Source organism: Ursus arctos, unplaced genomic scaffold (assembly GCF_023065955.2).
Source record: "Ursus arctos isolate Adak ecotype North America unplaced genomic scaffold, UrsArc2.0 scaffold_28, whole genome shotgun sequence".
NCBI classification, from domain to species: domain Eukaryota; kingdom Metazoa; phylum Chordata; class Mammalia; order Carnivora; family Ursidae; genus Ursus; species Ursus arctos.
Window position 1 is genome coordinate 30010025 of NW_026622963.1, and position 1153433 is coordinate 31163457.

The window sequence follows — 1153433 nt, forward strand, 5'->3', positions numbered from 1 at the left end:
AGTCCCCACAAAACGCAAAACCGGACAAGTAAGTACATGGATTTTGTTCAGGCTGACACAGGGAGAATCAGCCCAGATCCGGACACTCTAGGATCTCATGGGGTAAGGTAGTTTTGCTTTCGACTTTTCTAGGGAGGAGCGGATAAGTGATAGTTGGAGCGATTTTAGAGTCGGGTTGTTTACAAAAACAGGGGTGGTCTCAGCTAGTCATCTGGACGGGGGTGTTTCTCTCTGTGTCTAGCTAGTTTCGGGGGACCAATAGTTCAGCCAGTCTCTTGTGGCCCAAAGAACAGAAGGTTGGAAGGACGGAGTCTGGCCAGGTCACAGGTCATGAAGGGTTCATCTGTGAGTCTGTGGGAGTCATGGGGAAGAGGGCACGGCACGTCTTCTCTGTCACATGGGAAAGGCAGCTCTGTGCGGCAAGCTGTTTTCCAGAACACGAGAGGTTGCGAGGATTTCAGAATACTAAAGTTTGGGGGAATTTCTTCACTGTTACTATTTGCTGGGAGGACGGGGCTCAAGTAAAGTTCAGTGTTGTCCAATTCTCCCCATGATCTTGTCTGGTGGGTGCTACCCAGCTAATTTTCTTTTGTCTAAGTAACCTCTACCCCCAATGTGGGGCTTGGACTCACGACCCCAAGATCAAGAGTCACGTGCTCCCCTGATGGAACCAGCCAGACGCCCCAACCAGGCTAATTTTATAACAGGCCTGGCAGGTCTCCGGACCCTGAGGCTCTGAGGACCTCTTCTTTCTGCTTCTGAGGAGAGCCGCTGTGTGGGGGACCATCTCTGCTGTGCTGGACACAGGGAGGGGAGTGGGTATTTGGAGTCGGCCAGGAAAGAGGAAATTGCAGAAACCAAGGATTGCTTACGTTGAATATCTGCCCATTTGCTTGAATTCTCCACGGACGTCACTCCCTGTGGTCTCGATCGCTGTTAGTGGATAATGTTACAGAGAAGGGGATTGAAATTTCGGTGCAAGGAATGATTTCTTGCCAAAGGAGCATAAAATCTCTGAGTCTTAAATCGAGCTTGAGGGTTTGGATTTGAGGTAAACTCAAAGTTTAGAAAGAAGTTCATAGAGGCCACTTGTCAACACATACCCGACCTGGAACATGTGGACGTCTTTCCACCCAGGACTGTCATTCCTAGGAATTAATCTGAGGGAACTCATCAGGTAATGTTCAAAGATGCTCACAGTAAAGGGACTCTCCCTGCGTTGTACACGCTGATGAAGGATCCAAAACAACTAAGCCTATGGGGCGCCTGGGTGGCACAGCGGTGAAGCGTCTGCCTTCGGCTCAGGGCGTGATCCCAGCGTTCTGGGATCGAGCCCCACATCAGGCTCCTCCACTATGAGCCTGCTTCTTCCTCTCCCACTCCCCCTGCTTGTGCTCCCTCTCTCGCTGGCTGTCTCTATCTCTGTCGAATAAATAAATAAAATCTTTAAAAAAAAACAAACAAACAACTAAGCCTAGTAATAGTTTGCTTCGTGAATTAGAGAGACATGACATAAGGAAAAGCTGTAACCATTAAAAAGAGAGCACAGAAGTATATTTGTTTGCATAGCATAGGGAAAAAAAATGTGTGCTTCAGATGCAAACCAGACGCAGTGCGGGGCACACCCACCTGGGTTAGCTGGTTCTGATTCTGTGGGCGTTCCTCACCTTTCGTGGTCTTTGAGCTGTTTCTGAAGTCCGTAGATTGGAGACAACTAATAGCAAAGCAACGTATTCTTTAATAAATAAATAAATTCTGTCAAGTGGAGGTTCATTTGACTCCCCTGTCCCCGGAGGGAAGCCATGTCGGTGTCCCCCTGACAATGCATCTCAGTGTTCTGGAAACTTCTTCATGGTCCCCTCGTCGGCAACAAGTTAAATAAAATCATGAACATGCATTCATTTGGTATCTGGAGGAGAGTCATGATTTTGCCTTTTTTCAAAAAAACCCAGTGATTCCTTACCCATTGAAAGGCACTTGGGATTATTGTTAAATGATAAAAAACAAGCTACAAATAGTGCATGCAACATCACATTTCGGGAAAAGTGTGTGTGCCTCGACAGACGCATGGGAAGAAAAACTTCCGTGGAGTATGCACCAAAGTGTTAGGAGTGTGTACCTTGGGTGGGTTCGTGGATGAATCTAATTGTCTTTATTCTTGTTTTATTTCCTAGGCCCGGCATATATGAGTCATGAATAATGATATTTATTTATTTTTATTTTTTTAAGATTTTATTTATTTATTTGACAGAGAGAGGCAGCGAGACAGGGAACACAAGCAGGGGGAGTGGGAGAGGGAGAAGCAGGCTTCCCACTGAGCAGGGAGCCCGATGCAGGGCTTGATCCCAGGACCCTGGGATCATGACCTGAGCTGAAGGCAGACGCTTAACGACTGAGCCACCCAGGCGCCCCAATGAGCAATGATATTTAAACACCAAAGTAACTCTAATCAAAATCTGGGAGATGACAGTCTTTCCAACCAGATTCCCACAGAATTCATTCGGATCCCTCTTCCTCCCAATCTGGCAGGTCAAAACTCAGAAAGTGACGTTTTCAGCTTCCTTACTAGGGGGAGATGAGGTGGCTCACATTTAGGGAGCTCTGGGGAGTCTTGGTGGCTGGGCTTCCGCCTGGGCTGGCTTGTTGGAGAGATGGGGGCAGGTGGTCTCTAAGCACCATAGTTGAAACAGGATTATGATTTTAAATGATTGAGTGATTGAGTATTTTTGCTTGAATCTCTGGTGCCTAAGGTACCAGACGGTCTCAGGATATACTTGGATCAATGGGAGCAGTGGATGGTTTGAGCTGAGGAAGGGTTCAAGGTTAACCTACTCTCCTAAGCTCACATGAAGAAGCTGGTGGACGGACATGGGAGGGGTGGGCAGTCTCCCTGAGGATGCTGGGTGGGATCATAGGAAGTCACGAGAGGTGCTATCTCAGCCCCGGGGAGCACAGTTACTCTGAGCCTCTTGGGTCTTGGAGCAAGGGTGGGGAGGTACTTTACTTCCCGGAAGAGCTGCTCTGCCCTGGGGAAACCCGGGAGCCCCTAATTGGGCAGTGTCTTCCAGGAATGAGTGCACTTCCTTTGCACTGCAAGTCCTGTTCTATTTTCAGACTGATTCATAACTAAAACATGAAATAAGTGATGTGAAAGCATTTAGCACTGACTGACACTTGCTCAGTGCACATTACTCTCCTCTCTCCCTCCATGTCTTCTTCATCAGAATCCCTGGGGGGGGGGGGTGCAGACCGCAGGCACTGACTCTCAGACTGTTCTGTTTGAAGAGCTGTTTTCCGCAGGGAGTTGCCGAGGCGGTGGGTCCCAGGCCCTGATGAGGGGGAAGGAACCTGGCTCTTGGTCCAAGCACCCTCTGCCCTCGTGCTCAGGGTGCCGCGGGAGCGCCCTCTAGCGGCAAAGGCTCAGCCCTCGCCGGGGCTTAATTGCAAAGCTTCCTGGCCGAGCCCTGGTGCCTTCAGGTCACTGCAGAGATAACCCACGTCAGCCTAGGTAGCCTGTGTCCCCCCTTTAGACCCAGTCCCTGGGCAGGACTGCAAAGTGACCCCACTAAAGCAGCTAGACAAGAAGGGGGCAGCGTGTGGAGCTGGAGAGGGAGAGGAGAAGTTTCAAATTTCTTAAAATACAAGTGGCCCCTCTTTCCCTCTTTCTCCACATGTTACTGTGAAAACTTTCAGACACCTAAAAGTTCAGAGAATTTTACAGTGAGCACACACATCTCCATCACCTGGATTCTTGCATTAACATTTACCTCTACGCGTTCCATTGCGTATCTAGCCATCCAGCTCCCCACCCATAAACCATCTTATTTTTCTGATGCATTCCTCCGTAGGCTGCAGACATCAGGACACTCCTCCAAACACCTCAGCCCTCAGGAGCCAATGGAAGAGCTTGCTAATAATTATTTTGCCACATAGTTTATAGATCTCTTTTCATATGTAGTTCTTATAGCTCTATGCAGTAGGTATTTAAAAATCCCATTTTACAGGGGTGAACACTGAGGATCTGGAACTCATTTGATGGAGCTGGGACTCATCTGTGTCACACTTCCCAGTAGGGGCCCCTCTTCCCTTCTTTTGGTGCCTCTATTGTTCTTGGAATAAAAGCACAACTCCTCAGGCGCCCAGGCATCCAGGACCCTGCGTCCTGACCTCCCTCCCTCCCTTGCCAAAGGCTCCCCTCTCCTTGCAGATATGTTCCCAGACCATCCTAGCTGCAGTCAGCCCCCGTGATGCTATATTATCACCAAATTCTATTTCTTTTTTAACACTTTTCACAATCGGGAATTACTTTGCTTTACATTTGTTCGCTCATTATCTGATTATCCAGGAATGTAAGGCTCTCTAGTATCTAGAACGGGGTCCAGAATGAGTCAGCGCTGAAGGAACATACTCTTGAAGTGGATGAGTATGGTACACTGCTCAGATCACTTCCCTTAGTTGCTCGTCTCCACCATAGCAGATCTTGGAGTCTCCATTATACATACATATATATATATATATATATATATATATATATATATATATATATTTTTTTTTTTTTTTTAATTTAGGCAGGCTCCACACCCAGCATGGAGCCCAAGGTGGAGCTCGAACTCACAACCTTGAGATCAAGACCTGAGTTGAAATCAAGAGTCAGACGCTCAACCGACTGAGCCACCCAGATGCCCCCTCCATGACATCTTCAATGGGAGCATTTCAGAACAGAGCTGCTGGCTAGATAATAAATCACTTTTGTCCAAATCATCATTATGGTCATCAGCATGGTGGCTACTGAAAGATAACGGTGGTGAAAAGAGCCCAGGAAGGGAAAGCGACTTGTGCTACTGTTTTGCTCCAGTGGAAACAAGCCTTCAGAGGTATTGATCAGTGGTGTTGAGATCCCCCAGTCGCCCTTGGTAGTAGAGGCTGTCCTCCTGAGATACATTCTACTGTTGGCCATTGTTTCACGCTCAAGCTTCAGGGCGGGATGGTCTAAGCCCATCAGGGTGACCCATCCCCTCGCCACGGTGACGGCTTTAGCTTCTTTCAGGAGACGATGTGCCCTGGCTCAATGTAGACAAGAAGAGGCACTTGTTGGGTGTTTCTGAGAAAGAAGCTTCCAGCTTTTTCAAGACCTTCTGGAAGTTGTCCTTTCTCGTCCCTGGGGACACTGGGGTGCACAGATATCAGGGCAAGTGTGCCGCCATCTTGCTTCCTGTCTGACAAAGAGGCAGCCCAGAGAAAGGCAGAGGCGAGCAGATTCTCTGGCTGGACCTCCTGGCCCCCTCCCTCTTTCAGGACTTGCAGTTCTGTGAACCAAGGAATGTTTTTGTGTATCAACCAAGTTGAAAATTTTTTGTTATTGGCAGTCAAAGGCATCCTTCCCCATTAACTGACCATTTAGTATGTACACCCTACTTCGCTTAGCAGTTTAGAAATAGCATTTCTAGTCTTTATGACGTTTGAGGCTGGCACTAGCACCTATGGTAGCTTTGTAAGATTCAGTTGTCTCTCTAGGCAGGTGCTGCTCTGGGCAGGTGCAACCCCATGGGCCCCACTCACCTCTTGCTGGGATGTCTTCGGTGAAGTCGCAGCCTGGCAGATGCCACTATTCCCATTTTGCATTTCTGGAGACCCAGGCCCAGACAGGAGACCAGGAGACAACGTGCCCGAAGGTACGTGGTTTGGCCACAACAGGGTTGGGAATCAAATCTGTGTCTTTCAAAAGATCATACTAGGTTTCAAAAATAATGTGTAGTTCTGACTATAATTGACAGATTAGAATTCACATGAAAACAAAAAAATTGAGATTTATTTTATTTATTTTTTTAAAAGATTTTTTAAAATTTATTTGAGAGAGAGAGAGAGAGAATGAATAGGGGGAAGGAGAGGGAACAGCAGACTCCCAGCGGAGCAGGGAGCCCGAAGCAGGGCTCGATCCCAGGACCCCGGGATCACAACCCGATGCTAAGGCAGATGCTTACCCAGCTGAGCCACCCTGGTGTCCCTTCCAGTACAGTCTTAAGTAGATCTCAGTTCAGATAGGCCAGATCTGGGTATGGTGCTCCGAGGCTTACTAACACTGTGGAGGAATGCTTTCTGGCTGTGTGATCATGGGCAAATTACTTACCTTTTCTGAGCCTCAGTTTTTGGTCCATTTTATAGGCTAATACTTTTGGTCTTGATCTGTGAGTGTCAGATAACAATGAAACGGCTCCCTGTGATCGATACAGTGGAAATTAACCATTAAGGTTACCGGAAATGCACAGGACCAGCTCCTTGGAGTAACTGGAAAGAATAACTTTGTTTCAACAAAGTTGAAAGTCATAGCCAGTATTCTTTTTGCTTCGAGTTTGTCTTTCTGCATCTCTGCCCCTCCCGGCCCTCCAGATACAGACTCCTCAGTTATTGTGAGAATGTGGGAAAGTGAGAGCAGTGCAAAGAGAGGGTTCCAAGAAAATCTCCCACATGGGAATCAGACTGCCCTGCACATGGAGGGCTTAAGAAGGTGGGAGACAAAATGAGAGTCTAGGTGTTTAATAATTTTTGCAGAAAGCTTTGGAATTTCCCTGTGGTGGATGCAGAATAACCCCAGAGTGTCAGATCAGCTGTTCAGTCTTGATCTTCTCTGAAAGATGCATTCCCCACAAAATGACTCCATGGATGACCTGTGCTGGAATTTTTACCATCCCAGGGCATTGGTGTCTGAGGGGTACTGCTCTTCCATGATCTTCTGCACGATCTTATTCTGTCATCTGCAGTAGCCATAATATGATCTGTGGGATACTTCCAAATATGAACCAACTGATACTTTGGTTGTCAAAGAATGATCTGGGTGACCTTAAGTATTCCTTTCCCACCCAGACCCTTTAGTATTGTCCAGATCTTACCATTATTGACTTGTTAAGCCAGACTTCAAGAATAGCTCCCCTCTGTTGAGCTCAGGGCCGGGTGCTCTAACTCAGATGGGTAAGTGACATTATCCTTGTTTTACAGATGAGAAAATGGAGACTAGGTGAATTTAAGTGATTTGCCAAAACTTACCTGGTAAGTCATCATGTTATCTAGACCTCTTTTCCTTCCTCCCTCCCTCCCTCCCTCCCTCCCTCCTTTCCTCTCTTCCTTCCTTCCTTCCTTCCTCCCTTCCTCCCTCCCTCCCTCCCTCCCTTCCTTCCTTCCTCCCTTCCTTTCTTCCTTCTTTCCTCCCTCCCTTCCTTTCCTTCTTTCTTTTATTTTTTTTTTAAGTAGGCTCCATGCCCAGCATGGAGCCCAACGCCGGGCTTGAACTCATGACCACGAGATCAAGACCTGAGCTGGGATCAAGAGTTGGACGCTTAATCGACTGAGCCACCCAGGTGCCCCAAGTTATCCAGACTTCTTGCTCTTTCTACCGTACTGTGCTATTTCAGAGTGGTAAAGTGGGAGTTTGTAAGTCTATTGATTATACAAGTCAGTTGATCTGGCCTTTGATGAATTATGGGCCATTAACTCTCACCTGGGCCATTCAAGCCATAAAATGTTCCAAGATAAGATAAGAGTCTGTGGGCTCCTGACTTTGCAGTATTTGTGCATTTGATCTTTGTAGATGTGCCCAGTCCTGTTCCTCTTTTTGTTACAGATACAATGCTTCCTATTCAGTCTCCGAACTCATGCTGCCCTGAATATCTGTTTGGAGGGTTATTTGTAGTTTCCTAAGGGGAACAGTGCAAAGGGCTGAAGATAGTGCTTTCTGCTCAAAGCCAATGAAGAGCCCCCCATCAAAGGTACAGTGTGGTGCCTCTAAAAATTCATGGTTTCCAGTCTAATGGTGGTTCTTCTATTCCTTTTACTACCTGCTTCAAAGCTTCTTGCCTTGATTGCACTTTTGCATGATCTTCTGTCTTTCTTCATAAAGAAAAGGCAAGGCAACAGTGTGACCTCACCTTGCTACCTGTCCATTTCATTCTTACCTAAAGCACAAGTGTATCGCCATGCATTCTTGCCTCATTCTCTGTAGTCAAAGTAGAAGACGTATCCCTCGCCTGGATGTATCAGTCGGGGTCCAGATGGGGAATGGAGTTCATTCAAATGGCTTAAATGGGGGAGACTTTTAACAAAGGGTCTATCCTTAGCAGGTGTTTGTGGCTTGGGTTTACAAGTACGAACAAAAGATGTTGGAACTTCCAGAGCTAGCAATAACGAAAGACATCGCCACCCTTGGGCTAATGACACCAGAGATAGAAATCTTATCCCTAGAGCCTCTGAGATCTGGAGCTGTGGGAGAGATTTTGGTCATGGAGGGACAGGGATGCTACCAGAGGTGGGGGGCAGGGCAGGTCTTGGCTGCCTTTGGCAGAGCCCGACTGGAAGGCCGCTGTGTTAGTGAGGGTTCTTTAGAGAAACAGAACCTCTCATTCTCTGTCTCCTTCTCTCTGTCTGTCTGTCTGTCTGTCTCTCTCTTTACACACACATTTATTGTAAGGAATGGGTTCACACAACTTTGGAGGCTGAGAAGTCTTAAGATCTGTAGTTGGTAAGCGGGAGACTCAAAAAAGCTTATGGTGTAAGTTCCAGTCTGAGTGCAGGAGGAGACTGATATCCTAGCTCAAACAGTCAGGCTGGAGAAGTTCCCTTTTACTCAGCCTTTTTGTGTGTGTCAGTCCTTCAGCTGATTGGATGAGACCCACCATATTGGGGAGGGTGACGTGCTTTACTCAGTCTTTCAATTCAAATGTTAATTTCATCCCCCAAGTACCCAGCAGACACACCCAGAATAATGTTTGTGCAACTATCTGGGCACCTCCTGGCCCAACCAAGTTGACACATGAAATTAACCGCTGCATTGGCCATCTTGGGAGCCCCTGTGCTGTAGTCTGCAGGGATGGGTCTCCAAGAGCCCCTAGGGCAGGGAAGGACAGAGAGAGGATTGGAGCGAAGAATGAATGGAGAATAACCGGTGTAATTATTTTATTAAATGAATTGAACTCCATAGGAAGCAATTAGGAGATTGGTTTATTTTTTCCTCGTCACTACCTTCAATTATACTGCAACTGGTGGTGAGCAAGGCCTGTTCTTTCTTAGTCACTTTGGGGCCAAATTAGCCTCCTTTTCAGGTATTAAAAAAGCCCAATCCGATGTGAAACGACATCAATTTCTCAGGCAGTTGGCCTAGTTTTCCCTCGGCTCCTCACTCAGGCTGCCTCAGCCACCAGGGGAAGTGGGCACCTGCCTGTCCTTTCTGTCTCCTTGTTCCACGTCACACCCTCTGTCTCACAGCTGGCTTTTCCAGGGTGAGTGCTGGAGGGGGGATGAGCGGGAATCCGGTCAAAGGTCTTTTGACTTAGCTGGAGCTTTTGTTCCCGCTGTGGGATGCTCTCTGTGAGCCACGCGGTTTCTCTAGGGGACATCATTAGGCTCCTCTGAGACATCCCGTGGGCACCCCGGACTCCACTACTTCCTAATGTGGGTGATTCACCGTCAGAGCCTCTTCTGACTCTCCCCTGACAATCCCCCCATGTCCTTTGTTGGGGTCCCCTCTCTGCGGCATTCAGTTTATCTGAGCAGAGTCCCTTCAGTGCTGCTCTGACTCAGCTTCTCTCTCCAGCCTACATCCCTGTACCCCTCTCTCCCAGATGGACCCTTCCAGAGGGGAAATGGATCCATTTGCTGTCCTCTATCTGCTGTGTTTTCCTTGGTGCGTTGCTATGGCCAGAAGAGCAGGAAGCTTTTGTTTCTGTTTGCCCAAATACCAGGGAGCTCTCATCAGCCTCTCCCTTCTAGTTCTTCGAATTTCTTAAAAAACATGCCTGCCCCCAGGAAACCCCCTTTGAATCTCTGGCCTCTCTCATGCGGGTAGTGGAGGGGATATCAGCCAACAGGCTTGTGCTCTCTTTACAACGTAGGGGCGGGGCCGGGACCAGCGTAAGGAAAGCGAGGCCCTGGCCTGGATTCGAGATTTAAGGAAGTGCCAAAAAAACGCCCTGATCAAGGTGAGGAACATCTTTCTGCAATGTTCGAAACAATCAGAATCAGTGTGAACAATGCACGAGGAACAGAATATCAAAAAAGGAAAGGATCAGAATGGCTGATTTTCCCATTTGCCTCAGGCTCTGTTGTGCTTCTGTGAGAGGCATTGTACCTGATCCTGTCTTTATTTAAAATTTGAGGGTTTTTTTTTTTCCCCATCACTCTGTGGCCTTGCATTTGGATTTTTAAATATGGCATTATCTCGATTCCTGACTGTGTTGGCCCCTCCGTCCCTTCAGTTTTGCCCCTCAGCCAGTGCCTTGGGCAACTCTACCCTGGGTAGGGGGACCTATCACACTGCCCTGGGCTTTGAGGTTTTGTCAAATTCCCGAGAAAATGGTTCCATTTGCATTCCATTGCCTGGTTCATGAAGCCATCCCTGCCTTAGAGTTGGCCTGCAAATTCATCTTCCCAGACCACTTGGTCAGCTCCCTAGAACATTCTAGAACATTCTTTCTATTGCACGAACATGCTGTGAACTTCAGTGCGTCTGTGCTTTACTCATGCCTTGCCTGTTGCCTGGAATGCTTCCTAAACTCTCCAGCTTTGAAACGTCTTTGTGTCTGGGAATGGTTCCATCACTTCCTCTGTAAGGTCTTCCATGGCCTCTCTGGAAGGACTGACTCGTCTTGTCTCTCCCCACCGAGTGACCCGTGAATACCTCTGTTAGAGCGATGCTGACACGGGGGAGAGTGTGTTGGTAGGTGGATTCGTTTCCCACAGCAGCTGTAACCAATTATCACAAACTCAGTGCCTTAAGATGGCCCACATTTATCCTCCCTTACAGTCTGGAATTCAGAAGTCTACAATCAAGATGCAGGCTTCGGGGGAAATCTGGTGCTTTGCCTTTCCCAGCTTCTGGAAGCCGCCTGCCTTCCTTGGCTCGTGGCTCCTTCCTTGCAGTCCTCTAACCTCCTGCTTCTTGTGGTCACATCTCCTACTATTGATTCCGACCCTTCTGCCTCCTCTTATAAGAACCCTGGTGATGACACAGGGTCCACCCCGATAGCCCAAGATGTTTTCCCATCACAGGATGCTTAGTCTAATCATGTCTGCAAATTCCCTGAGCTGTGTAGGGTAGCATGGTCGCATGTTCTGGGGGTTAGCATGCGGACATCTTTGGGGGCCATAGTTCTGTCTACTGTAACTATCTATCCCACCATGATGGCCAGGCCAGAGCTGTATTCATGGTTTCAAACTCACTGCTGAGCCCAAGGCTGGGCATGAAGCCCATCCTTCAAGTGGTCTTGCTGAATGGGAGGGGATTCGCTTAGCTTGAGCCTCCTCTCTCTCTCTCTCTCTCTCTCTCTCCCTAGCTTTGCTGTTAGTTCTAGGCGGTAGCCCTTGGAACCCTCGGCAGGTCACAGTCCAGTTTTTGAATTTAAGCAGCTTCTATTACAGATTTCTTCCCAGTCAGGCTGCCGGGGAAGGAAGTGTGGCAGATAGACCCACCTCCCCCCTGTTATCTCAATTTCCTCTCCTAGGCCTAATCCCTTGCTTTAAAATCCACCTCACGTTTCCAGCGTATTAAAAATATATTTGGTTTTATGCCGTGTTTGCCTTCAAAAACTGAGACCCCCCCCCCCCCGCCCCGGACAACTCGGAAGCAGTCATCTGGTTTCATGTTCCCACAGTTTGTAGGAAACAGAGTTCCAAGGAGTTCAGGCTGATTTATCCAGCCCTAGAGAATAGACCTATTCCAGAAATATCCCCACTCTGCTCGGCCCCCTCCTGGCTCTCCAAGTTGCCTCAGCATCTGCTTACAACACAGGGGTCACATTTGCCTGGGGAAGGCAGGAGCAGGGCTGGGCCTGCAGCTTGGGCCCAGGGCGGGGCACCTGTCCCTGAGCTCAGGCCAGGCCCTTCCGGGTCTTGTATTCTGGGTTTTGGGTCCAGTCCTCTTTGGTGAGTGCTGAAGACACGTGGAAATGGAAGCCACATTAGCCATTGAGGGGCAATTAGCGTTCGTGTTTGCAGGCAATGCCAAATTAATGCATGCTAAAAGATTTCTGTATCAACTAAATATTTTGACAGAGAAGTGAAAATAACTGTGAAGACCACTCCATCTGGTTCCCCTTGTTCATTGCCTGAATATTTACACCACTGCTTTGGAAGTTTCACAGATTCGAGAATTAACGTACAGAAAAATATTCTGTCTTTTGACCAGAGTACGAGAGGCAACAACTTTTTGTTCTGTGAATGGAGGGTAAGGAGAGCAAACAGACAGGATTCCTGAAGGATTCCGTCCTCTCTCCTTTTTCACGTTCAAGACTAACGCCGCCCCTTCCCCTCTGCACAAAATCCCTTAAGAATGCGCTGCCCTTGTTGCTAGTTGCTGGTGTGGTTGAACTTGGGAGAGAGTGGATGGCTGTTGTTGAAAAACCTTGAATAGGGCCAAACTTAAGGAATTAGAGATCAGTCGTGATCTGAGAGGAAAGAAAACTTTCTTGGAACCTCAATGCAATGTATAAAGGGGGTGGGTGGGCATCAGGGAGACCTGCAAAGGGGTAGTTAAAAAACATTAAAATGTTTTTATGTACATTTAAAAAATGAAGGTTTAGGGGCGCCTGGGTAGCTCAGTTGGTTAAGCGTCTGACTCTTGATCTTAGCGCAGGTCTTGATCTCAGGGTCGTGAGTTCAAGCCCCGCATTGGGCTCCATGCTGGGTGTGGAGCCTACTTAAGACAAATCGAGGCATCATTGACATATACCATTCTATTAGTCTCAGGCGTACAACAGAAGGATTTGATGTGCGTATACACTGCAAAATGATCACCACCCTAAATGTAATTCCCATCCATCACCATATGCAGTTGGGAATTTTTTTTCGTTTGATGAGAACCTTTGAGATTTACTGTCTTAGCAACTTTCAGACATGCAAGACAGTATTATTCACTATGGTCACCATGCTGTACATTACATTCCTATGACGTAAGTATTTTATAACTGGAAGCTTGTACCTTTTGACCTGCGTCACCCATTTTGCCCACCTACCCCCCACCTCTCTGCTGGCAACCACCATTCTGTTCCCTGTATCTATGAAGTTGGTTTTTGTTTTGTATCGTTTTGATTTTTTTTAGATGTCACATATAATTGAGATCATAAGGTATTTGTCTTTGTCTGGCTTATTTCACTTAGCATAATGCTCTCAAGGTTCACTGATGTTGTTGTAAATGGCAAGATTCCATTCTTTCTTACGGCTGTGCAGAGGTCTATATATATGGTACAGTATAGATAGTAATATACAGCATGTAGCGTAGTATATGGATACAGTGTATATACTGTGTACTTTATACCTCACTGTAGACGATATATACAGTATGTACTATACCATGTAAATACATATGGCTATGCCATACCTTCTATATCACTGTATCACATCTTTATTCATTCATTTATTGATGGACACTTAGGTTGTTTCCATATCTTGGTTATTGTAAATAATATTGCAGTGAACCTGGGGCTGGATATATCTTTCCGAATTGGTGTTTTCATTTTCTTTGGGGGACTATCCAGTAGTGGGATGGCTGGATCATATGGTATTGATGAGGGAGCAGAAGGCTGGCTGAAGCCAAAGCGTAAGCTGACACCCTGCAACCCCCACACCCTGCATTCCTGGGTGAGACACGTGTGACATTCTTCCAGGAAGCCCCCAACCATCTTAATGCGAATGCCTTGCTAGAGGGAAAAACAACCTTAATTTGGCAATGGCAAGGCCTCAGGTATCCTGTGAGTCTTCTTTAACATAGGAAAGAACTTTCTCAACCTCCCTGTCTCCTTACCTTCCCCCAAACCCATGGTATATAATCAGCCACCCCCCACAACCCCGGGGCAGCAGCTCTTTCTGCCCACGGGTCCTGTCCCCAAGCTTTCATAAGCCACCATTTGGCACCAAAGATGCCTCAAGAATTCTTTCTTGGTCGTAGGCTCTGGAACTCCACCCCACTGAACCTCCCCTAGATTCCAAAACCACATCAGCAGTAGTTTTAAGTTTAGTTTTTTGAGGAACTTCTGTACTGTTTTCTATAATGGCCGCACCAATTTACCTTCCCAACAGGGCACAAGGGTTCCCTTTTCTCCACATTCTTGCCAACACTTATTTCTTTTCTTTTTCATTTCAGCCATTCTAACAGGTGTGAGACAATATCTCACGGTGGTTTTGATTTGCCTTTCCCTGATGGTTAGTGACGTTGAATGTTTTTTCATATGCCTGTTGGCCGTCTGTATGTATTCTTTTGAAAAATGTCTATTCAGGTCCTCTGTCCCGGTTTTTAATTGGATTGTTTATTTGATTTTTTTTTTTGCTATTACATCTTACAAATTCTTTATATATATTTTAGATACTAATTCTTATTGGACATATAACTTGCAAATATTTCTTCCTATTCATTAGGTTGCCATTTTCATTTTGCCGACAAAGGGCAGTTTTGGGGCAAAGCTGGGAATGTTGAAGAGTGAAGAACCTGGTTTGAGTATTTCCAGCCGGGGCTGCCCTAACGTTGCCGTGCTGACCTGTAGCTGTGTCCCTTTACTTGGTCTCTGGCCCTCTGGGAGGCTGCCACTGGGCCACCTGGCCGGCTCACTTCCAGATCTGACCTCAAGCACAAATGATGAAAAGCGAAACTTCTTTCGTTTTGGTGCTAAACCTCATTTCGTGGCAAATCCCACCTGCACTAGCACGAGGCTGTTGAATGTCTTTATTTCACTTTTCTTTTCTTTTTTTTTTTAAAGATTTTATTTATTTATTCGACAGGATAGAGACAGCCAGCGAGAGAGGGAACATAAGCAGGGGGAGTGGGAGAGGAAGAAGCAGGCTCCTAGCGGAGGAGCCCGATGTGGGGCTCGAACCCATAATGCTGGGATCACGCCCTGAGCCGAAGGCAGACGCTTAACCGCTGTGCCACCCAGGAGCCCCTTTATTTCACTTTTCTTCTCCTGAGTTCTGCTGCGGAACTATGGAGGTGACTGACTATGGGTGACATTCTAGACCGCAATGGAGATATTATGAAATACATTACATATAGACTGCTTACCTCCCTAAAAACCTGACACATTCAGAATTCCGAAACCCACCTGCTCAAGCATTTTATTAAGGGGTCATGGGCCTCTGCGTCCCTTACAGCATTTGCTTGGAGCATTCCTGTTCTTCGTTGACAAAGTCTTTCCTCCTGGAAGCCCATGAGCTTAAGCAAAGCAGTCTGTTTTCATCGTCATTTACCACGTATAGCAACATGTTTATGCCCATAAGTGTGATAAATATCGGTTGGCAGATTATTAATTGAAGATAGTCATGGAGGGTTTCCCTCTTTCATTCACCACTGGGCAGTCCTGCAACAGGGAGGATGACAGGAAGGACAGTAGGGGTGGCTTTGGTCCCAGATGGATGTAACACAGTCTGGAGGGGGGAGGTCATGGCCCCAGATGAGCAGACGGATGAGAGGGTGGACCCCGAGAACCGACCCGGCCCCCAGACTCAGCATCACATGAGTCCTCTGGAACGTGGATAAGGTGAGGACAGGAGACCTCGAATTTAATGGTATCAGCTTCCTGCTCCATGATGGAATGGGCATGCTCACGTATAGAAAACAAAGAGAACCTACTTCTCTCACCTCCACGTTTGTGGATCAGAAGCCACACTCACTGAGCAAATGTGCAAAACGATAAAGGAGGACTTACCACTTTTAAGATCCCAGATGAGTCTTATTCTCCTACACATCGGGTGTTGGCTTATATTGGCTTATTTTTGTTAGTTTATGTGATATCCAGGGAGCCTCTGCAGTAGTTCCTGACTTATTTATTTATTTATGAAAGATTTTTATTTATTTGAGAGAGAGAATGAGAACAGGAGCAGGGGGAGAGAGAGGCAGAGGGAGAAGCAGGCTCCCCGCTGAGCAGGGAGCCCGATGCGACGCTCGATCCCAGGACCTGGAGATCATGACCAGAGCCAAAGGCAGGCGTGTAACTGACTGAGCCACCCAGGTGCCCCAGCTCCTGACTTATTTAGAGCTAGGTATGGCATAGGAGAGCAGAACATTCAGAAAATGAGATGGAACCCTAGTGCCAAATCTGACTTCGAGCACCTTTCTGCATGTGGGAAGCACAGAATCTCCATAAACTTGGTTGAAGATCTATTAGTGGACAGATCCCTAGAAATATTGAAGGAAAACACCAGACAGATGAAGAAGAAGAAGAAGAAGAAGAAGAAGAAGAAGAAGAAGAAGAAGAAGAAGGGGAGGAGGAGGAGGAGGAGGAGGGGGAGGAGGAGGGAGGGGGAGGGGGAGGAGGGAGGGGAAGGGGGAGGGGGAGGGGGAGGAAGAAGAAGAAAAAAGCAGCCTCCCCTTGCATCCAACCTCGTGCAGTTTGGGAAATGCAGAATCCCAACGCCCCACTAGGTGGTACTGCTGATCTGCACTTGGAGCACCTGGAGCCTGTCTCCATGGCAACAAGCTTACACATTTATGGGGAGAATTGGCCTTGTCCTCTGGTGTGTGTGTGTGTGTGTGTGTGTGTGTGTGTAGCGGTTTTGAGTGTTCAGAAAAGTCAGCTCTGTGCAGCAGGGACTGTTGATACCCAGCCGTCAAAGAGATAGAGAATCAAGGAAACATTATCGTACTGTGCGAGGCAATGAGCACGGGAGAGTGGAGAAATCGCTCCTTCTAATACAGTTACAAACTACCTTCGCGGGGTGGCTTGGACTCTAATGTTCTTGAATGCCTGTGGCTGGGAAGCAAGGGTCTGAGGCATGATGGGAACCTGGGGGTGGGCTGCAGGCGGCTTCGGCTTTTGTGCAAGAGATTGCTGCGGGAGTTCAGGCTGGGGGGAGCCTGGGTTGCTTGAATTGTGGGTGTTCTAGGGACGCGGTGATGGAAAATATGACACAAGCCCAGACATCCAGCTCTACGGGTTACTATATGTCTAGACATTTATGATCGCTCTCTCCTGTATGTGGGTATCCCACGCTCTGTGTATAAAATGTGTTTCCAGAATGTGGTTCTGCTAACCCTTGATAGCTCTCTGATTTGGGCAAAAGCCCAGCTCCCTGATCTTTCTCTGCTTCCTACTTTCTCAGGGCAGGGTGCTGGGTGCTCTGTCCTGCGGTGACTTCCTGGATTCTGGCCGCAGGTGGGGGGCGGCTCTTAGACTTGCAGGGACCCCAGGTGCCCCACCCTGCAGAGGGGCTAGTAAATGCTGCTCTGGAAGGAAATCAGCTACTCTGAATCGTGTTTCTGTGCTGCCAGGGAGCCTTTTGGAAATGCCTTCTCTTTAGTCCCAGCTGGTGCCCTGCAGGTAAACAGGTTACACCTGTTGAGGCCGTCTCAGTGTAGAGTTTGTGTTTGCTTTTCAGGAATTCCAGCCTACTCATTGGGGACATTCATTCTTTAATTTTAGTTTTTATGGACAGAAGGGAAAAAGAGAAAAAAACATGAAAAAAGGGACCAGGGCAATATTTTTGCAGAGCTAGCTAGCTTGCTTTCCCATCCCTTCCCTTCCCTTTCCCTCCCCTCTCCCCTGATTTCCCTCCCTCCCTCCCTCCCTCCCTCCCTCCCTCCCTCCCTCCCTTCTTTCTTTCTTTCTTTCTTTCTTTCTTTCTTTCTTTCTTTCTTTCTTTCTTTCTTTCTTTCTTTCGATTTTATTTATTTGAGAGGGGGGAGAGAGAGAAAGAGAGAGGGCGCAGGCGCACAAGGGGGGTGGCGGGGAGGAGGGTCAGAGGGAGAGGGAGAGGGAGGGAGAAGCAGATTCCCCGCTGAACAGGGAGTCTGAGCAGGGGCTCAATCCCAGGACCCTGGGATCATGACCTGAGCCCAAGGCAGGTGCTCAACTGACTGAGCCACCCAGGCGCCCCTAGACTTTTTTTTTTAATTGAGAATAGTTGAAGTAATTTCAGAGTTAGAGAAAAATTGTAAAACAGTACCAAAAAAATGTCATATATCTTTCATCCACAGTCCCCAAATTTTGCCTCTTGTTATGATACAGATATTCACTGTTTTTTTGCAACACTTCTGAGAATACGTTGTAGACATGATATCTCTTTATCGCTAGATACTTCATTCAGTATTTCCTAAAACCAAGGACATTTTCTCATGTAATCACAGTACAATTTTCAAAAGCAGGAAATCCACATCAATCCAATACTGTAATCTAATCAGCGGTCTTTATTCAAATCGCCTCAATTGTCCCACTTGTGTCTTTCATATCATAAGGAAAATATTTTCACAGTTCAGCAGACAATCAAGGATCACACATTGCATTTAATTGCCATGTATATTTGTCTCTTTAAAAATGTACTTAAGTTGCTTTTTACTTGATAGTGGCCTTTGGTTTTATTTAGTTTTTCCTTTTCTTGCTCTTCTGAGCCATTGGCTTGCTGTTGAAAGGTTTTCTACTCCTGGGAGTCATAGTTATTTCTTAAATGGCCAGCAGATCTGGTGATGGAAAATACATAAATCCACACAAACCTGGATTCAAATCCCGAACCTGCCAATTTCTAGCTGTGTGACCCAGGGAACATCCGCTTTACTTCTCTGAGGAACAATTTTCTCTGTAAAATGTTGATCAGAGTCTGAGTCTTGGAAAGTCAATATGAGAACTAGTGAGATAATGTCCAATAAATCCACCACAAGGTCTAACCGATAAAGCTCTATGTGTAATTTCCCTTATCCACAGAGGGAATTCTTTTATATGAAGAATATTCAGAATATTAAAAATATTTGAGGATGTCTTCTCATTTTCTTAGATTTGAACCCCAAAGTGGTTTAATTAAACTTTTAAAGACTGTTTATCACCTCAACTTTTTCAACCATTGTGGAACCCCAAAAGGTCTTTTTAGTTTTCTTTTAACTGAAGGTTTAATTTTTTTTAAAGATTTTATTTATTTTGGGAGAGAGAGAGAGCACAAGTAGGGGGAGAGGCAGGCAGAGGGAGAAGCAGACTCCCCGCTGAGCAGGGAGCCCAATGCAGGGCTCGAACCCAGGACCCTGGGATCATGACCTGAGCTGAAGGCAGACGCTTAACTGATTGAGCCACCCAGGCGCCCCAAGACAACGAACTTCTTCAGCTTGAAAAGTAGTTATATAGATCTGTGTTTCCACCAAAAGTGCCACACTTGAGAACAAAAATCCTTTTCTCAAAAAATATTTTATTTATTTATTTGAGAGAGAGACACAGAGATAGTGACAGAGATAGCAAGAGAGAGCATGAGTGGGAAGGAGAGGGAGAAGCAGGCTCCCCGCTGAGCAGGGGGCCAATGTGGGTCTGGATCCCAGGACTCTGGGATCACGACCTGAGTTGAAGGCAGACGCTTCACCGACTGAGCCACTTAGGTGCCCCCCAAATTCTTTTTTTCAAAGATTTTATTTGTAAGTAATCTCTATACCCAACTCGAGGCTTGAACCCACAACTCTGTGACCAAGCTTTGCATGCTCTAGTGACTAAGCCAGCCAGGAGCCCCAACAAAAATTCTTTTTAAACACCTTCTTCACGGTAAAGATCAGAAGTTCTACAATTGCATTATTTTCAAATAATGAGATAATTAAAAATAAAAGCAATTCTCAAGAAATGATGTTGTTGAAATGTTAAAATTTTCCAACAGTGGTTGAGATATCATTCTGGAGTGGCGTCTCCAACAATGTGAAATGTTGTGCATACTTTTTCTCAAAATTCCTGATCCTGTAAAATGAAGAAAAACACAACCAGGAAGAATTGTCTGGCAAATTCCATAATTCTATCTTTGGTTTTGCATTTTTTGCACTTATACCTTGCACTTCCTTCAGTTAGAACGTCAAGATTTAAAAAAGGCACCGTCCACCCCAGGTGTAAGTGGCCATAAAGGACGCTGTGATTGGCAGATGAATGTGGGGCCATGAAGGAACTATGGCCCAGTTTCAGACTATTATAATAATACACGATGTAAAAAGTTATGCCGCTGTAAAACATTTAGCACCGAAGTGCATAAATGAAATATTTATAAGTAGACATTTGCCTCTTCCTTCCACATTCCTAGAAAGTTTGCACATTCGAATTGACCCCAAACTTTTTTTTTAATAACATATTCTCATTAGGAAAATAAGAGATCTCTATATTTGGCTGACTCCCCTTCTCTGCTTTGGGATAAGAATTTAAATACTTCCTCTAGGGCCATTTAACTTGGAACACAGCAGAGGAAATGTGTAGCACAAATATATGTAGAGACAAGGCAGCAGGTGGGGAGCAGTTTTGCATTAGAACGTCCCTGAACACCTTGAGTTTGCAATTTTGAGGATGTCCTGAGTTGATCTGCATGAAGGTAATTCAACTTTAGTTTGCTACACGTTCAAACCTCAGGCATATGGAAGCTATCGTTTTTTTTTTTTTCCTCATTAGGATTCTAATAATGGAATTTGTTTTCTTTATTAGTGTTTACTCCTGAACATTAGTTCTGATGCAGAAAAGACTGGAGTCACTGACGGACCGCATGGGCTTTGGCTTTGCCACTAATTAAATCAGTGGCCCTGGGTAACTGATAATCTTTCTGATCATCCAATTTTCTCCTTTGTAAGAATGAAGGTAACAGGCTTCTCTTCCGCTGGATAGGTAGCAGGTGTGTCCTGGGCTCGGGCAGACAGAGGCGGCAGGGGCTGTTCACCTGTCCTCTGCCTGCTGACCTCTGGGCTCCGCCCTGGGCTTTTGTCCAGCCCTCCTTCTTGCTGAAGCATGCTCACCGGCAGGCAGAGAAAGGGCTTGCATTTCTCACTGTCAGTTCTTTCCCGGAGTTCCCAGCAGTGTGTGTGTGTGTGTGTGTGTGTGTGTGTGTATTCACGCACGCCCCTAGTGGCCAAGTCCTTTCCTTAGAGCCCAGTCCTCTTCACCGAGGGTGCAGTGGGGACAGTGATGGTCTGGCCAGCCTCTTGCTGTTCCTGGCCTGTCCACTCCAGCTTCCAGGCCCCGCTCTCAGCCATGTGCACCTGGATGGATTTTTCCTTTGAGCCTCAAGGTCAGGCCTCACCAAGGGAGATCCCCAGCCCAGCAAACGATCTGTACATGTCTGAACCCCTGAATGTGAGACAGGCTCAAATATTTTTTCACAGGGGGCCAGGACTCCGAGTACATCAAGGTGGTGGCTAGACGGTGGCTGGGTCTCCAATGTTCAGGGACTGTTCCCAGTTGGCCTCTGGGGGGCAGTATTGTCTGGCTCCTCCCGCTGACCCAGGCCCTCCGTACTGACTGCACTCAGCCAAGCACGTGGCTTCAAGTTGCAGCTGCTGCAGGAAGACAGCCCTGATCACAGGGGCTGGGCCTGCTGTGATGAACTGTTTTCCTTCCTTCCCTCCACCGCAACCACAGGTCAGTGATCGCCACGGGTCAGTCGGAGCCCGGGACCCTCTGCCTCAGAGGGCTTCTCAGCACTTGGCATCCTTGGCATCGGGCACATTCTGCCCTTTATTGTGGTTTTTGTGTTTGGTGTAACTTATCCTTACATTTAGCTCTGTGTTGCTGGAGAGAAGGGATGCGTTTTATTTTTCTTTGATTCATCACCCTCTCTGCTAGCCAACAGCCCCCCGCCCCTCAAACACTAGGTCTGGAGCGGTCTCAGTGTGTGTTTGCTGATGGTGGGGTGATGGCGACGGGGGTAGCAATGTCAAGACTGAAAGTGAGACCCAGGGGCTGCGGTGCGCCTGGGGATTCCTGGCTGTGCCATGCCCCTTCCTCTCTCCACAGCAGGGCCCTCCGTCCCGACCCCCTCCTCATCTTTACTCCTCATCCTTCTCTTTCCTTCTCTATCACATGGGGATGGTACTAGCTTGTATTCCCCTCACTGCCCACAATTTGAGAAGGACACACTTCCCCTACAACCTCGGCAGGGGCAGATGGCTTACAAGAACAGGCAAATATGGCACTTAGGGTTTGAAGACCCAAGAGGAGATCTGGCATCCCTTTGGAAAGCCTTTTGCTTCAGGGATAACCACGCTGATGGGGTGCACAGGCTGTGTCCATGGGGAGGTGCTGAGAAGAGCATAGGGGACTCCTCTGGATCGCTAATGGTGCCTGCTGGCCTAAGGGGCCAAAGCAGCTGCTCATGAGAATGGGGCCCAGTACGGAGACTGGGACATAGCACATGGCTCTAAACCTTGAGCTTTCGGTCATGGTCCTTTTTTTTTTTTTTTTTAAGATTTTATTTTATTTTTTAAAGATTTATTTATTTATTTGGGGGGGCACAAACATAAGTGGAGGGGAGCAGAGGGAGAGAGAATCTCTAGCAGATTCCCTGCTGAGCGTGGAGCCCAATGCGGGGCTTGATCCCACGACCTTGAGATCATGACCTGAGCTGAAATCAAGAGTCAGATTCCTAACCAACTGAGTCACCCAGGGGCCCCCTAAAGATTGCATTTTTAGACCCAACATGGGGCACGAACTCACAACCCCGAGATCAAGAATTGCATGCTCCACTGACTGAGCCAGCCAGGCGCCCCAAGGTCATGGTTCTTTGACCTTGCACTTACGCACTCTTGTGATTTTCAGAATGCTCTCAGATCTCTTTTCCCTTAGATGTCACCCAGCACGCTGTGGCAGCTGGGGCATTTGACCAGGAGACTTGCCTGGAGTCACAGAGCTGGCTAATCGAGGAACCAGCATGAGCGTGAGAGCCTTCTTCTGTGCTCCTTCTTCTCAGTTTCACTGCCTGCTCAGAAACGTACACTCAGGGCAGGAGGACAGAGTGAGTGGGTGCCTTGCCCTGTCCCTGTGTCCCTGTCACCTATGTCACCTACAGAAGTAACACATCATCATTCCATGCCTCCCGAGCCGGCTTCTGCTACTCAAAGTGTGGTCCGCAGACCAGAACCAGCAGTGTCCCCTGCAGGGTGCTAGAGAAGCAGGAGCCTGGCCCCATCCCACGTCGGCATCAGACTCCAGTGTCCCGGTCCTCCTGTGCTAACTCTTCTCATAAGACCTGTGTGGTCCGAACTGGCCTGTGGAGGGAACAGTCATCCGGGTGTGCCGGTCAATGCATCGAGGAGTTCCCCCTTCCCAGGCACTCAGTGATAAACACGGGGATGTCTATGTGGGCAGCCCCATGCTTGGAACTCAGGGGTTAGATTCCCTGTGTGATAAACCTCACAAGGGCCTCCTTTAGGACCTATGGGGCCAACTTTAGACCCCTGGGGAGGCACTGAAACCCAGTGGGATGCACAGTCCTGAGAGCACTGTGGGTGTGGCCTCTCCCCCGTTCACAAGGCCACCCTCAACTATGTCCTCTGGGTGCCCAGCCTTCCATGGTGCTAAATCACGCCAGGCACTCAGCTGAAAGTCTAGTCATTCTCCCTCATGGAAAGAGAAAGAAGCCTGCTTTATTAATAGCATAAATCCAAGAGTGGTTTCATCTTCAGATTTAACTCCAAGACTGAAGACTCAAGTGTTCATGAAAACACTCTCAAGATGTGCCGGGAGCCCCTGGACCCTTGGGGACCCCTCCTGTAAGCTCATGCATGCCCGTGAGTGGAGAGCACTGTCTTGGAGGGAACGATGTTAGCTTGAAGCTAACGGAATTCAGTGTGATGCAAAATTCATGCCAAGGGATGGCAAGTGAAAGATAGCTTCTTCCCCCAGCTTCTTCCAGATGGCTAGGAAGTGCTCGGGAGACCAGGGCAGCCGGAGAATATTCTTCATGCTGATTAGAACTGTTTTTAGGGCTCTGCTGGGCAGGGGCAGGACCAGATGGAAAGTTTAAAATCCCCTTTGGAGTCACAAGAGTTGTGCCTGGCCAGGAACTACAGGTTTGGTCTTGGCCACCTCCTGGCCCGGGGCCCAGCTCAGTGAGGCGTGTCCTTGCCCTTGTCCCCCATTAGGGCAACCCGACTGCAGCCCTTTATGATATGCACCAGTGAGTCTGTCCCCACTGCTCTTTCCAACTACTGGTTGTAGGAGGCAGTCTGCTCACAAATGGGCAGAAGCAGGATCTATGCGGACGAGTGTCTTGCTGAGGAATCAGTAGCAATGGGGGTGGGGGGGTAGCTCTGTACCTACTGGCCACATGGCTTCGAGGACATTATTCCCCCTCCCCCCACTTTCAACCCATTCCCCATCAGCTTTAGTCTCTTAACTCTTTCTTTTCTTTCTCTTTCTTTCTCTTCCCTCCTGCCACTCTTCCTTTCTTTCTTTTTAGAGAGAGAGACTGCACGCAAGCGGGGCGGGGCGGGGGGGGGAGAGCAGAGGGAGAGGGAGTGAGAGACTCTCAAGCAGGCTCCATGCCCAGTGTGGAGTCCGCTGTGGGGCTCTAATCTTATGACCCTGAGATCACGACCTGAGCTGAAACCGAGAGTCGGACACTTAACTGCCTGAGCCGCTCAGGTGCCCCTCTTTCTTTTTTTTAATATATAAAATTTTCCAGGTTTATTGAGATGTAATTGACATGCAACACTGTGAATTTAAGGTGTACAATGTGTTGATTCGATAGCTTACATGTTGCAATATGATTACCACCACCGCAGTACTTAATACCTCCGTCGTGTCACATAATTACCATTTTTCTGTGTGGTGAGAACATTTCAGATCCACTCTCTTAGCAACCTTCAAGTAAATAATAGAGTATTATTCACCATAATTGCCATGCTGTACGTTAGCTCCTCAGAACTTACTCATCTTCTGACTGAAAGTATGCTGCCCTTTGACCGACATCTCCGCATTCCCCCATCCCCCACGTCCCCGTAACCCCCATCCCACTTCCCGTTTCTGTGCGTTCACCTTCTTTAGATTCCACGTATAAGTGAGATCATACAGTATTTGCTTTTCTCTGTCTGACTGATTTCACTTAGCCTGATGCCCATCTATCCAAGATGTGGCGAATGGCAGGATCTCCTCTTTCTCATGGTTGAATAATATTCTATTGCGTGTATCTATGTCTAGATCTGCGTATCCTATCACACCTTCTTCATCCGTTCATCCGTTGTCCGATACTTAGGTAGTTTCCATACCTCAGCTGTTGTGAATAATGCTGCAAAGAGCATGGGAACACGGGTATCTCTTTGAGATCCTGATTTCATTTCCTTTGAATAAATACCCAGAAGTGGGATTCCTGGATCATAGGGTAGTTCTATTTCTAATTTTTTGAATTTTTAATTCTTCACAAGGCTGTTCTAAGGACTCCGTGAATTAGTATGCCCAGAGTTCCTAGACAGGTGTCAAAATATGGTGGCTGTGGCAGGCCAACTTCTAAGATCGTCCCCAATGACCCCATCCCTTGGCATTCACACCCATGGAAAATCCCCTCACCCTGAGTATGGCCTAGGCTAGTGACTTTATTTATTTATATTTTATGTTATTTTTTCTTCTCTATTTTTTATTTTTAATTTTTGTTAGTGACTTAATTAAAAAAATCTTTTAAAGACCTTTTTTTTAGAGCAATTTTAAGTTCATAGCAAAATTGAGGGGAAGCCACAGAGATTTTCATAGATTCCCTGTCCTTACACATGCACAGAACTCCCCACTGTCAACACCCCTCACCAAAGTAGTACATTTGTCACAATTGATGAACTTACATTGATACATCATGATCACCTGAGTCTCTAGTTGACATTAGGGTTCACTCCTGGTGTGACGATATTTTGAACAAATGTGTGACGATATTTATCAGCCATTATAGTATTATACAGGGTGTTTTCACTGTCCTAAAAATCCCCTGTGCTCTACCTATTCATCCCTCCCTCTCCCCTAGGCCCTGGCAACCAGTGATCTTTTTACTGTCTCCATAGTTTTGCCTTTTTCCAGAATGTCATGTAATTAGAATCTATAGTATGTAACCTTTCAGATTGACAGCTTTTACTTACTAAGAGGCATTTGAGCTTGAGTTTCCTCCATATCTTTGCATGGCTTGATAGCCCATTTCTTTTTCTTTTTTTAATTTTGTTTATTTATTTGAGAGAGAAAGAGCATGAAGTGAGGGGTGAGGGGCAGAGAGAGAGGGAGAAGCAGACTCCCACTGAGCAGGGAGCCCAACATGGGGCTCAATCCCAGAACCCCAAAGTCATGACCTGAGCTGAAGGCAGACGCCTAACTGACTGAGCCACTCTGGCACCCCACCTGATAGCCCATTTCTTTTTAGTGCCAAATAATATTCCCATTGTCTGGATGTATCACAGTTGTTTAATTAATTAATTAATTAATTCTACCCATTCACTTACGGAAGGGCATCTTGGTTGCTTCCATATTTTGGCGATCGTGAATAAAGCTGCTGTAAACATCCATGTGCACGCTTTTATGTAGACAAACATTTTCAACTCCTTTGGGTAAATACCAAAAAGAATTATTGCTGGATCGTAGGGTAAGAGTATGTGCAGTTTTGTAAGAAACCATCAGATCGTCTTTCACTGTGGATGTACCATTTTCCATTTCCACTGAATGAGTGAGAGGTCCTGGTGCTCCATGTCCTGGCCAGCACTGGCCTTGTCAGCGTGTTGGATGGTGGCTGTTTAATACGTGTGCAATGGTATCTGTTTTAGTGACTTACTTTTCCAAAAAGAATACCACACAAGTGATGGGAGGCCCCTTCTGTGACTAGGTCACAAAAGACTGTGACTTCTGGCTTGTTAGTGTTTTCTCTCAGGCTCACCCTGATGAAGCCAGCTGCCAAATTGTGAGTTGCCCTACAGAGAGGTCCATATGGCAAGGGACAGAAGAGGGTCTCCAGGCAACCATCAGCGAGGAACTGAGGACCTCAGTCCTACAGCGCAAGAGCAGTGAATCCTGCCTACAGTCACTTGAGTGACCTTGCACCCAGGTGCTCCCCACGGCCAAGTCCAGACACCTTTGCTGGAGCCTGGGAGAGACCCAGACTCCGAGGATCCATCTAAGCCACACTTGGATTCCTGACCCACAGAAACTGTGAGATAGCATTTTTTTTTTTTTTATAGACTGGAATAATTCAGTATGCTGCAGTGGGTAACTAACACACTAGCCATTAAAGTATGTTTATGGTTTTAATTGTTCTTTCCCAGGTTAGTGATAGAGGCTGGGTACACAACAGAATCCCAGGGAAGGGGAACTTCTAAAATACTGTTTCTCAGCCCCATACTGGCTGAATCCCAGATGAGACTGATAGGCACCCTCACAGAAGAATGTTGTTGTAGGTCACTGGCTGATTATTGACATTATAGCAGGTAGGGCGCCTGGGTGGCTCAGTCGGTTGAGCATCTGACTCTTGGCTTCAGCTCAGGTCATGATCTCAGGGTCTTGGGATCCAGCCCCGAGTTGGGCTCTGCGGTCAGTGCGGAGTCTGCTTGAGTTTCTCCCTCTCCCTCTGCCCCTCCTGCTTGTGCTCTCTCTTTCTCTAAAATCAATCAATCAATCAATCAATCTTAAAAAAAAGAAATTAAGCAAGCAACTTTGAAAAAATGTTGAATTCTGGGCTTCAGTGAAGAGGATTCTGATTCAGTCGATTAAGGGTCAGGTCAGGGACCTGAATTAAAAAAAAAAAAACTGCCCCAGATCCTCCTGGGGTTTCCGGCGATCCTCCTGGGGTGGGAACTCCTGGTTTAGGTGATGTTTGTACTACTTACGAACGTGCACATTTCTGAAGTGTTTGCCTAAGATTAAACCCATGGTTTTTATTCCTAGCTACACGTTATGATCACCAAGGGAGCTTTTAAAAAAATACTGTTACCTGAAACCGCCCCCCCTTCCCCAGACCAATTAAGTCAGAATCTCGGGGGGATGGGGTTGGGCTCTGGCACTAATATTTTTAAGAGCTCCCCAGTTGCATCTAACGTGCAGCTAAGGTTGAGAACCTTTATGTTAAATCTTGAAAGAACAAATAGAATTTTCTCATGAAGTGCGTTTGGAGGCTGCGTTGGATTATGGTCTGTTTTTTCGTCTTTCACAGAGCAAATTTGTTAAAAATGTAAGTTTTCCGATGTGGTCTGACCAATGCAAACCTATCGGGTCTGTAGCTTCCTTGGATCTGAGCGCTAAACTTCTATAAATGTGGTTGAGGACAGCTCTAGCTTAAATTATTTTTTTTTGGTAGCTTCATTACTCTGTTGTTCCACTGGGCTTCAAAAGAACACAATCTCCAAGTCTTCTTCGCGTTCACAGCTACTGAAATGGTCTCCTCCATCAGGTATTTTTGCTGGTGATCATTTTGGTGCCTGTGTCCAGGGATAGAGTGGGCCTGGTCCCTGGAGAGATGGTGGGGTGACCTTTCAGGCAGGTGAGTAACAAGGGGCCTGATCCATTGGCCTGAAGCCGCACATACTTGGCCCAACTGGATTTCAGCCCCACTCATTCCTTAGCCACATGCCCCTGGGTAGAGCATGAACTGCACAGCCCCAAGTGACAAGGGTGAGACCCATGGACACCACACGGACTGGAAGAGTGGAGAGTGGTTCCCCAAAGGAAAAGTGAGGTGTGGTTCCCCAAAGATGGGATATAGATATTGGGCAGGGAAACCAGTGTTGCCTTTAGACCTGTCCTCTAGGCTCAGTGCTTTAGAAGGCCCTTCTCAGGTCCTGCTGCAGGGTGGGGACCCACAGTGTTGGGGCTAAGGGACTGTGTCCATCAACACCTGTGCCACACCACTCTGTGCCTGATATCACCTATCTGGTGGACTGAGGTCACTTTCAGGGCCCATGTGTGTCTCTTCCCTGGGCCCAACCCCCAAGGGAAGACTGTGCTTCTAGTGCGCGTACCCTAGGCCTGTGGGCTGATCTAGGGGTGACAGATAGGTGGTACAGATGGAACCTGGACATGTGAGCTGGGGTAGCCGCATGCATTGCATGTGTGTAGGGCCCTTGGAGGTGTGGGGCAGAGCTGGGCAGTGAAGAGTAGGGGTAGGCTGGGTGCTGAGGGCTGAGGGACTATGCCCTCCCCAGGCTGCCATATTCCAGGAAAGAATACTAATGAGTCCAGGAATTTGAGTCACACTTGGTCTTGCAGGTCAAAGTGAAGGGGTAATTGTCAAGGCAGGAGGCTAGAACACATCATTTGATGGTTTGATGGGTTGATTTCTAGCATTTAGTTATAGATATGTGGTAGGTAGGCCCTCATTTGGACCCTTGACCCAGGTACCACACACATGATGGATGAGCTTACGCAAAACCAGCAAATGGATCAAAAAGATGTCCGTGCAGAAGGGACCCAAGGGAAGGAGATCTTGAATTGGAGGTCAAGGTGAAGAAAAGGAATCAGGTAGAGATGATGGGTAAGTTCTTGAATAATTTGAGGCCCTCTCTCTATCTACTAAAATCTCCTGGAAGGACCCTTGACAACTGATCCTGCCAGAACCCTACAGTTTCCTCGGATTGTTGCTGATTGACTGGGCTCCAAAGGACCACAGAGATGGCCAAACATTTCCATCCTTACTATACGGCAATATCACTCCTGTCTTCACTTTTGTCTTCACACGACTGTCTTCCTTCGGTGTGTCTCTCTGTGTGTCCCTTTCTCTCCTGAGGACACTCTCACTGGACTTGGGACCTACTCTAACCCAGTATTATCTCATCTCAATCCTCACCTGCACCACATTGGCAAGGACCCTGTATCCAAACGAGGTCACCTTCTGAGAGTCCACGTGGATGAGCATTTTCAGGGAGCACTGGTCTACCCACTACGGGTTGCCAAGTGTCTTTAGGAAGAACTTTCCTGCTTAGCTTCAGAAACACTTGTGTCAACAGCTCCAGGGTTGGTGTAGAGGGTGTGTTGGATGGAGTGAGGGGGTGGGGAGACGTCGGGCAGACATTTTATTGACTGTCAGCAACCTGCTAGGTGCTTCCCAGATATTTGTGGTGCTTTATTCTTAAAACAACGATTCTCAAAGTGTGACCAAGACCAGCAGCATCAGCATTAGCTGGGAACTAACTTAGAAATTAGAAATGCACACTCCCGGGCCACCTGAGACCCAGTGAATCAGAAATTATGGGGGTGGGGCACAGCAATCTGTGTTTTAACCCCCAGGTCTTCCGGTGCTTGCTCAAGTTTGAGAAGCACTGCCCGAAAACATCCTTAATCTTTAAAACAACCCTATGTGTTATCATTATCATGTTGATGAAGAGCCCTCAGGAAGGTGACATGTCAAGCTGCCCCAAGCAGGAAGTGGTCCCTGCAAAGCCAAAAATTCTCACCCAAGGAAGCCCGTCCTCGAAGTTTCAGAGCTTGTGCCCCATCTATCCTGCGTGCCAAGAACATCCAGAATCTATTTTTATTTCCAAACTGCTTCTAACATTCTCTTTATTCTGACAAGGCAGTCTACCCCCTTCTGATAGCCTCCCAATGAAGGGGAACCTTCTCACACCTGCTCTTAAATTTTGTCTGTGAATTAGATAGAGTTCTGAAAAGGCAGTATGGAAAGTGTCCCCTCTCGTTTTTAGTAGACTTCATGAATAAGAAAACAACGCCAAGGAGTCAATATTGTGTGCAAATGGCAGTAAAATACCCTAAATGGCTCCCTGGCTCCAGTTTTGTAGAATAAAATCAATGGAACATTCTGTTGCCTGGTCATTTTAAAGACAAAAGATGCTGTGCGTCCAGGGCACCCCCCCACCTCCCCGCTGGAGGACAGAGCTGCGCTTCTCCGTTACCTACTGTGGAGGGAAGTTAACAAAAGCTCTGACACCTTTAACCTCCAGCGTGTTAACCATCAGGCCGTGGAGGGCAGCTCATTAGCATCCAGTGACCCTGAATGGGTGCCTTCCACCCTCCCTGAGACTCAGAGAGCCACGAGATGGCAGTAGCCACTAGAGCATCGCACACACAGTCCATGCTGCTTCTGGAATTTCCAAATTAAAAAACGAATCCTGCAATCTGGAGGAGACAACGAAGGATCATTCATCGTAGTGCTGCCCTGTCCTTCCAGAACCGTGCACATCAGAATCAACGTGAGCCAGCGGCTCATAAAGCTCTCAGGGAAAGGAGCTCCCTAAATCCCGGGCATTTAATCAATGGATTAATCACATTATTTACCTATTTCCCATCCTTCCAACTTTTTATTCTGAAAAATTCAAGCCTATAGGCAAGCTGGAAGATGAATGCACCTGCTTGTCCTTCCCTCGGACCCATCGGTTGGTAACATTTCGCCATGTTTACTTTATCTCTCCCTTTTCTCCCTTTTTTGGGGAGGAAATGCTTGAAAGTGAGTTACAGAAATCCTGACGTTTCACCCCTTGTTCATTCAACATTACTGAGAACGAAGACCTTTTTCTACATAAGCACAACATCATTATTGCAGTCCCAAAGTTTAACATCGATTCACTAACATTATGTGACACGCAATCCCTATTGAAATCGCCACAGTAGTCCCAGTGATGTTCTCTATAGGGATTTCCAGCCCCTCCTCCGGATCCATTTGAGAACCATACACTGAATCTAATGGTTGTCTCTCTTCAGCCACTTTCCCTTTTCCCTCTTCCTCTTGTTCCCCTTCCCCTTCCTCCCTCCTCCTCTCCCCCTTCTTCCTCTTCCCTTTCCCCTTCCTTCTTTTCTTCTTCCTCCTCCTCCTCCTTTTTCTTCCTTCTCTTTCTTCTACTTCTACTTCCTCTTCCTCCCCTTCTTCTCCTTGTCTCTCCTCCTCCCTCTTCCTCCTCCTCCTCCTCCCCTCCCCTTCTCCCTCCCCCTCTCCCTCCCCTTCTCCTTCTCCTTCTTCTTCTTCTTCTTCTTCTTCTTCTTCTTCTTCTTCTTCCTCTTCCTCTTCTTCCTTCTTTCTTCTTTCTTCTTCAGCTGCCCTTCTTTTTGGGGAGGATTTTCTTTCAGGATTCGACATTTCTTAACAGCCCAGTTCACTTGTGTAGAATGCCCAGCACACTGGATTTGTCTTATTGATTCTGTTTTATTCCACCGAAGTTAAATATCCGGGCAGGAATTCTACCTGGGGGTCTGGTGTCCTTCCTGCTGTGTCAGCTCAGGTGGCACACGGTGTCGTGTAGTCACGATGCTGGTGGCGCTAAGTTGGGACACCTGGCTAAGGTACCGAACCTTACGCAGGGCACTCCTTCTGAGACGACAGCCACGCTGAGCTGTGGGCTGCCTTTCCTGAGGCCATTCTTTCCCCACTGCAGTCAGGGGGTGTTCTGACAGTGTCAGTCGCATCAGGACATTCCTTTGCCTGAACTCCACCTGTTGCTTCCCATCATGCCCGTGCAAATTCCAGATGCCCTGCCATGGCCTTCGTACCCTGTACCATCTGGCCTCTGCCTCCCCTTCTGACCTCGTGTGGTACCACTCTCCCTTGCTCACTGTGCTCCAGCTACCTGGCCCCCTTTCTGTGTTTTCCAGACACCAGACTGCACCTCCAGTTCCCTCTGCCCTCCGTGCCCTGGCATGGCTGGCTCCTTCTAACCATTCAGGTCTCTGTTTGGACGTCACGTTTCCACCCTGATCTTACTCTTCTTGTTCTTTTTGTCTGTGAAGCTGTGGTCACCAGCTGAAATGATCTGTTCACTTATTCTTTCACTTCCAGCTTATTTTTTGCCTCATCCGATGGGCATGAGCTCCGTGAAGGCCAGCGCCAGGGTCGTTTTGTTCACCGTTGCGTCGGCACCCCAGAAGAAAGCCTGGCACAGAGTAAGTGCTCAGTAAATGTTTGCGAAGGAACGAGTGAATGAATGGAGTCAGCTCGAGGCCATATTGCGGCATTGTTTTAGTTTCTGAGATAGAAAAATAAGGGAGCTATGGCCCCTGCCCACAGGCAGCTCCTGGTTAGGCGGGGACGACTTACATATACAAAGAGAGCTGGGGTCCAATATGGGTGCTCTGGGCATACAGAGGAGAGGGTGGCTGACTGTCCTCCAAGGAAGGGGAGGTCTCCCACCAGGGGTGACTATAGAACTCTCTCATTCACACGCTGTGGCCCAGATTTTCCCTTAAAATGCTGTGATGGTGGTGTTGGAGCATGTCCTGGGAGGCAGAAGGCCCAAGTTCCTGGTCTGAGCTGTGTGATCTCAGAGCAGACACTTAACCCCTCTGGGCCTCATTTCTCTCGTTTGCAAATGAGACTAAGGTCTACTCTTTGTGAGCAGGTGACCCTGGACAAACCTCTTCCCTTTGTGCCTCACGCACCTCATCTGTGAAACGGGGCTAATGACGCCCATCTCACACGGTTGCTGTGAGGAGCCATGTGACGGCAAAGTGACCAAACCCGGCCAGCTGTACAACACGTTCTCCAACACTAAGGCGTGGGTCTACTTCAGCAGCGGGTCTCAGGAAACAGACACCTCAGATCGTCTGTGTCTTTAGAACTTTCTTTCTGCAGCTGCCCCAGCAAGAAAAACTAGCGCTTTTGCCCAAAACCCTTCCCTGGAAGTCTTGGCACTTTGAGCTGAAGGGTCATTAAGAGACCAGATGGCAAAGAAACATTTTAGGTTACTGTTTCCAGAAGCTCTGTGGTTCCGTTAGAAGCCTGGTGCCCCGGGAGTGCCCTGCAGAAATGAAGATCAGTAATGCCACTGGTGACAATACATCTGGTGCTCTTCGCCTCTGTGGCCCCCGCTGGCTCCTGGCACCGCGGCCCACCTGCTGCTGGAGCCGGTGGAGCAGAAGCAAGGCTTGGACCTGTCATACGTCACCACGACAGCCGCTGAGCGTGCGTCCCCTTGCTACCCACCAACAGCTGGGGGGCAGGGGTCTGCCAGGGGCCCACGGAGGGCCAAGGGGGTTGGCAGGGGCTGGGGAGGGCTGGGTGGGGAACAGGTGGCAGCTTCTCCTTCCTCCCTCCCTCCCTCCCTCCCCTCTTCTCTCTTTATGGAGACACAACTTACGCTGTATAAAATCCACCCTTTAAAGGTGTACAATTCAATGGTTTTTAGTAATTCAGAGGTGGTGCTATTAGCAGCCCCCCTCCATCCACAGCCGCCCCTGCATGGGTTTGCCTATCCTGGACATTTCATCTCCGTGGAATCGTGTGACGTTTGCCCTTTTGTGCCTGGCTTCTTGCACTCAGCATAACGTTCTCGAGACTCATCTACATGCTAGCACATGCTGGAGTTTCCTTCCTTTTTCAGGCTGGATAACATCCTCTGAGAGGGATACACCACATTCTGTTTGTCCGTTCATCACCGTTGCTTCCCCTCTTGGCTACTGTGCATAGCGCTGCCGCGAGCATTCACGGCCGAGTTGCAGTGAGGACACGTGTCTTCATTCCTCTTGGGTGCATACCCAGGACAGGAGTCGCCGGCTTCTCTCCCTTCATTCTTCTGCCACCCCACACGGTTCTCGTGGTGTCGCTGCAGAAAGGGCATGTGGGATAAGGGGGCATGTGGACTTTCTGACTCATGAGCTCTGCAGACAAAGGTGAGCTGGATAGTCAACAAACAACCTATTTCTGGCTCTGCTGTGCACACAGCTGTGTTTTTCTGCCCGCCTGGAGTGAGACCCAGCCACGTGACTTTGTCCCAGCTGATCGTGCACCCCATCTCCAGGCACTCTTGGCCTCTCTCCTCCTGGGGCTGACAGAGCACAGAGGACCCGGGGGGATCCCGCCCTAAGGGCTGTCAAGCGACTGCACCAAAGAGCTCCCATGCCTGAATGTGGAGCAGCGCCCCTCTGCCAGCCCACATTAATACGTCATCATCTAAGCAATGAGCAAACATTAGGTACCTTAAGACGCTGAGCTTTGGGAGCTATTTTTGAGCCCAGGTCTGTCCTGCCTAGTATGGGTTCTTTATGTAAGAGATGACCGTTCAGTTTTTAGAAACGTCTGCAGAGTTTCTGGCCTGGCCTCCAGCTTCCTACCACCTTTGCCCTCTGCTCGTTCCATGGGGGGTAGTTTTTTTTTTATTTTTTAATAATAATTTTTTATTATGTTATGTTAGTCACCATACAGTACATCCTTAGTTTTTGATGTAGTGTTCCATGATTCATCGTTTGCGTATAACACCCAGTGCACCATGCAATACGTGCCCTCCTTAATACCCATCACTGGGCTAGCCCAATCCCCCACCCCCTCCCTCTGAAGCCCTCAGTTTGTTTCCCAGAGTCCTCAGTCTCTCATGGTTCATTCCCCCTTCTGTTTACCCCCCCTTCATTCTTCCCTTCCTTCTCCTACCAATCTCCCTGCTATTCCTTATGTTCCACAAATGAGTGAAACCATATGATAATTGTCTTTCTCTGCTTGACTTATTTCACTTGGCATAATCTCCAGTCCCGTCCATGTTGCTGCAAATGTTGGGTAATTGTTCTTTCTGATGGCTGAGTAATATTCCATTGTATATATGGACCACATCTTCTTAATCCAGTCATCTGGTGAAGGGCATCTCGGCTCCTTCCACGATTTAGCTATTGTGGACAATGCTGCTATGAACATTGGGGTGCATATGGCGCTTCTCTTCACTACGTCTGTATCTTTGGGGTAAATACCCAGTAGTGCAATGGCTGGATCATAGGGTAGCTCAATTTTTAACTTTTTTTTTTTAAAGATTTTATTTATTTATGTGACAGAGAGACAGCCAGCAAGAGAGGGAACATAGCAGGGGAGTGGGAGAGGAAGAAGAAGGCTCCCAGTGGAGAAGCCCAATGTGGGACTTGATCCCAGAACACCGGGATCACGCCCTGAGCCGAAGGCAGACGCTTAACGACTGCGCTACCCAGGCGCCCCTCAATTTTTAACTTTTTAAGGGACTTCCACACTGTTTTCCAGAGTGGCTGTACCAACCTGCATTCCCACCAACAATGTAGGAGGGATCCCCTTTCTCCACATCCTCTCCAACATTTGTTGTTTCCTGTCTTGTCAATTTTTGCCATTCTAACTGGCGTAAGGTGATATCTCAATGTGGTTTTGATTTGAATTTCCCTGATGGCTAATGATTTTGAACATTTTTCATGTATCTGTTAGCCATTTGTATGTCTTCGTTGAAAAATGTCTGTTCATATCTTCTGCCCATTTTTTGATTTGATTATTTGTTTCTCGTGTATTGAGTTTGAGAAGTTCTTTGTAGATCTTGGATACCAGTCTTTTATCTGTAGTATCATTTGCAAATATATTCTCCCATTCCATGGGCTGCCTCTTAGTTCTTTTGACTGTTTCCTTGGCTGTGCAGAAGCTTTTTATCTTGATGAAGTCATGGGGGGTAGTTTTTGCCCCGGCCTCCCGTTGGAATTGGTGTCGTCTACTCAGGTGACCAGCTGTCCTGGTGTACCTGGGATTGGGAGGTTTCCTGGGATTGGGGACATCAGGTTTTGAAACTAGGATACTCCCAGCAAACTGACGCTCTTACCCATCTCTGATCTGGGATGTAGGCTGAACTCCACTGCCTTTGGCACAGCAGGAAGGAACACTGTGTCTGGCACAGGGAAAGTTTGGGGGAGCTGAGGCATACCCACGAGATGTTTGCCTCTCTGGTCAAGAATTGGGATTCTATCTGCACTCCTCCGGGGGTGGAATCAGTCCTTTGCAGGCTGTGCTGGGAGAAAAGGGCAGCGCCTGTTTGGAACCTCAGCGAGGCTGCTCACCGGGCCATCGCTGCCCCATGCGGACCCCTTCGATGTGCCAAGTGAGGTTTGCTGTGAGGCGGGAGGAAGCCAATCAATGTTGGGCAAATGAATTAGGAACTACGGGATGGGGAAGACTAGAGCTGCCAGCATGTCTAGCTGGAGGGATTGGGAGGAGGAGAGAAGGCAGCCACGGACGGAGGACAGGAAACGGAGTGGACAGGAAGGGAGTGAGTCACGTCTATGTCTGTGAACATGTCCCACCTGCCTGGGCGTCGTGCTTGTGTGCTGCCTGGCGTACCCATGGGGCTTGTGCTCTCATTCATGCTGTGCATGCAGTTCGAGACTTCTGCTGTGTCCCTGGAGTCGCTTTTGTTTCTTGTGCTTGAGGTCTTCCAACGACCACTTGCCTGCAAGACTCCGAGGATACCCGTGCTGGTTCTTTGAACAAGTGGACTCCTACCTGTCATCGCGTGGTTAGAGCTCCATGGGGATGTACCACGATGGGAAGCATGGTTCCTTTTTTTAAATTTCATTTTATTTATTTGAGAGAGAGAGAGAGAGAGAGAGTATGAGCAGGGGGGAGGAGTAGAGGGAGAGGGAGAAGCAGACTCCCCACTGAGCAGGGATCCTGATGCGGGACTCGATCCCAGCCTGAGCCGACAGCAGACACTTCACCGACTGAGCCACCCCGGCGCCCAGCAGGCATGATTCCTGTATGTGTGGTGTGCAGTGCTGCACCCCAGACCTCAGTTTCCATCCCAAACTCAGGCCACCTGCTCATTAGTCCCCACCTCTGGTCATGGGGAGGGCCTGCAGAGTGGGGTGGACCCGGACCCTCCAGCAGCACCATCGGAAAACAGCTTCTCCTTTCCCGAGCCGTTGGCACTGTCTTCGGGCATGAAAGATCACTTCTCATTTGGCTCTACTGTAAGCTAGAAAATGAGCACATTAAAGCACTCATTAAGGTCCTCCAGTGATAGAGACAGGCTCTCCCACTGGCCATTCACCATTACAAGTGAGTAAGTCTATCGATAAAGTCGAATATTAGGCTTGAGTTCCTTTCTCTAAGTGCAAAAGGTCTTTCCCCCCACCCCCCGATCATGAAAAATAAATGCCCGTTTCTCTCCAATCCAGTCAGCGTAAGGGACCTACAGGGAAGAGGCTCCCTGTTCTCATGATGGAGGGTTTTCTGCGGCTGAATCTTTTCAAGGTTGTTTCCACACAGCTGTCAGGAAAAAGCACTGTCGCTTGTGACATGGAGCTGGGGTGGTGCTGGGAGGCGGTGTCCTTCTCAGCGGTGTGGGCTAGTGGGGACGGGGAGCTGCCCTGTGCGGGCTCTGGGCTAGGGGGCCACGGTAGTGCTGATTACGACCGGGTATGTGCCGGCCACGGAGCCAAACACTTCAAATACCTCATTTCATTTGAGTTCTCCTGGCAGCCCTGTGGGGGCAGTTCATAAACGAAGACACTGAGACTCAGAAAATTAAGGATCCTGCCCCAAAATAACAGATGTGGGATTCAAACCCAGTTCTGTCTGATTCCAGATCCCAGCTTTGGAATTCGCAGCTGCTTATCCCAGTCTGCCTCCCAGCTGTGGCATGTTGGGTGGCTAGAAGTCATACTCTCTAGAAGCAGACCAGATGGGACGCATAAAGCTGGGATTGGTTTGGGGATGGGATAGAGATAAGAGGAATAGCCCGGAGCGTGGGGCCAGACACAGGGAGCAGGGCTCTGTTCTGAGCATTCATTGTTTGGGAGCCCCGGCCGATGACAGGGTGCAGGAAACAGTGGAGAGCAGTGCAGTGGGTAAGGCGAGGTGTCCGAGCACCAGCTGACAGTGGGGACTGGGAACTCCAGCCAGGAAACCAGGGCAGAAGCTTGGCTGAATGGACTTCTTAACAGGACAGGTCATGTTAAAGCTGAGAACCAAGGCTCCGTGAGATGCCAGGGGTCTACCTTGGCTCCCCCAGACACTGGGTTTGTGACTTTTGTGACTGTGTGATTTGTTCCAGACAATATCCAGTTATCCTCCCTTCCCCAATAAGGCAAGGCAGGGCTAAGTGACTGAAGACAGGGTTGGTTTTGTTCCCAAAGGATCAAGAGCCAGAATTTCTGACCTTTGGCAAGCTCTGCAGGACCTGTCTCAGCTCTTTGCCATAATGATGTTCTCCTTTATTCTACTGTGTGGAGCCCATGGCCACATCATGAACTTGGATCCATAAACACAATTGGAGACTGAGCTGATAGTGCACATCAGTTGTGTGACCTTGGGTAAGTCACTCTCTCATCAGGCATAGTTGTAGGAATTGACGAGCTGATTCCAAAATTTATATGGAAAAGCAAGGGACTAGAATAGCCAAAATAATTTTGGAAAACAACAGCAGCAGCAGCAACAACAACAACAACCCAAAAACAAAGTTGGAGGACTCCCACTAGCTGATTTTGAGACATTCTATAAAGCCACAGTCATCAAGACCATATGGTATTGGGAAAAGGGTAGACACATAGATCAATGGGATAGAATATGGAGTCCAGAAATAGACTGCACATGTACGGTCAATTGGTTTTGACAAAGTTGTCAACGCAGTTCGATGGAGAAAGGATGGTCTTTTCAACAAATGATGCTGGAACGATTGGGTATCTCCATGCAAAAAAATAAAAAATAAAAATAAAAACCTTGAACCATACTTTGCACACCATGCAAAACTTAACTCAAAATGGATCATAGCCTAATATTATAAAACGTCTAGAAGAAAACATAAGAGAAAATGTTTGTGACCTTGGGTTAGGCAAAGATTGCTTCTAGAGGATGCAGAAAGCATGAGCTATGAAAGGAGAAAAGTGATGAATTGGACGACATCAAAATTAAAAACTTATGGTCTTCCAAAGACACTGTATAAGGAAGTGAAAATGCAAGACGGTCTTGGAGAAAATATTTGCAGAACACGTATTTGATAAAGGACTAGGATCCTGATATTAGATATTAACTTTCTGAACAAAGAACTGGAATAAAGAACTTTCACAATTCAATAATAAGGAAGTAAATAACCCAATTAAAAAAAATGGGCAAAAGACTTGAGCAGACACTTCATCAAAGAGGCTGTATGGATAGAAAGTAAGCACGTGAAAACGTACTCAGCTTTAACAGGTATGAGGGAGAGGTAATCACATACCGCTCCATAGCTGTTAGAGGGGCTACCCGTTCCTGGTCCCTGCCCAGCTGGCGATACCCATGTGGGCAGCATTGTGGAGCCGGACTTTTAAACGCTGCTGCTGGGAATATGAACTGCAACAATCACTCTGGAAAACAGCTTGGCAGTTTTTTTAATAAAGTTAAATCCATTTATTTTACAACCCAGCGATCCCACCTGGAGGCATTTACCTAAGGGAAATGAAAGTATTCAGCCACACAAAAAACCTGTAAGCAAGTGTTTAGAGTGGCTCTATTAATGATCATCCCCAAATGGGAACAGCCTAATTGTCTATCCACTGGAATGGATAAAAAAAGAAAAAGAAAAAAAGAAAGAAAAGAAACATAGTGAATCCAACTACGGAATTTTGCTCATCAATAAATTGGAGCAAACTAATACACACAACTACAAGGTGAATCTCGAGTGTATGATGCTAGATGAAAAAAGCCAGACTCGAAAGGCTAGCCACTGTATGACTCCATCCCTACAGCATCCCAGAGAAGGCAAATCCATTGGGATGGTTGCAAGGGCTGGGAACTGACTACAAAGCAAACATGAGGGCCCTTTTGGGGATCGCGGCAGCGTTCTGTATCTTGGTTGTTGTGGCCGTGGCATGACAGAGCATTCGCCAAAATTTATAGAACTTAATAGATATATAGAAAAAAGTCTGAATTTTACTGTCTAATAAACTTGACTCACAAAAAATAATACTTTTCTTGAAATCGCAGTTTTTGTAGGCCAAAAAATAGTCCATTTCCTGTGGTCCAATGTATAACGTGATGATCCCACTAGGATGGCCGCCCCACTAGCGGTAAGGGTCACGTGAGCTCATGTAGATGAGAGAGCTTGGTAGCCCATAGTCTAAGGAAGACTCTGGAGCCGTCCGGCTTCTGGGAAGGGAGGGAGCTCCCTGTTCATCAGAGTCAGAGGGAAATGCTGCTCAGGGCTCGGACTTCCATGGAACTGGGTCTGGTCATGCAAATGCATCTAGTCCTTTCTCCTAAACCAGGTCCCTGTGCTGGAGGAGACCAGCCCTTGCAGGAGTTGAGGCCTGACTGAATCCTGGATCACACCATTCCCTCTGGACTCCAAGCCTCCCATCTTGGTGCCCTTTTGTCTGCAGGTTGCCTTGGCTGCCAGTGGCATCACACAGACGTTTTCTCTGAGCTGACAAGTAAAAAGCCAATAATTCTCTGTCAGGCGGAGGCTCCTCTCATAGCAAATCATTGAACGGTCATTTCAAAAGGGTAAAGAATAGAAACCATCCTTAAAGCTTCCCTGACAGGAGAGCTTTAAGAACATGGAAGGGTATTACTGGGCCGTGCCATTACTGGATGAACATTCGGTGACAGGCATTACATGGCGGTTGATAAAATCGCTAATATCTTCACGCTTTACCTCCTAGTGGATTTGATTCTTCCGTTGCAGACAAAGTCCCCATCAAGAACTGCTTCCTTTCATGAGGGAAAGCAGCTGTAGAGAGTATACTTTTGTCTTCACAAAAATAGGTCCACTTTTGAACTACTTTCCTCAACACTGATAAAGAGAGAAGTCCTTTTATCTCCCTTGAAGGCCTTCTGCTTCGAGCTCAAGTTAGCTAGCTTCGCGGAGTTCTCTGACCCCACTGAAACCAGGCTGGTGCTGACGTCTGGAACAGAAACCTGGTACAGGCAGAGCCCTCAGAACTTTCCCCATCTTTAAGGAGTTCTTCTTTCCAGACTCATGAGAGTGTCTGAGGGATGTGGTCTCAGGAAATCGAAAAGACATCTCTGTTTGAGAGAACGTCTGTTTAATCATATTTTAGTGAAAAATGGAGGAAAAGAAGGCCTTTGCTCATTGCTTTTCCTTTCTACAGCTTCCATTAATTTTCTGTGAGGGATCCAGGACATGAACTGATACATTACGGTTCTTACTCCACCGACCTGAAAATTTCTCAAGGGTCTTATTTATCTCTGTATTTCCAGCATGTATCACTGTACGTGGAATGTAGTGGGGAGAGGGGAGGAAATCAGTATTTATCGGGCACCTACTATAGACTCGGTCCCATGGGAGACACTTCATGTGCACAGGTGTGTAGATATACGTGTATTGGTTGGCTGTTGGAACAGAGATGCCGTATAACAAACCACTCCAAAATTCAGTCCCTTAGAGAGCCTCAGTCATTTCATATGGCTCGTGCTGTGTGGAGTTTGGCTGATCTAAGCTAAGCAGAGCTGGATTTGGTTGGGTGGTTCTTCTAATCGTTGGTCTGCAAGTCTGCCAGGATGCCTCTGTTTTGGGCTCTAGTCATTGGGGTGGCTCCGCTTCACGGGTCCCACCCTCCTGGGACCAGCCGTGGAACCAAGGCATGCTCTTCTCTTGCCTACGACAGAGGCACAAGGGAACAAGTGGAAAAACACAAGACCTCTCATGGCTCCTGCTAGGAACTGGTACACTATCATGTGACCTCGTTCAATCCGTCAAGGCACATGACATGGCCAAACCCAAAGTCAAGGGGCGGGAAAGAGGCAGTGGGCAGGGAGGGGACAACTCCAAAGCCACAGGGCAAAGTTGGAGGGAGAGATGACGACCAGTAATGCAATCTACACAATACACGTTAGATCCTGACAGCAAACCCATGTGCTGGATCTGATGTTACTCCCATTTTCCTGAGGAGGAGACTGAGGTGGAGGGAGACCAGACCTGGGTTCCAACGCTTATTTTCTTTCTCACATACCGTGTTCTCTCTGCCTGGTGTTTCCTGGCGCTCAAGGAATACATGGGTTAATGAGTAAAAAAACACAAGTCTGGCTGAAAGTTAACACAACCGAGGAAGTAAATTCTAGTTTGTGGTTTTACTCATGCAGTTATCCTGCATCATTTCTGCATCCTGGTGTTGTTCAGACTGTAACTAACTGGGCTGTATTAGATCCTTGGTCATGCCCCGCTCTGTCTGGAGCTATTGAATAAGAAGGGGGATGTCCACATATATACTCTTTTGCCAGAACTATCTGTTTGCTGTAGGAGCCTGGTGTGGAGATTTCAAGCATGCCTGGACGGATTTCTTAATCGAAATTGATCATGTCCAACATAAAGAAACGTTTCCTTCTAGGTTAGCTGCCAAATACCCCCATCATTTCACTGACCCAGGACTGTCCTAGAGTCGTGGAAATACAACTCGGCGTCTATCAACACTGACTTGTTCTGTGTACAGGCGGCGAAGTGTGAAGGAAGAAGGTCAAAACATCTCCTGGTGGCCTCTGGTTGTGTTCTCACTGAAGAGCTTGTCAAGATCTGAGGAGGAGATTTTGAAGAGAAGCAGAGCCAGCTGGCCAGAGTTGTGTTGGTGATTCAGGAGGTGACATTCTCCTCTCCGAGTCACTGGGAGCTCCTTGAGGAGCCCCATGGGAGTCTGTGCCTGCCAGGTGTAGACGCCGTGCTTTCCTGTCAGCAAAGTCGTGTCTCTGCCTTCTTGGGGGTCACCCGAAGGCTGTTCTTGGTGTAGGTGCCCCAGGAAAGCCCGTGGAGGCTCACGGACCACATGGCAGCTCTTAACAGTCCAATCACAGCACAAACCCATGGGATAGAAGTATCTGGAAGGCAGGGGATGGAGGTACCTCACAGAGGGCCCTGTTTGTCTGGTTACTCGCAGGGTGTCCTGAGACAGCCATTGCCAAATTTTTGCAGTCAAATGCTCTACCACGGAGCTATACCCCCGACCATTGCCAAATTTTTGAACAACCTTCTGACATCCTGACTAGATCCCAAGCAAATCATCGTGTCCTCTCTTCTGTGCCTGTGTGAATTTGTGTGAACTTAGTGGCCCGCAGTGTTTCTGAGGCCGTTAGGTGGACACAGTGTTTCTTACGAGGGGGTGGTGGTGGCCCCATCATTTCAGAGATGAACAAGATGCTTGTTTTGGGGCAAGAGATGAAATGTGGTTTTGGAAAAATTTCTGAGCATCTTGGAAAATGTTGTTGGGGGCGCCTGGGTGGCTCCGTCGGTGAAGCGTCTGCCTTTGGCTCAGGTCATGATCTCAGGGTCCTGAGATCGAGCCCTGCATCTGGCTCTGTGCTCAGCGGGGAGTCTGCTGCTCCTTCTCCCTCTGTCCCTCCCCCTGCTCTGGCTCTCTCTCTCAAATAAATAAAAATAAAGTCTTTGGGGCGCCTGGGTGGCACAGCAGTTAAGCGCCTGCCTTTGGCTCAGGGCGTGATCCCGGTGTTCTGGGATCGAGCTCCACATCAGGCTCCTCCGCTATGAGCCTGCTTCTTCCTCTCCCACTCCCCCTGCTTGTGTTCCCTCTCTCGCTGGCTGTCTCTAGCTCTGTCGAATAAATAAATAAAATCTTTAAAAAAAATAAAGTCTTTAAAAAACTGTCGGATGAACATCAGGCATCTTTATATATTCATTCCCCACTGCTGCTTCTAATAACCCCACTGAAGCTGGGGGTGACATTGGCCTTCTAGTGATCTCCTTCACCCGGATATTTCCTACAGGATTATTTGCAAGTACTCACATCTTTGTAGGAGTTTGTGGGTGACATCGTTCTGGGGGAGGACGAACGTGGTTTTATTCCATTTCTAGAGCTGGTTTACTGGAATGAAGGAAGGAGATGAGGAAGGCAGGAGGGAAGGGTGAAAGCAGACAGGACTCTTGAACGTGGATCAGTTGTTTGACACCTTTATGTTCATTATCCCATTTTATTCTTCCAGTACATCTTTGGGGTGGGGTGCCTGGATCCCCATTTTGCAGATGTGGAAACTGAGATATAAATTGAGGTAGCCAATCGTCTGTAGAGTAACAAGAGTGAGGACTCAAACTCCTAGTCTTTCCGAATCCAGACCCGGTTCATGCTTGGTCCCCGCTGTAGAGCAGCTTTGCGTCTCACCAGCCTCCCCAGACAACGTTCCTCTCCATTTCATCACAGAAACAACCACAGCACTGCCGCCTCTCCTTCGGGCCAAATGGCTGTGACTTTCTCTTCACCTCATCTACGCTTTTCAATATTCCACTCCTCATCCGCGTGTTTCCCCCGGAGTTAGCTTTGGCCTTTAAATACAGGAAAATCATGATTTCTCACTGCAGGTGGCCAGGGGATGTTCTTAACTAGCATATTCCCAGCCCCTATGATGGTTCCCTCGGCTGCTCCCAGCCCTCTATTAGCAACATTAAAATGATACTCTATAGCTCGTGGGCCGTCATGGGGCTGTATATGGCGATTTAACACGTAAGGCGGAGCACCTGACCTTCCGGAGCTTTCCATCTGAGGCAGCATGGATCCTGAAGCATGGGCCACAGGTGTACGACCCGACAAAAGACTGCACAAAAACACTCGATCAGTAAACCATTCTGCCATATTCAGGAGAAGGGAACTGAATGGAGCTTATTCTGGAAATAAGATCCCGATGCTGGCATTCACACAGACTTTATCTCGGGGGAGGATAACATGACAAAACAAAAACATTTCTTAGAGAGCACATATTTAATTCCCTTTGCAAACCGGCCTTTGGCCTAGATTATTTTTCTACCTGCCCCAAGTCCAGAGTCTACCCCTACTCGTTCTCTTATTCCAGCTTTGTCCATAATAACTGCGCCCAGAGGTGTGAGCCCCAAGCCAGGTTTCAGTGAGCAGCACAGTGGCCTCGGATGTGTCTCACCCTTCTCCCGTGGGTTAGCTTTATGGCTTGCACTCATGTCCTCCTGTCTTGTGTGGACACCACTTCTGTCCCTCCCTCCCTCCATCTTCCTTCCACCATTCCTTTCTGATCTTGGTGGGAAAATGAGCTGGGGGGAGGTTGGTGTTGTTCTGTAAGCAAGTGGGAGCCATTGAAGACGTGAGGGCACGAGGCTCACTCTATCCGTGGGGAACCGGAACACCCGGGGGTGGTGGGGTGGGGTGGCGGACATTGAGGGGCTGAACAGGGGACATCATTCATGGCACTATTGTGACAATCAAGGAAAGGAGAGTGAGTGTCCTATGGTTGGGCTGAGGGTAGAAAGCAGAGCAGAGTTACAGAGCTCCTCTCCTTCTGGGATCCCAAAGTCCCCAGATGTTGGCGGGGACACCAGCCTTTACAATAAGGACAGCTAGATTTCAGCTTTTGTATACAGCTGCCAGCTCCTTGGAAAGGTCCCACAGAGGAGAGGTGCATAATTCTGGGCTATGCTGTGGGGACTGGTTAACCTTGTATAACACAGAAGTCCCAGGAAGGAGGTTTCGGTCTCAGACGCAGGAAGGAGAGAAAATAACCCGAATTATTATAAATGAAAGAAGAGATGTCAGAGTTAGATTAAGAAAATGGGACAAGGAGGCATGGTCAAGACTCTTCAAATGCTGGCGGGGACAGGAGGAGAACGCCATCCGATTTCTCTCTGTCTGTTGGAGCTGACACTGAAGTTACCGTGAGGAAAGAAAATATTTTACTTAGAAAAATATCCTGCTTGGTATAGAAGAGGAGATGTCCAGGGCAGTGAGTGGGGCAATGAGTGAGAGTCAAGAAACAAACTTCTCTGCATTTATAAAGAAGCAGCAGGTGAATGAGAAGGGGGCACAGAAGGAAGATGGAAGGGAGGTGAGAAGGGGAGGGAGTTTCAGAGCAGGGTAGGTTCTGGGGCTTTTAAGAAGGGGGGGTGATGTTACTCAATTAGAAATGATTTACATTTCTGTGACTAGTCCCTTTTCCCAGTACCTTTGGAAAGCCTGCTACCTCCAAAATCCAATGGCAGGTTTCCTCCCCTCCCCCTCCCCCTCCCCCTCCCCCTCCCCCTCCCCCTCCCCTCCCCCTCCCCCTCTCTTCTCTTCTCTTCTCTTCTCTTCTCTTCTCTTCTCTTCTCCTCTCTTCTCTTCTTTCTCTTCTCTTCAGCAGGAAACCACCACTGTGCTGACCCCTCACCCACACGGATGTTATGGGGCAGCGGGACTTCATGCAAGGGTGAGTGAGGTTATCCATCTGCTGACCAGATGATTCACCTACGGGAACCCGAACCTGGAAGAAATCCTGAGATGGTAACCTTTGTAGGAACACCCAGAAATCTTGGGGGAGGATCCTGAGATTTCCACAGTTCAGGGAATGAAGTTCTAGCTGGTCGGGCCTGCTCCTTAAAGGCAGAAGGGCCCCAGCTGCTGCATGGATTCTGTATCTCGGCTTTTCTGCTTTCATCGGGGGTCTAGCTTACTTGATAAGGTACACTAATTTGAGATGATTGTTACTAAACGCACTGACCCCTGATCAGCTCAGCTCTGAAGCTTGCAAATCCCAGGGCCGGGATTCTGGAACGGGTCGCTGTGGATAACTATGCAGGGAGGCCGGAACAGCGACAGATACTGCTGGCTAGGGCCAGCTTCGGGGTCCTCCTTCCAAGCGGTAATCAGAACGCCTTTCCTGAGATCCCTCCAAACTATGTCCTTCCAAAATACACAAGCTGTATCCTGAGTCAGTGCTGCTCAAACTTCACTTGCTTCAGAACCACCTGGATGCCTCTTTAAAACCTTGCCGAGACCCATCCCCCGAGGTCCGGGAAGGGGCCTGCCAGTGTGCACTTCTAACGAACTCTCAGGGGTGCTGCTTCTGCTGGTGTGGGACCCACACTTTGAGAACTGTTACCCTAGACTAGCATCTCTCAAGCTTTAATGTGCATGGAGTCATCTGGGGATCTTGTTAAAATGTAGCTTCTGACTCAGGGGGCCTGGGACGGGGCCTGAGAATGTGCACATTGGATGATGCTGGAGCGTCCAAAGAGGACCACCCTGTGGCTGGGGCTGCCCTACCCCCTGCTGCCTTTAGCCTTTGACTGGCTGCAGGTCCAGTGTTTCAGACCTACCGGGAATAACACCACCATCCCAGGCTGCTGCTCTCAACTGCTTTGCAAGGGTCCGCTTGTCTCCTCTTCCTTGAGCTTCTGCAGTCCCCAGCTCCGTGTGCCCCACCCCGTGTCCCCGCTAGGAGCTGAGCTGCCTAGTCAGCTGTGGGAGCACCTGTTCATCCCCACCGCAGTGCCGTGGGGACAGTTAAGCCTTGTCAGGCTCCGGCTCTCGCTGGCGGCTGGAGATGAGGGCCTGCTTTGCCCTCCCCAGGCTGGCAGTGGCCTTCTAAAGTACCAGCTGTTCCTTTGCCCTTGAGACCAGCTCCGCTCGGCTCTCTCCTGGTCTCCCCGCTGCCCCTGGTCACTCCTCAATGACTCCATACTCTCAACACGGACCTGCCGCGAACTGCTCAGGCAGTGGCTCTGGGCGACAGGGCAGGAGGATCCGGGAGGTGGTTCAAGATGAGGAGGCATTGAAAAGATGGGTGCACTGGGAAGAAGAAAGGAGGGATGGGAGTTAATATTTGCAGGATTGCAATGAAAAAAAAAGCACATTGACTTAATCTGCAAATGTGCAGCATGATGGATTTAAGGAGGGTTTCTTATAGCGTGGGAGAGTGGGAAGAAATGGTCTGGGATTCAGGAGACCCAGAGATCTAGTCCTTATTCTGACACTAGTCAAGAACCATCCCCCTGCCCCTCAGTGTTCTCATTTCTAAAAGGAGAGTGTTGGATTGAACTCCCTTTGAGGTAGCGCGTGCCTCAAAGAGTCACTTATTATTAGACTGATTATAAGGGAGTCCGGGGAGAGACTAAGGCTTTGGAACTGGAAAGACCTGACTTTAATTTCTCGCTTCTCCTCCCCCTCGACAGCTGGGAGGCATTGGACACATCTCAGCTACCCTGAGTTATTTCTTTACCAGTGAGGATTACTTGAGACAACAAACTGAAAGAACCGGAAATAGTTGCAGGTTCATAGTAAGCAGGCACTCAGGAAACAGATGCCAGTATTGTGACAATCATTAAAAATCAGGACCTTGGGGCGCCTGGGTGGCTCAGTCATGAAGCGTCTGCCTTCGGCTCAGGTCATGATCCCAACGTCCTGGGATCGAGCCCCGCATTGGGCTCCCTGCTCAATGGGGAAGTCTGCTTCTCCCTCTCCCTCTGCCCCTGCTTGTGTTCCCTCTCTCGCTGTCTCTCTCTCTCTGTCAAATAAATAAACAAAATCTTAAAAAAAAAAACCAACAGGACCTTTTCACTGTACTCTATTTATTTGGGCTAGACACACATGCTCAAAAGAATATTAGTTTTTTTTTTTAAAACTAGAAATTGCTTCAGTTCTGCACCTCCCACAGCAGCCCCTGAGGTAGTCTGTGTCCGTTCCACTCAGCCTCCAAGAAAACATGTTCCAAAACCCTGGAACAACAGAACAACAACAATCAAAATAGCACGTTGCCCTACTGAGTTTTAGGGAATTATTTAATACTAAATTGCAACACAATGGACTGAAACATGTGCCAACAACCCTTGTGGGCACTATAAACCCAAGGAAATGTTTGAGAGCAGGGTGGATGGCACGGGACAAAATGATTTTCTGTTGTTTTTCTTTGGAAATGGCTGTCTTGGGACGCTGCACTGATAAGTGCTCACTATATGGCCCTTGATTGAAAGAAGGATGTTCTAGAGGCTTACCCCTTCCACCCCCCTGAAGACTGTAATATATCCCGAATGTGACTGGCCTGTCTCTTGATAGCCTGGGGATTTGTTCACGCTGCTCTTCTTTGGGGCCTCTAGGAGGTAGGGTGTCTGGTTGCAAGCGACAGCAACAGGGTGTCTGGTTGTGCAAGCCACTTGGAGCTTACAGGTGCAAGTGGAAGGCTGGTGAGCCAGAGCTAGTAGGCGATGGGAATCCAGGTGCTTTGGCATGGGTGAATCAGTTCGGAGGAGCCCACGTGCTTCAAATTTCTTATCTCTTAAGGAAACAGGCCTGGCACTTCCAGTGTCCCGCTCTCAGGCCCAGCCCCCAAATATGACATCTTCCTCCTCCCCTTCCCCCCTCTCCCACCCAGGGACTCTGAGGTCGGCAGCTGGCAAGAGGCGTCATGGCGCATCGGAGGGCCAGCCCCTTCATGATCCCATGCCCAGCAGCTACTTCTAGCAGTTATCACTGATAGAAGGACATCCCTGCGATGTCTATGCTCAATATTCAGCCCGGTGGATGATGTTGCCTTCAGTGTCAGTCTTTGGTGATTGGGGAGTTTATTTCCCATTACACCTGGTGTTACTGTCCAGTCATGCCACGCTCCGTGTGTTTGGTTTTCATGACTATGTGCTTCTTAGCACAGTGTGTCTACAAATAATCTCCTCTATGCTGTATGATAAGCCGGGGGTCTGCATCAGCCAAACAACTGCATCTACTCGCAAATCACTTCCGTGGTGGGCTGCGCAATTCTGGATGCAACTAGGGAAAGACAGCGCCACGCTCTCCTGTGCCTGCCTTCCCAATTATCCGCTGAAATGGGCATAAGAGCAGCTACGTGGCGAGTTTGCTGCATTCCATCGTGTAATACATGCATAGTGCCTGACACGTAGGAAAGTATAAAAGGCAAGGAGTATAATTAATTTTTCTTCCATGTTTTTCCCCACCGCCATATGCTAATCAGCGACTAAGCCTTTGTTGGTTCCTATGAAAAGTTGAAAGGCAGGAGGGGGAGTGGGAGAAGGGAAGGGGCGGCTGTGGGGCGGTGTTCAGCCCTCTCCATGGTAAAGAACAGAGTTACAGTAAGCACCCCCCCCCCATCTTCTCCCTCTGTAGTGCGGCTGTCCTCATACTCCTAATTCTGATTCAGGACTGATGTGAGATTATTATTTTTTTATGATCATGCATTATTTTGTGTGCAAATAATAAAGTAGATGTTATTTGTAACAAAGCTCTAATAATTTATTTCGTTCCATGTCTCACTGCTCAAGACACAAAGTCCCAGAAGAGAGTGGGAGGGGGAGAGAGAGAAAGAGAAAGAGTTTAATTTGTCTGGCTTTGATGATGTGGCTAACCCTTCAGCTAGGGGAGAGAATGTGGCTCTGGTTTACAGTTCGACCAAGCAAATTAGGGCAAGTTGATTTTCATAAAAGGAAATTGGGTCACAGTTGCCAGAAGTACAGAGGAGACGCAGTGCGGTGGGGCAAAGCCCCCATCTCCATTGCAACGTTCAGAGCAACTAGTCCTATAAAAAATGTAAAGCCCAATAAACAAACTACTTTTATGGTATAATTAACTGGTATAATTTAATCATTTAGTCATATACATACACACACACATAGACATATAACGAGGTGTAGAGTACTTTACATGGACGCGGTTCCTTAAAGTTACCCATTATGGACCGACATCCATCCATCAAGGTACTCTGGTTGAGGCTCTCACACTCCAGTCCCCTCCCACCTGCTCCCTGTCTGAGTCACCCAAGTCTGTCGGGCTTCTACTGTATTAGGAAAGAGGTCCTGGGCTACGTTTGGACACCAAGAAGGAGTCCAGGGATAAGTCTGAGTGGCCTTTGTCCTCAGGGAATCCCAAATCGAGGAAGAGAGACCGACATGTGAGCGGGTCAATTCCAGATGGCCCGTGGCCTGGGGGCCCCCGGGCTTTGGACTTGCAGGTGCAGCCTGAGCCAGAACACGAGGGGCTCTGGTTCAGGGTCTGTGCCTGTGGCACTGACTGAGTTCGGCTTTGCAGGATTCCTGGGGCTTTTCTCACGCCCCGTACTCATGCCCTCCCTTAGGCATCCCGTGTCTCACTTGCATGAACTCAGTGTCCACGGGCTGGGCCCCATTCAGTGCCCCGAGGCTGCTGTGGATGGTGGCGAAGTGCTGCTCAGCCCCCTGGGCACCTGTCTGCTGGTCAACTCCTTCCCACCATGGAGCTGGGTTTGCCAGGAGCAAGCAAGTGCATTCCTCAGTCCCATTCCCTCTCTCCTCCCCCAAGTCCCTTGGCAAGAGGTCTCCAGAAGGCCAGCTTCCTGCCCCAGCTTCTCCAGAAAGCTCCAGGGTTGTCATTGAGCACTCCTTGGTGCTCATCAGTCGATCTGAGACCCATAGGAAGCTGCAAGGGGCAGCCTGATGACTGTCCAGTGTCAGAGGGCAAGCATCAGCCATGCCCAACTCTTTCCATCTGCCCTTTTTGGAGAGAGGCCAGCCAGAGGAATGTGGAAGGGATTTTATTTAATTTCATTTTTATTCATTTTCAACTCTCCCAGGCAGTGGAGTTGACTCCTCCACTCCTGGATTAGGTGCAAGAAGATGATTTAAGTCTGAAAAAATTGGGGAAGTATCTTCTAGAACTCTGCTTCGATCTTGTCACCCTCCAGCCTTCCAGACCCTATGTGGGAAGTGGGCCACCTGGCCAGTCACACCTCCTGCTGTCCCACCCCTTCCCACCCTCTGTTTTCGCCACACTGGGTTACCCTCCGTTCTCCCAGACACTTCTCTGCTTTGTCCATGTTGGGCCCTCGCTTAGAATGGGCCCAGTTTTCACCTCTTCAAATCCCACTCAGTCCTGACATCACTTCTGCCAGGAAGCCTTCCCAGTTTCTCCAGGTGGGAGTGAACCGCTCCTTCCGTCCCCTCTCAGAGCGCTTGTGTGTGGCTCTCTCTTCCTCTTCCCACTCTAACGCGCATTCTGGGTAACTTGCATGTTTCTCACCACATCCCATTTTTTTATTTCAATCCCCTTTCACTCAAAACAAAAAAATCTAGGGGGCACTGAGAACTCCCCTCTGCATTACTGCATGCAGCCCATCCATCAGCAATGATGATTTTACCTGCTAAATATTTCTTGAACTCATCCCTTCTTCTCTCCAGTAGTTGTCAGCGCAGTGGGCGGGCCCCCATCACTGCTCTCGGAGGTCACTGCAACAGCCTTCCCACCGGGTTCCTTGCTGAGGGCTGCTGGGCAAAAATCCATCCTCCTCGTGGGACTGCAGATCTGGCTCTCTCCCCATTGGTCCGGCAACTTCTCCGTAGCAATCACATCATGATTCCTCAGGCCTGGTGCAAACCGAGGGTCAATGAACATGGACTGAATGAGGGATGAATAAGTGATGTCATGGGGGGGGCACCAAATCACCTCCCTTGGGAGGATGTTACATCATCATGGGTCATTGACTTGCATAAAATTCTGTCTTCCATCTCCAAACCCACTTTCCTCATCTTAAAATGACAGCGATGCATTTATTTCTAAGGTCCAATCAACCCAACTTCCCTGACAATTCACTTACGTTTGTCTCATAATTGAGCAAACGTCTTAAATTGTAGTGATGGGTTGGGGCATTTTGCAAGAGATAACTTTTCCCTTATTAAAAAATGTTTTTCTGTTTATTTCCGCTTGCTCCCCAGGCCAGCTGAACATTCATTTTCTCTTGAAACAGACACGGGCTTTTGCCAATGGGGCAGAATGCAACCAGAAAGCTTTCTAATCTGGTGCGTGACTCTCTCCTCCTTCATCACCTGCTTGGGTCTCTCAGATCCATGATTTAGAATCAAGTTAAAGATTGTCTGGAAAATCTGCTTTGACGTAAAAATCAATAAAAGAAAAGGAAGCAGGAATGATTTCAAGCTACCAATTATGTAATTCAGGGGGTGAGCACACATGGCTTTCTCCTTTAAAGACGATGGATGGAAGGTGGGGATCTGAAGTGTTAATTCAATGAAATTACAATAACGATTGTGCCAGGAAATTTCTGCCTGTGTAACAGTTGGGAACATGTGCTCAGACAACAGATGAAGTAACCATAAACTTCTCCCCCTTCCAAACTCTTCCTGAATTCCAATATTCTGTTTTCTTGCTCCCAGAATTATATTCAGGCCGGTCAGTTCAAGTAGGATAATGTGGTCAGTGCCTCAGCTACAGGTTTTGTGAAGCATTGGTAAGTTTATGCCAGGTTTCTCTTGTCTACTAGAGCAAAGTAAATATAACATTAATAATGGCGGGGACTTCTCAAATTCCTCCTGCTTGTGTAGTTCCAATTTCCCTATGGAAAATCTCTACTTGAAGGCCATAAAATTCCAAGTCACAAAGTCATAATTTTCCTGGAAAACTGAACCTCTTACAGGGGATCCCATTTCATTCCGTGGCGCTTCTCGGTGAGACAGGGCCCGGTCGGGGGTAAGCAGCACTGTGGTGAGCAGAATGGTCTGTTGGTTGGGGTAAAGGCTTGGGAAAGTAGTTGAGGGGTGTTTGGACAAAAGGAGTTGAGCTATGTGAGCTGTGTAAGCACAGTTGTGTGGAACAGAATAACAGGGGCCAGAGGATAAGTCATCCCTGGGAAACACATGAGTGTGATATGTGGGGGTAACGCTCAAGAGGGTGAAATGTTGAGGTGTGTAACCTTTTGTAAGCACTAGTGTCTACCTTCTGTCACCTTTGGTCTCCTTAGCTATGTTGGAGCCCTAGCTTCTCTGCTCCCGTGCCTTTCACCATTTTAGGAATGACTATGTCATGGTGGGTAGTGGGAAATCAATATGACCCCATCCAATCCCCGTCCCAGGTGGAATTTGTGGAGCGGGGGAGGACCAGTTAGGTCAAAGGAGTTGATTGGAGAAAGCCAGTGAATTTGGCCAGGAAGCTGGATCCATGACGCCAGAATGTTGGGGGTGGGGTAGGGGAGGACAGTGTCAGGGAGCTGTTTTTCAAAAGAGCTTGACTGAGGTCAGGGTGGTGTCCAGGTTTGGAAAGTGCCTGAGCAACTGGCCCCTAGTGGTCAGGAGGTTAAAGTGCGGCCAGGGAGTTAAGGATCCCCACAGGAACAAGCAGGATTGCCTATCCAGAGACATGGTGTCTTAAAGGGGCTGGTGATGGGTATTAAGGAGGGCACTTATCGCATGGTGCACTGGATGTTATACACAAGTAATGAATCATGGTTACATCAAAAACTAGGGATGTACTGTATGGTGACTAACATAATATAATAAAAAATATTATAAAAAAAATAAAGGGGGTCTCACCAGCATATCATTAAAACAGTGAAAGAATGAATGCTGATAAGTTTCTCAATAAGTTGAAATAGATTCAAGATGACATTTTTTACAGAAGCTTATTGACTTTGCATTTTGGTGTGTTTTCTGGAGTAGGAGAAAAATGGTGAGGGGTATGGACAGCCCACCAGGATCCATATCCCCCATATGCCACTTTCCACAAGGGAAAGCCTTCTGCGAATACCTGTGAAATAAAATATTGTGCAGCATTTTACTCCCACAGAATTTTTTTATGGGTTTTCATCAACATTTGAGGAGCATATTATACATGTAAATAACAAGTGTCAGGTATATTGCTGAAGGGAAAAGATTGAGAGCCGCCAATACAGTGTCTTGAGCTGCGACAGCGGAGGTCGAACGGGGAAGGGTGGGGAGCAGGTGCTTCTTTCTGCTTTTGGGTTTCATGGTTTCGGAACTCAGCACTGGCGGACATTGGGGTCATAGGCCAGTCGGGAAGGTCAGCTGCTGCACCGTTGTCTTCTCTTCCACAACATCAATCTCTCATGCTTTAACTCTTTCCTTCAGGATGGTCTATAATGGTCTCCGCTGATCCTGGCTGCTCACTGTGCTGGTCAAGGCGGAGTCTGGAGCCTGGACGCCCCTTCTCTGGCGGTATCTCTCCTGGCAGTGACTCCCCCTCCACTCCACCAATCTTCCTCAACCGTCCCTGGCATCCCAGTGCCTGCTGTGCTGGAAAACTTGAGCAGAACACAGAAAGGGAGAGCACGCCCCAGGCACACACCTGGTTTCTCACCCCTTTGCTCCATCTCCCTGGGTTCCTGAGGCTTACTATTCTGATGTCTCCATTTCCTCCTCGGTAACAGGAAGTGATGCCATTAGCAGAACTTCAGGAGCTCTGATTCCTCTGCCTCAAAGCTCCCTGGCTATGCCCCACCTATAATTCTAATACAATACTGATTACTCTTTATGACACACACTTATGTGTTCATCAGAGAAATTTTGGAAGTGCAGATAAGCACAGGGGAAAAAATGGAAAGCCACTGTGGGTAGGAAGGAAACTTGCTTTTGAAAGAGAGCTTCTGTTTGTGCATTTCTCCCTGATTCTACCTTTAACTCTTGAGTTAGCCCGGCCTCTGTCCCCTTCGGCCCACCTTTCTCTGTGCCCTGTGGAGGCTAATGGCACTTTGAGAGGCTCAGTAATAATAATGCTGGGCTTGGAAAAACTGGCGTTGGAATCAGACCACCTGATGCATAATTTCAGGGTGGCCTACCTGAACCTTGACACCAACCTACCTACCTTCCTTCCTTCCCTCCTTCCTGATTTTATTTATTTATTTGAGAGAAAGAGAGAGAGAGAGAGAAAGAGAGAGAGCATGCAGAAGGAGAGGGAGAAGCAGGCTCCCGCTGAGCAGGGAGCCCAACACGGGGCTCAATCTCAGGACCCTGGGATCATGACCTGAGCTGAAGGCAGACGCTTAACTGACTGAGCCACCCAGGCACCCCAACGATGATGTTTCTAAGTGTCTTTTACTCATTTGTAGAATGGAGTTGAGAGTACCTTCCTTGAAGCCTGGTGGGGAATTCATTGTATGCCCTGGCACTCAGTAATAACCAAATAGATGTTTGCTCTGCATAAGGTCCAGCTCAAGCCTTCTCTTCTTGTGGGTGGGTGGATGGGGTAACTGGGTGATGGGCATTGAGGAGGGCATGTGATGTGATGAGCACTGGGTGTTACATGCAATGAGGAATCACTAAACTCTACCTCTGAAACTAATGATGTACTATATGTTGGCTAATTGTATTTTCTTAAAAAAGCCTTCTTTTCTCTAGGTAGCTTTTTCTAGTCTGGTCCATACTGACCTCCCAATGACCTCACAGCATTATTACATGGTTTTTATTTGGCTTTTTACCTAATCCTCCCTCCTTTTTCCTGGCCAGCCCAAGGGGATCAAACTCCCTTGACTGTGGACCCTGCTTCTGTTTCTTTTGTTTTCTCCAGGGCAACCACACAAAATGCTTGCCAACAACATTTTGCAAACAATAAAACATTAACACTGATTAGATGTTATGGAGTTTATCTTAAAGCTCATCAAAACTTGATGAAATTGTCCTTCACAGGCCATACCCCTGTGCCGGCCACGATGCACATACTTCAGGGACACCAAGGGACTCCTGAGATTTGGGATTTGGTGACTGCTCCAATTGGCTGCCTGCACTGGCTCAGACATCCGGGGCTCTCTCTCTTCCAGCCAGGTGGTGTCTGCATCCTTCCGACACATGGTGAGTTTGGGAATAGCCATCCAGGGGCTCAGGAGCGGAGACGCTGCCCTCAGAGAGACCCAGAGGGGAAGTGATTTTGGAGTGAAGTCTGTGTGTTTCTTTGCTGTTCATTACTCCCCATGGCCGTGGGAGGAAATGACAGTAGGTGCTTTCCTTCACTGTCCCCAGAGTTGTGATAATATTGGTATCAGAGGCTGGAGGCATCTTTCCCCATGAGCTTTTGTCTTTAGAGAGTCACCTCAAAAACAGTTGTATGGGGAGAAAATTCCATTTATTATGCTTGCCATGATAAAAATTCTAACTACCATTTGATGGAGAGGGTCTCTTTTGGGACTGATGCAGGAAGAGAGCACCCTCTTGCCCTCCTAGGGAGTGGGGGGAACAGGGAAGAGGCCACGGGAGCAACCACAGAGCTCCTTTGTCATGAACTCTGCCAGCGTCGCTCTCATCCCAAAGTGAGGCCGGCAAAGTGAGTGTTCAGGTGTCTGGGCTGGCAGGTGAGGGAAGGCTCTGCACTTGTACTCTGCAGCCCTGGTCTATGCCCTATGTTCACTTTGCATCCGATAAGCCTCCCATTAGCCACCTGCCTGAAGTTCAAAATCTCACTGTGGACCTCCTCCATGTGGTGTGTATTTGGGTGTCTGGGCAGAAGTTGACTCCAGGCTTGTCCAAGCAGAAGGCTGCCTCCCTCTCTGATCTTCTCTGACAGCTCGGTTCTGTCCTGAGTTCACCCCTCCCTCAGGAGGCCAGGGTGTGCCATACGCTTGCTGGCATCTCGCCTCTGGTCATCAGATGGGCTCTGTCTGGAGGGCCCGTCCATCGCCCCGTGTTGCTGTGTGGAACCTGGAGTTCTCCAAATGACTGCCGTGCAGCTGTCACCAAAGTATTTTCAACCCTGCTCAGTGTGTACCCAAAATCCAGGGAGGGAAGCCACACAGAAACATTTGGAGGAACCAGAATGCAAGTGGAATTATTAACATTCGAGGTGGGGGTGGCAATATCTTGGCTCAGGATCTGAGCCAAACAGAACCCCGGGACACGAATGGATTATTTGGTCTCTTAGAGACCCCTCCAGTTTTGCGATGTTCTAAGTCGAATTCAGAATGAGAATGAGAAGGGGCAGGCCAAGTGGGTAGAAATTTGCTCCTGCTTATTAGAAGCCAATTCAGAGTCACGGGAGTGAAAGGAGCGTTCTCAGATCACTGTGGCTTCGCTCCCTCAGGCGTGCCAGGGAAGGGGGATGGTGAAGCTGGAAGGCTCTGTAGGGCCAGGGGGTGTAGGAGCAGAGGGTGGCCTGTGGGTGGGCAGACCAGAGCAGACTCAAGACTGGTGTTACTAACAGAGGTGGGTTGTAAGGACCTGACACTAGTTCTAGAACCATCCTCTGGAGGGTCTGAGGCCACCTGCTTACACATGTACTGTTGAGGCTTGCCTTGGAAGTCTGAATTTTCCAGGGACATTATTAGTGGTGGCTCCTGGCCACTGTATTAGCTCAAGGCTGTGGAACAGGTGCCATTCTATTCATACTTAACATACAACGTTCTATTCATACGTAACACTTCAGTTCTTCTAGGGGCCACTTTCAAGATATTAATGATGCCATTAGATAAGACAGTCATTTCTCTCTCCCCTCACTTTTATCTGGATCACTGGGTTTCCTCGTCCGTGGAGAATGGTCATGATGTGAGTGTTTGTGCCTGTTGCTGGAATGCACTGCTATCATACCCTTGGTGAGGAATGTGAGGCATGGATTTCGTTCCTCTGATCTTTTGCAGGAGCTTTGTTAGCGTTCCAGAACAAAGGAAATCCTGGAGGAGTGCTCTCAAGAGGAGCTTATGAAAAGACACCACCGAGGATTCTGACATGCCCGGCCGAGCGAGGCGGTCTCCTCACTGAGTTACAGAGCAGCCGTGAGCCGCTGTCCCTGTTCAAGAACACAGCCGGGAAATACTGTTTAGCCACCTCTGGGGTTAACAGGAGTCAAGGTCATCCATGCATCGCTCCAGGTGCCTTGAGGACATCCTGTCACTGTACCCACACCTCACTGTGTTTTTAGAGGTTCCAGAGTGAATGGGCGCTAGCACCCAACTGAACGTGAAGCCCAGGTGAGGATTTGTCAGGACTTACTTTTGCTCTGAGAAGAGTAGCAAGTTTTTGTGAGGGTGTCAGTTCCTGCCTCTCAAGTTAATAAACATTATTTTCCACCATATGTCTTGTACATTTTTTGCATAATCCCCATAATAGAGGGGCAGGTATGATTTTGCATATTCTCTATAAAATATGTGAAGATACAATTAGCCTTACTTCCTATATGGGGAGACGGAGACCCAGAGCAGAAAAGTTACTCTTTCAAGTCACACATTTCATCGCTGGCGGAGTGTGGGGCGTGAGTTCCTATCTCCTCATTCCCAGGTACACGCTGTTTTTGTTAGGCTCTAAGTATTAAAGAACCCAGACTCTTTGAAAGTAATGAGGGATTCCAGAAATAGCCTTAGCAGTGCTTAACGATTTGAAAGACCAAAGGAACTGAGGTCAAAGAAGATTGAGATAGGTGAGCTATTTTATTGTATAAATTTCCATTAACTTGGTTAATAATAATTGATGCCACATTTGTACGTTTCTATATATTAATTAAAAACACTTGAGATTTGATACAGGGTCAAAAATGACACATTGAATTGTCTCTCAAATTGTGCTAATCCCCAAATGAGAATCCCATTGTGACCATGATTTCGTAGAATTGATTAGACGAAGAGAAATGTACTCAAGTGTCAAAGGCTACATTAGGAATGGTTCCTAATGAGCTAGACCTCTCAGAGCTGCCTGGCTGGGTGCACAGTAGGTGCTCAATGAGTGCTGATGGTTGGCTGGATTGATCAAGTTTTCAGTTAGCCTTCTGTCCCAGGCAGAATGGTGCTTCCATGTGTCAGCTAAAATGACATTCCAAACATGTATCAGCCTATAAACTTGAAGACGTGTTTGGAAAATTTTCAAACCTACAAAAGGTAAAGAGAATAGTATAATAAATTCCAAGGTATTGTTTTCTAGAGTCAATGCTTATTGATATTCTATTTTTGTGTATTGATTCCCCTTACACACACACACACACACACACACACACACACACACGGAGGTGAGAGGGGGAGACAGAAAGAAAGAGAGAGAGAGTTTCTTTTTGGCTGGGGTACTCTAAAAGAAATTCCAAACACCATATCATTCACCCGTGAATACATCTGTATATATCTCCAACAGACAACGATTTTAAAAAATAGATAACCATAATATCCTCATCAGAACAAAGTCACAATCATTCCTTCATATCATAGAATACCTCTTTCATGTTTAATGTTCCATGATTGTCTCAAAATTCTGTTCTTTTTGTTAGATTCTTCAAATTAGATTTCACGCGACGTCCACACTGCATTGAGTCGATCCAGCTTTTTTGGTATCTCCTTCCATCTATGATAGTTTCCCCTCCCCTCGAAAGAAAAAAGTTAGGTCAAGAGACATAACCAGATTCAAGTACTTTTTCTTTTCTTTTTGAAAAATTCTTCATAGATAAAATGGTGCACTTTCTTTAACCTACAGCATTTGGAAAGAATTCTATGTTTCTTGAGGACGCATTTATTCCAGGTCCTGATTATTGGACAAAACTGATCACGGGAGCAATGTTTGGGGAAAATGACATGGTGCCGTGGTCCTTTATCACACATCAGAGTCAGACTCCTGCAAATCACAGCCACCCCAGACACTGCCACTGGATAATGAACATCGGCTTCCAGATGCTGGACATAACTGTCACAAACTCCCTCAGGAAGGATTTTAGGGCAGAGCAAGGCTCCTATTCAGGACCTATTTTCTCCTGCTTTACACGCAACGCTAAAAAGCTTCATTTTATTTTGGCAATTCGCAGGAAATATGAAATAAAATTGGAAGGAGCAGGTGGTCTGGAAACACGAGAAGGAATGGAAGACAATGGAATGAAGGAGGGCACGTGATGTGATGAGCAGTGGGTGTTATACGCAACTGATGAATCATTGAACACTACATCTGAAACTAATGATGTACTCTGGGTTGGCTAATTGAATTTAAATTAAAAAAAAAGAGAGAAGGATGACAGCCACATGATCCAGAGGAAAACAGAAGAAACATGAAAAGAAAAACAAGAACAAGAGAAGAGACAGAATCCAGGATAAACTGATAGAGAGGCCAAGAACTTTCTCTCCCTCTTAGACGTACATAATGCTTACCTATTTACTTGTACTAATTTATTATCACATCAACTTTAGGACAGAGGTACAGTTATGTTCTTTTTTTTTTTTTTAAAGATTTATTTATTTATTTTAGAGAGAGAGCATGTGAGTGGAAGAGGGGGTGGAAGGAGAGAGAGAGAATCCTCAAGCCAACTGCCCACTGGGTGCAGACCCCCCAACTTGGGGCTTGATCCCAGGACCCTGAGATCATGACCTGAGCCAAAACCAAGAGTCTAACACTCAACCGACTGAGCCACTCAGGTGCCCTGGTACTATTATGTTCTGTATTTTACAGATTAAAAAAAAATTAAGAAATGTTCCTAAAGTCACCTGGTTGAGAAGGAAATCCCCAGGAACATTGTCCTATTGCCCCACAATCTGGCACTGGCTGTGTCTAGGTGTGTGTGTGACCCAGGGAAGGGGATGAGCAAGACCTCACATCTCTTGGTTAAATAGCCAAGAAACCACACAGTGCATTTTGGACAGTTACCAACTTCCACACAAAATGGGAAAAATAAAAAGTTTGTAATAGCAGTAAACAGCTTCAAGTTTCTAGAAAATTTATATACATTGAAGTACAGGTATAAATGTTTGGAACTCCAAGAAATTTTACAAACCAGAAACACAGAGATGTTACAGCAGTAGTTAAATTAATGGATTGATTTATCTTTAAGCATTATGTGCTAACTTCGCGATGATATTGATGTTGCCTATTCTCTCCATCGGCCTGGATAAACTTTTTTCTGTGGTTTTCTAGAATTTTCAGTGAGGCATTGGACTGCCAGAGCCAGCGAATTCTACTCAAGAATCTAATTTTCTGTCCTTTCTCCTCCATAGCTCAAGATTGGATCAGCTAGGGCTGGGTTTCCATATCACATCCCATCGATGGCAGTGACTAGTAAAGAAATGATGTGTGCATTTGTCTCTTCCCGCGAAGGAAAAAAAAAAAAAAAGAAAACCTGCCAGGAGCCCTTAGAGCAGATAAATTCTCCATGATGAATGTCTTACCCAGTACTTTCTGAGGGTTAAGGATTTGGGGAATTTAAATGCTTCATTATCAGAAATGAGTTTGGAAGTCACCCCAGCACCATGTTACCTGTCTGAGACTCAGTCTTCTGGAGCCCATCTGAGAGTCAGGAAATGGGGAATCCAAGTTAGAAGTCACCATCAGGCACATCCAGTACAATCTGGGGCAATTTCTGGAGGGACAAATAAGCCCGCACAACTCATCAAGTCCTTTTGAGAGAGAGTGAGAGAGAGAAAGAGAGAGAGCAAGCATGTGGGCAGGAGCAGAGGGAGAGAGAGAATCTTAAGTAGGCTCCACACTCTGCACACAGCCCAACGCAGGGCTCGATCTCATGACCCTGAGATCATGACCTGAGCCAAAACCAAGAGTCAGACGCTTAACCAACTGAGCCACTCAGGTGCCCCAGTAAATACTTTTTAGTGCTCACAGTACTCACTCTGAATGAGCAGGTGATGTTAAATATGGAAACGGTTAAGATAAAAACTTTTGCTACTCACAGTTGCTCTCCGGAAAACTCAGCTATCCAGCAATGATTCATATCCTGATTATTGCAACTAACCAAGGTTTTATTCTATTGTGCTTTTGGAAGAAAGCCTCTTTCGTTGCACCGGTGGAGAGAAGTCTGGACCACATGAACTAGTCTCACCTGGCATGCCATTTTTTCTGTGCCTTCAATAATTTCACAGCATATTGATTCTTCATTTAGCCTCAGACACATCAGTTAATTAGCTAATCTGGGTTTTGATTCACATGTATTAAACACCATCTTTTTTGAGCACCCAAAAACCCCTTTATGTGAAATAAATGGCATTGTGTCCAAAAGAATGGTGTGAGATTGTCTTTTACTTTGGAAGAAAAGGAGGTAATTAGTTTGATATATATTTTTTCATTGGTGAATGTTAATGCCATTTTCACTGCTGAAGGAAAGGTGAATGGCTGTGCCAGTCACTGTTCCTGCTTTTTGTGGCTCTGACATTATCTGAAAGGAGTTTGGGGAAATGAAATGGAATAGAAGGGCCTCAGTTGAATCTGTGGATAAGTAGCGTTCTTAATACTTCAACAAAATCTTAAAGACTTTGCAATTCATATAGCTTTTCTGAAAGGCTGCCAAGAGGGATATTTTCAATAGATTGGTGGAATGAGGAATTAAATGTAGATTATTCTGGAAAAGACTGGAATTTAATATAACATTTGAACAGGTTAAATTTATATCAATAAAATACCAGGCGGAGAAGGGGACCGTTCAATTTCCAGGACACAGAAGACACATAACGTTTCTAGAAAGGATGAACGCAGCGGAGGCTGCTGCTTAAGGCTTCTGTGTTCATTTTCAAAAGCAGCCTGGAAAATTTCTGCCATTCTTTGGGATTCAAGGCACTGGCGATGCTGTGGTCAGATGTGATGGATTACGCAGCCAATTTGCTTGAAGTTTGTGGTTCATTAATCCAGCTCTTTGAAATTCAAAGAACTGAAGTGATGTCATTTGGAATGTACATCACAGAAAATTAATGGGGTTCCTTGGTCAGAAGTGAGAATGCAGACAATGTGACAGAGGGGTGGTGGGGAAAGGGATTGGTGTTACTAATGGCTGAGGAGTGAGAAGCCTGGTTTCCAAAGGGAAAGCCAGCCTAGCCATTCAGAGCTCCTCCCAGCCCCACCATGTAGGCTCTGAGGGGACCTCTCTTTACGGGGCAGCCTTGCCAGGAATAAGAATACACAAAGCGTTGCTTATTCAAGTGGTTCCCCAGAATTCAGCAGCACTAGAAGCAGTTAAAATCTTAGTCTATCTGGTTCAAATCAGCATCTGACTGGTTCACCTGTCTCCAATCCCCCAAGGCCACCATTCCGTCTGGGTCTCACTGGCAGGGCTGGGCTGGGCTGGGCTGATACTGGTGGAAGACCTGCCTGTCAGGGTGGAGTGCTGATGCTGGATGCTTCCCCGATGGACCGGGCTTCGAGGCCTGAGGCCTAGTGGCAGAAGGGAGACTGAATCACTGCCAAAGAGGCGGGCTGGGAAAGTGGGCTAAGAGGACGTCTCTGGAAAGATCCAAGGAAATAAGTGAATGGGAAAGGAATGGCCATTTAAGGAGCTGGCACTCTGCCAAGCTGGGTGCTGTCACAGTTCGTTGGATCATTATAGCAGCTGTCGTGCCATCAATAGAAATACAGCCCTGGTGCAAAGTGGTTGCTCGACAAATATTTTTTGAATAAAAGCAAAAAAAAAAAAAAAAAGCCAAGCAAAACCAAAAAACACCACCAAAAAAATCCCAAACAAACCTTAAAACCTACAACCCCATAAACAAAAACCCCCAAATCTAAACCCAAACCAAACCCCCCCCAAAACTGTTCAGCTGGATAATAATATTGTCCTTCCTTTTCAAAAGGGGATACAGATTCAGGGACTTACTGGGATAGCAAGAGAGTTCTGTTCTTTGTACTTTGTAAACTGCAAAAATGCTCTTCAAATGTTAGCTTTCATTACTGTATAATGGAATAAGCCCATTTTCTTAAAGCCTTCGCTTCGGAGTGCCCGGAACATTGTAGCAATTCAATACCTATTTGTTGATTGAATGACTCGTTGACCATGGGGCAAGAGGGGTTGATGGTACCTTAACGGGACTGCTAGCTCACGGGAAGGGAGATGAGGATTTACACACATAGACACAATCCACTGTGCGGAGTGAGTTTCCAACACTGTAAGAAAGTTGAAGTTAGTTATTTATTAAAAGAGGCAACATGAAATTTTTCAGAATTATTTTCCCCTTGGAAATCTTAACTTTGGCTTAGACCCCTTGAAAACTCCATTAGGACGCAAAATGTACTAGTGTTTTTATTGGGTAACAATATAATCTGAAAGAGCGAAACATTTTCTGTTTGACAGTGCAGATGGTGGTTCTATTTCATATTAATAGTCGAATCTAACGTGGATCGTAGTTTTTGTTGCCTACATGTTTATTAACGTTTGAGTGCGATTTGAACTTGATAGCATGTTTTATTGCTTCCTTGAACAGTAACTACTCTTTCACTTTAAATACATTTACGATATTACGCATATATTTCAGGACATAATAAAAGTAAATTTATTTTAAAAATTCCAAACAGCTTTATGCATTCTTATTTCTAGCCCTTACTTTCACTTAGAGTCTGAGAGTCTTGGACGTAGCCACTAAGTATTGGTCAATGAATTGCAGCTCTTAGAATCCAGGGGAGAGAGAGCTTTAATAGAGAACCCCAGGACTCTGGGATGTTCATTCTCTCCTGGCACCATCTTTCTCCAGGTGGAGAAAACCCAAGATTTTCTCACTTTGTGTTGGGCTGCCATTTACTGACTGGAGCTGGGATAGGGTAGAATTTACCTGTAGGTAAAAAGTCTCTGTATGTTTTTCATAGGCTAAAACCAACCAACCAACCAACCAACCAACCAAACCTTTATCATGGAAAATTTTGCTCAATACAAAATGTAGAGAGACTAGATTTAGGGACCTCCCCCTCCACCCCGGACCTGACAATTATCATCATTTTGCTCACCTCATTTTACCTCTTTCTCCCATTTATTTATTTTGCATTATTTTAAGACAAATCCCATATCATTTCACCTGTAAATAGTTCAGTGTCAATCTCTGGTTAAGGACTTTTAAAAACCACCTTGCAATTATCATACCCCAAAACAATTAACAGTGGTTCCCTTAATACCATCTACTATGCTGCTCATATTAAAATTTCCCTGATTGTTTTAAAGGTGTCCTTTGTGGTTGGTTGGTTTGAAATCAAGATCCAATTACTGAATGTTTTTCCTAAAGCGTAGCTACCTCCCTGGGGCTCCCTCAGGTGTCTTTAGAACCAAGGTATTAAGGCAAACTTGGCCTCTAAGGCAATAGGGCTCCATTTGTTAGTCAGGGCTGAGGGGAAGGAGAGGTAGCAAGGGAGAACTAATATGGCCTCTTAGGCTGGATAGGGTAGGAGAGGGCACCTACATGGGCCAGCTACAATTCTAAAGGGGCAGAGAGGCTGCATTCCTAATTCTAGAAGTGGTCTGTGACAGGTCATTTTATCCTGTGGCCCCAAAGGCAGCAGTGGACTTCTTTGGAGCCTGGTGGGAAATATCAGTCATTCCAGGAGACTTAGCTTAAAAGGCAGTAAAACATCAGGTCTTGTAGGTTGGGGAGGGTGGTCCCAGTACCCCGGCCAATTAGTATTTGTAGGAAGTAGGACAGAACGCAGAGAATGAAGCAGAAGGAACTGGGACGGAGACAGCGGATTTGTTACCCACGTCGGAGAGAAGAAAGAGTGAGTATGACTTGTTCTCGAGCTCTTCTAGGGTCCTAAGAATCAAGTATGTTTGGAAAACAAGATTATTTGGCTCATATGGTAGGAAACCAATAGTGGGATCTGGCCATCAGATCCTAGTTCTGGAAACATAACTTCCTTTCAAGTCCTACTAGGTGGGAGAAGTAGGAATGAGGTAATACCCCTGAGATTGGCCGGGCACCATGTGCAAGCCTTCAGAGGAAGGCATTCTGATTCACCAGCCCAGGTGGAGGAGAGCCCTCAGGTGGGGTCGATATAAGGTGTTATTCGGTACAGAACTATGTATCTCAAATGATATATTCCTAATCTGAAAGATTTAGATCTTGTCTCCTCAGATTCATCGACATTCTTTGTCCATATTTCTGATGGTATAAACAATATCACTGAGTATTGATCTCAACACATTTTAACAAATATTGTTCCATTATTTCTTTCATCTTCACAAAAGCTTTGTCCATTCAAAATTGGCTGATGTTTACTGAGCTCTGACTATATGCCATAATCGGTGTTGGGTGCTTTTTCTTTTTTAAGATTTTATTTTTAAGTCATCTCTATATCCAATGTGGGGCTTGAACCCACAACTCCAGGATCAAGAGTCATATGCTCTCCTGACTGAGCCAGCCAGGTGCCCCTGTGCTGGTTGCTTTTATATCTTTTGTGGTCCTCTCCCCCTAACTCTTCCTTAAGAGATTTTGTCTCTAAAATCCCTCAGTTGTTGCATTGAACGGGATTCACTGAAAGAATCAGAATAAATATATAATTTATTTTCTACTGGGAATTGGCTTCTGCAGTTACGGGCAGAAGCTAAACAGCCTTCATGTGCCGTTTAGTGTAATGCTAGAGCCTGAAGCCCCCAGGCATGGGGTCAGAAAGGAACGTTCACAAGCTGTCTGGATCCCATGTATGGAAGCTGGAATCCCATAAAGACAAACTGAACCCCATGTCTGTCCTTGTTGCCACTAACGGTGGGGATGAGGGTATCCTACACGAGCCGGGGTGCTTCTTCACATGGAGCCAAATACACACACCTGGCTCAGCAGTCAGAGAAAAGGAAGAAAAATTCAGGGGGAGAAGAGAGCAATTGTAAGACCAGCTGGTGCTTCAGGTCCAAAGGGCGAGTGAGCCGCTCAGCAACCAGGTAGGTGCTGCAAGAGAGCTACAAGATCCAACCTCGGAAGAGACTCTCTCGGAGGCCATGCTGATGAGAAACACACAGGTGAAGGGAATTCTGGGAAATGTAGTTCAGCCTCGCCCAGCGGGCACAGAGCTGTCACACCTGTTCTCCACAAAGTAGGGTGGTTGGGGGTGTGAGGGCAGGGAGTGGGGTTTGCCTCGCAGGAGGGAGGGTTGGTCTGCAGCATGCAGAGAGAAGGTAAGGTCAATAGACCTTAGCGACCACACTAAACCTGCCATTACTGCCATAGGATCTTCGTTGCTGGAGGGCTCACTTTCCTGATATATTCTGCTAAATTTGGAATAAAATGAGGTAGCATGACCTCAGCTTGAATAATCAGCAGGGAAACATGGAGTACTGGCCTACTTACGCTGATGGGTCATTTATTCATTCAGCTGTGTGGTGGTGTGACTCTGTTTTTCCACTTCTCAGGGGACCATCCAGGAGTACATGGAGGAACAGCTGAATCCTTTGGCATCCCAGTTGCAAGCAGCTAGGTGTCACATAGCCCTTCTCCCAGCAGGCCTGTACCTGGCAGACTGTCTGCCTCATCCAGGTGGGCACCTTGCCTGTTGCAGAAAATGTCTTCCTTAGCAAACGTGGTCTCAGGTAAAACACAACGGGGCCAGCTTAACTCTTGTCTGTTTCGAATCCAACCCCAACAACTTGGACCTCAGGCGATGTGCTCTTGGGGAATCTATCACTATGCACCCTGCAGGGGGAGGGGAAGGAACTCTGTCTTGGCTGGTCCAAAAGTCTGTGGGATTAACAGTTACAGACAGTCCCTCATCTGTGCTGGCGGGGATAGACGACATGGAGCCACCTTTGAAATTAAGAAGAGACTAAATGTCCTGGTGAGCGACCAATCCTGAGGACGAGTACAGGGTCGTTCGAATCAATAGAACCTATTACTCGGTCCGGGAAGCAAATCCACTGTCCTGCGCCTTTGGGCCAACGGCTGCTCTGAGCACCTGGAACGAGATTATAGACCCTGCCCCATGCCTGCTCTGACAGCGCATTCCCTGGGAATTTCTTGCCATTAATAAGCTCTGTTCTTTGATCTTTGCTTAATGGAAAAGAAAGCTTTGTGCGTTCACTGGAGAGGCTGCAATCCCAGGCTAAGTAGCGGAGCTCAGGCATACAGACCCCAAAGACAGTGCCGAGCCTGCCTAGGGCTGCTAATTGGTACATTCCCCTCTGCCAGCAGGCCTTCTACTCCAGCCAAGGGCAGTGACAATTTTCTAGGCTTTTCCCATAAATCAATCTAGATAATTTTATCTCATGTCTCTCTGTCCCTGTCACAGAGGAAGGCAGGGGTGACTTTTAGAAGTTGTCAGGTTCAGCCCCTGACAAATAGGCTGAATCTTGGTGCTCAGGAGGGGAAGTTCTAGACACCTATGTGACTCTGGGGAGGACAGAGGTTTTATCTTTAAAAAAAATATATGGATTTCTTTTCTGAGAGGATTTAGTAAGTTATTCTATGCATTATCTCTGAACTAATCAGCTATGACCCTGGGCCCCTAGCATGGCGTTGAGAATCAATGGGGATATCTGAGACAATGAGTTCTTTTTGGGTCATTTGGGTAGTGGAGGTCTTCCAGTTCCCTGCAATCAGCTTTGCGAAGTCAAAGACAGATGGCCCAGATTGAGGATTTCCTGACCTTTGAGACACTTTACTGCTTGTGAGCAATCCCACCTCCCCACCATTCAAAGGTATCCCAACCCATCAAGATCCAATAAGTCAGATCTCTCTAAAAAATTGTGTGTTTGTGTGTGTGTGTGTGTGTGTGTGTGTGTGTGTTAAATTGATCCTTCCTTTCCCTTTCCCTGGTGAGCAGGGAAGTTAGGACATGGGTGTGTGGCATGGTGATTTTAAGGCCCATAGAAGCATGCTCAAAAGGGAACACAATGGAATGTGCTCAGAGAAAATCATCTGGGTGCATTTGCCTTTTCATCCTGCCAGCCCTGGAAATTCTGGTATGGAATGTGCTTTCAAAATGTGTTTTGTAAGTCCACTCCAGCAAAGGGCTTTGTCAGAAGAACCCTTGACTGAAAATCAGGACTACATTCCCCTCCTGCTCCTTAATATAGATGGTGTGTCCTTCACTTTATCTTTCTCTGTGGTCTAGACTTGATCAGCTCTTTCTGATGTCTGTCCTGTGCATTTCTTCTACTTCTGAATTTGCTACTCTTGTCCCCACCCTGATGACTCTGAGTCCTGCCATTTTTCTTTGGGGCCAAGATAGAACAGTGGCTCTTATTTTTGGGGAACCGATTTCCTCCTTCCCTCCTTCCTTCCTTCCTTGCTCAATTCCTTCCCCTCCTCCCTCCCTCCCTTCCCTTCCTCCCTCCTTCCCCTCCCTCCCTCCTTTTCCTTCCTTCCTTCCTTCTTTCCTCCCTCCCTCCCTCCCTCTATAAACCTCTCCTGAACGCGAAGAACCCTGCCAACCATGGGGATTCAAAGTCAAATATGACATGGTCTGTACTTTGAGGAGCTCATAATATTCTAGGGTTGATAGTCATTTATATTCAGTTTAACAGCTTATTACATGCCTCCAGCCATGTGATTCTCTCTCTACCTGCGTCAGTAACAAGATTACTGAATCCCCGTGAGCAGAGACTCCAACTCTGCACGGCTCACAGTGCCTTTCTCAGTGGTACAGACGAGCTTCCGCATCTATACAAAGGAGATCAAACTACTACTTCCTGGTCCCGTGGTGAACATTTAAGTTACATGATGTCTCTAAGTGCACAGCTGGTGCCTGGCCCAGAGTAGGTCTCGCTACGTGGTAGCTCTTACGGTCTGTGCTTAGAGCAGCTCGGTAAATACTCCTGCAACTCATTTGAAATGTGTTGACTTGACAGATGGGAAGAGACAGGAGGTGAAATTCAAGCCCGTTGACTCGTCAGCAGACTAGATCCCAAATCAGAGAACAGACAGAGAGGAGAGATCCTAGTGCTGCCTTTGTTCTGCGACCCTTTGGAGCACTTGGGCGAAGCTGATTTCTCAGGTGAGTGTGGAGAGCTGTGAAATCGGCTGCTTGTCAACAGCAGGCTCACCCTGCAGTCGGATTCGCTGCGATGGTCGTACGCACGAGGATGCACGTATGACTTGCATTATCGCTGGAGAAGCAGCGGTGCTGGAGTAACGGGGACACAAGCTAGATCTTACTGACATGCACACTGCCTTGGTTTTCCGGGGCTGCCATAACGAGGGACCACGGATGAGGCGGCTTCCACAGTAGAGACGTGTTATCCCAAAGCTCAGGAGGTTGCCAGTCCAAAACCAAGGTGTCATGGCATTAGTTCCCTCCAAAGCCATGGCAGAAGGATCTATTCTTGGCCTCTCTCCTGGGCCTGCCCATGGCCATGTTCTCCTGCCGTTTCTTCCTGTCACCTTTCTTCTATGCATGTCCCTGTGTTCAAATTTCTCCTTGGTATAAGGACACCTGTTCAGTTGGGTTAAGTTCCACCCTCATGACCTCCTTCGAACACGATTACCTCTGTCAAGTTCCTATGTCCAAATAAGGTGACATTTTGAGATAAGGAAGGTCGGGATTTCAACAAATGAATTTTGGAGGCAGGGGAGGGGAGAGAGACAATTCAGCCATAATACAGACCGTGATTAGCTATGACTTCCCACCTTTTAGAGAAAGGGAATAGGGGCTCAGAGAGTTTGGGGTGAGCTGGTGAGTCAGGATGGGAACAGACCTCAGATTCCTGCTACACCTGTAGGTCGGGGGGCTCCCGCAAAACCGAGGCGTGTGAAGCAGCTCCGAGGGCTTGTGTTAGTTAGTGTCCCTGAAGTGGGCACGGAGTTGGTGTCAGTGTTTGCCCTACAAGGTGGTGTGCTGGGCTCTCAGGTAACATCTCACGTGGACATGTAATTCAGATTGAAATGAGGCTTTTCCCTTCTTACTTAATCCACTCTTAGGTCGATGATGGAGCCGGTAGTCACGGTTACAATCACCGCTGTCTACACCCGGCTGGTGGTTTGTGATTCTCCAAACCTGCTCACGAGCATCACCACTTGTCATCCTTACAGCAACCCTGAGGGGTAGGTTCAGGTTTCTAACCCTTTATCAACGCCCTTGGGCCAGATGTATTCCAGAATTCCGAGCTCCGCAGACTTGAGAAAAGCAACCACCGTGCATGTCCTACGTGTGACAGAACAGTCCTTGTGGGTTCCGCGGCAGCATTTGAAATCAAGCGGCAAAATGTATAAATATTCACATGAAATTAGGTCACTAAAGATAACCAGATGTCTCTTACCCATCTGGGTCAGATTCTGTGGTTGACAAGTTTTTGGAAACTTTCAGTTTTCCGAGCTTCATGAATTTCAGTGAATTTCAGGGGGTCACAGACCTGTTGTTCTTATGGTTCCTTCTCCAGATGAGCAGGAGAAGTCCCACGCCTGCCTGCAGAGATGAGCTGGGCTGGGCTGTGAGGAGGCAGCCCAAAGATCCCTGACAGGGCTCTGTCGGAAGGACAGAGCCTGTGATGGCTGTGGTGTGTGTGCGTAGTGAGGCTGGAACCAGCCAAGGGAAAAAAGAAATCCTCCCCGGTGGCAGGACCATGAAGATAGGTCTGGACTGTGGGACTTGAAGCTTGTGAGATTTTGAAGGTGCTCTTGAGAAGAAGAGTACAGAATGACAAACATAAAATTAGGTCAAAATGAATTTTTCTTTCTTTCTTTTTTTCTTTGAGAAAGAGAGAGAGAGAGTCTGGGTGGGGGGCAGGCAGAGGGAGAGGGCGGGAGAGAATCCTAAGCAGACTCCATGCCCAGGTCGGAGCCTGACATGGGCCTTGATCTCACGACCTGAGATCAGGACCTGAGCCAAAATCAAGAGTCGGACGCTTAACCAACTAAGCCACCCAGGTGCCCCCAAAATGAATTTTTCTTTAGGATGAGGAATCACAACAGATTATAAACTCTAAAAAGCTGCCAAATCGACTGGAGGCTGGAGTGTGTGTGAGGGGGCTTACGGGAACTTTGTGTGCTTTCTGTTCAATTTTTCTGTGGTCCTAAAATTGGAAAAAAGTCTATTAATTAAAAAAAAAAGCCGCAGAAGAGCTTAGACATCCCACAATGTAGAAAGGGAATGTGATTTTTTATTTAATTAATTACCTACCCACACACCTCTATAATGTTTTCCTTCCCTACCAGTCCTGGCTGTGTATTCTTTGTTTTCCTTTTCACAGGACAATGATTCTGGAATATTTTTAAAGAGAGGCCATTAAATCATATAGAAAGGTGATTCAGTCTTCCCTGCAACAAGGTTAATCAAATTGGCTCTTCATTACCGAGAGCTTAGAAACGTTCCTTTCAACTTGGCAATTCTTTATTGGTAATATCATGCCAATTTGCAAGATTGTTGACAAATTTGAGGTCCTCTGCCAAGTTTCTTCCAAATACGTGCCTTTCTCTAGCCACAGGGACAGTCTCACTGGGGAGAGAAGATATGGGGTGCCCGTTACAGGTGACCTGGTATGTGCTGGACAGGGGAGCTAGTTAACACCGTGTCTGCTTCTCACCGTGACAGTGATGCTGTCTGTCACCCCACTCTAGGGTCAGCCCTATCCTGGCCTCCGCACCAATCCTTAGGTGGGAGGCGTTTTCCCAGCCCTGTCTTCCCAAAGCACTGGCTCTCATTAGGGTTCTAGACCTATGGTTCGGATACTGTGCCTAGCATCCCAGCCCTTAGAAGGCAGGCTCTGTCTGGCTCCTAAGCTTTCTCTCTCCTTGGCCCCCTCCTGGATGACCTCTTCGTGGAGGGTGCTCTGAGCTGCCTGCCTGAATTTCTCAGCATACTTCTTGCTCTCAAATGTGAGCTCCCTGATGGCAGAGACATGTATTTTGTGACCCCAGCAACCAGAAGAGTACCTGGCATAGAATTGGTATGTGGAAAATTTAGGGGAACGAAGGCAGGAATGAGACATAGAGGGCTGGGCCAGCTTGATTGCCAAAGGGCATCTGGGAGCCCTCTGAGGAAAGGTCTAGATGTTTCTGAGCATGGCAGAGAGGAATTTGAGGGCTGAGGGTGAGATGTGCGGGGCATCTCTGTATTATCTCACTGGGGCTGCCATAAAGAAGGGCCACAAGCTGGGCAGCTTACATAGTAGAAAATTATGGTGTCACAGTTCTGCAGGCTAGAGTTCTGAGATCAAGGTGTCAGCAGAGCCATGCTCCCTCTGACCCCTATAGGGAACCCTTCTCTGCCCCTTGCTACTTCTGATGGTTTTCTGGCTCTCTTTGGTCTTCTTTGGCTTGTAAAGGATTCACGTCAATCCTCTGTCTTCGCCTGGGGCTCTCCCTGCACGTCTTCACGTGATCTTGTGTGTCTGGGTCCAAATTTCTCCTTCTTATAAGGACGTCAGTCATAGTGGATTAGGACCCACTCTAAGGACCTCATCGTCCCTTGGCTAAATCTGCAAAGGATTTATCTCCAAATAAGATCATCTCCTAGTTCCTGGGGGTTAGGTTGTTTTTTTCAACCCATAACGAACTCCCCAAACTTTTACATGGATGTTTTGGACATTTCCAAGGCTTTCATAGGACAGAGTGGTGATGGGATGTTCTCGTGGGCAGAAGAGCAGGAATCGTGGGAGGAGTTTCTCAGCATCAGCTGGGACATGGGTGAGTGCTTGCTCAGTGAAGAGAAAAAAGAAAGAAAAAACAGAGAATGAACCAGAATGAACACGTGAACGAGCAGGTTCCGCAGCGCGCCGTCCTGTGGAGATACCCTTGTGACTTCATCTTGGACGCCAGGCTGATGATGAGCTTCCTGGACAGATGGTTTCTGGATGCTTTGGAGATGTTGCTGGCACACTGAACTGTCTTGATGCGTACAACTGGGAGCCAGGCAGACCTGGCTCCACTATTTTCTCACTATAGGATGTAGGTCAAGTTACTCAATCTCCAAGAACCTCGGATTTCCCATGTGAGGGTGAGAACGGTAACAACACTCTTAGAGACTTGTTAAAGCATGAATACGGTCATGTACATGACACGTGGCCCCAGCAGGCAGAAAAGTCCGTGCCCGATAATGACGAAGAGTCTGTGGCCATCACCCAGGCTTTGTCCCTTCCGTGGCTCCGCGAGCCTCGCTTGTGACTCTGGTTCTGGTTCCTTCCACCTGCGCCCTTTCTTCCAGCCGGCCACTCTCAGAAATAGGGTCGTCAGATACACAGCCCCAAGTGAGGCAGGAAGTCTGCTCGTGGGCCCGATCTTCAATGAAGTGGCTTGTGGACTAAACCATGCATCTTCCTTGTCCCCTGAGTGTCCCCCTTTGTGAAATGAAAAGGTCGTTGGTCTAGTCCCCTATATGACCTGTCAGTTCCCATGTTTTGTGTCCCTATGAATGCAGACGGTATAAATTATTAGTGAGTGTTATTCTGGTGTAGGACAGTATTTTTATTTTTTGTCATACTGGTGCTGACGTGGTGTTAAGACCCGTAGAACGAAGAGCAATGTAAGAATCCTGGACTGGGGGCGCCTGGGTGGCTTGTTAAGCGTCTGCCTTTGGCTCAGGGCGTGATCCCGGAGTTCTGGGATCGATCCCCGCATCAGGCTCCTCCGCTGGAAGCCTGCTTCTTCCTCTCCCCCTCCCCCTGCTTGTGTTCCCTCTCTCATTGGCTGTCTCTCTCTCTGTCAAATAAATAAATAAAATCTTAAAAAAAAAAAAAGAATCCTGGATGATAGCATGCCCCGGACGAAAAGGAACAAAATGCCTGAGACTGCTATGTTTCATGCACTTTGCTGTATGCTTCCTGTATAATCTCCTATCATGTACGCACCACACCAGACCCTCAAAGGAAGGAGCTAAGACTCCCATTTTACAAAGCAGGAAACTGAGGTCGACAGAAGTTACATAACTCCCTGGAGGTCTCAGGGCCGGTGAGTGTGAAAGCCAGGATTTGAACCAAGGATGGTGGACGTGGAGGCCCTCTGGAAAGGCAGCTTAGGACCCCTGGACAGTCCCAGCTGCATGGTCACCACGTGCAGGGGTGGGAGCTGCCTTGGGCTTGAGCCGTGGTCTGTGGGAGGAAGTTCTTGCGAAAGCAACAGTCCGTGAGTAAGGAAGCCCGACCCTCTGGCCTGCCGCGCTCCTCTGCAGGAGAACACAAGCTTTTAAGAGGATAATGAAGTCGGCCTCTCAGGGAAGTTTGCAGGCAGCTGGTGGAAAATGTCCCCGTGCAAATTTAGCATCGGTCTCTGTGCCCTTGGCAGCCTGTTTCTGCTGGCGAGGAAATGGCCTCACACCAACGAAGGGATATCCGTCTCCCTGCAGCCCTGAACCCTGGGAGTCATTACGGCCATCCGGTGAGCTTCCCAGGCTATTTTCCTTCAAGTATTTATACGAAACAGGTGCTTTTTGCTTATGAACTCTTTCTCCCCAAAGGGTATTAAAATGGAACTCGGCACCTCAGTTGGTGTTCTAAGACAGCCAAGGCCAACTCTTCCCATATTGCAAAGTCAGATGCTACAAGACTTACGAAAGAGATGGTTGAAAACTGGTTTTGGAACCTTAAACCCTTGCCCACTGGGGGGTCTGAAAAGTGGTATAAAGACAGGACATAAAAACTTAGAAAGGAGGAGAGGGGTGATTAGAATTTCTTTGGAGAGAGCTGTGCATGGATATTTTTACTCTTGGTGACAGAGGGTCAGGAGATTCTTTCTGGTCCCAAACCTACTGAGAGGGATGTTTGTGGGAATTCTCAGAGATCTGGGCAAGCATCCCCTGGTGCTTGAGAGCCACAGGGGTCTGACACCCGTCTCAAATTGGGGAATCTACAGAGCAAGAGCCTATGGCTGAAGCTGTCTGCGGGTGACTCAATGAATGCCTTGGGAAAGTCATTGCACCCCCGTGGACTGAGGTCAAATGGGAGTATTTCCTGTGGGCCAGAGAAAGAGAGAAAACTGTAAGGGGTTGTTACCCCAAGGGGGGAGAGGATAGCTCAGAAGTCAAAGGCGGAAATTGTACCACGTCATGGCCACGAGTCAACGGGGAAATTATAAGTGACTGGCCAGGAGGGATGCATTTGCTCACATCAAGGGCACTGAAGCAATGGTAAGCAGGACCTTGATTTAAAACAATAATTCAGACTTGGCTGGAGCTTACCAAGGGCCAAGTGTTCAAACCCTCATTTAGCTCTCAACCACTCCATGAAACAGATACAATTGTCATCTCCATTTTACAGATGAAGAAATGAAGGCACAGAGAGGTCAAGTGACTTGCCCAAGGTTGCACAGGTAGAAGGTGGCAGAGCTGGGATTCAAATCCAGGCGGTCCGGCTCAGGGGGTTCACCCTTGCAATCAATGCACCGATGCTGAACCTTCCAGTAGCCATGAAGCTGTTGCACAGTTCTGCAGGGGAAAATGTTCAGTTCCTCTCCTGGAACCGTGTGGAAAAGGCTGGGATCCTGGGTAAACTGATCCAGGCCCCACTTGTCTCTTAGAGGCAGTGCACGGAGCCCCTGACTCGCCTCCCCTTGCCACTACTCCCTGCATTCTCTCAGTGTGTTTTCCTCAAGGCCTGCTCCAGGGACGCTGTCATCCGTCCTCCCAGCCAGCTCTAAACTCAGGGGTCCGCAGAAGCTGGCAGCAGCCCCAACTTCTCATAGGCCCCTCCGCCCACTGGCTACAGAGGCATCTCTGCAAGTCCAGGCTCAGAGAGCACCTCCAGGAATTCTCCAGTGTCCTCAGGGAGAAGCTACAGGTACAAGCATCATGCTTTTTGTTGCCAAAGTCGCTGGGGAGGCTCTTAGGATCTTTTTAATAAATCCTTTCTCCTGCTCTACTGGCTTTGAGCCCTCCGTAGCCGGAGATAGGAGACAGTTCTGGAAGAGGGGGAATGCTGTACCTGGACCGGGATCACCCGGGGGCGTCCTGAGCTCTGGACTTGGGAGGACAAGGTACTCAAGTGTAGGCGAGATGTCTCCCTGCCCCCCACCCTGCCCCCCACTCTGTAATGCCTGCTAGAGGCCCTCTGACGAAGGAGGCCCTAATGAAAACATTTTTAAAAGGATATAAAACTTAAAAAAAGTGTATATACTTTTTACACTCATATAAATACATATAGACACAAATATTTGCCTTTATATAACATTTATATTTATTTGTATGTATGAATATACATGTAGATATGTGTATATGTGGGTATACATATGTATGTATGTATGTATCATCTATCTACCTTAGACTTTGCAAGATGCCTAGCAGAGAAACAGAATTTAAAGTCATGGGTGACCCTACAGGTTGTAATCCCACCTCCTGATTAATAAGGTAGAGAACTGAGACTCAGAGATGCCAAGTGATTTGCCCAACGTCACACAGCCAGGAAGCGGAACTGGGGCTGGCCCAGTCTCCTGCCTCCTTAAAGTGCACTGCTTCTCCCCACTCAGCTCAGATTCTGTCTCGCAGATGCCCCACGTGTGCGTGGGGAGGTCCTGGGCACTTCGGTGTTGCCTCCATCAGCCTCCGTTTTAAGGGTAGGAGACGGAGAGGCAGAATGGTTAAGGGACCCAGACATATCAGGGGAACTTCCAGGTCTTCCTAACTGCAGGGTCAGAGCTCTTCCCAGGACACACAAGCCTCTGCCTGGCGTGCCAGCTCCCATCGCCTGCTAGCGGCTGCATGGAGGGCTTGGGGTCTCGGCTCACTCGAAGGCGGGCTTCAGTCTCGTGACTCTGCATTCTGTTCACCCAACAACCAGCGGGGAGCCCTTTAGAGATCTCAACGGAGAGTCCAGACTCTTTTCTGAAGGCTTTGCTGCTTGGTGGGCTCTGGACTCCAACTTTATTCCTTCAGAGCTCTTAAGGCACCTAAACTGCATTCAGCTTTTTGGTCACCAGTCATTATATTGGAAATGACAGATGTCACAAGGGGAGAATCAGTGTCACATGATGGCTCACCCCTGCCTCCTCTTCACTCTGGTTCTTGTGTCAAGTCCTTGCTTCCTTGGTAGCTCACCCTTCCCTGAAGAAGGACCTCCCCATGGTAGGATGGGAAGAAACCGAACCTGGACGTTCAATGTGAGTCGTGTTGAGAAATTGGCCTCCTACCAGAGGCTCTTCCCTGAGCTAGGCTATTGCTCTGAAGCTTCTCCACCCTCCCATAGGCCATACTGGTGGTTTGGTGATGGAGCTCGCGACAGCCTGCATTCTTCCCGGAGGACGACGGGCACCGTTGCTCTGGTGTTGGGCTCGCTAGCCCAGCAAAGTTGGGTGACTTGTACAATGCAGCCTCCAGGCAGAGCTGGGTGTCTAAGAGAGTAATCGCCTCTCCTATCATGCCTCTGTAGGTCCTTGGCTCGTAGCAAGGTGCTCAATGGCCACAGGGAGGCTCAAATAAAGCCTGTTAGGTTGCACTTGGGTACAGGTTGATCAGGCGGGCTGGACACCGAGACCTGCCCCCGTCTTTCCCCTGTCACCCTGCCAAATCTTCCAAGAAAAATCGAAGAGGGGCTACTGCTAGCTGTGGGCTGTGCTCCTATTTCTCAAACAGTTTGCTCTGAATGGTCAGAATAGGTAATGATGTATAAAAGGAATGAAATGCTGACAAAAACGGACCCACTCGCAAAGTGCTTATACAGTATTTATGACCCAGATACATCACTTAGCACTGTTCTTGGAAATTGATGGATGCCTTAGCAACACCCAGTAGCCTCCCCTTGTAGGAGCTGATGACAGGTAGAGAAGGCGCACAGCCTTGCACTCGGGAGGGGCAGGGGAGCTCTCCTCTCAGAGTGGCCACAGGCAAAAGCCTGCCGGGCTGTACCCTCACTTGTCCTTCTTGTGACCTTGTGTCTTTGTCATTCGACAGCTTCTCTTTCTTCCCTTTCAGCTCATGAGGCATCCTTAGGGAAGCCACCACAGCAAAACACTGGAGGAAGGCAAGCCGTCAAGTGTCTTGTAGGCATAGGGGAGTTTGCTGGGGTACCGATCCCAGCTCAGGCCATGGGCAGCAGGAGGAAGGCCATGGTCATAGTTGAAGTCAGACCTCCCTGGGTGGAAGCTCAGCTCGGTGTGACTCTCCTGTCCTTGGCCTTTCATGTAAACCCTGAGTCTCTTCTTCATCATCTGTGAAAGGAAGACAGTCATGCCGACGCAGCAGCTTTGCTTCGAGAAGGAAATAAAACACTGCCCGTGAAGGGTAACACATTCACATCCCGGCTTCTCCGTTTCTCTACCTTCTCATTGTTGAAGAACTTGCCCAAGATCGCACAGCTGGTGTGTGACGCACTGGGAGTCAAACCAGGCAGCCAGCTTGGGGCCGTGGCTTCGCCCCACCCTCTACCTGTGAGGTCACCACCATCGTGCATAATCAACCCTGTGGTGTAGCACAGGGCATTTTGACCTTGAAGGCATCCCACCCCCCACCACGGCTCCTTTGCAGAAAATCCTAGGCTGCTTCCCCCCAGAAACCCGTCTTTTGTGTTCTCTCACTGTCTGGTCTCTTGCCAGCACCCTCAGTACCAGGCTTCTGGTTTACAGCCTTCCCTTCTCACCCCCACCAATAATTCTCGGTCCAGCAGTCTGTGACATAGATGAGATCTTCCTAGCATCTCCGTTAGGCTGGCAGCCCACATCCAGTCAATGAGAAGTAGAGCAAGGATTTGATCCCAGAACTTCTGCTCAAAATACTCCATTTCCTGTTGTCATGTCATGGCCATTTCTGCCCTGATTCTGCAGTGGGAAGGTCCCACAGGCTTCCTCGAGTGTGATGCTGGCAGATTTTTAGCAAATTTTTGGAGCTCTGTGTTGAGAAGGGCTCTGAGGCTGCATTTAGACCCAACTGGAGCGAGTGTCCTGATTGGTTAGGGATGTGTGCTAAGTGGGGAGGGGGGCATGCATTGGCTGTTTCTGAATTTCTAAATCATCTGTTAGGTAACATAATGTGGAAGCGTCTAGTACAGCACCTGGGATGTAGTACAAGCTCAGAAAATGTTTGGGAAATATTAGTGGATGCACAGGATTTTTTCAAGGGAGAAGAGTAGTGAAACATACAGATTCCTTTAGAATACCCACCTCCTCTCTTGCATTAGATGGGGTTCAGAGCTAATGGTACTTATCAAATAGGGTTGTCAAGTGGTTTACATGAGATAATGTATATAAAAGTGACATAGAGAAAGTGTTTCATTGATATATTGCCATATAGAAAGCGTTCCTGACAAACAGAATGTGCTTCATAGATATTAACTACTAACTGCATGCTGCAAGGAGCCAGGCAAGACATTCTCCCTCTCCTGCCCCAGATCCTCTGTCTGCAAAGCAGAATCTGCTAGCATCATGTTTGGGTCTGTGGGGTGGGGATGCCATGGAGTCCTCTTTAAAGCTTGCAGTTACCCAGATGACAAGGGCAAAGAAAATATCTGTTCTCTTCTCAAATCACGAGCTTCCTCTTCTGGCGAAAAGGCACTTGCTGATGGTGCCCGTGATAGGGGCAGCAAGAGGCTGTGCCCCCGCCCCGGGGCTTATCTGAAACAGTGGAGGAAGTGCTGTCAGTGTCCACTGCGCCATTGCTAAGACCTCTTGGTCTTACCCAGCATTCTCACCTTTTGCTGATCAACTTGTAGGCAGTGCGGGATTGTGCTTTGGGCAGAACGGAAAGTCTGGGAGAGGTGCACGGGGCATCAAGAAAGGTGACGAATTTGCTGGATACAGAGTCTTTCAGGAAATGTCTGGAGAGTTTGAAAAATTTTAAAGACTAATGAACTAAAAAATACCCGGAAAACTGGAGAACATTGTCTTGTTAGCCTTCCCTACTTGAAGGGGCTCATAATTATTGTATTTCCCTGCGATTCTTTTAGACTTTTGTTTCTTGGGTTCTTATTTGGAACTAGATTTGTTTTGAGAAGCGTGGGGGTTGCTTAGAGCTTAGTAGTGAGAAGAGAACAAAAGGATGAATGGAAAGCGTGTATCACAGAGCACAGGCCAGAGCAGGAGAGGGGGCTGTGATTGACGTTACTGCCCAAGCAGCGTTTCCAGGCAGAGAGGGAAGAGGTCTCATTTAGGACTCAGAAGACAGCATCTCCTTCAGGCTGAATGAGCTTAGAAGTCACCAACCTGCCATTGCCTTGTTTCCTATAAAGGTAATAATACCACTTGGCCAAGTTGTTGTGAAATCAACAAAGTAATGGCTGAGAGAGTGCATGGTTAACTATAAAGCATTATCCAATTGGAAGATGATTTTTTTGGGGGACCTGGGTGGCTCAGTCGGTTGAGTGTCTGCCTTCAACTTGGGTTATGATCTTGGGGTCCTGGGATCAAGCCCCATGTTGGACTTTCTGCTCAGTGGGGGGTCTGCTTCTCCCTCTGCTCCTCCCCTCTGCTTGTGCTCTCTCTCTCTCTCTCTCAAATAAATAAAATAAAATAAAATAAAGAAAAAAGGAAGGTGATTTTTTTAGGGGGTCAGGTGTATTAAGGAAAAATTCACATGCAATAAAATTCACCTTTTTAAAGTGTATACCTAGATAAGCTTTGATAAATACCTATAGTGGTATAACCATGACCATGGTCAAGATATAAAACAATTCCATCCATTGCTCCAAAAAAATTCCCTTGTACCCCTTTGTAGTAAATCTGCCCCTGGCACCTACTAATTGTTTCTCTGGTCCTATGGTTTTGCATTTTGTAGAATGTCGTGTAAATGGAACCATAAAATAGATCGTTTTGTGTCTGGTTTAGTGTTATGTTTTCTAGATTCACCCACATGGCTGTGTGTTATCAGTTGCTTGTTCTTTTGTATTATTGAGTGGTTTCCCACTGTGCACTGCAAGAAACGGAATTGTGTTCTCTCCAGATTCATATTTTGAAGGTCTAAGCCCCTGTGTGACAGTAGGTGGAGATGGGGTCATCGGAAGATGCTCGGGTTCACACGAGGTCATGAGGGTGGGGTCCTCATGATGGGATTATTGCCCTTATAAGAAGGGACTCCAGAGAGTGCCCTCTCTCTGCCTTGGCCACGTGTGGACATAGTGAGAAGGCAGCCGTCTGCAAGGCAGGAAGAGAGTTCTCATCAGAACCTGAGCATGATGGCACCCTGATCTTGGATTTCCAGCCCCCAGAAGAGTGAGAAAACAAATTTCTGTTGTTTAAGCCATCCGGTCTATGGTATTTTGCTCCAGCAGCCTGCACTGACTAAGACATATGGGTAGACATTTTTTAAAAATGAATTATGGTATATTTCAAATATTTACATTTCTCATTAATTCCTTTAACACATACCAAAATATTTCATTATAAATGTGCTGTTTGCAAGATAATCACAACATTTAAAAAGAGGGATTTGGAGCTCTGCGTGGCAAGATGTAACATTTCAAGTGCTGCTGCCGCCTTGACATCTGGGAGCCTTATGGGACCCCAAAGTCCTCACCAGATGTGTCCTTCAAACAGCTGGGAAAGGGTTCCCCCTAGTCCCTGCCCTACCAGCCCGGTCAGCTGCTTCCTGCAGCACCCCCAGGCTGATGGTCTCCTGTTCCAGCCAATGCAAGAAGCTGTTCAAACAAAGCAGTCACATGCTCCCACAAGACCCAATGGCCACCTCACCCTCTTGCCATCGCAGAGCCTGCCGTTCACAGCATGTGGTCATTCACTCTGTTCCTGAATGCCACCCCTGTGTGTTCCCTGCACGGTGCAGAGTCCTCCTTCCCTGGGCTGTGAGTATGTGTGACTCAGAAGCTGCTGTCAATCTCCAGTGTTGGGCGTTGTGTGTTTGGCCGTCTTGTATCATTGAGTGCTGGGGATCCCTCTTTTACCAGCAAGGCGACAAAGAGCACAGAGCCGATTTTGTGATTTGGTGAAAGGATTGTAAGGTTAACATCCTCGCTGGTCACCTTCGTTCAATCTTTGGCTGTGGCTCTGTTATGCTGTCCGTGGTCCCACTTGCCGAGAAGGTTATGAGGGCTTATACTGTGGACTTCTTGAATAGGGGACCCATGGAAACGATCCTGAGAAGGGGTTGTTTTGAACCATTTTGTATCCCTGCCTCTTCCTGAGATCCACAAAACCTCTGGCTCAGGATGAGCCACAGACTGGGAAGATCTCTCCAGAAGGAAGAGGAGAAAGGTCTTCCTGGTGAAAGGAACATCACAGGTGGAGAGAAATGGGTCCATCCTCCACTCAATACCAGGATGTGATTCCAACCCAGCTTTGCTTTTTCCAGTCCAGTGGTCTCCTTAGCAAATCAGAGTCCTTATGAATCCAGAGAGTGCACTGCATGAATAAGGGAGTGTTTACTCGAACCACCTGCTTGAAATTCTCCTCATCTCTCTGTCCCTACTTCCAGCTCTGGATTGGCTTCCATGAACATCTTGGTTCCTGTACTAGTCAGGGTTCTCCAGAGAAATATAATCAATAGTAGGCATATATATAAAGAGAGAGAGAGAGCGCAACAGAGAGAGAGAGAGAGAGAGATTTTAGGAAACTGGTTGCCACAATTATGGAGGCTGTCAACTCCACAATCTACAAGTTATGCCATCACACTGGTTACCTGTGGAAGTGCCAATGTTGCAGTTCAATCCAAAGTCAATCTGCTGCAGAATTCCTTCTTGCTCAGGGGATGTCAGGCTTTGTTCTGTTCAGGCCTTCAACTGATTGGACCAGGCCCACCCATGTTATGGAGGACAATCTACTTTACTCAAAGGCCACTGATTTAAATGTTAATCTCATCCAAAAAAAAAAAAACCTTCATAGAAACATCCAGAATAATATTTGACCAAATATCTGGACACCATGGCCCAGCCAGGGTGATTCATATGATTACGTATCATAGTTCCCACACTGAGCTGTTGGACATGGCCAGAGGAGGTCACACCACAGTGCTGCCTGGATTCAAGTTAATTAATTACTTAATTAATTATGGATTCACTTTAAATACAAAATCTTCAACTGTCTTGAGAGGAATGCAGACTCTCCTCTTGGGCTGTCCGTGGCCTCCCCTCCACTGCCATTCTCTCCCGATGTGCCCACCTTGCATGTCCCTGAGGACACACAGGCTCAGATGTAACTGTGCCCACCTAAGCGCCCACCTGTATTTGGCGCAATCCTTCTGTCAGCGCCTCTGTCTCCTCCCTCCTGAACCCCTCTTTGCACACTCATTCTTGCCCGAGGATTCTCTGTCTCACAGTAGCCTTACTGGACACTCATCCTCCAGCTGTGCTTCATTTCTCTGCTCCCAGCATCACCAATCTTCTTGAGAAGCTTCTCCACTCTTGGTCCTCATTCATCAACAGCTCCACCTGGTTTCTGCCTTCGCCCCCCCAAGACTTCTGTCAGAGTCTCTGGTCACTCCGTTTCCATAAGTTGCCTCCCTCAGCATCCAGCATGGCTCACACTCACTCTCCCCTCCTTGATTCTTGTTCTCCTTGATTTTGGGTTATTTTGGTTTTCCTGCTACCTCACTGGCTACTTCTCTGTCACCCTTACTGTCTTTTCTTCCTGACCTGCAAAGTTTGGGGTTTTCTTGAGGCTGGAAGCCACACCTCCTGGTTCCTCTCTTCATTCTTTCCTTAGGGAGTATCATCTCTTCCTCCAGACTTAAAGATCACCATTCAAACCAAGATTACCAAAAGTGTATCTCCAGCCAGACCTCTGCCTGAGCTCCAGACCCACATCCCAAACTGAACCCTTGCTATTTTTGCTCCAACGTCTTGTATCTCATATTGTAGACATGTCATATCCACAACACGGTTTCTGTAAAGCTCGTCCCAGTCCCTCTGGCCCTCACTCTGTCAATGGCACGACCAGCCACAGAGTAATCTGAGTCGCAGATATATGGGATGCTGTGATTTGTCTTTTTCTCCTCATTATAGCCTACACCCAAGTTTGTCACATGGCTCAATTCCAACCATTTCACCCCAATTTCTATATCCCACTGACTTAGTCCAAGAAAACCTTCTCGGGAGGAGTCCTGCAAAGCTCCTGCTCTGCTCATTTCCACTCCTACCTACCCTCCTACGGTCCGTGTTTAACACAGCAAGAATAGTTTCGGTTATGTATATATGATCATGTCATTCTTTTGCCAAGACTTTTCAATGGCTTCCTATTGCATTAATGATGAAATTCAAATCACTGAATGTAGCCGGCATGCTGGTCCTAATCTGCCCCTCCCTGTCCTCCTGGCCTTTGCTCCCTATGCTCCAACCACACTGGCCTTGTTTCCAGCTCGGGAACACAACGCCCAAACCCTTTTTAGCTCAGATTTTCTCATGCTTTCCTTTCTCCCCTCTTTCTGGAAGGTTCCATGTTCCATTCTTCAAATGGGTGACTCCTCATACTGCAAGTCTCAGCTTAATTTTCACCTCTGCCCCTGTCTGTCCAAAAAATGCCCTACCTCTCACATTCCCTTTTCTAACCCCTGGGTTATTTCTATCACAACACCACATTTTGTCATTCTTTATATACTTCTTTGGATCCAAGCCCTCCACCACTGTGACAGCTCTGAGAGAGCAGGGCTCAGTCTGTGCTGCTTCTCCGTCTGTTCCTAGCATCCAGCACCGTGTCTGCTCACATATCCTGTCCCCAAGAAGTGTGTCATCCAGGGCAGTGCTGGGACGAGGGAGGATTTGGTGGACGGTATATACATACATATTTTTTCTGGTTTTCGAAGCAAAACATCTAATATCCTACAGAACTGAGCAAATCACAAAACAAAGATGAATTGTTCAGTGGGGAGAGGCCTGCACTTTTTACTCTCGTTGACCCTCCTGGAATGATGGCATCTACAAAGGTGACACGTTCATTCCCTGCTACAGATAGTCACAGACACCATATTGATGGGATCTGTGTGTCCCCAGCACAGCCACCTGTCTCCCCACTGTGTGCACAGAGAACCCTCTCTTACTATCGTAGTAAATCACCAAGATGATCTTTGGGATCTCCTGGGACCAGCAGAAGCCGCAAAGATTAGTGGTCATCTCCATTATCCGTGGGGGTAATCAGTAGGAAACCCTTCCCAGGATTCGGGGCCTCAAATCCAAGTGGGCCACGCCGCTCGTATTTGTTATAACACCCTTCTTAAGTCATCATTAATCACAAGGCACATAAAGCTGATGGGAAGTTTTAGGGACAAGAGACAGGAAAAGCTGGAAGGACAGCAAATGATACCGTTGCTTAGAGGAATGGAAGGATAATCTTCAGAAATCTCTATGAGCGAGAATTAAGAATCAGGGAGAAAAGAATTTTGAATGTGAGAGCAAATGATTTTAATTGAACCCTTTACTTTAGATATTCTTATTTCTGCTAGAGCTTATCATGCTTAAGCAAGATATTAAGCACATTCTTTAAAGTTTATATAAGGGCTAAGCTTCCTTTTCGATTTTTCTTGGGGGGGTGCCATTCAGGATGAATGGGGTTAAGGAGAGGAAGGGTTGAAAGAGTGCGGGAAAGAGGTGTGCTTGCTGGAAAAAAAATGAGATCACATATCAGCCACAAACATTTTGCCAGAGAACTGCAGCCTGGAGTTAAAAGTGGGGGCACAGTTATGTTATATAACAGGATTCCCCTAAATCTGTTTTCCTCTGCTAGATGGGAGATTCGGTCCTTCTCGGAGTCCTGTCAAGGGGCCTAAAGGAGTACGGGTGTATGCACCTGTGTCCCGGAAGTTGTTGGCTCGACTCCTGTCTTAGGCATGTGCTCTGGAGGGAGCCACCTTGTCACCTCTCACGCCAGAAAAGGCCTGTCTGCTGCAGATTCTCACGGAGATAGAAAAGAAACCATCCCCCTTGCACACTGGGACTCAGGTCTCCATGAGGGGGCTGGGCCCCAGGACCTTGGGAGTGGCCACATCTGGGGAGTATTTCCCATCTGTTCTCTTTCTTTGCCCCTTTCTCGGCCACGTGCCAGCTGACTCTCTTCCCTAAGAGGTTCTCTAGCCCCCGAGGTAGGTCTGGAGATGCTTCCTCCATTGCTGCCGAGACCTGCCAGCTTCTCTTTGAAGCCCAAGCAAACACAGCTTCAGGTCCAGCTCTGCCCCCTCTCCTAGTCAAACCTGTTTTTCTTTTTTTTTTTCTTTTTCTTTTTGAATTTATTTATTTATTTATTTATTTTTAATGTTTTTTTATTACATTATGTTAGTCATCATACAGTACCTGTTTTTCCATCCCATCCTTGTGAAGCCTTTCAAAGGTCTGCAGTTCTTGGCTCACCTCGCCCCCTCCAGGATTCTTCTCTGGACCCTCACTGCACACACGGTATCTGCAAAGGTGTCCCGCGTGCCCCCCGCCTCGGTTCCCTTTATAATTACTCTGTGGCTCTTCCCTCATGGAATGCACGCTTTTCTCCCACCCCTGTCAAAATCCCACTCTTCTGCAGGCCGTCCAACTTCAGAGCGTCTCCTGCGTCTGTGTCTTCCCATAGCAACCCGTCCTCCCACCAGGGAACCTCTTTCCCATATGTCATAGTTATTAGTAAATGTCTCCTCTGATCTTCTATTTGTAAAGTCCTCGAGAGTGACTATTGATCTTAGGTTTTTGCAGAACACCTTGTACACTGTTCTGCTCACAGTTGGCACTGAAAACACGCCTATTTGGTGGGAGAGTTTGCCCCGGGCCATAAGGCTACACGGAATAATGAACAGACAGGCTGGACCGTGGAGTGCACCTGAATGGGCATCGTCTTGAGTGGTGGCCAGTTAGGGTGGAGACTCTGATTCTGGGAGCTATTCACACAGTGTCACAAAATGAGTCTGTTTTGTCACAGTCACACAGAGTTAAGCTTTGATCCGACCCTTAAAAAAAAAAAAAAAAAGAACACAGGGAGGGAGGTAAAAGAAACTTTTGAGAAATGTTTCCATCGTTGATAAGAGTATTTGGGTTGTGAACAGTGAAGTCCCAAACGCGATCGAAGGCACATCATTCCTTCGACCATAAGTACGCACTGGGCAAATGTTGGTGAGCTCCTACTATGCGCTGTGTCTTCCGCACGAGGTATACGGGGGTGACGGACGTCGGCATAGACTCTGACCCTTGACCTCGCAGGGCGCATGTAGCAGCATTTGCAATGTTGTTGACTTTGGGCATGTGAGGACAGTCAAAGCAAATTTCCAGCCCCCGTGGGCCCTTACGACTGGGGGGCTGCAGGAGAGACGAGTTGACCTATGTGGTACCCAGTGTGGTAAGGGCTGGGAGAAGAGTAAGCCCCGTTCAAGGAAGGGTGCCAAGCAGCAGATGTGTGCCCAGACCGTACAGGGTCAGGGAGCTGCTCCTAGACCTCGAGGGATTGGCGGGCATTCCTGGGGGGGTGACATCAAGGGAGCCTGCAGCCTGAGGAATGGGGCAAGGAAACAGATGTAGCTTGCAGTCAGATAGGCCTGGGTCCAATCCTAGCTCTGGGGCTACCGTTAGCCAGGATGATTATTTTGATCAACCACAGCATGCTCGGGACTAGGAGACAGTAGGGCACATCTGGGGGGTTCAGCTCCATGGGGTCAGCGTGAAGGGTCTGAAGGGTTGGAGCTGGAAGTATTGCTGGGGAAATTAGAGCAGCCCGCGTACCGTTCCGCTTTTCTAACATTTCACGGCATTGGCATCCGTGTGCTTGGCCACATCGTTTTCTGTGGCATTAGCAGCAATGCCGGACAAGGCAGAGGCACCCCCTTAAGGACCCACACCTGAGACCCCCTTGAGCCCCTGAGCTCCCAGTAGCTGTGACCTCCCAGGCCCTGGTGGAGGCATCCGTGAAAACACACCTCGCATCTTTCCCCTTTGTTCTGGGTCGTGGGGGGCAGAAGGGGTCTGCCCTTGGTATGCCATCATTCCCTTTCAGAGCCTGGTCTTGAAGGCCACACTCAGGGGTTACCCTGAGGACACTGTGTTGCTCTTCAGCTGTTTTGTCTTGGCTGTCTCCTGGCTTTTGTTCCAAATTAAGATTGAGGAGGTCCGGGCCGGTGTCACTGCCGCCGACCCACAGCTCACATGGCTCTCCTCTTTTCTGCACATCTGAAATCTCTTGGAGCTGCTTGTGCCCTGGGGAGTGGCATGGTGGCATTGGGGAGTCATTGTCAGCCCAGGAATAGTCAAGCCCCAAATAAGGGTTAGTTTGGGCTGAGATGAGACCTTGCGGTGGGGGATGGAGAAGCCAGGCAGCTATTTGGCCCTGGTAATGTCACAAAGAGTTTCACATAGATGTCTTTCAGTGATTCCTTTGTGATTAAAGCAAAATGAATGTGTTGGCCTAGTGTTTATTTTTTCGTAGGCTCGCTCTGCCCCTTCTCCCCTCCGAATAGAAGTGGCTCAAATCTCCCCAACCAGCGCATGGTTCCTTCAGGCTCACAGGTGCACCTGCTGGGTCTAGGGCATAGCCAGGTGAGTCGTCACATCAGTACGCAGGGGAAACACCTGCAGGAACCTCAAGTCAGGGCTGGAAAGCTTTTGAAGAGCAACGAGGATAGATGAGAAATGAGGAAGAAATTGCTCAGGCTTTCAGGAAGAACAGAGGCCTCCGCTGCTGGAAATGAGGACCGAGGAGCCCAGTTCCTGGTGAGAGGCCTCTCACAGTTGGCCTGGACCGACGCCCAGGTGAGGAAGGGGCAGAATGAGTAACCACCCCGCTTTGCCTGGGCCTGAGGGGGTTCACGGTAGACAAGGCTTTCAAGGCTTAAGCCAGGGAAGTCTCAGGCAAACTGGGATAAGCTGGTCACTCTGAGGGACTCCTATGGTCTCATCAGCTCCAGGGTGATGGGGTGTGTCATGTGGCCGAACTGGGAGGCCTCCCTTTGAGGGTGTGGGGAGCACTTTGCACAGAGTATGGTGGACTCAACACAGTTTTCCAGAACAAGTTGTTCATATCTCATCGTTAAAATAGTTTTGGTTTGTTTACGGCATCGAATGTTCTGGAATGCATCTATGGGCCTCCTTTGTGATTTCTTCCTCTGGTCGTATTTTCTACTGACAAGATGTATCACTGGGCACTTCTCAACAAGATTCCTCATCGCTTTCCCTGTTTGAATAGATGGTGGCCCGCCGTGCCCTGCTCTGTAAGCCAGGATGTTTCTCAGTTTATTGCCACCGACCTCCAGGCCTCCACGGAGAAGAACATCTATTTAAGTCTTAAAGATAAAAAGATATCCTTAATTTATTTTCCTTGTCTTCCAGAGGGAAAGGGGATGCAGAGAGGGGGGGAGGGAGAAAAGCGAGACTAAGGTCTTCTGAGGAGTGTGCATAGGGCCCCCACCAGTGGGTGGGAAGCTACACACGGGAGCAGTAGGCTTTTGGGAGACAGAGCCAAATACATATCATAAGGCTGTTTTGACATCCTTTTTTTGTCCTAATTCCTTCCGTCCTCCCTTCCTTCCTTCCTTCCTTCCTTCCTTCCTTCCAGAGCCTTTAAGTTCAACGTACTTCTCTGTCTTCCTTTCCTTCCATTTGTCAGCTGTGAGTATTTTGGTTTGACTCAAGAGAAACAGACAGCTGGTGCAGGCTTCATTGCTTCAGTAATACCAGGGTGTTTACGCTCACACTTTCCATCTGATGAGTGGAGTGGGTGTGCAGGAAAGCAGCTCGGTGTTCTGAGCGTCTGTGGGTGGGTGGGGGATGGACCACGGTGGGAATGGCCAGGTTCAACTTCAAGGTCATATTGGTGAGCCCTAGGGAGGGGTGAGTGGTGAACAGGGTGTATAAAGGAGGGGAGGGCTTGAAAACCATTTGATATCTGCCATTATGCCAGGTGGCTACTTCGTAGGGAGCCGGGCCGCCATGATTTTGTAGGTGGTAATGGGTTAACAAGGAGGATAATGATTTTGGGGGGAACTTCCAACAAGGATGGAGGGAATTATGAAATTCACCCACCTCAGAAGCAAATTGAGACCTGGCTTCCCCCTCTAACTATTCTGAGGACTTCTTACGACCCCCAATGGCTGCACATTGGGATTGCTTGAGAACTCTCACAACTCCTGATACCTGGGCCCTGCCCTGGAGATTTTTATTTATTTGGTAGGGGCTGGGGCCCATGCACCAGGATATTTAAAAGCTCCCCAGGTGACCACAATGCTCAGCAAAATTTGAGAACTACTGTCTCAAAGTGTGGCTGGGGAGCCTGCACCTAGCATCGTCTGGAAACGTGTTAGAAATGCAGAAGCTCAGGCCCCAGCCCAGACAAACCAGAATCTGCATTTTATTAAGATCCTCAGGTGGTTCATGGGCACAGTAAAGACTGAGAAGCTTGTGTCGGATACCGTGTCCCTAGGCAGGTGGGACAGGCCAGCAGCCTTGCTGAGCTCTTACGCTAGTTCTATAACAGTTTTGCTGAGCTGTCATATTAGTTAGAAGCCATGGAGTGGTTCAGAGCATGGTTTTTAAGGTGAGCTACACCTGAATTGAAACCCTTGCTCTTCTGCTGATTAGTAGTGAGGTGTCGGGCAAGGCAGTAATCACTTGGTACTTTGGTTTTCTCATCTGTAAAATGGGGACACTGTGCATACCTGTCTCTCAGGATGACTGTGGAGTGTTCTCTATGGTGCCTGGTGCATAGCAAGGGCCGCCTGTTAGCTGCCAGCACTACTGTGAACACAGGCTGATTTCATCGTTTGGACTGAAGGATTTTTATCAAACTTCAGCTCCTTATACAGTGAGGTGGATGGGAGAGGAGGTTAGCTTGAACTAAACTCTAAAATATTTTGTTTTGATTTTCTGATCTACCCTCCTGAAGAATTTCTAGCAAGCATTATCCAAGACCAGCAGTTCCTAACAACGCAACCCTTTTTTCTTCGTGATAGTTTCAGAGATGGATTCTGGGAACTGGTGTTGGGACACCAGAGACAAATCACCTTCTTTGAGCTGTCCAGGTTACAGCCCCTCGTTGAACCCATTCCCCCATCCCCAGGGCCAGCCAGTCTGCTTCTGGGAAGCTGCAGACATGCTTCTACTATATGGGAGCAGGCCCGGAGCCAGCCTGAAGGTTCTTGGCCCAATAAAAAAAATGCAATCCTCAGCAGAGCCTGGCCTCAATGACTCACTGCTCTAAAGAATATAATTCATATGTCTAGATGAGAGGCTCATATATTTGCTGGACACTATGGCAATGGTGGAGTGTTACTGACAGCCAATCAGGACCATTAGTCAAAAGTATGACCTCAATTCCACCCAATCAGGCTATTCCCAGAAGAGCTGGACCTTCCACTGATTTCCTGTTATTTGTAACTCACTCGGAAGACATGGGTCAGAGACTCAGAACAACCTTCTGGGGACTCTAGTTTCCTTGGCTTTGTACCCTTAGGGCCATAAATGTTTGGAGAAGCGTTTGCAAGTGGGGCATGACATACTACTTGAAAAAATACACGGTTTTGTGGGTGTATAAGTTGAGGACGGCAGCCTCTGCCATCCTTCTCCTGGAGACCAAGCACGCAATTAGCATATTATAGACTTGGAGCCGTGATGCTAGAACTCTGCTACTTTGTTTTAGTCAAGTTTTGATAAGGATGTGTGCTATGGATTCCTATTTTTAAATAATGTCTAAGGAACATCTGGCTACACTAATGTTTCACAGAACAAATTTTGGGAGCTACATGAGAGAATTCTGATTCTGCAGAATTGTTTATATTATCTTCAGTCCATCAAGCCAATCATTTAATTTAACTCTGGGTTCTGGGGCTTCATTGCAGGAGCATCAGTAGGGAGGGCTTCCCGGAGGAGGTTACATTTAAGCGAAGCTTGAAGGGCAAGAAGAAGCCAGCCTTCTGAGGAACAGGGAGGGAGCACTGCAGCTGGAGGGAGGGAGTGAGCAAGACAATGGCAGATAGGTAGAGCTAGAATATGCAGGCCCTTCTGGGCTGTGGAAAAATGTCTGGCTTCCCCCCAGTGCAATGAGACTCCCCTGAAGCATTTCCAGCCAGGATGTGACAGAACCTGGTTAATTTTAGAAATATGTAACTCTACCTCCTGAAAGGAGGTCGATAGAGCAACAAAACTAAAAGGGAGTGGGACAGACTCTATTCTCCAAATATGGCTGCCAACAATAACTCCCTTCCCCCATGTTCTTCTAGAACCTTCTAAGATTCCATCAAGAGAAGTCTGGAGAGAGAGAGAGAGAAGTCGTCAGATTGCACTCCTCTGGAACCTGAGTAAGTTGTGACTTGTTCATAGTTAGTAGAATGCAGTGGAAGAAGCCTGACTCCCTTCCCCCCAAGGCTGCCATGCTGTGGGGAAGCCAAAACACGTGGAGAGGCTCCTAGGAGGTACTCTGGTCAGCAACCTCAGTGTCTGAGTTCTCCCAGCTCATGTGCCAGACATGGGAATGAACAAGCTTCTAGATGCTACTAGCTTCCAGCCATCAAGATATCCCCAAACTCTGCATCTTCCCAGCAGAGCCCCAGACGTCGGGAAAGAGAGACAGGTGTCCCTGCTGTGCCCTTTCCAAATTCCTGGTGGACAGAATCATGAGCAAGTTAAAGGGGTTGTTTCAAGTGGCTGAGTGTTGGGATAATTTGATATGCAGCAGAATAGGGAACTTAGGTAGGGGGCTGTTGTAGCGGTTTGGGCAAGAGAAGGTAATGTCTTGATTTTAGGATGCTCAGATCCCATCAGCTGTAGGTCACACAAAGAACACAGCTGTACTACAGAAATGCTAGATTATTACTTGCTGCAGGACTGGAGACTGCACACCATGGGGAACCACAGAGTACTCAAAGGAACCCCACAGGAAAGGGCACTTAAAGTTTGGGGGGGCTAGAGTTAATCATAGATGCCCTTAACAGGAGTTGACCAGAATTTTGTTTTTCTCGAAGCTGCTGCCACAGTGAGAGATCTGATCTTTATCTATTTTTTAATTTTAATTTTTTTAAAGTAAATTCTACACCCAACATAAGACTTGAACTCATAACCCCAAGATCAAGAGTCTCACGCTACTGACTGAGCCAGCCAGGCGCCCTAAGAGGTCTTATCCTTAGAACTCAGGAATCCGTATGCAGATTAGTTTGTCTCCACGATCCGTGTGCCCGGTCTTAACGGGAAGCTCGAAGTCTGAAGGAACTGGTGTCGAGAGGGTTTGTGCTTTAGATAGTCCAGGACACACACCGTGGCTCGGTGTGGTGCAGAGTATCTGTTGGTGAGTCAGGCTATATTTTGCAAGTTGCAGCTTCTGTTTTAATTCTACATTCTCCTCGACAGCTTTGCTGCCAGCTGTTCATTTGAAGAGTGAGATTGCGAATCTGTTAAAAAAAAAAAAAAGACTCCTGATCTTTAAGAGATCCAAACGGAAATATTGACAGTACAAATCAGCAGTTTTTCAAATGTTTTGGTCTCAGAACATGTATCTACTTAAAAATTATCGAAGACCCCAAAGGACGTCTTTAATGTGAGTTTAGCCATTGATGTTTACTATGTTGGAAATTAAACCTTAAACAAATGTATAAAATATTTAATTAATAGCATTTGTTTATACGTATTTATTTGTAACCCAAGTGACATTTTTGTGAAAAAGAACTATATTTCAAAAGTTAACGAGACAGCTGCCATTGTTTTACTTTTTTTTTTAAGATTTTATTTATTTATTTGACAGAGAGAGAGATAGCCAGCGAGAGAGGGAACACAAGCAGGGGGAGTGGGAGAGGAAGAAGCAGGCTCCTAGCGGAGGAGCCTGATGTGGGGCTCGATCCCATAACGCCGGGATCACGCCCTGAGCCGAAGGCAGACGCTTAACCTCTGTGCCACCCAGGCGCCCCTGTTTTACATTTTTGCAAATCTCTTTGATATCCTGGCTTAGCAGAAGATGGTGGGGCTCTCATTTCTTTTTATTTTTAATAATAATTTTTTATTATATTATTTTAGTAACCATAGAGTACATCCCTTCTGAATTTAGTCTGTTGCAATATGTTGTTTTGGTTGGAGCATATGAAAGAAATTTGACCTCACACAGGTACATAGTTGGTAAAGGCAAGAGTAATTTAAAGATTCATTGATTGATTGATTTATGAGAGAGAGAGAGAGAGAGCACACAGTTGGGAGGGGCAGAGGGAGAGAATCTTGAAGCAGACACCCCGCTGAGCATGGAGCCAGATGCGGGGCTCTATCTTACAACCTTGAGATCACGACCTGAGATCATGACCTGAGATGAAACCAAGAGTCCACTGCTTAACCAACCGTGCCACCCAGGTGCCCCAAGGCAGGAGTATTTTAATAGACTTTTTCAGATCATTGTGGATATTCTTTGATATTGCATCAAAAGTCATAGCTTCTATTTGTAATTGTCTCAATGAACTTTTCGTACTCTGTTATGTTATAATGTCTTGTACTTTAAAATAGATCTTTTGCCCATGTGCGATTTTATATTATTGTTCATTGGTCATTTGCAAATACCAGTTTCCTGGACATGCAGATCTTCCAAATATTGGCACATTTCACTATACAATATTTAAAAACTCACATATATTAATTAATATTATATTAATTAATATTAATATCACCACTGATCTGGAAGCTGTCAAACTCAGGGTGCCAGATACAATTTTTCCAAAAGTCTAATGTTTGTGTTAAAGGTTGAATTTTATCATTGACAACGAGGGCTATCAATTGCTTTCCTTGAAATGACAAGCTCCCTTTATTCACTTTTGAGAAAATTTGTGTCAAATACCTGTGTCTATCTAACCAGAGTTTGTCTATTAGCCACACTTTTGAGTAGAAATGGTGTTCCGTGAATGAAAGTGGCTAGTTTAGTTGGTCATGGGAACATCTGTGCAAGTGCTTCTCCTTGAGGCAACTATTATACTTTGAGAGGGAGGAAGGGGACATAGCCATTGATGAAATGAGTGGCTAAGAGTTGGTAATTGTTGAAGTTGGGTCATGGGTATGAGGGGGTTCATTACACTATTCTGTTCACTTTTATGTATTTGAACTTTTTCGTAATGAGAAGTTGAATTGGAAAGATTGAATCCTAGGACTTTAGCTTTAGTATCTGGATGAACAGGAGTGTTGTTCCTGATGGGGAAGGCTGGGCGGGAGGGAGAAGGGACAGATTTGGATGGGAAATTTTGTAATTCTGTTGAGGACACATTACATTTGACGCGCCGGTGGTGGGACATCCACTTTGGATATGTGTGTCTGGAGCCTAGAATCTCTAGCATGTAGCCAGTATTTTAAGCCATGGAACCAGCTCTTACGGTGAGAGTGTGGAGAGAAGGGAAGGCCCAATTAGGCAACCTCCTTCATGCTTTGACTTTGCCCATTGGGCTTTGGCTGATTGCCTCCAAGTCTGAGAGTCTGCATAGGTCTTCCTCGGCCCTGGGAACTTGGCACTGTCCCTTGGAATTCAACCTCATCCTTTGGTGTTCTGATTATCTCTGGGATTAGGGGGCATTAGGAGAGTGGAGGAGGAGAAGGCAGCTTTTGGATTTCCTTGGAAAGCTCCAAGCAGATCTTATCCCCTCCCCATCTGTTATGATGGGAGTTAGCAGGAGGTGTGAGATCCAAAGAGAGTCAATTCACAGAGACTCTTTCAATCTGATTTGGACTAATGTCTGTAAACTCCACCCACCAGAATATCTGCTAGAGCTGTTGAGAGTTTAGATGTTGTCGTGTTTGAGGCTAGTCTGATGGTGAAGAATTTAACCTCTGGAATTCAATCAACCTGGATTCAAGTCCCTGCTCTTCCCCCGTACTGGTCGTGTGACCTGGGGTGAATTGCTAAAGTCCTCCAAGTCCTAATTCCCTCAAGTATACAACGGAGCATGAAAATAGCACTTCTTCATGGGTTTGGAGGGAGGAATAATGAGGCAATGCATTCAAAGGGTTTCTCACTCAGCAAGTTTTCAACCAACATGGGTTTGTGTTCCCACCTTTACTTTACCCTTACTCCTCCCTTGGGTAGACTTGATGTCAAGCCACCGCTTATATCTTGCTGTCAGAGGGAATGAAAGAGGGAAAACAGTGATCATGCAGGTGACCAGATGGCTTTAGGAGTGGCTGTTTTTACTGGTCTTGGATCTTCCTTCCACTCTTTCAGCCAAGAGTTCCCAAATCCAGCTCTCAATGACTTATCAAAGACAAAAACCAGATCTATCTGGAGGCAACTGAGGTCCTTCTATCCAGAACATTTGGGAAGCCCTAGTGCATTTGGGAAGCCCTTTGCCCTGAAGAGCCTCACTGCTGTCCAGGGACAGGATGAATGAGGAGAGGCAGCACCTGCTGCTCCCCACCTGATTGCAGCTCTGAAATGTCCCAGCTCCCACACCATGTTGGAACCGAATTTATGGGGGCTGCCCCAGGCTCCACGTGTACTCCTTGTTGTTTGGTCACTACCATTAAAAATTTGCCCTTGAGGACAACTAGACATTTGGCTGGTAGGTGTCGGAGAGACCTGTCCCGGTTGGTACTGCAGTGGTCTCTTGTCCTAGCATCTTGCGGTCCCCTGCTCTGCATGGTGCACTTTGTCTGATGCAAAGTCTGTTAATCCACATTCTCCTGCTGATCGCTGCTCAGTCACAGAGATATCCTCAAGGCTCATTTTCCAGGCATAAGTCCTGGGGTAGAGGCCTGATCCCAGGCAGCACAGCAGCGGGTAACCTGATAATGAAGGAAGGTATCAAAGAAATAACTGTTTGGTAGCTGTGTTTGGTCAGATAGGGGAAGGTATCAAGGTAACTGCTGTTCAAACTCACCTGGGGTCACTTTCCCCCAACTGAACCTAGATCCCCTAAGCAGTCTCCAAGATATCCTTTTAATTCATTCGATTTCACCAATGCTTAGTGTGTATCTTCCCATGTTTGTATCTCTATTTGCTAAGAATCTACTTTATGACAGACATGGACATAAACACTGAGAATAGAAAAATAAATTAAGGAAATCTTTTTATCTTAAAAAAAAAGATTTTAGGGATGCCTGGGTCATTCAGGCAGTTAAGCATCTGCCTTTGGCTCAGGTCATGATCCCAGGGTCCTGGGATCAAGGGCCGCATTGGGCTCCCTGCTCAGCAGGGAGTCTGCTTCTCCCTCTCCCTCTGCCCCCCACCCCAGCTCATGCACTCTCTCTCAAATAAGTAAATAAAATTTTTTTTCCCAAGATTTTATTTATTTATTTGACAGAGACAGAGAGAGAGAGCAAGCACAAGCAGGGGAAGCGGGAGGCAGAGGGAGAAGCAGGCTCCCCGCAGAACAAGGAGCCCAAAGTGGGACCCTGGGATCATGACCTGAGCCGAAGGCAGACACTTCACCGACAGAGCCACCCAGGTGCGCCCAAGGAGGAGTTCCTTAGAGATGGTGTCTGCAGGGCCGAGAGGGCAGGAACAAAACCATCAAAAATGCAAGTTGGCCCTGCTTCCCAGAGCCCTGTGAATACTGAGGCTGGAGTGGCGGACCGGCTCCAAGGAGTGGAACCAAGTAGCCTGCGAAGAGCAGGAATGCTGGTGGGCACGGCTCCCGCTGGCTGCCCCGAGGGAGCTATATTTACACCAGCACTCACAAGGCGAGCTTTGCAGTGTCATGGGGCAAGATGACTGCGGGGGCCATGGGGAGTGTCTGAGGTCGCCGGTCCTCTGCTGGGTTCGCATGCAGAAGCATTCGTGCACTGCCCTGCCCAGCCACCAACCATCCGCGGGGAAGGTGGACTCGGAGCGTGTGCCCAGCCTCCAGCCCCAGAATGGAAGTGAGTGCATTCGCCAGTTTTCTGTGTCTGGGAAGACTGATGAAGCTGCTGGAATTTTCCTGAACACCATGCTGTGTTAATTTCAGACCGCCTGTGGCTTAGAATTGCACAGCCGAGGGATGAGGGAGGTGATCAAACTTGTCTCCTCTCAGTGCCTACAGGCAGGCAGCAAGGATGGGATAGAGGCTGTCCGTGTCCTCCCGCAGTCCCTTGTGCGGCCAGGCAGGCTGGGGCGTGGGGGGCGGGGATACTAGTTATGGTTGCTCTGACTGGCCGGCAGGGTTGGTGGGGATGATCCGTCCAGCAGCTGCAATGTTAGCTCAACATCAGCCAGCAGGCAAGACCCTGGCATTGATTCTCTTCTCTATTACAACTTATCGGGGCCTAATCCCAGAGGCTCAATTACTCCCGGCCTTGTCTGACTCAGTGCAGAAAAGCATCTGCGAGCTGTTTTTCATTCCTGTGCTGCGGAGCAGTGTTTGATACTTAGTGGATATGCAACATTAAAAAAAAAATAAACAGTATTCAGCGCTCACCATGCACCAGGACCTGTGGTTGACACATGGCATCCTTTGTCTCATTTAAGTGACACAGCTGTCCTGGGAAGTAACAGTTACTACCCCATTCTGCAGAGGAGGACGCAGAGGCTCCCAGGGATTAAATGGGTTTTCACCATTGGGACAATGTTGAATTTTACGGGAGCCCCGTGATCCTGGAAAATAGTGAAGATTCAAGAAATCCCCCCTGCCTTGTTGTCTCTGATTTACTGTCAGATCTGGACAGTTCTACCTGTCTCTCCTGTTCATCCTATTTCCCCACGCCTGGTTTTTCCTAGCCTGATTCATTCCATCTTTTTTTTTTTTTTAAGATTTTTAAAATTCATTTGAGAGAGAGAGAAAGAGCAGAAGCAGGGGGGAGGGGCAGAGGGAAAGGGAGAAGCAGGCTCCCCTCTGAGCAGGGAGCCCAACAAGGGGCTCAGATCCCAGGACCCTGAGATCATGACCTGAACCAAAGGCAGACGCTTCACCAACTGAGCCACCCAGGCGCCCCTCATTTCATCCGATAAAAGAAAAGCTTTTTTTCTCCCCACCCCTTGAGATCTCTGTAGATCTCGTGCTTGGAATGTTCTCTCAATTGCAATAGTCTCTTTTCTGTCTTACATTAATCCTTTCAAATAAAGTCCCCTCTTACCAGGTCCAGAGTTGTTTTTCATTAGGCAGTAGCTAACATTTATTGAGTACTTATTTAGAACCAGCCCTGTCCTAAACACTTAATAGGTCATATCTTGTTTAATTCTTAAAATAAAGCTATGTGCTAGTCCCCTACTGTCACTGCAAGTTAGAGATGAAGGCTAGAGCCCATGGTGCTTCATCAGGGATTTTTAGAGCCAAAGCTGGTCTGGCTTTTCTATTTTACTCATCATGCCTGATGACCACCCACAGCGCATTCTTGGTCTGGAGATCAAGTGATGGTAATGATCTTAACTCGCTGATTTTGATAATTATATCATGGCTATGTGGGAGAATATCCTTTTGCATAGGAAACTCAACACAAAAGGACTTGGAGGTGATGGGTCTTCCAATCAAATGGTTTGGGAAAAAACTGTACTTGTAACTTTTCTGTAAATTTGTGGTTGTTTCCAAATTAAAAATTATTTTAAAAACTTAGAAGAAAACACGAGATCCTGTATGTAGGGCATCTCTCACAGGGTTGGGATGAGAACATAGGACTCCCTTTGCTTTTACCTTCCTTTATCTCTCGCACAAAGAGCTCCTCCTCACGCACTGTGTTCATCATTTCCCCTCCTTGCTTAGACTCCCGCCGTGGCTCCAGGCAAACGAACCAAGCCCAAACTCCTCGGGCTGCTTTTGAAGCTTCTCAATCATCATTCCTCAACCTGTCCCGCTAGTCCTCTCACTTACGTGCCTTGAATACCCTTGCTCATCTCCATCTTGTTACTTTTGCTTTTTTTCTATCTTGACGCTCCCTGGTGGTCTAGTGGTGAGGATTTGGTGCTCTCAATTGGCCTTCCTGGCAAGCCCCCTCCATTCATCCTCCTTGGTCAAATTTTCTTTCTTTCTTTTTTTTTTTTTTTTAAAGATTTTTAAAATTTATTTATGTGAGAGACAGCTAGCGAGAGAGGGAACACAGCAGGGGAGTGGGAGAGGAAGAAGCAGGCTCCCAGCAGAGAAGCCCGATGTGGGACTCGATCCCGGAACGCCGGGATCACGCCCTGAGCCGAAGGCAGACGCTTAACGACTGCGCTACTCAGGCGCCCCCTGGTCAAAATTTTCTATCCTCTAAGACTCTGTTCCACTTCCACCCTCTTCCGGAAGTTTTCCACACCTGGGTGATCGCACCGTGGATGACTGCTAATGCTTTTACCGCCTGAACCTTTGGGTAGACATTCAATCATTTGCTCTGGTCTCTGGGGATTTCATCCTTCCTATTAATTGTTAACCTTTCTGTGACCCGATCTACAAGGCTACGGAGCCGGGGTCCCAGAGCTACTAGAATATAAACTCTATGAAGGCTGGGATTTTTGTTTGTCTTTCTCACTAATGATACTCAGAATCTAGAATACTGGCATCTCGTAGATGTTCCACGAATGTGCATGAATTTTGCACGAATGTCATACACCTCACTGTAGATCCCACAGTGTGGAGTATAGTGATCTGCAGAAGCTATGGGTGCTCAGGAAATGTGTGTTGAACAAATTAATGGATGGACTGGATTGGCCAGTATGAGCATCACCAGCTTCCCAGATGGTTTGCTGTCCCTGCTGCAGGAAAGCAGGATGAATAATCAGGAACCACATTTGTGCAGTAGCACAAGGATATTGACTGTAAATGTCTTACAGGAGGCACAGTAGAATCTGTGGCTGAGGATGACAGCCCTTACGGCAGTATTTATGGGGCTCTCACATACCCGCCCTGGCAGGGCTCTTTCCAAGTCATTCCTACGTGATTAATTTCCTCTCCTTGGAGAAGGCGTCATTTGGCCTTAGTGGTGGCTGGCCTGATGAGACATCTCTCCGACAGGGCTATAGGAGGTGAACGGATGTGCGGGCTAAGCCTTGCAGGTCTATTAGTTTCCCCCAGGGCCAAGGTCAAGACAAAAGGACTTTAATACTAGAATCTGATGGAGAGCCCTGACAAGTGGTCAGAAAGGCATCTTTGTGGAAAATGGCAGACATTCAATGCAGGTGGATTAAAGGGAAAGGAATTTGTATCTTTGAGCACCTCCTAGATCAAGTGCTATGATAGACCCTTCACATACATTCTCTCATAAACATTACGAGCTAACAATGAGTTTTGGGTCATGTGTCCCTTGAAGCCAGGCATCGTGTCCATGCTTGCTGTCCCTACCTCCCCACCTCCCAGTGTCTCATCTGTTCACGCCAATCAGGCTTTGTCCCCATCTCTCCCTTAAACAGTTTTTTATCAAGGTCACTAATGCTGGATGTGACTTGCCGAGGCGAATTCTCGTCCTGCCTGTGCCTCTCTTTCTCAGTGGCATTGGACCAGCTGACACCTTCCTCCTTGAAACCCTTTCTTCCTGTGTTTCTGTGACAGTCCTGCACTTCTCTCCTTACCTCACTGGGCATTCCTTCTCAGTCGGTGTAGAATCTTCCTTTTCTTTCCACCTAAAGTCTAAATGTGGGACTACCCTCTGGCCCTCTTCTCCAGCTACATTCTCTCCTCAGGGGAGCTTACCAAGCTTCGTCTGTTTATTGATGACTCCCAAATTTATTTCTTCTACCCAGACACATGCCTTGGGTGCTGGACTTACATATCAACCGCCTGCTGGACATTTCTACTTGAGTGTTGAATTGATGTCTAACGCTCAACTTGGCCAAAATGAAAGTATCAGTTTCCACCTTGTATCTGAAACCCCACTAATAGAGATTTAAAAGTGTGTTTGATCAGCTTTTACCCACTTATCTCCTTCCCTTCTTTTCACTCAATTCAGTGCAATGCATGGTAGACTTCAGAATCCTGAACTTAGAAGTGGTTTGGAGATTTGCTGCTCAAATACCTTCAGAGACCCAGATGGGGGCAATGATAGGGTCAAAGGCTTATAGTTAATTAACCGCAGAACTGAGATGGTTTCCTGACTATGTTCATTTTACCGAGACTTTCCACTTTCTCCTTTGAGTACCTGAATTTGAGGAAAACAGTGTCCTTGGTTGCTTACTGTTAGTCGGGCTTCCAGCCTCATGCACTGGCTTCTCTCTGGCCCCGACAATTGCTAAGGCCCCTGACCTTACTTGTAGAATCCCACAGACTAGATTACAGATGGTAAATACTTGGCCCAAGTCCAGCCACTCCAGAGTTAGTGTCCACGGCAGACATCATTAATCGATTATGATACTTTATCCTGCTGAGCGCTGATGCGACCTCGGAAAGCTTCACAACATAGTGCTTCAGGCAACTATGATCAATTGATCAGAGTTGACTTTCAAGATAAGGCTTACTTGGTACTGATTGCCTGAATCTTTTCCTCTGTACAACTTCAAATTCTATCCATTCCCGTCTGGTCTCATTCCCTGCCCCCTGCTGAATCTGTCTTTGGAGGCAAGGTAATTTGATCTAGGGTGTTAGAGAGTGCTAGTGAGATGTTACATTTTAGCAGTAACACCTGGAAATGATGCTGACCCAAAGACATAACATTTTAGTGGTAAAAACATGAGGACCTCAGACGGGCAGTCTGTATCTCTCCAGTTACACCAGGAGGACAAATGGCCTCTGTTTCCAAGTTCAACTCCATGCAACTTACCAGCAGTGTAACTTCGGATGAGTTGCTTCTCTGAGCCTTACGTTCTTTCTCTACTGAATGTAAGTCACAGCTGACATAAACTATCGTGGTTGCTCTGCATAATTGCTCTGCATAAATTGCTTACACCCCAGAGCAATTTATCCTAGGAAAGTCCTTACCTTCCCCAAGTTCTCCTTAGTTCAGGGTGGTTTGAGGCTGTACGTGGCCAAGAGGTTGTGGTGCCTTAGAACGAGCACAGCTTTGGAGGCAGACAGATCTACATCTGGTCTTGCATCTGCCACTGACTGCTTGTATAATGATCTTGGGCAAGTGACTCAGTCTCTCTGAGATTCCGTCAGATCTCAGTGTCCTTAAAAGTTTTAGTGCGTAGTGGCTGGCATGTAGTCGATGCATACCAATGAATGAATGAATGAATGAATGAATGAATAAAAATAAATAAATCCAACTACTATTTACTGAGCATCTACTATGTGCCAGGGCTGGTGTTGGTGATAAGGCAATAAACACAGCAGATAGAGAGAGATCCTGTCTTCCTGGAACTTAGGAGCCAGCTCATGCTGATAATGATGATTTAATGACTCTTTCTCCCAGGCGGACACAGAACTCTTGCCTTGCTCAGGACTTCCAGCTCTCCCAGTGCCCGGCATCCCTGTGTAGGTACCGCACCAGGAGAGAAAGGGTATGATGTCTAGCACACCCCTGCAGCACGGTTTTGGAGCAGGATGGAGGAATTTGCCCACATGTCCTCGTGCTGGACTGGAGTCGGGCCATAGAGGTGCTGCCCTGGTCTGGCAAAGGACGCATGCCCGGGAGGCTATGTTATATCTGTGCCCAGCTTTGGCCATATCCTGGCTCCCTTGGAGGCACACAGCCCTGCGAATTTCTGCCAACTTGAAAGCCATCCAAGCAAAAAGCAGAACTTCCCAGGAATGGCTGTAATTTCTTGATGGGGAATTTAATTCTGTGGCGACCGTGCACGCTTCTGTGGAACGAATATCATGTCAATGCTATTTAATAATATGGTAACCACTGACCATTTAATTACACGGTAATTGTCACTTAGTGGCTGGATAATTGCATAGTAAGTACCATCTAATTTCAGGGTAAAGGGTAAATACATGATTATTTCAGGCTCCTTAGGCACAGTATAGGTCACTCAGGAATTAGGTTTGGATTGACTAAGTATAAATTACCTAGAAATCTGTTTTCGGGTGATTACTCCTGTCATCCTTCCCCGACAAAGCCCCGAACGATTACCATACAATTAAAGAGAGATTTCAAGGTTTGGGGCCTCAGGAACTTAAAGGGACACGGCTTCATTTATAGTCAGTCATTGCCTGCTTGGTTTGGGAGACAAGGAGAGAGGAGCTTACTGTTCTCCGTCCTTTTCCAACTCACAGAAGACTTTTCTTCATTTGATGTGGGTGATTCCACACTTGTTGCCGATACTTGGGACAAGTGATGCCACAGATGTGACTCTAACGTTCGTCTCCATGGTCTCTTGTCGTGAGCCCTGGGCTAGAAGGAGGGATGTCTCTACAGTGGGCTAAACGGTTAACTTCCCCCAAAGATATATGCACATCTGAATTCCCTGCATGTGACCTTACTTAGAAAAAGGGTCTTGTCGATGTCATTAAATTAAGGGGGGTCTGAAGACAAGATCGTCCTGGATTATCCAGGTGGGGCCTAAATCCAATGACAAGTGTCCTTTGAAGAGACACACAGAGGAGAGACAGAAATGAGAGGAGGCAGAGGCAGACGCCAGGGTGATATGACATCGGTGCCACCAGGGGCTGGAAGAGGCAAAGAGTGGAAGGTCCCCTAGAGCCTCTGGAGGGAGCAGGGCCCTGCTGATGCCTTGATTTCAGAAAGGATCAATTTCTGTTGTTTTCAGCCACCCAGCTTGCGTTTATTTCTTAGGGCCTTGTTTCCCTCTGGTGCTAGTCTGGCTAGAGCTGGCCAACAGCCCGAGAGGGTTGAAGAGACAGCTGAACAAGTCTAGTCTCATTTCTTATGGTGGATAAGCAGCCCACCTCACGTGGACCACAGAGTGGCGACGCTTGGGTTCTCAGCCCGTGACCCCAGGTGGGAATCAGGGTTTGCCACGAGGTCCGTCAGAGGCCTCCTGTTTGCTGGGATGTCCTATGGGAAGGGACTTTACAAATCAGGGTTAATGTTCTTCGTTAGGAAGGAAAAGTACCATCCTTCCGGATAAGTGCAAAACACCTTTTAAAAATGCCCATACTCCCCGAATGCAGATGGGATTCAGTGATCTCTTTCCTTCCATCCATTTGTGTTGGTCATTGCTGGTTGCTCCGTACTGTGGTGAAAGTGAAATGTGGGTTTTGGAGTCAGATGTGTCGGGTTCTAAACCTGGCTCTATGCTTAGTCATTGGGCCAGTGACTTAGCTTCTCTGATTCTCGGTTTCTCCACCTTCCTGGATGGAATGATAATAAAACGTGGGCTGTCGGCTGTTGGTTTAATGAGATAATATATATAAAATAAGGAGTGGGGAGTTCGTGGTCCGTCCAGTGGAGCCGTTATTTCTGTTTCGAGCATACACGGTGGTGTGAAACAAGCATTTCCCATTATTGTGAGCTCTCTGTGGACACTTGTAAATGGTTGCATCACACATACCTTCACACAGACGTGGCAGAGACAAAGGTGATGTCGGCAGTGACATTGCCTCCCCAGAGACCCTTCATGAGCTTGCTGCTAATTGTCTGGTCCAACACCCCACCTCCGAGCTTCCCTGGCTGCCCCTCCTCTCTCCCTCTGCTACCTTCTCTCCCTGCATCCCTGCCACAAGCTCCTGGGTTTGGGGAGGCATAGAAATCCACTCCCTTGAATCCGCACGTTAGGTACCGTGGGCACTCAGGTTTAGATGAACAAGTGTTTGGAGGCGGAGAATAAGGTCCCAAAATAGCCTGTCCGAGGTTGCACCTCACTTTATGGATCCTACGAGAAGGAACCATCCAGCCAATAGGAGGATTAACCAATAAAGGATTTAAAAGACCCTCACTAAATAAAAATAGCATGGATCATTCTCCAGGAGGCCTCCTGAGTCCTCATTGCGTTTAAGTGCTGCAAGTGAGTCGGGTTTATTTTTATAGGTTTTGAGTCATTTGCTTCCCTATCTGTCCTCAATCTTGTAAGACTATGCTCTGCTCCGTTACACGTGGCATTTTGCATACTTGCCTCTCCATCTCCCCAGTGGGCCGTGGGAAAGACACCATTACCAAGGGCTGGTGGTAGCCGGGGGGCGCCCACTGCCATCCAGCATCTCAATGTTTACCTTGCAATCAGGGAGGGTGCCTTGGGGTGTAGTCACAGTAAAAGGGTATTTCCTAAAAGAAAATTGAGCAGCAAAAGTTCCCTTTATTGGATTTTTCTACCACAATGCACTTTGCTAAGACTTCACATATCCTGTCTTATTTAATCATTACAAGACATTTATGCCATTGGTTTTGTCATTCCCATCTCTCTAGGATATGTGAAGCCTAGAGAGGTCCCCTGACCCAGCTAAGGGCCATGTGGATTATAAATGGAGGGGGTGGGATTCACACGAAGCTCTGAGCCCCACGGGGCACGTGGAGGGATAGGTGAGGAGTCACTCCAGCCCCAGGACACAACTGTTTTGGGGTGATGTGTTCAGTGGCTATGTACACTGACACACTGAGGAAACCCATAATTGGCTGGGGTGGGCGGTGTCTCACCTTGACTTCTCTTTTGTCCAAGAGTTATCAAAGTCAGGACAGAGAGCAATTGCTTATATATCAGGAGGCTTGCCTGGTCATCCTGCAGATGACTTGACCGGGCACCAGAATTGTCCAATGAGTCAGATTCCCAGGGACAGGGCCCAGAACATCTGTATTTTTTTTAAAGGTGGTCCCCAGGTGATCTTGATGCATCTAGTATGCGGACTAGCACTTGGGAACCACAGCCTAAAATATTATCGATTTTGTCTCTGGATTCAGCCCCATCGTTAGAGAGCTATGAACCAGTTGCGATCCTTTTAGCTTTGAAAATCACAGCTTTTGCCAGACTGCATGGTCATTGGCTAAAAATGAAGGATATTATAAGATATAGCCCTATATGAGTCAGAACTAAAGAGTGTGTTTATGTGATGAAGGATATTGCTGAGGATATAATTCAGTAATCAGACAAGTCTCTTAATTAACTTTCTCTTAGGCTTCAGTACCAGAAATAGCTTTGCTTCTCCTGATAACTCTTCTTTCTTCCTCCATGTGGAAATGGTGTTACGTAACTGATTTGGTTTCTTTCTTTCTTTCTTCTTTTCCTCCCTTCCTTCCTCCCTGCCTCCCTCCCTCCCTCTCTCTCTCTTTCTTCCTTCCCCCTTTTCCTTCCTTCCTTCCTTCCTTCCTTCCTTCCTTCCTTCCTTCCTTCCCTCCTTCCCTCCTTCCCTCCTTCCAGAAAGGCAGGCCGCCAGATGCAGCACCTCATTTGGCTGTGTCTAGAATCTTGGAAGCTTGGCTCCCCTATGTTCTCCTACAAATGGACCTTGGCAGCTTGTTCGGGGGTTCCAGCAGGTGAACACATCTACCCTTACCAAAGAACGGTCCTCCTGTATCAGGGAAGGTCATCCACTTCTACCGAGTACACAGCTTCAGGAGGGATGCATATGGAGCAGTGAGGGAGGAAGGGGACACCTGCCTGGTCAGCCGGATCAACCGAATCAACCCTGGTGATCAATGGGGTGACATGTGTCACAGCCAGATGGCCCTACCCTCTTGGTTTCTTTCTTTATATTGGTCACTAGGAAGCCTAGAACAAAATTTATATCCCTGTAACAAACTATGAAGAATCTTAGATACTGTGTTGCTAACTTTACTTCTGAATTTTTTTCTGTCTTTCCTTCTGTTCTTAATGTTCCCACAGTTGCCTTACCAAACATACCATTAAAAAAAAATCTGTATGATGTGATCATTCAGTCATTAGATGGAGATTTCTTTCACACTTAAATTTTTCAGAAATTGGGATAAGACCTACAATTCATGTATGCATGGGATATGATAGTGTGTTAGTTTCCCCGGCTGCCATTACAAAGGACCCAAACTGGGTGGCTTAAAATGACAGAAATTTATTGTCTCACAGTTTTGGAGCCTAGAAGTCAGAAATTGAAGTATTGGTAAGGCCATTCTCTCCGATGGCTCTGGGGGGAATCCTTCCTTGTCCTTAGCGTGTGGCCGTTTGCTGGAAATCCTCAGCGTTTCTTCTGTCACATGGCTGTCTTCTCCCTGTGTCTTCACATTGTCTTCCCTCTGCATGTATCTGTCTTTGTGTTTAAATTTGCCTTTTTAAAGAAGCACATCAGTCATATTGGATTAGGACCCACCCAGGTGCCCCAATTTGATTACTGTTATAAAGACCCTTTGTTCCCCAATCAGGTCACATTCTGAGGAACTGAGGGATAGGACTTCAGCACGTCTTCTTTGCAGGGACCCAATTTAACCTATGACAGTAAAGCTTTTCCTCTTCATTTTTTCCCTTGATCTTTTATTGAACATTTTCCTAATGGTCACTTGATAGGGAGAGACTGTTAAATGTTAGTATCATTTTTTAAAAATGAGTCTAATTGCCCTGACTTTTCCTGGTCCCAATAGCCTGAATAATTAGTTAATAATTGACTGTACATAATAGCCTTTTTAACTCTGCCATTAATATATCAATTCATGAATCTTAGCACCCCCTAAGGGCAAGAACCATCCCTTTTCTGCCTCCCTTTTATCTACCTGGGTCATTTTTATTTCCAAAGGAGAGGATTGAATCACTACAGTAGAACTCTGTTTCTGTGTCATCTCTGTTTCCTATTTCCCCCGCAAACCTATGCCCCTTCCACAGTGCCCTAGAGCCATGGAGACTATAGCAAGAAAACTTGCTTGAAAGAATAAGTTCCCACCACCCAGTGTCTCAAGGGTCATAGAGTAATGGGGGAAGAGCTTCCAGGTAACAATAGTACTCGAGACTTCTTTTCCCCACTAACACCAAGGAAGTCTGAACTACCGACCCACCATAGCTAGAGATGGTAACTGTAGGTCTCCTTCACAGGCTTTTCTGGAAGGTGCTGGCAAGAGCCTCCACATCTAGCTGCTTCCGCATTTGCCTGGGACAAGACAGAGCAAAGCCCTACGGTTACTTAGATGTTAGAAGCAACATACGAACAGAACCCTCAGAAGATGCTGGTCTGACTCTGCTATGAGCAAGTGGCCGGTCCATCACAGATTGTCATGGGTCAGCAGTGATCTCAGACTGGCATGGAGCAAAGAGGTGGAGTAGGGGTGACGAAGCCAAGAGGCTACAAAGCAGTAGTAATGCCAGACCAGAGGGCCAGCCCAGAGAAGCTCCTCAAGCTACTGCTGGTGGAATTTCCTCAATACCTGAGAGAGGCGGAGGGGCAGTTAACCCCGAACCCACACCCATAAGGTAATGCTCATTTTTATGTAACTCAATGTCTAAGTTACCAGTTTAATAAATGGTATGCTATGAATACTATTAATCCTAAAGACATGAGCATTATAGCACGAGAAGCATCCTTTGGAATACTGCTAAGAGGAGGTACTTCGAGTGAGGGAGCTTCCTTATGTCATCACAGCCTTGGTCTCTGTGCCGTGCAGAGCAGGGGAGCACCACCCCGCACCCCGATAACTCTTCATTCCTCTGGACCCCTCATGCGGGCCTCCATCTCTGTCACTCCACCGAAACAGTGATCCCTGAGGTCACCTGCGTGCCCCCTGATGTTGGGAACCATCCTTTCCACCTTCCCTGTGGTCCTCCTCTTTCGTTACCTCTTAGCAGCAATGGATGTCCTTGAAATCTTTACCTTCCATGACACGCTTGTCTTCTACCCTTCACTCCTGCATGTCTGTCGCAGGCTCACCCTCCTTTACTGGGTTGTTAAATGTTGGGATAATTCCACAGCCAGGCACTATTTTCTGCAGCTGCTATTTACGTGCCCATCATCATGTGGTGAGTTGCTGGCTACACTGTATTTAAAGAGCTGGGGATGGGGCAGCCTGAGATATTTCTGAGTTTTTGAAGGAAGTTATCAGTGAGTGCTGATACTACTCTGATTCTGAGATGCCCTCCTGAGACTTCAACTCTTGTCACCTACCCTCTTGCCCGTTCTTGGAGGAAGAAGGATCCTGAGATCCATGTTGAACCGGAATGCAATCGCAAAAGGGGAGACAGTACATCCATATCAGAGGTTGGAAAGAAATCGAGTGGGTCGAGGGCTTGGAGATCATCCAGAAAGGAAGATGCAACAAAAACATGAATTATTCTTGCTGCTCTTCCAGTTATTATCTGTATTAGTCTGCTTGGGCTGATAGAACCAAATACCGAAGACTGGGCAGGTTCAATATGTATTATCTCACCGTCCTGGAGACCAGGACGTCCAAGGTCAAGGTGTCAGCAGAGTCAGTTCTGGAGAGGGCTTGTAGATGGCCACCTTCTTACCGTGTGCTCCTATGGCCTTTCCTTGGTGTGTATGGGTGGAGAGAGAAATCTCTCTTCCTCTTTTTACAAGGGCACAAATCCCATCATGAGGGTCCCATCCTCATGACCTCATCTGACCCTAATCCCCTCCCAAAGGCCTCATCTCCAAATACCATCACTTTGGGGGTTAGAGCTTCAACAAAAGAATTTTGGGGGACACAGACATTCATTCCATAACATTCTGCTTCTCATGTTGTTTGCTTGGTGACATCGTCAGATCATCCCTGTAAAGCACCAATTATTACCTGGACCGTTTTTACAATGGATGGGTATGTCCTTTGTTTTTTTTTTGTTTTTTTTTTTTGCTAGGCTGAAGAGCCAGGCAAGAAATGGAGTTGCTTGAAATTCCCAGCTCCCCGTGCTGCATGTTTTATGATGCTAAATAAAAGTTGCCTTCGTCGCTGACTGCACTATACAAACAAGTGTCAGCCATCTTAGCAAAGAGGTGTCATTTGATTTAATTGCAAATTAAAAAACAGAAACCACCTTAAACGTGGAGCTAATGCTGCATCAAATCAATACAATAATTGCACCAGGGCAATTGAGAGGCGCGCAGGCCTGCGCACCTTGCATACGAAAGGAAGCCAGTCATTAGGGGAGTTGGTAAGTCCTAGCAAACGGCGGGGGATCGCGGTAAATTGCCCTGACCGGCTTTTTCTTTGAGGGTGGACTAGACAGGCTGGTTGTTCACTGTCTGTGGCATCACAAAGGAAGGGGCTTTGTCCTTGACAAGTAATTAATAGTTCTTTCAGTGGGTTGGGTTGGACAAGTTCTCGCAGTTTCCTAGTAGGGGGGAGGAAAGGGACGTTCCCGGGGCCCTTGCAATGCCTTGTGCTGGGCATTGATTGTCTCGGGATCCAGCAATTATTTCTTTATAGGCTTGACATATTGTGGCAGCTAAATTATGCCAGTGGAATACGTCTGATTGACAGACCCCCAAGTCCGCTGTGCTTGGTGAGCCGTTCAGGTGACACCGGCGCTTTGTTTAGCCCTGGAGCCGAGAGCAAGCCCTGGCAGGCTCTACTCGAAGTGGCTTTTGTTCCCTTAAAGTGGTCCCCAGTCTTATTCCAGGGATGACCCAGGCTGAGAGGTGGGTGAATTGGGTCATCCGCCTTTGTCACGGGACTTGAAGGGTACAAGAGAAGGCCTCCTGCCCCAAATAGCTCTCTTCTATCATCCTGCCACAGTCTTGAAATAACTTCTCATAGACACACATGCCTCTGAGTGTCTGAAGTGCCGGTTAAAATGCAATTGCCCCTGGGAAGGATGAGCAAATTAAACAATTGACAGCTATTAATACTGCGATGTCAAGTTGATTCAAGAGGAAACATCCTCTGTGCCCCCATGGGGTATTCATGAAATAATGCCTGATAATGTGTCTTGATTACTTTACCAAATTAGCCAGTCACCTGGCGAGAAGTTGAGGGAATGAGACGTTGCATGAACACAGACTGATGGTTTCTCCGTTGCCCACTCCCTGGCCTTCCGATCTTGCTGGCCTTGTCGGGAGATGTGCTCTCTCTACAGCCTGGCGGTCTCCAGCAGGTGCTAAGTTGTCTGTGTGCCTGTGGATGCCCCGGAGCCTTAACCGTCTTCCTTAGATACCCCTATTCCCAGGCAACCCCCATGCAAGCTAGGCCTGCAGTCCACAATGGCTCCCCAGTTCCTTCCTGGAGCCTCATTTCTGCTCTCAGCGCACATGGCGACACCAACAACTCCCTAAATAGCTTTTATCAGTCTCTTTTTTTGAGGACCAGCTCCTGCTCCTGTATTCCCAGCTGTGGTTAACATCTGAACCCCCCATGAAGAGATCTCTGCCTGGCTACACACCACCAGCTCCTGACACGCTTCCTTCCCTTGAGCTCCTCGTTGGTCTAGGTGGAGCCAAACTGGTCACGAGCCTTTGAAACCTATTATTCGCATTTAACGTTTGGATTTGTTTTTTGTAATTTGTTTATATGGTAGGTAATTCAAAAGGCACAGAGAGGGCAACAGTGGAAAGGATGTCTCCTTTCGTCTTCTGCTCCAGTTGCCCAGTTTCTGTTTTTGAGGCAACCGCTGTTATTATTTTTTCATACATTCTTCTGGAAATATTACACACATACATATGTGTAGAATATTATTCTGATCTTGCTTTTTCTATACTCATTTATTTATCCATTTTTAAATAGACTTTATGTTTTAGAGTAGTTTTACGTTCACAACAAAATTGAGAGGAAGGTACAGAAATTGGCATTTCTACTCTCTGAACCTACTCCCCACCCCCACCCCACATACACAGCCTCCCCCAGGATCAACACCTCCCACCAGAGGGGTACATTTGATTTTTAAAAGAGATTTTATTTATTTAATTATTTGAGGCAGGGAGGGGCAGAGGAGGAGGAGGGAGAGGAACAGGGAAAAAAATCCCTAGCAGACTCTGTGCTGAGTGTGGAGCCCGATGTGGGGCTCGATCTCACAACCCTGAGATCATGACCTGAGCCAAAACCAAGAGTCAGACACTTAACTGACTGAGCCACTCGGTGCCCCAAGGGGTACATTTGTTATGATCGATAAGCCTGTGATGACATGTCATAAGCACCTAAAATCCATGGTTTGTAGGGTTCACTCTTGGTTTGGTAGATTCTGTGGGTTCAGACAAATACGTGGTGACGTGGATCCATTGTTATAGGATCATGAAGAGTATTTTCATTCCCTAAAATTCGTCTGTGCCCCACTTGGTCATTCTTCCTTTCCTGACCGTTGTTTTTTCGCTTAAACGTGTATCTTGGAGATCATTCCCTATCGGCATGCAAAGAGCTCCCTCGTTATTTTTAACGACTGCATAGTATTTCATTACGTGGATGGACTGTAAAGCGTAGGCGGTTTTCCATCTGTGGCTTTAGTAACAATACTGGAATGACTATCCTCTTCATGCATCATTTGGCACATACACCAGATGTTTAGCATAAATATCTAGAAGTCAAATTACCATCCAAAGAGCATAGGCGTGTTTAACTTTTAATTGAAATATTACCAAATTGTCCTCTGAACCTTATGGCTTTTAATGCTGTGCACACCAAACCCATCCATTCCCAGGCCAGAGTCACAACCAAGTCACTTCCCGACTTGTTCCCTGCCTCTTTTCTATCTGGGCTCTGATTGCATTATGCCTGTGGCTAAATCCGTGGTTTAGCAGGCAGACAATTGGTATCTGAATAGGGGCAAAAGTGTCCCCAAGGTGGGAAAAAGACAGGTCAAGGGGGAAGGCAGGAAGTCATGGAGGGAGAAGAGGCAACTAATGTGAACTGAATATTCCCTGGGGATCTCTCCCGACCTTCACCTCAGCCCCTCGAAGTAGGTCATAGCACTGTTCCCTGCAACTGAGCCTCAGAGAGGCTGATTAAGTTTACTAAAGTAACTCAGCTACTGTATGGGTTGAATTGTGTCTCCTTGAAAACATCCATTGAAGCTCTAACCTCCCTCTCTCCAGTGTCTCAGCATGTGACCTTATTTAAAAATAGGGTTGCTGCAGATATAATTAGTTAAGATGAGGTCATACTGGAGTGAGGTGGGCCATAAATCCAATGGGACTGGTGTCCCTATGAAAAGAGAGAGACTTGGACACAGGAACGGACACAGAGGGAAGACAGCCGTGTGGAGCCAGAGGCAGAGACTGGAGCTGGGCTGCTGCCCACCATGGGTCTTTGGGGCTACCAGTAGCTTTGAGAAGGCATAGAAGGATCCTCGCCTAGAGTCTTTGGAGGGAGCAGGGCTCTGCCAACACCTTGATTTCAGTACTCCCGCCTTGGGACTGTGAGAGAATGACTATCTGTTGTTTAAGCCGCCCGGTCTATGGGGGCTTTGTTAGGACAGCCCAAGCAAACGAATACAACTAGTAACTGGCAAAGGCAGAAATCCAACCCAACCATGTCATAATGTGAATCCCAAGCTCTCTCAACTCTGTTGCTGGATGATTCTTGCCCATGAAGCTTCAATGGGCTCGGAGGTCAAGGACTTCCTTACAACCCGTGCCCGTCCGTCCTCCATGGCTCACATTTGGGGAGAAGTGATTGGAAGCCAAGGTTCCATCCTGGCTATTTGATGGCTCCTCAGCTCCATGGCAGGCGTATTTCATGCAAGCTCCAGAATAGTGGGAAGCTCCTCTGTTCCAAATTCCCCTGTGGTCAGGACAGGACTCCCAATAAACAAATCCACCTGCTATGGGATGGCGTCAGGATTATCAAACTTAATCCAGGCATTGCTAATGTGATATGAGAGGAACACATGGGGCCCCCATTCCCACCACCTGTCCATCAAGGGTAGGCTATGCCCTTTAGAGATGGGGCCTCAGGACTGGCAAGGCTGTTTTGTTACTGTTTACAGCGTTGCCAGTGGAAGAAAACAATCCCTGACTTCCATGTTTCCACGGCAACGGGAGGATGTGGTCTGATTTCTGCCAACATGCCTCTGTCCCCTGGCCTCGGGAACAATGTGGGGCCTTTGCGGGGCAGAGGTGGGACTCAGCCCAAGAGCGGGCCCCAGACGAGGGAAGGGAAGGAGCAGACAGAGAAGGTCAGAGACACCGACTTCCGAAGTCCCGGCTCCAGATTTCAGCTGGCGTGGAGTTCATTGGCATATCAGAGAGAGCCCCCAGCTTTTGAAGGAAGGGAACACAGCGAGTCTCAGAGGGCAGGGTCTGGGTTGGAGGCACGTGGAGCAGTGTTTGTAAGATAGTCCATCAGAGGGCAAGGAGAAAATAATAGAAGTTTGAATTAGATTGCTCTCTTACCTCTTTAAAATTTTTACTTTTTGTATTTGCTTTATAAAGTTCATAATATATTAATAAATTCAGACATGCAGGAAATAAACAAGTGACGTATTGGAGGGCATACTCAAGTTTTGAAAGCTGAGAAAGACGTATGATCAGAGAACTTTGGAGGCATCGTTTTAGAAGATCACATCTGACAGTCAGGGCCCTGCCCCCCCTCTTTGGCACCAGTCCAAGTTCTCTCTCCACTGACCCTGAAACTTAGCCTTCAGGTTTTGATTGATGGGTCGTCCATCTGCCCACATACGTGTGTAACGCAAAGCCTGGGTTTGGTTGCAGAGATTTAAAAGCGCACATCTTGCCTCTGCTGCGTACTAGCTGTGGGACTTACGGAAAGTTCCCTATTCATATACCCGAGCCTCAGTTTTCTCCTCTGAGAAATGGGAATAATATATGCTTAAACATGCTTTTATCTTTGCAGCATATGTCGTGGTGCTTTGTTAATTTACATAATTTTGTTAATATTGCTGATTCACATAAAACAGTATTATGCTAAAATGTCTTATTTTCTTCCTTAATTTTTTCCCCTCACAGAACATTGTTTTTAGGCTCTATCCATGTCGCTACATATACATCTAGTTGGGTGTTTCTAAATGCTCCCGGCAATTCCTTAATACGCCTTTGCCACATTTTATGTATTGAATCCCCTGATGATGGACACAGACTTTGCTTTTAGCGCTTTGCTTCCCAATGACATGACGAGCTTCCTTATCTCCACGGACGAGGATCTGTGAGAATCTTAAGGATAGGACATGTCCTTTAGGGTCTGTATGATTCTTTCTCTGAGATAGAGACCTAGGAATGGGATTGCTGGGTTAGAGGGTAGGGACGTACTCAGCAGAGCTGGGACGAGGTTGGGTTGCCCAAGGGCACACAATTTGAAGTGGTTCTCACTCTGTGGGTCATGCACGTTCAGAGGTGTATGAAATGTTCCTTGTCTGTTTTCCAGAACAGCTGATCTCATCATCAGTCACCACATCTTTGCCAGCACTAGGTGTTATCCACCTTTCTAATTTTTGTCAGTGTAATAGGAATACAGTGGCATTTCATCATTGTTTCATCTCCTGCTTTTTATTCTTTTATAGGGTCTGTGCTGGTCTGGGTAGACTGCAGGCACCTGGTAAATGACTGCAGGATGGCTTTGATGGAATATTCAGGGTGATTCTGACTGATCTGTGATGCAGTTGCAACCAGCACAAGGCAGAGACAAGGGCCAAAAGGTCTTTTGACATTTGGTGTCCTTCTCCCTAGACCAAGAGTGTGTGTTCCATTTGCACTGATGATTTTATTATGCTGTACATCCTGAACTGCACAGAAATGCACGTTTCAGAAAGTCAGCTCATCGTCATGGTGACGAAAGCCATTGTGTGTTTGCTTTCAAGTAGTAGTGATGACAACAACAAAACCAAAACCACCACCAGCTCACCTTCCATTGCTTTTTTTTTTTTTAATGAGCAAGGCTCTGTACTAAGCATTGAAAGTATTTTAGCTTTTTTAATGCTCATGACAATTTTATGGGGGTATGTCCTATTATTACACCCATCCTATAGAAAGTGTAACCAAGGTGCAAAGAATTTAAAACTTCTTTAAGATTGGACAGCTTATAAATGGTAAAGTCAGGAAAAATTTAGTCACTGTCTGGGTGCTCAGATGACAAATATCTGGATTGGAACCCCTTGGAATTTTGGCTGTATGAACACAGGTGTAGGGAGTGAGTTATCCAGATCTGTGAAGGTCACAAGTAATTCCCTTGTAGCGAAGGGAGATCTAATCAGAGTGCAGCAGGGACAACCCAATCTCACTGTCTCACACTGCGTAAGGCTGCCATCCCTAAGTGCTATCTTACCTAGCAGCCTTACCGAATTCCAAATACTTTTGGCTGAGAAAGCAATGCGTGTTTTGGGATCAAAAGTTATCACATCAATCATTTGAAATGGAGGTATGTGAGACATCAGAAGCAGGGTTCATACCTGATATTGCTCCAATGTTGCTCCCTCCCATTAGTTTAAATTGGCCTTTCTGGGATATGTGGGTGACTCGGTTGGTTAAATGTCTGCCTTCGGCTCAGGTCATGATCCCAGGGTCCTGGGATTGAGTTCTGCACTGGGCTCCTTGCTCAGCGGGGAGCTTGCTTCTTCCTCTGCCCTCTGCTGCTCCCCCTGCTTGTCCTCTCTCTATCTCTGATAAATACAAACATCAATCAATCAATCGATCAATCTTTGAAATGGCCTTTCCTCTTGTGAGTGTTCCTATCTCTGCAGCAGTGACTGGGGTCTTTACTGATGAATTTAAGACCTTGATGCTCTCTAAAATCACTTTCTCCAGTTGAACTTTTTGATGATGGTGCCATCAAAAGAAAAGTTTGATGCTAAACAGATGGGTCGGGGTAAAGTCTGACCCTTAGACTTACTTTGTTTGGCCTGAATAGTGTTTTCTATGTTAGGAATTTCACGTAAGATCTGGATTTCCAGCTCCTTTGAAAAATTACAAGGGTTGGTAGTTTGGGTCCCCATCCCTGAATGAACCCATCCCTCTGTCTGAAGATGAGTGGAAGCAATTCTGTTAGGTGGGACCTGTAGCCTCTACTTTCTCAAGTCCCCACCAAACCCCCTTATTTTTTATATTTTTAGAGAGAGGGGGAGGGGGAGGGGGAGGGGAAAAGGCAGAGGAGAGAGAGAGAGAAAATCTTAAGTATGCTCCGCGCCAGCGTGGAGCCCAATACAGGGCTCGAGCTCATGACTCTGAGAACCTGACCTGAGCCAATATCAAGAGTCAGATGCTTAACCGACTGAGCCACCCAGGTGTCCTGCATTTGTATTTCTAACTTCTGTTTTAAAGGATATTTTGAGGATAGGAATGAGGAACTTGTTTGGAAGTTAATGAGCCCCTCATCCCTCAAATAAGGTTTGATATGGACAGTGGGGCTATCTTCATCAGCTTGGGCTGCTATAACAAAAATAACAGAGACTGGGGGGCTCATAAACAGTGGGAATTTATTTCTCATGGGGCTGGAGGCTGGAAGTTTAAGATCAGGATGCCAGCACGGTCGGGTTCTGGTGAAGGCCCCCTTCTGAGTTGTAGACTGCTGACTTCTTGTTATGTCCTCACAACAGGACAGAGAGTAGAACCGGGAAGCAAGCGCTCTCACTCCTCTTGTTCAGGAGGGCTCCACGTACACGGCTTTATCCCAAGGCCCCAGCTCCTCCCACCATCACGCTGGGGATAAGGGTTTCAGGATAACAATTTGGGGATGACACAATGGGGAGCATGGGACTGTTGGAGAAGATGTGGGGTAGTCGAAGCAGGACAGTGGGTGGGGGGGATTCTTTCAAGTGAAGCTCCTTGCAACTTACCCTGCTTTAGATCAAGGAGAGGGAGCTGTCTTCTGATGCCAGCGGTGAATGAGAAGGCTGACCCCTGAGGGCAGATTTGAACTAGAGACGTTCAAGCCTAGAGGTGAGGAGTCTGGTTAGGAGGAGATGATGTGGACTTCCCAGTTTGGAGAGAAACACGGTTCTGCTCTTGGATGTTGCAAAGGGCCCAGAGAGTGACCCCTCCACCACACCCCTCCCCAGGGCTCAGTACCGCCTCTCTTCAGCAAGTTGGAAGAAAGGAGCTGCCTCTTCCGACTGGCCTCCTTGGTGCTGTGAGCAGTTGATTTGAAGGTTTACTGTCCTGCGCACTGGAATAAGCAATATTCCTGGCTGTGGTGTCCACGAAGCTTCTGCTCTAAGTTTTATTGTGCTGCGTCAGACTCCCAAAGGTGATTACGTACTGAGAGCCCCAGGACGTCGTCTTTGGAGATGTCCCAGGTGGAGGTAAGCATCAGGTTTTCTTCCGCTCAGGACTGTCCCCTGCCCAGTGAGTCACAGCTGCACACGAGCGTGAAGAGCCATATTTACTGTTAAAGCCGGGGACTCCTTCAGGATACTTACGGGGCTCCACCTTAGAAGCTATGGTCCAGTGTAACCATAATAGCAACATAAGCAATGGGCCATCTTATTTTAGAGATTAGACAAAGTCTTTTCAAATAGGATTTTGCCAGTAGAAAATTATATCTTGGCTCAGGCCAATGGTCCTTTTGGAATCTGACCAAATCAGGCTATAATCCAGCTTCACATCGCATCCCTTTATTAGTACATTTTTCATGACTCCTTGCCATATAACCTTTGTGTTTTTGATGGCATTTTGTAATTTGTGGGTGAAGTGGTGGTTTCTGGCATCGTATTACAGCTGCAAGGTCTTTTGCTTCAATCCACAGGAGTGGGACTTTCATTAGCCTGAAATGTGTAAGGGAGGACTGGTCCCACCCGGCTTCTGTGTCTCTGAGCAAGCAATGTCATTCACTCGGCCTACAATTTCCTCCTCTGTTCTGCGTCAGACGACTTCTATTTGTCCTTCAAAAGTCAGCCTTGGTGTCCCCTGGTCTACAAACCTTCCTGACCCTTCAGTGCTCCCCCCCTTGTGTTCCTCTAGACCCAAGCGCTTCTATCTAATTTTGCATTGATTAATCTAACTGTCTAAGTGCTTCCCCAACCCATCTGTAAGCCCCTGAGGGTGGGTGGGACTCTGTCTTGTCCTTTCATGAAGGATTTTCCTGCTCAGATCCTCCCCCTTTTCCCCACCTAGCCCTGCCTAGGTCAGATGCCTCTTCTTGTCTTCCCTCAATTCTACTGACCCTGATCAGAATCATCTGTGTAAGTGTGTCCATCCAGATGCACTTCTCTTGATCCTCTTCATATCTGAGTACCTCGTGGGGTTGTCCTAATGCTTGACACATTGAAAGTAGGTGACAGGATCATCCTGGTTTGCCTGAACCTTCCTGGGTCTTAAAATGGAAAGCCTCACAATGGCACTCCAGGGTATATACCTAAAAAAATTGAAAGCTTATACTCAAAGAAATACATGTACACCTATGCTAGTAATGGCTTTATTCCCAACAGTCAAAAATCGGAAACAGCCCAAGGGTCCATCAACTGACAGATGGCCAAACAAAATGTGGTAGAGCCATTGGCTGGACATAGTCCGTTGGATGGACTATGATTCAGCTATGAAAAGGAACAAAGACCTGATTCTTGCTACAGTGTGGATGAAACTCAAAAACATTATGCTAAGATCCAAGAGGCTATACACGAAAGGTCACATTTTATATGACTGCATTTATATGAAATGTCCAGAGCTCGAAAATCCAGAGTCAGAACACAGGTGGGTAGTTGTGGGGGGCTGAGGAGGGAGGGGGGGAGAATGGAGAGTTAAGAGCTCTGTGGGTACAGAGCCCTTTGGAGGTGGTGAGAATAGTTTGGAACTGGCTAGAGGCGGTGCTTGCACAACACTGTGAATATACTAGAGGCCCTGAAATGTTCACTTTAAAATGGTTAATTTTAGGGGTGCCTGGGTGGCTCAGTTGGTTAAGTGGCTGCTTTTGGCTCAGGTCATGATCCCAGGGTCCTGGGATCGAGTCTAGGGTTGGAGGGGAGTCCCTGCTCAGCAGGGAGACTGTTTCTCCCTCTGCCCCTCCCCTCCATGCACGTGCACGCTTTCTCTCTTTCTCAAATAAATAAATAAAACCTTTAAAAAATCAAAATGGTTCATTTTATGTTATGTGAATTTCATCTCAGAAAACAAACAAAAAGTCTTGCAAACTGGGATGGTTCTGTGCCTGTCTCTTGCAAAAGAAATTAAGAAGGGAATGCTGCTTCCATGATGACGTCAAACCCGACTTTTCAGTTTTCTTTTTTTTTTTAAGATTTATGTATTTATTTATTTATTTGAGAGAGTGAGGGAGATAGAGTGAGAGAGAGCATGACCTGGGGGAGAAGCAGAGGGAGAGGGAGAGGCAGACTCTCTGCTGAGCAGGGAGCCCGATGCGGGGCTCAGTCCCAAGGTCCTGGGACGATGACCAGAGCTGAAGGCAGACGCTTAATTGACTGAGCCACCCAGGCGCCCCTCAAAGGTTTTAAAGTAGAATCTGCTGGCAGGGGTGGAAGGTCATGCCGCCTTGGCCTCCCCTTTGGGGTGCCCTCCTGACAATTGCTGTAATTCTGGATCCGGAGGGGCCTCAAGCCTCCTTTCACATGTGAGCCCAGCATGGACAAAACTCCCTCTGGTTTCCCACAGTCCAGCCTAGGAGCTTGGCTCTTTAAAGACAGGCTTTAGAGGACAATACACCACGAGTAAAGAGTCCTTAACAGAGCACAGACTTCTGGTCTTGTCATAGTCACCTTCCTGGGTCAGGTTTGAAGGCTCATGTTGGCTCCATGTTATCCCAGAGAAATAAGAATATGCCCCAGAAATTTCTTTTTTTTTTTACATTTCTTTTTTTTAATAATATTTTTTTATTATATTAGTCACCATACAGTAATCCCTAGTTTTTGATGTAAAGTTCCATGATTCATTACTTGCATATAACACCCAGTACACCATGCAATATGTGCCCTCCTTAATACCTGCCCCAGAAATTTCTTTTTTTTTTTAAAGATTTTATTTATTTATTTGACAGAGAGAGAGAGAGACAGCCAGCGAGAGGGGGAACACAAGCAGGGGGAGTGGGAGAGGAAGAAGCAGGCTCATAGCGGAGGAGCCCGATGTGGGGCTCAATCCCGGAACTCTGGGATCATGCCCTGAGCCGAAGGCAGACGCCTAACGACTGCACCACCCAGGCGCCCCTCTATTTTTTTATTTAAATGAGGACACAAGTCCTTGGATTAGGGCCCATCCTAATCCAGTATGACCTCATCTAAATTAATTATATCTGCAGAGACTCTGTTTTCAAAGCAGGTCACATTCCAAGGGTCTGGGTGGGCATACATTCTGGAGAGAGGCTACTCAACGCACTATCCCATGAAAAGGGATTTAGGTATAACAGAAAAATACTTTCCGGTACTAAAAAAGTATAGTTTGCCAGTTAAGAAATTCAACAGATAAATGGAACAGGAAGATGCAGACCTGAATTAATGGCCAGGGAGACCAAGAGGAAGAAATCACTGGAATGGAGCAAAAAAATGCAGAGAAGCCATCTCATGGGGCAAGATAAACAGCTCGAAGGATGGATCCAGGGGCCCGATGTCAGTTCCACAAGGCGAAAAAGGAACAAATGGAGGTGAGTTAGAAATGAAACAACAGAAAGAGAAAACATTTTTTAAGCGGAAGCAAATTCTTTGAATCTTCACATTGAGAGATTATGCAGGCTCTAGCCGAGATTATGTGGAATTGAGACAGACTCATGCATAATCTGGGAAAAGCCTGGTAAACTTCAAGGATAAGGACAATCCCACCAGCTAACAGACATAAGCATTCATCCCGAGGACTGTTTTCTCATACATTTTCAATTTCTCTATTGATTGGTTTGCTAAGCCATTTGTTGTTATTTAACTTTCTGTGTTTCCCGGACATGTTTGCAAGTTCTTGATAGTTGGCATGATGTTTTATTCATATTTCTGTCTGTCTTAACATCTGGCCGTCCAAAAAATGGATGCATAAGACCAGAGAACTCAGACACCCTAAAATTCAATTTACAATAGTCCAAGAGGCACATGGGCAGCTTTGCAGAACCACCTGGGCTACGGATGTGGCTGGTGGTCTCGTGATTTTGCCGTGGCCTCAGGGGAGGCTCAGCTTTGGTCTGGGAAGTCCTGAGGCTTGGTGAGAATCTTAGGGTTGGGACGGTGATGGAAGGGAAGAAAGTCCTGTAGAGCAGAGAGGTGCCAGGGAAACTGACCTGCCATTCCCCAGTCTCTTTGTGACTGACTCGGGGGTGAACGTCCCTGTGAGATAATGGTGCCAGCCTCAGGCTTCACTCCCAAAGTCAAGGGCTGAGAGACGGGGTCCAGCCTCCTAGGAAGAGGGATTTTCAAGGGCTCGGCAGGAATGGTCAGCTTTCTAGCCTCCGAGGTATGACCCAGCTCCTGGTGTATGTAGGAGCTAGTCAGGAAACGGGTACAAGCCCAGGCATAAGGATGGGGTAAAAAGGCAGGGATGGGGAAGACTGTACTTTTCGGTTGGTAAAGTAGGTGCTGAAGTTCGTGCCAGTTTGGGTCAGGGCTTTGGGAGTCAGGCAAGCCTGTGTTTGGCCTCCAGCTCCTCTACTCACTGGCTGTGCAATATTGGACAAGTGCTGACACTCTCCAAGAATTGTCGTGAGGATAAAAAGACTCTTGAATAAATAAAATATAAAATAAAAAAATAAATAAAATATAAAAATAAATGAACTACAAACCTTGCAGTTATAGTTTAATAGCAAGGACTCAGTAAGTGGTATTGGTTCACTATTAGTGTTTTTTTCTCTTCTTTACTTTTTTTTAAAAAAAGATTTTATTTATTTAAAAAAGGAAGAGAGAGAGAGAGTGAGCGAGGGGAAGAGCAGAGGGGGAGGAAGAGAGAGGGGAAAGAAACTCAAGTGGGCTCTGTGCTGAGCATGGAGCTCAATGTGAGGCTCGAACTCGTGACTTTCATGACCTGAGCTGGAACCAAGAGTTGGACGCTTAACCAGCTGAGCCACCCAGGCATCTCTCTCTCTCTCTCTCTCTCTTTTTAATAGTGAGAAGGTCATTTCTAGATCTCATATCTGGTGGGCTGGGGAGGCTCATGTATCCACTGTCCCGGTTGGGCTGACTCAGGATGTCTGAGGTTCAGTGATTTCTGTTGTGTGGGAGGGAGGGGGGTGTTGGCAGAGTTTGACAACCGCACACTGCTCCGAAGACACCCTTGTGGAGCCGCACCTCAGAGCAGATAGAAAAGCTGGAATCCCCACTCCTCTTTTTTGGCTCTTTATTTTGAAATCATGACACTGGTCACCATTGTCTCCTAAGTTTGTTCCCTTTGAAGGGCTTTGCAAACCATTCTTTCATCATCTCTCCTTTTAAAGAAAATAAACTCCAAGCTCACAAGGGATGTGTCAATGTGCGTGTCTTTCCCCCATAAACACGAAGGATGCCAGTGTTAGCTTTCTTCCTCTCTCCCTCCCTGCCTTACTCCCTTCTTCCCTCCCTCCCCCTATCATCCCTACTCCCTTTCTCCTTCCTGCTTTCCTCCCTCCCTCCCTTCTTTCCTTCCTTCTCTTAATTCCATGCATTCATTTAAGAAATACTGAATTTTTGCCCAGTGAAGTACACTGAAATCGGTTTTGTGTGAGACCCTGGAATGAGTAAGATATGATCTTTACTCTCAAGGTAGTCACTGATGGCTAGGGGAAGATTAAAAACATGCAGAAGGAGAGGAAGTGATGATTGATGATGATGATAGAGAGATAGATGGATAGATAGGTAGAAAGGCTATGAGATGTATGAGACGTTGCTAAGGGACGCCAGAGGCAGGAGCAATCCCTTCCCCCTAAGAAGAATCCAGGAGCTGTGACTATAATGTCACACCTGCCATATGCTTGTTTGACCCAGGGATTGGGCTCTTGCTCTTGTATACTGTACATTATCTCTTTATTTATTGGAGGCCACAAGCAGATAGGTCCTAAATGTAAGCTTTGTGAGATTAAGGACTTGCCCAAGGACACATCACTTGCAAGGTGCTGAGGTGGGGTTCTCACCCAGGGTCATGTCACTTCTCTCCTAAAATCCCTCCAATGGTGTCGCTTCACACTCCAAGAAGAAGTGAAATTCTTCTCCCTGCCTATAGGTTTCTCCCTGGCCAGGGCCCTCTCAAACTTCATGTGCTCCAGACACCCCCATGTTCCTGCAGTTTCTCAGACTCCGAGCTTGTCTGTGCCCTAAGACTTTGCTCCCTCTGTTCCTTCTAATTGAAATGCTTTTCCTCCTTGTAGGTCTCAGCTTAAAGCCCCTTTCAGAGAGGCCTTTGTGGACCACCTGAACTTCCTTGTTACGCTCTTTTGTCTAGACCATCTTTTTTTTCTTCCGAGCCCCCATCACCTCTGAATATTTTACATCAGACATAGGAGAGTTCCAGCTCACAGGACCCTCAATGAAGAGATGTCAGTTGAGGGGAAAAGTAAGCGTCAGGTCCTAGAATTGGACGTGGAGGGCATTTAGGAACGGACAGAGACAGAGAGCCAAGGACAGGGAGAGACAGAGACAGAGACAGAGAGAAAGAGGACTCATAGGGAAGATCCAATATGACCGGAGTACAAGACAGAGATGCTAGTGGCAGAGCTTGCAAGGCGCATTTGGAATAAGGGGCCACCTCTACTGCTTGGTGAGCCTGAGGCTCAAATGTCAGGTTAGAGAGTTTACACTTGATTTGCTAAAGTGCAGTTTTGGCAGGGGAATTAGGCCTGTGAGAGTGAGCTTTATATCATTTTGGCATGGGGGGTAATTGCTACTAGTGTTTTAAAAATATCTTATGAATCTTGAACGGAAGGGCTGTTCTGCTTTTTTAGACATTTTCATGGGTCGTGCACAATTCCCTTCTCTCGATGGAAGGCCAGGCGTGTGTGGTCCCACAGGAGGACCAAGTGTGATGGGACGATATGCTCCTCGCCCATTGTGCCCTGGCCAGAATTCAAGGATGGAAAGCCATCCTTCAGAGAGGGCACCCACGTTTGACCTGATTGTCCAAACCGGGGAGGGGAAGAGACCAGATCACTCCTGGGGGTCATGGTACAACAGGGAGATTGTATTGACTCTGGGGCATCTGCCAGTTGTGCTAAAGGAGGAACCATGACTTCCGGGGAGGGGAGAGGGGCTTTCCTGGGAGAGGGGCTCTCCAAGAGCGCAGCTGACACGACCTCTAGAAAGAGTCTTTCCTCTCACTCTGATGTGCTCACAATTTCTCCAGAAAGATGGCGGCCCTGGCCTTGGAATTATTTCCTCTAAACCAGTGTTTCTCAGACATTTCCATCAAAAGTGCCACCCCCTTGGAGGAACCCAATGCGGTTTTCCCCAAGCATGAGATTTCGTCCAACATGTTTATGCTTTTTGTTTATTTTTAAGATTTTTAAGTTTTATTTGAAAACGATATAAAGTTTGCATTTTATATTCATGTCTAATATTGAATAATGCTTTAAATTATCATCAGGTAAAAAAATATAGAATTGTTTTGTTTTCTAACCAAATCATTGAATAAAATGGGTTTTCCCAGAAAATAGGCTCTGCGTACATGGAGGCTTTGTGTGAGTCCACGTTCCATGGGAAGAGGCGAGGTGGGCAGCAAGAACCTCTCCAAGCAGCTGTTGGCTCCGGAGGTCCACAGAGCTGGGGGATTTCACGTTGCCAGGACTTGGCCATCGTGTCCACTAACCGACCGGAACTCTTCCCAGATGGAGACGGCTCATTTCCTGGGAGTTGAGAGGTGTGGAATGGCAGTGGGAGAAACTGGGGACTAGGTTGACTCTCGTCAGCGTCTTTGTTTATGAGCCTAGTTGGGGCTGGCAGATGCCTCGCATTAGCATTATTTAGACATTAAGAGATTCTAATTGGAGACTAACATGTGTCCTCATCACAGTTGACCTTATTCATGGAGTGGCTGACATCTGAATGTCAAATTTGCATCGGTGAAGTCTCTCCTCTAATAACCACTTTAATATGTAAATCACTGATTTGCAGCAGGGAAAAATGTACGTGATATTCCGATGATTGCTTGAAAGATTCCGCTTCCTTCCGTACACAGAGAAGGAAGGACTGGTAGGTTCCTCCCTGTAATTGTGAGTTTTCGGCCAAAGGACTGAGCTGGAAAGAAACACACTTTACCCCAAATCAGCAGATACGTAGAGAGTTCCCACTTTGCGGACATACTTGGCGAAGTGCTGAGGGAGACCGAGGTGAGGAAGACAGGTTCTGTCCCCAGAACACTCCAAGCTGTTACAAGGTGGGATACAAAAGTGCACAAACCAGTTCTATTCACAGCATCACAGGAGAAATCATAAGGGAGAAACACAAGCGACACCACTTTGCCACTCTCTCATTTTGGGGTCGGGGTGGCAGGCATCTGAAAAGGTGTTGCATTAATTAGGGATGTGATTAGCTCCCAAACCCAGCAAGCCCTATGGCTCTGACTTAAATGGACAAGCTGGAGACTTGGGTAGGTGGTTCAGGGCAGGCACAGTGACTCAGCAGGGCCTCAGGCTCTTTTCCACTTCACCAGCCCCAGTGTGGAGGCCTTGGTATTATGCTGGTTGCCTCATGGTTACAAAATGGCTGCTTCATCTCCTAGGCCTCATCCTAGGCAGTAAGAAGGAAGAGGGAGGGGCAAAGGGGAAAAAGAGCTTCTCTTCAAGAAGCTTTTCTTCTTCTTCTTCTCTTTAAAGAAATCCTGGAAGGGAAGCCTTTCTCAGCACACTTATGACTATATCCAAACCGGCCAGCCACAGTCGGAAGGTTCCCAAGGAGGAGAGGATTGTGGATGAGGGTTGGGACAAACTGGTGTCCACCACGGGTATGTTGCAGAAGACAATGACGCTTTGGTACAGGTAGAGATCTTGGCAGATGTGTATGTGTGTGTAGGGGGAGGGATTAGCATGAGGGAAGATGGAACAACACGGTGGGTAATTAATGAAGCAGCTGGGAGAGCTGTGCGTGGAACAGACACCAGGGTAGGAACCAGTGACTCTGCAGTGTTTTTGGGGAAGAAAAGGAAGCAGGACTGTTCTCCACTGTGTATTGGCGACGGGGGAGGAGATGTGTGCAGATGGGCTGTGGAGCTGGGTCAGAACACCCTGATGCAGCCTGACCTGACCCCACCACAGACAGGGCTGGGGGTCTAGAATCCCTTTGTTCGGAGAGATGGATGGGGTTTGTCTAGCCTGTGTGCACGGGAGCTAGTTTCCCACAGAACTGTCACACGGAATAGAGGGATAAAGGTCCCACCAGTTCCCATCTTGTTCATCTCCATTACTAACGAAATGGGGCAGAGCTGAACAAACAGCATTAAGAGAATTACTCATACAGATCATGTTGTTGATTAGGGCAAGCTGACTGCTGGCGTGTTCAGGTTAGCAATGCATCTCGAGTGCCTATTATATGCCTGGCCCTGGGCTTGGTGCTGACCACTGAGGCAGGTCTCAGCCTGCGAAGGGCTGTCATTCTGAAAGGGAGGACAAGACAGAATTCGTGAGCACTCCGGACAACACAGGATGATCTCCCCAAATGGGTGGTTCAGAGACGAGGTGCATAGAAGGCAGTTCAGAAAAACCGTGTCAGTTGGCACAGCAAGAAAGGCCTCATGGAGGAGGTGATGTTTGAAATTTGGATCTTGAAAAGATGGTAGAATGTCGATAGAGAGTGGGGAGAAGGGGAGCATTCTGGGGCAGCGAAGAGGCCAAGGAAGGAGGGAATGCAGGGCAGGGCGTCACCCACGGAGGAGAGGGAGAGGGACTGGTCCGGCCCAGCGCTGGGGAGGGATGGGTGAGACAACGTGGGCGTGGAGCGTGGAGTCAGCTCTTGAAGGAAAGAAGAATGTGCTGAAGGGATGGCTCCACTAACCACCAACCGCTTTGTGTGTCCTTGGCAAGATAGCTGACCTTCTCAGAAGCTCAGAAATATCAGTAAAATGGAAGCAGTAAGACTGACCCAGGGGAGCGTGGCATGGTCAGTCGCGGCACTGTTTTAAAATAAGAGTTGCTGTTCTGGGGTCAAAGAGGTCAAGGTCTAATCCTGCTCAGTATGTGACCTTGGGCAAATAACCTAATTTTTCTGAGCCTTTGTGTCCTCATTATAAAATGGGGATATCAATCACATGTTTATACATTGCAATCATTTCACGTGTCAGGGTTCGGAAAGTTTTTGGAAATCACAGAAACATACTCGGGATTAAGCCTAAGAGGAGTTTGGTAAAGAATATTCAGTAGTGCCTGGCTTTCTCAGGCCTAGGACCAGAGAGCCAGGGTTGGAAGGCATGCAGGCTGCAGCGAGGCCTGCCTTTCTCTGCAGATCTGCTCCAGGACAGACACCCCCGTGACCGCCGCTGGGCTGGCACTGCCACTTGCCCTGCCAGGCTGGCCCTGGACACCATCACCCTGGGTAGGGATGTCTCTGACCTGCCTGTGATCTAGGAGCACTGGAGGCTGGGATGGTGAGTTCCAGTGCTCCCGCTTAGGGAGGAGAGTTCTCAGAAGGTGGGGAAAGGTGGTCAAAGGTGCTGGGCGTCAGAAGCATGACTTCGTACCCTCCAAGGCAGCTCACCAGGGTCTCGTGGGGACGAAATGATTCAGTGCAAGTCAAGCACTTAGCATCGTGCTTGTGCAGTAAGCAAACAGTAAATGCTAGAGGCTAGGATTACTGATTATTACTAGCAAGTGTGGAGAAGCATGCAAGACGTGTGGCTTTAAGAGCAGAGGCTGGGGGCGCCTTGGTGGCTCAGTGGGTTAAGCGTCTGCCTTCTGCTCAGGGCATGATCTTGGGGTCCTGGAATCGAGCCCTGCATCAGGCTTCCTGTTGAGGGGTTAGTCTGCTTCTCCCTCTGCCTCTGGCCCTCCCACCTGCTTGTACGCTCTCTCTTTCAAAGGAATAAATAAAAAAATCTTAAAAAAAAATAAAAAGAGCAGAGGCTGAGCGGTCAACCAAGGAGCTATGGATCCAGCATAGCCCATGAACTAACCTTTGCATCATAGGCTTTGCAAGTTGACTCAACAGCACATGGAAATTGAACTTGTCTCAGGAGCACCCCCCACCCCCGCATTTAGTAATTTTAATTTATTGAATTACAGTGAGAAATGTGACTACCCTGTCTGTCTCTCGCCTGAAGGACCAGTTCATCACACGGACCTGTCCCTTTGGGGAAGATTCATGTGAAGCTGTCTGAATCAGAAGTTTGCCTGGTGAGCATGAACCCAGAGCCTGCAATTGAGGAATGGCCCATGTAGGCGGACAGTGGGGACTCAGGGGTACCCTGAGCCTGGACCTGTCCCGTACCTGACCAACAAAACCCCTGGACCGGTGGTGTACTGGTGAGTGATTCAGAAAGGAAGACCCTGATTTGGGACATTTGCCAATTCCCATAATGTAAATACTGCCACCACGGCTCATTTCAAGCTATCAGCTTGACGTTGATGTTATCGAATGCAGTTGGGTAAAGCACCGGGTATGCTCTCGTGAACCAGCAGAAGCTTCTAGCACACGGCTCCCCTGGACGGAGCTGGGCTCGACTCTGTGGAGGGTAGCTTCCTGAAATTTCACTTTTTCTTCTTTCTAATGACACTTTTCTCCCCCTCTAATTGCAAAAGGCCTTTCGTAAGACCTTGGAGTAAAGAGAGATGAAAAGAAAAGAAAACTCGGCAGAGTAAACCACAACTTACAACTTAAATTTTTTGGTTTACAGTATTTTTTCTCCTTTGACTCACATCTATAAAATTGATGACATTCAACCGTTTTGACCTATAAAAAAGGGGAATTTTATATATGATTCAACATAATGCATTTCACATTGTATATAGCGTTTTATGGCCTAATCTGCATATACTGTTAGATCATAAACATTTCTCCATGTCATTAAATTTTCTTTGAAGGCATGGTTTTTAATGGTTGTCTTCTAGTAAATTGGATGTGTGGCCATAATTTATTTAACCATTTATATCATTGGTAGATATTTGAATTTTTTTTCCTCCTCCTCTTTCTCTTTTTCTTTCCCTTCCCTTCACCTCCTTTTTTTTTTTTTTGCTATTATAAATAATGCTGATACAAACATTCTCGTAACATGAACTTTTGTGCTTATCTCTAATTATATCCTTAGGATACGAACTTAGAAGAGGAATTATTTAGAAGAGGGTCAAAGGGTTTGAGCAATTACAAAAATCTGGATACATTAATGCCAAAACACTACATCCCCCAATGTAGTAATTTATCATCTAAGTAGCCATATATGAAAGTGCGGTTTCCACTGCAAAGTTGTCGCCGACGAATAATGCCTTTTATTTTATTTTGATCTTTCCCAAGCGCCTTGGAGAAATGCGGTAGCTGGAGTAAGTTTATTTCACAATGTGAAGATTTGCAGCAATGAGGACAGAGAAGAAATGAAGGGAGATTTTCGTCTGAACCTCTGTTCTGACCATCTGCCTTCAACTTCCATGCTTATTTCACAAAGATGGGACAGAGGCCAAGTCACAGACCCGTGGCCTAAAGCCATTTACCATCTCTCCACCGCCCCCCTCTCTTTACCCACCCACCTTCCCTGACCTTTTCTGCCAGCAGCGTGTCAACGCGTCTCTAATAGGTGAGTAAGCCTGCGGCCAGATGGCTGCTCATTTTTTATTTTTGTCATGATTGAGCTGAATTACTATCATTTGGTGTAGGTGACTCAGCTACGCAATCATAACACATTGTCAGGAGCAGAAAGAACTGGTGTGGGTGGCTTGTCAGGCCTTGGGCACAGGGCCCTGTCATGTTGGTGCAGCTTGTTTGTTTCCATTTATTTCCAACTTCGATCCATGACTTCTAGCATTGCCAGGCCTGGCCTTTCACTCCCCACCCCACCCCGGGGTGTCGGTGTTGGGGGGGTGGGTGGGGAGGGGCGGGAGGAAAGGCAGGCTGAACAGGAGGAATGGGACGGGCATGTCATTATGGCTTGGCAGGGAGAGAGTGAGAATACGGTTGGGGGTGGAGGGAGGCATGAGCGGGGAGATACTAATACCTCCAGTTCGGTGCCACTGGTCAAAGCTGGAGAGTCCGAGTGAACACATGGGAGCGCGGTGTTGTGTATGGTCCACCACCAGTGAGGAATACCGACAGCTGATTGTGCGTTCAAGCCCCAGAGGGGTGGGACTGTGAGCTGTTAGGGAAGAAAGGGGTCATCCAAAGCAGATTCCCCAACCACGGAGTGGTCCATGTGGTGTAGGAAAGACACTGTTAGGGTTCGAAGCCAACAGCCAAGAAAGAATTCTTGAGATGTCTTTGGTGCAAAAAGGTGATTTATTAAAGCACGGGGACAGGATCCGTGGGCAGAAAGAGCTGCACCGGGGTCATGAGGAGTGGCCCATTATATACCCTCAAGTTGGGAGGGGGCTAGGGATAGCGTAAGTCTCTAAGGAATTTTGGAAGCAAGGTGTCCAGGACCTTGAGGGGGCTAGCTATTGGTGGGAAAATGTCATTTATTACCGTTTAATAAGACCTCAGTCATGACAGCCTTCAGATGTATATCGTTGGGCCCTATGCTTGGGGGATGACTGCCAACACGTATCTTGGGGTGTTTAGAGACAGAGGAAATTTCTAAAGGAATTTTTATATGTTGAAGTAGGCTTCCAGGATCCAAGGGGATGGGGGTGGGGCTAGGATTGCCTTTGCCCTTAGCAAAGTATCAACATTGAGGCAGTTGAGTCCCTAGAGGAATGCCCCTCTGCCTGTTTCCAGGACTTGTCAATGGGCTGTAGGTAGTAAGGACATTTAATAATTTGTCTTCTGCCTTTGTTTCCACATCACATGGACCCACGAGAAGATTTTTTTCTTGTTTTGCAATGGTCACCCTAGCTTGTGTCTTCCGTTCTCTGGTCTCTGGTAGAGAACGGCGGGTGCTTATGGCTCCTTGTCATAATCTGGGTGGGGAGCATCTGGCTCGACCTTGCTGGGGTGAGCTGTTTGTGATGTGCGGTGGCTGGTAGAGTTAGTCATACCTGGAGACACGAGAGGCGCTGGCCGGGTGGGCTAGCTGGTGTCTCCACACACTGAGCGTGCTAGTCACATCATATGGCTTCCGTGAAGATTAAGACATCATGCTTCTTTAAAGCCTTTTGGAAATCAGGTATAAATATATATGTTTTTCATGTTAATATTTTTGTTGGGAGGATAACATAAAACTTACCATCTTAATCATTTTTAAGCGTGCCGTTCCATGGCACTAAGCACATCCATGTTGTTGTGCAACTATTCCCCACCATCCATCTCCAGAACTTTCTCATCTTCCCATACTGAAACTCTGTTCCCATTAAACACTGATGCCCCATTCCCTACTGCCCCTCTACCCCTGGTAAACATACTTTTACCTTCCATCTCTATGAATTTGACCATTTGAGTTAGTTCATATACATGGAACCATATAATGTTTGTCCTTTTGTGCCTGGTTTATTTCATTTAGCGGAATGTTTTCAAGGTCATCCATGTTGTAGCAGGTATTAGAATTTCTCTCCTTTTTAAGAGTTGAATAATATTCCCTTGTATGTGTATGCCATATTCTGTTGATCTATTCATCCATCCGTGAACATTTGGATTGTTTCCACCTTTTTCTTTTTTAAAGATTTTATATTTATTTACTTATTTATTTATCAGAGAGAATGAGAGAGAGATCACAAGCTGGGGGAGAGGCAGGCAGAGGGAGAAGCAGGCTCCCTGCTGAGCAAGGAGCCCGGTATGGGGCTCGATCCCAGGACCCTGGGATCATGACCTGAGCTGAAGGCAGACGCTTAACTGACTGAGCCTCCCAGGTATCCCTGGATTGTTTCCATCTTTTAACTGTTGTGAATAATGCTGTTATGAATACGTGTGTACAAATATCTGTTTGAGTCTCTGCTTTCGACTCTGTTGGGTATACACCTAGAAGTCGAATTCTGGAACCATATAGCAATTACATGCTTATAAAGACATATGTTTTAAAGAGGCGATAGCAGGGTAGTGTCTTAGTCTGCTCAAGCTGCTATAACAAAATACCGTAGACTGGGGTGGCCTACACACAACAGAAGTTCATTTCTCACAGTTGTGGAAGCTGGGAAGCCCACGATCAAGGCCCCAGCAGAGTCAGCGTCTGGTAAGAGCCTGCTCCCTGGTACGGATGGTTGTCTTCTTGCTGTGTGCTCACATGGTGCCAAGGGCAAGGAGGTTTTCTGGGGTCTCGTTTGTAAAGACACTAACCCCATTCATAAGGGCTCCCCTTGACCTAATCACCTCCAAAAAGCGTGATCTCCAAATACTGTTACATTGGGGGTTAGGTTTCTCTGTATGAATGCGGGGGCACAAACATTCAGTCTGTGGCAGGAAGGGAAACTATGCTGTATGATACCATAACAATGGATCCATGACGTTAAACCTTTGTGCAAACCCACAAATGTACAACACAAAGAATGAGCTCTAATGTAAACGGTGGACTTTAATGTCTATTGGGTGAGGTCAAGAAGATGTCACTGCTCGTTGACTCATGAGTTGGACCTGGGCAATCAGAGGCTCCTTACCCCCTCCCTGTCCTTGGAATGTGCTCTTTGCTTGCCTTCCCCTCTCCCAGAAGCTGCCGCAAGAATGCAGCCTGGAGAGAGGGGTGTGGTGTTGAGATCATCTGGATGGCGTACGTGACTGAACACAGTTAAGACCTTTCTAGAAGTGTGTAAGATTTGGTGGGTAGGTGCGGAGATGTCATCTTGATGCCACCCAAGACAAGCCTTAAATGCAAGTCCCCTTGCTTATTAAACCTGCCACCTTCCAATCCGGAGTGGCTGCTTATTCTTCAGTTTCTCCCTGATTTCCAAGTATGGAGACCTGTTTCAGATGTCACCTGGAAACTTCCTAGTAGATTGCAAAACAACAGTACCTTAATATTGGCTCATTAATTGTGACAATTATGACAAACCAAAGCAAGATGTTGACATTAGGGGAGATGGTGGAGGGGGTGGGTGGGAGCTGGGTTATATGGGAATTCTTTGTACTTTGGGCTCAACTTTTCTATAAACTTAAAACTGCTATAAAAATAAAGTTCACTGATGAGAGAGAGAGAGCAAGAGAGAGCATATGCAAGAGTAAGCACATCACGGAGTACTTCACTGAGTAGGTCCCACATAAATGTTCGCTCCTCTTCCTGGCAATCACCCTGCCTTGTCTAGCTGTTACGCATCATGGGCATTGCCTTCTTCTAGGACCTTGGGAAGGCACACGAGGGACAGGACGGTGGTCTCTCTCACCAGCTTGTTCTCTTGGGGTCCACTCTCCGGTACCCAACGCCTTGTCTTCTCCATCACTCCTAGTATCTGACCTTTCTCCTTATTTCTGGAGATTCCTGTGAACTCTCTCACCCTTGCTCATGTCACACAGAGGAGGAGCTTTGCTCATTAGGAAGAAGGACATGGAGCTCTAGAGAAATCTAGTGACCCAACAGGGTCCCAGAGTGTGACCAGAGCACATACAGGACCAGCTGCCTCCTCCAGGACACCTTGTGGGTGCCCATTTTGCAGCATTTTCCAGTGAGCAACATTGTCAGTGAAAGAGGTCACTGTGGAACCTTCTGGGTCTCCTGCTTTTCCTCAGGAAGAAATGAAAATGACTTATTATGGTTTCTAAGTCTCCACTTGGGGCTTCCAGCCACATGGTAACAGTCTGTCTGCCCCAAGACACAGATACTCTGTACAAAAATAAAAATAAAAATAAATAAATAAATAAATAAATAAAAGAGAAGGGAAACCCCCAGGTGTCATAAGGTGAAAGGTGGTTGGAGTCAGAATGGTAGAGATTTTACTGCTGGTGGCTGGCTGGGATTTTTGACTGGACAGAGGCTTTAAGTCCCGGACACTGAGCTTCTGTTATCTCTTCAGTGATAACAAATCTGGCTGAAAGCAAGTGAAAACAGGAAGGGAATAGCTAGAAGACACCTACCCTTCCTAAAGCCCAGAGCCTCAAAGAGCCCATGAGTCTTGGGGACAAGGAAACCTCTTCCCATCTGAATAAAGGTTCTTGAAGGAAAATCTGCACCCAAACTGGGTGTGGGGTCCAAGTTCACTGAAAGGCAAGGGATTCATATAAAAGTAGTTCAGACTGTTGAAGGTCCAGGAGTGTAACAAAAGCAAACCCCAAGCTATTCCGTAATGATGTTTTATAATCCAGAGTACATCAAAATCCTATAGGGTATACGATACTTGCTGAAAATGAGTTAACACAACAACAACAACAACAACAACAACAACAATAATAATAATAATAATAAACTCCCCCAAAAAAACCAACATATAAGCAAACTAACTACCAAAACAGTCTGCTGAAACAACAAACAAAAATTAGTGCCTCAAGACATAAAAATGATAGAATAAGCTTAAAAAAAACCCCAACCCTGTAAAATAAGTATGTTTGAAACAAAAAGCAAGAAAAAATAAGGAGTAACAGGGAGAAGAATCATAGCAAATAACAAGACTATCTATCTATTTTCCTCACAGATTGAACACTTTGAGACAAAGGATCATCTTATTTCATTCACTCGGTGCCCCCAGAGCCCAGGATCCAGTAAGATGCAATGGACGTTAGCTGAGGAAATGGCTATCTTCTCATCTCTGCCTTTGGAGGAGAGAAGTTGAGCACAGCTGGTACATGTGTAGAGCCTGCCCCTTTCTATTCTCTGTGTGCCAAGGTAGGACTGGCAAGTGGTCTGCAGGGAATAATTCCAGCGTCTCCTGTCTGGAGACCTGGTCCTTCTTTTCTTTCAATGGTGTAAGGGTATTAACTGCAGACTCCAGCATACACCCATTTTGTAAGCTGGCACAAGGGTGAAAGGAACAGAGTAAAAGTAACTTTCCATTCAGAATGACCATCGGTACCAGAAAACCCGATTTTTTCCCCCAAAGTCTATGACAGAGAACCCTGTAGAACTCTACAGCCATATGCACACAGAGCTTCCTGTTGTCCAGCTAATACTGTGGGCAGCCTGGTGAGGTAGGAAGACCTTGGACTTGTGCTGGAAGACTTGGGTTCAAGTTATGTCCCAAGCATCATTAGCCTAGTTCTTGTGAGAATCTCGCAACTTTTCTGAGCTTCAGTTTATGTTATTGAATGGGGTGGATGAGACATGGCCCCTTGGCCTCTCAGGACTGCTGAGAAGCTGAAATAACAGAGTGAGAACACTTTATAAAAGTTCAAGGGCAATATAATATGAGGGAGGCTGATCATACAGGAAAATGCTTCATGCAGTAGCATACAGTATGTAACAGTGTTCGATTGGAGGTGAGGGTGCTGTGGTTTGTAGGGATGGATCCCTGGAGGAAAAAACATACAGTAAGATTAGAAGGAAGACTAGAAGTGGCCAAGAAAATGGAGAAGGGGGATAAAAAACCATTGCTGGCAAAGAGAAGAGCACACACAAAGATCTAGAGAAAAAAGCTCATGGCACTTTGGAAAGAAGACCAGTGGGGTTGGATCATGTTCTGTTCATCCCGGCTGCCTCCCCCAAAGTCTGTGCCATGGAACTTTCTAGGTTTTGTCCCTGTAAGCTGTTGATCAATGATAGCGCCTCCCCTACCCCCACCATACAGTCAGCTCCATACCCTTCGCCCCTGCCCACTCAGTCTTTTTGGTACTAAGCTCTCCTTGACCTCACATCAACCCTTGCCCTGTCATCTTCTGCCATTAAATTCAGATAACCCCAGCACCGGGGGCTATGTGTCTCTCCTTTCAACACTCTCTCCTCTGTTCCAGATGCCCCCAAACCTTCTATACCAAGCTCTTTTTATGATCCTCTTCTCCATTTTATTTTTCTCAGCTACCAGTTTATTTTAAATGAGAGGTGAGCTGATATTAAACAAGGTTAATTTCACAGCCAGTCAGCACAACACACGTGACAAGTATCTGTGAAAACAAGCATCTCAGGAAGGTTAAATCAGGCTCAGAGAAGGACTTTCTAATGTCAAACTTGGAAGCATTGAATCTGGAAGGAGACAGATAATGGAATCAAACCAACACGAGAACAAGGTCCTAAATGAGTCAGCCATTCAACATGTTTAAAGTCATAGTGTTGGAGGTAGAGGGACACACTGAAATGTCTAAGATATGGTCCTTGCCAGAAGGATGTTCTAATTTATTTTAGAGAGATAAGAGGAAATTAGAAAGAAAATAGAAAGGGCAGACAGCCAACATTTTAGACAGTTCATACCTTCCCTTTCACATGCTTGACTCCAAGCTAAAGAGAGATTATTTTCTTCAACCTTGCTGTTGAGCTTTGTTCAGGAGATGGCGCTGGTGAGTATGTCGTGGGCTGTGTTGAGAGTGTGGAGTCAACAGATGACATTGCGTATGGTGCTCAGAATGTCTGGACAGAGCGGCCCGGAGTTTGCTGTGACTGCAGGATCTGGCTTCTTCGGATTTGGGTGGGTAGATTCTTACCATCATCTGTGGGGAGATACTTACAGTGATGGAAACTTGGAACTTCATGAGCCTCTGAAACCATCCGGTATATCCTCCAGTTAAGGATGGAATCCCTTCCATGGTAACCTTGTCAGGAAAACAGAACAGCTCAGCAGATAAAACAATGGGATTTTGGAGTCACATGGATCTGGTCCAGTTTCGGTTCTCTCACTTATATTAGCTGTGTGACCATGGGTGAATTGCTAAAATTTTCTAGGCCTGGGAATCTTGAGTAGATCAGAAGTGTTGGTTGCAAGTAACAGAAAAATCCCGTTGAAATGGGTTTGCATGGTGTTTTCTTCTGACAGCAAATATGACAGCTTTTTTTCCATACCAACAACCAATTTGCCAATTCTCTGTCACCAACTGGGTTTCCAACAATTCAGCTCAGCTCTGACACTGTGGGGAGTTAGTACAGACCCCACAGTTTAAGGGTTCAGTTCCACAAGACCACCCTACTTCATCTACCAGTCTCAAGTCCGACCCACCAGCTATAAATCCAAAGGTTCCCACAGCTTCCCTTTGCAGGTTCAATAAGTTGCTCGAATGATTCACAGAATTTAGGAAAGTGCTTCACTTACTACTGCCAGTTTATTACAAAGAATACAGCTCAGGACACCAAGTGGAAGAGCTGTGGTGTACGTGCGTGGTGCGCGTGTGCGTGCGTGTGTGTGTGTGTGTGTGTGTGTACGTGCGCACGCGGTGTGTGTGCTTTCCACGGCCTCCCCAGGTAGGTCACCTTCTCAACAGCTTCAGGTGTGCACTAACTTGGAAGCTCTCCAAACGTAGTTATTCGAGAGTTCTTATAGAACTCAATCTCCAACCCCTCTCCCCTACCTGCTCCCCTCCCAGGAGGTCTTGCTGGTGAGCAACCCCGTCCTGAGGCTGTCCAGGTGCTCCACCTGAAGTCATTCATTAGCATAAACTCAGGTGAGAACCTAAGGGGCTGGTATAAATAACAAAAGACACTCCTGCCACTCAAGAAATGCCAGGGGTTTTAGGGACTCTGCCAGCAACCAGGGCCAAAGACCAAATCCATGCACTTTATTATACCACAGGGTTTAATGATGACAAGGGGTTTCGGGAATGTTCGTCTTGCGTAGTGGACATTGGCAGCCCTTGTTCTAGCTGCAGACGTGGCTGGTTTGGGAGTTCATCTCCCTCCGTTGCTCACACTCATCCTCCCTTCGTGAGGCTCCATTCTTGGTCAGGATCTCTGCAAGAGAAGGAAAACAGATAGCTGGCAGCCTGTGACTTTTCTTCTTAGAGCTTAGCAACCTCTAGATCAGAAAACATCTCTTTCCCGATAATTTCGGCAACAGAATCTCAGAGTTTCTCTCTTTTGTCTGGCACAGGCCTCGTGTTCATCCCTGAGCTAACCATCTGGCCAGATGGGCTCCCCTCAAAGTACAAGAACCAAGAGTGGGGAATGAGTGGCTCCTCAGAAGAAAGGAGAGCTTCTGTGGCCAGAAGGAAGGAACATGGTGGGTGGCAGGAGTTAGCTGAGGGCTTCCTTTCCTCATCTCTAAAACCAGGCAATCGCCTCTTCGCCTGGGTCAGCACTTTGCTCCAATGCCTCTTCTGCCATCATCTACACCCCCAGGACTCCCCCCAGCACGCGGGGTGTGTGCTCTCTGAGTCTTTGTCCAGCTGTATGCGATAGAGCCTCCTGCAGTTCCTTCAGGGAGATGAAACCAGAGTTTAATCAAGGTCCCATTGGACAGTCTCTCCCCCTTTTTTCCTAGACTTAAACGTATCCATTCCTCATCCTGGTTATACCCTGAGAATTTACAGAATGCAATATTCTTCCCTGGCCTGTATCATCTCCCTACTTTATGTGTTTTTTATTCGAGCCCGTATTTCATCTGAAAATGTCAAAACACTGCCCACACATGGCCAGCACCCAGCCAAGAAGATAGAGTCACTTGATAAGGCCTGCCAAATGGGGGGTTCAGTGCTTATCTGATCATGAATCACGAAAGCTTTTTGGACAGATGGTGTAATCATATCTGAGAATAATGACCTTTCAAGAGCGATGCTAATTGGATCACATGGCATTAGAGTTTCACATCTGTCACAAGAGTGCTCACACATGGCAGAGACTAAGTTTCCTTAAACTTTGGTTTGTTTCTATTTCCAGAAGTGAGTATAGCTTACTTTGCCATGTTCAGTAAATACTTGCCGTGTGCTAACTACATCGGTTCACTCTCTCCCTCCCTCACTCATTCATTCATTCGTCCATCCGGCGCAAATCTCACTTCGTCCTACATACCAGACACTGTTCGACATGTTTTCACTCCGTGAAGCTTTCTTTCCAGTTAGGGGAAGGTGAGTAATGACCAAGTAGACCAACAAATACATAATATGAATGCACTAACGAGAAACACTGTGAGCATGACCAATAGGGGAATCATGAGTGTGTGTGTGTGTGTGTGTGTGTGTGTGTATGCACACACGCGTGCAGTAGATGGATGTGGGAAAGCCGATGGGGACTAGGTGGTGATGTTTCCGCTCATGTCTGAATGACAAGAGGGACCATGTGGTGACCTGGGGACAAGGGTGCCTGGAAGAAAGAACAGAGAACAGTAAATGCAAAAGCCCTGAGCTCCAAGCGAACTTGGTTTGTTTAGAGATCAAGAAGGGCAGTGTGGCTATGACCTGGGGAGGGAGGCGCAGAGTAGATCAGAATGAGATCAGACATATAGGGAGGGGCCCTGGTAAGGAGACTGGGTTTTATTTTCTTAAAACCTAATATTGGTGATTCTGATGCTATGCCACTTAACGTAGAGTAACTCATGTAACCCTCTAGAAAACTCTATGGGGTGGGTACAATTATTAACCTCGTTTACAGAGCACAGGGCAGTTAAGATTTGCGCTGAGATCCAAACCCAGCACTTGGGTCCAGAGCTGTGCTCTCAGCCACATCAGTGGAATGGAAGCCACTGTGTGGTTTAAAGCCAGAATGACATATCCACCTTACATTTTGCAAAGGTCTGTCCGGTGGGATGGATGACAGAGGAACAAGAAGAAAGCAAGGACAAGAGTTAGGAGGCTGCTGTCTTGCTGCGGGTGACAACTCGCTTTGTGGAGGGCGGTGGCCCTAGAGAGAGAAGTGGAGAGATTTGGGGTGTGTTTTTGGCATCATGACTTCAGATGGACTGCATGTGCCACGTGACAGCAATCAAGCGTGACTCAGATTTCAGAGAAGGCAGTTCCGTGTCTGCTGTCACGAAGTTACTGTCGAATGGCTCAGACAAATGCATGTTTGTTATTTATGTTGAGGGAATAATTTGGTGGTGATCTTGGCTCATTCACCCATGCAATCATGGCAATGAGTTTATGCCACAGAGAGAGGGGTACATTGTCATCAAGGAGGGCTTGGGGTAGACACACACGTGTGTATTTTCCTCGATCCTCCCCGCTTGGATTCTGGATCTACAACTGTAGAGTGAGGTCACGTTTTATTTCCTCTTCCTCCAGCCCCAGGGACCCTGGGAAAGTGCCGGGGGCTCCGTTAGAGTCGTTAGCCGTGGCCCACGCTGACAGAAGCCAGATGGCTCGGTTCTCTGGACCTCCTGAGCTCACGGTGTCCTGAACGTGCCAGGCCGCTCGCCCCTCCAGCCGTCCTGCCCCTGTGCTTCCTTTCCCGAAGCCGGCCCTCCTCTGCTGTCCGTCCTCCTGCTCTCCCTTCAGATTTCCGCTCAGCGGCCCTGGAGCGGCCCTGCCTGATGCTGCCCGGCCAAGCAGCCCCGAGTCCCGCTCCCCTGGTGCGCGTGCTCTTGACCGCGGCCGTAACTCTGCGCGAGCAGTTATTAGGGTGACTGCTAACAGTGCCACTGGACCGCAAGCTTCTCGGGAGTGGGATATGTGTATGTGATTGTGTTTGTGTATGCACACGTGCCTGTGTGTGGATTTGTCCGCACGTTTGTGTGGCTGTGTTCTTATGCGTGTGTCTGTGTGAGTGTGTGTCTGCGTGACTGTGTGTGAGTGTGTCTGTGCTGGTGTTTATGTGTGTGTGAGAATATACGTGTATGTGAGTGTATATGGGTGTGGCTGTGTCTATGTGAGTGTATGTCTGTGCGAGTGTGTCTGTGCTAGTGTATATGTGTGTCTGTGAGTATGTCTGTGTGTCTATGTGTTATGTGAGTGTGTGTGTGTCTGTGCTAGTGTATATGTGTGTCTGTGTGTCTGTGTGAGTGTGTCTATGTGAGTGTATGTCTGTGTGAGTGTGTTTGTGCTAGTGTATATGTGTGTCTGTGTGAGTGTGTCTGTGTGTCTATGTGAGTGTGTCTGTGTGAGCGTGTGTTTGTGCTAGTGTATATGTGTATCTGCGTGAGTGTGTGAGTGTGTCTGTGTGTCTATGTGAGTGTCTGTGTGAGTTTGTGCGTTTGTGCTAGTGTATATGTGCGTGTCTGTGTGCATAGGTGTACTTCCTCTTGGTATCCCCGTGTCTGGCCGAACACGTGTCATACACGAGCAAGGACTGCAAAAGGAGGTTTTAGGTTTGAAACAAAGACATGAGGAAGAATCGTGAAGAAGCAGAGAGAGGAGCCCCAGAGATAGAAGGCACGCTTCAGCCTCTGTAACCGGAGCTAGGACGCTTCCTTGTGCCCTTGGCTCCCCAGGTAGGAATGGCGTGCAGGAGATCAGAGTAAAGACATTTTCCCTGCTGAATCTGGCTCCTCCTCGGGGCAAAATCCCTGGTACGCTGGCGGTCAGGTCGTGTGGGTGTTTGCTTCCATTGTAGCTCGCAGTGAACAGGCTTTTCCAGTGGAAATGTTCAATCATTTTTCTTCTGTTATTTTTCCTCCCCTGGGCAAATTTATCTTTACACAATAATTACCTTATTCAGATTCTTTGAAAATGTCATCGGGTTTGATAGCTTCCCCAGTTGGGTTTGCCCTCATAGGCAGACGGGGAGGGCTATGACAGTATTTATGTTCCATTATGCAGATTGGGGAACAGAGAAAAATGGGGAAAAAATCGGTAGGCTTGGGGAGATGGTTACTTGGAAAAAAGCAAATGTGAAAGAACAGAAAAAACAAGAGAGGCATCAATTACGTTATTAAATATAAAAGTTTGTTTTCAAATGCATTCCTCTTTTTTGCATTCATTCATTCATTCATCATTTTCCTCAGTAGACTTTCACAGTGCAGAGCCCACATGCTGTGGGGAAAAGGACCACAGACCTAGAATTCAGAAATAAGACTTCGCCGTGTCGAAGACCTGCATTGCTGGGAAGGAGGGGGAGTGTGCCCACCGCAGCTCCCTCACACATCGAAAGGTCAAGGCTTTCCTTTGCACCTGAGTAAAACTCAAGAGCCTTCCAAGGTTTGCCTTGTAATTCCTGGGGAAGAGGAGTCCCATGACCCTCAGGCAGGGAAGATGGAGCTTGAAGACACAACTCAGAGGAGAAGGAGGAGGATGTCGGGCTCATCAGTCAAACTCCACGCAAGATTTTTGGGAGGGTTACCAATGACGCATCTGTAAGAGGCCACCACATTTATCCCACAAAATATTTAGGATCACAGCAGGTCACGGCATTTATGCGGGGGAGTAAAACTCACAAAGTCTACCTAGGAGTCATAGTGTCTGTCCAGGAGAATAAAATATTATGACATTCACATTCTATTTGCTGGGTGAGATGCTTTTCATTTGCAGAATAAGTGACTTGAAGATCTGAAGTTACAGAGGGACTGATTTCCTGGCCATATGCTCCTTCACTGTAGGGGTATCGAAGGTGACTTAAGTGTGGTCTCTGGCATCTGGGTGTTCCTCGTCTGGTGGGACAGAACATCGGAGACAGCCCAGACTTGAGAGCGACAGCGTTTGTGTTTCTTAGCCTAGGTTACTTCCGGAAAGAGACAGGGAGAAATTAAAAAGTGGGCCCCAAAGCATTTCACTTCTCCAAGCACCCCAATTGCATACATATGGGTATTCTGAATACCCATCACGAGCTCACAACCAGACAGACAAGGAATCACATGGGAGACAGGCTTGGAGGCCCAGTAGGGCCTCTCACCTGGGGCCGAGCCAGCCCTGACTCCATGACTGGATCTGCTGTGTTCCAGAACCCCAATGTAAGTTTCAGAGCTCTATTGAAACCCTCTCATAGCTCGGATGCTGCTGACTCGTGGGACATCAGCGCTGAAGCGAGCCCGGTCAGGAACACAACACTGGTTCTTGGTGGTCGCTGCGGTGTCTGGATTTCAGAGGCTGAGGGTCAAGTTCCTGACTCAGAGGTGGCCTGGATGCTCAGGACATGGGGAGGGGGTGCAGTGGGCAACGACATCAGGTTCTTGGCATTTCACTGAACTCAACGCTCAGTGGCCACGATGGAGGCTGTTTTCCCATCAGGCCGGAACTGTACTCATATTCGGAGTTCTACTTCTGGACACTTAGCTTCCGATGTGTTTATCTCTTTGTGAGCTAACTGATATCCTTGAATAATTCCCATTTCGGCTCCAACTAGCCAAAGTGGACTCTGTTGACAACTAAAAACCATGACTGGGCCATGGTGCGTTTAAGAGATGTTGTGCCAAAAATATGTTCAAAAGGAAGGATGGAAGAGAGGGAGGGAGGGAGGGAGGGAGGGAGGAGAGAAAGGCTGACCAACGGATGAAGAATCTGGAGGGTCTGGTTTCAGAACTGAGCAGTGACTCTGGGCAAGTTGTTTTCTCATTTCTTATCTCTAGAGAATTCATGGTATTATGAGTAAGGTGTTTAAAAATTATTATTATTTTTTTTATGAGTAGGTTTTAAAGATCCCTTCTGGTTTAAACAATGTGGTTTAAACACCTCTGGTTTAAACACCTTTGAAACAATGTGATAGTTCCATGTTTTGTATGATATTTATTTTTTGAGTCTTTATTTTTTGCCATCAAATGAGTAGAATAAATGTAAGATTTAGATGGGACCACAGTCACTGATTTGGATCGATCTAAGAAAAAAAAAAAACCAATATGCTTTCTTCTTGCTCCAGGAAACCGAGGGCCTCAGCCCCCCACCTTTCCCCACCACAGAGCCGGGGCTCAGGGAAGCAGGCAGGGCTCCACGTACCTGGAGAAGGCTTCTCCTCGGTTGGCAAGTTCTGCATCATGAAGCAGCACATTCCAGTCTTTCATCATGTGATATAAAAGTCCATGAAATGAAAATATAAAGGAGACATTTATCAATATCCTCAGCATGGTTAAATCGGTGAACTGGGCACCAGCACGTTTATTCTTATTAAGCATTAAAATGGCAGAAACCAGTGATTGTCCCTGTATCTCCCCGGCGGGCCCAGCTCCAGTAAGGTGGGAAGACAACTTAGCAAAGTTTCCTTCAAGAAGACCATGTGGCCTGGCGCCCTTGGTGGTAGGTGGTGTATATCAAGATGGCGGGCTCTCAGCTTTGTTTCTCTCTCTCTAGATGAATGCACTGTCTTCCAGGCTGTGGATTCAGCACCGTATTTCAGGGACAGAGGAGGCCAGAGCGGGTGGCAGCCTTGTCTGTCATGAGACACGTTTCCACGTTTCCAAATTCTTCTCCCAACCAGAAAGGGAAGCAGTGGTAAGGCTACAGCTGGGATTCCAGCTGTCGTGGTTGGTTTTCTGTGTCAGCTTGGCTAATGCTTCCCAGTTGTTTGGTCAGACACTAGTCTGATGTTGCTGGTATTTTTAAGATGTGAGTGACTTTTAAATCAGGAGACTTTGAATAAGGCAGATTACCCTCCCTAATGTGGAGAGGCCCCATCCAATCACTTGAAGGCCGGAAGAGCAAAGACTGAAGTTTCCCAAATAGGAAAGAACTCTCAAAACTGCAGCCTAGAAACCTGGCCTGAGTTTCTAGCCCGTTGCCTTGTGGAATTCAGACCCAAGACCACAACATCAACTCTTACCTGAATTTCCAGCCTGCCCTGTAGATTTCAGACCTGCCAGCCCGCACAGTCTTCTGAGCCAGTTCCTTAAAACGTCTCTCTCTCTCTATCCAATCTATATCTATCTATATCTGATCTATATTTACCTAGCTCCTATTGGTTCTGTTTCTTTGGAGAACACTTCTGATTAATATATCAGCCCTGGTTTTTTGTTTTTTTCTTTTTTTTCCCCCTGCTCATGGTGTTTTCTCTGTATTGTCACCTGTAAAATGGGGATAAGACAACACCCCTATTAAGTCCACTAAGAGGTTTTGAAATACGTTCCCATCATCTTCCGTGTTAGGATCTCTTCCCGGGATGCAGTCTTTTAGTAATACGAATGCCCGGGTGACTTCTAAGAGTCTCGGTCAGCAGACTCAGGGTGGGCATTGAGGGGATTCAACCTTTAAAATGTGCCCCAGATGGGGCGCCTGAGTGGCACAGTTGGTTAAGCGTCTGACTCTTGATTTTGGCTCAGGTCATGATCTCAGGGTTGTGGGATTGAGCCCCGCCATGGGTTCCGAGCTCAGCATGGAGTCTGCTTGGGATTCTCTCTCTCCCTCTTCCTCTGCTCCTCCCTCCACTCATACCTGCTCTCTCTCTCTCATAAATAAAGAAATAAATAAGTAAATAGAAATGTGCCCCAGGGGGCGCCTGGGTGGTGCAGTCGTTAAGTGTCTGCCTTCAGCTCAGGGCATCATCCCGGCGTTCTGGGATCGAGCCCCACGTCAGGCTTCTCTGCTGGGAGTCTGCTTCTTCCTCTCCCACTCCCCCTGCTTGTGTTCCCTCTCTCGCTGGCTGTCTCTCTCTTTGTCAAATAAATAAATAAAATCTTAAAAAAAAAAAAAGAAATGTGCCCCAGAGAAGTTTGATATGAGGGAAGTTAAAGACCATCAGCTTGGTGATAACATTGGACTTCCTTCCCATCCCAGCAATCTGTTAACTTTCACCACATCATGCACCAGTCTAGTTGCGTGGAACCTTCACACCTTCCTCTCAGCGTGTTCTTGCACACACTTTCATCCGACCGAAGTTCACCCCACCAAACACACCCTCCCCCAGTCGGCAAACTCCCATTAATCTTTTAAGGCCCTGTAGAGAGGCGTTGCTTTGCCTGGTCTCGGGGACCCTTGCTTATACGTCCAAGGCCTTTGTTACGATGTGGATGGCATCTAACGTTACCATATTACCATCTACCTGCTCTTCTCTGTTTGGCTGCAAACTCTTCGAAGTTGAGTATCACATCGTTGTGTCCTCATTACCCGGTGTGATGCCTGACATATAAAGTTCAATAAATTTTTGCTGAATTTAAATTGCAAAGCAAGCTTGCCTTGTATGGATGCTGTGCTCACCAAGCAACCTTTTGATAATTTGACTTCCCTGGTAGCTGCCACGGATGGAGCAAACGCACGTTCCGACAGATGTGAATGTCTGTGCCACATGACAGGGCATTCATTTTTAGCAGGGAATTAATAAATTGGAGTCTTGGTTTACGCATACAAAGTTTGCTGAATAACTGGCTTGCTTGTGGTCATAGCTCAATTATCCAAATACAGATGATCTTCCCAGCCTATTATTTGCAGACCGATTTTTATTTATTTTCTTGAATTGGCTCTCGTGTTCAGCCCTGACTCGTTTCCTCTCTCCTCTCTCCTATGGATAATTGAAAGCTGGCACTGAACGAGGCCCCGTCAGAAAGGTAATTTTATAAAGCACTGATGTTGTTGTGTTATTGTTAATGTCCCTGATGATTTGGGCTCAAATCTAGGGCAGAATCCACCAGATGTTGGTATGGTGGGTCCCAACACCATCCCTGATCTACCTAGGTTGCTGCAGCAAAATTTAGCTAGGAACAGCGTCTGCATGAGGGCCGTCAGGCAGGTAGGGCCCTCCCTGCTTGGTTGGAAGGTGGGTGATGAAGACTGAGTCAGACTGGCTGGTGTAAGTAGACACTGATTCTTCTCACATTTAGGTTCGAAACAGATGGGCCATCTCATGTATTTTGCCCTTTGGAGCTGTGGACATTTGCATTCTAGCTCAGTTGCATAAAGCAGGCTCTCTTTGGTAGCTGTTGAAGGCCGAAGGCCCCTGGGTGGAGGACTTTTCCGGAAGAACCCTGGAGTCATTTTGGGGTAGCCAGAGCCCGGCAACTGGGGATCAGTGGCTGTGGGTCCCAGCTCTGCCTCTGCTGCCTTGTACCCAGAGTAACAGGCAATCTCTACCTCTTGTTGCCTTTGCTCTGGACCTGGGGTTCACTTCATGGTCTCTATGTGCTGAAATTTAAGGATGGGGCATCTGTTGAAGGGAAGTGAGACTGGACTGGCTAAAGAGGCTGATATTGTCCTCAAACCTACCTTCCTCCAAGTCATCACCTCATTTAGAAAACTCTTTCCTTGTCCCTGATTCCATCCTCCACAGTCTTGCAACAATAATGGGATTCTGTAGAAGACTGGAGGTCCCTCCTTGCCCCTCCTGCTCCAAATCTTCATGGAATGCTAGACAGCCTTCTCCTGGGTCCAGGTTACGGCCCTTCCATGGCCATCAGGGTGTCCCTGCCCCACCTGCTTCTGTCCCTGTGCCTCCCCTGCTGTGGTCCCACCACCCGCAGACACACCACGGGGCTGTCGCAGGAATGAACCCCCCTCCCAGCCTACCTCCCTGTGCCTCCGGTCTTCATGTGGATCCCACCCTGAGGAGTTATCGAGCTTATACTGAAGAGGGGAGGGTAACAGGGGCTGGAGCAGCCCGCTTCCGTGGCTTGTGTAAGGCCACAACGATGAACTGATAGCACAGGTGCCCTGGAGACGGAGCGACCCCCCCAATCCTCTTGGAGATAATAATGTTAGCAATTACTCCTTCCACTGGTGTTCTGTGTTTCAGCTGGCATTCTGCTCGCTTGGGTCACTCATTCTGTGGTCGGAAGGCCCTGGTTCCCCTCCAGGGGGCCACTTACCCTCCTCTAAGCTGGATGGAACTTCTTCACGAGCTGGGCTCAGGGCAACATTTCAAAGGGGCAAAGGTAGAAGCATTGGACATTGCACCAAGGTCATTCCAGTGGTCGAACAAGTCATGGGCCAGCCCACGTTCAACAGATGGGAACGAGGCTCTAACTTCTGATGGGAGGAACAGCAAAGTGATGGTGCAAAGGGCCCTGGATCTGGGGTGGAAGGAATTCTCGCAACCCTCTGTGCAAGCAAAGAGTCAGAATCCTTCTCTAGCGTTGAAAACATGGCCTTTTATTCCACTGTGTCATGATTGTTTCCCACGGTCCATATTTGATATTTACATTTGTTGCCAAGAACAGGAATTTTTGTATATTAGTCTGATTTTTTCGCATTCTTATTTTTCCTTTAAGAGTCAAAAAATCACTGCCTTGGTTCAGAGCCCAGCTTCAGCACTTACTAGCTGTGTGTCCAGGGAGAAAATCACTTGACATCTTTGGGACTCAGTTTTCTCATCTGCAAAATGGACACACAACTATGACTCACCTCATCTCTTACTGGGATGATTAAAAAGATACTGGATCTAAAATGACCAATAACTATTGGTCATTATTAAGGTAAATTCCTAGAAGTGGAATTTTTAGGTGAAGAGGTGTAGAGATAGTTAAGACATTTGCTATCTATAAATAAATGAAAGGAACCACCTTTTGAATTAAAGAGAAAAGTCCGAATTCTATAGCCTAGTGGTTAAGAATAAGACTTCAGACTAGGAGTCAGTCAAACACTACTATGACTTGTTATGTATGTATGTATGTATGTATGTATGTATGTATGTATGTATGTAGGCTCTATGCTCGGCATGGAGCCCAGTGCAGGGCTCGAACTCACAACCCTGAGATCAAGACCTGAGCTGAAAATAAGAGTCGGACGCTTAAGTGACTGAGCCACCCAGGTGCCCCCTGGCTTGTTTTTTTTTCTAAATACAGTTTCACTGGAACACAGCAATACCTTTCTACTAATGCACCATCTAGCAGTGTTTTTTTGCCCTACAAAGGCAGAGTTGAGTGGTTGCTGCAGAGACCTATTGCCCCACAAAACTGAAAATATTTACCATCTGACCCTTTCCAGAAAGTTCTCCCGCCTCCAGTTTGGAGTAGGAGAAGCCTGGGCACGAGCCTGCACTCTGCTATGCCCCCTCTGTGTGGTGGCAGGTGTGCAGGTGTGTGCATGTGTGTGCAATGTGTATATGGCCAGAGGATGGGGGCGTGGCCATCTGACCTTGAGCTGTTCAGAAAGTTTTCTGTACTCTTAGCGGGACTATTGACAGGACAAGCTGAGCCGTGCTGGAAGGTGCCAGAGAAAGCCCAGAGGAAGCCTGGCTGTGGGAAATATGTAAAGAAGTTTACCACAGGCAGGAGACTTTCCAAGTTGCCTGCTCACCCCACAACCAGTGGCGATGACCTCTTCCAGCAGACAGCCCCGGCCCCGCCCACTCCTGATGCTTGAACCTTCTGTGCTCCTCTCACTGCGAAATCGGGTTTCTGTCCTGCCTTCTGCTGAGCAGAGTGCCATCGTGTGCCCCTCAGCCCATGGACCACGCAAGGGTACCCGTTAGGTCCTGAGTGCTACATTCGAAGCTGGACATTGGTTACCTTGGAAGCTCTGTTTTCATCCTTCCACCAACGCTCTGAGGTGGGTCTTGTCCTCTTGACTTTGTGAACTCAGAAACCGAGGCTCAGAAAGGTCACATAACTTTCTCAAAGCCACACAGCCATGTTAGAACTGGAGCTGACATTTGATCTATGCCACTCCAAAAACTTGTGCTTTCTACTGCACCAGAGAACTGACAGTCTAGCAGAAAAGATGCCAGGGTACAAACATTGGAATGTAGGTCCCCATGGGATCTGTTCCCTATAAAAGGTAGATAAACGCTAGGAGAGTCCAGAAGAATAAAGGGTAATCTTATTAGATAGAAACGTTTGATCTTGATTGGAATTACAGATGGTTAAGATAAGAACACAGGTTTTTCCAAATCTGAGGTCTTAGGTAAAATTAGGGGGGCGAAAAAGGATGGAACCAGATATGTTGGGTCAAAAGTTGGGAGGTAAATGACCATATTCACTGAAGAAAAGAAGTTGACTGCGGGCGATGTAATGGGGAGGCCCTGCCACATGGGACCCACATGTTGCTGTTGCAAGTGGTGACTGTAGGGAGAGGTCCCTCATGGGCCCCAGAAAGTGTTTAAGGCAGACACATCATCACGTGTGTCACGTTCTGTCTCCTGGCTCCCAAAGTCACCTGGTATGCCCTGCGTTTGCTGACGGTGCAGCCAGTTGAAGTGCCGGGGTTAGGTTTTGGGCGCCCCTCTCTGCCCAGTCCGATCCTGCACGGGAATAATTGTCACTCTGCACTGTCTTCACAGAGGTCTCGAGAATCAGGGAATAGTCAGTCCACAGTGCTGATGGTGTTAACCATGCGTCAGTGCACCGTTCTCAACCTGCACACCTGCCAGCAGAGGCCTCCAGGAGCCACGTCTCTGACATACGTGAGAACCCCTGAGATGTTTCCCACAGTAGCATCGTGATGAGGCAATGAGACACACATGTCCATGCCCCCGCCCGGGTTGTGTTAGGTAGAGGAGCTTAGGAAGAGCCCATGGAGGGAAGGAAAGACTGAACACCAGCTGAATGTCTCCATCTTGAATCGCTGAGCCCACTGTTGTGCAGACCGGTGCATTTCATTTTCAAAATACGATCCTCTGCTTGGATGTTTAAGCTGAAACTAGACAAGATCAAAGACCATTGAGTTCAACCTCAGTCCGTTTCCTTTGGTCTGGGAAGGAACCTGGGAAGGTGTTCTTAAAATGCTCCCCTGGTGATTCTGACATGCTGTCAGGACTGAGAATCCCTGGGATATAATCCAACCTGATCACTTTGAAGGTAAAGAAACTGAGGCCCAAAGAAAGGCTATTGCTGGAAAGCCACCTGCCATGAAACAAAATGCAGAAAATCTGCTCGGCTTCTCTGGGGGCTTCTTTCATTTTGTGTTCCTTGCTCCTCCTTCCTCTTCATGTGTGGGGAAAGAGAAGTTGAACTTGGACCTGTGGTTAAGATCAAACACCAGCCCCTTCCCCAGACCCTCTGTGATGCTGTGACTCCCTCCTGCCCACTTTCTGTTTCCCAAGCGACTTGGGTTCCACTTTTGTTTTAATTGATAAAATGTCCCTTCTGGAATGTCATGTCTGTTTTTCCTGCTCATTCTCCTGGAAGCAAACTGGAAAGATTTATGACTCCTTGTAAAACCCCAGCCTTGTTTAGAAATTGCTTGTGATTGATTAAGTAATAAAAATGCTTTTAAGACAGGGAGGTAAATCTCCTTGCTAATTGCCCTGTGCTTTACATTAGAACCTTGTTACACTGCCTGACGTTCTCCCAGGCTGGACAACTTTGTAATTTCCATCACCCTGAAAAGTCACATTGGAATCATTGTTCGCAGCTTTTTTCCAGGACTGAGACTGTTAAAAGACACAGACAGATAATTAATGGGCCAATAAACACAACCAGCAAAGCGTTTGAAACAAGAGAGCAAATCCCTTCTTCCCTCTGAGTGTGAGTTCCGGCGTTCATCTGGGTGTGCGAACTGGAGCCAAGCCCCCATGGAAAGGTGGTCCAGATGGGAGATGGGAAGAGTTTCTCAGCCTCCACCTGCCCTTCCCCTCTTTCTAGCACAATGCTCTATGTACCCTAAAAGATGAATGGATGATGAGTCAAACTCACTGGCTTCCAGCCAGAAGGGGATGAAACTTGCATCCCAGGGGGGAGAACACATTCTTGGACAGGGGGACAGGGCACAGGAAATGTCTGCTGTGGGGTGTAGTAAGCCTGGATTAGATGGTTGGTTATCTGGGCCCTGAAGGAATACAACGATGCAGCCATCACCAAATTCGCTCTCGGTCTCCATCAACAGAGTCATTGTACTCTGATACAGCCCTTTGCAATTTTCAAACCTTTTGAAGCCCACAAGAATGGAATGAGATACTTAAACAGCTCTTTGTGCCTCTCTTCTGACAGCTCTCTGTCCCCCATGGACACAGGCAGTTTCTAATCAGTCTGGGAGGCCAGGGAAAGGTTCCATAGTGGAAACAGGAAAGGAGACAGGCCCTCAGGGAAGGTGTGGTATAATCAAAGATATTTGGTCTTTGTCCCCAGTTCCTGGTATCAAGCTCCTAAATCCTTGGAAGGTTTTGAGTGATAAGGGTGACAGGAATCCTTTGTGTTCCAAAGAGGTCCCTAGGTAGCTTTGGGATGGGAGCTTGTAGTCAGAAATATTAAGCTCTGATTAGAAGCTTGGAACTTTCAGCCCCACCTCCCAACCTCCTAGAAGGGGAAAGGGATTGGAGATAAAGTTAATCAACAATAACCAATAATGTCTTCAATCACGCCTATGTAATGAAACCTTAATAAAACCCCCTAAACAATAGGGTCAGAGAGCTTCCGAGTTGGAAAACAAATTCACGTGCTGGGAGGGTAACAAACCCTACCTCCAGGAAGACAGGAGCACCTGTGCTCAGGACCCTTTCGGACCTCATCCTAGAAATAAAGTGGATACCGAATAGGTGTACCTGAGAGATCTGAGTTGATGCAGGTATACTGGAAGCATATCACAACTCATGGAGGGATGGTCTGGATGGCAGTGAGGCCAGGTGCCAGCCTCCTGTCCAGGGGGGTAGAGGCACAGAGGCAGCCCAGCAGGTTATTTCCAGATCTTGCTCCTGGGTGGAGAGCAAGCAGTCAATTGGTTGACCCTTCTGGGGTGGACAGTACTATAGAGTGCCGAGTGAGGCTGGGAGCAACAGAGCCCGCTTTTGTTGAGGTTGTTCTCCTATGGAGGGCAGTTACTTCCTCTCTTTATCCATCTTTCCAGAATGCCAAGTAGAAGAAAGGGCGACTATATGCCTTCCCAGATGCATAGAACAGTCACAACAGCCATCGCCATATTGGGGAACTTAGAGAAGTTTCATTTGTTGGCCTGAGTGGACTTGGGGGAGCTCCTCCTTCCTCCAAGTACGGTCTGGCAGGAGAGCTGGGGCACTGAGTCAAGGTGGCCCAGTGGAGTGTAAACTAGTACAAGAACCTTTGCGGCTCAGCATCCCTCTGAGGATTCACTTACTCAAACCACCTTTGGGGCTGGCCCAAACAGGAGCTTTTCCCAATGCCGTTGAGTCCTCCCTGGGAAAAACCTCATGGCTCTTCCTTCCAAGCTATGTCTTATGGTGTCCAGTTGTTTATCAGGAGGTAAATACTTTTCTCAAAAGCGTTGGCTTGTAAGAGTTGAAAGGAAACATCATTCCTAATGGAAAGCGAAATAGGTCAGCTCCTTTCTACCCCTCTTACAATCTGCAAAGGATTAGTCTTGGAAAGTGTGTATGCAGGTTGAATAATTTGCAGCAAATATTTTAACCATGGCGATCTCTTTTTTTTTTTTTTTGAAGATTTTATTTATTTATTCGACAGAGATAGAGACAGCCAACGAGAGAGGGAGCACAAGCCGGGGGAGTGGGAGAGGAGGAAGCAGGCTCTTAGTGGAGGAGCCTGATGTGGGGCTCGATCCCATAACGCCGGGATCACGCCCTGAGCCGAAGGCAGACGCTTAACCGCTGTGCCACCCAGGTGCCCCCATGGTGATCTCTTGAAGGTGTTTAAGCAGGGAAATAATACCATCAGATTTGTGAGTTCTTGTTCAACAACAGGGTAATAATTAATACTCTGCTTGGTTGTGATGCTCTTGGGGATAAGGACTGAAGCTCTCTTTCTGCATCCCTAGCACCTGGCAAACAAGTGCCCTATACAGACTTGCTACTCAGCAAATCTTGAATGAATGAATGAATGAATGAATGTGCAGGAAAATCTGCAAGTGCAGGAAGGAATGAGTTTGGAGTTGGAGGTTGTGAATTGGAAGCTGGTAGGGACTAGAGCCAGGGGAAGAGGCCAGAGGAACTTAAACATAAGGCCAAGGGGGTGGGGTGTGAATTATAGAAATGGGTTCTGGAAAGGGAGAAAAATGGGTGGATGCAGGACATGTCATGAAAGCAAGATGGGCACTTATTTCTATGATGTAGAGCAGCGCTGTCCAATAGAACTTTCTGTAATGATGGAAATTCTCTATATTTACATTGTCCAATATGGTAGCCATTAGCCATATGTGGCTATTCGGCCCTTGAAATGTGCGTAACGTGACTGAGGAGCTGAATTCTTAATTTAGGAAATTTGTAATTAAATTTAAATAGTCACATGAGTCTAGTAGCTACCATATTGGACAGTATACTCTATTATCTCCAAATCACAGAGATGGTTTTGTGGGTCCAGGAAAAAGATGGGGGAGAAATTGACAAATGTAGCAGCAGGAAATTCTACGGTGAAATCCCAGGCTTGGGCTGTTCATTGTAGGGGCAAAGTTGGTGGGAAATAAATAAAATTACAGTATCCCAAAGATTTTCTCTCTCATATCCTTGACATATTAGCTGACTTGCAGGTGGAGTCATTTAGCCATTAGTTTTATGGTCAAAAATGAAATAAAGTGTCTCTCTGCTTCTTTGGCATCCATCCTGGTCCAGATGAGGATGCTATCTGTTTCCCTTTCTATCCTTCCTGCAGAGGTGTGTGGATGAGGGTATCAGTGGGAGGGATAATCCAATCCAGCCAAATCTAGCCGGGCTTTTCATGAGCACTTACAGCAAATTAACCCAAATTTGCTTTGGCAGGGTGGGGGGGGGGTTTATTTTGCTGGCATCATGTGCTTGTAATAAAAGTGCCCTTTTTAATAAAAATCAATGACAACTCTAAATACACAGTAAATGTTGCAACATTAATAAAACATACTATGCGTTAAATCCAACTTTACTATGCAACGTGCACTATTTGCAACCTTCATTCCAGGCCCGATCATGCTTCCAGTGGTGAGTGAAATGGCCTCAAACAGCTGTCAGATGGTGTGAAATGAACACAGACACAGGGTAACTAAAACCCACACGAACCCTGAATGTTCTTTCTCAGCAGTGAGAACAGCTCTGGGTGACTAAGGTGGGTGTATGGTCTGCAGCCATTTACTCCATGTCATACAGCCTTCTTCCCTCCGTCTCTCTCTTCCTTTCTTCCTTCCCGACTCTCTCTTCTTCCTTCTTATGCACACAACTTGAGCGATACAAAAGAGATTAAAGGCATCTCCTACTATCTAGGGACTTAACAGATGATTATGGAAATTAGACACGAACTATATACATGACACAGTTCTTCCTGGATTCCCTGATGCTTAAAGGATCTAGGTTTCTGATTCATCATATGTGCTATTTCCTCCCACTGAATTGCCCTGCCTCTCCTCCACCTAGAAAACTCTTATCCATCCTTCAAAACCCAAATCAAATGTCACCTTTTCTGTGAAGACATCCTTGAGCCCCCAGACAGAGTCCATGACTACATCATTTGTGCTCTCATCATACAATTTTTTCTATTTCCCAATTATAGTGATTATCACACACTCTGTAGTGAAAGTCCTTATCTTCATTTTTGTGACTCCCACTGTGAGACTTCCAAGTGCAGGAGCTTTGATACGCAGATTTCTGCATCTTCAGTGTCCCCTGCTTTGCCTAGCACATGGAACGTCGCAGGACCAACACTTCTTTCAAGTGAATTTGGTGGCATATGTAAAGCTGTGTTAATGTAGCTGCACTAAGCACTGCAGAATGTGACGGAAGTGTGTGGGTCAATTCTGTCTGCTCAGCTAACTAAAGACCTCTAAATGTCTTCATCACTCAGAGTGGCAAGCCTCCATCAGCCAAGCTCCTTCTGTCTTATGCTTCCATCGTCTTGAACACTTGGCTTCCAAGGTCCCTGGGCTTGACTTCCTCTGGCTGGCAAATGGGAAGGAACTTGGAGGGTGATAGGTGGTGATGGGGGAAGGCAGATGGAAGGGAGATGTGCACACCACACTGTCTACAGCTCAGGCCTGTGGCCACACCTAATCGCAAGACAGGCTGGGAAACAGTTCAGCGAGGTGCCCAGAGGAATAAGTCTGGTGCTCACACAGCCAGTTTGAAGAGGTAGGTGGGGCCCCAAATATCTCGCCCTTAATCATGATGCCCAGACACATGGGCTTTCCTGATTTTCTTTGGGCCAAGCACATTCCCCCTTTACGTGTGCTGTTCCCTCTGCCCAGCATCTTTTTTCCCTGGTATCCTTGATCGATCTCGAGCAGCTTACACTATTCTCCCACTAGCTCCCCTCTTGGATGTTTTATAGCACTCAGTACTCACTGCATTTAAATTGTCGCTTAACTCCACCAGGTTACAAGTTCCAAGAGAGCACTGCCCCTTCTCGCAGCAGACCAGTAGCTGCTCCTGGTTGCATCCCAAGGGCCAACCCCTGGGGCCAGAAGCTCAGGTTCCTCTGGTGGCCAACCTGACAATCCCATTCTCCTTCATGCTGATGAATCCCAAAGAACATTCTTCCATATCTTCTACTGTTAAAATAAAACAACAATTGGCACAAAGGGTGCCTGGTTGGCTCAGTCGGTTGAGCGTCTGACTCTTGATTTCGGCTCAGATCATGATCTTGGGGTCCTGGGATCGAGCCCCATGTTGGGCTCTGTGCTTAGCGAGGAGTCTGCTTGAGGATTCTCTCTCTCCCTCTCCCTTTGCCCCTTCCCCTGCTCATGCTGTCTCCCTTTCTCTCTCTATAAAAATCCCACAAACCAACAAAAAAAAAAACCCCAGTTGGCACAGGGTATGGATAAGGCAGTTGAGATGTCTTAAGATCAGCCCCATCTTATAGACAAACTCAAGACATGATGTGTTCTATAAACATGAACTTTAGTCAGCTCTGTCCGTGAATGATCAAATTGAAAATGGAGGAAACGGCTCTTCAGCTACTTTTTGGTTTACATGACCTTGGGAAACACCTTAACTTCCATGGAGTCAGTCTTCTGTAAAATGGGCCTGACAGTACAGAGCAGAGCACATGTGGAAAGCAGGGGGGCCGTGCCTGACGTCTAGCAGGAATTCAGTATGCACCCCTCCCATTTCTCTTCCACTTTATCCTTTCTTTTCCTTTTTTTCACCCGCTTTCTCGTGTTTTTTCTTTTTTAAAATAGCACGGGTCTTGTATGAAGCTCTAGCAGTCCGTCTTCATTTGCCTCTCTCCCCGTCTGTCTGACAGAGCTCATAGCCCCCTTTCCCCTACAGAACTCTTCCTAGGGCCTTGTTGACTCCCCTTGTCCCCCCAACTTCCAGCACAGACTGACTTTCCTGAGAGACCATGTGACGGCAAATTTCTAGTACATGTAGTTAATAGGTTAATCGGTTTCAGGGGACCCGACGTGGCCCATATTCAGAATGTAATAATGACTTGTGCTTTAATTGGTTTTCCCTCATTTGGGGGCCGTGGGAACACAATTTCCTCAAATTCTCAGTAGGATCGATGGTTGGAGTAACCACTGAAGTCTGCTTCAGTCAGACTGTGTAAAGGTCCTTCTAGGACAAAACACAGATCTCTGCTCTTTCCCACAAAGGGGGGCACCCAGGAAGCTGCCCACGAGCCTGCTGAGGGACCGAATCCAGTCCCTAGACTCTTTCAACCAAGACATTTCACGACCACATTTGCTCCATTAGTTAGCCCACCACGACCATGTGGCTCTTCTGGAAATGCAAATACGATATGGACAGGAGGACCCAAAAATACTCTAAAAAATCTAATTGGCTTGCTTTCAATGAAGAGTAAAAAAGGTAATCCTCTACAGCACTCTGGGGAAGGACATGAAGGCTTTGACACCCCCTGGGTTCCATCAAGTGCCTGAAGGGGACAGAAGCGTGAGGACTGGTTCTTGGGTGAGCATCTCGAGGTGACGTCGTTGTTTGCCTTTGTGTCTCAGGGCCCATGTCATTAGAGATGCCTCACAGACATTCACTGACATAACATGAAAAATGCCCGGGACTTGTAACTGAGGTTGTCTCCATACAAGAATACAGTTGGCTCGCATATCCGCACGCTCTCTTCTCCACCCTATGGCTTGGTTTGTGTGGAGATCTCTCCTGTCCTTTTCTGGGTTGATTGTACCTAGATTTTGATCATCTGAGTGAGGCAGAGAGGGAGAGGGTGGAGAGGACTCATGCTTCCTTTTCGTTTTGTTTTGTTTTTGAGTGCATACTAGAAGGGATCGCCCGTTACCAGACGCTTTCACAAAGCAGTGCTCTTGTTATTCTCATTTACAAATGTGAAAATCTCGGCCCAGAGAGGTGGAGAAATATGTCAAGTTCACACAGCTGAGCCAGCATCGAAACCACGGTTACCACTCTAAAACTGATGCTCTTTTCCCCCACCAAGTCCATAATAGGTCCAGGTGAGGTCAGCAGGAAATAAGGGAGGAAATGGGGTACCAACAGCCAGATATTACAGGCCTCCTGGCCCGAGGAGTTACGGAAACCCTTCCGGGGCCGTTATCTCTCTATTCTCTGCCTTCCTCTGGGAGCCTCAGGGACTCATGTTGTAGGTTATGTGATGGCAGGTGCAGGTGGACCTTGAAATCCCCCAGGACAGCTGTGATCACATAGGAAGGGGTGGATCTGGTGATTGTTTCCCTTACACTTAGAGACCGGGGTCCTGGGAGGCCGATGCCTTTCTTAATCCCAGGGAAAATGTAATTCTACTGGGACGATGGAGGTGAGAGGTGTGGACTCCTTTCTCTCAGGCAGTTGCTCAGAGGTGGTGATGTGATACATGGAAGACAAATTGTAGATTTTTGCAGCCTCTGGCTGTAGTTTCCTGGGGCAGCTGGAGAAGAGAGCGCCCCCTTCTGTTCTCATGCGTTCTTCCAAACCTCTCCCCCAGACATCTGGCAGTTGTTGGCCACCACATCTCCGCATCTTCACGATCTTTTCTGCTCTTCCCTCAGCCCTCTGGGGGCCATTAGAACAACATCAGGCCTGCACCATGTGTCGCTTTCTGGTCTGAAACGTGACCTTGTAGACAACGAATCTTGAAGGAGAGCCAACTTGTCTCATGAGACAGCGCGTGGTGGAGTCAGAAGAACCTGGGTTGGAATCCAATCTGGAGCATGTTTTATGATGACCCGGGATTCCTGAGCATCAGCTTCCTCATCCGGGAAACAGGGAGCATGAGTTCCACCCAGCAGAGCAGCGCCATCAGATGTCTTCTGTGTAAAACTTACAGGAACATGCCAGGCCCTTGGGCAATATGATGGTTTCCCATAGATGAAAAGCCCAGACTCTGGGGTCTGACAGTGCTGTGTCAGATTCTGAATCTGTTACTGACCAGTGTGCAAGCTTGAGTGAGTGTTTCAACCACTCTGATTCTGTGCTTTGGTAATGACTAGTGATCCATCCTGTACAACCACCTTCTAGGGGCTGTGGGAAGACGAATTAAAGTATGAGAGGGCTTAGCATAGAACTTGGTCCAAAGAAGGCAGTTAATAAATGTTAATTTACTATATTGTTAAATATCGGTATTATTACTCTTGCAAGGGTTAAGTACTACAGTAATGATGCTGTGTTGTGCTGTCCAGACTCCTCATTCAGGATCCAGGATCTCATTCCCCAGCTGCCAGGGCTATTGGCTACTGATGACTCATAGCCAGGTCCTGGGGCCCTCTGCTGAGGGGAGTTGTCTCACCCAATGACTGGCCCCCTTGCTCCACTGGGACAACTCTGCAGGACCCTCCCAGCTCCAGACACCCTGTGGCGAAGGCCCATGTTTTTTTTTTTTTTTTATTTTAATAATGATTTTTTATTATATTATGTTAGTCACCATACAGTACATCCCCGGTTTTCGATGCAAGGCTCGATGATTCATTAATTGTGTATAACACCCAGTGCACCATGCAATATGTGCCCTCCTTACTACCCATCACCGGTCTATCCCATTCCCCCACCCCCCTCCCCTCTGTAGCCCTCAGTTTGTTTCTCATAGTCCATAGTCTCTCATGTTTCATTCCCCCTTCTGATTACCCCCCCCTTTCTTTATCCCTTTCTTCCCCTACTGATCATTCTAGTTCTTATGTTCCATAGATGAGAGAAATCATATGATAGTTGTCTTTCTCTGCTTGACTTATTTCACTAAGCATTATCTCCTCCAGTGCCGTCCATGTTGTAGCAAATGTTGAGAACTCATTCTTTCCGATAGCTGAGTAATATTCCATGGTACATATGGACCACAACTTCTTAATCCAGTCATCTGTTGCAGGGCATCTCGGCTCCTTCCACGATTTAGCTATTGTGGACATTGCTGCTATGAACATTGGGGTGCATATCGAAGGCCCATGTTGTAACTGGAGGGTGACCAACCCTGCTTCCCTTCACAAGGACTGACAAAAACTCTAGGCAGCCTTTCTGAATCCTCTTCCCAACCGGGCCTTGACTTGTGGGCTGCCATGTTTGTTTCTATATCGCCTAGTTTTGGCAAGGATCCTGGGAAGTCAGGTTAGCCAGAATTCCCCATCCCTGATATCTGAACATCTGATTGCCCTGGATATCTGAGCAGGCTCCTCACCTCCCACCTTCTCTCGATGATGTCTTGTCACCCTGGCCTGCCTTCAGTAAGAATCCTGTTAGGTTGGTTTAGCTAGAATGCCTTTTACCCCTCATGTTTCTTCTGAGAAATTTCCCCCAATCTGCTCCTTCCCTATAATTTCCCACTTTTCCTTATTGAATAAGGAACTCAGCCCACTCTCTCTCCTCTGCTACAAAACCCCAATGGAGCAGCCCCTCACCCCTTATATAAAATCTGTCTTGTGGTTTGCTAACAAGTGTTATCAATATACATATATATATGTATATATATATATATATTTTTTTTTTTTTTGAGGAGTACTGTTCTCTAGATCATTTGCAATAGGCCTCCTGCATGAAAATCTCAGCATCTCAGAGTCTCTGTGTTTCTAGGACTTACTCCATTCAATGTCTGCCTCTTCTTTACAACAGAGTAAACCAGTCCCCCCAGCCCTCGTGAGACAGGGAGCTCTCTCAATCTTCTCTAAGACCCAAATGACTTTGCAGACAGTTCTAACAATTAGAAAATTTCTAAAAATAATCTCCAACAATTATGTAGCTCTTTATTCTTACAAAGTATTTCTATATATCTTATTTCTCCTGAGCCTCACAAAATTGTGGTAAGGCAGGCAAATCTTATTAATATCCCCATTTTACAGAAGAACAATGCCAGAAAAATGAACGAAATTAACTAACTTACCCAAGATTACTTAAGATATGACAATTACAGACACATACAATCAAATTGGTTCCAGGATTTTTTTAAATTTAAAAATATTTTATTTTATTATTATTATTATTCTTTTTTGGCTAATGCGGATTTAAAAAAACTGAGTTGGAAGGACTCTAGTGTTCTTGCCACTGCTGCCACCACTTCTTATCCTTTGAGTGGGTCACTTTATATATTTAAGTCACCTATCTGGCCTCAGGGGAGAACGTGAATTCAGGGATTCTTATTTAGAAATGGAAACTGGATTCAACCTATGGCCTCTTAACTTTGGAGCTGTTGGGCAATTACACCATGCCATCTGTTTTTTAACTTCCATACATGTCCTCTATTGGGGTTCTACCACAAGCAGAAAATCCACCTGGCATTGACAATCCTTTAGTGAACTCAAGACCCTCTGTGTCTTCTTTTCCCCACATTGAGCTCCCCAGGCCCCTCCACTGTTCTTCATGAGCCATGTGTGATATTGTGATTTATAACAAATATATACATATATTTGATCTTCATCTCTGTTTCTGGCACAGAGCTCCTAAAATCCTTGGAATTTCCGAAGCGATGAGAGTCATAAAGGTGTCTTCTGTTATGTTAACGAGGTAACTTTTGGACTGTGCAGGAGGTTGGGGGGCTGGTTGCCAAGAGAACCAACCCTGTGATGGAGGGTTGGACATTTCAGTCCCACCCTATGACTTCCAGGGAGAGGAGAGGGGGCTGGAGATTGAATCAATAGCCAATGGCCAATGATTTAATCAACTGTGCCTGGGTAATGCAGCCTCTATAAAAACCCAGAAGGATAGGGTCTGGAAAACTGGGTTGGCAAACATTGGGGATTCAGGAAGAGGGGCGTGTTCAGAAGCACTGTTCTCTTTCTCTATATTTTGCCCTACGCATCTCTTCTATCTGGCTGTTTCTGAGTCATATCCTTCCCTAATAAACTGGTGATCTAGTACGTACAATGTTTCCCTGAGTTTTGCGAGCCACTCTAGCACATAAATCAAACCCAAGGAGGTGTTCTTTGGATCCTCTGATTTATAAGCAGTTGGTCAGACGCACAGGTAATAGCCATGACTTACAATTGGCATCTGACTGGGGCTCAGTCTTGTGGGATCGAGTCCCTCATCTGTGGGATCCAACGCTCTCTCTGGGTAGATAGTGTCAGAATTGATTTGAATTGTGCGACACAGACCTGGTGTTGGAGATTTCCCTGGTGGTGTAGGGACCCCACCCCCACCCCACCCTGGGACTGGAATCAGAATCATTCTATGGTTATGTGTTCACATATTATCCTGGGTCCACTTACCAGGATGGGCTCCAGTTTGGCAACAGTGCTCTTAAAAATGGCCCTAGAACTTAAGAAAGTCCAGATGTGACCTGACCAGTGCAGAGCAGTTTAACTGAAGCTCACTGACCAAATCACCACAACCGAGGTTTAATGGCCGGTCACATAACTTCATAGATCTCATAAGTGTTTAAGTATTCCACTCAACCAGGAGAAACAAGGCGCATGCAAGACTGTGTCTCTTCTTTATTATCTCTCTTAAAGTTTATGCTTTCAAATATGGTCTGGTTATGAGTCAACAACACAAGAACAATCAATACCAGACTCTGAAAAGGAGAACTCACAACATGTCTATAAAAGTGGAATTAGCATTGTAAAACAATTATGGATTCAAGTTTTATTTATTTATTTTTGCCTTGGCAAGGGGTATGATTATCTCTGTGCTCCTAAATTAAAATTGCAACATTTCCAAAATCCACGTTACCTTTTTGGAGGGGCGTGTGCAGAACGCTACCATTATATGGATCCGGCTGCACTGTGTTCTAGCTGGTTCCATTTGTGAGAAGACGATGATGAGAGTGAACAAGGGTTCAGGACTTACCGTGTGCCAACAATTGTGCAAAGCAGGTCACAGATATTTTCTTATTTCATCCTCCCACAACAACCCGGAGGAGGACGGTACCCTTAATGAGTAGCTTGCCCCAGATCACACAGCTGTTAGGAGGGGCTGCAAGGATGTGAGCTCTAACAGCAGACTTTCTCAACGATAAGGTGGATGCTTGCTGTTCCTCTGCCTATTGGCCGAGCCTATGACCCATGACCCAGTTGGCTGTGAACTTGAGCAGGGAACAAAGATATCCTTTTTAGTTTCCTGTAAGCTCACACTCTCAGCAGAAAAGCCTGGAGGAGAACCCTGGCTCAGGGGTCTAATTCTGTTCCCCCTGCAACCCTGCACCCCTTTCTGCTTCCTGTCTGAGATAGGTTCTAAACGCCAAACAATTGTGAACCCCCCTCTACTTACATCCCAGAATAAACATTATTAGAGGTTGAAAAAATTATAGGAGAAGAAGAGGGAGGCAAACTAAGGAAAATGCAGTCTAATCTTACAAGAATTATTTGGCACGGCATTTAAAGATTCCCTTTCGAGGCACAAGTTCAAGAAATCTAGTTAGAGGTTCAATCTTTTATAAAGGCAAATGGCAGGGCCATTGGTTTTTAATATCCCCTATATTACCCAAAGAAGGTAATGACCAATTTGGTAAGCTGCCTTTGGGGATGTGGCCGAGCACGCTGTGAATGAGCCATGAAGCGATTCTTCGTGAAGTACATTTCCAAACACCTTTTGTAAACGCCTGTCGTGGCTTCAATGGGCTTGTCAATTGTAAGTGTTTCCAATGTCATCCTGTGGGAGATGCTTTTTTACTATCGTGCGGCACTAATGGAGAGCCATTTTGAGGGTGTCTTTCCCACACATTGACAACTTGGCTTGAGGAGGAAAGGCCAGAAACCATTTCAAGTTGTTGACATAGCTCTTTTTATGGAAGCAATAATACTTGTTCTTGAAATGTCATTGAATATGGTTCCCTATATGCAATAATTATACATTTAGTATCTGCATAGTTGATGTGATCTAGGGAGAAAGTCTCTACACACCTCCTTCTCTTGGCCGTGGTGTACTTCCTTTGACCCTGGCTGTGTTTTCAGAATGTTCAGGTGCCTGTCTTTCTCCTTGTTGCTTGCTTTTCTGTGAAGGGTGAGTAGGGGGGTGAGACTTTGCTTTGTAAAGGCAGAAAAGCATGTTATCCCTTTGGGTTCCAGATGTCCCTTGTTCCCTTTGATCCTTGTAAGAAAGCAGACTATGTCCTTGTTTCCCAAGGAGATTTGGGATGAGAGATGAAGGCAGAAGGTCCAGAATAAAGTTCAGGTGGTGGAGAGAAATGGAAACTTGTTCCTAAAATTCTGATGGGTCTTAGTATGAGTGCAGGAAAGTCGTGACACCCTGTCTCCACCAAGAGACCAATGTCTCCCACTCCACCGGCTTATTTCTATGATGACAATGACTGGGGAGATATGGCCCTCTGGCCCCCTCTCCAGCCATGTGGATGGGATGTAAGTACTTGAGGTCGTGCCCTAAACGTAGTGCAGCGGGTGTGTGCCCAGACTGTGGATCATGACGATTTGGATTCGGACATCATCTTTTACTTCCTTGTGTGACACTCTGGGCTGGTTAAACTCTCTGTGTGCACTTGCTCATTTGCAACATAATCATGATAATGATGACAGGTTGAGTGTTAGAAAGTCCTAAGCAAGCAGTACAGTGAAACCAAACAGACCAGAATTTGAATTTTATCTTTTCCAGTTACCTGTTTTCTGACCTTGAATGTATTTGACCTGTAAAATGGGCATATTAACAATAATAATCATCATCCCTTCCCCAGGACTTGGGGTGGGAATAGATAAAGGTGATTAATATATACTCTATACTAGGGAGAGTGCCTGGCATATAAATACTCAATACATACTAGCTTTATTTAATAATTAATATAATGGTTGTTTTAGTTAATTTTTTTTTTTTTTTAGTCTAAGAGCATGTTGATGGCGTGCAATTTGACCCCAGGTAATTGTTGCAAGACTCTGGGAACTCAGGGGAGGCATCACTAACCCCAGCGGAATATGGGAGCTACTACAGGTCACTGGGGAGGGCAGCAACGGCACCGGGAGCAGGAAGGGGACGGGCAATTGTCAGGTAGAAGAGCAGTTTCTGCTGGAGGGTACAGCCTGTCTGCAAATAGGCAGCCTTTGTGGGCTCCACAGGTAGGCTGCTGAAAACCCTGGGATCGCCGACCACCCGCACAGGGTTCCTTGCTGAAACGGGCCCTAGGGTTCCCCAGGGCTTGCTTCCCAGCCCTGCTGGCTCCCGGTACAGCCTAGAGGCCTGAGTCAACACCCATTCTGAGACAAACAGGATGTAAAGAAAGGCAGCGTTTGCTCCCATCCCAGGGCTGCAGTTGGCGCTAAAGAGCCTTACTAGGGTCTGGGGGAGAGAGAGAGAGAGAGAGAGAGAGGGAGGGAGGGAGAAAGAGGGTTGGGGGGGAGACATTGCCTTGTCTCACGTTTATAATATGGCACTGTCTTTCCAGGAGGAATGGATTAATAATTTACATAAGGCATTTAATTAAAAATGTGTCATCACCTCATTAATGTCTTCTCCAAGGATGCATCATTATTCTCTTCTGTTAATAGATTCGAGTGTGTGTGTGTGCCCCCGCTGCTGGCCTGCCTGCCCAAAGTGGCAGGTGCCGAAAGAGGGGTGCGGGAGAGGCGGGAGGCTGTCTACGTGGTGGCCTTACAGGTTCTGCTTCAAGGTGTCAGGGAGGGCAACCTTTCCCTCCACTCTCCCTCTTGTGTTTCTTTCCCGGGCGCTGCCCCTCTGGGGGTCCGACCCTGCGCGGTGGTGGGGAGCCAGGGTCTAGCGTCCTCCAGCCGCCTGCGAAGGCTGCTGGTCCTCTGGGGCCGCTCCTCTCTCCCTGGAGATCAAGGGAGGATGTGGAGCCCCACGGGGCGACAGTCCCCGGCCCTACGTTTCCTTTCACATGTAAGTACAAGGAAGCAGAAAGGAACACAGAGGGGCCCCAGAAGAAGGACAATGAATTATTCATCTCCTGGTCCGGGCTGGGGGTGCTCGCAGCGCCTCCTCTTCCCGTCCTGAAAGGCAGCCAATGAAAAAGGCACCTTATTCACGGGTTGAATGACCGCCTGTGAATGGCTGGAGGATCTATTTCAAAGCCGCACTTAGAATTGGCCTATTAAAAAGGCAGCCCGGATTTGTTTCAGAAGCCACCCTGGAAATGAATGAGGGCTTTTCCATCTCTGCTGCCTATTAAAAAAGCCTCGCTTCTCACAGAGCAACTATTTTAATTAAATCAATAATTATGTTTTATTGAATTCAAGGCTCTTCAGCAAAAAGCAGCACAGAGCCTCTCTGCCTTTTGAACACTTAATTTAGGCCAACAGCGGGTGGGGGAAGGGAGGGGAGGCTGGGGAGGGAAGGAGGGTGAGGGGAGAGAGTAGTAGAGGGAACTGGGTAATTTAATGGCACCCGTTAGAATGTCCCCCCGCCCCCAGCATTGAGAGGCACTGGTGGGAGTCCAGCTTTCGTTCGACACAGGTGGATTTTTCTTTGGGGTGGGGTGGAGTGGAGACATGCTATTTAAACCCAAGCTTCCCAATGTCCATTTTCAGTCTGGCCCCAGGATGTCCTCATTACCCCAGGCAACTGGCAGAGGCTTCCTTCGGTTGGCTGCGCGGGATGCTTCTCGCCCAGTGCTGCCTCCTGCTGGCGGCTCCGCAGACATGCTAGTGGTCTTTCTTTTTTTAAGCCACATGCTTAAGGTAGATGGCGGATGATGGCAGTGACTCCCTAACCGGTGTTCCCGGCTCTGTTCTGGGGTCTCCCTCCACTTCAGAGTCTCAGATTGAAACCTTCGGGTCCAGTCACTTTCCTCCTTCGGAAAGGAGGCTCCCTCTTGCTCGTGTGCATAATCCGGGCCAGGCAGGTAATGGGAGCGATCGAGTGATGAGTGAGAGGGAGGTGGTGGTGACTGGGACAAACTGGGGAGAGGCATTTCTTGGTCTAAAAGCCCTGGCTAGAGGTCTAAAAGCCCTCAGCTCCAGCCAACTGCTGACAATAAAAACAGAGCCCCCCCCCCATTGCAGGTATTTAGATGTTTTGTCTCAATAAAAACTGGCACTCCCGCTTTTTCTGTACCATCCGTCAAGTTTTAAATATTGGCTACAGCGGTAACTAAAATAATTTGTTCAAAATACTCATTATGCCCTTTTACTAGGCCCAGCTTGCAGGCGAAATTGTATTAACCAGACTGTGGGGACAGAGGGCTTTATTTATATGGCAGGTTTGGGCCAATGAAATACAGGTGGAATCGATGTGTATGACTGCCGAGCAGGAGCTTTAAGAACCATTGCGTGGTTCTGCTGTCATTCTTTTCCCTCTGCTCCAAGAATGCACATCCCAGACAGGTCTGCCCCCGCAGCCTCTGTGTCAGCATACACAGACCGTGGGGCAGAGCTGGGGTCACCCCTCGACTGACCCGAACGTGTCCAAGAAAGAAAGTGCAATTTGTTGAAAGCCACTAAGATCATGGGTTATTTGTTACTGTATAGAAGCTGACTGATACATTTGCCAATTAAAGTATTATTCTGGAAACACGATGGAAGCCAAAAATTTATGGGTTGTCACTTGTTAACCTGTGTTCTACAGAACAGTCTAACTCTCTTTTCCTGACATGTGGGGCCCTTTCTTAGCTATGCAGACTGGCTTGCCTTGACCGTGGCTCTGCACTAGTCATATGACCCTCCTTGTGATGGGGTTTTGGAATATAGGTGAGGTTCCATGGGGTGGAGTCCGGAGCCGACGACCAAGAAAGAATTCTTGAGGCGTCTTTGGTGCAAAATGGTGGTTTGTTAAAGCAGGGGAACAGGACCCGTGGGCAGAAAGAGCTGCTGCCCCGGGTTGTGAGGGGTGGCTGATTATATACTATGGGGTTGGGGGAGGTAAGGAACAAGGGAGGTTGAGAAAGTACTTTCATATGTTAAAGAAGACTCGCAGGACACTGGAGGCCTTGCTATTGTCAAGTTGTTTCCCTTCTAGCAAAGCATTAGCATTAAGATAGTTGGGGGCTTCCTGGAAGAAAGTCACACATGCTCCACCCAAGAGTGGGGGGTGGGGAGAGGTTGCGGGGGTGTCAGCTTATGCTTTGCTTCAGCCAGCCTTCTGTTCCCTCATCACTTGTAAGTCACCCTGCACACAAGGGACGCTTTGCATGTGCCTGAACTATTCTAGCCTCTGTCTGGAATATCCGCCTTCTCCTCTTCAGCTAAATCCTTGCCCTTAAGATGCAGCTTGAGATCTACCCTCTTTGAATCAGCTTCCTTGCTCTTACATCCCCCTACTCTCTCACAGGATTACGTTCCCCTTCCACATACCTTCACAACACACTGTTCAGATCTTGCTCTTCCATAATCCTTATGACTTGTTGTTGTAATTATAGGTTTATTTGTCTGTCTTTCCCCACTGAAACTATGAGCTCTTGATGGCGGGATCTGTGCTGATCTGGTTTACTGTTGTCATGCAATAAATGTTCAGCGAATGAATGAAAGTTTTCCCAAGAAGCAGAAAATGGACCAGGGTGCCTCTCAGGGCTCGAAGCATGACTGTATAATTTCTGATTATAAAAGCACAAAATCCTCAAAAGAAATCTGAGATGTTCATGAGCATTCCACGGATCAAACTTTATGTCAACTTCAGGTAAAATTTAGGAGGGTGGACAAAGTTTAATTGAAATGCGGTGCAGAAATAGACTAAGAATTTGCAGTCCACAGATCAAGATAACATGGCCCTGTTTCCCTTCTGAAGGTCACATAAGGAATCGTGATGAATAGGGGCACCTGGGTGGCTCAGTCGGTTAAGCGTCTGCCTTTGGCTCAGGTCATGATCCCAGGGTCCTGGGATCCAGCCCCCTATCAGGCTCCATGTTCAGTACAGAGTTTGCTTGGGATTCTCTCTCTCCCCCTCCCTCTGCCCCCACCTCGCTCACACACGCTCTCTCTCATTCTCTAGCAAAGAAACTAATAAAAAAATAAGAAATGTGATGAATAGACCTCACAGGTGGAAAATACCCTAACTCCATAAATAATGTGTTACTTTTCAGGAGGAAAATAAGGATAGCTAGCAACTGGTGGGGCAGAAAGAAAAATAATTTAAATTTAGGAAGCAGATACCCCATAGGAACAGTTTAAGCCACTTCTCAAATTAGGTGGCCCTCCTTGGCTTCCAACCTCAACTGTTGAGTAGCTCTCTTAGGCAGGCAGGTGAGATCATTCGTGGCCTGATAAAGGCTACCCCTTCTAATACCTTCAACAGGCAGAGATGGTCCTGGAGAGAGATGGGCAGATGCCTGTAGGAACCATGCCTCCCCTAGGGAGAAAAGGGAATATTATGTATGACTCTTCTCTTTGGAGGTTCTATCACTCCTATCTGTCTTGGCTTAAGAAAGTTTCTACAGAGATAACTGGAAGAAAAAAGCACAGGGTCCCCCTAGTGCAGCTTATCATGAGGGGATAGGGTCCTGGGCTGGTCGTTCTCAATACCAGGGCCTAGACATTTATTCCAGAAGGATGAGTCAACTTAAGGGCGACCACTGGAGATATCCGGACTAGCCACTGTGATGGAGTGATATCGTTCTGAGCTCAATGGCTGAGCACGTATTGAAAAAGCTGTTATCTTGGATATACAAGTCTGGGACTATTATGGAATCTCTGGAAGGACCCAAAGGCATCATTGCAACAGTGGATAAGAGCACATCTTCCTGGAAGGAACTAGTTTTCAAAAGTGGCACTGTTCAGAAACCATAGAAAAAAAAATGGCCACCCAAAGTTGACCCCTTCTAGTGGATTGACCATTTGACTACCTATTTCCCTCCACCTGGCATTTGGAATGAGGACTGAGTAAACTTTCTGTATGGACAAAACTGCCTAGTTTCTTAGATGCTTCATAGATAGTGCACAGGTGTATCTTAAGAGATTGATTTTCTTGTTAATATTATTTGCCAGACATGATTCCAGATACTTTATACGTAATCCTTATCACAGTTCTTTCAGGGAGGTGCCATCATCACTCCTATTTAACAGATGAGGAACTGGAGGCACAGAGAGGTTAAGTGACTTGCCCAAGGTCACATAGCTGCTAAGTGTTTGCACCAGCCTTCGCATCTACACAGACTGGAGTCAGACAGGAAAGCAGGAACTGGGAAAATAGAAGCCGCCATGTCTGTGCCTGAAGCTGATGAGAAGGGTGATGTGGGTTACGTTAGGTGTGAAATGCAATTTGATAATTCATCTCGATTCAATGCAAGTCAACAAACAAACTTGTACTGAACAACATCTCTTTTTCAGTTGTTCCACTAGCTCGAGGAATTCAAGGAACAAACTACAGCTTTTCCCAAGGAGCTTTTGGCCAAAACTCATTCTGTGCTCTGTCTCTGTTCAGATAGCAGTCTCAAACTGGTAGGGAAACTGCACTATTTAAAGGAAAACTGCAACCCCCCCTCCCCAAAAGGCAGCCCTCATAGTGCATAGGAAGAGAAATCACAGATCTGCTGTTCCTGGGCACCTGCGTGAAAGGAAGCATTTGACAGGATGGCGCGAGCCACCCCTGCAAGGAAGCACTCCACAGAGCCGTGTTTAAAAGCTCCTTTCGTTCAGGTGTTTTCAAACTGTGACCACTGGTGAGAGCTCTTCTATGGCTCCGAAGCCTGCCTTGATGCTAAGTGGGTGCTTGGGAAAATCAAAGTGATTTGCTGTCTTTATAGAGTATTGTGCACGCGAGTGTCACCGTCCCTTCGGCTGCTCCAACAGAAAACCAGACTGGCTGGCTTATAAACAACAGAAATGTATTTCTCCCAGTTCTGGAGACTGGGAAGCCCAAGATTGAGGCACCAGCCGATTCAGTGTCTAGTGAAGACCCTTCCTGGTTCATAGATGGATGTCGTCTTGCTGTGTCCCCACATGATTGGGGGAGGCAAGGGGGCTCTCTTATATGGGCATGAATTCCAGTGATGAAGGCTCTATCCTCATGACCTATTCACCCCCCAAAGACCCCACCTCCTAATACTAGTACTTTGGGGGTTAGGTCTCAACATATGAATTCTGTGGGGGACACAAACATTCAGTCTATAGCAATGTGTGTTGATGTATGAGAGAGATTGAGACCTATCCTTCTCAGGCAGCACTCTCATGGGCGGTCAGAGGAAACCATAGAGCTTAGCTTCCTAGAGTGGTGCCTATTTAGGGAGGAGCGTTCAAATTAGTAAAGCCGAGGTTTGCAAATATTTTTTTTAAAGGACCAGATAGCAAATATTTTAGGCTTTGCAGGACTTTTAGTCTCTGCTACAATGACTCAGCTCTGCCTTCATAGTATGAAAGCAGCCGTAGACAATATGTAAATGAGTGAGCATGGCTGTGTTTCAATAAAACTTTATTAACAAACACAGGCTGTGGGCCAGGTTTTTGCCCTTAGGCCATAGTTTGGTGATCCCTACTTTAGATCCTTCAGCTACAGGCTCATTGGGACTAGGGGATGAGGAAGAAGGACCTAAAACTTCACACAGGGGTGACTCCTGGAAAGTGACATGGGAAGGTCCGTGTGATATAGAGGGTCAAGGTAGATTTCTTGAATGCCTGCAATTTGCCAGATTCAGGAAAGTGAAGGTATCATTTGCTTTGGGGCATGGGCTTTGGACAGAGTTAGTGCAGGTATGGTTATATAAATACCTTTTTATTTGGGAATAATTTTAGATTTACAGAGACATTGCAAAGATAATAGAGTTCCCATATACCTCTCACCCACTTTCCTTAATGTTAATATCTTTTTTATTTTATTTTTTTATTTGAAAAAATTGACATGTTACTTTTATAAATTTAAGGTATACAGGGTATCACTTTGATATATTTACATACTGTAATATGATTGCATTGAAGCAATATTTACCACATCACATCATTATAGTACAAGATTATTGTCTATGTTCATTATGATCATTAGATCTCTCAAGCTGATATAGGCTCATTTGTGCCCTTAAACATGTTCAGTCCTACCCATCCCCCCATCCTCTAGTAACCACTAATTTTACTGGTTTGTGTTCTTACAGGTTTGACTTTTTTAGATTCCACATGTAAGTGATATAGTACTTGTCGTTCTGTTTGACTCCAATTAACATAATGGGTTCAGGGTCCATTCATGTTGCAAATGGCAGGATATCCTCCTTTCTCAAGGGTGAATAATGTTCCATTGTGTATATGCATCGCATCTCAAAAAGATTTTTTTTTAGTATAGTAGACACACAATATTACATTAGCTTCAGGTGTACACCAGAGTGATTCAATTCTCTGCATGTTATGTTGTGCTCACCACAGGGGTAGTTACCATCTGTCACCATACAACGCTATTACAAGAGCATTGACTATATTCCCTATGCTGCGTCTTTTATTCCCATGACTTATTTATTCCATACCTGGAATCCTCTATCTCCCACTCCCCTTCACCCATTTTACCCAACCCTCACACCCTTTCCCTCCGGCAACTATCAGTTTGTTTTCTGTATTTGTAGGTCTAATTTTGCTTTTTGTTGATTTATTTTTTTGTGTCTTTTTTTGATTTCACATACGAAATTATATGGTATTTGTGTTTCTCAGCCTGACTTATTTCTTTTAGCATAATACCCTCTTAGGTCCATTTATGTCATCATAAATGGCCCAATCTCATTTTTTTTAGGTTGGCTAATTTTATTAGGCTGGCTAATATTCCATAAAATGGAATATTATATATATATGATGGTATATATTATACATAATAATAAATATTAATATATAATATTATTAATATTTAATAATATATTAAATATATTATTAAATAATATTTAATAATAATTAATATATATTAATATATGTTATTATTATGTATATACCACATCTTCCTCACCTACTCATCTATCAATGGACATTTAGGTTGCTTTCATATCTTGGCTATTGTAAATAATGCTGCAATAAACATGGGAGTGCAGATATTGCATCAAAATCCTGTTTTTTTACCCCAAAATGGAATTGCTGCACCATATGGTAATTCTATTTTTTACCTTTAGAAACCTCCATGTTGTTTTCCATAGTGGTCGGACTAATTTACATTCTCACCATGAGTGTAAAGGGATCCCCTTTTTTTTTTTTTTTTTTTTTTTTTTTTTAATATTTTATTTATTTATTCGACAGAGATAGAGACAGCCAGCGAGAGAGGGAACACAGCAGGGGAGTGGGAGAGGAAGAAGCAGGCTCATAGCAGAAGAGCCTGATGTGGGGCTCGATCCCGTAACGCCGGGATCACGCCCTGAGCCGAAGGCAGACGCTTAACCGCTGTGCCACCCAGGCGCCCCAAGGGATCCCCTTTTTATGACATCCTTGCCAGCACCTCTTATCTTATTGACAATAGCCATTCTAACAGGTATGTGGTGGTATCTTATTGTGGTTTTGATTTGCATTTCCTTGGTGATGAATGATATTGAGTATCTTTTCTTGTGTCTGTTAGACATTTTGATGTCCTCTTAGGGAAAATGCCTATTTAGTTCTTTTGCCTACTTTTTAAATAAGAGTTTTTTTGTTGGTGCTACTAAGTTGTGTTAGTTCTTTATATTTTGGGTATTAACCCCTTATCTGATATATAGTTTGCAAAACTTCCATTCTGTAGGCTGCTGATTCATTTTGTTACCTGTTTCTTTTGTTGTGCAGAAACTTTTGAGTCTGATGTTGTCAATTAGTTGATTTTTGCTTTTGTTGTTGGTGCTTTTGGTGTCATGTTAAAAAAAAAAAATCATTGCCAAGACAGTGTTTTGTTTTGTGTGTGTGAGAGAGAGAGAGTGCAGGGAGGGGCAGAGGGAGAGGGAGGGAATCTCAAAGAGGCTCCATGCTGAGCACGGAGCCTGATGTGAGGCTTGATCCCACAACCCTGAGATCATGACCTGAGCTGAAATCAAGAATCAGATGCTCAATTGACTGAACCACCCAGGTGCTCCATATTGCCAAGACAAATACTGATGAGCTTCTTGCCTATGTTTTCTTCTATGTTTTATGGTTTCTGGTCTTAGGGTTAAGTCTTTGATCCACATAGAGTTAATTTTTGTGAGTGGTGTGAGATAGGGGTCCAATTTCACTGTTCTGCCTCTGTTTTTTTTTTTTTTTCAGTTTTCTCTTAATGTTTTCCATTCCCGTGGTACATTTGTTAAATCTAAGAAACCTATATTTGTGCTTTACAATGATATAATACAAGAGTATATGTTTGGTTTTTGTCTCTAGTTTCTGGCACAGAGCCCCTAAACCCCTTAGAATTTCTCGTGTGATAGAAATGTCTTTTGTAGTTCATAACAAGTCCCCTTATGCCCACACCCGAGTTAATGCTAATGAGGTGGTTCTTGGTGGTGGTAATGGGGCTTGATAGCTTCAGGATGGGGGCTGGTTGCCAGAGAAACCAAACACGAGAATCAAGGGTTGGCGCTTTCAGCCCCCCTCAACCTCTCCGGAAGGAGAGACTAGAGATTGAGTTTAATCACTAATGGCCAGTGACTTAATCAATCATGCCTACATTACACAACTTTGATAAAAACTTCCGAACAACAAGATTAGGAGAGCTTCTGGATTGGCCAAACCCCTCAGTGTGCTGGGAGAGCGGTTTACTTGGAGAGGGCATGGGAGCTCTATGCCCTGCCTCCCTCTTCCCCAATACCTTGCCATGTACCTTTATAATGTATCCTTTATAATAAACTGGTTGTTGTAAGTAAAGTGCTTTCCCAAGTTCTGTGAGTCATTCTAGTGAATTATCAAACTTGGGGGGGGGGGTTGTGGAAACCTCACATTTGTAGCTAGTTGGCAGAATATTATGAGGCTGCCAGAATGGGTAAGCTGGGCACCTTGTTTGCAGTTGACATCTGAAGTGGGAGCAGTCTTGTAGGACTGAGTCTTGAACCTGTGAGGTCTGTCTTAACTCTGGGTAGTTAGTGTCAGAATTGAATTGATTTGCAGGACACCCAGTTGGTTTTGGGGAATTGGCTGTCATTTAGAAAGAGCACACACAATTACTATTAACAAAGTTCCGGACTTTATTTAGGTTTCATTTGGGACTGCATTTTCCAGAACGACTTGCAGCCAGGGCTAGTCACTTGAGAACCAATGTTGAGGGCAGACGTGATCTGTGCACGCCTTCCTTTGGGAAGCTCTCTTGTCTTTTCTCATCTGTAGATGGGCTGCAGAGGACTCAAGCCCTAGGGTCTGGTAGCACTTGGGTTTCTGAATCATACATCAAGGAAAGACACCTGTCAATTGGGAACTACTGCACTGGATTATTACATTGAGCAAGAAATAAACTTCTACTGTGTTAAGCCCGTCTCATTTGTAGCAGCTGCTAGCAATCCTTTAATGAGTAATTCCTCCAGCAGAGATTGGGGGAATCTTGACAACCAAGAGGGTGCTGCTGGTGTAGAAGGGTACTGGGGAGAAACGAGTGGTGCTGAAACACATCCTCATTACAATTCCTTGATCACCTACTATGCCTAAAACATTGCACTCCGTATGAAAAAGCAAAACAAAACATAACAAGATAACAGGCAACTCCTTATATGGCTACCTGTGTAGCCTTTTCTTGTTTACAGAATGCTTTCATATTCATCATTCTCATCTGACCTTGAAAAAAAAAATCTTACGAGGCTGCCAGAGTCAGGAAGGCTCCTCTCTAATGCGGCAGCATTTGGAAGACCATTTGAATGGGCTGATAATAAAATAACACATAATTTGTCCCTTTTATTTGAACTCGAAGCACATAAATATACATCCTTTCACCAACATTTTGATGTGGTCTTTTATGTGACTGTGGGTCTACTGATTGGGATTGTACGTTGTTTTCCATACATAAGCCTCATGTATAATGCATCAGCTACACTCTCTAGGGTTAGTTTCTTTAAAGCGAAATCAAAACGTAGAATACTTTCAAGGCATTAGGAGCTTAGAATTCCTCTAGACATTACAAACTACCCCAATCATTTATGATCGTTTCTCTCCTACCTAATTAGACAACACTAAAAAAAAAAAAAAACCACTTCATTGAGGTATGATTGACGTGGGAAAAGCTGTGCAGATTGAATGTATACAACTCAGTAAGTTTGGAAATAAGTGTCCACTTGCAAAACCATCACCACAATCGAGGCCATACACATTCATCATCTTCCCAAGTTTCCCTCAACATCATCATTATTATTACTTATTTTTTTTGTGACGGGAACACTTAATATAAGACCTTCTTAGCAAATGGTAAGTATACAGTACAGTATTAATAGCTATAGGCCCTATGCTGTATAGTTGATCTCCAGATCTCATTTACCTTGAATCACTGAAATTTTATACCCTTAACCAGAACCTCCCCATTTCCCCCCTCTCTCCAGACCTTGGCAACCACTGTTCTGTTCTCTGCTTCCATGAGTTTGACTATTTTGGATTCCACATGTAGAGATTATCAAGTATATTTCTTCATGTGTCTGGCTTATTTCATTTAGCGTAATATCTTTAAGAGTCATCCATGTTGTTGCAAATGGCAGGATTTCCTTCTTTTACAAGGCTGAGTAATATTCTAGTGTGTGTGTGTGTGTGTGTGTATACATTTTCTTTATGCATTCATCCCTTGATGGACATTTAAGTTGTTTCCATGTTTTGGTTATTGTAGAGACTTCTGCAATAAACATGGGAGCACAGGTTTTGTTTTTTTTTTTTTTTCTGTTTTTTTTTTGTTTTGTTTTTAAGATCCTATTTCTATTCCTTTGGATAAATACTCAGAAATAGGATTGCTGGATCACATGATATTTCCATTTTTCATCTTCAGAGAAACATCCATTCTATTTCCCACGATGGCCATACTATTTTACATTCTTAAGGTTTCTTGCCTCTGCTGTGATTTTCCTAAGTATTCAACTTAATTTCCATAGAAGTAAAATCTTTTTGCACTCATATTTCATTGGTTTAGATAATATTTAATAAAATCACACAGTTGCAATAATTGGCAAGCCAGGTTTGTGAACAAATGTGACTGGCATTTGGTGAAAACAACAGTGTGAGGACATAGTGTCTATGTGAGTCAGTGGGCTGTGGGCTCAGTCTGGGTGTTAGAAGAAATAGAGAACATCAGTTAGTTCAGTAAGTGATTATTAGACCTCCCACCCTTAGCAGTGGCTAACCCACAAGATAGCTTTTTCTGGGCTGTATACACCCTACCATGCGCAAGGCTTGATGAGTGAGTCCCAGAAAGGATTTCAGTCCCCACGCCCTCTATCAGCAATAAAATCCTTATGTAGAACACAATCTGAGTGTCCTTATCCAGTGTCCTGGTCCAGTCTATTATACCAGGAAAATTTAGATATTGCCCTGGATGACAACAAATTAAGTGACTATCCGAAATTACCAAGTTATCAACTGGGGGAACTGGGACCTAGTCCTAAGCCTTCCACATCTAATCCAGAGTGGACTGAACCACTTGGTCCAGGTATCTGGATAAGACATGTTGTCTTGTTTTGGTCATAAGACAAGAGCCTTTCCAGCCTTATCTGAGCATTTAATACACCGAGTCAGGCCATGCCATGGCTGCTCCCAGGACTCTGCCCACATGGTGTTCTCACCAAATCGGACCTCGACCTCTGTACTTGTTTTTCCAACACCTGCTCTATCCTTCCTGCCCATTAAACTCCCTTACTTTTCAGTGCCCTTTTGCTGCAGTGGTTCTCAACTCTGTACTCTTGTGTTGAAATTTTTAAAATTCCCATAAGGGGTGCCTGGGTGGCTCAGTCGGTTAAGTAGCTGACTCTGGATTTCGGCTCAGGTCATGATCTCAGGGTCCTGGGACTGAGCGCTGAGTAGGGCTTCATGCTCAGTGGGGAGTCTGCTTGTCCCTCTGCCTCTGTGCGGCAACCTACTTCTCTCTTGCACACTCTCTCGCTCATAAATAAATAAATAGATAAGATCTTTAAAAAAAAAATTCCCATGCCGGAGGGCCATGCACAACTAACTCAATCAGAATTTCTGTGTATGGGACCCAGCCACCATCCAGGTGATCCAAATATGCAGCCAAGTTGGAAGACCCCTGAATTAGAAGGGTCTGATTTCTACAGTCCACCTCCTGATCGTGTCCTCTTATGAACAGATAGTCAATCATTCCATCTTCGTATACTTTTATCATGCCAACAACACAACTCAAGATTGGAGCCAAGAGTTTACTTTTCCTGCACATGAGGGATTCTTAATTTCTGTTTGTTGGATGATGCTTACTTGGCTTTGGGGAGAAGCTGTGTGCCCAGGAGGAGCTCTGTTGCATACTCTCTAATGACAGAGGCACTGGCACAGCCAAGAGATGGCTCGGGTGAAGCTGGTAAGTGGAGTACAGCTCTCTGGCTCCAAGTTCTGCGAATGTACAGCTTTATTATATGGCTGTAGGAGTCTGTGTGTAGACCGCTCGTTGAGAGGAGACCAAACACTCCGCCATCATCCACCCCTTTGACCACAAAGGGAACTTGAGGTCTATGGGATGAGGTTCAGACTTCTTCATCTGGCCTTTGTGATCTGGCCTCAACTTACCTACGTGTTCCAGCCTTCCTTATTCAAACTATCACCCTACACCCTAGGTTAGTGTTATAAATACACAACAGTTCTCTGTCTCCAGACCCCTCCTTCTGCACTTTCTAGAACTCTCTAGTTTCTTCAGCATTCTGTTAATCTCTTCTATTGAATTCTTTGCCAAGGTCTTTATGTGTTGCTTCTATCTAGGGAAACTTCTCATTTTCTCCTTAGCACATCCTCTACCCAAAGAATCTGCACATAGTATGATTTTGTTCCAACAAAGGCATGGTACCTGCACCAAAAATGAACATTGAGGTTAATACGATTTGCTCTTTTGAGAGACAAAGTTGGGGAGCAAGAGTACGTGTACAAAGAGAGAGAGCAATTGTCTTGGTTCCTGAGAGCTGTCAGATTTTCAGTTCTAGCATCCACCCACCCATCTATCCATCTATCTTTTGAACAAATATGCACCGAGGGTTTACTCTCGGCCAGGCCCTGTTGAAGGCATCGGTCATAGAACAAATGCAAGTGATCTATTTTTGTCTTCGTGGATGATCTTACATTCTAATGGGGTAGGAAGTCCATAAATGAACTTGTCAGGTGTCGATAAGTGCATGGAGAAGATTTAAGCTAAGTAAGTGTGATAACGAGTCTTGAAACGGTTGCTGTTTTTTTAGAAGGTGGTCAGGGGAGGCCTCTGTAGTAGGAGATTTAAGCAGAGACCTGAATAAAATCAGGGAGCAAATAAGGAGGCTATCCGGGTGGGGGACGGTGTTCCAGGCACCTGGAATGGCAAGTACAAAAGCTCCAAGGTGGGACGGTTGGTGGTAATTTCACAGAATGCCAAGAGGGCGTGTAGGGCTAGAGTGGAGTGGGTAGCTGGGAAGGTGATGGAGCTGACGACAGGCACGGGAAGAGCAGGCGGCTGGGAGGCTACTGCAAGGGCTTTGGCTTTTACTTGGAGTACGATGGGGAGCCACTGAAAGAGAGCATCATCTGATTTTGGCTTAAAAGGATCGCTTGATGAAATAAGTCAAATAGGGAAAAACAATTATAGGATCTCACTCATATGTGGAATTTAAGAAACAAAATGGAAGATCATAGGGGAAGGGAAGGAAAAATAAAACAAGACAAAATCAGAGAGGGAGACAAACCATAAGGGACTCCTAACTCCTGACAGCTTCCCTGCTGTATCCGCAGTGCCTGACACACCATACACCCCGTAGATGTTTGTTGAATGAATGACACATAATGTTCTTCTCACCTTTGGTGTTTGCAACATACTTCCTTAATTTCATGACAAATTCCTCTTTACTTAGAGTAAGTGGGTTTTGGTTTCTTGCAAAAGAATGATGCCGTCCTATAAAAAGTCCTCCTTCCTCCTTGGGTGCTGTCTGAAGCACTTCATAGCTTTGCTCAAGCACCTGGGACATTCTGCATCAGACGGGGCTAGTCCTTTGCTTGCCTCCCCACCAGACTGCAAAAGCGCCAAGCTTGAGGGCTCCATGTAAGCCCGGCACCGTGTCTACGCTGTAACGGGAGCAATAATCATTTACAGAATGAAATCATTTGTAAAGAAAAATTTTTTAAAAGACTTATTTTTTTGAGAGTGAGCGAGAGAGAAAGTGCATGTGCACGAGCAGGGAGGAGGGGCAGAGGGACAAGCAGGCTCCCCGCTGAATGTGGAGCCCAATGCCGGGCTCTGACCCAGGACCCTGAGATCATGACCCGAGCCAAAGGCAGACACTTAACCAACTGAGCCACCCAGGCACCCCAGAATGAAATAATTTTAAGCAAAATATATCTCCTTCTCAGGCTTAAAGGTGAGACAATTACAAAGGCAAAGTATCTACCAAAAACATTGACCAAAGGTCCATCCCTCAGTTGTATCTTAGGAAATACTTGCTTGGCAGACAGGAAGCTGAATTTGTTCTTCACGGGACACCTCACAGGAGGGGTGCTCAGCTACTCGGGAATATTTCGCTAAAACCGAACAAAAGAAAAACAATAATACTAACCTGTAAGGAACCATTCTAAGAACCTGAACTATATTAGCTCCCTTAATCCTCACCACCCTATGGGGGTGGGTATTAGCATCACGGTAGTTCTACGGACGAGAAAACCAAGTCTAAGAGAAGGGAAGCGACTGGCTCCAGGCTACACAGCTCCTTGGCCAGTAAGCGGGGAACTGGGTTCGAACTGGTATAGTCTGGCTCCAGGGCCCACCCTCTAAGAAAACCAGTGAATAGAGCGAGGACAGTGTACCGTCCAACGAATATTCCATGAGGGCTGGAGTCCTGCAGTTGGTAGAATGGAGAAAGGAAGAAAACAAGCTTGATCCCTCACGGCGTGGGGCATGGCTCAAGCTGCCTCTGCACCCCCCCAAGCGCCCCCCCCCCCCCAAGAACTTGCCGTCTGTATCAGGGATGGCCCAGCAGGTGGGCCCTGCTTTCAGAGTTAACTGTTGAACCAGTTTTCAACTGTGGGACACAGATTTGGAAGTACTTTCAGTAGTTCTGCTTCTGACCCCCCTTTCCTGCTGCTCTGTGAACCTTCTCCACCCTTCTGCATCACTTCCTGGGCATCAGCTGGCCGGCCCTCTGAGTCCCATGTGTCTGCATGCCAGGCATAGCACTCACCCCTCCCCCCCGGACACCTGGGTATGTGCTTTCCTTGTGGGGCCTAGCCTGCTTTCTTTTCTGGGCAGATTCGGGGAGGGCTAACTGGATTTTTTGTTTTTTCTCTTCTGCATGCCTTGTTCTTCTGTCCTGCCATGTGGTGGTGGGGTTCCATTGAGGCATGACCATTCTGGAAGCAACCAATTAATCTACAGATGTCTTCTGAGCACCAAATGCTGCTTCAGCATCACGTGAAATGCTGCACAGAAGAAGTCAGACGTATTAGCCTCAGGTCTCCCCTCGAAGCAGTCCCACGTTTCTTAGGAAGATGAGACGGTGCGGAATGCGATTATGGGATAAGGGGACTGTGTGAAATGAATTACTAAATTGCACAGCAATGCTATAAAGTGCTGGGGGTCAGAAAGTGGACAAATCCGAGTGGCTTGGAGTAAAGCTCAGAATGTCACCGTTGAAGGAAGCCTTGAATAGCATCCTCGTTGTCCCACGGGGAAAAGAGAAGTGCAGAGAACACAAGCCACTCGCTGGAGGTAAAACTGTAAAGGGCCGGCAGAGCTGGGTGGGTGCTGGTTCTTCTAAGCCTGGGTCGACTGCTCTTCTCACTTTACTGAGCTCTGTCTCTCGGGAGGACCACGGACAAGCGAGGAAGTTGGAGAGGGCTGCTGGTTACACGGAGTTGATAGGCAGGGGATGTTTGCCGAGGAAGGAGTAGCAAGGGTAAAGATGAGGAGGAGACAGAAGAAAATCCATCCAGGAGAAAGGTAGGAGCCGAGCAGGCCTTTCTTGGTCAAGCCCAGTAGCTTGGAGGCTGTGACGGTGGGTCCTGCCTGGCCAGTAAAGTATCGTCGCTAACGAAGCAAGCATCTTAACGTCTCAGAGTGTCCTTATGGGCAGTAAAGCTACTGAGGTGTGAAGACACGCACATCAGGGCTTTTGGATGAATGATTTCACAAGGAAGGCGATGAAAGTCCCGTTAGGGCATCGTTTAATCCCTCCGTCTGGAGAGCAGGTTTTGACCGGCTTAATAGAAACTCTCCCAAGGGTTCCCGCTCCTCCAGGGAATGTGAGGAGCATGTGGGAGAGCACAGATCTGGCCGCCTCCTTTGGGTGGTTCTGGAACATACTTACACACCTGCAGCTGCTCCGGGAAGACAAAGTGTGCTGACCTTGTTTCCTGGATATTTTGCTCTGTTTCTTACTGACTTGATTTGATAGGATAACATCACACATTGTTATGTCTCTTCTGAGATGCTGGGGGAGATGCTAAAAACATTGGAATGGGAGTTAGGAGAAATGGGTTTTTGGCTCTACCGTGGACTGGCTGTGTGACCCGTGGCCAGTGACTTAACCTCTCTGGGCCTTGGGCAGTTTAGCCTAGATTAGCTTTAAGGTCCATTTTGATTCTCCTATTTTATGAGCCTGAGAAGACAATATCATAAAAGAAAAAGAGTGCGTACACCCCAGTCAGATGGGCTGGATTCAGAATTCGAACTCTGAGCCCAATTAGCTGTGTGCCCTTGGGAATGTTACTTAATTGCTCTGAGCCTCAGTTTTTCATATATAAAATATAACGAGGGGAAATGAAATGTTTAGAATAATGTCAGATACATATATTCATTTAATAAAGGGTGGTCTCTTCTATCTCTAGCAACATAAGGAAGCCAGCTAACCTTGACGTGAAGTTAAGTCTTCCCACCTCCCTCTATTTCTACTTTTCTTCTATACACCTCTCCCGAGCATCTCTCTTCCATTTCCTGAGTTAGGCTCTCTGGAGATGTGCAGGTGAGTGTGATCTGGTCCAGGACGCTAAGTGCGATGCAGCCTGGTATGGGAGAGCGTGATAAGTTGTAGGCATCCTTGAAGATACGGTGGGCTCAACTCCATACCGCAATAAAGCGAGTCAAATGACTTTTTTGGTTTCTCAGTGCATCTAAAAGTTACGGTAGCACTGTATCGTAGTTTATTAAGTGTGCAATCGCATTATGTCTGGAAAGAAAAACCATGTACATACTTTCACTAAAGAATACTTTATTGCTAAAAAATGCTAACGATCATCTGAGCTTTCAGCGAGTTGTAATCACTGGTCACAGATACAATTACAGTAATACAATAATAACAAAACAATAATGAAGAAAAAGTTTGAAATATTGCAAGAAGTACCAAAATGTGACACACAGACAGAGAGTGAACAAATGTTGGAAAAATGGGGTTGACAGACTTGCTTAATGCAGGGTTGCCACAAACCTTCAATTTGTAATTAAAAAAATTTTATAAATATATACACACACATATATGTGAAGTGCAATAGAGAGAAGCAAAATACAACAATGTCCTCCTGTCCCCAGGAGGCCTCTGGGAATTCTTTATGCAGGAGTCAGATTTGTGGCTGGTTGCTGGATGGAACTTTGTAGAAACAGGAGAGGAGGAGTGTGTGCAGGTGGGTGAGGGGGCACTTGTGATGTGGTTTGGGGCAAGGGACTGGGGAATGAGCACAGGCATGCTTGACTGGGGCCAGAGCCTTTGCAGGGAAAGCCTGGCTGCAGGGCGAGAAGGCTGCGGTTAGGACTGTTACCTTCTTAAGGCTCAATTAAACTGTGCGTCTTTTCCCAGGGGGGCGGCAGGGGCCCAGATTAATTTATCAGCCTGGCTAGTCCAGGGGGGGCTACCTGGGTCCCTGGGATACTGAATGAGACCGTGGCCGTGGCGCCATATCTGGTTTGGGAAGTGCCTGTCATTCCCCCGAAGGACAGGACATTTTAGGGGCTTGCAGAACGCCTTTCGACACTTCCCGGCTTTGTGTCTGTCTGGCCCTGGCTGCCCCGCCCGTCGCCGTGAGCTCTTGGAGAGGCGAGCGAATGGGTGTGTGTCCTGACCAAAGGTCAGTGGGCACCGTAACAAACTTGTAACCCTACCCAGGTCAAAATGACAGAACCCGAGCCTCAAGCTGAGCCAGCCCTTTCCCTTCGGTGTGACATCCGAGCGCCTGGCTCACCGCTAAGTAGTAGTAACCCAAGAAACCAGAGGGGCCTCCTGGTCCAAGCTCCATGGTGTTTACTTACTTCTGGTGGCAGCCTGGGCCTTGGTTGACCGCCTGCCCTGCCTCAGCGTTGGGTCCTGGGAGCGGCTCTTTTCCTCCAGGTGAACTCCTTCCTCAGTGACTTACACTGGGGCGGTCCCTGGGTTCTGGGGGGAGGCATTAATGGGTTGGGGTGCTCCCCTTACAAATATGCTTTGTCACCTACTCGGATACAAAATGGAAGGTGAAAGGGAGGTGATGTCATTGCCTTAAAGCAGACCCCACTCAGCTCATTTGCCTCTAAGTGCTTGCATTTTAAACCAGGAAAATAATTTTATTTCATCTATGGGAAGCATCCCCCCCCTCCCCGCCTCCCGCCACGTAGTGATAAGAGGTTTTCCTCCGGGATGGGATGCACTTGCTTCATGTGGCCGAAACCCCTTAAGGGAGGCAGCTTTCGTGTTCCCAAGTTCCAGAGCAGAAGGTCAGCGGGAGGGGCGGCGAGGCATCACCTGGGGCTGGCAGCCACCAGACTCCAAGGTCCCCATCTCGGCGTGGGGATTTGCACTCTGAGAGGGGGCGGCCCGTCTCTCCCAGGGCAGCGGTTCTTATTTTCCTCTGAAAATGCATGCTGCCGGAATGGATCGTTTCTCCGAGCTTTCCTGGCAGGTACAATTGTCGCCAGAAAGAGAATAAAGAGACGATGCAAAATAGCTCCTCCAAGTTGCCTTTAATTGGCTCTTAAAGTAATTTTCCTGAGATGGACTAACCACATCAAGACACAGTGTGCTAGCAAAGCTCATAAAACCTGTTTTTCCCCCGATCATTTTCCAAGGTGAGGGCCTATTCTGTGCCACTCTTGGTCCTCACCTAAGGCCCTGTTCTTAGGTTTTAAAAGGGCCAGCTGATGGAACACGACCGCACAGGTTTTCCCACTCAATGCCCAGTGGACAGGTGTGGCCCTAATCTCCGAGGCCGGGTTTTCTTTCCTTCTTAAGGTGCATATTAAATCCTTTCTGCTTGTGGAAAACGACAGACTCCCAAGCCACGGTTCTGCCAGGCCTGGCAGGGGGTTAGAGGTATTATGCAAAGTCTTATTCTGGGCTTGGCAGAGAGAACCATTAAAATTCTATTTCTTATTCAAAGAAGCATCTATGCTGGTATTGATCTCTGTACGGGCTTCCACTTTACTGTTCAGGGAGCATCCCAAGTGTAACTGATCCCCCCCTTCCCCAAAGTTAGTGAATTTGAAGAAATCCGTTGGACGTGGCAGGTCTTTTAATTTTTGTTTTAAAGCTCTGTTACTCGGGAGAAAAAACCATGGAGGCTCAGCTTCCACGAAGAATTTAAGGCTGAAATCAAATAAAAACTTGCACAAGTTAATCTTAAACACTTAATGGTATGCAAATTTGAGTTCCTATTCATGTAAATCACTGTAATGAGAATTGGTTTCAACCAGCCAGATCAGATTTTGCAGTTTTTCTCTCCTTATTTCTTTATTTTTCAGTGTGAGTGATATGCAGGCATGCGAGCAGTTTCCCTGGGATTTCTGGATGGAGGGAGCAGATTGCTGGGGTGTCGGGGGTGGGGGCGTGTACTGAGAGAGGGAAGGCAGATGGAAGGCCAGCTGGGCTGGGTGGTCTGCTCGTGGCCTTGGCTTCCTCCACCAGCCTCTTCGGTTTAATCCTCTGCAGGGGGTCAACATGATGGCGAGGGGCGCTGGGGCTGGAGTCTGGCTGTGGCTGCGTGACACGTGGCTCTGGCTTCTTGCGGGCTTGCGGGATAGACACTGCCACGGTTCCTTGCCACGTGTGCTTTTCCAACTTGTCCACTCACTTTCTCACCCCATCAGGGGGAACTTTTGGATATTCCAAAACCATTCCATCAGAAGTCGTTAGTGAATTGTTTAACTGATAAAGAGAGACTCCTATTGCAATGAACTTATTAGACCCCGACCTGGAAAGATGAGAGAAGGGAATAGGGAGAGGTCCCCTGAATCTCAAAAGACTTACTTCATCCCCTGGATGATGTCTCAGATTTCAGTTATCCCTTAGTAAACTGTAAATTCTCCTGGTGAAGCATTATAGCATGCTTTGTTAGTCATTCACAGTCTAGTGTGAATGAGGGAAGAGGGAAATGAATTTGCCATATCCTTCATTGCATGTGGAGTGAGAGAAACCTCATATTTCCATGGAGAAGACATTTAAACATGAAAATGAACTTTACCTATGTCTCTTCTCTGCTTACAAAATTTCATTGGGCTCCCATTCCACATTATAGAAAATAAAACGATTTAATTTGGCCTGACTTAACTCAATAGTTCCTTGTGAAAGCTCTATCACTTGTGCATTAATCCTTTGTCACATGAAAGACCCCACACTCTCTCACATGGGTTTGCTTTTCACTCTTACTTCCGTATAGAATGTCCCTCTGTTGTCCTCAGCCTGGGTGCCCACTGAGGTCCAGTGCCAGGATCGTATTGTTGGGGAAACCTTCCCCAACTTCCCCAGGTGGGAAAAGTTGCTTTCTTCCGAGGGCTCCCATCCTGCAGCTGCCATGGTCAGATCATATCAGAAAAGGTTATATGCAGGTTGATCTCCCCCACTACCCTAAGAGCTCTTTGAGGGCAGAACTGTATTTTTTTCATCTTAATCTCTGTGATACCATCACAGGGGCTGACAATAATAATCACTAACATCTATTAAACATTTATTACATACCTGACACTGGGCTACACATTTTAAATGCATTACTCATTCAAGTGAAAATAACCGTTTGTTATCCCTGTTTTAGTGAAGGCGAAACTAAGGTATAGAGAATTTATCACTTGTTAAAAGTCATGTGACTGTAATTGGCAGAACCTAGATATGAGTCTAAGTTGTCCAATTCCAGAGATTTTGCTCTTAGCTATCTATGGTATCATGCATTCTACCCAGCGTAGAGCTCGGATGAATACATGTTTGTGACATGAATGACTGAATGAATGTGTCACAAGCTGGAACATGGCCTTGTCCTCATAGCCCCTCCCCAGTGAAGCCATGCCCCTGTCCAGTTTGGCATTTGGTTCCTCTAGTCCTGGCTTGCAGTCTCCCTCGCCTTCATTGAAGCAGAAGGAAGCATCTGGACTGGTGGCCTTGATGGCTGATATCTCTATTTCTCCCCCGCCCCACTCTAGGCAGCCTGACCTTAGGAGCCCTTGGTTCCAGCTTGTTTGTGACCTGATACTTCAGCTTTGGGGCCCAGGAGCCATGAGCCTCTGGGCTAGCCCAGCTGCAAGGGCCTGATGTACATTCCACACCTGTCAGCGCTCCAGGTCTGGCTACTGATGGGACCAGTCTGGGCCAGAGGGTGCAGATTATCTTGGCTCTTCCTGAAGAACTTTATCAGGTGTCCATGGCAACAAAGCCCCAAGTAGATGCTGAGCAGAGAGTTGGCCCTCTGCCTCATGGGGCCAAGGATACAGTGACCTTTATCTACTTGCTGACAAGGCTGGGAACACTGGCATGTAGCTAGCCCAAAGATGAGCTTTGCCCTATCACTGGAGGCTACTGGAACTCAGTATTTTCTGCCAACTACTATATGCCTGGCATTGTTTTGGGTGTTATAAACATAGAGGGCTCCCTTGGCCCTTGAAAGACTTTGAAACTAATGGCAATGGTGTCCACATAAATGAATTACTGTAACATATTATTATCAGGACTATGTTATGCATACATGTGCTTTGGAGAGATTGAAAAGGGAATTTTTAATTCTGCCAGCCAACAGAGTGGTGTTAGGGTAAGCCAACAAAAGAAGACCTGGTTTAGTGTAAAATAAAGTGAGTACAACTCCTGCAGAGGGGTGGGCACACAATGGTGTAAGCAAACAGTGTCAGTGATATCAGATAGTATTATCAATAGTAACAGCAGTAGAAATCCTAGATCTAGAAGAATGGGTGAGTGATCTTAAGGCACAGAAATCAGGAAAGGGCTTAAGAAGAGAAAATGTTGTTCCTAAGGAATCCATTTAGAAAAAGTAATTTTAAAAGCAGTTATGTTTTCAAGTTGGAAAATTGGGAAGACACTGAGCCTTAGGTCAGATTTGGTTATAGTTTCAGGTGGGTATGACTATCTGTGTGCATTGGGCATATTCTTTCTCCCCATTGTTATAATTAGTAAATGCAGAAAAATAGACTACATGTTATTCAAGTGTCCTTCTAATAGCAGAATTTACAGTCTCAATGTCTCAATCACAATGTCTTGCAATGAATAAAATATTACTAGAAATGTATAGAGAAGGAAAAAATGTATTTCATAGTCAAGAGAAAAAAACAATAGAGACTAACTCTGAGATATTGGAAAGAACAGATTAGGACTTTAAAACATCTATTTTAAAAGGGCTTGAGAACTTCAAGAAAAATATGGTCACAATGAATAAACAGATGGGTAATATTAACAGAGACATGTGAAGTACAAAAAAGAATCCAATGGGTATTGTATAATTCAATACTAAAAATGAAATTACTCAAAGTTAAAAAATAATGTTAGGGAAGTGAACTGGAAAATTGATAAGAACTATCAATTCCGAAGAACAGAAAAAATCCTTGGTTTCGGGGAAAAACAACAACAGAGCCTCAGGAGCCAATGTTACCATATCAAGTGATCTAACATATATTTAGTTGTAGTCCAAGAAGGAGAGAGTAGAAAGAATGGGGAAGGAACAATATTTGAAAATATTGGAAATGCTACAAATGTCCAAAATTTGGTGGAAAACACAAATTTAACAGATCCAAGGAACTCATTGAACTCAAGAAAGATACATACAAAATAAGCCATATTTAGATATTACATAGTAAATCTGCTAAAAGTCAAAGAAAGAAAAAAAAATTTGAAAGCAGCCAAAGAAAAATGACACAATATATACTGAGAACATTTATACATATGATAACTAACTTCTCTGTAAACAGAGCGGAAGTAAGAAGACAGTAGAAAATAACTTTAAAAAAAAACTGTCAACCCAGAATCCCAGTATTCTATATCCTTCAAAAATGGTGGCAAAATGAATAATTTCCTATTATATAAATATGGAGGAAATTTGTTGCCAGGAGGTCACAACTTGAAAAATGCTGAAGAATTTTTTTTTTTTTTTCAAGTTGAAGGAAAGTGATTCCTGATAGAATATTCTATCTACAGGAAGCAATGACAAGCACTGGGAATGGTAAATGGGTAAGTATAAAAGACTGTTTTTTCTTCTCATAATTTCTTTAATAGATCTATGACTGTGTTAAGCAAAATTAATATCATGTGGGGTTTATAACAAACATTGTTGTACTATATATTACAATAATATCAAAATAGGCAGAGGAAGGCAAATGGAGCTATTCTGTTGCATGGTTATTATATTTTACATGAGGTGGTACTATGTAAACTCCAACTAGACTGTGATAAGTCAATGAAACAATGTAATCTTTGGATCAAGTACTAAAATATAATGCATAAAGTTAGAGCTGAAAAGCCAATAGCAGATTTAAAATGGAATAATAAAAAATAATTTGATTAATCCAAAAGAAAGCAGAAAGGGAGGAAGAGAGGAACTTAAAAACAAATGAGACAAATAGAAAAATAATGGCAAAGTGGTAGACCTAAAACCAATCATATTAATAATTACATTAAATGTAAATAAATTGAACACTCCAGTTAAAAGGTAGAGATTGTCAGGCTGTATAAAAAAGCAAGACCCCACTATATTCTTTGTATAAGAAATGACTTTAATGTAAAATATAGATGGTTTGAAAGTAAAGGATGAAAAAAGATATACCATTCTTTATCAGGTAGATTACTTCTCTCCATTTTATCGAAGTCTTTTTCTGAGGTTTTATCTTGTTCTTTTGTTTGGAACATCTCTCTGCTTCCTCATTTTGCCTGACTCTCTGTGTTTGTTTCTATGTATTAGGCAAAACAGCTGTCTGTCTCAGTCTTGAAGGAGTGGCCTTGAATAAGTGAGGAACCTTGTTGTTCAATCTTGCCTTAGCTCTTGTTGTCTATTGAGCCTTCGTGATTGTCTAAGCAGCCTGATTTATTCTTGATAGGTTCCTGTGCCAAGACCTGTCAGTGTTCCAAAGGAAAGAATATCAGCACCTAGTTTCAGGTTGATTAGAAGCCAGACCTTCAAGCAGCAGTTTTTAAAGTATGCAACTATATACAATCCCATGGGGTTGCAATTGTAAACCCTACCGGCCTCCAGACCAGGAGATTTGATGGTATCCCCTGAGTAACAGTTGCAAAAATCAGGGCTCCAGATGGGTGTCTAAGCTTTTTCCTGGGGGGTACCAGCAAATTGTAGCCAGGCCAGGGGAGAGTGTAAGGAGGGTGTCTCCCTGCCTACATTTCCTGAGATCTCTTCTGTAGTGTTTAGATTTGTGGCCAGCCTGACACCTGTCCGCCAGGCTGGGGATTCAGAACAAGTAAATAGGCCTTTTTCATGGGAAGACTGTCTGTGCAGTGCTCTGAGGGTGGCAGCCTGCCAAGAATTGTCTTTCCTATTGTTATAGTTCCATGGAGTCCAGGAATGCCAGCCTCCCTGGCCACCAGGGCCAGGAAATCAAGGGGGCACTTCCTATATGGACTGTGAGTGCCTTCCAGCTTCAGGAATGCAGTGGGAGAGCATGGCGGGCAGGGAGTGCCCACTGATTTGAGCAAGGCAGCAGGAGAATGCCTGGGCTGTGCATGCCCACTGGCTTCAGGGAGGCACTGAGAAAAGGCTATGTCTATACATGCCCACCAGCTCCAGCAAGGCAGGTGGAGAATGCGAGGACTGCTCAGACCCTCTGGCCCCAGCAAGGCAGCGGGAGTGTGTGGTTGAACTGTGCATGCCTACCCGTTTCAGCAAAGCAGTGGAAGAGTGCCATGTCCGTACCTACGCTAGCAGGGTAAAGGGAGAATGCAAAAAGGGTGCTCGCCAGCGTTTCTGTCTCCGGAGACAGTCCCAGTTATCTCCTGCCTCTCTGGCAGATGCTTTAATATCAGCAAACAAAGCTCCATCACAGATGTTCTAGGTGCTTTCCAAACTGCTGCTTTGACACTAGGTTCCGGGGGTGAGTGAGACCACATGTGAGTCCTTTAAAAGGAGTATCTCAGTTCCCTATGGCCCTTTGGGTCCCTTGGACCTCGTCCTGTTGGTTTTGTAAGCCAGACGTTTTGGAGGGTTGTCTCTCCAGGACAGATCCCAAAGATTGGGGTGCCTGGTGAGGGCACAAACTCCTTGCTCCTCCAGGAGAAAGTCTGGACTTAGGCGATCCCTCCCTATGGTGTCACCACACTGCGGGAGAGGTTTTGGTAAGACGTGTCTCTGCCCCTCCAACGCATCTCCATGTGATCCTTTTATCCTTTGTTGTGGTGGGGCAGTTTACCGTCCTCTGTTAGAGGGAATTGTTCTGCATGTAGCTGCAGACTTGGTGTGTCTGGGGGAGGAGGGGAGCTCAGGATCATCCGGTGACCGACCCAAGGACAGTCTTGATTTGGTGTTGCCTGAAGATGCTGTCTCTGCCCCACACTATTGTGTCCTGTGTTGTTCCTGTCACCAAGGCTGGTGGTAGTCAAGACAGCTATGCTGCTTCCAATCCCCTGTTTTTTTTCCCCAAAGATTTTATTTGAGAGAGAGAGAAAGCATGAGCACGAGTGGGGGGAGGGGCAGAGGCAGAGGGAGAAAGAGACTCCCCGATGAGTAGGGAGTGGGACATGGGGCTCAATCTCAGGACCCTGAGATCATGACCTGAGCCGAAGTCAGACACTTAACCAACTGAGCCACCCAGGCGTCCCTAGACACCTCACCTTTAAGTGGCAAGCTAACCGTTGTTCAAAGGCCAAAGCACCCAGGGTTGCACGGCCACATCTCCCACAGGTTTGGCTCTCTGTGGGCCCCTTTCCGTGGCAGATGGTGCTGTGGCTCCTGTCCCTCCAGCCCCTGCTTCAGTGTCTCAGCTCAGGCAGCCGTGGTGGCAATAGCACAGGTGCCGTGTGGTTAAGGGAGTTCATTTCAGAGACACTTCGGATTAATAAGAACTCATAGGCTCCTCGCTGCGCTGAAATATGGCTGTCAGTCACTTTCTCTACCCAGCACCCTTTAATTTAGCAGAGGGCCAGGGCACCCCTGCTCAGTAATTTCCCATCCATTCCTCACCTTACTTTAGTCACTTCCATATCTAATTGCTCATTTATTCGAGCTAGGTGTTACAGAATCCGTAACAACGGTGATAGTAATCACAAGAACGTCAGTAACAACTGTGTGTAGTGAGTGTGCCTGGGTGGGTCACCGTGCTGAGAACATTGTGTTACTCTAGTTAATTCTCCCAGCCACCCTGGAAGGTGACATTCTCACCCTCCCCATTTAACAGATGAGACACCTGAGGCACAGAGAGTTTAGGTAACTTTCTCAAAGTCACACAGCTCAGAAGTAAGGGGACAAAAGTTTAATCCCAGGTGGTCAGTGTTGTAAGTGGAAACAGGTTTGTCAGAGGGCTGGTCTCTGGGACCGTGGGAGAGGAAGTCTCTGTTGTCATGCCTCCTCTTTTGCTGGAGGCACCTGCCTTCACGAGCATCTAAGTCACTGCATCACTTCCAGGCCGGCTAAAGCTTCTGGAAGCTATTCTCCTGTCCTCCCTGCGGAACCTTCAGTCCTGCTCCCTGCTCTCCCCTCTGTTCCCAGGGAAGAGTCTGCATTTTTCCCTAGTGAATGTAAATCCATGGAGAATCCTTCCCAGGCTTTTGTACCTTCAGCCTCTCCTCTCCTTGGAGAGTACAGGCCACAGGGGCTGATGGATCCAGGAGTAAATCCCTGGGCAACTTCCTTAGGTAATATAACCCTACTTTTCTCATCTGGGCATAGAAATGATGTCCGCCACAGAGGGCTAGGACAAAGATTACATTTGAATCCTGTACCCGCAACAGCAGCTCCTATCCCCAGATTTCCTTTTCTTCTACTCCTCTGCTCCCCTCCTCCCTTAGGAATTTCATGCATTCGGACAAGGACGAGCTAAGGAAATCTTTGGAGAGACAAGGGGGGTAGTCTACCAGCTCTGAGATCACATTATCAAGGCCGTCGTCTTCTGATTGGCAAAAGGTTATGGCGCAGGTGTGTATCTGTGTGTGCACACGCTAGTGTGTACGCAATGTGTGTGTTGGAGATGGGGCGGGAGAAGAAAACCCCCGGAAAGTAAAAATGAGGAAAACCAGAGCAGGAAATGGGAAGCTTGAAGATGGTAACATTATATGTGAGTCACTGTTGTAGAGACTGGGCACGTGCATGTACTTGGGTAAATCTTTATACTAATCAGCTTAAAATGTATCTGAGGAAAGGAGGAGTTAGCTATTATTTGAGTGAGATTTGATCTCACTATCAGATTAGGGAGAAGATTATCTGAGCTAAGTATTAGAAAGCATGGAGAAATGTGATCCTTCCAGTACTTTCCGCCATTAACCTCCATCCCTCCAGAATTTTGCCATGTCCGGGCGCCACGCGTACAGTTTAACATTGACCCCTTTTTAAACTTTAAATTTCATCATGAGCATTAATACCTGAGAAAACATGGGGCGCCTGGGTGGCACAGCGGTTAAGCGTCTGCCTTTGGCTCAGGGCGTGATCCTGGCGTTCTGGGATTGAGCCCCACATCAGGCTCCTCCACTATGAGCCTGCTTCTTCCTCTCCCACTCCCCCTGCTTGTGTTTCCTCTCTCGCTGGCTGTCTCTATCTCTGTCAAATAAATAAATAAAATCTTTAAAAAAATACCTGAGAAAACTAGTTTTATTATGCTAATTAGGGGTTTGTTGTTGGTTTTTTCTTTTTTCTTTTTTTTTTTTGCAACATAGGTTGAAATATAACAGGTCTATTGAAATTTAAACTGCCACCAAAATCATCCCATGTGCCATCAGGGAGAGTGGGACACATTGCAGAGAGCCTGTGACCTGGGGCCAGTGAGCCCCTCTCTTTCTCTTCATCTCAGCAACATTGCTGAATGTATGGTCTGTCCAAGACACCCCAGTCCTGGAATTCCCCTCTGGAACCTTTAGACCAAATGTTCTTTCAGTCCCTGCTGGGCACCCCCAGGGTTGTGGAATAACCCCGTGTGGCAGCCATACAAGCTTAGGGCAGTTCTGTGCCTGTCCCAGATGGGACTCCTCGAAGCTCCGCCCTTTGTTCCTGGTTCTCACTTTCAGAACCCATTCCTCCTCCACACCCTGCCAGCCTTGGGGACGTTGTCAAGTGCCTCTAGAGGCTGAACAGCAATGAGCAGGATGGGCTGTCATCTGTTGGGGTCATGACACTTCTATTGGTGATGTCTGTCAAAATAATACATGGCTCTCATTGATGGACATTTCTCTGTGCAAGACGCCGTGCTGAGCCCTGCACAGGTGGGACCTCCATTCAGTCTTCCTGTCCTCCTGGCTACGGATGCAATGTTTGTCCCTACTTTGAGGGCAATGACATTAGATCAAAAAGACTTTAGGATACGGGCCATGCTGAAAACTCATATTGGTCTTACGTCTTTCTAAACCCCCAAGCCTTTCCCCTATCAATGTTGGTTAGTCAAGTCTCTGCACCTTACTTTTGCACATTTGGGGTTGGGGGTCCTGGGGAAGGAGCTTCCGCTTGGCTCTGCTGTATTTCACTCTGTAGCATCTGCTCCGGCACACAAGACTGCTGAAATCTTTTTGGATCCCAGCTATGTCATATGACATATTTCTATCTTTCTCAACTGAGTATCATCAGAAAATCTGATGAGCATGCAGCCTTTATTTTCATCCTGGTCATTGATAAAAATGTTGACTAGGAAAGAGCCAGGGGACTGACTTCCCGGGATGATATTACACATTGGTGTCAATTTATTACCACTCTTTGTGTACTGGCATTATAGTAGCTATTAAGTCATCCGAATTGTCCAGGCCTGCACTTGTTTCTCCATCTTATCCACGAGCAACTATGAGAATCTTGGGTCTGGGATTATGGGGATGAGAGGGAGGGTGTGCAGTGAAGAGTTAGCCTTGCCCAGAGAATGGTCTGGCTCTTGCCCAGCTCCTGAAAGGTAATCTTTAAGTCCTTGGAATGTTCTGGCTTGATAAGAGTGTTTTTGTTTACCTGGAGGCCTGAGCCATGCTAGATAGTTTATACCAACAATATGATTTAGGTGGTGACTTCAGGCTACATGGCATTGGCTTGACCTCTGGAGGAGCCAAGGTCAGTCATATCTGCATGACCAACCCCCAGTAAAAACCCTGGAGAGCAAGGCTTGGGTGAGCTTCCCTGGTTGACAACGTAGTTGCTAGGACAAGTAGGCAGCATCTGCACGACTCCTCTGGGGGAGGACAACTGGGAGCTCATGCCTGGTCTCTCCTGAACCCTGCCCTACGTGCCTCTTCCCTTTGCGGATTTTAATCTGCATCCTTCCATGATTATAAACAGTAACCGAGTATAATGGCTTTTCTGAGTTCTGTAAGTCCTTCTAGGGAATCATTGGATCTGAAGATGGTCTTGGTGACCCCTGAATTGCAACAGGAATCTATGGACTATTAAATGTGTTTTTCTTTGAAGCGAGAGGACTGAGTTCTAGCTACACTTCTGTTTGGGTCCACCTGTGGCTTCCCTAAATGCCTCCTTTAAAACGTATAAAGAGAAGCAAGTAGGAAGGCCTTTCTCTTCTGTACAGGGCAGTCTGCTCCCTAGCCTGCCCCAGGGCCTGACCTTCCCCTGTTGGCTGCCTCATGTCGTTTAATGGGCACTCATTTCAATCTACTGTGGGTGAGATATTGTATTATCCAAGCTTGGATCTCACTCCTGTCTTTTTAAAAATTCCCTGCTAAAATTCAAACATTAATGGGAAAGCACACACTAAGCTGCTATCACCTATTCACCCAGATTAAATTAGTCCACAAACAGAACTGACCTCTCATTAAGGTGGATTCCAGAAAAAGGAGGTTTGGATGCAGGTACTACTGGGGATTTCTCATCCAGTTTGTGAGTGAAGACGTTTCTGCTGTTGGGAGGGTGGTGGGAGCAGGTTGCTGGAGTCCCCACGGGGCAATGTTGAGGTGTGAGTGTTGGGGGACCAAACGAGGAGTGTGTTGAAGCAGACTGATGGAAAGCTGAAAACAAGTTAGAGGCAAACCCTAATTTTGTTAGAAAATCAGAGGACACAAATCAGAACTTTATTCCTAGTCTGGCATCCATGTGTCTCTGTGTGCGCAAGTGGGTGATGGTTCTCTGGAGGGTGCAGCTTTGTCAGGGGTGATGGGGAAGTGGACCCAAGCTGGACATGTGGCATGGGTATGTCACCAAAGAAAGAGGAAGTACACTTCTTGCCTTATTTTCCAGGGATCTTACTGGAAACAAGTTCATGGTGCTGCAGGGGAAAGGTGTCATTAAGTAGGGTTTTTCTGTATAGGGTTTTTATCTCACTCCGTGCTACACAATTCCAGTGAGCTGAACCAAGGAGCCCTTTCAAATGGGGACAATTTTACTTGAATGCCAACATAAGAGAGTGTGACCACAATTGCTTCAGTTATGTCGTCAGAGGTCATTTTTATGAATTCTCACTATGAAGGTGGTTTTTATCCACACTGCTCTTTAGGTATATATTGGGAGGTTTTATTCCCCCCACCCCTCCCTTTTCTTTATTCTGTAGTCAAGGAGCATGGATTATTCTGCCCTTAAGATTAATCACACGGGACCTGTGCGGATCCTAGATCATGTGCCCTGAAAAGCTCCACCCCTCCTAGAAGTTGGAAATCCTTAGGAGTCTTATTCCTTCCCTCCTGTCCTTGAAGTTGGTAGGAAGTGTAAGGAGACAAGAGGGGCTTCACCACCACCACCACTCCCCAAGTACACATGAGATGTTATCATCAGTTCCTGGCATGAAAAGTCTTCACATTTAAAGCCATTAAGACTGGAAGTTTCTGGAGGGCAGGAACCCCATGAACTTGTCCTTGAATTTCAGGGCTCGGCCAGGCTTGGCATCGGGGAGGGAATGACTAAGTTGCTGCCTGACTCTTGACTCAGGACTTTGGGACGTTGAGGCCGAGGAGGATCGAGAAATGCAAACTCTCTTTCCTCCGTCACTGCAACATGCTTGGGCAGCTGCCAGCTGGATGCCTTGACGCTCACCAAAGCTCCCCTAACTCTGCACGGGGGTGTTGGCCGTGAGCCAAGGCCTTTCTGTCTAGCTGTGCTCTCGGGTGGTCATGAACCTCAGCTCACACTCCGATTTCACACACTGAAGTTGTGCTGTATGTCTCCTGGGTCCCAGTTGTGGGGTTGAACATTGTCAGACATCACACACACAGGCTGCTCCTGGCCATGTAATCACTACGGTCAAAAGAGGGGCTTCCCAAACTTCAGCCCTCCAGTAATTTTGTTCACCAGCTGTGAATCCTCTGGGGATCTTGTGAAAATGCAGATTCTGATCCAGGAGCTCTGGGGTGGGGAGGGGGCATCCAACAAGCTCCCCAGTGGTGCCCCCGACCGCACCCTGAGAAGCCGGCACCTAAAGGACACCTAGGTGTTGACATGGGGAGGAGGATTAGGTGACCAGTTAGCCACTAAAACCCTTCTCACCCATGCAAGAGGAAGGCGCAGAAAGAGATCCTAGATCCTGCATCGGTCTCGAGGAGACCCAGCCAGGGCCGGCTCGCAGATCTCCATTCCCTGGATCGCTGTACCTGCAGCAAGAGGCAGGGTGGTGTCATGGTTAGTGCCCAGTTTTGGGACCAGCTTGCCTCTCTGTGAGCTGTTTGTAGGGCTTAACGGCTGGCCCCACTCCCGGCTTTGGTCATTTGTAAAACGAAGATGGGGTGATAACAGGACGACCTCCACAGGGGGCCGCTGAAAGTGAGCAGGTTACTTAAGGGACGCTGCTGGGAGATGTCTGGTGCTTATTTCCCTCTCGGCCAGAGCTCCAGTCCCTGAGCCTGGGACCTCAGGGGGCCCTGGGCTTCTGTGCCCTGCCCGCGCGGTTGTGCAAGCACTCTTGGGTCTCCTGTTACCCGGGCGCCGGCAACAGACCAAAATAAAGGGAGGGGATGAGCGGGGAGGGCAGAGCGAGCCTCTGCAGGGAGTCTGACCAGGTCAGCTGGGAATGCCTGTCAGCCATCCAGGGTGGCTCCCGCGTGGGCCTGGAGGTGGGTGAGTGACTCACACTGGGGCCCTCTCCACCCCCGCGCCCAGATGCTCAGCCCTCCCCGGCCCGGGGCTCACCTAATCCCCACAGTGGGAGTCAGGGGGCCTTTGCGCCCGAGCCGAGGTCTAGGGTTGCACCACGGTGACTTCACACGCGCCACCATGTGCAGCTGAGCCTCCGTGCAGCAGTCTCCCGCGAGGTGGGCAGCGAGGTCAGCCTGGCAGCCGCCGCCTCCCTCCAGCCCTGATCTGGCCGCAGGCAGCCGCTGCCCCGGGACCCAACGAGGGGATGGCAGAGCAGGAAGCCAGTGGGCTGCAGGTCCTGCTGCGGACGCTTCAGGTAGGAAGAGGCGCAGGGGAGCGCGGCCTGGCAGGCTCGGGCTCTGCTGGCCAGCCTGCCTCGGGGCTGTGTTCCCGCAGTCCCCTCTGGCACCGGCGGCCGGTTTGCCAACCAGGGAGAGCATGGGAGCCGGCAGCAGCTCTCACCTTGAGGCTGACCTAAGTGATGCTGTGGTCTTTAAATATTAACTACGACGGTGTCGATCATGTGCTCTGCTTAAATTATTGGACCTGGTGGGATGAGAGGCTTGGGCTGAAACATCCGGGTTTGCTAGAGATGGGAAGGATGGAGAAAACGCCTGCGTGGCAAATGAAGACCTGGCAGGAGACCTGCCAGCAATGCCTAGAACAGCCTGGAATGGAAGGGGGAGCAGAGGAGTGGACTCCTCTGGGCTTCTCCTGCTACACAGCTATTGCAGGGCCCCAAAGAGGGGTCTGCATCAGGACTGCCTAGGAAGCATGCTAAGTGTGCGTCTTCCCAGGTGGGGTGTGGCCAGAAGGAGTCAGAATCACTGGGGACAGGGACCTGGGAATCTGCCTCCGTCTGGGGGATCCTGTTCATTCCTGATCTGGAGAATTCTTGTCCTAGAATTGTAGTCTGCAAACTTGTCTGCGCACTAGAATCACCTGTAGGGTGTTAAAAAAAAAATGGTGACATCTGAGACCCACTCGCCCAAATTTGGATTTAATTGGTCTGGGGAGCAGCCTGAGCACTGGAAGTTTGAAACTCCCTAGGCGGACTCAATGCGCAGGTAAGGCCCAGAACCGCCGCTCGAAGCCTTGGGTAGATGCTCGCACTTAACCCGTTGCAGGGAATGCCGGGCTCACAGGGGCCGAAGAGGTCTTATGCTCCGGGATTCTAGACCTGAAGTCCATGGACGGGCCTCACAAGAGGATGGGCTTCAGGGACCCCGTGACCCCAGCCCCTGATTCAGATTGTAGATGTTTTGTACTGACGTTCACCTTACCCTGCTATGTAGTTTTCCTCCTTAGGAAATCTGTACCCCTAAAAAATTTCAGAGCCAATAAATCCAGCCTTCCAGTGGACAAAGAAACCAAGTCTCTGAAGTAAAATAGCTTCCCCAGGTCATGAAACTACTTGATAAACTGTGACACGCACCAAAGAACTTCTATATCCAGTTGACTTAACATCCCTTGACCCCTTCTATCTGATGCATCAAGGGCAAGAATGCATCCGGGCTAGAAGTGTTGGGGGGTGGGAGTGGACCTCAAAATAAATTCGCAGTTGGACTGGAAGTCACTGCAGTTTCACCTCAATCTCCTGTATTCCCACCAGTGGGGATTTATAATTGATATTTAGAATGATCGCTCCAGGGCAATGCAAGATTCTCAATCATCAAAGAAAGATTTAATTATGTTCAATATACCCTACTTAGTTCCCAATTAACCAGAACATTAAAATAACCGGAACATGCTTCACCTGTGTGCTTCACTGATCAGAATCTAGTTGTTGAATTGATATGGGTTCCTGGTCCAGTTCTCTCCAACTGCCTCCATGAGCCCTGTTCCTGTTTTGGCAGCGGACGTCAGAACCCTGACATACGTTAAAAAACGAGAACCCAGAGCAGATATTCTGTGGAATGATGCTTCACTATAGGTTTGATGCTCTACGCTCGAGAGCCGCCGCGATTCTGAGAAAAGTTTCACCGAAATTCTTTCGACTGGGGAATCCCAAAGTTCTTACTAATTCAAGTCGGTCCTAACCAGGTCATGAAGAAATAATCCATTCCCCGAATATTACCTTTTGTTGTGCAAATGAGAAAAGGGGGAAGTGATTTTCCTACCTCAGTTTAAACACAGCTCATCTCTGTCCCGAAGGAATGACAATCAGATTTTCACCCAGACATTTTCCAAGTCCCTGACTCACAGCTTGGGTTTGAGGCAGAAGATCAGATTGAGTCTCGGGGGTCTGGGTGAGGGAGAGGCAGCCCACCGCGCAGGTGTGAGAGACAGAACTGGACCCTGTCCCCATTTCTGGTATTTACCAGCTGGATGTCCTTAGGCAAGTCCCTCAACCTCTCAGAACCATCATTTCTATATCTGTAAAAGGGGACCATGATGTGTTTCTCAGTGCTTTGTGCAAGGATTAAGAGAATCCATTTGACAAGCGTTTGTAAACTATAAATGGCTCTTCAAACGACTGTGCTTTTTATGACTTCCCTGGTCGAGGACACAGTGGAGAAGCTGGGAACACTTGCCACCCTGTTCATCAACCTGCCCTGCTTTCTTTCCTGGGTGCACTCCAATATACTTGGAAAAAAAGGAAGGTGTCTCATTCTGTCCTGCTCTCATCTCTCCATGTGGTTTGAGCTAATGGGGAAGATGGGGAGCTGCCAGGAGAGCAGGATGTGGGCTCCACGCCAGCTCTGGTGCCGCGAGTCCTCACCCCGCAGCGTCCCACAACATGCCAATTAAGCCCCTTATCAGCACATGAAAAATGTATAATTATTCGGTCAGCTTTGGCGCACTCTGAGCCGCCACGGGGCCACAGTTTTGCTGCTTGCATTTGTACGTTATTATTTTATGTTCTAGCTGCTCACACTGAATCCGAGGTCTGCATCTTTGCCAAGATGTGCATAGCGAACTCCTTTTTCTCAACTTGGGCTCCAGGAACATTATCTATTATGGATTGTGAATCAGGCTGCAGGATGTGAAGCTTCCTGCCTCGAGTTAGCATTAAGCTTAGATAATAGAAAACCCAGATGGGACCACAACTTCACTTTTCCCCTTGGCCTTCTTCCTCCAAGGATTATTTCCAGGACAACAACAGGTGATTTCAGCCCCTGGGCTGAGAAGAGGGGATGAGCGAAAAAATGGTGATTGATACGTTTCTTTCACAAGCTTGGGAGTTTTGTTTCCAAAACATCTGCTTGAAAATTTCCTTTCTAGAATTCTCCACAGAGGATGTGGGACTATCCATTTATCATACATCCATAGGGCCAGGTGGAGCGGAAACTGAGCCTTCCCCCTGGACATAAACAGAAAGGTTTGGACAAATCAAGAGGATTCTAGGTAGCAAGCACTGTGTAGACTTTCTGGAGATTACAGAAATTCTCTCTTTTGGGGAGTCCGAGACTGAGGGATTTGCAGAGCCCTACCTCAACCACAACACAAATGTGAAAACAAACTGGTCTGTTTTAATTTCAAGCATCAGTAGAAGCAAAGAAAAAGAAAAATCCCATAAGGACAGGTGTCAAATGAGAAAGGGACAAAGTTGGCAAGAATTGGCATCTGTCAGTGTCTGAGGGGTGACTTGGTGCCAGTCACACCAGAGAATGAAGGGGATGGTGGCATGTAGGCGGGTACTGAGCTAGAAGTGGGGAGAAGCCTTTATTTGGTGCTTTGTTTTTCAAGAACCTGTTGCTCTCACATTCCCTTAAGTTCTTTGGAATTAGAGGTTGGAACGAAATGAACATTTATTAAGGATCCTCTCTATGCCAAGTTTTCACGCTCATCACTAAACATCACTCTCTCTACCACCTGTGAGGGAGGTGTGATTGTTCTGTCTTGTAGATGAGGACACTGACCCTCAAGGGTTCATGACAGAAACGTAGAAAATCCCTAAAGGAAGGGCGTGAAGTGGATCTTGTCACTCCAAAGTCCTTCCACTGGTCTCTGTCGCTTACATGACCTAGGGAATGCCCACTCATTCTTTATGTTGAAGGTATTACCTTGGCCTGATGGAACCTGAAGGTTGAGGGGATATGGATTCTTTATGAAAGAGGGAGTCTTATTTAGGACTAAAACCTTCCATATCTTGTTTGTTATGTGGATAAATAACTCTTGATAAATGAAGGTAGCACTTTTGATTTGAGTCAATTGGATATTTTCAATATTCATCCCTCTATCCATCCATCCTTCCATCCCTCCATTCCCCCTTCCCTTCCTCCCTCCATTCCTCCATCCATCCATCCATCCATCCTTCCATCCCTCCATCCCCCCTTCCCTTCCTCCCTCCATTCCTCCATCCATCCATCCCTCCATCCCCCCTTCCCTTCCTCCCTCCCTCCCTCCCTCCATTCCTCCATCCGTCCATCCATCCATCCATCCATCCATCCATCCATCCATCCATCCATAGCTTTCTATGTGCTAAAAGACATCTAGAGAAGACTATTTGGTAGGATGGTGTGTTAAGAATAGAATGTCTTTGGATCTTGGCTCAGCCATTCAAAACTTTTGTGACTCAGCACAAACTATTGAAATTCTCTTTACGGAAATTTTTTCATCTGTAAAATGAGAATTATAGTACCGATTCATGGGCCTATTATATGTTTAGAGAAAAGTGGATGTAAAAAGGTAAGCATGGTGGTATGTGCCCGATAAATAGCGATTACTATAATCAAACACAGTCCCTGCTTTCATGAAAATGCAATGTTCAAGTGAAAAGGTAGGAGGATAAAAATATTTGTAGAGCAAGTCTGCATGTGATGAATGCCATGGTAAAGGTAAAACATCGAAAACAAATTCTATGAAAGTTGGGAGAAGAAACCTTCTGGCTGGAGGTTCAGGAAAGGCCTCAGAAAATGGGTCAGATTTCAGCAGGGGAAGGTGTGGTCCCCAGAGTGGGGAGGGTGCCCAGTGATCTTCCCCATGTCAGAAGAGTGTAGAGAGGATTCGGGGCTTACCATGGCGCCGCGTTTGAGTAAAACTGAAAGCTCATGAAGGGGAAGAAAGGAGATGGAAATGAGAGTTTGCCCCCGTGCAGGAAAATCTTGAGTGTAGGCTTCAGATCTAACCAGGCCCTTGGGAATGGCTGCCTGCCTCTAAATGCGGGTGGTGGCGGCCACAGGACAGTCAGCCAAGGCAACAGTTCTTAAGCTATTTGGACAGGGCGTCTTTTGACATGATCACATCGCCGCTTTTTCTTGTCAAGTAGTGTGATGTGTTCCCCCCCAACCGCCCCATCGCTGACCTGCCTTCTGTTCCTGGTCTTCTTCCTATCCTTGCCCCCAGCTTCCAGCCCTAACCTGCAGACCTTTCCTGTCACTTTACTGAGCCCTGCACCTCACCCCAAACTGAGCCTCTCCCTGTTCCTAAATCCCACCCCAGGGGAAAGCCTGGGATGAATGGAAGCTCAGGGATTGGGGGAAGAACACTGTTTTAAACAGTTCTCCTTTTCTTTCCTTTTTTTTTTTTTTTTTGATCTGGAAGAAACAAATTGAGAGGCCCATTTAAATGTTCCCGTGTCAAAGCAGCTCTGATAACATGGCTGTATTTAAAGACCAGCGTTGAGTTGAAAAGTCCTATCCTCTACAAAAATACTGATTTGAAGGGACACGTGCAGCCCAATGTTTGTAGCGGCGTTATCAGCAATAGCTCAATTATGGAAAGAGCCCAAATGTCCATCAACCGACGAATGGATAAAGAAGATGTGGTGTATATGTACACACAATGAAATATTACTCAGCTGTCAGAAAGAATGAAATCTTGCCATTTGCAAGGACATGGATGGAGTTAGAATACATTATGCTAAGTGAAAGAAATCAGTCAGAGAAACACAAATACCATATGATTTTATTCACATGTGGAATTTAAGAAACAAAATGGATGAACATAGGGGAAGGGAAAAAAAAAGAGAGGGAGGCAAACTTTAAGAGACTCTTCATTATAGAGAACACACTGAGGGTTGATGGAGGCAAGTAGGTGGGGGGGTGGGCTAGACGGGGGATGGGCATTAAGGAGGGCACTTGATGTAATGAGCACCAGGTATTGTATGGAAATGTTGAATCACTAAATTCTCCTGCTGAAACCAATATTACATTATACGTTAACTAACTAGAATTTAAATAAAAACTCGAAACTAACAAAACAAGTGGGGTAGTTTAAAATTAAGTCACACAGAAAAAAAATTGTTTCTGATGTAAAAGAAAAGAAAAGTCCTATCCTCACTTGGGAATTGAGAGCAGTTGGCATTTCCATCCCCTGAGCCCAGATTCTGGATCTGACTGCCTCCTTGAACACCCATCTCTGTAAGGCAGGGGGGAGGGACAGAGGGCCAACATCGCTTTCAGAAATTTGGCATTACTGGTGACATGTTGAAGCAAATGGCCAACACAGAGACCCATGCCCACAGAAGGAATCTGTAACCTGGCAACAATTACTCCACAACTGACTCAGTTACTAAAACTGGAACCACTTTTTTTTTTTATTGTGGTAAAATATACATTACATGAAATTTACCATTTTAATCATTTGTAAGTATAGAGATCAGTGGCATTAAACGCATTACATTGTGTGCGACTGTCACCACCCTCCATCTCCAGCACTTTTTCAAGTCCCCAGGCTGAAACTTGGTACCCATTAAGCACTGATTTCCCACTGCCCCTCCCCCAGCCCCTGGCCATCGCCATTCTTCTTTCTGTCTCTGTGAATTTGACTATTCCAGGTCCTTCATTTGAATGAAATCGCACAGTACTTGCCCTTTTGTGTCTGGCTTATTTCAGCTAGCATGATGTTTTCAAATGGAACCACTCTTCCAAAAGCTGAACGGTGTCAATCTGAGCCCTGGGAGTTGGGGAAGTTTGTAACCAAGGAGGGGAGTTGGTCTGCGTGACCAATTACTGTTATCTCTAAGAGTGGAGTGCGCATCTCTGAGTCAGGCGGGCTGGGGGCCTCTTCCTCTTTCAGAAATGGGCACAGAGAAATGCACCTTCTCGGCTGTGACCTCCAGATCCTCTTGCTAAACCTGAAATGAAGGCACTTGAGGGTTTGTGGGATCTGTACTTTTTCACTGAGCGAATATTACTTCAAATTGATAGCTCTCCACACCAGGCTTTCATTAGAGAAAAGAGTGTATAGGATGAGGCAGAGATTAAGAGTAGAGATTCTAGGAATGAAAGAATAAGGAGGACAAAGGACATGGAAGCAAGCAGAATAGTGCCGAGTATGTGCACAATACATATTTGTTCTTGCCCTCCCTGCCTCCTCTCTCCCTCCCTCTCTTCTGTCCTGCTTTTTTCTCTCCTTCCCTTCTTTCTCTCCTTCCCTTCTTTCTTCCCTCCTTGCTTTCTTCCCTTTTTAAAATACATTTTTGCAAACTGAATCCGTCCCCATAACAAACACCCAGATGAAGAAACGGTGAACTCTCAGCATCCCAGAACACCCCCTCCCTCCCTCCCTCCAGTCACTGTTCCCCCAGTGTAGACGCTAGCCTGGTTTCTAATACCACCAGTCAGTCATGCATGCTCTGTACTTCATATAAAGTACAATCCTCCTTTGTGTCTGGCTCCTTTGACTGGGCCCTGTGAGCTTCCTCTATGTGGGATGCCTGTAGTTGCAGATTATTCCCATTCTCCTTGCTGCAGAGCATTACGTTGTAAGAACATACCGCGAATTATTTGTCCTTTCTAGAGTTGATGGTATTTGGCGTCCTTTCCTTTCTTGGGTTCTAACAAACGTCGCTGCTGTGAACATTCTAGTACGTGGTTTTGTGAGCATAGGTATGCATGTTGGAGGTGGCTTGAGAGGCTTTGCATGGAGGAACTTTGTCAGATTCATGCTCTATGTGTTCGGTTCCCCCATGTGGTCCCTCTCATAGTAATAGTTCAAATAATAACTAAGACTTATTGAACAGTTGGGAACTATGCAAAAATCTTCAAATGCATTGTCTCATTGAATCCTTGCAGCAACCCTAAGAGGCAGGTAGTATCCTTATCCTCATTTTAAAGCTCTAAAAGACTGGAGAGGTTGACAAGTTTCCCACTGTCACAAAGTGAGTGAGTGACATCGCTGGGATTTGAGCGGAGGGACTCTGACATTAGTGGTATTGCTTGGTGTCATCTCCAGGTGTATTGACTCTCTGGGGAAAAGGAAGGGCATCGAGAAGTTTCTGAGCAGGTCTTCCTAGGTGGTAAGTGCCTGCTGGGAAAATGAAGGACCCCCTCCTCCTGCCCCTCAGTTGGCATCCCTGGGGAGGATAGCAACCGTCCCCACAAGGCTGGAAGGACTGGCCAAGAGGATGCCTAGAACAGGGGTCAGCAAACTCGGTCAAGGGCCAGAGAGCAAATTTTTTACGCTTTGTGGGCCATAAGATCTGTTACAACTACTCAGTCCTGCTGCTGTAGCTATACATGGTATGCAAGGGAGTGGGCATGGCTGCGTTCCAGTAAATCTTTACGTACAAAAACAGTCGGAGGCTGGAGTTGGCCAGTGGGCGGTGGTTTGCCAACCCCTGGTCTGGAGACCTTTGGTCACAAGCCTGGTATAACGGTGGGAAGTAGGATGGAGAGAGAAAGTATCGTGCAGCAGGGCCTGTTGCAGCCGCAAGATCCCACGGGGGATGTCCCCTCCTCTTCCATGGGTGTCCTGCTCGACCAGCAGGCTGCCCTTCTTGCCAAGGCAGCAGATGGAATGATGCTCTGGATGTCAGGGTTCCTCTGGGGGCAAGTCTTACAGAACCTGAAATGTACAGTCCAGAAGCCATGTCCCGAGTCATTTCTGCTGCTGTTGCCTTCACTTCTCCAGGGATCGGTGGAGGCAGTGATCGTGTCCATCAGCCCTCTGGGAGTGGGCTTTCAAGGTCATTTCAGCAGCATTAATCAGCCTCACAGTTGGCTGTTCTGTAGTTGTGGCTTGCATCCAACAGCACCACCGGCACAAGATATCAAACTAGCACTTCTCAAGCTAGGTTCTATCGAACACCAGTTTCCCTGGGATGCCAATAGGTGTTCCACTCGCAGAGGGTCTTAGTGACAGATGGATTTGAAATGTCATGATCAATTTACTAGAGGTCTTTACTAAAAGATCATTAATCTTTTAAAAATCTTTTCAAGTCCTTATGTCTTTCGGCCCTCAGTTTAAACGTCTTACTCAAAGAGTTTCCAGGTCACATGGTCCCCTATCTCTAGTTTGACTCTCTGCAAGGAACTTATATTCCCTGGGATGCCCAGGTGGCTCAGTCAGTTAAGCATCTGCCGTCAGCTCAGGTTTTGATCCCAGGGTCTTGGGATTGAGTCCCACATTGGGCTCCTTGCTCAGCGAGGAGCCTGCTTCTCCCTCTGCCTGCCGCTCCCCCTGCTTGGGCGCTCTCTCTCTCTCTCTGACAAATAAATAAATAAAATCTTTAGGAAAACCCCCCTTATATTCCCTGATACTTCTCTGTGTCCTCCCTTCCTTCTTCCATCAGAGTAGGAATCTCATTTGTCTTGTTCCCTCCTTATCTCTACTACCTAAGCACTATTTAAATCATAGTAGGTGCTCGATAAATATTTGTTAATTGAATAATAAAAGGTACACGGTATATTAAGTTGGGGATATAATATATAGCATTTCCAAACCATCTTGGGGACAGGATAATTTTTATGGTAAAACCCCACTAGTATCTCACAGGACATTAGGGAGCCATGGAACACATTTGGGAAATGACAGTCATAGGCCAATGCTACATTAACTCACTGCTGGTCCATGAGGGTTGAATTTCTCCTGGTCTGGAAACTGACCTCTGGAATGTTGAAACTATTCTGATCTTAGTCGCTGCAAACTTAGTTCTACTGGAGACTTAGGGTCATTCCTCCGTTTAGTGAATTCTGCTAGCTGATTACTCTGCCACCTGTCTGCAGGTCTTGAGTAGATATGAATTCTGGTCCTCGATAAGGAGAGAGAATATAAGCAACAGATGTGGAGGTTTAGAAGAAGTTTCTTCCTAGAGGTCAAGAGAGCCATTCTGCTTATGATCAGGATTCCAGGTGGTGATAAGGATGGCATTAGCCTCAGGTTTCAGATGAAAGACAAGGTCAGATTTCACAGTTGGGGTATCTGATGAAACTTTCCCTCGGGAATTTGGGGAGAAGGCAGCATCTGTAATAAGTGTGAGTAATGAATTGTCTCCCTATCCTGCCAAAAACAAAAACAAAACAAAAACAAAACACACCCCCCCAAAACCAAACAAACCCAAGTGTTTGGGTTTATTAAAATCTCTAATCTCTGGATCCCGCCAATTAGTACAGTTCAATGCCCTGCATTTCTGAATCCTAATCGTCCTTATCCCATCCCTCTAAAGACTTGAATTAATCCAAGTAGCTCCTATAACAACGCAGATGTCTTTCACTTTTCATATTACAAAGAGGCTATAAGCAAATCCCCTTTTCTCCTTGGCTTTCATTATTAAATCATAATATATATATATTATCCATCCATTGGCCCTTGACCGAGTTTGCTGACCCCTGCTCTGGTATATGTCATATACACTATATATACATACACATATAAATACATACACATATATACATATATACATATACATATATATTCTAAAGAAAAAAAGATTCCCTAAATGACAGCTAAAATTTTGGACTGTAGAAGAGGCAAAGATGATGATAACGTTTAAAGAAGAATGGGTATTAAAATTGAAGGAGTGTTTTTGCTGTGAGCCACTCACATTTGTTGAGCTCTTACTATATGCCAGGAGCTATTCTATGCATTTTTCATGTATTTTTTCACGTAACCTCACAACACTCCTATACAGTAGGTACAATTAATATCCTCATTTTGCAGAGGAGGAACACAAGGCACTTGCTCCCTGTAAGTAGCAGAATCAGGATTCGAACCCAGGCACAGCCAGGCTCTAGTTTGCTCTTAGCCATCGCGGTTACTTATCAGGTATAGCATCTCTTTTCCTTTTATCTGTCCTTGTTACCAATAAACATTTTTTTTCCCGATTAAAGAAGTAATACAAGGAAGGCGTTGGGAGAATGGGTGATGTGGTTGAAGGGGATTAGAGGTAAAAACTTCCAGTTATAAAATAAATAAGTCACGGAGATGAAAGGTACGGCATAGGGAATAGAGTCAATGATAGTGTAATAACGTTGTATGGTGACAGATGGTCACTACACTGAATGTCGTGAGCATTGGGTAACGTACAGAATTGCTGAGTCACTATGTTTTATACCTGAAACTAATGTAACATTGTACGTCAACTGTACTTCAACAATAAAAAATGAAAAAAGTAATATCAACTCATTATTATAAACATTTAGTTAACACATAGATATAAATTATAGGGAGTAAAAATGCCCCCATCAAGTCCTGCTCCGGAAGGCAACCACACAAGGGTCTGCCGTCTATTTTTTTAGATGGTTATATACAAGCGATAATATGTATGTTTCTATAACTATGATGTCTGTATCATTTTAACACACTATTGTCAGTTTGCTTTTCCAACACATCAGTATAACTGAGGATCTTTCAAGTCAGCACATTTAGACCCAGGTCAATCTTTTGTGGTCATTATATAGTAGTTTAGTATATGGATGTACCATAATTTAAGTAAATAGAAGTACATTTTCTTCTAGGGTTTCACTTGAAGTTGACTTTATGTTTTTTTCTTTTTTTGATGTTAGATATGTTACATTCCAATAGTCAACTTTACCGAACTTTCCTTTCATGGGTGATTATTATTACTATTTTTGCATGCAGCGTTATCTTCGTTTCAGGTGTATGATATAGTGATTCAACACATCACTTATTGCTCATCACGACAAGTGCACTCCTTAATTTTCTTTTTGATTATTTTTGTCCATGAAATATTTTTCCCCCATGATCTCACTCTTACATTTAATGATGTTTACATTTAACCCTGTAGCATTCTCTTTTTCTTAAGCATTCCTGCTTTCATAGAACTGCTCTGCCATCCCACACTTCACCAGCATGTGGCAAAACAGTTAAACTTATATTCTTCACATTTCTTTCCTGGAAGATCCCAGTTCTGTAACATCCAACAGAACTCTGCTTGATAATATTTGGAAGCTTTACATTTGACATAAATGTTTATTTAAAATGAACATAAAAAGGTTTCCTGGCTGGGTTTCAGGAGGCCAGAGTTGATTTTGGATGCTGCCACTAACTTTCTGTTTGACTTGAATCCCCTGGGCCAGCATCCTCTATGTTTTGATGGTTTTCATACTTCAGTGCTAGGAGATTTTCCCAGCAATATCATCTGCTTCCTTGCTATATTATGACTCTCTTGTTATGGTTCATTCATTTATTGAACAACTCTCTTGTGCCAGAGCCTGTACTAGGTAATGGGTGGCAAGGTTCTCAGAATATTATCAACCAGGCACTATCCTGTTGAAAGTCTTCCAAATGCTAATGACTAGTGTCAGGAGGAATGAGATCCAGAATGCTGCGGTCACACCTGTCCCCCTCTGCTCCCTGGACCATTCTATTCTGTGGTGACTGGCTGAGAACACATTATTAGCATCACTCCAAGTCTCTGGAGGGAGATCGGAAGACTCAGCAGCTGTAACGTGTTCAGCTATGCCTATATACCTTTGTTAATTCATACTAGTCTTTTTTTAAAATTAAAGGGCAATGATTCTCAATCTTTCAATTCTTCTTTTTTTTTTAATTCCAGGAAGCAGGGTATCACAGATCACTTTTTGATGGCATTGAAATCTAAAGACTCCCCAGATAAATGCACGAACAAACTTTTGCAAATAATTTCAGTTTTCACTTTCCTGAGGTCTTTATTTGGGTCTGTTTCATGGCATGGAGCTCTTGCTCTTCAAGGTGGGAATAGTTAGAGGTAAGTTCTGATTGCACAAGGGAAACCCCACAATACTGTCCAATTGAGTCATTTCCCTCATGCCTCCAAACCGAGCACAATATTCTTATTTCCAAATCACTACTTAGTCTTACATCTTTCATTCCTGATCTGTACTTGTGAAAGTCATAAGTACTTTTGCTGGATCAACTGAAATGTTACTTTTCCCTCCAAAAAAAAAATCCCTTTTCTGATAACCTGAATGGATGATATCTCTCCCACCTCCGAAGTAACCCCCAAGCATGTGTACTTCTCTCTTAAATCATCTGTTCTTTGCTTTGTTATAAATATAGACGTTCTTTATTCAACAAACTTCTGTTAGGCATTGGGAATCCCAAAATAAATATGACATGGTCCTTGTCCTCCCAGAGCTCACTGTATGAACACGAACCAGATATACATTTGAGAATCTCCTGAAAGTTGCAGACCCTCTCCCTAGATAAGCATATGTATACATTTAAACCAAGCATTTAAATCTTAGAGGATTTGCCTGCAGTTTGAATAAAAATCAATGCCACATGATTGCTTGGGTTAACATATGAACAAATGATTATAATGCATTATTATAAGTGAAGAGATAACAAAATGCCCCGTATATTTTTGGAGGAAGGGGAAATCTCAAACAATCTCTAACCTTCCATGAACTTCTGCTCCTGAATAATAGATTAGATAATTCAGAACAACGTTCACACCGGACCCAATTAAAAAGTGTGGATAAAATAGGAATACTTTTTCTAAAGAGCATTAATATTCTAATAAGATAATGAACATTTAATGGATTGAGGTCAGGAGAGGTAGGGAACCCAGAGAGAAGAGCAAAACTCTGGCTCTTCTGCCTTGGAGTCATTTATTGTTTTGGAAGGTGTGGTTGGAAAGGCTGAGTTGTATATATTCTATGGCTTTGCACATCGAGAAGAATAAGAGTTAAGACATAGGACTTGCCAAGAATGGGGACCTTGGCAAACTACTCTCTGCTTTTGAGCTGATACCGGAAGGGCTGCTTCCTAAAAGTAAAGGTGAACGAGACATAAGCTCATCTTCACGTTGAGCTATTTTCTTCACCTTATCTTGGTGGCCCAGAAATGTCTTCAGAATTGGACAGGTGGTCTCAGATCTCTAGGGGCCCTGGGTGCCTGGAAGTACAAATTAAAATCTCATTAGTGGAAGAAAGTGTCCTACGAGGCCTTACATAAATTCTACCAATAATTTGAAAACTAGGCACAAGGTGAAATAAATCAGTATAAGTAAATACTAGCAGGAATAACATAACAGAATTAGATTCCAGTTCTTTAGAAACTGGAATTACCAGACCCAGAATGTAAGGGAGCTTTGGTTACTATGTCCAAAGAGATTAAGGGCAAGTGTGAAAAATTTGGCAGTGAACTATAATCCATCAGAGGTGATATGGAAGATTTGAAAAGGAACCAAGTGGAAATTCTTAAACTGAAAAATAAAATAATCAGAAAGAAGAACTGGATGGATAGGGTTAACTGCAGATGAGACTTGGCTGAACAGAGAAGTGAAAATCAGGTCATCAGAAATTATCCAGAACGAAGCACAAAAGGTCAAAAGAATTGAACATTAGAAGGGCAGGTAGGAGTCATAGAGGATAGAGTGAGAGGGTCTGGCTTACATGTAGCTGAAGTCCTGGCAGGATAGGACGGAATGAGGCAGCCATCTTTAAAGGCATCGTGATAGAGTCCCCACCCTTTAGTATGCTCTTCATTCCTTGAAAATAGACACAGTGCCTGACTCAAGTCCGTTTTTCCCGAAATACCTAGCAGTACTTCATTGTTTGTTGAGTTTGTCAGGTGAGGAAACTTCCTTATTATGTTCTATTTCATGTTTTTGGAATCATGTTGGAAGTTCTTTTAAAATAGCATATCTTTAAAACAATATTAGGAAATTGCTATCTGATGTAGACAGACATTCAAATATCCAATCTCTGTATTTGCACTCACCACTTCAAAACGTGGAGCTGAATCTACAGCTAACGTTGTGGGTGAAGTTGAAGCTCTCGTTTCTGATCTGATGATTCATTTCGGGCCAAAAAATCCCCTCAAGCTCACATGTTATCTGTTATACTCCACTTGGTTTCTTGCTATTTAAGCTTTATAGCAGACTTTGGCAATGAATTCTAAAATTCTAATCTGGTCACAGCTAATTCAAATATTCTCTTTACTTGCTTTTGCTCTGCTCCCTTTAATGATATGGTATTCTGATAAGTAACTTCATGTTTTCCTTTAAAATAGGAAACATGATGTTTTATAAGCTTCCTGGGAAATTGATTTGAAGACAGAGATTTACTTGCAGAAAGTTTCCTGGGGAGTGCCTAGGGTCCACGCACGGGGGTGGAGGGGGGCGGTCAAGGGGGGACGGAGAAGGAAGCAGGATTGGACAGAGGGATGAGTTCAACCTGCAGTGTAGTCACAGCAAAAGCTCCAGCCGATCTCACAGGGTGTTCTGGAACTTGGAAGGTCCTTTAACAATTGCCCTATTGTTCAGAGGGTGGGTGAGCCTTTATACCTCTGCCCCTGCACTGGGGACCTGTCGTTGGACACGGCTGTTTCCAGATAGGGGACATGTCCTTAGAGACTCTCGTAACCTGACCACAATTTCCAGAGGGGGGACACAGGTGAGAGGTGCCAATGAGTAAGTTTCCCTCCCGGAGCGGGGGTCATGCCTCAGTCCTGAAGGGGAGACCCAGAAGGCCCCCCAGCAGCATCCATGATCATGATGACCAGTGAGACGGGGCATCACGAGACCTAAGTTTGAGTCCTGCCTTTGCTGCTGATTGACTGTGTGATCTGGGCAAGGCATAGAACCCTTTGGGTCACAGTTCCTCATCTTTAAAATAAGGAGTAGAAAAAAAATTTTTTTAAATAAAATAAGGAGTTGGAATGAGGTCAGTTTTCCCTCAATTTTAGTCATTTGTATGTGCCAGTTTCACGCTTATTTTTTCGTACATTTAGATCAGCAATACTATTACTCGATACTATTGTTTACGTAACACGATTTCTTTCCAGTAAATGTATTCATTTTAACTTCACTGAAGGTGACACTTTACATGCAGCCATAAATATAGCAATAGCTTTTAGCACAAATAGGAAGTGGCCACAAAAATAAATTTAATATAAATAACACAATGCTATTAAAGTCAGCGAGGCACTGTCGCTTGTGGAGTCTCTGAGCCTGAGGCCTGTCTTTTCTAAAAGGATCAGCAGCTATTGGAGAGGGATTGGAAATACATTAATAACTAAGACTTTAACAGACATTTCCCAAAATAAGAATATACACTTTACCGAGAAGAAACATTTTTTTTCTCCATGTGATTCAGTGATATTTAATGCTATGTTTCCTGTAGCATCAAATCCAGGTCTGATATTCTCAGTAGGAGGCTTCTGACCTTTCGAGAGAATCCTGGATTACGTAGTCTTTGGGGTAAAATAGGAGGTTTCTGACCTTTCGAGAGAATCCTGGATTAGATAGTCTTTGGGGTAAAAGTATATATATATTTTTTAAAGATTTTATTTATTTATTCGACAGAGATAGAGACAGCCAGCGAGAGAGGGAACACAAGCAGGGGGAGTGGGAGAGGAAGAAGCAGGCTCATAGCGGAAGAGCCCGATGTGGGGCTCGATCCCGGAACGTCGGGATCACGCCCTGAACCGAAGGCAGACGCTTTAACCGCTGTGCCACCCAGGCGCCCCTGGGGTAAAAGTATATTATCCCATGATTCTCTCCTTGCATCCGAGGACTGTTGGGCAGAAGACATGTATGAGTTATAATTTTTTTTAAGGTCATACATTTATTAGACTGAGTACCGGTTGGAAGATGGAGGAATTAAATTTATTGGTTAGGGTGCATAATATTATGAGCACACCTTATCTGAAACGTAGCCACGGTGATAAGCAATGAGAATCTAGTGCTTCAGTCCTTCCAGTCTCCCTGGCAGATGGAGCCTTTCATAGAAGGTAGACACCTTCTCCTTGAGTATCTCAGCATGGCCCTACCTTATGCCCCAGCATCCCTTCCTCTGGAGGGACTCACCCCAAGTAGCAGCCATAGGATGCTCTCATCCTGAGAACAAGAATTTCTTGTTCAGATGCCTTTTCCTGCTGACCAAGGCTTTGCCAATTTATCCTGGGACATTTTGGCTTTCGTAGGAGGAGCCTAGAAAATTTTCCTTCCTGTGATCTTTCTGGAAGATATCAGACCCTGCACTGAGCTGCCCCCACCTGCCGTCCTGCTTTCAGACTTCTTACCTCTGCACGTGCTGGTCTTCTCTAGGATTTCAGCTGTAGGGGCACCTGGGTGGTTCCATGGGTTAAGCGTCTGCCTTTGGCTCAGGTCATGATCTCGGGGTCCCGGGATGGAGGCCTGAGTTGGGCTCCCTGCTCAGTGGGGAGACTGCTTCTCCCTCCCCCTCTGTCCCTCCCCCTGCTCATGCTCTTTCTCTCAAATAAATAAATAAAATCTAGAATTCCAGCCGTATTCTAAGTTTCATTAAGGTCACCGTTCCCGATTCTTTGTTCAGCTTTGTTACTGGTAATAGATGCTTTATCCTGGTCTTGGCATCCTTTAAAATTCCCGAATGTTAGGATTTGACATCTCCTACTGAATGCACCTAATCTCGGCAATCACAGGGAGACTAGAATTTGATGTCAGTAAGTGAAGTCAGTACTTACTCCCGTAAGTAAATTAGGAAAATTAACGCCCTTGAGGCTGGTAGAGGCACACCGCTCATTCGGTTAGATCTGCGCTCTTAAATTCCTGAGGAATTCAGAGCCTGAGGCCTCTTTGCTTCTGTCCTAAAACCAGTTTATGTGCGTGTATTAATAATGATGATAACAGCGATTATCATCCTAATAGTAGAGGAGGAAGGAGGTGAGGCTGATGAGGAGGTAGAAGAAGAAGAAGAGACAGGAGAGAAGGAGAGGACCGGGAGAGCTTTATTGAGCGTGAACTCGTTCCAGCGCCATCCTCTGCCTTTCCCAGGGGCAGAGCTGATGGTCTCTGTTTGTTATTGCTGTGTTTTTAAAACTGTTTTATTTTTTAATTTTTAATTATTTATTTTTTAAGATTTTATTTATTTATTTATTTGACACAGAGAGAGACACAGCCAGCAAGAGGGGGAACACAAGCAGGGGGAGTGGGAGAGGAAGAAGCAGGCTTCCAGCAGGGAGCCCGATGTGGGGCTCGATCCCAGTACTCTGGGATCACGCCCTGAGCTGAAGGCAGACGCTTAACAACTGAGCCACTCAGGCGCCCCTAAAATATTTTATTTTTTAAAAAGTCATCTCTACACGCAACGCGGGGCTGAAACCTACAATCCCAAGAACAAGAGTTGTGCACTCTACGGACCGAGCCAGTCAGGTGCTTCTGACTGTCTTTGAATACAGATGCCTCTGCCTGATGAATTGATCCCCCAAATTTTTGATTGCACGTGGATTGAGCACCTGGGTGTCTCTTATTCCCTTCTAGACCAACCCAGTCTCAATAATTTTTATGGCTCTCTCTCTGTCTCTTGGAATAGAGTCGGTCCTCAGGCCTGATTCAACAAGTTTGTGAAAGTGAGTTACTTTTATAGATGTGGTTTTATTTGGTGTGACTTACATGGAATTCCGTCACATGGAATATGTGGAGTTACTCTGGTCTTTACAGAATGACCTGCCAATTCAGCTCTCCGGTTTCTTCAGATCTTATCTGGGAATCACTTTTCTCTTTACCTCCAAATGTCTTGCTCCCTGTGCTGTCATTTAATTCTGAAAATGAAACAGAGTCAAAATGTATATGAACGATAATGTGCGAATAAATGTGGGTTCAGTCTGATGTGTGGGTAACTTCTCTGGTGTATTTGTAACCTAGTGTTCTATTTGTCAAGTGCTTGGGTATACAGAGAACAGGATGGTTCAATATTCATGAATGTGGTGCTTACATTACATGTACTTGATCTTTGTAAGATTTGGTTCATTGAATTGTTTTTAGGAAAGCTACATTCCCCATTGCTCAGGACAAAAACGCATTTGGATGCACTCAAAGTACCCATGGTCAAAGCCATTTTCATGCATGGTATGCCGGGGGTCACAAAGATGGAGGGCTGATATGATGCAGACCATCTTTGGACCTATCTGGAGCCCTAATCAGAGCCAGGAAACCTCCATTTGGGATAACACATGTTTTTCTCTCAATTCCAGTGGTTGTCAGCCAGGATAATTTTGCCCCCTAGGGGACAATCGGCAATGTCTGGAGACAATATTTGTTGTCACAATTGCAGGGATGCTGCTGGCTAAACATCCTTTATGTTTGGCATCCTAATGCTGCTAAATGGTGTGTCCTACGATATACAGAATCCTGCCCCCTGCCGTCCCTATAAAGAATCACTCAGCTTAAAATGTCGATGGCATCAAGATTAAAGTCCTGCTCTATTCAATCAACCCTTTATTCTTTTTACTAATCTAGGCTGAAATTTCACATGGCACAATACCAGAGAACACAGTACCATTTTGTCCACATAATATTTTCTCTGAGAAAGATGGTGACGCTGCCCTTGCTAATTCTTGAAATTGCTCACAGAAGAATCAGGCCAGTGAAGCTCAGGACATTTTCTCTCCAGAGCCATCTCCTCCTCAGTCCCCTCTGGCAATGTGCTGTTGAGCCCTGAGAACCAATTGGCAGTAATCAATGTGATTGGCTTTGATGCAATCCTGAGGCTGGAGGAATTGTTGAACACTTGAATGACACATGCCTGGAGGCGAAGAGTAATATAAATCACAAAGGAAAGAAGGAGACCAATTAGAGTTGATTAGAAACAGAGCCCTCTGTGGGAAATATTTGAAGCCCAGAATCATTCAGGAAGATCCAGGCTTGCCAAAAAGCAAAGATGGACATGGTGTCCTATGGTTTACAAGTGCACAGTTGACCACAGGACGCTGTGAAATAGAACTTTATAAACACTTTGGTCCTCCATGATTTCCCTCCTGTTCTTAGGTCTTCTGCACCACGATGAGAGACCGTAGAGTTTAATTTTGATCTGTAGTGACCAGACAGTGGAATTAGCTTCAGAAAGAGCTGAATTTCAATCTTAGTTCTACACATACAAACTATGGCTCTTAGGCAAGGGACTTAACTTCTTCAAATCTTGGTTTTCTCGCCTACCTGATGGGGAACATGATACCTACCTGTTGTGAAGGAAAGGAGAGTGTTCAGGAACATGCTGGTGCATAATGCTAGACGCGTTATGAATATTCCCCTGCTTCTTTCTCCCCTGCAGCTGGAGCACTGCCAACTCTCACTGTCCCACCAAAATGTTGAGCTCCTCAGAAGTGCTTTCTTAGAAGCCTTTTGGATATGCATCAGAGCACAAGCTATGCTCTAGAATTCTCAGTAGGGATGGGACGATGGCTTACCACCCTTGCTTTATTCCTCATCTTTAATCAGCAGTCTCTCCTCCATCATTGGTAGCAGGGCAAGGAGGGGAGAGATGGAAGGAAGGGGGATGGCAAACACTTGCTTCCAGTCTTTTCCCTGGGCTAGAAAACAGGAATCTCTAAAACAGGCTAGTGGCTGTTTTGTCCTCTCAAGCATTTCCCAGACCTTCGGGCATCCACAGGGGTTCCAATTCCAGTGGCTTGTATAGCGACACCCACTTTTCGTAACTCAGTTCTCTGGGAAGATCAATTCTCTTGAAACATAACTGAGAACCAAGACAATAACGAACTAATGCATGGGAAGGGCCCAAACTGGTATCATGCCATAAAGCCCAGAGACCCATGCTGCCACAATCAGAGCTGTCTGATTCTTTTTTTTTCCCCATTTAAAAAAAGATTATTTGAGAGAGAGAGAAAGAGAGAGAGAGGAAAAGCACAAGCAGGGGGAGGGGGAGAGGGAGATGCAGGCTCCCCACTGAGCTGGGAGCCCAATGTGGGGCTCTATCCCAGAACCTGGAGATTAGGACCTGAGCTGAAGGCAGACGCTTAACCTACTGAGCCACCCAGGCACCCCAGGGCTGCTTTACTCTTATATTACCTGCAATTAAACAGATGTTTAATCCAATTTTCAAGCCAATTATTTGGTTAAAGGGAAAGGTTAGAAGGGAAGACACTAAAGGTAACTCTCAACAAAAGCAAAAAAATGGCAACTCTGTGTCCCAGCAGATACTTAACTTCACACATTGATGATAGTAATGATTAATTTTCATTATGATAAGCATGCATCCTCATCAAGAAAGCTGAAATGATTTTGAGTGTCTCCTGCTTACAAGGGAATGGGACATTTCAAAATGTTTTTCATATATATCTATGTATCAACATAGCTACATATATTTCTCTATGTAGCTAATATATATGATAAAATGGGGATGAAATAAAGTGAAAAGGGATTATGCATCTGCTATAGCTCTTTGCTGTACTTAGTAGGCTCTTGTTAAATATTGCTATTAATATAAAATATCGTAATACGATAATAAGGGGCTCACCCAGGTTTTGTAGGGGCTAAGCTAATACCTCTTTTGGGTCCCTCTTAAAGAAAAAGAATACAAAAAACTGCAAATACTGCAAATACTGCAAAAAAACCTGCAAATACTGCAAATACTGCAAAAAAACCTGCAAATACAAAATTAAATATGAATGGGAAGGTTCATTTAGAATAATAAACCTTTACAAAGTAATGACTTTTAAAAAGCTGATAAATACCACAAGCATCACAAAATCCAGAAAAATAACAAATTTTTAAAAATTGACTTCCTGGCATTTATTTATAATTCTTTTTTTTCAAAAAATTTTTGGCTGAATATTTGATAGCCCTATTCACATGGCATTGTATGATTCTGTTTTCTAAAGACAATAAGGATAATTTAACCTGTTCTTTAGCATGGTTGATTAAAATTTATTTTTTACTATGGATAGTTAAAGAAAATTTTCCTTTGGATTCCCAACTTGGTTTTGGGTCATGTCAAGTAAACTTTTATGGTTATTGTCAAATTTGAGACAAACCTCTGTCAAGTTTCTTTTAAAAGCACTATAAGGGGATGCCTGGGTGGCTCAGTAGGTTAAGCGTCTGCCTTCGCGTCCTGGGACTGAACCCTGCATCAGCCTCCTTGCTAAGTGGGGAGCCTGCTTCTCCTTCTGCCTGCTGCTCCCCCTGCTTGTGCTCTCTCTCTCAAATAAGTAAAGAAAATATTTTTTTAAAAAAAGGAAAAAGAAAAATGATATAAAAAAAATTAAAGGGCTGTAAGTTGTATGTGTTTTTTTTTAAGATTTATTTATTTATTTTAGAGAAAGAGAGAGAGAGCACGAGTGGGAGGGATAGAGGAAGAGGGAGAGAGAACCCCAAACCGACTGATGCAGGGTTTGATCTCATGACCCTGAGATCCGGGCCTGACCAGAAACCAAGAGTCAGACGCTTAACCGACTGTACCACCCAGGTGCCCCAAAGAGCTGTAAGTTTTTAAAAGAATATCCCATAGACCATATTCTGGCTCTGTACAATTGCCCGCCTTGTTTCTCCTGCTTTCCCCACATCTGGGGCTGGATGCTGTAGGCAATGTTCTCATCATGATGGGACCATCACCTCATGATGCTGGTTGGTGAGTCTGCATAGGTAGGAACGTTCCCAGAAGCCATTGCTGCACCAGGATGGCCAGCAGGAACTTCACTAGACACAAAGATTGCTACTATAAATCATAGAACTAAATCTGGCTAAACCTGGCTAACTGGATCCTTAACTGCAATGTCACTCCATATGTGGACAAAGTGCTCATAGGAAGTTAAAGAGGAAAGAAACAAGGGTCTTAATGGTGGTTCAAATATCTTTTTTCTGCAAGTTATGAGAAAACAGATGACCACGTAAACAGGTAGCCAGGACCTCAGGTCTCAAAAGGGTCCCATGCACGCGGGGGCTCTGGAGCTCAAGCTCCATCGGATTCATGGTCCATCTACTCCGATAATAGTAAATGGCACTGAGTAGAGAAGAGAATTAGTGGATGTGAGCCACCAGTTTGCTAGAGAACTAGCTGTGTGACCTTGGGTAAATCATCTCACTTTTTATGGAGCTTGCTTTCCTGTTTTCCAAGTGAAAGTGTGAATGCCGCGGCGTGCAAGGTTCCAGATACCCGCAGCTGTGAGTGACCCCGAGAACACTTTCTGAGCAAGCCCAGCAGGGTCAGGGAGGATGGGGCCAAGCAAGAAGAAACAGTTACTGCCTTAAGGACCATCCCTCCTTCCCTCTCTCCCCCAGCAGAGATTTGCTGAGCAAATGAGCCCCATGTTTTCCCAGCACAGCAGAGCTATGAAAACTCTACCCCACCGAGTATTGCTACAATTACTGGCTGTGACAGGCCTATCTTTTATTTTCCTGGTAGCGAAATGGAAGGAGTGAGCTGTCTGAGTGACTGACCCGGGCATTCCTCTCTGGAAACCATCAGGGCTGGAGAATTGTCTTAGAGGCAGCAGGGCTCAGGCCAATTTCCCCGGCTGGTCCCAGCCCTGCTTGTTTGTGATGGTTTACCCAGAAGACAGGTCAGACGAATTCTGGGGAGGGTTCCAGTGCTTTCTCTCGTCACCTCTTGGCTTTTAATTCCTCTCCTTTGACGGGTGGACTGGGAGTGGGAGACAGGTGAATGGCGACTAGTCTCGCCCGGGCATTAATTACTTCGCACTTTTGATATGAGAACTCGTTTTTTAGAAACCGAAATTCATTCTGATCTTCGCCAGCTTGACCATACACAGAATTCCTTTTCTGAGATTGCTTTTCAACAATCCTTCTATAAATGTTTTTATATCCATTCAATTTTTGTCCTTTTTCTTTTCTTTTTTCTTTTCTTCTTTTCTCATTCTGGAGCAAGTACATATTTTACTCCCCTAACCTACTTTGCTTACATAGCTATTTCGTTTCACCCTTATGTTTTCTAAGGAGTTTTAATTACATATCTTGATTAGAATTCTTAATCCTTAAACCCCCTTATTCCTAGTGAAAACTGAGAAGTTAGTGATTGTGGACTGTTACACTAACATCCTGTGGACTGGCAAACATGTAACTCTGTTTCATAATTTCTAGAAGTGTATTCTTCCTCCTAGTCAATTTTTCAATAGGGCACAAAACATGTTTACTGATAGACCCAAATATGTGTAGTTCCTGTGTGAAAGGAAACCCATCGTGGACAATCCTGTGTTCAGTAATTAATGCTTCAGTATTTTAGCTTATTTGGAAATGATCTAGCTATTCAACGACTATCCATTATTTAACTCATCTCACCCAAACTCGAAGGTTTCAAGTGACCAAAAAGATTTTGGAAACTATTTTTTAAGTAGATATGCCATAAAGCATAATTATTGTTGAAGAGCTCATTTATAAACTTTTTATCTTACTTATGTCTATTTGATTTACTTGTTTTTAACAGGTTTAGATCCTTCATAAAAATTCCATGAGCTATTAAATAGCGGACCATCATTTTGTTATCTTTTTTTTACGTTTATTTTTTTAGTACTCTCTATACCCAATGTAGGGCTTGAACTCATGACCCCTGAGATCAAGAGTTGCGTGCTCCTCTGACGGAGCCAGCCAGGCATGCCTGAAGTTATCTGTCTTGCTGAAACATTCTGTAATGGAGACATCTTTTTTTGGCTTTTAATTAACCTGGTAGAATAAAAGTATTATGTTTCATGCTGGTTACCTAAAGACATGCCTGTTTTAATTGAGCCAACAGACTTAAGCTAGCTTTTACTTACCAAAGATTATCCTAGATCACATGAATTTATAAAACATTGGGGCTAGTTTCTATATTTCTGAGAGTATACTTGACTTACATAATGCTTGTTTGTCTTTAAGCCAATTAAATTGAGCTCTTTACAAACTAATTTTCGTAATACCATCCGGAGGTAGAAAAAGAATCACGTGTCTATAACATACATACAAAGACACAGAGATCTGAGAGCTTTCATTAAAAAATTTTAGCCATGAGACAGGTGCGGTAATGCAAAGCTCACCAGTTTATAGAAGAACAGCTGGATCTAGATTGTGTTCTTGGCAGATGGAGTAAGTTAAGGTTATCTGCTCTTATGGATAAAGCTTTTTACTGGTATTTGTGAAAAAGACTTTTATGATTTTTCATGAACCTCATTTTCAAAATAGCCTTTCCTTTTTTTTTTTTCTTCCCTCCTTCTGATCAGAATTACCTTGGTTCCCAGAGAAGAGCAGGGGGAATATTTGCATCGCAAGAGGCACAGAGAAAGAAGGCAGGCTCCATCAGGAAGGACTTTTGTTCACTAAATCCAGATCTTTTATAATAGCTGCAAGCTTTTAGAGATGGATAGGAAGGTTTTGAGATTGGTAAAAGGGTAGGTGGGCCTTGTATTGTTTCTAGAGCCTCATTTCTGTTCTTGTAAAAAGTCAACTCATAAGACAAAGACAGTTGTTCTTAATTCCTCAAAGAATTGGTTTGAAACTTGAATGACATCAAGAAGCTGACCCACCCATCTAACTATATTTTCTTCGGTTTGTTTGTTTGTATCAGGGAGAAGATCTTCAACTAAGATGGGAATCAAAAGATTCCTATGTTTTAGATCTAGAACTGTGTGTTTTTGGAATGTTTTAGTAAACCCTCCACAAAGGCTTCAGAATATTTTTCTTTCTCTTCGAGTACAGAGCTTCATTTTAGCTTAGGGGAGAAGGCCAAGAATAAGTTCTGTCTGGCTCTGAATATCAGCTTCCAATTTGGCCAACTTCTGACCATAGAGCTACCTAAAACAAAACAAAACAACCCACAAATCTTTTTGAATGTCTTGTCAGGTTTCATCCGGGAAAATCAGCAAATATTCCTGGCCGTATTGAACACCTCCTTGGGTCCAAGAGGCACCCCTAAAGAGGATGCAGAAGATATTACCCTCCTAAGACCCAGAGCCACTCCCAAAGATAACCAAAAGAAAGACAGACTTAAACAGTTCTCCTGAGCGCAGACAACAGTTGGTAGGACCCTAGCCACATATGGGGTGTCATCCATATTTCTGTGCAGCCATATTTTGGGGACCCGCAACTTGACGGTTCCCAAGTCAAGTTCTGAGGACACAAAAGGAGGCAAACAGAAGGCAATAGATCTTTCCCCGGGGAGAGAAAGGATCAACAACCAGTGGGTATCCAAAAGCAAATCCATAAGCCACAATTAAAGATCTAAATCTTACAAACGTTTTTTGCCTGCCAATTTATACTTGGGTGAGGAAGGGACATGAAATTTTATCTTCCTCTTTCAACCAGACAGCCCAGACAGAGACTTGGGACAGCTGACCCTGGTAAGAATTCTCACCTGTTGCTAGCTTCTGTTGGCTTTCTCAAGGTCCTGTCTGTAGATTCTATAGGAATGTCAGTGTCCCAGCAGTTCTCATCCTGGTCACCAGGAACTGTAGAGGAGGGAAAATAAAGGAGGGAAAATAATTTTCCCTCTGCCCTTTATGGTGAGTGCTTGGCTGAGACCCCTTTTTCTCCAGGACACTTCATAAATGAATAAGCTTATCTATGTTAAAAGTTCTCCACTGAGACCAGTGGAATTCGACATTATCTTTGGTAAGGGTAACCTGCTGGTTCAGCCATAAAACAAAATTGTGTTCAGCTGAGGCCTTACACTCAGCCTAGTATAGCCTGAGTCAGACGTGTTGCTTCTCCAGACCCAGTCTGGTTTCTCAATTGGACTTGGTCCAGCTTTTAAGTCAAACCCAGTCTGACTCCAGCCGGTTTTTGGACCCAGTCCAGAAAAAGAAATGCTCCAATAAAGTCTGAGAGTGCATAATGCAAGAGCTGCAGAGCTAAGGTCGGAGAGGGACCTACCCACCACCTTCAGAGATAGCAAGAAAGCAGTGAGCTCAAGGGCTCAAGAGGTACCTATGTCTGGTTGCTCATTGCTCCTGGGGGCCTCGTTCAGGTCTCTCTTCTGATAGACAGAACTGTTAAAAGATCAACTGAGGCATATGAAACATTTTAAGAGTTCATTTGAGTAAGAATTGATTTGAATCTGGCAATATCCAGTTTAGCAGGCAGAAAGGAGCCCTGAGGAGCTGGACGAAATGGAAAGCTCTTGTATGTGGAAAGCAGAAGGGACAAAGAGGTCATATGAGGCACAATGGGGGTTGGTTATTGCAAGGTTACTTTCCTTTAGGGGATGGTAAAGGTCTATTAGGCAGATTACCTTGCTGGTGCTGACCAGGCTACTCCTAACTCACTGATTTAGGGTTCCATTTCTGGGAGAGGTGGAGCCGTAAGGAAGTTGAGTCTTGTTTGGTGATGAGGAGCTTAGCATAAGTGACTCCGATTAGGGGCTGTTGTTTTGTTTTGTTTTGTTTTTATTATTGAAGTATAGTTGACATACAATATTATATTAGTTTCAGGTGTCAGCATATCAATTTGACAATTCTATACATTACACAGTGCTCACCACGATAAATGTCATCACCATCTGACACCATACAATATTGATACAATACTATTGACTCTATTCTCTATGCTGTATTTTCATCTCTGTGACTTCCTTATTTTACAAAGGGAAGTTTGTACCTCTTCATCCCCTTCACCTGTTTAGCCCCCACTCCACCTCCCCTCTGGCAACCACCAGTTTGTTGTCTGTACTCAAGACAACCCCCTGTTCATTTTTTAGTTAGTTTTTTTTTTTTTTTTTTTTTTAGATTCCACATATAAGCAAAATCATATGGCATTTGTCTTTCTCAGTCTGATTTATTTCATGGACCTCTAGGTCCATCGATGTTGTTGAAAATGGTAAGATTTCATTCTTTTTGTTGGCTGAGTAATATCCCATTGTATATATACACACCTCACCTTTATCCATCCATCTACTGGGCTGCTTCCATAGTTTGGCTATTATAAGTAATGCTGATATACACAGAGAGTGCTACTATTATTTTTGTAACAAGTTACATTTTGAAGACTCAGGAAAAGTTTCTTAGAAAATCAAGTGGAAGGCATTTGCAGAAGAGCAAAAGGCACGCATCGAATTGTCCCACTGTTCCAGGCAAACAGACCGCCAATGGATAGAAAGGCTGTGGACAATGGGTGTTTGTATCACTCCAGATTTTGTTCTATGCCTTTTTCCATATAAATGAATGTTTAAGCAAAACAAACCAGACACACTATACATGTATTTTGTACATTTAATAATATAACACGAATATATTTTTACATTAGTAAAAATGTTCTATGACAATATCATTATTGGTGATTGAATATCATTCCATTGTATTATGGCAGTTTATTTAATGTTAGACATTTAGAGTGTTCTTAGTTTTTAACTGAAATGTTTGTCTCCATCTCTTGGGAATAATTGCAGTGGAATTGTTGGGTCAAAGGGTCTGCAAATTTTAAAGGCTTTTGATTAAGTATTTCTAAATTGCCCATCCAGAAAAGTTGAAGCAATTGAAGCTCTCCTCAGCAGTGTAGAAGAATGCCCATTTCCTCTCATCCTCACTCAGGTGAGATTTTATCATGCTTTTAAGTCTTTGCCCATTTGAGAGGGGAAGATGGTAATTTGTTTTAATTTGCATTTTTTGATTACTAATGTGATTGAGCATATTTTATAAGCCTATTAGCCATTTGCATTTCTGCTTTTGTAAATTGCCAGTTTATTTCTTTCAAGCAAGAGAATCTTGCTTCAGGAAACTCTCCCCTTGATACTAAGATCAGATTTATAAAATACTGTCTTTTGTTCTCACACTTAAATGCCTCCCATTGGAAAAATGAAGAGACAGTCTAAAAAGAGGACATGGTGTGCCTTTAGCAACTGGTGAGTTCATCAGCAATAGGACAAGGGGCAGAATTTGGGCTTCTTGCCTCAGCTGCTAGTTCTCATCTCAGAGTTGCCTCTGATGTCCACTGTTCATGACCATATAGGAAACTTACGTCTCTTTTACAGGAGTAACCTAAAGCTACCTCATTGTCTAGATATTTGAATATCTAGGTCAAGTAGATGTAGGTTATATTATGCAGTTTCTGGTATTATCAAACTGATAATAGATGGGGCATTACCCTGCCCTATCCCTGCTTTTAAGCTCCTGAAAGGCAAGGAAGATTTCTTCCTCATCCTTCAGTGTCCTGCTACCCCTAACCCAGTGGCTTGTACATAGCAGGTGCTCTCTAATCAGGGTGAATGAATGGATAATGACACTTCCCAATAGTGCCATTTTTTATTAGTCATTTTATTATTTTCTTTACAAGCTGTTCTTTTGAATATGTTCAGCCACAAAGTAAAATTGATTCACTGAAGTCTGAATCCTAACCTACATCTATAATAAGGTTTTTAGAGAGTGAAACCCAGACATAGCCCAACAATACCATTTTAATTCTAGCGAATCTTGAGTTTTCTAGTCCTTCTTCAATTTGCTATGTGGTCTTAGAAAAACAGCTCAACTTCATAGTGCTTCTCATTCTCTATGCCCAAAGGAAAAGGGGTAATATTTGTTTATATGGTGCTATCTGTTAAACTGGTTCTTTGAAAATGCTGAGAATTACTGTATTGCTAAAAAAAAAAACCAATTAGGAGTATTCTATGCAGAAGTCATTAACTACATTTGAAATAAAATGTGTGAGTTACCACTGACATTCCAAGGACTATATTTGCTAATAACTGAGCCTTGACAAATTGAAATTATTTATAAACTTGACTGAAATGGGAATCCAATACTGTTTCTAGTCTTGTTGAACAATTCAATTAAGGAACTCTTTATATATAACATGTATGCCATTTTTCCACTTGAAACATTGCAATGATGTTACATTTGAAATCTGAAACTGGTCATTTTGATGGTGGTTCTGTCCGTTCAGCCTTGGACTAGGTGGGGTGGGGGTGGGAAGTAAGTGCACACTCTGCCATGGCGGGGGTCCAGAAAAAAAGAGATCAGAGGTGCCATTTCCAATGGAACTTGTGGGAAATGGCCTCTGTCCTCTACCCCAGTCTGCTCGTGTGGGCTCGGAGATGGAGACTCTTTCTGTTGATGATCCTGTGGGATTCCTGGAGCCCTACCTTTTTGAAAAGCAGCAGGAACTTAGTTCCTTATGGCCTGAATGTTGATTTGACCCCTGATATGGCAAGATATCTTACTTCCATGATCAGAGTTCCTTTCCATCAGCTTGACCTCTAAAACAAAGAGAAGACAGAGGGGGCTCCAGGAAGGGTCTTTTCTTTTCACTAATATTGTAGTCAGCTTCATGTATCTGGATCTTGTCTAAGCATCAAACTTTGTGACTTAGGGATCCCACATACTGGAGTAAGGCCAGTAAGGTAACTGTGTGCTAGCAGAGTTTGGTGCAAATGACAACTCATCTCTTACTTGCCCACTTCAGAATTGTTTAAGTGTGGGCCAGTTTATTCTGTCGCCCACGCATATCAATGCTGGGGTCCTTCAAGGGTTCCCTTTCTCCGTTGAATTCACTTGGAATCCAGTAAGAGTGGCCTGAGTTTTCAACGGATTTGGTTCATTTATTGAGCTCCACAATACTCTCAAATGTGAAAAGGTAGGAAAAATTGCTATAGCTTTTTTGCTCACTGTTTACCATTGGGTTATGGGTAAATACCTGCTTGAACATGGAATGAGGGGAATGCAGAGGATCTGAGCTAATGTCTTCGCTACTGCTACCTCAAAATGACAAATGAGGCTACTTTTGTTGTCCTGAAAATATCTTTCCTGAAGGATGCTGGAGGCCTTCTCCAGCTGGTTTGGGACATCCATCTTACGGCTCATCCCGTGGTCCAGATGCGTACAGTGAGATCACAGCAGTGGACCGAGTCTATGAAAGAGGAATTTTAACAGTGGCATCCACTCATCCTAGTGTAGATGTGCCTGTGAAACACACAGCCACTAGGCTGTGCTGCAGTACAAACAGAGCGCTGTTGTGCATTTGCTGGTAAATCTTTACTCTATTGGCTATTTCCTTCATTCTTTCGCATATACACGAAATATCTTCTGTTCTCTGTGGCTTGGAAGAATATACTAGGGACATCATTGTGATCATTGTTCTTTAAGATGAAGCACCTTTGAGCAACTCCATTGGGATTTTGTGAAAACCTGAGGCAGTATATGCTCAGAATTATTTACCCTCATGCCTGGACACCACTCAGTCGTGTCCCAACACCTGGGGCTCTGGGGTGAGGACTGCTGCTTCTCTTCAACTTCCTTACGAGCTCCTCATTTTTTTGCCTGTCTTATAACACTGGAATGCTCAAAACTCTCTTGGGTTCCTCCATCTTTTTTGTGTCTGTATTCTTTCCCTAGATCATCTTAATCACAAACCATCTTTATGTCACTGATGTCCCCCATGATATCTCTACGCTTGACCTTTTCCAGAAAACTCCAGACTCCATCTAGGATGACCAAACAGTCTAGCTTCTGGGACAGTCCCAATTTGTACTTGTTGTGCCATTCTAATTATTAATAGCTCCCCATCTCTCTCTCAACAGTTCCTGGTTATGTCATCCTACACCTATGTCTCTGCCAATGTGGCGTCTTCAGTTGAATATCTCATAGACATCCCAATCACTGGGTCTGAAACTAAGTCCTTAATTCTTTAATTCAATTCCCTTATTTCTTCCCCGTTAATGACATCCACATCCACCAGTGGCTTAAGCCAGTTAGCTAGTACTTTTCCTTGATTATTTGATTCCTCTGATCCAATCAGTCAATAACCTCTACAGGCTTTGCATTCAAAATTCATCCCAGATCCATTCAATTCTATCTCCTCCACTAACAATTCTAGTCCAAGACACAATCATCTCCTACGTAGATAGATCTTAAAATCCATTCTCCATATGGTAAATAGGTTGGCATTTAAATCAGATCATGTCACTTTCTTGCCTGAAATCCCCTTACAAGAAAGAAGGTAAATAAATACTTGGGAACAATAATAGAACTTACTATGCCTCTAAAACAAGCAGGGAACCTAGAATTATTGAGTGTCATTGTGCTAAGTTGTTTGCATTTTTCTCTAATTTAATTTAAGCTTCATCTCATCTCTGTTTTGTAACTATCATTCCAGTTTATTCCAGCTGAAATGAAGCAAAACAAAACAAGAGAAATGAGTCTCAGAAAGAATGAAAATGTCACACAGCTAGTATGTGTTGAGACTAGTTTTGAATCTTAGTTCTCTTAAGGACTAAAGCTCGAGGGTTATCTGTTTTTTTCCATCACTTTGTTGGCAAACAGTCATCTTTCTTCATTTGGCCTCAGGAATATTTTCACTGAGGTTTTTGTGTTACTTGGGCCTTTTGCCTAATGATTTATCAATTGTCATCACCATAATCTTGTTGAAGGCTTTCCCTGGGGGACTGTATTGATTAAGATTAGTTTGACTATGGATAATGAAAACAAAACAAAACAAAACAAAAAATCACTGCTTTCTTTCTATTCTTTCTCACATAAATCTGGAGGTGAGTAGTCCTGAGCTGTTATGGGGCCCCATACTCATGGTTCTGGCTGTTTTCTGCTTTAGCAGTGCAGTGCCTGGTTGCCTTCCTTAAGATCACCCTATGTTCCAAGATGGCTTCTGGGAAGTTCTACGAAAATTAATTCTGGTTCTAGGGAAGATGGGGAGAGCAGTTTGGTGACTGACTTTGTTTTCCTTTATTTCTCATTATCTGAGGTTTTTTTTTTTTTCCAGTGAGAGTATAAGTGTATAAAGAATTCTCTCTCTCTATATAATAAATGAATAAATCTTAAAAAAAAAAAAGAATAAAGCATGGGGCACCTGGGTGGCTCAGTCAGTTAAGCATCCAACTCTTGGTTTCAGCTCAGGTCCTGGTATCAGCATCATGAGATTGAACCCTGCATTGGGCTCTATGCTCCCTGTGGAGTCTGCTTGAGACTCTCTCTCCCCCTCTCCCTCCACTCCGCCCCTCACTCTCACGCATGCACGTGCACTCTCTCTCTCTTTAAAATAAATAAATAAATAAATAAATCTTTGTTTTTTTAAATGAATGAAGCATGGAATGAGGTTGATTTGCCATCTGATTGACCTGGCTATAATTTCCAGCTCTCTCAGTGACTAACTTTGTTATATTGGACAAGCTGTGTAGTTACCGTAAGCAAGATACTTTACACAGTCATCTCGGTTGAACTCTTAAGCTCCCAAAGCAGACATTATCTCTATTTCACAGATGAGAAAACCAAGGCTTAGAACGTGTTCATGAATGTCAAACAATGTACACTACACAGTGATTAACATTTCACGTGGCACATGGGATGATCAAAAATCTTATTTACCTTACTTTAATCCATAGTTTTCCTCCAGACTATCATATAGGGCCTTTTATCCTTCATTTTTTTTTTTCTTTGTTAAGGTTTTGTGCAGAAAAAAAAAAAAAGCTTAATGTTATCAGAGATGATAGAAGAATGTCATAGGGCTTTAAAAAACTCGTATGTCTGAAATGTAACCCTATGGGCTTCTGATTTTGTAGGTCTGAATGTGCTTGAAGATTGGTAGACTAAAAAATTGATGTCTATCTCCATGAGTGAGACTCTGGCTCAAGAAGAATCGCTTTCCACAAAAGCTCTGCGAGTCTTAATTTGGTATCTTCTTCTTGAGTAGGAAAGTCTTTGCCTCTTCCAGAATTTGTGTTATATTAAACAGCCAGCTCTGAAGTTCTGGTCTCACTGACGTTGTGACCACCTTCCTGGAGCGTGTCAATGTCGTCTTTCTTCTCAGATTCATCCTCAGAAATTCACTCTTTCAGGAGACGCCTCTCACCTTTTCCTGGGTAGGCTTGGTTTCATTTTTATAGGCACTGCCCAGGCTCTACAAGGGCAGCTCTCATTCAAGGCCCTGGGAAGCCCTGGTCCACCTTGCTCTTTCACCTTTGCTTTTCTCCAGGACAAAGCCTGGTGGGGGAGAATGAGAAGAAAAGTATCAAGGCTCCAAATCGGCAGACTGGATTTCAGACTGGAGAACAAAAATAATATTCAAGGCATCTCTCCCCTCTGTTTATGCTGACAAAAGGCTGTCTTTGCAGGAACTCCCTGACACCACGTACACTGTTGGCCCTATGCAAATCAGCACCAATGACAACATTCTAATTATGCTTTTAAACAAAGGGAGAAAGAAGCTGCATCTTAAATACCCTTTATTTGGTTGCCCTAGGGGTGCCTGTGTAAGTTCAGTATTGGTGAGCAGGTGCAGAGGTTAAAATTACACTCAGCAAAATCTAGAACCTGGTACTTTGCTTTGTGTCCTTCTGTCCTATCTGTCACAAATGTGAATTCTTTCTTGCACGCTTGGGGATTAAGGGAGGTGATGGGTTGGGGCACAGAGTTTCTCTTCTCCTGGATTCTGTTCACAGTGTAGCAAAGCAAGGATAAGCAGGACTATCTAAAGCTTTGGGGGGGCAGGTGGGACTAGAAAGCAAATTTGTACTAATAACCATCATGAGCCTCTCAATTTCTCATATACTCAGAGTGGTAAGCATTTGTTAGGAAGGGTCTCCTACTGCACACACAATACCAGTGACTTCCATTTCCGCGTCTACTATTTGCCATGCAGACTACCAGGTACTTTATAGACATGATTTCTAGTTTCCACAATAAGATTGTGGGGAAAGTGTGATAAGACTCTGAGTGTCTCTGAGAGGGCACCCAAAGGAGCATATAGCTATGAAGTGGTAGAACCAGGATCCAAACCCACAGGGTCTGAAATCTTTCCTGTTTTCTCTAGGTGGTACCTCACTGTTGGCTTGGTTAGGGCTCATTTGGCTGCAAGTAATTTAAGTCCACTTTTGGATCCCATCCAATCCCACTTAAAACACACTTGGGATTTAATAAAATCCATTTAAACTCAACTTCAAGTTTACAAGTAGGAATTAAGTGTAGAGATACAGAGGTGTCTCACCAGACCCTCAAGTGGGTCTGCATCTCCTGAATGAGCTGGAACCAGCACTTAGCTCCAGGCAGTCCTCACGAAGTTGTCTGTTTTTGCTTTTTCCTTCACCTCAGCTCGCTCTTCTTTCTTGACGTGGATGGACTTCTCCTGGCTCTTTCTGCAAATTCTCTCCACATGCTGTAGCATCCTGCCAACAGTTCTTGAGTTCAACGTGACGCAGTCAAGGCTCCAGAGTGAGAGACCACCTTCCACAGTCCTGAAGAATAGATTAATTGGCCAAGTTTGAGGGAGCCCCACACCCCAGGACCCATCATTTGGGGGTCAGTGGGGATGTTAAAGCTGTATTCATCTGGCTTGTACCCACAGTTGTCCAGAATGAAAAAGGAAGAGCAATTCTCAGACAAGTTGGGAGTGTGTGTGCGTGTATATGTGTGCACGTTTGCATGTGTGTCTGCATGTGGAAACGGGGCAGACAAATGTTGTCCAGTACTCTGTGCAGATTACAGCTGTCTCCTGTTTGTGGTGATTCTGGCGGGTGCAGAGTTTACCCCACTATCCTGCTGAATTCCGTCCCTGACGATGGCTTGCCCCAAGGGATAAGATGGAGGGAGCTGGGTGGTGGCTGAAGGAAAGCCAGGGAAGAGAAGAATTTGCCTATCATGTTCTCAGCATCAATTCTAGACATCTGTGAACTGTAAATAAGCCAACTAGACTGGCATTCATTCATTTACTCATTCATTCCTTCACTCATATATTCATTCATTCGTTCGTTCATTCATTCATTTATTCATTCCATAACTCATTTTCCATTCAACATACTGAACAGAGGAACACCTTAAATACCAAGGCTCCCCACTGCCTGTAGGATAAAAATCTGAACACTTCATCAAGGCCTCCTTTTGCAGATCATCTGTCACTTTCCCTTGCATGTACTTGCAGCCCTAGTACAGGTTGCAATGCCCTTTCGCCTTATTTAATATATGAGCATCAGTTGGCTTTAAGGCAAAGTTCCAGCATTCTCTTCCCAGCTTTTCTGCAACACTCCCCTCCTACCCCCAAAGCTAAGTGATGTTATACCCACAATATTTAGTGGGCTTGTCTTCAGTACTCCACTAACTTGTGGGATTCTGAACCCCTCCTGAGGTATGTTATTGTCCCCTCCTGGAGATCCTTTATTGTCAGATGCTGGAAGATTGTTGCAGTAAGTATGCAAATCTGAGCTGAAACTGTGATGGGAGACATGCCCCTTAGACCCAGAGCCACGCAACAGAGTACAAGCTGCATGACAGGATCAGTGGCCATAAGCCACCGTCACTATGCAACAGGCTGAATCAATCTGTTCGCATGTCTGTCTCCACCATGGTGCCACAGGCACAATTTTTATCTCGCTAATTGTGTATGCCTCGTGCCTAGCAGAACTGTTGGCACATTGTGGGTTCTCAATAAATTTCTGTTGAATTGATGCAAAAAATGAGGAAAATATAAGCGTGAATGTCTATAAGGCAAGAATATTAAGTGCTGTAGAGATATCTCTTCAATATAGGTGTAGGCCCTGCCCCAAGGATATTGGAAGTTTGGGGTCATGTATTTCTCACTGCACACTTCCTTGGCTGATGTCCTATTTTACTTTTGGCATTTTTTAATTACAGAAGAAATCCGTGGCTATTTCAGAAAAGTTAGAAAATTGGATAAGCAAAAATAATTTGTAATCCCACTCCTTAGGAATAACAACTGTTCACATCTGCTTCCCCAGATATTTTTCTATGCAAAACATATACATTGGTGTGGGTGATTTTTTAAGCAAATTTAATCATTCCTCTTAAATGGAGATTAGGCAAATATGTAAATTTGTAAATCACAAAGAAATAGCTTAGGCTAACGATAACCTTCTTTATAATTAGAGTTTCAAACAGTGGGGTAAGCTGCTTTGGGAGATGCTGGAGTCCCTGGATATATTTTTTTTTTTAAAATGAGAAAATTCCTTGTTTGCATATTGTAGGGGTGATTCATGCCTCTGACGATGGCTGGATTAGAGAATTTCTACAGTCTGAGATTCCGATCCATTAGGAGAATTCTCTTGGATTCCAAGGGGAACACATTTTTCTAAAAGCGTGTGCTGTGTTGAGAGCCAGGATGCGTAACACTCCGCAGCCCTGTCTTAACCAGCGTAAAGCCCAAAGGCAGCCTCTCAGAGGTTAATCTTGGAACACTCTTAGGCTGACTTACACTTTTCAGGTCCACAGAGGAGTTTTTTTCCGCAGTGTGTCCAGTGATGCCTAATGTAGTCATTGTGCGATTAGCATTAAATTAGTTATAGGATAAAATGAAACAAATTTGGCGTTTTGAAAAGGGGGACTTTCATACAAGGCCAGACTTGAGGGAAAGAAAGCCAAAGAACATTTCAACGCAAAAAAGCAATTTACTTTGCAAAAGGAAGTTGGAAAATTACAGCCCATCATACCTAATTACAGCACACATTTGCGTTTGAATGCAAGCTCTCTCTCCAAGGAGCTGTCTCCACAATCCTTCCACTTCACCTCTCAGCAGCCAGAATCCACTGCTGATGGCAAAACAGTCATCGGAGCAACATGATATTGTCCATTTCCTGACAGGGTCACAGGAGGTACTGACAGATTGAGTGTTGTAGAAAGTCCTGTTCCAAGCAAAGTAATGGGCATGTGATTATGAAAAATAGGATGGAGGAGAATGTAGATATTCCCATGAAAGCTAAATGAACTGAATGTGTTTCTCCCTCAAATATTAAGGATCTAAAGAACATATGTAGATACTCCCTCCTCCAAGAGATGGAGCTTAATTCCACCCTTCTTGCTCCAGTGTAGGCTACCCTTAGTGATTTGCTGCCGAAAAACAGTTACTATTGCTTTCTTTCCATGGTAACTTCACACTGGGGGAAACTAGCAAATGCCACTTGACCCAAGTGAACCCAGTGATGACCTCATCAGTGATGTCATCATCCATGATGTCACCTGGGTATCATGCACTCTGATAGGGGATAGGAAGGGCACTCCTTCTCTGAAGACCCATCACTCTGGCCTAAAAATGAGAAAAAAGCTGGACTAACCCAAATGGGGGTTCGTTTTAGAGGATACTATTTTGGTACTCCTCACGACTGCCAGGGTCATGGAAGAAAAGGAAAGACTGGGAACGGTCACAGACCAGAGCAGACTGGGGAGACATGACAACTAAATGCAATGTAGTATCCGGGATGGGAACTTGGAACAGAATGAGGACATTAGTGGAAAAACTGGTGAAATCCAAGAAAGGGTAGAGTTTAGTTAGTAATAATGTACCGAAGTCAGTGTGTTTGTTTTGACAAATGCACCAGGCTGTTTTAAGATGTTAACCATGAGAAATCAGGGTGACAAGTATCTTTGCAACTCTCCTGTCAATCTAAAATTACTCTAACTTTAAAAGTTTACTTAAAAACCTCAAGGATTTGCTTTTCCTCTGTGAAAATTTCTCTGCCATTCCATTAATGGACATGGTTTATGCCTTTGATTTCTGACCTCTCAGGTGGTCTTAAAGAAATCAGTATGTTCCTCATGAAGGGTGTCTATGCTCCCAATTATATGGCTCAAACACCTGACTTTTGAGTTGTGTTTCTGAAAAGTGAAAATTTAGAGGGATCATTCATCATTAGCTGCTTGATAATTGACTATAAAGACTCTGAAAACCAGAAGAGGGTCCTAATGCTTATCCTAGTTATGTACAGAAGTCACTCACAACAGCCTGTGTAGTGGTAAGACACAATTATAATCACCCTGGGTAAAATGGACATAAATGTGGTGATGTTAAAACTGTAGACTTTATTTTGTGCAGGAATGAGGAAAAGGGGCTTTAGAACCAATTTGGTCAAACACCCCCCCCAAGTACGATAATGGCTCTGCAGCATCTCTGATGGGAGGTTCTCTGCTCTTGCTTATCTAGCCAACTCACTTCTGCCTGGAGAAAGAGAACTTTGATTTTTAATTATGGTGAATCTAGTGCTTTATTTATGTGATTGGTTGATCTCTTTCAAGAAGATGGGAGCCAAAACTTAACACAAAATCAGTCATGGGGTGTCTGGGTGGCTCACTCAGTGAAGCAGCTGACTTTTGATTTCAGCTCAGGTCATGATCTCAGGGTTGTAAGATCGAGTCCTGGGTCAGGCTCTGCACTCAGCAGAGAGTCTGCCTGAGGATTCTCCCTCCATCCCTCTTCCTCTACCCCTTCCCCCCAAACAAATAAATAAATCTTAAAAAAAAAGAGTTGATCAGAAACTATTCAAAAGGTTTTTAGAAGAGGTTTCCACCCTGAAATTGGGAAAGCCATGGCTAACCATGAACTTCTGGCTTCCTCATTGTCCATCTCTACTAACTTTATTTCCAAAATGAAGCTTTTCATGAGTAGACTTTCCTTCTTCTCTCATAACTCTCCCTGATCTCCCACTCACTACTCTCATATATTAAATTCAGTTTGGAGTTGATTGTGATAACTCATCAATAATATTTTGTCTTTTTTGGCTTATTTTGCACCTGGATTGAGAACTTCCATAGTGGTGGCACCTGCTGAGTCCCCTCATCCAGGGCTTAATGTATTAATGAGTATCAAATAAATTTAATATTGAATGGATGAATAGAATGACAGATAAATAGACATTCTGTCGAGTTATTGCTTATGGAGGAAGTCATGACTCTCTGACTACTTCTTGGTGATTTTCAACCAGTAATTTTCAGTTCCTCCTCTTCAAACGAGGTAGGGAGGTGCCACTGGATCTCTGTGTTGTTGTCCCAGCCATGTCTCTCAGATTCGTCCAAAGGATCATAATCCAAAGCAACTTTCATCACTATGACATTTATCTGAATTCCAGAAAGGAAAATAGAAACAAATTTGCACTCCTTAAGTGGGAGCATTGAATGGAGAGCTTGTAGAGTATCTCTTTAGTTTTTGGAATTCAGCCCTGACAATTAAGGGAGAGTCACCCGATGTCCTCTTTGTGGGTTATGTGATCCTCCACAGCTGCAGGCACTTTTCTGGGCTATTTAAATTGTGACTTAACTGGCTAATTGCCAAACATTCAGGGTTTGGTTGTTGAATCTTTTAATAGACTATTTTTCCTCCCACTGTCCCATCATAATCTCTGACCCTTGAAGGCTTGATCCATAGTGGAACTACCACCTCCACCCTGTGAAGCTCTTTTTTTTCTATTACCTTTCCCATTTATTTAACCTCTCAACCCTCATTGATTTTATACCAGCCTGCTGACATTGATTTTCTGGAATCTTCTGGTTTCTTGGACATGAACTTTGAAAAAGACAAAATACCATCCATTTGTATTCCGTGTGATCTTCATCTAAAAACTATCTACGCTCTCTTACTCTCCCTCTGCTTCATGAAATATAGTCTGGGTACTTGCAGAACCTGGTGGGAAGTCATCACAAGAGGAATTCACTTCAAGTAGGCACAGTGTCCCTGGGGGGTTCTGGAGTGACATCTGTAAGCCTTTATGGCTCCAGTATGGGACGCTCACATTCTAAAGAGGCATCCAGGATATTCATAAATAGATGGTAGAGTCTGGGTGAATTTAAGAATGAACTAAACAGAAGTTCCTATTGGTGAGGGATGAACCTTCTCTGGGAGAATGGTTTACAAAATGCTGTCACATGTTATATATTACCTAATGGTGATTAATTTTTTTATTTCATTTACTAAAGGAGATCAACAGAACCTGTAGTAGAGATACAGATGAAAAAATATGCTACTAACCAAGTCTTTGGTCTTTGGATGATCTGGTTATGAAGGTATAGGATATTTAGAAAGATGAGAAAGATGACAAATTTATTTCCAAACTGCTTTCTGTTTAGCAGTTGCATTGTGGTTATAATTAATATAGCAAATCTTGCAAGGAATTCTCATTGCGGCTGACCACATAACACTGAGGTTCTTGGATATATTTGGTTGGAAATATTTTGCTTTGAAGATGAGAATTACTGGAATGGAAATCATGGTTGGGTTTCCTCAGAGGTGCTTGGTATGGACCAGCTGGTCCCACAGTGTCATGACAAGGCTTGAAATGCTTCTGATTTGTGCCTCATGAGAGGAAGGCATGCTATCCAGTGGGATGAGTAATTTCTTTTCATAGCAACCTAAAGTTGAGCATTTACAAGGGTTCTTCTGAGATGCTCACCAGCAATTTGGCCTTCAAACAAGGGAATTACTTGAAGAATTCTTAGATCGTAACTATAGACCTTAGCTGTTGATGACTATGTTTATATAACTCACCCAGAAGCATAAGGCCTTTGTGTTTTCAACCTTGGCCATAGGTTGTATGATGTACTGACTCCCTCTTGTTACTGTTTGAATTTTTTCATTTATAATATTGTGCTTATCATTGAGGTTGAAGGCTTGGTTCCTCCTGAAAGGTGTAATTGATGCCAGAGTAAATCTTTCATGAATGGGGTGGGTTCTTATACAGAAAAGAAGAATTTAAAAAATTGCCTTAGATGGCGGGATAGTAAATCCAGTGTCTCCTGATCTTACTTACTTTGGCCTATAGTTTGGTGACTATAGACATAATTCAGGGTGACCCCAGGTGGCAAGGAAAAGGTGCATATACTAGAAGGAGGCCTACCAAAGGCAGGTGGGAAATCATAGGTCTTGGGAAACCCTTAGTGAAAGAAAAGGAAACTATCGTATATTAGAGCCAAACTAGCCATCTACCAGACCCATTTTCTCTTCTTGTAACACAAAAGCTGGAGTCATGGTTAAAGTTTGTGTCCTGCTTCTGTCATTTACTACGTGAGCAGCTTGGGAGGAAGGTGAATCCCTAGGAGCAGACAATCAATCTCTGAGCTGCAGCAGCCTTTCTCCATAAAGTGATCTCTCAACTTCTCCCCCTAACACAACCTTGAAGTATTTGGGCCTATTTTATTAATGGAGGCAAGAAGTTTCATATAGGTTATGCTAACTCATCCATATGGCCAAAATCTACTAATCTTACCATAACCAAACATTAGTCAAGAAAACACTTCTTAGACTGAGAGGTCTGTGACAACTAAGACCTTACTGACTTGTTTACAACTGCATCCCCGGTCCCTTGACATGGACCACCATATCCTCCACTTATATCAACTCCGTGTTTTCAATAACCGAGTCTATCATGGATAATTGATGAAGAATGTTGGAAGTAAAACAAAGAAGAATCTTAGTCTGTACCTTCTAGAATGTGCTGGGTGTTCTTTAATGAAACAGAACCAATCACTATAGAGGGAGGATGAACTAATAATCCTCCAAAAATAGATGTAATGTCTCATGCTAGACCAAAGTCACACCCTTAATTTTTGGTTGTTGATTTTTTTCCCAAGCAGTTGAGTAGATGGTAGACATAACTATAGAATGAAATATGCTAAATTCAACAAGCTGTTATTTAACCCTGTGTGTAGGTACATGTGTGTAACTGATTGATCATATGTCTGATATAAAAATCCGCTGTTCTTGAGTGAAAGTAGGAACTAGGCAACTGTCTGGGAGTAGTTTATGGGATGACTAAAAGGATCCAGGCCCAAGAATATCTCTCTGACTTGGCTTTCACTGATGCCTGAGACAAGGAGAACTTTATTCTTTTGATTTATGTCATTATCCACATTAGATATACTGGGAAGGTTACCATGTAACATAGGAATTAGTCATTAATATATTAGTATAGTTCTTTTCCAGTGCCAGTTTTGCATTTGGTAGTGTCTATAGACCTTTTTGGTTGTCACAGGGTAGGGTAGGGTGGGTAATACAGTGGCATCCATTGGGTAGAAACCAGGGATACTGCTAAACATCTTATAATGCATGGGATAACACTGCCCCCCCCAACTACACAAATAATTATCTGTCCCCAAATATCAATAGTGCTGAGGTACAGATGTTGGTCAGTAGCCTGAGTATAAACTAAGTCATTGACAGTTCCTCTTGAGCAGATAGCAGAGTGGAGGTTTTGAGAGGGTGGGCAAGGTAGACAGAAAGACATTAATAGACTACTGGGAAGTTGGAAGCTGAATACTGGAATAGCTTCATGCCTTAGAGGCTACTGGCCAACATCTGTGAACTGAAAGGAAAATAATTACTCCTTCCTGGGAAATATGCCAAATGTAGGCTGTTATTTTAGAACAGCATAGTGCTACCTTAGCTTAAGAAAGGTCAGGAGAAGTCACTTGGTGGGGGTAAGAAGAGGGTTCACTGACCTGAAGTCAATACTGGCCTCTTTAACGTGTCTCTCACTCTATCTATTCTGGATCCCAGGGGATAGTTTTAGAGGAGTTTCATGCCCTACCTTAGATCTCCGAGGGCCCACCTGTCCCCAGAGACTCTTGGGCAACCTTCAAGCAGATGAGCACACACCACCGTTCTTTCTCTCATCCTCTTTTCAGAATCTGACCCACTAAATAGCCACCATTGAACCCACAAAAGTAGAAAGTTGGTCTCTTAGCATGAGGACTTTCTACCGACCTCTGTCTGACATCACTGAATGCCATAGGGTCATAGAACTGGAAGGCACTCGAGATGTCATTGCTTTTCATTCTCTTAGTTGAATAATGAGGAAAGCAAGTAGGGGGCAGAGAAGGGAAGTTATTTGCCTAAAGTCATAGGGGAAAAATTGGGTTTGAATCAGATTCACTGAGTCCAAGTCTCAGGTTTTCTCTACTCAATCGTGTTGTCTTTCACAAAAAGCATTAAGAGAGAAGCTCAGTAAAATGTAATATTTTGCAGTTTAAACAGTTGGTCTAGATCCTTTGTTTTCTTTTTAGCTGTCATGCATTTCAAATTCAGTTTTTCAAAATCAAATTTTCAATTCTTTTTATTGATAATTTTTTAAAAAAATTTATTTATTTATTTTAGAGAGGGAGAGAGAGCACAGGGGCAGGGGCAGAAGGAGAGGGAGAGATTCTCAAGCAGACTTTGTGCTGAGTGTGGAGCCCAAAGCTGAGCTCAATCTCATGACCCTGAGATCACGACCTGAGCCGCAACCAAGACTCAGCTGACTGTGCCACCCAGGCGCCCCTATTGATAGGTTTTTGAGATTGGCTTTGTTTTTGAGATTGGCTTTTTGAGTTACTATTGCTGTGTAAAAATTTATCCCAATTCCAGTGGCTCAAAATAGCCATTTTCTCTTCTCACAGTTTGGAAAGGGGACTCAGGAGGACAGCTCTTACTTGGTGTCTCTTGTGTGATGGCCCTGGAAGTCGGCTGGGGCTTCAATTATATGAAGGTTCAACCCGTCTGGACATCCAAGATTGCTCACTCTCATGGCTCTCAGCTGATGCCAAGTGATCCCAGTGTTGTTGGGAGCCTAACTGGGGCTCTCTACCACCACACCATATGGGTCTTTCCATATTGCCTGCACTTCCTTACAGCATGGCTGCCTTAGAGTAGTCAGTGCTCTCACATGGTGGCTCAGGGCTCCGATGACAGTGTGCCAGTGGCCTGGGCAGGAGCTGGATTGACTTTTATGGCTCTGCCTTGGTAGTTGGTCCTACGATCTACATTCTACTGTCCCTTGGCCAACATTCAAGGATATCATTCCATCTCTTGGTGGTGGGTGTGACAAAGCATTTGCAGACAAGAGAGTCCCTTGGCCAACATTCAAGGATATCATTCCATCTCTTGGTGGTGGGTGTGACAAAGCATTTGCAGACAAGAGAGTCCCTTGGCCAACATTCAAGGATATCATTCCATCTCTTGGTGGTGGGTGTGACAAAGCATTTGCAGACATGTTTTAAAATTGTCACAATTTGGTTTCTAGAATCAAAGAGTTTTCCACTAAAGAAACATTAATTTAGTTATGTTAGCATGTCCCCCCCTCTTTTTTTTGGCAAAATTACTAGCTTTCAAAAATCAATTCAGAAAATATGAGGAAGTGTTACTCTTGTATAAACGGTTCAACTGCTTTTGGCCTGTCTCTTCCTTAGTGCAGTCAAGAGAATGGTACCTAAGTTGTAAGATGGTTTTGAGGATTAAGCAGCAAATGGTGTCTGAAACATAGTGGACACTCAACAGTTATAATCATAGTTTTGTTGGCTTTATGGGTTGCCAATTCATACCCTGATGCCTGCGTCTTGACTCTCAGACTGTATAGAATATCTCTGAAAACCTGCTCTTCCAGAGTGGGTTGGGGAAGGCCATTACCTGCTAGGTTAGGGAATATCCAGGTGGTGGAGTAAAGCCGTGAGGTAACAGGGCTTCCTGAAAATGGGAGACACCATAAGAGACCAGAGTCAACATTTTCTTGCTGCACTATTGTGCTTTAGACCAGATTGCTTGGAAAAGGCCATCTTCTTGGTGTTTTTGGAAACTGTTTGGTGCCGGGTCCATGCAGAGGCAGGGCTGAGCCTCCCTGTCCTGGGTGCTCTTAATCTTTCATGGGTGTTTCAGAGGTTGATGGGTTTAGAGATTAAGGCAGTGAGTGGCAGCTGCTGGCTGAATAAGGCATCAACTCACCTGCACATTGATGCCAAGCCTTGGGTGGGCCGGGGAGCTGCAAGTGTTATTTGCTTGCTGTGTTTAGATCCATTCAGAAGAGCTGAACACTATTTGGCACTTCTTTTCAGTAACCCTGAATTCTAACCTTCAAGTTTCATGCTGTAATTTGTCAACTGTGCTTGGAGAGACTTCACAGCCCTCTTAGACATAGAGGTGGAGTCTACTTTCCAATGAGTGTCATTTAAAAGGAATCAGAGAACCTTTCAGGGCTGTGATGCTGTTGATTGCTGTCATTATTATTATGACTCGAAGTCTTTACCGTTTACTGGGTGGCAGCAAGTGTACCTGGCGTTGAGAAAGCACAGGATTCCAAACTGTTTCTGCCTAGAGGACACACCCTTAGCCTCTTTGAATGTTTTATCATTCCTCCCTCCCCCTAGTTAAGAGTGTTCTGCTGAATTGGGACCATCATGAACAGGATGGAAAACTGATCCAGGAAGATGCATCTCAAAGGATCTTCAGATCTATTTTTAGATTACTTGCCTTTTGTCGGGCAGGGTCATGGTACATATTTATTTACCAGTGGTTTATCGAGCATTTGTTGTGACCGATGCAAAGAGCTAAGCATTTTACATCCATTATGGTACTTCTTTTTTTTTTTTTTATAATGATTTTTTATTATATTATGTTAGTCACCATACAGTACATCCCCGGTTTTCGATGCAAGGCTCGATGATTCATTAGTTGTGTATAACACCCAGTGCACCATGCAATATGTGCCCTCCTTACTACCCATCACCAGCCTATCCCATTCCCCCACTCCCCTCCCCTCTGTAGCCCTCAGTTTGTTTCTCATAGTCCATAGTCTCTCATGTTTCATTCCCCCTTCTGATTACCCCCCCTTTCTTTATCCCTTTCTTCCCCTACTGATCATTCTAGTTCTTATGTTCCATAGATGAGAGAAATCATATGATAGTTGTCTTTCTCTGCTTGACTTATTTCACTTAGCATTATCTCCTCCAGTGCCGTCCATGTTGTAGCAAATGGTGAGAACTCATTCTTTCTGATAGCTGAGTAATATTCCATTGTATATATGGACCACAACTTCTTAATCCAGTCATCTGTTGCAGGGCATCTCGGCTCCTTCCACGATTTAGCTATTGTGGACATTGCTGCTATGAACATTGGGGTGCATATGGCCCTTCTCTTCACTACGTCTGTATCTTTGGGGTAAATACCCAGTAGTGCAATGGCTGGATCATAGGGTAGCTCAATTTTTAACTTTTTAAGGGACCTCCACACTGTTTTCCAGAGTGGCTGTACCAACTTGCATTCCCACCAACAATGTAGGAGGGATCCCCTTTCTCCACATCCTCTCCAACAATTGTTGTTTCTTGCCTTGTCTATTTTTGCCATTCTAACTGGCGTAAGGTGGTTTCTCAGTGTGGTTTTGATTTGAATTTCCTTGATGGCTAATGATTTTGAACATTTTTTCATGTGTCTGTTAGCCATTTGTATGTCTTCATTGGAAAAGTGTCTGTTCATATATTCTGCCCATTTTTTGATTTGTTTATTTGTTTCTTGTGTATTGAGTTTGAGAAGTTCTTTGTAGATCTTGGATACCAGTCCTTTATCTGTAGTGTCATTTGCAAATATCTTCTCCCATTCTGTGGGCTGCCTCTTAGTTTTTCTGACTGTTTCCTTGGCTGTGCAGAAACTTTTAATCTTGATGAAGTCCCATAAATTCATTTTATCTTTTGTTTCTCTTGCCTTTGGGGATGTATCATGAAAAAGATTGCTTTGGCCGATGTCGTAGAGGTTGCTGCCTATGTTCTCCTCTAGAATTTTGATGGATTCCTGTCTCACATCGAGGTCTTTCATCCATTTGGAGTTTATTTTTGTGTATGGTGTGAGATAGTGGTCAAGTTTCATTCTTTTGCATGTAGCTGTCCAATTTTCCCAGCACCATTTATTGAAGAGACTGTCTTTTTCCCCCCGGATGTTTTTTCCTGCTTTATCAAATATTAGTTGCCCAAAGAGCTGAGGGTCCATTTCTGGGCTCTCTATTCTATTCCATTGGTCTATGTGTCTGTTTTTGTGCCAGTACCATGCTGTCTTTGTGATCACAGCTTTGTAGTACAGCTCGAAATCCGGCATTGTGATGCCCCCAGCTTTGTTTTTTCCTTTTCAACAGTTCCTTGGAGATTCGGGGTCTTTTCTGGTTCCATACAAATTTAAGGACTATTTGTTCCAGTTCTTTGAAAAATGTCATTGGTATTTTGATCGGGATAGCATTGAAAGTGTAGATTGCTCTGGGTAGCATGGACATTTTAACTATGTTAATTCTTCCGATCCATGAGCATGGAATATCTTTCCATCTTTTTATGTCTTCCTCAATGTCTTTTAAGAGTGATTTATAGTTTCTAGAATAAAGGTCCTTTACGTCTCTGGTTAAGTTAATTCCAAGGTAACGTATGGTTTTTGGTGCTATTGTAAATGGGATGGATTCCCTAATTTCTCTTTCTTCGTTCTCGTTATTCGTGTACAGAAATGCAACTGATTTCTGAGCATTGATTTTGTATCCCGCCACGTTACTGAATTGCTCTATAACTTCTAATAGTTTGGGAGTGGCTTCTTTTGGGTTTTCCATATAGAGTATCATGTCATCTGCGAAGAGAGACATTTTGACTTCTTCTTTGCCGATTTGAATACCTTTGATCCCTTTTTGTTGTCTGATTGCTGTTGCAAGGACTTCTAGTACTATGTTGAATAATAGTGGCGAGAGTGGGCGTCCTTGTCGTGTTCCTGATCTTAAGGGAAAGGCTTCCAGCTTTTCCCCATTGAGAATAATATTTGCAGTAGGCTTTTCATCGATGGCTTTTATGAGATTGAGAAATGTACCTTCTATTCCTACACTCTGAAGGGTTTTAATCAGGAAAGGATGCTGTATTTTGTCAAATGCTTTTTCGGCATCGATTGAGAGGATCATATGGTTCCTGAGTCTTTTCTTGTTGATATGATGTATCACGCTGATTGATTTGCGAATATTGAACCACGCTTGCATCCCAGGTATGAATCCCACTTGATCGTGGTGGATAATCCTTTTAATGAACTGTTGGATTCTATTAGCAAGTATCTTGTTGAGGATTTTGGCGTCCATATTCATTAGGGAAATCGGTCTGTAATTCTCCTTTTTGAGGGGGTCTTTGCCTGGTTTGGGGATCAAGGTAATATTGGCCTCATAGAATGAGTTTGGTAGCTTTCCTTCTGTTTCTATTTTTTGAAATAGCTTTAGGAGAATAGGTATTATTTCTTCTTTGAATGTTTGGTAGAATTCCCCAGGAAAACCATCCGGGCCTGGAGTTTTGTTATTTGGAAGGTTGTTTATTACTGACTCAATTTCTTCATAATTAATTGGCCTGTTTAAGAAATCAATTTCTTCCTGTTTCAATCTTGGTAGTTTATAGGTTTCCAGGAAGGATTCCATCTCTTCCAGATTGCTTAGTTTATTGGCATATAGCTGTTGATAAAAATTTCTAATAATCCTTCCAATTTCAATGGTGTTCGTCGTGACCTCTCCTTTTTCATTCATAATTTTAATAATCTGGGTCCTTTCTCTTTTCTTTTGGATAAGTCTTGCCAGTGGTCTGTCAATTTTATTGATTCTCTCCAAGAACCAGCTTCTAGTCCTGTTGATCTGCTCTACTGTACTTCTGGTTTCTGCTTGATTGATTTCAGCTCTAATTTTGGTCAACTGCTTCCTCGTGCGTGGATTAGGCCTGTCCCTCTGTTGCTGTTCCAGCTTCTTGAGGTGAGAATATAAAAACTGCATTTTAGATTTTTCTATTCTTTTGAGTGAGGCTTGGATGGCTATGTATTTCCCCCTTAGGACTGCCTTTGCAGTATCCCATAGGTTTTGGACTGTTGTATTTTCATTCTCATTGGTCTCCATAAATTGTTTAATTTGATTTTTGATTTCCTGGTTTATTGAGTCATTCCTGAGCAGGATGGTTCTTAGTCTCCAAGTGTTTGAGTTTCTTCCAAATTTTTCCTTGTGGTTGAGTTCCAATTTCAGAGCGTTGTGGTCTGAGAATATGCAGGGGATAATTTCAATCTTTTGGTATCAGCTGAGACCTGTTTTGTGTCCCAGAACATGGTCTATTCTTGAGAATGTTCCATGGGCATTAGAATAGAATGAGTATTCTTTGGTTCTGGGGTGTAGTGTTCTATATATATCTAAGAGGTCCAACTCGTCGAGTATGGCATTCAAAGCCTTTGATTCTTTGCTTAGTTTTTGCCAGGGTGTTCTGTCTATTTCTGAGAGTGGAGTGTTGAGGTCCCCTACTATTAATGTATTTTTATTTATATGTCTCTTTATTCTGGTTAAGAGTTGGCTTGTGTATCTTGCTGCTCCCCTGTTGGGGGCATATATATTTATAATTGTCATATCCACTTGTTGAATACTTCCTTTAAGAATAATATAGTGCCCTTCTGCGTCTCTAACTATAGTCTGTAGTTTAAAATCCAGTTTATCTGATATGAGACTTGCTACCCCAGCTTTCTTTTGAGGTCCATTGAAAATCAAGAAGCCCACAACCCGAGGCACCTGGGTGGCGCAGTCATTGAGCGCCTGTCTCCGGCTTAGGGCGTGATCCCAGCGTTCCGGAAAGGAGTCCCTCATCGGGCTCTTCCGCTGGAAGCCTGCTTCTTCCTCTCTCACTCCCCTGCTTCTGTTCCGTTCTTGCTGACTGTCTGTCTCCCTCTCTCAGATAAGTAAATAAATAAAATCTTTAAAGAAGAAGCCCACATCTCTAAGATCCCTATAAAACAAGGGGCACAGCCTGGGACCCAGTCAATAATTTGGGCTCTGGACAACCCCACAACCTCTCCTCATCAGAATGACAAGAAGGAGAAGCCCCCCCCCCAGCAAAGAAAAGACAGTGAGTCTGTGGCCTCTGCCACAGAAGTAACGGATATGGATGTAACCAAATTATCAGAAATGGAATTCAGAGTAACAATGGTCAAGATGATGAGTAGACTTGAAAAAAGTATTAAGGAAAATGTTACTGAGAATATAGAATCCCTAAGGGCAGAAATGAGAGCGAATTTGACAGAAATTAAAAATTCTATGAGCCAAATGCAGGCAAAACTAGAGGCTCTGACGGCCAGGGTCACCGAAGCAGAGGAAAGGGTTAGTGAATTGGAGGATGGGTTAATAGAGGAAAAAATGAAAATAGAAGATGGTCTTAAAAAAATCCACGCCCACGAATGTTGGCTACGGGAGATTACTGACTCAACGAAACGATCCAATGTTAGAATCATCGGCATCCCCGAGGGGGTGGAGAAAAACAGAGGTCTAGAAGAGATATTTGAACAAATTGTAGCTGAAAACTTCTCTAATCTAGCAAGGGAAACAAACATTCGTGTCCAAGAGGCAGAGAGGACCCCTCCCAAGCTCAACCACTACAAACCTACGCCACGTCACGTCATAGTGCAATTCGCAAATATTAGATCCAAGGATACAGTATTGAAAGTGGCCAGGGCAAAGAAATTTCTCACGTACCAAGGCAAAGGCATCAGAATTACGTCAGACCTGTCTACACAGACCTGGAATGAGAGAAAGGGTTGGGGGAGCATTTTTAAAGCTCTTTCAGAGAAAAACATGCAGCCAAGGATCCATTATGGTACTTCTAACCCAACTGTACCCATGAGCTAGGTACAAGGATTAGTCCAATAATGGGGTTGAGAAAATGAAGTCTTACGGAGGTTATGATTTAACATAGGTTTATCTGAATTAAAAGTACATTCCTTTGGGATGCCTGGGTGGCTCAGTCAGTTAAGTGTCTGCCTTTGGTTCAGGTCAGGTCCTGGGATCGAGTCCTACATGGGGCTCCTTGCTCTCCCTCTGCCTGCTGCCCCCCTCCCCCCCCACTTGTGCGCGTGCGCTCTCTCTCTGACAAATAAATAAAATCTTAAAAAGTACATGCTTTTATAACAGGTATGAAGTCTGCCCACCTGGTGCCAATAGAGAAAGGGAAAAGACTTACAGGCTTTTGGGTGCTCATGGGAACACAGTGTGTGAGTGTGTGTGAATGTGTGTAGGGAGTAGCTAGGGGGAAGAGATGAAGGCTGAAACAGGTCTCTTTGGGCACAATGCTTATTTTACGGTGATGAGAAAAAAAGTACATCCTTTTAAACTCCCCTCCCCTTTCCCTACTCCAGCCTCACGGGCCGTCTTCACGTCCCTTACCTTTGCCATGCTTCTGCTAGCCACCGGACTCTGTATGCCACTCTCCTTCTGCTCTATTTCATCTGAGCATCCTTCCCTCCCATCTTCACCTCTTGCTTATTCTTCAGTTCTTGGCCTTAGTGTGACTTCTTAAGGGAATCATTCTCTGACTCATGTCAAATAAGCTTATTTTATGGTCATGTGGCAATATAAAACTTAGACAGTTATCCCTAGTCACAATTTTACGTCCCTTTGGGTGCCTACGTAGATAACACCTGCGGCTCTAACTAGCCTGGAAGCTCCATGAGGGACAGGGATTGTGCATACTTACGCTACCCGTGGTGTTTCTGGCACCTAACACAGTGCCTGGTACACAGTAAATACTCAACAACATCTGCTGAATGAATGAAAAATGGACCACATTCTATCCTACCCCACACTGAACTGTGGATATCCTCTTACCTAGAAGGAAGATCAGTGATTTTCTTAACAAGTAATGATATAAGACTCAATATATAACTGGGTATTTATCAAATTCTGGGGCCTGAGAACTATGAGAAAAGATCCCAGTGGGACTGTTCATTCTCAAGGTTCCATCTAAGATACTCTAGCCAGAAAACATTACCCACCATTTTATTTTATTTTATTTTATTTTATTTTATTTTATTTTATTTTATTTTATTTTATTTTTTTACTTTATTTTGTAACATTGTGTTATAAAACCATATCCCTCATCATCCAGCTTCCCTCATTATGGCAAACTTCTTTCTTATATGCCCTGCTATTTCCACCCCAGCCCCATAATATTGAAACAAATCTCATTTCATTTCATGCATAGATATTTTGGTTCATACTCCTAAAACACCTCTCTCTTTTGAACCCATTTCAGACTCAACAGGAAGTTTTATCTTCTACCTAAACTATATTTCTAATGTTGCAAGTTCTGCCCATTTCCTCTGGGTTGAAGTCGGAGAACCACCTGTCACCCGTTTTGGTGTTACAACCGCTTTTGGTAATTGAAGTTTGTGATTGGTGCTCCCTTCCGTCATTCATTACCAGCTCCAAATTTAATAATGTCTTTTAGTTAACCAACGGACCATCGCTAGTGAGCGTTCACACCGCATGACTGGAAGAACAAATTTATTTTTGGCAATATGATTTTCTTGGGCTATGAGCTGTGTCCTGTGCTCCTGGTTTATGAGTTCGGAAGAGATTTTGTCTCATTCTTTAGAGATCAAGAATTAGAATTTCATGGGCTTGTTCTTTCAATCTGTGGGAAGAGAGTAACAGAGTGTTAGCACTCTGCTTCTGTGATATCAAGGGTGCTGCGCAAAACGGGACGGGGATGGACTTTTTTTTTTTTTTTCCTGTCTGTAAAATTGGGCCTGAACTTGAGAAAACTGGGGAGAGGGGAGTGGGCTGCTTCTTTTTTCCTTCACTTTAAGCCTGTCATGGTATTGATGTTCCCTATTTATTGGCACATGACAGGCATCCTACAGTAGTCTCTTCTTAACCGCTGTGCCACGCAGGTGCCCTACAGTAGTCTCTTCTTATCCGCGGTTTTGCTTCCCGTGGTTTCAGTTACCCGCGGCCAACTGTGGTCTGGCAGCCGACGACCCTCCCTCCAACTGTCACGATGCCTAGCTGATCCACCTCACTTTGTCCCAACACACAGGCATTTTACCACCAGACATCATCCCAAGAGGAAGGGCGAGTACAGAACAATAAGATATTGTGTGTGTGAGTGTGTGTGTGAGAGAGAGACCACATTCACGCAAGTCGTATTATAGTATATTGATACAATTGTTCTGTTTTGTTATCAGTTATTGTTCATCTCTTCTGGTGCCTAATTTATAAGTGAAACTTTCTCAGAGGTATGTATGTATAAGAAAGCACACGGGATAGATAGTATTCACATATATAGGACTGGTACTATCCGTGGTTTCAGACACCCACTGGGGATCTTGTATCTTTTGCAGATAAGCGGGGACTACTGCGTTTGTTGTTCAGTGGCTGATAGAAAAATTGAGCCGTGTACCTTGTTAACTTCTGTAACAATGTTCTCACTGGAGTATACTTTGAGGTGAATCGTGTCATTGAAGAGAAAAGGATAGCAAGACTCTGGCAGATTGCACACTATGTCTCCATTCCAGAATTTACTGTCTACTCTGTGCAAGATCCCATGCTAAGATCTGAGGAGACCAAGGGAAACAAGACAAAATACTTGCTCTAGAGGAGCTCACAGTCTAAAGGGAGTGTGGAAGATTAAAAATGGTTGTCAATTCTCTACTCCTTCTCCAATTCAGACGTGGAGCCTAACTCCGTCCACTTGAATCCGGGCTGTGAACAGTGACTTGACAGACCGAGAAAATGCAGCAGAGGTGATGGCTGGACTTTGAGGCTTCCTCTCAGTTCTCTCAGAATCATTGTTCTGGGGGAAGCCAGTTGCCATGTAAAAGGTCTAAGTACCTGTCATCCTGGAAAGGACACACGTAGGTACTCTGGTCAACAGTCCATGGTGAGCCCAGTTCTCCAACATGCCAAAGTGATACCATCCCTGCCAAGGTGTCAGACATGCAAGTGACACCATCATAGAACTTTCAGACCAGCCAGCCCATCTACCAGCTGAGTGCCACCAGTGACCTTGATTGACACCACGGACAGCAGAAGAATCTCCTAGGCAAGTTCTGTCCAAATCCCCTATCCACAAAATCCAGACATATAATAAAAAGGCTGGAAAAGCCTTTTTGTTATTTTAAGCCATTACATTTTGGTGCAGCTTGTCACCCCACAATAGACAATCGGAACAGGGAGGTAAGAAAATAACCAGGATCTAGGATGAATTCTCATAAAGGTATGTACAAAGTGTAAGTGAGAAAACAAATGTAGAGCAAACAACTCTCAGAGAGACCAGGCCACCACACCGCACCACTTCCGGGTGTACCAATGATGTTGTAGTCTCTGTAAATAGCACCCTCTGGAGTTGTGCAGTGCCCAACGTGAGCAGATGTGTGGTGGTTTTGGGTAATGGGGGCCGGGAAGGCAGCTTAGCTGGGAAAACTGTATAGGAAGGGTACTGGAACTCAGAACTGAAATGTTAAGTAGGTTGCATGGGCTAAGGCAGAGGGTGGAGAACTAGTCCTCCAGCAGGTGGCAGCAACGTGAGCAAAGTTTTGCAGTCGCAGGTACCCATGACGGGCTTGGGGCATGGTTGCTGGTCCTGTGTGGTCATCAGGCTCAGTCCCGGGATGGACGGAGTGGCTGCAGGTGAGCCTCTAAAGGCTGTGTGATGTGAAGGGTCTTAATTACATAGTATCATGAGGAGTTAGGAACAGGAAAGCAACGGAAGCCGCAGATGATTTCAAAGCAAGGGAACAACAAATGCGAAACAGTATTTGAGAAAGTTACAGTTCAAAACCCCACAGACGGTGAGAGACACTGTTTGTTCTTCCAACCGCCTGCCTCTCCCTGGAAGCTTGGCAGAACCAGGAAAGTCTTAAACAACAGGGGATTACTCAATGATTCATTTAAAAGGATCATTAAAGGAAAATTGAGGCACATCACGTCCTGCCTTCTTTAATTGCTCATTCATTATTACAGTGGGTGAGATAATGGCTGTGTGTTATTCTTCTAAATAGTGTAAAATATTTATTGGTAAATGTAGCAGTGCATAAATTAATGCCAGTTGAGATTTGCTATAGCATTTTTTCTTCCTCCGATAGCCATAATTTTTATTTAAAGAAAAACAGTATTGTGCTGATTCATTCTGGCTCAGGGCTGAGTGAGAGCATTATGAACATAACATCTACAGGATGATACTGTCTCTTAGTTTCCGTGGGATGGTTGCCCTTCCAGTGGTTTGTGAAATTAATTTCTTTCCTGTTTATTAAGACCATAATGTTTGCCAAGAGGGCATGTGTAGGTGTGAAATTTTTTTCTTTTCTCCATCGCATCAGAATTAGGTAACAAACTACCTAACTAATAGTGACTTTTATTTATTTTTTATTTTTTATTTTTTTTAAAAGATTTTATTTATTTATTTACAGAGAGAGAAAGAGAGAGACGGCTAGCGAGACAGGGAACACAAGCAGGGGGAATGGGAGAGGATGAAGCAGGCTCCCAGCAGAGTAGGGAGCCCGATACAGGGCTTGATCCCAGGTCCCCGGGATCATGCCCTGAGCCGAAGGCAGATGCTTAACGACTGAACCACCCAGGCGCCCCAACAGTGGCTTTTATAAGTGAGGGTATTTATTATTTCACTTACCTGAAAGTGCACAGATAGGTGGTTCTGCAGAGTTGATTCAGGGGCTTCACAATGTCAACAATGACCCAGGATCATGTCCTTATACAACAGCATCCAAAACTAGGAAAGAGAATGTGTGTGTGTGTGTGTGTGTGTGTGCGTCTTGTTTTGTTTTTAATGTTTTCTCTCTCTTTTTAAATCCTGGGGGAAAAATCTTTTTCGAATCCCAGCAGACATCTACTTAGGTTTCCTTATCCAGATCTGGGCTTAGACTCGCCTCTAAATCAGTCACGAAATGGAGAAAGGCTCAGAGGAGACGCGCTGGGGCCCCATCCTCAGGCAGGGGAGAATATAATGTGAATGCTCCATCAGCACACTGCCACACGTGGGGTTTTCTTGGAAGCAGTTACAGAGGGATGTCTCATGCATGTGCAGCCAAGTGTGTTGGCCACAGGTCAAACCAATTTAGGGGTGGTGATTTAGGACATTCTGCATGCCCAGCTCTATATCCCTGCTGGCAGATACAATAGAAGCGTATAGAACAATGCTTGATCTCAGGGAGTTTTAGTGGGCATTGTAATAAAGCAGGCAATTCTTAAGCTTGAGATATTAATTCAACACAATATATGGATGATCTATTACACCTTTGGAGATGGGGAATCAGAGATGAATAAGACCTAGTTCTTGCCCACAGGAATTCACAGTTCCCTTCACCATCTGCCTTGTTCAATCTGGTCATATGGAAGCAGTTTCATCCCCGGATGTCACCACACTCTGTCATGCCTCCCTCTGAGCACACAGGGCTGCAACACAGCTCAATTCCGCCCCACCCTCCTTTGCCTGCTTCTCAGAGTAGTCACTCACAGACCTGGCTAGGTTACTGCTCCTTCCCTGGATCCTCGTAGCATTTTCCCTTTGTCGTGGTCCTTACCATCCCAGGTCCCGATCATGAGCCAGGCCTGGAGCCCCGTGAAGGCAGATTGCGTTTTGATCAATTTGCATCCTTAGCCTGGTGCCTGGAACATAGATGGTTTTCAGTGAACGTTTGTGGAATGAGTGCATGAATAATTGAATGAAAGGAAATTAAATCTGGATCTTTTATTCCTCTTCAATAAGTTTCTACTGTATTAGTTTTTTCTCTTTTCCTCTTCTCCCCATTTCCTCTCTTATGTTCCTTTTCCTGGCTCCTCATTCATAATGAACTAATGAATCCAGCATTTACAAGTTACGCAATATGGTAGAGCCTGGCTTTTACCTTTTATCTCCCTCCCTCTTCTCGGAAAGAAGACCAATTTTGGGCGTGCTGGAGGTGGACCCAGAGCCATGAGGGCTGGTCAGGACACCATTCCAGGGATTTCATTTCTTACTGTGAGCCACCTTTGGGTCCACTTTTGAACGGCTTCAGTCCTGCCGTGATCTTGTGATTTATAATAAGAAATAAATACACATTTTTAGATTTTATTTTTAAGTAGTCTCTACACCCAGTGTGGGGCTTCCTCACAACCCTGAGGTCAAGAGTCTCATGCACTACCAATTGAGCCAGCCAGATACCCCCTCGTTTTTAAAAAAATAATACAAGTAAAACCCAAAAGGGACAGTGTTCGGAGAACTTCTAGCTTGGTGAAGTAAAAATTGATAAAAGTAAACCCTGTTTAGAATGGAGTGGAGGGGCCAGCACAGGGGAGCTCTCATGCCCTACCACCTTTCTTTTCTTTTCTTTTCTTTTCTTTCTTTCTTTTTTTTTTTTTTAAGATTTTATTTATTTGAGAGCATGAGAGGGCGCACAAGCTGGCGGAGAGGCAGAGGGAGAGGGAGAAGCAGACTCCCCCTGAGCAGGGAGCCTCATGGGGGGCTCAATCCCAGGACCCTGAGATCATGACCAAAGCCAAAGGCAGCCACTTAACCCACTGAACCACCCAGGCACCCCGACGTACCATTTTTCAATTGCAGACCAAACAGGAAGACACTTCCCTCCCAAGCAGATAAACTACCGCTTTACTACCCCAGCAGGAGGAGGAAAATTTTCCTTCTGCCCCTAGCAACAGCCCAGCCAATGAGAGACCGACACAACTCAGCCAATGAAAAGTCCCTATAATTTGAATTCCTAGTTTACTCCAATGGCTTTTTTGTTTATAGTGGCGCCGCCCAACTTCCCTGCTATAAAAGAGCCCGGGTCTGCTTTGTTCTCAGGACTTACTTGCGGTTTTGCGTCCACGTGGTTGTCTAGGATTGCGATTCTCTGCTATTCCCAAACAAACCCAATTTTGCTGGTAAAACAACTGGCCGTTTTATTTTTAAGGTTAACAGTGATCACGTGGAGATACTCCGGGAGAGCTTGGAAGCTCCCAGCCTTTTCACCAAACCTTACCCAGCGCGTCTCTTCTGTCTGGCTGTTCCCGAGTTATAACCTTTTATAACAAACTGGTAACCTAGTAAGTAAAATGTTTCTCTAGTTCTGTGAGCTGCTCTAGCAAATTAATGGCACCTGAGGAGGGAATCTTTAATTTATAGCCAGTTGATCAGAAGTACAGTTGACCCTGAGCAACGTGGTTACTGACTCCGCACGCAGCCCAAAATCCTCCTATAACCTTTGTCCCACCCGCCCTCCCCAAACTTAACTAATAGCCTATGGTTGACTAGAAGCCTTACTGTTAAAATAAGCAGTCGATTAACACATATTCTGTGTGTTACATGTATGATGTGCTGTATAAGTGAGATAGAGAAAAGAATGTGATTAATATCATGAGAAAATACATTTATAGCACGTTACAGTATTTATGGGAAAAAGCCCCACGTAAGTGGACCTGTGCAGCCTCAAACTCATGTCGTTCAAGAGTCAGTGGTATAGCTAACGACCTGGACTTTGAGGCTGGCGTCTGACGCAGGGGCAGTGTTGTAGGACTGAACCCTTAGCCTGTGAAATCGGATGCTGCCTCCGAGTAGATAGTGTCTGAATTGAGTTTAATCGTAGGACACACAGCTGGCATCCAGGGCATGGTTTTTTGGTGTAGGGACCCCCGTCCCCAAGCAAACCCACATTGGAATTTGTACCAGAATCAAAGACCAGCAAACTCCCCAGAATGATGGCTCTGTTGCTTCTTGGTTTGTGTTCCCAGATCTGGGGAGACTCTGGAGGGGCAGGGAGCACTGACATTGTGCACATGTATGGATGACATTTGCTTGAGGGTAGCGCTCACCTGGTGGGAGACATCAGCTGAGTGCCTGCTGGGACTGCCCTCCTTAAGCCAAAGCACCCAGTGGTGATGTCAGAGTGAACCCGAGTCTTTGTTCTGGGGACATGTAGATACCAAGTCCCTAAGGATCCCCAGATGTCTCATCACACCTGGACTAGGAGTTAAAGAGTTAAATTTTGCTATTTTGCTCATTATGGGTTTTACAAAGGATTTTATTTATTTATTTATTTATTTATTTATTTGAGAGAGAGCACTCGAGCAATTGGGGAGAGGCAGAGGGAGAAGCAGACTCCCAGCTGAGCAGGGAGCCCAACTGGGGGCTCGATCCCAGGACCCTTGGGATCATGACCTGAGCTGAAGGCAGACGATTACCGGACTGAGCTACACAGGTGCCCCTTGCTCATTATGGATTTTTTTTGCATTGATTTTGATTTGTAAAAAATACAGCATTAAAATATCATTTATCTTGATTACCACATTTTAAAATTAAAAATTTTCACCCAAGCTGGTGCCTCACTTGCCTCATCCTAATCCTGGTCCTGGCTGGGGTGTTGAAGTGTGAGTTCCTGGAAGGTGTTAAGCCCAGGTTTGGAGAAGGTGTAAACACCACTCTGCCTTGGGGTGCGGTGTTGGACTTCATGGCTCCTTTATGGTTCAGTTTGGTTGCATTCTGAAAAACATTGCGCACTCTCCCTGGAACAGCCCCTGTTCCAAGTGCTGGGAATACAGATATACACAAACCTTGGTCCATTCTCCAAAGATGAGTATCGAGTGGGGTAGGGTGAGAAGCATGCCAGCACTATGTGGTGGGTGCGCTGTTGGAGGTAACCCAGAGTGATATGGGGAACAGAGAGACCCCAGACCCAGCTTGCAGGGGATGGGGGCTGGACTCCTGTGGGAGCCATTGGTATACTTGAAGGATGAGCTGACATTGACCAGGCTTCAGGAAGAGGGAACAGTATGATCATGGGTACAGAGGCAAGAACCTGTGGGGTTGAGCAGGAAATTATCAGTAGTTCCACGTTGCCGAAGCATATACTTTGGGCAGGGGTGTAGTAATGAACAATAAAGCTGGAGAGGTAAGTGGACAAGACCATGAGGATCTTTGGAAACCCTATTAAGGAGCTCTGATTTTATCCTACATGTAAGGGGGAGTTATTGAGGTCTTTGAAGCAGGTGGGGAACATGAGACTTACTAATGTGAAGATTAAAGCTTTGCCTTAAATAACCTACCTAAAAAAAAAATAGCATATAGGGTTGGTTCCCTTTTCTCCACTTTCTTGCCAACATTTGTTATCTCTGGTCTTTTTGATAAAAGCCGTTGTAAGTCTGAGGTGATCTCTCATTGTGTTTTGATTTGTATTTTCCTGATGATGAGAGATGTTGAACATCTTTTCATGTACGTATCGGCCATCTGTAGTTCTTCTTTGGACAAATGTCTATTCAGGTCTTTTGCCCATTTTAATATTGGATTATTTATTTTTCTGCTATTGAGTTGTATTAATTTTTAATATATATTTTGGATATCTGTCCTAATATATATTTGCTTTGTGAATATTTTCTCCCATGTTGCCTTTTCAATTTATCGATTGTTTCCTTTGCTGTGCAGAAGCTCTTTCTTTAGTTTAATGTAGTCCCAATTATTTATTTTAGGTTTTGTTCTGGTGTCTTACCCAGGAAATCATCACCAAAACCCTTGTCAGGGATTTTTTTTCCCCCCTGTGGTTTTTTTCCTAGGAGTTTTGTGGATTCAGGTCTTACATTTGAATCTTTGATCCATTTCAAGTTAATTTTCTTGAGTAGTGGAAGATAGGACTCCTAGGTATATATACAAAATAATTGAAATCAGAACCTTGGAGAGATATCTGTGCACCCATGTTCACTGCAGCCTGCTTAACAGTAGCCAAGACATGGAAGCAACCAAAGTGTCCATCAATAGATGAATGGATAAAGGTATTCATCTTGAGAGAAGGGACAAGGTTTTGTGTACATGTGTATTCCTAGCACCTGGAACAAAGATTGTTCTAGGGAAAGTGTGCAATACATGTTTTTCAGAATACAACCAAACTGAACCATAAAGGAGCCGTGAAGTCCAGTATACACACACACACACACACACACACACACACACACACTGGAGTATTATTCAGCCACGAGAAAGGAACTCCTGCCATTTGTAACAACATGGATGGACCTTGAGGGCCTCATGCTATGTGAGGTAAATCAAACAGAGGAAGACAAGTACTGGAGGATATCACTTTTGTGGAGTGTAAAAAAGCTGAGCTTGTAAAACAGAGTAGAATGGTGGTTACCAGGGGCCTGGGAGTGATGAGATTTGGACTACCTTTGGTTTCTCTTGAGAAAATAATTCATCCTTACTGCTCAGGGACATCTTTCCCTCAGAACATTTTCATGCATTTCTGTTTCTGCTCTCCGCCCTGTATTTCAAGTGAATCTAAGCCCGCTGGCCTAACTGACCACTGTGCCGGCGTGGCCCACAAACCCCCTTCTCACTTGCTGTGTCTGCATAAAGATCGATGCTTCTTTTTTTTTTTTTTAATTTAATTTTTTTCCTGTTTAAGAAACACATTCTTCTTTTTTTAAAATTTTAATGCCAGTGTAGTTCACACAGTGTTATATTAGTTTCAGGTGTGCACTGTAGGGATTCAACAATTCCATACGTTACTCAGTGCTCATCACAGTAAGTGTGCTCTTCATTCCCTTCACCTGTTTCCCCCATCCCTCCACCGTCCTCCCCTCAGGTCACCATCAGTTTGTTCTCTGTAGTCGAAAGTCTGTTTTTTGGTTGCTCTCCTTTTTCCCTTTGTTCGTTTGTTTCTTAAATTCCACATACGAGTGATGTTTGTTGTTTATTCTTTCACCCATCATGCTGATGTTACTACCAAATGGGTCCCCCAAAAGGGGTCCTGAAGGTTAGATACGGAGGCAGAGCCCCTGGGACCCTTGTCTCTGTACGTCCCCTCATGGCCACCATTTAGGGAACACAACCATTACTCACTGCCAGACGTCTTTCTCAACGGAAGGGAGCACAGCCCTGCCACGTCCACGGGCATCCCTGACCACACTGCCTCTCTCCTTGGCGTTCCTTCGTAAAGATGGCTGCCTGTGTTTTCATTGCAGAGGTCCTCTGACAAGGAGTCTATCCTGACCATCCTCCAGGTTCTCGGAGATCTGCTTTCTGTTGGTGAGTAGGAGGAGGTGGGGGCATGTGGCTGTGGTGTCTCCTGGAATCTGTGTGGCCTGGGGGTGGTGGTGGGGGTGCTTCAGTTCTAGTTTTCTGTCAGAGACAGAATCACCAGTCCATCACTTTCACTGAGGTTCATAAGACCCCAGAGTAAAGTGGGCCAGTTGTATCTCGGGCTTAGGTTTCTTTAGTCTTGTCACCCACCGTACGGTGACCCGAACTTAGGAGGAAATTCGGCTCTGGGTGGTTATTCTATGGTATCTCATCTGTGGTTAACCCAAGGTCCTCCAGGGGTCTGTGGCTGTCCCCGGAGAGAGCTCGTGACTCTACCTCTCCCCTTCCTCTACTCCCCTCCGTTGCCCATTTAGAGAGCCAGTATTGGCAACTTCCTAACATATGTCAAGTGCAGATGGGAATATGAGGCAGGAGCTCGACTTAGCAGTGTGGTAAGTTATTAAGTTTTCAGAGAAAAGATGACAGAGTTCACTACACTGGAATCAACTAGTGAACTGGGGCATGCCTCTGCTAGCTCACCTCAGTGTGCGGGTCCCGGAAAATAGACCTTCTTGGACATTTCAGCATTCACTCAGTTTTCATTTCTACGTATGCCAGCCATTTTGTGTTAGGAAGAAATATTACCACCAAACAGAATACCAAATACCAGAGTGAATGTCACTCCTAAGCCAAGGCGCCTCCCGTTCCAGTTCCAGGAGGGAGGGTCCCGTCCTAGTAAGGTTTCCCCGTAGACTGTGCCACCCTCCGATGGCAGGGTGACTTCCCTGCAGCCTTCTGAGTGCGGTACCCCATGTAGGCGAAGCCTCTTGTCTTGTGGGGTGGTGCCTCCTTCACTTTGTCCAGAGGTGCCTGGAACCCTTGGACTGAAACCTTGGAGTTGTCCTTCTGATATAGGTGCTGATTATTGCTCCCTTAGTAGAGGATGCTGCTTTCCATTAGGATGAAACACCAGAGGGTCGTCTTTGCTGATAATGTCCCACCCTGTCGGCCACCTCGTTAGATCCATCATGCACAGTGCATGGACAATCACTGGGGTCCCCTTCCAAGTTGAAATGTAATCACTGCTTTTAAGCTTGTCCCGGGGCAAAGTGGGGGAGGACCCTGTTCACAACTGTTCTTAGGTAGAAAGACCGGTACACCTGATCCTAGCTCCAGGCCCTTTTCAAAACTCCTGATGTGGATGTTTGGATGTCTGTTTCTTAAAGAAGCACTCTAGCTATTTCCATATATTCCTCTTGTCGGTTACTGGAAGCCAGCACCATAAGACTGTTAAATAATCAATCAAATTATTCCAGATAAACTATCCTCCCCATCTCGGTTACAGAGGAATCAAATCTATACCAGAGGGATACTGATATTCCCTCTTCTATTAAGGATAGGATTCTTGGTAAGGCTGTATGTGTGTTTATGTACACACACAAGTACACATATGTACACTGAGACTCAACAGGTTCTCAGGAAAGTGGTTTATTACAGCTCCTGCGGGTGAACATACCTTGGTTCTTAAATATTCCATTATTTCTCCATTTCTTACCCCCACCCCAATCCCTAACCTAAAAGCACAGCTTTACACATGTTCCTTCAGAAACCACACAATTTTGGTTTCTGGGGCAAATGAACCGATCCTTGCTCTGTCTCTGTCTGTGGGGTCTGCTTTCTGTGCCAAGGAAATGAGGGTGATTATATGAGGCCTCACGCTCCTCTGTTTTCTCCCTCAGGCACAGACCGAAGGATTCGCTACATGATCAGTAAGGGGGGCAGCGAGGCCCTTCTGCAGACCCTGGTGGACACAGCCAGGACAGCTTCTCCGGACTATGACGTCCTCCTGCCCCTCCTCCGACTGCTGGCCAAAGTCGGCCTACGAGGTACCCACACCCCCCGGATCTAAAGATGGCTGAAAAGGCACTTGTGGGGTTGTTATCATGAGAGCAACTTGGGAAACTCTTGTGGGGAAGGGCAGGGAGGTCCTAGACACTTTGGTGGTGATGCTAGGACCAGCCCCACAGGAAAGTTCATTTTGTTGTCCTGGATGTCAGCAAATCGAAGGTGCCGTACCAGGGCCGGGCCCCGCGCAGGCGTGAGCTCCCTGGGGCATGGAGCAGATGGGGGACAGAGGGGAGGCACTCCCAGGCAGTTTTCAATCACTTTCACAAGCAACAGAACACTTCTAGGAGCAGAATCTTACACGGAAGCTCATTATGTAAGTGCGTGCGTTTCGTGGGGCTCTATAATGAATTACCACACACTGGATGGCTCCAGACAGCAGAAGTGTCTTCCCTCACCGTTCTGGAGGCCAGAAAGTCTGAAACGAGGGTGTTGGCAGGGTTGGCTCCTTCTGGAGGCTCTGAGGGAGAATCTGGTCCATGCCCCTCTGCTAACTTCTGTGTTTCCAGCCATCCTTGGCGTTTCTTGGCTTGTACACACGTCCCTCCCATTTCTATTTGTGTCTTCACGTGCTGTCCTGCTCTGGGTCCTTCTGTGGGTCCTCTCCTTCTTACAAGGACATTGGTCACTGGATTTAGGGCCCACGCAAATCTGTGTGACCTCATCTTAGCTAATTAAACCTGGAAAGACCCGATTTCCGAATAAGATGACATTCTGAGGTTCCAGGTGGACATGAATTTTGGGGGCGAATTTTCAGCCTATTACTATAAGCCACATGGAGGCGAAGCTTCCTTAGTAGAAGGGAAGGTGGGGAGCTAGAACTGTTTCTACTTATGCTCCACACCCATTTCTCTCTTTTTGCTCAGAGAAGACCCTGAAGCACCTCCCTGAAACCTTAGAACTTCTTGGGGCAAAGTTTTAAAAGCCTGCACACTCAAGATGCATGCAAACCTTGCAAACTAGTCATAACCGTCAAGCTCCAATTGTGTGAAGTCTTATATAAGTCATAGTGGAGGAGTTCAGGTGCAGCAGAAGGTGGACCTGTGTTGTCCAGTGCAGGCAGCGGTGGCCACAAGGGAGCATGGGCTCAGGTCATGCACTCTGACCTTGCATTGTCTGGATCTCTGTTCTGAGTCCATTCAACACTCACAGGTCATGACAAAGACCCAGGCATCAGCCAGTACCTGCATGAGCGTGTTCTCAACAAAACCAACACAGCCCATTCATTGAATATTCAACCAGGAATTTACTACATGTCTCCTGGGGCTGGGCACTGTGCTAGGTGTTGGGAACGCTGGTGACCAAGGCAGATAAGGAGCCCACTCTCATGGAACTTAACTCAAGTGGGGAAGGGCAGAAAGTGAATAATTCACTAGGTGATAGCAGAGTACGATAATCAGCTAGTAGCTGTGAGGGGAAAAAAAGGGTGATGTTCGCCCAAGATGGTGTGGTCAGGGAGAGGTGACATGTGAGCCCACACTTGAAGAGTGAGAAGAAGTCAGCAAAGCAAAGAGTGGCCACATGAACTTTAGAAAAAGATTGGAGAGACGTCATCTCTACCTTGGTTGTAAATAGTATAAACTAGGAAGTCAAATCTGAGTTTCTTGCCTGGTCCCGACACAAATTAGCTGTGCGCCCTTGGGCAAGTTATTTACCCTTTCTGAGCCATTGATCCCTCATCTACAAAATGGAGGTATCAGTCCTTAATTCTAGGGTTGCTGTAAGGATTAAGTGAGGTTGTGTGTCACCTGCTTAGCATGTGGGGCCTGACAAACTAGAGTCATGTAGGTTTCATAGAAGAGAGAGAAAGAGAGAGAGGCACAGACAGACTGACTCAGGATGTACCAGGGCCCTGATTCCCAAGCTCTGGACCTGGATGTTGCAACTGGCATTATTATATCACTGCAGCTTCTGCCATCGCCAGATTGTAGCCTTCACCACTGCCATGCAGGCTGCCAGGGGCTGACCTAAAAAGGATGGAAATGAGGTTGGCAGCTCAGGAATGGAGCCCAATAGATGCCTCTGTTCCGGTGAAGGTATCTGGTCATATGAGTTTGGTCGCCATCTCTTTGCTGGTGTCCTTTGGTCCCGAGGTGGATATTGGTAAACTAGGTTTAGGATGTTGTCACTGTTTTACTCATTTCCACCTGAGATGAGTCACAGTGATTCAGGAAAATTACAGATATAATTTTGCTCTTAAATATGTTTGAGTGCATTTCTTTGAAAAGAGACATTTCCCTATATAACCCCAATACCACGATTACGAATCTAACAAAATTAACAATGCATGTATAATTTATACTCATTTTAGTTTCTCCAGATGTTTCCTAATGGGGCAATTACAGATGTGTTCAAAGAAGGATCCAATCAGAGTGTCTGGGTGGCCCAGTTAGTTAAGTGTCTGCCTTCTACTCGGGTCATGATCCTGGAGTCCTGGGTTGAGCCACGCATCAGGCTCCCTGCTTAGCAGGGAGACTGCCTCTCCCTCTGCCTCTCACCCTGCTTGTGCTCTTTGTCTTAAATAAATAAATAAAATCTTTTTTTTTTTAAAAGAAGGATTCAGTCAAGTTCCACACATTGTGTTTGAATGTTATGTACCTTAAATATCCTATATTCCAGAACTATCTTAAAGGAAGAAATTTATACCCTACTAAATTGTAGTTCATGTTTGAGGACAGCCAGAAATCTGCTTACATACAGGGTGTGTGAGTCATACAGCCCACAAAGCCTCATGTAAATATTACTTGAGGAATGAATGAATCCTGTGTATACCCTGCCTTAGCTCTTCTGAGCCATCTGGTTCCAATGGGGATGTACTTAGTAGCATTTTCCGCTAGATCCGAAAAGTCGCATTGGCTATGATCATTCTCTTGCCTCTCCCTTCTTTGCCTTCCTGTGCCTCGTGCATTGTACAGCCTTCAGAATTAATGTGAAACACAACTAAGATGGATTGATTTGTGTTCCTAGATAAAAAGTTTGGACAGAAGGCACTGGAATTGGAAGCCCTCGATGTGACATTGATTTTGGCCAGGAAAAACCTGTCCCACAGCCAGAACCTCCTTCACTGTCTCTGGGCTCTGCGTGTGTTCGCCTCTAGTGGTAAGTGACTCAAATCGTGGCTCTCTGGGGTGGCTTCCAGACCTCGGCCGGGACGCCTAGAAACCATTTAAGGGGTAGGGTTGGAAGGAGGGTCTGGGTGGAGGATATATGTTGTCCCAACAAGATAAATAAGTCACGAGGAGCCTCACGTTCTAGAGGCTGTGGAGGTGCAGAGTTCTTTCTTTGTCTCTTCCTCATCCAGGTGGAACTCTTGAGCTCATTCCTGAAGTTAGATGTCAGAATGGGAGCCACGCAGTATAGTATTCTAAGCCTCTCTATTAGTGCTACAGGGGAAAAAGATCTATGGCAGGAGAGAGCATAGGGCTTTATTCAGGCCTTATCATATTCGAGGCATAGGGCAATGTCAGGAAGGACCCTCACATTACAGATCTGCTTACTTTGTCCCTGAAGTTACGTCTTGATCACAGCATCCTTTACGGAAGCATCTTTACCTCGTTTTATCTACGTGCTTTTCAACGTAGTCTTCAGGCAACTGGATGCATCATAGCACATTGGTTCATACGTACTTGCTGTCTCCTGGTTTGGATTATTTCAGATTATCCTAACAATCCTGTATCTAGATCTACCATTGTATAGCGAAGAAGAGGAAAATGCATCTTAGAAGAGAGAAGTAATTGCTTGAGTTTATGCAGACATGTTTGGGGGCTGCGTTTCTAACTCCAAAACTTGTGTTTACTCTCCATATGGGGACACTTGCTATGAACAGATTAGATTCTGTACCTCCCATCTCATGTAGAATGAGCACAGACTTTATTTCTCTTTTCTGAGCCCCTCTCCTGCACAATGAAAGTGATGTAATGCTTTAGAGGAAAGAACATGGCTTAGAACCAGGAAGACCTGGGTTTGACTTTGATATCATTCCTTGGAGTCCTATGGCATGGACAGATAACCTGTGGAGTTTCTTCCTTTGTAAAATTAGAGTGATAATAGGAGCTCTTAGACTTGGGAGATGGGATATGTGAGATGATGTTCACAGGTATGTCACATAGTAGTTACTCAATTAGTTTCCCTTCCTTGCTCTACTCTTTTCCCTTAGTCCTTTGAAATAATAGGAAAAGCACACCTAAGGGGAATAAGGAGGTGACTTTTCCTTCTATCTATCCTCAGAACAACTAAGATGGGGGCGCCTGGGTGGCACAGCGGTTAAAGCGTCTGCCTTCGACTCAGGGCGTGATCCTGGTGTTCTGGGATTGAGCCCCACATCAGGCTCCTCTGCTATGAGCCTGTTTCTTCCTCTCCCACTCCCCCTGCTTGTGTTCCCTCTCTCGCTGGCTGTCTCTCTCTCTGTCAAATAAATAAATAAAATCTTTAAAAAAAAAAAAAAAAAGAACAACTAAGATGGTTAGTGGGGTCCTATTTCATTGATTAATTCCATTAATAGCCATGAAAGACCCATAAAGATAAAGTATTTTTAGGAAAAGACAAGAGAGGTCCTTGACTCCATGTTCACAGAGAGAACTTCCTCCCACACTCATATATGTTGACCAGAAAATCAGAGAATGGCAGAGGCTGAAAAGATCTGTACAAACCCATCTTTCATTCAGGAAAATCCAGGTGGGGAGCTGTGGCTTTGTGTAGAGGACAGCTGTCACTAATGAGCAGCTGGAGGGTGTGCCACCCCCACTTGGAGCTTGCCAGCAGCAGAAGATTCGAAGTATCTCATTTTAGTTTCCTAAAGAATAATTAGGCCGAATAACTTAACTTTCTTGTTACCTATACCAGTTATAGAGATCTTGAAGAATTCCTTTTATCAAGGAGCTCTAAAAACTGTTGGAAGTTGCCTGCAGGTGTGAGGAGGTGGCCATTTGTCTCATATTCTAGGACGACATTTATTGTACCGATGAATTGTTCCGTAAGGTTATTTTAAAACTTGTACCATCACTCTCTATACATTGACTTCACTGATGAGAAGCAGGAAGAGTTCACGAAGTCCATGGATTGATTGCTGTCTCTTTGGTGAATTGTTAACCACTGTTGAATGTTCCAGAAAGCTTTCTGAGCAGCTCCTATCTGCGGAAGGAGTTGGCTGGAGCCATAATGGCGCTGCCACAGCCAATGAACCCTTCAGCAGCTCTCTACGGCTGATGGGGATGTTGATGGAGGTGCCAGAGGTCTGACCTTGGGCAGGCAGCCAGCAAGGAGAACTTGGTGTGGGAGGGGAGGGGGTTCTTATTGTTCCCATCTTTCAATTCCAAGTCTAAAGTCTTCCATGTTTAGAATCTGTGCTCCTAAAACTATTTCGTCCCTAACACTACTTAATACTAGAATTTTGCTGAATGATTTGCCATGAGATTGCTCTAGCATGTTTTGCCAGTTTAGAAATAAAGGACTGAATTAGTAGCCACGAGAGTGGAAGATTGATGGGCAGGACTAGGATGCCAAATCTCTGAATTTTGATCCAGGCAGTTACTGCCTGTACCAGCCTCAGGAGGAACATATGCATAGAAGATGTTCCAGGAACATGCAGTCGCTGTAATCACTAAGACATCAGCCTCAGTCTCTCTCTGGTGGACTGTACTGGGGTGAACTATATTAGAGCCCCCAGATTTCCATTTAACCTTCTTTCCCGAAGCTTGGAGCCAGCCAGGATAAGCCTCCCTTGTTTCTCTCTCTGTTTCTCCGTGACCCCCTTGCTCCCACTCATATTTCCCGGAACAAGCCTGGCCCAAGGCACAGGGCATTCTAAGGCCTTGGTTTCAGCCCCACATTATGGTGGAGGAAAGAGACAGGAGAGTCATACCATGGAAAATCCCTTCTTTCCTTCTTTCACTGTATCTTCTGCCTCTGCCAAATTGATTCCGTTTTGTCTCTTGGAGGCTCCCCTTATTTTTTGACACGACCAGAGCTTTTCCTAAAGTGAGCTGAGTGGAGTGAGGAACTGGGGATGCTGCAGAGAGGCCAGGGCATCATTGGAGATGAGCGTGGCATCCAGAGGTTTTGGGTCCAAAATACGTATCTGAAGCCCCTGGGTTGACCAGATACCCTTGTCAGTTATTTTCTGTCATTCAGATCTATGGGTCTTTTTTTTTTTTTTAATAACTGTCTAGTTATGCAAAAAGACAAAAATTTCCCAGGCTAGTGACCTCTGAGGAGGAAGAATTGATTCTTCCCTTGATGGGCTAGTAGACGGGGGCACAGGTAAGTCTGAGACTCAGTCATGGGAGATCCAACTACAAAAGCTGTCGGGGAACTTGGAACCAGGGTGCAAAAGAAAGGGGGCTGCCTTCTTTATTAGTTTGCCCCTAAAGGTTTTAAAGGAGTCAGTCCAAGTTGGATTGATCCTTAACCCATCCTCCATGACTTTTCTTCATTGTTAAGTCTCCCAATGGCAGAAATGTGTCTAAGGAACTATTTCGTAAGATACTGGCAGTGCATGTGTGTGCCTGAGTGTAATGTGTGCGTGTGTGTATGTATCACGGGGGAAGTTGATGGTGGGCAAAAGCAATTGAATTGAATCCCAGAGATCTACTTTCAGAAAAATCTTCTGCTTGCCATTTGCTTTGACTATTCTGAGTAAGAATACAATGAAGTACATAGGGCCATCAGGAATGAAAAATATAGTTTCATGGCTCGGGCCCCCTTTGAGAAGACAGTATGGAAAGATAATGTATGCTTTACAGATGTTCTTTGCTTCCAAGCCAAGGATGCAAAGACTCTAAAGTTCCTCTGCTTTTCAGTGGCCTTTGGCAAGGAAGGTGAGGAGCTCCCCTATCTTTTAGGCCTCTTCTGTACTACTGAAAATAATTCTTGGTTCAGATGGTTCAATAACTACTGTGATTTGGTCTTTCTCAGTGACCACGGGAGCCATGCTGGGAATTAATGGAGCAATGGAACTGCTTTTCAAGGTCATCACCCCTTATACCCAGAACCGCACCCGAATAATCAGGTAGGGGCACTTTTGTAGTGCTCTTTCCCTCTTTGTAATAGGTGCAGAGATGGAGAAGGCCTCATGTGTATTCTCATGGTGTTCTAGTTGAGCGATGATTACCCCCTTGCAGATATGGTGCAATCACTATCCTGTTTCAGTGGGCATCCCTCCCCACCCATGCATCGTTTCCTCTGATCCTCACGATGACCCTGAAGTGGTATATTATTATCCTCATTTTCAGATGAGGAAACCATGGGGAGAGAGCCTTATCCAAAGGTCATAATACTAAGAAATGGCAGAGCTGGGGTTTGAACCCAGATCTCTCTGACTCAAAAGCCCATGTCTTTTGCCTGGAGACTTCAGGTATCCCTTTTACTCATAGTGACGCTACATAGTTTGCATAGCCCTGAAAAAAGACAGTCTTGAAATTGCAGGCAGAGGTGACGCTCCTCGGGGCATCTCGAGAGTCCACCAGTTAAATTTCTGATATGAGATCCGGGTCTTAGCGTAGTCCATCATGGTTGTGTGCTGGTTTCGATATGTACTTTTATGATTGGAAAATGAAACTCGGCCCACTCTCTCTGGCCCTGCTTGCCGGAGTGGCGTGAATCACAAACTTAAAAAGGGAGAGATGGTTAGACACGAGGAGATATTCGGAGCCATTAAGATCCATCATTTATGAGAGTGACTCAGCAAGGACCTTGAAAGAATATTAGAAAGAATTCAGCCAATTTCTGAGATCTATGGGGTCATTTGGCGAAGTAGCATTTCCATGCCCAGCCATGAGATTTTTCTGCGTCTCGGCATCCATCTTGGGCTCTGGTTCCACCTCACTATTTTTCTCTTGGGTCACTACCGTAATGCCATTATCATCCATCCTCACCTGTGGCTCTCCACGCCAGTGTCTCCCAGAAGGAAATACATTCTGTTTCAGTTAAAAAAAAAAAAAAAGTCCTCATCAAATACACACTGAGAAGTATGGGATTAGACCAAGTTATGCAGATTCCTTTACGGTGAGTCTTTTCCGAGCCTTTGTGAAGCTGGAGCGCATCCAGAATATCCAGGATGGGTCCATAGTACACCCTGTCCTAAACCTGGTTTGGCCAGGAAATGGGTCTTGTTTGAAGGCCCCCTTTTTGGGGGAGTCGGTGTTCTGTGTACCTCACTTTAGAAACCTCTGGAGGTCCCTTAAAAAGTTAAAAATAGAGCTACCCTGTGATCCAGCAATTGCATTACTGGGTATTTACCCCAAAGATACAGACATAGTGAAGAGAAGGGCCATATGCACCCCAATGTTCATAGCAGCATTGTCCACAATAGCCAAATTGTGGAAGGAGCCGAGATGCCCTTCAAAAGACGAATGGATAAAAAAGATGTGGTCCATATATACAATAGAATATTACTCAGCCATCAGAAAGAACAATTTCACAACATTTGCAGCAACATGGACGGGACTGGAGGAGATTATGCTAAGTGAAATAAGTCAGGCAGAGAAAGACAATTATCATATGGTTTCACTCATTTATGGAACAGAAGAAATATCAGGGAAATTGGTAGAAGGAAGGGAAGAATGAAGAGGGGGTAAACAGAAGGGGGAATGGACCATGAGAGACTGTGGACTCTGGGAAACAAACTGAGGGCTTCAGAGGGGAGGGTGTGGGGGACTGGGCTAGCCCAGTGATGGGTATTAAGGAGGGCACGTATTGCATGGAGCACTGGGTGTGATACGCAAACAATGAATCATGGAACACTACATCAAAAACTAAGGATGTACTGTACGGTGACTAACATAACATAATAAAAAATTATTAAAAAAAAAAAAAGAAACCTCTGGAGAGCAAGTGTTCTGCCAAGTGGAAGTTCAGTTCGACCAAGGGATCCTCAGCAGGGAATGCAGAACTTCAGAGTCACCAGCCCAGTGACCAAAAAAGGTGAGCTTTCCTGATTTTTCTGTAACTGTACATTAATTCCTCTAAAACTTCCACATGTCCATTTGGATATGTGTGGTTTAGGTACGCGTGGTGTGTCTCGTCCTGTGCGGGCCTTTGCTGCTGACATCCGCAGTCTCAACATGTCCTTTGGGCACCGGTCCATGGACTTTTATCTTGTTCCTCTATCGACAAGATTGCCTCTAATCTGGCAGTGTTTCCATTCATCTGTTTGGCAGCTCAGGGGTATCTGGTCGTCTCCCTGTGACACTGTGTGAAAATCGGTGTGAAGTCTGCCAGGTCCATCCACATAGGAGTCTCACCCAGTTATCTCTTCTTGCCATGTGGGTGCCTTCTCTTGGATGCCTTCCCAGCCAGCCTTGGCACTGGACTCCTCCCTTCTGGGGCACTGATAGCTTTCATTGTCTTCCTTGTGGAGGCCGAGCTAGCACAGAGTAAGCAACGACGCCCAGAAGTCCCCTTCTCAGACACTCATGTCAGGTTACTATGTCTCTTGCTCTTCTGCTACAAAATGAGTTGAATTCAGGCACAGATCTGATCAAGGTACCATGGGGAAAACCAGGGATTCGTAGGGGTGGATGTTTGAAATGACAAAAGGAAGCTTTCAGGGACCTCAGGCTGATTTCTGCATTTCTGGTCTGTTCCGTAAAATGTGGACAAGATGATTTCCCCTTCTTGAGCCCAGTGCCCGTCAAAACCAGTTCTCCATAGAGAAGAAGTTTCTTTACCAACCACTACCATGTGGCTATCATGGCCATGGCCTTCATGCTGTGCCCTGCCTTGTCCTGAGCTCTTAGCAGGTGTTATCCCACCAGACTCTTTCCTCTTCTCTGCGAGGCAGGTGCTATTACTGTCCCCAGTTTTACGGGGGAAAAAAATGGAAGCTGAAAGAAGTTAAGTGATTTGCTGGGATTTAAGTGGAAGAGCTGGGATTTAAATCCCGATACATGAGCTTTAGCTTTTAAAGCACCACTGGAGCGTCTTACATGGTTTCTTTCCAGCATTTTATTTCTAAACCACCATATGTAAGACGATCATAAACACTTAAAAGTTTGTTTAAATTTTTGTTGCCGTCTAAATGGCTTACTCGTGGAACAATTTGCTTAATGATAGGGGAGTCTTTCTCTTCAATAGAATGGCTATTTCCTCTCAAAGGCTAAATAAATGTCTGTTCCCTCCGCGTTTGGATTCTTTCCCACGGCTGCCTTGTTTTCTACCTTATCCCCAACTGCCCTGCCCCCCCATAGCCAGGTAAGGATGAAGGCACTGAAATCTGAAGACCAGTATTTTAGCCCTGTTTCTAGTGGATTCTGTGGCGACTCATTTAACCTTTCTTCACCGAGCTTTCACATTCCTTGAATTGTGCATGTCAAGTCCTACCTCCTGGGCTTGTGGTGGGTGTTAAGAAATAGTGTGTAAAAATCTCGTGAGCTTTGATGTGCCATAATACTGTTATTAATACAAATACCACTGGATACTTGGCTGGCTGCTTCAGATCAGACAGCAGAGCCAGAGGAGAGCATGCAGATGGGAGATTTCTGCCACTACTTGCCTTCTGTGAACTCCATTCCCCCCAAATAATAGCTGAGATGTCCCCAGGAGTTCTGTTCAACTCCACTTGGATGCCAGAATCTCTGGGTTTGAAGGGGTCTTCCAGGAAGGGGATGAAGTACCACATCAGAGGATGTGAGTAGCCCCACTGAGTGTCATCCCCCAAACGCTAGCAAGCTATGGGCGAGTTGATCTCAGATGCCCTTGTGGGAGCGGATGCCCAGTGCTGTCACTTGGACCCCTCCCTTCCCTGCCCGACTTCCCCAGCACAAACCTAAAATTAGTGGTGCAGCTGTCCTCCAGTGAAGTCCTGTCTCCATATAGTACTCAGGGGGAGATTTATGACAGAAGCACTAAGTACACACCTAGAGAGAAGGGGCATGCAGAGCAGTGCTCCCAACCCTCTGTGGCCCTGTGCCCGTTCTCACTCCCAGGGGACGTGGCTATTCCTGGCCTGGCCTTCCTCACTTCCCAAATACCCACCACGCTGGCATAGTTGCCCTGCCATGTATTTGTTTTGGCTTATACCTGTTCCCTCATGACCATCACCCCAGCCGGAGCAGTGTTTGCTCCTACAGCTCCCTACCTGGTCTTCCCAGACTTCAAAGCAATGATGCACCTGTCCCCATCTCCATTCCATCCTTTGGTTCGTCCTCTCATCTCTCTTCCCAGCCTACTCTCCCCACATGTGGCATGCACTGTCCTGCCCCAGCTCTCCCCTCAGTACTTCCCCTGCCCTGCAATGGCATTGCTGCCTTATTGAATGGTAGAGATTCTCCCCATTCTCCAGGCCCCACCTGCTCCAGCTCACCAGACAGGAGGAATCTTCTCCCTCAATGCTTCTCTAGCATTTTGTTCATATTTTCATAACATAGACCAGATTGAACTCTGTACTATGTTGGCCTGAGGGTCTTCTCTTCTCTCTCAGTTCTAAACTTCCTAAAGGTAGAAATCAAATTATATTTATCTTGCTGTTCTCCACAGGGCCAATCCAAGTGCCCAGACTATGGGAGGCTCTTAATTCAATTAAAAAAAATGTCTCCAATTAAAAAAATGTTTTGTGAATAACCTATCTAATGATGAATAAAAGGCAACATTTAGTGAGTGTACATTATAGTAGAATTTCATCTTTATGAACCCATTCTTCCTTGATCCCAAGCGGGCTCCACATGCATGGTTCCTTCATGCGTAAACATGCCTGGGACATGATGCTGCAGGCCTCCAAGAACGCCGTCATGGGAGGGACTAGGGTGCCTTCTGGGAAATAACTCATTCCAGGAGAGTGAGAAGCAGAGTCCATCCGCTTGAAAGAGAACACAGTATCACTCACTACAGGGAAGGAAGAACTTGTGAGCCTTCTCTCCCTTCCTTACCGTTGTCTGGGGAACGGACCAAGCCTGGTAGGAGGGAAAGATCTGAGTTTGAGGGGATGCCAAGGGACGGCATTCACATTAAAACTTCGCTTAGTTTTTGAGATAGGCTTCCAGGATTTGGTTTGACGATTGATTCAGCTGGGGCTTTAGAATTTATGGGGGAGTTTTTTATAGCAATAGGGAGGGAGAAATGACACCGGGCCAGCGTGAGCTGGCTCTTGCTGACTTGTTCTACTGTGGACAAGTTCGTTTATCTGCACCAAAGCTGTCTTTGTGCTGTCCAGATTCACTAAGTAGGAAAATTTATTGAGGTGAAGAAGGATTGCTTGTCTGTGACTGAATCATCTTGTGACCTTAGAGAAGCTTGTGTTTGTTCCAGAAGCAGACACCTCCTGCTAGGAGCCGTGCCTCCTTTGCTCCTTCATTTCCAGAATGGATTTGAGGTTTTTGGTAATAATAATGGCCATTTTCACTGCTCATCCACTTGACCATTTCCAAAGCACAGCCACATCCCCTCTGAGCTTATTGGATTGTCACACCGTTATATTTAACCCAAGTTTTGAAGCTGCTGTCATCAGTATACCTACCACCCAGGTCTTCACACTCTACTGGCTTGTCTTCCCACAAAAACATGAGCATCGATCAGAAATGGGTTGAGTCTTCCAGCAGAGAAGCTGGTTCTTAAACTTCATTGTATTCTCTGACCATTGTGTCCCACTTTGGAAAAGAGGACTCAGGACTGTCCACAGGCTGAGTGGGTTCCTTCATCCCTCACCTTCAGTTTCTCTGGAGCTTTCCAAAGAACACAGGAGGTCAAGAAGTGTGTCATTTGGGACCATGGTAATCTCACTCACACAGAGGACAGCATCTCCAATATTCCCACCCGCTCAGTGTCCTCTGATTTTCAGCAGGGTTCTCATGCTGTGATTTATACTCTTTAGGTTCACGGGTTCCTGGGGGCCTGGGTTGCTATGGGGCTAAGGGGTTCGGAGGCAGACAACTTGGTGACAGAAGGAGACGGATGTGTCAGTCTTCAGCAAGCCTCATAGGCAAATTCTTTTGCTTACCCTCCTGTTGTAGCTCCCTGGGCTCAAAATACTTTTAGGCGATCTTCTCCCATCAAGGGCCTGATCTCAAGGCATCTCTGGCATTTGAGCTTTGCCCGAGTGCAGGATTACTGGGCATTGCTTCATTGGCAGTCCTTTATGGTGATTTCATCTTCAATTTATGAGCTATAAAAAATGTCCTGTTCCTCTTTTTCCTCCCCTGCAAATCACTGTGTTTTCCCAGAGCCAGGCCTTCTGGGCTTTCTCCAACCATCACACCATTCCACTTTATCTGACAGATGAGTGGGGACTCAACCAAAGCTAATGGGTTCCCTGAGATTTTGAGCGATTGGGTGACTCAGCTACTTTGTCACCAAGACAAAGAAGCAGATTTTCCTGATTCTCAAAATAGCTTCTGAATTTCTCCCTGGGTGTTCATTCCCTACCTTCCCATTAATGGCTGTGTGACTTTGCTGCTCTCCACTCAATATAACTAGGCTCCGTGGTCTCCAGGGCACGGGCTCACATTAGGGGTTCAGAAGCTGTGTGCTCCAGAGCACTTGGCCTCAAATACCTTGGAACAGGAACAAAAAAATTCCACCCCAGCCTCAGCAGTGCTGATATTGGGAGTGTGCAGCATGGTCTCAACTTACTGACAGAGTGATTAGTGCATTTGCCACCTGACTCCAAGGCTGTGGCTGACGGTGGAATGAATAGTTTCCTACATGTATTAAGCCTTGGCAACTAGGTTGGTTGGTTTAAAGCCCTTTCAGCTTCTTGGGAAGCCAGCGATCTCTCCCTGATTAGAGAGATATTCATAGATATTCAAGTCATAGGATCTAAAGTTGGAAGGTCTTTAAGGATCTGCTGGTCCAACTATTTCATTTTAAGATGAGGTCACTGAAACCCAAAGGGGTCAAACTAAGCCTTCCATCCTACTTTCAGGACACTCTTCATTTCTCTAAGATGCTCTGCTGCACAATGCAAATTAAACATGCCTTGAAGTAGGACTTTTAACATTTATTCCACAATATTCTATGCTCTGTGTTGGTGGTAGGCATGGGGGTTTGAAAACAACAGAAGGGGGACCCTGTTCTCAAGTTGTTGATGGTATAGCAACAATAAACATTCAGTGTCATAGCAATTTTCTGACCCAATGTTGGGCTTGTGAAATGGGTCAGCTTCCTGTTGTGTGGAAATGTTCTCATAACATCTTTATCCAGAAGTGCCCTTAGAGTTAAGCCCTATGCCTCAGGAGGCCCTGCACGTTGGAGAGCCTTCTTTGAAATGTAGAAAGTAATCCCCTGGTGCCTGAGATGGGCTTGGGTTGGCAGTGGCATCCAGGCAGGGCTCTTACTTTCTGCTCTCTGCTCTTTGACCCCCTGCCACCTGGGTGAGGTGGACCAGATACCCTTGAGGAGGAGGAGGAGCTCTGGAACACATGCATATGGGGTTGCCCTGAGATTCCATGGCCGGTCCTTGATTGAAGTAGGATGGCTTAGCAAGCAGATTACCCCTGCTGTCTGGCATGGTATTTCCCCCTTAGCATAACGTGAGATGGGGCAGACAGAAAGTTATTGCCGTGCTGATTTGGGCTGCATCAAATTGTGTAGAAAGAGGCTCAGGAAAAAACAAAACACAACAAAACAAAAAACCTTCTTGAACCCTGCATATCCTGGGATGATGCCACATGTGCCACTTCATCCTGGTGAAGTTCTCTGTAGAAACTCAATTTCCATCTTTATCTGCTGAATCCTGTACTGTCCGTACCTCTCCATCGATTTGCCCCTGTTATTCCCCTGGAGACTGGAGGCAGGCTGTTAGGAACTTTTGCTTTCCATAGAAGTTAATCTTCTAGCCCAGCCTGACTCAGCAAGGAGCTTTTGCAAGGAAGTTTGTATCTTCCTGTAAATCATACCCTCCCCACAACACTGCCACTGCCTACAAGTATGTGGGAGAGGAGATTTGAAGAATGGGAGGGAGGTATGAAAAGACCCTATCGATAGAGACTCTTATGACCTTCACCCTTCACTTCGAGGAAAGTGATATTTCTAATAGGCCATTACCAAATTCTTCAGGGATTGATTCCACACTCAGACATCACAAACGATAAAGCACATGGAGGGGGAGGAAACACACTCTACTTTTCCTGTGGGGCTGTGAGTGGGTGCCGTGCCTGGAGATGTGCTTACTTAGCAGTGACAAGCCAACTCAATTAGCTGGAAAGGAAAGGATCAAAAGGAAACCATTATGCAGATGTATAGTCATCTAAAGCTAGCTGCTTTTAAGAATTTAGGCAAGGTTGCAGGATGGGAACAGATTGGAGGCTTTCTAAGTTCATCTGTGGTGCTATTTTAATATTAGAGCTCATGTGATCATTCATTACATTTAGCAGAGCCAATGAGAAAAATGGCTAGAAAACAATAGACTACCATTTAAAAGAAGTGAATTATTATAAGCTAGGTTTGAATTTCTTTCAGGTGGTACATAGTAGGTATTTAATAAATGCCAGCTGAATGAATGAATGAACAGTGTTATTTTAGTTTGTCTGAGTTGCCCTCTTTTAATCGTTTATTCATTCAGCAAGTGTTTTGGGGCATTTGTTATTGGCAGAGATGTGTGAGCTTTGAGATTAAAATAAATAGTCCTTGCCCTCAAGGAGCTCACAGATAATGTGCACACATCGGCATGTAAACCAATAAATACTATAATAGGGCATTTGAAGAAGGAAGATTTTAGTCTACCCAGGAACTGGCAAGGAGGAATTCACTGAGAAGGCAGCTTTTGCTTTCAAATAGGGAAGGAATTTCCAAGATGTTAAGATTATAAAAGGGGAACCTTCCAGATAGGGACAGAAGCAAGTGCAAAGAAAAAAAAGGAAAAATAAAAAAGGGAGAGAGAGAAGAGAAAAAACCCTATGAAGAAAATGGTGGGTTCATATAAGGCCTGGAATATTTTGCAAGAAAGTCAGGTCAAGGACCTCACTCAAATTGATTTGGAACACTCTAATATCTTACTAGACAATAAAAGAATGGGTATATATAATTCACAAAGAGGAAATAAAAAAACTGATAAACTCATAAAAATATTCAACTTGCCAATAATCAGAAAATACAATTTAGATCAAGACACCAATTTCACAAAACAGAGTAGCAAACATTTTGAGAAATGATAGTGGTGAGGATTCAATAAGATGGGCACTCATATACGTTGCTAGGAATGCAGGTTGAGAAAACCTTCATGAGAACGATGGGATGATGTATGTATATATTTTTTTAAAGTTTCTGTTCCTTAACTCAATTTTTTCACTTCTTGAAATCTATCCAAAAGAATCATTGAAAAAGGTAGATGATAACTTGTGCACAAAAATATCAATCATAGTATTTATAATTGGAAATATCATAACCAGAAAAAGTCTGATAACAGGAGATGATGTATAGTAAAAGTGATATAGTTATACATCATAATATTATGTATTATGGCAACACACAAAAATAGATTAGGAATGATGTATGCTGGTGGTAATAGCTTATGATAAAATATTGACTAGAAAAAGTAAGGTTCAAAATTCAGTATGATCCCAATTATACACACAACTTCTGCTTTAGGCAAATATGAAAGAACTGGGGACAGATTTATCTTCCTACCTGAAAAAAACCAAACCACAGATAAAATATATAAAACAATGTTTTTAAAGATACTAGACATCAGGCAATGGAGGACAGTGATCCCTGAAAGATGAACCCTTGAATTACCTTAGTTAATGACTTAGAGAGTTTCCAGGTTGCAGTACAGAGAAGGGGACCCAAGATACAGCCTAGCAGATTTCCTGGCATTGATGGGACAGAGTTGAGGAGAGGGCTGGGAGTCTGGAGACATCAAGGTGCCCAGAATTTATGGGACAGGGTGCTGGAAGGAAGAGAGCTGCAGAGAGAGGGAGAGAGAAAGAGAGGGAACTCTGAAGAACTTCAGAGGTTCTCCTTTAAGAATTCATCTGGATATTGATCAGTGCATACTTGTGAGGAAACTACCCAAAGCTGGGGAAAGACCACCTAAAAGGAATGGAGGGAACAATGCCTGGTGCTCACATAGGGCTAGATATAATGCTTGGTTCTACAAAGCAGACTGGAAAAAACCTCATGATTTGTGGGGTATTAGGTAGAATATGCAGAAAAGTCTTGCCTCGGTAGTGGGGAGTAATTACCTCTAAACTGAATGTTGCTCTGGTCCTGACTATTACATATTAAAAGCAAGACCTGAAGAAATAAAACTGTTTCTAAGAAACTTAACTGCGTCTCAGGATAAAGCTTCAGAATATTTATAGGAACACAAAAATATTCAGCATGTAACAAAGTAAAAGTCACAATGTCTAGAACCCAATAAAAATTATCAGACATTAAAAAATTATTCGAACTATATAATATATATTAAAATGCAGAAGATAATTTAAAAAGATACAGATTGAAGTAGAGATGAAAGCTACAGTGTGCAAGAGGTAAATACACTGGATTGAGTTAAGTCTAATTAGATCTGGGAAAAGAAGAGATGAGTGAACTTGGAGACATAACAACAGCAAGTATCCAAAATGAAACACAGAGAAAAAAAAATTAAAAAAAATTACAAGAAGAGAGCACCAGTGAATCATGGGACAACTTCAAGCAGCCTAATACATGTATAAAAGGAGTCTCTGGAGAGGAGAGTAAGGTTGGGACAGAAAAAAATATTTGAAGAAATAATGGCTTAAATTTCCTAAATATGATGAAAACTATAAAGTTGGAATCCAAGAAGCTCAATACACCGCAAGCACAAGAAACATGAAGACTAAGACAAATCATAATCAAATTGCTCAAAGCTAATGATAAAAAAATCTTAAAAGCAGCTGGAGAAAAAAGAGACACATTATGCACATAGGAACAAAGAATCAACAGATTTTTCTTTGGAAACAATACAAGTGAAAAATAGTGGAGCTTCATCTTTAAAGTATGGAATTGTATATGCCATTAAAATATCTTTCAAAATGCAGGTGGAATAAAAACTTTTCGAACATACAGAGGCTAAAAGAATTCATTGGTAGTTGACAGGAAATCTCCCCATTACAGGAAATGTGAAAAGAAAACCTCATGGAGAAAGAAAATGGTACTGGGTGAAAAGATATATTTACTCAAAAGACTGAAACACTGGGAATAGTAACCATGTGAGTAAATATATTTGATTTTTAGCTTATTATTTTAATCTCTTTTAAAAATATGGAAGGGGTGCCTGTGGCTCAGTCAGTTAAATGACCAACTCTTGGTTTCAGTTTGGGTCATGATCTCAGGGTCATGGGATCAAGCCCCATGTCAGGCTCCACACTCAGCATGAAGTCTGCTTGAGATTCTCTCTCTTCCTCTCCCTCTGCCCTTCCCCCCACTTGCACTCACATGCACGCACTCTCTCTCTCTCTGAAATACATACATAAATACATAAATAAATATATAAATAAATAAAATCATAAAAAAAGAAAGTGTTTCAGTAAAAATAATCACAATGTAGTCTGGAGTTTATATTCCATGTGAAGTTAAAATGTGCAACTACAAGAGCACAAAGGTCAGGATGAGAGAAGTGCAAGTATTTTATTGCAGTGGTCTTATATGTAAACTGGTACAGTAACACTTAAAGGTAGACTGTGATCTGTTAAAAATGTATGCTAAAGCAAACACTAAAATAATAAAACAAAGTTATAGCTAAGACAATAATGATGATAATATGGAATAAAAATACTCAATCCAAAAGAAGGTGGATGAAGAAGAAAAGATTATCAAGGAGCAAGTGTTACATACAGACAATGAATAGGAAGATGGTAGATTTATATTTAACCACATCAATAAAGTGTAAATGGTCTAAATATCCCAGTTGAAGAATAAAGGCAATCATATTCGTAAGTAAGCAAGACTCAACTATATGCTGAATATAAGAAACATACTTTACCATATGCACCCCAATGGTCATAGCAGCATTGTCCACAATAGCCAAATTGTGGAAGGAGCCGAGATGCCCTTCAACAGATGACTGGATTAAGAACTTGTGGTCCATATATACAATGGAATATTACTCAGCCATCAAAAAGAACGATTTCACAACATTTGCAGCAACATGGACAGGACTGGAAGAGATAATGCTAAGTGAAATAAGTCAAGCAGAGAAAGACAATTATCATATGGTTTCACTCATTTGTGGAACATAAGAAGTAGTAAGATCGGTAGGAGAAGAAAGGGAAGAGGGAAGGGGGGGTAAAAAGAAGGGGGAATGAACCATGAGAGACTATGGAGTCTGGGAAACAAACTGAGGGCTTCAGAGGGGAGGGGGTGGGGGAATGGGATAGGCCGGTGATGGGTATTAAGGAGGGCACATATTGCATGGAGCACTGGGTGTTATACGCAAGTAATGAATCATGGAACTTTACATCAAAAACTAAGGATGTACTGTACGGTGACTAACATAACATAATAAAATATTATTAAAAAAAGAAATACACTTTAATAAAGACACAATAAAGTTTAAATTAAAGGGATGGCAAAGATATACCAAGTTAATACTAATCAAAATAAAGCTAAAGTACTTTTACTAATAATCAGATAAAGTAGATTTCAGAGCAAAGAATATTACCAGAGATAATACAATGATAATGGAAAAGGATCAATTTATCAAGAGGACTTGAAAACCTTAAGTTATTTATACACCTAATGACAGCACTTCAAAATAAAGGGGGTAAACACTGATATAACTGAGGGGAGAAATAGACACATCCATAATTACAGTTGGAGAGTTTAATAACTCTCCCAATAATTGACAGAATGAGGAGAGGGAAAATCAGTAAGGATATGGAAAATTGGAATAACACTATCAACCAATGTAACATAATTGATATTCACGGAATACCTACCAACAGCAGAATATAGGTTCTTTTCAAGTGCCTGTGGACCTTTTACAAAGACAGACAATATTAGGGGCCATAATACCAGTCACAATAAGTTTCTAAAAATTCAGGTGATACAAAATATAAAGTATGTTCCTGATCATGATGCTGTTAAATTAGAAATCAATAAGAGAAGGGTCTCTTGAGGAGCCCCAAATGTTGGAAAAATTAAATGACATATTTCTAAAGAAACCAATGAGTTAAGAAATCACAAGAGAAAATAGAAAATATTTTGAACTGAATGAAAATAAAATGCAGCATATTAAAATCTCTGGGATTCCACATTCTTGGTGGAAATTTATATAATCACAGGTACATATTAGAAAAGAAGAAAGGCCAGCTAATTAATGGCCTCAGATTCCACCTTTAGAAATCTTTAGAAAAAGGTCAGTATTAGAAGTAAGTAGAGAGAAGGAAGGAAATAAGGATAAGAATAGAAATCCGTGAAATGGTAAAAATGATAGGGAAAAATTAATCGAAAGCTGATTCTTTGAGATCAATAAAATTGCTAAAAATCCCTATTCCAACTGATCCAGGAAAAAGTGAGAGAAGACACAAATTATCAGGCATGAGAGATGAGATTGCCACAAGTTATATGGTTATGAAAAGAATAATAAGGGAATATTACAAAAAACTTTTGGCCAATAAATTTGACAACTTACATGAAATGGAAGAATTCCTTGACACACTACCGAAGCTCTTAAGAAGAAACAGATGACCCAAATAGCCCTATATTTACTAAAAGAATTGAATGCATAGTTAAAATCATCCCCACAAAGAAAATCCCAGGTTCAGATGGCTTCATTGGTGAAGCCTACCAAACATTTAAAGAATAAATGTAAGCACTTGCATATAAACTGTTCAAGAAAATTAAAGAAGAGGGAATACTTCCCAACTTATTCTGTGAGGCCAGCATTGCCCTGATGCCAAAAGCAGGCCGAGACATTACCAGGAAGGAAAACTACCAGCCAGTATTTCTTATGCGTAGAGATGCAAATATCCTCAACCCAAGTTTACAAAATTGAGATCAACAGTGTATTAAAACATCAAGACCAATGAAGATTTCTCCCAGGAATGCAAGACTGATTTAACATGAAGAAATCATTACATATAATTTACTATATAAAAAACTAAAAAAGCAACAACATGTGATTATCTCGATAGACACAGAAAAAGCATTTGACAAAATTCAGTACCATTTCCTCATAAAAATTCAACAAATGAGAAGTAGAAAGGAATTTTCTCAATAAATCACACCTGGGAAAACCAGTAGATAACATTATACTTAATGGGCGAAAGACAGTACTTTCCTTCCAAGGTCAGAAGCAAGACTAGAATGTCCACTTTCTCCACTTCTATTCTACATTGTATTGGAGATTCTAGTTAGGGCAGTGAGACAAGAAAAAAAAAAAATAGTGACATCCAGATGTGTAAGGAGGAAGTGCAATTGTTTATTAGCAGATGTTACGATTGTCTATACACAAATTCTGATGGAATCTACACAAGCTACCAGAACTATTAATTGAATGTTTACCCAAGTTTTAGGATGCAAAATCAATACTCAAAAATAAATTATATTTCTATATAATGCAACAAAGCATTGGAAATTAAAATTTTTGAAATATAGTTTACAATAGCATCAAAAATATGAAATACTTAAGAATAAATCTGACGAAAGATGTTAAAGATCTATACACTGCAAACTATAAAACATTACTGAAACAAATTTATGAAGACCTAAATAAATAAAGTTAATGGCTTGGAAGACTCAATATTGTTAAGATGTCAATATTTCTTAAATTAATTTGTGTATTGGATGCATTCCCAGTCAGGATTCCAAAGAATTTTTTATTCGTAGAAACTGATAAATTGATTCAGGAATTCATATGGAATTGCAAAGGACCTAGAATAGTCAACACAGTTTAGAAAAGTTGGAGGACTAACAATACTATATTTCAAGATTTATTATAAAGCTACAGTAATCAAGGCAGTGTAGTATTGATATCAAGACTTACAAATAGATTAATGAAACAGAATAGTTCAGAAATAAACCTGCATGTATAGGAATCATTTATTTTTGTTGTAGGCAAAGTCCATAGAAAAACAATGGTCTCTTCAATGTGTGGTCCTTGAAAAACTTAATGTTTATATGCAAAAGATGAATTTCAGCTTATGCTTCACACTATAAAGATAAAATGGTTAATAGCTCTAAGCTTGCAACCTAAAATTTCTAGAAGAAATCATTGGGGGAAAACCTTTGTGACCTTTAGGCAAAGATTCTTTAGATACAACATGAAAAGCACAATCTATAAAGTAACAAATGGATAAATTGGACATCATCAATATTAAAAATTTCTAGACTCTAAAAGTACTATTAAGAGAATGAAGATAAAGGTCCCAGACTGGGAGACAATATTTGTCAGTCATATATATCATAAAGGAGTTTTATCTTGTATATATAAAGAAAACTCAAAATTCAATAATAATAAAAAGAGCTAGTAATGTAAAAATGGACAAAAGAATTAAACAGATCTGTATTTAAAAAAATCATTCAACATGACCAAGTGGGATTTATTCCTGGGATGCAAGGGTGGTTCAATGTTTGCAAATCAATCAACATGATACATCAATAAGAGAAAGGATAAGAACCATATGATCATTTCAATAGATGCAGAAAAAGTATTTGACAAAGTGCAACATGCATTCATGATAAAAACCTTCAACAAAGTAGGTTTAGAGGGAACATACCTCAACATAGTAAAGGCCATTTATGAAAAACCCATAGTTAACATCATATTCAGTGGGGAAAAACTTGAGAGCTTTCCCCCTAAGGTCAGGAACAAGATGAAGAGGTCCACTCTCAACACTTTTATTCAACATTGTATTGGAAGTCCTAGCCATAGCAATCAGAAAACACAGAGAAATAAAAGGTATCCAAATTGGTAAGGAAGAAGTAAAACTCTCACTATTTGCAGGTGACATGATATTCTATATAGAAAACATGAGAGATTCCACCATAAAACTGCTAGAACTGATAAACAAATTCAGTAAAGTCACAGGATACGAAATCAATGTACAGAAATAACGAAATCTGTTGCATTTCCTTTTTTTTAATTATTATGATATACTTCTTTTTTTTTTTTTTTTAAAGATTTTATTTATTTATTCGACAGAGATAGAGACAGCCAGCGAGAGAGGGAACACAAGCAGGGGGAGTGGGAGAGGAAGAAGCAGGCTCATAGCAGAGGAGCCCGATGTGGGCTCGATCCCATAACGCCGGGATCACGCCCCGAGCCGAAGGCAGACGCTTAACTGCTGTGCCACCCAGGCGCCCCTATTATGATATACTTCTATATACCAATAATGAAGCAGCAGAAAGGGAAATTAAGAAAACAGTCCTACTTACAAATGCATCATAAATAATAAGATACCTAGGAATTAACCTAACCAAAGAGGTGAAAGACCTGGACTCTGAAAACTATAAAACACTGATGAAAGAAATTGAAGATGACACAAAGAAATGGAATGACAGTCCACGCTCATGGATTGAAAGAACAAATATTGCCAAAATGTCCATACCACCTAAAGCAATCTACATATTTAATACAATCCCTACCAAAATACCAACGGCCTTGTTCACAGAGTTAGAGCAAACAATCCTAAAATTTGTATAGAACCACAAAAGACCTTGAATAGTCAAAGCAATTTTGTAAAAGAAAAGCAAAGTTGTAGGCATCACAGTTCTGAACTTCGGGTTGTGTTACAAAACTATAATAATAAAAACAGTGTGTTACTGGCACAAAAATAGACACATAGATCAATGGAACAGAATAGAATAGAAAGCCCAGAAGTAAACCCACAACTATATGGCCAATTAATCTTCACCAGAGCAGGAAAGAATATTCAATGGGAAAAAGAGTCTCTTCAACAAATGGTGTTGGGAAAACTGGACAGCTACATGCAAAAGAATGAAACTGGACCACTTCCTTACACCATAGACAAAAATAAATTCAAGATGGATTAAAGACCTAAATGTGAGACCTGAAACCATAAAAATCCTGGAAGAGAACATAGGCAATAACTTCTTCGACATCAGCGATTGCAACTTCTTTCTAGTTATGTCTCTGAGGCAAGGGAAACAAAAGCAAAAATAAACTAATGGGAGTTCATCAAAATTAAAGGCTTCTGCACAGAAAAGGAAACAATCAACAAAACTAAAAGGCAACCCACTGAATGCGAGAAGATATTTGCACATGACACATCTGATAAAGGGTTAGAATCCAAAATATATAAAGAACTGATACATCTCAACACCCTAAAAATAAATAATCCAATTAAAAAATGGGCAGAAGACCCGAACAGACATTTCTCCAAAGAAGACATGCAGATGGCCAACATACACATGAAAAGACACTCAACATCATTCATCATCAGTAAAATGTAAATCATACTTACAATGAGATACCACCTCACACCTGTCATAATGGCTAAAATGAACAACACAAAAAAGTGTTGGCAAGGTTGCAGAGAAAGGGAAAGCCTCTTGCACTGTTGGTGGGAATGCAGACTGGCACAGCCACTGTGGAAAACAGTATGGAGGTTCTTCAAAAAGTTAAAAATAGACCTACCTTATGATCCAGCAATCACACTACTGGGGTATTTGCCCAAAGAATACAAAAACACTAATTCAAAGGGAAACATGCACCCCTATGTTTATTGCAGAATTATTTACAGTAGCCAAATTATGGAAGCAGCCCAAGTGTCTATCGATGGATGGATAAAGAAGACATGATACACACACACACACACACACACACACACAATGGAATGTTATTCAGCCATAAAAAAGAATGAAATCTTGTCCTTTGCAATGACATAGATGAAACTAGAGTTATAATGCGAATTGAAATAAGTCAGAAAGACATATACCATATGATTTCAATTATATGAGGAATTTAAGAAAAAAAACAAATGAGCAAAGGGAAAGAGAGAGAGAGACTAAGAAAGAGAGTCTTAACTATAGAGAACAAACTGATGGTGACCAGAGGGGAGGGGCGTGGGGGATGGGGGAAATAGGTGATGGGGATTAAGGAAAGCAGTTGTCCATTTGTTGTAGGAAGTGTTGAATCACTATATTGGACTCCTGAAACTAACATCACACTGTATGTTAAGTAACTGGAATTAAAACAGTAAAAAAGGGTTTGAATAGATATGTCACCAAAGAAGATATATAGGCACTCATGTACATATAAAACATGAGCAACATTAAAACTCATTAGGGAAATACATATTAAAACCACAATATGATTCCACTATATACCGATGTATAATGGTTAAAATCAAGAAGATTGATGATCACAAGGGTTGGCAAAGGTGTGGAAGAAGTAGAACTCACGCATTCTACTGGTGGAAGTACAAAAATGGTATAACCCCTTGGGAAAACAGGCAGTTTCCAAAAATTGAACATAACATCTAAAAATAGGTCTACTCTTTTTCTGGGTATTTACCCAACAGCAATGATAGCGTATATCTTTACAAAGATGTATAGTAGCCAAAACCCAGAAACAATAATAATTTCAACAACTGGTGAGTAGAGAAACTGTGATATTTCCTTACAATGGAGTATTACTCAGCAATAAAAGGAATGAACTCTTTAAAAAAAAAAGATTGATTAATTGATTGATTGATTTATAGCCAGCACCAGCAGCGGAGGGGCAGAGGGAGAGGAAAGAGAGAGTCTTAGGTAGATTCCATGCTTAGCATGGAGCCTGATGCGGGGCTTGATCTCACAACCCTGAGACGGTGACCTGAGCTGAAACCAAGAGTCAGATGATTAACCAACTGAACAACCCAGGAGCCCCAAGGAACGAACTCTTGGTATATGCTATAACATGAATAAATCTCAAAATAATTATACCGAGTGAAAGAAGCCAAGTTAAAAAAAAATGTGTGCTACGTGATTCCGTTATATCAAATTCTAGCAAATGCAAAATAAGCTATAGTAACAGAAAGCAGATGAGTGGCTCTAGGGAGACAAGGGTTGGGGATAAAGGGAAAGTGGGAGGGAGGGATTACCAAGAAGCAAGAGGAAACTTTTGGGGGTTATGACTTTGTTATCTTGATGGTAGTGCTATTTCAAAGGTATATACATACGTAAAATCTTTTCAAATTGTAGCCTTTATATGTGTATAATTTATTGTATGCTAGTTATATCTCAATATATCGGTCAAAAAATCTCCACAAAAAATGTTCTCTTTACATGGAAAATATATACAGCAAAATATTTAAAGAACACCAATAACTAGTTATTATCTTGGGACTGTAAATTAACTTTGAAATGCTTTCTGTAATTACTAGGCATTACTTCTATAATTATGAAAATTAACGCTAAATGAAAAGAGTTGTAGTAATGTCTGGTCCACCAAATAATTTATTTGATCGTTTGGCTATAGGTACGTGCATTGAAACTAATAACACCGTCATTGATCATTAGATTGGTCACTTACTCCATTCATTCACAAAGGAAAGGAGGAGTTTTGACCCCGGAGGAGGATTCAGCCTACCTGTATCAGGGATGGGGAATGGAGGCAACAAAACAGAGGCTGGTTGTCTGGGCACAGAGGAAAGCATTAGGAAATGCAGAGAAGCACAGAACAGAATGGTTTGGTGAGTGAACAAGTAGTTGGATATTAATATAGGTGAATTTTGAGATGAGTGGTAATAGGAAAGAGGAACCAATCTAGGATCTTTTTTCCACAGCTTTTCTTCTCTTTCACTCTGGCTTCCTCTCTCCTCCCCTTCCCATTCTCCTCTATAGTTTGTGTTTGTTTTCGTTTTGTTTTTTGTTTTTGCATTCTAGGGAAATTCTTTATTCTCAACTTGAATAGTTCAATTGCTATATGCTCTCTACTATTCACAGCTTCCAACAAAATTTCAAATTTGTTTATTTTTTTAAAAGATTTTATTTATTCATTTGATATATATAGAGAGAGACAGAGCACAAGCAGGGGGAGTGGCAGGCAGAGGGAGAGGGAGAGGGAGAAGCAGGCTCTCTGTGGAACTGCAAGCCTGACGCAGGTCTAGATCCCAGGACCCTGGGATCATGACCTGAGCCGAAGGCAGATGCCTAACTGATTGAGCCACCCAGGTGCTCCAAGTTTCAAATTTATAATGCTGTATTTCACATATATATTCAATTCTTTACATTCTTAGACTTACACTTTATGACAATTTGCTCTACGGTTACAGGCACAGATGCCATCTAGAATATTCTTAAGAACAGATAGAGGTATTTTAGAATTCATTTCCCTTTTCTGACCATATTTACTGTGCATGATGGCGTGGGGGTAACATTTGAGTATTAAGAAAACTGATTACCTTCTCCTTTTGAAGAAGTTTTCTTTGGTAGTTCAGCTTCGCAGAGACACGTGTGTTCTCTCCCATATTGGTTTGTAATCAGTAACAGTTGAGCTGAATTATGTTGGGAGTTTGGTATAGGTTTCTGGTGAAATATTCCATAGCAAGATCTTTAGGGTCAGATTAAGGGAAAGAAAAAGAAAGAAAAGAAAAAGAAACCCTAGCAGTTTACTATTTTGCCAGTTTCAAAATCTGGCAACCTGAAGGAACATTGTAGTGGAATAGGGTCATGGCCATAGCAAGAGATTTTGCTTTTTTATTTCAGTATTGCTGAGATGGTGTGCACCATCACGGCTCACCCTCCAGTGTGTGGTCAAGGGCTGACCTTGGGGGCTTCGCAAATGCAGGCATGCTAAGAAGATGACCACACTTGCGCTTGTCCGAAAGATTTGCATGTTGCTCTCACAGTGAGTTCTCATTTCTCCTCGATGGGCGTGTTCTCCAAGAGTTGACTAGTGTCCCTGTCCGTGGTCTTCTGGTGCACTTTGAGATTGTCTCATTCCTGTTTCTCAGCACTGCTAACATTTTTTGCAGTTTAAATATTTCTATCTTTAGTCACATTGTTAGTATACAGAAATGTCACTGATTTCTGTGCATTGCTTTAGTATCTTGCCACGTTGCTGAATCGCTGCGTGAATTCTAGCAATTTTGGGGTAGAGTCTTTTGGGTTTTCCACTTGAAGTATCATGTCATCTGCGAAGAGAGACATTTTGACTTCTTCTTTGCTGATTTGGATACCTTTTATCCCTTTTGTCGTCTGATTGCTGTTGCAAGGACTTCTAGTACTATGTTGAATAATAGTGGCGAGAGTGGGCATCCTTGTCATGTTCCTGACCTTAAGGGGGAAAGCTCTCACTTTTTCCCCATTGAGGATGATATTCGCTGTGGGCATTTCATAGATGGCTTTTATGATATTAGGGAATGTTCCCTCTCTCCCTGTATTTTGAAGAGTTTTAATCAAGAAAGGATGCTGTATTTTGTCAAATGCTTTTTCTGCATCAATTGAGAAGATCGTATTATGGTTCTTGTCTTTTCTTTTATTAATGTGCTCTATCACATTGATTGATTTGTGAATGTTGAAGCACCCTTGCATCCCAGGAATAAATCCTGCCTGATTGTGGTGAATAATCCTTTTAATGTACTGTTGGTTCATATATGCAAAGGAATATTACTCAGCCATCAGAAAGGATGAATACCTACCATTTACACAGACATGGATAGAATTGGAGGGTATTACGGTAAGTGAAGTAAATCAGAGAAAGGCAGTTACCAGATGGTTTCACTCATATGTGGATTATAAGGAATACACAGAGGATCGTAGGGGAAGAGAGGGAAAACGGAATGGGTAGAAATCAGAGAGGGAGACAAACCATGAGAGGCTTTTCACTCCGGGAGACAAACTGAGGGTTGGTGAAGGGGGAGGTAGGTGGAGGGATGGGCTCTCTGGGTGATGGGCATTAAGGATGGCACGTAATGTGGTGAGCACTGGGTGTTGTATGCAGCTGATCAATCATTGAACACTGCTTCAAAAACTGGAGATGTACTATATGTTGGCTGATTGAATTTAAATAAAAAATATATTTCTACAATACTTTTTAAAGGGTAAAACCATTTTAGACCCCATGAACTAGCAAAAAGTTTTGAATTTCCACAGAATCTTTAAATGTTTTATGTGGGAGGGAAAGTAGAGAGTACGCATTCCCCATACCCTCACTTGATAAATACTCTGAGTCAAAAATAGGTGATTTCCTGTAATTTACACAGGTAGTGGGTAGAAGAGGTAAGGTAAGATTTCAGTTCTCCTGGTATGAATATCCAAGTCTTGTTTTCACCACACCGTGCTGCAGCATGATGACTGCCTTTTCCTCAATATTTAAAAGCAGAAATGATTAAATAACTAGAATAAATAAATAAAACATGTACAGGGGACAGTTTTACTAGGGCCAGAGGGCTCTGAAAAGGAAAGAGGTAGCCTCAGGCCTTGGTTTCCTTGAGGTTGAAATAATTTGTTTTTGAAAATGGCCAACCCTAATCATAGTAATCATCATCACATATAATAAAATCCTATTTTATGTGGCCTGCTTCAGGCCAAATAAATCCCCCCAACATGCTTTTCAGAGTTAATATCAAGGTCTGCCAATTATATGATGCTCTTATGGAGTTAAATAATACAGGGGCAGAGTTATAATAATAATGGGTAAGAGGGAAAGTGGGGAATGATCAGGCAATAGCAACGGAGGAAAGAAATGTTTCTTTTTTTTTTTTTAATTTTTTTTTTAAAGATTTTATTTATTTATGTGACAGAGAGACAGCCACCGAGAGAGGGTACAGAGCAGGTGAGTGAGAGAGGAAGAAGCAGGCTCCCAGCAGAGGAGCCCGATGTGGGACTCGATCTCGGAACGCCAGGATCACGCCCTGAGCGGAAGGCAGACGCTTTAACGACTGCACTACCCAGGCGCCCCAGAAAGAAATGTTTCTGAAACAAGATCAAGAATCCATGACAGGGGGAAACAGGAAAGGCAGTTCCAAGTGGAAGGGACCCACTAACCCCGAGCGCATGGATAGCCCACTGCCATCTCTTGGTAGCCATGGGTAACTCAGCTCCAGGGCGCCTCATCCACAAGCTGGCATACATTTCTTAAGACATTAGGAATATATAAAATGTTATAGGTAATGAGAAGGCTTCATATGTATAGAGATGTTATTTCCAAGACACTCAAAGAATATAGATTTTAAAGAAACTCATAATTTTATCTTCTTATGTTGTTTGGGGAACCCACATATTGCTTTTCTGAATTTTGTTTGTGATAGGGATAAAGATTCACCCCAAGTAATATCCTATTAGTATTCTTTTCTGATCAGAGCTGCTGGCGAAGGCTGAAATGAGTTCATTGAACCATTAGTCATTGGGTCAATATGATTCTTTTGTTCAAAGCAGAAGTTTAACAGTGTATTTTGGAAGCCAACTGTTGAATGGCTTTTGATTTTCCGTGGAATTTTATACATATTCTGTTTTTTGTTTGTTTGTTTCAAAAGGGAAAACAACTTAAAAAGGGAGCTCTAAAATAATTTCTGGTTTCTTAAAAGGGGGGGGTTTCTAAAGTAAAAAATATTTTTCTCTAAGGTTCAGCTTCTGTTCCTGAAAATTACCCTAGAAGGAGTTCCTAGAGGGTGGGACTTCATGGCTAGAACTGGTTTATGGGGGTCCAGGCCTTGGATGATTGAATTTACTCAGAAGCTGGTATGGTTGACATGCCTCAAGATGGGGTTGAAAATATCATGCGTTGCAACATTAATCTCAACCTCACATCATGATCAGTAAAAGGAAATATGGGGAAATTAATGACAGCGTAAAGATTGTTCTGTTTTGCGTGGTACTTCAGGCCTTGTAGCCCACCATGTCGAGTGTGGGGCTCAATTTGACAACAGAGCTGCTTGGACCAGTCAAAATGTTTGCCGTGGGGATGGCATTTTAACCTTAAGAGCCAGTCTGATGTGGTACCCGGTGGCCTCCACAAAGGTCTCTCCCAAGTAAATCTACCAGAGGGTACCATGACCACAGGATTTCAAGAATTCGATTCATCTACATTAATAAAAATGGCACATTAACTGGGAACCTAAGATGTGCCAAGCGTTTTAATGTACATTATCTTATTGAACTTCGACAGAATCACTGTGACGTTGGCTTTTATGCCCCCGTTTGACAAAAGAGGAAACAGAGTCTCAGAGCTGTTTGGCAATATGTCATACCAGAATGCAGATTCAAGTCAGAGTATCTGACTTGAAATTCCATTTTTTTTCTCATCAGACAGTACATGCTGGCTTTTCAGTTCACTGTACCCCAGGCTATGCTTATTTCCATCAATATTGAGGATCCCCGGTCTATTATTGATACTAATGCTATATCAAATAAAGCTAAAGAACTTAGATCTGCATCTACCTTTTTGGTTGTAAGCAAAAACATCCAAACTGCTGTTCACTCACATATCCCAATGAAAACCAACACACACGCACGTATACAGATCAGTTAACAAAGTCCTACATAAGATTGATAGTAGAAAGGATATGGGGGAAGGAAATACATTGTTTTCCATTTTAAAAGTCTGACTTCTTTACAAAATATTTCTTTTTTTTTTTTTTTAAGTGGAAGTTCCCTGTCCCACTTTCCAAATAAATTCTCACATGGGGCTTCACAATACAGCCCAGATAAGAGCAGCCCATTGGAAGTGATTGCAAATCTAGAGTTCTGCCTTTATTTTTAGCCCTAAACTTCTCTTCCCCATCACGTTCCCCAGGGCTCCAGGACTTGAGAGAACATATATTCGAAAAGCCCTCCAAACTATTGAAAATAATACTGGGTCAGTAGTCATGGATTTGGATTCAAGAGTTGGCTCCCCTTCTTTCAGTGACCTTAAGCAAGTTTCATAACTTTGTTGAGTCTCAGTTTGTAAACTTTAAGAATGGGTAGGATAGTGCTTTTAGTCCATGCAGTTGGTGAGAGATTTAAGTGGGATAATGCATGTAAGGGACATCGGTTGGGACATAACAAGCCTTGATAAAAAATGGTACCTGTCACTGTCCTTGTTTAGTCTCTCCCAAGTCCTTCTCTAAAACTAACAAGGTTAGAGGCAGGACAGGTGACTAAACCTGTTACTGTTCAAGTGCACTGCCCCCAAGGTGTATCCAGCCCTATCCCTTGGTTTACAATGCAGCTGTCTGCATTGCCATTTGGATTCACCATCTCCCATAAGCGTTTGTTCAAAGAGCTACTTTGTTTCAGATTGCTTCCTCACTGTGTGACTTCAAGCATTCCTTTCTTTAAAGAGGAGTTGTTCATGATGCTGGGTTTTTTGGCAACATAACAGTTGGAACCAGGCTGTGTAATCCTGCTGCTCCAGAATCATTATTGACACGATAAAGAAGTAGACGATTAAGGGGAAAGGTTGCATCAGGACTGGAAATGAAGTAAGGGTGCCATCCATTGCTAGAAGCTTCAAGGTGTTTCTAGTACATCTAGTCCAGAAGGGTCCAGGCTGAGGAAAGGAGACAGGGGCCCCCCTTACCACCTCCATTCTCAGCAAAATTACCTTCATCCACTAATGTGGGAGGAGAGCTGCCAAAATGAAGGCAGGTAAAGGATAAGTGGAGATAAAATATTAAAAAATTAGTGGCAAAATTTTAAAATCATACACCACAGAAATAGAGAACTAGGATGGATTGGCAATATGTAAATTTATGTTAATTTACTTATTTTTCTATGTGAGGCAGTAGTAATTATTTTTTAGAAGTCTGTTACAAGTTTCCAATTTTCTTTCAAAGAGTAGTATTTAATAAATATCTCCTGTAATTTTACTCTCCAGAGATGACTTCTTTGAACAATTCCATGCAAATCCTTTTGAATCATTTTACATGTACGTTAACATGCATATATTTGTAATATATATCATGACTTATTGTTTTTACAAAAGCAGTGCTCTTCTGTTACACTTTTTATTTAATAATAGATACATCATGAATGTTTTCTGAGTTAGGTCATAAACATTTCTTGCCATCCTTTTTTCTTTTTTTGGTTTTTAAGAGTTAAAATACATAGAACATAAAATTAATCATTTCGAAGTTTAGGATTCATTGGAATTTAGTCATTCACAATGTTTTGTAACTACCACCTCTATATTGTTCTAAAACATTTTCTTCACACCAAAAGGAAACCCCACACCCATGAAGCAATTATTATCCATTTTGTCCTACCTCCCCCTGCCCCAGCCCCAGCCCCAGCCCCAGCCCCTGGCCACCACTAATCTGCTTTCTGTCACTAGGAATTTACGTATTCTTGGTGTTTCGTATAAATGGAATCATATAATATGTGACATTTTGTGTCTTTTTTTACTAAGCAAAATGTTTTAAAGATTCATGTATCAGTACTTCATTCCTTTTTATGGACAAATAATATTCTGTTGTATGAATATAGCACATTTTGTGTATCCTTTCATCAGTTGATGGATATTTGGGTTATTTTTACCTTTTGGCTATTGTGAAAAGTGCTGCTTGTGAACACATGTGTATACGTATTTATTTGAGTACCTGTCTTCAGTTCTTTTGAGTATCTACCTAGCAGTGGAATTGCTAGATTATAAAATAATTCCATGTTTAACTTTTTAAAGAGCCACTAAACTCTTTTCCACAGGGGCATTTTATATTCCCACGAGTAATGTATGAAGGTTCCCAAATTTCACTTTTAAAAGTTATTATGATAGCCATCTTCTTCTGGATGAAGTGGTCTGTTTTTGTGATTTTTATTTGCATTTCCCTAATGACGGATGACATAAGTATCTTTTCATGTGCTTATTGACCATTTATATATCTTCTTTGGAGAGAGGTCTATTCAAGTCCTTTACCTATTCTTTAATTGGGTTGTTTGCCATCTCGTTGTTGATCATACCAACCTTTTTAAATGTGTGCACAGTATTCGGTGATGGACTCCACCCTACCTTTATTTCGGTGTACAATCAAGGCAATGTTTCCGTGAAAAAGAAAAGTAGACATTGGGCAAAAAAGCAACAGTTGCCTACCATCTTAGGGAAATACATAAGGCAAGGTTCTCTGAGGATCCCTAGAGGAAGTTTCCCTTTAACCTTACAGAACAATAACTCTTTTAACCTCAAACTCACCAATTTTACCAAGTATTTTTTTTTTTCCCTGCTGGGAAGTCATTATAAATGGCTGTTAGGAGGAAGTAGATGGAGTGAGGAAAATAAATTCTTAGAGTTCATGATTTCTGTCGGTTTCATCCTCTATCCAAGGAATGATTAGAAGCTCAAAATTCTTACCGTGTGTGTTACTATATGCTCTTACCCATGTGAAATGAACCATCACCAGATTTTTTTTTTAAAGATTTTATTTATTTTAGAGAGAGAGAGAGGGAGAGAGAGTATGAGCAAGGGAAGGGGTAGAGGAAAAGAGAGAGGGAGAATCTCAGGCAGACTCCATGCTGAGCATGGAGTCCACCGTGGGCTCGATCCCACGTTCCCAAGATCATGACCGCAATTGAAACCAAGAGTCAGACGCCCAACTGGCTGAGCCACCCAGATGCTCCTGTCACCAGATTTTAACAAATTCCAAAAGAAAGAGTGACCATCCATCCTAATTTGACTGTGACAGTCTCTGTTTTACATTGCTTTGTGTTCTGGGAAACCCCTCCATGAGATGTGAAAGGTCTTAATTTCTGGTGGTGGGTGTGGAAAATTGAAGGGAAAGTGCAAAACTCCAATTGCAACCCCAAAATAGCGGCTGAACGTAATAGTGTCTTTAATGTCAAGTGGATATGGCATAGACAGATAAATGGATAAATGGATACCTTCTATGGTCACCATTGTTGCTTCTGAGCATTGATGCTAATGCCAGCATGGCCAGATATTATTGAAAAAGAAAGCTAGGGGTACCTGGGTGGCTCAGTTGGTTAAATGTCGGACTCTTGATTTTATCTCAGGCCATGATCTCATTGTTCTGAGATCGAGCCTCATGTGGGGCTTCATGCTGGGTGGAGCCTGCTTATGATTCTCTCTCTGCCTCTACCCCTGTCCCCTTCCTCTCTTAAAAAAAAAAAAAAAAGAAAGAAAAGAAAGCTAAATGACTGTGTAATTTAATGACAGAAGGACACATACGATTGGATTAGGGAGGTAAATAACCAAAACCAAGCATACTGCACAATATGCAGAAAAGAATTTGGATTGTGCATGCTGGAGAAGGGGATGAGAAATCACTCATAAGCCTGAAATGAGACAATCAGGTACTTCTAAAACGTAAAGGTTTTTCATCGCCCAAAAGACACTAATGCTTAGTTGAAAATAGTGGCCTCTGAATTGGCTTGAGTATACTGCACGAATAAATACACATTATTGTATTATTTTCTTGACTGTTCTGTGAAACTGGGTAAGGTTGCATTTTCTGATTCCAATGTTGCTGTTAAAATACTCTGGTTGAACAAAAGGGGAAATTTGGTAATTGATCTGTTGGCCTTCCCACTCAAAACTGCAGAAGCAATTAATAAAATTTTTGACTTTATAGAGATGAGATAGCGTCTTATAGGATGGCGAATCTTGACACGTTGTTGGCTATGAAAAAGGTTTAAAATGTCAGCCAGCTATAAAATATTTTCAAATGTTAGATGAGAAGAATCTTCTTCTCTAATTTGGAAATACCTTCAGGATGAAAACGGAGAAAAGGATTACTTGAAAACAGATTTATATGCTGTTTCTCCAAAGCTGTTTGGCGATCTTAGAAGAGATATTAAGGAGCTTAGGAAAGGATGAATTGACTGCACTTGAATTGTTTTAGGTTGTGACAAATACTTATGGAAAAAACAAGAGACACATTTCTTTTAGAAATAAGATTGCTTCAGAATTCAAAAAAAAAGTCAGCAGAAAGGGCAGCCAAATTAAACAGGACTTTTTCAATTTCTTTAGAAAAACTATGACTTATTTGGACTTCACTTTTAATTTCACAACTTCAAAATTCTTCTGTATTTTCCCTGAGAGGGTTTTAACTTGGCAGTATTTCAAGATTATGGACATTTTACAGGCGGGAATCTATTTGATGAATTTAAAGATGCAAAGACCTGATGGAGAGACAACTGGTCTACCACAACAAGCCAGTAGATACGATGTGGATGGGCAATTAAAAAAAATTTATGTATTTATTTATTTTAGAGATAGAGAGCAAGCGTGCAGAGGGGCAAAGGGAGAGAATCTTCAAGCAGTATGCAGAGCCTGAGGCAGGGCTTGATCTCAGGACCCATGAGATCATGACCTGAGCCAAAACCAAGAGTTGGGATGCTTAACAGACTGACATATCCAGGCACCCCATGGATGGACATTTTCTAGAACTGGAAATAAATTCCTACAAGTCTAAAAACATGGTGTTGCTAATGAATAAAATCTTAAGTACTCCATGCTCACATGCTTTTGTGGAGATGGTATTTAGCTTGACGTCATCAAAACCAGAAACCAGTGTAATGTGGGTTTGATGAGAGCAGAGCTGCAAGACAAAATGAATGGCATATTGGACTGTAGTCAGTTTCACCACTACGTAAAAGAAAAGAAGGATGTCCTAAAGGCTGCAGGCAGTTCAGAAAAATATTACTAGAGAAGGATTTAGAAGGATTACAGCTATTCTGTTGTATCATGGGGCCAAAAGAAACATTTTATTATTATTTTTATTGAATATGGGTAATATATTTAATTAGTCCTATTATATATATGTTCTCTTTAAAAATATTCATGTATCTTAAGAATACACATTAACATAGCATAACTGTAACATAAAATAGAGTTTTAAAAGATTTAAATAATTACCCTGTCAAAAGGCAGAAAGAAATATTATAAAAATATTATTATACTTTCCTTACACGTTATTTGTTTAGACCTACCATTAATTACCAATAATTGCCATTTTAAGTCTTACTTTTATTTAAATATTTGCATTGTGTAAAGGTAGAATAATTATGATTTCAAATGAACATCAGATCTTCATATTTTTATATTACAGTAATAACATGTGTGAATAATTATTGTGTATTATATTATTATGATTTTGATTATTTGGTATGGGTTTGGTTTTCTAAAAAAGTTGGTGATTCTACCTAGATAAATATATTACAACCAGCTCCAGCCCCACCTGGATGTCCACCCCCTCTTCCCATAGGATGCATGAAAGCAGATATAACTTACTCAGACCTATAAAAACCGATATAACTTGCAATAGTCTGTCCTCCAACTGAAACTCTGAAGGGATGCTAATAGATATCAAATAATGTGGGAATGGACTAATGGAGAATTCATCCACATCTATATAAAGCAAATATACAAAAAGGACTGTTCTAGTCAATGTGGAAAGTAATAGCATGGGAACACCATCTAAAAGAAGCAAGAAGTCAGGCATAAAAAAAAAAAAAAGAAAATCCAGGGGAATCTAAGCTCAAGAAAACATGACCTAAGAAGCAAGCGAAAATTTCTAATAGCTGCTTTGCAGTGTAGAAGAATTTAAAGAGAATATGAATTCAATGATTCAAGAGCTCAAAGTCGATAAAACAATAGAATGAGCTGGAAAAGAATATTGCAGAGGAAGAAAAAAAATGAGTACAAATTCTTTTTTAAATGAATCGAGCAGAATAGGAATGGAAAGGAAACAGCAGAAAAATTAATTCATGACTTAGAGCAAAGGCTTGGAATGATAACCCTGAATGCAGAAAAAAAGATAAAAGAGATTAATGTAATTAGAATGACAATAATAGATACAAAGGGAAGAGGTGATTTTTTAACTAAGAATAGTTGGTGTTCCTAAAGTATAGAGTGAAAAGAACACAGCAGTTGTGAATGACGAAAATCCTACCATAGTGGCCTCAGAAATCCTGGGTCAGGCATCTTGGGACTGGCAGAATGACCACCACATGTTATCAGGAATCAGGCTCTTTTCAACCTTTTCTGCTCCACTGTGTTCAGTGCGTGGTTATGGTGCCTTCATGTACCAGGAAGGAAGATGGATGAGGACATGGGGCACATTGCTTTCCACTGGTGAGAGTTTGTCTTTTTATTTAAGATGAATTAAGCTCTCCCAGGGATATCTGCTTATACCACATTGGCCAAAAATATATCATATGACCACATCTAACTTCAAGGGAGTCTAGAAAGGTATTTTAGTTTTTCTCCATAGTTGGGGAAGGTAAAGAAGTTATCTATGACTTTTAGGAGGCCAGTCCGAGCCATCTACCAAAATAGCTGTCCATAGGCATTGTCTAAACTTAAGGTCGATAAGTAGCATTATTATCGTATTTGCAAGTTTGGTGGCAAACACTAGAATAAACAGCAAAAATATTTGAAGAGTTTGCTACTGTGGAGCAAGCCTTAAATGTAGAGAGAAGTATGGCAGTGTATTGCTGTTTTCCGCATGAGTCTTTTAATTTTATCAGAATTTATAGCCACGCACTTGTATTTCTATCATTTATAAATGCAAATACCTTTGGGAAGAACATAGAAAAAAGGGAAATAGAAAAAATCATTAGGTGACTTCTCTGTTCAACTCCCTGTCCCTCCCTGAAACAAAATGAGAAGGACACATACAAACAAAAAAATGAAAAAAAAAATTTAATTGATCAAATAAAAGGCAAGAAAATGAAAAAGAATAAAGGAGAAATAAGAAATAAATAAGAGAGTTAAAAGTTATTGAAAATGAAGAGACAAGAATCATTTGCAGGTGACATGATTGCTACCTGGAAAACCCAGAGTATGCATGTTTACTGGATACGCTAGGAAGAGGAATAAGAACTTTGGTGATGTTTTGAGCAATGAGATGAATACAGGAATATTGACTACTTTCCCATTTACCAAAAATCACCATTTAGAAAATAGTATTGGAGAAAGAGATGTGACTTGGTGGTTGGGGGACTTGATGATGGCATGGTGGTCAGACTTGGTTCTCCTGGGGGTGCTCTTCCAGGGATATTTGAGCTGCCGTTAGAGCTGTGGTGTTTTGGGCTGTTGGAAGGCAGGTGACCTGCAGACCTTTTTTCTCTGGCCGTGGATGCCTTTCCGCACCACTTTCTTGGCGTTCAAAGCCCTTGCTTTGGCCTTGGCTTTGGGAAGGGCGGGGAGTTCCTTTTTTGTTTTTGGTCCCAGCTTTGTAAAAAAAACACACCTCTCTATGGACAGCAGTCATGATAAATACCAAAAATAGATTTGTTTTATACTTAATTTTTTCACATTTTCTTTTGCTAAAAGATACTTTAAAATTCTTTTAAAAAAACCTCATTTGGCTTTTGTGAAAGATAAATAATTATGAGCACATATATATAACATCACCTTGATTTATTTGTAAATTTGATCACACCAGCTACTGTGATGGCTGTCTAAGGACATTTTGGGAACCCCTTTGGGCCCAGATGGGACTACTGTCCCTGGCTCTGTATAGAGATGTCATTGAGAGGCAGATGAATTGGTCCCTTAATATTGCCCAGTTTCCCCAAAGCATTCCTTTTCCAACAGAGGAGGTGACCAGATGAAGGACTAGTGGATTTGGCAGAGTGTAAGCGTAGCAACAGGGGCCAAGAGTACCATCATAGGAATGGGACAGTGATGCATTAGGTGAAGGTTGCTTCATTCCACTGGAGTTCAGAGCGATTCAACAGAGCCATGTATTATTTCAGATTAGAAAGTGTCATTTGGCTGCTCATGGCTCTTTCTGATCCTGACTCCATAGTTCTCTTGAGATGGAGCTAGCTTTTCATTCTGAGTAATTTTTGCTTAATGGTAAACCTGAGGTGCTCAAGACTTGCATGCAGGCCCAGAGCAGGGGCTGGCTCCTAGAGTCTCATCTGGGGTGCTGGAAAGCCTTGACCACACGGAGAGGTAGTTGGACATCAGAAAGAGGGGCTGTGCTTCTTCAGATCGTGGAGAAATCCAGCATGTGAACAGCCTGGAGTTCCCCCTCAGGGTGAGTCAACATCTTAGCCAGAGTTTGAAGGTTGTTCAAGATCTATTAATTTAGGAATATTTTCTGTATTTCTTCTAACCATCCCGCATCATAAACACATCGCCATTTGCATTAAACAGTCACACTAATTGGAAATGACAGGACCCTTCTGGCTCGCCCAGCAGGCCAAGGGAGGGACATCACAGAGAGAAACTGGGGTCTGCTCACAATCCTCCGTCTGGAGAGGAGACAGCCTTGGGGGAAGATCTTTACAGAGTAACACATTCCCCTGTGAGGACTTTTGTCCTGACATTGGGTCTTGACATTCCCATTTTTTATTTCTTCCCTTCACTCCTCCTCACATCCCGTTGGAACAAGTCCTTTGGTTCCTAACCTGCGCTGGTGTTTCCTTCTAAGTGCCAAGCACAGAAGTACGTCTGCACTTTCTCAGCAAACTCATGATTTGGGTTGCTTCATAATTAGATTTTTCAAAACCCTCTCTCCTCGTATATCAATTATTCCACTCTCTTAATCATCTTCCTCCGTGTTCTCCATGATCCTACTCATTTGTCAAACTGTCTGCGCTGCGGCATTTTCAAAAAAAAAAAGAGTGATCCATGTTAATAGTGTGTAACGTACAATGTCTACTTGGCTGTAGTCTTGGGATCTTTCTCCCACGTGTTTCCTTCTGCTCCCCACGTGCCCTGCCAGATGATAGCATCACTTTCAGTATCCGAAAAAGGCGATTGTTCAATTTAATGGACTTTTGGATTTCTGTGATGCTGGTTTTAGGAGTGAAGTGTTCTGGAAATCAGTGCGATCTGTGTCTATGTCCCTGTGTACATAGATCTGACTTCCGGAAACATTACCCAGTTTTACAACTAATTAACCTATGATAACCTTGATGATAACTCAAGAGACAAGGTGACTTATGGCATGAATTCCTGATCCCGGGTCGGATAGTTAGTATGAGGGGAAGATGTGCCAGTACTCAGGCGGGCACAGAACAGGAAGCCCTTCATCCCAAAGGGAGTGCCAGAGCCCCCCCGCCCCAACTCCGCTATGTGATTTAATCATGGTCCCAACCCCATCAAAATAGGCACAAAAGAAACAAGCTACCAAGTTTTAGGCAACAAACACATATAAGGAAAGATATATATTTCCATAATTTGTCATGTAGGTCTTTCTGCAGAACCTGATACAAATATACTGTCTTGGACATGTTCTCTTCTACTTGTAGACATTATTTTATAATGGGCATATATTTATTCTTTATTGCAGTCACTAAACATGAGTGATTCACTTCTTCAATTGATCTATGAGAGTTTTTAAATGCCTTATTCACTGATGGATTCATTCTTTTATCACACATTTATTAAGAGTTTACAATAAGCTGGGTACTGTGTATAAGGCGCTGGGGATGGGGGGGGGTGAGTAGAAATAGACATGGTCTCTGTCCTGAGGGGTTTTCTAAATTAATAGGGAAAGACATGGTAATCGTAACATCCCACAAATACTTACAAAATCACAGTAATGATAACTGGTGTCTGCAGGGTACCTCGGTGAATGTCCCGTGGCTAGGATGTTTCGGATTTCTGATTAATTGAGATTGCCTGTGGTCATCCTGGACCAAGTGAGACACCATGGATAGAAATGCCTTTCTCTGTGATGGCTCTGAAGGTGAGGTCATGTTGCATTGCCTATTTTTCATAGGGTTTGGTAGTTTTAATTTGTATTCACTACATACTTAACATTGTTTAGTCCATCAGATTCATCAGATGAGTTCCAAATGTAATGTCCCCACCAGAATGATGCCTAGGAAATTGAAACATATATATAAATATATATCTTAATAATTAAATATATGTATCTATATATATAGACAGGTCCTTGAAAGTCTGAAAATCTTCTGGCTTTCTGGGATTCCATGTCCTTTGGATCAAAGTGAAATTTGACTCCAAACCTGGTAGGAAATCAAATATCTTTTTATTCCTAGCATTCACCAGTAAATGTCTGCATGGTAGGTTTTACTGAAGACTTGGGACCAGAGACAGTTGTGATGGTAATTAAACTGCAGGGCAGCATAGCAAAAAAACCCAACCAACCAACCAACCAAACAAACAAACAAAAACAGACATCCCAGATTTTTAAAGTCCCTCAAGCATTTCCTTTCTTCCTTGGGGAATTTTTGCTGCTAGTCCCTTCAGTGCAGACTTTCATTTTCCCACATTGCTCGGTCTATCCCTGCTGAGCCCTGGGGGTGTCTTTCAACAATTATTTTCTTTTGTTGAAGATAATAGGACTTATTTAAGAGAACATAAAATGTTCCCATTAGCAAATAAACTTGGGGAGCTCAGGTTCAGATACAATAGGATTTTGAAAACAGATTTGTCAGTCTTTAGTACGCTAATATATGTTGTAAATTTCTAAGAAAGTGATTTTTTTTTAAAGAAAATGGTTTTTAAAAATCTTTAAAAAGATCCATCTTAAGTATTTCTGAGACATTGTATCATTTATGATGACTTTGGCTAGGCACAGCACAAGCTCTGACTTATAATGATCTGAGCAACAAGAAATCTTACTGTTTCACATGACTGGAAGGTCAGCTGTAGGATAGTTGATACTGTGGTTCAGTGACAACATGAAGGGTTAGGTTTTTCCCTTCTTTGCCTCTGCCATGTCTGACTTTATACTCAGATTGGTCGCAGGATGGCTGAAACAAGTGCAGACCTCAAATCTAGAATGACAGTATCCTTAAGAAAAGGAGTGACTGTTTCTTCCTAGGACTTTTTCTTAGGCGATAAGAGACTTGTTCTGGAATCCCCCAGTAGACTATCTCTCACATGTCTTTGGCTAGAATTGGGTCTCAGCCTTATTGCTAAACTAATTCATAGCAAGGAGGATGGATGAGCCCTCCCTGAAGCACCTGGCTACACGTGGGATAGGTCGATACATGCACAAAACTGAGGTTCTGTTTGGAAGGAAATGAATACTGGGCAGGCTGCTAGTCATGTCCATTAAAGAAACATTGACTGAATTGTGTACCTTCCAAATTTTTTTATGTCGAAACCCTAACCCTAATGCAACTGACTGTATTTGGGGACAGGGTCTTTAGGAAATAATTCAGGTTAAGTGAGGTCATAAGGTAGGGTAGGACTCTAATCTGATAAGACTAGTAGCCTTAGAAGAAGAAGAAGGAGGGGGAGGGGGAGGGGGAGGGGAGAAGAAGAAGAAAGGAGAATGAGGAGAAGGAGGAGGGGAAGGAGGAAGAGGAGGGGGGGGAGGAGTGGGGTGGGGGGAAGGAGGAAGAAGAAGAAAGAAGGAAGGGGGATGGGGGGTAGTGCACATACCTGAGAAAAGCCAGGTGAAGGCGGTACAAGAAGGCAGCCATCTGCAAAGCCAGGAAGAGTGCTTTCCCCAGAAACCAACCCTGCTGGACTTTATCTCAGACTTCTAGTCTCCAGACCTGTTAGAAAATGAATTTCTGCTCTTTAGGCCGCCCAGTCTATGGTATTTTGTTATGGCGGCCCAGACTGAGACACACATCAGTGTGATAGGAAAGTAAAATAGTACAATTTCTAGAAAAATGATAAAATGCTCCTTTCACAATACCAGTGCCATTTCCTAGAGACTGCTGGTCAATACAATTTGTAGCGTACTTTCCTAATCTTTTTAATGCTTACCAGGTGTCCCCATAAAGTTCACGTGTACGTACGTGCATATATCATTGTATACACGTGCTTTTTCGTTGTTTACTTTTTATTTTTTAAGGTTGAATTTTACTTACTGTTCTGCAAGTTGTTTATTTTCACTCAGCAGAAATACATAGCACTACCCCGTTCCTTAGAAGAGTTGCATAGATACGTCATGGAGACATATTAATTTCTTCAGCTATCCCAGCATGGAAAGACATTGTGTGAAGGGGCTCCCACACTTAGGTGCACATGGGACATCTGCTGGGGTGGGTATTCAGAACAATAGCCTCTTGGACCTGCTGATTGTAGCATGACAGTTTCCCTCTCTCTCTGTCTGTTGTCCTAAAGAAGACTTAACTGCTTTGAGGCTCTCATGACACTTGACCATGGCAGAATGTAGGTGGCTGATGGTACCCAAAGGGCAAGTTGACACAGGGTGCTAAGGAATGACCATGTGCTGGATATTCATCATCTTGATGCCTGTGTATCAAAAGTGCTAACTTCCCATTCTTTAGGGGCCGAGCACTTTGTTCTTTTATGCACGACCTTGTACCGTTATGGAAACGGTGGCATTACTCAGCCCCTGATTTAGTCTGTCTTGAATGAACTTTTCTATAAGTGACATGGCTTGAATAGAGTAAATCCGACTAATGAATTTATAGGCAGGGTTTTGGCAACATAAAAAATTCTGGCCTTCCTAGAAAAGGTTTAAACATTTTCCTATTGTTTGCAAGGAAAATTATTTCTCATGATTTATGTTATTTGAAGCTGATTTGATTGATCAACAAACACTCTGCAAATGTAGGAAACCCACCCTAGAAAGGCATTTAATCTTTAAACCCACTTAATCCTATCAATTGGGGTTGTTAAAATAAACAGGGGTGATTCTAACATGCCTGAGAGTTGACACAGCTGCCTGGTTTGCAAAAGCCAAGATATTGTTGTATTTATCATAGACAAAGATGACCTTCCCTTGGGGATTGGATTGATTTCCAACAGAAAGATTATTCTGTAAATCCTGTTCCCATATGAATGCTGTTCATTGTTTTACACACATCTCTGTTTGTTGACTCCGTTGTTGGAAGGTCCAGTGTTTTGGAAGGTTTGTGTAACAATCTAAGTCTTCATTTCTTCATTTTTAAAGCCTCATTTGGCCTGGATTTATTTTAGGTGACAGCACATAGAAGTCAAGGGAAAGTAAAGAACCTGAGTCCTTAAATTGATGGATCAGAGACTTAAATTTTTAAAAAAATGAACCTTGTCTCAGGGCACCCAGTTGACACAGTTGGTTAAGCATCTGACTTGGTTTCAGCTCGGGTCGTGATCTCAGTGTTGTGAGATGGAGCCCTGTGTCCGCCTCCACGCTCTGTGAAGTTGGAGTTGGCTTGGGATTCTCTCTCTCTCTCCCTCTGCTGCTCCCCCTGCCTCTCTCTCAAATAAATAAGTCTTTTTTAAAAAATGAAACTTCTCTTTTGATTTCAAAAAATTATATGAAAAAATATCTTTCCCAAGTCCACTCAATCCTTTGCACCTCATTCATATCCTCTATTTATATCATATATGTATAGTCTTTCTAGGCAAGGTGACTTACCATTTACCCAGACTGTAGACCCTGGAGGGGGAGATACTCCCCAGGCTTCATTGTTTAAAGGCTTCATAGTTCCATCATATTCTTCTGCTAGAGTAATAGCCACCAATATTTTCATTCATTTCCTTCATGGTGTTCCTACGAAGAATCAGCAAGTCTTTAAATTAGGAAAGAGGACAATCTTCTTATTCAAACCCCCATCTAAACATTTTCATGTGTTACAAGTGCATGGCATATAATAATGGTGTAATAAGTATAATTATATAGCTACTAATATACTGATAATCAAAGGCATATTAAGTATGTATTCAGTTATATAGCCTGTGTGAATACTTATATATGATAAAAATGCATATTTATTATTACCATCACACTTGGCTAATGCAATTTTATTTTTTATTTTTTTAAGATTTTATTTATTTAGAGGGAGAGACAGAATGAGCAGGGGGGAGGGGCAGAGGGACGAGCAGACTCCCTGCTGAGCATGGAGCCCAACATGGGGCTCGATCCCAGGACCCTGAGATCATGACCTGAGCTGAAGGCACATGTTAAACTGACTGAGCCACCCAGGTGCCCCTTGACTAATGCAGTTTTAATAATACATAGGAATAGTCCGGTCTACAGGTGTCCTAGAACTACTGTAGATTTGTCTATGGGTCCACCAAGACCTAGGAGGCTCCTAGGAAAGATACTGAGGAATTCCCTGTAGGATACTATATTTTCCAAGTCTTTTTCCTTTCTTCTCCAGAAAGAAGGGTCACCGTGAAATGTCACCTGTAAGTGGAGGGAGAGTTTCATGTGCTCTCATATCCAGGAAGGCCACCTCAGGCAGGGTGTTGATTAAAGATGTCATTTGACTATCATCATTCTGGTCTTTTAATCTGGACGTAACTAACAAGCACATACAGTCTCCTGCTGCCCATGTCTGAGATGTTTGATCACAGAGTAGGAGCTGCTTTCAATAGGACATGACTTTTAGAAATCTTTTTGTCCACAAAGATGATGCTTTCACATAACTCTGTGACTCATTGGCTTGACAGACCCTTTTTATCACAACATGCAGAAAATGCTTATTGTCCAGCTGCACAGGGCAAGCTTTGTCCAGGGATCAGGTGATGGCATCTAGTCTTCATCTCCATCCCCATGGGGTACATCAGGCACCACCCAAGACACCTCATGGCTAGAGGGTGGGGAAGAGCGGTGGAGAGGTGCAGTGTTACAGATTGTTAGAGAATATCAAGATTGCTGTCTGCAAGTGCAGAATGTGTCCAATTCTCAGGCCACCTTGGGAATTCGGGGCATTGTTTTTGTTGCTGAAATGTATTTATGTGGATCTTTAGAAACTTTGAATCTGTCCTATCAGCTACTTTAGTATGCTGCATGGGTCCAAGGAAGCTCCTTCTCCTCTAAGGGCCTTTGTAACACAAGAACAGACGGGCTCTGTCAAAGAAGGCCAGCTTGAGACCATCAATGACAAAAGTTCCATGAAGACTAAACTCTATGTTGGACATGGGAGGAAGGGGCACTTTCACATGACCGTGTTTCCTCACTTCTTCCTTTTCTCTGCTTGCCTGCCTTCTTCCTTCCTCCTTTCCTTTCTTTTCCTTTCCGTTCCGTTCCTTTCCTTCTTAAGGACATGCCCAATGTGGAACCTAACATGGGTCTTGAGCTCAACGATCCTGATGTCAAGACCTGAGCTGACACCCAGAGTCTGATGCTTAACCGACTGAGCCAACCAGGCATCCCTCTGCTTTTCTTTCTTTATCAATTTCTTAGAAGAAAGTCATTGTGCTGTAGAACCAGCACCATACTTGCAATCAGAAGACCTGGTTTTAAATATCTGCTCTGAACTGGGTGTTATACGCAACTAATAAATCATCAAAAAAATTTTTTTTTAAGATTTTATTTATTTATTCGACAGAGATAGAGACAGCCAGCAAGAGAGGGAACACAAGCAGGGGGAGTGGGAGAGGAAGAAGCAGGTTCATAGCGGAGGAGCCTGATGTGGGGCTCGATCCCATAACGCCGGGATCACGCCCTGAGCCGAAGGCAGACGCTTAACCACTGTGCCACCCAGGCGCCCCAATCATTGAACTTTACATCGGAAACTGGGGTTGTACTGTATGGTGACTAACATAATATAATAAAAAAACATTAAAATAAAAAAAAATATCTGCTCTGAGAAAGTTCATTCATCTCCCCAATTTCGGTTTCTTCATAGTAAAATGGGACAACCTCAGATCCATTGTAGAAGGTTTGAAATGAGTAAGTAAGGGCTTGGTATGGAGCCTGCCACACTGTGAATACTCAGTGGATCCAGTGACTACCAATCCACTTTCAAAACAGAGAAGAACCTTCTGTTATGTTGAGGGTAACATTTTAGTATTCTTAAAATCGCAAAGACTCAATATCCTCATACCCTACCGTGTTTTTGAAAACCCAGGTAAAGAGCCTGGCCCGTTATACTGGAAAAATTGTTCTCTACCGCACACATGTGGAAGCTGTGGGAAACTTTCATTCAGATAACATCCATGGAGAACTACCCCATGCAAAGCCTGGGTGCTAAGTGTTGCAAGAGTTACCAGGGTACATCCTTTCCCTGGAGAAGATTAAGATTGCATAAGGGGTCTGAGGTGAGGGCATAAATGACTAACAATCACCTCAAAAGGCTCCGAGAGGCTGTGGGGGGTACGAAACGTGGGGAAATGTTTCATGGTGTAGGTCTGTGTTTGCCGGTCTAGACACAACACGTTCTCAAGAGTCTGAGCTTCACACAATCAAAAAATGTGTTTGTATTTGAAAGTCACAGTGTACCATCTCACCTGAGATAGATACTACACTTGTCTTCTAAGTGATAACTTTGTGTTGAAAATACTGTCATAAGACTCGTTCCTTAGAATATTGTTCCAGAACTGGCAATCTGAATTTTGTTTTCCCTTATAAGGTTTTTGTATATTACTCAGGAATAAGAAACGATTGTTGGGGCTCCTGGGTGGCCCAGTTGGTTGAGCATCTGACTCTTGGTTTGGGTTCAGGTCATGATCTCAGGGTCTTGAGATCAAGCCCTGAGTCGGGCTCCATGATCAGCAGGGAGTTTGCTTGAGATTCTCTCTCCCTCTTCCTCTGCCCCTCCCCCTGGCTCTCTCTCTCTCTCTTTCTCAAAATAAATAAATAAATCTTAAAAAAAAAAAAAGAAACTGTTGTTTCAGAAGAGACTGGATGGTTGGATAGCATTTTTACCCCCAGCTTTTCTGGCTTTCTGATTAGAAATGGACCCCTACGTGTACTCCAGCCTCCTCTGCTGTCCCATCATGACTGTGGCTTCTTTCCCTGTCTCATTCACCAGTAGACTTTCTATTTCTTGTCTTCCGAAATTTGTTAAAACCTTTGGTTGGCTAATGACTTCCCCTTCCCGCTACCTCCATGGTTACAGAATTATTTGTTTTTGCATTTTCACAATGAAATTAATGGAGTTTTGGGAGGAGGGAAAGTGAATTCATGTTATTAGTTTACTTTGAATGAGAAGCCTGTCTCTGTTGTGCTGTCTTTCCATGCATCCCTCTGTCCATCCACCCACCCACCCATCTATCCTTTTGGTCAAGACTTGCTTTGGGTACAATAGATAGGCATAATTAAGTGATTCCAAATGGAATGGACACAGAACGATACACAGAAGAAAAAATTCTTCACCTGGAAATCTAGGCAAGTTTGCTAGATGGGAGAAGGCAAAGGGAGGGAAGGCTTTCAAGAGAATGGGAGGACTGCGTGTTCAAACCAGTGGAAAAATGGAAAAACACCAGACCATGATGTGTGGAGGGGAATTTCAAGTAGCATTACATGTCTTGAGTTCTCTGGGAGATTATAACAAATGTTAGATTTGTTGGAAATAAACCCAAATCCTTTAAAGAAATGGGATTGTCCCTGTCTTCTGAGTTTAATTTTTTGTTTTTTATTTTTTAAAGATTTATTTATTTTAGAGAGACAGAGACAGAGAGTGGGGGGGGGCAGAGGGAGACAGAGAGCACGGGGTGGGGAGCTTCAGAGGGAGAGGGAGAGAGAATCCTCAAGCAGACTCCCCACCGAGTGTGGAGCCCGACGTGGGGCTGGATCCCACAATCCTGAGATCATGACCTGAGCTGAAATCAGGAGCCAGCCGTCCAATCAACTGAACCACCGAGGCACCCCTATCATCTGAGTTTTAATGAAGACCCTGATTTCTAGAAGAGAGAAATTCTCTAAGGAATCATAGGCATCAAGCCTGTCAGTCAAGAAATGAGCGCCAAGTCACAGTGAGGCTTTGAGACAGACATAAATGAACAAGGGCTTCTGCTCTCTGAACCTCAGTCTCTAGTTTGGAAAGAGGCTCTGAAAACTCATGGATCTCCTTTTAGGTGATAAGTCCTTAGTTTCCGTTCAGAGAGAAGGATGTTTATGAATCTTTGCTTGGAGGGCCCGCCATTGTGCACCACTAGGAGGCATCACTGAGGGTGCTGCGCATTTGTCCTGAAAGGAAGATGGCCCCGGGAGTACTCCCCTCAGCCAAGTCGCCTGAGCACCCACGGCTTGGGTCTGTGTTGTGCAAGTGTGAGTCGGAGACCAGCAGCCTCAGCAGCACCTGAGAAATTGTAACAAGTGTGATTTCTGAGGCCCCCAACCCGGACCTCCCGAATGAGAAATTCTGGGGGTGTGGCCCAGCACCCATTTTAACGAGCCTTTCAGATTCTGATGCTCACTCCAGTTGGAGAATCACTGGCCTGGGGGGATGGGTGAACTTTTCTGGTGCTATTCCTATGTCCCGCCAAGAGAGGGAGCACTTTGCAGGCCTTTGCATACATGCTCTTCACCCCTTTATTCCCAAAAGCCCCGAATGGTTTTTTGAAGAAAGATGACTCATCATCAGATCCAATGACAACTTTTTTTTTTTTTGTAGTAAAATGCGCATAACGTATAATTTACCATTTTAACCACTTTCGAGGGTACAATTCAGTGGCCTTAATTATATTTCCAGTGTTGTGCAAGCATTACCACTGCCGATTGCTAAAACTTTTTCATTACCCTCAACAGAACTCCGTAATCATTCAGGAATAGCTCCTGTTCCCCTCCCTCCAGCCCCAGATTGCCTTGAATCTGCTTATGAATTTGCCCATAATAGGTAGCTCGTATGAGTGGACAGAACCATACGATATTTGTCTTTTTGTGAATGACCACCTTTTGCAAGTTCTGGTTGTATTGGTGCTGGGGGTGCTAAGTCTTGGTACCGAGCATGGGGGCCCCCTGTTATACCTCAACCAGACAGGCCATAACGGTCAGGCTTTCTTTGCTCTGTCCTTTAGCTGGAACAAAATCAGGTACATTTTCATGCATTCACGAAGTCAGGAACTAGCTACTGGGTCCCTGCTCTGTGCTCTGCAATGGGATAGGGATCCCATCTTTCCTTTTGTGCTTCCAGATATTTCTAGGGTGGACCGTATTACATGAATTTGACTAAATGTGTGATAGAGCAACTGTTCTACAGCAATATAGCAAACACTCTGTAACGTTTTGTTTTGCATATATGTGCATAATTATATACTGTGCTCATTATACATTCATATATGTATGACGGTATAGGGTTATAGTCACACATCCCTGTATATTTTACTTCATGAATAATTTAAGAAAGCTCAGGGGTGATATTTGCTTTCAGTGCTAACTTAAGAGTTGCACCCCTATGTGGAGAAAGACTCCCCAGTATGTGAGAGCTTGTAGAAAGACTCCCCAGTATGTGAGAGCTTGTTGGAATCCCCACCCTTCTCCTTCCCCCTCAGGCATTAGTCTTCCTCGTCCTGGCCTTGGGGAGTCTGCAAAGTTTTTGCCTGAGTCCTTGATCCTCATGCTGTTGCCCCTGAATTTGGAAGGACCTCAACACCGTTCCCGCTTTGCAGGGCTGCTGCTGCTGACAGACCAGGTGGCGTGGGGGTCCTCCCAGCCTTGATCCCAGTGCTGTGCTCCTGGTTCCCTGGCCCAGGGAGAAGCCACCCCTCTGTCACACTTCCTGTTGAGCGTTACTCATCAAGCCAGGCTGAGGTCTGGGTTTCAATTTCTCTTATACAAATTTTCAGTGATGGGGACGCCTGGGTGACTCGGTCAGTTAAGCATCTGCCTTCAGCTCAGGTCATGATCCCTGGGTCCTGGGATCGAGCCCCGTGGGTGGGGGGAGTCCCTGCTTTGGGGGGAGTCCCTACTTAGCGGGGAGCCTGCTTCTCCCTCTTCTCCCCACTAGTGCTCTCTGTCACTATCTCTGTCTCTCAAATAAATAAATAAAATCTTTTAAACAATTTTTCAGTGATAGATGATGGCTCTCCCACAAGCTGTCTTTGGCAGCATCTGGATAGAGCTGGAGGGCTGGGCTTGTTTTTTCTCTCTCTCCCCTCCCTGTCAGAGAAAGAGGGACATGTTCCATTCTGGGCATAGGATGGGCTCAACCTTTGCACTGGGTACTATGCATTCATGGTTTTTCTTTTTTGTCATGATGCAGGGGCCATCTTGGTTTGCATTTCTGTTTTGTTGTCTCTCCCTTGAAAATGGTGATTGGCAAGATCTGTTTTCCATCCATTTTCCTTGGTAACCCAGCCCTGTGTGTGTGTGTGTGTGTGTGTGTGTGTGTGCGTGCATGTGTGCTTTTATCCATCCTGCTACTCCCTCTCAAGCCAGGCAGGAGGCCGGGACTGTAGCAGATGGCGTTCTGGGCGCCTGTGCTCTGCAGGCAACGTGTTCTATCCCTTGTCAACGTCCTCCTGCTTTATCCACCTGTTATTAATGAACTCCCCCGCCCCCCACCACTGTCTGTTTTTGCTGCTACACCCCCATATCCGGGTGGCCAGCTCCAGAGAGGCTTTAGGGTTCATTTATTAGGACTGCTCCCTTCCTTCTTTTGAAAGCTCGCTGGGCTCCGTGTTGGGGTGAAGTGCTCAGAGGCTGGGGTCGGACCGACTCAAGGCCAAATTCCAGCTCCACTGCTTTCTAACATTACTTCAGGCAGGTTCATGGACCATGATTAGTTCCTTCATCTTTAAAATGGGGACCGTTATGAGAAATAACTGGGCTAATGTTACGTCTCAGACTAAGTCCCGTTAGCTCTAAATTCAAAATATATCGGCGCTCCCCCTTGAGGAGATCACTCTAGCTGTATCCTGAAGAAGAGTGGGAAGGTGGCCTGGAGTGTAAAGGGATGTACCAGTTTTGGGTTTATAGCAGTAGTTTGGTGACAGCTGAAATTTAGGTAATTTCTGTTTATTTAAATCTTTAAAAAATTTTTTTTCAACAATGTTTTCTATTTTTCAGTATAAAAGCCTTTGTGGTCTCTTTTGTTAAATTCATTACTGAGAATTTTATTCTTTTTGCTCCCATTGTAAATGAGATTGCTTTTTAAAAAATTTTCATTTCCGAACTACTCATTGCTAGTATACAGATTACAATTGACTTTTTATTTTTATTTATTTTTAAAGATTTTATTTATTCATTTGAGAGAGAGAGAGAGCATAAGGAGGGGAGAGAGACAGAGTCAGAGGGAGAAGCAGATTCTCCACTGAGCTGGGAGCCAGACGTGGGGCTTGATCCTAGGACCCTGGGATCACGACCTGAGCTGAAGGCAGACGCTTAATCATCTGAGCCACCTAGGTGCCCCCACAATTGACTTTAAAAAAAATTATTTAAATTCAATTTAGTTAATATATAGTGTATTATTAGTTTCAGGGGTAGAAATTAGTGATTCATCAATTGCATATAACACCCAGTGCTCATTATATCACATGCCCTCCTTAATGCCTGTCACCCAGTTACCCCATCTCCCCACCCACCTCCCCTCCAGCAACCCTCAGTTTGTTTCCTAAAGTTAAGAGTCTCTTATGGTTTGCCTCTCTCTGTTTTTATTTTATTTTTCCTTCCCTTCCCTCATATTCATCTGTTTTGTTTCTTAAATTCCACATATGAGTGAAATATGGTATTTGTTTTCTTCTGACTGACTTATTTCGTTTAACATAATACCCTCTAGTTCCATCCATGTCATTGCAAGTGACAAGATTCCATTCTTTTGATGGCTGAGTAGTATTCCATACAATTCACTTTTGTGTATTGATTTTTGTGTATGTGGCCACATTGTCGAACTTGTTCTGATAGTGTTTTGGTGGATTCTTTAAGACTTTATATATATAAAACCAAGCCATCTGTAAATCGAGATCGTTCTAGTTCTGCTTCCTCTTTTCCAGTCTGGATGCCAGTCGCTCATTCGTTCCTAAATGCCCTGGCCAGAACCTCCAGTACAAAGTTGAACGGAGGCGGTGAGTGGGGTTGGCCATCCTTATCTTGCTTCTGATCGCAGGGGGAAAAGCATTCAGTCTTTCTCTGTATGTATCCTGTTAGCTGTGAGTTTTAAGTGGATCCCTTTATCAGGTGCAGAAAGTTCTCTTCTATCCCTAATGTGGTGAGTGTTTTTATCATGAACGTGTGATGGATTTCATCAAATGCCTTTCCTGTGTTTGTTGAGACAGTAACATGGTTTTTATCCTTTATTCTCTTGTCAAGGTGGATTATTACATAGGTCGATTTTCAGATGTTAAACCAATCCTGCATTCCTGGGATAAATCCCACTTGACCATGATAGGTAACCCTTTTAGTTTGTTTTGCTCTATTTGGTTTGCTCCTTGCAGCTTTCTACTGGTTTCTCTTCTGGTCCGTCTCTGGTTTCTACTCTTGCTTCCCTAGAGTCCTTTTACATTTACTTTTTAAAAAGTAGCTGGGGCGCCTGGGTGGCACAGCGGTTAAGCATTTGCCTTTGGCTCAGGGCGTGATCCCGGCGTTGTGGGATCGAGCCCCACATCAGGCTCCTCCGCTATGAGCCTGCTTCTTCCTCTCCCACTCCCCCTGCTTGTGTTCCCTCTCTCGCTGGCTGTCTCTCTCTCTGTCAAATAAATAAATAAAATCTTAAAAAAAAAAAAAAAAGTAGAGTAGCCAGAGAAGCCCTAAAACATGTTAGGTCATTTGTTCAAAATCCTATAGGGAATGCTTCACCTTTGCCATGCTTTCCGGGCCCTGCATGAATGGTCCCCATTCCTCCCCTCAGCTCCAGCTCCCCTCTCTCACCCTCTTTGGCTCCAGAAGTCCTGTCCAACTTGCTCTTCCTTAAACAAATCAGCCTGTTGTCATTCAGAGTGTTTGTACAGGCTTCTTCTGATATTTGTATGGTAACTTCCTTTCCTCCTTCGCATCTTTGTTCTCCTTTGACGGAGATGTGGCCTTCTCCAGGAGGCCTGTTTTAGACAGCCTCTTAGATCTTAACCCATCCTGGCACATCTGATGTCTTTACCCTGTTTTTCCTTTCTCTGTTTTTCCCTTAGCATTTGTCGCATTTTAGAATACAAATTTAATGTATTATTAAAAAATATATTGTCTATTAACTAATTTTTTTTACACTGACTCAACCCTTTCGAGTGCAAAAATCTTCGCTTTATCTGGTTATCCCAGCACATAGTACGTGCTCAATAGTATCTGTTGGATGAATGAATAGCATATATAAAGCTCCTAGGCCAGAGCCTGATTTTTGGAAAAAGTTCAATGAATGTTTGATAGTGCTCTGTATTCAAATACTATCACATGGTGGGGATAGAATAATGCAAAAAAAGGTTTCCTGTTTTCTGGAGTTTGCAGACTGGAAGAGGGACACACATTAATAAAATAATCACACAACTGAGTGAATAATCACAAATCAAATTGTGCAATGAAAAAAAGGGGGGGGAAGGATAAACACACCAATAAAGAACCTGGGCCTAGACTAGTGGTCAAGGAAGGCTTCCCTGAGGAGGTGACAACTAAATTAGGATTTGAAGGATGAGGTATGAGCTACAGGTGAAGGAAGAGGGAAGGCCTAGAGCATTTTAGGCTGTGTTATTAGCAAGGACAAAGGATAAGCGATGGGAACATGTTCCAAGGCTTGGCAAAAGGCCGAAGGGGCAGAAATACAGACTGTACAAGAAGGTGATGTGAGACAAGGCTGGGTGGAGGGGTGGCAGCAGCCAGACTTGGTAGATCCTCCTGGACCATGTTTCAGATTTGGATTTTCATCCAAGAGCAAGACTGGGTGGGAGGTAGCAATGTGAGGGTGCCCTAACCAGATATTCTTGAGAAAATCACCCTAGTTGCAGCCTGAAGAACAATTTGAAGGGGGCTGAGAGTGGATATGGGTAGATTTGTTCTGGGTCTATGACAGTAGTTAGGGGAGAGATATTCAGGTGATTTTCATTTATTACATTTCTTTAGGCTGAACTGTATTTTCTAATTTTTCTAAAATGATCGTGCCATTCATTTGCATTTATTTATTTATTTATTTATTTTTAAACTTTTTTTTTTTTTAAGATTTTATTTATTTATGTGACAGAGAGACAGCCAGCGAGAGAGGGAACACAGGGGAGTGGGAGAGGAAGAAGCAGGCTCCCAGCGGAGGAGCCCGATGTGGGACTCGATCCCGGAACACCGGGATCACGCCCTGAGCCGAAGGCAGACGCTTAACAACTGTGCTACCCAGGAGCCCCTCATTTGCATTTATTATGCAGGGAATTAAACCGCAGATTTCAACCAAGGTCTAATAACTCTAGAAAATCTAGAAATTAAGTTTCTCAGTAGGTCCCAGACCCTCATGCACTTGGACTAGGGTGGAAACACCAGAGATCAAAAGGAATGGACAACTTAAGAGCACTCTAGACGTCAAAATGGGGGAGTTTGAGAGTCTGCCCAGACATAGGTGGTCAGGGCAGGTAGGTGAGGAAGATGTATGCTCAGTTTCTCAGAAAGTAGTATTCCATTCTCTGGAAACGGGAGGACTAGACAGGGAGAACTAGGGAGGGTCATGGCTTGGTGTGGTGAATATTAGGATCCTGGTATCTGAATGCTAAATATTGCAAAGAAGCTTTGTGTGGAACTGAAGACATGGTCCGCATCTCCTGGTATCCTGTTCCCCTTGAGTGTGGGTGAGACCTGGGACTTGCTTCTAACCAACAGGATATGACAAAAGTAGGGGTATGTTTCTCCTGTGATTATGTGGTGTTATATAAGACTCTGTCTTATTTACACACTCACTATGGTAACTCTCCCTATTGATGAAGAAGGTAGTCATGTTGGGGAAGCCCTCATTGCAAGGAGCTGTGAGTGGCATCTAGGAATTGCAGGTAGCCTCTAGAAGCTGAGAATGGTCTTCAGCCAACAGACAACAAGACACCAGGGGCCTCAGCTCCATGGCTGCAGTGAAAGGATACTGCCAAAAGTCTGTTTGATGGGGAAGCAGACTCTTCCCCAGCAGAGCCTTCAGATGGAGACTCAGCCATGGCCGATTATAGCCTATAAGACCATAAACAGAGAGTTTAGCTAAGCCATGGATTCCTGCGCCGTGGAAACTGTAAGATAATAAATGAGTACTGTTTGAAACTGCTAAGTTTGTGGTAATTTATTATACAACAATACAGATAAACAATGTAGGTGGCAATTTCTAGATCTAGGCCTTCTGAGTTACAGACTATTTCACTTCCAAGAGAGAATTTGGTCATTTTGTTTCTCCACGTACTGGGGATGGGGACTCATTTTTCTTCAGGGACCTCTCCTGACTGGCAAATTACAGTCCTGCAGGCTCACCATCTGGAAACACGTGGACAGAGATGAACCTTTGCTTCCTCACTCAGTTCTGTCAGTGATGCCGTTCAAGTCCGTATTATGTTTCAGGAACTGGGGTAGATTTTAACTTAATTTGACTTAATTTAATCTCTGCTTTTTCTCACTCTTCACACTGTCCCATAGGTTAAATCTTATTATACCCACTTTACAGATGTGGAAACTGAGGTTTGAGGCAATCAAGTAAGCCCTCACTCAGCAGCTCAGCTCTGGCATTCACAGACCTCTGTGGCTTGCTACCAATGGAGTTCTCTGTCCTTGTCACCATGACTATCTCTGAACATCACAATCTACTCAAGCTTCAGCTAAATGGTTTCCTATAGAACCCTAAGGCAAGCACTGGACTCAAGCTGAAAAGGTTGTTTGTTTCATTGGCCCTGTGACACATTAATCCTATGATGTGACCTTGTACCAGTCACGTAACTGACCTCTTGAACTGTACAGTCCTTATTTAATTGATGAAAAAATTGGGGCGCCTGGCTAGCTCAGTCACTTAAGTGTCTGCCTTCAGCTCAGGTCATGATCCCAGGGTCCTGGGATCAAGCCCTGCATCGGTGGAGGGGGGGGGAGGGGGCGTCCCTGCTCTGTGGGGAGTCTGCTTCTCCTCTCCCTCTGCCTCTTCCCCTGCTTGTGCTCTCTCTCTCTCTCTCTCTCTCTCAAATAAAGAAATAAAAGTTAAAAAAATAAATGATGAAGAAATTGAACTACAAGCTATCTTACACTCTTTCTAGAACTATGCTGAATGCAGAGAGATCACTAGATCTCTAGAGCATTAGATCTAGAGTCAGACAGATGTAGGCTTGTATCTCAGCACTTGCTAGCTGTGGGAACTTGGAACTTTACCTTGTGTGAGTGTCACTGTTGCCATTGGAAGACAGGACTGATAATTTCACCCTCCGGTGTTCCTACAAAGATTAACTGTGATGTATAATCATGTATGTAGGACACTTAGCACAGGGCTTGGCATTTATATGGGCTCCCCAAAGAGTGGTGACAAATTACTGAAGACTATTATAAAGGTTCTTAAAATTTATTTCTACTTGAAATAATAAAGTCTTAAAATTCTGTGGCTTTTTGCTAAATTTGTGACAAAATAATATTTATGAATTTCCCAGTGGTTTAAGTTTAGCTTTTTCTGAGGAGAAGTGTGGAAGTGACCTCTGACCACTAGCATCTTGACTGAGTTATCCCACCCCACTGTGAACATGGATAGGGTGAAGGCCTTCCACTTTGCCTTTGGATAGTGGTGTGGTTTTCTTCGAGCAGGTTGTCCTGGAAAAATCTATTACATGACCCATTCAGTGATGTAGAGTGAGGGAAAGTTGATGCAGGAGGACGGTCTGGCATTTCTGCTTTGAATCCCACATGGACATTCCAGTGGGGAGTGCAGACAATGTGGGGTGATGGTATGGGATCAAACTTTGAGAAAATAAGCCCTGAAAAAGTTCTCTTCTGTGGAATTAGTGGAACTACCGGTGCCATGGGTGCTGGGTGTTTACATACATTGGGGGGCACTCCAAAACCCCAAAGACACTACTTTTGGCGCCTCAGTTCACCTACTCCATGCAGTGGGCTCGGTTTCTTGGAGTAGAAGTAACTGAGTATTATCTTATTCATTTAGACTTCAGCTGCTTAAATTTTTGCTTTTTTTTGCATGTATAGCCACCAGATATAGATAACCTCATTTCTGATGGGTTTTACATTCTTAGTTATACCGGGAGAGCAGGAGAGAAGCAGAGAGAGATGCTCAGACGATGGATTAGAACTCTAGACGTTTGCCCACCAAATAGACCAAAAATGCAGAGCCTCGGGGTGAGGTTCACATGCGTGGCTTGGGGCCTGGATCCCAGCACCGTCTGGGAGATCAGATACTTTGTGTTTGCTCATCAGTTCATTAGTTTTATAAGATTTTTAAAAAAAGTAAAACATTTACATCGTATTCCCAGTATACACACGTGTGTATGTGCATTGAAATAAAAGTTTCTCAAATCACGGCTGACCTTCCCTACAGGAAGCAACTCCGATATATTCTATCCCAGTTAGGCAAAACCTATTACATTGATGTTACAGTCAGCTACTGGGTCCCAGCTTGCAGTCTGAAAAACCCTGTGGCTTGAAAATCTAGAGAACTTTTTGTTTCAAAACAGAACCCCCTCCATCCCCTCTCCTCGTACCTCCTTGACTGCACATTCTCTGAGACCTTTAGCATAGATGATTTGGGGGCCAACCCTATACTCTCTTCTTGATGCATTTCTTTACAAATATTACCTGTTCCTGTGGCTTCAGTGATCCTTGTTACTCTAGTGACTCCGGAATATATCTCCCCAGCTCCAGATCTCTCCAGAATTCTGTGACTATGCTTCTAGCACGATTCTGAAAAGTTCCATATGGCTCTATGCCCATCAGCCTGAGCTCAGCATGTCCCAAATCGAAATCATCATCTTCTCTGAACACCTCAGTTTCCCTCTTTAGTTGATTAATGGCTTTCTTATACTCCCGCTTACCCTGACTAAACATGTCAGGCCATCACTGACTGTTTCCTTTACTTTGCCCTTCACAACTAGCCTGTCATCAGATCTTGTGAATTCTTTGCTTACAACCTTCACCTCACTTTTCCATCCTTGCCCCATACCACTTTGATAAAAAAAAAAAAAAATCAAATGGCTTATTACCTATGGACTTGAATCTGATCTCTTTAGAATATTGGGTTATGGTCTCAAACCTTATGTCCTCATTGCCATAATGCTGCCCCACATTGCACTATGTAATGATCCCCAGTGAGGAGCTGTGAAGAAAGAGATCTTTTCTCCTTACTCAGGAATCAGCCTCACCTCTTTGACCAATACGACACTTATCATCTGTTTCCTGCCATATGATGTGACTGTTGGGATTCATAGTTATTTGTTATGTTGTCATGCCATTAGATATTTTCTAGAGGGTTTGGATCTGGGTGTCACCTTGATTCTTCTTCTCAACATCAAAGAGTAACCAAGCCATGGTCTCGCTGTCCTCTAAACCAATTATTCTCCACCAGTTATTCTCCAGCATTCATGTGCATATGAATTATCTGTTGGAATAAAAGTTCTAATTCAGCAGGGCAGGGATGGGGCTTAAGAGTCCGTGCTTCTGCTTGGCTCCCGGGGAATGTGAAGCTGCTGGTGGGAGCCCCATGCTTTGAGTAGCCAGGCTCCAAGCTTCCCTTCAACCCGTCTTTCTCCATTCTCCCTCCACGCCACCCTTTTATCTGTTGCCCTTGTCACCTCACGTCCTCCTGACTGGTCTGCCTGCTGCCTGCCCCTCCCTACCTCTCGTATGTCCCTCGTAAAACTATGATCTGATGGATCATTACCTCTGTAGCGAACTCCCCCAAACAAAAGTGCCATGCAAATCAGAAATGCAGGGTCACCTTGCAGACCTGGCCTGTGATCTAGGATGGGGCTGGCTACTTTGCTTAGAAGCTCCTCATTCTTTCTTTTCATGCTTCCTACTCTGCTAACCCCCTTACTGTGGCTACTTTATTACCCACCCCCCACGCCCCAGGACTGATTTTCCTTTTGTACCAGCCCAACCTGGGCCCTATGCCCTGTGGCTCCTGGATTTGGCACACTGTCTTGGGGTTCCCAGTAACACTTTCCTTGTGTTTCTGTTTTTTTTTTTTGTTTTTTTTTTTTTAAGATTTTATTTATTTATTTGCGAGAGAGAGAGAGCACAAGCAGGGGGAGCAGCAGGCAGAGGGAGAAGCAGGCTTCCCTCTGAGCAAGGAGCCCGATTCCGGACTCAATCCCAGGACCCTGAGATCATGACCTGAGCCGAAGGTAGACATTCAACCAACTGAGCCACCCAGGTGCCCTTTAATGTGTCTCTTCTTAAATTCATGGTTGCCAGATTATATGGATTACAAAAGAGAGGGGCTGAAGAAGCCAAAAGGGGATTAGAAGAAAACACGATCGGGAAGGATAAATGACATGGCCCATCAGTGACAACTAGCCTCACCTTCTTGCTGACTGCCCTGTGGTTGTGCTGGTCTCCCGGAGCTGGGGGTCCCCCCTGCCTTGGGTTTGCCCTGGGGCTGGTGAGTCCCAGGCCACTGATATCGCAGGACTTCTCTGTTGGTTGTGGGAAGCCCTGATGTCTCAAGTGCTAGATTTTTATTTTAGTTTGGTTTGGTTTAACTCATTATTTTTATTTTTACTGCCGGCTCTATTGCTCAGTATTAGATAATATATTGCAAAGAGGAGTGTCTTTCATCAAGCAGGCAGAGGCCAAGGCAGGGCCAGTGTGGGAGACTCGGGAAAATAACAGGTGTGCAGGACCCAGAGGTGGGAAATGAGGCTCCTGGGTGGTGGTCCCACTGTGTCTACATATCTGTAATCTTGGAAGGGTGATCCAGCCTCGTTGACCTGTTCCTGCGATTGTCAGGGTTGGGGGGCATGTGGGGAAACAGATCACTCTTTAACAGGCCTTAAGGATAAGTGACTAGGACCATGCAGAATACTCCTTTTCTTTAAAAAAAAAAAAAAAAAAAAAAAAGGGCAAACAGGCAACAAACTCTCCCTCCCAGAATCACACCATCGTGTCCTCAATACCTTGAAGTTCTCTTCTGTCCAGCGAGTGGGTCTTTGTGTGACCTTCACAGGCTCGTGGCACACGCTGAAGGGTCACTAAGACATGGGCCAAAGGCATTTTCATTCTTTTTTTTTTTTTTAAAGATTTTATTTATTTGACAGAGAGAGACAGCCAGCGAGAGAGGGAACACAAGCAGGGGGAGTGGGAGAGGAAGAAGCAGGCTCCTAGTGGAGAAGCCTGATGTGGGGCTCGATCCCAGAATGCCAGGATCACACCCTGAGCCGAAGGCAGACACTTAACGACTGCGCCACCCAGGCGCCCTGGCATTTTCATTCTTAATCTACCTCCCATTGCTGCAAAGGTTGTGAAATTCTTCCATGGAGGCAAATGATGAATTTGGAAGAAAAACCATGACATAACCATTTCCCCCCCATAAGGAACCAGCATTACTTTCCAACGTGTGAATGTTTTAAGAAGTTTTCACTGCAATACTGCCTTCACTCAGCCTCCACGTCCCCCCACCAAGCCCATCCTCCAGAGTCGCCAGGGTTCCCAAGTATAAACCAAAAGACTGACAAGAGCCCTGGCAGAGCTGAGCAACAGAAATACAAGGAGTGTAGCTTAAAGAAGGTGGTGGAAGGTGGGAGGCAAGAAGGGGAGGGGAAGGTATTTTCAGCAGCAGCAGCAGGAACTCCTGAGACCCATTTTCAAGACAGACACTTTGCTTGGAGCCATTTCTGCATTTATGCCTCTTTAATGGTCAGTGGTGTAATCAATAGAACGCCTGCTCCCTGGTTAGTAATGGGGCTGTTAGGTGGCAGCAATGAGCCTGCTGGCTTTGGGATCCATGGGCTGACAAAAAGACCATTGAACATTGACTTTTTCACTTTTCTTTCTCTTTCCCCAGGGCAGCCACTGAAGTCCTGGCAGTATTGCTGAAATCCAGTAAGCACCTCTTTTGAAAAGTGGTTATTTCTTTCCCCTCTGAGTTCATTGAAAGATGCTCTCTATATCTCCATGGCTCATTTTCAACCTGGAAGGCAATAGAGCCATTCCTGGGTCTTTGGGGGTGAGATGGAGAATATTACGGCTGTTGCAAGCACAAGGCTGCAAAGAGAGAGTTAATATCTGTCCATGTGGGCACACCTGTGCATAATGCCGTCAAGGCATTTATTCTAAAGGGAGGGTGTTGTCTTCAGCAGACCCGAGGAACTCTCCAGTTCCATCTAACAGGACCAGAGGGTCCTTAGGCATTGTTGGAGTTAGGTCCCATTTCCAGTAGGATTGTCCTGTAGAAGAAAAGGTGATGGCAGTGGGTGGGTGGGAAGTAGGACTTTTGCCTTTGCTTCTGATCCCAGTTCATGGCTCTGTATTCTTGGGCAGGTGGAGTGTTGGGAATCGCTTGGACAGTGTAGATTCTAATAACAAATTTATATTAAAAAGTTGGCTCTCTTCTCAGTTACTTGAGTGATTGCAAAAGAATAGCTCTGGGGGTCTGAATAATTTGAAGGCTTTTTTTTTTTTTTTTTTTTTGCCTAGTAGCCCCGGTCTAATTACACTGGGAGTCAGTTTCATGTGTGCAATATAATAGAAGGCACCATGTGCTTGGGAGCGAAGAAGTCTTAGCGTAATGTTTTTATTTTTTTCCCCTCCTTACCTCTTCATCTATTTTAATTTGGTGCCTTGGAAACCCGTTCCTTCAATTGTGATATTTGTTTCTCTATAGGGAGCCCGAGGCCTGTGGGTAATAGGTGAACTTTAATAAAACTTATAAATAAATAAATAAAGATAAAAACACCTTCTCCCCCCAACCATATATCTCTGTCAACTCTCAGCACAGAGAAAGAGCCATATCACGTAGGCCGAAGAAAAAAAGAAATTAAAGCTTGAATTCATTGGGTCAATTGGAACTCAATACAGTACACAGGCATGTTCACGGCTGTCTGTCCTGCAGGTGGAATGAAGGTGTTTTGCACAGGTTGGAGGAGGGCAGAGTGAGAGGTCCCAGCCCTTGAGATAGGAGGGAAGGGGAAGTATTACCTGCAGGTTACGGGCAGGTTAGGATGGAGCCTGCCTCAGGTTTGGCTTCTTGGTTCTTGTTATTTACCTGCCCTGCCACTCCCGGTGATGGTGCAGGTGTTTGGTGCCCAAGGAGTTCTGGGATTGTAGGAAGTAAGGGAGCTGAGAGGGGCCGGGGAGCCAGTCTTCAAATGCAGTGTCTTGGGAAAGTAGCTTTCTCCTGATGCCCCCTGCCCATTCTAGGTAGTAGAGGTCTTTGTGTCTCATGGGAAGAGAGCCCTGAGAGTGGAAAAAGGCTGATCTCCTTTTCCGCACACGCACACACACACACACACACACACACACACACCTTCTCAGCCTGTAGGCTTAGAGTTGAGTGTCCTGAGACACAATATCCCTACCGTGTGTAGAAATCTGAAAGCTGGCATGTGTCCGGTATTAACTATTTCCATATGAGGGCCCAGGTGTGGACCCAAGGGAAACCAAAAAAGCAGTGACAATATACGGACTAATTCAGGCTTAGAACACGTAGCCAGGTTTTCAACACTCTGGCCGTCCTTAGCAAACTGAGCATGCTCTGCTAGGGGTCAACTTGAAAGGTTTCTCACTTCTACTTTGCCGTCAGAGCTCAGATCAGACCTTACTCTGAAAAAACTTTCCCTGGGCCGCCTGGGTGGCTCAGTTGGTTAAGTGGCCAACTCGATTTCGGCTCAGGTCATGATCTCAGGGTCATGAGATCAAGTCCCACGTTGGGCTCTGTACTCACTGGGGAGTCTGCTTGAGGATTTCTCTCCCTCTCCCTCTGCCCGTCCCTCTGCTTGCACTACCTCTCTCTAAAATAAATAAATAAATCCTAAGAAAACACAACTTCTGCAGGCAAGGGTTATCTCTGTAGATTGCTGAATTATTTGCATCAGCACGATGAAAAGCTTCAAATAAATTTGTGGACTAAACATTAAAACAAATGAATGATTTCTGAATGAATATATATGAATGAATAAAATGAACGAATGATACTTAAATGTATAAAAATGGCAGTACTTCCCTCTATTACTTGAACCCAACAACCCACATGTAGAACCAAAGATCTGAACATTTGTGGTTCTAATCTCTATTTAACTATATTAATAGACTATTAGGGAACTGATAGCCTGCTGTCTTATGCATATAAAACAGATTTTATTGTCCCACTAGAAGGGTGTATGTGGTTATTTGCTAATTCTGCTTAGCTGCCCACACAGACATTTGTCTGGATCTTAGTTTCCTTATAACATGAGAGAGTTGTATGAAAGGTTCTCTAACATTCTTTCAATCACTGAGTACTGCACCTTAATATATATTAGGGTTTCTGAAGCTCGACACTCTTGCACGTCGGACTGGATAATTCCTAGTTGTTGAGGCCTGTCCTGTACATTTCAGAATGTTTAGCAGCATCCCTTGCCCTGACTCACCACATACTAGTAGCACTCCCAGTTAAAAAGAACACAATTGTCTCTAGACACCACCAGATGTGCTCTGCGAGGTCAGAATTGCCTCCCATTGAAAATCACTGATGTAGATTGGACCAAACTCATGAGTCGAAGACCGTTCAAGGTTTTGGATGACCTCTCCCCAAATACTTTATTGGTATCTCATAGAAATGCTCTTCTTGCATAATTGATCTTAAATTCCCCAGCTTTGGTTCATTCCCATGGGTTTAAAAGAGGTAAAAATACCGATGGCAGAAAGTCACTTATGGACATGCAGAAATTACTTGAGAAGCAGCAGGATCTGAAGATCTAGAGGGTCTTAGAACAAGAGGGCAAATAGAATCCATTACAAGTGCCCACTCCCATGTGTGGGTGGAAGGATTCTGAGATCATATCTGAGCTCAGCAGGAAAGGTATTTAAATAGAAAAGTTGGTCATGGATTTGGGGAGGAGCAGTAAGAGAACACCAGTCAGTCACTGTCTTTGTTGTACCAGCGTAATCAAAGTATCACGTGGCATGGAGGGTCTGGGTAAGGACGGTACTGCTCCACTTATGCTGGGCTTGCTATGGGGCAGGTGAGCCTCATGGAATTCTGTAGTTGCTCTGTATTGTCCTCATGCATAGTTAAGACCTGATGTGGATTGTCTGTCAGTTTGGATCCCCGGTGAGTTTGTGTTCAGCTGGACCTAAATTCAAGGAGTCAGTTCCTGCCTAAAATTCAAACCCTTGCCATCTGGCAACGGATATCTGGGAATGTTTACGTGAACCTTTAGTTCTGAAACGCATAATCCTTTTGGCTAGTGATGAGTCTGGTCCTGATGCTTGCTTGTCATATAAAAGTTGGCACTGTTATGTATCTCAGTAATTGCTTCACAAAGGAGGACTATTCCCCAGTCAAAATAAAGCTGGAAGGACATATCTTACTACCTTGGGGGCCGTCAGTGCTTCTGTGGCGATAAACTTGGTTGGGCTTGGGCATCTGAGGCCAGTAAGGTCCTCTCTGTACCTAATGGGTGTAGGGATTGGCTGGAGGCAGTGCCCACCAGTATCAGGGAAAGCAGGACTGAGGATCTGGGAGACTTGGAGCCTGCCCACCTTAGCAAAAAAAAGAGAAGGAAGGAGCACCTGGGTCGCATAGGACACTTGTTAATGCTGCCTCAGCTCTCTCTTCCATCCCGTAGCTACAACAGGAGAAGCCAGTGTAGGAAAGGTGGATGGCAGGGAGAAGGAAGTGAACCGGAAGACATCTCTTACCTCTTTCCCTTCCTGAGCGATAGCAGGCAAAATAAGCTTGGATGTTCTAGACTGCTATTCCTATTGTCTCTGCAATTTAGGATGCCAAAAATGAAGTCATTGTCCTTTCAAGGGACCTTTTTGTAGGTGCAGGGGCTAGAATGGTCTAATCCAAATCCCATACCTTTCATGGCATCTGTTTCTCTGCTCTATTCACAGGTGCACAAACCCTACTTCAATTTCCCTGTACGGAAAGTGTTCCCTTTGATGTCTTAGCCTACGCAAAACACTTAGGTTTTCATTACCAAAACTTAATAAAACTTTAAGAAATAGTGCTTCTAGTTCAGGCAATCCCCCCCCCCCTTATAAACCCAAGCAACATATTGTCCTTTGTCTCTCTCCATCTCGTGGATGGCCTCCCATCTGCCTTCCCCTCTGTCCGTACCTCTGTCTGTTTGTTTTTCCCTCCTCCTCTTCTCCTTTTCTCACCATCCACTCTCCCCCTCCCCCCACCTCACCTCTCCCTCTCTCTTCACTCCTTAACACCCCTTCCATGAGCATTAGGTATAAATGCAGGGTTGAAAAATTGCAGCCCTTGGAAGTGGCGCTTGAATGAGCATGTGGCAATGGCATCCTGCCTGACTGGTACTGGGTCCAGTGATGAATCTTCAACTAACGCCTCGGTATTAACCTTGCTGCCTTGAATTAACGGTCACATTCCTGCAGCAAGGAGTCACCTGCAACGCCTCCTGGTTCAGGCCCTAAATCTCAAGAAGAAGATGGTGGTTTTGCTTCAGACTACTCTCCAACTTGAGAATTAGCATTTAGAGGAGTCTGGGAGTTTGCAGAAGTGAGGGCGTGGGGAGGGTGCTGGAAATAGGGAGGTAAGTTAATAAAGGAAGGGAGACGAGGTAGAGGGAGGGAGAGATGCGAGGGAGCTAATGGGAGGTTTGGCAGGAAGATGAGACTTCATCACTGGTCTTCCTAGTTAATGCTCTGGCTGGCTGGTTCCCGGGATGGGACAGATGTGTCGTCAGCCTGTTGCATTGGGTGTGTGGGAAGGGAGGGCCTTCTAGTGCCCAGAGCCCTGACCCCGTAGAGACACCCTCATGCTCTCAGCCACATCTAGTGCAGCCTGGCCGTCAGCAGGGCAGTGATGGGAGGGCATGGTGCCAGACAGTTGCTTTGCTGCAAAATGTCAAAGCCTGAGCCATTTTTGAGATGGACCTGCCTGAGGCTTTGTAGGACTTGTAGGAGCTCTGAAGAGTTCTCAGAATGACAGTCTACATTTTAGGATGGTTGGCATTGTGATTCCTGTGATCTTAGGACAATACACAAGTAGCAGTGGGTCAGCTCAGCCCTCGTGGGACTGACATGTACAATCTGTGTTCCTGTGGGGAACCTGTGTTTCCTCCTGTGTTTTGCCCACATGGTGTAATTTCCTTTTCTGTTACCAGGTGAGGGCCATGGGGTCAGACAATCAGAGCTGGGAAAGACCTTGGAGATTGCTTAGTGCAGTGGTATTCAAACATTTTTTTTTTTTGGTAGAGAGCTCAGAGCCCCGTCTGTCCATTCCCACTGATTTCCCCTAAGATGGCCTCACAGACACATTCACAAAAATATAGGGACCCTGAGAACCCAGAAAACTATTGCTCTTTGAAAAAAAAAAAAGGAAATATACTTGACATATAACATTGTGTAAATGTAACAACGCACATTGATTTGATACCTTGATGTAATATAATTGTCATTGTAGCGATAATGCGCACCTCTGTCGTGTCACATAATTATCAATTCTTTTTAGGGGTTGGGATAATTAAGATCAAATCTTCCAGCAAGTTTGGTGATTATAATGCAATATCGTCGTCTATATCCCAGAACACTATTGGCATTATCCACCCCCACCCATTTCCTCATTTTCACACGGGGAAACTGAAGACCAGAGAGAGGGGGTGACTCACCCAGATCTCTGAGACTTTGCAAGTTTCCTATCTGGGTGACTGGCTCCTTCTTTTAGGTCTCAGGACAACTGCCTCTGGGGTTTTTCTGAATACTACCCATCCCCATCTCTGCCCAGTGTTAGATTCCCTGTTAAACCTTTTTATAGAACCTTATATTTACAATTCTAAGAACTAACCATACTGTAATCAATGATTCCTGTATCTTTGCATATGTGTTTGTGTGTATGCGTTTTTCCTGCTGGATATAGCTCCATGAGGGTTGGGGTTCCTACTGTATCCCCCACACTTTGCATTGGGTTGTGCCCAGACCTGGTAATACATTCATGTTGACGGAGGAAGGAGTCCCATTTCTTGACTTAAGTCTCATACATTTATTTTCAATATACCTTAGTGAAGAGGCCAGCCCAATTCCTGCTCCCGGAAAGAATCAAATTGTGGTGTGATTAGAGACTCGATGTCTCTTCTTCCGCCGTATCTTTTGGAGAAGCATGCAGTATATTTCTGTGATGAACCAAAAATCTGCTTCAAATGATATTGATAGATTCTGCATTTGTCACACTGGGTTGGACTGCTGCAGTCGACTTTGTATGCATGCAGGATAACAAGCTAATCCATCACACTGCTGGATTGACATGACAACACAGATAGCTACAGTTTATTGAGTTCTTAGTGTGTCCACCACCATGTATACATTTAGCCCGTCAAGCAGTTGTTATAATCCCCATTTTACGGGCGTAAGAACTGAGGTTTGGGAAGCTTGCATCATGCACACCGCTGGTGGGCTGGACCGCCACGCCAGTCTCGATGCCTGCAGCCTGAGCCCTGTGCGTTCCAAGAAGAGAATAATGAGAATAGGCTTCTTTGGCCCAAAGAAGAGAAGACCAAAAGCTGAAAGGAAGCTACATAAATACTTTCTAAGTATCTGAAGGATTTTTGGGGGCAGGAGCATCTGTTTAGTTGAGAAAAGAGCAGTGCATGGTCCATCCCATATAAGCGTCGGAATGGGACCTGCTAAGAGGTGCCCAACATGGCAGCATGGCTGTGCAAGGGGTCAGAGTCTCTGCTGTGAGGCTGAGCATCAGGGTGAATCTGATGAATGATAGGGTGAGGGAGAGGAAGGGAACCAGGACAGGAAGAATCGCAGACTCCCATTATGTCATGCTGTGTTCAACTTGGCACATTCCCCCCCCCCCCCCCCGTGTTGGCTCAAAGTTCAGACCTCCCTGCCAAATATTTCTGTCTTTTGCACAAGTACATAAAATATTTTTAAGATTTAAGCTGAAAGGATACTACCTCTCCGCTTTGCTCCCCTTCCCTGCCCCCTTGGTCAGACTCCTCCCAAGCTGGGTGGGCAGGCAGGGACGAGCCAGACTGCAGTGTGTGTAGTTCCTCTTCTTGCCATGTGGTGGTGCTGTTCTTTTACTTATCTTGGCAGCAGCAGTGGAGTATTTATTTTCAGTGAGTAATTTGTTTATCAGGAGGTTATTTTAATCTAATTTTGGCCATATTTGCTATTCCACACTATCTGTACTTCCCAGCGTTAGCAGCTTGCATGTCTTGAAGGAAATTAGCTAAAGATGGTCTCAGAGGCATTTGCACAGCCATTATTTAAGGGAGTTGGGAGGAGGCAGGGTGAGTGGAGCCCTGGGTTGGAAAAGCCTCTGGAATTTGTTGCATCCCCAGTGATGTGAGCATGATTGAGCAGGACTTATGGAGGGCGGGGAGCATTCCCAGCAGCTTTTTTGAGGGCTGCCTCTGGTGAGCAGCAGCAAATCTTGCAGTTACCTTTCCCCATCTCCCTCACGCCCTTCTGACAGCCTGTATCTTCCTCGCTTTTGCCACCAAGGCCAAAGGCACCACTTAAGGGAAATGCCAGTCTGCCTTCGCACGGCCCACAAGCATCCCTTATCCATTTAATAATATGTTGCTTGAATTGTTTTCTGCCACCCCTGCAGGACGTAGGAAGCTGGGTGGGGTGTGGGAAGAGAATTACTGTTTATTAAGAGTACCTTCAAGGAACAGCGATCATGACTGTTGATTACAGAGCGACGACACTTGCCAGGCACCTTACATGCCCATTTTACATACGAGGAGAATACGTATAGCGAGAAAGGTTTATGAATTTTCCCAAGGTCCCCAACAAGGTAAGCAGAGAGCTAGGATTTGGACTCAGTTACTACTGTCTCTAAAGCAGAAAACCTTCATATTTCAAAGGCGATCTACTCCCTCCACAAGGAGCTGGGGAGAGCTGGACTCCGCTTGCCAATGGCCTGTGTGCTCTTAAATGACTTCTTCATGTTGCACTTGACTTTAGTTTGGCTTTGCAAAAATGGGGGGGCTCCAGAAGATGAGTAGTTTGAGAATGCCTTAGCAGACGATCCTTTTTCCAAAAAAAAAAAAAAAAAAAATTGAGGAAACGACACATGTAAAGCAGATAAAATGGAAGCAGAAGTGGGAGATCCCAATGAATGATGGCCTGGTCTCTCCCTCACTACCCTCTCATCCCCTGGCTTTATCTATCTATCTATCTATCTATCTATTTATTTATATGTTTATTATTGAAGCATAGTTGCCGTTCACAGTCCTCACTACCCTCTCATTCCCTGGCTTGTTTTATTTATTTATTTATTTGTTTGTTTATTTATTTATATGTTTATTATTGAAGCATAGTTGCCGTTCACAGTTCTCTTAGTTTCAGGTATACAGCCTAGGGATTCCACAATTCTGTACATCGTGCAGTGCTCACCACGACAAGGGTTGTTGCCATCTGTCACCATCCAACGTTATTACAATATTATTGATTATATTCCCTATGCTCTACTTCTTATCCCCATGACTTACTTATTGTTTAAGTCCTTTCAGTGGCTCTTGATGGCCCCTGAGAAACTTCCATGGAAGTTCTTGGGGGCTTAAAGGAATCCAAGTTGAAAACTCCTGAAATAAATATTCACAGGACACTCTCAGAGCCCAGTCTGTTGTCTCAGATTGTGCTTTGAAGATGTGTGGACACGTCCTTCAGGGAGTTTGAAAAGTGTGCTTGTTTTTACTCTGTGGTGGTCATAAGGAAGGGCCAGTGTGACTCAGGGAAAGATCCAAAATGTTGTGTTCCTTATTGAGCCCTAGTTGAGGGACTTTTAAGTCTCTTGGGATTAAGAGACTTAATTAAACAATTGAACCAAGTCTAATTAAATGCGGAGTTTGAGCAGCCAGTGGAGATTATCATGGTTGGTAGAATGGGCAGGATGGTGAACGACCCTCCCAAGACGGCCAGGGTGTTTGGAGGCACCCACACTGTATCTAATAGAGTTGTGAACGGTGGTGTTGAGTTTTTCCTGCTGGACACAGAAGTGTTGGCTACATAAAATATTGTTGTAATGAGATTGGAACCAGTCCTGGTTCTTACACCCACGCAGGAGACTGTCTTAAAATACTGTCTTAAGCGTACAGGTGGTCCTGTACTCCGGCAGTCACGTAAGACTAGTTCTGTATCCAGAGCTTTCTCTCTGGCTTCATTATCCGCCTGTAGGTTTGGGCCACAGTGTTCCTTTGCCAACAGTGTGAAGGCCTCCTCAGGGCGGCTTAGGGTCATGTATGAAGGGTGCGTGTTAGCTAAAAGCTCAAACCTCTTCCTGTCTGAGAGGGTAAGACACAGTGGAGAATAGTGTTTGCACAGTGGTCTCAAAGCTGGCTGTCAGGAGACTGTGGATTCCAATCAGAGCCTCTCGAGGTGCATTCCTTAGTGACCTTGCTGGAACCCCCTTATCTGTAAGGCAGGGAACAAGATACCCTCCAAGGAGCATTGGTGAGATTTAAACAAGGTGCTGTACATGTATTGGGAGTATCATGCTAGATCTTAGTAATAAATCTCTATAAAGATCATCTCTCACGTTCCTATACCACCATTTGGAAAATCCTGGGAGTTTCAGGAATTGGTCCTGTAAAGCCTGTTGTAATGTAAATTCATCTCCTTACATCTCCCTGAGTGTTGAATGATACATAGCTGTTTTCAGCCTCTGTGTTTCCTCTAGAAGCTTTTTCTGTAAAAGCAGTAAGGACATCGTTGAATGCAGCATCGTTGAATGAACTGGCCCATTCGGTTGACCCACATACCCTCATTTTGTTTTCATTCTAGGGAATCAGGGGTTAACATCCAGGATTGCTCTGCTCTAAATGTTTTAGATTTTAGAACTTGTATCATCCTGGCGTAATGAATGACTGGCTACAGATCGACAAAGTATCGCAGAGATTTAAAGAGATAGACAAAAAGATAAACATCTCCCCGCTCTGAAGGGGCTCAGGAGCCCCTTCATCACATTCAGGATTGACTGTACACTTACTTGTTTATGCCGAGTGTGAGTCAGGTGTTTCCTACAGACGTCTGATATTAGCAGTTTACAAAGCACCTTTTCATGTATTCTCCCATTTAATCTTCACGGTAGTCTTGCAAGACAGGTAAATATTTAACTGTTACATAAGAGTGGTTCTCAATGGGAGCGATTTTGTCCCGGAGGGGACATTTAGCAAGGCCTGAAGGCGGTTTCGGTAGCCACATCTGCAGAGGTGGGGCTGTTCCTGGCATCTCGTGGGCCCAGGCCCGGATCTTGCTGAATCTCCTGCAGTGCACAGGACAGCCCCCCACTCCCCAGGAAATAATAATAGCCAGCCCCAAAAGGCAAGAGTGCAAGGCTGAGAAACTGTTCCGTAGAGAAAACTTCGGGGCCCAGTGGGTTTGACTTACTTGCCCAAGATTTCATATCCTTTTTATTAAAAAAAAAAAAATTTTGTTTTAAAGAAATAAAAGTTTGCCTACACGAAATCCTTTGCAGAGCCCCTGCATGTACACGGATGAAAGTGAGGCTGCTCTGGTGGCAACGGGGGGTTAGAGACCCTGCTTAGCCTCTCCCTTAGCCCCTCCCCCAATCTTAGGGGCTCACAGCATAGCAACCACCGCCCCCACACTGTGTGACCCAGAGAACATCAGATCCCCCCCCCCATCCCCAAGCTTTCGGATTTCCCTGCAGCCGTTGCTTTTTTGTTTGTTTGTTTGTTTTTGAGTAGGGGATGACAGCCTCCCAGTTGTGCTTGAGTGAGGTGTTGGGCCCTGGAGGGAGCTGGAGGCCTAGGCGCCATGTAAGGGGCTACTGCGGGCACAGTCTGGGTGGTAGGAGAGAGGACCGGATTGGATCATGGGTGGCAGGAGTCGAGTTGAAACCAGGGAGCTCAGGGTTCTGGTCCTGTGATTTTTATAGTGATGTGCTGCTGCATGCCCTAGGGGCAGAGAACAGCCAGGAGCGCAGAGGCGCACGCTCCCCGCCTTCCTCCAGCGCCCCCTTCAGGCCAGGAGGCGTACTGCAGCACGAGCCTGTTGGCGTGTGATGTTTGCAGCACTTTGCAGGTGCGTTTCCCCTCAGTCCGCACTGCTTGTCTGTTCAGGCCAGAAGCAGGCGACGCCACCGACAGACTGGTGTCTCACATATCAATGGACGGGGAAAGGCAGTGGGAAAGGTCTCAGTTTCTCCTTCCTGGTGAAAGCCTGGCTTTCTTCTTCAAGTGTCATCTGATGAGTTGACAGTGGAAAGACAGTCAAACCAGGAAGGTTTTCTGCAGGGACCCGGAAGGGACAGTGACTTGTCTGGGGGCTTAGCAAGTACTTCTTTCTCTACGGAGGTCTAGACTCAACCTAAAACTCTGGATGGGTAGGAAAACTGGAAAAATTTAGGTTTAGGCTAAGATGATCATTCCTAAGGGCTTTCTTGCAGAGATGCCACAAACAAATAACCAAAAGGAGAGTGAGGGGGAAAGCTCAGTGTGACATACCCCTCCACTTTTGCAGAACCTGCCACGATGAATGTCCCACGTGGTGGAGGTCACACATTCTGATCCCTGCCCTTCTTTTTTATAATTTCCTACTGCTCTCCCTCAGTTTTTTCACCTGGCTTTAGCTACAGACTTTTTGTAATTTGTACTCACCAACTCTGGGCTTTTCCACTTGCTGTGCTCTCAAATTTCTGGAATTTTCTGCCACCAGAGCTCTGTTTCCTGATTCTTTCCTATCATTCAGTTCAGCACTACTACCCTCTCCTCAAAGGGTCTTTCCTGACCACCCAATCTAGAGTAGTTGTCTCCTAGTCACTCTACCATTGCTGTTTGAAAATCATTTTTAAGATTTATTTATTTATTTTAGAGAGAGACAGAGAGAGCAAGCAAGAGTGTGCATGTGAGTTGGGGGAAGAGGGCAGAGGGAGAGAGCATTTCAACTAGACTTGCCGCTGAGCGTGGAGCCCAACGTGGGACTCCATCCTAGGACCCTGTGATCAAGACCTGAGCCAAAACCAAGAGTCAGTCGCTTAACTGACTGAGCCCACCCTGGCACCCCATCTATCATTACTGTTTTATTAGCATTCTAGCACTTGTCACTCTCTGAAATTACCTATTTTTTTCTTTTCGTGTGTGCCTACTTGGTCCTGTGGCTCTCCAGTGCCCCGCTCCCCATGGGAAACAAGCCCCTTAACAGCAGAGGCATGGTCTATCTCATCTCTTGCTGTGGGATCCCTGTGCCTACGATAGTGCCTGGCCCATGCTAGCACATAGTAGTTGCTAAGTGTTTGTCGAATGAACGAATGGTGGTGCCTTGGGTTTTGGGTGAATGAGCATGCTTTTAGTTGACAGTTTCCTGTGAACCTCACCACCACAGGATCTGGCTTTCAGGACAGAGTGCCTCTGCCTGTTTGCGTATGCACGGCAAACCTCTCAAACGATCACCCCTTGCTGGGAGCGAACTCATTTCAGAGAGTTTTCAAACTAACAATGTTGAAAAATTAATCATAGTTCCTCAAATCTAAGATGCCGTGGACTATAAGATGCACCACTTTTTATGTGCCGTGGAATGAGAAAATACTGCCAGTTATAATTGAAACACCGCCATGGGTAAGAAGCACTTAATTTTGGAAATGCTCACATGTGAAAAAACGTAGCCTTAGAATGGATACAACACAAGATGAGATGGCTCCGTCATGTGGGATGCCGAGTGCTGACCTGGAGGAGTTCGGTGTCGGGGTTCCGTGTGTGACGGTGGGCCCTCCTCCTCTAGCAATACAGCCTGACGCCCTTCCTTAGACACGGTTCCGCCAAGGGCCAGCGGGAGAGGCCCAGTGGAATCCGAGGCTTTCCTCAGAGTGGAGGAATGCCTATGGTTTGTGAATGTCTCTGTGGAGAGGTATTAGAAGGAACTGGTGATTAAAGCACAAAAGCAGTAGAAGACTCTAGATTGAAAACTGCTGGGAAGGACGGTCTCTAACACTTTCTATTTCTGGGGCTTAGGAAAAGCCTCTTTCATTTTTTTAAAGGTGGTCAACAGGCAAACAAGCTTCGCTCGGAACTAAAATTTACTCGACAGTCAAGTTTCCTGAAATGCAGCTGTTCTACAAAGAGAAAAAAATATATATATACCTGTATGTTAGTTCAATATCATTATTCTTATTCGGGCTAATGATAATTGAGCAGAACGTCCATGACCAATGACGTTAAGATTAGTTATATCTCAGTCCACGTATTGTGGCTCCTGCCTTGAGAGGGAGCCACTGCTGTGGCTGCCAGGGGAGGGGCCGGGAGAGCTGCCTCGGTCTCTCCTGGTCAATGGGACCACGCTCATGTCCGGGCCTGATTTTGGGACTGGCCTCTCGGAGTCACTGGCTGAGTGACAGGAAGACACCCAAACATCTTCTCCCGTGACCTGAAGAACAATGGGCCACTTCCTGGGGCCTTTAAAATCTTGTCAAGTGTCCTATTAAAAATCAACTCTCTCCCTAATTTTGGGGCCTGGGAGGGAACAGAGAAGGTGGGGGAAAAGGTTGAGTGGAGGGGCTGAGCCAAGGTAACATCAGCCGAAAGCCACTCCCTTCAAGTCCCTCAGGGTTCAGGTGTTCAAATGGCTTTATCTCCAGTAGCCTTTCAGAAACCTTCCCCAAGAAGCTGGTTGTTCTGGTGATGGGTAAAGGGCTTCTTCTGGGCACAAAAAAGTGTAAACTATCATCACTTCATCATCAAAAGCTTTGGGAATAACAGTCTGGATTGTAAGCTTTGGAGGCAGATGGGGAGTCCCATCGGAATCGTGGGGAGGTCATTTGTAAGCTCTAAGGGCTTCAGTAAGTGGTCTGACTTCTCTCAGCCTCTGCACCTTCTTCTGTAAAAGGAGGAAAATAATGCTTATCTCAAAGCATTTTCATGAGATAAATGAGATAATCATTTAAAATGATTAGCCCAGTACTGAGCGCATAGAAAACATTCCGTAAATAAATACTCTGTAATTGTAACTGGTGTTATAATGGCAAAGTAGGCAGCTCGCTGTTCATATAATATGATTTATAAGTCTTGGTAAAAGCCTGCTTTGTCCAGAAATATTTTCTAAATTGACTCCCTGAAAAGACCACAAAAGTAATGTGTTGCAAAGGCAAGTGTATTGGTCGTCAGTATCTCGAGTTTTAATAATGTCTCCAAACGTGGAGTTCTCAGGTGGTTATTACAGCATGGGAGTGCTGTATTCAAAGTGGGTCTTTCAATGTGGGTTCCTGACGGAGATCAGGCAGTGTTTGCGATGTCATTGCTCAGGGTTGGGGGACACAGTGCAGAGAGGGTTTGGAAGCAAACCTTGATGAGTATATGGGAGTTTGGTCAGCCCAGTTGAGTGGTCTTCTGCTCTGAGAAGGGGCCACTATCCTGAAAAGGACTAGCTGAATTGTCAGTAGTTTGTATGAATGGATTTTCATGAAGTTCCTGAAAGAAGCAATAAGGTCACTTAATTTCCCTGGGCAAGAATTTCTTGAGATTGTAATGTCAGAGTCTGCTGTGTGGATGAAAGATGATTTTTATTCTCAAGAGTGATGGGAACCTGGAATCCTTGTGTTTATTCTTACTCATCTATGGCTTATCCAAGGCAAGGGTGGGCTACTAACCACTTGTCAGCAACCAACTCACCGTTTTCAACCATTATCAATCAAGAGGATCTTAGAACACTAACCAGTCCTCTAGAAAAATGTTGGTGTGAGGGGACCCAACTGAGGTAACTTTTGCTAGAGAGGGGAGCAATAAAGATCTATAGTATGGGCTTTTCTGGATGGACACCTGAGATAAAGTGAGGTATGACCCTCAGGATGTCTGTATCGGGATATCTAAGGACAGATGGGCAACAATGAGAGCTGGTGCATATTTTGGAGTGAGAAATCATTACGTGGAGATTGAAGAAACTTGATGAATTTTACTGATTAAGGAACTTTTTCCTTGGGCAATTATCACTGGTAAGAAGTGTGTGAAGTTTAATGTCATCCTTATGGGGGGGGGCTTATCATTTACTGAGCACGTGCTCTGTGCCAGGTGTTACGCTATGCATTCATTCCCTATCATAGACTTGTAAGGCTGATGTTGTAATTAATCTTTTTTTCATTTTGCTTTAGTCTTTGCAGATGATGGAAATCTAGCTCGGGCTGGCTCATCAGCTTAACGAAGGTTACACAGCTAGTAACTGGTAGAGCCCAAATTCACATCATCAGCGAGGTGACCCCGGAGCTCCAGTTCTTGAATGAGGCTGCCAAAGAGAATATGTTCATATTCTGAGCCTTTGGCATTTTGTTGTCCGTAACAATAGAGGGAAAGTTGGAATAATAAATGGATTTTGCTTATCATGTTGATAATGACAACCGTAATAGGCAACACGTATTAAATGCTGATTATGCGCCAGGCATCGAGCTAGCAATGTTATATGTATTATCTCATTTAATTTTCTCAACTGCCGAGGAAGGGATATTATTAGTTTTGTCATTCAGGTAAAGACTTAGTGATACAAGCGTGAACTGACATGTCCAAGGCCACACAGCTAGAAAGTGGTGGAGCTCCTGGCCAGGTCCAGGGAGTCCCAAAGACACCTGACAGCAGGCCCAGCAAGGCCATACAGGGTGCATGAGTGACTACAGGAAAGATGAGTTTAGAGATCTGCACTAATTTGTCTGGCGCATTGGAGAGCTGTGGCTGTTCATTTGTTTGGCTCATTGCTCTGCTGCAGGTGTCCATCGGCTGCTGTGAAGTCATCACTTCAACCTCAACGGGCTGATGAAATCCCCAGATACGGGAAATGCAGAGCAGAGATGAAATTTCCTTTGGTTTTGCCAAAGGGCAGTGGCAGAGGAGTGGGCTGCTGGCAGGTGTAATAATTTGGGTCACGGAGCATTTCTCCACCAGCCCTGGGGCTGAATATTCCCCAGGAGAAATTCCATCTTTGAGTCTTGAAGGTGTCTAGACTTTCCTCTTTAAAAGACAAACATCTTTATAGAGATGATCAGGATCTCAAATGCCTTCAGGGGGTAGTAGGCAGGTAATTCACTTTTTTTTTTTTTTATTTCACTTTTGAAGGGGAGGGGATAAGGCTGAAAAAGGTGAGTTGGTTGCTATGGCAACCTGGGGACCATTGGCCCCGTCTACAGCCATTTACAACATGGCAAGACCAACAGTCAAAAGGTAACATTTTTACCCCTCCTGATTAGCAGAGTACATCGTAGAGTATGTGGGGGAATAAGAACGTCAGAAAAGCCTAAATCAAATCTAAAAATAAAGCAAATAGAATCCTCACTCTCTTCCTCCCCTTTAGTATTAGTGCTGTCTGGGCATAGTCCCTTCTAGTTATTTATTATTTTCTTTTTACCTGAATGTAAAAATCTGCTGCATCAATGGGGTCTGCACTAAAGAGAAACGACGACAACAACAACATGTGAACCTCAGAGAAGAAATACCTGTGGTGAAAATAAGGATTCACTAGGTCACATTGCAGACTGATAATTAGCTACTAAGAAGACCTCACTTGGGAGGATATGATCTGGAGAGGCAGAGGTGGTAGAATGTAAGCAGATGAATTGGAGAGAAGGTCAAGGTTGAGTCTGTGGATTTGCCAAAGGAAAACTGACCAGGGATGACATTCCGCAGGAAGGAGACAGGGCACTGAGTGTGCCTTGAGATGCAGTTGGGAGTGCGGAGTGAGATGTTAAACTCAGAACGCCTCTCTGTCCATCCTACCCCCATCCTCCTACTAGTTCAAATAAACCAATCTACTTGGGAAATTAAAAATGAAATTAAGGAGCAGAAATTTTTTCCCAAGAAAACCTTAGGAGGAATCCCTTTATATAAAAACAGACTTAAATGCAGCTGATCTGTTTTGAAAGGGGTCGGGGGACCTGGGGCCCTTTCCTGCCCCAAATCTCGAGTTCACTCGAAACATTTTCTCCTGGCTATTTGGCCACCCTCGGAGAAGTGTTGTTTCGCTCTCAGTCTTGTAGAACTCCTGCACGGCGCTGATCTCAGTGACCCTCATTTCATTCTTTGGCTCTTCTCCACATTTGCTGTTTCTCAGTTTGCTGAATCTCCTCTTGTCAGGTTTCAGATGCCTATTGACTTTTGCAAAATTCTGCAAGCCATTCTCAGAGAAAGATCGACTGATGTTGGGTCGGCGGGGAAGGCGGTGTAGCCATTTTAGATGTTAGTAAACATGGCAGCTTGTTGCGGATTAACAGGAAATCATGAATAAAATCATTAGGATTTGATAAGGGATTTTTCTCTGAGACAATTAAAGATTTTTTTCCATTACCCCTGCCCTCCCACCCCCCAAAAGAGTAGGGGATGAAGGTCATTAAGATAACACACTGTTAGTCTCCTATCCTTAAAATAGATAAAAGACAAAAGTCCTTAACCTCTCCCTGCCCACAGGGCCTCTGTGCACTGTTTTTTTGCCATTCTGTCATCTTTCCAGCAGATGATACTCTAATACCTCCTACTTAATCCCCAATTTTCTTTTAAACATCAGATATTGGATAGGCAGGAACCTCATTTAAGCAGTAAAGAACTCTGGTGCTTTGTGGCTGGGACTAGCCAAGGAGAGAAATATTTTTGATGCAAAAGAATAATTCGGTAAAGGAGGTAATGAAGGAGATTTAAACCTTCCACAAACACATCAGTGGGCAAATAAAGCTCATCACTCTCCGTTCAGGGTCATGGCTGAATGAAACGTAAAAGTGAAAAAAAAAAAAAAAAACCCAACTGTACAAATGGGTCAAAAATCTCAGTGGGGCTCAGCCAAGCCTGACAATTTAGAATTTGACAAACCTGCAGGAAAAAAAAAAATTCTTTTAATAGGAGAAAACCCCTCCGGACTAAAGCACTGAATTTTTATGTTATTTTTTCACTTATGTGCACTTACATGGTCTTAGGGAAAAAATCTGACTTTGAGCTGAAATTTTGCTTCTCCAGTTACAGCTCAGGGGATCTCTTGCACATACATACTCAGCCAGAGGCCTATATTGTCTCATAAGCCAGCTTGAACGGTTTGGGTAATGGAGGAGTGCAGGAGTGAGAGCAGAGCTGCAAGATTTGGGCATCTGTGCTTAGAGTCAGCTGGTTACAGCCCTGTGGTGCACCTTGCCTGCAGGAACAGAGGTGACCAGCCACCTGCGGGAGAGATCCGGGTTCAGGCACATTTGTCCTCCAAGCCAGTAGCCGGACCGAGGGGGTTAAGCTGAAAAGGAGCATATGTTAAGTGCTGAGAGGTATTTTGGACTTCCTTCCCTCTGTGTCCTCAAAGAGAATTTAAAGCAAGTCTTGGAAAATCAGGACACCATGCACTTATCCCATAGGATGTGTGTCTCATGGGAGGTCTCTACAGGGATCTTTCAGTTACCAAGGAAAAATTGCAGTGCTGAAGATGTGCAGGAGCCATGAAAGCCCTGTTATGTTTCCCATCAGATGGAAGAGAGCCCCATGCTGCATCCCCGCTGGGTAGACTTCCAATCGCCATTCGAGCATTGTCATTGCCCGGTTATCCACTACCACAAAGAATCCATCCTCTTGTTGGGTAGCCTTGACTAGGAGGAGTTCCTTTCTCGGGCTGAGCCAGACCTTGATTATCCAGAAGCTGGCTTCCATGTTCTCTAGGAAAAACACGCAACACATCTGTGACTTGCCACTCCCTTTCAGCCATCATGTCTCATTCAGTGTCTCCTTCCCAAACGAAGTCTTGTAATTTACTCAGCCCAGTGACTATACCCTAAGACCGCTGAGATTTAGCAAAGAAGAATGGAAATCTGGTAGAAATGTCTCTGTCTCTCTCTCATTCATTCTTTCACCCCCCAGCACTATTAAAATTTTTTCTGGACTTTTTAAGAACAAGTTACAGACATTCACATACTCCAGTTGTGAATTTCCTAATCATAAGGATTTTCTCTTATATAAGCACAGTTTACCAAAATTTAATATGCATCAATAAAATACTATTAGTTAATTTATAGGCCTTATTCAAATTTTACCGACTGTTTCATTAATGCCTTTTATAGCAAAGGACAAAAATTGCTTTCTGGCCCAGGATCTGAATTACAATTCTGTATTGCTCTTACATGTTATATAAATCCTTTAGCTCCCTCCCCTCCCCTCTTCTCTCCTTCCCTTCCTTTTTTTTTTTTTTTTCCTTTCATGACCTTGACATTTTTGATGAACGTCAATCAGATGATTGGTAGCATGCCCCTCATTTGGGTTTACTGATTTTCCTCATGGTTAAATTCAGGCTGTGCATTTTGGGCATGGAGACCATCGGAGTGATGCTGTGTGCCTCTTAGTGCAACACACATGGTGATGTTCACTTTGGTCACTGGATTAAGGTGGCATCTGCCAGTTTTCTCCAATGGAACGTTATTATTAGTCCCTTGATCATAAGTTTCTTGAGGGAGGTACACCGGACGTCCTCAGGCAGGTGCGGCCGGGAGAGCCCATGATTGACATCCCCTTCTTCCATTGGTTTCAGAGTCCAACAGCCGCAGGGCTGTGAACAGAGGCTACGTCACCAGCTTGCTCAGGCTGCACCAGGACTGGCACCACCATGACAGCACCAATACCTACGTGCTGACCCGCCGGGCGCTCCTGCTCTGCCTCAAGCACGTTGCCAACCTCCGGTCTGGCAGGGAGGCCTTCCTGGCAGCCCAGGGCATGGAGATCCTCTTCAGCACCAGCCAGGTAATTAACCCTGGGGTTGCCTCTGCAGGTGAATGACGCCTGGACGGTTCCTGATGAGCAGAGCTGTGAGAACCTCGGTACATTTCTTGCTGCCTGCTATGGGCAGAGGTTCTGGATCCAAACCCTCATTCATTTGTTCACCCATGCACTGACGGAGTCATTCATTTTTTCAATTATGTGTTTATTGGCTACACGCTGGGTGGTGTGGTGGTTAAGAGTGTTCACATCCCAGCCCTAGCACTTACACTTGTGAAAAACTTTGACACCCTTTGGTCTCAAGTTTCTTGTTTTTTGAAAAGAGGGAAATAATAAAACCTAGCTTGTAGCATGGCCTCAATACGTTGACGTAGAGATGTCTTGTATTTAATGGAGCGCTTGCCATGACTTGGCTGCTTTATGAGTGTGAGCAGTTACTGGAATAGTTAGCACTGTGGAATCTGGAGGTGAATAGGACAGGCAAGACCCCGAAATTGTGGGGCAAATATTGTAGCAGGAGCGTCAGACACGAAGGAAGCAAAGAATTCAACAAGGAAGGTCATTTCCTATTGTTTGTTCCCTGACATCAATCAAGTCAGGCCTTCCATGGTCACTCCTGCAGGTGGAGTGAGAACATGTCCTGCTGGAGAGGTCGAGTCTTCTCTGAGCAGGTGACACCTAAGCTGAGACCTGAATTACTGAAAAAAACCAGTCGTGCCAAGTTCAAGAGGAACAGCATCCCAGGCAAAAGGGAGCACCTTCAAGGGCTGTTACTTCTTGATACCCCAGTGGGATATGTAGTCTCCGGTTTCCTGGATTTCAACCCTAACAGCAAATTCCTTAATTGCACTTGATTAGGACTAATTTAAACACCATAGTGCAAGGCTGTGTACACTCTGTGGAGGAGGTGAAGGCTTCCCAGATATCCGTCATCTGCTCACTCCCCTTCTCCCCGCTGTCTTCACATTAGCTCATCTTCTCTGCACCCCCTTCCACAGTCTCCTTGCTCCTCTTGGGACACCCTTTACCTTTTCCCTACCTGCGTATATCCAAGGCAATGAAGCGGTCAACAAGAGTGCTGTCTTCCAGCCATGCTGTCCATAGACCTTTCCTATGGAAACAGCATCCCCGTCCCCCCTGCATCTGAACAATAACATCGTACTGGGCTGCAAACCAACATCTGATTTTCTGTCTGCTGTCACCCGTGGGTTTCTCTCCATCAGCCCAGCTTTCAGAGCCTCTCCGTCATCAATGAGCTGCACTGAACGTTCTGTTTCTCTGGATGAAGCAGTGCTTGGGATTTCTCCAAGCGTCACCATACTTTGTAAGCTTGTGTCCCCCAAAATCTCAAGTGAAACACCCCCCCCAACTGCTGATGTCTAGCAGCCCCCCATGCCAGCTCGTGCGCTCCAGCCAGTTCCTCTGCCTTTTTGGACTGTTTCTCTGCTCTGTGTTAGGAAGAATTAGGAGGGCAAGAAAAGGGAAGAAGACAGTGACCCCAGGAGTATATATCTGTGAGAGGAAGAGGGTGGAGAAGTTAGCAAAGTAAAGCACAGACATAAAAGGGCCTATGAGCCTGGAAACAGGATCTGTATAAAATAACTGTCTGTCTGTCTGTCTGATGTTTGATGTTTCTCCTGGTGCTGTAGACTAATGTCTGTGTCCCCCAAATTCCTTTGCTGAATCCCTGCTGCCCAAAGTGATGATATGGGGAGGTGGGGCCTTTGGGAGGGGATTGGGTCATGAGGGTGCAGCCCCTGTGAATGGGATGTGTGCCCCTGGTAAGAGAGGCCCCAGGGAGCTCCCTGGTCCTTGCTGCAGGTGAGGACATGGCCATCTGTGAACTAGGAGGCAGGTTCTCCCAGACAGGGAACCCGCTGGTGCCAGAACCTAGACCTCCAGCCTCCAGAAGTGTGAGAAACAAATGGGTGTCCTTTATCAGCCCCTGGGTCTGCGGTGTCCTTATAGAGCCGCCTGAGCGGACTGAGACAGCCACCCTCTGCCCTCTGGGCCTCGCTCTTGGGCTCATCTTAATCTGTCACGTTAATCCCTGGAAACCATAACTGCAACTCCAACAGCTTTGAGTGAGTTCTGAGCCTTTCTAGGGCAGAGTCAGAGCCGAGACTGGTACGAGGAATCTCCCTGTAGGAGTCTCCTGGGGCTGCCAGGACAAAGCACTGCGAACTGCAGAGATTCTCCCAGGCCTGGGGCCAGAAGTCCCAAATCAAGGTGCTGGCAGGGCTGTGAGGGGGAACCTGCCCCAGGCTCTCTTGTAGATTCTGCTGGTCACAGCAGTCCTGGTGCCCCTCGGCCTGTAGAAGCATCCCCTCCTCTCTGCCTCCCGTCTTCTCAGGATGTTCTCCCTGTGTGCGTGTCTGTGTCCAAATGTCCCTTTTTATAAGGACACCAGTCATATGGGACTAGGGCCCACCCTAATGGCCTCATTTAAATTTTTTTCCCTTTCATCTTTTTTTTTTTTAAGTTTTTATTTCAATTCCAGTTAGTTAACCTACAGTATAATGTTAGTTTCAGGTGTACAATATCGTGATTCCACACTTCCATATGTCCCCCTGGTGCTCATCACGAGTGCACTCCTGAATCCCCATCCTCTATTTCCCCATCCCCCACCCACTTCCCTGCTGGTGACCGGCAGTGTGTTCTCTACAGTTAGGAGTCTGGTTCTGCAAGCAGGATTTGATTTGATTTGATTTGATTTGATTTATTTTATTTTATTTTATATATTTTGAAAGATTATACTTATTTAGAAAGAGAGAGAGAGATTGAGAGAGTGCGGGAGTGGGGGGAGGGCAGAGAGAGAGGGAGAGAGAGAATTTCCAGCAGACTCCACCCTGAGCACGGAGCCCAGTGTGGAGCTCAATGCGGGGGCTCGATTTATGACCCTGAGATCATGACCTGAGTTGAAACCAAGAGTCGGACATAACCGACTGAGCCACCCCTGTGCCCCTGCAAGCAGGATTTTAAAAGCAGTTTTTCAGCAGGTCAGTGAAGACCTCAGCTGTTCAGTAAATGAATTCACAGCAAGCTTCCAGCCTCGAGTTTCTGCTGGGAGTGGCCACAGGATGTGAGCAGAGGCCGAACTGGCCCTGTGTGCCAGGCTGCTGTAGCCTGTGAAGCCTCCAGCACCTGGGCTGGGCGCCGTGAGCCCAGCACCTGTAGCTGTAGTGGTTTGAGCTGCCCATCAGTCCTCCCCCACTTCTGCCAGAGGAGGGGCACTATGCAGTCCTTGGATGACCTACGGAACCTTGGATCTAGTGATGTCATTTTGGTGGCTGTTTGCAATTTATAATGGTGATGTTGCTGGTGATGCCCACAGTAGCAAAAGATGAGGAAGAAAAAGAATCAGAAGGAGGAGGAGGAGAAGGAAGGGGAAGGAGAGGGGGAAGGGGAGGAAAAAGAGGAGGGAAGAACTTTCTAGACCATGAAAAGAAATTCAGATTTTATTTCTACCAGGTTTGAAGCAGGGGGGTGACCTGATATGATGTATGCTTTTTGTTTTTTTCATTGTGATAAAATTTGTACAATGTAAAGTTGGCCGTCTTGGCCATTTTACAGTGTACGGTTTCGTCGTATGAAGTGCATCAACGCTGTTGTATAACCGATCTCTAGAACTCTTTTCATCTTGCAAAACTGAAACTCTATACCCATTAAACTGATTTATGACCTTAAAGGACCATTCTGGCTGCCATTTGGACAGGAGGGCATCCGAAGGCACAGGAGGAAGGAGGGAGAGGTAGGGGGGAAGGTGGGGGCTTAGCTGGGGCTGAGACACGGACGGCTTTGGCTAGTTGGGAGGAGAACCTAAATCTGGAATTCCTGGACTTTTCCACTGAAGTGTCTCATTTTCTTATTGTGAAGATTATTACTAGGGCTCTGGGCTGAGTAGCAGTGGCCTTCTGGGATCTCCTTTTGCAAGACCCCCCAGTGGATGATTGGTACTTCGGAGAGTACCAAACCCATATCGGCTATGTTTTTTTCCTATATGTTCATGCCCATGATAAAATTTAATTTATTAAATTAGGCATAGCAAGAGATTACCACTGCCAGCAATAATAAAATAGAACAGTTTTTTTTTTTTTTTAAAGATTTTATTTATTTATTTGACAGAGAGAGAGACAGCCAGTGAGAGAGGGAACACAGGCAGGGGGAGTGGGAGAGGAAGAGGCAGGCTTCCAGCGGAGGAGCCTGATGCAGGGCTCGATCCCAGCACTCCAGGATCATACCCTGAGCCGAAGGCAGACGCTTAATGACTGAGCCACCCAGGCGCTCCTAATAGAACAGTTGTAACAATATGCCGTTATAAAAATTGTGGGAATGTGGCCCCTCCCTCTTGAGATATCTTACTGTGCTGTCCTCACCCGTCTTGTGATGATGTGAGATGATAAACTGCGTACGTGATGAGATGAAGTGAGGCATTGGGACGTAGGGTTAGGCTATCGACCTTCTGACGATACTGCAGAAGAAGCATCATCTGCTTCCAGTCTGTGGTTGACCGTGGGTACCTGAAATCTGGGAAAAGCGAAACTGCGGAGAAGGAGGAGCTACTTTGCACTCGCTTGCCCATGTCTCACGGAAGTAGTGTATTTATTATTCCAAAGCTAATTCAGAGGCGTTCACTGTGAATTGAATATGTTAAGCACTGTCATATTTCATCATCTTTTCCAGGTAGCAGATATATTATTGGAAGTGATGGGAAAAGTGAGCCAGAAATTTTCACCTTTACCCCCCATTCTGAGACAGTTGTTCACAGGGATGCTATTTCTTGGGGTCTTCTCATCTTTGATGCACAGCACAGGTGCCAACCCTGCGATAGCAGGAGGCTGAGAGTGAGGCCCCCTTAAATTTTGCATCTTGAGTGCCTCCCGTGCTCCACCTCCCGGCCTGCTGCAATACCTGTCCATCAATACTAGGGAAACCTTGGCAGGTGGGTCTAGGCATTTCTATGGCTTTGGAAGCAAGGATCATTTTAAAATTCATTAATGTTTTCCTTGGATTGTGTCTACTACACTGTTTCCTACCAACCTAATTGAGGCAGTAATTCACTATAACCCTTGGTTTCCGTTGATTTAATATCCTCTCTATCCCCCAAATTCACAGTGTGTCCCAGGCTATCAGGGCAGGTGAACTTGCCTCCATCCTTCCTCTCACTTTGCACCTGCCCCATCCCGTGCAAAGTAAAACACAGGATTGTTGTCACATTTATCAATAACAATACCAGTGACAATCACAGACACAACTGGCTTCCAAAATGCTGGTAATTTTGACAGTCCCCTGGCTTGTCCTTGGCTCTGTGCCTCCTGGGAATGAAGCTCAGAACCTGACCTGTGATGAGCCATCTACCCTCCCTCACTCCCTCTCCCATGCTCAGTTCTCGCTTTTTCCAATACTAATACTTTTCACGAAGCACTAGAAATCATTTGACCATCTCAGGGATGAGGTTGCCTTGACTGACTCATTTTCCATGGAGAGTATTTCCTGCTGTGGGTTCAGGACACCTGATGGGTACCATCTGAGTCCACAGAAGGGGAAATAGCATTCTCGGTTGTGTTAAAGCGTTCCTGGTTTGAACGCTGGGCTTACTGCCTTTGGAATCATTTGTATAGTTTGAACTCATGGCTAAAAGTTTAAGTTTTTTCTCCATGTTTTTTTTATGTGGAGCTGCCTGTAACGTGGGCCTGGAGATACCCGAGCATGGCGTCATCACGGTCCCTCTGCCCTGTGACAGGTGCTCAGCATCCCGCATATCTACTACTATGACTTGCTGGCCTTAGAGCTCGCTTGGATCCCCTTAGGAATATCAGATCGGAAGCTCACACTTGTCTACTTTCTGTACGAAGTCAGTAGACAAAGCATTTACTAAGAGTCTGAAGAAAATGGCCTAGCTTTTGCCAAAGAGTTACCGACGTACTTCCAACACTCTCTCTCAATTTAGTAAACTTGTTTTTGCATTTTTCAAAGTGTCTGAAAAGAAGGGTCTTGTCAGGTTCCATCAGTATCAAAATGTTACATCTGCAAACCCAATTTTCCTTTGCTTTGGGTAGGTATCAGGAGGGATCAACACTGTGGGCTCTGAGAACAGGCATGTTATTTAATTTAGGTACTTGGGATTCACTTAGTCTTTTTTTCTGATTTCATATTTTATCTTTTTCCTTTATGGTTTTCTATTTAGATAATAGCTGAAAGAGAAAAGTAAGACTTCCATCAATTTGGCTACTCATTCTCTAGGCAATAATTCACAATGACGCTTCTTGGATGGCTGAAGGAAGATGCTCCCCTCCTCTTCCCCTGGCTATCCTGGACAATGTCTTCCCTTAGCCACAGTGTCCCCTGAAAGACTTATAAGTCTCTTTTCAGACTAAATTCCTTCCAATTACATATGAGCTGTGAAAAAGAAATAAAAAACCCTGGGCCAAAGCAGATTGTACATTAGACACAATTTGCCATTGGAATGTTCCAAGTAGACATTCTACATTAAGGATGTTTACTGTGCGTGTGTGTAATTCATTACCTGAACTACTGATCCAACAAGGACACTCTGCGTAAGGTGTCAGCGTCTGATAGGGTCTTCTCTTTGTTCAGAACCGCCTGGATGACAAAAACTTGGAGCCTGTCATCTCCATCGTAATTCAGATCCTTAGGCAGTGTTACCCAAAGAGCCCGCTTCCCTTGGTCACAGCCAGCAGCGCTTATGCCTTTCCGGTCCCTGGGAGCATCCCCTCTGAACCTCCGTGCGTTCTGACTGAAGGTAAAGTCAGTAGGTAACGATGAGCTTTATGGTGAGTTTTGCATGTTGGCAGTATTTCAGAGGAATGTGGATAGGAGTAGAATCAGTCCTTTTACAGGCTATCCATAAATGTTCGCAAAGCTTATTAGAGAAATGTATGAAAAAGCAAGCTTTTTGTAGAATGAACAGATACTAAGCTCACTTATTTTGTTCTTAATTATTAACTGTTGCCACTTTGCCCGGTGGCTATTGAATGCCTGTACAGTCGTCTCAGCTAATTTAAAAAAAAAATGTATTCACAGTCCCATGATTGAGGCTCTCTACTGTCCTGACTCGTTCTGGAATTACTTTGCCTTAAGGATGAACTTGAAGTAAAGCTTTGGCTATTTACAACCCCATGCTAGCCTATTAAATGCTTGAAAGTATGATTATTTAATGTCTGTGAAGGTTTTGGTGTTAGAAGATTCTAATGCCGTTCAACCCTGCCCTCCTTTCACGGAACAGATTTTCCATTGGTATCATCTTGCCACAGTGGCACTGGATGCCTTCTGTGGTCTTTTGTTGTAAATAAGTCCCTTCTTATCAAAATTAGGGAGTCAGTGAAGGGGCTGAATTATAGTGAATTTTGCCTGTATGTGATCTCTAAACTTTGGCAATGTTGTTTGCATACATAGTTGTAAATTGGGTGGGGCGACCCAGAATGGTATTCATGTGTCATTTTGTTCTGCACTCATTCCGCCTTCGATGTGGGGCAATTTAGACTTCACGGTATAGCGCTCCCTGTGCCTCTGTGTATATGATTTGCATGTACCAATAAGTGTCGGAGAGTGTTGGGATATGGTGCCCTTGAGAATGAGCCCCTTATTTATGAGAAAAAGGAGTATTAGCCAGTGTGTGGTGAGAATCCAATTCCAAGGCACAGGGGAAACCTCATCCATCTTATCTCTTTTTCTCCACATAGAGGATTTTGAAGACGATGCCGATGAAGAAGTGGATAAAGATTCAGACTCTGAAGATATGAAAGAGCAAGTGGGTACATCAGCCCTCGCTTCCAGGGGTCTCCACATTCACAGCTTCCAGAGGCAAATACTGCTCTCTGTCCAGCTAAGCCCAGTGTAAACTGTCAGGACACACTTTTGTACTTCATGCCAGTGCCTGGCACACAGTGGTGCTCAATAAGTGATCACTACGATTGTTGATTGCCATCCCGGGAGGTCCCGACCAATGTCTCATTGTAAAGTCAGAGGCCGTCCATTACCCAGGCACTAACATTCTGTCTGGATGAGCTTTTTGATAGACCCTTCAGGTTGGTATATGTAATTAGTGTGGATGACATTCATGCAAAGCAACCATGGAAATATTTCCTAGGAAACTTTTTCTGGTAGATCTCTTGGGTCTCCACAAGTCACTCTCCTTGTCTACCCACTCTGCTCAGGACTCCTGTGAGTACGCTTCCATTTACCTCCCAGTCTATGGGAACTGGACCATGCTATACATGCTGGTCAGCAGGGGAGCGGTGCCCTTTGGTCTCCATCCCATAAGGACCCGTGATATATAGAGCAGAGGTTAGCAAATGTTCTGTAAAAGATCAGACTGTAATTAGTTTAGGCTTTGTGGACCTACAGTTTCTCTCATAATTGCTCAGCTTCTGACACTAGGTCAATGGTAGGGCGTGGCTGTGTTCCAGTAATACTTTTCTTGACAAGAAACAGGCGATGGGACATAGTTTACTGACTGCAGTTCTGGAAAAGGACTGTTGTCATTTTGACTGGATAATTCTGTGCATTGTGGGATGTTTAGCAGCATCTCTGGCTTCTCCTCACTAGATCCTGTAGCGCCTACCCTTCCTTCCCCCCTCTTCCGCAAGTCATGAACCAAAAATGTCTCCAGGAATTGCCAAGTGTCATTTAGTGGAGGGATCAATATCACTGCTCCAGAATAATGATCACGTATCTCTGAGTTATAAATCTGCTTCTGTTTCTGTTGGTGGAGACAGACATGGACCAGCTCCTTCAAATTATAGCCCCTTAACTTTGTCATCTGCAAAATAAGATGAGAAGTAAATGCTACTTTTTATAACATTCCTGGAAATGAAACCTGAACTTAAAAAACTCTATTATCTGTCGATTTATTTACCTATCATCGTCCATCCTTCCACCCACCCCCTTTTCCTTCCCTCCCTCCTTATTTTCTTCCCTTCCCTCCTACCTACCTGCCTATCTAGAGAGAAAGAGACCTTCTGAGTTCTCTATCATAAGATGGTAGCCGCAGACTCATAGAGGCTACCGCTCAACCCTCTCAGTCGCTTGGTTAAGACTGCTATTGACCCTCCAGTGTTCTCAGGGTTTTGTTGATAAATAGAATCATTTCTGAAGTCATCAGTAGTAAATGGGATCTTTGCCATGGCTTGGCAGCACAGGCCTATTGAGTACTCACTGAATTATTATATAATTATATATATTATATTATATATATATTATATATGAATTATATAATAGCATGCTGTGGTGATCGTTCATCAATGCCACTTTCCCTTACCCTCTTCCTTGCTCTTTGATAACTGGGTGTCTGATGCAGAGTGTCAATGGCCTCCTGTATCTGATGTGCAGGGACAAGCTGCATGCCAGTACCCGACTCATGTCGCACAGGATGGACAGTGTTCAGACGTTTTCCTTTTCCCCCACCGCGCTGCGGATGGTGATGGGTTGGGGTGGAGTGAAACCCAAACAAATCAACAAATCCAGCTGGGAAAGAAGCACAGGACAAATTGGTGAGGGCCTGGAAACTAGTCATCAAAGTGTTCAAGCCAAAAGGAGAAGATGAGAAGTCAGTGTGTGAGCATGAGTTGTAGAGAAATGGGGCACATCAGAATCAGGGCTTGATTCTGGGGTGTTGCAAAAGAGCAAGGGAAGCGGCACTCCAGCAGACTGATTTTCCTTCGTGAACCCAGAAGCATTTGCTGCAAGAAATGTGGGCAAGAAGCCAGGAATATTTGTTTCTGGTCATAGATCCGACCCAGGCCGTTAACTGATGACCTTTTCATTTGAAAAGTTTTAGTTAATAATTGGGCTCAGCTGTTTAGAAAGAATGATTAAAAGGAACTTTTGTCTTTTGAAAGGGGTCTTGAGAATGGAAAGTTGGGTGCCTTTCTTTGAAAACTCAGTGTCAACATAAGAGAAGAGAAACTTACAAGAAGTACAGACCAGATGTTGGTTATGTTTCTTTTTAAAAAAATATATATATATTTTTTCTTCATTAACACAACTGTTAGACTTGGACAAACTCTGAAGAAGAGGAGGATAAACAGAGTGAATTCAAGCTCTCCTCTCCTTTGCTCCTTCTTCCTTCTTTTTTAGTTTTTTGTTTCTTGCAGGTACTTTCTTGGCCATGATCCATGTGGGACGCACCAGGCTAAGTTCCTGGGGATGGTAATATGATACAAAAGCAAACAAGACATAGATGTTTATCTTCAAACAGTTTGCATTCTAGTGAACTTGGAGTTTGTCCCTACCCTAGTTCAAATCACCATCTTCGAAAGGATGGTGAGCTCAAGTGTAGGGCCGGGGAAAGTCAATAATATCGGAAGGGTCCAATCTGAGGACAAAGGGCCAGAAAGCATGATCTGGATTAGATGGGTCCCAGAATCCTAAATAATGTAGCCTGTCTGGGTTGCTGTGAGGACACAGAAGCAGGCCCATCCCTGAATAAGTATAAATGTGATTTATAAGAAATACAGAAGGAGGGGAGAACCCACCTGAGTGCCTGGAGATTCAGAGACTGAAATATGAAACTCTGGGGACCAGAGATGGTCTCTGTTACAACTACTGCACTTCACTATTATACCGAGAACCCAACCACAGATAATATGTAAATGATGAGTGTGGCTATGTTCCAATAAAACTTGACTTACAAAAGCCAACAATAGGTTATAGTTGGCCATCTCCTCTGTAAAGCTCAGTAGGTCACCTAGCCACATGTAGAATGCATTAGGCTGCAGCTCACGGGCTACATAACGCTCCTCACTCTAGATGCACCAACCTTACTTGCTGGTGGGGAGACTCCTCCCAGTCACCTGCCAGATTGGGTTTTCATTGGTGCCGCTCTGGGGCATGGCTGAGGCTGCAGTGAGGAGGGGGGAGGCAAGTAGGAACTGATAGATAAAGCTGGAAAGGACAAGAATGATGGGATCTCCAGAACCAGACTAAGGAGTTCAGGCCTGGTGTGCACTACATCAGAAAATACCATGAAATCAACCTCATGAGATCAGTTGTTCTTTTAATTTAAAGTTTGGAGGAAAATTCAAGAAGAGGGAAAGAATGTTGCATTTTCTTCCCTCCCCCTCCCCCTATCAGTCATATAAACATTTATTGTCCATATTTATTTGACTTAAAAAAGAAGAGTCCAGGCCTTCAGGACTGCTAGGTTTCTCCTGAACTAACCAAATATCCTCCTAATACACCGGGTAGGCTTTTCTCCCCTACTTCATTAGGGAAACTGGGTTCAGGAGAGACATGGAAAGATGAGAAGACCAGACTGGTTGATTACTGGTGTCCTTTCTGTGTAAGACTTTATAACCTTTGGAAAATAGATGTTGGGAGGAGAGTCACCCTTCCCATTAAACTATCTTGAAATGATGATGATCTAGAAATAAAAATAAAGGGTCTGGGATTATTCAGCACAATGAAGAAAAGACTGGCAGTGAGGGGGTAAAACATAAATGTATAAGGGGGTAAAGTGCAGCTGGCAGTGACAGACCGTTCCCCAGGTCTGGAAGGCCTTGCCTAGTACCTCCTTCTTGAATGCTGACTCCCGCCATCTTCCTCCTGTTCTCTGTGCTGCAACCATCTTCTTTCTGGAAGACAACATTAGGTGTTCTGGTGATTTCTTCCCCACTGTTCTAGTTAAAATGTCACCTCCTCCACAAGGTGGTCTCAGCTCATGCAATCTAAGGATTTCATTTATTTGAGAGAGAGCGATCATGAGCAGGGGCGGGGGTAGAGGGAGAATCAGACTGCCTGCAGAGCGGGGAGACCAATGCAAGACTCAATTCCAGGTCCCTGGGATCATGACCTGAGCCAAAGGCAGACGGTTAACTGACTGAGCCACCCAGGTGCCCATCAGCTCACCCAATTTGAACAGCTTCCCACACTCCCTGCCTCCAAAGACAGTCCCACTGCCCCCTTCACTATATCCATGGCATTTATCACCATTGGAAATGACCTTCTTCATTCGTTTGCTGTCTCCCTTCTCTCACTAGAAGGCGGATTCCACAGGAACATCGACCTTTGTCTGTTCCATTATCACTAACTCTTCAGTACCCAGAATGGTACCTGCTTATAGTAGGTGCTCATTAAGCGTTTTCGAGAAGACTGAGGGACTTAAATGGGAAGGGGGTAGAAGAATAGGTGCAGTGATTGTAATTCTGTTGACGATGGCGGTGGCGAGATACAGAGTTCTTTCATGTCGTGCTTTACTAGTTTTATATAAATTAGTTATCTACGGTGAGGGCTGGTAAATCCTGAGATGGATGCTGAGAAAAGTTGCATACTTTCTTTCTTTTCATTAAAAAAAAATACAACCCGACATCTTAAATTCTCCTTTGTGTAGGCTAGCACTATAATTTGGAGGCAAGGAAACCATGTCCCAAGATTCTGAAAAATCATACATGTGGTAGCTTATCTTGATGCTTCTCAGGGTGGCTGTCTTGACTGTAATCTATATAATATATGTATTAATTATTAATATATATAATATATAATTTATATGTATAACAATTAATATAATGTCTATTATATTTGGGTATTATATATATATATATTTGGCTATGCCATTGTAGGATGATGACTTGGAAACGGATGTGAACAAGCTGAGTTCCAAACCTGGTCTTGACCGACCCGAAGAGGAGCTGATGCAGTATGAGGCGATGTGTCTTGAGCTCTCCTGCAGCTTCGAGGTAGGGCATATGCCGTGGTTCTGCTCCCCGGTGATACATGATGGGTTCTTTGCAGAACCTGAGAGGCCAAGCAGGAGGTCTCCAGATGGAGAGCATTGCTCATCATTAGCAATCTGCTTCTGGGGTCTTTCTGGGAGAGAAACAGAAGGCTAAGCAAAATGTGAAAAAGGTGGCTGGGCTGGATGTATGCAGGGCGCCTACAGTCGGACACCTGGCACCGAGATGGAAATCGGATGCCCGTACACATCACCACCTATTGTCTGGGGGACAAAAGTGCCTTGTCCTCATGTCGTGAAAATGCACTGAAAATTCCTGATGATTTATTGTCCCCTTGCACAGTGGGCAAGTTGTACTAGATCGCTTTCTGAAGATGGCCAGTCCGATTCCAGGGTTTTTGTTAGTAGAAACAAATTGAGAATCTTACTCCTGGTGATATAGTGGCTACTTGCTGCTCCCACTACTATTGCTGTTGTCAAGATTTTAGACCTGCCTTTGGATCTGTTATATTCTTATGACTCTTAATATATCATGAATTTGCCCACCTCTAAGGGTACCACCTAATCCCATGGAGAAAGGAGGCAGTATATTCTGTTTTACTCCAGAAAGCCGAAGGGGATCTGTAGGTAAAAATTTCAGGGAAGGGAATTTCAGTTCAGCGTGAGGAAGACTTGTTTAAAAATAATCAGAATGATCCTCAAATGAAAGGCGCTGCCTTGGGGTGTAATGATAACCCTGTAAATAAGTTTGTTCAGCCAGGCTGTAGCTTTTTGGGTGTTCCAGAGGGTATTTGTGTGCTGTATGGAATTGTACTAGACCCACCCAATGCCCCTTCCAAACATGAGTTTCTGCGATTCTACCCTTTATTTGATTCTTGAAGCTTAGCCTTTTCTTGTCTGACCTTGGAAAAAGCTTTCTAATTTACAGGATTTACGCTTAACTCTGTGCCCAGCAACTGAGGACAGGGGTCAAGTTGTATTTTCTACGAGGAAGGAAACACTGACGTATTCTTCTCCTTTTTAAACCTGAAGGAACTCGAGTCTAAACCTGGAGATGATTTGAACTTTGAAGAGACTCCCGATGCCAAGCACTACCACATTCCGACTGTGACCTCCCCAAAGCAGCATTGTTTGACTAAGGACCAAAGCTCCTGGGGGCCAGATAGAAAAGACATGGTCCAGACTTCTCTTCTGAGCATGGTGAAGATGGGGAGGTCCACCATGCATCCAACCTCCAAAAGAGGCCCTGGGATGAATGCATACCAAAACATGCAATCAAATGGTCTTGGGATAGATTCTTCTGGAAAAGATATCCCTGACAGTCAAGCTTTCCTCAAACAGGATGCTTGGGATATAGATGTGATTTCTTGCCCAATGATGAGTGCCTCCTTCTCCAATTCTGCTAGGCCTACAGAAACTGTTGAAGTAATAGATGAGCTTCTGCAGACACATCCCAAGCATATCCCCTTCCATGACCCCTCTCTTTATATGGCCAAAGCCAGAAGAACCAGATCTGTGGCTGACTTCAAGAGGATGGCATTTCCTGACCTCTGGGGTCACTGTCCACCCCTCTCTCCTCAGTCAATGCTGGAGCGCAAATGTGGAGTCCAAAGGTGATGGTGCTGCTGATTTGGAAGCTATAGTTTTTTCTCTTTAATAATTTAATAGGCAGAATGGTTTGTATAGAGAGTTCTGCTATCTTAGGAAAAGTGAGAATCTGTCAGGAGCGTGTTCAAATCCTTTGGGAAGCTTCTGCCAAACACAGAAGCTTGCCTCCCTACCCGAACATGTCAGAGCTAAGTGTGGGACAGCGGCAGGCATGTGTTCCAGAAAGAATCCCAAGGATTCTAACGCAACCCTATGTCCCAGAACGCATTGCAGATCATAGCAGGGAAACACAACCCAATTTCTCCAAATATTGGGATCATTCCTCAAAGGAAGGTTCTCAGAAAAAAAAAAAAAAAAATCAGTGTGGATTATTTGGGAGCTTTTTTTTTTTTAATTCCCTGTAAATTGGTATCTGATCTCTTGTTGATGAAAGGAGGTGGTGTACCCCCATCTCACAGTCCCAACGTTATAAAACCTGGCTTGGCTGGGAGAGTAGTTCTGCTATATCACTAAAGATTGTAAGGAAAGTATTCATTCTCCAGGATAGAATGATGGAAAGGGAGCTTTTCCTTTGGATCAACATAGATTAAAATGTAAATGGCTAAAGCCAAGGAAAAAGGATTTTCCCTGGAAAACAAACAAACTAACATTGAGTATGCATATTCTAAGTCAGTGGAGCAAAGTGTGCATACCAGAAGGTTTCATGAACTTATTTTCCATTTCATTAGCAAATTGATGGTGGATCCCAAGAGCTGCTCTGACTTGGGCTCCTGCTGACATCTTTTTGCAGGTTATCTCCAATTCTCAAGTTCCTGAGAGACACGGCACAGGGGCTGGCCTAGCAACACTTCCCCCCTTGACAGAACATCTTTCCCCTTGAGTCCAGGCCTTATGTCTACCTCCCTTCTCCTTCTCCCACTCCACCCAAAGAACATAGATTGGAAATTCAAGGAGGGAATCTGAAAGATCCCTTGGGCTTCCTTCTGTCCTCTTACTGAAACTTCCTGAATGTGGGTGTTTCTTAGATGGAAGATTGACCTTTGTTTTCCAGAGATGACAGAACCCAAGGACTATAAATGACCCAAGAGCTTAGAGGCTTACTGAAGCCTCCCAGGCCTCGAGGATGTTAACAGTCAACAATCCTGGGGTGCCTGCGTGGCTCAGTTGTTAAGCTTCTGCCTTCGGCTCAGGGCGTGATCCCAGAGTTCTGGGATCGAGCCCCACATCAGGCTCTTCCGCTGGGAGCCTGCTTCTTCCTCTCCCACTCCCCCTGCTTGTGTTCCCTCTCTCGCTGGCTGTCTCTCTCTCTGTCAAATAAATAAATAGAATCTTAAAAAAAAAAAATCCTAAAGTCTCCCTCGAAAATTGTCTCTATGCAAAGGACCCTCTTACTCTCACAACCAAAAACCTTTGGAGCCCATTAGTCCAAATGCTCTTGAAAAAATTCCCCTTCAGGTCAAGAATCCTCCAACTAAAACCCGGCATCAGTGTATCCTACATTCCTGCTGCTCAGTGTAGTTTCCTTTTTTGATAAAGAAAAAAAAGGAAGGAGAGGCAGTGCTTTTTCCACTCTTTTAGCCCCAGGTTGGGGGCATTATTAATTTTTTTCTTTCATAATTCTCTGATGATTCCCAAGGCCCTTCCCAGATGACTGTAGGATGTATGGGGTGAGGAGTGAGAGCCAACCCTGAAAATGTTTCCAATTTTCCTTTGCAGGATCAAGATATTTGAGGATGTCCGGAGGCTCATCCAGCCAAGTGATGTTATAAATAAAGTCGTCTTCAGTTTAGATGAGCCTTGGTAGGTGGTCTTGAGTATCTGGAATGTGGAAGATGGGGGCGGAGTGTGGAATATCCTCTTAACGACATGAAAATAAGTGTGTTTTATGTTAGTAATCCATCCCTTCTCCCCGAAACGCGATGAGAAGTCATGTTGAAGAATCTGTAAGAAAAAGCTTATCTCTAAGAAATGTCAGGCTATGCCCAAGAATAGCAGTAACGCATGTGTTCACGTGTTTCCTATTTCATTACAGGCCTTTGCAAGACACCGCTTCCGACTGCTTGCGGTTCTTCTCCAAGTTTGAGTCCGGAAATCTTCGCAAAGCCATCCAAGTGCGTGAGTAAGTAAGGAAACCCACAAAGGTAGCTCCTGACAGCTTAAGGGAGCGGGTCGTGCCTCTCTCCTCCCTCTTCTCAGTACAGCGGTCTCACATTGGTCATTTGAAGTCAGCCATGGCTGGAGTTGCCCCAAGAACTGGCAGACACTACACGTGGTTTTCCTCTCAGAGTCCATTGCTAAACATTGGGGCACACCACTAGGGGGCTCACTAGCTGATGTCACAGCAAGGTGCAACTAGAGGTGAAGGTTATGAATACACCTGTATTCCATATAATGGCTCCCTCCTTGGGTGCAGGAGTCCTTTGGCTGGGATGTTTGTACTTAACGCTGGTGCTGGGGCTGGTTCCATTGACACAGCAGGGTACGTGGGGTCCCCTGGTCCAGTAACTTTTCACATCTGTTGCTCCCACAGCTGTGTATCTGTAAGTGGCAAGAACACTAGGCTCCCCATGGAGAAGTGTGTTACTCTCTGTTCAAGGACATGCATAGTGCCATGCCTCTGGCAGAATGTCTCAATGAGCTCTTGTTACTAGAAAAATATTTCACAGGCAAGAAAAGTCTAGGGCTGTACAAGCTAAAAAGGGGGAGAGGACACAAAACAAAAATTTTCAGTGCAGAAGAGACGGCTATGTTATCATTCTTCCCTTGATACCAGTGTGGACTCTATTTGTCATATGCCAAAAATCAGAATTTGTCACCCGTCTTCTGTAGCTGAACTCCCGAAGGCGGCAGTCCAGAACAGTTAACGGTATGTGGGGGTCACAGACTCTGGAATCAGAATGCCGGGCCACCTCACCCCTTTCCCACCAGGACACTTAGAATGATTACCTGACTCTACTCCATGCCTTTTTTTCCTCACCCAGAAAATGGGGACAGCGATGGCACCTACATCATAGGGACTTTTTTCCAAGATGTAGCTAAAAACACATCACGCTCTTAAGAGTAGTGTCTGGCACACTCAGTCCACGTGAGCACGTCTTCAGGGATGTATATACACCACAGCCAGAGCTCAGGACTTCAGATAGACTGGCCTGTTTTGTATCTATCTGAGGAGTCATTTTTGGAATTTTTCTTTTTTTTTGGCTGGGGGCAGGTGAGACGTGATCCTTTTCCATTTGTTTGTTTTATACATAAAATATTTCAAGGAAGCCTGACATATAAAACAAATACAAGTTGAGCTACGTGGGCTGAAGAAGAGAACGGCAGTTCTGTTAACATTCCTTCTCAGCCTTCTTCTCTTTCTGTTGCCAGCTCAGTTCTTACGTCTTGCGATGGCTCCTGCTTTTATTATTCCGTTTCTCTTTATATCATGTTTAAGGGATATGGGAGAGAAAACCTAATCAGGAGTCTCCTGGGGGGGCAGTGGTCAGTCCATGATGCGTCTGCACTGCTGGCCTTGCTCTGGTCTCTCTCTCTCCATATATCTAGCTTTGGCCAGAGTCTAGAATCCTAAACCAATTAGTTATGGTCGGGGTAATGGAATCCGAAGACAGAAAACAAACCTACAGGTATAGGCAAGGAGTTTTGATGATCAGTTTTTGGAGAGGAGACCATTTGAGGGCTGTAGTCTTTCTGGATTTGTCCTAATGGGCGTCACTCGGGAGATTATGCTTCTTTGTTCATTGTACGTTGGTCTCGATGGTTCAAGTGAGATGCTTAGAGTGACAGTGCGAGCAGTGGGTCTCTATCAGGTAGCTCTGCTCTGCTCTGATATGCCTTCTGCAAAGCCTCTCCCCGCTTCCAGAAATCTCATTGTACTGCTTCTCAGGGGTCCGTAGTGGCAGAGTGTGAACAGATCAGGGCAAAAACATCACCCTTCCTAGGGGAGCAGCTCAAAGAACATGCCAAGGGGATGGAGCAATCATATTTTTGAAAATATAATATATTGATAATAATGTTGAAGTCAAAATTGCATTGTTAATTTTGTTGCTATAGCTCAAAAAATTGGTTAGTTTTGCAGATAGTAGTGGAGAGGGGACCCACAGGAGTTTCCTACGGCACTGGAAATGTCCTATGTCTTGATCTGGGTAATTGCCAGAAGTGTCCAGATGAATTTTTTTAAATTCACTGAGTTGTGCACTTAAAAATTTGTGCACTCTACTGCATGTAAGTTAAATCAATGAAAAAGGGACAAAATGAACACACAACTCCTGTATTGCCGGCCTAATTCATGTTTGTTGCTTTGCTGGGGGTTTATCTATATGATACCACTTAATCTTTACAAACAGCACCGCAAGTAGGCACTATTTCCATTTTCCGTATGAGGAGGCTGAGCCCCAAAGTAATGTGCAGCATCAAATAGTAATGAGCTACACAACCAGATGTGATTGAATTTTCTCTGGGATACAGCACACTTACATTTTTCCTGCCAGAGAGAAGATTCATCCCAGTTTAATAAAAAGATGCGCTGTGGTTGTGTAACTGATTCTCCTAATACCAAGAACCTGTTCCCCTCTCCCCACATTTCTGTAGTCCATGTGTCCAATTTTGTGAGATGAGCACAGTCACTGTAACTTACCAGCCTGCTGAGATCCCGGGTCTTAGATCCGTCCTCTGGAACCCGAGGTGTGTAGCTTCTCAGTGTTGGATGGTCCTTTGAAGACCCATAGCCCTCCAATCTTGCTTCTGACTTTGCAGGCGGGAGTACGACTTGCTGGTCAACGCTGATGTGAATAGCAGCCAGCACCAGCAGTGGTTCTACTTCCAGGTGAGCGGCATGAGAGCTGGCGTCCCTTACCGCTTCAACATCATCAACTGTGAGAAGCCCAACAGCCAGTTTAATTACGGTATGAGCTCTTGGGCTGACACCCAAGATCTTCTAGATCTTCTAGAAGTTCTAGATGCTAGATCTTCTGGCTAACACCAGGAATGATGCCCCTCTGTGATGGGTTGGCTTATTACTGGAAGTCCTGTTTGGGTTTGCAAAGTGTTTGAAGTTGAGATGAATGTCTTGGTCGCCACATGGGGCAAGATGGTGGGCAGACTATGGAAGACTGCCACCATGGAAGGCAAGCTGGAAGTCATGCCTGCCATTCCATTACTTCCTGATGGCCTCGCCCCACCTTGAACTGTCGGAGGCCCATGAGAACCTCTCATTTATTCCTTCTCTTCATCGCCTAAATCCCACAGCAGCAAATATATTGACCTATTTGTCCCAGAAGGGAAAACAGCATGGTCCAATTGGACGATGCTGACTTACACTTTCAGGAAATATGGGGAAAGTTCAAAGTCTCCGGAACACTTATTGCCATGTTGGAGGACAAATTCAAGGGACAGAGTGACTGGAAGCCCACATTTACTTTGAACATTTCCAGGAATGGAAAATTCTGCATGTTGTTGTTGGATCATACACTAATTTATTGAGTAGCTTTGAGTAAGGAATATATGTGCCCATATCTCTAGGTCTGAGCACAGGGAGCTGCCTCTATTCTGTACTGACTAAATAGATTCTTGCTGGTGTAAAAGAAAAAATACGAACCCTGACTCTTGTATTTGTTCTGTGTGGCTGTTGGAACAATTTGTCACAAACTTGGTGGCTTAAAACAAGACACATTTACTCTTACAATTCTAGAATCTACAGGTCAAAAATCAGTTTCACGGGCTACAGTGAAGGTGCTGGAAGGTGCCCACTGGAGCATCTAGGGGATTTTGTTTGGTATTTTTTCCCCAGTGTTTAGAGCTATGTTCCTTGCATCCCTTGGCTCATGGCCTCTTCCTCCATCTTCAAAGCTGGCAGCGTAGCACCTCGCAATCTCCCTCTGCCTCAGTCACATTGCTTCTCCTGCACAAACTGCTCTCTGCCTCCCTCCTAAAAGGACATAAGTGATTGCATTTAGGGCCCACCAGGATAATCTCCCCATCTCCAAATCCTTAATTTAATTACATCTATGAAATCACTTTCACCATATAAGGCACCATTCACAGGTTCCAGGGATTAGGACCTGGATATCTTGGAGGGCCATGATTCAGCCCATCACAGCGCTCTTTCCCTTTCTCTTTCCCCAGAAATTTTTATATATATATATATATATATATATATATATATATATATATATATATATATATATTAAATAATATATTTATATATAAATATACATATATATATATTTAAGATGTGGGGTTTAGGGGCAAAGGAAGGGGGAGAGGGAAAGAGACAATCTTAAGCAGGCTCCACGCTGAGCTTGGATCCTGACCCTCGATCTCATGATCCTGATGATATGACCTGAGTCGAAATCAAGAGTCCCGACACTTAACTGACTGAGCCACCCAGGCACCCCTCCCCAGTGATTAATCCTGCCTTTGTTCTTGCAGGGATGCAGCCAACTCTGTATTCTGTGAAGGAGGCACTTCTTGGCAGACCCACCTGGATACGGATGGGCTACGAAATCTGTTATTACAAGTAAGTTAGGATGCTGCTAGCTTCCTTTTCTCTGCTCTTGTATTCTTTCTCAATTTCCTGCTCTTCTGTATGGATCTGAGAAACCTCAGCCATCTATCCACGTCCCAATGGCGAACGCCCTGCCCTTCAGAAGCACAAGCATGTTAAATGGCACCCACAGTAGAACCCAAGAAATCTTTTGATTTTCAGAGAAGTCACCTGTCCTCACTTCAACACATTAAAACCCTTAGACCTTGTTGTTGGATGTTAGAACCTGTACAGACGTAACCTGTGATTAGTTCATCAAGCCTCCGTTCTTTACCTCTTTCCATGTATCTCAGTGAACAAAAAATCCGAGATGTTCTGGCCTATTCTTACTCATCCTGTGCTTCAGTTTTCCAAAGCGGATGGGAGTGAATATGGACAGGTACACTTAAGTAACTGTTCCTCCATAGCAAGATGATTTTTTGGGAAAAAAAAAAAAAAAAGAGGGAGCATTTCCACAGTTCATCTTCAACCCTTGATCGGCAGGCATTTTCATCAATTTAGTCTGTAAAGTTGTAAATGAAATCTAAATTATCCGTATCTTTTGATAAAAGAAATGGATTCCCAACCCACAAATTGCTCATTTGTGCATTTTCTTTTGATGGAAAATAAAATACAGATTCATAAGAAAGAAAAAGGACAGGAACTGTTAGGACAGGCAGGAAATATGTAATTCATTATTAGCTCATTGCTAGTTTCTTATAAAAACTGATAGGCTGCCATTTGTTTTATTGGATAAAGCAAGTTGTATCTCTTTCTGATATTGCAAGAGGGCCCTAAGAAAAGTATTATCAGATGTTCTAGCGTTTAGGATTGTTATTGATATCAAAAAGAAAGAGAATATATACTCTTATGCCTTTTGGCTTTTGAGACTGAGGACAGGAACACTCATAGAGCAACATCATTCCTAACCTTTCCTATCTATCAGACACAAAGGCAAAAATCACCATAGAGATAAGTGCTGTCTACAAAACACAGAGCTGGGCTGACTTACAGTTTGTAATAAAAGAGTTGGCAGTCTTCAGTCCTTGATGTATTTGGATATGGACCTTGGTGGTATTTTCATTATATTCTTTAGAACAATAGCAAAATATTACGATTTTGTTGGTTTTCCATTCCCTTATATGGCAATTTCTCTCTGACCTCCATATCTAGAAACTCTCAGGATCTTTTCATGTTCCAAAGAGGTTGAGACTAAAAACCATCTCAAAGTGGTAGAAGCCAACAACTTCAGGGAAAAACAGCAAAAGCCTAAATTTTGAACCTTGGTGTGTCCTGTGAAAATAGTAACCCTAATAAATGTGAAAGATCCAGCTTTCTGCCTGCTTGGCTCTGTAACTTGTAAGAGACTGGACAAATACAACATTCAGTATTGTCTCCCAGCTGAGTAGAACTGTCCCTGGAGGCTGTCCCTCTGGGAGGTGGGGAGTAAGGAGCAGACTTGCAGGAACTAAGCATCTGCCAAAAAAAGAGAAGGAAGAAAGAAGCCCCACATCCAAAAACAAAGGAGAGCCCAAGTTAATGTTAATAGCTGTTAGATTCATTAAAAAGACAATTGTTATGTGATTAAAGAGCAACAGAGGGGTAACATGAAAACCATGAATGTGTAATGTAATTCATTTTTCATATTGCAGTCATGAATACAGCAGAGATGAGTGGATAAGATTGCTACACTGTAATGTAGTTTGTTTTACAATTATTCATCACACTATGTTAACATATTTCTAATAACGTGATTTAACAACAGTTTAGATGTGTGTATCTCTATTCAACCACAGCTCAGAACACCTCTCCCTACTGTAGAATGCCTTAGATTGTAGAACATATTTCTCCCTCTTTACCCATCACAGTCTTTGAGTTGATTTGCTCTAGAAGATGTGTTTGCTTCACGCTTGCCTTTATTCTCTCTGGTGTATTAATTTGAGAGAACTTCACCTGCTTATTTCTCTGTCTCCAGCATATCATCAGAAACTCAGAAGTTCTATTTCTAGTGTGCTGTTAAGTTCCCAGATTTAGTGCCATGTTCTGAAGGAGGGGCCAGGGTGCTCATTGTGCCTGAGTACATATACGGAAGGGCACACGAGAAAAAGACACTCGGAGGAATGGGATTTTCATTTCCTTCGAAAAGAGACAACAGTGGTGATCAGTTAAGGATGTGAGCTGACAGCTTCATGGGTCTGATTGTCATCAGTTAGAAAGTGGTCTCCTGCCTGTTTTGGTAAGATATAGTCATGTGTGTTCTTTTAATATAGATTTGTTCATAAATTATTTTAATCAGTTACATATGCATTATTATACTAATATGTTGTGTACATTAGAAAACATGCAAAGAGTTAAAATTATAAATGCTGAGAAAAAGATGGAACAAATAGTAATTGTAAATATGTACCCGGTTATATCTTTATTCTCTTGATAACTCAGGACATACTGTACCCTTAGGGGTTCCCATGAAAAATACAGTTATCAGTAGCCTTTTGCATAATTTTGAAAGATTTTGGTTAATTTGCCAGATCTAATTAGCCAGATCTAATTTGTCAGAATCTTTGAGAAAGAGCTAGTGGGAAAAGTAGGGAAGATAGGCCCTGTCCATTCTTCCATTTTTGGGGGGTCTTTAGTGCTTGAAATTTAATGTTACCCTCAATTCTATGGCTTCTAAGCAAAATAACAACAACAACTAACCGTCTATATTGTGAGGTTTAGTTTAATTTAGGAAATATAATCTGTCAATCCACTTAGGTAGGCTTCTGCAAACTTAACTACCTTGCCAGAAGTTAAAAGCAAAAGAATAAGGGAGGTGTGGAGCTCTTCCCATACAGCAGTCGATACTCGGCTTCCTGACACATGAAAATCAGAAATGTAGAATGCAATGCGTTGTTCGTATTCAGTTCTGGAACACGACAGACAAGAATGGCTAAGATTGCTCTCCTGTAGTTTGCTTTATAATTCGGCATCGCATCAGGTTGCCTTGGACGGCATAAGGACAGCAGTGTCAATCCCCATATTAAAGCTTAAGACAACTGAATTTCTTTCTTAGTACCTAGATCATACCACATTTGAGGAAAATTTCTAATATTTTCTCCTGTGCACAATTGACCATCTCGCCCTTCCCCCTGGAATGCCCTCTCCTCCTCCGTCCCATCCCCCTCTCCCACCCACCTTGCAGACCAGTAAGCCAGAAAGTGAAAGGGATCCTCGGGAGGGGAGGACATAATTGAGCACACTCCTTTTTCCATGCCTCTCATAAAAGTAAGCAAGGATACTTTCAGTTGCTGCTTTATTGACTTCCCCGTGGCCTGCTTCTCCCTGCAACATACACAGCTTCGCACCTTTCCGAGTCCTTTCCCGGCTCCGGTCTAAAGTAATTTTGGTGCTGAAGGGCAGAGGGAGGGAAGCCGCGCGCTCAGAGTGGCCGTGTAATACACAACGGCTGATCTCTTCTGACATTTATCTCCGCTCGTGAGAGGAGATGGAACAGCTCACTCATGAAGATGAATGTCATACACGAGCTCTGCCATCATGCATCCTTCCGAGGGATCTCAGGAGGGAGATTTGGCGTTGTATGGAATATTAGTAACGCTGCAGACACGGGGAAGCCCAGTGGCGTGGCTGCTCTGCCTTATTAGACCCTGTTAAGTGAAATGATGCGCCCTTGTTAAACAGAGCCGGGTCATTATAAGATTATCTACTCCACTCTCTATCTTGGCATTCGCTTATTTCATGCACCCACAGGAAAAAAAATGACTTCCCAGCATATTTTTAAGTGCAAATGGAAATAGATTGAGTTCATAACTATGCATTTGTGTACTTTGCTCCTTGCTTCATTGAAGGCTTTATGATTATAAAAGTGTAGATTGGTCCTGAGACAAATGGTTCAGGGAATGGAAAAGCGAAAGAGGGAGTCTTTTAACTGGAAGAGCTGGCTCTGCCTGACCCTGGGTATCTTTGACCCAACATGACCTATGTAGGATCCAGCAAATCTGAGAATGCCCTTGATTTTCACCAGGCTCCTTCTCCATCTCGAAGAGCAGATCAAGGAGAAAAAGTTCTTGGAATCAAACTCCCACCACTTATCATCAGTGGTGTGACTGTGGGCGGATTATTCCATCCTCAACCTCCGATTCCTCATCTGTAAAATGGAGCCAATAGTGGATAATGAAATGAGGAAAAACAGGTGGAAAGTTGAGCACAGTGTCTGATGCATAGTAGATGTTCAGTGAACGTCAGCGATCATCCGTAAATAGTAGAAACTCTTAGTGGCACCAGTGACATAAAGAATCAGTGAAATGTTTCATTTTCATGAGCTCTCACCCGTTTTATGTTATATTCCTTCTGTTACTTTAGACTTTTAAGTTTATAAGCAGCCCTGATTTATGAAGACCAAAACTTCACATTCTTACTGGCTGAATTGGGCCAAAAGACTACTAGTCTTCTTAGTCATTTCCAAGAGACAGGTGATATAATAAAAGAGATCTTGGTTTTGGAGTCAGCCCACTCGTGGGGTTGGATTGGGCTTGCCATGCTTTCTGTGTGGAGTTGCTTGAGACGTTTCACGTCCGTGATCCTCAATTTCCCCATCTGTAGAATGTGTACAGGTATACTTAACCTTAAAAAGACGCCAGTAGGATTAGAGGTGTAATACTTCAGGTGTTTTAATTACTACCCCTGGAGTCCATTTATTCTACAAACTTTAACTGAACAGCTGCTAAGTCCAGCTCATGTGCCAAGCATGAAGATACACAAATGAATAAGCATAATCCCTGTCATAAAGGTTACCAGTGAGGGAGAGACAGAGTGTGGTAAGAACTCTGTGAAAGAGCAGATATCAGGGAAAGCTTCCTGGAAGAGGGAACTCTTGGATTGAGGCTTGAAGGCAGAAGGAGTTGTCTGAATGAGGTAGAAGGAAAGGGTTTTCGTATGAAGGAAGAACATGGGAACCACTTCAGATATAAAGGATGAATATTACTGCTTTGCAAACATCCCTCAGCATGTTCACATCATAATTGGGGAAATAATAGCTTGTTAGAATATAACTTTATTGTGGACAAGGCGAATTGTTGCAAGCCAAAGGTTTCACTTTAGAGATTTATCGAACAGTTCACTGTGAGAAAGGTGATCTTGGGAAAGCGTTGAGGTCCCCAAAGAGGAGACTTTTTGCTGTTGGTAGAGTCATCTGGATTTTCCTGCTCCCCATGCATGGCCCCCGGGAGACTCCAGTGGGGAAGCCTGACATTTGCTTTAGGCTCAGCTGGAGTTTTGATCCCAGACTAGGGTTGTCATGGAATCTCCTTTAGCAGAACCTCATCGTAAATGAGGCGATACCCATTTTTATTTTTTAATTTTTTTAATTTTTTAATTTTTTATTTTTTTAAAGATTTTATTTTATTTTATTTTATTTGACAGAGAGAGAGACAGCCAGCGAGAGAGGGAACACAAGCAGGGGGAGTGGGAGAGGAAGAAGCAGGCTCATAGCGGAGGAGCCCGATGTGGGCTTGATCCCATAACGCTGGGATCACGCCCTGAGCCGAAGGCAGACGCTTAACCGCTGTGCCACCCAGGCGCCCCAGAGGCGATACCCATTTTTAAATCCCAGCAGTCCGCAACCATCCTGGGGAGGGCTGGCTTACCAATGAGGAGTATTTATTTATTTAAAAGATATTTTATTTATTTTTGCGAGAGAGAAAGAAAGAGCGAGTATGAGCTGGGGGAGAGGGAGAAGCAGACTCCCCAGGGAGCAGGGAGCCCGATGTGGGACTCAATTCCAGGACCCCGGGATCATGACCTGAGACGAAGGCAGATGCTTAAGCAACTGAGCCACCCAAGCGTCCCAGTGAGGAGCTTTTAGTCTTGTCCACAGGATTCTCGCCCATCAAGTTATATAGTGTGTGTGGGTGGGGGGGGGGCTGTGGGAAGGTGGATTTCATACAACCAAAACTGCCGTTTGAATTCCTTACACTTCCCTTAAATCACTAGAACCGTAGGTCCACAGAAGTTCAAAAACTAAGAATCCTTTTATTTTATTTCTCTTTCCATTTCTCTGTCGCTGTTCCCTCCCTGGAGTCCGGGTTTGATTTGAATGGTGGAAAGAGCCTAGGGATGGGGATTCCACATTCTTGCTTTCTCCTCCTTGCTCACTCTGATGGCTGCTGGGGTAAGGCTGAATTTGCTTACGGTGAATGTCCCTGTGATGTGACTTCAGCGTGGTGACAAGTATGGTGGAAAGTGGACCAGGAAGCGTGGCTCATGTCAGAGGAGACCACCGCCCTGGCTGTCAGAGAAATCGTTTATACCTGAGGAAAGATGCAGGCTCTGTGTCCCCTCTGTGGGTGAAGAAGTTGGGGACGGAGAGGCTCTAGGTGTTACGTTTCCACCTGCCTCTACCTTCATGAATGTGCATATATGGGGTGTGTGCTCACGCATGTATGCTTACAGGTGAAGTGCTCTTCCACATTTTGATTGGCGGTCAACATCTTGACCATCTTGACTGGCTCATTTCATGTCTCTTGGGCCGTCAGTGTGGAGAGGTGTAATTGACCCGTACCTGTTGTTCAAGTAGGTGTCAGCTGATGAGCGTTTGCAGGGGAGCCTTTTATGAGTGAAATCGGAAAGGAAATAAAACGCAGAGCATATGTGGCTTGCATGCTTTCTGAGCTACCATCTGCTTCTTGACATACTTTCTAATAACCAGAGCCTTAGCTCTGAAGGAAGTACAGAACATCGGGGAAATATGGAGGAAGGAGACCCAATTAGGTATCAAGATCCAGATGGCACCATGGGTGAAGATGCCTTTTAGAAGTTTCTAGTGCGGGAGTCACAAAGGAAATCGGGCCCTAGTCACAGATCTAAAAAGTGACGGAGAGAAACACTTGGGGCTTACATTGTTAGGGGGTAGCCTTCTCTCCCTAGAATGACCAGGTTCCCAGGGTGCTGTGTTGGCAGAAGCCGAGGCAGGAGAAATGTGTCAGGCTGTAGTTTGTGGGACTGCCATTCCGGGTTTTATTAATACTGAAAACCCACAAAACCACAAGAAATAAGACAGTCTGTTTTCTCTTTCTTCCTTTATTGCTTGCCTGATTTTTTTGTTTGTTTGTTTGGCTTTTGCTTCAGTTGGGGGGTGGCATGTAGGTAGCAAAAAGGCAGAAAAGAGTAATCTGTGGGTTTTTTTTTTTTTTTTTTATGTTTTGCAACAACAGAGATTCATTACCTGCTATTTCTTCCCTCTCCCCACCCTTTTCCCCAATAAAACCCCAAAGCACCATGGACAAGTAAGGCAACATTGTAAATGTTCAAAGGTGGAATTACATCTTTTGGTGTCCGGGCGTATTTTGCATCATAATGCAGTCTTGATGATAACATTTCTCAGGAAAGCCTGCACAGCTGCCTCCCCATCGACAGGCAAGGCGCGGGCATAACTGGCAGCGTGTGGGGAAAATATTGCTTGGAATGTACTTCTGGGTGCAATTTACTTTGATACTGTTCTCTGAAGTATCAAAATTGGTTCTTCATCTTTGACAAAGGAAAATGTGCACTCTGAAGCTATAAGAAGCTGAACCACATTTGGGGTGACAAATGTATTCCTTTGGGAGGCAAGTATTGTATAGTGCAATGAACAAAAGCTTCGCAGACAGACGGATCTGGGTTCGAGTCCCATCCCGACCAGGTTCTAGCCTTGCAACCTTTTACAGATTAATTTTCCTAAGCTTTTGTTTCTTTATGCACACGGTGGTTGTTGCAATGATAACATAAGGTGACGTGTGTTAAGTGTCGAGTTGGAACTTAGTACGTAGTAGTAATGATTACTAACAAAACCACTTGGCAGGTGGAAGGGAAAGGAAGAGCTGAACTCTATGGGGTCTAGGGAAAGGCGGGGGCTGGGGAGTCTCACATTTGGGTATTAAAGGGTATGTCTGTGATTGCATCTTGGGATATGCAAAACGATTCACCTGTTTTCTAGCTCAGTGACTCTGTAGGCTTCGTTTTCAGACACAGCAAGGAAGGGCTCGTGGCATGTACGCCACAATTAGGAGACGGATAGACCTGGGGTTCCTTAGTGGCTCAGTCGGTTAAGTCTGACTCTTGATTTTGGCTTAGGTCTTGACCTCAGGGTTGTGGGATCGAGCCCTGTGTCAGGCTCCACGCTGAGTGTGGAGCCTGCTTGAGATTCTCTCTTTACCCCTCTCCCTCTGCCCCTCCCCCCACTTGTGTGTGCTCTCCCAGTCCCTCAAAAACAAAACAAAAAAAAGGAGACAGATGGACCTGCCCAGATGTTGCTGGTTTGGCTCATGACCTGGCAGTTTCCCTGTTTTCTAAATTTCACCCCATAGAGTTTCGAGTGAGGAACATTTTGCCAGTATATAACCTAGCAGGTTTATAGCATCTGGGACCTCTCCCTCATTCTCCCTTCTCCTTTCTCTTTTAGAAATCATTATCGCCAGAGTGCAGCCGTCACGGGAGGAACATCTGAGAAGTGTTTTTATACCCTCACCTTTGTGGTCACCTTCCCGCACAATGAGGATGCCTGCTACCTGGCCTACCACTATCCCTACACTTACACAGCCCTCCTGGTAACATCCTCTTGACAGCATCACCCTAACTGGGCTGAAGGGGCTCTTTGGGGTTTCCCTGGAAACATTCAGGAGACCCTGACATCCTGGTGGGGGATTGTTATTGCCTTCCTAAGGGAGCCAGGCTTTGCTGTCACTGATTTGGTGGCTTTCTGTGGGTGCCAGCTTCTTCTGTGGGCAGAGCAGGAGGCTGGGGTCATGACAGGGATGTTTTGAGGACCCAAGTGTCAGGCAAGGCTCTGCATTGGCAGGACGAGTGTAGGAGGAGGTGGGGCCATGTCATAGGGGCTCTGTGTTTAAGAAGCCCTCAAGTTTAAAATACGAACCCCCATTTCAACTAGATCATCTCACTCTAGATTAGAAAAAAAAAAGAAAGACAGTTTCTAAAAAAAAAAAAAAAAAGAAAGAGAAATGGTAAAAACCATAGGGTCAGCCGAGAGGCAGATTTGAAGCCCATAGCCCCACTGAGAGGAGTGAAGCAGAGAGTAAGGGGGTAGAGAAGAAGCTAGAGAAAACCACCTGAGCCCCTGAGCAAGGAGCCACTTCAGCTTTTCTCGGCAGTGGTTCCCATGGCCTCGGGCGGAAGGTGCTAGAAGGATCCAGGGTGTGTGAGAGGCATGGAAGAAGTCAACACCGAGTCCCTGTAAACAAGGGCCTCAGTCTGGCTATGGGGGGGGGGCGTGGAGTCAGTCAGTCCAAACCTGAAGTTAGTATTCCTGTGTTCGGTCAGGCCCTGCAAAATCCTTACTGGACGGATCTGAGCAAACTGCTGAAATAGTGCCGTTTCCTGTCATTTGGAAAAGTTGGAAAACTATCCCCCCTCCCCCAGCTATTTCATGGCTATCCCGAGGATTAATGAGCTAGAAGGTTCTTCTCTAAAGTAGTCTCGTCCTCTGTGTTAATGCAAAATGTTATTAGCATTTTTATAATCCTATGTACTGTATGTGTGAGTGTCTCTCTCAGCCTGAAGGATGAGCATTTTCATTGTAAGTCCATGATAAGGATTGGGAAAAAATAATAACCAAGAACATCCCTTGCCTTCAAAAGGAATGTTCAGGTATAAATGGAAGTTTTTCTCCATCGAGAAGGCATCTCTGAAACCACTTGGCTAACTGCTTTAGGAAGGCATCTGCCCCGCTTCCCATATGTTGTCTTGCCTAAAGAGAGAGGTTTTTTTTTTTTTACTGTTTTCCAGATTGCAGAAGATACACAACTAGTATTATTTGTATATCACACTTAGAGATCTCAAGAAGTTAATCCAACAAATGTGTGTCACGAGCTATGCCGTAACAAGCTATGTTCATTATAAAACATGCTTTTCGCCTCTAGGGACGTAGAGCAGGCAAGATTCATGATCCCCTTCAACAGCTGCTTTTATTGTCTTGCCTGAGAAGCGCCGGGTGTAGAAAGTCGACTGGGGAAGGGGACTCCTTTTTGCGTGTGTGTGTTTTGCCTTTTCTGTTGAAGGGAGGATCCAGGGGTCCAGGACCCTCTTCTTTTCCCTTGTTGGATCTTAGACACTGATGTGATTCTCAGTGGCAGTTAGTATAAAACTTTAGAGCTTAAAGGGGTTTGGGAAATTGTCTGATTCACCCTTATTGTTTACAGATGCACACATCGAGGCCTAGATGCCTCTGCATCTAGCTAGTGGCCAAGCAGGGAACGGAGCACCAGTCTTTGATGGCTATTCCTGTTCCCTTTCTACTTTTCCATAGAAAAGTGTGGAAGAAATTCAGAAGAAGTTCTGGTCTGGGATCAGATCAGTGTCCTTGCCTGCTCTGATGGACAGTAGCTACTATAAGGCTAGTCTACTTTTATTGGTACATGTAGTATTAAGTTATGTGATTGTATAATGTCTCATAGTTGGATTCAAGTCATCAGCCCCTGGTTTTTATCTGTAACACGGAGTGCCACGGATGTGGCTCAGCAGATTGTGTTGTTCCCTGAACACAGTCCCATTCTTATCCCAAGATGCTCTGATGGGTTCTTGTGAGGTGCCTGCAAGCTGTTTCAAAGACTAGAACTTAAAGTAAGAAGCCAGGTGCAGTGAAGCCCTGGCTGAAAAAGTTTCAGACTTTGAATCAACCTGCAGGCACCTTGCAAGGACCCATCAGACCATCTCAGGGTACGAATGGGACCGTGTTTGGCTCCCTCTCTGTTTTTATCTTACTTTCTTTTTCCTTTCCTTCCCCTATGCTCATCTGTTTTGTTTCTTAAATTTCACATATCAGTGAAATCATATGATATTTGTCTTCCTCTGACTGACTTATTTCGCTCAGCCTAATACCCTCTAGCTCCATCTACATCGTTACACATGGCAAGATTGCATTCTTTTTGATGGCCGAGTGTTATTCCATTGTATAGACTTAACTCGAGGAAACACTGAGGGTGGCTGGAGCGGAGATGGGTTGGGGGGATGGGGTAACTGGGAGATGGGCACTAAGGAGGGCCCTTGATGGAAGGAGAACTGGGTGTTACATGCAACTGATGAATCACTAAACTCTACCCTTGATACTAATAATATGCTGTGTGTTAACTAAATTGAATTTAAATAAAATTTTTTTTAGAAAAGAATGGGACCATGTTTGGGGAGCAACAGTATCCAGCTGAGGTGCATCTGTGGCACTCAGTGTTCTGGATAAACACCATGGGCTGATGACTTGAACCCACCGTCAGAGTTGTACAACCACACATCTTGGTGCCTGTAAATTGGGCTCCAGTTGTAGGAGCTCCTGTCCATCACATTTTATGTCTCTGGGATCCACTTACCTTTTGTGCTCTTGTCAGACCACAGGGCCTGAAATTTACAATCAACAAATAGCTTGGGAACCCAGTAGAGTCGGTGGGGGGACAATTTTGTCTTGAAGGGGGACAAAAACAGAAGAAAAGAGGAGCCCCCTCCCTTCCCAGTTCCTTGGTCTCCATGAGAGGGAGAGAGAGAGATCTTGTGAATTGATGCGTACTGGCTTGTTCCTTAGCCTGTTGACTGGGAATCTCTTCCCATTGGGGAAGTTTGAGGAGTGTTAATGAAAAAGGAACAAAGGAAAAGGGATATGTTTTTGTTTCTCCTTAATGAGCAGAACAGAGTATGAAAGACATTTGTTACTTGAAAGTGAAAAATGGTATATAGTCAGTTTTGGGTTTTACATTTCCAGTAATGCATGGTCTTTATTCTCTCCAGGTTTAAGACTATAATTGACTCTAAAACTTCTCTTAAAAATCTCTTCCTCCCATCCTGTACACAATGAGTACATTCCATAGTGCACACTACTCATTTTTATTTTTGGACATGTCCTAAGGAGAAACAGGTTTTCTTCCAACAGATCAGTGATAAATTAAATGTGAATGATACCCCAAGGGCAGAATTAACTGCATGTTACTTGGGGGTGATGCTGAGGGGTGGAAAATACATTTCTATGTGGAATTCACAATTTGTAAATCTCCTCTAATTTGGATTACGTTTAATAATTACAGACATTTTTATAGTGGAGGACATGTGTATTGGATGTTTTTCACCATGAATACAATTTTACAACTTAAAAAATTTTATTATTCTCTTATAATAAGAGAATTAGCATTTGGTTCTATCAGATTGATATCTTCCAGATGCTTGCCAGGAACTCTGTTAGATAATTGTCCAAATTATAGTTTTAAAATAAAGCAAAAAGAAAGAAATATAATATTATTATAATTATGGAGCAAGCAAATGGAATTCTATTTTAATCATCCATATCAAGCTGTCAATAATTGCATTGATGTTCAAGTATTAGCAATGCTCATTAAAGCATTTGGAGTACGATGTGGATTGTCCCAAGGTAGCCGGTAGTATTGGCTGAAAATGGGGCCCCGAGAGAGTTTCCGATGGACATTTTAGAGGGCAAAGAAGGAGGATCTCCCTGGGAACTTATAACTGTACAAGTTGGCAAGAGATTAGAAAAGTGATCATGAGTAGATTCCATATGTTGGCAGAGCTTTAAAGCTCTGAAAGTTTGAGCAGGAATTTTCAGGAGACATATATACATATGGCGGCAGGTACTCCCACCATGGTCTTCAGAGATGAAATGGAGTTTAGTGTAGGGAAAGAGAAAGAGAGTGGGAGAAGGAAAGAAAAGAGAAAATTAGAATGTCATTCGCACAATCTTTTAGAAGGGCTCACCATACCAAAGCAATTACCACGTGGGTTGTTATGAAGGGTAAATGACTTGCTACATGGAAAGTGTTGGCCAAGTGTGTGTGTGTAGTGAGCGATATTAGATGGTAGGCAGCAGAGCATTTATTCTCTTTTTTATAACGATGTGTGATCATTTTCTCCATCAGGCTGATGGGAAGATACCCATTCCATAACTTACAATAAAATTAAAATTCTGTAAAAAATCCAAATGAAGGACCACAAAGAAATAAATACAAAGGCTACTGATGACTGTCTTAGGGTAGTTGATTAAAATAATTTTTTAACTCACATTTCCAAATCATCAGTGATGTAACTTCATCTATTTTTAATGGAAAAAGGATATTAACATCATCGTTTCTTTCTAATCAGCAAATCTATGAGCAGACACCTGGAGATGAATCTTTTCTCTTCCTTCTTAAAGAAAGTCCATTTAATGTAGCGAGAGTGGTGCTGGCAGTTGGGGGCGGTCTGAGAGAGCCCATTAGGACCTGCTGGCAGCACGCTTTATGGCTTCTATTTAGCTTATAAGTGTCATTTGTTCTTGTCTTGTGATGAGACGCCTTCCAGTCTCCAACGAGTGTATTTAAGTGACAGCTGAGGACTAATCTGTATTCAAATAAAATCAGCCTTCTCCTTGGGGGTGAGCCTTCTTCCGAGTTAAGGGGACACAGAGTATAGCAGTTTAGGGGCTAACAATGACAAACGAATGATTTTGAGTGTGGGTGCTTCTCACTTTATCAATAGCCATCGGTGGGGTAACCTGCGGAGGTCAAGTGCAATCTTTTCTGGAAGTTTTAAGGGAGTAGCTGATAGAGGAGAAGGGGGCAGAAGGCTTCTGCGGAGAGGTGCCCAGGAGGCTGCAGCCTACCTTATCAGCCTGGCATCTTTCATGGAGAGGTAGGATTTGCTTCTAAGAAAGTCTCTCTGGGGCTCCCATCATTGCCTTGAACTCTTTGCCATTTTTGTAAAGAATCCCACCCCTGTGACTTCTGCGGGGCTGTGATTATATTTGGTTGTTGGAACGTGCATTTAGAAGTCCTGCTCCTCTCATCACTGATCTCAGCAAAGTCCAATGACACATGGCCTTGCTGGACCCGAGAAGGAGCATTCACCTCCAAACCTGGGTGGCTCAGTCATTTAAACATCTGCCTTCAGCTTAGGTCGTGATCCCGGGGTCCTGGGATCGAGTCCTGCATCAGACTCCCTGCTCAGTGGGGAGCCTGCTTCTCCCTCTCCCACTCATCCTGCTTCTGCTCTCTCTCTGTCAAATAAATAAATAAAATCTTAAAAAAAAGAAAATGAATTTCAGCTAAAAGAAAATAGGCATTTGTTGAGTTGTGTTATTATTAATCATAAAAAATAATAATCGAAAATGTAACAGAATTCATAGGAGAAGAAAACTTTGAAACCTTGCTTCCTCCCGCATTTGCTGCTAGGGGGCACGCTGAGGTGATAGTGTTGTTCTGGTTTATTTGAGTAGAGTTGATGCACGATGTTACGTTAGTTTCAGGTGTGTGACATAGTGATGGGACATTTCTGTGTGTCATGCGGTGCTCACCACAAGTGTAGCTACCATCTGTAAGGTGATGCTGTTTTGAAGGGCAGTGTTCACAATGATGTGTGTGCGTGTTTTTTGGGTTTTTTGTTTTGTTTACTTTTTTCTCTCATACTTAATTGTGTTTGATGACTTCTGTCGTAGGCAAACTGCTTCCAAACCTGCTTCCTCTATATGATTTATAAAATCTAGATTTTATTATTATTTTTTAGATTTGGCATCAGACACCAAAGAGCTCTGGCCTGTGTGTATGTAGCCTTATGACATCGCAGAATGATGACCAGTACTTCTGTTGAGAAAGCTGCCCCCCCCAACCCGACCCCACCAATCCCATAAGGACCCTTGTAGCCATAATGAAATGTCAAGTGATTAACTTCGATGGCAAAAAAAAAAAAAAAAAAAAAAAAAAATTCTCATGGAAACAGTTCAGCCAAGACTGCATTTTCCAAAGTACGTTCTATAGCATTCCAGTATCCTGAGATCTTTAAAGAAAAAGAGTTTAATGGTCGTATAAATTCATGAAGCACTGTAGGCTAGTTTTTCTTCTAGGTTCATGGTGCATATTGGTGAATTGAAGAATCTGAAAAGTTCTGGGGCCATGAAAATGTTTTCCTTTTCTTTAACTCACCATGTTCCCAGTGCTTTGGCTGTGAATTTCCCACCCCTCCACCTCCCTGCCACACCCCAGCACTTAGTAACGTCCTACAGAATACATTTGAGGAAGACGTTGCTGAAGAGAGTATTTCTTTCCCAGTTTGGGGACCTGGAATCTTGAGAGTAAGCATGAGGCAGGTGCCACGTGTCTGGATTTCAGTAATAACCAATATTGGAGCAGCTTTCACCCAGAAACTTACAAAAGCGATTAAAATAATTTGTTTATGATCACAGAGAATTTCATCTAAATTCATGACTATCTTCATTCCCTTCACTAAGGTTCTGGAATTCCGCTTTACTGGGATGGGTGAGACATAGCTGACAGCCTGGAAGGGACATTTCTGTTCTTGTCCTGGGCCATCTCTCCCAGGAGACCAGATGGCCCACTCCTTCTACCAGGACTTTAATTACACTGATTTTAATATTGATTTTTCCTTTTCATACCTGAATTTCTTCCATGGCCTTCTTTCAGGAGGATAGTTTTCTATTCTCTAATGTTTTGATTTCTGCTGTATTTCAGACCATTTTTACATATGCCTAATTTCATTTAATTATCGTCAGATAATGTGTTTGTACAGTTTCTACTTTTGGGGGGAAAATTTAGGGAATTTTTTAAAAAGCCCTGTATATGATTAATTTTTGTTACGGTTCCATGGATGTTTGAGGGAAAAAAAATGTTCTCTGTAGAGACAAAGTTTGACATTTATCTATAAAAACAATATTGTTCACTCTATATCATTATTTTTGTGCAGCTGATTTATTCAACATTTTAAGAGTCTCCCATTCCTCGTACCATTGTTCCCCCTTCTGCCATTTTTGTGCTGTATATTTCAATCTATGTTATTTGATTCTTAAGATTTATGAGTTTTATATGTTCATTGTGAATCATGCCCTTTATCAAAATAAGATTTTTAAATCCCATTTAATGTACTTGGTCTTAAATATGACTTTGTCATATATTACGATTGCCAAGCCTGCTTTAATTTATGTTTGCTTATCCTTTAAGTTTCAATATTTCTCTCCTAAAATATTTTAGTGGAGGTAAACAAAATAGATCATTTAGGAGTGCTTTTCCTATACATTATGTATTTTTCCTTTCTCTCAAAGTACTTCTTATATGCAGTATGCAATGGGATTTAAAAAAATGAATCTGAAAGTTTTTGTCATTTAATAAGGCTGTTTAATCTATTTATACTTATAGCAGTTTTTGGAGTTACTTCTGTCATTTTGATTTTATGCTATTTTCCATGCTTCTTTGCTTTTCTTTCTGTCTCCTTTTCTTTTCCTTCTTCCTTCCTTCCTTCCTTCCTTCCTTCCTTCCTTCCTTCCTTCCTTCCTTCCTTCCTCCCTCCCTCCCTCCCTCCCTCCCTCCTTCTCCCTCTCCATCTCCTTCTCACTGTCTCTCTTTTTCTCTCTTTCTTTCTTATGCAACATGGACCGACCATATTTTCTTTGACTTTTTCCCGTTAGTGTTTATAATTCTACTAGTGTTTCCCTTTTTGTTCTTAAAAAACATACTTGAGCCTATATTTCTCTATCAAGCCAAAATTGAGTGTTTCCTATATGATAGGCACTTTTCACACACAGTAAATGGCTAAATTATAGCAACTGCTGAATGAGGTGGGTATTTTTATAACCCTTTGAAAGATAAGAAAACTGAGTCACAAAGGAACTAAGTACAGAATTTACATACCTTTTCCAGAATCCACAGCTCACATTTGAATCAAGGCAGTTTGACGCAAGAGCCTACCATCTTAGTCATCTTGCTATATTGCCTTGCTGTTTTCAAGGATGATATGATATCACTATGTCTGTGTAAGCTAAGAAAGTTCATATTTTGTTTTAATTTATTCTTCCCTTGCACATCTCCTTTTTTAAAAGATTTATTTATTTGAGAGAGAGAGAGTGCACAGTGGGGAGGGGTGGAGGGAAAAGGAGAGAGAAACTTAAGCGGACTTTGTGCGCTGAGTGTGAAGCCCAATACAAACATAATTGATCCCATGACCGGGAGATCACAACCAGAGCAGAAACCAAGAGTTGGATGCTTAACAGACTGCACCACACAGGTACCCCTGCACATGTCTCTTAAAAATTTTTTATTTAATTTAAATTCAATTTAATTAACATATAGTGTATTATTAGTTTCAGAAGTAGAATTCAGTGATTCATCAGTTGCATATAGCACCCAGTTCTCATTATGTCAAGTGTCCTCCTTAATGCCCATCACCCAGTTACCCCATCTTCCCACCCACCTCCCCTCCAGCAACCCTCAGTTTCCTAGAATTAAGGGTCTTTTATGATTTGCCTCCCTAACTGTTTTCATCTTATTTTATTTTTCCTTCCCTTCCTCTATGTTCATCTGTTTTGTTTCTTAAATTCCACATACGAGGGAAATCATATGGTATTTGTCTTTCTCTGACTTATTTCACTTAGCATAATACCCTCTAGTTCTAGCCACGTCATTGCAAATGGCAAGATTTCATTCTTTTTGATGGCTAATATTCTAGTGTGTGTGTGTGTGTGTGTGTGTGTATACACACATAAACCACATTTTCTCTATCCATTCATCTATTGATGGACATCTGGGCTCTTTCCATATTTTGGCTATGGTGGACATTGCTACTATAAACATTAGGGTTCAGGTGCACCTTCAAATCACTGTTTGTATCCTTTGAATAAATACCCAGTAGTGTAATTGCTGGGTCATAGGGTGGCTATATTTTTAACTTTTTGAGGAACCTCCATACTGTTTTCCAGAGTGGCTGTAACCAGCTTGCATTCCCACCGACAGTGAAGAGGGTTCCCCTTTCTCCACATTCTCACCAATATCTGTTGTTTTCTTAGTTGTTAATTCTAACCGTTCTGACTGGTGACTGCATATCTCTTTTTAATTTCATTTTACAACTGGATGATGATATTAAGATTTGATCATTTTTATTTTCTCCCTACATAATTGCTTTTTATAGTGACATTATTATATTTCTATATATTTACATTTATATATTTATATTTGCATAATGTACTTATATTATTATTTTGTAATTGTATGTTTGTATTTTATGTTTGTATTATGTAGTGACCATGTTTTCAGTAGTCATGTAAACTCACACCTTATTTAACTGGACTGCCATATTGTTTCTTAGTTTGATTTTGAGACAGCTGAAATATGTCTTCAAGTTATTATTTTCAGTAGAGATAAGGTGATGTGTTTTCTGAGCTCTTGCCCATCTGAGCATATATGCCACATGTGCTCATGGACAGACACATTATGGGTTTACTGGATAACAGTCCTTTCTACTTTCAAACACTAAGCAGTATTCCTTTACACCTGGCATCTAGTGTTGCAGAAGGAAGTATGACCCAAGTATGATTTTTTGTGTATACATACATGTAAACACACAAACACACGTACCTACTTTTTAAAAATAATTTTAGGGTGCAACCTCCCATTCTGCCCAATGAGGCGTAATGGTGTTGATTTTAGTTAGGTTGGCAAACACACAAGATGAGGCTTTCCTAGAGCCAAACTTGCTCATCCTTGAGAAAGGACCCAGGGCAAGCAGCCACACAGCATGCATGGGAAGGGCTTACTGAAGATCTCTGGACTCCCAGACTTGGCTTCTTTGGCCCTAGTCACTCTTGACTAGGGAAGTGTGTGGTCATGAGAGATGATGCTGACCCTCGGCCCCAGGGTTTCTTCAACTTTCGTACCTAGCTAGCTACCTAAGCCTTTTGGCTGTGTGTGGTTGTGTACGTATACTTAGTTAGTCCCCTTGTCTTCTCAGGGGTGTGAGACTACCTCCCAGTCTCCAGTGCAGTGCATCTCAACAATGTCTGGTACTCATTACTCAACGAACAATCCCAAGAATGAAGTACAAAGGCTTGGTTGGGTACATGGGCCTCAGTTGAATTCTCCTTTTTTTTTTTTTTTTTTAAAGATTTTATTTATTTGTCAGAGAGAGAGAGAGAAAGAGAGCGGCAGGCAGAGGGAGAAGCAGGCTCCCCACTGAGCCAGGAGCCCAATGCGGGACTTTATCCCAGGATCCTGGGATCATGACTTGAGCTGAAGGCAGACGCTTAACCAACGTAGGCACCCAGGTGTCCTTTGAATTCTCCTCTTGAATCTGGAATGGACATGCTTCTCCTAATTCCATTACTTGGTATTGTGTCAAATGCTGGTCCCAGAAATTTCCCTCGAGCAACATGTTTCTAAGACAGATGTGAGTTTATTGCTTGCCTTGGTATGTTGGGCAGAATAATGGCCCCCACAAAGATGTTCACATCTTAATCCCTGGAACTTGTGAAGATGTTACTTTACCCAGTACAGGAGATTTTGCAGATGTGATTGTGAAGGTGTTACTTTAGTACAAGGGATTTTGTAGCTGTGCTCGAGTTAAGGGTCTTGAGATGGGGAGGTTCTCCTGAATTATCAGGTTGGGTCCAGTGTCATCACAAGGGTCCTTAAACAGGAAACAATGAGACAAAAGGGTCAGGATCAGAGGAGGAGGACATGTGACTGTGGAAGCAGAGGTAGGAACAATGGGATTGCTGGTGATGGAGTTGGAGGAAGGCACCCTGAGGCAAGGAACGTACGTGACCTCTAGATGCTGGTAAAGGCAGGGGATGAATTATCCTCTAGAGCCTCCAGAGGGAGTGTAGTTCTCCCAACACCTTGACTTTTGCCCAGGAAGGCCCGTTTTGGACTTTGGACCTCCAGAACCATAAGACAATTAATTTGTGTTGCCCTCATCCCCTAAATTTGTGGTAATTTGTTATAGCAGAGAGAGGAAAGTAATATACTTGCAAGGAAGTATGTAACAGTCTTGACAGTACCTCAAAAGGGGAAGGGAGAAATGGGATCTTTATTAAGTCTTTAAAGTCTTGTTTAAGAGAAGGTGTTTTTTTTTTTTTTTTTTTTTTTTTTTTTTTTTTTTTTTTTAGCGTGGGGGGCTTGATTAGCATTGGGTAAAGATCATGACTCAGTGCTTTAAGGACACTGTAAGGCAAGAATCTTGAGGAGAGGGGCTGTAAGGGTTTTGGATCAATGAGTCAGTTGTTGCTTTCTGTTGAAGAGTTGATAAGATGTTCCTGGAATGAACAATAAATTTATTTGTGATTTATATTTTCCTGGGCAAGAGTTTCCTAGACTAGTAAAGTTGTGTTGAAGCAGACAGGGAATAATAAAGTCAGTAGGCTATGTGGGGTAGATGATTTGGGGTCTCAATTGTAAAGAGTATATGACTCAGGGTCAAATTTTCAGATATCCCTGAGGCTACTAGAAAGGTCACACAGAGTCATCTGGTAATCTTCTCTTTCCTTGGGCCTTTTTCTTTCTCCTTGCAACTCAGATATTTCAATAGAGTACAAGTAGATTTTAGTCTACATTTACCCGAATGCTAGGATTTTTACTGAGTTTAGAAAATTATTTTTCTTGTTTATTTGTGTATTAATTTTCTGTTGCTGCCGTAACAAATGATGACAAACTTAGCAGCTCGAACGGTGAGCCTTTGTTTTGTTTTATAGCTCTTTAGGCTAGAAGTTCGACATGGGTCTCACTGGGGCAAAGTCAAGGTGTTGGGGCTGCATTCCTTCTGGAGGCTACTGGAAAAGAATTCATTTTCTTGCCTTTTCCAGCTTTTAGAGAACACCATGTTCCTTGGCTTTTGACCCACTTCCTACATCTTCAAAGCCATTATCGGCAGCCTGAGTCCTCCTCACGCTGCCATCTCTGGTTCTCTGCAGATGGGACTAATTCCCTGCTTTTAGCCATTGTGATTAGATTGGCCCCAGCTGAGTAACGTGGCGTGTATAACCTCCCCATCTCAAGTAGAGCTGAATCTTAAATGTATCTGCAACGGAAGAGAACCTGTTTACAGGTTCAGCAGATTAGGGCGTGGATCTTTGGGGGAGCTGTTAGTCTGCCTACCACTTCCAGAGTAAGTCCTATTCACAGGTAAGCACATCCTTGACTTTTTGAGGGCACTGCTCCCTTTTTCACAATATATTTTATGAATATTTTATATATTTTTTCATAGGATTCATGTTTGTTTTATTTACCCAACAGGCTTGTCATTTGTCAAAAAAACAAGGTGGGCGGTTTCCCCTTGGCCCTCATACCTTCTTGATTATGGTGAAAACTTTTAGCTCTTCAGCTGGAAGAATAAGTTTTGTACAGTGAAGTTCTTGTGCTGGAGGGGGCAGCTTCTCCGTCTGGTTACTGAGGTTACTATGTCACTATCGTCAGGGTACGCAGTGTGGGTGGGAGGAAATCTCTTAACCTCTTTCTGATCAACCCCACTGTTCGAACTAGTGAAAATATAGTTAGAGGTCTTAAAGATTGCTGAGTCTTAGTTTCAATGGCTAGCCCATTTCTGTAGTTTTCTGTGTTTTAAATGAGTGTTTGAATGGGAAGGTAGGGGAGGGAAAATTAATCACTACCAGTTCATTGTTCTCTTCACCTAGCATCCCAGTGGATCAATGCTTTGTATTGTCCTTCGATGTGCTCACAACACTTTTTTATCTCTTGGTTCTAAAGATTACATGCTTCCGAAGCTCTCTGTCTCATGTTCCCAGGTGTCCTGTCTTCATGGCCACATTCACTCTGTTGCCTCAGTGACAGGAAGCATGCTGTATACCCTGCCCTCTTGCTTTCAGTGCAGCTCGAAAACAGATATTTTATTGCACAGACATGCAAAATGTATGTTTCCTGTTCAGCCTCCCTGAACTTCTCCTAGCCAGTAGGAATAGCTCCCTTGTTAATCACTTAATGCCCCATATTGGGTACACTAGGTGAACAAAAGCATGTCTAACCTATTGGGAGATATATGAATATAAGCTCTGTTACTATTTTCTATTCTTATGGTCAAAAATATTTCATGAGTCATAATCGCTTCTGTTTCATCTCTGCTCCAGACTCACCTTGACATCCTGGAAAAAAGCGTGAACCCCAAGCAAGTCTACTTCCGCCAGGATAGTCTCTGCCAGACGCTGGGAGGGAATTCGTGTCCATTGGTGACCATCACGGCCATGCCTGAGTCCAGTAGTGCTGACCACCTGGAGCGGTTCCGTGAGTAAAAAATGACAACCCTCTCTGAAGATGTGGTGGTTATGGGGTGTCCTCCCAGCCTTGGACGCTCCATGTTCTGTTGCAGTCAGAAGCTTCATAGAGACCTGGGGACTGGTCTGTCTTTATAGAAATGCACGTCTCATTCTTGGTACAAGACTAAGGGTAAATACTAACATTGCCCTGTTAAAGGGAGAAAAAATAAATTGCAAACTGTCAGGAAGAGGAACTGGAGTCACATTTTCTAGGCAGACCCTCTTCTGCCCATGCTCATTGCCATTATACTGCTCCCAAGGCCAGACAAGGGCTGGAATGGAAGGAAGTTGAGGAGCCCTGGCTGAAGGATCCCCTTGATGGCTTGAATACCATTTGGATCCAAAGGGCTGACAGTGTGGAATAGGCTCTAGCCAAGAACTGTCAGACCAAACCAACACACAGGCAGATGCGCACACGCAATCACGCACACACGCAATCACGCACACACGCACATGTGCCCCTGAAATGTTAGAGCCCCGAGCCACCAGTGTGACTTACCTGTGGCCAATTAGCTTTTAAAGTTGGCTTCTGACATACTTTAGACCTTAGATAGACAAGAAAAACCAAACAGAATGAGGGCGCTTTGCAACACAGAAAAGTTTGCAAGATGAAAGAAAAGACTGGGGAGTAAAAAATCTGGCTAATTTATCCCCAGAAGATGCAGCCTTACCTGATGAAGTGCTAACCGCGTTCAGGTGACTCTTTGGTGGATATGAAATGTAATTTCTCACACCCCATCAGCATCTGAACAATGGATGCTTAACAACCTGGCTAATCAACAATGATTATCCCATCTGAATTAATGAGGCCCTAAAATGCTTTAATGAATAATAAGGGATTTTCCAGAAATTCTCTTACGTGTTTTCGGAATTTAAGAGCAATTTCTGTAACAGTCACGGAGTCCTCTGCTCGCACATGAATAGTTTTTGGAAGTTAGAGACGGCAGTCCTTCCAGGGCGCCCTTCGCGGGATGGTTATGTATGTAAGACAGTGGATCTGGAGAAGCCTATGTTCTGGAGTTTGTTTCCAAATAAGAGCTAGGAAAGAACCCGACATACGATCATGGGGTGGAGCTGCTTCTGCTTTTGCATTTTTGGGTACGCTGACCCTCGTGCTTTTGTTGGTGTTGTAACTAGAAAGGTCACTCCTACACTAAGGAGAGGACTTGAAATGTGGTAAAGATCCCTAAATAATTTGGTACTCTGAAATAGTTCGGTTAATAAAAGAAAGAAAAGAAATCTTAGCTCACCCTTATATGAATCAAAGGAGGCTGGTTTCTGTCTGCTGCCTGAGTTTAGTAATCCTAAGTACGTTCTCTTCTATATCCTTACAGTTTTCTCTCTTAAACGTGTGCTGAGGGGTGCCAGGGTGTCTCAGCTGGTTGAGCAGCTGGCTCTTGGTTTGGGCTCAAGGTTGTGACCTCAGGGTCTTGGGATCGAGTCCTGAATTGGGCTCCGTGCTCAGCAGGGAGTCCGAGTGGAGCTTCTCTATCTCCCTCTGCCCCCCCCCAACCTCTCTCTCTCAAATGGGTAGATAAATGTTTTAAAAAAAAGTGCTGATATGTCAGCTGTTGTTCTTTTCAAGAGGTATCATGGGGCTCCCGGGTGGTTCAGTCAATGAGGTGTCTGCCTTTGGCTCAGGTAATGATCCCAGCATCTTGGATTGAAGCCCTACATTGGGTTCCCTGCTTAGCAGGGAATCTGCTGCTCCCTCTCCCTTTGCCCCTCTCCCTGCTCGTGTTCTCTTTCTCTCTTTCAAATAAATAAAATCTTTAAGAAAAAGGGGGGTATCCTGGAGGGGAGGCCCCAGATGATGGCACCGTGAATGCTGTATATTCTCCTTGGGGCACAGTAGACTTGCAAGTGATGGCCATCGAGCTGGACCCGAGGAAACCAGGGCTCTGCCCCACAGGAGAGGACGAATGAGAGCCATTCTTCATAGGTGTGCCAAGTGCACAGTGGCCCAGGTCCCATGCTTAGAAGAAGGGCCATGAGCTTTGCTTCAATTCTTTAAAAGGTTTTCCACAAGAGGCCTTGCAGTTTCTTTTTCTTTTCTTTTTTTTAAAGATTATTTATTTATTTATTTGACAGAGAGAGACAGCCAGCAAGAGAGGGAACACAAGCAGGGGGAGTGGGAGAGGAAGAAGCAGGGTCATAGCGGAGGAGCCTGACGTGGGGCTCGATCCCAGGACCCTGGGATCATGCCCTGAGCCAAAGGCAGACACTTAACAACTGAGCCACCCAGGTGCCCCAAGGCCCTGCATTTTCATGTTGCAATGGGCCCTGCAAATTCTGAGGTCACACAGCTAAAATGTGACCAAGGCTGGTGTCCTGACCGTACTACCTCCTTACCCTCTACTGCCAAGTTGTGGAAGGTGGGTCGCAACCTACCTTGCTAGTGCCCTGAAAGTCTTGTTTGAATGCACTGTGCAGCTGGTTGGTATCTTTTGTGACGGTGGTTGGAGTCCTCCATTTTACAGATGAGGTAGGTGGAGGCTCAGGGGGGTGAACTACCCTGCTTCATGGTGGTACCCGGTTGGTTTCTGATGTTGTTATTCTGATTCCAGAGTCCATACGCACAACAGATGTCCTAACACAGTCATTTGAAGAGGTGTTCGGGTTCCACTCTGAACCAGCACTTTCCCTCCTCCCTGTTTCGTGTGCTCACGTTATCAGAAGCCAGCTTAGAGGTTAAAGCAGCTCACACTAAGTTGACCACAAATAAATGTATTACCTTCTTCCTGCTCACAATGAATGTTATTTTCCCTTCCTCACCCAGTGGAAGCCTTTTCATGGTGGATGTTTCAGATATTGTGGCAGGAAGGCAGGGGGAGAGAAGATGCAGACTCTCCAGGTCCCAGTACAGAGCTGAGATGGCATGGTTGGGCTGTCATGCTGTTAACAGAGTCTAGGACTATGGGCTATAGATTCTGGGCTACAGAATAAACCATTTCATTGGCAGGTGTGTGTGTGTGTGTGTGTGTGTGTGTGTGTGTGTGTGTGTGTGTGTGTGCGCGCGCGTGCGTGTGTATATATATGAATATATGCCATTTCTGTGTTTCTGAGAGCAAAAAAAAAAATTCAGCACAATATCAACACCACCTACCCTCCAAATTGCAATTACCCATGCCTGTAAGTCAGTAATAAAACCACTTAACTTCCTTTGAACCACAAAATGGGATGCATTGTTTTAGGACAGAAAAAAAGGCAAATGAGCCAGCAGCTCAAGACTCCTGCCTGCAGGCCTCCCTCCAGGTGAGCTCCAGTTGTCTCACCGGCTTCCCCCCTCCCAGGCACCAGGCTGCTTTCAGGTTGCAGGTGTATTTAGCTGTGATTTGGCTAGTTTCTGGTGCAGTGGCTGCCACTCACCCCTCCTAAGGAGGTGTTTGTGCACTGAAAGACTTTCTTTCCACTGTGTAGGACTGTCACTTCGGTCTTATTTTATTTTATTTTTTAAGATTTTGTTTATTTGTCAGAGAGAGAGAGACATACAGAGCACAAGCAGGGGGAGCAGCAGGCAGAGGGAGAAGCAGACTCCCTGCTGAGCAGGTAGCCTGATGTGGGACTCGATCCCAGGACCCTGGGACCATGCCCTGAACGAAAGGCAGACACCTAACCAACTGAGACATCCAGGCGTCCCCAGTCTTATGTTAGAAACCCAAGGAATAAGAGTGTGGCTCTGGGGCCTGGGGAGAAGGCTCCTGGCTCGAGACTGAATCCCCTGGTGGTCGGGCTGAAAGTCCCGGACCTAGAGATGCTCAGGACAATTTATTGATTACTTTTACTCTTCCCCGGGGTCTGGGCTCCAGAGAGTCTCCTAGAAGGATTAATTTCACTTGATTTATTTTTCAAAAGCATTTTTTTTAAAAGATATTTTCCTGAAAACATTTAGCCTTATTTTTTTTTTTTGATAAATATAGTTTCAGCTCCGTGGTAGCCCAGTTTCCCTGCTGCATCTTTTATGGCTGTCTGGAGAATTGAGGGCTGGTGTCTCTTCTCGGTGCTCCCAAGAGAGGAAACTCACTTCACACCTCAGAGCCAAAATGTTGGCAGAGCTCCAAGAGCAAAGTCACTCTCTGCCCTTTTCAGTGGGACGGCGAACAGGGAAGTTGTCTGAGAAATTGTCCCTGAAATCATTACGGAGGAGACAGGCTTGAAGAGAAATTGATGATAGAAGGAACTGTTACAAAAGGACAAACAGCTCATTCTAGCTTCAGGCTCTCAGTGGCTGAGGCCTGGGGGAATTAGCAGGTCCAGGCCCTCGCTACCTGGGACGATTCCAGATGTCGGAGGAGCCCTGGACCTTTGGGATTTGTCGAGCAGAGTATGAGGGCGGAGTGAACAGCATCCAAAAGAATGGGCTGGAGGCTCCACCAGGTTGGAGCAGAAAGCATCACCTGAGCAGATCTGGGGACAGGTGCGGCAGGTGAGATCGATCGTGGAAGTTGCTTCTAGTGCCTTCCAAGACTAGGCTCCCTTGGCTAGTGGTGTTCAGCATGACTACCCTTAGCATGGTTAGATCCTTCTACATTATATGTCAGTCGGTACTTTGATTAGCAGATGCTTTGAATATGCAACTTCCAAGTAGATTGTGGAGTGTGTGTGTGTGTGTGGGGGGTCTGCTTTTTGGATTTGCACTGAAGATCATTGTGTACTCAAACCCTAGTGAAAGTGGGTGAGAAACCCGGAGAGGAGTATGGTCTTCTGTCTCTGAGGCTCAGACGTTCCCCAGCCAGGCCTGCTTCCTGCTGCTTACAGAAGGGCTGTCTCTGCTGTCAAGGACCTTCCTACACTCGTCCTTATCTCGGTTTTGCATATGGCAAAGTTAAGGCACACTACAGATGAATAAGTGGCCAGAGGCCACCAGGGTGGTACGTGGGGACTCAGGGAGGAGACCCCAGGCCTCTAGCCCACAGTTCCAGGGTGGACCCCTCCCTCAGGATCTGCCCTCACTGGGGGATTCCCCAGAAAGGTGCACAAACGGGACATACTGCTGTTTAAAGACCCCCATCATTTTGTTGATTTCCATTTTCTCCACATTTCCCCCATAACCTTATGTTCTAAATTACCATTTCAACCCAGAGGAAGTTGGGTCCCTTTTTAGTTTTGGAAGCTATGTCTCTGTGATGAATGTGTCATTTTTCTCGGGAGATTTACTGCCATATTTCCCCCGTTTGGACATTGATGCATTCAGACGCTGTAACAGTATTGTCTCGGGGCACCTGGGTGGCTCAGGGTCAGGTCCATGACCGCTCAGGTCATGATCTCAGGGCCATGAGATGGAGCGCCATGTTGGGCTCCAAGCTCAGCAGGGAATCTGCTTGAGATTCTCTCTCTTCCTCTCCCTCTGCCCTTACCCACCTCGTGCTCTCTTTTTCTCTCTCTCTTTCTCAAATCTCTCTCCACTGCTCTGACTCCCCCCCTCGTGCTCTCTCTTTCTCTCTTTCTCAAATTTCTCTCCCCTGCCCCAACCCCCCTGCACTTTCTCTCTCTCAAAAACAAAACAAAACAAAACACAATATTGTCTTCACTGTTCTCACGAGTTATCTGAGTGGAGGGACTAATTTGTGGGAATTTTCTGAGGGAAAATGGCATTCTCTTATTAGAAACTCTCCTTCTTGAAGTGACTCGTCACCGACTGACTCACTGACTCCTGAGAAGTCAGGAAACAACAAAGGTGGATGGGAGGTGGCGGACCTGCTATTTTTGCCCTCGGAGACAGCTCCACCCCACAGTTATCATAACCGAAAAGAGCAGAGCGTAACCTTTGTATGTCTCTGGAGGTGAGATGATCTCATGCTACCACTGAGGTCTCCTGTGGCTCCCGCCCTGTTCTTTCCAGGGGGCCTGAGGTGGGGGAGGTAGGAAGCTGCATTGGTAGTCGTTTAAGAATACCTTTCTCTTTTTCCTTTTCTTAAAAATATTCTCACAAAAGCAATGTTCTATTCAGCCTGCCATTATGCTAAAAGCTTTTCCTTGGAAGACAATAGCTGTTCTCAGAAAAAAGATTTACATGGGGTCCCAAGGGTATAATGAGCTACCGTGAGGCACCTGTCTTGGGTTGGGAGTTGTCACTTGTAAGTGATTTTAAATTAGAACAGAGTGGAAAAATACACAGTTACAGAATTCCCCTTTTGGCTTCTTTGCAAATCATTTTGCATCCTCTCTGGCCTTTGTCTCTTTCCGAGACACCTGATCAGGTATGAAGAACAGAGCTTTCTGCTGAGGAGAGTGAGAAGTGACAGAAGTGGTCCAAGGCAAACAGAAACTTGAGTGAAGTGAAAACCTCTCACTCCCAGAATTTTCTGTTGTGTTTTTTTTTTTTTTCCCACTCCCTCTAACCCCCACCAGACAGATGGGGCCAAGGATTACTAAGGAATCACTGAATTTTAGAGCTCAAAAATCCATAAAGACCATCGAGTCCAGATTTCTCATTTGCTAGTGAGGGACTGAAGCTCAGGGCTTGGCCTGACCTGTCTAGGGCATCTTGCTGGCTGATGGCAGAGGTGGCCCAAGGCCTTAGACCTCTCGTCCCCTGGTGACATCCTCTTCTTTTCCTTTTCTGTAAAGCACTGCTTCTGACAAATATTGGAACTAACAAATGAGCTACAAGAACATAAAGACTTCTCTCTGTGGACATCTTTAATAAAAGGAGTTAGAAGGGAGAGACTGAACTGTGCCCTTTCCTTGTCTTGGGATTTCCATCTCTTCAGGAAGCCAGGGCTAGGAACCATGGAAGATATTAGGAATATGAAGGTAAATATTATTTAATCCTTGTCATTGAGGCACTCACGACCTACGTGTGAGGTAGGGAAGGGGTGTGTGTATGTGTGTGTGTGTGTGTGTGTGTAAGTGTGTGTAAGTCATGCTAACAGAACATTGTGGTACAGCAGGTTACACCAGAATGGGGGGATAAACACAGCTCATCGCAAGCAGACAGAAGAGAGCATTTACCTGTGTGGTAGAATGTGATTCTGTGGGCAGCTTACACCCACAGGGGTGGGCTGTATAAATCCATGTGCATGGTGGTCTTATATGGACACAGCTGTCAAAGAAACCTCAGTCCAAAACCCCAAAACCATTTGAAGAATTATTTGTATCTCTCTTGAGAAGACAAGATGGGGGGAATACATAAAACACATCCAAACCATCTTAAATTTGATGTCGTCTTTCTTACTGTTACCAGTCTGTACATACATAAGTAGGGGGTGGCAGTAACCCCCCTTTTTTCCAGTACAAACCCTCAAAACTCTATGACATTTCGACCGGTTGAATATATCCTTTCTGCTTCCCATTTTCACCTCGTCAGTCCAAGAAGAGGAAGGCTATGCATCCTCTCTCCTTCCAAGGCTGGTTGGAGGGATTGGGGAAGATTGTAAAACCTTTCAGTTGAATAGCTTTGCTTATTCCCTACCATGTAAGTATTTTGGTCTTACAGAGTTTTTACATACTATCATTTGGCCCTCATACTTCCCTTGTGAGCTGAGGAAGAGAATAATTATGCCCATTGTATGATGATAAAACTGAGGCTCAGTGTCATTTAGTCTGTATCTTGAAGTCAGACTGCCACATGCAGAGAAATGGGGGAGTGTCTTATTTATTTATTTGTTTGTTTATTTACTTGAGAGAGAACGTGCATGCAGGGGGGAGGGGCAGAGAGGCTTAAGCAGGCTCCACGCTGAGCATGGAGCCCAACGTGGGGCTCGATCTCACCACCCTGAGATCAAGACGTGAGCTGACACCAAGAGTCAGAACTTAACGGAATGCACCACCCAGGCACCCCTTGGGGAGTGTCTTTTCAAGTAGAAAAAATAGCATTTGAAGAGGCAGGGAGGCCTGGACATGGTGCTGTGAAAATCTCAGGGCACCAGGACTGTTTGGGAGTAGGATTGTGGGTAGATTATGGGATCAGATGATAGGTGAGAAAGGTAATTAGGGCTGAGTGGCTAAGGCCGTTATTTTTCATGTTAGGAAGTGTCTCCTGGAGGCAATGATGGGCTAATAGGATGTTATTAAAAGCAGAGAAATGACAAGATCAGATTCGTTTTGGAAGAAAATTTTGTGGCAGTAATGTGGAGGGAAGTCCAGAGTGAGGGGGAAGTAAGGTGACATGGATCGTGGTTCAGAGGAGTTTTTATGCATTTAGACCTTAGATTCAGACTCACTGTATGGAAGGGGGATTCCCTAATCTTGGCTCTGCCATTTATCAGCTTTGTGACCTTGAAAAGGGTGCTCAAACACTCTGTGCCTTGGTTTCCCCATTTATAAACTATGAGTAATTAATAGTACCTTCTTCTTGGGGCCATCTGAAGATTGTAAAGGGCTTAGGATAGTGCCTGGCCCATAGTGAGGACTCCAGAAATAATAACACTTGTTAGTCATTCAGATAGGTGATGAGGTTTCCAAGGAAGATAAGTCTATGGAAATGGGAGGGAAGGGTCTAAATGTATAAGAGATGTCCCAATTAGAAGTGAGAGGTCTTGGGGAGCCTGGGTGGCTCAGTTGATTAAGCATCTGCCTTTGGCTCAGGTCATGATCCCAGGTCCTAGAATCAAGCCCCACGTCAGGCTCCCTGCTCAGCGGGGAGTCTGCTTCTCCTTCTCCTCCCCACTCGTGTGCTCTCTCTCGCTATCTGTCTCTCTCTCAAGTAAATAAATAAAAATCTTGAAAAAAAAAAAAGAAAAAGAAGTGTGAGGTCTTGGCGATTGGTGGGGAGTAGGGATAAGGGGACAGAGTTAAAGTATTTCTGCTCTGGGTATGGGTGCACAGTGTAATGCTAACAAAAGCACGTATGAGAGAGCAGGGCTGCTGTGCAGGCTTAAGGAGATCAGTTTTGGAAATGTTCATTTTCAGAGGCCTGCAAATTATGTAAAAACTCAGGCTAAACATAATTACAAAGCCAATATGCTATAAAATATCATCTATTTCAGAGGAAAATAAAACAAAATTTGTATTACCTGAATAATTTTCTCAATTAGCAGGGATACTGAAAGTTGACTCTATGTGGTTACTGTCGCAGAAACATGTACTATATTCCATCGATATCAATCTCAGAACATTCTATTCTATAAGTATGCTCATGAGATAGAATTTATATCTTTTAAGGGAATTAACTCTTTACAGAGTATTTACACATGATCAGTTGTTCCACATAACAGGTCTACGAGGTAAAAAAAAAAAAAAAAGGAATTGTATTTATTATCTTCATTTTTAGGTGACAAAAATTGAGGACCTAGAAGGTTATATGATGAGGAAGAGTTAGAGCTCCAGTTTCTCCCAAAACTGTCTGGAACTTAAGCCCTGTATTCTGCCATTGTTTCAACTGGCAATAACGAAAGAAAACCCTTTACCTTCAAGATGCAATTCTTTATATGTAAAGAATTGTTTATTCTACAACTCATATGTCTTAGGTTTCTCCAAATGTTCATATGTGGTCATGTGAACATTAATAACCCTTGTGATTTTCATAAAATCTCAATTTTACTGTCTCTGCAAAACTCCACACGCCTTTCTCACCCACATCTTACCCTTTTGTCACTCAGTATCCTTCAGCCACACTAATCTTTCTATTCCCTGAACACAGCATCCTAGCTGCTTTCCCTGGGGCTCTGCATTTACTGTTTCCTCTGAATAGAACACTTTTTCTCCATAGCTTGACATGGTCGATTTCTTCTTGTTATGTATTCTCTGCCTTGCTGGGTCACCATACTGAAAGTTACTCCTCCATCCAGAGCCCCTTGATCACGTGACCCTGCTCGGTTTTCTTCATGGCCCTGTTGGCTCCATGAGAACAGACTGTGTGCTATAGTTTGTCACCATTATTTCTCTAGGAACTTAGAGACCCTGCACACAACAGGTGCACACTAAATATTTATTAAACAAATACACGAAATCCAGGCATCCATTCTTGTTAACCACCTACACTGTAGGGCCTTTAACCTCTTATGAGAAGTTACCTCTTTCCTGGGTGTTTCTTGGGGGTACCCAAGGGTAGCCTCAAGTTTGCTCCTAAAGCAGCCATTGGCTACAGTCAACCCTTTTGGGCCACTCCATTCTCCCTGATGCTTGACTTTCTCTTGGTTGCCTGCTGTCCTTGCTGTCATGAAAGGACCTTTGCAGTGTCTTGCTGGGTTTCCAGAGAGTTGGATCCAGACCTCTGTGCCACACCTCAACACAGCTTGGCACAAAGTCTCCCCGAGTTTCCTGTGACAATATCTCCTCCTTCACCAGCTGGGCAGGGACCAGATGGCAACCATGTCCCATTATCCAGATACTTTTCTCTCAGGGTCCCTGTGCCTAAGGAGCAAAAATGAGTCCAGACTTCTTTGCCCTGCAGACCTAAATGCAAAGGTTTTCATATCTGTCAGCATGTGCTCTGAAAGGTGGCTCATCACCAACCTGCCAGCTCTCAAATATAGTCAAACCCAGACGGCCAGACCGTGCTAACCAGATGATTCTCTGATACATATATTTTGTGGAAGCCTCACAACATGACCATGAATGTGTTATTAAATTTCTCATGGGATAGGCTGGTGATGGGTATTAAGGAGGGCACGTATTGTACGGTGCACTGGGTGTTATATGCAAGTAATGAATCATGGAACTACATCAAAAACTAGGGATGTACTGTATGGTGACTAACATAATATAATAGAAAATATTATTAAAAAATAAAATGAAATGAAAAAAATTCTCATTAAAATATATGGTTTTTAATATAACAAAAACAGTGCAATTTATTTTTATGGATATTTACATATGTAGAAAAAGTATAAAACCATGGTGAAAAAAGATACCAGGTTCAAGACAGTGATACTGTCTGAGGATGGAGTGAGCAGAAGGAGAAAGGGAAATGGCTCTTTATTGGGAAGTTTGTACTTTTCTTGGGCAAAGTTTATATTTCTTTCTTTTTTTTTTAAGATTTATTTGTTTTTATTTTAAATTTTTTAAAAAAGATTTTATTCAGAGAGAGAGTGTGTGAGCAGGGGAGGGGCAGAGGATGAGGGAGAGGGAGAAACTCTGAATCAGACTGTGCTGAGCAATGGAGCCTGACATGGGGCTCGATCTCATGACCCTGAGATCAGGGCCTAAGCAGAAACAGTCAGTCGCTTAACTGACTGAGTCACCCAGGTGCCCCGGAAATTTGTATTTCTCAAAGAAAAAGAGTTGTAAGGAAAATCTGCCAAACTGTCAACTTTCAAACCTGTATGGGTAGGTACATGGGTGTCTGTCATATAATTTTCTTAGTGTCTCCAACTATATTTATATTTCCTTTTTAAAATTTAGAAGTTAAATTAGAAAGTGCCAACATGTCATCCTTGTTGAATAAGTTTGGTAAATTAGAATAAAATGTGAAAATAACCTCATATTTCTCCTGTTACTTCTCCCAAAGTGATTGCTGCTGACAGTCTCATGTTTATTTTTCACTATATACACACACGCACACACACACACACACACACCCACAGACAAAAAAACTCATAAATACTGAGTCTTAAAATTTAGATAAAATGGACTTACCTTAATTAGCCTCCTGACAATTCTGTCCTATGGAGGTCCAGATCTCTTCCCCAGGAATTCTGAGAATTGACAACCTCGCTAAATTCTATGCCATCAGTTTAAACTCCCACAAAAAACATAGGAGGTTTTTTCCCTCTGTGGCTCCAGTTAGCAATGGATTTATCAATCTTCTACATTTTCCTACTTATTAGTAAAAACAACAACAAAAATCCCTCTCTCCATACACCATTTCAATGTTTCTTCAGTTTGAATTTCTTTGAGTGTAACTCAAGTGGTCCATACTTTTAAGTGTTTGTCATTTATATTTCTTCTTTATTTTTTTTTAAATTAGCATAATTGGCACATGATGTTACATTACTTTTAGGTATACAACATACTGATTTGACAAGATTTTTTCTGGTATGTTATTAGATGGTCTTCTTCTAAATGATTTATTTGGAGCTGTTTGCATATTAGGTGTATTCTTCTTTGTTAAACAGTGATTCTTTCATTTAGCAAATATTTATTGAGTATTGACCTTGTTCTAGGCATTGAGGATAGTGTTTGGCAGGTATGTTTTTCTAGTCTGTTACTTCTTTTTAAATTTGCTTTTTTGCCTAATTTTCATGGAGTCTACTTTAACAATATTTTTCTTTATATTTGTGAGAATCATGTGTTTGGGGAAAATTTCCCATTTTAAAGATAGTGGAAATGAGACCCAGTGCAGTAAAGTGACTTGGGCATGGTTGCATAGCTTTCCAATGCAGAGCCAGAAATTGGAATCTAGGTTTTCTATAATGAGAGAAAGTGCTTTATTTTTAATGTAATACTCGGAAAAGAATTCATATAACATATAGGTCTAGATTAAAGAATAATGATAAGGTATAGTATTGAACACCCATGTTTATACCACCCAATTTAAGAAACATAATATGGGGTCGCCTGGGTGGCACAGCGGTTAAGCGTCTGCCTTCGGCTCAGGGCGTGATCCCAGCGTTATGGGATCGAGCCCCACATCAAGCTCCTCTGCTATGAGCCTGCTTCTTCCTCTCCCACCCCCCCTGCTTGTGTTCCCTCTCTCGATGGCTGTCTCCATCTCTGTCAAATAAATAAATAAAATCTTAAAAAAAAAAAAAAAGAAACATAATATGGTCCATAGTTTTGCTCTCTTGTAACCCCTTCTCCAGTGACTCCCCGCCATTTCTGCCTCAGAGTAACTACCATTCTGAACTGTGGATTAAATGGTCTCTTGTTTCTCCTTATATTTTTAAATCACATTTTTACATCTCTCTAATCAGCATCTTGTTGAGTTTTCCATTTTAGGGCTTTACCTATACAGCATATATTATGGTTGGCTTATTTTGTTAAACACATTTGAGATTAAACCATGTTGTTACATTTGAGTTGGTATCTGAGTCATTCCTTTCTCATAGCTGTATAATACTCCTGCACCAGAATTTAGGTTGATTTATCCATTTTACTGTTGATGGCTAATTGGAATGTTCACAGGTTGTGTTTTTCTATTACAAACAGATCTATGAATATATCACTATGCACATGGCTCCTCATGCATGGGGAAGAGTTTTCTGTGGTATACGTATTTACAACGACTGAGTCATAGGGTATCCTTCTGTTCAACTTGGTAAGGCCAGAGTTCTCTAGAATGGTTGCACCAGTTTATACTCCTACCAGCAGTGTTTGAACATGCCTATAGTGTCATATCTTCCCCAGAACTTGGTATTGTCTCACTGTAATTTTTGCCAACCTACTCATGTTAAACAGTGTCACATTGTGATTTAATAAGCGTTTCCCTCTTGACTAATGATGTTAAGCATCTTTTTTATATATTTAGGGGCCATTTATATTTTCTTATCTTAAATACCTATCTAAGTGTTCTGTGAAATGACATGTTTCCACTGGGTAGTTGCTTTTTTAAATTCAGTATAACATATATATGTATATGTCTAATGTACTTAATCTTTGCTGTTGTCTTGAGATTATTGATGTTCGTATTGTCATTATTTTAGGATCGGCTTTATTTGGGGTGTAATTTACAGCAGTAAAATAGACCTTTTTTAGGTGTACCATTTGACGAATATTGAAAAATATATGCAGGGGCACTGAGTGGCTCAGTTAAGCATCTGACTCTTGATCTCGGCTCAGGTCTTGATCTCAGGGCTGTGAGTTCAAGCCCTGTGTTTGGTTCTGTGGACAGAGCTTACTTAAAAAGATATGAATGCAGGCATGTGACCACCGTCCTAATAAAGATATGTAATATTTTCTTCACCTCAACAATTTCCTTTGTACCCATTTGTGGTCAGTCATCCCCTCTTCTACCCCTAGCCCCTGGCAGCTGCTGATGTGATTTTTGTTCATATAATTTTGCCTTTATCAGAATGCCATGTAGGTAGACTATGTGGTGTTTTGGTCTGTCTTCTTTCACTTAGGATAATGCTTGTGAGAGTCATTCATGTTGTTTGCATGTATCAGTGGCTCATTCCTTTTCATTGCTGAGTATTATTTTGTTGAGTGGATGTGCCATGATTTGTTTATCCATTCACCTGTATGTAGACATGTGGATTGTTTCCAGCTGGTTATTACAGATAAAGCTGCTATTAACACATACAAGTATTTCTGTGAACATTCTTTTTTTCATTTATATTGGGTAAAGAAGTTAAGTGTATGTTTACATTTCTAAGAAACTGCCCAATTTTGCAAAGTGGTTGTTCTTCCAAAGTTTTGCATTCCCATCAGCATTGTATGAGAATCCCAGTTGCTTAACATCCTTGCTAGTACTTTGTATTTTTATATTTCAAATTTTGCCATTCTAGTAGGTATGAAATAGTATTTCACTGTAGTTAACTTTGTATTTCCTTAGTGATTAATGATTTATTGGAGTATCTGTTAAGAAATTTTGCCCATTTTCTTATAGTTTTGTCTTATTATTGAGTTAGAAGATTTTTTTATTTGAATACAGATTCTCCATCAGTTATGTGTTTTGCAAATATTTTTTCCAATTTGTGACTTGACTCTCATTTTCTTAAGAGTGTCTCCTAAGGAGTGGAAATTTAAAAATTTGATGACATTCAATTGTCATTTTTTTTTTTTTAAGCTTAGAGTTAGTGTTACTTATGTATTCTAGATAAAAAATATTTAGTTGACCCAGTGGTTCCTGGCTGGGGATTTTTTTTGCCCTTCAGGAGAAATTGGCCATGTCTGTAGACATTTTTGATTGTCACAGCTGGAGAGATTTCTACTGTCATCTAGAGTGTAGAAGCCAGAGATGCTATCTAAACACCCTATAGTGCACAGGACAGCCCCCCACAATGCACCCCAAAATGTTAGTAGTGCTGAGTTTAAGAAACCTTTGCCTAAACCAAGGTCACACAATTTTTACTCTAAAGTTTTAAAATAGTTTTAAGTTTTACATTTAAGTATATATCAAGTTGATTTTAGTATGTACTATGAGACGTGGATCAAGAACTGAGGTTCTTTCTCTATTTTTTTCGTCTTTAAGAAAGCCTACTGAGAGTTTGAAATTTGAGAGGAATTGAAATCTTAACAATATTGTGTTTTCCTACCCATGAATATGGTATATCTCTCCATTTACATCGGCCTTCTTTAATTTCTTTCTTTAGTGTTAATGTAGTGTTTAGTATAAACTTATTACATATATTTTTTAGATATACCCCCATGTATTTTACCTTCGATGCTATGGTAAATGGCAAAAATTTTCATTTTTTTATTGCCAGTATATGAAAATACAATGGATTTTTGTGTATCAACTTTGATTCATGTGACTTTGCTAACATTTTTGCCTTTGTAGCTTTTTGGGTAGTTTTTTTTTCCTTTTTAAATTTTTAGCATACAACACATGCATGTTGACTGTGAATAAAGAATTTTATTTCTTTTGTTCATTTTCTATTTTTAAATTTTTTTCTTGCCTTATGATACTGCTTAGGAACTCCAATATAATATTTAATAGAGGTGAGAGGAGATACTATTTCTTGTTCTTGATTAGAGGGAAACTAGTCATTTACCATTAACTATGGTATTATTAGTAGCTCTTTCATAGATATCCTTGGGAAAGTTGAGCTGTACTTTTAGTTTGCTGAGAATTAGCATAAATGATCATATGACTTTTCTTTTTTAACCTGTTCATATGGTGAGTTACATTGTTTGATTTTCAGTTGTTGACCCAACCTTGTATTTTTATTTTATTTTTAATTTTAATTCCAGTATAGTTAACATGCAGTGTTAAATTAGTTTCAGGTATACAGTATAGTGATTCAGTAATTCCATATATTACTTAGTGCTCATCAAGATAAGTATATTCTTTTTTGAGAAAAAACTCCATTTGGTTGGAATATATTTTGCCTCATGTTTGTGAGGAATATTGATTTGTTTCCTTTTTTTGCAGTATATCTTTTTTTTGAAGATTTATTTATTCGAGAGCGAGAGAGAGCGAGGAGCAGAGGTAGTGGAAGAGGGAAACTTGAGCAGACTCTGTGCTGAGCAGGGTGCCCAATGCAGGGCTCGATCTCACAACCCTGAGATCACAACCTAAGCTGAAACCAAAGGTCATACATACCCTTAACCAATCGCACCACCTAGTCACCCCTTCTTGCAATATCTTCGTATGGTTTTGGTATCGGGATAATGGTAGCTTCAGAAAATGAGTTGGGAAGTGTTTTTATATTGTGGTACTCTGGATAAGGCCCTTTCTCTCCCCAAGAGAGTCATATCTTAATGAATCCCAATCCATATTCATATCCTAGAACCTGTGAGTGATACCTTATATGGCAAACACTTTGCAGATATGATGAAATTAAGGGTCTCCAGATGAGGATACTCTACTGGATTACCTGGGTGGGGCCTAAATGCTGTCACAAGTGTGTTTGTGAGTGAGGGGCAGAAGGAGACTGCAAATAGAGAGGTCACGGGACAGAAGCAGAGGCACAGAGAGAAGATACTACACTACTGTCTTTGAGGAAAAAGTCATGATCTCAGGAATGAAAGAATGAAGCTCTAGATACTAGAAAAGGCAGGGAAATGGATTCTTTTCTACAGCCTCCTGTTGGAGCACGCTCCTGGCAACGCCTTGGTTTTGGCTCACTGAAACTGATTTCATACATCTGAACTTCAGAACTACGTAAGAGAATTAACTTGTGGGGTTGTTTTGAGCCACGAAATTTGTGGAACTAGTGCATATGATCTCTCTTATTTTTATCCTTTTGGGTCTCTTTTATTTCTGTATTTTAGATCCAGTTTTTCACCTGCAACTTTTCCTTCTTTCTGAAGAACTTAAATATTTCTCGGATTGTTTGCAGATCTTCAGGCAGTAACTTTTTGAGTTTTTATTTTTATGAAAAAAAAGTTTTTATATTTCCTTTTATTTTGGAAGTGTTTTTTTTTGTTTTGTTTTGTTTGTTTTATTGTTTTTTTGTTTGTTTGTTTGTTTTAATCCCCTGAGTTTGGAATTCTAGGTTGACAGTTTTTTTTTTTCCCCCTTTCAGTATGTTAAAGATGTTCCTATAATGTCTTCTGGCTGCATAGTTGCTGTCAAGAACTATGCTATAATTCTTATCTTTGCTTTTCCCTCTTCAATGTTTTTTTTTTCCTGTGGTGTCAATATTTTCTCATTATCTTTGATTTTCATCGATTTGACTATGACCTATGTAGGTGTGATATATATATATATATATATATATATATATATATATATATATATATATATATATCAATCTGTCATTTATATATCACTTCAGATTTCTCTGAGCTACTTGTATCTGTGATTTATTTTTCATTAATTTTTGAAAAATTCTAGTCTTTATCTCTTCAAATATGTGTTCTGCCTCATTCTCTCTTCCCCTGCCGGGACCCTGATTATATATATGTTAGACACTTTTGTGTTGTTGTCCCACAGTTCTTGAATGCTTTGTTCTGTTTTTTTTTCTTTCATTCTTCCCCCCTGCTTATTTAGGTTTGCATGATTTTATTGGCCTTTCTTTAAATTCACTGATTATTTCATTGTCTATCCCATCTTCCAGTATGCCCACCAAGAACATTCACATTTGATATAATTTTTAAAAATTTATAGAATTTCCACTTGACCCTTTAAAAAAAAGATTTATTTATTTTAGAGAGACAGAGTGCGCTTGCAAGCAGGGGTAAGGGCAGAGGGAGGGAGAGAGAGAAAGAGAGAATCTTCAAGCAGATTCCCCGCTGAGCACAGAGCCTGACACGGGGCTTGAACTCACGACCTGAGATCATGACCTGAGCTGAAACTAAGAGTCGGACGCTTAACCAACTGAGCCACCCAGGCGCCCCTTGATTTTTTTTTTTTTTTAATAGTTTCCTTCTCCCTGCTAAAATTCCCCATCAGGTCATTTACATTTTCCTTCTTTTGCATGTGATCCTTTAACATATTAATCATATTTCTTTGAAAGTCCCTATTCAATTTCAGCATTGAAATCTTCTCTGAACCTGTTTCTGCTTTATTTCTTGATAGTGCGTGTTTTTTTTTTTTTTTAATTGAATGGCATTCAGTAGGTGTGGAAGAACAGTTGAGAATGAGACCGATACTATTTACATTCAGAAATGGATCTGCCTCTTTCTGTCAAAGTGGAGTGCAGTGGATCTGGTCAGGAGTGGGTTTTGTTCATCTCATTACTGTTAGTGTGCTGCAGGCTTCCATTTCCTCCAGTGGTGGTTGCTGTTGGAGGTAGCAGAGAGCCTACTAGGCGGGGGATGGGGAACAGGGGGTGTAGGGGAGGTGATCAGTGTTCCTGTACCACCCTGAGCCCTCACTAGTATGTCTGCGTAACTAAGGACCTAAGGCTCCACTCTGTTTCCTCCCCCAGGGACAGACAACTTTTGCATCTACCCCTGTCTCAGAAGCACGAGGTACTATCCTGGGTTCGGAGGGACAGAGGGGCTGCTCCTTCCACAGCAGTGTAAGGTTTTGCTTTGTAGGAGAGGATCCAAAGAAGCAGGTGGTATTTTTCTTGTCCCATCAGCTGCAACTGACCTTCTACCGGCCGGTGCCATTGTGTGTGCCTGTAGGGGGAGCTCTTCTAATTCTCCTGCCCTACATCTGATCCAAAGAGAAGAGTTCGCAAGTTAGTGTGAACTCCCCTTGTATTCGATTGCTTCTAGTTGATGCAGTATACCACACATGGCTTTCAGGAATCTCTTAAAATTATACTTTCTAATGAAACGGCCCCCTCTTTCCTTCTGTATTCCAAGAAAGATGAAAAGTTTGTGTGTCTCTCCTTATAGGGATTTACCACTATGGAATTCAGTTCACTTGTCTGCTTTGTCATTTTAACTTCAGGTTCAAGGAAAATTATAATGAATGGATTATTTAACTTTTTTTAATGGGTAGGATGGGAGTAGTATTCTCCAGTGGCTTTCAACATGTTTTCTTGAGAAGGTTGTTTAAAGTAGTATCTTATTTTTCTATTGGTGGGTCTCCTTACCCTTGGGCTCTCCACTGAACATCTTTCTCTCTATTGACTTTTTAGTTTCAATTATTAGATTTTTCACTTCTAGAAATTTATTTCTACATCAGTGTTTCTGCTTTTATAGCCTTATTCCTTGCTCGTATCTCAAATTTATTTTATCTCTTGATGTGCTGGGTAGTTATTTTATGTGGTTTCCATAAATTTCGTATCTCAAGTCTCTCTTATTCTCAGTCTCCTTTCGGTAGCTTCTCACTCATGGGGCTTTGTTTCCTGTTTTGTTCTGTGATTTTTTGACAGTAAGTCACTTACATTACTTGGGATTTTATCTGTGGAAAAATCCTCAAGGCTTGAATTGAGGCTGCTTAATTTAAGAGAACATTTGTATTGGCTTCTGCTAGTCACCTGAGGATGCTAGCAAATTGAGATGACTGTATTACTTGCCTCAGATTTGGGGGGCCACATATGGATATAGATCATGCATTCGAATGTATGTGAAAATTTGCTTGTAGGAGGATATCCGTAGGAAAAACTTGAGATAGCACGTTGTTCTTGCTGTCCCTTTCTGTGAGTTGAGAGTGAAGACATTTGGAGTCTCAGCTTTATGCAGGAATCTCCTATTGGATGCCCCAACATGAGGGAGCCCTATACTGCACTCCCCCCCCCCCCCCCCGGTCTCCTGCAGGCTTCAAAGCAGAAGCTCAAGGTCTCCAAGGCTTGGTAGAAAACCTCTGGGAGAAAGTATACTTTGATGTTTGCTTACCTTATAAAGGTTTTTCTCCCCCCTGCCCCGTCTTACTTTGTTTTTTTCATCTACAGATTTCTCCTTTTTAGAGCGGCTCAGCAATGCATTAAAAATGACTTTTGAAACAAATATTTTATTTTAGCCTTTTGGTTGTTTTGTTTAGAGGATTGTTCAGAATATTAGTCTATTATTCTGCTGGAAATGGAGGTTCTCACTCCTTGATCTTTCCACTTTTCATGCTACCTCTTTCTATTAGAAGGGAAAATGAAAGACTATTTTTTTTGTTTACTGTAATGGATAAGATGAATTTGAAAGTCTGTTTGTGAATCTGAAACAGCATATCTGCTCTTCTATATTTAGAATTGACATTACTTCTCTTGAAAGAATATTCTTTCTTTTCTGACTCTTGGAATACTTATTTTTCCCCCGCTAGGAGAAAGTAAGAATTTTAGTGAAGTACTTTGGAATTTCTGAATTTAGAATCTGACAAAGGGACCGCATTCTCTCCAGCACTTTTTATTTTCTTTGACATCATGACTATCATGAGAAGAGTGTTTGTTTTGGTTTTGTTTTGTTGCTTTAAAGATGACTGTTTTACCGAGAGGCACCTCCTCTGTCTGATTTCAGCCATCCGCATCCGAGGTCAACACCAGAAACCTTAAAAAGATGTGTTATTTAATCTCTCCCTGTTTTTCTGCCCCGGGAGGCTTGCTTGAGGTAACTCCAGCTGTGGGAGGAACTTTTTGTTCCCTTGGAACTGGTAGAGAGTGTTCTGGTCCCCATAGTGAAGTGTCTAAATTGTAACTTGCAGGGCAGTTGTATTTAGTGTGAGTGGGACAGTGAATGATTGTCAGCATAGCTGGTCAGTGTTCCCCGTGCTCTCAAAAAGCCAGAATAGAGAGAGGGAGTAGAACCTGGAGATGGATCCTAGCTGTTCTTCTGTAATTAATGTTCATGAGCCTACTGGGATCCTTCATTCCACCCTGGTAGATGTGAGTGATGAGTATTCTGATCGCAGGGACTCCCTCTCACTCCAAAACAAAACATGCACAGTCACCTCACAAGCGTGACTTGCAGAATGCCTAGAGTATTAGAATCCTCTCTTTCTTACAAGTAGGGGCTGGATGTAGGTGGAGGAAAACTGATGCTGTTGATACATTTTCCAATTTCCATTTTCTATATCTCCATTCTCCCCAACAAAGTTGTAAAAAAAGGAGGTAGTTTGGCCAGACAGGCTTGTGTAAGCACGAGCCTCTTGAGGCCGTAGCTGGGAGATCACTCCACCGTTTCCAGTCACAGGAGACATTCAGGAGCATGGCTGCGTCACTGGGCATATTAACTGCCCAAAATGTGATAATTAAGACGTATGCCCGTAGCCACCTTGGTAATGATCTTGTGATGGAGTTCTCCCTTCAAGCTGGTGTGTGCAGCGTTGCCTTTCCCCAACAACAGATGAGTGCATTAGGAGCTCACACACCACAACTCAGAGGGAATCAGCGGTGCCCCAGTGTTCTCTGTGTACCTTCCCTGCAGCTGATTTTCTGTGGCTCATTGAACGTTGAGTCCAGGTGGCAGCTGTGGATTCTGACATCCCAGATTTTTACAGGGCAGGGGCATCCTCAACACGTAGCGATGCGCATCTGGGTTGGAAGTGGCTATTCACGCAACTGACAGGGTAAAACCCTAATTAGAAAGACCAGCAGGGCTCCCTGTACCCCCGGATGCTCCGACAGAGCTGTCACTGTGTCCCCTCAGGCAGGATCACTGGGGTGGAACATGGAGCAAAAAAACATTTTGTTCAATGTTCAACATAAATAACTCCCATCATTAGCAATGTGACAAGTGAAAGGAGGACCCGCATGTCAACAAGGCAGGAATGTAGGCATTGTGTTTGTGATGAGTGATTCTGAAAACTCTCAGCTGCTAGGGAAGGCGCTTTCAGCTTCTGGAAGATGCTAGCAGAAACTCATACTGTAGAATGGCTAGGGCCCTGTGGTTTTCAGCGGACTGAAGCTTAATTTAAGGTTTTGGAGCCACTTTCGGATAGGAAAAGAATGGGGGGGCACTTGAATTCAAATCACAATTCATTTCACTATTTTGCAGGGGGTTTTCATTTTTTGGAAGCTCAGTGTTTTGGTCTTCAAAATAGAGCATCATAAGCAACTACTTTTGTTTAGGTATGTAATGCAGCCCTGTTTATTAAGATTCTGAATTGTTTGGGAAAAAACAATTCATCTATACCAAATTGCACTCTGACTTTGTACAAACCATATTTATTTTTTATAATCAAAAAGAAATATAGCCAGATCATATGGTCGTTTAAGTTGTTATGAAAACCAAGAATCCTTATCTTGATTTCTTTTCAATCAATAACAATTCCTAATTCACAAGGAAGGAAAGTGGAATAGAAATAGTCCTTCTTTGAAAGGATGTAATGATTTGGTGGGCAACTTAGGTAGTTTAATTAAGCACTCTGATTGAATCAATATGTATCCAAGAGTTCAGCCTGGCAATCAGCTTAATCTCATTAAATGTTGTTCAGGCCCCAATAATTGATTAATAATACATTATCGTTTATGAATTATTGACTTCAAGTTATTATAATTGTGCCTGCTTTGTTCACAGCACCTGCTGCCACATGTTAATTATGAAATACTCTTAGCACTTTTCTTGGAATAACTTTAGAGATAAAGCTGATGGGGTTTTTAATGAAGTAAGATTATCTTTAGTTCAAAGCTGGTCAGAATGAGCTAGGCTTTCTCAACCCTGTATTATTTAATAAATGGGAGCAGGCATTTGACTTTTTAAGCGTCAAGGCTGTAAGAATTAAAAGGCAGAGCAGGAGGGCACCATGCCAGAATTGGATGTTGAGCTTTACTAAATGAGGTAGGTGACATCACAGCCATAAGCCGATGGATTCTGCTTATTGAGCAAGACTGTGCCAAACCTCTAGGGAGTGGGGTGACCCCTGAAAGAGATGCGTGCTCCCATTGTCATTTGTCTGGGGGAAGAGGGAGGTCCTCAGAGAGGGAAATAAAATAGACAATGTGCAAGATGACCCTTATGACTTGTGGGAAGAACAACTCTTTGGAACTTCTAAAATCAAGGAAATGTACTAGTCAATCACCACTGGGGTTGACGTTGGAGACAACCTTCCCTTTCTACTGAGATCATACCAAAAAGTTAGTCTAAGAGAGGGCACCCCTATTTTGTGCCACTAACTGAATCAGACAATGGACATGTAGATATCATTCCTGTCCCTCTGGAGTTTACTGCATCTGTCTTTGAGGTTTGGATATGCCCAAAGGTATTTGGGGATTCTGGTGGAAGCATTGGACCTCTGTTGGTTAGGGACAGGAAGCATGGCGGTTATTCAGGAAAATGCCCTTTAGAGGGGCCTTGGGCTGAGGAAGAGGAGTTATTCCACCTAAACCAGGTTAGTCTTTTGCATGTTGCTTCCCATTCTAGCTCCATTTGGTTATTTTTGCAGGTTAGTGAAATCTTGCTTCAGAGACCCTGCCTGGTGTCAGCTGCACCAGAGAAGTCAAGGCAGGAGTAGTTGGGAATGAGTCCATACTTGAAGTCAAGCATAAAGGGAGGGCACAGGGATCCCAAGGCCAACCTGGTTATGGCAGCACAATGGATTCACATTTCATGCTGAAGGGGAGGGTGACATTTGGAGGTCAAGAGCCAGTTTGGAGAAGTCCCATTGTCCCTTCCTACATTGTAAGTCCCTTTCCTAAAGCCTTTGTGGAAGGACCGGACTGGAATTTATTGGAGACACCCTGGCAGGTATCGTTGTCACCACCTCTAGTTCTTCACATGGTAGGAACTTTTCACTCCAGGATGGGCTCCCACTGGAACAGCAACTGGCTCCCCTGAGAGATTGCTTCCCCAGTAGGACCCCTCTTTGATCTCCAACACGTGGTCCAGAGACCAGCAGAGTAAGAAATAAGGTCTAATCTTTAAACTCTATCTTTGTGTGTGTGTGTGTGTGTGTGTGTGTGTGTGTGTGTGTGAATTCCATAAAAACTGCATGTTGTCAAGTGCAAATTTCTAGGAAAGAAGACATTTTGACAGAGTTAGAGATAAAGCCTAGGTTCGTCAACAGACTTGGGTTGGAATCCTGGATTCTCTGCGTGGATTTTGGAAAGTGGCTTGCACTCTCCCTGAGCTTCAGCTTCCTCGTCTGTAAAATGGGGGCATTGTCACCCTCATAAAGTAGTCCTGAGGATTAGCACCGTAAGGTCGATTTTCTGAACGGGATGTCTAAGAGAAGGGCCTCGTTAAATGGCTCATGTAAACATTCTTTCACTCTGTCCTCCTTGTCTGTTGTAAGCTGGTGTAGTTGTCCACTTTGGGTGCCATTTTCACTCCGCAGTTAACGCACAGCCTTCTGAATTGAGGGGTGCAGGGTGAGACTCAAGTGGAAAGAGAAGCTGGCCAAAGGTAATGTCAAGAGCTACAGCTCAAGCATGTGTTTGAGTCGTTTTGGTCTGTACACAAATCTGGACTTCTCCTCACAGTGGCTGGGTAGGCTGCTGTAAAAACGCTGACCACTGGGCAACCTCGGCGGAACCAGCCTCAGTTTCTTCTGTGAAGTGACATCAGAAATATTTTTTCCTGTGTCTGTGGCAAAATTTAAAAAATTCTGTGCATATAAAGCACCATGCCAGGTACATAGTAGGTACTCAGTAAAAATTAGTACTCTGCCCCCCTCTTACTCATTTTGTCTGGGCATACTACAGCTAGTATTTATTTCCCAACTGGCATTGGTCAAAGAGGAGAACATAACATTTCCTCTTTGTAAGCTCAGACAGTACCCATTGGCAGGAAGTAGCAAGAATTATACAACATCCTGTCTCAAATAGCCTAAAGCTCCCATTGGGGGGGAGAAGTCTATTTTCGATACACCAAGTTAAGGGACACCTTTGGGCAGAGACTGAAGCATTCTGTCTTATTCACGTTGTCCAAACGAATCCAAATGTATCTAATTTTAGCAGAGATGATGGATATCCTTGTATTCCCTACCCCTTTCCTTATACCTGGCTTGTCCACCACGGGTGGACCCATGGCGAGTGTCTGAAAAGGTCCCATTATGTTAGCGGAGAGAGTTTAGACAAAACTACAGGGAGATGTGTCCTGATGAAACCGAATGCGTGCAAGCAATCTCTCAATAGAGTCAACTGCTGTTTCTGAGCTGAGATAAATCTCAGTTCATTTTTGGAGTGAAGAGATCCTCCAGAGACCCCACACAGTTCTCCTGAACTTTCATTTTCTGAGTTGTGCTTAGTTCATTTTTGCTAGATTCTCTTTCTCTCTCACACAGTTATGCCAAATAAGTACATGCATCTATGACACAGGTGCAAAGGCACACACAGTTAACATAGGGATGAAGAGAGTGGGGCTCTGAAGATGACTGCCCTGGTTTTTACACCAGGTCGGTCATTCTGTGATTGGAGTGTCTGTCAGAATTTGCCTCAGAGGAAGTGATCCTGCTTTGGAAGATTTGACAATTGTTGGGTACCTTGATTTTCTGCAGGCTGATATGCTCTTCCTGTCTGATGTGATTGCATCTGTAAGTCGAGAGCATTTTCCTGGAAAGGAGGTAATGGGTCAGAGGATGTAGGGATGACATCATCACATTTTCTGTCTCATCCTGATTCGTATCTTCCTTTACTGTGTTGGTAGTGCCAGTCTGAACTCATTTTGTGAATCTCAATTTACTCAAGTCACTGTGTGTCCTCCTCCTGGATCTTACCTAGTTGGGTATGAGTCCTGTTGGCTTCCTATTCTGCCCTCCAAGGGATGAAGATCCTCGCCAGAGCAATGCGGTCTTGAGAGAAGAAGATCTCTCAGGTACGATGATGGTTGGGACTTTCAGGGCTGTGAGCTGTCCTGTGGACAGACAGAAGGCGTCAGCCTCCCCAGCCACCAGTCTGCAAACTTCCCTGTTGCCATATTCAGTCACAACACATGTAAATGTGCACTTTGGTACCTCCTGCCTCTCATCCGTTTCCTGCTTCCCCTTCTTCTCAGGTCTTTCTTTCCAAGGAGATGTGCATGAATTCAGGCTCTCAGTACTTTTCTTAAAGGAAGTATCCACAAACACCTTACATCAACCTAATCTCTAGCTCATGTGTTTCCATAGCAGCAGGTCATGATGTCACAAACAAAGTGATGACCTGAGGTGGGAATTAGGTAGGAAGGGAGCTGGGTTTTTGGAAAAAAAAAAAAAAGGAAAACAATATCCACACAGACTTCCTTGGTAATAAAGAACAAGGGAGAGATAAATAAAGAAGCAATGAGAAAGAAGAATCATTTCTAAACCACGTCAGAGAAATTAGGTGTAGAAATCAGCAATCCTTGTGAGCAGTATTTATCTCCTTCCAGGCATTATTAGTGATGAATCTGCACCACTCTCTCAGGATGATGAACTATGAGCAAGATGAGGAAATTAATACTCCCAGTGGCTGAGGAACTTGCCAGGCCCGTGGAGCACAACAGGGGCTAGCTTTGAGAGAAAGGTTGAGTTAGTATTCATAATGAAATAGGGCAGGACTGACACACTTTTTCTATAAAGGGTCAGATAGTAAATATTTTAGGCTTTGTGGGCCAGATGGTTTCGGCCTCAGCTATTCTAACTTTGACTTTCTGAAGCAAAAGCAACTACATACACGAATACATACATACATGAATGGCCACAGTTGTGTTCCAATAAAACTTTATAAAATTTGGGGTGAGCTGGATTTGGGCCAACAAGTTATTGAAATAGATTATAGAATATAAACACCATATTTAAATGGAAAGGTCATTGATGGTAGCATTGATACCGACTTCCTCCTGGGACTTATTGGTTTAGGCATCATGGTATCATGAGTGGAAGGAATGGATGGATAGTGAATAGATGGGTTCTAGCTTCTCCATTTAGTCAAACAAGCATTTGTTCTGGGTCTGCTTCATGAAACATTCTGTTCTGGGCATTGGAATCAAGCAGGGCACACATCTCTGTCATCAAAGGTTTTACATTCTCATTAGAGAATTTAACCAACACTTTCCCCATTTTCTCATTTGGAAATATAATTTTTTGAAAATCATGAGCCATATTATATGTACAATGCAATCTATAATATGTGTATGTTGAGTATTGAAGAATAGAATAACCACCCGTTTGCCTACCACCCCTGTTAAAAATATAGAATGTTACCAGAATCTGTGAAGTCCCCTGCATGTCTTTCGCAAGTCTTATCCTTCTTATTCCTTCAGAATTAGTGTTAATTATTTCTTTGCTTTATTTCCAGTTTAACCACATATATTTCATTTAAAATATGTAGCTTCATTTTGCCTCTTTGATGTTTTAATTATTGGAGCCTTGCTCTAGTGCTCTCCTTTGACATTCATCTTTTACTGAAGTGTTTGGCTGTTCATCCACATAGATCTGTGTAGCTCTTAATAAAACCTGGGGCCCAAAGACCACTGGAGCCAGACCTGTAGTCACACGGTGCTAGATGGAGAAACTTGCTGCAGCAGGAGAGAATGGAGAATCATTTTGAAAGGGAAGTTGTAGGAGGGTATCTATAGGGTTTGGAGGCGGGTGTTGGTCATCGATTATCTTGGCAGGGATTGGTCTGAATGGGTAAGCCATGTTGCTGGAATAGTCGGAGACTGTAGCTTTAGAACATATTTCACGTAGAGATTTTGTTAGATCATTTTGTATGTGGTTTTATCTTGGAATATATGGACCCAGATAAACTGGTATGAAAAGAGTTTGAGCTCATATGATCTATGATGCACATCATGGCTCAGTTGGCCACATCTTATCTTTCCTTCGAGTGAGGGTGCCTTCTGCAAGTTGTGGTTTCTTTCTTTGTTTCGTTTTTTCTTGGTGAAGTCACTATTTACTTATTTCTGCATTTTAGCTTTTATTTTCTCATGTTTTTAATACATTGACTTGGACTCTCAGAACACTGTTTAATAGAAATAGTGATGGTGAGCATTTTTGTATTGTTCTGGATCTTAAAAGAAATGCTTTGAACATTTCATCATTAAGTATGACATTTACTGAAGGAGTGTGTGTGTGTGTGTTTCATTTATGAGGATAAGAAATTGCCTTTCTGTTCCTCATTTGCTAAAAGATTTTTAATATGAATAGATGTTGAATTGTATTAGATGCTTCGTTCCACATCTATTGTAATTATCAGAGAGTTTTCCCCTTTTAATCTGTTATTGAGATAAATCACATTAATTGATTTTCTAATATTAAACTAAACTTGCAATCCTGGGATAAACCCATTTGTCATAACATATTATCTTTTTTATACATTGCTTGATTAAATTTGCTCTTATTTTATTTAGGATTTCCGTATATGTCCATGGTTGCAAGAAGCTTGTGATTTTCCTCTCTTTTGCTCTCCTTGTTTTTTCTTATCAAGGCTGTGCTTCTCCTTTAAAGTGAGATGAGGGCATATTCTTTTTTCTTTATTTGTTTTTTCTGTTCTCTGGAAGAGTTCGTGTAACATTAGAATGATATCTTTCCTACACATCCGGGGAGAATTTTCTTCTAGATTTCCTCTAGATTATGGTGCTTTCTTGTGAGGAGTTTGTAACCTACTGATTCACTTCCTTTATTGATTCAATAATTTGTTTTGGCTTCCCTATTTCTTTTTGATACAAGTTGGGTAAGTTGTCTTTTCTTTGCCTGTATTGTATCTAAGCTTTTTAAATTGTTGGCATAACTGTGATTATATGTCCTTTTATTTAATCTGTTTAAAAGTTTCAGTTTGTGTAGTCATGTCTTTATTTTCATTGTTAACATTGTTTATATCATATTCTTTAATGCTTTTTCAAATACTAAATGTTTTTACAAGCATTTAAGGCAATCCATTTCCTTTTAAGGACCACTTAAGCTCTATACTACAGGCATTTCTATGTGGTATTTTCATTTTCTGTTAGTACTAAACTATCCATTATTATTCGTTTTCTGACTCATGAATTACTTAGTAGCTTGTTTTAAATTTTCATATAGATGGTGTTTGTCTAGTTATTTATTTGATACTGATATTAAATTAACTTTATTATGAATAGAGAATGTCATCTGCCTGTCACTCAACCTTTAACAATTGTTGGGACTGTCTTAATGGCCTGGTATATTGGGTGAATTTTGTAAATATCTGCAAGAAAGTAATGTGTATATTTCAACTATTGGATGCATGATTTTATGTATATATATGTGTGTATACACACACACACATTTATATATTTGAATCTCCTATATTTTGAACAACTTCTTTTTTGAATGATTGACCTGTAATATTTAAGAAAACTGTGCTAAGATTTCCCATTATAGTGACTGAGTTGCTAGGCTATGTTGTTAGTTGCATATAAATTTATAATTGTATTGTATTTTCCTAACTAGCTGAAACATTGGTCATTATGTATTGACCTTCTTATCTTAAGTGCCTCAAAAAGAATTTTTTCTGATAATAATATCTCTACCTTAAATTTTCTTCAGGTTCGTATTTAGTTGGTTTATCTATTTCCAATAGTGTATGTATGTGGAGAGCTAAATTTTTGTCCTTCTGCTATTTTTCTATGTGGTACCTCATATCTAGTATGCTTTATGACTGTTGATTGTAAGGTGCCCATTTAATTAGAACTGCATCTGAGGGGCACTTTGTAATTTGAGTTGAAGCTCCTCTTGAGAGCATCTGCCAGTCACCCACAGCAGCCCTCTCAACATGGATGCACCTTAAGTTAAATTCTTGCCTTGAGGGCTTTCAAACCACATAGGTACAGTTTTGGACTGAAAAAACCATGGACACTTGCTCAGAGTAGCCCCAGAATCAAGTCATTTTTCTTGCTCTCTCCTTTGAGAAAGGGTTTTGCTTTTGGTTCACTTTTGTATGATATGAGTAGCCCTTCTAAGTACCAGCTTTTTGCAGTGGTGTCCTATTAAATTCCACACCTTGGCCAGACATTGGCTTCTTCTATCTCCTGAGCCATGTGTGTTGTCAAAGCAGAAATTCAGGTTCTTGAGGGTTTGGCAGGAAATGCTCAGGGTCAGAGATGGCTTCAACACTCACTTATTCCCAAGGTTTTCTGGTTTCACTTCACTTTGGTACACAGCACATGGTCCTCAGTCCAGTGTGGTGATGCTTTGCGTTTTGTCTGCCATTTCCCTTGCTTCTGTGGGAAGGTTGAATGAAGCTGTCTTATCTACCACATTGCTAGGAATGGAAGACTGACAAATATTTGTCATGTCTTCTCATCAGAGTGGTTGTGGGAATCAATACAGTGATGTGTGCCAAATAGCTTTAGAAGCAATCAAGTATTTGGCTTTTCCATAGTGATAGAGACACCTGAATAACATTAGTAATTGATGTAAAACATGTCAAGCAGACTCCATGCTTGGAAAAAAACATCAACAATTCACTGTATTGTAAAATGACTGTATGAGTTTTGATATTGTCTATCATTATGTTAAAAAGGCATCTGATAAAGCTCCGTCCACTGTTAGGAAAGGGGATCATTTGATTGGCAGATGATGCTAAGGGTACTCTGGCTAGAGACAAGGGCATTAGAAGTTAAGTAACTGTGAGTGCAAAGCCCTGCTCAGACCTTTGTGCTAAATGTGTTTGGGTGTCTGGGTTTAATAGTGATACGTCTCATCCAGGTGTAAAAATTAATCTCCAAAAGGTGAATACCTCTGACTCCACCTTGCCTGGCAGCCTCTATGTTCAGCACTGCCAGTGTGACCTCTGGAACTATTCCTTTTGCTTGACTGAGGTCATGGACCATTGGTGCTCAGTTTTACATAGTATTTTGCAAACTTAATGGACTTACTGCTGACCTCTCTTCATGGTATTTCTCCTTTTCTCTTTGCAGTCTGAGATGTCTTGCTTTTGGAAGGGATGTGATTTACTAGGTATTAACCTATATGCTGCACTGTTGTACATCTTAGCACCCCAAGTAATGGGTGACGATGTGTATAGCGAAGATCGTATGATAACTTCTACAGTGAGATGTTTCATGCGTTATTAAAAAAAATAGAATCACAGCATGTCTCATTCAGTCATTCATTTGGTAATTCAAAAATCAATATAAGAGTGCTTACTTAGTTTCCAGCACTGGGCTAGGTATTATGGATACAGTGATGATGAAGACGTAGTCTTTATCCTTACGCAATAATGTTTCCTTAAGAGGAAACACACAAATAGTATGCTTCAGTATTGCGAGCATTATGATAGATGCTTATGCAAATTAGAGGCGTTATATAATGGGAGGAGTTGAGAATGGCACATGGGAGGGAAGGAGGAAATCAGGTGAGATTTAGAAGAGGTAATGATGCTAGCTCTAAGGTGTGGAATCGGCATAGGCATTCCCCTGTATAGTGGAGTGGACAGAGGGCCTTCTCTAGGTTGAGGGACAATAATGAGCAAAAGTCCACTGGTGTGAGGCAGCCCTGAACATCTCACAGCCTTCATTCATTCATTCATTCATTCATCATTCATTCAACCAATTTATATTGGGCGTCTGTTAGGTGTCAGGGACTATATCAAGTATTAAATATATGGATACGGTCTCTGACCTTCTGGAGCTTTCAGACTAAGGGGGGGGGCAGTCAATAAACCAGTAAACAAAGAAGTAAGTAGTCACAGGATGTGGTAATAGCCCTAAAGAAAATAAGGAGGTTGAAGTGATAAAGAGTAAGGTGGGGTGGTAGTGGTAATTCCATTAGACAAGGATGCCTCTTTGAAGAGAGAACATTTAGGCCAATGCCCTAACAACAAAGATGTGCTATTTGAGAAGGGGAGTGAAGTGGGGTGGAGTGTGGGGAAGAGGGTTAGAGGTCACAGGCAGAGGGGGCAGCCTCTGAGAAGCCATGTAGCAGGAATGAATTTAGCGTGTTCCAGGAATGAAAAGGAAGCAAGGGTGAATGGAGCCAAGTGGACAAAGGGGAGGGTGGCAGTCCATGACATTAGCAGGTTGGCAGGTGACAGACCTTGGAGGCAGAGTAGACCAGGCTAAGCAGTAGCTTTGATTTTATCCTACAGTCAGTCTGGAAATCTTAAAGAGTTTGGATTAAAAAAAAAAGTTATTGACAACTAGAATCTCAGGAATGTTACTCTGCGATCAGTAGGCAGGATGCATGGAAAGGCTAGACCAGCGAAAGAGGTGGGGAGTGATTTTTATAAGCACATAAGTAGGAAATAACTAGTATAAATGGGAGGTAAAGAGGAAGAAACACGTGAGAAATGTTTGGGTCCAGAAACAAGAGGGATTGCAGATGGCATCCATGGATAGATACTGGTACCATTTTTCAAATCTCTAAATTCAGCAGGAGGAGCTAGTTTTTAGGGGAGGGCAAGTGAATTACTATCAGATGGGTAACCTTGGAAGTCCTGAGAGTGAGAGGGAGGAGAATAGCATTCAGTAGACATGCAGATCTACTTGGAGCTTAGGAGAACAGTAAGGGCTTGAATTAGGGATGAACACAGGTTTGGCAGGGCCCCTCCTTTTCTGTGACTTGCTCACTTACCTGGTGGGGAATCAGATCCCACACCTGAGGAGTCATCGCCTCTACTGCCAGCCTGGCATGGTTGTGCCACTGAGTCGGTCAGCCCCCCCAGCCCCATCTCAGCCTGCACAGCCATTTCTCAACCCCCTGGACAAGATGAGCATATCAGTTAATATTTCTTTTCTTAGTACCTCCCGGTTTGTTTTATCAGGCAAAACACTGGACTAAGTGGAAATGTAGGCTGATCTTTTTCTCGATTTTCTTACAGATCTCACAGAGTGGGGCTGTGTGAGGAATGGAGGGCATGGGGATGTTAGTGTTTTATCTGGTTTAGTTGCTCTCTTGCATCCGGGTGGAAACATCTTATAGACATTGAAAAGCTGGTGTCTCACAGGAATGACCCTTTACTTCAAATATTACTTCTTAATTACTTTACAATTTTCTCCTGAATCTCCTACAGTCAGGCCCCCAAAGGCAGTACCGCTCTTGCTCCCTGAGAAAATTTTAGCCCTTTCCATATGAGCAGGGAGTTCTATTCCCTTGCATTCTCCTGAACCTTCCAAATTTGAACACATAAGGCTTCAGATAGGTGCTAAAGAGCTTTCCTTAGGTCCCAGTGAGAAGAGCTCAGCTCTGGTCATACGAGAGCTTGTGATTGGTTGATCTCTTTCAAGAAGATGGGAGCCAAAACTTAACACAAAATCAGTCATGGGGTGTCTGGGTGGCTCACTCAGTGAAGCAGCTGACTCTTGATTTCAGCTCAGGTCATGATCTCAGGGTTGTAAGATCGAGTCCTGGGTCAGGCTCTGCACTCAGCAGAGAGTCTGCCTGAGGATTCTCCCTCCATCCCTCTTCCTCTACCCCTTCCCCCCCAAACAAATAAATAAATCTTAAAAAAAATAGAGTTGATCAGAAACAATTGAGAACGGATGGATGCTCCGATTTTTATTAGTTCTCTCTTTCAACAAGTGCTATAGTTGATTTCCTCATCATTCCCAGAGAAGCTAGCACACTTTATCAAGATGAGCACTTTTCTTTTCTTCTGTCAGAACAACTTCTGTCGTATGAGCAATGGATACTCTTTCCCTTAAGAAGAAGATATTTTCCTGCCTCCTTGTGAAACAAGAAATGGAGAATTATCAGGTTATACTAGCTATGAGTATCTCTTTCTTAGCTATCTTGGGTGGGTCAAAAATAGTTCCACTGAATTCTTTTTTATTTGTATGTTTTCTTCCAAGTAGAAGGGAGAGGGATATAGAGAATGGTTTTGGTTTATTTTTCAGTGTAAATAAAGTTGTCAGATACTACAGTGAGGCCAAGTCACTTGAGGATGCAAAAGAAGAGGAGATTCGTTTTCATACCTTGGGAAGATTGGCTGGTGGGAAAGAAGACAGTGGATATAGTCTTCTTTTGAGAAACTTGATTGTAAAGAGGAAAAGAACATTAGGGCAATAATTCGAATTTAGGATTGAGATATCTATATCTATATCTATATCGGATTTTTGCTGTTTTTTTTCCTTGTTTTATTTAAAGATGGAAACATTTGGGAAAGCTAAAAACTTTTGGCCAGAATGGAAGCCAGTTTTGAAATAAAAGAAATTACACAGCCCAAACTGGGAATGACTGATGATGAAATGTTCCAAAGAAGCTAGAAGGAAATTAGATTAGGTTGATCATGAACAATTGATGAACAATAGAATGGGAACTTCTGCCTTGAGGCTGAAGAGAAGAGGGTGGGTTTTAGACACAACCAAAGACAAGTTTATGGATATGGGAATCAGCAAGTAGAAGGAGGTTACTGCCGACAACCTTGACTTTCTTCCTAGAGTAACAGGAGGTCATCCACTGATGGTGGGTAGGGTGGGAGAATCCTTTGAGAATGGTCAAAGTAGAAAGTGTCATCAAAGGGAATGGGAGGAATAACTGACCAGTGACAGAGAAGGGTGATGGAGAGGGGCTTAAGGCCAATGACAAGGGAGACCATGGGTATATGTGGTTCCAGTCTATGTGGATGGGAGCTTTTCCCCATCTGTGCCCAGCAGGGCTGTTGGAAGCGAGGAAGTCAATGGATGGACTGACCTAATGTTGAAAGCATATAGGACAAGGAAGTGGAAAGACTGGGGAGTAAAAGAAGACTTACTTCATAAACTTTTGTTTTATGGAGTTAGAGTCAACTAAGTTCTTATCTGATAAATTCGTGATATTCCATATCCCAGATAACAGTTTTTCCCTGAATGTGTGGTAGCTAGACATGTTGTCCTTTACTTAGGAAGCTCAAGGTCATAACACCTCTGACTCACTCTCTGATAATAAATTTTATTCTTTGGATGCAGACATTCTGGTCCTAATGCAGATGCCACCAGAAATTAGTTTAGTTTTGCTTATTTATTTCGAGGAGTGATGGAAGCCACATAGGAGAATATAAATCTTAGGCATATATGCCAGCAGAAGTGTTTGTATACTTAGTGTTTGCTTATGTTTTTCCTTTAGGCATCAGCTGCTTTTTCTGTACATGTACCTTTGTGAGCATATGGCATTTTGAGGTGAGTCATAGAAAAAATTCAGCTGAGTCTGTTAATTGCCCAAAGAGACAGGTATAAAACCCAGAAAGCAGCCAGAATGTATCTACAAATGAACCTGAGGCAGGTGTGACTTGCCTAATTACTTGCTGATGGAAAAAGCACACCTATTCTAATTTATTTACATTCTAGTCGTGATATGAGGAGTCGCAGCAACTGTCAGATGGGGCATGTTGTGGTCTGTCTCCCTGAGTAGCTTCAGGCAGTGTGTTTTAAAGGAAGGAGAGATAATAGCTTAGAATCCTGGCTTTAAAGTTACGTGGACTTTGTATTTACGTGAACTTGAGCTAGTCTTTGTTTTGAAGCCTTAGTTTTTCTCTTTCTTAGAAATGAGACCTATAATCCTCATTTCCTCCTTTTGACCTGTAGTACTTCTAGCGCTTAACTATGGGAGATCAATTTGATGTTTATTGTGGTTCTTCTCCCACAAGAAGAACAAAAAGTATGGGGTCATAACATCACAATTTAGGAACACCTGGGTGGCTCAGTTGGTTAAGTGTCTGCCTTTGGCTCAGGTCATGAACCCAGGGTGCTGGGATCAAGCCCCGCATTGGGCTTCTTGCTCAGTGGGGAGTCTTCTTCTCCCTCTGCCTGCCACTCCCCCTGCTTGTGTTCTCCCTCCCTGTCAAATAAATGGATTAAAAGATATCACAATTTAGCAATCATAAGTACATAAAAAGAGAGGGAAGGATAAAGCAAGTATGGTAACATGTTAAGGTTTGGGGGAAACTAGGTGAATTACACAAGAATCCTTTAAACTATTTTTGCAACTCTTCTGTAAATCCAATGTTATTTCAAAGTAAAACTTAAAAAAAAATCACAATTTGAAAACAAAACATATCCAAGCCTAAAAGAAGTAAAAAATGCCTGGGTACTGGAGGTAAAGAAGGAACAGCCTGTCTGGTGAGCTTGGAGGAGATGTATGGGTGTGAGACCAGAGCTACATTACAGATGGAGACTCATGAAGACAGGAGATGTGCCCTGTATACACAGGATGTGAGGCTGGTAGGAATGTCCCCTCATTGATGGCTCAAGTAAAAGGACACCTCATCCCAGCTTAGAGAAGCAAAAAGGAAGATTCTCTCTGCCCAGAGCTTAGATCAGGAAGAAAAGTGTCTCCTGAGAGGCAATGAAGCCCAGATTTCTTTATTTTTATTTTTAATTTTTTATTATTATATTGTGTTAGTCACCATACGGTAGGTACATCCCTAGTTTTTGATGTAAAGTTCCATGATTCATTACTTGCGTATAACACCCAGTGCACCATGCAATACGTGCCCTCCTTAAAACCCATCACCGGCCTATCCCATTCCCCCACTCTCCTCCCCTCTGAAGCCCTCAGTTTGTTTCCCAGAGTCCACAGTCTCTCATGGTTCATTCCCCCTTCTGTTTACCCCCCTTTCTTCTTCCCTTTCTTCTCCTACCCATCTTCCTACTTCTTATGTTCCATAAATGAGTGAAACCATATGATAATTGTCCTTCTCTGCTTGACTTATTTCGCTTAGCATTATCTCCTCCAGTCCCATCTGTGTTGCAGCAAATGTTGAGAAATTGTTCTTTTTGATGGCTGAGTAATATTCCATTGTATATATGGACCACATCTTCTTAATCCAGTCATCTGTTGAAGGGCATCTCGGCTCCTTCCATGATTTAGCTATTGTGGACAATGCTGCTATGAACATTGGGGTGCATAAGGCCCTTCTCTTCACTGCATAATACCAACTTGGCATGAAGGAAGTTGATAAATTAAAGACAGGTCCTGCTGGAACTGATTTTGTACCCAAGGAAAGGTATCACAGAACCGCTCTTTAGGAAACTTTCATAGCTAGGCACACCTGACTTCTATTGCTGAAGGCGTGTTGATAATAAAAATGTATAGCCCACACCAGGAAATGATGCACCATGAAGGAAAACCAAAAATCACAGTAATCAGGCTTCAAAATCAGGCTGAAAGAGGCTTCAAATTATTCACACTTAAAACGACCAATAAGATGAAGGAAGGACCATCAATCATAAAGATAGAAGAGGAAGTTACAATATAGGCATATCTAAGAAAATAAACCAAGTACACCTTTTAGAAATAAAAAAAAATCATATCCATTGACATGAAAACCACAATAGACAAATGAAGTAGTAGTTTAGACACAGTGAAAGAATTTAAGAAAAGCAAAAACATAATTTGAGGTCATAACCTAGGATCCATGGCCTCAACCATCAGCCTAGGCTGATGACGTAGAGGAAGAAGCGGACACCAAGAAAGAGGTTGAGACCCCATGAACGATGTGAGGGGGGAGGGTCTAAGTAGATGCGGAAAGAGAATGGAGGGTAGGAAGAGGGAATGTTCTATAGATATTGGCAGAGAATCTTCCAGAATTGTGAAAGAAAGAAATCCTTAAGCTGAGGATAAAGAAGAATTTTGCACTTGGACGCACTGAAGTGAAATGGCAGCGCACAAAGTATCAAGGGAAATTCTTTGAAACAACCAAAGGGAAAAATACCCGAAATGATACAGTGCTTGATAATTGTTTTTCAAAATTAAAAGTAAGACGGCGTGTTATTATGAGAAATTTAGAGAAAACTGCTGAGGAAAAGGGCAAGAAAAAAAACGAGAGGCAAATGTAATAAAAGAAAGCACACCAGGGTGGCTCAGTGGGTTAAGGGATGGGCTCTTGATTTTGGCTTGGGTCATGATCTTGGGGTTGTGGGCTAGAGCCCCAGGTTGGGCTCGGTGCTTGGCACAGAGTCAACTTGTCCATCTCCCTCTGCTATTCCCACTGCTCACTCTCTCGTGTGCTTTCTCTCACGTAATTAAATAAAATCTTAAAAAAAGAAGAAAGGAACAGTAGTAAGGGTACTAAATAGAGGGAGAGCCACAGAAGTTAGATCTGGGAGCCTAGGGCCCTGGGTCTGTCGCTGTGGGAATTTAAGTTACTTAACTTCCCTGATTAAGAACATGGGCAGAAGAGGCGCCTGGGAGCCTGAGTCAGTTAAGTGATGGACTCTTGATTGCTGCTCAGGTCATGATCTCAAGGTCTTGAGATAGAAACCCCTACCCCCCACCCTCACCCCCTTGGCTCTGCGCTGGGCATGGAGCCTGCTGAAGATTCTCTTGCTCCCTCTGCCCTACCCCCAACCCCCTCTCGCCCTCTCTAAAATAAAACAAAAATGAGTGCGCAGGATATTTTCTGGTTTTGTCTTTTTTTCGACAAGCCTCCACTCTAAGCTATCAGCTCATCGCACACAGTGCTTGTTCATTTCCCCCACAGAGCCAGGTGTGCTTGAGTTGTGACGCTGTTGACACTGAGAGGTGGGAAAGCCTGCGGTCAGTCTGCCCAGTTGTGGGGAGAACGGGTAGAGAAATCTAGGAGTCTAGGAAGAGGCCAGAACCAGCGTCCACCTGCTGTTTCAGAGCGCCCCAGCAGTTACGGTCCTACTGGAGCTTTGAGGTCAGCAGAAGGCCAGCACAGAGCGGGAGCTGCCCAACTGATCTCCCCAAACCAAACACGCTTGCTCCACCTGCCCCAGGCTCTTTCCTCAGAGCTGCATTTTGCCCCGTTGAGGTTGGGTTCTCTCTCTGGAAGTCTGGAACATGCTTCCCTTTTGAGCTGCTAATCATTAGTCTCTGTAACTGCAAGAGATGCCTCTGAGGTTTCACTGACTCAAGTAGAACAGAATATAAACTTATTATGGAACATAAAACATGAGAGAATCAAACGGAAACAAGTTCAGAAAATAAATTGCATTTAGAGCTAAATGAATAATCTTCCCCACTTCTTGGGCTGGCTGGAAGAAGGCACTTGTCGGGAATAACAACTGTTGTGTGCGAGCACGCATTCAATGGTGCTGTTAGCACTCGATGGCCTGGCTTCAGCACGAAGAGAAGCAAGGGGCCTGTGGTTAGGGCAGGGTTGCTGGATCAGCTGGACGCCCTCCAGTTCTGATTGGCTGGACGCCCTCCAGTTCCGATTTATACCAAGATGGCGACTGCAGGCAAGATTGCCCATTAACAGGGCTCTTGTGGGTGGATGAAGACTTATATCCCTAAAGCCCCTTTAGGGGCAGAGACTTAATAGGTGCTTTTTAGGGTTCTGAAAGCAAACAACAGACAGGCGATTGCCCCAAGAGAGAGACAGATGAAAAAGGCCCAAGGCAGGCTCCTATTTTTAACAGGTTATCTTTGAAAGCCCTTAACGTATGCAAGAATGACCCTGCCACCCACCTCTCCAGTATGAATAGTCTTGGAGTGCAGAGAAATTGTCTGTGTTCCAGGGCCGTATACTCTGTGTCTGGGATGTTGGGAGGTACTCTCAAGGATTGGCTGTCGGAATGAGGACAAGAATTATTATTATCATTACTCTCAATAGTGAAGCATTTGATGGACATATGAAATAATTAATTTCGAAATCCTGGAAGCTCTTGTGTTCCCGAGGCCTCTCTGTTCCTTTTCTCTGCTCGTTTCTATAGTAACTTGCACAGATTTGCACTAGTGAAACTTTCATAAGCTGGGTTGCTGTCTGCCTCTCATGTGGTATTTTGTGTACCTGCCTGGGTATTTGCAGAAAACAGACCTATTCACCCATGTTTTTGCAGGAATCTAGTGCGGCCTTGCACTCCCAGGAGACATCTGTATGTTTGTTTAAGGAAGGAAAGAAAAAGCCCCCCCCCCCCCCCCCCGCATAGGTTTCTTTCTTGTTGCTTTTTTTTTTTTTTTAAAGATTTTATTTATTCATTTGACGGAGAGAGAAACAGCCAGCGAGAGAGGGAACACAAGCAGGGGGAGTGGGAGAGGAAGAAGCAGGCTCATAGCGGAGAAGCCTGATGTGGGGCTCGATCCCAGAACGCAGGGATCATGCCCTGAGCCAAAGGCAGACGCTTTAAGGACTGAGCCACCCAGGCGCCCGTTTCTTGTTGCTTTTAATATTTTTTTTTTCCTACAGTTTTCAGAAGTTTGTGAAGTATGTTGCTGTGGATTTCTTTGGGTTTATCCTGTTTGATAGGATAGCTGCAATCTATAGGTTGCTGTTTATTGTCAAAGTTAGGAAGTTTTCAGCCATTATTGTTTCTAATATATGTTTTTAACTCTGTATTCTATCTCCTTTAACTCTGGAACTCCAATTATAGGATTGTTAGATCTTTTATTATTGTCCCAAGGTCTTTGAAGATCTGTTAATTTTTTTTCAGTCTATTTCCTCTGTGTTGATCAAATTTGGGCAACTTTTTAAAGATTTTATTTATTTATTAGACAGAGAGAAAGAGAGAAAGCACAAGCAGAGGAAGTGGAAGGCAGAGGGAGAGGGAGAAGCAGACTCCCCGCTGAGCAGGGATCCTGACTTGGGGCTCAACCCCAGGACCCTAGGATCATGACCTGAGCCAAAGGCAGACACTTAACCCACTGAGCCACCCAGGTGCCCCGAATTTGGCGATTTCTGTTATTCTTTGACCCAGGTCACTGATTCTTTCCTGTGTCCCCCCCTGCCCCATTCTGCTGTTTAGCCCATCCACTGATTCTTTTTATTTTGCTAATGGTATTTTTCTTTTTTTGTAGTTTCACATAATTGTATTTTTCGGTTCTAAAACTTCTTTTTGGTTCTTTTTTATACCTTTTTGTTTGCTGAAGCTTTTTTTTTTTTTCAAGTGTGTTCGAAATTGCTCACTAAGACACTTGTATGGTGGCCGCTTTAACATCTTTTTCATAAAATTCTCATATCTCTGTTTTTTTTTTTTTTTTTGATGCTAGCATCTATTGATTGGCCTCTTTCCAGACAGTCTTTCTTTTGTTTGTTTGTTTTTGTATAATGAATGATTTTTTACTCAAACCTGGGCATTTTGGGGTGTTATATTACAAGACTGTGGATCTTATTTAAACCTTTGTTTCAGCAGGTGTCGTGAGTTGAGTAGTGTGCCTACCTGGAGTATTCATGTTTTTGTCTGGAACCTCAGGTGGTGACCTTATTTGGGAATAAGATCTTTGCAGATGTAATTAATTAAGAGTCTTGAGATGAAATCATCCTGGTTTTGGGGTGGGCCCTAAATCCAATGACTCCTTATCAATAGAGGAGAGGATACAAAGAAATACACAGAAGAAAGCCATGGGAAGACAGAGCCAGGCATTAGAGTTATGTTGTCATAAGCCATAGAACTCCTGGAGTCACCAGAAGCTGGAAGAAGCAAGGAAGGGTTATCTCCTAGGGCCTTCGCCGTGAGTGTGGCCCTGCCAGTAGCTTGCTTGGTTTGATGTTTCTTTTTTTCTTTTTAAGTTCTATTTTTTAAAAATTTTAACTCTAGTGTAGTTAATATACAGTTTTATAATACTTTTAGGTGTACAATATAGTGATTCAACACTTCCATACATCACCTGGTGCTCATCACAGCAGATGTACTCCTTGGTCCCCATCACCTGTTTCCACCATCCCCCACCTACCTTCCTGCCAGTAACCATCTGTTTATTCTCTATAATTAAGAGTCTGTTTCTTGGTTTCTCTCTCTCTCTCTCTTTTTCTTTTCTTTGCTCACTTGTTTTGTTTCTTAAATTCCACGTAGGAGTGAGATCATATGGTATTTGTCTTTAACTTATTTTGCTTAGCATTATACTCTCTAGATCCATCGTGGTGTTGCAAATGGCAAGATTTCATTTTTTGTTTTTACGGCTGAGTAATATTCCATGGTTTCACATTTCTGGCCCTAGAAGTGTGAAAGAATAAGCTCCTGTTCTTTTTTTTTTTTTTTTTTTTTTTTAAGATTTCTTTATTTTAGAGAGAGAGAGAGAGTGAGCACACAAGTGGGAGGGGCAGGGAGAAGAGCCTGATATGGGGCTTGATCTCATGACCCTGAGATCTGACCTGAGCTGAAACCAAGAGTCAGATGCTTAACTGACTGCACCACCCAGGCACCCCAAATTCCTGTTTTTTTAAGCCATCAAATCTGTGGTAATTTTTTATGGTCGTTCTAGGGAACAAGGTAGAACGCCCTCCTCTGGCACTACTCTGGCAGGGGAAGGGGTGGGGTGCCACTTTGTAACCACCAGATGAGTTTGGAAGTCCCAGGTCCCTGCTTATCCTTTGTTGGCCCCCAAAGGGAGAAATCCTCCACATTATTACGGATGGGGGGTGGGAGTTCGGATTCTATACTAGGATTTCCACTGATACCATCTGGCAGAGAGGGTCCAGGGTGCCTCATGACTGCTCCCCACATGACCTCTTCTGATAGCCTGCAGAAGGTTGTCTCGTGCTCCTGGGCAGTGGTAAGAGTCCTGAGTCTATCAGGTGTCCTCTGACGCTACCCCTGCAAGGCAAGAGCAGGTGCCTCATGCTGTGGGGGTAGGAGTGGAGTCCAGGGTCCCGTGTGAGCTCCCTAGCACCATGCATTCCCTATTCTCTGACCTATGGGTTCTGGCCTTCTCTGCACACCATGGCAGGCGGAAGGGGCAGAGGGTTGGGGAGTGGCTTAGCGTCTGTCCAGGGCATTTGCTGGTGTGGATGGAGCCTCAGTGTTTCTGTGGCATTTGGCTGGAGTAGAGTGGTTATTACCTTAAAGTTTCCTGATCTACTAGGCTGTCCTTTTCCTGATCCTGTGATGAGACAGAGCAGGCTTTTTTGTTCATGCCTGTTGGAACTCTGGCTTGCTGACTTGTTGGGCTCCAAGCTTGGGAAGCATAAGGCAAAAGAAAACCCAGGGACCTTCCCCCTGTGTCATTCCTTGGGTCCTGGGGGTCCCTAGATAGTACACTTTCTTGTCCCCCTTTGTCATTGTTGCCTTCTCTTTGTTTCATCCATCGTGACCAGAGATTTTAGTTGCACTTAACGTGAGGAATGGGGAAAGATAGATCTACTGTATGGTCCCAAAGTCAAAGTTCTTTGGTGTCTTTTTAAGATTCTTCATACCTTTACTCTTGCTAGGTTGTAGAATTTATATTCTATGCCCTTTCTTGATGAGTATCATCCTCAGACCCTACAGAGATCTAGGGAATCCTATTAGATCAACCCTTTAATTATGAGCCCATGGACTAATCAAGTCTCCCAGATTTAAAAGGGCCATGAACCTTAATGCAGTTTTGGTCAGAAATTTCCTTTGTCCTTTGCTTTTACTTGTGAATTAGCCACTTGAGTCATTGCTTTAAGGAGGAAGGAAAATGGATAGTAATTCACTTTTTTTTTAAAGAGAGCCTTCATTTTAGGATTTTCTGAGCCGTAGAATTTCTCAAAAAACCTAGTCCTTTCAGTGTGAATAAAATGCTATTCAGCTTACATGAATGTTTTCATGAATACAGATTTATAAATCAACAATTCCTTACTGAAATCCTGGTTTGTGAAAGGCAGTGGGCCTGGGCCCTCCTCCTCCATGCTTTCTCCTACTAAGAAAGGCTACAACCATAAGATATCTCCTTTCCCAATTTTGTTCTCACCTTGTTATCTAATATCCTTGCTTTACTGCCACTTTTTTGTCTGCCGAGCACCTCCTGTGCTCTTGAGCAGGATTTAAGCTTTCCTAGGATGAATATTTGGGAAATAGCTGAATTCCAGTCATTCTCTATGCTCCATATGTAGTTGTTTGATTAAGAATTCAGTTATGTTCCTGGGGCGCCTGGGTGGCACAGCGGTTAAGCGTCTGCCTTCGGCTCAGGGCGTGATCCCAGCGTTATGGGATCGAGCCCCACATCAGGCTCCTCTGTTATGAGCCTGCTTCTTCCTCTCCCACTCCCCCTGCTTGTGTTCCCTCTCTCGCTGGCTGTCTCTATCTCTGTCAAATAAATAAATAAAATCTTTAAAAAAAAAAAAAAAGAATTCAGTTATGTTCCTTGGCTTGTATACATTGCTTTTAGACCTGGGGCTATGTTTCCTGTTTCTTTTCTAACTCTGGGGATGATTTAAAAAAAGTACAGTCCCAATAATTGATTGTGTAATGAATTAATGACATCAAGAGAATCTAGCTTAGGGGATAATAATAGAGACTGAGAATTATGGTTTTATTCCATTGGACTGTGTCCATTTATCCATCCAATGAACAGATAGAGGCCTGCTGTGTGTTAGACCGCTTACTAAGCATTGTAGAGATTTCAAAAATGACTAAGAGACAGAATGACATGGTGGTTAGAAGCTTGAACTTGAGAGTCAGAAAGAGTTGAGTTTAGATCTCTGATCTGTCCCATCCTGGCCACGTCACTTTGTGAGATTTAGTTTTTCTGAGCTTTGATTTCTTCGTCTGTATGTTCGTTGTGATGAGCCGATGAAATATAATAAATGTATAGGATACCTGGAGTAAGGAGGTACTCAATTTATGTTGGTTATTAACAAATCAAGCTTCCTGCCTCGAAGGAGTTTTTATTATGGTAGAGAAGAAAATATCCTTCTGTTCAAAGTAATTAGAACATTTTTAGAATTTACCCCATGAGCCACATTTTGGGAATTCAAAGGAGAACGCTCACTTCAAATGGACAATGGGCTGTATAACTTTGATTTAGTGTACTGCTGCACTCCCGTTGGACTGGGGGTGTGCAGAAAAATGGTCTTCACTCAATTGGATGCGGAATTGGGGGTCAAGGATAAAGGTGGGCTTTAACAATTTTCTCAGAGTGATGGCCATTTTCAGGTTACCCCCTCCAGCATCCCAGATATCGTCTCCAGCCCTGGAGAGTGACTTTATGAATTGGCATGCTGATCTTTATGGTTTATACCAATAGGGTCCTTACCTGGAATGGCTTTGGTTTGACTGGGTCAATGGTAGACAATACAAGAGAATGAAGAAGGGAAGAGAGTGAGAGCAAAATATTTATTCTCCCAGCTTCCTCCTTGGCTGCTTGCCTTCTCTGAAGGGAGCAGCTCCTGCCAGTCTTCCCTGTCTAGACCACTGCCCTTTCTGGGTACCACTAATGGCTCCTTCCTTTGCATGTTCAGGCCTGCTGCTGGTCACAGCTAGCTCCAGGATCCTATACCATTCCTTGCTGTTTCCCTCAGTTTCTTGTGCTGCTTCCTCATCCAATGCCCTCAGTGATGCTCTGGTCTTCTTAGAAATTATTCTTGCTTCTGCATCTCCTCACAGGATAGCTGCCTCAGGTGGATTAATCCAAGCATCATTGAAGTCCTCTTTGAGCTCAGAAAAGCATGGATTAAAGGGGCCTTGAAGGATTTTCATGGACGAACTAAAGATGAGAAGAGGAAGGGAAAGTTGGAGAACTTTTTTTCCTCTGCATTCACCAGGGAAATTTGTTCCAACTTTTTCAGTGCCAATGGGTTCTTAAGCTTCTTCTCTCTCAGAGAAATACATCTCTTTCTTTAGAATGTGACCAGCAGGCCCTGCAGTTGCTGCTGCTTGCAGAGCTTTTAATCACCTGTGTGAACGTCTGATAGGGCTGTGAAATATGGCCCCCGAAGGCCTCTGAACTGCCTTTTCCCTTTCTCAAATGGTGAATAATCATTGAACTGCTCCAGAGTTTCTGATATGAAGTTCAAATCAAGCCATGAAAAAACCCATATTTCACAAGGTAGCATATTTTTGGTTCCTGGCAGTAAATTTTCCTCACTCTCCCCGTGCCGTGGGACACATTTGGAAAGGTCAGTTTGGCGCTGTGTAAATTAACCAGAGGACCACTGGAGTTGAATGAAATCTATTGTAAATGTGTATTGATGGGCAGAGCAATGGGGCAGGGGGCCTGGCTTCTGAGCCAGGGTGATTTGGGCAAAAAAGCAGAATTGTACCACGGGCCTTAGAGTCACTGTTATTGTCATGCTGAGTAATCACTGGAGTGGCATGATGAGACACTAGCAGGAAGACTTTTTCCAAAGCTTCCTTGGGGAGGTGAGTATTGTACTTCTGCCAGGGCTGGAGCTGATAGCTTGGTGTCACGTGGCCGTATCACCTCAGGTGTGGGCTTCGCTGCCATGTTGCACACATGCAGACGGCGCCGTTCCCGTCAGCATCCATGTGAAGGGAGCCCCCTGGTGTTGTGCAGCCTACGGGCTGTGCAGCCATTGGAGGGTGGACCTGGGTCTGTAGCACTGTGGGTCTAGAAGGGGCAGCATAGGCCAGTGGCTAAGAGTGAGGGTTCCAAGGTCCAACAGCCCTGGATGGAAACCAGGTCTTGTACTTGGCAGCTGTATAATCTGGAGCGTTTTCTGAACCCCGGGGTCCTCACTTTAAGAATAGTGTTAACAGCACCTCCCTGTGTGGTCTTGATGAACTCGGATAATGTAAGAAAGGCACTTGGCTCAGCATAAACAATTCCATAGTGTTAGCTACTATTGTTCTTATTACTTAAAATGTAGGCCTTCCTGGGATCCCTGACCCCAAAATGGCCAGAAATGACAATGATTAACGGGAGAACAGAAGGGAACCCTGTTCTGAGTCCTTAGTGAGTGCTTGACTCCTTTCCTTTCTCGGTTGTGAAACGTCCGTTGTCCGTGAGCACAGAGGAGCAGATCTTTTCCACAATTAACAACTCAATCAACCCATTCATTCATTTCTCCAAGTATATTAACCAAGCACCTCCTCTTTCTCGGCACCTCTCGGGCTCTGGAGGGCAGTAGTGAACAGAGGAGACAATAAATGCGTCACGTCCCAAGCTCTTTACACAGCCCCTACTTGTGTGCTTGAAGGGGGTATTCACCGTCTAGTCTACCGTGTTTCTTCTCTCATTCTGCCTGCAGGGAGCCAGCTGATTAGGGGAGGGAGGGAAACAGAGAGAGAGAGAGGAGGGAGGAAGGGAGGGGGTGAGAGGAGGGGAGCAGGGAGGGACGGGAGGGGGGGAAGGTGAGGGGGGAGGAGGAGGGGGAGGGGAACACTTAGTGAAGACTTGTTAAGGGTAGTAAAGCTAGAACTGTTGGTCGGGGCCTTGATTGCTCCCTGGAGAGAGTGCTGTGCACAAGCCATGCCTCTAGTAGTGGCCTCCTACAGTTTGTGACACCAATAGCTGATCGGTCAGCACCAACTAATTGCAATACCTACTATGTGCTAGGCAGTGTGCTAGGCACAGGGAATACCGTGGTGAACACATCAGAAATGTAGTTTAGTAATGCACGCAGACGTTGAAGAGGGTTTGAAAGTAACTCCTTTAGTACCAGCAAATGTGCCAAGAGGTACAGAACGCCAGGGCACTTACACTAAGAAGGAACCGTCAAGGCGGGCTTTCCTGAGGAAGTGATAATGTAATCTGAGACTTGAAGGATGCCTGGCAGGAGCAGGTGAAGGGCAGGTAGAGGGAGAGAAGCTTCTGAAATCTCTAACCATTCCTAAAAGAGTAAAGATGTAGGGCTGTTTTTCAAAGCAGTCCTTTCCCATTCAAGGGTCTGACAAGGATCCTAATGATTGGTTGGCTCAGTAAATTGTTGTCAGATGACAGAGTGAATGGATGGATAAATCATTGAATGAATGAATGCATGAATGAATAAAATCCTAGAGTAGAAAGAACCCTAGAAGATTCTCTGGATTAGGATAATTGGGATCTCAGTATGTTGAGGGGAAGAAGTTATTCACAATCTTTACTTCTTGGTCCTCTTCTTGCTGCTTTTTGGCTGCTGTCATCTCTCTCCTCAGTGCTTCTTCCCCTTGTCACTGGACATGAATATCTCCTCCTCTGAAAAGGTACTTAGCTGCTGCAGGATGTGATCTCATTCTTTATGGTCCAGTGAAGAACGGCATCTCCGCCCTGACATTCTTGCACGTTGAAGAGGAGGAAACAGGAATTTCTGAAAAATGGGCTTCTTTAAGTTAGCTGTGGATCACCAGCTCGCAGGAAGAAGCTTGTGTAAACGACACCACTGTTGGAAGCTTTGAGAATTAATGTCAGTGATGTGCCATACAGCGAGACTCTGCCTTTGGGTCCAAGCACTGGCTGGTGTGTGTTGATCTATTTATTGTAGGCCAGGTTGGAAGGCAATGAAAAATTACCCCATTTGGTACCTTGTTTGCACAATATGGATCCTTGTGGAGCTTTGAGGGCTTTATTAATAATAGCATCTGATGGCTTATTGGACATGTGGTGCCCAATTACAGGATTTGACAGTACAAGGTATATATGAATGACTTATTAGGGCAGATCTGGCTGGTAATTGATCACTAATGAGGCAGACTTGCTTGCATCTACGCAAAATAAGATTTTGAAACTCTCTTAGCCAGCCCTATGTGAATGCCTTAGGAGAAGTGATCTACTAAATGGGTGGTTAATATTTCATGGAGAACATTTTACAGCACCCATTTGACTTTTTAAAAATTTTTAAAATTTTTTTAGTTTTAGGATAACCAGGTGGTTCCTGGAAAGTCTCAGTTGGCAGTTGCCTTTGGTGTTCAAAATTCTTGATGTGCAGGATTGCCACAGAGTATTTGCAGTCATTACTGGCTTTATCCTGCTATCCATGGCAACAGAGCCATGTCCGGATGACTGAGAATGTTTTCCTGGGACGACTGAGTAACTGGCAAGCTTCATATTGGGTTCACAGAGACAAAGCATAGTTTATGAATATTTCTCAAATATCACAAGAAAAGAACTATTTCAAGCAACTGTGATTGCCACTGATGTGTCAGTGAAATATTTTCCTTCTTTTTAGACCCTAAATTAAATAAATGTAGGCTTTACTGAAGATGCTGTAGGTAGGTTTTCTAGAAAAATGCTCTGAATCTCTTTTACAAATTTCAAATTTCCATCTGACCCTTTTCCTTTTTATATTAATGGATTTCACCTAATTGAATCGGATGTCACAGATGACGTGTGTTCATTCTGAATTTGAACTTCAGATCCCCAAGAAGGCATTTTCTCGGTAACACTTAGCAAAATTATATCTATCAAATCGTTGGTGCAGTTAGAATTTAATTTGCTTTATCAGCTGCCATTGTCACGTGACTTAACTTTAAAAAAAAGTAATTTTCCTCAAGACTTCATAATTCCTTTTACATTCTTTTTCTATTGAATGAATTTCACAAACTCTTGAAAGAAAAGACTGGGTGAGAACCATTCTTCACAAGGTGACAGAGGAAGCGAGCCTGTTGTGTACCCCCTCCTTTCCCACCCGCCCCTGCCTTTCACCTGCCAGCTGGGATCGGCCAAGTTCCATGGCACCTTTCCTGCTGACGCTAGCCTGCAGAGTACCCTGAAGAAAGGAAAAAGAAAAGTACTGGCAGGAAGTTGGAGAAAGGGATGAAAATGGAGACAAAGACAGGCAGAGAAGATAAAATAAGAGGAGAAAAAAAAAGTAGAGGAAAAAATAGCCATGAAGGTGGAAGAGAAATCAAGAGGCAGGGACAACTAGGAGAAGCCAGAGAAGCCAGGCCCCTTGACCCCCACCTGCTCTGTTAAAGCCTTGACTGAATACTCAGCTTGCATTAATTTTTCCCTTTTTGATCTCTGTAGCACAGTGGTCCTCAACAGCAGGTGATGATTTCTTCCACCCAGAGCACATTTGGCAATGCCTAGGGACATTTTTGATTGTCAAATTGTGTGTGTGTGAGGGTGTGTGTGTGTGTGGGGGGTGTTATAGTGGTAGAGAACAGGTGTGCTGGGTTAATAGTGTTTACCAAAATCCATGTCCATCTGGAACCTGTGAATGTGACCTTATCAGAAATAAGGAGGTTTGCAGATGTAATTGACTTAAGATGAGCTCATGCTAGATTAGAGTGGGTCCTCATTCGATAACTGGTATCCTTATAAGAAGAGGGAAGTTGGGACGTAGAGACAGACGCAGAGGAGAACTATGTGAAGACAGAGGCGCAGACTGAAGATAAGGCTGCCATGAGCCTGGTGATGCCACATTGCTGGGAACCACCAGGATCTGGAAGAGGCAAGGAAGAATTCTGCCCTAGAAACTTTGGAGGGAGCATGGCCTGTTGATACCTTGATTTCAGACTTCTAGCATTGAGATCTGAGAGAGAATAAATTCCTATTGCTTTAAGCCACCCAGTCTGTGGCACTTTGTGATAACAGCCCAGGGGATGTTGCTGCATACCCCACAGTGTGCAGGCCAGCCCACCACAGCGATGAATTCTATGGCCCCAATTGTTGATGGTGTCAAGACTGAGAAACTGCTGGAGAGCTTAGGGCTGTAGCTCTCATTTAACACTCTATTACATATGTTTTGAGGTAGTCTCTATGTTTGCAAATTTTTTACCTGTTTCCTGTGTGTTAATTTAACTTTTTGCGCCTACTACGTGTGTCCACACAACAACTAAGTTGTTAACTCTTAGATGGCAGGGGGCATGCATTTGCTTCTTTGACTCCTTTACAACTAATTGATATGCATTTAGTAGGAGCTTAATAAATGCTTCTTGGACAAATGAACAAAGATTGTCAGCACATGATCCACTTCCAGTGGCACCTGTCCCCATTTATGGATTGAGGTTGTACTTTCCTCAAGGCACCCCAAAAGGAAATCACTCTTCAAAATCTTGTGATCGACGTCCCTCAAGTCTGAGAATCCAGGTGGATCCTGCTGACCCAGCAAGGAAGGGCCTGATGTGGATGAGACATGGTCTAATGGAAAGAACTTTGGCGTGGAAGGCAGGAGAAGGGCTGAACTTCCAGCTCTTTGGGAATCTCGTGTTCTCTCTGAGCTTAAATTTTCCCATCTGTAAAATGAGAGGAGTGATACCTCATATATAGAGTTGTTCGGGTCAAGCAGGCTACAACGTAAAGAATGTGACAGAGGTACTAAAGAAGCATTTTATTTTTTACCCATGGAAAAAGCTGGCACAAGCATCTTCTCCTGTTTCAGGAAAGTGGCACAACCGGGGGTATAAATACATGCATGGTGAGGCCGTGAGTTTTGCCTGGGAAGAAGGAAACACAGAAGAGGAGGTAACACATAGTGTTGAGTTCTTCCTGTGTGCCAGGCATTTTTTCCATTTTCTCATTTAATTGTTAGGACAACCCAATGAGGTAGTGATTGCTATTCTCACTTTGGAACAAGGGAACTAAAGGTCACAAAACAGTGACAGACTCAGGTTTGAATTTGAAGCCCATGATATTGCAACTGTGCTTGCTGCCTGCCAAGCTTCTGTGAAAGGTTCTGAGTGCTTGTTCGTTTAAGTCAAAGGAAGGTGATGGGCCCACATGGTGTGGACAGAAGATAGCATATGGAAATAGTATCACGTGAGCCTGTGCTTGTAAGGTGTTGTCTCTTAGCGAAGACAACATTCCTAGCCCGCTCTTGCCAGGCCATGTATCTGGGCTGTTTTTTTTTTGTTGTTGTTTTTTTGCCTAAGAGTAGACGTAAGGTAGTGCTGACCACCGCTTGGTCTCCAGCATGCACCAAAAGTATGTTAAGGTGAAGGTTAAGAGGGTTGTCTACCGCCATTGGATAGAGACGATGATGGGCCATGATCTTAGGAGTTCCATACGGCACTTTGCTGAGTTGGTGGGTCATGGAAAAATGGCTCTCAGGGTGAAGGCATGACAAGGGTAAGGTCTGGGGAAAAGATACAGGGTATGAAGAGGCAATCCAGAAGAAGATCCCAAACTGTCTAGTTATGCTCATATTAGGGATTTATACCCTGGCAACTTCTGTGAAAATGTCCAAATAGAAAAAAATATGTGGATCCATGGGCAAATTTTTAGCAAAACATTTCATAGAAAAAATAAGTATATTTAAATGATATTCAAGTGAATAATATTTTGTATATTAGTCGACTTGCACTGCCATAACAAAATACCAATAATCCAGTAGCTTAAACAACAAGATATTTATTTTCTCACTATTCTGGAGGCTAGAAGTCTCTGATCAAGGTGCCCACAAATTCACTTTCTGGTGAGGGCACTCTTCCTGGCTTGTAAGATGGCTACCCTCTTCCTGTGTCCGCATATAGGCTTTCCTCTGTGTTCATGCTGAGCCCATGATATGTCATGGGCTCTTCCTCTTCTTACAAGGACACCAGTCCTATAGGATTAGAACCCTACCCTAGTGACCTCATTTAACCTTAATTATCTCCCTAAAGGCCCTATCTCCAAATAGAGTCACATTGATGGTTAGGGCTTCAACATATGAATGATGGAGGGTGGGGGGCAATTTAGTTTATAACAATTACATTGACTTATAGCCTTCCATGAATAGATAGAACATTTCTCTCAGTGTGTGGGTTGTCTACAGACAAGCTACAAAAAGAAACTGCATGTCCAAATAGCCAATGAAAGGTAGGAATGGGAGATCATTTCTCACCATCTCCCTTCCGTCTCCATTTTCCAGTCCATGAGATTTCACCTCACGGGTTATTAAATGCTCCTCCATATCTTGGTTGCTGTAGTGGCTCTGAGATGCCACAACCCACACCTTCACTGTGGAGCTTCATCCCAGTCCAGAAATGGCTGGAAGAACCAGAAACCCTAGGTTTGTTGCTGGTTAGCCTAGCTGCTCGGAGGCCATCTGAGAGGGAGGGCCTTCCAGAGCAAGTGACTGGTCTGCGCCCTGCAGCTGCCATGTTGTCCAGGAGACGGATAGTGCTTCTCACAGGAGGAAGGGGGACTGACTGAGGAGATCCATTAGCCGTGTGTTTGATACCATGGGATTTACTTCTAACATGAATGAAAGACTCAAAGAACACTCTTCATGTGTGTTTCATCAAAAGTAGATGAACCAGAAAGAAAGAAAGTATAAAAATCTTTCTGATGTCACCATTCATACAGAAATAAGTGGTCTCAGCTTAGGGAGAAAGCAGAAGATGGAACAAAGGGGTGGTGAAGAATCCCAAATTTGTTTGTCCCTAGTGGAAATACACGGAGAAATACCTGTTTTGTATTTGACCCTTTTGGATAGAAACTTATAAAAATCCAGAAATGTGACATTTTTAGTGTAAGATATCAATGACTAAATACATTTGAATACAAGGAGTAGCAATTGACTTTTTTCCCTCTTGTAGAAACTTTGTGAAAGGAAATTACTTTTTTTTTCCCAAAAGATTTATTTATTTACTTGAGAGAGAGAGTGCACGCACGTGTGAGTGGAGGGAGGGGGAGAGGGAAAGGGGAAGGGGAAGCAGACTCCCTACTGAGCATGGAGCCTGACATGGGGCTCGATCTCCTGACCTGGAGATGATGACCTGTGCCAAGACTGAGTCAGACGCTTAACCGACTGAGCCACCCAGGCACCCCAAAAGGAAATCACTCTTAAAAATCTTCAGTGATGATCACTCGAAGATGAGCCCATCCCTTACCAGCCCTTTAAAAAAACTACGCAAAGGTAAACCTCAATATTCATACATGATCAGACTGACAGATGTCACGTGAACTGAGTGATAAAAGCTGGGCCTTCCAGAGGCAAGGTCTAGAGCATCATGTATGTCAGGAGTGACCTTGCAGCTTCGGTGTTACCACTGGTACCACTCTGTCATCCACGGTCAGGGAAGACCATGCTTCCTCTACACGTGGGCCTCCAGCAGCAAGTTCCTGGGTCGCAGATGTGGTGTAAACTGTGCAGAATAGACTTAAGTCAGTTAAGTGAATATAATGATTTTCCCTTGCCTGAATTCTGTTTTTATACACAAAAATTATCCACTTGGATGTCACTTAAATGCACTTGCCTAATTTATTTTTTTCTATAGAGTGTTCTGCTGAAAACTTGCCCGTGCATCCACATATTTTTTTCCATCAGGACATGGCCCCCTGAGCCATGGACATTTTCACAGAGCGATATTCTCATTGCTTCATATCTTTTCTTGTGTTGAGCACTTTAATTCTTCCCTACCACTCTATTTTCTGGACCTCAGGATAAGGCAAAGCTCTTAAGTTAGAAAGAAAATGGCCTAGCAGTCATAAGAGATCATGCATTGCACTGTGTTCTATAAATATGGCAGAAAACATGCCAAGTCGTTGTTTTAATTACAAAAAAAGAGATGTTAACAGTCTTCTCTTAGGGAGTATGTCATTCTTTTTATGAAGCATCTGTTTCGGTGGATGCCAGTTGAAAGAAATTCAGAGAGGTGGACAGAGAGTTGCCCACAAAGGGTCACATGAGGTTTTCAATTATGCTGAACTAACAGTCTGTTTTGATTGTAGCTTTTCCACCATGCTTTGCAGAAGAGCTGAGTGGGGGGGCGTCAGTTGGTTTGGCAGTGGGCTATTTGAAAATATTCAGGCTGTTGCCAGGAAAAGAGTTAAGGCAGAGTTTCACAAAACTCTGTTTGTGAAATTAAATTGGCCAGGAGCAGGACGGCCTTGCGGCTTCAGTCTGGTTGCATGCCTGTAAACAAAGGCCATCAGTACAAAGTGATGTTCTTAACTGTGAGGACGTAGCTAATGGGCTGCCACTGGGGCCAGCTCCAGGTCAGGCTTCATTTACTAATGAAAGAATAGTGGACTGGGGAGAACATTAATGAAACCCATCATGATTACAAAGTGGAAGACCTCGCCTTGCTAGGAGAACAAAATAAATGTCATTCTTCTTTCTTTGCATTTAGAAAGCCTTGCCAAAACTTTTGCAATGCATCTGATTTTATGATAAAATAATTTGAAAGATAAAGGAAATAATGACTGTGCCAGGGAAACGCAGGTATAAGAGAGGTTTATTTTTGAAAGTACAGGATATATCCTTTGGATGAAAGCTACTGGAATTCAATTTTGAGCGGGAGGGAGAATGCATACATAGTCACAAAGGAAAGAGTTGATAGCAAAACTATCCAATAACCGAGTCCAGATTTTTAGGGTGGCATGGAAGTAAAATTAGGAAAAGGGGACCAACTGCCCCAACTAACACCTGGCAGATGAGACTCATAGGAGAACCAGGCCATGGAGATGTGTGGGGCAATGAGAGACTTACCGTAGTCATGGTTGTTAACGACAAAACCGATCTGAGCTGCCCTAGACAAAGCAGCTGCTTTTTTCTTTCATGCTTGTGTCAAGACGGAGTGTACTGACTATATCAAAGGATGACACTTTAATTCCAGAGGGTGTGGCTCTGTTGGGGACATTAAGGAGGCAGATGATCCGCACTTGACCTCCCCAAGGAGGCAGACGCTGCATGGCATGGCTACCATGCCTTCCGTATGCTAGAGCAGGGGGCATGCCCAGACCTGGCATATGGAACCACAGAATTTGTTTCTTACTCCAGAAGCTGGTCCCTGAGGGATATCCAAGTAGATGGAAAGTTAATGTAAAATTACTTTAAGATGCGGGTCAGGTAGGCAGAAGTAAGAAGGGGGTTCATTTGGGAATTGGAAAAATATTGGGAGAGCCCAGGGAGGGCTGATACAGTCATCCGAGCGACAGTATGATGATGTTGAGGCATTGTAGGGTTCGTGATTGGACCCTTGATAGCAGATGAAGTGCAAGGACAAGTGTTTAACGTCTGTGTGAGACCGATACGTGGTCACAGTGCGGCACGGGGCCTTTGGTCTTCGCCATGTATGAAGTGGTTCAGGAATTGAATGGGGCTGAGGGGAAATCATCAGTGGGATAACCAATGGCTAAATAAGGTTAAGTAGATTACAAATGTAAAAGATGGTAACAAAGAGGAGAGACATCTTAAAGTGATGTGCCTAGTTCTGGATAATCAGCTAATATTCCTGAAATGTCAGTTGAAACTTTAGTATAAAAAAGGAATTTAGATGATACATTCACCCTGCTAGGCCAGATAATGGACCCTCGAAGATGTCCTTGCCTTAATCCCTTGATCTTGTGAATAGGTTACTTTACATGTCAAAGGATTCCTGTAGATATAATTAAAGTTATGGACCTTAACATGGCGAGGTTATCCTGGATTAGTAAAAGTGGGCCCAGTCTCTTCGTACAAGCCCATAAAAACAGAAATTTCTGTGGCTGCAATCAGATGCAGTGGAAAGGGACTCAGAAACCATGTGGTGGAAGGGGAAGCCAGAAAGCCTGGAAACATGGAAAGAACCTTGGTGTACTATTGCTGACTCTGAAGATGAAGGGAGAAAGCCAAGAGGGGCTCCCCGATGACAGCCAGCAAGGAGATGGGGCCCTTAGCCCTAAAACAGCAAGGAACGGAATTCTGCCAGCAACTTGGACGAGCTTAGAAGCGGAACCTCCAACTAAGAGCTCTGGACAGGTGACACCTTGATTTCTGCCTGGTGATGCCTTTGTTGGGTTTCTAGCCTATGGACCTGTGTGAGAGATATTACTTTTGTTTTAGGCCTCTAAGTTTATGGTGACTTTTTATGGCAGTGATAGAGAAATAATACATTCTCATATCTATGTTTCATTTAAAAAAATATGTATCATTTTTAAAAAATGTGTGTGCAACGCAGTATCTCAGGAAAAGTGCCGTCCGCTACATTAACAAGGTGGAATACACAGAGCTCATGGGTGTATACAGTCTTACAGTCAGGTGCTCTGGTCCTCCCTACCGACGTTGGACTGGGGGCATGATGCACTTCTACCTTTTTAAAGGTCTTCAATGATTAATTAAGGAGAGAGGCTCCATGTGTGAGATTATCACACTGTCTGCTTTTGAGAGCTGATGGCTTACAAAAATTTTCAGAAATTCAAACCCAGCCTCAGCCTTCACCCACACCTTTGTGAAATTTGATAAACCTTCCAGCCAATATGTATGTGTGTGTAGTGTATATGTATGCAGGTATAGAACTCTCCTTTCCAAAAGAGTTATCGAATATGTTAAAAATAGAACTGGAAATTAGTCCTTTGGAAACACTGAGATCTTTGCTTCCTGTGGATTGGGGCATAGCAGGTGAAGGAGGGTGTGAGGATTTGGTTTCTATCACCCCTGAGCCTGTTCTTTTCCCATGGTGACATCTCTTGCAGGTTTTCCTTATTTGTGATTTCCTGTGTTTTGAAAGCTCACCCATGAGTTTATGCAGAGAAACAGCTCCCACTTCTTTCTTCTCAAACATTCCGATCATAAGAATTTAATGAAATGCCCATGGGAGCTACCCCTGTGTTTGCCTGTGTCATCTTCAGCACCAGGGGGGATGGACAGCCCCCCTAGGAGACGGGGTGGCTGTGTGTACTCCTTATGTCCTCAACAGAGCTTTGTGTTATAAATCTAAGGGTGGATACTGAAAAATGCTAATTTATGATAAGTGAGAGCTAGATTGACAGGAAGCACAACAGCAGAGGGAGAGGTTGTTTGGTGAGGCTGGGAAGGGGAAAAAGAGAATGGAAGTGAGAAATACAGAGACTAATTGGGAATCAAACCAAAGAGGTTAAAATAGAATTTTTTGGAGTTAACCCAGAGAGAGGCTTGGGTAGAAAAAACTTGGGGAAAAAAACCAAAACATGTAGATTTATATCTAGGAAAACAGAAAAAGCATGTTACTCTTATTCAGATAATAGAGAAATGGGGGGGGGAGATAGGTAGTTCAGGGAGTCAAATATCTTTCTGGAAGATCAGTTAATGTCCAAATCTTGGCATAGCCCTTGTGTTTCTGAAGATGAGGGATAGTAAGAAGCCAGCATGCTGGGTGGAGTTTTGAATTTAGGTAGAACTAGAAGCTGAACCCAAGTTATCTCTTATGGTAAACCAGATGGACTCAGCACAGGTCCTCTGCTGTGTTTCATATTTTGATGATACACAGAGGCTTTTCACCCTTAAAGTTGCAGGGGAAGGATATGAGAACCAAGGCTACAATTCCCATGACCAAGGCTTTGTTTGGAGCAAGAGTTAGGGTTTTACCCAAAAGCAGATGAGGAGGTGTTCCCTCCCTCTTCCTTCCTTCCTTCCTTCCTTCCTTCCTTCCTTCCTTCCTTCCTTCCTTCCTTCCTTCCTTCCTTTCTCTTCTCTTCTCTTCTCTTCTCTTCTCTTCTCTTTTCTTTTCTTTTCTTTTCTTTGTCAGAAAGAGAGAGAGAGAACAAGTGGGGGGAGCAGCAGGTGGAGGGAGAAGCAGACTTCTCACTGAATAGGGAGCCTGATGTGGGACTCAATCCCAGGACCCTGGGATCATGACCTGAGCTGAAGGCAGACACTTAAGCAACTGAGCCACCCAGGCGTCCCGAGGAGGCATTCCTTTGGGCAGTATCTCTGGCATTTTGTTTTGCAGCCTCTTCTGTGGAGCATGATGGAGAAGTAAGGTGATAGAGAGTCTCACTTCACATTTGAGGCTGCCAAGTCCCAGATGAATACTGTCACTGTCCAGCATCACAGAGCAACATCCATGCCAACTGACCCAAACACTCCATTTGTTTGAGTCCTAAAACCTAATTCTCTGCTCATATTTCCTAAAGATAACCTTGTTTCCTGTTTTTCTGTGAACAAACATTGAGAGCATCAGTGAGCCTTTTTCATGGGTAAGAGAACATTGAGGACTCAGGGAATCTTCTCTTTTCTTTTTCTCAACATTAAAACTTTATTTTTAAATTTTTTCATTTCAAGTTTTTATTTAAATTCTAATTAGTTAACATATAGTGTGATATTGGTTTCAGAGTAGAATTTAGTGATTCATCACTTACATATAACACCCAGTGCTCATCACAACAGGTGCCCTCCTTAATGCCCATCACTTCTTTAGCCCATCCTCCAACCCACCTCCCCTCCAGCAACCCTCAATTTCTTCTCCATAGTTAAGAGTCTCTTAAGATTTGCCTCCTTTTTTTCTTTCTTCTCCTGTGTTCATCTGTTTTGTTTCTTAAATTCCACCAATGAGTGAAATCATATGTTATTTGTCTTTTTCTAACTATTTCACTTAGCGTAATACACTCTAGCGCCCCCCCCAGGTCATTGCAAATGGCAAGATCTCATTCTTTTTGATGGCTGAGTGATACTTCATTGTATATATACGCCGCACCTTCTTTATCCATTCATCTGTCAATGGACATTTAAGCTACTTCCATGATTTGGCTATTGTCTATAATGCTGCTATAAATAGCGGGGTGGAGGTGTGAGGACTCAGGGAATATTTTAGCTAGAACCAGACAGCTCAGCTGGGATGTGATTGTTATCTTGAAATATTTGTTAGGGAGTCATGTAAAAGAGGGATTTACCTAAATTCCTGTGGTCCCAGCAGGCAGATGCAGAATTGAGGTGTAATAGTTACAGGAAAGCAGATTTCAGCCCAGGATAAAGAACTTCCTTCTGATTTGAACAGTCCAGAAATGAAATTCAGAAATTTATGTGATAGTGAGTTCTTATCTCCTGAAGTGATTAAGTCAAGGCTGACTGTTTGCCAGGGAGACTGTACAGAGAATTCTAGAACTGGCATGAGAGTGGAGTGGGCTTGTGCTTGATAACTCAGATCTTGAAATTCATCATTTCCCTCTAAATTTAAACTATTCCACCTGAACTTCCTTCCCTTTCCTGGTTTTTTTTTTTTTTTTCAAATTTACTCTTGATTTATATTCTTTAAGCTTTTTGTTCCTACATGGCGTGAGAAAGGACAAAGTCCACCTTCCCTTTCTGGGCTCAGTTCTCTCTTTTCCCACTTCCTTTTTGATGTGCTCATTGATTTATGTAATTTTCTCCTTCAATTTTCTGTCTTCTTCTCCAGTGACACATTCTTTGCACTAATATCCCATGGCTTCTTTACCCTAAAATGATATTCCTGTAACTGTGCCACCTCTCACATTTCCATTTGAACCTTTTTATGAAATAGTAATTTGTTTACATTTGGAGCCTCTGCTTCCCAACTCATGCTCACTCCTTAAACTCTTATTATGTGCCTCTTATCTAGTCGTTCTGCTCAGCGGTGGGTATGTAGGTGTTCTAATACTCTTATTCAACTTTCTCGCTTTTGTTTTTAAATTTATCAAAATAATAAAAAGTTTCTTTTGGATGTTCTCATTGCCAAATCCAGCAACATTTTCTCAATCTTTGTCCTCTTAATATTCTTCATGACCCTTTGGTACAAGTGATGTATTCTTTCACCTTCTGGAAGCCCTCTCTGCCCTTGATGTCTATGGCAGAATTATGCTGATTCCTTTTCTATTCCCCCTTCCCATTTCCTAATTTTGGACTCCCCAGACAACAGTTTTCACCCATTTTCTCTCTCTCTCTCTTTCTTTCTCTCTCTCTATTTTAGCCCTCAGCTATGTTATATGTTAACTCAGGTTCAGCCATAGACCTATATGCAAATGGCTCTCAAATTCATTAACTTAAGCCCTGACCTCTCTTCCAAATTACTGACTCATATTTCTAAATGTCTGCTAGAGTGTTCTTCCTGGTTCCTGTAAGACTCTCAGAGCCAGCATGGTGAAACCAAATTTACACCACTTCCTCCACCCCTAATTAGCTCCTCATGCTTATTCTTTAAGTGCTGTCTGTGAAACCACCATCATTCAAGCTATCGATCCCCAAATTTTGCAGAGTTGATTCTTCCTTCTTCTCACTCCATAATCCGTGCCCAGACCTATCTGTCCTACCTATGATTCCTTTCAAGTGAGTATCCTCCTTTTGTATTCCCATCACCTCTGCTTTAGTGTGGAGCTGGTTATCTCTCTGTCACCCAAACCTTTGCAATATCTTCACCCATAATCTCCACACCTTCAGTCTCTGTCCTCTCCAGTCATTACCTCCATCCTCCAGAATGATCATGCTCCTTTTTAAACACCAGCATTGGCTTCTTCTCACTGGCAAAATTCACTAGAGTCTGAAATTCCAATGTAGGACCCTGCTCCACATGTTATAATAGCTAACATGTATGAGTGCTTACTCTGGGCTAAGAGTTGTGTTAAGTGATTGTAACAACCCTATGGAGTAGGTACTATTATTATAATTTAAGTAAGTTGCCATTGGTCACAGAGTTAGTAAGCATTTGAGCCGAGGTGAGGTGATGGCAGAACCTTCAGCCATTCTGCTGTCCTTTGGCTTATTGCCTACTTCTACCACGTGCAGTGTTTTTTTTTTTTTAATAATAAATTTTTATTATGTTATGTTAGTCCAGCAATTGCACTACTGGGTGTTCACCCCAAAGATACAGACGTAGTGAAGGGAAGGGCCGTATGCACCCCAATGTTCATAGCAGCATTGTCCACATGCAGTTTTAATCTGAAACTTTAATGTATCTGCCATTGACTCTGCCCCACCTCCCTCTGACTGGAATATTTTTCTATGGATTTTGTATTAGAAAATATCTTTTCTCCCAAGGACTCTTTACTGATTCCTCTCCCCACTGGAAATTCCACATGTTTACTTTGTTTTAAAAATTTTTTATAGTAATGTATATGCCTTGGCTTCTTTTTTTAAAACTTATTTTATCAAAATTCAGTTAGTTAACATGTAGTACATCATTAGTTTCAGTAGAGGTCAGGGATTCATCAGTTGCATACAACACCCAGTGCTCATTACATCACATGCCCTCCTCAATGCCCATTCCCTCAGTTACCCCATCCCCCCACCTCCCCTCCAGCAACCCTCAGTTTATTTCCTAGAGTTAAGAGTTATGGTTTGTCTCCCTGTCTGATTTCGTCTTATTTTATTTTCCCCTCCCTTCCCCTATGATCCTCTGTTTTGTTTCTTAAATTCCACATACGAATGAAACCAGATAATTATCTTTCTCTGATTGACTTATTTCATTTATCATAATACCTTCCAGTTCCTTCCATGTTGTTGTAAATGGTAAGATTTCTTAGCTTCTTAACAATGATATTTATCATCTCTGTAAAGTCAGGGACTGTTTGTCAATCACCATTTTTTGATTCTTTGTTACTTAATGGAGCACCTTCCCTAGGACATTGTAGAATCTTCATTTAAATTGAATTGACGTGGTACATTAACTAGATAACAGATCAGATCTTGTCCTAATTCAGTACAGTGCCCTGTTCATGCTTTTATGATTATTACCTCTAGCACTAGTGTTTAGACAACCCGGAGTAGGATCATTAATTATATGTCATCTGTGTGTGTGTGTGTGTGTGTGTGTGTGTGTGTGTGTTTGTGACTTCTTTACATACACCACAATAATATACATGTACATATCATGTGTTACAAATATAATCATAATTATATATATACGTGTGTGTGTGTGTGTGTAATTTCTTTTCACTTCAAAAACTGCCCTTCCAAGTGAGGGAAAGAAAGGTCCCATTTCTACAACAAAGAAATGATAATACCTGAAACCAGGGTCACACCAATGTCCAAATGGATGGAAACATTTTTTAAAAAATGGATTAATTATAACTAACCTAATTTTGATCTCCTAAATCAGACATCGAAGCTAGACACTCATCAAAACTATTCACGTTGACATGGAAAGGTCTGGACTTTTTGACAGAGGAGCTCATTTTGAAGAGCTAATCTTGAGTCCTCTGAATCTTTCTGATCCCAAAAGTCTGGGGAAAGGTAGCAACGTGGATGTGATCAGCACTTGGCTGCTTGCTGTAGGTCTGCGTGTTGGTTGCCCAAGATGGAGGGACGTGGTGGGCTCAGCAACTGTCTGCAAGAACGAATCGAAATTGACCTCTTGGCAGCCCAGTTTCCAAGAACGGATCATGGAATTTTGCCTCTCGTGTGTGAGACGCATACTCGCAATCTCTCTCTGCACCCATTTCCTCTTCGCTGAGCTGCCTGAGATTATTCATATTTCTGATTTTTTTCTTTATTCCTTTTCCTCACTCATCCCTTTGATTTTCTCTCAATCACACCTGTTATTTGTCAGTTCTGCTTTAAGTTTGTTTGGTGTGTGATGAATAAGGTTTTTTTTTTAATGTTTTGTGACAGAACATTTCTGGAGTAAAGGAGTGATAAATATCAAATCAAGTGGAGGCCAGAAATTTAATTTTCCCTATCAGGGCCAATCTGTGCTTCGTTTTATCCTGACGAAAATTGATATTTTATCCCTGTGATAATGGAAGACTCTGATTGCAGTGCCTTTTCATAATTTAAAAAAAAAGAGAGAAAAACACCTTTTTCTTCCCCCAGAGTAGTTCAAATCACAGCAGAGCGGATTCCGTGCACATCGTGAAGAAAGTCACCTTATATTCCTTCAGCCCTTTGTGTCCCCCAGCCCGGCGGCAAGTATTTCCATAAAGTTACTCAGGTTCTTGATTTAATGTGTTGCTTTCAGGTTTTATCTCTGGTTCTCTTCCAGAAATTTATCTAGCCATGGCAGAGACACAGCCTCCCCCACTTTCGCCATCCAGCCCCATTTCATAAATTAGGGAGGACTTGAAAAGTCCAAGATTATGTCTCAGAACTGGCCTTCTCAGTTAACTCGTTAGAACTTGGCTAAGGATGGAGTGCGATGAATCGGGGCTTACTCGGCACACACCTGCCTGAGTCAGATGGCGCTCCAAGGGCTCTTTAAATACTAGATCATTTAAAGATCATAACAACCCTATGATGTCCGTCCTATTTTTTTTAAAGATTTATTTATTTATTTGAGAGAGAGAAAGAGAGAGAGAGAGAGAGAGAGGGATGGCACAAGTGGGAGGGGCAGAGGGAGAGGGAGAGAGAGAGAGAGTCTCCAGCCAACTCCCTGCTCAGCATGGAGCCTGACGTGGGGCTCAATCCCAGAACCCTGAGATGACCTGAGCCAAAACCAAGAGTCGGATGCTTAAGCGACTGCTCCATCCCATTTTTGTAGCCATTTTACAGAGGAGGAAACTAAGGCACAGAAAGGCTAATTAACCTGACTAAAGTTGCCAGCAGGTGATGAAGCCAGGGTTCAAAGGCAGCAGGGTGCCTGGATCCATGCTCTTAATCACATGACTGTCCTGCCTCCACATCAAATGTCCTGCTTGCTCTGCATCTATGCTGTTATCATCTGCCTCTCACAGATGCTTTTCCAGCTCCTCTTTGTTGAGTCTCTGGACTCCAGTAGAAGAATGTTGCAAACCACATTCCTTCACATTGTCCGTACTAGTTATGCCAGAAGCGTTGAGGAAATGTTCAGTTTCCCAAATCCTAGAATGACTTCTGCCTGAGAGACGCAGTCGCAGCTCTGGCGGAAAGTAGCCACATGGTTTTGGGAAAAACAGCTACTCAACTGTCTTGTTCATCTGTGAAATGCGGTGAGGCTGGGCTAGGAGATTGGGTCCCTCCTCGCAGTAAGGTGTTTAGGTTCCCACACTTGACTGTGTATTCTTTGGGACATTAGGCTGTGTGGACTATGTTTAGAAATCTATCTCAGGGGGCGCCTGGGTGGCATAGCAGTTAAGCGTCTGCCTTCGGCTCAGGGCGTGATCCCGGCGTTATGTGATCAAGCCCCACATCAGGCTCCTCTGCTATGAGCCTGCTTCTTCCTCTCCCACTCCCCCTGCTTGTGTTCCCTCTCTCGCTGGCTGTCTCTATCTCTGTCAAATAAATAAATAAAATCTTTAAAAAAAAAAAAAGAAATCTATCTCAGATGCAGAATCTATCTTCCTGGGGGGCTGGAGTCAGATTGAACACCCTCCCCCAAGTCTGCTTTGTAGAACCTTCTAGTACTCTGACCACCCTAGTTCTGTAGCGTAGTAGGGTATTCCTTATGCCCTTTTGACAGCCTCTTTTATGATGTAAAGGTATATGTGATAAAATATTCCGTGAGAACCAAGAGATGAAAGCCTTATGCAGTCATCTGAGACTAAATTAGCGGGAGGCTCAGAAGTCCTTTGGGGGAAGCCATTAATAAATTGGTTTTTAATTTCCTAATTTGGACAACATGGTTTGAAGCATGGTCCTGAAACAGAGCACCTTGAATAGGGTACTTGGTGTAGTGCTTTTTGTGTGATAACCATACGGATTTGAGGCTTACAGCCTATAGCTGATGCTATGCCCCCAGTGGCATTTTCCAAGGATTTCCACCCAGTTTAATCATGTATTTATAGGTTTTATCATCTTGAATAGGATCTATTAAGAGAAAATGTGTTCTTAAGTCTAAGGGCTTCTCATTTCTGATTATTATGTCATATTCTCATAGATCTAAGTGTCCTTGTGCTAGAAATTATAGACCAATGTGTCCCATAGATGGGTTCATTCATCTTTGAGTGCCTTGAAATTATATTCATTTAATGTGTATATATGTGTGAATATGTGCCTTTTAAATTTCACCTCATTCTGTGAAAATCTGAGCATTAGTTAAGAACGTTTTTGAAACCAAATGACAAAACTCAATTCAAACTGGCTTTAGTAAAAGAAAAAAATGTATGGGCTCACGTAATTCAGAAGTTCAGGGAATGGGAATCTTTAGGTATGATTTTATCCAAGGACTGAACAATGTCATCAGGATTTGGTCTTTTGCCTTAGTCCTTCAGCCATACTTCTCTCTTTATGGGATTCATTTTAGGCAGGCCATTTCTACTTAGTCAACTTCTTTTAGCCCCATATTTACATGCTATTAATTAGCAATTCCAGTGTTAGAAGAAAACATCTTTCCCAGTAGGTCAAGTACAAGTCCCAGAACTACTTCTTGGTGGACTGATTTATATGCCAGTTTTTATCCAGTCACTCTGGAGATGCAGGGTGATGATATAAGATATGCAGGTTTCCATGCCTGCAACCTAGGGGAGAAGTCATATTCATCTGAACTGTGTGGACTTAGAGAAGCAATAGTTCACCAAAGAAAATCAAGTTTCTGTTCTATTAACAGAAAAAAGAAGATGGATGGGGAGGGGCAGGCAAAACCAAGATGTGTCATCCAGAGGATGTGATGTCAAGCCCCCTCCTTCCATATTCACAAGCAATATCTAAGAAAAAGGCATTTAGGACACTTTTCTCATGCTCTAAATATGTGACATGGATTGATTAAAATATAAAAATGAAAAAGAAAAGAATATGGTCTCAAAAATAAGAAGTGTGGACCAGAAATGGATCAGAAATTCAAAAGACCGAGAAGGCCTTTAAGTCAGTTGGCAGCTGGGCTCTGAGAAGGGAAGAAGACAGTAGGCTATTTCTGCTAAAATTGCTCCATGTGACCTGGGGACCCAGAGTCAGGCTCATGCCTTGATGTCAGAGGCTGAAGCTGAGCTCTCTCCACCTCCCACAAAGCAAAGTACACTGAAAAGAAAATGCCTGTTGACCCAGTGTTTGGAGATTTGGCTTTTCAGGATTTTGTTGGTCTAGGGAGCCAGGATCAATATGCAAGCAGAAATAGCACTGAGATGTGATAGTTCTAATATCACGTTGGGGGAAGAATCCCCAAATGCTTCTGCGCTGGGGATCTCAGGGTGGGGGAGGGAAACACAGAACCACTAGATAGGTATCTAGTGAGCACAGAGGGAGGGGGAAAGAGGAAAAAAACCATAAACAAGAGCATCAAAGTACTCTCAAGATGAACCTATGAGTCAAAATCCCAAAATATGTGATTAGAAAGATAGCCAACAAAATCAATAATAAAACTGCAAATTCAATCCAGGTGATTTCAAGCATATGAAAATTTCATATTGATTTTAGAGGTACTACATTTAGGTTGTGCAAAGTGATACACGGAGGAATAAGGCTAATTACGAAGGACCGAACACATGAAACAAAAATAGGCAGAAATGAAACAAGAACAGGCAGGTGTGAGAAATAACTAGTTATAAACCTTATAAATGAAATATATATATGTATATATATACTTGAAAAAAGTGGGATCAATTCATTTCTAGACACAGATGAAGAGAGAGTTAATGAATTGGAAGAAATTTACTCAGATAGTAGCACAAAGAGAGAAGGAGATAAAGTATGTCTTGGAAAGGACAGAGACACGGAGGATATATTGAGGGGCCCTAGCATACATCTACTAGGACTTCAATAAGAGAATGAGAGAGTGACAGAGAAATTATATTTGAAGTAATAATAGCTTCAAATAATGTAGCATAGTAGGTCCCAAGTCTTTCAAAAGCGCATATTCTCCATACCAAACTGAAGAAATAAAGATAAACCCCACACCAGAAACGTTGTGCTTAAGCAGGAGAACAACAGTATAGGAATACACTTTTAAAAACTATCCAAAGGAAAAAAGACAGATGGCTTTCAAAAAGCAAGTAGACTGAAAGAAACTGATTGGCAACAAGAGGCAGTGTTTTAAAAGAGAATGAAGTGAAAGACAAATACCATATGATCACACTCATGTGGAATTTAAGAAAGAAAACAGATGAACATATGGAAGGGGGAAAAGAAAGAAAAAGGAGAGAGGCAAACAAGCCATGAGTGACTGGAAATGATAGAGAACAAACAGGGTTGCTGGAGGGAGGTGAGTGGGGGATGGGCTGGGTGGGGGAATGGGTGTTGGGGAGGGCACTTGCTGGGATGAGCACTGGGTGTTGTATGTAAGTGATGAACCACTGAATTCGCCTCCTGAAACCAATATTGCACTGTATGTTAACTAACAAAATTAAAAAAAACAAAAAACAAAACCCAAGAAAAAAAAAAAAAGAGAATGAAGTAAATACAAATATTTTAAATCATAAAAGGTGAAGAGAATTTAGCACAGGACCCTCAATCAGAGGGCAGTTAACAAATGTACTTTAGAAAGAATAGTAAACAAGAGACAGAACATGTGGTACGTAAGAGACAGTGGTGACATTGATGCATTTTAGAAGAAGACTACAGTAAGGATTGGCTACAAAGACTCATTTATTGTTTAATATGATAGAGTAAACTCTAGACAGTAATAAGGAGATGGAAGGCAGTATTTAATGGGTACTTAAGATAAGTTAAAATTCCTGTCATGTTTGGGGTCAGGGAATACATTGTGAATAACTTTAAATTTTGCCTAGAAGATTTATAGTATAATATAGTATGAAGATAACCACTAAAAACACAGACATAAAATCCATAATTTTGAAACTATTAGAGAAAGAAAAGAGAGTAGAATAATTAAACTCCATTAATCTACACCTCACCTGAAAAGTAGAGGGAAAAAGCAGCAAAGAAAAAAAAAAAAAAAAAGGATGCAAACACAAAATGAGTTGGTTGAAATGACTGTAGATGTGTATTAATCATACCAATAAATATAACTGGATTAAAGTTAGCTATTTTTGACTGCAATGATCAGATTGATGAAAATGAAGTTTATTTCCATCTTGCTAACAAGAGGCCTACTTGAGATGAACCTCAGAAGACATTTGAAAATATAAACCAAAAGCAAGCTTGCAGAGTAATATTAGTATCAGATGGGAGAGAATTGAGGGAGAAATATGAATGGGGATAAAGGGTGTACTACATAACATTATAACCATTATGTGCTGTGTTCCTACCAACAGAACAAAACCAGACAGCATTACAAGGGACGTGGACCAGTCTAGGCAGTGGATAATTTCAACAAACATGGCTCATTGGTATACATTTAATTTCACCCCCAACAAGCAGATTTACAAATCTAACCATATTCTAGGTCACAGCAATAGAATTCTCAGACGGTTGCAAAGAACCTATAACAAACAGACCAGGTTTTATGAGCAGAAGGCAATTTAATTCCCTATCAATCATAAAAATATTTGGAAAATTCCATGAAGAACACCCTGGAATTTGAAAATGTCTTGAACTGAAGAATGGTGAAAGTACTATATGTCAAAATGTGTGTGGTATAGCTAAAGTGATAAATAGAATAATTTTTCTTTCCATTAAGCTGGCGTTGGACACCCTGAGTGATATTCCCCTCTGGCCTGGGGTGGAGATTCGCTCTGTAGCTCCCCAGTAGGCCTCATGAATCTGGTACAGTCCATTTCTCAAACCGCTCAAACCGCTCCTCACCTTTCCACTATTTCTGTTCTTTAAGGGTAAGTGCTGACTGCCCAGCCTGAACTGATCTATGCTCCTTGTGACCCCCCAGCCTGAACTGATCTATGCTCCTTTGTCTCTAGCTCACTACTCTCATGGCATATCTCAGTCTGCCTTAGCATAAGTGATCAGTGACCTTGCCTGATGGAACCCTCCTCTTCCTACCAGCTGTAAGGTCAGTGCGGGAAGAGGTCTTTCCGCTCCCCACCCGCCCCCATGCCCATGTCAGCAACTTGGACATAGTGGATGTGCACACAGTAGTGTTCACAGACTTGAGCTGTATACCAGATTGATCATGGAACGAATATACACATTGTCCCTCTGTATGTAAAGGCCTGTTGGGCCTATTGGTCTGCAGTTCTGAGCAGAGCTCAAGGCTGGAGACATGGCCTTGAGAGTCATCAGCGTTCAGGTGGTATTTCAAGCCTAGGAATCGGATAACATCATCTTAGCACTGAGTTTGTGAGCAGAGGGGAAAGCCTGAGGAGTGGCAGTGTGATACATTGGGAATCAGGAGGGTGGCAATGAGGGCTGGTGGGAGCAGCTGGAGAGGTAGGAGGAAAATGAGGAGCATGGGTGTCTACTAACCTGGAGAAGAGCATGTTTTGAGGACAGGTGAATTGTGCCAGATGTAGCTGGGAGTAAAGAACAATGAGGACTAAGAGAGGTCCACTAGGGTAAAAACAATGGTGTCACTGTGACCCTTAGCAAGGTCAGGTTCAAGGAGGTGGTGCAGCAGGACACTAAGTTGGAGTGAGCTGTCTGCGCGACGTCGTGCATGAAGTCCACCCAGTCCCCAACATTTCCCAGGGGAGTACAGGGCTATAGGATCAGTAGATGCTGGGATTTTCAACTGAGCGGGCTTTTCGTTTTGATCTAATGTGCTTGGAGTCAGAGTAGGGCTGGCTGGTGGGACAGGTCCGCGTCTTCAGCTCCCACCTGGGCACTAGTGAACATGGGTTCTGTGCACGCTGCAGGTTGTGCTTTTCCAGGGCTTGAAATGACAGTGTCTCAGTTGATTCAGTGAAGAGTGGTGCCCACTCCATCTGCCTGCTTCTTGGCCCCAAATGTAACATAAGCTAAGGTCAAATGTAGATTTTCTTCTTTCTTCTCTCCCTCCCTCCCTTTCTCCCAGCCTCCTTCACTCTCTCCATGTATTTCTTCCTCTGTGTCTTTTCTTCCTTTGAGTGTCTGCCCCTCTTTCCATCTGGTTTCCCACCTCTTCCTTTCCCTCTTTCATGTTCTTTTCATTTCTCCCCGTTCACACAGACACACACATTTGCACAAATGCAGATGTGTGCGTATATAGTTCCTTCCGGTTTGAAAGTGCAGACTTTTGGCTCTTTCTCTCTCCTGCTTGTCATGTCCCTGGCTACCTCTGCACTGTCAGCTGGGACCATCTCTGAGAACCTGTCTCCACAGGGGTCCACCCCCAGCTAGGCTGGCTGAGTTCTGGATGCTGGAATGGCTTCTCTGGAGAAATTAAAAAGCCAAGGACTAGAAGCCCACAGGGTCCTGAGCAGAAGGTAGCAAAGTAGTCATGATGAGAGAGAGGTCCCTCCTGCCCCTGCTGCCTCCACAGACCTGGGGATCCAGCTGCTGTTGGGTGAGGAGAGAGGGACTTAGATCCCACAGGAGTAGATTTTGGTCAGAGCTCTGGCATAACTGATCCAACTATTCTAACCCCTCCTTTCCTTCTTTCATTATTATTATTATTATTATTATTATTATTATTACTAATTATTTTGTTAAAAGTTCCGTACATGTAGTTAAATAATCCAAGCAACATGAAACTTTGAAACGGGTCCCACATCCCTTTCAAATGGCACGCAGCCTTAAGGATCATTACCTTAAAGTAATCCCTCATCGGATTAACTCACTGTGGTTTAATCCTTGCATCCTGGGGAAAATTTTGGTGTTACTCTGATTGAAATTCCCCGGGTCGAATTTCTGTATGCAATGTGCTTTAACAGTGTGTGCCTCTTGAAATGTGATTAATTACTTCCCCCAAGTAGGCCTTGGCACCCTTCCAACATTTGGGAGTTCTGCTCCCATGGGCAGAGAACATAACCTTGACATGCTGGCGCGTGAGCAGTGACAGATCAGAAATGGCTCAGAATGGGGTGGGGGTGGCGATGGTAGTGGGCTTGTTCTGGAATTCTGGGACCAGTGGTTTGGCTATATGCATGGTATCAGGAAGTCCTTTATGTCAGAGATGAGATACAGGACACAGAGCAGAAGGAGCGGGGCTGTAGATGGGCAGGTGGACGGTAGCCCAGGGATTGTAATCCGCAGAACTGGATGGAGTTCAGGCCAGAAGAGCACGCACAAAAGCTCGAGACCCAGGTGGAGATTCTGCGTATCACAAGGTCAGGAGACTTTCGTCAATGATGTTGGTTAATAGAGGAAAAGCCAGACAAGGCACAGCATGACACGGGAAGACCAGAAGGTGCTGGGTCTCATAAGCAGGCCCGGGTTTAAGTTCTTCTTGCGCTGTTTACCAGAAGTCTGTCCATGAGCATAAGTAACATCTGTCAGCCATTTATTTTGCTTCACATGGAGCCAATAAAATCCCTTTGCTTTGTTATGGTGAGAATTAAGTGGTATTTGGTGTGCAAAGTGCTTAGTAATGGGCTTGCTGCATAGAAACTCTGAATAACTGTTAGTTACCTCCCTCCTGCCCTGGGCAAGGTGCTCTGGCCTGAGCTGCAAGAATGGAATTTGACTTATCATCAGAGGTTTACATGGGAGCTTCTACAGGTCTCCTACCCGAGCCTGACTTGCTTTCAGGTTTGGGCAGAAACTAAAGCCCAGGGTGCTTACTCAACTTGGGGAAGGTCCTAGCAGTTGTTAGAAGCAAAGCCAGAAATATTACTGAGATTTTTTCTAAATTCTAACCCACAGGCATCTCCAATTAAGCATATAAATACTTACTGATATCAATTGGAATTTGGGGTGAAGTAAGATTTGTATCTTGGTGAGGAGACTTCTGGTGATTTATTACAGAGCCTATGAAGATAAGTGTAATTTTATGTTTCATGGATACGTTTTTATGGATGCCCTAGGGGTCTGAGTGTTTGACTTTAATGCTTGCATTTATCTAAATATCGTAAAAGTAATAGTAAGAACACATGAGAAGACGATGTGGTCCAGGCAGTATCTTCTCCAGGGCATGCAACTCATCTTGCTTACACACTGGTGGTGACATATTGCTCTGATTTATCCATTTTTCCATCCTGGTCCCTATGGCAATGACAACAATGATCTGACTACAGAATGGAGTAAGCCAGGCTGGCTGTCTTAAACCCATAAGCTGGGATCTCCATTCACAGCCTTGCTTCACTCATCTGTCTGGTCAGAGGAGACCTTCAGAGTCCTTGCCTTTCTTTCTAGTTCCCTCATAGCTCCTCTGTCAGTATACCCCCAATTATGGTGTTGGTTTGCAAACTACCTCTCTTACCCAGAGGGCAGGGAGAGATGGAAGGAAGAGGCAGACCACTCTGGATTTGTTTTTTTTTTTTAAGATTTTATTTATTTATTTCACAGAGAGGGACAGCCAGTGAGAGAGGAAACAGAAGCAGGGGGAGTGGGAGAGGAAGAAGCAGGCTCCCAGCGGAGGAGCCTGATGTGGGGCTCGATCCCAGAACGCCAGGATCATGCCCTGAGCCGAAGGCAGACGCTTAACGACTGCGCCACCCAGGTGCCCCCACTCTGGATTTGTAAGTGGTAATTTTAATAAGCAAGGTAACTTACTTATGAGGTTTGTCTTGGGCAGCTTCAAGATGAGTAGATCTCCATACCTGCCTTCCAGAATCTTAAAAGTCTTTACTATAGAGGCTGTAATGGGGTTCAGTCACATATACCATCTAGATGGTCTTAACAACAGCTTTCCCCCAAGGCTACATCCTTGAAAGTGTTCCCACTGTTGTAATGGTGGGCAGAACGTACATTCCAAGGACAGGGAAGGGGGTGAGGAGCTTCTGATTGTCTGGGTTCAGCTCAAGGATCAACTGGTGGTCATGTCCTCTTGATTACCTCCTTCAACATGTGTACCTCCCATGGGACTATCCATTTGAAGCTGACTTTGACCTACTATGTAGCAGAGCTTAGTTAAGAATGTAGGCTCAGGAGCAAGACTGCCTGAGTTGGAATCCAGCCTCTATCACTTGCTTTCTCTATGACCTTGGGCTAGTCATGTAACAATTCTGAGCCTCAGTTTTCCATTCTGTGAAATGGTGATTACAATAGCAACCTCATCAAGAACTGTTTGAGGATACTGTGTGTTCAAACAAAGTGCTTAATTAGTCAAGGATGAAAAAAAATACATAGTAAATTCTCCTTAATTTGTTATTATTATCTGGTCCTAAAGCTACTGATTCCTGGCTTCTCTTTATGGAATTTGCCATCCCCTCACACCCTACTCAACCATTTGGGATTCAACTCTTGATCTTGCTTTAGGCCAAATCCAAGGCAGCCTGTCTAAGCCGTGGTGAGATCAGAGCTGGGCTTGGATTTTTCTTGAGAGCTGCAGGACTTATGATGATTTATAGCATGAGTATTGAGCTCCCTGGACTCTGCTGTTCCTTAGGCCATGTTGACCTTCTCACAGATACATCTGTGGTGCCTTGCACAGTGCCTGATGCCGAGCGAGCACTTAGTAAGCTGTGTGCTGACCACATGAATGAATGCATATGTGTCATTATTCAGGAAACAACTACAGTCTCTTATGTAGCCTTGAGCTGGCCCTAAGTGAGCTGGCCCTAATTTATCATTCTGTTTGCTTCTGTACGTTACTCTCCTACTTTATAGTTTACCATGTGACAGGAAAGGGTAGAATACCTGAGTAGGCGGGGCATGGATGAAGGAGAAGCAGAAGAGCACCATAATCAACAAGGACGTGTGCTAATTTGGGTCCAGGTGAATGCCAAGGTCAGTGTTGGAAACAGAAGAGTGGAATCCTATCTGACTCATTCATATCCTTGGAGTCTGAGGAAGCCAGGTGGTCGCACTGTTTGGGACAAGGTGGTGGGTCCTGCATCAGGTTGAATCTGAGCAGATGTTTATTGAAGGTGGCCTGTGGCTGTGTGTAGATAGAGAACAAAATTTTGCCAGAGAGGTACCAGCACCTGAGCCGGGGATATGGGATGTGTTTTAAGCGTGAGCACTAAGCTAGGGACTCTGCGAGACAAAGGAGAAGGAGGGCTGGCGTCAGAATTGGGGAGGGTCATAAGGGTTGACAAGTGGGTCAGTACTAGGTGATAGCTATCGCCCAGGGTCAGCGGAGCCTTAAAGTCTGAGGGGACAGGCCCCACAAATCTGTCCTCACTTCTGACACCAACTGCTGGTTTTGGGGTTTTCCAAAATCACCCTCAGTTTGGATAATTTGTTGGAGGACTTAAAGGACTCAATGAAAGTCATTATACTTTTAGTTATAGTTTATTACAAGGAAAGGATACAGGTTAGAACCAGCCAAAGGAAGAGGCCCAGGGGTCAGAGCCCAGGAGAGGTCCAAATGCAGGGACTCTGCTTATCTTCTCCCTGTGGAATCATGGACAGGACTTCCTCCCCACCATGATGTGTGACCATATTCCTGAAGTATTGCCAACCAGGGAAGCTTCCCAGAGCCTTTGGTTCCCGAGTTTTTAATGGGGCTTGGTCACATACTGCACGTGTGGCTGACCTGTAATTTCCAGTTCTCCTGAAGGTGAGAAGTGATACAGCCTGGTCCAAAGCCCCATCATAAATCACGTTGTTAAACTGTCAGGTCAGCAACGTCCCCAGGCAAACAAAGACACTCCCATCAGGAAGGACATTCCAGGAGCCTCGGGCTCACCCCACATAGCCCAGGGAAAAGGCGAGACTTTGCTTTGGGTACAATTAATTCTTCATAGTTATTAAGTGTTGGATTGTTCTTCTCTGAAATTATCCTGTGGATGGTGATGCAAGAGGAGAAGCAGATTATCAGAACTACTACACACCTAGACCATATTAACTCGTGACCTTCTCTCTATGGGAGAGACAGACAGGGTGGCTTGGTCCTTACGAGTAAGAGCTATGTCGGCTGGGCCTAATGGGGCAGAACCCACCATGAATCGAGCTGTAACCTTTGCTTTGCTGAGAAACTTGACCATATCTATTCACCCCGGTGGATTGGATTACATGGACCAAGAAGCAGGTTTTAAAAATCACAGCCACATGTATTAATTTGTGATGAAGTGCACACACTCAAATACGTGCGCCTACCTTTACTAAGAACCAGAGGAGATCATCCCTACCCCGGGCCTACCTCAGTGCCAGTGATTCATCTGCTCAGGACACCGAAATTCCCCCGCAGCCTGCTTGGTCAGCACAGAATCAGAGCAAAGGGAGCTGGGTAGTAAAGATAGTGGTTTCCACAGTCTGATGGACTGGCCTTCTCCCATCTAGCAGCACTTTTGGTCTAAATAACTGCACCAGACTCCTAAAACGAGAGCACAATTTCTCCTGGTCAGCGCTGACAAGTCCTGATTTTCCAACTGTCCGTTTTCATTATTTCTTATCAGGTCCCAAAGGCTCCTCTCATTACATTATTTTATATTACAATTTACAAGCTTATTTTATGTAAGTGACATTTCAGAGTAACGGGTTCCCGGCATGTTAATCTCACTGATGAGCCAGCTGTAAATCACCACGTGGAGTGGGTTAATACCTCTTTCATCCAGCGGGGGGCTGCCACGCTCGAGAGTTCCAGGGAGCCAGCCTTCCTCCAGATTCTAGGACATGGTGGTGATCTGGAGGCCGACTTTGAACCCTCTGTTCTCGTCCTCCGTAGAGACCTAGCAAGTGAGTGCTTTGTATAATTGGCTGGGGGAAATAGTCATGCTCAGGAGACGTATCTTCTGTAAAACCCTTACCCCACAGTAGAATAGAGACCACGAAAAAAATAACAGTAGGACAAAAATAGATGGTTATTTCTGGGTGGAAATTTTAAATTCTCACGTAATATCCAGGCATTACATACCTAGGCTTTATGCTTCACTTCGCCTGTGCGCAGACTTTTCTTCTAAATGGGGCTCGCACCACAGTGTGTACATATGTATGTATAATATAAATCCGTAACGCTCTACATAATACAACAAAAAAACAGTGGGGCAAATTTCAGACTTTAAAATACAGCATCATCATCTTTTTAGAGCCAGAGTCACCTTAATGTGCTGTCTGCCTCACTCAGGCAAACTTTAAAATAATATCATATTTCACAAAACCCTATTAAACTGTCACATAAATTCCCCTTATTTCCTTTTCCCGTCAACGCTGATTACCATGGAAGGTATTTCTGTGTCAGGGGAAATTCTTTCCCTTCCCATCAGCCTCCCCCTCTTGCCTTGTGCTTTCGGGGGCCTGTCTCCAGGGAGCAGTCTGCTAGGGATCTCTTTGGATCTCGGAACAGAGGGAAATGCAGCCACCCTGCCCACCCTGTTGACCCATGCTGGGTTTCACGTAAGCTCCAAGCAGCTTCCTGCTTTCATTGTCACAACAGCACAATGAGGTGAGATTATTATTATTATCTTCCTTTGACAACCAGAGAAATTGAGGCTGGCTATAAATAGCTTACATGGGCTTAAGTTGCTGTGAAGTGGCGGGACTAGGGGATAGGGTGACCAGTTGTCCTGGTCTGCCCAGGACTGAGGTGGGGGTTCCACCGAGATGGGACTTTGAGTGATGAAACTGGGACAGTCCTGGGCAATCAGGATAGTTGGTCACCCAGGTTTAGATCATAGTCCATTTGATTGGCAGAAAGCCCTTGATTTTAACCAATACGGACACAGCCTCACCTTCACAGAGCAGAATATGACATAATAATATCGTGAATTTATATGACAATACTCTCTTTCTATTCCCATCTGTCTATATTGGGTTTTAGACAAAAGTTTTTAAAGTCAAATTTGAATGGTTCTCATCCAAATTAGATGTTGTCACTCCAATAATTCACTCACTCACTGATTCATTCATTCAATTTACTATAGCCTGAATAATAACATAATTCTCCTTAACTGATCATTATACAAATTACTTAATTACATTACTGATCAATTAACATATACCTTGTACTTTGCAAAATGTACTATCATATTAATTTGGACAACAGTCTTGTGAGATAGGTACTGTTTTTTTCCAACTTTATTGGGATACAGTTGACATCTAATATTGTGTGCAATTTAAGGTGTACAATGTAGCAATTCATTATTTCATATATGTTGTGAAATGATCACTACGATAAGGTCAATGAACACATCCATTGTGCAGTATAGTTTTTTCCCCCCGTTTTGCAAATAAGGCCCTGAAGCTCAGCGAACTTAAGTGACTGACCCCGAAGAGCATGCAAAGCTGGGATTCTAACCCAAGTCCAAGGCCGATTTGCTGGCAATTTAGGGCATACTGGAGCACAGCTTTCCTGCTCGAATGTCCAGAACTTCAGGGCTGTGTTCGAGTCTTCTTTGGGTCCCTGTGTCTCATTTCAAAACATAACTGCAAGAATTCTAACTTTTTGAAAATATTCATAGCAAGGGCTTCAAAATCGAGAGCTCTCAAATTAAGTTTAAATGATGACTTGATGTTTAAAATATCCATTTATGTGCAATCTGCAAGGCCCACCTCTGACACATTCCCATGGCATGGTCTAGGGGATTATTTTAAACCAAGGCATCAGTGGGATGTCATTTGGCTTGTATTAAATGGCTTTCTGGGGACCTTTAAATCTATATACTTCTGTGCAGGAAAACTGATGACCAAAGATTCTCATCTGATGGAATCGTTAACTTTGGTCCCACAGCCCCCTCCTTCTCATCCATCTATTTCTTTGTTTCTTTGAGCATTTGTCCTTCTCTCTCTCTAAACCCAAAAAGAAGAAAAGAAGCATTTCTTTAACTTCCTCTTAATTTATAAGGCCATCCACACGCATGCATTTGGAAATCTTTTTTTATTAAGCTCCATCTTTCAAACTGTGCTCTTTTAAGGCTACTCATCCCCGTATGGATCTGCTTTCCACCCATGGCTCAGTGGCTGAACAGTAGAACTTTACAAAGTCTTGCTTTAAGTGCCTACCTGATTCTTAGACGGGGTGATATTCCTCTCACTTGTCTTTGTTTCTCTAATCCATATTTTTAATGAAATTTGTGTATATAAGTATGTGTGTGTGCGTGTGTGTGCGTGTGCAGGCGACAGGGGTACACCAGTCACAGAGCTAATTCTTAGTTCCTGGGAAAATAAAATTGAATTAAATATACATACTCAGGGCCATTTTAAGATCTTTTTAGGCCCGAGGCACTTTTAAGGGTTGGAGGCCCCATCATATGTCACATTGAACATAATAAAATGTGTTCACATCCCACATCAAGTTTTTTTTGTTTTTAACTGAATTTGAAACCGTTTCGTTCGCTTTTCACCATTATTTGGCTATGGCTGATAATTTATAGTTGGCTAGGATTCCTTAGCCATCAATATCTATAAGTGGGAATTCTTGCGAAGTACAAAAATCTTACCCTACAAATTTTACTTTCAAAGATAATAAAATTTTTATGAATACTGAATTTAACAGTTAATGAAGTTGACATAATATTCTATTGTTTGGATAATTAAACATTTATTTCAGTTTAATAGTTTCCTTTTATATTTGAGAGCCAGTATATATGTTTATTTCAGATCTCAGATACTTTTCTGAATTTCTCAAAGCACGCTGTCTCCGAGCACGGTAGCCCACTTTGAGGTATGTTCCGGTGAGAGGCAGGTAAGCAAAGCGAGAAGCACAGGGCACGGTGGGCTCAAAGGACTCATGCCATGGTAGAAATATGTGCCAGATGGCATAAGAGCACAGGCTCAGGAGTATTTAATTCAGACTCTGAAGGAGGTAAGAGGGAAATTACCCTGAAATGAGTGACATTTGAACTGAACTTGAAGTCTAGTGGAGCTGTCTGGCAGAGAGGGCACAGGAGGGTGGGTATTACAGTGGAAGGAAGAGCTGGGGCCGAGTAGGGCACACGGAAACAGGAGGGTGCTGGCTGTGCTCTGTGTGTGCAGGGGGAGTGCTGAGGCAGGGGTGGCCAGGGGTGTGAGCATCCCTGCCCTGGGAAGGCAGATCATGAAGGGCCTTATGCTCCAGTAAGAATTGTGCCCTTAATTTTATCCTAAGGGCAGTTGTGGGGGGGGGGGTGTGTCACTGAATATTTTGAATCAATGGAATGCAGAAGATAGAAAATATCCGAAAAGGTATTTTTGAGGCAGAAATGAGAGGCTGGGTAATTCTCTGCATGTGGAGTCTGGTGATACCTTCCCATTTCCAGTTGAGTTGACCAGAAGGACGGTGATGGTTTGCCATCACCATGTCGGGCCACACAGGGCGGCGGTGAGACCCAGAGACAGTTGAATTCAAGGCCACGTGCAGGGGCTGTGTGCCAGCTGCTGCCTTTGCCACCAGGACCTGCAGGAGGGTTTCAGAAATGCAGAAGGAAACACTGAAGTGGGTGGGGGGCAGAAATAAATCTCTGATGCTGATTGAAGCCCGGTTTGGAAGCAGCGAAAGACTTTGTATGCTGATCTCAATTTCTCATTTTCAGGCCTAAATGCGTCACTAATATCCTCTGTCAGGCTCTCTGACCAGACCGACTCTGTACACTCTCTGTTGATTCCACACATCCTAAGAGCTCTTGGCCTGCCAGGGCTCTTTCTTCTTGCCCAGTCATCTGTGAATATACCTAATTCAGAAGGTGAATACATTTAAATGGCTTAAACATAAAAGGCAGGTTGCCAAGCAACTGGAAATCTGGAATAGCCTTGTCAGGTTACGTAAGAGAAGAACCGGCGGGTCTCCACTATAGGCATTTGGATTGGAACAGTAGCGATGATAACCCCCTTTCTCTTTCTTTTTCTCTTATTTCTTCCCTTGCTCCCTCCATCCTTCTCTTACCACAAACCAGCAGCTCAGCCTGAATTTTAAAATTCATTTCAAAATGTCATAACTCCATTCCGTTCCACGTACCCACAACAGCTCTTGGTTCTGTCTGCGGAGTAACTAGGCAGCAAGGTTACCTGCCTATGCCAGCGTCCCCCCCTTTCCCTAAACACCCCCAGCTTCCCCCCACAACCTGCACCACGCCTTTACATGATTGCAAGAGTAAAAATTTCCACGGTGCATAGCAAGTAACGCAACTATTGAAATTTCCTGGCACGGTTTCAGTTTTAAACTGCTCTGCTCCACTGTTAGGTGGTGACATATGTTTGGGGCTTAAGACTCTTAAATTTTCTCCTCCTACCTTATTGGTCCTTACGACTCGGGCTTGTAATTTATTCGTCGTGTGGTTTTTGCTTGGTGGTTTTTCCGCTGTCTTAAATCGCAGGGTCTGGAAAGAGTTTGGGAGACGCTGAGATTCTTGAAAGGCACTACACTGATGAGAAAAGGCTCTCAGTTTGTCATATTTTATAACTGAAAGAGAATCATGCTGTTTGGCTGTTTAAAGTTGTCCATCACACATGAGAGCACATTTTTGCCCCTCTCTTGGTTCATCCTTTCCTTCCCTTCTTCTCGGTGCGTGTTAGCATCCTGCAGTAAGACTGCCCCAGCAGCCCACCGTAACCCCACAGGGGCAGAGACTTTGCTTCTGGAAGAAACTCTGTCTGTCTTCGGAACCTAGAGTCTGCTCCCTCAGGCACTTTGGATTCTTCTCCCGTTCAGATATGTTCAGGCAAATAATGTGGGAAAGAACAAAGCAAGAGACCCATTGTATGTGACCTGGGAGCAGAATGATTCATTAGAATATTTCAAAGTTTTCTGAGCAAAGCCTACAGCTCTTTAATTTCTTTCTTGAAGATTTGTAGCTTTCAGTGCCTTATATTATGCCTAAAACTAGCGAAACATAACGTAGCTAGCATAACAAGGTGGGATGTGTCGGATGAATCTTCGTGGAGCATGAAAAGGTCTCCTTCCCTCTCATTTTGGTTACTTGTATTTCTGGAGGCTACTGTGACACACGGCTCTGTTGAGATAGTGGTCAGGCCAGGAGTTCTGGCCGGAGACTGCGTGAGCCTTGGCTGTGTCTCTACAAGGCCTCCAATCAGAAACAGCCGGTAGTGATTTGGCCCCACGCTGAGTGGTCTGTAGGTGACAGAGTCCTCCTGGGACCTCCTGGAGCTTGAGGGAGTTAGTGAATGCTCTCCTCTGGGCAGCATTCATTCTACGAGGGAGGTCGGGGGCAGAGGGGCCAGTGCCCTGGGGTACCAGCGAGCCTGCAGATCCCAAGGCAGAACTCCAGACATCCCTAACTGAGATCAGCTGATGGATTGGTGGGGGTGGGGGTGGGGAGTGCAGCAGCATCTGTCTGCAATTTTCCTGATGCGATTACACACTTCTCCCTAGTGACTGTCGTTTCTGTGTGTAGTAAATTCCTCAAACCCAATCCAAATACTCTATTATCATACTGTATATATTATGTATCATTATAGCACAGATGTATTATTTTTTATTTCCAGCATATTATAATATAACAAAATCTCCTGAAAAATCTGTGGAGTTTGACGCAGATGAGGGAATGCAGATGAATTTTCTCACATTTATGCAGAGTCGAAAATTATTATCTCAGCCTCGATTATACCACTTCCTCTTGGTGATCTGAAAATTGCTCAGGAATAGATTTCCTGATTTTCTCTTCATTTATACCCATTATCCAAACCCACTTTATATATATATGGTTCAGAGACAGAGACAGAAGGGTGCAAAGTAAGACGGCGAGATTGCCCTTTGCAAAGAAATATGAATTTGTAATATATCAAAATTGAATTGTTTCACGAGAAAGAAGACAGTAGAACAGAATGTTTTGTTTGGGGAGGAAAGGAAAGGCCTTATTCTTTTATTCATTTCCTCGGTGTCTCAACTATATTCCATTGAAGTATAATAAACTTCTACCATTAAGTGTGGTGAACGGGTTCAGTTGAGAGAGTCGACAGAGGATCTAGGGCTGTGGTGTTCAAGTTAGTAGTCACGAGCCACATGAGGCTGTTGATTTAGTCCGAATTGAGATGTGCTGAAATTGTAAAATACACACGAGACTTCTGATGACTTAGTACCCCAAAATGTAAAATATCCCACTGATCATTTTCATATTGATTACACATTGAAATGGTCATATTTTTGATCTATTGGGTTAAGTACAATTGATTAAATTAATTTTGTATTTTTTTAAAAGATTTTATTTATTTACTTGAGGAGGTGGGAGATGGAGAGGGAGAGGGAGCACTTGCAGGGGGAGGGGCAGAGGAAGAAACAGACTCCCCGTTGAACAGGGAGCCCAATTCGAGGCTCAGTCCCAGGACCTCAGGATCATGACCTGAGCCGAAGGCAGATGCTTCACCGACTGAGCCACCCAGGTGCCCCTTCATAGTTTTTTATTTTAGAAAAACGTAACTACTAGAAAACACAGAATTTTGCACAATATTTCTGTGGCTTGCATTCTGTTTCTGTTGGACAGGGAGAGCTTTGCTGCTCAGAGTGTGATCTCTGGACCAGCCATGTTGGCACCCTCCCGGGAGCTTGGTAGAAATGCAGGATCTCAGGCCCCCCCTCCACAGATCCACTGAGACAGGATCTGCTTCTTAATAAGATTTCTGGAGGATTTACGTGCACAATCCAGTTGGAGAAACACTGCCCTAGTTGAGAGAAGTTTCTAAAAGGCCAAGATTCTTTCCCTCCCAATAAATAGCTATTTCCCTTGGGATAACTGGGAGTTCTTTGAAGATAGGTACTTGGTCTAGACCCCTTGGGTATCTCCAGTGTTTGATATCGTGTTTGGTACACAAAAGATATTCAATAAATGTTGAATAAAAGAATGAATGGGTGCATCATCCTGCCTGTTACTTGGTGGGTGGAAATTTTCATAATGGTCACAGAAAGTGGGAGAATCAGATGGGCGATCCCCATTGAAGGCTAATAATTTAAAGTGGTCTGTCATCTTCTGGCATCATTTTGGTATCTGAAACACAGAGTGTGTGTGACTGTTACATGGGAAGAACCCAAGTGGCCTCCCTGTCTGGACTTCAAAAACATCATTCTGACTGGTATGGAAAAGTATCTTCAGTGGAGCAGAAATACAAATTAGATCCCGGTACGGCCCTACTCGAAGCCTCCCTGGTTTTCCATCATAAGCACAGTCTTTCTCTGTAAGACGTGCATAATCTGGTTCTCATCTGCTTCACACACTCTGTTCCAGCCCTGCTTAAGTGTATGTCGTGAACTGGCTGAGTCTCCTTCATCCAAGGAGGTCCGTACTTAGGTGTCAGCTCCTCAGAGAGCCCTCTGAGGGCTTTGACTCACCCTAGTGTAGCACCAGTCCCCATTATAGTTCCTGGTGTATCTTAAGAGCTCAATAAATACTTGCTGAATGAATGAATGAATTTGGGGGAAAAAAAAAAACGTGAATTGGTATGTTGTGACACAACTGGGCATGGAGGGGTTAATTACAGGAGCTAATTACAGTTAATTACACCCATCTACTCAGCAACCATCTTCTGAAAACCCCCAATGTACACAGCATTAGGAAGAGAGAAACAAGGCCTGGGCCAGGAGGGAATAGCTTGGGCAACAATGCAGAGCCATGGGAGGGAAAGGACATGCCGGTTGGGGAAACAGCACGAAGCAGAGGGAAGAGTATTTGGTTCAGGAGTGACGGGAAACAAGACCAGATAGTCTGGCTGAGGCCAGCTGGTGGGGGCTTTAAATAAGGACTCTGCGAGGGGCGTAGACTCCAGCACAGTTTATTACGTGGAAGGTGATGCAGTCAGATTTGGGTTTTCTGTTTGTGTGTAGATCACTGGGGCTTCTGTGTGGCGAGAGCCGTTGGTGAGAGGGAGGTTGCCTGCCTGCAGTGAAGAAGCAGGAGGGACGGATGATGGAGAGAGGAGGAATGAGAGAGGGTGGGGCCTTGGAGGTCCTGGGCGTGAGTGGGGAACCCATTGTACTTAAAACTTCCTCTCCCTGCTGTATGTCGGACTTAGGATTTGTGAAGAAGTTTAAGAAAGTTCGGGAAAATATCCATGGGCTGCCAATGGCAAGATGGCGACCCTCCAGTCAATTTCTGTAGCTCCTCAGTGTGATGAGCCTATGGTGCATGGCTTCCTCCCTACTGCCCCGAGACTCCTCACGGGGGCGCACTCTCTCCCGGCTCTGTCAGTGCATGCGCCCTCAAGTCTTCTTGGTGAAAACGAAGACATCTCCTTACAGAAAGAAGTCAGAGCTTCTCGGGCTCTGTGTCATTCATTTGGGGGTATGGAGGTCACACCTCAGGCTTTGAGAGGAAGGCAGGGTGCAAAGCTGGGAAGGCACGATCTGAGGCTGCTTCTTGTCACTGGAAGAAACTGCAGTCTGGTCAGTTTCTTAATGCTGGTGGCATTTGGCTCAGGAAGACCGCAGCTCAAGAGTTTGTAAAGGAGGCCACGTGAGCAGACAGACCCCGCTCCTCTGGGAAGGATCGTGCCCCGTGCTCGGGGGCAGCAAGAGATCCAACCCAACTTGGCCATTCCAAAGCGGATTATTAGCAGTGATTACCTTCACTCTTCTCTTGTGCTGCCGTCTGACTTCTGACCGTTTCACCGCTTATTAGCCCTTGCATCTGAATATTGGAAAAAGCAAAAAAAAGAGATGAAGCTTCATGTAATTTTGCTGCTTGTTAGGAGCTCTATTAAAATAATACAGGAGAACATAATAGAACCGAAGGGGATTGAAACCATTGGCTAAAACACTTTATTTTTATCTACCATATTTCAGTTGCCATTGATAATCATTGAATTTAGTGCTGTAAAGACCTAAGAAAGCCTTACTTTGTAGGTCAGGAACTGTGAGATTTCAAAAGGGTTTAATTTTCCCAAATCCATTTAATCAGTACGAGGCAGAACCTAGTTGTCTGGTTCATAATTTGCGTGATACTTGATTGCCCCTGAGTGTATCATCAGGTATTGTTTCAGTAGGATTAAGTATGCACACAGAATAATACATGGTCAAATGAAAAGAACATTGGCTTTTGATTCAGAGCACCCCAATTTTTTTCATGCTTTCTCTCCTTCCTAGCCTTATAAACAAGAAGAGAATAATAACTGTCTTCCTACTTTCCAGATTTACTGTGAGGACTGAAGAAATTATGGAGGGGAAAGTACCTTCCCAGCTACAGGGTTCTATAGCAGTGCTATCTGTGTGTTTCCATATAATCCCACACTTTTTAAAAGCCCCAATTTTAGTATTCATCTGTCAGAGAACCAGCAGTTATGATAACATCAAATGGAATTAAAGAGTTCTCCTAGTTCATACTGTTGAAGAAATTCTAAGAAATTAGAAACATATGAGGAATAAGTGATATAACCTTTGGAGAGAAGGAAATGTTTCATTATTTCAGAGGTTAGGATTGTCCACCTGCTAGTTTCAACATGATCAACTGAAATGTTTCCAAAGAAAAAAGAGTATAGGAAAGTTCAAGAACTTGAAAATTCCAATGAAAACATTCTCCCTTCATTTGGAAACCATGTAAGGAGAGTGTGTGTGTGGCAGAAACAAAAACAGGCATTCCTACTTCTGCAAAATGAGGAGACAAACTTCTCAGTACTTGTAAGGGCTGCTAAAGACTGCCAGCTTCCTGCAGGATCTTGGTGGAAGGAACATGGGAAGAAATGGAAAACAGAGTTCAACATCAGAAATGTCACGTTCCTATACTCAGCAAAAATACTTTTCAGACCTGGTGGTGAGATGGATTCATTTTCAGACAAGTGAAGGAACCACAAAAAGGGAGGTACTCAATTTTAGCAGACCCATACTTCTTAGAAGCAATACTAGCAGATGATTTTTCAGGCAAAGAATTGAAACCTAGATGCCAGAAGGGGTGAAGAGTAATTAAAAAGGGCAAATTTAATTGAAATTAACACCATGTTGTAAATGTTTTGTGAATTTTAAGATCTATAATGGGAATTAAAATAAAGTAGATTATATCATATTATGATAAATCAGATGTGCATATTATAATCTCTAAGGTAACTAATTAAAGAATAAAAGACATATAAGTACCACAGTAATAGTGAAGAAAAAAGGAACAATGTGAAAAAATATGCAATCAATCCAATTGAAGACAAGATAGGACAGAAAATAGATATTACAGTAGTTAAGGTGACTGGAGAGAACAAATAATAAAATGATAGTGTTAAACCCACATATGTCATTAATTTCATCAAATGTAAATAGAATATATACTCCAATTAAAATAAAATAATGTTAGAGCGAATAAAATACAATATCCAATATATCATACTTCCAAGAAATAAACACCTGATGAACAATTATAGAAACTTTGAAGGGAAGGGGATGAGAAAAGATACACATTGTAAATACTAACCAGAAGAAATCTAGTCTATATGAATACAGACAAATGAGAAGCTGAGACAAAACACTTTAACAGAGATAGAGAGATACCTTATAACAATAAAAAAATTCAGTTAGGACACCAAAACGCCTCTAAATCTAGTTTCTGTTAATAGCATAGCTTTAAAATAAGTGACAACATTCCAAGGAGAAATGGATAATCTGAAGTATCTTTGGAAACTTGTTATATACCTCTTTCAGGAACTCATAGAACAGGGAGACATAATATCAAGCAAGAATAAAGAAAATATGAAGAATACAATTAACAAACCTGATATAATTGGTGTATAGGGAACATTGCACTCAACATTCTTTTAAACACATAGATGATATTTATAAAATTTTATCATATACTGAGCTAATGATCTAAATATCATTTCAAGTTCTTTATAAAAGATCAAAATATGAAAGGCAAAGAAAGTGGAAGGAAGGATAAATAAAAATGATAGGCAGAAATTAATGAAAGAGAAAATGATTGTAGAATAGTTTCTGGAAAAAACTAAACCGATATGCCCTTTTTGAGAATGATTAAGGAAAAAAACCCCCTCTGTATCAGAGGTAAAAATAAGAGACCATCACTAGAGACTCATATATAATAAGAGAGAGTTAAAAATAACTTTATGCCAACAAATTTGAAAATATAGTTTTCAATGCAAAATTACAGAAAAGTATAATTACCAAATGAGCATAAGAAGAAATAGAAAATCCAAACAGTTGGGTTTTTATTACACAATTTGAATATATATATATATATATTTTTAAAGATTTTATTTATTTATTCGACAGAGATAGAGACAGCCAGCGAGAGAGGGAACACAAGCAGGGGGAGTGGGAGAGGAAGAAGCAGGCTCCCAGTGGAGGAGCCTGACGTGGGGCCCGATCCCAGAACTCCAGGATCACGCCCTGATCCGAAGGCAGACGCTTAACCGCTGTGCCACCCAGGCGCCCCAACACAATTTGAATATGTTTTAAAATAATTTGGGGCTGCCTGGATGGCTCATTCAGTTGAGCATCTGACTCTTGATTTCGTCTTATGTCATGAGCTCAGGGTCATGAGATCGAGCCTTGTGTCTGGCTCGAAACTGAGTAGGGAGTCTGCCTCTCTCCCTCCTCTTCTCCCTTTTTGTCTCCCTCTCCCCTCCCTACTCATGTGAGCTCTCTCTCTCTAAAAATAATAAATAAATCTTTAAAAATAAAATAATTTGAATTTGTTATTATACAAATTGGGTTGTTAAAATCTTCTGAGAAAGAAAATTCTAGACTTAGAATGCTTTCCTAGGAAATTTTACCAGAAATATAAGGAAGAAATATTTCCAATCTTAAAAAATCTTACACTAAAAGAAAAAGAGGCAATGCTTTCCAGCTCATCATAACCTTGATAACTAAGCCTGACCAAAAAAAAAAAAAAAAAAAAAAGTCCTTACAGGTCCAGCTCTCTCAGGGGACATAGATGCAAAAATTCTAAAGAAATAACTGAATCCAGAATCACATTAAAGGATAATATAATCTAATTCATTATATTTCAGGAGTGTCAGGTTGATAACACCACCTAGTTGAAAAAAAAATGCCTTAAGATTTGGAGAGGAAAAATAAAACTGTTGTTTTTTGCAGAAGATAAGATTGAATATGTAGAAAATGCTAAAGGATATTATGGGAGGGAAAATGTGAATCTCAACCTTTACATCATATCATAATCCAAAATTAACTTGAAACACCTTATGTAAATAGATCTGAATGTTAAACTTAGACTAACTCTTGCAGAAGAAAATTATTGTCACGTTGAGTTAGGCAAAAATTTCTTAGTGAAACACAGAATATCCAAATTACAAAGGAAAAAAAGTGCATACATTTGGCTTTATCAAATTAAAAACTTTTGTGCTTCAAAATACGTAGTCTAGAAAATGAAAAGGTAAGCCGAAGACTTGGAGAAGAATTGACTGTGCATACATCTGTCAGAGGATTGAAATTAGAAGATATCAGGAACCCTTCACACTCAGTAATAAGACAAAACAACCTGCTTTTAAAATGGGCAAAAGATTTGAACAGGCACTTCACTTAGGAAAGTATGGAAGTAGCCAAAAAACAACGCAAAGTTCCCATCATCATTAGTTATCAAGGAAATGCAAATTGAAAAAATTAGACACTACTATCTCCCCATTAGAATGGCTAAAACTAAAAAGCCTGACAACGTTAAGTGTTGACCCACATGTGGATCAGTTGGAACTCCCAGACATTGCTGGTGGGCATGCAGAGTCATATAGACTCGTTGGGCGACAGTTTGGCAGCCCCTTGTAATAACCAACTAATATGCGCAAATTCTATAGGTAGGTATTCACGCCAAAGAAAAACGTGTATGCAAATCGTAACAGCTTTATTCGTAATAGCCTTAAACCAGAAATAACGCAAATATTAAACCAATGTTTGATTGATTGAATTGAGCTGCTAAACCAATGGTGGCATTCCCATTGCTTCATGGCACACTGGAATATAAATCCGTGGCCAAAAGAAACAGATTACTGACACATACATGCAACACCGTGGATGACTCTCAAAAGCATTATGCTAAGTCAAAGAAGCCAGACAGGAAGGTTAGATGCTGTATGAATCAATTCTTATGAAATTCCAGAGAAGACAACGCTATTGAGACAAAAAGCAGATCACTGGTTGCCTTAGGCTAGGGATGGGGGAGGCAGTTGCCTGTGAAACAGAATGAGGGGGATTTTTGTGATGGTAATAATGCTCTACCTTATGACCATAGTGGTTTTACAGCACTGAATACATTTGTCAAAATTCACTGAATTGTAAAATTAAAATTGGTGAAATTTATTGAATGTAAATTATACTATAAATAAAGCTAATTTAAAAAGAGTTGGAACACATGGTGCAGAAAATGTACATAGCATGCCACCTTTGGTGGGAAACATTAGTATATTCTAAAACGTATAAAAATTTTTCACCACGCCTATTTTCAGATATTCTTTCTTCAGAATCTTCTTTCATTGACAGTTTTTCCCATATCTGTTTCCTTGCATCCTTCATTACCCTCTTGGCCTTTAATCAATTTTTTAAAAGGATTTTGTTTACTTATTTGAGAGAGAGACAGTACAAGTGAGCATAAGTGGAGAGAGGGGCAGAGGGAGATGGAAAGAGAGAGAAGCAGACTTCCCTTCCCCCACCAAGCACAGACCCCTGACTCAGGGCTCGATCCCAGGACCCTGAGATCATGACCTGAGCCAAAGTCATACACTTAACAGGCTGAGCCACCCAGGCACCCCAATCAACAATCAAGTTGTTTTGATCCACTGTCTTCCAGAGTGAAGGCCAAGGTAGTGTTTTGACTTTGGAAATCAGTCCACTCTTTTGGCCTTTTCTCCCACCTCTTAATCCGAGTATCTGAGTCTTCAGCTTCAGTGAGAACTGCTCTCTGATCACACCCCTGCATAAGGATTTTCCATGGGGCTTTCGCAACTTGCAAGATGGTTTCCAGTCTTCTTAGCATTCCTTCCAAAGGTCTGCAGATACAGGTACAAACCACTTTGTGGCTTCACTCCCATTTTACGTTCCATATAGCTTAGTGCTTCAGCCACATCAAATCACTCTGCTCTCCTTCAGGCATTATGTGCTCTTGACCTCATTATTTTGCAAATGCCTCTGCTTAGCCTTTTCTATCACCTCTTTGCTTTCTTTTCTTCATCTGGCAAACTCTCACTCAATCTGGACAAACCAGATCTAATGTTACTTCTGTGAAAATCCATTTCTTTCCTCTTTCTCATCTGTGGTTTACTATTTGAAAATATTTTGCCTTTGGGAATATGGACATATGATTATCATTTTCTGAAAAGGAGAACATTCTAGATAGGGATATAGTAGGCTTAAAAATGACAGAGATGACCTCCACCCACAGATGTGTCCTATATATAGATAGATTCCTTTAAGTGAATGTGACAACAATGAACAAATGGGGTCCACTATGATCAGCTCTCTTGCCTGTGTTTTGTCACTCATCATGGTGTCACAGATATCTTCTAGTGTCAACAGAAAGATCTAGGTGCCATTTTAATACTTGCGTAGTATTCTGTTTATGAATCCTTTCCTTAACTAGTTTCCGCGGGTGCACATTTAAGTAATTTCCAGTTGATCAAATCATTATAAATAATGTTGTAATGAGCATTCCACTATGCTTTGAAAATGTCTTGACAAATGTCCCTGATCACACTGGATCATGATTATCTGTGTGTCTGTCTTTCCCACCAGACTATTATTAGTTCCCTGAGGGCAAAAACCACGATTTCCTTTGGAATCTCCAGAACCTTTCAGAGTGCCAGTAGGAGTTTAATATATATTGTTGAAAGAAGAAAGGAGAAACTGGATGGATGTTTATATAGTTGGGTACACACGTGTATCATCACATATGTCTTCAGTTCTTACTTAGTTTCTCATTGGCCTTGAGCCTGTTATCTCTTAGGCATTATATAATCCCCTACTTGTTTCTAACCTCTTTTTACAGATGTTATTATCGCTGACATAAATTCAATACCGAGCTTTAAGGATCAACATATTGCCAAACCATGACTCCCCCATAGATTTTGGTGACCTCCGGAATAGATTTTATAAATTGCAGAGAAAAAAAAATGCAGATACCTGATACTCTTTGTCCTACCCTAAGCAGAAATGAGTTTTTAAAACTGAAATTGTCAATAACAAGAAAAAAAACACATGGTATGTGTGTCGCATACTATTTACAGCTGTTGTCTATTATGGGTTCTCTGGAGCACCATTTGCTGCTGCAACTGAATGGTCTCGTAAGTTTAACTCACCAATACAACTGTAAAATTGTCTTAAATCACAGAGGAAAGAGAGAAAAATCAAGTAGAAATGGCTAACATGCTGCTTATGTCTTCATGAGAACCCACACTTTTCCCTGTTTGCTTCATCAGGGTGCTCTGAAGAGCCTGTTAGGTCTTGTGGTGTATTACAGTGTAGCAGGTTATCAACCTGATTCTCAGAAGGAAAGGAACACTGTGGACATCTCTTTGCAAGGGCTGCATTTGCTGTATTGACGAATGCACCGAATTGTACTGTGTAACAGGCAGTGGGAGCCAACTGGCCCAGACAATGAGGGTGTTCAGTGGGTATTGGAAATTTACAAGAGCTTAAGCTATTTTTTATTTCTTCTTGCTGGGCTGGGAGTACTTACTATTGTTGTTCCATATGCTGTAAATGAACTTAGTTCAGAGACCACAAAGGGAGTGGTATAGAATTATAGAACTGAAAATAGTCTGCTGATTGGGTACGAATTCATCAAGCCTCTTTCTCTACAAGCTTTTTATTGGAGTGCCAATACGACTTGCTTTGGAAAAAGTGAGATGTGATTGTGAGCAAATGATAGAGGGGGCAAGTTGGCCTTCAGTTAGGTTCAGCTCTGCTCAGCTAGCTAACTGTATATCTTTTTTCCTCCTCAATATGCTTATTTAGTAAGCTCCAGTTAGCAAACCATTAGTCTTACATGCAGGATGCCCAATCCAATACTCGATTTCATCAGAAACTTCCATAACTCATTCTGTAGAAAATGGTGGGGCTGGAATGTGAACTCTGGAAATACGGCTCCAAAAGTTGTTCTTTACTCAACAAGGCCATACTGTCTCTGATTCAGCAAATGCATGATGTACAATAATGTGAAACTGATTTTATGAAGCATAGCCTTTGGCATGTCTTCCTTCTGCAAAATCATCGTGGACTCTCAACTTTTTTTTTCTTTTTAAGATTTTATTTATCTATTTATTTTAGAGGGAGAGGGAGAGCAAGCGTGCACATGAGAGTTGGGGAGGGGCAGAGGGAGAGGGAGAGAATCTCAGGTAGATTTCGTGCCAAGACCAACTCTGAGCTTGATCTCACGACCCTGAAGTCATGACCTGAACTGAAACCAAGAGTCGGACCCTTAACCAACTGAACCACCCAGGTGCCTCTGGACTCTCTCCTTCTTAAAATAGTGGCTCTCAACTGTTCCTTTCTGGGACGTGCATATCAAATATTCTCATGAGGACTTTTTTTCACTCTATCCTCCTAAATCCACAAAGCACATGAGACTGCATGCCATTCAAAGTAACATTATTAGGGGCACATGGGTGGCTCAGTCAGTTAAGCACCTGAATTTGGCTCAGGTCATGATCTCAGGGTCCTGGGATCAAGCACTGCATCAGGCTCCCTGCTCAGCAGGGAGTCTGCTTCTCCCTCTACCCTTCCCCTACTTGTGCTCTCTCTCTCTTTCTCAAATAAATAAATAACACCTTTAAAAAACACCTCAAAAACCAAAGTAACGATATTATCAGAATGACTTCAAACCTGATCTTTGTAAGTTTGATTAGAATTTAACCAGATATAACAGAACTGTGACTCCATTTGTCTGGCCAGAGTGTGGTTTATTGGTTTCAAATATCCAGATGCATTGAAGAAGCTCATGAAGGTGCAGAGTAGCTGCTTAAGGAGTTTATCAAGAACCCAGGTTCTTCCCATCTTTATGGTCACCATCTTTAGCATGTGACTTTGGTTCTCAAGTTGACTTCCTCACCTGAAAGTATTGTATCTGTGTTCAAGGCAAGAGGAAGAAGAAGGGCAAGGAAAAGAGACAAAGACTAAGACAAATTTGCTAGGTGAAACTGTCCTCCTGAATCAGTTTGCTAGAAAGACTTACCTCCTGCTACCATGTACATCTCATTGGCCACAACTCGATCACATGGCCACTCTTCCCTATAAGAGGATCCATGAATCTGGCTGTTTGAATCTGGGCACATCCTTTCATCCCCCAGAATTGGGTCTCATAGAAAGAAAGAAAGGAGGAAAGGCTACTGGACAGAAAACCAGCAGCTTGTGCCGTGTGTGTGTGTGTGTGTGTGTGTGTGTGTGTGTGTAGTATATGTATACATATATATACAATATCATAAGCAGACATTTACACTTTTATTGGTAACCAGTGATTCTTCAGTAGGCATCATCACTGACCATAGCATGCCTGTGAGACACTTGATTCCGTGGTTGAGAACTTCTTCTCCGTAGACGAAAGTCCAAATCCCCAAACAAAATATATTAGGAAGATCTTACCAGGTTGACACCAGCCTGCTTTTCTAAATCCACGTGTCACCATCCTCAGTCCTTTGTTTCAGCCAGTTGTGGTTTCCTTTTTTCTTCAGCGTTCCAGTTTTGACTCCTTGGTGTTCTTTGCATGTGTCTCGTTCTTTGCTTAGGAGACGTTTTTCTCACCTTCTCCCCCATAGGATGATACTCATTCTGCAAGACTCAGCCCAAATAGCATCGCAGCTCTGGAAACATCCTTACCTCTCTCAGTCAGATCTGTCTTTGGTACTTTCTACACTTCCATTCGCTCACTTGCCATTATTTGCTTGTGTGTTTGTCACTACTGGCAAAGGCTGTGGCCTCTTACAGAACAAGGACTATAATTTATTCAACTTTTATATCCCATGGCTCCTGCAGTTCCTGGAATATGCTCAAGACACCTGCTTAGGGAAAAACAGCCAAATATTATCTCCAATATATAAATGATCTATAAGGGGCTGACGTGACCTGCTCTCACCACAGTCAGTAAAAATGTACTGATCTCTGTTCCTCAAACAGAGATCTCAGTGGTTGTCAACAGATAGTGGGGTTTTTTTTTTTTGTTTTTGTTTTTGTTTTGTCTAAATGAATGATAATAGTAATATAATTTACTATTACCTGTTCTTTAGCTCTGTTATTGAAAGTTACTCAATTTTGTATTTCTTTGCACAGAATTAGAGACACAGTTTGTTCCCTCAAAAAGGCTACTGTTTAAGGGAAGAAAAGCCATATTTAGCTCACAGTGATTTGAATGAGATGGGAAGAAATGACTAGTTTAATTTTTAGGCTGCTTGGTGGCTGGGGTATTTATACTTGGCAAAAGCTTAGTTCTTGTCATTCAGGTGGGTTTAGGAGCTGTAAGGAATTGGGTGACTATACAAAAGGAAAAGAGAGTCAAAAAACACAGACACACAAAATCGGACAAGGGGTAGAGCAGTTGTGGCAAACTTCTGGTATAAAGCCACATCTTCGGCCCTCCTTCCCACAAGTGTATGGGGGGGGGCAGGCACCATTAATCAATCAAAACACACTTTTCACCTGAGCCAGGATGTGGTCTTAGAATACATCTCAACATTACAGTGGTCCAGATGTTTTCTATCAACAAGGAAGGAAGACAAGCCCATCTTTCTCTCATCAATGCATTCTCCATAAGGTCTCTTCAGATCAATATGCTCCCTGTGATTGGGCAGAGAGTGTTTTCCTGATTCTTTTTGCATGATGGAGATTCCAGGTGCTCCATTCTTGTCAAATCTTTCTCAGTGTTTGAGTTCAGTGTCCTACAGACATAAAGTTCCCAGCACAGGTTCTGCCCTTGAATCCCATTTCTACGGGGGACTAAGAGGGGCCATCCTACCCACAGACATCATAATCCAGAAGGGAGAAACTAACATGTAGTCAATGGCAAGCAATATGCCGAGTGCCTTATTTACATCTTTCTGTTTTTGTAACACCCACACAAGATCAGCATCATTGTCCCCATTTTTAAGATGAGATATTAGCCTTGCAGAAATTAAATTATTCACCTAAGATCTTACAACTGCTAAGTATGAAGATAAGATTCAATTTCAGATCTGCAACATACAAGCATCATGCTATTGGATTCTGGAGAGTTAATTGTTCCTTTGGTGGTCTTGATAAAATCTGCTTCTTGGCTTCTTTTCATGCCACTAAGTACTTATGCTTTTGATAACAGCCTTGAGCTTTCACTTTATACTTTCTTGAGTCTTGCAGACCATAGAGGCAAATGGAAAATAGATCAGTGTAGATCAGATACGTATGGGAAACTATCAACCTATTTTGGACTTTATGCCAGTCAGGTGTAATTCTGGCTCCTGGGAGATTATCTTGTTGGAAATGGAAAGTATATTTAGCTTTAATTTTCTCGTGTTCCTTTCTCGGCAGGGCAGCGTCCATACCAGGTGATCACCGCCCGAGTGCACCCGGGAGAGAGCAATGCCAGCTGGGTGATGAAGGGGGCCCTGGAGTTCCTGGTCAGCAGTGACCCTGTGGCTAGACTCCTGAGGGAAAACTTCATTTTCAAGATCATCCCCATGCTCAATCCAGATGGTGTCATCAATGGCAAGTATGTCAGGCACCCAGCTCAACTGGGTCCTCATTTATGTCACCCTTGTGAAGCATTGTGTCGCTCAGGGGGTGTGATTGGAGAGGCCTTGATACTCTGGCAGGAATAAAGTCTCTTGGGCTTCTGTTAATGGGTACAAATTACAACCTACTCTCCATACACATTGAGGTCATGTCAGGTTTTTTTTTTTTTTTTTTTGCTTTTCGTTTTTTGTTTTTTGAATGGAAGGGCATAGACTCATAGGCAATTAATTCCAGAAGGGTCCTTAGAAATAATCTGGTGTAACAGTGTTTTTTTAAAAAGGAGAAAATTAGTGTCCGTGGTAATCATGTGATTTGCTCAGGTCACATGGTGGGTTAGTAGCAAAGTCAGAACTCAAATTCTGATTTCTCCGCAGTTAAGACCAGTGCTTTTATTTCCTTACTAATATTTACTGCAGGGAAATCTTTCTTCTGAGTTGTATTTTACTGAGTTCTGGATACAGCTCCAAGAAGGGTGTCACCGTATCTGAATGGGGTGGCTGGCGTGGTTGAAAGTGGCTGTGGAATGGCTGGAGGCTCACAGTTGCTTGAAGGAGAGATGGAAGGGGTGGTGCTTTTCCTCACTAAGTTCCTGCATGCCTTCAGAACACAATGGGAATGAGGAAGTCCAGTGTCTGATGAGGTCTGTTGGAAGAAGTCAGCGTTTTAGACTTTTCGAGCCGAAGCGCAGTAACCAGAGCAGGTCCCTAACGTGACATGGCTGGTGGATGGGGTGGCAGGATTAACGTTGACAAATTCTCAAACCTGTGGAAAGATAATAAAGCCTCTTCCTGTGGTCATTGAGGGTTCTTCTCACTATGGGAATGGACATTGGTATCCTATGGGAAAAACACAACATAAATTAAAAAAAATTGAAAGAAAAATAATTTCAGAGGCTATCCATGGAAAACAACTTACAATTTAAAATGTCAGTATTAAAGAAGCAAAGCACAAGTTCAGAAAACAGAGAAAATAGGGCAGTATTAAAAGGTGAAATGAGATAAAATGAGAATTATTAAAAAAATATAAAAAAGAAAGCAAAAATTTCAAAGAGATAAAACTTAAAATGGCTTAACTAAATAAGAGAATGTTTTAAGAAAGATAAAATAATAATTAATTTCTTTAAGGAAAAAAATGAAATACATGTTAAACAGCTGAGAATAGACTAGCTTCAAAGGATAAGCACAAAAAAGAATACTGATCAGTTAAAAAATTTAGAAATGTAAAGTTTCATGATAAAATATAAAAAGAGGATCAGAGTACATTCCAAATGATAAAATATGTTAAACTATGCCAAAATGCAAGCAAGTCAAAGCTATAGACTTTAAAAATAAAATTTCAATATGTACAAAAAAAAAAAAAAAAAAAAGCAAAGAAGTGAAGGATTCACGTGTTCCTAGCAAGTTTTCTGGTTTTGTAGCTTCCAGACTCCCTTGTTTTTGGTGGAGGTTTTGATGGACAGAGAGTAGGGTCCTTGTCTTTGTGGTGACTGGTTGGTCTTCAAGCACATGTGAGGAGTACGAGGCCAAATCCCTCAGTCAGGAGCATTGCTTAGGCATCTGGTAGTCATCAGCCTTCTTAGATCTCAAGCTGGTCAAAGCTCTAGAGCAGTGTTCCCTCCTGGTCCAGCAGAACTCAGTGAGCTCCTGCCGCGTGCCACACTGGCTCCGGAGAACAGGTCCAGGATATTAATGAGTGACTGCCCCTTGCTTGAGGCACCCAGGATTTCACTAGCAAGCTCCTTCAGCCTAAATGGGTGGAAAACAGCTACGCAAGCCGTCTCGAGGGACACGATCCCGTTTCAGCATGTTCTTGTCCAAGTTGGCTCTTTTCTGAAGTTTCTCTTTCCATTGAATTGTCGGGGGACTGGTAGAGAATGGAAAGAGTACTAGGTTGAGAGTCATAACTCTAGTTTGGAATCTGGCTCTTCCCCTGACTTACTCAGTTTTCTCTTCTGTTGGAAGAGTAAGGCAACATGCTCCCTACTGACCTGTCTGGGAAAATGTCTCCTAGGCCCAAGGCAATATTCAAGCTCGGGGATAAGTATTGTAGTTTCTTCCATTACAACTGCTCACACCTCCAAATCAGGCGTTTGGTCCAGGTCTTTGGTTGCAAGGTTCATGTGGTCTCAGTCACAGAGCATGCTCTTGGCCTGGACACAGTCATTTTCGGCTCACATCTGGTTGTTTGGAATCCCTAATGGCAGGCCAGCTTCTTCTCAGTGACATTGCCATTCATCATCATTACCACTATTTATTATGACCAAAATTATCCTTTTTTTTATATCGCATCTTTCATCATGGAGCTCAAGGCACATCATAGATCACTTGGGTCACTCAAACCATTTTGGCTAAAAGGAACTTGGAAACCATAGTGTTATTGTACCGATAGGAAATCCATGGGTCACAGCGCATCATTTTCAAAAGACTTGAGACTACAGTGGATGTACAGGATCTCACAGTAACAGCCCTTAAAAGTCTCAGCTCCTGAACCCTTCTTAGAACCCACCAGACATAGGGTTCATCTAACTTCTCTTTGAACTTTTTCTGTGATTGACATTCTATTTCAGGGCATGACCATTCCCTTGTGTATAACTAGGTGGATTTGTGTTTTTCCGTGATTTGATCTTTGCCCTGTGAACTTCAAACATTTTATGCAGTCTTACTTTGGGGTACCCCATGGATAAAATTGAATCCCCCTTTTACATGCCTTAACGTTCCCATGTGAAGTCCGCTCTGATTTGAATGTAGTTCACCTAAATGTTGCTTATGTGATATTGTTTCTGATGTTCTGATCTTCACTGATTTTCTCTGGACGTATTTTTACTAATAGGCTTCTTAAAGGTAACTGAACTGCCCTGTGTGTGGTCTGAACGGCAAAGAAATACTCTTCGCATAAAGACTAAAGAGCCTAAACCCAAGCATGGTACTTAAGTTATGAGCCTGTACTCTTCCTTCACAAATGCTCATGGGCCCCCATGGAATTTGCAAGAATGTGTAAAAGTAGAATACTTTCCTTTTGTGGTGATGCTAATGGAGCCTCTGAGGATGGCTGAGAGGTTTTGATAACAGTGGTCAGAGAGACCAAGCCAGGATTTTCTAACAAAAATTTGGTGGGTCTTGCCAAGCCAAAGATTTCTTAGCAACACGTGTCTGTAACAGGAAAACAAACTAAAAAGATGGTTTCCAAAAGAAACAATCTACCATCTTGCTGGCCTGGTTGTTTATATAGAATTGGGCTGAGTTCCAAGGAATCCAGGAGGATCATTGACTCTTATTCTTTGCTACCTGGGATAAAAACCAGGGGGTCAACAAATTGGATCAGGGTGAAACTGACAATGGTGGCTTGTTCAGAGGATGAAGTGGGGAGAAGGCAGGTGATTGCAGAACGTGGAAAAGGTTGGCATGGCATGTAAGTGAAGGGGGTTGAAGAGATCTAGCATGGTTTCCAATTTTTGGACTTTTATTGTTGGGTAGAATGTAGTGACAAAATAATTTTTATGAAGTCAACACATAGCCCAACATTTTATTCACAGGAGAATCGGAGTATATTGATTCTTAGTATATATACAACTCTACAAACTTGATTTTCTTCTTCCAAGGCCATTGTGGAACAGAAACAAACAACAATAAAGAGCAGAGGGCATACTATGAGTAAACACACCAAGGTATTAAGAAGTAATAGCTGAATGCTCTAGGGGAAAGAAATGAAACTATAAAAATCAGATAAAAAATCTTGACAATTTAAACTATCTGGGACCATTTAAAGTTAGTGCCAATATTCCTTTACTCCACTGTGGGTTGTAAAGGCTTTATTTTACTACAATAAGAGAACTCACGGACTTTATCTAAAAAAAAAAAAAAAACACCTTTTATGGGCCAAGAAAGAACCTGTTTTGTTTGTTTTTTTGTTTTTTGTGTGTGTTTACATAGATTTTCTTATGTAATTGTAACTATTACCCCAAAATGCAGGTCTTCTATGTAATATCTAGACATAAAATCTTGAGGACATGGGGGTGAAATCTTGGGTCCAGTTTAAGAAGCTGGTGTTACAGAGGGAGACCAGAAGTACTGTCTGTGCTATACCGCTTTTCTGTAAGGATTAGAATTAAATTAATTAATTAAATTAATTAATTAATTCTGTAAGGGCATTAGAATTAAAAAAAATGTTCTAGCTAGGAGAGGGTTTCATGTATATTATTTAGTCCCAGTCCTTCATATGTTAAAGAAACTGAAACCAGAGAGGTCAAAATGAGTTATTCCAGATTAGAAAGTTAGTTCGAGGCAGAAATGCCATGGGAAATTGTCTAGATAATTGAAATAACACGCACATAAACACACGTGTGCCCAAGGTTATATGGCTGGCTTGTGGCGGAGCTGGGATTTGAACCCACTCTTTCTAGCTCCAAAGCCCATGTGCATTTTAGTCTACCAGCCCTTCCCACCCTTGGATGGAGATGCAAATAGAGCCTCATCCCTGCTCACTGCCACCATCAGGTGGTCTCTGAAATTAGTTGTGTTGGCTTGGACCTTCATTTCCAGCATGCCTGGGACAAACCAAGACACAGCCTTGCAGCTTTCTGTAATTTGGGCCCGGGATGAATGAATTGGTTCATCCTCAGTCTTCCTTCATGGGATGTGAATTTCCAGCTTGACTTTGGCTTTGATACTGCCTTGTCCTGCCAGCTTTCTCTGTTGGAGAGTACGTCCTTTCTTATTGCTGCCAGCTTTTGGCTGTAGGGAACACCAACTAATTTTGAATTTTTTTTTTTTTTTTTGCCTTGGAACTTCCATTTCCCTGCTCAGTCCATAGTGTATTATAATTCATCTGACTCTTCAGGATTACAAAGGGCTGATGATGATTCCTCTTGGGCTGACCTCAGCTTGGGCAGGACCATGTCCATTTCCTCCTGTTCTGATACGCTTAGGGCTTCCGTCCGATATGACCTCAATTCTAACTTTTTCATGTGTTTCAAATCTTAATAGCATAGAGCAGTGGTTGCTTCTCAGACTTTTGGATCTCACAGAACAGTTACGTTTGAAAAAAGAAATGGGCCATAGGAAGTATGTAATTTTATTATTATGATTTTTTCAATTTGCACAAGTAAGAATGGAAGATTCTCTCTGAGCTCCAGATAACAGACTGGTGAGAAATTCCACACTGGATGTTGCTTGAGTTACCTGCCCACCTGCATGTGGTCATACAAGTAACCCGGAGGTTTGTGTGCTGGGTCTTTAGATCATGGCAGATCAAGGCATCCTTGCTATTTGTACTATGATACGTGGTGCTACTGTCCATGAACGTTCCCCGTCAGGCGGAGCGGTATGGTCATTGTCTGGATTAGTTATTCCTATTGTCAAGCATCATGGAAAGAAGCAGGGCCTGGAACAAGAAAAGATGCCTGAAAAATGGGCCTTGCAGGAGAAGAGAGAATGCTCTTGAGCTTGAAGTTGGAGAAACTCTGGTCTAACCAGAGGTCATAGAGGAAAGATGGCATATACCATATGGAGGAAGCCGGAAGAAGCAATCAATCCCTTAAGTGGCTGCTTGAGAATGAGAACAGCTATACCAATAATCAGTTCCAGATTTTCTGTGAGCAGTTCTCTTCTGTTACATCATTTATGCTCTAGTAAAGTGTTAATCGGCCTTTCCATCTTGTTTTAGCTGTGCTACTGAGTCTTAAAGAAAGTATCTATGCCCAAGACTGGGGAAGGGGATAAGTGGCCGTCATACTTAGCGAAGAAATTCCTAAGGGAACAGTGAATGAGAAGTACGGTAGGTATTTTCAGAGTTACACTCAGAAAAATTGGGACATCAAAAAAATAGCTTTATTGTTTTCTAATTATAAAAGTGATCCATGATACAGCCAAGACATTAGATGTTTCGAGATAAGATTTGGTTCACACAGGTGGTAGACGTCTACAAGTTCAAAAAGGGATGCCAAAAAAGCCAAGAGATTAAAAATTATATTATTATATAAATTATATTATTATATAAATTATATAAATTATTTTATAAAAACCTGCAGAGGCAGGTCCCATCTACAAGGGTGAGGGAAGGAGTGGGAAGCGGTGGAGTGACCAGAATCCAGGAGCGGGTGTTGCTATACATAGAGATGGGTATTTGGAGTGCTGAGAAGGGGGTCTGACCCAGCCAGGGCTTCAGTGGCCCAGAGGGCACAGCCGAGAGGTGGAAGAGTGTAGAGTGACTTATGTCCGAGTGCCAAGGGGACGTATCTGACGACTGCTGTCACCTGGGAGGGGGCAGCGATGCTGGTGCCTCTCAGCCTGGGGGGCAGGGCTTGAACCAGTTACCTGCTACTGCTCTTGTCTTATTAACTGGAACTGGAAAGCACAGAGGGGGTCCTTTTCTTTTTCTGCCTGCGTTCTTCTCTCCCTCAAGTGCCTCCTGTTGGCAGAACCTACCAGGAGACTGACTGGCGAGGGAGTCTGAGCCCTGTAATTTGCAGTTTTAGCTGCAGTGTGATGGGGGCAGAGAGCTCAGAGGTGGTTGGTGAGAAGCAAGCACAAAGCACCCATTAGCAGAGCACTGGACATGCCCTAGCCTCGGGCTGATGACTGTATGCATGTGACTTCTTTGTTTTCAAAAAAGAAAATAGTTTCCTTTATGGTTTCCAGTGGCAAAACAAATAAACAAACAAACAAGCATCACTACTGTAGAAAATTCCAGCACAGAGAAGAAGCTGAGGGAAGAAATTAAAAAGCACCCAAATTCAGGGCCACTGCATTGCATGACTCCAAGGGACATTGTTCACATTATAGTCTCTGGTAATTACATAGCGCCTCTAGAATTTGGTAACATGGAGGCCCTTCGTGAATCAGGCTGCCCAGACGTAAGCGCTGTTGTCAAGTTGGAGAAGATTCATTAGCTGTTTCTTTGTAAGCTGACAGCTCCGGGAATGTCCGCGATTTCTTTAAATATATTTCTTTCTTTCTATCTATCTATCTATCTATCTATCTATCTATCTATCCATCCATCCATCTATCTATCTTCACTTAAGTAAGATCATATATTTTGTAGTATAGTTTATAAACGAACATCATCTTCTTATGGCAAAGAATACAAATAGCATTATTAGTTTTTAAAATAGCTATGTCATAGTATTGACATAATTAATTTAAACAATTCTCCATTATAAACAGTAGAAAGGGGAATATTCTTGTTATTCTCTTGGTGACTTTCTCTGGCTGTTTCCTTCAGGTAAATTCTCAGAGAAGTCTGTCGAGTTGATGTTATGCATATTTTATATCTGAGACATATTATTGCCAGATTATTTGGATAATGTGTAGATACAGAGTCCTTCCACCAGTGGGTGAAAGTGCCTGATCCCCATACCCTTGTCAGTACTGCATTGTATCAATCTTTTTATCTTTTTGGTCAATCTGGTAAGATAAAAATACGATTTTAATTTTAATTGTTATACTTATGAAAAAAATTATTCCCATTTTGCAGTTGAAGAGAAAGAACACGGAGGCAAAAGATTGGATGACATACACAAGGTCAACCACATATCTGATTTCAGAGTCAGGGATTAAACTCAGGTTGGCCTGGTTGCAAAGCTCACGGTCTTCCCACTTGGCTGTGAGCTCCACTCATGTCCAAGCTTCCAGGCAGTCATCTTGGCAACTTGCCTCTTGAATGTTTTTAGCATAGACTGTGGGAAGTGGTAAATGCCTAATAGATGTTTAAGTCTAACCAGGGTGCACCTGACCTTGCTAATGTGTTTTAAGGTATGGACCTCCACATAGGTCATTCTAGACCAGAGCAAGGGCTCTAGAGCCACTTCTGTGAGAAAAGAAGTGTTGGATATATATTTAGTTAAATATTAGTATTTAAGTATTGGTGGTAATGTTTTATTACAGGTTAGATTGCAAGGGGGAATTTGTATCCTACCCATTGGAGGGGTGGTTCTTATTGAACCTGTGGGCACTGTAATTACTTGGTCTTCTCCTTTTCTTCTCTTTGTCTTAGTCATCATTCACTGTCTTGAACAAACAACCGAGGACACACTGGGCAGCCTGGTTGATTGTCCAGGCAGTCTCCGAAAGACTAGGGTTTAATAAGTATGGGGCCTCTGGATCCTCCCAAGCTGGGAGGGTTTATACCCTGAGAAGGGGGAGTGATTCATTCCTTTATGGACTCACTGTCCACATTCGGCTTCCAAAGCACTAATTTTCAGTGTGCCTGTGGGTGAATTCTCCAGTGTTTCCTACAAAACAAGGGCAGTAGAGCAGGGATCCTCTGTCCGGGAGAGAAGGAGGGGCAGGGAAAAGCAGGAGGGACCATTAAAGGCAGAGGGACACTAGCTGTCCCATGGGAACCCTCCCAGTAGGTCTGTCTGTCTCTGTCTTCCTCAGCAAGGCTCTGTGTCCCCTTCTCGGAGGGCTTAGATGACCACAAGCTGGAGAAAGCCCTCCATGCTGTGTGGCCTCTGGGAAGCTGAGGGATGGGCCATGATGCTGATGGTGATGATGACACACCATGATGAGATGTGAGAGTCATACTCTCCTTAAAACTCTCATCCCAGAGTTTCAGCTCCAAGTTCTCCCTCCAGCGAGGCCAGGGGAATCTGAAGTTTTGCTGAGGAATCTCCCTGTGGAATGTTTGCTGGCCTGAGTTCATATTTCTTAACCAGTACAGCTTAGCCTGTACTAGTCATCCACTCTCTTACTGTGGAGCCCAACGGCCCTTCCTGGGATCTGCCAAAGGAACGTCAACTTGCAGTCATATACTTTTAAAATTTTGGGCCATTTTGCCAGTTTGTACAGCTTGGAACAGAGCAGAATTATCAGTGGTTGGCTCTTTTGGCTCTATTTGTTTTTAGGAAAATTAGAATGTTCTGGGCATGGAGCAAAGGTTGGCTATTTGGATGGAAATGTCAGTGCGGGTCTGGTTCTAGCCTGTTGGTGTCTCTGTGTTAAGGATCTCTGGGGAGAGATGGGCAAAGGGCATTTCATCTCTTTCTCTTTGCTCTACTTTCCTTATATTTGAAAACAGGGGAAAATGTTATTCTGACCCGGAAGGGATTATTTGGTCTGAGGAACTATAATTTTCTCTGTTTACTTCCTGCCTTCACTAGAAAAAAGGAGGTCTCAGTCCATTTTGGATGCTAAGATATTCTCCTAGATGCAGAAAGGGAACATTTATAGGAATATTTTAGTCTCACCGATTTTTTTATAACTTTATAAAATGAAAGGCAGTTACACATTTCAATTTTTTTTTTTAAGATGCAGAACTGACTTTTTTGCCTTGAATTCTTCCCTTGCAAATATCTGTCAGTAATGCTGAAATCAGGTCTACAGGGCTTTTGTGGGACATCCAAGATTTTACTTCTAGGATGTGGAAGGAGGCAGAGGGATCCATGAAGAACATGGCATTTGGCTCAGTTGTCTGAACCTCTGGACATACACCACAGAGCAGTGTGGGCTAAGAGATTACTGAGGGTCCTGGTTCTAGAGGGAATTGTGGCATACTCAGTCTTACAGATGAACTTGTTCATAGAGATCAACATGAAACTTATTTGCTCTGGGAACTCTTAAGGTCCTGCTGCTAAGTCATTTGCATAGTGTGAAATGATACATAGTCCTAGGGGCAGGGAGCTGTGGGAGAGCCTTTCGGAGGGCTTCCTTGCCCACACCCATTCCTACATACAGAGAGGGAGTCAGGAGCTTGAGTACTCCATTTGCCTTCCTCAGACGTTGCAGTTCTGAACAAATATTACTATTTATTATTCCTAAATTTAGGGTTATTAATTATATCAGCATAAACCTAATTTATGCCATCATAAACAGCAATAATAAATGCTGCCAAATGCTAATACCCAGCTCGTGCCAACTGTGCCCGTAGTTGATGGGTTTCCACCCCCCTTCACTTCCCAGAAGCATTAAATTAAAAATGATTCAATGTTGCAGAATCATTGATCAAGCTGGGGCTGAGGCTCTCGGGGAAATGTGCTTGTTTGTTAAATGCTTTGCTCCCTCATTGGCTGGGCAACTTCTGATCTCTGTCTGCGCTCTGGTGTTTCTGTATTCCTTCCCCAGAGGAAGAAACGGGAGGCAGGGATGCAGGCAGGGAGGGAGGCAGATGAACATCTATTCTTCTTTCTCAATTTCCCCTTTAGATTTCTCTCTTCTCAGCATCCTCCACCTAACACTTTCTTTCAGCGTACACTTAGAAGTCTTTATAAAGCAAACCCTTGGGTATAATACAGATGTATTATTTTTCAATTCCCATCACATCTGCCATGTGCTTAGTGATGTATGTTCCATGGCTCCCTGAAATACATGAGGGTCTGTAGCTGGAGAACAGGAAGCACAGCCCCAACGACCCCCACCGATACCGAGGGTGCTGTTCCTTTTGCCATTTACTCTTGGGGTGCTCTGCTTTTGCGATGGAAGAGGAGAGCCAGGCCCCTTGTTATCAGAGTCATAATAAGAGCTCACTGCCTTTCTCAAAGGAAACAATTTGTGCTTTTTCTTGTTTTGCTGACTCCTTTCTTTCTTTCTTTCTTTCTTTCTTTCTTTCTTTCTTTCTTTCTTTCTTCTTTCTTTTCTTCTTCTTCTTCTTCTTCTTCTTCTTCTTCTTCTTCTTCTTCTTTCTTTCTTTCTTTCTTTCTTTCTTCTTTCTTTTCTTCTTCTTCTTCTTCTTTTTCTTTCTTTCTTTCTTTCTTTCTTTCTTTCTTTCTTTCTTTCTCTTCTTTCTCTTCTTTCTCTTCTTTCTCTTCATCCAGAATGATTGTGATCATGATTCAGTATAAGGAATTCCTACTGGGCAATCAAAAGGCCCCGACCTTGGTCGGAATTAGCTTCTTTCCAGCCATGTGGCTTTGGACAAATCACTTAACCTCTCCACTCCTATTCTTTCAACTTATTACGAGATTAGTAAACCCTAACCAAGGCACCTCACTTGATTAGTATCATGATCAAATACCTTAGTACTTTGAAACTGTTAAGCACTGTCTGAAAGTACAAAAGGAAAGGTTCCTCTGATTGCCTTCTGGTGCCTGAATTTCAATGGTGAGCCATGCAAAGCTCTTTTCAATAGACAACCAGGCTTAATGATTTCCTACTTCTATCTCTCAGTTTCTCAAAGAGATCCAAGATAAGGTACGGCAGTGGAATAGAAATTCTGCAGAGGGAGGGACAAGGTCAAAGATGAAAAAGGTGAACAAGACTCCTTTATTTTATACATAATATAATATATGTAACTTATATATCATAATATATGTGTAATATTTATCTAACCATATATAATATATACAGATATTTTAAATATGTATCTTTTACTAAAACTTTGCTTGTCCTTGTGATTGTGATTTTAAAATTATGGAGAAGGTATAGGACTGAATAAATTTTATAAAATATATAGCAGTAGAGAAAGCTTGGAATTGGAGGAATTCAGCCAATGCCTTTTTCCCTCCTCATGCTAACTCCTTTTTTTTTTTTTTTTTTTTAAGATTTATTTATTTATTCCAGAGAGAGCTAAAGAACGGGCATGAGTCGGGGGAGGACCAAGAGGGGGTGAATTATTAAACAGACTCCCCAACTGATCTCAGAGTCCTGTGTGGCTGGATGGAGAGCTGGGTGGGGGGCTGGATGGGGTGCTTAAACTCACGACCCATGAGATAATGACCTGAGCCAAAACCAACAGTTGGCTGCCTAACCAACTGAGCCACCCAGGTGCCCCTCCTCATGCTTGCCCTTTAAATAGATTTCGTTGACCCATTGGAATGGACAAAAGCCTGGCTTCTTGCCTTTTAGAAGCCAGCCTACAATCAGCTTCAGGCCATCTCACATTGCATGTCAGGGTGTCTGTCAGGAGCAGTGTCTGTGGTTGGTGGAACCTGTCTTCTTCTCAGCCTGGGGGCAGCCTTCCGGGAGTACCCAGCCTGAGCGTCATAGCCTTATGGCGCCCCCATCCATCCCCAGGAACCCTGGTTCTTAAGAAAGTGCGCCCCGTCAGGAACCAGAAGGAATTGCACCTGTCAGGCTGCACTGGGGAATTGCCTGGGGCCTCAGGCTCTCCAGTTTGGGTCCTTCTGCCAGCAGGCCAGCGCTTGTAAACGGGAAACTCAAAGGCAGCACATAAGCCTTGGTAATGTGGAGCCTACCCTCCCTGGCCCGACTTCCATGGTGTCTTTTCCTCAGTTATTTATCTCTCTGAGCCACCTAGCCCTTTTGAATTATTAGCCTTATTCCTTCATTGCCCTGCTTCCTTCTTGCAAATATGCTCCTATACATCTTCACTCCGTAAGAAACGCTTTCTTTTCTATTTACAGCTTCTCCCTGCTCCCCACCCCTCCCCCTGGCCCAATAACAGCCAAGGAGATAAATAAGAAACATAACTCTTTTTGGCTATTATTTTTTTTTCTTACTCTGCACAGTAATATATATAATAACAAGAAAACAAATCTTATTACTAAAGTAATTACAATAAATAAAAAATAACTGAGAGTGGAGCTTAAGGAAGGGGCATGTCAGGGGAGTGATTGCGACAGGATTTTAAAAATTTAATTTACTAGTGCCAGTCTCACCGCTCTGTTGATACCTCCCTTAGGAGATTGTGTCTAATTAGAGAGGGTTGTTATTGCTCTTTGAATACATACCCAGTTGACTTATACTTGGGCCTTTAAAGGCGAATTCTGGCCCAAGGAATCCCTTGAGAAACTTCCTTGTCAGCAGCCCCACGCTGGGAACAGCACGGTTTAGCATGTTACGTTGTATCATCATCAAAGCTTGGGAATTGCAAAGATTACTTGGCATGCTTCCCTGTGACTGTAGATAATCTTTCCCTTAACCATCCAGACAGATGGGTACTCCTCCTGACATTGGAGATTCTGAGTTGAGGTCACAGAGCATCCCTCAGTCAAACAGGCTGGTGCTGACCAATTCCTTAGAGTTCAAATGTTTCTCCTCGTAGCCAATCTAATTTTGTCTGCAAGCAATTTCTGTCCATTTGTTCTTACGTGGTCCACAGTAGAAATGGGAATGGTTATTTTTCGTCAGTAAGTCTGACTATCATCCTAGTTCTGAGAGCCATCTTTCCAAGGCCTTTCAAGAAGCTCCTTATTTGAGCCCACGTCTCCTCTTTAACCTAAATCATGTATGGTTCACATTAGTCTCAACACGTGGTATGTTTTAACTATAATATAATTGTCAATGTGTGGTTTCCAAGTCAGGCTTGAGTGTGGAAGGCAGACTGGGCATGGGTGTGACGGCTTAGCCATGTTTTTTGGCGTCATGTCACCATCATCGCAACCCCGGACACACCTGTTAATTCATTATGTGGGCATGTGCTCTACCAGCTGATTCTGGCTGGTCTTAGTCATCCACACATGTGAAATCTGGGACAAACGCACAGCTTATTTTTTATTTTTGATGTCACACCGCCTGCTGTCCCGACTGTCACCATCATCACCGTGTCCACGATCACAGCCAACATCAATGACAAGAAAATGGCCAATGTACTGAGCCACTTAATGTGTGCTTGCAAAGGCTGAACAGGTTACACACATCACTTCTAGAAGTCCTCACAACAACTCTCTGTGGTGTATACTAATACGACTTTACTCGGGAGGAAACTAATATTTTCAGGGCAAAATAAACGTCTAAGTGATGTAGGAAAGACGTTAGGGTTCAAAGCCGACAGCCAAGAAAGAATTCTTGAGACATCTTTGGTGGAAAAAGGTGATTTTTATTAAAGCACGGGGACAGGCCCCGTGGGCAGAAGGAGCTGCACCGGGGTCATGAGAAGTGGCCCATTATATACTTTCAGGTTGAGAGGGGATTAGGGATAGTGTAAGTCTCTAAGGAATTTTGGAAGCAACAGACCTTGAGGGGGCTAGCTATTGTAGGGATAGTGTAAGTCTCTAAGGAATTTTGGAAGCAACAGACCTTGAGGGGGCTAGCTATTGTTGGGCTAGCTATTGTAATTTATTACCGTCTAATAAGACCTCAGTCATGAGACCCTTCAGATGTGTATCGGTGGGCCCTATGCTTGGAGGATGATTTCCAACACTTATCTTGGAGGGTTTAGAGATAAAGGAAATTTCTAAAGGAATTTTTATATGTTAAAGCAGGCTTACAGGATCCAAGGGGGTGGGGTTGGGCTAGGATTGCCTTTGCCCTTAGCAAAGTGTCAATATTGAGGCAGTCGTGTCCCTAGAGGAATGTCACTCTGCCTGTTTCAGGGATTTGTCAATGGGCTGTAGGTAGTAAGGACATTTAATGATTTTTCTTCTGCCTTTGTTTCCCACATCATAAGGGCATACAGAACACAGACAGTAATTGGGTAAGGAGGGTATTGAATCACTCTGTGTGTGTGTGTGCGCGCACGCGCACGTGATTTTAAAACCCCCCCAACTCAACACTACATAATGCAGGAAATCAGAAGTTAGTGGAATCTTATAAAATTAACATTGGAAGGGCTTTTGCCTTTTAAAAATCCAGACCCATCCCCTCTCTATAGAAGAGACAAAAAGATGCCCAGCAAGCTTCAGTTAGGTTTGTAAATTCTCACAATGTTAGAGCTGACTTGAGAAGCCAGCCCTCCCCCACTGAACGGCCATTGAGTAGAAGGAGAGCATATTTGCAGACTATGCAGATGTGACACATAACCTTATGCATGTGAAGTGCTTTCTTAAGACAGAGAATGTGAAGTTCTGCACAGAAAAGGATAAAGCGTCAGAAACACTTCAGTCCAGTCTGTCTGAGATTGGCTTCTCAGAATGGTCAGACATCAGAGTTTAACAAGGGGAGGCAGAAGGCCTTGGAAGGACGGTGAAGGTTTCTCTAGGCTAGCGTTTCCTAAACTGGTTCCGAGGGACACTAGCAGATTGGTATTAAGAGATGTTTCATAAAAAAAGAGTGCTCGGGTTGGAACCCACATTTCAGATTTCATATAAATAGATTTCTTTATTGCATAAATTACCAGTTGTGTTGAAATATTAATATGACTGGAGACTATCTCATAGGGGATGGAATTTGTGACATTTACTGAAAGTACGTGAACAGGGTCACATTTGTTGATGCATATCTAGGATATCTAGAGGATTGTTAGTGATCCTTCAACTTAGGAAATATTGCTCCAGGCTATTAACTGAGATGCAGACATAAAATGAAGCCTACTTATGAAGAAGCACATTAGCATCATGGCTAAGGACATGAATTCTGGAGCCAGATTGCCTGGGTTTGCCGCTGATTAGCTGTGTGACCTCGGGCAAGCAGCTGGCATGGGTTGGGTGATCTCCGACATGGAGATTTGCTGTATGAGGTTTATTGTAACGTGTCCTTGGGAATAGGGGAAGCTGGATCAGGCATAGAGTGGAGTTGAATTGTGACACAGTTATTACTGAGGCCTCAGATGACCCGTGAGGAACTCTGCAGCTGGGATGGCCTTTCAGCGTCCTGGATTAAGGCAAAGAGACTGAGCCTGTCCTTTGTACGTCTCATCAGTGAGCAATCACTGAATGTGCACCACCTCCAGAAAGGGGTGCAAACTTGCACGAGAAAGTCCTTTTGTCTGAGGACAATTCATTTTTTTTAAGATTTTATTTATTTATTTGAGAGTGAGAGAGCACCAGAACAAACATGAGCAGGGGAGGGAGGAGCAGAGGGAGAGGGAGAAGCAGACTCCCCGCTGAGCAGGGAGCCCCATGTGGGGCTCGATCCCAGAACTCCGGGATCATGACCTGAGTTGCAGACAGACGCTTCACCGACTGAGCCACCGAGGCACCCCTGAGGACAATTCTTAAGGGAGGTACTGGGCTGTGAGCCTCGGCCACCAACAGCAGCTGAATGATGAGTTATTTGATTCTAAAGGGACACAGCACAGCATCCACTGTACTTTACTTTCCTCATCTGTACAATGGGAAGAGCAGTAATACCTTAATAAGGTCATTGTGAGTGAAATGAGTTATTATACAATGTGCCTGATATTTACTAATGCCATATACGTGTTCCAAAAAAAGATAAAAAATCAGATAAATACTTAAGATAAACACTAGTTGTTTACCATGGAGTTCACAGTTTTAGTTAAGCCAGTGAAAACTGAAAGAACAAAGAGAATATATTTTTTACTTCTAGCGAATTAAAAAACTGTTTTAGTTCCTGTATACAAATCATAGGCTCACACTGGTGGGCCCTTTCGTAGCTTCCTTAGGCTGGGATGAAGAGGCTTCTGCTGCATCTTCTGGTGTGTTCTCTCCCCAGTAATGTAATTATCTGATGAGAGCAGACCAGTCCTTCAGAAGGCACTCCCTCAGACAGCCCATGTATTGGGTTAAAAAAAAAATTCGGTCCAGGCCAAGATGTGAATTGAATAGAGATTGCTAAATATTGATCAGTGCCTACAAAGTGGATTGTGATGTTGCCCTGATCTTAAAGGAACTGTGTCCATGGAAGAGATGGCCCCTCCTAAAATGATGTCAGGAGATTTGATGAGTTAGATGAGCTGGGATCTTTTTCTAAGTGCAGTGTTAAGTGAAAATGTCCAAAGCCTGGGCTGTACTTTCCAATGTCAAGGCAAAGAATTCCAGTGTTTGTGAGTCCTGATTGGGCTGGGCTTCTCTCCAGAAGGAAACTGAAGCACGTTAATGCCCATCATTTGTCGTAGTAATTCTGGAAATTCAGACAGCAAGACTCCCTTCAACAGTAATCAAGGCCATAGAAGTCCATCTGATCTAATGTGGGGAAGAATATTTTTTTTAAATCTAATTCAACATCTAGCTATTAATCTAGCCATCTTGACACTGAATTACTGGATGTTCTAACTCAGTGGATTTGGCCACTGAGAGATTTAGTTTACAATGCATGTAATGCAATGGATACCCTCTGAAAAACAACTTCTTCTCCTAGGGTAGGTCATTAAAGGTATCGCATAGGATAAAATAGATTATGTATCCAGAAGAGTATTCACAATCATGTGAATCAGCCCAATATTTCATTGCACAGAGAAAGAAATGGGCTTGGAGTTTCAATGCTCCTTATAAAAATTTACCCAGTTTCCTAGCATAGATGACATCAAGGCAAAAGACAATTGAATTTCCAATCTACTGATATTTCCATGATTGTAATTTCTTTTGGAGGGACTTTTTATCCCTAATAGATGATTCCACAAAGGAAGATCATGTGAGTTATGGATGAGTGTATTTCCGTGACTTGATCATAGAACCGTGGGATCTTAGGGAATCTTTGCATTTGGTTCAACTTCCCATCCTGTGCTTGAATCCCTATATGGCATTTCTGCAATGTCTCCAGACAGCCTGTGCCATCATGTGTCGATAGTTTGTGAACTTGTTTTCTCTCTTGAGAATTTATGCCATTGTTGATAGTCCTGTTGGGAAGTCGTTTCTTGAAAATAGCTCTCCTTGGAACTTCCACCTTGATGCCTTATAGAATAACTTGAATCACTCCTCTTTGCATAATTATGACCTTTGCATAATTGAAGACTGTCTTCACATCACTCCCATGAGTCTTCCTTTCTCCCAGGTAAACATCCAGTTTCTTCCACTTCTTTTGTGATGTGCTTTTGGATTCTTCCACTGCCCTGATTACTCTCTGAACTGTCTTACTCATTAATTCAATAAGAGTTTATGGAACATCTGGTAAGAGATGTTTGCAAACCTGTGGATGTAATGATGAACACAGCAAGCTGTTCACAGTGTAGAGGTGGAAATAGTTTAAAAACAGTACAAGATAGTGTTAGAAGTGATCTGAGGGCTGTTAACTCTACAGATGCCCAGAGGAAGGGTGCCTAACTTAACCCTGGGGTCAGGAACAACTTCCGGTGCCATCTGCATTGGGAGCAGAAGGAAGAGTTAGCCAGGAGCAAAGCATGTGTGAGACTGTAAAGGTAAGGAGGTTTGAGAGCTCCATACAGAAGAAACTAGCATTCAGGTCCCTGTGAGGATGGGATTTCCAGATGACCACCATTACCATTCTGAAAACCCAACTGCTATTCATGAAGCCTGTAGCATGAAGCTCTTTTGATGGCCTAATCATATTGCTAACTCATTTTTCATTTGGAGTCCAGTGAAGTCCCCAAGTCCTTTTTCATACTAATTGCCATCAGAATGAATGTTTCCTGCTGCTTCTCTATGTAGTTGATCTCGTAGGACCAAGTGCTTAAACTACACTTATCCCAATTTCATCCAATTGGATTCCATTCTTATGAGACCACTTTGGATCTTGACTCTGCCATCCATTTCATTTGGCTACCTCCTTATGTAATGCAGCCTTCTGTGCTAACAAGAATTTCTACAGTCTTTTTACCATGTCATTGATACATTTGTTGAACTTGAATGAACCAAGGACAATATGCTAGAGTACATATCACCAAAGACATAGATGCATTTAGTTATGATCATTCAGCCACTTTCTAATCTATTTTAGTGCTGCCGTTGAACCTCTATTTCTTTATATAACATGCAAGAATATCTTGGGAGATTCTTGCCAATTCCTCACTGAAGGCCTGTTAAACTCTGTCTCCTTATCTAATAACCTGTCAAAGTGCGAAATGAAGTCGGGCTGGCACAGCTAGAAGGATTCATGAAGTTCTTCTTGGTGATCAGTCCTTGTTTCTATGATTTCCACTTCCTTTTCCAGGGGGCCCCCAACCCCCCCCCCCCAATATGTTCCAGAATTTTGCTGAAGATCAGTGTCAAGCTCACGATTTCATTGCCTTTTCTTGTTTTCAAAACGGGGAGGGGGTATTTGCCCATCTCCAGTCCAGTTTAGAATTCTCCGTAGATCACTGACCTTGCCTCCGGCTGAAGGTGGGCTGAGCCGGAGTCTTTGAAAAGTGAGGAGGAGACCTGAGCTCCTGATTTTGGGTGACTCAGACTTCCTGGGGGCACCTCTCATACTTGGGAGCTTACAGTTCTTTGTCTTCCCTGTCCGCAGGACAGACTGTTCGCCCATGCTTGTCAGGATGATTTAGTCTGGAGGCATAAGAACTGCAATGCTCTTGACCTTAGCTCACAGAACTGATGGGCTACACATGGGTCAAAGTCATTGTGGCTTCAGGTATTTTACTCTAGAAAAGTCTTTATTTTAGTTCTGTTGACTTCATGCTCTTTTGTACCAACAGAGTTCCCTCCTGGATATGATTAGGTCATAGATTATAAAGATTGTCTGAGTCTTTTTTGATAGTATGACACATTACAAAAAATATGTCCTGTGTATTTTAGGCACTTTTTGATGTGAAAATGTTTTCCACATGTGTTAAGCTTGAAGGAGTAAATAGCAAAATTCCTATTAATATAACTTGGGAAGCGACTTCGAGTCAATGATTCCTGCATAGTGTGAGAGACTTTTTCTACAAAAGTGTTTCCTTCTTCAACTAAAATTCTATGTCATATCTGATTTTCAAATACAGTTGATCATCAGAATGCCCTGAGGAACTCTCTAAAAGAATAGAATCCAGGGTCACCTCTGTGGAGTTTCTGATTTCTGATTCAGGAGGGAGAGATGGGGTCTACAAGTTTGTATTTTTAATACACTAGATAATTCTGAAAATAGGCCAAATGTGTGCTATTTGTCTGTGGAATCTTTCTGACTGTCACGCTGTCAGAGGATTATGGAGAAAGGCTGTAAGCATGGGCGTGTAGATTGTGTGTGTGTGTGTGTGTGTGTGTGTGTGTGTGTGTGCATGTGAGGGAGAGAGAGAGAACAAAAAATAATACACACAAAGAGAACTCACCCAGAGAAACCGGAAGGAGCCTCTCCAGAGGAGGAGAGGTAGTAATCGCTTTTTCAAGCATCCTCTAGAGGTGAGTCTCAACACACCTCTGTTCTGCAGTAGTACATACGTAGCAGAACACGTGTGGTAGAAAATAGGAACCGATATAGAAACAAAACTAGCTAAGACTCTGTCCTCGGAGCTTGAACATTGCAACTGTGTAAACAGAAGGACCGGGAATTCTCTGAGATTGATGGCAGAGCCCTTCTATAAGGGGATATCCGTTTTGCCACAGGCAGGGGCAGGGCAAATCAGCCCCAGGTACAAAAAAGGTTAGTGGACAGCCTAGAACCAACTTCAAACTTCAGCTTCACCAAAGAAGGACATTCTAACACATCCAGGACAAAGAAATTCTCCTTGGCCAGATTTCACCTGTTCCTTTGTAAAGGAAGGTCATTCTAACTGGAGAATTATATCATGGTTTATAGTGTCTACTTAAGCAAATGGTTGGTATGTACAATATCTTATATATATCAGCGCTTTGCCGAAGTGAACCCAGAGGTCAGTTGCACATGGTCCCATAGTGTGGGTTCATTCACATATGCACAACATTGCCTACATTCCTTCGGTCCTAATTAAAAGGGTTCCTTCAGGTGCTATCCACCTCAGCCAGCTAGAACCAGCTGACAACTCAAGCCTCCGAGGTGGTGGGGAGAGTGAACAGTGGGAAAGAGCTATGCCTCCACTGAATGCAGCCACAGAAGGGGGGGCTCTGCTCTTGACAACACAAAGCAACATAAAAGCACACATCAGTTGAAATCCTCTGTGGAACCTATACTAAGCTGCCCAAGTGGGGCTTCTCAGTTATTTATTTTATCTGTTTTGCTGTATACTTTGTCTTTATTTCATTTGGGTCAAATGGTGATCACTTAAAGAAAGAAATTCATGTTTTCTTCGTCACCGAATTACTCTGTTTTTGACTGAATGGGCAAGTCATTACGGGGATAGACGCTGCCTAGAAAGAATTTTCACGGGAAGAAGGAAGAAGAGGAACATTTCATGGAACGAAATTATAAAAGCTTCATTTTGTACAGAGATGACAAATGTGCTAGACCTTTCTGTAACATCCATAACCAAGAAACAGAAATTGCATAGGGATGAGTATTAGTGTCTTTCATATGATATTTTAGTACGTACTGGATGCCATTAATTAGGCAATATTTCTACGAGTTTGAAACTAGGACATCTCCAGAGTCCTAAATGACATTTCCAACTTTATGCTGCCATTCAGTGTCTTTTATGTTGTTTTATTTTTTTCACTCTTTTCTAAGCATTTAGACCTATAATTATCATAAAGCAGTGCAATTTGATACATCGTTTAAGGAAAACACCCATTGGCATTTTAGCAAGAGTTGACCACTCATATGGTGTTGATAATTTATAGGAGTTTTCACAGGGGAGTTTTTTTCTGGTTTCCCAGTGTGATTATTCAGTATATATCCTTTTATTCTCAAAAGTATGGATGGTAGGCTACGTGGTCGTATTAAAAGGAGTTAACAAAGACACAGCTTATTAGAATTTAACTGTAGCATTCGCAGTGTCTTTGCTTGGTCAGACTTATTCTTTGAGAAGCTGGGTCTTCTCCAAGAATTGAAACTTCTGCTTCAGAACTTTTCTTGGGACCCAAACATGGTGTGAACATAATAATAGCAATAATCGGCAAAGCGTAAAGACGAAGACCTTCTCTGTTTTCCTTTCTTATTCTTGACCTCATGGACAGAAGTAACACAAAATACAGGCAGGGCCTACCTGAAACCCTTTCTTGCTTCGTGATTAAATAACTCTGCCCTTTTGGGGGCTCACGCTCTCAGCTATCACTGAAAGGAAAAAGTATATTGAAAGGCTCGTTTTCAGGGCATCTGGGTGGCTCAGTCGGTTAAGAGTCTGCCTTTGGCTCAGGGCATGGCTCAGCAGGGAGCCTGCTTCTCCCTCTCCCTCTGCCTGCCACTCCCCCTGCTTGTGCTCTCTCTCTCCTGGTCAAATAAATAAATAAAAATCTTTATAAAAAAAAAAAAAAGAAAGGCTCATCTTCCAGGAGTTCCTGATTGTTCTGTGTGTTCCAAAGGAGGTGGTCTCTTTGAGAACAATGCGGTGGACTGAGAAACAGTGGACATAGAAGGGCAAGTATGGCTGCTGACTTCTGAGAAGGTTCTGGAAACAAGCAGTGTTCTTCTGCTCTAGGCATTACAAAGGGTACCCATTCTCTGGGTGACTAGGTCATGAGAACCTTAGGCCTGGAATAGAAAGCAGGGTGGTCTCTCTGTTGGGAGGTTTCTGTCTTACTCTGGGACCCTGGGAAAACAGATAGGCAGGTGCGTCTCCAGGGAGCAGCTTAAAATATGTCAAATGTAGGAGCTTTGCCTGTGCCTTCCTCCAGGGCCAACCTTGTGGCCAAGTTCTATGGGGTGGGTCTATTCTACCCCATTGAAATTGGAAAAAAAAGAAAAAACTCTAAAACTCCACCTTTGCAATGTATGTATGACGAATAGAAAAGAATAGGAAAGCTTTTTCTTTGAAAGTTAAAGTTTAAAAAAAAATGCATTGAGCATAATAGACTGTCAACCACACTATCAAACATAAAATTATAGTGGGCATGACAGACTCACGATGTAAATTTGACAGATAGGGCAACAGCCGAGTGTTGCACAAATGCTGCCTGGGATCATAACTTCAATTCATCTCTGAGGAATCAGCATGAAAGGTCTACTCTCCCGGATACTCATGGCCCTATAATTTCAGGCTCTGTTCTCACCATGTGGGTGAATACAACCTTGAACCATGTCAACATTTTTCATTTTATTTCAGGCAAATGAATTCCTCACAGGAGATGTTGTTTGTGCAATCAGGCATCCTTCTTATCCTGGCCTTTGAGCTTTGCTGCTTATAATGCCAAGATAGCCAAAGACATAAATAAAAAGGAACGAAAGAAAAACCCATGTTGCAATGAACAGCAATAATATATTGACTTTGATGAATATTCTTTGCTCTTGTCCACATACTGGCCTGGGGTTCAGTTAGCATTTTAGCTTTCAATAGTCAGGGTTGGGGCTGCTCTTCTGGGAGATCCGTACAATGAAATACAGCTTATTTCAATTCCAGCGTTTTGTACTTGGAAATAGTGTGTCGGCTTTGACTTATCTAGTCTTTGAGTTTCCAGGACACTGCAAACTAAAGCATAGTATTAATGTTATTGTATATGGGGAGAGTACTTACAAAATGCAAGTCATTATTTCAGTGCATAGGTTTTAGCTGTCATATATAGGATTTTCTTGACGCAGGATTTGCTCAGACCCCAAGGCAGAGTTCAGTGATTGAAGATGTGCATGCGTGTGTGCGTGTGTATTTTTTTTTTCCGGGTGCTAGACATGGTTCTAGGTCTCAGGGAAGCAGAGACATAATCTTGTCCTAAAAAGTACACGGTCAAGCTAGAGAGGCAGACCCAGAAGAGCTCATCACCACATGTCATAATACGTGTTTTAATGGATACATCAATTAAGTTGTGGAAACAAAGAAGAGACACACAGAGAATTAAGTTTGCTTCAGAGGAACACCAGACGTGTCACTGTTTATAGGTGGTAATTAGGGTTTTAAGCTGGACTTTCCAAGGAAAAGGACTTTATAGGATTTATGAGGAAGTAAGATTGGATTATAGTTTAACTATGTGTTACAATTTTTTTCAAAAAGGATTTTTAGTGTGGGTGTTTACTATGTGACAGAAACAGTGTCAAGCACTCAATATTACAAAAGTGTGTTTAATTCTCATGACAATTCAATGGGAGAGGTAATATTGAAATCCCTTGTGCAGGTGAGGAAAGTGACACCCAGAGAGGTTAAGTAACTTATGCAAGGTCACACAGCTATCAAGTGGTGGAGCTGGTAATTGAACCTGGTCTGTCTGACTGCAGAGTCTAGTGCATAATGACAGCTCTGCTGTGATGAGATATTTCACTCAACACGCTTATATTATCAGTATCTTAACAGAACTTTTTTGCTTCTAAACGGTGGTCTTATTAATTAGCTAACCATATTTGAAACCCCACTAGGAACCCACTTTCCAGAACTGGGGCTGACACGATGTCAGGGGGGCTCGGTGCCTGACTTGGAATGTGGGACTCTCCATTTCTGTGTCCGTTTCACTGCTAGAGTGATCTTGGAAAAGTTGCATACAGTCAGATGGCCCTTTCTCCTTATCTGTAAAATGAATGTAAGGATCAAGTATTTAGGAAGGTTAAAGGAAAGGACATTCATGGATGGCTTAGCACGATGCCTGGCACATACTGAGGAATTCACGAAGGCTTTGGTAACTATATAAATTTCTAATTTGCGATCTACCAGTTCAAATGATTCCAAACCTTTGCCGTAAAGCTGTCCTCAAAGTTTGCTTTTGGTCTCAGTACTAGAAAGTAAAAATTACATGTGAAACCTCTCCGTAACTCTGGCTGACCTTCATCCTAATTAGTCTTAGTTAATACGATTCTCTTTCACTTTATTACTAATTCTGGGTGTTTATGCCGTGTCTGACAAGCCATAGGATTCCACATGCATTTTAAAATGTTAATGCTTACCTAATAGACTGTATCAGCTTGGGGGCTGAACTGTGGAAATTATATTAGAGCCCTGCTATGGGGCTGGCAAGTGTGACCTCCCTCTGTGTCTTCCTGGGACCCACCTTCCATGACACTCTCAGTTGTGACTCCTGGTTGCCTTTTCATGGGGCAGGCAGTGTTTTTTTTTTTTTTTTGTTTGGTTTATTTTGTTTTTTTTTGTTGTTTTTTGTTGTTGTTTTTGGTTATTGTTTTTTTTTAGATTTATTTATTTGAGATGGAGAGAGAGAGAGAGAGAGAGAGAGAGGTGGGGGGAGGGGCAGAGGGAAAAAATCATAAGCAGAGTCCCTGCTGAGCGTGGAGCCCTATTCCAGCCTCGATCTTACAACCCTGAGATCATGACCTAAGCCAAAATCCAGAGCCGGATGCTGAACTGACTGAGACACCCAGGCGCCCCCAGGCAGTTTTAAACAACCTCAAATGCTTCCCATCCCTCCAGGGGATCTGAACATGCCAGGGCTTCAGGGCTGGTCCAGGAGAATTCTAAATCTCCTTTCCCACCAGCCAATGTGGAACTCAGGCACTCACCTCTTATCTTCTGTCCTTCCCCTCAGTTGGGGTCCTCAGTGTTTCTTGCTGCGTGCCCCCCCCAACCCCCCCTCCCGGCTTCCAGAACAGGGCTTTTGAACTTTGTGGTTCAGGATTTTGTTTGTCCACAACCCAGCTCAGGAGGCTCGCCCAGGCATTCCACCTCCCAACAAAAGACTGTGTACACGCCAAATTGCAGTTAACATAAACCTGTGTTCATACATTATTAGCTAAAGCCACACTTTATTCAAATGTCCTTAGCTTTTACGTAATGCATTTTTATCCCCCTAGGATCCCATCCCTGACACCACATGACGTTTATTTATCATACCTCCTTAGGCTCCATTTGGGTCTCAGTTTCTTGGGCTTTCTTTGTTTTGGATGACCTTGATGGTTTTGAGGAGTATTGGTCTCTATTTCATAGAATGTTTTTCACTGGGATTTGCCTGATGTTTCTCCTGTGATTGGACTAGGGTTATGGGTTTTAGGGAAGAAGACCACAGGGGTACAGAGCCATTGGCATCACATTGTGTTAAAGGGACATGCTATCAACATGATCTATCACTAGTGCCCTAGACCTGGCTGTGCTGTATTTGTCAGGTTTCTCCACTATAGGGTCACTGTCCCCACCACCACCCCGCCCCCGCTCGACCTTCCCGGCCCTACCATTTCTATACTGTACTCTTTTTGACCAGCCGTTTTCACTTAAATACCATCAGGTAACCACAAAGGATGGCAGAGATAAAGAGGAGCTTTAGATGAAAGCCTGAAGGGGTTGGGAGATCAAAAGCCTGAGGCTATTCTCTTTTCGGTTTAATTTTTTTCTGGGTCCAGGGGCAGGAAAAATGGACAGAATTTTTCTTTGAGAATAATGAGAAGCTGGCCCCAGACAGGTGGTGGTAAGCTGGTGTGTCGGCACAGGGACAGACCACACTGACTGGAGTGATCCCTGGCTCCGTACTCCTTCTGGGGGCATCCCGGAGGGCTGCTAGGGACGATGCTGGAGGACAGTCCTGCTGTTCACAGCGGGACCAGCTTTTCCCTTGACTAGGTGACTAGGAGGAGAGTGGCCAGGGGAAGTCTGGCAGGTAGCAGCTGCAGCTGATGGTCAGTAGTCCGGTAGGAATGAGGAGGAGTGACCCAGCTGGCCTGGGAGAGATGAGGATTCGGAGTGAGTTCCTTGAAAGGAGATGAATCTCCTTTCACTTTCTTTTTGGTCAGTGGCCACATAGATAATGGATGGGTGGAGGACCTGTAAGCAGGGTCAAGATGGATGGCATCACTCTAAGCAGGCTCGTTTAGCTCCTTGTGGAAGGGGAAGCTGGCAGCTCCTATTTAGGACTGTGCCACAGAAATTAAGTCAATGTGTATAGTGAGAGGGAGTCTCAGGGAAACATTAAGTGGAATGCGGTCATCCAAAGAAACCAGCCACTCCAAAATCCTCCCCTTGACACACAGATCAGCAACCGTGAGTGCGATTGGAGAGAGAAGTTTTATGGTTGGGGCGTCTACGTCAATGGCTGAGTAGGCACATGTCCTGGGAGAACTCTGGCTTATGCTGCGGTGATTGGCACCAGGGACAACACCCACCCAGACTCCAAGCTTCAGCTTTTCTCTGCTAGATAGGATGAATTCATTAATGTCTCCACTAGGACAATCTACAAATCGATATTGATTCAAGGAGGGAGGAGGGGGTGGGGATCTTTCTTAGGCCACTCTCTTCCTTCTTCTTCTGCCATCTAGAACTTATCCCTACGACCCTTTTCCCTGGGGAGCAATGGTTTACCAAAGCATTCACTATGGGACCCAGTTTGTAAGGTTTTCCCTGCTGTATCCCACCATCCAAAGTGGGGCAGGTGCAAGGAATTCTGGTTGACCCAGACAGTGGAGGAATCACAGGCATTCACAAACCCAACCATCTAGCTGAAATAAATACTTGATCACACACTTCCCTAGCCATTTCTGCTTTTCAACAAAATGAAATCCAGGTAGTTACTTGACCAAATTAACCTTTCTGATGACTGTGCTGTCCATCTGGGGTAATCACCGCCATGTAACCAGTTGTTCACATAAGCAGGGTTTTATGAGTCTCACTTCCTTTGACCTTTATTCTACTGCCCCGTTACCTGACAACACAGGTCTAAAAAGTGAAAAAGGTCCACTTGCTTTACACTGAATTCAATAATATCTGACCTTGCTCTCAGCTGTAGCGTATAGTGTTTAGATCGTGAAATTGATGAGGCAGGGAGAAGGGATACTGGGAGGAAAATAACCAGAATGAGCAGGAACAGAAGAAAGGCCTCGCTGTGCAGTTTGCTTACATTTAAATTAACTGATGCTAATTTATTTACTTATTATATTTATGGGATGCGCCCATTGCTTATTAGCCCCTGGGTACATTTTAAGAGGATCATAAAAAGAGACACTCCTTGTCATTATGGCTAATTAACATTCAAATTGACTAACTAACTAACATTTAAATGCTAAGAATAAAATCGGTCATGGGCCAGTCACCATTTTCATCAAATGTCCTTAAATAGAATCTATGAGTTGGTGCCCCTCCTCTACTTTTTCTACCTGCTGCCAAAAGACCTGGCACCAGAGAGTGTAGGAATTGGGTAGGGGAGCTGTGTTGTTCATCTTGTGACATTTGATACCCGCTGTTTCTGGGCTCATACAAGGTAGTGGGCACAGCTTGATTGAATGGACACGGCCGCCTTCCCAGAGTGGTTTATAGTCCAGCTGTAATTGATACAGAAGAAACGAACACATAACATTCAGGGTTTGTATGTCCTATTGTTTTGGATTTGTTTTGCTCACAGCCACGGCAATTACTGAAGCTTATAAATTAGGATGTGCATCCACTAGTAAGTTTTCTTGATTAAATATATATGCTGAAAGATCCTTGAGCTACTGTAAATCCATTCAGTTGAAACATATGCAGGACAGGGAGAAAACCCGATTGGCCACCTCGGATGGGACTTCTCGTAATTTCTAGGCGTAGGGGAAGAGACAGGGCGAGAAACGCCTTTTGCAGTCATTTACCTACCCAAATGATTCTCTCCATAAACACATAGGAATCCCACATTACAAGTATGTCCGTATTACATTTTTTATCCCATGTCCCTTTTATGTTCTTGATTTTTCTCCCCCCCTCTATTTCAGCTCTGAGTTGAGGTTGTGCTGGGTATGCTGAAGGAAATTGGGGAACTCTGAGACCAGGCAGGGGGAAGATAAACTGTGGCGGTGCAGGTTTTCCACTAAGTGTGGTGGGGAGGCTTATTCTTGCCAGGGGCGGCCCAGGCTGGATTTGGACCTCAGTTTCCCCATCGGTATGCAAGGAGATCCGGCTCAGCTGATGCTGAGAGCTCATCCCGCTGCTGTCGGAGCTTTGATCTCTTCATGCATTTGCTCCTAAACACTGTGCAGATGGGGCTCTGGCTGGCGGTTGCAGGAAACCGTTGGGTCTGCGCGAGGATGCAGATGTGTAGTGAGGATGCTCTGAGTGCTGAGGGTCTAACCGGCTGAAACAACCTGATGCAGTATTTTCACTTTAATCAGAATTTGGATAAATTCCTGTTTCTAAAGAATCTGAAGCTTTAAGCCAGGAAAATGTGCCCCATGCAGGCTAATTTTTCTTTTTCTTTCTTTTTTTTTTTTTTTTTGATTTTATTTATTTGATAGAGAGTGAGAGAGCATGAGTGAGGGGGAGGGGCAGAGGCAGAGGAAGAAGCAGGCTCCCAGCAGAGCAGGGAGCCCAATGTGGGGCTCGATCTCACGACCCTGGGGTCATGACCCAAGCCAAAGGCAGACGCTTAACCGACTGAGCCACCCAGGCATCCCTAGGCTAATTTTTCAAGAATCATTTCCATTTGAATTAGCTCGAACCGCCTGACAGAATTTCGGCACTGTGTCATTTTACTAAGACGCAGTGGACTTCTTTAGAATTTAGGACATCTGTGGTTAATTTTCAGGTTGGTCTCGACCCTAGGGTGCACTAGCGGTGAAGCAAGTGGGCTCTGGAGCCAGAACTCTGAAATCCCCAGACTGGCTGGTAACCTGGGTCATGTTATCAGTTAACTCTCCAAGGGTCACATCCCTTACCAGTGGAGTAGGGAATAGAACCTATCAGTTAAATGAGATAACCAAATAAAGTGCTTAACCCTCTGGCTGGCATCTAATAAATGCTCCATAAATTGTATGTTATTATTATTATAGTTAATATCAATATCCTAACAATACAATAATAATTAGTAATGACTGTATTGCCTTCTTATTTTAGCTAAAATTTATTTTCACCATGAGTCATCAGAGTCTCAGGAGACATTTAATTTTTATTTTTAAAATTAATTAATTTATTTATCTATTTATTTATTATATCTGTATATAGAGAGAGCACGCGCGCATGCGTGCACATACGGGCAGAGGGGGAGGGAGAGGGAGAAGCAGTCTCTGTGCTGATTGCGAGCCTCACAGAAACCTCGATCCCAGGACACTGAGATCACGACCTGAGCCAAAATCAAAAGTCGGAAGCTAAACTGACTGAGCCACCCTGGCGCCCCTCAGGAGACATTTAAATTCATTTCTTCCCCTCCAGTACTTTGAGTGTCACCTTGGGTTGACTCTAATGCAGATTTCTTAGCTTTTTCTTAGGGGCTTTCCCTCTCTTCCTTTTGCTGGTCCATCTCTCCCTGAACTCCCTAATTCTGAGCCTTGCATGCATATAGACAATTGCCGACTTACCCCTCCAGGTGGTGGTAGGAAGAGTACGCGGGGGGGAGGGTGGTGTCTACTGGCAGCCTGTTGAGACTAAGACAGTGGAAGCCCCATCTCCTGCTATGAGCCGTGCACCTCTAGAGGCAGAGGGAATGCAGGAGGAAAGGGGAAGGCTGCAACAGGTGATAAACCGAGGAAGAGATTCAAACTAAATAGCTAAAAATGGCTGAATACAGAGAAGAATAAAATTAAGTGAGGGAACAAAAGAGATGTTAAGTGGGACAAGTGTGTCCATTGGGTGTGTGGGAGCAAGTTCGTTGTTGAGAAGGATGGCCTTATTCTAGGATGGGCTTCATGTGCCAGGAGAGTTTGGAGGCCAGGAAATCCTAGCTAGTTTCCGTCCATTCAGTGGAGAGTTGATGTGTTCCCACTAAGTGACCAGCACTGTGCTAAGCATTGTTTAAGAGTAACAGATACCAGAGGCATGGCCTTTGCTGTAATGGCAGCTACGCTAAGTGAACAGGAAGCATTCTATTAGTAATAATATTGGTTGACGACCATGATCTCAAAATTATTATTTTACAAACAAAGCAGAGCAGCAGCTGTTAATAAGGAGTAGGTACCCAAAGTTAATGACTTTTAACGACTCGGTTAAGGAAAGGTTGAGGAAGGAATATATGAGCAGTGTTCAGAGAGAGTGCCGAGGACCTACTTATGGTTCTGGAACATAACTGTAGGGGAATAAAGAATAAATAAGCACTGAAGTTAGCACTGCTCATCTTTTCAAGACTCCACCAACGTAAAACAAATATGCCTTGAAGAATCTGGAAATAGCATCTTGCAGAGTGGTCTGAACAATGTTCTTGCTTGTTTGTGTCCATTAAATGGGTCTGAACTTTGCAAGTTTTTCCATTGAAACCATCTTACAACAGCCTTTCTTCGAGTTACTCTCACCAGTTACTCTCAACACAGTCTTGTTTTCGCAATTTTATGTATTAACTCAATTGGAGGACATTGAGGCTGTGTATTAAGGTTCGTTCAGAAAGGTTAAATGAGAAACATTGATAATAAATATTGCTATCGAATACAGAATTCTGTGGATCTTGAGGCCTGGTATTTATAGAAGTAATGTTGACTTTTCATGGAGCACCAGGCCAGTGGTGTGCTACTGCCTTTCCCCGGCGTAGACAGGAGAGGGCCGTAAATCAGAGAGAGCCAGCACGGCTCCTGCTCCGGGGCTTCATTGTGTTATCATGATGGGACATTTACTGAGCACCATAATTTCAAGAAACAGAGTGAAATGCAGTCCTTTCTCCACAGTCCAGTGCCTTCCTAGACCCACCTTATCTTGTCTTTTCAAATTCTTTCCCTCCCACTGTTCATGTAATTGTCCCAGTTTAGCTAGGTCCTGCTGCCTGTCTGGCACCATCTCCCATGATCCTAATCCTGGCAGGTGACTAACGGGACTGCCCATTTTACTAGGGCATTGACAACTCCATTCAGTACTGATTGAACACTTCCGGGTGGAGGTTAGAGGTCAAGTGAGAAAAAGTTGAAGAGAGGGCAAAGTTTACTCTTAAGAACTCCCAACCTCTTCATCTCCTTCCTCCTCTCTTCCCATTCTTGTTTGGGGTGGCTGTGCAGAGTGTAGGGTAAGAGCATGAACTTGAGCCATCAGAGGTCAAATCCGGCCTCCCAATTGCCAACCAGGTATCACTGGATGTGATCCAGCCGGTTCTCAATGAAATGCTCAATATAGCTAAGTTCTTATTTTTCTTACCTGATTATCTCCTGATACTCCCTAACCAGGAAGTTGCTTTGTCCCTTTCTCCACTTTTTAAATACCACTCACTTTGTTAAGAATGACCTCATCATTACCTCCCTTGTCCCCAGATCATCCAGGGTGACCAGATTTAGCTAGTAAAAATACAGGGCACCCAGTTAAGTGTGATTTCTTAATTTTAATTTTAATTTTTTAAAGATTTATTTTATTTATTAGAGAAAGAGAGAGAGCATGCACACGTTGGGGAGGGGCAGAGGGAGAGGGGGGGAGAGAGAATCTCAAGCAGACCCTCTGCTGAGCATGGAGCCTGATGCAGGGCTTGAGCTCACGACCCCGTGATCATGACCTGAGCCGATATCGAGAGTCCAGAGCTTAACCGACTGAGCTACCGAGGCACCCTAAAGTTGAATTTTAAACAAACAACAGGTAGTGTGTTTTTTAGGATCAGTATGCCCAATGCAATATTTATGGGATATGCTTCTTCTCAAATTTTATCTAGTTATCAAATTTGAAATTCACATTTAAAGGAGAGTCTGTACTTTAACCAGTAACGCCCTCCCTTGCTCCTTTTTGCCTGCCAAACACTGTGTGTTACAGAAAGCCTTCGGGAGTGGCAAAGTCAAATGTCTGTAGTGGCTAGGGAGGGGATACAGAGGGTTCAAAAGGAGGCTGGGGTGAGTGTTGGAACCCAGAAGTGCACATAGCACAGCAGCATCTCACCTCCAGCTTGTTGTTTCTATGTGCAAATGGATGTGGGACTCCCGGTGCTAATTTTCAAGTATATTTGAAAATTAAAAAAAAAATGTTGTGCTGTCTGCCACTATTTAAATGTCAGAACTAGTTAAGTATTTAAAGTATTTAAGTATTCATGGGTCACCAATACCAAAACTCTGGCTGGGTAAATTTCTTTATTCCCATGGAGACTTTCTATGATAGCTCATGCTAGAGATGGTGTCTCTTTCAGCTGACTTCCATGAGTGGCTCCATTCTGATGGCCCAGTACTTGTGGCCGTGGACAGTGGTTCTTGATGTTTTCCAAGAAGACTATCAACTCCAAGATGGGAGGGACACTGTTCATCTCTGATTCTCTAGGGCTTCATGTTTAATGCATTACTGGTTGAAAGGATGAATGAATGAATGAATGAATGAATGAATGAATATAAAAATGAATAAATAAATTCTAGCTTAGCTGGGTTCAATTAAGATGATCAACAGAGCCAAGAATAAAAGTAAGAAAAGGGCAATATTGAGCAAAGTACAGATTTGTAAACTATAACCAGGAGGGACAGCTTGATTCCATTATGATGTGGCCCTGTGTCATCTACATTCTCTTCAGGTATTGTGAAATGATTGAGCGCCTTTTCTCTACAACAGCTGCACTCCATAGGCCTCATTCACTCAAACAGCCCATGGCAGAGAGGTTGTATAAACAGAAGCATGCCCAGTTTACTTGGGGAAGGTCTTAATGTCAGTGCACACAGTCCAGGTGAGAATACCACTGAGGCATTGAAGGGGCCTTTAGCAGGTGTCCTAGCTAGCTTTATCTGTGGAGTTTCAGCAGTAAATCTTGCTCTGGAAAGAAATTAATTTTAAGTTCCTCAATATTAATAGAAACATTAAGGACTGGTATAATAAAAGTTTATTGACTAATTTTCCACCATAATTTGTCTGTGATTCCTTTGCAGCCATATTATATTTTTATGAAATGGAAACACTGTGTTCGTAGGCTGCATAATAATGACAGTAAAAGAGCAAAAGATACTTGGAAAATCATTCATTGGGATCTGAGGCACTTTGGGTGAGAAAATTTAATGCCATTTTCATGGGGGATGCATAGAGTGATTTACAAAAAAAATCATAAGGGAATCTGCCCAACCGGGGAAATGCTAAGAAGCCCATAATACACTCATGATTGGTTCATCTATTATTTGGTTATAGTCAAATGTAGACATCTTTGTAACAGCCTTCTAGTTCATCAAGAAAGGAGAAGTTGAGAGTTTGATCAAGAATCTGTCACCATAGGGGACGACTATGTGGCTCAATCAGTTAAGTGTCCAACTCTTGATTTCAGCTCAGGTCATGACCTCAGGGTTGTGGGATGGAGCCCTGTGTTGGGCTCCACATTCAGCAGGGAGTCTGCTTTTCTCTCTCTCTCTCTCTCTCTTATGCCCCTCCCCCAACTCATGTTCTCTCTTTTGCTCTCTCTCTCAAATAAATAAATCTTTAAAAAAAGAAAAAGAATCTGTCATCATGGACTATATTGACATGTGCGATTGTTTCACCCTGCCAAACGATGGAGAAAATAATACTAATCATGATAACAGGACCCTTAATAGTGAATGAAGGTTAACCACTTATTTTATTTCAATCAGTGTGTATAGTATTTTATAGATACTATCTCACTTATTTCTTTTTTTTTAATTTTTTATTATGTCATTAGTCACCGTACAATACATCCTTAGCTTTTGATGTAGTGTTCCATGATTCATTGTTGGCGTATAACACCCAGTGCTCAATGCAATAAGTGCCCTCCTTAATACCCATCACCGGCCTACCCATTCCCCCCTCCCCGTCCCCTCTGAAGCCCTCAGTTTATTTCTGACAACCAACCTCTAAGTTCAGTTTTCTTATTGGACAAGGAAGCAGGTCCAGTATTTTGCCCCAGCACACATAGCTAGTGAATGACATCATTGATATTCTAACCGAAGATGAAGCACTTACTCACCATGCATTTAACGTGACCACCTACTGTAACTCTGCAAAGTGAACACAATGGGAATAGGGCCAGGGAGCAGCAATCACATTCCAAAACACTCTCATAAGTGAGTGGAACCAAGGGGCACAGTCAGAGTGAAGGACCTTTCCTGAAGACACGAGATGTCGAGTTAAGTGGAACACACGTCAGAGTCAGGTGTAGGAAGCAACATTGAGAAGCATCATGATCAAACATGGTGGTGAGCATGGGCAGTAGAGTCAGAGTCTCACACCAGCGTGGGAGTCAGAAACAGATGGAGTAAAGCCGTGACCTACACAGTTAGAGACGTAGTTGATGAGCAAGGCCAGAAACCATCCGACCACAAGGACTCAAGAAGGATAGCCTGCTCAGATGGAGCAGATGAAGGCTTCCTGGCACAGACCTGCTTCGTAAAGGGCTATCTGTGTGGTCACTGTGCCATGTGACTGCATTAAGTAGTTCTAAGAGTGAATGGCTACTCATTTAGCAAATTGGATTGCTGGATATGATTGCCATAGATCACTGAAGAATCCTTGAAACTAGTGAAGTCCAAATTTGACTTTTTAAATTTCATATTGACACAATATTTTGTTTTGGAGCTCAAAGCTTCAACATCTCCTCCTATGGAAGGAAAAAAAAATTCCAGCAGCTCTTTCTGATTCCTGCTCAAACAGGGATTATGGCCTTTTATGGAGAGATGAGCACATAGAGTGGACTGCTTTAATGGCCAATTCTTTCTTTCTTTCTTTCTTTCTTTCTTTCTTTCTTTCTTTTTAAAGATTTTATTTATTTATTTGAGAAGAGAGAGCACACAGGAATGGGGTAGGGGCAGAGGGAGAGGGAGAAGCAGGCTGTCCACTGAGCAGGGAGCCTGGCATGGGGCTCGATCCCAGGACCCTGGGATCATGACCTGAGCCGAAGGCACACACTTAACTGAATGAGCCACACAGGTGCCCTTTTAATGGCCAGTTCTGTTTAATTAATGACTTTGAGAACTGGAGAAGATGATATGACAGTGAGTGTGTCTGTGCTATAGCTATGTTTCTAGGAGACTGGCCAGGTATATGTGCCAACAGGCCCATGTCAAGGTGCCACCATACCCCATAAAGGGACTAAATGACTGAATGACAGCATTCACACTTGTATTATAGGGACATTGTGTCTGTGTCATTGGAAGAAGTTACGCAGCTTCTCTTCCCCAGAATCTAACCGTGGCAATTGTCCAACCAAAGGGTCAGTTCACTGGGTTGAATGTAATCATGGTGGAATTGGTGGGGGGAACTAAGCCAGCCTCTTCCGCCAGGGGTGACCGCAGTGAGCCCATGGAGAGATAAGCCCGGAAGGACACCAGCCCAGCATCCCAGTGTTCAGTTGAGTGCTCAGGGATTGGGGTGGGATCAGTCCTTGGAGAAGATTAAGGATAGGTTCAGGTCATGCTCTGAAGAGCTCTGAACATCAAAAGGAGTCCAAAGGAGAAGAGTCCCCATAGGATCAGGGCAGATCAGATGGTAAGACAATAGATGGAGTTTGGGACACTAGGAGCCCAGGAGCCTCAGGAACTGAAAAGGAAACAAAACCTGGTAGGAGTAAAGCCTGGTTTAAGACAACTGTTTGCATGGATCCAGGAGGCTGTGCCTGGTTTTCACCAGGGACCAGCCATATGGTGTGTAGTGCTCAGCTGGACTTCAAAGTCCATGGTCAGGTCATAAAAAACACACTCTCTCTTTGAATCTGTAGGTGTAGATTGAGAGTGGAACAGATGATATTTTCCTGTACCCCAAAATATACTTAGGGCCACATTGTCCTTTAAAGAGCTATTGGGGTATAGTGTCATGAAATGAGCTTGAATTTCAGAATAAGACAGAGCTGCAGTCAAATGCTGGTTTTATTCCTTGCCACCTGTGTCAACTTAGTAGCCTAACTGGAGCCTACTTTCTCATTTGTAAAAGGAATAGAATCCTATCTACTTCATGGTGGTTTCTAAAAAAAAAAAAATAATAATTGAGAATTTCAAGCATGGACCCTGACCCAAAGTTTATTTTCAATATTGTGATTAATAGTACTAATGACAGGATCATTTTAGATCTTTCCTTGTTGGTAAACCCCTTTCTCTTCTTTCATTCACGTTTATGGCTGTAGAAAATAGGCCCCACTGAATGTCACTTTGGGAAAGAAAAAGATGTTAACAGTGAGAAAACCAGTGATAACCAATGATAGAAAAGAAGCAAAGGAAGGAGCCCATCTCTTGTAGCTCTGGTAGGTTACGGGGAAGAAGAGAGAGGAGAACAAGAAAGGAGGTGGTTAGTCATATGCATCCTGCCTTCCATCCTCAGGGCTACAGATTTTTTGGGAGGGGAAATGTGTTAGGGGTGAAGAGGGAGCAGGAGATATTGATTTTTCCATTTAGCAATCTGGAAGACAAAGCGGAGAGGTGAGATGGCTATGTAGGAGGGTCCCCCAGCAAAGTGAGGTGGCTGCAGAAAGGTAAAAGTGGTGGGCTGGTGTAGGGGTGTAATTGTCACCTTCTCCAGATACCCCTTGACCAGCCTGTGCACTGCTCCCCAGATGCTGTGTTGGCTATAACAAGAAACGTGTTTCTTTCTCCTGAAAGTTGTCCTCAGGCAGACAGGTCACCAAGCCAAGGAGGCTTAGTAGCTCCCTGTCTCCGTTCCTCCCCTGTGGCCATTGGCTAATGACTGGCTGCACAGGGTATGCAGGTCTCTAGCTGGGATTCATGACCATCACTGGTGCAGTCCCTGGACTCCGGTCCCCCTGTGTGGTCTCATGGATCTGAGTCTCCTGATGAGATCACATTTTAGCTAGCTCTTTATTTTGTTCTCTCTGCTTCCTTTTCTCCCCTGTTCTCCAAAGAATTCCCCACCCCAATAAATCAGTTGGCTAAGAATCCTTGCCTCAGGCTCTGCTTTTGGAAAACCTTAGCAAAGACAAGCAGCGGTTAGTGAGAAAGAGAACTGGGATTAGCCTTCCCTGATCTCCCTAAGCTTCTGTGTGGTATGGTGGGAAAAGATCTGGAAATTTCCATGTAACTTTCAGGGAATGGAAAATTCCTGGATATCTAGCTGGAGAACTTGCCATAAGGGTTCATTACAATAAGGGTAAAGTGAGCTTGGGGCAAAAGTCTACCTGGGTACAGCCTCTATGGCTCAGTGCCTGAACAGGAGCCCCAGGCACTGAGAACCAAGGTAGCAATTAGGGTCTTTGGGAACATTGTCTATGCAGCAAAAAGAGAGTGCAAGAGGACCACCTGGGATGTCGAGCATTAGGAAAGACAGGGGTGTTTAGGCCAGCACCATGCCACCATGCTTTATAGATCCCATCAGTCCACACCTACAGGTCAACTCAGTCCTCTGTAGCCCAAGGGCTAGATCAAGGCCAGAGGGTCCCTGTGCCTTCATGGTCCCTCTATAACCAGATGCCTTCTTGGGAAAACAAAAGGAGATGGAGAAAGCTCTAATAGAATTAAATTCTGAACTGGCTGCTTTGTTTTCCCTCAAAAAAGAGTTGCTTTAAACCTAAAAAGACAACTTAAATCAGAAGAAAACTGAGACATCCCAATTTACAAATACAAGATTTTCCTTATTTGGTGGGATGGGATGGTGTCTTCTTGGGAGAAAAGAAAAGCCGGGTCGTCTTCGCATGTCTGAGCTGGAGTGCAAGCCCATTTGTGGCTCTTCTCCTTGGATTTCATTATTGCTGTGGGCATCATCCCGTCTGCTTTCCATGGGAGTGAGTGTGCACTGAGTCAAAGGCCTGAGAGGTCAAGAACAACCAATTGCTACTCTACTGACTCGAAACCCCTCCGTCTGGGGAGACATGACCTCCTGGTAAGCTGAGAGGAGTGGCCAAGTTCACCATGGCGATAGGGAGAGAAAGGAATCCACAAAGTGTGTGCACTTGTTGATAGCCTTTGATGCTTACAAAGATGTGACTTGTTGCTATGGCGATACTTCTGGGACAAATGGGTTATAACAGGAAATACCTTAGAACCCTTTTTGCTTTAGCCAAAGTAGGAGCAGCCATTGGTGAAGGCTCTGTTGGGGGAACTTCCTTTCTGGCTGATGCAATCAACTCCCTCCTTCAGAGACACAGCAGGGCACTCCCCTGTCAGTTTGGATTTATAGATCTTTGCCACTGAACTCTCCTCATTGTCAAGCATGGCAAACTCTGTGCTCCATGGAAAATAAGCAAGAGCCTGCCAGGGAGTGCGATAATATACTGCAGCCTGCATTTACCACGCCATCTCTAGACCTACCTTCCCGTTGTCTTCCACCCCGGAGCACAGTTCTGGAGTCGATTTTCCCCTCCACCTGGGCTCCGATGAGTTCGCTCATGCATTTCTCAGGAAGAGGAGCCTGTTGAAACAAAAAAGGTGGAAAGGGAAGAGAACTCAGTATCCCAAACCCCTCCACTGAGCTGTGACTCAGGAATTACAGCACATTGTATTAAACCATTTCTTCCTGATGCATTGGGGTTGCAGAAAAGCCGACAGTGACATATGGGGAAGGGCCTGTTAGCAGGATTGGGGCTGTCGTGTGATAAATGACACAATATGTCAAAGAACATCTGTTATCCATCATGCCTCCTTCCTCGGAACACTTGGAATGAAGGGAGCTAGAGAGAAAGAAGTGATGGGGGGAGGGGGATGCAAATTAAGAGAAAGCAAGACAAGACAGCTAGAAGAAGATGGGAAAAGAACCTGCTGGCCCTCGGGGAGCCAAAGTGGTTCCAGAAGACGAGGTAGCCCAAGTGAGTTCCTTCAGCGAACTGCCACTCTCCCTGCCCCTTTCGTCTCTCTCCCTTTTTCATTTTTTAAAAATTTAACTGGTTAAGGGTTAAGTGTATGAAACGGTCACAGCAGCAGGTGAAGGATGAGGCCTGGCGGCACAGTTGTGCTGGTCCGTTCCTTCTCCAGACGCACCACTCTGGAGCTGCGTTGGATCTCTCCAGGGCCAGACAGACTCAACCAAGCATTCTGCAACTTCATTGGCATGACAGGCTAGATTAGAATTGTCTGAGTGAGTGCTCTGAAGCCTGTGTTTGACAGCAGGTTTTACACCAAGAGGGAACTTGCATTTTGGATTTCTTAGCATTTCACCTTTTTCGCGTTCCTATCATGCTAATGGAAATGGCCTGTCTTCCCTAGCTGGATGCAAAGTTTCTGGTAATATGGTGGCATCAGAGGAAACTTCCGTTTGTTTTGGCTTTTTCCTTTGTGAAATTATGTATGTAACTTTTCCACAATGAGGCTGGGGCACCCGGGAAGATAAATGGATTCCTTACTCCCTTCAAAGATGCAACTGCTCATCATATTATCTGAGAGAATAAATCTGTATTAGTGAGTCCAGTAGATGAGAACCAGACATCCCTGGAGCTTCTATGCTTTTATTTTAGATGAGATTGGAGGTAGAAATGCTTATTGAAAATAATTACACTTTCATATTTATAGAGTCACTTTCCTTGGGGCTCATATTTCTTTCTAAGTATTACTTTATATCTTTTTAATATAGGTCTGAATTACTTTCCTGTGTTATAGACATCAAGAAAGGCACAGGCAGTAGGTAGCAAGATGCTTTGATGCCCTCACCTGGGATCCCAGACTGCAGGACAAGGTTCTGATTTGGAAGTTTGGGAGAGACGGCCCATAAATCTGAATTTTTGCAGTTTTATCCAGTTGATTCTGATAATCAATATAGTGAATGTACTGGTTGTATCCTGAAAATCAAGTTTTTTCCCTTCTCCTGCTATGAGTACTGAGATCTCCCTCTATGTATTTAGCCTGGCCATTTCTCCACTGTGCAATTATATTGTGAGCTAGACCCACCCTCACTCTACTCAGGCCAGTGTGAAAGAATGAGTCCTAAGTCCTGGAGTTACTACCAAAGTCTCTTCTCCTCTGAAGGCAGTAGATGAAAATGTAAGCCCTAGAATCGCAATGGGCATTTTATTTGCTAGAGCCAGGGAAAGCCTTGTGCTTCTGAGAGCTACTGTGTACAGCCCGAGGATGAAGCCAACACTGCAGAAAGTAGAGTGGAGAGAGGTAGAGAGAAACTTGATGAGTCAATTGAGCTTTTGATCAGGTTTGTCTGGCTTGAAATCTATGTCTAGATGTTTCAGTAATATCGACCAAAATGCTTAAGCCAATATGGGTTGGGTTTTAAATTACTCACAACCGAAAGAGTTCTACCTGACACAAATTGCTTAATGTAGGAAATTCTGTTCTAACTCTCCTTCTAAAAGGTAGAGAATCTAAAATTAGCATCGACTACATACTTGACTCTGGGAATACCTATTGAGTACCTGCCGGGGCCAAGCACTATTTAAGGAATAGTGTGATATAGAGATATATACACATACACATATCAAGAGTTGTGAACCCCAATTCTTATCTTCGAGGAGCTGACTGAAGGAAGAGAGGGACATATGCCTTAAAAAAGAGCTAATGACATAAGACAACACAAAGGTTTTGAAAGATATACACAATCCTTAAGTACAAGGATGTCAGAGGAGGAAGAGCTCTCTATGAGCCAGTGAGATCAAAGCTATATTTGAACTTGTTTCTCTTGGCTGCCTCCCAAGAACCATCCAGCCACCCTTGTTTGCTAAAACATGTTTCTGTTCCTATCCTGGACTATTCATGGGCAACTACTATGACCAAAGAGAAACATTCATTAAGATGACCCCCTGATACATTCCTGGCCTCATCTCCTCATACTTTCTCTGACCTTCCATTCTGCTTCCACTATGCTGGCCTCTTTGCTCTTTTTGGGACACATCAGGTATGGCCCAGAGTCATCCCCTTTGTACTGGCTATTCCCTCTGGCCAGAACACTCTTCCCGCTGATATCTATGTGGCTTGCTCTGCTCAGATGTCACTTGATTAGTGAGGCGTTCCCAATCAACGGATATCCCACAGCTCTGCCCCACACAGTACGCTCTATCTGCTCACTGCTTCCACAGTGCTCAGCACCATCTGACAGGATAGATGTTCCTTGGTGTACGTATGATGTGTTCTCCCTCTCTCTATGGCAGGTGGTTCCATGAGGATAAGGACTTGGTCTGGTCCACTGCTCTATCTCCAGCTTCTAGAATGTGCCCAGCACGGTGCCTAGATTCTCAGTGACTATCTGTTAAGTGAATGAGTACGTGTTAAAGGCACGGAAAGACGTAAGACTGCACAAAGCATGCAAAGTGACTGTGTTGGGCTTTCTGTTCCCGCCAGCCATCTGTAGTTCCCTTTCCACAGAAACAGACAGACACCTACATTAAATATAGATGCATGTTCCTGAATCTTCGAATCCAATACAGGCACAACGGTATTAATAATACAAAATACAGCATGTCTGGCATCACTTGGTGAAGGAGATTGGGAATGGAGAGGAGGCCTGAACACTTCTCCCTACAGCAATCCCATACCCTTCTTAATAATATTTTGGTAGCTCGATAGAGGCATTTTATCCCAGAAAGCGTCCTGACATTTATGCAGGATTGCCTGAATTTACTGCTGCAGTTACCAGCAAAAAGCTGTCAGGTTTTAGAGTTTTCTCATCCGTAGGAAGCTGGTCAGTTTATTTTATTAGAACCTTTTCCAGTGTCTGACCCTAAAATAACTGGTTTCAGTGTTTACATTCTTGGTGGCAAGCTACTGTAGAGGTCTCGTCAGCTACCTCGAAACTCTAGATGTCTGAGCAAAGCCTGGTACCAGCAACCAAAACCTGGAAAGAGAGTTTTTGTCTAGTATCTTTAAAAACAAATTACTGGTTTCGTGAAGCAAAATTAATTATGTTAAATTAATGGTGAAACAATTAATTAAAATAATTCTATACGTTATGTGGAGCTTCACTTTCTACCCTCTGTTCCATGTTTTGTAGCTGTTGGATGCAACTCGGTTTTTTTAGGGTAGTCTGATTTTTACTCTTTGTTATTTTCCTCAGTGTCTCTCACCCATCTATGTGTCTTTTGCTGGCTTTCGTTACTCCATGCTAAAGCCTTTTTGTGATCTCTGTCTATGGGGAAAACCTTAGAAAGTTCCCTTACAGGTGCATATAGAGGATTGTTAAGGCTTCTGAGAGTTCTGTGTCTGTCTGCATGAGAAATGCCTCAGCCTTGTCACTGACAATTCTACCCATTAAAATATCAACCTGAGTGTTGGCAAGAATGGAGAGCAATTGAAACCCTCCTGCCTCACTGGTGGGAGTGTAATCAGATACAGCCAGCCTGGGAAATAATTTTGATGTTTCTTTAAATTAAAAAATACACTTATCATATAATTCAGTAATCCCCACTTGTAGGTATTTACCCAAGAGAAATAAAAACATATGTCCACACGATTGTTTATAACAACTCTACTCGTAATCACCCCACACTGGAAACAACTCAAATGTTTCTCAGCAGATGAATGGATAGCCAACGGAGGCATGGACATGCACTGGAATAGTATTCAGGAACAACGTGTTGATACATGCTAAACATGGGTGATCCTCAAAGACATGCTTAGTGAGGGAAGCCAGGCACAAAGGGCTACATACTGTGTGATCCTATTCTATGAAATCATTGAAAAGGCAAAGCGAATTGAAAGTGAAAGAAAGTAGATGGACGGTTGCCTGGGGTAGGGGTTGGGGGGCTATTGAATACAAAAGAGAATAGGAAACTTTTTGAGGCATTGAAAATGCTCTCTGTCTGATTGTGGTGGTGATTGCCTGGATGTACACACTTGGGAAAACTCACCAAACCGTACCCTTCAAATGGCTGCATGTCGGTGTATATATGTAAATCAAATCTCAATAGCATTGGTTTAAAATAAAAACAAACAACATGAAAACAAAACGAATGGAGGTTAAGGTTTAAGAACTCACCCAGGTTTTTCATCTGCCAAGCCCTTTGTTCAAAAAGGTAACTTCTGCCTCTTCAAAACTCTAATGACCATTTACCCATCAGGGGAGTCTTAGAACACTTCATTAAATTATTATAAAGAAGCAAGCTCTGAATTCAAGATCCGGTTCTGCTGGCCTCTCCCTGTGGGATCTCAGGAGGAGTAACTAATGATAAAGGCAATGAAAATGAAGGGTATTTATGGATTGCTTGGAATGCCTCACATTTGTAGTGCTTGACTTCATTGCATCAAGTACTTAGCATAGTGCCTGGTGCATAACAGACCCACTGTAAGTACTTAGTGAATGACAGGACAAAGCTCCTAACAGCGTTATAAATGTCTCATCATTTTATCATCATTTTATAGATAAGGAAACTCAGGTCAGAGAGGTTAAATGACTTTTCTAAAATCTCTGAGCTAATAGTTGGCAAAGCTAGGTGCAAGACCAGGCCTCCAGCATTTGGTTTTCCATTAAATTAAAATTTGATTTAATACAAGGTATACTACTTCCAAGTTGGTTGCTCTTATGTAAAATTGTGATTATATCTAAGTCATATTCCTGTGTTGATGATCGAACAATTTAAAATATGTGAACAATTTTTGTAGACTCTAAAGCTTTGTTAAAATGCAAGAAATAAGCAATATGGTTAGGTGTAGAATTTGGCTTTCTTTGTATCTATCATAAGAGCGAACATTTGTTGAGTGCTTACAATATAGCACACACGGTTTCAAGTGCTGTATAGCATAGATAACCACTCAGTTCCTATGAGGCAGTTGTCATCCTCATCATCTTTATTTTAAAGGTGAGAAAACCACAGTACACGTAGGTTTTCCCAACCAGAGACGCAGTAAGTGGCAGAGCCAGAATTTGAATCCAGATAGTCTGTAATCAGATTTGTCATTATTATTAGTGTATACTCTGCCTCCATCCATCCATCCACCCATCTGTCATCAGTCCGTCCATCCATCCATCCATCCATCCTTGAGTCTGTCCATCCATCCATCCATCCATCCATCCATCCATCCATCCGTCTGTCTGTCTATCCATCTGTCCATCTACCCATCCATCCATCCATCCGTCCATCCATTGTTCTCCCATCCGTCCGTCCGTCCGTCCGTCCATCTATTTCCAGAATAACAGTTCTCAGGATTTTCCCTTTCTACATATCTGACAAACAATGTTCATTCAGTGATACTGTCACATTATTGCCACTCATGCCAGTTGACTGTATAGATTAACAGGCTGCAAGTTATGCAGGTTTCTGTGTCAGTTGAAATTTCTACCTTTTTCTTATTCAGAATGGAAACTGCTGTTCTAGGTTAGATCAAGAACAACAAAAATGAATGAACAAACAAATAAAATGATGGCCCAGCTTCACTTTTATTATTGCCAACCTGGGTAAGGTAAAATTTAACATTAGTAATTCACATCACATTTCTCTAGATAATGCCTTCTTACATGGAGGAAACACAAGGAGCTAACTCTTGTGGAAAGCCATCCTGCCTATTCCATCCACGGTGATTTTTTTTCTCCTTCTGTTGAAAATCTTATCTATTGGCCAAATCAATCATGGAATGGCCACATTTTGATTCTTCAGCTGAATGGTTAAAGGGCTTGTGCTCAGCAGTTCATTAACATTCTTCCTGAGGACCATACAGTGCTGGGTACAGCAGGTGATGGTGCTTTCCAGAGAAATGGAGAAGAACCTCTGACCTCAGAGCGGAAGACCTCAAAGGGCCCAAGTAGTTTGTTTTTCAGATAGGCATCCATGTCTGAAGAGTCTGGATCTTGCACTTGGGATAAGAATCCCAGATGAGAGTAAGTTTTTAGGGGAGGTCTGGTCAAAGCCACAGCCTGATTAGGACGTTTCGGTGAGGAAACCGTGATTAAGCATGCCCCCAGAGCAAATAAAACGTAATACATTTCACGACAGTTTTGATGCTTCCGCCTAAGAAAGGAATAGTTTCATTTTTTATGCATGTCAGCGTTACCTGATTGGTTTTATAAGACAGCATATCTGTTAATGCCTTCATGTTCAATCTTTATTACCTGTGCTATTGTGTTGATTGAGGTGGAATGGCCAACGTTTGAACATCTCAAAAAAGGACTGCCTGAACTCTGCAGATGGATATATTTATTAGCTATCCATTTTTAAAAATAATAAATATATACAGAGAGGGAAGAGCACACACTATGTTTTGTCTAGTTAGTAAACTAAATGGGGAAAAAATATCCCTTTCATCATGGAGCCTAGCCAAAGTTACATTTTTTCCCCCTGGAAAACTCTGCAAAGAGGAAGAATAAAATGTTTCAGGAACATATGATTCAGGAACATATGATTAGAGTATCTTATGTCTAATATGCTTCAAACTTCATATCTTGTAGGAAGATTTAAGTCCCATCTTGAAGCCAAACAAGGTTAGCAGCAGTCCAGGGAACTCTTGCAGGATGTATCTGGCTAATAGTTTTATTATGCAGGGTTATGCGGGTTTGTTCACTTAAAGGGTGTCAAGGGATTATATAAATTACCCACTTTTGAAAAAATTCAAAATAAAAGTTTACTTTCTGCCAGTAGAAGAGAGGATGTTAGAAACACATATTACAGCCATCAGTTCTCCTAATTCCTCTGAGATTTCTCTGGGCCTGAGATGACGGAGGACCATAGATTCTTCCATGCAAGGTGCTCTGCCTCTTTGCTCTATCAGTGCCTTCAGTCATGGGACTACAGTAGTACCCACCTTATCTGTGGTTTTACTTCCGATATCAGTGACCCATGGCCACCTGTGGCCTGGAAGCAGATGATCCTCCTGACCTATCCTCAGAAGGTTAGTAGTAGCCTAACGTTAAGTCCCTCATCCATGTCATTCACCTCCCTCCATCTCCTCACATAGGGATTTTATCATCTCACATCCTCACAAGAAGAAGGGTGAGTACAGAACAGTAAGATATTTTGAGAGAGAGAGAGAGAGACCCCATTCACCTTACTTTTATTATACCGTGTTGTTATAATTGTTCTATTTTATTATTAGTTACTGTTGTTAATCTCTGTGCCTAGTTTATAAATTAAACTTTTTCATAGGTATGAATGTATAGGAAAAAGTAGGCAAATAGGGTTTGTACTCTCTGAGGTTTCAGGCATCCAATGGGGGTCTTGGAACGTATCCCTACAGATAAGGGGAACTGCTGTCATCTGATATAAAGGGAACATTGTGGAATTGAAGTAACAAGAATGAGGGGCACCTGGGTGGCTCAGTCAGTTAAGCAGCCGGCTCTGGATTTCGACCCAGGTCATGATCTCAGGGTCCTGGGATCAAGTCCACGTTGGGCTCCGCACTCAGCGGGGAGTCTGCTTCATGATTCTCTCTCTTCCTCTGCCCCTCATCCTGCTCATGTCCTCTCTCTCTTTCTCTCTAAAATAAATAAATAAATAAATCTTAAAAAAAAAAAAAGTGGCAAGAGTGAGAGGTGAATAGGGAGAAAAGATCATCCTGCTTTCCTTGTTGGAAGGCAAATTGACTACCGCCTTGTATTGCTGCTTTTAAAAATGACTTAAACCCAATAACAAGGCTCAGAAGACTGTATGAGATGAGGCCAACTAATGTGATTAGTTAGCAATCTGAGGAAATGTGAACATCAACTCAGTTTTCCCAAACATTTGGAGAATGTACTTCCTTTAAAAAATGATGACTTTGAGAAGTGGACTACAAAATCAAAATCATAATCATAATTAACTTCATTTGATTAAACATAATATTGTAATTGACATGGTCCGTATTACATAATTTATATTATGCCGTATTATAATGATTTGCATGTATGTGCCGGGCACTGAGCTCTCCATTTGTACCAGTTTCCTAATTCATATTTCTCCCAGTAATTGTATGTGAGTGATAGTCTCATTGTCCTAATTATGAGATGAGAACGTTGAGGCAGAGAGAGGTTGCCTACTCACCCAAGGGCTCGCCACCACTCCGAGCCTGGTAGAGGCTGATTATCTTAGATTGTAGGTTGTTTGGAGAATTTTTAGGTTTATTGTAGGCTGTCATTTGTAGTTCAGTATTACGAGGAAGATGAAGTTGGAAAGAAAACAGATGGGAAATGGCAGCTGAGTTGTCGTAGAATCAGACATATCAAGGTCCCACTGAGCGCTGCTCAGTCAAAGCCTTTATGAATTAATTATATTTCACAGAATTAGTTAATTATGAACTTATAACACTTCTCACCTTTTTTACCTTAAAAGCTTAGTAAAATTTCATACATACCTTCAAGTGAACTACTGCTCCTCAGTATGGTCATTCACAAATTATCATTTGACCTGAGAAAATTGGGATTTTCTGCTTCTCTCTGATTGTACCGTAGTCTCCCCCCCACCCCCCGGTTATCTGCAGTTTTGCTTTCCATGGTTTTCATTACCCTTGGTCAACTGCGTTCCAAAAATATTACATGGAAAATTCCAGAAATAAACAATTCACATGTTTTAAGTTGGGCGCCATTCTGAGTAGCCTGATGAAATCTTGGGCCATCCCACCCTGTCCTGCCTGGGACACGAATCATCCCTTTATCCAGCATATCCATATGTGTATGCTACCCGTCCGCTAGTTACATCTCATAGGTATGTATGGCTAGGGAAAAACATAATATAAATAGGGTTTGGTATTATCTACAGTTTCAGCCATCCAGTGGGAGTCTTGGAATATATTCCCTGTGGATAAGGTCAGGAACTACTATATTCATTTATTTTGGCAGGTAGCTTTTGCCTTCTTAGCCTATGGATGTGCAATAATCATGGGACCCTCTGTATATAATAGGCACCCTCTAACTGTGTCCAACTCTAGGACGTATTCTCAAGGAGAACAGATGTATCGTTATTTTCACAGAAGGTTCACATTTTTGAGCTTGCTGCAGGTTTGGTAAGATGAATAAGAATTACACTCCTCCTGGTCTTCTGAGATTTCTCTGGGTCCCATTTCACTTTGGCCAAGGAGTGCAGACTCAAATACACGAGGGAAACAGAAGGCAAGGTCAGTGCAAGTGTTCATTTGTCCCCAAGATCTATTCCCTACTCTAGCTTGCCTAAATATATAGCAATGAAATCTTCATTCGCTATTTTTTATCAAACACTGAAAATAAATTTTCCAATTCTCATTGTCATACCTAGTTAAGGGAAGAAGAAAGATGTGGGGATATAAATTTGAGGTTCTATGAAATTTTGCCCAGTTTAAGCCTTGATTCTTTTATAGAATTTTACTTCCTCAGGAAACAATCCTTCTATTAGAATCGGCTTACATAGCTGCAGTGCCTAGTGACTTGCTACCTGTTGGAAACCCTAGAGCATTTCAAAATGAGGAAACAATTTTGAGTCAAGGTTTGAGCGTAGATTGATGACAAAAGCTTCCTGCTCCTGTGGAAGGCAGAGGAAAGAGCTCAAAAGTTGGATCAGTTTTGAATCAAGGCTGGAGACTCAGATATACAGGAGTATTTACTGGACACTTAGTTTCGATTTGGTCTCCTGATCTTGGGTGTCATTTGCAGCTGTGTAGACATGAAGAGGCCAGTTATATATTAAAAACTGTAAATGGGTGTTTGTTGAACACAGGGCTTCCCAGGGGCCTCCCTCATGGAGACTGGGACTCAGAGGGTCTGGGATGTCATTATTACCCTGTTTAACAGATACCCTAGGAGATCCTTATCATCAGAGAATTTTGAGGTACTCTGCTGAGGGAAGGAAGATGTGGCCTGGCAGAATTAATTGAACTTTCCTGTAACTTTTCCTTGCAACTTCTTCTAGGTTTCCTGAGTCTTTACTCCTAGTTCTGTAACATTGACATTTCAGCTCAGCACTGCCTTCCGGGAGCCCCCAGATTCTTCTTGAGCTTTTGCCTGTCCACCAGCCTGCCTCTTGGGTCATAGCCACTTGCTATTTCTGCTATTAACCCTGAGTTTATTTTTGTCATTTTGACCTACATTTGAGATTTGGCAGTTTAGTGCCCAAACCATTCCAGCCCAAGAGGTTAAAGAATGGTATGATCTTTTTCTCTTGTTAGTTTGTTTTTAGAGAAGTATGCTGAGCAAATATATTTTTGGTCGGTGGACCTCAACCTTGAATGGGCTCTCCGGGGCGGGGGGGGTTAGAGATTCTGTTCCCATGATTCTGATGTAGGGCGTGGCCTGGGTGTCACGGTCACTAAAGGATGTAGGTGCCTCTAATGTGCCCCCTGTTTGAGACCCAGTGCTCTAGGATGTCCTGCAACCACTGAACTTGCTCATAGGGAAGTGGAGCTGGATTTGTAACAAACTTTGCTTCAACCGTAGAAACGACCAAGCCATCTTTAAAGGGCTCGACCAAGGTAGCATATTGGTACCCAAACTCTTTTTTCGAGGAGAGAAGAAATTCCAGCGAACCCCTTTTATGCCTAGCCACTGTTTTCCCCCACCCCCATTTGAGAAGAACATGTTAAAATATCTGGTATTTACATAGCACTTGTCTCCCTGGAGCGCATATACCGTGTAGATTTTTTTAAAGATCTCATTAATCCTCACAGATTTTTTTTTTATTTAAGATTTCACAGGAGTATCACACCCATATATAAATGTTGAAAATGCTATTTTAAAAATATGTATAAGTGCCATGATTTTCTAACTTAATATTTACATCCCATAACTGTTCATGTATATATCCGTGTATATGTATAGAGAAAACACACAAAATTATATAACATATATAAAACAAACGCCCCAATTGTACTTGCGTTTGTCAGTAGTACTTTTCAAAGCCTTCTTTTATTCTTTTGTGCCCTGTTTTTTCTTTCTCTTTCCTTTGCAAAAATGTTCGTCTCTCTTTATTGCTGGAATTCCCATGGCTGCACTTTTAGGCAGTTAACTCACTGTGTTTGCCGATTTCTCCTAAGCTTATGTTGGGAGTTGTCCCTGCAGTCAGACTGTGCGAGTGTCCATTGCTTGAGATCTTCCCATACAGTGCCTCCCACCCTACTCAGTCCATACAAATCTTTGCTGTCTGGTATTGGTTTCCTTTAGTTAGTTGCTTATACTCTGCATTGCATCAGTTGAGCAATAAATAATGGTAATCCTAATTGCCAGCATCAATTTCATTTTTTTCAAAGATTTTGTCTATCTCCCTATCTTTCTTTCTTTCTATCTATCTATCTATCTATCTATCCATCCATCCATCCATCCATCCATCCATCCATCCAGCATGAGCAAAGGGAGAGGCAGAGGGAAAGGGAGAGAATCTTAAGCAGACTCCATGCTGAGCATGGAGCCCAGTGTGGGGCTCGATCTCATGACCCTGAGATCATGACCTGAGCCAAAATCAAGAGTCAGGTTCTTAACTGAGCCACCCAGGCGCCCCCTAGCATCTATTTCAAAAGGCCCAGTCATGAAGGAGTTGGGAACATAAACTTAAGGGGTCGGACAGACCTAGATTCAGATTCTACCATCTTAAAGTAGATGACCACTCTGTGCCTCTTCTCTTGGGTCGTTGTGAGGATTAACTGAGCTCGTCATGCGTCTTGTGGAGTGGAGTACATCCATGCTGTGCCTGATAAGGAATCAATAAAGTGACGTTCTTAGAACTCTGCCAAACCTCCGAGTTTTAGCCCTAGCGTTTAACTCTTTTTTTTTTTTTTTTTAAGATTTTATTTATTTATTCGACAGAGATAGAGACAGCCAGCGAGAGAGGAAACACAAGCAGGGGGAGTGGGAGAGGGAGAAGCAGGCTCATAGCGGAGGAGCCTGATGTGGGGCTCGAACCCAGAGCACCGGGATCACCCCTGAGCCGAAGGCAGAGGCTTAATGACTGTGCCACCCAGGCACCCCTAGTGTTTACTCTTTTTAAAGATCTTTTCTGACTCCTACAGGGAGACTCCTTGACTTATTTCCCTGTTGCCTCATTTTCACTATTTATACCGTCTTTATCGACATTCCTTTATTTCTTTCGGTAGCATTTCTCTGTCCCCTAGACTATAAACCCTTGAGAGAAGGGATGAGTTGAATCGTTGTATCCCCACCGCCAGGTACATGGGCGTGTCTGAGAGCACGGCGCCAGGCAGGGACCCCGCTTCCTACACACACTTGGACGACTCACACTGAACCCTTGACTAGAAACTGCGTGTGCGCTTCTTCACTTGCTAGCCAGGAAGAAAGCACTAGGTAAGGCATTCAGGCCTTCATGACCTTTTCCTAACTGGTCTTAAAGTGGACCTTTGCATAAATTTTGCAAGATCTGGTTTTCAGAACGGAAATGCAGAAATTCTGTTCATCGCGAAGTTTTGGCGCGCTGACGCTCCGGTGACTGAGTTCGTCCAGAGCGTGAGCAGCCGAGGGTGTAGTTTCTCAGCCTGCACTGCCAGAATGTGCACTCAGACTCCTGGGCTCCCTAGCTTTGGTTCGGGTGAATTCCAGGGGCAGGTGAAGGCCCCCACAGAGGGGCTTGAAATCCTCTGTGATGGGCACCGCTACAAGTTTGCCTGTCCTTTCTCTTCTGGGGAGAGGATCATTCCATGCGTCTCGTAAAGAGTCTTAAGCGATCTTATCATCAGCCCTTGCTGGCCCTTTAGGAGCAGAGTGTCCATTCTGATGGGATCTGAATTGGGCTGAATCCGTCACTAGTAAGATTCCTCTCCTTGTTTCTTCTGAATTGCAGTGCTCGTGTTTATGGCAGTTCCCTTCATCACCAAGGAATCACGAGCAAGGTTTGTGAATTCCTTAGCTGATAATTCAGTGATCATGGCATTTAAAAAGTGTCGTATACAGTAGGTGTTAGAGGAGCATGGCAGGTTTAGGAGAGACAAGTAATTTTGAAAGTGAACGGGAGCAGACTTTTTCCCCATCTCCCCTCCGTGAATCTCATTTGACTGAATGAAGTGGAGAAGGGGGAGGATTGTGATTGATATTTAAAATCATGTTTTCAGGGGCACCTGGGTGGCGCAGTCCTTAAGCTTTGCCTTCGGCTCAGGGCGTGATCCTGGTGCTCTGGGATCGAGCCCCACATCAGGCTCCTCCACTGGGAGCCTGCTTCTTCCTCTCCCAACTCCCCGAGCTTCTGTTCCCTCTCTCGCTGGCTGTCTCTCTCTGTCAAATAAATAAATAAAATCTTTAAAAAAAATAAAATAAAAAATAAAATCATGTTTTCAATAGTTGGTGAGGACAGAAGGTTGCAGTGGTGGTGGCTTCTCCATGTTAATGGTTTCCTCTTCAAGGCTTTCCCTCACTACCATTTTCAAAGGGCGGTGTACTTCAGAGCAGAATATGGAGGAAATTTTGGACCATTTCAAGGGTGATATAATGTGTTGAAGAGCGACCCCCCAAAAGATATACATATGTCTGTGATTGTGACCCTGAAATTGTGACCTTGTTTGGAAAGAGGGTTTTTGCAGATATAATTAAGTTCATAATCTCAGGAGTGACAGATTAACCTTGATTACTTGAATGGGCCCTAATCCGAAGACAAGTGTCCTTATAAGAGACAGAAGAGAAGATACATAGAAATGAAGGCCGTAGGAAGAGGGAGGCAGAGATTGCAGGGAGGAGCCACAGGCCAATGTCTGGAGTCACCAGAAGCATGAAGAGGCAAGGGGTCTTCCTGAGAGCCCCCCCTAGATTACGCCGCTCTGCCCACATCTTGATATTGGACTTGTGGCATCCAGAACTGTGACAGAATAAAGTTCCATTGTTCAAAGTCACCAGGATTGTGATGATTTGGTCTGGCAAGTATGGGAAATGAGTACAGGTAACTAGAATATATATCAGGGAGACACAGTGGCAAAGTCCATGGGTTTTGATGAATAAAAACCTTGGTTGAGGTGTAGTTTCTCATACTACTTAGTAGCTTACATAGCCTTAGGCAAAAATATTCTCTCTGATATCTGATTGGTTGGTCTGTTGATAGGTTGATTCATTAATTCATCATGTACTCAGTATTTTATCCAGTAAATACATAATGACTTCCTTCTGTGCTTCTGTGCTAGGCATTGTGGGAAGTAGATGCATTTCCTAACATTAAACCATTTTACATCTAGTGAAAAGAGACCAGCTATTATAGTGTTTGTTATATTTTCTTATATCTGATTATAAATATTTTAATCAAGAAAACGCTAATTAGAGAATGTTTAGAAAATATAGACAGGCAAAAATAAAGTAAAAGTAGCCTATTATTCTAGCCCCAAGGGATTAATCACAGTAAACATTTTAATAGATTTCCTTCCACCCATTTTTTAAAAGATTTTATTTCAGAAAAAGAAAAAGGGAGCACGTGCACACAGGTTGCGGGGGGAGGAACAGAGGGAGAAGCAGACTCCCCACTGAGCAGGGAGTCTGACGTGGGGCTTGATCCTAGAACTCTGGGATCATTACCTGAGCCAATTCTGGGATCACGACCTGAGCCGAAGGCAGACGCTTAACCGACTGAGCCACCCAGGCACACCGCCTTCCACCCATTTTATATACAGTTGTACTTTTATGCACATTTGAATAGTCTATCCTACTTTAACATCACATTGAGTATCTCCCCATAAGGTGAAATGTTACTTTAAAATATCATCACAATGGCTTTACAAAGTCCTTTGTAGAGAATACTGTTCCCTGATTGAGTAGCATTTCGATTTCACCCAAATTTCTTATGCACACAAATATACATTTGTGCTCTGGGCATTTGCTCTAGGACCTGAAGAAGGGGTGCCTGACCCAGCTTGGGAGGCATCCAGGAGGAACTGAATGTGATGATGATAGTGAGGTTCTCTTCACAAGGCCATTCTAAGTATCCAGTAAGGTCATCGAGACAAAAACTTCTTGTTTCACGTTTAGGAGGATTTCTCTCTCTCCCCTCATCCCCACCCTCTGTCTTTCTCTCTCCATCATCCGCTTTGATTTTTGATAAATAAAAATTAACGTTGAAAAAAAGCACAAACCCCCAAATTGCTTGTAGTTTCACTTCTGTGAGATAACCATGGTTAATATTTTGATGTATAAATTTTCATCATTTTGCACGTGTATTGTTCTGCTTGCCATTTTTTCTTTTTTTTTTATTTAAAAAACAGATCATGTAACCCACTTTGTATTAATCTGTTTTTTTCCTCATATCAAAACTCTTCTGAGATGCCATTTTTAATGCCTGTATTTATAAGTATTTTGTCGCAGGGATGGAAAATAATTTATCTGCCACTCTGCTGTCGTCAGAGTTTTAGTTACTTCTGTGAACGACGCTGTTGTTAGTCTTTGCCCACACCGTTCATTATAAGCTCAGGATTAATTCCCGTAATGGAACAGCTGGGTTGAGTCTCTTAACATTTTTCTTGCTTTTAATAAGTTGTACCAAATTGCCTTTGGAGAATTGTCCTGATTTGCACCTTTACTTGAAGTGTTTGAGAGTGCCTGTGTTCAGAGTATCTGTTCTGAAGGCCATAAGGAACAATACTAAGGCTAGGAATACTTACGTAACAGTGAGCTTTCTAGTCGGGTTAAAACCTAGTAAGAACACGAAGGGCTTTGAGCAATGTGCTAAGAATTTTGAACCTTATTCTAATGGCAAAAGTACTATTTGAGTGTTTTTGTTTTTCTTTTGTTTCTGCCGTTAAACCTGGTGACTATTTTCAATGGGTAGGATTTAACAGTCCAAAGGGAGGCAGTATTATCAAAGAAGAGGAAGGGAAAAAAAAGAGTGAAATATTTTCAGTGAAATGGAAATTGAGCATAACAGATGAAGGACAGAGAAAGAGCAAAGAAAAATTCATTCTCCTGTCTTGGTCTTTTGACATACAGGATGACCTCCTCCCCCTCCTCCTCCTCCTTCCTCCTTCCTTCTCCTTCTTTCTTCCTTCTCCTCCTTCTCCTTTTTCTTCTTTTTTAAAGATTTTATTAATGTATTTGAGAGAGAGAGAGAGAGAGCGAGCACAAGTCGGGGGGAGGTGCAGAGGGAGAGGGAAAAGCAGACGCCCCGCTGAGAAGGGAGCCTGACACAGGGCTTGATCCCAGGGTCCCGAGATCATGACCTGAGCTGAAGGCAGATACTTAACCAACTGAACCACCCTGGAGTCCCTAACATATGGGACTTCCTGATGGTTTCATGATGTTAATAACCACCATTTATTGAGTAACTATTATATGCTAGATGCTTTTTTCAGCTTTTATTGAATGTCCATACCAATTTGGGTTTTAAGCCACATTTTATGGATAAGGAGGGCAATGACTAGTCAGGTCATGTACCTTGTTCAAGATCATACAATTTGTAAATTATAGGGCTGGGAATGAAACTTACAGCAGTTGCTTCCAGATCCCATGCTCTTACTACTGCCCTACACTGGACATATGGGACTTCATGAGCAAGGACTTTTTTGGTTTTGTTATTAACTTCTATATCTGAGACCAAGGGCATCGTGGGCTTGGGTTGACATATGCAGTGAGTCCCAACACAGTTACCTGCCTTGCACATTATTTCCTTTAGATCCTGCCAGACTAGTATCTTAGAACTAGAGGGAACTTCAGTGGCCATCTTGTTCGGCATCTCCTGTATGGAAGTCCTCATTCACATCTAAGATGGATACCTTCTGCTTCAAAACTTTACTGTATTACACTTGAAGGACTCACTTCATATAGCTGAGGAGTGGAATGAAAGAGAAAAAGTCACGTTTGTTTCTAGAGAGGTTAACCCTTGAGTAGAAAAAGTGACGTATCGATAGTGCCAGAGATAAGTCCAAGAGTCCGCTGTGTTGTTTTCAGCCTTAACCGTCTTTCACAGCTTAGGAACTCTCGTGCTAGGGAGAGAGAAGAAATGTATTCCTGACCCATAACTGTGATGAGCTAACCTACTTTGGTAATATATTTATAATCCTTTTGAGCTCCTTGGAGGAAAGATGCAATATGAATATAAAATAATAACAGAGCCAACCTTCAAGCATTTTCTGAATGCCCAGGTGTGGTTTGAGGCTTAATGAATTTGTGTTAGTAAAATATTCTGAGATCTCAGTTGAAGGGAGCTAGAGAACACAAACGGCTATTAATTATTATTATTGTCGACTCCTGCCCAGAGTCATAGAGATGGATGGTCTCTGCCATTTTTTATCCCCACGAGAGCAGCTACAGGTGCCAGTCCAGTGTGCCATAAATGTCTAATCCCTTAGAAGGATTAACTCCACGTTGGTTGAAAAAAATAATGACTTCCCATAATCTATTCTGAATAAACTGCTCTGTCCCCCTCCTGTTCCATCTAGTGACTCTTGGTATCTCTAATGAAAATAAAGTGCTCTAAAACCCTGCCCGACCCTTTGTGTTTCACACTGGCTAGTGCTGCAAAGAAACTTTACAGATTTGTATATTTATGTAACAGCAGAAGAGGAAGAAGAGGGGAGGTGGTTTGGCTTTATGTGTGGCATCTTTTGCCTACTTTGTGTCATACTGGTAGCTCTTGCCACCCAGAACATCTATCCTAGGTCTTTCTACGGGCAGCCTCTGCCAGGATTTTTATCAATTACTGTATTTTAAATGGTCTTAACCGCTCCAACAGAAGCTTCAGGAGTCAAGCCAAAATATGCTTCCTCGGTTTCACGCTTGTCCCAAGGAGGAAGGGGGAAAGTTGGTGGTTGTTTAACTCTGCCCCAATCACTGTCTGTTGTCATCGGATGAGCAGCACAATGGAGAGATTTGGGCAGATGGAGTGGTTCAAGTACATCTCAAAAGTGATTACAGAAAAGTTTCATTGGTTTTTGAGATACAAACATTTAGCTGTTAAAATAAACAAACTTCTCCATCCCTACAATTATTGCTTGCCAATGCAGATGCAGCTCAGATGAATCCCAGCTCATCTTGAATGCGGCGCTGATGTCTCCAAATGAAGCTTTTTGCTATTTTAGCCAGAGAGGGAGCCGCTGGTATTCAGCTGAACGATCTTGTGACCATGTCCTCCCTGTTTTCCAGTGAAGTTTGAAGGACATTTCCAATCAGGTTAATGAGGACCTGCTGATTCAGGCCTGAAATGGTTGTTTACAACCCTCCACTTGTCTGTCCACGAAGAGCCCTTCTCTTTCATCTGCCAGCCAATCACAGCCTGCCAGTGTAACATCTGGCTTGAGCAGCTGCCAAGAGAGGAAGCACACTTTCTGTCCCCTCCAGCTAGTAGCAAGTGTGTGTAATTGAGAACCTGTAATTGCAAGAATGCACAGACCTAGGCAGGAACAGTGAGGAGGAGCTGAGACAGGAGACAAGGAAGCAGGGGCGCTGCCTTTGTGGGGCTTGGAAGGTGGTAAGAATCACACAGCGTGGGGCAGCCATTCCATTTCATCCGTGCTTCCGTAGAGAGGTTCTTGAAACACGTCCGACGACGCCGGTGCCACTTTTTAATTAGATGAAAGTAACAAACAAGCAACACACAAGAAAAAAAAAAAAAACAAGACAGAAAACAAAGAAAACACAAACAAGAAAACTTAATATGTTCTTATACTGAAAATGTAAAGGATCGTTTATGCGTCTGGGAGGTGTTTTTTTGAGCCTGTGACTAAGTCCCCCCTGAGCCCAAATTTATTCTTACAGAGGCACGTGGCGGGAGAGGATAGAAACTGGTTTGTCGCTTCCCTCTTCCCGTGCAAGCTCGCTCCCCTGGGCACACTGAAATGCTACCGCCTGAGCAGAAGATTCATTTCACAAGGACGGTCTATTAGCCATTTATTCCGTATCTTTTCAAGAAATTCCTAAGTTCTCCCCTCTTGGGGTCTGTTTGCTCTCCACGATTGTGCTCCTCACCCAGGCTGGTTGCTCTAAGGTGGCTCTGAAAACATGTTCAAAGCTCTGGGTGAAGCGAGGTAAGGAACCCTGAAGGTGACTGAGAAAGTCTGAAAAGTCTCCTCGATTTTTCCAGTTTGTCTTACCTTCTCTACAGCCCCCACCTCACTTAGGACCTCTGTTCTTGTGAGTTTCCACCTGCGGTTGGCTTGTGAAACAGTAGAGCAACTAACTTTGAACCTCAGTAATCTCTGAGAACCCCTCGCAAAGAGCAGAGCAGAGCACATGGGAGGCCAAGTCTGAGGCAATGGGCAAAGTGGACTGTGCCAAGTGTTACGATCAAAGCATCTTGAGCAAGGTGTTGGCTGACATATTGATGATCCTGTCAAACTTTTGCCCGGACCTGATGAGAGCATGCTTAGGACAAGCACAACAAAATAATATTGTTCTAGAAAATTGAGATTGCAGTTTAGCACTTCATGATATGTTGTTTTTAATATGGTGGTTACAGGGGAGTGTTAGGTCCTGTTATTCAACAAAGGTGTACTGAATCCCAGGGACTTGGATGGAGGATATAATGGGAGCAAGACAGACATAGTTTCCATGTAAATTAAAATAAGTGTTCCGAGTCAATAGTCGTGATTTCTGATGGAAAATAACTTCTCTCCCGGGAGGAGATACATGAGCTGACATGACAAGGATGGCAAAGAGGCAGTGATGATACACGTGCAGTCCAGTGGTGGGATGGCATAGCATGTTCAAAGGCCCTGTGGTGGGAAAAGAATGTGGTATGATTGAAGAACTAAAGAAGACAAGAGTGGCCCCCAAGAAGCAGGTGCCTTAGGTTGAGTTCCCTGGTGTAGCAGCCTCAGAGAGAGAGAGAGAGAAAGAGAGAGAGAGAGAGATCTGTGGGCAGGAAGTTTCCCGGTGAGTGTGCTGAGCACCAACACGCAAGGAATAGGCAGAGGGCAGAATGGGCTGCAAGGCAGTAGCAACAGAGGCCTTATGTGTTTCCTTAGATTGTTCTGCAACTGGGACGCTTTTCAGAGCCCCGAGGCGAGGGGGCCCAACCTTTCCGTTCCCAGATAGAAGATCTTGTACGTTATGCCCAGGGAAGAGATGTGACCAAGGATAGGGCAGATTTGGGGGCTGAAAGAAGTAATTCTCAGAGGAAAACTCAGCTTCGAGCTATACAGGCTTTTTGGGGGAAAGGTTCACTTACCTGTGCATACTGGCTAAAGGCATCTCCCCACAATCCTCAGTCTGCGTCTCCGGTGCTCTTGTAAAACTACCTTGAGTGGTTATTGCATTCTCTACTCTAAATGTGGAAGAAGAATTAATTTTGAATGGATGAATCTGTACCTCTCATGAAAATTAAATACAGTTGAATATGTATCAAGAGTTGGCAAATGGTGGCCCACGGGCTAAATGTGACCTGCTCCGTGTGTCTTCAAGTCACTCCTTTTGTAAAATCTTTCCTAACTCACCCAGTTCTTCTGTCTCCCACTGAGGTAGAAGTCATTCTTCCCTACTTGTGCTTTGTTAATCACATCACCATACTTGTTGTCACATTTTACTATAAGCATGTATAAGTTTGCCTCGTTCGCAGGGCGGTGAGATGTTGCAGACACGGACTGTGTCCATTCAGTCCATTCAGCTCTGGAACCTGAGCACCCAGCCCAGTCCATTTCCCACGGTAGGCACAAGACAGCTGTTTGCTGCATGAATGAAAGAGATAAATGTAATAAATAGCCTTGGTACGAGGGAAGAACTTGAGGAGAGCTGTGAGAATACCATTTAACATTATTCAGAGTCTTTTATTTTAACTTTGTTTTCTCAACATTGTTCCTATTAGTAAGACATTGGTCAATGCAATTAATATCCATGTCCCTTTGGGATTCAAATGTTCTTTCTCCCTCCTTCTGCCTCCTTGCTTGTAGAGACCTGGATCTCAACTACGCCTGTCTCTATTTACCCCAGTCCTGCCAATGCCTTTATTCACCTTGGATCTCTGCAACGCTGGTTCCTGGTGACCTTTGACAGTATCTTTACCTAGTGGCCTAGTTTCCAGCTGGAGTCTTAAATGACAATCCTCCCTGCCTAGCTTTCCATATTCTTGTCTTTGCATGGCCTGCTAGAAGTTTATCATGTCATGTTAAGCCATAGGACTCACATGGTGCTCCTCTGCCCTTTCCTGGAATTGGCCAGGATCAGTAGTCACCCAGCACTCTGCAGTTTTAACCATCCTACCAGCCCTCGGGCCTGCCAGCTCTGCTTAGCTCTGATCTGCAGTCTTCCCTGCCCTTCTAGAACTGGCACCCAGAAGGCATTCTGTAAGCAGAAATGAGAGAGTGGGGAGGTCACATCGCCAGGGTATGGCTACCCGGTACAACATATTTCCAGGCGCAAGTTCAGTCTGCCTGAAATATTCTCCCTTCCTAGTGCAGCTCTTTGCTTGAAAAAGGAGTTTCTTTCCTCCAAAGGCAGGTTCTCCCCAGCGCTGTGACAGCTGAAGTGAAGCCCCAACCCTGGGTGCTGACAGTGCAGTGGAGCCTCGTGCCAGTGAACAGCATGATGGCGGGCATCATAATGAACAGTGATGTGGCATTCTAGGCTCATCATGAACATTTTGTACCATGCTGGATCAAAGCAGAATATGCATCTCATAAAGACACTTGTTAGAAACCCAGGTGTCTTTAGTGATGAGATGAGCTCAACATTGGTCAAGTCCCCCTGGTTTTTTAAAATGGCTGAAATCCAAGGGGAGCTGAAGGCTCAGTGGGCAAGAAGACATCGTGTCAGATAGCAAGGCTAATACATTTGGGTAGCCCCTTGATCTCAGCTCTAAAGGACCCAACTGCAAGATTGATACTATTTTTCCTACAGTGGTCCAAGGACTTATCCAACAACACTGCCCCCAGTGTTGAATGTTGTGTTTATTCCTTGTCTAAATAGCCAAACTTACTTATTTGGAATTAAGTCCCTGACCTGGTGACCCCTGGGAAGTGGAGAAAACCAGAAGCCAGCCGATGGCATGGCGGGTGTTGGACCCGAATAATCCTTGAGAGAACACTGGTTTGCGGGGCACGTCTGTTTCATGTAAAGAGTTCTCAAAGGTGTCCGAATGGGTTTCAAGTCCCCTCCTTTGCCTTCTTCCCCATGGGTGGGTTTCACCTGGTTGAAGCAAAGAGCGAGAACACAAAACATCTTTAACTAATCCTGAGCTTTTTTGTTCACTCCCCAATTGGGTTTCCGGTCATATTGGCCCACAATTTTAGTTGTGGTGTTTCAGCTAAACAACAGCTGGGAGTTGACAGCCAGCCAGCTGCAGCCTGCTAGAGCAAACACTTGAGCTCCTAAATGTATAAAAATGATAAAATGACTAGACATATAGGTTTCTAATTGCAGCCAGGATTCTGCAGCTGGGAAGTCACCAGAAGATATATATTCTGTGTTGTAATCCAGCAGTCATGCGCTCCACCCCAACTGAAGAGCTCTTCCCTTTCCCCCACCCCCAAGATTGCTGCCAAAACGCGAAGTCCATTTCCAGCCTGCAAATGATGTTCACTTCTATTAAGGGGCTGACCCAGCTCCAGACTTGTAAATCCAGCCAAAGATTGAGCCAGGGAGATGGAGCAGTTGAAGTTCGAGGGGGACATGATGTCAGAAATAAGACTCAGATGCGGGCCTCAGGTGAGATTCGTGGGGGGTCACAAAGGCAGCCCCCCAGTCCAGCACCTCCTGGAACACCGTCCACGAAGTGCAGAGTAGAGCCTCTTGTTTCCTCTCGTCAACCTTCCCACCCTCCTCTTCACTCCCCTCCCTCCCTCCTATCTTTTCCCCTATTCCTCTTATCTCTAGATGCGTTTCTCCTTCCCTCACACAACCGGACAACTCATCATCCTTCTCTGCTGGGCCCGTTCCAGCAGTGGGGGGACGTTCATCTTACTTGAATGTCTCTCCCAAGCGTGGAGAGGGCTTTCTTCTTCCTTTGTAGCAGACATTTCCCTGACATCAAATATTCATCCTTCCGCCTCTATATAGTTAATCTTCCAAGCATTTGTTCTTGATTTGGGGGGGAAGCACATGACCAAACTTATGTAGTTCTTTTTCTTCTGCTTGAAATTTGGCTTGCACGACTGTCATTTCACAGTGGATTTTAAAAAGCTGAGCACTTTCTTTGTTCTCTCATTCCCTGGAGGACTGATCTTCAGCCTGTTGGACTAACTAGTCTTAATAGCTGAAGGACCAGCAGGGCCGGGGGAGGAGGATGTGTGACAAAGGAGACCAAGCAGGACAGTACCTCTGGAAGAGTGGAAAGCATTCTCTGGCTATGTCACTGGGCCTACAGCACTACACTGCTCTGGTTTTTTGCTCTTTTGTGCTAGAACAAAAATCCTTAATCGAAGGAGCCTTTTTTGGTGTGTGTTCTTCAGGGTCAAGCCCAGAACCTGACCTCTAACACACACGTAAAAATAATGCTTATCAATGAACAGTGAATGAATGAACTCCAGTCAAATCTGGTTGGATCTGTTTGTGCTAATAGTAATGCCCTACATTTGTAAGATTTTCCAAAATGTTTCCACATATATCATTTTACTTGATGTGACTATTAGTGAGTTGTCACTTTTTTCCTACACTTTCATGAATGCGCCAGAAAGCACAAAAATAAGCAAGTGCTTTGAAGGAGAGAATTTAACGCGAAGGAGCAATGGCATGGATGATCCGGATGTGTCACGTAACTGGCCTGTTGTGGTTTTAGATCACAGTCAGCAGATCGTGGCCCGTGAGCCAAGTCCGGCCTGCAGGTCATTTTTGTAAATAAAGTTTTATCAGAACACAGACATGCTCATTCATTCTGTAATGTCTGTGGCTGTTTTCTCCCTACAATGGCCGAGTTGAGTAGTTGTAAGTGCTGGTCAGGCCCACAAGGCCCAAGATATTTACTGTTCAGTCCTTGATAGAAAAGATGTGTTGGCCTCTGGTCTAGATTTTACTAATAGCAGGTGCATGTGTCATGTTTAAGGATGTCAAAGAAGGTGGGGAAATCCTATCTGCCTTTGGAGCTCCTCTTGATCATTGGGTGTGTTTTCTTTTTCTTTTCTTTTTTTTAAAAAAGATTTGATTTATTTTTGCGAGAGAGAGAGAGAGAGAGAGAGAAATGGAGCATAAGCGGTGGGGGGAGGGGCAGAGGGAGAAGCAGACTCCCTGGTGAGGAGGGAGCAGGATGCAGGACTGGATCCCAGGACCCTGGGATCCTGACCTGAGCCAAAGGCAAACACTTAACCTACTGAGCCACCCAGGTGCCCTGGGTGGTATTTTCTGATCAATGATCTACATAGTACACTTAAAAAGAAAGTTTAGAGAGTAAGCATGGGGAAAATAAATAAAAACAACACAAAAACAACCCCTTCAGTCATCACATGGATGGAGGTTCGCTAGAGTACCCCGGGCTTTCCTCTCCAGTTTGTTGTGATATCTCGAAAGGCTCAGCGTGAAGCACTCCCAAGAGCCCATTGTTCCACAAGGCATCTGTGACATCATGCAGCCTCCCTCCTTATCTCATACTTTCTGTTATCTTTACACTTGAGAAGTCACTCCAGATGCAGTAATTAGGTCTGGGTGCCTTTCATCATCTGTGGAGTGGGTGCAGGCTGCCTTCGCTCTGAGAACTTAATTTTTTCCCCAAAGGAATCCTGAGTAGAGCGAACGTATGGGACCTCTCACACCTGTAGGCATTTTAGTAATTTCCTCTGATGAATCCATTTGTAACCCTCTGCTCAGTTATACCAACGGGTTCCTCTTCTTTTATTTCTCTTACAGCCTCTGAAAGATTTTGCCTTTCGCAGGCCCAGGAAGTCCTGCGATATCGTGAGATACCTGGTTAGCTGTGGGGAAATTTTGCATTTGGATGACTTTTTAACTTGGATAAGTTGGGGTGGATTTTTCTACAGGCCGATGCTTTTTATTTATCTGCATGACAGCACCAGCATCCTAGAACAAGTCCAGTTCCAGGATTTTCAGTTTGCCTCTTTATCTTGGTGACTGTCATTTAGCCTTACTGGTTTTATCAGTGGGTTATAGGTAAGGAAACTGATTGCAAACTAGTTAAGTGACTTCCAGATTAGATTGAAATTCTGCAAGTAAAAAGAATATTGAAATATCCTGTGTCATGGAGGCATCTGCTGTGTTAAAATAGCATAGACTTTGGGATAAGAGGATGTGCGTTCAAGCCACATCTCCACCACCTGTAAGCTCCAGGACTGTGGTTGATTTGCTCTGTAACTTCTCTGTGCCTCAGTTTCCTCTTCTGTGAGATCTGGATGATCACAATATCATCACCCTCGCCGAATTCAACTCCATTCTGTTCATTTTGACAAAATTCTCCCAAGCATGTACTTTCTCTAGGCTCTTTGTCCAGCAGCATGGTTATACAAAAATGTGATTTTTTTTTTTCTCCTTCAGAGTTTGCGCCGTGCTGAGGAGTCAGATACAGAGAAAGATGGTTTCATTATGATTTGGTACAGATCCTATGGAATACGATCTGGGTTGTATAGGGACATGGGAGAAGGACGGTTTGCTCAGAGTGTCCAGGGAAACTTCCTCTGAGACATGATACCTGAACAGTGATTGGTTTAGTGTCATCAAGCTAAGAAGAGGAGTATTCGGGGAGGAAGGAGCTTGAGGGAAGCATATTGAGAGGTGTGGAGGGGACCCAGGGAAGAAGACAGACCGGCAGAATGTGAGTGGTGAAGGAGAACGAGAAACCCGGGATGACTGGAACACCCAAAGGACAATGGCGTCATTTACGGAGCAGGTGATCTTTTGTCAGGGGGAGTCTTGTGGCCCCTTGAGAAACAGAAAAGAGTGCCTTGAACCCACCTTCCTTACTTGTGGAAGTTTTAAAGTCTCTTGATACTTTCAAGATTTCATGAGGCTTAAGTTCTCATGATCTCCTGAGTCTGTACACTTTCTTCTGTAATGCCGTGGGTTTCTACACAATATTTATCCACATGTGAAACTGTTCCATTCACTTGTTGCTGCAAATCACTCAGAGAAACATTCCTGAACACTGTAGATTCAACCCAAGGGCTTGTGGACAGATGGTGGTCACCATGGGTACCAGGAAAGAAAGTTTTCCAGATTATTTCCTTTACAGCCTTGTGCTCAAAACCTCCCTTGGCCTTTGTCCCCTCCTGCATTTGGTCTCCTAGGAACCCTTGACTCTCCTCTTTACTCATTCTTTCACACTCTCTTGTTTTCTCCTCCTCTCCCCTCTTTCTCTGGAGCCACAAACCACCCCCAAAGCCTCCCCACTCTCAGCAGTTGCTCCTTATTCTCTGAACCTTTGCTGTTCACTGGCAACCTGGCTCTTGAGACTTTGAGACAGGAGGTGAGTCAGGGGAAGCATCACCTTTTACTCTGTTTATTAAGGTTTTCCTTTGGAAGATAGTTCAGGTTCAAGTGTACTCTCTGGTTTTACTCCTCTTAGGAGATGCTTCTCAGAAGCAGAAGTTTTGTAGGTCATCCTGTCCTTTCCCTAATGTTCATATTTAAAGAAAGGTGATTGTTGAGTATTATTCTCCCCTCTTCACTGACTGTTTCCATGTTGACTTTATAGGTCCTGCAGGATAATGTCTCAGTTTTGGGCTGAGGAGCTCAGTTTGTCCTAGTGGGCTGTCCTAGAGAGGATGAGACTGTGTGTCTAATCCCCAGGCTAGGTAGTCACACAATTAAAAAATCCCAGTTCCATTGCTACAGCCTGTGCCTTCATTCTGCTAGCTTCCCCAAAGGTCTATGCCATTGATCACAAAATTAAACAGGTGTGAATGACCCTGAAAAATCTATCACCGCCATGGGAATGTCAGCCTACTCTTACATCAGCGCATTCATTGGCCATGAAAATCTTTCTTTAGCTAGCACTAGGGTTTTGCCTGATTTTTATGACTGGGATAATAGGGCCAGGACCCTTTTGCTTGTGACAAAAACTCATGAAAACTAGCTTAAGTCAAAAAGAGAATCGATGCTCATTTATCAGAAAAATACAAGGGGACAATGGACTTCCTCTCCTCCCTGCATTCCTCCCTTTAAACCTGTCCATTCTCTTTTTCCTGGTTAGGCTTCCCAGATAACAGAGATGATCACCAGAAGATCATCTGCTCAACTATTCATAGCTTTTCGGTACTCATGGTTTCTAGATAGGGTTCCTCTTCCTTGACAAGTTTAGCAGCAGTCCTGGGAGAGCCTTTGACTGGCACAGTTTGAGTCATGTGCATATCCAAGAACCATTGAGTGGGTGTGAAGGAATGTGGCACTCTGATTGGCCAGATCTGGGTCATATGGTCAGCCCTGTAAACATGAAATGAGCCTCTCCTGAAGCATTGGGATTGAGCATGAAGAATACTGACTCACCCAACACATGCTGGATTTATGCTTCTAATCCCAATGAATAGGATCCAGTCCTGGTAGAGTGGGGTCCAGTCCTCACACCCTGCTCAGCTCTGTCAACTCTTAGGCACTGGATCCTGATCCATACCCAAGTTATTGATTGGGATGCAGTAGTGAGACTGCCTATGGTTAGTGTAGTGCCATAACTACCTGTGGATACACATCAACAGTGCATGGCTGTTGTTATAGTATCTAACTGTCCTCATATATATGGAAAGAAGGGTAGTTCTAAATAGAAGTATTAACATATGTATATTAGCATATATAGTCTTTATATATAAAATACTATATTTTATGAAAGTAGATATGCACATATATAGTCTTTACTTGGGAGCACTGATCTTTGAAAAATAATTCTCAATAATTCCCATTTCATAACAGTTATACCAGGAGCCATTATTACTCATGTATTTATTTTGTTTATAAAATAATTCACACATACTCTAATGCAGAGAATAATGTGAAGAATACACTTACAACTAGTGCTAATACTTGCCAAATTGTAATGCTTTTACATATTTGTTTGAGGTTTGTTTTTAAATAAAGAAATAAGATAAGGGTTGAAGCCTCCTTGTATCCATTCAAAATCCAATTTCCATCCCTTCCTCTCCAAGATTACAAATATACTGAGCTGGTGTTAGTCATTCATATCTCTCTATCCATTTCTCTATCTGCTTCTGCTTTTGAATTTTCTCTTTGCTTTTTTTGGTAAATTTTTCTATGTCTGTATATGACTAACTGACAATGTTTTTATAGAAAATGTTAAGTTCTCCATTAATTAAAAGTAAACACACATACACACTACCACTACCACCGCCCAGAAAAACATCCTAAAATTAACAACAACAAAAAATCCTCAAATGTAACTTTTTCAGGTTGATCTACCAGCTTTTGTGAGATGTTTGTAAAAAAAAGAAAGAAAAGAAAAGAAACAAAAAACTCCCACTATGATTGTGATCTTGTCAATTTCTGCTTGTAATTATTTTTGCTTTTGTGTTTTGAAGTGATGTTGCTAGGGATATACATATTCATGGTTTTTGAGAGTTTCTAGTGCATTGTTCCTTTGAGGGTTATATTTTGTCTCCCTTTATTCTGATTAATGATTTTGCTGTGAAGATTTTTTCCATGTAGTAGTAATTGTTAGAGGTTTGTTTATTACTCAGTTTTCTCTTATTTTGTGTTTGCTGATCATCTCTCTTTTCCCGTTTTTATTATTTTTAATTCTTTTTTGGTGTGTATTCCATTCATCTTCTTTCTTTGGATTTACTCCATTTTTTTCCTTTTTGATCCTTGATTTGAAGAAATTCATTTTATGATATTTATCATTTACAGTATAAATTTGATAAGCATTATTTCCTTACATTTCTACCTATTTTGTGATTTCCAACATTATTTCTTTAAACCCATGGATTGATTAAATTCTGTCTTTAGGGATCTGATGGTGGTAGAGGTGGTTATTATTATTAAAATAATTGTTCTTATAGACTTTGAGGTAATGCTTGATTTCTAATTCAGTCCCATTGCGATCAGGGCACCTGGGCTATATGGGAATCGTTGTTTAATATTTATTGAATCTTCTTTATGACATATATGGTACCAGACAAATTTTTATGAAGGTTTGATATATGGCATAAGGATGGACATATTCTCTGTTGGGAGCAGAATTATTTAAGATCAAGCTTTTCAATTGCATTATTTAAAGTTTTATTTTTTCTTTTATTTTTTTTCTATTTGATTTATCTGTTTCTAAAGGAAGTTTATTAAAAATATCCCAATATTATTTGTCCGTGGAACTATTTTACCTTGTCTCATGTTTTTGTCTTAAATTTAATTTCCCCCAATAGTAGTATGGCTAAGTCAGAAATATGTCTAGTGAATCTTTTTTTTCCCCCCAAAGATGTGTTTTCAACCTTTCTCTGGTAATTTAAGTATTCTTCTTCTAAGTAGTATGTAGCCAAGGTGTTTGTTTGGTTTTAGAAAATCCAATAAATAGTAGCGTCTTTTAAAAGATTACTTAATTTTATGTTTACTGTAAGTGCTGACCTATTTGGATTAATTTCTTTCATCGTGTATTGTGCTATTTATTTAACATAATTTTTTCTTTGCTTACTTTTTTTAACCCCACCATTTCTACCTCTGTTGGTTTATAGATTTTTAAAAATTCCTTTGTTTTTCCCCCTCTGCCAGATTGGAAGTTACTAATTATTTTTTTTTACTATTTTTAAAAAGTTTTCCTTAATTAAAAAATATTGAAGTATAATATATATACAGAAAATTGCACACAACAAAAGTGAATTTATCACAAATTGAACATTCATGTACCTCACATACAAGAAATAAAACATTGTTAGGGTTCCTGGGTGGCTCAGTTGATTAAGCTTTGGACTCTTGATTTCAGCTCAGGTCATGATCTCGGGGTCCTGGGTGGAGCCCCAGGTGGGGTTGTGACCTCAGGGTGGAGTCTGCTTGAGATTCTCTCTCTCCCTCTGCCCTCCCTAAAATAAATAAATAAATAAACTCTTTAAAAAAGAAATAAAACATTGCCAATATTTCAGAAGAACAAAGAATTAGTGTATTTTAAAAATAAATATTTAAAGTTAAGTTCCACTCTCAGAAGCTTCCTGCTCCTATGTTCAAACCCGGCCTCCGGGACATGTCCCCATCCTTCCAGCCTGTGACTAGCAGCATAGAAAAGAAGAATTATGTATCATTTTATTGCCCTATACACACCTTGAGGCGAACAAAAAATTAAATTTTAACCATGCGGCAAATCTTGCTCATGCAGGCAGGTCAGTGTGGCAACCAGATCCGTGCCAAGTTCTGGGAGGTAATCAGTGATGAGCATGGCATCCACCCCCCTGGAACCTATGATGACCTGCAGCTGGACCACATCTCCATGTATTATAATGAAGCCACAGGTGGCAGATTTGTTCCTCATGCTGCCTTGATGGATGTAGAACCTGGGGCGATGGACTCTGTTCATTCAGGTCCTTTTGGCTAGATATGGAGTCCAGACAGCCTGGTTTTTGGTAAGTCTGGGGCAGGCCAAGGGTTGCTCTGTAGAGTTGCCAAGCTGGTTGACTCGGTCCGGGATGTGGTACAGAAGGAGGCAGGGCAGACAGCCCTGACTGCCTACAGGGCTTCCAGTGGAGCCGCTTGCTGGGTGGGGACATAGGCTCCAGAGGGCACCTTGCTCATCAGCAAGACCGCTTCATGAACACCCTCACCAGAGTGCTGGACACTGTGGCTGAACCCTACGACCACCCTCTCTGTTCATCAGATGGTAGAGAACACGGATGAGATCCACTGCATTGATAACTGAGCCCTTGAGGACTTCTGCTTACACACCCTTAAGCTGACCACACCCCCTGCAGGGACCTGAACCACCTGGTCTCAGCCACCGTGTGCACTGTCACCACCTGCCTCTGTTTCCTGGTCAGCTCAGCACTGGCTTCCACAAGCCAGCATTCAAGTTGGTGCCCTGCCTGCATCTCCACCTTTTCACTCCTGGCTTTGCCGCTCTGACCAGCCATGGGAGCCAGCGGTGTGGGGCCCTCACTGTGCCCAAATTCACCTGGCAAGTCTTTGATGCCAAGAACACGATGCCTGCCAGTTCACGGCCATGTTCTAGCACAAGGCCTTCCTCAGCTGGTACGCAGGTGAGGGCATGGACCAGATGGAGTTCCCCGAAGCTGAGAGCAGCGGGAATGACCTTGTCTCTTAGTACCAGCAGTACCAGGATGCCACCGCAGAAGAAGAGGAGGCCTAAGGCAGAGCACCATCACCTCAGGCTTCTCAGCTCCCCAGGTGTCTTCCTCAACTGTCCCTTTCTTGTCCCTTAGAATTTGCATTTTCCACCTCTTTTGCTTTTGTTCTCATTTTTTTTTTTTCCTTCTTCCTTTTTTGGAGTAGAGGGCTGTAGAACAGTGCCCAGCACACAATAGACACTCGGTAAATATTTATTGTTCATTTAATGTCTCCTCTCTTCCACTCTGGGAAACCTAGATTTCTGCCCTTCTGGGTGACCCTGTATTTCCTTTTGGTGCCCCCTTCTCCCATCTGCACATTTGATATTACCCTTGGTTTTTAAGATAATTCTCCAGGAAGCTGGGTCTCATCAGATCCCCTTTAGAACCATGCACTGATAACCCAGTAGACGGCCACCATCCTAAGCCCATGTGGTAGCCCAGGAGAAAGGAAACCAAGCTACCTCATAGCAGGTAGAGATACCTATAAGGAAGGGGCAGAGTTTTCCATTCTAGAGCAGGAAAGGGGGATCCGGGCTATTGAAGTCCTAATTTCCAGGTGTTTCCCTGCTCCTCTCTCAGCTTTAGGAGAGGTGCTAACAGTATTATCTCCATTTTTAGTCTCTTTCCAAGCTCTGTTCTGAGCTGTTTCCTTTTCAGGGGTCTGCCCCACTCTGTTGAGTATGATCCTTGCCTCTCCTACTTTACCTTCTTCACATGTTGGATTCCTTCCTTTTCTCCTGGTCAGAGAGGGGGACCAAGAGGAAGAGGAGACTGGCCTTGGTCCCAAAACCCCCGGAAATTCCCATTCCTACCTTTTCTTAATAAAAACCCAGCCCTGCTGTATATATATGGAAAAGTGTGTACTGCCACCTAAATATTTGAGTCATTCCTCCAGGGAGGGGACAAGGAGACCCTTCGTCTTTTGGCAATATCTCATCTCTTCCTTTTGCTATTCCCTTCCTCTCCCCACCCTTGGTTTTGTCCTGTCCTACACTTCACATTTCTATTTTAGGTTGAACTAGCTTTTTTTTCATATTGAAATGATGACGTTGCCCCAAGAGCCAAAAATACATGAGAGTTGGAAAAAAAAAATAAAGTTAATTAAGTTCCGTAAATTAGCTAAAGTTATACAGTATCTCTGTACTTTCCCACATGAGATGAGGACTTGAACAAACCTAACTCATCATTAAACACTGTTTCTCACCTTCTTTAATGTTGTTTTTAACTTTCATTTTACTTACTTGAAGCAAACAAAGTCAATTATTTTATATTCTTCTGTTACATAAATTTACCCAATTGCATCTCACTTCCTCTCTGTGTGCTGTTGTTGCTTCTTCCTAAAGTACATCCTGTAGTAGTTTTTTCAATACTGATTTATGAGAAGGAAACTCTAAACTTCATGTCTGAAAATATCTTTATTTCATCTCACCTGAATGACTTTTCATCCTGACATAAAATTCCAATTTGACAATTAAGAGTTGTCAAACTGGACCATCAATACTTTGAATTTTTTTTTCTGTTGTCTTCAGGTATTTATCATTAATAATGTTAAATCTACACACAATATAATTGACGTCTATTTGAAAGAAATTTGTCTTTTCTATTTGATAGTTTTCAAGAATGTTTCTTTCAATTTTCACTATAGTGTGTCCTCCTATTTTCAGTGTGGCATCTCACCTATCTCCCATCTGTCTCAATGATCCCTGGTTCTCTATGGTTCTACCATTTGAGAATAAATCTTCAGTCTTCTGATATGGAAGGGAATTGAAAGGTTGCTTAGTCATATAACATGGTGGATGGGATCTGAGGGTCTGATTGCTTTTCATACAGACTTTCAACTAATAGTGTGTTTGGAAATTTTCTGTATGTCTCATAGAGACACTGTTTGCACCCATTTTCTGATGCCTTTCTCTTGTAAATTGGCTTGCTTCCTCTTGGTGTATAAATTTGAGGGATCTCTGATCTGCTAATTCACATAGTACTAGACCATCTGCTTTCAATCTCTCAATATTTAGATATTTCTTGTCTGTTGTCATGTCTTCTATTCTCTGTGTGTTTGGAGATTTATGAATATTATTAAAATCCTTTACAATGATTTTGGAGGGGGGTTCCTGGAGATATAATGGATGAGTGCATATATTCAATCTTCAGTGTTTAAATAAAAATCCTTTCCATTAAGATTTTACAGACATTGGAAATTCTATTAACAGAAGATAGAGTCCTTCATTTCATAATTAGAACTATCCCAGGGAGACATAGCACATTAACTTATAATTATAAATGGCTGTTATGCTTCCCTCTTTATAATTGACCCCCGATTCAGAATTAATTGCTTCCATATCCCTGTTATATCTCCTTCACATATTTACAGTTTTTGGTCGGCAGGCCTCAAGAACTAGACTGTGAACTAGTTGGGATTATGTTCAAGGCACTTTTGCACTTGAGTATCGTTGGTCGCAATCACAGTGCTTGGTGCAGAGGACGCTTCATAAATGCTTCTTCAATAAAATGGAATAATTTAGAACCAGAATTAGCACAGAAACTTTCAGCTATGTCAGGAGTGTTTCTCAACCATTGGCGAGAAATTTCAACCAGATGTTCACTGCGTTTCCAGATTTTTCTCCCAGATTTGCTGCACAATTTGATTGATCTTTGGGTTTGGCAACTGGCATTATGAGGAGATTAAAACCTCAAGTAATGCTAAATTAACAATATTACTTTATGTTTTATAATTCTTTTATTGTCTGAGGATGTTTCTGTATTCATATGTTTTCTTAATCCTCCTATATCCCTGCAATATCTGAGAATTACAAGGTGTATTTTATTTTGTTTTTGTGTATTCTTTAGAAGAATACAAGATACTGGTGGGGATAATTATCATCAATTTGGAAAGTAAAGGAGTGTTTCCTTCTCTAATGTGATTTTCTGTAAAACTAGGAGAAGCAAAGGGTAAAGAGACCTCTGTTTATTCTTTTTATACACACAAAATAAAGTTCCTATTTAGTACAAATGGCTAGACACAATTTTAAGTATCCCAGATATTCTTGTCCACACAACAGCTGACAACCAACAAAAGTCAGCAAAAGGATTAATGACCACGTCAGCCTAGAGTAGAAAGAGTTGCCATTGTTAATTCTGAATATTGTCTGTTCTATCCCAAAAGAAGCAGGAGGCCTGGGAATTGTGGCTGGGCTGTGGTTCCAGGAGAGAGGAATGGTAGGGATTTGGCAAAGGTGAGGGTCTGTGACTAGACACTTTGAACAAAGTGAAATGGGAACATGAAGCTCCGATTACACAAGGGAATGTTTTCAAAATCAAGGGAAAGATCCCAGAGCAAGACTGCCTGATAAGAGCTTTAAAGGGTGCTAATTCAGACTAAAAAGAAGGAATGCACATTGAATAGGTTTATTTATTGTGGAATAAACAAAGACTGCAACCTCCAACCTCCACTAATTGGTATTTGCAGTGCAGTTCTCAACTAGGTTTATAGAATGAAGTTATGTGTGTATGTGTAGGTTTTAAAGTAAGCTCTGTGCTCAATGTAGGGCTCAAACTCATGACCCCAAGATCAAGAGTTGCATGCTCTACCCACTGAACCAGCCAGGCATCCCATGGAAAGAGGTTTTGAGCTTCAATTTAGCTAGTAGAAAGTTGTGCATTTTTAAATGCATTAAAGGAAGCCAAAGTGGTAAATAAATCATTCTGCCATCTTAAACTGTCCACAAGGTGTTCAGTGAAAGTAGTGACCTGGTTAGCAGCCAGGAGACCCAAGTTTCAAGTCTGCAGCTGAAACATTCAATTGTTATGTAAATGGTGGGGAATAGGGGAATACTCCTTCCTCTTCAGAAAGATCAAATTAATTAACATCATATCATAGCATCAGGGATGTCGTCTGCTAATACCTAGCAGCTTTTCAGGTGTGACTCCCTTGGTTATCTTAAGAGCTTGTCAGTCTACACTCTGAGCTATTTTTATGTTAGCTGTGAGAAAGCAGAGTAACTGCAGCGTCTGTGGCCATTGCTGAGTTGTCAGACAAAACAGACAACTGGTATCTCTGTTTTCTTCTCCTGAAGAACAGACAGATAAACATCTGTCATGTAGGTAGGACTTCAGAGCTTTATGTTGCCAGCTGATGGAGATGACTTTCATGCCACGTGGGTTTGTGGAGGGAGGCTTTGTCTCTGTCTCTCAGCTTACTGATGACCATTACCTTGCAGAGAACTCACCAACACCTTGTGCTTGACCTCAAAATGGAAGTTGGAGATTTACACGGTGGGCAAGAAAGCTGAGGACAGGGGCACTGGGTAGCTCAGTCGGTTAAGCATCTGCCTTTGGCTCAGGTCACGATCTCAGGGTCCAGGGATCGAGCCCTGTGCTGGGGCTCTCTGATGCCGAGGCGTCTGCTTCTGCCTCTTTTTCTGCCTCCTCCCTTGTGTTCATGCTCTGTGTTTCTCTCTCTCTCTCAAATAACTAAATAAAATCTAAAAAAAGAAAGTTGAGGACAAGTCAGAACACCTGATATAATTTAAGCAAGACCCTTAATAAACAAGTGGGAGCAAGATATACAAAATTAATGTAGTCCCTAACATAAGTATATTTAGGATGTTAGATGTATTTTAAGGGGTCATTGCCATGATTTGGTAAATGTGAAAAATTTTGGAAAGCAAGCTATATAGTTTCAGAATTTCTAACGTTATTCATAAGGCTCCTCCACATTTCATTTCCAGATAGATGATTAATAAATAGGAAACTTGAGCTGTAAAAAAAAAAAAAAAGAAATCTGAAGACAGGTTATTCCAAGTTTCAGTATGTAAATAGGTAGACATAGGCTGATAGAGTAAAACCTCAGTAATTAAGGGGTTAATTGATGGAGTCTCTACAATATGAAATGCATTTTTTCACAATTTTAGTAATTTCATTCAAAAAATTGGCATATAATTCACATACCATGAAATTCAGCCATTTCAAGTGTGTAATTAAGTGGTTTTTAATATATTCACAAAATGGAGTGGCTCAGTCCATTGAGCATCTGACGTCAGCTCAGGTCGTGATCTCCAGGTTCTGGGATTGAGCCCTGTGTCAAGCTCTGGGCTCCACTGGGAGTCTGCTTCTCCTTTTCCCTCTGTCCCTCCCCCTGCCCCTGCTCTCTCAATCAAATAAATAAATAAAATCTTTTAAAAATATGTATTCACAAAGTGGTAAAACCATCACCACTCTCTTATTTCAGTACACTTTCATTACCCCAATAGAAATGCTATACCCATTAGGAGTCAATCCCAATTCTCCCATCCTCACAGTCCCTAGAAATCACTAATGTATTTTGTCTCTATGAATTTGCCTGTTCTGAACATTTCATAAAAGCACTGTCGCATAATATGTTGTTCATTATATCTGGCTTCTTTCACTTAGCATAGTGTTTCAAAGTTCATCCAAGTTGCATGCTTTAGTAGTTAACTTTTATGACTTAATAATATTCCATTGAATGAACATACCACCTTTGTTTATCTATTCATCGGTTGATAAGTTAGCTTGTTTCTACTTTTTTGGTTTCTGTGAGTAATGCTTCTATGAACATCCATGTATAAGATTTTATGTGAACATACATTTTTCAGTTCTCTTGGGTCTCTAGGAGGGGCTCCTGGGTCATAAGGGTACTCTATCCTTGACATTTTAAGGAACCGTGAAACTACTCCAAAATAGCTGAACCGTTTTGTATTCCACCACATTCTCTAACATTTTCTGTTTTATTTTAGCCATTCTAGTGGGTGTGAAATGGTATCTTATTGTGGTTTTGATTTTCATTTACCTAAATGTTGAATATCTTTTCATGCGCTTATTGGTCGTTTGTATGTCTTTTTTGGAGAAATGTCTATTCAAATAATTTGCCCAGTTTTTAATTGGGTTGTCTTATCAGCTATATGATTTGTAAATATATTGTCCCATTCTGTGGGATGTCTTTTACTTTCTTGATGGTGTCCTTTGATGCCCCAGAGTTTTTAATTTTTATGAAATCCAATTTATCTGCTTTTTTCTTTGGTCACTTTTGCTCTTGGTGCCATATCTATGAAACCATTGCTTAATCCAAGGTCGCGATGTGGCCTGTCTTTCTTTCTAGGAGTTTTATAATTTTATTCCTAATATGTAGGCCTGTGATCCATTCTGACTTAATTTTTGTGTATGATTTGAGGATCCAAATTCATTCTTTTACATGTAGATATTAAGTTTTCCTAGCACCATTTATTGAAAAGACTATTCTTTCCTCCTTGAATTGTCTTGGCACCTTTGTAGTAAATCAACTGACCAAGAATGTGATGGTTATTTCTGGACACTCAGTTCTGTCTCCATTGAGCTATATGTCTATCCTAATGCCAGTTCCATACTATCTTAATAACTATCTTTGTAGTAGATTTTAAAATTTGGAAATACGAGTTCTTCAACTTTGTTCTTCTTTTTCAAGATTGCTTGTCTATGCTGTGTCCCATGTATTGCCATAAGAATATTAAGTCCAGGTCATTGAGTTTTGGGGGGGGGGAAAGTTGGCTGAAATTTTGATAGAGATTGTGTTGAATTTTTGGGTCAACCTGGGAAGAATTGCTATGTAAACAATATTAAGTCTTTGAATATATGAACAGAGAATATTTCGATTTGTTTAGGTGTCCTTTACTTTTTTGTAGTTTTTAGTGTACAAGTCTTGAATTTCCCAGGTTAAATTGATTCCAAAGTATTTTATTCTTTTTGATGCTATTATAAATTGAATTATTTTTAAAATTTATTTTCAGGTTTATTGCTAATATACAGAAATGTAATTGGTGTTTGCACTTTGATCTTGTATCCTGCATTCTTTCTGACTATATTTATTAGCTCTAATTTTTTGTTTTTGTAGATTATTGAGAATTTTCTAGATACAACATTATGTCATCTGCCAGTAAGGATAGATACTTCTCGCTTTCTACTCTGGATGCTTTTTATTTCATTTTCTTGTCCAGTTTTTCTGACTAGCATACCCAGTACAATGTTGAGGACATGTGGTGAGAGCAGACATTCTTGGTTCTTTCCAGGTCTTAGGGGAAAGCTTTCAACCTTTTTTCCATTAAGTATAATGACGAGTGTGGGTTTTTCATAGATATCCTTTGTTAGGTTGAAGAATTTCTCTTCTATTCTTAATTTATTTCTTTGTGTTTTCTATCACAAAAGGGTATTGGATTTTGTAAAATGGTTTCCTGCATGTACTAAGATGATAATATGTGTTTTTGTCCTTTATTTTATTAATGTGATGTATTACATTGATTTTTCAGCATGCATTGATTTTCACGTTGAACAGACTTTCCAGTTCTAGAACAAATCCCACTTGCTTGTAAACAACAGGTACAATCAGTTTCACACATTGTTGAATTTGGTTTGACAGTTACTTTGTGGAGGATATTAAGATTTACATTTCTAGAGAATACTGATCTTCAGTTTTCTTTTCTGTGATATCTTTGGTTTTGGTATCACTGTAATACCAGACTTACAGAATGAGTCAGAAAGTGTTTTTTCTCCTTTTATATTTTGAAAGAGTTTGTGAAAAATTGATTTTAATTCTTTAAAAGTAGAGTAGCATTTACCAATGAAGTCATATGGCCCTGGTCTCTCTTTTGTGGAAACATTTTTTTTGGGGGGAGTGGGAGCATTTTTCACTATTAATTCAGTTTCTTTATTTATTATAGTTATGTTCAGAGTCTCTGTTTCTCTGTGAATCTGATGTCGTAGTTTGTGTCTTTTTCATATATGCACTTCCTTTAGATGTTCTTTTTAAAAAAGATTTAATTAATTTATTTTAGAAAGAGAGAGAGCACGAGTGAGCAGGAGGAGAGGCAGAGGGAATCTCAAGGTGTCTCTGCCATGAGTGCAGAGCCCCACACAGGGTTGATCTCACAACCCTGAGATCAGGACCTGAGCCAAGATCACGAGTTGGACGCTTAGCTGACTGAGCCACCCAGGTGCCCCAACTTCCTTTAGATTTTCTAATTTGTTGGTGTACAATTGTTCGTGGTATTTTCTTTTAAACCTTTTAGCTTCTATAATAATAATGTTCTCTCTTTCATCCCTTACTTTAATCACCTACATCTTTCCTCTTATTTTGTCAGTTTAGCTGAAAGTTTATAAATTTTCCAAGAACCAATTTTTACTTCATTGAGTTCTCTATTGTTTTTCTACTCTTTATTTCATTGATTTCCATTTAGATTTTTATCTCCCTTCTACTTGCTTTGGGTTCAATTTCCTCTTTTCCCCCCTAGTTTCTTAAGGTGGAATTTAGGTTGTTGATTTGAGGTCTTTCTTCTTTTTTAATATAGGCACTTGTAACTACATATTTTCCTCTAAGCACTGCTTTTGCTTTGTCCCATACTTTTGATACATTGTGTTTTCTTTGCATTCATCTCAAAGATTTTTTCTAATTTCCCTTGTGATTTCTGCTTTGACCCATTGATTATTTAGTGGCACACTGTTTATTTTCCACATATTTGTGAATTTCTCAAGTTTCTCTTTGTTATTGACTTCTAATTTCATTTGCTTTGGGTAAAAGAAATTACCTTGTGTGATTTTAAATCTTCTACATTTATTGAGACTTTTTTTTTCCCAGTGCAAAAAGGTGCTTTTACTATATAGCATGGGGACAGGATTGGGCAGAAAGAGCTGCAGTGGGAGTGACTGATTATATACTTTGAGTTAGTGGGGGTCAGGGATAATGTAAGTCTCTAAGGAATCTGAAAGCAAAGTTTCCAGGCCCTTGAAGGTCTAGCCATTGTTAAGATACGGTTACTTTATGGCTTATCACGTGATCCATTTTGGAGACTACTCCATGTGCACTAGAGAAGAATGTACATTTTGCTGTTGTTGGACTAAGTGTTCAGTAGTTGTGTTAGTCTAATTGGTTTATAGTGCTATGCAAGTCTTAGCTTTTCTTGTTTATCTTCTGTATAGTTGTCCTTTAATTACCAAAAGTGAGGAATTGAAGTCTCCCAATATTAGGTTGAATTGTGTATTTCTCACTTTGTTTCTGTCAGTTTCGACTTCATATATTATGGCTCTCTATTACTGGTACATATGTTGACAGTTGTTTTATCTTCTTAATGAACTGATTCTTTACTGTTTTATAATAACCTTTTTTGCCTCTTGCAAAACTGTTTTTGACTCGAAGTCTATTTTGTCTGATACTAGTATAGCCGGTCAATCTCTTATAATTGCTGTTTGTATGGTACATTTTATTCCCATCCTCGTACTTACAATCCATTGTGTCTTTGAATACAAACTATGTTTGTTATTGGCAGCTTATAGCTGTAACACTTATTTTTAAAAAATCCATTCTGTTCATCTCTATCTTTAGATTAAATAGTTTAATTAATTTACATTTAATGTAATTATTGATCAGGGAAGATTTATAGCTGCCATTTTGTTATTTGTTTTCTATATTTCTGTGTCCCTTTTTTGTATTATTCTTCCATTCCTGCCACCTTTTGCATTAAATAAATATGATCTACTATGTCACTTAATCTGCCTGTATATAATTCTTTTCTAAGAATTTTCTTCGGGGATTACAATTAATATGTTTATTTATAACCATCTAGATCAGATTAATGCAATAGTATACAAAAATGTGTTCTTATATAGCTTCATTTCCTCTGCCTTCCTTTGTGCTATCATGCAAATTACACCTTTATACATTGTATACACATCAATGCAATTTATAACTACTCGTTATGCAGTTGATTTTTAAATCAGATGGAAAAAAAGTTACAATAAAAACATGTTTATACTGTCTTTTATATTTACCTATGTCATTACCTTTGTCAGTGCTTTTATTTTTTTCATGTGTAGTCTCATTATTGTCTAATCTGCTTTCATTTTAGCCTGAAAGTCTTCGTTTAGAATTTTTTTTGTAGGACAGAGCAGTTAGCAGTGAATTCTCTGTTTTTGTTTATCTGGAATCTTCTTAATTTCTCCTTCATTTTTTAAAGGATTGTTTTGCTAGACATGATTCTCGTTTGGCAATTTATTCTTTCAATACTTTGAATACATTATTTTGTGATCTTCTGGCCTCTAATTTTTCTTTTCTTTCTTTTTTCTTCTTTCTTTTTTTAAACTTTTTTATTATTATGTTCAATTAGCCAACATATAGTACATCATTAGGCCTCCAGTGTTTCTAATGAGAAATCAGTTTTTAATCTCACTGTGGATCTCTTGTATAGGATTAGTCACTTCTCTATTGATGTTTTCTTTTTCTTTTTTTTTTTTTTAAGATTTTATTTATTTATTTGGCATAGAGAGAGAGAGAGCACAAACAGGGGGAGTGGCACGCAGAGGGAGAGGGAGAAACAGGCTCCCTGCCAAGCCGGGAGCCCGATGCAGGGTTCCATCCCAGGACTCTGGGATCATGACATGAGCTGAGGACAGATGGTTAACTGACTGAGCCACCTAGGCATCCCTCTACTGATGTTTTCATTTTTTTTTTTTTTATCTTTTAACATTTTGATTATGATGTGTCTAACTATACACTCTGAGTTGTCTGTCCTGGAGTTTGATGACTTTCTTAGATGTGTAGATTGACACTTTCCATCAAATATAGGAGGTCTTTGGTTATTATTTCTTCAACTATTCTTTCTGTTTCTTTGTCTTTCTCTTTCATGTCTTTCTGTGACTCCCATTAAGTGCATGTTGATATACTTGGTGGTGTCCTAATGGTATCGGAGACTGTTCATGAATTTTTTTTTTCCTCTCTGTTCCTGAGACTGGATAATCCCGATTGAATTATCGTCACATTCATTGGCTGTTTCTTCTGTCTGCTCAGGTCTTCTGTTGAGCACGTCTAGTGAATTTGTCATTTCAGTTAATGTACTTTTCAACCACAGAATTTCTACTTGGTTCTTTTATGTAATTTTTATCTCTTTATTGATAGTATCTATTCATGGAGACATGGTTTTCAGAATTTCCTTTAGTTTTTCCGACCTGGTTTTCTTTAGTTCTTTGAACATATTTACAATAGCAAATTTAAATCTTTGTAAGTCCAACATCTGAGCTTTCACGGGGACAGTTTCTATTTACTGCTTTATTTCCTATGTATGGGTCATATATATTTTTTGCATGTCTCATAATTTTTTGGCCGAAAAGTAGACATTTTAAATTGCATAGTGTTATGATTCTGTAAATTAGGTTCTTCCCCTCTACCAGAGTTTGATGTTTGTTTAGTAACTTTGTTGAACTAATTCTATTAAGTCTGTATCGTTTGTCATGTGTGGCCACTGAAGTTTCTGCTTGGTTAGCCTCATGATCAACTTAATTATTAGATAGAGATTGTCTTAGTTGCCTGGAACTGATAAGTCCCATAGCCTCTGCCGGAGAGCATGCGGGCCTACTGGGGGCATGGCTTCAACAGTTTACAATTCTGCCTTAGTGTGTGCTTCCTGCTTGTGCAGAGCTTCAAGTTTCGTCACAGGCGAGAGTCTATGGCCTTCTCAGGTCTTTCTTGAGCACAGGCATGCACATAGGTCTAGGCGAGCACATAATCCAATGCATTTATATTCCCAGGAATAGGTGAGAGCTTTTCAAATCCCCCTACGAACATTTCTTTCCCAGCTTTTAGTTTCAATTTTTGTGGTTAGTCTGTTGTTTGCCCAACTGCTCTCCACTGCCTCAGGTATCTGTGATGTTCAACAATTGCCTCTGATTGTTTTTGACAAATGCTCCTGGGAAAAAGGCTCTTTCCACTTGGCAAGCTCTAAACTAGGTAAAATGAAGACCAGTACTTGTGATTCCTTTTGCTTATAATCAGGGGACAGAGCTAACACTCATGCAGTGGCTTCTCAACAAAACAACCTTATTGAAGAGTCTTGACACAACTTGTAAGACATCACTAATTAGATTTCACTTGCCATCTGCTGCACTATCCTTGTCAGAGACCAGTGAAATGTAAATTTAGAACAGATGACAGAGTGAAAGGAGAAAACAACACCTTCCTGATAATTGTGGTTACCCAATCTGTATCCTGGGAAAAGGAGGGGGCAATAGTATCTAAAGGATTGCTTCTGGTTTTAGTATAAAATGATTGGCATTGAATAAATAAATGTGTTTATTTTATTTCCTTTTTTTTTTTTTTTTTGAGGAGGAGTGAGGAAGGAGGAGAGCAGGTATTACCTTATAGAGGTGGATTTTCCTGTGAAATATAACTTTGACAATTATTCTCTTTAATAGAGAGATGTAAAAGTTATATTAAATATGTTTAAATTGAAGAGTATATCTTAGTTTAAAATACATAGGAGATCAAAGATAATTTTTTTTTCTGATCCATAAGACCTAGCTAGAAGGTTGTTTTGATTTCTCATATTGCTGAGATGACTCCCTGAATAAAATAATGGAACCAGGCTACTAATGATAAATCTGATTTTATTCTGGGTCTTAGTGGAAATCAGCTAAAGTACCCAGTATTTTTGAGGGAACTAGACCATTGAAAAGGATTGAACTTACTTCTTCATCAGTAAAAAGATAAGGATCTGATCATTGCAGGGAGGAGCCATTCATACTACGTCCATACTCAATCATACTCATTCTGAAAGTTAAATATGCTCAGACCATACAAATATGCTTCCCAGGAATGAGAGATAGGAGAATCCAATCATTTTTTCGTTCATTCATTCATTTACTCATTCTTTTATTCATTCACTGTCTATCGATAAAGTGCCTGCCACGTACCAGCAATTGTTCTTGGTGCTAAGGATACAGTAGTTGAGCAAAAATAGGAAGTTCCATGTCATCATTGGACCTATCTTCTAGTGGGAAGATAGAACAGAAACTCAACCAGAGGCGACTATATACTAGAATGGCAGAAAGTGTTAAACGCAATGAAGAAAATAATGCAAGCGAGACAACGGAGAGTAACAGGGTTAGGTGGGGTAGCGGGGGAAAGATGATCTCCGATAAGATGACATTTATGCACAAATCTGAGAAAAAGCCATGGATATCTAGGAAAAGAGACTATTGGGTAGATGGAGCAGTAAATGCAAATGACCTGAAGGTGAAGTGTGCCTGGAGCACAAAGAAAGTAGTGTGGGTTGAGTGAAGTGAGCCCCTGAGCCCCAGGAAAGGAAAACATAGCAAAGATGAGAGTAGGCCTTCTGGGGCGGGTTCCATTCAGTGTGGGTTTGGAAGCCACTGGAGAGTTTGGGGCAGAGAAATCACAAGGGTCTCAGGCTGTGGCATGCAGAATGGACGATGAGGAAGGGGGTTGGTGTGGTCAAAAACAGAAGTGGTTAGGCTTCTGCAGTGGTGCAGGTAAGAGGTGATTGTGGCTGGGGCAGGGTGGTGGCAGTGAAGGTGGTGAGCTGTACTTGGTCTCTACATATTTTGAAGGCGGAGCATGTGAGGTTGGCTGGTGAATGGGGTTAGGGGTGTGAAATAAGGAGGCATTGAAGGTGGGAGGTGAGTAGAAGATATTTGGTTTTGGTTAGAACAACCAAAGAAATGGGGGAGCCAATTGCTAGAATAGAAAGAAGGTAGTCAGTACTCGCTCTTGGTTTATGAAACCTAGTAAGTAGTTCCTCTGCTTTTTTTGACATCCCGGAATTGTGCGTGTGTGCATGTGTGTGTGTGTGTGTGTGTGGCAGAGAGAGAGAGAGGGAGGGAGGGAGAATGCAAATGGACTGCAGAGGAAGTGGATAAGATTGAAGCCAACAAAAAACCTTTCCTGCAAGAAAATGGTATGGAGGGACACCTGGGTGGCTCAGTCAGTTAAGCGTTTACCTTTGGCTCAGGCCATGATCCCAGGATCCTGGGATCGGTTCCATATTGGGCTCCTAGCTCAGTGGGGAGTCTGCTTCTCCCTCTACCTGCTGCTCCCTCCTGCTTGTACTCTCTCTCTCTCTCTCTCTCTCTCTCTCATGTTCTCTGTCTGGCAAATCAATCAATCAATCAATCAATCTTAAAAAAAACAACAAAACGCTATGGGGTATGTCAACAGAGAATGAAGACAACAAATGAGGAAAAAGAAGATACTAGAAGATTGCGTTTTAGGTAAAGAAATTTCCAGACTTCTTCCAGGCCACCTATGTTCAATTTGGTGAAAGACCAGGGTTCAGATTCTTGCTGATAATATGTGATGAAGGATAGTTACATACACTTGCTGTGCTGCAGCCTCTTCAGGTACGAAATGGAAGCTGTTCTGAGGATGAAGTGATAAACACAACTTTTTTGTCCTCTCATTTTAATTTTCCTCCTATGCTTTACTGAAAGTCTCAAAAAAGGGAAAAAATTCTATATTGATGGTCTAATTTGTCTCTAAGCTTTTCTATAACAAGTGGTTATGGAGAGTCATGAAATGTAGGGCGTGATGTTAAGGATTGCAGCAGATTCAATAAACATACAAATTAGTTTTTCCTCCAATGATTTATAACCTAAATATGTAGTTTACTTAAGTGAAAGCTCAGGACAGTTTTTGATGGTGATGCAAACATGAATGCTATGAAACATTGCTTTTAAAAATGCAAACATTTGGGGCGCCTAGGTGGCACAGCGGTTGGGCGTCTGCCTTCGGCTCAGGGCGTGATCCCGGCGATCTGGGATCGAGCCCCACATCAGGCTCTTCTGCTGTGAGCCTGCTTCTTCCTCTCCCACTCCCCCTGCTTGTGTTCCCTCTCTCGCTGGCTGTCTCTATCTCTGTCGAATAAATAAATAAAATCTTTAAAAAAATAAAATAAAAATAAAAATGCAAGCATTTATTGATCACGAATTATGTACTAACCATTTTGCTATGTGTCTTCCATTTTTATGTCACTTAATTCTAAGGAAAAAAAGAAACAAAATCCTAATATTACCCTCAGATAGAGATTGAGAGGCAGGATTATTTCTTTTCTGATATTGAGGAGTCTTACAGTTAGTGAAGTAAGTTATTTGGCCAAATTTACATAGCAAGTGGTAAGAACCAGAGTTGAACACACAGTCTGACTTTGGGGACTAGACTCATAAACTTTTCACCATTTTGTTTTCTTCAGGGATTTCAGGGGTTGGGGAAAATGCTATGGATTGAAGTAGTCGAATAAAGTCTCATGGAAGGAGCAGGGCTTGGGACGTTCTCTAAAAGAGGGTAGAGTAAGAAAAAGAAAGAGAAGAAACTAATCATATTTCAGACATGGTTCCATGAGCAGTGGAGAGGATCTAATGGGTTGGCGAGCACCAACTGTACGGGAACAACAAGGAAGTCTGGCTTGCCTGTCACCCTGGGTTTTGGTTGGGCGGTAATCAGAGGTTAAGTTGGATTAGTGAGCTGAGACCAGTTTATAGAAGATCTTGAATGCCAGCCAAAGTGGCTTACATATCCTCTTTTTAGGTAATGGGAAACCATTGGAAGAATTTGGATATCATTTTGGAATTATGTCAAATTGGGAGAGAAACATTATGAGAGATAGGAGAGGAGAAAGCCAGTGGGGAGGCCATGGCTGCAATTCAGGTATGAAGTGCTAAATCTTGGACAATTTTTCGTCTTATGAATCTACGTTTCAAAAAATACAACTGTAAGGCCCACCTTACACAGATACACAGGCCTCTCCCCTGTGTATCTCCCTCTGTCTTTCTCTTTTCTTTTGAAAGTCTTTTCTAGAATTATGGATTTTTAAAGGAGAAAATCACCTTGGATAGAGATCATGTGTCCTAATCTTTTTTTTTTCTTTAACATGACTGAGCCAAGCAAAATTAAGAAACTTGCCTAAGATCGCATGGTAACAAGTGTCAAAGCCAAGACTAAAATAAATTTGTTTTCTGACTTTCTCTTCAACACTGTAAGTGTTATCATTCCTGTCTCCACTTTCTCTTGCCAGGACTTCAAGGAAAAGGAACTCCAGAGTTCCCAGATAATTCTCTCCATTTCTTTTAACCCAGGATGATATTGGTGATCCTGTTGTTTTTAGGGAATAAGGTTAATGTTTCTTAGGTACTGAAACCACCTGATTTGTAAGAAATCATGATTTATGAGAAATATAAATTTGGTCATTCAGTTGACCAAAACATGTTTCTCATATGTATTTGGTTTCTGTCCAGAGTTCCTGGCTCCTACAACCCTGAGAATTTCCTATGATAAATATACAAGTGTATTTTGTTATGTTAATGAAGGTGACTTCTGGGTCCCACTTGGTGGCAGGGGCTGGTTGCCAAGAGAACCAACCATGTGATTAGAGGGTTAGAACTTGCCCTCTTATTCCCAGACCTCAGTGGAGAGGAGAGAGGGGCTGAAGGTTGAAGCAGCCAATGGCCAATGACTTAGTCAATTATGACTGCAGTGAAGCCTTCATAGAGACCCAAAAGGGTTAACAGAGCCTCCAGGTTGGTAAGCTGGTGGAGATTGGAGAGGGCAGTGCCTTAGAGAGGGCATGGAGGGCATGGAAGCTCCATGCCCTTTCTCTATGCCTTACCCTCTGCGTCTCTTCATCTGGGTGTTGATTCTTATCCTTTATCATAACCTTAATAAACTGGTAAGCACAAGTGTTTCCCTGAGTCTGTGAGCCCCTGTAGCAATGAATCAAGCCTAAGGAGGAGGTCCTTGGAATCTCCAGTCTGTAGCTGGTAGGTCAGAAGCACAGGTAAGCCTGGGGTGTGGGGTTGGGGGCAGTCTTGTAGGACTGAACCCTTTACCTGTGGAATCTGATGCTGTCTCTAGGTAGTGTCAGAATTGAGGGGAATTCTCGGATACCTTTCTGGTCTTCTGAGAATTGCTCGGTGTTTTGTCTGGGGGAAACACTCCCACCCCTCCAGGTCAGAATTAGGTCCAGGAACCCATAAAGACCAATCAGCAGAAATAATTTTTTTACATCTGTTACTTTGCCCCAAGAGATTCATCGGGATTTTATTATACACCAGAGTTAAACACACTGACGTTCTCTGGAGAAAACAGAGAATCATCTTTCTTGCTCCCTCTCCTACTTAGCAGGGAAGGGAGGAGTTGTTACTCCCTGAAGATACCTTTTGGCTTGATGAACTCATGGGGGAGATGTAAATGCATGGTCTGCTTTCTGATCCATAAGGAAAAATGACCTTAATATGAAATAAGTCTCTGAAGCATAGAAAAGGAGAGGAAGTAAAGAGCTCTGAATTCTTTCCACGCGGGAAGAGAAGCATGGGGTATTATTTAATCTCCTGGTCCACTAAAGAACCCTAATTTCTGAGATTCTTTGGGAGGTCTCAGCTATAAAAGTCTTCATCAACTCTTGCATTTAGGAAAAGAGAATGGAACTCCCATGGCAATTTTATATATAAAAAAATATTTTTCTCAGTGTGAATGGTTTTGAGCTTTACATGGAATTTTTTCATCAAAGGTTTCTCCCGAACAGGGAAAGTACAGTGACTTTTAATCCAAAGCAGACAGCAGCGCTACAGAGGCCCCTGCCAAGACAGAGATGATAGGAAAAATCAATATCCCATAATTAAATCTGTTGAATTGACAGTGGGGGGGGGAAAGTCACAGTTTTAATTTAGATATTGGCTGCCCAGAGAAGAAATATTCTGACAGCAGTAAAATGAGGAGTAGGGTTTCATGTATTCCTTAGATAATGATGAACAGTTGTCTACCACATGCTGGTCACTGTGCTGTGCTGGTGCTCAGAAATTAACAGAACAAGATGTACCCAATGTCTGCCCCTCGATGATGACCCTAGACTGTACATTCTGAGTAGGGCTTGCTAACTGCTGTATTCCTCGGGAGAAGATTAGTGTCTGACATGTAGTAGATGTTGTGACAATAAATATTTGATGAATTAATGAATACCTTTTTATACTATACTTTTGTCTTTTGAATATAACTTTATACCTTACCCTGACTTGTGAAGGAGGCAGTGTCCATCAATCCTCATTTTCTTGATGGTCTTTGTCAGAAAATGAGTGTTAAAATTTTTGTTCAAAGGATTTTTTTTTCTTTTTTAACATGAGGGAGATAATCATTCGTTCTTGGCTTTTAAAATTTTTTCTTTTATAATTTCCCATTCTGACAGCTTTTGGCAAAGATTATTAATGGAGTTAAAAATCTCAGAAATTAAAGATATCCTTCTTACTCCCATCTGTTAAGTAATGTGATGTGGTCCAAAAGGCCAGCCAGTCGTAACAGGTGAATTCCAGTGATCGTTGGCTGGCTGGTCTCAGAACCGCTGGCCAAGGCTAAGGTCTTACTATGGACTTGAATGTGTTTGGCAAATTCTTTCCAGATCGTTGTCGGTATCAAGACATAGCTTTAGAAACCTCATCCTTAGTATTAACTGTTTCAGTAAGAGTGATACCTATTTTTATTGAATCAGTTGTATATGGGATCAAATGCTGTGTAGAAATGTGAATTAACTGGTTATCTATTCTTGATTTTGACAAGTGATATTGTGGGGCTCACTCTATTTGCCAAGTTGGCCCACCCCTTAATTCTGGTCTGATTTCTTTAAAAAAAATTTTTTGTTTTAAAGATTATCGATTTATTTAGAAAGTGCTCTCATGTACATGCGCACTGAGCAGGAGGAGGGGCAGAGGGAGAGGGGGAGAGAGAATCTCAAGCAGACTCCGCGGAGTGGAAATCATGACCTGAGCTGAAATCAAGAGTCGGACGCTTAACCAATTGAGCCACTCAGGCACCCCTAATCTGGTCTGATTTCAACTGAACTTGTCCTTACCTTGTTATCTTTTGAATTGTTCCATTGGGTGTTTGAGTGGTATTATGAGATCAGATTTGTCAGAATAAGCTAGAGAAAACACCTCTTCATTTTAATTCTGTATTCATTTTCAAATGAAAGCATGCAAGAGACTAATACAATAGCAGGGAAAATGGGGTGGGAGGGTAGGTGTATCCAGACTTTTGGGACTGGTGCTGCTCCAGGTGAGATGCTGGAGGTCCTAAATAGCACGCGTTCCAGGTTCCTGAAATTGTGGGCAATACAGTCCTTTGTATAAAGTACATGATTTCCTCGTAAGTGTTAATTTTCTTTCTTTCCTCAAGGTAGAGTAGAAAACACTGCTTCTCTCCTTACATGCGCATACAGATTTCCTGGGGGTTTGTTAAAATGCTGACTCTGGGGTGGGACCCAAATTTCTGCATCTCTAACAAGTTCCCAGGTTGGCGACCGTCCTTTGAGAAACAAGGGCATAAAGACCAATTGGTTTAGATTTGGGCTGACCTAGGTCCAAGTGTCAATTCTGTGTGACTTAACGAAGGAGTTGACATTTGAAACCAGGTCTGTTCATCTGGTCCATCTTTTAAGGGCTTCTTTTCAAGTTTTCCTATACCTGGGCTCTGGGATGGTCAGTCCTTTAGTGACACCTTGCTGGATGTTGGAGGTGTTGAGGCACACCTGGGTTTGGTCTCTTCTGTTCCCTTGCTCTCTAGATCGTTGACTCTGAGCATTTTGCAGGACAAAAGAGTACCCTGACCGTGCTAACCTGTCCTCGGCCCCCCGATCATCTGTAGCTTTACAGCAACTGTGTTCTTCAGATAAAGTTGCCGCTGCTTTTCCCTTTTTCTCTATCCAAGCAGTGTTTATTTAGAAAGCTCTGGGTGCAGTGTCTGGCTGATAGTGCCCCATGCTGTTCTGTCTTATTCCTGAAGCTTCTGTGCATCTCTTTACCTTTATAAAAATTCTCCTGCTGCACCCATGCTGCCTCCTGTTACTAGGATGTGTAGTGAATGGTGAAGATGTTCGCTAAATCTCAAACACACAGCTTGTCTTTAGACCTCCGAGCTGGCTCTGCTGGGGGGCATGGAGGTGATCAAGCCAGGCATCATTCATTCGGTCTGATGGGCCGCATCTCTCCATTTATCAGTCGTGGATGTATGGGGGGTTTTTGAGTCATTTTATTGTCTGACCGACAATGATAGATTCTCTTTTAGGAAGTGACTCGCTTTTCCTCCTTCTCTCTCTGACTTGTGGTCCTTTCTTTGTTTTAGGGGTCCTGGTAGCTCAGGGTCTGCTTGTCAAGATCCTAGTTACATTGCTTGTTTCCCAGTCTCCGGCCAGGGTAATCCCTGTTCTTAGCAGATACGAAAATAAGCAATTAATGTTAAAAGAATGAATTCTAGTGACATCATTTCCCTTTCGGTTGTTTGGCTGTTGAGACCATCCTTCATCCTGGGTACCGTGCTCCTCCTCAGTGGCCTCTTAGGTCTGGCTCTACTGATTCGCTGTTTGATAGCTTCAGCTGAGATGCTTTGGTTTGACCATGTTTTCAGGAGATCGGAGGCCTTTTTTTGTATTTCTTTTTTCTCCCCCAAGGGAAGATACATATTCTACCAAAACGCACAGGTGTAAGACTTCCTGGACACAGGGTGCTAATGCCTGAAAAGAGCAGGCACATCGTATGTACGTAAAGCAGTCAGTGGTAAAAATAGGCAGACTGTTGGAAAGGTACACGTCCCACCTAAAATGTCCAAAGTCAGTGTGAAATGGCAAATTTTGGTCCGCATCCTACCTTGGAAACTCCGTTTAGAATTTGAGATCTAGCTTTAGGGGGACCAACTGCTCTGGTTTACCAGGAACGGAGGGGTTCCCTGGGAGGTAGGATTTTCAGGGCCAAAACCTGCAACATTCCTGGACAAACCAGATGGTTGGTCACCCAAGATGTAGCGTATTTAGTGCCTATAAGCATTGTCTTAAACTAGACTGAAGTTAAACTAAAGCTTTAAAAACAGGGAACACTAGTTGGATCAAATAGCTTCACCTATTAAAACCAAAAAGAAGTGTTTGTTTGTTTTTTTCCCTCTGTAAGTTTGCAGTTTTCAATGGAGAAAAAAGTAGCAATGCTCACTATTTTATTCTTATAAGCAAAGCAGGACTTTAAACTCTATTTGAGGAATGACCCCTTTTCAGAAATTAGAGGAACTGAATCTATTGCCAGCCAGTCATAGCTGTCCATCTGCTAATTCTCTCCACATAGAGGGAGCAGCTGTCATTTCAGAAATGCTACAGTAGATAATAAGATTGGGTACGTTTCATCTTCAAATGCTTAAAACAAATCTCTGGGAAGAACAGCAGCAGTTTCTCTGACTGCATGAATCTCTGATATTATTAACACAAAATGCCAAATGGATTTGGAGATTGGAAGCAAATGGATTTGCTTTAAAAGGAAAAGCACTCAAGTTACGTGTAGTACATATTGTGATAATCTGCAATTGCATAGATATAGGGACCGCCGTAGCAATAGGCAGACACAGAGATACTCTCCAAATCATAGCCACGCAGAGAGCCCTGAATACAAATACCAGCTTATGGGCTTCCAAATCCACACAACCTATGGCTACAAAGGGAATGTATCACTGTCTCCAACCCTGCAAAACAAAGTTTACCTGAAACTAACGGCTTCCTTCAGTTTCATGTGGGTCGGATTTCACCAAATCCATGTAATTAGGTAATTGTAGGTGCCCACACCAGCCCCCTCTGCACTCTTTAACAGCCCACAGTCCAGTTAGCAATTTATATTGTTATTCCCTCATATTTTTTTCTTAGATGAATTCTTTTTTTTTTTTTTTCCCAGTCTCATTGCTTCCACCTTTAAGTCTGCCCAGGTGAACTGGTAATCGAAACTGACCGCAGCCTCTTGTTTGGGGTTCCTAGCCAAGATTATCCTTTCCGATCAACCTGTATATAGCTCCTTCATTATTCTTTATAATGAAAAAAAAGTTAGGATGAGGTGAGGAAGCAATGAACATAGCCCAAGTGGCATCCCTGAGCACTATAGATAGGGATGAAAATGTAAATTCAGATATAGATGGGGATGTGCACATGGATATAGATATGGACGTGACATAGAGACACGGGTAGAGATAGAGTTATATAGATATTTCTGCATGGAGATATCATTTCATTTGATCCTCCACATAATTTGGGGAAGTAGGTTACATATATGTGTGTACTTTTTGCCTATGGGAATATTGACTCTCAAACAGAATCCCAAATCCCATATTTGGCGACAGGGCTGAGAGTTAGGAGTGGTCTTCTTAACTCAAACCCAGGGCTTATTCTGATTGCAGCACAAACCTTACTTTTTCTATTTTTGGAACTTGCAATCTAGAATGATAGTTTTGCTATGTGGTGACCTATGAACTTTTCCCCATGTAGACATTGTCCCTGCACTTGGTCTCCACGGAACACATGAAAAGAGAGAGTTGACATGGAATTGATGGCTCCTGGACACGTATATTGCTTGCATTTTCATTTATACAAATGGAAATGCTTTTAAGGGGTCTTGACTGATTTCATCACTTTGGATGTTACCAAGAAAAAGAAAATCCCCAGTGTTGATGAGAAACCAGGTCAAGGCACGGAGAGTCACAGAGCAGTTAGTATCCCGAGGCTCAGGGATGTTGTGCCTGAGAGTACCTTGATTTGAGAAAAGAAATTCATTTAAACCCAGCAAATATGCTCAGGAGCAAGTCTGGGACGCCTGCTTCTTTCTGTTGCTATCACTACTAACGATCTCCTTTATGTTTTACCTCCATCCCTGGTCGCCAGGCAGAACAGATAAACCCTATTGCTAGATGCCTTTGCTATTAAAAAGTGGAAGGGAGGGAAAAAAAAATAGCAAGAAAAGAACAAAAAAGTCAGAGAAGAAGATGAAAAAAACCTACCATTTCTCAAGTCAAAATATTTTAATGGTGAGATCGGGATAAATGATTAATCTAAAGATTTTTGGTTTCCAGTGAGCTGTAAGAGGAGGCTGACACAAGCAGCAGGAAACTAATATTTAAAGATAATTTCAGAAACACGAAGATGAGAAAGTGGTGAAAGAAGGAGGCTGAACCTTTTTCCTTCCACCTCCAAGATTTATTGAAAATAGTGATTTAAGAAACACACACACAAAAACGTATCTGATTCTATATTTAAATGCTAGTGCATTTTTATTCATTCCAAATTATTTATTGAACACCGATTTTGACAGTTACTATATTGGGGTTTTGGTGGTAACAAAGCACCGTTCCGGCCCCCAGGAGGCTCACAGTCCAAGGAAAGAGATGTAAAAATAACTAAATAACAGTAAAACCCCACCCAAAATGGTTTTATGAGAACTCTGATTAAGGGGATCTCTGGAAGCTTTTGCAACAAATATAGGAGCAGAATGGAATGGCCTGGGGATCGGGAAAAGTTTCCCTGAAAGTTGCATAATTGGCAAGGGATGGAGCTGTGGGGAGTCCTGGCAACGGGACAACAGACACAGTTGCTCAGAGAGATCTGTGACCTCTTTGAGGGAGCTGGGGTACAAAGGACAAGGGCCACGGGAGATGTGGGCTGGGCATGGGGGAAGGTTGATGGGGATGCTGGGCTGCTTCCCCTCAATTCGTGGCATCTCTCTTGTTCGCTCTCTTGAGTAAATAGCATCGGAGCAGGCCTGCTGGGGGCCTCCCCTGAACATGGGCTGGCTGCACTTGGTCATCTCCGAGCGTCTCTGTTTTGGATGACCTTACCTGACAGCTCAGCGTCTCGGCTTCCCTCCGAATCGCAGGCAGCGCTCCCATGACCAGCTGCGTCAACTTTGTAAAGTAACTTGATACTTGCAGATGTGAATATCTCCATTTCCCAAATGAGGGGATGGATGACTCTCAGGTCATTTCTAGTACCAGTATTCCATGCTGATGTCTTTGAAGAAGATACTCTGGCTCTCTGGGTAAATGTCAAGTGTTCTGCGTCATCTGTATGCACAGGGAGGAAGCACAGTGGTAGGAGGAAGAGCCTTATATTTTCTCAGAGGCAAACAGATCTGGACGTAAAGCCTAGCTCTTAGTTATGTGATCTTGGGCTATTTATGTAATCAGTTTAAGCTTCAGTCTCTTCGCTGGGATGGAATATTATCCACCTGGCAGAGTTATTGGGCCAGCTAGAAATAGTGTATATAACACACCCAGCGTGACAGTTTGAGCTCAACTTAATTATTTGTAGAATTGAAGGTCCCAGAGCCCAGAGAAATGTATCGAATTCGTTCTCTGTGGATGCATGTAAGGGGGAACTACATTTCCCAAACTTCATCTGAAAACTGTGATAACCCAGTATCAAGTCAAATATGGCTTCCAGTTCTTTTTGGGGCCGTGAATAATCACAACACTTTGGGGACTGAAATGACAGATCTGCAGCTTTCTGGACATCTGCAATGGATGCCAATTGGGCAGAAGTCAGAAGGACGTGGGATTCATTAGTCTGTTTGTCTTGTCGAGCTTTATTTTCTCAAGTTATTTTCTTCCCGACGAGTATTTATTTGCTCCTTGTTTGTTCCTGCAGCCACCGATGCTCACTGAAAGGGGAGGATTTGAACAGACAGTGGCTCTCCCCCAGTGCTCATCTCCAGCCAACAATCTACCATGCCAAAGGACTCCTGTACTACCTGGGCAGTGCTGGCCGAAGTCCCAGGGTGAGTCATTTCCTCCTGCCTCCACACTCTTGGCTGGTTCCTTCCATCTTTCATGAGGCAGCTTACTTTTTGTCAAGGAAAGAAACGCAGATACAAGCCAAAGACCTATGTACGACAGGCTTTAATGGGGGGTGTATTCATTTCCTAGGATTGCCATAACAAAGTACCACAGACTGAGTAGCTTAAAACAACAGTAATGCATTTTCTCACTTTTCTGGAAGCTGGACATCTGAGATCAAGGTGTCAGCAAGCCATGATGTCTCCAAGGGATCTAGGAAAAACCCTTCATTGCCTGTTCCTGGCTTCTGCTGATGGCCGGGAGTCCCGAGTATCCCTTGGCTTGTGACAGCGAATCTTCTCTCTGCCTCTATCTTCACATGGCTGTCCTGTGTGTGTGTGTGTGTGTGTGTGTGTGTGTGTGTGTCTGTCTGTCTGTCTGTGTACAGATTTCCCTCTTCTCCTAAGGACAGCAGTCATTGGATTAGGGTGACCTAATTAGGGCCCACCATAATGAGTATGGCCTCATCTTAACTTGATTTCCTCTTCAAAGAACTGTCTCCAAATAAGGTCACATTCACAGGAACTGAGGATTAGAGCTTCGACATATTTTTATTTTTCGGAGGGGGGAGACACGATTTAATGCACAATAGGGGAAAACCATTGGTTCAAAATCCCTTTAGTAAAAACTGTGCAAAAATTTCATTTTATCCCATTTTCTGCCTCTTCATTTTTCTGGTTTTTAAGTTATTGGTCAAAAAAGAATATATATATATCTGTTAAGTAGTGATTGGAAGAAATGCTTCAGATGTTCATATTCACGCTCAAGTAATACTTGCTCAGTTCCAAAGAGGATTCTGGCCCCGTTCCAAGTGCTTTTATGTGTAGGCTTTAGCAACTGTACCACTGAGGGAAAACAGATGACAGACAGTCCGGCCCCCGACTTACGGATGCTTCCACTGGTGATTTTTTTTTTACTTTACTATGGTGTGAAGGTGATTCACATTCCGTAGGAACCGTACTTCAAATTTTGAATTTCGATCTTTTCCCAGGCAAGAGACGTGTGGTTCGATCCTCTCTTGGGATGCTGGGCAGTGGTAGCAGTCCACAGCTCGCAGCCAGCCAAACAATCAGGAGGATAAACAACCCATACACGTACCACGATTCTGGTCCCATACAGTCATTCTGTTCTTCAATTTCAGTATAGTAGTCAATAAATTACATGCGATATTCAGCACTTTATTATAAAATAGGCCTTGTAGTAGATGATTTCACCCAGCTGTACCCTGATGTAAGTGTTCTGAGCATGTGTAGGGCAGGTGAGGCTAAGCTATGATGTTTGGCAGGGTAGGTGTATTAAATACATTTTCAATGTGTGATATTTTCAATTTATGATGGATTTAACAGGACGTAATCTCATCATCAATTGATAAAGGTCTGTATTTGAAACCAGACGCCTAAGCTCAAGATAAGGAAGGAAGCAATGGTAGCCAAGTTAACTGTATAAACGCAATCATTTATTGACTACAAACTGTGAACATACTCTCTGCAAAAGTATGGAGGGGCATATGTCCAAATTTAGGGTCCTTGCCTAACCTAAGGAACTTAAAATAGTGTGGAGAAGCCCACAGATGGCCCAAACAATCACCTCTACCATTAACCACTGTTCGAACATATATTATGTGATAAAAACAGTGGCACATTCAGTGACTATTGAAATATTAGATGAATACCTAATAGAGAATCTTATTGTAATCCTAAAAAGATTAATGGGTCCAGTGATTTCCCTGAGGTCTTTGGGAGGTATATGGCAGAGTTGGCATTCAGTTCTGACTTGTTTTCCACCCTGAAACCCAATCTATCTTGATCACTTACTCTTTGAGAGAGGGTATTGTGGTCCCCAAGACTATCCTCTGGTTCGCTGATTCCCTAGGACAAGCAGAACTCAGAATAGCTGTTGTGATTCTAATTATAGTTTAGTGTAGGGATACGGATTAAAATCAGCAAAAGTAAAGGGTGCATAGGGCAGAATCCAGGAGGGACAGTGTAGGTTTCCAGGATCTGCTCCCAGTGGAGCTGTATGGATGGTGCTTAATTCAGCAGTGATGTGTGATAACATGGAGAGTATTGTCAACCAGGGAAGCTCGTCTGAGCTTTGATGTCCAGGGTTTTTATTGGGGCTCAGTTATAATTATGGTGCCCCACATGGCTGATCTTCATTACTCAGTCTCTAGCCCCTTGAGAGGTCAAACTGACACTTAATGGCCCAAGACCTCCACCATTGATCACATGGTCAACATCAACCATCTGGCATGACCCAAGGCCCCGGGTAAAGAAAGACAGTCTTATCTAGCAGACTATTCCAAGGGTGTGCGGGTAATCACCCAGGAGCCAACCAAGAGCCAGACCTTTCTTTGGAATGTGCAAGGTTTGAGTCAATACTTTACTGCAAAGGGAACAAAGAATGTCCTTTTGCCCTTAAGAGTCTTTGTTCCACACAGGTCAAGTGTGCAATATTTTCATGCTAATCTCCACTACCCTCATCTAAGGAAACACTGTAATCTACACTATCTATCCTCTAGAAGCAAATTCATGGCCTGTATGGCAGAGCCCCGATCTTACAGTCAAAGCCTGGAAAGATTGTGCTCTCTGAGAAAAGAAGCCTTAGCCTCTGTGAGAAGAGAGACATACAGGGAAAGAGGTCCTTACCTGATATACGTTTAAATATACATGCATTCGACCCATAACAAACAGGATTCTTCTCTCCTCTGACAACCTCTAATTGAAGAGCAGAACATTTATTTTAAAGCATGACAGGTGAATGCCTTGTTTAAAAAAATATAAATAAACATTAATTAACTGTAAACATGACAGCTACAGACTTGTTTCCTGCTGGGAGCATCTGAGAGGTGGGTGAGAAACAGCTGAGTACTAAATGCTATTCACAGTGTTACAAAACTCTCTAATGGGCTCAGCATCACCTCTTAGTTCCCTGTGAGGCTGTATTTAACTAGCCACCTGCTGACAGTAGAAGTGATGCCACTCTTTCTGTACCCAGGCCTGTCCTGGACACAGAAGCTTTCCATGGTGTTCAGATCGACTCTTGGGCTGCACGGTTACAGATGAACTGTGACTTTGTCCAACCTCTAGATCTTAGGAATATATTTACTGAAGCATCAGGAAGCTACTTTCTGGTGGCTAGGAGATGTGACCTGTTCTAGATGGTAGTCAGGCATTTGTCTATTAGTGAGTAGAACAATAGGAACTCCCAGAACCAATGAGAATGTGAGACAGTGAGAGATAGCAGTATCCTGATACTGCTGGGGGTTGCTAAAGACTAGACAGATCATTCAGTTTGTAGGCAATATGGCAGTATTTACATCCTGTTTCATCCATCCATCCATCCACCCATCCACTCATCCATCCATCCACCCACCCATCTACCTATCCATCTACTCATCCATCCATCCATCCATCCATCCATCCATCCATCCATCCACCCATCCATCCACCCGTCCATCCACCCATCCAGCCATTCATCCATCCATCCATCTGGGCAGTCATCCACGTGTCCGTTCTTCTACGCCAAGTGTGTATAATCACTGGAAAGGAAAAAGATAGTCCTTTTGGGAAGAGTCTGTAGTTTACTTTGTTAGAAAGTGTAGTCAGGTCTGCAAAGAAACAAGGAGTACAAAATAGTAAAAACTTCAGCAAAAGTTCATATGAGTTGTTGTAGGAACACGAAAAAGGGGTTGAGTCATCTTCCCTCAAGGTTATGGAAAAACTGGAGAGGAGAAATGCCATTTGAGCTGCACTTGAAGGATTAATAAGAGTTTTGCTTGGTTTTTATTACAGTAAAGTAGAGAAAAATATTCTTTCCTCAGAGGGTCTACAGGCCTGCCTGTGATTTCTTAGATCTTCTGCCTTGTGAAACTGATGTTCTGGCAAGTTTTCTGTAGTTGGGGTGATTGCAAGAGGCAAAGGAAGGGAAGCTTCTTATTAACTGCTGGCATAAATTCATTTGATATGACACTGACATTACAGTCTCTTTGCCATTTTCTTGAGCCCTGATTTTCTGTCTCTAATTTATGTGAGGGTCAGGAAATCTGTTCCAGATGCTGGATCCAAAACCCAGAAACATAGTCAATACTGCTATACTCATACATTGGACTGCTATTCAGCGATAGTATATTGCTGTCATGAACCACTGATACATGCAATAACGGATGAATTCCAGAAGCATGCTGAGTGACATAGGCTAGACACTAGAGAGTACACACTCTATGTTTCTACTTATGTAAAATTCAAGATCAAGGAATCAGAACGGTGGTTGCCTCTAGAAAGGGATTCAATAATAGGGGCCAGGAGGGAACTTTTGAGGTTAGTAGAAATGTTCTGTATCTCAATTAAAGAGTCACTTACACCAAAACCCATTGACTAATAACTCATTTGAGGTCTGTGCATGTCACTAGAGGTACATATTTACCTAAATACAGAAAATTAAAGATAAACAAATCAAAGCATAGTCACAGGGCTTTGAAATACAACTAGGAGACAAAGGGACCTGCCCAAAATGACACCGACCAGCATACAGGCATGCAATTCAAGCCATGGCAGAGCACACAGCAGAGTTGAAAGGCTGTAGAAGAAAGATCTATTTATGAGTCAGAAGGGTCTAGCCAGAGAAAAGGCATGCAAGCAGAGAAGCCCAAAGAACAGACAGGCTCCACCACTATCAGCTAGTAGGAGGCACTGAATCTGTTCCTCCTTGGGGAGCTCCGCACAAGGACCAGGAGGTGTGGGCACAGCTAAGAGGGGTGGAGAGAGCTCTCAGGCTCCCGCAGGCTCCCAGGAAGCTAGGCCAACAGCCTCTTTTAGGCTGCTGTGTTGCAGCTGGCCTGGCCCCTGTGCCCCTACGAAGAATCTGGGCTTTGGAATTAGGAGAAGTATCGATTCTCATCCTCTTGGCTCTCGCTATAGGAGTGCGTGCTGGTAAAGGGATTTCAGTGCTCTTTGAAGAGCTCATTGATTTCTATTTACAACTTATACAAACTAGGCCGCCTTCTGCCAAGGGACAGGGTGGGCATATTTTGGTTTTATCTTTCTCTGGGGCCCAGTGGAACAGAATTTTTAGCTACTTAAATGATTTTCCTAGTCTTATTCTGTCCCTCCAGCATATATTTTTAGTTAATGAGCTTCTTTTAAGAGACACAAAAGGAGAAAGCAGAAAGGGATGGCATGTCTCTTCCTAAAACCCTGTCCCCAAGGCCTCAAGATACACTATATACACTATCTCCACTTTATGCCTCAGAAGTGGCAGAAGGACAAGTGTTATTTTTTGCTCATTTTCATTGATTCATGCTAAGGTTCTGCATCTAGAATTCCCCTTTCATGTGTCAGGATATGGTAGGGAAAAAAAATCCTGCTTTCATAGTCGTGGGGTGGGGACAGAGTGTTCTTGGAGGTCCTGGGTGAAAACGATTTAAATTTGATTCCATATTCTTTTATTTAAAATTGTTCCCACTCTATCAGAATACGGATTAAACAGTGCTTCTCTAAATACCAGAAACCTTGTTTTATAGGTATTTTTATAGACACAAGTACTCCACATTTAAGTGAATTGCTAAAGTTTCTTGAATAAATTTATGTTGAAAAGCAGAGAATTTTTCCTCTTTCTCCCTTGCTAGTACCTCTAATGTATCTTTTGTGTGTATCACAGGGGTGGAAATCTGGGGTTTTCTACATTCCACAGGGAGGGCCAGTCGGATTTTTTCAAAGCAGTTTGAGCCAATTCCCTATTTTTCTTTTTTCTTTTTTTTTGTGAGGCAGAGCAAAGCTAGGAGGTGGTGTGGAGGGGAACGTTAGGCGGGTAGTTGCCTAAATCGATGTGACGGTGCCTCTGCCCCCAGCCAGTGGAATGGGGAGGAGGCAAGAAACATGTGGAGACAGGACCAGATGGGCTAATTTTGCCATAGGACTCTTGTCTGGGAGGGAGGGCCACAGGGAAAAACAGGCGAGATGAAGACACAGGACACTTGTGCTTCTCCTGTTCAGTACGTATGCTTGAGGAGGACTGGCTGGTGAGTGGAGCAAGGCAGCACTGATCATGGCCAATGGCACTGGACATAGACCTCCAAGTCTAGTCCCAGAAAGTGGGGATTGCGAGCCGTAAAGCACAGTCCAGCCCCGGGGGCAAGACAACCGACAGCCCTTAAGATAAGAATGCTAATCAGGAAACTCAGCAAGCCTTCTTACATGGAGCAGGTAAACATGGCGGGGGGTCAGCATTTACACCCCACCCTCTGGGTTTATCCAGACAACCTAGACATCTGCCATGGGTCAAAAAGATTAGTCTAGGCCCCGTCTTTTGGGGAAGACGCAGGTCCCAATAACGCATCTAGCCCTATTGGGAGTGGCGCACAAAACAGGTAGATGAATGCTTCTACCTTGAGAGCCTCAGAACCTGTAACTGAGTGAGACAGATGGCAGGGGCCTCACCCAGGCTGACAGATCACTGGGACTGTGTCCCAACCTGGCATCCAGGCTGGCGCTTCTCTCCCTCCCCCCTCTAAAAGTGGGGGAAAGGAGCAGTTCGAACTCCTGAGGAACCTGCCGAGAACTCACTGCACGAATGTCCTCTCAGGTACTCAGCTCACTGCTCACAGAGGGCCAGCCAGCCAGAGACAGGGAGTAAAAATTAGCCAAGGTGAGAGCTCAGGGTAAGCCCGGTAGCTCCATCTGCGTTTTGCTAATTGACAATCTTGTTACAGTACTCTTCATCACTGGTACGTCCAGTGATTTAAAATATTTTATTGTGGAAAACCTTTGGAGCCAGACTGATCAGAGTCTGAAGTAAAACATTGCTTTTTAATGGGTGGCCATGGGCAAGTGTTTAACCTCCTTTAAACTTAGCAGAAGCAGAACTTCATCTGAAAATGTAGATGGTAGCCCCTTGCAGGAGTTTGATACCAAGTGTGGATGTGTGTAAAGTCTCCACAGTGTGACTGGCACCTGTCAGGCTGTCTAGTAAATAGCAGGAATCAAACTTATCATGACTTACCAGAAGAGTGCCACGTCCCAAACAGAGCCACATGTTTGACTGTACATTTTGTGTTGATTTTCATGGGTACTTTCAGTGTAATTAAACTCTCTTGGAAAGAAGGACGTTGTAATACGTAACAGCAGGATGTCAGAAAACCTCCTCCAGCATTTTATAATAATAAAGGTCCCACTCTGGGCAGTCTCATCTGAGTTACTGAAGCTTCTGGTGAGTTTAATGTGAAGTAATCACCCCATGCTAGCCACTGGAGGGGGCCCAACTGATTTGTAAGTAAAGGCTGCTTTGTCTAAGGCTATGTTGGAACTTTAGCCTATAATGGCCCAATTTAAGCAAAAGTCTCTCCTTTTAGGAAAGGGAATGGAGTGTAAAATCCCCTCTCAGGTAGTTGTAGGAGGAAATTCTGCCCAGCCCCCTGTGGTTAGCCTCCACCATGATTGGATTTTCCTATCACTCAGATGAAACGCTAAGAAGAGAGCATGACTATCAGTAAAAGGTCTGGAAAATTTGGTCTTGCAAACGGGGCTCTTGGAGGACAATCGAATATGCCACCAATATCATTTCCCTCATAAAGATGTTGGTGCCACTCAGGAGCTTGGGCTGAATGCCGCCCACAAAATATTGTGCGCACGTTGGAAACTCCAGGGCTTTAGTGAGCCTTGCTTGGTTTAATTGGAAGCGTTGCTGTTTTGGGTTTCCATCACATGCTCCGGAATGTGCCTTCTCACGGTTCAGCCCCACCTTCATTTTCCTGTGGCAGTGGCATAAATAATGCAGAGGTCTCACTGCTGGGAAGCAGGAACAAGACCCAGATGTCAGGAATGGAAAACACAGCAGCTTAAAGCTGGCAGAGCAGAGCAGCAAACACAGTCAGGGATAGGTGAGCTGTAGGGAGCCGGGGAATGGCTGGTGGGGGGGGGGGGGGGGCGTGCATTTGAGATGGGGGTTAACCTCTTGCATAAGGGGCCCAATTAGCTTATGGAGGAACAGGAATGGGGCCAAGGAATGGAGGCAAAAGGTGGGGAAGGCATGTGAGGTGCATAGTAATGTGGCCCTGAACAATCTCTTTGTTGAGCAAGAAATGATGGAACTCACGTTTGCATGAATTAAATTAACCTTGCAATTTAGCCCAGACAAGAATTCATTGGCAAAGGTACTAGGGAGATGCAGAAGAGCCTGATTTTGAAGTCGTAATCCAATCAACACCATATACTTTGTCAATGAAGAAAGCAAGATGCAGGGGAGTCAGTTTAGCCCAAGGCAAGCAAGTTCAAAACCAACCACTCCAGCTCCAGCAAAACACAACTTAATGAAATGAAACCTCCATCTCTGCCTATATTCCTTGCCTTGGGGAAAAGCACGATCATATTGCCTGTTCACTTAATCCAGAAATCTAGGGAGTATCCCTAACCTCTTCCTCACTTGGCCCCTGGATCCATTTTGTCTCCAGCTCCTGTAGATTGTACTTCCTTCTGCTCTCACCCAACAGCATTTCTCTCCAGACTTAAGCTTCCTTAAGCGCCATACTTCCTCTGCATAGCTAGGCCCTTGTCATCTCTTGGGGCCTGGTGTCCGTCCCTCCAGTCCACTCTTCACACTCCTCTCCTGGTGACCTGACCGTGCTTCTCCTCTTTGTGCAAACCCTTGAATGTTCCTTCACCACCTTCAGGAGAAATGTCCAAACATCCCAGAGTGGTGTGCAAGGGTATCACTGATCTGCCTGTTGCCCACTTACAGACCCTAAGGTCTATTCTCCTTTCCTTTCACTCTGCATTCTTATTCTGAATGCTTGCAATTCCTTGGATTCACTGTGCTTTCTCCCTCATTCCCTTGGCTTGGATAGCTCTCAGTAGGATAACTTAGGAAGCCCCCCCCTCGAGAATCCTAGGACCGCTACATCATGCACCCTCAAGTGTACCATTCATTTGGAGTGCTGTGTGAACAATGCCCCTGAACCCCCTTATTTGGGTTCCCAGAGATCCTGTACTTACCACTACTTCCATCCTCTTCTCAGTGCAGTACGATTTCCTGTTTACTCATGGGATCATCCCAATAAAACAGCTTCTGGAAGAGGCACTACAGAAATTTAAAAGGTGTTTTGACACACGGATTCTGGGTTAGAACATACTGGGGTACAATATTTACTCACAAACTTGTATGATAGCAGTAGAAACTTGGGCTTGCCTGGACAATCCACATTACTTATTTTATCTGAAATTCAGTTTTCTTGGCTGCAAAATGGGGATAATGGTAGCACCTGCCTCATCATGAGATAATCTGTATTGTTTTTAGCTCATTATCTGAAGCTCCATCAGTTTTCAGTAAAGTAACTGTTGTTTTATTAAGGACAGTGCCATATTACATTAAAATTTTAATTTCTCCTGCCACAAAGCAGTCATCTAGTAAATATTTGCTGAATCAATCCATGAATGAGCACGACAGGGCCATGGATATTAGAGTGCCATCACTGGGCATGCTTCCTACCCACCTGGCACAGAATTTTACTGAAAGGAAGCATGAGCATTACATCTTCCCATAGGAAAGAAAAAGCTCCCTCAACAGAAATAACTTGGTAATTTGTCTTGTAATTGCCCCCTATAATTTAGAGAAATACATGTTTCTTCTAATTAACAAGCATTTATTTTTAGGGATGTCATTTGGGCAAAAAGCAGGACTATGTCGGCACCTCCTCTATTTTGAATCTCCAGAGACCACTAGAAGTCCCAGGGCTAAGCAGTGTTCATTCCCACAAATGACTAGGTCTATACTCTATCATTGACCTCAGCTTCCAGAGTCTGTAAGGATCAGAAAAAAAGAACTCTTTTCTTCGGTTGAATTCAGCATTTAAGGAGCGCCTGTCACCACGAAGGCAAAGCTTCTGGCTTTATTGAGAAATCTGTTGCTAAGACACAGCTTTAATTTGTTTGCACACTTTTCTTAAGAATGGTGGGTGTTTGATTCACAGAGAGACACTGAGGTGTAAGAGATAAAGGTTGGTGGCAAATTCATGATGGTCGAGGATTAAACCTCCAACAATTCTATTGGTTCCTTTAGGCGAGAGACTTCCAAAGCATGGGCTTAGGTCCAAGGTGTCAGCATCACCAAGAACTTGCTAGAAATGCAAATTCCTGGGGCCTACCCCAGACTTACTTGAATCGCAGAATTGCTGGTGAGTGGTTTACAATCCGTACTTTGGCAAGTCTTCCAGGCTATTCTAACACTCAATAACATGTGAGATCCACTGCTGTAAAGTCTTGACAGGAGCAGAGTGGTTTTCAACCCTGGCTGCACATTAGAATCACCTGGAAAACTTAAAAATATCCCACAGCTCTGGTATCACTGCAGACCAATTAAATAAAAATTTCTGGAGGTGGGCTTCAGGCATCGATATCTTTATAATCTCCTCAGGAGATTTTAGTGCAGAGACAGGATGGAGAGACACTGGCCTAGGGGCTATATTTGTTGGAAATAACAGAGTCTTGCTCAATGTAACACAAGTAGTAAGATGGAGAGTTTTGAAGAAAAGAAGTCCTATAATCTACTAGGAATGGAACGTTCCAGAAGCCCGGGCCATTCTTCTTCCCATCTCTCATGTTTCTCTTTGTACCCCCACATTTTCTGTTTTCTGCTTTTCTCTGCGCATTTGCTTGATTACCCGACTCTTTAGGGAACAGCTTACTCTGCTCATTCACTGTTTCTGTGCTTTCATTCTGTGTCTTGTGTGGGGTTCGACTTGTCATTGGACCGACTCCCTCCTCCCAAATCTGCTTATCATTTCAGCTCCGGCACCCGCGGCTCAGTGATAATCTAGAAGCTGAGAAGATCTATTTTCTCATAAGACTTCAACCTGAAACAAGAATAAAGGATTCCACATTTTTAAAAAAAGTTTTTTCTTGTTTTATTGGAGAGAAAAATATACTTGAGAAATACTTTTCTGCTAACAGGGAATTTACAATGTAATTTCAAGAATTCGCCCCCTGCCCCCCCCAAATGTAGTAGTAGCTGTCTGTTATTATTGGCAATTAGGAGAAAGAGAGGGAGGACAGGAAGGGGAACATACAGAACAATTTCGAGTCTATTAGTCCTTAAAACCCTCATCTCATACGTACTTGGTCTGTCCAAATCCTGCCTTCTGGCTCCCGATCAAGTCAGCCCTCCTTGTTCTGCAACGAGCTTGTTTCCAGAAAATCAGTCCTCATGCCACCGATTCTTCCTTACTCCCATGGCCCACCAACAAAGCAACATGGTTTCTCAGCTCTAACCTGCCATCAGTCTTTCTCTCCTTCTATCATGACTGGGCAGACCATTAACTCACTTGTCCCTTTAGTTTTCTTTGACATGTGTGTTTGTTCATGGCTTCATTCATGCACCCTGAGGGTCCTGGGCCGCCTCCCTGCTGTCAGCAGCTTCCTATTCATTCAGTGAACTTCAGGGCTTTATCACACACCAAAAATCATCATCTAGTCTAACTTGTCAACCAACAACATCATTGATAGCCATTCATCTGGCTTCTGCTGAAACATTTCCAGAGAACGGAAGTTTTTAAAAGTGTGACACAGCATATCAACATAGCTGTGACCATAGAGAGTTATTTCTTGCCAGCAATAGCTAGTCAACCACTGTTGAATTTAATATAAAGCTGGAATCTATGTCCACATTATCCTTCCTTTTGCCTTCCCGTGCTTTCTGAGATGATAGCAAGTACATTTATTCATGTTCCAACTGGGTAAATTTGGAAATTTGTGGGTCTCCTATCAAGACCCCTTTGAGCCTTCTTTACTTCTGGGATAAACATCTCCAGTATCTTTAGCTGTCCTTTGTTTACAAACATTCCCATTTCTCTTGGCTTTCTGGTTCCTCTTTACTGAGGTATCCTAGCTTTTTCTAAAATGCCACACTCAGAAATGAGAAGTACTATATTAGATATAAATTGGCCAGTATGAGGTACATTGGGCAGATTGTTCTCCTAATATATGGCCACTTTACTTCTCCAGAAGCGATTTATGATTAGATTAATTTTGACATATGTGGCCTCCGATTTATTCTGAGCAAATTGCCGTCTAAAACCTCTGGATCTCTCATTCAAAATCTACTTCTTAGCTAAATATATCTATCCTTTTCTTGGGCCACTGTTCGAATCTAATTGTAGGACATTATATTTATTCCAATTTAAGTGTTTCTATTTTTGCTAATTCTGTTCTTTTTGCCACTTACAATTTCCACTCTTACTTGTTTACTCTGCTATCAGTTACTGTCAATTCTGCATCATTATTAAAGTTGACAAACACCTTTGGTTACCTACACTGTGTCCTTAACTTAATATGCAAAGGCTACATTTCTAGAGACTAAGGAACCAATGTGAGGAAATATCTCTTTAAAATATTAGGGTTGCTGTCTCTTTTGAAACACACAGTGTGTAGGTATCGTCTGTTAATTTTAAGTACACAGATCACAACTGCGCAGCTGATAAACTGTCACGAGATGCACACACCATGTAACCACCAAACAAATCAAGAAAAAGAGCATGACCAGCAATCCAGAGACATCAGACAATAATACCCAGCTCCCCAAAATAAACCCTGCCTTGATTTCTACCACCATATTAGTTTTGCCTCTTTCTGAACATCCTATAAAAGAAATCCTTGATTATGATCCCAGGCGCCTGGGATCAAGCCTCTCATCAGGCTCCCTGATGAGTGGGGAGCCTGCTTCTCCCTCTGCCTCTGCCCCTCCCCCTGCTCCTGCTCCCTCTACACCCTCCTCTCAAATAAATGAAATCTAAAAAAAAAAAAAAAAAATCCTTGAATGTACCCTTTTGTGTCTAGCTTGCTTTTTTATTGTCAGTGTCCAACAGTATTCTGTTGAATGATTTTACCACAATTAATCCATTATACTGTTTACAGTTTTAAGCTAGTAAAAATAGTGCTGCTATGTACCTTCTTGATATCTTCTGGTGCTCAGTGTATGCATTTCTGCTGGGAGGTTTCTAGACTATCTGCATATTCAGCTTTAGAAGACATTCCCAAATTGTTTTCCAAAGGAGTGTTACCAATTTATTGTCCACAAACTGGATTGAAGGGTTCTGCTTCTTCTGTGTCGTGGTCACCACTTGGCCTTGTCTGTCTTCATGATGTCCGCATCCTAATAACCTCTTAGATACAGTGCATCTCATTGTGGTATGCAAATTACATTTTCTTGATATTAATGAGGTTGAGTACACTTTCATTTGCTTAATAGCCATTTGGACATTCTGTTTTGTGAAATGTCAATTGATTTTTTCCCATTAAGAAAAAAATGGATCGTCTCTCTTTTCCTTGTTGAAGTACAGAAATATATAGGTGTGTACAAACACACACACACACACACACACACACACACACAGACACACACACATATATATGTATTACAAATAGGTTTTTTCACTCTTTGGTTTGCCTTTTCACATTCTTCATGGTGTCTTTGGGATGAGCTGAAGTTCATCATGGAGTATATCTAATTTTTTTTAAAGATTTATTTATTTATTCGAGAGAGAGAGAGAGTGCAAGAGAGAGCGAGTATCAGAGGGCAGAGGGAGAGACAGAATCTCAAGCAGACTCCGTGCTGAGCAGAGACCGACACGAGGCTCAGTCTCACGACCCTGAGATCGTGAGCTAAGCTGAAATCAAGAGTCAGATGCTTAACCAACTGAGCCTCCCTGGCACCCCTGACTGTATCTAATTTTTAAGCATTTTCATTTATGTGTGTTTCTCGTTTGTGTCCTCTAAAAACTCTATTCCAACTCCAAGATCATACGGAGCAGCCTATGTTGTTACCCCCAGGTAGCTGTATTCTTTTCTCTTTCATATTATGATTTGCCATCTGTGTGGAATTTATTTTTTAGCATATTATGAAGTAGGGATATACGTTTATTTTTATTTTCTACCTTTTTCACTTGAGACCATAAGTCTTCCAAGACCATCTTTTCCCCACTGCACCAGAGTATCAACTTTGTCGTCAGTCAAGTGACTATACGTGGGAGTCCCTTTGTGGAATATCTGTTCTCCTCCATTGATTGATTTATGTATTGTTTTATCAATAATACAGTGCCTCAGCCATTCTTGGCTCTTTGTACTTCCAGTTTGGTTTGAGATCAGCTTGTAAGTTTCCACAAAATAATAAACAAAACAAAACACCCTCTGTGGGTTTTGACTGAGATTGCATTGAACCCAGGTAGATAAATTTGCTGAGAATTGCAAATTTTCGTTTTTCTCAATAATGTGTCTTGCACATCTTTTAAGTTGTTCTTATGAGATTAATGCTTTTCTGCTATTTTTAAAAGATTTTACTTATTTGTTTGTCAGAGAGAGAGCAGGCGAGCACACAAGCAAGGGGAGGGGCAGGCAGAGGAAGAGGGAGAAGCAGACTCCCTTCTGAGTAGGGAGCCCGATGTGGAATTCGATCCCAGGACCCCGGGATCATGACCTGAGCTGAAGGCAGACGCTTCACTGACTGAGCCACCTAGGGTTCCCACATTTCTGCTATTTTAAATCCTATTTTTAAATTTAGATTTTTATTTGTGCATTGATAGGGTATGTAAGTGGACTTGACTTTTAGATATTGACATTCTAACCTGTGATTCTGTAGGTACATAGAGATTTTTGACATTCAACATTTTACAATCTTTATGTGGAAAATAAAGACACTTATTAACGCCTTTCAAATCTTACACCTTTCATTTTTTCTCTTGCATTTATTTTGTTCTTTTCTCAACTGTATCATCAAATGCCATTGATAGCACCAGGTGTTTTTTCTGATTTCAGGGAGGAAACAAGAAATTTCATTAAATTATACTACAGTATATAGGAACCTCCCAGTGTCTGCCCATTGTTATTTCAGAATTGTTATGGACAAGTGACTGCTGTGTCCATCCTACTCCTTCTCTTTCAGACATGAGTGTTTATTGGGAGCAACGTTTCCTCATTCCACCATTGCGTGTAGGTGGGTGGAAGGCAGATGACTGGCCTCTTTAGTTCATGGATCAGGAGAAGGTCCTGGGTCTGGAAACCATCACGGGAGTTTGGATGGAGGGTCTGACACTCTGATAGGATGGGTGTTCAGGGAGGCTTCCTTGGGGAGCAGATGAGTACATTTTCCATGTGGAAGGAAGGGAAGTAAATATTCAGATTAAGAACACAGCTTATCGTGGCAGTTAGCCTTTGCTGGATATCAAACCACCCCAAAACTTTGTGGCTTAAACAAAAACTACACATTATTTCCAGTGATACTGTGTGAGAATCATCTGGGTAAACTGGGGGGTTCTTTGGGTCTGAGCCAGATTCGCAGGTCTAGGGGTTGGCTTTACCCATACAGCTCTTACCAAGATCACCAATGATCCTCATGCAACTAGTTCTGCTGAGTAAACAGTATCTGTCTGAGAAAGTTGACACTTCAGATATTTAAGAAACCAATAGACCTGGGGCACCTGGGTGGCTCAGTCGGTTACGTGTCTGCCTTCTGCTCAGGCCATGAGCCGAGGGTCCTGTGATTGAGCCCCATATTATGCTCTCTGCTAAGTGGGGGGTCTGCTTCTCCCTTGCCTCTGCCTCTTCTCCCTGCTCGTGTTCTCTCTCTCTTTCTCTCAAGTAAGTAAATAAAACCTTTTAAAAAAGAAAGAAAGAAAACAATAGACCTCACCTGGATTTTTTTTTCTCCTTTATTTGGCCATTGTAGGTCTTCTGTGATTTCCACGGCCACTCTCAGAAGAAGAATGTATTCCTTTATGGCTGTAGCATCAAGGAGACCTTGTGGCAAGCAGAGTCCAGTGTGGGCACATCGACTCTCTTGGAAGACGTCGGCTACAGGGTGAGTCACCGGGGAGAATGACACAAGACATTTTGTGTCTATAGTCTTGCCTTTGAGACACACGCTCCACCCATTGTTTCCCCTAAATAAGCATTTTCGTTGTTTTGACTCTAGGATTATACTGCAAACAGGTTGGAGGCATGTGCAGCCTCTCTACATTTGTGATGAATAGGAGCTGTACCACCTGGTTGCTCTGTTTTGTTTTCTGTATGATATGATATAGTGCAAAGCGCATAAGAGTTGGAGACAGGAAACCTCATTTTAATGCCTGGCTTTACAATTATTAACTGTGCGCCTAGGAGTCATTAACATCACCTCTCTGAGCCACCATTCGTCACCTGCGAAATGAGGATAGTAAAAATACTGCTTCTGTTTCATGTTTATGAGAGCAACAAAAAGATACTGAATATGAAAGGATCTTAAATAACCATGAAGGGGGGATCAATGTAAGGCGTCAGACCCTCTGCGTCCCTCTGCGTGAGCACGCTCTGAAACGCAGAGCTGTGATCCCACTGAAGCTATGTCTGTCTTTCCTGGGTTCCAGTAGTTAGAGCTGAGCAACTCCCCCACTGAACCAAAGAGGATGTTAAGGAGGTTTGTAAAGAAGGAGGGACTTCTTCCTGTCAGGGTAAAGGGAATCCGGAAGAAGTAGATGAGGCAACGTTGTCCAAACGCAAAATACAAAGTGGCCTTTATTTCAAATGTATATGGACAATGAAGAAAAACTACTGAGTTGGAAAAGCCTCCAGTTCTCCTGTAGCTTTCTCCTTTCCTTTCACATGGAACACTGCACTTCGGACACTTCTGGTCACCAGATATGCACAACTTAACTCAGTCCTGACACTATCTACCTGGAGACAGCATCAGATCCCACAGCTTAAGGACTCAGTCCCACAAGACTGCTTCCTACTTCCTACTTCCTGTCACAAGCAGTCGGTCCCAGGTTCCCCACAACTTCTGTCTGACTTAGCTCTATCAATCGGAGGGTCCCGTGACCTCCCCCCACATGCCTTGGATTCAGTTATTTGCTAGAGTGGCTCACAGAGCTCAGGGAAGCCCTTACTGACATTTCCCGGTTAATAAAGGGTATGGTAAAGATGCTGACGGACAGCTGCATAAGAAATACACAGGGCGGGGACTGGGAGGGTCCCAAGTGTGGGAGCTTCTGTCCCTGTGGAGTCGAGGGGTGGGTGTCGTCCTCCTGGTATGTGGATGTGTCCACCAACTTGGAAGCTCTCTGAACCCCATACTGTTGGGATTTTATGGAGGCTTCTTCATGTAGCTGTGATCAATTATTCACTCTTTTCCAGCTCCTCTCCCCACTCTAGAGAAGTGGGGATAGCCTGATCCAGGAGCCCACCCAGAATCATCTCATTAGAACAAAAGATGTTCCTAATGCTCTTATCACTTAGGAATTTACAGGGTTTTAGGAGCCCCATGTCAGGGACTGGGGATGAAGGACAGCTGTATATTTCCTACTCTGAATCACAATATCACAATCATCATGGGACCTACCTCTTGCAAATCCTCTATTCTGTATGTATGAACTTCTGTGTACACAGTAGCTTCCCTCTCTGGGTTAATGAGTACTAAAAGAGATAAATATCCACCACACTATCATTTCACCTAGAAATACCTCCCCTGCTCTCTCAGTTTTTGTTCACTGTCTGCCTTCATGTCCTCCAGAAACGTGACTGCTGCTGATCAGTAGAGGGTCCCCCAAGGCGATTAGAGCAGAAAGAGCAAGTTATCTTCAGGGTCCTATTTATTCCAAGCCCCAACCACAGTAATGGGGATTTTGATAGAGAATTAGAATCTGAAAGAGGAAGGAAGGAGGAAGGAAAGCAAAGAAGGAAGGAAAGGATGGAAGGATGAAAAGAGGGAGGGAGGAAGACAGGAAGGAAAGGAGGGGGGAAGGAGGGAGGGAGGAAGAGACGGAGGGAAAAAGGAAGGAAGGAAGGAAATAAATTAATTCTGGCACTGAAAAGTACCACAACCAAAGTGAAAGTTTCTCTAGATGGGATCGTTAGCAGATCTGCGGTGGCAGGAGAATCAGTCATTAAACTTGAAGGTCAATCCAAAATTACTAAACTTAAATAATAGAGAAACAAACATTGAAAAAAAAAAAGTCAACACCCTTCGAGGCCTGTAGGATAGCATCCAGTGTAATACTGAATAGAATAATTAATCAAAAAGATATAATGAGTGTAAGTGAATGTGTAGACCCCAAAATACATAAGCAAAAATTGATGGAATTGAGGGAAGAAATTTAAAAATTTAGTAATAATAGTTGGATATTTTAGTACTCTTCTCTCAGTAAGCAATAGAACAACCAAACAAAATTAGTAACTACAGAATACCTGACCTGATTGATACATATTAACAATTCTCAAAACAGAAAAATATACATTGTTTTTGAGTCCACATCAGAATTATCCTAGGTAGACTTTATGCTAGACTATAAAACCAGTCTCAGTATGTTTTAAAGGACTGAGATCACACAAGTATGTTCATTTACCATGACAGAATTAAATTATAAATCAACTTTTGTAAGGTTCTGGGAGATGTCTGAATATTTAGAGATTAAACACATACTCCAAAGTAACTCCTGGGCCAAAGAAGAAATCAGAAGGGAAATTAGAAAATGTCCTAAACTGAATAAAAATAAAAATACAGTATATCAAAATGTGTGGTATATGGTTAAAATAGTGCTTAGAGAAAAGTTGTAGCTTTGAATGCTTCTGTTAGAAAGGTGGAAAGATCTAGGGCACCTGGGTGGCTCAGATAGCTAAGTGTCTACCTTCGGCTCAGGTCATGATCTCCAGGTCCTGGGATCGAGTCCCATGTCGGGCTTCTGGCTCAGTGGGGAGTCTGCTTCTCCCTCTGCCTCTCCCCCTCCGCCAAAGAAGAGGGACAAACTACTGATACATTCAACAACGTAAACTTAAAAAGAAGTCAGAGGCAAACAAAAAGTGTAGGATTTAATTTACATGACATTTCTGAAAAAGGCAAAAATTACAGAATTCAGAAGCAGATCAGGGCAGGACTGACTGGAAGTGAGCAGGAAAGACATGTTTGTACGGTGATGAAAGTGTTCGATAACTGGATTGTTGGTAATGGCTGCAAAACTATATACGCTTCCAAAAAATCATCACACTGTTCACTTACCTCAATACAGCTGATATATGTATTTTTACAAGTAAACATTTATTGATTTTCCACCGTGTGCCAAGCACTGTGCTACGTATTTAGGTAACGAAGCTGAGGAAAGCATGGACTCTAAGAAATAACAGTTGGGGAGAGAGGCAGATTATCAGAAACTTAAAAGGACAGAATAATAAATACAAGAATGGAAATATTAGGAGGTAACACAGAAAAGATTGATTAACTCTCTTTCGCTGCAGAGTTGAGTAGATGATCCCAATGGACCAGTGTTTGAGGGGCAAATATGAATGAGCGGTGTTAGGATGGTCCCTGAAAAAAAATCAAACATCACGAATGATTTTTTTTCTTTATTCATTTTTTTAATTGTATTATGTTAGTCACCATACAGTACATCATTCGTTTTTGATGTAGTGTTCCATGATTCGTTATTGGTGTATAACACCCAGTGCTCATGACAATAGGTGCCCTCCTTAACACCCATCACTGGGCTAGCCCACCCCCCAACCCCCTCCCCTCTGAAACCCTCAGATTGTTTCCCTGAGTCCATAGTCTCACCTGGTTCTTCTCCCCCTCTGAGTTCCCCCCCTTCAGTTTTCCCTTCCTTCCTCAAATTTTGATATGGTTTCACTCGTATGTGGAGCATAAGGAATAGCACGGAGGCCGTTAGGGGAAGGAACGAATGATTTTTAATTAAGTTTGACTTCAAGAGAAATCTGAAGAACTAGAATGACAGGAATCCTGTGATAATTAAAACCTGAGCCTTAAAGAGTTTTTACTGCTAGATGTGGATCACAGTGAATGGAGGAGAGGTGGCTTGAAATCAGCCCTTGTCACCCCTGCCTGGGAAGCGTCTCTCGTTTGTGACATTTCCTGGCATTGATCTTCATAAATTTCCAGTTGTGAGCAGTTGCAGAGATAACACCTGTGGGCAGTACTTACACAGCCGAGCATGTGCTAGGCACTGTTCAAAGCACCCCATGTGCGTTTATTCTTCCCAATCTTCCCAACGACCGTGTATTCTCAAATAGTCTGCAGCCATAGGGCATGCTTAGCCAATGTTTGCGGAGTGAATAGGTACTTTGAGTAGCATCCCGTTTCACACAGGAGGGAGGGGAGATGCAGAGAGGAGCTATAATGTCTAAGGGACCCATAGGTAGCAAGAGCTGGGATGGGGACCCCGGTGACGGCACCAGAGCTTACCTCCAGTTCTGACCTCAGTGGTCTTCTAAAGTGTGTGCTCTATGAGACAGAAACTAAATCAGGAGTCCACTATGCTGCAGTTCAGAATGAAAGAGGCAGTCAAAGCAGAAATGGGGCTTCCTTGGGAGTTTAGTAAACAGGGGATTATCTCAGTGAAGGGAAGGGAAATCTACAATGCAAAGAGATGTTTTCAAAACTTTTTTCCATCTTCAAAGTTTGAGTATTTGAGCAGAGTGACTCCCCTCTCTTCTAAATGTTCACCCATCAGCAGATTCCACTGTGAAGAGCACAATAACAACATTGCACATTTACTGAAGGTTCCAATTGCTTTAGCCCTTCACTCAAGGTAGGGACTATTCTTACCCTCCCCCTTCTATGATGACAGAAATGAGGGTTAGCAGAGTTAAATGACCTGCTCCAAGTCAAGACTGCAGAGTGTGAATCAGAATTCATACTTTTGATCCCTAGTCTCAACCATGCCCTTGCCACATGCTTAATTTGGAGAAAAGAGAAGGCAGTTGAGTTCTGTAGGGTTGACCACAGGGAACCAGAGCCCCAGAGAAGGCCTCTCCCTGGAAATGAGCTCTGAGCTAGGAGCTGTCTGGTGAGTTCATAGTCAGCACATCTTTGAGAGTTATAGTTTCTGTGAATTTGGAAAACCAGACAGGGCTTAGAAGAGTCAGCAGAAAGCAGATGAATTGAAATGCATCCCAGGCTTCTATAGTGAGCCTCAACACCAGAATTAATGATCAGATCATCCCTCCCCCACCAGCTGAGGTTGCTCTTGACCCAGCTGCTCCTGGACAAATGGGATTCAGTGTCTATGGGGATGCAGAAGACTCATTCTCAGGGCTGCTTCAGGTCTAGTCTTTTAATCCCTGCTGGGTGTGTGTTGAGACCCTGCTAAATGCCGGTTCCTGGGCCATGCTGTGTGTACATGATGTCATTCATTCCTTGTATTCCTTTACACACCCATGAGATTACAATACCTATTTCAGAAGTAGTTCTTGGCAGTGGTTAAGCCAAGCTCGTGTGATCTATCTTAGAAATCTGGGTTGGGGCGCCTGGGTGGCACAGTGGTTAAGTGTCTGCCTTCGGCTCAGGGCGTGATTCCAGAGTTCTGGGATCGAGCCCCACATCAGGCTCCTCCACTAAGAGCCTGCTTCTTCCTCTCCCACTCCCCCTGCTTGTGTTCCCTCTCTCGCTGGCTGTCTCTCTCTGTCGAATAAATAAATAAAATCTTTAAAAAAAAAAAAAAAGAAAGAGATCTGGGTTGACATTCTGGATTTGTCCTTACTAGCGCTGTGACCATTGAAAAGATACTTGTTGGACCTCTATATTATGAGATAATAACAGAACTTACTTCAAAGCCTCGTGATGATTAAAAGACCTAATGCATGTAAAATGCATAGTAAGTGTTCAGTGGAAAGGTATCTATTAGAATTTTTCAAGTTTTGGAAACCCAGATTAAGTTTAAGGGCACAGAGCAAGTGGGAAGGAAAAAGTTGAGGGTCCCAAGTCTTTTTCCATCCAAGATGGGAGATCCCTGGGAGCTTTGAAATAAGGCTCCAGTGGATCAATTCATATGTAGAGTTCATCTATTTCTTATTCATTTACAAAACAGAACAAGACAATCTCCAGCTATTATAGCTATCACTGTCTTCATTTCTCACTCTGACATAGATCAATTTGTGTGAAATCAAAAGAGAAATGGAATCAGGACTGTATTATCAATGCGGTAGTAGTTTTGGAGTCCATTATTTAATGAATGGATAAACTGTTGCTCTGGACATGTAGGAGAGATACTCCAGCTGCACCTTGTAAATCCCACCTCCTCCAGGCTCCAATGAAGGGGTCGTAGCTTGTAGAGCTTTCCAAGATACACACCATGAAATTGAACATGTGGTCATTTGCACAGGGGCTATATGAGCTAAGAAAATCAGGTTCACTTAAGAAAGAAAGGAGAGAGCATTTAAATAATGTCTAATTAGACTTTTTACAGCAAGGTTAAATGTTGATAAATTAAAACTATTTTCAATATTTTTGATCACTTTAGTTGCTATATATATAGCACACACATGTGTATATATATATACACACACACACACACACCTATCTATGTTACATATAGGGGTGTGTGTGTATATATATGTGTGTGTGTGTGTGTGTGTGTGTGTGTGTGTAAGCAGTCCCCGAAAGGTCTGGACTAGCACATTCTATTTATTTCAGGAAATAATTATGGAGTGCCCTCCATGAGCTGCACATCTTTGTGTGCAAAGATTTTCCTGTGAATGAGACACAGACCTGCCCTTATGGAACTTCTGGGCTGCAGAGGAGATAGAAAATAAACAGCTAATTACGTGAACATTAATTTTACTGTAATTGTGATGAACACTTTGAAGGAGAAAAATGGGGTGAAGGAATCACAGGGAGAGAGGGACAACGGTGGCTAGATGAAATCAATTATGGGGACAATTGTGGAGACTCAAGTGAGGACATTAACAGCTCATTTTCCAAGTTCAAATGATGCTGTAGGTCTGCAAGCTATGTGGGAACATAAAGATCAGACTAAATTATGTGAATAATTATGTTAACATATACCTATATCATAGGCAATTTATAATATAATTAATAATTGTATTAATCTTTATATTAGTGTAATTAAGTTATATTAAGCATGGGGACAGTAAGAACCCAGGGATATTAAGAGATTTGCTCAGTGTTCCAGAAATTAACAAAATTGCATTTCTTTAAAAATAATTTCTTAATTCAGATTCTCATTCTGCTGTTCCACCTTCTCCCCACAATTTGTCCAAAAGCCTGAAGTTTCACTGTTTGTTATCGAATGTGCATAATTTCATATTATGTGCTAGTTTGTGGATATTCTGTGAACAGAGAAGTAGAGAACCCTTCTTGCTAATGTCACAGAAGTTTGGGACTATCTAGGTCCATTATTTCCACTAAGGCAAGGGCCTGATGTGCTATCAAACTCCTGAGTCATCATCCTTGGATGGGGGAGGTCTGGTGACTAGGAGCCCGTCTCTGTCAGTCGGAGAGTGGAAAGGGTCTACAGACACTTCCTAAATATAGATTATGTGGTCTCACATAAAACTTTTCCTCCCTAGGAAATGGTGAGATAGAAGAACCTAGAGAGGGGGGTGCCTGGGTGGCTCAGTCAATTGAGCATCCAACTCTTGGTTTCGGATCAGGTCATGATCTTGGGGTCCTGGGATCGAGTCCCACATCAGGCTTCCTGCTCAGCAGGGAGTCTACGTCTCCCTCTGCCCCTCACCCTGTTCATGTTCTCTCTCTGTCTCTCTCTCAAATAAATAAATAAAATCTTTAAAAAAAAAAAAAAAAGCATCTGCCTTCTACTGGGGTCATGATCCCAGGGTCCTGGGATTGAGCCCAGTCTTTCTCCCTGCTCCATGGGGAGCCTGTTTCTCCCTCTCCCTCTGCCCCTCCCTCGGCTTGTGTTCTCTCTCTCTCTCTCTCTCTCTCTCTCTCGTGTACATGTACTCTATCTCTGTCATGAATAAAACTAAAAAAAAAAAAACCAAGATGAGACTAGAAAGTTCATTTTGGCAGTCATACCCTTTTAGGAAACTTTATATGCGACCCTCGGTGATTATCAATGACTTGTATATCCCTGGGATAAGTAAACAGTCCATAGTCTGACTTAGACCTAGAAAACCATGTGTGGTTTTGGGTGGGGTCCCTCTCTAAATTTCAGTCTCTGTGAAATCCATGGCTTTCCATGGAGTTTAGCACAGCAGTGTATGAGCTGAATGTGCATGCAACATCGGTCCACAGTGATGCCGAAACATGGAACTGAAAGATCATGGCCTTTGGAGTTGGCCAGGTTGGCATTTGGCTCCCATTCCAGCCTCTTTGTAGTTGGACTTAAATGCTATTTCTTTCTTGCTTTTCTAAGTCTCCGTTTCCTCATTTAAGAGCGAAAAAACAACAACAGACCCCTAGTATCCATTTCTTAGGGTTGATGTAAGATTTGCAGCAGTATATATTAAGTGTTTGATATATTGAAATGCTTAATAAATGTTGAGATGCTCTTTTTTATGATGCACATCCCCAACTCGTCATTTTATTTTTTTATCTCAGACTCTTCCCAAAATCCTTGATGAGCTAGCCCCAGCGTTCACAATGAGCAGCTGCAGCTTCCTCGTGGAGAAATCCCGAGCCTCCACAGCCCGGGTGGTGGTGTGGAGAGAAATGGGGGTGTCCAGAAGCTACACGATGGAGAGCAGCTACTGTGGTTGCAACCAGGGACCCTATCAGGTATGTGAGGCTCCGGCATACGCATGCTTTCTGTCCAGCAGCAATATACTGTAATGGGGGGGTGGTGGAAGAAGTCTCCTGGTTGTCTGGCCCAGCGACCTGATCTTGCAGAACGAGCTCAGTGGTCGTCTTCACTGGCAGCACCCGTCTGTGTTGATCCTGCAAGCAATTTGTACGTGCCTGCCTGTTTGGTTTCTCAATCATCTGTCCTTACCAGCAAGTGGCAGGGAGCCTCCCTCAGACATGTACCCCCAGCTTTTATGGACCTTCTGCCTGGCCCTGTTCTATGCCTGGGGATCTCTTGTTACCCTGTGCACCAGTCGGCGAGCTCCCCTTGCATCATCAAGGCCGTAGGTTGGTGCATACGTACTGTACTTTACATCTGTGTATTGTATGCCTCTATCTTATGTGCTTATCTAAATCAGCAGCTCTCTGCTACCCTGCTGTCCCCAGAGTGCACAGAAGTGAGTACATGACATGCATCTCCCCAACACGAGTGGGTCTGGGACGCAGGCTCTCGTGTCAAGGGAGAGGCTCGTATAAATCATGTTCTTTCTACAGCTATATTAACTGCATGAGCAGCTGGAAAGCTGCTGTGGCAGGCTCTTCTAGCTGCTCTTCCCACTCCCCCACTAGAGGAGCATAAATAAGGGACACCGTGACAGTGCCATGGTAATAGATTCTTTTAAATTTGTTAGGCGAGCTGACAGACTTCCATTCAACCCCAAGGATACCTGGACCTTACCCGCATTAAAGCGCATTGTGCTGGCTTTGATATTCTCCTGGAATAGCCAGGAAGCACTTGGCATCTACATGGCCCTGTGCTTGTGAAAATCTGTTAGCTATCAAACGGAGTATAGGCAGTGACAGGCGATGAATATTATCTAGCTGCCCACCTGGCCAAAGAGTTTTTTGGATACACAGGTCTACTGAACCACCAGCTTTGACCTATTAAATTCTGTTAAATAACCAGCTCGTTTAAGCAGTTGCTAAAAATAAATGTTCTGTTATTGAATTAATAAATTATTAGATCTGAATTAATACATTTTACCCACATGAATGTCGATGCAGAATAAGAAGAGATCATGGGAGGGGCATGGAATTAGGTACCAGCAGACCTCACTTTTCCACTTATCAGCAATGCTGCAAGCCACATACCTCTACGAACCTGTGTGTCGTGTATCAGATACTGATATTCATAAGGATTCCTCTCCTCCCCACTGCACAAGAGTTTTGTAAAGGCCAAAAGGGAATGCAGATAGGAATGCACCTGGAGGTGATATCATCAGGGATATGTTTGGTCTCTTGGCATTCAAAACCCATAGGACTGGGAAAAATAAGCTTGGGATATTGTGACTCTAAGGCCTGATGGATATATACTTGTATCCCTCTAGCTGTGTGCCTCTTAAAGGATAGGGGCCAGTCGCTTGTTTAAAGGACAACTGCATGCATCCTTCACAGATCTATTAGCTTGGTGACTCTCATTGACTTTGTTTCTCCAAGCCCCGGTTCAGGCTAACAGCTTCTGGTCAGATAAGCTTCAGTGCCATTCACCATAAGTCAACTAGAAACTCAAAGTCCTTTGGAGTTGTTTGAAAACTAAATGACTCATAGGTTCAGGCCCCTACCAACCCCCCATCTTCCATGTAACACACACAAAGGCTGTTACAAATGACAAAGAATGAAAGACGCGATGGCTTCACGTATCAGCTCAGCGTTTGCCCTGTGAAATTGTCCACGTGGCCTTGGCATGAGGTCTTTGTAGGAAAGGATGGAGAGGAATTGGCCAGAGAAAGCTCTAATGGTGCCAGACCTGGTTTTGCTTAACAATCCCATTCTCTGTATGAAACACCTCTCTGAATGGATTGGTTTTCTCTTTCCCTTTGTTTTTCTGTCCTTACAAACATTGTTGAGTCACTGAGCAGAATTGCAGACGGTGAGTAAGAGGATGATGAATAATTTTACATATGGGGGGGGGCACGCCAGGGGAAGGAAGGCAGCCCAGAGTTGGGTGTTTTGGTGATTTTTGTTTGAGGTATATAATGAAGTCTATGAGCTATAAAGCAGTATAGAAATTTCCATCCTGAACATATTGCAAATGATTTTTGTACATTGAGAAGCTTAGTCCCAGTTGAGTCCTGAGGTTATTATTCTAAGGTCATCTTTCCACTTTTTGTTTAGCATTACCATTTATCCAGAAGATGGAGGATACTTAAATACACCCATGAGGGGCATTCCTTCCTTCCTTCATAAGAATATAAATATTTTTGCAGTTTCTCTGGTTAACGCGGCTTTAAAGTAGTTCCAATCACTTCTCCCCCAGCACACTAAGTACTTGATTTGTTAGTATTGAAATGAAATATCATTTCTTACAGTGACATTTATGTTGGAACTGCATTAAAGAACATAAGCTATTGCCTTCAAATAATTATTATTAATATGATATTTTCTCTTCTATTTTCCAGTCTATAGTTAGCTAATTTAAAAAAAAAAAATCTCTCCCTTTTGTCTCTTTGGAATATAGTCTCTACTGCTAGGTTATACACTTAGATCCATAATTTGTATTTAATATGGAAGTCCCGCCCACTGAGAGATTTACTTTACCTATTAGGAATGGGCCAAAAGCTATTGAGGCTGCTGAGGGGAAAAGCCAAAATGGAATCATGCATCCTCTTGGGGCTCATTTTTTTAGAGGCATCCAGTCTATGTGGATAGGTGTGTGCCTCACACTGAGCGTTTGAGACCTGGGGTCACATACCTGGTGTGTTGGCACATACAAAAGCATGTGACTGGGCCCGGGGGGGCTGCTTGTGGCTTAGGACAATGTGAGTACTCCCAACCAAGCAGGCTGTCCACATGCTTGTTGGCAGTGCTGCTGACTTGGGGGCAGAGTGGGTCTTAGAGGAAGGACAGAAGATGGGTGACTCGGGGGGGGGGTCTGAAGATCTCAACAGATATATAAATCCCCCTACCTGCACACTTCCTCCATGGACCCCCCAGCAATCCATCCACTCCATCACCAACAGAGGGGTTTTTCAGTAACCCAAACCTATTCAAGTCACAGTATTGCCTATAGTCCTTCACTGTGTCTAGAGAAATTCCAGCTCCTTATCATGACAGGTAAGGCCTTTTGCAATCTCATTCGTTTCTTGAATGCTCAATACCTTGTTTAGCATAGTAGAGGTGTTGAATCTGTGGGATGATTGACAGACGAATGGATAAATAAATGAACAAATGGATGGCGATTTCCATGTAGAGTCAGATGATTACCCTCTCTGTCCATGAATCACTAGAAAAAGGAGGAATTGCATGGTCCAAATGTGATTAGAAGCCAATTTCAGGTGGAGATTTTTAGAGTCCTTGCAATGGGTAGTCATGGAAAATGTGTGGGTGAGAGAGGGAAGTGTGTCAGAATGCAATGCGGAGACCTCTCCGATCTGTCACTATCTGTGTGATTTGAGATCACCTAATATACGATTCCTTGAATGGATTCTAGTCCAAGCGGACTCTCACATGGCCACATTCTAATAACAAATGGTGATTCGACCGAGGGACTTCCGCTCGTACAAGGGGGGGAGGTGCTGCAGTGCACCTGCTTAGATCAGGACCAAGGTGCTTATTTTTCCAGCTGCTCACAGCTGGGTTCATCACCAGAAGTTGTCTGTAGCTGTTGGAAGCAGCCTTGACCAAAGCTACGGCTCCTTCATGTGAGCATCATGTATCCGATGGCAGGTCGAAGGTGGGTCCACAGGCCATGCCTCCTAGCCCCGGCTGGGAACACTCCACAGGGCTGTTCCAGCTCCAGAAACTCCCTGGAGGATGGCCCGGGGCCTCTGTCACAATTGTACTGCGGTTCAGCTTCCTCCTCTGCCCACTTCTGCTTTTGTCACCACTCACAGGTGCTGTTCCGGTGAGTGGTCCCCAGCTTACACCTGTATTTCCAAAAGGCTGGGATTGGGAAACAGATATGGGCACTAAGTGCTTCGCTAGTGAAGCTGGCTTGATAAGGATGAATTTCATACAGGAAACAGAGTCATCTCACTTGGCTTTCAGGGCTTCCAGTGTCCTCTTATTTATACTCTGCATGCTTAGCTGTTTCAGGAAGTGACCCCCACACAGCACTGGAGACCAAAGCTCAGTGAAGGGCCTCAGAGCAGGACCTCTGCTCCCCTCCTGCTCCCTCCAGAAGGCAGGCTGGGGGTACTAGTGTCCTGGGGCTGCCATCCCAAATCATCATAAATTGTTGGCTTAAAACTACATAAATGGATTCTTTCACAGCACTGGAGGCCAGAAGCCTGAAATCAGGGTACCAGCTACACTATGTTCTTTCTAAAGGCTCCAGGGGAGACTGTCCCATGCCTTTCTCTTAGCTTCTGGTGTTTCTTGGGTCGTAGATGCATCACTCCTTTCTCTACGTTTGTCATTGCATGGCCTTCTCCACTTGTATCCTTTGTTTTTTTTGTTTTTTTTTTTTAAAGATTTTATTTATTTATTCAACAGAGATAGAGACAGCCAGCGAGAGAGGGAACATAGCAGGGGGAGTGGGAGAGGAAGAAGCAGGCTCATAGCGGAAGAGCCTGATGTGGGGCTCGATCCCGGAATGCCGGGATCACGCCCTGAGCCGAAGGCAGACGCTTAACCGCTGTACCACCCAGGCGCCCCTCCACTCGTATCCTTTGTGACATCTTTCCCTCACTTAAAAAGAATATTATTTTGTTTATTTTTTATTGAAGTATCATTGACACACGATGTTACATTAGTCTCAGGTATATAATATAGTGATTTAGTAATTATATATATTATTGGTCTCTCCTCTGCTTATAAAGACACCAGTCATAGTGGATGTAGGGCCCACTGTACCCCAGTGTGACCTCATCTTAATTAATGACTCCTGCAACAATCCTATTTCCAGATCAGGTCACATCCTGGGGTTCTGAGAAGGACATGGATTTTGGGGGACACTGTTCAATCTAGTACACTGGGTCAGGCAAGGAGGTACAGAATATACAGATCCAAGAACCAAAAATAAGTTTTTTGGGATTTTTTTTTTTTTTTGAGATTTATTTATTTGAGAGAAAGAGATGGGCGGAAGGGGCAGAGGGACAGAGAGAGAGAGAATCCTCAAGCAGACTCCCCACTGAGCACAGAGCCCCACATGAGGCTTGACACAAGGCTCAATCCCTCGGTCCTGCGATCATGACCTAAGCCGAAACAAGAGTTGAACACTCAACCAACTGAACCCCCCAGGCAGCCCAGAAAGAAGTTTTTATTTCTGTCTTCATATTGTCATGCTGTGAATCTCTAAGCAAATTATGGTCACCCTTCATTTTCCTGTACCTCTTGATCAAGAAAATAGGAAGTTTTAGATTTTCTTGGAACATCCTGGAAGACAGATTTGAGGGTCACTCCATGTATGATGAAAGCTGATTAGCACTGCTTGGGAATTGTAATATATAATATCTTGAAGCAGCAACAATGATAACAAACACATTTATGGGACTTACTGTGTGTTAGGCCTTTTTTCATATATTAAATTACTCTATCTTTGCTACCCCATGCCAAAATACTCCAAAGTTGGTTCTTTCTCATCATCATCATCCTTGTTTTCCAAATGAAGATACTTGAAGAGGCCAAGAAACTTGCTTGATGTCACACAGCTAGTATGTTTTAGAACCAGGATTTGAACCCAGGCAGGTGTGGCACTGCAATCTTGGCTTGGACCCCCATGCTTTCTGCCTAGTAGGATGTCACTGGTGAAAGTCACCCTGGGCTTTGGAGACAGGAGACCTAGCTTCTGCTTTTGGCTGTCACTAAGCAGGTCTGCAGCAACATGTTTCTTATTTATAATCAGAAGACATAATGAGAACAAAGAAATGGGCAGGGTCTCTGCTAAAATCATGCTTGGGAAAGGTTGCATTTGCTGGGTAGCTAAGGGACTTATGGACCACATAGACCAGGGTGACCAGGCTTGGTTCTGAAACCCCAAAGAATCTTTTGTGGCCCATTTTGGTTATATTTTTCTAGGGAGAAAATATTGTGCTTTTAGCACCAATTTGCTAATTGTCAGAAGACTTTGTTCTGTCCTTCACATCCCTCCACCTGCCTTCATCCTGCTGTGAGACCTTACCCTTTCCTTTTTCTTTCCCCTCCCCTCCCCCTTTCCTTCCCTTTTCCCTTTATTTTCCTCCTTTTCCTTTTCCTTTTCTACCTTTCCAGAGTAAACAAAGAGGAATTGGAGGGATGCAATACCTGTATAGCAGTAGCTGCCATCAGCAGGGAAAGTGGGGGAAGCGGAGCTAGTCTTCAGTAAAACGTCAACTTAAGTTTACATTAATCCGCCTCCTAGGTGCTTTCCATGGTCACTTCACTTCCTGGTGACTTCTGTCCTTGGCCCATGAGCAAATGATTGCTCTCAACAGCTCCTTGGGCTTGCATGGCCTTTATTTGAGGACACCTGTGTTCCCCAAGCGTCCTAAACCCCAGAATTGCCTCTCTCCCAGGGTATGCACATATATACCGGGTCTTACAGACATACCAGTGGTTCTGAATGATGGCTTCATAGGGGGTGCATAACTTATTGTTTAGTGTGGGCACTTGTGACAGTTCCAAGGAGGGAACTTTAGCATTTAGCAGCCATGACCTTGAGACGGTTACCTGTCCTCTGTGACTTTTGGTTGTAAAAGTGATGTTCCTCACTGTTCCTACTTATGGAAATGTTATAAAGACTGAAGGAGCTACTGCCTATAAAACATTTAGCACTATTTTCATACTAAACACTCAATACCATTTATTGTCGGTCTTATTATTGATTGTATGTGAGAATATTTAATGGTGGTTTTCTTTTTTATTTTAAACACAGATGCTTAGACTCCAATCCTTAGCCATAATTATCTTATTCATACCTTCTTAATTAGAACCATTGAAGTTGGAGATCAGGTCTCTGTGATTTTATTCACTTAAATAGGAAGTCAGGGTTGAGAACCATAGATTTTGGCTTTTATAGAGACTCATATCCATATACCAATATTTATAGATTTAGTTATATCAAAGCCATTTCTGTGTGTATTACCTTGACATTTCCTCTACTGTCTACTCCTTATTCTACAAACTTCCTACGTAATCTAACCCATATTATAGTCAATTCATATATGAGGCCATAGAAAAGGGAAGAGGAATTTGCGAGCCTGAGTATAAGGGAAGGGGAAGGAAGGAACAAAGAGTGGAGGTCAGGACAGGGAACAGATTTGAATTTCTCCAAAGGTTGCTGAATTTAAAAGCCTATTCTAATCGTGAGCACAACTCAAGAATATATTTTGGATCACTGTTCTGTTGGAACCCATTTCTTTGTCCTACGGGCTGCCTCATATTAGAATATGCCTCTTTTTTTTTTTTTTAAGATTTTATTTATTTATTTGACAAAGATAGAGACAGCCAGTGAGAGAGTGAACACAAGCAGGGGGAGTGGGAGAGGAAGAAGCAGGCTCCTAGCGGAGGAGCCTGATGTGGGGCTCGATCCCATAACGCTGGGGTCACGCCCTGAGCCGAAGGCAGATGCTTAACCTCTGTGCCACCCAGGCGCCCCCTAGAATATGCCTCTTTCTAAGATCTGAATGGGAGTAGGGGGTAGGGAATCTCTTAATTTCATGAATGTAATCTGAGGCATAGTATTTCTCAAACTTTAATATGCATAGGAATTACGTAGGGTATATGATGCCGATTTCTGAACCATGTCTCCATGTGATCTGGGGTATGGCCCAGAAATCTGCATTTTATCGAGCACCCTTGAAGATTCAGATTCTGATGACCCAGGGCCCAGTCACTGAGAAATGGGGTAGGTTGCTAGGTTTTGCAGTTTCTGTTTTTGTCCACTTGCTCCTGATCTCCTTTGGGCTATTGAGAATTTTCCATGGCTTTTGTCATAAGTCTTAATTTCTCTGCTTCCCCCTGCCCTTGTGTGTGTGTGTGTGTGTGTGTGTGTGTGTGTTCATCTGTGTTTTTAGGTTATTGGCTTAGCTCTTCCACAAGCGTTGTATTTAAAAACTGTCTATATCCAAGGAGAGTTTAAAAATGTTTTTGTCTGTTTTTCTAGCTCCTGGGATGTCCCCAGGTCAAGATTTCTTAAATTGCTTATGAAACAAAAGAGTGTAGGAACAGATATAATTACATACAAAATTGTTGGCCTATGTGTACATTTTTTCTGGGGGAGAGAATCTATAGTTTTTCGGACCTGCTTGAAAGGGTGGCTGACCCCCCCAGTGATCAAGAGCTCATGCCTTAGTTTACTGAATCCAAGATCTCCGGAAGGCCCTTCACAGCTTCCTGGTTTCTGCTCTTAATTCAGCTCTAGAAGTGCTTGGCTTGACTTTGTGAAAATCAGGCAGAGTCTGTCACTAGCTGACGACGTCTACCGCCTTATCAAGGAGCACAAGAACAGTGACGCAGCTCCTTCAGTGCATATTGGAGTTCCTTACATATAAATTTTGGGTGATTACGTAGGACACTCATCTTTTCAGGACGATGCTGTTCACAGGTGGTGGTTCTGACCCAGGAGCGGTGACATCTGCTTCAGCTGGGGTTTGTTAGAAATGCAGAATCTCAGGCTCAGGGACGGTGTTAAGATCTACATTTTAACAAGGTCCTCAGGTGACCCGTATCCCTAGGAAAGTCTGGGAAGCACTGGTGTAGAGCTCCCTTGGTCAGCAGGGAGGTGAGAGAGAGGGTTAGGGCTCAGGAAAGGGAAGTTGGGAGTTCTGCTTTTTTACTGGGGCAAGGACATTGTTTCCAGAATTTTTGTGAGCTAGAATGAGATGCTGTGTGTGAATGGGACTTAAGAATTGAAAACGACCCTCAGTTTGAGGCATTCTATTCTGTTGATCTGTGCCAACATTTTAATGCTAGATGAGTGTATTGTTTTTCCTCCCCACCATTCCCCCGACACTTCTCTGCTCTAACCTTCTCCACTCTGGGGCTTTGAAAAGAGGACTATTTTCCAAAAGCCTGTTTGGCCATCAGAATGGCACTCATTCCTTTGTAAATAGAGCATTTTAGTGTGAGCCCCTATTTGAACCATTCACGTCAATACCCTTTTCTTCCTAATATTATTAACTGTAATTCAACAAGTGTTGCCTTGGCGTTCTTTTTTAAACCTCTGTATACGATCTCAAAGCACATTCTGAGCCATTTATTAACTCACTGCGGGCTTAATGACGTAGTGAAATAATGGTCTCATTCGGCAGCCCTCAATTCCATAATGCATGTCAGCATTATGGTAGAATATTAAAAGGAATTAAATAAAAATCAAGAGGCAGAGATGCTAATAAGATTGCCAGCAGGGGCCTTTCCTGGGATTACTAATGCCCTGGGAGCTGTGAATTTTAAATGCCCATTGTAGAAAATGGTCCATTGTATCAAAAATAAGGACAGAATCTGGCCCTTGGGATTGTCCAATGAGCCTCAAATGACCTCTGATCCTTTAAAAATAATTTGGCTTCAAAGGACCAAGAAGAAGAAAAGATGGTTTATCTCTGTAAATCTCACTTTCCCCATGTGATCAGTATAAGTGCAATCAACGAAATACTCTAAAGGAAAGGATATAAAACCAAAGAAAGAATTAATTTAATCCGGGGTTTTATGTAGCTTGTTTCATAGGGGAAAAGGACCAGCCAAACCTGAGATACGTTTCTTTGGTTCTGGCTACATGACAGAGTTCCTTGGAGTACCATCTCCCCACACGTGAGCTGAGAGAGGCGGAGTCCAGGTCCTGAGAGTTACCCACGGGATATTATCTCAATGAAACAGAGCGGACCCCAGACCTTCCTTGACTGTGAAGGACAGGTGATGGCTCCATTCCTCCAGCCGATTTTTCAATATTCTCTACCAGATCTTCCCTCCAACGGAGTGGCCTCAAAGACTTCTGTTTTTTTAAAACTAAGCTGTAATTCTCTTTATAGGCCTGTTTTCCCTGAATGTAAATGAGAAGAGACTATTTTAGAATACTTTGAACCATTAGCTATTTTTATATAAACTTATATCTGTTTTATTGATTCGTTAACATACATTTATTAGGTAGCTACTTTGCTTTAAGCTGAAGTTTGCGACTGGGGATATTTACAGAAAACTAAAAACACTTGGTGAAGGCCAGACACATGGTCAATTCATCTTCATTCATTCTTTTTTCATTCATCATTCAATAAACATTAAAAAAAAAATCCAGACAATATGTTAGGTGCCAAGAATATGACAGAGTGAAATTGACAGCTTCCTACTCTCTCAGGTTTATAGTCCAGCCAGAAAGGCAGTTAATTAAGTCAGCAGTAACAGCAGAGAGTAATATGAAAACAACTGGGTGCTGTAATATCACACAGAAGGAGATAATTTAGGGCTTTGCTAACTGTTGGTTGAGTTGAATATCAATTATCCACAAGTTATTTTTTGTGTGCGTGTGAAATTGGAAAAGGTAACTCACCTGGCAAAGTCGAAGGAACTTGTTTGAAAGGCAGGTTGAGTCAGGGAAGTCTTGATGTTTCTTTCACCTTACTTCACTTTCGTGCTATTTCTGGCTCATCTCGTATTTCCAGGCTCACCGTGGAATTCCATCCTGGGGGGGCACATGATGCTGGAGGACTCCGGAGCATGCAAGTGTGCTGTTCTACTCCTTCCTCCTGCATGCTCTCCGTACGGACACATGCAAGGCGTTCCTTCCATGTATTCCTAGGGAGCTGGCTCATAGTTCACCACACCTCCCTGAAGGCAGACCCAGAATTAGAAACATCAGAAATGTTTCAGAATCCTTCTTAGACTGGTCCTGAGTAGGGAAATTTAAATAACGGTAATCTTGATTATTTTCCGGAATGAATGTCTGTCGATATGTCCCCGAGTATTCCCAAACACAACAGAAATCACAGTAATAAAATACCCTTTGCTTAGTGGTTTATAACTCATAAAACACTTGCATAAACTTTAATATTTCAGGGGAGCCAGAAAACCACCACAACCTGAGCGTGAGGGAAAATGGGAGTGGGAGATAAGGGCAGTGAGCCTGGGATGACCTGGAAAGTGGTGCTGAGTGTTGCATTCCTGGGCCGGTCAAAGTGGTCAGGTGGGTTTGCTGGGCTTTGTGGCATGTGTCTGGATAAGGCTATATGCAGAACCATTTCCTGGAGGAGGTGTTGAGAAGGAAGAAGGACTTACCTGCCTGCTACACATGCCCCTCTTCCTGTTTCCCATTAGTTAAAGTGTGTCCCCAGAGAGGTAAGCTCACCTGTTCAAGTTCCATCATCAGGCCCCTTCTCCCAGCCACTCAGCTAAATCCGGAAATGGTGGGAGGTGCCCGGAGCTCAGGATGGGAGGCTGCCTGACCGGGCTTTATAATAGCAGCAATGAAGGAAGTCCTCCTAAGAACGCAACTGGTCAGCCCGAGGGTGTGGAAGCCTGAGGGTCCAGGCAGAGTTGGTGGCACCGGAGGCAAAGCCCACCACGGGGTCCAGGAGCTGACTTCACCAAGGGAATCAGGAGGCACCCAAGGTATGTCCTCTACAATTACCAAAAAAAAAAATTATTCTATTTTTAATCATGAAAGCTAAGAGCACAAATAGACAATATTCAACAAAAATATTCATAACCTTTGATCCTAAAATTCCCACTTCTAGAAATTTAACGCCAGAAGTGCACAAAGATACAGGCACAAGGATGCCATCGCTTGTTAATGGTGAGAAAGGAGAAATGGCCTTCTTCGTGAAATAAACAGTCGTTTGTCTGAACAGCGTGTGACTCAGAAGGCACAAGATAATTGGGTTCACATGGGCTTTAGCATTTCTAGCCACTAGCTCCATCATTTACCGACTGTATTTAGGGTAAATTATTTATTCTTTTTAACCTTTAGTGTAGAAATCAGAAAAATGGGGCTAATGATTGTACCTCCCTCAGCACGTTTGTGGGTAGAGCACTTAGGATAGCCGCTAACACAAAATACTGGCCAGTCCTTACCTTCATCAGCAGCAGTCCAGCGGTCATCTCCCTCATATATTGTTACTCTCTGTCTACTGATGTGAAAACTGAGATGGAGAAAATCTAAGTGGCATTTCTTTTTCTTTTTAAGATTTCATTTTTTAGTAATCTCTACACCCAACGTGGGGCTCAAACTCACAACCCCGAGATCAAGAGTCACACCCTCCACCAAGGGAGCCAGCCAGGCGCCCCTTAAGTGGCATTACTTAATGCTTGACAACTTGTCAGTGGTGGGATTAGAATTTAAACCATTCTAATTAAAATGGAAACACGAAATCCTGTGTTCCTCAGTAACAGCACGTTGCCTCATGTTAATGAAATGTTGGGGTGATATGAGGCTGGGGCAAGCAGTTCTGGTGTTATGTGGCAACATGTGCATCTGAAAAGATCTTGGCAAAGTATCAAAACAGGAACTTCCTGATGGATAATTGGAAAGTCTTACATTTGGTTAAAACAAAAAGAAATCACTCAGGTACAAGACGGTTTATTAAAAAAAAAATATTTAGAGGTTTTACTTACCGGTAATACAATATGATTAAAATGTGAAGTACGTTGCAAATGTGAATGTGATATTGGACTATGTTAAAATTATCGTAATTGGTTAGAACGAGAAGGCTGATATTCTGCCGTCTGTGTAATTGAGAAAATGTGTTCTGTCAGCAACAGGACTCGGCTTTTGAGAATTGTGGTAGAAATATGCAGTGGGCAGGTAAAAAGTGCCTTTTGAGCCAACCTAAGGATGATGGAGTTTATTTTCAAAGATAATAGATGTTCATCAGTGTAATAAAGGAGAGACGTACTGAGATCCTATCTGTCTTTTAACAGCTGTGTGCTGAAGGGGCCTGGCGGGGACAGAAACCAGTCAGGGCGCTGCTGTAGGTCCATGGCTGGAAGGAGGGCAGAGGTTTGGGAAGCAGGTGAGAGAGACAGACACATTCAAGAGGAGGTGGAACCGACCGGCACTGGTAAAGGGCTGGACGGGGTGGTGAGGGACGGAGAAGTGGGAACAACTCAGGTGACTCCCAGGTGGTGGGACTGGGTTCAAGATAGGAAACGTCAGGGAAATCATCTTATGGGCAGGTGTGAGAGAGGAAGGCTGACCATACGTATCAGGAAGTGCAACACAGGCAGGGAAACTGACTACTTCCTTGCATGTTACAGACGACATTAAACAATCAGAGTTTGGCTTAATAGATAAACTCTGTGGCCAGCTCACTGGGGGAAGTTCTTGATTCTGTGATCAGAACGTTAATGCGGGAGAATGTGAAGTTACTGCATTACCCTTATGAGGGACTTTCTAACATATGCTCATTACTGCTTCAATACAACTGACCTTATCCTCCTCGCAGCCCAATTTAAATTCTCAAGCTTACTCCATCTATGCACCCCAAAATGCTTATTATAGGTTTCCTTATTGCTACTAACTTCCCAAAGCTATCTTGACTGAAGAAAGGTGCTCTGGGTCAAACCTGACTATATATATAGTCTTGGAAGTCTTGGAGATATGTATCTCCACACACACACACACCATACATAATATATAGTATAAGTATATATTTTTTCTAACCATAATGTAGGAAAATCAAAGGAAAAAATCAGTATGACCCAGAAATATGTATACATATGTCCACCATTGATTTTGTGGTTTTGATGTTTTTCTCTAGACTTGGACCATATGCACATCTTTTACCGAATTGTCATCAATCAGTACCTGTATTTGTGGATTATTCATTAAAAAATTTCTTGGGGGGAATTATTCATTTTTTAATTAACATTATGTCATAAGAGATTTCCAGATTTCTCTGAAGCCTCCATGCTTTTAACAAGCGCATTTCCCCCCCCAACACTGCATTTATCACACTGCAGTTTGCTTAAGATTGTTAGACGGGTTGCTTCTAAGCTTTTGGCTGTTTTATGCAAACTCTAGGAAGGAGTTCGTTATGTATAATTTTTCCCCACTCACCACCGATATTTTCAACTAATAAAGAGTCCCAAAGGGGAGTTGGTAGGTTAAAGTGTTTTAAAAAGCATTATGGAACTTGTTCTTAGAAAATATCATTCACCCAATTGAGATTGGACCTGGCCTTGACCCCTTGGTCACAGTCAGTGTTGAGAAGTTGAATTTCACTTGGGCTTTTTAGTTTAACCATATACATAGCACATTTAAGCTAAATGAGTGGGCAACTCAGCATAGGAAGAAAGGATAGAAATGGAATGGCTACTTTTATTTTAAATATTTTTCTCAAATTCTGGCATCTCTTGATTTTGGTAGGTTCCTTCTTCTTTTCCCCCAGATCAGCTAATGGGAAGCCCTAGTGCCAGTGTTTCTTATAAGTTTTTTATGTGATATGTTGCCAAAGAAAGGAATTCATGTGTTTGTTTGTCAATTTATCTTTTAGCTTTTGTGAAATAATACCCTAAAAGAAACCATTGAAACAACCGTCAGGTTAACTTGAAAATTGGATTGTCATTTCATCATTCATTTAGAATGTCCTTTACCACCGACAGTCATTGCCAATTACCATAACAAACCAATTTTGGGGTCCTAGCATTCCTTAAGGCACTCCTCCATCACCCTTGAATGGGTTGAGTACAGCTGTTCACAATCAACCCCATAAGATAACCTAGAACTAAAACCTTTCTCTCCCCCAAATCTCCCTGATAGAGAAACTTCCTCACTGGATCAGCATTGGCACAAAGAGAAGACCTTTGTAATTTTAGTTGTTAAACATTAAAGAGATTACCGCGGAAGGTTTCCTTCTAGGAAATGGAACACAGAAGACTTCTCTTCTTTAAGGATTCAGAATACAAGTTTACTTTGGATTACCAGGTTCATATGCAATGATTATGGATATATGTTGGCATGAGACATAAAGGATTACTGCTCCAAGGGTGATCTTTGTAGCTCAGACTTTCTCCAACTTGGTACTGCTATCATTTGGGGCTGAGCAGTTCTTCGTTGTAGTGACTGTCCTGTGCATTGTAGAATGTTTAGTGGCATCCCTGGCCTTGTCCCATCAAATACCAGTAACACCTCCCTAGACATGATAACCAAAACGTATCCAGACATTGTCGGTTGTCCCCTTGTGGGTCAGAATCAGCATTATTGAGAACCATGGTTTGCTACATGTTTCATTTCCCAAGTCCCCTCTTTGAGTCTCGGTCTCCCCATCGGAAAAATCAGGAGATTGAATTGGTTGATATCCATGTTACTCTCCAATTAGAAAGGTATTGGAACATTCTTGAGCCAGAGAAGTGGGCTTCATGTCTATATGATCTTCCAAACCCTAGACTTTTGTGATTCCTCGAGTTAAACAATCACAACAATGTTTTGAAAATATTTTCAAAGAAACACCAGTGTTATCATTGGGGAATACAAACAAAATGGGCTACTGTTTTCCCTAAGGGAGAAAAAAATTTTACAGACCGGGACTAGAAATTTTATTTGTGCTAATGCCCTAAAGTTTTAAGATTAGAAGCAAACTGTACTATAATGGAATCAGAAGATAGAAAAGTGACCAAACTAAAAATGAAATAGGAGTGAAGGAAAAGCTAATAGACTTCAAGTCTAAAAATATACACCTCACTTAACATCAACAAATGGGTAGAGAAAAAAGCTCAAGAAGTCCAAGAACTGATTTCCTAACAGCACATGTTTGCACTGGGAGTCTTGTTCTTTCATCATTTGGCTACTTAAGTTTCAAAGACTGGAGAGTAGGTGTGATATCCATCATTTGTGTTCAGGGTAGATGGGGAGGAGTGATTGATGAATTCAAGACCCTGGTGAGAAGTAGAAGCTCTGAAGTTCTACCATAGCTGTGAGGGTGGGTGGGACTGTGCAGACAGGTGACCAAGAATAGCAAGCCGTACTCCACATTCCACGGCCATCACCCTGCAAAGGGCTTTTGTAATGCTTAGTGTCTGGACACACAGGCTTGTCAGCACACCCCGTGCACTGAATAAAACCACTGGATTTGGGTCCAACTTCATAGGCAAGAACATTCGCATCTGAGAGAGAACTCCTGACAAAATTGAATCAGAAAGAAGAGGAAAGGATACTAAATCTCTGTCTTTTGCTCTCTTCTCTCTCTCCTAACCCTGTATCTAAGTTATCCAGGCAGGGCAACTTCTAAGAGTCGTACAGTAAGCATTTGTGACTATGAATGACAAGTAATGTTATTTAAGTGCTTGACCTCATAATAACTCATCATACTTGTTACCATACATCTTACCTTTGCATGTGTTAGATGAACTGCCAGTATAAACCCATAAGGTAGTTGCTACCTCTTAGAATAAGGGAATTAGGGCAGAGAATAGTTAGGTAACATGTCCAAAGTCACACGGAGAGTAAGTTGAAAGAGCTGGGATCTGAACCCAACCAGACTCACTCCTGGAGTCTTTGCCCTTGACTGCTCGCTTGTGCCACTTGACTGAGCATGTTCCGGCATGGTCTTGCATCATCTTAACCACCACCTTATGAGTAGGTATTATTTTCATCTTTTTCCCACAGATTAGGAAACCTAAGTGCACAGAGGTTGAATTACTTGTCAGGGTCACATAGGAACAAAGTAAGGAATTGGGGATTCAAACTGGTTTAGACAACCCTCAGCCTTTGCTCTGACCTCCTCTGGAAGAGCTACAGGGCTTGTACGAAGCAACTTCGTAGTGTGGCAGATGTTGCTGGAGTCACACAGAGTATATGGGGTAGCATACCCTCCTTTTCCAGAAAAGAAAGGTGTGACATTTGGTTGCTTAGAAGGGAATAACCAAAAAGGCTTCATGGAGGGGGTAGTATTGGCTAGGGCTTGGGGAAATGGGCTTAATTTTATGGGCAGAGATTGCAGGGAGAACATTCTAGGAGGAAAAACCAGCATATGCAAAGGTACAGAGATTGAGTGGTGTAGGGTGTCCTTCTGGAAATGTCATCCAGCAGGTCATGGGGAGGTTTAGGGCAATGAGAGGGGTGCACCCTTTCCTGAAACAGACATGCTATGGCTTTCCTGAAGATATTCTTGAAAGGGCAGTAATTCAGGGAAACTTAGAACTCGGGAAAAAAAGTTCAGGGTACAAAGAGATAAGGGCACACTGACAAAAGCCAGTACTGTTGGATGGCCTCAGAAAGTGACCAGTCATAGTGAAGATGCTACCATGGGGACCTGTGTCGTTATCACCCAGCAGTGCCGAGGCTGGGTTACCTTCCAAAGTGGGGGCCTTTGGGGTAAAAATCCTGAAATGAGAGTCCCAGCCCAGGAGGAAGCTTCTAACTCTTCCACAGACCCTGAGGATTTACTAGAAAGTCAGAGTTTTTTTTTTTTTAGTCACCATTCTTTTTCTGAAACAAATAACTGGTATGTACGTGCGTCTATATGGAAAGTGTTACTAATCACTAATGTATATGTTCTGGATTGTCAGTGATTCTAAAGATTAACTCCTATAAAGGCATCAATAATGTTTATGTAGAATTGCCACAATTAGGGATAAGAGTCAAGTCTCTGAAGAGAATTTTTAGAAGTCTGCATTAATAGAATATCGTGATATAGAGTGAGCCTGGGGTGACTACTTACCTGATGGGAAATATAATCCGTCCCTTCAGTGAAGGTGAGTGAAGAATCGAAGCTTTAGGGGCCTCGGTCTCTGACATAGTTGGTCTTATCCAGTCACCACCGTCTGAAGAAAATTCAGCCAATAGGATTCCTGCCAGTGCAAACAAAGGGACATGCCCCAGGAAAAGAAAATTGACCACAGTAGCTAGAGAGGACAAGCCTGCCTTTTGTTCCCTGTTTGAGGGAAGTTAATTCCGGGAGGGTTGGGATCTGTTGTTTTAGTCTTTGCAACATGTTTAATAGGTCTGAAGCACGCATACACCTAGATCTCATTTGCCTGGGGTCAGGCACCATGGCAACCACCATGGTAACCCTCTGCCACTGCAGATCAATTATGTTTCTCATTTCTAGCACTTCCATAAAATCTGGGCTCCGGTCTCTACTGCTTTTATTCAGTATGATGCTTTTGAAATTCTTCATCTGGTGCAACATTGCTTTTTTTCAATGATAAACCAACCCTGCATTCCTAGGATAAACCCCTATTCGTTCACGATTAATTTTCATTTTATGTGTTTTTAGAGTCCTTTTGAAAATAATTTGTTGCAGATTTTTTTCATGTATGCTTTTGAGGTATATTTGTTTTTAATCTTATTTTTGTATTGTTTTTAAGTTTTGTACACAGTATAATGGTAGTCTCATGAAATGTGATAGAAAATACTTTTTCCTCCTAGTTCATAAAATAGGTTGGAGAATGTTAGTATTATTAATTCTTCAAATATTTGATAGAATTCACCAGTGAAATCATCTAAACCTGGATTTTCTTTGTGGAAATTGGTTTTTTTTTTTTTTTTTTAATAATGAGCTTAGGCTTTGGTCACTTTCTAGTACCTTCAATATATATATATATATATATATATATATATTTATTTAAAAATATATATATATAAATTTAAAATATATATATATATATATATATATATATATATATATATATATTAAAAAAAAATTCCTGGTGCACTCCTGCCTTAGGGGTTTGCATTAGCACTCCTTCTTTTTGCAGAGATCTACATAGTGGGTGATTAACACTTTCAAGTCCTCGCTCAGCTCTTCCCTCCCATGGCAGCCTTGCTTGACCACCCTGTTGAAATCTGTAAATGCCTAGTTCCTTACCCTCAGGGTTCCCAGTTCCATTTGCTCAGCGTTTCCTTTTTCCCCCATTACTCATCACCTTCTAATATTATACAATTTACTTATTTGTTACATGTATTATTTATTGTTGGTTCTCCTGTTAAAATTTAATCTTCTCAAAAGCAAAAATCTTTGTTTGCTTCACTAATACATTATATCGTGCACCTAACAGACACATAGCTGACATTCTACTAATTCACATTGAGTGAGTGATGTAGAAAGGTAGTTCCCATTTTCTAAAATAAGATCTATCTACCACATGTTTATCTCTCCATCCATTCAACCATGCAGCCATCCATCCATTGTATATCTATAATTATTGCTCTATCTATACCTATGTCTATATATCTACTATTTGCTATTTAATTTTGAACATTTACTTTTTGTCAGGCACGATGTTAAACCTGGTGAAAAAGTAAGGAAATGTCAGTGATATGCTAAAGCTACTCATATTGGCTTGTTAGAACTGATTGTTAGATCTTCGGGAATTTTCCAAGCTAAATGTTAAACCAATGATTGCTTGACATTGGTCACGGTAAGAGCATTTGCATCCTAGAAATTGGGAAATTCTGCAAATCAGTTTTTTTCATCACATCCCAACCACAGAGCCAGTTTACCATTGTCACTGGAAACATAAGACCTGTCTCTTGCCATGGAGCCATTAAACTCCTTTTTTTTTTTTTCAAATTTTATTTATTTACTTGACAGAGAGACAGCCAGCGAGAGAGGGAACACAAGCAGGGGGAGTGGGAGAGGAAGAGGCAGGCTTCCAGGGGAGGAGCCTGATGTGGGGCTCCATCCCAGAACACCAGGATCACGCCCTGAGCCGAAGGCAGCCGCTTAAAGACTGAGCCACCCAGGCGCCCCTGAGCCATTAAACTCCTAAGCATATAGACCCCATATAATAGAACTCAACATGATACTTAAAATGGATTCTTGCAGTATTATGTTTTGTGGAAATAAATGCAGAATCCCTAGGTTAATTATTCAGAGCTTACTATAACAAGGGAATAAGCCACCATCACCTATGTTTGGCATAGACTCAAAAGCAGTGAGGTGGTTAGAAAGCTTCATGGTGAGAAAAGGGGAAGACTGCAGATATGAGGTTTGTTGGCACGGGGAAAATGGATAAACGGTAGTAGGGAAACTTATATGATTGGTTTGGGGAGAATATTCGTCTTTCTCTAGTTGGATGACAGGGGCAACAGTGAGACGTTGGCCATTGTTGACCCAGTTTTGACCATTCTGGGTGATTGCTGCAGAAAGGTTTCACTTTCTGGGCTTCTTATATGGATCAGAGTTCTATTGTCGTAAATGGTCTCGCCATCATCTGTATATTCAGTCTCTTGGGCCTCTATTTTGGTCATTCTTTTGCTTGTGAGAGATTGACTAATTCAGAGAAGGCTCAAATTTGTATCTCCACTTCTCAAGAGATTGTCACCATCATCAACTGTTTTTGTGAGATCTTCTTGACCTTTTCTTATTGTGTCATCATGGGGAGGAGCTGTTGAGTGAGCATCAGTGCAGAAGCATTTAAAACTCTGGATGGAACGCAGTGGATGAACGTTATTACCACTCTGATAAAAACAGCAATAAATAGTTCCTCTAAGATGCTTTGCACCCAAGAGCCCCCACTGCCAAGAGTCCAAGTCCCAGAAGCTATGGGGATCAACGCTATAAATCTAAGTAGACTTTAACTTAATCTGAGGTGTAGCCTGTTCCACCTTGCCTGTTTGATCCACGTGCAAAAAAGGCATTCGCAAGGATACAGATGTCACCGTGGCGAGCCCATAAGAAATGTAGAACAATGTGATCATACGTTACTATTCATGTCAACAAGTGAGGCTGATCCACGTTCCATCTAGGGCAGAGGTGGTATCCTTAATGACTTCTGCCAGAGTTAATGATAAGTTTCTTACAGTTCTTTGTTTTTATGTGTATGCCTCCCACTGTTTGGAATACTGCCCTGACTGTGCTCATAACCAGTGGGTCCCTTTAAAATATGGAAGCATCTATGCTAAGATATTGTATTGAGGTGACTTAAAGACATGTTAATGGCATTTAAATATAAAAATTCAGCTTAGATTTTGTTGTTCTTTAGGCAGTAAAACTATGGCCCACTGTTGAATGTCAATAGAAAGATGAATTTGGTATTAAGAAGAGCTGTGCCAGTAAAGCAGACTACCTTGAGAATGTGTTGGGCAGCTTGCTATTAAATGCTTTCAAGCGGTGGTTAGTCGTTGCGGGAATGTCTTTGGGATAGTGTATAGCATTCCGGCTTTGAATGGGGAGTTGAAATAGATTAACTTTAATGTCTCTTTCAATGTTAAGAGTCTATGACTCAGAATGATTCTTGAGAGATGCTGATTAATGACTGACTGCTATAAGAAAAAGGGAAATGACTTATTTTAGGGTAATCATATAGAGGAAATAGAGGGAGGTTTCACAGTGGACTGACTTTTGCTTAGTTTCTGAGCCAGAGTTAGAAAGGGAGATTTACTAGCCTTATGTTGTTTCATCTGCCATACAGAACATTCTATAGTCCTATGTTCTTCCCCTAATAATTTGGTGTATTTTCTCTTTAAAGACTATGTGAATCATGTAACTGAAAATGTTTCTATTTTTATTTTTGCTGGCTTGAAACCCAGGGGCAAATTTTCAGTTAAACATTTGAACTGTGTGGTTCAGATTGCCTCTGTCTGTGCTTTTTCTTTTTGGCCTCAATCTCCTATTCTAAATGACATTGTCTTGGCCCTTTATTTTTATGTTTGGAATTTAGTTATATTATGCATTCTTCAAAATACCTCAAATCCTTTGTGAAATGAGATGGAAAATAGATCAATGGATGAATATGTGGATATATGCATAATGACAGCAAATTGGTGTTCCTTTTGGTAAGTGTAAGTAGTGATGTCATCATATTCCATGATGATCTGGTCAGCTATCAATCTCTATCATTGTCAGCAATTTCCTCCGCCACCCAATATCCAAATTTTTTTTCCCCAGATAGGTTCCCGTTGTGATAACCATCAGCCTGCATTCAATCCTGATTCTGAATAATGGTGATAAACAGTGGACTCTAAATGGTTAATAGCAACTTGGTTGACAGTGTCCTAGGCTTTGCTTTGCATATCATTATTAGGGTTCAGTAGATGCCAGACATATGCAGAAAGGTGCTTCTCACAATATAGGACCCAGGTTGAAAGTAAAACTTATGAAAATACCTGCTGTGGGGCACCTGGGTGGCTCAGTCGTTAAGCGTCTGCCTTCGGCTCAGGGCGTGATCCCGGTGTTATGGGATCGAGCCCCGCATCAGGCTCCTCCGCTATGAGCCTGCTTCTTCCTCTCCCACTCCCCCTGCTTGTGTTCCCTCTCTCTCAGGCTGTCTCTATCTCTGTCAAATAAATAAATAAAATCTTAAAAAAAAATCTATAAAATACCTGCTGAATTATATATATGAGCTATGTTTACAATGACTCTTCCCTAAATTGTGGTATACTTGAGCCATCATCTTTGTTAGATTTAACATTAAATTACTTATAGTACTAAAAATGATTGCTTCTCCAATTATTACTGATCTGAGAATGTCTAGACTGCTGTGTTCAGTTCTGGGCCCTATCTTTGGGGAAGGACACTATAAAACATTTTGAAATGGATTCAGAGGCAGTTAATGAATTGGTAGGGAGTTTTGAAAGCATGTCCCGTCTCTTGCTGGAACCCTGAATGCTCAACCTGGGAAAGCAAATACTCTGAGTTGATATGTTTACTTCTTTCAAACATCAGACTCGATTTTGTCCACTGTCCACTAAGCTTTGTACATGAATGAAGTCTTCCAGAAATGCAAATACACCTCAACATGTGGCATACGTTTATGGTACCAAAATGGACTTCGTGAAGTGCCCCGAAGATTCTAAAAGGTCTTGTGAAAGACCTCTGATGTGGTTTTCAGCTTACTGCCCTGTGACAGCCTATCTGTCAGGACCCTTCTGTACACATCTCCTAGACTGTATTCTGGGGACAGTCCTCTCCTGGCAGTACTGAGGTGGATTCCATCTGTCACTCAGTCTGCTTTTTGTTTTCCTGTTGAAAGCATTTTAGATGGATAGGTTGGGAGGGATGCTTTGCAACCTGGGAGCTAGTTCCTAGGACAGGAAGCTGAATTGAAAAGAGTCTGGGTAAGGAGCACTGCTTCTCCTATTCTTGCTTTCACCCCCAAAGCGACTCTGGAATCTACTTTTATTGCTAACCAGTATTAAAATGAGAGCGTGTGAAAGGGAGACGAAATCAAGCTGCCTGCTCTTTCAGTGGCAGAATCCCAAGGAATTTCACATCTTAAACATTCTGGACACCCCTGTAGTAGACCAGGAAAAACTGATGCTTATTTAATCAGGACAAAGGAGGAAGTCTCGAGCAGTATTCCCTGGGCTCTGGCCCTCTCCAAGGCTTCAGAGGCTGCTGGACTTCACTTGTAATTACCGCAGGTTCTCCTTTTGTGAAACTCTACTGGATGTGAAATATTTTAATTGGTGGTAACTGAAACCATTTCTTCCCATCCGCTTGTTTGCATTAACCTTCGGGCAGACCCCATGGAGCAAACAGCTGGAAGGAAGGCCCATTGTCAAAGGACGCGGTGGGGGTCTTCTCGCTGACCGTCATTTGGTTAAAGGAGGAAGTTATATGGATTTGATTAAAAATGAACAGATTCTTCTAGAGACAGCCAGCACTCAGCGGAGGGCTATCAAATCTTTAAGCCAAGTATGGTGAAAATAGCTGGGCAATACAGTGATTTGTTTTTAGTATATTTACCTTCCTAATTATGCATCGCTTATGCTAATAATACAAGCGCTTTTTATTTCTTGAAATTTGCATTTCTTGAATTAGAATTGATGGCTTCAAAATAGGAAGTACATTGAACAAAAATTTGGCCATGAATTTAGGCATCGATCATGCTCTAGTTGGGCACAGGTGGGTTAATTAATTCAGTGAATTAATAAAGTAATCATATTAATGATTTTTAAAAAATATGTCTAAGGTGCTTTCTGTCTTTGGAAGGATAGACGACTTTCTGTCCAGCTGATTAGGAAGAAGGCAGGAATGGTGTGCTATGGGAACAGAAGGAAAGAAAGGGAGGCATTCTAATTCAAGCAGAATCACCAGTAAAAACGTATTTCCATTTAATAGTTCTAATTTCCCAAAGTCTTCTACATGCAGCATATCATTTTATATTGAGGTGATTTAGGCAAATTATCATTATTATTGCATTCAATAGATAAGGAAATGAAGACAGGCAGGGTCAATAATGTGCTTAGACTCACACAGCTGGTTAATAAATGTATTGAGCCACCTCGTCTTTCCACTAGCTCACCTTGCCACTCAAGATTCAGGAATGATCTCCACCCACTTTAAGCCAGCAACAGCTGGCTGTATCTTGATTCTTTCTTCCCTTCCCTCCTTCTAGCCCTCCTCCTTTCTTTTCTTTTTTTTCTTCCCTTTCCTCTGTCTCTCCCTTCCTTGCTTTCTGTTTTCCTTTTTCTTGAAATACCATGACGTTAGTAGACATTAGTCATCTCCTTGTCTGAGGACTCCTCGGGACTCGTAAATCCTCTTCACCCCTCCTTTCTCATTCTGTATGGGAGCATGGCTACTTTGAGTGGACTTTATATTCTAAATATAACTATTTGGCATTGAATACCGAATTCTCAAGCACACACTAACTGCAAACCCTGAGCTTTACATTTTTAATTCATCGTATGAGGTCTAGTGGGAGCAGGGTTGGTTTAAAAACAACTCCTTATAGAATTCCTCTGAGGATCAAACTTGAGTATTATGTGAAGTGCTTAGCACAAGACCTAGCACATTCGGAGATGTGAGGACTCAATACATGGTAGCTGTTGCTACTGAATTGTTGTTATGCACACCTAGCAACAATGACATTGAAATTTTAACAAAGAAATATCCATCCTCATTTCAAAGAATGGGAATAGAGTCACAGAATGTACAACACTGATTTGAGATCAAGCCCAGGTATTGTATCAGTTGGTTTAGGGCCACTTCTGGCCAAATCCCAGTCGATGTTAACATCTTCCCTACATATGAAAACATTTGTAATGGGTTGAAAAATGCACAGCTAGAGGGGAACGCTTGAGTGATCTAGTTACCAATATGTCTGTGGAATCATAATAGGGATTTACTGGAATGAGTAGCCACTGTTTTATCAACAAGATGGGAAATTATTTAAAGATCAGGACTTGACTAGAGAAGTGTCTCCAGAATTTGAAAGTGAGAATGCTAAAGTTAAATGTGTTAGTAGGAAAAAGAAATAAGGTCCTGGAGGGGAGGGAGACTTCAGTCATGGTTTTGTTCTCTTGGAGTCAGTTTCAAAAGCATTCCTTCTAAGTGGAATTCTAGGGTCTCTGCTCCTCCAGCAGTGGACCAGGGGAGCCCCTATTCGCAGCCGTGACACATCTTAAATCAGGCTTCCTACTCTGACTGTTAACACATTTTTGGGTGTGGACCGGCCTTGGAATTGGAGATGAAGCCCCATGCCAGATGGTTCAATTATAGTTCAGTAAAAAGCGAAGTCAGGATGAAAGCAGGACAGGTCAACATCCATTTGGAAGGTGGGGCAATTTCTAGCATCACTCAAGCCAGAGAAGCTGGTTTTGGCTTATTCTCAGAACTGGAAGATCTCGACTCCTCAACAGTCAACCATTCCTGCCACACGTTTCTTCACATTGCTCTGTAGACTTCCAGATACAGGTGTCCTAAGTCACAGCGTAAACCCTCCCTTCTTTTTCTTTTTTTTTTTTCTTTTCTTCTTTCTTTCTTTCTTTCTTTCTTTCTTTCTTTCTTTCTTTCTTTCTTTCTTTCTTTCTTTCTTTCTTTCTTTCTTTTTTTTGGATTTATTTATTTATTTGAGAGAGAGAGAGCCGGGACATGGGGGTGGTGGAGGGCAAAGGGAGAGAATCTCCAGCAGACTCCCCACCAAGCAGGAAGCCTGGCAGGGGGCTCAATCTCATGAACCTGAGATCAAGATGTGAGCTGAAACCAAGACTCGGATGCTCAAGGAACTGAGCCACCCGGGAGTTCTAAGCCCTCCCTTCTAGAAGACCAACACCTGATGTTTGTTTTAGCATCCCACTCTTTATATGTTAATTATCTTCTTTAAATATAGTTGGAAGCTGATTTAGGAATAGGACCTAAAATCCATTTCAGATTCCTCCTCAATGACATTCTCATTTCCCCCACTGCCTCCAGAAGCTGGGCGCTTGGCTGAAGGCTTAGTGTAATCCTGAAATGATGCATCCTTCTCTCTTAGCCCCAACTTTCTCATACCCATCCATTTTGCTTCCAGGATGGGCATTCTGCCTAAGCATGGGATCACGCTGGTGTATTATCGGCCAGAAAAGGAATCATTTTCAGAGGGAAGCATTGAATCAGCTCTTTCAAAAGAGGAGCCTGACCCCTTCCCTCTCTTCCCACCCCCTCCATCTGGAAGAAAAGAGAAACAGAGAGCTTTAGGAGTTGCCAAAGTTTAATTATTTCTCCTAAAAGTGCCAAAAAAATGTGGAAGCTTATCCTTCAGTGGAAGGAACCCAGAGGGCCCTACGGACATTTGTAGCAGTCTGTTTGCCATTTGTTTTTTCTCTTTTCTTCTTTAGCCCCTGAGTAGCAAATTTCCACCTTTCCTTTCCAAGAAGAATGAGGACAGATTGTCCCTTAGAGACTTCAAAAGGGTGTTTCAGATTCTGCCATCAGAGACTGAACTGTGGAGCCATCCTCAAATACTTTTGCATTAAGAGTCATACAGCCTAGGGTGCCTGGGTGGCTCAGTCGGTGAAGCATCTGCCTTAGGCTCAGGTCCTGATCTCAGGGTCCTGGGATGGAGCCCCACATCAAGCTCTCAGCTCAGTGGGGAGTCAGCTTCTCCCTTTCCCCTGCTCCTCTCCGCTACTCCTGTTTGCTGTCTGTTTCTGTCTCTCTCTCTCTCAAATGAATAAATAAAAAATCTAAAAAAAAAAAAAAAAGAGTCATACAACCTGACTCTTCGGGAGAGTGTTTAATTAACACCTTTAGCACATCATATCAGCCATCTACCATATACATTGTATGAAAATTACATCCATCTTTAACCCATCAGGGTCCACCTCAGCAGATATTAAAGTAGCTGGTTTTTAATTTTTGGGCGGGAAGGGGGTAACAAAAGCTTAACAAACAAGCAAATAAACAACATATTTAAAAAATGGTAATATGAAAGTGTAGGCAATTAGATGGCAATTAGCATTATCATTAAACAACAGTTATCAAGTATTTACCATATGTCAAGTCCACAGATTTTATTTCGCTTATAATTATTTCTCACAACGACCCTCTGAAAAAAGATAATATTCTCATTTAATGGATTCAAAGACAGCCAAGTTTTCAGTGAAGTTGAGAGACTTGCCCAGTGTTACCCAGCCAATAAAGAGCAGCATCCAAATTTCAATAAGTGTTTTCTGATTCCAAGGCCAGGTCGTACCTTTTATGTTTCCAGTAATTCAATGACACAGAGCTTGTGGCTTTCTTGTACTTTATTTGTATGCTTTTTCTCTCCCTGTGGCTTATTTCCTGTGTGTTTAACCTTTGGCAATTCCCATGCACTTGAGTTGTGACATTACTACCCCAAAGGAAGAAGAAGCAAAATTATCTCTGTTACTTGTTAGTTGGTTGGGAGGGTAAGTGATTGCATCTATTAATTAAAATTATGTATAAACAATCAGTGAATTGCAATGATCAGTGTTTTCCAGCTTTCATATCAAGCAGTCAAAACTGATAACATATAGATCATAAGTTTATTTCAAAAAACAAAATTGGATCTTGAAGATGATAATCAGCATTACCTGAAAGAAATAAAGCTAATGGTCTTTCAGCTTTTACCAGCAGGCTTTTATTGCAAAGTAAAGGAAAGCCCTTTTTATTACAAATGAAACATTGTAGGATTTCTGTCTTGTTGGTAACGTTTTAAAGAGCTTAGGAGAATCTCACATCTTCCTTTAAGTTTTCTGTGACATCGGCATGATTTGCTTTTTGATTTCTTATGTCTCTTTCTATACATCTCGTTCTTTGCACAGATCCGTGCGGAAGTTAAAAATCATCCTTTGATTCAATGTGTGCACTAAGCATTAACTTCTTCACTAGGGGAAATGTTTATGGAGGTTGATGGTGCAACTGGGGACTGAAAGCTAGTGGGCTTTCTATTTTAAATCCTTTTTTCTTTTCAAAACTTTGATGTACCCGGTCTCTTCTCAACATCACATGGAATATAGAAATTGCCCTTCGAAGTTAATACCTTGATTTTAATAGTTCAGGGTTAGTCTCTAGTTGAAATCAGGTTTTAATTTGTAGAATGTGTCAAAAAGTGAACATTGTAGTGAGCTGGGCTCAGAAATTGTGTGTGTGTGTATGTGCACGTGTGTGTGTGTGTTGGCTGGGATTGGGGAGATAATTGGGAAGAGAATAGAGGAAAGAAGTCTGGGTAACAGAAGTTTTCTAATTACTGAATGAGTCACTTTGTGTTTCAAAGACTGAAGGTATAAGGTTTTATTTCCTTGGTTTTGCTTAAGCGCAGAGGCACACTGGGAGGACTGGCAGCAGCCCTTCTAGTAACTCCTCAGAAATAGAGCTACATAATAAATTTGTCGATGGGACTCAGCGATGCTGTAGTTTCATACACCCTCTCCTTTTCCCTCTAGTGATTATTAACTAATTATTATTGCTAGTAACTATTATTAATATTAACACCATTATTAACTGAAGTCCATAGTTTATGCTAGAGTTCATTCTTTTTTAAAAATATTTATTCATTTATTTGTTTGAGAGGGAGAGAGGAGGAGAGAATCTCAAGTAGACTCCCTGCTGAGCATGGAGCCAATGCAAGTCAATCCCACCACCCCTGAGATCACTACCCAAGCCGGAACCAAGAGTGGGTCATGCAATGGACTGAGCCACCCAGGCGCCCCTAGAGTTCATTCTTTATGTTGTACATTCTATAAGTTTGGAGCCATTGCTACAATGTAATGCAACATTACAGTATCATATACAATAGTTTCACTGCCCTGAGAACTCTTTGTGCTTTGCCTTTTCATCCCTCCTTCCCCCTAAACCCTTGGAGACCACTGATCTTTTTACTGTCTCCCATTTTTGCCTTTTCCAGGCTGTCATGTAGTTGGACCCATACTGTGTGAGCCTTTTCAGATTGACTTCTTTCAATTAGAAATATATATTCAAGTGTTCTCCATGTCTTTCATAGCTTTGATAGCTCATTTCTTTTTATCACTGAATGATATTCCATCATCTGGACATACAATTTATTTATCTATCCTCTACTGAAGGATGTCTTGTTTGTTTCCAAGTGTTTTAGCAATTATGGGTAAAGCTGCCATACACACCTGTAGGCAGGTTTTTGTATGGACATAAGTTTTCTTCTCCTTTGGGTAAATACCAGGGAGTATGATGTCTGGATTGCATGGAAAAAGCATGTTTAGTTTTGTAGGACAAGGCAAGACTGCCTTTAAGAGTAGTAGTACCATTTTGCATTCCCAGCATAGCTGAGAGTTCCTATTGCCCCATAGTCTTGCCAGCAGTGGGTGTTGTCAGTGCTTTGGACTTTGACCATTCTCAAAGGTATGGTCTGCAATCTCATTGTTGATCCCAGTTCCCTAATGACAAAGGATGTAAACCATCTTCCCATATGCCTGTTTGCCATCTGTATATCTTCTATGGCGAGGTGTTTGTTCTGACCTGTTGCCCTTTTTAAAACTGGGTTGTTTATTTTCTTATTTCGAGTTTGAAGTTGTGCTTTGCTTTTGATTTCTTAGATCTCACTGCTATTACGCAGATCGCGTGTTTCTAAAACTGGGGGAACCAAAATCTAGGAGGTGCGTGGGTATATTGTTAGAGGTTTACAAATCATTTTGTTATTTGAGAATATGTCTGTAAACCATAAGGGAATCATGCACTGGAGAACCAGGAACCATCATCCACCTTCTGTACCTGCATTTCCACTGGTATTTACAGTTTAACACCAACGACACACCAGTGACATAATTTATTTTTAATGCAGTGCTTTTAAAACCAAAGTCAGTAGGCTCCTGCTAATTTGCGGGTATATTATTTGGGATCCAGGAGAATTTTATCCCTTTTCTCACTGGTGAGAAACACCAGAAATATCACTGCATGTCTCTGGTCCCAAACTGCAATAATTTCTACCATGTGAGGGGAAGATTTTCTTTGCCTTGGCCAGAGACAGGCTTGGGCTAAAACCAGAGCAGGCAAGAGGGCCAGCTTCCTTTCCCACTGATTCACTTCTCAATCTCAGAGTTTTAAATCAGGAGCCTATAAGAGCAAGGAAAATGTTTGCCCAAATATAGCCTTGTCTTTTTCCCTATTCACAAGACTCTATCCCTAGATATGGAGCTCAAACGGTATAGTTTCATAACTTCTCATGGAGAAGTAAAGTGCTGGGAGCTTGAGACGTATAAAGCAGGTAGCAGAAGAGCCAAGAGGGCCTTGAACTGCCTTCCTGGGAGTCCATTATGATGACAGGACGCTGAGCTGCAGGGGTCACAGCTGGGACCTGGCAGGTACCCGAGTGGGTGCTGGTGGCGAGCTGGAAAGGGCAGAAGCTCTTCAGCCAGTTCAGTTGTCACACGCTGGAATCTGACTTTGCAGAGGAAGCTGAAGATCTGATTTTAATGTGGCATCTCCTAAATTCCAAATATTGGCAGTGAATTCGTATCTTCTTGAAAACTCTGTGAGCTTAATAAAGTGTGTCTGTGGGTGAGATCTGGCTGACCGCTACAAGACCTCGGGTGGGTGACTTCTGCTTTGCGTGGGTTCACTTTGGTGGAGATTTGCTGATGGGAAATTGTACTTTGACAGACAGAAGGTGTCTGTGTGGAAAATGATAGCTGAAGTACCCTGCATTTAATTTTGTAAGCACATTTCTCTTTTATCTTCTTTTGAGAGAGAGGGAGAGAGAGAGAGAGTGTGTGTGTGCGCGCGCGTGCGTGCGCAAGCGGTGGGGGAGGGGCAGAGGGAGAGAGAGAATCTTAAGCAGGCTCCATGCTCAGTTCCGGTCTTCATCTCACAACCCTGAGATCATGACCTGAGCCAAAACGAAGAGTCGGACACTTAACTGAGCCACCCAGGTGCCCCATAAGCACATGACTTCTTAATGTTCAAAGATACTTATGTCAAAGCATCTTGGTCGGCTCTTGAGAATATGCAATGTCACCCTCCCTTTCTGTATGCCATCGGATCCATCCCATGCACCCCACTCAGAGAAATATATTTGTGAAGGAGTTGCTATCTTTACGCAGGTAAAGATCCATAGAACTGGCCTTGCTCTCATGGATTACTAGATCTGAGATTCTGCAAAGCAGGCCCAATGGAAGGGGCATGCCTGTCAAGAGGGCAGGATGGAGGAGGGACTCAGAGCAGAAATCCCTGGAAGCAGAATTTGCTGGGTTACAGAGGCCCGAGAGGCAGCCATCGAATGATGTTGATCTCCGAAGCCCTGTGGAAGGTCAGCATGACCCCTGAGAAACACTGCCTTGGCCAGAGAGGCTGGCATCTGGGCTGACGCACACTTTATTCATATGTTGGTAGCTGTGGAAAGGAGTATGGGTGTCTGTGGGGTGGGGTATGCGGACTTCTAGCAGTTGATTCGTGTTGACTTACTCTTGGGCTTAATACTGCCTCCGTGCACTCAGGTCACAGAATTCAGCCAACGCCCCCAGATATGCAAAGCTCATTCCCATGAAAAGCTTCTCGTTTATAAATTCCATTTATTCTAATAAATGACTTGGCATAGTAAAGGAAGATCATGTGAGAATCATCACTGTAATAGCCACACGAACAAGGCATTCTCTCAAAAAGACAGCAGAGAGGAGGATATTTAAGTGACTTACTATTGTAGGAAAAAAAAGAAGAAAAAAACCATAGCAAAGCAAAACAAAATAACCACCTGGGCACCTAGTGGAGACCAAAAGGACTCATCCACTTTTCCCCCAACTACTTACTTATGCCAACAATATGCCAGTGTTTGCATTTCACAAGGTCTATCTCAGATTTCCATTTTAACTTTGATTATACCAATTTTATAGATGAGACCAAGCATCGGTGAACATGTCACTTGCCCAAGTTCACACAGCAAATCAGTGACAGAGCTATAAATCAACAAAGACCATGCGTGCTCCCTCCCTCCTCCAACCACACACAGAAACTATAATTTCCCTTCGGGCACAACTGTTTCCATTAGGAACACAAGTAGACCCCTGGTTTAATAAGCAGATGATCTCTCCTTTCCATAGCATAGCCCGTTCAGCCAAAGACAGCTCCTGCATCTCTGTGGCCGAGAGAGAAGTATAAAGAGATCCGTGGGTGTGAAAAGCGTGGGTCCCTGGGTTTCCCCAGCGCCCTGCCGTTGGGTTACCGCTCTGTAGAAACCGGTGCAGCACAACCGCTGGGAAAGAGGACAACATTGTCGGCCCACTGGTTCTTTGGTCCACATGGCTCTACACCAAAGTTTCAGATGAAGCAACATGGAAGCCTTGGAGAAAAATGGAAATGTTCCACAGGTAACAGATGGGCTGACATGTCTACCTTGGCCCTTAGTTGTGAAGAGACATTTCCTTGGATGAGAATGAGGCATGTGCTATGGTGATAGCTCAGAAAATTTGCCTCTTCTGCCCCAGAGAGAAAGAGATAAACTAATGAAGTTTCCTGGATGTGCTAAATAATGGAGTTCTTTTAAACTTCTCTCTCTTCACGTGGAACCCTGGACTTTTTCCTCCTGCTGTCAGTCGGTGTTTAAAATAGGAAACGCACAAATCTGGTTCCTAAACCATTTCCAGCAAATCTGTGAGGTGGGGGAAAAAAGAAAGGATCTCGGATTTAGATTTCGAATGTAAAACTCCACTTCACAATCTTTTGAGATATTCCAAGAGGACTCCAAACTCAGATCTAACCTTACTTCTTTAAGCACATTTTATTTCTTCCCCCTTTCCCCTCCATTTTCTTGCTTTTTGCCTTTTCATTAAATGTTTGCAGAGGCCATTATATAAATAGACAACTGTCCTGTGCTCTAGACCGGCAGTTCTCGAAGCGTGATCCCTGGACCCGCAGCTTCAGCATCACCTGGGAGCTTGTTTGAAATGCAGATTCTCAGGCCCCCTTTATACCTACAAAATCCTAAATGGAGGGGTGGGGCCCAGCGTACTGTGTGTGTGAACAATCCCCCCCCCCCCCCGCCCCGCCCGTGATGTCGCTCACAATGGTTTGAGAACAGCTGCTCGTCTAGACTACAAAACCAAACGGGGCTGGTATCTGCCCTTGGTAGCTTACAATTTGGTCCTGGAAACACCGTGAACGTTACTGGGATATGATAAATGATATGATCCAGGCAGACGTGCAGTGCGTGGGAGAAAGAAGGAACAAGAAGGTCAAAACCCGTGTGTCAGAAGAACTTCTCATGACACTTTATAGTCGCTTTCTTTTTGTTGTCCGAAGATTGGTTGTCCCCTGTACGCTTACGTATTTGCAATATGTGGGCCCTCCTAAATTAGCAGACACCCCAGCCATTGCTTATTTCTAATACCAAACCAGGAGAAAATCCTAACTCCCTTTTGAGGCTTTTTCAACACAGAGGGTATGAAACATGCCTTCAATCCTTTTATGGATTTGGAAGCCAATTAATTTTTCTAGGATGTAGGATTTAAACCCAACCAAAAATCAAAAGGAGGTTAGAAAGAGGACTATTTACCAATGGGGGGGGGGTCAAAGAGTTAATCTCAGATGCTACAAGGTATCCGTGCAATGTAGATGCGATGTGGGAGTCCTTACTGATTTGTTGCAGCATTTTCTGCCAAGGTGTGCTTCTCCCCACCCCCACCCCATAACCTAATCAGAAAGCCAATTTACATTTATGTGGGATTTTTATTATCATTCTATTATTTTTAAAGCCTGGTATTCAGCAGGCTACAAAGGGCAGAGAAGTGGTTCTCATTAAGAGAGCAAGCCCATTTGTAAGATATCCAGAAAGCAGCAGCTGCTATGTGACAAAGGCTCAGAGGCCGATGTTTACTGTAAACTGAGAGTGAGTCAACAGAATGACAAGATGCCAAGAAAGTTAATGTGATCTTGTGCGGCATTCCTAAGTGGCTGGTATTTAAAATAAGGGGCAGGCTGGTAGTGCTCTCCTCCGCAGGGTCAGAACACACCTGGAGTGCTGCATTCTGTTTGGAGCCTTGTTATGGAGAGTTATTTAATAGATAAACCCCACATTTAAAATCCAAAGCAGGCTCTTACCGCTCTGCCCAGGGAAAGGGAAAACAGCATCGTCCGTTGGGGGGGTCGATTCTTCATCCTGTTCTTTCTCTCTTGGAAAGTGGTGTGGGGGGAGAAGAAGGAGAGATGAAGAGATTGTGCCTATTCCCAGAAGAAAGCACATCTCCGGCTTGGGTCTTTGAAAATGCAAGCAGAACCCCTAGACCTGAGTCTGAGAGAAGGAGCTGAAATCCTCTTTGCTCAAGTCCCTCTCTTGGAGGTCTTCCCTGATTTTCTGATTTTAAAGAATATCTCCCTCCCTCATGCCACCTCTCTACTAGCTTTCTTTGTCTTCCTAACTCACAACAGTAATTGACAACATGGTGTGTACTGTTTGTTTCCTCTTGGTCTCCTCGCTAGGCAGGACTTGCTTGTTACATTCAGTGCATGTTTCCTCCTAGAGCAGTATTTGACACGGAGTCAGTTCTCCGTGTTTATTGAAAAAAGACTGAAGAGCAGATGGGAACCATGTTTTTTCTCCTTGTGAATAGGAGAGAAGTGAGAAGAGAATGAGAGTGATGAAGTAAAGAGCACAAAGGACCTGGTGGATCTCTCTGTGTAAATCAAGGAAACGTGATGCACCCCATGCTTACGCTGTTGTCAGGAGGAGGATCAAAGCACAGTCTTAACACGAACAGCCAAGTACAAGGACACAGGAAAAGCAGGGATCGGAATCAGAGGTGACTGGAGAGTAAAACCTTCAAGAACTACAGCATGGTGACAGCAAACGGTGTCTTCTGGACTTGGAGGCCATGGGAGAGGAATCTCCCAGGGCAGTGGGGCTCTGGTTGACCTCTGGACGGCTGGAGCGTGCCTGAAGACCAGTGCCTGCCCCGTTCTGAAGCCTCACAGCTGCATTGTTGGAATGAGTTGCAGAAAGAATGGGGGCATTTCGCCCAGACAGAGTAAACTCGCTATTAGTTACTGAAACGCTGTCCTGTGGATGAGAGATTAGAATTGTCCTCTTGTTTGCAAGAGTTAGGACAGGGAAATAGGGGAACATATTACTGGGAGCCAGCCCTCAAAGAAAAGGAAGTAAAAACTTTTCAGGAGAACACAGCTACCCAACAAAGGAGTTACATTTTTCCAGGACTAAGTTTCCTACTGAAAGAGGTGAACAAACATTGGTTAGAATCCTGCTAGTCAAAGTAGGGTCCATAAATCAATAGCATCTGCGTTATGTGGGGGGGCGAATAGACATGCTGAATTGTACTTCCCACCCCAGACATACTAAGTCAAAATACGTGTCATAGGGAAGTCCCCAGATGTTTCGGATACATATTAAAGTTTGAGAGGCCCTGAGTGAAGTAATGCTGGGGGTGTTATTAAAGGCAATTCAAATCATTAATGGATGTGTAGACTCCCGTCCATCTCCTGGGGTCTAGGGGAGCTAATGTGCTGTTGTAAATGCGGTAAGGGAAGCACTGATCCTTCTGAGTTGTGGATTTCAATCAAATTATAACTGAAGAACGACATAGCAGGTGCACAGCAGAACTAGTTACCTGGCTACTGTTAGAAGGTTCTGTCTTCATCTTAATTAAGAACTTACTGTGGGGTCACTTGGGTGGCTCAGTCAGTTAAGCATCTGCCTTTGGCTCAGGTCCTGATCCCGGGGTCCTGCGATCCAGCCCCGAGTTGGGCTCCCTGCTCAGGGCGGGTCTGCTTCTCCCTCTGCTTCTGCTCCTCCCCCCTGCTCTTGCAGGCTCGCGCGCTCTCTCTCTCTCTCAAATAAATAAATAAATAATTCTTAAAAATATAAAAAGAACTTACTGTGCTCTGTCAGGCACTAGGAATAAATGAAAATGGGTAATATATGCATCGAGCTCTGTGCATTAGAGTACCCCCAGTGGCTGAAATCTCTACTGACCCTGGGGCCCTGCCCTTGACTTCTGCATGAATTTAGCTCCTCTTCGCTGCCAGTTTCCCTTAACACTGCTCCTTTCTTGGCTGGTAATATGGTGATATTACTATGCACATAGATGATGCCTCCAATATCCTAGATTACCCTACCTTGCTCTTTTTTATTTTCTACAGAACTTAGCACTTAGCACTTTGGACATCTTAAGAATCATTTTCTTGGGATGCCTGGGTGGTTCAGTCGGTTAAGGATCTGGATTCGGCTCAGGTCATGATCCCAGGGTCCTGGGATCGAGTCCCGAGTCAGGTTCCTTGCTCAGGGGGTAGCCTGCTTCTCCCTCTCCCTCTGCCCCTTCCCCTGCTTGTGCTCTCCCTCTTTCTCTCTCTGACAAATAAATAGATAAAAATTTTTAAAAATAATTATTTTCTTATTTGGAATGTGTATTCTTTCTTTCACTAGAATATTTGTTTCACCAGGGCAGAGATTTTTGTCTGTGTGTACCCTCATGGAGTTCTGGCAAAATAGTTCTCAGGGCAAGGTGGGTGGTGGGGGAGTGGAGAGGAGCCTTGATTTGATGTGTTTGCTGATTTCTGGGATGCAAATACTCCCATCATGGCCAATTTCGAGTGACCACTGTGGCATCACTGTATGCGGCATTGGGAAAGGTTGTGCACAGTCAACCCCAGTGAGCTCGTCTGGGCAGGCTTTATAACACAGCAGCTCCCTAGCACATAGAAGAATGCCGACACTGAGTAGGCACTCAAAAAATATCTTTTTAACTTTAATTAATGAAGGGATGGAGTGGGGAAATAAATGTTGTGTCTTCTTCTAAAAGTACAATGAAACTGCTTTGTGAGCGAATTGTTAATTGTGCCTACAAATACCTACTGGGGCTTCTTTCTGGAGGTGACAGCCCAGCTGCAGGTAGAGTTGACCCAGCCGTGGAGGTAGATCATAGGGAATTGGTGATGTGGTTCTGGGATGAGAGAAAATTGGAGCTGTGGGAGTTGATGGCCTGGCAGTGTGGATAAAATAATTATAACATCAAGAGTAGGGGTTTCAGGAGAGCTTGAAGGTCTTGAATGATTTGTGAAACAGTCATGGGGAGCCATTGAAGAAATCTAAAAATATGAGTAACAGTAGCAGGTTTACCTTCTAGAAAGTTCCCTCTGCCAAGAATGTAGGAGACTAACTCTTGCGTTAAAGGTAGAACAGAGGGCCGGGGAGATGAAAAACAGGAGTTATTGCCTAAAATCAATTTAGAAAAAGATGTGACAAGGGGCTGTGTAAGACCAGAGTGGTAGGAATCAAGATTTGGGAGCACATCTGAGAGCTGTTTAGGAGTAGATTTGGTATGAGGTTGTCCAGTGAGGTATGGGTATGAGGGAGAAGAAGGTAAGCTGATTACGAAGTCGGCAACTTATCATGATTTGATGGTTGCTATGGCTTTCACTGAAATAGACAACACAGTATACATGAACAGAGGTGGATTATGTGACAAGAGCACTCCTTGTAATATGTTGAGCATGAGAAGACCACACGCCGTCCAGGTGTAGATGACAGAATGCTGACCCAGAATAGTGAAGACAACGAACATTCCATGGCCTTTGAAACAATCCTGTCTGGGTCTAACAGGGCAACCGGGACTCTGGTTGACATCTGGACAGCTGGAGCTGGTCCCAGACACTGACGGGCAGGCATACTAAGAAGATTCAGACCAGAGTTAGAAATGTGAGCTTAATGTTGAGAGGTCAAAGCAAAGAAACCGTCATCAACATAGACATTAAAGTCATGGGAGCAGGTGGACACCCAAGGAGAGAGATTTGTTAAATGAAAGATGAAGGAGGATTAATATTTCTGGGATATGCATACATGTAAAGGGGGTTAATATCAGCAAAAGAAAATATTTCAACAAGAAAGAAAGAAAATACTCCCAGAGATGTGGAGGATAGCTCGCGAAGAGTTTCAGGAGGTGGGGATAGGGAGATTAAGTCAATGAGAGTATCAATCACTACAGTACAGTAGATGATGATGAAAACTGGTCATCAATCACAGCCTGAGCCAGGTAATTGTGAGAGAAGTTTCTACAGAGGTAGGGACCACACAAATTGCAGAGGGTTGAGTGATAGGTGGGAGGTGAGACAAAGGTGGGTCAGCAGATGACACTTTCAGCAATGCCCAATCACTGGATAAATACAGAATTCAATAGCCCTTGTCTCCTTTTGTTATTGATTGGATTTGATGCTGACCCTGGCAAAGCTATATCCAATGTTTATATGACGTCAATGATTTAATGTTTCCCCACATTCATAGAATTGGTAATATTATTATATTTGGCTTTATATTCAGAAAAATACTCAGCTGATTAATGAATTTTTACTATTCACTTGTCAAGTTGTCACATTTTAGTCATTTACATTGCCCATCTCTATCCCATTTCCCTCTCCTTTTATAAATGCTACTTAAAGTTGTTTTAAGAATTAAAAAGAAATCTGGGGCGCCTGGATAGCGCAGTCCTTAAGCGTCTGCCTTCGGCTCAGGGCGTGATCCCAGCGTTCCGGGATCGAGTCCCACATTGGGCTCCTCCGCTGGGAGCCTGCTTCTTCCTCTCCCACTCCCCTGCTTGTGTTCCCTCTCTCGCTGGCTGTTTTTCTGTCACATAAATAAATAAAAATCTTAAAAAAAAAAAAGAATTAAAAAGAAATCTAAAGAGCTAGTCGTGTATCTTCGGCTCAGAGCAAACATTGTGAAAAAGGATCTTTGCACTTGGTCTATCTGCCTCTTTGGTCGCCAGGAACAATTGCTCACTGGTAGGAAACAATTTGTATTGTGACCCTTTACTGTTAATAAACGCTAGAATCACCTTCCCATTTAAGCAGTGCTTCCCTTACTCTCTTCCCAAATGTGAGAATCATCTCTGTGCCTTCTTCCCTTGGCAAGCTACCTTTGGCCTGCCCTCACCTTTGATCTGTGATTTCTAATTGCATTCCATAAGGGGTCCTGTTTTTACACAATTTATTGACCTTTTGACGGGAATTCAGGCTAGGATCATTTGACAAAATTGATGTTTCCTGCAGTCTGACAGCTGTTTGGATTTCAGGGTCGATAGTCAAGAACAATATCCCCGTGACCTCTGAGAACCACTGTTTTCTTTTGCTTTAAGGACTAGACACCAGAAGTTCAAAAGAGCCATCCAAACTGGCTTTAACAATAGGAGAAATGATGCCTCTGACTAAAGTTAAGAAAGGCTTTATATTAACAATATAAAATTTTCTTGAAGAGGGTTGAGGATAAGAAACACATCTAATGAATTGTACATGTGTTGATATCCTGTAATTTACCCTGAAGATTGACAACTGGAGCTACAAGGAGAACTGTTACATTTTGGGGCGATTGATGAGGCTATGGGGTCATCAAGATCGATCATAGACACATTAGGTGAAGCTGTACGAAGTTGCTGTTCTTGTAGATTGAAAATTGTTCATCACCCAACTGAACGTGATTCAACTATACGGAGAGAGAGACCGAGACCAAGGCAGAGACTTAGCTTTTTTTTTTTTTTTTTTTTTTTTTTTTAGATTTTATTCATCTATTTGACACAGGGAGAGAGAGAGAGATAGTGAGAAAGAGAGCATGAGAGCATGAGCACGGGGAGCAGCAGGCAGAGGGAGAGGGAGAAGCAGGCTTCCCACGGAGCGGGAAACCCAGTGTGGGACTCGATCCCAGGACCCTGGGATCACAGCCTGAGCCGAAGGCAGTTGCTTAACCAACCGAGCCACCCAGGCGCCTCAAGACTTAGCTTATTGTCTCAAAATGCAAGTCCTTGGCAACAGAACTTTGATAGCGAAGTGTTGATTTGCCATTTTAAAAACAAAAATGTGTTACTGCAATTGGATCAATGATTGTATGCTATTAGTGGAACTAATGTTTATTGAGGACTTCCTATGGGCCAGAAGTTTTAAGTATTTTATTTAATCATGATATTTCTGCATAGTAGACTTTTTTTTTTTTTATCCCCCTTCCGAAGATAGAGCTCAAAGAGAGGGAACAAGTATCCTAAAGGGAACAATGGAATGGGGCTTACCACTGCAGTATGCTTCCACCAAAGCCTGCAATTTCTCATGCATATTTTGGAAACAGAAGTCTGGATGGGAGATTCAATGAGGGGGCAGATTATGAACCATAAAATTACTCTTAAATTCTAAATGGTGCAGGAGACTAATTTGATGCCAGAGAAGAGAATTTAATATAAACAAACGTCGAAAAAATAATGTTAGCATAGTCTTGCCTTTAAATAGTTTTGGTTAAGAGCAGCAAACATCCTTGTACCATGGTTTTCTCATTTGTAAACCGTTAGGATTAGGCTAGGATGATTTAAAAGACCCTTCCCACTCTCGATATGGCTCATTAAATGCATGATGACACAGACAGGTCTATTGGGGTAATAAACAGAGCTAGAACATCTTTCTCCAGGTTTGGTGCCAGGACCACCCTCATCACACTCACATGGGGCTTTCATTAAAAATAGAGATTTCTGGGCTCCAACTTCAGACCTACTGAATTTGTGAGGAGAGAGTTAGGGAATCTGTATCTTAACAAACTTTTCCAAAAGCCTGGGTTTTAGTGTTGTATAAATGACCATTCATGCTGTCATATGAGTACTACTGATAACTCTTAGTGCTGACACACTTCACGTTTGAGAATTAGTAAACCAGAGATGTGGTATGAAGAAGACATGGGTGTGTTTTTGACACTCTACTCGCATCCCTCACTCCATCAGACAATGGGGAGTGCGGCGTATCTTGTTCTATTGCAGTATATGGTGAAGAGTTAGAAGTCTATTCTAAGAGCCCTCATTTTGCTCTTCATGGATCCTGCTGCTTGCCAGGGACCCTGCTCTATCTGGCATGTCCTTATTTCCCTGCACTTCTGACCTGAACCCTTTCCTTGAGCTACAAGTCCTGCCCTCATTTTATAATCATTCTTTCCCTCAGCACGGAGAACAAATGTAGGCAGTAAATGTCATTAGAGACCATTTAGGTCCTGAAAGATGAAAAAAAATCTGACTTTCAGTGCCAGAAAATTTTGTGGACCCTTCTGTAATTAGGGCCCCCAGGGATCTGTGGCCAGGAAAAGCAGTGATCTCGTTCAACCCTCTTCATTCATTCATTTGTTCATTCACAAGCTAAACTAATAGACATTGAGTGCCTGCTAGGAGCAAAGCACTATGCTAGACCCAGGAGGTGACACCAATTACAGAGTCAAACACATCGTAGGTAATACAATCTTTCTATTTTTAGTTTTCCAAAAATTGATTGATTGCTTGATTATTGAAGTATAGTTGACACACAACGTACATTGGTGTCAGGTGTACAACATTGTGATTCAGGAAGTCTGTATGCTATGCTCTGCTCACCCCAGGTGAGTTACCACCTGCCACCAGACGGCGCTCTTAGATAGACTTGTACCTTTCATCCCCGTGGCTTATTCACTGTCTAACTGCGGGCCTGCACCTCACACTGCCCTTCACCCATTTTCCCCACCTCCGACACCTTCCCTTAATATATCTTTTCCAGCTGACATAACATCTCTCTTCCCCAAGTCTGCAATGTCCTCGGTTTATAAATGGCACAACTGTACTTGGTGTTTGGCCTAATATTGGGAGCTGCCTACGAATGGAAGAGCCTCTTAAGATCTAACTCATGACTTCCACTTCTTCCCTTTTTCCATGATCTCTTTTTCTCTGTCTTCATATCCTAAAATGACATGAAAAGTTCAGTGGAAATGGTAAAGTTCAGATTTCATTAGCTTTTGATATCACTGTTCCTTGGGGGAAAAAATCACATTTTGGGGTGACCTTTTTAGTTAATTCACAGCCAGGAGAAAATCACCCTGAGTGTCTTTTCTATCTGTAGGTAATTTGACGCTGCTGGTAAGCATGGCCCTGTGGGGTGGGCCGTGCGATGGGGGTGAACGGAGGCGGGACCTGGCTCTCCCCCTTCTGACCTGTGATTCCCAGATCCTGGGCTACGGTAGCTGGTGGAAGGAAATCACAGAAGCACTGAAATAGGGATGCAACACCCAGTTCAGGCCTTACAGAGTATATAACCAGGCTTTTGACAACTAGAGCCATGAAGGCTGTTTCAGGCAGCAGACGCCACATACACAAAGGGCCGGAGATACGTGCGCACACGCAGAGCAGATGGGCCAACTCGATCTGTACAAGGGTCTGCTTCGGGAGAGTTGTGTCGAGAGTGAAGTCACATTTCTTCCATCAGAACCCAGTCTCTCCTGATCAGGGCCTTTCCAGGCTCCCCAGTATCAGCCACATGATGATGCTTCCAGACAGGCGGGGTCACACCTGACCTCATAGAGTGTTTTTATTAAAACAGTGTGGTCTCCAGTCCTATCACTTATTTGTGAGTTTCCCAGCTGGAGAGGGTACACCAGATTGATGGTGTCAGGTACAATTCCCATAAATAGAAGATGAAAAGAAAGATCCGTGAGGTCACATCCAGCCTGTCTCTTGGGGATCTGGGTGGGAGGATTCGGGGATGTACATATTTGCTAGCGCTCTGTCCGGTGCTGACTTACATGTTTACGTTTATATAGCACCTTTCCTCCAAGGAAATTACTTCACTCGTGCCACAGCGAAAGGTCACTGGAAATTTGAGTTACACGGAGATGTAATAAAGTTCAGCCTGTCAGGAAGTTTGCACTGAGACTTAGCGAACGCTCCTCTGTGGTTTCTTCCCGACCCTCCCACTCGCCCACCTGCCCCCCATGTGATGGTCCAGGCTCTTCCCCACTTGCCTCCACGCTGGCCTGACTCACCTCCTCCCAGGCAGCTCCCGGAATTTCCCCAGTGACCTTGATTATCACCTCGTCAAGTGTACACATGATTGCTTTTAATCTGTCCCCAGAAATCAATCCATCTTCTCCATGCATGGCTTTCCTTTAACCCCTTCCTTGGGTTCCTGCCTTGCTCTCATGCATTTCCACCTTGTTTGAAGGCGCTCGGAAATAACTCATCCCCTCATTAGAATCTCATAAAACGGGACTTGGCAACCTGTCGGCTGTATGAGTTTTCCCCCTCTGAAAATGAACTTGAAAATGATCTTAGCGCTCTCTCTCTCTTTTTTTCCCTAGCTTTGCATGGTCCTCTAAATCCGACTCCCCTCCTGCATGTCTCTTTTCACGCCTCCTTTTCAAGTTTGCTCTGTGCTTTGAATATTTCCCTTCAAAGGGAGCCGCTGCTCTTTCCCTCCAGTGAAATCTCTCTTTATTATTTTCTGCTGTTGTAGCCCTTGCTGCGGAGTTCCTCGGCAAGCTTCTTTCTTTCCTGGCATTTGCAACCCTTTCAGTTTGGAATCACCGGAGAGTTTCCTTAGTGTGAGGTCTTCTTTGGCACATTGGGCATGAATGTAGATGATAATGGGACCAAAGGTAACAACCATGCTTGCCGATTTCATTTGGTTACGGGGCTTTGCTTTTACATCTTTCTGCATTGTTATAACGTGTCGAGCAAGCATGGTCTCCCTGCTGTAGAATTCAGAGGAGTCGCCTGGGAGGGGGGATGAGCTCAAGGTTTGGATGCAACAGATCCAAGTTCAAGTCCGTGCTGTGCCACTTGCCAGCCAAGATTTTTGTATTAGCTAAATAGGTTACAAATGGCTGCAAAGAAAAGCATTCCGTCGCCATGCTCGAGGCCATGCCTCCTTCCTCGTTTCTGGGGGTTGTGAGCAACCCTTGGCTTTCCTTGACTTGTAGACACATCTGTCCAGGCTCTACCTTCACCTCCACATGGCCATCTTCTCTGTGTCTTTGTGACCTTTCCTCTTCTTATAAGGACACCGGTCATTGGACTTAGGCCCACCCCCATCCGGTACAGCGTCATCTTGAGATCTTTAACTTAATGACATCTGAAAAGATCCTATTTCCAAATAAGGTTACCTTTACAGGTCCCGGGGGTTAGGACTTGGGCATATCTTTTTAAGGGACACATTCAACCCATTGTAACCCTTAGTCAAACTACTCTATCTCTGCCTGGTTGCTCATATGTATAATAGAAATAATATTGCCAACCGGCATAGTGGTTGAGGGAAATAAATCACAAAATATCTGGAAAGCCTTTGGCCTTATGCTGGACAGATAGTAAGTGATGAGGATTCCTCTCCTTTTCCAAAATTCCAGTTAGAGAGGGCCCCTGATTTATGACGGTTTGACTTGGGATGTAATGACGCTGAGATGTATGAAAACGATATGCGTACAGTAGAAACTGTGCTCAGAATTTTGAAGTTTGATCTTCGAGGCTAGCGATATGCAGTAAGATTCTCTGTCTGGAGGCCAGGTGGTGGCATCGTGAGCGTGAGCTGATACGCTGACAACCATTCTGTACCCATGGAGCCGTTCTGTTTTTCACTTTTGGTAGCATTCAATAAATCACATGTGGTATCTAACACGCTATTATAGAATAGGGTTTGTGTTAGATGATTTTTCCCAGCTGTGGGCTCATGGAAGTGCTCTACGCACGTTAAGGTGGGCAGGGCTAAGCTGTGATGTTCAGTAGGTTCGGTGTACTAAATGCATTTTCAACTTGGGATATTTTCCACTTACAATGGGTCTATTGATACATGACCCCATTGTAAGTTGAGGAATATCTGTACTCCTTTGGTATGTCACTTAAGAAAATGGATGCGATCTTATTTTACAGACTGGAAAATTAATTTTCACAGATAGAGTGCTGTATTACTATATAAAATCGGTAAATAAGTTTTCCTCTTCATAAGTCATCTGCAAAACGGAAATTCGGGCAGGAAGGGATTCAGACAAAAGCCAAGTAGGCTGAATCCTTTCAGTCAATAAATATTTATGGAGCACTTACCATGTAACTAAACACTGACTAAAAAAGACAAGACCCCGGGCCTCATGGAAAGTTAGATAATAAATAATAACAGAGTAAATGTGTAATATAATTCCAGGTAGCTATAAATGAAGTGGAGAAAAATACAACAGGACAGAGATGGAACATGATGGAAAGCAGGCGGAAGGGTGAGCTTTGAAAAAGTAACATTTAAGGCAGGTTCTGAATGAAGTGAAAGGTCATCCCATGCAAGAGGATAGGGGGTACACATTCTCAGCAGAGAGAACAACATGTGCAAAGGTCCTGTGGCAGATGGAGGAAAAGCAGGAGAGCCAGGATGGCTAAAGCATTGGGATATGGGGTAGAATTTGGAGGAGGCAAGAGCTTGGTAAACCAAGGTTGAGATTGGACGTGTCATAGGTGCTGGGTAAGGTCTAGTGACCAGCAGAGCACTGTGTCCAAACAACAGTCTGGAAAGGTAGCCAGCAGTAGTGGACTGAATTGTCTAGGTGACACCGAACTTGGCCCTTCTTTTCCAACTCTGGTCTCTCACTGCTGGCATACTCTGCCTACTCTCCGAACTGTTCTCAAACCATGGGAAGATCACCATATCCCGATGCTTGTTCTTTCTCTCTTTCTACTTTATTCTATTCTATTTTATATTTTCATTATCTGATAAAAGTAGATGGTAACATTCCAAGACACTTCTGGAAATCAACATAGGCCAAAAGACACATTCAGTCTGTCAGTTCTTCCAGCAGAAGTCATGTGATGGTGCTTTTATAACTAACTTCATAAAATTACAAATCCTGTTAAGTGAGTTGACTTCTGCTGACAGCTGTGCTGTCTGTTCACCCGAAGCTACACACTGTTGTGTGCTTTACCTAGAAGAGGCCCTAGTTAGATTTAATCTCGTTTCAGTCTCCTGCGATGGTGCTCGATTATTTAATAATAAAAAAAAATTCTCACAGGATAAAGGCAAGTAGGAAAAGATAAAACTGGAATTAGGGGCCTTTCCAGAAGAGAAGGCAAAGAGATTGTGAATACTTGGGGGAAGGAGGTAGAGTGAAAAATACTGCTGGACAGAAGCATGGCAGCTCACGGAAAGCCCAAACATCCGCGAATAGCGTCCTCTTGCTGTGGTGGAAAGAATTTCGTGATATCCACACTCATGCAGAATCCTGTCTTCTAAACTTCTCCGGGAAGACGGTGACAGGTAAGGCTCCTCATTCCTGCTGTTGGAGGCTCACTACAGATTGAGCTCGAGTGAAGCTAGAATTTTACAAGTATGACACTGACTTATATTGATTAAATTTAACACAACAGCATATGACAACTGTCAACCCTTGATCAAGCTGTGGGACATGGGATGCATTCAACATTCGGTAACATTTGTTGAGCACCTACAGTATACAGTGCACTTGCTGGGTTGGGTAGGATGCTGTGGAGAGGAAGATAGGACCCTCGGGAGGAATTTGGTGTTGATTTGGTGTCCTTTCCTGTGCTCTTCCCCTCTGGTTCTTTCTCCTTCCTTTCTCAGGGGGATTCTGGATTCACTAAGGCCGAAAAGGCTACGCATAAGTCTAATGGAGATGGAAGTGGAGTGGGGCTGGGCGGTGGAGGAGTAGTGAGTGTGAACTGAAGCCAGAAGGCTCCATGCTCCACGACGTCAGCCGAGCAGCTCTCCCTTCCCCTGCACCTGTCTCCTGCAGTCTTTGTTTTACTAAGGGACGCTGTGCTGTGATGAGCCAACCTGGCCACAGGGTGTCACAACTGCCCCAGAGACTCCCGGAAGCACTCAGGAGAGGTCTGAGAAGTCAGACATCAGCAGACTTCTGCCTACATTGCTAAGGGAGTCAGCCCAGCTGCTACAGAAATCACCCAGAAGGTCACTGCTGCCAGAGACTTACCAGAATGCCTCCAGAATGGCTCCTCTGGCTTTTTGAGGCTCCTTGTGTAACAGGAGGGGATTCAAGTGCTGACTTGACCCTGCATGGAGGGAGGGCTGGGGACAGCCTAGGCCTGCTCAGGACTGGCTCCCTTCTAGGCCCTCAATCAATCAGGCCCAGTGTGCCACTGGAGGGATGTGTCTCATTTATCTGGAGAAAGACCTGGCAGAGAGTCAAGCCGGAGTGATTTTAATGCTGGCTCTGCTTCCTTCAAGCTGGGGACCAAAGAAGTGGGCCTTGGTTTCTTTATCTGTGAAATGAAAACAAATCTTCAGCTCCAGTTTTATGACCTGCTATTCTGCTAGACATTTCAATTTTATTGTCTTATTTGGCTTTGGCACCCTCCAAAGTAGGAAGAATTCATCCCTTTATATAGGCACAGAAACTGAGTTTCTGAAAGACTGACAAAGGTCACACAGTATAGACATTTTAATCCAGATCTGCCTGGGTTAATTGCATCATAATCAAGATATTAATTTACAAACCATACACCAACCTCTTGTGAGTCCTGGGAACTGGCTTTAAGACGTGATGAGAGAAAAGGAACAGAGGATATATTTGAATTAGACTCTGTGAAAGGTAAATTCTGGATCTTTGGGATGGAAGCTGAATCTGATTTGTGAATCAGATGTTAAGAACAAAACAGGATCATACATTTGTGGTATGTAAGGGAGAAACAGAAGAAGGAAAACACATTTCAATTACATTTAACCGATATTTAATGGTTTTCTCCCTTGAGAAGGTTACCGGTTAGGACAACAAAAGACATTCAGCTCTCCAGGGCTAGTGATAATCAACGCCCAAATGCAAAAGAGAATAACAAAGAGCAGGGGAAGAACAAGCAAAGAGCTCTTGGAAGACATTGGGAAGGCAACAAACCATATCCCAATCCTGGAACTAGGGCAGAGTCATGGAGAAAATGTTACGTCGGTTAGATCGCAAAGAAAAGTAGGACGTCAACAGGTAATACTCCAACAGATTAATAACCAACTGAAAGAAACACATAAATGGAAGTAAAAAAAAAAGTTGCATTTGGAAACGTTTTATTGGTGGTCTTTTCTATTGAAGTGATGGAGCACTTAGGGGAAAAGACCTGCAGAAGTTCATTTGGAAGCATGTTGTAGAGTGCCTTCTTAAATGACAGTTTGACCTTGGCAGGCAAGGAGGAACCAATGAGAGAGATATTTTTTTTAAAGATTTGTTCATCCATTTGAGAGAGAGAGAGAGAGCACAGGCAGGAGGAGAAGAGAAAGAAGGAGAGAGAATCCCAAGCCGACTCAGCACTGAGTGTGGAACTGGACATGGGACTCGATCTCACAACCCTGAGCTCCCGACCTGAGCTGAAATCAAGAGTCCAACGCTTAACAACCTGTGCCCCCCAGGTGCCCCTCAATGAGAGTTCTGAAGCAAGCTAGTGATACAGTTTTTATAAAGATGTCTCTGTCGATTGTGTTGGACGGGTTCTGGAAACGAATGGGGAGGGACAGATAAGTGGCTGGTGAAGCAACCTTCGTAAGAGATAATGAAGGCTCGGACCAACCTGCTGGCAGTGGGAGCGAAAGCAAGGAGGTGCCAGAGACACGCGGCATGAACGTGAGGACTTGGCCTCTGATTAATTTAGGGCTTGGGGTATTGGAGGAGGGGTGAAGGACTAGCTGAGGTTTTGAGCCTCAGTGGAAAATGATGGCGCCATCAAGAGGCAGAAAAATCAGGAGGTTGGAAGCCTTGAGAAGGTTCACAGGAGGAGGTATGTAAAGAGAAAAGAAGGTGGATACCAGTGAAGAACTAAGGAGGACTTATCACGTGATGGAATGAATGGGGGACGGTAAAGCGAATGGAAGCAGAGAGGAACCACCGCAGAGGGCAGAGTTAGAAAAGGAGAGAGTCCCGACCAGGATCAAGGTCAGCAGTGTCAGATGCCTCCCGGGTTCAGGAGGATGGGACGCTCATGACAAAATCACCGATGGTCCTTTGAGAGTTGCTCAGCATCACGGTCCTCTCTGAACGTAGGGCTCTGTGTGTCGGCGCCTCTGGATGCTATGCGGCCAGCGCAGCATCCCGCCCGTCGAGCGCATTCAGTGCACGTGTGCCGAATGGAGAAAGGAGAGCGTGCAAACAGGCCGTTTAGAAAGCTGTAGGCATGGAAACAAAGTTGTTAAGGAGGGAGTGGCTTCTGGGTACAAGCTGACAATGAGCATCTTCTGTCTTTCCAAATAGTTCTGAAGGGGGGGTCGCCTGGGTGGCTTAGTCGGTGAAGCATCTGCCTTCGGCTCAGGTCCTGATCAAGTCCCACCTCGGGCTCCTTGCTCAGCGGGGAGCCTGTTGTTCCCTCTGCCTGCTGCTCCCCCTGCTTGTGCCTTCTCTCTCTCTGACAAATAAATAACTAAAATCTTAAAAAAAAAAAAAAAGTCCTGGAGGGCAAGGCAGAGGACAGCTCTGGGCTGGTGCAGTCCTTCTCAAACTTGACAACGACTCACCTGCGGGCTTGTCATGTGGACTGCTGGGTTTCTGGTTCAGTAGGTCTGGGATGAGCACCCCCACACAATATTCACTCTAAAAAGTCCTCGGATGACCCCTCATGCTCGTGCTCTAGTGGCCACACATTGAGAAGCGCTGAGCTAATGAAAAGATCCCTGGATATTCAGTTAGAAAACCTAGACAGCATCCCAACCCTTTCTCTTCTTTGCTGTTTGACTTTAGGCATTTCTCCTGTTTGCTTGTGTGCACAATGAGGATCTGATCTACACCCTGGGGTGTAGACAGGAGCATTAAAGTGAACCCTGCCTCACAGTAGGTAGCTAAAACCCATTGGCGGAACGCAAATAAACACATTTAATAAGACAGAGACTGATAGGGCTTGGGGAGGTAGCATAGAGGAGAAAAATATTTTTATGTTGCTTATTTAAGAAACGGGGAGATCTGTGCATGTTTGTGGACAACAGAGTTGGTCTGAGTCAGCTGACCTCTGTGCAATAGCATATGATTTCAGAGCTGGCTGTGTGAGCAGGACATGTGAGCCGAAGGCAAGCTTTATCATCTTCCTCGGACAGAGTTAAGCGGAGCAGCCCAGCCACACACATTTAGAAGGGGAAGAATAAAATGAAGCACCCTTTGAATCATACATAGATGCAAAATTTGCTTTCAATAAAAATGGAGATGAGGCTGAAGCTGGATAACCATCGGCTTGGTCCAAGGTACAAAGGTTTAATTTTTTATGCGCGCATTTAGTCATTTTTACGATACTGGCTTCCCAGCTCATTTCTGCATAAATCCATGGCGCATTGAAACAAATGCCAAAGAAACAGAAAAACCCCTCTCAGAATTTCCCGTCCGTATTTATAGTGAGTTGACAGATACTGCATTTTCTTCAGTCCAGTCTCTAATCAATTCATGGCTAAAAGGGAAAAAAAGAGAGAGAGAGAAAAGAAAACAGATGAAGAAGAACATTTTGTATGGGGCTTCTGGTCATTACCTTTCTGTTATAACTCTCATTAGCGGAACAAATTAGCATTATATTAATAAATACGAGCCGAGAGGATGCGCCAACCAACTTCGATGGTTCGTGCAGCTGCAGATACATCGATACCATTTGCTTGCTAAATCCGGCATCTTTAATTTTTCAGTTTAGTGCTTCGAAGATTCTAGAAGTTTCTCTTTATATAGGATCTCCTTCTATGTGGTCAGGATGTGGGTCAGAGGGTGAGGGGAAGTAGCTCTCTGTCTGTCTAAGGAATATACTACGCCTTGCTTGTGTGCCTTGGGCATTATGAATCCAGATCCTTTATATCCTTGTTACCCTCGCGACTGTCGGTGGGACTATGGCCCACGCACCGACAAAGAGAACCAGTGTGTTCTTTGGCAGTTACGGAAGTCAGCTCCGATGGATCTCATCCCTGAACTAGCAGGGACTTCTGAAAGACACTGCCCTCAACAATGGATTAAAATGGGGACTGAGCAAAGCAAAGGCTTTCTTGACTCCACCCCGGACTTAGAAGAGGGGGATTAGGGCCAATGGTGCTGAGGGAAACGAGAGGCATGCTGTGCTTCTCTCACATGAATCTGCATGTGAACCACGTAGGGTTTTGCTAAGAAACAGCTGATTCCACAAGCTTCACCACGCAGATGCTGTTGGTCCACGAACCATACCTGGAGTCACCTTGAAATTCCCTTCTCTTGCCCTGGCCAGTACTGAGCCTCAGCTTCCTCAGTGTAACTCTGTCATCTGTGGTAAGAACAACTGGAGCTTGGCTCAGATAGCCACTTAGCTTTTCTTTCAAAGTGAAAGAAAATTAATCAGCAGGATTGAAATCTTGTATACAACGAAAACCTCTTCATTTTATTTTTTCAAGATACAGAAGCAAGAGAGAGCATGAAGTAGTAAGATCGTGCGGTGATAACAGGGGAGCTAGCTTGTTCATTCTCACTCTAGTTATTAATTTTCAGGAATGGCCTCCTCATGTCACAGGTTCCTAGGAAGAAGCAGGGGGAGACCTGGATATGGGGAGAAGAAAAGTAGTCACGTTTATTGAGCACTCTTTGTGCTCAACTTAACAAACATTTCAGGCTTTAATCTTCCCAACAGCCTTGGCAGGTCGGTAATATCATATATCAAAGATAAAGGAATTCAGGGGGACTTAGAGAGATCTGGAGAGATTGACTGACTTGCCTAGAGCCAAGTTCACTAGGAAGACCTACAGCCTGTGTTCCTTTATTTGTAAAGAATGCTCTTTCTGACTTACTCATTCTTGGAGACCTATAGTTTAATTTGAGCCCTAGTAAATCTTTTATTTATCCTTGCATCATTTCCCATGAGCTGTGTGTGGTAGCCTGAGTACCAGAGCCTCCTGGAAGGATAAACACATGTCCTTTGTGGGGTGATGAAATGTTTCCTGGTCTCACAAGAGTCCCCAGGGAGATGTACAAAAAGGCTGTTAGAGCTAGAGGGTCCAGTGGCCTCTTCCAGCTACCACCTCGTCCTGGATCTCTTTCTGTGCGAGCTGCTGTCCTGCCACAGAGCTGGTAGCCTCCTTCTACTGCCTCTGCCTCCACCCCATGTTGCTCCTTCTTTTGCTGAGGATGTCCAGAAACTATTGGTCCTCCCTTGTTCTCATTGGGTTCCCTGCTTTTCTTGGTTTTGAATGTTAATCAGGTTTTGAACTACATAGTTGTTATTCATGACTAAGGGAGGAAGTTATGTGGACCACACCATCCATTCAAATCAAGCAGAAATTGCTCGTGGATGTCAAGATGCCTGACGTCCATCCTTACAATGAGACCAGTCACCAAAGCTCATCACATCTGTTTGCACAAGGGCTGCCCCAACTGGCCAGTGATACTGCTTAGTTGAGGTCACCTTGGAAGTAAAGGAATCTGAACAAGCATATGACTTACTACTGCTTTTCAGAGTCAGGCACTGCATATATTAGGGGTGTCTCCTATCAGCATCCTTTTGTTTTCACAGTTAATTTGCAAACAAGATTTTGCTAATGCTGTTACTGATTTCTTTCTTATCCTTCTGTCATCTTGGGGATTGTCTTGCTTCCAACTAATCATCATTGCTCACTGGCATTGTTCAGTTATTAACTAATAAGCCCACAAAACAAAACAAAAACCAAAAAGTCCTATTGGAAGACACAATGGATGAGAACTTTCTAGATTTGCTGAACATTGTGAAACATACCAGTAGGGAGACATATCAAGTCCTCATATGACAACTAAAAATAAATCTGTAAGACACCTTGTAGTAAAAATTCAGAATAATGAAGACAAAAAAAAATATCTTCGAGGCAACTGGAGAGAAAAGGTAGATTATGCAAACACCATTTAGTACTTATAAAAAAGAGCTACAGATATGAGAAAGGAAAGCTGGTTTCTGTAACAGTGAGTTGATGGAACTTGGATGAATCATCGCTTTCTATGGCTTCTCACACACGTATTAATTATTGCCTATACTGTTAAGACACGTCACATTAGTTTCGTGTGTTTTATGTAATATGTACCGTGAATTACTATTTATGTAATGTGGTCACATGCTCCCAATTTAAATGGAAAAGGGCCTTGGTTACGGAACACGGTAGACTGTGACATCTGACATCATGGACCGTCTCTTATGAACTTTATATACTGGAATGTGCTTAGTAGAATGCAGTGCATGGGGTGAGCTCCCAACACATAAATACCACTGAAAGAATATTAGAATCCTCGACTGTCAGCAGAATTCTTATTTAAAATCTTCCCAGTCTTTTAGATAGATATTCCATTCCAAGTGGGATGAATTACTCCAAGAGAGTAAAAAGGACCATTCTGTGACATCTTGGAGAAAAATCTTAGAACTACTTTCTTGTGTTTAAAACATATTTTTAGTCAGTGTTTTATACAGTATACTGCATGCTGCATTTGTACTGTAGTCTATGTATATGAGTTTATAAATAATCCAGCACACATAACGTGGGGTGCATACTCAAATGCTAATAGGTATGCAAAATCAAAAGTATTTGGAATGCAAATCAATACCACTATGAGATATTACTTCACACTCATTAAGTTGACTAAAATAAAAGAGACAGACAATAGCAAATGTTGACATGCATGTGGAGAAATTGGAGTCCTTATATACGACTGGTGAGCATGAAAAATGGTGCAGCCACTTTGGAAAACAATTTGGCAATCCTCTAAATTGTTAAAAATAGAGTTACCATATGGCCCAACAATTCCACCCCTGTGTATATATGCAAAGGAAATGAAAACATATGTCCACACAAAAACTTGTACATAGATATCCATAGCAGCATTATTCATAAGAGCCAAGAAGTAGAAATAACCCAAAAGCCCAACAACCAATTTGGGTGAGGAAAGTATTCCAAACTTAGAGAGTGCTGAGGGTTGTATGACTCTGTGAATAAACTAAAAACACTTGATTGCACACTTTAAAGGGTGATTTCTATGATACGTGAATTATATCTCAATGGAACTGTTATTTAAAAAAAGAAAAAAGAAAGAAAAAAGCTCGTTTGAATGCCACTGCTTTGGACAAACTCACACAACCTGGCTGAGAAGACCCATGAGAATAAAAACGTTCGACTCCATTTACATTAAGTGGCCACATTTCCACCCACCCCCCTTAAATGGCGCAGTTTCTACAAGATGTGTTCCTTTAAATTACCCTCATAAGCACTGGTTTTGCAAGAGATAGCGTGTTCTATTTTGTGTGTCTTCATGGTGTGTGTCTTCATGGTGGTCTAAAGGGAGCCACTGGATGTATACTGAAGAATTAGAACGTGCTGTGTAAACTAATAAAATCATTCTCTGAATGCAAAGAAAAGCAATTTTATCAAGGGTGCAGTGTCTTTTTCTTTAAGGACTGTGAAGCAGAGAGATTATATTTTCTTCAATTTAAGCCCCAAAACTCGGAGTTGTACCCATAGTCTCATTTCTTGCCCTGTTTTTGGATGGTGGGAGATAAGGCCTTTTTGGTGGTGGTGGTTTTTGGTGGTGGTGGTTTTGTTTTTCTCATTTCTGAGTAATTATCAAAGCAAACTACTGCTGCTCGAATTGTTCCTCGGGTTCCTGTGGGGTGACTTAGAGGACCAGCAGGTAGGCGGCATCAGTTGAAGGCCAATGTGAGGGATCCAGTCTACTCTCGGGTGTTCTTGCTGGAGTGGCCATTTAAGGATCCAGTTGTACTTGACAGTTAGCCTGAGTTCTCACTCTGAGAGAGGTAGCTCTGTAGGGGGGGGGTGCTGGGAGTAAATCCAGCTTTTGTGGGGACTTCCACTGAATGTGGGGGGTCCTTTAAAAAAATTAAAACTAGTTACTAAGGTGAATGTTTAGAGTGACAAAAGATGTAACAAATCACACAGGCGGAAATGCTGCCAAATTGCACCAACACAAAATCTAAAAAATAATAACTTGTTTCAAGTATCGTATCCCCTCTCCTTCCCTCCTGTCAGTGCCAGGAGCTCTGGGATGTGAGTGGAACACAACAGAATGACTCCTGGCCCTGACTTTTGTGCCGCATCACTAGGTAAGTCAGCACAGTTGGAAGAGGGGGAATTATTGGACACGCTTTCTACACTGGGATGATAGCAATGACTTATCTATACATGCTACCCACAGTGACCCTCATACAGGGGTATCATGAACCAGAAACTAGGTGTACCCCAACACTTCTGAGTGTGATACCCCAAATGCCATGGCAGCACCACTTACCATACGTGACAGGAATGTGATGGAGGGGAATGGGAAAGTGGCAATATCAGAGAGGCCGGAGAAGCAGTATTAATTCATTGCTATTAAAATACTCACTTATGCAAATTTTATGATAATAGAGCCCTGGACGGAGTCTGTGAGGAATCCTAAAGCATCAGCTTCTTTGGCTCCATGGTAAATATATCTCCACTGACCCCCTTTCTTCAGAGACATTTTATAGATGTCCATTTAAATAAATCTGTTTCCCCCATTATTTCATCTGGCATAATGAGTTCACAGGATGTTGTGAATCATTCCAATTCAAGACAGAGGGAATACAGAAGAACAGGCAACACAAGAAAAGTACTCTTTAATTTATCAGCATGTATTTTCCTAGTATGTGCCCCCCCCTTAAAGAAAAATTCTTTTTACTAGGACAGAGATGCAAACTTCTTTTCCATTCACAAATAAAGTACATTGAAACCAAAACCAAAACAAATCCTTGCAATGTCTTCCCTGTGGGAGTATATTAGATTGCTGAGTCATTGTGAGTTAGAAATTTTAAATCTTATCATATTGGCTTACATCCCATGGAACCATCACTGCTATATATCTAGAAAGTCAGGAAGAGATCACATTCTTTAATATATTTAACCAAAACACCATGAAACCATCTCTAAAGACTCATAAGACACAATTAAGTTGTCTTATCCATTCAACACATATTTATTAGTGCCAATTACATGTAGGCTGTGTGTTGGACCTAAGGTAGATTTAGAGATTTATAAGACACAAACCCTGTCCTCAAGGAGCTCATAAATTTTTTAGACAGAATGAGGCATGCACACAAGTAACTATAATAAAAATGCTGGGTAACAGGTAGATAAAAAGAACTGCACAAATTCAGAGGGAGAGTATCATCCAGTCATTTACTGGAAGACAGAGTTGAACAAAATATATTTGGTCCCTGCCCTCCCAGAGTTTGCAGTCTAGCGAGGAAGATACGCATTAACTAACACAACACACTTCTGAATATATAATTATAAATCGTGATGTGTTATAAAAAAGGAACTTGGGGAGACAATGAAAGAGGACCCTGATTAAGATTGTAAGTTCATAAGGTCTGAGAAGGGGAGAGGTCAGGGAGAGCCAAGTACTGAGTGTGAGTGACTTAGGTGGATGGGCTAGAATGTTCTAGATAGAGAGATGCAGAGGTGTGAAAGGTTCCGACGCTGGTTCTAATGGTTTTAAGCTTGGTGAGTTTAAGGAACTGAAAGAAGGTGACTGTGGTGAGTTACAGGGAGGGGTGAGTGTGGCATGAGGTGGTTCGTAGAGGAGGGGCAGAAGCTCGCCCCTGAAGGAACTTACAGGCATGTTAATTCTGCACTCTGGGAATCCTTTGGAGATACAGAGATTACTGTTGTATGAAACAAGTACTGAAAGAGTTGCCGGAGTCATCTGGGGGAGAGGTTCTGGTGACGTGGACTAGGGCAGAAGCAACATGGGAGAAAAGCAATCCAGTTGTGCAGGGAGAACCAACAAGACCTGGCTATGCACTGGGTGGGGAGCGTGGAAGAGAAGAACCATTCCAGACGTTTCTGGTTCTATTATAATCTTAACTCTGTGACAAGACCATAAGCTCTTAGAGGCAGCGGACATGTGTTCTGCTTGATTCATGCTCCCGACAGCATTAAGACTGTAGAAGACAGTTAAGAAATATTGATTTGAAATTTGTCGTACTTGGTAGAAAATCTGGTTTCCTTAGCCTTAGCTTCTCAGGGTTCTCTTGTTCTCTTTCCGTTACTGTGTATTTGCTTCCTGATCAGAACCCTGGAGGAAGAACAGGAAAATAAATACCTTTCACACCTTGCACCGCAGGGCTACTTACTGATCTCTTTCACCTTAGCGCGGGCTAGAGACACCTGACTATTCCTGCTCTTTTGGTGGCACCTTGAAGGGACTATCAGCGCCGTAGCACTTGGTAGCCCCTCTGAGATAAAGCAGTGCAATGCACCGTTCAGAATGTATTCTGTTGTGCAGAGTTCCCAGAGGCATGTGACCTGACAGGTGTCTCGATATGCATCTTGCCCATTCCCCTGCATATGTCACAGAAAATGGTGTGGGATCTGGCACTTTCCAGTGATCTTCAAAGGAAGCAATGCTCTGGGTTTGCACTGCCGTCTGCACCTCCTGGCATGTCTCGGGATTAGGAGGGCTGCCGTCCAGCTGCCATCATTTTGTTTCTCTGGCAGGGAAGCGGTGTGGGTTATGAGCTCTGAGGGCAAAGCAGTGGCTCTGGCGGGTACAGCGAACGTAGCCAAAGCAGTGTTTTCTCCCCCGTAGACATGGTGTTCTTCACACCCTGCTTCATTCAGTGTCTACGCCATCCGAATGCAAAACTTGAGTTCGGGAGAGGGTTAGGTCGATTTGGAGGAGGAGCAAGAAGCTTCTGGGAGAAAGAGCAAAAGGAAAGACAAGGTAAATAGACGATTGGATTAGCCATCTTGCTGAGTAACAAAGCACCGTCAAACTTAGAGGCTTAAAAACCCCACCTGTCTACTCTCTCAGTGTCAGCGTCAGAGTCTGGGCACGGCGTCACTGGGTCCTCGGCCGCAGTCAGTCTGTCGGCTGGTCTGGAGTCATCACGAATGCAGCTTGGTGAGGGGACGTTTCCAAGCTCACTCAGCGGTGGTTGGCAGGACTGCCTTGCGCTCCTTGCCACGTGGGCCTCTTGCTTTAATCCATCTGTGTGAATGAGAAGGTTCTAGAGACAGAGCAAGCAAGGTAGGAGTCCCAGCCTTGTGTGACCTAATCATGGAATTGTCATCTCGCCGCCTTTGCTGTACTCTGTGGACTAGAAGCAAGTCATTAGTTCTAGCTCACCCTGAACCAGAGGGTATCGCGCAAAGGTACCCATATAGGAGAGGGAGGTCACTGAAGGTCATTGTAGAAGTTTGCCTGCCCCCGTGACCGGGAATGAGATCTAGTCGCAAATATTAAAACTGCCAGGGAGGGAAGAGAAGGAGTTTCTTTGGTTAAGTACCTTCCCTTCTACATGGAAAGGGCTCCAAAGTGTTACTCCAGTACTGAGCCCTGATGTAGGCTCAGATTAACGCGGTGGTCAGAGAGACAGTCTGGTCGCCAAAAGTGGTTTCTCACTGACTCAGGTTATTTACTGCTCTCTCTCAAACGTCCCGGAGGACACACAGCTTCCACAGGACACCGTCTCTTCTGAAAATCCCCTTTTATCCCCTACCCCACCCACTTAACTCATCCACTTAGTCTCCAGTTACCCCCAAACACCCCCAATCTCTTGTCCTTTCTCCCAGTTCTAGATTACAGAAGTCCAGGGAAGAGGCCCAGCTTGCAGCCCAGAAATGGTTCAGCAGTCACTCAAAACCCTCTGTGGAGCGCAGAGGAGGGGAGCAGCGCACAGTGGGCAAAGCAAATTCTCTTTAGCAGGCAGGAGAGGACGGAGGCAGGAAACCCACATATATTATTATTTCTCATCCCATAACATGTATTGGGTGCAGGCTTTATCTCTCTGACCAGATTGCAAGCTCCTTGAAAGCATACTCTTATCTTTTGCTCTCTTGTATGCCCCCATAGCAAGTGTTGGGCTGAGATGGGGTGAGCGGGCACATTTGTGCTATGTTGTGACATTTTGTCCATGGGACTGAGTGATTAAAAGAGATTATGGGTCTCAAAGTGCTATGTAAATTGTAACACTGTATATACATGTCACAGTTACTATTGTTGCTGTCATCGCCAGCCTTCCCTTCCTCTAGCACATCTTTCAGGCCCTGTCTGAAAAATAAGTCCTTTCCTAGATAGATGCTCTGTCTAGACCTTTAGAATTTAAGCTCAGCAAAAGAAACAAATCCCTTCCAAAGATACATGGATGCATCAATCTTTTGCTTTAAAATTCAGTACTGTAAATATTAGAGAGTGGGAATATCACATATTATGTCATTCATGTTTCCAAATATATATTTTTCTGATTATGAAAGCAATCAGGTTTATTATATAGAATTTAGAAATAATATGAGAATACAAAATAGGATAAACCATTGTCAACATTTCAGAATGTTATCTTTCCAGCCTTTTATATATGAGTGTATATACATGTATGTACATATATAGGTATACACACATATACACATATGTACACATATGTACACATGTATATACACACACTCAAATATATGTAATGTATGGCATGCTGAGATATCTGTGTGCATAGGCATTTATATAGAATTTTTGCCCTGCCGAGTTACTAGGTTATCATAAGCAATTTTCTACATTACTAAATATGGTTGAAAATATGGTTTTATTGGTGACATAATATTCCGTTCAAATATAAGTGATTACATGTTTCCCCATTTTTTCTACTTTTTGGAGATTTAAGTTTCTACCTCTTTCCTATAGTCATTGTCTGTGACTCTGGTTATTTCCTTTGGAGTTTTAAGAGTTGAATTACTAGGTCAATGTTATGACCTTTTACCATATTTTTGTAAATTTGACAAAGCGTACTTCTGGAAAGAATTGGCCAGGTTATATTCTTCCAGGAGTCTCGAACATTGCCCCTCTTCTCACCCTCAACTGCTTCAATAACATCATTTTTAAATTTCTGCTGATTTGAAGAAGTATACTTGCATTTTGTTTTAATTATATTTTTAATTACTGAGGTTGATTTTTTTTCCACCATATGTTTTTTAGCTGTTTGTATTTATTTTTCTGTGAATGGTTTGTTCAGCACTTTTGCTTATTTGACTTTGGATAGGTCTTAATATTTTCTTTCTTAACTGATAAAGTTTCTTTAATAGCTTATTTTAACCTTTTGAGTGTCATATTAGGATCACTTTTAAGCTGATGTTTGCCTTCAAGATTCTGTATGTGGTATTTTTGGCATCTAAATAAATTAATTTATTCTGTAGAGCTAGTGTGCCATACTCAACTGTTTTCCCAAAATTTTTAAGTGTTATTGCTTATTTACTTTTGTTTTAAAATATTTTTGTGCACATAAGAAAGTATAAATACATACAGAAAGAATGTGTAAAATATATGTGTACCGTTTGATGAATAATGATAAAATGAACAGTCTCCTTTCCACCACTCGATTTAAGACTTAAGAAAAGGAAGCATGCCACCCTTGCCTTCGCACCATGTGCCCTACCTAATCACAGCACTGTCCCCCATTCCCCAAGGTAACAGCCACTCTCCTACTCCTGGGATCATTACCTTCCTCTTCTTTGTAACTTTGCAAGTATGTGTGTGTTCCTAATCAATACATTGTTTCACTTTTCTCATATTTGAACCTTATGTAAGTGTAACTACACTGATTTTTTTTCTGTCATTTACTCCTTTGATTCAGCAATATGTAGTTCTAAATTACTCATGTTGATACGTGTCACTATAATGCTTGTTCTCTGCAGTATGGTGAACATGCCACTGTTTATCTATTCATTATACTCTTAATGGATATTTGAGTTGTTTTCAAGGGTTTTGTGGTTGTTTTGCAATTACAGACAATATTGCTTTGAACATTCTTGTACATGACATGTCTCCTGTTGCAAATTTGCAAAAGCGTCTCTAGGGAGTATAATGAGGAGCCAAACCATTGAGTTCTAGGATGTGAATACGTTCAGTTTCGCTGGATAAACACCAAAGTGGATCCTGAAGTAGTTATTCTAGCTTGCTTTTCCCTCAGCCATGGAAGAAATGCTCACTTCTTTTCTTGGACAACCCTTAGGATTTCTGCTTTTGAAGTTTGACTTTAGGGTAGATATGAAATACATGATTCTAATTCTAATTTTGCTGATTAGTAAATGGGCTAAAGCACATTCCACATGTTTAGGGGTTGCTCATGTTTCCTCTTCTAAGAAATGGTCCAATTTCTTGCTCATTTTTCTGGGTTTTTTTTTTAATCTTTTTCTAATTGAACCATGGGTGCTCTTTATTTTTATCCTAATTTTTTGTCATTATAAGTGTTGCAAAGCTATGCTTCCTATTTATGGCTTGACTTTTCACTCCTTATGATGCATTTTCATTGATGAAATGAAATTCTTGATTTTACATAGATGGGTGTATCAGTCTTTGCCTTTTGGATCTATTCCTTCTGTGCCTTATATTTAAAAGTCTTTTCTACCTTCTGGAGGGTAAAGCTCCATTTCCTCTACACACTAGGTACTACACTTTGATACCAAATGTATCAAAGTGGGCGTTTTCCCCCACATGGACCAATTTTCTGATACCACCTGAGTGTTTTACATTCAATTCAATTCTGAGCTATCTACCTAGAGTTAGTGTCAGACCCCACAGGGTAAGGGCTCAGTCCCACAGAAGTTCCCCTACATCAGATGCTAATCACACGTTTGGACCTCCAGCATTTCTGACTGACTGGATATAAATCAGTGGTTCCCATAACCACCCCCCACCCTTATAGCTCATTTGCTATGACAGCTCACAGAACTCAGGGAAATACTTACATCTCCTGGTTTGTTAAATAATAAAGCATCTGATAAGAGATACAAATGAATAGCCAGACGAAGAGGGACGTAGAGCAAGGTCCAGAAGGGCCCTGTCCTCATTGAGTTGGGGTGTGTCCTCTTCCTGGCATGTGTTCACCAACTAACTAAGAGATTTAACCAGCATTCAATTTTTGTCTTTAAAATTATTGTGGTATTAGTTTTGAGAATTTTACTTATTGTCATGAAATATTTTATTAATGTGTTACTAAAATTAAACCACCTTTGTAGTCCTAGCATAAATCTTGTTTGGCCATAGTGAATTATTCTTAACATCATACTGATGTTAAGAGAGAATATTCTTAACATCATATTCTGTTTGCTTGTATTCTATTTAGGATTTTGTGTTCTGTGTTAGCAATTGCCTTTTGTTTTCTTCATTCAGTTTGATAATATGATTGTACTACCTTCACCAGAAGTGTTGAGGGACTACCATCTTTTTCTGTACTTTAGGAGACTGACTTGACTTTTCGTATTACAATAGGAAAACTAATTCATGCTGTTTTAACAACAACAACAAAAACAAGAAACAAATATGTTCATGTGCTTATCTACCAGGATGATGAAGAGATTGGGTGGGTTATGAGGGTGTTTGATTCAGAGATCATCTGACACCAGTAACTTGGTGTCTTTTTACATTTCCATTTTGCCTTCTGGGGTGACAGACTTTTCAGGCTGACTCCCTGCCTGGGGGCAAGATGGCTACAGCATTTTCAGGCATCACATCTTTGTGGTACTTCATCCAGAAGGAGAAAGAGGGCTGGCATCTCTAAGGTCTCATGAGATGGAGGTATCTTCTTTGAGAAGTCCATAGAAAATCTGCTCTTAAGTTTCATTGTGTTGAATTGAGTCATCTGTACTTTCTGGCCATGCAGATGCCATGAATTGATGGGTTTATGGATGGGTCACCTGACCCAATTATTATACTAAAGGAACTGTTGCCTAGATTTGTTAAAACAGGGGAACCCCAGCCTAGAAATACTGGTGGGGACTCTTCCCAGGACTTTTGACAGTGAGGGAGGGATAGATAGGTTGTTGGAGAGATAACTCCGTGTTCACTGAAAAGAGTCCTTTGATAATTGAAGGCGTCTACCTTTAAAACCATTTAGGCCTTCAGTATGTTTTGGATATTTTCTGCTTATTGATTTATTTAGGTTTCCTATGACTTATGAATTTATTTTGTAATTTAAATCTATTCCAAGGGTATCATCCATTTTGTACTGATTTTAAATATGTTTGCCAACTTTTTGTATGTGTTCTTATATTTTTAATTTCTTATGTGTCCCTGTATCTATTCCCATATCCTTGATTTTCTTTGTGAATAATAATAATAGAATTGAGAGCTTAATTTGGGTTAGATACTGTGGAAAGAGCTTTATAGATCTTATTTCTAATTCATCTCTTTTTCATAATTAGATTAGTAAGCCTTTTTACAATTTTTGGTTTTTATCTTTTTTTTTTAAAGAATCAGTTCTTAGATTTACTTATTTCTGCTGGTTCTCACATTTTATAATAATTTTTGCTGCATTTCATCATTTCTTCCTTGAGGCTGCTTTTGTATTTTTTTAAAATTCTTGATAATTAAAAAAATATTGTTTAATAACAAAGTATTAGGGACCTGAATTTATGTATGCTTGTATTGATTATGTAGACTTATGATATTCTCATTTAAGATAGTTCTAAGTATTTTACTACGTATTATGCTTTTAGTCTTTGGCTCAATGTACTCGCAGCTTTCAGTTTCTATAGTTAGGGCTTTGTAAAGTTATTTTTGAAATTTTTACTCTTGCTGTATCTTAAATAATGTTGGTCTGTACAATGTCTAATTTGGAGAACTCACTGCAGGTTTGTGTCCCAATAAACACATTTTTTTAAAAGGCAAATCCTTTCAGGCTTAAAAAGAAAGAATAATGTTTTAACTTCTGCTATATAAAATTCAACAAATGTCTACTCACACTGTTCTGTTAATTTAGTCCAATCATTGATATCCATATATATTTTTGACTACTTTATTCGTTATATAGTGAAAGTAAGGAATTAAAGCAACTCCAATTATATTTCTTTCAATTTCTTAATTAATTTTATTTTGAAAAATAATCACTTAATTAAATCATTGATTTCCTAAGTAATATATGAACACACATTTACATAATCAGTACTGGGTCAAGAATTAGAATATGGATAGTTCAGCCTCATGTTTCTTTCTATTCAGTAACCCCTACACATTCCTGAGATTCCTAATTTTAACAGCAGAAATAAGTGTGTCTGTTTTTGTAATGTCTCATGTCTGGCATCTTTCACTCAATACCGTATTTGTGAGATTTGTTCATATATTTTGTGTGGAATATTCTAAAAAACCATTGGCTTGAATACTAAAAAAAAAAAATCAATATCATGAGACATCAGAAAAGCAAGCTAGCAAAGAAAAAACTAAAGGACTATTCTAGATTAAAGGTGAATAAGAAACTAGGGCAACCTAATGTATGATTGCATTGGAGAAACTTGAATACAAATTGTTTATTAAGAATATTTTATCAGTGTTAAACTTTTTGAGTGTGAAATGGTCTTGTTATATAGAAGAATGTCTATTTGCTCTTTGGTGATGACAGGGATGATGTATTTTGGAGTCAAATACAAATACTGTAGGGTCTGCAGCGTACTCTAAGTAGTTCAGTAAAAGTAATGCACCACACGTGTGTAGAAAGATAACAAAGAAATGTGGTATAATGTTAAACACTGATGAAGGATATATTGGTGTCCACGAACATTAATCTTTCAACTTTTCTGTGGAGTTGAATTTATCAAAACTAAAAAAAAAAAAAAAAAGAAGGAAAAATACACATGCATTGTGAGGTAATCCTAACTCTTAAAATCTGTGAAGTAGATTTTCTGTTGTGATCCCATTTAGCATGTGGGGAAACTGAGGCTCGCGGAAGTTAGTGAAACTGCCCAGAGCCCCTGATGGTACTGTGGCCCAGGTCCTCTATCTTCTGTGCTCCTTCCACAGAAGCCACAAGAATATTGTTGACTGCCAGTTCAGGAGGGTGAGAGCTACAAGACGTCCTGTAGTGGATAGGGGTCATAGTAGGTCAGCTAATCAAATATTCTAATCTTAGAAATGATGTCAAGAGGAGTAAAGTGTTTGGTCCAAGTTCACACGGTGAATACGGGATGCCAAATCCTGCATTACAGTCTTGGTTTTCTGATTTTTAGGTCAAAATTATTTTCACTGCACCATCAAAAATCTGAAATTTTTTGCAGGAAGAATTCTGGGCCAGGAAACATTCGGACAACAAAGTTAAAAAAAAAATAAAACATCTCAAATTCCTCAGCTCCCTTTTCGGGTTATGTTTGACATCTGATCACATGTCAGACAGGCATTGTTTATAGGTTGAGTTGGGAATGTTTTGTATTTCTCCTCTGAATGTGTAATATCCTTGCTTTTTTTCCTTGGCTAGGTTGGGAGTGAATCTTGGCATGTAGCAGGATTTCTGGATGTTCATTTCCCTGTCTTACATCCACACTTTGCTGAATCATTCACTTTTTCCCTTTGACAGAGTTTCCATGCTGTCAGTCGAATATGTATCAGGGCAGAAGGGAATTATCATGGTGTCAAGCATTATGGGTAATTCCGTGTAAATAGTTCTGCGGAGAGCCATGCTGACTTGCCTGGTGGCAGTAAAAACTCCAAACGGAAGGCTTCCTTATGTCTGGTTTTGTTCATTTCAGTTTAGTGGCTATTAGAGGGCTTTTTGGAAATAGGTGTGTTGGACCCTTGACAGTCCTCTTGAACTTGAGAGCACTATCCAGTCTTGTGTAGCCTCTTCTCATAGAGAAGGTTTTGTTTTCAATTTCCTTGTTTCCATTATCCACATCTTTCTGTTTGCTTTTCCTTGGCCCCCAGCCTTCCCTGAGAGGAAAGGGATGTTTCTGGTGTTCCCTTCCCACACTTAGACTCTGAGCCCTGAGTTGGGGTTAGTTGGTTTTTGTTTTTGTTTTCTTTTCTTTTTAAGATAATGAAAGACCTTCCACAATTGTATACTCTGCCTCACTGAAGAGAGATTTCCTATAGAATCCCGTGTGAGATGATGGGAACAGCTCTGGACTGGGAATCAGGGGCTCACGTTCTCAGTTTCGCCATTAGTCAGTGCTATGACCTGAAAGACATCATTTTGCATCCTTAATGTGTGCTTGATAGGTGGTGAGAAATTAGGTTTTACTTGTTTGTTCTTAAATTAAAATACAAAATACATGATGTGATGAGTACTGGGTGTTACGCACAACTGAAATCATTGAACACTACATCAGAAACTAGTGATGCACTACTATATGTTGGCTAATTGAATTTAAATAAAAAAATAATAAAATATATTCCAAAAGATGTGTTTAAAAAAATCAATGCTTAATTATCCAAGGGGAGTTGGATTTTTTTTGCTGCTTCATTTAAAAACAAAGCCTCATCACAATCCTGTATGCTAGTATGACTTTATATATTGGGACGCACAGCTTTGGTGCCTTCTCTGAGATGATCTTCTTCAGCTCACACAACCCATACTAGCACTTTTAACAGATAACAGCTAAAGTTCAATAAGGTAATTGATTTATCTAATATTAAGTCTAGTATTTGTTTAAGCTAGAAGTAAAACTAAGAGTTCAAAATTCTTAATTTTAATAGGTCATTTTTTTACCATATAAGTAACAAAATGATGCATTAAAGATAATTTGTAAAATAGGAAATATTTAAAACATGAAAAAAATTACAAAAAATATTACCCATGTCTCATATTTGTTAATTTCCTAAATATGTTGATCACTACTATATGTCAACCATTGTTTTAAGGGCCAAGACCACATCTATGAACAAAACAAATTCTTATTCTTATGCAGCTCACATTGAAATTTATACAGTTTTCAATATACACTTTGTGTTATATACACGAATATATGAATACATGTAATACTAGAATCATTTAGATTTTAGAAAGAGGTCAATTAAAATAGCTGAGGGAAAGAGGCTTTGGGATTATCTAAGGTGGAGTGTAGGGGGTTATCACTGAGAAGGTGACATTTGAGTGATGATTTGAACATGAAACAGAGTGAGCCGTGCAGATACGTGATGGAAGAATATTCCAGAAAGAAGAGTCAGTGCAATGTGCGGGCATGTCTGGCATTTCTGAGGAATGATAAGATGGCCAGTGTGACTTGAACATTCTAAGCAATGAGTATAGTAGTAGGAAATAGCGTTTGGCCAAGGGCTGTATCATGTCATATACATTAGGCTATGATAAAGACTTTGGATTTTTTCTGAGAACAATGAGAAGCCAGTGACATGATTTGACACTCTTGCTGCTCTTTTGATAAAAATGTTTGGGATGTTGGAGGGAGGGTAGGAGAGAATGAGCAAGAGAGACTAGACAGGAGGCTATACCCAGTAAAAGCTAATGATGTCTTGTCCGGGGTGCTAGAACTGAAAGAGGTGAGAGTCTGATTCTAGATATACACTGCAGGTCAAGCCAATAGGATTTTGTGATGGATTGGGTGTGGCAGGTAAGGGAAAGAACAAGAATTTGGAAGAGTCCTAGAGGTTGGTTTGTTTTTGCCTGGACTATTGGCAGGATGGAGGGATGGAGTTGCCATCAGTTGAGATGAGGAAAACTGTGGACTTAACAGATTTGGAGCAGGTGGGGGCATTATAAACAATTCAGTTTTGTAAATATTTAGAGATTTCTCTTAGATATCTAAGAAGCAATGCCAGCTAGGTAGTTGGGTCATGAGCTAGGAGAGGAGAGATCTGGACTGGACATATATATTTGACTTAGTCCTGGGTGCTCTGTCATTGAGAATTTGAAGTAGAAAAATCTACAGACGAGACTGAGGAATGAGGTCAGAAGAAAACCAGAGGACGAACCAGGAGTATAGTGTTCTGGAAGCCCAGTGAAGAGTGTTTTCTCTTTGCCAAGTAAGGTTGAGTAGGTGAGGAGTAATAATCAACCAGTGGATTTCATAAAATGTAGGCCATTGATGACTTTGGCCTGAGAAGTTTTGGTAGAGTGATGGGTGTGAGAGAATAAAATAGGAATTGAAGTTTTATTTTAAAGGGGAACAGAGAAATGGGACCATGGTTGGTGCCTTTTTTTTTTTTTTAAGGTGACATCAAGAAAACTTTTTTTTTAAAGATGGAGTAATGATATCATTTTGTGTACTGATAGGAATGATCTAGTAAAGGAGGAAAAACCAGTGGTGTGGAAGGAAGAGGCAGGAATTGCTGGATGGGTGTTCTTGGGGGATGGAGAGAGGGAATCTAATGCAGACATGGAGGGATTAGCCTTTGACAAGGTTATAGATAGTTTATTCATAGAAACATGAGGAAGGCAGCACTGGGTGTTACACGCAAACAAGGAAGCATGGAACACTACATCAAAAACTAAGGATGTACTGTATGGTGACTAACATAATAAAAAATCAGATTGTAGAAGATTGGTAGAGGAGATCTCGAGAGTCTTTGGAAGATCTTTGATTACTTCAGTTTTGTCAGGAAAATTGGTAGAAAGATCATCAACTGAGAAGAGGATGGGTGAAGAATTGTTGAGGTTTTCAGGAGAAAAGAAAAGGTGAGAAATGGTTCAGTAAGAATCTAAGAAAATAAATGCGCAAGAGAAACATACTGTGATCAGTTGGCTGCATTGAGGGTCCACTAGAAGTTTTCGGTGATGCATTTCAAGCGATACCAGTCAGAGGGCGATGTGTTTTCCCTTCCTGCAATCAGATACTTGAAAGGAAGGTGGTGTGAAATAGGTGGTAAGAGAAGGAGAGTTGAAAACACATGCAAGTGAGTGGCCATCCTGGGTCATCATAGAAGGTAGACTAGATAAGGAGACATAGGTATATTCACAATTAACACTTGGTTGCATTTCCTTCTAACTTTCTTTTTTTTTTTTTTTTAAGACTTTATTTATTTATTCGACAGAGGGAGACAGCCAGCAAGAGAGGGAACACAAGCAGGGGGAGTGGGAGAGGAAGAAGCAGGCTCCTAGCGGAGGAGCCTGATGTGGGGCTCGATCCCATAACGCCGGGATCACGCCCTGAGCCGAAGGCAGACGCTTAACCGCTGTGCCACCCAGGCGCCCCTCCTTCTAACTTTCTTTCTGCACAGGTTAAGTTGGATTTTTTTCTTAAATAGAAACAATTAGGGGCACCTGGGTGGCTCAGTTGGTTAAACGTATGCCTTCAACTCAGATCATGATCTCAGGGTCCTGGGATTGAGTTCTGCATCGGACTCTTTGCTCAGGAGGGAATCTGCTTCTTCCTCTGCCCCTCCCCTCCTTGTGCACATGCCCATGCATGCACACACACACTCTCTCTCTGTCAAATAAATAAGATCTTTCAAAAATAGTAACAATTATTCTGGATTGTGTCTTTTCATTCAACATTTCTTGCATGGGCCTTTTAACATACGTTGTTTTCCAATAGGCTGTAGTGTATGTACTTAGTTTTCTTTTGGCGGCTTTTATTTTGTGAGAGAGATTACTAGATTTTCTCAAATAGTCTCTCATTATCTAATAGTAATAGAATCCCTTTCCCCACTTTTAGTTTGGTACATAGCCATTGAAATAAAGACTGTTTGCCGGCTTCCGTATAGTTAAGTATGGTCATGTGACCATCTTTGGCCAGTTCAAGGAAAATGGAAAACATGTGTCCATCATCTGGGACCATAACCTTGACAACAGAAGATACATAAACTTCTGTTATCGGGAAACTTGGTCTTTGACACCATGGGGGTAATACCAAAATAAGTATGAGGGAAAATTAGCATCTTTTATAAACCAGTGTCATTATGGGATTCTGGGGAACTCACAGATAAACTGCAGTCATCCCAAAGTACGAAAGCTTAGTATGCCCTTTTCTCACAGGTGGAGCCTCCTATTTCTTGCTTCTCTTTAGCCCACATGAGATTATCTGAAAATAAGAGCAAAGCAAAAAGGCATTACTTTCAAAAGGGCAAAGAAAAAGAATAGCCGAATTTAAAAACTGTAAGACAAGATGCCAGTGAAGTTACAGTCTGTGGCCCTCCAATAAATAATATGGAATCAGATTGGCCGCCATTCAGCATCAGCACAGTATCTAGATTCTTCTTTCCCAAACTCCCTCGTCCCTCAGACCTGTGGTTGCTGAATATAGGTGCTTGTATAATTTTCTGTAGCCTACAGCTAGTCTTAACCACGCAGCTCTCTGCCAAGGACAAATCCCAAATAACTCTGATTGGGGGAGTTCATTGACTTCACAGTTCATCGACAGAGCAGTGATTCCTGAAAAACCCTGTAGTTAGCGAATCCCCTAGCACTTCTTGGTTCAAATTCTCAAATGGGCTTGATTCTGAGACGGGAGTTCTGATATTATTCTCTCACGCGTCTTCAAGACTTCCTTTCTTATGTTTTCTCTATCCCTCCAACATACAACTCAGTTAAGTGGTTCCCAACTTTTAATGGGCCTAAAATCATCTTGGTAAAAACATACATCTTACCAGACCGCAGCCCCAGAGTTCCTGGTTTGGTGGATCTGGTGGGAAGGCCCAGGATTCTTCATTTTTAACCAGCGTCAGTCCATGGCTTTGATGTGGGCACTGCGTGCATCCCATTTTGAGAAACGGCACCGAGGCTTTCATGGGTCTTGCCCGGAACAGTGTCGTCGTGTGACACAGTTTAACAAATGGATGATCGTTACTATCTTTCTCCTATTACGGTACAAGAGAAACGTCTGTCAAAATAGTAACTTGGGCACCTGTGCTTAAACGCAAGTGCATTTTCAATTTAAATGTTATTTGGGAATCAAAAGATTGGCAGGAAATACTTAGAGGCAACCCCGTCCCCCCTTGTCTCTTGTTCAACTCGAGCAACATGGGGGGCTTTAAGCAGCCGTGACAGGACTTCCACTTAGTGAGAAAGGGAACAAAATCAATGCCTGCTTCTGTGGTTTCTTACAGAGAAGCACACAGATATGTGTCTCTTAATTTCTTTGTTGTTGTTGAAGATCTAAAGATCAGAACCAGGCTTTCATGTTGGAAGGTGGGGGGAGAAAAACAACAGCACAACATGCTTTTTTTTTTTTCCTGGCTACTGGAGGTTTTTATCCTTCGTGGCTTAAAACTTCTAGAAGGATGTCCCAGGATCAATATAAGCACAGGGAGATGTGGTTTAAGTGCTTCCTATTTCACAGCTACGGGTATTCCCACCTCGGGCTGTAGATGGATGCATTTGTTGGGGTAGGACCTCCCTGAAACTAATGCTCAACTGACTACTCGTTTGTTTTCCTTTCTCAAAACAAACAAAAACAAAAAAAACAAAAAACAAACCTGCCAATTTCAATTGCTAGGATCTCATTCTGAGATGCATTTTGATGGAATTAAATGAACTATAATCATCGTGTTTGAAGTTTTCTCTTTGAATTTTATGAATAACTTCATCACATCGTCCCAACATGTGTCTGCGCGCGCACGCACACACACTTCAGTTTGTGTAAAGCGGTGATCTGAACAGGGGAAATGTGTACCCCTCCTCCACCTTGCCAAGGACATATGGCTCTATCCGGAGGCATTTGAGGCTGTTACAACTAGGTGGGGGGTATTACTGGCTTCGAGTGGGTAGAGGCGACATGTTGCTAAACATCTCACGATGCATAGGACAGTCCCCACAACACAGATTTTTCTGCCCAAATGTCAATAGTGCTGAGCTTGAGAATTCTTGGTGTAGAGCTTTACAATGAGTTTATCCATGAGAATGTATATTCATTTTATTTTCATGAAAAGCTAATTCACCCATCAACCAGTTGGGATATTGCCAAGTAGCCTTTTTGCTTTGTCCTCTCATAATCCCCTCAATTGAAAAGCAAGATGAGTTAAATCAGCACAAATATCCCAGGGGATCATGATTTACAAATAAGGAGTAGCTCTGGCTTGGCGGGCTCCCCCCACATCTATTCAGTGACCTCATCTTTAATTATGGTCCATACACTGTGATTTTTAGCGTCTGCTCATTTCCCCCTTCCCTGCCACCCGGAGTGTTGGGAGTAGACTTCTGCTCAGATCCTGTAATATCACAAACCGCCCCCGTCTCTCTATGTTATTCTCAAGGCCTAGCAGGACTTTCTGTGTTCGGGCAAATAAACACGCTACCAATAATCCAATAAAACCTTTACAGACATCAGATATAAACCATAGCGAAGAGCAGCTCGCAATCTATAACTGCTTGCTTCTTTTTTATAAACCACACACTTGAGCCCTGAAAGCAGCACAAATCAAAGCTAATAAAAGCGCCAAGGTTTTACCCTTATTGTTCCTAATGGGTTGATTCACCCTACCCGTGTCATCCCCTCTGGTGACCACAGGCTGTCTCGGCTCCCAGATGGAAGAGATACACGCCAACATATGGGATACAGGAGAGGAGGAACTCATTCCAGACACATCTTTAATCCTGGTGACTTTCCCCTTTGTGCTCAGTAGCTGCAGACAAAGCTGCATCACCTTGGGCTGTAACTAGCCCATTTCTCGTGCTCGCAGAGACAGAACGCAAAACAAAACTAAATCCTGGAGCTCATTTTTTTTTTTTTCTCAGCTGTGTTTCCCCACTCTTACTTTATGAGGGAGCTGCAATTAGTGTCTGCCGTAAATGAAAACAGATTAGAACTGATGAATGTGAGTTGTTTAATAAACAGCTTGCCCCAAAGCAGAGGTAAGAGGAAACCACAGTTTGGATGTTGGTCCTTTCTTGGGGAAAACTCCACCTTCAGCAGAATGATGACAGGGTTTTGCTGATAGTCAAAACACTAGCATGTCATTCCGCACCACAGAGTCAGATAGGTCTAGGGGCCAAGCAGGTGACATAAAGGAGTGAAACCAAGGGGATAAGAGGACAATGGGTTAGGGGTCTTTGGTCATCTAGATATATGCCTCCCTTACTGCCCCCACCCCTCTCCCAATGGCTCTATTTGTTGGCGATAGAAATGTGTTTTCAGATCTTCTCAGTTTTCAAAGATATGTGATAAATACTTATTTTAACATAAAATCTTCCCATTTGTTTAACATGGTTGTGTAATTTTGTTTAGAAAAAAAAAATTGTGTGTGGGGGGAGTTGCCTGGGTGGCTCTGTCAGTTGACTGTCTGACTCTTGATTTCTGCTCAGGTCACGATCTTAGGGTCCTGGGATTGAGTCACGTTGGGCTCTATGCTGGGTGGGAGCCTGCTTAAGGTTCTGTCTCCCTTTCCCTCTGCTCCTTTCCACTCCACACCCCTCTCAAATAAATAAATAAATACATAAAAAAGAAAGAAAGAAAGAAAGAAAGAAAGAAAGAAAGAAAGAAAGAAAGAAAGAAGAAAGAATGAAAGAAAAAGAAAAAGAAAATTGCGTGGGCCAGAAAACAAACTAAAATGTATTTGTGGGCTGGATCTAGCTGTGAGCTGCCAGGCTGGGCCCCACTCTTGCCCATGGTCTTGTATTCAGTGTATCTCCCTTGAAAAGAACTAATTTATGATGTTCATTAGTCCCAGGATCCTGAGCAAGGTTGTATAGAGCACATCATAGTGTTTTTTAACTTTCACAGCAGGACCCACATGCATTTCCTAGAAGGTGGCCAGTGGGGGGGTGTCAGGATAGCTTGTTGAAGTCCTCTTTCATTTCAAGCCTTCACCTCTAGGTGTCACTAAAGCTCTCCTTTGGGGTGGGCTGTGGCTATTGACCTCCCAGTCCCCTTCACAGTAAGGCTTTCCTGATGACCCGGCCCCGCCAAGTCAGCCAGCCACGGAGAAGCAAAGATTACACACAGGCTTCTCTTGACTAAAGATGCCAGTAACCATCAAAATCAGATAAAAGCTTCCTATAGCCGTGGGCACCAAGAGATTGCCACTCCGGAATCTCTCTTGATCTGGTTTTGCTCTGTTGGAATGAAACATCTTCTCAACAGCTCCTACTTTTCAGAGCAGCGTTACAGTAAAGCCATTGAGGATGGCTTGTTTTGACCAAAATTCATGCCACAGCCTGCCAGGAAAGGTGATGCATTCATTCACCAGGAAAGGTCCAGGGAGGTTGCAAGGGAAGGGCTTACTGGACCAAGTGGCATCGTCATTCCAGACGCATTCAGTGGGACAAATCTGGAGCCGGTCTCAATCTCTGGAAAGGCGTTCTTCCCTGGGAAGATTATTATCAAGGAGGTACAGGTGTTCAGGGAATGCGAACAAGTCTTCCTCTCATTTCTCTTTGAATCGTGAACACCTATTAGCAACCTGTTCTCCTACTGTTGGAGCATAACTGAGCGCACAGTTGGAAGCTAGTATTGGACTAGCCAGTTAACTACCAATCTATGCTATGATGTCTTCCCTCATAAGTATTTGGTGGAAATATATAAACATATAGAGAATGTTTAAGTTTCTCCAAACTGACACTGAGAAATAGATAATATTTTCCCTTTATTTTCCTTTCATTTTTCTGTCCTGCTGCTGCCCCCCATCTCTCCTAAATATTTGTTAAAAATCTTCCATCACACACAATTCTGGGGACATCTAACTTCTAGGAGCGGGTTCCCTTACCATCAAGTTCATACGTGTTGGCAAGGAGAACACGCGCAATTCGGGAAATTAGAAATGGCACTTGTGTGTTGTTAGATTTCAATCAGGGTTGCCATTGCTGCTGTCATCATTGTCATTATTGTTCTTTGGGAGATGGGATGTCGTTGTTAGCTTGTAGAGGTCAGGAAATGCGTCAAGAAGGTACACAGTTTGGAGAGTGAGGAGAAGAGGGAGTTGGTAGAGAGTTGGGGCTGAAGTAAACATGATGAGGACTCTCTGGCCGTGGGCTGAGGAGTGCTGTGGCCACAACAGGAGGTACTTACAGATGTGGTGTGGTACAGTAGGGAGACTGGTGGATAACTCAGATATTGGGCAAGTTCTTTCACCTTCCGGAGCATCTGTAAAATGAGGATAATAATGGTTACCTCCATCGAGCTGTTATATACGATACAATATATTATGAATTATATATTGTGTAATATATCTTATATCTATTTCTATTATGATGTTATATATTACAAATATAATTAAGTAAAATAAATGGGATAATGTACAGAGCATGAAACATGGTACCTGGCCCTTTTTTACACTCTTAATTTAATAGATCAAATCATGGAGGTCTTTGCTTGATGAGTTTGGGTATTTTTCTCTTTTCTTCTTTTCTTTTCTTTTCTTTTCTCTTCTTTTCTTTTCTTTTTTTCTTTTTTGAGGGGGCTTGTTTTTCTGCCAGCCTTTGGCGATGGAAGTGTGATTTCTAGGAAGCCCCCATTCTATATTAAATACTCGTCAACTGCTTTCAGCCATTTTACAATTGGGAGAGGGTAAAGCACTGTGTACGACATTAAATTTTACTTTAATAATTTGAAATTTCTATTAATTTGAGTATGACCAGCATCTCTAGAAAGAAAGAGTAGGCTAACAGAGTTAATAGTGTTTAAAAAGTGCACAGATACCATCTTGGAGCTTTAGGGGTATTGATTCCATTATTTAGGAGAACAACGTCACCACTGATGCGAGGTTACACAGTTCTAAAGGAAATGCTTCCTTGCCACTCACTGAGATCTAATTACGAATCACACTTGGCTCTTCATTGAAGGGGCCATCTAGCGGACCTCTACACAGCCAGACTTTGATAGTGCATTTCTAAGTCCTTTATGCACCAAAAAGTAATAAAGTATAGCTGAAAACATGACATGGTTCTCATTCTGACCATCGATCTCTGTAGCCTGGTTTTCCTGTTATTCTGTTCACAGATCTACAAGCTTTCAAATTCAGTGCAAACAAGTGCGTTGCTTGGGACCTCCTTGGGGCCCTGTATCCTGAGGAACAGGACCCTGATCTTGTGACTCCACTTTTATATGAATTTCACAACCCTTGGGCACTCCTGGACTGTCTCCGCCCTCTCTTTCCCTTACTGCAGCTCCCGTGGAGCCCTTTCCCTACCCTGAGCCTGGATCCCCATGTTCTCCACTGTTTACCATCCAGTAGAGAATGCTCGGAATAAGAAAGGAGGTGGGAAGCTCAAGTGGGCTTTTGTAGTGTAAGCCTGAGGGTCCTGCCTTTGTACTCCTAGTAATAAAATGTTTTCTGGCTCTTTTGCCTCCTTTCTGCATATCAGGAAGGTCCTTTCAGTCACAAAAGCCCTATTTCCTGGACAGAGTAGGACAGAGGTTGGGAGATGCCTCCTCTCCACGCCAGATTAGAAACACAAGTCAACTGGGACTAGTTTTTATGCCACAGACTTTTTGTTTTTAAGAATTTATTTGTTTGGGAGAGAGAGAGAGTGAGCAGGAGGGAGAGAGAAAATCTCCAGCAGACTCCCCGCTGAGCAGGGATCCCAGTGTGGGACTCGATCCCATGACCCTGAGACCATGGCCTGAGCTGAAATCAAGAATCAGATGCCCCACCGACTGGACCACCCAGGCGCCCGTGTCACAGACTTTTGTTTTCTCCTCTACCTCCTTCTGTGAAATCCTGTTTTCTTTGCCCCTGCTTCCACCTGCTCTCCCAGCTCTCCCAGCTCTCTATCCTGTCTCAGCCATGTTGGTTTCCTGCCCTTGGACTTACCTCTCTTGGAGATCACTGGTTCCTCTCCTCCCAACTGTTCCTGCATTGCAGACTCTCACCCTTCTCATTGATCAGTTTGATTTTTTTTTTTTTTTTTTTTTTGGCTAATATGCTCAACGCTCTCTCCTAGCCATTTCAGTAAGCCCTGAGCAGCCTTTTCTCTGGGCCCTGAGAAGTATAATTCAAGGAAGAGAAGCTGAGCGAGGACACAGCCAATGACACAAGCCCCAAAGCCCAAGACTCCCTCTGACCAATTGTTTTTTTTGGCCCCAGTAAGTGCTTCCTGCTTCTTGACACTAGGTTTTCTCACTTCGTGAGAGTTCCTGATTAGTATTCTGGAACAGCTTTCTCTGATGGCATTAGTGGGAAACCAGGCTGTCAATTTATTTATACCCAGCCTCGGGGCAGAACTACCGTGCAAGTGTAAAGCTATTGAAATGCAGAAAATACTGTGTGTGTGTATATATATACATATCGACTAGCGGTGACGTTTAGAGTGGAAATCCATTGCCCCATGGGTTGGAAAAGTGACTAACAGTAGGATATAAAAATGCCAGGGAAAGACTTGGTGTTATTGCTAAATGCAGGTCACTTTTTCAAATTTGTGGTTAATAATTTTCTGCAGGAATGCTCTGTGCTATGTGGGTAATCACAGGGTCTTCTGTGTGGACTCGTTCTTCCCAAACTTGTTCTGTCTGAACTTAAGGTGGCCTGGTCTCATATCATAGCAAAGGATACATCTTTATTAAGTCTCCTGCTGGGATGGATAAAATGGGCCAGTGGCCTGGGGCATACCACAAGAGAGAGTAGGGAGTGAGGGCCTCTGGTGGGCAAGGAGCTATGATATCCTGGCAGGAAGCATCTTGGGCAAGGATCAGGGGTTCAAAGATAATGAGGGTTCAAGGATAACCTTGTCTTATAACTTCCTCTCAGTCTCCTCTTTAGGATTATTTAGGATTAAACTATATCTATATATCTATATCTTTCATCTAGCCTACAGTAGGGGAGTAGGACAGGTTACCCCAAGATGGGCGACTTGGGCATAAAGATTATTTTGAGTTAAAAGTAATCAAAACCCAGCAGATGCAGGAAAAGTTCTCTGCCTCCCTCTCAACTGCCTGAATTTACATTGGAAAGGAGAGCCTAGAATAGGAAGAGAACTATGAGCAGAGACTCCCCTTTACCTACAGAATTTACCTGTATAATAGGGCAACCTTGTTTTTCCAAATATCCCTTTTCTTTTTTTTTAATTTCTCTCTCTCTTTTTTTATTTTATTTATTTTTATTTAATAATATTTTTTATATTATGTCACCATACAGTACATCCCTAGTTTTTGATGTAAAGTTCCATGATTCATTACTTGCGTATAACACCCAGTGCACCATGCAATACGTGCCCTCCTTAATACCCATCACCAGCCTATCCCATTCCCCCATCCCCCTCCCCTCTGAAGCCCTCAGTTTGTTTCCCAGAGTCCATAGCCTCTCATGGTTCATTCCCCAAATATCCCTTTTCAACTTCTTGCTAATGAGCTTTCTCTCCTCTGTATCCTCAGACCCTGCCCCTCTCCTTAGCTCATATAAGCTTCATGTTGCCTCACTGTCTTTGGAATTTCCATGTCTGTGTGGGTTCCCCTTATGTATGCCTACTAAATTTGTCTCATGTCAATTTGTTTCTAAGTCCAGCTAAAAGGACCATAGGAAAGAGGAGGGTCTTCCTCTGGGACAGACACATCTATGTTTCCATCCATCTATGTATTTATGTGTCTAGTTTATAAATGTCGATAGTATATATGTCTATAGTATATTATTTATGAAATGAGAGGACCTGACCAGCATAATTATCTGGGCTATGTTAGATTCCCTTTTATGTATTCTCATAGTACATTTTTTGACCACAACATTTTAAAACTGTAGTACAACAATTATTACTGTAAAGGGAGCGGGGGTTGTGTCCTCAGCCTGAGAACAATCTAACAGTATTTGTCACTTGGAATTTTTTTCTTTTTTTTTTGAAGAATGACTAGACAATTTTAATGTTTGTTAAGCCTGCGTATGAGGGTTTTTTTGGTTTGGTTTGGTTTGGTTTCTGTGACGAATGGACACTGATATCCCTATTGGTCCGTTTTGATTCTGGACTAAATAATACGATTCAATAATACCCCAGATGCTTATATCACTAATTATTGTTATCTCATTTGGGTTTTTTATAGCTGCCTCACAGAGTGAGAGCAGGAGTCCCGTTTTACAGCTGTAACTCTTGAGTCTCCTGGACTTTGACGCCAGCCAGAGTTCCTCATTTGTAGACTGACTCTTACCTGGAAACACAGGTCTTGACCTTTCCCAGGATTGTCTGATGCAAAGCTAATGTGGTAGTACAGATACAGAAACTCCACAGCCAGAACCTAGGCAGGTGTATATTTCTGATGCCTGCTCCAAGACCCCCACTAATAATCTAGTAATCACTTGGCCATGTTTTGGGGCTTTGATTTTTTTTTTTTAAGATTTATTTATTTAGGGGCTCGTGGGTGGCTCAGTTGTTAAGCATCTGCCTTTGGCTCAGGGCGTGATCCTAGGGTCCTGGGATCGAGCCCCGCACTGGGCTCCCTGCTCCACTGGGAGCCTGCTTCTTCCTCTCCCACTCCCCCTGCTTGTGTTCCCTCTCTCACTGGCTGTCTCTCTCTCTCTGTCAAATAAATAAATAAAATAAAATTTTTAAAAAGATTTATTTATTTATTTATTTGAGAGAAAGAGAGAACATGAGCTGGGCCAAGGGACAGAGGGAGAGGGAGAAGCAGACTCCCCACTGAGCATGGAGCCCAATGCAGAACCAGATCCTAGCGCCCTGAGATCATGACTGAGCCAAAGTCAGATGCCTAACCAACCAAGCTGTCCAGGTGCCCTTGGAATTTGATTTTAAAAATGTGGTCACAGAAGCACTAAGGAGAGCAGCTCTCCATGTGAGCAGAGCAAGATGTATCATGGAATGTTAGAGCTGGGAGGAGCATAGGGGTGCCTGGGTGGCTCAGTTGGTTAAGTGTCTGCCTTTGACTCAGGTCATGATCCCAGGGTCCTGGGATCGAGTCCTGCGTTGGGCTCTTTGCTCAGCAGCGAGCCTGCTTCTCCCTCTGCTGCTGCTCCCCCTGCTTGACTGCTCCCGTTCCTTCTCTCTCTTTCTCAGCAAAAAAAGAAAAAAAAAACAAAACTGGGAGGACCACTGGAATTGGCCTTTGGACCTCACTTCCAACTGTATCTTACAGATGAAGTGTGGAGACACCATAGAAATACCCAGAACTGCACACAAAGTTGTTACCCCTCCTCCCTCCCCTCCCCCACACATGAAATTTTTGATGAGGCCAGAATTATAATCCAGGTTCTCTTATTGCTAGTATAAGAGAATTTTGATTGAGACTTCCCCTAGTTTTGGAATTTGCAACTAGTAGATTGCAGTCAAAGTCATGAAAACACTCTACATTCAAAAAAAAAAAAAATCCCCCAAATCCAAAAAGAACAAACAAAAAACTCACTGGACAGATACCTTCCCAGCCCTTACTAAGAGGAGTCAGATTTGAGCCCCCTACTCCTTGCACCACACCCCACTCCAGAATACAGGAAGGGAGACTGGTGGGGCAGGGCTGGGAAAGTGGTCATCAACAGCGTCATGCAAGACCAAGGTACGAGTGCTTCCTGCTTCCTCTGTCCCCAGAAGCTGAGTTAGCTAAGAGCTCCAGAGTAGCTGGTGGTAGAAACTGGAGATGGCTGCAAGGAGGAAGGATTGGCCTTTCTTTTCTGGCTGGCTGAATGCTGGCTGAGATAGAGATCCCGTAGATCTAACCAACGCTGAGGAAGCTGGGAGCTGGGAGCTGGACGGTTGTTGGATTCTAGGCTGGCAGAGGAATTATACCACAACCCCTATCCTCCTTTGCACGTCTCTCCAAAGAGAAGAGAAGTCTGATGCCTGTGTCTTGACGTCTGTCTTACTCTGTTAGAAATTTCATATCTGGCCTCAGAATTGCATGTTATATAGTTAGCACCATTTCACAGAAGATTGCTGTTGGTTCACTACCTATTTTCAGCACCTTTTTAAAAATTATTTTTGCAGTATCTAGCTGGAAAGGGGATACTTTAGGGTTACAGACTTTCCGGTAAAAGAAATCCTAAGGCTGTGCCTAAACTGACAATAAATATCTCTATTGTGTGGGATTGGACCCTAATAATCTGCCATAGTACCCACTCACAGTATGTGGATACCTGAAGCAATAAACAAATAATTGAACGAATGAATGAACGCACAGATGAATGAATGACCGCTAACAGGAACACATCCTAGAGTGTTTACATCACTGAAGAAACTGATGCTTAAACTGACCACAGAGATCTATGTGTTACTGTTGTTATACCACATGGATTCAGAGCCAGAGAATTTGGGGTTCACATCCCAGTCTGCTACTTAGCGGCTGGATAATCCTTGACCAGATGCGTGATTGCTCTATGCCCTCGTCTTCTCAGCAACGAAATGGAGATGTTAACATCATCCTTCATAGGGTCGTGATGAGAATTGGAGATGATGCCTAGAAGGTACTTAGCAAAATGCCTGATAGGAGATGTTCAGTAGAAATCTCCCTATTTATTCAGCAAACACTGATCAATGTCTAATCCGTCCTGGGTCTGAGTAAGGGGAAACAGCCATAGACACATTCATAGGGCAAAACCTGTTTCCTCAAGGAGGGCATAGTTAATCTGAGTGAAGAAAGAAAAAACAAATGGCCCTACCTAGGGAACTAAGTTTGTAAACTAAGGAAATAACAAGTCTTCCTTTTTGGAGTGATCAGAATACTCTATGTCACCATCGTGTGCATGCCTAAAAGTGTAACATTTACGTGTGTATTTGTCCACACAATTATCATCTTTTTTAAAAAGGAAGTGAACCCTTTATCATATGAAATAAAGAGTAAAATGAAAATGAAAACGAGCCACATCTACAAGAGCTTTCACGGGTCCTGGGGTTTTAGCACGAGGGTTTTCTCCATGGCTAGAGGCACAGTGGTTAGAGATGACCAGCTGGTAATCTAGTGAGCCTGAACACCATTAGAATCTTGCTTCCATTTGATCAGAGACTGTGGTCCTCCGTACGATCAGTGCCTACATTTTTCATAAATAAGTTTGTGTAAGAGACTGGGAAAATCAGTGCAAAGCCCTTAACTCTTACACAGAAAATCCAAAGTGTTAGAGTGGACCCATAGTGTAATTGGGTGTTAAAATTACCACCGAAATTCCCAAGTATCGATGCTGCCCTATACTAAAAAGAGTTGCTGGGGGAAAATTTCAAGGAAGTATGTACCATCAAATGCCATGACCTTTGAACTCGTTAGCCAAGTCAAGAATGTAGAAAGAGGCCAGTGTAGAAAGAAGGTTGGTAGTGATAAGATTGTGTTATGGACTCCATCCCACCTCCCCTGCCCTGCCTTAAGCCCAGAGGAACAGCTTCAGTGGGAGCACTGAAAGAGCCTGATATGTGACCCCTAAAATTTAGGAGCCATCATGGATTGGGGTTGGATTTCTCCCCAGGTAATCTAGAGGATAAGCAGGAGGTTGAATCTCTAACTATATTGATGGTGGGTCAGACGCAAGAGAGACAGCAAAGGGCCACCTCTGGCTCCATCCAGCTGAGCCATCTGGAGTGGTAGAGAAACACCAGCCATGATTTGGGAGAGGAAATGCTCTGTAGGGACTGCAAAGCAAGGTCTCAAGTGACCTTCTGGGATGGAGATCTATGTGCCTCATCAGGACCTTCGAGAGAACAGCAGTTGTATATCTGCCCCCCAGGGGGGCTCCACATCAGAGGGTAACCACACCACCATATGAAACTGGATCTTTCCCTCATATGACCTCTCCTTGGGTCTAACTGGAGGCACCAAAGTAGCAATTGATGAGTTGGAAAGAAGTAACGGCTCAAAGTTCAGTTTACCACCAGCGTCGACTCGGAGAACCCTCGCCTTTGAATAGAGATTAAAACACCTATCTACACACTTCACGGGATATTTCTAACTTGAACTTCTGTCACGTAAGAGCGGGAGTCATGCTCTGCCTACCCATTCATTCCAGAGTGAGAGGAAGGCTATGTTCAATGAAGAAATCTGGAAGGACGTAATGCCAGGCTCCATGCGGGTTCAGTGAATGGGTTATGGTAACGTCCCTCTTGTAGACGCAGGGCATATATTGGTTGGTTGTTTATACTGTGCAGAACACAAAGGGGGGTGTTTATAAAAACAGAAGGAAGGTGGGGTTTTTTAATTAAGAAAATTCCCTGCCTCACTTATTCCTAATCCTTCCTTCCCTGCTCCCCGCCCTTAAGAAGGTCATAGAAAACCTGAAAATTTCCAGATTCCTGATACTTTTTCTCTTCTCTGTCTCATTTCTTCCAGTCCCAAACCTCCAGTGAATGGCCAGGTGGCAGCGATGCATTAATAAGCTATATAAGACTTGGTGCTGTTTCACTCATGGATATTATTTTGAAGGGTTACTAATAAGAGGCATCTGAGTATTCTTAGATTGGCAGAGGGGATGATTTGAACTAGGGAGACCTTGGTTTTCTTCAAATCAGACCCTGCCGAAGTCCAGGCATCTGAAGGTCAAGGTGCCGCCATCAGGATCTGCAGGTGGCTCTCGTGTATCTTCAGCCCTGTGCCCAGGGCCTGGGTTCTCCCTCTCTGGGCAGCATCAGCCGCCTCCCCTAAGGGACTTCAGCAGCCCACTCCTGTCTTCTGGAACCTGCTGCTGCACCTTGAACTTCCAAGTCTCTTTGCCTGATAGTACATCCCCATTCTTTGGCCAACAACAGGCTCTAACCTGAACACTCTCCTTCCTGTAAGAAACGTGATAGCCAAAGGAGGCTGGAGGCAGAAGGGAGAAGACAGGACTGTTGGAAAGAGTTCCATTAAAAAATAAAACATGTCTCCCCTTTTGAAGTGAACAAAGCCTGCTAATAGGTCCCCCGCTTGCTGGGGTTTCCAGCTGTTTCCTCCTGAGCACGTGGGTATCAAAGCCACACGGGCCTACCATGGGACTGTTTGCTCTGTTGCCAGAGCGATCACAGCCTGACAGTGCTCAGCTCTGCTCCTGTTTTCATTACTATTATTATTACTTCTCTGCTCGTGGATTCTGAAGACTTCCTTACACAGAAGCAAACCCTGGGGAATCACAAAGCCACATGCACGCAGTTGGCAGTCGCTGTGTGGCCGCTCTTGGATTGATATGGCTTTAGCATGTTCCCTTTATCTGGGGAGCAGAGCCAGGGGTGTTTAGACTTACCCCCACATGAAAGAGAGGGTTCCCTGCAGAAAATGTCAGCCGACCACTCTAGGCAGCAAGCAGGGTAGAAGGAGAGTAGTAGCCTCTTCATTTTTGTTGGAATATGTCGCTGGACTGGGGGCCTCCTGCCTGCATCTGGGCTGAGAGGCAGAGTCAAGGCCACACGGTTTGGGACCTAGACTTGCAGCTCTGGATTCTGTCAATGCTTTGCACACAGAAAAAAATAATTTTCATTGTATTGTATTGTACTGTATTGGAGAGAGCATGAGAGCAAGAGAGAGAGCATGAGTGGGGGGGGGGAGCAGAGGGAGAGGCAGAAGAGACTCCCCGCTGAGCAGGGAGCCTGATGTGGGACTCGATCCCAGGACCCCGGGATCATGACCTGACCTGAAGGCAGGCGCTTCACCAACTGAGCCACCCAAACACCTGCAAAAATAATTTTCTTAAATAAATTTATGAAACACATTTCTCCTTGCATTGTCACTGTGTGTATACTTTAAAATGCAACGTTTATGCATAAGGTCTCACATGTCAGTGTCCCAAATCTATTTGCAATGTGGTAGACGTGATTTGCTGAAAAGCACAGCAAAGTTTTAGAAGGATTCAGACATCTTTTTCTCCCCGAATGTTAATTGTATTAATCAGTGCTGTCAATAAAATTTTCTTACTGGTTCCTTTAGTTCAAACACTTTAAAAGTAACCATTATTTCTTGATTTACTTATCAACTCAATGTGAAAATTTTATGCAGCAATCTCATTGCTTTGAAGTCCTGAATGATGATTTTTCTCTGCATTTGGTCAGGCCTCATTTGCTGACTGAATATAAAGTTGTTATATTGGTTTTGGTCAGATATTATCTTTCGGATCATAACATTCAGCTCCTAGGCACGCATAAATCTGTAGGCCCTAATGGATCTTAGCCCCTCTTCCTGTTTGTATTTGTTTTCTTCCTTCTCTGTCCCTCTCCAAAGTATTCAGTCAAGTGAAGCTTAAAGGGAAATATCAAAAGTATCAAACGAGCAGTGCTAGTGACCAGAAACGCTCAGAACTGGAAGGTCTGTAGAGGGTAGGCAGATAAAATAAATGCAGAGGTTAGGAAGGTGTAAAGTGGTATGTGTTTAAGTGCTTTCATCACTACTACTCCTGCTTTGTTAGACTACCTTGATAACACTGTGCGGGAGCATGGAAAATGGCCTAACAAAGTAGGTCTACAGGTCCTTAAGCTTCCAAGCCCAGCTAAAGCCAGAACCATCATTCTTCCTCTGAACATCCACAGTGTTTCCCACTGTAGCGTATGTCCTGTATTGCCTGATAGATTGTAAGATCCACGAGGACTGGTGTTTTCTGTCTCTTTCGATGGTCCTCTAAATGCCCACCCTGCCCTCCAAAATTACACCACGTGCCATATACACTGTGAGATACAGAGATAGAGAAATGAAGGTGGTCTTCTGGGGGGGGGGCAGGCACAAAAGTGCCCTTTGAGCATTGGGACCATGCTTTCTCCTTCCTAACGCCTAGCACAGCGTCACGTACGTACAGAGAGCTAAATAAATGTCCATGAAATGAGTGGAGAGTAGACTGTCATAATTATTTGCTGAGACTGAGCCTACGTGCCAACCTTCAGAAAGCTCCATAATTCTTCATGAAGCCAAGGGCGCTCCTGGGAGATCCCGCACATAAATGCCCATGCAATTGGAGGGCAGTTATCAGCTATTCATGGATCCCTATCGGTCGGTACAACCTAGTTAGAAACCTCGTGGGTGGAACAAGCAAACATTCCCCGGACAAGCTGGTCTAGGGTTTTAGGAAATGGTGGTAGCAATGGTGATGGTGCTGGGATATTATCAGGGTGAAGAGCTCCCCAGGAAGTCACTCTGGTCCCCTTGGACTGTCACATGGCTCCGTCTCACTCTTTGACCAACTTGCTTGATTCGTCAAATGAAGCTTGCTTTTGGGGTGATTTCTCTCCTCTGTTCTGCTCAAGCTCTGTATTTTCTTGGTTTAATTCAGCTTCTACTTTCCATAAAAATGTCATATACTAGGAATATAATTCTCCTATCTCACCCCATTCAGTAACCTGACTTTTATTGATGGATGGAAGCTCTAGCTTTCCTTGAATGTCCAGGTCCATACTTTGCCCTTCTGTGTCTCATCCACATCCAACTGACCAGGTTATATTGGAGGAAAATAGAGGTTTAAGTTGGAAGAATGAGAACGAAAACCAAGCAAAACCGAGCGGCACTTATACATGCGTGCGTACATGTATTTATACGTATATGTTTGTGTATTTGTCATCTCTACAGATTCTGCTGTGTCCTTGGGTGGAATAGTGCATGTGGGAAAAAGTGCTTGAAATGCACATTTATGGAACCTCTACCCAACAGGTCTGCACAGGGCACACGCCCTTTGTATCTCATTTAATCTTCACGAAAACATTTAAGCGATAGGTTCTATTTTCCCGTTGTAAGGATGAAGACATTGGGCTTGGTGAGGCTGTGTAACTTGAACGTGGTCACTTGGATAGGAAGTGGCAGAGTTGAGATTCATATTCCAGAAAGCTGACTACCAGAATAATCTGTTTTCACGAGTCCAAGCAGAGGCCTTAGTGGGGACTATGTTTTGAAGTATTGCTGCCCAAAGGAACTGGGCCGCGAGCTGTTGATCCCTCTGTTGCTGCAAAGAGATGAGGAGCTTGTACCAGAATACAAAGGGACACAATCACAGAGCTTCCTTCCTTGACCAGAGCAGCTGAACTGAAAACATGTGCTTAATAACGTGAGTGACTCACTTTTGGGCTGAGGCCCCCTGTTTGATCACAGGTAAGTGTTCGTGAACAGTTCAGAGGCAAACACTAATCTGGTGATCGTGCACCGAGAAGTGCTGGCCTGAATACCGTCACGGTGCTCTTACCTTGCAAAAGCTGCTGGCCATCCAGTGTGGTCAGTGAGGGCACGTGCGGTGGGCCACTCTCCGAAGAGCCACCGTATGTGTGGGAGAGCTGGGAGCTGCAGCTTCACTGTAATGTCATTCCACCTTTTCGTGAGGGTGGTTTGGTTTGTGTCTTACACCCTAGTGCGACAAGGAGACTAGTTGCACTTGGGTAGGCTGGTGCAGAGCACGGAGGCCTGGGTCAGGGTTAGCGTTGGTATTCCACTGCTATGCCTAGTATGTTCGTGCTGTTAGCATATCAACATACTTGCACACCTGTGGGCTCAGAGCCACTGCCCGTGCCCACCACGCGAAGCCTCCCACCTGCCCCTTCACCATCCTGTCCTCCTTCACTCCTCTGCCATGTCCCCCAGTACCTTGTCAGGATTCAGAAACTAAAGGATTAAAATCTGGCAAAGCAGAACTCTGCTCCATTGCTATGACCAGCATCCGCTCTCAGGGATCATGGCCCTTTTCAGATGAGTTTCATAAAATGTGGTACATGACTCATATGGGCCAAGGTAGGAGGACCTTCCCTCTTTTCTCCCCAGTCTGTGGCACAAGAAGGAAAGTTCAAGATTAGGTCCGAGGGAACCCATAGTGACCACGGCTAGAGAGGTTGCTCCTGGTAGTCATCATATAAGATGGCCTAGGGCTGGTTTCAGAAGCCAGGGGCAGAGCTGCAGGTCAAAGGGCCAGGGGATATGAGAATGAGGGACAGTGGGTGGCAATAGTGAAGGAGGGCGATGACCTCCTTTTGCCCACGGCTGGGCCTGTGCGTGTCCCTGGGGCCATATTGGATGAGTCTTCTGGTAAGAAAGGGAATGGGGAATTTAAAAAGTTAGGACTTACACGGCCATATAACCTATAAGAAAACATGACCTCCAAAACTCCAAAAGCCTTTATTAAACAAACATGTGAAGTTTAAAGCCTGTATTGACATGGACGTTTGATTCGTGTCAAGGGAACATTTATTGTAACCCTAGTCCTAGTGTGCTTCGCTACATAAGCTTGTGTAAGGCATTGCCAGTTTATGCGTCTATAAAAGAGGTTAAGCTCGCTTAGACTGCTCTCTCTGTTCAAATTCTAGGCTGCCTAGGATACAGGCTCTGTTCCTGTTTACTCTCATATGCATGGTCCAGAAAGACATGGAAAGGCAATCACAGAGGCCTTTGCAGTCTGCTGTGTCATTCATGGCTTGAGCACAAATTCACCAATAAAAGACACAGGGAAGGTCTTGCATTCAAATAAAGGACACGTTTAAAATCCAGCCCACACCTTCAGGCCTGCTGTTCCAGTGAATGTAGGGCCTTTTTGCAGTTACTAGGGAAACAGTTGTCAGTAAGGGGTCAGGAGCCTGGGCTGGAGGGATGGAGACAGAGGGCCTTTGCGCAGAGGAGCCCAGCAGATGGCAGAGACACCAACATGCCTGGTGACGGATTCTGTCCTCAGCGTGAAGGCATTAGAGTCGTTTGATGGGTTTGGTAAGGCAGGGGAGCCGAGGAGCCCTCTACCAGCCCTCTGGCCTGCCGCCCTGCCTGCCCGTAGGACTTCCCAGATCCGAGGGGCTGGACTGGCTCTAACTTCTCTGCAGAGGATGCTCAAAGTTCATTTGTTTGCAGCCTCTCCAAACTTGTTTAAAACTCTCAAAGTCACGGCCTCTAACTCACGCTGACCCTCTGTAAAGCTTCTGAGACTGTTTCCAGGGAACAGAGTCCTTATTGCAGGCTCTTTACCCCAAAAGGAAAATAGGCACAGGCCCAGTGACCCAGAGAAATGAAGAGGGACGTGGAGGCTGCCAGGTAGTGCGTGCGAGGGAAGCAGCAGGTAGGCAAGAAACTGAATATGCCCAACCGGCATTCCTCTGCCTTTTGTTATTACGTAAGTATCTCACTTACAGTATTTTATTGAAATATTTAATTTAACTAATAATGTAGAAAAGTGAATTTTGAATTTAATTTTACTTATAAATTTAAAATCACATAGTATCTAAGTTACGTATTAATTCAGATGCGCTAGCGTTTCCAGGCTTACAAGCATCGCTTAAGGAAGTATGTGTGGCAAAAACAATGACGTAGTTTTCATGGTTAAACATAAAATAAGGAAAACAAAGAACACACGCCCCCTCACCATGCATTTCTAACCACCGTGAACATTTCGGTGCACGTCAATCATTTTAACCATTTTAAATAAAATGGAGATCATAATAGATGTGCTACGCCCGAGTCAACCTCCTGCACTTCCGTGCTAGCCCATGAATACATCCCGTGGCGTTGCTTATTCGAAACACACCACGGTCTTAATATTCCATGTTGCGAATACACTCAAGTTTGACTAGTAATATATTGCCACACATTTAGGATTTTTTTTTCTATCATTCATCTTATGATTATTTTCTTAAGATAAATTTCTGGAATTTGCATTGTTAGCTCTGAGAGGTAAGCATTCTTAAGGCCTTTGAAATCTATTTCCAAATTATCCTTTGGAACTAGCACAGTGATAAGACCATCCATCAGGAACAGGCCGTGATAATGTCTCTTTATAGCCCTTTACAGCAGAGCGTGGTGATTTGGGGAGTGAGAGGTAAATGTGAATTGAAAAGCAAATGATGGTATTTCATTGTTGTCGTAATTTGTATTTTATATCATGTTATTTTTTCCTTTATTGCAATTACATTTATTTTGTGATTTCTTTTTTGTTTGTTTGTTTAGCATGGTTTGTGATCTTTCAGGCTATCCAGATATATTTAAATTTTATTTATTCAGTCATTACTATTTTCCTTTATGGTTTCTTCTTTGAGGATATGCATTGAAAGATCTTCTCCTGGTCTGGAGATAATAGAACATTTGAATATATATTTTATTCCTCGTCTAATCATTCAGGTTTTTTTTTTAAACATTTAATCCCTTCATCAAAATAGAATAATTTTGTGATTGTGGTAAGATTTTTCCCGTGGAATATTAACCAATCATTTTTGTTTTATCCCCAAACAATCCATTTGCTGGTGACTTGGAAGGCACTTTATCGTATGCAAACCTGTACACATTCCACGGGCTTTGGCGGTCTCCTTATTCTTCTCTCCATCTGCCATGTCTTGCCATTTCTTGCATTAATACCGTAGCATTGAATTATTGTAAGCATATAAGATCTTCCCATTGTCATTTCTTTTCTTACTCTTCATTCCAAAATTATTCTTGGGTACTTTTGCCGTGTATTCTTCTAAAATGGAATTAATTTACCAAGTCTGAAAATCCCCATTGGTGTTTTGATTTCTTATGCTTTTATAGACTAGTATGAGGAGAATTGATACTGCGTGGTATTGCCTTCCCAGAATTCAGCACACTGCTTTATTCGTTTAAATTTTCCTTGTTATCTCTTGGTGAGGTCCTGGGATTTATCATACAACCCTTGGGGTATTTATTATTAATTCTATTCCTAGACATTTTATAGTTGTGTTGCTATTGTGAATGGGATTTTTATTATACTTAATAATTTATTTTGCTGGTTTATAGAAAGAAAATTGATTTTTGGATATTTAATTTGTAACCTGTCTACTTACTCAATTCTTGCCTTATATCTAATAGATTTTCTGTTTCAGTTGATTCCTTTGGTTTGTTTTAGTACATAATCAGTCTTCAAATAATGATAATGTGATTCCTTCCTTTCTAATATGTATGACTCATTTTTCTTATCTTATTGAATTGTTTGGAACCTGTCAAAAAATGATAAATAACAGTAGTGGGAACAGGCCATAGTTTTGGTCATAGTTTTAATAAGGACTGTGTATGTCAAGTATGGCTCGAAATATTGGTTTATCTAAGCATTTGCTATTGTTAGTGGTAATAATAAGTACTTGTACAATCTGCAGTGGGCCACGTGCCGATGTAAATTTTTATATATGCAAAGTCACTGAATTATCTCAGCAGCTCCATGAGATAGGTATTATTATTATTTTTCCCATAACACAGATGGGAAAATCGAGACACTAATAGGTCAAATGACTTCCCCAAGACCATACAGTTAGCAAGTGGCAGCACTGGAATTGGGATACCAGCAATCGGGGCCTTAGGACCTGTGTTGACACCCACCCCGCCATGCTGCCCCCTCAGGTCTAGAAACAGTTCTGGCGGGCTCATACTAAGACTTGTATCGGAAATGGATGCATCCGTCCAGAAATTCTTGGTTTTTACTATTCTGCCTTTTGATCTCTTTATGTACTAACATTTATGCTAGTAGATTCCCTAATGATGTCATCCCCCTGCCATTCTTAGAAAAATACTCTCTAGATCGTGCTGCATAATTATTTTTATATATTCCTATTTCTGAACACAAACCACATTTTCTTTAATTGGGTTATCTCTATATGTGGATATATGTATTATATGTAGATTTATGTAGGTATATGTAGATATAATCAGCAGATAGCCTTATATTAGTTTCAGGTGTACAACACAGTGATTCAATATATATATATATATATTGTGAAATGATCACAATAAGTCTTGGTAGCACCCATCACCACACACAGTTACATTTTTTTTTTTTCTCGTGAGGGGAACTTTTAAGATCTCCTCTCAGTAACTTTCAAATAAGTGATACAGTATATTAACCGTAGTCACCATGCTGTACATTACATGACTGACTTATTTTATAACTAGAAGTCTGTACCTTTTTCCCAGCCCCTACTCTTCTGCCTCTAACAACCATCAATCTGTTCTCTGTTATCTGTGAGTTTCATCTTTTTTGTTTGTTTTGTTTTTGTTTTTGTTTTTTTAGATTCCACATAAACATGAGAAAATACGGTATTTATCTCTCTCTGTCTGACTTATTTTGCTTATCGTGATGCCCTTAAGGTCCATCCATGTTGTCACCAATGGCAGGATTTCTTTCTTTTTATAGCCGAGTAATATTCCAACACACACACACACACACACACACACACACGCACACACACACACACACACATCTTCTTTATCCATTCATCCATTCACGGACACTTAGATTGTTTCCATGTGTTGGATATTGTAAATAATATTTTAAAAGACACTATGACACTTTATCTACGTGTGGTTTGCATTTAATGCTGTCTCTTCTTTGGGTTTATCTCCTCGAGGCCATCACACATAAACAACATTCTTGAGGCACAACTTTTTCTTCTCAATTCTGTACATGTTGCTTCATTGTCTTTGATATTTAAGAGTGTGAATAAATTTCAGGTTATTTGATTTTGATTATTTATAGGGTACCCAATGCTTTTTTGGGGTTTCTTTTTATTATATCTCTTATATTTGGTGAATATGTTGGTATGTAGACTCTAATTTTTTTTAAAGATTTTATTTACGTATTAGAGGGTGTGAGGGCATGAGTTGGGGGAAGGGCCGAGGGAGAGAGAGAAGCAGACTCCTTGCTGAGCAAGGAGGCTGATGTGGGACTCAGTACCAGGAGCCCAGGATCCCAACGTGAGCCGAAGACAGATGCTTAACCCACTGAGCCACCCAAGCACGCCATTATTTTTTAAATACAAAATAGTTCTCCCTTTCTTTTCCTCATCCTCTTTCCTCTCTTTTTTCTTTTTCTTGGCTTCCGTGGTGATTATCTGAGTCTGAAATTCAAAAGGGGAGTAGATCACTTTTCCTTTATATATATATTTCATATATATATGATATATAAATATATATAAATATATAATTCATATATATATATCATATATAGATATCATTCATATACATATATATTATAATATTATCATCACCACACATAGTTACAAATTTTTTTTTTTGGAGGAGAACATTTAAGATCTACTCTCTTAGTAAATATTTAATTTAAATATTACCTATTAAATATACTACTCTCTTAGTATATGTTAAAATATATATATATATATTTGTCATTATTTTAATCTATTATTTTCTTTGAGATATTGGGAAATTTCTTGAGGTCGTCTGCTACATAATGAATTTTATTTTCTGCATCGAACAGTCTGTTAACTCTTTTCATTTGGGTTTTAATTTAGAAATTATATCTTCCATCTCAATAGTATCATTACTTTTGAGCTCTTGTCATATCTTTCGCTGTATTTTTACCAATGCAATCTACTTTTGATCCTTTATGAGAATATAAACAAGAAATGTCTCAGATTTTCCTCATTTCTGGCAGTAAACCTTTTTCATAAAAAAGACGTTTGTTTGGTGTTTCAGAGTGCCATCCTTTTAACTGCGTTATTTGTGCATAGATGTAACATTTTCCCTCTATGTATTCTTTAGAGGGAGTTCAATGACGCCCAATTTTATAGAAAGAGGTGGGCTTTGCCAGAAGTTGTTGTAGATCCTTGGATCTCTAGGATACTAATTCATGTCCACTTATAACTTGGGCTTAGGTATGGAGACAGAGGCCCATGCAAATTTGAGGACCAGTTGAAGATCACCACATAAAGGCAGGACCTCCAAAGATGATGACTTGTCACTGAATCAGTGACTTCACCGTGTGTGAAGGGAGAATGTGAGGATGCTTGACTCTCTTAGCCATGGCTTTGGGTACAGCAGACAAAAAAGGAAAAGCCCTCATTTATAATTTCTAAACACAGATCCTCCCTTAAGCAGGTCTGGGGTCAAGATTAAAATGTACGCTATGGCCCTAAAGGCTTCAAGCCGAGGCTTCAGCCTGTAGTGGTCCCTGATGGGTAGTCCCCAAGTTCCTAGGGGAACAAAACACAAGTTCTCTCTGGAGCAAAGAGACTTGAAGCTAATCACAGAGACTTTCTTCAAGTTCAGAAAACTGTGAATTAAGGCTCTCAAAAGATCACCAAGTATTTGAGCAGGCAAGCCCACAGTATTGACCTTAAACAGGAAGTCAGACAAATGATGGATGCCCGCAAAGACTGTCTATACAGGAATAATCAGGAGTAGAATATAAAATAACTATATTTATAGTGTTCCAAAGACAGTTTTTGAGATGAATGAGTCAAAAAGCAGATTCAGTAAAGCTGGAGAGCAAATTATTAAAATGGAACATTGATATGAAAAGAGACTCAGAATTTATTACAGTGATAGAAATAAAAAAAATATGAAAGTAAAGGTAAGAGATATGGAGAACAGAATAAAAATAAATAAGTTTAATAGGAGTGTTAGGCTTATCTTTGCTCTCCTTGATGGGGGATGGGGGAAAGGCAACACTCAGAGAGATGGTGGCTTACATTTTTCTAAAACTGATGGGAGACACCAATCTGTAGGGTCAATAAATTACACATAAAAGAAGTAAAAATAAATCTAAATGTGCTTCAGGAATGTACTGCGGAAGGGAATTCTCCTCATGTATTAGCATGTTGCAGCTTTTTAAAAAGTTTCTGGTATGCGGATGTTCTCTTTATAACATCTGTCCTCCAAATTTCTCTGTTTTATTGGCAAATCACAGCAATAATGTCTGAAAGTGTGTATGTGGTATTGGGGGTGGCCACTTCTGCCTTTATTGCCAAATCGTCACCAGAAATCACATCATTACATGCTTTGTGTTTCGCTTTTTTCCCCACCTATCATTAAATCATAAGCGTTTTCCATATTGTTGAACGGCTGTTATAATAATCGTTTTAATGACTTTATTATAACTCATCAAATTTATTCCATTATAATTTCCTCAGTCATTTCTTCCTTACTAGATATTTAGTGTTTTATTTCCTTCACATTTCAATGATTATGTATAACTTTGACATAGTACATATTTTACGCATACAGCTTCACTTTTATTTTGAATCAGTCCCTCAGGAAAAAGTTTTCAGAAGTGATATTACTATGTCAAATGTCATTGCATTTTGATACGTGCCAGCTTTTATCATAAGAGTCAGCACTATGTATCATAAATTTGAATATATTTCTATCCATTTGCTGAGTGTAAGAGGCATTTGTATTTAAATAATAAAGTAGAATATTTTTCCACGCTTGATTATTCACTGCTTTTCTCCTTTTGCTCACCAATTATCAGTACCTATACTTTCTAAACATTTTTTGTGGACCCTATGTTTACCTTACTGGTGTGTAATTTTCTATATTAACACAAATATTCTTCCCATATCTATGATATTTAAAAATTGTGTGATGAGGGTAGTAGCCAGTTTCGGAGTCAAATGTACATGTGAATCAACTGTCTGGCTCACCTAACACTCATTTCTAACACTGCTGTCTTTTTCCTGTCTCTTTTAAAGTGGTTGAACAAGCTAAAATATTCAGTTACCAGACCATCGTAAAGCTGGAGCTGGTTCTATTACACAGCTCTAGCCAATAAAATATAAGCAAGAGTATGCTTGCCTCCTTTCCCCATTTTCTCTTTCTCCTTCTTTGCATGATGTGCTGGCTGGAGCTACAGCAGCCACCTTGCAATCATGAGAAAACCAAGAGAATGACAGATACGGTAGTCCTGATTTTCTTAGGACACTAAAATAATGCCATGAACTTTCTATCCCCCCCAACTTATTATGAAAAATAAACCTCCATTTGTGTTTAAGCCACTATTGTCAGTCTTTCTGTTACTAGCTATGGGGGGAAAATCCTAATTAACACATATAAGCTGGGAGGAGAGGAGAGTTGGGTCTCTATTTTAATAAGACTCACTTTTAAACTAGCTCAAAGCCAGCTTTATTTATAAACTTGTTACTGTAAACCCATGATAACTGACCCAAGGGGATATCAGGTTTCTAAATTTTATCTACCTGTTTTCTGGACCATATCCAGAGATGTGAATTCATCTCCTGAAGCAAAAATAAAGTATTTCAGTCTTCATGACATTTGACAGTGGCGGAATAGTTAAAGGTGTTCATATACTTCCTACTCAAAGAAGCAAAGTTCCAGTTGACAACTACAACGTGTATCCAAGAGACAATACGTTCATGTGTCTCCATATCCATCCATGGGGGGCCATTGCTTATCCATTCCTCATATTTTGAGGATAAGCTCTGTAAGGGGCTATTGGCTCTGTGCCAGGGATGTAAAACAAATACTGCTCAGTCCTTGCCTTTGAGGATTTCATTTCCAGACTGGGTGGTGAGAGGAGACTATCCATATAAATAAATATCTTGCGTGTGAGAATAAAAAGAGTAGAATAGTAAAGAGAGATTCTTAGTGGAGAGCAAAATGGAATAAATTATTTGCTTAAGATCCCACAGCCCATAAAGTGGTTCAAGTGCCTTTAATCGAGGTCTTCTTGACAAGTCTTTTTTATGATACCAACCATCGCCTGAAATAAATGGACCAATATTTAGGATATGGAAATATTTTTGTCTTATAAAAATGCTATCATTTTGGCCATTGTTTGTAGAAATTCACTTATGTGATGGTGTTGCCCCGGACCTATCAATATGGCTCATGCAATGAGATTTGTTTCCCTCAAGGACTTGTCCTTCTTTTGACCTGTTTTTGCTCTGCTAGATGCTGGCATTACACACATGTATCAGGCATCCTGCCTGCCTTGAGGGGCCAGATTTGGCTCATAGTCTCCTTGTTTACTCTTTGTTGCCACCAGCAAGGTGGCTGATTGAGGAGGAGGGCATGGCCTTCGCTTTATAACTCCCCACCCAGCTGGCCATTCTAGAATGAAGAAAAGCAGCCAGGAAAACAGGGTGCAGGGGAAGAATCAGACCTTAGAACTTTAGCTCATGGAAAGAGACTGAGATTTTTCTCCGTCTTTAAACAGTGATCTTTTCTATTGACTTAAGAAAAATAACTTGTTAAACATCTGTCTTCCCCTCCCACTGCTGTTGTTTACAGAGAAACAGACTTCCCTTAACTCTGAAGCAATGTCTCCTTTCTTTCGGAAAACAGGTGTCCAAACATGCAGCAAATCAAATTTTCGAACAGCTGAAATAGACTTTCTACTTTCCATTATCCTTTTACCTAGAAATTCTTTTGTGAGGCTGATGATTTCCCAGTTTGGAATTTTGTTTTCCCTTGTGAAGCTTATGACCAGTCTTTTTGAATTTTTACTATCACAGCTCCGTTCTCTGTATCACTGCTATTTGGATCTGAAAAGCTACTTAAAAATAATATTCAACTATTGATACTTTTTCATTGAAATGAAATGTATTTATAAACATAAAGGACTGAGGACCACATTGAATTCTGTCATATTAAACATATTTCCTGGGAATAAGGAAGGAGAAATTGAGCTGATATTGACCAGCATTGTGTGGACTCTGGACCATCACTACATGACTAAGTGTGTGGAAAGAATTATGATCTCATTTTTCAGATGAGGAAATCGGGGCTAATAGAGTTCATTAAGTCCAAGATCACACAATCAGAAAACGGTAAAGTAGAATTCAAACCCAGTTCCTATCTAATTTTAAAAAACAGGCACTTTGTACTTCATCATGTAAGGGAGCCCTCCCTAGTCTTTGTATAGCCCTTTGTTGAAGAGTCAATCACAATTCACTTGACTAGTCTCTATCACTGTGAGCTCGTGGGTAAACTATCAACTCCAAGGGTCTAAATCTCCTTCTCTATGTAATGTATGAAATAGCGACACCTATCTCATAGGATTTTGGTAGGTATTCATTGAGTTAAATGCATGGGAAAGGGCTCAGAACAGTATCTGGCACCTAGTAAATGCTCAATAAAATTGTTAACTCTTATTATACATTACTTCATAGATAGTCGTACTGAGTAAATATCATGGCTTTGCTCTCATGTGCTATCTCAGTATAGATGAAATAACAAATGCTGGTGATGTTGTTCTTAGTTTTGGTAGTTGTATATGAAGGCTCTCCCTCATTCTTGTCCACTGGTTGACAAATTTATGGAAGAGAAAGGGCATCTCTTAGTACAATTGTTTACAATCTTCTGTTTCAATAGTGGAACCTTTTTAAAAAATATAGATGGAAGAACTGCTGTTTTGACTGAAGTGGGAGAAGTGACTCCTGGAACCTCATGGACCTCTCTGCTCTTCAGGACCCCTGCCAGCTCATTATTGTCTTGGGGGGAGGTCCTTCTGGGAAACCCTCAATGACACATAATGCAGACTGAGAACCACCAATCCAGAAAGCACCCAACAAAGCACATTAGACAGTGACTGCTAAATGCTATTAATTCTCAATTTCTGTGATAGGCTTGTGTCCAGGAGTCCTTTCTTGGTCTCAAATTATCTTCACTCCATTCCCATTATGTAGTCTCTGCTGATGGTTTTATTTACCTGGCAGGGTCTACAGTTTGGCACCAGTGAGCTGGAGGAGATGGGAGCCGTGTTCTGCTTGAGTCTCCTCATCTTGGAACTCAAGTCTGTAAGCTGCAGTCATCAGCTCCTGACCCGGGCAGCAACTCTCCTGAATGTTGATGAAGAGGCTCTGGACCACCACCTCCAGCGGTAAGATGCTCACGGGGGTGTGAGGGAAATCTGGGCCTTGGTGTTCCGATCGGAGCGCATCTCAGAAATGAAAGTCAAGTGGTTCTACAGGTCGTTGACAAGGAGAAAATACAGAGGGACCGCCAGCTGAAGGTAAGGGCAATAGTGCTCTACCGGAGCCAGACCAGGGCATTCTCACTTCTTGATGGACACAGGGAGGGTGCTGCCTCCATGTACGCATAAATGAATATACAAAGCTACATGTAATTATGAACATGCATTATTAATAAAGTTTGCTTATGGTAGAGAAGATGCAGCTTAGCAACACACGCGCACACCGACCTATGCTTACGCTTGCCAGTAATGTGTTTATATGTATACAGGCATCATTCTGGAGCCATTACTCAGCAAAAAAAGGCAATCTCATTGCCAACATCTAGGAACTTAGGGAAAGAACTATTTTACTCTCCCCATTCTGAAATAGCACTGTTCCTTCTCAGATCTTGAGAAGAACCACCTGAAGATGATTAATACTCTTGCCCGGAGACCCTGACTCACAGCCACCGCAGGGAAATGATAGATCTCCGAGAAGTGTGAGGATCAGGAATGAGTCAGGAGAGGGAGAACCATTATCCACATGAGCCCTTTTGATGCAGATATTTTAGACTTGACCAAAACAGATTCAGGGGGCAAGAAAGAAAGCTATAATGGCCATGTGAGAGAAGAGAGGACCAAGGAAAGTCAGAAGAGTCAAAGAAGACTCTTGGCCATACTTTGAGCCAGGGAATGGACAGGGCGTTGAGCTGCTCGGGGAGGAAGTGCCTGCTGGTAAACCAGGAAGTATCTCATGCCCTTCAGCTCCAAAGGCAGAGAGAAAGCCATTCATACTGGGGCCATTTTATTTCTAGCTTATTTTCATTAATTTTCCTCCTGCCACCATTAGGCTGCGGTTCCAGTGTGACTTCTCACCAAATGGCCAGTCAAGCCTAGAAAGATCTAGCAGCATAAATTAATTTTGCTTTGGAAGGCACTGGTTTCTCTGTGACTTAATTACCTAAACGCAGTAATTAACTTGCTCATCACACTGTACTATAGATCATAGACCACGGAGACCTAAGTAAATCCAGACCTCTTTCCTCCCTAGAGATGCTGCCCCTGACTTCTTTTGTTTTGACATCATCACGGTGGCTGTCCGCCCCTGCTCCCTTCAGTACCACTCAGCACCCCCGGGCGTGGCGCGTTTGGTATCACTGTGGTGTTTCAGCCTCTTCCCTCTGACGGCAAGCGCTTCCACCTGCCGGGGTATATATTTCAACTTGTCTTTTCATCTTTTTCTTTGCTGAGCAATGTTGGGTGCAGGCATGCCTGCATTTTCTTTCTTTCTTTCCTCTTCCCCCCACCCTCTGCTGCTCATTGAGGGAAGATTGAGCAGACCTGGCATTGCTTGCTTTCCCTGAATTGATTGCTCCCGTCTGTTTGATCCAATGCGGTGAGGATTAGTTGCCTGTAAACTGGAACAAGAAGAAATCTATCAAAGAAGTGCCTCTTGTAATTCAAGTCTAAAGAATTTGGTGTCGAGCTCCAAATACCATGGCTGCTATGTGGGTCATCATAAGAAGATGGTATTACCCGCTCCTCCATGCCACCCCACACTCCTGACTGTTAATTTTTCAGTTGCAACTAGTCCCTGCATACCGAAGCTTGAAATCCTCCATGACCTCTGACCCTTCTTAGGCTGGTGCAGCTTCTTAAAGGCAGGATATCTACACATGGGATGTGATTCATGTGTGTGTTTTAAATAGATTTGAACTCAATTTAAGAGGCATGGAGTTTGGGCATGGACGGCAGGATGGAATTTGCCTTTTTCACCCAAACATTTGTATCTTGATCCTCTTTTCTATTCATTGAGGTAGTTGACTAAAAAGAATGTGGTTCCTGCCACAAAGGACCCGGAAACTGCCTGACTGAGAGGAAAATCACCTTGAAACTATCTTGACCCAGAAACTAGTCCAGCCAATAAGTGTATATTCATTAAAGGATGGCAGAGGGGAACTTAATACAATAAAGTCTATTGGTTTGCAATCAGCAACAGGCTGTTTGAGTACCCTTTGATTAGTTTCTGATGAATAGGGCTCAATCATGACATATATCATCAGCGGAACAGAGCAACTCCTAGGGATTTAGTTAGCAACAGAGTTCTTCCTAATACAAAGGCTGTAATTAATGTTTGTCAACACTACTCTCCATACACTCTCAAGAGGAAAGTTCTGCCCCCTCCTCCCCACCTGGCTTTTCCCTGGGGGTGCTCTATATAGCAGGGTTATAGACTCCAGGAAGATTCTTTTTTAGTTAAATAGAAGGAAATACCAGGGAAGGAAAAGAGCAGGTTTTTACCTAAAGCTCTGTCTTTAAGGAAATGTGAGGACATGGTATTTTGAATCTCTTTGGCCCCATAGAAAGTGTGCACCCCTGGGGAGTGATGTGCCGGGAAGATAAAGTATGGCTGTGTACCGCGAACGACGTGTTTTTTGACAATAGGTTTCACGCCTCATTTACCATAAAAACAATTAGAGTGTAGTCAACATCCACGGAGCAACTTCACCATTTTTCATGAGCAGAGAAAGAGCAGAGATGGTGGATGTTTGCCCAGTGACTGAAGCTTAAAACGAAGTACAGTACAGGCGCTCTTTGTTTTGGTTTGTCTTTTCCAGTTCCCTTCTTCCCAGTTGCTCATTTAGGAAATGTCTGCAGACTCCTGAGGGCGGCTCTTGATCTTCCTTCCTCTCCTCTTCCTTCCTCCTTTTTCTCAATTTTATCCCCGGAAATAATAGCACACGCGCTGCAGGAATGCTAAGCTGTTTCTTCCCGAGGCCTCGTTTAGTGGTTGTGACAGGTCTTTTGCAAAGTCATTTCACAGTTTTGCCGAGTCAGCCCCTGCTCCTTTCCATTTGTATCCCTCCCTCGCCTCCTGCTCCTCTCAGCGGAGCTCCCCTATCTCCGCTTGCCCCTCCATTAATAACAGAGAGCTGAGAATTTCTGAGCTGTGCCTGGCCGATGGCTCAGAATCCGGTTTATTCTCCCCAACTGTAGTCCCTGGGGCATGAACCTGGGCTCCCCTTGAGCGTCAGGACAAGTTCATTCGGTCCTCTCTTTAGGTTGATGAGGCAAGACTGAAAAAATAAAAATGTGTCCTAGACTTCAGAAAACATAATTATATTTTAATAATTAAAAGATACTTGATTTTTATTGAAAAATAGTTTTGCCTTTCTGAATCATACGGTATTTTGAATTATGTGAAATTGATATATTAAATTTAAATGATATTAACTTATCTTTTGGAAAGCACACACAAAAACGCCATATCCCCATATCTTTAATCACCATGCCTTTAATAGAGAACGATTGTCAACATTTTGGTGAAATGAGATTATTTTGTTTCATCTATGAATAAACAAATGTGCAATACCTTTAACGACAAGGTATGAAAGTTCCCTTTTCTGTAACTTAATAAACACTGTTTTATCTTTTTTTAAAAATAGACTTTATTTCTAAGAGCAGTTTTAGCTTCACAGTGAAATTGGAGGAAAGTACAGATGTCCCGTCTATACCCTGCCCCAGACATACACAGCCTCTCCTATTGTCAGCATCCCGCCACCGGAGTGGTGCATTGGTGGCAATTGGTGTACTGACACTGACACATCATTATCATCCAAAGTCCGTAGTTTACCTTAAGGTTCACCCTTCCTGTTGTATATTCTGTGGGTTTGGACAACTGTATAATGACACATATCTACCATTATAGTTTCATATAGAGTAGTTTCAATGCCCTAAAAATCCTCTGTACTCTGCCTATTCATCCCTCCCTCCCCACTAACCCCGGGCAGCCCCTGATCTTTCTACTGTGTCCATAGTTTTACCTTTTCCAGAAAGTCATATAATTGGAGCCATACGGTATGCAGCCTTTTCAGATTGGCTGCTTTCTCTTAGAAAGATGCACTTATGTTTCCTCCATGTCTTTTCATGACTTGATAGCTCATTTCTTTTTCACACTGAAAAATATCCCATTGTCTGGATGATTCACAGTGTTTATTTATCCATTCAGCCACTGAAGGACATCTTGGCTGCCTCTAAGTTTTAGCAATTATGAATAAAGCTGCTATAAACATCCGTGTACAGGTTTTGTGTGGACAGAAGTTTTCAGCTCCTTTGGGTAAACACCAAAGAGTGTGATTGCTGGATCGTATGGTAAGACCATGTTTCATTTTGTAAGAAACCACCAACCTGTCCTCCAAAGGGGCTGCACGATTTTGCACTCCCAGCAGCAATGAATGAGAGTTCACACTGCTCGACATCCTCAGCAACATTTGGCTTTGTCAGTGTTCCGGATTTTGGCCATTCTTACAGGTGTCTAATGACATCTCATTGTTTTAATTTGCATTTTCCTGATGACATATCATGGGGAACATTTTTTTCATATGCTTATTTACCACATCTATGTCTGTCTTCTTTCGTGAGGTGTCTTTAAGGTCATTGGCCCATTTTTTAATCAGATTGTTTTCTTATTGTTGAATTTTAAGAGCTTTTTGTATATTCCGGCTAACCGTTGTTTCTCAGATGTGTCTTTTGCAAATATTTTCTCCCAGTCTGTGGCTTGTCTTCTCCTTTTCTTCACAGTATCTTTCCCAGAGCAGAAGTCTTTAATTTTAATGACATTGAACTCATTAGTTATTCCTTTCACGGATCATGCCTTTGGTGTTGTATCTAAAGAGTCATTGCCAAACCCAAGGTCAGCTAGATTTTCTCCTCGTGTCTTCTAGACACCCCCATTGCTTTTGCATTACAGTCTTTGCCATTTTTATGTGAAAATGGGGTGTGTTTTTAATTTATAGTGTTATCTTTTCTGATATAGATAAAATGCTTCCATATCATTTCTTTTTATAATACATTTCTTGGGCATGGCTTTTGTTCTTTATTCCTTTCAGCACCATGTTTTTTTTTCCTTTCTTAAATTTATATTTAAATCTAATTTAAATTTCTATGTTAAAGATGTTCCACACCTCTTTGATATGGATGTTGCAAATTCCCATTTATCTTTCACGTTTTTTTATGTAGTTTATTGACTTCGGATGTATCAGTTTTTTTCTTTGTCTCTTTTAGCTTTGATAACCTACCTACTTCAGTCGAATAACAGATAATTCGTAATTTAAATAATTATCCAAATAATCATTCATTGTAAAAGTGTGTCAGTTGATGTTATTATACTGAGTAGATGCTTTTATAATGAGTCTATTTACATATTATAATTTCTTTTCCAGTTTTTACTATTAAATAATTTTGTATTTATAAATCGATCACCGTTTGCCCTAGTAATTACTAAATAGTCCATCCTTCATCATTGATTAGTAATGTCAGTTTATTTACAGTATTTACATGTGCATGTATCTAGGTGTATTTTTTGATGTTATATTCTCTTCGGTTTTTAATATTGTAGCTGTGCAACTTAAATATATAATGTTACAAGCACCACCTCATTAAGATTTGTTTTAAAAATGTGCCTTGCTATTTTCCCTTCCTTATTTTTTTCACTGATGAGCCCTATAATGAGTTGTTAACTGCCAAAAATGAAACCACTGGGATTTTAACTCAAACTGCATCAAAATTATAGATTTTTTTGGTCTATTGACTGTTTGCCCATATTGCTTTTTCAAAATCTGATATTTTGTTCCACTTATTTAGATCTTCTTCACTGTTCACAAAGAAAGTATGGTAGGAGTTCCTTTTGGACCCTTTCATGCAATTCCTAGGTATATCATCATAAGCTTTTAATCTTATTAAATTTTCTTGTGGCTCTTAAAAGAGTCTTTCCCCATATTTTTCTAAGTGGCTGTCATCATGATATAGGAACATTCTGATTATTTATATATTTATTTATAATTTCGTTGAACTCTGTAGTTATACCTAAAAGTGTTTCCATGGATTTTTCTGTTTTTCTAGAGAGGTTGTTGTGTCATTTATAAATTTTGGTAATTAGCTTTACTCAGTTTTTTGGGTTTTTTTAAAGATTTTATTTATTTATTTGACAAAGAGAGAGTACAAGCAGGAGGAGTGACAGAGAGAGAGGGAGAAGCAGGCTCTCCACTGAGCAGGTAGCCTGATGCGGGACTAGATTCTCTGGCCCCTGGGATCATGACCTGGGCTGAAAGCAGAAAGATGCTTAACCGACTGAGCCACCCAGGCGCCCCATAGCTTTACTCAATTTTGTTCTTATTTATTATCTTGGCTAGAATTTCGAGAACGTTATTCAAGAATGGTGATTCTATGGAGATCCTTGCTGTGACCCCAACTTCAAAATGAGAATGACTCTAAGCATTTGAACATTAAGTAAAATGTCTGCTCTTTTTTTTTTTTAATTTACTTGAGAGAGAAGGAGAAAGTGAGAGAGAGCATGAGGTGGGGGAGGGGAAGAGGGAGAGGGAGAAGCTGACTCCTTGATGAGCAGGGAGCCCGATGTGGGGCTCGATCCCAGGACCCTGAGATCATGACCTGAGCTGAAGCCAGATGCTTAACTGACTGAGCCACTCAGGCACCCCATCTGTTGTTTCGATATTAATGTCTGATGTCTTCTTTATAAATTATTTTTTGGCTTATTAGTTTAAAAAATCAGGATTGGATGATGAATTTTATCAATTTTTTTGGTATCTAGAAAAATGATTATTACTGTGAATTAATAAAGTCTTAAATTATGTTAGTAGATTCTCTAATATTCATCCATCCTTGAAAATCTGAAATATTTTATCATAGATACTGATGTTATTTACTGTGAATTGAGGAGGTTTGTGCCTGTATTTGTGAGGGAGTAAAATCTGGGCTTGGTGTATATTGTTCTATCAAGTGGAACGCTTTACATTTCCTAGGATTTATCCTTGAACATATACAAATTGCCTATAAAACCACTTGCTTCCCATTTGTTTGAAACAGAGATATTATTTTTCTACTTCTCTTTTCCCATATAAGAAGTGTCTGTGACACTTAGACTGCCTTATAGTCATCTTCAAATCATTTTAAAATTCAATTTTGTTTAATTACTTACATTGCTCATTTCTTTCCATTCCATACAATCATGTCCCCGTTATTTTTTCTCTGTGTTGACTCATCTTACGTTTTTGCTAGATCATTCCTTAAAAAAAAAAAAAGCAAAAAAAACCTTTTTTGTGTGTGTGTACAGTAAATCAAAGGTATATTCTTGGCACACTAATAACTAATATATGTGTGAATCTCTCTCCCCTTGACACAGGAATTCCACTGAGCCTGCCTAGAGAGTTCACTGTAACAGTATGGACATACTCTGCTGTTTAATCCTGAAGGCCTCAGCCTGGTTGGTCTTCCTTGGCCCGCACCATGATTGTCCTGCCTTAATAGTTGTCCTGGTTTTCCTTGTTCATTACCACCAACATCGTCTTTCTACCACATCAAAAGTATCTCTTCTTTGGCGTTTAGGTACTTTTGGTTGATTTCAAATTCGAACCCTTCGTCCCCTCTGATGTGCCTTTCAGTTGCCAGGAAGCAGTGATGCCATCCCACGTCTTCGTTTTTGCTTCTCTGGAGTGTTTGGTATCTGCTTCCCAACCTCTGCATCTGTCTCTTCTCCCCTCATCGCTTTTGTTCTTCATTCCCATTCACTGAGTTCTGGAGGCTGTTTGTCCTTGCAGATTGGCTGCTCTGCGCCATAGACTTTCCTCTTTGCTAATAATGTGTTTTGATTTGCATTATTTTACATTTAGATTCATCACTCCTGTTTCCTCATCTCTCATCAGCATCTCTTTTATTCGTATTTGCAATATGGCCAGTTCTTGTTTCATTCATATAATGTTTCATAGATGCCATTTTTCCTGAATTTTCCTGGTACCTTCACAGGAACTACATCAGACTGGCTCCCATTTCTGGTGGCTGGTCATTCCCTAGTGCGTGCATCACTCTGTCGGTTCACGGACGCATCCATCTCCTTGTATGTTGCACAACATTTCACCCTCTGGGTTGTTATGATTCTTCCCTCCTCTTCTTTCAACTTCTACTTCATCATTTTTTGTTTACTCATCTTTAAATCATGAGAGCTCTGTCAAGACTCATAATTGCACGATAATCCAGGCTTTGGATGTTCTTTAAACTCTTGTGTAGTCTAACTGGATGCAGATAGTTGCTGTATGTGAAGCGACTTGATTTAGACGGTGCTTTTTCTTTAAGAATTCATGGCATTTTGACTTTTATCAGAGAGTATAGATGTTGGGATGATTGCGTGGAAGAGTTATATGCATTTCTGGACATGCTCTGACTTTCTCAAGATGATCACTTAGTATTTTCTGAGTGAATATATGAATTAATTGAGATTTGCTACTGTCAATGAACTAGTAAGTTCCTATTTTAGAATCTGTTGGAGGAAATTAATGACGGTTGTGATGGTGGTAATGTACTCTCCTAAGCCATTTCTCGTATATAATCTCACTGACGCATTTCAGTAACCCTATAAAGTGGCATTATTATCTCCATGTGCTGATGAACCCATCGTGACTTAGAGAGACCCTGCGGTTTGCCTAAAATGGCAGAGTTGGTAAATTGTAGAGCTGGGATTTGAACTGGGCAGTCTTGCTAAAGAATCAGTGTTCTTAATCACGAAGACATCCTGTCTCCTATCGATAATAATAGTGAACGTGAATATGAACCACATAATAAACATATACTCTTTAGGCTATGCATTTTGCATAGCACAGCATCCCTCGTTCCTTGTTTTGTCTTTTAAACTGGGGGTTGGAAGCTTTTTCTGGAAAGAGACAGAGAATGTTTTAGGTTTTGCGGACCATATGGTCTCTTTTGCGACTGCTCAGCTCTGCTGTGGTAGCATGGAAGTAGCCATAGACAAGATGTAACTATATGGACGTGGCTGTACTTCAGCAAAATGTTATTTACAAAAATATGCAATGGACGGGATTTGTCCGACCAAGCCATAGTTCGCCAACCTTTGCTTTCAACTGTTCTTTGAGGTATGTACGATTATTATCTGCCCTGTACAGATGAAGAAACTGGAACTCAGAGAAGCGATATGACTTGCCTTTCCCGTAGCTAGGAAGAAGATGATCAGGGGTAGAACCAGGTAGGATGCCTAGGCATCCTTGATGTTTAATGACTACAAGTACTAAGCCATATGGGCCTTTAAGACGGTCAGGGAATGGCACCTCTTTCTCCTCTCATGAGTTCCAAATCAAATAAGAAATAGAACACGGGAGCTGGTCAGATTGAAGTAAGACATAACTGCTTTATTCCTGGTAATGAGTTAGGGAGCGTGGCCCCACCAGAATTGAGCTTCCTCACCAGGAACGGTAGGGTCTGAGTCTGCCTTGCTAAGCTTACCACGCGCAGGAGCAGTGGGTACATCTGAGTCAGGTCCTGCGGGAAGAGAATGAACACTGGGGCCACAAGGTGCTCAAGCTCACTCAGCATCTCCCCGCAAACCACCAGTTTTGTGTTGTTCTTCCTCCCTTAGAGAGAATGGATAGGGAGAGAAAGTGGAGTACTAATGGCAGTGGGCCAAAATGGGAACTCTGGAAATGAGAATCGCTCCCCAAAAGGTAACATTCTATCAAAACAAAGGATAGAGGCTCAGTGTTTCAGATTGCAAATTATACTTTATTTCCATAATTTCCAATTATTGTTATATTGAAATCTGATAATATCATTCTTCCATTGTCTTCTGTCAGCCTAATTGTATTCAAAATTTTTAAAAAGTACTTCCCGCTTCTTTCTATAGTTGTAGGCAAAGAAACGCCCAGTGATTACAAGGAGGAAAATGTTGGAATGGGACCTAGCCTGGGGGTCTTTTGAGTCTGTGACTATCACATGTTCCTTTAAAACAGTAAGTGTTTCCCTAATGGGTCTAAATAAATGAACTTACCAGGAAGAAATGCTAATCTTAGCTTGGGAAAACAGCAACAAAAAACACAATTCTGTTAGTAGATAAAGAAAGGCAAATTCAAATATTTTTGTTATGATTTTAGGCTGATTCTTATACAACACTTAAATAAAATAATTAAGAAATGAATGTTAGTGTGTCTATGAGGAAAGAGATTTAATAATATCATACGGCTATCTGTAAACTGGTTTACTTTCCCCTGGAGAGAAATTTGGCAACTTGTAAGATAGTCCATAAAAACCTCCTGTTTAATCCTATGTTTCCAGCTGGAATATCCCTCAAGAAAATAAACCTAACAGAAAACAATATTTAATATGTAGATATTTATAGCAATGATACTTATATCCCCCAATAAATTTAAGCAACCCAAATTACTGGCAGTAGTAAGAAGAAAAAGAAAACCATTGTTGATTAATTTTCTAGAATAGTATAAAACTGTGAAAATAATTAGTATGTTAATGTATATATAGGATAACAATAATAGCAAGCATTCATTAGAGCTTTACCATGAATCAGTTGCTGTGCTAAGCATTTTATAATTATTATGTCAATCAGATAAATAATCCTGTGTGTTAGATGCTATTATTAGCATCCCCTTTTGCAAACAAAGAAATTAAGTTTTATGGAGGTTAAGCGGTTTGCCAAATGTCATGAATCTTAAAAGAGACTGCTGACTTTTGAAGCCGATCTAACTCCTAGATTTGGGGACCATTAAGTGTATAATCTAAATTGAATGTAACATCATTAGTTTCTTGAATTGTACAGTTCCCAACAGTATGTCTTGGATACACGTATGTCTGTGTGTGTTTATACGTTTTAAAATCTGAATGATCTGGGTCATTTTGACCCAGAAATATCCCTTGATTGCTTTAATAGTATTCAGGGAAATCAGCACATGTCATCACTGGTGGAATGTATATCACCGTAGGTGGGATGCATCGCAAACCATGGAGAGAAGAATTCAAAAGAGAAAAACGAAAGAGATTGCAGACAGAGAGGAGTCAAAGTGCATTTTGCTCATATTGCATTTGCTATTTGCAAAATGTTAGCACCTAAGAACAGCCATGGAAGCTAACCTAAAAGAAATCCTATTTTACGAGTGATTCCGTGGGAGCCCAGGGAGTCTCAGTGACTCACTAGGTGTAGTTACGTGATTTACCTATTGCCACTCAACACTGGGGATATCGTTCGCCTGTGCCTCGGGTCAACCAAACGAACAGCTGGTCTCTTGCCTGTGAATCTATAAATACCTGAAAATAAAATAGGCTACCAGTCCCTAGAAAAGGATTTCAGTCGGGAAACTTGCTCTTCCTACTCTCTTTGTCAACTTCAGCCTATGCAGTCCTTGTCTTTGTTGTTAATTCCAAAAATGGAAGGCAAATAAAACCTGTGGAGTTTTCCCAAATAGGAGAGGCTGTTTTTACTTAAGAAGGCTGCAAATAGCCTGGCATGGGTAGCTTAAGTTAATTCAGTAGCTTTTCATTAATTTTTAGAGTAGTTCCTTGTTCTGTATGTTCTTGATGCTGACTCTCTCTTTGTTATGTAACCCCATGACCTCCCCATGACCATTACAAGGTCCTAACCCTTTAGTGTTGGGGTTCAAGGCCACTTCACCTGAAAGAGTTAGTTTACCAACTGTAAACTGGTAGGGGAAGACCAAACTCTGGATTCGATAAAGGAGAACGGTGGGAGGGAGGGAGGAAGGAAGGATGGAAGGAAGGAAGGAGAGAGGGAGGAAAGGAAAGAGGGGAGGGAGGGAGGATAAGGAAGGGAGAAAGGAAGGAAGGATAAGGAAGAAAGTATAAGGAAGGAAGTATAAGGAGGGAAGGATAGATAAGGAAGGGAAGGAGGGAGGGAGGAAAGGAAACTGCATCACAGGAGAAGAAATCAAGGTCATGATAGTCAAACCAGGATATCCTTAAGGGGGATAAAAAGACTCAGAAAGTTTACATTTTTGGTTTGCAAGTTCCTGAACTTAGATGATTCTAATGCAGGAGGAAGAAGGCTTCTTTTAAGTTTCTGAGAACATTTCCATGTTTTGCCTGATTTCTTTATCCTGGCCAGGTGTCCCAATTCTCTTGTCTTAGGAGAGGACCAAGCAAAGAAACCTGGGCACATCCACTACACCCAAGCTGAAAGAGTCTATCATGGATTTTGCTGCCCCCAAATCTCCATGAAGCCCCACGTTAATGCTCAGCATCGTTTTCCTTAAGGACACATGGCTTCGATTCCAGGCAGCTCAGTTCTAGGTCAAAGTATTGATGCAGACAGCCGGCTCTGTGACTCTGGGGAGGTGGCTTATCTTGCTTGTTTTCAGGTTTCTTAGCTTCAAACTTAAAGATATTTGAATTCCTTTTAGCTCTAATATCCTATGTTCATTTTCAAGTCTGCTGCCATTGACATCCTCCCATTCCAACATGGGTAGTAAGGTTGCAACCCTGAATTCAAGACATAAAAGGCAAGGCAGCTGAATTATACTAAATGGCACAAAGCCAGTATTTGATTGAGTGAAAATTAAATTTTATTTTGATGCCTACTGGATAGATAATAAAGTGACAGAGCCTAACCATGCATGGGCAACTGAAAGGAGATATAAATAATGATGAGAAAAAGAGACAGGAAGATGAAGACAAAAGAGGTATGTTCAGAAGGATATGTCACAAATCTGGGGGGAAATTACATGGTGGGGAAGGATGTCCAATCAGCCATCCAACATCAAAGTAGAGTCAGGTGCAAGATGACCCTTTAAAAGGGAGCCTTAAATATTCTTAACAGGAATCACAACAGGTACTGTTTTCTGCTCCTAGAGGTAGAAGCTTCAGGAGAAAGGAGTCATGACTGACTTCTGCTTGGTCACTTTATTTATTTACTTTAAAAAAATAATCTTTATTTATCAGAGAGAGAGAGAGAGTGCACAAGCAGATGGAAGGGCAGAGGGAGAGGGAGAAGCAGACTCCCCTCTGAGCAAGAGCCCAACGCAGGGCTCGATCCCAGGACCCCAGGATCATGACCTGAGCCAAAGGCAGACACTTAACTGACTGAGCCACCCCGGCGTCCCATGCTGGGTCACTTTAATCACTTTAGACAAGTTTGTCCAACGCAGACCTCAGGTATGTCCCGGGAAGGCAAAAAGTCTCTTCAGTCATGTGAGAGCTCATTGCAGACTTACTGGTTCTGTTTGTGGTGAGAGGTGAGTCGACTGGAAAAAGGAGATAATGTAGCAGGAGCCAATATGGCCCCAGGACAGTGGGAATGGAAAGTAAATTAGAGCCAATGTGTGTATGATGACTTGGTATTCATCATTTTGTTATGTGGCTTTGAAACCAGGAGGTTGACTAGTTCCCTGTGCTTTGCAAGTGTGTGACAAAATAAATACAGTGAAGAGTGGAATAGTGCTAATAGAAGAGCATGTGCCTGGGAGTGTGATAAGGATTTGATATGCCTTATCTTAAAGAAGGGGAGCCCTAGGAAGCCATAGTACTAGTAGTAGTAGTTATAGATGAATGAATGGAGGCTCAGGACACTGCACATCTGATAAAGGCCAACCCACTGCTATGTAACCGAGCCACGATTCAAACACAGGTGACTGAATCCAAATTCCTTCTTTTTCTTTCTGAAATGTATTGCCAGTTAGTGCCAGAGAAATCCACAAAACAGTCTCCAATACAAAGGGGGAAAGCTTAGGCCATGAAATTCGATCTATATAAATCAAAGTCCTTAACCAAAGAGCCGGCTCCTTTAAGTTCAGTGCCCCATCACAGCATTCTCCATGGTAGGGAAACACACATGCAGGTTAGTCTCAACCTTGTCAACCTTTCACCCACTAGATGTTCAAAAGCCATGAAGCAAAACCAGCTACCGCATCTTTGTTGTTCTTCTTGTCGTTCATATATTTAATTACCTGGGGATCACCTAGAGAAGGTCAAGGAACTTCTCCGCATTCTAAACAAAGGATGTGCAATTAGCTTTCAGGGCTACGTAGATCAGTGATTGAAGGCTTGCCTTAGAAAGGATTGATCTAACTTTTGGAAAGAGGGCTCGGAGAGGTTGAATGGTCTCTGCTTCCTATCAGTGAAGCAACCAGCACATGGGGGCGATTGCTCAAGCACACAGGTGTTAGTACAGTGGGAAGAAAGACACGAGGGAATTGAATATATTCATCCAAAAAGGCACTCACGGAAGCACTGATAATAGTAAACAATGTTTATGAATTGCTTAGCACATGCCAAATGCTATTTTAAGTTTTTATCCACGCGAGATTTTTGAAGCCCCAGGAATCGTCTGAAGAGGTAAATATTATCTTGCCCTCGTTTTGTAGAGATGAGCCTGAGGCACAGAAAGTTTAAATAATTTGCCTGAAGTTACTTGTGAGTGACGGTGCTAAGACCAGCGTGTTTAGCCAGGGTACCAGTTTTAACAATAGTAGTGGTTTTGTAAAGTCTAATCTCTTGTTTCTGACTGGTTCTTACCTGTATCTGTACTTGTTTACCTTATCAGGAAAATAAGATGCATGTTATAAATTCCAAATCTGAGTGTCACGTAAGAATGAGAGGCTTATTAAGCAATGGGAAAGGCTAGGGGATAAAGGCAAGGACTCTGTGGCCAGATAACGTTCAGCAGCAAAGTGAGGGGATTTTCAAGAGCCTGCCCAGAAGCGCTGAGAATCTCAAGAACTTGCAGGACACGCCCTCCATCTGCAGGGTCTGCTGGGGTTTTTCCAGAGAAACTGCCTCATCTACCCCTGTGGCCTGGTGGCTGTCTAAGGCTTGCCTGAATGCTGACACAAGCCCCTTGCCTCTGCTGTCTCCACATCCATCCACCGCAAACACCCACCCTCTCTCCCCCAGGAATAATGGCCTCTCCTCTTCTGCTAACAAATCTGATAAATAGATTGGTAGAATCTAACCCAAAACCTTGAAGAACCAGAAAAATGATAGAATTAGTATATGGCTGTACTGGGTAATATTGTTTTAACACAGTCAGGAGTGATTCCAAAAACTCATGGCCTGCAAATAGAGGAATGTGTGGCTTCCAAGCAGAGGTATGACTGCCATTGGAATAAAACATTAAGCTATGTTCATTTCACAAGTTCCCGTGGAGTAGAACGATGGTAATTCTTAAATACGCACGTTTTGTTGAGTTCCCAATGTGTACATAATGATTACAGTCATTTTAATTTGTGTAATTCTTCACTATTTTCAAGGGTTTCTACTTCTGTTTGCAACAATTGTGTGCGAGCCCATCAGTGGAACCTGGAATGGTGAGAGAGTAACACACGTGTACGCCCAGGCAACCAGGGCTGCAAAATCACCTCTTGGGATTTGTGACGGTTGTCTCAGACAGAGATCCCTACATCCAGGAGGATAGTTGTTACTAATGCCATCGGCAACTCAGAATTTTGTCTTCCCCAAGCCCTTCCTCTAACTTTTGTTAGTAGCAGAAATAAGAATAGGTTCAGGAACATTAAATTTCCTAAAGGGGTTAGAATTTATAAGACCAGTGCAAGCAGGAATAAAACTTTCTAGTTCTTTGTTATACATAAATGCAGCTAAAGGGAAGGCACACCTCTTGGTGTTGTAGGTAACTGATGCTTGAGGAGGGAGGTCTTCCGTGACCCATGGCATGCTCTCTTCTTCACTGCATAAAGAATGGTGTTTAGAAGAAAAAAAAAGTGATATTTGGACCAAGGAGGAAGAAGAGGAAGAGGGGGAGGAGGAAAGGAGGGGGAGGAGGAAGAAGAGGAAGAGGAGGAGGAGGAAAAGAGGGGGAGGAGGAAGAAGAGGAAGGGGAGAAGAAGAAGAAGGAGAGAGAATCAAACTTGCCAAGAAGGAACAGATGTCCAAGTTGGGAGAGGAAATTAAAAATAAATAAATAAACGTGTGTGTGTGTGTGTGTGTGTGTGTGTGTGTGTGTGTGTATACATACATACACACATATATATGTGTGTGTGTGTGTATATATATATTTACTTATATAATATTTATATATTTGTATGTTTATATATTTAAATTCCCAAATCTGAACTCATTTAGAGTAATATTTATAGTTATATATTCCATAATATACATATTCCTTAATGCACATATAAATATACTAATATTACTCTAGTTTACTCTACTATTACTCTAATTACTAATATGACTCTAGTTTACTCTAAATGAGTTCAGGGTTTCTGGATTAGCTAAATTAAAGTGCAATTCTGAAATCATATTTAAAGTCCATCCTCTAACTCCTTCCAAGATCTTTGAGGAGAACTGTTTGTAAACTGAAGTTGGACAAATAACCCTTTCACTGCTCAAAACTGAGAAAGAGGTAACGGTCTTTTCAATATCATCAAATGAGTGTGATGGAGATAGCAGGAAAGCACAGGTTGTATCTTCGAGGGAGGTTTATTAAGTCTTAGAAAGTGAACTGAGCATGTCCGGAAATTACCACGTATTCCTTATGAAAGAAACTGCTCAAACATTTGATTTTATTACAGCTTTATTGAGGTATAATTGATGTACAAGAACCTGCACATATTTAAAATTTGTAATTTGATGAGTTTTGGCACATAAAAATGTGCTCACGAAACCATCACTACGACAAAAATTACAGTCATTCCCATCATTTCCCATACTATCCTTGAATCCCTTAATCATCCATCCGTCACTCAGATGACCCCTGATGTGCTTTCTGTCTCTAAAGATTAGTCTGTATTTTTAGAACATCTTTAAATGGGTTATACAGTATGTACTCTTTTCCCCCTTTGACTTTTTTTTCACTCAGCATAATGATTTTCGGATTTATACATATTCTATTCTGACTTTATTTTATTTTTATATGGTTACATAGCCAGTGGATCAAAGAAAGGGAGAAAAATCTTTTACCTGGGCTTCAAACTAGATACTCTGTTTCTTTAACAGCCTGAGATGGATCAGTCCTAACTTACAATTTTTCGTTGGTTGTTTCCTCGGCCCGGTATGCACTTCCTACAGACCTTGCATAGCTGGCTCCTCCTTGACATTCAACCCTCAGTTTAAATGTCCTAATCTCGGTTTAAATTTCGCCATCTCAGCAATACTTTTCGTGACCGTCTTGCCTAAAGTAGCATTCCTAGTCACTACTGTACTACCGTGACACCATTAATTTAGTATCATCTGTCTCTCCCAGCTAGAATGTACAATCCATGAGCGAAAGAACTTTATTTGTCTTGTTTAAAGCTGTATCCTTAGCACCTAGAACAATGCCCGATGTGTAGGAGGTAATCAATAAATAAATGAACAAATAAATCTTTGCCAAGCCTTTCATCTTATGTTTATGAGAAAATATGGAGACCTATGGGCTAAATAATAGCATAATTCAAGGAAGTTGTTATTAGTTGAAGGAATATATTCAGAATATGCTGATTAATGGGTACTTTTCAACCTGAATAGGAATTTATATTCATGGCTTTACCTTAAGTCCTGTCCTATTGCACAATTTTATTCATAAAAAAAAATAGAGCAGTTAGCTCTATTTATAGAAACAAGGATTGTTCCTTTCTGAATGATATTCAGACTGAGGAGGATGAGGAAGAGGAGGAGGAGGAAGAGAAAGAAAGGGAGGAGGAGAAGGAGAAAAGAATCCAATTTGCCAAGAAGGAACAGAGATCAAAGGTGGGAAAGGGAATTTAAAAGGATACGAATTACTTTATTTTTTATTATGTTATGTTAGTCACTATACAGTACATCATTAGTTTTTGATGTAGTGTTCCATGATTCCTTGTTACGTATTACTTCAAATACAGATTGTGAATCTGTTGCACATAATGATTTATAGTGGATATTCCACAATATATTTACAGATTGAAATGATGAATGGCACTCAAATGATGAAACTAGATAAGGACAAATGTTGCTCAAAGAGCCCCCAACCAAGGATCCACCCCCTTGGAAGAGTAGGCAGTTATCCATGTGGGGGTTATTACTAACAGTGAGCTTAATAAGGCTCAGTGTGTTACACGTTCCAAGGCAACAACTCAATGGCTTTGGTAGGAGTATAAAATCCAGAATTAGATCAAGAAGTGTTTCCTTTTGCTTTGCCCTCATCAACACAAAATGTAGAGTATTATAGTTCATTCTTGAGCCTCAAAAACGGAAATGGGTTCAGTGGATTCGTATACAATGATGTGAAGATTGATGTAAAAGAGTAGTGCATATAATAAATGGTAGAAGGAATGTTAACTGTCTTCAAATAGTTCCCTAATAAAAAGACATTAACGCTAGTCCTGGTTTGACTTGAAGCAGGGAACTAATATCTATTACTATCTGACACTACCTGGTTTGCTTAGGAGAGCTATCTGATGGTCAGAGAGGCCCAAAGATAGAATGAGCTCATACTGACTTCAGGCACATATAGTATGTGGAAGAGGCTGTGTAGGACAGACTGAAGAATATGCATTGCTCCCCCTGGATCACAGCATAGTTAGAATCTGTATCAACTCTGAGATATAAATTATAACGTATCATTGTAATAATAAAGCCATTCATTTTTATTAAATTCATTTGGAGTGGGATTTAGTCTGTTCACTTCTTTAAATAGCTGAAACCCTGAATTCTTCCCTAAATTCCTTATTGATACACATACCTCACTATAGAGGTAGGTTTGAAGTGTGGCTGCTTGGCAAGGACTTGAGATTTGTTTGACTATTTTGCACCTTTAGGAGGACAAAGTGTTTGTGTGTTTGCTTGTTTGTTTTAAGCCAGAGAAGAGTAATTTGTAGCAGAGTGTAGGGAGGGTATGTGGATGACTGTGGTATATGGAGATCTTAATCAACACAGAAAATCATTCTTTGTTCCTCAATTTTCATACAGTTGGGTGGTTTTGTGTAGGCACTTGCTGAGAAGGTACTGTCCACTGGCATGGGTGCTGAATTGTAGGGCTCTTGAAGGGAAGTTTTCTTGGCAGTCTCATTAGTAAAATGAAACTGTGGGCGATAAGGTAAGCTTGCTCAATTTATTTACTTAGGCATTCTGTTTTTGAAAATTGTATTATTATCCAGGGAAAAGCATTATCTATTGCTGTATCTTTCTTTTATATAGACATTTATTGCAAATTGTAAGAAGTACAAAACATAGTAATCCATATTAAGTTGTAGGTTACATTTTTTTCTAGACAATTTTCTCTATTAACAAGAAGTGGAGACAAAGGAAGAACAAAGACATATTTGTTACGTGATGTGGAAGCAAAACTGTTTCTAAATAACACTGTTGTCGGGTGTATTCCTGGAGGTACTGACAGCTCCTTATAAGGCAAATGAATATTTCAGCTAAAGTTTGCAAGCAAAACACAAGGCTAATTACAAAATACTCCTTTGTCCCTCAGCAGACTGCAGGGGGCAAGAGTGAGCTTGTGTATGCGCTCAGAGCCTAGATTTCCCTGGGTGCTATCTTCTCACATGTGTTTTTAAATCTTCCAAGTTGTGATTATTATTTTTCAGCACTGAATTAGTGAATCATTTTACATAGTGCCATTATGTAAAATAAAATGATACTTTGTTTCTCTGCATTGACCAATTACTGGGTGGAGAAAATTAGGCTTCTAAAAGACACATGTGCATAGTTTGGCAGATTACAGGAAAGCCTTATAAAATGCTCCCAGATGTTTGATGCAAAAGAGGGAAAATGCCAGGAACAAGGAGCAAACTGAGGTGGGTTTCAGGCATTATACAATCTATTGAAGTAAAAGCTAAGGAAACAAGTAAGATCATAGACATGAAATCCTTTTAAAAGGTCGATAATCATAGAGTTTTACTATATAAAACCTATTTCCTCCTTTCCTTCCCCCCTTTTGCCTGAGGCTGTTGGAGAACATATTAAGGCACGTTATTGCTAATCCTTAATAAATAATACATGACGTATGAACACAAGAATAAAGAATTTTGTTATTCGAGAGTTGACGAGTCCTAACTGGACTCTCCTTCTAACTTCAAAAAGCAGTTGGAGAGCCTGCCCTGCCCTTGGTATGAGGTTTCTTAAACTTGACTCCAGCCCAGACAGAAGAAGGAAGGGTTGTGAAATTGACCTCTTTTGAGTGCCAGGATTGTGCTTTGAACCAGTCTGTGTGCTAGCCACAAAGAGCTGGCACATGGCACAGGAGTAATTGAGGAGATTTCAACGAAGAGACTATTCACAAAGGCAAGACTAAGGTCACCCACAAAGGATGGGGATGCACTCTGGGAAGAGCAGTAGTTTTTTCGTGGGGTAGACTGGTAGGGCCAGGGAAGAGTTGCCCTAATGTGTGAGAGCTGTGTCTGCAGAAGAGGGGCTGTCCATTGGAAACGGACTCACACAGAATCATGCAGCCAGTGCCAGACACTAGCTTCCCAGAGTGGGGAAATGAAGGAATCAGTACCACGCTGCTTCTCTTACAAACTCCTAATCTCTAGATAATGCCACAGCTTGTCTGAACCCAACCAGTAGCCCAGCATAAGGAATCTTGGTTGACACAGTTCTTGAAGTCAGTTTTCTAGGACATGAAGTAAGGATGGAGAAAAATGAAGAGCAGTTCTGGAGGGGAGAATGGAGAATATATAGCACATTCCACATTTCAGCTTACTTATTCTTTGAAATATCCCATCCCTAAACCGATTTAGTTTTCATGTTTTTATAGATAAGTATATTGAGGTTCAACGTGGTTAAATAATTTCCCCAAATTTAAAGTGTGTTTGACTTCACACTTTATGTTCTTTCCCCTATAACATGCTGCTACGTTTTCCCCCCCCAAGAGTTTCCAATGATGATCTTTAGGGAACATCATCTATAGAAGGGAAAAATATATTGTTATACTGCCTCTCCTCCTTTTTGACATTTATTTCATATATAGTACTGATCATAGTTTTCAAAAAGAGACTGACAGGAGTAACTCATCAGCACTTCTTAGGCAAGGAAGCTCAGCCCATTGTTCTATATCCTGCCCTTTATCCACTGCTGTTAGTTTCTATGGGATGTCTAAAATAAGCAAGAGGAAATTGAGCCAAGGATTCTGGGCAAGCCCTGAAATGCCGTTCTGGGAACTTGTGCCATTAGTGAAATGGATCTTGAAGGCACATTGTGCAGGTTGTAGACAGACCAGTGCCGACAAATTATAGATTTATTGAATATGTTTGTGTTGTTGTATATATAATTTAGACTTCTGTGGACTCCTTTAGTAAGATGAGACAGAATCTTGGTTTTTAAGACTTTGTCAAAAGACTGTAAAACTTTCTTTTAAAATAATAAAGTTGAGGAGGTCAAAAAATTGAATCTTTAAAAGCAGGATGATTAAGTATTGTCAATCTCAGGTAGCATACCTATCATTGTTTTTACTTTTTTATTTATTAAACTTTTATCTTTAAATAATTTTATTCTTACAAAAACGTTGCACAAGTATCCATATAGCTTCATTGGGATTCTTCAAATGTTATTATTTTATCATATTTGTTTTCTCTCTCCACCCCTCACACACACACACACACACACACACACACACACATACACAGACTATTAATTTTTTCTGAGCTCTTGGGGAATAAATTGCAGACATAATGCAACCTTACCCTTAAATATGTAAATATGCATTTCCTAAAAACAAGGGTATGCCTATATATAATCACAGTATAATTATAAAAATCAATGGTAATTGATACTATAAAAAATAATCTGCAGATCTTAGGCAAAATTTTAATTTCTTCAGTAGTGCTCTTTATAGCAGAAGGACAGAAAAATCTTGGGCACAGAATCCAAGTCAGAATCATAACTTTCATTTAGCGGTCAAATCTCCTGGTCTTCTTTAATCTAGAACATTTCTTTGATGTTACTTTACGTTTTATGACCTTTACATTTTTAAAAAAGATTTCAGGCCAGTTATTTTGGAAAATGTCTCTCAATCTGGGTTTGCCTGATGTCTTCGCATGATTAAATTTAGGCTATGTACTTTTGGCAAGAATACCACAGAAATGATGTTTTGTCTTTCTCAGTGCTTCCTATCAAGACGGAGGTGATGCGTATTTGTCCCGTTACTGACGGTGTTAACTTCGATCACTTGTTTAAGGTGATACCTGCCAAGTTCCTACAAAGTTACTTTTTTCCCTTTTCAATTCAAGGTATATTGTGGGAAGGTTCCCTGGGACCACAGAAATGTTCCATTTTTCATCAAACATTTGCCCACCAGTTTTAGCACCTATTGGTTTATTTCTACCTGAAATAATTATTATGGTAGAAGTTGAATGGCTATTTTCTAATTCCATTATTCCTTCCACATTTATTAGTTGGCACTCCATTGTAAGAAAGACCTATTCCTTCCCATTTACCCATTCATTCATTTATTCATTCATTCATCTACCTCTCTGGATTCATGGATTACTATTTTCTTTAATGAGTTCTCATCAATCACTTTATTTATTTATTTATTTATTTATTTTATTTTATTTTTTCATGTAGTATTTATTTATTTTTAATTTTTTAAAAAAATATTTTATTTATTTATTTGACAGAGAGAGAGAGAGAGACAGCCAGCGAGAGAGGGGACACAAGTAGGGGGAGTGGGAGAGGAAGAAGCAGTCTCCCAAGGGAGGAGCCTGATGCGGGGCTCAATCCCAGAACGCCAGGATCACGCCCTGAACCGAAGGCAGATGCTTAATGACTGAGCAACCCAGGCACCCCTATTTTTAAATATTTTTTATTTGAGAGAGAGCGAGAGCAAGTGGGTGGAGGGACAGAGGGAGAGAATCTTCAAGCAGACTCCCCACTGAATGCGGAGTCCCACATGGGTCTTGATCTTACCACCCATGAGATTGTGACCTGAGCCCAAACCAAGAGTTGGATGCATATCGGACTGAGCCACCCAGGCGCCCCTCATTATTATTTTGATGCTCAAAATGTCCAAAATTGAATAGTGGGGATTCCTTCAAACTGGCCCTGTATCCTTTTGACATATCCCATCATTGTTTGAACCTGTCTTTATGTTAGGGCACAGCAGTATGTTCTAAGTGTGTCTTGTACTTTCCTTGATTCATCTCTGGAATTGCCCATTTTTCCAAGGATCCCTGGTCCTTTTTGTGGAAATGGTATTTAAAAACTAAGATCTAGATGTTAGGTGTGCATATTACTTTTTTTAGCAATTGGGACCAATACACACACACCTACATGTCTTGAAGTGGTCTTTCTGTTGACAAGGAATAATTTAAGCAACACATAGAGCCTTTCTTTAGGAAAGATGCAAGCATTTGGCATTAACACTCTTGAAGTTATAATCAGAAACTGCAGTTTTCAGCTGGGGGAAATGAGGACAGAGATAAAACAAATGACACACCAAGGGTACAGGCAAGGATTTTTGTTGCCTAGACATTCCCTTCCCTTGCCTCAAGTACTCCTGCGTTTCCTTCTCTCCTGCCTCATTGTTTCCAGAGAAATTTCTGTATGAGGTTTAGTTTATCACCAAGAAATATGATGTCGCTTGATGTCACCAAACTTCAGAGTCAAGTTTAGGTTAAATCAACGTATCCCAGTGGAAAGATGAGTGTTTGAGATGGTGTGTATCAGCCTTCACATACAGTCCTAAGAGACAAGCAGAGTCTGCAGGTTAGGAATCACATGGGAAGCTGTGAGTCTAAGGGACCACCCCACCCCCAACAGGGGAATAAGGTTCTGGAAGAGCTGCTCCACGACTGGCCCCGTGCTCACTCCCCAGTAAATTCCAGGTGCGTATTAAGACTTTAACTGTGTTAAGAAGGTGTCAGCCTCGCATGATTTGCATTCCATTACCCACAATGCTTTTTAATTTTATGCCTGCTTTGAAAAGCAAATGATGACATTCTGCTGGGAGGATTTCAGCCTGCACAACCTTTATAAAGTAAAAAAGTGGAGTAATTATTGCTGAGAAGGGGAAAAGAGATATGGTTTTCATATTTGGTGCTTTAAGAGAGTGGGGTGTGTGTGTGTTGAGAGGTTGTATTGGGAAGAAGAGGTGAAGAGTGGAGAAAGAAATCATGATTCTGATTCTGTGTGCTCATATTATTGAACCAAGAGTTGTGGAAATTCTGAAAATCCTTCTAAATAGGGTAGGAATCCACTTTGTTGTTACAAATGACCAAGTGGAGTTGTGTTGAGTGTGTGCTAAGTAAGACACGTGTTGTTGGAACCCTGGGTAAACTGAGATTAGGTTGTGAAAACAGCAAGAGCCTTAGACTCAAGGGTCGAAACTGATCTTGTCTCATGAATGGTCCAAAGCAGAGATAGGGGAGGAAAGCAGGTTGGGAGAACCAGGTGGTGGGATACGATACACGTGTCTTCTCTCCTTCCCATTCTCCTCATTCTTTTTTGGTCTACCACAATAAATAGTCACCAAATGATCCTATCATTCCTTCCTGCAATCCATAGCTTCAAAGAAACAAATTCAAAGGTCAAAGTATATTGGCAAGAGATATAGAAGTGAATAAATGAGGATTTTTTTTTTTTTTTGAAAACTTAAATTACAGGGGCGCCTGGGTGGCCCAGTCAGTTAAGCACCTGTCTTCGGCTCAGGTATTGATTTCAGGGTCCTGGGATCGAGCCCCACATCTGGTACCCTGCTCAGTGGGGAGTCTGCTTCTCCCTCTGCTCCCCCCCCCGCCCACTTGTGCTCTCTCTTTCACTCTCTCTCTCTCTCTCAAATAAAGTCTTAAAAAAAAAAGAAAACTTAAATTATAGTAAATAAGTGAGGACAAGTATAAAATTAGCATAATAAACAAAGATTCTTAGAAGCCATACGTATTATACATATAATCATTCCCCATAGATTAATAAAAATGTATTTACTTCTGTTAATTCCATCAGAATGGAACCGTAGGTAGACAGGGTTTGTCTTCCTGTTTTGTTCAGTGTTGTGCACCCGATCTCTTGAATAGTTCTGCACAAATAGTAGATGCTCAATAAATACTGAATGGATAAGATGAGTGAAAGTGTTTACATGTTTTAATTGTCATTTATTTCCCTCTCCTTCTCTTTGCAAAATTATCACGGACTCCACTTCCTCCCTCGCCATGAGCCATCACTCCACGGGAACAGCTTTCAGCAGGGAGAATGCACCACACCAAATCCATTTTCCCCTTTTACGCCCTCAGTATATTCTCTTCTCTGTCCCAAGTACAGCAGCTCAGGGCTTCTGCTGCTTTCAAACTCTCTTAATCCGTTTCTTTTTTGCCACATTTTACTTTTCTTTCCCTTCCTCTGGCTCTCCTCCTAGCAGTCTGAGTATTCCCTAGTATCACTCATTTGCTCTTATTTTTAAAATAAAAATCGTCTGTATTTCAGGCGTACAACATGATTTGATGTACATATACATTGTGAAATGATTACTGTAGTCAGGCTAATGAACATATCTGCCCACATAGATGTCAGGTGCTTTCATACACACACACACACACACACACACACGCTCACGTGGAGCAATCATTTGCTCTTCTTCATTGCTGGTGTTTTAAAGAGTTCCTTAGCTGTCTTTCCTTTTCTTTCTTTTTTTTTTTCCTGCCTATTCTGCTGGGGTGATCCCATCAAACTTCATGACCTGGGCTATGATCTCTGTGCTTAAAAATATTCCTTCAAAGAAGCGGGTGTAGATGGAAAAATAATGTTATCCAAGGACTGAGTCCTGGGCATTCCAACCTTTAAAGGGCTGAGAGATGAGGAGAAATTACCAAAGTAGAGCAAGAATTTATGATCAGGACTTTGAAGGAAGAGCAGGTGATTGTAGTCTCCTAAGAGCTAAGAGAAGGAGGTGTTTCAAGGAGAAAGACGCTGCTCTTGTAACCTGGGTAAAGTGGTGACAGGGATCAGCATTTCTAACCACAGATGTAGTATGCTGGTAAGGTGACCCCATGGCAAGTGGTAATAGCATTTTTGTTTCTTTTGTTGTATTTTTTTTATTATGTTCAGTTAGCCAACATAGAGTATGTCATTAGTTTTTGATGTAGTGTTCAATGATTCATTAGTTACATATAACACCCAGTGCTCTTCACAGTATGTGATACAGATAGGTAGGTAGTTAGGTAAGTAGATAGATTAGATAGATAGATAGATAGATAGATAGATAGATAGATAGATAGATAAACAGGATTGGATAAACTTAGTTTGAAAACTGGTTCTGCCTCCAGTAAGCATAGCATGCTGGCAAGAACTTGAACCCCGAAGTCAGGTGACCTGAGTTTAACTCTGGCTCTCTTTATCAGCATATGGTTTGATTTTAGATGAGTTTTTTATGTTAAGTCTCAATTTCCTTATCCATACAATGGGAACGATAGTAATATCTCATTCATAAAGTTGCTCAAAGGATTAGATGATAAAATGTATTTAAAGAGCTTAGAATAGTGCCATACAGTTAGCATTTAGTGACTCGTGCTCTGTGAGTTTCCTCACTTGTTGAATGTGGGTAATAAAGGTTCCAGACTCATTGAGTTATTGTGAAAATCAAACTAGATTGTCCATGTAAAGTGTTCTGTGCATGGTAAGCTCTCCATACATGTGGACTGAAATACTGTTAAATGTGTTCATCGTTTGGTTTGGATTAAATGACCCAGCCATTCAGTTTATCCCTCAGTTGAACACTGCTAGTGGTTATAAGGATGGAAGCATTGCACAGCTTTAAATTGTTTTATTCTGAGTCATATATTGTTTGATTTACACTCACATGCTGCTGGTTGAAGACAGGAGGCATAAGGAGCCCTGATGTGCGTGCATTTTCACTGGATCTTTAAGATGCATTTATCTGATCAAAATTCTCATTGAACACATCAAGGTGTCTCTAGTGCTTTGAAAACCAATGTTAAAAAGAGAAAATTTAGTGGTGATTATATCCAATTTGACTTTAATTTGGGGGGAATAAACACTATCCTCACAAACCACATGTTATATGTGAAATATTTGCAAGTAGAATGCTGAAAGCATCTCTCTTAGCTCATCTTTTAGAAACAAATTAAAAAATAAATAAACAAAATGTTTTCTGACTACGGAATGCAATAATTCCACACACTAGGTCTGCAAAGCAATGTTTAATTTCATGGTTTAATTTCGATCTGAAATTAAGTATTAAAGAATGCACATCAGTTATTAAATGGAAAAAGTAAAATTTGTCTATATGGTTTGTGAATATTCTTGAAGGTAGGATAAATTAACTTTCTATTGTATATCATACTTCACTGAGCAAATGGAAAATATTGCTTTTACCTCAATCTACTTTTTATTGTCAGAATAACAAATTCCAAAATATTTTGGAAAATCTTGAGAATTTTACAGAATTGTATATGATTATGAAATGAGTTCATGAAGAAAAAAGAAGACTGGGAAAAGCCTTATTTAATCAATAATCAGAGCGGAAGAACTTAGATTCTTAGGGCTGGGCTCTTAATTTTGGGGGGTAGAATATAAACCTTTTGAGTTTGATTATCATTCTTATTTATGATAATCACTGATTATGGTAATCACTGCTAATTCCCTCCCTTCACCCCATGCTCATCTCCTAGAGAACATCCTCTTCAGAAAAGCTTTAAGTTTGTTCTGTGAAACTTACTATAATATGCTATTAATCACAATTTATGAAGACTCATAATTTATTCTACAATAAAGGGTCATAACAACTTCAACATATGGTTCCATTGGCAGTTAACATGCTTGCCACCACTCCCCCCGCCCCCCCACCTGGCACCCCAACACCAGGTTTTTCTCCTTAGGAGATGAACTTACCTCATTGCTCCAAATTTTTCTGGCATATTTTATTATAATCTGTCTTTGAGGATTTCACACAAGTCTATTCAGTAGAAGTATCCCAACAAGTCCCAGTTCAAATCCAGGCACTGGCACTAATTTGTTGTGGGACATTAGAAAAATCTACTTAGTTTACTTGACTTTTCTTAACCTCAGTTAGTTAATCTGTAAAATTGTATATTTTCCCATGGAGAGTAAAAAAAAAAGATAAGAGTGAAAAATGTAGTCAAGGGGATAAATGAGTAGACACAAAATAGAGGGACCTTGCATGCACCAGTGCTGACAATAGGGCATGAACCAAGGACTATGACTAACTCAACCTTCTCTCCCGGAGCTGTAAATCTCCACGTGCCCATCTGTCTGTCTTTACTAGCTACGTGCTGTAGCCTAGCAGAGCACTTCACATGCTAGGTACCTGACATAGAGAGGTTCCTTTTTCTCCTTCCCTACTCCATCTTTCTGCTGGCAACACCACATCACCTTTATGTCTGTGCACAACACCGTAATAGGGAACAAAGATCCACTCCCACCAGTGAACTGAAATACGAAAATAAAAACAAATAGAAATACACAGTTAAGTTACTTTTTTCTCAGTAGCGATGTGGAAATGACTCCCGCTTAATCAGTTGGCAGCATCTCCAGAAGTATCGCTTTCCAGACCAGCAAAGGGGAAAGAATACTTTTCCATGAAACCACATAGTTCTGTTCTCCTTCTTCTACCAGTTCTGCATAGACGAGTCATTAAACAAAGCGCGCGCACACACACACACACACACACCCACACACCCCTGTAAGCTCTAAACATGATTCGCTGTAGAAATGCAACATTGCCTTTTTTTCCATAATTTGGTGAAGAGACAAAACCAAATGGATGGAATTTATAGGAAGCTCATTAATAAAAAGAAAGGCCCCAGAGTTCAGTGAAAATCTCTTTCCTGGACTTTTGTATAAAATGTTGGGACAGCACTGAATATAAAGACCATGTTGAACTTCTTTCATGACAAAAACTACCAGAAAGAATATCATGAAATCCTCTGAGAATTTTTCTGGAAATAGAAGCCTAAATTGAGGTTTTTTTTTTCTTTAATGCAGATGAGGAGTTGGTATGTGTTTTGAAGAGCCATCCTTGACTAGACCATGAATGACTCTTTCTTTGGAAATTGAAGTTGGAGGAGGAGAGCGAATAGATGTAGATGGAAGGCATTAGTGCGACATCGGCCACGATTCTGGAACCACTCAGGCTCAAAACTTTGACCTTCCATTTAATTTGTCCTTTGTCTTCGTTTTCCTTTCCCAGTTAGTAGCTACATATAGCCAATTCCCTTCTTAATATTCTCCATGCTAATCCTCTTAATGTAATGGCCATTAACATGTGTTGACTATCACAGACTGAATTGTGTCCCCCCACGCCGAATTCATATGTTGAAGTCATAATTCCCCTTATGATTGTATTTGGAGATGGGGCTTTAAGGAAGTTATTAAGGTTGCAGAAGGTCATAAGGGTTGGGTCGCAATCTGATAGGATTAGTGTTCCTCCACAAAGGAACACCGGAGAGCTTGCTCTATTTCCATGTGCAAACACCTAGGAAAGGCCATGTGAGGACACAATGGAAAGGCAGCTATCTGAAAACCAGAAAGGGAGCCCTCATCAGAAGTGGAGCCTTGGTGGACCTTGATCTTGAACTTTCAGACCTCTAGAACTGTGAGAAAATACATTTCTGTTGTTTAAGCCATCTGGTCTATGATATCTGTTATGGCAGTTAGAGCTAAGGCATAGATTAATTCTAACATTCCAGAATCAAGGCTATTATATATGGTGCCAGATTTAAATAAATCCTCAAAAAAAGCCTATGAGTGAGGTTTTTTTTACAGATGAGGGCTTTAATTTTCTAAGAGGTTAAATTATTTTCTCTAAGCACTCAGAACTAAAGATGAGAGAAATAGGATTTGAGCCTTGCTCTATTTGAAGAGTGTGTTTCTTCCATGCTAGCACCAACATTTTCACCCAAGGCCAGGCCCTCCTTGGTTAGACTCCCAGCATCTCCCTACAGTTCTCCAGCACTCTTGTTAATTTTATAAACTGATCAAGTCCTAGAGTATGCATTTTGTTACTTGGCCTTCACCACCTCAACTCATTTGATGTGTCTCTAAGAGTTGTCAGGAAAAGCCCCAAGTCCTTAACCTGTCTTTAAAGATAGGTTCAAAAACTGAGCCCACTTAATTAAAATGTGTTACTGCTTTTAAACTCATATGCCCACTCCCCCATTCAGCACACTCTACCAAGAATATACCACATTTAACATCGTCTTTGTGATCTTATCTGTGGCATTCCCTTTCTTGGAAAACACTTTCCTTTCCCATCTATGCACAAAAATTCTACTCATCATCTGAGGCTAAACTCCGTCCAGCAATTTGTATAAAATTTTTCCTATGTCAGTCTGTATTGATCTTCTGCTTGGAACTCTTCCAGTTTTAAGGGTTTTTTTGTTTGTTTTGCTTGTGTGTGGGGGGAGGGGGAGTTTGCAATGTACTACTTTTTTAATATCTGGTCACATATTCTTCCATAGTTTATGAGAGTTTCCCCCCAACTGCCCCCCCCAAAGAAAGAAAAAGGTAAAGAAAACAGAAAACTACTTGAATGCATGGTTCAAATATCTAAAAAGCCAACCTACAAATCTACTAAACAACAAGTAGTTACCGATCACTTGCTATAATCTAGGCTTTGTGAAAACTAAAATGGCATTGCATAAGAATGGACAGTAGACCGCCTTATCCATGGTTTTGCTTTCCATGGTTTCAGTTACCTTCAGTCAACCTCAGTCTGAGAGCAGATGATCCTCCTTCTGACTTATCAACGGAAGGTCTGTAGTAGCCTACTGATAGGTCAAAACGCTTCCGTTATTCACCTCAGCTTTATCTCATCATGTAGACATTTTATCATCTCACATTGTCACAAGAAGAAGGGTGAGTGCAGCACAGTAAGATATTTTGGGAGGAGAGAGAGAGTGAGACCCCATTCGCATGACTTTTATTGTAGTATATTGTTATAATTGTCCTATTTCATTATTAGTTATTGTTAATTTCTTACTGTGACTAAGTTTTAAGTTACACTGTATCATAGATATGTACATGTAGAAAAAAACCATATAGGGTTTGGTACTATCCCCGGTTTCAGGCATCACTCGGGGTCCCCTGCAGATAAAGGAGGACTACTTCTCTATTCTTCTTCTTTAGTGTATTATGTAGCTAAGACTAATACTTCAAAGATATAAAGGGACTCAATAAATGGTGGATCAACTTATTGAATGCATGATGGTATTACTTCCTTGCGCTCAAAAAAACAAAGACTATCCAACGGAGTCTCACCTTTACTCACCACTGGTACTGGCAAGGGATTATGAATGGGCTAGCTGTCTAATGCATAGGAAAACAGCGTGGTGTGATGGAAGCCATATGGATTGAGGTTGAATCTTATCTCCAGCCACTTCCTCATTTTATTCCCATAGGAAGTTACTTGACTTTCTCAGGAACAGTCTCCTTATATAAAGCTCCCATCACAGAAACTGGCTCATAGCAAATGCTAGAGAATCTTCTAATTGCTATTTGTGGCCATAGGAAATCACTGTGTAGAGAACCTAGTTACTCCTTTCCCCATACTCTATGTCTGTTGCTGCTCCAACTTTTCCCTGCTTCAAAGATGACAGATATCCATAACTGGTTCTAAAATATAGCCAGATTACTGGCCTGGCTTTGAATGGGGGAAAAAAGAAAAACAAACAAACAAACAAACCTGGAGGCAATGTCCTATAGCAAAGGTATTCGTGAATAGAAATGTTGTGTACAATCACCGTTCATCATACTCATCTTCCCTTACAGGAGCAATGTATTTGCTCAACTTAAAGAGAAAATAGGAGCCAGACAATCCTTCAGATGCATTACAGTGCTTGCAAAGGATACAATAAGACAGAACACCCTGTATCAATGGGTTTCATCTTGGGGTGACGCACCTGATTAGAGAAGCCATCGTTTCACTTAGTAACTTTAGGAGTGAATTTGGAGATATAATGACTGAATGAAAAACTGAAAATAACATCCCATTATTTTTTTTAAATAAAGAATGAAGGACTGTGGACCAAGGTAGTTCTATTATTTCCAATGGGAGGATAATTTGAGCTGATACTTAAGGCTCTGCTCAGCATTACATTTGGAAGAGTGCAATTTAATTGGTGCGAGACAGCATAGATTCGTGAAAATAAATCATGTCAAACACATTTGATTACTTTTTAAAATTAAATTGCCTTTGCATTAGAAGAAGAAACAAGTAAATTCAATACAACTGATTTTTTTAAAAAGCCACCTGGCAGTATTCCTTATCGGCGTTAAGCATAGGGATTAGTTTCAGGTGGGTTTATGAACAAATAGTCAAGAGGCAACAGACAATGGGTACTGGTGTTTGAAGATCTAGAAAGAAACATAGCAATATTTTGGAATGGCTGGAAAAGCACCAAGTGCCAGAAGTGGAGAGTTTCAGAGACAGACAGATTTGAGGTCACGTATTGGCACTGTCGATTGCTGGCTTTGTGACAAATCACAACCTTCCTGAACTTCAATTTTCTCATCTCTAAAATAAAGATCATAATAGTTACCTTCCAGGGCTCTTGAGAAGAGCAAATTAGATGGTTTTTACAGAATGCAGCTCAAGGCCCGACATAGAGCAGGTGTCCATGTGATATTTCCCCCTTAGTTCCAGACCCCTTATGACCAGATGGCTTCTCCTAATCACACAGGACTCTAGTGTGTTTGGGGAGGGCACTGCTTCAATATCCAGTTGAGACTTTGGGTAATATTGAGGTCCAAGCTCTGTTGTGTCCTTGATCCCTTAGCACCTTATATATGTTTCAAGTATTTTTACCTCTCTGTAAACACCTGATGTTCAAGAGGTCAGCCCTGAAGAGCCCCACTTGGTTCTTGGGAGTTAAGAAACTCAAGAAACTGGAAAATCTTTGCCAGAGCCCAAAGATAAAAGCTCCAACAGGATCAATGAAAGCTTTTTAGGAAATGACTTCTGGAGTACTCTATGCTCCGTACTGAGATAGGGCAAGAAGCCTCGTGTATCCACTCTGCCACTCCCCTGTTAATAATTCCCTGCATAGTCTTCATCTGTCAAAGGCTTTTCTCATTTACTTCCTTGTATGCTTGCTTGTTCTCTGCCTCCTGTCCCAGGAATGTAGGTAGACCCTATATGATTAAGATTTTTCTTGTTTATCTTGTTTATTGGTTTCTTCCATGAGTTGTAAGCCCTTAGCATTCCTAGCCCAGTTACAGTTGCTCGTCCATTGCAAGCACCCAAATGAAGACTCTGAATGATTTAATAGCTGATGGCATAGAACAGAAGTCAGCAAACTATGGCCCACCAGTCAATCCTGCAGGCTATTTGCTTTGAATACCCTACACGAAACATGGCTATCCTCATTCATTTGTCTATTCCCCAGAGCTGCTTTCCTGCTATAGGGGCAGAACGTGTGGCCTGGTAACCCACAAAGTCTAACTATTTATTATCTGGGACTTTAGAGAAAAATATTGTCCACACCTGGTTTAGAAGATAGAGAGCGATAATGTGATGTCCTCAACGTCATCGTCGTGGTCAACAATGACATCAACATAGCAGCTCCCTAGGGACTGGATGTTTTAGATGCTTTTATTTGGTCCCTTCACAGCCTTTGCAAGGTGGGTCTTATTTCCTCTGTCTTGCAAATGAGGGAAGTGAGGCTCAAGAGAAGCCACTTCTGCAAGGACAGGGAGCTCAATGGTGTCTGAGCCCAGAATTCACCCTCCCTCGCCTCAACCTGTCTCCAAAGCCTTTGATCTTTATACTATTCTGAGCTACTAACATTTTTACCATGGGCATTTTAAGAATTCTGTGTCTCCATTTCCTTTTCTTTCATGGGTTTAGGGCCAAAATAATTTAAAAACATGATACCAAACAAAACAAACAAAAATAAGCAAGAGCGTCCCAGACTGGTTTTGTGAAGTTTGGTTGCCACACATTATTACTTACTCTTTATTATGCTTCTTTTTTGCTTTGCTTGTTTTCAATAGAAGGGGTTACACAGGTGATATGCACATTTTTTACACTTACCACTGGCATTAAAATAGGGGGAATGTTAAGAAACCAAGATAGAACCATTTCACAGGATAAACTCTGAAAGATTAGGCAAATGGGCTTCAAAGTGGAATATGAAATTTAATGTGGCTAAGTGATGCACTTGGGTAGAAATAATGCCCAGGCTAAGTACAATTTACATGGTGCTTAATTAGTTAATATGACAGAGAAGAAAGATCCGCGTGTCCTCAGAGAATGAACATTTACATCTTGGGTTCGGCGTGCAGCAGTGATGGACCAAGCTAATGTGCTGTCAGCTTGTGTTCAGAGGGCTATTCTGTTCGTCCTGGGATGCCAGGCCTTTTGTAAGGCGCTGATTAGAACACACCAAGGCATCTGGTCCAATTCCGGACTCATTAGGTAACAAAAGAGAAGGGCAGTGTATTTCCAGGAACTAGAAATGACTGCCAAGAGTTCGAAGACTGTTTGATAGTGAAGCTACCAGAAAGAGCTGGAGCTGAAGCCGAGCCTCCTGAAAAAAAGCTCTAAGAACCAGGTGGGATGAAGCCTCCTGCCTCTCCAGCTGCATCCCAGGCTGCAGCCCTGCACTCATCATATGAGTTCAGTCACTTCTGTGCGACCAGATTCTAACAGATACTACCCTCCCGATGCACAGAGGGTGCCTATGACAGCCCATCATACAGAAGGTACAGTTATGCCCAAGTGTCCGTCTCTCCACTAGAGAGTCAGCTTGTTGACGTCAAGGTCTTTATCTCATTTCCATGTGCATGATGGGCGCCTACACTTCCCTTCCTGCTACAGAATCTTGGTTTTGCCCTTTGCTTCTCCTTTTCTTCCTCCTAAGGAGGGAGGGAGGCTAAGTATAGCTACATCATTAATTATGAAAGAGACTGGGGAAGGACAAAGATAGAAAATTCAGGCAGCATGTTTATAGAGCTTTGTTGGGGAGAGAATGTGGGGGGTGGACGGGCAGAGGGCACTGGAATGAGAGGGAAGCGTTATGAAGCATTGGGTGGATTATGAGTGGGGCCTTCTTAATTTCTCAAATATATAAATGCTTGTGTTAAGTTGCTATTTGCTTCATTATGGCTGTTGAACCGCATTTCTCTGAACATGATCCCACTCTTGGTCTGGACTGCATGGATTATTAGAACTGGAAGCATTGCAGTGGTCTGTATCCCTAGGGTCCAGTACAGGACTAGGTGTGGAGATTAAAGGATGTTTTGAATAAATGAATGAATAAGAGGGGAGAGCAAGGCGATGCTACTGCAGGAGAGCTGACGGCAGACAGAACTGGGCTCCAGGACTCTCCCATCTTTGAGGCCAGCATAATAAATCAGTTGGGGGGGGGGAAGCCTAAAGCTGCTCCTTCGGGGTGCTTAACTCACCAGGACATGATTCGGGAGCTCATCCAGCCCTATAAGAAGAGACAAAGCTAAGGTGAATGGGGTAGAAAATGAACTTTCTTTTCTTTTTTTTTAAAGTATGGAACTATTAAAAGAAATCCACTAGAATTGAATTAATCATGGAAGAGCTGTAAAGTCGGCACAGATTAGTAGAGAGTTTACTAGTTAGCATGTGCCCCTGTTCACGCAGTTGTCAAAGCCCATTACGCCATGTATGTGCACACGTGTTTTCCCCTGAGCACACACATAAGAGCTGGAGACATGGCCAACAGTATAAAGAATAACCTACATCAATAGCTCAGTTTTTACTCTTTCTGGTCAAAGAATTTATATTGAACACTGGTGAGGAAGCACAGGAGTTATAAATATTACTATGACCTCAGAGGCTCATAACGGGGTTGAAGGGGGGCGTTGCGTAAACACAGAATTAATTATGAGACAATGGTAAGGGGCCCAAGAAATACAACCCATGTGCCACTGAGTTTCGGAGGAGGGTAAAGGCATAGTTCACTGGTGACAGGGATAAAGGAGTTCAAGGCTTAGGTGATATTTGAAGTTGAATGCCAGTGGCTCGAGATCAGTGGGGAGAAGCCGTGTAAGCAGAAAACACAGCATAGATTCAAAGCCATAAATGCAGGTGAGTTATCTGTGGGAGGTAAGACTGGAAGAGAAGAGTTAAAGCGCGTTAAGCTCTGGGGAATTCGGGCCAATGCTGCCGTATGAAGCCATCTATGTGTGTAGATAACCGGGAGCCTTGGAGTTAACACAAATGGCCTGGATTGGTGGGAGCAAGAGTGAGTGGTAGGGTCTATAAAAAATGGCAACTACAAAGATTTCAATGTTTGAAAAAAACACTGCTTGCAGAACCTGGATGCCTACTTTGGCCTTTTGGGGCTCTCACAGTGGTTCGGATTTTAGAGTCTTCTGCTGTGGACCAAGGTCAAGATCACAAGTCAGCAACGCTCTGAAAGTCTCTGTTCTCTGAAATTCCTATTGCCATTCGTTCTCAGTCATACAACCTTGCACAAAAGAGAAAAAGCCACTTACTGACAAGTCTGAGGTTCCTTGCCTCTACAGACCACTAAGACATAAAGGATCCTGTCCAGGGAAACCAGCAGGAACCTCCGAGTGAGGGACCCCTCAGCATCCCCTGCTCGAGCTTCCTAGTCTGACGTTCCCCAGCAGGCATGCAATCAGCGTGCGCTCCAAGTGTGCTAAGCTGTGTTCTCACCACCTGAAGCTTTTGGATTATTGAAATTTAGGGTTGCCCAAATAAAATTAAGTACTTTAATGGTCTTCCCTGTGGCTCCCCTCCACACCGTCTCTCCAGCCATCTGTACTCCCTACAGCACGTCTGCTGGTCCAGACTTGTGAACTGTATCTGCTTGGAGGAAACGAGATGTGTGAAATTGACCTGACCCAGCAAGTTGACTTGATTTAAGTCCATAAGGCCAAATGCTCAGAATGCAGTTGTCCCACCAGTTCTGAAGTCAGCCATGGGCTGGGGGGGGGGGTAAGCTAAATCCTGCACAGTGAATTAGTGGTAGAGACCTACACACCTGTTATTGCTGCTGCTCATTATTTTATAATGGTAATTACCCTTATCACACACAGCACAGGGGAGCCACGAGGAGAATGGCTCTGATGAACTACCATCGCAGTCTGTTCTCCTCTGAGACAAGCTGGGGTCCCCTCATAGAAGAAGAGTTTAAACCCGAGTATTTAATGCCGAGAAATCGGAATTTGCAGTTCTTCAACTCCTGATGGAACAAATCATGTTTTCTTCATGATTTAGTTTTACTTCTCTTCTTAGGGTCTTCAGCAACCAGAATAGTTACTGGTTGGTGTTGAACTGATCATTAGGAACGGAAACTGTATTAATCTATTCTCTGAATTATTTTGGGAGAGGCGATAGCATGGAGGATCTGTTTTATTTGCACGGTTGTATGACTGAGAACAAATGCCAATAGGAATTTCAGAGAACAGAAACGGAGAGGAGAGGAAAGCCCAGGAAAAGTATATTTGATGAGTGTTCAATGATCAGCTTGTAGTTCTTTAAATAGGAAAGAAGTCAGTTATGTTCCGTCTTCATCTTAGTTGGCTAGATTGTTGGTAACAATAATAATCTAAGCTTTGAAGCATCTACTACTTAATGTACAATTTAAGAGCGATTTTTATTTTTCCTAGTCTTCTGAAATACATGCTTTGAAAATATTTTCTCCAGTGGTGATGTCCACAACCCATGAGAGCTCCTCTATACCTGCCATGGTATAAGTGGGACAGACAGAGGCATCGTCTCTCTATGGATCCGTCATGGAGTCCCCCTCCATTCCTGGAACCTCTCTGCCGTTCCCAGTTCAGGTCTCTCTCAGGACTCTTGCATTGAAGTTACTGTAACGACTGCCAAACACACAGCCCAGTCCACTTCTCCAGTTGGCACTGGTGCACAGGAGAAACCTGAAGGGCTGTTCATGTGCAGCGGGGTCCCGTGCAGGGCTTCAGTTTATGGTCATAGATTAACATCTGCGCCAGAACGAGGTAGGGTTCATGCCATCTCCATTTCGTGTGACAGGCTGCCCAGTCTGAGTCATAGCTGCGTTGACTATATCATTGAAAATCATTGTTTATATTTTCTGTAGCTTAGGAGGTCCCAGAGAGATTAAAAATAAATAAACAACCAATCAAGACTTGGAAAAGTTTCAATTATGCAAGGATCAATAAGTTCTTGACATCTGCCGTATGATGTAGGTGCCTATAGTCAACAATACTGTTACGCACTTCTAAAAATGTGTTAAGAGAGAGATCTCATATTAAGTGCTATTATTACAAAAAACAAAAACAAAAGGGCATGAAGAAACTTCTGGAAGTGATGAATATGTTTATTACCGTGATTGTGTTAGTGGTTTCATGGGTGTGGGTATATGTCCAAACTCATCAAATTGTATAAATTAAATATGTGCAGTTTTTATATGTCAGTTATACCTCAATAAAGGTGTAAAAAAAAAGGGGGGGGGGCAAGCAGGTGGTAAAGATGGCAGAAGTGAACGTCCGTGGATATCCCCTGAAAATATACAGCTTTCAGATATGAGTAGGAAGGACTCCCAGACATGAAGCAATCAATAACTTTGATCCAGGAGCTCTTAACTTGGATCTCAATCATCTTAAAGCCAGTATGATATTCAGAATAGATGCATAACCAAATTCATTTCATCTACAAATTGTTAAGTTTCACTTAAAGCATCCAGACCTCATGGACAGAATGGGAATCCAATTGAACTAAGTAGGTTAAGGGTCAGACTCTGAGGTCAGAGGGCTGGGCTGGAATCCTAGTTTTCCCATTTACTAGGTATGTGATTTGGGATGAGTTCGTTTGTTTGTTTGTTTGCTTTTTTTTTTTTTCTGTGCTTCAGGGCATTTTATTTTGTTCTGTGTTTATGTGTAAGACAGAGATAATAATGTAACATCACTCAAAGAATATTTTGTGAAATAAACAATGCAAAATGCTTTAGGCAATTTCCTGACTTATAGCAAGGGCTCAAATAATTAATTATAAGTATTAAGGCACGGTGGAAAGGTGTCCAAGGTGACAAAATGGTTCAGAGGGGAAGATTGAAGAAAAACAAGGGAAGGGCAAGGTAAAATTTGAGACAAAACATGAGAATAGAGGAACATATGGGAAGGTGTGGGTAGCATTTAATAATGAGAAATATTAGTTTCTATTCCACACCTCCATTTCTGCAAATAAAATGTCAAGGCCAAAACAGTGAGCTAATATGGGCATTGTGGATCTTGACAAATTCTTCTGTGTAACATACTAAACCCAGGGGAGATTGTGGTATCCAAGGGATTTATAGGGTAAGCAAAAGAGCTCCATTGGATCCAGGAAAAAAAAAAAAAGACTCTAAGATCAAATGCTATAATTTTATGGTGATTGTAAACATAACACACGTGGTTCCTCAATAATAATCCTTACGTATCCCCCCCTCATTTTGAGTTTCTCAGCCTATTTTGTAGACTTTTCCCAGAACCTTTCCATTTCACTAACCGACCAATTGCCCCAGAGAGCAGAAATGGCCTCAGCCAACGTTGGAGAACAAAGGCCTGGCTCCTTGAGAAGCATGTCTGGACTTCCTCCAATCAGTCTGTGCTGCAGGGATCTTATTCCTCTTCCAGAACGCCCCCCACCACCAACTACCCCTAGAGAAATGGGGTTGCAGCATCACAACCACCTTAAAGACCCACAGATTTGGGAAAATCGAAAGTCCTAGTCATTGTAGGAACCCAAGAAGACATTGAGTTGTCTGTGTGTCAACAGCTTAGCTGGGACCATATCATTGAAGTAAGGCTGAGAGCAGTCGAGCTAGAAACCATCCTGTGATCATGCAGGACAAGCAAACAGTAGAGCTTCATGGAGGGCAGTCAGAAGAACAAAGAAACTGTGCCCCAAACCAAGGAAAGATGAGGGAAAAGACGAGAAAGCATTTGGCTACAGTTGTGGAGAAAAAATAATTCTTGAAAAATCGAAGGTGAAGTTAATGGTTGGAAAAGGGGCACAGAGCCAGGGAACTGCAGGAGGCCAGGAAATGAAGGATTTTTTTCTTTGTAAATTATATTTCATAAATCTGTCTTTTGAACAGGAAAACAAATGAAATAAGACTTAGGTGGGAAAAGCAAGAGGCCAATCATGATCCCATCAAAATAACCATTAACCTCGTCCCCCTTGAATCTAAGCAGTTCTGAATAAAGAGAACTAGAGTCCCTGCATCTTGAAAGACTTCATTTCTAGGCTAATAGCTGAATGACGTAAAGGATCTGTCCTCCAAAACTTCCTACCAGCAGTTCCCGTCTTTTCTCCAAAGAGAGAGGGGGAAAACGTTGATGAGAGTGACTTACTGGAAAACCGAACTGGTAATTACTGGGTGATGAAACAAATAAAATGAGAAAAACATGTAAGCATATAACAATAGAGCAGTAATGATCCACAAACCAAACCTCAAGTCTGCGAGGGAGAAATCGTGTCCCACTCACTTGATAGGCTTTTCTCTGCCCAATCAAATGACAGCAGTGGCGTGGGGAAGTCCATAGTGGCTACATAGGAAACAACTCTATCTTTAGACCTATATAGTCCCAGTTCTCTGCTGCCCTTCAAGCACTTGACATATTAAGTTAATTAATATCAGCCTTTGAAGAGGCATGCATGCTAAAGATGGGGTAAGGGAAAAATCTACCAATCTTTATAAAAAAACAAAGCATCCTTAAGATGGTGGTAGACATTCTTCTTGGGGAGTGACGTACCCTCTGCATTCCTGTCTAAGCTTATAGAGCTTGATAAATTTCCCATTTGTGAACCTTTTCTTCCTGACTGTTAGGATTCATTCATTCATTCATCCCTCCTTTCGCCTCCCTTTCCCTTCCTCCCTTCGTTCCTTTTTATCCTCACTGGAGATAATAAGATGTGATGGGAGGCATAGGAATTCTGAGGGTAGCAGGCGTCTGCTTGATTACTTGTGCTGAAATACACTATTTGAGTGAACTTGGATGTGGTCTTCCGTCTTTCTAGTTCTTGATGTACTCCCGCATTAAATGGCAGCAGTGAGCAAGCGTCTGATACAAACCAGTGCCCTCCTGCGTTCCACAATACTACTTTCCAGCCTCCCTGGTCACTGATCCTCAAGTTTCTTTGCTGACTTATTCACTAGCTTTCTCATTCGACCTGTAAATGTTGGTCTGCCTTAAGGACTTAATCTTAGCCCTCGGCTTCTGCTTATCTACATTATCACCTTAAAAGAACCTATTACGTTCAAATGCCAGATATATATAGATTATGGTCAAATTAATATTTCTAGCCCTGACTTCTCCCCAGAACCCCAATCTTACATGTCCCATCACCTCTGTGAACACTTCCGTGGATGACTGACTTAGCCTGACCAGTGGTGATAAAGACCTTTCTGTCCACCTCCCAATCCTGTACCTCTTCCTCCTTAGTTTTTTTTTTTTTTTTAAGCTGGATAACTCACCAGTATCTACCCAATTATCAGACTCAAAACCTGAGAGTCATTTTTTATGTTTCCTTTCTGTTGTTTTCTATCTTCAAAATATATCTTCAATAAGCATGTTTATTTTTCTGTTTATTGCCTCCTCTGTAGAATGTATTAATGTTCCCAGGTATTTGTTCTCTCCTTCTTCTGTAAAGGAATGCCTACATCCTCTCTTTGCCCTAGAACTTATGGCACCTCCTGTGAGGGGACATCACCTCCCTGCTCAAGAGCCCATGTGTGATATGATATGTGGTCATGAACGTAAAATGGGACTGGTTCCCCAGCTGGCTGTCCCTGCTCTGGCCAGGCAGGCACTGGGCAACCATTATTTACAACCCTGGGCTTTGCCAGACAAGTGTGATGGCGGGAAAGACAGCAAAGATATTGAAAACAAATGTTAGGAGTGGTTATAATAATGACGCATAGAATGTAAGCTTGGTGAGAAAGGAAGTGAGAATGTGGAAGAGATGAGAGGCCTGGAAAGTGGCAGGCACAATGAAATGAAGTTAGTTAGCTAGTTAGTTAGGGCTACAACAATGACAGGGGGCAGGTGGTTTTTCTCATTGGTCAGAAGCACATGGGGACACTCCTCTCTGTGCCTTGGTGTGGTTAAGAAGGTATGTGGAGAAAAAGGAATGAAATAAAAAGAAATGAAAAAGAATGAAAAGAAATGAAAATGTGGACCACACTTTCCCTCCCTTCTAGACTGTGTTGAGTCAAAGAGAAGGAAGAGGAAGAGTCAGGCAAGCCTGGGGATGATGAAGATGGCCGTGATAATGGCAGTAAGTCAGCAAGTGCAGCACTGACGAACCAGTGGCCTCGGAGGGGGTGGGTGTGCCCCAGCCAAATGTTTACTGAGCAGAAAATGAAAAACGTGGGAAGGTGTGAGATAGCCTGCCATACTCAAGGACCTTCCACACTACAAAGGTGACACAGGAATTAAGACTTGGGAAGACTCTAATGACCCTGAGAGTGGCCGTATGTGTGAATTCTCCTGAGTGTCGGCTGAAGTATCCAGCGTAACGCGTGGGCTAGCAAAGACCGTGTTGCTCCAAGGGGAGGAGGCTTGGGAAGGAGATGTCATTGTAAAAAAAAAAAAAAATGTTTAACTTTCAGGTTAGCTCCTGGGTCTTGTGGCTCTGAAAATAGACTCTCTGTTAAGGAGAAAGGTCTTTATTGGGTAAAAGAGAAGCATGGGGATAGTACGTCTCCAAAATCTCATTTTTCATTTCCCACGACAAAGAAACGAATCGCTTTTAGATTCATTATCTCTGCGAACTAGGATGTAAAGAAAGATCATGAGAGCCAAATGCAACTGAACCTAGAAAATTAAAAAAAAATTTAATAATAATGGGGTATTTTCCATGGGGGCAGAAGCCTGTTTCTGATTTCCCAGTTTAGAAACATTGTATTTGATCAATACGCTTAGAGAATCATGGGCTGTCAAGCTGTGACACCACAGATGATCAGTCTGTCCTCCTGTTTTCTAGATGAGAGAACTGAAGGCTAGAGTGGTTCAGTGGCTTGCCCACGGTCATCTGGTGAGTTTACCGAGTAACATCGGCACAGGTGCACCTAGGGTGAGGATTCCTGGATGTATAATGCGTTCTTACGCAGGCTTACTTTGTACCCACATGCAAAACTTTTGTAATAGGCACATTCCCCAGTTTCCCTGCATGAAAATAAATACAGCAAGGTTTCCTTTTTTTTTTTTTTTTTTTTGGACTTGACCTCAAAATGTGCTCTGAAGCTGGACAAAAGGGACTGTATTTTTGGTTCCAAGAGCATCCTGTAAAGGCAAGTAGAGATCCCTCTCCTTTCCATGAAACTAGAGATGGGTTGGTCAGGGTCTGATGGACACACTGAGCTGGAAAGGATGTGCTATTTTATAGGTGTCGTAAGTGAGGCCCAGAAAAGCTAAGGGGCTGCATGCAAGTTACACAGGAAATCAATGGGCCTGGGGAGCACGGGGCCTTTGGCTTTCTACTTTTGAGTTTTGTTCATTCTGTCCTGGGGCATCATTTAACTACAAGCAAACCGGAGCTGACAAAAGTAGTTCTCCATTGGCCTGAGAGCTACACTTCTAACACAATTCCATTTGCAGGGGTTCGGTTAGGAAGGTGCGCTCAGGGCCTGCAGCCAACCGGACAGGTGCCCCCACAAGCATTAGTAGAACTTACCTTCTTGCCTTAGCCTCTGCCGACTCACCCAGAGCCCCGTGGAGCCATACTGAAGTCTGAGACTAAAGGAAAACCCTTGCCTTATTTGGAATTTTGATATTATGCTCCTTATTGATTTGCATTAATTTTGGTTTTTAAGAATATCGCATTAAGGTATTGCTTCTCTTGGGGCGCCTGTGTGGCTCAGTGACTTAAGCAGCTTACTCTTGATTTCAGCTCAGGTCAGAGGGGAGTCTGCTGGAGAGTCTCTCTCCATCGCCCTCTGCCCCTCCTCCCTGCTCTCTCCCTCTCTCTAAAACAAATAATCTTTAAAATAAAAAGATATTGTTTATCTTGATTACTGAGTTTCTTGTATCCTCTAAAATATTGTGCCCAGGATTCTAGATTAAATAGAATTCCATGCTTCTCTTGACTTGCTGTAGTCTTAGGCTCACTGGGTCAAAATTCAGATACAAATTGGGTACATTCCACCCATTTTCCAGAAGAATCTAACTTACCCATTCAGATTTAGTTTGCATTAAGAAATGGATTCGTGGGGCGCCTAGGGTGTCTTAGTCAGTTAAGCGGCTGCCTTCAGCTCAGATCATGATCCCAGGGCCTTGGGATTGAGCCCCATGTCGGGCTCTCCGCTCAGTCAGTGGCGAGTCTGCTTCTCCCCATCCCTCTGTGATCTCTCTCGCTTTCTCTCTCTAAATTAAATAAATGAAATCTTTATTTAAAAAAAAGAAACGGATTCATGCCGCCATGGAATGTAAGTTCTGTGTGGGCAGGGATTTTGTGTATTTTGTTCTCCGTTGTATCCACAGAGCTTAATACAGCACGTAACAGAGTATGAGGGCATAACTGTTTGTTGATCGAAGAAACAAATGCAGCAAAACTCTACAGTTCTTAGTGTCTACGATCCGCTAGCTTACTTGTGTTTGTTTCTTCCAGCATAGTCTCCTGACAGTTCTTTGAGAATTGGACTCTCTGTCTTGGTTGAGTACTAGAATATTCTAAGCAGTAAGGAGAACAATGATGATTCTCAATCCAACACTAATATTAGATGTTAACCGCAGAGTAGCTCAAATGGCTTTGTAACTGTTTTCTGAAATATTCACTTTCTAATTGTCCTTAAACTTTAGAACATTTTATTTTTGGTCCACAGATTTTTTCTTTATTTTTTAATCATCCCAGCCTCATTTCAGATACAGTTCAGCCTCTCTTGCTATTAATATTCCCATAGTTAAATTCGTATGCTGCCATTTACTCGTTTGGTAGCTTTGGCCATGTTTTTTCATATTCCTGGACATACAATTATTCATGTGTCATCTGGCAATAATACAAGTTATCACAAAGAGTTTAGTAAGGATTAAATAAGAATGCGTCAGATCGGGTGTTGTAAGTGATAATGCAAATTTGAGAGTGTATAATCACGAATTCCATGCAAAATTCAGATTTGTACTTCTATTTTCTAAATGTTTTGTGTTCTTTAAAGATTTATTTTATTGTATTTTATTTTAAAGATTTTATGTATTTATTTGCCAGAGAGGAGAGAGAGCACAAGCGAGGGGGGAGCGGCAGGCAGAGGGAGAGGGAGAAGCAAGCCCCCCACAGAGCAGGGAGCCTGCCATGGAACTCGATCCCAGGACCCCGGGATCATGAGCTGAGCCGAAGGCAGGCACTTAACCAACTGAGCCACCCAGGTGCCCCTTTATTTATTCATTTTAGAGAGAGTGTACGATCAAGAGGGGCAGAAGAGGGAGAGAGAATGTCAAGCAGATGTTGTGCTGAGCATGGAGCCCAACATGGGGTTCAGTCCCACAACCCTGAGATCACGACCTGAGCCGAAACCAAGAGTCAGAGGCTTAGCCAACCGAGCCACCCAGGTGCCCCCTGTACTTTTATATAAACAAACTAGGAGTCAAAAAGAAAAAAAGAGAGGATTATATTCCCCACATTATTGAATTATGTTTGTGGCCTTCCTGGCTGACCCTGGGCTCAGTTGGGCTTTTCCTACACAGACTGACCTTGAATAAATGTTCGTGTGCCTGAAGCCCTCTCTCAGGAATAACTGGGGGTGGGGGGACTGTCTGAATCTCTTACTCTGACATCCACAGCAAGCTTTCTCCAATCCTAAGGCTGCAGGTTTCCTCCACTCTGCAAAGCAGCAGATGCCACCACGGGTCCCCGAATCATGCTGTGATCTTTCTGCCTCTTTACGTTATCCCCAGCGATAAATATTCCACAGTGAGATTTTAGCTGATGGCTCAGGTGATGATTTGCCAAGGAATGAAAAACTCTAGTTTTGTTTTTCTAGAGTTCTGTTCAACAAGAAGGGAGTCTTGTTGGTTTTCTTTCCCCCTTCTGAAATGCTAACCGATAAAACTCAGACATGAGCAAGAGACAAAGATATCGAGGAAGAAGGTATGATTTTCACATAGGAATTTTCTCCCACCAGGCTGACTTTCGCGTTTCAAGGGAAGTCATTGGTCTGAGACCAGCCCAGAGTAAGCTGCGTTTTCTGGATGTCTTTGAAGTAAAGGCTGTTTATGGATAAGGAAGCAGATTTGGAAGACAGAGATTTGGAATTATGGAAGGTAGGAGGCTCCAGGACACCAGTTGAGCCATTGGGGCGAGGATAAGGAAAAATCCCAGCCCATGACTGTCTTATTTCTAGCCCATTATTCCTCCCTACACTTCTTCAAGTGGCGTCCCTCAAGGGCGTTCGTCAGTAGCCACTCTGTTCGACCAGTTGTCACATGAAGGTTGAAAGAAAAATTTGCTTAACAGTCATATGAGACAGGTCTTATTATTATTCCCATTTTATAGATGTGATTACCGAGGCACAGCAAGGTTAACTGCCATGTCCAAGACCATGTAGCTGGTAATTGGTAGGGTCAAGCCAGAGTCTATGCATTTAATCTAGTTTCTGCAAAGAGATGATAGGGGTGTGTGCATGTGTGTGTGTGTGTGTGTGTGTGTGTGTGTGTGTGTGTGTGATTTTGTCCACGTTTATAGTTATTCTCAGTAAGTGGGTGGTCTGATATAATCTCCTCCAGCAGAGCTGAAGTTAGAAATTTCCAGCGATATGATGTTTTAGGTGTGTTTAACTGTGCAGGCACCCTTTCCAGTACCTCCTCTCTGATCCTTGTTCTCCAACATTCCTGTCCATGCTGCGAATCCCCCTATTTTTCTTCTATATGCTCGTGAGTCAGACAGATTTGGTTTCAGTCCCTTGCACTTAGAAACCATGATTGAGGGGCCCCTGGGTGGCTCAGTCGGTTGAGCATCTGACTCTTGATTTCGGCTCAGGTCATGATCTCAGGTCGTGGGACTGAGCCCCGTGTCGGGCTCCACACTCAGCAGAGAGTCTGCTGGAGATCTCTTTCCCTCTCCCTTACCCCCCTCCCATGTGCTTTCTCTCTCTTGCTATAAAAGAAAAAAAAAAAAAAAAGATTCTGAGGCCAGACTGCTTGGAACAGAGGATGTGATTCTAGGCTCTGCCATGTGCTAGCCATGGGCCTTAGGCAAGTCGGGTGATGCCTCTGAGATCTGTGTCTGTTTCCCCCTCTTAACACAGAAAAATGATAGCGTCTATGTCGTCGGTCTCCCATGAGCAGTGAAATTCAGCAACTATTTCTGTGAGAAAAAATCAGTCACTATTTAGAATAATGTCGGAATGCTTAGTCATCACAGTATTAACATTGACGACTATTATTTAAAGCCCGGGAATTCTCTTGGAAATCTAACAGGTATTGACTGTTTACCGTAGAGAAGGCATGGTGCTGATCACTCTGTGTGAGCTCAGAACAATCTCGCAGAGCACTGTCATTAGCCAATTTTATAAATGAAGAAACCGATACCCAGAAAGGCCAGAGATCCTTCCTGGAATCTCACAAGCAGACGTGGGCAAGGTTGGCATTTTTACCTGGCTTATCTGTATCTGATTGCAAGGCTCTTCCCCCTCCCCATCTGTGGGATCTCTTTTGGGAAGGGGAGAAGTCATCTGCACGGGGCATATGTATCTGGAGGTCTCCCCATTCATACGCCTACTGCTGCCGAGACGTGCAATTCTCATCATTCTTTCACTAAACTTCTTCTACCTCCCCTCGGTCTGTGACATTTTCAGTGACCCCTGGCATGGATTTGTTTCCCTCTGATGTCTTGGTAAGAAGGGAAGTGACCTTTATGGAAGCCATACTTTGTGCTGGACACTGATTTAAGCAGCTTGCGTTTGTTTTTCAGGTGCTCAGGCTATCAGCGACCTTGGGACAGACAGACAGCTAGATTCATGTTTGACCCAAGAAACTTAGGTTCTCAGAGGTCGTGAAACTTGCTCAAGGACGCGCAGCTATCTAGAGGTAGAGTCGGGATTGAAAAGTAGGCCTGTGCGACTCTAAAGTATGTATTTCTGATGTAATGCGACCATGAGCAAGCTTCTCTGATAAGAAAGATGGCCAGAGCGGTAATGAGATCGTAATTCAGGTTGTAGGGGGGAGTATGGCATAATGGGTTTGATGCAGTTTATGGCAGGGAGTGACAAGGAGATCTGTAGTCGGGAAAGATGCAGAGACGAGCAGCTGTTGGGCGGACAGCAGTGATGAGTAAGGTGATTTAAGTCAAGTAACGAGTGGTGTGGACCGTGCCTCGGATCGACAAGGGGAGGAGGCTGAGGGACGGGAGGATTGGACGCCATTGGTTTGCAGAAGCAACCCCTTGATGCTGGCTTTCCGGCGTGCTCCGAGCCACAGCCGGCCACTTCCCATGCTGTGGAGACAACGTCCCCAAGGGGCCCTTTGCTTCCCTGTTACAACAAAGCAGTGAAGTCACTTTAGGAAACACAGCGGCTCCCTCCCTGATGGGGCCTGACGCTCCCTCCTGCTGCTGCTTCTGTCCCTTTCTGTGGTTTTTACATTGATCCTCTGTAGACAGACAGAAAAGAAAATGGAAAAGCAAGACTTTGCTCCTGTTTCTGCCATTATTCCCGGAGCGGGCTGATGAGGAACACGCTCTCGAATGGGCGAGGAGAAACTTCAGGGGACCTGAGAGAAAGCAGCGTAGCTCCCCTCCCAGGCTTAGGATATGTTTTCTCCAGGTTCGCTTTTTCTTTTGTGCTCATACTTCCAGATGTTTACAGGCGTCACACGCAGTGTGAAATAAGGATGGTGTTCCTCGGCTCATAATTACATCACAGCTGTTTCACGTGACTTACACACACACACTGATGCTGAGTGGGCAGATTTAAAGGGAAAATGCACACCTAAAGGTTGAAAATCATTAGGACAATGTTGCATGGGGACGTATATATGCAACGCGTGTATATATGCGGTCCCTTTTCCTACCCCTTCCTGCCGTACGTTTACTTTTACTACAGTTAATACCTTCTAGCCTTATCCCTTTAGAAGTAGAGATAAGTTTTGTAGGAACGCAAGCATATATACCTAGGTAAATATTCTTTTTACGAGGCATTTGCGTGTGTACTTTTTGTCTGTATGCTTGCCTCTTTGGGTCTCTTTTGACTGCCTTGTTTTGTCAAGTGAGATTAAACTTTTAAAAATGTGTAAAAGTGCGTGGCGCAAACGTGCTCCATTGTATAAACAGGGAAGAGCTTGGCCCAGAGCCTGGCAGGTAGTAATCGCTCCAGGAACAATGGCAGAACCACCCTGTCTCACAGGTATGGAAGCTAGCATTTCTTTTTTTTTTTTTAAAGATTTTATTTATTTATTTATTTGACAGAGATAGAGACAGCCAGCGAGAGAGGGAACACAAGCAGGGGGAGTGGGAGAGGAAGAAGCAGGCTCATAGCGGAAGAGCCTGATGTGGGGCTGGATCCCATAATGCTGGATCACACCCTGAGCCGAAGGCAGACGCTTAACCGCTGTGCCACCCAGGCGCCCCGGAAGCTAGCATTTCAACAACATCGGGGCAGCAGGTGACTCAAAGCCTTCTCGTCGCTCTCTAGGTCATTTTTCATTGTGTGGCAAGGATTTCTGGAGTTGCTGGTGGTGTGTGCTTGGTGCAGTGTTTGGCAATGGATACAGAGATTACCGTGGTGAGATCCTCAACAGCGAAGAGCTCAGTCTGGTGGGGAGATAGACAGTAATTATCCACAGATTAAACGTATGGAGTGCCAGTATTGTTCTACTCTGCTTAGTATATTCATACAGTCCCCAAATTAATCCCCTTAACAACTTTCTGAGTGGACTGTATTACCGAACTTTTATAGAGAGGGAAACTGAGACTTTAGCAATATCTTCCCCGGTGGCCAGTATCACTGGAATTCGAGGCCATGTCCATGTGAAGTCAGAGCTACTGCCTTTCTTCATACTGTTAAACCATTTGGCTCTTCCAGTGACTTCATTACTTCTCAATATTCATGTAAAATTGTGCACTGTCTTCATGGGGCATAAGTACGTAAGACCGTCCTCTTCTGTCTCCTTCTTCATGACATTTATTGGGCATTTATACGCCCTATTCTATGCTGCACGTTATGTGTGGAAGACGCTGTGCTTACAACACGTGACCTGTTTTCAAAGAGCTGATCGTCTCCTGGAGAAGACAGACACATACGAAATAAGACGGAAGCCACGGGGTGAGTGATGTGGGAGTGGGAAGCAGTGGATTCCGTTAGCACCTGGGGGAACGGAGGTGAGGAGGTCGATGGGGAAGTAGCAGGGCCTTGCAAAGTTTCGTGGAGGAGGTGACCTTTGATCTGGGCCCGATCAAGTGAACAGGACTTTGCCGAGTAGAGAACAGCAGGTGCGATTTCCAGGCAAAAGGAGCATCGCTTTTGTCAAACGTAACTGAGAGCAGTGATAATCGGTGACTTGTTGCAGGGGCTTCAAACGCATTATTTCTAGCTGTCACAACACCCTTGCAAAGTGAAGATTTTTTTTAAAGCACTGTTTTACAGATCAGGAAACTGAGGTTTCAAAAGGGTCTGTGATACCTTTGCTTCTGCTGAGAGAACGAGCCAGACTCAGGAGCCTGGCTGTCCCACTACAACCACACTGCACTGGCAGAACTAGGCTTCCTGAGTTTCCTGTTTTCTCTTTTTTTTTTTTTTCTTTTTTTCTTTTCTTTTCTCTTCTTTTCTTTCCTTTTCTCTTCTTTTCTTTTCTTTTTTTTTCTTTTCTTTTTTCTTTCTTTTCTCCTTTCCTCTCCTCTCCTCTTCTTTTTTCTTTTCTTTCCCTTTTCTCTCCTCTCCTCTCTTCTCCTCTCCTCCCCTCTCTTCTCCTCCCTTCCTTCCCTTTCCTTTTCATTTTGAGTACAGTTGACACACAATGTTACCTTGGTTTCAGATGTACAACATAGCAATTTGGAAGTCTATACGTCATGCTGTGCTCCCTGCAAGGATAGCTACCATCTGCCACCACACAACGCTATTACAGTTCCACTAACTATATTATATTCCCTATGATGTACTTTTTGTCCCTGTGACTTGTTCATCCTGTAACTGGAAGCCTGGACCTCCCGCTCCCCTTCACCCATGTTGCCCAGCACCACCATCCCCACCTCTCCAGAGTTGCAGCAGACTCCATTTTCAGAGTAAACCTGGGTGAATGAGCACTACTGAGCATGGTTACTGTTCTCCTGACTGCTGCTCTGCTCCTTTCACACTTCTCCATAAGAGAAAATATTATTCCATTTTTAACTATGTAAGGTTCTGCTCGCCAAAGCTGTATTTGGCATGCATCCTTGTCCAAGATGTGTCCCTGGCAATAGACTGTTGTCTCATGTGATAGGAAATAGAGTTCTAAGGCAAATGACTTTGAGAAACCTGTGTTATATACGAAAAGCATGCATCTCTACTGCAGACCTTCTCAGAGCCTTTAATATACTAGTGTGCCTCACAAAACTCTCAAGTTTAGAAGTTATGGGCAGATAATTTGACTATGAAGTCCCTCCTCCTTAACATTTAAAGAAGTTTCCCATGAGATCCATCAGATTACTGTTCCTCGGAGAGAAGAGATTACCAGTGTCAGAGTACCAGGTGTGTAGTCTCCAAAAGACTCAGATTGAAATTCCAGCTCTGCCACTAACTTGCTGTTTCATTTCCTGTAAGTAACCTACTGACCCTTAGGAAAATAGATTCACCCTTGTACTTGGAAAGTGGCAGGATACGGTGATATTATAATTATTGCTTTTATCATTATCACTTGCAAAACCCTAATGCCCTTGAGATAAGGGAGGACAGAGAGATCATTTTCCCTTCTCATGAACTGTTCATCTAGAAAATAAGACGACAGGGAGGCCTGGGCACCTCAAGGGTTGGGTGACACTAAGTTTCGAAAGACCCCCTCCCTATAGCAGGGTGGCCTAATGAATAATTGAGCCCTGCTATGAAGGGAAAGCTTTATGGTTTTCTGATACTGTATGTGTTTGCAGCTGGCTAGTTCTGATAACACTCTTAAATAACCCCTTTCACCTTTAAAGCCATACATTCGCCTCCTGTTTACTGTTCCAGGAGTTCTATTGCTATAAAAATAACCTAGCTTTAAAAAGGCAATGCAATTAAAAAAAAAAAGAATAAAAGTGCCCTGGTTAGAGCCTTAGTAATTCAAAGATTAGAAGTCCTGCCCGTATGTTTCACTATGGTCTACCTGGTCTTCTATCGGTGAAAAGCTAGGTAGTTTCGTCTCTTTCATTTTTCAGATATAAAGGTAAAATACTGTATCTTCCACAGTGGGATTGCTCTAGACCTTCAGATGTGAGAGCTCACGCTAAACCTTATTAGCTGACTGACCATTAACTGCTCTGCGCTTTCATATACGTAAATCCAAGAGGTTCCTGTATGTATCACTACAGCTTGCCCACCCAGAAAGTTCTCTGATTCTGCATAAACGTGTTGCCAGGCATAAACCCCACGATTGGCTTCTTTTCCTCTGAGGATCTGATAGAAGGGATGAGATTGGAGCTTCTGCTGACATTCAAGCAGATTCAAGTTGATCCCAAATTGTCCTTGATCTTAAGGAGATTGCTATCTATTGGGGGCCATAAGACTGACAGAGAAAACAGTCAGTCAGTGAGTAGTTGAGAAGTAACTCCAGCACACCCATAACAGGTGCTTGTAGGAGGCTCGCAGGCAGCAAGAGATCACGTTAGTTCAGGAATGGCTTCATGGAGAGGTGGGTAGGCAGAGAGGGGAGTGTTGGGTAGAGGAAGAAAAAGAAGGCCCTCCATTCAAGAGCCTTTCCTTTGTAAGAAAAAGGAGGTGACTTAAGGTGTCCCAAGTGAAAAAATCCAGTTTTAGCACAAGGATAAAGTAATGTTGGTAATTCCAGATAGGAAAGGAAATTCAACGAAACTTCAGGTGAATGGGAATTGAGACATGAAATGGGTGGGGACCCAGAGGTGTCTCCGTCTCCGGCCCTCAGAGGACACACAGTTGCCTAGAGATCCTCAAAAAGGCCTGTTCGACCTCTTTTCTCTTGAAAGACGCGCTGCTTATTTCTCTTGCCTGGGATCCCACCTTAATGGCGGCTTAAGCTTCCCATTGGCAAAGTTCCTCTCTGTGAGGACAGAGCCCTAGACATCAACTTGCCACGAAACAGCCTGTTGGTCCCTTCCTCCTGCCGTAGCAGCCCATGGTGGGCTACTCAGCCATTCCTAGAGGTAAGGAGGGTCCCGTAGTATAGAGTATAGAACTTTTTGTTCCAAGGTCTGGAGGCAGGAAATGGTCCCCTAACGAGGAAGGTGAAGGACACCACCAGTACAAAAAGTCATGCCATGTTAGGGAAAATGAGGGGGCAGAGACCAAGATTGTGACCAGAATGCCTCGCCAGCATGGCCAGGGATCCAAAGCAAAACTCAAAAGAGTTCAGCCAGATCAAGCATGGCTTTAAAATTCAAGAAAACGATGAATGATTAGAAAGAGAATAAACACTGGAAAGGCAAATAAACAGCAAGTGAATTGTTGACCATAACGACGGGGACGTGGTCAAGCTTTCCCGTGTGATAAGACGACTGCATGTCAAGGGAGCCTTTTACATTTCAGATCAGCAGGCAGTCGAGCAGGAATATGAAAAACACTTTATATGCTGTTCAAATTGACCTTCAAGAAAAGAATTTGGTTCTTTATTGAATTTTGAAACACCACAGCTTGATGGAGAAGAGGCCGGGCTCAGGTTTTAACTCTGGCTTCAGTGTTTGCTAGCAGGCATTTTATTTAACTTCCCCCTGCTTTAGTTATTGAATCAACGAAACACAGAGGCAATGATTACATGTGAGTTGTTCTAAGGGTTAAGGCCATGTGCCTGGTAGATGTTTGTGAAGGGTAATTCCTTTCCCCCCTAATTTTCTTCAGATCTAGCTCTGTATTAATTCTCCTTATCTACTGAGGATTCTTTTTTTTTTTCCAAGATATATTTATTTGAGAGGAGAGAGAAAGCAGAGTGGGAGAAGCAGAGGGAGAGGAAGAGAGAGAATCTCCAGCAGACTCCCTGCTGGGTGCAGAGCTCAACGCAGGGCTTGATCTCAGGACCCTGAGATCATGATCTGAGCCAGAGGGAAGAGTCAGACGTTTAACCAACTGAGCCATCCAGGCACCCCTGGGATTCGTTTTTTGTTTGTTTGTTTGTTTGTTTGTTTTTTTAATAATTTTTAACTATGGGTGGCTTAAAACCCATGTCAGGTGGGACATAAGAAAGGGAAGATGAAGGCTCTTTGAGTGGAGAGGAAGGGCAGAGAGGTTGGCACTGACAGACCCAGCAGCAAAGCACTGAGCTATCCATGCTCGCTGACGACATGGGCATCCCTCTTATTGGGTAGAAATAAAGAGAAGTAACCCAGACGGCAAAGCACCAACTGTGTCAGAACTCGGTTCCCCCAGGATTTCCATTTTGCACTCTTTATGAGCCCTGGCAAATGGAATCAGACTGCGTGGCTTTCCCGGGCACCTCAAAAGGGAAGATGGATTAGAATTAGTTACAGATGGAACAATGCCCTTTGCTTTTTGGAGTCCCTCTGAGAGGAAATAAATGGCACAATGACTAGACCTTTCTGTCCCTACGCTTTTGCAAAAGCCTGAAGTCGTGACTCTTGTAATCTGACCTCATACTTATTCACCAATGATGTTTTCTTTAGCTTGTTGTTCCCATGGGCTTGGAGTCTCATGAGATCCGATTTTTGGCTGCAGACAAGGAAAGGGGAACACCTGCCGCTCATCTTTGGCTTATCCCAAGGTTCTGCCGCTGTCCCCTGCCCGTCCAAGCCCTGTCCCTGTATATCACTCCCCGAGCTGTGTCTTTCCTAGTGTTTGCCCAGATTGGCACAGAGAGGGAGCTGGGCCTGACGTCTGAGGCATTAGCAGTGTCCTAGAAAAGAAACCCTTCCCTGCAGTGCTCTCGTTCCTTTGATAGATAGAATCACAGTAAACACAAGTCTCCTTATGCAGATTAAATGGTCCCCACCGCTTTCTCTGCTTTGGTCTGTTAGTCACCAAATTAAATTCTGCATTGGAAGGAGTCAGAAGCCTACAGGTAGCTTTATTCAGCAAATAATGAGGGAACCAAACTAAAAATCGGCATACTTCGATGCTTGTTATATGGACAAATTCTCCGGTAATGGTAGCATGTTCAGTTTATTCGAAGATTTTTTCCCCCTTTATTTCATAGAAGCTGGTCTTAAACTGTGCCTAGATCAGGACTCAGTAATTATTCCCTGGATGAATGGGTGCATTTTGAAGAGCCCCAGAGAACTTTGCCATGGAGCTATTAAAGGCGTGAACACGTTAGCAACGGAAGATACTCACACTCCAGTTATACCCACTTTCTTTAAAAAAATCATTTCTTTAAATGTTATTTATTTATTTCAAGAGCTTTATTGAGGTATGATCTACATACCATAAAATTTACTCATTTCATGGGATATCATTGATATTGCATTTCTTCTTTTTTTTTTTAAGATTTGATTTATTTGTTTGACAGAGAGGGGGAGAGAGGAAGAGAGAGAGAGCACAAGCAGGGGCAGAAGCAGGCAGAGGGAGAAGCAGGCTCCCTGCTGAGCAGAGATCCCGATGCAGGACTCGATCCCAGGACCTGGAGATCATGACCCGAGCTGAAGGCAGACGCTTAACCAGCTGAGCCACCCAGGCATCCCTGACATTGCATTTATTCTTGACCCAACTCTTGTTCTAATGATAGGAAGAGTGACTCTCTGAATCTTTTTGGGAACCTAAAGAGGTTAAAGGTTATCATCAAAGCTGTAACTGTGCTAGGATCCCAGAAAACATTGCTTTCTTGGAAACCCACATAGTGGCCTCAGAACCCGCTTGGGCTGTCTGTCCCGGTAGAAGCCTGAACTCCTGGCAGGAGAGCTTTCCCTCCTGTAAGGTTATGAGACAAAGGAACAGCTGTGGCCACAGTGCTTGTGAGCCCTACGCCTGCATACCCACTAGAGATGTCTTACCTGATGGCCCAATGGATCCCAATCAGGATCGTGTTCAAAGTGCAGATTCCGGAGTTCTGCCTCCCCAAAATGCTTGGTTTAGGAGGGGACTGTCTTTTAAACAAGCTCCCAAGGGCATTCTGTTGTAGGTAGTCCCTAAAGATATTTTGAGAGACGCTGGACAGACCTTCAGCAACATCAGCACGGTTGGAGGCTGGAAATGTTGACGTCATTGCTCTAAGCAGCTCTAGTGTTATCCTGCATCACTGGCCCTTCTCGTACATCTAATTAAACACATACACATACCCGTTTATCTTTGACCAGAAGAAAGTGCGAGCTAATATGGATAAGTAAGAAAAAGTAGTTTAGACATTAAATGCATATCATTTCCTTGTGAAAATAATTTTTAGAACAATGTCACCTCTTGTTTAAATATAGATATCCACCCTTGAAAATGTTAGCTGAGCCTGGGTCCCTGCTGGGAAATGAATAGAATGGGGGATTTCGAGCCTAGTCTGAAACACAAAAACATTTTCGATGACTAATGGTCTCTAGCCACCTTAGTTAAGGCAGGACTTCCTATTGACAGGAATAATTAGCTTTGGAAATAAAAGTTGAAATAGAAACTGAGGACACTAGCTGACGAGGCTGCTTTGCATATTTATATATTCTGCCAGGTCCTTGCATTGTGCTTTCTGCTCAGGAATAAATTGGCTTTATTGTTTGTCCCTGCCTCCCCCATTCTCACAGAGCCCCTGCCGTGCCAAGAGAGATATGAAAAAAGGCCAAGTGATCTGCTATTGAAGCTGGAAGAAATATCTCCCTTCCAGTGACCTTCCTAGATAATGAGAAGATATGGTTTTCTAATATAAAGGGAATAAATCAAGAGATCTTTCCGAGAGCTGGGGCAATAACAGTAGAGTCCAAGACCATCAATTCCAGAGGCAAAGGGCAGAGGCACTTTTCCCTATAGATCAACATTAGACTAAGACAAGATGGGAGACATTCACCCACAGAGGGGGAGGGGTGAACACAGATCCCCTCCCCCTTCTCCTCCCCCCCTCCCCCCACCCCACAACCACACTCTGAGTCCTGGAATTCATCTGGAAGAAACTCTTACCTTCCCAGGATGTTTCAGGGGCTGTTGTTTTCTGTTGATTGAGTTAGCGCGGTTTTGAGAGATGGGCTCTCTATCTTTATCTTTAGCTCTTCTTGATGTTTCGCTGTGAATTCGGTGCTAGACACAGGTGCCGGATCGGTGTCCTTTCGAAGTCTTCTGTTGATCCACAAAGTAGCTCTGCCCTGCTCCTGGTCTTCCTCTGCAACCACCAGTCTCTCTGCAGAGGCACCTGTTAGGGATGGGTCTAGAATGGGGCCACCAAGTCTCAAGGGCCACCAGGTAGACCACTGGGTCAAGACGAGTTCTTGGGGCATCTCCACACTAGCCCTATTGCTGCTCACCTGACCCATTTATAATACACCAAGGAGAACAAAGAGGGGAAGTATGTTTAATTCAGGGAATGATAGCAATATCTGGCATATGAAAAGTAATCAATTACATAGATAATTGTGAGAACAGTAGCTGCTGTTTCCTGAGATCTGTGTATCGGGCATTGTGCCATGTCTTTCTTAACTATATCAGCCCATAAGGAGGGGTACCATTAGCCCCATTTTACAGATGGGGATACAGAGCCTCTGTAAGTTCAAGTGATTTGCTCTGGGTCACATGTGTGGAAAATATTAAATGAAGCATATTTTGCTTAGAGCTGTCTGACCCCAAAGCCCATACTTTCAAGCATGCTTCTATGCCACAAGAAGGGATATCTATGTGGCACTCTACAAAGGAACTGTGAAGAATTGGGAGCTCACCCTTGGAGGAAGTTCAGTCTTTTCTGAACCTTGGGCAGGAGCCAGCCATTTGGACTAAAATCTTGGTCCAAGTGAGATTGCATAGAGAACTTAGCATATTAAAATGCCATGTGGTACATGTCAGAAATCACACTAGGACACGCCCCCTCCTGCATTTTATCCATGAGGAAACAGACCAAAGAGGGACATGGCGAGTTCACCACTGACACAAAGCTGTCACTCAGGTCTGTGGTCTTTAAAAACCTTTTCCTTCCCCTGGTAAATAATCATTTTCTATTTGGGGCCATTAACGCATCTTGTTTAAGATCCATTTGGGCCATCTCTCCCGTACCACCTGGAGAACTCCAGGACACTTTGTCTCATCAAGCCAGCTGCCAGCACGAGACTGGGGACACGAGCCCACAGTCCATGCCTGGGCACCAGATCATGTCTCCTAATTTCTTCTCTTCCAGATGCTCTGATGTTTCTTTCTGGATTAGAGTGAGGGACTCCCATTTCTTGCTGTTGTGTTCAGGAACCAGGGCAGTGGAAAGCAGTGACCATTTTGGTGCCTGGTGTGGCTTCACTCAGTACTTCGTCCCGGTTATCCGTCTTCCCTGAAGTCTGTCCTCTACACTGTAGCGAAAGAGAGCTTTCCAAACACACCTGCCCACAACCCACCCCTATGGAAAAGATGGAGCTGGATCCTCTTCCTTGTCCTTCCTTTTTTTAAAAAAAAATTAAATTTTGTGACTTTTTATGTAAATACCACTTAGTTACTCTACATGTAGTGTTAGTGTCAGGTGTACAATATAGTGATTCCACTTCCATACAATTCCCGGTGCTCATCAGGACAAGTGCCCTCCTTCATCCCCATCACCTGTTTCCCCCACCTCCCCACCCGCCTCCCTCTGGTCACCATCAGTTTGTTCTCTATAGTTCACAGTCTCTCGCTTGGTTTTCTTCTCTCTTTCTTTATTCCCCCCCTTTGCTCATTTGCTTTGTTTCTTAAATTCCACCTATGACTGAAATCATATGGTATTTGTCTTTCTCTGACTGACTGACTTCACTTAGCGTAATACGCTCTAGCTCTGTCCCTGTCATTGCAAACGGCCAGATTTCATTCTTTATGACTGAGTAATATTCCACGGGGTATGTGTACCATCTCTTTTTTTATCCATTCATCAGTTGATGGACATTTGGGCTCTTTCCATAATTTGGGTATTGTGGGGGTTTTTTTTAAAGATTTTATTTACATAATTTGGCTGTTGTTGATAATTGTGTGTCCTTAACGTGACTGACACAGGGTCCTGCAAGATACAGTCCTTGTTCTATAATCGCCATCCATATTGAAATGGTTTTATTTTCTCAAACAGGACATAGTTTCTTTTGCTGTAGAGTCTTTAAACTTGCTGTTCCCATGACCTAAACCCTCTTCATAAGTCTGGTGAAGTCCTACTCAAGAAGCTCACTCTGGATCCCTTACTATGTGCTCCGAACACGCTTTGCACGCACTCCGTCCCTCACACTTACCACCCTGTATTGTAATTCCCTGAATGTGCACATCAGTTTCCACTGGTAGGCCGTGAGCCCCATGAGGCTAGGAAACTTGTTTGTCTGATACACTGTTATATCCCCAGCATTTAGCACCAGGCCGGCCCCAAGGCAGGTATCAGATAAATAATTGTTAAATGAGGAAGCGGTTAATGGGTGTTTGGTAAACAGATCTTCCCTTCTCCGCAGCATACTTGACTCCAGCCACGAGCCTAGGGCTGGTGATAATAATGGAGATGAAAGCTGATAGGAAGTCTGACCTCACGGAGCTTTCAGTCTATTGGTAGAAATACATAACTACACAACTACATGAACTCACACACTATCATGGCAAATTCTGATTAAATTCTGCACAAAAATATTACAACAGACCCTATCACATGGTGACCTAAAGTTTTCCAGTCATAGATTGACATTGTTTAGTAGTCATGGAGTAGCTGAGGTCACATGAAAATTTAATGTTCAGTGTCTCAGCAATTAAGTGGTGTGCTCATTAGCATAAGGGAAATAGAAAATGGGCAGCGGGGGCACAGCCCAGTGTGTCAGCCTGCAGGACCTCCCCAGGCATTCCCAGACCAGGACTCTAGGGGGCGTTCTTTCCCCCTTCCCCTTCTTAGGAGCGAGGGGTCCAAATACCCACCATGCCTTTCTGTGGCTCTCACTTGGAATCCACAGTCAAACATGGAAGCATTTTCCAGCTTAAGATAACTTTTATTAAATACATTATAAAAAAATATTTAAAGGAAAACAATAGTGGCCCATGTCTGCATTTTCCAGAAAGTTTGCTGATGACATTTTGTAAATTAAAACATTACATATGCTTAGTTAGAAAATGGAAATGATATTAAAAAATTCAGCATATGAAATTATAAAATGTATAAAACTGCAAAATAGGGGCACCTGGGTGGTTCAGTTGGTTAAGTGTCTGACTCTTGATTTCAGCTCAGGTTTCTTGTTTCTTTCTTTTTTTTTTTTTAATGTTTTTTTATTATATTATGCTAGTCACCATACAGTACATCCCCGGTTTCCGATGTAAGGCTTGATGATTCATTAGTTGCATATAACACCCAGTGCACCATGCAATACGTGCCCTCATTACTACCCATCACCAGTCTATCCCATCCCCCACTCCCTCCCTTCTGAGGCCCTCAGTTTGTTTCTCATAGTCCATAGTCAGCTCAGGTTTCTATCTCAGGGTTGTGAGTTCAAGCCCTGTGATGGTCCGCACTGGGCGATGAGCCTACTTTAAAAAAAATGCAAAATATATAAAAGGTGTAAAAGCATAAAAAACATGAAACAATTCTTCCTGCTAAAGGTAATGGTTCTTAATATTCTCTTAAGATTCCCTGCAGAAAATACTTTTGTCAGATAAGTCTGTGTGTGTAATTACTATGAATACAAGAAGGAACCATACTGTGCACATGGTTTGCAGTTACTCTTTCGTTGAACAATGTATCCTGGTATCTCCTCCATAACAGCACACAGGGAATGACCTTTTTCTTTTTGTCAGCCAGGTAATATTCTGTTTTATGGCTATAACATCATTTGTTTAGCTAGCCCCCACTGTTGTACCTTTGGATTTTTGTCCAATAGTGTTTGTTTTTGCCATGTTGTTTTTGCTTTGAAAAACAATGTTGGCAGAAACATTCATTGGCATTTTCCTTTTAGTGTAACTCCAAAGTAAGTAGTAAGCAGTGAGTTTGCTGATAAGGCAAATGAGCATTTTATATTTTGTAAGATTGTGCTCACTTAGGCTCCGTATCACAGCGATCAGTGTAGGGGCAGAGCCGTTGCCAGCAGGCACTCCAGCAATCTTGAATGCTCGTTAATCTGATAGATAAAAAATTGTATCTCATGCTTTTATTTAAATATCTTCTTTATAAGTGAGATTGCACATCTTTTCTTGTTTATTAGTATGCCTATATCTTGGACGTTACACTGAAATCAGCTAAAAAACAATAGCTTTTTTGAAAAAGCAAATCATAAATAGAAACAGGATTACATAAATAATGGTAGGACTCTTTTAGAGAAAAATGTATTTTAATCACGCATCTCAAAATTTTAGAAACGCTCATTCAACATTAAAGGAGTGATACTGTCTTTATAAACCACCCTATCTTATTTATCCAGGTTGTTCTGTAACGATCTTCCTTAGGCAACACTTTATTACTTTGGTTTACTTTGTTACATATACAGAATAAATTAACTTTCACCTTATGCTGTTCCGTGAATCACATTCCTGTCCCGGTGGCCCATCTTAGTGGGGAGTTAATGTACCGTAGGCGGACATTCTGGAACCTCCACTAATCTCTTCTTGTGCGGCGTCACCATCATGGAGACCAAAAGGCAAAACGAAGCCTTCAGATCGTGTAGCAGTGATTCCATTAGCTCAGAGCACTGCGCCCCGCCCCCCACCTTATCTGTTCCAATTTTCCTGGTTTTCTGCTTATCCATCTTTCCATTCTCGTTGGAACCAGCATTGGTAGCCTGTGGGTTTGTGGTGTGCTGAATGCTGAAGCAAAACAGATGTATTTCTGAAATATGTCTTAATCCATCTAGGTTTAGGGGACAAAGTCATTCATCTTATATCTGATATAGAGGGATTTACAGGCCTTTCCCCAGGTAATGAGTTTGATTCAGATGATGTGGTGACAGCAGAATTAGGTAGATTATTTCCCTGTTGTCACCACCTTGCAGGGTCCCCTGCTCTAAGGACAGTCTGCAAGCTCAGTACCCCAGGCCTGATCCTCCTCACCACCCCCATACCCTTTCCAGGGGTCAGAGACCAGGCAGAAAGGCTCCCTGTGCCCTCTTTATTGTTACAGATACATTTTTAAGACTGACATGAAGGGTGACAGCCTTACCCCTCCCTCCATGAAATAGATCCATTGGGAATTATATTTTCAAGGAAGGAGACGAAACGAAGCCAGACTGTGGCCCAACCCTTTTGTGTTTTATGAAGAATGTTTATATTTGTGCTATTTTCTCAGTGAGTGCATTTTCTGACCCGAACATCAAGAACATATGATTAGATAAGGGGACAGTGAATTAGCAGAATTAATGGACCAGATTATTGCAATATTCACGCACAAAATTTTGCGATATACACATATAAAATCTCCTGAGTACAGAATAACCAATCTGTGCTTCCTTCCTTCCTCTCTTTCTCTCTCCCTTCCTTTCTTCCTTCGGTCCTTTCAAAATCAAGGCACTGTTGATAAGAGACCAGTCTATCTGCTCCTCCCTGACAACTTCCTCCTTTTAAACTCACTGTTTCATGACCTCGTTGCCCTTCTATATAAATCAGTTAAGAGCAGAGACTAAATGCGTTTAGAGAATGTGTATCTCTGTTCTATGGATAATATATTATGCATATTATCATATGGCATGGTCTCAGTGTGGCCCTGGGTGGCCCCGGGACAGGACTCCTGCTCAGTCTCCATTCTAGCTGTGCTTGCCGAGGAGTCTGGCCGGTGATGAGGCACCAGATGACGGTTCAGGTCAGCTCCCCAGAGCTACATTTTCCAGACTTGCTCAGGGCTGCGGAAAAAGTAACCCGAGGCAAGACCCAAGGCTGACTTTCTGATTGTAGATCATATCTACTACACTAAGACTATACTAAGGAGGGAGGGGAAAGATCCCCACTGCCTCTCTGGCAACACTTGTCCGTGGGGAACTCTGAATATCAGAACACTGAGCCTACAAAGCATAAGTCTGTCCCTCCTTAAATGCGGGTCTACCTGTATTCTGATGTCTGTTGGGGGCATGTCTGTTGATGTCCTCTGTAGTAAGGCCTGAACAACTTGAGAGCAAGGGTTGCGAGCCTTCCATACCTCCTGTGCCCTAAGGGACCAGGCCTTCGTAAAGTCATGTTGCGAACCTTTGCCTCCCCAGGCTATGACCGCAGCCACTCGGGTCGAACACCAGGGCAGCCGAAATAGCGGATATTTAAAATTTTCATTTTAAAGGTTAAGTTAATAGCTTGAAGGGAACATTTATCTTTAAAAGGGGATCTGTGCTTACTCCAGGTTTGAGAAACACAGCCTTCATTAGTATGGCCATTTTTTTTTTCTTTTTTCACGCGTGTATGTCTTGCTTGCCCAGCTAGATGACAAGATTCCTGACGGCAGATGCCGGGACTCACATGAGTTTTGAAGTCCCCACCCACCAAGGAACATTAGTGATGTTCAAACGACATTAACTGGGTTTTTTTCCTTTGCTCTGTGGTTGTTCAAAGATTGAGGGAGTTGTATAATGGGGGCAGGAAGTGGGCACACATATCAACCCTGTCGTGTCTGTTCTTGGGGTCATAGGGCTCCGACCCCGCGGATTCTTGGCAGCGCTTTCACGCACATGCTGCTGTCATGGGCTACAGCCTCAAAGTGCCAGCCGGCCTCTTCCCCGTGGCACCTTCCATTCTGATGCTCTTCGATTGTGGCTGTGCTATTTTATTGCCGCTGATAGCACTAAATACCTCGGCATAAAGTGCTTTCTTTGTTTCCATCCTTTTATCCTTTTGTATTTCTCTACAGCAGCGCTGACCTTTTAGCTTGCACGCCTTGCCAAGCTCGAGAGGAAACCCAATCTGTCCTTCCGTTTACCTGGTGATCGCTGCTCTCTGCCATTTCTCTCTCCCCCTCCTCCCTTCTCCCTTGCATCCGTCTTTTCCTCCTCTAGCCTTTTGATTTCATTTTCTCCCCTGGAGCACATTTGGAGCCTCACTAGCCAGAGAGAAGAGGGGACATAGGACACCAAGTTTGGGATTTATCAGAAACCTTTCATTGCAAAATGATGGGACGTGCGTCATCCATACATTTGTCTGAGGAAGAGACGCCAGATGGAGAAAATCTGTGTATATATTGATGGACTTTCCCACTGGTGTCTGCTCTGTGAAAAAGACAAAAGTGGAGGAAGAAAGGAGGGAGAAAGATACAGGAAGACAAATAAAAGTGGGGATGGATGACCTCAGGCTTTTGGCTGCCTCCCTAGGAGATAGTTCACCTTGCCTCTGTTCAAAATTAGAATGAAAACATTTAGTATCCTATGGAGTGGAAAGTGCAGAAAATTCAGTCCTGTGTTTCACTTCAGATCCAGGTTATTGTTATCGCCGAGTAGCAGAGAAGCCAGAACCACCGAGAGTCCACGGGAGGGCAAGCTTTCTCTTTTGGGTTTGGAGTGAGCAAAAAATATAGGAAAGTGGCACCAAAAATGTCAAAATCCCAGAACAAATCCAGTGGCCTGTCTTCTCCAAGAGCAACGGGCACCGGGGCCATTTCTGAAAGACCCCTTACGTTTTTAGAGATGAAGTACCATTGGTTTTAGATTGACCTCAAAACCCCCCTCTTCCAGGTACAGGTATCCCCCGCTTTTCACAAGTTCACGTTTCACCAGTTGGCTTTTATCAAAGACCTACATTTGTACAGGTTTTCGCTTACTGAAGGAAACCCGAAGAGGATTTTTGCTTTTATAAAACAAAAGGCAAGAAGTGAAACAGGGTTTAGGGTTGGTTTTGCAGTGAGCTGTTACAGAAGCAGTATGCACCCTGAGCAGTGAGGGGGCCCTGTCCAGCCCCTTCCGCAGAACTACCCTCGGCACCTCAGCCTCAGGCTGAGAGATCTTTGAACTGTGTCTGTGAGCATGCATGCTTTATCTCACTTTATTTTGTGCATCCCTTAGCAAGATGTGTCCTAAGGTATCAGAAGAGCCCAAGAGAGAGAGGTTACTGGAGGGATCTGGGAATGCTCAAAAATTTTCCCATATAGATTAATAGTGACTGCTCCTTGGATTTTTGCCATTTGGGTTTATGAAAGATTTTATACAACAGTACTTTTGGAGTAGCAGGGGAAACCTGTATTCTTCCTTGATTGACTGTCCACCACTCGGTACCCCTCTATGCTTCCTTGCCCCTTTATCTTATTTTGGTGTGCATGTCAATGTCTTCTTTTGTGCCTCTCTTTCTGTATGTGCTTTCCTGCCTGACCGTTGAAGGTAGACACTGAATGCTTTGATTTTAGCTTTCCTTTAGCTCTCGTCTCTTCCCAGCTACTGCTTAACTTGCTCTCGTACACGAAGGCTTTCTCGCTAAGAACTGACTTCTCTCCAGCACAGAACTTCTTGCTTCCCCTTTACTAAGGGAGGAAGAGGCAGCATGGGGGGGAAGGACCCACCAGGGCAGTTGGCCAGTCCTGACACACATGGGCCTATTTCCTGAGAGCTGGCCCCTAAAAAAGGACATCCATTAAAGTGACAATGAAAGGAGTGGCCAGAGGCTGAGATTTAACCACACTAGTAATGCGAGAACCCAGATGCCTTGGATGCTCTGCCATTTTTCTCAGTTGGGAATAGCACATCCCCCAGGGGCATCTGATGTAGATAGATAGATAGATAGATAGATAGATAGATAGATAGATAGATCTTTATAGTGATGGTGCTGGGGTCCCTTGTAAGTTTCATGATGACTAGAGGGTGGAAGGGGTAAGAATAGCATTTAATGCCTGGGGCCAGGAATGAGTGGCAAATACCCTAAAATATGCAGAAAAGGCCCACACCATGAGATCTGTCCCCACAAATTTCCTTTAGTGCCCCATTAAAAAATAAATAAATAACAAGACCACAGAGTCCTTTTCTCATAGAGTTCCTGGGCTCCGGGTAAGGTTTGTTCTGAAGACTTTGGATCCCTTTTCTGAAATTCATTTATTCGTGCATGGAGCTTCTAGGGGAAGCACTGTGTGTTGGGCCCTGGAGATATGGTCGTTTGTAAGATGGAGAAAGCCCCCACCCTTAGCGGCTCGTGACCAGGTGAGAGCTACGGGCCAGGGAACAGCACGTGCGCCAACCCGGAGGTGACAGATCCCGAGGTTGCGGAAAAGGAGAGCTGTTCAATCTGGCTGCATCCGGGAGGGTAGACAGAAGGTAAGAGGGTTGTTGACACCGGGGAAGTAGGCTGAGCCCATCTTCTAAATAATGGTAAGGAGTTTAGACTTTATTAAGAGGCTGATTGGAAGGCACTTAGTTGTTTTAAGTGAGAAAATTGGCTATTCACATAGCGCTGGCCATAGTTTGGTCCAACGTGAATTGACCAAATTTGAATCCAGTTAGCACGTCTTTTTTTTTCCCCCTCCCTGTCCTCCAATCATTCCAATTATAAGTAATTACGCAGCAGCCACTTCCCAGAGAATGCCATATCTCGGGTTTCGAAAATTGTTCATTAGGCAGAGTATTTATCAGCAACTATTAACAGCATAAGATTTGTCCTGCCTTTATAAATTCCTGTCATCTCTGGATGTCTGGGCAAGCTTATTCATGATTGACGTGCCATGCTGCTGTCTGAGGCAGCGTAGAGAAAGCCTGGTCCTCTTGGCATACTTGTGCAATCTGGATGCTGGTGTTCTTGCCAAATCTAAGCAGCTGGAGGGTTCCTCCACATTGTCTCGTTTTAATCTTGCGCGTGACTACAGGTAGGATGAGTGGTAGTATTGGTATTCTGGTTCTCCCAGACGAGGCAATGGATCACTGCCTTAGCTCTCAACTTTCAAGTTCTGCTGTGAACTAGAAGAGTGACCTAATTTTTACTGAGCAACTGCCCAGGTGAAAAGTACTTTCCACTGCCATTCCATTTGATCCCTTCAATGACACTTTTGGGAAGGATTTATTAACTCTGATTTTACAAAGGAGAAAACCAAAGCTCAGTGGGGCTAAGTGACTTGACCAAGGGTCACAGAGCTCTGGGATATCCTTGGAAAACAGAAAAAGAAATGGATATGTTTGGTTTAAATGGCAAATGGTCTTGCCTTGGGTTTGTCCTCCAAATCCCTCAGGCTTTCCTTTTCATTTTTCTCCTTCTGGTCCTCTTCTCTGGCCCATCATGACTTGAAGCTGATTTAGAGTTTCCAGTCTTGAACCTTAAGTGCTTCTGCCACCTATGACTCTCTGCTCTTTGACCAAACGGTAGCAGGATATAAATGCAGATGTGAATTTCAGAAACCCAGAGCCTCTTCCTGATTCTGATCTTGAAACGTAGGACGAGTAAGATTTCGGGCATTTCATTCCACTTGATGGAAGCCTGCACAGTCTCATCTCTGATGCAGAGATTAGCATTCTTTCTGTTTACTTAAAGGGAATGGAGATCTTGAAACGAGCAACCATTAAGGCTTCTGAAATGCCTTCTGTGTATTTTGACTCCAAGTCAGTGTCCCCATGGCCTCCCACTGCTTTAATAGTTAAAACCAAAAACTGTACTATGGCCTCCAAAGCTCATCCTGGTCCATATGCTCTAGCACCCCCCCTCCCCCCCCACACACCTCATCCGGTATCCTAAGACCCTTTATTTTTCATGCTCCAGCCCTGCTGGCATTCTTTTTGTTTCTCAAATACCCAACTCCCTCCTGCTATAAGAACTTAACCTGGTCTCTTTTTTGCCCGGAAACCTCTTACCGACCCTCTAGTTAACATCTTCTCATCTTCTTCTTCTCTCAATCAAGGAAGTGTTTCCTAGCCCCCGGAATCATTCAGACTATTGCTCCCAGAGTACCACGCATCATTCCTTTAGAATGGTAGTTCCGGTTACTTGTGCTCTGTGTTGTAATTAATTGATTAATGACTGTCTTACACCCTGGATCGGAAGCCTCGTGATGAAGACCGAGTGTGTTTTTGCACACCTGCAGTCTCCATCCCTGGCACTGAGGTGCTTAGTGAGTCCCTGTTGCAAGTTTGACTGAGTACTCTGGGTTACATTGTGGTGACTCAGTTGCCCTTGGAATGGTTCTGATTCCCATGACAAGGATCCATTTCGGTTAGAATTTAAACTAATACTGGGCTTAGTCGGTTAAGTGCCCGACTCTTGATTTTGGCTCAGGTCATGATTTCAGGGTCGTGAGATTGAGCTCCTGGGGTCGGAGTCCGTGCTCATGGGGGAGTCTGCCTGAGGATCCTCTGTCTTTTCCTTGGCCTCTCCCTCTGCTCATGCATGCACTCTTTCTAAAACCAATCAATCTTTAAAACAAAAAGAATTTAAACTAGTACTGTGTGAGGCTGGATAAAGAACATGATCAGGTTTCATGTAGATTTCTGTGGCTTGAAGGAGTTCTGAGCTGTGTTCCTATCCAGAGTAGTTCAGAACTCTGCATTTCATCCCGAATATTATAAGACTCATGTTTAGTTCAGAACTCCTAAATACGCTGGGATTGATTTATGCTTATTACCATCCATTGGCCTGTAGAAGGAGACTGTCATAGAGGGAGGCAGACAGGGGATGGCGGTACTATGGGGCTATAAGCCAGGTTCTAGCATCAGACCTCTTCAGATCAAATACTGCTTAGTGGCATGTGACCTTGGGTAAATTGTTGAATTTCCTTGTTTCCTCACTTGTAAAATAGTAATAATAGCAACTTCCAGCTAAGATTGATAAGTCGAAAACAAAATAATCTTTACAAAGTACATAGGTAGTATAGTACTAGGCATCAAATAAATGTCCAGTGTTAGATCTTATATAATTAAGGGATTAATGCATATTATTAAATTGTTAAGGAATTAATAAATATTAATTTATTTCTTTTGGCTTTCTTCCAAAAATCACAGACCCCCATCTCCTTTTGCAACACTTGCATGAGAAAGTCATGATTTTAGATGCCATCAAGACACTCTGAAAATACTGGCATAGCGTCTTGGAAGATACTAAAATCTTTGACAGAAAACCAGCAGGTAGATTCTGTGAGGGAGGGAAAAATTCTAATGACTCTACATTCTTTTGGACGATCTTCACATGATCCTAATTTCTCTTTGCCCACAATGGGAAATTTTTTTTTTATCATCACTTTTAAAAACCACAGCACCCACATTATGTCCGGGTCCTTACGGTAACCTTATAACCTTTGCTAAAGGAGTAAAGGCAGGCACTCTGACATTTGGAAAAATGAGGTGTGCCGTTTATTTTTAGGTGGACTGAGATAACAACAGCAGGTTCCATTTATAGGAAGTGTAGGAACGTTCCCCTCTGTCTGGGACAAGGTAGTGACTTCTATGAAGTAATGACTTTGCCATCATAAACTTTATCCCGCTGAGGATTACCTGCCTCTTTAGCGGTCTCTGTATTATGCTATTTTGTCTTTTTAGTATTAAGAGAATGAGGCCCTGGTTGTTCTTTACATTTTATCATTTCTTTCTTCTTGGGCTGGAAGAAAATGAGAAGCAGGGGCAGACTACCTCTCCTGACTAAATTGTTCCTGGCTAATAAAACTGCAGGAACTGTACGTTAGGGTGTCTTCCATAAATCAGCCTTGGGGAGAATTAGGTGCTGAGAGATGGAGGAACGATGTTTAATCATCACTTGTAGGAAATCATTAGCTGCATACCGTCATTCCGCTACTTGCCCATTCGTCATTCCCCAATCGCTAGTTTTCCCCTCAACCATTAACATTTCTCAATGACTTTCTAAATGCGGAGAAAAACCACAGAAGGGGTGAAGGATGGAGGGACATTATGGAAGCACACAACTGAGAGATGTCTCTGCTGCTTGCCTCCTGCTCCCGTGAATGTAAATGGACCAACGTAAGAACAAAATGATGGATAACTCAGCCAGCCAGATGCTGCCGTGAGAGCTAAAGAAGATTTTGCCTCCTGTTGTACTCTTCCCACTGCAAAAATAAATAACCCAGTCTCCACCTAGATAGCTTTCCTCTGGCAACGTGGAAGACAGCTCTGTCTTTACTTTGTTATCATAACCTCATGATGGACAAGGAAAGTGGAGAGGTTGAGTACTTCGTGGAGGAGTGCCAGCTTTGGGAAATTAATTGGATCTCCCCAAATTTGCTCCCCCATCCTAGAGAGGGAACACTACTACCGAAGGTTTGTAAAGCTCTGCAAATGAGGGGAGCAGGAAGTTGAGTAAAACTGAACTAGTTCGTAGAGGTGGACGCCTTTATAAAAGTTGATCCGTAGTGATGTATGGACAGATAGCTCCGCTTGGTCATTTTCAGTAGGAAGCAGTACTCTAGCCTCATCTTCTGCCCCTGGAACGTACTTTTGGACGCTCGTGCATGTACACAAAGTGATTTAGAGGTCTTTTTCTTAGACAGATGTCCCAAGTTTTTGCCTCTGATTGCTTACCCAATTAATGTTGACCATGGATCTTAGAAGCTCACAGCTCCCATGTACTGTCTTCCAGGCAAGAGTAGGAAGTCAGTCATAACAGGAATATGGTCACCGAGGGCTGACCATGTGTCAAACACTGAAATGAATAACCTGACATACACTAGAACTGATCTGCACAACTGTACTGCAACCTAAGGATTAGTATCCTCATTTTCAGTGAAAAAACTGACGTTAGTGGTGATTTTCCTAAATTCATGCAGCTTAGACAGGGAAGATCCAAGTTGTTTGGGTCTGAGAGTTATACGATTTGAAGGGCCTCTGAAGAAAGAAATGAATACGAATGTAGGTATAGGCCCACAGGAGGAGTCTCTGCAAGGGAGGGGTGCTGTAGGTCGAGTTTCACAGCTCCATGGTACGTGGGCTTCCATTCAGCTCGTCCTGGGAGAGGCCAGTCTGATGCAGGCCCATCTGAGGTGTTTGTTTGCTTTTGTGGTTTGTGTGTGTGTGTGTGTGTGTGTGTGTGTGTGTGTGTGTGTGTTAAGTAGGCTCCCCATCCAGCATGGAGCCCAATGCGGGGCTTGAACTCAAGACCCTGAGACCAAGACTGAGCTGAGATTAAGAGTCAGATGCCCAAAAAACTGAGCCACCCAGGTGCCCCCCCCCCCATCTGAGGACTTAACCACAGTGATTTTCTGCATCTAGGAAAGATGAGTGTCCTAACAATTCAAATCCGAGTGTGGGATAGTAAAGAGTGATTTCAATATCCCAGTTGTCTCTGGGGAGGAGATTTTGGAAAGCTTAGGAGAAAGAGGAAACTAATCCTGGAGATGTCCTCTTGACTCTGGAATCTTTACCAACCATCGTCAAACTCACAGAGAAAGCCATGACTGGCGGGCTCTGGACAGCTCCACAAGGACACGAAGTCTATTGAGAAGGGACAGAAATGGGAGTCAGGGGACCTGGATTCTAGCTCTGAAACTGTCACTATTGGGCCACGTGACTTTAGGGAAGTTAAATTTGCTTTCTTCAGCTGTGAAACTAGAGGGTTTTTCCTATAGCTTTGGAATTCTATGATTCCTACTCAAAGAATGTATTCACTTCCACACATATTTGGTGTTCTTTCCTGTTGAATATTTATGGGAAAGTTGAGTATGTTTTGAATCAAATGCATCCAAGTAAAGAGCAGAAGTGGAGAGAGGGGAACGGTGATATTGGTTAAGGATGGGTAGAGACAGAAGCAGAGGGCAACAACAACAACAACACCACACACACACACACACACACACACACACACCACACACCACAGTGCTAAAAATAGAGCCCAATATATAAACACATAAAATCCAGGGTTGTATAATAGTGTGTAAGTGAAACGCTAGGTTACTGAGCAGCAGAAGGTGGGAGCAATGGCGGGTCACATCATGTTTGAATTTGCATCAGTGTGGTCCATTTTTGTCCTGTATCACACTCCCTTGCCTGCATTCCATTGATAACAGTGGCAGCAGTTAACTGTCCCAATCATAACTCTACAGATTTTTGTTGACTGTGAAATTTGTGTTTTCTGTGTACGGACACCTAGGAGGTGGTTCACTCAGACAGTCTCCCCGATATTTTCCCATAAGAAAATGTTCTGAATTATTTGCAGATTCTCAAGATACATCACCAAAGAACTATTTGACTCGCAAAGTGTCTGGGAATTTCTTATCCTCAATAAATAGCATCAGGAAATGTTACTAATGTTGATAATTTATGCTCAACAACTTAGAAAAATATATATATATAAATTATGCCTGTTTTAATGAAAAAATCATATGCATTTAAGGAGGAAGGGGAAATAGATGAAGTAACTGGAATTCCAGATCCATGTCTGGGCAGCGTCTAGGACTTGAGAGATGGCCTCCCTGCTTCTTTATCATTATTTGACTTCTAAGTCTAACATTTCTTTGTTGTTGATGAAGGTGAATGCCTAATGCAACTCTCACCTTTATTCCCCAGGATTATTGTCACTTGTCAGGAGTTAGATCAAAAATGAAAAGAATTGAGGGATGGCTATTTTCCATGAGTAGAAAACGAGCAGACAGAAAGGTTGGGTGAGTACGTGTGAAAAGCTTGTCTGATGGGGAGAGGCAGGGGGAAAAGAGAAGATGACTTGCTTGTATGATCTCTCTGGGGAGTACGAAGGAGGACTGGCTCGGAAAGCTGGTCCGACTATCTCTTCTTGGGACGACTGAGCCTTAAAATACACTTGCGTCCAGAAATAAGCAAGGGGTTGGAAGGGAGGGAGATAAAGGCAGAAAGAAGTACGATAACACAGGCTGCTATCTGGGTAAATACAGGACGATAAAATATGAGCTGTTTATGGATACAACCATATGTAGTAAAAGTTTAAAAACATTGACAAGATAGAAACATGCTGTCGTCAGGTAGGGTTACCAGGGAGGCAAGACAGGGATAGGATTTGTGGGTACTGGCTGAAGTATTTAACTGAACGTGTTCTAGTGTGTGTTTGTGCGTGTGTGTGTGTGTGTGTGTATTCAAGAAGGATGTGAGACATACATAAGACGTTAACATGGGTTAAATCGATAAAATGGGTATATGGGTGCCTGTTATAAATCCTCCTTATGCTTTTGTATATTTAAGTTCTGTTTTATGATAAACATTTTAAAAATGAAATTAATGCATTGTTTATAATTTCTAGCAGTTCTGATAATAGTGTTATAGATTTGATAATCTCCCTATAAAGACTTAACTTTTTTTTTTTTTTTGAGACTTTGCTTTCTAACGTAAATTTCTTATGGTTGCTTTGCCTCAGTGACTGAAGTCATTAAGAGGTCATAAATACTAACCCATTTCTGGCCATGAAGTTTTTTTTTTTAAGATCTTGCAGGTGAACATTAAATGACTTGTTAATGTTAATTTGGGCCATCTTTGAGCGGGTGGATGTAGATTATACAGAAAACTCCTGATTAATCTCTACTCTAATGAACCTATTTCCAGACAATGATAAAGAGCACCGAACCCCTGTAATCAGTTGCACCAGGATGCCTTTGATTCCCCAAGAGAGGTGTTTCCACTGCAGGTGGGAAGATGGGAAGGTGGTGGCTGGTGTTCTTGGGAGAAACCAGAGGGATAAGAATCATAGCGAGGCAGCCCGGGGTCTATCTTATGACTGGGATGAACTTTAACTGGTTCTACCCCATATCATGATTCCGTCCACATCAGGATTGCATGTGTGGTTTTCCACATTCGAAGACGATTCAGATCTAGACACAGGAACATACTTGACTTGGATTTTTCCAATAGTTGCGCTTCTCTGTATCTAGTTGCCTTGCCTTATTCGCCTTGCAGTAAATCATGTTTTTAAACAAAGAATCGTTGTTTTCCAAAAAAGTACCATGCGCTGTCACAGACCCTGGGGACACAGAGATAGACTGTACCCAGATAATTTCATCAAGGCCCTCACAGATGAGTGAGAAAGAGAAGCAGGGTATAGACAACAGTAATCCCAATGGGTGGGCTCTGCTGTTAAAGATGCTTAGTGTAGTAGAGCGGGGGCAGGGAGGGTACCTGGGAGGAGACATTCTGGAGAAAGTACCACTTGGTGAGAAGAAGCTCTTGGCCAACTGAAAGAGATGAGAGCATGTGTCAGGGCTCTCCAAAGAGTCTGAACTAATAGGATATATGGAAATACATGTAAGAAGAGATTTTTTTAAAAGATTTTATTAATTTATTTGAGAGAGAGAGAGAGCATGAGCATGGAGGAGGGGCAGAAGGAGAGGGAGAAGCAGACTCCCTGCTGAGCAGGGAGCCAGACACGGGGCTGGATCCCAGGACCCGGAGATCATGACGTGAGCCCAAGGTAGAGACTCAACTGACTGAACCACCCAGGCTCCCCAGAAGAGGTGTATTATAGGAATTGGCTCATGGGATTATGGGGACTGAGAGGTCTCACCACCTGAGTCTGCAAGCTGGAGACCCAGGAAAGCTGCTGGTATGAAATTCAATCGGAGTCCAGAGTCCTGGGAATCAGGAGTGCCAGTGTCTGAGGCAGGAGAAGATGGACAGCCTCAAGCAAAAAGCACAGATCCCCCCCCCTCCCTTTTTGTTCTATTCAAGCCCCTCCAGGATTAGATGACGCCCCCTTGAACTGGTGAGGGAGCTCTGCTGATCGTAACACTAATCTCTTCCGGAAACCCTCTCGTAGACACACCCAGAAATACTGCTTTCCAGGCTCTCAGGATATCCCTTAGCCCAGTCCATTTGACATTTAAAATGAACCAACACGGACAGCGTATTCCACATGGTAGGGACAGTGCTTTCAAAACCTGGAGCCTCAGGGGCTGAGGTCTGACAGGATCTACCTAACTACAGACGGGACTGTAGTGGCATGCTGTGGAAGTATTCTGAGGTGGTGACTAGGCTTCTCCCTCTTTTTTTAATTTTTTTTAAAAGATTTTATTTATTTATGTGACAGAGAGACAGCCAGCAAGAGATGGAACACAAGCAGGGGGAGTGGGAGAGGAAGAAGCAGGCTCCCAGCGGAGGAGCCTGATGTGGGGCTCGATCCCAGATCGCTGGGATCACGCCCTGAGCCGAAGGCAGATGCTTAATGACTGTGCTACCCAGGTGCCCCTCTCTCTCTTTTTTTAAAGATTTTATTTATTTATTTGAGAGAGAGAGTGAGAGAGAGCATGAGCAGGGGGAGGGGCAGAGGGAGAAGCAGACTCCCCACTGAGCAAGGGAGCCCGATGCGGGATTCGATCCCAGGACTCCAGGATCATGACCTGGTCAGTCACTTAACCAACTGAGCCACGCAGGCGCCCCTAGACTTCTCTTTTAGAAAAACCACCCCCACCCCCCATAGCAGTGTATGTGCTACCTTCTTGGGGGATGAGTCTGAAGACAGAAAGGTGTCTGTGGCTGGGAAATAATTTATAGCAAGAGAGAGAGAAAAATGAACCAAAATTTTAGGGGTCTGATTTGGCACTCTGGCTCCCTGGTGTTTTCAGTAGACTGAGCTAGAAAGAGTCCCTAGGCTGTTTGTCACAAAGGAAGAGCTGAACCCAAGTTAAAGGCAATTATTTGCTGTAAAGTACTTTCAGCTCTTTAATACCACGTTTGTTGTATTATCTCACAATTATAAAACAACAGCAACCAACGCTTACTCAAGTTTTTCTGTGTGCCAGGTATTGAACATGTTTGTTCACTGAACTCTCACAACAGCCCAATAAGATGAGGGGCAGTTATCCTCTCCTTGTACAGATAAAGCACAGAGAGGTTAAGTAGTTTGCTCAGGGTCACACAGCCAGCCAGTGAGTGTTGCCAGGAGTCAAACCCTGGTATTCTGGCTCTAGAGTCCATGCTCTCACTCCCGTGCTATACCACCGTCTAGAGTAAAACCATTTCCTGTTTCCACTGATCAGGCCATTCCACCGTTTTGGCTTGTTTGATTGTTTGCATGTTATTTAGAATTCATTTTCTTTAGACCAGATGCTGGTCTTTTTATAAAGATGGTATAACCTGAGGGTTTTGTAACTCTGTGTCCTAGACAAGTTAATAATTGATGCTGTCATTAAGCTCATCGATAATGAAATTATTTCATTCAACATTTTTATTTCATCCTAGACCCATCAATTATAAGACATGCAAAATTTATATGTTAAGATAAATGGTCATATAAAATTGTTTCTAATATAGGAGAAAAAGTCATAGTGATTTATATATCAGTGCAGAGATTCCCTTATTCATCCATCCATCCATTCATTTGTCAAATATTTATTGACTGTTAATTTTATCCTGGATGCTGTTCGTGTACAAGGGATATAAAGTCAAAAAGACATGGTCCTAACCCTCAAAATCCCTCAGTCAGTTGGGCCTAATCAAATTCCTATTTCTGCTGCGGTCTATAATGGGAGAGACAGGACAATGGGAATCAGGAAGCCTGGAGAACAGACGCTCTCTTTTATTTAGTTAAGCCAAGATTATGAAATCAAATGATCAGAGAACTTTTTAAGGAAAAAAAAATATCTTTTTTTAGGGAAAAATCTTGGCAAAAGAATCTCAACACACACACACACACACACACACACACACACACACACACACACACACACACCCTCTGCTCTGAGAAGCTACAAGACACTCTCCCTAGCCACTCTTTACAATCTGGCTGGGTGGAGTGGAGGGAGGAACTATTGCTCTCACAGAAGGATTCTGGGTAAGTTAGTAAAAAGGATGATACTAAAATTTGAGTAAGAAACTTATTTTGTATTAAATAGTAATACATAGTAATGTTTAAGAATTCATGACAAAGTATCCAGTTGTGTCTAATACTTACTTCCTTTGAACTATTATTTAAAGAAGTATCAATATTTTAAAAACATAATTAGCAGTACAAGTGAAGTTCAGATTTTGAACTTTTTTTTTTTAATGAAATCCTATACAGAGATGAATCCTAAAAGTCTGGGGAAATAGATGTCCCCCCGGAATTAATCTGAGGTCCTCCAAAGTAGCAGCAGTGCAGGCATTCTGGTGATGCATTTGTGAAAGCAGGACGCAAACTAATTGGCCTTTGTCTTGTGCCATTGTAAATTGGTCTAAAATAAGGAAAGCGAGGCTAGGGAAAGAGAGCTCTTTTTCTCTTTGCTTGTTTGTATTCCTCTTACTCTAAGAACTTTAACATGCTTCTTATTGTATTAGATCCCCCAGTAATAAATACAGAGGAGATTTGTTCACTCAAAGCATGGCTTTAATTTTAGGAGATAGCAAATATTCCAGAGGCAAGCAGACACAGAATCCCATATCTTAGACTGAAGGAGAGTATACAGCATGTACTGGGCTCTGGTTTTGTCCGTTTGTTTGTTTCAGGAGTAGAGTTTAGTGGTTCATCACTTACACATAACACCCAGTGCTCATCATAACAAGTACCTTCCTTCGTACCCATCCCCCATCTGGCCCATCCCCGACCCACCTCCTTCCATAACCCTCAGTCTGTTCTCTCTCCTTAAGAGCCTTATGGTTTGCCTCCCTCTCTCCAAACAGCTTTATATTTGTTATGTCCTTTGACTTACGTCCTCAGTCATGGATTTATTAACATTCCCATTTTATAGTTGAGAAAACTGAGCCTTGCTTCTGAGGTTTTTCCCAAGATCACATGGTACATTAGAGTAAGAGTAGAGGTTTTAAAGTCAGAATTTCTTTTTTTTTTTTTTAAGATTTTATTTATTTATTTGAGAGAGAGAGACAGGCAGAGAGCAGGAGCAGGGGGAGAGGCAGAGGGAGAAGCAGACTCCCCACTGAGCAGGGAGCCCAACACCAGGCTCCATCCCAGGACCCTGAGATCATGACCTGAGCTGAAGTCCAACGCTTAACCAACTGAGCCACCCAGGCTCCTCTAAACAGACTTTCTGATGCCATGGCTGGTGCTGTTCCTTATTCTTGATGTTCTCACTGTAACACATGCCACTGTCCCTCTGGTGACATAAGATGTGAAGATGAGAAGTCAGGCAAACTTGCATTCTCTTCAAATGTGAGATTCTGCAGGACTCAACCCAAGGGAAAGAAAGATACAGATGTCTCTTTTTCCCTCACCAGAGAATATTTGCTTATATTCTAGAGTGAAAATGGGATTTATTCCTCCCTCTCCCAACCTCCCCCCTCCCCCATTCCCTCTCTCTCTTTGTGTCTCTGTCTCTCTGTCTCCCTGCCTCTCGGATGGGCAGCCCACCAGCCACTCTGCTTTCAGGTCCCTCCCTTGTAATATGCCGGAGGCACGTGCAGGAGCCATCGCTGCACCCAGGGAATGGGCCCTGGGAACTGATGGGACATGCTGCTCTAGCAGCTGCTTTTGTTGTGAGTAATACACTGTCTTTACCTCTGACCCGGAGGTCTCGTGTCATCTGGAAGTAGGTTACAATCTCATACCCTTCACAGGGTCTGACCTAACACCATGTTTTAAATGTTTAATCTCTTCCACCACTCATTCATCCAGCAGCTTTCTTTATTTCTTTTTTTTTTTTTAAGATTTCATTTATTTATTTGACACAGAGAGAAAAAGAGAGCACAAGCGTGGGGAGCAGCAGGCAGAGGGAGAGAGGGAAGCAGTCTCCCCACTGAGCAAGGAGCCCAATGCGGGGCTTCATCCTGGGACCCTGGGATCATGACCTGAGCTGAAGGCAGCAGCTTAACCCACTGAGCCACCCAGGTGCCCCTTTATCCAACAGCTTTCTTAAGGAGCACCTCTTGTTCGTGAGAGACTCCTCTAAGTCCCTGGGACACGGCAGTAAATTACATAGAAGAGTCCCCTGACTTGATGGGGCTTAACATCGCAGGGGATGAAGGAAACCAGTCAAAAGCTAATTTGTAGCTGGCGATAACTTCTGGGAAGACAATCTCCGCAGTGCAGTATGGGAGGGAGTGACTCGACGTGCAGAGGAGTCCGGTTTGGACAGCTGGTCAGACATGGCCCTCCGGATGGGTGACATAACTAAAATAAGGCAGTGGTGCTTACATGGGGCTGAATTTGTCCCCCACGCCCACCCCAGCAGGCGACGGCAATGTCCAGACGCATTTGATTGTCATGACTGGGGGAAGGTGGGATTACTGCCGCCATGTCCTGGGCAGAAGCCAAGGGTGCTGCTGAACCCTACAATTCACAGTGCTCTCTCCCACAGCACGGAATTACCTGATCCAAACCGTCAATAGCGCCGCGATTTAGAGACTCTGCGATAGGGCAACAGGGCTGCATCCAGAGTAAGAAGTATACCGAGATGGCACAGGGAGAGGGGTTGATAACTCACTGGAGGATGGCAGGGATGGTCACAGAGGCCTGAACCGAAGAATCGAGCCTTGAGCTGAACCTCACAGGGGAAGAGTGGTTTTCCGAGTAGATAGGCTGGAACTGTGGGAGTAGGTGCTCTCACTGGCTGGGACACATGGCATTCTTGTCCTGCCAGAGCACTTCCAACCCCCAAGAATATGAGGGACCACTGGAGACAGGACGTAGGGATATTCGGGGTGAGCCTAAGATCTGCTCTCTGTTGAAACATTTGAAAGCACTTGGTCTGCCATGTGCTGTGGGCATATGCTTGTTCAGAGCAATGACGTACTGACCACATCCAAACATCCCTGTGTTAGGAACAGGGGGGCATGGGGTGCCTGGAGGGCTCAGTCAGTGAAGCGTCTGACTGGCTCAGGTCATGATCCCAGGGTTCTGGGATCGAGCCCCGTGTCAGGCTCCCTGCTCAGCGGGGAGTCTGCTGCTCCTTCTGCCCCTCCCCCCATTCTTTCTCTCTTTTTCTCTCTCTCTCAAATAAATATCTTTAAAATTAAAAAAAAAAAAAAGGAACAGGGGGGCAGACTGGCCAGCTCTTCTCAAACCTGTTTTCTGTTCTGGTTGGCCAAGCAGCTAAATGACCTGTTTCAGCCATATTCTCTGGTAGATGTAGCCATGTGACTGAGTACAGCCACGGACTGTGGGCGGGAGTGGGCTGTCCACCTCCAGGCCTGGCTCTTAAAGCCTCCCGTGTGGCCCTCACTGTCTTTCCCCCACACCGGCTGGAGCAGAGGACGATAAGGTCCTGAGGATGGAGGTGCCGATGGAAGGAGACTGGACTGTGAATCACGGTGTGAAAGGCTGCGCACTGCACTTTACTGGAGCAAACACTGAATTTTTTATGGTATTAAGTCACTGGGATTTCAGCGTTTATCTGTTCTAGTAGAAGGGCTACCGTAATTAATCCAGTAGGGCTAGGTACTTAAGGTACATTATCCCTAATCCTTTCAGTGACCTTGCAATACGGGTGTTATTTTCAGTATTTAACCATAAGCAAAAGGGCCCGGCGTGCTTAAGGAACCTAAGTTAGTAAGTGGAGAGAATCAGGAGCCAAATGCAAGCTCGTTCTCCATGCTAAACAGCTCCACACTTTCCCTCTACCCGAGCTAGTTTTGAATGACTCTGGATAACTTTTTTGAGGGAGGGCTTCTCTCCAGAGATTTGCATCCTTCTCTTCTCTTCTGGTTTAGAGGAGGAACAGCTAGCTTTCTTCCGGGTCTCCATGGCTGGTTTAATATATCAACACAGCATTCACATCGCTTAAAATATTTAACCCAGGATAAGAGGTGACGTGGTCGTCAAGTGGAAACTGCTCTGGCAGGAGGTGAACCTTGCTTGCAAACACTCCCAGATGGATGAAAACAAAACCTTCACAAATGGGGTTGCTTGTAATTTTCTTTGTTTTTTTTTTTTTTTCCTTCAATGAACTGAGAATATACATGAAGCAAAGAAACTTCTGCCTCTCTCAGCAGCTGGAAGTCGCATTTTTCTTCCCAGAGACTTTATTGGTCCCCAAGGCTGCTAGAAGGGGAATTTGGCAGTAGCCAAACAGAGTCATTAAAGGAAATGGGTGTTCACCTATGTCAGCCTTGGGAGATCCTCGCGGCTCTGGGGTAGACGGGGCTGAGGTGGGCAGCATGGATATCTTCGATGTGCTGCATCTAAGACTGGTGTGGGTGAGTCTCCCAAGTGTGAGAAATGAGGCTGTGGAGACACTGAGATGGACCTGGGTTTTTAGTCTGTCCAGCCCCTCTTCGGGAAACAAGTCTCCTCCATTTTTAGGTGTTGGAATGAAGTTGTAGGCTGAACACCTCTGCTTCCAGGATTGAGAATCTGATCCAGACTTGACCCATCACTTCTTTCTGTCCCCATCTCCTACCACATCCCCAGCCCTAGTGACCACTCTAGGCCTGGGCATGTTACCTTTGCAGCACCAATAGGAGTTATTCCGAAGATGTCTCTCATGTGCTCATGGGAAACGTCTCTCCGATTACAGACATTTAACTGCCTTGGGCAGTGGGGTGTCAGCAATATTCCTTAAGAAGAACCTGTTTAAGAATGCAGCCTCACAGAAGAAAGCAATTTTAGAGGACTGAAAAAAAAAAGGAAAACCCATCCAAATAATGCCGTTTAGCCCTAGATATTATCATAAATAAAGTCAACCAACTGCTTTAAGATTTCAGTTTTAGGGGCCACCTGTGTGGCTCAGTTGGTTAAGTGTCCGACTCTTGATTTTGGCTCAGGTCATGATCTCAGGGTCATGAGATCGAGCCCTCTGTTACTCTGAGCTCAGCTGGAGTCTTCTTGAGATTCTCTTCCTCCCCCCTCTGCCCCTCTGGCTCGTGCTCTCTTCTCCCTCTCAAATAAATAAATCTTAAAAAAAAAATTTTCAGTTTTAGGAGCTATACATTTCTTTTTTCTTTCTTTCTTTCTTTCTTTCTTTCTTTCTTTCTTTCTTTCTTTCTTCTTTCTTTCTTGTTTTTTTTAAGATTTTATTTATTTATTTGACAGAGAGAGAGACAGCCAGCGAGAGAGGGAACACAAGCAGGGGGAGTGGGAGAGGAAGAAACAGGCTTCCCAGTGGAGGAGCCTGATGTGGGGCTTGATCCCAGAATGCCTGCATCACGCCCTGAGCCGAAGACAGACGCTTAATGACTGAGCCACCCAGGCACCCATCCTGTGTTCTTTCTAAATTAGTTTTAGTGGGGCTTTTCTCATTTGCAACCCAAAGGAACACATACACTGCAGGTTCTTCTAGGCCAGAATAAGGATTTGGACCTATTCCCCAGCAGCAGTGAGAAGTTACTGAACGATTGAAGCAAAAGAGAGACGTGCTCAAAGACGTGACACTGGTTGCACTGTGGAGAACATAGTTTAGAGAGCCAGACAGGATGTGGGTGGACCCGCTAGGAGGGGATTATGGAAATGGAGATAAGAGAGGTGAGTAGCGTGGGTTTGAATAGTGGAGCTCCGAGTGGAGAATACACAGGTGAGAGAGAATTTTGGGTACAAAATGTAATGAATGTATTAAGTGTGAAAAAGAAGGAGAGAATTGTTAAGGATCACTCCTAAGTTTCCGGCTTGGGAAAGTGCTTGAACTGGAGGTTGTTCAAGGCAAAACAAAGCAACCTGTAAGAATCACAAATTTGGAGGGAGTATAGAGATCATGAGTTTCCCTTTTGAATATATTATTTTTGTGCTGTTTTTTGCTACAGTCATATGGAAATTTCAGTTAGGCAGCTGGAAAGTTGGCCCTGAATTTCAGGGAAGAGCTCTGGACAAGAGGTAAACACTTGCAAGTCATCTGTGTGTTGATGGTAATTTAATTCATGGGCTTGCGTAAGATCATGGAGTGAAAGGTTAAGAGTGAGTAGAGAAGACACCTGGGACTGGGACTCGGGTGTTCATCGGGTCCAATGTTTAATGGCTAAGCAGAAAAGAGTGAGTCCACAACTGAAGGCAGAGGAAGGGCAACCAGAGAGGTAGGAGGAAATCAAGGGGGCCACTGTGTCAGCCAAGGCAGGAGAAATGTACTTGCGGATGTTGTGGTCAGCACTGTTGATTGGTGCCGACAGGTCTAATAAGCTGAGAACTGAAAAATGCTAATCAGATTTAGCAACACACATGCCATTGGTGACCTTGCTTCAATATTGTGATCAGAGCACCGGTCAGATGGAGGGTGTGGAGGAGGGAGTGAGGAGAGATGGGTTCTCCTAAACCAGGCTTTCAAGCCAGTAAACATTTCACATGCAAAAATGAACCAGCAACAGCTAGATACATGCCTGACAAATTGAAGCTGGAGGTAAGATATGCTTAGATTTCCCAGAGCACACTTATGCTTGGCTCTCTGTCCACTGTTCAGTTATGTTCATGCGAGTTATTCGATATATACCCTGTGTTAGTTTCTGAGTTATATATAGAGTTGAACAAGACTGGTACTTGGCTTTGAGGAGCTGATCAGCTAGGTGGGGAGACAGACTTGTAAAAACAGTGTTCTAATTCAACATGGTAGTGCAGTGAAGGAATGCAGACAAAATGTTTCTGAGAAGAAGAGCAAAGGCCTCTGGGAAGAGGTGACAGCTGAACCAAGTCTTAAAGGATACCAAGTTTTGTAGGATTTGTGTTCATCTCTGTAGAATTATAACTGTTCCATACATGGAGCCAATCCATAGGGAAAAAATGGGCATCAATACAATTAGCCTTCACGCACCTAATGGAATGAATGTACAGAAAACTAGAAGTCAGTTTACTTACACTGGTGATGTGGTCTAACCAGCACTAGTTGGCTCTGCATCCACTGAAAAAGGAAAAGGCAGAGCTGTGAGGTGTGCATCGAAAAGAATCCTGAACTTCTTCTCTCCATGGGGTTTCGGAATGAAATATATCAGCTCCACAGGGAAGCCTCTGACAGATGGGAACCTATTTAACAAGCCATGGAAAATGAATAGGTTGGCTCTAAGAGGGACCACACAGTCACAGAAATCTATTCTCAGAGATGTGGGTGTTGGTGGGACCCAATGACCCACATTCAGGAATATTTGTCTATTAATTAGGGCAGGTGGTTCCATCCCAGAAGGCTTTGCCTAGCAACTGTAACCAAGATCATCTGCAACTTCAGTCTTGTGAAAGAACTCCAAGTGTGAGAAATCTACGTGGCATGCACAGAAGCAAGAGGGCTCTGAACCTGAACCCAGTGGTCTATCTGTTCCCCTGTTTTCCTCACCTAGATGAGTAGTCGTGATAGCCCAATAGATCTCCAAAGCAGAATCACTCTCCCCGCAGAAACTTAAACTCTGTGTGGCCTTTTCACCTGGCACAAGAATGCCAGCGATGGATGGTTTCAAATAAGGATATGAAAACAATGTTTGAATGTCATTACCGGATGGATGGGACGTGGAATAGGTACGATGTTCTGCATACGCTACCGGCTTGCCTTTCGTTTCATTCACCTCATTCACTGAGCAAATATTTATTTAGCATTTTTCATAGACTAGAAGCACAATATTGCACAAGACAGAGGACATCAACTAGGTCATTTCAGTGCAGCGAGATAATCGCTACAATAGGGAGGCTTATGTTCAGGAGCTGTAAGTGTGGGGAGCCCGAGGAAGAGGTGGGTAATCCAATCTTTGAAGGGTCATTTAAGGCTGGCAGAGGGATGTAAAATGTAAGAAAGTTTAAGATTTATGTTGAGGAAAAAGGAGGGGATGGAATTGTATGAAGTGATGAGAGGTATCAAGGCCAGGAGACATGAGTGAGGCACATTTGTTGAATGACTAATGGCGCGGGATTTGAGGGTCCAAGAGAGAAGTACAAGAAATGAGGTGGAGACGTAAGCAAGGACTAGGTCAGGTAGAGTCCCAAATGCCACGCGAAGGAATTCTGATGTTATCCGTTGGGTAACCATGGGACAGTTTTCACTGGAAGAGGAGGTATGCTCATGTTTGTACTTTGGAAACCATTTATTAATTCACTCATATTCAGAAAATACTTCTTAGTCTCTGTTATATGCCAGACACTGTGCCGAGCACTGGAAATACAGTGGTGTTCAAAGCAGGCAGAGTCCCTGCCCTTGGAGAGCTTATAAGTGACACAGGCATTATGCAGATGATTTAAACGGTCAGTGGGGTATCATTATGGAACACAGAGGGAGGCTTGGGGGTGCATTGGGGGAGGGCCTGTCAATTCAAGTCCTATGGCAGTGAACCAGACAGAAGGTGGTGGTGGCTTACACCAAGGCGGAGAGCCGGCACGAATGGATTGATTGTAGAATAGAAGTAGAGGCCATAGGACACTGGCATCAAATATATGATGGAAGGTACAAAAGGCAGCTGGGATCTTCTGGTGACCATAAACGTCTCTTGATGAAATGACATGATAGGGCTCAGTCTATGAAGAAAAAGGAACCCATTCAAACTTTGCCAATCAGCTGGGGCATCCCTGAATTGAATGCTGTGCTGGTGAAAGATGACATACAAATCCCAGGCTGCACTCTCAATACCTCGGACCCTCAGCGGAAGGTCACCTGGCATAGCCAGTTTCTGAGCAGCTAACATGAGAAAATCTGGGTACAGGGTAATGTGCAAAAAAGGTCTATTCAAAGTTCATATCTGGTCCTTTACATGGGCCAGAGCTCTGAAGTTGTAGATTCTTCTTATATTTTTAACTCAGGCCAGGAGATTTTTTCCCCCAAGATATTGCTGTATTTTATATTAAAATTTTAATTATGACTATTTCAAACAAAAATGTGCAGAAAATAATATGACGTCTGTGTAGCCATCACTCATATTTTAAAGAGTGAACTTCGCATCCTGTTCGCTTCAGGTATCTTACTTAAGTTGAAGTATAATCAAATCATTGTTGCTCTCTTCCTCATCCTGAACATCTCAGAGGGAACTATCGCTGTAAGTTGGTGAATGCCATTGCATATCCTTCTACATTTGGGGGACATACATGTATCCACAACACCCCTTCATTTTCATGTGTTAAAAACTCACAGAACTGGTATCACACCTGTTCATTTCCCACCTTGCCTTCATTCAAAATGTTGCTCTTGAGATTTCCCCATGTTGATAAAAGTGGATTCGGTTTATTCGTTCTATCATCGTGTCTATCAGTGGATGAATTCTAAAAACCCTACGCTGAGTAAGAAAAACAAAAAAGTCAAACCCAAGGGTAGTCAGTGTTTATAGGTCCCTTTTCCTTGTTGAGAGAGTAGCTTTCTCTCCACTCTTTCGCTTACATAAAAGTTTCTCTGTGTTAGCCATTGTAGCTGTCTGTCCCCTCATCAAAACCTGGTGATATCCATGTAGTTACTTTTTGACTGGAAGTGAAGTTATATCTCATTAATTGTTTTAGTATCCCCTTTCTGATTATGAGTGAGGTTGAGGTTTTTTCTCACCTTTTATTAGCTAGTTGAGGCTGTTCCGCTATCAGTCACCCATCAACAGCCTTTGTTTATTTGTTGTTTCTCTTTCTGTTATATTCATTTTCTGATCGATTTGTAGAAATGTGTTCCATATCATGCATCTTTGGTCCCTTTTTGGTCCAGGGGTTGCAGTTGTCTTCACCTAGTCTGTGACTTTCTTGTTTTTCATTTTTCTGGTGTGTTTCTGGTGTTTTTTCTTTCTTTGTTTTGTTTTTTGTTTGTTCGTTTAATATGCGTTGTAAGTATGAATTTTCTTCTTTACGATTTGTGGGTTTTTTGTACCACTTGAGAACGTTTGCCTAATCCTACACAATCAAGCTTTTTTGCTCAATTTTTTTTTCTTCTAAATGTTTTACGGGACTTCCTCTCATAATTAGGTATTTGATCCATCTGAAATTAGTTTTGACATATAGGCAGGAGTAGGTTCTCATTTTGTCTTTTTCCTTGTGGACAGTCAGTTCATGGTCTCCACGCCGTCACCAAAGTCTCTATGATGCCACGTCTGTCGTGCAAGCTCCGCACACAAAAGGGTCTGTTTCTTTGTTCTGTCCATGTGGATTAGTTATTCCTGCACATGTGCCACCTGATTAAAATATTAACATTTTAATTAATATTACTATTGTTAATAATATTTATAATCGTTGGCAGATTAAACATATTACATAGTTATGTTAAAATAACATATTCCTAATACCAACCCATACTCATCCTGTGCCTCCCCCTTCTCCTTCCTTCTCATCAAAGTTGCCTTTTCCATGTATATCTTTTTTCCTTTCTCAAGACTGTCTTAGCCATTATTTGATTTTCCGTTTCCACAGGAATTTTACTCCCCATTTGTCCAGGTTCACAAAAAGTCCCATTGGAAATCTGACTGCAATCACTTTGAATTTGCAGGTTAATTCTGGGACAGTTGGGATCTTTGTAATATTGATAACTGCCGTCCGTATTAGATTTATCTGTTTCCATTTATAGCATTTCTTTTTCGTCTTTCTGTAAAATCCTACATTCTGGACACAAAGGTTTTGTACATTAAGATTTTTATTTGGAATATGTTCTGTCTTGAAAATAAGTCCACATTACCATTTGACAGCAACCGTGTACCTCTTCTCTGTCTTTTCTTTTAATTTTTATCAACATGTCATGTAGATACAGGTAAGTGGACAAGTCATAACTGGAAGGCTTGGTTACAAAGTGGTCATGGTCAAGAAACTGTCACCCAGATCATGAAAGAGATTTCCAGAAGTCCCCTTGTGCCCACTTTGAGACGTTGCCCTCCCTAGAGATCTTTCACTATCCTTTTTATCAAACACCATAGAACAGTTTGCCTTTTTAAAAATGTTATGTAAATAGGATCATATACTATGCATTATTTTGGGTTTGACTTTTTTATTTTTCTTACTCAACGTAGGGATTTTAGAATTCATCCCTATTTTTGCATAAAGTCGTAGTTTATTTATTTTCACTGCTGCATAATGTTCTATTGTGTGAATATTATTTATCCATTTATTTATCTATTGAATCTTTGATGGACATTTGGGTATTTCCTAGTGGGGGGCCATTATGAATACTGTTGCAATGAACATTATTGTATCTGTCTTTCAATGAATATATGCATACAATTATTTGGGTATAAACTTAGGTGTGGAATCACTGAATCATAGAGTATATATGTATTCAGCTTATAGTAGGTACTTCCAAAAAGTTTTTAGGCACTGTATGGAGAATTCTGGGGCTCCATAATACCAATCGTTGGTTTTATCTTTCTTTTTCATTGATTATTTTTAGTGAGAGAATAGTGATGTCTCATTATGGTTTAATTTGCATTTTTTCAGAAGACTAATGAAATACAGTATTTCATTTTTATATTTTATTAGCCGTTTGAGTGTCCTCATTTGTGAAGAGCCTGTTCAAATTTTTCATTATTGTTCTGTTGAATTGGTTGTATTTTTCTGATTGATTTGGAGAAGTGTGTATTTGGGCGCGTGCACACACACACACACACACACACACCACTTTTCACTCCCTTCTCCTATGTTTTGATAAATAGGCATTCTTAATCTAATGTAATATCTCATCACTTTTTCCTGTATGGCTAGTGTTCTTTGTGTCCTATTTAAGGCATCCTTACCTACCCCAAGGTCATGAAACCATCCTCTTCTGTATTCTTTAAACCTTTATTATCTTGCTTTCATATGTAGGTCCATGATCTCTGTCTAGTTGCCTTTCGTAAGTAGTCTGATGTGGGAGTCAAGATCCGTTTTCTTTCCATTTGGATATCCAGTTGACACAGTGCCATTTATTGAAAAGAACATTCTTGCCCTTACTACACTGAAGTGTCACTTTTGTCATAAATCAGATGACCATGTATGTTGGAAACTGTTGTTGGACTCTATTCTGTCCAATGACCTATTTGTCTATCATTAGGTCAATTATCATAGCTTTGTAACAGGACTTGATATCTTATTGGGTTGTCCTTAAATTTTGTTTTTCTTCAATATTACTTTGCCTATTCTTGGACGTTTGCATCGTCGTAGGAAGATTTAGAATTAACTTATACATTTCCACAAAAAGTACATTCTGGGGGAGAATTTGCAGCCTGACAACATGAGATCTTTCATTCTGCGAGTAGAGAGTAACCTTCCAATTAATTGGTTCTCTTTTTACTTCTCTCAGTAATTATTTAAATTTCTCATTTCAGAAGTCTTGTATAACTTTCATTAACTTAATTTATTTGCCGATATTTGACATCTTATGATAAATAGCATCTCTTAAAAATTACATCTTTTACTGTTAATGCTGTATTATGTTTTATATCTCTTTTAAATAAAGCTGATTTTATATCTCTTTTAAATAACATAAAGCTGATCTTTTCAGGCTGACCATTACTGTCTTTACAAATTTAGTCCATGTACATTGCTGACGTGTGTTAATTTGTTTTCTCTCGCCTATTTTGAATTGTCTACATATCATGTTTTGTCTTTACTTTTATCTCCATATTTTCTGTCTTCCATGGGATTGATCAATTTTATTTATTCTAGTCTCCTCCTTACTGTTTTGGAAGGTGCACATTATGCTTTTATTCTTTTATTGGTTTCCCTTAATATTTCAACATAACACCTCCTTTGTGGGAGTTGATATGAGAATTTAGGAGCAATAATGAGGCAATGTATTCTGAGTGCACGGCCCATGATATGTGCTCAAAAAATGGTAATCATCGTTATGAGTATTCTTGCCTGACTTTTAGAAATACTATCAAGATCCAAAATTCATCATCTTCCCTTACTTCCTCTCATTGTGTTTCTCTCTGATCACTCTCTATATCTTTGTAAGGCTGGATATCAAACCTATGGTAACCAAAGGGCTTTGATATCTGAGTTTTCTCATAATAAGAACAAAATTGAGTTGCTGAAAGCACCAAGGATGTCTGTACACAGAATAGCTTCCAAAGACAGTCTGAGTCCAGGGTAGTGGAGTCTCCCCTTGAAGCTTTGAGCCTAGAAGCTGACACACGCTTTTTCCAGCTGGCTTAAATGCGACTTGTAAGAAGTTGATAGTGATCTCCAGTAAATGATCGAAGCGTCACTGTACTGATCTCTGGGGATTTCTACCCCCAAGAAGTTTTTCACCTGGGTGCTCTCATTGATTAACAGAATCCTGCCTTTTCATTTCCATGAAAGAGTTTCTCCTGGCTGTTCATAATCCCTTTCTTTTTTCTTTTTCTTTTTTTTTTAAGATTTTATTTATTTAAGAAAGAGAGCATGAGCAGAGGGAGGGGCAGAGGGAGGGGCAGACCCCCCACTGAGGGGAGAGCCTGGTGTGCGTCTTGATCCCAGGACCCCGAGATCATGCCCGGACCCAAAGTGAGATGCTTAACCGACCGAGCCACCCAGGCGCCCCTGTTCATAATCCCTTTCCATCATAATTCACGGGTCTCTGTCTCCGAGACGCAGTTATGGATTCTGGGTTCATGGTCTTCTCAGTCTGCAAAACTTCTGGCTGTAATGTCATCATCTCACAACACTGTTCACGCAAATATCAGCCATGATGTAATCTGGGAACACATCTAATAAAGGGCCTTGACTCATTTCAAAATCTTTATCATTTTTTTGTTCTTGTTGTTTGAGGATTACTTAACAATAATATTTGTATACCTTTCAGATGTAATGTCCGACTCATTATTAGACTCGGTGCTGCCTGGTAGATATGATTTCTCATTCCAAGATACTAGTTTTCCCTGCAAAGGCAGGCAGGATGATTCTATAGGGGAAGCAGTAAGATTTTACTCTTTTCCCCTTTAAAAAATGTGAAATATTACCGAGTCCATTCTTATGGACTTCCCATCTTATTGGGAAATTGGAAGCAAGTTCCAGAAACAACAATTTCCTTCTTTGGTGTGGGCCTTTGACAGATAATGATGACACTGGTATCTAGAAACTATATGTGAGTGAAGCTAATGTTTGATCGTAATTACAACACTTGCATTAATTTCTGCTTCACGTTGACATTACAGTTTGAGTCTATCAAGCAAATTCAGGGTTGACCAAGAGGGGGACAGGTGACAGTGGAGAAGGAAGAAAAAAACAGCCATTTAGCCCTAGAAAGCATTTTTATAAATGGGGAGATCATCTGGAACTTTGCTTTACAATGGTAAAGCAGCTATTTCATTCTCACGAAGGTCAGCAATGAAATGTTTTAAGACTTAAAGGCAGCGAGGATATCGTTACTAAATTTGCCAGAAGCCCCAGAGCTAACTGCTTTCCGTGTGAGCTTTTGATTGAAGTGAAATTAGTTTCCACTTGCAGGAACCAAACTCTTTGGCCACTTTTGCTTGTTTGTTTCTTTTAAGTGATGCTCCGTCTCTCCAGTGGCATGCATAATTAGTTAAAAGGCTGAGAAAAACAGCTGGATCTCCGGGGAATCCATATCCATGAAATTGCTTCATTCTTTCCAAATTGCTTATGTTTTCCAGTTGTTTTAAGGAGTTCTTCCACTAAATGAAATTGTTATTTTCATCGTTACCCTCTCTGCCCCCCCCCCCCCCCATATCCCCACTGCTACCTTCCTTCCTGTTAATCCATTTGAAGGCATGTACGTTCTCCTACCAGGAGTCCTGAGACTAAGCTCGGGTCCTCTGTTCACTCTTCTTTCTCATCTTCTTCAAAGGCATGCACCTGCTTTGTGTTCAGGGTGATCAGCCACTATGGAGTTTTCTAATGTCTGAAAGCTCTCTAGAAATAAATTACATCCTTTGAAACAAACTTTTCTATTTATTTTTACCTTCTCTTTCCCTTTTGGGATAGAAATAGTCTTGCTTTCCTTCACAGCATTGCGAACAGGAGAAGTATGTTATCTATGTGCACAAGACTGTCTTGCATCCACACCAGCCTGGCTCTGTCTCCAAGGTGCAAGACTCCCGGCCGCCAGTCTTCCCCACATCTCTGTTTTTAATTTTTATTAGAAGGAATGTAGGAAAATGTTGGTCCAAGGGTACAAAGTTTCAGTTAGGCAGGCTGAATAAGTTCTGGACACCTAAAGTACAGCATGGAGACTGTCGTGAATAACACTGCATCGTATACTTGAAATTTCCCAAGAGAATAGATTTTAAGTGTCCTCACCATGCACAAACGATGGTAACTATGGGAGGCGATAGGTATGCACATTAATTCGCTGGATTGTGGTAATCACTCCATGACATATGCATGTGCCAAAACACCACATTGTATACTTTCAAAACACACAGTTTTTATTTGTCAACTGTACCTCGATAAAGCTGTTTTTTTTTAAATTAAAGAATAGGTGAAAAAACACATTAGAAGAACCCACTGTGAATTTATGTGAGGCTCTGACCCATTCACTAAGAAAATTACATTTCTGGGCTAGGGCAGGAACAGCGTTGGAGTAGAGATGAGAGCATAGATTTTGAGGTCTGAGTGACATGAGTTTAGATCCCTGCTCCAATATTGACTACCTGATGTGCACCTTTGCAGAATCTCTTAACCTCAGCTCCCCATCTGCAACTTGTGAATAATAATAATACTTGCCATAAAGGAGTGTTAATTTTAAATGAGATAACTTATATAAAGCGTTTAGGACAGAGCTGGCACATTATAAGCTCCTAATGCCATGTTAAATATTAATAATGATATTAATAATGTTGGGGCATAGAGAGTACTGTTCCCCACAGAGGCAACCGACTGATGGAATTCAGGAAAAAATATAGCCAGAAAGTTAATTTGCTTTGTGAACTGGTCGACTGCAAACAGGAGATGTGGTTATGCAAATTCCAGAAATAATAGCTAACATTTATTTCAGCTTGCCAGAGTATATTCACTGCCCCAATGGTTTTCAAATCTTACCGTGAATAAAAATCCCCAGGAAGCTTGTTACAAATGCAGAAGCCCAGGTTCCACCATTATAGGTTTTAGTTTGGCTGCCCCGGAAGTAAAGATTCTGCTTTTTTTAGGAAGTAACCTATGTGTTTCTATTGACTCTACATTACAAATTACCGGAGTCTAGTTTCAAAGGTAACTGTGACTCCTGGTGCTTCAGAGAATTATCTTTGAAGTCAGGTCAGTCAGCCTGCCTTGGCCTATAGAATATTCTAGAACAATGGTCTTCAATAGATTTGGCCTGAGTTCCTTCCAGGCATTAGAATCCTTCCAGTGTTTAGCTCATTGGTCAATGAAGTCCGACATCATTGGAACAAGGAGTCTTTGTACTCTCTTTTCAACTTTTCTGTAGATCTAAAGTTATCCCCAAAGAAAAAGTTATTTAAAAAAATTAGGTTATAAATTCTTTTTATTTTCCCAAATGCCTTTTCAACTCCTGGTATTCCAAGTAATAGTAATAATTATCATCCTAGATTCAGAGGAAGACTGCGTTGTTTGAGGCGAGGTCCCGTAATACAAGTGAACTAATGTTCTTGCAAAGGGCCTATCCATTCACAAGGGGCCATATCAGTCCTTTCATGTCTCTGAGGCCCGAGGACAAGGAGAAAGGAGAACCAGGGCCTGACTGTAGAGAAGGCTCAGGGGATGAGGGGCTGAATGGGAGGTAGGGCGAGAGAATCAGGAGGAAGCATGGCTCCGGTCAGTGTTTTGCAGACAAGCAGAATCCCTTAGGTTTCTTGCTGATTCAAAAGCTCCGGGGTAAGGGTCAGTAGTGATTATGATGACTGGCCAAGTTTGGGAACCACAGATATCAGTAAAGAATTAGAATCTAGAGGAGAATCCCAAGTGGTGTATTCAGATAATTGGACCCCAGGAGAACGAGGAGCACAGCCGTGAGCTCCGAGTTTTCTCCCCAGTGTAGCCCAGAGGGTAGGAGCTAGTATGTCATTGCAGAAACTCAGACAGGAGAGCCAGGGCTATAGCAGAGGCAGATCGTACCTGGCACCCAAGATGGGAAATTATTTTAGTGTTCTTGGCTAGCACCGGTGCTGCAGGACTGAAGCTCTAGGAGAATATCGGGATGGTTTGTGCACAGACACTACTGGGTTGTGAAATGGTTTGCTTTCTCTTCCGAGGCTGTGCAGTTTTCTGGATTTTTTTGGGGGGGGTATTACTGGTTTCCAGGATTTACCTCTGTGCAAAAGCCTGGGTTCTGGAGGCTCATGACTGCTGGAGACTCTGAATTGTAGGAAGACAGTATGACCAGATGTCGCCTGTGCCAAGCCATCACACAGGCTTGTCCTCTTCTGGGCACATTTTTACGAAGGAGACAGTGTGTCCACACTGGTGCTGGGAAAAGGGTAGAGCCAGGCAGGTGTCAGAGTCCTTTGATTCCCATCCAGAGCTACTCTACTAGGGGATAACAGGTGCAGAGGACAGCAGGTATAGTGATTTTTAATAAAATATTTAGGGCATATAAAAATATATGAACAAATATAAGAGGCACACAAGTACTTACTATCAAGCTTGGACAATAAAACATCACAAATAAAGTGGATGTCCTCTCTATACCTGTGTCATAATGCATTTTCCTCTTTACAACCTAAGGTAGCCACTATTTTGAATTTAGCTTTTACCATTCCAAGGCCTCTCCTCTATCTTTACTATTTCTGTATGTATCCATAAACTATATTTATAGGATTTTTTATCACATTTTAACTTCTATATAATCGCTGTCATGCTTTATGTATTCTTCTGCTACTTTCTTTTTTAATTCAATGTGCATTTTTGAGAATTATGCACGTTAATATATGTAGGTCTAGCCCTTTTATTTAATTCTCTTGTAGTATAAATACATCGCAGTTTATCCACTTGTTACTAAATACTGTGCTGCACTGAACTCTCTTGCATGTATTTCCTATGCCCTTGTATAATTGTTCCTGCAAGAACGGAGCTTGCTGGGCCGTAATGTGGGTGCATCTTCTAGATATTGCCATACTGCTCTCCAAGTCATGTACCAATTTACGCTTCCACCAGCAGTGTATGAGTTCTCCACGCCCCACCTCTTCGTCAATAGTTGGTATTGGTTGGCTTTTTCATTTCTACTAATCGAAAATTTGATTGGTGTTATCTGACTGTGATTTTACTTTGCATTTTCTTGCTTATTACCGAGGTTGGGCCATTTAGGTTTTCTTTTCCAAGAATTTCCTATTAATATCATACCGATTTCACCTCTGATTTTTTTCCTTTTTTTTAATGTTGATTTTAAGGAATCCTTTACATATTCTGGACACTAGTCCTAGCTGTTAAATTGCATTAAAAATACCTCCCAGGCTGTGGGGTATCTTTTGTGGGGGAGCGTCTTCTTGCACGTAAAAGATCAAGTAAGAGAAGGAAGAAGGTTGCATTTAACCTGAAAAATAGGAGGTGTGAGAATGGGAAATACCAATGGATTGCTTAGGTCAGAGGGACAGGATCAAGATCCAGAAGTTATGGAGTCTGAGGCGGAAGCTAAGGCTGAGCCCTTGGAAGAATCTTCATGCTTTCTTTGGTCTCTTGCCTGTGGACTCAGGCAACACCATCGTCACAGAACCAAATGTGAATCAAGGGGAGAATAAGTAACTCAGTTGTTGTTTTTGTCTCACTCAATGAATGTACACTATGCACCAGTCTTATGCACCAGCTTACTCCTGTTATACGCACACTATGTAGAGTGTGTGCACGTGACACAGACCTTGACCTTCAGGAGCTCTCAGTATTGTCAGAGGGACCCACCTCTACAGAAGCCATTGCATGATGATGTGACAAGAGCCTGAAGAGAGGGGTGTCTGGGTGGCTCAGTGGGGCACCTGGGTGGCTCAGTTGTCAAGTCTGCCTTCAACTCAGGTCATGATCCCAGCGTTCTGGAATCAAGCCCCGCATCAGGCTCCCTGCTCAACGGGAAGCCTGCTTCTCCCTCTCCCACTCCCCCTGCTTGTGTTCCCTCTCTTGCTGTCTCTCTCTCTATCAAAATAAATAAATAAAAATCTTAAAAAGAAAAAAAAGATCCTGAAGAGAGCTGAGGATAGGATAATATTGGAGTCATTGATTTCTTCATTCGTGTGTGAAATATTTATTGAACATCTACTATGGGGGCAAGGGGTAAGGCAGTGAGCAAGAGAGACTCTATGAGCATATATTCTAAAGCTGTGACATGACTGATAAATTCTCAGCAAATAAAGTTACTGCCATGAATAAATAATTATTAAAAAGTTCATCAGCAAGATAATCCAGACAATGATAAATGGCATGCTGGACCTATTTTACAAAGCATAATGCAGTGGCAAGTATTGAGGGGTGGTCTATACAGATGGCATGGCCAAAGAAGGCCTCTCTGAGGAGCCAGTGTTTGAGCTGAGATGTATCTGATGAGAAGGACTTAGCCATAGGACTTTGGGAAGACAATATTCCACATAAAGAAAAAGTCAAGTGCAAGTCTGCAAGGTAAGAATGAGCTTAGGCTTCAGGGATGAACAGAAATCACAGACAAGAGGGAAATGGAATCTGCTGGTGGGGGGCTTTGAGATTGAAGGTAGGCTGTGAAGCAGAGGTCATATTAGGCAAAATCTGGAAGGATGGAAACTAAAGAACATTCTAGTTAGAGGAAATAACAAGAACAGAGATTAGGAGAGTAAATACACTGTGCAGAGTGAAAGCTTCAGCACTTAAGTCCATTAATCTGTGTAATTACAGAGTCAGATGCAAGGTCCAACAGGCCAGTGCCTGTGGTTCTTCCTGATGCCTGGGCTCGGCCCAATTGCCCACACACTTGTGTCTCCTAATCTAGAGTCCTGAAACTTCTGTAGGCTCCATCTTTAGACAAAAGCTGTCTAGTAATCCAGCCAGGGGAGATTCTTGTCCCAGTGATATGACTGTAACAGAATTCAGATTCTGATTTTTAGCAAGGTTGGTAAGAGGATTAGGTAGGGACCACCTAAAGCAAGTTTCTAACCAAATTCCCATCATTGAAGCTTCTACTTTGGCTTTGGTAGTTACTTCTGGGTAACATTTTCTTACCCAGATATGTCATGCAGGTTTCTAGAGGATCTCGTTGTTGGGGACAGACAGCTGAATATAAATGGACCAGGCTTCATCGTCTCAGAATGCTGAGCGGGGGCAAGCCATGAACCTTTAAATTGTACCTCCTGATCAATGACCTGGGTCTATGCAGAACTGCAGTGCAGCCCCTACCCCCAGATCTCCAGTGTGCCCATCTCAGTGGCTCTCAACATCACTCACTCTAAGGGGTAATTTTAAACACGTGCATGTTTCAGCAGTCTTCCTATGCCATAGAGAATCCCCCTTTGCTTTTGAAAGAATAGACATATTCACTTGACCTGCTAAATGCTGCTTGATGAGAGGGGCCATAGGATATCACTTTCTTCCCAGGAGCTAGCTCTGGAAAGTCTTTTCAAATCACTTATGGCTCTTAGTTCTGCTTAAATGACTCCAATCATTTGAATAGTCTCTGGTGATGAAAATAGTCACCGAGAGACTCAGAGACACCACACCTCTTAATCAGAAACATACCATTATTCCTGATTTTCACTCTCTTCCCTTCTTCTTTTATCAGATTTCTTAAAGTTGGGCATTATTTAAAAAGACTGTTTTGGTTTTGTGATTTTCAGTACATACCGATGCACTCTCATTCCTTAATTTTCTTCCCAGAGAATGCACAATCTTCTGAAGAAGGTGCCCAGAGCTGCCTTTTGCACTTGGCAATCATTTCCTAATCACAAAGCTCACCTGCATTTCATGGGCGGGTGGGGGGCAGCACTGTGTTTCTCCAGAAGAAAGATACTATAGATGTTACCCCATCAAGGCATTTGGGTGACTCCAACAACCTCAGGGAAGGAGCTCACGTGGTGTATTGATTTGACCAGCAGAATAGAAAGGGACACACACACACACACACACACACACACACACACACACAAATTGCAAGCCTTATTTTGCAAAGACTGCATTTCTTCTGTCTCTGTCCTCTAAGGCTGTCTCAGGGCTTGGTGGACAGCTGCAGGGCCAGCAAGCCAGTGCCTTGGGACAAACTTGCAACTTAAGCCTTATTTCTAGAATATTGAGTCATAAGAGATGATCACTTGGACTCTTTTTTTTTTTTTTGGATCCTGTTATTTCTTATTGTATGGCTGCGGAAAATGGTTTCCATTGAAATAGCAATAAGGGAGGGCAGCATGAAATCAGCAACAGAGCCTAGGAATTTACAGTCTGCTCCCTTGATTGCTCCCTCTTCATCTGATGCGGCTAAAAGTCTCTCCTGTTACAAAGATCTAATATGCCTTCAATTTAATTCAACAAGCACTTGGGAAATGTGTAAACCGTTCCACGTAGTAGCAGCTCCCTTAACAGACTGCATGGCTTCCGTAACCCACAGGAAGCAATTTCATGAAAGAAGTTGTAATAAGTCCCAAACACTGAACAAAGACAGAACAGGGAGGTTGTAAAATGCATCCATAAAATAACCAAATAACCTATACGGCAGGGCGACAAGAAGGAAGAAGGTCAACCTTTACCAGAATTTTCAGATGATGAGTAATCATCAAGAGAGAGGTCGCGTTGGAGCATGGGTACTATTTGGAATTATATGAAGACCCAGCTTTAGTCCGAGATCTTAACCATGGTCTGGAAAACACATGAACATGAAATGACCTTCTGCTGAGCGTGAACCTCTCTAGTCTGCGGACATTTGACTAGATGTCACTTTCGTGAGCCTCTGAGGTCTGAAGATGGGGTCCTGACAAGGCTGAAGCTAAAATTTCTGAATGCGTTAGCACCAAATGTGGAGAATATATGAATCTCGGTCCTTCCCTTTATTATTTTTTTTATTACTTTGAGTATATATTTAAACGCCATAACTTTCACCTTTTTTTTTTTTAATTTGGGATGTTCTTAGTTCATAGAATTACTTCGAGAGTTGAAGTAAGTAATTCATGCTGAACACCTCACCCATAGCAGTGGCTCGGTAAACACTAACCTGTGTTCTTGGGCAGGAAGGCTGAAAATGATGGTCTTGGCCTTTTTCAAGCAGTATTCTTTAGAAGAGTAAAGTCAGATGGAACTTTGAATGAGAAATGTTTCCTGCCGTCATATTGCTTTCCCACAGAACTGCTCCTGGAGATCTCCTGGGTACCTCCATTTCTCACCTAAGTCTTTAATCAAGCCAGCAGTCATTGTGTTTTTCCTCTGATTTTTGCTGTAATATTAGCTGGATTCCAAAACTCTCTCCTTGTTTCATACAGACTTAACACAATTCTTTGCCCCAATCCATACCTGATTTTACATGGCTAACATTCTGTGACTTGAACTCTAACTCCAGAGCCCATACCTGTTCTGAAACAGTCTTGTTCTAACTTTGGGTAATAGCTACATTTATCACCTGCCCTCTTGAATAGGACACCAGTAGGGACTTTACCTTTGCTCTGCATCAGAATTACAGAGGGTTTTGTTTATTTCTTTTACTCCCCAGTCCCCATCCCCCTTTACATATTCTGATTGGATTGATCTGAGTAGATTTTGGAATACTGTTTATTATCAGTGAGTACCCAGGTGATTCTGATGTAACCTGTCCATTGGCTAGAATTTGGGAAGCAGTCTTCTGAGTTGAAAATTGGGGAGGGTTGGGGAAATAATATGAATGAGGATGCCAAACCAGGTATGAACATGGTTTGTTCAGTGTTGGGGCAGGGAGGGAGGGCTATCAAGGAGTGGCTGATAAGATTTTTGTTGGGAATACCATGAATTATGTGTATAATATGGATCCAGATTATGAAGAAATTTATTGGAGGGAATAAAGCAGCTAAACAGGCTTTGTAATTATTACCTACCGTACTTAGATTTGTCAGGGCTCAATCTTTGCAATAATTCTCATAAAATGTAACAACATCCAGAGATCATAAGACAGAAATTTAGAAAGTCAAAGATATATTTCCATGATTCTTAGTGTACTAATTTTAATTCCAGTATAATTAACATAGCGTTATATTAGTTTTAGGTATACAATATAGTGATTCAACAATTCTATAAATTACGATTCTTAGTAACATTATCAACAAAAACATGGATGTTTATCCCTTCTATTGCCAAACCTGCCTCATTTCTTATGTATCTTAAAACTAGAGAGGTATTTTCACTTTTGTGTCACTTTATGCCCCACAAAAACTGACAGTATCCATACTTAAAATTTTTTATTAAACTCTATGCACAAGGGATTGGAAATAGTTTATAGAATTTACCATTCTTTATATAATTTTAATAATAATAAAATGTTCATAAGAAAACATTTATTTTGGGAATTAGAGAAGCACTGTAGAATGTTATTCATGCATCTGACTCCTCAAAACATATGTACTTTAGATATGAGAAATCTGAGATGCAGAATGGATTAAGTTGACTAAAAGAGCATTGCAGGGACAGGCATAAGGGTAGGCCTATTGATCAATGGGATAGAATTGAAAATCCAGATATAAACCCATACATCTATAGTCCATTGATTTTTAACAAGGGTGCCAAGCCCATTCAGTGGGTAAAGAATGGTTTTTTCAGGAAATGATGTTGGGACAAGTAGATATCCACAAAAAAAAAAAAAAAAAAAAAAAAAAAGAGAGAGAGAGAGAGAGTTTGGATCCCTACCTCACATCATAAAACAATTAGTGTGAAATGGATCATAGACCTAAATGCAAGAACTAAACTTATGAAAGTCCTAGCAGAAAACATAGATGTAAATCTCCATGATCTCAGATTTGGCAATGGTTTCATAGGACACCAAAAGTACAAATGACAAAAGGAAAAATAGATAAATTAGACTTTATCAAAATTAAAAGCCGTTCTGCATTAAAGGACACTATCAAGAAAGTAAAAAGATGACCTACAGAATGGGAGAAAATACTTTCCTATCATATATCTGATAATGGGCTAGTATCCAGAATATGTGACAACTGAACAACAAAAAGATAACCCAATTTAAAAAATGGGCAAAGGACATGAATAGATATATCTCCAAAGATATATGAATGGCCAACAAGTGCAGAAAAAGGTGCTTAGAGTCATTAGTCATCAGAGAAAAGCAAATAAAACCTACAGTGAGATACCATTTGATACCCAGGAGGATGCCTGTAATCAAAAACACTGAAAGTCACAAGTATTAGTGACGTTATGGAGAAATTGTTGGTATGAATGTAAACTGGTGCACCGCTGCAGAAAGAAGGTACCGTTTCCTTAAAACCGTTAAACATAAAATCACCATATGACGCAGCAATTGTACTAGACATATACCTAAAGAACTGAAGACACAAGTCCAAACAAGAACTTGTACGTGCATGCTCATAGCAGTACTGCTCACAATAGCCAAACAGAGAAACAACCCAGCTGCCCATGAGCTGGTGAATGGATAAGCAAACCGTGGTAGAGTCACACAACGGAATATTATTCCGCCGTAATGAGCAGTGAAGGGCTGATATGTGCTACAACAACAGGGGCAAACCTTAAACATGTTATGATAAGTGAAAGAAGTCAGATTGTTTGTCTAAGATTATTCAACCAGAAAATTCTCTTAAACTTTGTTATATCAACCACACAAATTAGTAAAATCTCATTATTCTGCCTAAAAAGAGATTTGCAGCTTCATCTGTGTATGTTTTTGGTTGTTTGTTTTTTTTTTTAATACTGGGCCTACTTAGAAATACCAATTATAATAAACTTTGAATTCTTCACTCAAAAAAAAAAAAGAAAAGAAAAGAAAGAAGTCAGTTGCAAAAGACCACATCTTGTATGTTTCCAACCTGACTAAATGTCCGAAATAGGCAAGTCGCTAGAGACAGAAAGCAGAGAGTGGTTGCCAGGTTGCCATGAGGAAGACAGGATAGGGCAGGGGTGACTGCTTAGTGGGGTTTCTTTTTGGGTGATGCCCTGGAGTTAGATGGTGGTGATGATTGCACAACATTGTGAATGTAGTAAAAGCCACTTAACTGTATACTTTGAAGTGGTTAAAATGGTGAATTTTATGTTATGTGAATTTTATCTCAGTGGGGGAAAAAAAAAAGCCTGTGGGGTCTCAGGTTTCCTACTTCCATATTGGTGCTCTTTCCTCCAACCCTGTATTCCGTGGTTTTCTGAAACCGGACAGCCTTTGGATATGTTCCTGTGGGTTTTCCATGTAGTGGAAAATATTTTGCTCATCCCCAGTGTGCATGGGTGGGGGTTGCACTAGTCTTTCAATCCTGAGTACAGAGCTGTGCACAGACAATTGAACAGCTAGTTTTGTAGAGAGTCCCAAAGTGGACACAGTGATCTGGGTCATCGCATCACAGAAAGTTCCTAATTAGAGGGCCACCTGGGGACCAGGATCTGCCAAAAAGCAAGAAAATTGCCAAAGGAGGAGAAATGGTAGACTCCACACCCCAGGGACAATCAGTTAATCAGCTTCAGGACCTGGTACTGAGGGCCATCGGCGAACGGTCCCCTGAAGAAGATGGCTATGAAAATTTGAAATTTCGTCTCCATAGCTCTGACAGCTGCAGGGTCCAGCTCAGGCACTTCAGCCACAATTGGAAGCCTCAGCTCTAATTGTCAGATCATCAATTCCCATTGACTACCTGCTCTTGCCAGGATCCCCGGGTGGTAAGAAGGAGAAATGGGGGGAAAGATAAATCGATGTGTGGAAGAAGGTTGACTGGCTGAGCCCTGTTGTGATATCTGACAGCCAATCTTTTATGAAACCTTCTGGGCTTTAGGAGCAGGACTAGAATTTTGTGGAGCACTCAGAAATGCTCATCCTTGAAATAAAGGCTTCCTGAACATTCCGCGGGGCTCCATTACCTGGGCTGGGGAGCGTGACTCTGCAAATGCTTGTTGGAGATTTAGCTCCAGTGTGATGGTCAGGAGCTCAAACTTCCTTCCCATCGGAAGGGCACTGTCTCTCTCCATGCACCCCCAACACAGGCAACAGACTGGTAAGCAGCCTGCTTGCTTCTCAGTCTTACAGCCCAAAGGGAAGCTCCCTGGCACACAGGAAGGAAGCAATAGACTACTTTCCTGAAGATAATGGCCTTCCGTTTCACATTCTTACAGAAGTGTCATGTGTCCACCTTGCACCCAGGCCCATGCAGTAGCCTTCTGATATGTGTTCAACAACTAAATTTTCACATCAAGCCTATGAGGCACCCACTGGTTTTCTTATCTTCAAGTCAAGAGGCACATACTCAGGCTCAGAAGAATGAAATGACTTGCCCAAGGTCATGCAAAAAAAGCAACCACTGGAACCAGGATTCTCTCCTTTCTGATCCAAAGGCTACATTCATTCCACCTCACACTGGGGAAAGTGAAGAGACAGGTTGCCTGACTGGACATTTGGTCTGTCAGAAAAGTAAATGTCATTAGACTTTGAACGTAATGCACTCTGTCCTTTCATGTCTATCATAAAGGATGGCCTCGAAGGCCCACAAGCTCACTAGTGACCTCTCCCAAACGCTAAGTAGTTGGTCTCAATCTATCCTTTGACATCGACTAGGGGCAGGGGTCGAAGATGAAAACAGTATTGCGCATCTCTCTTGTGTTCCTGGCCCAAGTGACTCTGACCACCTGCAACTCATCCCTAAAGCATGACAAGAATCTTTAAAAATGCCCCAAAATTTAGCTATGTCTTCAGAGCTTTAAAGCCATTGTGGCTCATACCACTTAGCAGCTCCTGGAGCACTGAAAGGCTTTTTTGGTTTCAGAGCTCAAGGGCAAAATCCAGTCCTCTGACTGGTTTTGGTTTTGTTTTTGTTTTGTAAATAAAGTTTTATTGGAACATGGCCGCACCCATTTATTTACAAGTTGTGCAAAGCCACTCCTGTGCTTCAAGGCTGAGTTGGGTAGTTGCATCAGAGACTGCGTGACCCACAAAGCTTTAAATATTTACTACTTGGCTCTGTACAGAGGAAGGTTTTAGAACCCTGTTTTATGGTTCAGGAGGCAAGGGCCCTCTAGCGCTTTCTCACTCTGAAGTGTAGCTCCTAGTGTCAATGAAAGTGAATTGTGCAGGGCCGAGTTAGCGTGATGCCCCCTGAGAAGCAGTGATACAGAACACGGACTCTGGAAATCAGAAAATCCTAAGTTCTTCTAGCTGTGTGCTCGTAGGGAAGTCACTCAGCTACTCTGAATTTCTTCATCTGTGAAGTACACATAATAACCTTACCTTGCAGGATTGCTTAAAGGTTACATTGGAGAGCCAAGTGCCTGGTACATAGCAGGTCTCATTAAGTGATACTTTCTGGATGAGTCTCCAAAGACTGCTTTTCCACAATGGTGAAGGCCTCGGTGACACTGGCATGTTGGAGGTCCGCACACACCAGCTCTTCGTATCGCTGGGCTGCCAGGTTGTTTTGTACATCCCGTAATGCACACCCTGCAGGAGGGCTGGGTGCCTTGAAGCTCTATGAATGGAATGGAAAAGCAGAGTCATTTCAAAAAAGTGGCAGAACTGTCTCTTCTTTGCTTTCCCTCATTTGTCTTTCTCATGCCGGAGACCTGTTATCCTGCAGGCATCTCAAGCTGCCCATTCTGATGAATAAAAAATGCAGCTGGCAGTTGCTGATTGCTGATAGCTCCCCCCTATTGATCTCTCCTTTGGCTCCACCATCTCGTGTTAGGGAACGAGCCTTCCAACTAATCCCAATTGAGATGGGTCAGGACATAGAGGCACCGTTTAAATATTTCTGTGGCAGAGTGTCTGTCTGCAGGGAACACACACACACGAGTAAAGATGCATTTTAAGAGACAACAAGCTTCATATCATATTTAAGCAGAAGGATGGGAAGAACCATCAGCACAATGATCAGGACAAAATCTGGACCAAGCCACCAAGGAAAGAAGGTGGCCCGTCGGATGAGAGCCAAAGCTTTTTTGGATATGACCTTGTTATCAAATTCTATTCTGCTAATGTATCAGCCAATGTTTTCGTTTAAGCAGAACGAGACATTAGGGGCAATTGTTATTAAAACGGGATTTCTTGGAGGTTCACATAACTAAGCTTGGGTGCTACCCGGCCATAAGCAAAGCAGCGGGAGAAATGCCCAGCCCCTCAGGGCAGCCGTTCCAACCGAAATCCTGAGGCTGTCACTGCAGTCCTTCGGTAGCCGTTAGACGGCCAACCACACAGTCACACTGGTGCTGTTTCTGCAGGGAAAAACCAACAACAACGTCCTTAACCACAGGCTTGCTTAAAGAGCCAGGTTGCCACTGCCTCGCCGTATCTCCTTCTGCCTTCAAAGTCCTGAGTCCAGAGTGTCGGCGTGGTGGCAGCCAGGATACCCTTGGACTCCTGACTGCAAGGGTGGCTGGGAAATTTGGACTTTAGCTTGCCAACATTTAAGTAAACTAGAATGTGTGCCATGAGGGTGCTGGGATAGAGTTCAGTGAATCTGTCTATAATGTCTGTAAAACCTGAAATTACACTTTAAAGACTGCATAAACAAATCACCTGGGATGCTGAAACAGCCTTTTTCTTCATCCCAGGAGTATTTTCAATCCCTGGACATTCTTAGAAATTTGAATCAAGAGGACAGTGCTTTCCTTTGTGACTAAGATTAGTTACCAACTAACTAATTGGGCCATTGAATGGGCCATTACTCTGTAATAGCAAAAAGGTTAACTCTTTGCATGCCATACTTCAGTCCCGTAACAACCATATGAGATAAATGTTATTTATTCCAGTGTAGCCCTTGGAAGACTGTAAGATAGACAACTTAACTTGTCCTGTTTATACCACATATAGGTGGTAGGTAGTATGTCTAGATATCCAAGGTGTGCCCTTAGATCTCCAGATTGAGGTGCTTAGGAGAATTGAATGAAACCACACGCAGGAGATATTCAGTGGTGGTTGGTGGTGGTTTCTTGCTTGTTGTTTTTTCTTTTTCTTTTTCTTCTTATTGTTGTTTTAAGTGAAACTCCTTGAATTGGGAGACTCTGAGGAATTATGAGTTGGGGAAGAATCTCGTTTGCTCGGCAGTCTTTGTTTGGGAGCCTGAGCAAAAGTTAAATAAATACATATCTATCCAAGGCGAGTCTTCCTTTTAGGAACATCTTTCTTTTATACCGCAGTGTTTTACTAGCGCTCAGGGTCTGGAGAGTAGCCAGGCCGTCCATTCAGAGTTCTGTCTGGTTTGAATGTCATCCCTGATTGCTTCTGTTTGCATCTGAATGTAATTATAACTTTCGAGGGCCTCTTACTATGGGCAGACGTCCTTAGACATTTTCCCCTCCATATTGAATAAACCTCTCTCTGATACTTCAAAAATGTATGAGCACTGGAGCCTGGGTGGCTCAGTCAGTTAAGCATCCGATTCGACTCAGGTCATGATCCCGAGGTCCTGGGATAGAGCCCCGTGTTGGGGTGTCAGCCTCCCTGCTCGGTGGGGAGGCTGTTTTTCCCTCTGCCCCTCCCCCTGCTCATGGTCTCTCACCCTCTCTCAAATAAATAAATAAAATCTTTTAAAAAAATGTATGAACATATAGAAATGACAAGTCCGAAAGGTAGGCAAAAGGGGGTGGGTGTTAAGAGATTAATCTGAACTTACGTATTAGCACAAAAGGTAACACTGTCTTCTCTTTAAATCAAAATAATTCATGTACTCAGTCATCCACAAACACTGATTTCTTAATACTCCCTCTTATTTTCAGAGTAGCTCCTCAGATTTAAAAAAATGGCCTCCGACATTGTGATTCAATTAGCTAAATTCTAGAATTCTTGCTCTAGGGGAATCCTGCAGGCTCCAGCCAGTTGGGAAAATGGAATAAGTACTCTGACCTTCACTTCTATTTTTTGTTGACTTTGGACAAGAAAATGAAACCCCAACATCTTCATCTTGAATCTATAAGCCATTTTGAAGTTCTTAGCTGAAAAGTGCTAGGGAATTGCATATAAAACTAATTATTACCTTGTAATGAAATGGTTCTGCAAATTACTGCTTAATAATAGTTGAAGTCATCAAAAAGTTCAAAGATTAATTACCATGTAACTGGCAGTGTTTGGATCAGAAAATTAAGGTTCCAGTGAAGAACAGAAAAATATCCACATAATTACCCAGGTATAATGCAGCTTAATACAGTCAGGAATATAGGCTTCTCAAAATAGCAGATTTCTTTTGAGAACATTAAGTAATTTTTCATTATTCTCACTTCTCGTAATATCGGAGCCAATATCATGCTTGTTTACTAATTTATGTCTAATGGACACTTTCTCTTTAGCAAACACCTGCACGACCGTGCAATAGTTGAAATGACATCATTTCACAGGATATTATTGTTTTTGTCACGGATCCTGGTAATTAATAGGTGCATTTTCTTTTGGAACATTTTTATGGACCTTAGGTGGCAAAACAGTCTATCTCAGAAGTACAAAATGTTTGAAATCATGTAAAGAGACTTTTAAGTTTACTGATGGACCATTTGAACCAAGGAAGTTTTAAGATTATCTTTCTATCCTTTCTATATCCTTGCAAAGAGACACTTTTGAAGACAGGCAATTAGACAGGTCAGCATGTCCCTCCAGAGCTTCTAGGACAGAGAGAAAGCTGCAGTCTGGAACCCAAGTGCCTTCCTTCCGTAAGCATATTTGGCATCCGACACTGCACCTCATGCTATTTCCAACAACACCACCCTCACTCCCCATACCTCGTTTGAAAGTCTGGCTGAGGAAACTGGCCTCTTATGTTTTTAGGGGATTTTGTTTTTAAGTGAGACATAATTTAAAAATTGAATTTGGCAAGCCGTGCCAGGTTCAAGCAGGAGCCATATGCTAGCAGCCACCATCTGGCAAGTTCGTTTCAGAACGCTTTTGGCATGCCGTCCACCCCATCTGAAAATGTTTGCTCCACAGTTACCTGGCTGGCTGTAAAAAAAAGAAGGTCACTTACGAAGAGAGAAGTGGAATATAAGGGAACGGAGGGAGAAGAGAACTGAATCACCTGATTTGAGCACAGTACCTCCCCCCCCCCCTCAGAAGCAGCGGTTGCTGAATTAGGTTGTAGCAGGTGACATTTCATGGGGTCAGACAAGTAAAATAGCAACTAAAAGTGGACGTTGGGGAACTGTTTTTTAAAGCAAATTTGCCCAGCCAAGGGTCACAGAGTGTGACATCGAAGCCTTTTGGTACACATTTGCCTTCAGACAAAACAAAACGAAGCTAGAACTTCCATGTGTGATGCCTTTTTGGAACCCATGCTCAAAGCGCCCCTCGCGTTCACCATCACCCTGCCTCAAAGACCGCTTCCTCTTGGAGCGACAACCATCATCGCTCTCTTGCTTCTCTTGAGTTCCTTTGCTAAATTCTATCTGGGGGCAAAACTCTCGCTTGGAGAAATGTTGGGGAGAAGCAGAAAAGAACCAAGTGTGTGTTTTCTTAGCTTCCACCCATTCAGCCCTTCCTCTTATTTACATAACCATATACAAAATCCTCTCAGAACCTTCACGAATTAACTCGCGCCCTGCTCTTCTGCACCTGCTCTCTGCTACCATGTCGCGGCACGATGAACCACTTTGAGTTTATCTCATCTGCCTGCAGATGCTAGTCCCCATTCACATTGCGTGATGCTTTATTTTCCTTTGGAAGATATTCCCCTCTTCAAACAGCTCTCATAATGGAAGATGACACATCGCTGAGAATGTCTTCAGAGTACCTGTCTCTCTCTGTATCTATTTATCTATCTAGATTATTTTTAGCCCGCGTCATGAAGGTCTCCCTATCACAGCAGGGATTTAAAGTCTCTACCAATACATGTTACATGAAGATTTGATGGATTTATGATTAAAGCACTTAAAGTATGCTGGGAGTGGTGGGGGAGGGAGAGGGGAGCAAGAACCAGTAAGTACAAAGACCACTGCTGTTATTATTACATGTACCCTCTGGAGAAAGCCAAGAGGAACCTGGAATCCTAGACACTTGAAGGGAATGAGATTCGAAATCTGGTCAATTTACATTAAGGATAAGAAATGTTTAAGCTCAGCCAGCAACTCATGGATGCTATTAAGGTTTGGGAGAATCAAACTTTATTTCCTCTGGAGATTAAACACCTCTCTAGACAGTGGGACTAAATCCTAAAAACATTTCTGATGATAGTAGAGGGATTCCAATTTGCCCAGTACTTTTTTGTGGTTACGGAGAGATCCTAAATTTATGAGTCTCCATTCATGGTTCTACAGACAGAACCAGTGGACAGCACTTGTTTTTTTCTTTCTTTTTTTTTTTTAATAATGTTTTTTTATTATATTATGTTAGTCACCATACAGTACAGCCCTAGTTTTTGATGTAAAGTTCCATGATTCATTACTTGCGTGTAACACCCAGTGCACCATGCAATACGTGCCCTCCTTACTACCCATCACCAGCCTATCCCATTCCCCCACCCCCCTCCCCTCTGAAGCCCTCAGTTTGTTTCCCAGAGTCCATAGTCTGTCATGGTTCATTCCCCCTTCTGTTTAACCCCCCTTTCTTCTTCCCTTTCTTCTCCTACCAATCTTGTTTGTTTTTTTTTTTTTTTCATATTAAACTTACCAGCTCTATTTTTTTACACTTGGGACTACATTCCCACTCTCAAATGAATCAGAGTCTTCTCTAATGAGTTTTTCAAATCTTTTAATGTTCAATAAATAGAAACTCGTGGTGACAGTTGTGTCTACTAATTCGCCAGTGTGTTCCAGTTCTTAGCACAGAGGCTGGCACTTGGCAAGGCCTCAGCATGTATCTCTTGCTTATTAATGTGCTTGCGGTAGGCCCGTGTCCAAGCTCAGATGCACCTGTAGCACACCTCTTCCTTATCGCAAAGTAGAACCATGTTTCTTAAGCCCAACATATACTTGGCACTAAGTAGGTAACTTAGCACATGAAAACAAACCAAACGGTTTAGTTTCTTTATCTAAAGTAGCAACTGGGAAAATGCATACTATTGCTCCTGGCTTCAAGGTGCTCATCGTCCAATGGGAGGGACAGATAAACAGCTCATTTCAGTCATATAATAAATGTTGATTTAATAAATACAATTCACAGAACTATCACACATAAAGGAAGGGTGAGGGATAAATAATAAGCATGTGTATAGGGTTTAAATTCTGTCACAGTCACTCACTAATTAGGATACTTTCACTTTTCCCTTAAGCTTTCTGTGCTCCAGTTTCTTCATCTATAAAGTGATGATATCATAAAGCACTTAGCATAGAGCTATTGTAAGCTTTTGGTGTTATAGGATGTGTAAGGAGCCTAACGTAGTGCTCGACCACTTATGAGGATTGTCATTACCTGTTATTCCAAAATCAGGGAACGTTTTCCTAGGGAAGTGAATTTTCTTTTGTATTTGTTTTGTAGGAAACCCCAGCCAAATGAAGGGACAATACCATGGGGAGGAGTTTAGATTTGTTTAACATAAGAAGCATCGTATGCAACACTGAGATATATATATATTTCATGTATATATATATATGTATATATATATAGTGTATATATATATAGTGTATATATATATATAGTGTATATATATATATCATGTGTGTACATGTACACACACATGTATATATGTGTGTGTATATATATATGTTATATATATAATATATATGTAAATTAATATTTATCCTGCTTCATTTTGGAAAAGATTAGAGGCAGCTCTGGCATCTCATGGGTAATCCTTTTGAATCATGTCAGGTCATTGGCCTCCCTCCTTTGAGTTTTCCCTGATCTTTGGCTACCCAGAATTTTCTGACCCATATGGCAAATTACTTCTGCTTTTTGGTAAGGAGCCAGTTTATCCTAAGAGCCTTGAGGGAAAGAGACTGGGAAGGGCATAGGGCAATGATTCTTAACCAGGGGTGATTGTGCCCTCCCAAGAGACATTTGACAATATGAAGGAGCATTTGGGGTTGTCACAGCCAGGGAGGGAGGGTGATGCTACTGGCATCTAGTGAGGAGAGGCCAGGGGTGCCTGTTAAGCATCTGGCAATGCACGGGACAGTCCCCACAACAAACTTACCTGCCCCAACACGTCAGTGGGGCTACAGTGGAGGAAGGCTGTCATAGGAAAGAGAGAATAGTCTAGTGTTTATAATAATTCTGCACTCAATGGTTTGTTGAGGACATCTCATGGAAAGAGACATTAAAGAAACCTCCTTTGAAGAAAGCAATACTGACTGTGAGCTGCAAGACAAAGGGAAGCAACCGAAAATTCAGCACTGTGAATTTTTTATGTAATTGTGTATATTCAAAGTTAATAAGAAGTATTAAGAGAGTGAGAAGAATCACCGTAATTTCCAAAGGGGGTCATTCACTAGTCATACTAGTGAATGTGAGACAGGGGAAGAAGACAGGCATGTGTTGAGTAATGTTTTGTGACAAGCTTACGTATATCTCACATTAATTATCATAAAAACAACCTCAGGTAAGCAGCTTAATTTACATTGTAAAGTTGAGTTCACAAACACGGAACTAGTTAAAGACAGGATCAGAATTTAATATAGAACACTCTGACCCATTTCTAACCCACCATATTTCCCCCTTTGCTGGTTTTCTGCTTCCCGCCAATGGTGAAGGCAGGAAAAAAGCAAAAGCCCGAATGAAAAATAACAACAACTCTAAGAACAACAAATCTGGCCGCGGGAAAGATACAAAACTGAAGGAAGCAAAGCCAAATGTGCTCGCCGTGCATGTGTCCTGATTGCAGTTTGATGCGCTCCTAGCTGGAGGATAAGCAACGCCAGTTCTCTAGGCTCTGGCCCAAGACACACCTCCAACAACTTGGATCATGCTGTTCTCGCTCACATGGAAATAGCTAGATCGCTGTTCCTGGGGAAGGTATAACAGGGGTTCTGAAGGGAAACATGACAGAGTGGGGTGGAGGGCAAGGTCCTGAGTTTTTACCTCTACATGGAAGGAAAGTTCTAGAAGATCTCAGTATCTCAATGCCAAAACCACTTTGGAAGAATTATCTTCCAAGCTTACTATTCATAGCGAAAAGAGGTATTAGCAGCCAGAAACCATGGAATATGAGCCAAAGTCTCAGAGTTGAAGCAGGAAAAGTTTAGATTTGTCAGTAAGGGGCATGTTGTTGAGACAGAACCATCAGGGAGTGAGCAGGGTCCCATGGGAAGGGGCTGAGGGACTCCCAGCTTCTAGAGCACATTAGATAAAATGATTGCAAAGGACTCCAGTGGTCTTTTCTGGCCCCAGGAGATAATTGGTTAGCTGAGCAGAGCTGTCTCACCCATGGGCCAATGATAAATTATAACAATCCATTATTTTTACAAAAAAAGGAAAAAGAAGGTGGTTTTTCTTTTCCCCTCTTTCTCAAAATGAATTTTATGTCTGTAAGGAGCAGCAGGCAAACAGACCCTAGAGACTGAGGTTTTCTATTAGCTCACATAATAGTGACTTCACTGAGCAAAAGCAGTGCACCTGTTCTGTAAATTCTCCCAGCACCCCTCAAAACTTACTTCAAGAGCTGACTCTCTCTGCCCACCCTACCGCCCACACAACACCCCTACTTGGTATGAGAGAGTTCCTTGGTGCTGAGGGCCACTCAGCATCTGACCCTCTCTGCTGAGCCTGCCAACAAGGGAGCTAGTTAAAATGTGTAGGACTCTGTTATGTGGACATGTGCTCGTTAGGATGTCGGCTGGCAACGTGTAGCATAAAAGACAAGATCAGGAATAGCTTGGAATGATTTTTAGCTGTTATGAAGACATGAAACGACAAATATGGTCCCTTGCAGTTGGTGGGATATGCCTGTTGATTTTCTCACTATTCCCTGAAATGCCTACCCCCCCCCCCCAATTTTCAATGGAAAGAAGTATGTTCCTCTAAATGAAATACTGGTTTTTCTCTAAATACACAAAAAAGGTATTGAAAACTGGTTTTCCATAACCAGCTACAGCACACTGAGCTATTTATAACCCAGTTACAATCCCTGAAAGTCCATTTGCACTCTACAAGTCCTAATGAGTTCTTGATAGGTGCGTATCAGCAGGAAAAATCAAAACAACCTATAATGCTGGAGTTAGGGCTCAGCAGCATCTCAGTCTCTAGAAAACACCACTGCGGTCTACACTGACCTCAAGAATCACCTTCCCCGGAGAAGTCTTCCTGCCAAGAACTCATCAGAGCTCAAGGCCCAGTATACTCATATCTTGGCTCTCCTGACTTGGGGCCCTTTGACGATCAGGTATTGGAAGGAAGAATGGAGTGCTTCTAGAAACATGAAGAAACATTCCAGAGACTTGGACCCAGCTGTGGCATTTGGTATTCTGTGATTCAGATGATGAGAATGTGGTCATATTCTAGGTGATTGTTGTCAAACTGAAAGCTAGAGAGATCTCCACCACTCCAGATAGACTCTATGAGATCAATCTTTTTTTTTTTTAATGTTATGTTAGTCACCATACAGTACCTCATTAGTTTTTGATGTAGTGTTCAGTGATTCATTATTTGCGTATAACACCCAGTGCTCATTGCAACACATGCCCTCCTTAATACCCATCACCGGGCTTCCCCATCCCACCACTCCCCTTCCCTCTGAAACCCTCAGATTGTTTTCTGGAGTCCATAGTCTCTCATGGTTCATCTCCCCCTCTGATTTCCCCCCCTTCAGTTTTCCCTTCCTTCCCCTAATGTCCACCATGCTATTCCTCATGTTCCACATATGAGTGAAACTATATGATAATGTCTTTCTCTGCTTGATTCATTTCACTTAGCATAATCCCCTCCAGTTCCATCCATGTCAATGCAAATGGTGGGTATTCATCCTTTCTGATGGCTGAGTAATATTCCATTGTGTATATGAACCACATCTTTTTTATCCATTCATCTGTTGAAGGGCATCTCGGCTCCTTCCACAATTTGGCTATTGTGGACATTGCTGCTATGAATATTGGGGTGCATGTGCCCCTTCTTTTCACTACATCTGTATCTTTGGGATAAATACCCAGTAGTGCAATTGTTGGGTCATAGGGTAGCTCTGTTTTTAACATTACAGATAAAGGGCTGGTATTGAAGTTCTATAAAGAACTTTTTAAACTCAACACAAATAATCAAGTCAAAAAATGGGCAGAAGACATGAACAGACAGTTCTCCAAAGAAGACATACAAATGGCTAACAGACACATGAAAAAATATTCAACATCATTAGTCATCATGGAAATTCAAATCAAAACTGAGGGGTTAAGTGGGGAGGGGGGGGTATGGGCTAGCCCGGTGGTGGCTCTTAAGGGGGGCATGTATTGCATGGAGCACTGGGTGTTAACGCAAACAATGAATCATGGAACATTACATCAAAAACTAATGATGCACTGTATGGTGACTAACATATCATCATAAAAAATAAATAAAATAAAATATCAGTACCAGCATGGAAAAAAAAAAAAAACACCACATTGAGATACCACCTTACACCAGTTAGAATGGCAAAAATTAACAAGGCAGGCAACAACAAATGTTGGAGAGGATGTGGAGAAAGGGGATCCCTTACACTGTTTGTGGGAATGCAAGTTGGTACAGCCGCTTTGGAAAACAGTATGGAGGTTCCTTTCAGATCAATCTTAAGCAGACCAGGAGGGCACAAGACTCTAAAGAAGAAGGGAAAGAATTATTGGGGAGAGACTTCACTTGTAAGCAGAACTGAAGCTCCCCAAAGAAGAATCGAGTTCTTAATGCCTTATAGAAAGCATGTTCGGGGCCTGGGAATCCCAAGAGGTGTACCTCATTACTTTCACATGCCATGATGGGTGGTACTTAAAGACAGGCACTCTGGAGCTGGCTGTGTCCAAATTCTGGTTTTAGTAGTAGTTATGCAAACTTAGGCAAGTTACAGAACTTCTCTGCACTTTCCGTCCCTTATTTCTAAAATGGGAGTAACAGCACCCACCTTAGAGCATTGTTGTGAGGATGAATTGAGTTAATTTATACATAAAAGCACTTGTGACAGTGCTGATGCATAGAAAGTAACGTGTAAGCGCTCATCATTGAATTGCTATTCTATATTTATTATAATATACATAATTGATACAATATATAATCACATAATTACTTTATTATTGCACATAACCATGGATTATATTCTATTATATTGTGATGTTACATACTATATGTTTTTTTGTTTTTTTGTTTTTTTTAAATTTTAATGTTTTTTTATTATATTATGTTAGTCACCATACAGTACAATCCTGGTTTCTGACGTAAAGTTCGATGATTCATTAGTTGCATATAACACCCGGTGCACCATGCAATACGTGCCCTCCTTACTACCCATCACCAGCCTATCCCATTCCCCCACCCCCCTCCCCTCTGAAGCCCTCAGTTTGTTTCTCAGAGTCCATAGTCTGTCATGCTTCATTCCCCCTTCTGATTACCCCCCTTCCTTTATCCCTTTCTTCTCCTACCAATCTTCCTAGTTCTTATGTTCCATAGATGAGAGAAACCATATGATAATTGTCTTTCTCTGCTTGACTTATTTCACTTAGCATTATCTCCTCCAGTGTCGTCCATGTTGCAGCAAATGTTGAGAACTCGTTCTTTTTGATAGCTGAGTAATATTCCATTGTATATATGTTACATACTATATGTTATCTATCATATCATGTATCATATATTCTTCTTTATTGGTGACCACATCTGCATTGAAGCTCTGAGGATAAATTGATGTCCACTTTTTTCTCAAAATTTGTAATTGCTTTCTAAATTTTCTGAATAATATTCCATATAATCTGACTCAGAGCTAGCCCTGACATGTATTAGCTGTAGGATCTTGACAGACCTGCCTTAAGTCCCCGTTCTCTGAATTTGGAAACAAGGTCGAGTGAGGATCTAAATAAGAGAGAGCAAAGGGGCCCAGCCGGTGCGTTCTGCATGACTTACAGCGGGGCCACACAGGGAGCACTTCAGCCTCGCAAATGGGCAGCAGGATCTAGGAAAATAGGAGCCCTGGCTGGTTGTCTCTGATGTGCCCTGCAAATATTACCATTTTCTCTGAGTTCATCATAGAAAGTCTGAGAAGGACATTGCATGTGAAGCGTTGTGTACCAGGCCTGGTACATAGTAGGTGTGCTGAAAGCGTTGTCTTGTGGGCAGGCTGATGGCAGTGGCGAGGGAGAAGGAGGAGAGTGGGAACAACTATCTTTGCTGTAGTTGCTGGTTTCTGGCAAAAGGGGAGTCGGAACCTCCCATAATCTCCCTGCTTCCAGCCAAGAGGCCACCCAGGCTACCAGTGTGGTCCGTGTACCTTGGAAGTCCTGGGTATTGTGAAAAGTGTATTGACCTTGAATTCATGGGCGGTAGGATGACTGTCTGTTCCATTTTGGCTGGAATGAGAGGGATTCCAGGCTGTGGGACTTGCAGTGCTTCAAGCGAATCTTCACATTGTCTATGGGAGTTGGACTGCTGAATCATACTTTCCAGTTGTCACATGTGGAAAACAAAGCCTGGCTTACAGAACTTTTTTTTAAAAAAAGATTTTATTTATTTTTTTTTTATTTTAGAGAGAATGCACAGGGGGCAAGGAGCAGAGGGAAAGAGAGTCCCAAGCAGACTCCCCACTGAGCTCAGAGCACGATGAGGGGCTATATCTCAGACTCAGATCACAACCGGAGCCAAAACCAAGAGTTGGACACTTCACTGACTGCGCCACCCAGGCGCCCTTAGAACTTTCATTATCAAATAAGAAAGTCTATATAACGTACATGAGACAGAGGAGAAGTAGAACGGATGTTACACGTCTTCTGTCCCCTCCTTCCCCCCAAGGTAGTGGCATCAGAGTGTGGAATATAAGCCTCACAACTTGGTGGCTGTGTAAAATCGGGCAAACCGTGGACATTTTCAGGGTCTCCGTTTTATCATCAATGAAATGGTCATAATAATGCTGACCTCAGTGGGTTAGAATGGGATTAAATGAAAAAAGAGAATTACTCCAAGGGAGCAATTAATAGATAGAATTTCCCTTCTTGCCTTCCTCCCTTCTTTTCTTTCTTCCAGTGGATTTTCAGTCCATGAATTTTATACAAAAATGACTATTCTGAGAAATAAGGCTTTCAAACACTGATTGACCCATGGTAGCGGCTGCATTTCTTAGTCGAGAGAATTCCAGAAGTGGTACTTCTCCATGTTACCCATGCCCTTCCCCTGGAGAAGATGGTGTGTTGTGGAGACTTGCACAAGGCTCCATAAAACAGCCTTCAGGAACGCTGAGGAGCTGGCCAAGATTTGAATAGCATGGCACTAACTTGATGTAGCTGATGAGTTCTGGTTTCTAAATCTCCCTGGTCTTCGTTCATCCTTAAAATGCCCCACGGGAGGTGAACGAGGAATATAAAAATGAGTTTAAACCTCTCCCACATCTGCAAGAATGAAAAACTGATTGTTATACTCAATTTTATGATGTTTCCTTTCCTCCCTCCCTCACCTCCCTCCCTCCATCTATCCTTTCTTCCCTGCCCTCCTTATTTTCAACTTTTCCATTGTTTCTTTAGCTTGCTTCCGTTCTCATCTAGATCATCGTTTCTTTACCCCTGTTAATTCTTCTTCGACTTCATCTTAGTTATCTCTATCCTTTCTTTATCATCAGTAATCTTGGATGGATTTTGTTTTTCTTTGGATAATTCATTCAATCATATACTTAATGAATATTTATTGGTCACCTTCAGTTGGTCCAGACACTGTGTGAGATGCTGATAAAAAGAATATAGGTGCAATCTCCCAGTTTCTTTAATGAATCACTCTTCTTTATTCAGAGAATTATATATGAATACAGAAAAAAGGAGAGGCTTGTCACATACATTGTCTCATTTTATTCTCACTCATGTAAGGATTAGGGAAAATAATTAACTTGCCTAAGGTCACTAGCTAGAAAGTGATAAGATTCATGATTCAATCCAAGATATTTCACTAAAGCACAATGGTTCATTCTAATTTGGGTGAGCAGTGAAATAATTCATGTTGGTCTTCTCATTTTTCTTCTTTTAGAACTGGTTACTTGAAAGTTTTTACTACTAACATCTTCCTTGGACAAAATATGAGCTCAAGAGAGTTTTACTTTGGTGACTGGTTCTACCCCAAACAGTCCCTATCCTCATCATGTCAAGTTTAAACCTTTATTTTTAAAAAATATTTTATTTATTTATTTGAGAAAGAGAGGGAGAGCTCAGAGAGAGAGAGAGAGAGGGAGGGGGAGCACAGAGGAAGAGTAAAAGGGAGAAGCAGACTCCCTGCTGAGCAGGGAGCCAGATGTGGGACTCGAATCCAGGACCCTGGGATCATGACCTGAGCCAAAGGCAGACGCTTAACCTACTGAGCCACCCAGGCACCCAAGTTTAACACCTTTAAAACCCATCCCCACACAGAACCACATATTCTGAACCATTCCATAGCCAGGATTCATTCTTTCTTTCTTTCTTTCTTTCTTTCTTTCTTTCTTTCTTTCTTTCCCTATACAACTGTGTCTGGTAATTGTCTCATTCCCTTACATACTTATTCTCTAGCTAATTCGATTACACTAATGCTAACTTGTGTGCTAACTTATGAGTAGCTGTTAGTGTCATTGCTACTTCATTTTGGCTGGAATGTTCTGGAGACATTGCCTTAATCCACAAAAATAGTGGCTGAGAGAGTCAGGCAGTGCCTGGGCATTATGGAAAGAACGTGTGGACTTGGGGAACTTCTATTCATACTGGATCATTTTCTAAAGACATTAAGGTCTATTTGACTTAAATGGACAGTATTTAGCAGTGTCAGTAATCTACAGCCATTGGGTGGACCACAACGTTTCAATGTAATATCGAAATTGAGGCTACACAGGAAAGACTGGAAAATTTCTAAGAGGACAAATAGCTAAGAATCTGGCTTTTGTCTTCTTTGTGTGTGTGTGTGTGTGTGTGTGTGTGTGTGTGTGTGTGTTTTACGTATTGTTTGGTCAATGCTTTGTTGGATTATTAGATTTTTAACAAGGTAAATAAAGTATTACCTCTATACTTGGAATGGAAACGTTGGGTTTCAGGATTTGTTTGGTTCTTTTCAAGTCCATTAAAACAGCACATTTGTTTGGTCCTGGGTTCACACCATCTTGAAGCAAGATATTTGGTGGCCCTGCTGGGTATGTGTCAAATGAGTTCAAAAGCAGGAAGATTTGGTGGAAAACACCAGTTCTCCCTACCTTAGGACTAAGATTTTTCAGTCCTGCTGCAATGGGTGCGAAAGAGAGAGGGAAGCATGCACCATTGCCATGCAGTCTTACAAGGTTCTTGGATGTTTGCCTCTCATCTGGCATTTAGCTCCAACACAACCAAAAGTTTTCTTGCCTGTTTCCAACACACACAGCCTATGGAAAATGACCGTTTCACCTTCCAGCCCCAAAGACATGAGATTGCCCATCTCTCTCCCTGTACGCCTTGTCATACACCTTCCGTCTTGCCATCTTTCTTTAAACCCTATTAATCAGCACCTCTGAAAGGCCCCATTACTGAGAATATTTAAAGAGTGACAGGATAATACACTAGGAAATATACCGTGGGGAATATTATAGTCCTGGCAGGGCTAAATGACCTGAAGTCATCTCAGTCGCCTGTGTTGCTTTGATTAACCCCATTTCTCAGAATCCTTCAGAGTCCAGATCTCTCTCTCTCTGTACTGAAGCTTCTGAGTGACCAGTTCAGAGAAGTTTTTCTCTCATTGGTGCCCTTTCTTTGCTGGAGGACTGTCCTTACTCTTAAACTCCAGCTCTTGTCTCTAAATACTCATTTGACCAACAAAATGATTATAGTTTGGTATGTGGTAGTCACCGTACGCAGGGCTGCAGCGGACCAGGCTTTGATCCCTGAATAACACTCAAGCAGCTCTCATATTGGAAGGGAAGTTGATCAGAAAGAGTCCCTTGGGATACACAGAGGAGAAAGTGCTTAACGTTGCCTACAGTACAAGAGGGGGCGACTCATGAACTGAATCTCAAGGAATCAGTTATTGTTTGCCAAGCAGATGGGCCAAAGAAAGTTATTATAAGCAGGGGGGGATGATGGTGTACAAATGTATGGATAATTCTTGGAGCGAAATAATTCAGTGTATCCAGAGTTTGAGGGTCAGATGGAGTGGTAGCAAAGGGTAAGCATCAAGATCAGCTAAATAAAGAAATGGTGTATACAATAAGCCAAGGAGCTTGGTCTTTGTCCTGTAGGTAGTGGGGAGCCATTGAAAATGTTTTAGCAGAGATGAGTATTAAAAAGATCACGCTGGTAGAATAAGGGATAGAGCCCCAAGCGGGACAGAAGGTGGGAGGTAATAGTCAAGAGGCTATTGGAAAAGTTGAGATATGAGCAAATTATAGAGTCATGGGATTTGGGGCCATTGTGTGACTGTGATTCTTTCTGCAGATTCATTTCTCTCTCATGGCCCTAACATTTTCTTTCATTTGAAAGAAAATAGGTAAATCACCTCTCTGTGATAGACCAATATGCTCCAATGTGTTCTAGCAGACTTTCTGTGCCCTTCCAGGCCCTGAATAATAATAAAAAAAATCCTCCAAAGTCCCCTTCCGTTTTAAATACAGTTGAATATTTAAATCTGTAGTACTTCTGTCAGTCCTTGATTACAGGATATTCTTAGTCTCCTACTTTTTTAGAGTGGTCACTCCCAAATTTCAGACTGTTGGGGGGGGTGCCTGGGTGACTCAGTCGGTTAAGCATCTGCCTTCAGCTCAGATCATGATCTCAGGGTCCTGGGATTGAGTCCCACATCTGGCTCCCTGCTCAGCGGGGGGTCTGCTTCTCCTTCTGCCCCTCTCCTCTGCTCCTGCTCTCTCTCTCTCTCTCTCTCTCTCGCACACACGCACAAAAATAAATAAAATCTTAAAAAAAAAATTCAAGGTCTTGGAAATAACTATTGGAAGCACAATAGCAAAGAGAAAGTTATAGGTCAATATAAGATGTGACAACAATTTTGAGTGAGTCTTTTTTAAACTGATAGAATAACACCTGCTTGAGTTTGGAAGGAGTTACAAAACACACACAGTTTTAAGTTCCTGATTTAGAGTCATTTCCATTTCTAACATGTATACGGATTCATATTAATTGGCTTTACCCGTGTTCGAGCTGCTTATCTACTCCAGGGCTCGTTTCTTCAACTCTGAAAAGCAGGGGGAGATAGCTGTCTTTGCCCCCTTTTCAGATTAGTCAACATATGGAAAAATACTTTGTAAACTTTAATGTACTCTCAGAATAGATGGCTTTAATTATAATGTTTAAGGGCAAGTAGCTAATTAGTGACAGAGCCAAGATTAAGACCCAGCTCTCCTGACTTCTAGCCTAACCATATGACGATTCGTTCCCTTTTTATTTATTTTTTTATATATATACCTCACTCGGTTTCCAAGAGAATTTAGCCCACAGTTGTTGTTTTTTTTCCCCCACAGCAAACTAACTTTGTGATATCACACACACACACACACACACACACACACACACACACACACACACCATCTTCTCCTCCTAATTCTGACCACTCTGTTTGGTACTTAAAGCAAAAATCTTAGAAGAATCTACAAAGAGAGGAAGGATTTGTTAAGCTGCTGTTTTGTTTGTTTGTTTGTTTGAATGACCAATAGAATTCTCAGCTTTACTTGGCTTTAGAATCGCCTGAGTTCTTTTAAAAAGTTTTGGTGTCCAGGCCCCACCAAGGACCTTTGAAATTAGGATGTCCTGAATTTCACAGAGTGGTTAAATCCAAGCACATAGATTTAGCTAAATATAGCTAAAAATAACCAGATGTGATTGCTGTATGTGTGTGAGTCAGGCAGTTGGTGCCCATGGTCTCAGACATATTAATTCATGCAACACAATTGATCTGCCTGTGTTACTATATCCCCGCCTTACCCCCTAGCTGCTCCTCCCCGTAGTGTGGACAACAGGGAAACCCATTGGGATCCATGGTTATGTTACAAGTCCAGACATGCTATACAGATGAATAAACACAGTTGCTGCCCATGGGGCACTCCGGGGGTGGAGGGGGCACTTAAAGAAGTAAACCTAATAAGACTGTGATATTTGCAGTGACATTCATATGTAAAAGTCCAGAAGTATTCAAGAACAGGGAGTACTTTGTGAGAGAAGGGAGCAGGAAGGAAGAAACTTACAGGGGAGACTATCCCTGGGCAAGATTTGAAGGATGAAGGAGAATTTTCCAAACAGAAAAAAGTGAGTCAAGCCAGTGCTAACAGAGAACAGGGAGCTGGTAGGAGGAGGTAGAAGGAACATATTCTTGGAAGAGGAGGGAGCATGTGTAAGGAGTCGCAAACAGCCTAGAGCTGTTTGTGGGAACAGCTATGTGTGGAAACTTCAGATAGGCAGGATCAATGATGAGTAATGTTTGAGGAGATGGGAGGCCTCAGGGGATGAGGATGAAGAGACCAGCAGGGGCCAGTCAAAAAGGACCTTAGATTTGGGTGCCATGCTTGACACTGTGCTGTGCTATTCTCAAGACATAGCAATGCTCTCCATTCTCATTTTTCTAATGAGATTATATGTTACATATATATTTTTCTATATAAATATAGAAATAAATAAGCAATATACTTAATATACACTATTACATAAATAATAAAATACATATACATAATAGAATATATAATAAAATAAATATATATTTAATATAAGTATGATATATATATAAATATAAACCCAACTAAGGAGCTATCCCTAATAACATTTCTGAACCAGGAGAGACATTCTGGTGCAAGCGGTTCTATCATCTGTTTCCTTTTTAGTAAAAAGAAGCACAGATGTTTTTTAGAACCCCTGTCCACTCATCTGCTGCTTTCCAATGCAGGTTACCACAGGAGACCCTTCTCCCAATGCCTACTCTGCCCTCCATTCCTCCCATGCTAGCTTACAGAGCCTCTGGAATCCTCACCCAGCTCTCATTTCTTGTGGGTGGTAGCATCTTTGTTCTGAGGATAACTTATGATTGAAACAAGCTGTCAGCCAGTCACTAGACAGGAGGGAATGATATTCCAGGTAGAGAAAGGGCTTGCAGTGAAGAGGCAGAGTTTTCAGGGCTAGTCAAATCACAGGAGATTCAAGACTGAGCTCTAGGTCCAGCGAACACTAGTGATCTAAGTTGAGATATGAGCATCGTCAACCCAGCTTCATGAACCACGCACCTGCTGTAAGAGATAAGGAGAAACACTGCTTCCTTTTCCACGTGGGATTGGCCCTGGGCCTTGACTGGGAATGAATGGATGGCAGACTCAGGACTGTGGAGCTGAATCCAGATGCCCATATCACCTGCCAACTGCCCTCACCTGACTTAGCTCAAGACCTGGGAAGACTGAGATTGTAGACTGATGGGAAGGGATGGGGTGACCAGGCGGGGACTGAATCCACATAGAGAAGTCAAGATGAACATTGACCATTAACATGCTACAGATACACACAAGTGCTCACCTGTGGAAGTAACCAGGTCACAGAAATATACTCTTTAGAAGTCACAAGGGATGAGTCCTTGTATTCCAGGAAGTGAGAGGAGAGTGGAAGAGGAGAAAGTGTTACTTAGAGTAGGAGTTAGCACCCTGACATCTGGTTGATGGGGTTCAAATCTGATTCTGTTATCACTGGTGGCACCTATATCTCACTGGGGCAAAGACTGTGTCTGTCTTAGTCATCCTGATATCCCAACACCCATGGAAAACAGTAAATATTTATTGATTTATTTAAAAAGTTGATTCTTAGGGACTTTTAAAATACCTTTGAACTTTATTGTCCTCCTCTATTAAATGTAAGTAGAAATACCTACCATGTTCTGGTGAAGATTACCTAATGGAACACATGAAAGTCCCTACCAGAATGCCAATCTCCTAGTTGCAATAAATTGCAAATAAATGTTGGTTGGCTTTTCTCTCACCTTCATGTGTCCCTGTGTAATTTACTTAGAATAGTCAGAGAATCAGACTGTTGGTTATACAGCAGTTGACCACTGGTATATCTCCTGGGAAGGAATTATGGGACACTATAATATAATATTTTGTGTACCAGTAAATAACTGGCATTTATTTGTGAGGTAATTGACTGAGAAACTGCCTTATACTGTAATCTTCCTGCTGTAATGATCTAAGTACCTTGCACTCAGCAGCGATTCAAGAAATTTTTATTGATTGGATAATTTAAGAGATATTTGCAACTTTTACTCATTTAATGTTAGACTTGGGAATACTCAAGTCAATGAGGTTGCAAGTATGAGGTGAGCTGGGCTCGATCAGTGAACAGGAATTAATAGTACCCACTCCCAATTTCTAGCATGGTTGTTGGTATTCTTTTTGGTAAAACATTCTGAGATTTTCCTTCTACCTGCAAGGATTTGGGGGCGGGGGCAGAATATGTGTGTAAGAGAAATTAAAGAGACCGATCATTCTGGTGAAGTGTTCATGTTTAGAAAGTCATGAACATTTAAGAAGTCAGCCAGGATCACCCCATCGGTGAAAATTGCAAGTTACAAGGAGTTATCGAAGCAAGAGAGGCACCTAATTGCACTTTTAGGGAGACTTGTTGTAGCAAAGAGGATAGACCAGTGAGGAATTTAGTGAAGGATGCTTTGGTGAAGCGAGGGCTGAGGAAGGAAAGAAGCACATTTGTCATTTATGTTTGGACCTATTGAGTCAGACCTGTCGGTAGCAGGAAGAGCGGGCATATGTTTCAAGTGCTGGTGAGTGCTTTCCAACTTAGGCCAGATATAAGGGATAGGTACACAGTAAGAAGAAGGTAGGGCTGCAGAATGACTATTAGTTGTCCGTCAAAGCCATAGAAAACATGAGTTCTTCCAGAGGAATTAAAGAGAGGGCACATTATTAGAATTGGGAACGCCCACCATTAGGACAGAGAGGAAAGCTCTCTGAGTAGTAGCAGATAGGATTGAGAGGTCTTATTCACAAAGGTGAAAGGACCAAGAGAGCCTTCTATCATGTCGCAGAAGTCAAGACAAAGAGAAAGTCAAGAAGGAGGGGTGACCAGCTTTGTTACACAGCAGAATTGTCAAGAGCATGGAGACCAGGGAGAAACACATTTGCACCCAGCCGGTTGCTTTCAATGCCAAGATCCTTTAATGCCATTGTGACTTTCATAAAGGCAGCTCAGTTGACAAGTGACACCGATGTCAAAGAAATATCAGGGAGATTGGTTAAAAGGAATTGAAAGCAAAAGTGTAGAGCATTCATCTGGAAGTTTGGCCGTGAAGGGAAGGAGACAAGCTAAAGTAGTGAGTAGAGCCCTTTAAAAATCATTTCAAGATTAGGAAAAAACGAAACAAAACAAAACACAAGGAATTTGAAGCCCATTCAGTTGAGGGGGGACATCTGGAGATAATAAGATGGAGAACTATAGTAAGTAAGCAAGAATCCCTCAGCAGGCAGAGAGGAGCTCAGGGCAACCGGAAAACTGTCCCTTCCCTGAGATCAATGGCCAGAGGGAAAGAGGTAAGTGGCTGTAAATGAAGATCATCTTATTTTACCTTTGAAAATACCTCACAGCTTACAGGATCTATCAGTCCAATTTTTCATTTAGATATTTTCATTTAGATATTTTTTCCTTAGGTCATTAAGCCTTCACACTGACTCTGTTAAGAAAAAGAATATTATTATTTCCATCTTACATTGTGTAAATGAAGTCTTAGATCAGGTAAGCGAATTCATCTCTCTCTCTCTCTCTCTCTCTCTCTCTCTATATATATATATATATATATACCTATGTGTATATATATATTGGAGAGTGGTAGAATTATCAATGTATCTATATCTATAGATATCAGTATATCTATGATATACTGATAATTCTACCACTCTCCTATACATATACACACCTATTATAGGAGAATGGTAGAATTATCAATATATCTATATCTATCTATCTATATATCAATATATACCAATAGGAGAATGGAGGAAATAGCCCAGCATTTCAGATGTGCTAGTCTTAGGACAGCAGGCAAGGTCCTAGCCTTCGCCATGCTCATCACGTGTCTGCACTTAACGCTGGAGTGTAAGTCAAAAATGGCAGCGATACTGTTGGGTGGCCTCAAGCTGTTAAATACAGTGTATGTGTCTGTGCGTGCGTGTATGTGTGTGCATGTGTGGGTATGTGTGCACTCATTGGGGAATGTTATGGATTGAATTATGTCCCCCAAAAGACTCGTTGAAGCCCTAACCCTTGCTACCTGTGAATATACATTTATTTGGAAAAAGGCTCTTTGCAGATGCAATTAAGATGAAAGTGAAATGAGGTCATCGTGGAGTAGAGTAGGCCCTTAATCTCATATAACTGGTGTTCTTCTAAGAGGAGAGGCACAGAGATGGGCACACAGAGAGATGACAGTCAGATAATGATGGAGGCAGAGATTAGAACAAGCCAAGGATTGCCAGCAAACACCAGATACTAGAAGGTGCAAGGAAGGATTCTTCCCTGCAGGTTTCTGAGAGAGCATGGCTCTGCTGGCACCTTGATTTCAGACTTCTGGCCTCCAGAACTGTGAGACAATAAATTTACGTTGTTTTAAGCTGGTTTATAATACTTTGTTATGGCAGCCTTGGAAAACTAACACAGAGGGCTATCATGTAGGCGGTCTGTGAAAACCTGAACAGAAAAGAGAAGGTGTGAATGATCAGAATGGAGGGTCAGTGTAGGAGCCCACTAAGGAGTAAAGACAGCCCTGGAGTAAGGGTTTGCAATGGACCAAGACTGGTAGCAGCGTACTGTGGCTAAGCACAATAGTTTTGGAACCAGACGCAAATAGGTTCAAATCGTTGTCGGCCTCTATTTAGCTGGGAGGCACTGAGTATGTCATTTAAAGTTTTTAAGGGCACTTCCTTATTTGCAGAATGGATATAATAATTCTGACACCATGGAATTATTTTGAAGATTAAATGGCATGAGACTGAGGTGCACCACAGTACCTTTTAGTGCTCGATAAATTCAGGTGAGTTGGTAGTGGTTGTAATAATTAGAGTTGTCGTTTACGTCATTCCCGTGTATGCCTTTTTCTAGCAGCATTTTTGTCCAGAGCTCCAGACAGTAGAAGCAGAGAATGACGAGGACAGAATCTAACACTGAAGTAACTTGTTTTACGTTAAAGATACCATGATGCTACGGGCAGTGGTGTTATTCATAGTAGAGGTGGGGTAAGGAGAAGGGTAAAGAGGAAGGGGAACTGTGGTTTAGGGTTACTATGGTCCAGATATTTTCCGGGTGCTTTGCGTGTGTTAGAATGTGAAATGTAGTAGAGAGGGTAACATTGACATTCTGAATCCAACATTGAGAATGAATCCAGGTCATACAAAGGACATGGTTTTTGTCTCAGGTAGGAAAACTGAAAGTAATTCCAGGTAGCAGACAAGAGATGGACAAGACCAAGTATTTAAAAAAAAAAAGTAATGGATTAAAAAAGGTATTTGGCAAAGACGAGGCACTCAAAATGAGTCATTTGTGTAACAGAGCAGCATATCATGTTGATGGATTTTTTTTCCCTGTTATGTGATGGCTGTGGAAGCCAGTAAATGGTATAAACGTCAAGTACATCCTTGGCATTCATGATTTTATTGAACATTTACTATTTTCCTCTTGCAGTGTTAAGGATATTATGAGCATGGGCTCATACAATTCTTAAATCAACCCTCCGAGCTAGCTTTTCACACCTCCAGCATGGCCTCCGATCTGCCCAGCCTCACTCATTTCCAGGCTCTTGGCTACTTGTTCCATGCCACGTGCCTCTGCAGTAACTAACTCTGCATGGGTGAGATTGGGGTGGGGACGGACAAATTTAAGACTGGGTAGGGGAGAGTGTATTGACAAAGGGGCACTCACGTGAGACTCTGAGTTCAATGTTCTGTCAAAGACACCTAGAACATATTCTAAATGTCTGCTGTATACACCATATCGATAGGCTAAAGAAGAAAAATCAAATGACCAGACACAATTGGTGCAGAAAAAGCCTTGGTACAATCCAACATCCATCATGATAAAAACTTTCAGAAAGTGAGGAATGCAAAAGAATTATTTCATCTTGATAAAGGGCATCAATGAAAACCTCACAGCTAATATCATATCTACTAACAAAAAACCAAAATGCTTCCCCCTAAGATTGGGAATAAAGTAGGACGTCTGCTCTTACTGTTGCTATTTCACACAGGGTTGGGAGCTCTAGAAAGTACAATAAGGCAAGAAAAGGAAATAAAAGACATAGAGATTAGAAAGAAAGAAAAATTGTCCCTATTTTTAGATGACATGATTGTCTATATAGAAATTCATTACCCATACGTGATCTACCCTCCAGAAAACCCCCCCCAAGAACTAGTAAGTGGGATCAGCAAGACTACAGGACATAAGATCAACACACAAAAGTCAAGCACATTTCTAGCTACTAAAACTGGATATGCTGAAACAGAAATTAAAAATACAGCACCATTTATAATTGCTGCAAAGAAACTAAAACACCTAGACAGATACTTAACAAAACATGGACAGGATCTGTATGGTGAAAATTACAAAATGCTACAGCAGAAATCAAAGATGTAAGTAAATGGAGAGACATAACGTGTTCATGAATTAAAAGACAATTCCGATTGTAAAGATGAAAGTACTCCCCAAATTGATCTACAGACTTAATGAAACACCTATCAAAATACCAGCAAGGTTTTTTGGTAGATATTGAAAAGCTTATTGTAAAATTCATTTGGAAAGACACAGGTAGCTGAAATAATCTTGATGAAAAGAATAAAATGGGGGGAATCACCCTCCACATTAAGGCTCACAGCTACAGTAATCAAGACAGTTTGATCTTGGCAGAGGGATGGATGCAAAGATCAATGGAACAGAACCCAGAAATAAACCCACATAAATATGCTTAACTGATTTTGACAAGGTGCCAAAGCAATTCAATGGAGGAAGCCTTTTTAATACGTGGTGCTGGAGCAACTGGCCATCCATAGGCAATAAGATGAAACCTAAGCTGTACTGCACACCTTATTCAAAGACTAACTGAATTTTTAGAATCGATGCCAAAAGCATGATCCATTAAAGGAAAAACTGATGAACTAGACTTCATAGAAATCACAGATTTTGTTGTTAAAGACTATGTGAAGGGGGTGAAAGTCCACGTTACAAGCTGGAATAAAATATGTGCAAACCAGAGAGCTGACAAAGGGCTTATATACAGAATATATAGTGAGTGTTCACGACTCATTAGTACAAAACAAATTATGTGATTAGAAAACAGGCAGACGTGAAAAGCGCACTTTACTGAAGGGGCTATAGAGATGGCAAGTAAGCACAGGAAACTAGGTTCAACATCATTAGCCCTCAGGAAAGTGCAAAAGAACAAAACAACTGACCAAAGAAACAAAAACCCACAGTGGGGTATCTCTGCATACTGATGGCTAAAGTAAAAAAATAAAAAATAAAAAAAAAGTGACAGCACCAAATGCTGGTGAGATTGCACAGAAACTGGGTTACTCATTCATTGCTAGTGGGAATGTAAAATACTGATAGATAGATAGATAGATAGATAGATAGATAGATAGATAGATAGAGAAACATAGAGACATGATAGATTAATAGATATATGATTGATAGATGATAGGTGATAGATACGTAGATAGATGATAGATACTTACATAGATGATAGATACATAGATGGTGATAGAGATAAATGATAGGTGATAGAGGATTGCTAGATAGATTGAGGTAGGTTCATATACAGGTATAAGAAATCATGTAGAGAGATCCCATGTACACTTTACTCAGTTCCCCCAGTGGAAACTTCCTACAAAACAATAGTCCAATATCACAGAACATTCACATTGATACAATTCACTGATTTCCTCAGCTTTCTCTAGTTTTGCTTGTATTGATTTGTGTGTGTGTGTGTGTGTGTGTGTGTGTGTGTGTGTACATGTGCACAAAAGACAAATAAAAATCTGCAGAGTAGCTCCTTAGAGCTTCTGCACATCCAAGTCTTACACGAACGAGCTGGAGATGCTTTGCAGCATATTGAGGATGGAATCCAAGAACTAAGAGCAGTGGAAATACTAGAATGGATATCTTAGTATCCTAGAGGATATTTCTTTCATTAAGTCAGTGGTTCTCAAACTTGACCTTATATCAGAATCTCTAGGAGTGCTTATGAAACATCATTTTCTAGGCCTCATCCCCCAAGTCTGATGTCCTGAAATTTGGGGTTATAAAATTTGCATTTCTGTAAAGCTCCCAGATGATGCTAATGTTAGTTCTGAGGGCCGCACTCTGAGAGAACTGGATGTTAAGGCAATGGGAAAGGGGCCGGGGAGGGGGCAGCTCCAGAGTCTTTGAGAAGTTCCGGGGGTGGCTGTAGGCCAGGTTTGACAGTGGGACAGATTAACAGTAAATAAGCTGCCTGACGTCAGTGGCAAGATGCCAGAATGACTGAAGCTAGGTGGCAGCACTTGACCATCAGAGGCAAAGACGGTGTAGCGCCCCTGCTGTAATTACTGTAATGGGGAGGAAGGCTGCAGTGGCCAATAGGGTGCCTTGGCCTGCAGTAGTTTGTAGGAATGGCTAAAAGAACAGGATGCCTTTTAACTTGGAGAGTTCCATCTCACGAGTCAGGGCTCTTCAATGCTGTATTACAATGCAAAATGCAAATAGATGTCATGAAGATCAATGTGATCCTTTCCAGAGGGACCTGTGCCAGGGTTGCTATGCATCCAAGGGCTAGCAAATGCCCCCAAATTTTTGAGGATTATTAGAGGGGGCTTCTAACATTAATACCAAGGGACCTGCAATGCTTTCACAATCCTCCAGTTAGAGTTGAGGTATAGGAAAGCTAGACCACCTAAGTCATAGTGGTCTAATGGGTACCTGAACCTGGCCTGTAGTTATTTCCCTGGATCTTGAATGTATAATTGACATGGACTTACTATGTAGCAGCCCAAATTGGTTACTTGACCTGGAACAGAAGGGCTAGGTGCCAACTGCTGAAACTGCCTTTGATCACCGTGAGGGGCTACATTTGCTCCAACACAATGTGGGGCAGGCAGAGCAATGTCTGGATCCTAAGGGATTCCCTGGGGCATCTCAGTGCTTCTGTGCCCTGGTAGACACAAGTGTCTGTAGAACCATAGCACCCCAGCAACGGCAAGACAACCAAGAGTTCAGACCCTGTAGGGATGAAGATCTGGGCCAATGCATCAGGCAGACAGCCCAGACCAGCTCAGGTCGTGGTCAGGAGTGTGGGAGACCCTAAGTCGTGGTCAGGAGTGTGGGAGACCCTAAGTCGTGGTCAGGAGTGTGGGAGACCCTAAAAGGGAGGTACAGAAGCGAGATCATGAGTGTCGTGGGCTTCGTATCAGCCGTGGCTCTGGAGAATTTCATTTGTTTCGTGAACCCTCTAGCCTTAAGTCTTCACAGGGCTGAGCTGCCACCAGTTGAATGGAGCTCTAGGAATGGTTGACTCCTCACCCGCCATCACAGGGACATGATTAGTATCTGCTCATAAAGATGGAGGTACGCCCTGTGTTTTGAGAGTCTGGTATGAGAAAAGGGCGTGCACGGATCCAAGTGTTTCAAGGGGGGAACAAATCAGATGGCTCTTAGGCACCACTCAGGTCATTTCAGCCTCTTCTGCCTGGAGGCTTCTTGTTTTGTCTGGCTGCCACGAGGCAGCCAGCTCTGCGTGGCCTGTGACCCGCCTCGCAAGGCTGCAGCCCGATACCCTTGGCCCCAAGCCCATGCCAGGCCACTCCTGCCCTCCACCCTGGGCTTCCCTCTCGATACTAGGCATGAGATGCCAGGAACCTGTGCACCAGCCAGATGTACACAATTCAGGGGTGTGGGGCAGTTACTTCCCTTTGGGGAAAACCTATGGAATATGGGTTCCAGAGGACAAATACGTCTTTCCTCCTTCATGGAGTGTCTTGACAAGCAGGGCTTCTGATGAGCACCCAGAAGACAGTCCCATTATATTGAGCCATCACGTGAGCTCGTGACCAAGCAGTGACCACCTCAATGAGGTACCCTCATATTGGCTCTTCCCTTCCCTGACTCACTCCCCCTTTTCCTGACTCTTGGTTCGCTGGGACTGTACTTCCTGGTTAGTTAGTAGCCTCAGTCTCTTCCTTCTGGGTAGTACAGGCTAAGACAGGTGTATACTATTTTATCCCCATTTTATAGGTGAGAAATTGAGGCACCAAGAAGTTACCCAACTTGCTAAAGTTCATATATCTAGGTTCTTTATACGAAGGTCCACCTGACTCACAATCCAGCTCTTAATTAATAGGCTTAATAGAAGACAAACATGATCTAATTGTTGAAGACATCTAGAATGATCAACAACAACAACTTTGTAGATTCAGCAGTCACAGTTTGAATGGGGTGGTACATAATAAAAGTCCTGAACCATAAATGATCAGAAGTGAAATGATGGTTAATCAGGGAGATTAGATGCAAGGCCAGTGCCTTCCCATGTGGAGGAGACTGGTGTAGCAAACCTATTCCGTAATATGGACATACTGAGGCAAAAGCATTCTGGAGAAATGGAAGGTGTCTTTCGTAAGCAGATTTTAAAAAGTGAGGAGAAAGGAGAGGAAGGAAAATAATTTAGAAATAGTTACAGGGCAAGGGGATTTCCCCTAAGATATTGGCACGTGAAATATATAGCAAGGGTGTAAACTGGAAGTTGATAAGCACCGTAATATGAAGGAGTAAGGTGAGAAATCTGGACAGGATTCAGAGATATGGGGTGTTAGCAAGGAGGCCAGTGTAGAGTAGACATTAGGAGCTGGACCCGACTCCAGACTCAGGCATATATAGTATCCAGTTTCTATCTGGATCATTATCAACAGAAGTCCATCCTTTCTCACACAGACATGTGGGTCAGACTGTATTTCTTTATTATTTTTTTAAAATTATTTTGGTGGGGGGAGAGGGGAAGGGAGAGAGAATCATAAGTAGACTCCAGTGGGGAGCCCAGTGAGGAGCGCAGCACAGGGTTTGATCTTATGACCCTGAGATTGTGACCTAAGCCAAAATCAAGAGTTGGTCGCTTAACTAACTGAGTCACCCAGGTGCCCCAACTTTTTTTATTCTGCTGATTATGGGAGAAACCACTTATAGACCCTTAAAGACTGAGAGGCAGGAGTTCAGTTTTGCACTGCTTAACAAAGATTGCCTGTATAAAAAAAAATCTAGAAAGTGGTACCAGATTAGAAGTATATTCACCGATGAAAATACTGAGGACCGTGTTCTGAAATCCAAAAGCTAATCTGTCCAATAGGCCATGCTGGCTGACCCCTAACATAGAATCTGATGAAATCAGGAGGGTTAGTATAGAAGGTTAGTGATTGAAGAGTTAAGATAACAAAAGGATCCATTCCCAGCAGACCCAGACCTTGGTCCTTTTCGTACAATTAACTTTGCAGAGGTAATAGGGCTTAAAATGCCAATTTCCACTGAGATCTAAATTTGAGATACATTAAGACGATGGGAATGGATGGACGAAGCTCTCTAGGCCAACCTACCATCCTGCAAGAGCATCCTAACTTGTCCCCCTGTCAGTACTGGCCCTCAGCCCCTCCAAGAATTTGTGCTCACATCCCAATGAGAACTGTCCTTTAAAGTATCTAGTGAGATGATGTCATCTTTCCCATCAAACCATGAAATGCATTCTCCTCCTGTTAAAAACACAGTCAAACTTCAACACCCAGTCCCAAGGCATAACCTGGCTCTGGCTTACCTCTATCATCTCATAACTGGTGTTCTCCACCTCACTCCAGCTCTAACCGAACTAGTGTTTCTTTTTTCTTTTCTGAAGTCTTTTGCAGGAGACTTACCATCATCAGCCTCAGCTGAAAGGGTCCATCTCAGAGGGGCCTTCTTCAACTTCCCAAACTATAGTAGTAGCTATTCACCTACATTTGTTCCAGATCACGTCATTTTATTTCCTTATAGTAATTTTCATTACCAAAATTATCTTGCTTATGTCCTCATCTGTTCACTGTCATGGTCTCCAAAAGAGCAGGAACTATTTCTGTCTTGTTCACTCTTACATCCCTAGGATCTAGAAAAGTGCTTGGAACAGAGAGCCACACACACACACGAGTGCCAAACAAACACTAGTGAGCAAATGAGGAAGAACAAATGAACGAAGCTAAGTATGCTTGATGCATTCTCCAGTCTGTCTACTACCAGGATTCCTGCATTGATTACTGCTTTTATTTCAAGCTGGTCTAAAAGTCTTAGTGCTGTCAGTGGAAAATGCCATTTAGTATAAGACGACCACCATGTCTTTCGAGAAATTAAGAAAGCTATTTTATGTTGGTCATTCATTTCATTTATTACTTTGCTTTGCATGTTATCTTAGTTACTACTGTGTATATGGAGCCAACTGCGGCAACCAGGCCATACTTGACCTCCCATCTATTTTTGTAGAAAAAGCTGTAGTGGAGCTTTTATAAACACAGCCCACAGTCATGTGTTTATATACTTTCTATGGCTGCTTTTGGACCACAACAGCAGAGTCAAGAATATTTCCTATCTGGTGCTTTATAAGAAAAGTTGGCCAGCCCTTGATACAAAGCACGATGCGTTCAAAGATTCATGAGACAAAGACCTGCGGAACATCAGGGAAAAACCAAGAGCGTTGACTAGTGTTGGCTTTGGGTAAAATCCAGGAATGTTCGTAGTGATCAAATTAGAAGTGCATCCTCAAAATGGGCTTGGATTAAAGCCTGGGAGATGCCTACATTTCTGTTGTTAGGTCAGAAATCAAATTTACAGGATGAAGACCAAGCTCGCCTTTCAGGCTAGTGCTTCATTCTCCTATTAAGAAATGTGTTGTTCTTCTCCTCTGATTCATACCAGCCCCCCATTCCTACCTTTGTCAGTGTCTCCTCTCCCTGCAATCTGGAATGTAGGGAACGCTGCCATCTTCGTGATGAATGGTTTCCTCCATTGAATTGCAATTACAGGTTTTAATCAGTTCATTATTCCACCTAGTTTTTGGGTCCTGACAGTTATGCTGCAGAAACTAATTGAATTGGCTTTACCTCAAGGCATTCCCACAAGATCTTACCTTGTCATTGGGGAACTTTTTGTCCCATTGACCAACTTAGCCCCAATTTCCCATTCCAGCCTAAAAAAAAAAAAAAAAAAGAAGTCTTACTTTCATATTTCCCCTTTGAAACATTTCACATTCTTTTCCTACTTTGAAAAGGTATACTTTATTAAAAAAAGGCACTAACCTATAATATAGGATAGTATACACTGAGCTTCTTATATAAGAGGCTTTACAGAGGTTGCAAAATAAACCCTTTCTCTTTTCCATAAACTCTCTTTAGATCACTTAGAGAAAAAAAAAAAAAGTAGGGAAGGGCTGGATTAGTTCTTTTTAACTCTTTGCTCTTCCAGGTGCTATAAATTTTAAGCTATGAAAGAGATATTGCCCAGAGATAATGTTTAGCTGACTGTCGATGGTGCAGTTATCCCAGTAAGGACTCTGACTGGGTCCTCAGGTTTTGGGATGCCTTTCGTAGGATTGACTCACCCAAAATTCCCAAGGTTTCACCTGATAAAGAAATCAAAATGTCAGTTTATCAAATCACTATGAGAGGTATAACAGCCAAGGAGACCAGAATAATTTTCTTTCTTTAGTCATCACGTTATCTTCCTATAGGAAGTGCTACGTGAGAATCCAAACTATAACCAGAAGATTGTTTGGTGAGTATATGATTCAAGCAGATGGTGGTGAGATTAGATAGTTGGCGATAGATACTCAGCTGCATCTGTACTACTTAAGAGCTGCACCTTCAAAAGATAACAAAACCCCATTGTAGGTCGAAGTAATTTATCCCCCGAACAGTCCTGGATGAATGTGTCTAGTATTGGCCTCTACAGAGCCGAGTTTCTACATACATTTTATTGAAACATTCTTGCTTTAGATATTGTCAGATAATCAATTATTCCATTAAAGTCTACTCTTTCTGCTTTCTGCCATAGGAATGCTCATCCTCTGAAGGCGATGTTACTATTTCTTATTTGATCTGTTGCATGCTAAATTTATCAGTTCGATTCAGAAAGTTCTAGAGTATCTCACTGTGGTCTCCATGTACTATCAGTAACAGACTTCCTCACCCTTAGCACTATCGCCTTTTTAGGCTGGGTAATATTTAGTGGTGAGAACCAGAAATGTTCCCAGACATAGCTAAATCTCTCTTGGGACCCAAATCATTCCTGGTTGAAAACCACTGGGATATAGGAGAGAAGGGTGCAAGGGAGAAAATCTTTTCAAGAATCTCGGGGAAAAGCCTTCAAACCAGTCAAGTCAGATTCTAGCTTCACACTATTAAGCATCCTACTTTTATTCGTCTGAGGTTCCTCTTACCATAATCAAAATGTTTATGAAAAGCAAATCTCAACTCAGACTTCTTTCCATGAAATGAAAATGTTTGGGTATCTTTCCAGGCAACTCACAATTTTCTCATATCTCATTGGGCAGGAAGTTTATAGTACCTAAGGAGAGAATTTTGCTTAGTTACATAGAGTATTTTTATTGGGAGAGAAAAAATATTTCGTAATAGGAGAGATGTACAGTATCTATCAAAGGCCACAAGTGACTGAACCCTGAAACCTAGTAACTAATGTGCTTTTCAGTTCCTTTTCATTAGAAAGCTGACTCATGGACCTTGAGATAGAAGAGATCTTCTGGTTCAACAACTTCATTTTCAAATATGGGAAATGAATCTCAGAGGAGTGAATCGATGTGCTTCAAAACAGTACTGAAAAGAGGGATTTGAACTTGGGTTTTCTGACACCAAGTGGTGTGGTTTTATACTGTGTCATTCCACACTGCCTCGTATGTGTGTGGGCGGCATATTGGGGGTCCTACTTCAAGCAAATAGATATGATTGTTCGTATATTACTTATAAGTCTTCTACTCCCTACCGCATAACCATTCCTGGTAATGCTTTTGTAATACATTCCAGTTTACTGCTTCTGCCCATGGCCAGTGAGATGGCTGTATCTGTTATGAGCATGGAGTACATCATGTTTAGATCAGGGCATTAAGGGTTTCTGGTCCAGATGCTCAGTGGTATCACCTTAGAGCATGAAAAATTCCTCACCTATCAACTTACAGAATTTCACTCCCATCATTAAAGAGCTATTTCTTTGGCTTCTGTCTTTGTAACTTGCTAAAATGAGAACTATCTCTTGCTAATGTCCCTCATCCACAAAGCTTAAATTCCTAAAAGCTACATCCCAAGATGCCGCACCCACATGCATGGTCTATTCTTAGAAATAGTAAGCCATGCTCATTTCCATCCTCTATCTCCCTGTCCTTCCCTCCATCATGTTTGAAACACCTACATCCCCGTCTTTTTTTTTTTTTTTCTTTAGGTCATACCCAACCCTGCTAGCTCTCCAGAACTACAAATGAAAGTCTCCCCAATAGAAGATGTACATTATTTTCACTGCAATTCACAAACAGCAGCCCAAGGCCCTTTACTACCCCCTCCAAAAGAAGGTGCCCTTTGAAAATAAGACTACAAGGTCACTTTTTCCCCAAAATCATTTAAAATGTTTCTTTTCTATCAACCAAAAGGTTCTAGGACAAGCCCAGTGCTCTTATACTTGGGGAGAAGGGAGAAAACTGGATGAGGGATGGTGTTTGCCAGCCTTTAGCCCTAGGCAGCTACTCTGCATTTCTATGGCTGCCCCCTTTTAACAAGAAGGAAGAGGGGTAGGGCAATTGACCAGACAAAATGTAGTTATTGCTAAGAGGATTCAAAGGTTCCTCATTCAATATTAGCTAACTTCCAGAGTCTTTCCAGAAAGATTTTTCTTTTAGCAAAACTGAGGGAACGGAAGGACTATAAGGAGGGAGGGCAGAGAAGGAAAATAATGCAGTAAGTAGAGAATTCTATGTGGAAAAATGCAAGCCCAGTAGGCACATGCTGAATGAAGATAAGGATTCCGGAGAATGCTTTGCTGTGATAATAGTGTCTTGAAGGGTCTATGATAGATTTTTTTAATGCATTTTTAATTTATTATTTTAAATTTTATTTTTAACCAATCTGTGTCTGAAACTTAGCATTTCCAGCATACATATCAGGATTTAGGCTCTAGAGTCAGACAAATCAGGGTTAAATCCCTGCTCCAGTCCTGGTTAGATATGGGAGTTGAATAAATTCTTCAGTTATTGTGGGACTCCATTTTCTCATCTATAAAGCAGAATAAATCAATTAACAGAGCCTGACTGATATTAAATAGTCAAGAAGGGCATGGAAGGTGGATGATGGATATGTGGGTGGGTAGGTGGGTAGGTGCAAGAACCCGAAACTCTGGGTCTATCAGGAGACTAAATATAATCTGAATTCTTATCTAAAGGAAACAGCTCTGTTTTGCTAGCCTTCATCGACAGTGCAAAAGAATTAAGTGTTCATTCTTCAGGAAGGGCAGGAGACCTCAGCCATCGATATCGAAGAAAGTAAAACTTCATCTGCCTTGAGTGTTTTTGCTTTTAGGAAGTGGAAGGCTTTTATTGAAGTGGTGGCACAAGAATTGCCTCAGAACTTTATTCTGGACTCCGAGCTCCTCAGATAGATCGATTTTTCTCTAATGAACCGAACCTTGGAAACTTGCTCTGTGATATTGCAGGCACCCCTGCCCCAGCTCTGTGGCCAGGCAGAGCCCAGCCTAGCCGTGGGGCTGGTCTTCCATTTCCATCTCAATGTAATTAGAAGGTTTTCTTTCTCTGAGTCAGAAAGCAGCTGGCAGAAGACATGGTACCAGCACATCCCACAGGGTCCGTTGGAGGAACGGGCAATCTAACTGTTGATGAAGGGGCCATAGGGGCCCATTATTACATAGGGAAATGCTCCTCTCTGCAGCAAAAGGGTAACGGGTTATGCTTCATGCTGATGAGCTGATTATTTGGCTCATTCCAATTAGTACTGGATCCAAATGGAATCATGTATTTTTCCTTAATTCTTCCAATTATCCAAGTACTCTATGGGAGATACATTCTTTCCTTCCAACTGGAAGCACAGAATACCTCTCTGCTAGAGGCTTGGTGATTAGCACGGCAATTCTGTCGGAGGTGTAGCCCCCTTTGCCAGCATGCAATTGCCCATCAGGCTGGATGATTAAAGAGGGACCGTGCTCCCTCTCCCTTGCTTCCTTAATGACCTTACTCAACAGGGAGTCCCATCTGGAAAATGCTTGCAAGCCCCTTAATGTGTGTAATTGCCCCCAAGATAGGGTTTAGGGCTCCTGCAAACCTTTCAGAGGTCACACCTTGGGGCAGAGAGGGCACCATGATTGGAAGGGAGTTAGGGAGGGTGGATCTGAGGACAGTTTTCTAAGCAAAGAGCAACAAGTATTGACTGTGTGCCTCTGATTCAAAGACGCAGATGAGTGAGCCATAATAGCATCCTTAATGGGCAACAACAACAAAGAAGCCAGTTGCCTAAAGAGCACACATCTGTATCCACCACAGCCTGATGCCTCTGACAGGGCTCTCTAGAGGAGGAGCACATGATGGTCCTCCTATGGAGAGAATGACAGGTGTTATAACAGCAAGAACAGTATAGATTGAATGCAAGCACCATGGGGTATGTATGTATGTATTTAGACAATGATTTACAAATGGTGAAGGGGCAGAATATTAAGGCAAAGGGAACAAGGCAGGTGTAAGAAAAAGAAGTAGGGGTTGGATTCAAAGAGTTTCCACGGTAAGGGTATTTGATGAGCATTTAGCCCTGGAAAATTAACCAATCCAGAAAACCAGCCAACCAACCAACCAACCAACCAATCAACCAACCAATGAGCTAGAGTTTTTGTTTGTTCGTTCTTTTTTTTTTTTTTTTTTAAGTTATCCACAGATGAACTTAGCTGGGATGGAGGTACCTAGAACATTGTCCCCCAGGCAAGAGAAAAAAGGCAAGCTAGAATGATTAAATGCTTACCTTTCTCTTTTCAACCCTAATTACTTCACTGAAATTAGAATCTTCTAACTGAACTCTGTGGTGGGAACTCTGACCTCAAGAATGCTATACTCAAGATTTTTTTTTTTACAGTTTTATTGTGGTATAAATTATATGCCATAAATTTCATCCATGGTGAGTGTAAGAGTCAATAATTTTTAGTAAATATTTACAACTGTGCAATCACTGCCACAATCCAGGTTAGAATATTACCGTCATCCCAAATTTCCTTGTGCCCACCTAGAATCAATCCTAGTACCCTGCTCCCAGACTCAGCCCAGCAAACCACCAATCCTTTTTCTAGAGACATTTTTTCCCTCTGGACATTTCATGTAAATAGTGTCCTATAATATGTAATCCTCTACATCTGGCTTTTTTCACTTAGCATAGTATCTTTGAGACTCCTCTGTCTTGTCGCATATATCAATAATTTGTTCCTTTTCTACGGCTGAATAGTGTTCTGTTGTATGACTGTACCTACCACCTTTGCTTATCCATGCACCAGTTGATAGACACTGAGATTGTTTCCAGTTTGTGGATATTATACATAATGCTGCTGTGAACATCCATGCACAGTCTTTGTGTGGACACATGTTTCAATTCCATTAAGAGTGGAATTGCTGGGTTATATGGTAAGAGTATATTTAACTTCTAAGTCACTGACAAAGTTTTTAAAGTGGCTATGTCATTTTACAATCCCATAAGCAGTGTATGAGGTTTCCAGTTTCCCACCATCCTTGCCAACAATTGTTAGTGTCTGTCTTTATTATGGGTATTCTAGTGAGGGTGTAGTTACATCTCACTATGGTTATGATTTGTGCTTCCCTAATGACCAGTGATCTGAGCATCTCTTCTTATGCACGTTACCCTTTGTACATTTTCTTGCTGAAATGTTTATTCAAATATTTAGCCCATTTTGGGGCGCCTGGGTGGCACAGCGGTTAGGCGTGTGCCTTCGGCTCAGGGCATGATCCCGGCGTTCTGGGATCGAGCCCCACATCAGGCTCCTCTGCTATGAGCCTGCTTCTTCCTCTCCCACTCCCCCTGCTTGTGTTCCCTCTCTCGCTGGCTGTCTCTATCTCTGTCAAATAAATAAATAAAATCTTTAAAAAAAAAATATTTAGCCCATTTTGTAATTTTTTTGTCTAATTATTAATGAGTTGTAAGAATTCTTTATATAGTCGAATAGAAATCCTTTATCAGATGTATAGTTTGCAAATAATTTCTCAGTCTGTGGCTTGTACTTTTTATTTTTCTCACTGTGTTTTCTGAAGTACAAATATTTTTAAATTTTATTATTTTACATCATTTTATTTTTAATATTTTATTTTATATCATTATTTAAGTTCTTTAGTATTTTAGACTCAGTCTTGTTTGATCTGTATCATTATGGAAGTACCCACTGTCTTGATTACTATAAATTTATAGTAAGGTTTAAAAGTAAAGTCCTCCAACTTTGTTCTTTATTATAAGTTTTGGTTATTCTGGATCCTACACATTTTTAAATCAGTTTGTCGATTTCCACAAAAAGTCTGTTGGGATTTTGATACAGATGACTTTGCATCTGTAAATCAATTTGGGGAGAATTGTCATCTTGATAGTATTGAATCTTCTTCTCCATGAATATGGAATGTCTTTCCATTTACTTTTACTTTCATCTCAACGGTGTTCTGTAGTTTTTAGTATATGAATTTGCACTACATTTGTTGAATGTATTTATATTTTTGTATGTTCCTGTAACCTTGCTAAACTCATGTATTAGTTCTAGAAACTAATGCGTGTGTGCATTGCTTCTTCCTTTCCAATCCAGATATCGTTTTAAAATCCCTTATTGCTCTAGTTAGAACGTCCAGTACAATGCAGAATAGAAGTGCAGAATACAGGCATCCTTGCCTTGTTCTTGATCTTTAAAGGACATTGATTCTTTCACTATTAAATGTGATGTTAGTTGTGGGATTTTTCATAAATGCCCATTATCAGATTAAGGGAGTTTTCTTCTATCCTAGTTTAAGAGTCTTATAATTAATGGGTGTTAGATTTTGTCAAATCCCCTTGTGTGCAAATTAATTGAGATGATTAAGCTGCCTCTGCCCTTTACAAGATACACTGTATGTGATATATTGTATACTATAACACAATACACTATAATGTTTATTACATTAATTGGGACGTGAATATTCAATCAGCCTTACATTGTTAAGATCAGTCTCAGTCATGGAGTACAATCCTTTTCTATATTTTGCTGGATTTTGTTTGCTGATACTGTATTAAACTTTTTATGTTGATGTTTATGAAGAATATTGATCTGTAGTTTTTACATTTGTTTTCCTTTGTAATGTTTTTCTCTGGCTTTGATATCATAGTAATATCAGCTTCGTACAATGTGTTAGGAAATGTTTCCTCCTCCTCTATTATCTGAAAGATTTTGTGAAAGATCAGTATTATTTTAATTTTTTTGATAGAACACCAGTGAAGCCATCCGGGCCTCAGTTTTTCTTGGTAGGAAGTTTTTTTAATCACTAATTTAATTTCCTTATTTGTTATAGGTCTATTTAGATTTTTAATTTCTTCTTGAGTCAGTTTTAGTAAATTGTGTCTTTGTAAGAATCTGTCCATTTCATCTAAATTGTGGTATCTTTGTTCCCTTTAATAATGCCTTTCCACTTTTTAAGCCTCTTTTATTCCTGATTTTGGTAATTTGTTCTGTTTCTTGTCAGTATAAATATTTGTCAATATTGTGGATCTTTACAAAGAACTAACTTTCGGCACCTATTGATGGAGGTCATGGAGAGTATGTGACCACCAGGTTGACCCATGAGCTGTACCCTAGTGATTGGAGACTCCTCACCCCCTTTCCAGTCCTTGGAATGTGCATTCTGCTCCCAGAGGCTGCTGCAAGGACATAGACTTGAGATAGTGTTTTAGTGTTGAGACCATGTGGATGGTATTCATGGCTGAGCCCAGTGAAGGTCTCTATATAAACTTTGGTTGTATCATGCAGGTGCGGAGATCTACTCATTTTGCAGCTGCCCAAAACAAGCCTTTTAAGTAAGTTCCCTTGCTCATTAAACCTGCCATCTACCAATCTGTTGTGGCCTGGCTCTTTCTTTGTCTCTGTATGAGAGCTGGTTTTAAATCACACCCAGGAAGCTTCTGAGGAAGTTGCAAACTAACAGCATCGCTGATTTTCTCTATTGTTTTTTCTGTTTTCTATTTTACTAATTTCCACCAGAATATTTATCATTTGCTTTTTTCTCCTTGATTACAGTTTAGTCTGTTTGCATTTTTCTATTCTGTTACTGTTTAAGGTACTGATTTGAAACTCATCTGATTTTCAGGTATAGTTATTTAAAGCTATAAATTCCCTCTAATCACTGATTTAGCTGCATCCTATAAATTTATACATTATGTTTTATTTTTCAAGCAGTTCAGAATATTTTCTAATTTTTTGGTAATTTGTTTACCTATGAGTTATTTAGATATGAGGGTTTTTCCCCCTTTTTTTAAGTTTTGTTTATTTTAGAGAGAAAGAGAGAGCATGAGCAGGAGGGGCAGAGGGAGAGGGAGAGAGTATCTGAAGCAGACTGCACTGAGTGGGGAGCCTGATGAGGGACTAGATCTCACGACCCTGAGATCACAACCTGAGCCGAAACCAAGAGTCAGCCACTTAACTGCACCACCCAGGTAAGCCTAGATAGGAGTTTCTTAAATTTCCAAATATGTGGGGCATTCTCTCCCTCTTTTTTTTTATTTCTGATTTAATTTTTGCTTTGGTCAGAGAACATATTTTGAATGATTTAAACTCTTTTACATTTACTGAAACTTATTCAGTAGTTTAGCATATGATCGTCCCTGAAAAATGTACTCTTAAAATGAATGTGTATTTTGCAGTATTAAGTGAAAGGTGCTCTATGTGTCAATCACATCAAGTTAGTGAACAGTACTATTCAAGTATTCTCTATAGTCGTCTTCATTTTCTGTTTAGTTGTTCTATTATTGGGAATGGGGTATTTTTGTCTTCAAATATTGTTGTACTGTATATTTATATTTTTACCTCCGTCATATTTTTCATTTGTTTGGGGGCTTTGTTGTTAAGTGTGTGTACATTTGTGATTATTGTATCTTCCCAGTGAATTGATCATTTTCTCATTTAATATCCTTCATTGTTTATAGTGATCTTTTTTTAAACAATGTACTTGATATTAATATAATCATTGTGGCTCTCTTATAGTTACGTTTGTATGGTGTATCGCTTTACATCTTTTTAATTTCACCCCATTTGTATCTTTGAATTTAAGTGTGTCTCCTGTAGAGAAGATATATTTGGATTGTGATTTTTAAATCCCGTCTAACAATTTCTGCCATTTGATGGCAATACATAGTCCAATCACATTTAATGTAATTGTTGTCAGGTTAGAATTACATCTACCATTTTGTTCCTTGTGTTCTATACATTTCTGGTCTTTTTTGCTCCTTTCTTGGTCCTCTCATTTTTGTTAAATAGAATTTTTATTTGTATCATTTTAATTCCTTCACTGGTTTTCTTACTATTTTAAGTTACTTTTCTAGAGGTTGTTCCAAGGATGGTAATACGTACTTTAACTTATGACAACCTACTTTAGACTGATAGTAAATTAATACTTTTCTTGACCTCTTAATTTTTTGTGTGGATTTGAGTTACCATCTAGTGTCATTTTATTTCAACTTATATGAACTTAAATGAAATGAAATATTTTTAATTTTTTTTCTTATGACATGTCAGCTACAAAATAACTCAGCCTTTGTCTGGCAATCTGTTTTGCCTTCATTTTGAAGGTTTGCTTTTCAGGATACAGAATTATGGTTGACAACTTTTGTTTTGGTTTGTTTTTTGCTCATTGCTCTGAGTATGTCATTCCATTGCATTCTGACTTCTTTTGTTTCTGACGGTAAGTCAACTGTTGGTTTTATTTTCTGTGCCCTGTATATTAAGAACATATTTTCCTTGCCTTAGGCTATGAACAGTTTGGGGACAATGTGTCTAGTGGATCTTACTTGGAACTTTTTGAGCTTCTTTGTTTCGTACATTATATTGTTCATCAGATTTGGGAAGTTTTTGTCTACTGATCTTTCGAGTATTTTTTTCCGACATTTCTCTGTCCTCTCTTCTTCTGGGACTCCAGTGATGTGTGTTTTGGTATCCTCTGAGGTTGAGGTCTTTATTTATCATAACCTTTTCTTCTCTGTTCTTCAGAGTGGATAATTTCTATTGATCTATCTTTAAGTTTACTGATTCCTTCTTCTGACATCTCAATTCTGCTATTGTTTTCCTCTAATCAAATTTTCATTTTCGTTATTATATTTTTTGACAGGCAAAACAATTTATTTATGTAGACAAAGTGGTTTACAATGATTTGTAAACAGTCAACAATGATTAATGAGGTTATATTAGATAAAATGGATTTTTTCCATATCTTACTATGTTGCTCTAGCCTGTGTGCATCTCTGGTTAGCAGACACTTTTGCCAATACTGCAAAATGAAGTGGTCCTTCTTTGCTTTCTATAGAGAAGCCTTGAGTCTTTAACAAAGCTATACATGCTTCTATGGCAAAGTCCGTGGTGTGCTGTGGAAAGAAAATTGACACTGTAGCTGTAGTCATTTTCTGTGTTGTGAAGCAAATTACTACAGGATCAGTAACTTGAAATAACACTAATTTCCACAGTTCCTATCATGCGCATGTGAACACAGGGTCACACAATGATATGTGGATAACCTAGATTCTGTTTGGTTTATTTTGCTTGTATGCATGGCTTTCTAGTCAGCTGGGTATAAGTGGAAAAGTGAGCAAGGCCCCTTATTGCTATGTCACTTCCCAGATTTCCCCGTGAAATTTCTGACTACTATGCCACCTCATTGCTTAGCCCGACTAGGTCCACGTCTTAGACTAATGGAGCAGCTGGTCTTTGATTTATGTGTGGCAGAGCTAGCTATGATTCCCAGCAATGCTCTTAGTATAGGGTATTGTTTTCCCCACTTGCTGCAGATAAGATCAACCCTCTCCATCAAAGAAACTTCTGGTTTTCACAGACTGGCCCACTCTGGTAGAACTACCATGTCAACGAGTGAGGAAGAGATGAGAGTAGCGCAAAACGAGGATGCCATGGACTTCCAATTGTCTATTTCATGAATAACTGCTTCCCAACTTGATGTATGTATATGGGTGATTTCCAAAGCCCCAAATGTTTTTTCGTTATCTTTTTAAATTATTTTTTTCCAATTTTATAGCTGGTTTTTGGCGAGAGGATTTGCTGAGCAAAAACTCTGCCATGTTGGAAGTTCTGTCTCAAAAAATTATTTTTGAAAGGGAATAAATGAACCACTAAGAATGCAGCTATCATCGTTACCCCATTAAAACAAAAATTAATACGTGGTATCCCACTCTCATCCTTTTTATTATATATTAAGCCCCCTTATGATCTTAATCTATATCTTTAATTACTAACACCCCTTTTAATATGTGGTCCCCGGAACTGGATGCAGTTTTACAGGCACGTCTCACTCATTCAAGCAGTTATAATTTACCTCTGGAGGACAGATTTCCTGAGGATCTTTCTTCATATAGTCAATACTCAACGTTGAAGGTTGATCTTTTCAATGGACTTTGTTTAGGCTCAGACCGAGGGTCCATGATGGGAAAGTAGTGAGAAAAAACACTAGAATAAATTGCCATGGGAGAAATTGGGAGTTGCTATCATAACTATCTTTATCCTTCAGTTTTTTGATGGTAACAATAGAAATAACCTTAGGAATAAAAGCCAACTGTAGTAGTATCAATAAAAACCAACATTTCTTGAAACCTTTTCCTATTTCAGGCACCTTTTTAGGTGCTTTGCTGGTTAGTTATGATCCCTTTAATCTTCGCAACCCCGCTGATGACAAAGCCGAAATCAGCTGGAGTAAGCAACCTGCCTAAAATTGCAGAGCTGGCAAATTGGCCAAGCTGGACTTTTACCGCGGACACTCTGGCTCCCGAGCTGGCTGCTTATTGACCACGCAGCCCTGCTCGGTATCCAGCGAGGGCAGTTTTCTCATTGGAAGTTAATCCGGGAATGCCTTGCCTTCCCATTGTCAGTTCTGGAGGAGATTGAGGGAAGATGACTGGGGTAAGAATTTTAATCGAGTCCAATTTACAGCACATTTCAGTGTTGCGTGGTTCCAGTTCATGCAGCTGTCTCTGCTTTCCCTCAAAAAATCACAAGTCCCTAGGAAAAGTCTCTAAGAAGCAGGCCCTCTGGCTGCTGAGGCAGCCACACTGCTCTGCACGTTGGCAGTACCTCCTGCATGTTAAGTAGCCAGCGCCTCCCGTAAAACAACTGCGCACAAATCAGGATGGGGCTGGGGAATTCAAATCGCACTTGCTGGCAGCCACTGCATCTGAGGGCATTGGATGAGTGGAGCAAAAGGTTATGAAAATAAGGTGATACTTTCCAATGACTATGGGGGGGGGGCAATCTTATGCAAACCACATGGAAAGAACCAGAATACCAAGTTGCATGAGAATAATGTGGCTGAAATCCTGATAGATCTTATAACAGATGAAAATGGAATCACATCTGGAATGGAGAAAGCTCTGGTCAATTTCATTCCCAAGCTCTAGAAGTGACAGAAATGGCTGAGGTTATGCCAGGCTCAGCCTCTAAGACCCCCTGAGGCCATTTCTATTAGCCTGTGAGGCCAAATCCTCATCCTAGGAGAGCAAGGCTCCTCCTGCCTCGGCAGCATTCTGCTTGCCTTGGAAACGGAGAGGATAGGGCCTCTGTCCATAATATGCTTTAATTTTAATGGAAGGTTCATAGAAGGAGCTGTTCTTTTCAGTCTTGTTATGGTTTTGAAAATAAAGGATTTGTTACTCTTCCCATTGCTTCTCCGGCCAATCATTTTGGCCAAGGAGACCTCAGCGCTATTGCTTTGTGGTTTTCATAGCATAAGCTTATCCACTTAAGTGGTGGTGTGATACTCAATCTCTCTCAGTTCACTTGTGTTCAATGGGAATGAGAAGATATTGTTCGGCTACTTCCCAACTATGAAACACCTATTTAGTACCAGCTAAAATGTACCGGTAAATGGATTCAGAAGGACAGTCATGTTCAGGGCTTGGGAAATAGAAAGATGTTACCATACTTGCTGCCTTAGGCTGTGGACATTACTTACTCATTCCCTCATTCATTATTTTATTAGTGTCTGCATATGGCATGGATTAAATGCAGAGGAATTACGAATATGCAGAGGACACATGCATTGGCTTACTTGACTTCTCCATCTTTCCTCTGTCACTTGCATTCCCTCCCCCATCCTGCTGTTCACTCATATCTGCATCTATCACATGTCCTTTTGTGAATAGAACTTCACTGCGTTTTACCAAAGAACCAAGTATTCAGTTACCTCCTACCCCAGGTGTCCCACCTGCCATGTTGCCTCTTTCTGTTCTGTTTGCACCTGTTTCAGATTGTTTTTTTCTCCATCAAAACCCTTTTTTTCCTCTCTCTCATTTCCCTTGGAATCTACCACATGTTTTTATTAACACAGAGAAAGAATAATTATTGGTAAGCTTACTTAAAATCTCTGCGGACATTTCCCTCAACTTTAAAATGAAAATGATAAGAGTAGCTATCTGATATGTTGTTGTCAGGCTTAAATGAGATCATAAGAGAGAAGTGCTTAAAATAATATGTACCACGTGGCAAGCACTCATTCTTTACTCTTCATATCCTGGGATCATTCCAAACCCTTTAAAAAAATGACACAATAATTTTCTCCTGGCAACCAACAACATCAATAATAATGGATAGCATTGGTATTAATTAGATGCCATGTGAAGCACCTATCTCATTAATTATTGCCGTGTCTGTTTTACTGATAAGGAAACAGGGCTATACAAAATTAATAATCGTTTTCTGACATCACCTCTAAAATGTGTCTGGACGGGCTTTTTGATCAACTGTTGAATGGACTAGATTTATAAGGTACTTTAGACCATCTGATTAAGGGTGAGTGATGTCACAAATCATAGCAGTGAAGGGATCCCCTACTCTTATCCCTTCTAAGTGCTTTCCTGATAGCATCACCCTCATCTACTATTTTGGAAAGAGGGCAATAAGTGGGAGAAAGGAGTGCGGGTATAAAGCCGCAGAGAGGAAATTGGGAGCTGGACCTGTGGGTTCTCTTGTTCCTGAGAATACAAATGACCAGGATTTGGGGCAGGTGGTGACCCTATCTCACAGCTAAGTCTACCAGAACTGGCACACTCTGCCCACCTGACCCTGTAGGAAGGGGCCATAAATGACTGATGGGGATGAACAGTGAAGACAGAAAGGCCCATCTCACAGTCAAGGACAAGACATTGCTGCTCTGCCCCAGGCAGCAAGAACTGGAAATGTGCTTGAAGTGATAAGACATATATTGAACCTGTTCAGTCAGTGAAACTTTCTGTCTTCCTAGATTTTTATGAAAACTCCTTTAAAAGGAGCACGTTTTTCAGACCAAATCTGCCAGGCTTAGCTCCGGCTGATTCATGGATTCCCCCAAGTTCTTCTGTCCTCATGGTTTCTTGAGTAGTAACTGGCTTGATTAAAGAAAAAAAAAATGTCTGGGTCTGTAGGGGCAGGAGCAGGAAAGAAAGGCAGGGCATCATCTTGAGCTTAGGTCGGGAAGGCACGGGAATGATGAGCAGTGGGCTCTGTGACAAGCATCCATATATGGAACATGCCAGAGCCTCTCCAGAAGAGCAGCAGGGGTGGCCAACAGAGATTTGGGTTTAATACAAGAAGAGAAAGATGGTGGTGAGCTCAGGCTCATTTTAGTGAATGGTTTGCTTACAGCAGAGGTAGGTTTTTTTTTTTTTTTTTTTATTAGTAAGTTCTGAAAAGGCTGCCACGGCTACCTTGCTCAAAATGGCGCGGCACCTGTGACAGTGAAGCAAGTCCATAGACATTCATTGAATGGATGGACTGACGGCCAATCCTTTCGTGAGAGTCTCTCAAAGCGCCTCATGAATTCTTCCACTACCTGGAAACTCTGATCCATGTTCAACTTCATGCATGACTTGAAGAACACTGAGCTCCTCTGCTTATGTCCCTGTTGCTTCAGTGTTGGTTGTAATACCGTTCCTACATTCCTGAGAATTCTAAATGCCCCAGGGCTTGCGTAGCTGCCACAGTCCTGTCCTCTGAGATCCACACCTCGTGGATTATAGGAAGCGGCCATCATACTGATGGGGTTTTGGAATATAGGGGAGGTTCAGTGGGGTGCAGTCCAGAGCCGACGACCAAGAAAGAATTCTTGAGACGTCTTTGGTGCAAAATGGTGGCTTATTAAAGCAGGGGGACAGGACCCCTGGGCAGAAAGAGCTGCTGCCCCCGGTTGTGAGGGGTGGCTGATTATATACTATGGGGTTGGGGGAGGTAAGGAAAAAGGGAGGTTTCAAGAAAGAACTTTCATATGTTAAAGAAGACTCCCAGGATACCAGAGGCCTTGCCATTGTAAGTTAAGGCTGTTTACCCCTCTAGTAAGATACCACATGAAGATAGTTGGGAACTTCCTGGAGGAACATTACACTCTGCCCACTTCAAGGGTCTGCCTATGGGATGCAGGTTATAAAGACATTTTATTGTATCTGCATTCCCTTCCGGAAGCTGGGTTATTGACAGAAATGCTTTGTTCTTGTAGATTGCTAAGACATTTGTAAACTGAGGGAGACTCAAGCCTTGCAGGATTGTGGTCTCTACAGGTTAACTATTTCTTTTTCCTTTAGGGCAGCCAGGAGTGCCTGAGGAAAGTCACACACATCCCATGGGGAGGGGGGTTGCGGGGAGTCAGTGTCTGCTTTGTCCTCAGCTTGCCTTCTGTTCCTTCATCAATACCATCCCGTAAGCCCTTTTTGTGGCTGCAGGGGAGGGGAGGGGAGGGGAAGGAGGTGGGGAGCTATGGAGTAGACCCCTTATCCATAAGGCATTTTCCTGAGAAGTTTGAAAGCTGTGGGTTTCTACTGGAGCTGCCCCGTACGGTCACCTGGGTGAACTTCTAACAGGCACAGACGCTCACATTTCACCCGGGACCAATGACATCAGAACCCCTGGATGAGAGGCTTGGGCTTGGGCTTTTTTCAGCTCCCCAGATGGATCATATTGTAGTCAGAGTTAAAAGCCAGCGAGTTGTGGTTCTGTAACTTTGCTGCAGTCAGAATCACACGAGTGGTTACAAAACCACCCTCAGAGCCTCGGCCCACACTCCATACCATTTAAATAAAATTCTCTGGGGTGGGGCCCAGGTATCAGCATTTTTGCAACTCCCCAGATGATCCCAGTGAGCAGTCAGGTTTGAGAGTACACAGTTTAGGAGAAGGTGTGGATGGATATGTCCTTGGTATGCTGAACCACTGTTATTTGTTAGTCGAATGCCAATTAAATGCACTGATTTGGGGCTTCGACCAAAACTACATTATATGGCTTCTGCTCATACAAGGTTCAGCCTTGACACAAATAAGCATTAGTGATTAAGGAAGCAGCAGAGAGCTAATTACTTCATTTTTTATATCATGATTCTTAGGCATCAGAAATAACAGAAATAAGATTAGCTGTTATTGCTTCAGTTCCAATCCTCGTAGCAATCTTGAGAAGTAGATAATATTATTCCAATTTTAAAGATGAAGAAATTTATATGTAAAGAAATTAAGGCACTTGTCCAAGGTTACCTAGGGCATATGTGCTGGAATCAGGATCTGGACCATAATATAATGACACTAAATCCCACGCTCTGCTGACTACATTTGGCTGCCTTTATTTTTTAAGAGTGGATTGAAATATAATTTACATACCATAAAGTTCACCTGTTTTAAGTGTACAGTGATTTCTAGAAAATGTACAGAGTTGTGCAACCATCACCACATCTAGTTTTAAAATATTTCCATCATCCCTAAAACATCCCTTGTGCCCATTTACTTGACTGGCTTTTAAAGAACATTGGGCTAGAAATCACAGGAGCTGGGTTTTACTCCCACACCTGTCATTTACCTCATCCTCTGACCTTGAAGAGTCCCTTAAACTCTCTGGGTCTCTGTTTCTTTTTTTTTGTGGGTTTTTTTTAATGAGTCACTTAGAGATGGTAATTCCTGCTATAGGATAAAGGTCAAATAAAACATTGTACAGATAAGTGCTTGGTAGCTAAGAAGAGCTCAGAAGAGTAGAAAGGCTGCATTTTTTTTTTTAATATGCTGAAAACCATTTTGCACCTTCCAAGTGCTTTCGATCTGAAACTGAAGAGAGTTGCAATAACACAAGGCGAGCTGTTTCTCCCTCCTCCCTGTTTTTCTCTTCCACCGACACCCTCACCCCCTTGAGGCCTGTCTCACGATACTCCTTTGGGTGTCAGAAACCTGCACTAGTCGTCGGATCTGATGGACAGTGTGCACCCCTTCTGAGCACCAGCGTAACCCAGAGCTCTGCTTGGGTCCTGAAGGGCCTTTAGCCGTCCCTGGCAGGAGCCTGCGGTGCCCATATGCTCCTGTAATGACTAGCTGTCAGGGAGATGCATGGCGTCCTTTAGCAGGAGAATAAAAACAGATGAGGTGGGTGGTGGTATTTCTCTGGCCCTGTAATTAGCACTCTGATGGGTGCAGAGGGGCCCAACTGAGAGGCGTTACATCACGGCGGCTGGGGAATGAGGCCAAAGGGTTATGATATTCGTCTAGGTCCCAAATCAACAGTCAACATTGTTTGAGCTCAGCATCTAATCTTTTATTTCCATTTTTTAAACCCTTTGCCTGAGCTGGTTTTCTACCTTCCTATAGCTTAGACGGTGAACATCGTGAGGGCGTATCGTCTGTAGCCTTGTGATTTATTCCAGATGCTAGCACTGATAAGTGTTCACTGAAGTATAAATGGAGCTTCAATCTTCATGCAATTTCTTGCATGTCATTTTGTCTCCATCTCGCAGTGTTCGGGTCTTACCTTCCCTGTAGCTAAAACACTTCGAAATTCACAGACTTGATATTTAGCACCCCAAAGATCTTCATCACTGCTTTTTGATGACTCCAGTGATGCTTTACCTGACTGTCATTTGTCACCCCCTTTCAAACTGGGTCCATGTGTAATGGCCCATCCAGCACACAGAGGAGACAAGAACCTTCTGCGGGCAGAGGGAGAGAGAATTGGGATGCTCACCCCCCTAACTCTTCTGGAAAGGTCAATCGAGAAGACTTGCGTCTATCACTCAGGCCCCGGAATGCTGTGGCAATTTCTCAGGGTGCCCATAGCTCCTGCCGTAGCCTTGGGACCAGGCACCCACGTGAGAGAAGTGGGACTTCCTCCTCCTGAACATCAGACAGATTTCAGTATCTGCAGCCACAATGAGAAGCAGGAATAGACAGCTGCACAGAGAAAGGCAATGGTGATATAAATACATGTTTAATTGCACATCAATTACAATTACTTACTAGGCTGCATTTATTTAAAGGCAGTGTAATTAGAGCAAAAACCTTGATTTAATCATAACCTTATCAAACACAGATCCCGTCATCTTCCTGTGCTTGCGCAGTCTGTGTTTCCCTCTGTGTCAGTTGCCAAGGGGAGGGGGGATGGCAGTGCCCATTTGGGACAGGAAGGAGGCCCTTGCCAAGAATTCTCTTCTCATCTGGGACGCCTGCTCAGAAGCTGCTGAGCGGTTCATCCTGTCTCTTCTTTAGCAGCTCATGATGAGAAAGCCTGATTAGCTGGAATGACTTATTGAAAATATAACTCATCCCTGATGGCAGGCTTCATAACCCAGGAGCCCGAGATGAGTAAGCACATTACATAGGTTCAGCCTCTGAGATAAATTACTGCTTGGAACATACCCTCTCGCAGCCCCTAGATCTGATTTCTCATCAACAGTGATGGGCCCTGACTTGACATTGCTGCATGGGGTGGACAGCAGGCAGGCTGACGGTCTCTCACAGTTAGCCCCAGGCTATGTCTTTGTCCACCTCTCTCTCTCTTTCATTATCCCTTGGCTTGTCTGTCCATGGCTCCTTGGAGGCCAAGATGCTGTCTCTGACTTTTTTGAAGAAGAACCCACTCTTCCTGTGAGTGTGTGTAGAAGCAGTGATCTGTTGGACCCCAGGTGCCTGGGGTCCTTTCTTCAATGTCCTTCTTCACGGTTCCTGGGAGATCAAGGGGAAAAAACACTCCGTCTCCATTTTATGGATTGGAAAGTGGCGGTTTGGATCCAAAACACGACTCTGTCAAAGGCAGGCACTAACAAAACAGGCAAAGGACGCTTTGCTCTTGGCTACTTTGCCCCTTCATGCAGTTATTTCCTACTCTCAGCTGAACAGAAAACATCTCTGGAATGTTGGTGTTAGTATATCATGTGTTCTTCTCGGCAGTGTTCAAGGTGGCCGCCATTGTGACTTCCATTCTACAAACGAGAAAAGAGGTTAATTGCCTGGCTTGAGATCATGGAGTTAGAAGCGCAGTGACCACTACTATCTGTGAAATGCAAGCTTCGAGCCAGGTGCTGTGTTGCACCCTTCATGTATTTTGTCTTATCTTATTTTTACAACTCCGGACTAGGTGTTGTTATCCTCACATTGCAAATGAAGAAAATAAGCTCTGAAAAGTGAAGCTCATGGCATACATGTTTTCTGACTGGAGAGTGACGAAGCCAAGATTTAGACCCAAACTCCCCAATGCTCTCCTCTAGACCCACCTGTCCTCACCCGGGTGGCCCCACCTAGCCATCCAGCGGCACAATCCAAAAACCCAGGCACCAAGCTGGAAACTTCCGTTACCTCTCACATTGTGTCTGTTACCAATTCCTGTCCATTTCATATTCTTAATGTCTTGTGAATATATCCCTATTCCTCTTCCACTCATGGCCATCATTCTAGTCCAAACCATCATAATCTCTTGTTTGGACTCCTGCAGTTACTGCCCAACTGGGCACCCTGTTGCCACTATTTATTCCATCCAGACCATTTCCTATATATTGACCAGCTTGAAGTTTAAAAAATGCAAATGGGAACGTATCACTCTTTTGCTAAAATCCCTCCAAGAGCTTCCCACCCTTCTTATGGTAGAGGCCATAATCCCTTCTGTGATCTTTGTTTCTCTTCAATATGGGATCCCTACCTATCTCTCTAGCCTCTTCTAAAACTAATCTCCTTATCTCCTTGTTCCAGCCATTTGGCCTTCTTTCATTTCCTCTTACATGTTCTCTCCCCAAATACAAGCTCCGCAGGTATGATCTCCTCTACTTGGACTCCCTGCCGGCTCTCCTCACCTTCCTCTGCCTCATTAACTGCTCCCCATCTTTGAATCTCAACTTAAGAGTGGCCTCTATGAGGAGGCCCTTCCTGACCCTTCCAGATAGATCAGAACCTCCCATCACCCACACACACATACGCGTCCACTATTCATTATGTACTCACGTGACTAGTTCCTTTATCCTTGGCCCCCCACTGGGCTCTAAAACGTAACAGTGTAGGGACTCTGTCCATCTCAGTGGGGTCTCCCGGGCACCCAGTAGTGCAGCTGACACCTAGAAGGTACTCAATAAGCATTGATTGAAATGATGAGTGAGTATGCTCAAATCAGTCTAGAATCTGTAATCCATTTCTTCATTTCTTTCTATCTTCTATTCCACACCTTCTTTACCGCATCCCACAGCCAGGACTCTTCTTTCACAAATGTTTTTTTGGCACTGTCATCTTGGGCTCTTGCCTTTAATAGGAGCCCTAGCCAGAAGTTTCCTTTCGTTCCAGAAGAGTCTTTCCAGTTCCCTTTCTTCATTCTGTCCAAGTAACACCTTGTAGCCACTCTACACAGGCTGGGCTCCCCAGAATCCACTTTGGCAAGGATTCTATAAACCCGTGCTGGTGATATAATATCTGTAGCACAGATTTCAACATAGCCGCCCAGGAGGGAGACATGTTGTTCAGTGGTAGAGGAGGGTATCACAAGGGGAAAAAAAAAATTCAAAAACTCAGAATGAAAATGGAGAAGTAATTGCTCAGAAGGAAATATTGAAGAAAAGTATAGAATAAAAGTGAAGAATTGAAAAATGAGGCTTAATAGAGCCTTTTTAAAACTGAATGGAATGGGGCCCTGGAGGACATTTTGGGGAGAAGGTTTACCAGCCAGAACCATGGCTCCTTTAAGGCTGGGCCAGGCACTGTGTGAAATCCTGGGGCCAGAGGTAAATGCAGAACGGATGCTGACCTCAAGGAGTTCCCAGTACTAAGCCTGCTGGTGTGCCAGGGATGCACGTGCGTGTGTGTGCATGCGTGTGTAAGGGGAGGGGAGACTCAGCTGCAATATGGTAATAATCACTCTTCCATCCATTCACTAAACATTCATTGAGAGCCTACTATGCACAGGACACTCTTTCAGGCTCTATGTCTCTTGAGATACAACAGTAAACAAGGAGACATAGCTTCCTATTCTGAGAGTTTATGTTCTCAGACGGGAGTGGGGGGGCAGCAAGGAAAGATTAAATAACAAACATAAGTAAGATCTATGGTATATAGGAAGGTGGGGAGTGCATTGGAGAACAGGAATTTGAGTAGGGTGGAGGGATTCTGAGTACCCTGGGGATGGAGTGTGTGTATGTGTGTGCGTGCGTGCGTTCGTGCGTGTGTGTATGTGAAATAAAGTAGTCACGATCAGTCAGAAAGATACCTCATGCCCAACATCGGACCTGTGTGTCTCCCTGCTCAGCACATGATGAGTTCTCAATGTGCTGTAGACATAATTATATCAAGTATCACAACTACAATGAACTCCCTTCATTCCTCTTTTGCAAGAGAAATTACTAGGAATATGATTTCCCTCTTTCCCTCCTGGTATATTGTTTTATTTCTTCCATTTCCCACCAGCTGAGAAGTGAGAAAGAGTTAAATGCAGTCATAGAGCACAGAGGCTGTTCATTAGGGTCTGATTTATAAATGTTTTACACTGCCACCCAGGCATGTTGGCATGACATGATTACAAATTATGCCTTGGTACCTGGTTCTGCAGCAGGGATTGCTGTTCAACAACCAAGCCCGGGGAGCTTGATTTCTGGGAGGCTCCACCGTCCCTGACGCTTCTTTTCCTCTGAGTGTCTGCTTATGTATACATCTGTGGACATACATGTGTCTGAATGAACACGGGCTTCTGTGCTTTGGAACATGTAAACAGGCCTGTCACCTGCCTCAGTTAAATCCATCCTCTGAATGTGTCCCTTGTGGGCAGGAGGCAATGATGAGGTGAAGGAGGCTGATGACCAGCTATTTGATTACCTCTTCCCTGGCATTTGGCTGTTCTTGTCCCTCTGGCCAGCCCATTCAGGGGGGCAGTGGGTGGTAGGAAGCTGCATCAGTCCCATTCCTGCCCTTAGTGAAGTCAGTGGAATTCCAAGAGATGGGGCTTCTTAAGACTGCAAGTTGGGGGGAAGATGTCATTGATTTTATTGCATGGGTGGAAGGGGACTTATCAAGCAACCCCACCTTTCTCCAAGCCCCCAGGCATTCCTGAAGTCTGCTCACCTAAATTCCTCCTGGGGGGATTCTGATCCCCATTGATTGACCCCCATTCTCTGTTCAGTTTCATTCAAAAGTATTTATTATGCACCAACCCTAGGCAACAGCACACTTCCTGCGGTGCCGGGTGCGGGGCATGAGAGTATTCCAAAGACATGATCTCTGCCCTCGGAGAGCTTGAAATCTAGCAGCTGCGGATGCTAATGATTGATCGGCCTTGTGCTCACCCTTCAACACGCCGAGGACTGTCTCAGGAACATAGTATCTCGTTAATTCCTGTAACACCGTGAGTTAGGTAATGTTATTAATTCCATTAAATTCATACCTGAAGTGAAGCTTAAAAAAAAGTTTAGTAACTCAGCCATAAGGGGGCTTTGGAGACTGAGAATCAAGGTTCATACCCTGGTTTAAATTGTTACTATCAATGTTACTTAAGTAACTATCAAGTTACTTAAACTTCTGTTGCTGAGTTTCCCCATCCATACAACAGGAATAACAATGTTATCTGCCTCATAGGGTTGCTGTAGGGATCAAAGAAGATAATATACATTAAGCAGTTAGTATTGGGTGTTGGCATGTAGCAAGCACACCGTAAATGTTAGCTTCGTCAGTGTCCTGTCTGCCATCGGTATTCCTCAGAAGAGACCAGCATGTTTGAAGTGGCCAACTCTAGACTCTTCCTATTCATTTGCATTTGTGACTTAACTGTCCTGTTTAGTCACATGGTCAAGCCAACTAGATGGTCATTAACTATCACAAAACAGTAATATAATGTAACTCGAGATAGCGGAGCTCATAGCATCAAGTCAAATCTACAGATGGAGAGGTGCAATAAATTCAGCAATAAATAGTTTATTTGGCACTTTGGGTTCAGGAAAATGAGGACTGGAACCTTGCTTGCCTGCCCCTTGTAGTTGTGTGTTCTTATGCAAGTTACCAACCTCTATGGCAATCAGTTTTCTCCTCTTATGAAGCTGGAATAACAACAGTATCTACCTCTTAGGATTATGTGGAGCTTAAGTGAGTTGAAAAATACAATAGTCCCCACACAGAGTAAGTTCTTAGCAAATGTTATTTACGTAAGGGTCTTGAGAAAGTCTGTTTCACAGAGAACCAGAGCAGGTAATTTATAACATAACCTCCACAAAAACGGGAAGGTTAGTATTATTAATCAGGTCCTACAGATGAGACTTAAATAGTTTATGATATTAATCCAAAGTGGCATAGCTATAAAATTGGGTACTTGGTTTGAACTCACATCTCCGTGATCTAAAACAAATGTATCTCCCCACCCTGTCGGCTACGAGCATTAGGTAACAGTCACTGGTTGTGCCTGGGATACACATCCATGGGAACATTCGTGGAAGGGTCAGAAGAGAAAGGAAGTGGTGGGAAAGGTGGATGCGGGAAGTACACTGCGTAAGAAAAGAACCCCGCCCGCACTGGTTAGGACAGAGGTGCTCCATAGAAACAAATGTGTTGCTGATTGATGTGGGGAGAAATGGTGAATGGACAGACCATGATCTGCCAAGACGTTTCCTGTGGGTAGACGCAGAAGTCAAGGAGGAGAGCGTTCCACCACCTGGCAGGAGGTGAATTGCCGTAGCCGCTAGTTAGAGACGTGGAAACAATTAGAGCGATAGATTCCACGCATATAAATAGAAAGGGTGGGTGCCTATATGGGTGCTGTGCAGGGATGAATACGGGAGCTGGAAAGGCACATAGAGACTCCAGATAAATGATTCCTATAAATAAGTATTGCTTGTAGATATTTCAGATGCTTCTCTATTTATGAACATTTGACATTCACCCCCAAGGAATTGCATATTTCCTCATCAAAAGGAAAAGCAACCGTGAAGCCAGTGACTGGATGTCTGATTAGAGCTTTAAACATTTACATCGTGTTGGCTGCCACAACCACTACTCAGGGCTGTAGCTCGGAGCGCTTGCGGTCTAACAGATGTCTTACGCGTGACATGTCCAGGAAGCCATAGTCATCACTGCCGGCCAAAGCTTACCACCAATTCCTAAAGTTGATTTTCTTCTTAAAAAAAAAGTCCTCATTTTCCCTTCCTGTGTAAGTAAGAGAAGTCACCATCCCTGACTCAAAGTAAAGGTGTTCATGGTATTTATTAGCCATGATGCCCCCTATGGGTGGCAAGCTTTTTGCAATTTATTTTTTTTACGATTTTATTTATTTATTTATTTGAGAGAGAGAGAGAGAGAGAGAGAGAGAGTGCAAGGTGGGGGGAGGGGCAGAGGGAGAGGGAGAGAGAACCTCAAGGAGAGTCTATGCTCAATGTGGAGCCCATCGCGGGGCTCCATCTCATAATCCGAGATCATGACCCGAGCTGAAACCAAGAGTCCACAGCTCAACTGACTGAGCCACCCAGGTGCCCCACTTTTTTGCATTAAATTAAATTAATTAATTAATTAATTTAAAGATTTTATTTATTTGACACAGAGAAAGAGAGACAGCCAGTGAGAGAGGGAACACAAGCAGGGGGAGTGGGAGAGGAAGAAGCAGGCTCCCAGCAGAGGAGCCTGATGTGGGGCTCAATCCCAGAACGCCGGGATCACGCCCTGAGCCGAAGGCAGACGCTTAATGACTGTGCCACCCAGACACCCCACTTTTTTGCATTTTAAATTTCAGAAAGCTCTGTATGAATCATGGGCATGGTGCAATACTATATGGTTATCTCTATGCAATGCTTTGTAGAGGAAAACACGGAGGCTTGAGATCAGATAGACCAGAAACTCAGTGTGATACCAAACAAGTTCCATAAGTGCCTTTTCTCAATTTTGAAAGGGGGATAATAATAACTATTTCCAAAACTTAAATGTTACTTATAAACTCCTTAGCCTAGAGCCTGGTATAGTGGAGGGTTTCCACAAAAGGTAATTGTTATGATTTCTCCCAATTTCTCTCACTACTTCGGTGAAACAGCTCTGCATGAAGACAGAAGGCAAGGAACCCATAAAGAGCTGCCATCAGTTCTTCCTCCTGAGGGGTATAAAGGAAAGAAAGTCTGCTTGCTTTGTAGCCTGATCCCTTAGAAAAAATAGCCCAAGTCCAGAGGGACACCTGAACTCATGGTTATGAGTTGTAGTAGATGTAAATACTGAACGGTACATTGATTTCTAGATGCTTTTCCACTAACTTGCTTTGACTCATGGAAAATAACTTGAGGCCTTCAGTTTTCTCCTCTATGAAGGGAAAGCAGGATGGATGGATGGATGGATGGATGGAAGGAAGGAAGGAAGGAAGGAAAGAAGGAAGGAAGGAAAGAAGGAAGGAAGGAAGGAAAGAAGGAAGGAAGGAAAGAAGGAAGGAAGGAAAGAAGGAAGGAAGGAAAGAAGGAAGGAAGGAAAGAAGGAAGGAAGGAAGGAAGGAAAGAAGGAAGGAAGGAAAGAAGGAAGGAAGGAAAGAAGGAAGGAAGGAAGGAAAGAAGGAAGGAAGGAAAGAAGGAAGGAAGGAAGGAAGGAAGGAAAGAAGGAAGGAAGGAAAGAAGGAAGGAAGGAAGGAAGGGGGAAGGGACAGAGGAATGGAGGGAGGGAGGGATGGAAGGAGAGAGGAAAACTGTAATAGTCAACATGTAGTGAAAGTGTACTACACTCAGGAACCATTCTAAGTACTTTCTGCAGTAGTGCATAGCATATAATCAACAATCCTGTGAGTTAAGGTACTTTTACTACCCTGCTTTGTAGATGAGAAAGGGAGTATACAAAGAGTTTAAGAAACTTGGCCTGGTAATTGGTATAAGCTAAGGGTAAATCTGGGCTTGCTTTTATACTGTGCTAGTAGAGAACACTATATACTATGTACTATGTACTATGTACTATGTACTATGTACTATACTATGTGCCTTTGTCCTAAGCTACCTCCACCAAAGTCATGATACTGAACTCAGTAAAGCCCTAAGTTACCTTTTAACTTCACATGTCATGACCCTTTTATGAATATTTCATGGCAAGAGGACATCAGGAAATCGCCAGCCACTGACATGCGCTTAGGGGAGCGTTGACAAGCACGTGTTCAATGTGTTCACCGTGTGGCAGGCGGCAGGAGGTACAGTGGGCACTCAGCAGTGCAGCAAATCACTCTGAATTTCATACCGCCGCGCTACGAATGTCTAGAAGATACGTTTATTGGAGTATTCTGCCATCAGGCAATGCTAGTGGTTCGAATATGGTGTAGCAAAAAACAAAAATCTCTCCATAGGTTGATTTTTCATAGCGTTTAGAATATGAAGTGATTATACATTTGTTTACCGGCTTATTGCCTTTCTCCCCTTTACTACCCTGTGGGCATATTTGTTCTTCCCGGGGGTAGGTGTCTTGTTTACGTGTTCATTCTAGAATCCCCAGCGCCCATAACAGAGCTCATGCACTGTGGGAATTACGTAAATAGCTGTTGAGTGAACAGTGAGAGAACACAACAATGATAAACCCTCGTATGACACTTCACATCATCTCCCTGAAGCTTAGAAGATGCTGGCAGATATAATATTCCATTTGATGTTCATCAACAGCCCCACGAGAGAGCTAAAATTACTCTCCTCACTTCACAGAAGAGGAATCTGAGCAGCGAAGAGGTTACTTGAATTATCCAAAGGCGTACAACACGTAAGGCTCCGATCCCTCTGACTCAAAGCCCCACACCTCGTATTTTGCCACATCATAAATGAAACTACGGTAACATTTTGGAGGCACCACATCGCTGAGCATTTCACAAACCCGGGCCCTTGACATAATTGGATCGGAAAGTGAATATAGGCAAACAGAACCAATTTCTACCTCCTAGGCTCCATGATAACCTTAAAGACAATGGGGAGTGTACATGGCTGAGGTAGGTGACGAAGTTTAGATAAACCCCGCTTAGTTGTCTTTACTTGGTATGACTAAGAGAAAAACCCGTCCCCTAAAGCCAGTCGCTGCACTTGCTGTCCAGAGCAAACCCTTAGCTTCCTCCGTGAGAATCTCAGCCACAGCGTGCCATCCTCAGCAGAATGTTCTAGCGTTTCCATCTCTACCCCCTTTCTTCCATGCCCCGGCTGAAGGCATTGGTGACTGCAGTTAGCCTGCCCGGGTTCAAACCCTAGCTCCACCACTTTCCTTTTGTGCAGCTTTGGGGCGAGAGAGTTAACCTCCTGGTGCTTCAGACCTTCGCAGAGTTGTGAGAAGATTAACTGCGTGACTGTGTACGAGGCGCTTAGTTCTAGAGCTGGCATGTGCCAAAAGTTTGGTCCCTCTTAGCTGCTACCATCACCGTTTTCATTGTTCCTGGTGTTCTCGCATCCAGGTAACTTTGCCTCAGCCACCTTCCCCTCCCCCCGGGTCGCACTGTGAGGAAAGCTCGTCCTTCTCCACCATCCTCTTTACCTCCCTTCTAAATTCTCAAACCACAGTTTCCTTTCATTGCAGCCCTAAATATAAGAATGAGACCATTTGCTTTCTCACAGCCGGGATATGACTCAAAATAAACATTCCATTGAAAGAATTAGAAGTCATTTGTCAAATGAAGGACAGTAGATTTTATTTATTTATTTATTTATTATTTTTCTTTCTTTCTTTTTTTTTTTTAGAGAGTGAGAGAGAGCGCACGTTCCTCCAAGTGGGTGGTAGGTGGGGGGGGTGGAGGGGGAGAGAGAGAATTTCAAGCAGCCTCCATGAGAGCAGACAGCACAGAGCCTGACGTGGGGCTCGATCTCATGACCCTGTGAGCACGACCTGACCTGAAATCAAGAGTCAGATGCTTCACTGATGGAACCACCCAGGCGCCCTTAGATTTTTTTTTTTTTTTTAATAGTGATCAGGATCTTCCCCCTGTCTCTTCCTCATGGTGCCATTCCTGACTAGTCTGTTGAACCGCTGTCCCAAATGCCATCCCCCGACGGCCTGAGCGGTGCTTACTTCCTATCCATATGGCATTGACCACACGTGATGGCAGCATGTAAGCCAGGTGGTGAGGGGTGGGGGGATGGTGGGTAATCCACTTCCTCTTGCAAGGGTCTCTCAGCAGATAATCATTGAGCACTTACTGTTTGCCAAAGAAGGCGCTGTGCTGAACTCTGGTGACTCAACAGCAAATAGAATGCCACGTCTCATCTCAAACAACTAACTCATCGTAGACAATGTTGTATCGTAGAGAAATGCCACACAAAAAACGAGTCCTATAACCGAACTGTGCTTGGTCTGCTGTGTCCCCATCACACATGGGCTGCAGAAATTAGGAATGTGTCTCAGAGAAGAGGATAGCTGATTCGGAAGGATGGATAGTAGCTACACAGAGTGGGCACCAGAGCCCCTGTCTGATGAAGGCATGAGGTGCAAAGGCATGAGGTGAGGACAGAGCACCCTAGCAGATACGGAGCATATCAGTGTGGCTGTGGCGTGGGGGTTGGGGGATGTGCTAGCGGAGAGAAGAGTAATGTCATAAAAACACTCCTATCTCATGCTCCAGGGATTTAGGTTTTATCCATGTCTTGGGGGCGGGGGGTAAATGCTATTACATAATCATCAATGGTTGTGAAAGTGATAGAATTAATTGGGGTTTTACTCAGCCCTCAGTTTTCTCTTGCCCATTGTGGTCAGAGTCTGAATGAGACCGGTATGGCACTTCCTTCAAGACCATGCTGAAAGTGCTGGCACTTCAATTTCCCTCTCGCCCAGAGCTGGCAGGATGCTAACTCTACATTTTACAAATCAACTCTCCCACTCGGTAGGTGAGAATAACTTTCTGAATTTTGCGGTATGTATTTCAACTTGCCCCCTCAGGAATGTGGGATTCTGTATGCGGCAACAGTAAAAACAGTCGTTAACAAAATACATTTAGGTGCCAAATTACATTTGGTGCTTTTAATTTTATTTGCAATGATGGGTTTTGATATTTTAGTGAAGGGACATGGTGTGATACTTAGGATGGGACCATCCCATGTGAGCAAAGCTTTGAGGGGAGGCCATCCTCTTTACCTCTGAAAACCAAGGCAAAGGGGCGCCTGGGGGGCTCAGTCATTAAGCATCTGCCTTTGGCTCAGGTCATGATCCCAGGGTCCTGGGATTGGAGCCCTGCATCGGACTCCCAGCAGGGAGCCTGCTTCTTCCTCTCCCACTCCCCCTGCTTGTGTTCCCTCTCTCACTGGCTCTCTCTCTCTGTCAAATACATAAATAAAATCTTTAAAAAAAAAAAAAAGAGAGAGAAGAAAAGAAAAGGAAAAAGCCAAGGCAAAAACAAAAATGGCAAAAATGTAGGTGGGCCAGGTGGGGCTTGGAGCTAGCTATTTGGGGGTTCAGTTGTATTCTTTATGGCATTGTACAAAAATAAACGAGCATTCAAAAGAAACAGGATACGCATTGGTGTAAAAGCCAAGGAAAATAAATTAGTAGGTGTAACTGAAACCCAAGGAAATAGGTAAGATTGAATGTAAAGATTTGAGACACAGATCTATCCCTAAGATGCAAATTTCTAAGCTTTGTTGTGAATGCCAAATATACAATGAATTTAGAGCCTTTTGTGATAGGGACACAGGCAAATCATAAGCATCACAGAAGGATGAACACATATCTTGGTGTTTCATTTGTGTCTGGATCTGGGTCATGCTGTCGGGGCACGATCCAAGAGACGTACGGTGGCGTATCTTCTACAGTATGTCAGAACGATGGATTGTCAATGTGGCTCACCCAGTGTATGGTCAAAGAGGGAAGTCAGAATGTGACACCAGATGAAGTTAAAGAATACCAGGCTTCAGGGGAGCTTGAAAAAATAATCCCCCCTCCATGCACACACACACGCGCGCACACACACACACGCGCACGTGCGCGCACGCGCACACACGTATAGGCAAGAAGCAAAGGAACAGGTAGAGAAATGGAGTGGAGATGTTCTTGTTCAATGGGCCAGAAGAGAAGCTTCAAGCACTGTGAGGTCACGAGAGAGTACTTACACGTGGTGTCGACTCCGTGGGGCAAGATTCTCATGTAACAAACCAAGCCCCAGAAGACTGCAGCCTCTTGAGTCTTTTCCAGATGAGAAGTCTTATTTGAATAGCAGTTAAGCAAGCCTTTTATGACCTTTCTTCATAGCCCTGAGCCCAGGAATTCTTACAGATTAAGTAGCTAGAAACCAGGGGAGAAGAACCAGTAGGCATGAATGCTTAAGAAATACAGCGGTGTGAGGGAATCATGAAGACGTTGTTGTCAGGAAAGATGACTACCTAGAACCATATTAAATTGATTCCCACTCACCCTGGGAGTTCATTAAAAAGAGGAGGGCTTCATTCTGTGACTTCACGCTGCCTGGTTTGTATCTGGGCTTATATCCAACAAAACTGCTAAAAAGTAAGGCCCATGAACCATTAGTAGGTATGGGTGGGGTGACACAAACTAATGGAATGGTGACGGAACACAGATGTTGAGAAAATAAAAAAGCAATCTCAAAGTAGGAAGAAGAATAGAAAAAAAATACTAATGAAAGAACTGTGCTTTTAACTGAGGGTCATGAAAGAAAGTGGCATGCCCACCTTGGTCCACAGCTTGGGATATTCCAGATGCAAAGCCTTTAAATCACACAGTTTCAAGGACCAAGCAAAGACATCATTTTGAAATAATTTTTAGAGCATTTGTATCCTAGCTGTCAGCTGCCTTGGTGGCAGGGTGATAAATGCGTTGAATTTGAGTTAAGCAGACTAAAGTCTATAAATCTTTACTTAAATGACTGCTGGACCCTCTCACGGTCTATCCCCACACTCCTCACTAGAGAGGTCACAGGGGTGAGCCAGGGGAAAAACCGGAAGGGGGTTGGGGGATCGGGGCACGGCTGTGCAAAAGCAACCCACTACCTCTTCCCAGCGGCCAGTGTGATGGGTGACCTTACCTCCGTGATGGTGGTGGTCTTGAACCTGCTCATTGTGGATCCTGCCAGCACTGGGTCTCTCCTCCTCCCTGCCCGGAGCCCCTGACCATCCTTGGACGAGTAATCGTGGCCATTTTCTGGGCTTTAGTTTCCTTCTTTAGAAATTAATTTGTAGACATTTTAGTCCAAGATGTGATAAAGCTGAATGAGATGCTATGTGACACCACAATCCTGGAGACGAACTTGGAGCAGAGTCCAAAACTCACAAGAGGCACTCTTCATAGATGTCTGTTTAGAACCTGTCAGTCTGATACGTAGGTAGAACAGACGAAAAAGAAGGTGCTCTCAGACTTCGTCTTGATTTGATTCCAGACAAGTACTTCCAATAACAGCAACAACCTCGAAAGCCCCAACTATCCCAACCACTGCTGAGCATTACTCTGTACCAAGCACTTCACACACGTTAGCTCCGTTGGCCAACGCCCAGCTCAAGCGTCTCTTGCTATCCTTCCCACCTCGAGAGCCGTTATTAAATGGATTCTCCACTTTCTCAGGAAGTTCATGAAGGAGAGACCAGCATCTTTTTTTTAATGTTTTTTTATTATATTATGTTAGTCACCATACAGTACATCCCTGGTTTCTGATGTAAAGTTCGATGATTCATTAGTTGCGTATAACACCCGGTGCACCATGCAATACGTGCCCTCCTTACTACCCATCACCAGTCTATCCCATTCCCCCACCCCCCTCCCCTCTGAGGCCCTCAGTTTGTTTCTCAGAGTCCATAGTCTCTCATGTTTCATTCCCCCTTCTGATTACCCCCCTTTCTTTATCCCTTTCTTCCCCTACCAGTCTTCCTAGTTCTTATGTTCCATAGATGAGAGAAACCATATGATAATTGTCTTTCTCTGCTTGACTTATTTCACTTAGCATTATCTCCTCCAGTGCCGTCCATGTTGCAGCAAATGTTGAGAACTCGTTCTTTCTGATGGCTGAGTAATATTCCATTGTCATTTTTTGACTTGACGGTCCCTGGCTGCTTATCTGGGCTTGTATCCAACAGAGCTGCAAAACAGGCCATCCCAGCTTAGGCTGTGGAACAAATTCAGCAACACAGCGGCCCCCTTCCTTCTCCTGGGCTCATCTGCTCCCAATGCCACTGCAGCGCCTTCGAGACCCCCTGTTCTATCACACAAATAACACTGATGTGTTTAAGTGATTCATGTTTGTAATTGAACATCATCATCTTGAATTGTCTTCAGACAATCTAATCAGAAAAGGAAAGGAAAGGGAATCAATTTATGGCCATTTTTATCCAGTACTTTTTAAGAACTAAGTGCAATCCTCTTATTCCGCTTGAGTTTTCGCCCTCAGTTTACTAGGAAGAAATCTGAGGCTTAGGGAATTTAAGTCACATGTTGAAGGTTAAATAGGTAGTGAGTCAGAGAGCCAGGATTTCAGCTTTTCCATGGCCTCTTTCTGCCTCCGAAAAGACATTGAAAAGGATCCATAGCCTGCATCTAACTGTGGTAAGAAGCAAGTAGAGCATATCTGCCGAAACAACAAACCCAAACCCAAACCCAAAAAACACGCAGACACACAATCCCTTTGGCATTTAAACATTGTTATATGAAAACACAAGGAGGGAAGTCGTACACATGCTTCCATGAGCAGGCATATTCTTGGGAGTCTTGGGGTTTATTTCAGACATATTTCAAATAGATATATGAAAAGCAAGAAAGGAGAGGAGGCAAAAAAAAAAAAAAAGTATCTGATGAACAAGCACCTGGGAGAAGCCATGAGAAATAAAGATGCAGTATAAGTGTAGCCTGGATTCTTTCTGGGATACACAGGCATGCTGGTGCTGTCTGTGCCATAGGGAATACATCAGATGTACTGAGATTACGGTTTCATCAAAGATGGTATTGGATCTGATCTTTCAATTTGGCCGGTTGGCTGTAGAAATGACATTGGAAGTTTCTGAACAAAGTTAGTAGCTGGAATGAATATCGAAAATATGGATCCCCCCAGTTGCCTTGACGGAGGGACTGGGTAAGTTGCCTTTGGAACCCAGCAGCTAATTGGCTAGGTATTGTGATTTACATCTTACCATACCTAGCAACTCAGGCGATGCTTTGTTTTTAGAATCATTCCATTAATCGGACACACTTCCTTGACTGGCTTAACCAGGAAGCCAGCCCAAGAAACCAAACCAGGGAAAGCCACTGCCACGTTGCTTTTGTTTCTTTTCCAAAGACCTGTGGATAGGAACTTGTGATGGAGAGTAAATGTCCCCTGTGTCCATGACCCCTAGAGACATCTATGTCTCACAAGTGGGGCCAGTCCTTCAAAGGGAATATCCATTGGCTGAGACGTTTGAAGGGATCGGGCTCGACCTCAACCTGTCAAACTAACACCTGTTCTCTTAGGAAGTCCAGCTACTGGAATGTTGTTCGTTCATAAAACAAGCCTAATGCATTCCTTGGCTCGCCATAACTAGTGGTATTGTTCAATCCGTAGACTGAACAGACTCGCCACACTTCTTTCTTCCTTCCCACAGGCTCCTTGGGAAAAGGCTACCAGGCCTGTGGTGTAGCTCTTCAGGGACTCCTGTCTTTCAGTTCTCCTCTTTCCTCACGTGTTGACTAAACTTTGAGGTTTCTAACTGCCTCAGTGCCTCGCGCTTAGGGCAGCTTGTCCTTTTTCAGTGGGTGGGTGCTTTGCTCCACCTTCAGATTTTTACTCTGATATTATACTTGGACTCTTGGATACTCTTTGCCTTTGTGCTTTTCCTGGTAACACCCAGCTCTGACCTTCCATACCTAACAGCACAGCTCCCACAATGCTTCCCTCATGTGAAGTCCAGAACCACCCTTGTGCCAAAAGAGAGTCTGAACACGTACACTTTGTCTTTCTACCTCATTCTTCAAATGGAAAAATGACTGGTCAGATTGTTTATTTGAATGATTGCCACATGATACATCGGGCTTTAAAATACTCAACAACTACAATTATGAAGTCCTTTGGTACATATGTTCTCATGACTTCTCCTACGGATCAATCTGAGCTTTTCATATCCCCATTTCCTCGTGCAGATGAGAAAATAGTGGATGTGCTGTCAAAATGGATTTCTCCCATTCATATCGATCAGCAGAGGCATACCTAGAATGCAAAGAGCGGATTTTAAAGCTGGCACACCGTCCCAAGCACACTCAGATGCTCTCTCAAGGCAAATGCAATAATTAGATTGCGGGGACAGAAGACTTGCTTGCTTGAATCAGAAAGCATGCCTGTGAATTCCCAGCAGGTCCCCTTGCCCATCTCTTTTTAGTAGATTTTTTGAAGGCAAGAAGGGAAGCATTCGCATTCCCCATATTTTCAGAGTGGGGGAGGGGACTGAGATACACACTGGCCTGACCTGACTATAACTGGGCAACTGGAGGACTGAAATTAGCAGCTCCAAGTTCTGAGTCCTCAGCCAACAGTAACCACTAGGTCAAATTTTCTTCATTCAAGAATCAATGTATTGGATCTGCTGCTCATGGTGGCATAAGCCTGTTTATTATTATTGCAGACAACATAACAAAAATATGGAGAAAGTGCTTCCTAGGCCAGCTCCAAATCTACAACGCTATGATCAGCAAATCTTGCTTATTTAATTTTCAATACTCACTCAGCGGTTCAATAGGCAGACCTAGGTCTATATACACAGCCAATGTGATATGTTCATTCTCATACATGCAAATATACACCTCATCTCATTTCCCGCTACGTACAGTTAGCCTTCGGCCGTGGTGTCTACCAGACGGTCAGCTTCCTAATTAGGAAGGGATCTGGCATTTGTCTTTGTGACTACATGGTGTAAGCTCCAATTTGTTGCCAAACCTTGGGTCTCCACAGGTGGGAACAGAAGAAAAAAGAATTTTGCACCGGTTTCCTTTCAAACGTAAAGTTTTCATCTCTGCAGGAGCAATTAATTTTCCCTGTTTAAAGTGACAGAGAAAACGCTTATCTCTCGCTTTTCATTCTCGGAGCTGGCGGATGCCGCGTGGGAGCAGAGGCCTGTTAGTCCTTCCTGTTTCCCTGCTGAGCCAGAGGAGTTGATTTCTAAACAAAATTCTCAGGATTCTGTAAAGGAGTTCATAATCTGGCTAATTACCATGAAGTGCCAGATGATATTAAGAATGAGAATGAAAATTGTAAGAGTCCATTTTTATTCAATGGTTTTAAAGATGTTTGAAAATCTCTACTCCATGGTCTTCATAATGTCTACTTTTCCTCCTTTTTATATTAATTTTTTTTGTTTTGTTGTGGTTTTTTTGCTGCCAGCATAGTAAAAACTATAGAACATTACTCAAAACACAGTCTTTATGACCTCATAAAAATAGTAGCAATACAACTAACAGCAGTGGGCTTGGAAGCAGAGCCCTGGGTTCAGGATCTGGCTCTATCTCCTGTTAAGCCTGTGAATGATTTGCCCTTTCTAGTGTCAGTTTTCCAGTCTGTACGATGGGAACAAACTTCCCCTAACCAGCTGACAGACAGGAAGTGAAGGTCAAGTCAGATAAGACTGTGGGAGCGCTCTGTTAGCTGTGAAGCCCCATATGTAAAGTACCTTTATGGAGGGCCACCGTTTTTCTAGTACGTCCCAGTGCTTTCCACAGAGAATGGTAACAGTCTTAGGAGTTACTTACGAACAAGAAAAAATAATTTAAAAAAAAAATGTCGACAGGAAAGTCTTTTGCAAAAAAAAAAAAAAGTCATGGTGCTATGTCTCTCAATTTCAGTTTCCTTATGTGCAAAAGTAAAATGCCTTACTTAAAAAAAACTGCCCTAGGATTGTTGTGAGTTTTATATATATATAGTGCATATACTGATGTATATATGTATATTCTATGTATATATGTATACATATATGTAATATGTGTATTGTATATACAGTGTACATATATATATACACTGTACATATATACAATATACATATATATACACAAAATACATGTATGTATATTAATATATAATTAATGCTTTGGGGCCAGTAACCAACACATAACTGAGTACATAATAAGCACTAAATTAATGTTAGTTCCTTCTTATGCTGTCCATTCAATCTGGTTTGCTCCTGGTTTGAGGGAAGCCCCTGGTCCTTTTTGAGGGGGAGCTAAAGTGGATGCACGGGGTCCATATTATAGGAGCCCAGAAACAGTAGCTGCCATTTGAGTACCAGATGGTACAGGATCAGGAAAATTCCTCTCTGCAGGATAAACCACATAGAGGAGAATGGAGGTATTCTTTGCCCCCTCACTGATCTAGGGTTAAACTTGAGAGCATAGTTTTTCAAAATAATTTTTAATGCAAGCCACATTATGAAGTACATATTATGCAGAGACCCCATATACATCAACATACACACATACAAACAAAGATAAAATTTTTGATTTTACTGTTGGTATTATATGCTACTTCCCGGTATAGTCATCCTATATTCTTTAAATATAAGATTTTGTGACACCCTAATTGGTAGCAATCCAACAGTTTTTTAAAATGCTTTCTTAGAGGGTCTCCAGGCATGGCATCTAACACCACAACGTCATTTGTCCCTTCCTACGATATCCCTGTCTGATAAGTAGCAGAGCCAACTGTTACTGTGTTGCAAATCAGAAAATAGAGAGGTCATAACCAGGACTGTGAGTTTAGAGGAGATAAAAAATACAGAACAGAATATATATATATATGTATATATATATATATATATACATATATATATACACATATATATATACACACATATGCATATATGTGTGTGTGTGTATATATATATATAGATATATACATAGATATAGATATAGATATATACATATATATATATACATATATCTATATATATATCTATATATATATCTTGTTCTTTCTTGGACTTTTAGTTAATGACTCCTGGAGAAAAAGTCCCACAATTTCCTTCAACCTAAATGCTAAGAATCTTTTAATAGCAATGAAAGTGTGAAATCAATCTTGGGCGTCCCCACACTCTGCTCAGGGCACCCACTTCATCAGGCTCTGCCACTGCCACCATAAATAACATCTAGGTCTCATAAACATGCCTGCTGCATGGGACAAGCCCAGAGCCACATCACATCTCTGGATCCAGATTGTGGGTGACAAATGTGCCCATTTCCCTTAGACACACAGCATGTTCTTTGCCACAATTTAATTGAAGTTTTTCATTAAAAAAAATTTTTTTTAATGGAAGATTCCATAGAAGAAGAGGGGGTGAGTTAGCAATTGGGATTAGCGTTGAACCTCATGGCTTTCTCTTTAGTGTCTGACTTACATCTGTTCAAGTCAGTTTGTTTTATTAATGCTCACTGGCCTACAGCTACTGCCATGATTGTTAAAGATGCAATGTTAGCATAGCACTGACATATAGATTCGTTTCCTATGAGAAAGAAATTAACGATTGCATAGGATATTGAACCCCTGGCTTTCCTCCAGCTTTCTGGCCTCTCTGTTCAAAGGCCGGATTAAAGATAGAAGTTAGCAAGGGACTCCTAAGGGGTTACCAATAAGAATGGGGTGGAGATCAGGAAAATCTAGGCTGGAGGGTGCAGGCTGAAATATCACCTTACCTCAACATGAGACTTGACTTCCTCCCCATCACTCATTCTCCACGAGAAGGCAATTCGTATGGACCATGAGGCAATTTGTAAAGAAAGAAACAAAGTGGTCCCCTGACTCCTGAATCATCCTAGCAGCTTTGTCAGACAGAATACAGGATTTTATTTGCCATAAGTACCAGGGGCCCTTCTGCCACCAAGCGTAAAAGAGAACATAACCAACTCTAGTTTGATCCAGGCCAGCATTTATACTCAAAACCATGAAAGGTGGAACACTCAGATTCAGTTTCTAGGGAGCTGCCATCTTGGATTCAAGTCACCCAACCAGGAGGCCCATCTAAGCAGAAGGGAACAATGTGGGAGGCAGGACGCGCCCACGAGGGAAGGCACCATGGGGGACATGGGGAAAGATCACAATCCAGTTACCCGGTCCACGGTTCAAGGCAGGACTCCAGGCCCAACAAGGAATCATGGGTCTTAGAAGCCAGGGATAGTCAGGAGCCTGGAGGTGATGCTACTGTTGGTTCCCAGAGCAATGTTCAGGTCGGGTGCTTTGGATGAAAAAAAAAACTGAGTTCTCCCAGATCTTCCTGTGGGGGAGAGTCCCTGCTGGGAATGATTGCCGCTGGTTCTGGGTCACGGAGAGATGAAGTGTGTAGCTGACCAGCCGACTGTATGCTTTGGGCTCCCTGAGCCTTGGTTTCCTCATTTATAAAATGGAATAATGACACCTACCTCTAGGGTTGTCGAAAGGTTTGAGTGAGTAGCTGCAGGCTAATCCTGTGTTCTAGTGCCTGGCACAATGGTAACGATCCCAAGAGCGAGACAACGTTTATTGTCATCATTAATATTAATTTTCTATTCCTTGGCTATGAAGGAGCATTCATAGACTAATTCTCCCCACTTATCTCACTCACTGGGCTTAAGAAAATCTTCCCAGATTCCTGTGATACAGGGTACATGGGTCATCTACCAAATCTCAAACTCGTATCTGTTCAAATGTATAAAAAACCCATAACCAATGCCCATCCCATCCTCCTTGTGTTTACGAAAGGCTTGTCTAGCTTTGTGGTCAGTCACCCTAGCTGCCACTCAACAGTGGACTAGCTCAGGAAACCTGACTTACAACCCCTGGATGGAAAGAAGGTGGCAGGTGCCCAGCTATTCTCTAAGTAGGTAGCCCAGAAGGTGTTTATACTTCACTGAACGGATTACTAAAAAGTTTACCCCCAGACCTGGCTGGCATGCTCTTCTGTGAAGAAGAGATTGGGCAGAAAACCACCCCTTCCATTGAAAATTTGATAGTGTTCTTCTTGGAGAAGGGGCGGAAACCAGTGACCACCGAAGATAGACCTTCTTGTCAAAAGATAGTTGGAAGCTATCCTTCCTATGAGCGGGGCGGGGGGGATGACAAGTAGAAAGTGAAGAGGCATGAGCCCCACTCATAGGAGGAGAACTATAGTCTGGACATCTCCAAAGTCAATAGATATTTGCCATCCTTACTGAGCAGCCTCACTCTCTGAATCCTGAAGATAGTACGCATTTATCTATGTTCTGTAACTGTCAGCTATCAGAAATATACCCGAAAAAAAGACCTGAGGGCCACTTGTAGCTCCATAGTTTACAGCATTTTTCTGGCCATTGTTTTGGATTAAACACTGTTCCTTCCAGGATACCACCCCTCTTCCATCAGATGCAGTGTGCTCACTGAACTTCTCTCTTCTCACATTCTCTTTCTCCCCAAGATAAAAATTAACAATGGTGATATTTCTAACAACACACATTTGTATTTTATTTTATTTTTGAAGATTTTATTTCTTTTAAGATTTTATTTATTATGTATTTGAGAGAGAGAGCACAAGTGGGGGGCATGGCAGGCAGAGGCAGAGGGAGAAGCAGACTCCCCACTGAGTAGGGAGCCTGATGCAGGGCTCAATCCCAGGACACTGGGATCATGACCTGAGCTGAAGGCAGATGCTTAACCAACCGAGCCACCTAGGCCCCCCTAAGGATTTTTATTTTTAAGAAATCTGTACACCTAGCGTGGGGCTCAAATTTATAACGTGGAGATCAAGAGGCTCGTGCTTTTCCAACTGGGCCAGCCAGGTGTCCCCATCTGTATTTTCAAATGGAGTCATCCCCATCCTGGCGAAAGGTACTTCCTCCTCACTCCATGTTGACAGGGGAAAGATAAATAACACTGGTGAATATAAGCTGTCTCTCTCCCAGAGCAGAACTTATCCCCCAGCAGAGCTGATTTCTCCATGGAGCTCAAAAGCAGACCCCCTGTCATTAGATCCTGGAGAAAGAATGAACGCGTGCTCTTGTTTGTAGAGTAGGCTTATGTGATTAGGGTTTTATTCTAGAACAGGGCTTAGCAAACTTATCCTGTAAAGAGTCGGTAAATATTTCTGGCTTTGCATATCGCCGTCTTTCAACTATTCAACTCTGCTCTTATAGGACACAAACCACCAGGGGCAATATGTGAATGAACAGGATGTCTGCATCCCAATAAAACTTTATTTACAAAAACAGGCAGTGGGCTATAGTTTGCAGAAGTCTGTTCTAGAGAAAAACACTCTTTTCTCTGTGAGGACTTCCCTCCTTTTTGTTGGGGCTTTTGCTCCTGGCCCAGTGCTAGTGTCTCTCTCCGCTACCCTTTCCCTCCCTTTTCTCTTGATCTCCCTTCTGTACTCCTCCCTTTGATTTCCTCTTCTATGTCCTCAATCTCTTTTATCTGTATCTCTTCTAAAGCACTTGCTCACCATATTGTAGTATAATCCTCCCCACCTCAGACCTGCCTGCTACTAGACTTGCCTAAAGCTCCGTGGTTGAGAGTTACTAAGCTTTCCTGCAGTGTTTTTTTTTTTTTTAAGATTTTATTTATTTATTAGAGAGAGAGTGAGCATAAGCAGGGGGAGTGGCAGACAGAGGCACAGGGAGAAAGACTGCCCGCTGAGCAGACCGCCTCACGAGGCTCTCGATCCCAGGACCCTGGGATCATGACCTGAGCTGAAGGCAGACCTTTAACGAATTGAGCCACCCAGGTGCCCCCCTGCAGTGCCTTATCCATAGCAAGTGCTCCGTAAGTCTTAGCTAATATACCCATTAAATTAAGATGGCTTAATCATTCTTTCCCTGAATCTCTATGGCTGGTCTTCCACCCAGAACCTCCATAGCAGCTGTCTTTCAGGAGCACCTCATCACTTCTGAGTCTGGACTTGTCAGCTTTAGGGGTGAGGGTGCAGCCTCTGGAATGGGATGCTCTGGTTCCAGCCCCTGCCCGAAGAACAGTGTGCTGCTCTGGTTCACAACAGCATGGCTGGTTGAGACAGGTGAATGGAGGACCCCTGGCAGGAGCTTGGGTAAGACAGACAAGGAGCGAGAATCTCTCTGGGAGGGTCCCAGAGGACAGGAAGCCATCCACAGGGCTCAGGAGGGAGACATTCAGCCCCGGATTATTGTCCAGGCAGGAGGCAGCTTCCTCTCTACATCCCCGCCCCCTTCCTCCTGCCGTGGCTTCTCCTGCCTTCCAGGAGAAGGGATCCTTCCTTCAGTTTTGCAGAATGATTGATACTCAATTAGGCCCATCTTGTTGGTCTGACCACTCTCCAGGTGGGGTTGAGGGAGGTGTCTGACTTTCAAGCCACTGGGGAAAGCCCTCCTCTAGTTGTTAAATAGCTGCTCAGGAGACATCTGGTCACCTACCCCATATGGTCTTCTGGGGGAAAGACCTCACCTACTGAGTGTGCAGTCTTGGATGTCGGCTGTAATTTTGGCTCCAGAGAAGGTATCCTCCGGAGCTTGGCCTGAGGCCAACTTGCTCCTCATCTCATAGGTAAGACATTTCCTCCTCCCACTTCTTCTTGGCTCCTTGCTAATTTCACTGATGCACCAAAGCCTCCATTTTTAATCTAGCCAAATCAATTACAAATGTTACAGATTGTAATTACCCAAGGAACTCCTGAAAACTAATTAATGCGCAATCCACACAATAAATTACCCCTTTCCTTTGGCTTTATATTCCAGGAAACTCTTCTGAGGAGGCAAATAGAGTGTCTCTCAGCCCTGCCAGGGACGACCGTGAAGCTGCTCTGGATTTGGCTCTGCTGTGTGTTTTTTGGGTATTTGTCCGCAGTGGCCCTAGGGTCCCACACTGGGCAGCAGCCATGTCACTTTTTACCACCTTGGTGGAAGTTAGAAGGTGATCCTGGAGCCCCGTGCTGTCATCCCACCACAGGGAGGGGCTTTGGTTTACTTGGGAAAAATCTGGGAGGAGAAATGGAAAGCAAACAGGGCAGGGAGATTTTAGACAGGAAAGCAAAGCACCATGTTTCCCTTGGCCCTGGCAGTCATCAGAGCCTCCTTCAGTGAGAAGGCCTGTCAGAGAAAAACTCAGAAGGAGACTTTGGAAATCTGTGTTTTTCTTCCCCCCCCCCCCCCCAGTAACAACAGACCATAGAATCTTAAGGTTTGCTGAATCTCAGCTTTAGGTACGATTAAAGGTGTTCCTTAACTGAAAGGAAGTAGGAAAGCAGATTCTGGAATTATATCAATAATGAAAAATAGGAAATCAGCCCATTCATAGGACCCATAATAGCCTTAACGTTGAAAGACAGCTTTGCCTGGAACTGCCATCCATGGGAGGTGTTATTCGGAACTGTTAATATAATTATCAGGACAAAAGAAGAAACAAACCGGGGAAGCAAAGTTGTAAACATTCCAAGCATGGAATCAGAATTTAGAAGCAATTTTATGTGTCAGGAGCGCCAAGGATGGCTGAGAAAAGGAAAGTGTTCTTTGAATCTGAACAGTAATGAGAATGTGCCTAGTGAGGATATCCTGGGAGTGGTGACGCTCGTGCGTGTTTCTGTTTGCACAGTTGTGGTATGTGTGTGGCTGGATATGTGCATGTGTGTGGGTGGGTATAGCTTTGAATTGTGGGCAAGGGTGTGTGCAAGTGTGTGTACGTGGGTGTAGGCAGGGGTGTGTGAACGTGAACGTGTGCAGATGTGCATATCCATGTGTGCATGTGTGGGTGCAGATGCGTGTGTGAACATGAGTGCAAATGTGCACCTGTGTGTGCATGTGTGTATATGTGGGTATGAACATAGGTAGGAGTGGGTGTGAGCATGAGTTGGTGCAAATGTGAATTTGTGTGTGCGTGCGTGTGTATGGGTGTGGATGTGTGTGTGTGTGTGTGAATTTGCATGCACGAATATAGCAGGTACATGTGTGTAAGTGCATTCATATGTATGCATGTGTGTGTGTGTGTGTAGGGAGAACTGACACACACTAGATCAGCTGAGACCCTCATTGCTGCTCCAGCCTCCACCCCCGGTTGCCTGCACAGCATGCATCTTTCCCAGTGCAAATGCACATCGCGCTGACCGCCTCCGACTAGGCAGGGCAGAGCAGGGGAGAGACTGCATTCTTCACCTCACGCCCAGCAGCTGGCTCTGAGCCTGGCTCCTGGTAGGTACTGATCACACATGTGCTGAGTGGAGAAACCAGAACATACTGATGAGAATGAGGGATGCGGGGCATGCGTGGCAGGCAGACTCATCTTATTCCTTCCTCATCAGAAGTGTGAAGTTCAATTTTGCAGCTTTGGAAGTCTGGGTTTTGTTGCCTTTTTTCTTCTTCCTTTTTTTTTTTTTTTTGCATGTTTGTTTTTTAAAACAGAAATATTTTTCTCGAATTAGCATGGAATCAAACATGAAATAGAGAATAAGTCCTACAGGAATAAGAGGAAAGTGTTTTTAAAAATAATTCTTCAAGTTGGAAGAAACCTTACCTCATATAAACGCTGTCAGGTTTCTTTTCCTGAAAGTCTCAGCGTCGTCCTGATGATTCTCTTGTCTCTCCCTCCTCACATCCACCAGGTTATCCGTTAGCTTGGTTTCAGATGATTCGGGAACCTATCAGCCTCTGCTTTAGTCTGTGCTTTGCTGAAGACAGTCATTCTTTCTTGCCAGTATCACTGCAGGAACATTCCAACTTCTCCTCCTGTCCCATTTCCCCTTCTCCATGCTACTCACCTTGCCAAGGTGACCTTTCCATAGAAAGATCTCATTGTATTAAGTTCAAACATTGGCAATGTTTGGACCTCTCTTGACCTCAAAAAGTTCCAGTTAATTGAGTTCAACTCGATACCATCATTTGCTTGCAAATCTGTGGTGGCGTCTGATGACAACAGGTTTTTGAGGGGACACCACTGTACTCCATTTCTTGGTCGCTTACTCAGAGTGGTATTCCAGAACCTTATTTCCCATAGATGCTATTTGCTAGAAAACAGACAGCGAAGAGCAGATATATATCATTAAAATGTAATGTTTAAATCAAATAATAAAACATGCCAATGTCTACATTTAATGCTTCCCTGTATTATCAATTGAACTGCATCCTTTCTGGGGTCAGTACATGATTTGTCCCACTATGGAATTGTCACAACTGCAGTGCCAGTCCTGATGCTACTAATTATTAGCTGAATGTCCTTGGGCAAGTCACCTAACCTCTTTGAGCTTCGTTTTTCTTATATAAGAATTAGGTATATAAATAGCACTTAACTCATTAGGCTTTTCTGAAAATTAAATGAATAGTGTATATAAAGTGTTAATATGGTGCATAGCACCTACTAAGTCCTATGAGAAGTTGGGCTACCATCGCCCTTCTAGATCAGTGCCAGGTCAGCTCTGTGAGGCTCAGACTCCTCTTGGCCCCTTGTGATACTTCTGCAGTTAAATAGCAAATTTCTGGGGGCAGTTTCTCCAAGTCCCCCTAAGTCTGAGAGGAGGGAGAGACCTTTGTATAAATTGGAATATACTTGATGGGAGTCTTACCCCTCCTTTTTTTTTTTTCTTTAACCTACTCTTTATGAAAATGTTACTACGTTTTTCTTATACTTATGTGACGTGATGTGAAGAAATTTGAGATAGATTTTCTAAATCTGAGTGATTATTGCCAGGGATGCGAATTCTAAAATGAACTTCATCAAGTCGCTAAGTTGCTTTGTGGATAATAATTCTTGCTTCATTTTATGAGAAAATATTGGTATTGCACTAAGTTTTTAAATAGCTCATATAATTATACCCTCATTAATGATGTCAAATATTATTATTTAATACATTGCTCCAATTAATTATGTTTTTTAAATTAAACAGCTAATCTCTAACAAGTTATATTTAAATAATTATGTCTAATGCTAATGGGATGAAGAGTGTGCTCCAGCATTTTCTTTATAAATACAAAATAAGATGACCTATAAAATTAAGTCTGACTTCTTTTCCTTGGCTAACCAGCCCCTTAGCTTCTGCCCTACACCCCCAGTTTCATGTGCTCCCACTAACCGGAAGAAACTTAGGCTTCCAACACTCCGGAGGGTTTACAATCACTGTGCCTCATGATGCTGGGACTTTATACATGTTCCTCTTCACCCTGGGGAGTCCTAGCCTCCCTTTGCCTGGATGGAACTCGTGTCTTCCTCCCCAAGAGAAAGCTTTCATGCCTCCCTCTGACAGACTTCCTTGTTCCATACACTGAGCTCCCAGGGTGCATTGCCTGCTTCTCTACTAGAATATTCACTGAACAACATGGTAGCTGACCTCTGAGTACATTGGACCCTCTACCCCACCCCCAGCTCCACTCCTGGGGTCTTCTGTATTCACTTCCCAAGCAGTAGCCCCCTGGACATGGGAGCTGGATTAAAGGTTGTTCCCCTTTCCTTTTTTTTCCCCCTAAATTAATGAATACACACATGAATAAAAGAAAATCTCTAGACAATCAATATATGTTTATTGCATGAATTAGTAACTCTAAGATATTAGATATCTAGCTTTCGGGGGCGGTAGATGCACTTCATTGTGCTCTTATCGTTATTGCTGTGTTAATCAGTCATGAGTAAGTAAAAATACCACCTGATACAACATGCTACCAGATGAAGGTAAAACATCTATGTAATAGTGCTATTTTCACTTACATTAAAGAGGCTTTCGAACAAAAGATACAATAACAATAAAACATAGTTTATATATAATGCGTGAAATAACTTTACATACTTATAATCTGCCCTTTGTTACAATCCTGTTACTACAGGATCGTGGGTTTCTTAAGGGCTGTTTATTTACTCCTGCCTTAGGTCAAATTGCTATGATATGTTATACATCAAATTAAATTTTATTGTAATAAATTGCATAATATATTTTATTATGATGTTTATAACAAATTAACACAGCCCCTCCTACAGCGATTTTATTTTGTGACTCCTTGTGACAAACTTCTGCTGGCTTGCTTCTGACAGGACACTCCCGGTCTCCTATGTCCCGTCACAGTCATGATCATCGGAGGCTGTCTTCTAATGAGTTATTCATTTGATATTCCAAAACAGGCCATGTTTGTCACTTCCAATTCTAACTCTTTTTCATTAACCCAGTTCAAGCCGTACCTCGTTAACTGTTCAAATCCAAATACTTCCTTGAAGGTCAACAGTCACGTTTCGAGTAAAATTGATTCTATCAGTTAACACCTTGTGAGTTAAATATCCTTAGAATTGCACGTGGCAGACGTTAAAACTGACTTGTTAGGGTTGGGCAACCCCCTTCTGAAGGTGCTCACAGCTCTCTTACACACCCTGTTAAAACTCTCGACTTCCTAGCAGTCCTCTTGTACAACAGCGGAGTCTATTGGAAACAACTCACATCTATTAACATTTCTATGACGTAGAGAGTGGCAATCCTTTTTGGCTTCGAAAAGATAAATAACCAACATCATGTAATATCTGATAACATATCGACTTCATTCTTGTCCCCCTTATCCTGCGATTCCTCCCACTGATGGTTATGACACTGGTGCCCATGATCAATCGCCCCCCCTCCCACCTTCCTGTAACTTCCATTATCAGGAAAAAAGATGTGTGGTCACAGTGATCAGCTGCAGATAACTGTAAATGGATTACTTTTAACCAAAATAGAGTCAGAGATCCACAAAATGGTGGTTTTCACCCTAGGCTGGATGGTAGGTGGTAACATATATGGCTCTCTGTTCAGAAACCAATAACTCTGGGGTTTTTTGGATTTTTGGGTTTTTTGTTTGTTTGTTTATTTGTTTGTTTCCTACAGCGGAGATCAGAATTCATTGTTCTGTAAACTCCTTGGAGTCCCTGGGTGTTTCAGAACGCAGGGAGATTTGATTGTGTTCTTACAACAAAAAGGCCTGTGTAAAGAATTCTTTTAGGCTGTAACAATAGCAACACAAAATCCTTTTATCTGAAACCTGAGAGCCTGATAGAAACAGAGAATTGGGGAGACAGCTCCCAAGATAACAAAATAGAGCCTTTAAATACTCGATTTTGTTTTTCCATGCAGCCTCTCCACCGTCCCCCCCATTCTGCAAATTTTGAACTTCTATCCATGTCTGCCTTTTTCACTTTAGCTGGAAACACCTGATTCCAGTCCTTCCATTCCTAGGGCAGAGAACACCAGTATTTGCCTAGGGCAAGAAAACTGGTATTTCATGTAAAAACACCAATTACATCGAATTTTAGCAAATGATCTTGTAAAGAAGGGGCCCATTCTAGCACTGTCACTTACGCAGTTTCAAATTTTAAAGTATGAGCTCTCTTGCACACCTCACCTCTTCAATTTCTGTGGCTGGCCAGTAGACATCATGAAAGACAGAGGACTATTCCTCATCTGGGGGCGGAGTGCATTTTTCTTGTATTTAGGAAAGAGATTTTTTTCCCTGCCATTCCTTAATTAGAATTATTTTTTGCATTTTTTGATTGCATAATTATTTTGAGCATTTTCTGTGTAAGGCAAGGAGGAAGGACTATGAAAGTTACACATTAATCTGAACCACATCTTTGACCTCCAAGGGAAAGTGCGGCGAATAAGTATACTAAAGTCAATGAGTAATTATGTCTATCCCGTGTAATCATGGATTCTCTATCAGGTGAATAATGTTTGGGCTTGATCTTCAGACATATGAGGGTTTCCATTGCCAGTGGTGAGAAGGCTAGCATGGCAGGGAGAGCCCACGTGAGCCAAGTCAGAAAAACAACTAAGCCCCACACGGACTTGAGGAGAGGCAAGAGACCGACTTTAATAGAGGGATTATGGGGGAGAATATAGTTTGAAAAGTGGGATAAAGAAATAAATAGAGATCAGATTGCAGGAGCTCCTTTTTCTCCCAGGTTTGTCATATCAAGTCTCTATAATAGAGGTATTGATATAAACCAAAACTCTATTAACTTAAGGGGTAGAGAAAGCAACCAAGATTTTCTACAGGCTCACAAAGTGCCCACTGTGAAAGGTCTTTGCTTATACTATGTGTTTAAGATATTGATACTAAGAAAAAAAAAAAAAGTAATAATAATACCTGTTTATAAAAGACTGCTTCATAAGTCATTTACTAAAACAAATAGAAATAATATACATATATGGGAAGATATGTATGTCTATATGTTTGTCTATCAGTCTCGGTTCTTACTTTAAAACTTCTCCATCATTTGAACCATAAATCTCAGCTGTTTTTATTGAAATACATTTGACATATAACATCCTGTAAATTTAAGGTGTACAACGTGTGAATCTGATACATTTACGTATCGTGATACTACTGAAACACCTTCTTTACTGCTCACCTACCTAATCACTTGAAGCCACCTGTCTGAGCTCAAACTGCATACTCACCAGTACTTTGTTCGGCTAAGATTCATTCCTCCAGGATTGATTAAGCTTCTCCCTCAAGCTGTGTCCCGCTGTGCTTTCCTATGAGGCTTTCAGTTTCTAATACGTACAGGCATTCTGACTTGAGGGGGAGAAGTTGTGGAGAGGGGAATACCACCTGAATCAAAGCTCTCCAAGTCCTATGACATCGTCCCTTTGGAGAGGAGTTTCTGACGTTGTATTGTAGAACTGCTGTTTCCTTATAATTCCCTGACATTTTTCCAGCACCCACCACAAATTCTTCTAGCTACAGATGACACAATTTGTGGTTAGGTGTCTCATAGGACACAGTAGGGTTTATGAGGCTCTTTATAATATCGAAGGACTTCTACAAATCTCCAATTAAGTTAGTATGATTGGGGGAATTAAAAAAAAAAAAAAACAGGGGTGCCTGGGTGGCACAGCGGTTAAGCGTCTGCCTTCGGCTCAGGGCGTGATCCCAGCGTTGTGGGATCGAGCCCCACATCAGGCTCCTCCGCTATGAGCCTGCTTCTTCCTCTCCCACTCCCCCTGCTTGTGTTCCCTCTCTCGCTGGCTGTCTCTATCTCTGTCAAATAAATAAACAAAAAAAAAAAAATCTTTAAAAAAAAAAAAAAAACAACCAAACAGCAAAAAAAGAAAACATTTCCCCCGCCCCCGGATAAAGGGATCCCACACAAAAGCATAGATTCACAATGATGGGCTTAAACCCCAGCCAGTTGTTAATTTCCCATCCTGTACTCTCACCCCTCTGAGGAAGAATGGGGAGGAAATGTAACAAAGAAGAGGAGTTTAGGTTACAGTCTGTCATCACTCTTGCCACCTGTACATGCCAAGGATGGGAAAGAGAGGGTGCGTCCTTGTGAGGGTCTCAAGGTTTTAGACAGCTGGATTCTTTTTTGGGGGGCTCAGAGAGTACATGACTTCAGGCCTGGAACCAGCAAGGGGAAAGGAGCAGCATGAACCATGACCCATATTGTCACCTCAGACTTTATCAGAGGGTGACCCTCATTACCACCCATGCTAATCAGCCCCATGCATGTGTCTGGTTGTATCAGAAGTCACCTCAGCCAGAATTATATCTAGGCTTATAGGTGTCAACAGTTCAAGGAGAGGGGATGGTAAACCAAAGAAGATCCAAATACAAAACGGAGTTTTCTGGGGACAGAAGCAAGTGGGGTGATTCTAAACCCCAGTAAAAACGGGATTTCCTCAGCGACCTCCATGGAGACATGAACTGGCCTTGGACAGTTCCATCTGTTTCCTTACCCTTCATTTCCTTAAATGTGCTCATGGCCTCAAGCTGCTTTAAAACTAGTAATCACTGTCTGTACCACCAACATTATTATTTGCATGTCTTTTGTGAGCCGTTATGAGTCAAAACTGTTCACCAGAACATAAAATCATGTCAGAAAGAGAAAAATGTGGAGGAGTTTAAAAATGAGCACTTTCTGAAATAAGGGAAGGGCAGAATGGCACAGTGCTTTCATTGGCTGAGAGCGATAGGTGGCGTTCGCTTCCACTGTGAGACCAATATATAAACATTTATAACATTAAGAATTCTATAACAATAAGTGCAAAGTGGCACTTAAGGAGATATGCCTATAAAATTGTGAGTCAAAACATCAATGCACAGATTACCTTTTAACTTTTCAAAGGATCAAAACCTATGTCTGCATTTTTTAATTTCTTAATTTGATTTGTTTTTGCTGAGAAATCACCCCTGACCTTTCCCGTCACATAATTTATCCTTGAAATGTTGTTTATTTTATTTCTGGTAACCAGGTTTATTTCTTTGTGGTTTTGAAGCACATAAGAAAAGAAAAGCCCTTCTAACATAACACTGGAATGGCGATCCCTCTGCAGAGAAAAGCTGGGCCAAAAATTACACAGAAATCTAAGTGGTGTCAGCAAATGTGTACTTCTCTCAGGTATTCTGACTGTTTTCCAGACAATGAGAAAACGTTCTTCTGCAAGGTTTTGAAACGATGAGTGTTACACTGTAGCTAGTGAGATACAACCACAGTGTGGTTGTTTTGGTGCCATTGTGGAGTGGTTTTTTTGTTTCTGTTTTGTTTTGTTTTGATGCATTGCAACTTACATTGCACCATGCGTCCCACTGCTCAAGGAAATGTAGCAAATGGCAAAATATTTCAGCTTGCCCCATTCTGTTGTGTCTCTTTAGCAGTTATCCACAAATATTCGATAGGATGTATTTGGAACTGTCCAATGAGAAAACACAGTGAGCATGGTGGAAAGCAGGTATGAGAGTGGGTATCTTTTGAACACTGCAAGGAGAGAGCCTGTCACTTCTCAAGTGACAAACTGTTGACTTGCTCACAAACACCTTCTCTAGTCAGTGCTCTTGAATTGGATACCTATATGGGCTGGTGAACTTCTCTAGGTCCCTTAGCTACGGAGGATGGCCAACCACACATCCCAGACACCAACTCTGTTTTACCACGGCTGAATGTCTAAAGCGAAAGACAGCAAAAAAATATGATTTGGTTCAGTGGTACTTCATCGACTATTCTAGATGAATAATTTAAAGTACATGTCTGAAACCTCAGTGGATCCCTCCAAAATCTTCTGTCATACAAATTTTTCACCTCTTGATTATCCTCCACAGTGAACCAGCATCTTACATATTTTTTTTTTTCAGGCCACTTTGGTCAACTCACTTATCACAGAAGTAAAGCTCTTGCTGCCAAACTGGTTTCCTAAACACCTCACACGCCATCTCCATCTCTCTCTCTCTCTCTCTCTCTCTCTCTCTCTGTCCCTGCTTTTGTTTTCATTCCTTTCTCACTAACCGACTTGCATCTTTTTTATTCTGTATTTCTATTTTTGTGAAGAATTTGGACCACATCCCCCACATGGATTCACTTGTTGATTAAGAAGCAGGACATTTAGGGGGCGCCCGCGTGGCTCAGTTGGTGGAATGTCCGCCTCTTGATTTGGGCTCAGGTCATGATCTCAGGATCGTGAGATCGAGCCTCGCGTAGGGCTCTGCATTCAGCATGGAACCTGCTTGGGATTCTCTCTCCCCCTCTCTCTCTGCCCCTCCCTTGGCTCATGCTCTCTCTCTCTCTTTCTTTCTCTTTCTCAAATAAATACATAAATAAATCTTGAAAAAAAATAGAAGTAGGACATTTATTGCCATGACTTTTGGTGAGAATGGCATTGGAGTTTTTCTAGACCTCTAGACCACTTGACAGAGCCCATGTCTTTGATTTTGGCTGAATTAATATCTCCTCCCCTTTCTTCCTCAGACAAAGTAGATTTTTACATCAATATCTGGTGATTGAATTGAGGGACACAGAAGCCCTTGGTCTCATCTGATCGTCATACATCTTCTATGCCACGTGTAGCTTTCAGATATTGAGAACATTTTCTAAATACTCCAGATCTCTCTTTTCCCAACTATAAAATCATAATACCACCCCGTAGATATGTATATTGGTGTGCATTTTGAATGAAATGAAGTAAATGTAAAGCATCCGGCATACAGTAGGTGATTAGCAGTGCTGTTTTTTCCCCCTTTACCAATGGTGCCTGGTGCTTTTCTCTGTATACAGGAAATTCTCCATTACTGGGGTTATTTTCATAAACAAAACCAAAAAAAAAAAAAAAGCCCCAAATCCCAGGGAAATAATAAATTATATCCTTCCCCGTGAAAGTGTCGAATCAGTGACAGACTCCGTGATGGTGTGAAGAACTTGGCAAATGGGAAACTCTAGGGAACCATGCTAATTGTTCTGGGTGACGATGGATGGTGAGATAGTCATAGTGGGCATAGTCCGTATGTCTTTACGTGCTTATGTGTTATCTCCTGGGCTGCTGGTGCCTCTCGCATGAGGCACAGAATTCACACAGCTCTGCTCCTGCAGAAAATAGAGGGCCCAGGATGAAAAGCACGGTGTGAACAGCATGTCCAAATACTCCCCTGGGATGCATCCATCAAGGGAATTCCTTTGCATTTTTCTTCTCTCCGAAAGCCAAGGTGCGGGAGAGGCATCTCGAAGAGGCATGTGATGGGGCCTCAGCTTTTTCAGGAGGGAGATGGGTGATAGGTAGTCTGGGGAGAACATGTCTGGTGAATACAAGTGTCTGGAATTTTAAAAGTGTTCTCTTGCCTCTCAGTAGGTGGCCTCCTCTTGAGGTCTGGCATTCACCCAAGTCTTTAGCATTACCTCAGCATTTAAAGAGAAAACAAGTGAGAAGAGACTCCACAAAGCTGCATTTTAAGCAGCGTGAACATCAAGGACTGCCACAGGCTGGGTTTGGTTCACCCTGTTAGCATGCAGAATTATTTTGCACTATAGAAAGCTGTCTTTTCCCAACCAAGAAAACAAAACAAAAAAGGCAGAACTAATTAAGATCGTCATATCTCAATAAATATGCAAATGCAGAATCAAAACAAAGAAATTCTATCTATCACATCATCAATTTGCAAATTGCTGTAGTGGGCTGGCTTGGAAGAATGGTGAGGGATGGAGACTCCTTCACGGCTTTGCTTCGAAACTGTTTGCAAGCCACGTTTATTGGGTTTATATGTGAAGATGAAGAGGATGAACTTGCCAGTATAAAAAATATTTTCATGCCTTGTCTGCAAACGCTATGGAGAGGGAAGAGGAATAAAAATTCAGTCGAGGTTTTGTGCTATGAAAATTGCTTCCCCTTATATCATTTCAAGAAGAAAGCTAGGAAGATGCCCATTTTATAGATGAAGACAGTGCAGCTCAGAGAAAGTAAATTCCCTGTTTCTCACTTGGTCTCTGGAGCCAGGATTCAAACCTTCAGTTGCTTGTCTGACTCCAAGTTTATGTTTTGGTCCCGATTTGCACTTTTTCCACTGTACCACATGGTTCTCCCACACCATCCAAAGTGACATTTGAATGGTGTCTCCAAGCTATCAAAGCATCCAGGTGAAAAGGAAGAAATAAAAATCACTTTTGAGGTGTTTTCTCCATACACTTCCCACATCTGGGTATTAAGGAGCTAGAAACACAGTTTGATTTCTGCATAAAGTTAGTTCCTTTTATTTATATTTAATGCAAGTTGTGTATGGTGATTCCTTCTTACTGAATTCATCCACTTTGGAAACTAAGAGAAAGAGAGAAGGAGCTAAGTACCTGCATCTGTAAGCTTCATTCTAGAAACTCAAGCCTGCTCTCTGCCACATAGAACGTTGTCCTTAGAAGGTTCTCCCTGGACACTGGGCTGTATTTACTGTGCTGGTATGCTAACAACATTAGGGCAAGGCTCTTTATGAGGGCGGGGAAATGCCTGGAACAAGCAAACAGCTAAGGTGATGGGGCCAGTCTGGCACCGATGAGGTATTCCTCCCCGCCTGGGGCATAGGGCAGGGCAACTAGTAGTCTGCCCACTAACCAAAGGTCAACATACGTAGAATTGCTTATTAACATGGACAGCAATTTAGACAGTAACACATGCCAGAGAGAGCGGTCCCACTACGTGCTTGAACCAGTGAAAGAAAGGAGAGAGGCCACTGCTCTTGGCCAGGATTTCAAAGAAGAGGCGGGATGCAAGCTTTGCCCTCAAGATGGGATAGATAGGCAGGAGTGTCAAGGACAGTTTTACTGTATTTTACTTGAGGTGAGCAATGCTGTTCAAAGGAAATAAGATAATGGACTGAGTGGTGGCAGGACCTTGCCAGGGACACCTGCCATGTTTATCTTCTCTATCCATCCCTTTTCTTTTTTTTTCTTTTTTTTTTTTTTTTTACTTTTTAATGATTTTTTATTATATTATGTTAGTCACCATACAGTACATCCCCAGTTTCCAATGTAAAGTTCGATGATTCATTAGTTGCGTATAACACCCAGTGCACCATGTAATACGTGCCCTCCTTACTACCCATCACCAGTCCATCCCATTCCCCCACCCCCCTCCCCTCTGAAGCCCTCAGTTTCTCAGAGTCCATAGTCTCTCATGTTTCATTCCCCCCTCTGATTACCCCCCCTTTATCCATCCCTTTTCTATCCTCTGTCCCCGCTTCCTTCCTCCCTCCCTCCCCCCCCTTTGTTCCCTTCCTCCCTCTCTCCTTCCTTCCCTCCTTTCTGCCTTCCTTCCCTCTTTCTTTTTCTCTTTACTTTCTTTCCTGTCTTTTTCTTAACATTTTCCCCTTCTTCCCCCTCAGCCTTTCTTTTATCTTTTGTATGAAAAGTATTTTACTATCATTTTTCTCACTAAAATAATCATTTTATGGCATCTGTATATATAATATATAATATAGTATTAGAAAACATAGAATCGTGGAGGATCCCTTGCTCAGGGCACTCCAAGGCCAGGCTGGAAAGTGTCAAACATCACGTCTTCCCACATTCTCTTGGTCACTGATTATTTTAAGTCACTATATTCTCACCGTCCAGGTGCAACCACGGTCAGACTGTGTGTGGAGTATATTTTTCATATTATCCCCTGTTTAGCAATTTTTTTCTACAAAATTATTCCTCGAGATCTTATCTCTTCCTTCTGAGCTCAGTCTCCTTCTTACAGAAGTATACGCGCTAGTGGTTCTTTCATTGATGGTCCATGTGTGGGACAGTGTATTTATTTACCCTCGTTCATGAAAAAGAAAGTCGTGTTTGGGTACATCATTGCAGCTTGGGGTTCGTTTTCCCTCAGCATTTTCAAGACATTAATTCATTGTTTTTCTGGCTAGGTGTAATGTTTCTATTACTTTTTAAGCTTTTTAAAATTAATTTTTTTAGGTTTTTAGGTTTTTTAGTTTTAGGGTTTTTTTTTAATTTTTTAGTTTTAGGTTTATAGGAAGGTTGCCAGGATATCACAGAGAACCTGGTTCCCCCTATTTATTTGTTTGTGTGTGTTTCAATGGGAAATCTGTTGTTCTAAATGTCATTCACTGAAGAATAATCTGTTTTTTCTTTCCTGATTTCTCTGATTCGCCCTTTTTTAATTGATGTTCATCCTGATATGTATAATTATGGACTTCGTTTTGTTTCTTAAATTTTCCTGTGTTCCATAGTATTTTTTTTTTAAGATTTTATTTATTTATTTGACAGAGATAGAGACAGCCAGCAAGAGAGGGAACACAAGCAGGGGGAGTGGGAGAGGAAGAAGCAGGCTCCCAGTGGAGGAGCCTGATGTGGGGCTCGACCCCAGAACGCCGGGATCATGCCCTGAGCCGAAGGCAGATGCTTAATGACTGCGCCACCCGGGCGCCCCCATAGTATTTTTTTTTTTTTAAGACTTTGTTTATTTACTTGTCAGAGAGAGAGTGAGAGCACAAGCAGGGGGAGCTGCAGGCAGAGGGAGAAGCAGGCTCCCTGCTAAGCAAGGAGACCAATGCTGGGCTCCATCCCCGGACCCTGGGATCATGACCTGAGCCAAGGGCAGATGCTTAACTGACTGAGTCACCCAGGCGCCCCCAAAGTATTTCTTCAATTTGAGAACTACCATCTCCCACTATTATCTTTTTGAAGATTGCCCCTTACCAAATTAACCTAAAATCCCCTATATACCTCTATCTTCTTATTTATGAATTCTCTGTTTAACTGTGTCTTTTGTGCTGTCGAGCTGTTCCATTGAGGTGTTTATTGCCTTTTTCTTTTTTCTTCTAGAGAGAATCTGTTCAATTTCCAAATTTGCCTATTTTTTCCTCAAAAGGATCTTATTCTTTTGTTATGTTTCTGGAATTTATTCTTATCCCCTAATCATTGTAAATGTCCTTATCCTATAGTCTCTTCCAGATTGCCATATTATTTCAGGTTTATGGATGTCTGAATTATTCCCTCATCTGCTCCATAATTTGTTTTTGTGGGTGTACCTTCAGCAGGCCATATCCTTCACCTCCTCACATGGGAGTTCCATAAATCCTGGGTTTTGGAAGAATACCTCTATGGTAGTCTTATGCTTGTTTTGATGAAGGCCGTAGGATTTCGCCAACCAGAATTACTCTGGTTATACTCACAGTGTGATTTTTGGGTCCCAAATCTTCTCTATCATCTGTGTTTTCTTTAGTTTGCCAAGTTGTTTCCCCTTTCCGCAATTAAATTTTCAAATTATTACATTGTTAACGTTACTTGCCTAAATTGAAGCCGCTAGTTCCTGTTTTTATTTTTGAACTGAGTGTATTATCCATTGACTCATGCCATAAATGATCAACAATTCCTATTTGCATTTCCTTTTGACTTATACATTATTTGTATTATTTATAACGTTTTCACATTGACAAGATTTATGACATTTATTTTCTGTTTTATAAACACCATTTCCAGATTAGCCTTAATCACATAGTTCTGTGCTCATCAATATTTTTCTAACCATGGCTTTCCTGTTTCTGAAGATCTTTACTCTGTTTCATCTTTGAGTTGCTTAGATTTTCTCACACGAAGTCTTCCCCCAGCCTCAACCTCACCTCCCTAAGGAAAACAAATAGCTTAATGTTTCTGAGGTCTTGCATGTTTGCTAATGTCTGTCTTTTGCAAAATCTCTTGGGTTTTTGTAAACTATAAAATTAAAAACTTCCCTTGTGGTTGAGTTGTTTTTTGTACTTTGGTCAAAAATCAGTTGGTCTTATCTGTGTGGATAGATTTCTAGGTTCTCTGTCCTATTTTGTTGACCTACGTGTCTATCGCTTTGCCAGAACTATGCAGTCTTGGTAACTATAGATATAGACTACGTCTTGACATTGAGTGAAGGGATTCTTCCTTCCTACTTAATTTTTGTTTTCAAAATTGTTTTAGTTATTTCTAGTTCCTTAGCCTTTCCACATGAATTTTAGCATAACTTCATCCAGATCAACAAAAGTATTTTTGGAATTTTGATAAGAATCGTGTTAAATTTGTGAACCAACTCAAGGGAAATCACCATCTTAACAATGTTGAGCCTTCTGAGCCATGTACGTTTCTCCTTTTATTTAAGTCTTCTTGGATTTCTGTATTAGCTGTTTTTCATTTTTTTAGTATACAAGTCTGGTGTATCTTTTGTTCTATTAACATCTAGGTGTTTAATTTTTTTTAGTGATTATAAAAGTTTAGTGAATTTAACATGATCATTTTTACTAACTGAAGTAGAATTGATTTTTGTATGTTGATCTTGTTACTTATGACCTCATCGACTTCACTCATAGTTCTAGGAGTTATTTTTTGTTTATTTGGTTTTGGTTTTTGTACATTCTCAAAATAGAGATGGTTTCATTTCTTGCTTTCCCATCTATATGCTTCCATATTCTTTCCCTGACTCACTCTGCTGGCTAGAGCTTCTAGTACTATGTTGAATGGCATTGATGACAGTAGACATCTTCGACTTGTGCCCCATCACAGGGAAAAGTATTCAGTCTGTCACCAGTAAGTACAATATTAACTGTAGGTTTTCATACACATTCTTTATCAAGGCCGGGGAGTCCTCCTTTATGATTATCTTTTCTGAGGATTTTTCTCTTTAATGGGTTTTGAATTTTGTCAAATGCATTTGATGGATACATTTATATAATCTTGTCAAATGCATTTGATGGATACATTTATATGATTATGTGATTTTTCTTCATTAGCCTGTTAGTATATGGCTTCCACTGATTGCTTTTTGAATGTTGACCAGTCTTGAATCCCTGGAATTAACTCCACTTGGTCAGGGTATATAATTCTTTTTTATATAATGCTGAACTCCATTTGTTAATAGTTTGTTAAGGATTTATATTCATGGGGGATATTGGTCAGTAGTTTTCTTTTCTCCTTCTTACTGTCTTTGTCTAGTTTTAGTCTCAGGGTAATACCTGACTCATGAAATGAATAGGAAGTATTCTCTCTTCTTTCATTTTCTGGAAAAGGTTGTGTAGAACCGGTGTTAATCCTTTCTTAATCACGTTGTAGAATTCTCCAGTGAAAATATCTGGCCCTAGAGATTTCTTCTTTAAGAGTTTAAATTATAAATTCAAATTTTTTAAGAGTTATAGAACTAGTCAAACGATCTATTTCATATTAAGTGAATTGTTGTAGTTTTTACTTTTTGATGAATTGGTCCGTACTATCTAAGTTGTCAAATTTATGTGTGTAAAGGTTTTTGTGGTATTTCCTTCTCCTTTCAATGCCTGTAGAGTCTATAGTGATAGTCCTGTTTCATTCCTGATGTGGTATTTAATGCCTTCCTTCTTTTTTTGTTAGTCTTGTTAGAGGCTAGTCAATTTTATAGATTTTTTTTCAAACAGCTCTTTTTTTTTATTGATTTTTCTCCATTGTTTTTCTGTTTCAATTACATTGGTTTCTGTTTCTTTATTATTTCCTTCCTTTTTTTCTACTTGCTTTGGGTTTATTTTGCTCTTATATTTCTACTTCTTAAGGGAATAGCTTAGACTTTTGATTTTAGACTTTTCTAAGGTAAGCAGTTACTGCTATAAATTTCTGTCTCACTATAGCTGTATGTATGTCCCACAGATTTTGATAGGTTATATTTGCAATTTCATTCAATCCAACTGTATTTTTTTCTTTCCCTTGAAATATCCCATTTGACCTCCTCAATTATTTAGAAGTATATTTACTTACTTTCCAAGTGCTTGGGAACTTTCCTTTTGTCTTTCCATTTTCGATTTTTGGCTTGATTCCCCTGTGGTCAGAGAAGATACTTTGTACAATTTTTCTCCTCTTGAATTTATTGAGCTTTATGTATGGTTGAGGATATGGTCTATCTTGGTATATATTCCATGTGCATTGAAAAGGAATGTGTATTCTGTTGTTTAGGGCTGAAGTATTTTATTAATGTCAATTATATCTTGTTGGTTGATAGTGTTGTTGATTTTCTGTCTAGTTGTTTAATCAACTATTGAGAAAGGGATGTTGAAGTCTTTTTTTTTTTTTTTTTTTTTAAAGATTTTTTATTTATTTATTCGACAGAGATAGAGACAGCCAGCGAGAGAGGGAACACAAGCAGGGGGAGTGGGAGAGGAAGAAGCAGGCTCATAGAGGAGGAGCCTGACGTGGGGCTCGAACCCGGAACGCCGGGATCACGCCCTGAGCCGAAGGCAGACGCTTTAACCGCTGTGCCACCCAGGCGCCCCGGGATGTTGAAGTCTTGAGCTATAGTTACAGATTTGTTTGCTTCTCTTTCAGTTCTATCAGGTTTTGCTTCACGTATTCATGCAATTCTGTTTGGTGCATACACATACAGGCGTGCTATGACTTCTTGATGTATGGACATTTTTATCATCATACACCTCTATGTCCCTGGTTATTTCCTTTACTCTGATGGCTACCTTATCTGATATTAATATAGCCACTCCTGCTTTTTTTTTATTAATGTTTCCATGGAATATCATTTCCATCCTTTCACTTTCAACCTACCTATTTCATTATACTTTCAGTGAGTTATTATAGACAGCATGCAATTTGATCACGTTTTTTTAATCCACTCTGACAATCTCTCTTAACTGGTATATTTAGACTACTTACATTTAATGTTATTGGCATGTTAGGGCTAAGCCTTCCATTTACTGATTTTCCGTTTGGTCTTTGTCTCTCTTTTTTATCTGTTTTCTTTCTCCTGTTTTCTGTGAGTGGATATTTTCTAGAATTCCATTTTGATTTATCAATAGGATCTCGAGTGTATCTCTATGTATAACATTTTTAGTTCTGTAAATATTTCATTATATACACATAACTTATTATAATCAACTGGTATCACATTTTTACCAATTCAAGCAAACTACAGAACATTTACCAGCCTGTACCTTTCTTTGCCCTCCATTTATCATATAATGATCTTAAATATTTACGTAATACAAGGAGAACCATGTCATACAACTTTACAAGTTTTGCTTCAACTGTTAAATACAATTTTAGTAATTCAAGAGGAAAAGGAAAATCCATTTTATTTATCCATATTTTTACTCTTTTGTTGTTCCTTCTTTCTTCCTTATGTTCCAAAATTTCTGTTACTATTCTATTTCTGTTTATAGTGTTCCCTTTAGCCATTCTTACAGGGTGGCTCTGCTGGCAACCAATTCTCAAAACTTTAGTTCTTATAAGAATGACGTTAATTTTCCCTTTATTGTTGGAAGACATTTCTTTTCTGGTTTCAGAATTCTAGCCTGATTCATTTTTTCCCCCACTGGTTCTTTTCTTTCAACCACGAAGAATGAGTGTGCCATTTTCTCCTACCTCTATGGTTTCTGAGGAGAGGGTTGCTGCCATTGAGGTTATGTTTTCCCCATAGTGTCGTTCCCCTGAAGTTTCTCTCTCACTGCTTTTGAGATGTTTAATGTGTCATTGGTTTTCAGAGGTTTGGTGGTGATCTGTCTTGGTGTGGATTTCTTTGGGTTTATCTGTTTGGGGTTTGCTCAACTTCTTGTACTTGTAGGTTTGTGTCTTTTGTTTTCAGCCATTACTTTGAATACTTTTTCAGACTTTCTTCTTTTGAGACTCTGATTGGATGAATGTTAGATCCTTTGTTATCGTGCCACAAGCTCTTGAGGTCCTGCTCATTGGTTTAGTCTATTTTCACTCTGTTGAGATTGAGTGATTTCTATTGTTTTATTTTCAAATCCACCGAATCTTTCCACCGTTTCTTCCATTCTGCTGCTGAGCATGCCTGCTGAACTTTTTATTCATTCCTTTATTTTTATTTTTCAGTAGTCAACTTTCCATCCGATTCTTATGTCTTACTTTTCTCTGCAAGACTTTTTATTTCTTTGCCACATTTTACATTTCCGTTATTGTACACTTCTTACTTTGAAAATTTCATTTGGTTTCTCTTTATACCCCACATATATAAATATATATGTAAACAGTATATACTCCATATACATAAATAATATAATATATAAAATATATTTTTTCCTCTGCTGAGATTTTCTATTTCTTTACTGAGACATTCTATTTCTTTTCATGTGTTTCTGTAATTCTCAGTGGAGCACTTGCATGATGTCTGCTTTAAAATCCTCATTAGATAATCCTAACTTCTCTGTCGTGCTGGTGCTTATATCTGTTGGTTGTCCTGATTCTTGATGTGATGAATGATTTTACATTAAAACCTGGACATTTTGAGTATTATGCTATGAGACTAAGATCTTCTTTGAATCTTATGTTTGAACTTGACTTCTCTGACACCACTCAGACAGAAGAAGGGACCTTGTTACAGGCAAGTGGAGGTGAAAGTCTAGGTTCTCTGTTTAATCACGTTGACACCCTGGCTGTGAGGGCTCTTTGTTACTTCTGGGCAGTGGGGTGAGTTTCAGGTCCCCCCTTGACCTTCACTAACACTGCTCTGGGTTGGAGGGGCAGGAGGGCCTTGCTGCTGCTCTCCATTGGCACTGGTAGGGGGTCAATCTTGTTACCAACAGTTGTTTATGGAAGTTCAGGCTCCCCCATGGCCTCCAGTGGTATTGAGAGGTCAGGGACCTCACTACTGTGCACTAGGAATGAACGTTCCAGCTCCTTATCCTACCTTCTCTGATGCCTTAGCTTGGGGGAAAGAATGGGATTATGGGCACCTTGTTGCAGTCTAGTGAGAGTAGAAGTCTAGGCTCCCTGCTCCTCGTGGTGGGATAGGGTTGGGGCCACTGGTTTTTCTGTGGTTTTTGGCTGGAGTGGAGCTAGCACAGTTTAAACTAGTCTTTCTTGCAAGGCTGCCTCTTTCCTTACCATTTGGCTAGAGGGAACTAGCTCTTTTTGGGGCTGTTTTGTCCACACCTGTTAACATTTCCAGGTTGTCAGCTGTCTAGCTCCAAGTCTGGGATATAAGAGGCAAAAAGAAATGTCAGGGAGCTCACAACCATATTGTCCTTTAGTCCCGAGACCTCATCTCGTCTGCTTCCTTCCCTCCATATGTCAAACACACTTCTTCTTATGTTTGTTTTATATAAAATATCCAGGATATCTTATGAGGAGGCAACATAGAAGTATTTCTCTGTCTTTACAGAAGTGGAAGTCCCTCAGTATGTAATTTGATTTTGTAAGTTATTAGAATACTTGTACTTTATTTGGAGAAATAAGTGAGAGACATAATTAAAATTTTATTGGACTTTATGTATATAAATTAAATATAAATATATATTTACACATATAAATTAAATATAAATATAAATCTTCATATCTAAATCTCTCTGTATAAGTAAATGTAATGTATGATTTAATACTATATTATACATTGTATATTATATAATATATATTTTTCATATTACTATATATATATATGGCAAAGGAAACCATATTTGTTGAGATCAATAAAATACACCAACGTGGTAATTATGGCTTAATTCATATATAAAACCTTTGAAAAAGAAATCAAGAAAAAAAGTAATTCCCCCCAAAGACAGTCCAAAATGGTATGTATGAATTTTTCTACATACATACTTGTTATATGTTCAGTTTGGCAACTGTTTATTGTATGTCTACTATATTCTTAGCACATTCTAGACTTTCTATTGAATAATATAGAATTAGGCAGAGGCGTGGGTCTTATTCACAACAAGACTGTAAATGTTATCACGGATCAAAACAAATGAAGTGAATCTGTGAAGATTAATATTTAAAGGAAGAAAATTTCAAAGAGATGGAGCTATCAAGACCGTCATTTGGTGGAAATTAACATGAGCTTTAAAAATGATACATCTTATTTGGTTGGATGCTGAAGAGTTGGAAGATCATTTCAGAGATGAGAAATCAGCTACCTGAATAAAGGCTTGGAAAAACATGTGCTCTGATATGTTTCGATCACAACCAGAGCAGCCTGATGACTTGATTGTGGTGGGAGAGGTCCAGGTCTGTGAGTAATCGGAGCGGACTCTGCAGTGGAGGAAAGATAGGCCCTCATTAGGGGAGGGCTGACCTTGTTCTTTACTTATGGACTCCTGCCAACTGGACCCCACAGGGTGCATCCCATCCATCAATACCCACACTGCATTAATAAGCAAGGAAGAGTCATTGCAAACTCCAGATTTAGAAGTAGCCTGATAAAAATGATACTTTCAAGAAGTTGTTAGCAGTGCCAATTTGAATGGTTTTGCTGTAGTTGTAACCCAGGTGTGAGGCAACAAAGCTCAATGCCCGCCCTCCTTCAACACCATGGGTCACCCTCTTCTTTCAGATCTACAGTAGAGCAGTGGAATTAAAATTTGGTGACAGCCTTTATTTTTCAAGGCACTCTGCTAGATAGCGTCTGTGTGCTATCTCATTTAGTCTGCACTATTATTGCTATTTTACAAGGCTGGGGGTTTTCCGAGGTCTCATGGCCAGGATTGAAATGCAGGCTCTTGATATCGTACAGCATGTCATCTCGGTCCCTAGTGTGGTGATGACTGAGTCACAGGAAGTCAGTGCTTGCTGACTTGAGCTCGTGTTTCAGTGGGGCAGCCCTTACCTTCCTTTACTCAACTGCCTTATCATCCACAATCCAGCTTGTAAAATATGATAACAGTTTAATGCTGTGGTACAGTGGAAACAAGATTCCTATTTCTTCCCCTTCCTCTCCATTCAGGCAATGTCCCACCAGACCTTCAGTTTAGGGTCCCGAGGGCCTGGAGAGCATGGAAGCTACTCCCATTAGTCAGTAGACAATTAGGAAACTGGACTCTGATTCATTTCGCGGGCTAACATGTAAGCGTGCTGCTGATTACCCATTTTCATTGTTTATGGCGAGACAGGTAGATGAACGGCTCTGTCTGATTTATGAAGTGCTTGCCTTCCATAAATCACAGAGTAGAAACCCGGCACGCTGTTAATCCTAATTGGTTAAGTCCTAAGTAGGGAGTGATTAGAAAGTCTTCAGGAAAGAAGGTTCCTCATGCAAATGAGAGAGAGATACAGTTCCTTGGGAAGAGCTATCCCCTGCTCTCAAACGTGGTCAAGATTTGTTATCCATTCCTGTTGCACCCTTCCACCTCTTGCTGGCCAACCCCTGCTGATCTTCCATTTATAAATAAACTAACATGAAAGGGAGAGAAGGAAGATGATGGGATGCACAAACATAGCAGAAAGAGAATGCTCTTTACCTGCTTACTCTCTTCTTTATTAATTTCAACCTGGATTAATTGTCTAATTCTAATAAACCACCTATCATAATGAATAAGACTCATAGTGCTGTGAGTTGCAGTGGGACACATTAGGGCTTTTGGTCTTAGCTACCTGGATTCCAATTCCACCTTTCCCTGAACACAGTTGACGTGACATTCTCCGATACTCAGTGACAGTGACACCCTTCTCTGATGTTTCACTTTGAGCCAAAAAGACCCTGAAGATCTTAAATATGTGCGGTCATTCACCTCTTCTGATTGGAAATCTTTTGATCGGATTTAGAAATGCAGACTCTTCTGGCAAAGGAAGAAAGAATCCCAAAGATTGTATGTGATTTCCTCTCCCCCCATCTCAGAATAATGGTTGAGGACCTAGAGACTGTGTCCGGGACACATTTAAAGGACAGGGGCTGTCGAGATGCAGACTCAGGGAGGATAAGTTTCCTTTTCCCCTTCCAATCAATTGTAAATGCTCCTTCCTTTGGGTAACTTCTTTTTTCATTTCCTTCTTCTTTCTCCTCACCTCCCTCTCTCTGTGTCCCTCCCCTTCTGTATTTTTCATCCCTTTTTCCTGCCCTCCCTTCCTGTCCTTCCTCTCTTCTCCTGTTTCCTGTGAACCCATGGCAGACACAGCAGCAGCAGCAGCGTGACCTCAGAACTGGATGATGAACCCCCCTGCATGGAGGAGATTGATTACAGTACAGACAGCAGCGCAGACCCAGAAGGGAGCTTCTCTGAGCTGGACCGGCAGATCCAAGAGTGCGCTTTCTACAAGGATGAGGGAGGGGAAGAAGAAGAGGGGCCAGGCCAGGGAAGAAAAGCCATCCCCTAGCCCTGAGGTTCAGAGCGAGCTCCGTGTCTCTAACCACTGGACTGACGGCCATGTTGTTTCTTCACCATCAGACATGTACAGCGTTGGTGCCAAAAGCCAGCCCATGTGAGCCCAGCAACCTAACTCCAGATTTTGTTCTAGTTTCACTAGGCATAGAGACTGGTTATGTTACAATTATACCTTTTACATCCATAGTTAGGTGGCCTTTGGAGCCCATGCAAGCTGCCATTTTGCTAGAAAGGGCTGCTCTCAGGATGACCATGGATCCTCTCAACACTATTTTGAGCTCTTCTCCCTTCCTGTGCTTGAAACTGGAGCAGACTAGAAGTAGGAGTCGGGCTTCTTTTTGGCTTCTCAGGCCGATTTCTATATGGTTGTCTAAGCTGTTCTTCATATGAGTGTTATCGCCTGTAGTTGTCTTCCTACTGTAGCATCTGAGCTCCTCAGCACAAGTGATGAGCCCCCTGAGACCTGTGAGGGTCCTAGCAGGGTCTTCAGTTGCTGAATTGTTGAACATGAACGGCTGCACAATGGCGAATTTGCAAGCATCATGCTTGCTTGGGGGAAATGCTTAGTCTGTTTTAACAGTATATATTTTACAGATCCAGTATAATCCATGAACTGTCCTAGATTCTAAGGGAAAAGCACAATACTGAATAAGACATGGCCATTGGTCTTTACAAACTTTAAAATCCTATGAATTCAGGCCACTAACCGTAATGCTGGAAGGCAGCAAGTCGTGGTGGGAAAATCATTCATTTCAGACTCAGACAGATGTGGCTCATATCCTGGATTTGGCAGTCCGTTGTTATGAGAACTAAGGCAACTAATTAGATTTCCCCAAACCTCAGTTTCGTTATACATACAGTGGAGATGAACATCATCTATATTAAAAGTTATCATGAAGATGACATGAGATAATGTATAAAAGTATACAGATTGGCACATGACAGGCACCCAATAATGTTGGCTGATTTTCCTCCATAGCAGAAGTCGAGCATTCTGCATAGGCGTTCTCAGTTACAGAAGACCTTACCTGCAGTCACGTGGTGAGAAAGTACTCCCTCTCCCTGGAGGGTATCTGGGAAGGAGGTTGCAGAGTAGCAGAGTGTAGAAGGTTAGGCTGTCATAAAGTAAGTGAAATGGAGCAAGGCCCTTTGGCATGGAGAGGCAAATAGCTTAGAGATTTGGATGATCTCTAGGTGTATAGGACCCATGCAGAAAGGATGAGAAGGGGCATGGAAGGCAGATACTGATTGAGAGATAAGATGGAGAAAATATGGTAGTTCAAATTTATGTTTGTCCAGGTGCCATATATATTTAGTTAGGATTAGGTTTGTCTATGAGAGAAGGGGAATCCAAAATTGCAGTACCTTTGTAAGATAAAGTCTGTTTATCTTTTATGCGGACTCCAGATATAGGCAGGCCAGAGCTGGTATCATGAGTGCCTGGTGTCCAGCACCCAGTTTCTATGGCTTTCTAGCTTTGCTGCGTGTTGCTTCTACTCTTGGTCTAAGATGGCTGCTAAAGCATCAGCCATTTCATCTACATCCCAGTAAGCAGTAAGAAGGGTAGAAAAAGAAGAACACATTCTCTATATTTCAAAAAGCTATACATTGCACTTCTCCTTAATCCCACCATCTAACAAGTGGTCCTATGGCCACAGGTAGCTGCAAGAGAGGTTGGAAAATATAGTTTTTATTTGAGTTGGGTGTAGGGAAAAGGGGATAATGCATATTGGGGATCAAATGTTGCCAAATACTTCTCTTGATAAACCATTCACCACCATGAGATTTGGAAATGATAATTTCAGAAAAAACTCACAGCAACCCTCCAGACCAGCAGAAAGCCACACCATAAAACTGCCATAATCTAACCCTGAGGCATAAGAGAAAGGCAGGCGTGTTATGATTCAAAGAGCTGATACTATTATTATTAGTGTTACTACTATTATTATTGCTAATCCTTTCTTTTTCCAAGTCCTTTCCAAATTTCCTTGCTGTAGTTCAGAAACCACATATCCATTCTTGGTGTTAAGACACTCAGATGTCTGAAACGTATGTAAGAGGTTTAAGGGAAATAGCAAAGACACCACATTCAAATCCCAGATAACAGCAGGGCTTAACTTCTCTTATAAACCTTTCCACTCTTAAATAGGGAATAGCAGACTGTTTCTGTTCTCGCCTTGCTTGGAGCAGTCAAGAAGATAGTTGTGTTGAAAATGTAAACAGTGGGAGGGCTAGAAATAATGGTGACTCATGATTGCCACTTTGTGCCTCAACTCAAATTCGTTTATGGGACAAGATTCTGTCACCTAACATGTTCCTGAGGGCAGGTGACCAGGACATGTAAATTTCTACATAATAAGTTCAGGAAAAGCCAGGGACGTGTGATTCATCCATGTAACAAACATACGTTAAGCACCTACTATGCGTCATGTACTTTACTAAGCTCTAAGGATGCAGGGCAAAGGACGTACTCTGTTTGCAAGTGGGAAAGATGAGCAGTAAACATTTTAACATGGTGGCACACACCTTTGTGGAGCTATGCAGAAGACCAGCTATGGGGCAGCGGTGGTGGGAAACGTATACCGAGAGATGATAATTGAGGTGATTCTTGAAGGATGCGCACGAGTTTTCAGGTAGAAAGGAGAAGAAACATGCTAAGGAGTAGAAAGAGTTTGTGCAAAGGCCCTGGGGTGGGGATAGAGCTTGGAATAAAATGATTAGTGTGACTGGTTTAAAAGATGTGTCTGTATGTGGGGATGGGGTGAGGGCAAGAGATGAACTTGAGAACATTGGCATTGAAATTGATCAGGCAGCATTTGACATGCCTCGATGGAAAGGTCGGTCTTTATTCTGAATGTGGTAGTGGAGATAAAGAATCTTCAGCAGAAGCATGCCCAGGAATGATGTCTGCTGTCCTGCTTCTTCTGACCGATTGACTGGATACCCCGCTATGGTGGTAGTTCAGTAGTATGAGGACCCTAAGTGTGACATCACCCTATTTGTAGATCAGCAGGTTTGTAGTAGGATGAGAGATAAGGAGTGCGGTCTGGGGTCATGGTGAATATTGGGGGCCTATGACAATAGGTCCATCGGGAAAGGACTCCTAGAAGCACATCAGTAGAAGGAGAAGTATATGCAGTGAGATGGGGACTGGTGGAAGTCTTGAGCGACTAAGCCCAGGGGCCAGTCAGCTGAGAAGGAGTTTGCTTGGAGGGAACAAAGGGGTTAGAGAGAGAGCTGACTTCCGTCCCTTCCAGCTGAGACTGAAGGCCATCTGGGTCACACCTCATGGATTATCAGTCTCGGGGGACAAGAGGGCTCACTGGCAAGTCAACTCCAGAGAGCGACAGGAGTGACTTTTCCAGCCTGGCTAGACATGTCTCTTGCTGGCCAAACCACTACAGTGAATTGTTCTGAAAACCCCGTTCCACCAAACTCAGAGCCAAACAAGATCACTCAAGGATTCCAGGCGGTGATAGACTCTAATGGGGAGCAGATGCGGTTCAAAGTGTGTAGGGAAGATGAGAGTCTGGAGAAGTGATGCTGGAGCCAAACCATGGGCACAGGTGTCCCGTACCAGCTGGTACCCAGTGCTCTGCCGGGCAGGGCTAGGGCTGGGAGGGGGCTGGGCAGGAGCTGCAGTTTCCCGGGGTAGCCCTGTGCACTTTCTCTGACGTGCATACGTGGTTAGCTGGCCTTTGACACCTCTAGGACAGTCCCGTTAGGGGCAGAGAAGTACAAGGCTTCTTGGGATCCCCTCAGGATCATACTTCCACGATCCCCTAAGGGTGGATTCTGCTGGCTGCTCTCGATACTTCCCTGCGGCAAAGGACTTTTTAGCTCCATACTGCCTACAGGAGAAAGATCCCTGCACAGCCCGGCCGCCAGTCTTCTCTACTGACTCAGGTTCTGCCATTCTGCAGTCTCTTCAGTTTGTCATGGGACGTAGTTTATTTTATCTCACTGCACCCATGCACGTGTGTGAGCATGCACACACACACACACACACACACACACACACACACACGCGCCACTTCTTGAGTCACAGAGCTCCCTAAATACCTTCTCTGATTGTTCACACATTTTCACATTTTTCCTCTGTCTCTGATGAGCATCTCCCGTGACGTGATTTGGGCATTTCAAGCCCCGGTTCCAATATCACCTTCCTTCTGTAAGACCTTTCCTCATCAGCCCAGCCAAGTTCTAGCATCTCTCATCTGTGTCCCTGCTGCTACCATTTAAGCAACCCTCTGAAAGCATGTTTTCTATTTACAATTTATGTGGGTTTTTTTTTTTGCAGCCCCACTCCCACCAGCCAGTGGGTGGAGAACTCTAAGATGCATGCGCCCGATATTCTCTTGTCACCTCTGCCTGCAGCTAGCATGCTTCTCGCCACGTTGGCAGCAGTCAAAATGTATCTTTCCCCCTAACCTCAAACCTGAGCATCGAACGTCTCACTGAAATCCCATATATTTCCCTTGATTCCTTCATTTCCCATCTCAGATCACAATTTGTGTTAAGGAAAGGTAACTGATTTCACTAAAAGGGCATCCACACCTCAGCCCCTCCAGCTGTTGGTTTCCATGGAAGACTGGTTCCCATGAGACACAAGCTCAAGAAGGAGCAGAGTGGCCTTGCCCTTGCCTGCATTGTGCAAATGTTTAGAGAGAGCAGACAGAATGGGGGAGCAGAATCTCGAGGAGCTGCCAGTGGCTGCAGGAGTCAGCCAGGTGCTCTGCACTGCAGACTGCCTTTGGTGGGAATGGGCACAGGGCTCCGTGTGCATTGTGCCAACTTGGCTGCCTGGGTACTTCTTACAGTCCTGTCAGTGAGAATGGAAGCATTCCAGCCATTGGCTCCAGTTTCTTCCAGGCCTCCAGAAAAAAAAAAAAAAAAAAAAAAAAGATTCAGAGCCACAAAGCACATTTGGAAATAACCTGATTCTTGAGTTTCAGGCTCACGTTGAGGGATGCCAGCGCAAGTTGGGTCACATTACACCCCTAAGGGGAGAAGTTCTTATGCACGGCTTTTATTTCCCAGCCTGGACAACTGAGCTGTAGAGCTGATTTCATATTCCAGGGGTAGCCTCTGCTCTCTGCCAAGAGAAGGTGCTTCCATGAAATGCCTGACATAAGTCACCCTTGTTAGGGACTCAGGACAGTGGCCTGCATGGGTCTGAACACTTGCATTTGCACGAGAGTGATAGATTCCTTTTGCCCTGCTGGCACAACCCGCTCCAGCCCCCTAAAGGCTCCGGGCTTGGAAGGGCACAGAGACAGTAGCCTGGGTCCTCACCATGAGAGCTTTTTCTTTTTGGGCAAAAATAATTCATTAGGGCTGGAGCCTGCTGCTGTCTTCCCAACAGATGTCCTCTTTTGTTCATGTTGCTGTTTGGCTTAATGAGTGCCCAACTGCTTCTTAACCAAAAAAAAAAGTGTTGTTTAGAAAAAAGAAAGTGGTAAAAAGACATTTTTGGATAAAAATGGAATGTATTACAGCCTTTCAGTGCCTAATAATAAAAAGAATACAATTGTATATAACTTAAAATCATCTACTGCACACATTCCAACCCACTGGAGATGGAATTGAGCTTGAGCTCCCTACCACACACACGCACACACGCACACGCATGCACACACACGCACACGCATGCACACACGCACATGCATGCACACACACGCACACACATGCACACACGCACATGCATGCCCACATGCACACACGCACACACACGCACATGCATGCCCACATGCACACACGCACGCACACATGCACACGCACGCATGCACGCATGCACACACGCACACACACACGCATGCACACACGCATGCCCACTCACAATGTAAGTGCAGGGCTTTAAGCAAGAAAACAGAGCAAGGGGGAACGTTTACGATGAGATACATGATCATAAAAGTAGGGAGCAGCTAGACAGGGCTTTTCCCCCATGCTGCCAGACACAAATCGAGATACGAGACTTTTGGGGAAGAAGGTGAAGCCTACTTACCAGCACATGGCATAAACGAGTCTTCTAGCACATGTATATTTTGATCCTGCTTAGGTCATGAGGAAAAATGGATCCAGTCCTGTCTGCAAGAGAATGCATACTTGTGGGAGAATTACCAGATAAACCACATTTGACAGAACAGAGCAACGGATGATTGCCTAGAACAAGCTGGTTATTCTGCCTAAGAGCATCTAGTCTTTTCTAGGGCCGGATGGGGTTAAAATGCTTTTTAGCAGTAGACATGTCTTACCACCAACACCACCACCACCCCCGACGAAATACTACTACTAATAATTAAGCACAGTTGTTGCAGCAATTCAGTTGGGGTGTCTGAGTGTGGCTTTGTGCTTTGGGGGTCAGGATAAAAAGTGGCAATGGGGTCAGTTCTGTGTACTAGCTGTGGGACATAGCAGGGGAGCAAAGAGACAGCCCTGTTAGCCAGAATAGGGAGGTTAAATGAATGGATGTTCTCAGAATCATTTCAGCTGGTCCCCACCCACACTTCAGTCTGAAGAGGAAGTTATTTTAGAAGATATTAGGGGAGAAAACCCGTCTGGGATTCCCACTCTGCTCATACTCATTTAAGCTCTCACCACCACTCCGTGCAATAGGTGAACATCCTTACTGCCATTTTCAAAGTGAGGCTCACTTGTACTTTTAGTAGGTGATGGGGCTGGAGTCTGCTCCCAGAAGAGTCTGATCCCCTCCCCCATGCTACCGTTAGCAGGTGCCGACCATGAATACACGTGTCTAAGACCGTTGCACGTGTCGTCGTGGTATGATTCGTACAGCCAGTAAGTGGTGGGATCATGGCGTCAACCCAGGCGGCCTGACACCTAAGTCTGCACTCCAGGGAAAAGCGGTCTCTTCAAAGACCCCTGAGGGCTTTTTAGAAGCCACAGAATAATCCCCTGTCTCCAGGAAGGGCAGGATTGTTGTTGTTTTCAATCCTGATTCAAATACAAGGAACTCGTCTGGGCGTCCCTGCAGAACACCCCACTCCACCTCAGACTCACAGGTTCAAAGTCACATCCTCCTGATTTCCTCCCACCAAGTCTACCTCCCACCAAGTCACCTTGACGGGAATCTGTGCTGCCTTGTTTGGGTGTGTGCCCACTGCACAGCCCAAAGTCTGAGCGAGGCAGGCACTCACACGTTCACTAGACGCATGGATCCACAAGTCTTGCCAAGCCTTGCTCTTCTTACCTTTGGTTTAAATGCATCTGTCCATTGCTCACTCTTCTTGCCTGGGTTTCAGCGATGGTTTTCCCACAGCTCTCCTCGCCTGTGATTTTGCCTCCTTTCCAGCCCTTTCTTCCCTGTGCAACCAGAAGATATTTGGAATGAGCGTTTGTTTCTCTTTCTGCTGCTTACAACCGTTTGGTGGCCTCCCACGGTCCCAAGGATAAAATGCAAATGGAACCCGGCACTTGAGCCCTTGGGGATCCAGCCACTGGCTAACTTTCTGGTATCCTGTCTTAATACAAGCCCCTACTGAAGTCATAAAAAAATCACTTTCAGTTTCCAGAAAGCACTTTCCTCTTGTACTGTCTCTGCCTCCACCTTTGTGTCTAATTCTATTCGTCAGATCCTAAATGTATCTTCCTCCGGGTGGTCTTTCTTTATCTGACTCGAGTTCCCACAGAGGCGTGTAGAAACCCTGTTGCATGGTGTTGACTATGGGTTTTTCTACACACACACACACACACACACACACACACTCCCATTGCCCCCCAGACTTTGCATTTTTGGAGAAGAGAGATGTCATTCACTGCTCTATCCTGAGGGCCTAGCATTGTGCCCAAGACATGGAGGGCCTCCATTAAATATGTGTTGAGTGACTGAGATCTTAATTTCCATTCCAAAGGTCTCCTGAGAATGACCTCGTTCTCGTTGCCTCAGTAACCTATTAAACACGAATAGCAGAGCTGCAGAAAAGTAGGACACGCCTGTGTCCAGCACGCTCAGAGCGGCAAGGAAGCATCCAGGAAAAATCTCCCTCGGCCCCCGGTCTGTGATGCCTCCTGCTCTGTTATTTTCCGGAAGCAGCTTCCTTTTTTTCCTCCAAATGGCCTGTAGAGGTCAGAAAAGGGCCTTGCTTTCAGATCGCGGGCTGTCCTCCGGCTCCATTAGCATTCACCCTGGGTGTCTACAATTAAGCAAACCTAGGCCCTGCACATAGGACCGGAAATGCATTGACTTTAATAAAACAGAGTGTAAAACAACTTTAGATTGACTCCGGCCTTGTTTACTCTTGCAGACTTGTAATTCTGGTTCGGTATATTCCCAGTCAAAGAGACCATTGTCCGGGGAACTGAAGCTCGTCCCTTCTTCCTTGCTGCGGCAGCCAGTCCGAGGAGGCAAGGCGCAGCTTGGTACTCCTGACTCACAGCAAAAATGTTTTTGTATTTCATAAAGAAAAACAATAACAAATAGAAGGGCGTGTGGGCCCCGTGAGAGGAGCCCCCACTGTTGTTAGAAGCCTTTTGGTTTTTTGTTGTTGCTGTTTGTTTGTTTGTTTTTCCCCCATGAATGTGAGTACATTCAGAGTCCAGAGGCGGGGAAAAAAAAAGATATATGAATAATAAAAATGGAGCAGGCGCTCTGGTGGCCACCCATCATGAAATTTAGCAACTGATGACTTTGTTCCAGAAATTATTTTCTAGTGCATGGGAAAGAGCATTGGACCAGAACTTGGGACTCCACGATTTTGAGGTCTGGCTCTGCAATTTTAATGGGTGATTTGTGGGGAGGATCCTTCATTTCCCCGGGTCTCGGTTTCTGCATTCGAGAGCAGGACCCTATGAAATCTGTGGTCACTTCTCTCTCTCGCACTCGCTGGGGCTGTGCTGGCCGGCCCATGGAGAGGGCCGCCAGGCCCGGGCTGGCTGCGCGCACGCAGGGGCAGCGCGAGGTGGCTCACACTAGCGCTCTGTCCCTCCGGGGCCTGAGGCCAGGCGCGCACAATGATCTTTTCAGAGCCCAGGCCGATGCCGTTGAGACATTGCCAGTGCCCCACAGAATAAAAGCCTCCGAAATCAGAGCTAAAAATAAATAATGAAACAAAGTGACAACATAAACAGGAAGACCTAAAGGGGGGGGAGGCGAACTGAGTCAGCAGAGTCAGGGGGCGCCATGGGGGGCGATGAAATTCACTCTCATCGGGGATCATAGCCCTGCTGGGTGAGTGTGGGGTGGCAAGTGCTGGGAAGTGGCAGTGTGACGCCACCCGGGGCGAGGATGTACCCGGGCCGAGGTGTGACTGGCTCTCAGGCTCATTTCCTCTCTGCGCACAGCTGACCCGCCCACTCGTCACCACTCTTTGTTGGCTGTTCAAAAAGAGAGTTCTTTAACAGTCCTGTCCTGTCGCCAGCCCCTTTGTTGGGGCCTGGGGCCAGCTGCCCTCATTGACCTTGTCCCCTGCCTTTTGGGGGCCAGCTTCCTCTTCGCACTCACTCAGGATTTCAGTGCAAATGACTTTGGGATCTGGTGACTTGGGCCGGACATGGCAAGAGGGTTTGGCAGGGAAGGGGAGCTAGTAGACATGAAGCGTGTTCCACGTGCTGCCCCCGGGGCTCGGTACTTCATGCAGTAGTCCAGGGGCAGAGGAACAGCTGCGGGGCGAGTCGCCGGTGAACTCCACCCCTGCAGGCCTGCACACACTTCCTAGTTCTCCCTCCACCTTGCCCTGGGTGAAGAGCCAGAGCCCATGGAGGTGTTGTTGAGCGAATCAGCTCAGAGACCTTGGGGCTATGCAGTGTGGGCGCGAGCATGGTTGGGGTGAAGGTCGAGGGGCCACTGGCTGTCATTAGATGGTGACAGAGATTGGGTGCACACTCTGGCTGGAAAGGAGAGGGAAGAAGTGGGAGGGAGGGGACTTCCCAGGGAGGCCAGAGGACGGAATCCAAGGAGAATTCAGGCCTTGCGAGAAACCCTGACTCATAAAATCATAAGTCATGTGTAGTGTTTAGGTCCTTTCCTGATCTTTGGGGTCTAATTTCAGGCTACCCCTACCCCCTCAAAACTTCTGTAAAAGCCAGGGCACCTGGGTGGCTCAGTCGGTTAAGCAATGAACTCTTGATTTCAGCTCAGGTCATGATCTCAGGCTCAGGGAGAGTCTGCTTCAGATTCTCTCCCTCTGCCCCTTCCCCCTGTGCACGCACACTCTCTCTCTCTCTCTCTTTCCCAAATAAACTAATAAAATCTTAAAAAAAAAAAAAGTCACTAAAAGTTGACTTTCCCAGAGAGTGGGGTTCTAGTGATATTTTGAGTAAATCGAAGATGAACATACTCACTTTGGATAAAAAGACTACAGGCAAAGGCTGTCAAGGAAATCAGCAGAAGCAGGGAATCTGAACATTCATTTCTAGGGCATGTACAGTTCCCACACTACAGTTTGGAAGCTTCAGCCATTTTATTTGGATATGAAAATGATGAAAGTAATAATGATAGTAATAGTCACCAAGTTACCAGGAGCACTTACCGTGTACCAGTTCTTAGGCTGAGAGTTTATTATTGACAAAGTCCCTATGAGGTGAATGACTGTCACTGTCCCCAGTTTGTAGACGTACTCAGTAGTGTGTGCAAAGTAAGTAGCTAGGAGAGAGGCCAGGCTCTGAGCTCAGCTCATTTTCTCCATAGTGTAATACCCCCTAAAAGGAAATGATCCTTAATGGACCATTTGCTGGCAGCTCCTTCCTTCCTTCCTTCCTTCCTTCCTTCCTTCCTTCCTTCCTCCCTCCCTCCCTCCCTCCCTTCCTTCCTTCCTCCCTTCCTCCCCTCCTTCCTTCCCTTTCCATCCCTCTCTCCTTCCTTCCCTTCCTCCCTTCTTTCCCTCCTTCCTTCTCTTCCTTCCCCTCCCTTCCCCTCCCCTCTACTACCTTTCCCTTCTACTCTCCCTTCCTTCCTCCCTCTCTCCCTTCCTTCCTTGTTTCCTTCCTTCTTTCCATCCTTCCTTTTATTTTCTTTTTCTCGAGGCACACTTGCCTTCATGCTTCCTTCCTCTGATTTAACTAGAAATGAATCTGTAATTTTCAGCATCTTATTTTCAAACTTTGTCAAGACCTATTCTTTCCCCATACACCTATTAATCTTAATTTTGCTCAGCCTCCGTTCCATATTTCTAGATGAAAATGCTGCGTGACCTTTTAAAGGGATCCCCCAGTGGGTTGATGGCGGTGGATGGTACGGTGCATGTGAAATCCGTGAAGCACACTCTAAGTCTCCTGAAGCAAATGTTGAGAGCAACATTTTTAAAGATAAGTAACATGAATTTAAATAGGTTAAGTGAACATCATGGAGGAATATGGCCCAATCCCAACAAATTCAGATTTGGGTTAGGATAGAGAAGGATTTTCCTTATGATATTTGCTGTGGGTCAGGAAATAATTTTTCAGCTCTCCATCTATGATGTCCATGAGTGTTCTGGACAATATGAGATGTTCTCAGGGGCCATATTTTTGTTAGAATTGTTTTTCAGCCACCCTGGAGTAAAGGTGCTTAGGATTCACTTCAATGTTACCTACAGAAATCAATGAACATCATGTAACTGTTACCAAGTTTCAAGTGATACTTAATTTATTAGTCCAGGATCTCTGATCTCTGAAACCTAATCCGTCACTACCTTTCAGCTTCACTTAATTTCTATTTACCAATGCTCAAGGGAGCCAGCCATGTCAACAAGGCCACTCAGCAAGGGGCAATAGGACAAACTTGCCCTCCTCTGTTGAAGTGGATTTCCATGTCATGTGGCGTTAAGTCAATACTATTCCACAAAGACAGTTTACCTGAGCCATGTTACTCTTCTTCTGAACGTTTTTGTTCTTCTTGGTTGGTTAGTTGTGTTTTGTTTTGTTTTGTTTTGTTCTTGGCTGATGTGGCTGTAAGATAACAGGACCAGAGACATTTAACATTAAAAAAAAAAAAAAAAAAAGGCAGGGAAAATCAGGACCCAGAAAGGTAGAAGGAAGTCAAATCTCGGGATCATCAATGATTAGCTGCTCGCCACCTGTGGGTATGCACACACACACACACACACACACACACACACACAGCTTCTTAAGGAAACATTCTTATATGGATCAAGAGCAAAATGGAGCATTCGACTGATTTGGTGACCACTGCAGAGAACAGAATTTCTGTGGTAAGAGGAAGAAGATTATAAATAGAAGTAACTGAGGTAGGGACACCTGGGTGGCTCAGCCGGTTTAGCATCTGCCTTCACCTCAGGTCATGATCCCAGGGTCCTGGGATTGAACCCCACATTAGGCTCCCTGCTGAGGGAGCCTGCTTCTCCCTCTTCCTCTGCCCCTCCCCCCATTCATGCTCTCTCTCTCTCTCTCTTTCTATCAAATAAAATCTTAAAAAAAAAAAGTAACTGAGACAACCTCTCTCATGATGCTTTATAATGGGTGTCACAAGACCTTATGTGAGATAATATGGCAAAGATGGTGTAACGGGGATGTCTCCAGCTGAGAAAACACCCTCACTGGTGGAAGAACCATAGGATCAGAGTGGGACAAGGGAGAAGGAGTGGTTTGGGGCTGCTTCATCCACTCTGCTGTGGACCTCGGGAGAAAAGGGCCATCCCACGGGTGGTGCTAGTAATTGTGCCTTAGTTCTATATTACTCAAAATCAACTGGCCCGAATTGAACGGTGGAAATCGGCATTATGACCTCACCGTCCTGCAGTCAGAAGTATGGAAGACCTGCACCAGGTTCTCTGTTCTAGGTGCCTCAACACCAAAACTCCCAGATGTCAGCCAGCCTGGGATCTGACCTGGAGGCTCAGGAAAAGAATCTGCTCCTGGGCTTGGTTATGAGGTTGGCTGAATTTAGTTCCTGTGATTGTAGGGCTTCCTGTGTCCGTGCTGGTCATCAGCGGGGGGTGTTTGTGCTCAGCCCTCATTCCTTAGCAGGTGGCACGTAAGAGCCAGCAATAGTACATTGGACCCTCTTCATGTTTCCACTCTGATTTCTTCTGCTGCTACGAACTGGAGGAAACACTCTGCTTTTAAAAGTCTGGTGCAATTAAATTAGGCTCACCCTGATAATCTCTCTCTTGTCTTATGATGCAACATAATCGCAATAGGAAAATCTCACCGTATTCACAGATTCCACCTATGATTAAAAGGGAATCAGAGGGGTGTGCCTGGGTGGCTCAGTTGGTGAAGCATAAGACTTGATTTCAGCTCAGGTCATGATCTCAGGGTCATGGGATTGAGCCCCGAGTTGGGCTCTGCACTCAGCAGGAAGTCTGCTGGGGGATTCTCTCCCCCTCTCCCTCTCCCTCTGCCCCTCCCCTGCTTGCATGCACTTGTGCACTCTCTCTCTCTCAAATAAGTAAGTAAATCTTTAAAAAAATAAAATATAAAAGGGGATAGGTATTATGTAAGGGCAAGATTCACTGGGGTTCATTTTTATAATTCTTCTTACCCAAATAGTGATATTAGCAACTGTGATATAACATTTTTCACATGCCAGGAACAGTATAAACATTTGACACACATTGGCTCATTGAATTTTGCAGCAACCTTATGAGGTAGGTACAGTGATTGTCTCCACCGCACAACAGAGGAAGCTGAGGGACAGAGTGTTGGTGTTGTATATGCAACTAGTATGGGGTTGAGCTGAGACTTGAACCCTGGTTTGTGCCATATTTCTTAACCACAGATCCATGGTTTTATTGGGAAAGTGTGCTCTCTTAGACATGGTTTTTTCCTTCTTTCATCCACGCGTGAGTGCGAATGTGAGACCCAGACTTATTTAGTGGGGCAGGACAGGGTACAGGTGGAAGGTGGCACGGCATTCGTGGTTCAGATGGCCCATGGCCTGGGCTTTAATCAAGGCTTACATGTGGTAGGCCTACTTCTCTTGGGCTTCCCATCTTGTAGTCAACGTTTTAGCTAATTGTAGAGTCTGCATTTTCCTCGAGTGCCCCCTCCCCGTGTATCCCTCAGGAGCAGTGGATCTAGCAATGACTGCTGAGGTGTTTGAGGTACAGTGAGGTCTTCATGAAACAGACTTACCACCCCCATGTCCCTGGGGCTCTTCTTCCCACCTGAATTGTAGGCTGCGCTTTGCAGGTCCTACAGTCTATATGGAAAACTTACTCAGTAAACTGGTGCATACCCTACATAGGCTTATTAGAAAGTGTCAGTTACAAAGGGGAGGCTGAGGTAATGTTATAATTTTGCAATCTTCCACTGACTGGGTGACATTATTTTGGCCTAGATGTGAGCTGAAGAAGAATCCTTCAATACGCAACTAGTTTAGAATCAGAAATTAGCAAGGAAAAAGACTAATAAGTATGAAACAAAGTTGACTTTATAATAGCATTTTATTTTGAAATGCCTTAATATAATAAGTAATAGTAGTAATGTTGGAAATTAACCAGTAGTATCACAGCGAAAGAATATAGTTCACATAACAAAAGGCAGAACAAGAAAGCAAAGCCAAGAAATATTTAAAAAGTGGAAAAACAAACAGAAGGCAGAAAACTTACAGCATTGAATAATTGCAGTTGTAAATGCTATAAATTATACCCCTAATTGACATAGAATATCAACTGTGATTAAAAAGGGAATATAGAATGGTTTTTCATTCATTATACCTAGAGATTCCATAAACAGATTCATAGTGAAATAATGCAGAGAGGAAAAGAGGTCAAGGATAAAAGATGTCCAGGGAACCATTGCCAATGGGAAGAGTTGCAAACGCAAAAACTGAAGTCTAGAATGGACCGTGGAGATGCAGAGAGTAGTTTAGGGAATTGAGTGACAAATGAATCAGTTTAGCAGCAGAGCCCTGAGAGAAGGCCTTGGTCATGAGGGGAAATCGTTTTCAATTCCAAAGCATGTGAAAGATAACGAGATCATGCAGAAGGATTCCCACCAGAGCTCTGCAGCCAGAAGGGAGCCGTGGGCCTAAGGCTGGACGATGGTGGCCAAAGTGATGCTATCATAGAGCTGAATGTCTGTAGTGAGGTGGTACACCCACCTCTTACTTTCCCTCTGCCCCACTTGTACACTAGGTAACTCAAAAAACGTAATGAATACATGGAAGGGGTAACTAGATCTGTTGGGTTGTGTGGGTTTAGGACAGATTAAGGTGAATTGGAAAAACAGTCTCCTTCAGTTGTCCATATATGGCATTAGCTTGGCATCCGAGGGCCTCCACAGTATAGCCTGCCCCCCTCTGCCTTTCTAGGTTATCTTCAAATGCATGTGACCCCAGAGCCAGTTTCTCAGCCATCGTGGCCCATCCACCATCCCCTAAGTCTGGCCTCACGTTTTCACCTGCTTGCCTTTTCTTATTCTTCATCCTTCCCTTTAAAGCCTCCTTCAGATCTGAATCTCCCATAACTCCTGCTTTCTGCATTCCTCCATCTATGACCTCTTATGGCATTTATTATGCAATTAACTATATCCTTTCATGCTCTGCTAATTGGTCATTTATCTCTTTTACTGTGGTTTGATGTTTCACATGTGTCTGTCATTTAGCAAGTACACTATTTGCTCCTTGAGAGCAGGGCCATGTCTTTTTATAATACCATTCATTATTTAGCACCTTCTAATTTCAGTTTGCTTATCAGCATACTGTCTCACAAAATGCTCCCTGTAAAGCTTCAGGTTAAATTTTATTTCTTTCATTGTACAGACTAGGTCATTGAGGCTTAGAGATGCTCGAAAACCCACCCTAAGTCCTATAGCTTATAAGTGGCATAACCAAGATTTGAAACCATGTGACTGGAACACAGATTCTGTACTTTCCCCCACTAGGTCATGATGTCATTACACCTTTCTGGAGCCATCAATCCAGATGAAGCATCAAAATAAAACACTCATAAGATATGCACGTACAAAAGAGGATCTCCATTAGTATATTTCAATTAGTGTATTTCATTTGCACACATTTTTTACGATTGTAGCAGGGGGATAGAATCCCCAAATTAAATCTAGTGCCTAGACAGAATGGCTGTTCGTACAAGCACACACACACACACGTGTGCACAACACAGGCATAGATGCAGACATACACACACAGAAATGTTTGCACCAGGATAGATAAGCTGGTAGGTGCTGCACATTGGTCTGCCTGAAAGGGCATTGCTACACCAATGGCAGAATAAATGGTCTTCATTGCCAAGGACATGGAGAAATTATAATCCCATTTAGAGTAGAAAAGGGTATAATCTCAGCAGGATGCTTAGAGGTTCAATTCGACTGCAAGGGTACCCAGAGCTTATTGATTGGGTTTTGGCCAGCACAGTACTTTGGAATAGAGCTCTGTTAGTTGTGATATTTGCTTTGGAGGGTGTCCTCTACCAGAAAAGCTCTGTGTCAATTCATCTGCTAATTGTGATTCCAGAAAACATAATAAATGGGGAGGGTGCTCAGCAGTCCTGTAGTTTTTACAGGTTCTAGGTTTGTTCCCTTCAGGGAGGAGAGGCATAACAATTCTGAAACCTGTTAGCTTTCGCAAGTGGGAAGGAGCCTGGCAAGTAGAGAGGGAACTATGGAGGGGAAGAAACCAGACCCAGACGGTTCATAGGTTTCCTAGATAACTTGACTTCACCTCCTGGCACCAGGTATTCTCCCCGTGCATAATGTGAATCACAGCATTTCATTACATCGTGGCTCTTACACTTCAGCCACATAGAAATCAGCTGGATGACTTGTTAAAACACAGCATCCTGAACCACAATCCTGACAGTTCTGATTCAACAGGTCTGCTGTGGGGCACAATCACTTGCATTTCTAACAAGTTCCCAGGTCATTCATGCTGATGCTGCTGGCTTAGGGAGCATGTTTTAAGAACCACTGTCCCAACAGACATGGTATATGATCATAGAATATAGGGACATCAGGTCCCTTCGAGAAAATGTATTATAATACTAATAGTTAGGAAAGTTTTCCTAACACCAATCCTAAATAGTTTCTTCTGCTCCAGTGCCAAACCTCTGTCTTGTATTATGGAGCACGTAAAGAACTTTGCCATGTTACTTAGATAGATGCTCTTGCCATCCCATGCATTGTTCTTATGTAGACTAAGTTGCTGTCCACCAAATAGGTGCTGATAGGCTCCTTATCATTGATGGGAGCTTTTCTTCTTTTCTTGAGATGAGAGTCAACTGTCACTGGAACAGGGAGAATAGAAGAACTCTAACCTATAAGGGAAGGAAAACATTAATACCTGCTTCTTCTACCTTCTTTTCCTTCCACTTTCCTTCTCCTCTACTTTCTCTCCACCCTTACACTCCTCTCAGGCTTCTCTTCTCTTGCTTTGTCTTCTCTCACTTTCTTCTCTTTAGAAGGTTTGTGTGTCTTTCCCCCATCTTCTCATTTTTTCCTGCAGAAGTTAATATGGAGGAGTTCACCATAAACTGCCTTGCCAACATCCACCTCCATGACTTTCTTTCCTCTTACTCTCTCCTCCATATATAAATGTTTTCTGAACAAAAGGACAAAATGAATGCATTAATTTCTTCCTAGAAACTTGTCTAGACGTCGAGACTTTCAGACCAAGCAAGATGTTTTGCCAGTTATAATGACCTTTTCGGAATAGCTTAGACACCTGCCGTGTACAAAACCTCTCACTGTGCATGGATTGCTATATCTGTGCCCAGTGACATCATGACGACCCTAAAAACAATGGATTTGACTCCTGACGCAAAAGGATTCTGTTAGTTTATAGGCATTCCTTAGATTTATGAACTTACTTGGTGTGAAGTCTCCATCTAACGCCAACAAGAGTGCCCTCTACTGGATGGTGACTTTCCAAGCCAATCAAATTTTTGTTGAAGAGTTTGACTTTAAGACACATGCAGGATAATTATACAAAAGCATACTAACAATAGAAGTAGAGTTAAAGAATAGCCAAGTCACTAAAGCAATAGTTTGAAGGACTGGCTGCCATAGCACAGCCCCTAGAATTTCAGTGCATCATCAGAGCGGCAGTTGGAGCTTTGGAACTGCTGCCATGACCGGAATAAGGTTTTGAGCTCTAGGTAAACTGGTTGTATATTATTATAACAAACTGTGTGAGATAAACTAAGAATCTCTATTCCTTATGACTCAAGGGGCTTAACATATAAATAATAAGAAAAGTTATTTGAGACAAGATTGGACAGAAGACAATAATAAATAGATGAAGGATCAATATTATAATCCAGGGTTGATAATCAGTTGGTAGCAGCTGCTGAAAAAAAAAATTCCCATGTACAAATGTACTAGATATTTTAATCATGTGTCTACCTGCCTATCAGAGACTTCTAGGGCAGTCACTCCTCTCAAAGAAACAGGTGGAAATATGAATCTAGATTGCAATGTTGGGTATTACATGACCCCACCTTCTCATTGACATCGTTAGAACAAAAGTGTGTTACTACTTCAAGGACAACAAATACGGTCACATACACACACACATACACACACACACGACAGTTAAAATGTATGTGCTTTATTTTATGTAAAGTTATCTCTGGCAATAAAAATCAATCTAAAAAAACAAAAAAAAAATGAACTAGGTCAATTATATCCCTGTCTGAGCCTTTTAAACTAAGAGTATTGAGATGCTGATTTCATTAGCTCAGGGAACAGAGGTTTTGAAAAGTCACAAGGCAAAATTGAGACCACAAAGAATGATATGCAAACTGGAGGAATAAAGATGTTGAGCCCTTGTGTTGGCAGAGGGAGAGAGATGGAGAGCCGAGTGACAGGGAGAAGCTAAGACAGAGAAAGCACATAGCTCATGCAGGAGGATGGGGGAGGACCTGGTCCAAGACACATTTGTTTGTACAAAGATTTTTTCAGCCCAGTTTCAGTCTGTATCAATCCTGACCATAAATCTGGTTTTCCTTGAGGCTCAGAGATGTAAAGCTGCTTACCTGAGATTATTCAGCTAATACGGAAGGGCTGGTTTGCTCCACTGCTTCTGCTATGACATGGTGCTGGGTTACGGAATCTTACAAACGTGGAAGAAGGTATCAGTCTTAACGACAAGGGTGTTCTATCACTCAATGTTTTGTGTGTGCCTGTGAGAATTACAGCCTTCTTTTGACGATTTAGAATGTGCCTTTCTATCTCTTCCATTCAGCCTCCTCTAACCACAGTTTTTTCTGCAATAAAGTATTTCATTGGAATGACTGAACTTAAGTCGTAAAGCTTCACTTATATTTTACCTGTTTATTTTTATAATAGGAGTCTCTGGGTGTCCATTTTACCTGTGTTAATTTATGAGTTATTTACAATGTTTCCCAGTGTCTGCCATTCCCTCCTGTCCATTCCACCATTCACTTAAGCTCTTCCTTATATAATTTTTATTTACCTCTCTTCAATGTCCTTAGAGCAGGTCTTGAGCCATTTTCTTAATAGGAAAATATCTGATGTAGATAGTGGTAGTAGGCAAACATGGTCCAGCATTTTTGAGTGGGGAAAACCATATGTTGAGATAGTCCTTTAAAGTCTACCCTGTGTGGCCCTGGACAAAAAGAATATGAATATCATGATCAAAGAAGGAGTTTTACACTACCCTTTCCTAGGTCTCTAGACAATACACAAAATGGGAAAGTCGAGTGTCCTAATCCTGGTAACTGATCACAGAGCTCTGACTCCATCCATGATTTTTTACCGCCTCTCTCTGCACAGCTCCCATCTTAGGGAGAGGTGTCTGAGTAACACCAGTACCCAGAAGTGAAAAGGTCCCCAGTCTAAAAAGTCATAAATTATATGAGAGCAGTGTCCAAGATTCCTTTAGGATAACCAGCTTCATACCTGGAAGTTCCTAAAATCTCAGAACTGCTTGGCATTGTCAGTCAGTCTGTTGATCTTCAGTGGTATCAGGCTTTCCAGAAAACCAGCATTCAACTTTGAATAAAACTGGCAAACTCCCAGTAACACCCATCTTTATGGTCATTGGCATTTATCCCCGGCGTTCAACGGAAGTCCTATATACCATATTCATAGATAGACGGAACATGACCTCCCGCTGCGTAAACCAGGAGATGCCTTTCCCTTGAGATCATCCGCATGCCTTCCCCCAATTTCATAAGCACTCTTTTGCTGGCTAATACTTTGGTAAGGTATTTGCAATTTGTCTCTCTTGAATCTGAATGATTATGCCCTACCTTTTCTTCTTCTCTATCAAGCTTGCTTTTCCAAGGAACCATGCCATAAAGCTTGTCTTCGTCTTGCCCCAAATTCTATTAAAAAGGGCACAGATTAATGAAAAAGTATAATATAGACAATGTCTCCCTCCTTGTCATCCCATGGAATACAGTACAAACATGACTGGGAGTGAAGTTAAAAGACCCGAGTTCTTGTCTCATTTCAATTGCTGATACTGTGACTTTAGGCAAGTAGTTAAGGCTCTGAAAAACCCTCTAGAATGAAAATAAAAACGCCGTCCTGCCTTCCACTCAGGGCAACTATGAACAGATAAAATGATGCATGTGGCAACTTAGTTACACTATTATATAAGTATCAGGGGTCAGTCCAAGAAGGGAGGAAGAGGGAGGATGCCAGTGAGAGGAGAAGGTCCATGTGTTGGGGGGGCTGTTTTAAGACCTTTGTTTCTTTTCTAATTACCAGAAAGCAAGGGAGGCTGTTGAAATGCTTTGTTAGAGGTGATCATTTTAGTTTGACCCCTTTATTTAATAAATATTTTCTCTTGTTGTAGACAGATCCCTTCAATAAATAAAACAATTATTATGGTACAATTTTTGGCATATGAGTGAAAGGGAACACATGATTCTGCCATGATATCAAAACAGTATTAGCTTTCCGTTTCAAGATTTTGAGATCTAAGTAATAAAATGATAACAAAGGAAATACCCAACAATTATTTCGATAAGCTGCCACATAAAAAAATGTGTTAAAGTGTTGAATTGAAAAATACAGCAACAAAGTGCACCTGGGTGGCTCAGTCAGTTAAGCGTCGGACTCTTAGTTTCGGCTCAGGTCATGATCTCAGGGCTGTAAGATCGAGCCCTGGGTCTGGTTCGCGCTCAGGTTGGAGTCTGCTCGAGATTCCTTCCCCTCACTTCTCTCCCTGTCTGCTCCTCCCCCTGCTTGTGCTTCTGCACACGAGCCCTCTCTCTCTAAAATACACACATAAATAAAATCTTTAAAAAAAAAGAAAAAGAAAAACACAGCAACAAAATAAATAATGACGTTTTCGATGTCATTTTGTCATATTCTCTCCATGCTCACATGCCTTTTTCATTTTACGCATTTTGAAACTTTGAAGTATTTATGTGTGGTTGGGAGTGGGGGGGGACTTTGGGTGGGCATACATTGAATTCTATCGAAAGACATTTTCTGGGAGTTATTTGCTTCTTAAAACAAGCCAATACCATCATTTATAAGCATAACCCTGAAGGCATCATAGTTGCCTAAATACATAAACAAAATGAAACGTGCAATTTGCAGGATCTTTAGCTGAGTACTTTAAAAATCTGGAATGGTTTGGGGGAAGACATACAAGCAGTAAAAAAAAAAAAATCATATGTGATGGTATCTAGCAGTGTTTATTAAATGCCTGTTTGTGGTTGTGTTTGGTATTCTAAAGGACAAGATAAATGTAATTGTGTAATCATAGAATTATAGAGCTGGAAGGGACTTCAGATGTGTCTTATGTAGCTTGAAAACTTCACTGATGGAGGAAGTGAGGCTGAAGTCAGTTGAGTTGTAAGGCCAATCAGCAGAGGAGGACTCACAAGTTTCCCCAGACCTGGTCCACAGTTCCTTCCAACACACTCCCCTTAAAGGCACTTTGATGTCAGCTGTCCCTAATGCCTCAAGTACAGCTCCCTAACAGGAACACCAACCACCGAGTGCTTTTTTCAACATGTCCTTACAACAAGAATCCACCTGGTCGTTCACTTTAGCGTCCGTAAACACACGTGAACGTGGGGAGGGGACGTTCAGCCATGATTCAAGTCGCTCGATTAATGCCAGCAGTCCAGACCTTCCAGGTTTTAAAATGTGTTGTTAGGTGGACGGGGAACTGATGTTACAGCCCAGAAGGGCTGATGTGAAAAGAGCGCGTGGGAACTCTTCCCTTCCCTTCTTGTTGCATAGACTTGCCTGGGAGTGGAGGCCAGGCAATTGTTAGGAAAGAGAATTGCTGAGAATAAATCAAATCAGCAGTCTTTAGAGGAAAACAATCAATCAGGTCACATGTAGTCAAGCCCATGAGACAAGGGCAGGATTGCTCTCCATGGGCTGGACCCGAGTGTTGTATTTTCTTCCAGAATTGCTTTGCAATGACGTCAACTATGGCACACTCCCCATTCTCCCGCTCCCCTGTTTACCATAGAATGGCCCATTAGGAAGGTTTTGCTGAAGGCAGAAATTAACCTTTTGGAGAAATTTCATCCTATTAAGTCTAGTTACATGAATCCAGACTGATTTTCTTTCTGATGAGAAGATTTTCCTAGCCAGTATTTAAGGGTTCAGAAAAACATTCTGGGCTTGACTGTCTTTGAGAGCCTTCCTGGTGGAGACAGACTTGCTAGTCAGTTATGGTCTCCATGGTGATTTTTTTTTTTTAAGGCAAAGTTTGAATCTTCTAAACATTGAGGCATAATTTGTGAATGCAGTTGAATGAATAATAGAATTATCAGCAATAAAGCATAACGTTTAATTTTGGTACTTGAGACTTTCCACAGACTAGTTCACAACTGTCCTTAAATTGTTTCCTAAACATAACCCTGGGAGCCTCCCTGCCTCCAGCATAATGTTCTAGCTGCCTGCCTGTGCTTTCCTTCATTCTGTCCACTTTCTGTATATCCGGCCCTGAGCCTTTTCCTCGGACTGTCTCCTTACAATCCCTAGTATCTTTGCGATTCAGATAAAGTAGGCCCCCTTGCCCAAGGAACTGCTACATTGAAAAAGACTCCTGTTTGGATGTCAGGAGACCTTAGTGAGAGCCCTAACTGTCAAAAGCAAAGCTCGGTGCCTTAATTTCAGTTTCCTGATCTCCCTGTTTTCCCATCTAAAAATGGAGCAAGTTGAGCAAGATCATTTCCAGTGTCTCCAGATTCCATGATGAATCTCAGTTACAGAAAACAAAATAAGACAGTCATCAGACAGCACTGTCTTCCTGCTCTGTATTTTTAATAGAGTGTTTTCCATCCATTATCTGTTCCAATTTGTGTTCAAAGGTCAGAATTACGAAATGCAGCTAAAAGCTGCTGTCAGCTAGCGAGAGGAAGTGAATTCACCTCTCCAAGGAGACTCATGTTCTGATAAACCTTCGGAATGTGTCTGCAGGCTGGGAGTGCTGTGGACCGAATGTTTCCAATGGCAAAATAGAGGCATCAAATGATTTCTTCTTTATTATCTGCCTTTAAGTGTCTAGAAAGCTGTTCAAACAAGAAAAAGGCCTAACAGCTCTTCGTTGGCCAAGACTAAGTAAGTCTTTGGGGGTCATCCATTTAGGACAACAGACCATTTGAGGAAGTGAACCAAGAAGAGGGAAAATGAAGCTCCTGGTATTTCCTGTGTTTTCATGTGGTTTCTTCCCTTCCATGACTTTTCTCCTCCATTTTAAACTATGCCTGAGTAACAAGGAAGTAACAGAAGCAGCAAACCACCCCAAAAGCTCTTGGAACGTGTTCCTGCCGGTGCCTGCTAAGTTACATTTACAACATATAACGTATAATGTTGGGGGGGTCATTATAGGATAGCGGTTAAGATTATAGCCTCTGGAACCAGTTAATTCAGGACGTAAAACAGTGCCCGCCTGTCTCCTCGTTAGCACACAATAAATGTTAGCTTTAATAGTGTTGCTAGTGGTTGTTGCCAGTACATGCTGGGGACCAGATACAAAGTAAGGGAAATAATAAGGTTTCTGCCTTCCTAGACAAACAAAATAAACCCTACATACATTAATAAATGTTTTAAACACACCGTGCTTGAGAACACCGTGGCTAGGAGAATAACGTGTCCTCTCATCTTCTGCACCCTTCTTCTCTTAGATACATCCCAGCACATCTCCCAAACTTATGTTATAATAAATTGGACAAACATAGGGTTTAAGTTAAAAATGTACAAGGCGCAGAATAAATTTACACTGCGGCTTGGGTCACATCGGTCCTGCCCTATTTTATAATCCCTCAGGCTGGAAAAAATTTCTGGTTCTTAAGGGCATGAAAATGAACTCAGCTGGTTTGCTCCCAGACTCCCCTCCCTTCCCACACCTCCAGACCCCTCCATCCTATCCTTTGGCCCACTGAGCCCCTCCTCGTGTCTGTGTGACACCTGAGATCAGAGAGTCGTTCGGTGTTGTGCAAGTTACGTGGCAGAAGACAGGCGGACGCCGTGTGTTATCACAGGGAAGGATGCAGTTGTACGCGTGATATTAAATTAATTGTACACTGGAATCCATTGGCTGTGGTGTGAGATGAAAGATCGGCTCTGATAAGGGGATGGCTCAGGAGAAGGCAGAGAGGGCAGGGCAAATTCTAGCTGATGGACACATTACCCGGCTGCCACCCGAATGGGGACAGACAGCAGAGAAGCTGATCTCGGCCAGGGCTGAGCTGGGACGCAGTGCCTCACGCCTTCCCGTGTCTTTCCTCTCTGAAATCACCGTGGCCACACCACCCAGCAGGGCAGCTCAGGGGTCTCCGACGGGAACACATTTCTCAGTTTCCTAGGCTTCCTCGACAGCTCCGTGAGGAGAGAGTGTATGGAAACGTCAAGAGTCCATGTTAGTGTGTAGCTGGTGTCAAGTCTGACTAAACATGGAATCTTGTCGCTGTCGTGCTGGGGGACTGCAGAGAGCCACACTGAGAGCGGAAAGCGGACGAACTCAAGGCGATGATTTTATGTGAGGTTTTAAAGGGCACTTAGGATTAGAAATGTGACTGTAAAAGCCACATTTCAATGTTCCAGATTTATTCCCCCTGGTGACTTGCATGTCACATTCACTTAGTTTACAAATACAAACAAAAGAGTCCCCACCGCAGCTGCGGGAGGCTCAGAAAGAGACTTGAACAAAAGAGCATTGAGTCCTGTCCCTTTGGTATTTGAAGGGCCCTGGTCACCAGCTCAGAGGTGGCGGGGGAGGTGACAGATGTGTCCAACAGCCCTCAGGTTTCTGCCCTGCTGATGTCTCCAGAGCATCTCAGACACCCTCACTGCAGCCCGACTCGGGCAATAGGTGCTTCTGAAAGGACAACAGAGTAATTTCCAAACTGTAAACAGAGCAAGTAGTTTAAAAAAAAAAAAAGAAAGAAAAAAGAAAAGAAATGATAAAAATGAACAGAAATAATAAAAAAGAAAAAAAAAAAGGAAAGGTCTCACAAGCTCTCACTGCATGTCAGGCATTGATCAGGCTGTGGAAATTCTCGACCTATGTATTCTCGGGGCAAACTGGCCATTACCTGGTGCATCCTGATGAGTCCTCTGATCTAGTTGTCTGAGAAGCCCAGACTCAGCCCCACACTGCGTGCCAGGCTTTGTGACGCTGCTTTCACATCAGTATGGGAGGAATGTTCGCAAGACTGTTCACCTTCTTCGTTCAACCCAGAAAGTTATCGCATGCCAGCTACTACCTGTTGCAAAACTCCATGCCTTCCGCAGCCTGGATCCTGGACACAAAGCCAAAGCTTGCAGGGACCTCAAGGACAAATTGTAAGATGCAAGACAATAGAGCTAAGAGAAGCAGAGGAGGGTCCTGTACATTAATGTAATCAAGAGGTGTGGCCAAGACAGTCAATAGCCCACCCAGTATTTAGTCTCCCGGGATTCCTTGCCCTGAAAAACACACCTTTTTGGGGATGGAGCAATGGAGCCATCCAAGACATGGTTGTTCAGAGACAGTCCTGATAAACCTGAGTCCTAGTGTTTCAGCATCTATGAGAAGACTTGCAACCTGGACTCAGCCAATAAAATCTAGGTGGAGGTCCATTAGGAAGGGGTGGGAAGAGGTGAGCCATGAAAACGTTTGCTTTTCTGATTACAGAAAATAAATGTGGCTGCCAACACCTCTTCCTCCTTTCATAGTTTTCCTGTCTTGTGCATATAGATATGATAGCTGGAGCTGCGGCAGCCTTTCTGTGACGAGTGGAGCAAGGCCACAGGAATGGCAGAGATGCTGGCCCTAATATGGCTGAGTCATTAAAATGACAGTAGTCCTTGCCTACCTCTGTTGTTATTGTGGGAGAAAAACAAAGCCTTGTTCTTGAATGCCTCTGTCATCAGAATTTCTATTACAGACAGCTAAGCATGTTCTTAAGGCGGTGGAAGGGGAGGGACTGTTCCCTTTCTCTGGAGGGAGACTCCGCAATTGCCAGAACCTAGTCCTCGGTGCATAACAGAACTGAGATTGACTCAATACCACCATGCACACCTTTGGGCAAAGCAAGAGGTCGCCGCTGGAGTTCTCAGGATGGCCGGAGACCAGTGTTGCAATACCAAAAAGCCTTTTGGGGGTACTTTGACCCCCTAAGTCAGGGCATATAAAAAGACTCTGGCCCTGGTAGAGGTGAGCAGACCCAAGGAGGAAGGCTGGACTTCTCCACTGACTGGATTTTCTTTTTCTAGGGAAGGGCATTAACACAACACAAAACAAACAAACAAACAAAACAAACAAACAAAAAACCCACCTGTTTTCCCTCAGGGCCCTAAGGCATGCATCATTTTCATGCCCAAGGGGCGCTCCAGTGAAGCCTCGCTATAAACAGCCACATCCCCAGGGCCACCCCCATGCCTCTCTCTTACCATCCCACTCCTGCTTCTTGCTACTTCTGATGCTTACACATTCTCCTGCTTGGATCCCTGCATAGCTTGTCTTCGACCGTCTCTCTCCCGTCCAGCTTCATATGGTGTCTCCCTCAGTGCTTTGGGTAAGCATGCATCTTTCCCATCAGTGGCTACTTTCCCTGAGCTTTCACTGTTCCGTTGAGCGGGAAACACACCCAAGCCCAGAATAAGGAAGAAAGCCAGACAAAGGCATTGGTCATTCAGGCTGAATCCCCAAGGCAATGGGGAGAGGGTGCAGTAAAGCATTTCTAGTGGAGGGCTTTGGATTTAGTCTTTCTTGTTTGAAATGTGTTTTCATTTAGTAGGAGGTACTGAACCTTTCAGCTCCTTACTTTGTTCATCTGCATGTGAATAATGATAACATAGAATTTGCAGGGCTGTTGTCTTAGCTGAGAGGATTTATCAAAGCCATGTGACTAGTGTCTGGTGCCTAGTAAGTCTCCAAGAAACCTAACCTATTTGCGTGATGAGGACATCGTTTTATCAACAAATATTTATGGAGTATTGTTTATACTGCTGGAATCCTGGAATACAGTGCTGACTACTAAGCTGTGTTCCCTACCATCAGGAGTCTTACAATTTAATATAATTTGAAGTCAGTAGCTAAGCCCCCCTCTTTGGTGTTACAAGTGCTATGATACATAATGCAAAACAAGGTGCTACATAACACGTGACCTACTTGCAGAGAAGACTGGGAAACAGGTACAATCCCAAGATGTATTTGGGGAGCATAAATTCTCTTTGCCACAGTAAGTCCATTTGGTCACTAAATACCCCGATTCTCTCTTCTCCTGGGCGTGAAATATATTTACCTTCCCACGGGACACAACCTGAGTTCAACCCAGTCGATGCGCTGTATTGTTCGATCCAATCAGAAGAAAGAAACCACATCGTGATTTGACCAGGGAAACTTTAACATAAAGAACTACTAACTGTAATAGTTGTTTGGAGCAATCAGGGGTTAGCTAGGTAGAAGTCAGCAGAACTGCAGAGAACAGAGGGACAGCAGAAATAAGGAGCACTCACATCCATGGGGCTGAGATAGCAACCCCAAGGAAGAGTCTTACGCAGTGTCCACTCCCCCTCCCCAGCATCCAGAGCTGAGATCCAACCTGTTGGGTGAGGCCATTGTGTTCCAGGATGGCAGAGAAGCCATTGTGGTGTCATGCTGGGAGGACTTCCTGGGAATCTACCCTCTGGAATTTGCTGGAAAAGTTCCATCTAGGAAAGTTCTTCTCAAAGAGGCATCTCACAGGCAGTGCTCCAGTAGGAAACACGCACAGAGAGGATGCCGAGCAAGCTGCTGGCTGCCAGGAGCTCCTGGCCTCCATGCACTGCAGGAGCTGGACCGCGGTGAAGCCTCACACACCGCAGGAGCACGCCCAGGGAGCACAGCAGAGGTGGGGAGCAAACCCCTTTCCCTCCTGGAATCTGTCTCCAGCACCGTGTACAGAATCAGTGCAAGCTGGCCAAGGGAAAATAGTTCAGAGTCCACATTCATTTCTACAGGACAGTCACAGAGTTTGTATTTGAGCCGAGAGACAGTAGGTTGATACATGGCTCAAGCATTAAACCCAAACCAGACGATGTGCAGAATTCTCTCCATTTGGTGGAAGGGTTGGCACTGAGTCCAGGGACTTGAGAGCTAAAATGTTACCTTCCTCGTGCCATTAAGCATGCCTGGATATCTTAAGAGACATGGGTTTTAGAGCCATTACTTTACTTTTCATGTTTGCCCTCACGCCTCCCTCTCAACTTGATTTAAATGAACTCTCAGACTCAATCTGGCCTTTGCCCTGAATCACTTTATCTCATTGAGATGTTATTGTGGACATTTGTCATTTAGTGCCTTTTCCAGTGCCTTCTCTTATGCTTTGGACTTCAGAAATAATTAGTTTTTTCAACCCTGCGAGGCCCCAAATTTCCAGACTCTTTCTATTTCATTCCAATTCATTTCTGCTTGTAAACAGGCTGATTCTTTATTGAGCCCACCTCTTTCTTGTAATACCTTCCTAAATCCATAGTGGAAGCTAATGTATCACTAATAACAACTGTTCTCACTGTTTTCATTATTAAACATGGATCATCTTTTTATCCTCCAGTACCAGGTTCTCCTAGCTTACTGGTCAACCCTTATCCAATGCCACATACACTAGGTGGTTGTAATGTCAACACCGTTTTTGGGACCAGTCAGGATAATTAACGTTTGCTGTGGCAGCACACCCACCCTAAAATTTCAGTGGCATGACAGAATGAAGGATTATTTCTCATTTAATGCAAGTCTGATATAGATCGAACAGCCCTCTTGTATCTTCAGGCTACCCTTCTGGAACACACCACATCCAAGATCAACATGGTAGGAGAGAAGAAAAAAATGTGTCGAAAAGGGCTTCTCAAAATAAAGAGGGAGGGCAATGATGTTCTAGCACGAGGAATCAGTGTGTGCAGAGAAAGCATGGTGCCACTTTGGAAATATACAAGGGGCTAACTCAAAATCATTCTTGATGATGGAGAGATCTATCCGACGATATCATTAGATTGGACTTCTCTTTGCCCAGGGCTTTGGAAATGTCGAGGCCACATGGAAATCATGGCAGGACTGAAATACGAAGGCACGGGGATATATTATTTGAACGCTTCTAAGAATATGTGGTAGCTATGTCATCAGAATATTTGTAACGTCTTCATTTTCAGAGATGAACATATGGTTCACATTACTTAGGAAACAGGTATAATTTCTCTTTAACTCAACAGCCCTGCTTTCAGGGATTGTTCTAAGGGCAATCATTATGAATTAACTAGATAGAGTGATGTATAAAGGTACTGACCAAACTCCCACTTTTGTGAGTGAAAGGTGTGCTATAATGATTACACAGGGACAACAGTGTGAACTGGTTCTATCTTGGACCAGCAGGGATTAGGGTCTCATGAAATTTCTATGTAAGCATCATGAAACATGTCACGTCACCATTTACAGTGTAAAAGTAAATAAATAGTAATAAACAGGTATTATAATTCTCTTATAAAATGATGATGTTATAAGCAGCCAATAAAGTGATGTTATAAATGAAATATGTAATACCATGGAAAGAGTTCACAACATATCAAGATGTGAAAAAAATAGAGTAAAAATTTATTTCCAGGGGTGTCTGGGTGGCTCAGTTGGTTAAGTGCCTTTGGCTTAGGTCATGATCCCGGCGTCCTGGGATCGAGTCCTACATCGGGCTCCCTGCTCAGCTTGGAGCCTGCTTCTCCCTCTCCCTCTGCAGCTCCCCCTGCTTGTGTTCTCTCACTCTCTCAAATAAATAAAATCTTTGAAAAAAATTTATTTCCATTCATAGTGGCGGGAAAAGATAGTGAAAAACTGCCACAGGTTATTAAAATTATTTAATTCAAATGAATGAGTGATAGAATGATATATATGTAAATATATTTATAGATATATAAGATATTTTCTTATATATATTAAATGCATTATATATTTATATTTATAATTTATATATACATTTATATTTATATACATACATTTTATATATATTACATATATATATATATATATATATATATATATATATATATATATATATATATATATATATTTGACTTATCATATACTCTAGCTTGATTCATTCTTACCAGTCAGCAGTCAAGGGAGTCTGCACTTTAAAAAAGTTATGTTTGGATCTCACCAAGGTTTTTACAAGTAGATTCAGCTGAAGGGCCGCTCAGAGTCAAAGAATAATAACTCTTCCCAAATGTGTAGCACTTTCACGTGAAAGTGCTTTCATGTGCATTATCTGGTTTGGTCTACTCACCAGGAGACAGGCATTATAATTCTCATTTTACAGTTTCAGAACCAGAATTAAGATTAACTTAATTGCTGAAAGTCGAACAGATATTTTGAGGCAAAAATTGGCATTATGCCTCACGTCTCCCATCTAACTCTGAGTTCAAATTTCTTTCAAAGGGAGCTTCTTAGGATCCTTCTGGGTAGCCAGTTGTGACCCCAAATTTTATTATGGACAGCACTAAGGGGCCACTATTTATTTGGTGGGAAGGGACCTCTGGAGAAGTTGTCTTGAAACAAGTGATGGCCTTAGCAGACTTGCTCTTGCCTGATGAGCAGAGAGTTAAAACACAGAAACGGATAAAAATTTCAAACTCCATTCTCATGATCTGAAGATGTCACTGAGTTTTAGGAATATAACATTTAGGATTTTCAGGGTGCCTGGGTGGCTCAGTCAGTTAAGTGTCTGCCTTTGGCTCCAGTCGTGATCCCAGGGTCCTGGGATGGAGCCCCACATAGGGCTCCCTGCTCAGTAGGAAGCCTGCTTCTCCCTCTCCCTCTGCTGCTCCCCCTGCTTTCTCTCTCTCTCTCTCTCTCTCTGACTGTCAAATAGATAGATAGATGATAGATAGAGGATAGATAGATAGATGATAGATAGATAAATCTTTAAAAACGTAACATTTAGGATTTTCTTTTTTCTTCACTGAATCTATTATTTATTATTCAGTCCTCAGAAACTTCTTGAGGACATGAGCAGTACTCTCCACCAGGCTCACATTCAGCCGGGGGATATTGAGTTAATCAGCTAGAAACACAAAGATCTCTCATTGCTGTTTCTTTGGAAATGAAATGCTAAATTTGGGAAAGGTGATAGGGTGAAATTAGGGGGTAAATCCCTAATATATGTTTTCCTTTGCTTACTCGAATGAGTAGAAACTGCCTGGTTCCTGCTGACCATGCATATTGTTGGGTTTGAGCAACCGCTTAACTTCATATCAGAGAACTGAAGGACGGCCACTCACACCTGCGTAATTTCTAGTCCTGAAACCTGACACCACTGCCTTACAGACCTCACCTCAGTTTATATTGTTCATGTTTAATATTTACTATTCCTTAAAAATTGACATCAGATATTTAATCTAATTTTTTCAGTAGATTTTATGTCAGATAATTCACAGTTTATATTGTTCTGAGACTCAGTCATTGGCAGATAAGTTGCAGAAATTGAAAATAGTTGTCTGGTCACGCATTCAGGTAGGAAGGAAGAGGACGTGGGGAGCTAATTCCAGGGAAGTTATTTTTATTCATTTATTTTAATTTTTTGGACATTTTCTTGTAATTTCCTTTGCAGGTGGTAAACAAATAAAATTAGATTTTGTTTTACAACCTCAAAGGAGGGACATGTGAATGCAGTGGTCAAAAGAGTGTAGAGACTGAGTGGGGTCCACGGTTCAAATCCTAGCTTCCCCATTTAGCAGCTGAATGACCTAGGTCAAGTTAATCTTAGATTTCTCATTTCATTTCCTCATGTAGAAAATATCTAACTCGTGGTGTGGTGAGGATTATATGAAATGATTTGTACAGAACGTCTGACAAAGAGTAGATATGTCTCCCCCCTCTTAGGTTTTACATTAAAAATACAGTACTGGATCTGCTATATCTGATGATAATGGACTTTAGGGGAAACATGTAATTATCTGGTTTAGCTTAAATTTTTCTGTTTATGCACCACTGACATGATTTTTCTCATTAACGTGATGTTAATTTTGGCATTTGCCTTGAAAGATGAAATAAGGTCTTTTGATTCTGCAACACGGTGGAATATGCCAGTGTGAAAATACCCAGAGTGACAGTGACAAGAAGAGAACTCAGAGCCACGAGAATGAGCACGAGTCATGACACCTTAGCAGGCTGAGGCGGGGAAATAGAAGGCTGATTTAGAGCAAATAACACAAAATAGATACCCATGGGATATGTCGCCAACTATTAAAGAGGTTAAATAAATGAATAAAGATATAGAAGACACGAAGGTAAATAGAGAACAATATTTTTAAGTGGCAGATTTCAAAAATAACCATGTAGAATTTTTAAAACTCAAAATGAGTCATCCAAACTCAAACTTAAATGGACCTTTAAAAGGAAGATGTAGACATATCTGAGTCAAGAGATCGTAAATAAGAAAATAGATCTAAGGACAGTAATATCAGGAGGGAAAATACATGAAAACAATGAAAGATAGTTTAAAACCCCCAAAAGTTGGCATTAATATCACTCGAGAAATGTGTATGTTCCTTAACTGCTCTATTGGCACATATAGGATTTCATTTCCTGGTCACTTTATGCAGGGATTGGATCGCGTCATCGCTCTGGCCAACGAGTAACGAATGGGTGTCATGAGTATTTCTTCTCAAGCCAACATGTCATTCCTAGAGTATTCTTTTCTCTTTAAATGGTGACAGGGTCCCTTAGCTTGTGACTCTGGGTGACTACAATGAGCAGAATATCTCTGATGAATCTAAAATTAACATATAACATGAGCAAGAAATAAATGAGATATATCTTGGATGGTTTGGACCTCTGACACTTGGGGAACATTTGTTACACCAGTATAATTTAGCCCCAGGATTAACCAACTAAGATCTAGGGGCCTGCCACCTCTTTTTGTAAATAAAATGTCACTGGAACACAGCCAGACTCATTCATTTAGGTGATATCTGTGACTTCTGTTGTGCCGGAGCGGCAGAGTTGAAAAGTTGTGACAGGCTGTTATGTTCTATGGTCCACGAAGCCTAAAATATCTGTCCCTTTAAGAAAATGTTGCTGATCTCTGACGTAGCCTAAACTCTCTGGTAAGGATACGGAGAGAACAAAAACTAGAAAGTATCTTGTAAAAGTTTCAGCTGGTGATAATTTAGAAGAAAAGGCAAAGAGATATCAGACATATAAGAGGATAGAATTTTCATAAATTAAAAAATAAAAATATGATAATCTATTGAGAATTATGTTTCCCTCTATGATAGAGTAGATCACGACAGACCAATGCTCCTGCTGGAAAAATTTAGAAAGTCAAGATAACATTTAAATATATAAATATAAATACATATATGTATATCTGAAGGCATTGGAGTCCTGCCAAGGAAACAAGACTCAAAGGACCAAAAGAGCTAGAATCCCAGAAAGAAGGGAATCGTAGAGAGGTATGTCCAATTCTATAACAGCTTTATCCTTCAAGGAATCTGCAAATTTCTGGTAACAAATCAGGCAGAAGACCACTGTTAAGACATAAAGAAACTGGGGAACATTTTAGAACTTACGGGAGTAGAGGGAGCAAATGTGTTTCAAACCTGTCAAATAATCCAGGACCTGGGGGACCATAATTCTGTTGAGGAAGTAGACTCGGGGTAGTAACGCCAACATTTTTCTGGTGTCCCGGGAGGAATTTGCGGTGTAAAAATGTATGATGATAAGTAGCTAGGTAGGAAAAAAAAAAAAAGGCAGAGAAAATGTCTTATAACCATCCTTAAGACCTGGTAGACTGAGCACCAGGGGTGGGTGAGACCAACAGTAACAGTCATGATACTTGCAGTCCAGAATTAAATGCCCTCCCTGTCTGATCGGAATACTTGTATCTGTAGCTACTCAGACTGCCTTACAACGGAGAAGCCAATGCTGGAGAAAGATAGGCCATGCAGAACCTTTCAAATTTATCATGCATGGAATAAATGATCATACATGACATAGCATTCAACAACAACAACAAAAACTACGAGAAAAAGGCAGGCAAGAAAAGTATAAAAACAGGAGAAACAAAAATGAAAAGAAATAACATAGTAGCTGTACAACGAAGCGTAAGCGCTAATTATAGTGTTTAAATGACCCAGGTGCTGCAGCTAAAACACAAAAATCATAAAATTAAAGGAAAACACATAAAATGCTTACAAAGCGTACTTTTTAAATGTGAGAGTACCAAAAATGGCAACTTCATGGATGAAAAACAACATGACAAGCAAACACTAATCAAAGGAAAGTTGACTAAATATATTAATAAGCTTGACTCTAACGGGAGCCTTGGCGGCTCAGTTTGTTAAGTGTCCAACTTGATTTTGGCTCAGTCATGTTCTCAGGGTTGTGAGATGGAGCCCAGCGCTTGCTTCTCTCTCTCCCTCTTCTCCTCCCCCTCCCCTTGCTCGCTCTCTCTTTCTCTCTCTCTTATGAATGAATGGATGAATAAATAAACAAATAAACTCTTTAAAAAAATGTTAGACTCTAAGGCAAAAGTATTGTTAGAGAAAATGAGGGAGATTATGTAATAACAAAAGGGTTAATCTACCAAGATCATATAAACATTCTATATTTTTATGTGTCTAATAATGTTATTTTGAAATACATACAGTAAAAATAGACTAAAACGGGAAATAGAAAACTACGCAATAGAAGTGGGAGATACTAATACTTCTTAATAACTGACAGAACAAGTCAGCAAAAAAACCAGCAATGATATGGCTGATCAAAACATTTACAAACCTGAGTTAATAGACGTGCACAGATCTCTACCCCCAATGACGACAAAATGCATTTTTTTCAATTGGATGTAGGACATTTATCAAAAGTGATCATATGCTGGGTTTTAAGGCAAGCTTAGCAAATTTCAAGGGAATGTTGTATTCCGAGTAAGTTTTCCATTCACAGGGGAATTGAGCTCTAAGTCAGTAACAAAAAGCAAATTCTCAGCTCTCAGAAAAGACGATTATTTCCATATAAGCCAGGAATCAAAGGACTCACACTGGAACTTAGAACATGTTTTGAGCTAAATAATAATAAAAATACACCTTATTAAAACACATGTGATAAACTTAAATCTCTGTTTAGAGGAGAAATAATCTTAATTGAATACACCTAAAAAAGAAATCCTCCCCAAAACCAATAACCTCTGTTTCTATCTCAAGAAGACAGGGAAAGAAAAGTAAGTTAACCCCAAATTAAGTTAAAATAAGGAAATAATAGAAATAAGACACATTAATGGAATCAAAAACAAATATACAACAGAGGAAATGAATAAAATCAAATTTAGTTTTGTGAAAAGACTAAATTTACAGAAGTCTACTAAGACTTTTTTTTTTTTTTAAGATTTTATTTATTTGACAGAGAGAGAGAGAGACAGCCAGCGAGAGAGGGAACACAAGCAGGGGGAGTGGGAGAGGAAGAAGCAGGCTCCCAGCAGAGCAGGGAGCCCCATGCAGGGTTCGATCCCAGGACCCTGAGATCAGGCCCTGAACCAAAGGCAGACGCTTAAGGACTGAGCCACCCAGGCACCGCTCTACTAAGACTTTCAATAAAAAATACTAAGATCAGCAATAGTAAAAGAAATATCATCATAGATTTACAAATACAAAGGGGAAGAGGAGGAGGCAGATGAAGAGGAGGAGAGCAGGGAAGAATTACAATCAAATTTATGAAAATAAATTTGAAAGTTTAAATAAAATTGGTAAATTTTTAGGGAAAAAAAACCCACAATTTACCCAAATTAACACCAAGAGAAATTGTTAAATTGCAAACCATGTAACTATTAATAAAGTTGAATACAAATGCTATAAATTGTTCACAAGAAATTTCTAAGGCAAGTAGTTTCTCCAGCGAATTTTTACAAATATATAAGAGAGCATGAAACTTACTGACAGATACTCTTTCAGATAACATTAAATAAAAAGAATCACTTCTCGAATAGCTTCATGAGGCCAGCATAATTTGGTTCAAAAATCTTACGAAGTGTTACAATAATGAAAATTATACACGCACACATGCACACGGTAATGCATCATGCGAGTTTGAATTTATTCCAAGACCGTATATGTTGTTTAACCTTTGAAAATCAATTAATTGTTGTACCATACTGAGTGAGGAGAAAAATGACAAAACAATCTCAATAGAAACATTTGAGAAAATGCAACACCTACTGGTGACAGTGACAACAAAATCCTCCTCCTAATCTGTGATTACACGGGAAATTCCATCATCTGATAAACCGTATCTATAAAAGACCCTGTAGCGAATACACTGAACGGTGAAATCCTAAAAGCTTCCCCCAAAGACTGAGAGTCAGAAAAGGAGGCCTGCTACCATCACTCCCGAAGCCACCTGAGAACAATAAGACAAGAGAACGCAGTTCAAAGGATAAGGAATGGAAGGTGGTAATATGAGTTCTACTTACAGTTGACACAATTGTTTATGTAACTTTCAAAATATACCAAATATTAAAAATAATAAGTAAAGTTAGTAAGGCTGCTTGATACAAAGCCATGGTAAAGCGTCAGTTGTATTTCTATATACCAGTAACAAAAAGGAAATAAAATGTTCATAATGACACATTTTATATTAGAATAAAAAATATCAAATACTTAGTAATAATTCTAACATTCCAACAAAAATATCTCAAGACTCTTGCTCCGAAAATCGACAAAATATATTGAAAAATTTGAAGGGGATTAAATAAATGGGGTCATGTGTTATGTTCATGGGTTAGAAGGGTTGATACTGCACAGAGATCAGCTGGCCCCACATTGATCTATAGAGTCCATGCATTTCTAATCAGAATATCAAAAGTTTTGGGGGGGGAGGGGTGTGCAGAAAGTTTACATTTCGATTCTCAACTTTCTATGGAAATGAAAAGGGACAAAAATATCCAAAACAGTCTTGAAGAAGAACAGAGCTAAAGAATTTGCAAAACCAGAAAGCAGGGGCGCCTGGGTGGCACAGCGGTTAAGCGTCTGCCTTCGGCTCAGGGCGTGATCCTGGTGTTGTGGGATCAAGCCCCACATCAGGCTCCTCTGCTATGAGCCTGCTTCTTCCTCTCCCACTCCCCCTGCTTGTGTTCCCTCTCTCGCTGGCTGTCTCTATCTCTGTCAAATAAATAAATAAAATCTTTAAAAAAAAAAAAAACACAGAAAGCAAGACTGGTGATAAGGTTATGGAAATTAAGATAAGCGTTTTTAGAAATAAACCAAAGGAACAGAACAGAGAGATCATAGTCATAGGTTCATTCGATATGAGCCAAGAGGACACTATGGTAGATGAGGGAGAAGATGATAATTTCAATAAATGATGCTGAGTTAACTGATATCCATACATTAAAAAAAAAATGTTGACCTTGATCTCACATGAAGCACTAACATCAATTCCAAGTATATTGTACATCTAAATGTGAGAGGCAAAAACAATAAATCTTTTAAAAGAAAACATAGTAGAATAAATTAGTGGCCTTGGGGTAGAACAGAAATGCAGTAACCAAAAGGGAAAACTATTAATAAATTAAACTCAATTAAAATTAAGGAATTGTATTTATTAGAAGAAACCATTCAAGAGTAAAAAAGAAAGCCAGAGTGGGCGAAGATATTTGCAATAGAAAAATCAAATAAAGGATGCATGCAGAATACTCAAAAAGAACTTCAAATTATTAATAACAGGAAATACAGCTAATCCAATTAAAATTGGACAAAAGACTTGAACAAACAATTCACAAAAGAGGACATCAAAATGATCAGTAAACATATGAAAATGTACCGTGTACTCAACATCATTAATCATCAAAGAAATGTAAGTAAAAACCACAGAGTGATAGCACCACACATCTCCTGAAGAACTAGAAAGGAATGACTATGTCAAATAGGGTTGAGAGTGGTGTGCAGTGAGTGAAGGATCTCAGGTGCAAAATTTAAGAAGGAGCTTACTCTTAAATTTCATCAAGTGTAGAGTTCTGCACAAATCTGAAAGTAAGTACATCCATAAATTTTGTGCCCTCGGCATCTAAGTCTTAAGGAGGGACCCTCTTGGGTTCATGCGAGTGGCCACAGTGCAGAACTCAATGAGGGTGAGCACTTTCTTCAATTTTCTGCCCTAGTTGCTCCACCCCACTCATGGCCCTGGTGCTGAATATTGGCAAGGACAGAAGCTAAGTATTAATTGGTACGAGCACTTTGATAAACTTTTTGGCATATTTACTAAAGATGCATATCCGCATGCCCTATGATACAGCCATTCTACTCTTTATTGTTAGACTCAAGAGAAATAAATACATATGTTTGTCAAAGGTCAAGTATGAGCATGGTCATGATGGCAAAATTCCTAAATAGCCCCCAAAGAACACAATTCTAATGTCAAACAAAAGAAGAATCTGTAAATATACTTAGGTATAATAATCCAATGGCATAGTATAAAGCAATGAGGGTGAACAACAGCAATTATACATAACATGGATCATCTTACAAATACAATTTTGAATTGAAAGCAGGTGAACAAAATGGATCATATTAATGGATATATAGTAATTTTATTTTATTTTAAAGATGCATTTATTATTTTGGAGAGAGAGAGAGCATGGGGAAGAGGAGCAGCAGGAGAGGTAGAGAGAAACCCAAGCAGACTCCACACTAAGCCCAACATGGGGCTCAATCCTATGACCCATGGGATCACTACACCTGAGCTGAAACCAAGAGTCAGGTGCTTAACCACTGTGCCACCCAGATGCCCCAGATTTATAGTGGTTTTAAAAGAGGGTAAAACTTTTCTATGGGATTAGAATGCAGAAGTGTGGACTTGGCAAAAAGGAGTTACAGAGAAGAGGAACTTCCAGAATGCCAGTGATGTCACACTTCTTGATTTGAAACTTCTGAAAATTGTGGAAATGTAACCTATGCATTTAATATTTGGGAAAATTTTGTCTGTTGCTACTTACAAGTGTAGTGATTTTGTCTTCCTATATTTTGAAACTTGTTATGAGGTGCATATAAGTTTAGGATTGGCATATCCTTCTTATACCCCTTTTATCATTATGACATGACCCTGTATATTTATGGAACTATTCCTTGCTTTGAAATTAAAATAGAGACTGTATTCCTTTGATTAGTGTTAGTTTGGTATGTCTTTTCCCATCCTTTTACTTTCAACCTATCTGCTTCTTTATATTCAAAGTCTGGTTTTTGCAGGCAGCATATATTAGGGTTTTGATATGTTATCCAACCTAGCAATCTCTGCTTTTTAACTGATTGAATGTTTAGATGATTTACACTTAATGTAGTTATTGATATTGTTGTGTTTTATTTTATTTTTTTAAGATTTTATTTATTTATTTATTTGAGAGAGAGAATTAGCAGGGAGAGGGACAGAGGGAGAGAGAGAAGCAGGCTCCCCACTTAGCAGGGAACCTCATGCAGGGCTGGATCCCTGGGATCATGACCTGAGCTGAAGGCAGACACTTAACCAACTGAACCACCCAGGCTCCCTGTTATTATTTTTGCTTGTAGACTTATACACATTTTGTATAAAATGTTTACTCCAGTAAAAAGCTCACTAAAAAGAACAGAAACTTTCAATATCACAATTCAGTGTCTAAACTTAAAATAATTTTGTTAAATATCCATTGTGCTTATATATATTTTTTTAAAAAACCCTAAACACAATTAGCAAATACTTACAAAGGAGTCACAGAATCACAGTGAATATCCTAAAGGTTAAAATGAATGGATTGTTAAGAAAACGGCCCGAAAAAGGAAAATCTATAGTTGTAACTACCCTTAGCAGAGAACAAACAAGTTCAGAAACAAAGAAACTAATGCTCCAATTCACCTAGTGAGAAATAGAAATCAGTAAACCCAAACCAAGAAGCAGAAATGAATGGAAAACATAATAGGAAAAAAGAAAAAGAGAGAAAAAATAAAGATATGAAAACAAAACTGCATGTTAGTTTCTAAAAACAAGATAGATAAGCCTCTGACAAGCATGATTTTAAAAAAGAGAGATGAAAATAAATACTGATTGTAATGTAGATATAATGTCAAAATTCACAGATTTCACAGTGTTGAAAGGGTACTATGAAATATACATAATTAAGTGCATAAAATTATACAAAATGAGTTAATTTCTCAAACTATATGAACAACTAGACTTGACAAAAAATGAAAAATCAATTAGACTATATTTTTAATCTATTGAAATGGAATTCCAAACTTTTGGTCCACACACACAAAAAAGTAAAAAATTTGAAATTCAAAAAGTTATATGTTTTTATGAGTCTGGAGAGACAAGTACCCCCCAGTATTGGTGGTGGAAGTGAGATCTGGAGCCATGGTTTTAGAAAAAGGAGAGAGACACAGAAAGATTTTGCAGAATTAGCTCACATGATTTGGTGGGTAGCAAGGCCCATATCCATAGGGCAAGCCAGCAGGCCGGAGATTCAGGCAGAATTTCTATATGGTAGTCTGGAGGCATAATTCTTTCTTTTCTTTCTTCTTTGGGAAAACTCAATCTTTGCTCTTTAATTGATTAGATGAGGCCTACCCACATCCACATTTTGAAGGGTAATCTGCTTTACTTAAAGCCAGCTGTTTTGATTTGGTTTGATTTGATTTGATTTGATTGAAATATAGTTGACACACAATGGTATATTAACTTCAGGTGTACGATATAATGATTCAATAAGTCTATGTGTTATGCTTTGCTCAGCCCAAGTGTAATCACCATCTGTCACCATGCAACACTATTACAATACCATTGACTATATTCCCTTTACTGTATTTTTATTCCCTTGACTTATTCATTCCATAACTGGAAGCCTGTACCTCCCATTCCCCTTCGTCCCTTTTGCCCATCCCTCACTCTCCTCCCCTCTGGCAACCAGCACTTTGTTCTTTGTATTTATGGGTCTGTTTCTGCTTTTTGTTTGTTTATTCATTTTTTAGATTCCACATATTAATCAAATTATTTAGTGTTTGTCTTTGCCTGACTTATTTCACTTAGCATAATATCCTATAGGTACATTCATTTCATCACAAATGGCAAGATCTCATTCTTTTTTATGGCTGAGTGGTAGTCAATTGCTTCTACATGTATGCCATATATTCTTTATCCATTCATCTATGGGTGGACCCTTGGGTTGTATCCATATCTTGGCGATTGTAAATAATGCTACAATAAACATAGAGGTACGTATGTCTTTTCAAATTAGTGGTTTTGTTTTCTTTGGGTAAATATCCAGTAGTGGAATTACTAGGTTGTATAGTATTTCCATTTAAAAAATTTTTTAAGGAACGTCCATACTGTTTTCCACATTGATTGTACCAATTTACATTCCCACCACCTGTGTACAAGAGTTCCTTTTTCTCCACATCCTTACCAACACTTATTTCTTGTGTTCTTGATACTAGCCATTCTGACAGGTGTGAAGTGGTACCTCATTATAGTTTTGATTTGCATTTCCCTGATGATTAGTAATGTTGAGCACATTTTCATGTTGGCCATCTGTATGTCTTATTTGGAGAAATGTGGGGTATTTTTTAGGTTGGGTTGTTTAAGTTCCTTATATATTTTGGCTCTTAACCTTTTTAAAAATTTTTATTTATATTCTAGTTAGTTAACATGTAGTGTAATATTTGTTTCAAGAGTACAATTTAGTGATTCATCACTTACATATAACACCCAGTGCTCAACACAGGTGCCCTCCTTAATACCCATCACCCATTTAGTATTTTGTCTATTAACCTCTTATTGCATATATCATTTGCAAATATCCTCTCCCATTTAGTAGGTTGCCTTTTCATTTTGTTGATGGTTTTCTTTGCTGTGCAAAAAGCTTTTTATTTTGGTATAGTCCCAATAGTTTATTTTTGCTTTTGTTTCCCTTACCCAAGGAGACATATCTAAAATATGTTGGTATGGCCAATGCCAAAGAGATTACTGCCTATGCTTTCTTCAAGGAGTTCTATGATTTCAGGTCTCACATTTAGGTTTTCAGTGCATTCTGAGTTTATTTTTGTATATGGTGTAATAAAGTGCTCCAGTTTCATTTTACACAGAGCTATCCAGTGTTTCCAACACCATTTTTTGAAGACTATCTTTTCCCCATCGTATATTCTTACCTCCTTGGTCGTAGATAAAACCAACTGCTTTTAAGTGTTAGTCACACCTGAAAAACACCTTTATAGCAAACATTCACACTAATGTTTGACCAAACAACCGATCACCATTGTCTAGCCAAGTTGACACATAAAATTAACCATCACGTATGTCCAAGATGAAATACTATTTAACAATCATAAGTAATGAGCTACATTTTCAAATGTAACGATATCTCAAAATTATTAGCAAAATAAATAAGAAACTGAATGGGATGACTATTTATGTGAGTGCCACACATGCATCTTACAGCACAATGCACACGTACACACGTACGTATGCAGGCACAGAATGGAGGAGCATAGATTGTTCAAAATGAAGTGGATGTCTAGGTGGGCGTGTGCAAAGGCGATGGAGCACAAAAAGAAAGAAAAATGATATGGAACATTAGAGGTGCCTTGCATGATCTCATGATAAGAACCTCCATTCATTAGGGACTGAGGAGTAGGATTAATTTAGTTCTGTGCATGTGACATGGAGATTCAAGCATACCGTCTTAATTCAATGCACTAACAGGTTAAGCTATTTTCAGTTCATATTAAATATTCTATGGCACCTTGAGATTACAGGACATTTACTGAACCTGGTAAGTGTACCCACTAAAATCCTACAGAAAATGCCATTCTTTAAGGTTGAGATTAGCCATCACCTCTGTCATCGCACGGGTAGTGAGGGGCACAGAACTACCACAGAGCAAGAAAAGGAATACAACATATGGTGATTGGAAGAAAGTTAAAAACTCCTCATTATTCTCGGATGATAGATGAATATCTACAAAGAAAAACATAGGGGAATCTACAGAAAAATATTTAGATGACTGGAAGAGTTCAACAAGGTTGCCGAATTAATTTTTTTTAAGTAATCTCTATGCCCAACATGGTGCTTGAACTCAGGGCCCCGAGATCAAGAGCCGCACGCTCCACTAACTGAGCCAGCCGGGCATCCTGTTAATATATGATATATAAAATGCCAATGTATAAAATTAATCATGTGCCTATATGGCATCAACGAACAATAACCTGTAATTTTAAAAATTGCAGCAAAGAGAAATCAGGTATTAATCCTGTAATATATCTAAGAAAAATATAAATGATTTTTCAGAATAGAAACATATATTTTATATTAAAGGGCCTTTCAAAAGACCAAAATAAACAAAGATCTATACCATACTAAATAGGAAGAATCAATATAATAAAACCGTCAATTGTTGCCATATTAATTGATTAGCTAAATGCAAATTAATTAAAATCCTAAAAGTGTTTTTCTTGAGAAACTAATTCTAAAATCCATACAAAAGAATAAAAAAACCAAACACATCCAGTGGTGGGGGGGAAGGGGGGACGGTTAAAAGGCAGTGAGGTGGAGGATACTTAAAATTCCAAATAAGTATGATGCCAAATCTCTCTGCTTATCACGTAGTCACATCAGAGTTTCCCCACATTGGTACTGTTGACATTTTGGACCAGAGCGTTCTTTGTCGTGAGGAACTGTCCTGTGCATTGTGGGATGTTTTGTAGCACCCTGGCTTCTACTTCTGCAATTGTGGCAATCAAAAATGTCTGCAGACATTGCCAAATGTCCCCTTCCAGGAAGATTGCCCTGGTTGAGCACCACCAAGTTAAAATAATTAAAATCATTTGCTATTGGCATAGGTATAGACAAATAGCCTCATTACAAAGAGGAAAGAAACAAGAATCAGATATACATGGGAATCTGGCATATACAGAAGTGCTACTCCAAATTGAAGGGGAAAGCTTCAACAGAGGATTCCATAATAATTAGCTATTTATGGAAAATGATAAGTTGAATAGATCTCTTATAGCATACACAAATCTCCGATTAATTAACGAACTAAGAGTGAAGATCTGAATGCAAAATTAAAGCAGTATACCACCCCTCACCAGCAATTCCATTTGTATCAACCAATCCTGGAAAAACTTCACACACATATATTCAAGGAGATATTTAAGAAATTTATTGTGGCATAGTTTGTGTTAGCAAAATCATGCAATGCAAATGATTTTACTGTCCCTCACTTTATTTTTAATTTGGCTGAATGCTATGTATCTATTTAAATAAATTAAACATTTCTCCAAAGAAGACATAAAAATGGCCAACAGACACATGAAAAAATGCTCAACATCACTTGGGATCAGGGAAATACAGATCAAAACCACAAAACCTCACACCAGTCAGAATGGCTAAAATGAACAACTCAGGAAACAACAGATGTTGGCGAGGATGCAGAGAAGGGGGAACTGTCCTACACTGTCGGTGGGAATGCAAGCTGGTGCAGCCACTCCGGAAAACCGTATGGAGGGTATTCAAAAAGTTAAAAATAGAGCTACCCTACAACCCAGCAATTACACTACCAGGCATTTATCCAAAGGATACAAACATAGTGTTTAAAAGGGGCACCTGTACCCCCATGTTTATAGTAGCAATGTCCACAATAGCCAAACTATGGAAAGAGCCCAGATGTCCATTGACATATGAATGGATAAAAATGTGGTGTATGTATACACACACACACACACACACACACACACACACACACACACAGAGAGAGACTGGAATAATACTCAGCCATCAAAAAAGTGAAATCTTGCCATTTACGATGACATGGATGGAACTAGAGGGTATGCTAAGCAAAATAAGTCAGTCAGAGAAAGACAATTATCATATCTTACTCATATGTGGAATTTAAGAAACAAAACAGATGAATATAGGGGAAGGGAAAGAAAAATAAAATAAGATGAAAATAGAGAGGGAGGCAAACCATAAGAGACTCTTAACTCTAGGAAAGAAACAGGGTTGCTGGAGGGGAGGTGGGTTGGGGGAGGGGTAATCAGGTGATGGGCATTAAGGAGGGCACGTGATATAATGAGCATTGGATATTATATGCAACTGATGAATCACTAAATTCTACTCCTAAAACTAATAATACAGTATATATTAACTAAACTGAACTGAAATAAAGAATTTTTAAAAATTTTAAGAAGAAAATAAATAAATAAATAAATAAATAAGCTAAATCTAAAACTATCAGCATGAGTAAACCTCCAAAAATACGATACCAAGAGAAGAAAGCAAGTTGCGAAGCAATACTTACAGTAAGATATCACGTATTTAAAAAGTGAAAACACTGAAAAACAATGGTATATATTTTATAGTAGCCTACAGATGGATTAAATAGATTGAAGCCCACGAGCAAAAGTTTTATCTTTCTGAGAAGTGGGAGAGGACAGAGGGATAATGTGGGATTTTAATTACAGATTTAAGTAAATCTGTATTTTTAATTTTTTAACTTTCAATTTTTAATTAAAATTTTTAATTTAATTTTAAAAAAGTGCTCTGAAGGCACTGTGGCACCACTTTAATATTTGTTAAATGTAACAATATGTCTTTTATATATTTCTATGTGTGGAAATTGTGTCCCTAATAAAAATATAAGGCATCCTTGGTTATGTCTATGCCATTGATTAAAGATATTTTTATTGTCTAGAGACAAAATTAAATCTACCTATAAATATAAAAATGCAATTAAGATGAGTGGGTCACAGGCCAATGGTGACCTCCAGCGCAGGCTTTCTATTTGCATTCCTCGCCTGTAAAAGCGTCCTTGCCTGAGAGACAGGCTGCTCCCTGGTTTTCCCAGCAAAGGTTCTATGTTCCTGCGTGTGGACCGACTGAACGTAGGGACTTTCTCTTTCCTGCTCAGGAGGTCATCATTACCACATACACTCTCAGAGCCTTCTTCTGTTTTGCTTTGTGGCTTTCCAGCAGAAAAGAACTAAAATTTAAGTTCTCCAGGGACACCTGGGTGGCTCAGTCGGTTCAGCATCCAGCTCTTGATTTCAGCTCCGGTCATGATCTCGGGGTCATGGGATCGAGCCCCTCCTCGGGCTCTGCACCCAGTGTGGAGCAGCCAGCTTGAGATTCTCTCTCACCCTCTGCCCCTCCCTCACCCCTCTCTCTTCCTCTCTCTAAAAAAAAGAAAGAAAAGAAAAATTCAAGTTCTACATTACAGATAACTAACTGATGAGTCAACACGATTTTTCTTCCTGTTTATTAACGAGCCCTCTCTCTCCTCTTCTCCAGCTTTCACTCCTTGCTTCTTTTACTCACCTCAACACATTCGTCTCTGGTCTCATTTTCTTGAATGTCCTTTCACCAGGCTTATCTTTTTCTTCCAAAGCCAAAGTAATGATGCACATTATTCTTATCCGGGTCTCTCCTTACTTCTCTCTTTCCAGAACAGATTTGGCCTAACCAGAGGATCGTTGATTAGATGTTTACACAGCACACTGGATCTTTATTGCCCCTGTTCATTTGTCTTGTTCGGGGGAAATAAGATTAGGTCTACTTTAATTGTGTCATTTCTAACGATACATAAGAACTCTTTAAAGTTTGGGAGAAACACAGAGTGGATAATGTTTCAAAATATTTTTTGTAAATAATTCAACAGTAGGGCTCCTACCTCTTTAACCTTTCTATGTGGAATTGAAAACAAGCAAAACAAAGGTCCAGGGTATGATTTATCTTGCCCTCTGCATGGTCTGACTCAGTATCTTTTTAGTCAGTAAGGAGAAAAAGGCACAGGACTCAAGGGGAGTGTCTCCTCTCTGTGTCTATTTGGGCTCCTCTTCCCAATCTCACATCCACTCAAGCCTTTGCCTCTCTGATTATCATAACTTCTCTTTCCGTATCTCACTCACCCACTCAGATCTATAAACTCTAGGCCATCCCATAGCAGTGACAAGTGTGAATTATCTGATTGAGATGAACCAAATTCACCACTCTCTTCGGAAACGAGAGGTGATTTATTCCATCAGGTGCAGATCAGATTGGGATTTGGTTTGACACGAGAGGCGGTCATTGTCATGACCTCTGGGAGAGAGGACCAATCCGTCCACCCAGGGTTCAAGTTTGCTTTCTCAGCTCTCAGAAGCAAAAAGCAGCCCAAGAGAGTCCACACCCCAGTACTACTGCAGGATTCCTGAAAAATCGGTCAGTGTAAAGTCAACTCTATCACCATGGTGACAAAGGTAGCCTGAAGCCAGCTTTCCTGGAGACCGCAACAGAGGTAATGGAATGATAAGGGGCATTCAGAAGCACCCGATGCCAGCCAGGTAGTACGGGGACCAGAAAGCTCGGAAGTCAGGGTAACTCATCATTTGCTCCATTCCTCCCCATAAACCCCTGAACAAACCCCTGGTGATGTGTCAGAGGGTCCTTATTTGCAGTCATCTGATGATACCATTTTCTATTACAAATTGCAAATTCAATTCTCAAATTCAATTATCCCGGAGAGAGCCAACCAATAAGCTCGGCGGTGTTTGAAAAGAAGAACAAGTAGTACACAGGTTTCTAAACAGAGATAAATACAAAACTGTTCAGTATAAACTCCAGCAAAATCGAAAATGGGCACTTGATAGCCCCGGACTGGGGCAGGAAAGGAGGAAAGGAGTTGGTGGTCAGACAGAAGACAGACTCTGGATTTGTATGATTTCTGGACCAGGATTCCAAAAGGATCCTTCATGAGGGACACTCTTTTTTTTTTAACAGCAAGTGAAGCTTGGGAAACGGTGTAATCCAACTTCTAGAGATTCATGAAAGGTATTAACATATCTAAGTTTCCAGAATCCTTCCAGAAATCTCTCTTTACTTTGTTTACTTAGCATTCTCCATATTTGTTTAACCATAAATCATTTTCTTCTTGCCTTTTCGGGGGGCACCGGGGTGGCTCAGTGGGTGAAGTGTGTGCCTTCGGGTCCTGAGATCGAGTCCTGCATCGGGCTACCTGCTCAGCAGGGAGTCTGCTTCTCCCTCTCCTTCCGGTGCTCCCCCTGCTCTCTCTCTGTCACACTCTGTCTCTCTCTCTCTCAAATAAATAAATAAAATCTTTTTTAAAAAAAAGCCTTTTTTGTCAGAGCTTGTTTTCCACACAGCTTACTTTGGGAAATGATGATGTAAAGAGATTTCAAGTTATGGAGGACATCCCAGGAAAGATAAGACTCGTGTTTCAAGAAATTTTCTCCCATGAAAAGCCACAGACATTTACAAGACACGTTTGAGGCAGGTCTATTTAGGACTTTGCTATTCGGCGTGTGGTTCTTGAAACAGCAGCACTGACGTCATCACTGAGCCTGGTAGAAATGCCGAGCTCTGGTCCCGCCCCAGAGCTATGGAATCAGAATCTTGCATCATCTGTAAGATCCCTCAGGTGATTCTTCTGCACAAAAAGTGAGGAAGACTATTTTAGGAGACTCATACTTTCTAGATTATATGCACCTCATGCCTTTGTTCATGAAACCTGCAAAATACAACCTAGAATTCTATAATGAAGGTTAATGGCATTTGCCTTTGAAAATTTGAACATTGAAACAATTTTATAAGAGAGTAAAAATTATATTAAAATATCATGTAAACCTTGAGAAGATGACCAGTTTGAATGAAGACATATGAACACATTGGATCCGGATCAAAATAACTGGGTCAGCTTGTATAATGAAATCAGGAGAATGGTAGAACACACAGACAAAACCAGAGCAAAGCTACATAGCTCCTACATTAGGACTTACGACAATTTCGTTGTGAGAAGGAAAAAGCATTTGGTCACACACATGCACTCTGGTTATATTGACACATTACATGCAGAATCCTCAATTGCATTCATACTTTCCTAAAAGAGGCATGTGTCAGGTTTAGAAGTAGTCCCATTATTTGAAAATATCTATCTTAACATTTATTTATTCGTTTACTGGTGTATTAATTCATTTCACAAGTATTTTCCTTGGATTTAGCACCATCCTCAGATCAGTAAGACGTAGACTTCCCCATGAGAGGGCACATGATCTTGTTTATTAGATGGATTATAATTAATCCACCATGTTGAAAGCATGCACATTGCAAGGTTATAGCAAAGAGTTCCATGAATAGAAGACATACATGAAAAATGTTAGGTACATAGTAGAGTATGATTAAGGATCTGGAAAAATCCCCATGTCATTATTTATCTGTGTGTTCTCCTATCACTCAAAAGTAGTGGAGAGTTAGTATAGTATGTAGGTAGCAGGTAGAGTAAGATTCTCTTTCTCTCAAGTCTCTGTGTTAGTCCTTTTTGACTTCCTCCCTTCCTTACTGTACTACTGTTCAATGATTTTTCTGAACAATGGTTCTTTGAAGATAGTAGCTTCCCAGTGGATGACTGATTCTTCCCCGCACTACCTAGTACAAGGCTGATCTCAGAGTTCACACTTGTAAAGCTCGGGATAAGAGATCTTGGAGAAAGAACTATGAGCGATTCAAGGGTAAAACACTGGCATAATTTAAGAAGAGAAAGGCAGCTTTGCATGCCATTAAGCTAATGGAATATCTGAGCACAGAAATTTACTGTGTGTTCATGCAGGAGTGCGTGCGCACACGTGTGTGTGTGTGTGTGTGTGTGTGTGTCCCAGATTTTGTATTAACAGCTGCTCCCTAGACTGAAGGTAACCAAAATATAAGAAGAAGATAATTTAATAAAGTTTAACTGGTGACATCTGTGTTAATTAAAGACAGGGTATTCTTATTTATAAAAAGAAGAATGGTATGATTATATTTGTTAGGATTTAGGAAAATATAAGACGTAAGTCTATCAAGAATGGCTCAAAATTGGGGCACCTGGCAGCCTCAGTTGGGAGAGTGTGTGACTCTTAATCTTGGGGCCATAAGTTTGAGCCCCACATTAGGTGTAGAGATTACTTAAGAATAAAATCTTAAAAAAAAAAAAAAAAAGAATGGTCCAAAATATGCAGAAAATGGTGTCAGGAACCGAGAAGAGACTGTGTCAATAACTCCCCTGAGAGATGATAAGGATATGAAACAAGGAATGATCCGTGGAGATAAAGTAGCAGGGTAGGCATGAAGCACACTATCTGAGTACGCTGGAGATAAATGGCCTCACAGACAGTGAGTTACCCTTGCTGGGGCAGACATACAGGGAAGTGTTTACAAATATCAGGTGGCTATAATGGTGTATAGAAGAAATTTCTTGAGACTTTTGGGGGTAGAGAGCAAACTATTTTGTCACATTTATTTTAAGAGCTTGGCATCACTTCCTTACTTCTGGAAAACTGAGAGACATTCTGACATAACCCAAAAAAAAGGAAACAGAAGACCAATTTTTTTACCTTCTTGAACTAAGCCAAAGTTCATGATAAAGAAGTACAAGGGTCTCAGTTTTCCTTGTACATATTATGCCTTATTTTGCTGAAACAGCCAGGAAATCGACCATCAGGCTGGCCAGGAACAAAGATTAAATTTTTGGTATTAAGAAATGCCACCATTACATCTCCATAGAACCATGGCATGATTGATGGGATAGACGGAGGGGGAAACACAAAGAAGATAGAGAGGACTAGGAAGAATGAGGAGAAAGACAAATGAAAAAGGAGGAGAAGGGGGGCTAAGAAACGAGAGGACCCCATTATCTATGAAGCGACACCAAGAAACCATAATGGAGCTTTCTTTCCTACACAGCAAACCCCTTGCCTCTCAGCTTCATCTCTTTGCTCTCTGTGCACTGCAAACCCTCCCATTCTTCATTTCTAAATACTGAAGCTCCCTGACCACTCCTTTCCTATAAGAGACCAAAGATCAAATGAAAATTGCTGTTTCCTTGGAGCCGAGTGATTGAGCCTGTGCTGAAAATACAGGGTCAACTGAGTTTGGCCAAAGTTTGAAAGAAATGAGGGAAGGCTCTTCATCTAACCAAATCCATCCTGATTGCCTTGCTATTTTGGGCCTCTGGTATGGACTTAGTTCTTCTAATGGGACCTACCATTGGGAGCCTATGAATACCAACATGAGGAGAATTGCTCTTCCATACAAGGTGTCAGTAGTAATACTGAAGATTTTCATAGACAAATTGTTCACAAGGTCATCTGCAACCAGGTGAGAACCTTGTAATAAGAGAAGTCATATTCATAAAAGTTGACGTAAATGCTAAACCCTGACTCGCTTAAAATATTCTACTGACCCAGGTATGTCGATGAGGGCTGCACTTTTTGGCTGAATAGGACAAAGCAGAAGATATTGACTGAGTCCATGAGAAAGGTAAAAAATAGAAATTGCTGGTATCTCAGAATCTCGGGTGTTACTAAGAAAGTAAAATGTGTAGTCTTTCCTTTTAACTGCCTAACTTAAATTACTTAGGTTACTAGGCTTCCATCTTAGTTCAGAGATGACAAATATCGGGAAACGGGTCAGCCCCCTCCCTTTGCACTCCTTGGCCAATTAAACTAACTCATTGTGCTAGTTTTCCATTCACCTTGGATAATACCTCAGAATCCTTCTTAACACAGTATGTCATAAAGCCACTGTTGATAGATGATTATTACTCTATAAACCCTACTTACCAACTCTGTCATAAATTATTTATCTGAGGAAAGAAGGAGAAAGGAGTTTCACAGTTATAAGAGTTGGCATCCTTGAAATAGGTTGAGTTGGCCCAACATGTGACAAAGAGGTAAAAATTCTGGCAGCTTCCATGAGGTGGTGACATGTTTTGGTGTAGCTCCAGACTAAGATGTTGACTTCATCCAGGCTTAGACGAATGGTCTATTGCACATAAAGATACATATTTCATTTAAAGCATTTTATTTAATAACATTATTAAACGTATAATCTCTGATTTGAAATAGGGAGTCTTGTCTGTTGTACTTTTACTATAGAGATATAATTGTCAAGGCTACCCTCACATTATGGATACATCGAACTTTTGGCTGCATGCCATTAAATGTTTGAATTATAAAACTCATTTGTGTTTGTCTTACTCTATGATCATCACACATTTGTATATTTGTTTGCTTCCCCTTTTCCTACAGGGAAAGAATGCACTGATCATGCTAATGTGAATATTCTGTTTTACAAAAGCTAGATTTCTCACATGTATTCTACATTAATATATTGCAATTCTTATTCTTTTAATTCCCTTAAAACCTAGTTTTGCATAGCCCTACACGTAATTCCCATGATTCTTCTTCTTCTTCTTCTTCTTCTTCTTCTTCATCTTCATCTTCGTCGTCATCATCTTTTTTTTCTTACGATGTTTAGATCCAGGGTCTCAATAAACTCCATCCAAAACCACCAGGTTCCTGGACCAGCCATCTGTTCTTTTCATTATAAATCTAGGCATAAGCAGTATAGCCGAGTGGTTAAAAGCAAGACATTTGTATCAGGCAAATTAAATGTTGCAACTTTCTGGTTCTGTGACCTCCGGTGAACTTCAAAATCTCTCTCCAGCTCAGTTTTGGTGCTTGGGAAATGATAATAATAGTGTATTACCAATGCTCTAAGCTTTAGTAAGATCAAATGAAATGATAAAGAGGTGTGCTTAGCAGTCCCATTAGTTAGCACTCAGTGAGTATTAGCTATTGTCATTATTCTTTCTTTGTAACTCCAGTGGCATTAAATTACCACATGGAAAACACAGTGACATGTGAGGAGCATTAGGTCCATAATGATTTTACGATACCTAAACTTACTTTTGTGACTTAATCTCACTATTGTTAGTTGCTATACCATTAACAGGTGAAGCTTCTGGATGGTGAGAAATCTATTTTACATGTAATTACTTAAAAGGACATTTTAACTACGGTAGCAATTTCATCTGACTTCATGCCATTTCTAAGTCACTCAGTGTCAGAAAGCCTACGTACTCTTCAGGGAACGAGTTCTTCCCAAGATTCCCCATGTCAGGTTGTCCTAGCACCATCAGGAAAAATCACAGGTTGGCTATCAATCATGCAAAGGCATTTATCAGGCACCTAAAAGAGCATAATGCTATGCTAACTCCAGTGTGCAAAGGGAATTACACAGGTGGAGCCCCAGAATCTAGTACATTTTCTTAAAACAAAGCACTTCTCCAGGGAGAAGGAAAGTGTCTTTGCATAGAATGAGAAGGGGTGTGTTGAGGTGAAAAGAGTATTCACTTAAATGTCAAGAGACTCAATTTCCCCAGGTTGATCCTTCAGCATTTGACTTTACACCTCTGAATGTGTTTCTTCATTGAAATTACAATTTTAAAATCCACGTACTTCCCAGGGTTCTTAATTCTTTCAAAACTTCTGCAGTGTGCCATAAAGATGGATAAATCACTTTCCCACAAAATAGTAATAGTAGTAGTAGTAATAATAATAAAATGATCAGAACAGAAAAGGCATGAGCAATAATAGATAATTATACATATTATTTTTTTTTCTTTTTCTGAATTTCAGCTGTGAGCCAGATGGAAAACAGAATCTCAAGCAAGTTAGTTGGAGGTGCCAACATGTTGGTTAGTGGTAACAATCTTGCCAGCTGAAAACAGAGAAATCCTAATTCTGGGTGTTTTTTGTTTGTTTGGTTTGGTTTTTTGGGTTTTTTTGGTATTACATAAGCAGAGATCTGAAACAGAAGACTTTCTGGAGAAAAAAAGGCCATTTTTCATGGTGTTAGGGAGTTCTGGCAAGAGAATAAGAAGTCTCGAGAAGTTGTTCTTGGAGGTCTCCAAGTAGCAGCATTTCTCACCAGCTCTGAGGCTCTCTCGACAGGACCGAGTATATACTGCCCCACCCTCCCAAGGAGATTTTGACAGGGGCAGTGGGTTAAATATTCCCAAAGGCTTCCCACTTCTCTTAAGATACAAACTCAGTCTATCTTGGTTGACAACTGGAAACCCCATCTCCACGCATCCCCATTGTTCTCCATCCTCAGTGGCTCATCTTCTGCATTTTTTCTAATGCACCATACTCCCTCCCACCCAAAAAAAGGAGTACTGCAAATGATGCCCCTCTGTCTCAGACCGTCTTTCTTGACCTTTTTGCTTAGTTAACTCACTCTCAGGCTGGAGCCTTCAGTTAAATGTCACTTCCTCAGGAAACGATCTGAGTCTCCACACCAAATCAGATCCCTGTGATAAGTTCTCAAGAGCACCAGGTCAGTTCTTTTCCTGTATGAAATCAGGGAAATGTCCGCATGGTTATTTGTCTGGCTACCCAATAGCCTACAAGCCTCATGGCAGAGGCCGTGTTACTTGGTATCTTTAGTACCCAATAAAAGGTCTGCATAATTGCTAAATGTATTAATGAATAGCTTAGTGAATGAGCAAAGGAACCACACACTTTAAAATTATAAAATACATCTTATTATTATATTAGTTACATGTATTTAATGTAGAAAAGTTTAAAAATATATAAAATTATAAATAGAACAAAATATTTTTTCTATCTCATAAGATTAATAATTATAATTTTATTCATTTATTATTTACTTGTCACATTAGTATATTGATAAAGTATGTTATTCAAGTTATTACAATCCTTCTAATCATATATGAATGTAGATGTTTTATATATTTATATACACACACATATATATGTATGAAATTGGATTATTGGGCATTCATTGCTCATAAATCTTTTTTTATAACTTAGTGATAGCATGAAAATTTTTCAAAATCATCAAACGTTCTTCACCAGAATGAGTTTTATTTTATTTTTTTTAAATATTTTATTTATTTATTGGACAGAGATAGAGACAGCCAGTGAGAGAGGGAACACAAGCAGGGGGAGTGGGAGAGGAAGAAGCAGGCTCATAGCAGAGGAGCCTGATGTGGGGCTCGATCCCATAATGCCGGGACCACGCTCTGAGCCGAAGGCAGACGCTTAACCGCTGTGCCACCCAGGAGCCCCAGAATGAGTTTTAATAGTTAAGTCATCTCATGGCTTTTTGTCAAGTATCTTAGTTTATTTAACTATTAACTTATTGTTGGCATTTAGATTATTTTAAATATTTTATAATAAACAGTAGTGGAATAATTAGTTGTTTTGCTAATTTTCTCATGCCCTTCTCTTAGGATAAATTTCTAAATATGGAATTAGCTGGTCTAATATTTTGATGCATATTGCCAAATTGTTTTAAAAGGAAAATGATTCCAGCTCTCTCACACTAGTGAAATGTAAGAATATCTAGTCACACTGATCTCAAGAATATTATTTATTTTCTCGTATTAAACTCTTTTAAATTGATGGACAAAATCTGTATTTCATGTTACTTTGTATCTCTTGATTACAAAGAGGGTTGAATTTATACCTAAACACACACATGCATGGATATATATATTTATACACAATGCATATTTGCCATTTACAAACATCTTATTTTGTTCATGTTATATCTTTTGGATTTTGTATATATGTTGCACATATTGACCATTTTCTGAATATTGTATTTTGTTCATATTTTGCACATATCTGTTGCTTTTCTTACCTGAGATGTATATCTTCTTTTCTCGAAGATGCCTAAGTATCTATATGTATCTTTTAAAAGATCTCATACTACATTTGGAGCATATTATATTTTCTCAGCTGGTTGATCCCTTTTAATCTGGGTTTACTGATTTGCTCTATGGTGGTACACATTTTAATGCATTGACAGTTACATCTTCCATTGTTTCCTTCTGTTATTTATAGGGTATGTGTATATGTCCTTTGCATCTTAATAAAGATTTCATATTTCTGTTCCTATAAATGATGAAGTAACATTTTCCCATATTTTTCCAAACAAATTTCCAGTTGTTCCATCAAATATTGATGCCAGCAGCCTGGATCCGAGGACCCAGAGGGGGTCCCACAGGACCAGAAAAGAGGGTCCCTGGCTGCACACGGGATAGAAATCAAATGCAAGCCAGCAGGAGGTGAAAGCTGAGTTTATTGAGGGTATAAAGAGTGAAGGTCCAGACAGTGTGTCCAGGAGGCTCAGAAAGGAGACGAGGGTGTCTCATCTTTGTTTGGGGTCTAGGGGTACACATTCTCTCAGACATCCAGCGACCAGTTAGACCAAAAACAAGGGCCCAGGGGTTATTCCTTGGAGCCAGGGGATCCTGGTGTCCAGACGTCTAGTGCTGGTGGCATGGGATATGCGTATGGTGGCTTCTTCCAGCCATTCTCACCTGGTCCTTCCCTAGATGTTATCTGTTCTAGAGAAATCATTATCTCCTTGTCCCTTACAGGGAGGACGTACACTGTGTGCATTCTGAGGCATGTGGAAAGTGGAGGTGCAGGTCCCAGCAAGAATAGAAGCAGGAAAAGGAGCAAAAAGCAGACTTTTATAGAGTCCTTCAGTTTCCCTATCTCAAGAGTACTTACACAAAAATTTATTGTTTTCTTGATATGCCACTCTTAACATAATTTTGTAAATTTTTGTTATTTAAGTATAGTCGATATATACTTATGGTTGATGTATACTTGATATATGATGTTATATTAGTTTCAGGTACACAACAGAGTGATTCGACAATTCTATACATTATGCAATGTTCGCGATGATTTTTATATGCATTTGATCAGTCCTAAAAGTAGAAGACAGGCCAAACTTAACAATGAAGCATTGAGACAAGCTTCTGGGAGGTGGCTATGAGCTGTAGAGCCTGGTTTTCTAGGTTGAGGGTTTAAGGACCAAGTCCAGTCCTTGGAGCAAGGTAATACAAGAAGGACTCCCTTACAGGAATAGTGGTAACTCAGAAAAGTTACCTACTCAGAACCAAAATATGGATCAGAGTAGAAACCAAGCTCCAAGAATGGATCCCCCAGTTGGAGGAGCAGACATGTGGTCCCTGAAGTTCCCATGATCACAACAACATCCTTAAGGTCAAGCTCAGGCTTAGGCAACAGGGAAAGGCTAGCAATTATTTTGGATTATTGTTTGCTGGTCATCTAAAATAAATACCAATAAGGCCTCTCAGGCTGGCAGGGGCACCATGCCTCTTTATGCTTCCCATCTTCAACGCTTTTCTTCTTAGAGACACATATGAACTTGCATAGACCAATGGGCCCAGTAAGGGGACCCCACAAGAGGTAGAGATTTGAGGCAGAAGGCTGATGGAAAAAATCTAATGAGCTCTCACTTTCACATTCACATAAAAATTGAGGGAAAGTATTAATGTGTCTGTGTGGAGGACTCTAGAATTGATGCAGGGAGAAAAACTTTATTCCTCTACACTGGCGTGCAACACTGAGTAGTAAAATCTTACTTGCAATGCTTGGTGTCCTTTTCATCTCATCTGCCATTAAAGGCAAACAATTTCTGTAAATTTTCCCCATTTGTCCCTGAACTATTAAAATACTAAGACATATCCACCTGAGCAATTAAAATATAAACTATCTCTTTAAGAAAAATCCGTTCGGCGATATGGAAAATGCAGGGCAGCGTTCAAAATGCAAACATAAATCCAGGGGTGCCTCACTTCTAACAGGATAATGGGTGTATCCACACTTGTGAAGCAAATACATTTCCCCAAGTATCCTCAAATTACAAGGGCATCTGACCATATTAACATATGAGGCGGTTTGGGAATAATCGTGTATTCGGGATTATTTGCAAACACACAGGTAAGCGAGCCAATAATTAAAAGCAGCATAGTAGCAGTTTGTTGGAGAACTTGAAACAATCTTGCAGTGAAGAACACCCCCCCGCCCCCCCCGCCGCCGCCTCCATCCTACCCACGCCCCTCTCTCCCCACCTTCCATCAGAGATTGCCACTGAGGGATTTTTGCTGGGATCCATTAAGAGACTTTTTTTTTTTTTTTTTTTTTTTTTAGCAGCTAAGAATAATTTCTCCCTTATTTCCCTCTTTGTCTCCCCTAATGCACATATCCTCAAATACTGCTTGAAAAATTGTTGGGATCAAAGACCTGGAAGAGGTTTCTTAAAAGTAAGAAAACTTTATTATGGTGACTGTCCTTACCTTCCATCTTGAATGTTTTACCTTCCTGGAGCTGCTCAACTCAATGATAAGATCCTAGTCTCAAACCAGGAGTGGTATGTTAGCCAATATCCTTTGAGGAATTGTTTGATACAAGAATTTAACTACCTGTTTAGAGGGGGCAGCCAGGAGTTACGGAGCTGCATGCTGATTGCTGTTTTTCTGCGGTGTTGGGATTTTAAACTCTACTTAATGGGCCATTTGAAGGGGGAGTTTTGCCACCTGGGGGAACATTCCTGAAAACTGCATTGGTTGCTGGGCGTATGAATAGCAAAGTCAGTTTTACACTGCAAAGAAGCTGCAAAAATTGTGAGGGGAAATGACCCAGAAAATCCAGCTAAGGTAGCTTCCCCCTGAAGTCTAAACCTCTGACAATATTTACAAAGCAACTTCTGGGGCTCCTCTGGGTCACCAACTTCTCTCCTAAATTGTAGAATGAAACAGGGATATTAGAGTGACTTGTTAGGAAATATGCCTCTTTGATTTCTTTCATCTGCAAACAGAGATGTCTATCCCACCCCCCACATGTAATAGAACATTGGCACCATGGGAAACACAGCGCCTTGCCCTGTGGTTTTTTTGGTTAAATATTTTGTGTCCTTACTCATCCCCCTTGCTTTTAATATTATTTTAAAATACAAAATTATGGGGACACCTGTCTGGCTCCATCCCTTGGGTGTCTGACTCTTAATTTCGGCCAAGGCCATGATCTCAGGGTCCTGAGACTAAGTCTTGCAAGGCCAGGTAGGCACCATACTCAGCTGGGAGTTGGCCTGTCCCTCTCCCTCTGCTCCTCCTCCTGCTCTCTGCCTCTCTCTCAAGTAAATAAATCAATAAAATATTTTTTAAAAATGCAAAATTATGTAGCATACTATTTTTAAAATACAACTCTATGAAGATAATTATTTTTTCCTGATGAACATCTAAGCTTTATCTAATTATTAAATATTATAAACAATGCTTCATAAAAACCTTTTCCACCAATATGTGTTCTCCATTTCTTTTGGAGTATTTACCTGGAAAGGGGGAGCCCTTTTTGAATTTCTTTGTCCATTCCCATCTTGCTTTCTTCTGCATTTCCCTTCAACATTTCCTTTAAATATAATCCAGTTTTTCGAAGCACGTAACATGTAAGTGAGATTCCAAAGCAAATAAGCCTTTGTCTGCACATCTTCTTATCTGCTTAAATTATATTCCACAATATTAATTACTTGCCCAGAACATATGAATATTTTAAAACTATTAATGTACTTTAACGATGTACTTTCCAGAAAGATTTTATTAATTTTCATTCTCTGAAGCTGCATTGGAAAATGTCATTCTTACTGCACTCCGTGCAGCAGTGTTCTCTTTGTTTTTTTACATTCTCCTGCTTGATGGAAAAGCTGCCTTTTTGCTTAATTTGCAGTGTACTAGCTACTTGGAAGAAATGTTTGTATATATTTTAGTGCTTCGTATCTATTTTCTGAGTCTTTTGTTCCTGAGCTTTGTCTGCGTATCTTGTTGGCGTAGGTTTTCTTTCTGACTTGTGAGTGTTCATTACATAGTTGAGGTATAAGCCTTGGTCGTGGATTGGGATCCTGTGTTATGAGGCACACGAATGTAGGACATTTATGAGACTTTCTGTGTAGCTGAACTTTTGTGAATGTGAAATGATCGTCTCTACTTGATTTGACAGCTTTCTACTTGAATCCCTGTATGCTATACCTGCATCTTAAGACCAGTTTCTGTACCCAGGAAAACTGAAGTTGTCTTGGGATAAAACAGGATCGGTTGCCATTCCAAATCATTAGTCCTGTCAGGCTCTCAGAACTGAGCTGTGTCTGGAGGAAAAGAGTTCAATCACATCTTATCCACCAGAAGGCTGCTTCCTGGGGCCAGACAACCCCCCACATCTACTTCCTTCATAATGAACACTCATGTAGTAAATGCTCAACTTAAGAAGCAATTATCACTGAAAGATTGAAGCCTGTGTACCTCGTGCTGATTGCGGTCTTCTTAATACCCTCCCCAACTAGGAGAAACCACTGTCCTCATAGTATCTCTAAGCTGATCGTTGCTAAGAATTCCTTCATGATTACATAGCTAATAATATTTAGGATGGTTTTAAACTTTATATATATATATATATATATATATATATATATATATCATAGTATTATGTATTCATATATAATATTAAGAGGTATGGTATAGATTCGTAAGTATGGTACAACATTTCACCCAACACTATGATTTGAAATTTGCACATTTTAACATTTGTTCTCCTGTATTATAGTATTCCACTGAAAGTATAACGGTGATAGACATTTAGCTTGTCTTTCCTCTCCTCCTCCTCCTCCTCCTCCTTTTTCTTCACCACTATTATGAACATTGCTGATGGGAACATTTATACATACCTTTGAGCACCTGTAGGAGAGTTCCTTTAGACCAGAATATGCCGCTTCTTCAGCTTGACTTGGAATTTGCTTTTCAAGGTGGTTTTATCAATTTAAATTCACACCCCTCATCAGAATGTACTATTATCAAACCTTTTTATTAGTGATGTTCTGGTTGTGATCATAGGTGTCTTATTATGGTTTTAATTTGCATTTCCATGACTATTATTGAGTGGAGCTTTTTTTTTATATGTATATTGACCTTCATATTTCCTCCTTGTTGAATTGCCTTCTCATAGATCTTGCCCAATTTTTATTGGATTATTTATCTTTTCTTATTGATTTGCAGGAATTTTTAATATAGTCAGTATATTAATATTTGTCAGTTACATGCATGGTCCTATCATCTCCCAGACTCCCAGCTAATTTATTTTTTATTATGAAGTATTTCATCCATACAAAGTACAGATATGATGTACATATAGAAGGCTTAAAATATAATACAACAAAAACCCTCGTACCCTTGTACCAAACCCACTCCGTATCACCTGATAATAAAAATACCGCCAGTGCCTTTGAAGCCCTCTGGATGCCCTTTACTCTTTCCTATGTTAACCACACTTCTGAATTTTTTAATTCAACTTCATTAAGGTATAATTACATACAATAAAATGCACACAAATTTAAGTGTACAGTTGGATATTCTTTAATAAGTCTATATGCCCATAATCAAGATAGAGAACGTGTTCATTACCCCCAAATGCTCCCATGTGCTCTTTTGCAAGTAATGGCCCCTCTCCTAACCCTGTGCCCCAAATAACCAAATTCAGCTGACATAGATTATTCTTGAGTGTTCTAGAATTTCATATAAGTATAATCTTAGTTTATGTTTATATACTTGGTATCTCTGGCTTTTTTTGCACAGCATGATGTTTTCGAGATTTATCCATGTTGTTTCATGTATAAGTACGTAGTTCCTTTCTTGTTCTGAGTTGCATTTCATCATAGACCACAATTTGCATACCCACTCTCCTGTTGATGGGCAGTTGAGTTGCTTCTATTATTTTTAGCTATTGTTAGTATAGCTACTATAAATATTTATGTACAAGCATGGGCATATTCTTTGTGCAGGCTTATGCTTTTATTTCTCTTGGATGTATATAGAGAGGAGAAATTATTGGGTTATATGTAAAACTTACTGTATATATATAAATCTTACCGTTGTATGTAAGCTTATGTTTAACTCTTGAACATTTTCTAAGTGTTTGCACTATGTTACATTCACACCAGAAATGCATGAATGCTTCCATTAATCTACATCCACTAAGTGGGTTTAGTTTCTTTCTTTCTTTTTTTAATTGTAGCTACTGCGATTTTAATTTGCATTCCTTGAGGACTAAGGCTGTTGAGCTTCTTTCCTTGTGCTTATTGGTCCATTCAAATATCTTCTTTGTAATGTGTCTATTGACATCTTTTGTCTTTTTTTCCAAATTAGGTTGTGTTTTTATTATTGAGTTAAAAATATTCTTCATATATTCTGGATACAAGAGTTTTGTATGTGTATATATATACACACACACATATATTTATATACATGTGGTGTATATATATTATATATAATACATATATGTTCCTAATGTATATTCTTATATATATTAGAAATATTTTTACCAGTGACATGCCTTTTCATTTTCTTAATGATGTCATTTTTATCAAATTTATTGAAGTAAAATTTATGTACAATTACAGCATCCATTTAAAATGCAGATGTGATGAGTTGTTTTATTTTTAAGATTTTATTTATTTATTTGACAGAGTTAGAGACAGCCAGTGAGAGAGGGAACACAAGCAGGGGGAGTGGGAGAGGAAGAAGCAGGCTCATAGCGGAGGAGCCTGATGTGGGGCTCGATCCCATAACGCCAGGATCACGCCCTGAGCCGAAGGCAGACGCTTAACCGCTATGCCACCCAGGCGCCCCAGATGTGATGAGTTTTGACAGATAAATACACCTGTTAAACCACCACCACCATAAATATATGGACCGTTTCCATCACCTTTAAAACTTTTCTTTTCCCTTGCCAATCCATCCTGGCCTCCAGTCCAGGCTGATCACAAGCAACTGCTGTGATCTACCTCTGTTAAAATAGGTTGGTTTGCATTTTTCAGACTTTATATAAATGGAAGCACACCGTTTTTATAGCTGATCCTCGCATTGAGCGTCCTGATTCACCCATGGAGATTCATCCAGTTGTTACTGTTTTAGTCGTTTACTACTTTTATTGCAAAGAGCCTTCCATTGCATGCCTTGTGCCACACCATGTCCCTCCATTCTCTCTGGTATTTGGGCATTTGGATCACATCTTGTTTTTGCTTATTGTCAATAAAGCCATTAAGAACATTCATGTACAAGTCTTTGTGCAGGCACCTATTTTCATTCCTTTTGGGTAAACATCTAAGAAAGGACTGGTGGGTTCATATGGTGGGCTTGTTTAACTCCTATGTATTCAGTTGTGTTCTTATTTGGGTTTGTAAGAATTTTTCTGTTTATTTTGGATACAATTCTTTATCAGATGTGTGTTTTGTCAATATTTTCTCCTATTCAATAGCTCATCTTTAGTTTTTCTGGTGGTATCTTTCCAAGAGGAAAAGTTTTTAATCTAAATGTAGTCCAAATTAACTCATTTTATGGTTAATGCTGTCAGCATTGTATAAAAATTTCCTCCAAAGTTTCTATCTAGAAGTTCTATAGTTTTGGCTTTGACATTTAGTCCTGTGTTTCATTGTGAGTTCATTTGTGCATGCAATGTGGGGTAATTGTTCAGGCTCACTTTTTCTATATGGATATCAGTTGTTTCAGCACTATTTGCATAAAAACAAAAACAAAACCACTTTCGTTTCCTCTATCACTAGGTACATTTTATGCGAATCAGTTGACCATATGTGTTTGAATCTATTTCTGGACTCCCCATTCAGTTCTATTGATCTCTGTATTTATACTTTTATAAAATACCATATACTGGGACTGGACAGAGATGGAAATGAATGGGAAGTCCAACAACAAACAGCAACAAAGCCTCTTCAGCTTTACAAGAGGATGCCTACTTTTTTTCCAAAGTGGTTGCACCAATTCACGTTCACACAAGTGAATAGGATGGCCTGATTAATGTTTCATAAGCATACAAACTCTCAGTAGCTTCTGCCTTTTATTTCTCTTTTTATCTTTTCAAAGACTTATTTATTTTAGAGAGAGAGCAGGAGTGTAGGAAGGGACAGAGAGAGAGAGAGAGAAAGCCTCAAGCAGACTCCCTGCTGAATGGGGAGCCCAGTGCAGGGCTGGGGCCTGAGATCATGGCCTGAGCAAAAATCAAATACAGACGCTTGACTGACTGAGCCACCAGGCTCCCCGCTTCTGTCTTAAAGTGATTTTCTTTTCCAACATAGTTCAAGCAAACTGATATCCCTTTGTGATTTTATTTGTTGGTAAAAAAAAAAAAAATCAACACTTAGTTGGAAATATTTTTGCTTATTCTGGAATCTTATTTGTCTTTGAAATACCTGCTTATATCTGATCTAGGCTGCAATGGCATTAAATTGTATAGATTAATTTGGAGAGAATTAAGTTTTTATAATATTGAGTAAGCCTACTAAAATCATTTACTTTATGCCATTAAATAAAGATTTATCATTTTCTCCATGTATCTTTGTTGTTAGAGTTATCCGAAGTTTATTAAGTTTCTAACATTTTGGGAATGTAAATGGCGTGTTAAAATTACACTTTGTGGGGCGCCTGGGTGGCTCAGTTGGTTAAGCGTCTGCCTTTGGCTCAGGTCATGATCCTGGGGTCATGGGATAGAGCCCCAGCCCTGCATTGGGCTCCCTGCTCAGCGGGGAGTCTGCTTCTCCCTCTCCCTCTGCCCCTCCCCCTGCTTATGTGCTCTCTCTCTCTCTCAAATAAATAAAATCTTTTAAAAGCTTTAGGAAAATTACACTTTGGATTGTGTATTGAGGGTGTATAAGACTTTACCCTTTTTTTAAATTTTGGTCTTATGTCCAGAAACCTAGCTATACTTTTTAAATTCTTTTATTTTATACCTTTTAAGTTCTTAATTTTAGTAAATTCACTGTCAATTCCCATGCTTCTTTTATGCATGTATTAATATTCTCCCTTATGATCAATATTTATTTGCTTAATATTTTTTTCTTATTTTACTGGTAAAGACTTCCAAAAGAATATTGAATAAAAGTGGTGATTTCTAATATTTTTGTTTGTTTCTGATTTAAAAGTAGTGCTTCTAAGTGTCTATTATAAAGTCTAATGAGTTTTTGATAGATAATCTTTATTAGGATAGAGACTTTCCTTCTACTCCAAGTTTGAAGAGAGTTTTATTATTATTATAAATAGATGCTAAATTTTATCCATTTTTCCCCTTCCATTGAAGAGATCATAAGGATTTTCCCCTTTAATCTATTAACGTGAGCAACTACTAAAAGGTTTTCTAAAATTAAATCAATGTTGAATTTGCTTCTCCACTCAGCCACTATTCATTAAGTGTCTTCATCGTCCCAGGTATTTTGCTAGGATCTGGGAATAAGTCTATAGCAATGAAGAAAGGAAGAATGATGGTTAAAGCCTTCATTATTAAAAGAAAACAAAACAAGCAAATAAATATATAAGAAGGCATACAGCACTAAGTGTTTTAAATACAAATGAAACAAGGTAGAGATTGGTAGGTACTTGTCTTAGTCCATTCAGACTGGTATTGCCAGACTGGTAACTTATAAACAACAGAATTGATATTTCTCACAGTTCTGGAATTTGGAAAATCAGAGCTCAAAGCACCAGTGTGGTCTCATTCTGGTGAAGACCCTCTTCCTGGCTCATAGCAGAGCCTTCTGGCTATGTCCTCAAATGGTGGACATTTAATATTTAAATTGGGGGGTGGAGGGCACAAACATTCATACCTTAGCATTCCACCCCTAGCTTTCCATTTTATTTATTTATTTATTTTAAAGATTTTATTTATTTATTCAACGGAGATAGAGACAGCCAGCGAGAGAGGGAACACAAGCAGGGGGAGTGGGAGAGGAAGAAGTAGGCTCATAGCAGAAGAGCCTGATGTGGGGCTCGGTCCCATAACGCCGGGATCACGCCCTAAGCTGAAGGCAGACGCCCAACCGCTGTGCCACCTAGGCGCCCCCCTAGCTCTCCATTTTAAAGCAGGTGTCTAGGAATGCCCTATGGATAAAAATGACATTTAAACAGAAAGTAGAAGAAAGTAAGAACATGAACTATGTGGCTATATGCAGAAAGAGCTTTCCAGGCAAAGGGAATGGCAAGTGCAAAGGCCCTGCAGCAGAAACACAGAGAACTGGTTGGTCACTGTGACTAGGCAGCAGCAAGTAGCCACGTGAATGGTAGTGGTTAATGTCAAAGAGGCAGCAGAATGTCAAATTGTGTCAGTTCTAAACAGTCAGATGCTTCCTTGTAGGGCCTTAACCATGGTCAGAACTTAGGCTGTGTTTCTGAGGCAGATAAAACACTAGAGACTGTGAGCATGACTTAATCTTTAATAGGATACTCTAGCTCCTTTGTGCAAGATAGAGAGAATTCAAGAGGTCAGAGGTACAAGCAAGCAGGCACTTAAGAGGCAGATGATGGGAGACGTTGGCTTGGATATGTAAGAAAGGCTTGGCTTCTGTGCATATACTGAATATACATAATAATAGCAAATACTTTTATGACACTCTTCTCTGGGGTATGTAAATCCATACTCATTTCACTCCCTCATAACAACCTCAGAAGGTAACTCCTACCTTGCTTTCATTTCATGTTAAGAATTTGAGGTACAGAGAGGTGATATATCTGTATGTGTTTTAAAAGGGTCAAGGGATAGATTGGAGTCCCAGAAACAACAAAGTCTACCTCTAAAAATGGCACTGGGAAAGAGTCCAAGGCCACAAGGAGCGAGGACAGGGATGTTCCTTGACATCGGTGAACTCAGTAGGGGGAGGTTTACAGGCTGCCAGACACCCCACTGGGGAGGGCCAAAGAGGCTTTAGTTGTTTATAATTCTAGGATGGGTTGCTTTGGATGGAAATCTACACTCTTGGATGGGATATATGAAGATTCCCTATTGGGGCGCCTGGGTGGCTCAGTCAGTTAAGCATCTGCCTTCTGCTCAGGTCATGATCTCAGGACCCCGGGATGGAGCCCTGCCTCAGGGTCCCTGCTCAGCAGGGAGTCTGCTTCTCCCTCTCCCTTTGCCCCTCCCTCTACTTGTGTTTTCTCTCTCTCAAATAAATAATCTTTTTTTTTTTTAAGAAGATTTCCTATTGAAGCTAATGGAAGAGGAGTGGGGTTATACAATGTATTCTTTTGTTACTGTTAGTCCCTATTACACTTTAAAAGAGATACCTAGTTTCCTTGAGTCTGGAGAGCCGAACTTCTCTACAACAGACACAAGGTAGACCAAGAAGTAGAGTCTGGGATTCTTGGTGTGTTCTCCTGCCGTGATTATACCGATGATCATTATTTAAAATGAAAGCTGACTCTGAATGTTCTTGGCTGAATGAGAGAAAAGTCTTTCCTCCTCCTCCTCCTTCCTCTTCTTCAGATAAAGCTCTGTGCATTGTTAGTGGGACAGCATAGAAGACCAAATTTTATCCCTTGCAGAAAACGGTCAATCACGAGGCTCTGAAAGTCCCTCAGCAGCTTAGCTGCTTACACATGCTTGGTCATTTCTACCGTTTCCCCAAGAGTGAAGCCCTCCAATCCCTTAGGTTCTTTTTGTTCATCTCAGATTTATCTTTAGTTTTTTAAAAAATGGTTTTCAAAATGCTTGGGAGACCGGAGTTCAAGAGAAAATAAAAGAACAGGAGGACAGAAGAAAATACTTTATGTTTATAAAATGTACCTGTGTGTGAAATGAACGTACATGTGTATGAAAACATTATATGTCTATACACAAACATATATATATATATACATTTTTCATACATGTATGCCTATAATATGTACATGCATTGTATGGAGATATAACAAATATGTACACACACGCACACACATATGCATGCGTTTATATTATATATTTGTATTATATGATGTATATTTATAATGCATATAATTGTATGCAAGATCACATGTTTTATGTAATTATAGGTAATCTATATATAATGCAATCTATAATGTATATAAAGTTTGAGGATTTTTCAAATTCCTGAAGAGCGTATATTAGGTATCCGCATCTCTGAATGGTGGTGTATACTTATGACTTGTGAAACTTGGAAAGATTGGTTGGTAGGCTGAAAAATCAAGTCTAAATGATCTGCAAGGACTAGGTCAAAATGTGGAACAGATGAACACAGGCATTAGTGCTCCAGCTGATCAAATTCATAAATATTTATGGAAATAAGTTATGGGTAGAGAACTATATTATGGGCTTTGGGGATAAACAGTGTTATAATAAATGGCCTCTGATTTGTAGTTCACAGTAATACGAGCAAGAGAAGACACACGCATATAATGACAGACAAAGACAATGTAGGGAAATTCCATAAGAATGATCTAGTTTCAGAAGAAGGAAGACATAATTTCAGAGGAAGGAAAAATGACCTTTCGCTGAGAGACCAGGGAAGACTTTGAGAGGGACTAAGATTTGAATTTGATGGTGAATGCTGCAGATGCTTTGTAGAGACATAGGGATGGGGAGGCATGCCTGTTTAAATCAGCAGCAATTCTCCTCTAACTCACAACTTTGTCTACTTATGGTTTCCCCACACATTCTGGTCAATATCAGTCTTTCAGTAATCATCGAGGACAGCCAGAATCCCAATCTCAGCTTTACTTGCTCCAGAGTTTGGAATTAAATCTTTTTTTTTTTTTGAAGATTTTATTCTTTATTAGAGAGAGAGCGAGCACAAGTGGTGGGGCGGGGAGAGAAGGAGAAGCAGATTTCCCACCAAGCAGGGAGCCTGATGCAAGACTCGATCCCAGAACCATGGGGTCATGACCTGAGCTGAAGGCAGACATTTAACCGACTGAGCCACCAGGCATTCCTTGGAATTCCCTTGGAATTAAATCTTGACTGAAAAATCCTATTAGCTGGGTAGAGGCCAAGACTGTCAACTTTGTTTTTCCCTGCATCTTCCCTATACCAGGTACGTATTAGACACTTAGCAAATGTCAGGTTAATGCAACAACAGATCTCTATTCAACTTGAAATGTGAATTTCACTCCGCACCTCCTAGCAAACCAGAGTTTACTGTGCTGAACACAGAACTGGATCTATTAGTAGTTTTATTTCCCAGTGACCAGCCATCAGCTACAACCAGTGTCCTTCATGAAATTCCAGCCCATTGGGCAGGTGTTGCCCCTGCACTTTACTGTCACTTCCTCCATCGAGGGTGTACCGCCATGAATGGCCAGATCACCATGGGGACAGGGTTGCTGCCTGCCTGAGTCTGAATATTCCTTGCCAACCAGGCTGTACTCTATGTAGTGATTTTCACTGTCCTCCCTGATTCTAAGCCTGTCCAATATCAACAACAGCCTGAACCGTGTCTAAACTGTTAAATTCTGTACAATGGCTGTCTGACACATTTTGGGACAACTTCTGTTCCTGGCTTGGTTTGTCAAATCTGTTACTATGAAGTCATGGTTTCCTTCCAGGTGATCATTCCAAATGGAAGGAATGGCTTGAGCAGGGCAAAGAGGCATGAACATCCCGAAAGTGTTCCAAGCACAGCGGGTGGGTGGAACAATTTGAATAGAGCAGTTGTCCTCAACCCAGTAAAGATAAACACCCTTTTTAATGACAAATATTTGTAATTTTTTTATTATCCTGAAACGAAAAGCAAAGGTGATAGAACATTCTGCACAGTTTCGAAATATCTACATTATGCCCTAACCAAAATGTAAAGAAGTATACTGAATGGATTTTAATTAGAAATGTGGGAAAAAATGGGGGGGGGGGCGCTGGGTGGCTCAGGCAGTTAAACATCAATTCTTGATCTCAGCTCAGGTCTTGATCTCAGGTCTATGCTGGTCATGGAGCCTACTTGAAAGGAAAGGAAAGGAAAGGAAAGGAAAGGAAAGGAAAGGAAAGGAAAGGAAACGGGGAAGGGAAGGAAAGGAAACGGGGAAGGGAAGGAAAAAGGAAAAGAAAGGAAAGAAAAAGAAAAGAAAAACGAAATGAAAAGAAAAAAGAAAAGAAAAACGTGGATGATCACAGTTCACTGGATACAAACATCCCTAAGTGTCCAGGTCCCTATTTTCTCTGCTCTGAGTCACAGTTCATTCCCACTAGGTTTTGTATAGCAGCTCCTCTTTTCCTCTTAGAGCTTTATCCCAAGTCTTTATTGAGTATCAACCCTGTGCCAGGCTACCACATTGGTATGGAACTCCTCCACATGGCAAATGAAGAAAGCAACAGGTTAACCAAATTTTCCTAAGCCTTGTTGTTGGGAGGCAATGGAACAAAGTTGCAAAAGCAAACCTTCCATAGCCAGAAGGAGAGTTGCTACACTGGGCAAAGTGTAGTCACTTGAAGGGAGCCATGGGGGGAAATTTCTAGGGACAAAACTGGTATTCTATTTCTTTTTAATCTGGGTGCTAGTGACGTGGGTATGCTTAGTTTGTGCAAGTTCAGGGAGCTTTGCAGTTATGATACATGCTACGTGCACTATAGTATGACAGTCATCAATGGAATTTTGGGAAGAAAAAAAAATTACTATCTGAATCCAAAACAATGTCTTTTGCCTGAAGCCTGACTCTTAACGAATCTCCACTCCAAATATCAGGTCGTCTTCTCAGTCTGCTTTTTATCATTTTATTCATTTTCTTAGCACTGGTCTGCCTTTGAGAGGTGGCTCTTTAGATCCTCCCTCATTGAGCAGCATTAAGAAAAATTGGATTCCTTTGCGCAGGTGGGTGTGAGAGGAGATTTCTGAAATACTGATTCTAACATGAGCTCTACACAAGCCCTGTTCCAACCTACCAAACACAACCTGCCATCTCCATCCAGGCTCTGAAACTGAAGGGGCCCGTGGAAACCTCCAAAGGAGGAAGCTCCCTGCATCAAAGAAAATAGCTAGACATGAGTTCTGTGTGGAAAGCTGAAACTTGTTCTCCACATGCAAAATGGTAGATTCAATTGCTTGTCAGTGCCTTAGCTGTAGACAAGTGTGGGACTCAGGAAGTGGGGCCCAGCCTTTCACTTGAACAGTGTTGGAAAACCAAAGCAATGAAGGAGTCAGTAAATATGCATTTACTTTAATTCGATTATAAATAGTCAGAAAAGAGGGGAAAGAGCGATAAAAGAACTAAAAGCCGTCTTCCCTCCTGCTCTAACTCAAGCCATGGAAAGTGTTCCATCTGAGACGGTTAGTGGTCAGGGAGGACAGGCTAATGCCTTTCAAGGCCTTCCAGCCACGGAAGAAGTGAAACATTTACTTCTAGGCAAGTGGGTCAGTTTACATCTTCATCATAGAATTTCAAGAATTAAATGAGGACCGAAAATAAGTGATTAAAGAAGAGTTGCTTACGAAGTTGTAGTCAAATACACGTATACACTTTTATACTGGATGTCATCCAAAGGTTTTCCAAGAATAAATGTAAATATTCCAGTCACCTTGCAAGCTGACGTTAGAACATGATGTCCATGTAAGATTTATTTATTTATTTTTTTTTTTAAAGATTTTATTTATTTATTTGACAGAGATAGAGACAGCCAGCGAGAGAGGGAACACAAGCAGGGGGAGTGGGAGAGGAAGAAGCAGGCTCATAGCGGAGGAGCCTGATGTGGGGCTCGATCCCAGATCGCCGGGATCACGCCCTGAGCCGAAGGCAGACGCTTAACCGCTGTGCCACCCAGGCGCCCCTCGATGTAAGATTTAACGCTGTTGTGTTACTTAGCCTTGTAATGCCAAAAACAACTGATACTATCAGATGAAGTAAAAATCTGTGACTAGACAAAAAGGGTAGTAGAATACAATAAAGTTTCGTTTCTTTTCTCTTTTTCTTTTCTTTTTTAAACGTGGTGTTTCCCAAGAACAAAGCTAAATATTTTAGTGGTGAGGTGGTATTATGTTTGTTGTTTGCCTAGGCACTAGGGTGAAGACTTTATGATATATTTCCTTTAAACAATATTACAATCCCATGAAGTAGATATTAAATTTTACTTTTAAAAATAAAGGTACTGAGGGGCGCCTGGGTGGCTCAGTCATTAAGCGTCTGCCTTTGGCTCAGGGCGTGATCCCAGGGTCCTGAGATCGAAACCTGCATCAGGCTCCCTGCTCTGCTGGGAGCCCGCTTCTTCCTCTCCCACTCCCCCTGCTTGTGTTCCCTCTCTCACTGGCTGTCTCTCTCTCTGTCAAATAAATAAATAAAATCTTTAAAAAAATAAAAAAATAAAGGTGCTGAGGCATATAGAGGATACCCTTCCTGCTACTGTTGGTGAGCCCACAATTCCCAGCCAAACAGACCCAACCTTGTTCCAGTGACATTCCATAGGTAGAAGCATTGTAGGAGACACAGATGTGTTTGAAATAAAACACAAAACTTCAAAATATTCTGAATATGACTTCCACAAGGACAGAACAGTGAGGAGAAAATACGTGAGGAACCCTAATAGAAGAAATGTCCCCTGACCTGAAAGACTGCATGTTGCCAGTGGTGTCTCGGACTGTATTGATCGTACTTTGCTAGTCAGTTTTCCTTTTCACATGCTATTTTTCCTCCTGGGTTTGAATTTGGTGTTTTGGTGCAATGCTTTCTCTCACAGGGGTGGACTGTCTCCCATGTTTGGGGATGCTCCATCATCAACATATATTTGTAAATAAGAATCTGCTTTGATCAGTCTTGGTAGCAGGACATTTTCTCAAGCCCCCAGGTTCTGTTTTTATGACAGCACTGCCTGTCATCTTGAGATTACTTTGAACTTTAATGGGGAAAAAAAAAACACACCCTTTAAAGATTCTCTTCTTCACCTGCATGTGTTAGCAATTTTCTCAGTGTCTGTGTATTTCATCATCTTATATTCTTTCCATCAGCTTTCCATCTTTTACAAATGCCAAGATGGCCAAGTGGGCTGATGGCACCCTGACCGGCTTTCCAGCCCTGCTAATGATTATGTATTTATTCATTTGTTAACATATACAATTTGTTAGCAAAACATATACATACAGAAGAACTCACATATTATGAGAGTATACCTTGATTACTTTTTGGAAAGAGCACACTTGTATAACCAGCTCCCGGGTTAAGGAAAGACACTTATCGGCTATCTCAGAAACCTGCCTTCTGTGCCCGAATCGTCACTAGCCCTCGCCCTGCCCACGGCTCCACTTCTTAACACCATTATCAGTTTTGTCTGTTGTAATGCTTCACATAAGTGGGTCCCATACTATATATTTTCGTGTCTGACTTCTTTCTTTCAGTCTCGTATTTGGAGATTCACCCATGATGTTGTAAGCATTTACTTCGTCGGTCCTCATTGTTGCATCTAATATCAACATGAGATGATTCCCCACTTATCTATACTTTCTGTTGTTGCTGGGCATTCAGCTAGTGTTCAGTTTGCAATTATTATGAATAGGGCTGCTATGAACTTACAGTTATGTGTCTTTCTGCGAACATCTGTATGAGTTTCTTTGGGGTATAGACCTAGGAGTGGAACTGCAGGTTTTCATTTCTTTTATTAAATATATGCTGTCATTTCAATAGGTTTTGGAATAGAGGAAACATAAATACACTGGGTCAATCTACCGTCTTTACTTGAAAGCCTAATGTATGATTTTGGCTGATAAGAATTATTTAAAATCCAATACTAATGGTATTGCTGACACTTTTTTGACATTAACATAAACCAGAATGAGGAACCTTTGAGTTCAATATTATTTTTTTAAAAAAACCTGTAAACACTGAATATTTCTTTTTATTCCCTTTTAATACTTCAGTGTTTATATAGCTTTCAGCATTATTTAAGAAAGGCATGTACAGAAAATATCCATTATTAAACTTGTTTTTCTAAAATCCTCATCTTATCATCTCTATAGAGCTGCAGTTGAAAACGAAAATAAAAAGGAAGAAAAAAAGAATTCCATGGCTGATTTTTCCCCTTGCTTGCTGTTTTGATTCATATTTGTTCAATTATGCATCTCTGAATGAACCTGGCCCCTCATCCGCTAACCTTCTTCTGAACTTAAATGATTTGTATGTGGTATAATCATATTTCCTGGTCCCACAGCACTCCCGAGTCTAACTGTGCACGCCTGCGTCTCATTTCCATACATTGTATCTCGGAGAAAACCAAGTGCATGGCCAACTTCTGTAATTAGAGCCGCCCGGTCCCCGTGGCCTCCTGATAGTGCCCTCTCTTCCTTGCATGCTCTCAGTATTGTGTGTGTGTGTGTGTGTGTGTGTGTGTGTTTTCCCATCTCTCCCTGAAGTATCCTCTCTTTCAATTTCCCCTGCCCCTAAAGAGCTGGCTTCAACATTTGTTTATATACCAAAATAATTGAGGACTAAATTAATTCTCAGCTTCAGTGTATCAAGCTTCTTTTCAATTGTTGTAGCTTCCCCCCACCCCAGACTCCAGACTCTGGCAACTAGCAAAGATTTTGAAAACAGAAAGTACACAATAGGTATGGATTGATTGGTTGATAGACTGTGTCCTCCAGGCCTGGAGTCTGATTTTAATGACTGATTAACTTGCTGGATTTTCTCTTCCATGGGTTCCCTGTACCTGATTATTAAATTACACACAGAGCCTTTGAGTATGTCTGTGAAGTCCACTCTCTTAATATCTCTGCTCCTTTCGTAAAAGAGGCTTAATGGAAGAACGGATATAAACCCCTTTACTGTGAGTTATTTAAATGACAGGGAAACATATTTCATGTCTTTTTATATACCAAACACCCAATATATTGGCCAAGACATAGCAGAAGCTAAAGTGTAGGGAACAATATGATTGAGAAGTATGTTGGCCAGCTTCAGGAGGGCCCCTAAGGGTCTCCACTCCCTGATATGTATGCCTGTGTGATCCCCTCCCCTCAAGCATAGGCCAGCCTAGTGACTTGCTTTTAAGTAATAGAATATGGCAAAGGGGTGGGACCTCATCTTAGTGACTAGTTATAAGAGATCGTAAGTTCCATATTGCCAGCAGATTCTCTTGATTGACTGACTCCCATGCTACCTTTAATAAGGCAAATTGCCATCCAGAAGAGGCAAGGAATCACGGACAGCCGCTGTCCAACAGCCATGTGGGAACTGAGGCCATCAGTCCAACAGCCCTTGAAGAACTGAATCCTGGCAACAACGGCATCAGCCTGGAAATAAAACATTAATAAAAAAAATCTTCCCCTGTTGTGCCTTTAGATGAGATTCCAGACCAGACCACAGAGGAGGCTCTGAAATAGAGGACGCTGCTAAGTCAGGACTGGACTCGGATTCACAGCAACACAGGATAATAAGTGGGCATGGTCTTAAGCCACCAAGTTTGTTATAATCTGTTGTGTAGCAATAGATAATATAGAAAAGTCACTTTTGTGGAGTGTCATTTCTGTATTGTACCCTGGAAGACAGCTGTCAGATGCACAGAACCTCATTTTTTCCCCCAAAGATTTGATTTATTCCTTCGACAGAGAGAGAGACAAACAGAGAGAGAGGGAACACAAGCAGGGGGACTGGGAGAGGAAGAAGCAGGCTCCCAGCAGAAGAGCCCGATGTGGGGCTCGATCCCAGAACGCCGGGATCACGCCCTGAGCCAAAGGCAGATGTTAACGACTGAGCCACCCAGGCGCCCCGCACAGAACCTCATTTTTGTCTTAACAACCGTCCTGCAAAGTGTGGCTTTGGCTGGTATATAGGAATGACTCTAAATTGCAAAGACACAGAAAGAAAGAAAAAAAAGTTCAGAGAAATTAGCCCAACCTGCCCCAAACCGCCTAGAGCCAAGATTGCAAAACCTGGACTAGATCCTGTGAAAGTGGGAATAGGAAAAAAGGAGAGAGCCAGCTGTGAGTCCTGGTTCCGTGTCAGCAATGAGGTGGGATTGAGCTTGAGGTCAACACGGGTGTCGGTGGCCCCCCAAATATAAGAAAAGATGAAATAGAGTAAAAAGGGGCTAAGTTATGATCTGTAGACCTAATACTCTAGGGAAGGTAGCAAATCAGTTTAAACGCTCCAGTGTTGGATAAGAATCAGCTGATAAATGAAGTTACAAAAAGAATTCAAAAAAGAGCCACAGAGATAGTGTCCATTTTTTTTAAAGCTAGTGCAGGGAATTTTTTTTTTTTTTGTAGTCATTTAAAATTGCACCAGGAAGGCAATGTTTTACATTGCTACAAGGTTCTTAGGTTAGCTAGAAATATATATAACAATAATGCTTCTGAAATGCTACACATTTATAATGAAACTAACAGAATGCCAGATTCTAGAAATGATACATATTAGACAGCAACAACAGAATAAACCCCAATAAGATAGAAAAAATAAATTGCTTAACTAAATTATTTCCTCAAGAAAGTCAGGTTTAATGGAAAATTTGTGGGGAGGCTGAGATTTTGCAAGGGCTTTAAAAATTGCTACCACCAGCTATATATTATTATTTCTGATTTCTTTACAAAGCAACATACTTTTTCTTGATACAAATATATTGCTAGTACTGTTCTCTTTCATAACAGGCATGACCAGGGATACAGAGAGTGAGGTGTTTCGTTGAGAGATAACTGGATAGGAAACTGGAAGGGAGAGTGCAAACGAGAAAGGAATCAAGAAAATAAATGGGGACCAAAAAATAAATAAATAAGAAAAAACATTTGCTGGTAAAAGAATTGGGCCAGTTAGATGTCTTAGTAAATCCATCATAAAAGTGAATGGGGATGCTGACCTGAGATATTACATCCTGTATATGTTTTGCCAATTCCTGGGCCTCGGTTTCTCATCTTAAAACTCAGATTATAATGTTTGTTTCTTACATTAAATGGCCTAAGGTAGGCGGTGGCTCCTTGTAGCATGCCTGCCACGTCGTACGCTCGGAATGATGTTTATTGAATCTGAAACCGAGTTTGTGTTACCTCCATAAAGGGAAAGAAAGGAAGTCATAAAGAAAAACATTTGGATTGTCACCTTCCCATGAATGATGTCTTTGGTGAAGGGGAAGGAAGAGAACTAGGAAAGGAAAAAGAAAAGATTGAACAGAGGCAAAGCCCCAGAAAATGTGCAGAGGCTAGTTAGATGCTTTCCAGACACGTTTCCTCCTCCTCTAAATGCAGATGAGCTATGGGACCCCCTTGCAGGTAAGAGAGACCATGGGAGCAGTTCTGGCCAATGGATAGTGAGTTAAAGTAAGTTGTTTACTGTTAAGTGACAAAAGTTGTACCGAAGTGTGTCTTCCCCATGTGCTCCGTCCCTCCCATCTGCCAGCTGGGTTATCCCGGGGAAACCCCGAACCATGTTTTGAAGAACACCTGCTGCATAATATGAGCCTGAGTCACTGAATGGTTGCTGGGAGCACAGGTCCACTCCCCCACTGTCTCCAGTGGCCTGGGTGTGAGTGCAAAAGAGACCTTGAGTGTGTTGATCCATTCAGAATATGGAATTGTAACTGCACCTCCCGTTACTTACAAATAGAGCATATATGGGAGAGAAGGGGGGGGGCATTATGTAACCAACAGCTGAATTTATGTCTGTTTGGGAAGCAGAAGTCTAAATTCAGAGAACACAAATTCCTTGGTAATTTCTTATGTCAGAGAAATATTCCCCTTGGATTCCTATCACTGGTCAATTTCTCCTGTCCATTTAAAATTATTATATTTACAGCATAATTCTGCATGTGTAGCCATTAGGTATGAAGGGGTACCAGCCTGCTGCCCAACCTGATTGCACTCTAATGGACTCCCAAAGAGGGTGAGGCACCTCTCCACTGGAGAGAAGTTTATTTTGTAGCTAATAAAGTGCGAGAATGTATTTTTTGAGATATTTGCTTAGGAGTTCAGAATTTAAACTTGCAACATTGGCTCAGCCACTCATTTAAGATAATAAAAGTTGCTTCCGTTGGAGATATAATATTCAGAATACCCATTGTGTATATTTTTCCAATTAATTGGACTTTAATTACTTTGCAGAAAATCTATAAAAGAGTCATCAAAGTTTTCAAGATGAGAGCAAGCTGGTACATATTCCATTTACCTTCCATAGAGCTATCTTACTATGAAACTTAAAAAAATAAATAAAAAAACAATAGCCAATTTAATTTTCTTCTGTTGAGGTTTATAAAAGACCCAATAGAGGCTACTATCGCTAATTTTAACAGAGATAGCTCTATTTAGAAATATAAATGCTGAGAAGGGGAACAGGCTCTGGAAGGCTGTTTTAAATCAAGGTGACCCATTATATTAATTTCTTACGGTGCCTTTGTATATGTGTGTCTACAGAAATGTACACACACACGCACACACACAGTTGTATGACTGCATCAGTACTCAGTCCAAGCAAGGAAAAAAAAAATCCTGTAAGGATGTAGTAACATAAAACTAATTTCTTGATTTTTCTCATGTGTGTATCAATTATTTTTCTGGAGTACTTTCTTCCCATTGGAAGGGGTAATAAAAATGATTATACAGGTAAAAATGCTTAATAAAACGTATTTAACTTCAATGACTAAATATGTATATTCAGTGAGGCAGACAGTAGAGATATGCCATTGAATTAGACATGATGGCTTGACTTGAAGGAGATTATTTATAGTCAGTGATGAGAAGGACTTAGGTACCGTGATGCTCAAAGAAAAGATGCGGGATTTAGAAGAGAGGAAAGCAGTGCTGAACAGGAGCGGGGCTGTGTCCTGCCATTTCCTCTGCGACAATATCGGTGTTAAAATGGGAGGAGCCACTTTTAGATCCCATCCTTAACGTGTCCAGTGCGGTCAGTGAAAAATATTACTTTTGGCATTTGCAGCAGAAAAGCCGACCAGATGGGGAGCTAGAAGCTAAATAAAAAGTGAAACCTGAAATTAAAAACACGTCAAAATCCATCAGTTCAGTGTGGCTGAAATATATTCTTACCTAGAGGGAACCGATTGCCCTTGAGGGCGTCTCAAATCTCTTTCCAGCCCTGCACTTTGATGCTTCAAGATTTGGAGCTGGGAGATAATTGGCTGAATATTTTGCCTTTGATTCAGAATTTCTAATCTTCCACCCCCGTCCTGGATGCTGTTGCTACAATGTTTATTTTCTGACCGGGCCACTTGTACCAACTGCATGATACTGTTGGGTACTTTCCTGTAGCCTGAATTAGTCTCATAGTTTGGACAATGAATTTCCAAGTAATTGCAATGGCTTCCCTCCGTGATATGTCTCACAGGGCACTCTTGGAAATTAAATGTTACTTCTCAACAGTTATTTGCTTACTTCATCCCCATTTTATTAAATAATCATAAAAGCCCTTTTGAATTTAAATATGCATGCTCTGTTATCTGAAAGGTTTGGCAAGACGAAGAGGCTGGAGGAAACTAAGCCGATGCCATGCTCTCTTTGCTCTCTCTCCCTCGATGTTCCACTGGCACTGTGTGCTGCCTAAGTCTGACGTGTTGTGGAGCTTACTGCTCTGGGCCTGGGGTCCTGCTTTCTTTACCACAACTGTAGCAGAAATCCCTGCTGTTTAGAAGTAGCTTGAACCTTTCAACAATATTGAAAACACTTCAACCGAGTTACAGCAAAGGAGTGAGTTGAATATTCTTTTGTGTTGGAATTTTCCACAAGATTTCTGAGGATTTATTCTGATTGAAAAATGGGCAGTGTCCTAAGACACATGGAGGGGATCTTGGGGCTATGATGACATACTTCATCTGGGTCCAGTTGAGAAGAAGGGCTTGCCCCTCCTTCTTGGAGCCCTTCCTCCCAGAGGGCTGAATGAGGTTACCCACCTGTAGAATTTGGAGGGGAAGGTGTTGCTTTCATTTGAAGAATTTCACTCAATGATATATTGAGTGACTTGTTCAAATTCAAAAAATAGAGTTTTGCTGAATTCCCATTTCAAATATTCCAACACAGCGTGGGGTAGTAGAGAGGACCTCAGCTTTGGACATAGACACCCTTGATTTGATTTCTGGGGATACCCCTTACTAGCTGTATGACCATCCACATAATAGCATCTGAGCTTCAGCTTTTAAAGAAAGAATACAATCTATCTTTCCGGGGTTGTTGTCAGTCCTATAAAATTGCCATTAATCTACCCAAAGTGTAATAGATACTAATAAATAATAAATACAATAATTATCATTTCTGTCATTATGGTTTCTAACGGGCTGCTTGATTGAAGACTGGCACTTATGAATCATGACAGAACACAGAAATTACGCTTAGAAAACTTTAAGTTGAATTCCTTTTATCTGAAATTCACCTGACCACTTGACATGGTAGCTTCTTGTTCATCAAAAGCACAATATACAGATCTGATGACTTCATAAAGGAAGGCTACATGTATTAGCTAATGGAAAAGAGAGAATTTGCATTTTCATCCCAATTTCCCCTGTCTGGCTCTATTGTGTGATCTTAGGCAAGCAAGTACATTTATCCATCTCTTTGGGGAGGAAGAGCAGAGGGCTTTATCTGCAATATCAAGGCTATATCTGTGTAAATTATTTCCAAGAGATGAGTGAGAGTGACTACAATATTGTCCTTCAAGTACTTGGCATTCCTTGGAAGAAAACATGATGTAATTGAACTTTAATAACTTGGATGAAAATGTATCCTAGGGCCATAAAATATTTCCCTACAACATTAGATCTAGGCGAGTTATTATGATTACCTCCTAAGAAGTGTTCGGATTAACGGATATGTGATTATAAAGTCCATTACAAAGGCAGAATCAGAAGAAGGAAGAGGTAAAGCAAAGTACCCTGATATTTCAACGCTTCACACTCCTGGACATTTTAGGCTGAGAAGTGATTTTATCACTTGTATGGCTAGGCTTAGTGGGGGAAGAGCTGAACGAGGAGGCCTGTCCTGAATACCATTTCCACCTTCCTCCTTCCTTTGCCTCACAGGCTGCTTACGGGAACTCCCTTCTGTCGCAGTGATATGAGAGGGAATATTCTTGGGTCTACCAGTTCTTCCCCCAGCAAGTATGGGATTCCTACAACATCCATTCAGCAAACTCTGAGGACCTTCTGTGGGAGGGGTTATATGTATACAAACATAAATACATGATTCTTGACCTGTTAAAAACAGTCTAGTGGAAGAGACCCGATGATGTGTGGAAATACACCTCTTTACAGACTCCTAAAGCATTGTATGGCTGATTCACACTGCTGACTATTCCTAGTCAGCTATGCTAATCTCATCCCCCCACCCCATTATTATTGATGGATTCAGGGATGGATGTGGGTCTAAGTCAATTTGGGGTATTGAAACACTAGAGGTGACTTTCTAGAGATTTCTGGTTGGGGGAAAAAACCTTTTCCCCAGTGTTTAGTTCGTCTTAAAAGATCACTTAATACCCGTAAGTGAAACTAGCCTAAGGATGATGTTAAAGCTGCTTATAGCAGAGCAGAGAGAGAGAGAGAGAGGGAGAGAAAACCACCTGGACGACATAATTAAGCAACTAGGTGAATCTTGCACTGCATTTGAACTTGGTTATATGAGTAATAAATGACTTGATTGCTTAAGCCAGCCCAAACTAAATGTTCACATACTTGCAGCCAAAAGCATTCTAACTGAATACTGGTTTAATTTAATGCTCTCCATGTCCCCTGTCATGACAGTCCCCTGAAATTCTTATTTAAGACACAGGCTGTAGGGGGGACCTGGATGGCTCTGTTGGTTAAGCATCCAACTCTTGATTTCAGCTCAGGTCATGATCTCAGGGTCATGAGATCAAGCCCCACATCAGGCTGCATGCTCAGCAGGGAGTCTACTTGGGATTCTCCCTCTGTCCCTCCCTTTCACACTCTCTCTTTCTTTCTCTCTTTTTCTCTCTATAACTCTCAGGTGATGCATAGGGAGAATCAGAACCTCTGATCGACTTGTACCGAAATGGGGCCCTAGGTGATTCTTACGGTCAGGAAAATTTCAGATGATTCTTCTGATTACTGCAGTAGAGGCAAGAATTAATTGCAGGCTAAGCAATCAGCTCAGCCTGGAGGAGTGAGAAATGGTTTCTCAAAGGGGCATTTGATCTGTGCCTTGAAGAATGAATGGGGGCTTGCCAGGCTGAGAAGAGAAAGAAAGATGGTCCCAACAAAGGGGAGCTCACAAAAAAAAAAAAAAAAAAAAAAAACAAAAAAAACCCCTTATCTCTACAGTCTTGGTTGCCTCATCTATAAAGTGATGACATTAGAAAAGCATGTCCCCTTCTCCTCTCATGCCCTCTGTTTTGATGATAACTTTAGAAACTAGGCAATTTCAACGTTATTTCCTTCTCGATCCACCTCAAAAATGTTCACCATAGTAACTTGTGGAACTTTCTTCATGAGAACCTCTCTCGACTGGAAAAATAGAAATACGTGGTAAGTTTCATTATAATACAGCTATTATACAGGTGGAGACTATCTCTCTTGTCCACTTTTGTATCCACGTGGCCTTTCAGAGGACCTGGCCCACATGCACTCAAAGGTGGTTATTGCATAACTGAATTCAATTACTTATATTCAAGTGTTTAATTTCATATAGACCCTTTAAAGATTAATTGCATATGTAAAGTGGATAATACTTTAATTAGAGTGATGATTCTATCAATAACATCAATATTTGGAATTTGTCTAACCACCTTATTTTTGTTTAAACCATCCAATCACTGAATGCATATTTATAGAACATTTTCTAGGTGTCAGGTACTATTCTGGGCACTGGGGATAAAGCAGTAAACAAAATGCAAAAATCCAAGCCTGTATAGTCTTACATTCTGGTGGAAGAGTGGAGCTATCATCTCTGCTTCTAACCTAAATTCAGGCAGAGTTATCTATAATTCATACATGAGGAACATTTCAAACAATTTCATATCTTTATGAGGTCACTCATTTTGTCAAACTCATGAGGGGAACCGGAAGTCTCGTGACTTCCAGCACGATGAAGAGCGCGCCATTCCTTCGCGCCAACTGTCCGACGCTTAATGAGACTCTCTTCAAATGAGCGAGTAGTAAGTTCTTACTGTGTGTCAAGCTCCCCCTCTGTCTGTGAGAACATATTTAAAACCCGGAAGATACAGACCCTGTCTTAAGGAAACTGTTGCTTCCTTGTCTCTGCACCCCTCACCGACTACACCTCCTGGGATAAGAAAAATAGAAACACACACAAATTTCATAAAAATAGACTCCACTTACCTGAGTCATAGTTCCCAGAAGTCAGAGCGATGAGAGGGCAGACCGATACTCAGGAAGTTGTATTAACTAACGAAAGGAAACAATTGTAAAGGCACTTGATTTAGGGCATTTTCTACTCATGCCTTAAAATGATCTTTTTCTAGGGATGGATGCATTGTCTTTGAGACAGTGCTTCTCTTCTTGGTTCAAAGAACCACAAGTGGTTTTCACAACGTCGGGGCCTAATATCCTTTACACGGTACAGAAACAACTCACTTATCCAGAGATTGCTCTCTAACTGCATGTACTAAATGAAACATAGACCAAGACTGAGGTGAATCTGAGTAGCCGGAAGAGAAGTCCCGAATTCATGCGCGGTTCTGACGTGCTACTGCTTTACTCTTTGCACGGTTCTTCAATCTCCTTCACGGGAGCTTTACAACAACCCCAACAGTGATGAAATGGCTACAATAACAAGAATAGTAAGGACACCTACCTCTCCGGGAGTACTTGCTCACACACAACACGTTAGTTCATCTTTCCACCCACTCTGTAAAGTGAGTGTAATGATTATGCCCACTTTTTAATGAAGGAACTGAAATTTTAGAGAGTTTAATTTATTTTTCAGTGCCAAAAAGGTAATCAGTAGGGAAATGAGAATTTTAATGTCTTTCTGTATCTATCTGTCTCTAAAATACAATCTTTGCTTTCAATGATCTGATTTCCTAACCCACAGTAGCTAATAAATGGAGAGAGGTGAAAACAGGACAGATAGCAGACAGAGAAAGTATTCATTAAACAAAAATGCACAGGAGCTCTGGGCATGTGCGTCTAGTGGCTTACAACCCTTTTCCCCTCCCTGGCTTCTAGGATAGCACATTAATTAAGATTTATAAAGATAATTCTGAACCATGAAGTAAAAGTGAAATTCCACTGAATCCTTTGGCCTAAGGGTAAATGGAAGAGATACCTGCATTTTCAAAACATGTCTACATAAATTATTAAAATTGAAAGTTTAGATACTTAAAATGCACCAAATTTAGGTACGTGAATTATTTGTTTATATTGAACAGCTCATTTATAGCTGTATTGATGTTAATATTGCCACTATTACCTTTATGCATCTATTGGAGACCCTTACTATTTTTAGCACAATAACAAGGATTTAGAAATCTTCTGGTAGACATGTGCACACAAGGTTATCCAGTTGAATAGGTAAAAATGATAAAGAAGACCTGATTCTACCATTAAGACTGTACCAAACTCAACGTTGGGTATCAGTGTCCCAATACTCACTGGTCTGAAGGACCAAATTCCTGGATATTATTTTTACTTCCATGGAGGCAACTTGAACAGAAGGAGTGTTTCTTATTTTAAATCATTCTGTTTGTGTAATGGCCTTCTTAACTATATTCAGTAAATTGACCAATTTCCTACCTTCTCATGAAAAAAATATTTTTTCCCTTGGAAAAAGCCCCAACATCTTCCCTGGGAATGTTTTTTTCCAGCTACCAGTGTACTCAACCTCTTTCACTCTGCTTGCCGCCCCCCACCTCCCCACCCCCCACACCCCCACCCCAGCTGGCACAGCCTCTCATGCTCATACAAGCACATCTTCACTAGTTAGAAACCTTCCTCTCCTATGACATGCTACTGCCAAGATGAAGAATGGCGGACGATGGAGTCACAGGGTCTTATTTTTCAATGCAACCAACACTACTTCCAAGAAGAGTGACACTGATTTGCTCTCAACTGAAGGCAAATATTTGCTATTAAAAAAAAAAAAGGATTCTTCATTTTCAAGCAAACATATTTGCCTACTTCTTTGATTCCCACTACGACACCTTGGGCTTTCTGTAAGCCAGAGCAAATTCAACTTTCTCTTATATTTTTATGTGTCAGCTCTGTGTACTAAAGGAAGAAACTTTCCAAACATTTCCTGATATTTTGCCTCGTTAGCCTCTCAGTATATTTTTTAACCAACATCTGTGATCCTCTGATGTAACCATAATTGCAAAGTGGGGGATTAGTCAGTGGAAAGATTGAAAAAAGGAGATGTATTAATAGGATAGAGAGATCTTTTTTTGCAGAAAAATATACATTTATACCAAACAGGAATCTATTACTCACCTTATTTTTCTAATATACTGAGAGGCTAGCTTATTTGAGAGAAAGAGGGAGGGAGCATGAGCCAGTGGGGAGAAGGGCAGAGGGAGAGGGAGAGAAAGAACAACTCAAGCAGACTTCCTGCTAAGCGTGGAGCCTGACGTGGGGTTTGATCTCAGGACCCATGAGCTCATGACCTGAGCTGAAACCAACAGTCCATCACTCCACTGACTGAGCCACCAGGCACCCCTTACTTATTGTATTTTTTGCCTCTCAGTTTCTTTACTAAAGTTCTATTCTTTTTCAATGTCTTCGAATTTTATTGCATCAACTTTAGCATGTTTCGTTTTGACCTTGTTTGTTATTGCTGCTATTGCTGTTTTGTTGCTTTCTTTGTTTGGCCAGAGTGGAAGTTGGGAATCGATCTGTATGTCACCTGACAAATAGTCCTGGCAAGGGGGCGCCTGGGTGGCACAGCGGTGAAGCGTCTGCCTTCGGCTCAGGGCGTGATCCCGGCGTTCTGGGATCGAGCCCCACATCAGGCTCCTCCACTATGAGCCTGCTTCTTCCTCTCCCACTCCCCCTGCTTGTGTTCCCTCTCTCACTGGCTGTCTCTATCTCTGTCGAATAAATAAATAAAATCTTAAAAAAAAAATAGTCCTGGCAAGTCCTGAGACACTTATTTAATTAGTCAAAGATGTTCCATTCCATGCCATGCATGCCCTGCACATGTCTACACATGACATTTGAAAAAGAACAATCCAAAAACACGTTTCTCTAAGTCAGAAGATGATTTTTCAGATCAAGTTGGTCTTTGGAAGAAATTTACTTTTCCCGGTAGCTGAACACAAAAGACTTTCATAATTAGTCACCATCCTTCAGACTACTTGACTCTCTTTTGAAAACAGAAGTATAGACTAAGACCCTGTAGTTGCAGATTTCTGTGCTCTCCATGACTCTAAGCAAAATATTATCTGATGCAGAGGAGCGAATGTGGCTTTTCTGGACTCATAGCCTTTTTACTAAAATTGCCCCAACTGCCCCTTAAAGAAAATCACCATGTGTCTTTGGTTGGGCTCCCCAGAGGCAGAGTCTGAGATGAGGATTCACTTGCTGGTGATTTTTTGAGTAGTGCCCCCAAGATAAACTGATAAGAGATTGGGGAGGAAGGACAGGAAATGGGAAGAAGTTAGTGAAGGGTGTGATTTCAGGCTGACCCTGTGGGTCACTCTGGAAAGTAGTTTGCACCTCACAGTGTCAAAACTCAAAGCACAGGGGCTGGGCTTTCTTAATCATGTAACAGTCAGCCACTGGCTATAAACTGCTCAAGAGGCATGGAAGTTCCAAGGCATGTAGAGGGAAGTGGCTTTGGTAGCCAAAAGCCATTTGTAGAAAGAGGCAGTGGCCATTAGAAGCAAAGAGCACAGAAGGTGGAGATAAATTCACAGATATCATAAAGGGAATCCAAGGCGACCTCGGAGACACACTGACAGTGTTTGCTGTGCCGTGTCTACTTCCAGAAATATTGGCACATGTTTTATATACTGTTCATTCGGTGTCAAAATGTACTATGAATCCAGCTCAGCAATGTCCCATTGAAATAGAATGTGAGCTAAGACGGCCAACACAGACATGAAAGAGTGCTCAACATCACTAATTATGAGGGAAGTGCAAATCGTAGCCACAATGAGCTATTGCTTCACCTACATTCCAACAGCTATTAACAAAAAGACAAGAAATAACAATGTTGGCAAGCGTGTGTAGACAAGGGAACCCTTGTGCGCTCTTGGTTGGAACGTAAATTGGTACAGCCACCATGGAAAATGGTATGCAGTTTCCTCAAAAAATTAAAAATAAAACTACCTTAATATCCAGCAATTCCACTTTTAGGTATTTACTCAAAGAAAACAAAAATACTAATTCAAAAAGATATGTGCCATTGTAAATACAATGGCCAAGATACGGGAACAACCTAAGTATCTGTTGATGGATGAATGGATAAAGAAAATGTGGGACACACACACACACACACACACGAATATTATTCAGCCATAAAAAAGTAAATCTTGCCATTTGTGACAACATGGAGGGATCTTGAGGACATTATGCTAAGTGAGGTAAGTCAGACAGAGAAAGATAAATGCTATATGATTTCATTTATATGTGGAACCTAACAAAAAGAAGATAGAACAGATACAGAGAAAAATTGGTGGTTGCCAGGGGCAGGGGTTAGGAGGTGGATGAAGTGGGTGAAGGGAGTCGAAAGGTACAAGCTTCCAATTATAATATAAATAAGTCACAGGAAGTACTGTATAGCATGGTGACTATAGTTAATAATAACGTATAACATATTAGAAAGTTTCTAAGAGGGGCGCCTGGGTGGCTCAGTTAGTTAAGCGTCTGCCTTCAGCCCAGGTCATGATCTCAGGGTCCTGGGATCCAGCCCTGCATCAGGTTCCCTGCTCAGCAGGGAGTCTGCTTCTCCCTCTCCCTCTGCTCCTCCCCCTGCTCATGTGTGCTCTCTCTCTCTCTCTCTCAAATAAATACATAAAATCTTAAAAAAAAAATAAAGTTTCTAAGAGAGTAGATCTTCACAAGTTCTCACTACAAGAAAAAGAATTTTAACTATGTACGGTGACTGTTGTTAACTAGACTTATTGTGGTAATTGTTTCTTAATATATACAAATATCAAATCATTATGTTGTACACCTGAAACTAATATAATATAACTGACAGTTATAACTTAATTAAAAAAACATACTAGAAAAAATTTTTTAAGGAAATATAATGTGAGCTAAATAAGTAATCTAAAATTTCCAAGTAGCCTCAGTGAAGAAAATAAAAATAAATAAAATCAATTTTAAAAATATATTTTATTTTATTCAATATATCAACATGTAGTTGATAAATATTAACGAGATGGTTTACGTTATGTTTTTGCAGTTGGCCGTCAAAATTGGCTATGTATTTTGTGCTTGTTGTACATCTTACTTTGGACCAGTTTCATTTAAAGTATTCGATAGTCACAGGTGGCTAGGGGCTAGCAGGTTTCTTGAGCTAATCTATTAGGCTTTAACTGAGATACAACAAAAAAAATACGTTAAACTGGAAATAAGTTGTTCTACAATGTATTATATTAGATGTGTATATATATATTATATATACATATTGTGTGTGTATATATACACACACACACTATATGGGAAACAGCACAATTCTTGAATGATCTTTTTTTAAAAAAATACCCCACCTCCTTCCACAAGGGGGCCTCCTGTGGCTATCTTTGTACAACATGTCCATCCAACTGGACATCATTGATTAGATCCTGATAATTTGACCCAAGCTGGCCCAACTCTGTTCACTTTTCTGAGCATAACCCGCTCCCCAATGGCTAGCCAAATCTTGATTCTAGCACCTTCTGAGGTTTGGCTTCTTTTTTTGCCCTTGGGTCTGTTGAAATATGACTAGAACCTTTAAAAAAATACCTTTTATTTTTACTAAGTTGCTTGCAACCCAAGTAATCTTAACTAGTAACAAAAAGTGGTATCCAAGTGCAGAGACACTGTGAATCTCACAGACTCAAGGCAAAGGGCGTTGAATCTTGCCCAGACTGGACGGTGAAGGCAATAGACCATGAAATGATGTTGATGTTCACTGTCTTGAGACCCAGACCAATAGATCTCATTAATAAGCTTCAGAGGACGTGGTTACAAAACGTACACATGTCACATCGGTGTGTATAATTCTTCCTTGGAAACCCCAGATAGGTACAGCAGGACAAGGAAACAGGGTTAACCTAGCTGGGAAGAGATAAAGAAAGTGGTTTTATAACCATGGTACCCTAGGGTTTTATTGTCAACACAGAAACCAGAAGGATTTTCTCAAAATCTACATCAGATCATGTCACTTTCTTCCTAAAAATATTCAGACGATTTCCTATATCACTCAGAGTTAAGAGCCAAAATCCTTAAAATGGTCCACAAAGCTCCACAGGAGCTGACCTTTAAGAACCTCTCTGACCCATTTCCTGGTACTATTGCCATTACTCACTCCATACTGGACCCTTCATTGTGGCTCAAATATGCCGTGTATGCTTCCATATTGGGCCCTTTGCACTGAACCCTCTTCCTGACCCAGTCTTACTTCTTCCCTCACCCTCTGTAACACATTCCTCAGATGGCACCTTCTCAATTAGCAGACCCTGACCATTTTCTTAAAAGTATCACCTTTTCTCATTGGAAGTGCTACCCAAATCCCCTTAGCCTACTCTACTATTTTTTAAACTAATATACCATGTAATACAGGCATTTATTTTGTTTATTGTTTATTGGGTATTCTTCCACCAGAAAACCCCTGACCCTGACCTCCATGAGGTCAGGAATTTCTTTTTCATTGATCTATAGCAATGAAGTATAAGTTGACGTATACTTGAACCTTGAGTTATATGTTAGGAGCTTATTGTATATTTGTTGAATGAATAAATAATGAACACATGCTGCCAAAATTAATTGAGAATACAAGCAAAAAATTAATTGGGCACATTACCATATTTCAGGGGCAAAATTATTGTGTAGTCTACTTTTGTGCTGCTAAGATTGGCACACTGATTGTGAAAATGTGGAATTATTTAAATTAGATTGGAGATCTCCATCAGGAGCCAGAGGCACTCAAGATAGCATGGTCACAGCTCCCTTCAGACACCTCCACCTGACTTTGACCATTGAGCTTGTATAAGTCCATGTTGACTTCCATTTCAAAGTCAGTTCTATGAGTAGAACAGAAATGAAGCAGCGATTTCTTCCCCGATTTTGTCTTTTGCTTCTTTCTTGGCGTGTGCCAGTGACATTGTAGAAACAAATATGTAAACATAGAGATGATGTCTGCAAACGTCACGGGGAAGTAGTCAACCCCAACAGCCCATTTTCCCAACAGAAACAGAACATTCAAGCAGAATTGTCAGAATCAACTTTGTCAGACATCTGGGAAAAAAAAGTTTAAAAAAAGTTTACAGCAACCAAGCAGTAGGAAGCTATGTTGCATATTGACTTGCCCTTGCTCTATGCACTCCACAGCTTGGTGGAAGTCTTAAAGACGGTAGCTCATTTTCTCAGTGTGGGGCCCTAGTCCCTGATTCTGGAGGAAGCAGAACAGACATTGCTTGCAAAGGATTGTATTTGTCTGTTCTCTTCTGCCTTGGGGCTGCCTAAAGGGCTGACACAAGTCATTAGCCTTTGTCTCTCCTCTCTAGGAACGCACATGGGGTGCAAAAACACCAGGCATTCCTCAGAAACATCATAAAGCAAACAAACACACTACAGCTCCTCGTGTCAAAAGATTATGGTCGAGGCATACAATAGGGCACCAGCAACTCTGGGAACAAAAGCTTGGAAGAAGATTGTTACACAAATTAGGTCACTATAAAGTGCACGTGTTTACTGGGGAATTTAGAGAGCCAGGCATACGGACAGGGCAAGATCCATGCTCAAGAAAGACGTGAGCACCATCAGCTGTGACCTGTGGCCATCTCGAAGTTCAGAGCAAGCAAGATATGAAGGCTAAGGCAGCACTGTAAGTGGCCTGGCTAGGTGTTGGAGGGGTGCCCCCGGCACATAGCCAATGTGAAAAGACTAGAAAAAGTTTGTTATCATTGTTATCGCTACTATCATCATCATTATCATCTGAGTTTCTTCTTTGTTTTCCCATTCTTTCCCCCTTTTTGTGGGGACAAGAGCTTGGCATTCAAGAAAATATCTGTCAAAAAACTAGCTGAATGCTAGCTATTCCTTTAACACAGACTTCAGAGACCATACATGATAAAGAAAATATACTTTGTAAAATGAGTCAGCAAAGTCACTAGAAAAACATCTAGAGTCTACAGCAAACAACAAAAATGAACCGGGGCGGAGGGGAGAATCTCCTTGCTAGACCTACCACATTCTCATATTCAAAACGTTCACTTTTTAACTAAAAAAAAAAAAAAAAAGTATACAGCATGCAACGAATCAAGAAAATGTGTCTCTTCACAGAAGAATTTTATAGAAAATATCCCTGAAAAAGCATAGACATTTGACTTGGTAGAGGAAGATTTTAGATCAACTGTCTCAAATATGCTCAAATTGCTAAAGGAAATCGTGGACAAAAAGCTCAAGAAAACCAGAAAGATCATGTATAAATAAATAGAAAGTTCCAATAAAGGGGAAGGAACTATAAAAAGAAACCAAACAGAAATCTTAGAGCTGAAGATTTCATAACTGAAATGAAAAACTCACTAGGGGTATTTTTGATGGTTAATTTTTATGTATCAGTTCAGGCTGAGGGATACCCAGAGAGTGGATAAAACATTATTTCTGGGCCTAAGAGGATGTTTCCAGAAGAGATTAGCATTTGAATTCCTAGAATGAGTAAAGAAGATGATCTTTACCAATGCTAATGGGTATCATCCACAAAGAAGGGCGAATTTGCTGTCTTTGCTGGAGCTGGGACATGCATCTTTTCCTTCCCTTAGACATCAGTGCTCCTGGTTCTCAGGCCTTATACCATTGCTCCCACCCCGTTTTTTTAACTTCTTGGTACTTACCCAAGAGAGATGAAAGCATGATCATAAAGAGACTTACACATGAATATTCATAGCAACTTTATTCGCAATAGATAAACATTTTAAAAGGAGACCATTTAAATGTCCATCAGCAGGTCCATAGATAAACAAGATGTGGTATATTTACTCGGAGTTAAGATGGCGGAAGAGTAGGGGACCCCTTTTTCAGCCAGTCCCCTGAGTCAAGCTGGATAGGTACCAGACCAGCCTGAACATCCATGGAATCAGCCTGAGACGCAGGAAGATACCTCTGGATCTCTACAAATGAACATCTCCAGGGCTGAGTATTGAGGTACGAAGCGGGGAGCCGTGAATCCGCGCACAGATATCGGAAGATAAACGGAAGGGGGAGGGAGCTGCCGCGTTCGGGTGCCGGGAAGCGGTAGCCACCTGCACAGGGGAGTGGGCGGACTCGTGGACCGGCAGTCACGAGAGAGCAGACTGAGACCGTGAGCCTGGGAACACGCGCCACCAGACTGAAACGGAGCTCCGGTGTGCTCACTGGAACCAGACTGAGACCGGGAGCTCCGGGAGCGCGTGGGGGTGGCTGGCGGTGTTAGAAACACAAAGGACAGAGACGCACCGGCCCTGGAAGTGAGGGCTGGGACCGGGGTGTGGGGCGCACATCCCGGGATGCTGCAGGGTTGAGCAGCACCAACAGAAACAGAGTTAAAGTGGCCAGAACATCAGTGGAGAATGGTCCGCGATCCCTCTGTTCTGAGACAGAGGCTGAGACTCGGCCACTGCCGCTCTCTCAGAAGAGGCACAGCAAACCGCCAGGGAAAGCCTCCAGAGAACAAAAGCCTGGAAATACCAGCTCACAATGTGCCCATCCCCATCCCCCCTCGCAGGGGACACGGAGACTCTACCCAAACAGGGTCGCCTGAGTATCGGCGCAGCTGGCCCCTCCCCCAGAAGGCAGGCTGAAAATCAAGAAGCCCACATCCCTAAGATCCCTATAAAACAAGGGCGAACAGCCTGGGTCCTGGTCAGTAATTTGGAGTCTGGACAACCCCGGAACCTCTCCTCATCAGAATGACGAGAAGGAGAAGTCCTCCCCAGCAAAGAAAAGACAATAAGTCTGTGGCCTCTGCCACAGAACTAATGGATGTGGATATAACCAAATTATCAGAAATGGAATTCAGAGTAACAATGGTCAAGATGATGTGTAGACTTGAAAAAAGCATTAACGAAAATGTTAATGAGAATATAGAATCTCTAAGGGTGGAAATGAGAGTGAATCCGGCAGAAATTAAAAATTCTATGAGCCAAATGCAGTCAAAACTAGAGGCTCTGACAGCCAGGGTGAATAAGGCAGAAGTACGTATCAGCAAATTGGAGGACGGGTTAGTAGAAGAGAAAGCTAAAATAGAATCTGGACTCAAAAAAATCCATGCTCAGGAATGTAGGTTACAGGAGATTACTGACTCAATGAAACGTTCCAATGTCAGAATCATCGGCATCCCCGAGGGGGTGGAGAAAAACGGAGGTCTAGAAGAGATATTTGAACAAATTGTAGCTGAAAATTTCCCTAATCTAGCAAGGGAAACAAACATTCGTGTCCAAGAGGCAGAGAGGACCCCTCCCAAGCTCAACCATGACAAACCTATGCCACGTCATGTCATAGTGCAATTCGCAAATATTAGATCCAAGGATACAGTATTGAAAGCGGCCAGGGCAAAGAAATTTCTCATGTACCAAGGCAAAGGTATCAGAATTACGTCAGACCTGTCTACACAGACCTGGAATGAGAGAAAGGGTTGGGGGGGGCATTTTTAAAGCTCTTTCAGAGAAAAACATGCAGCCAAGGATCCTTTATCCAGCAAGGCTGTCATTCAGAATTGATGGAGAAATAAAGACCTTCCAGAATCGCCACTCATTGACCAATTTCGTAACCACGAAACCAGCCCTACAGGAGATATTAAGGGGGGGTTCTATAAAAGTAAAAAGGCCCCAAGAGTGATACAGAACAGAAAGTCACAATCTATAGAAACAAAGACTTTATTGGCAACATGGCATCATTAAAATCATATCTCTCAATAATCAGTCTCAATGTAAATGGCCTAAATGCTCCCATAACATGACTCAGAGTTGCAGATTGGATAAAAAAGGCATGACCCATCCATTTGCTGTCTACAAGAGACTCATTTTGAACCTAAAGATACATTCAGACTGAAAGTAAAGGGATGGAATACCATCTTTCACACCAATGGACCTCAAAAGAAAGCTGGGGTAGCAAATCTTATATCAGACAGATTGGATTTTAAACTAAAGACTATAGTTAGAGATACAGAAAGGCACTATATTATTATTAAAGGATGTATCCAACAAGTGGATATGACAATTATAAATATATATGCCCCCAACAGGGGAGCCGCAAGATACACAAGCCAACTCTTAACCACAATAAAGAGACATACAGATAAAAATACACTAATAGTAGGGGACCTCAACACTCCACTATCAGCAATAGACAGATCACCTAAGCAAGAAATCAGCAAAGAAACAAGAGCTTTGAATGCCATACTCTGCGAGTTGGACCTCATAGATATATATAGAACACTACACCCCAGAACCAAAGAATACTCATTCTATTCTAATGCCCATGGGACATTATCAAGAATAGACCATGTTCTGGGTCACAAAACAGGTCTCAACCGATACCAATAGTCTGAAATTATTCCCTGCATATTCTCAGACCACAATGCTCTGAAATTGGAACTCAGCCACAGGAAAAATTTGGAAGAAACTCAAACACTTGGAGACTAAGAACCATCCTGCACAGGAATGATTCGATAAACCAGGAAATCAAAAATCAATTTAAACAATTTATGGAGACCAACGAGAATGAAAACACAACGGTCCAAAACCTATGGGATACTGCAAAGGCAGTCTTAAGGGGCAAATACATAGCCATCCAAGCCTCACTCAAAAGAATAGAAAAATCTAAAATGCAGTTTTTAAATTCTCACCTCAAGAATCTGGAACAGCAACAGAGGGACAGGCCTAATCCACGCACAAGGAAGCAGTTGACCAATTTAGAGCAGAAATCAATGAATTAGAAACCAAGAGTACAGTAGAGCAGATCAACAGAACTAGAAGCTGGTTCTTTGAGAGAATTAATAAAACTGACAGACCACTGACAAGACTTATCCAAAAAAATAGAGAAAAGACCCAAATTAATAAAATTATGAATGAAAAAGGAGAGGTCACAACCAACACCAATGAAATTGGAAGGATTATTAGAAACTTTTATCAACAGCTTTATGCCAATAAATTAAGCAATCTGGAAGAGATGGAGGCCTTCCTGGAAACCTATAAACTACCAAGACTGAAACAGGAAGAAATTGATTTTTTAAACAGGCCAATTAATTATGAAGAGATTGAAACAGTGACAAACAACCTTCCAAAAAACAAAACTCCAGGCCCGGACGGTTTTCCTGGGGAATTCTACCAAACATTCAACAAAGAAATAATACCTATTCTCCTAAAGCTCTTTCAAAAAATAGAAACAGAAGGAAAGCTACCAAACTCATTCTATGAGGCCAATATTACCTTAATCCCCAAACCAGGCAAAGACCCCATCAAAAAGGAGAATTACAGACCGATTTCCCTAATGAATATGGACACCAAAATCCTCAACAAGATCCTGGCTAATAGAATCCAACAGTACATTAAAAGGATTATCCATCATGACCAAGTGGCATTCATCCCTGGGATGCAAGGGTGGTTCAACATTTACAAATCGATCAGTGTCTTAGATTTGATCCAGAAAGAAAAATTCAAAAATCATATGATTCTCTCAATAGATGCAGAAAAAGCATTTGACAAAATACAGCATCCTTTCCTGATTAAAACCCTTCAGAGTGTAGGGATAGAGGGTACATTCCTCAATCTCATAAAAACCATCTATAAAAAGCCTACAGCAAATATCATTCTCAATGGGGAAAAGCTGGAAGCCTTTCCCTTAAGATCAGGACACGACAAGGATGCCCACTCTCGCCACTATTATTCAACATAGTACTAGAAGTCCTTGCAACAGCAATCAGACAACAAAAGGGATAAAAGGTATCCAAATCGGCAGAGAAGAAGCCAAAATGTCTCTCTTCACAGATGACGTGATACTCTATATGGAAAACCCAAAAGAAGCCACTCCCAAACTATTAGAAGTTATAGAGCAATTCAGTAATGTGGCGGGATACAAAATCAATGCTCAGAAATCAGTTGCATTTCTATACACATATAATGAGACTGAAGAAAGTGAAATTAGGGAATCCATTCCATTTACAATAGTACCAAAAACCATACGTTACCTTGGAATTAACTTAACCAGAGACGTAAAGGATCTATATTCTAGAAACTATAAATCACTCTTGAAAGACATTGAAGAAGACACAAAAAGATGGAAAAATATTCCATGCTCATGGATAGGAAGAATTAACATAGTTAAAATGCCCATGCTACCCAGAGCAATCTACACTTTCAATGCTATCCTGATAAAAATACCGAGGACATTTTTCAAAGAACTGGAACAAATAGTCCTAAATTTGTATGGAACCAGAAAAGGCCCCGAATCGCCAAGGAACTGTTGAAAAGGAAAAACAAAGCTGGGGGCATCACAATGCCGGATTTCGAGCTTCACTACAAAGCTATGATCACAAAGACAGCATGGTACTGGCACAAAAACAGACACATAGACCAATGGAATAGAATAGAGAACCCAGAAATGGACCCTCGGCTCTTTGGGCAACTAATCTTTGATAAAGCAAGAAAAAACACCCAGTGGAAAAAAGACAGTCTCTTCAATAAATGGTGCTGGGAAAATTGGACAGCTACATGCAAAAGAATGAAACTTGACCACTCTCTCACACCATACACAAAGATAAACTCCAAATGGATGAAAGACCTCAATGTGAGACAGGAATCCAGCAAAATTCTAGAGGAGAACATAGGCAGCACCCTCTACGACATCGGCCAAAGCAACCTTTTTCATGACACATCTCCAAAGGCAAGAGAAACAAAAGATAAAATGAACTTGTGGGACTTCATCAAGATAAAAAGCTTCTGCACAGCCAAGGAAACAGTCAAAAAAACTAAGAGGCAGCCCACGGAACGGGAGAATATATTTGCAAATGATGCTACAGATAAAAGGCTGCTATCCAAGATCTACAAAGAACTTCTCAAACTCAATATGCGAGAAACCAATAAACAAATCATAAAATGGGCAGAAAATATGAACAGACACTTTTCCAATGATGAAATACAAATGGCTAACAGACACATGAAAAAATGTTCAAAATCATTAGCCATCAGGGAAATTCAAATCAAAACCACACTAAGATACCACCTTATGCCAGTTAGAATGGCAAAAATTGACAAGGCAAGAAACAACAATTGTTGGAGAGGATGTGGAGAAAGGGGATCCCTCCTCCATTGTTGGTGGGAATGCAAGTTGGTACAGCCACTCTGGAAAACAGTGTGGAGGTCCCTTAAAAAGTTAAAAATTGAGCTACCCTATGACCCAGCCATTGCACTACTGGGTATTTACCCCAAAGATACAGACGTAGTGAAGAGAAGGGCCATATGCACCCCAATGTTCATAGCAGCATTGTCCACAATAGCTAAATCGTGGAAGGATCCGAGATGCCCTTCAACAGATCACTGGATTAAGAAGTTGTGGTCCATATATACAATGGAATATTACTCAGCTATCGGAAAGAACGAGTTCTCAACATTTGCTGCAACATGGACGGCACTGGAGGAGATAATGCTAAGTGAAATAAGTCAAGCAGAGAAAGACAATTATTATATGGTTTTAGCTCATCTATGGAACATAAGAACTAGGAAGATCGGTAGGAGAAGAAAGGGATAAAGAAAGGGGGGGGTAATCAGAAGGGGAATGAAGCATGAGAGACTATGGACTCTGAGAAACAAACTGAGGGCTTCAGAGGGGAGGGGGGTGGGGGAATGGGATAGACTGGTGATGGGTAGTAAGGAGGGCACGTATTGCATGGTGCACTGGGTGTTATACGCAACTAATGAATCATCGAACTTTACATCAGAAACCAGGGATGTACTGTACTGTGACTAACATAATATAATAAAAAATATTAAAATAAAAATAAAATAAAATGAGGAACCTGAAAAAAAAAGATGTGGTATATTTATACAATTTAATGCTACTCGACAATATAAAGAAATTAACTATCATTACATGGAAGAACCTCAAATGCTTATGCTGTCGAATAATCTAGACACCATAAAGTACATTCTGTATAATATCTTTTATAGGAAATTCTATTACAGGCAACACTCATCCATAAGGGGTATGGAAGATTAGTAGTTACCTGGTTCTTGGAATGTTGGAGGCAGGAGGGACTGGAAGAGAGCTGGGGGGAAACATTGTGTAAAAAAGTGCTGGAACTTTACCTTAATTGTGTTGGTGGTTAATTCCATGTATACATTTGTGGAACCTCACCACACTGCACACACACAATTTTATTGTACGCAAAATACACTTCAATGAAGTTGATTAAAAGATATAAGGACAATTAGATATGTAGGGATTTTGAAAAGAACTAATTTTCTTTTGCTCAAATCAACTAAACCCAGCTCTTGTGGACTCATAAGACCTCAGGATAGAGATTTAAAAAAAAAAAAAAAAAACAACCAAAACCGAGTTGCAATCAAGAAAATTAGGGTACTGATTCAGTAGCATCTCTACCGACTCTTTAAGCTGTGATGTAGAAGATTTTGTAGCCCACGTGACAGATGCTTACCAGGGGAGGAGAAGGATTTGTTTCCTAATCAAGTACTAGCTAGAACACATTGGAGCATGGTGAAAGTCAGTGGAACTGGCAGACTGATCAGACAGAAAATAGGCCAGCTTCTCCTATTAGACAGAAGAGGAAAGATTCTAGAAGGACACTGTGGTGATCTGTTTGTAATCTATTATGTTGGTTGCTCTTGGGTCATTCTCTCCCTTAGAATCTGAGCTGGACCCATGGCTTGCTTAAGTGATTAAGGTTGATTTCCATGATTTCCATGATGAAGCCTCAAGAGTTATACAGCTTTTATCTCTACTTTGGGACTGTTCCCTCTTGGAAAACAGCTATTATGTAAAACGTACGGTTATTCTGAAACCACCATGCTCTGAGGAAGCCCAGTCTATCCACAGAGGGGGGAGCCATAGGAAAGACCCACTGCGATGGGGGAGGCCCCATGGAATGGCGGAAATGACCACCTGAACCCTATGCATCCTAATCCACAGAATTATGAGAAAATAAAATGGTGAAGTCACCATGTGTTTGTTAGGCCATCATAATAAATACCTAAAACTGAAATTGGTGCCTTGGAATGGTGTGCCAGCATAACAAATATCCAATATGTGCGATTTGGTGACTGAATGGTGAATAGGACCCAGAGGTAAAAGAAGCTTGTCATCGGAGGCTAGAAAGGAACTGGAAAAATTACAAACGAAGGTTGGAGGAAAAGTAATTCATGTAATACTAGTGACAAAACATCTGGCAACCCTGTCACCTTTGGTAACCTGGAAGATAGAAAGTTCAGTCAATGAATGTGTGCATCTAGCTGAGGGTTCCAGGCTGAATGTTGAAAGTGCCAACCATGTCTTTCTAGCTGTGTTTCATAACAGACGCACAGAGGTAGATGAACTAAAGAATAAACTGTTCCTTTTATTATTTTTTTTAGTAGAATCTAAAAATAAAATCAAATCTGAACTTACTAGTTTGGAAAATAGAACTGTTTCTCACTCCCAGCATCTCCAGTCAGAAAGAGATTGTCAAAGTAAGAAGTGGTCTCAGAGCTTGGATCAGATCCAGGGCTCCTCAGTAAAAGATGCCTCTGGGTCAGAACAAATCAAGAACGCAGGTGTAAATCCTTTGTTAAGACTTCAGAAAGATTTAACATAGCGTCTTGTAGACTAAACTAGAGAGAAGGACTTCTAAGAATCTTAAGAACATGATATCATGCAGCCCAAAGGAGAATCCGGCTTGTCTTAAGGGTGCGCCTTTTGTCTGACGAAGTAAACACTGACACCATTCAGAGGAAATCTGCAGAGTTTTTAATATAATTAAACTGATGGAAACACTACCGGCTTGGACTAAAAGGGCCAGGGATAGTTCTAAGTGATGACAGGCTTTAGGGCACCTGACCTATATACAGGAAATGGTCTAGGAAGACCCTTAACTACAAACATAGGCTATGTCATCTTTAAAAGGGAGAATGGAAGATGTTACAGAGGACAAGACCAGCACTTCCTACAGCTCTAGTCCTGACTCTGCTCTGGGATCAGGCTCAGCCTCTGACTTGCTTTAGCAAAACAGAATATGTGAGAAGTGATGCCGTGCCAGTCCCAGGCCTAAGCCTTATAAAGGCTTGGAAGCTACTGCTTTGTGCTCTTGAGAACTTTGAGTCCCACGCAAGAGTTTGCATCGTGCTGTTGCCGAGAGCTCCTGGAAAGACAAAGTGGAGAGTCCACATGGAATGAGAGAGGCTTTGAGGCCCCAGAGCAAAGATGACCAGCCGTGCCTGCTTCCCAGAGGAGCCCAGCTCCTAACGGACCTTCCAGCTGAATGCGATCACAGGAGTGAGCCCAGCCGACAAATTATAATCACGGGCAAATAAAATGGTGGTTATTTTAAGCCACAAAGTTCTAGTGTGTTTGTTAGGAAGCAAGAGATAACCAGAACAGAAATCATGCTTGTCTGTTTTGGATGCTCTGATTCCTTAAACAGCTAACATAAATCATCCCAGCAAGGGGCAGAGAGAAGAAAAGCACAGAGGATAGCAGCTGGTAGGCAAAAATCAAATCAATCATCAATCAATCAATCAATCAATCAAACATCTATAAGATTTTCTTGCAGATTCCCAGAGGTAGATGGGCTAGAGGTTTGGATACTCAGAGTGGATGGGGTCAGAGAAAGGCTAGAAATATTATTTTTAACGAGGTCATTTTTTATCACCAGTCTGGTTTGGTCTGGGACAAAGAGACTCTTCATCTGATAGTGTTATCTAAACGTAAGTTAGTGTTATTAACCGAGCACAAAAGAAAAACAAAACATTCTGACAGGTCAGAGGCCTGACGGGTTTTCACCCAGCAGAGAGCACTCTAGAGCTTGGCCTCTGCACGGCTCTCTACCAGATTTAGCACAACAAGCAAGGACCCAGATTGCTCCATATCAAATATCTCGCACATACATCTGGCTATGTGGATATGGCCCGGAAGGCGCTAGGACCCCTGAGCGAACAGAAGCACAACATAGGCATCTCGCGAAGGCGTTGGAGACCACTTCTCCCCTGCTGGGATTGCCTGTCTGGGTCTAGCAGCAGTGTGCAAATTAGGGGACCTGGGGAGACTCAACAGTAACGGAATGTAAATGAATGGGGCCTCCCAGGAAATACAAACACGGGCTTATTATTTTGTTTTTCAATCCAGAAAGGAACACACTTTGAAATGGCAGCTTCGGGCAAGAAGAAAATAATAGTAATAATAAAGATGGCTCTGCCTAAGTCAGTTTTCTACAAGTGGCAAAATCTGCTAGGCGCTCACAAGGTAAAGGAACGTCTACCTAACTTAAGCACAGGGACCTCCAGAGAATTTGTCACGAATCCATCGGCACTGGGCCTTTTACCAACAGCATTTCTTCAGCATCTTCATCCTAGGAGGGGGTGAGCGTGGTGAGGGCACAACCGTACCCCTTATGAGGGTTTCACAAATTGTATTGTGAAGAGATGAGTAATATACGAGGTAATGTAAAAACGTCCCATTTTAAGCATTTCCAAATTGGCCAATTTCCTTGATCTTTGAAAATATTTGCAAAGCACTGTGGTGATGGAAACATCGTGCTGTCTGTAAAATGCATAGACCCGGTGCAGTTTGGAGATGGCTGTGCTGTTAGAATATTTTATGGATGCCATTTCTGCAAGCCTACTGGTGCTTGGAGAACTTAAGGAATGGTGCTGGGAGTGTTCGCTGGGTTGGCTTGGCTATTTAGGTCGCTCATCTGGGCTTCTTACTGCAGGACATACTAGTTCATAGGAGACCCTGCCAAGCTGAGACTTCGGGTTCAAAAATCACCTTTCTCAATTAGGTCAACCATTCTATTGACACTAAAACCTGTCCCCTAACTCTTTGCATTTACTGATCCCCCTTATTCTGCTCTTTTTAAAAATAAGGCAATGAATTATTTCGTTAACTGTTATTTCTGTTAATCATTCGGACAGATGGAATGCACGTTCTACAAAAATAAAGGTCTTGTTTTGCTTTGTTTTGCTTGCTGCTGAAGTAGTCACGTGTCTAGCACAATGCCTGCAGCTCTGGAAACAGGTGTGGAATGAGTAGATAAAATAATACATGTGTCTTTGGTAAGGCACTTTATTTCTCTGATATATAAATCTCATCTCCTCCATAGGAATGATAATTCTCATTTTCAGGACCTATAACCTATAGAATCAAAAATGGTTCCATGCAAATCTAGTTCATGTTGGGTGTGACCTGAGGACGGTTCACTTTTTTATATAATCCCAATGACTCATGATATCGAGAGATTTCAGTTTTAGATTTTTGACATAGAAATTTTCTCCAAGGAGATCCAAACTCTTAGTTTATACAGCATGTACCTTCCTAATAGGATTGAACCAGTATGGCTCCTTCACACATTTGTTAGATATACGTTTATTTAAGAGCCTACTGTTCATCAGATACTGGGTTCAGCCCGTGGATGCAGAAGTGAATTCATTGTCCGCATGTACCGTCGAGGAGCTCACAATCTGGTGCAACACTGAGCTGAGAACTTTTATACAACAGGGCTATAGTATTCAGCTTTTGCTACAAAAGAGGCAGGAGCAGAATGCTGACAGAGCACAGAGAAGAGAGCCTGATGCAGAAGAGATGATAAATGAACTGGTTCTTGCAGGAAGAACTGGAATCGTCCAGGTGGTTTGGGTGATGAAGGAGGAGAGGTCAGAGAAAAAGCATTCTGGGCAGAGCATACCCGATGGGAAAGGGAACAGAGTGGTCAAGGAATATTGGGAGTTTGGAGTGGGACAAATGTTTTGCAGGATACTGGATAGCTTGATTAAACTCAGTTCTTGCGAAAGGCCTCCCTGACTCTCAAAGAAATGACACAGCTTCTCGGATTTTCAGACAACTCACCCTACTATGGACACAGCATCTGTGGACGCGATATGCCCAGATATGCTGTTGCCATATATGTACATGTTTTCATCCAGGTTGCTCCATGTTCTCAGTTTGATAGGTACCCAAGCATGTCACCAGGTCTAAAAATGATAGCAATAAGTGATACCACCTAGAACAAGCCCATGAGCAAGTTTCCTATTAATGGATATATAATCTGTACAGAACACACACATACACACATGTTTAAGAAAACCAAAGTTGGTTTAGTCTTTGTCCAATGAACAGATTGAGAGCAGTTGGTGTCTCGATGAAGATAACGCAGAAAGTGATTTAGCTGCAGCATCTTTCACTACAGGTATCACCAGAGTTCTCTGGTTTGACCTGGCTGGCTAGAAGATTCAATGTTTTTCTTTCAATTTCCAAATGCACCACCTTACCATCTGTTGACATGCTCCGGAGTTTGCAATGGTTGTGGCCTCTGTCAGGAGCTCTCTTCCACCTGATGTCCACAGGGATTTCTCCCTCACCTGCTTTAAATCATTACCCAAATGTCACCCACTCAATGATGTTCGCCTTGAGCACCCTATTTAAAATGGCAATTTCTCCCCATACCCATGTTCCACCACTGCCTGCCCTGCACTCCGGCACCCCCAAACACCCTTTCTGTTGTTGAATTTTTCCCGTGGCGGGGAGGGATTCAAATTATATATTTCCAGCCTTGCTTCAGGACCTGCTGAAAAAGAGAGGGGGAGGTTTAACAGGCAGGGTCTCGTTTACCAGCACTTACTTTAATTTAGCTCTCTTTATTGGGCTTTATATTCTTTGATTCAATGGAATATATCACTTAAAGTGTTCTGGGCTTATGGGCTTTACCAAGTTAGAAAAAGTTGGGTAGATGAGAAAGCTCGCAGGACTGTATTTGGGAAAGTCAGATTCCAGTCTTCATCGCATATAGACAAGCTGCGTGGGAACTTAGGGATGTCTTGCTCCTCCTTTGTATCTGCAAGATGGTGGACAAAATAATGGTGTCTTGGTTCTATTCGAATAGATTTATTCTGTGATCTGAATAGCTCAATATACTTTCTGCTGTTGTTCTGCTGTTGTTCTGCTGTTGCAGAACAAAGAAGTGGTTGCTCCTGAAAACCGTAATCATCACGAGACAGAAACAACAGCAAGAGCTGACATTGACAAGGTGCGAGGAGATATATTCATAAATCAAGAAGTGATGTTCCCAGAGGGACCAGGGGCCAAAACGTAAGTAGTTGGAAATAGGAAACAGGATGAATGCCAAAAGGTGAGAAGAAAGGTCAGTTAGGGCTAATCAGAAACAAATATAATAGAAGGATTCTTGGAATTCGGAGGAAGGGATTTGGAGTCTGGCTTTTCAGGGATTAATCTGGTGAGGACTAAGGTTAAGTCATGTTCTGCCAACAAACCCATGTTTTGGGCCTCATCCCAAAAAGTACCCTCCCACACTGTAAGGCTTCAGAAAATAGGGACCATTTGGCTCTTGTGTTTTCAATATCAAAAGCAACAGCATCTTCTTGCACAGTTTCAAAGGAAATTGGATATCTTCAGACACACCCATAGGATTCCTGATAGCAGCTGTCATGGACATCCTATTCCACGGCCTGAGCCATCACGATGAACTTGAGCCTGCTCTTACCGAAAGGTCAAAAGGGAAATCAATCGAGAGAGTAACTTGAAACAGTATAGACTTTCCCTATATCTGTGATGTGTTGAAAAATATTCCCGTCTCTCAGCCTCTGCTAAGCTCCATTTCCCTCCCTTTGATTATTTACTGATTTCGAAGGACTGAAAAAGACCCAACCCTTGTCAGAATTTATCCTTATGAGACCACATTATTAGTTCTGGCCCAAACGCTGTGATTTTTAAAAGTTCTTTGAATTATGGTTTACTTTTGCACTGAGGGAAATCAAGTTTGTGATTTTTTTGTTTGTTTAAAAAAATGGTATCTTGCAGCATTTTATTTAGAGCTTAGCCTCCAAATTCAGAAGCTGAAAAAAATAAAATAAGCCTAAATCTCCACCTAAGTTTCTTGATTTAGATACTAATAGAGTAAGTTGGATCTCTGACTTCCCAGATTATATCGTGTTAGAAACAATTTTGAAGACTGGGAACATGACTAAGTATTAAACATCACAATGGTAGCTGGGTAAGTAAGAGCTGTCGTCCTAATAAAAGCAAAGGAGAAGATGAAATATTACAAAAAACGAGACTCAAGTACTTCAATAACAACAACAAAAAAGAGGTCATTATAGAATGTTTACAAAATATGTACTTACTTTGAAATAGAAAAAAAAAAGCACAGCCTGGTAAATAGCTTGAGGATGAAAGACAAAGCAATTTGTCCAGCTACAGTCTTAAATATTAATGCCAATTAGAATAATAAACACATATGAAAACTTCAAGAAGGCAGAGAAATCTGTTTTTAGAAGCATACTCATTAATTATTGAAGTTGGAAAATGAAAATTAACTCTTTAAATGATAACTCCCTCCTCACTCCCCCTCCAAAAAAAGTGGGGAGTTATGATAAATTATAAAGATAGCATTTGAGCTTAATATATTAGAAAACTGAGAAATTAAAAAGATAAATGTAAGAACTAGTTCTGTTTTTTATTTGTGTTTTAGTAAACTCTAATAATAGTCAAATTTCTTGTAAAGGTAATCAAGCAAATATCAGGAAATTAAAAATAAGAAATCTATGCCACCAAGGGGGCACAGATATGGGAGAGATTAAAAATTTAAAAGATTAATACAATATAATTGTATGGATAACATTGAAAAAATCTATATGAAATGGACTATATTGTCTATGCTTTGTCTCAAAATAGAAGAGGTATGATAATAAATTTATTAAAAGGGAAGACATTAAATGCATTATTAACTTTCCCCAAAACTCTGGGTCCAGAGTTAAGTTTGATAAAAATAAAAAAAGAACAAATAATGTCTGTGCCCTCTAATTGTTTCTCTATTGGGGGAAGCAATATCTTTCTTCTCAATTAACTTTATAAATCAGGTGCAATTCTCATAAGAAATTATGAAGATAACTCAAGAAAATCTAGAAACTTTTTTAAGAACAGAAATATATTAATAAAACAATAATCTAAATCAACATGTTAAGATAATAACAGAATTAAATAAAGTTTGTACAGGGATGTGAGACTATCCAACTTAAGAGATATATTAATATAATGTATTGCTTTAATAAGCAAAGAAGAGAAAATATTAACAAATGTTAAAAATAATTTGAAGAAAATCTGTATTTCTTTCTTTTTTTAAGATTTTATTTATTTATTTGACAGAGAGAGAGTGAGGAAAGAGTACAAACGGGGGGAGTGGCAGGCAGAGGGAGAGGGAGAAGCAGGCTCCCCAGTGAGCAAGGAGTCAGACCTGGGGCTCAATCCCAGGACCCCTGGGATCATGATCTGAGCCAAAGGCAGATGCTTAACCACCGAACCACCCAGGCGCCCCCAAATCTATATTTCTTTACATTCAAGAACATTAAAAGAAAAGCTTTGAACAAACTGTAGATAGAAAAATAACTAACTCTACACGATGAAGATTTCAAAACCAACAGCTAGTATCAATATGATTAAATAATGGGAAAATTTTATCATATGCATATTGTATATAATAAACAATGCATAATATTTTATAATATATTCTTTCTATAAAATATATCTTTAAACTTATCATCATGTTATATTTAAGGTTTTCCTCCGAGTTCCAGCCAGTAAAATAGAAAAAAGGAAGAAATAAGAGTATTAATTAGAAAAGGATTTAAAAAAAATAAAATTTTGAGAATTTAGTAATTGGATTACATACAAAGTAGATATGTAAATGTAGCTAGTTTTCCTATATAGCAACAATAACAAGCAGATTTCCAGGCACTTAAAGAAAACCAACAGAGCACGCATGCGTGCACACACACACTCATTAGCAACAGACCAACTGAACCTGAAAGTAAAATAAATTATTCAGGTAATAGAAAAGACCTTTAAAGGATTTTATTTTCATCAGTGAGATTAAAGAAGAAATTATAGAAAAATATGATTTAATATTATGTCATAAAACGGTCATCAGAGAAAATAAAACTGTATCATTTAGGTAAAAGTTAATTTGGAAGATGAGTAAATGTATTTTTGTTAAAAGTCTAGAATTTTGTATGGTGACTAATATAACAAAATAAAAATTATTTTTTAAAAAGTCTAGAATTTTTGGCAAGACAAAAATGATGGAATAAAGCTAAGTGTAAGAATTTACTGGGAGAAGGGTGCCTGGGTGGCTCAGTCGGTTAGGCATCTGCCTTTGGCTCAGGTCATGATTTCAGGGTCTTGGGATTGAGCCCTGAGTCAGGCTCCCTGCTCAGCGGGCAGTCTGCTTCTCCCTCTCCCTCTGCACCTCCCCCTGCTCATTCTCTCTCTCTCTCTCTGTCTCTCATATAAATAAATAAGATCTTTAAAAAAATTAACCAGGAGCACAACAAGCATTTAATAGGAGTTTATAAGAAAGAAAATAAAGAAGGGTGCCTGGGTGGCTCAGATGGTCACGCATCTGCCTTCAGCTCAGGTCATGATCTCAGGGTCCCAGGATAGAGCCCCTGGTCAGGCTCCCCACTCGGTGGGGAGTCTACTTCTCCCTCTCTTTCTGCAGCTTCCCCCACCTCGTGTGCGCTCTCTCTCTCTTTCAAATAAATAAGTAAAATATTTTTTTAAGAAAAAAGAAAAGAAAGATATGTGAATGGAGGATATAATCAGTTATCTAAAGGAATAAATGTTACCAGAGTTTAAGAACAAAGGAGTTTTCATATCGCAAGAACCCAACAAGTATCAAGTCAAATGAATGAAAGAAACCACTCTATGGAAAAAATGGAGAAAAGAGGGCTTCCAAAGTGCCAGAGATTAATAAAACAAAGAAACAAACAAACAAAAAGCAAAACAAAACAAAACATTGTTCCCCACAAAGGAAAATAGAAAGAAGTCAAAGGCTTCAGCCCCCTCTTCAGCGACACTCTATGCCAGAAAACAATGAAGTAATGTTTTCAAAGCTTTGAGGGAAAATAACTTGGTACTTAGAATTCTACATCTATCAAAAGTATGTCAAGTGTGAATACAAATTTAAAATATGTTCGAATATGTAAGAACTGGAAAAAGTTATTTCCAGTGTACTGCTTCTCGGGGAAGACTATCTTAAGGTAATGCTTCAGCCAATGAGAAAAGAACCTAGAGAGGAGAACAGACCAAACTTGGAGTCAAATCACAATGCATTACAAGCGCTTCGCAGAACTTCACAAACAACGCAGGCTTGGGAAATAGCCCATTCTGAAAGGGGAAATAAAATGGCCCGGAAAATCATGTCCCCAGTAAGAAGTGGATTTTATTTTAAAAGTAGTTTGAAGAAGTTGAATGACTAATGAAGAGAGAACATTTTACCTATTAACCCCCTGTAGCACCACAGCAAGGAGAACCATTACGAAATATGTGGGGGAAAAAGCTGTCTGTGAATACCGTAAACCAAGTGCAAAAAACAACAAACAACCCCCCAAAAGCAAAACCAAAAACAAACACACACAAAACAATCTGAGATGTAAAGAGTTTGCAAAAATGGATGAAGTCCTTATGCCATAGAAATCTATTAATATACAAGTACCAAACCGAATGTCACTCTTTTAAAAAATAATTTTTAAATATTTTAAAAATAATTTTTAAATATCTAGTAGGACACGCTTTCATTGCTATTCTAACTTTTCTTGATCTCAAGAATTAGAAACTAAATATTCTTCACAGGCAAAAATAATCCATTAACACCTGATTACTTTTGGATTTAATTGCGTTCTCAGGATAAACGCTACTTCGTTATATACTTTTTTTATTTACTATAATCTTGTTGAGGACTTTGGCACCTATGTTCATGAGGGGTGGTGCTTGGTAAGTTTCCTTTCTTGCAATGTCTTTGTCTGGTTTTTGGTATCGCGGTGATACTGGCATAATAATACAAGTTGAGAAGCTTCATCTCCTCAATTTTCTAGAAGAGTTTGCATATACCTGGTAGTAATCCTTACTTAAACGTTTGCTGGAGTATGCCAGGGAAGCTATCTGGAACTGGAATGTTTGCTGTTGAAATTTTTAATTTCAGATTCAATTTAATAGATATTGGGCTATTCAGATGATCTCCTCTTCATGCACGAGAGCTAGGCAGTATATATATTTGAAGGAATTGGTTTATTTCCTCTAAGTTGTCAAATGCATGGGTGTCTTAGTTCATTCAGGCTGTTATACCAAACTACGACAGACTGGGTAGCTTATAAACGACAGAACTCTATGTCTCGCAGTTACAGAGGCTGGAAGTCTGGGAGCAGGGTGTGAGCGTGGTTGGTGAGGGAAGTCTCTCTTCCAGCCTGCAGACGACTGACTTCTTGCTATGTCCTCACACGGTGCAAGGAGCAAGAAATCTCTCTGAAATCCATTTATAAGGGTTGCATCGTCACAAAGGCTGCACCTACTAATACAATCACCTTTGGGGGCTCAGATTTCAACATATGAATTTGGGGAGCAGGGAACACAGACATTCAGACCATAGCAATGGGCATAAATAACATAGTATTATCCCTTTATTATTCATTTAATGCATATGCTATTTGTAATGATGTTGCTTATTTCATTCCTGATGCTTTTAATCTGTGTCTTCACTCTTTTTGTCCTAATCAGTCTGGCTTGAGGTGCAAAGAAATGTATAGATTCTTAGAAAGAATCAGCTAGAAAGAAAGAAAGAAAGAAGAAAGAAAGAAAGAAAGAAAGAAAGAAAGAAAGAAAGAAGAAAGAAAGAGAAAGAAAGAAAGAAAGAGAAAGAGAGAAAGAAAGAAAGAAAGAAAGAAAGAAAGAAAGAAAGAAAGAAAAAAGGAAGAAAGAAAGAAAGAAAGAAAGAAAGAAAGAAAGAAAGAAAGAAAGAAAGAAAGGAAGGAAGGAAGGAAGGAAGAAAGAGAAAGAAAGAAGAAAGAAAGAATCAGCTTTGGTTTCATTTATTTTCTTTCTTTTTTCTCTGTTTCTATTTTTTCCAGCTTTATTGAGATACAATTAACATATTGTGTATGTTTCAGGAGTACAACCTGTTGACTGGACACACTTACCTATTCCAAAGTGATTACCACGATAGTTTTAGTTAACACCTCTATATTGTCATATAATTACTGCTTCATTTTTTGTGGTGAGAATAGTTAAGATCGCTCTTAGCAACTTTCAAGTATGTAATACAGTTTTATTAGCTGTCATCAACATGCAGTACATTAGATCCTCAGAACTTTTTATAAATAGAAATTTGTACCCTTTGACCAATATATCCCCCATTTACATCACTCTCCCAGTCCCTGGTAACCACAACTCTTCTATTTTTCTTTGAGCTCAGCTTTCTTAGATTCCATGTACAAGTGACCATCATCTAGTATTTATCTTTCTCTGTCTGACATTTCACTTAGCATATTTTGCCCTCAAGTTTCTTTCAAGTTGTCACAAATGGCATGATTTCCTTTTATCTCATGGCTGAATTATTATATTATATCATATCATATCATGTATCCTATTATATGTATAATAATATGTGTATGGTCTATAATATAAATTACATGAAATATTATATATGTACATAAATATATACATTCCATATATGCCCCATCTTCTTTATCCATTCATTTGTTGACCAACATGTGGCTTGCGTCCATATCTTGACATTGTGAATAATGCTGCAATAAACATGGGGCTGCAGATATCTCTTTGAGATCCTGTTTTCATTTCCTTTGGATACACAGAAGTGGGATTGCTGGGTCACACAGTAGTTCAATTTTTAATTTTTTGGAGGAATCTCCATACTGCTTTTCATAGTGGCTACACCACTTTACATTCTCATCACAGTGTGCAATGGTTTCCTTTTCTTCATATCCCCACCAACACTTGTTATCTCTTGCCTTTTTGATCATAGCCATTCTAGCAGGTGTGAGGTGATCTCTCATGGTAGCTTTGATTTGCATTTCCCTGATGATGAGTGATGTTGAGCATCTTTTCATGGACCCATGGGCCATTTATGTCTTCTTTGGGAAAAAAGATGTCTATTCAGTTCCTCTGCCCATTTTTAATCAGATCATTTGTTTTCGTTCTGTTGAGTTATATGAATTCTTTATATATTTTTGGATATTAACCTCTTGTCCACTATAGGACGTGCAAATATTTTTTCTCATTTTGTAGGTTGGCTTTTCATTTTGTTGATTGTTTCTTTCACGGTGAAAAAGATTTTTAATTTGATGTAGTCCCAGCTTGTCGACTTTGCTTTTATTGCTTACGCTTTCAGTGTCTAATCCAGAAAATTGTTGCCAAGACAGATGTCAAGGAGATTTTCTCTTATGTTTTCTTCTAATAGTTTTATATTTTCAGGTCTTATTCTTAAGCCTTAAATCCATTTCAAGTGAATTTTTGTGTGAGATGTAAGACAGGGGTCTAATTTCATTCTTCTATGTGTAGTTATCCAAGTTTTCCAAGACCAGTTATTGGAGAGCTATCCTGTCCCCACTGAGTATTTGTGGCTTTGTTGTCAAATATAAATGACCACATAGGCAAGGGTTTATTTCTGAGCTCTTGATTCTGTTCGTTTGCCTATGTATCAATGCCAATACCATACTGGTTTGATTACCATAGCTTTGTAATATAGTTTGAAATCAGGTAGGCCTTTAGCATTGTTCTCCCTTAGGATTGCTTTAGCTTTTTGGGGTCTTTTGTGACTCCATACAAATTTTGGACAGTTTTTTTTTTTTTTTTTTTTTTTTTAGTCTATTTCTGTCAAGTATGCCATTGGAATTTTGATAGGGATTGCATTAAATCTACAGATGGCTTTAGGTGGTATGGATAGTATAACAAAATTAATTTTACCAAGTCATGAGCACAGAATATCTATTTATTTGCCCTACTTTACTGTTTTCTTCATTCTACTTTCTTTGGTTTTAATTTACTCTTCTTTTTCCGCTTTATTCATATGGAAGCTGAGCTAATTTCTCTGAGACTTTTATTCTTTTCTTATGTAAGCTTTAAGTTATAAACTGTCCTCTTAGTACTGCTTTTAGCTGCATCCCACACATTTTGATATGCTGTGCTTTCATTTTCATTCAATTCAAAATATCTACTAATTTCACTAGAATGAGTTCCATTTTGACCCATGGGGTGTTTAGTTGTGAATGTTTAATTTCTAAATATTTGGAGGTTTTCTAGATAATTCTCTATTTTTGATTTCTAGTTTAATTCTTTATGTCTAAGAACATACTCTGCATTATGTCAACTCATTTAAACTTTTAAAGTTTTTTTAAAAGATTTTATTTATTTATTTGAGAGAGAGAGAGAGAGAGAGAGAGAGAGAGAGCACGAGCAGGGAGAGCAGCAGAGGGAGAGGGAGAAGCCGGCTCTCCACCGAGCAGGGAGCCCAATACGGGGCTTGATCCCAGGACCCTGGGATCATGACCTGAGCTGAAAGCAGATGCTTCACCGACTGAGCCATGCAGGCACCCCTTAAAGTTTGTTTTCTGTCCTAGGTTATGGTTCATTATGAGAAGAGCTCCATATGCACATGAAATGAGTGAGCAATCTACTATTATTGGTAAAGGTGTTCTGAGTAGAATATTTTTTATCTGTTCCCTTTTTTCAGAGGTAATTAGTTTTCACTGGTGTCCTAAGAACAATGGCATAAAATTTAAGATTTTTGTTCTATAATAAACAAAACATAAGAGGATACAGGTGGGTTTTCACCCTTCCCTATAGCCCTTTTCCTTGCTTTCTCTAATGGCTTCAAGAAAAATTGTAAATTTTCAGAATGCTCAAATTTATTGTTGTTTTTGCAGGGGAAGGGATACTGCTCTTTCCAGCTTTCTACATTTTAAGCCAAAGCTGGGAAATTTATATACATTTTTCCAATGATAATAAGTAAAACTTTTAAAAAAGATTTTATTTATTTGAGAGGGAAAGAGAGAGCATTAGCGGAGAGGCAGAGGGAGAGGGAGAAGCAGGCGCCTGCTGAGTAGGGAGCCCAATGCAGGACTTGATCCTTGGCCCCTGGGATCATGACCTGAGCTGAAGGCAGACACTTAACTGACTGAGCCACTGAGGCACCCTGCCGTAGTAAAATAATGTTCTTAATAAATTCAAAAAGTATAAGAAAAGTAAATTCACTTGGACTTGGAAATAGAAACTGTATCCAGCTGTTGGATTTTATAGCAGTTTGTTAATACATGCAATAAGCAAACCACAAAATATTTGTGATGAAACCAGTACTGAGTTGAGAAGTATGTGAACACGAGAGTCATACTTTCTTCTTTGCCCTCTGTCACCACCGAAATTTTAGAAATATTTGAACCTTTGAAGCACTCTTTGGGAAATGAAGCAACATTGCTTACAATGGTCACTAACACTTAAAAAAAATATTTCTCTCAAATTTGGTTGTACTTTTTGCAAATGTAGTTGGAAATCTTTAATCAAACTATTCAACAAATGAAATGCCAAAATGGGTAGCAGATTACACTCTTCATTAAATATATCTGTTGGAAACAAAGTTTGAAAAAGAGAAAACGTGAGAAATATGTACAAAAGCAACGAAGAGTTTAATGGTGAGATCAACAACAAAAAGACAATAAAAATTCTACCTCTGCACATAACACCATTTTTAAATCCAAAACATGCCACCATATTGGATAATCTATTTGACAAATGAATATATTAGGCTAAAATATTTATACACTTAAATATGATAAAAATAGAAGTTAGAATAGTTGTCGTTTAGAAAATTCTTTTCAGAGCTCGGCAGGTACATCTGTTATCTAGAGAGAAAATATTTTCTAAATTAAAGTCTTATATTTTTCCTATTTATGGGTAAAATTTTAAACTTCGGTGTATCTGTAGTATTGGCAGAGGATAAAGGCATGTTATACATGTAGAGAAGATCAACAAAGATTTGCATTCAATACAATTGAAGAATCCATTCTGATCTATAAGAAAAAGACAACTAAGAAAAAAATTGGCACAAAAAATGCCACCAACAAAAATTGTGCAACTATGACACCCCACCAGAAAATCTAAAACTCAAAACATGTGAAAACACCAAAGCTTGTTAAGAATGCAGAGCAATTGGAATTCCCATAAGTAAGAACACATGCACACCCTGTGAAATAGGACTTCGTCTCCTACTTGTATATCCCAAAGAAATGTGTTTGTAAGTTCACCAAAAGACATGCAATAAAATGTCCATAGCACCACTCACCATAATAGCCTGAAACTGAAAAATACCATAATGTAGGAGAGATAAATTATGATCTGTCTATACAATGAGATGGTAGACAGCAATGAAAATAAATTACCCGCAAGTATTCTCCAAAACATGATGGACTCTTACAAATATAATGTCCAATAAAAGAAGCCAGATATGAAAAACTACATTCTCTATAATGGCATTTATAGAAAGGACACAAGGAAGCCAAACTAATTTGTGGCGCTAGAAATCAAGTTGGTGGTGTCTTTTGGGGAGGGATGGGTGTAGTCACTGCAAGGGGACAAGATGGGGAGGAGCTGGTTTGGAGCATGGGCAATGTTCTGCTTCTCGACCTGGAGCTGGTTGCCAGATCAAAATGTACGATTCTTGTACTTACACTTCTTTGTATGTGTGTTTTACATAAAAATATACCCCCAAAGGCCAAAAACATCCTGAGTAAATTAAATAAAAAGAGTTCAAATAGTGTAACAGACTTAATGTTAAATTTGTACAATTGTATTTTGAAATATCTCAACTGGTAGGGAAATATTCTGGTGGAACTCCTACTTTTAATTAGATACATTTATTTAATACGAGAGTGCAGTAACATCAACGCTGTATGATTTCATAGTACTAAAATTGGCAAGAATTCAAATTAATTACAGAGCAGCTTAGTGGATTATTTTGTTTTATGAAGGTATTTGTCAAAGGGGCACCTGGGTGGTGCAGTCGGTTAAATGTCCGACTCTTGGTTTCAGCTCAGGTCATGATCTCAGGGTCATGAGGTCAAGCCTCGTATGGCGCTCCGCGCTCAGCCCCGAGTCTGCTTTGGATTCTCTGTCTCCCTCTGCCCCTCCTACTCATTTTCTTTCTCTGTCTAAAATAAATAAATATTTTTTAAAAAAATAAAGTTGTTTGTCAAAAAAAAGGAAAACTGTTGTATACATAGAGGTGAACAGATTTAAGATACCGACAATTTCAAGTTTATTAATCACAAAGTGCACTTTGAGGTCAATTAAAAAAAATAAAAATCTTAAAAACATAACAAAAAAATTCTTCAGAAAAATGTCATTTACTCTGTACTATAAACAGAAAGACCTAAGAAGTTGATGACATATTTGTGTTAAGGATAACTATTCTGTTTATGTTACATTTTAATAGTCCAAAACAAGACCATTTTTTTCTAATTTTGTCCCCCCCCTTTTTTTTAAAAAAAGATTTATTTATTTATTTATTTGACAGAGCTAGACAGCCAGCGAGAGAGGGAACACAGCAGGGGAGTGGGAGAGGAAGACGCAGGCTCCCAGCTGAGGAGCCTGATGTGGGGCTCGATCCTGGAACACCAGGACCACGCCCTGAGCTGAAGGCAGACACCTAAGGACTGCACTACCCAGGTGCCCCTAATTTTGTCCCCTTTTACACAGATACTTGTTATTTTTCTTTTTAGATATAATTTAATTTTCAAAACTGGTTCTTGAAGAGAATCATTTTATAGTTTCACTAATAAAATAATAGCAATATGTTGACCACTACATAAATATTTCATAGCTATTCAGCTGCCATTTGATGAGAATTTATCGGGCCACCCTACGGACATAGAGACTCAGCAGATAAAATATTAAATCTCCCCAAACGAGTTTGTAAATTGAGAGCATTTCAACTCAGAATCACCAAGGTTTTATCACGGAACTGGAAAAATAGATTCTAAAATGGGCCTCCAAGAACAAAAGCCCTGAAATAAGTAAGTTAATTGAGAATAAAAGGTAGACTAGGCATAATAAATACCAAAAATTACGATAAGCTATAGTAACTAGGACAATATAGTCTTGATGCAAGGATAAAAAAAAAAAAAAAACGTGAACAGAGTAGGATTTTAGAAACAAACTTAAAATATCTATAGAATGTTGATACCTGACGGAAGTGCCATTCCATATGAGGAATGAAAGCACACGCTCTGTAATTAGCTGAGCTCTGGCCAACAATTATCCTCATAGGAAAAAAAATGCTATCTCTATAATGAAATGATTTTCATATGGAATATTGATCTCAAAGTGACCAGCGGAAATTTAAAAAGAAAGTACAGAAAAATACCTTTCGACCAAAATTCCCCACAAACCATAAGGGAAAAACTTAGTTGGGATTATAACAAAGAAATTAAAATTTCAGGTCACAAAAATAGTGAAGACACCACAACAATCTGGACTTAGGTCATCATTGTATTGTGTGGGACCAGTAAAGATTTGGTGTGCACGTTATATGAAGGATCCCTAAAATAAGTTAGATAAGCACCAACAATCTAATAAAAATATTGGCCCCAATTTTAACATTTTAGGAGAGCAAACTTGAATGGCCAATAATATATGAAAAAAATAGGGGCTCCTGGGTGGTTCAGTCAGTTAAGCGACAGACTCTTGATTTCAGCTCAGGTCATGATCTCAGGATCGTGAGACTGAGCCCCACAAAGGGCTCCCCACTCAGCGTGGAGCCTACTTAAAATTTTCTCTCTCCCTCTCCCCCCCCAACTTGTGCTCTCTCTCTCTCAAATAAATAAATAAATCTTCAAGAAAAAAATATTGAGTCTCACTAGTTGTGAAAGAATTGCAAATCAATGCTTTAAGTTTCTTCTGCATACCCATAAAATTGGCAAAAATTTTAAAACCTGTTAATACCAAGTATTGGCAAAGGATGTTGAACAACATGAACCCACGTACGTTGCAACTGAGAATTTTAATTGGTACAACTACCTTGGAGAGACATCAGCAGTATTTAGTAAGACTAAAATTGCATGCGCTGGTAAATGAGCTATTCTATTCTCAGACACACACACACACACACACACACACACACACACACACGTATGTATTAGAGACACTCTCACATATGTACTTGAGAAAGCATGGATTAGACTGTTTACTTCAGCCTCATGAGTAAATGTGAAAAATTAGAAAAAACACACACAAAATATTCATTTAAAAATGGATAAACATATCATGTATACGATGTAGCTACTATATGGAAATTACAAATTGAACTAGATTGACTGTATCTCTTTAGGTAAATTTCAAAGCTGTAATTTAAAGGAAGGAAAAGCAAGTCTCAGAAATACGATTTTCCATAGAATTTACAAATACACTTTATTATACAATATGATACTTAGGGATACATATATATTTAGTAAGTATAGAAAAATGCATAGACGCGATGAACATAAAAACCAGGAAAATGGTTATCTTTGGTAAGACTGGAGATGCAGGAAGAGGAGGGTAGACAGCAATATAATGGAGGTAACTATGTTGGCTTTTGATGAACACTTTAATTTAAAAATTTTTTGAGACGTTGGCAAGGTTGCTTGTCATTACACGTACCATTTTATATATCTATAATACTTCAAAAAATAGAAAGTAAGTCGAGTTATTCAAAGTATACCGATAGAATTAAAGAGCCCATATGTGTAGTGTGACCCAATTTCCTCTACATAAGGATGGATATCTATGCATAAGTGTTCATAACTGTAGTAGGATGCATGAGGGAATGAAGCAGGATTTATTACCTTGATTCAACTCAGGTGAAAAGATGGGTGACTTTAATCTTTATTTTCTTTCTCTATAGCTATTTTTCTGCATTTAGGCATGTGGTCCTTTGTAGCTGGGGAAAAGGGGCCACGGTGTCAAAATAAATAATATTTCAGTAAAAATGCTATCAGATAGTAAGTCCCACGAGAGCCTGGCCTCTAGCTGATTTGTTCCCTGCTGTTTGCTTAGGAGAGCACACTCATTTCCAACGTGTATTAGGGCTGCTGGGGAGAAAATGAATGAACTAGCAAAGGAAATCCTCAATTAGGCATTGATGAAGTCATTAGGGCACACATTTTAACCAGCATCTACTGAAAACCTTGGCTTTAGAGGAAAAAATAGGATGTGATTTATGCCCTCAGGCGCCTTGCACTCTAGTGTGGGAGTCCAACATGCAAAAATGTGATTTTTGTTGTACTGGAATGTTGGTAGGCTCCAAATGTTTTCACTACAGAGCCCCCTCCAATCAGGCTCTTACGTCCCCAAATTAATAGATTTATTTATGGATATGAATAGATTTTAGTGGAGATTTGTGATTATAGAGTCCACATGCTTCTTATTTCAGGCTTAAGAATTTTGCTCTTGCACAAGAGGACACATGGGTGAGCCTTTCTTTCCATCCAGCTGCAACTATCCTGCATCCACCAAGGTCAAGATCTCAGCTATGGGAACAACGGACATTTGTAGAGTTCAACACTAACTGAACAATTGAACTAATTGAACAATTCCTTGAACTGCAAGGAATTCTTATGTTCACATTGTGTCACATCAAAGTGAGTCTGGGAGGGGGTGCTTGGGTGGCTCAGTCGGTTAAGTGTCCCACTCTTGATCTCAGCTCAGGTCCTGACATCAGGGTCGTGAGTTTGAGCCCTGCGTTAGGCTCTGCACTGGGTGTAAGGCCTACTAAAAAAAAAAAAAAAAAAAAGAAAGAAAGAAAGAAAGAAAGAAAGAAAGAAACCAAAAAACCCCCAAACAAACAAAAAACCCCCAAAAACCCCAAAACCGACCAACAAGAGATCCCGCCTATATGTGCCAAGGGAGCCAGGATGGAGTTGCCATAGTCTCAAATGGAAGGTGTTGAGGTGAGTCTGATAGTCTTCTCTAACTTTTCAGCCCAGTGATTTACTGATTCCCTCACAAGATATGTGGAAAGTCTGAGGAACAAGTGAAGCACAGTTGTCCCAAAGCAGAGAAGATGAGCAGAGCTCAGGGAATGCTAGGAAGAAATCAGAGTTCACAGGTCTTATTTATTGAGTGCCCAACATCCCACAAAGAAGAGGGAAGACGCAAAAACTGTTCTTCCCCTTGCCCATTCTCTGATGTGCGCCTTGTGCTGGCTGCAAGGTGGAGAAGCCCGTAGAAAGGAGGGACTAGGACTAAGGGTCTGAAAAGCTTTATAGCCTGAGAGAGATGAACATTTTAGTCCAGAGCACTTCAAGATGAAGGGACCCTGGGAAACACTCTGATTTCAAACAGCGACCCCAAAAGGCTCAGAGAGTCAATGGGACTATGTCTTGCAAAACCTAAAAACCAGCCTCAAATTTGCTCGGCCCCAGATTGGTGGTCTGCTCCTAATCTCACTACCAATCACAACCTGAAGGACTCAAGAAAATAAAGGAAGCCTGAAATAAGAGAATATCACCCAGAGACTCTAAACAAGGTATATAGTATCTTTGCATGTTGAGCACCGGCCATTCTGTTAAAAATTATGGGAATTCCAAGAAAAAGGACCAAGAGAAGAAACAGATGATTATACGCAGATCCATAGCTGATGGAGATGCTGAAGTTGTCAGACATAGGCTTTAACATCACTTCTAATATGTTTATTTTTTATTTTTTTAAAATAACTCTTTATATGACAACATGGAAAATTTCACTAGAAATCATATATACAATATATACACCATATATATGATAAGAATAAATACATAGAAATCATATATATGATAAAAATATATACATAGAATAATATATATGATATATATCATATATATTCTGTTATGTATATGAAATACTAGAATTGAAAATCTCCATACCTCCAAATAAGATAGAAATATATATATATATAATATGTATAAATCATAAATATAGGATAGAATATATGTATATATAAATCACATATATATCTATATATATTATATATTCTATTATATACATGAAACACCAGAACTGAAAGTCTCAATGCCTCAAAATAGGAATGCTATAGGTGAGCTCTTCCCTTTTCTCCCATCCTTTTCTTTTGTCTTCTTAAAAAAAAAAAAAATGATTCTATACTCATCTCTTTCCTTATCTCCCATTTCTTTTGTTTTTCTTGTCTTCCTTGAAGTGACCAGGCCAGTGGGCCCTGACCAAGGAGCCCCTCAAGGCTGACAGGTGGCCTGGATGGTGAGGGTGGGGGTGGTGGGTACTTGGGAGCTGGAATTAGAAAGACAGACAGAGCCCAGGCAGCAGCTGGGGCTGGTAAGACCTGAGAGGTTGAGGCTGAGGAAGAGACCAGTTTCAAGCAGGTGACCCAAACCTGCAGGGTCTGAGGTCTCAGACACAAAAGTTCACATGCATAATCATCCCATGCATAGAAAGCTTATAAACTGGCAAGAATCACTAGTGGTGACAAGTCATGAGAGTACTTCCCTGTGGGGAGGGAGGCAGAGACTAGAGGTGCGGGGGCGGGGGGTGTTCTGGAATGCACATAGATTTCTGTCTCCTCACCTGGAGAGTCAACATCTTGACTCTGTGTTTTTGTTTGTCAGCGGGTGAAGATTCATCAGGCTGCCCACTCAGCATTTGTAGCTTTTTAAATGCAAGTTATATCTCAATAAAAGTTTTCTTGAAATATAAATACAAATTCTGACCTGAGAGTTTTTGAATAAACAAGAATTAGCTGAAAATAAGGCAAGGAGAGTGAAATCTTTGGCAATGTGAGTGCAGGTCCAGGAGCATCAAAGAGCACGATCAATGTGTAAATGACCACAGACTCGCCAATGAAGTAGAAACAGGGAGGCAGAAATTGATGGCGGTGGAGCTAGGAAGGCAGGAAGGACAAATGCATGGAGAGACTTGAGTCTAATACTCAGAATTGTGGCTTAGAAGCTGTAGAAAATGGGAAACATTGCAGGGTTATGGGGGGATGTAGGGGGTTGGGAGCCCGGAGACTGTGTTTTTGTTTTTATAATAATTTTTTATTATATTATGTTAGTCACCATACAGTACATCCCTAGTTTTTGATGTAAAGTTCCATGATTCATTACTTGCATATAACACCCAGTGCACCATGCAGTACGTGCCCTCCTTACTACCCATCACCGGTCTATCCCATTTCCCCACCCCCCTCCCCTCTGAAGCCCTCAGTTTGTTTCCCAGAGTCCACAGTCTCATGGTTCATTCCCCCTTTCTGTTTAATCCCCCTTTCTTTTTCCCTTTCTTCTCCTACAGATCTTCCTACTTCTTATGTTCCATAAATGAGTGAAACCATATGATAATTGTCTTTCTCTGCTTGACTTATTTCAGAGACTGTGTTTTCCAAAGATTGTGTAGATGGTGACGTTCCAGCAAGTGGATGGTTAAAGAAGGTGAAAAGCTCCAGGTAGGAGCTGAGAGGTGAAATGCTGAGTGGCAAGCATTGATTCTATTTATATTTAAAACTGGGCTAAACAGATGTGATAAATTTCACAGCAAAGTGTAAATGTTTTTTAACCTGACAATTTACAAATCATAATGTAACTTATCAACATTTGGTGTTAAATGTGGAGAGAGGTTGGGGGGAAAGTGTTAAGAGTATTATGGTCCTCATTTTTTATTGGATACCACTTGAAATTGATAGATTAGTAAGGCTATTTCTATACATTATGGTATTTAAAATTATAAAGGCAAGGATACAAAAAATAGAGTCTCTAAACATTACAAGCTATGAGAAATAAAACCAAAATCATACAAAATGAGAGAAAACATCGACCATAGAGCAAATAACAGACCCCAAGGAACGTTAAAAACAAACAGAATAGCATAAATGACAGAATTCAGAACAAAAATAGCTGTGATAGCAACAAATATCATTGGGATAAACTAAGCCATTGAAAGAAAAAGGCTCAGATTATATCAAAAAAATAAAACCTAACTACATGCCATCTATATGAGAAGTATCTAAAATGGAATCAGCAGGGTTGAAAGTGACTTACAGACCAAAATCTCACCAGGGAAACACAAACAAAACGTAAATCAGAGGCCACAACATTAACATCAAACTTAAATCCAAGACACAGACATAAATGACAAAAGTACTTCATCATAATAAAGGGCACAAACGCATGGAAGATCAAATGCTCATGAGTCTTCATGCAGCAAATAGCAAAATAATTAAAATGTGTAACCAAGAATTGCAGGCAGTAAAAGGGGAAAAAAATAGAAAAATGTTAACTAGCAGAGTTCAACCTCTCTCTCCTACCATGAACGATCCCATAGATACATTTTAAAAGTTACACAGAGGATTTAAAGTGTAATTTAAAAGGTAGACCCAACACAGGGCCATCTTCCCCATTGTACTCGGGAAGGCAATGACTTTCCAAGTATCTATGGGGCGTTTACAAACATCGACCACATATTAGGAAATAAGAAATCCTTAGTCAATCCTTAAGTGAAAATAATATGAATCCCATTCCTGGATAATGTGTATGAAAACTACTAAGTAATTCTCAAAATAGAAACCAAAATTTGAAAAAGCACCCGGAAATGCAAAGAATCTCTCCACTGTGTTGAAAAGGAAATCAAAGGGTGCAAACTTCCAGTCCTAAGATGAATGAGTCCTGGCGCTCTAGGGCGCAGCATGTGACTAGTGTTTACAATCTTGAATTGTATTCTCTGCAGTTGCTATGAAAACAGAGCTTTAATGTTCCCACCATCACAAGGACAACAACAAAACGGCTAATTCCGTGAGGTACAGTTTACGGTGGTAAACGTTTCATGACATATACATGTATCAACCCATCACATTGTACACCTCAACCTTACAGTATTTATGTCGATTATATTGCAATAAAGCTGGAAAAAATGTAAATTTAAAAATGAAAACATTTCATTTGGATGTCATTACCATGGTATCGGAAGCAAGAACAATTGATAGATGATTTGGAAATAAGGAAGTGAAAGAAGGAATTTAAAAAGAAGAAAGAAAGAAAGAAAGAAAGAAAGAAAGAGAGAGAGAGAGAGAGAGAGAGAGAAAGGAAGGAAGGAAGGAAGGAAGGAAGGAAGGAAGGAAGGAAGGAAGGAAGAAAGAAAGAAAGAAAGAAAGAAAGAAAGAAAGAAAGAAAGAAAGAAAGAAAGAAAGAAGGAAAGAAGGAAAGAAGGAAAGAAAACAGAAAATGAGGAGAGAAGCACCGATTTGAGGTCTAGGGGATTCTGCCCGGCATCAGGCAGCATTGGTGAGGTTAGGAGGCTCTCCTGAGGGCTCTGTTGGCCCTACAGGCTGATGCCTTTTGCCATCTAAGACAGAGGGGGTGCATTCCCTTGAGATCGCTGCTGATTCAACAGGAGAGACCTGAGTGAGGGCTCTGTGTCGGCTCCACACTGCTGGGAGAACCCCAAACTACCACCTTCTCAAAGAAACAGTAGGGGCCTAGGCAAGAAACTGGTTCCATAATGACTCCATTCTTGTTTACCTCACCACCTCTGGGAACTCCAGTTGTCCCTGGTTGTTCATTATAACTAGGATTTTCTTTTCTTTCTTAGACTGTTTGGTTATATTCTAGTCTGATTCAGTTCCCTACCCACGCCCCCGCTCCAAACCCTTCTACTGTATTTTCTGCAAGTTCCCACATGATATTGCAATATACTCAATCATATAAGATGTCCTCACCACGATCTTGCCTTCATTAAAAACCTGCTGTCATGGGAGGACATTGATTGCTCTGTCACCATCTTGATCTTTAGCCTTGGCCGAGACAAAGACAGGACTGTCACCTCCCCTGGACCACATACAGAGTTTAGAGGGCCCCACATCACACACATGAATAATAGTTTTGTTAAGGAACACAGGGAGGGGGGCACCTGGGCAGCTCAGTCGTTGAAGTGTCTGCCTTCGGTTCAGGTCATGATCCCCGGGTCCGGGGATGGAGCCCCATGTCAGGCTCCCTTCTCAGTGGGGAGCCTGCTTCTCCCTCTGCCCCTCCTCCCTGCTCATGCTCTGTTTCTTTCTCTTTCTCAAATAAATAAATAAAAATCTTAGTTAAAAAAAAAAAAGGAGCCCTTGGGAGGATTCTTTCACTTGGGATCCAGCACTCAGATGTATAAACCATAGCTCTAAACATCCACCTTCATGACTAACACGATCAGGGCCCCAGAGAAATGCTGCTCCGAGTTTCTGGTCCTGTGTCTTTGAAACAGAAGTCAGCTATGTCAGGAACTCTGTGGGCTGGGCCACCACACATAACAGAGACGGACACCATCTCAAAGTCTACGGAACTTTCGAGAAGTGCAGATTAAAAAAAGAAAGAAAGGACAAATTCACTTTTCAGATCCTTAGTTCTCATTATAGCAAACAAAATTTTGCAAAGTTTTGCAAAACTGATTGTAATTTCCTAGTGGTCTTGAGTGTCCATTTTAATGTCTTGTCTTTCTTTTCCTCCCTCTCCTCCCCTACTCTGTACTGGTCTTTTCTTCCATCTTCCAAACTGGGCATTGAGAGCCCAGTTTCCAAATACAGAAGCCTGAAGGCCATCCTGTCTGCTTCCCTAACCTCAGTTCCTCAACTCGAATCTAGCAGCAAAGCCTCCCTTTAGCACTTCCATGATATTTCTGGTCTAATCTTAGGTCCCTTCTCATACCACCAGCTTCTTCTAAATCACTGTTCTCACCGAGATTCCTCCAACCGATTCTCACGTCAGTTCTTCTAACCAAGCTCTCCCCATCTCATTCTCCAGACCTGATCTCAGTCAGTAGGCAGAGATCTCCCCTAAATAAAGTTCAAAAACAATCTCTGTGGAGCACCTAAGTGGCTCAGTAGTTAAGCATCTGCCTTCAGTTCAGGTCATGATCTCAGGGTTCTGGGATAGAGCCCCACATTGGGCTCCCTGCTCAGCAGAGAGCCTGCTTCTGCCTCTCCCTCTGCTGCTCCCCGTGCTTGTGTTCTTTCTGTGTCTGTCTCTCTCTCTGTCAAATAAATAAAGAAAATCTTAAAAAAAAAAAACCCAAAAAACAAAAACAATCTCCTTAAGAATATTGAGCCAAAGAGCATAAATAAATTACTAAATGGGATCTTATGACAGACACATTGAGAGATTAATGTGTACGAACAGAAAGGAATGGATGTTACAACATTAGAAATTGTGTCTAACTTATTAATGACCCTCTCCACATAGGTCAGAAATTCTATAGATAAAATGAAGCACTTTTTTCTGATCTAAGTTATATTTTTATTATGTTGTCAATACCTTGCAAAAAGGCAATAAATCTTAATTTATTTGAAGTAAGTAGATATAAATGCACCATATTTTCTTTATATATGTTTTATTTATGCATAATTGTATGAATATATATTCTTTAAATACACAGACACACAGATACACATAAATATATTATTCATATCATTGCATTGATGAGATCTTATTTATCAGTGTATATATTTGTCTTGTTTCTCTCTTCTTCCCTCCCCTTCAACCTTTATCCTCCCCACCACGTAAGCCCCACCAAGTTAGCATGTGGACTTTCTAATTTCCTGCCTGTGTAATCACATGCAAACATATATGCATGCACCTAAATACATATGGACTTATACATTTACAAAAATCCATATACACAAAGAGGTTGTGTATGAGTTCTGACATTATTTAACAAAAAATATTTTTATAATATACAGAATTTTCCATATATTGCTTTTCTTCCCCAACAAAATACCTAGTGGGAATCCTTCCACATCAACATCGATAGCCCTGGGGCATTTTATTTCTGGCAAATATTCTATGGTATAGATATATCATAATATAGTTTACTTATAATTGGAGTTCATATAATTTCCTCATTTTGTCACTACAAGCAATGCATTATAAGATAGCTATTTGTAATTGTAATTGGTTGGGTGTCCTGGAAAATTCTGAGTGTCTGAAAATTGCTGAAGGAGGCTTATGGGGGGTTGCTCCCAAGAACACTATCCATTTGGGGTGAGAGGCAGGGTTTGGGCAGAAGGTGAGGTTGAACTGCAGAGCGGTTGGATCAGAAGCCTCAAGGAGTTTGGTAGCTCTGACACTGAGGGGCTGCTCTCATTCATACTAGTTGAGGCAGGGAAACCAAACCTTTGTACCTGCACAGCAGATGCTGCTTCCGGGGAAGGGGTGCCCTTGGATGGATGTGGCAGCTCCCTTTGGATGATGATAATTCCTGGAGAGTAACTTCACTGGGAGTTATTGCACAACTTTTTCTCCTGTCACTTTAGCTACTCTGGAACTACACTGCCCAGAATTCCCTTCCCTGGATTGCTCCAGGTTAGTGTTAATCATACAAGAAAGCGGTGTGTGAAAGTCGGAAGGCAGAAGTAAAGGGGCAGCCATTTTGTAATGTCTGAAAGCCCGCGTAGGCCAGCAGGCACGCGCAACTTGCACACATTTTTTAAATCTACTAGCTCACCTGATTGGTGAACGTGTGGACCCATAATCCTTCCCACCACATCTATTCCTGCAGTTTCTCTGAGTCCTGGACCAAGTGAGCGTGCAGGTCCATGATGAAGGGCACCAGCTTCTCCTTCAGGTCCCATGGCATTGCGATTGGAGCTGGTGGGAGACCCGTTTGTGTTCATGCACTGGGCACATCCTCCTGGGTGCAACGTGCTCTTCCTTGGTCGAGGCTCAGCGTTCCTTCCTGACTGCTGGTCTGGCTGACCTAGAGTGCCTTCGGGCCCCCACACCAGATGCCGCGTACCAGATGCCAGGGGACTCCACTACCTCCTATGATTACTTCAAGTCTAATATCTGTAATACGTTCCCCCCTCCTTTTTAAGATTTATTTATTTTATTCAAGTCGGGGGAGGGAAGGAGAGTTTCCAGCAGACTCCCCCCTGAGCCCAGAACCTAAGGAGGGGCTGGATCTCAAGACCCTGAGATCATGACCTGAGCTGAAACCAAGAGTCAGGCTCTCGACCAGCTAAGCCACCCAGCAGCCCCTGTTCCTCATTCTGTATCACACAAAGCAGATCTGCTCCACTGATTGAGCACTGGCTCAGCATTCTTCACCCGCAGAGGAACGAAGGAATGGGTCTTCAAGAGGAGACCTGGTGGTGTGCTATCATGTCCCCTACAGTACCCAGAGAACTGATCCCCAAGATTAAGCCGGCTAGGTCCAAGAATACATGTATTTCAAAATTTAATAGATGCTGCAAGATTGATATCCCAAAAAGCTGTAAACATTCAGATCTGCACAAGTGACGTGACAGTGTTGTAACTGCATCCCACACATATTTGAGGCTATTTTGCTTTCGCTATCTGATAGCCATAAGAATATATCTTATGATTTAAATTCATATTTCCCTCTCTGTTAATGAGTTTGAGTCCCTTATGTATGTTGGCCATTTGAGTATGTTCTTTTGTGAATTTCTTTTTTACAGCTTCTGGCCATTTTTTTTTCTGTTGGATTCTATGTGTTTTTTCTGGTAAGTTTGTAAATGTTCGTTGTGCATTATACATATGACCCTTTATCTGCTATCTTTGGTATCTATCTGCATTGAAAACATTTTAGTAAAATCTATTTTTATTATCTTTTGACTTTGTTAACAGCATATTTTTACCATCAATATTGTACTTTTTTTAAACACTGCAGTGTTTATGCCACTGGGAATTCCTTTGGGAAACAATATAAAATAGAGGTCCAAATATATTTTCTTCTGATAGATAATATCCCGTTAGTACCATTTATTAAATAATCCATCATTTTCCACTGACTTGAGAAATGAATTTTACCATATTAATTCACTTATATACAAGGATCAATTTCTGGGTTCTTTATTTACTTCTACCAATAAAAAATTCAATAAATTATGAATATATTTATAAATCTTTAATCTGATAAGTACACATGAAATGCCGGGTAAACATCATGATTGATAAGTGAAATATAAGAAGAGTTACCATTAAAATAAGGAACAAAGCACCTTTCCCTTTAATTGTTTTGAAAGTATTAATCAATGCAGTAAGAAAAAAAGTATTGAATATCAAAAAACAGAGTTAAATTTATTAATATTTGACATGGTATGATTGTATACTTGGGAAGAGATTTGACTGAAAAACTATCTTAATGGTAAGAGAATTTTTATAAATTTCCTGGTTAAAAAATTAATATTAAAAAAATCAATCACTTCCTAGACACAGAGAGGAAAGTCAAAAAATCAAATTCAGGGAAGATCCTATTTGCAAGAGCAACAAAAAAGATAAACTATCTAGGAATAAACTGGAGAAATGGTCAGTGTTTCTTGGAAGAAAATGACAAAACTCTACCGAGAGGCATAAAAGAAGAATTGAAAATGAGGAAAGTACACTTCTTATAAAGATTCAATATTGTGAGGTGTTCGAGTCTTTCTACATTTATCTGTAAATTTATTGTAGGGTGTTGGTATCTCAAGGACAATGGAGAGTTCTTGGGTTCTCAGCACAAGGGGAAGGGCTGAAGATCTATCTGGGAGTTAACCATTTGCTTCCACACTATTTTCCTGCTTCTATGTAGTAAGAAATAACAAAATTACTTTCTTATATATTCTTTTCAATTTATGCTTTCTGATTGGTAAGTAGGCTAATTCCTCAGTAAGTCTCAACAAATTTGTTTTTTTGTATCAGTCCTGTAGAAGGACGGTGTTTTCAGAAGCCCCTGCCTTTAACTTACCGCACACCTGTGGGCAAGACCAAAAAAGAAGTGCCATGAAAATACTTCCTTAGGTTAAAATTGTACCTTCGAGCAGTGTATAAGTACTCAGCTCACTTAGAAGATACTCTGTCATTGCTTCTCTATGTTGTATTATCGTTTCCTTATCAGATGTCTAGATCAGTGATCAGCAAATTATGGCCCAAGGGCCAAATCGGATCTGCTGTTGTTTTTGTAAATAAAGTTTTATTGGGACACAGTCACACCCATTCATTTACATATTGCCTATGGCTGCTTTCACTCCGCAAGGGCAGAGCTCAGTAGCTATAACAGATCATATGGCACACAACGTCGAAAACATTTACCATCCGACCCTCTACAAGCAAAGGTCGCTGATTCTGTTCTTGACCATATTGAGGACAAGCTCATTGCTACCTCCTGTCATCATACTCAGTATTTAAGTCACAGATGTTGTTCGAAAACATTTTTTTGTATTAACGTATTAACAGAAAGAATAATCTTTCAAGTCTGTGTTGAGCTTAGATTATTAAAATTTTATGTGTTTATATGTGTTTCCTTGACGATTTTTAATGGAAAATGAAGTGGGGAGGAAATCTGGGCAGCAAAAAAGCTGTGGGTCAGAAATGGATAAAGGGTGAGGTTGAGATGTGAAGAAACCACAGAATAGAAAAGATTATAATATGGACAAAAAGTGTGGCAGGATACATCATGGGGGCTGGGAGAGGGGCAGTAATAGTAAAATCTCTGCAGATCAGAAGATCTGGGGTTTATTTCTGTTCCTGATTCTTAGACCATTCTCCACTCCTTTACGCAAGCAGCATTAAGCCCCATTTCTTATTTCCAAATATGTAGAAACTCTTCACTTGTCTCCGTTCCCGATTCCACCACCCTCTTGCTATCAGCCACCATCGTACATTTCTTGATTCTACACTAGACTCCTAACTGGACTCTCTGCTATCACTATTAGTCAGGACGTTTTTGAGTGCAAATAAGCAAAAATCCAAATCTAACTGGCTGAGGGATAAAGATAATCTGTTGTATTAGAAATTAGAAATTCTTAGCAACAGTTAGAATAGAATTTCTTAATTAGAAATTCTAGCAACAGTTCAGACTTTGGGCATGATTGTATTGGAAATCTAGGTCTGTATCTCGGCAATTCTTTCATTTTGCACTCCTCCATGGTGGATCTTGTCCTTAGGCAGGCTTCCCTTCTGGTGCAGGATGGGAACCAGCAGCAACCCACAGCCTCAGCTTTCCTGGTTCACATCCAAGGGGAGAGAAAAGATATCTTCCTCGCCAGATATGGATGAAAAGTCACAGGCTTTAAAATGGTTGAAAAACCTGAGCCAGTCACCCCGGCAGGAGGGGTGAGATCACTTTGCATGGCTGCTTATGTTTACGTTGGCCGAGGTGCTTAAAAATAGGGTTGCAGTTGTCCTTGAAATTGACTGTGTATCCCAGTCTCCTGGAGGGCTTGTGGGAACACAGATCGCTGGGTCCCTCTCTCAATTTATGATCTAGTAGGTTTCGGGTGAGACCCGGAATTCTGCCCTTCTTATAAATTCCTAGGTAATGCCGATGCTGCTAGTTTACTCTTTGGGAGCAACTGATGGAGACAAAGATGCTTTGGAAAATCCAAAGTCATAGAAGCCGGCACACCTGTAGAGCACCACTTATTTCAGAGAGAGCATAAGTAGACTGTTAGGTACCAGACTGTTAAATCTTTTCATTTTGCAGACATGGAGCCTTGAATTCTGAGAAGATTGACAGAGGCTATGTTACATGACTGGGTGAAGTCTTGACACAGATCTTTCATTCTTCCAGCTGGGCAACTTTTAACTCTGAAGTTTTCCTCCAAGTCCCAGGTCTAAGGAAATGAGGGCAATTCCCTAACATCTCTGGAAATATACACGAGGGGGATTGCAGCTCCATTTGGCCCCACCTTCTTGGGAAGCTGAGTCTAAGGATGGACTTAAGAATCAAGTGCAAGGAACAAAGAAAGTATTCAGTCCATTTGCCCTCGTGTCGCAAGCTTCTATTCTCAAGATGATCTGAACAACCTGGAGACCAATATTAATAATAACAAAAGTTACCACCGACGGTAGGTTAAAAATGGCAAAAATCAATGCCTTGCTGGACTGGCCCTTGCTGATGTTATTAAGAAGTCCAAGGGGGGCTTTGAATCAAGAGAGGCTTAAAAGCAAGGCAGAACCCCACTGAGCGAAGTGCTAACTGAAGCAAATTTGTCCCTCTGGCCCTAGCCACCCTCGGCAGGTGACAAATGAACGGACATATTGCCTGATTCACCCAGTAGCCACAACTCCCTCTGAGGTCACTTTGTGACCTTTTTTCATATCTTTTTTTTTTTTTTTTCATTAGATGGTGGCCTCTAATTACTTTAGCTGGCTTGGGCTCCCATAGCAAAATACCACAGACTGGGTGGCTTTAAACAGCAGAAATTTATATTTCACAGTTCGGGAAGCTGGAAGTCCAAGATCAAGGTGTCAGCGAGGTAGGTCTTGTTCTGATGCCTCTTCTCTTTGCTTACAGGCAGTGTCTTGTATGTCCTTACATGGCCTTTCCTCTGCGCGTGTGTGTGGAGATCTCTCTCTCTCTCTCTCTCTCTCTCTCTCTCTCTCTAGCGTCTCTTCTTATTAGGATCGTAATCTCATCATGAGATTATGAGATCCCACTTTCATGACCCCAGTGAACCCTAATTACCTCCCAAATACCATTTGTCTCCAAATACCATCACATGGATGGTGAGGTCTTCAATATACGTATTTGGGGGGACACATCCAGTCCATAACACTGGCCCTTGATTTAATTAGGCAACAATGGTTCTTCCCCTTTGAAAACAGAATAAGAGGGAGAAAAAAACAAAAAAACAAAAACAAAACAACCCGAGCTGGGAGAGAAAATCCTACTTGGGCAAAGAAATTAGAACTGGCTCTCTGGCTCTGCTCAGTTAAGAAGATTCCAGGATAGAGATCTGTGATTGTGGGCAGCTATCAGCACTGGATGGAAAAGCTTTCCAAAACTCCTGCTGCAACTCAGACCAGATATTCTTCTCCCTTCTTCTTTTACAGGGAGAGGACACAAAAGGGGATGCATGAAGCTTGGGGAACAAGCCTGCCAAAGGCCCCTCCCCAGACTGTCAGGCAGGCAGCTGCTTTTGTCCCAGGAACTAGGAACTGTGAGTGACAGACTCCCGGCCTCCCAGCCCAAGCTGCCCCCGTGGACCTCTCTCTTGTTGCTTTCTGATGATTTCAGATTCCTATGAAACAACCCTGAGTTCAGAAGCCCTTGTTGTAAGGGAAAGAAAACAAGCGGGTGACTACAGCCCTGCACAAATGGCACCACAGAAGCAATGCCTCTCACCGAAAAGCTTGACCCCCAAGGCATTTCTGGGGCACGCGCAGGCTTGGTCTCTCGGTAGAATAAGGAGAACGTAGGTAGCGATTTATAACGTGCTCACGCACATCCAGGACATCATCTGATTTGCTCCCAGGAGCAACACAGTGAGTTTAGAATTAGAATGCTGCTGCCCCTGGGGGCACCTGGGTGGCTCAATCCCTTAAGCCTCTGCTTTTGGCTCAGGTCATGGTCCTTGGGGTTCTGGGATCGAGCCCTGCATCAGGCTGCCTGCTCAGCGGGGAGCCTGCTTCCCCCTCTCCCTCTGCCTGCAGCTCCCCCTGCTTGTGCTCATTTTCTCTCTCTGTCAAATGAATGAATAAAATCTTTAAAAAAAGCTTAAAAAAAAGAAAAAGAATACCTCCCCCCTTTACAAATGGGGGTGTTTGAATTGCATAATGTTTTCCTACGAGGACATTTTTGGGTTGTGGGATTGTGGACATCAGAGTCCATTAATATAGGGAAGGGCTGTTGGAGGTGTGGTTCGAGAAAGAAAGGTGGCTGTGCCCAACACACACACACACACACACACACACACACACACACACACACACAGCGTGTATGCACACACATTGCAGCTGGAGTGGTCTTGTCAAAATAGAAATTTGAGCATGTCACTCAGACAAGCAACAAGGTAACAAAGACTCTTGATACAGGAACCCTGCGATTCAGGCTGTGTCCTAGCTGTGTAATGTGGGGCAAATCACACTCTTCTCCAGATCTTTGTTACAGGACAAAGCACTTATACTACATGTTTCCAGACCACTGAGCATTTACTGTATTCCAGGCACTATGGTCCAGCCACTTTAATTATATTATCTCTTTCAGTCCTTACAGAAAAACTTAGTGGTTAGGAATATTGTTATGCATTTTTCCCCCCCCCGGATAAGGAATTCCAGGCTGGGGGAGTAAGTTCCTTGTTGAACGTTACACAGCCAGTAAGTGGAGACATAAGATATAAACAAAGGTGTTCATGCCTCCAGCTATCCGTGCAGCATTCATTCATTTCACGAAATCATTATTGCATGCTTACTTCATCCCAGACACGGCTCTAGGCATTAGATACAAAAACATGCTTGGGCTCTGCCTCTGCCTCTGCAGAATTTACCATTTAAGTGGGGCGAGAGTTATTAACCAAATGAGTAAAACTATACTTGCAAAATAGCGACTCTTCTAAGTGCTGTGAAAGAGGAGCTTCTGGCAATACGAAAACATATGACAGGAGACGTTTACCTTGTCTGGAGTCATGGAAAGGTTCTGCTAAGAAGTGATATTTGAGATAAAATCTGATGACTGGCTAGGAGTTAGCCAACTGAATGGGGGTGTGGGGGAGCATTCCAGCTGGAGGAAAGAACAGGCTTGAAGAGACCACTGAAGAGAAAGGAGGCCAAATTAGATTGCCTTTCAGATCATGCTAAGAATTTGGGGATGATGAAGATGAGGATGAGGATGATTTCAGTATTGGATTGAGGTATGGTAGTGCCATGAACAGATTTTCATTTTGAATTATAAATCCAAATACCACCTTACGCCAGTTAGAATGGCAAAAATTGACAAGGCAAGAAACAACAATTGCTGGAGAGGATGTGGAGAAAGGGGATCCCTCCTCCATTGTTGGTGGGAATGCAAGTTGGTACAGCCACTCTGGAAAACAGTGTGGAGGTCCCTTAAAAAGTTAAAAATTGAGCTACCCTATGACCCAGCCATTGCACTACTGGGTATTTACCCCAAAGATACAGATGTAGTGAAGAGAAGGGCCACATGCACCCCAATGTTCATAGCAGCATTGTCCACAATAGCCAAATCGTGGAAGGATCCGAGATGCCCTTCAACAGATGACTGGATTAAGTTGTGGTCCATATATGCAATGGAATATTACTCAGCTATCAGAAAGAACGAGTTCTCAACATTTGCTGCAACATGGACGGCACTGGAGGAGATAATGCTAAGTGAAATAAGTCAAGCAGAGAAAGACAATTATCATATGGTTTTAGCTCATCTATGGAACATAAGAACTAGGAAGATCGGTAGGAGAAGAAAGGGATAAAGAAAGGGGGGTAATCAGAAGGGGGAATGAAGCATGAGAGACTATGGACTCTGAGAAAAAAACTGAGGGCTTCAGAGGGGAGGGGGGTGGGGGAATGGGATAGGCTGGTGATGGGTGGTGGGGAGGCACGTATTGCATGGTGCACTGGGTGTTATATGCAACTAATGAATCATCGAACTTTACATCAAAAACCAGCGATGTACTGTATGGTGACTAACATAATATAATAAAAAAATATTAAAAAAAAATAAAATAAAACCAAAAAAATAAAATAAATCCAGGTACAAAGCAGGGTAAACTAGAGGGACACAAAAGTATAGCTTATCTCAGTATCCCACACAAAGATGATGGGTGTTTGTACCAGGTCAGTGGCTATGCCACGAAGAGGTGGCAATGGCTTCTTGGGATCTGGATTCACCCCAGAACCTACGTTGACTGACAGAGCATGTTGGATTTGGCACTGTAATACTTCTGCGACTGGGCCATGGGAGGTCCTACAGGTTCTGCTTTGCCTTCCTTATAATGTTTGCAAGCAGGTCTGACCTCCTGAAGGATAAAGTCCACATGGGAAAGAAAACCCGGGCCACCCAGCCAAGCAGCCAGCACTAACTGCCAAATGCATGCTTGAGAACGACTTAGACATTTCAGACTGCTGGCCCCTGACTGAATAATTCCTGACATCTATAAAAAATAACCCATTGCTGGTTTAGTCTAATGTTGCAATGGTTTGTTATGCCCTAATAGATAACTGCAGTGGAAGGGCTGGGGATAAGATAGGCTTTGGTCCTACTGAGTTTGAGGGGCCGCTAAGATATCTAAGGGAGGAGACAGAGGCTCGGAAAGATCACAACTGGGTTTCTTGCACAGTTGGTGGGTTGTGCTGCGTTCACTAGTAGGTGAGACTGAGGTGGCAAGTGTATTTGTCACAAAGACCATTTGTGTATAGTTTCCATGTTCAGAGGAAAGGTCAGCATTGGAGATAAAACATTGGCATCATCAGCCTATAGATACTATGTGAAATAAGGGATGTAGATGAGATTGCCTGGAGGTGATATAATGTACTGGTTTCACCAGCCTGTGGGCCGCCTGGACCAGAAACCCAGCCCCGCTTATTAATTAGTATGTGGTCTTGGGCATGATTCCAAGTTTTTGTCCAAACTCTCTCACAGGGTTACTGTGGATGTTACATGAACTAAGTATTTAGGTGTTTGGAATACAAAAGGCAAGCCATATTGTTACTAACTCTTTTAAAGGACAGAGCAAGAAGAGGCAGGAGGCTTCTGGTTCTGTTTTCAGAATAAAACTGGCCTCTTAGTATGATTTGGGAAAAAGGACCTATTTAGCATTCCATGTGCTATTAGCAGATACCTCTCTGAGTCCCAATTTTCCTTTTTCTAGGATGGAATCTCATGCTTCTTCACATATGTACGTGTAGATTTTCATAGCCCTAGTTCAATACAATCTCTGGTAATCCCCCTCTGCAAAACAAAAAACAAAAACAACTTCTGTCTTGGATTATTCTGCTCTCCTGCTAGCTTCCTATAATATTCTCTGCATGAGCTTTTCACTCATTGCTCCCAAGAGGTCCCACAGACATGTGTCCTGGGAAGACTGGTCTAAGGAAAGGACTGTTCTCAAGGACTCTAACTCTTCTTACCTTAGGCTGACCCAGCTGATCCAGACCAAACATTGAGAGCATAGGAAACACCAAAGGTCAAAGTAAAGAATGCCTGCGGCTGTCTTAGCTTATGGAATGGTCAAATATAATTAGCCGAGAGTTCTGAGAAACACACAACGATATGGAATATACTTGATCAGACAGGAAGAAATGGAAGGAACCAGGTTATACCTCTCCAGTTGAGGAATTAGAGAAAAAATTATTAGTCAGTGCTGAAGAGCCTCATTGGACCAAGTTCCAAGGTAGGAGTCAGTTAGGATGGAGTTAGTTTGTGGGGGAGATGTATTCTAATCTTAAGCATAGGATATAGCAGCTGAGATTAAAGGTTCAGGTTTGGGCCCATTAGACACCATCCAAATGCAAGCATTAAAAATCCAGAGTGTACCCTCTTCAAAATGAATTGCTTTCCTGACTACTTCCACTTAAGAATTCGATGAGAAATATCCTGACCCGTCTGTGTCCAAGAAGCAACGTCTCTTTGCCACATCTTCAAGTGAGCCTCTCATCTTTAGAGCCCAGAGTTTTGTTTTGTTCTTTTAATTATACCTTGTGTCCTGTCTCTCCACCTCCCTGTTTCTCATTATACTTGCTATTTATTGTTTGTCTCTGGGTTATAGAGGAAAAGAAAGAAACGACATGTTTTAAGAAGCTTTGGATCTGCTTTTGACTGAGATCTCCTTGGTAGTCTTGAGTCCGCTGTTACAAAGCGATTTCTTAACTATCTTAATTAGCGTTTCTGAAGTTTGGAACCAACACAGGCATCCTATTATTTGTCATTTCTAGGAAGTCATGGGATAAAACAAAATTAGAAGATCCTTAACTTTAAACTAATACTATTAAGGGCACTTATATTTTGATCTTTCTGTTTTCACATGTGTAGTAATGTTACTGAATCAGGGTTTCCAAGAATGTCATACGCACAACAGAAAACCAAAGTGGATTCTCCAGGGGATCCGTTTGAATCCCCTAAGAAGCTAAGGTACCCACAACTTCAAGAAATGAAGACTGGAAATAGAGGCTAGCTGGCCTGTTACATTACTGAAGCGAAAGATGAACCCAGGTGAAAAATAAAATGGCAAGGCAAATTTTAAATCCGCTATTAATAAGAGGAAAAACAGACATTGGGCCTTTAAAGCTTAATTAAGACCTTGGCAAAGAGCTGTTATTTTTATAAAGTAGATAAAGAAAAATTAAGTAGAAATTGTTAGCTATAAAATCAGTATGTCTAAATGGTATTTACGGTCTTTTCTAATTTATTAAATCATTTCCACTTAGTTTTAAGCAAAATGAAAGATGAGAAGGATCTGTGGGTGAGAAGAAGAAACAGCGTTGTTTCCTGGTAATTCTCATCATTACTTATTCTTGTCCCTTCAGGAATTAAGCTTAAAAAGTAGGGCAGAACCAGAAAAATGTAGACAAGCAATGTGGAATTTTTGAGGTATGTTCCCAAGAATGTAATACTTTAAAGAGTACGAGAGATTAAAATCCTTTCAACAAGCCACAGCTGGACAGGAAGAATGGAAGGAGATCTTGTTTTGGGGTCAGAGTTGCTAATTTCTTGAGTGTCTTCAAGTTTCTCTCATTATGTTGACATAGGATCTGAAGAATGCTCCAAAATGGTGATTAGACACCGTGACAACACACAGGACCTGAGCCATGAGGCATCAGGCTGACATCTGAAAGGAGGAGAGAGAAGGGTGGGAAGACCAGGTGTGGGGTTAGCACTTTGCGAGGCTCTATACAGTGTGGCGATGGAAGGAGCAAACTCTGTTGTCTGCCTGCCTGGGTTTGGATCCTGGCTCTCCTCACTCACTGTGTAGCTTCGGGAAATTCTCTCAAGCTCTCTGCCCTCCATTTCTTTTCTATGCAATGTGCGTAATGGTAGTATGTGGCTCAGAAGATTGAGCTGCGGGAAGAACGTGTAGAGCTATTCTCTAAATGTTAGAAATCGTTGTGAGGCTGATTGGAGTAATGCTAATAACTGTGCAGTGTTACCCAGAGGAGATGACCTTTGGCCCATTCTGAATTGCACTGTTATAGAAGGTTCAGTTTTGTTCCTTTTTCCTTTTTAGTCTCTAAGGAGTAGGAATACTCAGTGATAGTGAAGTTTTGGTTCTAGTCACTGTTTCTTATGTGAATTAAGTCCCCAGACAGCAGCTGATTGGATGAAGTCTGGACTCCAAAGACGAGGGACGGGGATTGCCAAGGGTTTGAAATACTTTCAAGACCCCAGTCAAGTGGTTTGAGCTTCCAGGAAGAGCTCCCATCCCATCAGGAGAGGCAGACAGCAAATCAGGAAATTAAATCTTCCAGGCTGGCTTACTATGGGGACAGGAAGAACGATGACAGTAGGAACAACTTTAGCTGATTAGATATTAGGTGGACTTCAACTGACCCTCGAGTGACCTAGTATTACTGTGTGCTTCCCCGGGCATGCAGGTTATTGTCTTGCTATTTCTGTAGAATTCCTACCGGATAGGTCATTATGTTTTATGTCATGTCACCCATACCTGCCACAGCTGACAAGACCAGGGAGGGGCATCAGACCTAAAGGCAGACATCTACAGTCTGGCCAGGGGCCTAGGTAGGTCCAGAGAAGTTTCCCAGCAACAATTACACAGTCAGTTCTAAGATGTGACAGCTGACCTACTAACAGAAAGGCACGGGTAGGAACTCGAATCCACTCAACAAGGGGAAAAAAAACGTATAGTAACCAGGGATGTGTACCTTATGGACAAATTGAGGTGTAATAACCATATGACAGTGAAATATGATAACTAGATTTTGTAACCCCTGACCGATCAGTAAACCTGTACGTTATGTTCAGTTTATTGTGCCTCAATAGTGTGAAAAAAGCATAATCAATGTTAAAAAGATGTCTGAATTAGAAGGCTTTTAGAAAAGCTTTTGAAAATTACAAAAAGGTACACTGAGATCTCTGTAAAGGATCACTAGATAATGCATTCATGGGTGTTTCTGAATGGTTAATATTTAGCTGTTATTGAAACTAATGTCTGACAAAATAAATGGATGATTTTAAGCGCATCCCTTTCCTGAAGGTGTTTCAGACTGGTGAACTTAGGAAGCCAAATATAGACCTACAAATTTTATAATCACAATGTATAGATTGTTAGCCAAATACAGGCCTACAAATTTTCTAATCACAAAGTTATAGATTGTTAGAGGGGAGGGGAAGTGACATTATTAAGGATCTCCTCTTGCCAGGTCCTATGCTAAGGGATTTTCCTAATTATATTTAAGTCTTCTCCATAGTCACAGGTGTTGGGCATCAGTATTTCTGTTTCATAGATGGGGAGACTGAGCTAATGGCTCATATATTCTAGCTCCCTATAGCTGCTGAGCAAGTCATCTGAAATTTAGTGGTCTAAAACATTCTAAGGTCTTCCATGGATTTGTGGGATGACTTGGCTCAACTGGATGGTTGTTGTTCAAGGCTTCTAATGCTTAGCTGGGGCTTAAGTCATCTGAAAATGCTACTGAGCTGAACATCCAAGATGGCACATTTTTAGTGTCAGTGTGACTTGAGAGCAGGGGCTGGGCTGATCATCTCTCTTTCTTACTCCCCATGTGACTCTCCACATGGTGAGTGTGGGCTTCCTCACAGCATGGCAGCGTGAGGTCTGTCATAGTCTTTAGTTGGTGGCTGGCATCTTCCAGACAGGGCAGTGAGCAGCCTAAGAGGTCCTATGTCCTGCCGTCAGAAGTCTGAGAATGTCACTTCTTCTGGTAAAGTTGGTCTCAAAGACCAGGTCAAATGCTAGGAGAGGGAATTTGACACCACCTGTCGTTGGAAGGACTGTCAACGGACCTATGGCAATCTTTAAAAGAATTATACCATGGTAACCCAGTTAGGATGAGGACTGACTCTTGATATACCATACACCGGCATCATTTTATCACATTCCAGGTAATTGAACCCTGGAGGATGTCTCATTTTGCTGAAGTAGCTCCGGTGTAGATGGGTGAAGTCATGTAATCAAATTCACAGCATTTTCTAGGAGCTTCCCCACATATAAGCCTGCCCAGTATTGATCTGTTCAAGAAATAAGAAACCATCTCTAGGAAGGAGGTGCAAATGCAGCTGATTTACAACAACTCAACCTAAAGCAGTAGGGAAACCCTCCAGGGAGGGAGCCCTCCAGAGCAGGTTGGAGATGCAGGGATCCGTAAGGCCCTAAAACCGAATGGCCATGCCGGGACATAGAGCCGCATGCCCTTTCTACATAATCACCAGGGGGCTGAGGCTGAGGACAGATGGACAACATCCCAGAGAGCAGCTCATGTCATACATCTGAGACGTTAACATGTTGGGGTGGAAAGTCCTAGTGCACGTAGTAGCAGAAAGCTGGGCTGAATTTCTCATGCTTCTATTTGCATTTAGAACCATGAAAAACATCTTTACTAATCTGTGAATATCAAGAGGAAACCCAACAGTGATGGTAGTGCTGTGATCCAAAAAAGAAGACGGAAGAGGAGAGCATCCCCATGATTTTAGTGTTTAGCATATGTAACAGGTCATACCCAGGCAGGTTTGGAAGGTGCCAAGAGTGGTGAGTGGGAGAGATCCCCTAGAGAATGGGGAGAAAAATGTTATCGGCTTTTTTTTCCCCAATGGTGATAATGAGAAATTAGACCAGAAATCATTGTAAAAAAGCCATCCCTACAAAACTGTTTTATATAAAAAATAATGAGAACAGAACTAATTTAGTTAGCTAATTATCACATGCATTTCACATCAGCCCACAAGCAACCAGAAACCATTAGCAGTACACCCCGCCGTTCTCATCAAGCAGGGGATTAATGGGAACAAACCTGGAATTGGCTTTTGCAGAAATGAATCCACCATCTTCAAAAGGTAATAATCGCCATGGGCCCCCCTTGTGATCTACACTATGCGGTGAGGTTCTCCCTGGAGCTTTGGGGAGCAGGAAAATCCTTGTCTTCTCTCCCTGGTTGCTCCCTCCCCAGAGTGCTGGAGGTACAAGATGCCTCTTGTTCGCAGATAGTCCTAGTGCTTAATTCCTCCCATTAGTGACAGGGCAGAATTCCATGACTGTCTAGGAACCTACACGCAGCGTTGGCCTGTTCTCATCAAGATATGAGATTCGGGGGGATTTTTCCCTCTGTGTCCACCCGCAGACAATTCACATCATTTGAACCTTTGCCTCCATGGCAAAACTTAAGTTTAATTCATTTCATCATTCAATCATTCAAGCAGTCACTGTGAGCAAATTTAGGGAGCACATTGTATTATGTAATGAGAAATGAGAAAAAGAATTCCAGGTTTTGATGTGCTTATGTTATGATGTGGAAGAAAAACAAAGAGGATAACCTAAAATTAGAGCGCTGTGTGGTGCGTTAGGATGGGTCATTTGTATCCAAACCCTCTGGACGGGAGTTGGATGATGGCAGGGATTGGGGGCGCGTGATCTGAACATTGAAAAATACAGAGATCTAAACAAGATTCTAATTTGGGCAGTTCTTTTAGACAGAGGGCAAACAGCATGGACAAAACATAAAAATAAAAGAAGAATTACTAGTCTTTTGCATGCTTCCAGTATAGGATGCGTATGGAGTAGTTGCAGGTGAAATGAAGCTACTACATTGTACTCGAGGTGTGGCGCGATGGACCAGCGTGACCAGCAGCCCCTGCGAGCTCCTCAGACATCCAGGATCTCAGGCTGCATCCCAGACCTGCTGAATCCAAATCTTCATTTTGACAGGACCCCCAGTTGGCTTGCATGCATGCTATGTTTGAGGAGCCCTGGACTAGGGCACAGAATAGCTGACAGATTGGCAAAAAAAAAAAAAAGAAAAGAAAAGAAAAGAAAAACAGTGTCCAGCCTTTGACAGACACAAATCTGCCAGGAAACAACAGGCAGAACTGAACTGTGCCTGAAGATCCTTGGGATTCTCCTTATTTCTCATCCTCTGCAACAGAGATTATGCCTAACAGCTCACGGGCAGCAAGACTGTCAGGTTTTCGATGTGTTTGCCCACGTATTTTCCTCATTGATTAGGGTACACAACAGAGCATTATTTGACTAGTGTGTTTTCATTCCTACCAATTTTTTTTTTAAGCTCATAGCGCTTCTCCACTCAAAACAGACTCTGAAAGATCAGCTGCCTCAGGTTAGACTTGTTACAGTAAAGTCCAGAAAATAAAGAAGTCAATTCTAGGCTTTTGAGTTTCAAGATGGATTTTGAAGGGGGATGTTTTGGGAATTGGAAAACATAAACTTTTATCTTCGAAATCCTAAACCGCAAAGAATGGGGGGCATAAAACTCAGGCTATCAGTGATGGATCACGAAGAGATAGAATCAGGGAAACTTGCTCCCATGTGAGGTAGAAAGTCGGCTCCCAGGAAGAAGAGAGTCAGAAGACCGAAGGGGGAGCTTAGGGATTCATGAGTCCTGCATGACGCACCCGTACCCTGAATTCCAGACTGAGACCTAGCACCCCATTGGTTTGAAGGAGAGAAGACCTGGGCTTTGCCTCTGGGTTGCCTCAGATTTCCAGGAGTATCTCATGGGAAGGGAAAGTTCTGTGTCCCTGAGCACAGAGAGGCAGGAGGGTGCTGTCTGTGATTCCAGGAAGAGCCGATGACAACGTGGACGGAGAAGGCAGTGAACATGAAGAGGTCTTCCTGCCAGTTTCCAGAATGAGGGACAACAATCTGCAGAGACTGATGATAGTTTACTTCCATCCCCAGCAAAGCTTGGGTGTCTGATGACTGTTCCGCCACCATAAAGGAGACACAACCCAGGGGATAAAATGCCTCATATCTATTGAGATTACATGTTCGTGTCTGCCAACATGGGGTCTTAAAACAGATATTAAAGCCTACTTTAGATGAAAAGGGATTCTCCTGGGGCGCCTGGGTGGCACAGCGGTTAAGCGTCTGCCTTTGGCTCAGGGCGTGATCCCGGCGTTACGGGATCGAGCCCCACATCAGGCTCCTCCGCTAGGAGCCTGCTTCTTCCTCTCCCACTCCCCCTGCTTGCGTTCCCTCTCTCGCTGGCTGTCTCTATCTCTGTCGAATAAATAAATAAAATCTTAAAAAAAAAAAAGAAAAGGGATTCTCCTTTAACTACTCTGTGTTTGTGATATGAACACTCATACCTGTTGCAGACACTTGCGGCTCAAGAACAGAACGGGTCCCAGCCCTGCCCCACAGATCTGTGACCAGCCTACCAGCCAAGCAGCACCACACGATAAGGAACATTCACACGGACAGCTCATTGCCTTGGTTTATCCAGCAATTTGGGGCAAACTAAAGGTAACTCCGTCCATTTTTCTCCGATTTAAGAAAGAACATAGAAAGACAAGTCAGGGTGTTGCACTTAAGATGACCTTGGACCTTTTCCACTTTATAAATTCCCTCAATCATATAAGGCAAAGCTTGATGTCTTAGTAAAAAACACTGGAGGACACACCCCAAAATTAATAAACATGCATCTGTATTGCAACATTAAAATGGGGACCTACTGGGCCGGAGGGGACATTGATTTGATATTCAGGTGGGACCAGGCAATGTCCTATCTAGTAACCTCACAGAGCTAGTTTCCCCCAGCTCAAAATGCTGCCTGTCCTCTAGGAAGATGAGGAAGAGGGAGTGTTAGCATCCTGCTATGTCACCAAGTGGAGGACTGTATGGATGATATAGTAAAAGCCTTTGAACATGGGATCCGGATTGCTCTTGATCGAATGGTTAATTTGATTCCTCTTACTTGCAACCTATTTTTTTTTTTTTTATGAACTTCAGTTTTTGGATCTGTAAAATGGAGTGGCCATGTGATGTAACACGTGGAATAGACTACAACCAAATAGATTTTCAGTAAATGTAAGATCCTTTCACCATTATTATGTAATTAGAATTAAAATTTTTTTATGCTTTTCCAAACTAATACATAGAAAACTCGCCAACATTCTTCTCACTCTCTCTCTTTCTCTCTCTTCCTCTCACTCTCAACCTCTGATCCCCTCTGATTAGGGGACTAAAGTTGGCTGGAGCAAAGAGCGCTTAGTTGCCCCAGTCTTGGCCTGGTAGATATCTATCCATCCATCCATCCAACCATCCATCCATCCATCCATCCATCCATCCATCCATCCATCCATCCAACCATCCATCCATCCATCCATCCATCCATCCAACCAACCATCCATCCATCCATCCAACCAACCATCCATCCATCCAACCATCCATCCATCCATCCATCCATCCATCCATCCATCCATCCAACAGACACTTAAGTCCCTACATTGTTCTTAAAATTTGGTATGCATAAAAAATGTATTATCTTGTGTTCATTTTAATAGAAGGTACCCGACAATAAACCAAAACCTAACCGACAATAAACCAAAACCTACTAAGTAAATTAACCTTAGAATGTACTGGAATGCAATAACCACTGTAGAAAAACAGAAAGAAGTACAGTTGATCAGAGATGCAGGGTTAGTGGGTGTAATGGCTTGTAATTTAAAATAGGATGATCAGTTGTGCCTGGACGGCTCTGTGGTTGAGTGTCTGACTCTTGGTTTAGGCTCAGGCCATGATCTCAGAGTCAGGAGATCAAGCCCTGGGTCAGGCTCTGTGCTTAGCAGGAAGTCTGCTTCCCCTCTCCCTCCCTCCCCCTCTCCCTCTCCCTCTGCCTTTCCCTCCAATCACATAATCTTTCTGCCTCTCTCCCTCTCTAAAATAAATAGAATAAAATTTTAAAAATAGAATAAAATAAAATAATGATCAGGGAAGGCCTCAGTGAAAGAACCTGAAGGAGGTTGGGGATATTTCCATGTGGACTTGGAAGGAAAAATACCATGTATAGAGGCAGTGGCCACTGTGTTTTAGTCCACTTTGGATGCTTTAACAAAATACCGCAGACTAGGTAGCTTCTAAGAGCAGAAATTGAGTTTTCATAGTTCTGGAGCCTGGAAGTCCAAGATCTGGGGACCAGTATGGTCAGGTGAGTACTTTCTTCCAGGCTGCAGTCTTGTCATTGTGTCCTCACATGGCAGAAGCGCTACGGGTCCTTCTGGAGCCTCTTTTATAAGGCACATATCTCATTCATGAGGGCCCCACCTCCTCATACCATCATTTGGGGGGGGTGAGGATTTCAACATATGAATTCTGAAGGGACACAAATATTCAGACCATAGCATACTTCAAAAGCTCCCAGACAGAATAAAGATGGCTGACGTGTTCCAGGGACAGCAAGGAGGCCAGGCTGGCTGCAGAGTGAGGGGGTAGGAGATGAAGTCAGAGAAGGAGGAGAAAGCTCAGACAAACTGAACGCCTAGCCACTTCCCAGGATCAAGGGGCATCTTGGCCTAGGCTTTGCTCTTCCCTGGGGAAGTGAAGTTCTCTGATGAGAAACACTCCTCTCACTTACCTGCACCAGGAGCCTGGAGACCAAAGACCTCAGCTGGGAAATGACAAGGTCTTTTTCCCTTGCCCTCCAATGGGATCTGACAGGTCCATTCGTCAGAATGGGGGACGGGACACGGTGAGCCTCTGGCACCTTCTTCAGAATCCTTCTGTTCTGAGCCTCTACCTATGTGGACTCATGTCTGGGATACAATTAACTGGGACTGCTTTAAGAGAAGGAGGGGAAGTCTAGGGGTACAAAGGAGGAAAGAAGGAAGAGAGGACCTGTATGGTGTCTCAGATCATGACACTTGTGGCTGTGAACCTGTCTTCTGTAGTCCCGGGAAACCCATTTAACCACCCATGCCTTACTTTATTCTGTGCAATGAGAAATTAGGTCAGTGATGTCCATGATTCCTCCCAACCCAGAATCTCTCTGCTCATGTATATATGGTGTGACATGACTTGTCACCTGGTTTTCACATTCTGAGCTAAAGCATGGCGACTGTAACGGGCTGAATGATATCCCCACAAAATCCATACATTGAAGTCCTAATCCCTAAGACTTCAGAGTGTGACCGTATTTGGAGATCCATAAAGAAGTGATTGTTACAAGAAAGTCATAGGGGTGGCCTTAATCCAATATGACTGGTATCCCTATAGGAAGAGGAAATTTAGAGACAGGTACAGTCAGAGGAAGACCATATGAAGACACAGGGAGGAGACAGCCAGCTACAAGCCAAGGAGAGAGAGGTGTGAGGAGAACTAGCCCTGCGGACACCTTGATCTTGGACTTCTGGCCTCCAGAATTTGAGAAATGTTTCTGCTGCTTAAGCCATCAACTCTGTCACGTGTTGTTATGGCGGCCCAAGCAAACTCATACAGCAACTACTTAATGACATCAAAACCATGCCCACAAAATCAGACACGTCTTGGAACAGATCAGGAATACGGAGGAAAGAATGAGTTCAAGAAAAGAGAATCAGGACCCTCTGAGAGTGTCACAAAGCCTAGGAGCTGTCTTTTTCTTCTAAAGAACAGAAAGGATGGCAATATTTTAAAGTAGTCATGGAACATACAACTGCACTGTCACAACAGCAGTATTCAATAAAAAAAAATCATAACCTCTCAATCCCATAGCAACTTAATTATTCTTCTGTATCTTCTTTACATAAATATTTACACTTGTCATCATAGAATACATATAATTTCATACTGTGTTTTTTTCTCACTTATAGTGGAGATGCTTTTCCTCATTTCACTGTAATCTTAATTATTAATTTTAGTGGCTTCATAATATTACATATAAAGAAATGTACCTTGTCTTAAATATCTTGTTGGACATTCAGACTGTTTAAAAAACTCTTGACTGTTTTGAATAATGCTGAAATGAACATTTTTATGAAAATGGTGTTTTTCATCTTTGGGAACAATTTCCACAGGAAATGGCCAAGTTAAAAAAATCTGAGCATTTTTATAATTTTAAAAGCATATCAAATCTTCAAAGGACCCTGCAAATTTACATTGCCTTTAGCGATGTATAACGCACCACTTTCATTACCGCCTCATCTGAAATTGGCATTATCGGTATTTTTCATTTTTTAGCAAAAGTGAAACGTGACCTTATTTTTATTTTGATCATAATTCCTTGATCAGAATGTTCTATTTTAGACCTCTTCTAATTTGTGAATTTGTATTCATATTAGGAGGTAAGTAAAGTCATGGTGGGAGAAATGAATATTCAGTCCCCACTGTCTGCCAGTTTACTAGGGATTTTAGAAACGCTCCTTTTTGACCTTTGCAATAACCCGTGATTATTTTGCATATGAGTCACCTGAGACTTTGTGTGGTGAAGAACCCGTCCAGAGTCACAAGTCAAGTGCGTCAAGGAGCTGAATTAAAACTCGGAACTGTCTCCAGGTGTGAACTGACTGATAAAGTTAGAAACTTGATTTATATGCATCAAAGCGTTCGTACGTACATTCACGTGAGGCCAGAAGCTGAGAATGATACGCAATTAAAATGGAGCATCTGGGCCTAGGACTCAGAGCTTCAGATAGAGTGAGTCTGAGGTGTGGTCTGGAAATCTGTATCTTGAACTAACAGCCCAGGGGATTCTCAGCATCAAGCAAGATTTGCAGTTGGCATATGACGGTGGTTTCCAGTCTAAGCTCAGAGACTCACCTGCAGAACTTTGTAAAAATCTACAGACACTCCAGACCCACTGAATGGAATCTCTCCAAGTGGGGCTCCAAAACGTGTGTCTTACCAGGCCCTCCATCTCATTTTTACCAAACAGCCACACAGGGCTCTTCGGTGGCGTTTGGAAAGTCCTGAACCAGGATCTCACTGCTGTTGCCCTTTGGATCTAAGTCACGGGATCCTGTATTAAATGAAGGTCTTTTAAAGGTGCCTTTAGTTAATCAAATAGAAGTCTCCGGAATGAGGGGCCAGAAGCATGTGATCCACCCAGTAACTGAGTCAGCTTGCCTTTTATAGAATCTCCCTGAAGATCACTGTTAGAACTTTGAAGATCTTTGAAAACCTATAATTTATCACATCTCTTAGATACACTCCTGCATCTTAGTTCCTCTATATGTTAAAATTGTATTTCTTCCTTGCTGCCAAAAAACACAATGTCTGCTCTCATGATAAGGCATGTTTCTGAAATCACCTTCCTTTTAGCTCTCCGGTAATTGTTATATGCACACTTTGGATGAAGAGCCTAAGATAAGGATTTAACTTGGATTAATAGGATAATTACCGTGTGACAAACGAATGCCAAATAATGTGAGGAACTGCTTTGTAAGGGAGCTCTCGGTTTGACAAAGGTTTGTTTTCGGGTATGCAGCCTGAATTTAGAACTTGAGAAATATTTCCCAGGCTTCGGATGAAACTTATATTTAAACATACAATACAACCTTGCCATTTTCTTGGATATTTTTAAGAGTCAAGTTTGAACTCTGCAGTGGAATCTTTCTATCTTCCCCCTGGCTTTGCTGAAGTGACTGAATTGTTGCCTCGACATTGTTGAAACCCCCAGGTTCAGCTTCCTGCAAATGAGGAGGCTGAGCCTCTAATGTGCAGGTGGGAGGAAAGCATCTTGCCTCCAGAGCTCACGCCTGTGTTCACCAGGACATCTGTCATGCTCCGTGTGATGGTTTTTGCTTTTCTCATCCTGATGACAGGGTGAGCCCCACCCTCTGCAAGGCCTGTGCGCGACTACTTGGGTAATGATGACAAGACATCTTCAACCACTACAGAGTTTTTGAGCCATCATGATGTCACAGGTACCGTCAACATCGATGAGACACATTTCCGAGAAAAGGGAAATGTAACGAAGAAGGTAAAGAAACTTGCCAAAGTTTCAAGGAATAGTAAGTGGCGGTTGTGGGATTCGAACTCTGAACTGCCTGATGTCAAAGCCTGAGGCGTTCTGCCCTGTGTCTGTGTCACCACTACGTAACCCCTCGCAGAGACTTCGTACGTAATAGGTATTGAGCGCACTGAGTAAAGGGCTACTATTTATGGAGGGTTGACCCTTGGCTGGATACTGTGCTCCGTTCTTCGCAGATATTATCAGCCACCGGCATGGACCCACCACACTCTGTGTGGAGCTTGCCTGTGGAGTTGTGGACAGCCTGAGGACTGGCATGGGGGAGACCAGCTGCCTACGAGGGACTAACTAGCTGCTTTTCAGTGAAACTCAAGGCTTTTGTTCTTTGAATTACTGATTTCTGTTTCTTTTTTCTCTCCTGACTTGCCCATTCTCCTGCTTTATTTTATGGCGGGCTCCTTTCCCATATGCCTCTATGCCCGCCCCCCACCACGTACTACCGGCATCCTCTCCGTACACGGGAAATATGTCACAGGCACCAGTCGGGTGCTTTATATTAAACACTACTCTCATTCACAGCCCCAGGTTGTTGTCCATGGCTACTCCGGGTCCCTTCCCAGCCACTGGATAGGTGGGGGTTGGGGTGACACACTGTGCTGCCTGGGATCACAGCTTCCTTTCATCTCTTACTATCTTATGACCTGAGGGTAGCTTCTGAACCCATTTGCACCTCTGTTTTCTCATTTTTACAAATGGAATAATAATAACAGCACTTACTTCATCAGTCTGGGGGACAGTTAAATACATGTAACAGGCCTTCTAAGAAGACCTCCAACAATCTTAGCCTTCCCGTGACCTACTCTCACGTCCTCCTCTTGGTCTCCCTCAATTCTGGATGCCCGCCATGCTGCGTCCTCTGTCAATGGTCATTCCTCTCCGCTCCCTTTCCTTCCTCATTTCTCAGGGTTGTCTTCAATTTTCTTTTTAATTTTCTTGCCTGCCTCTCTTCCCGTTTCCTGTTAGTGATACATGAGACCACACAGGGTTGGGTTTAGAGGTATGTGTGCTTGTGTATACAGCCATCAGACCAGCAGAAAAGCAAAAGATTCAGTCAATTTCATGGCTTGTTTTTTAACAAAATGGATTGATTTGGAGACTGACTTAATAGAATCAATGACATGTAGGGACGGTTTCATAAGAAATTATAGTTTCACCCAAGTGAATTTGTTTGTAGTTGTGCATGCGTGTGTGTGTGTCCATGCATGTGCGTGTGCTGTAAGGTTGATGTCTGCCCCTATCCAAATAAAGGCTAGGTCTGCTGAGTCTTTAATGAATTTTGGTGGGAAAGATATTCAACTTTTTGAAGCTTCAGCTGTTGTATCTGAACAGCGATAGCTGGATCTCCTTCACAATTGTGTCTGGGGAAACACTTTGTTGATATAACGGGTTTAATGGAATTGGAGTGAAATGCTAAGAAGAGGTTTTACAATCGGTTTCTATCCTCCCTGTTTCTGTGAATTCTAAGCAGGAATCTGGAGAAACTACCACTTTTTCTTTAAAGTGCATGTCTCTGTTCGTGTGTGTGTGTGTGTGTGAGCATGTGTATTCTTTCACATTCTTGTCTACAGCATCTTATGCCACGTTTCTGGAAAAATCTATGTAGTTTGAAATGTTGAATGCATACCGCGAGTCATGGGGAACATGTTCAGACACAGAAAACACACGGCATTGACACCAAGTATTCTTCAATTCAGTAGTTGGCGAAGCTATTGCTGGTGGACTGTTGAAGAAGATAAGACGCAGAAAAGAAAGCAAGAGAAGTTCCTTGTGTGACCTCCTTAATTACTTATGCAATGGTTGAATCATTTAGATAATAGGAAAGTCAAACTGGGGAAAAAAAAATCCTAGAGAAGATACTCTAATATTGGATAAGACTTTTTGTATAAACCTTTCCCAAAAAATCGCCTCCCTAAAATAAGAGGACCCATGGATTGGTAACCTAGGCTAAGAATGCTCCCCAAATCTTGCCATTTAGACCAATTCAGGCATCCTGTGTATTGCCTAAGGGGCTATGGCTGCAAGGATGGGAAGTTTCTGAGGCTGGTAATAAAATGAAATTGTATGTAAGTTAAATGTGTTCATTGAAGCCTCTCAGCATCTACTGAGCCTTCTTTTCTGTTCCACTCCCCCCTGCTGTGGATCCCTGTCCCTGTTCCCCGACAGGTGAGCCTCCCTCACCAGACATCTGCTTTGAGTCTGTCACTCCTAGTACATGACATGGAAGAAATAAGGAGAGACTGGGGAGGCAGAGAGTAGAGACAGGGAAAGATAAGATTAAAGGAGAAAAAAGCCTGGAGGACACTAATATTTATGGAGTGTTTGACACGTAACAGGCATCCACGCCAGGCACTTTATATGACTAACCTTGTTTATCTTCACCGTAACTAGGTACTGTTATTCGCATTCTCAGGGAAGAGCTCCCATAAATTAACGGACTTCACTGAAGCCAGGAGTGATGAGTGCGTTCACTCACTGATGTATTCACTACTAAACTCTTCTAGCTTCACCTCATCCAGCACTGGCCACAGCACGGCACCCAGGTAACCTCAGAAAGCCTGGAGCTTTCCCAAATCACACAGCAAGGAGGAGCTGAGCTATGGATGGGAACTTGAACGTGTACAAAATCATCTCACTGCTTTATTTACTACTGATCCCTACATAATGAAGAAGTTTCTTTTGTCAGCATTAGCTACCATGGTCATTACTAGGGGCAGTTCATAAGATCGGGACTGTCTTAAAGTCCTGGATCAAACTAACAATGCAGCTCAAACTCACATCACTCACTCCTGGTAAGAATGTAGGTAAACCCCCTGGGGAGATGGGGAGATTTTGTTGTCAGTTTTCAGATTATTTGGTTTATTTTTTACGCCATATAATATCCATCCAGTTCCAAATCTCTTCCCCAAACCTGTTTGTGCTCATACATCTTTTTAAAGAGGGCAGCCACTATTCTGAAGACCCTTGTTATTTGATGGCACAGGCATTTCGAGGATCGTGACGATGTATTATTCAAGTCATTTACCCATGTTAATGCATTCTCACAACACAGGGCTTAACACATTTCTAAGACAGACTCGTGGCTTTTGAACAGAAGCAATATCATGGTGACACTCACGTGGTACATTGTGTAGAACCATCCCTTATATTTTGGAACATGGACTCAACTGCACTTGCAGCTGGGCTAGCCTCCCACCTGGTCCCTTTGCAGACAAGTGGGATTGAATGGGAACCATTGTTGTGCTTAATAATCTCTGACCCAACTGATATTCATTCCAGCATTGACTCAGCCATTGAGACATGCTTGCACACGCTTACCAATAGACACTAAGTGCCTATTGTGTCAACAATTCTGTTTTGCCCAAAGTTCCACCCTGAATTAAAGAAAGAAGGGTTGACACAAATTACGAATGATACACCATGCTGATGAAAACATTTATTGACACCAATAAACTGTTCATTCTTGTTCAAATGTTCATTCATTTAGATTTTACAAATACTGAGATGGGCAGACACTCTCTCAGATGTGTCTAATGAGGATTAGCATGCAGAGGAACCAACTCAAAATCTGAAATACTGAGGGAGAAATCTCCAGCTTTCTGTGTGGAATATTGAGTTATTTCAAATCTCCCCTATTCCCTTATTTACAATTCTAAAATTCAGAAAACAGAAAAGTACAAAGGTAGAAAAAAAAAACCCTATTATTCCAACATTCTGAAATGATCACTTTCAATATTTGGGTCTTAACTTTTTAAATCTTTCTTGTAAAAAATTTAAATTTATATATAAATGTATACAAACATACAGATAGAAATTTGCAGATATTTTCTACCCCCCAAAAGCATACCATGCATGGTATTTTATAGCTATATATTCATTTAGTGAGTATATTCTGAGCATTTTCCATGCCAATGAAGATTCTTCAATAATATGGTTTTTAGTAGGAGCATATCCATTGTGTGAATATGCCATATTTTACTTAAACAATCCTATTGTTGAATAGACAATTTGTTTCTGAGTTTTTTTATAATGTGGATTATGCTGTTATATCAGTCAGCTATTGTTAAAATAATGATGGGTAACAAACCACTACAGAACTCAGTGGCTTAAAATAATAATCTTTATATTCACACATCTGCTGGTTGGCCATGGCAATTCTGCAATTCAGGATCTTCCCCACATGAGTACCATCTTTCTTGAACCCTCCGCCAATGGGGGCATGCAATTTCCATAACAATAGCAGAGGCAAACTCCACTTTGCAAGCATACCCCAAACACTTGTTGACATTAAGTCTCTCTATAAACATTGTTCAAAGCAAATCACACATACAAGCTCAAAGTACACTCCACCTGTATTAGGAGAAACTGCAAGAGAACAGGAAACAAACATGGAAGCTGAGAGGGATGGAAAATTGACAGAATAGTGCAAACGACCACAATTATAATGAGCATTCCTGTATATATGTATTTGAAGTGTTGTTTCTTTAAGAGTATCTCCTGAAAGTAAGGTTGGAAAATATACTTCACTTGTCTACACAGATGTACGTAATCTGCTCTATACTTGAGCTCCTCTCTAAGGAGTTGATTCAGGCCATCTCAAGATCACTGCTATTTATTTCCCTGTTCTTCATCTGCTTGTTCTTGCTACTCTCGGGTACCATCTTTCCTCTGGCTTTCCTGGTGAATGATCTCAGATGATCTTACTTTCCTTCTTTGATGAACTTCATCACTATTATTTGAGACCCATGCTTGATATTTGTCCTTTTGCACCAAGCAAGATGACCTTGAGGGAAAGATGCTGTCAGCATACCCTCTCCAGCCTCTACTGAACTGACAGGACTTGCTAGTTCCCAGCCTAACCTGAGCTTGGAGAGACAGATCAATCTTAGACCAGTGATTTCATTCATAAGAAGTTTTTCTCCCTTCCTTACTAAGAATTGCCTTCCCTGATTCTTTTCCATCAACTATTGTTTTTCAGCTGATTTTACATTTTTTTAATATGAGAGGATTAAAAAAACAACAATGCCTGAGCTCCACTCCCCACATTTTTATTTAGTTGGTTTTGAATGGGGTTGAAACAAGTATCCTATAGAAATCCCCCCAGAGAGTTTTAGTATGTAGACAATGAGAATTATTTAAGAATTGATAGATGTTGCTATTTGACCACACACACACACACACACACCCTTTGGACATTCTTTTCTGTATTTTTCTTTTTTGTTTAGTTCACACACACACACACACACACACACACACACACCGCCCCCGCCAGGGAGAAGAGAAAGACCTGTCTGTTGTTAACTACAACACTAGATTTATTGTAAGAACATTTCTCAAGGAGAATTTATGATATGAAGATCGCTCCCTGGGACTTCTAGTTTCAGCTCTGACATATAAAGAGCTTGGAACTCGTCATTCCCATACTTTCAACAAGAAAAAGCTGGAAAAATGGAAAAGCAATGACTTTTCTTAGACCTCTCAGAGAACGGAGGTGATAGGATAAACTACTAGCCTGAAATCTTGGGAGACAGCCAAATCCAGAGAGATGGAGCCACTGAATTCTGCTTGCTTGCAGTCGAAGCCTCTGGAATCACAAATTGGTAGGAAAATGTGCAGAACAGTTACCACAGCTGGCCTGAGATTGCCAGCCTTAAGAAGACCTGCCTGCAGAGTTGGTCTTTGGTTGGTGTCTGGGAACTTTCATTTTAGAAGGTTTTTCTCCATTCCCAGAACTGACAGTAGTGCCCACTGTGCTGAGACTCTTGGTATAAACCAGGTGGTTTATGCTGACACCTGTTTTCCTTCTGGGAGACTGGAACTTTGATATGTGCTAAGCAGAGGGTGACCCCAATAAAAACCTTTGGCACAGTGTTTCTAATGAGCTTCCCTTAGAGGCAATATTTAATGTGCATTGTGACACTCATTGCATAGGAATTAAGAGCATCCTGTGTGCCTGCTCTGGGAGAAGCCTAGTTTCTTCCAGACTTCACCCATACATCTTTTCCTTTTGATAATTTTGCTTTGTATCATTTGACTATAATAAATCATAGCTGTATGATGATATGCTGGGTCTTGTGAGTACTTCTACTAAATTATTGAATCTGGGTGGTCTTGGGGACTCCTGACAGAGACACTTAAGTAGCAAATTTGATGAATTGCAGGAGGGTGAATGTGGACAAGCATGAGAGTTAGAAACTCCTGAAGACCATTGTCTTGAAGGGAAGGCTCCCATATATTCATGGGCTTGATCTCCAGGTCCCCAACCCAGTTCTTGTGTGGAGTTTTGAGAAAGATCCTTTCCTTGTTCTGGCAGGAATAGGGGAAGAGTAAACATTGTGAAATATGCTCAAAGACTTTTAAATAACAAAATCCCACTCCCCAGGGGAAGTCTTTGCAAAGACTTATGCCAAAAAGATAATTTCTTCTATTCCTGTCCCCTTCAGGGTTCCTGACTCACCTAAGAGGAAAACTATTCAATAGGAGTCAGAGTTTCAAGCAAACGGATTGAGAACATTGCATCTAAGGAAGCAATTTGAGATCTAGGGGGAAAACAAACAAACAAAAAAAGCTATACTATTGAAGAGACAATTGTGGAGAATACAGCGCTGAGACATAAGCCCACTAAAAGACTGACTTAATAGGAAGACTACACAATGCTCCCCATTCACCCACACTGACCACTACCACAACAGGGTTACATTATAAGCACAGTGGATTGCAGCTGAAACAAGTGCAAAACACAGACTTTAAAGAGAAGTACTTAGGGGAACCCAAAGTCTGGAGATAATAAAAAAACAGATATTAAAGGAATTGGAAGTCTTTGGTACTAACAGCTATAACAAATATTAAACACAGCCCTTCTTATAACCAGGTCAACAAAAATCTTCACATTATTTCATTTCTTATTACCTTATGCCACATGACTAGCTTTTAACAAAAAAGTTACAAGCCACACCTAAAGGAACATAGGCTGGGGAGACAAATCAATCATCAGAACCAGACTCAGATATAACACAATATTAAAATTATCAGCCAAGGAATTTTAAATTACTATGATTAAATTTTTAAAGGTTCTAATGGAAAATAAACGTAGGCATTATGGAAGAACAAATAGATAACATAAGGAGAAAAATGGAAATACTAGAAAAGGAATCAAGAGGAAATTCTATAAATCAAAAACACAGGAATGAAGAATACCTTTGATGGGCTCATCAGTAGACTAGACATGACTACGAAAAGAATCAGAGCTTAATATTAGTAAAAAGAAACTCCTCAAACTGAGATGCAAAGAAAATAAATGAAGACATTTCAACAACTCTAGAAAAAGTTCCATAGACATAACATGTGTAACTGGAATGCAAGGAGGCAAACAGAGAGAATGGAGTTTTGAAGTAATAATGGGTGAAAATTTTCCAGAACTAATAAAATATACCAAACCAAAGATACAGGAAGCTCAGAGAATACTAAATACGATAAATACATGCACACCCAATCTTATGATATTTAAACTTCATAAACAAAAAACAATGAGAACATTTTGAAAGAGAGAGAAAAGCACCTCACTTTTAGATGAACAAGAATGAGAATTATTACAGACTTCTCATCAGAAACCATGCAAACAAAAAGAGAGTGGAGTGAAATTTTGAAGTATTGAAAGAAAAAAAATGCAACCTAGAGTTCTATGCAGTAAAATTAGTATTGAAAAAGGAAGAAGAAATGAAGGCTTACTCAGAAAAGTGAAAATGGATGAAATTCTTCATGAGCAGAACTTCTCTGCAAGAAGTGTTAAAAGACAGGTTTTAGTCAGAAAGGCAATGACATAGGTCAGAATTTTGAATCTCCATAAAGAAAGGAAGAACATAATAGAAGGAATAGATGAAAGGAAAAAAAGTTAGTTTTATTTTTGTAATTGAGCTAAAAGATTAGTGTTTACAGTAATAATGGTAGTATTATATTGGGTGATTATAGTATGTAGTTTATGTATAATGGAAGTGAATGACAGCAATATTGCAAGGAATAGAGGGAGAATTTGAGAATACATGTTATAAAGTACCTGCACGACACGTGAAGCCATATAGTGTCACCTGAAGTAGACTTGCATTAGTTGTAAATGTATACTGAAAACTCTGGAGCAACTACTAAATTTTTAAAATGTTAAGAAAATTCATATGCTAAGTAAGAAGATGCACTGGAATCACATACAATGCTCATATAAAACCAGATAAATCATAAAAAGAGAGAGAAAAAGAAACAAAGGACAAAGGCAGCAAATAGAAAACAGTAAAAAACAAGTATATCAATAATCACCTCAAATAGGAATAGTATAAATACACCAATTTAAAGACCAACGTTTGTCAGAATGATTCAAAATTGAAACACAACTCTATGTTGACTACCAGTAACCCACATTAAAAAGAAAGAGTTAAAAGTAAAGGAATGGTAAAGGATATATCATGCTAACACCAATCAAAAGAAGGTTCGAGTAGCAATATTAATCAGACAAAGCTAACTCTAGAGCAAGGAAGATTACTAGGGATGAATAGAAGAAACTGTATAATGAAAAAGGAGTCAATTCTCCAATAAGGCATAATAATGTTGAAAATACATTCCCCTAACAACAATACCTGAGGCAAAAACTGATAAAACTGACAAATAGATAAATGCACTATTATAGTTAGAGACATCAACACAGTTCTGCTAGTAATTGATATATTAACCAGGAAGAAAATCAGCAAAGATATAGATGATCTGAACAGCACTATCATTTGACATATCTCATTGACATTTATAGAACAGTCCATCCAACAAAACCAGAAGACACGTTCTTCTTAAGCTTACCTGAAACATTCACCAACATAGACCACATTCTGGGCCATAAGGCACAACATAACAAATGTAAAAGAAGAGAAATCATGCAAAATATATTCTTAGACCACAGTGGATTTAAACTACAAATCAGTAACAGAAAGTAAGCCAGAAAATTATCAAATATTTGGAAATTAAACAACAGAGTTCTAAATAATGAATGGACCAAAAAATTTTCAGAAAAAATTAAAATATATTCAACTGAATGAAAATGAAAATTCAACTTACCAAAATTTGTGAGATGCATCAAAAGTATTGCTTACAGAGAAATTTGTAGCATTAAATGCATGCATTAGAAAAAAAGGAAGATATAAAATCAGTAACAAAATCTATCATTTTAGGAAACTATAAAGAGAAGAAAAATTTAATCCTAAAACAAGCAGAAAAAATAAAGAAAGAAAAAAAGAAACGAAGAAGAAAAATTACAGCAGTTATCAGTGAAAATGAAAATAGGAAAACAACTGAGAAAATCACTGAAACTAAAGTTGTTTTAAAAAAAATGATAAGAAAAACCAGATAAACCTCAGTTGGGGCTAAACAATGAAGAAAGAAAAGGAGATGAAAATTGCCAATATCATAAGAGAAAAACATAAATACTGGTCCAATGGACATTATACCAACATTTAGAGGAGAAATAATACCAATTCTTTACAATATCTTCCAGCAAATAAAATCAGGAAAGAGATTTCTTAACTCATTCTATTAGGGCAGCATTACCCTAATATCAAAACCAGATAAAGAAGTTAGGAGGAAAAAAATCCCTGCAGATATATCTTCCATAAACATAGATACAGATATCCTAAAAAAATTTCAGCAAGCCAAATCCAACAATGTCTGCAAGAACTATGCAGCATGATGAAGTGGGATTTATTCCAGGTATGCAAAATCTTTTCAAAAGCATGTGCTAGAACAACTGGATGTTCGTAGTAAACAAAACAAAACCAGGAACCCGGAACCTAGATGTAAACCTTACAACTTACAAAAAATTAATTCAGAATGGATCATTGACTGAAATGTAAAGTGCAAAAATATAACTTTTTAGTAAAAATCTTATAAAAAGAAAATATAGGAGAAAATCTATATGATGTTGAGTTTCATGATGAGTTTTCAAATACAAGACAAATAGCATGACTCATGAATACATTGATAAGGTGGACCTTACTAATATTACAAGCTATTCTGAGAAAGACATTGTTAAGGAAAAGAAAAGACAGGCACATGTCTATGAAAAGACAAGAGGTAACAAATGCTGATGACAATGTGGATAAGAGGGAATTGTGTGCACTCTCATGTGATTGTGAACTAGTACAGCCACTGTAGAAAACAGTATGGGAGAGCCTCAAAAATTTAAAAGTAGAAATGCCTTGTGATCCAGCAATCTCACTTCTGGGGATATATCCAAAGTAAACGAAAACACGAAGTGGAAAAGATACCTGCATTCTCATGCTCATAGCAGAATATTTTACAATCGCCAAGACGTGGAAACAATCTAAGTGCCCATGAACAGAGGAATGGATACAGAAGTTGTGATATATATTTATAATAAATTATTATTCAGTCATCAAAGAGAAGACAATCCTGCCATTTGTGACAAAAAATGTTGGATAGATCTTGAGGCCATAAGGCTAAGTGAAATAAATCAGACAGAGAAAGACAAGTATGGTATGATCTCACCTATATATAAAAGCTAAAACAAACAAAACCAAAAGCAAAACCAAAAAAAAAAAAAAAAGAAAGAAAGAAAGAACAACACATACAAAAAACAACTCATAGAACGAGATCAGATTTGTGGTTTCTAGAGGTGGAGGTTGGGGGAAGGGGAAAATGAAGGAAGGGGGTCAAAGTTACAAACTTCCAATTATAAGAAAAATATATACTGGGGAGGTAATGTAAAGTATGGTGACTATAGTTAACACTGCTATACGGTATATTGGAAAGTTGTTAAGAATAAATCCTAAGAGCACTCATCACGAGGAAATTTTTTTTCTTTTTTTTTTGCCTTTTTTCTTTCTTGCACCTATATGAGATGATGGATGCTAACTAAACTTACTACAACGGTAATTTCACAATATATGTAAGTGAAACCATTATGTTGTACACCTTAAACTTACACAATGGTGTGTGTCAATTATATCTCAATAAAACGGGGGGGAAAAGACAGACACAGGCTGGGAGAAAATATTTGCAGAAAACATATCCAACATATACAACCCCCCCCCCAAAAAAACCCAAAAAACTCCTAAAGCTCAATAATAAGAAAACAAACATTCCAATTAAAAAATGAGCAAAGATCCGACTGGATACCTCAGCGAAAAAATATACAGATGGCAAAAAAAAAAAAAAAAAAAAAAGAAAAGAAAAAGAAAAAACATACAGATGGCAAATAAACACATGAAAAACTGCTCGACGTCATTTGTCATTTAAGGAAATGCAGAAACAGTAAGATGCCACTTCCTACTTAGTAGGATGGCTGTAATTCAAACAATTAGAATACAAACTCCTGGTGAGGATACAGAGAGCAACAGGAACTGTTAAGTCGTTGTTGGAATGCAAAATATACAGTCACTTTGGAAGACAGTTTGGCAGTTTCTCACGAAGCTAAGACGTGGTATCACCACACAATTGAGCATTGTGAACCCAGGTATTTGCTCAATTGATCTGAAAACTTACATTCATACAACGCCTGCACACAGATGTTTATGGAAGTTTTATTCATAGTGACCAAAAGCTGGAAGCAATCAGAATGTCCTTCAGGGGCACCTGTGTGGCTCAGTCAGCTGAGCAACCAACTCTTGATTTCTCATCTCAGGTCACGATCTCGGGGTCCTGGGCTGGAGCCCCTCATCGGGCTCCATGCTCAGTGGGGAGTCTGCTTGGCGATTCTGTCTCCCTCTCCCTCTGGCCCTCCCCCCACTCATGCTCTCTCTCTCTCTCTCTCTCAAATAAATAAATAAATAAATCTTTTTAAAGAATGTTCTTCAAGAGGTGAATGAATAGTTAAATCTTGGTCAGTCATAGAACAAAATACTGTTCGATAATAGGAAGGCAGGAGCTATCAAGCTAGAAACAGACAAACAAAAACAAGGTTGAACTTTAAATGTATGTTACCACGTGAAGGAAGCCAGTCTGAAAAGGTTACATATCGTATGATTGCGATTATATGACATGTGTAAAAGCTAAAACCACAATGATGGTAAATAGATCAGTAGTTCCAAGGGATGCAGCACAAAGACTGAATATTAATGTATGCAAAAATAAAAGGGCATTTCTGAGGTTGGGGGATCCAAGCATGGAAAGAAGGTAGTGACAACATAATACGACTATTACACACATATGAAACAACCTCCCTGAAAAGTTCAAGAAAAGGTGTTGACCTAAGTAACTTTGGAAATGAATGGAAACTGTAGGCCTAAAACCAAAAGGATCTCTCCATAGCAATTCACTGTAATTGGTAAAGCTATTTCTCAAGGAAATATGGGTTAAGAATTCTAAAAGGATTGGAGATATATACTGGCATTAATCAATTTAAAAAATAGATGCTGATGATGGTGAGAAGCATGTTTGTCACTATTAGAGTGGTAGGTTACAGATAAACAAGGAGAGGAGGCTGGAATGACCCATGTGGGAATACGTCAGAGTTGGAGAACTCTATAGGAACTCATGCCTAGCTCATAGATAGAGACGGTCATATGTTGAAATATTTACAGGTATATGTAAATGTCTGTGTATAGGTGAGTACACGGACCTAGATTTCCTTGCTTTAATAGCCAGAAAGCCTAGAATCAATGACAGCCTCATAGCAACAAACACCTAGCACCCTGAACTTCGATTCTAATGCCATTCTCCAACTGAAGGAACCGGAGCCCATTGGAAAATGGCTGATTTTAAGCCTGGGACTGGAGGGGCACCTGGGCGGCTCAGTCAGTGAAGCATCTGCCCTTGTCTCAGGTCATGATTCTGGGGTCCTAGGATCAAGCCCCAAGTCAGGCTCCCTGCTAAGCAGGGAGTCTGCTTCTTCCTCTGCCCCTCTCCCCAGCTCATGCTCACTCTCTCTCTCTCCCTCTCAAATAAATAAATAAAATCTTAAAAAAATAGAAAAAAGATTGGGACTAGAAATAGTCAAGATGAGCCTCGAGAATCTTGTCGTGCCAGAGAGTAAGCATTTGCTAAAAGAAAACAAAAACAAAAACAAAACAAAAACACACACACACACACACACACAAATACACAAAATGATGGGAAGGTGTCAAAGTATATAGAAGGCAACTGAAGGAGCTCCCGATGCCCAAAGCTGGAAGGAGCTGAGCAATAAAATAGCAACAAAATAAAGTAATTTTGGATGATAACCCAAAATACAAAATAAATATACATGTCTCTATTGATATAAATAAATGATTGGATAAATAGATACATGGTTAAGTAAATGGTGGAGAATATACAAATCTCCCATGCAGAAGAATTTCAAATGATTCAGGGGGCTACTCCCCCTTCAAGGAGATGGAATATAACTCCTCCCTCATTCACTAAGTGTGGAATGTGCATAGTGATTTCCTTTGAATGAATACAGTACAGAAAGTGGTAAAATAGAGGAACTTTACAGAGGAGCAATGTCATGAATCCTACCTCAGCCAGGTGGTCAAGGTTAACATAGCAGTGATAAGACGTGGATAGGAGGTAGTCTTGACATAGATGTACGTGGTCCTTCTTCCCCCAAACACATGACCCCAGTCTAACAAAACATCAGCTGCGTCCCAAAAGACAGATATTCTACAAAATATCTAACTGTGAATCCTCAAAATTGTCAAGGTCATTAGAAACAAAGGAATGTTTGAGGAACTGTCAAAATCAAGAGGAGCTTGGGGCTTTGCCCCAAGAAGGGCAAATGCCAACGTTTCTTGTGGTATTTTGGATGGACAGAAATATTCGTAAAAACGAATATGAGTAAATATGGACTTCCGTTAATTTCTAAGAAAAAAAATGCCTTCAACCGATAGTCATGCATTATAGCTTCTATTCATTTTTATTTAGTTGTGTTAACCTCCGGCCAGACCTCTTCTGTTGTCTTCGAATACTGGAAATGAAACAGCCTGTACTTGGTTTTAAGTGCCTTTCCCTAACACTAGCTTCTGTGCCGGCAAACCAAGCCCTCTCGACCTGCCCAGTTATTCTCCGGGATAACTCGAGTTGATGGCCCCATGGAAACCAGAGTTCACTCCAACCTGGAGAAAAACGCCAGCACCGACCTCTGCAACAGTCATGGTGAAAACAACATTGTTTCTGACAGATATCTCGGATGGGAATGGAGCTTGAGCTTGGCTGTAAGCAGGCATACCTGTTCCAGAAAGCAGCTTTTCTTTTTCAGAATTTTTAATTTATAAGTTTAAACCAGTTTCCCACTCTGTGTCTGAAGCCTCACCTCTCTGCTATGGAGGTTAATCTCACGCAGAGCAATTAATCTCTCTTTCAGGCAGCATTTAAAAAGCAAACAATTCATTCTGTAAGTGATATCATGTTGCTTGGAATACTAATAAAAATCTAAAAAGTTTATGTTATATTGTCTTACTTAGGAAACCCAGTTACTCACTGAACAAATATTTATTAAGCGTCTACTATATTCAAAATACTCCACTTTAGCATTGGGGTCTTTTCAAACTGAAGCTCCCTGCCTTTCTAGAGTTTTCGATCTAGTTGGGGAGATAAATCGCTGACCAAATGTTTCTAACTCAACAGTGTATGGGGGTTACTCTGATAGCATTATATGCTTCCGAAGGAGACCAAGGACATTATGGGCTGGGGTTACCAGGAAAGGCGTCTTTGAAGGCCTCCAGAATGCTGCTGGATAGAACCAGTAGAAGAGGGCACTCCAGGAAGACTTAATGAAAAAGGTGCATGGCAAAATAGAGCTGGCATTTCAGAGGATGGAAATTGGCACTCTCTGCTCTGAGTAGAGGGATGGGGGGTAAGGAGAGGGGGACATATTACAGGGATTGTGTCCTTTGTGGCACAGCAAAGGAGTCTACATTTTCTTTGGTAGGCAATGAGGAGCCACTTCTGATTACCATGATCAAATTGATAATTAAGAAATTAAGTGGTAATTAAGAAAAAATCATCCTGACATCAGTGTGGAAGATGGATGCAAAGAGAATTCGAAGGAACCAAACCTAGAATCTAATGAACTAAAACAGATGATGAGCTGTGGGACGAGAACAGAGAAAATGTGTATGGGAGACACAAGGTAATTAAAGATGATGTTTCAAGCCTGGATAATTGGGTTGGTTATCCAGGAAGAAGGAGGTGAAGAAAACTGAGCTTGCACAGGAGGGAACAGGAGCAGAATTTCTGCAGGGAGATCCTAAGCCTGGTATCTCAGTGATGATCTTTCTAAAATAATTCTTCCTCAATTAATTTTCATCTGAAGAACATTAGCTGAGTTACAAAATAGATGTCTAGACCCATTTTTTCCAGTCTCCACATTTGCAGTTATTGAGTATGACCAACGGTGACATACATCACTGAATATGTCCTTTGCCACCAAAGGAACTCATACCTCTGAGCTCAGTAACCAGCACTGGTTCTTCAAACCACTAGTTAGTAAATAAGGTGTCCAAGAGATAGCCCTCTGTTTCCAAACTTCCTACTACAAAGCTCCAATTCCTAGTGGGGGTCAGTTCCTTGAAGACAGGGAGCATGCCCTGATATTTGTCCTACAGGTATGTAAAGGGGAAACAATGAGATGAGAAGTGAAGAGTGATTTGCCTTTCTGATGCTGCTAAATCAGCTACTGATATTATAGGAGGGTTTCTCTCATACATCTTTCCGCCACAAACCCCCCACGTGGACCTAATGGCAAAAGAAACTGAGAAGAGATTCCCAGGGATCTGGAGGTATAGACAAAGAGGCTTGCAGGAAGCCTGGGCACTTCTTTGAAGTTTATGTTTTATGTGGGTTTTTTTCATGATTTTATTTATTTATTTGAGAGAGAGAGTGTGTGGGTACACAAGTAGGGGGAGGGTCGGAGAGGGAGCGTAAGCAGACTCCCCACGGAGCAGCAGGTCTGATGCGGGGCTCCATCCCAGGACCCTGGGATCACAAACTGAGCCGAAGGCAGGCACTTAACCACTGAGCCACCCAGGCACCCCTAAAATTTATGTTTTATGTTTTAACTTTTATGTTTATGCTTTATTTCTAGAATTGTGAATTTTTGTCTTCTTTTTCACATCTGTGTTTACTCTGATGTAAAAGTGATGTGTTCTTTTCTATTATTGGCATAAAATTTCTACTACTGGAAGATGTGCCATGCTAACTCAATGGCTTCAAATACTCACTGCAGATCCCTGTGCCCCTCTGGGGGTGCTCAGACCCCTGTATGATAAATACTAGTAGGATAATATTTTTTCCCCCCGAAACAGGCAATGTGGAAAGAGGGCAGCTCTCACATCTACCAAGCTCGTCCTAAGGACAAGTGGGAATTCAAAAGCCAGCTGGTCCTATAAATGCCGAACCTCTAAATGGAACTGAGGCATGAAGGTCCCCACCATGATCAGCTCTTCTTCACATTCTGGCTGAGGGAAATACCAACCCAAGCCTTTGGAGACTGAACGGTCAAGCTTGGAAGAATCAAAGCCTAGCTGCTTGGAACAAGGGAGCCAGACTTTTCCTAACTCCATTAGCATTTCCCTCCATCCAAATATGAAAAATGGGCCCATTTATTATTTATCATCTTTCTATCTGATATTTCACCTGCTGCCAACACAGCTAAGCCCAGCCAAGCTCCCTGCTCCGTGGCAGACCCGGAGGCAGATGATCCCAGCAAAGCGGAATCATCACACCCAGGGAACCAGATGGGTGACCTTTCTCTCTCCTGCTCTCCAGACTAGAGAACAGACAGTCAAAATCTCTAGGTGGCTCAGATCTTTGCTTCTATAAATTAAAATGTATATTTTCCAACCGATGATGGTCTGTTTCACAAAAACATCGATCTCATGTTCGTCAAACACCATCTTTCATGCATTATGCCAGAGCAGCCAGTTTTTCCCTTTTCTGAAATCCCTAACATGAGGCCCCCTCCCTCTGTGCCGACCTCCACTCAAAATAACATGGTGTGAACTCTTTCCATTGCTTTTTTTTCCTCCTGTGTAGCCATGTGTTTGAAGTTAAGATATTGTCACATCTCACATTTTAAATATCATGAGGATAGGCCAATTCTATGATATTTTAAGTGCCCTCATTACGAAACATATGGCTGGAGGGGTGGGGATAGGGAGGTGGGGAAAGAAATATGGCAAATGCAGTATTTTCCCTAGGGGGATGGTGGGGAACATGACCTGCAAGATGCAAGAATCTATGTGCACCACCACTGAAATACCATCTGCTTGCATTCAAATTATCATCTTGAAATTATGACTTTTTTTTCATATGCCATAATGTATAGGATTCAAGGGCCAAAACACATCATAGTGTTTGCAACCAAATGATCCAGTTGCTGTCAAAGCTGTGGCAATTTAAAAAATAGAAAAGAAAAACAAGACAATGTTACATTTGTGGTGTTTTTACTTCTTTCAAAATAGAGGCATTGTTATAACATAGACAGTGTTGGGGATAGTCTTAACCACATCGTTCCTTGGTTCATTCCTTCACTCATTCATGCTTTCATCCTTTGGCAATCACTCCATGTATTTTATGAACCACACACAATGTGGGGAGGTGGGGGTACAGAGGTGAAAGTGCATTTGTCCTAGATGATCAGAAACCAGAGTGAGAAGCTGGTGAGCCGACTGTTGAAATATGAATGATAAGACCAATTGTTGAAGTTAACAGAGGTATGACCAGAGTACCCACAGCTTTGGGAGAAGAGTGGCATTACCCAGTGAGAGGGACATCTTCTTGAAGGAGCCTCTTTTTAAGCTTATTTAAATATTAAGTAGGATTTATCCACACAAGGTCGATGTTGATCTTCCCAGGCTTTGGAACTAGAACATGTAAAGATATAAAAGTATCAGCGAGCTCTGGTTACAAAGAATTCATTCTGGCTGGAACACAGAGAGGCAGAAATGCAAGATATGCAGATAGAGACAGTGGTTGGAGCAACTCCTGTAAGAGCTCAATTTGACTGAAGTCCGACAAAGATTTTAACAGCTCATGCATGGATTTCTGCTAGGACAATAAACGGTCTTTGGTTGGAATGGCATCTTCATTAAACACTTCATATACAAAGCACTGCGAGGGCCTCAGAGAATCAGACAAAACTTCTTGAAGTAAGGTACAGAGAATATGAGTATTTATCACCCTGGCAAGAGTGGGAAAGAGTAGAGAATGGAGAGGAAGAGGTGGAAGGGTCAGTGGATGGTACGATGAGGGACTTTAAGAACAAAGAGTCAAGAGAGTAGCGCCAACTCTCAGTAAGAATGGAAAGGACTCTCAGAGGAAAAGACTGTATCACGTGCAATTGTTTTGCTCGCTTCACCACGGGGGACCATGGTCCCTCCATGTCCCTTACTCCTCTTCAGACTTGCCCTCTGGCTCCTTTACAAAGTCCTCTGCAGTCTTGTGTATTTTTATGGCACATTAGGTCTACTTTTGGGAAAGTTAACAAAGGCATAACGTTTCTTTTCTGAAGCAATATCATGTATTGAAGAAGTAACAGGTAAGAGAGCAAGTAGGATCCTATATGAGCCTTCCAGAAATTAAAAAAAAAAAATCATGAAATGAATGGTATTTGAACTTCCACAAAATCCATAAACAAGGTTTCAAGCCAACCTCCCTAGATTCTCAGGTATAAGAAAGCACCCCTCATTGACATTTAGACCATGTCAACAAAGATTTAACTGTCATAACCATAGTTAGGAATCAACATATGAGGAAGATCTGGTCCCTTTACTACAGAACGTATAGACAAATTGAAGAGACAGTCACACACATACAAAAGTAATGAGGTCACTTTGAGCCAGGTACCAGCATTCATCCTTAGCAGGGCCAGCTGACGATTTTCTCTCTGACACTCTGAGAACTATCTGGAAATCACAAAATAAGGTACTGACCCTTAGACTTTGGGCAGCAATCATTGCAAGCTAAAAAAATAACCACCAGCAGATGAAAATTTTCCATATTTCTCGACTACTTCTGACTATCCTCTCTTGCCACCCACACATTTTTTTTTTTCTCTTTCACATTATACTTCAAGATATAGAAGAGTCCTGTGAATGTGTGCCCCTTGGAATCCTGAGTGTTGTTCTCTGAGTCTCCAGGAGTTGGTCAAAACATCAATTACCTTGTATTTTTAGAGTCTAAAATTGGTTGAATTAATAAGTGCCTGCATGAGTTTCTGTGGATTGATGATTTTTTCAAAGAAACTTCCCAAAATCTATTTCTCAGCAATATATACATTTTTAGCAGATAAGGAATCTGAGTAATGTCCAATGCTTCTGCATGAATAACATACTAATATTCAAATTTAAAAGTATGTGATCAGAGAGAATCACTAATAAAACTGGTAGTTAACTGATCTTATTCATCAGAATTTATATTTGGCCCATGCTTGTTTTTAGGCATCTCACGATTCATTATTTCATCTAGTCCTTACTACAAGATGGAGGGGTGGATGATAATATCATTCCTCTTTTTCAGTGAGGACACTGAGACCTACTGATAATCACCTCTGGAATTTATACTTAGGTCCTTTGATTCCCTCCCAGGACCCATGCAGCCTCACTGGATAGAGAGTAAGGAGAAAAGAGTTTTGAGACCACTCACCACTGATTTACTCTCTGATGGCCCTGAGACAAGTCATTTCTCTAATCATACTGAGTCTTCCTACTCTCCCATCTCTGTATCCCTTCTCCTGGCTATGTACTACTTAACCTCCACCTCGGACACAACCTGGTTTGCAGGACCAACCTTCACTGCACGCCCAAGAGTCAGGACAGCCTGATAGAATACCCCCAGCAAGGCCTTCAGCATTTATTTCCATTCATTTTGTCAACTTTACTGCCATTCACTTCATCAGCAATTTTCTGTGTGCATGCTATTTGCCAGGCACTGTTCTAGGTTTAGGGGACAGAGCAGTCACTAACACTGGAGTCCCATTCTCGTGCTGGGCAATGAGTGTCCCCCCAAGTAAGAGGAGGCGTGGCATAGTGGGGACAACTTGGACTTCAGATGTGACTCCGGGTTAAAATTCTGTTTCAGGTGGGACAGTGGGCAAGCCACTTTAAATCTTTGAGTTTCTATCTGTAAAATGGGGGTCACCAGCAGTGTAATAGGCGACAAGTGAAATAGTGATGTCAGATTGTCTAGCCAATGGCCTATGTGACATAGGTGCCCACAGCAGCTGCTAATTCCAGCATTGCTTTTCTTAGGGGCCGTGACACTTTCTGCGTTAAAATCCACTTGTTTTCTTTTAGTGTTAGCCTTTTTTTTTTCTTTTTTTATTTTTTTAAAAGATTTATTCGAGAAAGAGTAAGAGAGTGGGGGAGAGAGAGAGAAACTTAAGCAGACTCCACGCTGAGCATGGAGCCCAACACAGGGCTCGATCTCATGACCTGACCTGAAACCAAGAGTTGGATGCTTAATCGAGTGAGACACCCAGACACCCCAGAATGCCAGCCTTTTTATATCTGCTGTCCAGCAGAATGGCCCCCAGGTTTCAATACTTTCTCTCTTGCCTCCATCTAACTGGTTCTCCATTCAGCATGAGAAAGATGTTTCAAAACCAGGAACCTGATCTTGTCAAACTTTTGATGAAAACTCTTCAGTAATCTCCCATTTTCTTAGAATGAAGTTTAAACAACTCATTGTGGCTGGTGATTGCATCCCCTGCCTGCCCCTCCTACGTCATCCCTGACCACATTTTCTGCTGGCACTGCATCTAACCCATCTTGTCTTTTTGCCGTCACTCAAAATGCCCACCCTACCTTAGGGTCTTGTACATCCCTTTGCCTTCTCTCAGTCATACTACTCCCACCCCCACCCCCCAGATCTCTCCTTAACTGGTTCTTAGCAAAAATCCTACCTTACTCACAGAACCACTCACTCATCACACAATCTAAAATACCCCTGTCCTGAATCATGATCACATTTTGTACTATGTAAAATTATTTATTTATCTGCTGATACATGTTCTGCCTCCCGCCCTCAACAAAAATGTAAGCTGTACAGGAATGTCAAGAATGAGATGTGTCTATCTGATTCATTGCTGTGTCCCTGGTATCTGGAACAGTATCCAGTACATAGTAGGTCCTCAACAAATACTTGGTGAATGAATGCATAAAGGATGCTTCTTATTTTGCATACGTGGCCCAGCTGCTGGGCAAGACTTCATATTAGCTTGTCTAAACTTAACACAAACTGAGCTTTAACTCTCTAGGAAGAGATGCCACTAAGCTAGTTAAAAGGAATAGGGAGCTATAACTGTCTACAAAAAACACCCATAAGCAATGAATTTTCCTTATTACAAGGGGCCCCTTTGGGCTGTGGTATGGGTAGTTGTTTCATAAGGATATGTGGGTGGATGGCCTGATTATAGAGGCCATTCCCTGTAAGCAAGTTTCTAAAAAGGTACATGAGATGTTCACTTGTGATTTCAGATTGTCTATCTTCCTTCTCTTCTTGTCCGTCTCTCCTAGGCATGGATTTGGAGGTGCCTGGGCTGTCATCCCACTGCCGACAAATTGCTTCTGTCACCTCCCCCTCATTGCCCTGCATTCCTCCCCAATGTAATTACCATCTTACTAATAAGTCAAATGAGTGGGTACAGCGAAGTGGGCAGCTCCATTTGGCTGCCTCACTGAGCGCTGGCGTGGGGCGAATGGGAAATTGGGATAATGGGGCTGCTGCTGCCCCCAGCACTCCAAGCGAAGCCTGCTGATGGGTTTTCTCTTCAGTGGCTGTTGCTTACAGGGATGGCACAGGGAACCAGCTGAAAGAAGGCAGAGCCATGGCCCCATCTTGGTCCCCACGCTGTGCCATATTTGTCATAGCAGTGATTCCCCAATCACCACAAAGAGGAGACAGCCAGATCCTTCTAGGAAAGGATTCAAACTGTTCCATGCTGTTTTCCTCCCCACACCCAAACCCAAGCCCATTACTTTCAGACATAATTCTGAGTGAATGGTGCCCTTCTTGCCATCTGTGCTGCCCTACAATCCAACTTCTGGGATGAGCTTACCGGCCAGCAACTCCCACCTGGCAAATCGTGACTCCAGGCTGCATGGAGGATTCTAGGGCAGGAAGGCAGCAGCATACTTAGGGACCTTTCCCCTTCCAGGCCTGCGAGCCAGGCATCGAGGTGACTGTGCAGACCACAAGACTTTAAAGGGACAGGAAATCTGCACTAATGTATGTGATTTTGTTAACACATTAGCATGAACATTTCAGCAGCAGCATGAAGAGGGCCAAGTGCTTAAAATGCAATACTGGGGTTATTGGTGTAGTGTTTCTTAATTTCGTTTTAAACCCCGTAGAGCATGGATGATGATAAAGAAAGGGTGGAGCCTGAGTGGTAAGGGAATAGCCTTGCTCCTGCCCAATGCAGAAAAATGCTCAATGAAATCATTGTGGCAGGAAAAATTCCAATGCTTAGGCACCAACTCAATCATAATACAGCAGGGTGTGCTTTCTTTCTTCCCTCATCCACACAACAGAGCTCCACATGTCATGTCTAAGGGGGTGTGGCATGAAGGAAATGAACACTATCTCATCTCATGAATTATTCCCAGGTATGTTTTTAAAATATGAATCTGCATCAGATTATTAATCATTAGGAAGGCAGCAAGGGGTACTAGCCACACAGACCTCATCTTTGATCACTCAGATCTCAGGATACTAAAAGAGCTGATAAAAAATTATTATTGGAGGACCACCTAAGATCCCTTCACCTTGTGACCTTGTCCTTTCCTCCCCAGGACCACCAGGGCCTGTATGAACTCTCTCCCTGCCTCTAGAGTACAAAATAAAGGAAAAGAACATGGGGTTCTTTAAATGCAGTCAGGCCTTGCTGATTTGTTAGTGCAGGTGAATAGAGAGATAAAATTCAAAATATTCTTTTTTTTTAAGGAGGGGAGGGAGGGAGAGAATCTCAAGCAGGCTCCACGCCCAGCAGGGAGCCTGACTTGGGGCTCATTCTCATGACTCCAAGATCATGACCTGAGCTGAAATCAATATTCGGATGCCCAACCGACAGAGCCACCCAGGTGTCCCAAATTCAGAATATTCTTAAAGAAATCCATGGATACCTCTTTTAAGTATATAAAAGTATGAGAGAAGATTCCAAAGGGAAGTAAGCATTGCTAAGAGAGTCATTCAAAAGAGGATCCGGGAAGATATTGAAACAAGGCCAATCCGTGTCTCCTGTTTCAATTTTTCAAATGCCATGAATTCTTGACTTTTGTCAATTGCACCTTGACCACCTTCTGGGACATATCCTACATTGGATGGAAACAGAGATGATGTAATATCTGTTCGCTACATAGACAATTGGGTATTAGATAGTTGAATTCTGCCAGCACTAATCATAATTCTTTTGAAACAAGTTATGTGAGCTTGTGGGTTTTACCTTTAGAAGACTGTATTCGGTGGGCAGTTCATAGCATGCTTTCCGTTTAGGTGAACTCTGTGCTTCTGGAATCATAATCCCGAAGACCCCAGATAAATAGTTTTCATTGCTTTACAGCCGCCTTCTGGTTGACACAGGTAACATACGATTACGGCTAATGAAGTGTTGTCCAAAAGGAGGCCAATGGGGACCAGGTAAATATCATTTCGAGAAGCTTATTGTTTATACACCAATGGCTGATGATGATTTGACTAGAGGAAGGCGCTTTTGAAAACAGTTTCCCTGTATAATTCTTCATCCATTCTTCTGATCTTTCAAGTTTGATGTTATAATGATCTTTGACTTCTCCATTTAGATTTTGTTTTTTATTTTTTTGCCAATTTTTCTTTTGTAAGAGCTAGCATTTGCCGAGTGACTATAATGGGCCAGGTGGCTGTTATTTGAAATTTTGCTCTTCACTGCAAAGTAGATAATTTTAGGCCCACCTAGCAGATGGGAAAATTAAAGTTTAGAGAGATTAAGGGGTTTGTTTTAGGCCACAAATTCCATTAAATAATAAGTAAGGTAAACTCACTATCATACCACCCTCTATCCACCTTTAATAGAATTGCTGGCCTGTAGATAAGAGCTATGCTGAACCAGGTGTAATGTATCCAGGTTTAATCAGGCATCTGTTTTGGACTGAATGATTGTGTCCTCCCAAAGTTCATAGGTTGAAACCTACCCGAGTGTGATGGTGTTTGGAGGTGGGACCTTGGAGGTCATGAGGGTAGAGCTTTCACAAATGGGATAAATGCCCTTTTAAGAAAGGCCAGAGAGCTAGCTGTCTCTCTTTCTGCCATATGACGATACAACGAGAAGTCAACAATCTGCAAGCCGAAGATGATCTCACCAGGACCTGATCATGCCAGCACCCTGATCTCAGACTGCTAGCTCCTAGAACTGTGAGAAGTAAATCTCTATTGTTTGTAAGCCACTGAGTCCATGGTACGTGTTACAGCAGCCCAAACTAGCTCAGTATTTAATCAATATTCCTACTAAAAGTTATAGAAAATATGGGCTCAAATATTAATTAAGCTAAACTGACCCTTATTATAAATTACCACTGGAAGACACTCTCTTAAGTAAATAGATGAATCATGTCCATGACATAGCTCTGCTTGGTTCCAGTATTATTGACCATGCAAGGAACTTCTTCTTTCTGATCACTGCTGTCCAATCTTAGGATGCTCATGACCAAGGCTACCTTTACTATGACATGACCCAAATGGTCACTAATGGGTGGGTTATACTTTGCAAGAACACCACTCCTTAGTCTTGACATTGGCCTACCCCTAAGCATAGGTTTTTTTGTGTGTGTGTTTTGGGGTTTTATTTTCCTTAACTTGGATGAGAACACATATGGCTAAATCAACCTGCACATGACACAGAGCCGGGAAGGAGAGTTAACAAGGAATCAAGAAAAAGTTCCAAAAGCTGCAATAATGGACTGAACATAACGTGATGAAATTTAACAGGCACAAATGTAAATTTAAAAGTAAGAACTGCCAACAACTCCACACATGAATAATTGGGAGAGGGGATTTATCAATAACACATGTGAAAAAGACACAAGGGTTTTAATTGACTTTGAGCTCAGTATGGGTCAACTATGTGATGTAGTTGCCAAAATACTAATTCAGTCTTACGCAACAAGAACAGAAATAGAAACATTTCAGAACAAAAGACAATCATCCCACTCCTCTCTGAGCCAATGAGATCACACCTGGAGTGTTGGGTTAGGTTCTGGGGAGCACTCAGGTAGTGGAGGGACCCGGATCTACGTTGAATGGAGAATGATAGAAGGAATTCACAGGCAGGATGGGAAAAAAGCCATGATAGGTATCTTAAAATACCTACAGGACTGCTGTATAGATGGAGAAAGAAAGTTCTCCTCTGTGGCTGTATACACAGAAAATGAAAGGGAGTCTGGGATCAATATAACAGGGATGTTTTTTACGATTTGGCATGTTCTAAAATGGAATGGTCTGCAGTTGGAAAACATGAGTTGTCATTCAGCAAATCAAGCGGATTCTAGAGGATCACCTGTAGAGATTTTTAGAGGAGATTTCTCTTCAGTGAATCAGGGTTGGACAAGATGAACTGCAGCATGGGCCTGAGAGTCATTATATCAGAGCCCTTACAACTTACACATTGTTGGACAATCATGAATCATTTGGTACACTTTTCGGTGATTTCTCTTTGTCTTTCCAATTAAAATGGAAGCTCTCTGAAAGCCAGGGAGGGTGTCCTTATCAAGTGCTTCTCCTACCTTTCTCCTTGTTCCTTCTAGTGTAGCACCACGATAAACCCATAATAGATATGTACTGGTTGATGGCTGGGTTTATTATCTTACATAGCTAGTACCTTCCCTAGTGAAGGATCCAGGTATGTGTCAGTCCAACCTATGTCAAGATTGTCCTGTTTCATTCAAGTTAATATTCTATGACTTTGGCAAGCCACTGTTCGTCTTAACTCCTATGAAAGTACCAAGGTTCGATCTAAAGAGACCCAGTTCTGAGTAGTATGGACATGTTGGAAAACCTCCCCCATGATGTAATGTTCTTTTTGTGAAACAAAGAGATGGGACTTCCAAGGTCCTTTCCAATTCTGTCATTCTATGACTCTAGTCATGTGGACGGCTTTAGGAGTTTTGATTATTTTGTCTCTTTCATACATTTCCTTCATCCGTCACCTTCTCTATGTCTTCAATGACTTTGATAGTATCAGCACTGAGCCATGGATATTAGTATCACATTCTGAACACAGCATCTCAAGAACTCTTCAAGATTAAATATGTAGAGAATTATAAATATTTGAAATACCCTGGGGCTGCTGTATGTACTGTCTTTAAACAGATTTTTTGATCTAGTATCTTTTATTTGCTTGCTTATGTGCTGGGTTTTTCCCCCTCTTTTAGAGCATCAGAACCTTGGCAGATTTTAAGAATAGCAAAAGGCCCTGCAGACAGTTACAACACCCTAAGTCCCTGTCCTCAAAATCTGCTGGAGGTTGAAGAAAAGCCAGGAATACTCACAGTCTCTGGTACCACAACAGACTACAATACTAGGATTTGCTTTCATTAATGCCGAACTCTCTCAACAGTTCACTATTGAAAGGTTCAAGCTCTGGTTTTAGATTCACTATTCATTCCCTTAGGAGAGATGAATAGTCTTGTTGGCAATCATTTCCAAGACGATGACCCTGCATTCCACGAATATTTCTCCTATGCCTTTCCCGAACATCTATCTCCTAATTCTTGATCTGTTAAAATCAAAATTCTGTCATTGCCCCTCTGCCAGAAATATAATTCAAATAGGCGCAGACCATTTACTTATTAAAATATCTCATGATTTCCTTTCCTTGTTTGTTTTCTTCTTTCTTATTTCAGGCCTCCCCATTTTCCTTTCCTCTTTCTTCACTGTATTTCCTCCAAAAATGTTTTAGGGTGACTTACAGAAAGGCACAGAGGAAAAGTGAAATTGAAATAAAGAAGTTAAGGCAAAAGGAACAGTTGGATGAGCCCAGCATAGAGATATATATATAAAATATATAGCAAACGTCTACTACTCTATCTGGGGTGTTGCCCTGTGTTTTGTAATAGAAAGGAAAGGGGAAAATGGGAAATTATGTATCTCAGCATGTCTATAAGATAAAACAAAAGCCTGTTGACTGAAGCATGACTACTCCCGGTGCTGAGACCAGAGAGAAATAAAGAAAATCCCATGGGTTATTGCAGACATGGTTCTCAACATGGTATTTACAAAAAGACAACAACAACTTTTAGAACACTTGTTTTAATAATCCTCAAAGTAACGGTTGGTCATGATGCCAAATGACTCTCTTTTTGAAGGTACTATAAGTGGTAAAGATAGATGATGGGAAGAAAGGGTGTAAAGGAGGGGAAGCCACAGTGTTTCTGTGATTGTCCATCTTAACCCAATGATGGGTTTTCAAAATCTAGAGAACTAGGCCAGCTTCATGCCTTTCAGACAACTCTCTATAAACTGAAAAACCCAAACTCTCTCATAAGCCCAGCAGAGCTCTTAGTAATTGCTGATGTTCATGATTCTGAAGTTACAATACTTGATAACTACCCAGATATGAGATATCCTATTTCCAGCAAAGTCTCATCCTAAGCAATCAACAGTCAAGTTTGGATTAAAGTAATAAACCTGTCAGTTGTATCATGAATGCAGCATTTCCAATATTTAAACAACCCCTTAAAGCAAGTATCATGTCGAAACAGGGGTATAAGAACTACATTTCAGGAACTTGTCTAAAGTCAGACAGTAAGAAGAGAGGCCAGAATTCAAACCTGTGTCTCTCTGACTGTGAAAATGGCTGCTCGGTTGTCCCTTCTGAGGATACACCTTGGCTAACTCCCTGACTATTGATTATGTCTCCGGATTCTTTTAAACTGTCATTGTTCAGGTATTTGTTTCCAAAGGTTTTCCAAAGGATTTAGTGATTCATTTTGGTAATAAGGAGTGAGGATTATAAAAGGAGATTCGTATTCTCTCTCTCTTTTTTTCTCTGTCTCTATGTCTTTCTCTCTCCCTCTCTCTCTCTTTTCTCTAACTTTACAAAGCCTGTCAATGCCTTGGCAGAACATAACACATTTTCTACTTTTTTCTCCAGCCTCAGAAGGTAAATTTTGTCTCTGACAGGATCAAGGTTTGTGGGATACCATAGGGCTAAGAAAAGCAAATGCTGAATTCAGCCTAAAGTAGAAGAGAACCAGGCATCTCCAGCTTTGGTTTTATTTGTCTGTTGTAAATGGCCATTGTTCTCCATGCTCAGCTTGCTCCAGAAGAAGGTTCTCTGATGTTACAATCAGCCTGCATAGGGATGAAGATCAATACAAGAACCATACCTGTGACATAACATTCACACTGGCCCAGCTTTCTCTATAGAGTCCCAAATCTTTCTTGCACCGTGCAAAGAAGTTAGGGGGACATTATCTCACTGTTCCTGCCCTGCACAACACCCGTGTCACTGATCTCTTAAAACTTACAAGTAACTTAAAATTTTATATTTTGTAAAATAGCTTCTAGTATGAATGTTTATAAAGTCTATAACAGTATTGGGGTACCCTGGTGGCTTAGTTGGCTAAGCATCCAACTCTTGATCTCAGCTCAGGTCATAATCTCAGGGTCATGAGATCCAGTGTCAAGCCCCAGCATTGGGTGTGGAGTCTGCTTAAGCCTCTTTCTCCCTGGGCACCTTGGTGGTTCAGTCCATTAAGCATCTACCTTCTGCTCAGGTCAAGGATGGAGCCTGCCTTGGGCTCCCTGCTCAGCAGGGAGTCTGCTTCTCCCTCTCCCTCTGCTTGCTGCTCCCCCTGCTTGTGTTCTCTCTCTCTCTGACAAATAAGTAAATAAATTCTTTAAAAAAAAAAATCCTCTCTTGCCCTCTCCCTCTGACCATTCCCCACTAAAAATAAATAAGTCTTAAAAAAAAGACTATAACACCACTATAATGAACGTGCAAAATATAGAAAACCAAAATGTGGAAATAAGAAAATTTAAAAAATCAACTATGATTTCACCTCCATGACATTGCTGGTTACATATTTATGAACACAAGTGTAGGCTTTTTTTCTGTGTGCATATATGTACTAACACGTGCACAAACACACAGATTTGATTTGAAGAGAATTAGAATTTCATTTAATTCATCCCATATAATTGTGTGCTGTTATTTTTAATTTAATTTTATAAGCATATTACAAGTTTATTGAATTTTTAAGTATGTTTTAAATGAATGCATAATATTCCAACAAAGGTTATCTTGTAACTTCTTTAATTATCCCAATATTAGTACGTATTTATGTTTTCAATTTTTCACAATGTAAAATAGTCCTGTAATGATCATTGTTGCTTTAATACATAAAATTCTGATTCACATTAAATTGCTTCATCTCCAAGAAGCAAGGCAGTGAGGTCTTGAGTTAACTGCCTCAAGAGAATGTGGAAAGAATTTCAACGTAAAAGGAAATAGCACGTGCAAGCACCCTGTGATGGAAAGGAGGATAGCAAAAACCCACAACAAACCCTAACAAACAAACAAAACCCATAAGGCCCGGAGTGCAAAGAAGCCTCTTTGTCTTTTTATAAGGACATTAATCCCATCAAGGGGGCCCCATCCTCAGGACCTCATCCAATGCTAACAACTTCCTAAAGACCTCGTTTCCAAATAACATCACATGGGCTATCCAGGCTTCAGGGCATGAACTCTGGGAGGACTCAAACATTCAGCCCATAGCAGACACCATCTGAGAAAGGGAATAGACAGAGTACAGGAACCAAGGCTGGAAAAACTCTTGAAGAAGCTGAACAACATTTCTAGCAGGCTGACTTTGTTATTTTGTTTCTCCAGTTCCCCAAACTGATTAGCAAATGAAGCCCCAAGGCAAAAGGACTCTCTGCCTTTGTTCTTTGAAAGCAACTGGGAAAGAAAAAAATAAAAAAATTAGGAGCCAAAGAGGGAAAAACTGTGCCCCAATCTTGGGACTAAAAAAGACCAAAGGGTGCAGTGTGTTGGCCCTTATAAAACAGTCAACCAGACTGAGTTAAATGAGCCCAGTGGATTCATTCTGGAATAATTAGGAAGAAGATGGAGGTGGGGTTAAATATGCATCTATAGAATGTTTATTGAGATCCTAATGTGTGCCAAGTCTATGAGCTACCTGACGATTGGGCTTTTATTAGAAAGTATGGTTATATATTCTAGTGTGTTTTTAACATTAATTCATTATTTGTTCATTCATTTTTAAACATTTTCATTGAAAGCATACAGTGTCTCAGGAACTGAATGCATATTACTGAGCAAAAGCAGACCTGACTCTTAGCTTTGGTGACATTTGAACTCTTCATTTCAGTCTGTAAGAAATTAGAGGATCCTTGAATCTACCTCAATGTTGCAACTTGAAACGCTTTGCTACGTAGTCTCAGCTCAGTCACTGTCCTAAGCCTTACCCAAAGAATATTCCTGAACAATGTCCTCATCTTGCTGAACATCTAGCCAGTGCAAGGGCCCAAGAAAGGCCAGTTGACAGACATTTCCTTCCCTCATCTCTCCCCATGCTGTCTGAACCCGGTTATTCCCCCAAAGACTAGGGTTCTTCACATTCTGTCTCCTCTTCCGGAAGTCAGCAGGGCACCCAGGGCCACATTACTCACTTCCACAGTTCTTAGTCTAATCAACTCCTTGTTAAATAAATTAGCACAAAAAAATAAAGGATAACGAAAATCCAATTATATTTTAGTTACTCTGGCCCCAGACAAATTGGGTTGTTTTCAATCCACACGTTAATTGGAAGTAGAAGATAATTTTGTTGTTGTTTTCAGAGCATTTGTTTTAAATTGTCCCTCATCTTAACTTCTCCCAGGCTCATCTCCTCCAGAAGGGGGATTTCTCTTCACAGACCAACACGGCTTCCTCCAGTTGAACTAGAACCCGCATTTCTATTGCTTTTTTATGTGCATTCCTTCTATTTCAAATCATGTCCTTCGCATCTCTACCCTAACTAACCCCTGCCCTTTGGGATGCAACATACCTGTGATTTCTTGTTCTCCCATTTCCACAGCTGAGCCCTTAAAATATACAGTGACACATTTAAAATATACAAAATGGCTCTTTTTTCAGATTCCAAGGATGCTTAAAGGATACGTTATACCCAAGTAGAGGTGACTGAGGGGCATTCATTAAAGTGATTTTTTTAAAAGCGCCTGGTAAATACCGAGGAAAGTCCTATGACCCTGGAATTTTGTTTCTAGGAATCTACTCCTAAAGTACACTGATGAGAATATGAACTAGAGAAGGCACAGAGTTACTTATTGCAACATGTTGCTATGTCAAACAATCGAAAACTACTTAAATACCCAAATGGCCATTATACGGACTAGTAAAATAAGCTATGATGTCTGCACAGAATAGAGTAATAAGAAACTAGGGGAAAAAAGAATAAGAATAAGAATTGATATATATATATATATATATATATAATTATAATTTAATATATATATTTATATTTAATATACATTTAAATATATATAATATATATATATTTAATCATAATTTAAATGTTTATATATTTATATATATCTGCTCTTTCTATTATATATATATACATATATATGTCTATATATATGTATCTCAGCAGAGACTGAGAGACAATATATGTATATATATATGTCTATATATATGTCTATATATGTATCTCAGCAGAGACCGAGAGACAATGAGAGAGAGACAGGGAGAGAGAGAGAGGGAGAGACAGAGAGATTGGTTTATTTTAAGGATTGGTCTCACAATTGTAGAGACTGGGCGGTCCAAAATCTACAGGGCAGACTCAGAGGCTGGAGACCCGGGCAAGAGTTGATGACGCAATCATGAGTCTGAAGGCTGCAGACAGACGTCATGTCTGTTTCTGGGAGCTCCGTCCTCTCTCTTGGAGCCTTCAACAGATTGGATGAGATCCACTCAGATTATGGAGGTTAATTATGGATAGTACTGATTTAGATGTTAATCACATCTTTAAAAATAACCTTCTTGCAACATCTACACTGGTGTTTGACCAAATAACTGGGCACCGTGGTCTGGCCAGGTTGACGTATAAAATGAGCTATTATGTATGGAAAATACTGAGGAAGCTCAGTTTTATATAAACGTAGATATATTTTATATTTCTATAAATTTAAATTTATGTATGATTTATATTTACGTAGAATTTGTATATACATTATCTCTCTGTCTTTATTTATCTATCTACTTATCTATCTATCTATATATTAAAAAAAGTTATGTCCTTCCGTGCAGAAAAGAATTCATGTAGGAAGCCTGACCCAGCTATCTTTAGAAACAGCTCCTTATGGGGTGCCCGTGTGGTTCAGTCAGTTAAACATCAGATTCTTGATTTCAGCTCAGGGTCAGAGTTATGAGATTGAGCCCTACCTTAGGCTCCGTGCTGGGTGTGGAGTCAGCTTCAGATTCTTTCTCTCCTTCTGCCCCTCCCCACACTCTCTCAAAAAAAAGAAAAAAAAAAAAAAAAAGAGGGAGGGGCAGCTGTGTCAAGGTGAAGTCTAAGCAGTAAGCAGGACTTGTAGGCCCTGCTAAAGATTTTCTGGTTTCTTCAAAACCTGGTGGTCAGTCACTGGGACATTTTTGAGCAGAGGACTGAGGTGATCTGATTTTCTTGCTAGGAAGGATCCCTCTGGCTGCTGTGTCTAGAGATGTCACTGCTGGGGACACACAGGACAGTGTGTGGCAAGTACAGTAAGAACTCCATTAAAGGTCTTCCTTCCATGGTAGTCTAGGGGAGACACGATTGGGGTTGGCTTTACATGTTAGCCATGGATTTGGTAAGGATCGAGCAAGTTCGTAGTATAATTCTAACATAGCTGTGCCAGGACTTGCTAAATGGATCATATAAAGGATGTCAGAGAAAAGAGAAAACCAGAGAAGATGATCAGACTTTCGGACCCTGTAACTGGGGGAAGGGTGGTGCCATTTAATTACATGGAGAATTCTTGTGGAGAAGTGGATTTCGGAAGGAGTTTCTATTTTGGACGTTTGGTTTCAGAAGGCTGCAGTACATCTAAGTGGAGTTGGTAGTTGAAAAAACGAGTCTGAAGTTCAGGGAAGAGGTTGAATCTGAAAAATACAGATTTGGGAGTCGTCAGGGGGAAGAGGTGAAGGGAGCTAAAGAATGAGCTCCAGGAGTTGAGGTTTGAGGCTTATCTTCTATTTCCATCCTTTTGGGGACCCACTGTGGCCCTGCCAATTCTAACATTGGGCCAGCTGTGCTCAGCTACCTTGGAGCCCCTCGACTCACATGACAAATCACCAATCCACAGACCTGGGCAACGGGAGAGGGCGAACCTTGTTTTGTTTGTTTTTTTTAACTCTTTGTCTTCTCATTTACCTATAGCTTATCTTTTGAATATCTCTATTGTTTCTTTTAGGAGAAAGAAGTCCTTTCCCTAACCCAACCCAGCCCCCCTCCAGCCTGCTTGCATGCACTCTCTGTCTCTCTAACACAAAAACCAAAAAACCCAAACAAAAAAAAAGAAGAAATATCTCCTTAAGTTTGATCCTTGGCCACTGTCTGGGAACGTGACCGCTAAAGAGTTCCACAGGGAAGCAAAGCTTTCTTTACCTAAAAAAGGCGGCTCACTGCATCTAGGCAGAGCAACGATATGGTTTATGATTAATACATGACTTCCTTTTCGGAGTCTGGAACTTTAGCACATACTGGTCTGTCTATAACCAAACCCCAGTAAAAAGCTTAGGTGCTGAGTAGGCTTCTCTGGGCGTAAAGATTGCACACATGTTTCTACATTTTTGTTCTAAGATTGAGACAAGAGCGAGCTTTGTGTGGAAGGGAGAGAGCATAAAGAAGTCTGCACACGGATTCCTTCCAACGCTACCTTTGTATTTTTCCTTTATGACCTAGGTATGTCCTTACTACATCCCTGTAATAACTCTCAGTCACGAGTACAACTACCTGCAGGACACACTGTTTCTTTCCAGAGAATCTCCAGTGCAGGAGTGGTCTTGGGGAGAGCCAATACATCTATCCTACCAAGATTTTTTTTTTTTTGGTCTAATAATTATTTTTTAAATAAACTTTAATTTTAAAATGTTTCAGATTTAGAATAGTTTCAGAAACTTCTCTAGGTTTCACATATAGTGCAAAGAGGTCACGTACACTCCTCACCCAGTTTCCCATAGCATTACCATGGTACATTTGTCACAACTAAGATACATTTTATTTGAATTTCACTTGTTTTCCCCTAGTATCCTTTGAGGAACCCATCCAGGATACCACATAACATTTTATTGTCTTAGCATATAGCTAACACAACATAGCCCCCTTTGTCCTGTGACCATTTCTCACACTTTCCTTGTTTTCCAAGAAGTATTTTATTCTTTTTTTTCTTTTTAACAGTTTTTGCTCCTGCTAATTATTTCTACTGCTCATTTGTGTTCTATTTCATTAATTTCTGCTTTTTAACTTTTATTATACTGTTCCTTTTATTATTTTGTGTTTACTCTTTTTTTTCTTTGTTAGCTGAATAGAATCCTAAGTTCATTATTTCTCAATTTTTCTTGTTTTCTAAAATTTTCATTTAAATATATAATAATATATTTATATATATGCTTATATATATAAATATATAAATATTCTTCTCTTTTTATATCTACCATCTCTATGCTACATTTGGGTAATTCCTTTGGATTTTGTTTTTTTAATTCAGTAATGCTTTCTTCAGATGCATCTAGTACAGGTATAAATAGGTATGGATAAAGATCACCTATTAACTAGAGTAGAGAAGGTGGAATAAAAGCTAAAGTTCTTGAACTCTACCTTGTTAAGCAATTTTGTTTTTGGAAATGTACAAATGACTTCATAATTATAAAACAAAATTAAATCAAAATAACATGGAAGTGATACCTAAATATTAAAAATAAAATAAAACAAGATTCTAATTGTATATAAAGTTAGTGGCTTAAAAAAATACTTCTTGTATTTTTATTTTATTTATATTATTTATATTTATATTTATTTATATTAAAAAATACTCCTTAGGCTTTGTCGGATGCATTATAAGAATAAAAAGAACTGCAATCAAACAAAACCATAACCAGTATTTAGTACTTCTATTGTTAGTAATAGTGTTGTTTTTGTTAATGTACATATGCATATGTACATATAATATTACAGTAAAAAAACTAATTACCAAAAATTTGTTCCAGACTGAGATTTTTAATGCAAAAGAAAAAAGAAAAGAACAAAATTAAGTAAGTTAATACCCTTTATCTTTTTTTTTTAATACCCTTTATCTTAAGTGTGAATCTGGGAAACAAACTGAGGGCTTCAGAGGGGAGGGGGGTGGAGGATTGGGATAGGCTGGTGATGGATCGTAAGGAGGGCACGTATTGCATGGAGCACTGGGTGTTATACACAAATAATGAATCATGGAACACTACATCAAAAACTAAGGATATACTGTATGGTGACTAACATAACATAATAAAAAATTATTATAAAATAAATAAAATGTCTCTTTTCTCTCCCCCCCCAAAAACCAAAACCAAAACAAAACAAAAATATCTTATAAATATATGATGCATTTTATCTTTAGAAGAAAAGTAGAAGTAGCTGTATCCTAGTTTTGTGTACTAAAATGGTTTACAACTGATAGCAATACCCGACAGCAATAATAACTTTTGGGCTCAAAATTGTTGACTCCAAATACTATTTCACATTAAAAGGAACCAATAATTCTTGGTGAAATGACTGATTCCAGATCTGAAACAGGAAGTGTACAAAGAAGTATAATATATATTTACCAGAAAACATAAAAGCTATCAATGCCCACTGGAGCTATGGCTACAGGTCATCAGCCCCAATGTGACCAGGATCGCACTGATAAAAGAAGGAACAATTAGAGTATCAAAAGGAAACCTGGTTATAATAGATTAGAACTCATCACCTTTGATTTCATAATGACGCAAAAATCAGTATCACTAATCACTTTAGGAAACTGTCAAGGCGTAAATCCATTATTCTAAAAACTGGTAGAAGCAGGGGGGAAAGGTAGGAAGATAAAATCAATCATTTACCCTGCCTTTCCCATACCAATTATGTTCCAAGACCATAAAAGTAGAAGAGTGAAGAGTGAAGTTCTTTATGGAAGATTCCCACAGCTCGTAAGAACAGATTTTTCCCACCCCTTAATGTCATAAGATGTCTGGACCATGATCCTCAAGACTGTTAAAACTAGAAGGTGAAAGGATAATGGAGAACTTAAAAATGGATGGATGAAATCAATAAGCCCTGAACCCTAACATCAAAAAGGAGACATGACAAGATATGTAGTGACTCCTGAAGTTATAAAGTACAGACAAGTATTTATGAAGATTAAAAAAAAATCAAACACGAAATGGCTCAGTTGAGTCTCCATCAAGGCTCAACATTTACAGAGGAAAGTAGAACATGCCCAATAACACCATAAGGCCAAATCCAGAACATAAGAAACATGGCAGAAAGAAGGACATGTTCTTTTCTTCAAGTAAATGAGAGAGAAAGAGAGAGAGAAGAAAGGGAGAGAGACAGGAACAGAGAAAGACGAACACAGAGAGAGGAACAGAGAGAATAAACTTTTATAGATTAAAGAAAGCTTAAGTCCTATCAATCAAATATAATACGTACACATTGTTTAGATATTGACTTACAAATCAAGTAAAGTAAATGATGGCGAAATTGATGAAATTGAACACTACGTGTTGGTAGTGTTGACGTAAAGGATTTTCTTATTCTTTCTCTCATTTATTTATTTTATTTTAACTTTTTGATTGAGTACGTGTTTGTGCTTACTTTTTTAAAGGTTCTTTATTTCTGGCACTTGAATATCAACTAGTTTTACGAAATGCAGCCTTAAAATTACAAAGTTTATGAGTTCTTTCCACACATTATTTCCTTGCATCCCCACGAGCAACTGCAGAATTATAAAGGGCAGGGTATTATTATCCACTATTTTCCTAGGTGCAACATGAGACTTTAAAAATGGAAATGTTTTATCCCAACATCTTCCAGAAATTAGAATAATCAAGATCTCTAGTGATTGGCACCATGCCCTGTTGGTTCACTACCTCAGCTGCCCACGTTTACACATTAGCAAAAAGCAGAAGGAAATAGTCACAGCTTAGGATTCTCTAGGCTTTAAATTTTCTCTTTTATCAAATGAGCTTAGTTTCACTTAACACATTCAGACGAAACACATACAGACACACACACACACACACACACACACACACACACACACAGTGAGAAATGGCTTAAAATCCTCGTCCTCTTTTTAACTTAACTGAGGCTAAATATTAGAACCTCTACTTCTGTGCACATTTCCTGGACACACCGTAGGACAAAGCAATTCCCAAATCATTTAAAATTTCAACCCTCTTGATTTTAACACTAACAACGCTGCATTCAGTGAGTCACCCCAACGACTGAGGATTTAACGTCAGGTCCCTGAAGTTTTCCACTGCAAAGAGTAAGCTGTCCCTATGATTTATTGGACACATCCAAGTTTACTAACACGTTTGAATCCCACATATGCTTTTTCTTCTCTGTATGGTTCATTTCGCATCACCCCTTTTTATACAAAGATAATCTTAAGGGTTGGATAATATTCCAACAAAATTTCTAAATGTCTGCTCAACTGGAGTATATTCATATTGTTTTCTAAATTCCGTATAATGGACAAGCTTTGTTTCACATTCATGCACGTGAGCTTTTCTATGAATTGTGAGCTAAGTCTTCAGGACTGCTTTCCAGAAGCGGAATTAACGGATCAAAGGAGTTTTAAGGCTCTCGATTCCTATTGCCAAAATGCTCTCCAAAAGTGTTGTACTGAACTGCCTTTCTGCCAGCAGCGCACCTTCTCAATGCCCTCTGCCCCAGCAAGACTCTGCTCTAAACCTAAGTGGATTTGACTTGCATTTCTTCTGGGTTTTTCTTCAGACAAGTATCTGGTCTTGTATTTTGTCTGGGATAAGGGGGGAGGGGGGACAAGCTTGAGGTGTTTCCTCCCCTCGAGCTGCCTTTTATGGTCCTTTCCTGTGTAGTCACTTTGCCTAGAAATGGTTTCATTCAACACTTTCCTGTTTTGATGTATGAAGTCACTGAGTTTCTCTGCTTTTTAATCTCCTTAATTCTTTTGATCTGCAGTCTGGTTGAAAACAAAAGGAATAAGTAGCTGGCACAGAGGAAGCAATGTATATTTCAAATGAAGTTTCCTCTTTGTAAAGCTGGGTGAATGCAGCCTTGGCTCGCTCTGCCTCCATTCCGAATGGTTCTGTGCATGGCAGCGATGGTGTCTGGTTCAAAGACCACGTTGTCCAGGCTGCTGGTCAGAATGAGGCTTAGTTCTGAGCTGCTCTTCTGGGCAGTAATTAGAATGTGCTAATCAGAGAATTGAAACAGTGTGCAACTCAAAGACCAGTTTCCTTTAGAAAGGGGGGGGGTTGGTTTTTATTTCTTCCTTTCCTCTTTCTCTTTCTAAATCCCTGGGAAGCTGAAACATGCTTGGTGCTCATCACACACACATACAAAGTAACTATTTGAGGTGATGGCTGTTAACTAAATGTATCATGGCAATCATTTGGCAATATATATATATTTTTTAAATCATTATGTTGCACATCTTAAACTTATACATTGTTGTATGCCAATTACAGTTCAATAGAACTGGAAAAAAATATGTTTGCTGCTTTGAAAGGGGACATGAGATTTAAAAACACAGTGTGGCCCTAAAGAAATACACCGTATTATTTAATCTCCTTTCTTTTTCTTTTTTTTTTTCTTTCTTGCTTTTTTTTTTTTTTTTTTTTTTTTTTTTACCATTTACTAAGATCTTTGAAGGCCTTACTGAAAAGTTAAAGCAAGGTTAGAAGATCAGAGCTTCTCTTGAAACTGGATCTCTGTCACTCATTAACTTTGGGACTTGGGTCACTACATGCATTTGTACATCCATTCATTTGTTCATTCATTTATTCATGCAATAACCATCTGTTTTTCATGTTATGACAGCAATATGCTAGGCAAAAATGATTCATGACTAAAAACAGTACAATTCTTGTTTCCAAGAATGTCCAATTCAAGGAAAAGGCAGGACCATTTATGATTAAGTAATATGGAACCTTCCGGAAGTTCACACAACTTTGACTCCTCAGACTGTGAAAACGGAGTGAGAAGCAAACAAGCAACACAAAATGTCCAGCATATTACAAACCACCTTGAGCATCTTAACTACATATTTGCTATGCCAATTTTGTGTATTTTATCAAAAATTACCAGCAAATATTTTTTTAATGTACTTTTTTTCTTTTCCTTTCTTCTATTTTGCTTTCATCAGCAGACCACTAAGATTCTTTGAATCCTATTTTTTTTGGAAAAGTGTCACAAAAACCTCTGACACAGTTTCAATTTATTATGAAGCGTCCTAAAGCATCAGGAGTTGGTGATCCAGAGATGGGCCCTACCAGGGGTGACAAGTAAAAGGTATCATATCTCTTTGACTCACTCTGGTTGGGTTTGGTCATGACCTCTGAGCCTCATTTTGTGCAGTTTGGACAGACTTAACTGAAATGAGCTCCATATGACACTGACCATTTTTATTCATCATGATATCTTCAAGAGTTAACAGGCTCCGGCACAGAGTAGATGTTTAATCAGTAGTTTTGGAATAAGTAACGAGAGGATGTATTAATACATTTTCCTGATTACTGCAGAATTTAAAAAAAGCACACCTACCTTGCTTTGTGCAGTCCATCAATTTGATGGGACTTTCCATGTTGACACAGTGACATCACCAGGCAAAGCACCTGCTCCCCAAGTCCAGAATGTTCTTTTCCATCTCACTTCCATCCATCAAGGCCCCAGCAAGTGTTTGGAAAAATAGCTTCTTTCCATGGAGTGGCCTTGTTTTGGCTATTCTTAGTTTTTAATGCCTTTCTTGGTAATAAATAAATAAATAAAATAATTCTTTTTTTTTTCTTTTAAGTATAAATAAAAACCAGGCTCTATGGAATAAGCTTCTCCAGCTGCATTGACTTTCTGTCTTGGACAAAATTAAGCTCTTTCTTGACTTTGAACTTTTGCCTCTGTGTTTTCCTGTATTTGGACTATTTCCCTAGTTTTTCTTGTTTGTTTATTTGTTTGTTTGTTTTTTCATGATTGGCTCCTGTAGTTTATGCCAGTCTCCACTCCATTGTAATCTTTTCAGAGAAAGTTCCTACTAGATTGGGGTATTCCTCCACTGCATACCCCTCTATCCTAACTCCATCTTTCTTTTTCTTTCTTTTTTTTAAGATTTTATTTATTTATTCGACAGAGATAGAGATAGAGACAGCCAGCAAGAGAGGGAACACAAGCAGGGGGAGTGGGAGAGGAAGAAGCAGGCTCATAGCGGAGGAGCCTGATGTGGGGCTCGATCCCATAACGCCGGTATCACGCCCTGAGCCAAAGGCAGACGCTTAACTGCTGTGCCACCCAGGCGCCCCTAACTCCGTAAACATTTTCTCTCTTGTTTACTAGTGAGTCCCCAGTGCCTAGCTCCATGCCTGACACATAAAAGAAACTCAATAAATTATTTGTCAACTCAATTAACAAAGGGATGAATTTAAGAAATCCATCAGGTGAGCTGAAATATCCCTCCCTACTTTCAGATTTCTTGACAACCTCATGCTCCAGATACTATTAACTTTTCTACTTCAAAAGAGGGCTGCCCGGACTTCAGATTTTGTGAACTTTGTGTGAAAGGCCCACAGGTAGTGAGCTGAGATAATCGAAAGGAGCTTGCTTACTTATAAGCTGAGAGCTTGAGAAATTACATGAATGGCTGCCCATTTGACCGAATCTGAGAAAGATGATTGGTGAAAAATTGCCTTCATTCAGAAAGCTGCACTGATTACCAGGACTTACGACTGCCGTTAGGAGTCTGAAGTGGAAATTCCTGCAAACAATAACAGATTGATAATGAAGTATTGATCGGGGATGCACACTGCAGGGCAAATCTGTCCATTTCCTTGTGGAACCGGCAGCATCCGCAGGCTGGACAGAGGGTCTGGAGTGGGGTTCCGTAGCGTTTCCCTCCTCCGAGGCTGATAGCGATGCTTATTTGGAGCTGTCTGGAAAGTATGCCAATTTTGAATTTTCTTTGGGCCCTTAGGATCTCTCTTTCTTCTCCTTGTTCTCTCATCCTCTCTCCTTAAACATGGCTTTGAAAATTAGATAGTGGCCTGGGAGAGGTTTGCGCAAGGCAAACGTTGAAATCGATCCATCAGGCTGGCTCCACACAGTGGCTGTAGGTCAGGGATGACTCTGCCAGCCTGCTCAGCTGTTCTGGACTTCCAAGATCGCTTTCTCTGCTTTCTCGCCCACTTGTGCCCACCTGGACCCCTGGGAAGATGGAGCACTTTTGCAGATGGTACTGCCTTTTGGCTGGAGTGCTAGTCAGACAGCCTTGGTGCTACCTTGCCACAGAATGGATAATTTGCAGGCAACACGAGTAGAAGTTATCACCAACTATCTCCTTCATTTCTTCACGCTCCTGGTTGTGGTTGACGCTGGTCTATTTGTCGTCTGAGGATAGAGAGAGACGCATTCCTTCCCAGGAGCCAGTGTGATCAGGATTGACGAACACTGGGCTTAAGAGCCATGAAACGATGTGTTGTTGGAACCTGGTGCTGCCTCTTCTTAACTTTGAAACCTCGTATGATATAATAGAAGAAGCAAGAATTGCATGGTCCTGGTTTAAATTTCAGCTCTGTCACTTACCAACGAGACAAGTTTCTTGTCTCTAGGACATAATTTCCTTGACTCAAAAATAAATTATAATTCCTACATTACAAGGTTTCTGTAAAAATAAAAAAAAAAAAGTAAAATAAATGAGAGGACCCATGGCATGTTACTTGGGGCCCTTCAATGGGTCTCAATTTTCTAATCTATAAAGAAGGGAATGTCAGCCTCCTACAACCTTCTATATCCTACCTGAACGTGGAGGGCACTTCCTCATCTCACAGAATCACTGAGAGGATTATGACAGAATACAAACATGTGGGTTATGCCCTAAGAACTTCTACCTGCACAAAATGTAGTGATGGTTTCCCCAGGTGGCTTCTAAAGATGAGAAACTGGCTACCATATGAGTGCCCTCAACAAAGAGTATCACATCGGTGAAGTGGACCAACCATGGGAGCCAAGTTGAAAACCAGCTGTAATTACACTAGAATCCCCTCTGAGTCGAGAAAACCTGGATACATGACTCATAGGGGTGCATCTCCACAAAACTCAAAAATGAATGGGCTTGGAGGCATGGTGGGTAATAGGAAAGGCAGGACTGAAAGGGAGATAGATTCTTAAAAGCTTCATGGGTACGAGGGTAGTTCAATAGAAAGGTTTAGCAGTACACATCATTAAATAAAATTAGTTCAAGTCTGAGTTAAGCTGATGCGAGGGTCCCACTTCCTCTGTGGGAAGCATATGTTCTCCTAATTCTGTGAAGTCCATGGGGTTCTATTACAGACATACTCTGTTACAAAGGCTGTTTTTACCTAAGATCTGCCCCCAAACCTTTGACACTTCCATCTAAACTTGACAATTTTAACTTCCTTTTTTTCTGGTAAGATGTAATAGTTCCCAGCAGACAAACATCCCTACTACAATGACTAGAAGGGGGAAAGATATACTGCAAAAATATTTTAAATATGTTGGAGAACTAGAGAAGCAACATAGACCAGATAAACTAAAATTCAAGAGAGGGAAGAGCTCTACCTAAGTGAGCTGAAGACCACCATCAATATGCTTCCCCTGGGTCATTTTGTGATTCCAAGTGTAGGACAGATTGGGATAAAAGGACAATACAAGAAGAAAAGAAAACAGTGGGAGCCATGGTGCTTGCACAGTGTTAGATTAATGGATTGAAGGCTAGATGAGTTTTAAAGCATGGATAGTTTTCCTCATGGGTAAGTCATTGAATTTTTTTTCAGACCTAATTTTTTAGGGCAGTTTTAGGTTCACAGCAAAATCGAAAGTACAGAGATTCTGTGTATACCTCCCACTCCCACACATGCACAGCCTCCCCCATTAGCAGCATCCCCTACCAGAGTGGTACGTTTGTTACAATTGATGAGCTTACACTGATGCATCATCAGCACCCAAAGTCCATAGTTTACATTAGGTGTTGTACCTTCTACGGGTTTGGGCAAATGTATGTAAGTTTCTGAATTCTGGTTTGATGGGAGACTAGAAGTTTCATCTGGAAGATTCTGGAAGAATCAAACTGCCCATAGATGAACAGGGTTTATGAGAATGTCTCTCTGGTTGGAGAAGGACTGGTACAAACACATGGTTGATCTCTTCCCCGAGATGTTTGTTGGTTTGAATATGTGTGGCATTGGAGGCTAAAGAGAGAAACTTAAAAATTCCAAGGGCCATAACTTAAATCTTACAACCTTTCATTTCTTAGGAGACATAGACCTGCCATACCCTCAAGGAGAAGTTCCGAGGAAGGAGGACCAACTTGAGCAGACCAGATTTTTACTAGATCTGCTACTGTGCTCTGATTCAAATCAATCTCTGTTCGAATTGAAATGACCAGTTCCTCATCTTCACTAATAGAGGAAAGAGGAAAACCTCTTTGACAGACAACTACATTGTTTAGATCCTCTAAAATTCTTTGATATGCAGTATCAAGCCTCAATTAAAAATTATTAGATCTGAGAAGAGGCAAAAATATGACCCATAATAATCAGAATTTTTAAAAGAGATCCAGAGATCATCCAAATACTGGTGTTAGCAGATTGAATGGACAATATATCACTGAAATATACAATATCTGAAATTAAGAACTCATTGGAAACTCATAGCAAACAATTCCCAAAATGTAGTGATGTAACAGCTATGTATTATTTCTTATGATTGTACAGATCCACTGAGTGTTTGTGAAGACCCGAGTCAGGCTAAGCTGATTTTGGGTGGCCATGTCCCTGTTTGTAATAAGCTGGTGGATTGGTTGGCAGTTGCCCTAGTTTAGGATTGCTTTACTTTGATGTTTCATCTCTGCTCCAGGTAGCCTCTCAGATTCCAGAGGCGATTCCAGGAAGTGGAAGAGGTTCAAGACAGACAGAGGAAGTGTGCACATCCCTTCGAGACCATGGCTCAAGACTGATACACCATCACTTCTCCTGTATTCTGTTAAGCAAAGCAAGTCAAAGTCAACCCCAATTGAAATGTGGGGATGCAGAATGAATTTCTTGAAGAGAGAAACTGCATAATCATACTGCAAAGACCATTCAAGGAGGGGTTGAGAACTGAAGCCAGGTTTGCATTTAATCAACAACAGATGAGGTTAACATCTGACTGGACACACCAGGAGGCAGTGACCGTGAACTTGAAGCAGGTCAATTGAAAATATTGAAAGTGCAGTACCAGAAAAACACAAAACCAAACCAAACCAGAAGAGATTAGAGAAAACATATAGAACACACTGAAGAAATGCAAAATGGGTGTATTTAAAGTCTCAGATGGGGAAGAAAGAGAAAAAACAGAGAATGTAGCAGAATAACATTTGAAGAGACAATGACCAGGAATATTTCAAAATGATAAAAGTTGTTAACACAGACTCAAGAAGATCAGCAAACCCCAAGCAAGATAAACAGAAAGAATACCACACTGATGGTATTTTCAATAGTCCGCAACAATTTCATATGCATATGAAAAAGTAATGAAACTTGACCCCTACATTATGCAGTACAGAAATTTTAGAATCAAACTTAAGATAAATTATAAATCTAGATATTGAAGAAAACATAGAAGACTCTATGTGTGCTTGAGAAGGGAGAACTTTCTTAAAACAGAAGAAGTGCTCACCATAAATAAACAATTAATTGATTGACCTCAATGATATGAAGAACTTCTATCAAAAGACACCATTGGGGCACCTGAGTAGCACAGTCAGTTGGGCGCCTGACTCTTGGTTTCGGCTCAGGTAGTGATCTTGGGGTTGTGAGATCAGGCCCGATGCTGGGCTCCACACTTAGCACGGAGTCTGCTTGGGATTCTCCCTCTCCTTTTGTCCCTCCCCACACCCTGCCCTACATATGCTCTCCCTTTCTCTCAAATACATAAACCAATCTTAAAAAGGAAAAAAAAAAGATACCATTAGGAGAGTGAAAAGGTAAGCTATCAACTGGGAGAAGATATTTGCAGTGCATATTTCACAGAAAACTTGAATAAAAAATATTCAGAGTGATGTCAGAAAAATGGCCAAATAAGAAACCCCTCGCATGTATCTCTCCCTCAACAATAACTATTGCATCCATCCATGGACAGAATACCTTCATGGGAGCTTTGGGATCCAGGTCGGAGGTTGTAAAACCTCAGTGCAGGGCAGAACCAAAAAGAGTCATTTTGAGAAAACATGCTCTCAACCAGGTGGCTGACTCATCATCCATGGTCCAGATGACAGAAAGGTAAATAGCTTTGCACCTCTGAGAACCTGGTTACAGTCACCATTTGGTTTGGGGAACAGACCAGCACCATATGCCAAGGAACATGAGGGGAGTCACAGCCACCCATGCATTAGGTAGTAAACATAGACTTTTTGTCAAACCCTTTACAAGAGATGATGAAGGTCACTATAGTGTGATGAAGAGGTCAATAAATCAAGGGCATATAACAATTATAAGATAGATATTGCAGCACCTAGATATTTAAAGCAAATATTAATGGAACTGAAGGGAGAGAGAGAAAGCAATGCAACAGTAGTGGGGGACTTCAATATTCCACTTTCAACATTGGCTAGATCACTGGTACAGAAAATAAATAAGGATACAGCATACCTGAGTAACAGACCAAATGACTTACTAGATCGCAATGGTAAAAAACCTAGAAACCAGTAAGACTGAACAATTCACAAAAATGTGGAAATCAAACAACACACTCCTCAATAACCAGTGGGTCAAAGAAGCAAGCAAAAGGGGAGTCAGAAAGTATCTTGAGACCAATGAAAATAAAAACCCAACATACCAAATCTTATGGGATGCAGCAAAAGCAGTGCTAGGAGGGACTTTTATAGCTAAATGCCTACATTAAGAAAAAAAAAGAAAGAATTCAAATAAACAACCTAACTTTACACCTCAAAGAGTTCGAAAAAAGAAACGAAGTCCAAAGTTAGCAGAAGGATGGAGATAACAAATACCAAAGCAGAAATAAATAGGAGAGTAGAAAGACACATGCAAAAGAATCAATGGAAATAATAACTGTTTTAAGATAAACAAAAAACTAAGAAAACTTTAGCTAGAGTAACAAGATAAAAATAGAGAAGACTCATACACAATTATAAATGAAAGAAGAAACATTACACGAAACACCACAGAAACACAACAGCTCATAAGAGATTACTACAAACAATTATATATAGGCAAATCGGAAAATCTAGAAGAAATGGAAAATTACTAGAAACATACAACTTACCAAGACTGAATCACGAAGAAATAGAAAATCTGAAATCACCAATAAAGACAGAAATTGAAACAGGAGTTTAAAAAAAAAAAATCTCCTCAACAAAGAAAAGCCCAGGACCAGATAAATTCACTAGTAATTCCATCGAACATTTAAAGAAGAGATAATGCCAATCCTTCTGAAACTCTTCCACAAAATCAAAGAAGATGGAATACTCCCAAATTAATTTTATGAGGCCAGAATTACCCTTACACCAAACCCAGAAAAGAAAACTACAGGCCAGTATCCCTGATGAATATAGATGCAAGCATTCTCAGCAAAATTCTAGCAACCCAAATTTAACTGCACATTAAAATGATCATATACCACAATCAACTGGGATTTATCACTAGGATGGAGGGATGGGTAAACATGCACAAATCAATAAACATGATACACCATATTGATAGAACGAAGAATAAAAGTCATATGATCCTCTCAACAAATGCAGAACAAGCACTTGACAAAATTTAACACCATTTCATGATAAAAGCTCTCAACAAATAGAAGGAATCTACCTCAACTTAATAAAGGCTCTATATGACAAACTCACTGCTAACATCATACTCAGTGGTGGAAAGCTGAAGTCTTTTCCCTAAAACCAGGAACAAGACAAGGATCCCTACTCTCACCACTCCTATTTAAAATAATACTGTAAGTCCTAGCCAAGCAACTGGATGAGAAAGAAAAACTAAAGGCAGTCAAATCAGAAAGGAGAAAGCAATATTGTCTCTATTTTCAGATGACAAAATATCATATATAAAAACCTTAAAGGCTGCCCTCAAAAATGTTAAAACTCATGGACGAATTCAGTAAAGTTGCAGAATACAAAATCAGCATACAGAAATCAATAGTATTTCAGTATACTGACAACAAAATATCTAAAAAAGAAATAAAAAACACAATCCCATTAACAATAGCATCAAAAATAATAAAATAACTAGAAATATATTTGATTAAGGGGTGAAAGATACTTACAGTGAAAATAATAAAATATTGATGAAAGAAACTGAAGAAGACACAAGTAAATGGAAACATACCCCATGTTCATGGATGGGAATAATTAATATTGTTGAAATGTCTATACTAGCCAAAGCCATCTCCATCTACAGATTCATTGCAATCCCTATCAAATTCCAATGACCTTTTTCACAGAAATAGAAAAAACAGTCCTAAAATTTGTATGGATTCACAACAGACCCTGAAGAGCCAAGGCAAGTGTGAGAAGTAAGAATAAAACAGTAGGCATCACATTTCCTGATTTCAAACTCTACTACAAAGATATAGTAACCAAAATAGTATGATATTGGCATAAAAACAGACACATAGATTGATGGAATAGAATTGAGAGCCTAGAAATAAACCCACACATATAGAAGCAACTAATATCTGACAAGTAAACTGACAATACTCAGGGAAAGGAAGAATCTCTTCAATAAATGGTGTTGGGAAAGATGGAGATTCATATACAAAAGAGTGAAATCAAACCCTATCTTGCACCATCCACAGAAGTTAACTTGAAATAAATTAAAGACTAAAATGTATGTTCTGATACCTAGAAGGTCTGATACCTGAAATCCCAGAAGAAACACAGGGGAAAATCTCCTTGACATTGGTTTTGGCCACGGTTTGTTGGATATGACACCAAAAGCACAAGCAGCAAAGACAAAAAAAAAAAAAAAGAAAACAAGCAAGAGGAACTTCATCAAATTAAAAAGCTCTGCACAGCTGAAGAACCAATTAATACAATGAAAAAGCAACACACAAAATGGGAGAAAATATTTGCAGACCATATATCTGATAAGAGGTTAATAACAACAACAACAACTCTCTCTCTCTCTCTCTCTCATATATATGGAACTCATACAATTCAATAGCAAAACGCCAAACAATCTGATTTAGAAATGGGCAAAGTGTCTATACAGATACTCTTGTAGAGAATACATACAGATCACCGCCAGGTACATGAAAGGATCCTCAGTAATATCAATTACCAGGAAGATCCAAATATAAACCACAGTGAACTATCTCCTCACACCTGTTAGAATGATTAGTATCAAAAAGATAAGAGATAACAAGTTGCTGAGAGTGTCCCAAAGCAATCAACCCAAACAGCTTAGAGAGAAGTATCAGTCTACCCTTTAGCTTGGGTGAGCATAAATCAAGTAAGTCTACACTGTGCTAAAAACAATGATTCAAGTCTTTCATAAGAAGTTGACCTCTGATCAAGGATGGTCTCTCTAGATTTGCAGTATGATATGAAATGCTGCTGCTTGGGGATGCTGTACAAAGAAACTTGTAATATTTCATCCAAGACCTAAATACTGAAAAATAAACTTTTGTGATATTGGAAATTAGCACCAGTTTGGGAGTCAAGAGAACTGGAGTCTAAACTTCACTTTGGTATGAAAACCAACTACATGATCTTTAATGATTTCTACTTTATTTGAGCCTAACATTGCCTTCCTATAAAATGCACAAGTATTTTTTTCATGTTTCTAAACAGCAGAATTACTTTTCCAAGTGACTTTTTTTTAATACAAAAATCTGAAACTGAGATCTGTGCTGGTTGATGGTTAGGTGGTGTTATGGCCTAAGCACTGCCCTCTGGTCTCCCATTGTGTCCTTCAACTATCCAAAGAAGACAGTTGAAAACCCATTGGAAGTAGGTAACACTGGCATTCGAGGATGAAAGAGAAATCTCAAAGGCATTGCCAAGATAGGCTCACTTATCACTTTGAATTTTAGTCAGATTCTGTTTCAGCCACGATGCTCAGAAGAGGCAGTATTATTCCTTTTCATGTCCATAGAGATCCCTGGTTGCAGTACGCCTGCTACCTTAAGCTTCACAAGAACCACTGTACAGAAAGAGGAATAATGGAAGGCAAAATTGGTCTTAGAAGCCCTTTGTCCTACCCTTCCACTTCCTTTCACTTTCTCTTCTAACACTTGATGCACCATCTTGTCATCATGCCCTTGGCCCGTCCATCACATCCTCTGGATCACTGTATATTCCCTCTCAAGGATCTAATTGAATTTGGCATATAAAGACCGTGTTAACAATGTTAGTTCTAACATCAGGAAAAATAAGGGAAAAAAGATTAAGAATGGTATAGTGTAAGGGACTTTGAAGGCAGTCATCTTGGACCTTGGCTTTGCTGGGTGGTCTTGACAAAGACAATATAATTCTCCAAGGGACTTCCAACATTTGCAAAATGGGAATAATAAACTTGTATAATGCTACAAGGAATAAAGTTAGCATATATGAAGTACTTAATATCATATGTGGCACATAGCCTGAATTATAAAAATGATATTAGATTGAATTAACTTATACTAACTTATGCAATTAGACCATCTTAAACTTTCTATGGTACTGTTATTTCAGAAAGGATATTGGACCATCTGAGTCATGGTTTTCTGAAATATGGTAGAATAGCTTTATGGGAACTGGGAGTTTGCCAGTAGACCCCTTAATCTTAAGAACACCTCAGTTCTGGGTGTTGCTAGGGAAAGGCAATTCATAAATACCAGGTGTCATCAGACAGCTTTTCAAAAAGCTCCAATGAAAGACATGATCCAGAAGTGAACTTTAAGGGCAACACCAACTTCTGTGATTCCTATCAATCTTTTAATTTTGCCCCATTTATTGAATTAGAGGCACATGGTGGTAGAGACTATTCTCACCTGCAGAATTATTCTTCAGGGATTTTAGAATCCATTACCAATTCCTGTTCCTTAGGACCTAGCAAGGGAGAAGTCGTTCAATACAGATTGTATTTCTTTGACCTCATCCTCTCTCTACCACTGAGTGAACTAAACAAAGGAACACAAGTTCATGGTTACACAGAGAGGTAAATGGAGTCAGGCAATTGCAGGCTTATGTCTCTGCAGTGAGAACGTGAGCAAATTAAACAACTGTTATTAGCCTCGGTTTCTATATAAGTAAAATGGGAATAATAATGTTTCCTGGCTAGCATTAATTGTGAAGATTAAATGAATCAGTTCATTGGCGTATGGTAATGGTTCACCAAATGTCAGTAGTTAACTTTGAAGAAAGAGAACTGGCCTAAAAATCTGGATATATGGGATACACTCTTGACTTTTCATATACCAGGTAAGTTACTCTTTTTCATTTTGATTTCTTTGCCTATTAAAAAGTGGGGGAAGGTTGAATTGTATGATCTCAGAGATCCTTTTTTTTAATTTTAAGATTTTGAATTCATCAAAACCAAAGATACCTCCATGTTATAGAAAAAATAGTTCTTCAAGGTCTCCGCTCTACTCTCAATCTTCTCATTTGACATAGTCATAGAATACACCTTTGGAAGACATATATGTTTAATGTGATGCTTTGATAAATCAATTTGCTAATCACCAGATATGTCCTTACCATTCAATACACAAATATGACCTGGGTAGCTAAATCATTTACTTAGCAAGTCATAATGCTTGATAAAGAAAGGGATGTAAAGATTATTTCTTGAAATAGAATGGAATCTCCAACTAGAAAATTGGAAGCAAACATCTTGAAAGATGAGACAGTTGAATGAGTCATATGGGCAAGTAAAGGCTTGAGGCAAAAAAAAAAAAAAATGTTGCCTCCAGTGCCACTGATGAAAACCTACAGATGTGTCAGAGACGATGCAGGTAATCTTTGAGAAGTCAGGGAGATTGGGGGTTATGTCAAAAGACTAAAGAAATGGAGGATGAGACAGAAAACTAGTATGTAGCAAGGACCTACTGCAAAGCAGGCTTTTTACATGCTTGATTTCAGAACAATCCAGTTTTCGTGGGAGGAATCTAAAGATCGATGAGACTACGTGACTTGCCTAAAGTAATACAACTAGTAAGTGGCTGAACCAGAATTTTAACTCGGACCTCTCTACTTGTACAACCCATGAACTTTCATTAACATCTTTTTTTTTTTTTAAAGATTTTATTTATTTATTTGACAGAGACAGAGACAGCCAGCGAGAGAGGGAACACAAGCAGGGGGAGTGGGAGAGGAAGAAGCAGGCTCCTAGCGGAGGAGCCTGACGTGGGGCTCGATCCCATAACGCCGGGATCACGCCCTGAGCCGAAGGCAGATGCTTAACCGCTGTGCCACCCAGGCGCCCCTCATTAATATCTTATTCATACATTTATGCACTCCTTCCTTCAATCATTCAACAGTGTCAGAAAATGAGATTAAAGTTGTGACCCAGGCAGGTCCTAGCCCAGGATGCCTGGAGCTTACTGTCTGGTAGGAAGGAGGCCAAAATCAAATAAAGAAATATCAACAATTATGGTCAATGGTACATAATAAATATGGCTTATAATTATAAATTTATGCATGCCATTGATAATTTAATAAATGTATTTATAAATAATTATGGCAAATTCTACAAAGAAAACAAGCAGGATGTTGAGATGAAGCATACAAGGCGTTGTGAGCGGGATGTATTTTAAGAAGAGAGATCATATGTGTCTCCTTGGAGGAGGTAAGTTCAATGCCGAAAGTTGAAGCATGAGAACGAACTAGTCATGTAAAGGGAGGGGAACATGAATACTGTGCCTTCTCATTACAAAAGAAGGAAGGCAAGGTCAACTACATCAAAATTCAACAGTGTGTTACAAAAATTCAACACTGTGCTTGACAGCATTTACAAAAGATTACATAAAACCACCCAGGTGTCCAGGGCTGCCTGGGTGGTACAGTGTGTTAAGCCTCTGACTCTTGGTTTTCAGCTCAGGTCATGATCTCAGGGTGGGGAGATCGAGCCCCACTTCTGGCTCTATGCTTAGTGGGGAGTCTGCTTCAGATTTTCTCTCCCTCTCCCTCTGCTCCTCCCCTGGCCTCTCTCTCTCTAACATAAATAAATCTTAAAAATAAAACAACAACAACAACAAAAAACCCCAAAAAACTACCTTAGTGTCCAGATAGCGAGGTGTGCCAAATTCAGTTTCTTTTTTCTTCCTTGTGTTTGTACGTTAGCTTGTTCATTCTTTCTTATTTTCACTCATTCATCTTTTTCTTTCATTTTAGTTACTTAGTTGAAAAATAAAAAGAATGCTAAATCTGTTTTAGCTTCACGAATACACCGGATGTAATCTCTCATGACATACTTGCAAAAAAACATGATTGAATTGAGACTAAGACGTTACGAGATGATTGAACTGATTAAGCATCTATGCTGAAAAATATTGATGGCTCTGGAGGTGGAGGAAAGGCTCCTGGAGCAGAGTTGTGGGCTTCGACCTGTTTGGTTGAACATCTTCATCCAAGAGTTGCACAGAAACACAAGAGTTTGTTTCACAAATTACTATCAGATGGCCGGATTACAGTGGTGGCTGAGACAAAATTCAGAATATCATAGAGTTACTATACCCTATGTACACAAAAATACAAAAAATAAAATGGAAAATAAAAGGATTCCTATGTTCATGCTTGATTTTACAAATGCAGAGGTAGGGAGATCAGGTTGAGGGCAGGTCATGTGAGTTCCACAAGCTGATGTCGCCAGAAACTTAAGCAAGTCAACTGTGCCATAAGGTGACTGACTGACACCTTGACTCTCGAGACCCCTACAGTGGGCACAAGTCAGAGGCATCTACTTCACTGTGCTTTGTTCTGAACACCTCCCTTTAAGAGCAACGTGGAAAAACTGGAAATGGTCAAGAGCTCAGCCGTTCAGTTCTATTAATGCCATTTCTGCTTAGGGCTTATACAGCTCTGCTGTTTTTATTATAACATTCTGCCTTCTGAATTTTGTTTGTTAGGATCCTTTTTTGGAAGGTATGCTTAAACGTAAATGAGCCTTCCTCAGAGCACTTCTCTCACTGCATTATCAAAAATCAACCACCCAACTAGCCCCACCCCAACTCGTCACCCTCTTTCATGTTACCGTCTTTTATTTTCCTCAATTTTACACTTACTTCTCTGAAATTATCTTTTGTATCTGAATGTTTAGGTGTTTGAAATGGAAGAATTTCTCATTTCCACGAGAAGTGGAAGGATGAGGGCAGGATTTGGTTATCTTGTCTCCTTCCCTATGCTACCACACAGAAGTGCTCAAAATAAATTTGTTTGAAAATGAATCAGGTACAGAACAAGTGAAGGCAACTGCTAGCTTTACATTGGACTAACAGGTTATAACAGAGTTGGCTGCAAATGTACAAAGAACCATCATGGAAAATAAAGGGAACTGTGGTATAGGAATTATACCAGAGACACACTTAAGATCAGTAAGTAGAATTAAAAAAATTAATTTTTTATTCAAGTATAATTAACATACAGTGTTATATTAGTTTCAGGTGTCCAACATAGTGATTCAACAATTCTATACATTTCTCAGCGCTCATCAAGATAAATGTACTCTTAATTCCCTTTATCTATTGCACCCATCCCCCACTCACCTCCCCTCTGGCAACCACCAGTTCATTTTCTGTATTTAAGAATCTGTTTTTTTTTTTAATCACTTTTTACTCTGTTTGTCTGGTTTCTTAAATTCCATGTACAAGTGAAATTAAAAATAACAACAACACAGAAATAATCCAATTTAAAAATGGGCAGAATAGACATTTTTCCAAAGAAGACATACAGATGGCCAACAGACACATGAAAAGATGCTTGACATCTCTAAAAATCAGGTAAATGCAAATTAAAACCACAATGAGATATCACCTTACACCTGTCAGAATGGCTAAAATAAAAAAACATGAGAAATAACAAGTATTGACAGGGATGTAGTGAAGAAGGAACCTTTGTTCACTGTTGGTGGGAATGCAAATTGGTGTAGCCACTTTGGAATACAGTACGGGGCTTCCTCAGAAAATTAAACATAGAATTACTGTATGATCCAGTAATTCCATTACAGGGTACTCAGCCAAATAAAACTAAACCACTAATTTGAAAAGATATATGCACCCCTATGTCTATTGCAGAATTATTTACAATAGCCAAGATATGAAAGCAACCCAAGTGTCCATCCATTGATGAATGGATAAAGAAAATGTGGCAGGTAGATAGATAGATGGATAGATGATAGATAGATAGATAGATAGATAGATAGATAGATAGATAGATAGAGAGATAGAGAGATAGATAGAGAGATAGATGATGGAATATTACTCAACCATAAAAAGGAATGAGATCTTGCCATTTGCAACAACACCAATGGACCTAGAGGGTATGATGCTAAGCAAAGCAAGTCAGTCAGAGAAAGATAAATACCATATGGTCAGTAAGTAGAATTTAAGGGGTCTCATTTTGACTCAGAATTAGGAGGAAGTCCTGCTAATTTGGTCTACACGGTATAGGCAACATGAAGTTGTGAGAGTCACATTATATTCAAACAACCAGAAACTAGTTGTACACTGGAGAAATCACACAACACAGCCTTGTATAGATGGGAGATTGAACTAAATGATGTTTAAAGTCATCTTTAGTTGGAATTGTTTCTACATCTGTAACACCAGCAAAGATCCAGAAAAGCTCCTACTTCATTCTGGCATTGAACCAAGGAGCAATTCCAACTGTGCAGATGAGCTTACCAGTAAAGCTTAGACCCAAGAAAAGCTCCATCCACTTATATTTATTATTCTCTTATGTTACTAGTTTCACAAGCAAAAAAGTAAAAAAGTAAACAGAATGGGTAAGAAGGGAGCCTCATTTATAAAACCAGGATTTCAACATTCTGTTGAGCAAAGGCCCTAATTATTAATTAATAAGACAATTTCCCTAAGACATTATTTACCAGATTGGCTGTGTTAATGAGGATGTTTTGCATCTAATTTAATGCACTGTAGTGAGGATTTTTATCACAAAAAGGACAAACCTTCTCTATATAATCAAAGCTCTTGTTAGCAGCAAACTTCTGGTAAATAATCCCTCATTCTTAAATGGAAGCCACATGCAGCACACAATCTCTCCCAGGGGAAGTTGAGACGTTCAAGTGTGCATTTAATAGGAGCCACTCCCTGAGAAAATGCTCTGAAGATTCTGTATGTCCATCTTCCAATGATTCCCAAGGTCTGCATAGCAGAACTCACCGCTTGGCAGCCATCGACCTGAACTGACCACGCAGGTTACTGTTCTGTTTGCACACAAACTTGGTTTTTAGGTGCTTCCAGATCACTCTCAATTGAATATTTCTCCAACATTCCATATCACTTCCTCTACTCAGCATTGAAATCAGTTAACAATGCCATTATTCTCACCCAAGAGTTTCCAAACTTCAGGGTCTACCCTGAAGCATCAATTTCCACCCCCCATTTATCTCCAATTAGTTGGCAAGTTACTTGCATTTGACTTAATCTGTCAGCATACGAGTCTTCCAGAACTCAACTGCTTTGGCCTGACCACTATAATCCCACCAGTAGAGACATGCTCAAGAATGTGAGATTCAAAATCAGTAAATCGGAAGACCAACTGGAGTTCCTCTTCTAACTTCAACTCACCTTCCTTTGACCCATGCAAGTATGCTTCCCGGAAAATATTCTTTCTTGGGGAGAGTTGGGATTGCTCCTTTGCTCTCCCACTCTCTCACCCCACGCAATAAGATGATGTTTTAAAACTTTATTTTAACAAATGAGTTTTCCTTCTTTCCTTTGTTCTAAAACAAAGACTTCTTCTAGAATCTTCTTTCTACTACCTCTTATCCAAAGTGAAAACTACCACGATATTAGAAGAAAAACACATCTTATTATTTCCCTTGGGCACATCAAATGACTGCTTTGCACAGTAGAGAAGAGGGACAGTATATGGGCAGGGGGTGGGCTATAAAGTCATATGGACGTAGGTTCAAATTCTAGCTCTGCTGATATAAGAATTTGGGCAAGTTACTTAGCTTCATAAAACATCAACACTCTCACCTACAAGAGAAGGATAATGATAAGCCTCCCTGGCAGAATGGCTGAGGACAGTCCATGAATTATGAATGTAAAACATGGAGTAATACATGCCTGATGCATAGTAAGTACTCAGTAATAACTAGCTATTATGTTTTTATTACAAATAATATCATTATAATAATGTTAGCAGCAGAACAAAGAGGCTGGCATCTATTTCTCGTGTTGTGTGTTGGGCTTGCTGTAAATCCAGAGATCTTGAGACAGCATCCACATTACCCTTTTCTTGTAATGTCAGCAGTATAGCTAATTTTCATGGTCTCACCCAGACCAAAGCCTTCTACCATGGTTTCCACTTTCCACCTTTTCCAATTTACCATCTAACTCATTCTTTTCAACACTGCTAAAACTATCTTCTTTAAGGACATCTTTGATTATTTTACTCTTCAATCTGTGATAGTTTCTAAGGTCTTACCAAATACCACTGGATGCTGCTAGCATAACATTTGGGGTCCTCCAAAGTCTAGGCTCAAATAACTGTCCCCCAACTTCCATTTTAAGGCTAGAGAACCAATATAAAGATGCAACCTAGTGTTGGTGGCATAGATAAGAAGCCATGAAGAAAAGGAAGGGTGTTCCAGTTGGGGCCGATGGATTTCTTCTCCCCCTCTTTCCTCCATAGGATCAGGACAACTACTAAGGAGGAAAGGAACACTTCTATCAACATCACTTCACTTCACCTTCTAAAAGTTAAAAATAACAACTTAAAAGAGATCCCAACAACTGTTATCCATTTATGTGTCCTAAATATTTCACTTGACAAATACTATGACATTCGAGAAAAGAATATGTTAGTAGCCGCCTCTTTGGAAAGGCTTTGAAATTTGCTACCTGTGACAAAGTTTATCTTCTCCCTCAATGCTGAGTGTCACAGATCTTTGTTTCCTACCTACCTATTATGTCATAAGTCCCCTGCTTTCTTACGGATCACAGGCAATTCTTAGAAGAGATTTAGGTTTTGCTCACCTGTAATAATGATGTGCTAAACAATTGAGTGCAGGTGGTCCTCGGTGTCCGGGTGGCCGTAGTGCTGGGTTAGCAAGCACTACCCTTCTTACTTACAGAGATGCTGTTCTAATAAACAACAAAGCTTTGCCCAAGGCTGGAGTCTCAGAAGATGAGGGACTAGAAGGCTAAGTACGGACAGTGTTTCCTCTGGTAGTATTCTCTCCACTTGACCACTTGGTATGATGTCTTCATTTTAATCAAATATGTGTCCGTTGAGAACTTCCTATGTACTCAGTATTATATAAGACTGTACTTCACTGGATAAAGCTTCAAATAAGGTCATTTTTTAGGCTTATTAGAGCCTTCAACACTACCCTAGTTTTTATTGAGAACATGAAGCTATCTTCCATCACTAAAATTATATGAGGAAGCAGGGCGTTTTCCAGAATCAAACAGCTTGTTCCCCACCCCCACTAAATTATTTCAATTATACCCTAAGGGCGCATTCCTTCTCTTCTCCAAATAGACAGTGAACAGTGACTCACTATAGAAACTGTGACAAATATTCTGTAAACTGCTTTCGATAAGACGATTCGGACTTCCTCTTGCAGAGACTGATAAATGACAGAGGCCAGAAGAGAAGTGTAGATGCAGGGGGACCGGGGAGACAAAAGTGAAAGGATAAGATAAGCATCCATCTTTGAGGGAAAGAATTGCAAGGATGAGTAAGTTGCCTCACTGCCGATGAGTCCCTTGTATTGCCCTTCAGGGGAGCTCACTGACCACCCTGACTGTCAGCCCATCACTCACAAAATATTCACTTGGAAAGGGCGTTCATCTGTGCCCCCAGAGAGTCTATTATTCAGCTGCTAACCACAACCAACACTTCTTTCAGGGAGAAGAAAAAGTATGAGCGTCTAGACAAATGTAAGTTCTTACCCACCCACCCAGAAAAATAATGTGGGTCTTAAATGCCTTCTTCTGAGGTGGAAACATTAAAGGAAAACCCAAAGTTTACCCCAAAACCAAGACAGACAAGACCAAATAAGCCTTTTTTTTTTTTTTTTTTTGCCAAATAAGGAGGTTGGAGGAAGATACCACCAAGTTCCATATAAATTAATTCCATGCCACAGTTAATTCTGGTGATGACATAAGTATCAGTCAATGCCATGGGAAAATATTGCTTCAGAAGAGTCAGCCCACTCAGTATCCGGTGCAGAAAGAGCTTAAGTGTCCTGTTGGGGCTGGGGTGGGGGGAGCAGTCTAAATTCCCATTTGTCTCTCAGCCACAGGTAACCAAGGCTTCTAGAGGCATAGTGTGGGGGTGCTTCCTCTCACTGCCCAGGCTATGGAAAACATCCTCCCTGAGACTTAATAGGAAGAGGACCAAAATCAGATTCAGCTTCTTCAACTGAATGGAAACTGATCCTGAGCCATCAGAATTGGATTTACATCTAAACTGAAGGCAAAATTGTAAATCATCTCAGGCCCCCGGGGCCTGTCTGTGTGAAGATTTGCGGGGAGACAGAAGAAGTGGTACAACTACTCTGGTCACGTGTCTTCTCAGCCATTTGTGTGCAGGCCATTCTCTAACGGCTGCAAATCCTTTCATTTGCCCATCACGTTGGGCCACATAAAGGAGTAGTTTCTTCTGTCCATTGGACACATGAACAAACTGAGGTACCCAAAGAAGAAATTAGTGGTCTGTTTGATCTGTTTCCTAAAGCAAGTCAATGACATAGCTTTACTCTGGGTCACTTCCTGGGAATAACTTCACTAAGTTGGTTCAAATGGTTGGCCTATGGGTCAACTACAAATACATGATGGAAATTAGAATGAGAAAAGCCCTAAGGAAGATAACTCCTGACCCCAAGGAAATAAAGTTTTACTCTACCCATATGAAGTCCAGAGAGGTTAAGTGGCTTAGCCAAGGTCACACAGTTATTACGTGGTAGGAAGTAGGATGGGGAACATATTTAGTCTTGATCTCCTTCTTCTTCTTAAGTTTTCTTTTGACCATTTCAGACAAAAATGGACAAAAATCACTAGTTCTGACATGTGTATCTCCCACTGGGCTACGTGAAAGAACAGGGTGGAGGCTTGGTCTGAGAATGAAGGAAGTGAAGAGTCAAGAGCCAGCAGTAATAGATGCTCTGAGGTGACAAACCTGGCAATAAGGACAAGTTAGCAGCATCTGAGGAGGAATTTGTTGGAAAAAAAAAACCAGATAAAATGAGATTATGTCTGAGAATGTACAAGAAAACAGCACAAAAGGCAGGCTTTTCAATGAAATTTTATCTTTCACCTTTGTGAGAAGTAGCAGATTCTAGGAGCAACATTATAATGAGAGAAGTGAGTCAGAGAGCTACTGGTGACTACCTAGACTACTGGTGACTATCCTAGAATGAACACAGTGTTTCCAGCATGAAGAATGACATGGAATTCATCTTGACTGGCCAAATTCTCTCTTCCAGAGTAGTCCAGAGTTGGGGTGCTGGCTTCCATCCAGATGCCCCACCCAACTCTATTAAATGCAAGTTCTTGTTGATGGGATAATAATAATTCCTTATATTCATTATGACACTGTAGAATTTCTAAAATATTTCATTAGAATTATAAAAATCGATAAACTCTAAATGGATGAAAGACCTCGATGTGAGACAGAAATCCAGCAAAATCCTAGAGGAGAACATAGGCAGCACCCTCTACGACATCGGCCACAGCAACCTTTTCCATGACACATCTCCAAAGGCAAGAGAAACAAAAGATAAAATGAACTTGTGGGACTTCATCAAGATAAAAAGCTTCTGCACAGCCAAGGAAACAGTCAAAAAAAACTAAGAGGCAGCCCACGGAATGGGAGAATATATTTGCAAATGATGCTACAGATAAAAGGCTGCTATCCAAGATCTACAAAGAACTTCTCAAACTCAATATGCGAGAAACAAAGAAACAAATCATAAAATGGGCAGAAGATATGAACAGACACTTTGCCAATGATGACATACAAATGGCTAACAGACATATGAAAAAATGTTCAAAATCATTAGCCATCAGGGAAATTCAAATCAAAACCACACTGAGATACCACCTTACGCCAGTTAGAATGGCAAAAATTGACAAGGCAAGAAACAACAATTGTTGGAGAGGATGTGGAGAAAGGGGATCCCTCCTCCATTGTTGGTGGGAATGCAAGTTGGTACAGCCACTCTGGAAAACAGTGTGGAGGTCCCTTAAAAAGTTAAAAATTGAGCTACCCTATGACCCAGCCATTGCACTACTGGGTATTTACCCCAAAGATACAGACGTAGTGAAGAGAAGGGCCATATGCACCCCAATGTTCATAGCAGCATTGTCTACAATAGCTAAATCGTGGAAGGAGCCGAGATGCCCTTCAACAGATGACTGGATTAAGAAGTTGTGGTCCATATGTACAATGGAATATTACTCAGCTATCAGAAAGAACGAGTTCTCAACATTTGCTGCAACATGGACGGCATTGGAGGAGATAATGCTAAGTGAAATAAGTCAAGCAGAGAAAGACAATTATCATATGGTTTCTCTCATCTATGGAAAATAAGTCTAGGAAGATCGGTAGGAGAAGAAAGGGATAAAGAAAGGGGGGGTAATCAGAGGGGGGAATGAAGCATGAGAGACTATGGATTCTGAGAAACAAACTGAGGGCTTCAGAGGGGAGGGGGGTGGGGGAATGGAATAGGCTGGTGATAGGTAGTAAGGAGGGCACGTATTGCATGGTGCACTGGGTGTTATACGCAACTAATGAATCATCGAACTTTACATCAAAAAAATAAATAAATAAAAATAAAAAAAAGAATTATAAAAATCTAATGAGGTTGGTGAATATTTCAATTTTATTAGAAAATATTCCATTTTATTAGAAAATATTCCATTTTATTAGAAAATGTCTGGTCATATAACTAATAAATACAGCAATTAATTTAACAACTATTCATCAAATGCCTACTATGTGTCAGGCATTGTTACATGTGGTGAGGATACTTAAATAATGCCAGCCAGGTCTGCTCTCTCCTTAGGCTCCAGTATAGGAAGCAAACAAGTAACCAGTCAATAAATATGCATTTTTGGTGGATTAGTCTGGACAGTGTATATTTCTACAATGGGTAGCAATGTATCTCCCTGCATTTTCTAATGAACTCAAGTCCTCAAGAAACTTAAATCAAATTATATTTAGTGGCTCAGGATCATTTTTCACACCTGAGGACCTACCAAGTTTCACAAAATGGAACCAGGCTACCACGTATCTGGAGAGTAACAATCTGCTTTTTCTTTTCTTTTCTCTTGATTCCTATTTTTTTTTCCATTTTCTTCCTCCCTGTCACCTTCTCCCATATTACTCACTGTTGTTATCACCAAAGGGCAGTATATTCGCTATTTCCCACCTTCTCCCACTGCCATCCTCCACTCAGCTCCTGTGAATTTGCTCTAGTTTTGGCAACCGATTCATACTGTGTGCAAAATTAACGTAGTTCAATTAAGGGTGGGGACTTGAAACAAATTTCTATGAATAGAAAGTGTAATTTTGAATATGGACGCTATGATATTTATTTTGGTAGGTTTTTGTTTTTATGTTAGATGTTGACAGTATCCCAAATAAGTGGGAAGTGGCGTTGGGAAAAAAAATTCTAATTAACAGGTAAGATTATTATTATTATTATTATTATTATTATTATTATTATTATTATTATTATTTTAGTGACCTCTCAGGTAGATGGACGTGCATTTGAACTTTTAGTGCCAGGCTGGCAGGTAAAATACATAGATTAAAGCAGATACTACACACTGATACAGTGGAAAGAACATTAATTTTCAAATCATATAAACCAGTCCTCATTCTTTCTTTGTTACTAAATCCTTGTGTGATACTGAGAATGCTACCTAACTTCTCTGTGCCCAGTTAGCTCAACAATAAAATGGGTCAGATCATAATTAATTGATCTGCCTCACAAAGCTTCTTGAGATTGAACTGAGGGAATAAGTACAGAAAATGTCTTGAAAAATAAAAAGTACTATATGCATGAATGTGCGTTTGCTGTTAATTATTTTTCAGTCTCTGTCCTAATTTCTCCTGTGATAATGAGGAGCAGAAACCAGAATATTAAGGAAGAAAACAGCCAAGTCAAAAACAAAAATCCAGAGCAGTGTCAAATCAACAAAAAAAACTAGAAATAATCAGGAAAAAAAAAACTTCACTTCTTGTAAACAAAATGATTATTTGATTGTAAATGAGTAGCATAAAACTTGGCATAATTATGCCACTTTTTTCAGTACAATATTTAGATAATTTCAACTCTGCTTGAAATGCCACTGATCAGTATCCTGGACTAGAAACTGGGATACTTGGTCTTTACTTGAACTTGAAAATTAAGTGGCTATGCATCATTGGACAGATCACTTCCCCCAGCTAGGTCTGATTTTTCTGGGGAATGAAGGGACTGCAATGCCATCCCTTAAATCCCCCCAGTTTTGCTCCTGCCAGGATGCAAAATAAGAGGAGGAGCAAGTCCCTCTTTGTCTGGGACATGGGCCATCTGCTTCAGGCCGGTGCTCGAAATTCTGGGCATGTGTCCTATCTCCTTGCATGTGGAAAAAAGCACATCATTCACAGGTCAGGGGCTGCTGGAGGGCAGGCCCGGGTCCTGTGTTGTTCAAAGCAGCAATGCCTTGACAACCCTTCAGTGTTTATCATTAGCCATTGCAACAAGGCTTCGATAGCACTTTCTTTCATGCTCTGGGGGTCATCAGTTAATTAGGGGCACAGAAGATAGAGTGAGAACAGTCTAGTTGAGTATATATACCCTTGTGGGCATCCGAAATGGCTGACACTGATGTACCCCAGCGGATGAAAGAGTCACTCCTAATGGTATGTTCACTCCCTTTGGGATAATGGTAGTTTGCAGGAGAAGTGCCCATAACAGCCATTGGGTAGCCACGTACTGGCTCAACCAGGTCTCCAGCTCCTTTTCTTCCTTTCTCTAGGATTTCCATATCTATCTTTTAAAATTGTGTATGAGAAAAACACAAACACTCAAAATTAATATATTTCACTAATTTAATTTGTAAAACGAACACCACCTAATTTGGGGGCCGGTGCCAACGGGTTGTCATGGCAATAGATGTTCACTCATTTAAAGGATGATCTGGTCCTGTCCATTCTCTCCAAATATAATTTCCGGTTCCAGTGGAGATCTCGGATACCCAAAGTTACATCAAACCCAGTTGCCTCTCCCGGGAAGAGGGCTCGCTTCAAAGTTGGTAGGCTTGATGTACTAGAGTCAGGGCTCACACACAGAAAGTTACGGCCTCCAACAGCCAGGATAGTAGGGTCAGCACAGTAAGATCACCCCCTGAATCACTGTCCCCGGAGTGACCCTCGCTCATGTCAGGCTGCTGCAGACACTAGCAGTTTCTATGTGGATTCAGAGACAGGGCTGCACACAGCAGAGGAATCCAGAGATCTGTGTTCCGGGGTCGTTAACAACGTGAATCGATCTTAAGCAGATCATTTAACTTAATCCCACTGGGCCTTAGTGTCCCTAGCTGTGTAATGAAGCTATTGTTTCAGCAAAGCAGGATTTAGCCCTGTTGCTGCCATTCCGGGCTCTGACAATGTCAGATGCTGCTGTTTGATGTGCGTGCACTTTTACTCCTCACGCTCCTCCGCAAAACTGCTCCAAGAAACCGCTTGGTTAGCCAGACAGAGTAGACACGCGAGCTGTAGCATAGTTGAGATCTCTGATCTAGAGGACGAGTTGCTTTCATAGAAACAAAGGCTTGTGAGAGACGCTGGTGTGCTAGGAAACGTTAGCAACTGACTCTACAGGAAAAAAAAAGTGTGAGGGAGAGCTGATTGGTAGCATTTTTCAATTTCCATGGTATAAATACTCCAACTAGAGCCATTTCGAGCTAACAACACACCAACAAAATTTCTAAAACTTTTGCAAATGGCTCCTGCAAGCCACTACAGACCAACTCCAGCACTCTTCTCCCAGTGGCTTCCTGACTGAGGTGTAATGGAATCTACAGACTCAGTGAAATTGAAAGCCAAAGTGGGTACAAGCGTCTAATTCTTTCTGGGTAGCTGACCCCCAGTTTTCACCAGACATGTGATGAGTTCCTGATCCAAATAAGAATGACCAGGTAGATGAGATCTCTAGTAGAGTCCTGGCAGGTGAGCCATGAGCATAAGTGACATGTGTCACTTCCAAGGCAAAGCTGTGCATTTGGAATATGTCTGTCTGGGTCTCTGACATTATAGGGAGCGGAGGCCCTGCCAGCCCACAAGAATTATATAGAATAGTAATAAATAGCTTTAGACTATGAAAGACTTATTTATTTATTTGAGAGAGAAAGAGAGAGAGTGGGGAGGGGAGGGGCAGAGGGAGAAGGAGAGAATCCTCAAGCAGAATCCCCACCAAGCACAGAGTCAGATGTGGGGCTCAACCCCAGGACCCTGGGATTATGACCGGAGCGAAAATCAAGAGCTGGACACTTAACCAACCGAGACACCCAGGAAGCCCAGTAATAGCTTTGCACTATTAAATCACCAGCATCAAGGGAGTAAAGGTGATAACACACACACACACACACACACACACACACACACACAATCTAGACTATTCTGGCCAATATAATTAATCAAGTGCTTTTGAGACCTCCAATCATATACACTTGAATAAGTTATCCGAGGTGACAGTTGGAATCCTAAATGGATTTCCTAATCTATAACTAATCCTTTCTTGGAACTATAGCTCTGTCCTCAATTGTCATCTGAGGCTCATACGCCAACCCCAGGTTATTTTGCTTTCCTCTGTGGTCACAACTTTCTTCAACGCCACTTTCCAAGCAGCTAGACTGCACCATGGGGCCACTTTACCCCATGAAGGGTGTGAGTTTCATTTATACAGGGCTGATCTCACATGCCTTACACTTCGCCCATGTTGGAAGCATCTGCGGTATACATTATATCCCAGCAATTGCAACCCTGGTGACGGTTATGTATACCACGTCCAAAAGTCAATCAGCCGGGCAGACCTGGCCTCCGGTGTAGACGAGAAAGGCAGTTATTTGCGCTTCAATTTTGAGAGAACTTAAGAATTCTCCCTGGACCCAAATAGCTTCCCTATGAGTTTATAACACAGCCTGCAGTCCCATCATTAGAATTGTATCACTTGGGCCAAATAAGCACACGCTTCATATAAATTTCCCCGGGAAGGGTGTGAATCAATCATCAGTCCCTCCCATCGTTATTGGAATAGTGATACTGGAGAGACTTCCTCCCTGGAAGTTGGATGAGAGCAATGTATTGAAGAATTAGAATTTTTGTGAGAGAAGAGACATGAGGGAGAGAGAAAAAGCGGTCATTTGGGAGCAAGAACACTGCCTAAGGAAACCACCTTTAACTCCCTCAGCAGTGCATGAAGTAGTAAAAGACGGTACAATTGTCACTGACATTTTACATAGGAGGAAAAGAATGGGAGTCAGAAAAACAAAATGTCTTGTCTTAGGTGATGCAGCTTACAAATGATGAAGGGTTCATTTATATCTGGGGGAGGTGGTGGAGTTTATTCCAAATAGAGGATATTTTAATTTATACTATCTCTAAAATATAGAAGAAGTCTTCCTTTTCCAGGTTTCTTTTCATCTAGAAGTCATAGACCAAAATGCTCCAGAAGGAAATTCAGAAACGACATGGCTTAGCATAGCAGAGTCCACATTGAGGCCATGAGGAAGGACCGGGGACTGTCTGGGTGGCTCATTCCTGGCCACGGAAAGGATGGGGGGCCTGAAAGTACACAGAGAAAAAGGGGTTGTGTATCGTATGATGTTTGACCTGCAGCCTTCTGCCCATCACACTCATGCATTTACTTTTTTCAAGCAACAAATATCTCTGCATCTCCTTCTAGGCCAGATGCTGCCCTGTCTACAGAGGTGGGGGAAGCAACTCGGCTCTCATGACTTATAGTTTGTGGGGAAATAAAAAAAACCCAAATGATAGATTAATAAACAAACTGCATTTGTGGCAAATGCTATAAAAGTGAAAATAATATCTCGTGAAATAATTGCAGTCTTGATCTTCTATAAAATCTTCCAGTGCAGGGACGGGGCGAGGGCAGGCATGGGATCTCTAAAATGTTGCAAGGTCAAAGACCGTAAGATGTGGCTGATTTCCTCTCACTGACTCAGCTACAACTCCACCATCCCAAACCCCACAAAACCCTGTAGATATAAGGATATAAGCATGAGAATGTAGATACAACTATGAGAATAGGAAAAAACAAACTGCTCATAGTGATAAGCCCCTAGGAGTCTAATAGCAGGAATTCTAAGCCTTGGACTTTCAGGAGATTATCTTTTTTTTTTAAAGATTTTATTTATTTATTTGACAGAGAGAGAGACAGCCAGCAAGAGAGGGAGCACAAGCAGGCCAGTGGGAGAGGAAGAAGCAGACTCCTAGTGGAGGAACCCGATGTGGGGCTCGATCCCAGAGCACCGGGATCACGCCCTGAGCTGCAGGCAGACGCTTAACGACTGCGCCACCCAGGCGCCCCTCAGGAGATTATCTTTACAGGCCACCAGACAAGGCAAAGAGAAGTAAATGACAATAACTCTCAGGATTTTGGAATAGCTGGGCACAGTGATAGAGTCTGCACTCGTGAACAGCCTAGACAGGAAAACTAGGTAAGATTCTGTCCAAAGAAAGCTAAGAACGATGAGTTACGAGGGACCAGAAAAACAGGGTAATGATGACCAGGTGCATGGGCTGTGCAATCATTTCCCATTTCCTGCATAACCATGTGACATATTTCTAATTCAACAACAAATAGAGCTGAGTGTGGGCCTACTACAAAGGGTCAGCCATATTATGTTCATGGTTATGTCACATTATTTAAATTCTCCAATTTGGGCCAAAAACATAAAATAGCACCATTTTTAGACACAGCAAGACCACATACTTCTACAATAAAGGAGCCTTGGAAAGCTCATCTAATTTAGTTCATTTTCCAACTCCAGGCAAAGATGAACAGTTGGAAGCTTTCCATTTGGATTCCAATAAAGGCATTTCTCCAGGATTTCCCCATAGTGGCCTTACCTGGAGCTTCCTGGAGTTCTGATTATTCATTCTAAGGCCATGAAGGACAGCTTGAAAAGAGGATCTGAAAACCAGAACCGGTTTGAAGGAAATGTCAAGGTATTGGATATAGTTTCTGCAGTCAGATATACCAGGATTCAAATCCAAGCTTAGCTAATTTCTACATGAACTTCGGCCAATTACTTAAACATTATGTCGGTCAGGATCTAGCTGGGATTCAAATGTCATCTGAATATTTAAGCAGAAGGAATTTAATCAGGATTTACACAGGTAATGAGAGAGTTTAGTGGTCTGATGGAGGAGAGTCATGCAATCCAGCCCTTAGCAGGACACCCATCTCTATCTTAGACCAGAGGGAACAGAGGGAGGGAGCGCTGATAACACCATTTAATGATGGGAACACCTTATAGACGCTGGTTTCATGGCAGACTTCTTTGTCAGGAGCTGAAACCAGAGGTGAAGCCACTACAGGGGGCCTGGGCAGAAGCAGGGGGATAGAAATATCCTTGCTTCCCTTCCATTAGTCACTCCCCAACATCCCATCAGTGCCGACAAATGGCACAACCTAGCTAGACATGGAAGCCTTGAAAACAAAGCCTGAAGCGGTCAGCTGCCCTGCGATACAGAGCTCATTCATTGTCGACAGTTCATCATAAAAGGATATTATTATAACAATCACTATCAACAAATATTTAAAGTGTAACCAGTGGTGTGTTGGCAAATATTTAACAGCTGACTCTCTGGGGAAAAAGCCCTGATTTGTTGTTGGTGCCCATAGTTTGAATACTACCATCATGGCTAATTTCAAACTTCCCATGTAAAGGCATTGAACACAGCATTGAGAAGATTGGCTTATATAAGTGGATATAAGCAATTTCAGCACAATGCTGAAAGGTGGCATATCAAAAATAGCAAACATCCTTGTGCAATTGCAAGAGAATGGCACCAATTCTAACAGATGAAAATTGCAGAGGGACAGCTCTGTTTAACTAAAACTTGTCAGATTTAGACCATACCCCCCTTGGAGTCCATAAGTTCCTCATCACTTGGAGCTAGAGCTCTAGGTAGCTGGTCATTCTTCACAGATATTTTTGAGGGGCTCTACATGACATAGGCAGTAAGCCATGATGGTTCATGGGTTTGCTCTGTGGAGGAAATAATCCCAAACTTCCACCTTGCTTTGGAGACAAATTTTAATCCCTGGCCCTCATGAATTCCTCTTAATGTCAATGAGATGACATCAACCCTTATTACCTGAACTCTTGGTAAGAATTGTTTTGCATTCATTTGTGATGCAAATGAGATCTTGAAGTTATCTCCATGCTTCCTCAGACTGTCTTTCCCTCTTTCACTCCCCTTGTCATGCTGTCACTGAACAAAGTAAGGACAAGCTGGCAGAGCTCCTCACAGCCACTGATGTATGACATGCTTGTGTTTCTGATCTGCTGACTTCTTTGATTATGTGAAAGTACAATGGCCATTACTAGACCAGTCCATTCTTCTAAGGAGCTCCCTGAAGAGCTCTTGTATCACGATTGCTTTCAACAATTGAGGAAGTGATCTCTTGGGCATATATTGACCTGTGTCCCTGAGTCTGGCCCTGGCAGGTGGGAGGACATGCTAGAGATACAATTATGGTAGCTGGTTGGGTAAATATTCCGATATCTGGCCAAACATGTCTGAGTAAGACAGGCTTAGGAAGATGTGCCTCTTTTATTTTCTCTAGCTGTTTTATTATTATGTTGAAATCAATCAAGAGTTGGCCCGTTTGCTCATTTGCACTTTGCATTTTTTCCTAATTAACTTCTATTTATTGTTAATAATTACAACATATAAAATACAACCTAATGAATGGATTAATAAAATAAATATACAAAAAGGCAAGGGCAAGTAAGAGGGTCTGTGGATGTACACTTGCAGAGAAGATGCAGTGAGGAAAGGGAGGTGGGACCCTGTGAGCACACACTCGGGTAGACTGCCGTGTGAAAGGAACGATGGTCCAAGGGCCCCTGGACAGTCTCTAGGTAGGCTGGCATTCAGAGCCAGAGCTGACTCTGACGAGATATTTAAAAGAAAGAAAAAAAGAAAAAAGAAAAAAAAAAGAAGTTAAAGCAAGAATGAGTGGAGACTAAAAAGAAATAAAGCTACACATTTGGGGGCTGATGGGTGCTGTTGGCAGAGACTGGGGATCAACAGCTTTTCCCCAAGACTGCAGTTTTTGTTTGCCCTGCACATCTGGTGTCCTACAAAAAAATACGTTGGAATTTTGTCTTTTTATTTATGCCTTCTCTATCTTCAACTGGATTCCAGATGTCTAAAGAGCATACATTTTGCCTAAAGTTTGTCATCTTAGCCTGCCTTGGCTAATGTTGGATAAATGTCGAAGATAACAAAGTCTCACCATCCTGAAAACCTTGCCCTGGGGAAGCCTCTTCCCACTTGTTGGGTGAGTTCATGCCTCCAGCCTGAAGCTATGAATGTGCTCTGAAGAATATATGTAAAGCTCAATGCAAGACCTGTGGACATAATGGTGGGGAAGAGAGTAATTTCTGTTCCCATGATGCTTTCAAGATCCAAGTTCCCAGTGTGGTAGAATAGAGGACAATGAAAACCGACACCTAAGGTCAATGGTATTAATATTAAGGGGGGTTAAGTCTGAGGTGTTCCAGGAGCACTAAGTAAAGACAGCTGTGAGATCACCTAGGAGAATATCTGGCTTAATAAAGACCTGAAATATATGTAAAGGATTACGAAAAGAGAGGAAACACTATTCAGGTAAAGCCAATAGATTATACAAAAGCCAAGAACAAAAAAGAATCAGAGGGGAATTCTATTTCTGGCTAGATGCTGGATTTACCTTTCTACCTGGAGCAAAAATATATGAAGCTATGGTTTTCAAGCACTGGACTTTAAGCCACAAAATCTAGTGACCCCTGGGAAGTGAGAAGTAAATGAGGTAAGTCCTAGAATTGTCTCGGCTTATAGCCTTGAAAGAAATCCCAGGTTACCCCCACCCCCAACCCAGGCGATGGAAAACCAGGGAGAGACGAGTGGACTCCTAACTGCTGAGTCCAGAGCAACCAATATGGCTAGACGTTTCAGGAAAGTATACCAGAGAGGAGAGACATGCCCAGAGAGAGAACTCTCAAAATAAGCATTCAGTAGAGTGGTTACCACATGTATGTGAAAAACTAGCCAGGGCAGGGAAAAAAACGCCACAAACAAATTAGAGGGAAAATGCTCAGTGCTCACACAGGGCCACAAATAGTGTCTGTACCCAAAAGCCAGACTGGAAAGCCTCGTAATTAAGTGTGCGTTATATAGAAGACTCAAAAGGGTCTTGTGTCAGTAGTGGGAAATAATTAGCTTTAGACCAAATCCTGCTCTAGACACGCCTAACCAATTTTAAAAGTAAGATCTGAAAGGATCAAACTGTTTCTAAGTAACTTAACTGCATCCTAGATGAAAGTTAAAGTCTATTTATAGGAATACAAAAATATCCAGCACTCCATAAGATAAAATTCACAATGTCTTGCATTCAATTAAATATTAACAACCATAATGCAGGAAAATATGACCCATAATGAGGAGAAAAATCCAACAAAACTAATACAGAACAGATATAGTTGTTAAAATTAACCTTCAGTTAAAACTATAAACTTCTAGAGATGGAAACTATAGTGTATATACAGGATAAGAGTCATGGGAGATTAAAAATAAGAGATTGCAGAAGAAAAGCTTAATGAACTCTGAGACAACTTTAAGTAGCCAAATACATGGGTAATTGGAATCCCTGAAAGAGAGAAGATTATGGGTATTTGAAGAAAAATAGGCAAAATTTTACACACTTGATGAAAACTATAAACCAACAGACCCAAGAAGCCCAAAGAAAACTGGAAATAGAAGGAAAATAAAGAAAATCACATATACATCCTAGCCAATTTGCTCAAAATCAGTAAGAAAGAAGAGAGCATAACAGCAGGCAGGAAAAAAAAGAGACAAATTATGAACACAGAAACACTGTTAAGAAGGAGTGCTGATTTCTCATCAAAAGCATGGTGGGAGGGGGCACCTGGGTGGCTCAGTCATTAAGCATCTGCCTTCGGCTCAGGTCATGATCCCAGGGTCCTGGGATTGAGCCCTGCATCGGGCTCCCTGCTCAGCAGAGAGCTTGTTTCTCCCTCTGCCTGCTGCTCCCCTGGTCCCTGGTCATGCTCTCTCTTTCTCATTGTCAAATAAATAAATAAAACCTTAAAAAAAAAAAAAAAGCACAGGAGGAGAAAAGATTGTGGAGCAACATTTTTAATGTACTGGAAAAAAAAAAAAGTGGTCACTCGAGTTTTATACCTTTCAAAACTGAAGGCAAAATAAAGACTTTTTCAAACATTCAAAAGCTAAAGAAAATCAGCAGCAATAGACCCACAATATAAAACATGTTAAAGGGATTCATTTAGGCAGAAAAGAAATGATACTAAAGGGAAATGAAGAATGATGAACAGAAACTGGTAACTCCATGGGTAAATACGTAAGATTTTAAAAATTTAAATAGTTAAAATAATTGTCTAAACAAAAATAACAATATTAATGAGAAGTTTAAAATGTATATACATATATTTGTGTATTTAATTTATACATAGTTATTTATATATATTTAATTTATTTACATTATATATGTGTGTGTGTGTGTGTGTGTGTGTGTAAAATGCTTGACAAGAATAACCCCAAGGCCAGGAGGAGAGATAGGGAAATATGTTTTTTAAGGTTATTTTATGCTATACATGAAGTGGCATAATATTACTTAAAAGTAGACAGTTACAAGTTAAAAATATATCTATATACATTCAAGCAGCATTAAATTAATAAAAAGTTATTGTCAATAAATCAACAAAAGGAAATAAAATGCAATCATAAAAAAATACTTAACCCAAAGAAGGCCAAAGCAGAACAAGAAGCAATGAGTCAGAAAACAATAACAAGACAATAAACATATACCTAACTTTATCAATAATCATAGTAAGTGTGAATGAGATGAACCTCCCAATTAAAAGGCAGAGATTGTCTGATTTGAGAAAACTACATGTTCTCCTTCAAAGAAACACACTTTATTTATTTTTTTAAATTTTTTTTATTATAATAACATTTTTTTATTATATTATGTTAGTCACCATACAGTACATCCCTGGTTTTTGATGTAAAATTCGATGATTCATTAGTTGCGTAAATGTAAGGACACTAATAGGTTAAAAACAAAAGGATGGGAAAAGATACACTATGCCAATGTTAGTTAAAAGAAAGCTAGAATGTTCATTCCCCCTTCTGTTTACCCCCCATTCATTCTTCCCTTCCTTCTAGACTATGGACTCTGGGAAACAAACTGAGGGCTTCAGAGGGGAGGAGGGTGGGGGAATGGGATAGGCCGGTGATGGGTATTAAGGAGGGCACATATTGCATGGAGCACTGGGTGTTATACACAAACAATGAATCATGGAACACTACATCAAAAATTAAGGATGTACTGTATGGTGACTAACATAATAAAAAATTATTATTAAAATAAATAAATAAATAAATAAATAAATAAATAAATAAAGGAATAAAAACTAGAATGTGTATGCTAAAATCAGAGAAGATTTCATAGCAAAGAGTCTACCATGAACCAAAAAGATTATTTCATAATAACAATGGTATTAATTCATTAAGAGAACATAATCATCCTAAATGTTTGTAAAACTGCAAAGAGAAATAGACAAACCTACAATTTATAGTCAAAGATTTCAACATCCTTGTCTCAGTAATTATTAAACAGTAGCTTGAAAATTCAGTAAGGATATTGAGGATTTGAATGGCACTATCAGCTGCTTCAATCAAATTGACATGTATGGAACACTCCACCAAACAACAGAAGAACACACATTCCTATAATGCAAACAGAATATTTACAAATTCGGACTCTATTCTAATCCAAGTATCAATACATTTAAAATGATTAAATTAGTATAAACCACAATGGAATGTAATTAGACATCATTAACATAAAATGTTCTGGAAAACCAAATATATTCCTTCCAAATAACCCTTGGACCAGAATTATCCAAAAGGAAAAGAGTATTTTTAACTAAATTAAAATAAAAACACAGTAGTACTTGAAGGAAATTTATAGCACAAAATGGGTTTAGTAGAAAATAAGAAAGAATTCAAATCAATTATCTCTGTTTCTATCTTAGGAAAACAGAAACTGTAACTATTGGAGCAAGTTAATCCCAAGTAAGCTTCAGAAATGAAATATTTAGGGGCGCCTGGGTGGCTCAGTGGGTTAAGCGTCTGACTCTTGATTTCAGCTCAAGTCATGATCTCAGGGTCAGGAGATTCGGCTGCACTGGGCTCCATGCTGGACATGGAATCTGCTTAAGATTCTCTCACCCTCTTTCTCTGGCCCTCCCCCCCCCGTCCCCACCCCCACCCCCGATTGTGTGTACACTCTCTCAGGAAAAAAAAACAAAAAAACAAAAAAACTAAATAAAATAGGAAGTAGTAAATAATAAAGAAAATCAATGTAACCAAAAAATATATCTTTAGAAAGATGAAAAAATTGGTACAATTATAGCCAAACTGATTTTTTTTTTAAAAGCATGGATATGAATGTGCATTATCATGAATGACAGTAGTGGCATCATTGTAGACACTACGGAAATTAAAAGGATAATAAAGGAATATTTTCTAATTTCATGAATTAATTTGACAACTTATATGACACGCACAAATTTCTTAAAAGATACAAACTACCTAAGCAGAGTCAAGAAAAAATAAATAACATGAGTAGCTCCATATTGGTTAAAGAAATTGAATCTGTAGATAAATACGTCCCCACTCTCCTCCCTTTCTCCCTCCCCCAAAAGAATACTCCACATTCAGATAGCTTTACTCATGAAACCAAACATTTGAGGAGGAAATTATATGAATGCTCCACAAAATCTTCCAGAAAACTGAAGAGGAGGAAATCCTTAATAAGCTAACATTGCTTTGATACCTTAACCAGACAAAGACATTATGATAAAACTACATTATCAGTATTTTTCATATACCAAGATGAAATTTCTAAAAAATTTAGCAAACAAATCTAGCAATATATAAAATTGATAATATGTCATGCTCAGAGTGTAAGCCAGAAAATACAAACATTGGTTTAACGTTTGAACATCAGTCAAAGCAATCTGCCATATTAATAAACTAAAAAAGAAAAACATGATTTTCTTAATAAAAGCAGGGGAGGGGAAGTAAATGAGAAAATCTGATTTCATTCATGATAAAAACTCTCAGAAAACCAAAGACAGAAGGAAACTTCCTCAATGTAATAATTTACAACAAAACAAAAGGAAACAAAACTATACCTAGTATCATATGTAATGGTGAAGGAATGAATGTTTCCCCAAGATCTGAAACAAGACGGATGCCTGCTTTCTCCCTTTCTAGTCAACATTTGTACATAGCACAATAAAGCAAGAAAAAATAAATAGTATTGTCCACATTGGAAAAGAAGAAGTCATTTTTTTCCCCAAATAACATGATTGTCTGCATAGAAAATCTGATAGCATCTCCAAAATCACTACTAGGACTCACGTGAGTTTAGCAATGTTGTAGAATACAAGATCGACATACCTGCATTAGTTGTATTTCTGTGTAAAAAAACATGAAGGGGGGCCTGGGTGGCTCAGCCATTAAGCGTCTGCCTTCGGCTCAGGGCGTGATCCCAGAGTCCTGGGATCGAGTCCCGCATCAGGCTCCTTGGCTGGGAGCCTGCTTCTTCCTCTCCCACTGCCCCTGCTTGTGTTCCCTCTCTCGCTGGCTGTCTCTCTCTCTGTCAAATAAATAAATAAAATCTTTAAAAACAACAACAACAACAAAAAAGTGAAATGTAAAAAAAATTAATAGCATTTATAGTGCATTGAAATACGAAATTTTTAGGGATTAATTTGACAATAATGCACAAGGCCTGTATACTAAATATTACAAGAAATTGCTGAGAGAAATAAAAGAAGTCTAAATAAATTGTGCTATATACAATGTTCATGGGCCAGATGATTCGGTCAATTTGGTAAGAAACCATGCTCTCTAAATCGACCTATAGATTCAACACAATGTCAGTTGAAACTGAGTAGACTTTTAAATTTTGGGGTAGATATTAGCAACCTTATTTTGAAATTTATGGATAGACAACGGGCTTACAAGAACAAAGAAAAGAACAAAATTGCAGGATTGAAATGGTCTGATTTTAAAGCTTCTAAGCTGTATTAATAAAGGCAGTATAGTATTGACACAAAGATGAATTAATGGAACAGAAATAGAATTATACATATATGGACAACTAATTTTGAACAAAGTTGCAAAGGCAATTCAGTAGAGGGAAGATTATCCTTTTTACTAAATAGTGATGGTGTAATTGGATATCCATATTAAAAAAATGAACAATTTATACCTCATACTATAGACAAAAATTAACTCAAATGGATCATAAACCTCAATGTGAAAGTCTAAAACCATGAAACAGAAAAAAAAATCTTTGTGACTTTGGGTTAGGCAAAGATTTCTTAAATAGGACACAAAAAGCACAACCCATACAGTTTTAAATTTGGTAAACTGGACCTCATTAAAATTAAAAACTTATTCACAAAACATTGTTAAGAGAAGGGAAGAGAAACCACAGACTGGGAGAAAATATTTTCCAAACATCTATCTGGTAAAGGCCTTTTATCCAGAATGCATAAATGTTTCCTATAACTCAATAATAAGCAGGGGCGCCTGGGTAGCGCAGTCGTTAAACGTCTGCCTTCGGCTCAGGGCGTGATCCCGGCGTTCTGGGATCGAGCCCCACGTCAGGCTCCTCCTCTGGGAGCCTGCTTCTTCCTCTCCCACTCCCCCTGCTTCTGTTCCCTCTCTCGCTGGCTGTCTCTGTCATGTCAAATAAATAAATAAAATCTTAAAAAAAAAAAGCAATAAGCAACATAATAAATAAATGGACAAAACATTTAAAAAGACCCTTCATCAAAGGGAATATGGGTGGCAAATAAGTGCATGAAAAGATGCCCAACATTATTAATAATTAGGGAAATGCAAATTAAGTCTACAACGAGAAACTAATCCACTTCTATTAGAATGGCAAACATTAAATAAGATTGACCATGTCAGGTGTTAACTTAGCAAGGATGTGCAGGAACTGGAAATTTTACATACTGTTGATGAGAATATAAAATGGTACAATTACACTGGAAAACAGCATGGCAGTTTCTTTACAAGTGGGATGTAAACCTATAGACACCTACTATATGATCCAGGTATTCCATTCCTAGGTATTTAACCAAGAGACATGAGAGCATGTGTTCATACAAAGACTTGCAGACAAATGCCCTTAGCATCTTTATATGTAATATCCCCTCGCTGGAAACAGCTGAAAAATGGATTAACAAATTGTGGTATGTCCATACAACAGAATCTCATCAACCGCAAGAAGAAATCCTGATACACGCAATGATATGGATCCCAAAATAATGAATCCAAAATAATTATGCTGAGCAAAAGAGTCAGACAAAGAAATATAAGCTCCACGATTCCGTTTATGTAAGTCTCTGGAAAATTCAAACTAATCTAGAGTGACAGCAAGCAGATCGGTGCTTGCTCAGCGCGGGGAGAGATACAGGCAGGAGGGAATACAAAGGAGCGAGAGGGAACTTTTGGGATAATTGGTATGTTCACCATCCTGATTGTGGTGATGGATTCACAGGGGTATACACGTGTCAAAACTTATCAAATTGTACACTTCAAATATGTATATTTTCTTGTATGTCAATTATACCTCAATAAAGCTGTTTAGAAAGACAGAAATAGAATTGGATGAAGGTGTTGAGCATGGCAGGGCCCCAGACATGATCTATGCTGCAGAACAGTAAGGGTTGGAGGGAATTGGGGCAGGGACTGAAAAGGCCTTTTAAGCCATGAAAGGAGTTTGTACTCATCACTAAGGACAAAAGGAACATTTGAAAGCACGTGTGTGGGTGTGTTTTCTGTAAAGTTAATCCACGCTATACTTTCTGGTTAATTTTTATCTACCTCTTACCAAAGTTACAAAACCAAACCAAATACAATAATAAAAACACCTTTCCAAATACTTGTATCCTAAACGCCCCCCACGACTGGCTCGAGTCTTCCTCATTGTGGGCCATCCTTAGACCTTCTGATCTCACTATAACCTGCTGATAAAGACTGACATGCTGCCTAGGCTTCTCAAATCTTAAGTTATATGCATGGATCTTCCTGGAAGACAGTTTCTTCATAATGCATTTTCTACAGAGACATCTACATCAGTTTGCTTTTCCCCTGCCGGCCTGTCTTCCCTTCCCAGGGGAAAGAAGACGTTTAGAGTGAAGGGTTCTGCACAGGTCTTAAATTCTAAGCTCCGTCATTTTGGCATAACCTTGGGCTGATCACAATGTCTTTTTGAAACACAGCTCTCTCACACAGGAGCAGGGCTGATAGCACAGACCTCATAGTGTTGTAGTGAATATAATAAGCTCCGACATATGTAAAGCCCCCAGCAGAGAACCTTCGACATAGTTGAGGTTAATTTCCTCTGGTCTGCTTTTATCTTTTCCCATCCCCCCCTCTCTCAGGAATATTTGCACCAGATGATGAGATCCGAATATCACATTTTGTTCCTCAGTGACAAATTTAGTTGGGTGTAAATCTATGATCATTCATAAGAAGTATTGTTTCATTTTTTTTTAAATACACAAAACTAAGGCTATCATTATGAGAAAGACAGATTCAAAACTGGCTTGAGTATGAGCCCTGGCCTGGATTTTAATCAACATAGCCAGTGTTTTCAAGTCAGGGCCAAATTCTTGTGACACATAATACAAAATTTATGAACTTACTGAAACTGATTTATAAACTGATAGAGGATAATATAACCATACAGAGCTGGTTGCAAAATAACCAGAGGGCAAAATTGAAGTTTTATTAAAATGACCTCAGTCATTTTATCTCATACCTACACTGGATAAATAGTGCTTCTTGTAGGACCCATAAGCACCCGAGAGTTCCTATCCCCTGTTTCTAATGCATGAGGTACCAGAGTTAGAAGAAAGTCATCAAAGGAAATGGGGCTCATACAGAAATGAATTCAATAAATTTTTATGACATGCCCACTCCGTGCCAGGCTCTGGGACAGACAGACATTAAAAACGCATTCACTCTCAAGGGGTTCTTGGTAGAATGGAGAAGGGCAAACATGTCAACGGAAAGAAGAGCTAAGGCCCAGGGTATAGAGGCATAAAATAGGGAGAATTAGGGGAAGCTTTACTGGAAAAGGAAGTCAATGTTTACACTCCACAATCAAGTAGATTTCTGACCTCCAGATTCATTCCTTCATTCACTCGGTAAACATTGAGTTTCCTTATACACCAGGCATAGTGCTAGGCGCTTAACTGAAGGAGCCTCATTTTTTTTTTTTTTCCGATTAGATTGACATTGTGCATGTTTACTTTTCCATCTTCCCCAACAAAACCAAGTTCCTGGAGAACAGAGACTCTCTCTAGTTTTCCCAGCAATAAGACACTTAGTTTTTAAATGGTTCAATATTTACCGAAACGGTATAAGATCAATGCTTATAAACTGGCTTTGTTAGAAGAGAAAGAGAGGGAATAACAAGGCAGCTCTTGAGATGATGAGAGAAAGTACTTTCACATTTTGCCAGAGATGCTCTTGGAGTCTCCCCCACTCTCTCCCTGCAGGGTTGCCTGCTCCTCAGTGCAGGTGTTCCTCTGCAAGGAACGTACCCTGCGTATCTTCAACCTGCAGGCTTCCACCCAAATCCCCTTGCCAAATAAACTTCAAGTCTCCTCTTGGAATTGGGGTGGGGGTTGGGAGGAATCTATTTCTAGTGCTTTATTAGAAATTTAAGACTGGGGCACCTGGGTGGCTCAGTCGGTTAAGTGTCTGCCTTCAGCTTGGGTCATGATCCTGGGGTCCTGGAATCGAGTCCCGCATTGGGCTCCCTGCTCTGCTGGGAGCCTGCTTCTCCCCCTGCCTCCCTCCCTCTCTCTCTCTGTCTCTCATGAATAAATAAATAAAATCTTTAAAAAACTAAGTTTAACACTGTAATAGCTATTTTCACACATATTTTAAGTTGCCAATTCAGAAAGCTTCCTCACGCTGTGAGTCCGGCCATACTGGTAACTCTTTGTACCTCCTGGCCTCTGTCACAATAATAAATCATGGGGGGTCAGGGTGCGCCTGGGTGGCTTAGTTGGTTAGGTGTTCCACTCTTGATTTCGACTCACATCATCATCTCAGGGTCTGAGATTGAGCCCCGCCTCAGGCTCCTAGTTCAGTACGGAGTCTGCTTGCTCCTCTTCCTCCCCCCCCCCCGCTTATGTGCACTCTCTCTCTCTCTCCCTCTCTTTCAAATAAATACATAAAATCTTTTGAAAAAATAATAATAATAAATCATGGAGGTGAGAAGAAATGTTAGAAATCTAATATTAGCCAAGCCTTTCACTAGTGGTTTTGTATACATTTCCCATTTCACCACCAAAACCCTCTGATGTAGGAATTCTTTTTTCCTATCTGCAGATTAGAAAATAGAAATCAGTAAAGACCAAGAACATTGCAAAATGTCTATATGAGAAAAATTAGGGCTTATCACCAAGTCTGGTTTGCTTCAGCGCCTACAAGCTTCTACCACTCCACGCAAGGCTCAGAAAAGCCATTTAATCCAAGGTGATTTGTAGTAGAGGTCCAGATAACTGGTCACCCCTTCTCTTATCAATCTCCTCTTTTATCTGGGATTAAATGCCAGAGAAGAGGCTCCATGCGGACCACACCTGAGTAACTCTAATTCCAAGCTTTCCAAACCCCAGGTATTTATGTGCCACCTTCAGGAGTTTTTATTACTATTTAATATTTATTTAATATTTAACTTGCTTTAGCTTTTTTTTAACTGAAATAAACTTGTTCCAAATAGGCATTTTATATCATAACAATAGAATAGTGATTAAGAGCACATGTGAAATTCATCACCATTTTTTAGCTGTGTGATCTCAGACAACTTACTTTAGCTCTCTGCCTCAGTTTCCTCATCTGAAAAGGCAGTAATAGTTGCACCCAACTCACGGAGCTGCCATGTGGATGAGATCAGAACATGGTAAACACAATGGTGCCTCGCATAGGTTAAATAATGAAGAACTAGTAGCCAATTGTTGTCATTAGTACAGAAGTGGAACGCCCAAATCATCTGTTAACCAAAGGTAACATCAATACTATGAAGTCAAGCCATTAGTATTTAATTCTGGCCGCACAGTGCTAACTTGGAAGGCTACAGGGCTCAGGCTTACTCTCTTTTTAAACATTTACTCTCTTTGTTAAAAGGCAATAATATTACTAAGTGTTCCAGGGTGGTCAAAGACTAGCACCAAACTGAGTAGGGAGGTAAAAGAAACTTGAAAGGAAAGTAAATTTCACGATTCATGATTCAAGTGGTGTTCAATTTCTTGCCTAGGCACCATGTCAAAACCACAGCACTGCCGCCTGGCCGTGAACCCCATGTTCCAAAGATGTGTTAGGAAGTACGTCAGTGCACACGGGCCAGGAAGATTCCTTGCCGCCTTACTCGTCCCAGCTCTGCTCCTGAGATAAAACTGTCACTTTCTCGTCTCCATCCCAAGAGATTTTGACAACTGCTAGATAAGTGTCCTGTATTGCACACCCCCCAAAGGTAGCGATGGCATCCTAGACTGTTTGTATTCCACACTTGACCTAGAGCCGCATGGGAGGTGGCCCTATGTAAGGTTGAGTAAGTGTTGACGTGGGGAGGGGAGACTCAATGCCTGACAATAAGAAGGCATCCAAGGGGTCAGGGTCAGTGGGAAGGAGGCCTGTTCCACAGAGAATCAGATTGTTAACAATATACATACAGAGGCCACTGTCCAACTTAAGATATGATAATGGGTGTCAGGACGCTCGTGCTTCCTGCCAGCGCTTGCTTCGTCCAGGAGATCCTGGAAGGAAGCACGAGTTAGAACTGGAAAGGCCTGAGGCCGGGTCTGTCATCAGGTCTGGAATCAACAACAGCTGACATTCCAAGGATCCACAGAGAGTTGGAGAATGGATGGGAAGAAATCCTAACAATTGGCTATGGGGAAAGCCATTAACCTGCCTCTTTTCTCATTCACTCATTAAATATGAAGCAGTCATCAAAGATATTGAGCACCTACTGTATGAGTAGCTATTAGTTACCAAGCCAGACAAAAATGTTCGTCTCTAAGGTCTTATGGTTCAGTTAGGGATACCTGTATAAGTAACTATATCCAAGATAGAGAGTAAAGCATTAATAGAACAATAGAAATAAGTTATAAAGGAGTCTTATGTAAGAAAGGAGTCATTTCCAACCATAGGAGCTGTGTCTTTAAGGATGGTAGGACGCCAACAATCAAAGCTAAGGAAAAGGGCAGAAGAGAGAGGAGAGCATGCAAGACGACGTGTGTGGGAAGCAGACGCCACGTTCTAGGAATGGTGAGCGGTCAAATAAATCTGGAATCTGGCAAAGAGCTTCAAGAAGTGAGTGCAAAGTGCTGGGACCAGTTAACGGAGGGTCTTTGAATGACAAGCTAAGGCGTTCCTGGTGTTAAAAGCAAACTCCATCTTCCCCTAAACTCTGCTGGGGACTCTGGGGTGTGAGACACCAAGGAGGTTGTCGAGGTTGCCCATGACAACATGCCATGTTCTTCACCGTGGCCACCAGCTCCAAACACACACTCAACTATGTCGATGCACTCACTGCCTCCCCTCCATTGCGCACAGCCCATGCACACACCTGCTTTTGGAGATTATATGGGCTCCCGCTAGAGCCCTGGGAGCCAGATAAAGCTCTAAGTGCTAAAATTATTTGGTCGGGTGGGCCAAAGCCCTCTTCCTCACAGCCGGAGGGTGGGAGCTCTGGGAGATGAGCAGAGGGAACACGTAAATCTTTGAGCGCTTCTGAGATCCAGTCACCACATGGCCAAGCTCACCGCCCTGCAGCTGAACAGCGCATGTTTTCCCTTCTCCCCTCTTTGCCCAGACCCACGTGATGAGCGCTGGGATGAAATGCCCCCTTGCTGAGCAGGGAAGCAGTGGCAGCAGCTGTGGCCCTCTGTTCGGCGAGGTAATGAGGATTCATTTCCATTTTATCACTTCTGTCATGTCTGCTTTTCTCCCTCTGCATTATTTTATTATTACGGTTGAAATGGATTGCCATAACTGAGCAGGCAGCTAAATCCCATCCCTTCATCCTCCCTCCCTCCCTCTAGCTCCCTCGAGTCCTTCCCTCTCAACCTTGTCTCTCTTTGCTCAATCTCCTTCCCCTGGCCACCTCCTCCTGCCGTGGTATGTTAACAAGAAAGAAAAACTCATTTGAAACAATTTACGAGATGACTCAGCAATCTGTGTTCTCCTAACCTCCCAGCCAGGCTGGAGGCAGAAAGCAGGGTTCTTTGTAATGAGACAGCAGCTCCGGTGTGCCAGTCTTCTGAATGGCTTTCTGAAGTTGCTCCTGTTCCAGAGCGGGTGGGAGAAGAGCAGGGAGGGCCCTGAGGAGCACCCCGATGCAGGACTGCAGAGAAGGTGACTGATGGGGCCAGGCCCCAGGTGGTTTTGGAAAGGCGGCAGTGAACAGGGGGGAGTGTAGCTATTGTGACAATCCCCTTACCACATTTCATGGTCCGTGAGTGTGTACTGGACAAGCTGGCTTCTGGAGGTTGCTGTGGATGGCAGGATTCCCTCTGAGCCTTGAAGCCTCACTTCTCTAACTCATTTTCTTGCAATTCCTTGAGCCTTGGCTCCAAGGACCCACTGTGAGATGGAAGAGGGGAGGAGGCAGTTGGGGGAGGAAGCCTATCATGTATAAACATGAATGGGTGTGTTTATGGAAATCTTCCCTTGGAGAGAGAGCAGGAGGGAAGGCAAGCCAAAGGAAGTGAAGACGTTGAAGAAATTACTCAGTGTGTCCTCCCTCACCATGGATCTCACACCCTGGTAGGTATTAAATGCTTGGTAGGTCTGAGATTGCAACTCAGATCTTTCTAAGCACAAGTTACATGGTCTTTCCATTTGACCAAATGGAAAATATATTGCAGAATCCATCACCACCCAAATGAGCCTAATCTGAAGGGACATTTGCTTGCATTCACTTATTTATATTAATAAGACCTGGGGCTCTAAGTTTTGTTTTTGTTTTTTGGGGGTCTGTGTGTGTGTATGTGTGTGTGTGTGTGTGTGGTTTTTGTTTTTGTTTTTGCAATTCCTAGAACATGGGGAAATTTTTAAATTGTAATCTATCTGAAAAATGCTAATTTTCCAACCTAGGACAAGACAAGTGGGTGAAAAGTAGTTCTATCTGGCCTGCTAAGTTTTAGAAATAAATCTTAGAAGCTGCATGTGTTTTTAAATCTCTATATTTGGCCACTTGAGAAAAGAGGCATTTTTTTTTCTACTTTTTAAGAGAAAGTGGGTCTAGATGGGCTCTGTTGGGGCTCAGGACATTTTAGCAGGCATGATTTTTTCAGCAGGCCTGACTTTGCGCAGTATACACCTGTTGATCTTTCTGCATCCCCTGCATGGATTGGATCAGACTTCCTGAAACCCTGGAGTGTTGGTTTGGATGCCGTGGGACAGAAGAGAACAATGAGTCTGTACCTTCCAAAGCCCAAAGTGCTTTCAGAGCTGCTAAAACTTGCTTAGCTTGCTGCCCCTTTATCTTTGCTTCCCCACCCCACGTTGTTCAGATCTTATTTGTCTTCTTTTAAGGGATCTGGTTTGCACAGGTGCTAAGAAGCGTGCAGGTACTGGATGAGAAATATGTGAAGAAGCCAGCCTTGTTGCATTCCTGATTCTTCCTGGCTACATGAGCAGGTTCTGAATCTGCCCCCTGCCTGGACAGACTTGCCTTCCTTTTGTCTCACTTCCCCCAGCCTTAGCTTATGCCTCATCAGTCCTATGACGTTAACCCTCATCCAGCTTAATGGAACTTCCGGGCTTGCGGTAGTAGTTGGAGAGTTTGGCTCTTTGTAGCAATCCTTGACTAACTCGCCAAAATAAATATTGGTTGAGTGAATGAACATATGATTGAATGAATGCCCCTCCTCTGAGGATCTCCTTACCTGAGCCTTTCTTTCCAATTCCAGATGTCACTCTGGAACCTGGGAATCTTGCCCATGCAGAGTGAGTTGGACCCTGGATGAACACTGAGTGTGCTCTCATTGTGTTGTGAGAACTTTGAAATTTTGTTCGTCTGTATTTTCTGTATCTGGGAAGCCTGAGTTTTCAAATGCAGCCTTAGAGAGTGAGAATCCACGATTTTTTTTTTTTTTTTTTTTTTTTGGTTGGCAGCAAGAAGGCCCCTCAACTCCAGGAAAGGAAGGATTTAATGTTTCTTAACTCCATAAATCTGGCCTCATTCTACTTGAATCACTGAAACCTGATTCAGATGTATTTTGTGAAACCACTGAAGACTGCTTCTCTGGCTCTTAAGCCATCGAGAATGATGCTCAGGGCCCCCAGGTAGGTCAGAACTCACAGGAGGAGACAAGGGGAGCTCATACAAAAGAGGTCTGGGGGGTGCGCCTGGGGGGGTGCAGTCGGTTGAGCACCTGACTCTTGGTTTTGGCTCAGGTCGTGATCTCAGGGTCGTGAGATCGAGCCTGGCGTTGGGCTCCGAGCTCAGTGCAGAGTCTGCTTGGGACTCTCTCTCTCCCTCTTCCCCTCTCTGTCTCTCTCTCTCCCTAAAATAAATAAATAAAGCTTTTAAAAATAATTAAATAATAATAATAAAAAAGAGGTCTGGTGGCTGAGTAAGAGGAAGCTGTTGGCATCCTGCAGGCCTGGGTGGCGATCCTGGTTCTGCCACCTTGCAGGTAAGTGAGATTTGGGGTGTGTTATCAAATCTTGCAGAGAACCCATTGTCTCACTTGAATGTGGTGACACTAATTCCTTGCCTCTACCCTTGTTGAACAAGGGTTAAATGGCTTGGCAGTTGAGAAAGTTTCTTTTTTTAAAAAAGATTTTATTTTATTATTTTTTTAAAGATTTTATTTGTATTTATTTATTCATTCATTCATTCGCTTATTTATTTATTTAGAGCATGAGCAGGAGGAGGGGAGTTTGACCCAAACTCCCTCTGGGTCAAAACTTCAGATACTGAGCTTTCTTTCCTCCAATTCCTTAAAATCCATATGTCAAAATCATAAAATCCAGCTTCTATGGGGTTCATTGTTCCCCTGGCAGTGGCGTCCACAGCTCTGCCATTTCGATTGCCATATACCTTTTCAGTTAAGGATGTCTAAAAACTCCCTATGCATCTGGCAAGTTCAAGTTTATTGCCCCAAAAGCTCCAAGTGGCTTAAAAGAAAGGTTCATTTATGCTGCTAGTTATGCTAGACCCTTAATCCAAAAGAGCCTGATCCTAAATTCCATACATTAGGATATATGATAACACCATACATCAAACGTAGGACTCCAGTTCCTACTGCCAAATTCCCTGACACATTGCAAATTTTCACAAGCTCTCCATCCCTAGAGAATATTTCACCTACTGGAGAGCTTAGAGTTGAGCAAAGATACAGGGATCAGACCTCATGCTGTGCTTACCGGGAGATGTCCTGTCTGCTCTCTGGACACTGACACTTCAAGACCAGATGGCATGGGCTCCCCTACTGTGCCCAAATACCTTGCAGGGACCGCTCACCTTGCTTACTCTCCTCTGAGCTCAGACTGAAGGTCATGACTCTTGTCCTTAACTTTGGATCCACCCCAGCCCCAACTCTCTTAGACCCTCGGGTCCGTCGTTCCTATTAATGTGACATCTCTTGGCTTTGATATCAGATTTTCTTAATTTATTCTTCTGGCATTTCTCTTAACTCCATATTCTTCTTGCTTTACTTTGACTTGCATCACCCTTGACCTTTCCCTTCCAGTATCTTCTTTCCGTGGCAAACTCCAACACGACCCAGCTCAAATCTTTTCTTCTCTACGAAGCCTTCCCTATTTCCTCCAGGTCAGTTTGGGCTTACTAAAATACTTTATAATTGAGGCTTTTATATATTTTCCTATCTATCTATTCCCAGACTGGAAAATCTTCCCTGTATTTTCAGCACTAAGTGCATAGCTGGAAACACGATTGGAATGTGTAAATAAATAAACAGCATAATCAACCATTATTTTTATTTTTATTTTTATTTGTTCTCAGCTCAATTGCTGGGATGGTAGAATATATGCTGAGCCTGGACCCCATTCTCACAGTGAACTGGTTCTTACGTGTTCTAGACACAAAGACAGTGGTTCTCAAACTTTAGCATGTATCGGAATAACCTGGAGGGCTCATTAAAGCGCAGGTTGCTGGACTCTGACCCCAGAGTCTCTGGTTCAGTAGGTCTGGGGTGGGGCCTGAGAATTTGCTTTTCTAACAAATTCCCTCGGATTGCTGATGCTGCTGGAGCCATGCTTTGAGCACCTTTGCTCTAAAATGAATCTGCATATGAAATGTGTCACTCTTGACAATACATCACCCTTTTTTTTTTTAAAGATTTAATGTATTTTTTGTGAGTGAGAGAGAGAGAGCGAGCAAGCACGAGTGGAGGAGGCGGGGGGGGGGGGGGGACAACCAGACTCTCCACTGAGCAGGGAGCCAGGCCTGGGGCTCAATCCCAGGACCCTGAGATCATGACCTGAGCTGAAGGCAGATGCTTAATCTACTGAGCCACCCAGGTGCACCTCACGCATTTTGTAATGGTTTTTGGTTTTCCACGTCCTTTGTAGAAGTCAGCTGCTCCAGCTGGTTGAGCTGAGAGGCCACTACCCAGATAGTCACCTTAAGCTTACAAACACTTTTTGTCTTGTGTACTTGAAGGGATGAGGAAAAAAAAAAAAAAAAAAAAGATGCACCATTACCTTGAGAAGGGAGCACAGGACAGAAAAAAAAAAATAACATCTAATATGGTAGTGATGGCACAAAGTTTGCCCTCGGCCTCCCTTTTAAAATCAACATGATAACAAAACAGAGCATCCTCAGGGGGCTAAGACTGTGAATCAGAAGTGTGTCAAACTGTGGGAGAAGTTAGTCTTCTCCACATTTACAGAGAACAGATTAGTTCAAAGATTATTGGTCATGCCTGGTTCATTTAAACAGCCACAAGGCTAGTGGACCGAGAGGTGGGACAATAAAAGCCAAAATTATAAATTCTATGATAATGGTATGGGATGGATTTGGATGAGATATGGTCTGAAATTTAAAAAAAAGAAGTTTTTGTAAAGGTTTCAAACAGTAAGTGAAAAAAAATTAAAATAAAGGAACTCTGTAGAATAGAATTAATAAGGTAGGAAATTCAAGCAGTAGATGGATGATAAAGGAGATGTAAGAATGCAGGGAGAAATAACAAAAAAATTAAAAAGGTGTAAGACAAACTAATGGATATAGGACTAAACAGAATTAATTAATTAATCTACTTATTTATTATCTTAGACTATCAGCTCCAAAAGTTAGGGACCATTTGTGTATCCACCGTTGTTTCTCTAATACACATTAGTCACTTGCTAATTCTTTTTTTTTTAAGGAATATTCAGAATGACAGAAAATAAAGGCTCAGATTAATAAATGACATCCTCAGGAAGGATCCAGAACCCACAAGCAAAAATAATCATCTAACACTTATCAGAAGAAAACATTCTTATACTGAAAGAAACAAAAAAGAAAGAACCACTCTTTCATAATCCCAAATTACAAACAAAATAAGGTAATTTTAAAGCATTCAAGAGAAATTCTTATAAAGCAGATAAATAGAATTTTTTTTTGGAAAGGAAAAAAATTAAAGCCAATGTTAGACTTTTTTATTTACAGCATTGTCAGCTGATAAATATCGACCTAATTTTAAGTGAGAAATTGTTCTTACCTAAGAATTCTATTCCCAGCTAGCATTTTATTTCCATGCATGATTATGAGAAGAGCCTTGTGCAGATATGTGTGGGTCTAGGAAAAGGTTATCCATTTAAAAAAGCTCAAAAGGCCACACCTGCCAGCTGTGACATGAATCAGAAATAAAAATCTTATGATGCACTGTATTCATTATTTTTATTTTTTCCTGTTTTCTAAATTACCAATTTCCACTTTTCTATTTATGAGCTCCTTAATCAACTTTTTGAGTATATTTTAATATTTTTCTTACTACTTCATTGAATAGGATTCACTTAAGATTGTTTTTTTTTAATTTCCATGTTTTGTACTCAAGCCCTCCCTTCTCTCACTTCTGGCGACCACCAATCTGTTGTCTCTACTGAGATCTTTATTTCTCTTTCTCTCTCTCTTATGGATCTCACATGTAAATGAGATCATACAGTATTTGTCTTTTTCTGTGTGACTTATTTCACTCAGTATGATGCCCTCAAGGTCCATCCGTGCTGTCACAAATGATAGAATTTCCTTTTATTCAGGGCTGAATAAAATGTATGTGCTATATGTGATATATATTATTAATGTATGTTATGTATATAATATATATTATATAATCTCACATTTTTCTTTATCCATTCATCTGCCAATGGGCATTTGGGCTATTTACATGTCTTGGCTGTTGTAAGTAATGCCCCAGTGAACGTGAAGGAGCAAATGTCTTTTTGAGATAGTGATTTTACTTTCTTTTGATAAATACCCACAAGGAGAATTTGTATATCACACGGTAGCTCTATTTGCAATTTTTTGAGGAAACTCCGTACTGCTTTTCATAGTGGCTGCTCCAATTTACATTCCCACCAAGAGCGCACAAGGGTTCCTTTTTCTCCACATCCTCAACAACACTTGCTAGTTATTGCCTTTTTGTTAATAGCCATTCTAACAGGTGTGTGGTGACATCTCACTGTGGTTGTGATTTGCATTTCTCTGATGATGAGTGATGTTGAGCAACTTTCCATGTACCTGTTGGCCATCTGTGTGTTTTCTTTGTAAAAATGTCCTTTGCCCATTTTTAAAAATCAGATTGCCTTTTTTTTTTCTATTGAGTTGTATAAGTTCTTTATATATTTTGGATATTAACCCCTTACTGGATTTATGATTTGCAAATATTTTCTCCCATTTCATAGACTGTCTTTTTATTTTGTTGATAGAGGTTCTTTTGCTGTCCAGAAGCTTTTGAGTTTAATGTAGTCCCACTTCCTTATTATTGCATTTTTCACCTCTGCTTTTGGTGTCAAATACAAAAAATCATTCCTGAGACTGATGTGTAGGAGTTTATCCCTGTGTTTTCTTTTTCAAGTCTTTTTTTTTTAAAGGTTTTATTTACTTATTTGAGAGAGAGAGAGCACAAGTGGGGGGTGGGGAAGAGACCGAGGCAGAGGGAGAAGCAGACTCCCCACTGAGCAGGGAGCTCGATGCAGGACTTGATCCCAGGACCCTGGGATGAGGACCTGAGCGGAAGGCACATGCTTAACCAACCACTCAGATGCCCCTATGGTTTCAAGTCTAATGTTCAAGTCTTTAATTCATTTTGAGTTGATTTCTGTGTATGATACAAGATAGTGGTCCAGTTTTATTCTTTTCCATGCGGCTGTCCGGTTTTCCCAATAGCATTTACTGAAAAGACTATCCTTTCCCCTTTGTATATTCTTGGTTTCTTTGTTCTAAATTAAATGACCATATATGCCAGGGTTTATTTCTGTTCTGTTCCATTCATCTATGTGTCTGTTTTTATGCCAACACCATACTGTTTTGATTACTATAGGAGTGTAATATAGTGTGAAATCAGGAAACAGGGTGCTTCCTTTGTTCTTTCTCAAGATCACTTTGGCCATGTGGGTTCTTCTGTGATTCCATACAAATTTTAGGATTCTTTGTTCTATTTCTGTGAAAAATACTATTGGAATTTTGATAGGGATTGCACTGAATCTGTAGATTGCTTCAGGTAGAGTGGGCATTTAACAGTATTAATTCTTCCTATCCATAGCATGGGGTATTTTTTCCAATTTATTTGTGTCTTTTTCAGTTTTTTTCATCAGTGTCTTATGGAGTTCAGTGTACAGGTCTTGTATCTCCTTATTCTTTTTGATGCAGAATTCATTTAATTTTAATCGCTCTCTTTTTTGTAGTGACAGCTTTTGAGGTTATGAATTTATCTCTGTCTGCAGCTTTAATTGAACTCCATAAATTCTTATACGTAATGGTTTCAAATTGCCATACTGTTAATATGCAATAACTGTAGATCTGTATGGCTTATTTATATTTAAGAAAATAAGGTAAAACTAATTGAGCATATTTTGGTGTTCATAGCTAATTTTTAATCACCATTTTTATTGTGTTCTAAGAATGTTCTGTATATTTAAAAAAATAAAGTCATGTTTATAATCTACATATGGACCTTTTTAATAATTTTTAAAGATTGGGTTTATGGCCATGAACCATTCTAGGCTCCCATCCTAATATATTTATGATCAGAAAGAAAAGGTTTGATATGTGAAGAATGGAAAGACAAAGAGGTATTGTAAAATCTCCTTGCCTGTAGTGACTCTATTTCTCATTCTTGTCCATGAGAAAGTCTATAAACAGCTCCCATATCATTCTGATTAGCATCTCTGGAGGAAAACAGATTTAAGTGCCAATAAAGATGCATTAAGAGACCCGATTATGTATAATTTCCTAGCATAGATCATTTCTCCTCTCAATGGTCACTATGAAGCATTGGTACATGAGGTCATCTCATTCCCACGAAGTGTGCTAGATTTCTCCTTTTCCTCAATTTTATGAGTATTCTGCTTCATATGATAGTCACAGAGTAAGTCAACTTGGTAGCATAGTCATGTATTTTTTGAGAACTTCTGTAAATCTCAATAAAGTTTGTAGTTATTAGCTTGTGTGGGGTTTGCCAGTGGGAGCAGAGCAAGGTGGGGAGAATAGAGGGTAGCTACAGGACTTGCTGTCTCTCTGCCAGTCTAAACACCCCTTTCTTGGAACACTTGGGCCTCACATTTTTACTGGAGTCAAACCAAACGGCCATTTGCCGGAAGATGATTTCAAGCCTCCTTCAAAGCTCCTGGCAACAACACCACCCACCATCACCTCTGCCTACGTTACCCCTTCTCTTACAGAATCTGTGACTCTCAAATCTTTTCCTTGGTAGTTTGACTCCATCAGTTCCAGTGTTGGCATGAGCCCCATTGTAAAGCTTCCTTCTTCTAGAATGGTTGAGTGTTGGCTCTGCTAATGATTTATACTGACATTTTGGAACAGGACTACCGTAAGCCGTGAAGTTGGTCCCCCCTCATTGAAACAACTCTGCCAGAATAAATGTTTCCCAGTCCTTGTGCGAGGCACTAGGTGGGGCTTGAGAAGGCCTAACACTGCTTGCAGATCCTAGAGGCCCTATTACTTCTCTAGGTTCACTCGTATTTTTTTCCTGATTTTTTCTTATCTAAATTGTCTAGGGAACAGAGAAACAATCTCCCCTATCTTTCAACCTTCTCCAAAGCTCTTTCAACACTTTACATAAATTCGCTTCACAAAATGTAAAGTGCCGTCGAACCTCCAGACGTTTCTAATAAGGCCTTCTAAATCAGATTAGGGTTGCACAAACACCTGCCCAGAATGGAGGCCGTAACACAGAGATTAAAATGTCCTAGTCACTTCCAAAATATACTGGCCCCTCTTTCTACCATATCAAAGCCTACAAAGACACTATCTCTCTCATATTAACTTGATATGATGCCTGCTGCCAACACTAGGGGTTTGATCTAATAAGACCACTACTTATTTGGGAGATGGGAGGTATCCCATTTTTGCAGAGTATTGGAGCTGCAATGGGAAAACTGGTATGCTATAAAGAAGAAGACTGTGGTCTGGTATATTCTAGCAAGATTTTTTCTATAATATACAGTCCCATATACGTGTAAATAAAATCCCCTAGGCTTGACGTAGGGCACAATGTTTTAGAGGTAGCATAATATACAAAACAGCAATGTGGAAGTTTGAGTACTGGCTGTTCTCCATATGTTAATCGTACTTCTTCACCCTCAAAGTATGCATAAAAGTACATTCTTAGTGACTGTGAAGATTAGAAATGCATATGTAAATCATCTATACCACTGCCTGGCCCGGATCAAGTCAGATTCCCAATCATGGGAGCTCGTGTTATGAACCTGGAATCTAACCTGGAACTTAATGATCCTGGAATCCTTTGGCATGTTAAACAATAGGGTGAGAAGAAAACAAACAAACAGAAAGCGAAACAAAAACAATATCTATATAATAGCATCTAATATGGTAGTGATGGCACTATAAAAAATATGGCATTTCACCTTTGCTAAGACCTGAAGTTTACTTCTGGAATTAGGAGTCAGCAGAATTGTAGCTCATGCATTCTTATGAAGTGGTGAAGGAAGGGTTATCTGAAATTGGAGAAAAAATTTAACACCAGGTGTGGATAGGTGTGGATAGGTGTGTCTCACAACACACAGGTGAACTGAGTTCCTTGGTAGATGTTTAAGGTGTGTGTGTGTGTGTGCATTTTCTATATTCTTACATGACTCAATGCAGTTTTCAGTGTTCACATAGTGTTTCTCATGGATGTGAACAAAAAAAATCATACATAAGCAAATCCAAAATTTACATTATGATCAAATGGCTCATGAATATATCAATTATATTAATTTCACATTTTCAAAATAAGCCCTAAAAGTCATTTTGGAAAAGCAAGAGACTTCCCTTCTTTTTCAACCTCCAAAGATTAAGTTTTCTAGTTTAATGATCCCTGAGAACCCCTTATTTTCCTTCCAGGCCCGGGATTGTGTTCTTAGGAACTGAGAAGAAAACAAACAAACAAACAAACAAACAGAAAGTGAAACAAAAACAATATCTATCATGAGATGGATTTTTGGTCTTGTTTTTTCCCTTCTAGATATAACAGCTGTATTTAGATTATGACTTAAAAATCTGGTTAATTAAAGTATAGAGACATATTCTTTTTTTTTTTTTTTAAGATTTACTTATTTATTTGAGAGGGAGAGTGCACAAGTGGGGGGAGGGACAGAGGCAGACAGAAAGAGAGAGAATCCTCAAGCAGTCCTCCCAGGACCCCAAGATTATGACCTGAGACAAATTCAAGAGTCAGACGCTTAACTGACTGAGTCACCTAGGCGCCCCTACAGACAAATTCTGAGAAATCTATGGTTTTCTCCTCCTAATTTCCAATCTTTGTCCTAGCATATGCCTCAATGTATGGTCATAGACCACCTGGGCTTATCTAGATCCTCAATAGAAACTACAGAAGAAAATATGTACGTATCATGGAGCTCTTCTTTTTTTGCCAAACCAGTATCCATTTCTCATTCATTAATATCTGTTACATTTGTTTAATTTTATGTGTTTTCATATTTTATATCAGTTTTATATTTGTTTAATACCAGTTTTATATTTGAATAATCTCACATTCTCATGCCAGGTTGTTCACTTTACGGACAAGAGACTGGCACAGAATATAGTCCCAACAACTGGAGACTTACAGTTCTCTGGCTTGTTCATGCATGAGCTCACTAGCTAGTCCGAGCAAAGAGTTCAATACAGGACTTTTGTCAGAAGTGTCAGAACTGTTGTGGGGTTAAAGTAGAAGTCTGTTACTACTGACAGCCATCTTGCTACCACAAGATAAGGCTGGACTGAGAATGGGATTAGCACAGAAGGCAGAAAAAATAAAAAGGAGCTAAGGGATGGGAAGGATGAGAGTGCTGATAGTATAATTTGAGACTTTGGGTCCAGCCATAGTTTATTTGTCATACTTTAATTCTTCTTGTCTAAATTGAGTTGTGTTTCTGTCACTTTCAACTAATAGATGCTGACTGACATGCAGGGTGGATTCAGGTTTCCTTTAGACTGAAGATAATGTAATTTGGGGTGGCCTTTTTAAGAAAAAGAGTAAAACACTATAAAAAGAAAATATGATGGAAAGTAATTAGTTAATGAGAATTTGAAAAGAAATCATGGCAAATATAAATTTTAAAGGGCTAAGAAATACTACAAACTTGACGAAAGCCAAAAATAAGCAATATTTTTTTATTAGTTAGCTATTTATAGAATGTTTTACTTAACTTTTTTTTTCTTTAGCTTTATACTTTGTTTGCCTTTTTCTGAGACAACTGTTTTTGGTATCATTTTCCTAAAGACAATATAAAATAAAATTTATATTTCCTCTGTTGGTTGATCAAAATTTATTTTTGTTTTAAAATGTTAATAGTTCCAGATTTTTTTTTTCAGATATAGGAACCATTATTGGTAAGGACATTACTGTCCAAATGTGAATTATAAAATTTGGAAAACCTCTATCAGGATTCTTTTACATAGAAACTGCAGGAGTTTGGAGAATTTCATGTTTTCTTATATAGTGACTTCTCCTGGATATTCTTTGAATTGCTGCCACCCTCTTTCTATTCCGTCCTCATTATTATCAATCTTATAGTTTTAATGGCATAATCTGAGTTGTATGTTCCCTTTGCCCAAGCCAATATTTCATGTAATATTAACAAGAGTATTATGTTTAATTATTTTCCAGTCTGTTCAAATGAGCCCTTTCTTTTTATTAATTGGATTATTAAGCAATCCGAGGACCTATTTTTGATGAGTTTAACCAATAATAATATGCTATATTATTGGGTATATTCTTGACTCTTGACAAGAGAGAAATTTTGTTGTGACTAAGTGTGGAAGAGAACTTCATCTTCCACTTACAGCTTTATGTGTATATATACATATATATATATTTAAGATTGTATTTATTTATTGGAGATGGTGAGCAAGAGAGCAGGAGCAGAGGGAGAGGGAGGAAGCAGACTCTCCGCTGAGCAGGGAGCCTGACATGGGACTTGGTCCCGGGACTCCTGAGATCACGATCTGAGCCGAAGGCAGACACCTAACTGACTGAGCCACCCAGGAGCCCCATATGTATGTACTGAGTAGAATTTTCTGCAGCCTAGCTTCTGGCACTATTTATATCTGACTTTGTTCCTCCTTCTGTACCACCCACTTTAGTGTTGAATGCCTTTGATCATATTATAATATGAGCCCTGAATCCATAATTTTGTGCCACAATACTGGGTGAACCGACACAGCGAACAAGAGGGGGATCCTGGCAGTTATTCTTATGCTAAGTGGGCTAGCAATCACCTCGCTCTAGACATGACTATAAACCACATAAAAATATCTCACTAAACATAGCCTAAATACCAACAATATCAGCAGCCACCCCAGTGCTATCCCACAGGAAGAAAGGAAAGTTTGGGGTAGGATTGGTGGTGGTTGGAGTGGAACAAGATGAGAGATTTAATGGAGTTTGGTTAGAATAGCTCATTTCTGCAAAGCTTGCAAAACTATATAACCACATCAAAACCTTGTAAGTCCTCTCTCAGAGTCTTCAACGAAGGCTGTGCAAACGTGGAACCCTGGAGTTTATTATTTATTAAGAATTTACCTCTACTTACAGTATATGATTTGAGGCTCTGGGAAATATACGGACACATCAGAAACCACGAACACCATTTGTGTTCTACTTCCTCTAAGAACTCAGGAGAAACCCTGAGCAATGACACTCTGAATGCCAACATCTGTGATGCCCTGATGACCTCCACTGAGTAGCCAGTATGGCTGCTTAAACATTTATGCAGTAATCCTTGACTTCCATGTAATCGTAATGGATGGAATGTCATGCTAGGTCAAATCAAAGAGTGCATCACGCTCTGGCTTTGACAGCAGCCCTAAGAGTCATTTTTGGAAAAGCAAGAGACTTCCCTTCTTTTTCAACCTCCAAAGATTAAGTTTTCTTGTTTAATGATCCCTGAGAACCCCTTATTTTCCTTCCAGCCTCTGGATTGTGTTCTTAGGAACTGAGTGACATCTGAAACACTGAGAATTAATGAAAGACCTTGCATAATATAAGATCAATGTGAATAATAGGGGATTTGAAGGAGCTTTTCCCTAGGTCAAAGTAGGTCGCATGCCAGGAAAGATTTATGCTGATTTAACCAGTGAGGAGAAATTGAGGATTAGATTTTTCAATTTGAGAAGTCAACTGGAGCCTGAGGAATTTAATCGGCCACTCTCCATGTGCTTCACTGGTTACTAGCAATCTCGAGATCTGTCTGCTATGTAGAAATATGTAGAGGGAGTGAATCTTGGTAATTCTCAATTTACCTAATCAGATTATCTCCTTGTCTGAATGCAGACTGACAGGTGCAAGACAGACTTGTAACTGAGGTGCATTCAGTCGGGGCTCATGTCCTTCCACTGGCTTGTCCTCCAAATGGCTCTTTGGAGAAGTTAATGAGCACAGAGCTAAAGGGTTGGAGGTCTGTATCTGGCAAGGCCTGGCCTTGGACTTGGCAATGCTCTGCGGAGGAACTTTGTCAGAACAATCACCTGTAGCAGAGGCCAAGAAATTGCCATCTGCTCGAGCCTCACTCAGTTCACTGGGGAAGATTAGAGGATCTCACATCCCAATCCCAGGTGGACCATTCAGGATCAGGTGCACGGCTGCTTCCCGAGATGCAACAGGAGACACGGATCAGAATGCCCCCGGACACACCAGCACACTTTCCTGCCTTAAGACTTCTACCATCTTACCTTGCTCAGCCTCGAGTCCAAATCCAGTCAGCACAGTCTTTGCTATCAGGCAGACCTAAGTTCAAATTTTCTAGTGGTGGGAACTTCGGCAAGTTACTTAATCACTGTCAGCTTAATTTCCTCCTCTAAAACATGGAATATAAGAAAATCTACTCTTATTTGTGTTGTTCTGAAAAATAAGTATTGTTAAAGTGGATGAAAGCATCCACTACGGGGCTGAACGTAGAGTGACATTCAGGGGGCCTTTGATCCTGGAATTGTGTTACACACATTCACTGGCATCAAGGGGATGCTGGGCCTGACTCACTCTCTGAGCCCGTTCACGACAAACATCTGGTAACCCACTGTCAAACTGCTGGCATTCAATGTTTTCTAATTGCGAAGGGTGGGAAGACAGACTCGGGAGGGCCTGATTCAAAGTCTCAACTTGAATCAGACTCAGGAGAGGAGGTTAAGAGCAGAGCCTCTCTCAAGCCCAGCAATGATGCCACATTGGCTGACACATCTAGGATTAGAACCCTTTATGATGGTGATAAGGCAGGGTACCTGCAGGGCGCCTGGGTGGCTCAGTTGGTTAAGTGTCTGCCTTCAGCTCAGGTCATGATCCCAGGGTCCTGGGATCGAGCCCTGCATCAGGCTCCCTGCTCAGCGAAAAGCCTGCTTCTCCCTTTTCCACTCCCCCTGCTTGTGTTCCCTCTCTCACTGTCTCTCTCTGTCAAATACATAAAATCTTAAAAAAAAAAAAAAAGAAAAAGATAAGGTACCTGCTAGTTTGCTGTTCAGTCAACTCATTCTATGTATTCTATGTATTTGTGGAATATCAGCAGAAAAAGGAGGCCAGCTCTCTGAAATGGGCAAAGAACACCAGAAGATTCTTTTATAAGGAAACATCCCTCTGACGATGGCCCCAAGTAACAAGCTATGTAGCTAGAAAACTCTTCATTTGGGACAAAACACTCTCCCAAGTGAGTTACATCTTTCAAACATTTTGACTTGTCCCATTCTTTTAATTGGGTTGATACCTTAAGATATATTTACAGACAAAAATCAGACTGTTCTCACTTGAACTTCATGCCTTTGCTGTTTCTACCTGAATTGAATGCAGGTCAGTTCCCCTTAACAAACATTTGCTGAGCTCACACTGTATTCCAGACAATGTGCTAAGAAATAATGGTAAGATGATAATCAAGAGATTGACTTCTTACTTGTGGGAATACTCACTCCACATCTAGTTTGCGACAGATACAAATGATTCATTACCATGCAGTGAGGTAAGTGCCATCGTAGAAGAAATTTAATAATAATTTATAGTGATATATATATATATTTTTAATGAGGCAGTTTGTAATGCTTCTCGATGATAGAATCAGAGAAACTTCCAGGGGTAGGGCAATGTTTTCTGTTTCTTTAAGAGTAAGTAGAAGTTTACCATGGGAGTTGGGGAATGGACATTTTCAGGAGTTTGGTGATTGGTAAGATATTGCAGCAAAGAGGAGGAGAAAAATAAAAACACATTTTTGTGAGTTTTCCTGACGTGTGAGGATAAGGTGGAGGTGACAGTAATAAAGCGAAGTGAGTCAGTGAGAGAAATGACAAGAGAGTTTGGAGCTGCACAGGGGGTGGGCTCAGCTGGACTCAGGAAGGGTACCAGGGCTGACAATGGACATGTTTGTATGACTTGTGATCATATAATGGTTTGAGTCAGGTGTTTTCATCACAGTTTTCTGAGCTAGACAAGCTTGCATTTGAATGCTGGTCCATCATCTACTAGACATGTAACTTGATAAAATACTAAACTTTTAAAGCCTCAGGTTAAATAAGAAGGACAAGATCATTCTCTAGGTTTTGCTGTGAGGATTAAATGTGTTGCATTTTCACTGCCACATGGTGAGAACTGGTTCCCTCAAGGTTATCCTTCAACACAAGATGGCAAAGGGAGGTACAACACTGAAGGAGCTCGATGGATGGGCTGCAGGAGGGTCAGTGACATTTTATGTGCATTTGCATTTGTCTGAGGAGATGGACTTTTAGCTTTCAGCTTTTATATTATTCTCCAAAGTCTGTCTCTCAGAGAAAAGTACTAGTTCCAGAAAGTGCAAGAAAGAGCAGTAAACAGTGAATATTGAGGGATATCAACCATATGGAAGCAGGAGAAAGAACAGAAAAGCTATGAAGACAAAAAGATGGTTCATAAGTACAGTCAGTTCTGTTATCATGGGACACAGATATTCCTAAAAGCCACCAAATGGTGGGCAGAAATATGGCCCCCAATGACCTCACACCCTGGTTTGAATATATCATGTTACATGGAAAAAAATACTTCACAGATGTGATGAAGGTTACTAAATCAGTTAACCTTAAACTAGGGAGACTGAATGTATTTATACAGATCTGCATGCAGAACTTTTCTTCTAGCTGAGGGCAGAAGAGGAAATCGGGAGATAAAGCAGAATGGGAAAGCAGAGAGATTTGAAGCAAAAGAAGGATTTCATGCACTGTTGCTCGCTTTGAAGATAGAAGGGACCATGAGTCAAGTCACACAGGCAGGCTTTAGGAGCTGAGAATAGCCCCTGGCCAATAGCCATTAAGGAAATGAGGATCTCAGCCTGACAACCATCCCAAACTGAATTCTTCCAACAACTTGAATGAGCCTAGCTATGGATTCTCTCCCCAAGAGCTTCGTTTAAGAGCCCAGCTTGATTTTGGCTTTGTGACATTCTAACCAGAAAACCTACCTGATCTCTTCTATGCATGGACAATGTCATAGAAAGGGTGAGATAATAAATTTCTATTGTTTTAAACAGCCATGTTTTGGGTTATTTATTATAGCAGCAATAGAAAACTAATACACCATACAATGAAAGAATTGTGCAACGAAAATCACTGGGATTAAGGATAAAACACTTGGGGAGCCTGGGTGGCTCAGTCAATGGAGCCTCCAGCTCGTGGTTTCAGCTCAGGTTGTGATCTCAGTGTTGTGAGATCGAGCCTCACTGGGTCTCCATGCTCAGGGGGGAGTCGGCTTGGGATTCTCTCTCTCCCTCTACCCCCCTCCCCTCATGCTCTCTCTCTTTCTCTCTCCCAAATAAATAAAGTCTTTTTTAAAAAAAGGAGAAATCACTCAAAAGAGACATATGCCAAAATAAACAAAAATAAAGTAGAAATCTAATAAACATGGTAGCATAGTTTTACATATGGGAAATGGGTAACAAATATGTAAGCACTATAATAAATATAGCATTTCACCTTTACTAAGGCCTGAAGTTTATTTCTGGAATTAGGAGTCAGCAGAACTGTAGCTCATGCATTCTTATGAAGTGGTGGAGGGAGGGTTATCTGAAATTGGAGAAAAAATTTAACACCAGGTGTGGATTGGCGTGTCTCACAACACACAGGTGAACTGAGTTCCCTGGTAGATGTTTAAGGGGTGTGTGTGTGTGTGTGTGTGTGTGCATTTTCTATATTCTTACATGACTCAATGCAGTTTTCAATGTTCACATAATGTTTCTTATGGATGTGAACAAAATCATACATAAGCAAATCCAAAATTTGCATTATGATCAAATGGCTCATGAATATATCAATTACATTAAATTCACATTTTCAAAATAAGTGACTCAATATAGGAATAATGGTGATGAAAATCTGTGTAACTGGCTGCTCATGCCAGATATACGTCAATCTTCTTGACAGGTAGACCAGCTGGACGGTTGTACTTATGGCAAGTTAATGCCACTCTCCATGACTCTGTGTTGTCACAGGCAACTCAACAGGTCAAGTGTAGCAGCAGGCTCCCTCAAAGCCAGCAACATCAAAATAATTCATCAGTATGCCTCACTTTCTCAAAAGGCGGACAAGTATGAAACTAAACCATCTTTGGGATCCATAGTTCAATCTTAGGAGTCAATGTCTCATTTTGCAGTGGCCTGGATGTTATAAATCTCCTTGTAAATCTTTTAAACACAATCTCACTCTGGTGTGTTTCTAGCCCTCGGGCAATTAGTGGTTCTCATTGATTATTTTTCTACATGATTGCCTATGCAGAGTCAAAAGGAAGCCAGTCTTTGGGAAAAAGCACCAGATACTGCTTGCTGGTCAGGGGCAACTGTAGGGGGAAGAAATAACCCAAGGATGTAGTTTCATGAGAAAGATACATACCAGCTATAAGTAGAAATGGCAAACTGAGGTTTATTTTATAATCTCTATGATTTGGAAAGTGCCCTTAACTTTAGTCCAACCCATTCAGGGGGCCACTTAAAGCCCAGCTACTAGAGTGTTCTATCCAAGATCAAAGAACAACTTAGTATTAGAGCAAAAGAAATAACTCAGGTTCTCTAACAACTTGCAATGTATGGTGGCCATACACATTTTGCAAATTTTATGAAACTTCAAGACCTTTTTTACAAGAATAACCACTTTTTTTAAGTTGTGCTTTCATGAGAATGTCTTAAGATTAATTAATTCCATCATTCCAATTGATCCCATGATGTCTTCAACCATTCATTATTTCCTTCCTTAATTCCACTTGAAATGAACAAGAAGTTATCCTAACAGTGGACTCCTATCATAAAGGTCAGAGAGTTATCGTTTATTTATAAAAGTGGTGTGTGTGTGTGTGTGTGTGTGTGTGTTTGTGTGTGTGTGTGTTGTAAAGGAGAAATGCAAAAGGCTGCTTCATTGTACTGTTTAGAAGTTCAATTCTAGGCCCTTTGCTATCTGCCACAAAAAACAGTCAAGCATCCTTATAGTTTCAAGTTCTTTCCAGAAGATGTGCCATCATCTTCCATCATCAAAACCTAAGAGGTTTCTATGGCAACCTCCTCCTCAAACCCATGAATTTTTCTGGCAATGCCATTTCATTCTGTCCCAGGGCCTGCACTGAAGTTTGTTGGTTTTTTTCTTCTTTTTTAATAAAACTCTCAAAAATGAAGCTAGGAAAATACCAACAGACAAAAATAAAATAAATAAAATTCCAACAACATCCTGAGCATAAAAAGATTGAGAGAAGAAAACATTCGCTGGTAATATTGGGTTCAGGGTGTTAATGAAGATTTAACACAATGAATAATATTATAAAAGAGAATAAAAAAATGGAGGCAGGGAAGAGCCAGCCCCAAGAGCAAAGGTTGCACAATGGTTTGGGGACAGCCAGCGTCTTCTCTTTGCTTCTCTTTCTTCTCTGATAAGCATACGGTTGCAGGCATTGAAACAGAATTAAGCTAAAGCTGTAAATGAGGTTTCCACTAGGAAAAGCTGTCTCTTGCAGTGTTCAGAGCAGAGCTGGGAGCAGTGCCAAGTGCTCATGAAGCAATTTCGGAAGGTTCTGCTGGAAAGGCAGGAATCCCTGTCCTTCTATCACTCACAGCCTTTTATAACAACTGGCATATCGGGGCATCAGGATCTTATGGTGAAAGTCAGGATTCGAAGTGGCTTGGGCAGTATCCATCTGTCTTATTCCACACAGTTACATTTCTATTACCACCTTAACTTGAGCCAGTCCTAATTGTAAGAAATGCCCATTTTTCCTTCATGGCCTTGGTTCAGAGAAGATTCATCTCCCATCTTCTGAATCTCAATTGTATCTTGGTCAGTACTATACCATTTTTCTGAGTCATGTTTTCTTGATGTATTGGCAAGCATCGATTTCACTGTGTTATGAACTCTCTGGGGGCAAGAAAGGTGGTCCTTGGGCCACTCATAGCATATACTGTCCCAGATGATGCTGGGGATTCCTGGGGACTGGAGTGTGTGTGATCTGCACATGTAGGCAGGAATAGGTTTTAGGGTTCAGATGAAACTCCTGCCTGTCTTTACTCAGTCCAGCAGCCAGTGTCAGGAAGAACAGCAAGGAAAGACGCACACAGGCACTTTGATCTCTCTCCGAAACGTGATTCCTCTGCTCTGAACCCAGGAACTCGTAAAGAAAGAGGATCAGTTTCCCAGGGAAGGCTTTCTTCTGGTGGTAGTGGCAGAAAAAAGAAAAAGTTTTCATACTCAGTAAAGGGTCTCTTTAGGGAAAGAAACGGATCTCCCCCCTTCGCCCCGCAAAAGAGAAGTAAAAGAAAGAAAGGGCCGTGGGAGAAATCAATAGAATTTGCAGCGCACAACAGAGCACATGTGTTGAAAGTTTGATTAAACTATCCCCAGAGCGGAATCAGTCAGGATAGGTGAGATCAGTCAGGATAGGTGAGATTACTCTGTGGTTAACAAACAACTCCAAACTGCGGCTTCAAACAACGTTTATTTCCTGTCATGCTGCAGAGCGCCGGTGTGTTGGCCAGGGCTCGGATCTGCATGATCCTAACTCAGAACTGAGGCTGACAGGGGCGCCTGGGTGGCTCAGTGGGTGAAGCATCTGCCTTTGGCTCAGGTCACGGTCCCAGGACCCTAGGATCGAGCCCTGCATCAGGCTCCCTGCTCAGCAGGGAGTCTGCTTCTTCCTTTCCCTCTGCTGCTCCCCCTGCTTGTTCTCTTCTCTCTTCCCCCTCCCCCCAATAAATAAATAAAATCTTAAAAAAAAAAGATTGAGACTGACAACACAGTCAATCACTGGAACTCTGTGGGCAGCTGCAGCAGAGGGAAAAGAAAGGTTTGGAGGACCAGAGTTTCAGCCCAGAAGTCACAATGTTCTTCTGCTCACGTCTCTTTGGCTAGAACCACCTTCGTGATCCCTTCTGACCCCAGTGAGCCTGGCAGGTGGAGCTGGGAATGTTTGCTGAATGAAACTAATGACTATTACAAGGGGAAAAACTTGTTAAACTTCAAAGCACGTTTCAAATTTCTAGTTGTATGTTTGATTATTTCAGAATTAGCAAAGACAAGAAGAAAAACAAAATGCAGGTCAATAACATAGTTTCTGCCTACCTTCATTGGCCACTTTCCAAAGCAGCCTTGCTCCATCTTTCAATCGCATGAGAAACGTGGAAATTCATTAGTCGTTCATTCATTTTTTTTTTTTGACTGATAACTGATTTCTGTACTAAGTCCTGGGTAAGGTGCCACAATATAAAGGTGTATATGTCACCTTTCTAAGCC

The 1153433-nt window shown here is 42.5% G+C and overlaps 1 protein-coding gene, 1 long non-coding RNA gene and 1 pseudogene across 5 annotated transcripts; 2 read left to right on the forward strand and 1 right to left on the reverse strand.

Annotated features, from left to right (window-relative positions):
• Window positions 1-108825: 108825 nt before the first annotated feature.
• On the reverse strand, window positions 108826-110646 carry LOC123001661 (uncharacterized). 2 transcript variants are annotated; one of them, XR_006410768.2, is made up of 3 exons: window positions 110579-110646; window positions 109770-109861; window positions 108826-109051 (listed from the first exon to the last, which is right to left on the reverse strand). It is a non-coding gene; the product is annotated as an uncharacterized LOC123001661 (long non-coding RNA). The 2 variants fall into 2 exon arrangements; XR_007190778.2 differs by having other exon boundaries at window positions 110544-110629.
• Window positions 110647-200415: 89769 nt separating this feature from the next.
• On the forward strand, window positions 200416-909001 carry AGBL1 (AGBL carboxypeptidase 1). Of its 3 annotated transcripts, none has more exons than XM_044388396.3 (23): window positions 200416-200767; window positions 262455-262518; window positions 264252-264398; window positions 267385-267516; window positions 271330-271423; window positions 326608-326645; window positions 346212-346420; window positions 352994-353159; window positions 354100-354167; window positions 358975-359091; window positions 360120-360700; window positions 362412-362495; window positions 362728-362814; window positions 365451-365599; window positions 367125-367212; window positions 375653-375797; window positions 389090-389243; window positions 484010-484190; window positions 578397-578526; window positions 594290-594421; window positions 602906-603082; window positions 700608-700771; window positions 900555-909001. In XM_044388396.3, the coding sequence occupies exons 1-23, from the start codon at window positions 200717-200719 to the stop codon at window positions 900757-900759; spliced, it is 3363 nt and encodes a 1120-aa protein (XP_044244331.1). In that variant the 5' UTR covers window positions 200416-200716; the 3' UTR covers window positions 900760-909001. The 3 variants fall into 3 exon arrangements, with proteins under 3 accessions (XP_044244331.1, XP_044244333.1, XP_044244332.1); XM_044388397.3 differs by lacking the exon at window positions 200416-200767 and adding an exon at window positions 258425-258551; XM_044388398.3 differs by lacking the exons at window positions 700608-700771; window positions 900555-909001 and adding an exon at window positions 637677-639459 and having other exon boundaries at window positions 200445-200767.
• On the forward strand, window positions 553161-554168 carry LOC113263809 (tubulin beta chain-like; annotated as a pseudogene).
• Window positions 909002-1153433: the final 244432 nt, after the last annotated feature.

Bases quoted from the DNA above. Each gene is read 5' to 3' on its own strand.
- AGBL1 (XM_044388396.3), top strand. From the start codon at position 200,717: ATGGCAGAGCAGGAAGCCAGTGGGCTGCAGGTCCTGCTGCGGACGCTT. The intron at 326,646-346,211 runs GTAAGCACCTCT...CATTGGTTTCAG, and splicing joins GGCAGTATTGCTGAAATCCA to AGTCCAACAGCCGCAGGGCT. The intron at 360,701-362,411 runs GTGATGGTGCTG...TTTCCTTTGCAG, and splicing joins CGCAAATGTGGAGTCCAAAG to GATCAAGATATTTGAGGATG.